Genomic DNA, 1,153,433 nt, shown 5'->3' with positions numbered 1-1,153,433 from the left:
GCAACTTGCTCCTTTTGTTTTGTGGAAAGTAGTGGTATATTATAAAAATGTACTTAATATTGGTTATTACTACTTTTTATATGAGAAATATTGAATAATGTACATAGATGCATCCTGGGACTAATGATGGCTAACGGAAAGCAGCAGTAAAAAGAGCTGGAGCTGAATGGCATTTATGTTTTCCAAATGGTGATGAATAGCTTGATGGGATGTCCTTGTTGTAAGACCAGAGTAAATCATTTCTTAACTTCTTGTTTAAAATACTACTACTACTACTACTACTTAACATTTCTAGAGCGCTACTAGGGTTACACAGCGCTGTACAAATTAACAATAAGGACGGTCCCTGCTCGGAAGAGCTTACAATCTAAAGGACGAAATGTCAAGTTGGGGTAGATAAGTTTTCTGAGAAGAGGTGTAGTGATTAGGTGCCGAAGGCGACATTGAAGAGGTGGGCTTTGAGCATTGATTTGAAGATGGGTAGGGAGGGGGCACGGCGTATGGGCTCATGGAGTTTGTTCCAGGCATGGGGTGAGGCGAGACAGAAGGGATGGAGCCTGGAGTTGGAGGTGGTGGAGAAGGGTACTGAAAGGAGGGATTTGTCTTGAGAGCGGAGGTTACGGGTAGGGACGTAAGAGGAGATGAGGGTAGAGAGGAACAAGGAATCAAGGAGGAACAAATGTGGTGTAGGGGAAATAAGTTAACATGAGTTCAGCCCACAAAATCTTGCCTTAAAACTATTAGCTGGTTGGTATTCAGCAGAAGTTAACCAAGTTGATTTCAAGCTTCCTAATATGATTGGATAACAGCATTTTCTCAGTTATTACCCAAATTCATTCATAATTATAATGTTAATTCTACGACCGTGTCTGCCTCTGATGGCAGTTAGGCTAACCCAGTGGTTCTCAAACCTGGTCCTGGAGGCACCCCAGGCGGACAGATTTTCAGGATATCCACAATGAATATTCATGAGAGAGATTTGCATGCAATGGAGGCAGTGCATGCAAATATCTCTCATAGATGTTCAATGTGGATATCCTGAAAACCTGACTGCCTGAAGCTTCTCCAGGACCAGGTTTGTGATTCACTTGGTTAACCCATTCATACAATAGTAACCGCAGTCCACAGTATTAGCTACCAAGTTCATAAAAAGTTAATGATTTTCAGTGAAAAATAAATCTGTTGGCTGCCTGCTATGTGAATATTCCATCACTGTTTCATTATTGCTACCAAGTATTACATATTTAGGGCATATGTCTTAAACACAGATTGTTTAAATTTATCTAGACCTTAGATGCACATGCATATTGCTTGTTAAACCCAAAGGCAAAACCTAAGGGTGGTTAAACAATTTGGCATAAACTGTGTTTATGATTTTACTTGTTTTGTACTGCTTTGGGTCCTACTGATATTATTTTGGTGGGTGGAGTCAGGTGGGCTTATAGGGAGGGAGGGGAGTATGGGAAAGGAAGGGTTCTTGGATATGTTCTCTGTAAAAGTTTAAATTGTGCCATGTTGGATGGTTCACTGGTTTTTCTTCTTCTGTATGAAGCTTATCAACCAACATGTTTTGCTTTTAATAAAATTGATTAAAACATAAAAAAATAAGTTTTGGATGTTACTGAAGTCTATTATTCTGTCTCACTGTATTTCCAGTTTTGGCACAGTATAAGCCATCACAAGGACAAAATATAAGAAACCCAATGGTCTGAATTAGGGGCTTATAGCCCATTTAGTTATGTTTCAACAATTGAAAGATCTGTATGCAACAAAATATTTATTTTTATTATTTTGACTTCTAAAACCAATTGTCCATGAAACATGCTCAAACAATAATCCATTTGTCTATCTAAAATGAAAATGTCTACAAAAGAGATGCAGTGAAGATGTGATTCCATGTGCCCCAATGACAGGAGAGTTTAATTTTACTTACATTTAATTTCAGTTTATTCCATCTTTATTTTATTTTTAATTTTGTATTTATTGCACTTGTATCCCACATTTTCCCACTTATTTGCAGGCTCAATGTGGCTTACAAAGCCCTGTTATGGCATCGCCATTCCAGGGTATAGAATATAATTGGTGTTATACAGAAGTCAAGGAAAACAAGAGGATCTGGTCAAGTAGTTATAGAAAGATATTTTCTGAATATAGGTAGAAAGGTGTAGTGTCATAGTTTGTTTTTTGTTACATTTGTACCCCGCGCTTTCCCACTCATGGCAGGCTCAATGCGGCTTACATGGGGCAATGGTAAGCCTTGTTAAAGAGGTAGGTTTTCAGAGATTTGCAGAAGTTACTTAGTTCATTGATCGTTTTCAGGTGTGTTGGGAGTGCTTCCCAAAAGAGATTACAACAATAGTTAAGATGAACTCATCAGGAAACAGGACTTTCTCACTGAAATTTGGCCGTCTGTATTGTATAGAACAGTGTAGAAACAAGCACAAAATGCAGAGTTTAAGTGCTATTTCTACCAGCTAAAATATTTTTTAAGCTGATTTAGGGCCCAGTTTACTAAGCCGTGTTATAGGTGCCAATCATGTACATGCGTTAACCATGTACATGCCCCCTCCGAAGGGACACCACCTTGTAGTGGTGGAGGGGCTTCTGTGTTTCAATGACTCAGAGGGCTATGCTGAAGGGTTACCCATATCAGACAGGCCTCTGAGGAGAAACCAGACAAAGAGTGTCCCAAACTGGGAGAGTGGTAAGATGGTGACCTGAAGTTCGTATGCCCAGCTGCCCTCTAAAGTTTTGTCTTCTTTATGTAAATTCCCTCTCTGCAATTGCATTTTCCTTAACTGAGAGGAAGGGAACAACCAGTGGTCAGCCGCTGATGGCCAGTGTTTTGTCCCCTGAGCAGCAAGTGCGGGACCGCTGCACGTCGAACTGTCCACAGATGAAAGGGTTGGCGAGTCCTTTGATTAGCGCCGGTGAAGGAGTGTCAACGCTCTTGGACCTGGAAAAACAACTCCATCGTTCCCGAATTATTCAACCACCATGTCCAAAGGAGTGGAGGAGTGAGTTAGAGGCATATGCTGAAACGGAGGACATTTACAGCAGAACTCTGGGCAAGTCACTTAACCCTCCATTGCCCCAGGTACAAATAAGTACCTGTATATGTAAGCCGCATTGAGCCTGCCAAGCGCGGGGTACAAATATAACAAAAAATAAAAATAAAAAATAACCTGAATCGGCGGAACCACTCCTAAACACCTCAAGAGAAATCACCTTGGAGTTTTTGGCTTCCGTGGAGGTTACATTGAATGCCATCTGGAAGGCGCTTCGGGACCTGACAGCGGTAGTAAATAACTTTGTTTCAGATATAATCTTATTGGAGAGTTACATGGACAATTTGATTGAACCCTTTGAGAGTGAAAAATTGATATAATAAAGAAGTTCTACAGAAGCTAGAAGTGGTTATGATCCTGAAAATGATAATGGACCAGAAACTAAATGATAAGGTGGATGTTATTGTGGATGATTAATGTCAAGATTATTGTTTTTCCCAGAGTTCCAGGTATGACTCCTAAAGTTTTCCTCAAAATATTTATTTAATTATTACTTCGAAAGGAGTGAAGCCTATGAAAACTGGGATTGCTTTAATCAGTGGGATTTGAATTAGAGACTTAAGTATATGTATTGTTAAATAATTTCTGGTTTTTAAAAGAGAGAGAATGTAATCAGATGTATTATTTCTAACTAAAATCTGGACAATAATTATGTTCTCAATGAAATGAATTGACTATACACCATATAGTGTATAGGCGGTGGCTGTATCTAGAAGGTTGTTGGGCTGTATAGAGAGAGGTGTGACCAGCAGAAGAAAGGGGGTGTTGATGCCTCTGTATAAGTCGTTGGTGAGGCCCCATCTAGAGTATTGTGTTCAGTTTTGGAGGCCGTATCTTGCTAAGGATGTAAAAAGAATCAAAGCGGTGCAAAGAAAAGCTACGAGAATGGTATGGGATTTGCGTAACAAGACGTATGAGGAGAGACTTGCTGACCTGAACATGTATACCCTGGAGGAAAGGAGAAACAGGGGTGATATGATACAGACGTTCAAATATTTGAAAGGTATTAATCCGCAAACGAACCTTTTCCGGAGATACGAAGGCGGTAGAACGAGAGGACATGAATTGAGGTTGAAGGGAGGCAGATTCAGGAGTAATGTCAGGAAGTATTTTTTCACGGAGAGGGTGGTGGATGCTTGGAATGCCCTCCCGCGGGAGGTGGTGGAGAGGAAAACGGTAACGGAATTCAAACATGCGTGGGATAAACATAAAGGAATCCTGTTCAGAAGGAAAGGATCCTCAGGAGCTTAACCGAGATTGGATAGCAGAGCCGGTAGTGGGAGGCGGGGCTGGAGGTTGGGAGGCGGGGATAGTGCGGGGCAGACTTATACGGTCTGTGCCAGAGCCAGTGGTGGGAGGCGGGACTGGAGGTTGGGAGGCAGGGATAGCGCTGGGCAGACTTATACGGTCTGTGCCAGAGCCGGTGGTGGGAGGCGGGGATAGTGCTGGGCAGACTTGTACGGTCTGTGCCAGAGCCGGTGGTTGGGAAGCAGGGCTGGTGGTTGGGAGGTGAGGATAGTGCTGGGCAGACTTATACAGTCTGTGCCAGAGCCGGTGGTGGGAGGCGGGGATAGTGCTGGGCAGACTTGTACAGTCTGTGCCAGAGCCGGTGGTTGGGAGGAGGGGCAGGTGGTTGGGAGGCGGGGCTAGTGCTGGGCAGACTTATACGGTCTGTGCCCTGAAGAGCACAGGTACAAATCAAAGTAGGGTATACACAAAAGTAGCACACATGAGTTGTCTTGTTGGGCAGACTGGATGGACCATGCAGGTCTTTTTCTGCCGTCATCTACTATCAGGTTACTATTTGGTCTTGAAGAAGCCAACCAGATGATCAATGTGGAATAATGAATTAGATGAGTAATATCTGGGGATAATCAGGTTAATACCATGTTTTCTTTTTTTCTGTTTACTGTTTAATCTCCTTGTCTTATCTCACTCTCCCTATTTTTCTTCACTTTGTGGTCTAAGAAGAGAAAGATTGTATAAAATCCATATATCTAGTTGGGATTGTTTTCTTCTTATCTTGTATTAATGTGCAGTCATCTCTGTATTACTGTTTGCAAGTGACCCTTGTAAAATGAAAAATTATAAATGATTTTAAAAAATACATGTACACGCCTACAATATCCCTATAGGCACCTACATGGTTAATGCACTCACTAATTGTAGACGTGTTATTCAATTTTTATTCCACAATATTTATATCTAGATATGGGAAGCTTTCAAATAAATTAAAAAGCTGTCAAATAAGTAAAAAAAAATCATTTGTCCTCCGCCTTTTAAGGCACTGCCTATCCAACTGGAACAGCTTTAGACTTTTTACTGATGGACCCCACCCATAGGCAATCCCTTATTTCTAATAATCTTTGGATATGGTTTTCAATAGTGCTTGCTATTGTTTTAGGTGAACTAAAATGGCATCAAGCTTCGCCTACTGCTTGGAAGCTCTATCTCTTGGCTTCAACCCTTATAATGGACTAGATATGCACATCCCGTCTCCTGTTTTCTTCAACGTCCTTGAGTCTACTGCGTCTCATACCCCAGGACCCCTCTCCCCTGATGTTAAAAAAAAAAAAAGACCTCGGGTTACATATGGGAAGCTTTCAAATATAAAAAAACACACACTGCAAATGTTTGGGGTCACACATTATGGCGGCAAGCTCCGCCCACTGGCTTCAGCCTACAGAATGGGCCAGATAGGCTCATTCCGTCTCCTGTCATAAAACCTCCTTGGTGGCGATCCTTTCCAAGGAGGTTAGATAAAACAGGAGACAAAGAGGGGCATTTTCAAAAGACACGTCCAAGTTGCAATTTGGATGTCCTTGCCAAACGGCGAAATTCAGGGGCGGGGAAACCCGTATTTTCGAAACAAGATGGATGTCTATCTTTCATTTTGAAAATACCGTCAGACACGTCCAAATCCTTAAATTTGGACGTCCCTAGATTTGGTAGTCCCTAGACAAGGCCTTTTAAACTTTTTTGCCAAAAATGGATGCGCGGCAAATAAAAATTGGTGTGCGTCCATTTCGGGTCTGAGACCTTACCGCCACCCATTGACTAAGCAGTAAGGTCTCATGCAGTAACCCTGCGGTAATCATCTATGCGTGTAGAATGATGACTAATGCCCAGTTTGTGCTGCGAGCAAGAAAATAAAAATTATTTTCCAGCGCACATAAAAAATGAAATTACTGCTCGGACCACATGGTAGCCGGGCGGTAATTCCAAATTGACGTGCATAGGACGCGCCTATGCAGCTTAGTAAAAGGGCCCCTAAAACTATGTGCATGTAAGGACTGGATAAACGAATTAAAACAAAGTTTACAGCAAATTATTATTATTATTAGCATTTGTATAGCGCTACCAGACGCACGCAGCGCTAAACACCTGACACAGAGAGATAGTCCCTGCTCAATAGAGCTTACAATCTAAAATACAGACAGACAAGACAAAAAAGGGCGAGGGAAGTACTGGGTGAGAAGGAACAAAGGGGGAGGGCAAATGAGTAGTGGCTAGGGGCCAAAAGCAGTGGTGAAAAGGTGGGTTTTCAGCTTAGATTTGAAATGCAAATGCCCTTAATATGTACTACTTGTTATCAATAATGAAACAGTAACAGAATATTCACATAGCGAGCCAACAGATTTATTTTCCATTAAAAATAACTTTGTATGAACTTGGCTGTTAATAGTGTGGTGAACTGGACAATGTTGGCACATTTAGACTGTACAAAGACAGTGGGAGAGCGACCAAGGATACCAAAGACAGGAAAATGTTCCTTAATAAAAGAGTTTATTTGAAGTAACGCAATAGTCTTTAAAAAGACTGTTGAAAGCGTAGGCACATGGATCGCAATGACCTCCTGCGCGCGCTGCAAAATATCCAGTGAAAAATGGATATTTTGCAGTGCGCGCAGAAGGTCATTGCGTTACTTTTGATGATTTTTCTTCATCATTCTTCCAAGTCACAGCTCATGCAAGAGATTGATGTACTACTTTGAAGACTGTCTTCAACATTGACCAGCAACATTTTGCACAAGAGACTCCTGATGCAGGCCTAACAGCCGAAACACGACGTTGTGTCGAGTCCTCATACTTCAAATAAACTCTTTTATTAATGAACATCTTCCTGTCTTTGGTATCCTTGGTCGCTCTCCCACTGTCTTTGTACTGTTATATTTATCGTGGGGCATTTTGAGTTCTCCGCCTACCAGCGGATTTCTTTTGGCACATTTAGACTGCCTCTGGACAGAACTTCTGCATGAAGTAAGCTCCTACCTCATTATTCGATACATATCTGAAATCATTTTATAATATACCACTGCATTCCACAAAACCAAAAAAAAGTAGCAAGTTCCCACATGCCATATTTTTTGATGTAGGCACAGGAAAGACAGATGTTAAATGTTCTCAGTTTAAATCTAATTAATGTTTTGTTTTTAATTGTAGGTCTCATGAGTACATGATTCTCATAACATGATGTCTGTTTTGGTTGCCCTTTACTAGATGAAAATATCTCTGCACGAATACAGGGAGTCAGTAGCTATAGCCAGCCCCCCCTCCAAAAATGACACAATTATTTAATATGTAGAGAGCAAATTAGTACTGTAACCGATGAAACCACTACTTCCTCTTTGTACATCCATATGCTGCACGCATTTTGAGATTAAATAAAAAAAATGCTACCATTGGCAACAATAAGAACGACAACGAGGATGCAGCAGCTCATAAGTTTGCTTGCCTTTTTTTTTTTTTTATCTTAGTTTACTAGACGAGTCGACGGTTGCGCGATTAAGGGGAAACGTAGGCTAGCTTAATTGGCGTCAATGTTTTGACGTCATCCCGCCTCCTGTTCAACCTCCTTGGCTCCCCATTTTCCCCTTTTTGATACCGGATGGGTGGTTTGCGGTTCCGGGTTGTGCGTATGCGTCTCCTTGGTGACGGCGGGTCGGAAGGAAGGCATTAGAGGTGGTGGTGCGATGGTGGTTTCTGGTCCCGGTTTGCAGGCCCATCTCCGCTATTTGGCGAGCCGACGGAATGGGAAGCCCTTGTTCAGACCGTCCCGACCGCTGGTCCTGGCCGACCGTGTGGCAAACCGGAAAATTCGGCTGGGAGGTAAGAGAAGGAAAGACATCACGGTCATCCTCATACTTAGGCAGCAGGGCTTTCCTCGTTCTGAAGAGCTCGATTTCACTATGCTCAGAGGTTAGCTTCAAGTTCAACGGTACTAGTTTTGCGCCTGGGGCCTCTAAATCCGTCGAAGCGTGTAGGTTATGGCTGTCTAGTTGTTAGTCTTCATCTAAGATAGGGCTTGATAAGCTTATATTGAGGTTTTGGGGGGGGGGGGGAGGGGAGGAAGAGAGACCCTCAATCCCCAGCATGTGCTGGGCAAAACTATTGCTCGCAGTATGGCCCCATACTCACCCTGATTTGTTACCTCTAGTGAACAAGCATGAGGTTGATTTGCATTCCCAGGGGACCCAGTACATCAAAATGCTTATTGTGGATATCCTGAAAACTGGACTGACTTCTAATCTCAAACCAGGCCTGGAAGGACTTCGAATCGGATATTTGTTAAAATAAGCTGCGATGTTAATGTGGTGAATTAGTACTGAAGTTCTATTCTCTTTCGGGCCTGTAGCGTTTGCATCTTTGTTGGATGTTCTGCTTGTCTGCTTTGCGGTTTGGTCTTGGAGAAAGCATAGCATTCCTTTCCTCTTGTTTTAAATAAATAAGATTGGGCACTGGGATGAGGGCATGGTAGACTTGCCCCTAGGGGAGGGATGGCAGACTGAGAGATCTGTTCTGGGGCCTAATCCCCACTCCTGAGCATTCATCACGAGAGAGCTCAAGGTTTCCCCAGGAACTGAAGAGCCAATGATCAAAATTGCAGCACTGTTCTGAATAGCTCCATCAAAATACTGCTGGAACAGTGCAGCAGAACGTCTTAATGCTCAAAGCTAATGAGATGCAGATATAGGCACGCTCATAGCTTTGAGCATTAGGGAGTTCAGTGGGAGGATTGTGCTTGGCGCAGAAGCGTTCAGCTGTAAGCACAGCTCCTGTTTACATGCAGCTGGTAAAACCCGAACGTGAAGCACCCATTGGCATCTGTTTTCTGTAGCCTAAATATAAGCGCTTTTAATTGTTTTTTTTTTCTGGATGCTTATAGTTAGATGCAAGTAACAGACGCCAATGTGTGCTTTGTTTTTTTTTTTTTTGTTTTTTTTTAAGCGTGACCGCTTTAAAATTTAGATGCAGGGCTAGAACACCAATGTGTGCTTCATATTCGGGTTTGCTGTTTCTCACAACTAGTGCTCAAGGGCTTCCTTCTGCTTCCAAAAGCGATCAAAACCAGTAGATTTTGCATAAAGAATTATGAGAGGAGTATGAGAATCATGGGAAAGCCTCTCTTCCAACACGCTAATGCCTGTTCGGACCTGGTGTTATTTTTTACAGTGTTAAGGCACCTTTGTTTTGGGCACTGTTTTCTGATCATTGTGGAGGAATACAAAATGATCTCATTTAAACGAGCTTGACTACATTTGCATAGTACTGCGCTAAGGCCTGGTGTGCTCGTTTGTTGCGCTAGACCTCTCTGATCATTTTGCGCTGGAAAATTCGGTCACTAGTACGGAGCTAATGGCCTCTAGCCTCCGCATTACTTTTGATCATTGGCACCTGAATGCTTAGGGCAGTGGTTCCCTGGCTATGGGTCATAGTCCTAAGTGGATTTGCAAAATCCACTGATGTGGTCATAAGAAAAAGGGCCACTTTCTGTTTAATCAAAGAGTGGGTAGGCAGGCTATTACATTACACTGTAGATCCCCATATTAAATTGGCTCAATATAATGTGGGATCACGTCTGTCCCTAAAACAGGGTCCAACCCTTTACCTCATCAGAGTAAAAAAACAGATTTGCTGAATCTTTTCTGTACTACCTTAAATTTGAAGGATCCAGCTTTTACCCAGTCAGTTGCATCCTTGGATCCACAAGTTCCTTGGTCTAAAACTGGAGGATCTGGCTTTTACCCAGTTGGGGATGCTCCATGGATCCTTTGCTGCTACTGTTGCCTTATCTGGTCCCTGTTCTGCCCCTGAATGTTAGATATATATTTTTTTAAACTACATTTTAAGTTGGATCTGGAGCTATTCGATTGTAAGCTCCTTGAGCAGGGACTGTCCTTCCATGTTAAATTGTACAGCGTTGCGTAACCCTAGTAGCGCTTTAGAAATGTTAAGTAGTAGTAGTACTATTCAGAGGCAAGCCGAGGTAGTCTGGAGGCACTTCTGGATACATTGATCTGAAGGGAAAAAATTCAAGGGCAGAACAAAGCCGGGGATTTGGCTGACTGGGTAAAAGCCAGATCCTCCAGCTTTAGACCAAGTCAGTGTCCAGGAATGTGACTAAATGGGTAACAGCCAAATTCCCTGATTTAAGATGGTACACATTAGATCCGACAAAACCCTAATAAAATCTGCAACTGGCAGCAGCGGTCTTCATGGATCCTATGTACCAGTGCACAGCCAAAGGTTCTATTTCTTTGCTTTATTATTTTGTAAAATGTTTTCTTCCTGTATTCTGTCGTCCATTCCACAAAAATTGTGGTCTAATTAGGGTGGGTACATTTTTATACCTTGATACATTTTTTTTCATTTACAGTTTTTTCTTATTTGGCATAACCATTGGTGTTGCTGAAGCAAAATTTCTGTTATGATGTATTATTTGAAATGTAGGGATCTGTGCAGTTTTAGGCAAAGTGAAAATAAATGGGGAATGACTTGGGGAAATGGTGAAAATTGTGATGGAATTATAGTAGAATAAGGAGGGATCAGCCCACTAGAACAGCTGCCGATCACAAAAGCATGCTAGCAAGACTGGGCTCACACAGCCCACAGGGACAGAGAGGGAGGGCTGACCCTAGTCCAGAACCAAGAGCCAATAGGGAAAGCTCACAAGAAGTCAATGGGGGGGGGGGGGGCAATACACAGTACTATCTATTACACAAACAATGTAATAAAATACAATCAATACATTAAACATACATAATAATGCACCCTGCCTCCATGAATATGGAAGCAGAACAAAATCATTTAAAAATAGTTAGATTAGCTAGAGAGGGAATTTTAATATGGGCGTAGCTAACAACTGGCAAGCTTATTTTTTGTTTGTTTGTTGTCAAGATAGATTGATCAAGTACCCCATTGTATGTATTGAGTTGTACATACCTGTCTGTCTCAAGGAAATGAACTATAAGGCCCTGAGTTCAATGGGGTAAAACCAACATATCAGTCTGACCTAGAAAAAATGGAGGTAACAGGTGATTATAGATGTCAGAGCGAGAAGATGAGCATACTGTCAACCACTGCGTTTCTTTTCAGAGGCCACATGTATCACTGAGATGTCGTTGATGATGGCATGCTGGAAGCAGAACAATTTCAATGACACAGTTTGTGCTAAGGAAATCCAGTCTTTCTTTGATTGTAATGCTAAGGTCCAGGTAATTTATTAATTTACATACTGTATTTTACAAGCAATGTTGAATGCAGTAGATTACAATCAATAAAAGTGCGTTATAGAATTTCAGCATGTCAGTATGATAAAATACATAACAATATTAACTATAAACCATATCACCAGAAATTAATGAGAAACACAAAATCAGTTGACTGATGGAGATGTAGCTATAGGTTTATATATATATTTTTTTTTGAGTTGGACTGCTCTTTTTTCCTAGCTGGAGTGAGGTAAGCTAGGTGGAAATATCATTTATTTTATTTTTCAAATAAGAGAGCCCTACAGTCTATCCCAGTGGCCCCCAAACCTGGTCCTGGAGTCACCTCAGCCAGCCAGGTTTTCAGGATACCCACAATGAATATTCATGAGAGAGATTTGCATGCACTGCCTCTACCTCATTCAAATCTATTTCATGAGTATTCATTATGGGTATCCTGAAAACCTGACTGGCTGGGTTCCTCCAGGACTAGGTTTGGAAACTACTCGTCTATCCTAAACTGAATGCATAATTTAATGGGTAACAAGTGAAAGTCAGTTAAAAGTATAGGCCTCTCCCACATCTGTTCCCTATGATAATTGTACAAAATTTGGCTGTGCACATCTGAGTTTCTATTGATAACTCTACATAAATAAAATGTAAATGCTGTAGATGAATTAGGACAAAAGTTGACATAATTACTCTAAAATAGCTAGATCCAGAAAAGGATGGAGCTGTTTTACCAACCTCACTTTGTCTACTTTTTTCATTACCACCCCAATCCACCTGTCCAAAAATAATGAAGAATTAAAACTCACCTTTAAATAGAAGCCACCTTTCTTAATTGGAAAACTAAGAAAAACTGAAGCCATCTTTCTGACAAAAGACTAGTATAAAAATACTTGGGTAGTAAAGTGTATATAAAATATCTAGAGAGGAGTAGAAGGTGGAATATCCATTATAGATAACTGAGATAAGCAAAGAACAGTATAGATGTTGACACTGAAAATTGAAAAGTTCTTTCCGTTGCCCTAAAATGGAAAAGAACTCCAAACAGTATAGAAGAGACAAGCATCAGAATAGAAAGTGGGTGTTGGTAAGTGCTTACATGCTAATACTTTTTAATGACCCCACACTAATGGCAACATTAACACATGTTTTTTTCTACTGTTTAGCTTTATTGTAGGTTGTTCTTAAATTATTCTATAAAAACAGATTTAAAAAAATTTAATTTTTAATTCATAATTTCCATTATGTTCATTCCCACTATTCCAGGACGAGTGGGTAGTTATGTCCATCGACCAGCAGGTGGAGATAGAAAATACAGAACTGAGCACCACTACATAGCTCCCTGCTAGTAGCTCAGCTCCTCAGTATCTTCTGTCTCCAGCAGGTGGATGGACAGGTGGATCCTCTGTCTCTGGTTCTGAGGCCTTGCTCCTGGTCCAGTTGGTCAACTGGTTCCCAGTTGAGCAGAGTGAGCAGACATACCTGGTGGTGCTGGGTCCCTGTCATGACTTTCCCCTGGGGTGTTCTGCGCCTTTTCCATGTTTTCCCTCTGTGTGAGAGCCTGCTCAGCAACCAGTCTGCTCAGAAGATGAGGAGTCGCAGGCAACACAGTGAGTCTGGCAGGCCAGTGATGCTGCCGTGCCCTGCTCTGAAAGGGGGGGGGGGTGACTGTGGACCCAGAGTGGTGGGTCCTTTCTGCTGTGCTTCAGGCTTTGGGACATCGATGGGAGCACTATGTGTCGGTTCTACAAAAAAATAAAATAAAACCATGGAGGAAGTGGAGGAGCAGTTTAATGATTAGATCAGTAGAGTGAGAACCAGGGGAGCCTGGTTGAAATCTCACAACTGCTCCTTGAGGTCTTTGGCAGATACAAAGAGACGTGATTCCTTCAAAGACAGAAAACTGCCTAATTTACATTCGGGTAGAAAAAAAAAGCAGACATATTTTTGCTAGTTTGCGCTGTGCTCCGGTTAAAAAAAAACAAAAAACTGTTGTGTAGCGTGGTGCGCCACATGTTTTCCCACGCAGTGGCAGTCTCTGGCCATAGCAACCCCCGCTTAGTGTGTGACCTGCTGCCCATCTTGCAGTGGGCCACTGCACGGTGTGCAGTCCAGTTCCCAAGTGGAGGAGCTGATTCGGGGCTCGCACATACAGGGTGCGCTTGGTCACAGCAGCGCGTTTCTTTCGGCTCTGATCCCTGGTGCAGGGCCTTGGTGCTTCACCTCAGAAGGAGGCGGGAACGGCGGCCATTTTGGTTTTTTTCGGCAGAAGCAAAGCCCCTGCTCAGGCAGCTGTGGGATGTTCAAAAGCTATCCCTAGGAAGGTGGGAAGCCGAACTTGCCACAAGCAGAATTGACACCTCAAATGCAGCCGCTGCCTGCGTGGCCCCCACTATACCATCATACTACTGAAGGAAAGCAGAGAAGCCCATGCCTCTGCCTTACAAATATCCATCAGAGAAGACAACGAAGTCTTTGCCCGAGATGTAGTCACACGCCCAGGAGAGTGTGCCCTCCAACACGAGGAGAAGAGCCTCCCAGAATACAAGCAGAGACCACGGCCACCTTCACCCACCGGGCAAAGGAAGCCTTGGAAGCCATGAGACCCAACTGCTGTTTACCAAACTGCACAAAAGGTCTATGTGAAAGGCGGAAGTCATCGGGAACCTCGAAAAAACACAAGAGAGCCCTGTGAAAGTTCAGAATCCTGCAAGAGGCATATAGACGACTAAATAAAAAAAACAACAAGAAGCACTTTGGCAAGAAGGACAGTACTGCCCGAAACAGGACCCCACCCCCACACTTGGAGCAGTGAAACATCGAGTGGGTCTCCACCTGCCTCAAGTCTTGCTGTGCAGGACCCCTGAGACCATCTATTGTCAGACCCGACCCCAAGGCGATGTGTGGATTCAACTTAGTCCTTGGCACCGAGAAGCCTTGGTGACACTCTTCGGGTGAAGGCCAAGAAGCATCGTCATTGGTCACCCTCGACGCATGGTGCTGAGAGCTCCAGGGCGTCGAAGGATTTGGCACTCGAGAAGCGTAGGCACTGGGAGGATTGAACCCCCTCCATACAGGAGGTGCTGATGCGCTGGTCTCCCAGCAGCTAAGACCATACTCCTGCATCAGCACCAGCGGTTCTGCAACCTTTACCTGACCTGACACCTCAGCCTTTCCCAGTGTCCGCCCTCAATGAGCGCATCTGGGCCTTGCTCCCTGAGCTGCTGGATAGCCTCATGCAACAGGTTGCATCGGCATCGGGGGTGTTTGTGCCTACCTTACCTACCATTGCGGCCCTGCTTGGCCCTTGGCTTGTGGTGCTGCCCCGGTGTCGACTGCCATTCAAGGCACTCCCTTGACTTCAGTGGAAGAAGTTTCGCAGGAGTCTAGGTGGGAACCAACTTCTCAACATCATTCTCTATAATTTCCCGGATCACCTCTGGAACCTTTTTAAAAAATCAGTGTTACATTGGCCACATTCCAGTATTTCGGTACCATGCTTGATTTTAAAGATAAATTACATATTACTAACAATAGTTCTGCAAGTTCATCTTTCAATTCTGTCAGTATTCTGGGATGAATACCATCCAATCCAGGTGATTTGCTACTCTTCAATTTGTCAAATTGTGCTATTACATCCTCCAGTTTTAGAGAGATTACATTCAGTTTCTCTGACTCGTCAGTTCTGAATACCATTTATGGCACCGGTATCTCTCCCAAATCTTCCTCGCTGAAGACCAAAGCAAAGAATTCATTTAATCTCTTTGCTATGGCTTTGTCTTCCCTGAGTGCCCCTTTTACTCCTCGGTCATCTAGCGGTCCAACCAATTCTTTTGCTAGCTTCTTGTTTTTAATATACCTAAAAGAAATTTTACTGTGTGTTTTTTATCTCCAAAATAATCTTGTTGTCAAAGTCCCTCTTTGCCTTCCTTATCAGCACTTTGCATTTGACTTGCTGTTTCTTATTATTTTCAGTCAGATTCTTCTTCCTTTTTCTGAAGGATTTTCTTTTAGCTCTAATAATTTCCTTCACCTCACTTTTTAACCATGCCAGCTGTCGTTTGGTCTTCCTTCCTCTTTTTTTTTTTTTAATACATTTGGCCTGGGTTTCCAGGATGACATTTTTGAACATCATCATCCAAGCCTGATGTAAATTTTTGACCTTTGCAGCAGCTCCTCAAAGGTTTATTTTTTTTTCTGCTGTTGTCCTCATTTTATCATAGTTCCCTTTTTGAAAGTTAAACACTAATGTATTGGATTTCCTGTGTGTATTTACTCCAAAGCCGATATAAAATCTGATCATATTATGATCACTGTTATCAAGTGGTCCCAGCACCATTATCTCCTGCACCAGATCATGCACTCCACTAAGGACTAGGTCTAGAATTTTTCCTCCTCCTTGTTGGCTCCTGTACCAGCTGCTCCATAAAACAGTCATTGATTTCATCAAGGAATTTTACCTTCCTAGCATGCCCTGATTTTACATTTACCCAGTCAATTTTGGGGAAATTGGAATCACCCATTATTATTGTGTTGCCCAGTTTGTTAGCCTCCCTGATTTCTGATAACAGTTTTATGTCCATCTGTTCATCCTGACCAGGTGGACAGTAATATACTCCTATCTATATCCTCTTCCTCTTACACATGGAGTTTCAATCCATAGGGATTCTAAGATGTGTTTTGTTTCCTGCAGAATATTCAATCCATTTGATTCAGGGCCCTCCTTAACATACAATGCTACACCTCCACCAATTTGATCCACCCTATCACTACAATATAATTTGTACCCTGGTATGACAGTGTCCTATTGGTTATCCTCCTGCCACCAGGTCTCAGAGATGCCTATTATATCTGATTTTTCATTTAGTGCAATATATCCCAACTTTCCCATCTTATTTCTTAGGCTTCTGACATTCGCAAATAGATATTTTAAACTGTTTGGTTTTCTTATTTACATCTTGTTCAGCAGTTGACAGTGTTAATTTGCAATCTTTTGTCTGCTTTTTATTTAAGGACACCTGATCTACTATGGTCTCTATTGCAACCTCACTATCGGGATACCCTATCTTCCCTGTTTTGGTGATATCTTTGAAAGCTACCTTGTTCCGAACCGTGCATTTTTGAACGATTGTCGGCCTTGTAGTTTTAAAAGCTGCTCTATCTCCTTTTTAAATGCCAGCAGCCTGGTCCCACCCTGGTTTTCTGTATGCCCAACCTGGTCTTCTGTATGCGTATCCTCCCATACCTTTTGTGGGGAAATCTTTGTTGAAACTCAAGCAAGACTGCGGAACCACAATTCTGATTATGCAGTACTGGCCGCAGCAGATATGGTTCCCTCTTCTTATGGAGTTATCCTCTGAAGAGCTGTGGAGATTGGAGTGTTCCCGACCCTTATCACGCAGAACAAGGGGTCTCTTCTACATCCCTTGTATGTTGAGAGCCTAGAATTCACTTCCTTAGGGCTTTTGGAGGGTGTCTCCTGGGTCTTGCTGGCTTCCAGGAAAGACTCTACTAAGAGGTGCTATTCTTTCAAATGGAGGAGGTTCGCCATCTGGTGTGAGAGCAAGGTTTTAGATCCCTTTGCTTGCCGTATGCAGACCCTGTGTGAATACTTTCTATACCAATTCCATAAGGGTTTACCTTAGTCTGCCCAACTTTGTTTCTTTTCACCCCAACAGGATAGGGGTCGCCATCGAGAAACGTACCATTTCTCATTGGCTGGCAAATTGCATTCCCTTCACTTATGCCCAGGCTGGGCTTGCCCTAGATGGTCATGTCATGACATAATGTCAGAGCCATGGCTGTGTTGGTAGCCCACTTGAGGTCAGCCTCCATTGAAGAAATTTGCAAGGCTGCGACGTGGTTTTCAGTCCACACATTCACATCTCATTATTGCCATGAGCAGGATACCGACATGATAGTTGGTTCGGGCAGACAGTGTTGCAGAATCTGTTTGTGGTCTAGAATCCAACTGCACCCTCCTAAGCCCTTCTGTTCCAGGCTGCACTCTCACTCAGTTGGATATAGCTTCAGGTTAGTATGTTATGTCCTCGCCGTTTCAAGGCCCAATTGACCAATGTTTGTTGGTTTTGGTGAGCCTGGATGCTAGGGATTCCCCACTTGTGAGAATCTATAAGCCTGCTTGTCCTCCAAGAAAGCGAAGGTACTTCCCTGTAGCAGATGTTCTTTGAGGACAGCAGGCTTTATATTCTCACAATTCCTGTCACCTTCCCTTGTAGTTGTCTCCTTTTGTTATTTTTGCTGTAGTATAAAACTGAGGAGACCGCGTTCTCGTGGTGAGCAGGAAGGCATGCATGCATGGTGGAGTGTGTCTCGTGCTCCACAAAGCTCTATTTATATTTTTGTAAATCCCAGACCAGGAGACGTGGGTCAGCTTCACCCACTTGTGAGAATATCCTGCTGTCCTTGGAGAACACCTGCTACAGGTAAGTACCTTTGCTTTACTTAAGCGTTGGGTAGAATTTAGCGTCTGTGTAGTAACTTCTGTTTGCAGAATGCCCTTGTCATTGGGTAAAACACCGTTTTATTATTAAGTGGTATGCTAACTGTATTGTTTCTGTCTTTTGTTTCTTTCAGGCAGAACTTAGAGCTGCCAGATTAAATGAGAAAACTCTGGGACAGTCAGGGCGCCTACCTCCAAAACAAGCTAACAAATTGCTGCAAAGGTTTCCAAACATCACCCATGAAATTTAAAGAAGCAGTGTGATTGTGATTGGTTAAATGCTGCAGATAAACTCTTGGATCAGCTAGGAAAGCAACTGGAGGAGTATGAGGGGGACCAACAGAGTGACTCGAAAGTTGATTCCAAGCTCTCACGTGTAATGACTGCCGAGACTGTTTCTTTTAAAACAACCCCAGATGTATTAAGAAATGAAGTGCTAACCCATTGTTTGGGAAAGGAAGGGAGTTTCAAGAATTTCAGTACCACGGAATAAGGTGTAACATTTTGATGTCTCCTAAAGTTCTGTTCACTAATATTAAAGAGAGGATTTTGTTTCTTAACAAATATGTTTTCCATCTCTTTCCCTTGTCCTTTCTTTAACCACAGACACATGAAGCATCCCTTTAGATCCTCCCTAGGCACATAGGTGTAGTACCACAACAGATCCAAACTAACATGTTTTATTTTGTCCAACAGAGTGCTGTAGTTTGTGAACAAAATCTTTATTCTTTTTGCATGTATCCTACTTGTATTGGATGCCACTGGCTAAAGGGTAGCAGTGATTAAGCAATAGAAAATAAATAGAATATACAGAACAAAGACAATTCTGCCTATATTTAATGACAATTACTAGTTGCTTCCTGACTTGTGTGTATAGCTGCAGGACCTGCTGTAGCCTTCTTTCAGTTTGAACTACATGATATTGGAAGGACTGGCTGGTCTGGTGTAGCACAGCTGGATTGTGCTCAGTTTGTAGATGGGTGCCAGTGGGCCCCTGGACAGCTTAAAGGGAAACACGGCTTATAATATCGATTATCACTGTTTTTTTATAGTACTGAGAAAACGTTTCTGACCCACCCTAGGAAGGCTTATATTTTAACATGGTTTTACACTCAGAACATGATTAGATCTGAATCTAAAGCCTGAAAAAAGAAAATAATGGAAGTTTGTTTAGGCAACAATAAATATTCTTAAGTGAAAAAGTATATGAACCTTTCATTAACTGCTGTCTATTCCCTAAGAAACAATAGCTCAATGTCAGAGACTGATCGACAGTTACAGGAGATGTCACCCTTGAGGAGTTTTGACCCATTTGACCCTACAGAACTGTTTCAGCTCTGCTGTTTGAGGTGCTTCCTTCCATTGAAAACTGGCTTCAGGTCTTGTCATAACATTTCAGTAGGGGTTTTCAGCTTAATTCAATTGCTAGTGTTTTAGCAAGGTCGTGTCCTGAGGAAGTGGAGAAACACTATTTTGCCATTTTGAATGAACTTTACATGTGTGAGCGAACATTATGGGAGACCACTGAAGAGGGCATTGCAAAAATCTATTCAGTACAGAGACAGAGAGCATTTTTAAAGGTCAACTACCTGTGGATTATAAGATACGAGATTCAAATCAATACTTATCAGAAAAAGGCAAGCTGGTCTCCAGAATACCTCTTAGATTGTGGATTTAAAGGAAAGAAGAGCATTACTGATCAAAAGAGTGAACATCAAAAATACAGAAACTGCCTGCTTGTTGTATTTAACCTTTAATATAACAATAAACAATTTCTAATAATACATGTAGAAATCGTTATCTATACGGTGGATACCTGTCTCGACTGGCCAGTTTCCTTTGATAATCTGTTCCAAGCTTACCGATAGTATAGCACTGAAGACAGTGCAAGTTAGGTTCCTCTGAATGAAAGTGTACTGTGGTCCAGAGTTCCTGTCACAGGAGCTTCTACAATACAGTCCTCAGAACAGATAAATCTTGATTATATCTAAACATAATATTAGTAATCCCTATGTACAAAAAAATAGAATGTTATAGTCATTTAAATTCAGTACCAGCAGTTCAACACCAAATCTTTCTGAAAAGAAATGAAGAATTGCTGTTTTCCCTCCCACACACACACACAAAATAGCTGCTACTGTCTTACTCAGCCAAGTCGAGCAATTTCCAAACAACCTCTGCTTAAAATGGCTGCTGTAATTCTTTCACAGTTCCCACAGCTTTCAGTATCTCAGCAGGTAGAACAAAATAATAGCATTAGCAGTTCCGTGTGCTTATACTCTTGCACCACAAAGCAAACACTTGTGACCAACCACTAAATATTTTTACATCACTCCAACATCTGAGCACATTTGCAACAGGTATGAAAGCTTTTGCCTCTACTATTTCTTCATCACTCAGAGTAGCTGTGTCACCTGCATCCTTCTTGGCTCCCCAGCTCCAACTGCCTTCTAATTGCCTTGGCCACTCAGTAAAGCTCATGGTGGGTGAATTAAATTTTCAGTTGATAAAGATGATGTCTATCATATCTCAACAGAGCATTAAGATACATAGGTTTATGAAAAACTGTGATTCAAGTGTGTTACCCTCTTTACATTTCATTTTTGGACACTCTAGTATATAATGTCATTGTAAACTTGAAATTAGTATCCCCAAAAATTTAGCCATGTGTCAAATTGGTCAAGCAAGACTGCTGAAGACTTCTATATTATGAAACCATTGTCAATAATTGCAGATCAACACATGGGCAAACCAATTAGAAGGATAAGAACAACATAAGTGTTGCCATATTAGGACAGACCGAATGTTCAAGCCCAGTATCCTGTTTCCAGCAGTGACCAATGCAGGTCACAAGTACCTGGCAAGATCCCAAAAGAGTAAAACAGATTTTATGCTGCTTATCCTAGAAATACACAGTAGATGACGGCAGATAAAGACCTGCACTGTCCATGCAGTCTGCCCGAAGAAATAAACTCATTTTACATCACTCCAACGAACCTTTTCCGGAGATGGGAAGGCGGTAGAACGAGAGGGCATGAAATGAGATTGAAGGGGGGCAGACTCAAGAAGAATGGCAGGAAGTATTTTTTCACGGAGAGGGTGGTGGATGCTTGGAATGCCCTCCCGCGGGAGGTGGTGGAGATGAAAACGGTAACGGAATTCAAACATGCGTGGGATAAACATAAAGGAATCCTGTGCAGAAGGAAGGGATCCTCAGGAGTTTAGCCTAGAATGGGTGGCAGAGCTGGTGGTTGGGAGGCGGGGCTAGTGCTGGGCAGACATACGGTCTGTGCTGGGGCTGGTGGTTGGGAGGCGGGACTAGTGCTGGGCAGACATACGGTCTGTGCCAGAGCTGGTGGTTGGGAGGCGGGGATAGGGCTGGCCAGACTTATACGGTCTGTGCACTGAAGAGGACAGTACAAATAAAAAAGTAGCACATATGAATTTATCTTCTTGGGCAGACTGGATGGACCGTGCAGGTCTTTTTCTGCCGTCATCTACTATGTTACTATAAGATATGAGGTGATACAAGGTGATACCACATACGTATACGTGAACTTGATTTGTCCGTACTATTTTCAGGGCAAAGGCCATAGAAGTCTGCCTGTCATTGTCCTTGTTCAAAAACTTTTGAAGTTGTTATCGAAGCCCTGGATAAACTCCATTCCAGCCCGTCCAAATCTATCCAGCCACGCTCAAGGCCCAGACCATAGAAGTCCACCCCATACCGGCTTTGCTTCAGAGTTACCAGTGTTGCCACCTAGTATCTGATAAGTTTCTGTGGATCAATTCTTCTAAACAGGATCCCTAAGTGTTTATCCCATGCATTTTTGAGTTCCGTTACAGATTTCATCTTCACTACCTGCCATAGTAGGGCATTCCAAGTATCAACCACCCTCGGTGAAAAAATGCTTTCTGACATCATTCCTGAGTCTTCCCTTCAGTCTCAATTCACGTTCTCTAGTTCTACCACCTTCCTGTTTCTGGAAAAGTTTTGTTTGTAGATTAATACCTGTAAAAATAGTTGAACATCTGTATCATATCACCCCAGGTTCTCCTTTTCCTCCAGGATATACATGTTCAGGGCTATTCAGAATTATCCAAGCCTTTTTTTAAACTCTGCTAAGCTAACTGTTTTTATCACATTCTCTGTCAAATTCCAGAGTTTAATTTTACATGTTGAGTGAAGAAATATTTTCTTAGCTTTGTTTTCAATTTACTACATTGTATGCCCCCTAGTCCTAGTATTTTTTGGAAAGGGTAAACAAGTGACGCGTCTACCCATTCCACTCCACTCTGTATTGTATAGACCTCTTTCATATCTCTCATTAGCTGTCTCTTCTCCAAGCTAAAGAACCTTAGCCGCTGTAGCCTTTCCTCATAGGGAAGTCGTCCCATCCCCTTTATCATTGTCGACCTGTCTACCTTTTCTAATTCCTCTATATCGTTTTTGAGATGCAGTGACCAGAATTGCACACAGTATTTGAGGCATAGTTGCACTGTGGAGTGATACAAAGGCATTCTAACATTCTCATTTTTGGTTTTTATTCCTTTCCTAATAATTCAGTAACATTGTTTGCTTTCTTAGCTGCCACTGCACACTGTGCAGAGTGCTTCAACCTATCAACGATGACACCTAGATCCTTTTCCTTGGCGGTGACTTCTAATGTGGAACTTTGCATCAGTTAGCTATAATGTGGGTTCCTTTTCCCACATGCATCACTTTGCACTTGCTCACATTAAATGTTGTCTGCCATTTGGATGACAATCTTCAAGGCTCTTAAAGTCATCTTGCAATGTAACAACTTTGAATAACTTTGTGTCATCAGCAAATTTACCTCATTTTGACCTATGATTGAATTATTGCTAAAGATATTTGTTTTGCATTTATACATGTGTTAATATCTTCTGATGTTTTCCCCACCTATCTAATTCACTAGTGAATCTGCAAGTCCACTGTTGTTTTGAATTTGATACTAGTTTCTAAAGTGGATGTATTTTTTTTGGCCAAGTTTGAATTAAGTGATCTTTCTATATAGGCAAGATATAACTTAGCAGTAATTGTCAGTGTTTAAATAAAGGCAGTTAAGACATGGGTTAACAGTAAAACTTTGTTTCATGTTATTCCCACCCTGGGCTCAGTCTTTAATTTGTCAATTATATTAAAAGGATAGGAAGGAAATTATCACCATAGGTTTTAAATGGGCATCTTAATTAGTAAGTTATTAGCTCTTAGCCATAGATTAGAACTAGATCCTTGCTGTTCATCTTGAAGAAAACACAAAAGTAAGTAATAGAAAATACACCTAATAAGCATAAGGTTTTTTTTTAATATTAATTGTAATATCCCTACTCCCTTAGCAGCTTTAAATAACTGAACAGCTTAGCACACTAAGATACAGGTAGCAGCTAGCCAGTCTTATGCATTGACTACCTTGTGTATGATTATCTCCTACTTGGTGAGAAGTTGTGTGTGTGCACTCCCTACAATGAGTTCTTAGCTCTCAGGGAAAAAGGTCAATCTCTGGAGGCTAAAGTAGTGGAGAAGTTGAAGCTGACAGCAGCAGCGTACTAAGGGCGGGGCAGTCCGCCCCGGGTGCACGCCGCTGGAGGGGTGCAGAGAGCAACCGCGTGCCTGTCGGCTCCGCTGGTTTCCTGCTCCCTCTGCCCCGGAACAGGTTACTTCCTGTTCTGGGACAGAGGGAGCCAGCGGAGCCGAGAGCAGCACGGCTGCTCTTAGCAGCCAAGAATGCACCCGGGGGGGGGGGGGGGGGTGTCATTGCACCAGGGGGGTGTGCACATCGGCGATCCGCCCCGGGTGGCAGCCGACCTAGGATTATCACTGGCTGACAGTGAACTATGGAGGAGACCTTCCCCAGGTGATGCAATGTTGTCTCGCACTGAGGATGTGCCTCTAGTGGTATCTACCTAGGATGGTCATTGTAGTTAGCTATTTTCAATTGTTGGACCAGTGGGAAAGCTTTGGAGCAGGCCGCAGGCAGCTTATGTGCAATGCAAGGAGGTTTAATGACAAGTGATGGCATGAGCCTATCTGGCCCATTATCTTGGCTTAAGCCAGTGGGTGGAGCTTGATGCCATATTGGTTAGTCCAAAACAATAGCAAACTTGTAAGGTTTTGCATTCTCTTTGTTAGGAGGGGGTGGTGGGAGGTAACGGAACTTGTGGGGGTTGGGGGAATTTTGAGGAGGTCTGTGAAAGGAGGGGGGTTATATTCAAAATGTTTTTATCAGTGCGCTGGTTCTTGATGGGTTATTTGCAATTTTGTTTTGTGGATTTCAGTGCTGCGCTATATGCCTTTATTTTTGCTTATGATGACAATAAAAATATTTCTATGTAAAAACAATAGCCTTGGGCAGCAGTAGCTCAGACACCCAGTCCAGCTTGTTGGTCATTGCTGTCCCCCCCCCCCCCCCCCCGAGTGCCCACATCCTCCCACAACCCAGCCTGATTCAGTGACAGTGGCGGCCTGGGCAGCAGCTCAAACTTCTTACAGATATCCTCTCCCAGTGGGACCGAGTCCGGCTCACAAAAGTACAACTCGTCTTCATCCTGGTAAAAGCAGGGCTGCAGGGAGTCAGACTCCAGATCTGGGTTTTTATACACCACTGCTGGCATTTTCATATGCCTATAGAACTTTTTATTCCCAAACGTATATGTGGGGGTTTGGTTTTCTCTCTCTCTTCACATTATTAAAGTCCACAGAAAAGTCCCCAAGTTCTGAAGCTGTCGCGGCTGTAAGCCCATCCATGCGTGTCCCATGCAAGCAGCGACATGAGGCTGTATCCTCTACTATCCCACTGTCAGTTGGTGTACCTCAGGGATCTGTCCTGGGACCTCTTCTTTTCTCCATCTATACTTCTTCCCTTGGTACTCTGATCTCATCCCATGGTTTTCAGTATCATCTTTATGCTGATTACTCCTAGATCTACCTCTCCACACCAGAAATCTCAGCCAAAATCCAGGCCAAAGTATCAGCCTGCCTGTCTAACATTGCTGCCTGGATGTCTCAGCGCCATCTGAAACTAAACATGACCAAGACTGAGCTTCTTATCTTTCCCCCTAAACCAACCTCTCCTCCTCCCCCATTCTCTATTTCTGTGGATAACACTTTCATCCTTCCTGTCTCATCAGCTCGTAACCTTGGGGTCATCTTCGATTCCTCCCTCTCCTTCTCTGCACATATTCAGCAGACTGCTAAAACCTGTCATTTCTTTCTCTATAATATCAGCAAAATTTGCCCTTTCCTTTCTGAGCACACTACCAGAACCCTCATCCACACTCTTATCACCTCTCGCTTAGACTATTGCAACTTGCTTCTCACAGGTCTCCCACTTAGCCATCTCTCTCCTCTTCAATCTGTTCAAAATTCTGCTGCACGACTAATATTCCACCAGGGTCGTTTTGCTCATATTAGCCCTCTCCTCAAGTCACTTCACTGCCTTCCTATCTGTTTCCGCATACAGTTCAAACTCCTCTTATTGACCTATAAATGCATTCACTCTGCAGCTCCTCAGTACCTCTCCATTCTCATCTCTCCCTACATTCCTCCCTGGATACTCCATTCACTGGGTAAATCTCTCTTATCTGCACCCTTCTCCTCCACTGCTAACTCCAGACTCCGTTCCTTTTATCTTGCTGCACCATATGCCTGGAATAGACTTCCTGAGCCGGTACGTCAAGCTCCATCTCTGTCCTTCTTCAAATCTAAGCTAAAATCCCACCTTTTTGATGCTGCTTTAACTCCTAACCCTTATTCACTTGTCAGAACCCTTATTTTATCATCCTTTGCTAGCGGGAGTCCCCAACCCTCACCAGCCAAAGCCTTCTTCAGCACTGGTCTCTGGCGCAGCCGCGTTCTGCCCTGCTCTTTCTTCTTGCTGACGTCCTGTGCACGCTCCTTCACATGAAACTGAGTTTCACGTAAAGGAGCGTGCACAGGAGGATGTCAGCAAGAAGAAAGAGCAAGGCAGAATGCGGCTGCACCGGAGACCGGCGCTGAAGAAGGCTTCGGCTGGCAGGGGGTTGGGGACCCCTGCCAGCCAAACCAGGGGCCTGGATAAAATTTGAGGGGGCCCAGGTTCCTGTGGCCCCACCTAGCTATGCCCCTGGCACTAATGATGCCATTAGCTTGAAGCTATTTTGTTTAATTACCATGGGAGCTCTTACTGACACCTATTTTGTAGGTGGAAGGACTCCTGCACTATCCATGCAATAACCAGTTAGCCTGTGGTAATATAGCTGCACTAACTGGTTAGCACAGGAGCACCCACACTCTGCCCTAATATGCTCCCTGAAAAAAAATATCCCCCCAAATTATTTAGCGTGCACTTAGCACACGTACATTCAAAAGTTACTGCATGATGCTATAGCACATCCCGCAGTGGTACATTTTTTGCTGCGTTAGACACACTTTAAGGTTTAATGCAGCTTAGTAAAAGGGCCTCTTAATTAGAAACATTTTTCTTAAGTGCCTGAACAACAACCTTAAACTGCTCAAATAAGAAATATTTCTTAATACATTGAAGTTGCCTCAACTTATTTTATCTCATTTAGCTTATTGTAATCTTTATATAGGTTGCTCAGATAAATTATATAAACACTAGTAAAAAAGGCCCATTTCTGTCAGAAATGAAATGGGCGCTAGCAAGGTTTTCCTCGGAGTGTATGTTTGAGAGAGAGAGAGTGTGTGTGCGAGATGGAGTGTGTGTGTCAGAGAGAGAAAGAGAGAGAGAGAGTGTGTGTGTGTGAGAGACAGAGAGTGAGTGAGTGTATGCCCCCACCCCCCTCTCTCAGGACCCCCCTCCTCCCCTTTATGGTCTGAGGACCCCCTTCCACCCTCACCTCTCTGGTCTCAGGACCCCCTCCCTCTCCCCTGCCCCCCTCCAGCCACCCATGTCCAGCGACCCTCCTCTCCCCCTGCCCCCCCTGCAGCCACCCATGTCCAACAACCCTGCTCTTTCACCTGCCTCCCCTCCAGCCACCCAGGTTGTGTAGCAAATTCTTTGGGGCAGGCAGGAAAGATCCCTGGTCCTGCCTGCCCGTTGCTGGCGCTGACCCTCCCCCACTGCTGGATCACTGTTCAAAATGACTGCCGAGACTTCCAATGGCAGACTCACGAGACTTCTGCTGTAGTCTTGGAGGCTGCCCTTGTAAGTGTCGGCGGCCATTTTGAACAGCGATCCGGCAGAGGGGGAGGGTCAGCGCCAGCAGCGGGCAGGCAGGACCGGGGATCTTTCCTGCCTGCCCCAAAGAATTCGCTACACAACCTGGGTGGATGGAGGGGAGGCAGGTGTGAGAGCAGGGTAGCTGGACATGGGTGGCTGCAGGGGGGGCAGGGAAGAGAGGAGGGTCGCTGGACATGGATCAGCTGTGAGGCGTAGAATGTTTTTTTTTCTTTTTTCACGGGTTCTGAAGTTCACAGCATAATTGCAACGGTGACGTCAGCCTGACTACAGAGCCTAGCTCAGCAACTCCGAAGGAGCCACGGACGCAGGCAGCAAGATTAGAACGTTGGAGGTGAGAATTATTATATAGGAAATACAAACTTTGCAGAATGTTACAGTGAAAATAAGAGTAATGTGTAATGCATGAGTAACCCCTCTGATTATTAAGTTGCACTGGTCTCCAGTATATACCAGAGTTATTTCTAAATTATGTACATTGACTTTCAGGATTATATATGGCTTGGCCTCAGGTTATGAGTCAATTGATAAACATCTCCACTACTTGAAGCTCCTTATGCAATAATGATCAATTGATCTTACATTTTCCCTCAGCAAAAGGTATTAAATTCAGAAGGTCTTCCAATTCAGTATTTGCCTATCAAGCTGCTTTATTTTGGAATTCTTTGCCATCGCACATTAGACTACAAACTAGATATATGCAGTTTCGAAAGGATCTAAATACTCATCTAGTCACAACCTTAAACACTAAACATTAATAGTAATATAAGCCAAACAAGACTGGCCAATAGCCCAAAAGGTATATTTTAACAATAAAATCTTACTGAATACTAACCCACCCCAACTATGTGAATCTTCCCCCTACTGCAAATCTCCCCCCTCCCCCCCCCCCCCCCCCCCCCCCCCGTCCATGCCCAAGGAGGTCTGGTTTCTTATGACCTCCCAGAACAATGGACGGAAAGCAACTTAAACCAACTCTAGTCCCAATCCCTCCCTCCCCCCCCTGTAATCGAGCTGACAGCTCATTTCAACAGATTCAAAATAAGACTTCTACCTTGTGGTGACAGAGAGGACAAATAGGGATTCCAAATTTTCAAAAACTGGGATTTACATTTAAAAGAGCCCTTTACTTCCCGTGCCTCCCAGGATAATAAAAGGTGTACCATATTACGCCAATGCCAAAATTCAGGCGAGGATTCAGAGGTCCAGGACTGCAAAATACACTTTCTCGCCAATAAGCACAACTTACGAAACAACAATCTGTTCTCCACTGAAGGATCCCAAAAAAATTGGAATCCCCTACCTATTAGGAAGGAATTTGGGCTGGGTACGAAGTACAACCCGTCGTAGTACAACCTGGTGTAAGGTGGGTCTGCCATAAGAGCTTGAAACTCACTGACTCTTCTGGCAGAAGAAAGAGTTATTAAGAACACTACCTTAGTTAAATGATTTGTGCTATATTGTTGACACAACTCTCAATAGCTTATCTTCCAATAATTTTGATGAAGTAAGTGGAATTACGGTATCTTGTTTATGCTAATCCCAGCTATGGCTGGTCTCTTGAAATTTGCATTGAACCATGTTTTTTAGTAAATAAGTATTTTATTGTATTTGTTTTTGTTCATGTTGATTGGTTTAAGTATTGTCCTAGCAAAGTCGAGGTCAAAATTTTGTTTTTATCTGCTCTGTAAATGGGGATGAGAGTTACTGTAAACATATGAGAGCATGTTATTATTTCACAAAGTAAAGGGCAAAGAAAAAGTGTAAGGGTGGGGATGGAGAGGGGGTAGTATGACAGGAAACACAAGATGTGGCATGCCCCTCAGCTATCATATCAGTGCATGTGACTGGTTTCTGTAGGTTGTAGTGGGATCCTTGCAGCTCTCTCTCGCCAGTCTGCTGCTGGATGCTTACTGCTTGCCCATAGTCGGCTTTGTTGACACGGATTGCAGGCAGATGAAGGTGAAGTAGGACTTTGATCCTGGGAAACTGGAGTCAATTCCCATTGCAGCTCCTTGTGATTCTGGGCAAGTCACTTAGGGTTTTTGTTATTTAAGCACACTGGCGTTTTTTGTGAGCGCTAAAAATAAGCACATGCTAAACGCTAAAGACGCCAATGTATTCCTATGGGTGTCTTTAGTGTTTAGCGTGCACCTATTTTTAGCTTGCGCTAAAAACGCCAGTGTGCCTAAGTAAAAGACCCCCTTAATCTTCCATTGCCCCAGGTACATAATAAGTACCTGCATATAATATGTAAACCCAGGACTTTTTTGAAGGGGTACTTGGGGGGGGGGGGGGGTACTGAGTACTGACACCTTTTCCATGGTCTGCTAAAATTGACCCATGGTCCCCAAGTTTTAATGAAAGAGCTCAGGCTCTACACACCAATTCTACCTTGACATAGATTCTGTGACTGGTTGTAGGGGGCCTGGCTATTGTGGGGTGGGTCCCTCAGTGGTCACCCCACCCCTGAAGAGTGGCCTGGCATTTGAGTACTGGCACCTTTTTTGCTAGGAAAAATGCACTGTGTAAACCACTTTGAACGTAGATGCAAAACACCACAGAAAGGCAGTATATCAAGTCCCATTCCCTTTCCCTAAAGGGTCATGGATTTGATATGCCTTTCTGTGGTACGGCCAAAGCAGTTTACATTTTTATTATATGCCGGTACTTTCTCTGTCACTAGTGGGCTCACAATTTAATTCTTGTACTTGGGGACAATAGAGGGTTACCCACTCCCACGCTAACCCAGTTACTGCTGGGGTAACGCGGGAGCCCTTACCGCCATCTCAGTGGGTGGTTGTAAGTACTTCCCCCAGAAATGGCCACACAGCGTGTGCAAACTTACCGCATGGCCATTTCATTTTTATTTTCACCCGCTGTGGTAAAAGGGACCCTGTTGCATGGTAAAAATGGCCACTGCCGCTAGTACATGGTCCCTTTTACCACAGTAAAAAGGCCCATAAGGGGATCTTTTACTTAGATGCGCTGATCTTTTTAGCACATGTCAAAAATAGGCACGCGCTAAATGCTAAAGAAGCCCATAGGAATACATTTATTTATTTATTTGTTGCATTTGTACCCCACATTTTCCCACCTATTTGTAGGCTCAATGTGGCTTACATAGTACCGTCAAAGGCGTTTGCCCAGTCAGTTGATAACAAGTACAAGGTTGAAATGTGATCGTATGAGGTATATGTGGAGGGTCGGGAAGGATGAAGATTGCGTGTTGCCCAGCACTATCAAAGTTATGCTGTGTTGCTGGGTGAGGAGGTTTACGTAGGGTCGTTGGGGTAGGTCTTTTTGAAGAGGATGTTTTTTAGTGATTTCCTGAAGTTCTGGTGGTCGTGGATTGTTTTCACAGCTTTTGGGAGCCCATTCCATAGTTGTGCGCTTATGTAGGAGAAGCCGGATGCGAAAGTTGTTTTGTATTTCAGTCCTTTGCTATTTGGGTAATGTACAGTGGGGGAAATAAGTATTTGATCCCTTGCTGATTTTGTAAGTTTGCCCACTGACAAAGACATGAGCAGCCCATAATTGAAGGGTAGGTTATTGGTAACAGTGAGAGATAGCACATCACAAATTAAATCCGGAAAATCACATTGTGGAAAGTATATGAATTTATTTGCATTCTGCAGAGGGAAATAAGTATTTGATCCCCCACCAACCAGTAAGAGATCTGGCCCCTACAGACCAGGTAGATGCTCCAAATCAACTCGTTACCTGCATGACAGACAGCTGTCGGCAATGGTCACCTGTATGAAAGACACCTGTCCACAGACTCAGTGAATCAGTCAGACTCTAACCTCTACAAAATGGCCAAGAGCAAGGAGCTGTCTAAGGATGTCAGGGACAAGATCATACACCTGCACAAGGCTGGAATGGGCTACAAAACCATCAGTAAGACGCTGGGCGAGAAGGAGACAACTGTTGGTGCCATAGTAAGAAAATGGAAGAAGTACAAAATGACTGTCAATCGACAAAGATCTGGGGCTCCACGCAAAATCTCACCTCGTGGGGTATCCTTGATCATGAGGAAGGTTAGAAATCAGCCTACAACTACAAGGGGGGAACTTGTCAATGATCTCAAGGCAGCTGGGACCACTGTCACCACGAAAACCATTGGTAACACATTACGACATAACGGATTGCAATCCTGCAGTGCCCGCAAGGTCCCCCTGCTCCGGAAGGCACATGTGACGGCCCGTCTGAAGTTTGCCAGTGAACACCTGGATGATGCCGAGAGTGATTGGGAGAAGGTGCTGTGGTCAGATGAGACAAAAATTGAGCTCTTTGGCAGTGTTTGGAGGAAGAGAAATGCTGCCTATGACCCAAAGAACACCGTCCCCACTGTCAAGCATGGAGGTGGAAATGTTATGTTTTGGGGGTGTTTCTCTGCTAAGGGCACAGGACTACTTCACCGCATCAATGGGAGAATGGATGGGGCCATGTACCGTACAATTCTGAGTGACAACCTCCTTCCCTCCGCCAGGGCCTTAAAATGGGTCGTGGCTGGGTCTTCCAGCACGACAATGACCCAAAACATACAGCCAAGGCAACAAAGGAGTGGCTCAGGAAGAAGCACATTAGGGTCATGGAGTGGCCTAGCCAGTCACCAGACCTTAATCCCATTGAAAACTTATGGAGGGAGCTGAAGCTGCGAGTTGCCAAGCGACAGCCCAGAACTCTTAATGATTTAGAGATGATCTGCAAAGAGGAGTGGACCAAAATTCCTCCTGACATGTGTGCAAACCTCATCATCAACTACAGAAGACGTCTGACCGCTGTGCTTGCCAACAAGGGTTTTGCCACCAAGTATTAGGTCTTGTTTGCCAGAGGGATTAAATACTTATTTCCCTCTGCAGAATGCAAATAAATTCATATACTTTCCACAATGTGATTTTCCGGATTTAATTTGTGATGTGCTATCTCTCACTGTTACCAATAACCTACCCTTCAATTATGGGCTGCTCATGTCTTTGTCAGTGGGCAAACTTACAAAATCAGCAAGGGATCAAATACTTATTTCCCCCACTGTAGGTTTAAGTAAGATCTTGATAGTCTGACTTTGTTTCTTATTGGTAGATCAATAAGGTCTGTCATGTATCCTGGGACTATGCCGTATATGATTTTGTGGACTAAGGTGCAGATTTTGAAGATGATCCGTTCTTTGATTGGGAGCCAATGCAACTTTTCTCATTCACGTCTTTAGCGTTTAGCACACGTCTATTTTTAGCATGCGCTAAAAACGCCAGCGCGCCTTAGTAAAAGACCCCCCCCCCACATGACTTGCCCAGAATCACAAAGAGCTGTAATGGGAATCAAACCCAGTTCCCCAGGTTCTCAGCCCACTGCAGTAAACCATTAGGCTACACCTTCACTCAGATGCTCTGAGCTCATTCTTACAGTGGGAACCAGTCACAGAGACAGGGGCCTTTCATATTTATGAGAGCTGCAGGTGAAACCTTGCAGTTTTTGTTGTGGGGATGGGATGATGTCAATGCAGAGATTTCCTGGCTTCACTTAACGTGCTAATTTATAATAATATTGCAAAATAATCTGAAGTAGTGCCTTCTTAAACCCAGCTTGTAATATTTTATCATATGACTGCATATCTCTGGAATAAAAAGCTTCTATTTCCATTTGATTGCATTTGAGAAAACAATTTATTTCAGGCCTTAGCTCCTTATAAGACACATCCTGGTTTTCTTATTGTTTCTTGATGATCATATTGTGGATAATACTCTAAGGACTTGCCTAGTTGTAGGTGGCAAGAAGGCAAATACATGACATTATTATAGTCATTTATGTGCATAAATAGCTTCTTATATAATACCGACTTGTGCAAATGTATGCACCGTGATTGGATGGTATGTACTTTGCCTGTGGGTGTGTGCATGGGCGGAGAATAGTCAGAGTGCATATAAATTATAGAATTCCATCATTTACATGCTATCCTGCTAACATCTAGGTGTGAGCATTTACACCAGCTGTAGGACTGGTGAAAATGATTGTGCCTTACAATTAAGCACATTTTTAGCTACTAATGCTAGTATTCTATAAACAAAAGTAGCACCTGCCTCTTTTTTTCAGAATAGGAGGTGCCTGCTTCATCTGTTATACAAGGCTCCTTGTTATAGAATTATCTTCTTAAAGGCACTCCTATTCTGTGTCAGCAAACAAAAAAGGGGGTTCATAATTGCAGCGCATTCCTTGGTTGGCTGCCCCACTGCACCCCCCCATGTGCAGCATCCCCCCCCCCCCCACGGCACATCACTTTCAAGCAGGGCCAGGACCTCCAAGGGGGGCCCGGCGCTGCAGTCCCCGGTCTCACCTGTCTGCCTCCTCGGCTCTGGGCCCCCTGCATTCGAAGCGGCAGTCACAGATCGCCTCCCTTGGGGCCTTCCCTCCCTGTGTCCCACCCTCGCGGAAACTGGGAGTTACATCAGGCGAGGGCGGGACACAGGGAGGGAAGGCCAGAAGAGAGGCGATCTGCGACTGCTGCTTTGAATGCAGGGGGCCCGGAGGCAGGCAGGTGAGACTGGGGACTGCAGAGGCAGGGGAGTGACAGGGGGCAGCAGCGGTGGAGAGAGCGACAGGAGGCTGCAGCGGCAGGGGGGGGCAGACGCAGGGCGGCCTTGCCCAGTCTCTCGGCGGCCCTGCTTTCAAGCCCTCCCCCCCCCCCCCCCCCCCCCGGGTGCATTCTTCTTGCCTGCTGGGGTGCTGGGAGCAGCTGCACGGCTGTCGGCTCTGCTGGTTTCCTGCTCCCTCTTTTCCCCCGGAACAGGAAGTAACAGCAGAGGGAGCAGGGAACCAGCAGAGCCAACAGCTGCGCGGCTGCTCCCTGCACCCCTCCTGCAGTGTGCACCTAGGGCAGACTGCCCCCATCGCCCCGCCCTTGGTACGCTACTGCACAATTGCCAAAATATGGATCTACAATACACAGATGGATTGGGAAAAAGGAATTTGGAATCTTCAGTATTTTAGTCTCTATCATCTGTTTACAATAGGAACATCTCCCACATTTTTGTAATGGCCAGTCACAGAAACAATTTCCTTTAGAAGGTGATAGAGCAGAAGGAACTAAGGGCTTCTTTTACAAAGCTGCATTAGTGATTCCTACGTGGAAAATGAGAGGAAGCCCATAGGAATTGACCGGGCTTCCTCTCATTTGCCGCTCTGGGAATTGCTAGTGCGGTTTAGTAAAAAAGGACCTAAAATGTGTCTAAGATTGCGACCTTTCTGTGGCAATCCACCATATTGTGGGCTGCTTTTACTAAGCAGTGCTACTGATTAGTGTGTGCTGAATACGAAGAAGAGCATTCAGTTCCCATGGGCTTCTTCGCATTCAAAGCATGCTAATCGGTAGCGCTGCATCACAAAAGGAGCCCTGTATGTTTTAATATTTTACATGTTTCTATATGTATCTAATTATTTGATGTCATTCAAATATATTTTGTATTACCTACTGGAAGAGTAGCCTACTGGTTAGTGCAGTGAGCTTTGATCCTGCTGAACTGGGCTTGATTCCCAATGCAGTTCCTTGTGACTCTAGGCAAATCACTTAACCTTCCATTGCCCCAGGTACAAAATAAGTGACTGTATGTAATATGTAAACTGCTTTGAATGTAACCACAGAAAGGCAGTATATCAAGTCCCATTACAATTACAAGACTTCTTTTTCCCAATTGCTCTGTGTAGTAGGTCCACATTTTGTGTCTGTGGAAAGCTCTATTGCACAATAATATCCTTACTCTTTCTGCCTTCTACAAGTACCTTATTTCTTTTTCACTTCAGTTTTTCTTCTGGTGCATTTGTTGCAGCTAGGTCCAGATGACTCCTTGTGCCTCGTCTTTATGACATCCAGGGAGGCTGAGACTAAGGGGGTGGGGGGAGAATTTGGAAACATATACACAGAAGGAAAGGAAGGAAGAAACAGACCACACCGATAAAATAAAGAAAAAAAACCCAGAAAGTGATGCGAGATAGAATAGTTGAAAGAGAAGTAGGCTTAGAGACAGAAATACAGAAGCCTGCACTGAACCAGTGAAACAGCATAAGACTGGAGAGAACTGCGGAATAAGAGCAACGAAGAGAGGGTGGTGGGACAAAAAAAAAAGGGAGGGGAGAGGGTCAAAGAGGAAGAGAATGAGATAAGGTGTGGTGGAAGTCTTCTTGCCGGCGTCTGGCGCTTGCCTTTTGCTGTCTTGGGTTTAAATTCGAATCCACACTTCGAAAGAGCGTAAGGGGGGAGAAGGAACACACAGTGCCATGCTGCTGTTGTGAACTTCCCTCTTCTGCTTCTGAAGCAATGTCAGAGGGCTGGTAGCGCTGCTGCTGCTGCTGCTAAGTGGATTCCATGAACACATAGGGTGGAGGAGAGAGTGAGGACCGAGCTGCAGTTTGTCACTGGAGGGGTGGGGAAAGCAGGAAGGATGAAGCTCCTGGAAGCACAAGGATTCCTGTGCGTTTTCTTAAGTCTCTCGCCCTGGTTTACAGGTACTAAGGTAGGAGAATTTTACAGCTTGAACGCATTCAATAGATCATCTGGTTGTCTTCTATTAATGTAATTGGACTTTGTGCGTGCAGTCAAAACGTACTCAACCCTGCTGCGCACATCTGGCTTGGGTAGCTTTTCTTGTTTTTTTTCTCATACATTCCCACTCACCTCTCCCTTTCTCTCTCACTCTGTGTGCCCCAGGATGATTTGTTCTTTTATTTTTTGGGGGGAATATGAAGTCACGAAAAATAAAATGCTTTACACATTAGTTTACAAGTGACTGCAGGTTTCTCTGCTTTCCATGCACTTTCTCAGCACTGCGGTGACGATCTCTGTCACTGATTAATACTTTTTCTTGAGGCTAAGCCGATGGGGTGGCTGCATAGGTGAGGGAAATTAGGGCCTTTTCTTTAAAAAAAAAATGCTTAGGTATTCCTGATCCATTCAACCTATAGCAATCAAAAATTTACGATGTCTATAACTGTGTAAAAGCTAGAAAATGAAATAGCTTTTTCCCCATAACGCTTATGGATGTGGGCGAAAATTTAAACAAAAATGACTTTTTCTTTTTTTTTTTTTTTTTTAACTGATGAATGTAGCTCAAATTTTTTTAATTATAAAATCACTTATATGAATTGCTCTGCAATTTTTTTTAAGCTGTGGGGAAGGATCCTTTTACCTTAAGAGGTTGTCAGAATGAAGTGGTTTCTCTCTATGTCACCTTCTGTTCATCTGTCTATATTTCATCAGCATATATCTCTCTCTCTCCAACGCACATTCTGCTCATTCTCTCTCGTGCTTCTGACATTTTAGAAATGTTTCCGTGATTCATTTTGGAACTAAAAGCTCTCCAAGTTCAGCGTTGTAGGGATTCTTCTATGTTTTTTACATCTCGGGCTGATTTGTACTGAGGAATATAAAGTTTAATACTTAGTTTCCTCTTTGTTATTTTTGTTAGAAGAGAAAAGGCATTTGATGAAGAGAAAAAGAGCTCCAAGTTTTATGTGATTCAGACTAGAAATTGAAATATACCAGACCAGCCTCATGTCAGAAGACAAGATGGGCCATTTCATGAAGATAAGCTCATTGGAGAATGAAAGCTTTCTATAGCTTTTCAGCTGAAATTGATTTTTGTCATGTTGTCCATCGAATATGTACTTTAAGATGTTTCTGGAGGTTGGATGAGGTGATCTTAAGAATCCTGTTCCCATCTTCCCCCTCACACCAGGTACTTTAGTGCTTTTTTTTTGTATGAATAGAGTGTCTACAGGTGATTCTGTGTATATCTGGGGCACAGATTCTAAGTTAGGGGCCAGCTAGCTGGTTGTAGCCTGAGGCTGCTACTGAACACACATGACATCTGATGATGTTAGACAAACTGGAGCCATGGGCAGAACATTTTGTTCAGTTTCAGGTAGGCTTTGGGCCCCCCAAGGCAACTGACTAGGTTGCACCCTCCTTACACCAGCCCTAACAATGCTGCACAGACAGGTTGCCAATGTTAAACTGCAGTTGAGTGGTCAGAGCAGCAAAAAGTACTGGGCCAATTTTTAAACAACTGAGGTTGTGGCATTTAAAAAATCCACACATATTCAGTATAGTAGCCGTACCTCAAGAAAAGATGTAGCGAAATTAGAAGAGGTTGAAAAAAGAGTGACCAAAATGATTTAAGGGGGTGGAACTCTTCTCATATGAAGGGAAAGGGAAATGGGACTTGATATACCGCGTTTCTGAGGTTTTTTGCAACTACATTCAAAGTGGATTACATATACTCAGGGACTTATTTTGTACCAGAGAAAAGGCTAAAGAGGTTAGGGCTCTTCAGCTTGGAAAAGAGATGGCTGAGGGGGATATGATTGAGGTTTACAAAATCCTGAGTGGTGTAAAATGGGTAAAAGAGAATTGATTTTTCTCTTTTTCAAAAAGTACAAAGACTAGGGGACACTCAATGAAGCTACATGGAAATACTTTGAAAACAAATAGGAGGAAATATTTTTTTCACTCAAAGAATAGTTAAGCTCTGGAACTCACTGCCGAAGGATGTGGTAATAGCAGTTAATGTATTTGGGTTTAAAAAAAGGGTTGGACAAGTTCCTGGAGGAAAAGTCTATAGTCTGCTATTGATATAGACATGGGGGAAGCCACTGCTTGTCCCTGGGATCAATAGCATGGAATATTGCTCCTGTTTGGGTTTCTGTCAGTGATGAAAGAAACATAAAAAAAGAATTTTTTTGGAACGTTTTTGCCAGTGATGAAGGAGAGATCGTTTTGATCATTTAAATCTTTTGATTTTGATCTCTTTGACATGATTAGTATATGATTATTACATATTTTCATAAAGTAGATTACTTTGTGTTTATCTTTAGTGATTTTGTAATTCCACGCCCAATTTTTTTGTTGCTTTAGTTGATTCAAAATAATTCTTAGACACAAGATCTGACACAGCCACGTTTTGGCATCAGCCTACAATCAGCTACTTTTCACAAGTCAAACAAGCATGCAGTCTCCATAGGCATGGTTTTTTCCATGTCTTTGGAGACTGCATGCTTGCCAACTTTTACCATACTGGTGTTTTGTTTTCTTTGCCCTTTGATGACTTGTTGTTTCTGACTTTTGATCACCTTCAGTGTGACCAGCCTCTTTTGCTTCTCTAGCAGCACACACAAGAAGCAGTGATAGATAACTCCTGCTCCTCAGGTCAGCAGGGACAAGTGATGCCCCTGGGAGGGAGAGTCAACCATTAGGTAACAGCAGCATCTACTGACCAGGATCAGGATGTATGAATATTGGCTCTAGGAACGAACCACGGTCTGTGGCCTCTTGCCAAGGATTTTGTTGGTGATGCCAGAACTAGATAGGAGGAGTAATGTATTCAAGTGGGACAAAAATAAACTACAGCCAGGTTTCAGGAAGGCTCATGATGTGAAGGCCCAGTAGATGTCAGATTTGATAGAGCTGGAAGCCCAAAGCCGCAGGAGAAAGCTATTGGACCTAATAAAACAAAAACTGCAATTAAGACTTTCCATCTCAGCATGGCGGAATGTGTTCCAGAAAGTATTAAAGAGTATTCTTCTCCTGATTGAATGAAAGATATATAAATAGAAAATATCGCTTCTTATATAGTCACCATAAAATGTCTTCTTTTATTTATCTCAGTCTGAGGCATACTGCTGCTGCTAGTTTCCATATCAGGGCTATGGAATGAGCTAGCTCAAAATGTTTATCCAAGTCTTTTTGTTTCTTCACAATTCTGCAGAAAGCAGAATAGCACTGTGTACCATTTGATGCATATTGCAGGGAATAACTGACTTCCTAGGACCGTAACTGGGGTGGGTGAGAAGGGCGGTCACCGTGGAGTGAAAAAAATGGCTCAAATGCAAGAATACGGATGCATGCAACAGATGAAAAGCCAGGCACATTCCTAGTTAGTTTGGAGAGGAGAGAGATTAGAGTGAAAAACAATCAGGGGATCAGGGTGAAATGCAAATACATTTATCCGCCCTGGACACTAAAATACTTAGCTACAGCTCTGTGACTTTCTATTCCTACCATGCTAATAGGGTGCTGCTGGCTTTTCTGCAGAGCCATTGTAAAACAATTTGAAAGAACATTCAAGGATTTTTTCCAAAGATGGCACAATTCAGATTCCTCATTTTGTAAGTGGAAGAAGAAGAAAATTCCACCCCAGCTGATCCCATTTGTAGAAGGTTTTTCACATTACGGGGTCCTTTTACTATGGTGCATGCTAACTTCCGGATTCTATATATCGCACCATGCAGAAATCAAAGCGTATTTCAGAATAATGTGCATAACCTAATTGGTTAATCATGACCCTCAAAACAAAACAAAAAAAAAGAAATGAGCAAAAAAAGAAAGAAGAAATGAAACTGAACCAGACTCAATCACATTGGAAGACCCAGAACACTTGACCCCCCCCCCCTAAAGAAAACACAACTCATCTTTTCCAGCTATGCCTTTGAACCTGCAAACTGCTATCCTCTTTCTAACTGTAAGCCACATTGAACCTTCCACTAAGAGGGAAAATGTGGGGTACAAATTCAATAAATAAATAAATAACTGCCAATTAACAACCAATTATTGACACTAATTGGCATTTATTAGAATTTATACACAGAATTGTCTAGGCGTATTCTATAATGTGCTGTGTGTAAACTCTAAGAGGGTCTTTTACTAAGGCATGCTCAGGTTTTTAGCATGTGCTAAAATTGGGCATTAGCTAAACGTTAAGAGACGCCCATAGGAATGCATTGGTGTCTCTAACGTTTAGCATACGCCTATTTTTAGTGCACGCTAAAAACATGAGCGCGCCTTAGTAAAAGACCCCCTAAGTCACATAGAGGGGTATAATCAAATGGCGACAGTCATCTAGATGGCCGGCGCCGCAAAAAGCGGCCCCGAACTGTATTATCGAAAAACATGGCCGGCCATCTTTCATTTCGATAATACAGTTGGGGCTGGCCAAATGTCAAAGATGGCCGGGTTTGAGATGGCCGGCATCGGTTTTCACCCATAATGGAAACTAATGCCGGCGATCTCAAACCCGGCCAAATCCAAGGCATTGGGTCGTGGGAGGAGCCAGCATTTGTAGTGCACTGGTCCCCCTGACATGCCAGGGCACCCTAGGGGGCTCTTCTAAAAATAAAAAAAAATAGCTCCCAGGTGCATAGCTCCCTTCCCTTGGGTGCAGAGCCCCCCAAATCCCCCCCAAACCCACTCCCCAGAACTCTACACCATTACCATAGCCCTTATGGGTGAAGGGGGGCACCTACATGTGGGTACAGTGGGTTTTGGGGGGGTTTGGAGGGCTCCCATTTACCACCACAAGTGTAACAGGTAGGGGGGATGGGCCTTGGTCCACCTGCCTGAAATGCACTGCACCCAATAAAAACTGCTCCAGGGACTTGCATACTGCTGTCAGGGAGCTGGGTATGACATTTCAGGCTGGCATAGAGGCTGGCAGAAAAGGGGTTTTATTTTGGGGGGGGGTTGGTGACCACTGGGGGGGAGGTGATCCCCGATTCCCTCTGGTGGTCATCTGGTCAAATGGGGCACTTTTTTGAGACTTGGTCCTGAAAATAAATGGACCAAGTGAAGCCGGCGAAATGCTCATCAGAGCCAGCCATCTTTTTTTCCATTGTCAGGTGAAGCTGGCCATCTCGTAACCATGCCCCATCCCACCCCCATCCCGCCTTCGCTACCCTGCCAAAACGCCCCCTTGAAGTTTGGCCGGCTCCACGACGGAATGCAGTTGGCACCGGCTAAAATCGGTTTTCGATTATACCGATTTGGCCAGGTTCAGGAGATGGCCGGCCATCTCCCGATTTGTGTCAGAAGATGGCCGGCGATCTCTTTCAAATATAAGCTGGATAGTTGAAAAGAGGGCGTGGCCATAGGTGTAGAATGGGTGGATTCAGGGCCATGCCAAGGGTCTGTGGCGCCCCCCTGCAGAAGATCAGATGGTGCCCCCAGCAACCCCCCCACAGACGAACAGTTGGCGCGCGCCCCCTCCCCCCTGTGAAAATGATCGCTGCCCTCCCATCCATGCTCCTTTCTCCCCTGCCCTCTCGCTCCCATGTCCCAACTGCCCACCCTCTTCTCCCCCCCCCCAAGATCCCTTTTAAATTTACCTCCGTCCGGCAGCGAAGGCGCAGCATCAGTGAAGAAGGTGGCGCTCCCGACGTCTCTACTAGTCTTCCCTTAATGTCCCGCCTTCTTCTGACGTCATTTCCTTGACGTCAGAAGAAGGCGGCACACTGAGCGAAGGGAAGACTAGTAGAGACGTCGAGAGCGCCGCCTCCTTCACTGACGCTGCGCCTTCGCTGCTGGACGGAGGCAAATTTAAAGGGGATCTTGTTGGGGGGGAGAAGAGGGCGGGCAGTTGGGACATGGGAGCGGGAGGGCGAGGTAAGCATGGTGCGGCGGGGCGCCCCCCAGAGGACGGCGCCCTCCTGCCGTGCTTACCTCACTTACCGTGTTGGCACGGCCCTGGGTGGATTGTAGGCTTTTCTAAAATCTATGTGCATTGTTATGGAATACACCCAATCCACGCCTAATTTAGACGTCAACATTTACACCAGGTTTTACTTAGCATAACTGCCCATGACTAAATTTAGTCATGCAAAGGGGGGGTTGGCGTATTCTATAAACCGCATGGAAATTTAGGCTTATTCTATAAAGTACACCTAAATTAAGGTATACTTTATAGAATGCGCTTAGGAGAATTTCATTTCAATGCCAAATTGTTAGACGTGATATATAGAATCTAGTCCTAAATGCTAAGAAGCCCATTTTATACCTATAGGCTTCTTAACATATAGCACACGATAATCACTAGCTCGTGCTAAATCCGTTAACTCACCTTAGTAAAAGGACCCCTATATTTGTGACACTTTTTGCATTGTTGTTGGCCTTTTGAGTGGATACAGTCTTTTGTTCATTCCAAATGTGTTTGGTTTCTTTTACAATGGATTTTTGATTGCTTTTATCCTGTTTTTTTTCTTCTCATTTGTATTACAGTTTTATTGTTAGTAATCTCCGCTATATTTATGGATTGTATTGTTTTTGTCTTTTGCGATCTTTGTTACCATAAGATATTTTATTCCTGTTTTATACAGATGATTTCATGCTATTGCCTTCCACTATGGGCAGTTCCCGGGGATATAAGTCATTAAATGAAATTTTCAGTGGGAGACTGGGGATGAATACCAGTTACAGAATCCATATATACTTGGTTGCCAAAGAATTTATGTCCAAAAATTGAACATAAAAACCATGTTCAACTTATGCAAAGGTCATACCTCTCTCTTAATCCACCCTCTCCCATGTCCAGTAACTCCCCTTCTCTTCCCTAGCCTTCCCATTGTCCAGCATCTTCCCCTCCCTTCTGTACCCCTCCTCAGAGGTCAGCATGGCAGACACTGTACTTACAGTGTACACAGACATCCTCCCTTGCAATGAAGCCCAGTTGTAACAAGTGTGATGAAATTGTATCTTCTATCTTCCTGCCATGCACAGTCAAGTCTCATGTACCATGAAACAGCTGTGTATTGTGGAAGAGAGAAGACGTACTCCATTACACTTGCTACAACTGGGCTTCATTGCAAAGGAGAATCGGAGCTAGTATAGCAACACTGCTTATAATGTATGCTGTATTGATCTGGGGGGGGGGGGAGTGAAGAAGGAAAGATGCTGGTCATAGAGGGAAGATGCCGGGAGATGCTGAACACCTCAGGGAAGGGGAGATGCCGGACATTGGGGGTGGGGGGGGGGGGGTTAGGAGGAGAAGGTGAGAGAAAATGAATTCTCTAATTTTAACCTTGACTTATGCATAGGTCAGTGCAGTTTTTTGGTGGGGAGGGGTTGGCTCCAAATTCCCTATCGACTTAAACACAAGTATATATGTTATATTTTAGTAATTAGAAAATGCCAATTGATTTCCAATTATCTGGAAACAAAATAATATCATAGAATGCAGAGGGTTGGCTTCATTCAGTCGCTAAGATCTTTCTTATCCAATAATTCAATAATCCTTAATGGAAGCAGGCATATTTTCTTGAGTTCACAGAGAATAGCCTGCACAGCCATGCATATAAATTTAACAATAACAGTAAAATGGAACAATAGTTAACAAGAAACAAAAAAGAAATTCCAGTTGAAGGCTTCCATATCAGTTTTGCAATGATTTCTCTGCAGAGACCAGATTTGGAGCTTCCATCCCTGCAGGCTGTTAATTCATTGGATGCTGGAACTCGGGAGACCGAGCTTTCTCTTATTCTCTTACAAATAAGCATAACCAAGGAAACGGAAAGTACAGTATTTCAAAAAATCATGCACAAATTCAGATAATAAATGGTGCAGTACTGTGCCATGAAACTGAAGAACAATTAAGAGCCATAATTGTATCAGTTGCTGACAATCAGTTAATGTATTTTCACACTGAAAGAACTGAATCTAATGATACCTCTTAATGCAGTAATACTACATACAATAGCTTTTTCAGCGAATTTGCAGGTCTGTTTCTTATTTCTTCTTTTTTTTTCTCTGTTAATCTGATTCATAAGTCCATGTTCAGTTATCTTTCCTGCTATATTTTATATTCTGTTTTTGTGATTATTCTGTACTAGTTTTCCTAATTATGTGCTCCTCTTTAAAGAGCTATTTTATTTTTTTATTTATAGAATTTGCAAAACATATTAATCAAGCAAATCTTGTACAGAAAAACTGAATCAAGAAAGGAAAAGTACATATACAAAGGAAAACAAAAAAAAATAAGGCAATCAAAATCATTATTCAATTCAAGTTCACAGTTCTAAGGGGTCCTTTTACGAAGCTGCAGTAAGCACTTCCCACATGCGAAAAAATAAATTTATTTTTTAGCTGAGGGGGTATATGTCTGGTAGATGGAGAGTGGGCACGCCCGCACTAATCAGCACAGCCACATTGCCGCAACAGGGGCAGAGATATAAAGGGGTCCTTTTACAAAGGTGCAGCAAGCTTACTGTGGGCTTGCTATGTGCCAATTTGGCACTATGGTAGTCCAGTGATAGTGCCTGCCCCTACTACATGCCATTTCTGGTGCTCAAAAAATACTTTAATTTTTTTTAGCACCGGGGGCTTTCCCGGCAGTAATCGGGCAGCCCTTTGCGCTGCCTTGTAACTGCTGGGTTAGCTGGGAGGCCTTACCACCTTCTAAATAGGTGGCAGTAAGGGATCCCCAGGAAATGGCCATGTGGTAAGTGTTTAACTTACTGCATGGCCTTTTCCTTTTTTTATTAAAAAAAAAAGCCTTTTACCTGCTGCGGTAAAAGGGGGCCTCAGTGCACGGCAAACTCACAAGCTGACACCACCGCAGGGGTCCTTTTACCACAGCTTGGTAAAAGGACCCCAAAGATAGGAACTTAACACTGATTTTCAGCACTAGGCTTATAAATCAGGCAAATGAATGGCATGCCTAAATTTATAAGCATAACTTTTAAGCTACTAAATTAATATTTAATGTTTAATCATACTTGATATACTATACAATTCCAAGAGAGGTCAAAGCAGTGTGTGTAATAATATCTAAGAAAACAGAAAAGGAACTCTAATTTTTAAAGAGGACAGGCACACACAGACAAGATCAACCATTTCACATAACACATAAAATGTAAGATAAAAGGATTGCAGACACAAGTCCATGGACCACTCTACAACACAACAATACCAAATGCTGCCAAAAATAGGTGAGTCGTTTAACAATTTTTAAAGGAAAGTCCCTCAAGAATTCACAAAGGAAGTTGGTTCCAAAGCCTAGGGGCAAACCAAGAAAAGGTATAGTTCCTTTGCGTTCATTGGCTGAAATAGGACACACATTTTAGGGCATAACTTGTGAGCATAAATTTAAGAGATCAGCTCTTCTTGAATATCAGGTTCATGGGGACAGACTGAAAGATCTCAGTATGTATACTTTGGAAGAAAGGCGGGAGAGGGGAGATATGTTAGAGACCCTCAGATACGTCCGTGGCATAAATGCACAGGAAACAAGTCTCTTTCAATTGAAAGGAAGCTCCGCAATGAGGGAGTATAGGATGAAGGTGAAAGGGGATAGACTCAGAAGTAACCTGAGGAAATACTTCTTCATGGAAAGGGTGGTGAATTTGTGGAACAGCCACGTGGTAGAGAAGAAAACTCTCTGAATTCAAGAAAACATGGGACACGTGCATAGGACAGCTAAGGGAGTGATAGGGAGAGTAGATGGCAAGGCTTGGCAGACTGGATAGGCTATATTTTTCTGTTTCTATGAGAGGCAATCCTATAAATGGGCGTATGCAGTTTCATGCACAAGTGGACAGAAAAGCACCACTTACGTGCGTTAGTGCACCTTATGTTCTATAAAATAGTATGTAAATGCTATACCCCTGGATTCTATAAGGGTGCCTATATTTGGGCATCTACATTTGCATGTGATCGTGAGTTGTGCATCCAACTAAATTAGGTAACAAGCCACTAGCAACCAATAGCTGAGTGCTAATAATCAATTATTAGTGTTAATTGGCACTAATTTGAAGTTCCACATGCAACTACCTATGTATGATTCTGTACAAATCAATGCCTTGTGCATAGCTGAAAAGTGGCATGACCATAGGAGAGGCATAGGCAGGTCAGCGGCATTCCCAACAGTTGGGTGCACTGTTATAGAATACTGCCATTTCTGCACCTAAGTTGGATACCAGAACAGGGCCGCTGAGAGGGGGGACAGGGGGGACAAAATTCCCTGGGCCTGGGCCTCCAAGGGGGGCCCGGCGCTGCAGTCCCCTCCACCTTCCCCCCTCCGTCCACCACCGGGCCTCATAGCGCCTCACTTTGACCTCGCTCCGTGTGAAAGAAGTGCAGCAGCAGCAGTCTGCAGATCACCTCCCTTTGGGCCTTTCCTCATGGACGCACAAGTTACGTCAGATGAGGGCGGGGCACAGGGAGGGAAGGCCCGAAGGGAGGCGATCTGCAGACTGCCGCTGTTGCGGTTCTTTCACATGGAGCGAGGTCGAAGTGAGGCTCTATGATTTGAATTCAGGGGGGCCCGGCTCGGTGGTGGACGGAGGGGGGCGGCGACAACAATGACCTTGGGGGGCGGCCTTGCCCCGGTCCCGGCCCAGTCTCTCAGCGGCCCTGTGCCAGAATGACACCAGATTTCAGCTGGTGTAAGTCTGGTGCCAAAGTTAGGAGCACCAGACTTACACCATCTGAAATCTGGTGTCATTCTGGCATCCAACTTAGGTGCAGAAATGGCAGTATTCTGTAACAGTGCATGTGGAACTTCAAATTAGTGCCAATTAACACCAATAATTGATTATTAGCACTCAATTATTGGTTTGCTAATGGCTTGTTACCTAATTTAGTTGGACGCACAACTCACGATCACATGCAAATTTGGACACCCGTTATTGAATAGCATTTAGCACTGAATTTTTTTGGCATCTAACTCTGGGCGCAATTTACTGAATCCGGCCCATAGTGTGGAACTACAAGGGGGTGTACATGTGGGCAGATCATTGACAGGTCTCCAATTAACATGCATGGACCTCAGCATGGGGATCAATTGGTCAATAAACTTCAATGCCGCATTTGACCACTCCAAAATTGTCATTGGTCCTTATATATTGAATTTTAATGTTTTCATATCTTTAATCATAGTGCTCAAATTTGGAAAAAAAAACTTTCATCTAAAGTCTTCTATATTTAAATGGTAGCTGTTGCTTTATATTATAATAGACAACTTAGCTTTAAGAATGAAGTCAGCTGTGGAGGGTTCTTCTATCATGCAACATGTTTCGCCAACTAGCGGCTGTTTCAAGGATGTACACCCCTATGTAAGAATAAATGTGATATATTAGAATTCACTAAGTACTTTAAATGAAAATTAATTTACTACAAGCTTATTATTTCTCATCAAGTTTGACTGCTTGCTATATGTGCCGACAACAAATCTTTACTGTCGTCAAGATGGTGGCTACGCATTTCTGCTTGAATTTTAAAGGACAGCTGATACCAAAATCCACCTATCAGGAGCCTGGAACTAAATTAGGGTCGACTATTCTAATTCAGCATTCAGCCCCATAGGGCTGACAGTTTGTAAAGTATAAATCCAAAATTGCTTTCGATAATTTAATAATCTTTCCAAATGGCCACCCTCCCAACCCATCTCGACCAAATCTATTATTCGCCAATATAAATCTTTCCAATGATGATTTGATTGCTGCAAGTGGGCAACAAGCGGAGCTTGTAATGTCTCTGTGATGATCCTAGATTTACGTTCATTCAATCTTAATTTTATTGGACGAGTACTGATTTGTAGTAGTAATAGTAGTTCTACCTACGTAGACCAACTTGACCAACTTGCAAGGACATTCAGTGATGTATACTACATTATTACTATTACAAATGGTATATTGTGTAGACATTAACTTGAATCCAGTGTTTGGATCTGCCCAAGTTGATCCACTTTGTTTAAGGGTGCACCGTTGGCAACGCTCGCATGCTCATGAGACCCAGAGATGTCACGATTAGAATGCTGAAAATATCTTTGCAGTGTCAACAATTCCCCAATAGTTTTATCTCTTTTATACACTTTAACAGGGAATTCTTCAAATCCAGGATACAATTGCAATAAATGCTAGTGTGATTGCAAAGATTTAATTATTTGAATTATTATTTATTAGTTGAAATATAATTTGCCGGTTGGCCAGTATTTACATCTTAGAAGGATTTATACATCTTTGGACGATTTTAAACAAGAAGCCCAGATATTGACAAGACGATTTGAAGAAAGAGGGTAGTCAGGTAAAGCTTTAAAGCAGGCCTATTTAAGACATTTTGCCCAGAGAACGTTGCAATTACAGGACAAAGCACAAGTAGAACAGGAATTCTTGACATGCATTCTCCCCTTTTTCTCTCATATACATCAAATAATTCCTAATAGGAAAGTTCATAAGCCATTATTAAGATGGACTTGGGGGAAAATCCACTGCTTATTTCTAGGAATGAGCGAGAAGCACCCCAGGAAGTAAAAGCTGACTGTCCCTTGATAAAGCGATAGCGCAAAACAGGCCCTGTCGGGACATTAAAGGCTCCTGAGCACTCTACAATATACAAGCAGATAAGTGTTGGAATGTTTTATTGAGAATTAGAAATCTTCCACTTACTTCACGTGTGGCACCTAATCACTTAGTTATTGATAGTAAAATTAATCAAAAAAATGGTACGGATGGTAGGGGGTCGTCAATGATTAAATATTGTCACTGTAATTAGGCACAAGAGATATGCCTGTATGCGCAGCCTAATGTGACCATCTGAGACTTCCCCAACACTAATATTAAGAACTATTTGGGTGCACCACTCTCTACTTTAAATATTTGAGTTGTGTTTATTCGAACTTATAAGTAGAAAGCCGAACGATATTTTGACAGTATTTCTAGGATAAGCAGCATAAAATGTATTGTATTATTTTGGGATCTTGCCAGGTATTTGTGACCTGGATTGGCCAATGTTGGAAACAGGATGCTGGGCTTGATGGACTTTGGTCTGTCCCAGTATGGCAACGCTTATGTTCTTATGTTCTTAACTTGAGAGGTTGCAAAGAGGAGATGCGAGAAGAGGGACATGTGTGGTGAAGCGGTATTGAGGTGAGATAGCAAAAGGTAGGTTTGGAATGCCAAAGGAAGGAGTAACGTGGTAGACAGGGCACCAAGATCTGATAGGTAATATACCTGGGATCGATGGGGGGCATGGCCATGTGAAAAAAGGACCCAAGGCGAAGAGGGAGGAAAGCGAGTGAGGAAAAACACAAAAGCAAGGGCACCCAAGGAGGTACCCCAAGGAGTGCAGACCTGCTCCTTGTGCACGCTCCTTTGGCATACAAACATGGTGCAAGATGAAGAGGAGCTCACATAGGTAGCAGGATATGACGTCACCTTGTACAGGATCAGGAGTGGGAAACAGAGGTAAGGTGGAACAGCAACAGCAGAAATCAGGTTTAAAGTGCCTAGAAATAGAGCTGAAATTGGACAAAATAAGCACAGCAGTAGCAGCAACATGGAAAAGCAGTTACAATCAAGCAAGCGTCTAGATGGAGAGGCACACACCTAACTGTTTAAAGTATGCCTTCCCTTCTAAAATAACCTTTGTGATGTCTAACCTCCCTCCCAAAACTGAGGTTGAAATGTTGTCTTTCGCTTCTCTTGCCATCCCACCCAACATTTGGAATAATGCAGATAAGATTTGGGCAGGATTTCCAAAAATGCAGTAAATTTGGGTGACAGGTATGTCCTAAAGCGTGGCACATTATCCTGAACAGATATTTGTAGCACTAAGAAAATATGTACATGTCATTGGCTTTTCTTGCCCTTATGTTTAATGATTCTTTCTTTTATATCCTCAGGTTGTCCTGGGATTCCAGCCCAGACAGAATCATGTGCAAGACACAGGTAAAAGTAGACTACTCTTAATTCATTCCTTATGTCTCCATCTGTTCCTACTGCACTGACTTAGCAATGTCTCTGTTGTCTAGGAAGCTGCATCTTCTCTGTCTCACTTTTTCATTCTGTTGTGGTCTCTAGATTCCAATCAATTTTATTTTCTCTCCCTCCTGTTATCCCACAGGACCTATTTATCAAACAACTCAGTCCCGATGCTCTTCTGTTATTTAACAAAATTATATTCTTCAGTTCAGTTGTCAGTGATCCCCACAGCTTGAGCTTTGTCTTCACACTGCCTACATCACTGCAAAATCCATGAGAATTTTTTTTACCCACAGTCTTTCCATCAGTTTGCAAATTGAAAACACATGGGTACTTTCACTTTACAAATCACCTAAGGATAAAATCTCAGAAAAGCTCACGCCTGTTTTTTTTGGTTGATACTTTTTCCTACAAAAATATGAACTCCTCTTCAAACCACAAGTCAGAAACCTTGGAATACAGCTAGATTCAACACTTACTCTGATCCCCCAAATCCAAGCAATCTTCAAGAGCAGCTTCTATCACTCGTGAAAACTATGCTGCCTCTCTCTCTCTCTACATTGAGAAGGCAAGCCTTGTCTCAGTTGTGCATGCCATGATAACATCAAGACTGGATTACTGTAATGTACTCTATTTGGTCTGACTGCAAAGGATGTGCACCAGCTTTAACTGATTCAGAATGCTGCCCAAGACTAATAGAAGGTAGTAAGTGATGTGACTACATCACACCATTTTTGCAAAAACTTCACTGGCTACCAATACAACACAGGGCCAAATTTAGAACTCTATAATCTAATCTTCAAGGCCCTTAAAAGAAGTGACCCAGAATACTTGAAGAACAGGATCTCCCTCTACACCCCTCCAAAGTCACTCGGTCCTCCCAAGGAGTATCCCTAACCACACCCTCTCCAAAGGACATCACATGATGTGATACCTGCAAGTGAGTCTTTTCCGGAGTAGCCCCCACACTCGGGAATGCACTCAATGAAAGGCTTCGCTCAACGCAAGACTATCTCTACTTTAGGAAGCAGGTGAAAGTTTGGCTTTTCAATGAAGCCTTTAGTGGAAGAAGTAACTAACTTGCTAGCCACACACATGCATACTACACCAGCTGCACGTACTAATTAATCCTTGTAAATAAATAAATGTATTCTTGAAAATACAAGACTCTGAACACTGTAGCAGTCTCCACCTTAATTTTGACACTTGGAATGCCACCCCCTGGGTCTGGAGTTCTGGTGACCCAGCAGGTTTTTGCTTTTTGCCTTTTTTTTGCTCTCTGATTTTTGTGTTTTGCTTTTTATTTATTTATTTTTATTTTTATTTATTAGGATATATGGCTGGCGGTCTTTCGTCTGAGTACTTTGGCTATATTGCTATTTTATTTATTGTGTACCCTGCTTTAATGGTCTATCAAATAAAATAACCTTGAAACCTTGTAACAATACATGCGTTATGGGACAATGGAGTTCCTTTCTGACTTTCAAAATATTTGATTGTAAACCACTTTGACCTGTTCAACTGCAAAGGCGGTATAGCAAGTTTTAAATAAACATATTCAAGTAAACTTCCGGTCCTCTGCACTTCAAAAAGACAACTATGCAGCCACCATGAGGTTATAAGGAAAACAGAGCCACCGATCAAAGCATTTGAAAAGTCTTTTCTGCTCGATACAGATCTTTGATATGACGCTGCCCCCATCAGCAGTCGCCAAATGAAACCAGCTCTTGATGTAGAAGACTAAGAAGCTGAAGTGCATCATTTTCCTACACAGTCTGTATCCTGAGCAGAGAATTAGCTCTCACTCTGGCAAGCCTGAATTTGGGATTAATGTCTTCCTTAATGTGAATGTTTTCCATTACCTCATTTTCATGATTAGGCATTTCTGGCTCTTATCACAGGCACTGATTTCTGTTTTATGGGTGGAAGTGGTAAAAGAATTGCCATGTTTGCTGGGCTTTTCACCTTTTAAAAAGTCACTGAATTTGAGCATCAATGGGTTTTTTTTTTTTTGTTACATTTGTACCCTGCACTTTCCCACTCATGGCAGGCTCAATGCGGCTTACAAGGGGCAATGGAGAGTTAAGTGACTTGCCCAGAGTCACAAGGAGCTGCCTGTGCCTGAAGTGGGAATTGAATATTGATGAGAGAGATTTGCATTGAGTGGAGGCAGTGCATTCATTGTGGATATCCTGAAAGCCTGACTGGCTGGGGTGCCTCCAGGACCAGGTTTGGGAACCACTTGCACAGCATGATATATAACAACATGGGGTGATTTTATAAGGGACTTGCGTTTGTAGAACAGCATTTTATGCACTCAAGTAGGCTCACAAAGAATTAAATACAGGTGTAAAAAAGTAGATACACTGATGCGTGCAGGGCAGTTCTGTAACAGGGCACTTACAGTTATGTGCCATTTGCATGTGTTAAAGTACAGAAAGCGGTTACTTATTTATATAAGCTGTGCAAATTGACTGAGTTGTATTCTGTAAGGGCACACATAGGTGGCTTGCACCCGGATTCTATAAAAGCCACCTAAATTTGGGCACGATCCCAAGAAGCCTACACAACTTAATTAATTAATGAGCCAATTACAGTCAATAATTGGATGCTATTAATTATTGATGTTAATCGATACTAATTTGATGCACATCTGCCAGTGCAGTATTCTATAACCCTGGGCGCCTAAATCCCTTAGCATGCAATCCAAAAGGGGCGGGGCCACGGGAGGGTGTGTCAAGGGCGTTCTGAAAATTGAAGCGCAGTGTAATAGAATAGCACCATTTATGTGCCCAAGTGCCATGAATTGGGCACCGGTATGTACACCAGGTTTCAGCTATTAATAACTACTAGTGCCCAAATTTGGGGATAGGGATCTGTACTACGCACTATAAAGGGTGATCAGCCCAGAGCATCCCTTTTAGAATATTCACTTAGCGCCAATGTTTTCAGTACCGTTTACTGAATCTGGCCCGTAGTGCATAAATGCAAAGCGAGGGTGCTCCACATGAGCAGAACATGGAAAAGGCTGCAATGTACACATGCAACTTAGAGAATATAGTCAGTTACCTGCATCTTTGCCTCAATGCAGAACGGGTAAACATGAATCAATTGTTTTCAAAAGTACAGAGACTAGGGAACATGCGATGAAATTACATGGAAATACTTAAAAAAAAAATAGCAGGAAATATTTTTTCGTTCAAAGAATAGTTAAGCTCTTAAACTCGTTGCCGGAGGATGTAGTGACAGCGGTTAGCATATCTGGGTTTAAAAAAAGGTTTCGATAAGTTCCTGGAGGAAAAGTCCACAGTCTGCTATTGGGGCAGACATGGGAAGCCACTGCTTGCCCTGGGATTGGTAGCATGGAATGTTGCTACTAATTGAGTTTCTGCCAGGGACTTGCGACCTGGATTGGCAACTGTTGGAAACAGGATACTGCCCTAGTATAGGTAATCTTATGTTCTAATAGTATTCTATAATGAAATCTGGGCTTTCAGATGCTGTTAATAGAACAACCTCTCACTGCGTGGCAGGGGCATAGCCAGACCTCGGCGGGAGGGGGGGCCCACAGCCCGAGGTGGGGGGCACTGTTTAGCTACCTCCCATCACTGCCAACCCCCCCCCCCCCCGCCGCCGCAACCACAACCCCCCCCCCCCCCGCCACTTTGGACCGCAACCGCAATCCCCCCCCCCGCCCACCCCCTGCCCCGCCGCTGCATCAGGTACCTTGTTTGCTGGTAGGGGTCCCCAATCCCCGCCAGCCAAAGAGTCTTCTTCAGCGCTGGTCGACTCCGGTGCCTTCGTTGTGGGATCATCTGTTTCTGACACCTTACGTCCTACACGGGTTAGCATCACACTATAAAATAAAACTTTTTTACTGCATGTTGGAAATGGCATACACATGAGGTGGAACTTCCGCCAGGCGGCCACGTTGGGCCAGCTGTATATCCAGGTTAGCATGTGGTAAGCCCACGTTGGGTTTACCAACACTTTGTAAAAGGGCCCCTAACAGGGGCATTGTCGAAAGAGAAGGGCGCCCATCTTCTGACACAAATCAGGAGATGGGCATCCTTCTCTCAGGGTCACCCAAATCGGCATAATCGAAAGCCAATTTTGGGCGTCCTCAACTGCAGTCTGTCGTGGGGACGACCAAAGTTCATGGGGGCATGTCGGAGGTGTAGCGAAGGCGGGACTGGGGCGTGCTTAAGAGATGGGCATCCTCGGCCGATAATTGAAAAGAGAAGGGCGTCCCTGACAAGCATTTGGTCGACTTTACTTGGTCCATTATTTTCACGACCAAGCCTCAAAAAGGTGCCCAAACTGACCAGATGACCACCGGAGGGAATCAGGGATGAACTCCCCTTACTCCCCCAGTGTCACCAACCCCCTCCCACCCTAAAAAAATTTTTTTTAATTTTTTGCCAGACTCTATGCCACCCTCAAATGTCATACCCAGCTCCATGACAGCAGTATGCAGGTCCCTGGAGCAGTTTTAGTGGGTGCAGTGCATTTCAGGCAGGCGGACCCAGGCCCATCCCCCCTACCTGTTACACTTGTGCTGGTAAATGTGAGCCCCCCTGAAACCCACTGTACCCATATGTAGGTGCCCCCTTCACCCCTTAGGGCTCTGGTAGTTGTGTACAGTTGTGGGGAGTGGGTTTTGGGGGGGGGGGTTGGGGGGCTCAGCACCGAAGGTAAGGGAGCTATGCACCTGGGAGCAATTTGTGAAGTCCACTGCAGTGCCCCCTAGGGTGCCCGTTTGGTGTCCTGGCATGTGAAGAGGACCAGTGCACTATGAATGCTGGCTCTTCCCACGACCAAATGCCTTGGATTTGGTCGTTTTTTGAGATGGGCGTCCTCGGTTTCCATTATTGCCGAAAACCGGGGATGACCATCTCTAAGAATGACCTAAGGACAACCATCTCTAAGGTCGACCTAAATGTTCAGATTTGGGCATCCCCGACCGTATTATCAAAACAAAAAATGGATGCCCATCTTGTTTCGATAATAGCGGTTTCCCCACCCCTTCACCGGGATGTCCTTAGAGATGGGCGCCCTTTGAGATGGTCGTCCCCATTCGATTATGCCCTTCCACGTGACATAGGAGAAAAGGACAGAAAAAGACCAGCCCACCCAGCCATTCCTGGCCACATGAATAGTAATGTGTTATATTTTTATTTACATTTGTATCTACCTTTCCTCTAAACTCCCAAGGTGGCTCACATAATATTCAACCAAAACCACAAAACTGTAGAAGAAACAAATAATGCCAGACACAATTGATTGCCAGATGTTCCAGTCGGGTTTTCAGGATATCCACAACGAATACACATAAGAGAAATTTGCATACCAAGGAGGCTGAGCATGCAAATCTATCTCATGCATATTCATTGTGGATATCCTGAAAACCCAACCGGCCAGGTAGTCCCTGAGGACCGAGTTGAAAACCACTGTATTAGGATCAGAAACTGAACTACAAGCCTCCTTTTTTAAAAAAAACCATTTTATAGGCTACTGTGATCTGGCACCTAAAGCAGACCTATGTAGTTAACATCAGTGAATCCTAATAACATAGTCCATCCTTGCTTCATAAATGGCCCAAGTCAGTGAGAATAAATAAAATATGCATCATATTTATTAAAAGCAGTCTCAAACAGCCATGCTTTTAAAAGCTTTCTGCATTTTAATTAGTCTCTGGACAATCACAGTTTTTCAGGCAGGGCATTCCACACCATGGATGCTGAATGTGTAGGAGTAGCCTAATGGATTGTGCAGTGGGCTGAGAACTAGGGAACAAGGTTCAATCCCAGTGTGGTTCCTTGTGACCTTGGTAAGTCACTTAACCCTCCACTGCCCCAGATACAAAAACTTAAATTGTAAACCCACTAGGGACAGGAAAGTACCTGCATATAAGCATAAACCATGAGCCTGCAAACATGTGGGATATAAATGTGATAAATAAATAAATAAAAAGAAAGTATATCAAATCCATGACCCTTTACCCTTTTGCTGAAGGTGCCCATTTGGCACTGGTGATATTTCCTTTAGCTGCATCTAAGGGCTTGTATCTGGAGTTTTAAAAAATCAGTTGCTTTGATTGCTAGAGTGGTCCCAAACAAACCATGCAAGGCTTTGAACATTAATGCCATCTGTTTAAATATATTACATGGTTTTGATTGTAAGTCAATGGTGCTGTCTCGGCCCAGGGGCAATATGCTCTCACTGCTTTATTCCCAATAATAATCTAGTTGATGAATTAGGAATTACTGGATTCTTTGCGTATTATTTTTAAGGCAATGCACTACATAAAGAATTGCAATAATCAACTCAACTTAAGGTAATAGCCTGTGGTCAAATCCCGATGAGAAAACAAGGGTGAAATCTGGTGCACCTTCTAAAGATACCAGGAGTAAGTCTGCATCAGGGCTGCAATTTAGTGACATATTGAGATGTTCATCTGTTATCACCCACTCCCCCCCCCCCCCCCAATATCTGGCAAAAGGGAATTTCCCGAGGTCATTGCTGGACCCAGGGGCGTAGCTATGTGGGGCCACGGGAGCATGGGCCCCCACAGATTAAGCCCTGGCCCCCTCTACAATTGACCTCCCCCCGCCACCACCGCCACATCCAACCGAAGAGTCTTCTTCAGCGCCGGTCGACTCTGGCGCCTTCATTGTGTGATAATATGTTTCTTACGCCTTACGTCCTGCATGGGGCTACATACAGGACGTGCACAGTGCAGGACGTCAGGAGTTCGAAACAGGTCATCACACAGCGAAGGCACCAGAGTCAACCGGCGCTGAAGAAGACTCTTTGACTGGCAGGGGTTGGGGATCCCCGCCAGCAAACAAGGTACCTGGCGGCGATGGGGGAGGGTTTTTGCGGTGGTGGTGGCGGCAGGGGGGTTGCGGCGGCGGTGGCAGGGGTTTGCGGTTGCGGCGGCGGGGGGTCCAAAGTGGTGGGGGGAGGCAGCTAAACAGTGCCCCCCCCCCAACCTCGGGCTCTGGTCCCCCCCCCCCCCCCCCCCCCACCGAGGTCTGGCTACGCCCCTGGCTGGGACAATATTCTTGCATGAAAATTTTGCATCTAGAACACCTTGATTTTTGTGCAGACATTGTAAGACATCGTTGCCCACACAGGTCATTTGTTTATTTCCTTGTTATATTCTAGGTAGATAAACATTAACAGGTCACTTACAGTTAAGTGCTGCTCACTTGTATTAATGTACAGGAAACCAACATCTGCATAAGTGGTAGCAAATGGACTGCAAGAGTGCATGTAGGTAGCATAGCACGTAAATGCATGGGGACGTTTGGATGGGTTGTTCATGGGCGGGGCTGCCACTTACACATGCAACATGCAGAATACAGTAAGTTAAGTGTGCACTTGCTACATTTAGGTGCCTGCAGTTACACCAGCACTATGGCTGCTGTTACCATAGGTGCTTAAATGGAAGGCACAGCGATACCAGGTTATGCTAGTATTCTACAGGGTGAGGCCAAAAAAAGTGACCACCTACAGTTTTTTGCAGTTTTCTCAGCAACTGCTTTGAATTTCAATGAGAAATTTTACATATTTATTTAGTCATCATACTTACATATTACTATTAAACAACATTTTATTATCTTAAGCTATGTTGATGTTACTGACATTTTAGCATTACTACCTAGCAATTTTTGCACATTAAAAATGTTTGCGCTAAAACACAGTAAAATAACATCATTCAAATGATACAATTAACAATGTGTCAGAATTTTGCAGTCACTGTGAATGCTCAAAGTGTCCACCTCCAGCTTTAAAGCAGGCCTTCAGTCACTTTGAGAAGTTCTTTAACAGCCTTGTCGATTGGTCCCTGTGGCAGGCTGTCCAGATCATCTGCAGCGCTTCCTTGAGTTCGTCGATTGTTCGTGGCTTTGGATGGAGCTTGTGATAGGCCTCCAACATTGCTCCCCAGACATGCCAACAAATTTTCTTTACAGTGCTGAGCTTCCAGTTCTTGAGGTGATAAAGCAGCCACTATTGCCTTTGCTCCAAAACCTTGCTCACGCAGTGTCTGGATTCTCATTTTCCCCCATGTTTACTAAGCCGCACGGCAATGCCTTTAAATGGGCTGTGTTGGCATTAGCACACCAGCAGCTGCTAGTGCAGCTTAGTAAACAAGGGGGTTTGTCCGTTACCAACACCTTGCCCATGATTGCTGTTCCAATCCGACATGTTTTTAAAGAAATTATCTGTAAATTATCGTATTATCAACTACAAATTATTCAAATTCCAATTATTGCTTACAAAAGTCTATGTCACTATGACATCATTAACAGTAAGCTGGTACTCCATTCCTTTCAAATAATGGTAGTTGTACAGTGCAAACATTTTTGAACATACGAAAATCACTGGGTGCTCAAGCTAAAAAGTCTGTAACTGTGCTGTGTTTAAAGATAATCTTATTCCACTCGGCACATAGGCGAAGATAATAACAACAAATAAAGCTGTAAAATTTCACGTTGAAATTCCAAGTGGTTGCTGAGAAAACAGCAAAAAACTCTAAGGGATTACTTTTTTTTGCCTCACCCTATATAACAGAATGTGGGAGCCCAGATGCCATTATAAAATAACCTCTCACCCCATGGCATTGGGACACCTAAATGAAGGTGCCCATTTATAGAATTGCCCCCCTTAGCTCATACCTGGTACCCTTCTTTTTTCATTTCTGTCATTTGTATTTCTGATTTAATTGCTCCCCTTTTTCCAATATGATGAAGGTCAAACCATCCTTTCTAATTTTATGCTCCCTGCATCTTTAAAAAAAAATGTAATGCAGCCCAGGGTCCTCATTTCCATATGGAAAGACTCTGATCCTGCAGGTCTGACATACCTGTTTGTCTTCTGTTTCCAGTTAATGGTGGCTTGTGTTCAGATGGCATGGCATCCCTGGGATATTACAACGGTTCACTGTCAGTGACTGAGTCGGGCTCTAAGTGTTTGAACTGGTCTGTATTTCCCGATTACATTCAGCAGTATCCGAATCGGGGCCTGGGTGACCACAATTACTGCAGAAATCCAGATGGAGGGGCCAGGCCTTGGTGCTTCTACAGGCTTTATTCGGGAGCAGTTGGCTGGGCTCTTTGTGACTGCAGCCAAGGTAAGTGCTATATAAGGTCTTTTTTCTAAAAAGAATTAGCCTTGTTGGGGCAGAAATACCCATAGCATTTTGCATGTGATGGTAGAACATGAAATTACAGCAAAGCGCTAGCTGCTTCTCTACATTGGGAGCAATTTTCAGATATCCCACATAGTTACAAAGAATTCTGTTATTATATATACTTTTGTTTATTTGATAGAATATGAACATAATGGAGGCCTTGAATAGCAATTGATTTTTCCTTATTTTGAATGCAGTTGAGAATTTAGTTCATACTGATTTATTGTTTATATTGCCTGTACTTCAGTTAGATGTTGGTAGGTTGAGTGGAGGAGTAGCCTAATGGTTAGTACAGCAGGCTTTGATCCTGGCAACCTGGGTTTGATTTCCACTGCAGCTCCTTGTGACCTTGGGCAAGTCACTTAACCCTCCATTGTCCCAGTTACAAAAACTTAGATTGTGAGCCCTCTAGGGACAAAGTACCTGCATATAATGTGTACAGCTCTGCATAGGTCTAGTAGTGCTATAGAAATGATTAGTTGTAGGTATTCCCATGATGTGGACTAGAAAAATTGTAATATGCTTTTTGGATTGTATTTTGTATGTTCTATTTGTCCTTAATTTTTCTAGTAAAGATAGTAAAATTTCAATTAAAAAATAAGACAATCTAAAACAAAACACACATACATTCCAACACAAAAATACAAAGCCACAGTTGTCGTTGAGCGCTAACATACACTGGGCTGTCCCTACACATCAATTCAGCTGCCACTGTTGAATGCTTGCAAGAAAAGGTATATCTTCAGTCGTTTTTTTTAACTGAGAAGCATCATTACGCAATTGTAAATTCACAGGTAACTTATTTCACATCAGTGGACCTGCAATAGAAAAAGCAGTTTCCCTAGTGTTTGCATAATGTATAGATATTAGTTTCGGAACTACTAATTGTCGTTAGTTCTCTCATCTCAGCGTTCGAGATGGCTGATAAGGCTGCAGCACCTGAGTCAAATACCGAGGATCCACCCCATAGACCACTATGAGTCAGCATCATAATCTTGATATGCACCCTGCTCACAACAGGGAGTCAATGCAGTTTGATTAGTGAAGGATGATCATACCAAGACACCCCTGTTATCAATCTAGCAACTGAATTCTGGGTTATCTGTAAAGCCTTACAGGGTGCTTTTAAGATACGTAATAAAGTGTAGTTTAATTTTGTCAAAATTAGTCTTTGGACAACCAACCTAAACTCATTTATGGAGAGCATTGGTTTATCTTGCTCAAAACTCACAATTGATCGAATAAAAAATCATAGAACTTGTTTAATGGACTATAATGTGATCCTTAACAAAAAGGGAAACATCACAGAAATTAACTACAGAGGATAATGTACAATCCAAACGCCATCCTATTATCATCTCTTATATTTTTGCTAAATTAGCTGCAAGTCTATTCCTAGTCATCCAAGCTGTTACAACCTCCATACAAGAAGTAATTTCCAAGAAACATTATTACAAGGATCTTCAAAACAGGAAAAAATTGAATATCATCTGCATAAATTCTATATTCATATTCAGTTTCTGAAAAACCTTAAAAAGCAGATCGTGCTGAATCCTGAGGCACCCCCATCCTCACAGGATACACCTCTGAACAGGACTCTCTAATCGTCACTTGCATAGTCTGGTCTGATCAATATGACAAAAACTATCCATTAACCTGGTCACATATCCCCAGTGAATACAGTCGCCCCCAATAAACCTTATAATCTACCGTATCAAACAGAGAGGAAATATCTAGTGTCACAAAATAGTAGCACAAATTGTAATCCAGCCCTTGCCTGACTGCATCAGTAGTGGATAGCAGGAGTGTTTCTGTGCTATATGATGTCCAGAAACCATATTGACATGGATCTAGCAATTGCCTCACATCCACAAAATTCATCAGTTGATTCAAAACCGCCTTTTTAATGATTTTAGCAACAATTGAGTATCCTTTTTCAATAATGGCTTAATTCTAGAGATTTTAAGTGATGGTGGAACAGATCCTAAAGTAAAGGATATATTAGTGAGAATCATAAGGCCAGGTGCAACCATATCAGCCAAATGTTTTAACACACATACAAGGAGTGATTTGGGCTGCACAAACTGCAGCATGACATGTTTATCCACTCCTACCCTAGCTGAGATAATATTTAACCATCTCTCTGACCTCATTTTCAGCTTTCTTTAAATCAGTCACCGTACTTTCTAAATCTTCTTACTCTCGTACCTATAATATGGAGGGTTTGCACCTTGCCATGGCCTTTGTGATATACAATATGCTACATCTTTGCTTTACCCTTCACTATCAGTTAAAATGTTCTATTACGTATTGTGTTGAAATTGTAAGTAGTATACCTCAGTGGCGTTCCTAGGCTGGCTGACACCCGGGGCGGATTGCTGATGCGCCCCCCCCCCCCCCCCGGGTGCAGCACAGCCCTCCGGTGAAATTACACCCCCCCCCCCCGGGTGCAGCGCAACCCCCCCATGCGAAATTACCCCCCCCCCCCCCCCCGTGTGCATTTTTACCTGCGGTGGGGGCGGTCCACCCCGGGTGCACACCGCTGGAGGGGTTCCGCGCGCCTGTTGGCCGAGTCCGCTCGTTCCCTGCTGCTCCCTCTGCCGTGGAACAGGACGTAACCTGTTCCGCGCAGAGGGAGCAGCAGGGAGGGAATGAGTGGACTTGGCCAACAGGTCCGCGGAACCCCCCCAGCGGCGTGCACCCGGGGTGGACCGCCCCCACCGCCCCCCCTTGGTACGCCACTGGTATACCATGCCATACTTTGTATTGTTATTTGAATATTTTTACTGCTGTAATTGCCTATTGCTCATGTTTGATCTATTCTTACTGTACAGCACCTTGAGTGAATTCCTTCAAAAAGGCGGTAAATAAATCCTAATAAATAAATAAATAAGAGAAGAACACGGATTGTGCATAGATCGCAAAGGGGTTAAAGACTTCAGAACAGCTACCACCTCTGACTCAACCATTGTTGTAAATGATGACCATTTTTTACTTAAATTGTCAACAAATATCCCATCATCTTCCTGAAGAACAGCGGTTCATTTCTGACTTAAATTCTGCATTGTAGCATTCAAAAAAGCTGCAAATTCATTCACTCCCAGAGCTCTATCTGACAAAAACATATTGGACTAGACTCAGTATACTGCGCCAAAAAATTGATGCCATAAAATTGGCGCTAGACAGTATTCTATAAAGGCTGCCTAAGGATACATGCCCAATATAGAATAGTGCGTAGAGCCGGAATCCGTATCCAATTTTGGGTGTGAGGATTTACACCAACTGAAACCAGGTGTAAATCCTGGCACTCAAACTGGGTGCAGATCCCCCCTAATTCTGTAACACTGGACACATTTTAAGAGAACATCCCTGACCTGCCCACCTCCCATCTTGACGCCCCCTTTTCAGATCCACGTGGAAACACTTAGGCACTATTCTATAACTGGGTGCATAAGTGTATTTCTGCTCGGATCTGTTGTTTTTGGCCCGTTTCAGCACCTTCTGTTATAACACTTTTCCATGCCGATTTTTAGTGCTTAACATTAAGCGCCATATATAAAATTCCCTAGATTATATGCACTCCATTTCATTCCTTATGTTCTTCTACTGGACACTGTCTTACTATTCCTCCATTTGTTCTCACCTTAAACCTACCAGACATTCTGCATTCTTTTTTACCACCCCTTATCTATGGAACTCACTTCCTGTTCCCCTCCAGTCTCATTATATATAATTTTATAGTTTCTTATCTACATGTACTTTTTTATATGTTTATACAATTTTACATTCATTCCATTTAAATGTCAGATTTACATTTATGTTTTTAATGTATGTCCATTTTTATAGACCCTTGATGTAGGCTTTATGCTGAAACACAGTGCTGTGTCGGGTTCTGAAGAATAAAGATTTTATTCATTGCATTTCTTGTCCTCCGAGTTTTTTGGGAGAGCCCTGCAGATCACACTACTCCAATCTCAGCAATTTTATAAGAAGTTTTAGGCCCTACTGAAAGCTCACCTTTTCAGTTTGTCATTCCAAGGTGTTTTGGTATGCTGCTTGTTTCCTTAGACAACACCTCTTTGACCCTTTCTCTCCCCCCCTCTTTCCTCTTATTCAGTCCTCTATCTTCAACTGCCTTCTCTGCTAGCCACTCTTCATGTCATCCTCCTATCTCGTTAGGCTTTCCTCTCATTTTATGGAGTTCTGTTTTCTCTTTGATTTATATTATTTGTAAATGACTTTGATTTATTAGAACACTAGTAAAAAAAGGCCCATTTCTCAAACCAATGAAATGGGCGCTAGGAAGGTTATCTCTAATGGCGATTATGTTTTTAAGGGAACTGTTAGGAAGAATGTGCTGTGATGATAAGAATAATTGGGAAGGGTGTATAATGAATAATATGGTCCAGGGGTATGACATGTGGATTGTTTTCTTCTTCTTTTTTTAATCTTTGTGTTTTGTTTTAATTTTTATTTATAGTATATTTCCAAAAAGCTAAAGAGTACACAGAAATTAAATTTTTTTTATTAGAAATATAATACTTGTTTACATTTGCAAGATTTCTTTATAAACAATATTTTTAGTGAAAACTTTGTTACATTGAGGGAAAAGCTTTCCTTGTTCAGGACCATCTATGACTTTTACAATTGCATCAGAAGAGTTTCGAACTCTTGAAAATGCTACATACAGTTGCCCATGTGTAAACACTGGTTCTGGGAGGAATATGCCAACTTTTTCAAATGTTTGTCCTTGTGACTTGTTAATTGTCATTGCAAAAGCCAATTTCACAGGAAATTGTTTTCAACGTAATGTAAATGGGAGGTCAGTGTTAGATGGTGTTAGTTCAATACGTGGGATAAAAACAGTACTCCCTGCAGTTGACCCAGTGATTACTTGACTAATAATGAGGTTAGTTTTCAAGTCTTTCACTATTAAGCGAGTTCCGTTACATAAACCTTGCTTGGTATTTACATTTCTGAGTAGGATAATTATGGCTCCAATTTTTAAATGCAGTTTATGGCAAGGCATGCCAGTTGGAGTTTGTTCATGAAGGAATTCTACAGGATATAACTGATGTTCCTCATCATTGGAGTCATGAATGGAGTCTGAACTTAAATAAGTAATTGTCTCACCTTCTAAAATATTTAGAACAGCCTCATTTATCTTGTCAACATGTGCATTTTTTGGGCAAAGAATAGCCTTTTTAACAAAGTTGTAAACAGTATCTGCGGTAATTTTTTCTCCAAAAACGGCATTAACTATATCGCCATCTCAAATGTGCTTCTGTGGGATTTCGATAATATCTTTCAAACTGTCTGGACATGGAAGATTTCCGTCTGCTAAAGTAATAAGCCAGTTGTTGTAATCTGGGTCTACAGAGCAGACATTGTTGTTTAATTTTAGTATTTCAATTTTTTTCCATAGTTTATTTAACTTAATACTGGCTTCAATAATGTGAGCTCGATCACCGTGTGGTAGCACTGGTAGAGTTTGTCTAAAATCTCCACCAAGGAGAATAACTTTCCCGCCAAATGGTTTCTGATTGTTCATGATGTCTTTGAGGATTCTATCTACAGCAGTAAGTGCCATACTGGGTGCCATAGCTGACTCATCCCAAATAAGGATTTTATCATCTCTAATAATGGAAGCATCATTTGATGTTAATCTGATACTTGATGTTGACGTTTCCAGTAGAGGAACAGGTAACTTAAACTGTGAATGATGTTCGTCCTCCTGGAAGGAGATTTGCAGCAATTCCTGTAGAAGCAACAGGTAGTGCAATTCCTCCATCTCCTCAGATGGCGCTCAGGATAGTATTATACGTATACGTTTTTCCACTTCCAGCAGGACTGTCTAGGAAGAAGCACGTGTGGGTTATGTTTTTTGTATTGCAGGCAGAAAGTATAGTATGAAATGCTTCCCTTTACTCATTATTTAGTTTTTCTACCATTTGTTCAGCTTTGTGCTTTTCATCTCCAACATTGAAGGCAAGTTTAGGATCTTCTATTCTGTGGATGACTGTTGGTAAACCAAAGTGTTCAAGTTTTTTGCCATGTGTAGTCAGAACGGCTTGGATTTTCTGAAGGCACAATTGCTCACAAATCGAGCAATCACCTTTGCAACCATGGATGTGTTGAAAATCTTGTGTCATATTAAGTTTGTATTTTTGGAAAATTTGGAAAGCATTTGATGGTATGGCAAAAACACAAATGTATGCAAAAAGGTGTCTGATTTGCTGTGGCATGCTGCATGTGAGTGCATCGTCTAAGGTGTTCTCCCACAGAGCTTTATCGTCAATGAGCCCCATTTTCTTGGCTGCATCTTGAAATGTATTATAAAGAACACATGCAATTGTTTTTAAGTCTTCAAAGGACTTAGCCCCTGGTTTGTGTAGTAGAATAATCCTTAAACAGTAACGCTCAGGGTCCGCTGAAAAATGAACTGCATACATTCTCCCAATTGTTTTGACATGTCCTGCTTTTCTACGTTTCCACTTTCGTTCTCTTTTGTCGAAAGTATAGTACATACAAAATGGTCTTTGGAGGATTGTCTTCTGCATTAAGTTTAAACCACGCTGTTAAAGTGGTGTCCCTGGTTCTGGCTCTTTGTACTGCAGCCTCAACTTTGTTAGGGTGAAAAACAATGCTTTGTTGATCTGGTAAGTGTACTTCCAATCTCTGGATAGTTTGTGATTGGTGATGCATTTCAAAACCGTTTAATTGCCATGCAGCTTCAGGAGCACTAACATATCTCGAGTCAGTAAAAATTTTAATTTCATCATGTTGTAAAGTTTGGTGTTCTGTAATAACCACATTGGCACAATCGTGTCCTTTATAGACATATTTAAAGAGGTACTTGACACTTTTAATAGATGCACATACTTCCACATTTATATGGGAATTGTACTTTAAAAGTAAGTAAGGGTTATAAGGGACTACCCAAATGTTATTAATGAATTTTCCATTTAACAGTGTACTGACGCCGTTATCCCTTCTGCGGTATTTAGGATATCCATCACAGTTCTCAATAGTTTTATTTTGGAATGGTTTTGGAAACTGTTTACAGCACTTCCCATAAAGCATGCAGGAATAATTTAAGTTATTTATTTATTTGTTACATTTGTACCCCACATTTTCCCACCTATTTGCAGGCTCAGTGTGGCTTACATAGTACCGTAATGGCGTTTGCCAAGTCGGTTGATAACAAATACAAGGTTATATTGTGGTCTAATGAGGTAGGTGTGTATCAGGCACCATGAGGGTTATGGTCACTGCATGGGCCATGTATCATATGTTTAGCAACTGTTATATGGAGACGTGGAAAGTTGTTTATTTCAGGAATTTCAGCACATACGATTTTGTCAATTATTTCCTTTCTTTTCGTCTTGTGTTCCTCTTTCATGATAATTAATATATGAGCGTGAGATAAACCACGCTTTTGAAATTCAATGACATGAATTTTTGCAAGAGGGACACCAAGTATATGTTTTTTGCATATATCATGTCGTAACTCTTTTAGTTTTAAATGAAACACCCTTGCCAATAAGTCAGGTCGAAACTCTGGTGCCTGACCTTTTTTTTTTAGATTTTGAGTAATTTCTTCCCATCTTGGGTTGCAGGTCATAGTAATGAACAGATCTGGCTTGTCATATTTGCAAACTATTGCCATTGCATCCTGAAAATTTTGATGCATATTTCTTGGGCTGACAGCAAATGATGATGGTAAAATAAATGTCTGGCCAGGTGTAAATCCTCCATTTGCAGCTTCACTTGCAAGGTGGTCCATTAACCTAGAGTATTTTTCAGCTCTTAACAGTTTTTGATTTTGTTGAATATAATTAAGTCTGTTTGCCTCTGTTTTAATATATGCATCCACAAAATATTGTTGCGTTAGTTTTCCTGCACTAAGAAAAGGATTGAATTCATCTCTTATTGCTAAACGGTACCCATAGTACTGCATTTGCGTAACTCTTAGTCTTGGGTTGTTTGATTTGCGATGGAGGTGCATTATACATTTTGGTTGTTTAGACAAAGAAATATGTATCCTCCAGCTCTGATCTCCATATGGAAAGAGTAATGGATATACCATTGGTTCTAGATTGGGGTCCAACACACTGATTATCTCAGTTTTGTTTCCTTCATTTGGCTTGTTTCAGCAATGTATTATCAGATCTCTGTGTAAGGGAGGTTCCCCTTCTGTATTTTGAAAAATGAAAGCCCCCTCATTGGCTCTAGGGGCATTTTATCATCTTGAATCGTTTTTGCGATCTTGAACAATGGCCATTGAAACTGTTGGAGGTTTTATTCTTCTTCATTGTGCTTCACATATGCATTCATTTTCTACTTCATACAGCATCTTGCATGCGTCTGCAAATGGATTTTCCCGTGACATAAAATCGCTTAATTGTCTCATTAATATATGGTTGATGTGTGCATTTGTTGAGATTTGTAGTCTCTGAATGGCTACTTCATCAGGATCAAGAATATATAATTGAGCAAATTGTCTTTGATTGTCATTTTGAGGATGTAGTGCTGCTGTTCTATGGTAAACAGTACCATTAATTCGAAAAACAATAAGGGCCATATCCAGGTGGTGGTGCAATGTTAGCTCCCATGGAGGCAAAAGCTAAGGGACTATTAATGGACCTAATGTTTTGTACAAAATTCTTTGAATATTCATGTTCGCCGGAGAGAAGCTGTTGTATTAATCCATTGTACCTAATTCCTGGAAGTTGTACTTTGCCCCTACCACAACATTGTGTAAATAGGTTGTCAGAAGATGTTTGATTGTGAAAATGTTTGGCATTGCAAAATATACAGACTGCATACAGTATTGAGTTTCTTTCTCATTGACACAGTCTCTTATTGCAATTCCTGTGGTTGGAGTTCTGCACTGTGCTGTCACTGTATCCGTTCTTCTTGCTTTATTTTGTGCTGTGTCACAGGGTTTTTTCTTTTGTTTCAGATTTCCAATTGTTTTGCGTTTGAAATCTGTTATATTTTGTGCAGTCGTTCTTCGTTGCTTGTCTGTCATTTCTGCAAGTCTTTCCCGCCCTAAATCTTTTCGCCTTTGTCTTGTTATTTGTTTCTCTGTCATTTGTTTAATTCTTTCATGTTCTAAATATGTTCTCCTTTTCTATTTATTGCTCTTTCTTCTTCTGTCATTTTTTTTCAAATCTTTTGCGTTATACAGCTGTGTGCCTTGTTCTGTGTGTTTGTCTCTGTTCGTCATTTCAGCAATTCTGTGCCTTTCTGAATTGGCGTTTCTTTGTCGGTTACTTGCACTTTCCTCATCAGTCATCTTTTGTGTCCTGGACCTTTTTCTTGCAGTGGCTTTTTGACTTTCATGTGCCTTTTCGTCTTCACTCAGAGCTGCATGCCTTTTTCGTTGTGCTTCAGTTCTTTATCCTTTAACTTCACCCTGCTCCTCAGCAGTTAGTGTTCTTTTTCTAGTCATTTGATGTTCACCACGTTGAAATGTGTCTCTGATTGTTGTTTGTGAGCTACAGTACGTTGGACTGTGCCTCTTTTTTTCCTCGGTGCCCTGCCTTCCCCTCCATGTGCTGCAATTCTTCCCTATGCTCTCATCCTCTCCGATGCAATCCATGTGCAGCAATTCTCCTATGCCATTCCCTCCTCTCCAGCAATTGTGGCCTCTTCATGATGTGCACCGATACTCCTATGTTCTCCCCTCCCCTTGCCTCCCATGCCATCCATATCCTGCAATTTGCCTGTGTGCGAGTGTGTGTGTGAGAGAGAGAGTGAGTGTGAGAGAGAGAGAGTGAGTGTGTCTGAGAGACAGAGAGAGAATGTGTGTGTGTGAGAGAGAATGTGTGTGTGAGAGAGAGAATGTTGTGTGTGTGTGTGTGTGTGTGTGTGTGTGTGAGAGAGAGAGAGAATGTGTGTGTGTGTGTGTGTGTGAGAGAGAGAGAGAGAGAGAGAGAGTGTGTGTGTGTGTGTGTGTGAGAGAGAGACACACACAGACAGACTCTGCGTGTGTCTGTGTGAGAGAGAGAGCGAGAGAGAGTGTGTGACAGTGATTGCATTGTCTGTGTGTTTTGTATCCTTTTCTTTTTTAGATATTATCCTGTTTTTTCTGTTATATATAAATTTATGTGCTGGGTACCTCGTGGTTCCGTGTCTGCCTAACGTCAGCTCAGCTTGCCCCAGCTTTCCCTTCCCTCTCACTGTTCCGCCCTCTGACATCATAATGTCTTTTTGCGAGTACGGGACAGTGAGGAGGAATGTAGCATTGTAGCTGCTGTTCTTCGCCTCTCAGTCTCACGCCATTGCTTACTGCGTTCGCCCGCTTCCCGTCACCCTGCTGCCTAAATTGTACCTCGGGGTTCCATTGCTGTCTGCCTGTCTGTTTTCGTAACATCCCCTAACATCAGTTCAGCTTGCTTCCAGCGTTCCCTTCCCTCTCACTGTTCCGCCCTCTGACGTCATTACGTTTTGATGCGAGGGCGGGGCACTGAGGGGGAATGGAACGCTGGAGGCTGGCTGACGTCATTTGATGTTACAAACCCAGGCAGCCAGACAGTGATGGAACGTTGGAGGTGCAAATTATTATATAGGATAAGAATAGCCATACTGAGTCAGACCAATGGTCCTTCTAGCCCAGTACCCTGCTTCCAACAGCGGCCAGTCCAGGTTACAAGTACCCGGAAGAAACCCAAATAATAGCAATATTTCAAGCTACTGATCCCAGGGCAAGCAGTGGCTTTCCCCATGTCTGTCTCAATAGCTGACTATGGATGCTTCCTCCAGGAACTTGTCCAAACCTTTTTTAAACCCAGGTATGCTAACATCCTCTGGAAATGAGTTCCAGAGCAAAGGCCTGTCCGGTACTATGTAAGCCACATTGAGCCTACAAATAGGTGGGAAAATGTGGGATACAAATGTAACAAATAAATAAACTATTCTTTGAGTGAAAAAATATTTCCTCCTATTTGTTTTAAAAGTATTCCCATGTAATTTCATTGAGTGTCCTCTGGTCTTTGTACTTTTTGAAAGAGTGAAAAATTGAAAGGATGGGCTCCACCGTAATTGGGATGAAGCCAGGCTGCTGGTGCTAACTTTAAAAAAGGAGATAAAGCAGCTTTTAAACTAGAATTGGGAGGGGGAAGCTGATAGTCGCCCAGGATCACATAGTTCGGTGTGGACTATCCTTGAAGGATACTATTGAAACAGGACATTTAGGGAATCCCAGTAGAGAGGTTTCAACAATGCTGAAAGTAAACCAGGTGTGCTTAATGAGAAAGCAGGACGAAGGATACACATTATCCCCTTCAACTTCTAAGTAGCTTGTAGATCAAAAGAAAAACACAATTTGAAGTGGCTGTATACAAATGCTAGAAGCCTAAAAAATAAGATGGGAGAGTTAGAATATATAGCACTAAATGATAAGGTAGATATAATAGGCATCTCAGAGACTTGGTGGAAAGAGGATACTGTGATAACAGGGTACAAATTGTATCACAATGATAGAGAGGGTCAAATTGGAGGAGGGGTTGTGCTATATTTTAAAGAGGGAATTGAGTCAAATAAAATAAACATTCCACATGACACAGATAGCAGCATGGAATCATTATGGATAGAAATTCCACGTGTGAAGGGAAAGAGTATTCTTGTAGGGCTGTACTACCATCTGCCAGGAAAGAACGAACAGACGGATGAAAAAATGTTTACAGAGATTAGGAAAGCTGGCAAATTGGGCAACGCTATAATAATGGGTGATTTCAATTTCCCTGATATTGACTAGATAAATATTACATCAGGGAGTGCCAGGGAGATAACATTTCTAGATGTAATAAACGACTACTCCTTGGAGCAGCTGGTCCAGGAACTGACAAGAGGGGGAGCCATTTTGGATCTGGTCCTTGGTGGTGTGCAGGACAAGGTGCAGAAGGTGGCAGTGTTGGGTCCCCTGGGAAACAGTGATCATAACATGATCAAATTTGAGCTACTATCTGGGATGAACCCGCAAAGGAAATCTAATGTAGCTTCATTTAATTTTTGAAAGGGTGACTATAATAAAATGAGGAAAATGGTTAAAAAGAAACTAAAAGGATTGGATGCAAAGGTTAGGACACAAAATCAGTCGTGGATGTTATTCAAAATTACCATCTTGGAAGCCTAGTACAGATTCATTCCACATATTTGCAAAGGTGGAAAGAAGAGAAAACGCCAGCCGGCATAATTAAAAGGTGAAGTAAAAGAGGCCATTACAGCCAAAAGATTGTTCTTCAAAGAATGGAAAAGGACCCAAATGAAGAAAATAGCATAAGCAACATAAGCACTGGCAAGTCAGACACAAAGCATTAATAAATAAGGCAAAAAGAGAATATGAAGAGAAACTTGCTGCAGAGGCTAAAACTCGCAGTAACAACTTTTTCAGGTACATCAGAAGCAGAAAGCCTGCAAGAGAATCTGTGGGATCATTAGATCATGAAGGAGTAAAAGGGGCGCTCAGGGAGGACATGGACATGGCCATAGCGGAGAAACTGAATGAATTCTTTGCTTCTGCCTTTACGGAGGAAGATGTAAGAGATCTGCCCATACCGGAAATAGTTTTCAAGGGTGATGATGTGGAGGAACTGAAAGAAATCTCAGTGATCCTGGAAGATGTACTGAGCCAAACTGACAAATTAAGAGTAGTAAATCACCTGGATCAGAAGGCATACAATCCAAGGGTACTCAACTCAAGCATGAAATTGCTGATCTGCTGTTAGTAATATGTAACCTGTCGTTAAAATCGTCCGTAGTACCTGAAGGTGGCCAATATGACATTGATTTTTAACTTTCAACAATTTTTATTGATGAGATGACAGAATTAACAGTCAACAATCGCCATATAAACCATATGAAACAAGACAAACTGAATACAGGTTAGTGCGTTATCATCAAATATTTTTTAACATTCCCTCCCCTCCCCCTCTGCCCCCCTACCCCTTCACAGGTTATTGCAATCTGTTAACTAGTTCTAGACCTGTTTGAACAAGTAATCTCAACATTTCAATCAATTTCTGTAACCATCAACGTTCAAAGAAAGTAGAGAGAGCCTGGTTTCTTATAGCTCTCCCCCCTTGCACTTTTCAGCTTTGTATATTTCCTGTTTAAATCTGTTTACAGTATCAGAACAGAGAATATACATTTAGCAAGGTGCAGCAAAGAACATTTCAAGTACAACAGACCATTATCAGACAATCATCAGACAAAAAAATTCCTTTTCCTTTGTTGAACCCCAAGCTACCCCCCCTCCCTCCCGCCCTCTCTTCTTGGGATAACACCCCATGCTGATAATGGCTTAGCATGAACCGGTACCTTAATAGTCTCCCGATTTTTGAAAATTGACATATTAGGAGCAGTACCATTAAATGCATCATCTTATTATAGGGTCCAGTACCAACCAAAATCCCTTCCATCCCCCCTCCCCCCCAATTAAATCAAGAAAAGTGAGCCTTCTAATCAGCTACCCACCCATACCCGTCTACCCAAGTGATCACCTGTCCTTTATGACAGGGAGCATCAAGCTCATCTAATTGATGAGAGCCGTTGGAGGAGAACCAGACAGTGCAGTAAGTTTATTAAGAATATAACTTCTGGCTTTAGGAGACACCACTTTAAGATATCCCTTCCAAGTTAAGTAAAAATTGTTTTGTGTTTTGAAGTTAAGCAAAGAGTCCTGGAGTTCCATTAAGAGTAAGGCATGGAAACGGTTACACCATTGCCAATAAGAGGGACCTTGTTCCAAGGTCCAGTTCACCAAGATACATTTCATACCTACCAGGTAGGCTTTATGGGTGAGTGCACTCTGATGAGCCGTGCCCCCCTCTATCGGAGAGAGACAGCCCAGTAAAATACATTTTGGTGACAGTCAAACCCGCTGCCCCCCGAGACTACCTACAAACCTAGTTATCCTGACCCAGAACGCTTTGATAGCCGCACACTTCCAAAAGGCATGGAAAAAATCATTTTGAGACGCTCCACACCGCTTACAAACAGCCGACTCTAAATATCCCATTTGACACAAACGCGATTGCGAGGTGTAGGCTCGGTAGATCACTCTGGCTCGACACTCCCGAAGCTCTACACTTCGTGTCCATTTCAAAACTCCTCTCAGCCCTTGCAGTAGCTCCTGAGAGGAAACCGGCGCCTGCATATCCCCTGCCCATCTGGTTGCCACCTGGTCCAAATCTCTCTGCGATTGTGCCATTATCAATCTCTTATATAACAGAGATATGGAAATAGGGTCGCCCGACGGCACCTCCAAAAGGTCATCCAATTTGGTGGTCAGATCAACACCCAGTGCACTACGTGGAAGAGAGGCCACATAGTGTCGCACCTGTTCATATGCAAAACAGGTACCCCAATCTAATGAATTTAATCCAAGGTCTTCCATGGACCTAACCACGCCATCAGGCCCCAACAAATGGTGCAGGAACAATATCCCCTCTTCCCCCCATGCCCTCAGCACTGAATTATCCGTACCCGGACGAAATGCCTCATTTCCTTGCAGAGGGAGTAAACTACTACACCTGCAGTCGAAGGACCAGAGCCTCGCCAAATCTTTCCACAGCGCCCTTAAAGGCTCTATCACAACATTAAGCCGTATGTGTGTGTGGGCAGCTCCTTCCGCACTGCGTGCAATATGTAAAAGACATGTAGGGGACTACACAGCTCTTTTTACATAGCTAAGGGAGAGTACGTCTCTGTCTGCTGATACCAGTCCCCCAGATGTTGTAATAAGCAAGCCATGTTGTAAAATTTAATATCAGGAACTCCAAATCCCCCCTCCCTGCCTTTTCCCATATGGAATCGATTTTTAAATAGGGTTCTAGGGGTGATCCTGGAAATTATAGACCAGTAAGCCTGATGTCAGTGCCGTGCAAAATAGTGGAAACTATTATAAAGAATAAAATTGCAGAACACATAGACAAACATGGTTTAATGGGACAGAGTCAGCATGGGTTCAGCCGAGAGAAGTCTTGCCTCAGCAATTTGCTTCATTTCTTTGAAGGCATGAATAAACGTGGATAAAGGTGAGCCGGTATATTTAGATTTTCAGAAAGCTTTTGATAAAGTTCCTCATGAGAGACTCCTGAGAAAAGTAGAGTCATGGGATAGGAGGCAAGGTTCTGGTGTGGATTAGGAATTGATTATTGGACAGAAAACAGAGGGTAGGGTTTAATGGTCATTTCTTTCAATGGAGGAGGGTAAACAGTGTAGTGCCGCAGAGATCTGTACTGGTACCAGTGCTATTTAACATATTTATAAATGATATCGAAATTGGAACGACAAGTGAGGTGATTAAACTTGCAGATGATACAAAACTATTCAAGGTTGTTAAAACACATGTGGACTGTGAAATATTGCAGGAAGACCTTAGGAAACTGGAATACTGGGCGTCCAAATGGCAGATGAAATTTAATGTAGACAAATGCAAGGTGATGCACATTGGAAAGAATAATCCAAATCATAGTTACCTGATGCTAGGGTCCACCTTGCACTCAAAAAAAAAAAGATCTGTGTGTCGGTGTAAATAATACGCTGAAATCTTCTGCTCAGTGTGTAATCATGAGGGTACTTCTATGGGAGGATTGTGCCCACAGGAAATTGCATTAGAGGAGAAAGGACATGGCAGAGAGAAGATCCAGGGGCTGGCTGAAAACAGCCTGTCATGCTGTTGCTGCTGCCAGCAACTGATGTAGACTTTATAGGACCACAGGGGAGGGAGAGAGATGAGGGAACACTGCTGGACCCGCGAGGAGAGGTAGAAAAGGCTTAACCTGCAGACCAGTCAGAGGCTGGGTATTTTGGAGCCCTTATTCATTGGCGCCCTTGGCCAGAGCTTCAACTGATCCAATGGTTAAGCTGGCCCTGAGTATCCATCAATTCCTAAATTTAGGAAGTGGTGGCAAAAGGAGCAGATTTAGCATAAGGTAAAAGGTAGGAGCCTAGCACTGATTTTCAGCACTAGGCTCATAAATCTAGGAAAACGAATGGCAGACCTAAATTTACGAGCATAACTTTTAAGCTTCTAAATTAAGATGACTTTCCAGCTGAAAACTTAAGCTTCTGGCTGAAAATAGAGTACAAATTTAGGAACCCAGCTTTTTTTTGAATTTCAGGCTCTAACTTTTCCGGAGAGAGATTTATTATTTTTTGTATACTGTACCAGGCCCTTTGCAATATATCAAGTTCGTATAAATAAATAAATTTCTTTAGTAAAAGATCGCACGTACGCACGTGGCATTATGTCAGTCTCAGTTAGATTTGCTCTTTAAAGAGTACACTGTATATATCTCTAAACCCAAGACAAAAGAATAAACTAAACAACATCCTGTTGTCACTTTGGAGCTTTTCTCTCATTTGTTCTGATAAGCAAATACTTTCTTAGATGTGAGTTATTTCTGAGCATGTGATTGTTTTACTGATTTAATTTGGAAGGTGCTGTCCGGCTGACTGGAGGGCATTCTCAGATCAATGGCAGAGTGGAGGTATATTATAATGGACTCTGGGGAGCAGTCTGTGATGAAGAATGGACAGACTGGGATGCCAGTGTGGTGTGCAGGCAGCTGGGTCTAAGGTAAGCAAATAAAACATGGTTCCATAAATTAGGAAATGCTATAAGAAGCATGTTCTTAAAAACTTCACTATCAAGGGTAGTACCAAAATCACATTAACACACGTTCCCATTGATACACAGCAACATTTTTTAGAATGATTTTTTTAGAATTTTTAAGGGCCTCAGCGGTGCAGCTCCAAGGACAAAACTTTGGCCAAGGACACTCAAGTGCCATAATAGTCATGGGTCCAAATTTTTTCCAATTCAGGGCCTTGTTTACAAAGGTGCGCTAGTGTTTTTAGCGTGTCCTAACCATGTAGATGCCCATAATATTCCTATGGCTAAAAACACTAGCGTGCCTTTGTAAACAGGGCCCTCAGTGTAAACGAATTTCAGGGGTCATTTTACAAAGGTACGGTAGCGTTTTTAGTGTGCGCTAATGGTTAGCACATGCTAAACTCTAGAGATGCCCATAGAAATATATGGGCTTCTCTAATGTTTAGTGTATGCTTATTTTTAGCAGTGCATTTTGTCTAGCAAAAAAGGTGCCGGTACTCAAATGCTAGGTCACCCTTCCAGGGTGGGGTGATCACTGAAGGACCCACCCCACAATAGCCAGGTCCCCTGTAACCAGTCACAGAATCTATGACAAGTCAGAATTTGTGTGTAGAGCCTGAGCTCTTTCATTAAAACTTAGGGTCCATGGGTCAATTTTAGCAGACAAAAAAAGTTGTAACACTCAAAGGAGAATAAGGGGGAGAAACTCAGAGTAAATAAAAGGGGAATGATTTGGGGGAGATGGTGAAAAAAATAATGGAATTACAGTAGATTAAGGAGGGATCAGCCCTAGAACAGCTGCTGATCACAAAGCATGCTAATAAAACTGGGCTCTCTCAACCCCCGGTGGCAGAGAGGGAAGACTGACTCTAGCTCAGAACTAACAGCTAATAGGGAAAGGTCACAAGAAGTCAATCGCAGGATACTGCAAACTATAGGAAAAGCAGACCTAATACACAGTGCTATCTATAGCACAGACAATGCAATTGAATACAGTTAATACTCATATTAATACACATCACAATACACTCTGCCTTCATGAATATGGAGGCAGAACACTAGTAGTGCAGAGGAAATGTAACTTTGATTTCATTTTGAAGAAAGTTCCATTTCCTCTGCACTACTAGTGTTCTGCCTCCATATTCATGAAGGCAGAGTGTATTGTGATGTGTATTAATATGAGTATTAACTGTATTCAATTGCATTGTCTGTGCTATAGATAGCACTGTGTATTAGACACAATGTAGTCAGCTAACACAAATGATATGTAAAAAATATATTTATTAGTGTTTTCTTTTTCCGCCTTCTCCTCCTCTTCCTCTTTGTCTGTGTTGTGTCTTCTCTCTGGGAGTTAGTGAGATTGGCATGGCGGTGAAAAATATCAGTTCTGCCTCTCAAGCAGTCCTCACCCATCTACATACAGTGACCTGCCGAGGGGATGAGAGCATGCTGCTGCAGTGCAGCTACATCCAGGCCATGACCAGAGACTGTAACCATGGGAGCACAGCGGAAGTAACATGCTCACCTCCAGAAGGTAAATCCATGGGCGTGGGAGATGAGACACTTATGCAATTTTCTGGCTGACGGTGGGTGTGAGGGGATGGGGGGAGGGGTCAGAACTGAAGGATTTGCTATGGAAAAAGCCACTGGGAGACAGTGCAGTGGGGCCCCTCATTTGAACTGCCTAGTACCCCATTCATGGGAATCATTGAATGTCTCTACAAAAGCAACAGTATCCAAGAGCACATCCATGCAGACCTGAAATTGTATTGCTAGTCCAGTGGCGTACCCAGGGGGGGGGTCGGTGGGGGCAGTCCGCCCCGGGTGCACGCCGCTGGGGGGTGCTGCAGCGTGCGCCTGTGGGCTCCGACTTCGCGAACTTCACTCGTTCGCTGCAGCTCCCTCTGCCCCAGAACAGGTTACTTCCTGTTCTGGGGCAGAGGGAGCTGCAGCGAACGAGCGAAGTTCGCGAAGTCGGAGCCCACAGGCGCGCGCCACGGCACCCCCCCCCCCAGCAGCGTGCACCGGGGGGGTGTCATTTCGCCGGGGAGGGGGGAAGGTGTCATTTCACAGGGGGGGGCGCTCTGCACCCGAGAGGGGGGCGCATCGGCGATCCGCCCCGGGTGCCATCCACGCTAGGAACGCCACTGTGCTAGTCCATGAACATTTGTACTCCCAGCCTTCCACCTATTTCTCCTTGGGTTGCTTATTGTCTGTACAGTATAAACTCATGTGTTCTATCATCTCCTACCCTGAGCTCATTGCTTTTTGAATTTCCTCACACTCTCTTTGTTTTATGGGGGTGTTGGCCTATATCAGTGGGCTTCTCTCCTTTAGTTTAACTATCTGTGCACATATGGTCTGAATTTTTCACTTCAGATACTTTTCCAGACACCGAAAGATGCAGTCTTTTATTGCACCAAATTTTGAGCCTTGAGCTCTATTATGAAGTCAGTGATACAATATAGCATTTCTTCACCCTCTGAAAAATCTTCACCTACATTCTGGAACTGCATGGCATGGACACCATTTCACTTATTTATTTTAATTTCTTATTTTAGGCCTGCAAGCCTAAAAGCTATCAAAGCGGTGTGCGATCAAGTACAGTAGATGTGCTGGGTCATTGGTTCCCAAGCAGATTATAACATCAAGATCAGAATCCATCTTTTCTTCGCTGATAGTTTGTTTATGTTTATGTTTCAGTAGAAACAATCAAAGCGGTTAACAATCAAAAACGTAGTGATGAGAAAATGAAAGAACTACAATCATGAATAGGAAAGAGAAGCAAAGAGGACAGGTATAAACAGGGAAAAGAGGAGGGAACAAGTAAACTCAATGGAGTCCCCATTCATGTCTTCTGCTTCTACTGTTCTATTGGAATAGGTCCCTTCCTTCTTATAGTTGAATTTCCCAGTGCTCCAGTGGAGGAGGATAATTGAAGCAAAGCAAGCATTGTTTCCTCAATTTGGTTTCTATTCCAGCTAGTTTTTTTTATTACATTTGTACCCCGCGCTTTCCCACTCATGGCAGGCTCAATATGGCTTACATATTATATACAGGTAATTATTTGTACCTGGGGCAATGGAGGGTTAAGTGACTGGGTTAAGTGACTTGCCCAGAGTCACAAGGAGCTGCCTGTGCCTCCAGTGGGAATCAAACCCAGTTCCCCAGGGCCAAAGTCCACCACTCTAACCACTAGGCCACTCCTCCACTCCTTAGTTTATGATCCTAGTAGGCCATTAACCTTCTTTTCTTTTTTCTTCCCAGAACTACTTTCCCATGTAAACGCCTTTGATAGTAGAGTCCTCCAGCAGGTTTCTGTTTGTAGATGTTTTGGCAGTATCTTTTGATTTTTATGCATAGTTGGCATATTTATTTAACTCTGATGTTACATCAAAAATCATTTCTGGAGATTCTTTGGATCATTTTTGGGAGTAAGAGCAAATTGGATATCTGTGGTTTTAACAATTTGGCTTCTTCCTCTTTGAGTCAACTCTTCATTGCAGAGATAGAAACAAATGGGGCAAACTCTAGGACTCCAGATGGTCTGGAATAGGCTTTGAGCACCACAGTTATACTGATTAATAGTCATTGCATTAATTAGTTTGTATGAAATACCAGTATTATAACAAATAATTTCTGATATTTTTAACAGCAGATTAAGGCAAAGAGAGATTAAAAGCAAAGTAAAATTAGATAGCAGATTATAGGCTGACACAAGTTTAAACCATACAAATCTAATTACAGGTTAAGAGGGGAAGTTATCAATGTAGGCTACCATTAACGTGTTATTTTACTGTTAACCCCAGTTATTATTAACCAGGTCTCATTGCGCCAGTGGCATACCAAGGGGGGGCGGTCCGCCCTGGGTGCACGCCGCTGGGGGGGTGCCGCATGCCTGTCAGCTCCGCTCGTTCCCTGCTCCCTCTGCCCCAGAACAGGTTACTTCCTGATCCAGGGCAGAGGGAGCAGGGAACGAGCGAAACCGACAAACGCGCAACACCTCCTCAGCAGGTAAAAATGCACCCGGGGGGGGGGGGTGTCCTTTCGCCGGGGGGAGGTGTCCGTCCTTTTGCCAGGGTGAGGTGTCCTTTCACCGGGGGTGGGGGGAGGTCGCGCTGCACCCGGGAGGGGGTGCATCGGCGATCCATCCCAGGTGTCAGCCACCCTAGGAACGCCACTGCATTACACAAAATGGGACCTATGCTAAAATAGCATGTTAATTGTAAAATAACCCATCTTAACTCCCCCCCCTTAGTGTGAAGGGTTTCAGTCTCTGGTAACCAGAGCTGATATTGTGATATCATAATGCTTCATTCTGCCAATGCCTAAGAGCCAACCTCATCAGTGATGTCACAATGGCTTGATTGCCCTATACTTGGCTCATTTTTATTACATACAGCAGTGAGTTTGATTTCTATAGACATTTCTTTATACTTTTATTAAGGGGAGAAGTTGTCAAAATGGCCTACCATTAAGGCGTGCTATTTTACTGTTAACCCCAGTTGTTAGTAACCAGGTCTCATTGTATAAAATGGGAACTGTGCTAAAATAGCATGAGTTAGTGGTAAAATAACGTCTTAATGGTAGCCCACATTGATAACTATGCCCCTTAGTCAAAAACAGATTTACATAAGATTTTTATTTTACAATTTTGTTTCAAAGCCTTATCCATACTACCAAGCCTAGTGTTTCTGTGGATTGCAAAACAGCAAAGAAGCCCTGATACTTGCCCCTTTAGGCAACTGATTCAGTACAGTCTGGTCTCTGTAGCCAAAGGCTTGATTTTGTGCATTTTGCAATTGGACATTTTTTCCCCCGAAAATGGACCAAAAAACAAAATGTCCAAATCACAAAACATTGTTCTAAACAGTATTTTTGAAAAAAAAAAAAAAGATATTTTTCTTGTTTGAAAATGACTTTCTTTCCTATTCAGATTTTGGATGTCTTTTGCAAAACGTCCAAAGTCGGACTTAGATGTCGTATCAAAAATGCCCCTCTCTGTGTCATTATAGAAAGCTCACTGATATACCAGATCTTTTGTAGCTTGTACTGTCCCTTCTGTTCCCGTTGCTGTTGCAGCCTGCGGGAAGCACCCAAGCATATTGGCACTAATTCCCCTTTATGATGGTCCTGAGGAGTAGTTTATATTGCTGGCATGTACTGCAGCTATTAGCTATATGGTTAGATCTGTAACATGGTACATGACAGAAGTGGTATCTTGAAACCCTCGGCTTTTCAGTCTCACAGAGCCCTTTTTTTCCTTTCCTGAAGAGTAGGTTTAGAGGCCCTGCTGCGCCTGGTGGGAGGGAAGGAGCCCTTCGAAGGGCGAGTGGAAGTCTTTCATGACGGCAAGTGGGGAACTATCTGTGATGATCTTTGGGACGACAGCGATGCAGAAGTGGTCTGCAGGCAGCTAGGTCTCAGGTAAGCTTTAGGCTGCTGAAACTAAAAATTGAACCATAGTACTCTGATGTTCAGTTACTGGAATGCATGTGTGCAGAGTTGCCAAGGGGGTCAGCCTCCCGAGCGGGAAATTTAGGGCCCACCAATATCTCCGCCCCAACCAGCCCATAGTCCCTCCTGCCAGCCCATAGCTCCGCCCACAGCTCCGCCCACAACCACCACAGTTCTGCTCCGGCACAGCCTTCCTTTCCAGCAACAGCAGGAGACACCTTGTAAAACATCATTTCCTGCTGCTGGGAGACCAGCGGCAGCAGGTGATGACATTTAATGAAGGCATTTCCTGCTGTCCCTGGAAAGTGGAAACGGAGCTGTTCAGAGGGAGATCCCGGCACTCCAGCAGGAGATGACTTTGTGTGTGTGTGTAAGAGTGGAGGGAGGAGTAATGGAGAGAATGGTTCTGAGCTACAGGGGACTGAACTACAGTCCTAATCCTTTGTTTATTCTCTGCTGTTATGAGAAGCATTTCTGTATTGTGACAAGATTTTAGAACATCTTGTCTTTTTCAGTGTTCATTCAGTAGAAATAAGCCTTAAGGGGAAGATGCGGAACAAGTTCACAGATCTGATGCACCCAAAACTTTGGACTGGCCCAGTATCTCAGATACAGCAATGAGGTTTTGGGGGTCCCTCCTTGATTTACCTGTCAGACAGTTGGTTGCCATTTCATGGAAGTGATACGCTCAGGCACAGGAGAGTGGAAAGATGATTAAATGATTACCAGTACAGGGATTTCTCCTGACACATAAAGGTTTCACCCCAAAGGAAACTGTTTATCAATCCTTTCCAACCTAGTTTAGCAAGTGAACCTGTACCATCTCTAGGGCAATTTCTGTGGGAGGTGGAAAAGGGAAAACAAGACAAAATATTTTAAACAAAAAATGAACCTTCCAAAACAGCGCCATGTTTGTTCTTGCTTCGTTGAAATCAGATTGCCGGACATGATATTGCATAATGATTCCTTCAGCACGTCGGATTCTTGTAACAATGAGTTGATCAGTGATACATCATGAATAGACAAAACAACGTTTTTCAAGTTTTCAAGTTTTATTTGGGATTTGCTAACCTACCAATCAGGGCAATTGTATAAGCAGTTTACATGCTAAAAGTTACATTTTAGAAACTTAGGGGCCCTTTTACTAAGCCACGTAAGCGTCTATGTGTGTCCAACGCATGCTAAAATGGAGTTACCACGTGGCCCTTGCAGTAATTTCATTTTTGGTGCGTGTCCGCTAAGCTTGCCCAAAAAATATTTTTTATTGTCTGACACGCGTCAGCTACATGCGCCAAGTGGCATTTGGTACACATTACTGCCCAGTTACCGCATGAGACTTTACCACTAGGTCAATGGCTGGCGGTAAGGTCTCAGACCCAAAATGGACACATGGCAATTTTCATTTTGCTGCACGTCCATTTTCGGCAAAAATTTAAAAAAAGGCATTTTTTGAAAGTGCGCTGAAAAATGATTCTGCGTGCCCTCAAAACACACGTCTACACTACCACAGGCCATTTTTCAGCACACCTTAGTAAAAGGACCCCTTAACATACATATAATGTGACAATACATGAAATATAAAGGACAGGTGGTGGAATTACAAATTATACAGGAAAGAGGTGGGGAAGGGAGGGGAGTGTTCAAATGTCATACAGTCAGGTATGGTCTCTCTCTCTCCACAGTCACTGGGTGGAGGGAAGGGGGCTAAATATATATAAAAAAATAAAGTAAGTAAAAATTAGGAAAATGCGTCCATAAATAAAAAAGTTTCAAGTTCAGTTTTGAATTGTTGAGGGGAGGTTTGGTGGCCTGTGCATGAACAAGGAGACAGTCAACAAATGACTTCAGAGAGACCACCTGGTGGTTCAGTGGCAGTGCCATGCACTGTTATATAGAATGTCCTGGGTGTGATTCCTGGCTCAGGTATCCCTTTCTCAGATGAGTTGTGGCCGGAGATGCTGCAGAAGCAGTGTTTACAACACCTGGAAGGAGGGAGGGAGTTGGTCTTTGTACAATGCCCAGTGCGTGAACCCTAGTCACTATGATAGACTAAAGTAATTTGGGAAGGAAAATCCCTGGATAGCTGTGAATGAATGCTCATAGCACCAGATCCCAAGCCTGGTCCTGACTGAGTTGGAAGCCCAAAGGAACAAGAGGAAGCTGTCATTTAAAATATGTTCAAGAATAGAAGTGGAGGATGGGCCTACCTGTAGGCAAAGTGGAGAATATAACTTTTTTCTCCTTTTGTTGATGTGAAGTGCAAGTTTGCTTGTGTATGCATGGACTAGTTGAGATTCTTGATTACTTTTGTGCCTTTATTGTTTACAGTGGGAAGCCGAAAGCCTGGGTGTGGGCTCACTATGGACAGGGCTCTGGTCCAATCCTGCTGGATGAGGTGGCATGCTCAGGAAATGAATTGTCCCTGGACCAGTGCATAAAGAGTAACTGGGGTGACCACAACTGTGACCACATTGAGGATGCTGGGGTGTCCTGCAACCCTTTCACAGGTACTCATCAATCAGTGAAAAGTGAAGCCTTCACTTTTATGTTCAGGTACTGAGAAAAGCAGACCTGGATACAGACCAGTGTATGAAAAATATCTTAGAATTTGCTTGACCATCACACAAGTGACTAGAAATGATAGCTTGCCTCTGCTCTATCAAACCTTCCCTTGTCCACGAACTATACAAGAATGCATCTTAGGGAGCAGGGGCAAACTGACTATTCAGACAACCGGGCAGTGCCTGAGGGCCCAGAGGCTCTGCCCAGATGCCCAGTGCGCTGCTGGTGATCTAGTGGCCTCAGTGGGGAGGAGGGAACATATTGTTTCCTGCCTGGTCCGCTAGGCTGCCACTATTCCCCCCCCCCCCCCCGCCCCACCCGGCACCACTGTATTTTAAAAATGGCGGCTGAGACTACCTATGGAAGTCTCGCAAGACTGTCGAGACCCATGAGACTACTGCAGGAAGTCTCGGCTGCCATTTTGAAAACACAGTGGTGCCAGCAGGTGGGGTAATAGCGGCATTGCAGCGGGCAAGAAAGAACATGCCCCCCCCCCGCAGAGGTCACCAGACTACCAGGACCTCAGGTAGGACTGGGGGCGCCGGCTGCAGCGGGGGCGTTGGCTGCAGAGGCAGGGGCGACAGGGGGGTGTCAGGCAGCTGCTGGGCAGGGGGCTCAGACCACCCTCAGTTCCCAGGGGCCCAGACCACCCTCAGTCTGCCCTTGTTAGGGAGTAGAAGAGATTTTATGTTCTAGACACTACAGTGAATGGCATTGCACTGGGAGTTTGTAATAATGCTCTCAGCATTCACACATGAACTTGCCAGATGGATACCAGTCAGCAGTGAACTGACCATTGGGACAATAGCACAGTGCCTGAGGGCCAACAGTAGTAAGGAGAGCCATTCTTCCCTAGCCTCCATCTAGTTTAATCACTTTTGATAGGTAGCTAGGGGCCCATGACCCTTATTGGCTGGAGGCCCAGATCACCGTCAGTCTGCCCCTAATACCACTACTACTGCTACTACTTATCATTTCTATAGCGCTACAAGGCATACGCAGCACTGCACACCATACACAAAAAGACAGTCCCTGCTCAAAGAGCTTACAATCCTTCAGGAATGTGCCACTAAAAAGATAGGCATTTATTTAAGACTGCCATAAACATGCCATATTTGGAGGGTTTGTTCTATTTCTTTATTCTTAATTTGCTAGTTAGGCCAAAGTGTAGGTAAGAAATGTTTTTATTTAGTCAAATTTGTGAGTTGCTTAATTTCCAGAGGAATTTAGGTAATATACACTATGAGGTCGATATTCAAAGTGATTTAACCAGCCAGAAACAGCTCCTGGCCAATTAAATCACTTGTTCAGGCCTAACCACTTATTTTCAGTGGCACTTAACTGGTTACTGTCGCAGCAAATGACTAGTTAGCACCAAACTCAAAAACGGCTACTTTGGGGGCATTCCGGGGCAGAGTCAGCATTTGGCCAGTTAAGTGCCAATATTCATCACTTAATTGGTCAAGATCACTGCATAAATAGGACCACATAAAAGCCTGTCCTATCTTTATGCAGTGTCCCATAGCTGATTAAATGTTGAATAACATACTTAACCGGCTATGTTTTTGCTGGTCCCATATACCCAGAATTCAATGCCAGAGCCCAGACATGACCGGCATTGAATTTCCAGGCATAACGCCAGCAGTGGTCAGTAAAATGCTGAGCGCCAGTGGCTGAATATTGATCCCTATAAAAACTTCCTACCATAAAAACTGCAGTTGTTTGTGTGCTTGGTTTAACTCGATAGGGCATACTGCAAATGTACAGCCTGCGTAGAGCATTCAGTGGTCCATGCAGGCCACAGCTGAAGGGCAATTTTGGCAGTGTCCAGTGCAACAGGCAGTAAGTACTGCTGTTGACTTAGTGGAATGGAACGAGTAGATGTGTATCGCTTGTTTACTCTTTCCAAGAATACTAGGACTAGGGGCATGCAATGAAGCTACAAAGTAGTACATTTAAAACAAATCAGAGAAAATATTTCTTCACTCGATGTGTAATTAAACTCTGGAATTCGTTGCCAGAGAATATGGTAAAAGCAGTTAGCGGGGTTTTTAAAAAGTTTGGATATCTTCCTAAAAGAAAAGTCCATAAACCATTATTAAGATGGACTTGGGAAAATCCATTGCTTATTTCTAGAATAAGCAGCATAAAATGTATAGTACTGTTTTGGGATCTTGCCAGGTACTTGTGACTTGGATTGGCCACTGTTGGAAACAGGATACTGAGCTTTATGGACCTTCAGTCTGTCCCAGTATGGCAATTCTTATGTTCTTATGTAGTTAGTTGGTCAACTTAGAAGAAGATCCTATGCAGGGTGGTGGACTAAACAAATCCTGTCACCACTCAGGTCCTGGTGTGATAGTTTAGCCAGCCAAAGACAGCATGTTCCTGGTACGGTGGTTTAGACAAATACAAGAAACTGTCTTTGTGCTTAGTATTTATACCATTCAGTTTTCCCTCCAATACGCGTTCTCCTTCTACCATTACTTCACTGGTAAAGAGAACCTTCCCAATTTCTAGAAAACACTGGGGGCCAGATGCATCAACCAAACGTAAAAAAATCTAAAATGTAAAAGTCCTTAATGAATTTGAAAAAACAAAGAATGCACCAAAAAAACAAGTCGCACATGTTCGGTGCGGTATTGTAAAGTACAGTGCATTAAACTGGTGTAATCCCCGTCAATAATCGGCCCCTAAAGCATGCGCAGAGCAGCCAAGCGTTATGCTGGCTGCTCTGCGCATGCCACAAATGTCAAAACAACAACAACAACAACAAAACACAAACACGTGTGTTTTGGAAGGGGGCAAAGGCGCTCATCAGGAGAGTCCTGTATGGACGGCCTTGCCTCCCCCCCCCCCCCCCGAGGTCATCGCTGCTCCCCGCTTCCCCCTGCAGCATAGAAATCCAAACTTTAGCAGCCCTCTCTTCCTTTCTTTCTCCCACAGCTCTGCCTCCCGCCATCCTCTTTCAAAGATGATCCACAGCACTTCCATTTTTCCCCACACACTCTGCGTTTGAGCTGCCTCAATATTGTTTTAGACACATAGAGCTACTCCTTTCCCTGCCTGCCTCCTCTATTCCTCCTAAATAGATTGTAGCCAGATATGGTAATATCCCATTTTTGAGACTCATTAACCAGTATCTCTGTAATAGCCACATTGTTCAAGTCCATTGCCACAATAAGGCTTCTAGCTCAACTTTGTTGCATAGACTGTGAACATTTGTGCTGATAGTCTTCCAGGACTTTTTGGGTGGCTTCCCTTTTGTTCCTGATGAGTGACTTAGGATAACGTCTCTTTGTATTTTCACCACCACTGTAATGCTTTTGCTATGGGTGACGCTTGTTTTAATCTCTCTGTTACCCTTTCATTTAGTTTAAATGCCAATCTGCATATTGTTTGAATTTTCCACTTAGGATCCTTTTCCCTGCCACGGAAATATGTAATCCATCATTGCAGTATAGCCTTTTGTTGTTCCATCTATTGGCCCAACAAAGTAGCACAGGGGGAAGGAGAGAGCTAAAATTGTAACACTGACCCACTGGGAAATTTTCCCGGTGTTCAAAATCCAACGAGTAGTGAAACAATAAAATATTAAAACAAAAAACAAATTCCAGTATAATAAAATAGTAGTGTACAGTATTATTTTATTATACTTATGTCATTTAAATATTTATACTCTAAAACGGGAAGAAAAAGATCTCAGAATCCTAGTCAATATGATTAAACAAGTTCACCAGAACTTAGGGGTCCTTTTACTAAGGTGCGCCAAAAAAGGCCTGCACTGGTGTAGATGCGTGTATTGGACGTGCGCAGGTCCATTTTTCAGCACGCCTGCAAAAATCTCTTTTTTTGTGTGCTGAAAATGGATGTGCAGCAAAATAAAAATTGGCAAGCATCCATTTTGGGTCTGAGACCTTACCGCCACCCATTGACCTAGCGATAAAGTCTCACACATTAACTGGGCGGTAATGATCTACACGCGTACAATGCCGATTACCGCCTGGCTAGCACCGCACAACAGAAAAGTTCCGGCGCGCTTAGTGGACGCAAGTAAAAATTGAAATTACCACCCAGGCCACATGGTAGCCAGGCGGTAGTTCAAAATTAACACACATAGGACGTGCATACACGCCTAGAAGGCTTAGTAAAAGGGCCCCTAAATGACATAATGGGACAATCACATTATACAGTGGTGGAAATAAGTATTTGATCCCTTGCTGATTTTGTAAGTTTGCCCACTGACAAAGACATGAGCAGCCCATAATTGAAGGGTAGGTTATTGGTAACAGTGAGAGCTAGCACATCACAAATTAAATCCGGAAAATCACATTGTGGAAAGTATATGAATTTATTTGCATTCTGCAGAGGGAAATAAGTATTTAATCCCTCTGGCAAACAAGACCTAATACTTGGTGGCAAAACCCTTGTTGGCAAGCACAGCGGTCAGACGTCTTCTGTAGTTGATGATGAGGTTTGCACACATGTCAGGAGGAATTTTGGTCCACTCCTCTTTGCAGATCATCTCTAAATCATTAAGAGTTCTGGGCTGTCGCTTGGCAACTCGCAGCTTCAGCTCCCTCCATAAGTTTTCAATGGGATTAAGGTCTGGTGACTGGCTAGGCCACTCCATGACCCTAATGTGCTTCTTCCTGAGCCACTCCTTTGTTGCCTTGGCTGTATGTTTTGGGTCATTGTCGTGCTGGAAGACCCAGCCACGACCCATTTTTAAGGCCCTGGCGGAGGGAAGGAGGTTGTCACTCAGAATTGTACGGTACATGGCCCCATCCATTCTCCCATTGATGCGGTGAAGTAGTCCTGTGCCCTTAGCAGAGAAACACCCCCAAAACATAACATTTCCACCTCCATGCTTGACAGTGGGGACGGTGTTCTTTGGGTCATAGGCAGCATTTCTCTTCCTCCAAACACGGCGAGTTGAGTTCATGCCAAAGAGCTCAATTTTTGTCTCATCTGACCACAGCACCTTCTCCCAATCACTCTCGGCATCATCCAGGTGTTCACTGGCAAACTTCAGACGGGCCGTCACATGTGCCTTCCGGAGCAGGGGGACCTTGCGGGCACTGCAGGATTGCAATCCGTTATGTCGTAATGTGTTACCAATGGTTTTCGTGGTGACAGTGGTCCCAGCTGCCTTGAGATCATTGACAAGTTCCCCCCTTGTAGTTGTAGGCTGATTTCTAACCTTCCTCATGATCAAGGATACCCCACGAGGTGAGATTTTGCGTGGAGCCCCAGATCTTTGTCGATTGACAGTCATTTTGTACTTCTTCCATTTTCTTACTATGGCACCAACAGTTGTCTCCTTCTCGCCCAGCGTCTTACTGATGGTTTTGTAGCCCATTCCAGCCTTGTGCAGGTGTATGATCTTGTCCCTGACATCCTTAGACAGCTCCTTGCTCTTGGCCATTTTGTAGAGGTTAGAGTCTGACTGATTCACTGAGTCTGTGGACAGGTGTCTTTCATACAGGTGACCATTGCCGACAGCTGTCTGTCATGCAGGTAACGAGTTGATTTGGAGCATCTACCTGGTCTGTAGGGGCCAGATCTCTTACTGGTTGGTGGGGGATCAAATATTTATTTCCCTCTGCAGAATGCAAATAAATTCATATACTTTCCACAATGTGATTTTCCGGATTTAATTTGTGATGTGCTATCTCTCACTGTTACCAATAACCTACCCTTCAATTATGGGCTGCTCATGTCTTTGTCAGTGGGCAAACTTACAAAATCAGCAAGGGATCAAATACTTATTTCCACCACTGTAGGTCAAAAAAACTTCCTCATTATTTTAAATGCCCAAATTTTGGTACAAATAGAAAATCACTTATCTCTAAGCAGTGCGTCAAATGAATGGTCGCACTGACAGTGGCCAGCTTTAAGAAAGCTGCATCAGTGAACAAGAACCATCTAGAACTGGAAATCATATAAAACTTATTAATACATACAAAAATGATTTTATGGTGTGTTACTAGTGTAAAAAGTTACTTGAGAGCACTTCATTCTAATCTTCTTTTTGGCTGTCAAAAATGGCGGCCGCTATGAAAACACCTTCAAAATATATTTGCATTAAGGTGTTTCTGGTTACTACTACTACTACTACTTAGCATTTCTATAGCTCTGCCAGGGTTACGCAGCGCTGTACAAGTTTAAACATGGGGAAGGACAGTCCCTGCTCAATATGCCATGTGCATCACATCTTAATAAAACACATAGGGCCTCTTTTACTAAACTGCGCTAGCAATTCTCACATGGCAAATGTTTTGCAGCCCATTCAAAAAGAATGGACTGTGGCGCGTTTGCCACGCTGGAAATCGCTAGTGTGGTTTAGTGAAAGAGGCCTTTAATGAAGGTTTTATACTCATTAATAAAAATACTGCCATTCTATTTTTAAATTTAAGCTATTAGGCTCTTCGGTGTTCATTTCATGGATCTATTTTTGTTCCCAGGGAAGTAAACAAATTCTCCGGTTACTACCTCTTATAAGAGGAGGAGCATGATTAACAATGCAGCATTTCAAACTTGAAAGTGAATGATCGGCATTCAAATAAAGCCGTATGATTGACTCTTCAATTCTCGGACATTTTAAACAACTCTTGTGTTCATTAATCCTTATTCTGAATGGTCTGCTTGTTTGTCCAACATAAAGTATCAGACACGGACAAATAACATAAATCACAAATAAGAAAATCAGTGGAACAAGTAATCTTATGTTTGAGTTTAAATCGATTGGCATCCAAGGGATTTAAAAACCAAGGGGCCATTTTACCAAGCAGAAGTAAAAAGGGCCCTGCTGTAGGCGACCTAACAGTTGTGTGACCAAACAGCTGGACTTGGAAGGTGCGCTAGGTGTGGTGTACTTGGATTTTAGCAAAGCCTTTGACACGGTTCCACACAGGCGACTGATAAATAAACTGAGTGCCCTTGGTATGGGACCTAAAGTGACTGACTGGGTTAAATATTGGTTAAATGGAAGGAGACAGAGGGTAGTGGTAAATGGAGCTTGCTCTGAGGGAAAGGATGTTATCAGTGGTGTACCGCAGAGGTCGGTCCTCGGGCTAGCTCTTTTTAACATCTTTGTGAATGATATTGCAGAAGGGCTGTCTGATAAGATTTGTCTCTTTGTGGATGATACCTAACTCTGTAATAGGGTGGACACCCTGGAGGGTATGGATGACATGAGGAAGGATCTGGCGAAGCTTGAAGAATGGTCTGATAATTGGCAACTAAGATTTAATGCTAAGAAATGCAGGGTCATGCATTTGGGTTACAAGAATCCAGAGGAGCAGCACAATATAGGGGGTGAACTGCTTCTATGTACTGAAGAAGAGTGGGATTTGGGGTGATTGTGTCTGATGACCTTAAGGTCTCCAAACAGGTAGAAAAAGTGATGGTCAAAATCAGAAGGATGCTTGGCTGCACGACCAGCAGGAAAAAGAGGTGATAGTGCCCTTGTATAAGTCTCTGGTGAGGCCCCACTTAGAGTACTATGTGCAGTTCTGGAGACCACACCTAAAGGATATAAACAGGGTGGTCCAGAAGGTGGCTACAAAATTGGTAAGCGGTCTCAGTCATAAAACATATAGGGATAGGCTTAGGAACCTCAACATGTATACACTGGAAAAGAGGGGGGCAAGAAGGGATATGATAGACACATTTAAGTACTGTTGTGAATTGAGGGGTCCCGAGCCCCCCAAGAAGGCTGGAGTGACCTTAAATCTGACTCCATCTCTAAATAGCACTAGTACTGGGGAATCAAGGAGTTGTGAAGTTCTAAAAGGAATTGCCACTAAGAGAGATGTTAGGTCTAAGGAAAAGATACCAGCCTTATGACAAACTGGATTTATGTCACAGGTTATACAATGCAGTGAAAGATAGCCTGATACAGCAAAAGCATTTATACTTACAGCCTTTCATCATTAAGTGAAGCCCACAAATCATCATTTGGGATGAGGAGTTTATTTACCAAGATACAAGTCAAATCAGTGATTGACAACAGGCACGTACAATCAGTTAATTATAGGAATATAATAATCCAGCTGCAAACAGGTGTTAATTCCTAATCTTTTATAATTTCTTTTACCAATTAAAGGTTATACAAGGGAAAGCAATTAGGTAATTTGTCAATTCTGCTGGTCACATTGGTTTCCCTTGGAGAGAGAGAGTGGCAACCCTTTTCTCTCTCTAACTTAAACCAGGAAATACCCTGATTTTTATAGGTGCCCTCAGGATATGGATAATATGACAGTAGATATACCTGATTGGATCTATGCTAATGTCATGGTTGTCACTGATTAGCTCATGCTAATGAGTAGCTTCTATCTTGCTAACATGGTTTTGTCTTTAGCTCGCTTGACCACAAATCTTAAGCAAGACCCTGCATCCAGCTACACCTTTCCTTTCTCACACCATGGCTGACCACAATCCTGCTCACAGGAAAGTCTCATTTCTCAACTTGTTTTTCTAACTTACATTAGAGAAAATTCCACTTTGCAACAGATACGGCTTCCATTTTGTGCTGAAATCCTCCATTTTGTTTCCATATCTATTGACCTAACTTTTCCTAATTTAGCTTATTTAGGCCTCAATCCGGGCTACAAACTAGGCCATACTTTTCCAGTAAGCTCCCAGTTATGTCAGCCATCAGATTTCTGACTCAGCCAAGGTCTGTAATGGCCTGAGCTCTATGACTGGGCCCGCCACCATTCCAGTGGGGGGGGTCTCTGGCTGTACCATAATTATACAGTACCTCAGTGGTGTTAATGTATAGGAGGTGAGCCTCTTTCAATTGAAGGAAAACTCAGGAATGGGAGGCATACGATGAAGTTAAGAGGAAATAAGCTTAGGAGGAATCTAAGAAAATACTCTTTCACTAAAAGGGTGGTGGATGCGTGGAATGGCCTCTCGACAGGGGTTGTGGAGACAAGGACTGTGTCAGAATTTAAGAAAATGTGGGACAAGCATGTGGGATCCCTTTGGAAAGGAAGAGTTAGTGGTCATTAAGGACTGGATGGGCCACTTGGACCTTATCTGTCGTCATATTTCTCTGTTTCTATGCCAGGGCTCTTTTTACCGCAGTGGGTAAAAAGTCCAAAAAAAACACATGGCCATGCGGTAAGCTTGCACTTACCACATGGCCATGCGGGGGGGGGGGGGGGGGAGAACTTAGCGCCACCCATTCAGGTGGTAGTAAGGGCTGCCAGTTAACCCCCCATGTTATATTTTTTAAAAATCCAGCAGCGCTGGAAATGACATGCACTGGAGGCGGAACTGCCACCGATGGTCGCATTGGGCCGGGGGTAGTGCCATGTTGCCGCACGGCAACCCTTTAGTAAAAGGGCCCCCAAGTATCAAGTTCCAAGGTAACAGTACAAGTGCTTCAGTTCATATGGGATCCATGGGTAGAAGACTCAGAAAGAACCATAACATCAGATGGACATAACATCTCTTTAAGATGGTCGTGTCTTAAATGCTTATCTGTGAAAGTTTGGGGAAGAGACTTTAAGTTCCAGTGTTGTCTTAAAATGCCAGCTATCTGGGGCCCAATATTCAGCCGGTAGTGCTCAACGTTTTGCTGACTGAGACCAGTATTATTCCCGGATATACAATGCCAGGCCCTGTCCAGACATCGGCATTGAATATCCAGTTTAGCAGAGCCGACTGACACATAACTGGTTAAGTCTGATATTTTTTTATAGATGTTACTCTGCCGGTTCCTGGCTTTGCAACCAAGTGGTTTAGTTTGAAATTCAGCTGGGTTTTTTTGTGGTAACTTTCTGCATCTTCATATTGAGCTATTTCATTGCAATTTTCATGCAATTTTTTGGACATTTAAGCATTGTCTTAAGACCCCTGACGCAGGCAGTTTTCTGCCAAAATATGGACCATGTCAGGTCTGTCCAGTAAAGTAGAGTTGATGCCCCCTATCTTGAAGGCTCCTTGTGCTTTTATTTTTGTTACATTTGTACCCCATGCTTTCCCACTCATGGCAGGCTCAATGTGGCTTACATGGGGCAATGGAGGGTTAAGTGACTTGCCCAGAGTCACAAGGAGCTGCCTGTGCCTGAAGTGGGAATTGAACTCAGTTCCTCAGGACCAAAGTCCACCACCCTAACCACTAGGCTGCTCCTCCACTCCACTAGGCCACTTTTTGTTCCTTGCTTTGTTATGAGTGTTTTTTGTTCCTTGCTTTGGTGTGAGTGTATCTTGGTTTCCCTCTCTCGCATCTGCCAAGTTTAATATTCAGCACTTAACCTGTCATGGGTTACCGCATAAAGATAGGACTGACTTATATGTATTTATGTGGTAAACCTGGCTGGTTAAATTCGAAATATTAGCACTTAACCAGACAAGTGCTGAATCCGCCCCAGGAACATACCCAAAATAGCCGGTTTTCACTTAGACGCTAACCAGTTATTTTCAGCAATGATAATCGGTTAAGTGCTGCTGAATATTACCGGTTAGGCCCGATCAGGCGATTTAACCAGTCAGGAACCATTTCTGGCTGGTTAAATTGCTTTGAATATCAACTTGCTGGTATTTTTCCTCTTGTTTTAGACTATAAATATTTAAATGGCATGAGCATATAAGAAGGTATAAAATAATATAGTACACTACTATTTCAATATAGTGGAATTTGTTTTTTGTTTCAAAATCCTGCCCTGCCTGCTGTATATATGCCAATACTCCATCCAGTAAGTGTCACTGTGGTGCGATGGCCATGATTACTGACTCCAGATATATGGATTATTTAACAGCCAACCAGAACAGGGACAAACCTCAGTTTACAAAATTTTTTAATTTTATTTTTATTGAATTTTATAATACATTTAGTCATACAACATAAATGTCAGAGAAAAAGAAATAAAAATTGTCAGAATATTACAAATCATGAAATAATCCAAAATACTTTTAGACCACAATTTATCGGGCAAGAAACAAGGAATAAAAAGAAAAAAAAAAGGAAATATACAACGTAGTCAAAGAGCGGTGTCATGCAATTACTCACAGCCGAATATCAGCGTATCAGCCTATTGAACATTCAAGGTTGACTTTCTCTACTTTCTCTATAACTAATACAAAACTTTTTTATACTACAGGTTACTCATAAGAGGGTTTCTTGCACAAGTTCTGATTGTACAAAATAGCTGCAAATACTTTTTTCTGTGTTAATATGCGCAGTTTATGTTCTTTTTATTATTGATCCCTATTGCTAAACCTTCGTGGAGAACTCTTATGTGATAAGGGTAGATTTATACTTCATTTTGTTGTCTGCCTGACCTCAAATAGGGCACCTGAAACTACTGTTACTGTTTGTAGTGTTAGAGAGACGTATGAATGCCTTAGCTGTCATATGTTCTCTTTTCTCTCTGTCCTTCACCTTACAGAGGGCACAGTGAGGCTGTCTGGTGGAAGGAGCCCTAGCGAAGGAAGGGTGGAGGTTTATTACAGCGGAGATTGGGGTACCGTGTGTGATGATGGCTGGACAGACCTGAGTGCACAGGTGGTTTGCAGACAGCTCGGATTCAGGTACGAGTAGGTCAAACACCATAAAACAGCACTGAATTGTGGAAGCTCTTGGACAGAGAAGATTTGATTTTAGCATCTCTATCAGATACAGGACTGGAGTAATGAGGACCCAAAAGACATGCTTAAAAAACTTTTTTTAAAAAGCACTCTGGTGCCACCTATTGTTTATCTTTGAAAGGACGTGGGTTAACTCCATGGCAGGAAAAGTGTACTTTAAATCAGAACAGCTGAGTGAACCTCTGCAGTGTTTATTTCAGTTCTCGTGGTTGTCCATGGAGAACATAAGGCAGAATCACTGGCCATAGCAAGCTTCCCCCTTGTACTGCTTTTGCATGCTGATGAAAAGTCTGATTAGTTCTGCTGCTGAGCTGGTGTGGAGCAGGTGTGCTTCACCAAGGCAGTAACTGCAAAACCATGAGTTTCATTAGCAAGTAAAGTAGATTCCCTGTGAATCCCTGTGTTATTCTATCCCACTTCAGGTCCTGATGCAAAAACGTTCTGGTATCAGTCAAAGAAACAATGTATCATTAACCCTATTGTTATTCTTTCAGGTTACTTGGGGCATCTTTTACTAAGGTGCGCTCACGTTTTTAGCACACGCTAAAATTGTGGGTGCGCTAAGCGATAGAGATGCCAATAGGCAGTGGCGATCCTAGCCGGCATGACACCCGGGGCGGATCGCCGATGCACCCCCCCCCCCCCCGGGGGCCGGGCCCCCCCCCCCCCCGGCGAAATGACCCCCCCCCCCGGGTGCACGCCGCTGGGGGGGGGGGTGCCGCGGCGCGCACCTGTCAGCTGAGTTCGCTGACTTCGCTGCAGCTCCCTCTGCCCCGGCCGGAACAGGAAGTAACCTGTTCCGGGACAGAGGGAGCTGCAGCGAAGTTAGCGAAGTCAGCGAACTCAGCTGACAGGCGCACACCGCGGCACCCCCCCCCCCCAGCGGCGTGCACCCGGGGCGGACCGCCCCCACCGCCCCCCCTTGGTATGCCACTGCCAATAGGAATGCATTTTATTAGGCAATTTTCTTAAGTATACTTTTATAGAACCCTCCTGACACCTAGATCTTCAAGCCTTCAACAATGGCAGGTCCTAGATATCTCCATAAACTCTCCCTCTTACTCTTCAAGTTTTATACAACATTAATATGTGTTTTTCAACTTTTAGCCCCCCTAACCCCTCTCGCATCCCCCCAAGAAAAGCCCTGGTGGACCAGTGGACCGCAAATCAAGCCACCCCAACCTGGTGGTGTAGCGGCTCTCTTCCCTGCCCCCCGTACCTATGTTGGAGGATGGAGGTAGACTCCCTCCTCTTGCAGCAGTGCCACCTCAAAAATGGTGGCGCCCAGCCTTGTCCAGTGCATCCTGGGATGAACTGGGCGTGGCTTCACACCACATAAGCTCTGAGTCTCTCTGTGTACTTTCCTTAGAACAGGGCCAGATTAACACAAAATTGGGCCCCAGGCCAACATACTTTCTTGATCCCTACCATGGACTCTTATTTGTCTTAAGTGGGTTCTGGCTAACTATCTGCCAGGGCCCGCATAAGCCCCAGCAGCTTCCTTAAATGTATTTAGCCCTGGATATTCAATGCTGGTGACCGGACATGGCCCAGCGTTGAATATCTGGGGCTGAATCAACATTTTTTAAAACTCTGACTGCTGTGGGCTGAGTATCAGCCGGTAAAACTCCACTTTCTACAGCAGGGTTCTCAGCCCAGTCCTCAGGACGCACATAGCCAGTCAGGTTTTCAGAATACCCTTAACGAATATGCATGAGACAGATTTGCATACAGTGGAAGTAGGGCATGCAAATTATCTAATGCATATTCATTGTGGATATCCTGAAAACCTGACTGGCTAGGTGTGTCTCGAAGACTGGATTGAGAATCCCTGTTCTCAGTGACGCCCCTCTCATTAGGCCACCTGAGGTCTCAGGTGGCACGCTCCAGGAACGGCACTCTCCCCTCCCTCCTCAACCCTTTACCTTATTTGTTTCTTTTCCAAAAGGCAGCAGTGGCAGCAGTTCCCATAGTCTGCCCTGCTGCTGGCACCAGCCTCTTTTCCCCACTGCAGCCCACCTCTTGATGTAACTTCCTGTTTTCTCAGAGGCAGGATGCAGTAGTGAAGAGACCACTTCCGGCAGCAGGGCAGCCTATGGGAATCACTGGCACTGCCGCCTTTTGGGAAAAAAAATAAGGTAAACATGGGGAGGGAAGAGGGTTGAGGAGGGAAGGGGGGAAATGATAGACCGGGCGTGGGAAGTATCTCATCTCTGCCTCGGGTGGCAGATTGCCTTGGGCCAGCCCTGCCTGTTCTACAGAATATGTTTCTTACTGCTGACTTTTCCTTATGAAGCCTGGTTGTGTAAGTGATGAAGGGGATATTTAAATGATGCAGTGAAAGGACTGAAATTTGGTCATCTATATTTAGCTTCTTGCCCATACTTCATGCTGACATCACTCCTTAGGCATGCACCATAAGCCGCCCCCACCCTCTACAAGTCCAGATGTTGCTGATGTCAGAAGAATAGTGTTGCTGGTCCAAACAGGAAAAATCAGCCTCATGCAGTTTTTAACAAGGGAGATCATACATCCTGCAGCTAAGAAAATGGCCTGGATGAAATCTGTCTTTGTGTGCTTATTAATGGCCTTTTCACAGATACAGTATTTGGTCTCCCAGTTAGCCACTTTTGGAGCATAAGATGGCATTTATGATATTTGGGTGTCCCTTCTCAATAGCTGTTTCCCATAGTGAATCAATCCCATAAATAGTTCTGTTATTATTATAATGATTATTATTGTCATAATTTGTACAGCATGCAGACTGCAATTAAAAACCCAATATTCAGCGTTATTTAACCAGCCAGGAATGGCTCCTGGCCTGTTAAATAGCGCCTAGCCAGCTGAGTGCTAATGTTCAGCATGAGATAGCTGGTTATCTCCACTAAATATTAGCACTTAGCGCATAGGGGAGATTCTATTTATGGCATCTAAAAAATCGGTGCTAAAATCAGTGCCAGCTAAGCGTATTCTATAATCAGTACCTAGATTTAGGCATCAATTATAGAATATGCTTAGTTGATATTTTAGCACCTAAATCTACATGCATCCATTTATACCAGCGAGAACGTGGTGTAAAACCCAGCGTGTAGATTTAGGCGCACTGGCCATATTCTATAACTAAGCATGTATATTTCAGATCGCCCACAAAACAGCCATTTCCCTGCCCATAACCATGCCCCTTTTTGCCTGCACATGTTAGAAGTTCAGCGCACATCGTTACAAAATACGCTTCGTGACTTCTGCGCCTAAATTCTAATCAGTGCCAATTAGTGCTCATTATTGGTTGTTAAGTGCTGTTATTAGTGCTCATTAGCTTGTTAAGCTTGTTGTTACATGCATTGTTATAGAATCCGTGCTGATTTCGGCATGAATCTCTAGGCACGCTATATAGAATTCAGGGGATAGCGGTTAACCCAGGGGCGTAGACAGACAACAGATTTTGGGTGGGCCTAGGCAAGAAGTGGGTAGACACCAAGTGTTCCCTCTTCCCCCCCCCCCCCCCAACCACCCAAAAATATCTCAGCTGGCGGGAAAACGCTTCTTTCCACCTTGGCAGTCTGCAGCAGGCATGCCCTTAAAACTGAGCATGCGCAGGTGCTGGTATCATGAACATTATTAAAACAAATTTGGGGGGGGGGGGGTTGCCGGGTTCTTGAAGCCTGAATTGGCCGCTGTCGGAGACAGGATGCTGGGCTTGATGGACCCTTGGTCTTTTCCCAGTATGGCGGTGCTTATGTACTTATGTACTTATGAGAGTAGCGTTTTCGTTACCATCAGGGGGAAGTCTTCAGCTGGTGGAGCTTGGGATCCCCACCAAATACCACTAAACGTGTGCTGTTCGGTGGGCCTGAACCCTAAGTGGGTGGGCCCTGGCCCACCCAGGCCCATCTGTGGCTAAGCCACTGGGTTAACCGGCTGTTTCGCACAATATAGCCGGCTATCCGTGAATATTCAAGTGCTGGCCGACTAAGTTTAGTGGGCAAATCGGACTGCACACATAGCAGTCCTATCTTTGCCCACTATTAATTTAACCAGCCAACACTGAATATTCCACTAGCTGGTTAAGTTATAGCTGGTAAAAAAAAAAATAAAAACCCCAGATATTCAATGCAAGTCACCAGAAATGGTCCAGTATTGAATATCCGGGATCAGCACCTGCAGCAGCAGCTAACCACACTGCCTGCTGCCAGCTGAATATTGGGGGAATTTTACATAAAATCGGTGACCTCATCTTTCTTCTTCTCCTTTAGTGGCCCTGCCAGCGTTGCATCAAAAGGGGAATTTGATGCTGGAAAAGGCTTTATCCTTTTGGATGAGGTAGCATGTACTGGCACAGAGGCTTCTTTCTTGGACTGTCCTCACAGCAACTGGGGACAGCACGACTGCTCTCATTCTGAAGATGTGGGGATTCACTGCTCAAATGACAGCAATGACATCACAGCCGTGCCTTCAGGTAATTGGCTGTTGAGACTGGGATATTGTTTTTTCTTTTTTTGTTGTTTTTTTTTTTAACTTTCAATAAACTTTGTTAATATCGGTGTATACACAGGCAGATTGCCAACTTTCACCCCAAATCATACAACTCCAAATTCCAAAGCATCCCCTTCCCATAGGAAAAAAAAAATTAACAAAGGGCTGAACAATATAACCCACCTCATGTAAACAATTATTGGGCAGCAACATCTCAAATATATTACACACCTTAATATCAACAAAGACCTAACATTGATCTATACGGGGTCCATACTGCTTAGAAGGAGCCCATACGATCATGTTTAATGCAGTTAATTTTGACATCAAATAGAGAGAGTCCAGTTTAGCCAGCAACTGATCTTTGCTGGGCAGTTCAGGCTTTTTCTAAACTGAAGCCAAACATAACCGAGCAGCAGTGACCACCGTATGTTCCAGCCAGGTAATTTCCACGTCTTCTGAGGGAGAAGAACCATTGAGCAGAAAGACAAGCATGGAAGGTGGGCATGCTAAGCCCAGCAGTACTTGTATAAATTACGCCACCATCTCCCAATATTTCTGGACTTTTGGACAAGTCCACCAGATATGCTCGAAAGTCCCCTCAAATCCACAATCTCTTCAGCAAAGGCCTGAGCCAGAACCAAAAATCTTTTTCAGTCGTGCTGGGGTATAGTAACACTGAAAGAGCTTCTTAAAACCATGTTCTATGTAATTTGAAGCAATTGTAACTTTGGTAAGTTTCGTATAGATCAGCTGCAACTGCGAAGCTGATAAGGGTACTCCCCAAAGCACTTCCCAACGTTGTTCATACTTTTGAGTAATAGGTCTGCTATACAACAAGGCTTTATACAACCTAAATATCAATCCCTTTCCCACCCCAAATCTAAAGAGCTTCAATACAGCCTGGTCCCCCTTTCGCCAATCTGGCAGAACTTTTTTAGAAATAAAATTTCGTAGTTGACAATAGAAAAAATAATCAGTATCAAGCAACCCATACCAATCCCACAAAACTTCAAAGGGGAAAATAATTCCTTTTACCAAAAATTGTCCTAAAATCCGTAATCCTTTGGTTTCCCATCTACTAAATACTCCCGTAAGGTTAGACGGTGTCAAAAAAATAGCACTGTGTCGGAAACAGCACCTTCCTAGTTGCATACCATTCAGCAAGTACACATGCACAGCATAGCATCCATCCAGGTACGCATTTGTGATAACGGAAGCCAAAGTAAATAATTTAAAGGCATCCTACCCACTACAGACTGTTCAAGTTGCACCCATTGTTTCATTGTGGATGTAATCCAATCAAAAAAAGAGCTGTCCGCCGCGCTGCTTGATAATAATGAGCAAAATCAGGCACTCCCATACCCCCCTATTCCCGATCAGCAAACATTTGGGCCCGGTAGAGACTGGCTCCACCCCCAGCTTACCAAACTTCCGTGGCTATGGCCGCCAACAAGGCTACTGCAGGACCAGTCTCACAGTAAGAGCTATGAGATTTTGTAGCAAGACTGGTCTCGCAGCAGCAGGAAGTTACATCTTATTAATGCATCTCCTGCTGCCAATGAAGGGGGAGGCTGCTGAGTGGGAATTCTTCACTCCACAGCAGGAATGTGGGAGATGACTTGCAAAAGCGAGAGTCTCCCGCTGAATGTAGGAGACTCAGCAGATCTGGGATTTATCGGTGTAACTGCACAGTGCCTCCAATTCTATTCTTTGGGGTAGAATCTCGCTTCACACTTTCCCAAAGGCAAGGCAGGGCACATGAAGGGTAGTTCTATAAAGCAGGTGTCACATTTACATGCAGGTTATGGGCTAGATTCTATATGTGGTGCCTGAAAATTCTGTGCGGAAAAAAAATTATGTCTAGACTTATTCTCTAAAGTGCACCTATATTTTATAGAATAGGCTTAAATTTCAACGCAATATATAGAATACAATGAGCACTTCTCCATGTGACCAAACTTAGTCATGGCTATTTACGCCATGTTTTACTTAGCATAAATCCCGACGCCTACTTTAGGCACAGAGCAGGTGTATTCTATAAAAATACGCATAGATTTTCAAAATGCCCGTGGCAACACCCCCTTTTCAACTATGCAAATTAGATTTCACGTGCACCACATTACACAATACGCTTAGCGAGTTGTGCGCACAAATCATAATTAATGTCAATTAGTGCTGATAATTGTTTGTTAACATCCAGTGGACAGCACTGATTAGCTAGTTAACCAATTAAGTTACATGCATTGTTCTAAAATATGTTTCTATGTCCACACGGAAATTAAGGCATGATATATAGAATCCGGCAGTATGCACGTAAATATGTAGAATAATGACACATACATGCATATATGCTATTATTTCACCTAAGCGCTATTCTGTAAATATGTGCTAAACTTAGGTAGTATGTATTTGCAGGAGGGGTGAAAATAAATCACTGATGAGGTTCCCACTTACATGCGTTACCTGCATCCCTACAGGTAAAAATTACATATATAATTAATAAATCACCGAAACGTGACCTTGCAAATGAAATAACATGAAATCATAAGTACATAAGTATTGCCATACTGGGAAAGACCAAAGGTCCATCAAGCCCAGCATCCTGTTTCCAACAGTGACCAATCCAGATCACAAATACCTGGCAAGATCCCAAAAAGTACAAAGCATTTTATACTGCTTATCCCAGAAATAGTGGGTTTTCCCCAAGTCCATTTAATAACGGTCTATGGACTTTTCCTTTAGGAAGCCGTCCAAACCTTTTTTAAACTCCGCTAAGCTAACCGCCTTTACCACTCTGGTGGTAAATTCCAGAGTTTAATTACACGTTGATGAAGAAACATTTTCTCCAATTTGTTTTAAATTTACTACATTGTAGCTTCATCGCATGCCCCCTAGTCCTAGTATTTTTGGAAAGCGTAAACAGACGCTTCATATCTACCCGTTCAACTCCACTCATTATTTTATAGACCTCTATCATATCTCCCCTCAGCCGCCTTTTCTCCAAGCTGAAGAGCCCTAGCCGCTTTAGCCTTTCCTCATAGGGAAGTCATCCCATCCCCTTTATCATTTTCGTCGCCCTTCTCTGCACCTTTTCTAATTCCACTATGTCTTTTGTGAGATACGGCGACCAGAATTGAACACAATATTCGAGGTGCGGTCGCACCATGGAGCGATACAAAGGCATTATAACATCCTTATTTTTGTTTTCCATTCCTTTCCTAATAATACCTAACATTCTATTTGCTTTCTTAGCCGCAGCAGCACACTGAGCAGAAGGTAAACTTTTCAAATGGTGCTATTCCAGAAAAGTTATCTCTACCTCAAATGGTGTAGTTAACTTCTCCCTGAGTACTATTTCTGTATGCTAATGAGTCTAGCAATACTTCTAAGGCAGCAGAAGGAGCCATTATGGGATAAAAAAAAAAAAAGCCTCTCAACCCTCAGTGATGAAATTTCTCTTAAAGTAGGACCCCAGCCCTTCTGCACCCTCATGTGAGCTGTACAAAACCCACTCATAAGCCATTGAAACCTCTCCCCTGTGTAAAATATGGGCCACTTTCTAGCCTTGTATCCTCAACCTCCTGATCATACCTGAGGGCAGGAGTGATTCCCACTCCAAAATTGTGCCAGCTGACCCTAGATGATCCTTTTTTCCTAACCCCTCCCCCATCTCCCCTATAAATTGTGGTCATGCATGCAATTCTATTCAACAATATTAAATTAGAATCATTTCTCGGTAAAGCAGCAAATAGTACTGTTACACTTTGCAGTAAACTAAATCAAAGCAGAGTAAGTGCACAGCCTACAGATCACCGAGAGTGCCAAAGGTCGTTAGTATGTGTTACTATAACAAATTACATTAATTATGATGCTTTGTAATTTCCTGTACAATGTATAATTATATTAGCATTAATTATGATGTTTTACACGTTCCTGTACAATGTGTAATTAGATTAGGTAAGAAACTAGCTGTGTCTAAGTGCTATAAATGTCTATATTAAGTTATTTTGAAAGTGCCTGGCAATTTGCCATTTGAGACCAGAGTAATTGAGGTATTGAGATAAAATTGTTTTTTTTTTATTTAAAAGGTCACCATCATCAGTTAGATATATGGGGCTAGATTTTATATATATAGCGCCTAAAATATCAGCACTGAAAAAAAACAGCTTAAGCAGTATTCTATAAGCCATGCCTAAAATTTGGCATGGTTTATAGAATTAATGCCTAAGTAGAGAGGTCACACATAAATTTAAATGCCACCATTTGTACCAACAAAAACGCAGTGCAAAAGCCCACACCTAAATTTACGCATGGAGCACACTTACCCCCTGTTTACAAAGCTGAGCAGCAATGCTGACACAGCCCATTAAAAGTGAATGGACTTTGTCGGCAGTACTGCACCTCCAGCCACTAGTACGGCTTTATAAACAGGGGCCTTAGTCAATAATTATGCATGTAACCCAAAACCCCACCCCCAAATACCCATGACCCTCCCATTTCCCCGCCCTCTGTTTCAGGCCGTGCGTACATTTTAGCCACAGATCCTGTGTGCAACTTTACAGAGGTAAGTCCCAATTAAATCTAACTAGTGCTAATTATTGTTTGTTAAAAAAAACCACAATTATTCTATTAAATTGTGCATGCAAATGGGGAATATGTCTAAATTTGCACATGCAATATTTGGTGACTTTTATAGCATCAGGGAGATGATGACTATTTTCCATTCTACTCAGTCATTCTTACTTGGTACAATTAGCACTGCTTGAACAGATTATGTGGGTGATACTCCTGCTTATCATAGTCTGGCATTAGCCCAAAGTAGTTTTAGTAAATACAGATTCAAAAATACTGAATGTGTTTTCATCTGTTATTTGAACCTTGGTCATTAATAGTATAGCCTTCTTCTTGCCTTTCCAGTCTCCTGCCTTATGCTGGTTTTAATGCTTACACAATATTTATACTGATTACAGTTCTCACACAATGGTTTATGCCAGTCACGCTAGGTTAGGTTGTTGGGTAATCATATGCTCTACAGAGAGGGGCATAATCGAACAGAAACGCCTATCTCCATGGGCGTTTATCTCCGAGAACGGGTCCGTGAAGGGGCGGGGCGGATCGTATTTTTTAAAAGAAAAAGACGCCCATGTTTTATTCGTCAAGGTGTGAGCTGGGCGTTTTTGCTTTTCAGCGATAATGGAAAATGAAATCGCCCAGCTCAAAAACGAATAAATCCAAGACATTTATTCGTGGGAGGGGCCAGGATTCATAGTGCACTGGTCCCCCTCACATGCCAGGACACCAACCGGGCACCCTAGGGGGCACTTTTACAAAACCAAAAAAACAGGTAAAAGAGCTCCCAGGTGCATAGCACCCTTCCCTTGGGTGTTGAGCCCCCCAAATCCCCCTCAAAACCCACTGCCCACAAGTCTACACCATTACTATAGCCCTAAGAGGTGAAGGGGGGCACCTACATGTGGGTACAGTGGGTTTGGGGGGGTTGGACGACTAGTAGCATTAAGCAGCACAATTGTAACAGGTAGGGGGGGGATGGGCCTGGGTCCACCTGCCTGACGTCCACTGCACCCCCTAACAACTGCTCCAGGGACCTGCATACTGCTGCTTGGGAGGAGGGTATGACATTTGAGGGTGAAAGTAAAAAGTTGTGAAACATCATTTGTTGTGGTGGGAGGGGGTTAGTGACCACTGGGGGAGTCAGGGGAGGTCATCCCCGACTCCCTCTGGGGGTCATCTGGTCATTTAGGGCACTTTTGGGGGCCTTATTCGTGAAAAAACAGGGTCCAGGAAAAGTGTCCTAAATTCTAGCTCAAAACTGTTCCATTATCGGCGAAGGGCGCCCATCTCTGTTCGCCCGATAACCACGCCCCAGTTCCGCCTTCACCACGCCTCCGACACGCCCCCGTCAACTTTGTCCGCACCCGCGACGGAGTGCAGTTGAAAGCGTCCAAAGTTCGGCTTTCGATTATACCGCTTTATTTGTTTTTGTGAGAAGAACGCCCATCTCCCGATTTAGGTCGGAACTTGGGCGTTATTCTCGTTCGATTATAAGCTGGAGAGTGTCTTAAAGGGTCAGTTGTAGGATTGGGTGGGATAAAGTAGGTGCAAAGCCTGTGCCTACTTTTGAGCCTGCAGACATTGATGGGATTATGCGGGATATAAATGTTCACAATAAATAAATAAATAAATAACATAAATGTAGATACAAAATACAAAAAATGATAAAGAACCCAAAGCTGTTCTTGAGTCTGTGCTTGGTACGTTTATATTTACCCTGCCCTGATTATCAATGTTGCAGGACCCTCCATAAGACTGGCGGATGGAGAAAACACCAAAGAGGGACGGGTGGAAATTTTCCTGAATGGAGAATGGGGTAGCATTTGCGATGATGGATGGACTGACACGGATGCAGCTGTGGTTTGCAGAGAGCTTGGATACAGGTAGAGTATTCATCCTTGGAAATTTGCAGTAGGAATAGGGGCAGCAGGATCCTCTAAGAGTCTCTCATTTCAGGTTCAGTGATACATTCATAGTTCACAGTACAGATTGATTTGATATACTGCCAGTTAGAGGGTGACCAAAATAGTTTTCTTTTTTGCCAAAACCAAATCTGTGGGCAAAATTTGCTGTTCGGTTTTGGCTGAAATTGAAGCTGAAATAGAAACAGGCTGCTATGGCATAGAACATCACACCCTGCCCCAAACCCAAAGAGGAGTAGCCCCCACCCAGACTCCTACTCCCATTCATAGCCCCCCCCTCCCAGCCTAACTTATGAGCCCTGGTGGTTTAGAAATGTAGTCAGGACAGGAGCTAGCTGGAGGTCATGGCAGCCATTTTGATGGCAGAGACAGTATGAGCAGGAGTGACAGGGGATTGTTCCTGCCTCAAATATACCACTAGATCACTAGGACTTGAAAGGTAGGCCCAGAGGGGAGGGCAGATGGGTGGGTCTGGGGTGAGGGCGTGGGAGCTGCTCCTGTTCAGGGGGAGGGACAGAGGCAAGCCTGAACCTATTCGTTGGGAGGGAGGGAGTGGAGCCTGTCCTGTTCGGAAAGGTGGGGGGAGAGAGTGGAACACTATGGGGACACTGCACTAAGTTTCAGTTTCAGCCGAAAATACACTGGCATTTTCAGCCAAAACTGAAACATGGCTAAATACTGATTTGGGGCTAGTTTCAGCACCAAAACTGAAATTCGGTTGGCCTGTACCGCCAATCAATAAACATCTAAGCAGTTTGCAATAATTATAATAAAGAGGGGCTAAATGAAGTTGATACTTTGCTAGAGCAGCAGGAAAGATGTGGCAAAAAAGACACGAGAATCTCTCTAAAATGGAGTTTTATCCTGAATAATGACCTCACAATAGCTTTGAATATATCCTTCTTTCCTAGTGGGGAATACATTTCACATAAACACTCCCATTCTAAAGCATATCAAGGAGCAGGAGAATCCCTGAAGCCATGAATAAATAAAGGGCCATCAGAGACTGAATTAATTTTTGAGGCACCAAAGTCACACTTACTTGACATAAGAATTTTGCGGCCTCTTTTTTGGCCAAGAACTGCATTATAAATGAAATATGGTCCTTTTTTTGCCTTTAGGCTGAGACTAAGAATCTGTATAATAAGGAGTGTTAACCCTCTGCCACCTGACTCCATTGAGGGCATCAAACCATTAGGACCCTAATCCTCTGAATAAAGTCTGATTTTAAAATTCTGAATATTCTATTTCTTTGGTAGATTTTTCATTGATTTTTGGCATATGTGGACTTCAATTTACCTTCCTTCCTTATAAATTTCTCAGAGGATGAAGGTGGTATTTGCTGATGATGATATGACAACAGCAATGTTCTTTTCGCTTACCAGTTTCTCTTAAATTTCAGTGGCCCAGCCAAAGCCAGGACAATGGCATATTTTGGGGAAGGCCAAGGACCAATCCATCTAGACAATGTAGAGTGCAATGGCACAGAGAGCACGCTGGAGGAGTGTGTGAAACAAGACAGTGGGGTACACAACTGTTGGCACAGTGAGGATGCTGGAGTGATTTGTGACTATATGGAAGAGAAGGCCCATGGTGTCCGACGTACAGGTAGAAAAAGTACAGAAATACTGTTCTATTGCCTATAATAATTCCAGCAGGAAGACAATGGGATTGCTTTCCTCTCAGTCTTTCTGAGGAGCTGTCTGTAGAAGGAGAAACTGGGACTGGAAGACTGGAGAGATTTGTAATAGCCTCTGTCTCTATAGCAGGGATCCCCACATGTCCTGCAGATCAAGTCTCTCCCTTTTTACCACCCTCCAATGCACTGATAAACAAAATGCTGCAAGGCTGACTCCTTGCTTTGAATCCCATACCACCTTCCACTCAAATGTTAAGGGTCACAAGCACATAGAGGGAAGATGGGAGAAAGGGGCAGAAGAAGGACTCTTTCTTCAGGTGTTCAGTTGGGACTGCACCCACCCAGGACAGGACAGAAGAATGAAATTTTTGTCCAACTGCTTTCTGTGACAGTGCCACCTCTTCTCTGCCATTAGCGCTCCCTTCATTTTCCCCTTTGTCCCAGCTGAGGGTCCCAACCTAGTCAATGTGCCTACCTGATAGATTTCTGCCTTCCCTCCCTAGCTAGCAGGAGTACAGTATTTTAAAATTTGTGGACCCTGCTGACTGTTCTGTGGTTCCAGCAGCCTCCAGTTTTGGAACTTTCTGGAGTTCCTTACATCTTATATTATGAGGAACACCAAAACAAAATGTGTAAGTTAAAATGTATTTTCACTTTTGATATATGATTGTGAATTTCAAAAAGTTATTTTGTTCATTTGTAACATAGTAACATAGTAACATAGTAGATGACGGCAGAAAAAGACCTGCACGGTCCATCTAGTCTGCCCACGATAAACTCATGTGTATACCTTACCTTGATTTGTACCTGTCTTTTTCAGGGCACAGACCGTATAAGTCTGTGCAGCAGTATTTCCCGCCTCCCAACCACCAGTCCCGCCTCCCATCACCGGCTCCGGCACAGACCCCGTATAAGTCTGCCCTCCCCCATCCTAGCCTCTCAACCACCAACCCCTCTTCCCCCCGCCACCCAATTTCAGCTAAGCTTCTGTGGATCCATTCCTTCTGCACAGGATTCCTTTATGCCTGTCCCACGCATGCTTGAATTCCGTTACCGTTTTCATCTCCACCACCTCCCGCGGGAGGGCATTCCAAGCGTTCACCACCCTCTCCGTGAAGAAATACTTCCTGACATCTTTCCTGAGTCTGCCCCCATTCAATCTCATTTCATGTCCTCTCGTTCTACCGCCTTCCCCTCTCCGGAAAAGATTCGTTTGCGGATTAATATCGTTCAAATATTTGAACGTCTGTATCATATCACCCCTGTTCCTCCTTTCCTCCAGAGTATACATGTTCAGGTCAGCAAGTCTCTCTTCATACGTCTTGGAACGCAACTCCCATACCATCCTCGTAGCTTTTCTTTGTACCGCTTCCATTTTTTTAACATCCTTCGCAAGGTACGGCCTCCAAAACTGAACACAATACTCCAGGTGGGGCCTCACCAACGTCTTATACAGGGGCATTAAAACCTCCTTTTTTCTGCTGGTCACACCTCTCTCTATACAGCCTAGCAACCTTCTCGCTACGGCCACCGCCTTGTCGCACTGTTTCATCGCCTTTAGGTCCTCAGATACTATCACCCCAAGATCCCTCTCCCCGTCCGTGTCTATCAGGCTCTCCCCACCTAACACATATGCCTCCCTTGGATTTCTACTCCCTAAGTGCATCACTTTGCATTTCTTCGAATTTTTTGAATTTTTTGAAATTTTTTGCATTTCAAATAATTTGAAACAAGTATTTACTTGCAAGAAATACAGGCATTCCAACTTTATTTATTTATATAAATTAATTACACACCTTATTAAGGCCTCATTTTACAAAGTGGCGCTACCGATTAGCAGCGCGCTGAATCAGAAGCCCATTCAGTTCCCATGAGCTTCTTCACATTCAGCGCATACTGTATTTCTTGCAAGTAAATACTTGTTTCAAATTATTTGAAATGCAAATGAACAAAATAACTTTAGGGACCCTTTTAGTAAGCTGTGGTAAGCACTAATGCATGCTTTTGGCTCCTAACCCTTATTCACTTGTTCAGAACCCTTATTTTATCATCCTCACCTTAATATTCCCTTATCTCTTGTTTGTCCTGTTTGTCTGTCCTAATTAGATTGTAAGCTCTGTCGAGCAGGGACTGTCTCTTCATGTTCAAGTGTACAGCGCTGCGTACGTCTAGTAGCGCTATAGAAATGATAAGTAGTAGTAGGTAAAAACCACTACTGCAGGGCGCACTCAGGTATCTTGAGGTAGTTTTGGCATCTGCGCGTGCTTCCCACATGCTAAATGATACTTTTTATTTTTTTGGCGCTGGGGGCATGTTTGGGGGCAGAGAATAGGCGTGTTCTGCACTAATCGGTTAGTGCAGATATATTGTCATGCGCCAACCAATTAGCACGTGACTAGCACAGGAGCCCTTACCACCTAGAAAATAAGTGTTCCCGTGCTAATGGCCATGGGCTAATGGGGAAATTAGTGCATGGCTGTTAATAGAGGAAATGGAAAATGCGGCCATTTTCCAGCCACGCTAAAAGTGGCCTCAAAGCAGGAAAGACCCCTGCTAGTGGTAGCACAGGCCAATTTTTAGCACAGCTTAGTAAAATGGCCCCTTAGGGCAAAAAAATCACCTTTTACCACATCTTGATTTCTTGAGGGATTCAGCAACGTGTGGTATATTAGACCCTCTGCCTGCTGAATCCTGTTTTAAAGGAATAATGCTGCTTGCAAGCTACCTTGCAAGCAGCGTTCTTCCAGCGACCCAGGAGCATCAGGCCACAAAGCTGCTTTCTTATAAAGAAATATGACCCTAGTGATAGTCGTGCCATTTTGCAGCTGGCGCAGGACCGGACAGGGGTGACTGGGCATTGCTCAAGCTCAAAGACCCCCTGAACCACCACTGTTCTAAACGTAGTCCTTAGAGAGGACAAGGGCTACCTTAGGAGTGGGGATGGAGGGAGGGGCTTGGATTTTGTGGAGGATGGGGATAGGCAGTGCGTGAACCAGTAGGGAACGTCAGCCGGAGAGGGGGTCCAGAACCTGGAGGACCCTTCTTAGTCGGTCCAGGAGCATGCTCCCGGGCTGTGAAATAACCCCAGCAAAAATCTGGGGTTATTTTACTCTCATTTATTGACCCTAATGCGACTTGCAGTGTATCACCACAAATCACATTAGTGTATTTGCATAGTGTTGAGATGCAAAACAAGCATTTGCATGTTTTGCATCTTATTACTACTTAACCCGCAGCAACTTAAATATCACCATGGTAATGTAAGTCAAGCAGCATTAGGGCTCTTTATGTCACATTAAGAAGCAAATAACGTGACTTAAAGCCCTAATGCTGCTTGATAACGTCACCCGTTAGAGCTCAGTTTTAGAAAGGATGTAGAGATGGGAATTGAGATGTCCGGGTTGGAGAGTTCACAATTCTCCCTGTATTTTATAAAGGATCTGGCAAATGCAGAGTTTCTTGTAGAATACTTGTAAGGATGTGGAGGACTTCATGTCTATATATCTCCACATTCCACAGGAGCAGTGATTTTAAAAAGCTGTATGTGAGGGGAAAAGAGGTGCAATTTTCCTGTAAATGTGTGTGGGAGCAGAGTTTTTAAATCAGTGCTCACAATATGCAAACACATCCTAAGCAGCTCCTCAAATCCCCTCCCCCAACCCCCCCCCCCCCCCACAGGTATCAAGATGGGTCCTTCACCCAGACCTTGTGGTGGGAGGGGGGCCAGAGCCCGAGGTGGGGGGCACATTTTGGTCAGTTTCACTAAAAGGAGCATGCCGGACGTGAGGGGAAGACAGAGCAGTGCAGACAACAAGGTAGTGCTGGAGACCAGTGCTGGACAAGGCTTCAGCTTGCGGAGGTTGGGGATCCCCGCCAGCAAATCCAGGGGCCCAGAGGAAATTTGGGGGGCCCAGGCCCCCATGGCCCCACGTACCTACGCCACTGCCTTCACCCAACATTCTCACAGGCATTAAAATGGGTTCCCTGATGACCTCTTCATTTTAAGAAGCCTCTTTGATAGCACCTCTGCATAAAGAACCCCCACCAATGGCCCTCCACCCCAGCCCTTATTCTCTTCCAGTTTTAAGAGCCCTCCTGATTGGCCCCCACGGACACCCCACCCCCTGATCCCCTCCTTGACATGGCTGCTGTAGACCATTGGGCCTGGCTGCATGTTTCTGGACCCTGAAGTCTATAACCTATTTCCTTGATTCATTCACTTAATGGAGGATTAAAAGCTTTGAAATGTATGGTTTCTTGAGCAATTGCATCTTATTTTTGTCTGTGTGAGATGCTCTTTAGGTAACAGTGGCTAGTTTTGTCGTTTAGATGCAGTGTCTGCTGTGTGTGGGCTTCGCCTTTTGCGTCATCGCAAGAAGAGAATCATCGGGGGAAACAAATCAATCAGGTAGTGCAAGCAACCTCTGAGGAATAGAGAGCAGACATTTTGGCTATGGGCACTGCTCATTTGCCTTGTTATTCTGGTGCTTTCTCACTTTGGGAAAGTAAATTGCTTCATTGGATTTACAGTGTCTCCAAATTATTTATTTATTTTTAGATTTATATCCCGCTTTAACCAAAGTGGATTACAAAATTAACAGACGTAATAAAACCATAAATACAATAAACAAAATAAAATTCAGACAGTCCAAATGGCAATGACTAACGTCCATCACCATTATTCCAAATGTGCCTTCCCCAAACAGAGAGCCTTCAAGTACTTCTTAAACTGCGAAACATTTGCATATAACCACAGTAAAGACCCAGCTATTGAAAAGGCACATACACAAGGCTCTGCATAATGGTGCATTGTGGCTGCTGGTATAGCCAATTGCTTCATCACCTCCGAACACAATGTTCAGGTTAGCTGGTAAGTATTCAACACTTGCAAAAAATACGCTGGCACATTTGCATACACTCTTTGATGAATTAGTACCAGAATCTTAAAACAAACTGAATGCATTACTGGCAGTGGCGTTCCTAGGGAGGCTGACACCTGGGGCGGATCGCCGATGCGCCCCACCCCCCGGGTGCAGAACCCCCCCTGGGTGCAGCACGACTCCCCCCCGGCGAAAGAAACCCCCGGATGCACGCCGCTGGGGGGGGGGGGGGTGCCGCACACCTGTCCGCTTCGTTCGTTTCCATGCTCCCTCTGCCCTGGAACAGGAAATAACCTGTTCCGGGGCAGAGGGAGCACAGAACGAACATAGTGGACAGGCGCGCGACATCACCCCAGCGGCGTGCACCCGGGGTGGACCGCCCCCACCGCCCCCCCCCCCCGGTACACCACTGATTACTGGCAACCAATGAAGTGACTTTAATTTAGGATTTTAATCTCTTTGTCCAGTTGGTGCTTTGACTAATGAGCTCTCCAGTAAGCCACAAGATACATCATGTGAGGTATTTCTACTTGCGCCAGATAATGTGTTCTTTTGAGAAAGGGTTGCTGACATTCCTAGCTACAGAGGTCTTCGATACCAAACCATGGGTTTTAACGTGACTTATCAGGAACTGTATGCTGCCTGTGGATGAATAATCTGTTTGTTGTGTTCTGCCATTTAATTTCAAGTGTCCTAATGTTTCCTAAAACATCTACTTATGATTTATTTATTCAAATTAGATATTCACTCACCTTAGGGAGGAATTTTGGGTGTGGACAAAACAGCATCTTGTCCTATAAGATTGAGTATACAGTTCTTAGTGAACTAGTACCTGAATCTCACTGATATGTCTTGTTGATGTGATGGTATTAATAAAAAAAATGTTGTCTAGCTAGAAACCTAAGTTGTGCCAATTGGATAGGTTCAAATGGAGGGCTAGCGAGGACAGTTTGTACCAGATTCAAATCCCACACTAATGGAGGAGGCTGAATAGCAGGACAAAGATATATCAAATCCCTCAAAAAAACATTTTGTTATGGGATACTTGATCAGAGTGATATTTTCCAGAATATCATGAATCACCGATAACACAACTAGATATACTTTACTGTTGAAAAAGACAGCCCACTATTTGATGAAAGCAATTAATAATCAAGGACTTAGATAACCTAAAATTTAGAGGATCATAGGTATGAGAGGCACAGCACACAGAGAATTGATGCCAATATATATGTATATGATTTGTTCTAGGAATCTTTCCTAGACACAAGATAACCCCTAAAACACCTGGAAGGTTTGAATGAAGAACGTGACCTTGATTCTGTGTGATCAAACCTACCTCTTTCAGTAAAAAAAAACTGGTGGATGAATATGCATGTTGAGCACTATAGGGAACCATGACTGCCTGGGCCAGGATGGTGTGATCAAGATCATGTGAGCTGAATCTCATTATGTCTTTTGTAATGTTTTCACTAGAAGAGGTATTGAAGGATATGCATAAAGGAGAACTTGACTCCAGGAAATTTGGAAAACATCATTTGCTACGCTGTTCTGATTTGGCCACCTTGAGCCATATCTGAAATATTTAGAGTTGTGTGAGGACGTAAATGGGTCAATAGTTGGATATCCCCACTTTTGGAACAGGGAATGTAAAATTGTGGTCTGGATAGACCACTCATGAGGCTGGAGTTTTCTGCTCAATGAGTCAGCTAGAGTGTTGAGGTTCCCCGGAAGGTAAGTCACCATGATGGTCAAGAATAATCATTCAAATAGTCTGTGCCCACTTGTTTGTTGACATAGTACATGGCAACCTGATTCCATTTGCTCAAGAATTATTTCATTGACTAACTTGAGGTGGAGCACACAAAAAGCCAGTCGTATCGCTCTAACAGGTTAATACTGTGGAACTGCTACTATGCAGAATAGGTGCCTTCAGTCACATGTTGATTGAGATGAACTCCTCAACCCTGTTTGGAATCATCTGTTGTCAGTATGATGGAGCAGTCAAAGGTTGAAAAGGTGCTCCTACTATAAAATTATTGTAGACCATTCATCATTGCATGGATCACTTGAGATGTAGAGGAATTGAAATCTTGGACGATAATGACTGGCTGTACTGCAACCACCTGTCCCTGAAATGCCACTGTAATGGTCTCATGTGAATGACTCTGGCTATCATGACATGAACTGCTTGAATATGTTGTACCAGTGAAACTGATGTTGTGCACTCTTGTGAGTGGTAGGTTCGCTAAAGCCAAACCGAGCGATGATCTGAGCTCCTATATACTCAAGTTGTTGCACTGGCAGTAAATGTGACTTTGTGGTGTTGATGAGAAATCCTAGATTGTTTAGGAGAGAAACAGTGGTCTGCAATGTTTGGTATTATTAGGAAAGGATTGGAAAATAAAAATGAGGATGTTATAAATGCCTTTGTATCGCTCCATGGTGCGACTGCACCTTGAATAGTGTATGCAATTCTGGTCACCACATATCAAAAAAATATATAGTGGAATTAGAAAAGGTACAGAGAAGAGCAATGAAAATGATAAAAGGGATGGGGTCGACTTTCCTATGAGGAAAAGCTGAAATGGCTAGGGCTCTTCAGTTTCAAGAAAAGACAGCTGAGGGGAGATATGATAGAGGTCTATAAAATAATGAGTGGAGTGGAACAGGTAGACGTGAATCGCTAGTTTACTCTTTCCAAAAATACATGCAATGAAGCTACAAAATAGTAAATTTAAAACAAATCAGAGAAAATATTTCTTCACTCAACGTGTAACTAAACTCTGGAATTCATGCCTTAATCTCACCTTCATAATGCCCCTGACATGCTCTCTTATGATTTGGATGCTCTGCAGATGAATTGCAGAGATAAATATCTGCAAAATAGGTTTTGAAAATACTGATTTGGATGTTTTGAGATGAAAAACATCCACATTGGGCTTTATGACACTTTTTGGACATTTTTTTTTTTTTTAATTGAGCTTCATCGTGTTGTTGGGGGTTGTATTCTTCTGAGTTACACAAAAAGATAGCAGTTAGAAAAGACTACACTTTGAGGGCATATGGGTGCATATTGTTTTTCTATTTGATGGCCATAAAGAAGAGAAGGGAGAAGTAGACCTACTGTAACTAAATGTAACTTGTCTTCAGCTACAATTAAATATAAAAACATGAGTTAAAGCCAAGTAAATAAATAAGGACTATATTATAAAAGTGATTAGAATTCCTGGTTTGATGGCTTTCTTCATCTTTTGCCGTTTCAGAGGCGGATGGCCATGGCAAGCCTCTCTGCGCCTGAAAGGAGTCTATAAAGAAACTCGGTTACTCTGTGGAGCAACTCTGATTAGTAGTTGTTGGGTTCTGACAGCTGCCCATTGCTTCAAAAGGTAAAGTAGGGATTCACCACTATGTATGCAGAGTGGTATGTTGGAAGTGGTATTGAGGCTGAAATACAAAGGAGGGCTGATAATCACAAAGGACCCTGTTTACTAAACTGTGTTAAAGTTTTTCAGTTATTGCATGATATTTTGTCAAAACTAGTGTGTGGTAACTGCAAATCCTCTACATTAACTGCTGGGGGTGTTCCCAGCATCTTGCCATACAGTGAATGCAGAGAAAGTTGTTTACCACATTTTCACTGCATTTTAGATAATGCAATACTGTTAGTTACACCTGCTAAGGTGGTGTCAACTAGAAGCTGGCCAAAACCAAATTCATGGCTGAAATTTGTGGCTCAAAACTGAAAATGTCGTGCCTGCCCCCCCCCCTCCCCCCCACACACACATACACACAGAAGACGTGCCCTCCCGGGCTCCCTGAGCATCAGTGGGCCATCCCCAGACCTACCTTAACAAGCCTTGGTGGTCCAGTGGCCTCTTTCCTACCTTATGGCACTCCTGGTTTAAAATGGTTGTTGAGATTTCCTGCAGCAGTCTCATGAGATTCCTATAGTAGGTCCCGGCATCATTATTGAGATTTACACCAGCATAAGCAACGGCGATGGAGAATGACACCAGCATAAGCAAGAGTAATCTCAATATGACTTTTGGGACCTCCTGTGCCAGTCTCAGCAGCCATTTTAAACCAGCAGCAGCATCGTTCAGGAAAGAGTGAGGTTCTTTTCTGCCTGCCCCCAAAAAGGCCACTAGACCACCAGGGTTTGTTAAGGTAGGCCTGGGGAGGTCCTGAAGGTTGAGGGGCCAGGTGGGTGGAGGGACGCATATTTTTAGGGGTGGGAGGGTGGTTGGTTGGTCGGGCGGTTGAGTGGCTTGGGGAGGGGGCGGAGAGTTTCAGTTTCAGCCAAAAGTGCACCGGTATTTTCGGTCAAAATTTGAACTTGGCCCGCTTTTTCAGCCCAAAACCAAAATTCAGTTGGCCTCTAGTGTTCTGAATTATCTGCTGTGTTAACAGTTAACACTTGGTAACTATTTCCATGTTAAATATAAGATGTAGTTTCCACCCATTCTCTACCTGTTCTCCACCCACTCTCCCTGTTCACTGTTAATGTGGGAATTTGTACATGTTAACTACTAAGACAATGCATTAAAGGGCCTTTTTACAAAAGCGCATAGGTGCCTATGCGTGTCCAATGTGCATCAAATTGGCACTACCGCCCGACCACCGAATACCCTGGGCGGTAATTCCATTTTTGATGTGTGCCCAAAACACACAGTAGAAAATTATTTTCTATTTTCTACTGCATGGCGCTACCCAGAGGTAATCAGCAGTTGACGCGTGTCGAACGACCCCCAAGTCAATGGGTGGTGTTAAGGTCTCAGGCCAAAAATGGACGTGTGCTGGTATTAATGTTGCCGCACATTCATTTTCCGGCACAAAAGAAAATGCCTTTTTCCAGGCATGCTGAGGAAATGGACCAGTTCGCATCCAAAACACAAGCCTACACCAGTGCAGGCCACTTTTAGACACGCCTTAGTAAAAGGGCCCCTAACTTATCTATTAACGTCCCAATTAACATGTACTGACACAAGTTAACAAAGAAGTCCCAAAATATGATTAGTCATGTTCTATGTCTAAGTAAACTTATCAAGTGGCACTAGGATTATTTTGCAGCCTTTACAAAAATGTATTGTAGTTCATCAATGTATTATGGGAATAATTCTGATTTCTTTCAGAAACTCAAGCCCTCAGGTTCACAGATACAATTGAGCAAAACTAGAACTGGATAAGTTTGTCCCTGATGGCATAATGCCATTAAGTAACTGAAGTTTCAAGTTTTGATTTTATTTGAAGTTTCAATTTTTGATTGTATTTGAAATACTGCCTGTAAATTAACTATCTAGATGGTTTATGTGGAGGGGTATAATCGAACGCGAACGCCTATCTCCATGGGCGTCTATGTCCGAAAACGGGTACGTGAAGAGGCGGGACAGACCGTAATTTCGAAAAAATGGACGTTTTTCAGCTGGCCGTTTGTTTTTTTTTAGCGATAATGGAAACTAAAAACGCCCAGCTCAAAAACGTCCTAATCCGAGCCATTTGGTTGTGGGAGGGGCCACGATTCATAGTACACTCACCCCCCTGACATGCCAGGACACCAACTGGGCACCCTAGAGGTCAGTGCGGTGGACTTCAGACAATGCTCCCACATGCATAGCTCCCTTACCATGGCTGCTGAGCCCCCAGCCCCCCTCCCCCAAAACCCACTACCCACAAATGTACAACACTACCATAGCTCTTAGGGGTGAAGGGGGCATCTACATGTGGGTACAGTGGGTTTTGCAGGCCTCCCATTTACCAGCACAAGTGTTACAGGTAGGGGGGGAATGGGCCTGGGTCCGCCTGGCTGAAGTGCACTGCGGTACCCACTAAAAGTGCTCCATGGACCTGCATACATGCAGGCCTCTAGGACTGGTTGCTGCTATATAACATTGGCACAGCAGTTGACACCTGAAGACTAATCTCTCCGAAAACGTCCTTTATTGGAATAAGCACGCTTACTCACAGTTAACTGCAGATCAGAGGTTGTGTCCCACTGGCAACGAGTCTCCCTGGCACTGAGATGAGCAGTAGGTCAGAGCTGGCAGAATGCTGTACAATGCCCTCTTTCAGCCACATTCAAGGGAAGAACTAAGTTCTGTAACGTGGCTAACACGTGAAAGGGATCTAAAACTGGCTTACAAAAATGGCCACTACCTCATGGACTACCGGAAACAAAACAGGGCACACTCTGACCCAGTAAGCAGGCGGGAAAGCACCATGGGAGTAGAGCCTACCAACTACCAACATCGTGAGCATTTGCCACAAGCTACTGGAATCACGGAGCCCAATACCCTACACCCACCACAATGCATTGCTGATGTGACTCTGCAGTGCGCATAACAGAAAAGGTGTCACACTCACCCGAGAGCCACATCAGAACCAGGGAAAGGCTGTCACAGGATAGAACACATTCTGCTGTCATAGAGGTGGGTATGGCATTTGAGGCTGGCATAGAGGCTGGAAAAAAAGTTTGTAAAGTGGGTTTTTTGTTTGGTGGGAGGGGGTTAGTGACCACTGGGGGAGTCCGGGGAGGTCATCCCCGATTCCCTCCAGTGGTCATCTGGTCAGTTGGGGCACTTTTTTGGGACCTGTTCGTGAAAAAAAAGGGTCCAAAAAAAGTGACCCAAAATCGCGGTAAAAACGCCTCTTTTTTCGATTATCAGCTAAAGACGCCCATCTCTCCTTGGCTGATAACCACGCCCCAGTTCCGCCTTCACCACACCTCCAACATGCCCCCATCAACTTTACCCATTTCCGCGACAGATTGCAGTTGGAAACGCCCAAAATCGGCTTTCGATTATACCGATTTGGGCGCCCACGGGAGAGAGACGCCCATCTCCCGATTTGGGTCGCAATATAGGCGTTTTTCTCTTTCGATTATAAGCTGGATAGTAGTACTAATAAAATAATAAGGAAATAATAAAAACAACTTAAACTCATAAAATAATGTAATGAAAAGAAGTTACAATTTATGATAGGAAAGATGTATGAAAGGATTAGAACGGAAAAGTAAAAAATATCAAATAAATTAAAAGTTATTCTATTTAACAAGTAAATATCATTGCTGCACATCCCAGGGTTCAGACACCACTCAAATGTTCCTCCTAGTCATCAAACGATAAACTATACTTCAAAAGCTTTTTTCAAAAAAAGAGCATTTTTAAACCTGTCTTAAATTTCTGAATGAAGGGCTCCAATCTACGGTAGAGAGGCAGATCGTTCCAAAGGGTAGGATCAACATTACTAAATATAAATTGACAGATGGTATCCAAGCTGATAACTCTGAAAGAAGGAATAGTCAATAATCATCATTGTGATGATTTCAGTGCCCAGGTAATATAAGGGATCAAGTACCAAAATAAATATGATGGTTCACCAGAATATAATATTTTATGGATCATCAGAATTTTAAACTGGCATCTATAGACTCTTGGTAGCCAATGTTCTGCCTGAAGAAGAGGAGTAATATGATCAAATTTCCAGGCTCCAGTAGTTTAATGGCAATGTTTTGGATTAATTGTAAGCATCTAATCTCTACCACATAAATCCCTTAAAATAAGCCATTACAGTAATCAAGATGGGATAGAACCAATGCCTGGACCAGTGTTCTTATTGCTTTTTCATCCAGTAGTTTACTAATTGACCTAATCAATCTAAGCTTAAAGAAACATTTACTAACAATAGTTGAGATGTGGGAAATGAAATGTAAGATTTGGATCTAGTCTTACTTCTAACATTTTAAGTGAAGCCGAGAGTAAAATTGGTGAATCGACCAATAATTTGCTCAGAAAGAGGAACATTGTCTTGTCTAAAAAAAAGCAAAGCAAAGCTTGTGTTTTATCAGGATTGAGTTTTAATTTATTTGTTTCTAACCAAGCCACTATCACTGAGATTTACTATGAAGAAATAGCTATTGGACAATGGCAGACTTGTTGATCTGCTATGGATTTATTGCCTGTCTCACTAAAACTGACTGCCCAATAATTACCATGGATTCTTTTGGATTCGTAATAAGTAAATGAAACCTTTATTAAGGAAGCTAAATTCTACAATTGATATATATACATATATATAATGGTTAGCACATATACAGTGATTAGCTATATAAACAAACACAGTGATTAAGACAATTATTATCACTGGCGTCTACATCTAAGCAATGCAAAGAGTTCTTATATATATATATATATATATATATATATATATATATATATATATATATATATATATATATATATATATATATATATAGCACTGGTCTCCATCATCCAGGCTCTTAACAATAGCTGGGGGGCCCGGTTCACACAGCATGAGAGCTAGGAGCTTTTTGGACCAGGTACAAGCCTTCTGAGCGACATGTCTGCCCACAGATGAACCCCACCCTGCTGTGACAAGCCCTCCCTATTTATTAGGTTCCGAGACCATGTTCAGAGCTACGGAAAGTTACAGAAAAGCTTCTAAGGGAAAATTACAGAATGCTTCTGTGCTTACATCTGTGAGAACGTGATCACATGCTTTCCCAAGTCCAGGTGGCCAAGCTGGGCCCGGGAAACCAGTGTCATCCTCCCCTTTGCATACCAAATTAGTTAGAGCTGTGTCTTATCTCCTGCATTCCAAGAGAAGTTACTTTCGGTCAAAGACAAAAGACTTCAGAGTGCATTGTCGGACAAAAGCAGGGTAGAAAAGCAATCCTTTAAGATAACACTTAAACAATAAATGAAACAGAATTACTTCTAATCAACAATACAGACCCCAAGTGCACTGGTCGTTCAAGACAGATGTCACGATTGTGGTCGTGACCCCTCTCAGACTCACCTTATTTCTGGCGGTCAGCTTCTGAGCTGGCTTCTGTCTGTTCTTCCTGAGTTAGTTCTGTCTCTGTGTGCTGGCTGCTTCCAGCATGGCTCTAATTACTCCACTATATGGCACCTGTGTGTGTTAAGCCTCTCTGTGCTTCAGTATGATTTCTGCCTGTGTCCTGGAGTTGTGACATCATCAGTCAGGGCTTTGATAAGGAACTGGTGCTCTTCTATTCAGTGCCTTTGCATCGTCAAAGGTCTGCAGGTCAGTTTTGTTTGCAGTTTGCGTTTCTGCCTAGCCTTGCCTTGTTTCTGGTTGGTGTGCCTGTGGCACTTCTGTTTGTTCTTGTCTAAAGTTCCGTTGTGTGTTTTGTGTAACCTTGTGGCTATCTTCTAGCCTTCTAGCTTCCTGCCTGGTTCTGTTGTTTGTCTTCCTTGAGTTCTGCCTCCATTTTGCCCATTACCTTTTGCTGTGGTTCTTGTCCTGTCTGAGCTTAGTCCTGTGTTTGTTTTCTGCTTTAGTCCTCCTCTGCTCTTGCCCTCTACCTGTAGCTTTAGTTCCAGCCCTGCCTGTGTATCTTATATCCTGTTTCTGTCCAGCTTGTCGGTCTATCTTGAGTCTGGCTTCTGCCAAGCTTGTAGGCATTCCTTGGCCCTGTTTCTGTCTGTCTGCGAATCCTTCATCCTGTTTTAGTCAAGCTGGTTTTGAATCCTGTTGTCTCAGTTTGCCTGTAAGCCCTGCCGGCTACCTGCACCCAGGGGCTCAACCCCTGGGGAACGGCAGCCAAGTGTAGGTGAAGCCTAGTTCCAGTCCAGTGTGTTCCAGCCCAGTGTGTTCCAGTCCGTGTGTTCCGGCTTGTTTGTCTGTGTCTGCAGTCCTTGCCTTGCCGGTGTGCTAGCCCAGTGTTGGTTGGGGGGGGGGGGTTGCCTGCCGCTCCTCGGCAGGGGTCCAAGGGTTCACGTTATCCCTGAATCCCTAGGGTTGAAAAACAATCTTTTAAAATTCACTTCCATTACACTTGTACAATAAGCACATGGCCCAATAAGACAGCCAGAGCCACTCTGTGCAGGTTACGCTCCTTTGTGATTGAACATTGGCACCACAACCAGGGCCATCAGCAATTTATCACCATGCCTGACCTGTCTTTGCCGTTTTCGGGACAGACCGTAGAAGTCCTAATCATCCAACTACTGGAGTTATCTTTGAAGCTCATTCCATCCCATCATGATCTGTCTTTGCCATTTTGAGGACATGGACTTTAGAAGTCTGCCCAGCACTGGTCTTATTTTCCAGCTACTGGAGTAGCCATCTAAGCACCACTGCTGCCCATTATAACACATCAACAGCTATGAAGTCATTTAAGTTTAGTTTTGATTTTATCATCTTTCTATGTAGGGATCCTGTGTGTTTATTCCATGCATTTTTGAATGAAATAAACACAGAGGATCCCTACATAGAAAGAGGATGGATTTCTATGCATTCATATGTACATAATACCAACAAGCAGGGCAGCCTTATCTAGATGTTTAGAAGAAATCACTTATACAACTGTGTCACTGAATATACCTGGATAATTTTAAGACAGGTTATTTTTCTGACCAGAGTTGTCCAAATAACTTTAACCAGTCCATATTAATATCAGCACTGACCAGCTAAAATGTAACCATACCACTACTACTACTTAACATTTCTAGAGCGCTACTAGGGTTACGCAGCGCTGTACAATTTAATAAAGAGAGACAGTCCCTGCTCAAAGAGCTTACAATCTAATAGACAAGTGAACGGTTGGTCCGATAGGGGCAGTCAAATTGGGGCAGTCTGGACCCATGAAAGACCCTAGTACTACCCTTTTCTTTTTTACCTGAGCAGATTTTTTTGTGGGCAACGATTTTCCTGGAGAAAATTTATCCAGTGAACAGTAGTAAAGTTTAAAATGCTAGGTGTTGTCCATCTAACTCCAAAAGACTTGATATTAAAAAGTTTGACCAATGTCGCTCAATCCATTTATGCAGGTGTAGGTTGTGGCCACTCAAAAAAAAATCAAGAAAACACTAGGGGGGCCCTTTTACTAAGTGGCAGTAAGCCCATACCACGTGCCAATCCGGAGCTACCACCGGGCCCGCTCTAGCACGTGCCATTCTCGGTGCTACAAAAATTCATCCTATTTTTATAGCACTGGAACTACCGGCGCCGCATGCTACCCGGTTACCACCGGGTTAGAGCAGGAGCCCTTACCACCATCTTAATGGGTGGTGGTAAGGGCTCCCCCCCCCCTGCCCAAATGGCCGCGTGGTGTTTCACTTACCACATGGCCACTTCTTTTCTTCAGAAAAAGATAGCCTTTTACCTTTTACCGCCAACTGATTTCTACCGCTAGCTAAAAATGCTACCGCGGCTTAGTAAAAGACCCCCTAAGTGAATTAGGCACACTGTTTACAAAATAGCACCTAGAGATTCCCTGTGTGACTGCCAATTACTGATGCTGATCACAGGCATAAGCACTACTATTCTATTAACTGGGCGCAGTATTAATGCCTAACATTAGACAATATGTCACTGCACCAAAAGATTAGTCTGAAGCAGGAAAGCAGCTCACCACAAATCAGCAGCCATGGTAAAGATTTACTTTATTAAAGAGCAACAGTATACATGAGGTGTGGATCAAATTTGCTCAAATAATTCAATTGCCTGACATGTTTCAGCAACTTCAGGCCTGCATCAGGAGCGGAGTTCTACTACTACTACTACTACTACTATTTAGCATTTCTATAGCGCTACAAGGCATACGCAGCGCTGCACAAACATAGAAGAAAGACAGTCCCTGCTCAAAGAGCTTACAATCTAATAGACAAAAAATAAATAAAGTAAGCAAATCAAATCAATTAATGTGAACGGGAAGGAAGAGAGGAGGGTAGGTGGAGGCGAGTGGTTACAGGTGGTTACTAGTCAAAAGCAATGTTAAAGAGGTGGGCTTTCAGTCTAGATTTAAAGGTGGCCAAGGATGGGGCAAGACGTAGGGGCTCAGGAAGTTTATTCCAGGCGTAGGGTGCAGCGAGACAGAAGGCGCAAAGTCTGGAGTTGGCAGTAGTGGAGAAGGGAACAGATAAGAAGGATTTATCCATGGAGCGGAGTGCACGGGAAGGGGTGTAGGGAAGGACGAGTGTGGAGAGATACTGGGGAGCAGCAGAGTGAATACATTTATAGGTTAGTAGAAGAAGTTTGAACAGGATGCGAAAACGGATAGGGAGCCAGTGAAGGGTCTTGAGGAGAGGGGTAGTATGAGTAAAGCGACCCTGGCGGAAGATGAGACGGGCAGCAGAGTTTTGAACCGACTGGAGAGGGGAGAGGTGACTAAGTGGGAGGCCAGCAAGAAGCAGATTGCAGTAGTCTAAACGAGAGGTGACAAGAGTGTGGATGAGGGTTTTGGTAGAGTGCTCGGAAAGAAAGGGGCGGATTTTACGGATGTTGTAAAGAAAGAAACGACAGGTCTTGGCGGTCTGCTGGATATGAGCAGAGAAGGAGAGAGAAGAGTCAAAGATGACCCCAAGGTTTCGAGCTGAGGAGACAGGGAGAATGAGAGAGCCATCAACAGAAATAGAAAACGGGGGGAGCGGGGAGGTGGGTTTGGGGGGGAAAATGAGAAGCTCGGTTTTGATCATATTTAATTTCAGGTGGCGTTGAGACATCCAGACAGCAATGTCAGACAAGCACGCTGAAAGTTTGGTTTGGATGCAAGGTGAGATATCAGGGGTAGAAAGGTAGATTTGGGAGTCATCAGCATAGAGATGGTAGGAAAAGCCATGGGATGAGATTAATGAACCAAGGGAAGAAGTGTAGATAGAAAAGAGGAGGGGACCAAGAACAGAACCCTGAGGTACGCCGACAGGCAGAGGGATAGAAGTAGAAGAGGATCCACCAGAGTGAACACTAAAGGTGCGGAGGGAGAGGTAGGAAGAGAACCAGGAAAGGACAGAGCCCTGGAATCCAAGTGAGGACAGGGTATCGAGAAGTATGCTGTGATCGACAGTGTCAAAAGCAGCGGAAAGATCAAGAAGAATGAGGATGGAATATTGACCTCTGGATTTAGCCAGTAATAGGTCATTGGAGACTTTAGTAAGCGCAGTTTCGGTTGATTGGAGAGGGCGAAAACCAGATTGTAATGGGTCAAGAATAGCATGTGAGGAGAGAAAATCAAGGCAGCAGCGGTGAACAGCACGCTCAAGTAATTTGGAGAGAAAAGGAAGGAGGGAGATGGGTCGGTAATTGGAGGGACAAGTAGGGTCAAGTTAACAATATATTTAGAACAATGGTCTCATCTTCATTATGATCGCAAACCAAATCTTAGGTTGCTCACAACAGACTCCCTAAGCTTATTGTACACTGCTAAAAATGTTGTGAAAATACTTCCACAATGTAAAATCCATTGATGTTATTTGTCAAAGGTTTCATCATGGCACTCTTAGAGGGGCATAATCGAAAGGGACGTCCAGGTTTAGTAGAGGACGTCCTCGCAAAACGTCCCAATGAAGGAGCAGGGAAGCCCGTATTATTGAAGCAAGATGGACGTCCATCTTTCATTTTGTTAATATGGTCAGGGACGTCCAAATCTTGAAATTTAGGTCATCCCCAGACTTGGGCATTTCTGATTTTCGGCGATAATGGAAACCAAGGACATCCATCTCAGAAATGACCAAATGCCAGCCCTTTGGTCGTGGGAGGAGCCAGCATTTGTAGTGCACTGGTTCCCCTGACATGCCAGGACACCTAGGGGGCACTGCAGTGGACTTCATAAATTGCTCCCAGGTACATAGCTCCCTTACCTTGTGTGCTGAGCCCCCCAACCCCCCCCCCCAAAACCCACTATCCACAACTGTACACCACTACCATAGCCCTTATGGGTGAAGGGAGGCACCTAGATGTGGGTACAGTGGGTGTGTGGTGGGTTTTGGAGGGCTCGCTGTTTCCTCCACAAACGTAACAGGTAGGGGGGATGGGCCTGGGTCTGCCTGTCTGAAGTGCACTGCACCCACTAAAACTACTCCAGGGACCTGTATACTGCTGTCACAGACCTGAGTATGACATCTGAGGCTGGCATAGAGGCTGGCAAAAAATATTTTGAAAGATATTTTTTGAGGGTGGGAGGGGGTTAGTGACCACTGGTGGAGTAAGGGGAGGTCATCCCCGATTCTCTCCGGTGGTCAACTGGTCATTTCGGCTACCTTTTTGTGCCTTGGTCGTAAGAAAAACAGGACCAGGTAAAGTTCTACAAATGCTCTTCAGGGACGACCTTTTTTTTTTTCCATTATGGATCAAGGACGTCCATGTGTTAGGCATGCCCAAGTCCCGCCTTCACTACGCCTCCGATACGCCCCCTTGAACTTTGGACATCCCTGCGACAGAAAGCAGTTGGAGGATGTCCAAAATCGGCTTTCGATTATACCGATTTGGACGACCCTGTGAGAAGGACGCCCATCTTCCGATTTATGTCGAAAGATGGGCATCCTTCTCTTTCGAAAATGAGCCCATTTATGTATCTATAAATTGCTGATATCTACTAGAGAAACTGTTGTTAACCACAACTTACCCATCTGTTAAAGAATGAAGCCAAGCTAAAATGATTTCCCTCAGGCCCACTAAGGACAAATGCTCAATAAGAATCTCATTGTTCAAGGTGTCAAAAACTGTAGAGATTTAATGCAGCAGTATTTAGGGCTTTAATTTTATTTATTTTTTTATTTATTTATTTTGCGGGTCTCGCACTAATTTTCCATTAGGTATTGTTTGGTTCTCCAGGAAAATTCACTGTGGACTTGGTTTATTATTTTATCTTTTTAATTGGATTAAAAAGTCATGCTTTTGTACACAGTAGGCATTCAAGCCTCCTTGGAAGAAAGGGGGATGAGTTTTAAAGGATTAGCTGGTGGCCAGTCATTGCTTCTGCAGTGACCAGTAGTAAGGAGCCTGTGACAGTCCTGGCTTGTTTACAGCTTAGCATCAAGGCTTTGTGAATCAAGGCAGGCCTTAAGGTGCACCTTTGCCTAAGGTAGGGCTGTGTGACTGAATGTAGGCTGGGAAAGCTGCCCAGGCCGTTGGAATAAAGGAAGAAGTTGTAGTAACCAGAGAATCATTTCCTGTAGATGCACTTGATAAGTGATTTTACTGGCCATCTACCAAGGCCTCTACCCCAAGTAAGCACAGGGGTAGGAAGGTGAGATAGCTCCAGATAGTGAGGCTCAAGCACCCATGATTGTCCCTTTGTGAGTCAAGCTGTGGCCATTATAGCCAAGTAAAAGTGTGTGTTTGGCATTTTCACTTATGGGACATAGAAAGGGGGTGTTATGTTACAGACCCCCCTTTACTATATCTGTGTATGTATGTACTATTTCTGTGAATATGTAAATTGGGGAGTGGAATTTATTCTTTGCAAGAACACCCTGACTAACCATCATTTTTCCACTCTGTGTTTTTTTCAATGGGCAGGTTTGGTACAGACATCCACCGGTACACCCTGAGAGTGGGTGATTACCACATGGGTGTAGAGGATGAGTTTGAGAGAGAGTTACCCGTGCAGAAGATTGTTATTCACTGGAAGTACCAGTCAAGCAGCAATGACCGTGACATTGCATTGGTCAGACTACAGGGTGAAGATGGGCAATGCTTAACCTTCAATCACCACGTCCTACCTATTTGTCTTCCTGATAGGGGGCAGAAATTTAGCAGGAAGCAGACCTGCTTCATCTCCGGTTGGGGTGACACAGGTGAGGAAGCCCTGAATGAACTGCATCCTAGAAAGAACCAGTACATAGTCTAGTGGCAGCTATGACCTCTGCCTGTGCTCTTCAGTAGGGAGTTAAGTACTAGGTAAGTTAACCAGTTAATTTGAATGAGATATTCAAAAACGTATCCAGTTAAGTTGTTGCTGCTGAATACACTGACCTAATGTTAACCAATAAGATATTCCGTGCTGCACATTATCTGGATAGTGGCTCTGAATATCTGTATTTTATTTAAATACCTCAGTTGGCATTTAAAAAAATCACCGTCTGTGGAATTTTAATATTGATCTGTATCTAGTATCACTGCTAAACAAATAATTCAGAAGTCCACCTGTGCTCTGTCTTCCCTCCACCATTTTCTTATATGGAGAGTATCAGGTCATTCAGTTGGATTTTCAGTCCAATACTCTCTGTATAAGGCTGAGAATTCACATATAAGCCAGCTATACATTCATGGGGTAATTATATATATATATATATATATATATATATATATATATATATATATATATATATATATATATATATATATATATATATATATATATATATATATATATGTGTGTGTGTGTGTATTGCGACATAAGTTAGGTTCCAATTAGGTGCCTAACTTTAGGTGCGAAGGGCTTTTCAAGAGTGGGACGTGTGCTTTATTGGTGACCCAACACAGGCCATGTTTATTCCTCAGGGGTCAATTCCACCAACCAACTCTATGTGCTTAGATGGCAACACAAGATACATATGTGGTAGCACAGCACAATGGTGGTCTGCTCTACTGAGAAAACTGAAAAGTTTAAAACCAGTGAATAGGAACCAATCAGGACACTATGAGATCGCGATCCTGTTCACTGATTTTAAACTTTTCAGTTTTCTCAGTAGAGCAGACCACCTTTGTGCTGTGCTACCACATAAGTATCCTGTGTTACCACCTAAGCATGTAGTGTTGGTTGGTGGAATTGACCCTTGAGGCACGTGTTTTCACGCCAAAACACGGACCTTGTTGGGCACCAATAAAGCACACTTGTTCCACTCTTGAAAAGCCCTTTGTGTGTTTTTTTTGGACTGTTTGTGTTGTGTACTTTGACCCTCTCTGTTCTATGCTAACTTTAGGCACCAAAATGGCAGATAACAGTAGTTAAGTGCCAAAATGGCAGATAGGCGCAAAAGTGTACTTAAGTGCTATTCTATAACTAGGCACTTAAGTGTTCTCATGCATAACTGCAAAGGGAGTGTTTACTTTGAATTGGCATAGGTGGGTCATGGGCATTCCCACTACTCTTGCACACCTGACTGCCACTTGGAAGTGTGACTGTTTATACCAGCCATCGACATGGCTTAAGTGGCCATGTCTAAAGTTTGCCGCATAACTGGGTACATATGCTACTATTTTATAACAGATTTGACATGGAAATGTGCTATTATAGAATACTAGTAAAAAAGGCCCGTTTCTGACACAAATGAAATGGGCGCTAGCAAGGTTTTCCTCGGAGTATGTATGTTTGAGAGAGCGTGTGTGAGAGTGACTGTGTGAGAGAGAGAGAGAGTGAATGTGCGAGTGCATGTGTGTGTGTGATAGAGAGAGAGTGAGACTGGGTGTGAGTGTGTCTGTGAGAGAGAGAGTGTGTTTGTGTGAGAATGAGAGTGTGTGCCAGGGGCCCCCCTCCCTCCCCCTCCCTTCCTTCCCCCCCTCCCTCCCAGTTCCAGGGTCATCCCCCACCTCCCTCCCTCCCTCCCAGTTCTAGGGTCGTTCCCTCCCTCCCTCTGACTTTCAGGGTCATCCCCTCCTTCCCTCCCTCCCTCCGGCTTTCAGGGTTGTCCCCTCCCTCCGACTTTCAGGGTCCCCCCTCCCTTCCTCCTTCCGACTTTTAGGATCCCCCCTCCCTGGGTCCCTCCCTCTGAGTTTCAGGGTCCATCCCTCCCTCCCTTCCTCCGACTTTCAGGGTCCCTCTCTCCCTCCGACTTTCAGAGTCCCTCCCTCCGAGTTTCAGGGTCCCTCCCTCCGAATGGGAACGTGTGTTAATATGATTTTGGTATTACCCTTGATAGTGAAGTTTTTAAGCACATGCTTGTTATAGAATACTAGCTTCGTGCCCAAAGTTTTGGCAACTATGTTTTAATGTGGCAGACAAAACAGCAGATCAAACAAAATTTCTTTTCTTCAAAATTTATTTGCTAGAAACAGAACATAAATGCCCGACACTGGCCATGTTTTGCCCATTCAAGGACTGTGTCAGAGGCAATCGAAACAACAAAACAATGTGATATAATAAAATCTCACCAGCCTGGTTCTGTAACAGTCCTGCTCACAAGATGGCAGCTAAACACAACATATCATGTCAGTGGCATCAAGCCATCATTTTGTTGTTTAGATTGCCCCAGCCAGTGTCGGGCATATTTTTATGTTCTGTTTCTAGCCAATTATAGAATATTTCAGCGCTGATATCTGTGCGCATCCATTTATGCCAGTGAAAACCTGGTGTGTAAATTCCAGCGCATAGATTTAGGCGCACTGGACCATATTCTATACCTAGGCACCTAAATTTTGGAATGCCCAAGAAACGCCTATTTCCCTGTCCATAACCATGCCCCTTTTTGCTTCCACATACAGAATACGCTTGGCGAATTATGTGCCTAAATTATAATCAGTGCCAGTTAGTGAACATTATTGTTTCTTAAGTGCTGTTATCAGTGCTCATTAGTTTATTAACAGGCTCATTTTCGAAAGAGAAGGATGCCCATCTTTCAACACAAATTGGACAATGGGCATCCTTCTCACAGGGTATAATCGAAAGCCGATTTTGGACGTCCCCAACTGCTTTCCGTCGCAGGGACAGCCAAAGTTCAAGGGGGCATATCGGAGGCATAGCGAAGGTGAGACTTAGGCGTGCCTAACACATGGATGTCCTCGACCCATAATGGAAAAAAAAGGGCATCCCTGACGAGCACTTGGATGATTTTACCTGGTCCTGTTTTTCTTACAACCAAGGCACAAAAAGGTGGCCGAAATGACCAGATGACCACCGGAGAGATTAGGGGATGACCTCCCCTTACTCCCCCAGTGGTCACTAACCCCCTCCCACCCTCAAAAAACATCTTCCATAATATTTTTTGCCAGCCTCAGATGTCATACTAAGGTCCATCACAGTAGTATGCAGGTACCTGGAGCAGTTTTAGTGGGTGCAGTGCACTTCAGGCAGGCGGACCCAGGCCCATCCCCCCCCCCCCACACTTGTTTTGTTTGTGGAGGAAACAGCGAGCCCTCCAAAACCCACCACAAACCCACTGTACCCACATCTAGGTGTCCCCCTTCACCCATAAGGGCTATGGTAGTGGTGTACAGTTATGAGTAGTGGGGTTTGGGGGGCTCAGCAGACAAGGTAAGGGAGCTATGCTTCTGGTAGCATTTTATGAAGTCCACTGCAGTGCCCATATGGTGCCCGAATGGTGTCCTGGCATGTCAGGGGGACCAGTGCACTACAAATGCTGGCTCCTCCCATGACCAAAGGGCTTGCATTTAGTCGTTTCTGAGATGGGCGTCCTTGGTTTCCATTATCGCCGAAAATCAGAAACGATCAAGTCTAGAGATGGGAGTAATGAGTGAGGTAATTAAATTTGCTAATGATACAAAGTTATTCAAAGTCATTAAATCGCGGGAGGATTGTGAAAACTTACATGAGGACCTTACGAGACTGGGCATATAAATGGCAGATGACGTTTAATGTGAGCAAGTGCAAAGTGAAAAGAGGAACCCGAATGATAAGATAAAATGGCATCCAAAGGTATATATACGTATATATACAAACTTTCACTTTTAACAGCCAATCAGCTCACACTCACATGACACAATCCGCCAATCAAACCAAGTTAAACCACTTAATAGATTCATTCAGCCCTCCCAGTTGTATGGTCATCAACCTATGTATCAAAAATTGCTCACGGTAAATTAAGGACACAGGCCCCGATGCTCAGAAGCAAATTTGGGCACCAGAAGCCATTATGTGCTTAGACGGCACACAGACTAGAGCCCGTGTTTGCCGGCGCATCATGTTCAGAGGCCCCTACTGCAGCAATCTAGTGCACCAAATGATAACAACAATAGCATTAAAATTAGATTTAAATTAGGTTATTTTTGAATTCCACACAATGGTCAGAGAACAGCACCCTGATGAAGGGTGACCCTAATGCACTGCCTTGAGCATCGGGGAAATTGTGAAGTCCTGCTACATCTGCCCCTCCTGTTACAGCAGAAGGGAATTTTGAGCTCAGGCCCATCTTCCGCAAGCAAAAGAAAACCCCAAATCTTCGAAAAGGGCTTTATTTTCAATGAGGATTTTTCTCAGGCAAGGGGAGTGTGCTCTGCTTTCTCGAACACAAGAACAGGACTAGATCATAGATGCCAGTCAGGAGAAGCAGCCAAAAGCTGCAGAAAGAGTGAAGGCAAGAGGAAGAGATCAAATGTTTGCTCAGAAACACTCAACAGCCAGATAAATGTTGTATATTTGCTATAGCTGGTGCCGGCTCTTCTGCCTCCTCCTTCCCTCCTCCCCCCTCTGGCATTCTGGGCAGGCGCTGAAAAGCTGGGCTTGACACACAACTCTTCAATGTAGACGCCAACTGCCATCCTTCCCCTAACTTTGAAACAGTTCCCTAATGCTCAGAACTGACAGCGTGCCTAATTTTGCATGTCATTATTTAATTATTGGGATTTATTACCCGCCTATATGAAGAGATTTACCCAAGGTGGTGTACATCAAACTTACTATTTTGTTAACAGCATAACAGTAAAATAAACAAGTATAAACATAAATACAATGAAAGAGGAAAACTTGAAACCTAATAATAGGACAACCATGAAACAGGATCAAAAATATACACCTTTTACAGCACTGAAATTCAAATAATAGAGATATAATATGATGTAAGCATAATAGTGATGGAATATCTAATAAGCACACAAATAGAACATTCAAATAACATTGCTATGATAGTAATGCTTTTCTACAATACAGCTTACAATATAGCTGAGGGACCAAATGCAGATATATAGATGGGGACAAAATGCATGGTACAGAGTCAGTTGGGATAAATAAATGGGTGACTAAACTAAAGCCAAGTTCTTTGTACAGTTAATAAAGATGTCATTAGCACTGAGCATTAGGGAGCTATGTTGCAGCACTGTTGGGGTGGCATTTTTCCAGTGCTGAACTGAACTTTTGAGCATCTAGGTATGAATGTGGTTAGCATCCAGAGATTGTATAGGGACTGCATCAGTCACTAAGGGGTCCTTTTACTAAGCCGCGAAAGCGTCTATGCATGCCCAATGCGCACCAAAATGGAGTTACTGCCCAGCTGTCATTTGGCTTTTGCGGTAATTTCATTTTTGGTGCGCAGCCGATACGTGCGGCCGAAAAATTTTATTTTCGGACACACGTATCAGACGCACGCCAAGTGGCAATTGACACGCATAGGTCATTACCGCCCAGTTATCATGTGAGACTTTACCATTAGGTCAATGGTTGGCGGTAAGGTCTCAGACCCAAAATGGATGTATGGCAATTTTCATTTTGCCGCATGTCCATTTTTTGCAAACATTTTAAAAAGGCATTTTTTTGCAGGTGTGCTGAAAAATGATTCTGTGGGTGCCCACTTTTCAGTGAACCTTAGTAAAAGGACCCCTCATCTTTTAATGTCCTCAATGGACTGAGCTGTGGAAATGCAGTTGGTCACCAGGGGTGCTGTTTCATTTAAGGTCCAAATACGGCTCTTATGCCTATTCAAGCAAAGCCATAGAAGTGTCAGGGCCGCTGGGGGGGGGGGGGGGCAGGGGGGACAAAATTCCCTGGGCCTGGGCCTCCAAGGGGGGCCTAGCACCGCAGTCCCCTCCACCCACCCCCCCTCCGTCCACCACTGGGCTGGGCCCCCTTGAATTCAAATCATAGCACCTCACCTCAACCTCGCTCTGTGTGAAAGAAGCGCAGCAGCGGCAGTCTGCAGATCGCCTCCCTTCGGGCCTTCCCTCCCTGTGTCCCGCCCTCACGCAAGTTACGTCAGACAAGGGCAGGACACAGAGAGGGAAGGCCCGAAGGGAGGCAATCTGCAGACTGCCGCTGCTGCACTTCTTTCACACGGAGCAAGGTCGAGGTGAGGCATTATGATTTGAATTCAGGGGGGCCCATCCCAGTGGTGGACAGAGGGGTGGCGGCGACAATGACGACCTCGGGGGGGGGGGGGGGGGGGGGGCCCGGCCCTGCTTAGTGTTCTACCCACATACACTTAGGGACACGGACAGATGACAACATAAACCATAAAAGAAGATTCACACCATAAAATAAGCAGTTTCTTGGACTTTAAACAAAGGCACCTTGTTATAGAATTACCCTTCACTTGGCAGAAAAATGTTAGTAATTGAGGCCTAGTTTCTGCTGTGGCATATGATGAGTTCTGACTGCACTCACATCTTATTTTCTTTTAGGAAAGTCTTACTCCAGGACACTGCTGCAGGGTGCAGTCCCCCTTCTCCCTAAGGAGGCATGTGACACTCGATATGGAGGAAAATTTACCAAACGCATGCTCTGCTCAGGCAACCTTTCTGAAGACAAGCGGGTGGACAGCTGTCAGGGAGACAGTGGAGGGCCACTCATGTGCCAAAGACCAAGCGGCCATTGGGTCATTCTGGGGATCACTTCCTGGGGCTATGGGTGTGGCCAAAAGGACTACCCTGGAGTCTACACCAAAGTCAGCAAATTCCTCCCATGGATCCAGAAAGTGACCAAGCAGCCATGAAGGTGCAGGACATTTGAATCTTTCCATTGACCCCTGAGAAATCTCACAGCTCACAGTTCCTCAGATTCCAAACAGTGGCAACTTCAGCCATTTCCTGCAAATTAATTTATTTTGTTCTCTTTCTGGGAGGACTTGGAGGAAAAGACTTCAAAAACAGAAACTTGCAGTCTGACTGGACTCTGCAGGTCTTTGCTTGGTTAAGCTTTCGGTTTTTTGAATCCTGTTCCTTGTCTGCTTTGTTGTGAGCTAGGAGGGCGATCAAAGGATCTTGGTGGGACCTTGGTAGCACAGTACACTTCCATGGAGGACATGCTGGTTGGAATCCCAGCTGTACCTGTTTCTCCTCATGTCAGCTGAGGCTACATGTGCTATGCAGCTAGTGCTCTAGCCTTGTATTACACTTGAGAAAAGAAAATGTAGAAAACATCCAAATGATGTGGAGGGATATGAATTTCAAACCATATGTATCCTGGAAAATTACATTCTTTTAATTTTGTTGACTTCCAAAACAATGGCAATATTTCCGGAGGTCACTAGGGGGCAATTCTATAAAATAGGTGCTAACATACACACGTTACATACATACATGTTTAGATTACTAGCATGTATGTGCACATATGAACATACAAACAAAAATTCTGGCTAAGCATTAATTTAGAAATGCGTGCATATCTTGCATAGTGCATATATGCAAGCAGACGTACGCATGGGTGGGGCATGGGCAGGACACACTCATACCTTACAGAATGCTGTGAAGTACACATCTACCTTCAGCATCAAGACACTCATGTTACACCAGTTCTATGGCTGGTGTATATGCTCATCCCTGAATTACACTTGATTTGGTCATTCAAATCTTCTCAGCAGGGGGTACTTTGTCAGACTCCAAATATTAACCCCAACACTGGAGCACCATTTAATTAACAATAATCACTTATAGCTCAAATCTTAAAGACAATACTTATGGACCTCAGTGGTGACTCGTTTCATATGGAGTTACTTCCCCATGATTTATAAGTCTTGCTAAAAGTGAATAAAAGGGACTGATGACGAGGGAGGTGAGTCATGGGGAAGTAACTCCATGTAAAACGAGTCACCACTGAGGTCCATAAGTATTACCTTTGAGTCATATGTGATTATTGTTAATTAAACGGTATTGCAGTGTTGGGGTTAATATTTCATGCCTAAATTACAGGCATGTATTTTTGCTGTTACACTAGTAATCTATACAGAAAATAGGTGCCTATATTTCTTTATAGAATAGGATCCTATCAGGTACCTTCTGGATGCATATTTGATTGTCCTCTTATAGAATTACCCTTCACATGTATAAAACCCCATTCATGAAAATTCTTACAGCCCACCGTGATGCTATCTGGAAAGTGCGGGCAGAGAAAGGGTGGAGCATGGGCGTTCCAACTAACTGTACAGATAGTCGGCAATGTTCAGTTGCTAACCATGTGGTTTAATTTAATTATACAGACAGTGGCTGAATATCGCCAACTATTCATATAGCAATATGGCAGTAGCATTCACTGCTCTATATGTACATTAACTGCTGCCGCTGCTACAAATAGCAGCATTAAATATACAGGATGAGGCAAAAACAAAAGTAACATCCTACAGTTTTTTTTCAGTTTTCTCAGCAACCACTTTGAATTTCAATGAGAAATTTTATGTACTAATTACTATTAAACAATATTTTATTATCTTAAGCTATATTGATGTTACTGTCATATTAGTGTTACTTTCTAGTGATTTTTGCACATTAAAAATGCTCAAGCTAAAACAAGGTAAAATAATGTCATTGAAACGATACAATTAACAATGTGTCAGAATTTTGCAGTCACTATGAATGCTCAAAGTGTCACCCCTAGTTTTAGCACAGGTCTCAGTCGCTTTAGGAAGTTCTTAACTGCCTTGTCGCTTGGCCCCTGTGGCAGGCTGTCCCAGATCATCTGCAGCTCTTCCTTGAGTTTGGCTATTGTTTGTGGCTTTGGGTGGGGCTTGTGATAGGCCTCCAACATTGCTCCCTAGACATGGTAGTCCATGGGATTACTTCCAGCAAATGTGTTTACAAAAGTCTACATCACTGTGACATCATTTACAGTAAGCTAGTATGCCAGGTTTTTTAAAATTCAAATAATGGTAGTTTTACAGTGCAAACATTTTTGAAGTGCAAAAATTACTGGGTGGTCAATCTAAAAAATTAACTTCACCATATTTAAAGATAATCTCATTCCCTTTAGCACATAAATTTAGGTAGTAACAACAAATTAAAATGTAAAATTTCACATTGAAATTTCAAGTGGTTGCTGAGAAAATAGCAACAACAACAAAAAAACTCTAGGGGGTTACTTCTTTTTTTGCCTCACCCTATATTTAAAAAAACAAACAAAACAAAACATTGTGGGGTTTAACATTTACCCGATTATTTTATGCTATATTTTTGAGAAGTAAAAATAAAAGAAATGGCTTATTGGGCACCTGCTCTCTAAGGAAAATACCTGGACTTAAGGTTGTTGTGTTGCTTTTGGATTCATGATACATGGGTTCTGATAATGCTTCTGAATTTCAGGGCTTGGTACTGGCATAGGGGATAAAGCAAAGAAAAGGCTTAAACCATCTTTTTTTTAAAATAAGTTTATTGAGTAGAAACTGAACATACAAATAGAACTGCGGATATACAACATAATATTTTCCAAATACAAGTTATAATCTCTTCTGCTTGACATGAACCCACTGTATGTTTCCCCCTTCCCCCGGCTTAAACCATCTTAAGATAGCTCTGCAGTGCCTCACTCTTTGTCCTCATTACCACCACCAACACTCCCTCTCCACCCTCTATAGGACAGGTTTGAAGTGTTGGGACAGACCCCAATTAGGTCAGGAGGTGAAGAAAAACTCATGGAGAAAAATGGAAAAACTTTCAAAAAATTCGAGTTGCTAAGAAGGTTGGAGATGGGTTTTACCTAACTCCTAAAATCTGAAGAGTTATGCTAGCCCTTGCTCTCAGTAAAATACAGGCCAATGGCTCATAATAAGAGCTAGGCTTCTTAAAATCAAATCATCTCTGATACAAAAGAGAGCTAGCTTGTAAAAATCAGAGATCACCTTTGACACAGTTACATTTCACTGTAGCAAGTGCTGAGCTGGCAAGGGAGGGGGCATTTGCTCTTGTCCACAATCCTGAGACTGGCACCTACAAGACGTCATGAGCAAGAGTTGCTATGGTTATGTAGAGATAGTACTGGGTCAGCTGCACCCCGGGTGAGAACATCCAAAGGAGGGGGCTAGGGGAAAGTTTGGGGAAAATGCAAAGTCATCTAATAAGATGCGCTCTGAGCATATCTTGTTTATACTTTGAGCTTGATAGTATGTGAAGTCATTTTGATTAAACTGATAAGGGCCAAGCACCCTGGTGACAAAGCTGGGGTCCACTGAAATGAATAGGGTCAAAACAGTATAAAAATGGGAGTCAGAAGGGTATTAGATCAGAAGACTCCAGAAGGTCAGAGAGAGAGAGAGAGAGAGAGGACGTGTCGTGGACTGCTGTTCAAACCATACGAATACCTGATTTGCCTGTACTGCTATTGGTAAGATTGAAATAAACTATCTTCTTATATCCCAGCGAGTCCTTCTGATTATGGAGTTCATTAATTCCTGGACTGTGTAAGAGCAGTCTGGGGGAGTATGAGGTTAGAGTAATTGGTGGGAACACACAAATTATTTACTAGAGAGAGCCCCTGGCTTCCGCTGCCCAAATGGGAGAGGCAGATCTAATTAATTTACAAATCCTATCAAAGATGTGTTCATCATATAGCACAGGGATGGGCAACTTTATATACAGATGACTGCATGACTGTCAGTACTATCCCTAGCAGGCTGTCAGAATCTGGAAATGTACAGAGCTCCAGAGACCTTCTGTGATAAATAAATAAGTAAAAAATTGGCTACAAATGATGGAAACAAACAGAGTGGCTGTTCTGAAAATATTTGTGGAATACAGTATTTTAAATTGCCAAAACTCTGGTTAATGATGTTTTCTGTGTTTATTTCCCATGGTCTCACGGGTGACATAAAATTCAATGGCGGGCCATGGGCTGCTTACACCTGATATAGCATAAGAAGCCCTTAAGACTCACAGTTGACTAGCGCGCTTGCATGGCTCAGTGTTTAAAGTCATACATTTTGGGATTGAGAGAAAAAGAAACGAGCACAGAGAAGAATCAGCAGAAAGAAAGAACTTATCAACAAAAAGTTTCTCCTTACGTGATTAGCTGAAATTCTCTCAAATAAGGGCAATACCTGCTACTGTATCTAATCCATATTCTGGCAGAAGTTTCTGATGTGTATTGTATTTCTTTCTGTATAGTACAAATTGGTAAGCATTCATGGGTGCCACCAGCAGTGCTAGTGACCAGCCAAGCTCTGTGAACTTTCTGATCCTTGAGTTTCTCCCTTATATGGTAGGGAAGCCCCACCCAGCGCATCCCCTACAATAGATTAGGGAGAGACCTTAAGGGAGGGGAAGGCATTCATAGGAATGTACCCCAACAAAACAATCCCAATATGAGTGGACGACTTGGAGGGTTAATTCTGCTTCTTATTGTTTGTTCTATATGATTTTAATGCTCTGAATCTGAAAGAAATCATCATACCTGATTGACGGCAGAGACTCTTCATTTCCTAATATTTTTCTCTCTCTTTCCCTTGATCTCAGTTCAGCTGTTGTAAATGCTCATGTCTGTCAGTTGCACAATTAATTGACAGTATTCTATAAACTTAACATGTGCCTGACCCACCCCTGACCCACCCATATTAATGCCCCCTTGGCAGTTATGCACTATAGAACTTAGTTTATAGAATAGCACAATTAACACCACTTAAGGATAATTATTGGCAGTTAACACCAATTAGCTCCCATGTGAGCAATTAAGTTAGGTGCTATTCTATAACTTGTTGCGCACTATTTGTAAAATTGTACACCCAAGTTTATAGAATTAGGGAGATAGTGCAATGCAGAATAAAAACTACATGTACTCCCTCCCACTTCAATTCTCCCAAACTCTCTGCAGCAGTAAGAACTGAGCCAGAAAGACTGCTCCCCCCCCCATACACACACACCTTATCTTCATTGTTTAGGGAAGAGCCAAGTCTTTACGTTTTTATGGAAGACCCTATAATTTAGCTCTTGGTACCTCTGGTAAAGATTTCCACAACCCTGGAACCATATTTGAAAAGGCTGTAGATCTGAACTTCACCTATCAAAGTTGTTCAACTAGCACTATGCTCAAATATGGAACATACCAACTCAATTTCTCTGCCAAATGCTTTGGTCCTTTCCGTCTCAGTACTATAATACAAGATAATTTAAATCGTATTCTCTTTTGCATCAACAGTCAGTATAAATCTGCTGATAAGTGGGACGCAGTAATCCATTTAGGTTTCTGTACCATAACTCTGGCTATTGCATTCTGTGTCACTTTCAGATCTTGTAGAACCTTATTTCAGGCAGCTCTACATATAACCTATTGCATTAATCCAGAAGTAGAAGCACGGATGCTAATACTGTCAGCATAATGGATAACCACCACGGAGTATCCAGCTTTTCATAATCTGAGCTCACTGAGCATGATATCTGACCTTCTCCTGACCATCTTTTATCCAGAAAGCATCCCAGATCTCTCATGTCTTCCTCAATGGAAAATGTCCCCCATTAGAAGGCCACATGTTTCCATCTGGTTTACCTCCACTCCTCTCACCAACGATACGTCTGTTTTTTTGAAGATTTAAAACTAATTTGTTCTCAACCTTCCAACCTGCAATCACAGACAATCCCTCATTCAACCTAACTAATGCTTGCAATTAATCCCTCTCCAGCAGGAAAACCAGTTGTACATCATCAGCATACAAAAATCCTTAAAACCCTAACCTACTTATCCACTCCCTTATTGGCTGCAGAAAAGTGATAAATATCAAAAGCAACAGACAGGACCCTTGAAAGCTTAACTGGGGCTCACTGCCACTCAGTCCTGTACTGGACAAAAGATTTTCACCAGCTCAAGGCTTTTCCCATTATTCCCATTCTTGCACACCATTAAACAGCAACTCATGCTCCACCAAATTAAAAGCAGATGTCAAATCTAAAATAAACAGCATTTGCTCTGGTTTATCCACATAATGCAGTACTTCATCCCTGCACTGTCAAAAGCACTGTCTCTGTACTATGAACATGGCAAAACCTGGCTTGTGTCTCTGCTACACAGCCTGATTTGTCCACAGACTCATTCAGCTAACAAATTTGTTCCAAAACCTTTAACAAAGATAAACTTGTTACTGGTCTATAACTTCTACAATCTTGTGGACCTATCCCCAATTTGTTCAAAAGTGGGGAAATGATGGACTGACACAACTTCTTGGGCACTTCCCCTTCTTGTAAAGATCTTTTCACCATTTTCACCATTAGCAATTGAACTTCCTCAGGGAATGGAAATCTTCTGCACCTAGCATTTCCATCAACAAAAGTTGTCAGATTTAAGGCAGTACCCTCAATAACTTTATCCTATCTATCGGCAAAATGGTGGAACGATATACCAGTGACAATAAGATCAGTATCAGAGTACAGAATTTTCCGTAAATAGTAAAAGACTCATCTATTCAGAAAATATGTGTTAGAGAATGAGGGAGAATGTGTACATCACCCTAGTACCCTCCAACTACAACCATTATGACCCTAAAATGTAACAATGATTTTTCTTCTTGAAACGTGTTGAGTCTAAAATGTAACAATGTGCTTGATCTCTTAATGTAAGTTGTGTTGAACTCAGTCTGGGAATGCTTGCGACTAATAAGAAATAAAGTGCATTTAATAACCCTGCATAACAAGAATCCAACTGACAGAAGGTAGGTCTTATTGCCCCAATTATCTTACCCAACTGACTAGCAGATGTGGCTACAAACTGATCCAATACTCTCCCTCTTTTCTCAGCCTCTGTCTCTCCTAACCTAACCTCACCAACTATCATAATTCCTGTATTTTGTTCACAAAAAATTAGCCAAAACTTGTCCTCCTATTGGACATACCATCCTCATCTTGAACCTATTCTTCATCAGTCAAATAACCATGGAGAAAAATTCCTTAGTCTCATTTCCTGATTCACTGATTTGCTGATTCACTTCATTGGCTCCCTATCCTTTTCTGCATACAGTTCAAAACTCCTCTTATTGACTTAGAAGTGCATTCACTCTGCAGCTCCTTGTACTTCTTAACTTTTATCTCTCCCTACGCAAATCTCTCTTACCTCCTCCACTGCCAACTCCAGCCTCCATTCCTTTTATCTTGCTGCACCTTACACCTGGAATAGACTTGCTGAGTCAGTATATCTAGCTCCATCTCTGTCCGTCTTCAAATCTAGGCTAAAAGCCCACCTTTTTGAGGCTGCTTTTATCTTCTATTCACTTGTTCGGTGTCCATATTTGTTTTATCATTCCCTCCTTAAGTAATTCCTTTATCCCTTATTTGTCCTGTTTGTCTGTCCTGATTAGATTGTAAGCTCTGTCGAATAGGGACTGTCTCTTACATGTTCAAATGTACAGTGCTATGTATGTCTAGTAGTGCTATAGAAATGATAAGTAGTAGTAGTAGTAATGGCAGAAAAATGATGTAATTTAACACGAAAAATATCCCCTTTCCCCATAACTCTTCACTGCTTTCCTCCATTCCATTCTGTTATCTAGGGTAAGTTCTTTCTTCCATATATGCTCCATTCTTTGTACCTCTCTCTTCCTCATCTCCAAGTCCTCTGTAACCCAAGGGGGCCTTGCACTGTCTCTCGTGCACACTTCCTTCACTGCTGCCAATTCACCCAAAACTCCTATCACTTTCTCATACCATTCTTCTATGGTTCCCTCCAACAATCAGTCTCTATCTCCCCAATTTAATTCCCCTATCCGCTCATTAGACCAAACCAATTTCTTAAGGCTTAACTTTGATGTTCAGCTGTAGTGCTCAGCAAATTCATGTGCCAGCCCAAATTAATGTCCTGATGGGGGCCAACGTTTCACAGTGCCTTCACCATTGCATCTGGGAAAATACAAGCATAAATTGCACATCAGGAACCAGACTATAGTATGATGTGCACCATTGGGACATTAATTTGGTCTGGTATATCAGTGCTTATTAAGAATAGAATAAAGTGGATTTGATTATTATAATTGAGAAGTTAAGATTACAATGAGACATCATGACACTAGAGGTTATTTTGCCAATTATAGCATGCCGAGTACTGACTGTAGTGCCTTTATGAGCTTCTGAGGATTTTCCTTCCATTGTCAGACATCTGTTCTTTGAAAATATAATAGATTTCTGGTTGGGAACATGGTTTGGCGAAGTAAAAGGCTTTTTTTTTTGTTATATTTATTCAATTCTGATTTCTACATTGTATCTAAAATGGGGCTGCTTTAAATTAAACTTAGCTGAAGCAGCTTCACAGAATGTGGCATGAATGTAGGGTGAGCCAGTCAAGGTAAAATCCCATCCAAAGTGCATAGTGCTGATCATTCAGAGTGTCATGGAAGCTGTTCAAACATCAATTTATGCTCTCAAAAGATATGACAAGAAATCTTCCATAAAAAGTTCACCTGTTAGCTCTAAGCAGACAAGTAGCTTAGATCTGCTACTTAACATGTCCAGGTTACAGAAAAGTGCTCTGATCGAGCAGTTCTCCAATGGAGGCAGTAAGAGAAGTCACAGTAAGTATTTTTCTGTCCCTGGAAGGCTCACAATTTGGTGCGCTATAGGTACGTTAGCGTTTTTAATGCGCGTTAATGGTTGATGTGCGTTAAATGCTGTGATGAGACTCTCGTAGCCAAGGGCTCACTAAATATGATCTCCTCTCTCTCTCTCTCTCTCTGGAGACTCTTTCCGGATGCGAACAACCTTTTACATCCCATTGTGGCTTATCATGAGTTTCCTAGGTACAGACTGTGGCCAGTTCACTTGTCAGCAAATTTCCCCCTGGGATACCCTTATGTACTGAGGCCCCCTTGTGGCTCCTATCCTGTATCACAAGCTCACCACCAGGGGTCACAAGAGCTTTGCTTCTAATAAAGGCTCAGGAACAATTCTCCTCTATAGCAGGCTGTAATCTCAGCCTCAACATTTCGGCTCCTCTTTAAACTCAGGGTGACCGCTCCTCAGTTATCAGCCCTCCTGGTCTTGACCATATACGGGTGTCACAACCTCCTGGCACCTTTTCTGGAGAACACAATGTTTTCTTACCAGGGTTCAGCAGAATATGCAAATTAACCACATCTTAAGAAAATTACTGCTCCTTTCTTGTTCCCTACTCATGTAAGCAGGGAATTCCTCTTTCAGAAAACAGTTCCTCAAATCGCTGTTCAACTGAGCCCAGTTAATATGGGACCTGGGTCTCAGTTTGGAACAGCCTTTTCCCCTGGACAGGACTTTCAACTCTTACTTTAACTTTACAGTCTTGTCCTCCATGCCACAGCTGTCAGTCCAGTTCTTAATCTGAATGACCCAGTGTTGCCCCACACTAGGATCCACCCAACATAGTTGTAACATTCTTCTAGTGTATTTTTAAGGTAAGTACCCTGGCTTTGAATGTCTTTTCTTATTCAGGGACGTGGCTTCTTGCCTCAAGGCTCTCAAAGCCTTCTGTGGAGATCCTTCACTCTGGTTGCCAGTCCAGCCTCCTTAGGGGTCCTTGCCCCGGGATTCCCAGCCTATCCAACTGGCCTCCTCCTGGGTCACCTCCAAGACTCCATCCTTCCAGCTTTAGGCTCCTTCCATTCAGGTCCCTGTTTTCTCTCTCTCCACAGCTCCTCCTGGAAGTGCTCTTTATAGGACTAAAAATAGGGCACCACTTCCCTTCCGGGCCCCTCCTTCTATCTCTGGAAGAGTCCAGAACCTTCTAGTCTGAGAGCTCCCCCTGGTGGCCTCTTCAGGGTAGAGCAGGTCCTATACCATGAGCACCCCCTAGCTGTCCCTTCAGGTCATTACACTGGTGTACCCCTTTGGGGCTCCCTCTAGTGACAATTTCAGGGTAGGACAGATCCTGTGATTATCACAATGCTAATGCGCAAACAGGAAATATGTCAGGCGAGGGCGGAGCCATGATGCGAAGGAACGGAACGAAGGCTGGAACCGAGCTGAGCCTGCTGCCTTCGCTTCAACGCTGGTGCACCTCGAGGGAAAATAAAAATTTTAAAGGCAGGGCGGCGGGGCAAGAAGGAAACCAGGGCTACTATCGGCAGATCTGCAGAGGGCAGACGGAAGATGGACGAGTGGGGGAGCAGAGGCGAGCCGGCTTGCAAGGGCCAACAACCGGCTCGCAAGATGCCAGTAAATTTAACCGGCTCTTGCGAGCCGGTGCGAGCCGGCTCTAGCACACCACTGGACCCAGCCCATAAATTCCTGTGGAAAACTCATATTCTATAATGCAGCACAGAAGTATAGCCAGTGTACTCTGTCAAAAGCTTATTGACATCCAATGCCACCACTGGTCCAATCAGCTGGCTTCACTTGGCCAGCTGAAGTATATTTAAAAACTGTCGAGTATTATCATTAAAAGTGCAACCTGAATAAAACCCATCTGGTCTGGCTGAATAAGAAAAGGCTAACCTGCAAAATCGTAGCCAATAAATTCATATCTGCATTGCTCAGGGAAATGGGACAATAAGTCTCTGCCTCCTCCAACCCCTACTTCTTCAGCAGCAAGATGATTGTAGCATCTAACAGTTCTCCTGTTGCATCTAGGGCTACCCCTAAATAAGCAAGGACCTTGTGGTAATGTGAATGATGGTGGGTCCGGAACCCAAGTAAGACAGAGCCAGTAGCGTATTTAAACCAGGTGTGTCAGTGGCGTACACACTCCCTGTCAGACCTGGCCCCCTGCCCCCACCATAAAATCCTCTCTGCTGCAGTATTCAGCTGGGCAGTGGCACTCATAGGCTGCCTGAAGCCTGCACTGGGACTTCCTCCCTGAGCTGTCCCACCCCTTCTGATGCAACTTCCTGTGCTGTGAAAGGCAGGACGGTTTAGGGAGGAAGTCCCAGTGCAGGTTGAAGGCAGCCTATGAGTTCCACTGCAGCTGCCTAGGTGAAGACTGCAGCAGAGAGGATTTTAAGGTATGTGGGAGCAGAAGGAGTGGGGGAGGGAAAATGGGGGCAGTGGCATGGGGGGGGGGGGGGTGGCACAGGGGGACAGGGGAAACACAACCCCTGTAAAAATTCCTGGCTACACTACTGGACAGGTCCACACAGCAGTTAGAGGTGAAGGAAAATAACATTTATTAGAGCTTTTAGGTCAGGGATCCAGTTCCACTCACAGGTAGGAGAAAAAGGCAACGTAAAACTAGTCTGTAAATGTAACAATGTCTTTATATGGCTTGTGTACCTTACTGCCTCTCAGCACGGCAGCACACTTTACGTCTCCCTGGCCTGGTTCCTCAAAGTTATCAGTGTGATCTCTAGCAATTACTGAGATCAAAAATACAAAATCTGCAAGGTTCCAAGTGGAGTTGGCCTACCTGACTGTAGCAGTTGCAGTTCACAAGGCGTATGTTGTGGGGTGTCGTTGCTTCCCTCAGGGTCACCTTAACCTAGCTAAGCTGTGGCTTTAGCTTATGTACTTCCTGGATCATGCCCTCCTGGCTCCACCCCTCCTGTGTCACTTCCCCCCTGGGCAGTACTGTACTTTTAAGGTGGCTCTTACACTATGAGGGAGTGCTATCAAAGGAGGGGGCAGTGTCTTATGAATCCCTCAGACCTCTTGCAACAGAGGCCCCAGCTGCCGCTTGAATTTTTTGTATAATTTCAATTAGTAGTCATCTGAACCAGTACTTTTCCTATTCTGAAGGCTCTTCAAGGCTTAATGTATCCTCAACAATGAGATATGCTCACAAAGTAATACCTGGTGTTCTACAGACTGGCTCAAGAGTGTTACCTGACTCAAGTCCTGACAGGCCTCTAGCAAGGGATCTCTCTCATTCACATAAAGGTCGTCAAAGTAATGTCTCAGAGTCCTTTCTATCTCTTTCTAAGTTGTGAAATTGTGACCCCCCCCTCCTCACTATCCTTAAGCCTTCCTATCATTGTGGTTGCTACCTGCCACTGTACTGCCCTAGCCAGTAAAGAACCCATCTTGTTACCATATTCATATACTTTAACTTAGCCAATCTCTATTAATATTCAATTGTATCCACTTCCAGAACCTTTAGGCATTCCCTGCCAGGCACAACTGTTGTGGAATGGAGGAGTAGCCTAATAGTTAGTGCAGTGGGCTGAAAACCTGGGGAATTGGGTTTGATTCCCACTGTGGCTCCATTGCCCCAGGTAAAAAAAAACTTAGATTGTGAACCCACTAGGGACAGAAAAAGTACCTGCATATAATAAATGTAACCATGGCTAGTTTTCAAAATTTAAACACCAGTCCCAAATTATGGCAGATAAGCAGTTTAACTCAATGGGATAAGGCAAATGTTTACTCAGGCAAATTTATTCAAAAACTTTTTTAGGTTTTCAAGTTATTTTTCATTCAAAACATTCACATTTAAAACCAGAAGTTAATACCGCATTGACCCTGCCATGAGTGGGAAAACGCGGGGTACAAATGCAACAAAAATAAATAAAATACTTTCAGGATTGCCCAACTATGGTGACCTCAGCTGTGCTCATTGCCGAAGATGTATATATGGCAATGTAACTAGCACCTACTTCTTCATCGGCACACCCGATTAATTAAATTTTACTGTATATATAATTTCTATCTTTTTCTCTTTTTAATGTCAGACCAAGGGGTTCAGCTGCCCGACATGCATGTTTCCCTCAGCCATGAGCTGTATCAAGGACATTCCCCTACAGTCTCCCCTTGCGCCAGCTCTGCTATTATTTAACGGGATCACCATAGTTGGGCAATCCTGAAAGTATTAACTTCTGGTTTGAAATGTGAATGTTTTGAATGAAAAATAACTTGAAAACCTAAAAATGTTTTCGTATAATAAATGTAAACCATTTTGCTTGTACCACAGAAAGGAGGTATCTCAAATCTATGACCTCTCTATAAATACACAAAGAACCCATAGATTAATACTGAATCTTTAACTGTATGATCCTAGCTTCCCAGTTTGGCATTTCAACTCTGTTGTACTTCCTCACATCAAGAAGAAAAGTGGGAAGTGGACCAATGACTCCAGAGACTGGGACTACTGGGTGAGAATGGAAAACTTTATTACGGACTCGACACAGATCTGTGTTTCGGCTACAGGCCTGCTTCAGGAGTCTAAAAACATATAAAACAAGTAATACAAAAAATATTGGTCCACTTCCAACTTTTCTTCTCGGTTTGTTGGTTACGTGGGATTTTGTCATTCACCCACCCTGGTGGTACTTCCTCACATGCCTAGCATAGCTTATAATTACTTCAAAGTCTTTCATCTCAAAACTGAGTCATAGCATGAGGAGGCATGGACCATCTGGAACTCACACAAGAACCAGATGGCATGGACCATCTGAAAGGCACACAATAAAAAAACTATATGATTACTGGTGCTATGGTGGGGGCAAATAAAGTATACTCTCTGCATCCTGGGTGAAGGGGCCTTCATACATCGTCTACTTCCAGACCCTCCATCATGGCCACTAACATGGAAAAATCTTCCCACCAATCCCCTCAGCTCCCAAATAAAAATGATATTATTCATACAGGCGTTCCAATCTCACCCTCACCCACCACCACCACCACCAAATGAGGGAGAAGCCGGAATACTGCTCTAGTTTATGGTAGAGCTATTCATATAAATCCTCTTGATCACTATTTGGCCAATATATTTGCAATAATAAATTCCATTCTGCCCAGATGGCATTACCAAAATAACGTATCTCCCTTTCCCATCTAGCTCAAAAAGAACCACCTTCAAAGGCTTTATGGATTAAGATACAAACCCCCCGTTTCTAGAATTATAAGAAGCCAGGAACACTTGTTCCACCTAATTGAACACAGCATGTTATGTCCCTGCTGTATTTCCTGTAGCAAAGCAAATTGTGCTTTCTGCTTCTTCAGATATTGAAAAAACTGGGCTATCTTCATGGGGGTGGAGATACCCTAAACGTTGAGGGATACTATTTTGACTTGAGACCCCATCTCCCTTGGGTAATGAAATGTGCTAGATGTAGAAGTGTGAGCTTTCCTCCCTTGCCAATTCCATGTCCCTTTTATCCATATAGTCAGATGGTACGAAAAATATCCAGAAACACAAACATTTTAGATTCCATAAAATTTTCATTTCTGTACTTAAAGATTTAAGTGTCTATACTTTATCATGTTGTAATGGAAAATGCACAACTAGGGTTCCTCATCTACAAACTTCTATATTAGAAGTGCTGTCACATCACAACTCGTTGCCAATATCCCAGATTCTTCACATCCAGAAGGCACTTTGCCTGTAAATGGAACACAAAATACCTTAGTAGTAGGTGGAACTGGCTCACTAGGTACTTTCAAAACCTCCAGATAATACTTTTTCAACATATCTAACAGTGATACTCTGGTAAGAACTCATTTACTGTGTAGAATTCTGAAGACCACACCTTCAAAACGATATAAACAGGATGAAATTTGTCTGGAGGGCAGCTAGTAAAATGGTCAGTGTTCTTCATCATAAAGCTTATGGGAACAGATTCAAAGATCTCAATGTATACTTTGGAAGAAAGGTGGGAGAGGGGAGATATGATAGAAACACAAATACTTCTGTGCCATAACTGCACAGGAAGCAAGTCTCTTTTAATTAAAAGGAAGCTCAGGAATGAGGAAGCATAGGTGAAAAGGTGACAGACTCGGGAGTGACCTGAGAAAATACTTCTTCACAGAAAGGGTGGTGAATTTGTGGTTTGTTTGTTTTTTTTTGTATACTGACACTGTGTTGAGTCCTTCATTTGAGCATTATGTAGTAGTCTTTTTTTTTTTTTTTAATCACTGGCCTATTTTGCACCATTCATTGGCCCTTGTAAGTTTTTTTTCTTGTTTTTATGTTAATAAAACTTGGCTGCTTTTAACACATCTTTTGTGGATCTCCTTTGTTTTCAATATACACCTTTTGGTCCACCCTTACATTTTTGTGTGTTACTCTTCGATCTGCAGGAGAACTTTCTTCTTTCTTTTTTTAGCTTCAAGATGTACTTTCAATTGTTGAAGCATGCCAGAGTCCTGAAATCACGTCTACTCTTGATACAGCTGGTTTAGGGGCAATTAGTTCTCCTATATTTTTACCATGCTGAAATGCTATTAAAGTAAACAAAAAAGAAAGCAGAAGCATCCCCCAAATAAACAGCCAAGCAACAACATAAATAAAAGGTGGAAGTAGACCAATGTTTTTCCAACACAGAGATTTTGTTAACAGTCAATCAACATCATATATTAAAAAGACTCAATACAGTCTGCCTGCCACAAGAGACTGCCTCAGGAGTCAAGTAAAATCAAATAAAGTTGATTGTTATGGTCAGAGTAGTGAGCCCTTGGTCCACAGTGAAGACAACTGCGGTAGACAAATGTCCTGTGGGTCAAGAGGCAGCTAGAAGTCACACAGGGTAGCCCCAGAACATCTCAGGTACAAGGCTATTGTCACGTTTTCAAAGCTGGAAACTGGGTTGTGAGCCCTTGGGCCACTGCCGAGGAGCGGCAGTGGCAGGCAAAACCACCCCACACTACATACAGGGCAGATCTCTGACAAACTGTTAGGCTTCACCTGCACCTGGCCACTTTTCATCAAGAGTTGAGCTCCAGGCTTCAGGTGGCCGGCAGGACTTACTGGACAGGGCAGGACTGGATAACAGCTAGGCCGCACAGGGACAGCAAGGCAGAGAAAGGATAGGCTAAAGGACAGGACTGAAAGCTGCGAGCAGCCACTGAAACAGGGAACAAAGACAGCTAGACAGGAGGCTGGACTGAAAGCTGCAAGCAGCCACTGAAGCAGGGAACAAACACAGATAACCCCAGAACTAGACAAAGACATACAAACAAGACACCAGACTGGGAAACAAGCAATACAGTAAACAAGCAATACCCTAAACTAAACATAGACTAACTAGAACAGGCAAGACTTCAGGCAAGAACTAGAGCAAGGAAACAAACTCAGGCTGAAGTGCAAAAGCACCAACATACCAGGGCCTTAGACGCAATGCAAAGGCCAAGCAGAGAGTTTCAAAATGGCTAATAAGCCCAGCAGCAGCTGAGGCTCAGCTGCTGCAATCACCAGGCAACCAAGGGTGCTGTGCAGGCACAAACAAAACAAGCAGGTCCGGCAGTCTGGAAGATCCGGACTGGACTAGGCTGAAATCTGGAACGGGTGACATCACACAGACAATCTAATGCAGCCAGCACACAGAGACAGAGACAGAACTAACTCACAAAGAACAGACAGAAGCCAGCTCAGAAGCTGACCACAAGAAATAAGGTGAGTCTGAGAGGGGGCACGGCCACAGATGTGACAGCTATTGTCTCTGGAACAGGTCAGCGTCTCAAGTGCAAGGCTAGCGTCTCTGGAACAGGTCAGCATCTCAGGAACAAGAAAGTATGTCAGGTGCAAGACTAGCATCTCAGGAACAAGACAACGTCTCAGGTGCAAGGCTAGCATATCTGGAATAAGACGGTGTCTCAGGAACAAGACAGCATCTCAGGTGCCAGGCTAGCGTCTCTGGAACAGGTCAGCGTATCAGGAACAAGACATCACCTCAGGTGCAAGGCTAGCATCTCTGCAACAGGTCAGCATCTCAGGAACAAGAAAGCATGTCAGGTGCAAGGCTAGCGTCTCTGGAACAGGTCACCATCCCAGGAACAAGACAGCATCTCCTGGAACCGGTCAGCGTCTCAGGAACATAACATTGTCTCAGGTGCAAGGCTAGCATCTCTGGAACAGGTCAGCATCTCAGGAACAAGACAGCATCTCAGGTGCAAGGCTAGCGTCTCTGGAACAGGTCACCATCCCAGGAACAAGACAGCATCTCCTGGAACCGGTCAGCGTCTCAGGAACATAACATTGTCTCAGGTGCAAGGCTAGCATCTCTGGAACAGGTCAGCATCTCAGGAACAAGACAGCATCTCAGGTGCAAGGCTAGCGTCTCTGGAACAGGTCACCATCCCAGGAACAAGACAGTGTCTCCTGGAACAGGTCAGTGTCTCAGGAACAAGACAGCATCTCAGGTGCAAGACTAGCATCTCAGAAACAAGACAGCATCTCAGTGCATGGCTAGTGTCTCTGGAACAGGTCAGCATCTCAGGAACAAGACAGCATGTCAGGTGCAAGACTAGCATCTCAGAAACAAGACAGCATCTCAGTGCATGGCTAGTGTCTCTGGAACAGGTCAGCATCTCAGGAACAAGACAGCATCTCCTGGAACATGTCAGCATCTCAGGAACAAGAAAGCTTCTCAGGTGCAAGGCTAGCACCTCTGGAACAGGTCAGCATCTCAGATGCAAGAAGGTAGGAGATGCAAAGACACAGGAATACATCCTGCGGTGATTAAATGTCCCACTGGGATGATGTCAGCCCCTAGCGTCATTCATGACTGTTGTTGGTACCGGATAGACATCAACAGAGCGTGAGCCCGTCCTGGCAAATGACATCTGCTGGCAGATCACCAAGGAATCATGGTAGGACAGTGACAGCACCCCCTCCTGTAGGACCCCTTCTGCCCTGTATCTGGGGTTGGAAGCGCTGCAGAAGAACAGGTGCATAGATTTGCACAGCTGGCTCCCACAAGTTATCTTCGGGTCTAAAACCCTTCCAGGTTATGAGGTATTGAAGTTGGAAGAGTCTAGAATACCTTGGACATTGTACTCCTCATCAGACTCTGTCGCTACAGATGACGGAGTGGGTGGTATCCGGGCTGACATCCTTAGGACCACAGGTTTAAGCAAGGACACATGGAAGATGTTATATATCCATAAACTGCTTGGCAGTTTTAGCTGATAAGTAACAGAGAACCTTATTGGCAACAGAAACCTCTGGAGTTCAAGGTATGGGTACAGGAATTCATGGATGCTGCCTGTACATTATCCAGAAAGGGATGCTCCCATGGAGCTGCAGACTCAGTTGTTGTGACAGAATTCAGCCCATTGCAGTAATTGCACACAATCATCCTGGAGGGCAGAAACATATAACTTAAGAACACTTTCAGGCTTTGATTGGTCTGCTCAGTCTGCCCGTTAGTCTGGGGGTGGTATCCAGAGGAGAAGTTTAACTTCACTTGTAGTGCCTGATTAAGGCTGCACCTAAACTTGGAAACAAACCACACCCCATGATCAGATGTGATGGTCATGGGTAACCCATGCAGATGGAAGATCTCAGAGATGAAGTGTTGGGCTAGTGCAGCGGCTGAAGGTAGGCCTGGAAGTGGCGTGAAGTGAGCCATTTTTGAGAAGTGGTTGACTACCACCCAAATGGTAGTGTATTCCTCGAAGGAGGGTAGATCTGTGATGAATGGGTTCAGGGCCTCTCAGGTGTGGGAAGTGGTTGTGCAAGTGACTTGGAGCAGTGTATAAAACCTTGGAAGAGGTTATCTTGAATGTATGCAGACATCTCCTCCATCTCAGGTCGGGACAGGGAGTCAACTAACTGCCTGGAGCCCTTCATGCAGAAAGCATTGCCTGGATACCGTAATACCTTCTAGCCCAGGTTCTGCCTCCCCAGCCAGGATTAGGGATGTGGGTTTCACAGTTTCTTCGGGCATTGTTGAGCATAATGGCCTTTGTAAACTATTATGCAAGTGGAAAGGACCTTATGAAATATTGGAGAAGACTGGACTTGTCAATTACAAAGTGGCCCAACCAGGCAAGAGGGATAAGGAAAAGGATCTTCCACATCACTTTGTTAAAGAAGTGGATCCTGGTGACTGCAGCCATGGTCCAAAGGGACAACTTTGGACTGGAGGTTCTGACAGAGTCCAGGCTCCTGCAGGTCCCATTTGGTGATCAGCTTTCTATCTCACAGAAAACTGACCTGGTACAGTTGTTCTGTCAGAACCAGGATGTGTTTTCCGGATTGCCAGGATGGACCCACCTTGCCACTCATGATATTTTCACTGTGCATGGAATGCTAAGACGGCAACACCCCTATCGGATCCCAGAAGCTTGGCTGCAGGCCACGACAAAAGAAGTAGCTAAGATGTTGGAACTGGGCGCTATTGAAGAGCCAACCAGTAATTGGTCATCCCCCATTATGCTGGTGCCAAAGCTAGAGCATCCAGTTCTCTATGGATTTCTGGAAGGTGAATGCTGTCTCCAAACTGGAGGCTTACCCAATGCCAAGGGCCGATTAACTCGAGAGGTTGGGAGGGGCCTGGTTCATTTCAACCCTAGAACTGACCAAAGGATATTGGCAGGTACCCCTCTTACCAGCTGCCAAATTGAAAACAGCCTTTTCTAAGCCTCAAGGTCTATACCAGGTGACAGTATTACCTTTTGGCTTTCATGGAGCTCCAACTACCTTTTAATACCTTGTTGACTGTCTACTTAAGCTGCATAGTAACTATGCAGCTGCCTACTTAGACGACATTGTCATTTATAGAATGGACTGGAGGATCCATCTCATCCAGGTAGAAGTAGTACTGGATAGTTTACAGACCGCTGGGTTGATGGTGAATCCTAAAAAGTGCTTCCTAGGAGGACAAGGGGTTCAAATACCTGGGGTACTCGGTCGGGAAAGGACAAGTGAGACCCCAGATCCAGGCGGTAGAAGCCACATGCCAGTACCCCAGACCAAGGAGGAGGTACAAACATTCCTAAGGCTTGTTGGATACTACCAACAATTTGTCCCAAGTTTTGCTGAGAAAGTGGAACCACTAACCTGCCTCCTGCAGAAGAAAGTCCCAGACATGGGCCTAGTTTGGGGGGGGCGAGGGGGGCATTGCCCCCCCAAACGCAGGGCCGGTGCAAAGCTGCAACGCTGCAGGGAGCTCTCCCTCCGTCCCGCCCTCAGCTCTCTCTTCGTCCCACCCTCAGCTCTCAGCTCCCTGACCGACAGCCCTCCTCTCCGTTCCTTCCCCCCCTCCCCCACCCGGCGCGTTTAACCTTTTATTTTCAGTGGCAGTGAAGACGAAAGCACTGAGGGCTCGCCTCCAGCTTCTCCCTTCCCTCACACAGTCTCCCGCCCTCGCGGAAACAGGAAATGCATCATCGCAGAAGGCGGGACACTGTGTGAGGGAAAGGAGAAGCTGGAAGTGAGCCCGCAGTGCTTCTTCACTGCCGTCGTGCCACTTAAAATAAAAAGGTTAAACACGCTGGGGGGGGGGGGGAAGGAATGGAGAAGAGGATTTTCAGGGAGCTGAGGGAGGGCAGGGAAAATCACTGGACATAGATGGGAGGGGAGGGCAGGGGGAGAGATCGCTGGACATGGAGAGGACAGGAGGGCAGGGGGAGAGAAGAAATCACTGGACATGGAGAAGAGACGAGGGCAGGGGGAGAGAAGAGATCGCTAGACATGGAGAGGAGGGGAAGGCAGGGGAGAGAAGAGATCACTGGACATGGAGAGGAGAGGAGGGCAAGGGGAGAGAAGAGATCGCTGGAGAGGAGAGGAGAGGAGGGGAGGGCAAGGCAAGATAAAAGAAGAGATCGCTGGACACGGAGAGGAGGGGATGGCAGAGGGAGAGAAGAGATCGCTGGATAGGAGAGGAGGCGAGGGCATGGGAAAGAGGAGAATTGCTGGACATTGATGGATGAATGGGGGCAGGGGAGAGAGGAAATTTTCTGGATATGGGTGGATGGAGGAGAGGGCAGGGGAGAATGGAGAGTTGCTGGACATGGATGGATGAATTGGGGCAGGAGAGAGAGGAGAATTGCTGGACATGGGTGGATGAATGGAGGGGGCAGGGGAGAGGAAATTTGCTGGATATGGGTGGATGGAAGAGAGGGCAGGGGAGAATGGAGAGTTGCTGAACATGGATGGATGGATGGATGGAGGGGAGGGAAGTCAGGAAGGAGATGCACATGGATGGAGGGGAGAGAAGAGAGGAGAAATGTTGAACAAGGATGGAGGGAAGGAAAGACAAAGGAAGGAGATGCACACGAATGGAGGGGAAGGGAGAGGAGAAATGCTGGACATGAATGGAGGGGAGGGAAGACAGAGGAAGTAGATGCACATGGATGGATGGAGGGGAGGGGAGTGAGGAGAAATGCTGGATATGGATGGAGGGGAAACTGCTGAACAGTGGCGTTCCTAGGGCTGACACCCAGGGCGGATCGCCGAGGTGCCCCCCCCAGGTGCAGCGCCCCCCCCCCCCCCCGGGTGCATTTTTACCTGCTGGGGGGGTGCCGCGCGCCTGTCGGCTTCACTCGTTCCATGCTCCCTCTGCCCCGGAACAGGAAGTAACCTGTTCCGGGGCAGAGGGAGCACGGAACGAGTGGCGCCGACAGGCACGTGGCACCCCCCCTAGCGGCATGCACCTGGGGCGGACTGCACCCATCGCCCCCCCCCCCCCCCAGGAACGTCACTGCTGCTGAATTTAAGGGCTGGATCGGAACACTTTGAGGGCAGATACTGAAACTCGAGGAAGGATAGGGACAGGGCTACAGGTGGTAGACAGGACGCATAAGAACACAGGAGGATGGTGGACATGGTGAGTGAAAAAATATCAAATGGAAAGAAGACACTGCATAAAACAGAAACACTGGGACCAAAACGAATAGAAAAACTAAATGCTCAGACAACAAAGGTAGAAAAAAGTATTTTATTCAGAATGTATTAATTGGAATATGTCAACGTTTGGAATTTTGCATCTGTGATATGTTGCATGTAAGTTTCAATTGTTCCAGTATTGCTGCATGCCGAGACTAACTTCTTGAGGTAACTTTCCAGTTCAGTATTTTGCCTTCATATTTTTTTATTTCTAGTTCCTTGTGTCTTATCTGTTGTCATGTGTTTTTCATGTGTGATCAAGGTGCAGTATTCTGCTAGTGTGTAGTATTTGCAGCTCTTTTTGTTTTGGTTTTTTTTTTCATTAGGTAGTGTACTGGTGTTTTAGAGCCTGGTGTAATTACAGTGCTGCCTTTCCACGCATAAGGTTGTAGCTCGTCCTGTCCTTGGAATGAGTGCTGTTATGGTTTGGTAAGGTTATGAGTGGGTTTTTGCACAAGTTTGTGTATAGTGTTTTGCAGTGGAGAGATTGTGTGTTGGCCTTACTGAGGTGGCACCAAAACATCAGAAAGGGTGTAGAGCCTAAATCATGGCACACTACCTCTTGAAGAATCTACATATAGAGCTTATGCATTTCTAAGGTCTACACTGGCATGGTATGGGAAAGGGGGTGGGGAAATACTACTGGAGAGGAAGAGGGAGTGCTGGGTAATGAGGAAAGAAGGAAGGAAGGGAGAAAGAGCTGGCTTTTTTGGGAATAACCATAATGTATGTGTATGAGATATGTCATACATATTCATTATGGTTATTCCCCAAAAAAAAGCCAGCTCTTTCTCCCTTCTTTCCTTCCTTCCTCCATATTAGCATATTCATATATATATATATAAAACATCCTAAACAACCGTTTCAATTAGCTATCTTTATTCAATAATTAACTATCTTTATTCAATATATATATAAATGAATATGCTAATATGCCCTGCCCCATCCTTTGCCCCCCCCCCCCCCCAAATGAAACAGTCAAACTATGCCCATGGTCCAATAGAAGGTACAATGGACATCGGAACTGGATACTTTTTGGAGTTGGTGCTGGTCAGCCTGGACTTCAACCGGCCCTTCATGGTGCAGATTGATACGTTGCAAGCTGGGCTTGGGGCCATCCTGGCCCAAAAAGTGGATGGCAAAGAACACCCTGTGGCCTACATTAGCCGTAAGCTATTTCCTAGGGAAAGGAACTATGTTGTGATTTAGAAGGAAGCCCTAGTTGCAATTTTCTGTCAGCTCTCTCTCTGTATCAATGGAGTTCCTCTCCAACTCATACTGCGGGCCATACTCCTTGTTCTAACGTTTCAGGGGAAAGGGAATGGGACTTAATATACCGCCTTTCTGTGTTTTTTCCAACTACATTCAAAGCGGTTTACATTATATACAGGTACTTATTTGTACCTGGGACAACGGAGGGATAAGTGACTTGCCCAGAGTCACAAGGAGCTGCAGTGGGAATTGAACCCAGTTCCCCAGGATCAAAGTCCGCTGCACTAATCACTAGGCTACTTCAAGAGTCTTATGTATCCCTATCAGCTTTTTCTTTTACTCCTCTCTCCTGTTCTGATCACTACCTTATTCTTTTCTACCTTTCTCTACCATTATCTCCTGTAATACCACCAGTATCCATTGGCTTCTGATCTAGAGCTCTTTCCAAGATTGATGTGTCTTCACTCTCTCCATCTCTTTTCATATTACCTTCGGATTTTTCCTCTAAATCACTGAATGATCAGGTTGAGTCTTGGCATTCTATTTCGACTCTAGGCCTTGATATAGTTGCTCCAAAAATCTTTCATATACGTTCTCCCTCCAAAAGGAACACCGTGATATTCATCTACTCTTTGGCTTCTTAAATGATAATATTGTCAGGCTGAGAGATGCTGGAGGAAATCTAAGACCCCAGCTACTCTGCAGAGATGCCGTCAACTACACTGAGACTTTAATTATCAGCTGAAAAAAGAAAAAAGGGAATTCATAACTAAAAAGCTTTTTTACATCTTCAAATCCTTCCAAGGACCTTTTCTCTATTTATAAGCAGACTACAAGACACCAGGTCAACACTCCTATGCTCAAATCTCCTTTGGCTGAAACTATCTCTGAATTTTTTCTTCATAAGATAGATTCTTTAGTACGCTCACTCCCAGTCTTGCCTAATCTGTCTGCTCCTCCTGTTGGTTCTTCAATTACTCTTTGTGATAACTGGGGTATATTTTACTAGGATTATAGAATACTAGCATAGACCCAAATTAGTATGCCTAAATTTAGGCGTGACCATTTAGCCAGATCAATGGCAGGTGTAAATCGGAGCAATGAAGTGCACCATGCAAAGTGTGAGTTACTTGCGTAAGTTGGAAACATGCCCATAGCCCACCCACACTCTGCCCATATATGTCCCCTTTGCAGTTATACACTAAGGTACAATCTTATAAAATAGCACCTAGTGTGCCTATGTGCAAAACACCTCTGACGCACATAAGTGACACATAAATATAGGCATCAATTTATAGAATTGCTAATGTTCATTAGCTAATTGTCATATCCTTTTTCAGATCAATGTTGGTAAGCCCTCTCCAGTTAATTTCACTATGTCTCTAACCATCCCACCAACCAAGGTGTGAATTCCAGATTATCTCTTAATATTAGGAGAAGAGAGATCCTGGGCAACACCTTCCATATCTATCTCCACCAACTCCAAGCATTTTTGAACAGACTTGAAAGTATGCATACCCTTCCTTCCCCCTCACATTCCCCAACAGATATAAAAATGTCAGGCAATCTCACTCTCCTGAGACCATCTCTCCCAATTCACCTGGGGAACACTTAGCCCCGTCCTCTGTACACCTCCCAAATCTACCTCATTAGCACTGCCACATTATACAATCTCAGGTCTGGGGTTCCCAATCTTTCTCCAGTGTCAATTAGTAATAGCTAAGCCTAGGATTTTTTTCTTTCCTTAAAAATGTTTGCAACATGCTCCTTTAAGCATTTTCCTCTCTATGTGAGACTCAAAATGCAGCTATTTGTAGGGGGTATAGGATTTTGAGCAGAAGCATCATCTTAAATAGCACATTCCTCCCTAACAAGAGAAAAGCTGGTCTTTCAATTTACCACATAGTTTCTTAACCCCCTCTACTTCAGGAAGCAGATGAAAGCCTGGCTTTTCTGCCAAGCCTTTAATACATAGGGTGACTAATTGTATTCCCATTCTGCACCTGGACTACCTTGCTACATGTACTGTAACTTAGATCAGTTCCTTATCTCTTGCTTAACTATACAAAGAACTTGCCTTGATTTTAGCTAACCATCAAATTATCCCAACTGACTCTGTACCCTGCATCTTGTCCCCATCATATATTTGCTCTTGGTCCCTCAGCTATATGGTATGCCATATTGTAGAAAATCTTTAGCATCATATCTATGTTAGTTGAATGTTCTAATGCATACTTATTAGGTGTATCATTAGTATTATGCTAACATTGTATTACAATATATCTCTGGTATTTGAATTCCAATGCTGTTAAATGTGTTTACTTTTGATACTGTTTCATGGTAGTTTTATTATTAGGTTTCAATTTACTGTTTTCAAGTTTACCTCATTTAGGGGTATGTTTACTAAGGTGCGTTAGCATTTTTAACTTGCCTTTAAAGTTAAGGCGTGTTAAACGCTAATGCACCAATACATTCCTATAGGTGTGCTAGTGTTTGATGCGCGTTAGTGTTTAACGTGCATTAAAATATTAATTATTATTATTATCATTTGTATAGTGCTACCAGACGCACGCAGCGCTGAACACCTGATACAATTAATGCACCAATGACGTGCCTATTTTTATGCTAACAAAATTGTAAGTTTTATGTTAAACTGTACCTGCTGTACACCGCCTTGGGTGAATCTATTCATAAAGGCAGTTAATAAATCCCAATAATTAAATAAATAAAAATAAATAAATAAATAAATAAATTAATTAATTTGTATTTAGCATTTAGCTTGCCAGGGGCTGAGACAAATTTCCAAGTACTTCATACTGCCTCTTGCCCATACTGGAAACTCTGATGCACCTTCACAGTTCCCTCCATGAGCCCTTAAAGCTTCTGATTTATCAAAATTACATTTAAAGGCTGAATAACTATCGAACTGCTCAATTAATTGGATAATTCTACCCATTTCCCCACTTCTTGAGTCCCCAAAATCAACAACATATCATCCACAAACAATGTATTTTCTGTTCTATATAGATCCCTAAAATTCCTGGGGTTTTCTGTATCTTGACCACTAAGGGCTCTATTGTCAGTTTGAACAGTAGTGGCAACAGAGGACAGCACTGATGTGTCCCTCTCTGAAGTTTGAAAGTTTCTGTTAGACTCCCATTTAATTGTGTCTCCAGCTAACTGCACAAAAGCTTTATCCAATTCATAAAACCAATGTCTACACCATATTCCTCTAAAACCCACTGCATGTATTCCCAATTACCACAAAGTTTTTTTTCCATGTCTAAATTTACAAGTGCTTCCTGCCTAGTGCCATACACCCCTAACACTATGGTTTCTCTAATTATATTTACTGATGCATATCAGTCTGAAATGCATATTTTCATGGTGACTCCTCCCTTGAGTTCTTCTTCATCAACCCTCATACTATAGTGCACACGCCTCAGAGGTGAACTGTTCACAGTTTCCAAACTCTTTCCTTACTAGGGGGTCCTTTTACTAAGCCACGTAAGGCTCTATGCACGCCCAACGCACGCCAAAAAGGAGTTATTGCCCGGCTACCGCGTGGCTTTTGGGCTAATTTCAATTTTGGTGTGCGTCCGAAACGCGAGCCAGAAAAATAATTTTTATTTTCGGACTCGTGTATCGGATGCGCACTAAGTGGCATTTGATGCGCATGGGTCATTACTTCCCGGTTACCATATGAGTCTTTACCACTAGGTCAACAGCTGGCGGTAAGGTCTCAGATCCATAATGGACGCGCAACAATTTTGATTTTGCCGCGCGTCCATTTTTGGCAACAATTTTAAAAAGGCCTTTTTTACAGGAGCTATGTTGTAAAAAATGCACACTCATTGGAAATAGCATGCAATCTTTAGGAAGAGTGTGCACTATTATTGGCAAATGAAAAAAAAACACAAAATGTCTTTTTTTTGTTGCTCATTTTCATTTGTAACAACATGCAACGACATGGGATACGTAACTGATATTTCCCATGCCACTACATATGACAGCCCATCCCCAGTGATTAGACCATTGGGCTGGCTACCAGAAAAGCCCAGTTCAAATCCTGCAGCTGCTCTTTTGATCTTCGGCAAGACTTAAGTCTCCATTGCCTCATATCCAAACTTAGGGGGTCTTTTACTAAGCCGTGGTAGCATTTTTAGCTCACGGTAGAAATCAGCTGGCGGTAAATGTCAAGACACCCATTATATTCCTATGGCCATCCTGGCATATACCACCAGCTGATTTCTACTGTGAACTAAAAACGCTACCACGGCTTAGTAAAAGACCACCTTAAATTGTAAACCCTCCAGGAACAAGGAAATAATTAGTGTACCTGAATTTAACTCACCTTGAATAACTACTGAATAAGGTGTGAGCTGAATCCAAACAAATAAATATCTTGCCTTATAATTAAATGTCAGCTATAAATCTCTTATCTCCAAAAGGCTTCTGGCAATGAATTGCATCTATGATGGGCTCTGGTCCAATTACTGCAATTTCTCTGTGCTCTACACTCCCTTCCCAGGCCCAACTACCTGTGCTAGAAATAGGGGATGTAGCTCTTTTGGCATTGTCAGATTTTTTTTTTTTTTGCTAATATTTTTCACCACTGCTCATAGCCCTGGCAAGCACACACATGCACTTTAAAGTGAGTAAGCAGAAGATTTTCCCTGCTGTTGCTGCTGCAGAGCTCAGCGAGGCATTTCTCCCTTAGGCAGCCATCACGTGACCTCCAGTTATGTAGTTATTAGTGACATGATAGCCAAGATAGACTTATTTTAATAAAATTATAATGGTGCCTTTTATCAGTGTACTCTGTTACAGACACAATGTGTGTGGTATCACTGATGGCTCCCTTCAAACATGGCTGCTCTTAGACAAGCAGAAACCAGCTTAAATCATTTTGAAAATAGTGACACAACTAAAAAGTTTAAGTGATAAAGAGTGAGTCTGTCTGCTTGCCATTTGTGCTTCTGAATGGTTGCACAGTGTAATGAGGCTATGGCATTCCTTTGCTTTCAAGACAAGATCAGCTGTCAAAAAGACCAAATGCTCCAACACAATCTAACTTACCAGACATGGTGTAGGAGGCTCATTTACATTTTGTGCAGACGGGGCTTCCCTTTTAAAAGGGGAATCCTAGACTTTCAGACAAGCTATGAATCCCCTTTACAGATATTGGCTTCACTTTTCTTCAGGCCGACAACTATAGAGCAGCTCCAGGCAGCAACAGGAATCGTGAGGATTTTGCTAAAACACTTTCTGTCTGTCATTTCTGCTCCATGAATTCAGACATGGAAACATGTATTCTATTTACCTGTATTCTCTTTTATTATTATTTGTGCCTAATTACTTAAGAATTTTATAGATTTTTTATACCAAATACACAAATGTTCTAGGATGGCCCATTGATTGATTTCACTTGTAACCCTGGTCTCATCACAAGTTCTGTGCACCAGCTAGCTCTTCGGGTCAGGTACCCGAATTCAGGCCACAAACAATAGTTCTTCTTTCACTGAGCTGGGCGCAGACTGGGGCCGGGCTTCATCCCCAGTAGGTCTTGGGTTTTAAGCCACACTCTTTATTATTTCTTTAATAGTCTCTGAGCAAATTGACTTCATCCACATGCCAAAGTTATTCTCCACTCCATGCTTTATGTTAAATGCAAAATAGATCTTTACTGGAACGCTGCAACAGGAAGATATCCAGTGGTGTGCTGGTAAATGTTTAACAACAGGCTCTCTCCCCGGTCCACCTCTGCGCCCCCCCCCCCATCCACCTCTGCGCCCCTCGTCCACCTCTGCGCCCCCCCCCCAAATTGCAGAGCAGGTTATAGTCGGGGAGAGAGCCTGGGGGGGGGGGCAATCTAATTCATGTTTAATGTGGGATAAAATGCCATAAATAAGTAACTAAAAATAAACTTTTAATGTTGAGCACCTGATTCTCAAAGTGGACATATTCCAAACACTATAATGAAAATAAAATGATCTTTTCTACCTTTGTTGTCTGGTGACTTTGTTTTTCTGATCATGCCGGCCCAGTATCCGATTCTGCTGCTATCTGTCCTCTTAACTCCATTTCCAGGGCTTCCTTTCCATTTATTTCTTTTCTTTCCTCCTTTCTTCTTCATTTCTGGTCCTCCGCAGACTTGACTGTCCAGTGGATCCAGCTTCAGCCTATTTTCTCCATCCATGTGCAGTTATTCTCCTCTCTTCCTTTTCCCTCTTCTCATCTCATTCCTTACTCTTCTCTCCCTTCCATCCATGTCCAGCATTTTTTCTCTCTCCCTTCCCTCTCCTCCATCCATTTCCAGCAACCCTCCTCTCCCCCCTGCCCTGCCCTCCACGCACCCATGTCCAGCAGCAACCCTCCTCTCCCCTGCTCTCCATGCACCCATGTCCAGCAACCCTCCTCTCCCCTCCATCCACCCATGTCCAGCAACCCTCCTCTCCCCTCCATCCACACGTCCAGCAACCCTCCTCTCCCCCTGCCATCTATCCACCCATGTCCAGCAACCCTCCTCTCCCCCCTGCCCTCCATCCACCCATGTCCAGCAACCCTCCTCTCCCCCTGCCCTGCATCCACCCATGTCCAGCAACCCTCCTCTCCTCTCCCCTCCATCCATCCATGCCCAGCAACCCTCCTCTCCCCGCCCTCCATCCACCATGTCCAGCAACCCTCCTCTCCTCCCTGCCCTCCATGCTCCATCCACCCATGTCCAGCGACCCTCCTCTCCCCCCTCCACTGCATCCACCCATGTCCAGCAACCCTCCTCTCCCCTCCATGTCCAGCAACCCTTGTCTCTCCCTGCCATCCCCTCCATGATCCACCCATGTCCAGCAACCCTCGTCTCCCCCTGCAATCCCCTCCATGATCCACCCATGTCCAGCAACCCTCGTCTCCCCCTGCCATCCCCTCCATGATCCACCCATGTCCAGCAACCCTCGTCTCCCCCTGCCATCCCCTCCATGATCCACCCATGTCCAGCAACCCTCGTCTCCCCCTGCCATCCCCTCCATGATCCACCCATGTCCAGCAACCCTCGTCTCTCCCCTGCCCTCCTCCCCTCCATCTGCCTTCTTCCAGCCCCCCCCCCCCCCGCTGCCCCAGTTGTCCATCATCCGTCTTCCCTGTGCTCCCCGACAGACCTGGTTTCCTTCCTGCGCCGCTGCTTGCCTTTAAAAATTTTATTTTCCTTCGAGGTGCGCCGGCGTTGAAGGGAAGGCAGCAGGCTTAGCTCAGTTTCAGCCTTGCGTTCCCTTCCCTCGCATCATGGCTCCGCCCTCTTCTGACGTATTTCCTGTTTGCGCGAGGGCACGGGCGGAGCCATGATGCGAGGGAAGGGAACGCAAGGCTGAAACCGAGCTAAGCCTGCTGCCTTCCCTTCAACGCCGGTGCGCCTCAAAGGAAAATAAAATTTTTAAAGGCAAGCAGCGGCGCAGGAAGGAAACCAGGTTTGTCGGGGAGCAGAGGAAGACGGATGATGGAAGACCGGGGCAGCGGGGGAGCAGAGGTGAGCCGGCTCGCACTGGCCAACAACCGGCTCGCAAGATGCCAGTAAATTTAACAAGCGGCTCTTGCGAGCCGGTGCGAGCCGGCTCCAGCACACCACTGAAGATATCCAAACTTTACTTTTCTTGTAACAAACAGTTCACATCAATGAAAGAGGTTTTTGTGCCAATCCAAGACTTTTGGTAAAAGTTCCAACAATTCAAGGTATTTACATACTGTATTTACAGCCCATCCTTTCTAGCAGAACAATCCAAGGCTGTGGCTTCCCGCTCCTTCTACAGCAAACTGTCCAGCTGGGCTTTTACCCAGCCGCTGAACCCACTCAAGATCGGACCTCCTTGTCCGTCCTGCTCCTCTAGAAGTGCACTTCTTCGACCTGCTGCCTCTGGCACCGAACAGGCTCTTCCTGTTCAGATCCCGAGGGTTAAACCTTTCTATCCACCCAGAGCTCTTCTCAAAGTTACTGCTATTGCTAGCAGAAACTACCTCTTACGTCAGCCTTAGGTTATTGGGCCTGATCAGGATATCCCCCCTCTCCTCATGGGTCCTAGTGGGGGTGAAGGCAGCCAAAGACTATGGGGCTCATTTTCAAAGTACTTAGACTTACAAAGTTCCATAGGTTACTATGCAACTTTGTAAGGCTAAGTGCTTTGAAAATACACCTCTATGTATTCCATAATCCTATAACCTTTATAACATTTAAACTCCACCCCACATGACATCCCTTGTCACTTATTCTCCCAATACCTGCCTCTGGTCTCGGTTCTTCATTCTCCCACTCATATTGTCCCTCCCCCCCCCCACCCAGTGAATCTGGGGAGTTCTACAAACCAGTTCTAATAATCCCCTAGGGAAATCCACACACCCAATTTACCAAGGGATTACACGCTGATTCCGATTAATTCAATATGGAAGTTCAGCAAAGATCTGAGAAGAACTCCATACTTAAATACCTGATTTGTGTGTGTGTAGAGGGGGTGTGTGGGGAGGAAATCCTCCGTATCAATATAAAAGATAAAAACCTACTTCAGCAGCATGCCTAAAATGTGGGCATGCAGAGGCATCCTTAGGTCATATGCTGTAGACCTGCCCAGTGACTCAGTCTCTGTGGTAGTGAGTATTTGCATTTGTATCCTACATCTGGTCTCTGTCAATGACAGCGACTCCTAACTTCTTATTTGGTACCATTCTCAGAGTGGCCCCTCGCAGGTGTGGGGCAACCAGATTTGTACCCTGGGCGATACTGATGGTGCTGAAGGTGATCCTTGTGGCCTGGCTCTCTAAAGATCCTCCTTCTGCCCAGTTGTGGAGCGCATGATCATGATGCATGTACTCACCATGGAGAGGCAGCAAGTCCAAGACCTGGATTCTCTGGCAGGACGCCTGTTTCAGGCTGCCTGGAAACCTTTTTGGTCCACCCTGACACCCATTGCATGAAGCAGAATCTTGAATTTTTGAACTGGGCTCTCCTATTATTTGGTTAGCACTGGTGTATGCACCTTAAACTGACGTCCCCAAGGGGAGGGAAGGGGGAGGCTGGAGTTGGGAGGAGATATATGGCTCAAAAACTGGAGTGTGTAATGTCATGTTAATTCAGCCTGTTAGGTTAATTCCTGGTCTGTGTGCTAATTTGGTTTGTGTCATTTTGGGTATGCTGGAGCTGTAACAGCTTACAGAAATTATTTATAATGAAAAAAAAAATCATAAGTTATTTTTCTTCTCCTATACTGGAGCATTTTCAATGATGCCTGTTTATATGTGCCATGGCTGGAAAAAGGGGTGTGGCTACTGTAGGGGTGAAGCTGTGGAGGGGGATAATCAAACATGGACGACCATCTCTAAGGGCGCCCATCTCTGAGGACATCCCCGCAAAGGGGTGGGGCATCCCGTATTATCGAAACAAAGCGGGTGTCCATCTTTCGTTTCGATAATACGGTTGAGGACGCCCAAATTGACCTTAGAGATGGGCGACCTTGGTTTTCGCCGATAATGGAAACTGAGGATGCCCATCTCAAAAATGACCAAATCCAAGGCATTTGGTCGTGGGAGGAGCCAGCATTCGTACTGCATTGGTCCCCCTGACATGCCAGGACACCAACCGGGCACTCTAGGGGGCACTGCAGTGGACTTCACAAATTGCTCCCAGGTGCATAGTTCCCTTACCTTGGGTGCTGAGCCCCCCAAAACCCACTCCCCACAACTGTACAACACTACCATAGCCCTTATGGATGAAGGGGGGGCACCTAGATGTGGGTACAGTGGGTTTGTGGTGGGTTTTGGAGGTCTCACATTTACCACCACCAGTGTAACAGGTGGGGGGGGGGGGATGGGCCTGGGTCCGCCTGCCTGAAGTGCACTGGACTCACTAAAAACTGCTCCAGGGACCTGCATATTGCTGTCATGGAGCTGGGTATGACATTTGAGGCTGGCATAGAAGCTGGAAAAAAATGTTTAACATTTTTTTTTTGGGTGGGAGGGCATTGGTGACCACTGGGGGAGTAAGGGGAGGTCATCCCCGATTTCCTCCGGTGGTCATCTGGTCAGTTCGGGCACCTTTTTCGAGACTCGGTCGTGAAAAAAAGGGACCAAGTAAAGTCGGCCAAATGCTCGTCAGGGACGCCCTTCTTTTTTCAGTTATTGGCCGAGGATGCCCATCTCTTAAGCATGCCCCCGTCCCGCCTTCGGTACGCGGCCAACACGCCTCCGGGAACTTTGGTCATCCCCGCGATGGAAAGCAGTTGAGGACGCCCAAAATCGGCTTTCGAATATGCTGATTTTGGCGACCCTGAGAGAAGGATGCCCACCTCCCGATTTGTGTCGAAAGATGGGTGCCCATCTCTTTCGAAAATGCCCCTGATAGTGATCTTGCCCCTAAGGTTACCCATAATGAGTACCAGTACTTTTTTACTACAAAAAAAGCAATGGGGGCAGGTGTCTGGTAGTGGAGGAGTTTGTGTTGCTCTCACTGAGGGGAGGGGAGAGAGAAGGTGCTAGACAGGGGGAGGGGAGGAGTTGGGAGGAGAAAGGAGAGAGAGGAGATGCCAGATGAGTAGGGGGTGCCGACTAATAGGCTGCAGAGGGGTGCCAGAAACCCTAGCACCGGCCCAATAGCCACTACTCGAGGACTCATCAAAAGAAACTGCTTGCGACATTTTTGAATAGCCTTTGCCATGTCAGGAAAAATTCTAACTTTTAAACTACAGAAGATAGATTCCCTGTGCCTGAAATACAGTCGTATAATCCAATCACAATCATAGTCCAATATCATAGTGACCATTTTGGTATGTATTATAACTTCTATTTTGATTATTTAAGCAATGTTTTTAAAATCATTTTTACACACTTTTAGTATTGGGATTACCAGCATATGTAGGCTGAATTCCTCTGATGTTTCCATGACTTTCATGTACTTTCTAATTTATAGTTTCAAAAGTGTTTATAAGTTGTTTGTGCAAATCTTCTATTCACTAGTGCCTACACAAATTTGTATGTGTAATCTTAAGTTTTGTTTTCCCTTTGTATTTTACCTCCCTGTTTACAAACCCTCGCTAGCGGCTGCCGGTGCTGTAAAGCCGACACAGCCTGGCATGGCCGTGCAGCTTTGTAAACGGGGGGGGGGGGGGTTAATTTATATTCGGTATATTACATTTTTTATATTTTATGTAAAATAATTTTTATGATTTGTTTACATATATATATCTTACATTTTAGTTGACCTCTGATGCAGCCTGTTGGTAGGGTGAAACATAGCAGTGTCAGGTCTATTATGTGATTTTAATAAAGCAAAATTCTTATCTACTCCTGGTGATCTGCTGCTGTTTCTACATTTCTAGACTGTGTGCAGATCCTGACTACCTCTGTTTTTTTGTTTGTCCTTACAGAATACATACATACGTTGAGGGCCAGGAAGAAGTATATAAGAATAGGATACAAATGGCCAAGAGGAATATCACTGGTTAATGTTATAGTTATCATTATATTTCTATCTGTCTGTCTATCTAGCTAATTTTCCTTCTATGTGCTTCTGGGTGTTGCAAGCGGCTAATCCTATACCAAAGCTTATTGTTAGAACACGGAACCGAGTTGTTTTTTTTTCTGTCTTCAGTTGTTGGAAGTTGGAAACTGTGTAATCAATGTCTGTTTCCTGTCATCTGCCTGCTTGCCCTAACACAACATTGCTGAGTTGCAAATTGATACAGCAGATGTCATAAGTAACCTCAATAAAAGAAGCAAAGGCTGAGTCACAATTTGAGGCACTCAGGTGTCTCCCAACAGCTTTTGTATAGAAACTCCACTGATTGTCCACAAGTGATTTTTTTTCCCCTTGGCCTCACTCATGCCTAGATGATCAAAAGCCCTAGCGCTGTTCCAAACACTTTAAAAAACACTTTTGTGTTCATTTTATTTTGTATTTGTCTTTATCACGTGTGTTATTACATTATATAATTTATATGTGATTTGAAATATTTATTTCCTTTCATTTATTATGCTTTTATGAATTTTGTTTTATAGACTTCTGATGAAGGCTTTGCGGCCAAAACACGACATATGTCGAGTCTTGAATTTGCCAACTTATTAAAGATCTATTAGACACCTTGATTATTTGTACATTATGAATTTGTTGCCTTCACTATGATGTGTGAAATATGATACCCCATTCCTCAGGTGTTACAGTTCTCCCCAAGCCCCTCTCCCAGTCCCCCTGAAACTTGCCCTGAACTGTAGAGACATAATATAGATAGCTGATAGCTACTTTTACCTTCACTACTTTTACTACAAAAATACGCAAAAGGGGCTTTTCACATCCTTTCTCTTTTTTTTTTCCTTTCCCACCTGTTGTGTTTCTTGCTTCCTATGTTTTTCCATCATTGTTTTCCTGTTATTTGTATTCTTTGAAAATTAATAAAATATTTGGAAAAGAAAAAAAAAATGTTAACTTGGGGGCATCTGGGAACTAATGTTGCCACTGGATGGCAGAATCAGGGGATAGTTGTGTGTGTGTGGGGGGGGGGGGGGGGGCAACGAATGGCATGATTCACGCTTCTTCTGAGCTACCACAGGGTGGATGGAGAGAAAAAGCTGCAGGAGAGAAAACTATGCCAGTCAGGGGAAGGGGAGGAAATTCAGGTCAAAGCATTCTGTCTCCTCATTGGGAAAATGAGAGTGTGCTAATGGAGAGGAGAGGAGAGGAGAGGAGAGGAGAGGAAGGGAAGAGATGAGATAGTGCCCTAGAAAGGAAGGGAAGAGAAGAGAGATGATACCTATAGAGAGGAAGGGGAGAGAAGAGAGATGGAGGAGATTGTGCCCATAGAGAGAAAGAGAGAACTGAGAAGATGGTGCCCACGGAAGGAAGGGGAGGAGAAACCAAAGGAAGGAGGAGATGGTGCTCATAGATGAAGGGAAAGGATAGATCAAGACAGATATAAGAAAGAAAAATAGTAGAAAGTTGAATGTGAGGGGGACAATTTACACGATGACGCGCACGATTAAAAACTGTAATTACGATTTATTGTGAGGTTAAAAATTTTAATTGATGTACAGCCCTAAAAAAATGTATCTACTGATTCAGTGGAAGGGAAAATTTGTTTCATAGCAAATTCTCCATGACTAAGAAGGTTTGTTTGTCAAAGTAATTTTGGAGGAAAAGGGGACCATAGAGCTTCATATATTTAATATATATCTAATATCTAATAAGACAACTACATTTTTAAAGTAATAATACTGGGAAAATAAGAGTTAAATAGGAACCTTCGGCAGTGTTTTAGTTCTGGTACTTTGAAGGGACAGTAAGCAAACAGATTAAAATATTATTGGCTAGTTTTGGACAGAGGGGGAAAAATAATTTAAATGATAGAACATTTCTTTCCAGAAAAGTCAGTTTGAAAGAGTGAGAAGATTAAAATATGATTGCTATAGCCAGGGCTTTTCTTGAGGAGATACTTGGGGGTACTGAGTACCAGCACCTTTTCCATTGTCTGCTAAAATTGACCTATGGACCCCAAGTTTTAATAAAAGAGCTCAGGCTCTACACATCAATTCTGCTTTGTCATAGATTCTGAGACTGGTTGCAGGGGGCCTTGCCACTGTGGGGTGGGTCCCTCAGTGATCACCCCACCCCTGAAAGGTAGCCTAGTATTTGAGTACCAGCACCTTTTTTTGCTAGAAAAAACACACCGGCTATAGCTGTAAAAGGAAGAAAACACATTTTAAAACAAAGAATAATATTCTGGTTCTGTATGCAACAGGGTCATCACATAGACAAAATTTATACTTACCTGAATGTAAAAATCCTGCTCTTTCAAGCAAGTTGAGCTGGTAACAGTTATTGCTGTTAAGGTAATAAATAGAATCTAGTGAGCATAAACTAGATCCAGTCATAAGCATAGAGTTAAGGTAAAATTATGTATAATCATACCTGATAATTTTCTTTCCATTAATCATAGCTGATCAATCCATAGACTGGTGGGTTGTGTCCATCTACCAGCAGGTGGAGATAGAGAGCAAACTTTTGCCTCCCTATATGTGGTCATGTGCTGCCGGAAACTCCTCAGTATGTCGATATCAAAGCTCCATCCGCAGGACTCAGCACTTAGAGAATTACACCCACGAAGGGACACTCTGCCCAGCTCACCACCGCCGAAACGGGGGAGGGGAATTAACCCAGCTCATCCCCACACAAGTGGGGGAGGGGAATCCGTCCAGCTCATCCCCGCGGAGCGGGGGAGGGACACCACACCCGCCGATGCGGGGGGATCTGGCTTATCCTGCAACCGCAACCGCGGGAGGAGCTGACTGACCCTAACACCGCCGAAGCGGGAAGGGTACAAAACTGCCCTACAGCCGCACGAAGCGGGAGGGAGTGCCGGCAGAATTTAAGTCTCAATCCAGCCCCGTAAAACGGAGGGGAGAGGAATGCAGCAGCTCACTGTAACACAAACTCGTCTTAACTCTTGAAGAATCCAAGTGAAAAAAACTTGAACACGAAGTCTTTCTGAAGTAACTGAAGACTAAACTTGAACCTGAAATGCAACCAGAATAAAAACAGTACAGATATCTGGGAGGGGCTATGGATTGATCAGCTATGATTAATGGAAAGAAAATTATCAGGTATGATTATACATAATTTTACCTTCCATATCATCAAGCTGATCAATCCATAGACTGGTGGGATGTACCGAAGCAGTACTCACCCAGGGCGGGACATTGAAATCCCTGACCTCAACACTGAAGCTCCAAACCGGGCCTCCGCCCGTGCAGCCACAGTCAAACGGTAATGCTTGGAGAATGTATGAGCCGAAGCCCAAGTTGCCGCCTTGCATATCTCTTCCAAGGAGACGGATCCGGCCTCTGCCATCGAGGCCGCCTGAGCTCTTGTGGAGTGAGCCTTCAGCTGGATAGGCGGCACCTTCCCCGCGGCCACATAAGCCGCTGCAATGGCTTCCTTGACCCATCTTGCCACTGTAGGCTTAGCAGCCTGCAGACCCTTACGAGGACCTGCAAACAGGACAAACAGATGATCCGATTTCCGGAAATCATTGGTCACTTCCAAGTATCTGATGATGACTCGTCTCACATCCAGATATTTAAGAGCAGAGTACTCCTCTGGGTAGTCCTCCCTACGAAAGAAAGGGAGACAGAGCTGCTGATTCACATGGAAGCGAGAAACAATCTTGGGCAGGAAGGAAGGCACTGTGCGAATAGTCACTCCTGCCTCAGTGAACTGCAGAAAAGGCTCTCGACATGAGAGCGCCTGGAGCTCGGAAACTCTTCTGGCTGAAGTGATAGCCACCAAAAAGACTGCTTTCAACGTCAGGTCTTTCAGAGATGCCCTCGACAAGGGTTCAAAAGGCGGCTTCTGCAATGCTCTTAGCACCAGGTTGAGATTCCACGCAGGCACCACTAAGTGCAGAGGAGGGCGCAGGTGATTAACTCCCTTGAGAAAGCGCACCACATCTGGCTGCGAAGCCAGGGAAACACCCTTCAGGCGGCCCCTGAAGCAAGCCAGAGCCGCTACCTGGACTTTAAGGGAACTGAGCGACAGGCCTTTCTCTAGACCTTCTTGCAGGAACGCCAACACTGAAGAAATTGGAGCAGAGAAGGGAGAAAGTGAGCCTGCTTCACACCACGCTGCAAAGATACGCCAAACCCTGGCGTAAGCAGTAGAAGTAGAGCGCTTCCTCGCTCTCAGCATAGTGGCGATGACCTTGTCTGAGAAGCCCTTCTTCCTCAGACGCTGCCGCTCAATAGCCAGGCCGTAAGACCAAAGGGGGAGGGATCCTCCATCACCACGGGACCCTGATGTAACAGGCCCTGCTCCACTGGCAGTCGCAGAGGATCGTCGACTGAGAGCCTGATCAAGTCCGCATACCAGGGACGTCTGGGCCAATCCGGACCCACCAGGATTACCCTGCCGGGATGCTTTGCCACCCGGTCTAGCACCCTGCCCAACATGGGCCAGGGCGGGAACACATAGAGAAGCTCTTGTGTCGGCCACTGTTGGAGAAGAGCATCTACTCCCAGGGATCGAGGGTCCCGTCCTCTGCTGAAGAAGCGCGGCACTTGGCAATTGGCCGATGACGCCATCAGATCTAGGCTCGGCTGGCCCCAGCGCTTCGTGATGTCCAAGAACGCCTGAGCAGATAGCTGCCACTCTCCGGGCTCCAAGGTATGGCGACTGAGAAAGTCCGCCTTGACATTCATGACTCCGGCAATGTGGGCCGCTGAAAGCTGCTCCAGGTTCGCTTCCGCCCACTGGCATAGATTCATAGCCTCCTTGGCTAGAGGGGCGCTCTTGGTACCTCCCTGGCGGTTGACATAGGCCACAGCCGTGGCATTGTCCGACAGGACCCGTACAGGCTTCCACACCAGTACCGGGATGAACTCCAAAAGCGCCAACCGAATGGCTCTGAGTTCCAGGAGGTTGATAGACCACTTTGCCTCTGCAGGAGACCAGAGCCCCTGCGCTGTCCTTCCCAAGCAGTGGGCTCTCCAGCCCGACAAAGAGGCGTCCGTCGTGACGACAATCCACTCTGGGGTCACCAGAGGCATTCCCGCAGACAACTTGTCTGTCTGCATCCACCAGCTCAGCGCCTTGCGCACTGCTGGGTCCAAGGGAAGTCGCACAGCATAATCCTCCGAAATCGGAGTCCAGCGCTGCAGCAGAGAGTGTTGAAGTGGTCTCATATGAGCCCTGGCCCAGGGCACTACTTCCATCGTGGCCGTCATAGAGCCCAACAGCTGCACATAGTCCCAAGCCCGAAGAGGAGAGGCTACTAGGAACTGGTTCACCTGAGCCTGAAGCTTGACAATCCGATTGTCTGGCAGGAACACTCTGCCCACTTGGGTGTCGAATCGAACTCCCAGATACTCCAGGGACTGAGTGGGGCGCAGCTGGCTTTTCTCCCAGTTGATGATCCATCCCAGGGAGCTCAAAAGAGCAACCACCCGGTTCACAGCTTTGCCGCACTCTGCATAAGAGGGGGCTCGGATCAACCAGTCGTCCAGATAAGGATGGACTTGTACTCCTTCCTTCCTCAGGAAGGCCGCGATGACCACCATTACTTTGGAGAAGGTCTGCGGAGCAGTAGCCAACCCGAATGGGAGGGCTCTGAACTGGAAGTGTCGGCCCAGTACTGCAAAACGCAGGAAGCGTTGATGAGGAGGCCAGATGGGAATATGCAAGTACGCTTCCTTGATGTCCAAGGATGCCAGGTACTCCCCTGCCTTCACTGCCGCTATAACAGAGCGGAGAGTCTCCATGCGAAAGTGCCGAACTTTCAAGGCCCGATTGACCCCCTTGAGGTCGAGGATAGGCCGGACAGAACCTCCTTTCTTTGGTACCACAAAGTAAATGGAGTAACGTCCCTTGCCAAGCTGATTTTCTGGCACCGGAACGACCGCCCCCAGGCGGATGAGATTGTCCAAGGTCTGCTGCACTGCCACAGCTTTGACCGGAGACTTGCAGGGAGAGAGTACAAACCCGTCTCTTAAGGGTCGGCAGAACTCTAGCTTGTAGCCGTCTCTGATGACTTCCAGCACCCAAGCGTCTGAAGTTATTGTGGTCCACTCGCCCAGAAACGAGGACAGCCGTCCTCCAATCTGCACTGGGGCGTGGACCAAGACCCCGTCATTGGGTACGAGACCCTGGGGGAGGACCGGAGGGAGCACCTCCGGGACGGCGGTCTCTGCGAAAGGAACGCTGCTTGGGGGAGAAGGTCCTCTTAAAGGAAGAGGAGGCAGAAGAGCCCGACCTGCCCGGGCGGTACCGACGGGCTTCCTGAAACCGCCCTCTGGAGGTACCGGGGCGAGCACTAGCTCGAGCCCTGACCTCTGGTAACTTCTTGCCCTTAGACGTGCCGAGATCGGTCACGATTTTGTCCAGCTCGACCCCAAAGAGCAGCTTGCCTTTAAAAGGCAATCTAGCCAGGCGGGATTTAGAGGCGTGGTCAGCAGACCAATGCTTCAGCCAAAGCCACCGCCGCGCAGAGATTGTCTGAGCCATGCCTTTAGCTGAGGCTCTCAAGACATCATACAGCAAGTCTGCCAAATAGGCCAAGCCCGATTCCAGGGCCGGCCAATCATCCCTCAAGGAAGAATCCGAGGGGGAAGCCCGCCGCACCATAGTCAGGCACGCCCTGGCCACATAGGAACCGCAAACTGAGGCCTGCAAATTTAAAGCAGTAGCCTCGTAGGACGACCTTAAGGCCGCCTCCAATCTTCTGTCTTGGGCGTCCTTTAGGGCCGTGCCACCTTCCACCGGCAACGCCGTTTTCTTAGTCACCGCAGTGATTAAAGAATCCACGGTAGGCCACAGATAGGCCTCACGTTCACTCACAGCCAAAGGATAGAGGCGGGACATAGCCCTAGCCACTTTAAGGCTCGCTTCTGGGACATCCCATTGAGCCGAAATTAAGGTGTGCATAGCATCATGCACGTGGAAGGTTCTAGGCGGGCGCTTCGTCCCCAGCATAATGGCAGAGCCAACAGGGGCTGAGGGAGAGACGTCCTCCGGAGAGGAAATCTTCAAAGTGTCCATGGCCTGTAGCAACAGGTTGGGCAAATCCTCTGGGCTAAAAAGCCGCGCTGCAGAGGGGTCATCCGCTCCAACCGAGCGGGGATCCGTCTCCTCCAAGGAATCCGCAAAGGACCGTTGGGAGACCTCAGACACGCTGCCCTCATCTACATCGGAGGAGACAAATTCCTCCAAGGCCTGGGAATCAACCCGAGGACGTTTACCTCTGGGAACCTCAACCTCTTTACCAGACGAGGGAGCAGGGGCAGCGTTGTGCATGAGGAAGGCCTGATGCAGCAGCAAAACAAACTCGGGGGAGAAACCCCCCAGACTGTGCACTTCCGCAGCCTGGGCAACAGCCCTAGACGCACCCTCAACCGGCGCTCGCAAGAGCGGGGGAGAGACATGCTGCGCATCCAAGATGGCGTCCGGCGCGACACTCCGCGAAGGAGCCGCGCGGGAAGAACGGCTCTTAACTTTAGCCGCTTTTGTGCCGTCGCCCAAATTAAGGGCGTTCATGGCATTAATGTCTCCAACCTCAAGGGCGGCCCAAGAAGAAGCCGTCCGAGCCGCGTGGCCGGCCAAGATGGCGGAGGCGAGGAGCGGGGGATGGGCGTTTATGGCGGGAAAAACCGCCATGCCGGAGGAAGGACCGGGACATACATCGGTCACGAAACTGTCACCCAACAAGGGCGAATCAGGCTTGAAGACCCCCGCATCCCCTCTAGAAGCGCTCCAGCGATCCGGGGAGCGACCCTTTGCGCCCTCGCCCTCCGACGCCATATGCCACGAGGAGAAGAATCGGGGAACCCCCTGCCCGCTATAAAAAGGTAAAAATTACCTGCTGTCCGCTCCGAGCTGTAACGACCTGGTGTCCCAGTGAGTAGCTGCAATAGACGCTTAAATAAACGTCGAAATAAACGCCTTTAAGGACGTTCAAAATTTTTTTTTTTTTTTTTTTTTAACGGAGCCAGCGGGAGGGGGGAGAAAAGGAGGGACCTGGCACCACCAGGTTTGCACTTGCTCAAAAGAGCCCTCAACCCCAGGCACTCAACAAAACCTAAAAATTAGGCTTGGAGGCCTAGCCAGAGCTGCTGCTGTGTGTGACCACCACCTGCTGAGATAGAGAACATACTGGGGAGTTTCCGGCAGCACATGACCACATATAGGGAGGCAAAAGTTTGCTCTCTATCTCCACCTGCTGGTAGATGGACACAACCCACCAGTCTATGGATTGATCAGCTTGATGATATGGAATAGCACATTTTAATTGAACTTCTAATATTTTAAAACATTTTATGACTCTGGACTTCTGCATGAAGGTAGCTTTATCCTCGTTATTGAATATCTCTCTTTTAATAGTAGTAATAAACAATATTAAGTCCTTTTTTATATAATATACCACTGCATTCCACAACACAAAAGAGCAAGTTCCCACAAACCATCATTCTCTTTTTTATTTTATCATCCTCACTTTAATATTCCCTTATCTCTTGTTTGTCCTGTTTGTCTGTCCTAATTAGATTGTAAGCTCTGTCGAGCAGGGACTGTCTTTTCATGTTCAAGTGTACAGCGCTGCGTACATCTAGTAGCGCTATAGAAATGATTAGTAGTAGATCTAGGCACAGGAAAAAAAGATTTTAAATGCTCCCAGGTTTCAACCTAATTCATGTTTAATGTGGAATATAACTGCCATAAATAAGTAAATAAATAGATAGATAGAAACTCTGAATGCTGAGTGCCTGATTCTCATAACATGATGTCTGTTTTAGTGGCTCTTTACCAGGAGAAAGAAATCTCTGCACAAACATAACACATGCCAGAGTGTTCCTGTATCCAGCCCCTCCAAATGACACACTAATTATGATTTATAACAAATTACTACTCTACCTATGAAAAGTTATTCTGTTATTAAACTTCCTCTGTGTACATCCATTAGCTGATGAAAATATAAGTGAGATTAAATAAAAATGCTACCAACAATAAAGACTGACAATGTGGATGCAGGAGCTCATAGGTTTGCTTTCTTTGTTTTGAGTGTATGCAAAACAATGGCTATGCAGGGAAGGGGAAACATAGACTAAAAAGTGGCTTCAACTTTTTGACGTCATGAGGTCTCCTCAATCAAATGTCCTTGATTTTATCCAAGGCGGTTTGATTGTGAACAGGAGATGGCACTTGCTGCATGGCCATTTCGGGGGGGGGGGGGGGGGGGGTGGGCCCTTACTGCCACACATTGAGGTGGCGGTAAGGGCTCCAGCGTTAACCTGGTGGTAACTGGATCAGCGCACAGAACTTTCCGATTACCGTCGGGTACAGTACACACCGACACTACAAAAATTTAAAATAGTTTTGTAGTGCTGGATATGACAGCGCACTGGGGGTGGGAACTACCATCGGGCTGAAGTGGTAGCCTAACGGTAACAAGTGGTACTGCTGCTTTGTAAAAGGGGCCCTTAGCGCGCCTACAGCGCGACTTAGTAAACAGGGCCCTTAGTTATGTTTAAACAAATGAGAGATCTGCATAAAAGAAAATATTTTTTATTATTTTGACTTATGAAAACCACTTATCCCTGAAACATGCTCAAAACGGAATAATCCATTTGTACAAAAGAGATTAGGTGAAGATGGGATTCCATGCGCCCCAATGAAAGCAGAGTTTAATTTTATTTCCAATCTTTATAACACCAGGCTTCCCAAGGCAGGTTACAACAGTTAAGAAGATGAACCCATCAGTAAACAGGATATCCGCACTGAAATTTGGCCGTGTATTACTGTATTGTGTAGAACAGTGTAGAAAAATGAGCCCAAAATACAGCCTTTATTAGTGCTGTTTCCACCAGCTACAATTTTTGAAGCTGTTTTAGTGATATTCAGTTTTGATTTCATGACATTTATATCTACATATATGGGACACTTCCAAATAAATTAAGTTTAAAAAAAATATATTTTGTCCTCCACCTTTTAAGGCAGTACCTATCCCACTGGAACAGCTTTTGAGTTTTTCCAGATGGACCAAGCATATGCAGTCCATTATTTCTAGTAATCGTTTACTTTTTAATAGCGATTGCTACTGTTTTGGGTGTAGTTGTGACTCTGTCCACTGGCTTCAACAGATCGCCTCGTACCGCGTCTCCTGTCCTGTTCTCAGTCTAACATCCCATCCACCACGGTTTTATCCTCCCAACCCCCTTACCAGTTTCGGACACGCTGCGCTCTCCTCTGACGCAACTTCCTGCTTCCGGCAAGGCGGGATGTGTAGAGCAAGGAGGAACCTCCTGGTGTAGAGGGAGAGAGAGAAGTTGTGTTGTGTGATGTGTGTAGTAGTGTGTCATAGGGGACAGGGCACCGGAGAAGGGAAGCGGTGGGGTCGTTAGTGGGCGACCTTAGGTATGAGTTTGATCGGGGGGAGGAGGAGGGTGTTTGGGGGAGAGGTGCCGTCTCGCGGACAAGGAGGAGAGTGGAAGGCAGAGGGAGAGATGGCAGATTCTGCGGAGGGGAGGCCGATCCCCGAGTGCGTGTGAGGAGACCGGTCCCCCCCGATCCCCGAGTGCGTGTGAGGAGGAGGTGTCCTCTGCGTGGGAGAGTGTGAGTACAGTCGAATGCGTGCGACTTGGTAGCTTTGTATATCCCACCAGATTTATAAGCATGACGAGCAGAGACGTACAATATTTGCAGTTTGTATGTATGTTTTTTTTTTCCTTTTATTTAACTACTACCCCATTTTAGAACTCTCTGTCTAACTTCATTGGCTTTCTTCACAGAAACTTTTCAAATCATTGTACAGCAGAGAAATTTTGTAAATTAAGACTTATGTGCATTGAGGATTTTTTCCCCCTCAGTGGCTTACAGCATTTGTGGAAAAAAAAGCACAATCTCAGGAGTCCTGAAGAGAGGAGTTATTTTTTTTTCCAAACAAGCAAATTAATTCAGTGGACAAAAAAATCTAGTTAATCAAACAAAAGCAAGCAAACCTTCAAAGGAGGAAAAGATGCACCTTCTGTGATGGTAGCAACTCTGTGTAGAATGGAAAAAGTATGAGTTAGGTACCTTTTGTGGATACATTCGTTTGTAAAGTTTTTAAGGTGTTTAGGTTGTCACTTGTTTTGCTTTCCCATTTTTTTCTCTCATGAAAGTGCTTTTGTTTTCTTTCCTCTTGTTTAATGGTGTGAGGACCCATTGGCACTAGTTTTTCCTCCTCTTCCCTCTCAATTTAGTGTCAGCCTGCTTGGGGTTTCTGTTGTGTCTGTCTGAGTCCATCCCTTTTCCCCTCCTTTGTCTGTTGTATGTGATGGAACTCATGTTTGCTGAGTGGGAGGACGGTGAGAGGTTTTCATTTGAAGACTCAGACCGCTTTGAGGAAGACTCCTTATGCTCCTTTATATCTGAGGCGGAAAGCCTGTGCCAGAATTGGAGAGGATGGAGAAAGCAATCCGCTGGACCCAATTCACCCACTGTCAAAATGAAAGGTGAGAATGGTTATGCTCATACTGGGTTAAATTGAACAATGGTAAATTTAAGTATTTTATTTATAGGGGTGGAGAGCTTATATAGTGTTTATGTCCCTTTGCAGCCCAACCATATTTTCTTCTCATTGTTTGCTACATCTTCTTTACAAAGCTGGTCCTAGAGCTGTTCAGGAAAAAAAAATGCTGCATTATATAGTTTTGAATATTTTAACACCTTGCCCCAGGATTCAGGATAGTATATGGGTATCCAGAATAGCCATTTGGGAACCTGTAAAGGTTTCTATGGCATCCTGAACTGATGTTCAATAATCTTAATGTTCTGGGCTTGCAAAATATAGCGTAATTTCTGAATTAAGCATGTCAGGTACTTTGACATCTGCCCAGGATTTTGAATGACTGCTCAGATATTGCCTTATTTGTAATCTTTTTGTTCTCCATGGACACACAACGGGAAATAAGCCTTAATAAATGAAGCCCATTGAGGGAGAAGAGAAAGCAGTGCAACTATTCAGGAGATACTTGGTTAAAAAAAATTTATAAAAAAGATTTAAACAACCTGAAAGAAGAAAATTGAGGCCTGCAGCAGGAAGAGCCACCATAGACTTGCTACTCCTCTAGTAGATCTCTTTTTACAGAGACTGATGTTATCCAAATACACATCCCTTTTATCCCCCCCCCCCCCCAATCCCTCAGACCTGAGCCCTGTAGGAGGGGGATGTTTTGTAACAGCACTAAGGTGGTCTTTTACTATTCCTATGGACATCTCAGCATTTAGTGCCAGCTGAGTTTTAGTGCGAGCTAAAACCGCTATTGCACCTTAGTAAAAGACCCCCTAAATCTTCACTCTGATTTCTCATAAACCTTTTCAATAGCACAACATCTTGGTAATTTGTTGTTGCACACAAGTCTTTTGTCCCCCTTTCCCTTTTATGATGTTTATAACATAACAAATCCAAAAAAAGTCAAAATACTTCACAAGTTTTCAAATGATACACAATTTTTCGTCTGATTTTATTTGTGAATGGAGAAAAAAAAGCCCAGAGTAGCCACAAACTACTGAATGACCGTGTTTTCTCTAGGCTTTTTATTTATAAATGATTTTTATTGATGATCAGACATTCTAAACAGAATTATTATACACATACATTCTGTGATCGTGCTGACATTTCTGGTACATTGATTTACATCACATCTGTATCATCCCTTTTTTTAACATTTACCCCTTCCTTAATCCCTCCCCCCTTTATATCTCTTAACTTTGAGCTTCATACTTCATGGTAACAGGTACTTCCTTAATTTATCAGTTATCTTTAACACAAGTTCCACAAGGAGGGCATATCTTCTTGGTTCTCCTTGATCTAGAGCATTCCTAACTTATTGAGTACTGCACTTCTTGCTTTGTGAGAGATATTTTGCAAGTATAAGTTCCATATATTGATAAATTTCTTTCTTCTCTTTAAATTTCCATAAACCTCCCTAGCCTCCCACAGCATTAGCTTGTGGAGTCTATTCCTCCAGAGCCAAATAGAGGGTGGTTCTTCCTGTATCCAGCGTCTTAGTATGCACTTTTTGCCCACTGCAAATGCCTTACATAAAAATAACTCCAAGTTTTTGTCAGATATCCCATATGCATTGCTTTTATTCAAAAGTACTCCTCTCCAGGAGGGGAGTATCCTTTGCCCTTTCTCTAGGCTTTTTAAACTTTTGATGGGTCAGAAAACTTCCAAAATTTTCTTCACACTCACTTTATTACCACAATAATGATCTCCACTTTCTTTGTGTAATGATGTGTGCTGCTCCTGCACTTGCTCTCACCTTTCTGTACCAATTGTTTCAGTGCTTTCATCCTCATTCTGCAATCATCTTTTAAACACCAGCATGAGGTTGAAGCACTGTGAAGAAACCCCTGATGAATTTGTGGAGCAAAGTGGATGGCCTCTGGGTTACAAATAAGTTTCACCAACTTGAATTTTTTGGCATTCAGATATTTGCCACCTTTTGCTCATCCTCAAAAACTATTATTTTGACATTGCTTTGCTCTGGGGAAAAATTTGCAGACGTTATGAATATTAAAAGAAAAAATCTGTTCTAGAGAATGAATTCAATATGTGGAGGGTTTTATTGACCAATGAAAAGTTTGTGAGACTTATAGAAAACATACTCATTCGGTGTATCTCATGGCTACTGAGGGCTCTTTCGTCTATTTGAAGACAAAAAAAGAAAAAACATATAATTTGAAAACTTGTGAAGTGTTTTGATTTCTTTTTTTTATTATTTGCTGTTGATACAGTGAGTATTAAGTCCAATCTTTTTTGCCTGTATATTTGTATTTATAAAGTAACTCTTCGTGTAATATCTCTACAGTGATCTGTTTGATACTTTCAACTTACCAGAATATTATTGCTTAATTAGTTCCTGTCTGTAGTGTTCAAGCATGGTATCAATCAGTTATAAAAATGAATACTGATTGCATGAACCTAACTTATGAAACATGAAATAAAGTCTGGAAAAGGTAGAAAGAAGGGTATATATTAGGCAGATAATCTGTACACATTCTTATAACAGTGAACTAGAAATATATCCTGTGTTTATCTACCATCTATGTTGACAGACATTTCTCTGGATGCCTTTCACCATTGAAAGAGCAACAGGCAAATTCTCATATCTATTGACCAAGACGCTCGCTGTCATTGATTCCAGTGAATAACATTCTATATAAAAAAAATAGAAGTTTTCACCCCACCCTTGGGTCTACTGTAGTGATTGTCATCTTCTTAAATGATGCAGAGGTAGTTAGTAGTAGGAAGATGAGGGTCTCATGTGACCTGTGAGGTGTACTTTTGAATCTTTACTAGAACCCTTGGGTCTTGCAGATGTAAGTAAGCATGAGGAGACAGAATAAGTTGGACAACAGGCTTGTATATCACTGGCAGGACCCTTGTAAATGGTCTGGAAGGCAGCACCTGTATTGCCAATAATCTTGATCCCCTTTGAGCTGTGCATGGATATATACAACTTGAATCCTACAGTTTGCCTATATATGTTTAAGGCACTGTGATCATTTTTAAAATTCACAGGCCTTCACTTCTGGCTGCTACTCTTGTGTACCTTGAGACCATTAGCAAGGAAATGCCAACACGTTAAAAATGTTTATGGTCGTCAGAAGGATGCTTGGGTGCATAAAGAGAGGGATGATTAGCAGAATAATGGAAGTGATAGTGCTGTTGTATAAGGCTCTGGTGAGGCCCCATTTAGAGTACTGTGCAGTTCTGGAGACCGCACCTACGGAAGGATATAAACAGGATGGAATCGGTCCAGAGGGCAGCTACAAAGTTATAAGCGGTCTTGAACACAAAAAATATAGGGACAGACTTATGAACCTCAACATGTATATGCTGGAAGAGAGGAGGGAGAGAGGAGATATGATAGAGATGTTTAAATATCTCAAGGGCATTAATGTACAGGAAGTGAGCCTTTTTCAACTGAAGGGATATTCTGGAATGAGGGGACATACAATGAAGTTAAGAGGCTTAGGAGTAATCTAAGAAAGTATTATTTCACAGAAAGGGTGGTGGAAATGTGGAATGGCCTCCAGGTGGAGGTTATGGAGTTGAGGACTGTGTCAGAATTTAAGAAGGCATGGGATAAGCACGTGGGATCGCTTAGGAAAAGGAAGATTTAAGGGTTACTGAGGATGGGTAGACTGGATGGGTCATTTGGCCTTTATCTGCTGTCATGTTTCTATGTTGCTCCTGGTACAGGCAAGTGATTGGAAGCACAGTTTAAGGGACCCTACCATTATTACTTCCCCCCTGCACCCTATTTAGCATGGTGTTCATTCTGCACTTGCCCAGAATCTTCCTCCCTGGATGTGGCTGAACATTGAGTCTAGCATCACCTGCAGTGCTATGCATCTTGATTGATCTGCTCTTGCAGGACTCTGCGGCTTCCACTTTCCTTTGCCCAATGCTGCTCACTGAAGACCCTGACACTACTGTATGTCTGCTGTCTACTGGTCCTCCTGCCTAAAGCTGCAACCTGACAAGGGTAAAAATAAACATTAGGCCATTCTGCTGCCAACTTGAACTTACTTCTTAAAGGGGCCTCAATAGAGAGTAGGCAAAAAATGTCAGTATTGTGATTGCTGTATTAGTCCATATGCATAAGTAATAAAAACAAACAAAATTCTTCACTACTTTCACATTCCTTTAGAATACTTATATCTGAATCATAGACTTAAGACATTGATGTGATCAAGAAATATAAAATGGTAATTCAACATGACAAAACTTATTAGGATACACATAGAGGTGTATTTTCAAAGCACTTAGACTTACAAAGTTACACAGCAACCTATGGAACCTTATAAGTCTAAGTGCTTTGAAAATGAGCCCCATAGAGGCATATTTTCAAAGCACTTAGCCTTCCAAAGTTCCATAGGTTTCTAAGTGCTTTGAAAATATGCCTCTTAGTCAAATAGAACTTGTTGTCATCTTTTTGTGCCTTTGAATTGCACAGGATGAAATCTGACTTAATCATGTTCCACTGGAATCAGCAAAAATACTTTTGTCCATTGGGAAACCAGGGAGTCTTACTGTTCCATGCAGATAAATGACTTGTGGATGGCTCTGGATTAAGTTCATTATGCAAAAAGGAATTTGTCTTGCAGTACTAATGTGAAGGATTCATTACTTCTAATCTGCTTTTGTTTTTTAATCTTTGAGATGGGTAATGTTTAGAAAATTTTGAAAAACTGAAGAGGAATTTTTAGTCTGGGTATGTGGTGTATCAAGAAGTTTTGTTTTTTTTTGCTAGATGGATTAAGCTGTGCTAAATGCAATTTTTTTTCTGTTTTTTCTGCATGGCTATCTTGATTCTCCTGATTGTTACGCTGTGGTTTCTGTATGTTTGATATAATATTTTACAAGTTACAATATTCTTGTGAGCCACAAATCAACATTTGTTGCATCATTTTTAAGGACTAGGAGGAGATGGTGTGTAAACAAGATTTTTGTTGCTAAGATCATGAGACTTTTTTTTTTTTTTTTGCAGTAGTGGAAATGTTCTGCAGTGTTATGATATCCCATGAGGCATTAATCCTCTAAGATGTTTAGGAGTTTGGGTTAAAAATAGAGCTTTACCAAATAGCATATTTTATGATTCGTCCGAAAACGAATAATGAAAAATATTATTTGTCCAAATACGAATAATGGGCATTGAGCTTAACGTAACAAATAATAATAATAAAAAAAAACCCATGTGAAATCAGTGATTGTGTTTATTTCAGTAGGATTTAACACAGTAGAGCCCCAGATTATTTATATTCAAATTTAAATCTCTTTTCGGGCAAATATTAATTTGTTTGGGGCACTATGGAGGACTGAATTGAATACGAATATTCGGTACAGCCCTAGTTAAAAATAGAATATTTTAAGTGCAAATTATTACAGTATTAGGAATCCCTTATTAATCTTTTTCTTGCTCCTTGTATTCTTGTGACTGTTTTCAAGAGGATCTCCCAGCTCAAAGGTGAGCAAGGCTGTTTATCGGTCACAAACAAGTCTGAATTTTTAGGTTATCAAATAGTACAGATGTGCTGAACTCACATTTTATGTATGTTGCTTAACCTGAAAATGGGAAGTATTTCTGACCCTCAAGAACCAGAATTGCTTATGCTATCCTAGTTCCAGCTGGCTAAAGGTTGGGAGAAAGACTTCTTTGAACCTTTCAGTACCTTGCTTTGCCAGCTTAGGTTGTTGATCTTGTACTATCAGTTGTCTTCCTCCAAGGCCAATCCTGCCTTATTAAGTAGCATAGCCAAGATGCAACCTTGTTGTGAATCCACAGGGCTGTCACATAAGCCCTCTGGTTTGAAAGGATTTTGTCTAGAAGTGCGTACTAAAATGCTATACCCATTTCAGGTTAGGAAATTGAATATTGGCTATTTCTTTTTCTGTGTTTCAGGCCATTGAATTGATTTTATGATTGTTTTCTTTGTTTTAAAATAATCGTTCAACTGGCACAGTTATAGGTCAGCATAATTTGCTTCAAGAATGTAGTGCTATTTGTTTGGAAGAATAACCTAAAGCTGTGCTTGGATAAGGTTCTTGCATAAAGTAACTGTAATACATTGACTGTCTTGTGAGGTTAAGGGGAAGCAGACATTCACCATTGCCATGGGAAGTATTCTTTGTTTGTGGTGAAAGAAGTATTGATTTATAAAACCAAGGGGCATGTTTACTAAATGTTAATGCACGCTATCTGCAACTGCATCCATAGCACACTGCCATTGCATCAATTTCTTATGTTTAGTAAACATTCCCCTAAATAACATTTAAAACGTGGATGATCATGTGGTCAGGAAGGAACCTTTTCACTACTGAATTGCTGTTACAGGTGTACCGGATGTGATAGTCTTGTGGTCTTTCTCTGGATTACACCTGAAGGTAACTGTTAGGTCAGGGGTGGGCAACCTATATCCACAGAGGGCTGCATTGTAGGCTGCAACATTACGTAAGTTTGGAACCGGAAATGCAGAGTTTTATAATCATGTGATTAAATAAATTAAAAACGATGGAAACAAAACTACCAGATTAGCTGTTCTGAAAATATTTGTGTAATGCAGTACTTAAAATCGCCAAAACGCAGAGGTCACGTGATGCACTAGAGAGTGAAGGACGTGGTTCTGTGCTCTCTTAGGCCCATCCGCCAATTTTATGCAATTTTAGATTGCAAAGTGCTGAACTCGAGCCCTAATATCGATATTACAAGAAGCTGAGGGTCCAATGGATAAATTCGTGGAATCGCAGGGTAAAGGCTTGCCAACCCGCAGCGGAAAACGAGAGAAAGAAAAGTTGAAAACTCCGAACGGAGAAGACGGGCCGGCAAAACGTGAAAGTTTCATCTTCACGCCGGAACAATTAAAACAAATCACAGAAGCAGTGAGCCTAGCGCTGGAGCCGAGACTCGCACAGCTGTCGGCACAAATCGCCACACTTACATCTTCTCTGTCAGAAACTACAGCACGGACCGGCGAAACAGAGCGTCGTGTCTCTGAGCTAGAAGACATGTGCGCTCCCATGGCGGCACGGATAAAACAGCAAGAAACCACAATTGAAAATCTACTGACCAAAGTTGATGATCTGGAGAGCAGATCGCGGCGAGCAAATCTTCGCATTGTGGGGCTTCCAGAGTCGGTGAGTGATAGAGTCCTGGCCACGGAACTGGAGCAATGGCTTAAAAGAGAGTTCGCCCTCTCAGACAGCATGGGCCCGCTGTGTTTAGAGCGGGCACATCGAGTGGGCCGACTACAAGATGGCCGCCAGTCACCGCGAGTAGTTCTCATAAAAGTGCACAATTATATCCACAAGGACGAAATCCTGAGGGGGTATCGTCAGAAGAGAGAAATGACTAAATATGAAGGGAAGCTCATACGAATCTTCCAGGACTATTCAGCTGGTTTACAAGATAAAAGGAAAAAATTTAACCCAGCGTGTCAACGTCTGCATGCTTTACAAGTTAAATTTATGCTTCTTTATCCTGCAATTTTGAAAATCAAAAACGGCAATGGTTGGCAGGTTTTTTCCAGTGCTGCAGAGGCGGATGCCTATGTTAAAAAATTGGATGATGCTCAGCTAAATGCGGAAGGAGCAACTGCAGCCACTTGAAAGACTGGGACTCAAAGAGAGTGAAGGACTAATATATTAATGTCTGTAACAGGTATTTGAATTGTAAGCATTACCGGATGTACGGGCTTGAGTTTGGCATTACTTGTTTGTATATGGCGGGGGGGCCTTTAGCATGGAAGTGACCCATTCCCGTTGTAAATGACGGGAACGACTTGTGTAGGCAGGGTAGGGGGGGCTAGAAGGGTGGGAAGGGTAAGCAGGGGAGGGGGGGTAAATTGGGGGGGGGGGGATAATAGCCTCAGGAATTTGGGTAACTTATCGGATTGCAGCTGGAGCTTGCTCCCGCGGAATGGAGATTTGATTTCCCCGGGGAGAAGGGCTGGGCTCCTTGGGGAGGACAAATGGTGTAACGTGGACATGCCTAGATACAGCGGGAAACTCTGATAGAGCACGTGTGCGCTTGATGTCTTGGAATGTGTCGGGAATTTCATCCCCGATTAAACGGGCCAAGATATTGGCGCAACTGAAGCGGCACAAGGTTTCTATTGCCTGTCTTCAGGAGACGAAACTGACTGATCTGGAGCATGAAAAACTCAAGCGTCAATGGGTGGGAGAGTGTTTTTATTCTTCTTCGGGAGCCAAAAGAGGTGGAGTAGTGATTCTGATTAGGAAGGGGCTGCTTTGTGATCCCAGGTTGATATACAAAGACCAAGAGGGCAGGGTGATTCTTTTGCAGCTAACTCTATCGGGGCAAAAATTGTATCTATGTGCTGTGTATGGCCCAAACTCCCATTCCCCTATATTTTTTAAATCCTTGATATCCCTGGGTCTGCGATACTCGGACGCCCCATGGGTGTGGGCCGGGGACTTCAATCAGGTCATGGACCCAGGGGTGGATAGGACTGCCGGACGACAACAGAGTGAGGCACGGGGGGGAGGGGCACTCCAATCTCTGTGTCGTTCCTTGGATTTGATTGACCCCTGGAGGTTACTTCACCCATCGGAAACTGACTATACTCATCAATCTAGAGTACACCAATCATGGTCGAGATTAGACTACATTCTGATGCACCACTCATTATTTACCAAAGTCACTCATACCGAGATAGGCCCCATGGAGGTTACTGATCACTCGTTGATTTGGGTGGATATGAGGTTCTCGCTCACGGGTATAGGGGGTTCTGCTTGGAGATTTCCATCCTTTTTATATCAAGATCAAAAATTTAAAGAATATATTGTAGCCCAATGGGAACAATATGTAGAATTTAACTTGGAGTCCTGTGAGTCCCCCTTAGTTTTTTGGGAAGCGTCGAAGGCAGTACTGAGGGGGGCTACGATAGCGTACATGAGTGCCAGAAATAAGAAACTTTCAGCAGGTATAGTTCACTTAGAACGTCAGTTACGCCAGGCCAAAAAAGGGTATTTACAAAGACCCTCACTGGAGACCCGTGAGCTTTGGTCTTCCACAAAGGTGGCCCTGGACTCCCTAATCCACGAAAAAACTCAGAAAAGTTTTACAGCAAGAGGGTTCAATTTCCGCAGATATGGGAATAAGCCGGGTAGGCTGTTGGCCCAGATGGTGAGAATCCGGGGGCGGAGAAAACTGATCACGTTGGTTGCAGCCCCCAATGGGGCCAGAATTAGTACCACGGAAGGGATTGTAAAAGAGTTTCACGACTATTTTTCTAACTTATACTCTGGGAAGGGGGACATAACTGACATGGCAGTGGAGGACTATTTGAGGGACGCTGGGCTCCCCCGGCTTTCCATATCGGCCAGAGAGGCGCTTTCAAAACCGCTACAGGCTCAAGAAGTGCAGAGGGTATTAAGAGCTTTACCTCTGGGGTCGGCGCCGGGGCCCGATGGGTTCTCGGCAGAATACTATAAGACTCTTCCACCACAGTTTATAGGCCCTCTAATTGAATATTTTGAGGAGGTGATAGAACAAGGGGGGCTCCCAAGGGGAGGTAACGAGGCGCTAGTGACGTTAATTCCAAAGCCGGGCAAGCCGGGGGATAGGGTGGAGTCATACCACCCTATCTCCCTTATTAACGTGGATCTTAAAATTCTGGCTCGAATCTTGGCGGATCGCCTCACACCCTACATGGGGACGTTGATTGGGGCCCATCAGGTAGGTTTTATGAAAAACAGGAACTCAGTGATTAATGTACGGAAAGTACTTTTGGCCATTGCACATTGCCAAGCAAGGGATCGGGACCTCTTACTGGTTAGTTTAGATGCTGAAAAGGCGTTTGATAAAGTACAGTGGAGGTACCTATTCCAAGTATTAGATTACATAGGTGTGGGAGGATGGTTCCTAGATGCTGTAAAAATACTCTACAAAGACCCAGTAGCCAGAATTTTAGTCAATGAGTCGAAATCCCCTCCGATTCAAATAAGAGCAGGAACAAGACAGGGGTGCCCCCTTTTTATTTCTGTTGTATTTGGAGCCCTTATTGAGGACCATCGAGGTCGACCCGGATATTGAGGGAGTCCAATTGCCAAATCACTCGGTAAAAGTTTTGTCCTTCGCGGATGACATATTTTTGACCTTGACTGACCCCCACAATTCTTTAAATAGAGTCTTGGCAGCTATTGATGAGTTTGGGCTATACTCGGGACTCTCGTTGAATTTAAAGAAATCTTTTGCTTTGCCCTCAGCGGAGAGGATACGAGGGAACTGGGGGGACTCTTTTCCGCTTCAGTGGGTGCAGGAGGAGGTGACGTATCTGGGTGTGAGGATTCCAATTGACCTGGACTCTTTATACGAGAGGAACATGGTACACTTAAAAAAGAGGGTGACACAATCGTTGTTGAATTGGCAGGATTTGCCCATTTCTTTGATGGGCAGGGTAGCACTCTACAATATGGTCTTGTTCCCTGTCTGGATTTATGCTTATCAAACTTTGCCCATGTTCCTGACCTCAAAAGATGATAAATGGCTGAGGTCAAAATTAAATGTGTTTTTGTGGCAGGGAAAGAGGGCACGCATGACAATCAACAGGGCAATTCTCCCAAGAACACAGGGTGGGTTGAGTTTGATGGATCTACGTATGTTTTCGGTGGCTAGTGGTATGCGCCACATTTCAGATTGGTTCCGAGCCACTGAACATTTTTCCCTCACGGCTGCTGAGACGAGTTGGTTTGAACCTTTGCATTTCTCCAGCTGGCTTCATCAGGCGAGGGGGCGGAACCCGGATTTGGGTGTGGCTTCTGCCATACTCAGTCCCTTGCGACAGACGTGGAGGTGGCTCTGTAGGTTTTTTACATTGAATAAATTGGTGTCCCCACTGCTGCCTATAAGAGGTAATCCGGAATTCCCAGTGGGAGACTCCTCTGGGACTTTTAGAGACTGGAGGTCCAAGGGTGTCACTTATTTGAGCCACGTGGTGTCAGAACAGGGAGGGATGAAAACTATGTCTGATATCAGTGGAGAATTCCACCTGGGAAAGAGGGATCCTTTTGCATTTATACAGTTAAGTCACTATGTTAACTCATTACCTAAGAATGATTTATCTGTAAAAGTTTGGGAGTGTTTAAATTCAATGTTGGCTCTTGAGGCACAGGGAAAGATTCTGCTGAAGTACTTTCACTCACTCCTAAGAGAGCATCTACAGTCCACAGACTTTACCCGGATGGCACAACAATGGACTAAGGAGCTGGCCTTCTCGGTGAACCCGGAGAGTATCAAAAATGCATTGATGGGCACATACAAACTGACAGAAAATGCCTGCTGGTGGAAATTACAGTATAAGTTTCTGTTCCGTCTTCATGTGTCACCGAGAAGAGCGTTCCGAGCTACCTTGCGAGACTCAGATGTATGCCCTAAATGTGGGAAAGACAATGCAAATTTGGGCCACATGTTTTGGAACTGTATAGGTATTCAGAAGTTTTGGAAGTCATTAGCGCTGCAAGTCTCCTCGATGTGGGGCACAAGGTGGCACATTTCTCCAGGTCAGTTGTTTGGTGTCTACAACATGCGGGGAGCGGCCAAGACAGGCTCTCGAGGCTTTCTGCACAGAGCTGTGTTGATGGCAAAAAAACTAATTTTACAACTGTGGTTGACTCCAGACATCCCAACAGTATCGCATTGGCGATCGGCGATGATTTACATGTGCTCATTTGAACGTAGCGGAATTACGGATCTGGCAGGGTCCAGGGGGGACAAATTCTGTTCTGTCTGGGCACCGTTTTGGGACACTTTAACTCCAGTGGCTCGCAGTAGAGTGTTAAATTCCTGAGGTTGGGGGGGGGGGGGTAGGCGTTGGGGAGGGAAGGGAGAGAGACGGGAGATGGGAGGAAAATGTTATAAAATGTTTACGTTTGTGGTTTGGACTGAATAAGGATATGTGTGGTACTGTATACATTGTACGATGGATCAGAGCAATATCCTGGTTGGTGTATTATGTTCAATAAACATGAGATTCAAAAAAAAAAAAAAAAAAAATCGCCAAAACGCTGGTTAATAATGTTTTCTGGATATACTTCCTATGGTCTTGCAGACCACATAAAATTCAATGGCAGGCTCCATTTGACCCGGGTGCCACAGGTTGCCTACCCCCTGTGTTAGGTATTGAAGGACTCCACGTACCCTAATCCCTTCTTTCATGTGCTGCATTGTTTACTTTTCTTAGTCCTACTACTCCCAAACTGTAATCCTTTACCCCTGGATTCCACACGGAGATATGCATGTAACTTAATTGGCGTAACAAGGTAATTAGCATTTTTAACAGCACTTAAATTGTAACGAACACTAATTCTACATGATATTCTTATGTATCTTTGTTATGGTTCTGAATTTCTTATTCCGTCAGTATGATTGCCGTGATATTCTTATGCACCTTATCCGAATCTGTATTCTGATATTCTTATTCCATTAATGCGAATGTTGTTGTAACATATTGTAAGCCACATTGAGCCTGCAAATAGGTGGTAAAATGTGGGATACAAATGCAGCAAATAAATAATTGGCAATAATTACAATTTATGCACGGAAATCACTAAGCATATTCTATAAAGAACAGCACCAAAATTACAAAGTGCGCAGTTTAAAATAAACGTGCGCAGCCTAAAAGGGTGTGTTTATGGGCATATTTATGAGTGTTTTGTGAGCATTTCAAACTTTCCATGCATAATTACAGAATACGGGTCAGTAGTTTTACAACAGGCTTTTTTTGACGTAAATGGATGTGTGTAGATTTAGGCACTACGGTATCGACTAAGCGTATTCTATACACCGCGCCTAAATCTAGGAGTGGAGGAGTAGCCTAGTGGTTAGTGCAGTGGACTTTGATCCTGGGGAACTGAGTTTGATTCCCACTGCAGCTCCTTGTGACTCTGGGTAAGTCACTTAATCCTCCATTGCCCCTGGTATTTATTTTGTTACATTTGTACCCCGCGCTTTCCCACTCATGGCAGGCTCAATGCAGCAGGCGATGGAAGGTTAAGTGACTTGCCCAGAGTCACAAGGAGCTGCCTGTGCCGGGAATCGAACTCAGTTCCCCAGGACCAAAGTCCACCACCCTAACCACTAGGCCACTCCTCCTTACAAAATAAGTACCTGAATATATGTAAACTGCTTTGAACGTAGTTGCAAAAAGTCCCATTTCCCTTTCCCCCTTATAGAAACTGCTTAAATCTGTGTGGATGTTTGAGGCACCATATATAGAATCTGGCCTTTAATGTCTGAAAAATGGGTAGTGGTAGTGATGACAATCTTGAGAGGGCACTGGGTGTTGTAGAAAGCAGTTGGCAGCACTTTTCACTGATGTGCTACTGACCTAATGCCCTGGTTTAGCACTAAGGGGCCGATGAGCAGAAGCAAAATGCAGACGCTAGAGGCCAAGAGCAACGTACTAGCGCCCGCGTTTCCTCCCGCCCAATGATCAGTGCCAGTGAATGCATGTAACAATGCGCTTGCCAAATCTGAACGCAATGAGCATGCAAATGCATGCAAAACAGGGCATTATTCCTCTGCAGTGCTCAGTATTGTGCCAAACATTGGAGCTGCTCCCGTAGCAAACCCTAGAGCAGCTCAGAGCTGGTATTAGAGTTTGCCGAGCATTGGGGAGGAATGGGGAACCCTGTCCATCATGCATTTGCATGCTTGCAGGCCCCCCCGTAACAGGACCAGAACCCGAACCTCTCCCCCCCCCCCCCCACCCACACACAGGAGCCCTGACCCCTACCCACTTCACATTCAAAAAATAAGGCCCTGGTGGCCCAGTGGGCTGCAAACCCAACCCCCAAAAAAGTGTTGCTATCTAATCAAGCATGAAAAGCATCTCTGTGAAAATGAAATGTTATTTCATTTTTCTAAGCCGCTGTTCCAAAAAAAGTATGCTCAGAGTGAACATAGAATAACATATCAAAAGCATAAAAATCAGACTTGTTGACAGAGTTGTGGAGTCAGTCAGTAAAAATGTACTGACTACAGCTTCAAACTACCTGGAGGTCTAGCAGCCCCCTCTCCCATACCATAACGGTGGAGGAGGGAGTAGCACACTCCCTCCTCTTCATTGCCGCATACTCTGCCCAGTGTATTCTGTGATGCACTGGATGGGGCATCCCTACATTCTAGGCAGGGATAGGTGCCACCATTTTGGAGGCAGCACTGAAGAGGAGGGAATGTGCTACCTCAATAATTATATGCTAAAAACCAATTGATGTCAGTTGGTGTTCATAAAGATATGCTTGTTCATCTGGCTGCATGTTATTTTGTAAGGCTTGATGCTCAAAAGGGAGAATTGCTATGGATGTGTAAGGGTCATTACAAAAAGTTGTGCGTGGAATTATAGAATACAGCTTCAGTTAACCTATCTTGGGTGTTAGCATTTACATTGGGTTTCAGCAGGTGTTAAGTCTGGTGCCTAAAGTTTATAGAATCGTGCTTTGCGATATTTATCTATTTTTTTTAAATGCTGAAGTTTGAACACTATCTACTGAAACCAGCCCTAAGTGTGTGCTCTTTAAGAATACGTATGCACTCCTCAGCAAATGATGTTCATAGCGAATAATGGCCCTTTGGAGGTCAGCGAATAATGGCAATAACTTCTATAGGTTGCTAGATTGTCCTGTAGCACAACCACTTGATTTTCTAGTCCACACAAAGGCTGAGTGCCACAACAGCAGTATGTGCTAACAAAAAGCCTCACAAACTGGTCATCAAGCTCAGATTTAATCTACTGCTTGGCACTGCAGCTCATTAGAGGGAGCCTTAGGTTTTACTTCTCTGTATGCTAATATAATCCTTCAAAAAGTACAAAGATTAGGGGACACTTGAAGTTATTTAGAAATAATTTAAAATAAATGGGAGGAAATATTTTTTACACTCAATGAATAGTTAAGCTTTGAAACTCTTTTCTGGAGGATGTAGTAATGGCAGTTAGCATACTGGGTTTAAAAAAAAGGTTTGGACAAATTCCTGGAGGAAATGTTCATAGTCTGCTATTGAGACAGACATTGGGACGCTTCTGCTTGCCCTGGGATTGGTAGCATGGAATGTTGCCACTAATTGGGTTTCTGCCAGGTACTTGTGACCTGGATTAGCCACTGTTGGAAACGGGATACTGGGCTAGATGGACCAATGGTCTGACCCAGTATGGCTATTCTTATGTTCTTATGATAACTTTTCACCCTAAATATCATTTGAATAGCTGTGTGTTTGTATTCAAGAAGTTTTATTGCAAAGGGGTTTTGCTATAAGCTCAAACAGCAAAAGGCAAAATAACATGTTGCAGCCGAAGAAGCATGCCTTAGTTTTCAATCAATTGTTGATAGGGCTTCTCATGCTGAAAGATAATATTCCCATACAGGTATGTCGCCTGTCAGAAGTCTTACTGGCTTGAAGAGGGGGGAAAAAGTATGGACACCCCCATGTACAAATTCCAGTTGTGCTATGAACATTTTCTTCAAATAGCTCCATTGTCCAATTGTTCATACTGCAGTAACAACCTTCCACTGTATTTCTTTTATCATTGTACTCTTCTCTGCGTCTGTTCCACCCCCCCCCCCCCCCACTCTGGTGCATTTTCCTTTCTCTTCTTACATCTTCATTTGCTTCAGCTTTCCCTCCTCCTCCTCCTCCATAAGCTGTGAGTAAAGAAACCCACTGTACTGTCAAGCCGGAAAACTAATTCCCTCCTCTCAGCAAGAGATACACTTAAAACAATGCAGAATATTCAGTATCCATAGGTCACACAGACTTGTAGTTGGTGCCCAACCCAAAATATGACGGCCTCCCTATAGCTGCTACTAAATTTAATCCTTTCGTTCTGTTACACTGAGCAGTGTATTTATAAAGAAATTTAAAGGTTTAAATTTGTAAACTGAACAGATGAGCTGGAAGCCAGTGACACAGTCCTAGAAAGTATCAGCTTTGCCTACTGACCTCTGTTACAAGAGGAAAGTTTCTTAAGCTGCAAACTGCTTACAACTCACACAGATCTTTTTATTTCTGAATAAAATTTGTTGCACTCTAGCATGTTCACTACAAGTAAAAAAAGGAACCTGTTGGTTGTGTGAACACTTTGTGTGCTGGAGCTGCAAAACAAGCCGAGTAAATAGTGTTCACCACTCACTGAACTAGAAACAGCTTGCATGTGTTCCCAAGACACATTTTAGCCCTTGAAGTCTCCACATTGTGGTATCACACTGCCCCCCCCCCCTCCGATAAGCTCTTCTGAAACTGGGCCGCATTTGCTGCTGTATATCTTCTGAGTAAGTGTTAGCTGGGAGACTGCAGTTAACTGTGACAAAACTGGATCTGGTGGATATTGCCTTATTCAAGTTCTTAGCACGATGCTTAAGAGCGTGAATTGTTACACGATGTAATTCTGGATACATTTATGGCTTAAACTTTTAATATTCTTAAATTTTAATACCTAGAATTGGTAAATGGCAATGAGTTCCTCATACCCTTGATATCATAAATGTGTAGGCTTTCTCCAGTATAAGGGATATACTTGTGTCTTTAGCAACAGATCATTGTTAGCTGTCTGAATACCATGCCCAGGTCTGTGAAATGAAGTTGATACAAATTTCCACCCTCAGCATGGACAAAGTAGATGGTTCTCCTTGGTGTTTCCTTCAAACCAGGGTTGAGGTTACTTGTGCTATTTCTTGTTCTAGATAAATGAAAGGCTTTAGTTTAAGTGCTTTGTCTGACTTTTCTCATGAATACCTCATTTCATTGGCAGCAGTTTCTCAAGTCAAGGATGGTTTTCTTCCCTATGATTGGTCTAGAGATGAATGATGAGGCCAATAAAAGAGCAACAAGCGGTCACGTCTTTGTCATGCATTTTGGTTACTGAGGATGGGCCATAGCTCTTATCTGCCGTCATATTTCTATGTAAGTGGCATGGGTGGCCATGGCTTTTTTCAGTTTGCGGCATGCTGTTTCTGCCACTCCTATTTTTCAACCTCTTTCTTTTGTTGTCATAGTTTCAAAATAGTGAAATCCTTGTAACACAGAATTTTACTTAAGAGAAAAGACACGGTCAGTAAGCAGGGCGATGAAGTCGATACACCAAACTCGGACTCCTCTATTTTTCTATTCTCTGACTCTCTCTAGTTCAGACGTCAATTCCTACTGATATTAGGCTTAAAATGTTTTGTTCTGTATCTAAAGTACTGGTAAATACAACTTTAGATCCAGGACAAAGGATATGTGTATATATCGATCTAAAATGATAAACTTGTTACCATATGTTTTTTTTTTTTTTAGTTTGAAGCTGGAGTTGTAGTCAGTACATTTTTGACTCCACAGCTCTGTCAGCAAGTCTGATTTTTATGCTTTTGATATGTTATTCTATGTTGACTCTGAGCATGTTTTTTGGAAGAGCGGTTTAGAAAAATGAAGTAACATTTCATTTTCACAAGCTGTTTTCATGCTTGACTAGATAGCAACACTTTGTTTTTTGAGGATTTCACTTGTTTTTATATGCAAATATTAGGAAAATTTGCCAGTATTAACTTTCATCATGTGAGCACCTTAGCAAGATCTTGAAACGTGGGTATTTGTGGTTTCACTTCTCTGCTGAAGGAGTAAAGCTCTTCTCTTATGGTACTGCTATCATTCAGGATGAGCTGAAGAAATTAACATTCGTTATACTTTTTGGTGCCATTCTAGCTCTTACAGTGACCTTATGCATGAACAAGGAGGATTTTCTTCGTTGTGTCTTTGAAAGTTGTTTGTAATTTTGAAACATGATGCTGCCCAAAACAAACAAGTATGAGGGAGTTGATGTAGTAAACCAAACAGCAGGTTCACAGAAATTTGAAAATGTCCAGTATCTACAAATGTCTTGCTGTGCATACTAATAAGTGTCATCAGAGGGGGAATAACTGAAGTAGGAAACGTTGGGTAGTTTGCAGCAAAAAAAAATGTAAATTTAATTCAAGATTTCACAAGAAATGTGGCTGAAATCATCATTCTTAACGAAGAGAGGCTGCCTTACCAGCCAGCAGCTATATCCACTTAAGCATTCAGCTGTGATTATAGGACTATACAGTTTGTTCCTTTAGTTAAATTTCTAGTAATGTCAGTATTGAATTTTCTTTTTGACTCCTGCAGTTTGCCTGCTACTTCTGTCTCGATATTAGAAACAGGCTTAGTCACTGATGGTTTTTTTTTCTCCTGTTAATATATTCTTGCTTTCCGAAAACAGTTATAACATAGGGACACTGGTGTCCCCCATCACCCCCTCCACTGGGAGTCAACTTTTCTGGCTCCAGCGCCCATTACTTGTTGCCATACCATCCCTCAATCCCTGCTAGTAAACAATATTTGTGACCACTGGTTGTTCTTGTTACAGAAACCTGAGCCAGGTCATGAAATTGTTTGGGTTTTTTTCTTTACATTTGTATTTAGAAATTGTACGTTTTCTAACAATTTAAAAGGAAATTTTTTTTATTATAAATTGCCTTTATTGCTAAAGAGAAAAACAATACAAAACAGCAAACAAAGCAGAATCCAGCATAAGCTGCAAATCCAATTGCTTCTTCCAGACACAACCCAAAGAGACGGTGCCCCATATTACAAAAAAGACACAACCTGAAGGTCCATACAACTCCCAACCACCCCCACCTGCAACCACAAAGTACACAGGAAAAGCAAAATAGAGTACAACAAACAACCCCTCCTTCAAGAAGTCATCCCTTGCCAATCCCTGTAAGGCTTCCAGATCCACCAAAAGGAGCCCAGAGTGTCCTTCCGCAGAGCAGTCAATTTAGACATTAGATTTAACTGATCTGCTTTATTCAAAAGTTTATCCTGGCCAGGCAACTCTTCTTGCTTCCACTGACTTGCCCAGCAGATCCATGCCACTGTCACCAGCAAAGAGACTAGCTCCTGAGCATCTTCTGCCAATCTAGGAGGGAACATTTAACAGAAAGAACTGTGCGTTCAGAGGAAAACGTATGTGTAGAATGCCCTGAATAAGCTGACTTATCAGAAACCAGAATGCCCTGACTTTGGGTAATCCCACCAAATATGAGAAAGTTCCCTGTCCCTGACATTTTTACCAAGGCAGACCTGAGCCCATGCCATACAAAGCCCGGAGGTGGGCAGGCGTATAGTGCCACTGAAAGAGCATTTTATATCAATGCTCCATCAGATTGGTGGTAATAGAAGATTTTAACAGATGTGCATAAATGAGTTCCCATTGTCCAGCTGTCAACTGGCATCCCCCAAACTCCTCCCACTTTTTCCCTACTTGCGGTCCATGGGCCTGCATAATAACAAAGATGTATACAGATGAGTAATCAAGCCCATGCAAGCAAAATACTTTTAAGAGGGCACAATTCTCTTGTTCCCAATGAGGCAACACCTTGTGAGCCATAAAATCAGAGATTTGGTAATAACAGAAGAAATCATTAACACTCAATCCATATTCATCACATAAGGCCTCAAAGGAGAGCAAGCGCCCTTCAGAAAGGAGTTGTCCCAGCACTTGCAGTGTTTTTTCTGTGTACATCTACCATATGTGGGATTGAATTGTCCTGGGGCAAAACCCTAAGCAGATTGAGAATATGAGTGCCATAAAATAATGCTGCCCTGGGAATAATTGCTGCCGAATGGAACACAAGACCAGCAGAGAAGTTGCTGCTGCAAATGGGGTTCGGCCAATAGTATGCTTGAGCTTGTCCGGGGCAGCTAGGGTAATGCTTTCAAAGGTATGGGACCCAGCACTTATCGGGAAAGGCTGCCCATTCCAGAAGCGCTTTGAGTTGGTCTGCTTGGTAGTGAAGTGTAAAATCTGAAACACCCATTCCCCCGTGTGCCTGATCCATATATATTCTGTGGCACAAAACCCATGGAGGCCTATGCTTCCAAATGTAAGCAAATACCTTCTGCTGTAAGTGAACAAGAAACTTTTTCAGCAAGAGTAAGGATGCGAAAAGATGAGGAAAGCAAGGCAAAACCACTATCTTCCCAGCATTGACCCTCTCCACCCAAGAAAGCCGGAACTTTTCCCACCGGACCAAATCCTCAAGCACTGTGGCATAGAGAGAAGGATAATTTAAAGTAAATAAGTGGGACAAGTCCATGGAGTTATGCACCCCTAAATATTGAATAAAGCATGGAGACGTGAAATTAAAAATTTCTCTGCAGTTCTGCTACTAATTTGATGCCGTAATATTTAAAATCTTAGACTTAACAGCCCGTATGAGCTCCAATGTAGCAGACAGAGATTGCTGTGGCTCAGTGATAGTAAACAGCACATCGTCTGCATATAACAAAATATTTTGCTCCTGATCATGAGTTGTAATTCCACAGATAGAAGCACTATCCCATACTTTGTGCACCAGCGGCTCTATGACTAATTCAAAGAGCAAAGGCGACAATGGACAACCCTGCCGAACACCCCAGCGAAGTGGAAAAGAAGCAGGATATGTGTGCCGCATTGATGTTCAAACAAATGATCGGATTCTGATACAAGAATAGCCATTATAAATAAGTAAGCTCTGCAGAAAAACTGAAGTTACATAACACGGTCTGCAGAAAAGGCCATTGAACCCGATCAAAAGTGGTTTTGGCATCAATAGTCAACACAAGTGCTGGGGAATTGCCTTGATGCACTAACCAGATAAGGTCCACCAGCCTCCCAACATTATCATTCTGCTGGTGTCCCATAATGAAACCAGCCTGATCTCCATGAACCAAATCGGGCAAATAATGCTGAAGCTGCACTGTGAGGATTTTATTAAGAATCTTATCTACTCCCAATAGAGATCAGCCTATGTGATGCACACAGAGTTGCATCCTTCCTGGGCTTGAGCAAAAGGGAAACCCCCCACCTGCCTCAGCGAGAGAGGTAGCTCTGGTTCACACAGCAATGAGTTAAACATGCATGTTAACGGCTCTACAATCAGCTCTGCAAAGGTTTTAGAGACTTGATTAATAAAGCTATCCGTGCCAGGTGCTTTATAGGAAGGGAGCTACGTAATAGCCCTAAGAACCTTCTCTTCCGTAATTGGTAGGTATAACTGATTTTCTTCCCCTGTCCTTAACGGAACTTCCTGGAAATATGCCTCTATATCATCTGGAACTATATCACACTCCTGTGTATAGAGTCCCTGAAAAGTGGACAAAGGCCTCATGTATGCCACCCTTGGGTCTGTGAGTAAAGTTCCCTGACTATCAGCCATCCCCAAAATCCAATTGCAGTCATGCTGCTGTCTCAGCTGATGCATCAACAATCTACCATCTTTATTCCCCCATTCAAAGTATTTTTTGCTGGGTTTTTCGCAAAGCCCAGGTAATTACTCCAGCTCCTTAAGATCTAGCTGCCAAACTTTGTAGAGTAGCATTGGAGGAAGGGCGAATCTGGTGAGCTGTTTCCAAGTGTTTGATTTTGCTACGTAACTTATCTTTCTCCAGCTGTCTGTTCCGATGCTGATGGGAACCCACTTTAATACACTTACGCCACATAAATGCCTTAAAACATTCACACAGTCATGAGGTTCACATCTCCCGTGTCATCAAAGGCAAAATATTCCTCCACTTTGGAACACAAAGCAGGAAGAACAAGCGGATCGGCCAACAACAAATCATTTGGCGTCCAGGGACGAGGGCTTTCCACAATCAACCACATGAAGAACCACAGCAAAATTGGAGCATGATCTGACCGTACCCTGGGTTCTATCACCACAGAGTGCACCCAGCTGCAGTGCAGTTTAACATCCAAAGATCTATTTGAGAATAGGAAGTATGTAGCACTGAAAAAAATTTGTAGTCCCTCACACCTGAGTGGTGCGGCCACCAAACATCTTTCCAAGCCATATCTCGACACCCAAAGGAATTGTGCCTGAACCCTGTGAGCATACTTAATAGCCGCACTAGAGTTATCAAATTGGGGGATACAAGTAAGATCAGTTAACTCCTATAAGCAAAACCCCCTCTTGAAACTCCAGCAGGTGCTGTTCCAAATGCTCAAAAAAAAGGAAAAAAAAAGCCCCTTGGTGCTTATTTGGAAGATAAACATTGACCAAGCTGAAAAATTAATAATTGGCTCCCAAGCTCCACTTTTAACAATGGCCCGGGAGACACAGGGAATTGATTTTATTCACAATTATCCCAACCCCATTTGTCTTCTTCGCCTGACCCCTATTGGAGGCCAAACAAAAGATACGGGAATTTCTTGTGAACAGCCGGCAGCTAGAGTAGGAAGAAAATGCTACTGGGCCACAACCTAGGGCCACCAAAGAGCAGCCAACAGCAAGCAAGGCAGCACAGACCTAACCCAAAACGGGGAAGCATCCAGATGACAAAGGAGGGAACCTCAAGGCCTCTGTAGCCTGCGATCCTGCCCCTTACCATGCCACTCCCAATGGGGAACTCTGGGAGATCTGGATTTTGTAGATGACACATCAGGCGCTTCCAAGGCAGACTCGGAAAGCTATCCCACCCCAGTCTTACCTCTCCTTACTGTGGCCACAGTGATGTTTGCCATCCACTGTAAAAGCAATCCCAGTGAGTAGAGCCAGCAATGGCAAACAGTCTTCTCTTGGAGGACTTCTGTCAGCACCTTGTAATCCTGTTGCCGGCACAATGTAGAAGGGGCAATATCCGCAAAAATTTCAATCTGGGTAGAGACCTAGGTGAGCTGGCCTCCCTGTATACACACCAAGCGCAACAATTTTTCTTTGACCACAGATTTGTGAAAGCAGGCAATGATGCCGCGGGGGACAAGTATTATCCTTAGGGCCTGCTATACAATGCATACGCTCCAAGTCCACCTATGGCACTGCAGCAGATGAACAATCCATCTGGAATAACTCCTGATAAATTGGTTGAAATGCCTCTGCACAATGAGCATCCACAATGGTTTTGGGCAAGTCATGGAACCTGAAGTTGCTCCTATGCGATCTGTGTTGTAAGTCCTCTAGTTTCAGAGAGAGCTCATCCTGCTGTGCTTCAACTGGCTGACTGTGCCCTGCATCATAATAAAATCTTCACCGCTCTGATCAAAGTGCCCTTACATCGGTGATGTCTCTCTTCAGCTCCTCCAAAGTAAGCTGCAAATCAGTGCACAAACCAGCCAGCGCCATTTTCAATTCCATGAACCATGCACGCATCTCCTCATGCAGCGAACCAGCCTTGTGTGGGGAGACATGGGCATCCAGTGCCACCACCATCTTTGGATCTTGGCAAGCCGACAGAGTGCCCCCCCCTCGCAGTGGGGTAGCTTTTGATGTCCATCTTCCCATAACTCTTCACAATGTAAACCATAATCGTACTGTAACAAATTGTATTTCCATCATTCACAGTGTATTGTAAGCCACACTGAGCCCGCAAATAGGTGGGAAAATGTGGGATACAAATGCAATAAATAAATAAATTTCTTTGCCGCCATCAATGAAAGCAGTCCAAGCACGCAACCGGTATCTTGAATAAGCAACACAACTGACCACAGACTTCACTGAAAAGCTTTAAATTATGCTTGGTGATACTGGATCTCAACTCCTAGGGAGTCATTTACTGTGGTGACATCACTTCCTCCCCAATTCAAAAGGAAATTTTAAAAGAAAATATACTTCATGTAACTAAGACAATACACAACAAAAATCTATCAGTAGAAACCAAAATATAATTTTAGACCACAAGACCAGAAAAAGGACCCTTAACACCTCAAAAGCAATATTAAAGAAAATAAAGAAGATAACTTCTTAGACGGTAAATTGTATATGAATTCCAATACAGATTCTTTACTCCAGCCTGTTAGTCTCATGTTCTTGTAAAAACCTTTTTAACTGTAATGCATCAAAAATATATTGTTTTTCCTGAAATGTAAGTCAAGATTTATAGGGGAATTGAAGGGAAAAAAGTGACCCTTAAGGCTACCACTCTATTCTTCAGTGTAAGAAAGGCTTTCCTACAATTGAGTGTTCCATGAAACATCTGGGAAGATTTGAATAATCTTCCCACAAAACAACTGAGACTTCTTTTTACAATAGGATCTCAATATTGCGGACTTACCAGATTCATTAAGGAAGGTGACCAATAAAGTTGATTTGGCTGGAATGTTATCTGTAGCATCCTCCAAAAATGCTGTTAAATTAGGACTTACTGAAGGACTTGCAGGTGCCTGTTCATCCACTTGGTCTCCTTTCACCATCCTTTCTATTAGTAACATAATGGCATTTAACTAAGGCAATCTGATCAAAGTTGGACAAAGGACTTCCTTAAAATACTTTTTAAACTAGGATCCTTGATGATAAGAAATGAGTAATAGGAAAATTGAGAAATCAAAGATTCCTACTCAAGGAATGTTCTATTGCCTCTAGTTTATGCAAATAAGATGCTATCTTTAATGGCAGGGGTGCTAGTATCTAATCTAGTTCCTTAAACTATCTAATTCCTTAAACATAACTGCTTCAGAAGTGAAAGAGCAAAGCTTAGGCACCACGTCTTTCAGTAAAGATTCAGTTTGCATAACAACCATCCATATATCTTTGAGTGTAATCTCAGATTGAGGTAAAGGAATCACTTCAGGCAACCTTGTTGGAAATGTTACTTCTGCAGGTATAAAGTTTATTTGTCCCTGAAGGGTATCACCTTTCTTCTGAGGCTCCCCATGTAAAGAGACACTGTGTCGGTGTGCTAGGCTGGGGCTGGTAGTGTTCTGGCCACAGGGCTCAAAGATGCGCCCTCGGAGGAAAGGGATGCAACACCTTCTCCACCCTTGGCAGTCACCATCAGATGCCTATCCATCACCCACTTCCTCAGTCTTACCTTTTTGTAGCTGGAAGTAGGGAGAGGTGTCTAGATTACATCGGATGCCGTCACCATTGCACGGCCACGGGAAAGGAAGATGACAGCACTCTTTTGAACCCCAGAAGTCCGGGCAGGTCCTCTCATCTGATGGGATTTCACAAGCTGCATCCTTTACTAACCTAGTAGGGAGGGGCATCTTTAGATAACGTCAGACAGTTGCCACTGCAAGACCATGGGAAGGGAAGATAGCACTCTCAGCCCCAGAAGTAGTCCTGGTAGGTCCTCCCCTCTATGAAGATTTCTGTAGGATTCAACATCCCTCCGCCTTTGTTCCCAGTCCCCTTCCGAGAGCCTGTGATATGACTGGCCACAGGCTGAGTCCAGCATGATCACCCCTGCTCTTTAGAAATCACTAATGCCATGCTAACTTTTCCTCACCCATCTTCAGACTCCACCTCCTACCCCCTCTACCGAAAAGGATCTATGGGGCTTCTTCTTTAGGTCTGGGAACTGTCCTCTGACACAGGCCCCACTGGCATCAACAGTCTCTCCATGACCTTGACCCACTCCTCTCCAATCCTACTTTGTGTGATTGGCTCAGTCAAGCCTCCCTTTCCTCTCCCTCCCCCCCCCCCCCCCCCATTGTGTCAAATACAACTTTCGACAGCAACCAATACAAAACCAGTAAAAACCAAACTCTGTAAGGACACAACAAGGGTACATAGGAATCCCAAGAAGTAGCAGATTCTATGCTACTGACCCCCACGGATAAGCAGTGGCTTTTCATGGGTCTATGTTAACATTTTATGGACTGTACCTCCAGGAAGTTATCTAAACCCTGCTGTGCTATGCAATAAGTTCCAGAGCTTAACTCTGCATCCAGTTAAAAAAAAATCATCATGTGTCATCTAGTCTTTATATTTTTTTTGAAAGAATAATCAAATCAATTTGGGTTTACCCATCCCATTCCACTCAGGTTTTTATAGACTTCTGTCATATCCTCCCTCATCTGTCTCTTCTCCAAGCTTAAGATCCATAACCTGTTTAGCCTTTCCTCATATGGAAGTTGTTCTATCCCCTTGATCATTTTGGTTGCCCTTCTTTATACCTTTTTATAATGTTGCTAGATATCTTTGGAGCTGTGGCAACCACAATTGTACACTGTATTTATTTATTATATTTGTATCCCGCACTTTCCCACTAAAAGCAGGCTCAATGCGGCTTACATAGTAATAGGTAACACAGAATTTTGTTATGTAAAGTAGGACATTAAGTATAACATAATAGAAGGATGGATGGTTAGTAATAGGATGGGTAGGTAGGTAGAGACAGGTGATAGAGAGAGGAGGGTAAGGTGGGAGATAGATTCTGGGTCAATGTCGTTTTCTCTTCAGTATATGTATGGTAGATGGGTTCATGAGATTAATCTGGGTCTTTTGGGTAGGCTTGTTTGAATGAATAGATGGGTTTTTAGTGCTTTTCTGAATGGTAGGTGGTCATGGATTGCTCGGATAGGTCTAGGGAGATCGTTCCATAGACGGCTGCCCAGGAAGGAGAAATTGGATCTATAGAGAGAGAGAGGCATTAGATTAATCTATGTTCGTTTTTTTGTTTTGATTTTTCTATTCCTTTCCTAAAATTTTTTAACATTGCTTCCTGCCTTTCTTTTTTTGGGGGGGTGGGGGGGGGGGGTACTGCTGCAAAGTGAACAGAAGATTTCGAGGTATTATCCATGACGACACCTATATCTTTTTCTGTCCTCTGTTTTTTTTCCTGGTGTTCATTCCCTTTTACCTTTTCTCTTGTGTTCTCCGTTTTCTATTTTTCTCCTACTTCTGTTTGTAACATTCCCTCAGGTCACTTCTCATTTTCTCATGCAAAATAAACTTTCTTCTACTTCAGACTGAATAGTACTTAATGAAATCACATTACAAAATGGAGTACAATCAAACAATTGGAAGGGGGAAAGCCTCAGTACCTTTCCTCTACCCTATATATTTACTTTAAAGGTGGTAGGATTTAAACAGGGTTCAAACTCTTCACAGGCATCAAAAAAATCCTTCCAAAATCCACTTGTCTTCAACTTTGAATGGAACAAAACATGTGACTTCAAGAGAAAAACTACAAAAGCAAAAACTTAGGTTTGGTAAAAGGTACTCATCCACTTCCAAACGTCAATCACATTGACTGTGGCCAGAGGTTTGCTGAAAACACTGTATCAAGGTGTGATCAAAAGGTTATCAGTTTTAACATGCGCCCATTTCTCAGCATCTGTCTTCATGTCCTTCTCCCCATCCTTGCTTACGTTCCTCAGGAGAAAATGACTGACAGTGTGCTTCATGGGGAAGTTGAGTGTGCTTCTATTTGCTGTTGTGTTCTCTCAGTGAACATAAGAGTAGCCGTACTGGGTCAGACCAATGGTCCATCTATCCCTATCCTGTTTCCAACAGTGGCCAAGACAGGTCACAATTACCTGGCAGGAACCCAAATTGTGGCAACATGCCATACTACAAATCCCAGAGCAAGCAGTTGCTTCCCATGTCTGTCTCAATAGGAGACTATGGACTTTTCCTACAGGAACTTCTATGTGCTGCCTCTATTCTCTGCACAACACATAGAAGTGGATAGTACATCTACCTTGACCACAGTGCATTTGTGCTCCTTTAAAGTTCTTACAGTGAGTTCACCTTTTGGCCATATCCTGCACTGTGGAGGGCTGTCAGCCACCACTGCACTCATCAACAAAAGTCGGGACCATCATCGCGTGCAGGAGGAAAGACTAGTGATTGCCAGTGGTAATTTAGAGAAGAGAAAAAGCTGAGTATGTTGTGCTGCGTGTACCTCCATGACCTTTTCAAGTATCTCTAGGGCATACTTTTGTAAGGATTTTTAAAAAAGTCTTATCTGTTTAGTCTTTGTCTTTCATTTTGTGTTGTCTTGCAGTTTATATTAGTCGCTTGTATGATTTGGCTTGTCTTTGTATTGTCTTTGTGTGAGACATAGCCAGGGACTGTGAACAGTGCCTCCAGAGCAGGGGGAGGTAACTCCAGTCCTCAAAGGCCAACAACTGGCCAAGTTTTTCATAATATCCTAACAGATATTTATGACAGATTTGCATGCACATTCTCTCAATAACATACAAATCTAATGCATATCAAGGTTACCCTAAAAACCTTGATCAGTTGGTGGCACTCAGGGACCAGAGCTGCCCATCCTGGCTCCGGAGCAAGGAAAACAAATTCTGAGAATTGCACCAGGTTCTCTGCATTGATAGTTCACAAAAGGCCAACCCCTTCTTTTTTAGTAAGACTTTTTTTTATAAGAGTAGGCTTGAGTATGTTAATATGGTGATGGGATTGGTCATCTTAGAATCATGTGTCATACATTAAGGTCTGTGAAACTTTTTTTTTTTTTCATTGCAAGAACCTTTCCCCAATCTTAAGAATAGCTGACCAATGGTCCGTCTAGCTCGGTACCCTTTTTTTTAGCAGTGGCCAATCCAGGTCACAGGTACCTGGCAGAAACCCAAATAGCAGCAGCATTCTTTGCTGCCAATCCCAGGGTAAGCAGTGGCTTACTTATGTCTGTCTCAGTAGCAGACTATGGACCTTTCCTCCAGGAACTTGTCCAGACATTTTTTTAAACCCTTATACGCTACTTGCTGTTACTACATCTTCGAGCAAAGAGTTCCAGAGCATAACTTTGTTGAGTGAAAAAATATTTCCTCCTATTTGTTTTAAAAATATTTCCATCTAACTTTGCGTGTCCCGTAGTCTTTGTACTTTTTGAAAGAGTGAAAAATTGATTCACTTCTATTCGTTCTACACCACTCAGGATTTTGTAGACCTCAATCATATCTCCCCTCAACCAGTTGTACCCTTATGTCAGTAGTTCTGATTTAGAACTCTTTCATGTTGTGATTTCTGGGTACAAATTAAAGCAGATATTTTATTCCCCAGAATGTATAATGGTGTTAGCGGGGGAGGGGGTGGGGGAGGCAGCAAGAACTTAAGTGCTGATGTGCCCTAATTTTGTATGTCTCTAGAATCTACAATACCATGTTACTTCTGAAACTACAAAATAAATTGTAGATTCTAAATACCATTTAATTTATTTTGTAGTTTCAGAAGTAACATGGCCAGTATAAGTTTTCATTCTATGTTCATTCAATCTATATTGTAAGCCATATTGAATTCAATACTTTTTGGAATAATGTGGGATATAAATGTCACAAATAGATTTAGACTTTAGCTGAATTTGTGGAGTCCTGGAAAAGGCCAATTTTTTCCTGATTGAGTATTCTTTGTTTGAAGATCTAGATTTCAATCACTTTGATTAGAAAAAATATTCAGGAGGTGGATTCTATGGCTTAGCGATAGTGTTTTTCACATTGCATATAAAGCATTTTGCTAGCCTGTTCAAGAACTGTTTTAATGGTTACAGTAAAAAAAAAAAAATTCTATTGAGTGGGAGGGGAGAAAGGTCAGTTCAGACCATTTTACACAGCAAGCGTTTAAAGAGTTTCTCTGTGGGCAGTACAGGAGTAAGAATAGACAGAGACAGCTCAGAAAATAGAGCACTGTGGGGGGTGAAATGGGGCACCACGAATGCTATAGGCTATTTTAAGCTGAGCTGCAGGCAAGCACAATGTGCTTCATTGATGAGGATTTGACTCCTCGCCTTCTGAGAAAAAAAGAGGGTGGCATAAGTATGGAGAGAGAATTTGTCAGCCAGGGGAAAATAAATGATACCTTAACCCCCTCAAAAGAAGTCATTGAGTATTCTTTTGAAACCGAATAGTAGTATTGTTTTTGACCTCTTTTGACTTAAGTTCCCAAGTGCAGGTCTGAGCTGTAGCTTGAAGATGATTATTTTCCTTTTGACTAATTAAAAAATAAAAATACTTTCCATAGTGCAGCTGGAAAATGGCTGCGTGCTAATTTTGCCATTAGCTAGTGGCCATTTAAAAAGAAAAAAAAAAGATTAGCGTGTGAGTCCTTACCACCACCTATTTTCTAGGCAGTAAGGGCTCACGTGTTAATGCACGGAAATGCAAAGGTAATAACTGATTAGCGTAGAAACGCCCCCTTTCTACACCCCCCAAGACATGCCCCCTTTGCGCATGATTTGCATGTGCACATTGCAAAATGACCTTGGGATTCTTCAGCATGTCCCACAATAAGCCCTTTTTAGCTGTGGTAAGCACATGCTAGTGCTTATCATAGCTTCATAAAAGGACCCCTAAGTGAAGAAGCACTGATGCATTTAATGGGAAGTGTATGTCAGTTTTCACTGTGCAGGCTCTATCCTTTGGAACTCCATATATGAAGAGTTAAGAGTAGAAACTTAAGAACATAAGTATTGTCATACTGGGACAGACCAAAGGTCCATCAAGCCCAGTATCCTGTTTCCAGCAGTGGCCAATCCAGGTGACAAGTTCTTGGCAAGATCCCAAAACAGTACAATATATTTTATGCTGCTTATCCTAGAAATAAGCAGTGGATTTTACCAAGTCCATCTTAATAATGGCTTATGTCGGTGCCGGGCAAAATGGTAGAGACTATTATAGAGAACAAAATTAAAGAGCATATTACAAAAGCATGGATTAATGAGACAAAGCCAACATGGATTTAGTGAAGGGAAATCTCGCATCACCAATCAATTACATTTCTTTGAAGAGGTGAACAAACATTTCGATAAAGGTGAGCTGGTCAGTATTGTGTATCTGGATTTTCAAAAGGCATTTGACAGAGTACCTCATGAAGGACTCCAGAGGAAATTGCAGTGTCATGGGATAGGAGGTCGTGTTCTATTATGAATTAAAAGGTGGAAAACAGAGAGTAGGGTTAAATGATCAATATTCTCAATGGAGAAGGGTAGATAGTGGGTTTCCGCAGGGGTCTGTACTGGGACCGCTGCTCTTTAACATATTTATAAATGATCTAGAGACAGGAGTAACAGGTGAGGTCATTAAATTTGCTGATGACACAAAGTTACTCAAAGTTTCTAAATCGCAAGAAGATTATGAAAAATTGCAAGAGGACCTTATGAGACTGTGAAACTGGGCATCCAAATGGCAGATGATGTTTAATGTGAGCAAGAGCAAAGTGATGCATGTGGGAAAGAGGAACCCGAACTATAGCTGCGTAAATCAAGGTTCCATATTAGAAGTCACCGACCAGGAAAAGGGATCTAGGTGTTTTCGTTGATGATGTGAAACCCTCTGCTCAGTGTGTGGTGACAGCTAAGAAAGCAAATAGAATGTTAGGAATTATTAAGAAAAGAATGGAAAACATAAATGAAGATGTTATAATGCCTTTGTATTGCTCCATGGTGGAATTAGAAAAGGTACAGAGAATGATGATGAAAATGATAAAGGGGGATGGGACAGCTTCCCTATGAGGAAAGGCTAAAACAGCTAGGGCTCTTCAGCTTGGAGAAAAGACAGCTGCAGAGAGATATGATAGAGGTCTATAAAATAGTGAGTAGAGTGGAACAGGTAGGTGTGAATTGCTTGTTTACTCTTTCCAAAAATACTAGGACTAGGGGGCATGCAATGAAGGTACAAAGTAGTATATTTAAAATCGGAGAAAATATTTCTTTACTCGGCATGTAATTAAACTCTGGAATTTGTTGCCAGAGAATGTAATAAAAGCAGCAGAGTTTATAAAAGGCTTGGCTAGCTTCTTAAAAGCTTCTAAATTCAGCTCCTCAACAATTTATATCCGACCTTATGCTACATATGAATTATATGCTACAAAATGGACTATTCCCAAAGGATAAAGGAAATATTTTACTCACCCCTTTACCCAAGGATCCAAAGAAAAATGCAGATGACTTAACCAATTACCGCCAAATAGCGTCTATTCTCCTCATCACCAAGTTAATGGAAGGTATGGTGACCAAACAACTCACTGAATACCTAGATAAATTCTCAATTCTCCACGATTCTCAATCAGGATTTCGGTCTAACCATAGTACCAAAACAATATTAACCACTCTTCTCACTAAATTCAAATGATCAATAGCAACTGGCAATAACATACTCCTCCTTCAATTCGACATGTCCAGTGCATTCGATATGATAAGCCATAAAATTTTATTAAATATTCTGGACTTCTTCGGAATTGGAGGCAACGTTCTCAATTGGTTTAGAGGTTTTTTAACTACTAGATCTTACCAAGTAAAATTTAACTCCAATATGTCAGCTCTACGGATACCGGAATGTGGAGTTCCCCAGGGATCTCCACTCTCCCCGAGCCTCTTCAACCTTATGATGACGCCCTTAGCCAAGATATTGACCAGTCAAGGCCTCAACCCGTACATATATACAGATGATGTAACAATCTACATCCCATTTAAACATAATTTACTGGAAATTATAGATGTTATCAACCACAGCTTCCAAATTATGCATTCTTGGGCGAATGCCTTTCAATTAAAACTTAACGCTGAAAAAACACAGTGTCTTATACTTACATCACAATGTAACACAAGCAAATTCACCTCCATAACCACTCCAAACTTTTCCCTTCCTGTCTCAGACACTTTGAAGATTCTTGGAGTAACCATTGATCGTAATCTCACACTTGAATGCCATGTTAAGAATACAACTAGGAAGATGTTTCAGTCAATGTGGAAGCTTAGAAGACTAAAACCTTTCTTCCCAAGAGGCATTTTTCGTAACCTGGTACAATCAATGGTATTGAGTCATCTAGATTATTGCAATACGCTGTATACTGGCTGTAAAGAGTATATTAAGAAACTTCAGACAGCCCAGAACACCGCAGCTAGACTCATTTTTGGAAAATTAAAATACGAAAGTGCTAAACCCCTAAGAGAGAAGCTCCATTGGCTCCCAGTTAAGGAACGTTCTGTGTTCAAAGTTTGCACTCTGGTTCATAAAATCATTCGTAGAAATGCTCCGGCATACATGTCAGACCTTATTGATTTACCACCCAGGAACGCTAAAAGATCAGCATGCACATTCTTGGGACATCACTTCCCTAGCTGCAAAGGTCTAAAGTACAAACTAATACATGTGTCTTGTTTTTCTTACATTGGCACGCAGCTGTGGAATGCATTACCACTGGATCTGAAAAATATTCACGACCTTATCAACTTTCGAAAATCTTTAAAGACTTTCTTTTTAACAAGATTTACCATAATAATAATAGGAATTCCAAACACATCACTAATTACTTGTTTATCTACTCTTGGCGCATGTCATGATGTATTATTGTAAGCCACATTGAGTCTGCAAATAGGTGGAAAAATGTGGGGTACAAATGCAACAAATAAAAGAAAAGTCCATAAGCCATTATTAAATCCACTGCTCATTTCTAGGATAAGCAGCATAAAATATGTTGTACTGTTTTGGGATCTTGCCAAGTATTTGTGACCTGGATTGGCCACTGTTGGAAACAGGATGCTGGGCTTGATGGACTTTCAGTCTCTCCCAGTATGGCAATACTTACATACTTATGTTTGCTGATTGCACGTTTTCTGTTCATTTTTCTAATTTTTCATGACTGACTAAGAATCCTGGTGGTTTGTGTGTTGGGTTTCTGAATGCCTTCTAGGAACCTTGGGACCACTGGGAGTGTGGCCCCAGTATCCTAGAAATCACTGGGGAATACTTTGAGAGCGGGAGAGTTGGCCGGAGGCGGTTGGGATCCAGTCGGTGGGAGGAGGGTACTAGTGTAGAGCACGTGCCCAGGTGCAGGCAGACCTTAGGTGTGCTGGAGAATAGACCCTCTTAAGTGGCCACAGGGTTAGCCCCAGGCGGGTGGCTAGGCATTTCATTACAGGGCTGCTTCAGGGCGAATGGATACCAGTTGTTGTAAAAGATCAAACTGGTAAAAACCGTATCTCTGTCCTGTCTCACTACATGAAAACCTGTGTTGAGCATGTACAGTGGGGGAAATAAGTATTTGATCCCTTGCTGATTTTGTAAGTTTGCCCACTGACAAAGACATGAGCAGCCCATAATTGAAGGGTAGGTTATTGGTAACAGTGAGAGATAGCACATCACAAATTAAATCCGGAAAATCACATTGTGGAAAGTATATGAATTTATTTGCATTCTGCAGAGGGAAATAAGTATTTAATCCCTCTGGCAAACAAGACCTAATACTTGGTGGCAAAACCCTTGTTGGCAAGCACAGCGGTCAGACGTCTTCTGTAGTTGATGATGAGGTTTGCACACATGTCAGGAGGAATTTTGGTCCACTCCTCTTTGCAGATCATCTCTAAATCATTAAGAGTTCTGGGCTGTCGCTTGGCAACTCGCATCTTCAGCTCCCTCCATAAGTTTTCAATGGGATTAAGGTCTGGTGACTGGCTAGGCCACTCCATGACCCTAATGTGCTTCTTCCTGAGCCACTCCTTTGTTGCCTTGGCTGTATGTTTTGGGTCATTGTCGTGCTGGAAGACCCAGCCACGACCCATTTTTAAGGCCCTGGCGGAGGGAAGGAGGTTGTCACTCAGAATTGTACGGTACATGGCCCCATCCATTCTCCCATTGATGCGGTGAAGTAGTCCTGTGCCCTTAGCAGAGAAACACCCCCAAAACATAACATTTCCACCTCCATGCTTGACAGTGGGGACGGTGTTCTTTGGGTCATAGGCAGCATTTCTCTTCCTCCAAACACGGCGAGTTGAGTTCATGCCAAAGAGCTCAATTTTTGTCTCATCTGACCACAGCACCTTCTCCCAATCACTCTCGGCATCATCCAGGTGTTCACTGGCAAACTTCAGACGGGCCGTCACATGTGCCTTCCGGAGCAGGGGGACCTTGCGGGCACTGCAGGATTGCAATCCGTTATGTCGTAATGTGTTACCAATGGTTTTCGTGGTGACAGTGGTCCCAGCTGCCTTGAGATCATTGACAAGTTCCCCCCTTGTAGTTGTAGGCTGATTTCTAACCTTCCTCATGATCAAGGATACCCCACGAGGTGAGATTTTGCGTGGAGCCCCAGATCTTTGTCGATTGACAGTCATTTTGTACTTCTTCCATTTTCTTACTATGGCACCAACAGTTGTCTCCTTCTCGCCCAGCGTCTTACTGATGGTTTTGTAGCCCATTCCAGCCTTGTGCAGGTGTATGATCTTGTCCCTGACATCCTTAGACAGCTCCTTGCTCTTGGCCATTTTGTAGAGGTTAGAGTCTGACTGATTCACTGAGTCTGTGGACAGGTGTCTTTCATACAGGTGACCATTGCCGACAGCTGTCTGTCATGCAGGTAACGAGTTGATTTGGAGCATCTACCTGGTCTGTAGGGGCCAGATCTCTTACTGGTTGGTGGGGGATCAAATACTTATTTCCCTCTGCAGAATGCAAATAAATTCATATACTTTCCACAATGTGATTTTCCGGATTTAATTTGTGATGTGCTATCTCTCACTGTTACTAATAACCTACCCTTCAATTATGGGCTGCTCATGTCTTTGTCAGTGGGCAAACTTACAAAATCAGCAAGGGATCAAATACTTATTTCCCCCACTGTATGTATAAAACCTGAGAGCGAAAGTAGAGAATAAAGCTTTCAACTTTACCAGGAGGTGTATTTTCAAAGCACTTAGACTTACAAAGTTGCATAGTAACCTGTGGCACTTTGTAAGTCAAAGTGCTTTGAAAATATTCCTCATGGTCTACTTTTTTTTTTTTTTTTTTTCTCTTGCAAACCATTTTGCCTTGCTATTTCCTTGAACTGTAATACTGTGCTGAGATGTATTGGTCTATCAGACATTCACAATTCTGTCCTTGACAGTCAAATATAGATACAGTTTCAGAAAAAAATGGATATTTACAAATTAACTTGGTTTTTTAGTCAGGTATGTGTAACTATATATGTATATTCATTCTGAACATTGAAAATCACATCAAGACTGGACTTGAGAACCTTTTTTTAGTGGATTAGATATTGGCCCTATCTAAGGCACATAACAAAGCGCATAGACTTCAAAGTTACATAGAGGTGTATTTTCAAAGCACTTAGCCTTCCAAAGTTCCATAGAAACCTATGGAACTTTGGAAGGTTAAGTGCTTTGAAAATATGCCTCATAGTAAACCTATGGAACTTTGTAAGTCTGGGTACTTTGAAAATTAGCCTCTTATGTTTTGTTGGCATTTGCACTGCCCAACCAGATATTGCATGGTATCTTTGTTCTGATTTATGAGATACTGCCTTTTTCCCAAATTCTTATCTCAAGATGACTGCTCAGATGCTAGCTCTTCAGTTATATGAAAAACAGTCTTGTGCTTACTGTTCCAATTACTGCTTACTGCTCAGAGACTGGTTACTCCTTCATTGTGCTCACTCATATCAACCCCTGTGAAAGGGAAAGATGGCTTCTGAGTATGTGGCTACACTCTTGAAGAAAGCTATGGGTTTGAAGTCCAGGGTTCTACCATTTCTGGAGTAGGTGGCCTGAGGTTTGTTAGGGAGTATAAGGTATTTTGGCCCAGGCAAACTTAAAAGTGGTATGATGTCCAGCAATAAGCAACTTTGATATATTGGGGCATGCAGAACTGCTTTTTATTTATGGGCAAGTAATGTTGCTTAGGTCTTCTGTAGCATATATAGATATGAAATGCCAACCCAACTGACAAGTTCATGTCTGACAGCCTAGTGTTGATATGCTTTGGCTTGATATTCATTGTTAGCAGGCAGCCTTGGAATAGCAGGAGAACATGTATGCATGCACACACATCATACCAGCTGTCTACCACTTTGTCAGTCACAGTCAGATATACCAAGTATTGTCCCCCTATACCCAAAATGAGAAAATTCCTTTGGTATATAAAGGCTTTCTATTTATTAATTTAATAGATTGTATATGTATGTTTCCTGCAAAGTACTAGTTGGGCTTGGTCTCACTAGATGTAATGCATAAGAGCACTGGCTAGTGCACAGCTAGCTTTGTTAACTTCAGAGATATGTGACTTTGTCTTTGTGCCTTAGCAGTAAGACATGACAGGGTATGTCACACTTGTAATGTTATGTAGCAACAGAGGTGTCTGCAATCTTGGATAGCCCGAAAACCAGTCTTTTTTTCAGGCTATCCCTAACAGATATGCATATGAGAGATATCTGGAGGCAATGCCAGCAGATATCTCTCATGAATATTAATTGGGGATATCTTGAAAGTCAGATGGTTTGTATCCCTCTGGGATAGCAGTTTGACACCCTTGCATTACACATTCTCACTTTTCTACGTTGGTCATAGTATGGCAGACCATAAATTCCATTTATTGTAGTAGTTATTGAGCATGAAGTGCACTAACATTCTGTTTTTCATATAATAATGTCCAATTTTTGCACAGTCTTTATTGCCTTCATGTTATGAGTGTGGCTCAGTTCTAGTTTTCATGTTGGTTAGTTGTATGCGTTTTACTCAGGTAGGGGAAAGCTTTTGAAGACTGGTAGAAAAGATGATAATTTTCCCATGTTCTCTAGCCTCATCACTTATTCTTGATCTATGTAAATATGCATCATTGATTATTTTTGTTATATCTACATCAGATGGACTGGTAATACCATTGGTGGAGCTATCGGCGAAGCAGGTGGCTTTTCACATTCCATTCGAGGTGGTGGAGAAAGTTTATCCCCCTGTACCAGAGCAGTTGCAGCTTCGCATAGCCTTCTGGAGCTTTCCGGAGAATGAAGAGGATATCAGGTACTCGTATAACCCTCTTTGAAGTACATTTTCTCAAGGTGATGTCTCTGGAGGCGCGCAGGGGCCATGCATCTTCAAGATAGGATAACAGGGTTTACTTTTTCATTTTTACAGTCAAAATAGGAGTGCTCTGATTGTAAGTGACATTGCTTTAGGAATATTGACACCCTAGGAGAGTTATATAGGGGCTTAATTTCAAAGCACTTAGACGTACAAACTTCCATAGGTTTCTATGCAACTTTGTAAGTCTAAGTGCTTTGAAAATACGCCTCTTAGTATTATAGTTTAGTAGTGATCTTCTTTTGTAGCTATGTAATGTCCTTTGGCATGTGTGGGCGGCTTCAGAGCTAGGGAACATCAAGTTTTGCATTTTTACCATGCACTTCATGCAACATAGTATATACTTAACTATTTGTGCTGTGCAAAAGCTACACCCTAATGGAAAAGGTCTGACTTTTGGATTGCTTGAGTGATATGTTAGTAAAATCGTTTAAGGGTAATTTGTTAGCAGGTGACATGTTAATGCTGTTAATTTGGTAATGCATGTTAATGGCGTTAGCATGTGCTATTAGTAAATGACCGGTCATCTTGCTTGATTATTGTTAGTACACTTTGAGGGGCATAATCAAATGGCGCCGGCGAAATCGATCGCCGGCGATCTATTTTGGCGGCGCCGCAACAGCTGGCCGGAACCGTATTATCGAAAAAGATGGCCGGCCAACTTTTGTTTCGATAATACGGTTGGGGCCGGCCAAATGCCACAGATCGACGGGTTTGAGATGGCCGACTTTGTTTTTCAGCAATAATGGAAACTGGAACCGGCCATCTCAAACCCGGCCAAATCCAAGGCATTTGGCCGTGGGAGGGGCCAGCATTCTTAGTGCACTGGTACTTCTGGATGTTTAGATCTTGCTGATCAGTTATGTTATGACTTACTTGTTCAGGAGTGCTGTATTTTGTGATACTGTTTTGAGAAATGTTCAAGAAAGACTTCATACAAATGAAAAAAGTCCCTGCTGTGCATTTTCCCTTGATGGCCGTCCCTGACGTGCACTTCCCTTAATAGCCGTCTTTCTCTCCGAAAGTGCACTTCTCTTAATGGCCGTCTTTCTCCCTGAACAGGGAAATCAAAAGCTTTTGCACACTGCTTTTTTTTTTTGTAGTAACAGTGGGATTTGAACCAGCCACCTCTGCATTACAAGACCAGTGATGTAACCACTTGGCCACAGCTCCACTTACTTGGGTGTCCCTCCCTTTTGATTATACCCCTCCAGGTCTCTCTCAGCCACTCACAGACAGCTTAACGCACTGTGATTGGCTGAGAGAGACCTGAAGGGGTATAATCAAAAGGGAGGGACAGCCAAGTAAGTGGAGCTGTGGCCAAGTGGTTACATCATGGCTCTTGTAATGCAGAGGTGGCTGGTTCAAATCCCACTGTTACTACTAAAAAAAACTGTGAGCAAAAACCGTTTTGATTTCCCTGTTTGGGGAGAAGTGCACTTTCGGAGAGAAAGACGGCTATTAAGGGAAGTGCACGTCAGGGACGGCCATCAAGGGAAAATGAACGGCAGGGACTTTTTTCATTTGTATGAAGTCTTTCTTGAACATTTCTCAAAACAGTATCACAAAATACAGCACTCCAGAACAAGTAAGTCATAACATAACTGATCAGCAAGATCCTTTTTTTTTTTTTACGAGCTGGCCGACTGGCTTCCCCTCCTAGGAAGGAAATGTTTTAAAGTTGTTTTTTTTTGGGTGGGAGGGGGTTGGTGACCACTGGAGGAGTATGGGGAGGTCATCCCTGATTTCTTCTGGTGGTCATCTGGTCAGTTTGGGCATCTTTTTGAAACTTGGTTGTGAAAATAAATAGTAAAACCGGCCAAATGCTCGTCATCGCCGGTTTTCTTTTTTCCATTATCAGCTGAAGCCGGCCATCTCGTAAGCACGCCCACATCCCGCCTTCACTACCCGGCCGACACGCCCCCTTGAAGTTTAGACGCCTCCGCGACGGAATGCCGGCGAGTGTGTCCAAAAATCGGCTTTCGATTATACCGATTTGGCCAGTTTTAGGAGATGGCCGGCCATCTCCCGATTTGTGTCGGAAGATGGCCGGCTATCACTTTCGAAAATAAGCTGGTTTATCTTCATGAGGAGGCCGAAAAGCTTAGTTAGTTAAAAATGTGTGAACACTAGCCTCATTACCAATAATTTTATATGTACCATTGCCCAGAATGCATTACAAATGAATTTCAAATAGCTTTGTATAGCAGTTTAAGCCAAATGCGCTAGCACTTTAAATTCAATGTGAGCACAAAAAATCAAGACCCAAAAGTTCTTGGTGAAACTTATCATAAACAACAAAGTTCTGATTTCACAGTGTAACTTGTCATACTAGATGAGTTCTTCCACATGGAACTGACCTGCTGGTTTTCATTTTGTTCTGAAGCTTAATGAGTGCAAGGGTTAATGAAAGCATTGAGTGAGCCTAGATATCTCCTTATTCTAAAATGCGCAGATGAGGAATCTCTTTATTGACTGTAACTGTGAAGCTGGATAGCCCAGTTCATTATCTGTCTTAATTTCTTCAAATCTTGTTAAGTGGGGATACAGATTTACTCCTCATGCTGTCAGATGTCACTGAAATTGATTTCTGGGCTGAATGAAGCTGAGCTCTCTGTTGAAAAGGAAATGTGCCTTTTTTGCTTTTTTCCAACTACTGTACAAGTGACAGGGGAGAGTAGTGCAGAGCAAATTGGTTTCTGAATGGTTAATTTTACTTTGTCCAGTTTGCTGCAAGTATTTTGAAGTATGCCACTTGTTTGGTTTTGATGCAGTCAGTATTTATAAGTTGAACATGTAGTGGCACTGATGTAGCAGTGGGCTCCAATGCCTGGGGTCTAATAATTTTTGCATTGGCAACATTCTTCCCCCTCCCCACTGACAGCAGGAAAGTGCAGCTGGTAGCACAGTGGGACCAGCACTTTTCTGATTCACTCTTCCTACCCACAATGCATCTCTTGCCCATGTGGTTCACGGCACGATGTGCAATAAGAGTACAACAGTGCACTGAGTTCTTCAAAGAACTTTGAATGAGCAGAAGAGGCACTTGCAGCAGGAAGAGTAGGTTAGAGACATGCTTTCCCATCAGTCTACTAACTGCACTCTCCTGTTGTCAGCTGGGATCAGGCCACAGGAGAAAGGTGGGAAATGGGAGAGAGGGAGGGAGAGAGAGGGAGGGAGAGGGAGATGATGTCCATCTTCCCCTTGAAGAATGATTGTGTTAGGAAGATGTAATGGGAACCAGGGAAACCCTCTATGATAACGAATCACAGCAGGCAAAAGTAGAGGCTGACCAAGGACGAATCAACACTGGAGATATGAATCCAACAGTCTTTATTGATATAAATAAAAGAATGAATTTTGAAATTTAAAACATATTGCATAATGATAAACATTTAAATTGAATAATAAAAATTATCATGTATATATACAATGAAAAAAAGGAAAGTGGTATTTAATACAGAGGTATAAAAATAGAGTTGTAAAAAAATAGTTATAAAAAATACATACAGAAGATGCTAACATACGTTTCTTTAAAAAAACAAATCAAAAAATGAGTTAATAAGTCATTCACAGTGATTCTGACTAGTAAAAATTAATTCAAAACATTCAAAATAAATCGACAATTAATATGTTGTAACTGGTGTGGGTGTCGTGTTGATGGACAAATCATGAATAATGATATTAGATTTTTTCAGGTTTTCAATCCACTAGTTGCATGGGGTACCAGAAGAAAAGAGGATTACATTTTCGAATTTGAAATACAGAGGGATTAATTGCACAAACACAAAAAAGCCACAAGAAAAAAAGAAAATAATCAAAAATAGAAAAATAAATAAGAAAAAAGAAGAACTAACATCGGAAGATTATATTGTTTTTAAAGTAATAATTTTTATGATAACTTTTGTAAAAATTAATATAATAGGATCCATAGTTAATATTGTATCATACTGATATTTATCTCGACGAGCTACAGCATAGAAACAACGTGACTAAACCATGGTTGAACACGTTTTTTGCAAACTTGAACAGTGATAGACCAGAACGCTTAATGTGATATACTAATCAGATGAGAAATGGTCATTGAATAATTTAAAAATGTTATTGTTAATTTATTGCGGATTAAACAGCCCAAAAAATAGTATATGACACCTTGACTAATGAAAAAATGATGAGTCTCATCGGAAACGTTCGATTACATTATTTGAGCCCTGAAGTAGGCGCTTGCATACATAGTAACATAGATGACGGCAGAAAAAGACCTGCATGGTCCATCCAGTCTGCCCAACAAGATAAACTCATATGTGTATACCTTACCTTGATTTGTACTTGCCTTTTTCAGGGCACAGACCGTACAAGTCTGCCCAGCAGTATTTCCCGCCTCCCAACCACCAGTCCCGCCTCCCATCACTGGCTCTGGCACGGACCGTATAAGTCTGCCCTCCACTATCCTCGCCTCCCAACCACCAATCTCTCTTCCCCCACCTGCTCCGCCACCCAATTTCGGCTAAGCTTCTGAGGATCCATTCCTGCTGCACAGGATTCCTTTATGCATATCCCACGCATGTTTGAATTCCGTTACCGTTTTCATCTCCACCACCTCCTGCGGGAGGGCATTCCAAGCATCCACCACCCTCTCCGTGAAAAAATACTTCCTGACATCTTTTTTGAGTCTGCCCCCCTTCAATCTCATTTCATGTCCTCTCGTTCTACCGGCGTCCCATCTCCGGAAAAGATTTTTTTGCGGATTAATACCTTTCAAGTATTTGAACGTCTGTATCATATCACCCCTGTTCCTCCTTTCCTCCAGGGTATACATGTTCAGGTCAGCAAGTCTTTGGTCATACGTCTTGGAACTCAAATCCCATACCATTCTCGTAGTTTTTCTTTGCACCGCTTCCATTTTTTTAACATCCTTCGCAAGGTACGGCCTCCAAAACTGAACACAATACTCCAGGTGGGGCCTCACCAACAACTTGTACAGGGGCATCAACACTTCCTTTCTTCTGCTGATCACACCTCTCTCTATACAGCCTAGCAACCTTCTCGCTACGGCCACCGCCTTGTCACACTGTTTCGTTGCCTTCAGATCCTCGGATACTATCACCCCAAGATCCCTCTCCCCCTCAGTACCTATCAGACTCTCACCGCCTAACACATACGTCTCTCATGGGTTTCTACTCCCTAAATGCATCACTTTGCATTTCTTCGCATTGAATTTTAATTGCCAAACCTTAGACCATTCTTCTAGCTTCCTCAGATCCCTTTTCATGCTTTCCACTCCCTCCCGGGTGTCCACTCTGTTGCAAATCTTAGTATCATCCGCAAATAGGCAAACTTTACCTTCTAACCCTTCGGCAATGTCACTCACAAATATATTGAACAGAATCGGCCCCAGCACTGATCTCTGAGGCACTCCGCTACTCACCTTTCCCTCCTCCGAGCGAACTCCATTTACCACCACCCTCTGTCGTCTGTCCGTCAACCAGTTCCTAATCCAGTTCACCACTTCGAAACACGGCCCATGTTGGACCCTTCTTTTATTTATATCAATAAAGACTGTTGGATTCATATCTCCAGTGTTGATTCGTCCTTGGTTAGCCTCTACTTTTGCCTGCTGGAAGACGTAATGAAATATTACTCACACATCATGGGGAGAAGTATTTACTTGCCTTATTCCCCTACTCAGACTCTTCGCTCCATAGATCAAGATCTGGTGGTGCCCTCCCTACAGAAGTCCCTCTAACTACTCTTCTGAGAACAATGTTCTCATTTGTTGGCCTTTCCCTTTGGAATGTGCTTCTACTTAGCTTGTGAAAACTACTATCTCGTTTAAAATTTAAGACTGCTCTTAAAACATTTATTTTCTAGATGCATTTTGGACCTACCTCCTGATCCTCCAGACCTTTATGTCCCATTATGGCAGTACTTATGTACCTATTCTGGTTTAGGGTTCCCCCCTCTCTGTGTAATGAGCTGAATTCTCTCCTATTCCATTACTCTTTGCTATTACAGTTCTATCCATTATTGTAGTTCTTTTCTGATTGAGACTTTTTGTAATTTGCATTGTACACCTCCTTAGTAGTATATCAAATAAAGCGAACCTGAACCTGATTGGGTGGACAGAGGCGTGGTGCAGATTCTCCCAAATAGGCTGGCAAGGGGGTATTGGCAGTGTGGCTATGTTTGTTTTATGCAGGGTTTTTTGCTACAGCGCGTGTATGTCTGGAGGTGGGTGTGGAGCTCTGTGTATATTGAGCGTTATGGTGGGATATCTGGTTTGTTTGGAGTGTTTTAATTTGGCGTGTGTGTTTTGGTGGCATAGCCTTTCCATGTCCACTACCTCTTGCCTCCTCACTCCATCCCACACTGTCTTTCACCTTTCCAAGCTATTTCGGCCCCCTCCCCAAAGCTTCAATAAATGTAACTCCCACAACAGTAAAGATACCTGGTAGCTGAAGCCCTCAGCCCTTGCCAGTACAAGAAAGGAGGATTGTTGACCCACCACTTCCCAATCTTCATTTTCAACTCCTGTCTGAACTGACAGCAGGAGAAGTCCTTGATCATACATTACCTTCTGCTATGGTGCTAGTCTTGTGGTAGAAGCTCCTATATCTTGCAGCTCTTATTGCAAGTTTGGCCTCTATGGCAGCAGGAAACGTGTGCTTAAACTTCTGCAGCCGGTTTGGATGGAGGTTCAAAAGGAATATCTAGATATGAGAGAACAACACTTATCCCTCCTTATGCTGGCCGGAATTGAGAGTTCCCAGTGGCTGCAGGTACCATTTATTTTCGCTGAAGACTTCCATTCTGCTAGATATTGTAACCATTGCCAGTCTAGGCTGGTGGAGGGGTGGGAACGTCAGCATATGAATTCATGCTGCTGCAGATGTTCACTAGTCTTCAGCTTGTAGAGGACAGGTGGGAACCTTACTTGTTCCTCTACTACAGTAGTTCCTCTACTGGTTCAACTGCCAATGTCTTCTTTCATTGGACATATCTGTCTGTGTATTAACAGCAATATAAATGGTTACTTGATGATAAGTATGCACATTTTTGTATGAAATGTGCTTATGAAAGCAGGGGACATAGACTGGGATTCCTAGTGGTAAGATGGGAATGAAACTCTGTGTAACCTATATGGACCAATGTGTACAGCATAATACATCCCAAGAAGACATTTGAGTAACCTGTGTGGAACAGTAGTTCCAAACCAAAAACAGCATTATTGTATTGGACTTCTAGAAGGCACTGGAATAACCTGCACAGAGTGATGATTATGATCCTAAATAGCAGTAGTATAGTTGTACTTGGTCTCCAAGAAAGCTGGGTACATGCACGGAGGAACCATGTTTAAACCAGAACTTCAGTGAACAAGGAGAGACTGAATTTTAACATGAAGGGCCTGGATGCTGACTTAGGTGCTGATCTTGTAAGAAGCAAAATTGATGGTGGCAAGAACTGAGGTGGTCTGCTGTCATGGATGGAGGAATCTATTGCTAAAACTGATTTTGGGCATACTGGGGGAAGATATGGAGTAGTAGAGAATGATGTAAAGGTTGGGTAAAATACATGATTTAAATTCCTATTTCTTTGACAGAATCTCTTCAAGTATGAACTCACCCCCTACCTTTTTCTTCAGTCTACAAATCCTTCTGCTTTCTGGCCCCTAACTGAACATCTTTGTTGGCCATCTACTCACTGTCATTCAGTCCCTTGGAGGCTGTCCTTATTCTATGCAGATAACATTCAATTACTGGTTAGGATTTCCTCTCTAATAGCAGATGTCTTGCCTATCAACTACTGCCTCACCTCTATCTCCTTATGGCTATGGACCAACTGACTATTTCTAAACGTTTCCAAATGTGAAGCTGTTCATTTTTGTAAAATGTGCACCTCATGTCCTACGTCTTTACATATAAATAATATATTCCTTAGCGTATGCAGCAGATGAATCCAAGAACTGGTGGGTTGTGTCTATCTACCAGCAGGTGGAGATAGAGATTACAAAGCTGGAGGCAGCGATACCAGATGGCCAGCTCCTTCTTCACCTCAGTACATCTCTATCTCCAGCAGGTGGTGGACGGCGCTTCAGCAGTTCCTGGATTTGTCTGTTGGGGATACTCCTGGGTCCTGTTGGCCAGTTGAGTTTAGGGGTGTCTGGCTGGTGGTGCCAACTTTGGGGGCATACTCAGTCTTCTGGGTCTCTGCTTCACCCTTTCCGCCCTTGCCTCCCGGTCTTTAGAGCTCTAGCCTTCCTCACCAGTAAAAAAACAAAAACAAAGAGAGTTCCTGACGATTTCTGACAGGACCCAGCTGTACAGGGTTTCCCCTATCTTAGTGCTGTGCTTTCTGTCTGTACAAGCCGTTAAGTCCATTAAAATGGGCAATATTTTGGGAAGGGAGTGGAAGTACGGGTAAGGGAAAGAGGAGGGAAGGAACAGGAGGGGGGAGGGAAGAATAGTTAATAGTTAATAAATAAATGACATATGTACATATGTACATATTTAACATAAAGAGGGACTAGTTTTGTATGTAAGAGCTTCTTTAATCAAAAAGTTATTATGTAAATTCTATAACGAAAGGAGTTATATTGAAATTGTTAATATACAAGAAGAAAGGATGCTGTAACAAGAAGAATAGACGAGGTTTTGGGGAAGAGGGAGGGGGTAAAGGGGGGAAGAAAAATGGAAAATTCACACAGACTTATGGTTGTAATGATTTATTGGTTGTTCAATAAAAATTGTTTCAAACTAAAATGGGCAATATTTTTTATTTCTGACATATAATGTAAAATTTGATGAACGTAATGTGTAGTGCTTGAAAGGGTGCGGGGAAAAGTTGGGGGTACAGAGAGTGACAGTGTGTATATAAGGCCTGTTTCTGACACAAATGAAATGGGCGCTAGCAAGGTTTTCCTGGGCGTGTGTATGTTTGAGAGAGTGTGTGTGAGAGTGATTGTGTGTGAGAGAGAGTGAATGTGTGTGTGTGTGTGTGTGACAGAGAGAGAGTGAATGTGCGAGTGTGTGTGACAGAGAGAGAGTGAGTCTGGGTGCGAGTGTGTGTGTGAGAATGAGAATGTGTGTGTGAGAATGAGAGTGTGTGCGAGTGCGTATGTGAGACAGTGACTGTGAGAGTGTGTTTCACACAGATACACTGTGTGTGAGAGAGTGTGTGAGAGAGTATGTGTGCGATACACAGACTCTCTGTGATACCGAGAGAGTGTATGAGACGGAGTGTGTGAGACCGAGAGTGTGTGTGTGACCGACTGTGTGACACATAGATAGTGAATGTGATACAGTGTGAGATATAGTGTGAGAGACTGTGTGAAAGAGAGAAAGACATTGACTGTGAGAGTGTGTGTGTGTGACAGAGATACCTCCCCCTCCCTCTGTGGTCTGAGGACCCCCTCCCCCCCTGCGTGGTTGGCAGCACCGTGCGAGTGTGTGTGTGTGACAGAGAGTGAGACTGGGTGCGATTGTGTCTGTGAGAGAGTGTGTGTGATTGTCCTCTCTCCCCTGCCCCCCTCCAGCTACCCAGTGATTCTCCTCTCTCCCCTGACCCCCTCTCCAGCCACCCAGTGATTCTCCTCTCTCCCCTGACCCCCCCTCCAGCCACCCAGCGGTTCTCGTCTCCCCTGCCCCCCCCTCCAGCCACCCAGCTATTCCTCTGGCCCACCCTCCAGCCACCCAGCGATTCTGCTCTCTCCCCTGCCCCCCCTGCAGCCACCCAGCGATTGTCCTGTGTCCCTTGCCCCCCCCCCCCCCCCTTGCAGCCACCCTGCGATTCTCCTGTATCCCCTGCCCCCCCTGGAGCCATGCAGCGATTCTCCTCTCTCCCCAGCCCCTGCATCAGGTTTTAAAAAAATCTCGCCTATAACTTTGAAGAGGAACTTATCTTAATGGAAAATACCCAGCAACACTGCTATATTCTTCAGGCGGTTTGTCTCGCAGTCTCTCTCTCTTTCTGGAGATCCACATAGGTATCAGCGCATTCTGTTTATTTACTTTTCTGGCTGTTTGAGACTGTGCAGTGTAGAGCGGTAGAAAAGTTTGCGAGCGATGGCTCCCTGCTGATTTTTTTCAATGGCACGTACAGAGAGACCTGTGACGTGCCGCTCATGCGCAGAACAGCTGAGCTGTTCTTCGCATGCACGGCACGTCGGTCACTCTTCATTTATATAGTAGGATGCTGGTTAGGCAGCAGACTGCTGCGTCTGTGGGACTCTGCTTCTCTGGAGGAGACACCTGCTGTTCGGTGAGTCCCTGCCTTTCTCTTTTCGGCACGGGGGTTCCATGCTTTAATGTGGGTGATGCTGGTGTTTGAAAGCTGTTCCCGCTGTGGTAGCAGATGCTCCGCAGTGGGACTCTGTGTGGTGGCGTGTTTAAACACTAGGGAGGGAAGTGCTGAAGTTCCCCTTCCCCGAGCAGCCTTTTCTTGTGCTAAAATGGTGGGAATGTGCGCCTTTTTGCGGCGTGGCCCTCTCTTTTCTCCTGATATCAGCTCTGATCCTTTCCCGCCCTGTGGCCTTGATGTGAGCAGGGGGGAGGGGCAGCTTCTCCTAAATGACCTTGTGTTCCATTAGAGACTGCTGGTTCAGGGATTCCCCTTTATTTTCTCCAGCCTTTGGTTTCCTTTACCAAAATCACTGTTGAGTCAAAAACTGTTTTGCATGTAGCTGGGGTAGTGGCACAGATTCTTCTCAAACTGCCCCTACTATGCAAGGGTATCCTAGGGAAGAACAGAACTACTTTTAGCTGTTTCTGTATCTTCTGAGTGTGCTGTTCACCGCCGCTGCCTTGATTTTCTCTCCTCACATGCTATTCTTGACCCACTACAATCTGGTTTTCACCCTCTCCACTCAACCGAAACTGCGCTTACTAAAGTCTCCAATGAGCTATTACTGGCTAAATCCAGAGGTCAATATTCTATCCTCATTCTTCTTGATCTTTCCGCTGCTTTTGACACTGTCGATCACAGCATACTTCTTGATACCCTGTCCTCACTTGAATTCCAGGGCTCTGTCCTTTCCTGGTTCTCTTCCTACCTCTCCCTCCGCACCTTTAGTGTTCACTCTGGTGGATCCTCTTCTACTTCTATCCCTCTGCCTGTCGGCGTACCTCAGGGTTCTGTTCTTGGTCCCCTCCTCTTTTCTATCTACACTTCTTCCCTTGGTTCATTAATCTCATCCCATGGCTTTTCCTACCATCTCTATGCTGATGACTCCCAAATCTACCTTTCTACCCCTGATATCTCACCTTGCATCCAAACCAAAGTTTCAGCGTGCTTGTCTGACATTGCTGTCTGGATGTCTCAACGCCACCTGAAATTAAATATGACCAAAACCGAGCTTCTCATTTTCCCCCCCAAACCCACCTCCCCGCTCCCCCCATTTTCTATTTCTGTTGATGGCTCTCTCATTCTCCCTGTCTCCTCAGCTCGAAACCTTGGGTCATCTTTGACTCTTCTCTCTCCTTCTCTGCTCATATCCAGCAGATTGCCAAGACCTGTCATTTCTTACTTTACAACATCCATAAAATCCGCCCCTTTCTTTCCGAGCACTCTACCAAAACCCTCATCCACACCCTTGTCACCTCTCGTTTGGACTACTGCAATCTGCTTCTTGCTGGCCTCCCACTTAGTCACCTCTCCAGTCGGTTCAAAACTCTGCTGCCCGTCTCGTCTTCCGCCAGGGTCGCTTTACTCATACTACCCCTCTCCTCAAGTCGCTTCACTGGCTCCCTATCTGTTTTCGCATCCTGTTCAAACTTCTTCTACTAACCTATAAATGTACTCACTCTGCTGCTCCCCAGTATCTCTCCACACTCGTCCTTCTCTACACCCCTTCCCGTGCACTCCGCTCTATGGATAAATCCTTCTTATCTGTTCCCTTCTCCACTACTGCCAACTCCAGACTTCGCGCCTTCTGTCTCACTGCACCCTACGCCTGGAATAAACTTCCTGAGCCCCTACGTCTTGCCCCATCCTTGGCCACCTTTTATATTTCAACGATTTTTATTGATGACAAAACAATACAGTAACATTATACAACCATCTGGCGGTAGCAAAAGTGCATCCACAAAATACATCTGGAGTGTTCCTATAATTACATTATGTCATCAAATTATAATTCCCAACACTTTTATGGAGGAAGTAACAAAATATCACCAATTATCAATTATACCAAAATGGAAAATCAAATTTCTAGTGATTACAAAAATGATCTAGAACCCCCACCCTCTCCCTCCCCCCGTCCTCTCACCCCTTCCTCCCAACAGCCTCCCCTACTAATCCCCCCTCCCCCCTCCCATCCCGAGACCTGAAGGATCTGAACCTAATCAACATTTAAAGTTCACCCTGCATTAAGAAGTAGACTCTGACCTCTAGGGCTTAGGATGCATAAATAGGGACCCCAGAGGGCCAAAAACGCCTTTCTCTTTCTCTGCGAGGATCTAATCTCGCTCCTTGGACACCTTTAAATCTAGACTGAAAGCCCACCTCTTTAACATTGCTTTTGACTCGTAACCAGTTGTATCCACTCGCCTCCACCTACCCTCCTCTCTTCCTTCCCGTACACATTAATTGATTTGATTTGCTTACTTTATTTTTTGTCTATTAGATTGTAAGCTCTTTGAGCAGGGACTGTCTTTCTTCTATGTTTGTGCAGCGCTGCGTACGCCTTGTAGCGCTATAGAAATGCTAAATAATAGTAGTAGTAGTAGGATTTCCTCTGTTCTGGGACCCTTAATTTGAATCTTTCTTCTTAAGAGAGCTTGGCCTCAGTAGCCCTTTTTGTGATTGAGGGAGTTTTTATGTCCATCTCGGGCAGATGGGTTCTAGATGGCTAAGTTTTCCAGAAGGAATCTGATGGTCCTGCGATGTGCCTTGTTTTTTTCAGGATGCACATCAGCCACTCTGGGGGCTTCTCTGGGGCAGGGGGCTTCTGACCTTCCCCCTCCCCCCCAGCTCATTCTGCTGCTCTGTATGCCTATATGTTGCAGAAGTCTGATAGGGGAGCTAACATTTCCTTTTTAGTTCAGCCTTTGGAGTTTTCTGGCTTGTTCCCTGTCTCAGTCTCCTCTGATGGACCCTTCCCCGAAGAGGGAATGTTTTCTCTCCAGCTCAGCAGTAGGGTCCATTTCTCCCCTGTCTTCCTCTGTTCGGAGGGAGTCTTTTCAGGGCAGGCCGATTCTGCACAAAGGCAGCAAGAATCACCTGAGCTGGAAAGCCATGTTTGCCAAAGTGGGTACATTGATAGCAATAGGCATCACCTGTCTGTGGTGAGTTCAGATTTTCTTATAGTTCCTGCGTTGGCTAAAGGCTGTTCCTTGTGTGGGAAACGGTGAACAGCATCGGAGCACGACTCCTTGTACGTTGGGCCGCTGAAAGGGCCTATTTAGTGTTTTTATTTACAGACTTTTCTGTCCCCTCAGTTTTTCTCTGAGGGTAGTTGCTTGAACAGCTGGAAGTTCCCCTCCTTCCTTTGTGAAACTCTTTTTATACTGGCAGTACAGGCATTGCCTATGAGCACACCACCCTGGGTGGTTTGGCTTGGCTGGTTTCTACTTGGGAGACTGCCTGGGAATACCAGGTGCTGTAGGTTTTCTTTTTTTTCTGCACCTTTACAGAGAGTTTCTAGACTTAGTGCCTTTGGCTCCAGGTTTCTGTGGGAAGTGTTATATATTCTTATTTTCTGGGGCTAGTGCTCTGGTTTCCATGGTAACCATGGAACCTCAGTGCTGTCATGGGGACATTTTCTCTAGGTGCATCTCCAGGTGCAGTAGTTTTAGCAAAATAGTTTTATTTTTCTGGAAGATGGTTGTCTTTCAGCCTGAATGAAGGTCTCAGGTTTAAGGCTGGTTTGTGCCTCATATTAGAAGCTGTGGTCCTTGGCTCCTTTTCATATGGGGCATATTTTACTTCACTCTCCCACATTGCTTGCCTTGACAAGCAGTTTTTTCCATAGCTGGGGCAGTTTACACTATGCTACAGTGCCAAAGGTTAGCTGTGGACGTTTCCCACAGCAGCTCTGCTCTTGTAGTTTTTGCTCTCTGACACTGATCAAACTATTGCATTCCAGCTCCAGCTTCCATTGTATCTGTGGCACCTCAAGCTAGCTGTTTGTCTCTAAGGCTTTTATTGCACTTTTTCTTTATATTGGACAGCTAGCTATATTCAGAGCTACTTCAATTTAGCCTGCAGTTCAATTTTCCCTGTACTTCTCCGTTAGGAAGTGTTTCTTCTGTTTTCTCTGTGGCCTCCTCATCTGCGGTTTTTCTCTTTGGTCATTATGAGCCCTCATGTTCAGTTCCAGGCTTTGCCTGTCGGCATGGCTATGGCTCCATTCACCTTTTCCTAGGTTTGGGAGTTTTGTGGCATTCTCCGCAAGGACAGCATCAGAGTGCACCTCGCTCTAGACGAGATCTGAGAGTTTTTTTTCCCGGGTCTTGTCGAAATCCTTGAGCTGGGTGGTCACCCTTCAAATGAGCCACCTCGTCCCATTCCAGACAGCTCTGATACGATTTTTTTCTTGACTGAGGATTGGAGGATCTAGGTTCAGACTTGGGTGCGCAGTCTGAGTCCTTGGGCCTGGCTATGCATTCATGTTTTGGGCTCTGTGGCGGACTCTTTGGAGGTACATAAGTACATAAGTAATGCCATACTGGGAAAAGACCAAGGGTCCATCGAGCCCAGCATCTTGTCCACGACAGCGGCCAATCCAGGCCAAGGGCACCTGGCAAGCTTCCCAAACGTACAAACATTCTATACATGTTATTCCTGGGATTTTGGATTTTTCCAAGTCCGTTTAGTAGCGGTTTATGGACTTGTCCTTTAGGAAACCGGCCAACCCCTTTTTAAACTCTGCTAAGCTAACCGCCTTCACCACATTTTCCGGCAATGAATTCCAGAGTTTAATTACACGTTGGGTGAAGAAACTTTTTCTCCGATTTGTTTTAAATTTACTACACTGTAATTTAATCGCATGCCCCCTAGTCCTAGTATTTTTGGAAAGCGTGAACAGACGCTTCACATCCACCTGTTCCACTCCACTCATTATTTTATATATCTCTATCATGTCTCCCCTCAGCCGTCTCTTCTCCAAGCTGAATAGCCCTAGCCTCCTTAGTCTTTCTTCATAGGGAAGTCGTCCCATCCCCGCTATCATTTTAGTCGCCCTTTGCTGCACCTTTTCCAATTCTACTATATCTTTCTTGAGATGTGGCGACCAGAATTGAACACAATACTCAAGGTGCGGTCGCACCATGGAGCGATACAACGGCATTATAACATCCTCACACCTGTTTTCCATACCTTTCCTAATAATACCCAACATTCTATTCGCTTTCCTAGCCGCAGCAGCACACTGAGCAGAAGGTTTCAGCGTGTTATCGACGACGACACCCAGATCCCTTTCTTGGTCCGTAACTCCTAACGTGGAACCTTGCATGACGTAGTATAATTCGGGTTCTTTTTTCCCACATGCATCACCTTGCACTTGCTCACATTAAACGTCGTCTGCCATTTAGCCGCCCAGTCTCCCAGTCTCGTAAGGTCCTCTTGTAATTTTTCACAATCCTGTCGCGAGTTAGACTTTGAATAACTTTTGCGTCATCAGCAAATTTAATTACCTCGCTAGTTACTGCCATCTCTAAATCATTTATAAATATATTAAAAAGCAACGGTCCTAGCACAGACCCCTGAGGAACCCCACTGACTACCCTTCTCCATTGTGAATACTGCCCATTTAACCCCACTCTCTGTTTCCTATCCTTCAACCAGTTTTTAATCCACAATAGGACATTTCCTCCTATCCCATGACCCTCCAATTTCCTCTGTAGCCTTTCATGAGGTACCTTGTCAAACGCCTTTTGAAAATCCAGATACACAATATCAACCGGCTCCCCTTTGTCCACATGTTTGTTTACTCCAAAGATTTGAAGTAAATTGATCAGGCAAGATTTCCCCACACAAAAGCCGTGCTGACTCGGTCTCAGTAATCCATGTCCTCAGATGTGCTCTGTAATTTTGTTTTTAATAATAGCCTCTACCATTTTCCCCGGCACCGACATCAGACTCACCGGTCTATAATTTCCCGGATCTCCCCTGGAGCCTTTTTTAAAAATGGGCGTTACATTGGCCACCCTCCAATCTTCCGGTACCACGCTCGATTTTAAGGATAAGTTGCATATCACTAGCAGTAGCTCCGCAAGCTCATTTTTCAGTTCTATCAGTACTCTAGGATGAATACCATCTGGTCCAGGAGATTTGCTACTCTTCAGATTGCCGAACTGCCCCATTACGTCCTCCAGGTTTACCGTGAAGTCAGTAAGTTTCTCTGACTCGTCCGCTTGAAATACCATTTCTGACACCGGTATCCCACTCAAATCTTCCTCGGTGAAGACCGAAGCAAAGAATTCATTCAGTCTCTCCGCTACGTCTTTGTCTTCCTTGATCACCCCTTTTACCCCTCGGTCATCCAGCGGCCCAACCGAATCTTTTGCCGGCTTCCTGCTTTTAATATACCGAAAAACATTTTTACTATGTTTTTTTGCCTCTAATGCTATCTTTTTTTCGTAATCCCTCTTGGCCTTCTTTATCTGCGCCTTGCATTTGCTTTGACACTCCTTATGCTGCTTCTTGTTATTTTCAGACGGTTCCTTCTTCCATTTTCTGAAGGCATTTCTTTTAGCCCTAACAGCTTCCTTCACCTCACTTTTCAACCAGGCCGGCTGTCTTTTGGAGTTCCGTCTTTCTTTTCTAATTCGCGGAATATGTATGGCCTGGGCCTCCAGGATGGTATTTTTGAACAGCGTCCACGCCTGTTGTACAGTTTTTACTCTCTCAGTTGCCCCCCTAAGTTTTTTTTTTTTTACCGTTCTTCTCATTTTATCATAATCTCCTTTTTTAAAGTTAAACGCTAACGTATTTGACTTTCTGTGTACAGTTACTTCAAGGTCGATAGCAAAACTGATCATATTATGGTCACTGTTATCAAGCGGCCCCAGTACCATAACGTCCCTCACCAGATCATGCGCTCCACTAAGGACCAAGTCTAGAATTTTTCCTTCTCTCGTCGGCTCCTGCACCAGTTGCTCCATAAAGCTGTCCTTGATTTTATCAAGGAATTGTATCTCTGTAGCGTGTCCCGATGTTACATTTACCCAGTCTATATTTGGATAATTGAAGTCACCCATTATTATCACATTGCCCATTTTGTTCGCGTCTCTGATTTCTTTTATCATTTCTGTGTCTACCTGCTCATCCTGGCGAGGCGGACGGTAGTACACTCCTATCACCGTTTTTTTTTCCCTTTTATACATGGAATTTCAACCCACAATGATTCAAAGGTGTGATTTGTGTCCTGCTGAATTTGTAATCTATCTGAGTCAAGGCTCCACCCTATCACTACGATATACTTTGTACCCCGGTATGACAGTGTCCCACTGGTTATCCTCCTTCCACCAGGTCTCAGTAATGCCTATTATATCCAATTTTTCGTTTAGTGCAATATATATTCCAACTCTCCCATCTTATTTCTTAGACTCCTAGCATTTGCATATAGACAGTGCTGTGGGTAGTGCTGTGGGCGGTTCTCATAGATGATATCTACAGCTCTTCCTTCTCGACGGGTGGTCCCCTGTATTCCAGGAGTGTCAGCAGTGTCTTCCATGGCTGTTTTCGGTACGCCTGCACATGAACTGGTGGCTTCTCAGTTCCTCTCTGTGGAAGGGATGCCTTGGCGCCTCCGCAGTGGATGGTGGTGGTCATGGATGCGAGTCTTTCGGACTGGAGAGCCCTTTGCCTTCTCCTTCTGTCTCCGGGGTGGTGGATGGCACAGGGGGCAGTGTAGCCGATCTTCCATCTGTATCTGCTTTTGGTGCTGTTCTTCTTCTAGCCTTTCAGGACACATTGCAGGCCAGCCGGTTCTTGTGCCGTCTCCCCCGCCTGGACTTGCTTTTGTTGCTGTTCGTCTTCTAGCACTTCAGGACACGTTGCGGGCTAAGCGGTGCTTGTGCCGTTGGAGAAGATGAGGCGATGGCTGCTTCTTCAACAGAGTGGGACTCTGAGTCAGACTGTGGCCATCAGGGCGTGTCACCCTCATGGAGTGGCCAGAGGACCTCATGTTCCATTTCTACGCGACCCACTTTGTGGGCTTTTCCTACGGTGAGTTCTCTTTTCTGCCGTCTTCTGGTCTCGGCAGAATTGTTATTCTGCTCCAGTGCTTCTCCAGCTTGGCCTCAGGTAGAGAGCTCCGTAGATAGATCTGATGGCGTCCTGGCTGGACGCTCAGATGCCTTCTTTCTTCTGTCATTGGAGAGAAGGCGATTCAGCAAGGCTGGTTGTTCTATTGCTTCCTTAGCCGGAGGACGTTCTTCGAGAGTGTTTCCTCCGTGGCCTCTCTGCGGCCAAGTTTATTTTGGATCACTCGCCACCAGGGTTGAGTCATTCTAGTAGCTCCGAATTAACCACAGCGCCCTTGGTATGCGTATATGGTGCGGCTCCTGGTGGCACCTTTATTTTGGATCCGCTTGACTCCGGACTCTTCCTTCTGGGTCCGCTTCTGAGTTGATGATCCCTCTTGCTTTGGTCTTAAGGCCTGGTTTTTTGAGAGGCAGATTCTGAGGAACAGAGTTATTTGGACACTATGGTTACTGTTCTGTTGTGATCTTATATGTGGTCCACTGCAACCGCATATTCTCGGATGTTGAGGATTTTTTTGAGGCTGGTTGCGGCCCACACTTGGTCTTCATTGCAGGTGTCTGTTCCTCAGCGATTGAGTTCTTTCTGCAGAATGGGTTGCAGAAGGGCCTGGCCTAGCCTTGCACTCGGAGGTGGTGCATTTTCATGCAGAGTGCTTTGCTCTTCCGCTGCTGCGACCTTCTTCTCCATGAAACCTTGTTCACATTCTCCGAGTCTAGCTTGGGGCTCCTTGTCTACTGAGCATGGCTTCGGACTCCTTTGTTACTTTGCAGAATGCTTCGCTTAGAAACTTACAAGCAGTGTTCTTGGTCGCCTATTGACGTTACTTCTGTGTATTGCCGTTGAGGCGTATTATAGTTGAGTTCTTAAACTTTGAGGGAAGTCCATAACCAGTTTTTCTCTTGGTTTTTAATCGAGTAACAACCAAAGAAGATTTGTTTGACCCCTGATGCAGGCTTAGATGCCGAAACACGGCTGTGTCGGGTCATTTCATGATTATTAATAAAGTTCTTCGGATTTCCTCCACAGTTGTCCTCACTTTTTTGTTTTTATTGTTTTTAATTCGCGTGAGGATTTTCCTCTCCGCTTTTTGTTTGTTGAATTTTTAGCACAGCCATGCAGAGCTGTTTTTTCTGCAATTTGCCGAGTCTGGAGTGACCTCGCTTTTGGTTCCTTCTTTCTTTTCCGGCTGTGGTTTGACTTTTCTTTTTCAGCCTCTCTTTCTTCCCTCCTTTCGGCAGGGGGATTTTCACACGGAGTACACGGCGCTTCGTCTTCTGGATGTTCAGAGGGCTCTCCGGTTTTCGCAGATGTTGCATGTTTTTAAGTGTTCAGATCTTCTCTTTGTCTTTGTCGCTGGTTCTTGCTGTGGGACAGCAGCCTCTGGTCTGATCTGATTTTCTTTTTTTTTTCTCGTTGGATTACAGATACTTTGTGGATTTTTTGGAAAGTTTGCGTCCCACCGGTGGCATTCCAGGCTCGTTTCACGAGTTTGCTATCTACTTGTTGGGTGGAACAGGTGTGCTTTCACTATCCAGATGCTTCCTTTGCAGTAGCGGTTCTGTCTTGGGGAGCAGTGACTTACCACCCTATTTAGGGATTGCTTTGGTACATCCCACCAGTTCTTGGATTCATCTGCTGCTACTAAAGGATAGAAAATTATCAGCAGGTAAGGCATAATTTTACCTTACCGTACTGAGACTGGAATATTCCTGACGCTAAAGTCTCCTTTATCTACAAATAAATGCCTTAATGCGTTCATCCGTTTTTGCCATGCATCACATTCTGGCTGTCAAACCTTTTTCTTCTGCAGCAACTGATTTTGTACCTTAGTCGTTGCTCTAGTGATATCAGAAATTGACTACTGTTACTCTGTATAGTGGCCTACCACTTAAATCCAAGTTCAGGTTCCATCTTTATTTGATATACCACCACAGAGCATGGGCTTCGCAGTGGTTTCCAGAGTAAAAAAAAAAAGTTAAAATCTGTAAAAAGAACTTAGTTAATCCAGTCTACTGCCATCAAATTGATCCATGATGCTCGCCATTCTGACCACGTAACACTTGTACTCATAGCAGAGCACTGGCTACCTATATCTGCAAGAATCTGTTTCAAAAGTATTATGTCTTTATGGGATGGATACCATCTGCCCCAGACTACTTAACTGCATATCTCATTTCTCCAATCTTGCACAATCACTCAGTTCTTCCCAGCCGTCTTTATTAGCACTTCCACCACCTTGTAAAATATGGTTAGATACAACCCATGAAGTCCACCTTCTCCTAATTGGGACCCCGTCTTTGGAACACCCTCCCCATAGATCTCCGCACAGAGTCATTGTACAAAAAATTCAAAGCCTTGGTAAAAACTTGGTTATTCCGCTCCATCTTTGGCTAACCTACATCCATGATAATCCTGCTGTCACCCTTTCCTTCTCCTACTGCTCTTTTCTTCCTATTCCAAGATTGTAATTTCTAAAATTCTATTTTCCATTCTGCTCTTTTTTGAGATACGGCGACCAGAAGAAAAACATCTCCCCCCCCCCCCCCCCCCCCCCCCCCCCCGTTTCGAGCAAGGTTTTGTGCTTTGGACATTTTGTTCTTTCCTCCATTTTCAAAACAAATTGTGAACAACATAGTAGCACATTGTGCACTATGTCGCTATATCAGAATTTTGAAATAAAATAGAATAAGTTATTTTGCCTGTGGGAGTTGATATGCATATTTACACAAGTGTACCAATCATAGCTGGGCACACTTGATATGCCATTTTGGTATTTACTCTCAGTCACTGAGTTACTATGACAAAGGGGCTCATTTTCAAAGCACTTTGTGTCATAAAGCACTATTTGAACATTTTTCTTCTTAAAACATCCAAATTGGTATTTTCAAAACCTATTTTGCAGTCATTTATGCAATTCGTCTGCAGTGTGTCCAGATTACAAGGGGGTGTGTTGGGTGTTTCAAAGGCTTGATTAGGGAATGCCAAACACTTGGATGTTTTACAGCCATATTGGAACTAAAAAATACTAAAACTAAGACATTTTGGTCTAGACCTGTTTTCAGAATGAATAAGGCACAAAAAGATGCCCTAAATGACCGGATGACCACTGGAGGGAATCAAGGGTGACCTCCCCCCAATACCCTCCTCCCACCCCCCCAAACAAATGTGAATAACAATATGATTTACCAGCCTCTATGACAGTCTCAGATGTTAAAGTCAGGTCTATTAGAGCAGCATGCAGGTCCCTGGAGTAGTGTAGTAGTCAGTACAGTGCACAGTGGGGGACCCAGGTCCCTATCTCCCTCTACCTGTCACACTTGTGGTGGAAACTGTGACCCCTCCCAAAGTCACCAAAACCCTACTGTATCCACATATAGGTGCCCCCTTCACCTATAAGGGCTATTGTAGTGGTGTACATTGGGGTTGGGGGTTTGGAAGGCTTAGGGCACAAGACAATGAAGTAAAGTTGAGATGTGTACATTTTTATGGTGCACAGAAGGGTCCCCAGTGCCCCTTGGCTCTCCTGGGATGTTTGGGGAACCAGTCTGCTAAAAATTCTGGCTTCTCCTACATCCCAATGGCTTGATTTTCTACGTTTTGCACTTATTTGTGTTTTTTTTTTTTTTTTTTTTAATGGAGGAAAGAACAAAATGTCCAAAGCACAAAACCTTGTTTGAAACGGTATTTTTTGGGGAAAAAAAAGACCTTTTTCTTTTGGTCGCTGTATCTCAAAAAAGAGCAGAATTAGAAAAGGTTCAAAGAGGAGCGATCAAAATGATAAAGGGGATGGAACTCCTCTTGTATGAGGAAAGGCTGAAGAGGTTAGGGCTCTTCAGCTTGGAAAAGAGACGGATGAGGGGAGATATGATTAGAGTTTACAAAATCCTGAGTGATGTAGAACGAGTAGAAGTAAATCAATTTTTTTTTTACTCGTTCCAAAAGAACAAAGACAAGGGGACAATCGAGTTAGTTACATGGAAATACTTTTAAAACAAATAGGAAATATTTTTTCACTCAGCGAATAGTTAAGCTCTGGAACTCTGCTGGAGGATGTGGTAACAGCGGTTAGCATATCTGGGTTTAAAAAAGGTTTGGACAGATTCCTAGAGGAGAACTCCATAGTCTGTTGTTGAGACAGACATAGGAAGCAACTGCTTGCCCTGGGATTTGTAGTATGGAGTGTTGCCACGATTTGGGTTTCTGCCAGGTACTTGTGACCTGGCTTGGCCACTGTTTGAAAAACAGGATACTGGGCTAGATGGACCATTGGTCTGACCTAGTATGGCTACTCTTATGTTCTTATGTTTTTTTCAAAAATGACCTTTTCCTATTTGGATTTTGGACGTTTTGTGCAAAATGTCCAAAGTCGGATTTATACATCGTATCGAAATGCCCCTCCACATAACTTTGTAAGTCTAAGTGCTTTGAAAATACACCTCAAAATGTAGCTTTTCTAATTAGGTAGTGCACAGCATCTTGTCCTGTTGTGCCTGGTGAGAATGATTTTTAGAGGGGCATGTCTAGTTGCAACAACTTAAGGCCATAAGGAGATTTACAAGGCTATGATACAAACTATAATGTAAAAGTTCAAATAACAATCAAGCTGTTGTCTATAAAACAGCCTCCTTTCAGTGTAATAGATTTAACATTCCTATCCTCCATGGAGTTTTTAAAGGGGAAACTACTACTACTACTACTACTATTTAGCATTTCTATAGACTAAACTCCCCAACCAAAACCTATTGTAATGTTTTTGTTGTCTTCCTGTTAATGTTCATGAATTAGAAAACACAAATGAAAACAGGGATCTTAACAATTAAAAATTATATCTATTTCTGATTATTGTATTCCCCCCCCCCCTTTTTTTTTTTTTAAGAAAATGGCTCTTAAAAACTTGACATGGTGCATCTGCTTCTCTTCAGAGAAATCAAAGTTGCTAATCTGTAACAAGTGTTCTCTAAAGACAGCAGTTTCCTGGTCATTCAAACCATGGAATTCTATGAAACACCCAACCCATTCTCCTCCCACTTTTAATGTTTGCTTTCTTCTATGAGCGTCTGCATATATGACTGAGGGCAACTGTGGGACAGCTGCGACTTAAGGATCTTACACGTGGGCAGTAAAGGCTTTTAGTCTTGTCAAGAGAGCACTGAATATTTCCTTCCTCTGTATGCTTGTGGTCTTGCTAGAGTTTTGACTGAGCAGCTGTCTTCAGAAAGTGACCTTTGCTTTCTTTTGGTGATTACATCCCTTATGTAAAGCTGCATTATGAATTTCAAAAAGTGGTTGGAATCTGCCCATTCCATTACGTAGCTTCCCACTATTCCCGAATCTATGTGATAGTTGTGTCCTTCAACCAGCAGGTGCAGATAGAGAACTGACCTGAGACATATCTCTTGGTATCCAGTCCAGCTCCTCAGTATTTTCGATCTCCAGCAGGTGAATGGACACACTTTTTAGCTTCTGGCTCAGAGTGATTGACTTGCTCCTGATCCAGTTGGTCAGCTGGTTCCCAGTTGAGCTTTGCGTGTGGCTTGAGTCTGCAGAGTCATAATTGGAGGTCTTCAGATTCCTGTCTCTGGTGCCCTGCGAATTTTACTTCATCACTCCCTTCACCTCTCCTCTGTTTCCTGTGGAGCTCTCTTTTTCCATCAGAACAACCTTGGGGGGGGTGGGGGGAGAAAGGAGTAGGAAAGAGGTTTGCTGGAGAATGTGGAACAGAGTATCAGTCCTGATTTTTTTATTTATTTATCTCATTTATACCCCACATTTTTCCCAACTGTCAGGCCCAATGTGGCTTACATTGCACCACAAAGGCGGCCGCCAATACAGTAAATTAAGCTAATACATAATTAACCCTGCATAAGAAATAAAGGAGAGGATGGGGAAGGAAAGAAAGGAACAGGAAACCAGGGGAGAGAAGGGAAGGGAAGGGTGGATGAGTCCAAAATTGGAATAAAATTTGTGGAGACTGTAAGCTTGGGAGGAGCAGCCAACTGTGGAACCAGGTTCTGGAATAGTGGGAAGGACTAATGGAAAGAAAATTATCAGGTAAGACCTAATTTCTCTTTATTTTTGGAGGGAGAGGGACTTTAACAATGTAAAAGCAACATAGATGTAATATGAAAAATATGGCAGTGAACCCATAGAATAGATATAATAGTAGTAATACAAGGCTAGAAAGCTATGTTTCATGGCTATTTGTTTAAAATGTTTATTGCCTTTAGAAAAAACGTGTCACTTCTGACTCTATTGATTTCCTTTGCAAAGCCCTTCAGTACTGAGTATCACTTCAGTTAGATTTTGAAGTAGAAACACATAAAGAAATTCTGTTGTAATAGAAAATGTCTTACTGCTTTCTGCTCTTTCTTCAGGTTGTACTCGTGCTTGGCAAATGGCAGTGCGGACGAGTTTCAGCGAGGGGAGCAGCTGTTCCGGATGAGAGCGGTGAAGGATCCTCTCCAGATAGGTGTGTAGAAGCTTGGAGCTTGACTTTATGAGTTTGAGTCCTGCACACATTAAAATGTTCACTTTTCAAGTGGGGAAAACTGGATTCAGAAATAGGTAGAAAGTAAGGATTTAAACTCTGAACTTTTCTCTGAAGTAGTAAATTTCTGTTACGAGTCTGGATGAGTGACAACATATAAACCAGTGGCTTTCAACCCAGTCTACAAATGAACCCAGCCAGTCAGGTTTTCAGGAAATCCACCATGATTATACATGATAGGTATGTGTGTATTGCATCCATTGTATGCAGATCTGTTTCATATGTAGTTATGAATGTGGGTGTGTCCTGAGGACTGGGTTGAGAAGCACAGATATGCAGTAATGGTTTTAGTTTATATTGTTGTATCAGTGAGTCCCCAGGAAAACCACAGGTGTAAAATTGTATTCCTACTGGAATAAATCAAATAGAGCAGGGCTTTCCAAACTTACAATGTTAATTCCACTCCAAGTTGGTTTTTAGGATATCCAGATAAGCACATGGTTTCAGTAGAGGCAGGTCTTGTCAGACAAATCTGATTGATTTATTTGACTGGGTGACCAAACAGTTGGATGTGGGAGGGGCGCTAGATGTAGTGTATTTGGATTTTAGCAATGGCGGCTGATAAATGAACTGAGGGCCCTTGGTATGGGCACTAAGTGACTGGGTTAAAAACTGGTTAAATGGAAGGAAAAAGTAGTGATAAATGGAATTTGCTCTGAGGAAAAGGGTGTTATGAGTGGTGTACCGCAGGGATCGGTCCTTGGGCCGGCTCTTTTTAACATCTTTGTGAGTGATATTGTAGAAAGATTGTCTGATAAGGTTTGTCTCTCTTTGCAGATGATACAAAACTCTGTAATAGGGTGGACACCCTGGAGGGTGTGGATAGCATGAGGAAGGTTCTAGCGAAACTTGAAGAATGGCCCAATAATTGGCAACTAAGATTCAATGCTAAAAAATGCAGGGTCATGCACTTGGGTACAAAAATCTAAGAGAATGATACAGTATAGGGGGTGAAGTACTTCTGTGTACGAAAGAAGAGCGGGACTTAGGGGTGGTTGTATCTGATGATCTTAAAGTGGCCAAAGCCAGAAGGATGCTTGGTTGCATAGGGAAAAAAAGAGGTGATGGTGCCCTTTTATAAGTGGATCCAAAAAGAGTCCTCTCACAAATGAAAAACAATGGAAAGTTGTGGGATTGCTAGTGGGCGACCTGAGTCAGATACCTTTATAGGCAATTTGACCGTGTGTCATTTGTTTTACCATTGTTTTTCACCAAAGGTCTATAGACCCCTGAAGCAGGCCTTTGTGGCCAAAACACAATTCGTGTCGGATCATTTTATTGATTTGAATAAAGACCTTGTTTGGGAAACACCATTTGTGAGAGGACTCTTTTTGGATCCACTGTTTGTACGTTTGACTTCCGTTTCTCCTGTGGAGATACAAGGGTGTTGGCGCCCTTGTATAAGTCTCTGGTGAGGTCTGTGTGCAATTCTGGAGACTGTACCTACAAAAAGATATAAAAAGGATGGAGTCGGTCCAGAGGGTGGCTACAAAATTGGTCAGTGGTCTCTGTCAGAAAGCATATAGGGACATTCTTATAGACCTCAACATGTATACACTGGAAGAAAGGCTGGAGAGAGGGGATATGATAGACATTTAAATACTTCTGAGGCATTAATGTACAGGAAGTGAGCCTTTTTCAAATGAAGGAAAATGCTGGAACGAGAGGGCATAAGATGAAGTTAAGAGGAAATAGGCTCAGGAGTAACCTAAGAAAATACTGTTTCATGGAAAGGGTGGTGGACACGTGGAATGGCCTCCTGGTGGAGGTTGTGGAGACAAGGACTATGTCTGAATTTAAAAAAGCACAGGACAGGCACGTGGGATTTCTTAGGAAAAGGAGGCCTTAATGGTTATTGAGCATGGGCAGACTGGATGGGCCATTTGGCCCTTATCTGCCGCTAATGACTGTCGGCATGATGAGCAGAGGCTACCAAGGAAGGGACTTCCTTGATAAAGCGACCTAGCAATACATGTGGCATGTCGGAAAAGAGAGCCCCCATGCTGACTTCATCTAAAGATATTTTCTTTAGATGAGTACACTAAGAATTATTTGATATAAAATTGTAAAAGAAAATTTAATAAGACTTTACTTTAGAAACATAAGATTTTGAAAATAATAAGTTAACTCAGGAAGAAGGCGGTCAAAGAACTGATGGGGATTTAAGTATGTAAGTCTCTAGATGTAAGACATCTTGTCTAGTGCATTACGACTGAGGTTCACTGACCAACCCATCATTGGAGTTGATTACCCGGGTTTTGTTGGGAAGTCTGTGAAGTACATTAGACATCCTGTTTTGTGACTGGTATTTACCCAGGGTCAAAGCTGCATTGCCTAATTATTTTGGCATTTGATAGAATATGTATGTATATGCATACAGTACACTCAGAAGTTGACATCTCTGGGGCAGGTGTAAATTTGTGCATTAGTATTTGTGCGCTGTTGGGTTTGGATCTGGATGCCTGTTTTATAAAGACACACAGGCATCTGTTGCCTTTATCAAATAGGCTTAAAATAGGCATATTTTTGGGTTTCTCACATAAATGTCCTGTTTTATAAAATTGCCCTTTTATGTAATCGAGCAGCTAACCAAAATATATACTGTTTTCCCAAACAGGATTTCATCTGAGTGCAACAGTGGTGCCCCCGCAGATGGTGCCTCCAAAAGGTGCCTATAATGTGGCTGTGATGTTTGACCGCTGCAGGATCACCTCGTGCAGTTGCACCTGTGGAGCTGGGGCCAAGTGGTGTGCCCATGTGGTGGCCCTCTGTCTGTTCAGGATACACAATGTAGGCATTTATGTACCAGTATTGGCCAATATATGAATGCTGCTAACAATTTTGTAAGACGTTTTTGAAGCGGTTAGGGTGCCCACAGTTTAGCCCAAAGTGGTACAATGCAGGAGATTAGATACGAGTCTGCTGTCTAGAGCTAACAGTATACAGATGTGTTGTAGAGACAGTCACTCCATCCCCTTGAATTGGGGGAGGGGTGTGGTTTCATAGTTGCTGTAGGCATGCAAGCAGCTCTGAGTGGTCGAGTATTTGAGGAAGTGTCCCCTTCAGTTAGCAAAGGGATTTACCTTGCTTGAATTTTATCCAGGGGAAGCATTGAAGCAGATATATAAGTATAATTCAGCATCTGTCATGCAAAATAAAGTATTTTTAAAGGCTAATGGAACCTCTGTGCATTTTAGTGGTCCTAATAGTGTTACATGAACTGAGAGGGAAAAGTGGAACTCTTAACTGTTGGTATTGCTCACTTATCTTGTCAGATGCTATAATGGCAGTGAAATTTATTTAGACATTTGATATACTGCAGTTTGAAAAACAGCATTGTGGTTTACAGTAATGGTAAAACAGGCAGGCATCAAACGATTGAACTGAAAGCACACCACTTATACAGAAAAGGCCAAGTTTCACCCCCATTTGGAATTTGATAGGAGCTTTCCTACAGATACACAAAAAGGAGAGAATTCCATAATGCCAGGGTCAAGAAGCAGAAGGCAACTATATGGTAGAATCCAACTAAAACATAGTGGGAAAAGGAATTGCAAAGTTAGCCTCAGATTGAAATGAAGTCCAAGATAAGGAGGGACAATAAGGGATAACTAGAGAAATCATATAGATCGTCAAGTATGGAAAGCCCAGTAAGTTATAAATTTGATATGGTAGGAAATAGGAAGCCAATGTTAGTTTGAATATTAAGGGAGAAACATGGTCAGAGGACTGTAAAGTGGGACACCCACTAAAAAGTGAATTACAGCAATCAAGATTCAAAATAGCTTTTAAAGCTTTCTGTCAAAGTATTGTATATTCCTTCCTATGCTAGGCCTGTTACTAAGGCCTTACTTTGCTCAGTTTGGTTCTCACAAGTTGGTCTAAGTTAGCATCTTTGTAACATACAGTGCTTTTCTCAGGAGCTGAGAACAGACACTTCACAGATGCACATTCAGCTGAGTATGCCTTTCATATAATATGGATGTAACGTTGGGAGCTGCTAGACTGACTTGGGGAGAGAGGACACAAGGGTATTGTTCTGTACCCTGTGGCTAACTACACGCTGTACACGCAGAACTGATAGCTAATTAGCCAATGGCCACCGACTGTCCACGTGAACCCACATCAGGAGAGAGTGATATAATACAGGAATATCCATATATGGCACAGGCTAGTTTCTGATTTCTAGTTTGGGAGAAATCACATGATTATTTTGTATATTGGCTCAGGATATTAAAATGTAATGCCATAAATTGCTAAAGTCTAAGGAGGAATATACATTTTCCCTATCCCTTAGCCCCACAGGGAGGGGAAACACTACAGCCTCATAGGCTGTAAAAAATAAGAGAGAAAACTTAGACTCAGGTGCATTCAGTAATTATCTTTATTGGTATCTCACACAGCCAATATACCAAATGATTGTTTTCTCTCTGGAGCAGGTTGTCAGACAGCAAAGCCAAATGTAACTCACTGAATAGCAAAGACTGCTGAGCTCACACTGTCCCAGCAATTACATATATAGTCTCGGTAAGTTGCGTTTCTCATAAATCATGTGATTTCTCCCAAACTAGAAATCAGAAACTAGCCTGTGCCATATATGGATATTCCTGTATTATATCACTCTCTCATGATGTGGGTTCACGTGGACAGTCGGTGGCCATTGGCTAATTAGCTATCAGTTCTGCATGCACAGCGTGTAGTTGGCCACAGGGCATAGAACAATACCCTTGTGTCCTCTCTCCCCAAGTCAGTCTATCAGCAGCTCCCAAGGTTACATCCATATTATATGAAAGGCATACTCAGCTGAATGTGCCTCTGTGAAGTGTCTGTTCTCAGCTCCTGAGAAAAGCACTGTATGTTACAAAGATACCAACTTGTGAGAACCAAACTGAGCAACGTAAGGCCTTAATAACAGCCTAGCATAGGATGGAATATACAGTATTGAAGTGACTCAACCATCCTAAGTACATAGGATTTTTTTTAACTACTACTGTAATGTGAATGAACTGTCTAGGAGGACCTACGAGGAGCAGATGGAGTTTCTCAAAGGGGTTTTGAATCTGCAATGATCTGGTTGGAAGGAAAGATGCTGTATATTGGGGTTACAAGAGATGATAAGAATATGTTAGCGTTGGAGATAAGAAGGAGCCCTGAGGATCACCACATTTCAAAGGATGTGCTCCTGAAACCTGGTTACCCATAATAACCCTGAAGGATCAAGTATTTAGAGTGAAACCATTTAAGAGTTGAAATGCCAACCTCTGTTAGCCTGTCCAGAAGGATAGTTTGGTTGACAATATCAGCAGACAGTTTTCAGGGTAGCACACCGAAGACTTGGTCCAACTTAACGTTGGAAAGAGACAAGAAAAAAAGAGGTAGCACTGAACAACTTTTATCCCTAAGTCAAAGCCTGCTTTATATAAAGATAATTCCAGTGTGGGTCTTGGTTTCAAGGTGTGTAATCCCTAATGTGTGACAGTGGGTCTAGATGACATGCAGTTCCCTACCATGTGGATGAATTAGGTTTGAGGTCTAGGGCAGATCTCTTATGTTACAGAGATCTTACTGCCCACCATCTCCCTCAATTTGAGATTCGAGGTGAGATACAATAAATGTAAAGAAGAAACTGATACAAAACCTCAGGAATTACAAAAAACTAATGTAAAAATTAAGAATTAACTAAAGTGTTGGCCTACTAAAATAAGTTTTCAAAACTTTACGCAAGGAATAATAATTCACTAAACACAAACCTATAGAAAGATTATTCCATAAACTGCTAAAAATAAAGTGAGAAAATAAACCCTTGAATGTCATATGTTTAACCGTAAGAAATGCTAAGAGCAACTGATTACAGCTCCTAGAATGTGAATTTGAGTTTAATATTTTTACAAATTGAATTAGACCCTCCGGTGTTGATTCCTGACGCAGGCACACATGCCAAAACAAGGCTGTGTCGAGTCTGTTACATGTTAGACAATCAGTCTTGCTTTCAAGATTAAAGGTTCCATCTTTTATCTTTTGGAATCCTTGTCTTCTTTTTTTTTTTTTTTTTTTTTTTGTCGCTTCACTTTCCTTGTTTTCTAACTAACATAGCAAGCCAATTTAAAAGATCAGATGAAGGATTATTATTATTGCATTTGTACCCCACATTATCCCACCTTTTTGCAGGCTCAATGTGGCTTTCAACAAGTAAGAAGGCAGAGTATCTAATGGACATCCTGATTTACCAGAGGACCCAGAGTCGAAGATACTGGCAGTTGCTCAAATCTCGACCAAACAAGGATATCTTCTAGATCTATTTGATCAATTAATAAATCTACAGGACAGTATCCAGATTCTAGGGTTGACTGAAAAGATTGATGGATATTGTTAACCTTGGAGGCAAAATAATCAGCCAGTGCCTCTGCAGACGATAAAGGACATTTCAAGTTATGTTGTAGTAAACAAAATTGTTTCCTCAAGTTTGGTTGTTCAGTTCCTACTAAAGTAGAGTAATATGTTCTTCTAGCCAAATTTAATTCAGCTTTATATGTTTTCAAAACTTGTTTCCAACTAGCCCTCACTGATTCATCCTTAGATTTTCGGCAAGTATGTTCAATCCCTAATTCTAATAACTCGACTGAAAACCAAGGTGAACTCATTGTTTTAGAAGATTTAACACTATTTTCCGGGGCAATAGCATTGAAAACTTGCAATATAGAAGATTTCCAATTAGATAATAGATAATCTGGATGAACATCAGAAGTAGGTAATAAAGGAATAACCTGAGACGAGTAATCATTTGCTTCAATCTTACTTCTGCCCAACCTTGTACATCTAAAAGGGCTTTTCTTATCCCCAGATGTGATTAAAATTTAAAGTGAAATTACAGCACGTGCTTGTTGAGTTGACTGTGCCTGGAACTGCAACAGACACGGCATTCACATACAGCAGTGACACCCGATAGTTGGATTTAAGTCTTACAACAACAGGATTGCAAAAGGAGCCCCATGGAATTGCTGAGGACTTGCTGCAAAGACTGGACTAAATAATTTTGGAGGGGCTATAAAACTGGAGTAAGAATTGGCTGTGAATAAAGGGTAATGAAACTGGCTCACAGTATTGGAATTTTCAATTGAGCTAGAAGATCAAGGAGTATGGCAGCACAGCAAAAAGCACTGGATCTGAGCGGTTATTGTATGAGCATATGAGAGCTGGAATAAAGCAATGGTAGTGGAAGCCATAGGAAAAGACAGAACCTAAAATGACACAGGTTCCTTACTTTGCATACCAATACATAATCTATCCCCCCACAGATTAAATTTTGCATAAGTCAGGCCATGTACTGTGGCCAACCCACAGAACCCTAGTCATTACCTTGTTTTATACATGATTATCGACTGCCCACTTGGAAACTATTTCAGTATACCTGCCTGTTTTCTCTACAGTTGCTGTCCAAATAATACCATGCTTTTATCAATCTCAATATCATCTATGTAAACGTACACCTTTGCTCCCAGGGCCCTAATAATTGTGCCCACAGGGGCAAAGATAGATGTTAAACAGAATAGGGGCGGCTTGTGTGTTTCTCCTGTCTTTACTAGGCTGGTAAAGACTGGGGTTGCCTTGGAGGCAGCACACTCAGGCCTGAGGAGGAAGGGAAGATAGTGGTGACAACGACCGCTATGGTAAATCTTGCCGGCTGTTCTGTGGCACTGAGGGAAGAAGACTGTTTTGTGATCTGGGTTCATAATTACCCAGGTATACTCTCTGTGTTGATTGGGGGTATATAAATAGTGAGGGGGAATCATGGATTAAATAAAAAAACAAAGACAAAAGCCATCAAATTGTGGTGGTGGTTTTTCTTTTTTTTTTCCTGAGGAAGACTAATTGAAAAAAAAAAAAACTGTTTAGTAAGTGAAATGAGGCAGCATTAAAGTTTTTGTGATTATGACTCAGATTGTTGCTTCAGTGTTGTCTGTGGACTTTTACTCAACATGCTGGTGGGAGTCTGAGAAGTTAACATCCTGTCAGCCTCCTCCGAAGTGTTAAAAAGATAGGGGTCTGATGGAGGAGCTTTGTGTATACTTTTCTTAAAGAAAGCAACTTGTTAGTATTTTATTTTACACAAGAGTTGATTGGTTTAGAAAAATCACCTGGATTTAATGATGCTGAAAGAAAACCATACCCACCTTACCCAGCACCATGGTTCAGGTATTTGACTAGAAAATAGTAATGGTAGGCCAAATGCCCCAGTTAATGTTTGTGGACTTGAACCATGCCGTAATTCTAAATATTTCTGTGGAATATAAATACAATAATAGGAAATGAGGATAAGGAGGGGAAATGACCAGTAAGTCATAACGTGGGATACAAATGCAATAAAATAAATAAGAACATAAGTGTTGCCATACTGGAACAGACCAAAGGTCTATCAAGCCCAGCATCCTGTTTCCAACAGTAGCCAATCCAGGTTACAAGTACCTCGCAAGATCCCAAAACAGTACAATACATTTTATGCTGCTTATCCTGGAAATAAGTAGTGGATTTTCCCCAAGTCCATTTTAATAATGGCTTATGGGCTTTTCTTTTAGGAAACTATTCGAACCTTTTTTAAACTCCGCTAAGCTAACTGCTTTTACTACATTCTTTGGCAACAAATTCCAAAGTTTAATTATATGTTGAGTGAAGAAATGTTTTCTACAATTTGTTCTAAATTTACTACTTTGTAGCTTCATTGCGTGCCTCCTGGTCCTAGTATTTTTGGAAAGGGTAAACAAGCAAATTCACGCCTACCTGTTCAACTCCACTTATTTTATAGACCTCTAGCATATCTCCCCTCAGCCGTCTTTTCTCCAAACTGATGAGCCCTAGCCGTTTTAGCCTTTCCTCATAGGGAAGTTGTCCATCCCCTTTATCATTTTTGTTGCCCATCTCTGTACCTTTTCTAATTCAACTATATCTTTTTTTGAGATGTAGTGACCAAACTTGCACACAATATTTGAGGTTCAGTCACACCATGGAGCGATGCAAAGGAATTATAACTTCCTCATTTTTGTTTTCCATTCCTTTCCTAATAATACCTAACATTCTAGTTGCTTGCTTAGCCGCTGTCGCCGCTGCACACTGAGCAGGGGGTTTCAACGTTTCCTTAACAATGACACCTAGGTTCCTTTCCTGATCGGTGACACCTGATGTCATTAAATAACTATAGTTCGGGTTCCTCATGCTTCGAAATCTTGGAACAGCTGGCTTTGCAATTCCCTGGAGCTCCTCGTATCACAGAATTTGTGATGGTTGGTGGTTTCTTTTAAACTACTATCATCATACTTCATCTCTTCAAAGGTTTGTTTTTTTTTTTTTTTTACTGCTAACCTGATCTTGTCAGATTTTATTGCAGTACTGTTACATGACATAGTGGCAATATATAAACTCTTCTACCTTAAACGCCTTTAGAAATTTAGCAAGCTTTCTTCAACCTACATAGAGAGAGTAGCTATATCATGGAGGTACTGTGTAGTTTTGTTTCACCTAGTATTTTGTGTGGAATTCTTGCACGATTAGGTGATTTTAATCATGGAAACATATATAATGTGCATTTTATCTAGAATGGCATGGAGATTAGAAACCATAACTGATGTGTATATGACGATTACATCATTGTTTTCCCAGTGCTGGTGGTTAATTTTGGGATCTCCAATGGGTAACCAAGGTGATAGCCTACCTCAGAGGAGGCAGCAGTGTATGCTACTCATTCACTGTCTCCTGGTATGAATGTATGTGTCTGAACAGGCAGTCAACTTGCTGGGCCACAAAGGAATATGCTCTGTGCAGTTGTAGAATTGGAGAAAACTGCAAGCATTCCAGTCCAAGATCCTTCACTGCCACCCCTTGCTGCTGTATGAATACTTTCTACTGGAAAAGCACTATCTGGGCCTTTCCAACTCCTTGGTTAACACAGTGGCATGAGAAGCTGGAAGTAGTAGAGAAGTGCTTGCCAAACCAGTCCCGGCAGGGCTGGCTTAACTATCAGGCAAACTAGGAGGTCACCTAGGTCAGCAGCTCCTGGGGAGTGGCAAAGAACAGCTGCACTCAAAGCAAAACAATAAGTTCTGACAGCTACATAAAGTCAACCATCAGTATGCAATTTTAACCACAGGATGACTGTGTTAAAATTTGCTTTCATTATATATATATATATATCTGTGTATGTGTTTGTCTATGTGTGTATGAATATCTATTATAGATACATATAAAATATACAGAACTAAGCATACTGTTTAAAAGTATGATGTCCATTTATACATTTTACAGGATTGATCTTGTGATGCTTGTGTTGAAAGGATTATGGTTGTTGTTTTTTAATTATCACAAATCTCATGGAGGTAGCTCCAGTGGTTTGAAAATTAATTGAAGTGAGGGTGCGAGTCTTCCTTATATAGGTCTGGAGGGCTTTAGTATGGATAAGTATTATGCCTTTACTTTTTGTTATTTACCATGAGAGCTGATCTAAAAATACTCTTTTACAATGTGAAAGGCTTGAATATGCCTCAGAAATGACAAAGGCTAGGAACAATGTTTTGAAATTGTATTTCCGGCATATGGCTGATAGTTTTTTTTGGGTTCAAAGATAAATATATTTCCTGACATATCAAGGGAATTGCAGACTAGGAGGTGTGAACTCTTGGCTTTTAAGCCAAGAATCATTGCCCTGGGTGGGACCTTCCTAGAGCGATTCCCTTGTAAGTGTTTTATTTCCTGATTACTTATTTGTTGAACCCAGGAAATTACAAGAGTTTGTGGAGTTAAAAGAACAGATGAAGAACCCTCTGCAGCAACTTCCTTTAAGTTACCACTGTACCGGCTGCAATTACCGATTAACCTTCCTCCCTCAGAAAATATGAATTGTAAGATTAACCATTCCGTGTTTTTCTTATTTTCTTTGAGATTGTTTTCCTGATCTTGGATCCCCCAATTGTGTACTAACAAATATGATATTTTTCCTTAATGTTTGTTTTAATTGATATCTTCTCTTTTCTTTCCCATTTATGTATTGGACATAAATGTAAATGAATAAATAAAATAATTAAAAGAAATGACAAAGGCTTTTTAAAGAGTTGCTCCATTTAAAACCACAAGTTGTGTTTCTACAGGAAGCGCACCTTCGATGCTCTCACGAGGGGCTCTTAACTCATCATCGCTTTCCTCATGTTTACCTTGCTTCTGTGCTCACCGGGCATAAGGGATGTGGGGTCGCAATTCTGTTACATTCCTCATTGCAGGTGCAGATTCTTAACACTGGCGTGACCCAGAAGGGCATTTTCTGTTCCTTCATCTTCTCCTGGACTAAGTTGAAGTGACCTTGGCTATTGCATATGCCCCCAATGACCAGGATGTTTTTTATGCAAGGCTACAAAAAGCCTTGTCTTCCTTCACGAGGGGTAAGTTAATCTTAGTGGGGGGACTTTAATGCAACTTTAAACCCGTTATTAGACTGTTCTGGGGCTGCGACAGGATCTGATTCTTGACTCTTTGACACTTTAAAATCTTTTTCTCACACACTTGGTTTATGTGATCCCTGGAGGCTTTCTCATCCCAGGATTCATGACTACACTTTCTTTTCCTTTACACATAATTCTTACTCCCTTATTGATTATATCTTCTTAGATACTCGGTTGGAAGTGGGAGCTTCGACTTCTGATATCGGGTGTATAACTATCTCAGATGACATACCTGTCTAGGTCTCTCTTCCTTCTCTCCGGGAGGAAGAAAAAGATCAGTGCTGGACCTTAAACACGTTGTTATTGCAGGAAGATGAGATAGTGAGGGGATACCAGGCTATTAAAAGAATAATTAGACCTTATTCTTCACTCGGGACCCTCCCTCAGTATTGTATGGGATGCTTTGAAGGTTGTGTCACAGGGTTACTTTTTGCAGCAAGTTAGCAGATGTTGCCGCCAACAGAGGGCTCAATTATCGCGCTGTCTAGATACCATTTGTAGGTTAGAATCTAGTCATAAAGCTACTGGCTCAACTTCCACCTTATGGGAATTGAAGGTGGCCAAACTCTAGCTAGATGATATTTACTCTGATCAATTGCGTTTTGTACAGTCACATCGGAAAGCGCACATTATGACTATATGAATAAAACTGGGTGGTTGTTAGCTTTAAAACTACTGTGCTTAGCTTGAAAGATGGGAATGGGAATTTACTGACTAAATCTTCTTTGATCGAGTCCGTTTCCAGGACTTTTACCAAACCTTTAAACTACCAGGACTCTACTATTAGCCCAGACGCTATAGGTTCTTACCTGTCTTCTTGTCTTGTTACACCGAAAGAGGTTCAACAAGCTATTAAGGAACTTCCTGCGGGCCAATCACCTGATGTAGATTGCATCCCGAATGACTTTTTCAAATGATTTGCAATGATTTTAGCCCCTCTCCTGGCTGAACTTAACGAGGTTTGGATGGGGGCAGAGTTGCCCTCTCCATGATGGAGGCATGGATTGCTGTCGTCCCAAAACCGGGAAAGGACCGAAACAAATGTGCCTCATATCGTCCTATCTCTGTATTAAATGCTGATGTTAAGCTGCTTGCAAAAGTTCTGGCTAATCGTCTGGCCATGGTCCTAACTTCCTTAATTCATCCCGATCAGGTGGGATTTGTGGCCCACTGACAGGCAATGGATAATGTATGCTGGATGGTGGATTTGTTATACTTTGCAAAACGTGACCAATTCCGATGTGCCTTCTCGGTCTAGACACAGAGAAGGCTTTTGCCCGTATCCATTGGCAGTTTATGTATATGGTCATGGAACACTTTGGATTAGGTTCCAGATTCTGTGGGTCATCCCTGCATTCTATTCTTCTCCTAAAGCATGTATCCAAATTAATGGGGGGAACTCTGCAATGTTTTCCTTAACTAGAGGCACCCGTCAGGGGTGTCCTTTTTCTCCGATGCTGCTACTACTACTACTACTACTACTATTTAGCATTTCTATAGCGCTACAAGGCATACGCAGCGCTGCACAAACATAGAAGAAAGACAGTCCCTGCTCAAAGAGCTTACAATCTAATAGACAAAAAATAAATAAAGTAAGCAAATCAAATCAATTAATGTGGACGGGAAGGAAGAGAGGAGGGTAGGTGGAGGCGAGTGGTTACGAGTCAAAAGCAATGTTAAAGAGGTGGGCTTTCAGTCTAGATTTAAAGGTGGCCAAGGATGGTGCAAGACGTAGGGGCTCAGGAAGTTTATTCCAGGCGTAGGGTGCAGCGAGACAGAAGGCGCGAAGTCTGGAGTTGGCAGTAGTGGAGAAGGGAACAGATAAGAAGGATTTATCCATGGAGCGGAGTGCACGGGAAGGGGTGTAGGGAAGGACGAGTGTGGAGAGATACTGGGGAGCAGCAGAGTGAGTACATTTATAGGTTAGTAGAAGAAGTTTGAACAGGATGCGAAAATGGATAGGGAGCCAGTGAAGGGTCTTGAGGAGAGGGGTAGTATGAGTAAAGCGACCCTGGCAGAAGATGAGACGGGCAGCAGAGTTTTGAACCGACTGGAGAGGGGAGAGGTGACTAAGTGGGAGGCCAGCAAAAAGCAGATTGCAGTAGTCTAAACGAGAGGTGACAAGGATGTGGATGAGGGTTTTGGTAGAGTGCTCAGAAAGAAAGGGGCGGATTTTACGGATGTTGTAAAGAAAGAAACGACAGGTCTTGGCAATCTGCTGGATATGAGCAGAGAAGGAGAGAGTAGAGTCAAAGATGAACCCAAGGTTTCGAGCTGAGGAGACAGGGAGAATGAGAGAGCCATCAACAGAAATAGAAAACGAGGGGAGCGGGGAGGTGGGTTTGGGGGGGAAAATGAGAAGCTCGGTTTTGGTCATATTTAATTTCAGGTGGCGTTGAGACATCCAGACAGCAATGTCAGACAAGCACGCTGAAACTTTGGTTTGGATGCAAGGTGAGATATCAGGGGTAGAAAGGTAGATTTGGGAGTCGTCAGCATAGAGATGGTAGGAAAAGCCATGGGATGAGATTAATGAACCAACGATGCTGTTCGTTATAGTTATGGAGCCCGTTGCAGTCTCTGTTTGCTCAGACCTAGATATTTCCAGTGTTTCTGTAATTGACAGGGGATATAAATTGGCCCTTTTTTCTGACGAATTCCTGCTTTCTCTTTCCTACTCTCTTTTATCATTCCCAAACCTTATGTGAGCTATTGCATAATACTCGGAGGTCTCAAGCTTTAAGATTAACATGAGTAAATCAGAAGCCCTTAATATTTTTTTGCCTCAGGTGCTCCTAGACTTTATACAATCCTTTCCTGTTTTGCTGGGTTTCTCGGGACCTCAGATACTTGAGGATCCTTTTGACCCCCATCTCCAACGGCTTTGTTTTTCTAACTATCCCACTTTGGTCAAAAGTCCTTTTCGAAACTTGGAACTCAAGGCGAGTCTGTAACTCTCTTGGTTTGGGCGTATAGCTACTATTAAAATGAATGCCCCCCCCCCCCCCTTATATCTTTTTCAGGTTCTTCCTGTTAGCCTGTCTCAGGGATTCCTTGCTAACATACAGGATCGGTTTCTTCGCTTCATTTGAGCTAATAGATGGCCGAAAGGTTGGGGATCTAAAACATTTTTTTGGTATTATCAGGCGGCTCAGGCAGAGGTGGCCTTGGAATGGTACCAGATGCTCCTTCATAAATTATGGGTCTATTTTGAACAGGCTTCTGTAGGTCCTAGGCCAGGGGTAGGCAGCTCCGGTCCTCGAGAGCCGCAGGCAGGTCAGGTTTTCAGGATATCCACAATGAATATGCAGGAGATAGATTTGAATACCATGGAGGCAGTGCTTGCAAATCTATCTCCTGCATATTCATTGTGGATATCCTGAAAACCTGACCTGCCTGCGACTCTCGAGGACCAGAGTTGCCTACCCCTGTCCTAGGCCACTGGGTGCATTGATGTGGCTTCCCCGTAAACATAGACGTCTGGGGGAGGAGCTGTCCTTCGATTTTAACCCCACGTACTACTGGAATAGCTTTTTCACTTACTCCTTTAGCTTTTAACAAATTATTTCTCCCAGGGTTGTCTACTAGCTCATTTCAACACTGGGCTTCACTTGGCCTTATGACATGGGGGAAGCTGTTTAATGAGGACTCTCTTGTTCCCTTTTCCACCTTGTGGGAAAACTACTATTTGCCGCCTCAGGATATATTCGCCTGTACACAATTGACACATTTCCTTACCTCAATCTCCATTCGTTCAAACATTTTGAGGGACTTCTCCTCCGTAGAAGATTTGTGTGAGGATTCTAAAAGTACATGTGGGTTAATTACTTGCTTATATAACCACCTTCGTGCCTTTTCCCCACCCTATACACTACAACCATCCAAACTGGCAGAAAGAGCTAGGGTTGGGATTGGTTGAGAATGAGTGCAGCTCCTTTGAAAAATCCTTATTAAAGGTCTCTGTTTCAGTTCCTTTACTGGGAAATGCTATTAAAGTTTTGTACAGGTGGTACCTTACCCCAGCGCGTCTCCAATGTGTTTGTCCAGGTGCCTCTGCGCAGTGTTGGAGGAGATGTAGGGAGACTGGTACCATGGTTCATATATAGTGGTCCTGCATTAAAGCCCAAGCCTTTCGGAGGGCGGTACAACACTGCAGGGCTGGTTGGACCGTTTGATACCTTGGTCATCGTTTTGTTTTTGTTTCCCAAGAAAGTTCCTGGTCTTAAACCACCTTAAGCCCTACTTGTATGTCTCGCAATGTCTGCTGCACAAGTAACCTTGCCTGCGCACTGGAAACAACAAACAGTTCCACCTTTGGCTAAGTGGCTCAATAAACTCTGGTACATCTGTGATATGGAGAGGCTGTTAGCTGTCAGATGCCATCAGTTGCATAAATGGGAACTTGTTTGTGAGCCTTTCATAAGACATTGCTCAGCTTGACTGTTCTCTACTTTTCTGCCCTTGGGGTTTGGGCATGCCCTTTCTGGACTTATCTGGGGGAGGGAAGGGGTGGGGGTTAGTTTGGGAAGGATAAGGGAGGGGGGTGGAGTTCTCTGTGATATATAGAACTGCATGTGTCTCCACTGTTGGAAGCGCATCGATCTAGAGACATTTTGGACACATTCCCCTTCCCTCCAGGTTTCCCTAATCCTTCCGTCCATTCCTACTCTTCCCCAATATCTCTTGTGGGTTTTTCTGCTGTATTAGCTTCATTTTACTGCGTTGGCGTCTGCCACTGTGGTCCGTTGTAAGCCACATTGAGCCTGACACTGTTGGGAAACTGTGGGGTACAAATGAGATAAATAAAACTTGACGTTTCAACTGTTTATCAATTGATATCAGGGGTGTGGACAGGTAATCAAGCTGAGGTGCTCTCTGCTTCGCCCTGTTGCTCTGTTACGGTATTTCGCTCTTTTTAAAGTTCCATGAACTGTTCTGTACCTTGGCTTTCAATAAAGACTTCTTGCAGATGAAAAAAATAATAATTAAATTAAACTGTAAGAACTAAAGAGGAGACATGGAATAACTTACCAGCACAGGTGATAGAATACTATAACAGAATTTAAGGCAAAGATTGGAACAGGGTCAAAAGGTTTAAATATGGGAGTTTTTATGCTTAATAGAGGAAATTGACTGGGCAGACTGGCTAAACCACTTGGTCTTTTATGTGCTGTCATATACCATGTTAATGTGTTATTTCCAACCTCATATAGTTGAGGATGAGGCGAAGAACTAGCATTTTATAGTGCTTGTGGACTTTCAGAGAACTTATATATCCTTTTTCTTCTCAGGCATCTGCTGTATGTTTACGAGCACCAGTGTCAGAATCTCTGTCTCGACTACAGAGAGATCAGTTACAGAAGTTTGCTCAGTACCTCATCAGTGAACTCCCTCAGCAGGTAATGAGATGGTACTACTGTGATGCAGCTGACCTGTGGTTATGCCTGATTATGCCTTTTTTGATGGTGGAGGCAGCTTCCTCCCTTCCCTTCTACCTACCAAACTCAGCCAGGCATTTACTGGGGTTTTAGCACCGTGAAGTTATGTATACAACGGCTTGAAGTTCCTTTCATTTTAAATCATTGATACCCCTTCCTCATGTAACACAACCAAAACAATAATGGTCCTTGGTAAAAGTCACAGATCATCCAGTAAAGCTGTTACCTTGAACTTTGCAAAATTCCTTGTTTCTGGTGTGTTTTAATGGAGCTGTCATGTGTGACCAGGTATTGCTGCTTTTCAGTCATATCATGTGGAGTAGTCTGGAGTGAGTAGGAATGCAGAGGGTGTAGGTCTATTTTGAACTACTTCCAGTACTGACCTTTGGTGGATCTGCAGATATCATAATAGTTATTTGATTAGTGAAGAAAAGATCAGTTACAGGATTACAGGGTCATTATTTATGCTGATGACATCACAGTATTTCTTCCATTATTAAACCTGTTAAGGTAGTGTCACATAAGGCTAACCTTATTGGACACATCCTTAAACAAGGAGAAAACTAAATTTCTATTGGTTCGACAGTCTGATATAAAGTGGAATGATAATATATTTATATTAAGGTTAGGCAATTCCACTTTCAAATTTGAAACAGGTTTTAAAATTTTGGGTGATTTTTTTTTTTTTTTAATAGTACTCTTAACTCCTGAACTACAGATAAATGTATTGATCAAAAGATGTTTTTTGTTACTGAGGAAATTACGGAGATTCAGGAGTTATCTTGATGTGTAAACTTTTCCAGCTAATAGTATAAATTTTATTGTCCTAATTGGACTACTGCAATGTTGTTTACATAGGCTGTCATAAACTTATGGTGCAGGCTTGAGGTGAATCTTCTGCCATCTGTTAACTACAGTGTGGGATGCCGCATAGTTCTGCATTGTGCCCTGCTGTGTTCATTTTGTTTTTGGTTCCACTGGTTAAGGCAATTCAGCAATTTGCTGGAAGTGTTTTTTCTCCGAGGACAAGCAGGCTGCTTGTTCTCACGACTGGGTGACGTCCGCGGCAGCCCCCACCAACCGGAAAAGGCTTCGCGGGACGGTCGGCACGCAGGGCACGCCCACCGCGCATGCGCGGCCGTCTTCCCGCCCGTGCGCGACCGCTCCCGCCAGTTCCTTTTTTTCCGCGTCTGGAGAGAGTTGTGCTTTGCCGCTCTCTCTGTTTTCAGCCGCCGGATTTTCGATCGCGTTTACGCGGATCGTTGCTTTTTCTCTTCGTTTTTGTTACCGCCGGTTTCTTTTTCAAAAAAAAAAAAAACCTGAGCGTGTGGAGCACGCGCTCCCTTTTTTCCCTCGTTTCCAGCGGGGACGCCGCGTTGCGGCCTAGTGGCCGCACGGTCGTTTTCTTTTTTCGAGGTGTGATTTCAGCCACCATTGACGACTTTGACTTCGCCGACGCGATTTTTCCGTCGATGTCCTCGAAGGTCCCGAGTGGATTTAAAAAGTGTGGTCGCTGCGGCCGGCCGATCTCGCAGACCGACACCCACGCTTGGTGCCTCCAGTGCCTTGGGCCGGAGCACAATATCAAGTCGTGTTCCCTGTGTCTCGGTCTCCGGAAACGGACTCAGGTTGCGAGGCAAGTTCTGCGGGACCGTCTTTTTGGAACTTGCGCCGGCCCCTCGACGTCGACCTCGATGGCATCAGTATCGACGCCCGGTCCTTCGGTACCGGTATCGATGCCCGAGACATCGGCACCGATGGCATCGACCCCAGGAGAACAGGTCCCGTCGGCCCGCCGGTCCGCCGGCGAGGGTAGAGGTGAGCGGCCGCGTGGGCAGTCGGCCCCGGTCACTCCCTCAGCCCGTGGCCCACGGGACCGAACCCTGTCTGACCCGGCTCCTCGGGACCGAGGGGGATCGTCCTCCTCCTCCTCCATACCTCCCGGCGCCGGTGACGCGCATCGAAAGAAAAACAAGAAGCGTCGTCACCGGTCGCCCTCGGTGCATCCGGACATCGGAGAGGAGGCGACGCCGAAGCGTCATCGTCGAGAGGAGAGGTCCCCGTCGGTTGTGGAGGTACCGACGCGTCAGGGTTCCGGCACCTCGGTGCCGTCTCCTGGCCCCCATCAGCTTCTGGCACCCTTACCGGCCCCACCGCCTTTCCCGGCAGCGGGCCTGGACGAGTGCCTCAGAGCCATCCTTCCGGGGATCTTGGAAGGGCTGATGCGCCAGGCTGTGCCACCTCGGCGCCGATGTCTGTGGCGCCGGCGAGCTCTAGCCCGGCGCCGGGGCCGTCGACACCGCCGCCGCTTGCGGCGCCGGTCTCGACCGCCACGCAGGTGGAGTCCCCGTCGACATCGATGGAGGGAGCTCCGTCCCCGCCGGCGCGGGAGTCCACCGCTCGACGACACCGAGACCTCGGTGCCTCGACGTCGAGCCGGGCCCGGTTCAGGACTCAGCTCCACGAGCTTATGTCCGATACCGAGGATGAGGCCTCGTGGGGGGAAGAAGAGGACCCTAGATATTTCTCCTCAGAGGAGTCTACGGGCCTTCCCTCGGACCCCACGCCTTCACCGGAGAGGAAGCTCTCACCTCCTGAGAGTCTCTCCTTTGCCTCCTTTGTGCGGGATATGTCTATTAGCATTCCCTTTCCCGTGGTCTCTGTGGAAGAGCCGAGGGCCGAGATGCTCGAGGTCCTCGACTATCCATCACCACCTAGAGAGTCCTCCACGGTACCGCTGCACAATGCCCTCAAGGAGACACTGCTTCGGAACTGGGTGCGACCGTTAACTAACCCCACCATTCCCAAGAAAGCAGAGTCCCAGTACAGGATCCACTCTGACCCAGAGTTAATGCGGCCCCAATTGCCCCATGACTCGGCGGTCGTGGATTCTGCTCTCAAGAGGGCATGGAGTTCGAGGGATACCGCCTCGGCGCCCCCGGGGCGGGAGTCTCGCACTCTGGACTCGTTTGGGAGGAAGGCCTACCAATCCTCCATGCTCGTGACCCGCATCCAGTCATACCTGCTCTATATGAGCATCCACATGCGGACTAATGTGCAACAACTGGCGGACCTGGTCGATAAGCTCCCACCGGAGCAGTCCAGGCCTTATCAGGAGGTGGTCAGGCAGCTGAAGGCGTGCAGAAAGTTCCTGTCCAGGGGTATCTATGACACCTGTGACGTGGCATCTCGTGCTGCGGCCCAAGGTATAGTGATGCGCAGGCTCTCATGGCTGCGTGCCTCTGACCTGGACAACCGCACCCAGCAGAGACTGGCCGACGTCCCTTGCCGGGGGGATAACATTTTCGGTGAGAAGGTCGAGCAGATGGTGGACCAACTGCATCAGCGGGAAACCGCTCTCGACAAGCTCTCCCACCGGGCGCCTTCAGCATCCACCTCAGCAGGTGGACGTTTTTCCCGGGCCCGGCAGGCTGCACCCTATTCTTTTGCAAAGCGTAGGTACAACCAGCCGGCCCGAAGGCCTCGTCAGGCACAGGGACAGCCCCAGCGTGCGCCTAAGCAGCCCCCTGCGCCTCCACAGCAAAAGCCAGGAACGGGCTTTTGACTGGATCCACGGGAACATAGCCGCCCTCAAAGTGTCCGTACCGGACGATCTGCCGGTCGGGGGGAGGTTAAAATTTTTTCACCAAAGGTGGCCTCTCATAACCTCCGACCAGTGGGTTCTCCAAATAGTGCGGTGCGGATACGCCCTGAATTTGGCCTCCCTGCCTCCAAATTGTCCTCCGGGAGCTCAATCCTTCAGCTCCCATCACAAGCAGGTACTTGCAGAGGAACTCTCCGCCCTTCTCAGCGCCAATGCGGTCGAGCCCGTACCACCCGGGCAGGAAGGGCAGGGATTCTATTCCAGGTACTTCCTTGTGGAAAAGAAAACAGGGGGGATGCGTCCCATCCTAGACCTGAGAGGCCTGAACAAATTCCTGGTCAAAGAAAAGTTCAGGATGCTTTCCTTGGGCACCCTTCTGCCAATGATTCAGAAAAACGATTGGCTATGTTCCCTGGATTTAAAGGATGCATATACTCACATCCCGATACTGCCAGCTCACAGACAGTATCTCAGATTCCGCCTGGGCGCACGGCACTTTCAGTATTGTGTGCTGCCCTTTGGGCTCGCCTCCGCCCCACGAGTGTTTACAAAGTGCCTCGTGGTGGTGGCGGCGTACCAACGCAGGCTGGGAGTGCACGTGTTCCCATATCTCGACGATTGGCTGGTCAAGAACACCTCGGAGGCAGGAGCCCTCCGGTCCATGCAGTGCACTATTCAACTCCTGGAGCTGCTGGGGTTTGTGATAAATTACCCAAAGTCCCATCTCCAGCCAACCCAGTCTCTGGAATTCATAGGAGCTCTGCTGAATACCCAGACGGCTCAGGCCTTCCTTCCCGAAGCGAGGGCCAACAACCTCCTGTCCCTCGCTTCGCAGACCAGAGCGTCTCAGCAGGTCACAGCTCGGCAGATGTTGAGACTTCTGGGTCATATGGCCTCCACAGTTCATGTGACTCCCATGGCTCGTCTTCACATGAGATCTGCTCAATGGACCCTAGCTTCCCAGTGGTTCCAAGCCACCGGGAATCTAGAGGATGTCATCCGCCTCTCCACCAGTTGCCGCACTTCACTGCTCTGGTGGACCATCCGGACCAATTTGACCCTGGGACGTCCATTCCAAATTCCGCAGCCCACGAAGGTGCTGACGACGGATGCATCTCGCCTGGGTTGGGGAGCTCATGTCGATGGGCTTCACACCCAGGGTCTGTGGTCCCTCCAGGAAAAGGATCTGCAGATCAACCTCCTGGAGCTCCGAGCGATCTGGAACGCGCTGAAGGCTTTCAGAGATCGGCTGTCCTATCAAATTATCCAAATTCGGACAGACAATCAGGTTGCAATGTATTACGTCAACAAGCAGGGGGGCACCGGATCTCGCCCCCTGTGTCAGGAAGCCGTCGGGCTGTGGCGCTGGGCGTGCCAGTTTGGCATGCTCCTCCAAGCCACATACCTGGCAGGCGTAAACAACAGTCTGGCCGACAGACTGAGCAGAGTCATGCAACCGCACGAGTGGTCGCTCCATTCCAGAGTGGTACGCAAGATCTTCCGAGAGTGGGGCACCCCCTCGGTGGACCTTTTCGCCTCTCAGACCAACCACAAGCTGCCTCTGTTCTGTTCCAGACTTCAGACACACGGCAGGCTAGCGTCGGACGCCTTTCTCCTCCATTGGGGGACCGGCCTCCTGTATGCTTATCCTCCCATACCTTTGGTGGGGAAGACCTTACTGAAGCTCAAGCACGACCGCGGCACCATGATTCTGATAGCGCCCTTTTGGCCCCGTCAGATCTGGTTCCCTCTTCTTCTGGAGTTGTCCTCAGAAGAACCGTGGAGATTGGAGTGTTTTCCGACTCTCATTTCGCAGAACGACGGAGCGTTACTGCACCCCAACCTTCAGTCTCTGGCTCTCACGGCCTGGATGTTGAGGGCGTAGACTTCGCTGCGTTGGGTCTGTCGGAGGGTGTCTCCCGGGTCCTGCTTGCCTCCAGGAAGGATTCCACTAAAAAGAGTTACTTTTTCAAGTGGAGGAGGTTTGTCGTTTGGTGTGAGAGCAAGGCCCTAGAACCTCGTTCTTGCCCTGCACAGAACCTGCTTGAATACCTTCTACACTTATCAGAGTCTGGCCTCAAGACCAACTCAATAAGGAATCACCTTAGTGCGATTAGTGCTTACCATTATCGTGTGGAAGGTAAAGCCATCTCTGGAGAGCCTTTAGTCGTTCGATTCATGAGAGGCTTGCTTTTGTCAAAGCCCCCTATCAAGCCTCCTACAGTGTCATGGGATCTCAACGTCGTCCTCACCCAGCTGATGAAACCTCCTTTTGAGCCACTGAATACCTGCCATCTGAAGTACTTGACCTGGAAGGTCATTTTCTTGGTGGCAGTTACTTCAGCTCGTAGGGTCAGTGAGCTTCAAGCCCTAGTAGCTCATGCTCCATATACCAAATTTCATCACAACAGAGTAGTGCTCCGCACCCACCCAAAGTTCCTGCCGAAGGTGGTGTCGGAGTTCCATCTTAACCAGTCAATTGTCTTGCCAACATTCTTCCCCAGGCCGCATACCCGCCCTGCTGAACGTCAGTTGCACACATTGGACTGCAAGAGAGCATTGGCCTTCTACTTGGAGCGGACACAGCCCCACAGACAGTCCGCCCAATTGTTTGTTTCTTTCGACCCTAACAGGCTAGGGGTCGCTGTCGGGAAACGCACCATCTCCAATTGGCTAGCAGATTGCATTTCCTTCACTTACGCCCAGGCTGGGCTGGCTCTTGAGGGTCATGTCACGGCTCATAGTGTTCGAGCCATGGCAGCGTCAGTGGCCCACCTGAAGTCAGCCACTATTGAAGAAATTTGCAAAGCTGCGACGTGGTCATCTGTCCACACATTCACATCTCATTACTGCCTCCAGCAGGATACCCGACGCGACAGTCGGTTCGGGCAGTCGGTGCTGCAGAATCTGTTTGGGGTGTAAATCCAACTCCACCCTCCAGGACCCGAATTTATTCTGGTCAGGCTGCACTCTCAGTTAGTTGTTCTTCGTAGGTCAATTTCTGTTATACCCTCGCCGTTGCGAGGTTCAATTGACCTGGGTTCTTGTTTTGAGTGAGCCTGAGAGCTAGGGATACCCCAGTCGTGAGAACAAGCAGCCTGCTTGTCCTCGGAGAAAGTGAATGATACATACCTGTAGCAGGTGTTCTCCGAGGACAGCAGGCTGATTGTTCTCACCTACCCTCCCTCCTCCCCTTTGGAGTTGTGTTTCATATTTTATTGCTTGTCATTCAACTGGCGGGAGCGGTCGCGCACGGGCGGGAAGACGGCCGCGCATGCGCGGTGGGCGTGCCCTGCGTGCCGACCGTCCCGCGAAGCCTTTTCCGGTTGGTGGGGGCTGCCGCGGACGTCACCCAGTCGTGAGAACAATCAGCCTGCTGTCCTCGGAGAACACCTGCTACAGGTATGTATCATTCACTTTGTATGCAGATGATTTCTTGGTGGTAGGTTATTACTCCCCCATCACCCTGATCTTACCTCTTTGCAAGATTGTTTTCTTACTGTGGAGGGTTGGATGACCTAGAACTGGTTAATTTTGAATGTGGGGAAGACCACAGCATGTTGTTGGGCTGGGCATTTGCCTTTCTCTACTATATTACCGCCATTTCTACAAAGTAAGGTGCAGATTTCTGACTTGTCCCAGTGTTTGAGGGTATGGATTGACTTTGGGTTGAGGTTTGAGTGACAGGTTTCATGTGTGGTGTGATCAGGGTTTTCTTTTTTGAGATTGAGCTGTGCGTCCCTACTTTGCTGCATTGCATACATTTTTACATTCTCTGTTGGTTTCAAAATTAGACTATGGCAATGTGGTCTATATGGGTTCATCCTGTTATGGTTTAAGACGTTTGCATACAGTTCAGAATGCTGGGATCAGGCTCTTAGGGGTTTGACCATGAGAGATCATGCGAGCCCACTCTATGTTAAATATCACCAGCTTCTGCTGGAGTTTAGGCCAGCGTTTAAGGTGTTAACTGTTGTGCATCGATTGGAGATTCAAGGGTTTGTATTGTTAAACAATTTCTGGTTTTAAAAGGGGAAAAAAATGAAATCAGGTGTATTACTTTCACTAATATTGGACAATAAGTATGTTTCCAATGAAATTGATGGACTATGCACCGTTATGGTCTTGAAGAAACCAACCAGATGATCAATGTGGAATAATGATTTAGATAAATAATAATAACTGGGGATAATTGGGTTAATACCATGTTTTCTTTGTTTGCTGCTGTTTAAATTGATCTCCTTGTCTTGTTTCACTCTCCCTATTTATTTTGTGGTCTAAGAAAGAGAAAGATTGTATAAAATCCATTTATCTTGTTGAGATTGTTTTCTTCTAATATTGTTTTAATGTACAATCATCTCTGTTTTACTGTTTTGCAAGTGATCCTTGTAAAATGAAAAAATTATAAATGATTAAAAATAAAAAAAAAACTGTTGTGCATCGGGTGCTATTTACGGGGAAGCCTGGTTTCTTGTCTGCTTTGTTACAGCCTTATGTTCCTTCTAGGGTTTTAAGATCTAAGGATGCAGCATTGTTAGTGCTCCCACCTCAGACACAAGCTCAATTATCCTCCACTAGGGAGTGTGGGTTTTTTTTGGTAAGCCTCTTAGTGGAATTGGATCCTACAGAGGATTCGGTTGGAGCAGTCTTATAAATCTTTTAAAGTCATAATTGAAATTGTTTTTTTTTTCAAAATTTTTGGGACGGTGATGCCTGTTTGTGTCCTGGGTAGTTATCCTGTAAGTTTGTGAGTTAGTATGTATGGATGATGATTGGATTCTGTTTGTAAGCTTCCTTCCTATTTTAATTGGCGTTCTTTTCTGTCCTTAATTATTTTTATTGTAAACCACTCTGTCTTGTTTGACAAGATAGGGTGGTATATCAATTATTTTAAACTATTAAAATATCATCTTAAAGGATTGCAAATAAATTATAACTCGACAGCAGTATTTGGCGTATAAATATGACTGTCACCCCGATGTTTAAAGAGCTTCATTGGTTACCCATAGAGGTGCAGATACAAACTATGTACAATGATATTTAATATAATTTATGGAAGGGCTCCCCTCTATCAATTCAAACTATGTACAATGATATTCAATACAATTTATGGAAGGCTCCCCTCTTTCTGTTAGATATGATATGATCTGCCTTCCTAAAGGCAATAGGTCAGAGGCTTTATGAAACACTGCTTTTGCATTTTCCTGACCCTAGACTTTGTGCTCAGAACTTTTTTCAGCATGCTTTTGCTTATCAAGCAGCCGTCACCTGGCAAACACTTCCGATTTAAATTGGATTATGAAAAAACTAAGAATTTCTGAAAATGCAGATAAATTTATTCAAAAATACCTCTCTAGTTTAAGCATCGATGGTTATCACTATTTTCACAATGTTCGTCCTAGGGTATACCTAGTCTCTTTGTGTAATCTGCATAGAGCATCACAATATTTGTGGTTATAAGAGAGACATTGTAATTGTCTCAAAGGTCGTCTAAGTAGAAAAGATTGTATAAGGTTTCTCATCCTTCCATGCTATTTAAAATCAATGTACTTTTTAATGGAACCATGGTTTGCTTGACAATGCAATTAAAATGAGATATGGATTACACATTCATGAATTGTAAAACTACTTTTATCCTGGTATAGTTTTGATTGAGATAGCAGCATCTCCTTAAAGGACCATTTGTCATGGTCAAGTTTACATGATGTGTGGACATTATTTAAAAATACATTTTTGGAAGCCTAGTAAAATATATTCCACATATTGAAAAGAGTCAAAAGAAAGTCAAATGAGAGCCCATGTGGTCGAACAGAGAGGTGGAAGAGGCAGTGAAAGTCAAAAGGGCATCTTTCAGAAAATAGAAATCAGACCTTAATGAAGAAAATAGGAATAAGCACAAACACTGGCTAGTTGGATATAAAACAGTAATAAGGCAGGCCAAGAGAGACTTTGAAAATAAGCTAGCTGTAGAGGCAAGAGCTGTTAATAATTTTTCAACTACACCAAAAGCAGAAAACCCATGAGGGAATGTGTTGGGACTGCTGGATGACCAATAGACAAAGAAATCTTAATTTTTTTTGCTTAGTCTTCACAGAAGAGGATGTTGAGGTCATACCTATACTTTTTTTTTTTTTTTAGAAGTCTTTATTAAGTACTAAGCATTACAACAGTGTAGAACATACAACCCAGGGCACAATTTACAGATTCTCTTACCAAGCCCAGCTTGCCCCCCAGCTGCTAAAATCAACTTGCAACATTAGTGTAATCTCAATAACATGAAAGTGATTAACAAGCACACATATACTTCCAGTTTTTATAGGAAAGAGATTGTTTCTTTTAAAAGTAAGTACCCCCCCTTAACTCCCATTACCCCAGAAACCCTGCCGAACCCAGCGCCACCTCTGCAACCCCCCCCCCCCCCCCCCCCCCGTCGGCTCAAAAGAAATAGGGGGGGGGAGGAAACCAAACCACTACTCCACTTTTAAGCTTTAACACGTACACTTGCTCAAAAAAGGAGCCCATATGGCTTCCCACTTAGGCAGAGTATGGCAACGTATAGCCCAAAGTTGTTCCATTTCACAGATGTACCAAAGTTTATTCAACCACATAACAATAGAAGGAGCTGTATGAGATTTCCAGCGTGCAACCAGGATCACCCTAGCGGCCGACATTGCATGCCTCACCAACAGGGCTTGGGATTTGGAAAAGCCTGGCGGTTTCTTGGGAAATAAAAAGAATTCCGGGGACCACTTATTTGGCCTCCCAGCCACTGTTGTAGTTTGTACTGAATAGACTTCCAGTGGGCTCGCACTTTGATACAAGACTACCTAATGTGACCCATGTACCACTTTGCCCACACCCCCACCAGCACAAAGGAGAAACAGCAGGAAGCATATGATGGAGATGGATAGGGGTAAGGTACCATCTGTATAATACCTTGACCGCATTTTCTTTAAAGGGAACAAAGATCGCGATCTTAGGGAGAGCATTTTCAATGAGGTTCCAGTCATCATCCCCAATCACCACTCCAAGTTCCTGGTGCCAGTGCTGATGATGCAACGCTTTATAGCTTAACCGTTTTCTTTGGTGTTTATAAAGACAAGATATCAGACCTCTTGTACCTCTAGAATTCTCACAAAAATCCTCAAGAAAAGATTCTTCCCGCAGGATCCTTTCTTTAATCTCAGCAGAGGAAAGGAAGTACCGCAGCTGAGTGTAAGCAAAAATCTTATTTGGTAAAACAGGATAATCTTCAGCTAGCGCAGAAAATGAGATCAGGTCCTCATCAAACAGCTGACCCCAGGTTGCAAGCCCAAAAGAAGTCCAACGTGCAAAAGGTCCCGGACCCAAGCCGGGAGAAAAAAGTGGGTTATTCGCTATAGGTGACAACTTAGATAAAAGTAGGTCAGGCTTAGGAAACATCCCATCCCAATAACAAAAAGTGGTGTGAACCGAGGGGCTGGTGCCCTCTTGCAAATTTCAATATTTACGTGGAAGCCACATAAGGTGACAAAGGGGACGAGGCCCCATGGAAGATTGTTCCAACTGAACCCAGGTTTTCTGATGGTGAGCCTGAAACCATTCAAGCGCAGCACGGGCTTGAGCAGCTTTGTAATACCAAACAACATTTGGGGCCCCAAGACCTCCCTTCTTCTGATCCTGATATAATAAGGACCAGGGCAGGCGAGGATACTTATTACCCCAAATAAAGCGAATTAGACGATCCTGCACTCCAGATTAAAAAAAAACAAACCGTACCAGTCGGATAGGGAGGACTTTGAAAAAGTATATCAGGCGAGGCAAAATGTTCATCTTCAATGTAGCAATTCTACCGAACCAGGACAGCTCATATCATCCCCAAGCCTCTATATCCGTATAGAGGTCCCGCAGACGAGGGGGATTGTTAGCAGAGAACAAGTCGGAGAATGTAGGGGTTAACATAACCCCCAGTTACCTAATTCAATTAGTAACCCGTCGAAAGGAAAAAGAGTCTTTAATGGCGCTCAGAGTAATTGCCAAAAATTTGCATTTGGTCATATTAAGTTTGAAACCAGAAGCCGAATAATATTCACTCAAAAGTTTCACAAGATTAGGCAGTGAGATCAAAGGTTTGGTCAAGGAGAGCAGGACATCGTCCGCGAATAAGGCTAATTTATATTTTCGACCGCCCACCGTGATGCCTGTAATACTCGGATCAGCACGTATTGCTATGGCAAGGGCCTCCATAACTAAGGCAAATAACATCGACGAAAGGGGACACCCCTGACGTGTGCCTTTGGTAAGAGAAAACATAGGGGAGTTGCTCCCATTAACATAGACACAAGCTCGAGGCAAGGCATACAGAGCTTGAATCCGTCCTCTAAAGTCTGAGCCAAACCCCATAACCTCCAACACCTTAAGCATAAACGGCCAATGAACACGGTCTAAAGCCTTTTCAGTGTCCAAACCTAGAAGGCAAACCGAGATCCTATCTGTGCGAGTTACATGGAGCAAGTTAGTTATACGTCGAACATTATCCATGGCCTGTCTGTGGGGGACAAATCCCACTTGGTCCGGTGTATCAGATCCAGCAACACTTCAGCTAGCCTGTTAGAAAGGACCTTAGCTAATATCTTAACATCAGCGTTTAGTATGGAGATGGGTCGATATGATGCACATTCAGATTTATCCTTACCTGGTTTAAGTATTATCGCAATCCATTCATCCATCAATGATGGAGGCAGGTCCTCTCCAGCCATAACCCCCTTGAGAAGATCCGCCAACAAGGGTGCCAGCTTTCCCACGAAAGGTTTGTAAAAATCATTAGGCAGACCATCCAGGCCAGGGGATTTCCACACAGGGAGCTCCTTTATAACCCTGCGTACCTTGTCTGCCAGAATTGGCCTGACCAAAGCCACGATTTGATCCTCAGTCAGGCGAGGAGGCAGGTGAGCCAACAAGAAATCTCCGATCGTCTCAGACCGAATCAACGGATTTGAGGTATTCAAAGACTGATAGAACCCTTGAAACCCCTGGTGGATCAGTGAAGATTTAGTTAAATAGGTACTGTGACCGTCATTCACTTTAAGGATCGTACGGTCTACCCACTGATGGCGTAATTTAAGGGCAAAGGAATGCCCTGGTTTATTGCTATGTACGTAACAGGTCTGTTGTTGACCCCTGTAAAATTGCAGTTGTTCAGACTATATATGGTCCAACCGTAGTCGAAGGGATTGAATTTCTCGCAGTACACGTGCAGAATGAGTGGATTTGTGTTCCTGCTTAACGATTCCAGTTGAGAAAGACACGTGTCCACCTCCTTTCGCTGGGTACGAGCACACAAGCTGGCCTTCTGCACAAAATAGCCTCTGGTAACTGCCTTAAGGGCATCCCAAACAACACCCAGGGAAGAACCAGATTTCAAATTTAAGTCCAAGTATTCACAAAGTACAGACCTGTAGCCCAGTAGGTCTTCCTTCTCTCGCAACAAGCTAGTGTTCAGTGTTCATTTCCTGTCTCTATCTTCTTCACGAATCGAAGGAACCTGAACCCAGACAGGAGCATGATCAGAAACCGTTATAGGACCAATGCCCACTGTGCATCCAGCCTATATCAGGGAGATGTCAACTAAAACGTGGTCGATCTGCGAGTAGGTATCATGAGAATAAGAGTAAAAGGAGTAATTACAACTCGTCGGATAGGATACCCTCCACAAGTCGCAGACTTCAAGGTTACGGGCAAGGCTCACCAATGCCTTGGAAACCCTGACGTCCACAGTAGACACTCTATCCGATTTATCCAAGGTAGGATGAAATGTGGCATTGAAGTCCCCTCCCACCATAATCTTACCATGTGAACAGGACAAAAAAACCTTATCAAGCCTGCCAAAAAAAGCTCTCCTGGGATTCATTAGGTGCATATACTGAGGATAACGTAAATGCCAAGTTGTCCAGCATCAGGTTCAGAATCAAAAATCTACTGTCAGGGTCCTTCTTGGTGCTCGCAACCTGTATCTGCAATGAAGAATGAATCAAAATAGCAACCCTACGCTTCTTGGAAGCATCAACAGCAGAGGCGCAGAAGACGTGGATAACAAGGATGTGAAAGGAGCCTCTCGTGTTCCCTTTTAAAGTGCATTTCCTGCAAAAAAAACTACATGCGGTTTAAAGTGCAAGAGTTCTTTAAATAGCTTTTGGCGTTTTTGAGGTGAGTTCAAGCCCTTAATATTGAAAGACAGAAACTTCAAGTCCACAGCCATCGACTTATCAGGAGAAACATGAGAACCAACTGCAGCATATTCAACATAGACCCTCCTAAAGCAGGAGTAAGCACACAACCCTCCCCTCCCCACCCATCCACCACCAAACAGATATCAACAAGGACAACTGTTTGGGAATATTGGAGAAAGAACCCCACAACAACCAGAACACCACTCAAGACCCCACCAACACTTCCCCACACATTCACACACAGTCCACTCACCATTGTCGAGAAGAGAAAAAAAAACAAACAAAAAAACCCAACAACACCCCACCCCACAACCCCGACTCTGTATCTAGCCATCAACCTTACACATCATGCACATCAAGTAATTTCTGCTATGCACAGAACCCAAGGATTGAAAAACAATAGTGTGTAACAAGTCCACCCAAGTGAATCAAGTAGCTACCGAATCATTCTTGGCTTTTGTTGGTGACACGCTTCCATTTTTGAAGCTTAGCCCTAGCAGAGTGAATTAGGTCAACAGGTGGTGCCTCATGCATCGTCAAACCAACGCCATGCAGGATCCTCCAGACCTCTGAAAGAAGACGAGCCTGATGCAATTTCCCTCCCTCAGTAAAACATAGGGCAAAAGGGAAAGCCCAGCGATAGGGAATCTTTTAATCAAAATGTCCAGTGCAGGTTTCATTGCATGCCTCTGGGACAGCGTATACTGCGACAGATCTTGGTACACTATTACTTTGGCCTCGTAATCCACATGGGATACCTGGCGCATGCGCGCTGCATCACTTGTTTTTTTTAAGTGGAAGGGAAGCAAAACAAACTACAGTGTCACAGGGATGATTATCCTCCAGCTTCCCCAGCACTCTGTGCGCTCTTTCAATTACAATGTCCCCAGATTCAACCGCCGTACCCAGCAGTTTTCCACATACCACCTTCATAATAGTTGCAACATCCCCTTTTTCTCCCGACTCAGGGACCCCTCAGAGGCGGAGATTGTTTTGGCGCCCCCAGTTTTCCAGATAGTCCACTTTATATTGCAGGTCTTCATAGTGAGCCAAAAGCTTGGTTAAACGAGATTCCGCACCACTTATCTGCTCAGCTTGGTCATCCACACGCACCTCCGGCCCCTCCACACTGCTTCCCAGCTCACGCAAGTCAGCGCTAAAAGCGTCCATACGCTCTAGAATTTCCTCCTTAGATGATTTTCTCTCTTCATGAATCTCGGTGAGGCACTTCGCTAAATCCTTCAAAAGCCCCCAATTGGAAGGCACTTGGTAGGTATCAGTTAAAGACATAGCGGAATCCGAGTGGTGCCGCGTGCCCTTGCCAGACTTACTAGCAGAATGGCACTCACCCTCCTTCTGAACCACCAACATAGCGCTAGCTCAACAAGCTATAGCCACTCACTGATCAAACGATGTGCAGGAGACAAGGAACCAGGGAGGATGTTAACAGATATATCTTTTTAAGAGTAGGAAAGCGCCAGAGCTACGGACTCAAGCGGCCATCTAGTTCTGTGACGTCACTTCCTCCTCATACCTATACTTTTTGATGACTTGGAGCAACAGAAACACATCACTGTAAATCATGAAAGATTTAATACATACAATTAAACTCAATAGGAACAAATTAATGGAATTGGATGGTATTCATCCCAGAGTCCTGAAATAGCTCAAACATGAAATTGCTAAGCTGTTACTAGTAATTTATATCCTGCCATTTAAAATGGGTACGATTCCTGCGGACTAGAGGATGACCATTTTAAAACCAGTTTCTAAAAATGATTCTGGGTGATCCTGGAAACCACAGACTGGTGAACTTTGTCATCTGTGACAGGCAAAATAGTTGAAACTATATGGAAAAACAAAATAACTGACTGTGCAGATAAGCACTGCTTAATGGGAATGAATCAGCATAGGTTCAGCAAAGGCAAATTTTGCCTTACCAATTTTATTAGACTTTTTTTTTTCAAGGTGTAAACAAAGAAAGGAAATAATGAGCTGGTTGGTAAACTATTTTTGGATATTCAGAAAGCCTTTGTCAAAGACCTTCATGAGAGATTTCTTAGGTAACAAGTGCCATGGGATAGGAGGCCATGCTCTTTTGTGGACTATAAACTGGCTAAAAGACAGGATGCCGAGCAGGGCTAAATGTTGTTTTCTGCATAGATATGTCAGTAGTGGAATGTCCTGAGGGTCTGTACTGTGCTGTTGAATATCATTATAAATGATCTGGAAATAGGAGAGGCGACTGGGGTGATTTAAATATGCAGATGAGACAAAATTATTCATTAAAATGGCAGAGAAATTTGAGGACTTGCAAAATGACATTTTTCTAGTTTCACAAGCTCAAATGAGTTTCTGAAGTAAATCTAGCTGTCTGATTACCATGTACAGGAATGTATTGAAGGTACTTTACATTAACCCGAGATGATCTGTTCCTTGAGACGAAGTTAAGATTTTAGAAGGGAGAATTAATGTCATGATGTAGTTCTTTTTATGTGTGGTATGCCCTTTTTATTATATGCCCTAAAGAAGGGAAAATACAAAATAACTCTTTTTATTAGACTAACTTAATATATTTTGGTGACAATTCTGTAACTGAATTCCTCCATTAAGGTGCTCAGAGGCCGTGCAATAGTAGCCAATTCTATAATGGAACCAGGATACCTAGGTTCTGTTATAGAATACTAGCATAACCTGGTATCTGCAAACTGTAGGCACCCACTCTTAATGTCTGTTATTGAGCACATAACAGTATTCTGTTAAGTTACATGTGTAAATGGGAACCCCCACCTATGTCCCATCCATATTATGCAAGATAGGTGCTTATTTACAGAATAGTACTTAGGTAGAATATCAACATATACTAGCTTATGTGCCAGTATTCTAAACATTTGCGCACATAACGCATGTGTAAATTTTAGTGCCTAATTTATAGAATTCCCCAGTTTATAACTGGCTTTCTAAGACAAACATTTTTTCTGAGATCAGAACATTATTAAACTGTAAGCCACTGAGAACTCAATAAAAGGCAATATATAAATTTTTTTTTAATAAATAAAAATCTATACTAGGGCCACTGTTTAACATATTCTTTAATTGTTTGCACAATAGAACAATAATAGTGCTGATCAAATTCAGAGGGCCAGTGCTTACTGTATTTTCATACAGAGGCTGATCGAATTTCCATTTTGAATTAGTCACTGAAACTGACCCAGGTTTTGGGTTTGAGTTTCTTTGGTTGAACCTGAAGAAAGTGGCCCTGCTGCCACAAGCCCGCCCCATCCCCTGAGAGAAAACATCTCCCTCCCTGTGGGCCCTTCCCGGGCCTATCTTCTAAAGGCCCTGGTGGTCTAGTGGCTTCTTAGGGGCAGGAGCATCCTGCATTGATCCTGCCTCCAGTGACTGTGTGTTCAAAATGGTTGCCACGACTTCCAGCAGCAGTCTCATGAGACTGCTGCACCAAGTCATGGCTGCCATTTTGAACACTGAACCACTGGGGGCAGGAGTAACATGGGGTGCTCCTGCCCCGAAGAAGCCACTAAACCACCAAGGCCTTTTGAAGGTAGGCCCTGAGAGGGTGGGAGGAGTTGGTGGGCATATGAGGGAGAGAGGCTGGTTTGGGGGGGTGATCTTGCAGCAGGGACAGGGCCACATGTTCGGTTTCAGTTCTGTGGATTTTGCCTGCACACTGTGAACGGTTATATTTGATAACCTGTAAGCAGCTATATGTCTCAGGTACTATTTAGATAGTAAACAAATGTTTAGATAGTGTTATAATTTATCCATATTTCAGTTACCTGTTATTGTTTGCTGATTGCACCTTTTCTGTTCATTTTTCATGACAGTAAACATTTTTAGTTTATTACCTCTGCTTGTCTGGACTGATTAAGAATCCTGGTGGTTTTTGTGTTGGGTTTGTGTGTGCTTTCTAGGAACTGTGGTATCACTGAGGAGTGTGGCCCCAGTAACTTAGGAATCACTGGGTATAATTTGAGAGTGGGAGACTTACCCAGAGGCGGTTGGGACCCAGTCGGTGGGAGGAGGGTGCTAGTGTAGAGCACAAATAGCAGGTGCAGGCGGACCTGAGCTGTGCTGGGGATAGATCCTCTAAGTGGCCACAGGGTAGCCCCAGGCAGGTGGCTAAGCATTTCATGGCACTACTAAAATAAGAACATACCAACCTAAATATGTAGAACACCATATTATTTTTTTCAACGTGGAAAGGTGCTACATAAGAGAAGACAGTATTATTCCAAGTTGATAAAACCAGTTGGTACAGGTCTCTTGATGATAATCCTTTGTGTGGCAGGGCTGCCATTCATAGAATTTACAGACCTCAGATAAAAGTGGCTATATGCATTATTACATTTAATAAAATTAATTAGTTTTTACTTTAAAAATAATTTGTTTCTCTGAGGATCTCAAGGTAAGAGTGACCCGTTTTTCGAATTGGCTGATTTTATTTTAGCAATTTTCGTTGGGGGATCCTTTTAAAAAGCTGCAGCAAAAGGGGGCCTGTGCTGGCGTCGGTGCATGTTTTTGACCTGCGCCGAAGCTCCCTTTTACTGTAGTGGGTAAAAGGCAGGTTTCCCTTTTCTTAAAGAAATGTCCGGGCGGCCATTTTTTGGGGGAAGGGGTGGTGGTGGTAAGGGCTACCGCAGTAATCCAGCAGTAACTGTGCAGCGTGTGGCACTGCTCAGTTATCGTCGAGCACACACCAGTGCTGCAAAAATTGAAATATGTTTGCAGCGCCAGAAATGATGTGTGCTGGAGGAGGGAACTACCGCCGGGTTGCTGCAGTAGCCCTGCGGTACTTCCCTTTTAACGAGCGGTAAGCCTGTGCTGGGTTTACTGCTACTTCGTAAAAGGGCCCCTGGATGAGAAAAATATATTTCATTTAAAACTAATTTAATTATGGTGTATATGCTTTGGACATCTGTTATGGTTTTATATTAATTTTTAAACTTTTAATGGCTCTTATTTTTAACATTTTTAGTCAGGCTTAATTTTACTTTTACTTTGTATTAATATGCAAATTACAGGCATAGACCCCCTATGGGAAGGTTTTGCTGAGGCAAAAATGATCCTTTGGTGCTCTTGATGGATATAAGATAACATTACACTTCAGTTCTTATAGACTGCAACACTGGTCTACAAAAAAAACCTTTTTTTCTGTAACAAGAACAAAACATACATTTTCTGGAAGATAATTCTTCCCTGAATCCACATCTCATTTCAGAATTTCTGTATCAGCCTCAGTTTTCATGTGATAATGGTTTTTGTAAATGCTTGTGTCGGCGTATGTAACTATTATATGTATCTGGCAAAATGACACGCTTCTGCTACAAGAGTTCCAAAAAAACCTGTCAGTTCACAAAGAAATCAAAGATATAAGCAACATAAGAGTAAAGAGAAGTGAAGAAACATACCTAAAAAGATTTCCTTCCTGATTTCCTGTGGTACTTTGCCTCGGCTGAAGTTCTCATATGTCTCCTTCAGGTTAACTGCATGAGCAATCGGAACTGAAGGAAATTCGTTCCCATTGTGAAGAAGTACTGCTTTCAGACTAACTTTGCTAGAATCTATGAACAAGTGCCACTCATTTACATTGAAATCATGGCCAAGAGTCTCCATAACGGATTCGTTATCATTACAAAAGACCATGTCACCTTCCTTGGAGAAATATTCAGAAAAAATAGTATGTCGGTCACGAAAAACACTCACTTTCGTATCGCAAGAAAGAAGATTCCATCCTTGTAATCTCAAACCTAAAAGCTCAGCCTGTTGCTTCAACAAATTTAAATCATGAACAAGATCGTTGAGATCCCCTTGTGTCAAAAAGTGGGGCACATTTGATTCACAGAGGTCCTGAAATGATGGGTCGGTATTCATATCCCCTTCTCTGTCTTCTGCATGTTCGTCACTGTATTCATCTTCACTCACTATCAAATTCTCAGAAGGCACTGGTACTGGCAATTCTTCATTGTGACATACAGGTCTTACAGCAGATGGTAAGGTAGGATATTGCACAGTTTTCCTTGTTTTCGAGGTGATTCCTGCTATTTTTGTCAGACAGAAATAAGTCTGTTGTGTGATCTGTTGGTTCCCTCCAAATCATGGGAACAGCAAAGGGCATGCAACGTCTTCCTTTTAACCAGCCTGTCAGGAGTGTAACACACATCAAACAGCAAATGTGGGGAGCCCATTTGCGGTCCTGTTCACCAACCTTTCACCCGAAATGTAGTTCGTAACACTTTTTTACAAGAGGATTAAGTTTTCGTTTTTGCGATTTCAGAGTAAACTCTCCACAGATATAACAAAAAGAATTTGGGCTATTTGCACAGGTATGAGGCATTTCTTCTGAAATGACACAAAACACAAACCTTCACAAACGTAGAACTACAAGCAGTCACTTCCAACAGCAATTGTTGACTGAACTCTGAATGCTGAGATACAGGTGGCAACTGACGCAACAGAACGTGTTTGAACATGTTCGAGCATGACTCATGGGCAATGTTGCCAAACCTCCCTTATTTCCTGGTGGTGGCTTTCTAAACTAAGGGTTTTGTATTGTAATTCCTAGTATATCAATTGTTTTTCCAACAATTACAACTGCTGAATTAAATTAATCCACAGCAGCAGGGCCGCCGAGAAACTTGGCTGGGCCCGGGACAAGGCTGCCTCGACCCCACCGTAGCCCCGCCCCCGAGGTCGCCGCTCCCCTCCCCCCTCCGAGGTCGCCACTGCTGCTCCCCTGAGGGCGGGATACAGGGAGGGAAGGAGACCCGAAGGGAGGAGTTCCGCCTCACAGGGAGGTGAGAGGGAGAGTCACACCGCGCGGTGATTTAAATACAGGGGCCGGCCCGATGGCAGACGGTCAGAGGGCGGGTGGGACTGGCACCGGGCCCCCCTTAAAGGCCTGGGCCCTGGGGATTTTGTCCTCCCGTCCTCCCCTCTCGGTGGCCCTGCACAGCAGGGTACCAAAATGCAGCGTTTTCAAGGATTTTTTTTAAAAAGGGTAGCGTGTCACAAGAAAACTGAGCCCGATAGGCAAAAACTGATTTCATTTTCGAATTCAGCACCCATGACTTAGCTAAGAACACCATTCACATTCTTTGTAACAAAAATGCCGTTAATCTATTCAATTTTTTGCGGTTACAAGTTATGAAGACTGGTACAATCCAGGAATTAAAACAAAAGACCTAAACTACTAATTCATCATAAATTTGGATAGCAGATACTCTTGAAATAAAATACTTTTCACTACCTTTCTGAAAAACTGTTATTCAGAATTCTGACTGATAGAGGGAGAGAGTTCCAGGTTATAACAGCTTGATAAGAAACAAGATGTCAAAGATTTGTAGGATTTGATCCTATTTACTGCTGGAAAGCTTAACTTTATCAGGTTACAAAAAGGATATCTTTTATCTCTTAAGGTAAGGTGAACCAGATTGATCATATAAGGAGGAACAATCCCATATAGAATTTTAAGTTCAAGCATACACAACATATAAGTACTTAAGTATTGCCATACTGGGAAAGACCAAAGGTCCATCAAGCCCAGCATCCTGTTTCCAACAGCACTTGGCCAATCCAGGTCACAAGTACCTGGCAAGATCCCAAAACAGTGCAATACATTTTATGCTGCTTATCCTAGAAATTAGCAGTGGGTTTTCTCCAAGTCCATTTTAATAATGGTCTATGGACTTTTCTTTTAGGAAGCTATCCAAACCTTTTTTAAAACCCTGCTCTCTAACTGCTTTTACTACATTCTCTGGCAACTAATTCCAGAGTTTAATTACGTGTTCAGTGAAGAAAGTTTTTCTCTGATTCGTTTTAGATTTGCTACTTTGTAGCTTCATTGCGTGCCCCCTAGTCCTAGTATTTTTGGAAAGAGTAAACAAGCGATTCAAGTCTACCCGTTCCATTCCACTCATTATTTTATAGACCTCTTTCATATCTCCTCTCAGCCATCTCTTCTCCAAGCTGAAGAGCCCTAGCCGCTTTAGCGTTTCCTCATAGGGAAGTCATCCCATCCCCTTTATCGTTTTTGTTGCCCTTCTCTGTACCTTTTCTAATTCCACTATATATTTTTTGAGATGCACTGACCAGAATTGCACACAGTATTCGATGTGCAATTGCACCGTGGAGCGATTCAAAGGCATTATAATGTTCTCATTTTTGTTTTTCATTCCTTTTTTAATAATACCTAACATTCTATTTGCTTTCTTAGCCACTGTCGCACACAAAGCAGAGGGTTTCAACGTATCATCAACGATGACGCCTAGATCCCTTTCCTGGTCAGTGACTCCTAATGTTGAACCTTGCATTACGTAGCTATAGTTTGGGTTCCTCTTTCCCACATGCATCACTTTACACTTGCACACATTAAACGTCATCTGCCGTTTTGATGCCCAGTCTCGTAAGGCCCTCTTATAATTTTTCACAATCCTCTTGTAATTTAACAACTTTGAATAACTTTGTGTCGTCGGTAAATTTAATTACCTCACTAGTTACTCCCATCTCTAGATCATGTATAAATATGTTAAAAAACAATTGTCCCAGCACAAACCCCAGAGGAAACCCACTGTCTACCCTTTTCCATTGAGAATACTGACCATTTAATACTACTCTCTGTTTTCTACCTTTTAATCAGTTTTTAATCTACAATAGTACACTACCTCCTATCCCATGACTCTCCAATTTCCTCTGGAGTCTTTCATGAGGTACTTTGTCAAATGCCTTTTGAAAATCCAGATACACTATATCAGCCATCTCACCTTTATCCACATGTTTGTTCACCCCTTCAAAGAAATGTAATAGATTGGTGAGGCAAGATTTCCCATCACTAAATCTATGTTGGCTTTGTCTCATGAATCCATGCTTTTGAATATGCTCTGTAATTTTGTTCTTTATAATAGTCTCTACCATTTTGCTTGGCACCTACGTAAGGCTCACTGGTTTATAATTTCCCGGATCACTTCTGGAACCTTTTAAAAAAATCAGCATCACATTGGCCACTCTCCAATCTTCTGGTACCATGCTTGATTTTAAAGATAAATTACATATTACTAACAGTATTTCTGTAAGTTCATTTTTCAGTTCTGTCTGTACTCTGTAACTTTAGCTTGAAAATATTTCTAAGCAATGTTCAGAACTAATAAAGTTCTCTAATCATTTTTGGAGTGTCAAGGAAGTCTCAGTTCGTGCAGGACTATGTACAGATGGTCAGACAGCTTTTAACCAATGACTTGTCTTATAAAACATTTTCAGACATGTTTTATAATGTACTATTGCTGTATTTCTTTGAGTTGGTTACTTCCCCATGTGAAGTAAGTGCCACCATAGAGTATGTTTTCCATCTCTGTACATTTTTGACAAGTGAACATTTTTTTTTTCTGTTTAGATCCTACCCACAGCGCAACGCCTCCTAGATGAACTGCTGTCCTCTCAGTCCACTGCCATCAACACTGTGTGTGGAGCCCCAGGTAATATATTTTGTAAAGTGTATGGGATGATTCAAGGTTCTGCTTTATTTAATTTACCACAAATCAGCAATATTTAAGAAGTTTGCAAACAAAAATTAATATACAGAACAAGACATAGAATAATGGAAAAGAGACACACAAAAAGGGAGCTAGGTTATAATTTCTGCATAATAGGGAGATGAAGGAGATGAAAATTAACCTTAAAGACACACAATGAGGGAAGAAAAGACATTCAGATGCAACACAAGTATAGCACATCCCAGGACTTCATGAGAGGGGGCCATCCAAAAATAACACAAAACATCACAGGCAACTAGCCAGTGGTGTGATACCTTTTAAGGGATTACAGTCAAGCAGACTTAAGGCAATTGCCTAGGTCAACATCTGGGGGGCCAGCAAAGAATCCAATATAGTCAAAGCAATAGGTCCTGGCAACCACTCAAATTGAAAACATAAGCTTTGCAATAAATAAGTTCACTGCTTGATAGAATGCACCTAAAAGATATGATTAAAATTATGAACTGAAATGGCAGTGAAATAGGAGGCCAGGGTTCTTAAAGTAGCAGTACTACATGATTATATTTCTTCACTCTGTATAATAGATTAATGGCTGTATTTTCTATCAGTTGGGTGCATCTGATTTTGTTCAACAGAAGACCCTGATAAATCAGATTGCAATAGTCTCGTTGATTCAGCAATAAAGTATGCATTAACATCCATAAGTCTTTCTGACAAACCGTACAAATCATCAAAGTGTAGCTGAAAAATTCCAAACCAATAGAGAACCATTTGAGTGAAAAGATAATTGATGATCTTCTAATACTTGTCAGTACCTTTTTATAGAACCTTTAACAGTGATTGGAACATCTTCATTGAGAGGAGAGAGAGAGGGTGGCACCGTGAGAAAACAGTGGCCACAGATTTTGATGGGTTCAACTTTAGTCTGTGGTTCACTAGTCAAGACATTGATCTATTGCAGCTAGTGGTGAAGACGTAGATTCATTGAAGGACAACAGATGTTAATGTCTTCCGCATGCATAAATACGGTCGCCCCTGGAGCCTGGATCAAGCCTGCCAGTGGAGCAAGAAATAGGTTGAAGAGTGGGGGTGAGAGAATACATCCTTGGGTACTCCTGAAGAAAAACAGTATGAGCTGAAGACAGTCCTGAGTCATTGAACCTTATAAACCCTATTAGTATGAAGAAATCCACTATAGGAGTATGCTCTGTATCCCTATGTCTTGAAGATTAAACAGTAATGAATGGTAAAATAAATTGAAAGCGGTGCTCATATCCTCAACAGCTATAATGGCATAATTAAGCTAATAGGGGATGGCTCCTTCTTTCAGTCATGTTTCCAATTATACACAGAATATATCAAACTGTGAATCAGATCGTGCAACAATATACTTTAGAAGAGAACTAGTATTTAAAAGGCTTACCTTCAACAACAATATGTTGAAGGTAAATGGCCCGCCACATACATATTTTCTGACAACTGTCCTTACCTACCTAATCTGCCCTAATTCAGAGTTCCTAAAGGTATCTATAGAAATGTGATAATTAAATTAGAATATGCATTTGGTAATAAACATAAAGTGGAATAGAATCAAAGATTTATCCTAAGGCTAGATTGAATGTTTATTAATGAAACAGATAATCAGAAAACAGATCTCTGATCAAGATGTATGTATGTCACATTTGGAGGATGTGGAGATCAGATAACATTTTTGTTTGTGTGTGTGACTCTAGATCCCACTGCTGGGCCTTCTGCCTCAGATCAAAGCACCTGGTACCTTGATGAATCTACCTTGAGTGACAATATAAAAAAAACTCTCCACAAATTCTGTGGCCCCTCTCCTGTTGTGTTCAGGTAATCTGCCTTTTGTTCAGGTTTGCATTTTTCCAACTATGTGCTTAGATTTTTAGGTTTTATACTAGTCCTTCACACAAAGCAACGATATTCTTTGTACTTTGTGGCAGTGTAAATCCAAGTGAGCAGTGTATTACTATAATCATCTTGCCAAAGATGTTAGGTCGTTGAATCTTGTGCATGTATCTGAGGGTATATATTTTTAGGAAAGAGAGCTATGTAGCACTATGAAGAAAGACCTTTACAGTCCTTGTTGGTGACTCCCAGTAGGGCACTACTTATCAATCTTTTTGTGTGGCTGTGACACATTGATTTCTGTCAGATGATTGGATGACTCCCCTAGAAGGTGCAGAATAATGATACCCTATGGAAAGTCCACCCAGGTCTTGACCCACAGTTTGGGAAACTCAGGAGTAGGGCATTCTTTAGACCTACAGTTTACTTACTTCGTATGTAAACAGAAGAATATTCACATTGGAAATCTTGATGTTCAACTGAAACGCTGAAGGAAACAGATCACAGGTTGCATGAATGCAATGCAAGCTGCCTGCTCAGTGAAAGGACTTAAAGATTCCTCTTAAAGAGGCTTTATCGTTTTGACTACTTAAAACCCTTATCCATGTATCACAAGTACCAAAATGGGCAGCACAGTATCTGGGAAAAGTATATTTATTTATGATCAGAAACTTGATAGCCCACCTTGCATTGATGTTAACATCAAGGTGGCTCACAAATAAATTTAAAACATAAAGTATTTACATAATAACATTTTTAAAAAAATGTAATACTAAATTTAAGCTAAAGAAGATTCAAGTCCTACCCAGAACTACTTCATCAATAACTTCCCTTCAGCTAAAAAAAAATAAAAATGAAAATGTTCATTTAAATGAGTCTTCACTGCCTTATGATATTTCATTTAGGAAGTCTCTGATGGAAGTGATAAAAGAAGTGACAAGCTTTCCATACCACATAATCCCATTTGTAGCAAATTAGCATTAATTATTTTCCTTTTGGGTGGTCCTGCCTCTATGCTTGGTCTGTCAGGTCTTCCTTCTGTTGATGTAGCTAGTACACAATAATATAATGCTTCTGGTTGGTACAGGACTGCTCAAGCTATCTTTTTCCAGACAGTGTAAATATTATTCATTAGTTTATACTGCTTGTTATTGTAAAACGTTATTACCCCATACCTTAGAAAATGTGTTTGATACCCTGTCACTAAATTGATTTTGAAGGGTGCACTCATAATCTTCTTTAAGGTTTTGGTGGGAGAGAGAATAATAGCTCATGCTTTAGACCTATCACACACATAGTAATCCCCCTCTCCCATTTTTGCATGTTTGTAAATATTTTATCTTCTTTATTTCTGCTTGTTTCTCTCTTTTCCTCTCTGATATCATCCTTGCAAACAGTGATGTAAATTCAATGTATTTGTCCTCCACGGAGCCCCCAGCTGCTGCAGAATGGGCCTGTCTCCTGCGTCCTCTGAGAGGGAGGGAGCCTGAGGGTATCTGGAACCTTCTTTCCATTGTTCGCGAGATGTTTAAGAGGCGGGACAGCAATGCAGCTCCTCTCTTGGAGATTCTGACAGACCAATGCCTGACTTATGAACAGGTAGATTAATCACCCCTTAACGTGATCATCTCTGTTCCAAGGTATACTACCCAACTTCTGCTTATCTTCATAAGTTATATCTAATAAAAGAACACAAATACTTTATCCTCTAAAGTGTGATATAATCCAATATGTTAATAGTGAGTAGTGTGAAATACTCTTACTTACCTCATTCTTGCAATGAGCAGCTCTTTGAATCTGAAGGTTGGATGAAGAGATCATGAAGGCAACACCTTCTGGAAAGAGTTTTCTCTGTACTCTGTTCTTCAGAATGTAGAATGAAAGTAGAGGTGTTTGAAATGCATCTCCCCCCCCCCCCCCCCCCAACTACGTGTTTCATTCATGGCTTCATTTGTTTTTGCAGATTACTGGTTGGTGGTACAGTGTACGCACATCTGCATCCCACAGCAGTGCCAGTGGGCATACTGGACGCAGTAATGGTCAGTCAGAAGTGGCTGCTCATGCCTGTGCTAGTATGTGTGATGAGATGGTGGTTCTTTGGAGGCTGGCTGTTTTAGATCCCACCATCAGCCCTCAGAGGTGAGTTCAAAATACAGCTGTGGGAGAAGCAAAGTTCTTAACTTTGAAAAGTATTTTAAAAATCAATTTAATTTTCAGTATACACCACCAAATAATTTTGGTGAATTTTAACTCACAAATTTAAGTCTTACCGTATTAGTTGTACAATGGTTGACTATATTGTGGCAATTTTAAATAGTCTATATTTGCAACGTTCTTAGTGCACTTTTAGCCTGTGTACATTACATTTAATTTTTAAAGGGAAATCACCCTGGTTATTTCCTTTTGAAAAGTTGTAACCACAAAATATGCACATTAAGGGAGTGATTTACATAAATAGGGCACTAAAATTTAAATGTCAAATATGCACGTAAATGCTGAAAATTCACTTCCATTACGTATCTTCACACTATTCCAGAATCTGTGGGATAGTTGTCCATCAACCAGCAGGTGGAAATAGAGAAATGAAAACTGAGCTGAGACATATCTCTCTTGACATGCAGTCCAGCTCCTAGTATTTCCCATCTCCAGCAGGTGGATGAACATACTTTTCAGCCTCTGGTTCTAAGGAAATGGTCGGCAGTAGCACATCTTTGAATTTGGCACAGCATCTGAATATACCAGCGTCTTTTGGCTCTCTGACAGTGCCGGTGCTCGTAGGGTCAGTGAGCTTCAGGCCTTAGTAGTGGATGCACCTTATACCAAGTTTCATCACAACAGAGTAGTCCTCCGCACATACCCTAAGTTCCTGCCAAAGGTGGTGTCGGAGTTCCATCTAAACCAGTCAGTTGTCTTGCCAACACTTTTACCCCGTCCTCATGCCCACCCTGGCGAAAGCAGTTTGCATACCTTGGACTGCAAGAGAGCATGGGCCTTTTACGTGGAGCGGACAAGGCCCTTCAGACAGTCCGGCCAGTTGTTTGTTTCTTTCGACCCCAACAGGAGGGGAGTCGCTATCGGAAAACGCACAATCTCCAGTTGGCTAGCAGATTGCATTTCCTTCACTTAAGCCCAAGCTGGGCTGACTCTGGAGTGCCATGTCATGGCTCACAATGTTAGAGCCATGGCTGCGTCAGTGGCTCACTTAAAGTCAGCCTCCATTGAGATTTGGAAGGCTGCAACGTGGTCATCAGTCCACACATTCACATCTCACTACTGCCTTCAGCAGGATACCCGACGCGACAGTCGGTTTGGGCAGTCAGTGCTGTAGAATCTGTTCGGGGTTTAGAATCCAAATCCACCCCCCTAGACCCATTTTTGTTCTGTTCCAGGCTGCACTCTCAGTTAGTTGTTTATGTTTTCAGGTCAATCTATGTTATGTCCTCGCCGTTGCGAGTCCCAATTGACCAATGTTCATTGTTTTGAGTGAGCCTGGTTGCTAGGGATACCCCACATGTGAGAACAAGCAACTTGCTTGTCCTTGGAGAAAGCGAAGATACATACCTGTAGCAGGTATTCTCCGAGGACAGCAGGCTGATTGTTCTCACAATCCCGCCTGCCTCCCCTTTGGAGTTGTTACTAGTTTGTTGTATGCTTTTTGATTTAACTAAGGGGCACGTTCTTGACAATTGTTTTGGAGCTGGGTATTGATACTGTAAGGTATAGGAACCCCCTCCATTGAGAGAAGTTATGGATACTGCTAAAATTAGAGAATTCTGTAAATATGTGCATATCTTACATAGCGCATATTTGACAGGTGGGCATACTCATTAATGGAGTCTAGGCAGAGCATGGGTAGGACTTAGGTTTCTGAACATAACTTATAGAATACTGTAAGTTACACACATATTTCCATCATTTAGGTGTGAATGGCCTAAGGGCTTGTGCCTAACCACATATGTGCCTTAGTGCTTACACTAGTACTCTATAAAGGAAAGTAGGTATCTAAATATAAGTGCAGAGTTGTAGAATTACTCTCTACAAGGGCCAAATGCTTGCATCTCCTACATAAATCCTAATAAATTAATAAATAATTGTACAAGTGGCTGACCAAGTACAAAATAGTGTGTGTACGTTTTGAAATTCAAATGTACACATACTGTATTTCTCACGTGAAATACATAAAAGGTCATCCCATGGACATGTATTTTTTTAGCACAGGTAACAACATTCATACTATGGAAGCTTCCATGTACTTTTAACCAAATCGTGGAGCAGTTTACACAAAGTGATGTACCTGGGTAAATAGCTTTGAACATTGTCTATAGTAAGAGCAGTTAGGTGATTCTCTGAGGACAAGCAGGATAAGAAGTCCCTCACAAGCATGGGTTGTGTCTCAGACAGAGCCCATACTGGCAGCTACTCCAGCTTAGAGATACTGAAACTTTTTGAGCTGCCTCACCACACATGCACACCATTTCCTGTCTGCTGCTGTCATGCCTCAGTCTTCATTTTTCTTCAGTCTGTGATAGTCATGCCTTCATTCTTCATTTTTCTGCAGAGCTGGGCAGTTACACGTAGTGGAGCTCATGTCAGATGTGACTTTTTCTCTTTTAATGTGATTTTGTGGCCATCTTTTTTTCATTTTAGTTTTCTTTCAATTTTTGGGCTTGGCCCACTGTAGACCTGCTGGCCCTAGTTGGGATTTTGCTCAAAATCAAGTTACTAATTTCACTTTGATTATTTATTTATTTATTGATTGAGTGATGGATTGGATGGACATGTCCTAGAAAAATGACCCCCAGCAGCTTTAAGAAGTGCAGTTGGTTTCAACAGGACCATATCTGTGACAGATTCTTATAACTGATACTTGAAGTGCCTGGGGCCTTACCATGAATCTTCTCACTGTAAATTAGATTTCTAAGGGAGGTCTTTGAGGTTGTGAGAAGCTGTGTAATATTTTGGCACCAATAAGTCTGATCCACTGATTTTGGCATTGAAAACATTGGTCTCCATGTATCGATCGAGGCTATCGGAACATTTTCCAAGTTCTACTAGAAGAAAAGGAAGGATTTGACTTTGAGGCCAAGAGCTTGTGATGCCAAACATCAGCTGGAAGCCTCATTGGAGCATACCAGTGAGATACTGAAATCCACCAGTGTCCTTGAAGCATCCTTGATATGAGGACTGCTCATCCTCCAGAGACAGGGCTTCCAATTCTCTAAGTGACCCTGGAGGGTGTGGCTACTCCTACTGTATTCCCCACATTTTTGTCGATGGCAGCTTTTGTGAAGCAACTCGTGAGATGATTTGATGATCAGATATGGCATTTCTTTGCTTTATCACAATGCTGTGGCTTCAACATTGTCAATGTCGGTGCACAGAGAGCCATCCAGACCTTGAGACTTGCACTGTGCCTACAGGGGAGACATTGACTTTGAGACCTCAAAGGCCTCTGGGTCGATGTTGGCTGTACCACCGTCGCCCCCCCCCCCCCCCCCCCAATGTGTCAGGGAAGGAAGCTTCACTGAAGTATTGGAGATCTTTAGTATCTCAGCACTCTTACCCAAGGCCTGACAACAACGTCGGAGACCCAGACTTCTCCTTTGGATTATTTTTCTAGGTCTGGGATTCTGATTATGAGCCTTCAACTGTCTTACCATCAGACTTGTCTTCTCGACACAAGGGAAGATTCTCCACCTGAAGAACTCTCATTTATTGATTTTTGTTCAGGAAATGGTTGAGGCTATTAAATTTAAGTTGGAGATGGAGGAGGAACCCAAGACAGAAGCATTAAATAACCTTCAGTTCCTTGACCCTCCCCTCCGCTTTAAGGAAGCTGTGACAGTGCCTGTTCACAGAATCCTTAATGAGGTACTGTATAGATGAGAATGTGGGAGAGCCCTCGCTATTTCCTGTCAAGAAGGTATACTTTATATATAGAGTCAAGAAGGCTCCCAGATTCAAGAAGCAGCAGCAGTATGCTCTCCATTCTATGTTAGTTAAATCTGTTCTCTGTATTTTGTAGTAGTACAAATTCAAGAGCCAAAATTTCCAAGACTTACTCTTCAGTGCCCCTGGGGAGAGAAGCTCAGAATTTGTCTTCTGGGAGAAAGATGTTTCAGAATGCTATGCTCCCTATCAACTCTTCAGGGGCTTGTACTTGTGAAAACTTTTATGCAGTATTGGGGATGTTTGCAGGCACGTTTTCTTGGGAGAAGGCCATACAACTCCATTCTATTGGGAAAAGGAAAGGAGTGCATAAAATACATAATCCAAGTAGCATATATTTTTGAGCTTCTGCTAGATGTATTGGTGTCCAGAGACACTGGGCCTCAGACCTAAGATGATGTGTGGGAAAAGCTTGCTGACAAAGCCATGCCATGGAGAGCATCTTTGGAGATCAGTTTCAAGAGGCTGGTACCCTTAGGAACCTCTTCAGAAGCATTTCTGACCTGATCTTCTCTCACTTGAAGGTATCAGAGAGGACGACAAAGGAGGTCTATTTCTCTCAAATTCATGGGTGTTCTCCTTCCTACTGTTCTTCCCAAACAAAACAGGGTTCTCGCTGTCGTCCAAGAGAGCAGAGGGGCCAAAGACCCAACCAGCTCTACAGCTAAAACCGTAAGAGCTTAGCCAATGTTCTAGTATCTGGGTCATCAACATTTCAGTAAGTGGAAGGCTTAAGGTATTTTGCAAACCCCTGGCCCCTTAAAACCTTCAATCTAGAGGCCGGCGGAGTTTCGGTTATGGCGCAGAAACTGGCCTTCTGCCCAATTTGTTATGATTGAAAATGACCATGTGTTTTTGGTGGAAACCGAATATTGTGCTTTCTCCTGTTTGTTTGTTTGTTTGTCTCCTCTCTCCCTCCCCCTTCCCCCCTCCCTTCTCCTTGAAAAGGAGTTGCCCCTCCTCCTGAACCTCCCTCCCTTCCCTGAGTCCCTCACCTCCACCCATTGGCCTCCCTTGGTTTATCTTACAATCTCTGGTAGTCTAGGAGTGTAGTTGGGGCAGGAGCAATCACCAGTTACTCCTGCCAATTCTGATTCTGCTCTCAAAATGGCTTTGACTTGACTACACCTCTACGGACTGTAAGGTAGTCTGGGTAGGGAGGGGGGCACTACTTTTTTTTTTTGTACTGCGATTGCAAGTAATGCATTTATGATCTGGCACAGTGTTTGTGGTAAATAGAATACTCTAAATAAATGCTTTTGATATAAAATTTTAGCAGGAATTTAAGAGCTTATCCCAAATTTAACCTCTCTGTAGAGCTTTGACATCAGCAGTTGTTCCGAAAGTGGTGCATAGTCAGCCACTGTAAAAGCACTGTGGCTCTTAGATTCAGTTTTTATTAGCTGAAGTCCATGTATGTGAAGGTTATTTTGCTTAGAGGTAAATTATGGTCTTTCATTATTTAAATTATCCTGGCTTGGATACTGTGGATTTAGCAGAGGGGTGTAGACTACAAGCTCAGACAATCCCCAGTAGCCCTTCATGCAACCAAACCTGAGGTTTCTGTTTTGGCTGAAAGCTTTTGTACAGTTTTGTTTTCGGCTGAAACGTGGGGGGGGAAAAAAAAACAGTTTTAGTTGACCTCTACACTAATCAGTGGATTCTAAGTAGAGGCCAACTGGATTCAGCACTGAAACCCACCCAAAATTCAGGTTTGGGTTGTAACCAAAAACGTCCCGCCACCGCAAGACCACCTCCCTGGGCCTACGTTCTAAAGACCCTGGTGGTTTAGTGGCTTCTTCAAGGCAGGAGCATCCCACTTTGCTCCTGCCCCTTGTGGTTCTGTATTCAAAATGGTAGCCACAACTTTCTGCTTCAGCCTTGCAAGACTGCCACGGGAGATCTCGGCTGCCATTTTGGCATTGGGAATGGCACCAATCCCAATTCCAGAATGACAGCCACAACTTCCCAAAGCAGTCTTGGCCACCTTTTTGAACACAGAGCCACAGAGTAATGGAGGATGCTCCTGCCCCAAAGAAGCCACTAGACTACCAGGGCTTTTAGAAGTCAGGCCCGGGGAGGGCCGGTGGAGCTAGTGGGGGGGATGTATATTTTTGGTTACATCCAGAACCGAGCTGCTGATTTGGTTTTGGTCGGCCTCTAGTTCTAAACTTTTCCGGCGAGGATAATCCCTGCATCTATTTGAAAGACCACAAGCAGACCGGAGGGAACCAGCAATAGAAGAAAAATATGCACATCAGGTAGCTCAGAGATGGGAACACACAGGCAGAGACAAAAACGCAAGGAAGCAGATTTTATTAGGGGATCTGACAGGGCCTGTGTTTTGGCGTGTTGCCTGCATCTGGGGTCTATTGGTGATCTCAAATGTGCAACATTTCCTTAGTTGGTTCCACACTGGAAATGTTATGGCACAAAATAAATAGACACATCTTTCTCTTCAATCACACTTCTGGTTGCTCCTGCTCATGCCATTCCAAATATATGATGAGTGAAATAAGTGTGTAGTAGAAGGTCAATATTGACCAGTATTATAGGTATTTGTGCTATTATAGTTTTGATGTATTACATTGACTGTGTATGTTTATTTGTAATCTGCCCTGGGTAAAGGCGAAATATACATTTTAATTAAAATGAAATAAAAAAAAATCCAAAATGGCAGCCGTGATCTCCTGTGGCAGTCTTGTGAGGCTGCTGTGAAAAGTCATGGCTACCATTTTGACAACACAGCCAGCTGGGCAGGAGCCACTTGGAATGCTCCTGCCCCAAAGGGGCCACCAGGGCTTTTAGTAGGTAGGCCCAGGGAAGGAGGAAGGAGCTGGTGGACGGCCTGGGGGGGATGGGTTTTCTGTCTGGTGGGGGTCGGGGTGTGGGGCTATGGTTTCAGTTTCTGCCGAAAATGCACAGACATGGCTGAAACCTGAACCCGAATTTCAAGTTGGTTTTGGTGCCGAAGTTTGGTCAGCCTCTAGATGCAGGTTGGAAATGGTGCGCATGTATGTGAGGTAGTTCAAAAATTTTAATATTTGTAGCCTGGAGTAGCTTCTGCGTGTTTGTAAACTGCTTAGATTTATACTAATATAGGTGGTATATCAAATAAACTTGATATCACTCATGCTGTCAGGATCTGTGAAGAACCCCTTCTACTAACTTGTTTTTCTTGTACATAGCCCTTCCAAATGCTGATGTGTGTCCTTGATAACTACTTACTCTCCTACTAAAATACTATATAACTTCATAGGTGTAATAATTTAACTTTTAGTACTTGGGCCCAGTTCTATACTCAGGTTTGTCCTACAGCATCCTCTTATTTCAGTCCTGAACTGCTTCACAGCTTTACAGATGCATCTTGTACCTGATCAGCAGTATCCTTTGGAGCAGATTTCTGACATGACACTAATAATGTGCATTAATCTTCTTCCTGACTTGTAGTACTCCCTGGCTGTTTCCATTATTGAGCCCCTCAAGGATTGCCCCAGCAAATCATATGTGAACTTTCAGCATCCCTTTCTTTTCCACTGTTGGGTCAGTAATAGTCATGGCCTGTTGACTTACAAAAGTGTTTGTTTTATAGCATCAACATGCTTTAAGTTCAGTCTTTTTTTTTCAGCAGTATCTGTATCAACATTTTTAATTTTTTTTTTTTTTTGCTCTATTCCTGCTTAGGCGCAGAGATTTATGTGCTCAGCTCCGACAGTGGCAGCTAAAGGTCATTGACAATGTGAAGAGGGGACAGCACAAGAAATCTCTGGACAAACTCTTCCAAGGGTTCAAGCCAGCTGTAGAGGCTTCCTACTTCAACTGGGAGGAGGCATATCCCATCCCTGGTATAACCTACAATAGTTCAGACAAAAAGAACTCCTTCTGTTGGGTGAAGGCTATCCAGCAGCGGAACTATCGACTGCAGTGCTCTGACGCCACTTGTGAGTATGGTAGGGTGCACAGCCATGAGGCATGCCTTCATCTTGGGGACAGATCTCATCCATCCTCTCAGGAGCTGTCTGTCCGGCCCAAAGAACTCACTGTGAAGCGCAAAGTGTCTTCTGATGCTTCCCAGAGAGTTTTGAGACGGCTGTCAGCAGATGGAGAAAAGGTAGCTTACAAATCGGCTGTTAACAAGACCAAGCTGCCATCAGGGAAGTGCTTATCCGGGAAGCATAGCAACAAGCGCCGGATGAGCAGTGAAGACAGCTCGTTGGAGCCAGATTTGGCAGAGCTGTGCTTGGATGAGAGCAGCCTGGCACTGGGGGCAGAAGCCTGTAACACTTTCAGCTTTACTGGGTCTCCTCACAGCAGAAGTTACAGGGATAACTTTGAAGATGAAGGAGGAGTGTACTTTTCAGAGGGACCTGAACCCAGCACAAGTAACAGCCCTTCTGCAAAAAATATGACAAAGGACCCAGCAGTAGAGGCAGGTGGTAGTGGAGAAGAGGATCATGTTTCTGCTGATGAGAACGATGGGAAAAGTTTGAAGCCAGAAGATATTGGGGAGAATGGAGCAGTAGGAGGAGATGGAGGAGGAAGAAGAGAGGAAGATGATGACTACCAGGCATATTATCTGAATCACCAGGAATCTGTGAAAGAAGATGAAAAAGCAGAGGGAGGAATCGAAGAGGAGCAAGACATTTTTTCTGGGATAAATCCCCTGGAGCAGGAGAACAGGATGGAGGTGAGATATCTAAAATATATCACTAGGTATTATATTTAAAAAATATATATTGGAAAGTATTTTAGCTATGGTGATATGAGGAAGAAAGAGAAAACCTGATGCATGTGTTTGGTCCCGGTAAGATGAAGAATGATGTTAAACCATAATTGAGTAGGAGGATTTTAATTCTGGTGGGATGGGTAAGGGTATAAGTCAGAATTCGGAGGGTGAGTTACAGCTATGCAAGGATGTATATAGATGGGGGAATTTACATAACTTACATAAGTAAGTTTCTGCTTTAGATTTAAAGAACAGCATTTTGCTAAGTTCATCCCTTTTCTAATTGCCTAATATCAGGATAAGGCAAAAAAAAAAAAAAGCTGCATCTGTAGGCCAGTTCTTTAACAGAATTTCTTTCCATCCTCTTAATACGTTAACTGGCTCTTTTCACTTAGACTAGATATCACAAACACACTGTTTTTCTTCTAAAATATTGTTCAGGTTATTTAGGCTTATTATATGCTGAATTGCTAAGTGAGAAACAAACTATATATATAACTAAACAGACATAATTGTTAAATAAATGAATTGTTCATTAAGCAACAGTCACGCAGGTCAAGATAAAAACAAAAGACCATATCTCACTTGACATAATAAAAGACAAATCTATATTGAAAGCAGTTTTAAATAGACAAATTGATACTTCCTTATAGAACCTTAAATAATCATGAATATGGTTAATCTGTAGTGAGAATTATTTCCATAATTTTTGGCCTGTAACCTTAAAGCCCTTTCGTGTGGCAACTTGGTGTACTTTAAAGTTGGGATTGCCAAATAAAAACTTTGAAAGAACCTTAAATGTGACTGAAGTCATATGAAGCCACCTCATTCCTTAAATAGCCTACTCCCCAGTAAATAAATAAATATAACTTTAAAATGATCCTTATAAGGGTTCAGAACCCAATGAAAGGCCTTCAACGTAACAGTTCCACTATTCCTATGTTGTGTCCCAGTCATTCACATAAGCAGTATTATTTATTTATTGCATTTGTATCCCACATTATCCCAACTTTTTGCGGCTCAATGTGGCTTACAATTCATCGTGGATATGGGAAATAGAGGGGAACATACATTTATTATAACAGAGAGTTTTGGATTAAATGATAGTAATAAAGCAAAAGATAGTATAAAACATTTCTGGATAAGTCAGAGGTATTCTGCACCAGCTGCAACATAAGAACATAAGATGTGGCATACGGAGTCAGACCAAAAATCCATCAAGCTCAGCATTTCTGACAGTCCAGGTCATTAGATGGTATTCAGCAGATTGCAAAGAGTAAATTCATTCCTTATTTCTCATCCAGGGGTAAGTGGTGACTGTGAGCAAAGTATACTTCACAGCAAAAATTTATAGTGCAAACCAATATAATCAACTTACAATGAAAGTGGCACCCATACTTACTTTCACGTGGCTCAGTTTTTCTTCCATTGGTGTAAAAAAAAACTATACAAAATTCTACAATTCTGTCTTTAGTATCTCAAGGTATATCTTCTATCATTTAATGAAAAATAGTGGAGAGCTCATAGAGGAAGTGACATCACCGCTGCGAGATGGCTGCTTGATCGCGGAGCTCCGCCAGTGCCTAAAAATAAAAATCGGTTACATCTGGGTAGATGCTTGATTCCTTCCCAACTCAATCTTTAAAGAATCCTGCAAGCATGGCGGCACGGAAAAAGCTTGAAAAACGTCAATATATAAGGCCGACAAGCAGAGAATAGGATCGAATGTGGAGCGGAGGGCGGTGACACGTGGCGCTAAAATGGTGGCCGAAAACTCAGATACAGATCCAGACCCTGCGGTGCACTCTGAGAGCGATACCGAACGCACCAGGAAGGATGTCGCCCGCTGGTTTAAAGACTTGAAGTCTGAACTGGTGAACACTAAAAGAGATATTCAATTGGCGGTAGCGAAACTTCAAGGAGAGGTGAGAGAAATAGGAAACAGAGTGGCTGATACAGAGGTGGAAGCCATTGTGGAGGGATATACAAGCAGCTCTAAAAAGGGAGAAACAGCTGCGAATGGATATGGATTTAAAGGTTGAAGTCCTAGAAAATAGATCAAGGAGATGCAACTTGCGATTTAAAGGTGTCACAGAGGAAGATCTGTACAAAGATAGTGACAAAATGGTACAGGAACTCTGCGAATTTATCCAGAATTCAGGAGAAACGTCCCACGGAGAGCAAGGACCTGGCCATATTGTTCTGGACAGAGCTCATAGAAGCCTGGGCCCTCAGAGAGGGGCAGTGCCCAGGGACATTATCGCCTGTTTTCATGATTTCACCGTAAAGGAGACAGTCTGGAAAAGGCTAGGACCATGGGCGATATTGGAAAAATTGCAAGATCAAAGTCTTCCAGGATCTGGCCCAGATGACTCTACGAAGGCGAAGAGATTTCAGGGAGGTAACGGCCTATCTACAAAAGGTGGGCTTGAGATACCGATGACTTTATCCATTTGGATTACAATTGTCAGTAGGAACCCAAACGCGGAAGATTCATACTATAACAGGAGCCTGGAAAGTCCTCTCAGAGCTCGGATGTACAGATCTCCCTGCAGAAGGGGTAGCATCCCAAAGCCAGGACCCAGGTTTCCCAACTAAAGCACAAAAGGGTTGAGAAAAGGTATGAGGGGGGAGGAAGCGCACCCCTCCTACGACTGAACCCAGCCCTGAGTTTGGAGAAACAACTTGACTTTTATGTAGACAGTGCCTAATCTGGAGAGCTTGTGATGTACTTTTAAGGGAGAGATGGTAAATGATGGAAAAGTCTGTGAAATGTGTGGGGAGTGAATGAATGAAAGTTGAAAGGAAAGGTGGGGTGAACCGGTATATGCTGAATGCATGTGGACCTCTGGCGCTGGCACACTTCCTCGGGGAGCTAACTGGCTGGAGGAGGTACTGGTCGGTTGTCGAGAGAATGGGGGAGGGGGGAGGGTGGGTCCTTGGAATGTTAATGGTTTAAATAATCCAGGAAAGAGAAGCATTATATTTCGGGAACTGAGGTGCCTGAAATGGGACGTTGTTATACTTCAGCAAACCCATATACAAAAGAGAGATACATTAGTGCTTAAACACAAAGGTTTTGGGGACTACTAACCATTAGCAGATCCCGGGGGGGGGGGGGGGGGGCGCAAAACAGGAGGACTGTTAACCTATAGTCGAGAAGGGGTACCTTTTGTCAAAGATAGTGTGTATATAGAAACCTAGGGGAGGTGCATAACGATAAAAGGGAAGCTGCACAATCAACAAGTAATGATTATTAATCTGTACGCTCCCAATACAGGTCAGGGCAACTTCTTCGAGTCACTATGGGAGAAGTTGACACAGTTCGCATTAAGTGGAATGATTGGTGGGGGGGACTTTAATTTGACAGTGGCTGGACTCGACCACTCAAAAGGAGGGGTGGGAGGCACCCAGGGCCCCAGAAGTAAATTCTTAAAACTGATCAAGGAGTTAGACTTACTTAGATGTATGGAGATTGCAGCATCCAGGGCAACAAACATTCTCCTTTTATTCTCACGCGCAACAGACATACACAAGAATAGATGCGATATGGTGTAGCCGCTCCCTTTGGGTACAGATATGGCACACTGAAATAGAGAATATTCATGCTTCTGATCGTGCCCTGGTCTGGGTATCCCTCTTTGGGTTAGAGAAGGAAAGTAGAAATACTTTCTAGAAACTGAACGAATCTCTACTAGGCGAGGCGAAGGTTTGTAAGGAGATACGGGGGGCCATAAAAGACTATATAGAATTTAATGATAATGGAGAAGTGTCGGATGGGAATCTCTGGGATGCCCTCAAAACCGTACTACGGGGCACCTCATGAGGAGCTATCCGCAAGCGTGAACGCTGTGCCCAAGAGTTAGATACTCGCTCGAAGTTGGCTCACCTGGAGGTGCTACACCAAGGTGGGGAGCACCAGGAAATTCTACCTGAATTATTAGATTACAGATCTGAATTGCAAAGGATTCAGGTAGGAAAGATGGAATTCTCCACACACTTGACGCAACAAAAATTTTTTGAGTTTAGTAACAAATCAGGAAAAATTGCTGGCACGCTTTCTTCGACAGCGCTATACTAAATATACTGTAACAAAAATAAAAGGGGCTGGGGATGCTCTTCTCCACCAAGATAGGGCAATTAGAGAATAATTTGTCCAATTTTATACCACTCTTTAGGGGTGAAGGAGTCTCGAAATCAGAGACACAAAATAACTTGAGGGAGTTGGGACTCCAGAGACTTTCAGACAAACAGAACGAAGAGTTGGAATCCCCCAAATCTTTAGATGAGGTGACAAGAGTGATTAAAGATCTTAAAGGTGGGAAGGCCCCTGGGTGGATGGGTATACTGCTAAATTCTATAAAATATACACACCAGAGTTAGCTCCTCTCTTGAGAAGGGTGGGAAACTATTGCTTTGCGGGACACTCTTTCCCTCCCAGCATGCATGAGGTGGGGGATACCGGTACTTCTAAAGCCAGGACGAGATCCGACTGCTTGTGGATCTTACAGACCGATATCCCTATTAAATGTAGATGTAAAAATATTAGCTAAGATAATGGCAGATTGCCGCCACGGTTAGTCCATGAAGACCAATCAGGCTTTATATTCAAAAGGCAGGTAGTAGATAATATTAGGCGATCTCTGAATATAGTTTGGGGAGCCCAAAAGCAGAAGGTTCCATTGGCTTTGTTGACCACAGATGCCGAGAAGGCCTTCGACAGGGTAGAATTGTCCTACCTGTGGGAGGTCTTGGAGTCAGTGGGGTTTGGGACTAAATTTGTGGGATGGCTTCAATGTCTGTTTGAGTCTCTGGTAGCTAGAATTAAAGTCAACAGGGGATATTCTGACCAGTTCAAGATCCAAAGGGGCACTCGTCAGGGATGCCCTCTCTCTCCCCTTTATTTGCTCTTTCTATCGAACCCCTGGCACACAGGGTTTGTACCCTAGTTGACATTAGAGGAATACAACTTGGGGGGAGAGAACATAAAATAGCATTATTTGCAGATGATCTGTTCTATGTGGGCAACCCTTTGCTGACGCTGCCTATTAGGGAGCTTAATAGGTTTGGGGAGATGTCAGGCTTTAAAGTCAATCATGACAAATCTGAATTGATGGGTGTAACTATTCCAGATAAGGAGTTGGATAGAATGTTAGTCATTTGCTTTCAAAAAAGCAGGAACGTGCTTCCGATACTAAGGAATACAGATCCCCAGAGATCTGTCACAATTATATTCCTTAAATTACATCCCTCTGTTTAGGGAACTCCGCAGGGACATGAGTAGGTGGAAAAATGGGTGGCTATCCTTGTGGAGACGAATATCAGCCATTAAAATGAACCTATTACCCAGGTTGCTATTTCTGTTCCATCTCTGCCCCTAATGGTCCCCAAGGGGGAGATCATGCACTTTCAATAGGAAATTTCCAGATTTGTCTGGGGATGGCGCTTGGCTAGACTCTCCAGGAAGGTGATGTGGGGAGCGGCAGAACAAGTGGGGGAAAGGCATGCCTAACTTGCAGTGGTATTACTGGGTGGCCCAACTAAAATTGATAACAGAATAGAGTAGGGGGAGCAGTCATCGATAACGATTCTGGAACAGTACTTTGTCCCGGGATACTCTCTAGATGCAGTCCTCTGGGCTTCAGTCCCAGCCAAAACTTATAAACAATTGACATCAAGTCCATTCATTTCACACCTGTTGATACTGTGGAGCTCCCTAAAATGTAAGCTGCGCGGGACCAGAATTCTGTCGATCTATGCGCAGATAGCACAGGAGCCTAGCTTCCCAGCCGGCCGACAGGGAGCAGTATTTGCAGGCTGGGCCTGTCGAGGATTGGTTAGATTTCGGGACCTAATGGAATCAGGGGGTCATAAGGACTTTTGGGGAACTACAAGAATCCCATAACTTACCTACAACAGACTTCTTTGCTTATTTACAAATTAAACACTTCATTAATAAGCAGGGATGGCTAGAAACTGATCTAGATGAGACTGAGCATCTGGAAGATCTATGGGTCTCTGTAGGCAAGATGGGGAAGGCTATATCCTTTTTGTATCGTTATATAAGGGGAGAGGGTTTTGTTCAACCATCATATATGAGTGCATGGGAACATGACCTGGAATGCGAGTTAAGCACGGCTGAGTGGAAAGCGATATGCCTGGAGGTGAAAAAAGCATCTATATGTGTTCTGATTAAAGAAAATGCATACAAGGTATTAAGTAGATGGTACTATACACCTGATTGGGTGAAAACAATATACCCGGACGCCAGCGATCAGTGCTGGCGATGTGGAAAGGCTGTTGGCACAATTTTGCATAACTGGTGGACATGTCCACTCCGCAAAACTTTTGTCTGAAGTGGTGCGTAATCTCACAGAAGTCCTGGACTCTGAGTTTCCCTGTGGTCCCAAGTGGTGTCTTTTAGGATGGGGAACAGAAGAGGACTAAAATGGCAGAGGCATATAAAACGTCTTTGGCAGCGGCAAAGACAATTATTGCCTTTCACTGGAAGTCGAGGACTGGGACCAACTGAACAGCAGTGGTTAACAAAAGTCAAACTGGTGGCCGAGTTGGAGATACTGACAGACCATAGATTAGGGCACTTTGACCAGGAAGCGACAGAATGGGTACATTTGGATCGTATATTAGATGCAGTGTGAATGATGTATTTGTTAGGGCAACTATAATGGTGAGGGGTGGGAGTGGGGGAGGGGGGAAACATATTAGGGGGAATGAGGGTGTTGATGTTAAGGATGTTGGGGGTATGGTGGGAGTGGTATTAATTAGTGAGCATCTGTATTAGATACGGAGTGAGATATCTGTTTTAAATTGTATTGGAACATTACTTTAATGGTTAAGAGTTGTTAAACTATTTAAAGCTCTCGATAAAATTTAAAGTTAAAGAAAAATAGTGGAGAAAAAAGACCTCAGTATCTCTCAAACACCTTAGTTTGAACGATAAACTTTCATAAATACCGAGGGCTCCTTTTAATCATTGGTCTGAAAAAAACTCCACTAACGTCAATAGTATTCATATAACAACAAGATAGCCTTTTTCAAGATACAAAATTGACTATGAAAATGCTGTTCACAACACATAGTACTTATCTTGGATGATAAATCATATTTCAGTATTCTTCATATCCATCAAATGAGTTATCCTCAAAACAGGGGTTCCCTGTTTCACCTTAACCACGTTCCACATAGCTTTCAAAAGTTGATCCAAGGAGTAACGTTTTAAATGGGGCGGCAACTGGGACATGGGAACATAGCAGTGATAAACCTAGGTCGGCTGCCACCCGGGGCGGATCGCTGATGCGCACCCCCCCCCCCCCCCCCCCCCCCCGGGGTGCATTTTTAGGTACTGGGAGCATTCGTGCGGCTCTCGGCACTGCTGGCTCCCTGCTCCCTCTGCCCCGGAACAGGAACTAACCTGTTCCGGGGCAGAGGGAGCAAGGAACCAGCAGAGCCGACAGGCATGCGGCTGCTCTCTGCACCCCCCCAGCAGCGTGCATCTGGGGCGGACCACCCCGCCCTTGGTACGCCGCTGGAACATAGAGCAGATAATTCAAATGGCAGGGGCCAAAAGAAACTTCGTTCATATGTTGTTGCAGTATAGACCTCCCCGCTGATTAACCACTCATGAAGGAAGTGAATAAAACAGGCCTGGCTATAAAGTTTTAAATCGGGAAGCCCTAAGCCACCTTGTCTCCAGTTAGCATATAAATAATGCGACTGCAACTTCGGCTTTCTCTCTTCTTCCCCCCACCCCCCCCAAACAAAAATGTCTATACAGAGTATGTAATCTGTTTAAATTTTTCTTTATTAAATGAATGGGGAGTATCCGCAGCACTTAGAACCATTTAGGAAAAATAACCATCTTAATCAAACTAATCTGCCCTAATAGTGTCAAAGGCAAAGATTGGATATTTGGTAACATCTATAAGTTTACCAACATTCATAATATAACAGTTTAGTGGATTTGCTGCAAGGTGTGGTGTACTGGTGCAAACAATTTCCAGTGCACTATCCATTTTCTACTCTCAATGAAATTAGTCGAGAATTAAAACCTAATTTCCCCCATCAAAATCCAAATAAAAACAGTAGCAGTACTTACAGCAAACGTCTTCAAACTTATGTACACATACACTTTCAGGTGTACCTTCAACGCGTTGGCACCTCTCACCGCTTATACCAGTGGACTTCACCACACCACGCCCTGTGGTCTTCTCCTCACAGTTCGCAAGGGGCACCTCTCATCCTATCAGGCTGGATTCTATACCACTTCTATCGTTGTCTTCTCCGAAGCTCCTCTCTCTGGGCTATCATTTAAGTGCCTTTCAAAAGGGAGATGTATATTCCTTCCTCTGCTTGGCCTGCAAGCACTCGGAACTGCTGTCATCAGCATAAGTTTCATTTCTACCTATTGCGGCCTGTATACAGAGTGCATGAGCCTTGATTATCAGTAAATAGCTAATATTATGCATTTCTGGTAAATCACATGACAAGGAGAAACACATAAGGAACTGAAGCTTTGTGGTCCATATATGGCAGACAAACAATTGATATAACCTTGATGGTGAGTGAGACTCCTTCCAAAGAAGGAGATGTTCCTCCACAAATATGTGTTTAGAGAAGAAGAAGCCAGGTGTTTTCATGCAACTTGTTTGCTGTTGCTGGGGATCATATGTATGGGGTAAGGTATTAACCAATGACCACTAAGTGTGCATGTGAACACAAGCAGGAGAGGTTGGTAAGAAAATAGGAAATATCTTTATATGAACAGTAAGTTAGAATAGAAGAAATCTCATGTTTTAGGAGAAATGAAACTTATACCAGTATATAAGTGCAGAAGGAGAAAGCTTTGCTGAGCAGATTTTGCTATTCAGTCTGAGCATCTGGCTTTTCTGGGTGACAAACTCTGCTCCAGAGAGAACAATCATTTTGTATTGGCTTAGAGATATGCCAATACAGATTTTACTTGGTTGAGCTAAATCTGAGTCAGATTTGTCTCTTATACCAGCCAAGGAGTTTATCTCCGAGGGCTGAAGAGTCTTCCCCTCCCAAGGTGCAAGGGATCATGGAAGATCACAGTGAATATCCAAATATCTAAAAGAGGTGGATACCTATCTCAAGGGAAAGTCTGCTTCCCAAGTTGTTTGAACTCCAGGGTCTGTAGGAAAGGCTTCCAACTTAGACCAATTAAGTGAATAGCCAGAGAATTCCCCATATTCTGTAGGACTCTTCGTAAGTGTCAAAAGGGAAGATTTGGGGTCAACAATATGGACTAGTAGGTCATCAGCAAATGCCACGATCTTAAATTGCTGGTCCCCCATCCTCGCACTTTGAATTTCTGGGTTTGCCTGGATCTCCTGAATCAGAAGGAAGGGAGAGATGATATCCCTGACGGGTGCCACAACAAATAACAAAATGCTCTTTAAAAAAAAACACCTCACATTAACCCACAGCTTTGCCATTGACTGATGATAAAGCAAGTATTCTATCCAGAAACTGGATACCATATCTGTCCAAAGCCGGGAATAGAAAATCCCAATGAACTGTGTCAAAGGCCTTTTCCACATCAAAGCTAATCAGCACAGAAGACCTTCGAGAACATCTCACATCTTCCAGAGAAACCAAAATCTTATCAATATTTTCCACAATTTAACACCCATAACAAAATCTATCTGGGAATCGTGAATAATGAAGGGGAGTTCCCGAGATAGTTGGTTTGCCAATATTTTTGCAAATAGTTTATTCTACAAAATTAAGCAAAAAGAGAGACCTGTACGAACTGGGTGACCTCAAATCATGGCCTGGCTTTGGAAGTACTATGATCTGCAATGATGTAAAGAAGCAGATCACAAACGGTAATGCTGGCTGTTTCATCCATGCAAGGGCTGCATCAGGGCAAAAGCAACTAATGACAAATAGAGCAAAATACATATTAGTAAAACATGAATGAACAAGTAAGTGACTCATTGGTAAAAAATAATAACAATAATGATGATATACCATAACATGTAAAATAGACCAGTATGCCAACAATGTCATAAATAACTAAATATGTCACTAAATAAATAAGTCAAATGCACATGTATACCGATTAATACAAGAGGTAAAACAAGGACACCTACCCAAACTGTGTGTAACAACCACTTCCATATCATCATGCTGATCAATCCATAGACTGGTGGGTTGTGTCCATCTACCAGCAGGTGGAGATAGAGAGCAATCCTTTTGCCTCCCTATATGTGGTCATGTGCTGCCGGAAACGCCTCAGTATGTTCTCTATCTCAGCAGGTGGTGGTCACACACAGCAGCAGCTCTGGCTAGGCCTCCAAGCCTAATTTTTAGGTTTTGTTGAGTGCCTGGGGTTGAGGGCTCTTCTTGAGCAAGTGCAAACCTGGTGGTGCCAGGTCCCTCCTTTTCTCCCCCCTCCCGCTGGCTCCGTTAAAAAAAAAAAAAAAATTTTGGGACGTCCTTAAGGGCGTTTATTTCGACATTTATTTAAACGTTTATTGCAGCTACTCACTGGGACACCAGGTCGTTACAGCTCGGAGCGAGAAGCAGGTAATTTTTACCTTTTTGTAGCGGGCAGGGGGTTCCCCGATTGATCTCCACGTGGCCTATGGCGTCGGAGGGCAAGGGCGCGAAGAATCGCTCCCCAGACCGCGTGTGCGCTTCTAGCGGGGATGCGGGGGTTTTAAAGTCTGATTCGCCCTTGGTGGGTGTCAGTTTGGAGGCCGGTCAGTGTCCCGGGTCTTCCTCCGGCGCGGCAGTTTTTCCCGCCATAAACGCCCATCCCCCGCTGCTCGCTTCCGCCATCTTGGCCGGCCACTCTGCTCGGACAGCTTCTTCTTGGGCCGCCCTTGAGCTGGGAGACGTTCATGCCATGGCCGCCCTTGATTTGGGCGACGGCAAAAAAGCGGCTAAAGTTAAGCGCTGTTCTTCCCGCGCGGCTCCTTCGCGGAGTGTCGCGCCGGACGCCATCTTGGATGCACAGCATGTTGCTCCCCCGCTCTAGCGAGCGCCGGTTGAGGGTGCGTCTAGGGCTGTGGCCCAGGCTGCTGAAATTCACAGTCTGGGGGGTTTCTCCCCCGAGTTTATTTTGCTGCTGCATCAGGCCTTCCTTATGCAAAACGCTGCCCCTTCTCCCTTGTCCGATAACGGGGTTGAGGCCCCCGGAAGTAACGCCCTCGGGTGGATTCCCAGGCCTTAGAGGACGCTGTTTCCTCTGATGTGGATGAGGGCAGCGTATCTGAGTTCTCCCAACGGTCCTTTGGGGATTCCTTGGAGGAGACGGATTCCCGCTCGGATGGAGCGGATGACCCCTCTGCAGCGCGGATCTTTCGCTCAGAGGATTTGCCCAACCTGTTACTGCAGGCCATGAGCATTTTGAAGATTTCCTCGCCAGAGGACGTCTCTCCCTCAGCCCCTGTTGGCTCTGCCATTATGCTGGGGACGAAGCGCCCGCCTAGAACCTTCCACGTGCATGATGCCATGCACACCTTAATTTCGGCTCAATGGGATGTCCCGGAAGCGAGCCTCAAAGTGGCTAGGGCTATGTCCCGCCTCTATCCTTTGCCTGAAAGTGAACGTGAGGCCTTTATTTGGCCTACCGTGGATTCTTTAATCACTGCGGTGACTAAGAAAACGGCGTTGCCAGTGGAAGGTGGCACGGCACTAAAGGACGCCCAAGACAGAAGATTGGAAGCGGCTTTAAGGTCGTCCTTCGAGGCGGCTGCCTTAAGTTTGCAGGCCTCAGTTTGCGGCTCCTATGTGGCCAGGGTGTGCCTGACGATGGTGCAGCGGGCTTCCCCCTCGGATCCTTCCTTGAGGGCTGACTGGCCGGCCCTGGAATCGGGCTTGGCTTATTTGGCAGACTTACTGTATGATGTCTTGAGAGCCTCGGCTAAAGGCATGGCTCAGACAGTCTCTGCGCGGCGCTGGCCTTGGCTGAAACATTGGTCTGCGGACCACGCCTCTAAGTCCCGCCTGGCTAAGTTGCCTTTTAAAGGCAATCTGCTCTTTGGGGTCGAGCTGGACAAAATCGTGACCGATCTCGGCACGTCTAAGGGCAAGAGGTTACCAGAGGTCAGGGCTCGGGCCAGTGCTCGCCCTGGTATCTCCAGAGGACGGTTTCAGGAAGCCCGTCGGTACCGCCCGGGCAAGTCGGGCTCCTCTGCCCCCTCTTCCTTCAAAAGGAACTTCTCCCCCAAGCAGCATTCCTTTCGCAGAGACCGCCGTCCCGGAGGTACGCCCTCCGGTCCTCCCCCAGGGTCTCGTACCCAATGACGGGGTCCTGGTCCATGGCCCAGTGCAGATTGGAGGACGCCTGTCCTCGTTTCTGGGCGAGTGGACCAGAGTAACTTCAGACGCTTGGGTGCTGGAAGTCATCAGAGACGGCTACAAGTTAGAGTTCTGCCGACCCTTAAGAGATGGGTTTGTACTCTCTCCCTGCAAGTCTCCGGTCAAAGCTGTGGCAGTGCAGCAGACCTTGGACAACCTGATACGCCTGGGTGCGGTCGTTCCGGTGCCAGAAAATCAGATTGGCAAGGGACGTTACTCCATTTACTTTGTGGTACCAAAGAAAGGAGGTTCTGTCCGGCCTATCCTCGACCTCAAAGGGGTCAATCGGGCCTTGAAAGTGCGGCACTTTCGCATGGAGACTCTCCGCTCTGTTATAGCGGCAGTGAAGGCAGGAGAGTTCTTGGCTTCCTTGGACATCAAGGAAGCGTACCTGCATATTCCCATCTGGCCTCCTCATCAACGCTTTCTGCGTTTTGCAGTCCTGGGCCGACACTTCCAGTTCAGAGCCCTCCCTTTCGGGTTGGCTACTGCTCCGCGGACCTTCTCCAAAGTAATGGTGGTCATCGCAGCCTTCCTGCGAAAGGAAGGAGTACAAGTCCATCCTTATCTGGACGACTGGTTGATCCGTGCCCCCTCTTATGCAGAGTGCGGCAAAGCTGTGGACCGGGTGGTTGCTCTTTTGAGCTCCCTGGGGTGGATCATCAACTGGGAGAAGAGCCAGCTGCGCCCGACTCAGTCCCTGGAGTATCTGGGAGTTCGATTCGACACCCAAGTGGGCAGAGTGTTCCTGCCAGACAATCGGATTGTCAAACTTCAGGCTCAGGTGGACCAGTTCCTAGTAGCCTCTCCTCTTCGGGCTTGGGACTATGTGCAGCTGTTGGGCTCTATGACGGCCACGATGGAAGTAGTGCCCTGGGCCAGGGCTCATATGAGACCACTACAACTCTCTCTGCTGCAGCGCTGGACTCCGATGTCGGAGGATTATGCTGTGCGCCTTCCCTTGGACCCAGCAGTGCGCAAGGCGCTGAGCTGGTGGATGCAGACAGACAAGTTGCCTGCAGGAATGCCTCTGGTGACCCCGGAGTGGATTGTCGTCACGACGGACGCCTCTTTGTCGGGCTGGGGAGCCCACTGCTTGGGAAGGACAGCGCAGGGGCTCTGGTCTCCTGCAGAGGCAAAGTGGTCTATCAACCTCCTGGAACTCAGAGCCATTCGGTTGGCGCTTTTGGAGTTTATGCCGGTACTGGCGTTGAAGCCAGTACGGGTCCTGTCGGACAATGCCACGGCTGTGGCCTATGTCAACCGCCAGGGAGGTACCAAGAGCGCCCCTCTAGCCAAGGAGGCCATGAATCTATGCCAGTGGGCGGAAGCGAACCTGGAACAGCTGTCAGCGGCCCACATTGCCGGAGTCATGAATGTCAAGGCGGACTTTCTCAGTCGCCATACGTTGTAGCCCGGAGAGTGGCAGCTATCTGCTCAGGCGTTCTTGGACATCACGAAGCGCTGGGGCCAGCCGAGCCTAGATCTGATGGCGTCATCGGCCAATTGCCAAGTGCCGCGCTTTTTCAGCAGAGGACGGGACCCTCGATCCCTGGGAGTAGATGCTCTTCTCCAACAGTGGCCGACACAAGAGCTTCTCTATGTGTTCCCGCCCTGGCCCATGTTGGGCAGGGTGCTAGACCGGGTGGCAAAGCATCCGGGCCGGATAATCCTGGTGGGTCCGGACTGGCCCAGACGTCCCTGGTATGCGGACTTGATCAGGCTCTCAGTCGACGCTCCTCTGCGGCTGCCAGTGGAGCAGGGCCTGTTACATCAGGGTCCCGTGGTGATGGAGGATCCCTCCCCCTTTGGTCTTACGGCCTGGCTATTGAGCGGCAGCGTCTGAGAAAGAAGGGCTTCTCAGACAAGGTCATCGCCACTATGCTGAGAGCGAGGAAGCGCTCTACTTCTACTGCTTACGCCAGGGTTTGGCGTACCTTTGCAGCGTGGTGTGAAGCAGGCTCACTTTCTCCCTTCACTGCTCCAAGTTCTTCAGTGTTGGCGTTCCTGCAAGAAGGTCTGGAGAAAGGGCTGTCGCTCAGTTCCCTTAAAATCCAGGTAGCGGCTCTGACTTGCTTCAAGGGCCGCCTGAAGGGTGCTTCCCTGGCTTCGCAGCCAGATGTGGTGCGCTTTCTCAAGGGAGTTAATCACCTGCGCCCTCCTCTGCACTCAGTGGTGCCTGCGTGGAATCTCAACCTGGTGCTAAGAGCCTTGCAGAAGCCGCCTTTTGAACCCTTGTCTAGGGCATCTCTGAAAGACCTGACGTTGAAAGCAGTCTTTTTGGTGGCTATCACTTCAGCCAGAAGAGTTTCCGAGCTCCAGGCACTCTCATGTCGAGAGCCTTTTCTGCAGTTCACTGAGGCAGGAGTGACTATTCGCACAGTGCCTTCCTTCCTGCCCGAGATTGTTTCTCGCTTCCATGTGAATCAGCAGCTCTGTCTCCCTTCCTTTCGTAGGGAGGACTACCCAGAGGAATACTCTGCTCTCAAATATCTGGATGTGAGACGAGTCATCATCAGATACTTGGAAGTGACCAATGATTTCCGGAAATCGGATCATCTGTTTGTCCTGTTTGCAGGTCCTCGTAAGGGTCTGCAGGCTTCTAAGCCTACAGTGGCAAGATGGGTCAAGGAAGCCATTGCAGCGGCTTATGTGGCTGCGGGGAAGGTGCCGCCTATCCAGCTGAAGGCTCACTCCACTAGAGCTCAGGCGGCCTCGATGGCAGAGGCCGGGTCCGACTCCTTGGAAGAGATTTGCAAGGCGGCAACTTGGGCATCGGCCCATACCTTCTCCAGGCATTACCGCTTGGCTGTGGCTGCTCGGGCGGGGCCCGGTTTGGAGCTTCAGTGTTGTGGTCAGGGATTTCAATGTCCCGCCCTGGGTGAGTACTGCTTCGGTACATCCCACCAGTCTATGGATTGATCAGCATGATGATATGGAAGGTAAAATTATGTATCGTACCTGATAATTTTCTTTCCATTAATCATAGCTGATCAATCCATAGCCCCTCCCAGATATCTGTATTGTTTATATTCTGGTTGCATTTCAGGTTCAAGTTTAGTCTTCAGTTCCTGTTCAGGAGGACTTCGTGTTCAAGTTTTTCAATGGATTCTTCAAGAGTTGAGACGAATTTGTGTTACAGTGAGCTGCTGCATTCCTCTCCCCTCCATTTTACGGGGCTGGATTGAGACATAAATTCTGCCGGCGCTCCCTCCCGCTTCGTGCGGCAGTAGGGCAGCTTTGTACCCCTCCCGCTTCGGCGGTGTTAGGGTCAGTCAGCTCCTCCCGCGGTTGCGGTTGCAGGATAAGCCAGATCCCCCCGCATTGGCGGGTGTGGTGTCCCTCTCCCGCTCCGCGGGGATGAGCTGGACGGATTCCCCTCCCCCACTTGTGTGGGGATGAGCTGGGTTAATTCCCCTCCCCCGTTTCGGCGGTGGTGAGCTGGGCAGAGTGTCCCTTTGTGGGTATAATTCTCTAAGTGCTGAGTCCTGCGGATGGAGCTTGGATATCGACATACTGAGGAGTTTCCGGCAGCACATGACCACATATAGGGAGGCAAAAGGATTGCTCTCTATCTCCACCTGCTGGTAGATGGACACAACCCACCAGTCTATGGATTGATCAGCTATGATTAATGGAAAGAAAATTATCAGGTATGATACATAATTTTACCTTTACCACTTTGGTGTGAAACTAAAAGGGAGGAAAGCTTCCACTTAAAAATGGGTCATAGAAAAACTTTCACTAAAATTAAATCATAAAAAGGAGCTCATGCTCATCTACTTTGTTAATAAACAGGGTTTCTTTCAATTTCTTCCAAGAGATGGCAGTCTTGCACATTATTTGAACAGCATGAGTCCACACTGTTGAGGGCAAGTCACACAGACAATGAAAAATAAAACAGAACTTACACTGGGAAATGAATATCACAGCATGCTAGGTGAGAATGAGTAATTTATGTGAATAAAAAGACAGTGTTCAGGTCTCATGAAAACAAAATCCAGTGTGAAAATTTCACCAAAAACAATAAAATAGCTGCAAAAACTAAAACAGTGACATGCTAAAAGCCAAGCTGGTCCACATCAAAATCACTAAAAAATTATTTTAAAAATACAGAAACCAGCAAAATCAGCAATGAAAACTGGGCTCGATGATATCACTGCATTCCAGCGACGTCATCTATGCTTTCCAACATTGGGAAAATGAGCACCAATACAATGTGAGTGAATCCTAAGTTCCAAGGTGGTAGACAATAATTGTAAAAGGGTCAAAAAAAACGAAAAAGAAATAATGACAAAAATGACTAAAAAGTAATAACTAAAAAAATACCATAGAGAATTATATTGCAGCCAATTGCAAAATGGCAAACATTAATAGGACAAGAGACAGGAGATGAAAAAACTAGAAAATAACTAAAAATTATTGACTAAAAATACCATAAACTATTTTGCAACCATGAAAATGGTAATAAGAACTGAGGAGATGTGTAGTGTCCACGTTTTGTTTCTAATAATCATAAATATACAGACATATATGTTAAGTGCTCCTGGAGAGAGGGTATCAAAATCAGTGAACCTTTGTTCCATCTTAAGAAGCAGATCATCCAGGTAACCTCCTCTTCATGATTTCTTTGGTTCTGCCAGCACACAGAACTTGTATTCTTCAAAAATATGACCAGCTGTCAGTGTGTGTTTCACCGGCGGTTCCTCTTTGTACTGTCATTTCATATCACTTTTGTGCTCCATAATTCTGATGTTAAACCTCCTCTTTGCCTTCCAAATAAACCACAGGGGCACTGGCCAGCATATACTACGCCTTCTGTCTTATAGTTGGAGAATTGTCTTCACACAAACTCCTTTCCAGTGGATGCTTTGTGAAGGTCTTAGTGGTCATAATTTACTTATAGTTTCCACATTTATAATGCACAGCAGATGGTATTAACATGTCCTTTAAATTTTTCTCCTTTTTGTTTGCAATCATTAATCCCTTTTTAGAGAAGGATTCTAGGTTCAGAACAATATGCCAGTGTTCTTTTAGAATCTTAACAATACAGTTAGACATATGTGAAATGTTTTTGGATTAAGAACATAAGAACAGCCATACTGGGTCAGGGTCAGACCAATGGTCCATCTAGACCAGTATCCTGTTTCCAACAGTGGTCAATCCAGGTCATAAGTACCTGGCAGAAACCCAATTAGTAGCAATATGTTACTTGATAACGACTTCCCATCCAGCAAGGTTTTGCTCACTGTGCAGTTGCAAATGTCTGACCTAAGTTGTGCAATATTCTAAACCCACCCTCAAGTTGATATCCAAAATCATCATTCTGTTGCCAGTGGTGTTCCTTCCTAGCAGTTTCCTAAAACACAAAAGCACTGGAGGAAGTGACGTCACCGCGACCGATGGCAGCCTAGCTTTCTTGCTCCCGCTCCCCGAAGCATAAAATAGCTATAAAAGGCAGTCACCAGTCACTTTAAACTCATCGGAAGAATTCCCCATCGCCCCTCACCGGCAGTAGCATGAGTAAAGCGTCTTCGGCGCGCCCAAAAGACTCGGAGAAGTCGACAGGCGGCAGAACGATCAAAAGCGCCACGAGGCAATGGCGCGGGCGTCTCAATCAGACTCTGACTCTGCGTTGTCTTTGGCGGAAACGCGGAAACCGCCTGCAAAGAAAGGAATATCAAGCGAACTTCGCCAGCTCCTTTCTGGTATACAAGGCGATATTAAAAAATCGAAAGACGAGATCCTGGACCGGATGGAGACACTGAGCTCTGACCTCCGGGAGCTGGGGAACAGTGTCGAAGATGCGGAAACAAAGCTGGAAGAGCACGCTGAGTCCCTGCTCTCGCATGAGGCCCAACTTCAAGCATTGGATCAAAAGAATTCAGATCTTGTATACAAGCTTGACGACCTCGAAAACAGGGGCAGAAGGAATAACCTTAGATTCCGCAGAGTCCCGGAGGGCGGCGAGACTGAAGATGTTCCACACATTGTACAAATGCTATGCGCTACTTTACTGGGGGCCGAGGCTGCAGCGGTGAAGGTAGAAATAGACAGAGCACATAGATCGCTTGGCCCGCGGCAGGAGAACAGAGTACGGGACATTATTACCCGGTTTCAGAGTTATGAAGTGAAGGAACAACTTCTTAATAGCGCCAGGAAAAAGCCAGACTTGGAATACGGAGGAGCTAAAATAACTGTGTATCAGGATCTCTCGCAGTTCACTTTACAGCAGAGACGCCTCATGAAACCGGTTTTGGATATCCTAACTAAGGAGCAGATTGCGTACAGATGGGGGTTTCCTTTCTCTCTGAACTACACCATACAGGGAGCCAAAAGTAGAGTCACATCACTGGTGGAAGCCTGGGCATCCCTGCATATGGCAGACCTGGTGAAAACGAGCAAACCCCCAGGTGGTCTAGCTTCTGCTACGAAGGCCAAGCTTCAAAAATGGCAGCGTGTCCCTACAAATACTAAAAGGAGTAACCCAAAACGAAAAGTGGCTGTGGAAGACACCTGAATAGATGCGGCAGCCTGGCCAGTATACTTTACTAGAGGTCACTTTTCGTAAGGCAGTCGGAGGGACACTGGATAACTCTGAGCCAATGGTAAAGATGCGGGAGTAACATCTGTTATGTTTTAAGATTTAATGTTACCTTTTGCATAAGGGATATGAAGTCTCTTAATTAATAGATGATAAGGGGGGTTAACAAGGGCGGGGGGAATGTTGTCTATGATGTACTAAAGTTACAAGCGACACAGGGAGGGGGTAGTTTAAAGGGACGGTTGGTGTGCTGGGGCCTAGTGTGTGGATGAATGACAATGGCACGGACAAAAAAGGGTGGTAGACCCTGGTGTAATTTGGGGTAATTCGGGGGGAGATGTGGCGGCTGGGTTGTGTGGGTGTCTGAGTGTCATTTTCTCTTTTCCCACTATGGGGATTGTGCCTATAGTTGGTGTCAGACAAGAGGGGGGGGGGGGAGATCAGGGAGGGTCGGGGGCACCACTTGTATCAGGGAGTACATGAATATGAAGTGGGTGGACTCTAGCCATTGGGGGGTTAAGTTTACCTAATATCCTAGTAATGAATACAGACACAAAGATAATATCATATAACGTGAAGGGGCTGAACATGCCTCAGAAACTGTTTAAAGAGTTACAGCAGCTCAAACCGCATATTGTCCTGCTGCAGGAGACCCATCTCCGGAGGGTGCATGAGACTATCCCGGTGCTTTCTTTGCCTCCTCTGTTGATGGATCCAAAAAACGCGGGGTGGCGGTGCTGTTGCACAAATCCATATCGGCTCAAATAAAAAATATTAAGCGTGACCCAGGAGGGCGTTTTTTGTTTTTGCAAATTGTCATAGATCAAGTGGACCTTACCCTAGCATCCCTTTATACACCCAATGAACACCAAGGGTCCTTTTACGCCAAAGTGAAGAGCATATTAGCTACATTTACTCAGGGCTCCTTGGTCTTGGGGGGAGATTTTAATGAAGTCATGGACCCAGTGTTAGATAGATCCAGGAGACCCCAGCAATCGATAAACAAGGACTCTCTGGCCCTGGGTTCACTGGTCTATTCATTGGGGACTTTAGACGTCTGGAGACTGAGCCACACAACTATGAAGGACTATACATTCTTTTCACCAGTACATAAGACGTACGCTCATATTGACTACATTTTTCTCGACGTCACATTAGCTGAGAGGGGTCCGAAAATGGGAATCGGCAGCACGACCATCTCTGATCATGCCCCAGTTTGGGTTACCTTGCCAACAGTCAGAGCAGAAGTCAAAGACAAAAGATGGACGCTTAACACAGAGTTACTGCTGGAGGGGGAGGTGGCGGAGGGATGCAGGAAGGTCCTGAAGGAATACTTGGAGTTTAATAGGGAGTCGGGCCCACCTCTCAGTGTCGTGTGGGATGCTATGAAGGCAGTATCAAGAGGTTACTTTATACAGATAGCTAGTAAACGTGTGAAGATTCGTAGGGCTCAACTGGCCCAGTGTCTGGAAAAGATCCGGCTCCTGGAGAGGCAGCATAATGTGGGTGGTTCCCCAGCAGTTTTGGAGGAGCTGCGGGGGCAGCGGCTCCAACTGGACTCTTATTTACTGTGAACAATTAAGTTGGATACAAAATAGAAATAAGGTTAGATCCTATGAATACACCAACAAAGCAGGACGTCTCTTGGCTATAAAGTTACGTAGGCGAAAGGTTGACCGAGCGGTCACTCACATTAGGAATGAGAGGGGTGAATTACTAAATACATCTGACGCCATATGGCGGCGTTTTAGTGAATTTTACCAGGAACTATACGCTCGTGAGATCAGCCCCCCTGAGGAATCTATTCTAGACTATCTAGCTGAGAGTGACCTAGCCTCGTTGACAAATCAGCAGAGGATCACCCTTGATGCACCGGTCACTCCAGCTGAGATACAGAAAGCTATCCAGCACTTGCCTGCAGGTAAATCACCGGGGCTGGATGGCCTCCCCAATGAATTCTATAAGAAATTTGCCCCTGAGCTGGCCCCGCTACTAACTGACCTGTTTAATTGGGAAGGGGGAGTCCATGCCTACTTCCATGATGGAAGCATGGATCGCAGTATTGCCCAAACCGAATAACGACCATACGGACTGTGGGTCCTATCGCCCAATATCCGTTTTAATTGCTGATGTCAAAATACTAGCTAAAGTATTGGCCAATCGTCTGGCACCCTTGCTCCCAGCCATTATCCACCCTGACCAGGTGGGGTTTGTCCCATACAGAAAAGCAACAGATAACACCAGGCGAGCGGTCGACTTAATGTATCTGGCTGGGAGAATGAAGAAGCCTCTTTGTCTCCTTAGCTTAGACGCCGAAAAAGCCTTCGATAGGGTGCACTGGCCATTCATGTACAAAGTGATGGAGGCCTTTGGGATAGGACCACAGTTCCGTGGATGGATCCAAGCATTCTATAGCTCTCCTAAAGCGTGTATACGCGTAAATGAGGGCAATTCTGCAATGATTCCTTTACACAGAGACACTAGACAGGGTTGTCCCTTGTCCCCCCTGCTGTTTGCAATGGTCATGGAGCCATTCGCAACTAGGCTCAGAACTAACCCAGATATTTGTGGACTTTCTATTGGAGGGAGAGAACACAAATTATCCCTCTTCGCCGATGACGTGTTGTTGTTCGTCACACGTCCCATGACCACTTTTCCTGGGCTACTATGGGAGATTGAGGAATACTCGAATGTGTCAGGTTGTAAAGTAAATATGTCAAAGTCTGAAGTTATGAATGTGAATCTCCCGGGGGAGCTCGAGGACTCGCTGAAATCATCCTTTGCCTTCCTGTGGGCTAACAGGAGCATTCGCTACCTGGGGGTCAACCTGACAGCACACCTTTTGGATCTCTTTATGGCAAACTATAAGGGCTTGGCGGGGACACTTATCGAGGACTTGGGTAAATGGGGTGACCTTGATCTTTCTTGGTTTGGCCGAATAGCTGCGGTAAAGATGAATGTGTTGCCGCGCTTGCTCTACCTCTTTCAAGCCCTCCCAATCACAATGCCCCGTAAATTTTTAGCAAATTTGCAGGATAGTATTATGCGCTTTATCTGGGCCGGAAAACGTCCGTGATTGGCACGCTTGGTTCAGTATCAGGACAGGAAGAGAGGAGGGCTGGGGGTACCCAATCTGGCATGGTACTATAGAGCGGTCCAAGCGCGTGCGGCAGTAGAATGGTTCCAGGACTACCCGGACCGGCAATGGGTGCATTTGGAACAATACACTTTAGGTGCGAGGCCACTAGGATCCCGAGTTCACTTAGGTCACTGGAGGTGGGACTGTGTCCTTCTATATACGTCACTCTTTCAAACTGGGATAGTATTTTTCCACAAAAAAGTACCACACTTTCTCGTCTGTCTCCCATAGCTCACAAACCACTATTTTACCCTGGTACATTAAAAGGAGCATTCACAAGATGGTATGCGGGAGGTTTACGACTGTGGGGTCAACTGTTTGAGGGTGAGACCCTATTGTCGTACTCGGAGGCCCTTGAGAGATTCCCGATCCTAGGGTCTGATCGGTATGCATATCTTCAGCTGTCTTCTTTTCTCAAGACACGGGCAGTCCGGGAGGTAGTGCCTAGGGAAAAATCAATACTAGAAACCATATTATATGTGAGGGTCCACCAAAGACCAATGGGCTGATATCGCGCCTCTATCACATTGTTAACAGACAGTCCCCGGCTTACACACTTCATAGGAAGAGTTGGCAGAGAGAGTTGGGCCTGGAACTGGAGGAGACAACTTGGGAGAAAATGGAGCGGGCTGTGGCGGGAGTGTCGTCTCATGTACCCTTTAAGGAGAATGCGGTGAAGGTGTTGTACTGATGGTACTTGACGCCTGAGCGTCTTCAGCGCATCTACCCCACAACGACGGGGCTGTGTTGGAGGGGCTGTGGGGTAAAGGGAACAGCAGGACGCATATGGTGGACATGTAGAAAGGTCAGTGCTTATTGGAGGGCGATACGTAGCAGGCTGCAGTTGTGGACGGGTACCCCGATACCATGGAGCCCAACCTTTTTCTTATTTCCTGTGGGAGTTGCGGGTCGTCCTCATGCCCAGCAATTATTTTTGAAGCAGGCGATAAGCACCGCCAGAGTTGTAATTGCCGCTCATTGGAAGCAGCCCTCAGTTCCACCAATAACTCGGTGGATTCAAAAATTGAAGCATATCTGCGAGATGGAAAGACTATTAGCGGAAAGATGTAACCAATTGGGTAGATGGCACCTGACTTGGGATTCTTTTATCCTTCATGTATAACTTGACTGATGCTTTAGGTTTAGGTGGTGCTAAAATGGGGGGGAGAGGGATAGATAGGGGGGGAGGGGGGTTTTGAATGTTAGGGTGGGATGGAGTTGGGGAATAACATAAAATTTATAAAGGCTGAAGTATTGAACTGGATAATCTGAATGGTCTAATAGGCGCTCTAGCGCAGGAAGATATGTTCATTTTGTTTGAATTGAGAGCATCACCACGTTTTGTATTAGTTGTTCGCTACATCACTAAAGATTTGTATTATGTTCAAGTGGATTGTACTACGATATGCATGATGTGTTATGTATCAGATTTTGTGTATTATTTTTCAATAAAGACTTCATAAAAACTTTTGAAAAACCACAAAAGCACTAAAAGTAGGGCCAGTTGCAGTGTACAAAAGCCATGTATCAATCTGATAAAATATTGCAGAATATTAGTAACTTTGGCAATTCCACAAGTAACAGAATTATATTGGAGGAAGAAATAAATGGTTTAAGCAAAGACCCCCCATAAGACCTCACTTGCTACCTCATGGTGCCTTTACCTAGCCATAAATCCAAATAACAAAACCACTATCTTAATTGGTATGAAAATACTTTTAATAGGGTACCATGTTGAAGACTTTGGGTAAAATCCAGCTCGTTTATTCATATTTCCCAGTATCATGTTTATGGCTAACCACCTCAAACACCCTCAAATTATAGTTGGTTTGCCAGGCTTTGAAGCTCCTCTGAACCCTTGCTCATCGTTCCCCAAAACCTTTTTTAAATTGATATTTATGTACCGTGCAAAATTCTGTCATGTATTTCAGCAATGCTATTGAGTCCATCAAATATCAAGCTGCAGGGTAAATGTGACTTGAAAAGTTTTAAGATTTGAATTTCTAACTGTGTTTTACTTTTGTTTTCCCAGATACTCTTTGCCTGTGCTGAAGCTTTGTATGCCCATGGCTACAGTAATGAGTCATGCTGTTTGACCGTCGAGCTAGCCAAAGACCTGCTTGCCAACCCGCCAGATCTGAAGGTGGAACAGCCTCCAACCAAGGTATAACAGTCCATTTTTTGCCCCAGGGACTTACATCTTTCATTGCTTCAGTCTGTTTTTTTTTCTCTTCAGCTTTGCTGTTAACACTGAAGAGAATGCTGCTGGTGCCACTGGTGCCTTCTTTCATGCTCGCTGTAAGGAATGTAAAACAGTTTGCTTCACTAAACGTTAATAATTAAATTTCACACCCCCTTAATTGCCCCTGTGCCCTTTGTTGGGTCCTTGACTTGAGAGCTCCACTTATCTTGATTCAACCTGATTACAACCTCCTAATTCTCACTTTGGACTCCCTTGCAAAGGCTTGGCAATCTAAAACTGCTACTCTCCATCATTCACTTGCACCTCCCACCCCTTCTTCCCCTATCACCCTTCCCCCTTACCCCACCCTCCTCTTCCTCTCCCCCTCTACCCTCAATTCCCCCCTCCCCCATACACTAAGTGAGCTTTCCTCCAGGTGGTCTATCTTCAATCTCCCCACTTCTCTTTCCCTCTCACACATCATTGCCTCGTTCAGTCTCTCTTCCCAGTCAGCCAATCCCTTACCTGCTGCCTTGTCTAAGCACCTGGCTCCACATCTAATCTCACACCTTCTTCCTCTCCTTACTTCTAGTTTTTCTGATGGTCTTGTTTCCCTTCCTTGGCAGCGTGCTCTTCTCTGTCCTCTACTTAAGAAAGCAAACCTTTGATCCCTATCTCCCATCTAGTTTCCGCCCAATCTCCAAGCTTCCTTTTTTTCTCCGAGATCCTCAAAAAAACTATATACACTCAATTATCCTAGCATGTCGAGCAGAGCAATGTTCTTCATCCATTTCAATCTGGGTTTCACAGCACTGAAACCCTCCTCTTTCTACATGATTGCATCTGCAGTGCAGTGGCGTAGCCAGAAGGCAATTTTTGGGTGGGCCAACAGGTTGGATGGGTGGGCACTAGAGTTGCCAACTTTTTTGAAAAAGAAAAAAACAGCAAACCTGATGCACCCATGCTCTGTCCCTACCCCACTCCCCATAACTTCAATGAGGGTTGCAGTGCAGGCTTCAGTGGCTGCAGGCCAATTTAGAGCTAAGGGAAGTACAATAGACTGCACTATTCAGCCCCACTGAGCCATGGTCCTCCAACACATATATGGTATTGAAGCCAAACACATTCTGCATCCAGAGAACCTCCTGGCCCTCCACCAACAATGGATACAGAGCACAGCAAGGACAATTCTCCATAAAACTCATCATATAAAGAAATTTTGTTTTCTAGTGTAATCTCAATTACAGACATATTATAAATTAACTTTAAAAAAATCTATAAAACAAAAGTCACTCAGAATCTTGAGCAAATCTACCATGCCAACACTAACTTCCAAAAACAAAGATACTACCTATGAAAAAGAAGTGCCTTAAATATTATAGTAGGGCCCTAAAATACAAATACATTTATCAGGAAAGCTGAACAAGCCAAATTACTACAGAATGCTACATGGAAACTTCATGCTAACAGAATACCTCAGTCACACACACAAGACACAAATGCCAAATACAGAATAAGTGAACACAAACTCTAGAAATATAAATTAAATGGAAACCCCAAGAAACTAGACCTTGCATGTAGTACAACACCAGAGAAACAAGAAAGAAAGGCATTTGCTCCTGTGCAAAATATAAAGATGGCACATGCCAGGGATGGTGTTAGGGGAAGCAACTAGGGCAATTGTGCTTGGTTCTTTGGCCAGAGAAAGCCTGCATGCTAGAAGCTGAAGGCGCAGCCTGGTAATGGACTTTGGGGTCCTTTCCTAGATTTCTTTCCTGGACCCCAGCCATGTTTACCATCAACTTTGGCAAGATGTACATTCCAAATCCAACATATTATTTTTTTATTTTTATTTTTGTTACATTTGTACCCCGCCCTTTTCCCACTCATGGCAGGCTCTATGCGGCGGGCAATGGAGGGTTAAGTGACTTGCCCAGAGTCACAAGGAGCTGCCTGTGCTGGGAATCAAACTCAGTTCCTCAGTTCCCCAGGACCAAAGTCTACCACCCTAACCACTAGGCCACTCCTCCACTATTATATTCACAACATTAAAAATAAAATATTTTTTATACCTTTTTGTTGTCTGGTCATTTTTTCTCAAATCATATTGGTCCCAGTCTCTGGTTTCTGCTTCCCTCTGTCTTCTCTTAACTCACTTGCCAGGGTCTCCTATTTGACATTTCTTCTTTCTTCATGTCCATCATCCATCTCCCATCTCTGTTTTCCTATATTTCCTTGTCATTATCTCCCCTGTGTTCATATCCCCTCATCCATCATCATTCCTCTGTGCACATATGCACCCCATGCCCAGCATATCCCTTCTGCGTTCCTATTCTCTCCCTTGTCTGGTATCTCTCTCCCCCCCCCCCCCCCCCCGTGTCCATATACCCCCCTCTCCAGTGTCCAGCATTTTATCTCTATTCCATATCCCCTCTCCCCCCCCCCCCCCCCCTTGGTCAGGCATTACCCCTCTGTGCCCATGTGCTATCCCCATACAGCATCTCACATTTGTGTCCCTGTCCCCATGCTCCCACCTAATGCCCATCATCTCCCTTCTGTATCTGTATACTTCCCTATGTCCCCTTTCTCCCTCCTCCACACCAATGTGTCCCTCTCCTCTCTGATCCCACCCCCCAACCAGCTTCTCTTCCTCTCTTTCCTTCCCCTTATGCATCTGGCACTTTCTCCCTGCATCTCGCTCCCTTCCCTCTGCATATCATCATCTGCATATCCAGCACCTCTCCTTCAGCCCCCCCCCCCCCCCCACGTCCAGCATCTCTCTCCCTTTCATCCAGCCCCCCTACATGTTCAGCACCTCTTTCCCTTTCATCCAGCCCCCATACATGTCTAGCACCTCTCCCCTTCACTTCAACCCTTCCTGCATATCCAGCACCTCTCCCCTTCCTTCCACCCCCCTATATATCCAAAACCTCTCCCTTCCCTCCAACCTCCCCTCTGCAAATCCAAACCCTCTCCCCTTCCCTCCAACCTCCCCTCTGCAATCCAAATCCTCTCCCCTTCCTTCCAACCTCCCCTCTGCAAATCCCAAAACCTCTTTCCTTCCTTCCAACCGCCCCTCTGCAAATCCAAAACCTCTTCCCTTCCCTCCAACCTCCCCTCTGCAAATCCCAAAACCTCTCCCCTTCCTTCTAACCTCCCCTCTGCAAATCCCAAAACTTCTCTCCCTTCCCTCCAACCTCCCCTCTGCAAATTCCAAACCCTCTCTCCTTCCTTCCAACCTCCCCTCTGCAAATCCAAAACCTCTTCCCTTCCCTCCAACCTCCCCTCTGCAAATTCCAAAACCTATCCCCTTCCTTCCAACCTCCCCTCTGCAAATCCCAAAACCTCTCTCCTTCCTTCCAACCTCCCCTCTGCAAATCCAAAACCTCTTCCCTTCCCTCCAACCTCCCCTCTGCAAATCCCAAAACCTCTCTCCCTTCCCTCCAACCTCCCCTCTGCAAATCCCAAAACCTCTCTCCCTTCCCTCCAACCCTTTGCCCCTGGCAAGTCCAGCACCCTTCTGTTTCCTCCCCTCCCTGCCTCCCCTTACTTGGCCAGCACGCAGCACCCCACTGACTTCCTCACCCTCTCCCACCCCTGCCGCAGCGCTTCATTTAATGTTGTCGGCGCTGCTGTTACAGTTTCCCACCCCTGCGGCAGCGCTTTACACTTTACCTAACAGCCAATGCTACAGATGCAGTGCTGACGTCCGAGTCCGACGTCCTGCTCCGGGGCCTTCCGTGTCCCGCCTCCGTAACAGGAAGTTACATCAGCGTGGAAGGCCCCGGAGCAGGACGTCGGACTCGGACGTCAGCGCTGCATCTGTAGCATTGGCTGTTAGGTAAAGTGTAAAGCGCCGCCGCGGGGGTGGGAAACTGTAACAGCAGCGCCGACAACATTAAATGAAGCGCTGCGGCAGGGGTGGGAGACGGTCACGGTAAGAATCTGCTTCTGGGCGGGCGGGCCTGAGGCTAAACTGGGTGGGCCTGGGCCCATCCAGGCCCACCCGTAGCTACGCCCCTGCTGCAGTGCCTTTAATTGCTGTCTCCTGGTTGTTGTTGTCTCACTTGACCATTCTCTTACTTCATCATCTCCAATCTGTTGGTATTGCTGGTGCTGTTCTTTCCAGCTACCTCACCTAACTTTCAAAAGCACCTCAACGTCTTCCCTTCCAATTCACTCTGGTGTCCCTCAGGGTTCTATCCTTGCCTCTACCCTTGCCATTATTTTCCTAGCCCCTCTTCTCACGGTTATTCATGTACTCCATCTTGTTACACAGACTGCATTCAGATTTGGTGTCTTATTTCTGATCCCTCAGCCATCTCCTGTCTTTATAACTGCCTCTCCCATGTTGCCCACTGGCTTAAGTGCAATCTTCTCTTTCTTAATTCTACTAAATGTGAATCCATTCTCTCTTCCCCTCCTGCCAGCAGCCCTCCTCCAATCCATTGACACACACATACCAGTCTGTCAAAATTCAGGGTGTCATTTTTGATTCACAGCTCACATTCAGATTACAAATAGATTGTTATTCATTCCTCATTCTTTATCCTTCATTGTCTATGTGCTATCCTCCCGCTTATCTCCTCTTTACACTTGCATCTCCTTACTCTTGCTCTTGTCATGTCCCACCTAGATTACTGTAATTCACTTTACTCAGATCTCCCTCTTTACTTCTTCATACGTCTTCAACTCATTCAGTCCACCGCTGTTAGTTTTACGCAATGCCAGCCATTTTGATCGTTGCCCCTCTCCTCAGCTATAAACATTGACTTTCCATAACTGCTTGTGTCAAATTCAATTTTCTCTTGCTTGTTTACAAATCTCGTCTTTCAGTTTCCCCCTTCTACCTTAGTTCCCTCATGATTCCCTACACCCCCTCCACTGTTCCCACTATGCTGACCAGAACCTACTTACCCTTCACCCGCCCTCAGTTCTGCCTCTGAAAACCTCAAGGAACTCCGCTTTGTTATATTGGTTCCAAACTCTGGAATGATCTGCTGCTCCATATCAGAAACCAACCAACCCTGGCCTCATTAAAAAAAAATGCTTAAGATTCACTTTTTCTCAGTTTTTTCCCTCTAGCCTTACCAAGCACTATACCTCTCACTCTCTGTTATCGTTCTCCTATTCTCTCTTCTCTCTCCTCTAAACTGCTTTTTAAGGTGTAAACCACTATGTTGCCTCTGCCATGGCTAATATGCAGTATATCAAGTGCCATAAATAAATAAATGTGCCTGCTTTTTGTAGACTTGATTTGTTGAATACATGAATGCAGAAATTGTACCTGGCCTAAAGCTTTTGAAAATTTAGGTGTTTCCAAATGGCACTGAAATTCAAGAACAGTGAATGATTTTCTGATTGGTGTTATAGGATTGTCTTAGATCCTGAAAAACTGAGTCCTTTGCATTCTGTCTAAATAGAACAGTGAGAGAATGGATGCTGCCTGATAACAAAATTGTATAAATCCTTATTAGATAAATCAAAAAATAAAAAGACAGTTGCTAGATATGGGTGCTCATTGTCAAAGCACATAGACTTACAAAGTTCCATAGGTTACTATGGGGCTCATTTTCAATGCATTAGGCTTACAATGTTCCATAGATTACTATGGAACTTTGTGTCTAAGTGATTTGAAAATACGCCTCTATGTAACTTTGTAAGTCAGCACTTTGAAAATGAGCCCCTTAACCATTTAATTTAAAGTAATAAGTACAATTAGGCTTTGTTGCTGGTAAACCAATTTAAATAGAGTATAAAATATGATTAAAAAAAAAAAGATCAGGTTGAGTTTCATTGACCTTTTTAATGAGAAGACTTTGAGGCCTCTGGATTTCTGATATCCTTCCCAACTGGATTCTGAGATTAATGTTCTACACTGCGTATCAGGTCTACCATTGAGTTTCCCTGTTTCTTACTGACTGGCTCTATTTATTGATTGATTCTTATATACCAACGCTACAACAGTGTACAAGAAAATATAAATACAGTAAAAATAAAAATACAATGAAATTAAGACAATTTTCTGGCAAAGTTTAGTATACATAGATGTATTTCTAAAATGGAGATCAATGTGCAAATATAATTTTAGACATGTAGATTGCATACATGTACAATGGTGATTTTAGAAAGCCATTATTTAACACATGGAGATCATGCCACACAGAGATATCAAGGGGGTGTGCCTTGAGTGTGCCAATGGTAGAACAGATCTGGGCATGAATTCCCCTTCTATTGTAGTAGTTAGCAGCATGCCTGTAATCAGTTTAGCTTTGGCAGTATTCATTTTCTGTGTTGGCCATACCAATAAAGAAATATTCCTGCCCTAATAGGGGATCGTTCTTGATGTTGATATTTTTAATTTTCCTTTTCACTAATTTCCAGAATCTTTTCAAAATGGACCAAAGCCACTTCCTGTGCAAATGAATGCCTTCTATTTTACAGCCTCTTTAAATAATTCTCTGGCCCCTATCTCTTATATTTACTAATGCTAAGCACTACTTTATGATTAGTTTATATATATTTTCTGGTAGCATAATTCACAATCCTGACTGTTCAATGTTTTATTTTTCTTTCAGTTTTTGGTTTTCATTAATTCCTACAATTTTACTGTTTGTTTTTTTTTAGGTGTTTTTTTTTTTTGTTTTGTTTTTTTAGTTTGTACTTTTGTACCTACTACTACTACTTAACATTTCTAAAGCGCTACCAGTGTTACGCAGCGCTGTACAATTTTAACACAGAAGGACAATCCCTGCTCAAAGAGCTTACAATCTAATGGACAAATGTAGAGTCAGTCAAGTAGGGGTAGTCAATTTGGGGCATTCTCGATTGGCTTCTGATCAGATACCGCATACAGTTCAAGCTTCTCCTTCTTACCTACAAATGCACTCAGTCTGCAGCACCTCATTACCTCTCTACCCTCATCTCCCCTTTTGTTCCCTCCGAAACCTCCGCTCACAGGACAAATCCCTCCTCTCAACACCCTTCTCCACCACCGCCAATTCCAGGCTCCGCCCATTCTGCCTCGCATCACCTTAAGCATTGAATAAACTTCCTGAACCCCTACGCCAAGCCCCCTCCTTACCCATCTTCAAATCATTGCTCAAAGCCCACCTCTTCAATATTGCTTTCGGCACCTAACCTTTATACCTTTATTACCTTTTGTACTTATGAAGTAGATTACATCCAGTTTAAAGATAAAATTACTGTACAACAATACATACAAATTAAAATCATAAAATAGTAAAACAAAAATTAAAGGCCACAGAAAAGGGAGTTCTGTAGCCAGGGGCCCATTACTGAGAGAGCCCTGATAATATCTTCTGTGGCCTAAACCATGTCGGAGGGCCATAGTAAAAAAAAAAAAAAAAAGAACTTTCCTGAGAAGTCCTTAGTATTAGTCTTTAAGGAACATGGTTGCATCCTACTTTGTAAATAAAAAAGGACAACAAGATTTGTTTTAAAACCAATAAAAACATCTTGAACTGAGCACATTTTTTGGCTAAAATTGGAGCAAGATGGTCGTAGAGTCTCAAATTTGTTGCCAAACAGGCTGTTTTGTTTTGAATCAGCTGAAACTTTGCTTTTCCACAGAAGACCAACATAAAGAGCATTGCAGTTGTCTAAGAGATAACGAATATACTACCATCTGAAGGTCTATAACACAGTGTGTTGGTCTTCTAGATCTCTCAGAACTCCATATACATTTTAGAAATTAATCATTTTCTGATGTGTTTATTTTGATATAATTATAATAGATCATTTACTCATAAAATCTGATGATGACTTCCTTCTTGAAAAATAAGTGTAAGTTGAATGTATAGATAGAGATCAATGTTGTCTAGTTGATATGTGTCTTTCATGTCAACAAAAGAAATGAAATTTTCCCCTTTATACATTTGCCCCATAGCAATTAGGCCTTCTCATGCTTTAGAAGAATAAGACGTCCTATTAGAAATGCTGATTCCAAACTAGTGGAGCTAGTGGTGATGGTCTTTTGAATGATTTTGTAATGTCTAATATACTAGATATTAGTTTAGAGTTTATGCACACCGTTTTTCCATAAGTTATCTTTGTTACAACACTTTTTTTTTCTAATGTAACCCATGTTTTACCACTAAGTGACTATCAACTGGCATGTGCTATAATACTTCATTATGTTGGGGACTCTGAGTTTACCCCCTAAGCATATCGTTGACTAGGGTTTTCAGAGCTACCCTTGACATTTTACAATTCTAAACAAAACCATTGTATTCAGATTTTTTTTCTATCAAATCTTCAGGCACATTTATTGGCTTGGGGCGATGTTAGATCTATGTGATAAGATGTAACATGTGAGGTCCATGGATGATGGCAGAAGTAAACATTAATTTCACACACTTTTTACATTGTTCCTAATGGAGATTCATATATTTCACAAGGGGGTGTGGTGGAAGCTTTGCCAGAGTTGACAGTGGAACCTGCATCATGACGTCATTCCAGTGAAGGAAATGATTCCTCCTACCTGAGACGGGCACGATCTTAACCCTCCCGTGAGGATTATTTTGCCAATTCCGATATGGACCACTCGTGGGTGGCTGGTGATGATCCAAGATACTTCTCTGAGGAAGAGTCCCTATGGTATTCCATCAGACCTCTCCCCACCAGAGGAGAGGTGAAAGTCTCTACCAGAGAATCTCTTCTTCCCTGCTTTTGTGAAGGAGATAGCGACTGCCATCCCAATTCAGTTGGAGACTGAGAATGAGCCCAGAGCTGAGATGTTCTGGACTACAACTCTCCACCTAGAGAGGCTGTGACTGTATACAGAATGCCTCATTAGCTGCTCACCCTGATACAGTTTGATTCCTCAAGGGAGTCGCTCATCTGCATCTCCCTCTCAACAGTATTTGTTCTCGGTGGAGTCTTCATGTGGTTCTTAGGGCTCTTCAGTTGACACACTTTGAGCCCCTTTGTTCAGCAACTATCAAAGATCTTTTTATTTTTTATTTAATTTCTTTATTGAATTTTCAAAATTTACAAGATAAACTTATAAATGGAAATGCAGCAGTAATACTTTACATGGGTTGCTATACCACAACAATCAAAACTATCTTAAAACATTAAAATATTATTTAGCATACCCTAACAAAGTTAACTATGCAACTTAATCTACTTTCTTAGACCACAACAGTATGGGGGGGGGGGGGGGGGGGGGGAGTAATGCAATAAAGGAAACAAAACTAAAAGAAATTCAGTAACGAAGTAAATGGCCTGGCTCATCCCCCATCATATTTTCACATTCTACACATTACTTGGCAGCTTTTTAGCATCTATAAACATTTTCAACTGGTCTGGTTCAAAAAAGATATATTTGTTCCCTAAATATTTGATACAGCATTTACAAGGGTAAGCTAACAAAAATGTAGCCCCCATAATTTTAACCTCCTCTCTATATACAAGAAAAGCTCTCCTATGATCCTGAGTGGTTTTAATCACGTCTGGAAAAATCCAGATTTTTTGACCATGAAAAAGTTTAGATGCATTCTTGAAATAAAGTCTTAGTAACGCTTTTAAATCCTGCTCAAAGACAAAAGATATCAATAGTGTCCTTCGAGTAGTTATTTCTGAGATAGATTCTTCCAAAAACGTGGATAGATCCTGCAGATTTATTTCTGGACCTTGATTGTTATCGATTGGATTCACCTTGGAGAGTTTATCAGGCAAATAGTAAATTCTATTAATAGGTGGTATTGCAGAGTGAGGGTAAACCAAAACTTCCATTAAATATTTTTTCAAGAAATCCATTGGAACGATTCCAATTGAAAAGGGGAAATTCAATAACCTCAAATTTAGTCTTTTATTGTAATTTTCTAAGTATTCTAATTTTAAGGAAGTTTTCATTTTATCTTTTATCAAAGTATCCAAAGATCTTACTTTAAAGGCAGTATTTCTAATAGCCATTTCGTTGGCATGGAGAGTTTCAGAGCTTCAAGCTCTCTCTTAAGTGATCTCTTTCTCTGCTTTTCTGACTCAGGAGTTTCCACATGGACAGTTTCGTCCTTTTTGCTGAAGATTGTATCTCCTTTTCATGTCATTCAAATTATTTCTTCCTCTTTTTTCATGGGAGGTCTATTCTGCTGAATACGCTTCCCTGCGACTGTTGGATGTGAAGCATGTCCTTATGCACTATCTTAACAACTACCAACGATTTCAGGCTGTCTGATCATCTTTTTATCCTCTTTGCAGGACCCCGGAAGGGTTTGCCATCCTCCAAAGTGGCAGTGGCTCAATGGTTTAAGGAGGCTATTTCTTCAGCTTACGTTCTAAGGGTTAGATCTGCTTCCATTAATGTCAAGGCTCATTCTACCAGGTCTTTGGTGATGACCTTGGCAGAGTCTAGGGCAGTTTCATTGTCAGAGATCTATCAGTCAGCGACGTGGGCATCTTCTCATTCCTTTGTTAAGCATTACCGTTTTTGGATGTGTTTGCTTGAGCAGGTGCTTCCTTCGAGGCTGCAGGGAATTACAGTCCCTCCCCTCTTAAGCATTGCTTTTGTACATCCCATTTGTCTGGACTGATCCTTGGGACATAATGGAAGGGAAAATTAGTTAATTACCTGATAATTTTCTTTCCTTTAGTCCCAAAGGATCAGTCCAGAGTCTGTCCTTCTGTAATGGTTTCTGGGTTCTGTGCAATTTCGGGTGTTTGCATTGTTCTGGTTCCATTATTTCTACGGCACAAGTTTTGCCCTTTATTTCATAGTTCTGTTTCTATCTAGATGCTGGAGTTTTTCTCTGGAAGTCACACTCTTTCACTGCTTTTGTTATTGAATACTGGCTTTGTTGCTAAGTACAGGAGCTTATGAGGCACAACTCATTAGAGTTCTCTATTTCCACCTGCTGACGGATGGTCACAACCCATTTGTCTGGATCCTTTGGAACTAAAGGAAAGAAAATTATCAGATAATTAACTAATTTTTCCATGATGTCAATAGCAAAAATAATGATCACCATTAAAGTGGTGGTAAAAACTTTTATTACTGTTTATTCCATGGCTTTGTTGCTTGTGTAGAAAGGGCAGCCTCCTGTCTCATCTCCAGAATCATCTCTTAACTATTCCTTTAATGCTTTGCCTGAAGTGTTGATGCTGACTGTCTGCTCTTAACACTTCGGTGACTATTTTTGACCTGGTATCAATTGGCAGACAGAGTAAAAGAAACGCATTCATAAACTGGATCCCATATGTAGAAGAGTAAATTATAGAGGAACTCCACAGCCCACACACTTAAATGAAACTTTTCAGGAATTGTCTTTATTGGTTTTCCCTAACAGCCATCCTCAGGAATAGTGTGAAGGAAATGCTCTCATACTATTTCATGAGAGACCAAAGATATTCCCTAACTGTAAAATTGTAGTGGCATTTTGTGTTCATTTCCACAGGGCAAAAAGAACAAAGTTTCAACCAGCAAGCAGACGTGGGTGGCAACTAATACCCTTTCCAAAGTGGCCTTCCTGCTTATGGTGCTGAGTGAGCGACTGGAGTACCACAATCTGGCTTTCCGCATTGGTGTGTTTGCATTGGAGTTGCAGAGGCCACCTGCTTCCACCAAAGCCTTGGAGGTATGAGACTACTTTTAAATGTATTAAAGCTAGAAAGGGAGAGTTGATTTATTATATTGACAAGACCTGTAATTTGAATCTGTTGAATACTGTGCCTCTGAACTTGCCTATAATGGCCCATTCAAGTCACATGGGCCATTATAGGCAAGTCCATGGGCGATGGATATGAACTCTGTTTTTAGGATAGTGTACATTCTGGAATATTGACAACTGTGCTTTTCTTACATGGGATTATTGGACCCCATATTGGCTTGGTTTGGGAGTGTCCACAGTAGAACTCTGAGCAGGAAAACTTGGAACCCCTTCAACTCATTGGAGCTTATTTTTGAAGTATATGAACATCTCGGAATGCCCAAATTGGTGTCTATGTACTTGAAATGTTAAAATCCAAATTCTACAAAGGCAGAAAATGGATGTCCAACACTGTAATACATACAAATAGTGAGGAGGGTATGTTTTGGGTAGGACTAAGGCCCCAAATCAGGACATCTGACAGCAGTTACCAAATGGAAAGAAACATCCAAGCTTAAAAAAGGATATCCTAAGTTAGATCTGTTTCAATCACATCTAGGGTACAAAAAGGTTTTCTGATTGAGCAGCTGACCACTGCAGGGATTAAAGCATGACTCCTCCTTAATCCACCAGTGGTAGCTGTCCCCCCTCCCTCTTCCCGGAAAGGGAATACCAGGCTCTGAGAGCTTCAGGTATTATAGGCATTCTTAAGCAGGAAGCAAGTCTGAAGGGTACCTAGTGGTTAGTGCAGTTGACTTTAAACTAAGGGACCCAGGTTCATGTCCCACTTCAATTCTTTTTTTTTTTTTTTTTAAATATTAAATATTGTGAGTCTTCTAGAAACAGAAGAATACTGTACCTTAATGTTCACCATTTTTATAGCCTTCAGGTTTGCAGATGGCTTCTATACACTAGGTATTTTTTTGTTTCTGGATGGTCACAAGAAAAAAAAAGTTAAAAGTTAAAGTGGGACTTGAACCTGGGTCCTTTGGTTTAAAGTCTACTGCACTAACTGCTAGGCTGCCCCTCTGCTCTGCAAGGACATCTGTGTGGCCATTCTTCTAAGACTGCTGCCAGACAAATGTTCCTGCTTTTTTGCTGTTCATATGTTGGACGTTCCAGTTTGTAAAAATGGCTGTTCATGCTGGACTTCCTTAGCACATGAACGTCCATCTCGCGTGTTTTCAAATAGGAAATTCTGGCATATTTCCTGTTGGAAAATACAAGTGATACGGACATTCGTTTTTGATGTTATGAACTGAATGTCTCTATTCTGACTTAGACACCCTTTCGAAAATGCCCCTCATTGTCCGACTCTTTGATTTTAAAACAATACCTCACTATAATTAGAGCTGTACTGAAATTACTGAATACAAATAATGGGCATTGAGCTTTAACATAAATAATAAAAGAAGCAACGTGAAATCAGAGATCAAGTGTTTATTTCAGTAGGATTTAGCACATAAAGCCCCGGATTATTCAGATTTAAATCACTATTCGGCTGAATATGAATATTGTAGTCGGGATACTATTCGTGGCCAAATCAAATATTTGGTATAGCCCTAACTATGCCATCTCTTTCTTGTAAAATAAATTTAATTTAGAACTTCAGTGAATGTTTGTGGTCTCTTTGTCTTGAAATTTGTTTCTTTTACTTTTCATGTTTTTATACCATCCTGTTCCAAAAAAAATAGAGATGGGATGGTTTACAACTACTACTACTACTTATCATTTCTAAAGCGCTACTAGACGTACGCAGCACTGTACACTTGAACATGAACATAGTTAAACACAAAAATCAGTAGAAACTTTTGGATCATCTAAAACTTGTGACAAAGACTTTGAGGCGTATTTTCAAAGCACTTAGACTTACAAAGTTCCATAGTAACCTGTGGAACTTTGTAAGTCTGTGCTTTGAAAATGAGCCCCTTTGTATCCCAATTTCAACTCATGAAGCCATCAAGTTCTAACAAAAGTGTTTCCATAAGTAGATAGATCCTCTAGCCTCCCTATACCATATTGTTTAAGGAAGAGAGGCCAACAGAAGGAATTTTGAAAATTCATAGACAAGGTTCCAAGGAACAGCCCTCTTAAGTTTGAGATTTCACAGATTCTAGAAAAACAAGTCCCTATGGTGGATAATTACAGAAAGGAAAGAAATGGAAATGTCATATACGGTTGAAATGAAGCAGAAGCTTTCTGCGCCTTGTCCTATAGTTTTTGGGAACAAAATCATAACCTTGAAATCAGGGGCTTAGCCAGACTTCCGTGGGAGGGGGGTCCAAAGCCCGAGGGGAGGGGGCACATTTTAGCCCTCCCCCCGGTGCCCGCCCCCCCTGCCGCCATTGCTGCCCCCCCCCCCCGTCTTTTCCGACCCCCCCTACCGCCGCGTACCCTCCCCCACCGCCACCTACCTTCACTTTTGCTGGCGGGGGACCCCACTCCCCGCCAGCCGACGTCCACTCCATCCTGCTCCTGCTCTTGTTGCATGCATTGCTGACGTCCTGCACGTACAACGTGCAGGACGTCAGCAATGCATGCAACAGCAGGAGCAGGATGGAGAGGACGTCGGCTGGCGGGGAGTGGGGTTCCCCGCCAGCAAAAGTGAAGGTAGGCGGCGGTGGGGGAGTGTTCACCGGGAGGGGGTCCAGGCTGGAATCTACGGGGGCCCAGGCCCCCTCAGGCCCCACGTAGCTACACCACTGCTTGAAATACTAGCAGAAAAGTATCAGATCTGAATTTGCAGTAAATTATATTGGGCATATGTTATCAAACTTACTTAGAATCCATTATTATGCATACTTTTGACCAGGGGCGTAGCCAGACCTCGGCAGGAGGGGGTCCAGAGCCCAAGGTGGGGGGCACATTTTAGCCTGCCTCCCCCAGCTACAGACCCTCCCCCACCACTTTCGACTCCGTCACCGCTGACCCTCCCCCGCCACTTTTGACCTCCACCGCAAGGTACCTTTGCTGGTGGGGGTCCCAACCCCTGCCAGCCTTAGTCTTCTTCAGCGCCGGTCTCCGGCGCATTCGCTCACTTCGCTGATCTGTGCTGTGAGACTGGCGCTGAAGAAGACTAAAGCTGGTGGGAGTTGGGGACCCCCGCCAGCAAAGGTAACTTGAGGGAGGGCGGTCGAAAGTGGACGGGGCCAGGACTAAATCTGTGGGGGCCCATGCCCCCGTGGCCCCACCTAGCTACGCCCCTGCTTTTGACTGCTGTGATAGATTTCTTAAAATTCTAAATTTAATGATCTACATTATTAGTGTCAGCTATTTATAGTAACTACTGCATCTCTCACGTGATTTCAGTATTGATCAAATAAGCTTTTGTGAATAGACAAAAGGCTTTCAGCTCATCCACAATGGCCATTTCCAATTAAACTTGTTATAATTGTAAACTTCTGATTGTTTCGATTTCTACAGCAGGGGAAATGCATCCTTTCTGGTTTTAAACAAGTAATCTCCAAAGAATTAAAACCTACAGACATAAGTTGTAGCACTGCAAATGTTTACTGTTTTGTGTATAGGCTAGTCCCCACTAACTTAATTACAATTGGGTAAACTGATGCATGGAGATACAACAATGACCTTCCTAAATTTGTTTTAACTTCCTTCAGAAGGTTTATTTATGTTCTAATGATGCATAGTATAGTCCAGTTGTTCCCAAACTTGGTCCTGGACAGTGGCGTAGGCATGGATGGGCCTGGGAGGGCACAGGCCCACCATAAAAGTTCAGCTGCAGCCACTTGCTTTCCAGTTTCCCACCCCGGATCCCACATTTGTCCTCCTCAACTGGCAACTCTCCCTCCCCCAATCTACCTCAGCATCTTTGCTGGATGCAACAGTGACATACTTCTGCTGCCTGCATCAGTCCTACAAGCTTCCCTGTGCTGTCATTTCTTGTTTCCTGTCTGGCGGGACACAGCAGAAGGAAGCCTAGAATGCCAGCACAGGCAGCAGATGTTGTTGCTGCTAGCAAAGATGCTGAGGTAGACTAGGGGGGAGTTACTGGGTCATGGGCAGGGGGTGGCCAAATGAGATGGTGGGGGGGGGGGGGGGGGGGAGTTTTGGAAGGCCCACCCAAAATAAGAGGGTCTGGCTACGTCACTGGTCAGCATACCCATAATGAATATTCATGAGAGATCTGCATGCACTGCCTCCATTGCATGCAAATCTAGCCCATGAATAACTGGCAGGATTTGGGAACCACTGGTGTAGTCATTGGGTGGCATTATAGGTTGATACTCCCCACTGTATGCTTATATGTATAAATGTATGCCAGTTGAATATCTCGGTCCCTTCTGCATCCTAGTAAACCTTTGAGAAACCTAGGGCCAGATGCACTAAACCTAACGAGCCCACAACTTGCGTTTTAAACTGGTTCCAGCCAGTTTAAAACGCAAGTAGTTTACCGGGGGCATGCACTAAGGGCATTTTCCCTGTCACGGTAGCAGGCAACGAAAATGGAATGCAAATTATTCAAAAGCTATTATAATGAGCTGCACTACCGTTGCAGCCCATTATAATGAGATGCACTACCGTTTTTCCGATTCCCTTACCGTTGGAACCCTAACGGGAGGTCTGCACCTCTCGTTAGGGCTCCTGTGAGGGAATCAGAAAGGAAAAGGGCCCCCCCAAAAAAGGTAAAAAAGAAAATAAAAAAGCAGCGAGTGCAAATGAGGGGCGTCCTTTACGGATGTACTCTCCCTGCGCTTGTGAGGGACGTCTTTTTTTTTTTTTTTTTTTTTGCCATTTTTTGCTCTGCCGGCGCTTGTGACTGAGGCGGGTTTTTTTCCCCCCTTCTATTTTGTCTTCGCTACGCCACTTACCCCTCCACAGCAAACTTTTTCTATTTTCCTCGGTTGCCGGAGAATCAGGACGTCCCTTTCGATTATGCACCTCTTCCTGGTCTCTTCAGCCAATCAGAGCGCATTTAGCTGACACCAGCCAGCTAAACGCGCTTTGATTGGCTGAAGAGACCAGGAAGAGGTGCATAATCGAAAGGGACGTCCCGATTCTCCGACTGGCAACCGAGGAAAATAGCGAATGCAAGTGAGCTACAACGAGTAGCTCATTTGCATTCCCTATCGTTGATGCATTTCCGTTCCCTACCAATTCGCTAAGGAGTCAGTAGGGAACGGGAATTACTGACGACTTTAGTGCATTTGGCTCCAAGTTTTAAAATCTTTGTGGTAAGATGATGAGGGTTGACTGAGTTTGTTTTTAATTTTTATTGAAAGTACAGTTGCTTGTTGTCTGTTTTATATTTGTAAACTGCAGTAAGCAACCTGGGTGCTGGGAGTGCAGTATAAACGCAATAAATGAAATGTAATGCTATTTGCATATTCTAAATGGATTGCTAAGCCAGCCCCATAGTAATGATGTTTTAGAGCTGGTGATGTAAAGGAGTCCTCCCCTCCCCCACACCCCCTGCTTAGTTAGTTTATACAATGGAAATTAGAGCAGAGGAAGACAACAAAGCCACAAATAACATTAGTCCCATGCTGGCTGCAAGCCTATTTAATTTGTTCCTTTGTTGCAGAATGGTAATTGTCACCACTGGAGTTGTTAAAGGAATCAATTTTTTATATGATCTATGCACGTAACTTAAATGATCTACCAAACCAAAGCATGCCCCTAAAATAACTGTTAGCCCTAGTAGATAATTCGTTTTAAAATTATTGTACTGTTTGAACCAGCAGATTCCTCTTCATTTGGGCTTCTGGCTTAATTGGAACTAGCTTCTTTTGGGTAGTGGTACAATAAGTCTTCATTCACAACTATTCTGGGTATTTTTCTCTATTACAAGGGTTCTCAACCCAGTTCTCAGGATATACCTAGCCAGTCAGGTTTTCAGGATACCCACAATAAATATGCGATTTGCATGCCCTACTTCCATTGTATGCAAATTTATCTCATGCATGCTCATTGTGTGGGTATCCTGAAAACCTGACTGACTAGGTGTGTTCCGAGGACTGGGTTGAGAACCCCTGCTCTACTATATAGCAATACACCAAGGAAAAAAAATTAAAAGATAATTTTATAAGAGGACACACATATGAGACGAGCAAAAAGTAGTTACTTTTATAAAGGCAACATACCCAGCCCTAGTAGCTTGCAAATACTCACTCAGAAATTTTACTCTTGCTCTGAAATTTAGATGTTTTGGTCTAGACCTGTTTCAATCATGACTAAATCACAAGAAGGTGTCCTAATTGAGCGCTGGATAAAGGCATGACCCCCCCCCCCCCCTTCTTCCCCATTGGTCACTGGCCCCCTCCTACACTCCAAAGATGTGAAAGAAACAGTACATACCAGCTTTTGACAGATTCAGAAGTTATGGCCAGTCCTATTAGAGCAGCAAGTAGGTCCCTGGAGTAGCCTGGTGGTCAGTGCAGTGCACTGTAGAGAAGGGAACCCAGGCCCTATCCCACCCACTCTTACACTTGTGGTGGAACGTGTGAGCCCTCCAAAACCCACATATAGGTGACACCCGCAGCCATAAGGGCTATTGGAGTGGAATACAATTGGGTACAGCAGGTTTTTGTTGGTTTTGGAGGGTCACCATACAGTGTAAGGGGGTAATGGTGAGATATGTACATGAGAGCTTTTATGTGAAGTCCACTACAGTGCTCCTTAGAGTGCCACACTGTGCTGCTGGGAGATCTGTGTGGCCAGTCTACTAAGAATGCTGCCCCCCCCCCCCCCACCCAATACATCCCAGTGACTTGTTTTTGTGTGATTCCCCTTGGACATTTTTTTTTTTTTAACGGTCCAAAAAGATAGACGCACTGAGCACAAAAGCATCTAGCGAATGGTCATTTTCAAAAAAAAAAAAAGATGTTTTTCTGGTTCAAAAATTGCTACGTTCGCCACTTGATTTTTGGACGTTTTCAGTAAAACGTCCAGAATCGGATTTAGCTGTCATATCGAAAATGCCCCTTCACGTATGTGAAGTTGAAATGGATAAAAAATGGTATTGCATGCCTATTAGTAAAATAAAAATACGATTGTGAAAGAGGTTCTTTTTGAGATTATTAGAATTGATGTAAGCATGTTAATTACATACAAAATGAGCTTTTTTTAATGTAAGTGAGTGAGGGGAAGGGACGAGACGGGGTGAAGGGGAGAGGAAGAAGATAGGGGGAAGAAGGTGATAAATAATTGTCCCGTCTCCTCTAAATCATATATCATAGATAATAAAAAATGAATACAATGAGAACTTTTTCTGTGAAGGCACTTTCTAGTGTTACTCTTGAATCAACGGAAACAAACAGGAGGAAAGTCTCCACAACGGTAAATCAAGTGAGGAAATAGCATTGATGGTCAAGTAAGGGGATGAAAACAGTCAAGGAATCTAAATCGGTGTAATCCAAAGTTTATCAAAGGTAGTCTGTGAATAACTGGACACTGCTGCATCCGGCTTGTGTCGACTGCGCCAGGGGTCTGTGGTAATTGGCAATAGTACACATATTAAAAAATACTAAAAAAACTCACTGGGGTAAATCTTGCGTTCTGGTTTCTATAAATGTTACCATATATACAAAGGAAACCATTGTATACCAATGTATACTCTTCTCTTTTTTTTCTTTTTTTAAGATTGCAGTGATTCACATATCAGTGGAAAAAATGTATCTAAAAATACAAAAGTGTAGTGAAAGCATATAACTAATGTTTATAAAGAGTGCTCAGTGAAAGATTTTTGCCTATAAAAGAATGACGTTGCAGCATTTCTAATAGGCCTATGCTTACAAGGCTAGAAATAGTGATCTCCATAGGAAATCATGTGTGGGTTGACATTTGAGAAGGAGATTTGAAAGGGCATGCATAATACTTCTAGAAGACCAGATCAGTCTGCAGTCTTGTACAATTGGCCTATTGAAGCTCTATTGAGTATTGACTACTAGCCTGTAACTTTTAACTTTGGATAGTGATTTCAGTGGTTCTACCTTATCCCATGCTTGATCTTCGAGAGAGGCTAAAGTTACCTTTAAATCAAAGCATTCTTTAAACTTATGGTTATTTAAGAATAACTAAGTGGAAAGAAGTTCCACTGTGTATACCTCCCCAGTTGTGTGTGTTGCTGCTGTAGTAGGGCCTTGGATCAGTCCCTGCTTCCACAAGAAAAGGCTTACTAAACGGGAGTGAGAATTTTCCAAGCGGACAAGTTTTCCATCAGATTCACCAGGTTTGCCAAATACCAGCCAGCTGGCAACCCTGCTGCCAGGTGGGAAGGGAAAGGAAGGAATGAAGCTTACAGCATCTTTCACTAGAAGGAGATGAAGGGGCTGAGAGAGGAAGGATGGACCTTTAAGTTACAAAGAGACTGGAATGTACAGGAAGGCAACAGCCTTAGATGGGGCAGGAGATAGCAGTATTCTGAGAGATTGAGGGATAGCAGCATCGTTGAGGGAGAAGTAGAGACATCAGTGGTGCTAGGGCAGGGGTAGGCAACTTCGGTCCTCGAGAGCCGCAGGCAGGTCAGGTTTTCAGGATATCTACAATGACTATGCAGGAGATAGATTTGCATACCATGGAGGCAGTGCTTGCAAATCTATCTCCTGCATAGTCATTGTGGATATCCTGAAAACCTGACCTGCCTGCAGCTCTCGAGTACCGGAGTTGCCTACCCCTGTGCTAGGGGAAGAATAAGCCTGGAAATTGAGCCTGCAAATAGGTGGGAAAATGGGATACAAATGTAACAAACAAACAAATGTTAGTAGGGGAGGACTGAGGAAAAGACGGAAAGTAGAACTAAAGATGAAAGGAGCATTTTGGGGCAGGGAATAGGGCAAGAGGAAACAAGAAACAAATGGTAGAAAATATGGAATGAAAGGGAAACGGAAGCAACGGTTGCTGAAATACAAAGTTATGAAACATTGAACAAAAAAAAAACAAGATGAAGATGTGCTCACACAAAGCTTAGAAATACTTTGTTTTAAAGTAGGTTTTTAAAACTTGGATTTTTAATTTAATAAAAGCTGTGCATATCAAATAATTTACAACTGTATGCAAAAATACCATGGATTAAACACATTATTTGTCAACTCTTGCCATAGAATATATCCCTGAGCTTTATAGTTACCCACCTAGGAAATGTGACAAGAGAAATATAAATGTTTTTAATCATACCCTGAAATAGTTGAGGAAATGATTGTACTAGTGGCATGGACCATTTGTTTACAACAGGATAGGGGACTGAGAGAAGGCTAATGACTGGTGGATAGGTCTATTCAACAATCAGAAAGTAGCCAATAGGGCAGTGATGGCGAACCTATGGCACGTGTGCCAGAGAGGGCACGCAGAGCCCTTTCTGTTGGCACGCGCGCCGTCGCCTCAGCCACTTCCATCCCCCCTCCGAATAAGTCATACCTGCATCAGGCCGGCCTCCCTCCCTTCCACCCAGCACCAGGCTGCCCGCCCCCTCCCTCTGAGCACCAGGGCCCCCCCTCCAAAATTTAAAGGTCATACCTGCTCGGGGTTAATTTAAGGCGGCAGCGGCAGTGAAAAGCACTGGCTGGGCGCGCCTTCAGCCTTCCCTTCTGTCTCTCAAGCGCTGGTCCCGCCCTCATTTCCTGTTTCCGCAAGGGTGGGACCAGCACTTGAGAGACAGAAGGGAAGGCTGAAGGCACGCCGAGTCAGCACTTTTCACTGCTGACGCCGCCTTAACCCCGAGCAGGTATGTGTGTTGATTTCCTTCCCCCAATCTAAACACATCCACAGAACACACTTCCTTTTCTTGTGGCAAAAAATGCACGTGCTCTGGAAGTTCATGCACAGTTGTACCCCTTTAAAACTGCCAGGAAAAGGGGCAGAGCAGGGGGAAGGGGAGGACCAGGATGGGTCAGAAGTGCATGATGGGATTTCATTTTGAAATCCTGGAATGCTGTTTACTTTGTACCTGGAAAATGTGTAGGACAAATGATTCCTGCTTTACCACCCAGCCACTGGATTTTACAAGAGAAACTCCGCTCACAGGCCCCCCGACACCAAGTACCTGCAGATCTGCATGGATAGTTCATACTCCATGGAACTTAGCTATTTTTAGACACTTGTTATACCATCTATCACACCAGAGTGCTGCTTGGGCGCTTGACAAAAATTAAGCTCAGTGAAAGGAATTTATGATTGCAGAGAGGAAAATGCCAGGGGGAAAGAATTAGTGACAGAATGAGAGAGGAGAAAATGGAGAGAGAAGAGAGGGAATCACAGGGAGCAGGGGGAGGGAGGGATGCCTGGTGCTGGGTGGGTGGGAGGGAGGGATGCTTGGTGCTGGGTGGGAGGGAGGGAGGGATGCCTGGTGGGAGGGAGGGAGGGATGCCTGGTGCTGGGTGGGAGGGAGGGAGAGAGGGAAGGAAGCCCTGGAAACGGAGTTAAGAGAACAGATAGCAGCAGAATCAGAGACTAGGACCAATATGGATAGAAAAACAAAATTACCAGACAACAAAGGTAAAAAAAAAAAAATCATTTTATTTTCATTTTAGTGTTTGGAATATGTTCAATTTGAGAATTTACATCTGCTGTCTTATTTTGCACTGGGTATACTTGAGCTGTAATAGCTTACAGAAATGATTTATAATGAAAAAAAATCGTTATTTTTTTCTCCTATACTAGTATAATATTTTCAATGATGTCTGTTTATATGCACCATGGCTGGTGTAAGGGGTGTGGCTATCGGGTGGTCATATGTGGTGACCCTGCCCATAATGAGTGCCGGCACCTGTTATTCAGGTTAAATTGCCCTGTTGGCACTTCGCGATAAATAATTAGATTTTGGGTTGCTGTTTGGGCACTCGTGCCCTCATGATCAAAAGCCCCGCGCTGTTCCAAACAGCGCCCTAAAAATAGCGCCGGGACAGCACAGGGCTTTTCTGCATCGATGATCAAAGATAATGCATGCAAATCTAAGCAGCGCTATTATCTTTGATTATCATGTTTAAGTGCGGGAGAATTGCGCCTGAGCATGCGCTCAGCACAATCCTCCCGCACTTGTTTGACAGGTCTGGGCTGTCAAAATCCCAAACCTGTCAAACAGCCTGCCGAGGACCGAACAACGAGGGCTGGAGGACCGAACGTTGTCTCCAGCCCCCTTCCTCAAACCCCCAGAAAACGTTGAGGGCGGTGGCCAAACCCTCTCCCACCCTCCCACCCAGCGACGGGGGGGCTGGAGGTCCCCCCAACGATTCGACCCCCTCCATGCCCATGGAGGCCTGGAGATCCGGTGGGTCTCCAGGCCCCCCCCGAACCCCCATAAATCGTGGTGGCCGCCTCTGGCCAAACGCTGTCCCACCCTCCCTCCCACTCAGCGACGGGGGGGCTGGAGGTTCGGTGGGGCTCCAGCCCCACAAACCCCCAGAAATCGTTGTGGCAGCCACCCTGTTATCCATCGACGGAGGGGGGGATGGGGGCTGGAGGTCCGGTGGACCTCCAGCCCACCCCAAATCCTCCCCCCCCCCCCCCAGCGTTCTGAATCCCTGGTGGTCCGTGGTCACCCACCCTCCCTCCCGGCCGGCCCCCCTACCTTTTGTTGGAGGAGGGACGCAGCCTGCCTGCCTCCCTCCTGTTCCTGTCGACGCCGCTGCAAAATGGCGGCGCCCAGCCCCGCCCATTGCATCCTGGGATGCGCTGGGCGGGGCTACAGATATGGTCCTCCAGCCCCCATCCCCCCCCCTCCTCCGTCGATGGATAACAGGGTGGCGGCCACAACGATTTCTGGGGGTTTGTGGGGTGGAGACCCACCGAACCTCCAGCCCCCCCGTCGCTGAGTGGGAGGGAGGGTGGGACAGCGTTTGGCCGGAGGCGGCCACCACGAATTATGGGGGTTCGGGGGGGGGGGGCTGGAGACCCACCGGATCTCCAGCCCTCCCTGGGCATGGAGGGGGTTGGATCGTTGGGGGGACCGGAGGTCCACCGGACCTCCAGTTCCCTGTTTGCGTTTGCTTTGGGGGGGAACGGGGGCCTGTCAGCATGCAACTGCATGCTAGACAGGGCTCACCATTCCTCCCCAATGATCCGCAAAGTCTAACGCCAGCTCAGAGCTGGTGTTGATTTTGCCGCGGCCAGCGACCCAGTCTTTGGCGCGCTGGCCGCTGATCATTGGGGATGAATGCATTAAGGGCTGATTAGCATGCATTTGCAAGCTAATTGCGCTCGAAGCCCTGTTTAGCATGCATTTGCAAGCTAATTGCGCTCGAAGCCCTGTTTAGCATGCATTTGCAAGCTAATTGCGCTCGAAGCCCTGTTTAGCATGCATTTGCATGCTACTTGCGCTAAGAGCCCTCGAGTACGTTGTTTCAGGCGCTCGAGGGCTCTGATCATGGGTCGGCAGCAAACTCCGGCGCTAGTATGGCGTTAACAGCCTCTAGCGCCGGAGTTTGCTTTTTATCATGAGGGCATCGGTCTCTGAAAGGTTCGTCATCACTGCAATAGGGTTTCAAGTGTTGGTATTCACAGAAAGGAATATTCTTGTTTGAGGATAGGGGATGGCATGTATATTGATGGTCAGAAAATTTGGCTGCGAGTCAGATGATAGAATAGGAGAAATGTCCATATTATACTTTCCTGACAGTAGTTTTGTCTGCACATAAGCAGATGCGATGAAGATCCAGATCATGTTCATGGTGGGCCTTTCTCCCTTCTACTTTTTGCACTATTTGACTAAGCAAGTCACTAACTCCATATATTTCCGTTTTTTCCTAAATGTGTTTTTGATCTCTGTCTGTCTCTCTCTCTCTCGCTAACATTTTCATTCAATCTCATCACTTTAACTATGCACCCAGGCATCAGCCTTATATATAAACTAACTTCATAGGTTGATGAAGTATTACGTTACAAACAGGGATTGGGTTTGGGGTGAATTAAATGGTCTATATGTTGCTCTCATAAATGAAATCTGAGTTGATGAGAACTGATGGTACTGCTGATAATTCAGGGGCCTTTCTGGGTAGTTTTTAAATAGCAGTGTGATACTGTTGCCTCTTCTGTAGGTGAAACTAGCTTACCAGGAATCAGAGGTGGTATCACTTTTAAAGAAGATCCCTTTGGGCTCCAATGAGATGAACACCATTCGTGGGAGAGCAGAAGAGCTAAGGGATGGCACACTGTGTGACTACAGGCCTGTCCTGCCCCTTATGCTGGCCAGCTTTATCTTTGATGTCTTGTGCACCCCAGGTATCGTTCTGTGTTGTGAAGATCCTTAATGTCCTCTTGATGATGATTTATTTTAAGTAGTGGTTGGGGTTTGGGATTACACCACTGTACTAGGTCATAACTTTTGAGATCAGAGCTAAAATCTGCAGCCATTGACACATTCTATGACTCAGGTCCTTTGTGTATCCAGATTTAGTTTATTTAAAAAATCTTATAGCCCACCTATCTCCAATCTTGGGCGGCTTGCAAAATAACATGCATATTAAAAATGCAAAGCATTACGTTGGACAAAAGGAAAAGCTGGTTGAAAAAAAATAAACTTTCAGCTTCTTTCTGAAGGCCAACAGGGATGGAATTGAGCATACAGCACATAAGGTATTCAGTAATGTTGGCCCTCCAGATCTTAACTGCTTGTGGAATCTATTCCAGATATAGCTGTGGTACTCTAGATTTCATTGGTTCCAGTTTAATTGCCACATATTTGTGTACAAAGTTTTTCCTAATCTGAGTCCACCAGAATTATTACATCCAATCTTTTTTGCCAACTCTAAAGTTAGGTCCAACCATTAAATGGTCCAGTCCCAAGTGTGTTGACTCACTGTATTACTAAGCCATGACATTCTGTCATCATATGTTGGTTGGTTAATTGTCAGAGCAAAAATGAAAGTAGGGGAAGACCAATACAATTCCAACTAGAGGGTAAAAAGCAATTTTATTAGTCGGACTCGATGCAGAACTGTGTTCCAGGTATAAGGCCAGGTAGCTTCAAGTTATTAGAAACAGCCTACTCATGCTCATGGAACCCCTTTCAAGTCTAAATATTAGAGTCCAAGGCTGCAAATGGGAGATGGTAAGTCATACTGATAATAGTGCATATGTGTTAGAGATTGAAAGCTTACGAAGAAATTTTGATCCTCCCTCTAGCTTGATTTGTCCTTTTGCTCCATCTTTTTGCAGTGGTATCCCCGACAGGATCCAGACCACCAAGCCGTAACCGAAATAATGAAATGCCTGGAGATGAAGAGCTTGGCTTTGAGGCAGCTGTTGCTGCCCTTGGTAAAGACTGTGTTTGCATCTTCCTTTCTCTCTCATTACATATGGTGGTGTGCTGTGTTGAAAGAGAGATTACGCTGATGGGATACGGTGTAACTGATCCTCATGATGCACTATTGCCAGTTATGTAGCAAGTAATCGCCACACTACAGAACCACAATAACTAGTAATGGGGGATGTGATCACCATAGCAAAGCATTAGAATGTAGTTTCCTATTTTTTCCTCATAAGAGAACCATCATTTTCAGGCTCTTGTATTTATGTATTTTTCTGCCTAGTTCCTGACATATATAGGCCAAGAATCCACTGTTCTGAGTGACTGCAGGGCAGAATAAGATATTTGACCAGTGTGGTTCCTGGGAAGCAGATCCATATGTCTAGAAAACATGAACTTCTGCCCTGTGAGACGAGTCATATGTTTGTTTAGTGAAAATAATCAGAATGCTTCTTTACAGATCATCATTTCCAAGATACTGATCGATACGTGGATTGAAACAAATTTACTTATGTGAATTTCGGCACTTACACATATAAGCTCTGGCAACTACACATGTAACGTTTCAAAATTGATATCTATGCATGTGTATTTACTGACACATATACACACGTAAATCCCCATGTGATGGTGCTCCCTTTTTTTTTTTTTTTTTTAAACCATGTCTGTGCGAAATTAATGCTCCTGCTGTAAGTGCCTGTTTTTGTTTTTGGCAGGGTTCTTATTCATACTTTACAAAAGGCTCTGCATTTATGAGATAGATTTATATGCAAATCTAATGCATGAGTATTTATTGTGGATGTCCTGAAAACCCGATTGGACTAGGTGTGCCCAAGGACTGGGTTAGGAATGGCTGCTATAAGCTTACTTGTACTTAAAAACAATCATTACAGGTTCCTCCCTCATAAAATCTAGCTTCTGTATACCACAAGTTTGATTAAAATACTGCATCTTCATAATACCCAACATAGCCTGGAAATTATTTAGAATTGCCCAAATAGTATCCAATCCATATTTATATATATACAGTGCAAGCCGCTTAAGTTCAAGGGTCTGGGACCAAAGAAATACATGCAGTTAACCAGAGCATGCACTTAAACAGTACTGTACATATGTTTATCAGATGTCAAGCTTCTTTGGGTCACAACGGTTATTATTATATGTACAGTATACAGTCGCTGTTAACTGACATTAGGTTTACTTGAAGTAATCAGTTATAGTCCTTTTTACAGTCTTGGGTCTGTGAGTTCCATAGACTGTCTGCCAGACGGTAAAAACTGTCATAGCACTGTCATCCAGTGGCCTCCAGATAGGCCCGCATGGTGTTGAGACTCTCCAGCGCTCTTGCAAAGTGAACAGGCGGAGGTTATTGAATTTCGTCAGCATGTGCCTCACTGCTCATTTCGTCATCTGTTCCATCATCAGCCGTTGTTGCCTGAGTGTAGGCGTATATCTCGACATCAGTGCTGTCTTCAGCTGTTTGTAGATCATAATCAACAGCTACGTAGCGATGGAACTCTTCTTCAGTAACACCGGCTGGGATGTCAATAACCTCTTCATCTGACGCGTTTGCAACAGCTGCATCTGTTTCGTCCCTCTCCACATCCTTAACAAAGCTTGCCCGCTTGTAGCAGTTCACAGTGGTTGCCTGTGTAACATGATTCCAGGCTTCTTTCTGCATATGTAGGGAATCCAACAGTGATAGATTACGAACCAGTTCAACAGCACGCTTATCCTTGCCAGTCTAGTCATCCATAACGCACATCAGATGACATAGCACAAGAGCCCGATAATGTTGTTTGAAATTGGCTATTATGCCCTGATTCATAGGTTGGATCAGAGAGGTAGTGTTTGGTGGCAAGAAGACCACCTTGACGTTAGACAGCCTGACATCATCCCTGTGTGCAGCACAATTATCACAAAGCAGCAAAATCTGATGCTTTTGTGCCCGCATTCTAGTGTCTAACTTCTTTAGCCACTGCTTCCAAAGTTCCCCAGTCATCCATGAATTTGCGTTAGCCTCGTGTGACACAGGAAGTCGCTTAACTTTCTTGAAGCAACGGGGCTGTTTGCTCTTTCCAATGACGAGGGGTTCCAACTTCTCACTCCCATCCATATTGCTGCAAAGCAGGATCGTCAGTCGGTCCTTCGACGTTTTACCTCCAGTAGTTTCGGCATGTTTGAATGCAAGTGTTCCATCAGGAATCGCTCGCCAGTAGAGACCGTTTTCGTCAGCATTGAAAATGTCACGAGGTGCAAACTCATTCAAGATGGTAGGAAGAACTGAAACAACCCAATTTTCAGCACCAAAGTCATCAGCATCTTGTTTCTCACCATGCTGTTTCTTGAATTTTATGCTGTTCCTCTCCTTCCATCTTTCCAACCATCCAACAGTGGCTTTGAATTCAGTTAGTCCAAGAGTTTCAGCTATCTGGTTAGCTTTCTCCATAAGCAGTGGACCACTGACAGGAAACTGTCTGCTTCTGACTCGAGAAAACCACCGAAGAAGAGCATCTTCTACCTCCTCAGCTTTTCCTGCCCGTTTTCGTTTCCGTTGTGGATTTGTATTGTTTTGCCAGTCTTCCAGAAGCTGATCTTTCTGCTTCAAGACATGTGAAATTTGACTGGGATTGACACCATATTCTTTAGCAATAGATGCTTTACTTTGTTTGTTTTCAAATTTTTTAAGAACTTCTATTCGTTCAGCCAGTGTTAAAGTCTTACAGTTCCGCCGTGACGACAACGACGTCCCCGGTGTATGGTCTAACAACATTCTTTCGTTTATTCTGCCTGTGACAGTTAAAGAGGCAGTAAATTTGAAATCTCGTTGGTTGTCACGTGCCAATCGGCTTCCATATTCCATGCATGCGCTTATGTGGAGTCTTTCCTGCAGAGGGGAGCGATCTTGAACCATTCATATAAGCGAATCTTGCACTTATCAGTGGTGCGCTAAACCAAAGTTTGTCCCCATAGAAATTGATGGTGCCAAAAATGGGACTGAAGTACGGCATGCAGTTAAACAGAGCACTTAAATGGAGTGCACTGTATATATGTGTGTGTGTATATATATATATATATCTATATAAAAGGCAACACCAACGTTCTATGAAGCCTCCAGCCGGAAGTGTGAAGGGGGAGAGATATCCGGTTTCCCCATGAGTGTCTGCCCCGCCCTCTCTGTAACACAAACAGTCAGTGAAGGAAAACAGCAGAGCATGAAATCAAATTGCTGGCTCTGTAACAGTGAAGGACTCAGAGGGGGGAGGGGAGAGAGGCCAGAGGGCAGGGACAAACACACTCCCACATGCACACAGAAGAAAACATTGCTAGCCCCCGTTTCATTTGCATCAGAAACGGGGCTTTTTTACTAGTGTATATATATATATATATATATATATATATATATATATATATATAAATGAAAGACCATGACTATATTTTTACCTTCAAGCAAAATAACCTCTGCACACAGGGACCTCAGCTAACTTTGTGCCATACTTAGTGACAGCTGATGTCATATCTCCACAGAAAGGCTAATTCGTAAGGAGTTTATCATCTCAGATTTACAGACAAATTTCTGCTAAACTTCGTATCAAAAGCATTTATTTGGAGAACTCTATTTACCATATAAACTACTATGCAAGATCATAACTGCATTAGTTGCAATCACATTACATACAAAAAAAAAAGAATATAAAGAGTAGCCCCCCCCCCCCCTCTTTACAGTTTCTGGTTGTTTAGTGGTGTTGTGAGGGCTGGAGTGATCCACAGGTTCTCTTGCCAATGTCATTTCTACTCTCAAAATGGCTGCCCTTTTCTGGCAGTCTTGTGAGATTGCGGTAAGGTCATGGCAGCCATTTTGAGAGCAGAACTAGCATGGGCAGGAGCAACTGGGGATGACTCCTGCCCTGGCTTCACCTAAATTGCTAGCAATTGTAAGAGAGGTCCGCAGGGGGAGGGAGGGCGACCAACATAAAGCACAAATTTTTGACTTCCACCAAAAACCCATGGTCAGTTTGACCGAAACTATGCCCACAGCCTTTCAGCCGAAACTGAAACTGGGCAGAAAAAGGATTTTGATCCACTTCTGCAACCGAAACTGAAATTCGGTCAGCCTCTACCTGGATGTCCCAGTTCATTCCTAGATTCCCTATGCAAATGGGACTTAAGCATCTAAGTTTAACCTGTCATAGTGCCTGAATGTAGTATGTAAACTACTTTGTACCACGGAAAGGCAGTATATAAAAGAATTCAGTAATAATACCAAAACAACAGTAACATAATAGGATTCACATAATGACCCTATCTGTGAAAAGGCTGCATTGCAAACATTACAATAGTTCCTATAACAGAAATGACACACACATAATAGAAACAGCAATGCATTTTCTTCTCTTACAAAATGAAAAATATCGGAGATGCACATTTCCCAAAACTAATGGAGAAAATCAGACTTTCCATAAAAAATTTGCCTGACTTCCTCTGTGCAAGTTCTTGTTCTGCATTCATTCTATCTTTTCTGGAGAATAGACGGGCTGTCTCTCCTTCAGTGGTAAAACGTTTTGAAGGGTTGGAATTATTCCTTCAGCTTGTTTTTCCTCATAAATTTCTTAGTTAGTCGTTCTTTTAAAGTTTTCTTAATTTTTTGTATCCTCCTATTTTCACCATTTTGGTGATCTTTTTCAGATCAACTGGACCCTTGGTTGAATGATTGATTGGATGGACTTTTGATTCTTTGGATTTCACATTGGCCACCATTTTGGGGATATGTCCTAAAAGAAGGCTCCCACAGCTTTATTTTTTTTAAATTTGAAAGAAGGTTTTTATTAAACCAGTCAGACAACTTGACATTTAACATGCACAAAATCAAAGGTGATAGCATTTTCTTAACAGTGAGAGTAATCTCCAGTGGTTTTAAAAGAAACAATTTAATAGACAAAGAATCATAATCCACCCCCCCCCCCCCAATCACCATTGTTTCAGATCCCAAGTCTATCCTAAATTAGTCTTCACCAAGGCTTATCTCCTGAAGGCGGTAAGTTTCTGTGTCCTATAAATCTATTTCAATTTAACCTGCCATTTTTGAAGGGAGGAAATGCCTACTTCCTTCCAGGCAGCTGCTAAAGTCACCTGCACTATATGGAGGCAGTGTCTAATTAAAGCTTGCCAATCCTGGAATGGCCTTTTTCAGTTAAAAAAAAATATTATTATTCCCAGATCTGAAGGGACCAGCTCCTAGCAGTACTTTAGCTAGGAACACAAGGCCTCTAGGAGCCAGCATAGGAATGTAAAGATCTTGGTGACTGAAGAGTGGACTGAAAGGCTCTTTGTTTTCACCATTCTGATTCATGTTCATCAGCATTATTCCCAAAGGACCCTTGAGATGCAGTGGACCCTGAGGATGCCTTGGCATTTGAAACAATCTTAGTATCATTGAGACAACCCATCGGGATCAGACATTCACAGGTATCAATCTGAAAAAGGTGAAGAATTCAGCTGCTTCTATACCTGCATCAAAGGATATCAGTGTCATCCATTGAGCAGAGACAAAGAAGCATCAACATCAGTCATTATAGCACCCAGACATTGGTGGCAGCTGTATCTGCTAAGCACCCCTGAAGAGAGAACATTTAGCATGATTGTCAGATGGAGCACAGCAGACTCCCGTGGTCTTTAGACCAAGCTAACAATACACTTCATTAGAGACCCCAGGAGGATCTAGTTTCTCCTACTGAGCTCCCTTCAGTTTTGGCTTTGGCAATTTTTAAGGAGCACCTGGACAGGAATTTGAAGGACAGTCTTGCCAGGTATCTGACTCAATTCCATGTTCCAGCACCACTGAAAACAAGGTTCGTGGATGTTATCTTAGTCCTTGTGGCCCTGCATTGCTTGGAGGCTTTTTGTGAATGCCAGAGCATCAGTCGAAGGTTAATAACTCCATGACTCGAAGAGGAAGCTTCTTCAAGGTGTCAGTCAATATCAAGGCCTAGACCCCAGCAATCAAGAAGCACTCTCACTGGGGTCTTGACTGCTAATTAAGCACAGACAACCTCACCTCACAGATTATTACTCTGACCTAACATAACATATATAACAGTTCTTTGCCCAGATTTACTCTATTTCCCCAAATCCTCTTATTGACAACCCTTGTCTTTGCTTATTTGCAGAGATGAAGGCTTAACTGTATGGGCTGATTGGGATGTTGTCTCATCCCTATGCATTGCTGTTAAACATATTCATAGAAACATGGAAAGATGACAGCAGATAAGACCATATGGCCTATCCAGTCTGCCCATCCATACCTACTACTAAGTTCTACAATCTCTTCCTTTTCCTTAGAGATCCTCTGTGCTTGTCTCATTATTTCTTGAATTCAGATACAGCCCTTATCTCCACTACCTCTTCTGGGAAGCAATTCTACACATCTACCTCCTTATTCATAAAAAAAAAAAACATTTCTTGGATTACTCCTGAAACTATTCCCTTTCACCTGCATCTTATGCCCCCTCATTTCAGAGCTTTGTTTCAATTTGAAGAGACCACCTTCTTTGCATTTATGCCACAGGGATATTTAAACTTTTATCACGTCTCCCCTCTACTGCCTTTCTTTCAATACATATATATTGAGGTCTTTAAGTCTATCTTCATATGCTTTATGATGATGACCTCTGATTAGTTTAGTAGCCACCTGTGGATCACCTCCATCCTGTATCATTTTGAAGGGGCCGTCTCTAGACTTGTACAAAATACTCCAAATGAGATCTCACTAGAGGCTTAATACAGAGGCACTGTCGCCTGTTTTTTTTCCCTGCTGGCTACTGTTTTCCCCATGCTCCTTAAATCATCCTTCTGGTTTTTGCTGTCACTTTCTATCTAGTTGGCCACTTCAGATGGGATTATCCCCAGGTATCTTTTACTTCACCCCTTATACTATAAACACTCCTTTGAGTTTTAGAAGCCTTGAATGCAAGACCCTGTATTTTTCTTCTTTTAGCAATAAATCATGGAATATAATTGGTAGTTATTACTAGTCATAAAGATATCTTTGAATGAGTTTCTTCTTACATAAGTTTTAGCAAATTGAAATTTGTCTGTTTTATCTGCCTTGCTTAATGTGTTACTTTGGCACCACACCAGTTTGTACATGCAAATAATGCTTTCACAATGTGTATATCACCAGAACTGTTGCAGGTTCCATAAGTATAGGCAGCATAAATAGTAGCCGCTCATATAAGGTCAGTCTAAACTGTAGTTTTCATTGAGTCTGAAGGGAACCCAAAATGAAGAGCATTGCACCCCCCCCCCTTTTTTTAAAAAGATTCTTCTAACAGGCTTCCTATAAGAGTTGATGAAATACTAACCTTAGGCAGAATGTGTCTCTTTACAACTACTTGATCAAATCCTCTTGTCTTCCTTGACTACTTGTAACACCAAATGTATACTTCTTTGTATTACCAAATGTATACTCCATCCTGTATGGCGATGCCACAACAAGTCTTTGTAAGCCACATTGAGCCTGCAAATAGGTGGGAAAATGTGGGATACAAGTGAAATAAATAAATAACCTAGGAGCTTCTACCCATCACAAAAATTTGGCAAAGGGGTCTCTGAACATGAGTCACAACACATTCCACAGCACTGATTCATCTATTGGTAGAGAAAACTGGCAGGTTAAGGGTTTTCCAATTTGTGGAGTTTGATTCATTATTGTTGGCCCATTGTCTCCTGTCCTTAAAATAACAAATTTTAATCCTTAAGTCATCCTGTTTTCTGAAAAACTGAAATTTGCAGCTGCTGTTTGAACACACACACACATATACCGGGTTGCATAACACTGCCATGTTTAACTAGACTTTGCATGGTCTTAGCTAGGAAGGTTGAATCTACTGCATGTAGAACAATTTCTTGGTGCTCTGTTCAAAATCTGTCTCCCACTCAGTGTTTAAAGATCACTGGCTACTTTTATCAAAGGCCAGAATGAGCCTATAGAGAGTCCAGGCAGAGCCTTTCTTATTGGGCTGTCCAATTCATTTCTTTACTTTCATTCTTTCAGCTCATCCATACCTTCAGTCATTGATCACTTTCTTACCTTCCTTCCTTCTCTCTTCTTTCCCTCCATCATTTCTCTTCCCTGTATTTATTTTGCCTTATTCTTCTACCTTTTATCTCTCCTACTTCCAATTTAATTTTCTCTCTGTTTCTCTTCTTCTCCCAACTCTACTCCCCTTCTTTCTACCATGTTCTTTCCTCTTCTGTATCTGTTCATAAGGACCTGGGTGCACTGCATCTTTTGTGCCTTGTAGCATATGAGCAAACTTCAACTTTTCCATGATTTATGGAAGCTGTGGCAGGAATAACAGGCCAGTAGGGCTCAAGAAACTATAGGAGGGGAAGACTCATGAGAAGAACTGTCAGAACTTAGCAGTTAAAATATAACTCTGGTTCTTTAGACTCCTAGGGCTTCAGTAATTGAATTTTGGCCTGTAATAATAATGATCAGAACTCTGGCCTCTGGTCTTGTGAGATTTTATGCTACAGAATTCTGAAGTTTATTCGTGTAGATTCTGGATGGTAAAGGTTTTGTTCTTCCTCCTCCTGCCCTTTAGATTGTTATTTCTCTGAGCCTTTCTACTTTGGGGTTTTTAGATAGTAGTTCTCATTCTCGAGGTTTGGATTACACAGATTGGGTCTGTATCTGATTGGGGTTTAGGAGGATAGGGTTAGGTGTTTCTCACTGGGATTTGGTATGGAGAACCATTCTGCTAGAGTTAGATGACAATATTAGACTGATACCTCGTACTAATTTGTGATGATAGTGCTCAGAGATCCTGTTGCTGTGATTTAGGATGATAAATAAATCCCTTAGAATTAAATGCAGATATTGCTGTTAAATCTTGTCTCATTTCCTTAGGTATGAAGACAACTGTGAGTGAGGCAGAGCACCCCCTCCTCTGTGAGGGCACCCGGAGGGAAAAGGGAGATCTGGCCCTTGCTTTGATGATTACTTACAAGGATGACCAGTCAAAGCTGAAAAAGGTAACACACAAGACCCAACCCATGAGCTACACAATAGGATATTTTTTTTTTGGGGGGGGGTGTAGTGGGGTAAAAAAAAACAAAAAACCTTACAATACAGTTCATAAGAATATAAATCATGTATATCTTATAATGCATAACTGATGGGCCACCATGTAATATGAAGTTGTAAAATATATTCATAAGCTAGATTTTTTATAAGAAATAAGAGGTACCATACTGGGTAAGATCAAAGGTCCATCTAGTCCAGTATCCTTTTTCTAATAGTGACCAGTCCAAGTCATAAGTATCTAGCAGAATCCCAAAAAGTAGTAAGATTCCATGCTACTTGTTGCTAAATCCTTGCTTTAAAGCGGTTACCGTCTAATCCTGGCCAGAATTCAGCCAGAAGGCATGTTCCAGGAGAGTGCAGGGGGAAGAGCACATACATAGGAGAGGTGTGGGGAGCCAGGAGGAAGGAGATGTTTAATATCCTCTGTCATGAAATGCCTAACCACCCGCCTGGGGCTACCCTGTGGCCACTTACAGGGTCTGTCCCCAGCACAACTCAGGTGCACCTGCTCCTGCTGCTTGTGCTCTACACTGGCACCCTCCTCCCACCGACTAGGTCCCAACTACCTCTGGGCAAGTCTTCTGTTCTCAAATTATCCTCATTGATTCCTAGGTTACTGGGGCCACACTCACAGTGGTCCCACAGTTACTAGAAAGCACTCACAGACCCAATATACAAAAGTCAGTCCAGACAAGCAGAGGCAATAACCTAAAAATGTTTATTTTCATGAAACAAATTAGAACAATGAACAGAAAAGGTGTAATCAGCACAACAATAACAGGATAACTGAAATATGGATTAATTATAAAACTAAGTATTTGTTTACTGTCTATATAGTACCTGGGGAGATCAGGACATATAGCTGCTCACAGGTTATCAAATATATCTGTTCACAGGGCCTCAACAAAGAGATCCTTCTTTCTTTTCTCTCTAGCTAATACTGGAGAAAAAGCCAGTACATCCTAGCTGAAGTTTGAGCTCCTGGGCCAATCAGAGCCCAGAACAACAAGTTTCAAAAATAGCTGGCCACATCACTACAGGTTACCTATTATCTGTGTTAATTAAGGAAGGAACAGTCAGTTCTCTGTAATAGCTTTAAACATAAACATGCACCACCTGCTGGCCAAACTGGAGAATTACACTTCAAGAAATAATACAGTTTTACAGGGTTAAAACCCACTATTTTGTCACAACCCTCAGTATAGGATGGGCAGTTTATGCTCTTGCCCATTCAAAGGCTTTAAAAAGGCTCATTAAGGGGAAAGGGAGAAGGAGAGCATAGGGGTTCATAGGAGGATTGAGCCTATTCACAAGGAAGGAACGGAGAGAGAGAGTTGATTTCAGTGTGAGGAGAGATGGGAAGGAGAGCAGGCACAGACTATTAAGGATTCTTGTCTTTGCCATTATGCTCAGGGGCCCTGGGTACAAAAGGACCAATCACATGTGAGGTGGTGGTAAAAAGGAGGCATGCTAGAAAATGAAGGTCACCCCTTGGTTGGGCTTGAAGAAGCAAGGAGAAATAAAGTAAATAAGGAAAAGGAGGAGGGGAAGAGGGATATTGGTTTGAAGTTCAAGTATCAGTGGGGTGTAAGCAATAGCTGTGAACTGAATGAAGATTGTAATGGGGTGTTAGACTGTGTGTATAGATAGATACACTAGGGTCTCAATTATCCGACCTAATTGGGGCTGACAGGTTGTTGGATAACTGAAGAGTTGGATAATACAGAGACTTCCTGAATCCTCTGGCTGCCTGCCCCCCACCCCCTCCATCCTCACTCAACATAGCCTCCCTGCTCACCCACAGCAGCCACTTCTCTTGGATCCCTCCCCAAGTGCCTCCTCAGTTACCTGACCAATTTAGCCCCTCTTTCCCCCCCCCCCCCCCCCCCGCCCCCAGGATCTACCTCTAGAAGCTCTGGTGTCCACGGTTAGTTTAGGGCAAGAGCAATCCCCACTCGCTCCTGGCTCTGTTTTTAAAATGGATGCCATAAAGTTTGGTGGCAGTCTCATGAGGCTTGGCACCCTTCATGTTGGATCCCTAAGGGATCACCTTTGACAACAATACTCTCTAATATTTTAATGAGTTCTCTTCACTCTATTTCTTTAACAGCACATGAAACTATTTTTTCCTATGCAGATGATATTTTTATTTTGGTGACTGTTACATTTGATCTAAATCTGTCATGAACCAAAATTATACCTTGTATTGCCAGATTTGGCTTTATTCTATACGTTGAAACTGAATGCCAGTAAAACTAAAGTACTCTAGTTAAGTAACAATCAGGAGGTATTGCCTATGTCAGTTTGGATAGAAAAATTGAATAAAGTGTTTGAAGTAATTTTAGGTTCATCTCTATCGTTGATTTACAAATAAATCATCTGTTCAAAATGTTTTGTTTTTGTTTTTTTTAAACGTAAGCCACTTGGAACTATATCCATTCATACTTTCATGAGAAACGTTTTAAGATTCTGGTCCAGAGATATGTGGGTTTTGTACTGCATAAAGTATGGAGTCTATTGTTAACATGCGCTAATGTTTGTTCTGAAAAACTGTTAACTTAATAAAAAGATTAAAAAAAAAAAAAAAAAGATTCTGGTCCAGAGTTTAATACTGCCCTAGCTGGACTATTGTAATGTATTGTATCTTAAAGATTTTGCATGGTTTAACTCCAATACATCTCACACACTTGAGTCATGTTCCATCTGGGTCTAGGGTAACCGAACTTTACATCCATTAGAATTAAAGGGAAAGGGGATGGGACTTTATATACCGCCTTTCTACGCTTACAGTCAAAGCAGTTTACATATGTACAGGTACTTATTTTGTACCTGGGGCAATGGAGGGTTAAGTATCTCGCCCAGAGTCACAAGGAACTGCAGTGGGAATCGAACCCAGTTCCCTAGATTCTCAGGCCACTGCACTAACCACTAGACTACTCCTCCACTCCATGATTCAGAGAGATTTCTTTAAAAAGGTACTGGATAACTTTCTCTTATCAAGTAGTGTTTACTTGGAATAATTTCCTATTAACTATAAGTTATCATTTTTCTTCTACCTTATACCACGGAAGTTTGAAAACTTATTTGATAAATACTTGACAAATGTTAGCTTACTTATTGTATTCTGTTGTGGACCAATCAATTTATGTGTAACTTCATACATGCAATAGGTTATATGCCACTTTGGACCATTTTTAGGAGGTAAACGAGTTAAAATTGTCAGATAAACAAGGTGTGGTGGTGAGGTACTTCTTAAATTCTGAGCCCTCCTGGCTGCAGTAGCTGCTGCTCATGGAAATAGTTAGTGTCGTTTCGAAAGCTGGGGTCTCGTTTCCACCTCGCACATCCCAAAAAAGCCAACTGCCAACCACCTGCCCTTCACTCTGCCAGAAAGGAACCAAGCCCTGGGGGTAACTTAAAAGTAGGGCCGGATTTTGATAAATGTTTAATTGCGATTAATTGCGCAATTAAACCTGTTTTAATTCTTTATTTCACATTGCAGCTCCGTGTAACTCTGGGCAAGTCACTTAATTGCCTGAGGTACAAAAGTACCTCTATATCATATGTAAACGGCTTTGATTGTAACAACAAAAAGCAGTATATCAAATCACATCTCCCTTTCCTTCCTTAAAGGACTGATAATCTTCCTCCCTTCCACCCCTAGATCCAGCATCTGTTCCTTTCGCCAATCTCATCTTGCCCACGTCTATTATCTCTTTCCCGGGGGTTCATTCTCTCTTTCCCCCCACCCCCCGTCCACCCTGTGAGCAGTGACACCAGACTTGGTGGAGACCAGCTCCAAGCTCTTCTCATGGCTGCTGGAGCTCACTGCCTCAGCCATAGCTTTCATCAGTGACCCCTCCACTTCATTTTGTTGATCTGCAGCTTACTCCCCTCCTCCCACCTGGGATTCAGCATATGGCCCCCTTTCAGTCTCCCCACCCCCCACTAGTCTACCTTAAAGATGGTCTTCTATTGGTCCCTGCAAGTGGCAGTGTGGCCTGCTCCAAAGCTTTCCTTCTGGCCCAACCTGCCTCCTCTAACATCACTTTCTGCTTCTGCATGGACAGGACAGGTCTGAGGGAAAGCTTCAGATCAGGCTGCACATGTGCAATGCTGCTTGCGTGCTTGCGAGGATCAACAGAAGGCCACCTTTAAGGTAGACAGATGCAGGAGAAGTGATGTTGAATCAAGGATAGGGAGAGTGTAAGAGAGCAGAAAAGATGTTTGGAGGAGTTAGGAGATGCTGCAATGTGATTAATGTTTTAAATCGTGATTAATGCATTAATCCCAGAGTTAACTTCATTTGGAATGCAGCCCTATTTAAAAGTTCTCTCACAGTAAATTTATAAACAAACAGGAATAAAGTTCCCGAGAATATTTGAAAAGTTACATAACCCCAGGCACTCTTGTGGATATTGAGGCAGTGTTGTCAAAGAACAACACTTTAAATGAAATTCAACGCGTGGTGTATTTTCATTAGTGTCTGCATTAGGAAATTCATTTTTTTCAGCTTACATTATATTTGAAAGCACAAAAACTTTACCACACATTAGATAATCACCCCCATTAGATCTTACCCCAACTGACTATTGCTGGAACACCCATGTTCTTGGGTTTGCTTCTTACACTAATAAAACAAATAATACTTAGAAGTGAAATAAAAAGAAAGGTTTATTCTGGAAACAAGTAAATAGTAGCTTAACAGAGGCTATTGCAAGTCTGAAATACAGGAAAGAAATGATTAGAGAGACCCACTTGTCTCCAAGCTAGTTCACTGCCTTGGGAACAAAGAAGCCCCCTCCCCTTCATAGATTTCTCTCATTTTTAAACAATTTGATTTAGTACATGTTATACAATAATCCAGAAACTAATTACCATTTTAGCACATCCCACTAACCAGTCATCTACCTTCCTATTTTACCCACATCTGACTTTTATCCTATCAGTTTTCAGTCCATACCCTAATTCTTAGAATAGCAGTTACGCCACCCCACCTGAGCCTGCTATCTTTATCCACCTACTAGAAACTTCTCTCCCACCATACCTTCTGCCACAAATTCCATGCTCCTCTCCTCATGCTATTTCAGAAGCTTTTTCTATCACATATCCAAACTATTACCAAGCCATCTTTGCTGTACCAGCTGACCTGTGGTTGACCTAGCAGACTGTTCCCCTTTTCACTATCTAGATATAATGTGGTTTCAAACTGTATAGAACACAGGAAATCTTGACCCAAAGATTAATACAAATCTAAATATCCATTAAAGTTATCTTAATTACATTGGACTATTCTGTATGTATGTACTTATCTTCTAAAAGCTTGTATCAAAGTTCACAATCAATAAATTCTTACGCTGTCTTGTACAATATCTTGCCTTAGACATGACCTTAACATTGGTCAGCAAAAATACAGAAAAAAACTAAGCTTTTTCTCCCATTCTTGTTACCTCCCTCCCCAAGATCTTAAACAAGCTTCTATAACCTTCTCCAGACCCACACACGTTTTTGTCAGTAAAAGGTCCACTTCCCCCCCCCCCCCCCCTCCAATTGCTTTCCCAACAAATCACACTAAATGCGTAAATATGGCTGTCCTTGCACAATTTCACAAGACTGCCCTGTAGCCTGATCTAGTTAGCAAGGACTGAAAACAGCACACACAATAGTTGGTGGGGGGGGGGGGGGGAATGAAATAAATCTTACAGGTAACCCTTTTCATTATTTAGAGGGGTGCTCTGAACATACAAACATTAGTGGTCCCGAGCCCCCCCATGTTCCCTGCACTAGACAGGGATAGCATTTTATTGGGTCAACTGACAACAATGCTCCTTGATCTATTTTTGCTTGTAGAGATCAGAATTTATCCACTTACGGAACAGTCCCATTTTTAGGAGTGGAACTGAATGGGAATGCTTTGGAGAAGTTGTGAAAATTTGATGTAAATACTTTAACAGGCCCTTAGTGGTAAAAAAAAAAAAAATTGCCCTGAGATAACATGCTATCATAAATTGACACATTTCCTATCCAGATTTCCCAAACCAAATGGAAGCAGCATTATATAGAAAAATATGTCCATTACCAATTTTCTCTGTGTTTATTTCTTTGAGGGGGAGGTATATTCTACTGACTTGTCACAAGGTGAGGGAAACGTGTGTCCTTTTTTTCCATCCTGTCTTTTTTTTTTTTTTTTTAACTGTTCTGTTAATATTTAAGATTTTAGACAAGCTGTTGGACCGGGAGAGCCAAACTCACAAGCCGCAGACCCTGAGCTCCTTCTACTCCAGCAAACCCACAGCAGCCAACCAGAAATCTCCTTCCAAACATGCTTCCCAGTCAACCACAACCATTCAAGTAGCAGGAACATCAGCTCCCCAGCAGCAGCCTGGCGTGACCACTACAGTCCAGGGCAATCCTGCTGAAAACGTTACAGAGAAGAATGCCCAGGGTATGGAGAGTAGCTCTTGCTCCTGCAGATGGGAGGCACTGTTTGAATGTAGAGAAAAGTGGAGGTCTGTGGGAATTGTGTGTGTCTTCCAGGAGCACGCTGGGACTGTGCAGTTAACATGTAGTCAATTAATTTCCTCCTCTTTCATATTCAGAGAGTTCCCAGAGATCTCCCTGTGAGTCCCAGGGGGAGTCCAGTGTCTTTAAGCAGGAAGGGAAAGTTCCTAGCCGACTGGCTCTTGGAAACCGAGGGGGATACAATGGGAGATGTTGGGGGTCCCCAGTGCGTCAAAAGAAGAAACATACAGGTACACAGTTTTTCCATTTTGTTTGAATATTTGTTTAAACTTCATAAAGGTGAAAGGGGTTTGAAAAAGAATAGCAAAATGATTGTGTTGGGATATCAGGCACTTGTTCATTGAATGCAGATTTGAAGAAAAGTTTCCTGACAGACTGAACCTCACGGTGCAGTTACCACCAGCAGGGGTGACCCATGGACCCACTCCCTGCTGATTTATGCATATATGTTTATCAAATTTTTCAAGGACTGTATTTAGTCAGGATTGAATGTGGAAAGAGCTGTGTGTTTTAGGCTTTATATCTGTATTTTTTATTATTATAGTTATGTTTCTTTTTAAGTGAAAACTCTTTGATACATTAGATCCATTGTTAGCTCTTGATAGAAAGGTAGTTATGCAGGGTCAGTAGCAATTTACTCACATAAATTGGCCACCAGAAAATTGCCCCTTCTCTCCCCCCCACCCCTTTTGTAGCTAAAATTATACAGTTGGTACAATTTTATTTGTTTTGAGAGGTGGTGTTCCCAAGGATGTATTTAGCTTGGGGGAAGAAAATAGCATACATATATTACGTTTTTAGATATGCATATATTACTGATTACTGAAATATGGTTACACTCAAAAAATAATCCTGTCATCAGTGATGTATGTCCCTCAAGTTATAATGTATTTCATCTCACCGGAGATTTAAAAAAAAAAAAAAGATGGTGCTATAGCTATAATATGCAAATCTTTCTTCAAGCTAAAACATATCTCCAAATTACTTTCCTCGCAGTTAAAAATTATTTCATGTAATATTATTGGCATTACTTTATCGTCCTCCAGCCAATTGGAATATTGTAGAAAATATTACTGAATTCCTTTCTAGCACTTGTGTCCTCTCCGATAATGTTCTACTGCTAGGAGATATTAATCTTCATCTTGATAAACCTAATGACATTCACACCAAGAGCTTTTCTGTCTTTCTTAATCACCGAGGGCTCTCAGGAATGGAATGTGTGCTTTATTATGACCTGGCACGGGGTCAGTTCTAAAATATGAACAAAAATAATACATTTCATTAAAAAAATTAGCAGTATATGTTATTTATATTAATTTTTCATCACCACACCACTTTAGTATTTTTGAGGGTGAGCACATGTTTCCATAAGCTCTTCATTGGGCTGATATTGTATAGAACAACATTTTCAATGTTTATTTTTTTTTTTAATGTTTATTTGTTTTGGTTGAAGTACAGTTATATATTTATCTTATTGTATTTTCATGTACTACTATTTTTTCCTAATGCAATGTTTTATTTTTGTTCATATTTAGAATTGACCCCTGAGTCAGGCGTTAGTTTACGCTGAAACATTTATTCCATTCTTGAGAGCCCTTTGTGCTTTGTTTTTTTTTTTTTCTGGACTGCTTATTTTGTGTTCTCTGACCCTCTCTGTTGCATGTTCCTTAATCACTGGCAATTCACCCTCATTACTGATAGTCTCTGATATCAAAGGTCACCAGTTAGACCTCTTACCATATAGATTCACCGACCCAACAAATTTTTACATCTCAGAACCATCCTGGTCACCCATTCCCTGATCTGATCTTATTAAGTTGACTTTAACACTTAATTGAAAGGAAGATATAATTGTCACAAACTTTCCACCTTTACAAGTAGGGACGAAGTCAATGGTAACAAATACTGGTCTAGCATCCCATATGATAAGTTAATGTCAGCTTCCTCTTCACCAGATTTTTTCAATTTTGGGACAACATACGTAAAGAAATATTGGATGTAATAGCACCTGAAAAAACTAAGTCGAGACCCACTGAGAAATTATCCCCATTGAGGAAATCCTAAAAGTGAAAAGAAAATGTAGATGTCAGGAATCTGATCCAAATCAAAAACTGGCGAAAACTGGTTGACTATCCAGAGAATATAAATCCAAAGTTAAAAAAAGCCAAAACCTCTTATTATGCAAAACACATAGGTGGATCCTCAATAAACATTAGGAAGCTTTATTCTTTAGTTAATTCAGTGCTAAATACCCAATCTGTATCCACTATTAATGAACCTACTCGAACAGCAGACCAACTCACTAATGTAAGGAGGGGCACTAAGAATTTTTTTCAGGTATATTAGTGGAAGTAGGAAGACTAAAAATGGAATTGTGAGACTTAAAGATGCTGTGAACTGCTATGTGGAGAATGATGAGGAAAAATGAGCAAACGTGCTAAACAAGTACTTATGTTCTGTGTTCACAAAAGAAAATCCTGGAGAAGGACCACAATTGACTGGCAAAGATACATATGAGAATGGAGTGGATATGGCACCATTCACAAATGAAAGTGTTTATGAACTTGAAAAATTGAAGGTGGACAAAGCCATGGGACCGGACGGGATCCTTCCCAGGATATTGAGGGAGCTTAGAGAGGTTCTGGTGGGTCCTCTTAAAGATTTGTTTAATAAGTCCTTGGAGATGGGGGAGATTCCTTGGGATTGAAGAAGAGCGGATGTGATCCCTCTTCACAAAAGTGGTGACAGAGAAGAAGCTGGAAACTACAGGCCGGTAAGCCTCACTTCATTTATTGGAAAAGTAATGGAAGCGATGCTAAAGGAAAGGATAGTGAATTTCCTGGAATCCAATAGGTTACAAGATCCGAAACCATATGGTTTTTACCAAAGGTAAATCGTTCCAAAAGAATCTGATTGAATTCTTTGACTGGTTGACGAGAGAATTGGATCGAGGACGTGCTCTAGATGTAATCTACTTAGGTTTCAGCAAAGTCTTTGACACGGTTCCTCAAAGGAGGCTCTTGAGTAAACTTGAAAAGCTGAAGTTAGGACCCAAAGTGATGAACTGGATTAGGAACTGGTTGACAGACAGACGCAAGAGGGTGGTGGTTAATGGATTTCTCGGAGGAAGGAAAGATGAGTAGTGGAGTGCCTCAAGGATCTGTGCTGGGGCCGATTCTGTTCAATATATTTGTGAGTGACATTGCCGAAGGGTTAGAAGGTAAGGTCTACCTTTTTGTGGATGATACCAAGATTTGTAACAGAGTGGACACTCCGAGGGAAGTGGAAAACATGAAAAAGGACCTGCGGAAATTAGAAGAATGTTTGGCAATTAAAATTCAATGCTAAGAAGTGCAAAGTAATGCACTTAGGGAGTAGAAATCCAAGGGAGACATATGTGCTAGGCAGGGAGAGAGATCTTGGGATGATAGTATCTAAGTATCTGAAGGTGATGAAACAGTGTGACAAAGCGGTGGCTGTAGCCAGAAGGATGCTAGGCTGTATAGAGAGAGGTGTAACCAGCAGAAGAAAGAAGGTGTTGATGCACCTGTACAATTCATTGGTGAGGCCCCTCCTGGAGTATTATGTTCAGTTTTAGAGGCCATATCTTGCTAGAAATGTAAGAAGACTTGAAGCGGTCCAGAGGAAGACAAGAATGATATGGGGCTTGTGCCAAAGGACACATTAGAAGAGACTGGAAGACCTGAATATGTATACCCTAGAGGAGAGGAGGAACAGGGGAGATATGATGCAAAAGTTTAAATACTTAAAAGATATTAATATAGAAACAAATATTTTCCAGAGAAGGGAAGGTGGTAAAACTAGAGGACATGAATTGAGGTTGCGGGGTAGTAGACTTAGGAGTAATGTCAGAAAATTCTTTTCACGGAGAAGGTGGTGGATGCTTGGAATGACCTACTGAGGGAGTTGATAGAAAATAAAAACTGTGGCAGAATTCAAAAAGGTGTGGGAGGAACACAGAGGATCTCTAATTAGATAATGAATGATATAAAAAAACAAAAATTAAAGGGTTTCATATGTTTGCATGTCAAGTGATGCTTAGATGGCAACTCTGGCTGCATCAACTAAGGCCAGCACTGGGCTGGCTTGTACGGTCTGAGTATGCATATAGCAATTAGGTTTAGGATCGGCTGGAGAGAGCTTCAATGGAAAACCCAGTGGTTTGGAACGTGAGTACAGTGCTAGGTAGACTTCTACAGTCTTTGTCCCGCAAATGACAAGACAGATTTGGATAGGCTGGAGTGGGCCTTGACAGCAACTTTGAAAAATAAGGACAGAGCCAGGCGGACCTCTGTGGTCTGTGTCCCAGAAACACCAAAGAAAGACCATAATCAAGTATATAATATCATGTTCATTGTTGATTTAAATCTTGAAATGATAATAAATGTGACTGCAGAAGTACCCACAGCAATTTTACAAATAAAGGTGCTTGCATAATTTCTCTTTGAAACTTGGTGCAAAATCCATAGGTAAAAAAATACCTACAGATGGTTTAAGAATGACCCAGTTCCCTTATCTTAAACTTTAGATTTTGTAATACTGTTTTTTAATAGGGATCACTAAGGTATCTCTCACCTCCTCTTTTTCCCCCCAATTGGATTCAGCACTTCTGTTGTGAGCATGATGAAAGGCATAATTTTGAGGTTGATATAGTATTGCAAAATGTCTTCCTTGCCTGGGATAGTGTCATCTTAAAAATCTGGTGCTAGTCCTGTGCTTTGCAGGTACATTGAATCACTGGTTTAACAATTAAGTTGTTTTGCTTACTTTCTGTCTGACTTTTACCAAAGACTCATTCTGCATTGTCTCCATTGTTTTTCTGTTTTTCTTCTCTGTTTGCTCACATTTACAAATCAATTATTTAAAATAAATAAATTGGTTGTGAGAGATGAAGCTCACCTAAGTTGTTGCTCTGATAGGGCTTCCCAAAACTGATTCTGCAGTTGGATTTTCAGGATATTCGTAACAAATAAGCATGACAGACTTGCATACAGTAGAAGTCCTGTATAGATTAATTTATTTCATACACCTTCATTGTGTGGATATCCTAAAAGCCCAACTAACTGAGGTGTTCCTAGGACAGATTTGGAAAGCCCTGCTCTGAGTAGTCATTTGTTCTTCTCAGGTGGTGTGATTGGTATTCCAGACCCGTGCCAGGCACTCAATCCAGTTTTTCTGCCTGCTTCTCAACCATTTGATTATTCAGTTAACCACTGTTTTGTAAGCATTGCTCAAGCGTATACAGAAGAAGGTATCAAGATTTTCATTTGTTTATGATGTTATAGGTATGGCCAGCATTGATAGCAGCGCTCCTGAAACCACTTCAGACAGCTCTCCTACTCTTAGTCGACGACCATTGCGTGGGGGATGGGCAGCCACTTCCTGGGGTCGAGGCCAAGATAGTGACAGTATCAGCAGCTCCTCCAGTGACTCACTAGGGTCATCATCCTCTAGTGGCAGCAGGAGAGCTAATGGTGGTGCCCGGGCCAAGACAGTGGAAGTGGGCAGGTAAGATACATGGTCACTCTTCACAGATTGTGTTTTGAATTGGTGGTGAATCTCTTCAGACCAGTCGTTTGCCTCAGATTGCTTACTGACAGAGGAAATGAGGATGTCCACAAGGAGGGGTACAGAATTCTGAAAAATAGGCTGGTCAACTAGGCACATACTTTTTCCGTGTGACTCTGGGCAAGTCACTTATACTTCATTGCCCCAGTTACAAAATAAGTACCTGTATATAATTTGTCTACCGCTTTGATTATAACTACAGAAAAGCGGTGTCTCAAATCCCATTACCCCTATCCCCTTTCTTTCCAACTGCCTCCCTTCCAGTCTCCTAACTACTAACTTTCTATACTGCTACCTACTGTGATTATTGACTGGCTAAATAGCCCCTAGGATGGTGCATGATATGGTATATAGAAAAACAGTGGTCATTGAATGTGCTGCTAGTGGACTGCATGCCCTGCAAAGTAGTGTTATGATACATAGCCTGAGTTATCAGAGAGTGGTAGAGATGGGAACTTTAAAACTATTGCATATTCTCTATTTGCTATGCAAAAATAATGGTGTCTGTCCCCAGTGTAGCAACAATTCACTGACCTGGGTTGACTTAGCCTTAGGTGACGTTTATTTGGAACATATGCCTGCATGCACGGCTAGGGCAGGTCAAACCAGGATGTGAGACAGCATACATTCTAAGTCAACTTCAGAAACTGGAAATGGAGAGGTGAGGCAGACCACTAGAGAACACTATCAGCTTCTGGTGGCTGAGATAGAATGTGCAGCCAAGATATAGGCTGAGGTGAATGGCAGCCAGGGCAAGGGAGGGTGAAATGGATATAAATGGGTAAAAATGACTCTGCTGCCATTAGCTCTCTGTTAGTAATATTTGCCAGGGTATAGTGCAGATGCAGGAGCCTGTAGGCCCTGGCATGTGATGGTAGGAGATAGCTTTAACTATTGTGAAATATGAGTTACATAATCCACAGCGTTAACAATTTTGTCCTATTTCAGAAACACCTTAAAGCTTACTTATTCTGTAAGATTTTTGGCTACTAGCTCGTTTGACTATCAGTGTTGTACTAGATTATTTTTGTTTTTATAGTTGAATGTTTTGTTTTATGATTGCTAATAAAATATTGATGTTTTTTTGGTCCATTGTCCAATATTATGATAAATTATTTGACATGAGTGTATATAGTCCTATGTTAGTGTTTTATTATGTGTATTTATTGTTAACCTGCCTAAAATAGCAGATAGTGCAAGCTAAAAAAAAAAATTTTAAGTAGAATAAAAAAAATAGTGAATAACTGAGCTCCACCCAAATGAGCTAGAAAATGTTTAAAAAAATAAAATATCCCTTTTTAATATGTATGTATGTTTTTATCATGGAAGTTTGCAAGGAATTGTCTGTATGGTTGTCTGTCCTGTTCTGCAAAACATACAGGAATGGAAGTGACCAAGTCACAGGATGATCCACAGTAGCAAAAGAAGTCCTCGTGTCATGGCTTCTGCGATGACCTACCCACATCCACTCACTCCACCTTCACTCTGCTCCTGTGCCCAGAGCACTAACCAGTCCAGCATTCAGACTGTTTTGGGCGGCGGCGTTCCGGTCCACTGTGTGGTCCGGCTGGTCTGCAACGCTTTCGGCTCCAGCAGGGAAGTGTGCCCATAATGCATGTGCGCACCTCTGATCTTGTTTTAAAGGGCCAGCCGGAACTTCTCGAAGAGCCACTGAGGACGCCTTCCCGCTCGCTGAGGATTTAAATGGAGCTCACACCCCAGGAAGGTGCCTCAGCAACTGGTTTCATGGCTCGTCCCTACCTGCTGGTGCGTTTGTCCTGTTTGTTTGCCTGATCTGACCCGCGCCTGTACCTGGATTCACCTTGCTCGCTGCCTGACCTGACCCGTGCCTGTACCTGGATTCACCTTGCTTGCTGCCTGACCTGTGCCTGTACCCGGATTCACCTTGCTTGCTGCCTAACCTGACCCGTGCCTGTAGCTGGATTCACCTTGCTTGCTGCCTGACCTGACCCGTGCCTGTAGCTGGATTCACCTTGTTTGCTGCTTGACCAGACCCGTGCCTGTACCCGGATTCACTTTGCTTGCTGCCTGACTAGACCCGTGCCTGTACCCGGATTTGCTTTGCTTGCTGCCTGACCAGACCCGTGCCCGTACCCGGATTCGCTTTGCTTGCTGCCTGACCAGACCCGTGCCCGTACACGGATTCGTCTTGCTCCGTGCCTGACCTGACTCGTGCCCGTACACAGATTCGCCTTGCTCGGTGCCTGACCTGACTCGTTGCCCGTACACGGATTCGCCTTGCTCGGTGCCTGACCTGACCCGTGCCCGTACACGGATTCGCCTTGCTCGGTGCCTGACCTGAGCTGTTCCCGTACAAGGATTCGCCTTGCTGGGTGCCTGACCCGTGCCCGTACACAGATTAGCCTTGCTCGGTGCTTGACCTGACCCGTGCCTATAGCTGGAATCACCTTGTTCGCTGCCTGACTTGTTCTACGCCTGCCGTTAGCCCTTCTGAGTACCCCTAGTCCTGCTTTATCAGCCGCCCTTCTACAAATGGCACAAGGGCTCACTTCCAGTTTCTGCCAACAGGTGTTACACCTAGGATGATCAGCAGTAGCAGAAGATAAAACCTTTATTCTCAATCATGATGATTTCATCACTTTCATACTCACCATCACATTGGGCTAGTCAGTACTCTGGTCATTTATTTTCCTTATTCTGAGTCACTTATCACTTTTTAATTTAGTAAATTTTTATAATTTTATGTCATTCACTTATTCATTTTTCAGCATCACTCCTATTCATTTCTTGGCTTTACTCCTTTTTTAGTGTTTTTCATTATTTTTGCTTTAGACTGGCATGGTTATCATTTTTTGTAAACTTGGTTGTATTATGTCTAATATTATTGTCATGTTATTCTTGTATTCGTTTCTGAGAGGACTCCTGAAGAAGGCTTGAGAGCTGAAACACGGCCTATGTTGGGTCCAATCTTTGTTTGGGACTTTGTACGATTGAAAATAAAGGTTTCATCTTCTGCTACTGCTGATCATCCTATAACTTCTTTTGCTACTGTGGATCATCTTGTGTCTCTCTGGAAGCGTTGTTTTTCTCTTTTCCTGTGGACTGTCTGTCCTCTTCTGCCGCCATAACCTTATTAAATAAGGTGAAAAGTGTATTGTTCTTTTTGAAGCTGGACTGTCTCTGTGATAGTTGGTTTTGTATTATATCTGACATTGTGCTGGGTATGTGTATATTTAAGTTGTAGTATATAAAGAGAACTGCAGCATGAATCATGCAGCTTATTGGAACATTCCCATGCTGTACGCTATTGACCTGCAAAAATGAAGGAAGATATCCATGTAAATTATATATAAAAATCTGTAATTTGTGGTTCAGCAACAGAGAAGCAGCCAGTTTTGGGAAAAACACAGCATTAATTTGTTTTGAGTTTGAAACCCAATATGCTGTTTTGAGCACTGGTGTCTTGTTTAAAAACAAAAGGATCACATTTGAAATCATTAACACTTTTAAGCTCAATTATTTCAGATATAAGGGGAGGCGGCCTGAGAGCCATGCACCACATGTCCCAAATCAGCCATCTGAAGCAGCTGCTCATTTCTACTTTGAACTGGCCAAGACTGTCCTGATCAAGGCAGGTGGAAACAGCAGCACTTCCATCTTCACCCACCCATCATCCAGCGGTGGGCACCAGGGACCTCACCGCAACCTGCACCTCTGTGCCTTCGAAATTGGGCTTTATGCTTTAGGACTTCATAATTTTGTATCCCCAAACTGGCTGTCTAGGACATACTCTTCCCATGTCTCCTGGATCACAGGTACTGCTTGAACATTGAACTGGATTTTACTGAAGAAACAACATATTTTGTGTAGATAAACAGGTGCATAAGATTATGACAACAGTTCTTTGGGCAGTAAATACAGTGGTGGAAATAAGTATTTGATCCCTTGCTGATTTTGTAAGTTTGCCCACTGACAAAGACATGAGCAGCCCATAATTGAAGGGTAGGTTATTGGTAACAGTGAGAGATAGCACATCACAAATTAAATCCGGAAAATCACATTGTGGAAAGTATATGAATTTATTTGCATTCTGCAGAGGGAAATAAGTATTTAATCCCTCTGGCAAACAAGACCTAATACTTGGTGGCAAAACCCTTGTTGGCAAGCACAGCGGTCAGACGTCTTCTGTAGTTGATGATGAGGTTTGCACACATGTCAGGAGGAATTTTGGTCCACTCCTCTTTGCAGATCATCTCTAAATCATTAAGAGTTCTGGGCTGTCGCTTGGCAACTCGCAGCTTCAGCTCCCTCCATAAGTTTTCAATGGGATTAAGGTCTGGTGACTGGCTAGGCCACTCCATGACCCTAATGTGCTTCTTCCTGAGCCACTCCTTTGTTGCCTTGGCTGTATGTTTTGGGTCATTGTCGTGCTGGAAGACCCAGCCACGACCCATTTTTAAGGCCCTGGCGGAGGGAAGGAGGTTGTCACTCAGAATTGTACGGTACATGGCCCCATCCATTCTCCCATTGATGCGGTGAAGTAGTCCTGTGCCCTTAGCAGAGAAACACCCCCAAAACATAACATTTCCACCTCCATGCTTGACAGTGGGGACGGTGTTCTTTGGGTCATAGGCAGCATTTCTCTTCCTCCAAACACTGCGAGTTGAGTTCATGCCAAAGAGCTCAATTTTTGTCTCATCTGACCACAGCACCTTCTCCCAATCACTCTCGGCATCATCCAGGTGTTCACTGGCAAACTTCAGACGGGCCGTCACATGTGCCTTCCGGAGCAGGGGGACCTTGCGGGCACTGCAGGATTGCAATCCGTTATGTCGTAATGTGTTACCAATGGTTTTCGTGGTGACAGTGGTCCCAGCTGCCTTGAGATCATTGACAAGTTCCCCCCTTGTAGTTGTAGGCTGATTTCTAACCTTCCTCATGATCAAGGATACCCCACGAGGTGAGATTTTGCGTGGAGCCCCAGATCTTTGTCGATTGACAGTCATTTTGTACTTCTTCCATTTTCTTACTATGGCACCAACAGTTGTCTCCTTCTCGCCCAGCGTCTTACTGATGGTTTTGTAGCCCATTCCAGCCTTGTGCAGGTGTATGATCTTGTCCCTGACATCCTTAGACAGCTCCTTGCTCTTGGCCATTTTGTAGAGGTTAGAGTCTGACTGATTCACTGAGTCTGTGGACAGGTGTCTTTCATACAGGTGACCATTGCCGACAGCTGTCTGTCATGCAGGTAACGAGTTGATTGGAGCATCTACCTGGTCTGTAGGGGCCAGATCTCTTACTGGTTGGTGGGGGATCAAATACTTATTTCCCTCTGCAGAATACAAATAAATTCATATACTTTCCACAATGTGATTTTCCGGATTTAATTTGTGATGTGCTATCTCTCACTGTTACCAATAACCTACCCTTCAATTATGGGCTGCTCATGTCTTTGTCAGTGGGCAAACTTACAAAATCAGCAAGGGATCAAATACTTATTTCCACCACTGTAGATCATTGATGGGGTATTGTAAATAGATCATTGATGGGGTATTGAGACATCCAGGTCTGGACGTACTGAATTCTCTCTGTATTTTACAAAAAGCCTCTGCTGAAAACCTTTTGTAAGATACTTAGGATGCTGCAATTAACACGGGCATTTACTGACACATCCAGTAGAAGCAATGATTTTACAAACATCCTCTGTGAAAAGAACAGCTCCTTCAATAAACATTGCTGCTGGTGATGGGATATGTAACTCCTCCATGACACATAATCAGCCTGGCCTCTCTGATATGATAGCCTAGCCCCCTAATCATCCCTCCAACTTGTACTACAACTGTTAGGGGGGTGGGGGGTGAGCTGGCATTTTCACATGCCTCAGTAGCAGAGGGAGGTTTTTTTTTTTTTTTGGGGGGGGGGGGGGGGGGTTCAAATATACATGGCTTCCAAGTGTAAAATGGGAAGTATGTGTCTATTTTCAAGGCACGCCCAAACTATGCTGCACCACACCCCATGCATCTTGAGGGATATAAATGTACAAATGGTGGCTTTCCTAAATCACTATTTGCAATATAGATGTGTAAATGTTGCCATTTATGTGACTAGATGCTTCTAATATAGTCTCCTAAATTGGATATCTGCAGTCAGATTATGTAGTTTAAAAATTATTGGTATGCCAAAAAAGATATACAAAATTAAAAAAAATATATACAGAATTGAAAATGTTAAATTTATTTATTTTATTTATGTACATTTGATATTCCGCTAAAAGGCCTGAAAACACCTGTTAACACAAGAAATCACCCGATTCTCAAAAAGGAGAAAATAAAATCACTATTGCATTTTATATAGTTTTGCTCTAATCTTCAAAAGAACGTAGCCTTGAAAAATCTTAGCAGTCCCACAGGTGTCTCTTAGGGGAAATCTATTTCCTTTAGAATGCAATAGCTTCTTGTTTAAGCTCCCCACTCAGCTGTCTCTTCTCCAGGCTAAAGGGCTCTAACCTATTTGGCCTCTCTTCAAAGGGCAGTCATATGTGTACTGCCTCCTAGTGATGGTGGAGGAATGTAATATCTGTTGCCTTGAGGCAGTGACACCCTGTAGTTACATTGTAAAACCCATCCTTTGAAGTCTGACAGTGGTATTGAAACATTACATCTTTTCACACTTGGTTTTGTGTTACAATTTTGAAACTCGCCCTTCTCTCTTCCCTTCATTTCAGAAAGACAAAGGTACATTTGTGCAAACCATGCAACTCACTTATGCATAAATGCGCACAGAGAGAGTGGGAAGAATTCCATAAGCTATGCTTTGCATCTTTTCTCGCTTGTTTTGTTTTATAAATCTTTTTGGTATGTCACTTACTGGCATTTTTTTGTTGACATGTAGTTTGCAATAGAAATGGATCCATGCTTGGATTGTGATCTATGCATTTCATACTCCACCCAAATGTTTTCCAAAGGTTAAGCTTTTGTGAATTTTTTTTTTTTTAATGGTAGGACAGAGATATTGAATCTATCCACAATCAAGTTTTAGAAATCTGTTGTGGGTTACAGTCCGAAGGTTGACTTTACCATTATGCAGACTAGATGATTGCCTAGGGCAGCAGCTTCTGGGGGAACAACAAGGTTCAGCTGCAGACAAACAAAATAGGTCCTGATGGCCACACAGACTATCAACCCATACTTTATCCACAGAGAGGGTGAACAATTTTCAAATAGTATTTTGGTCAGGAAAATGATTTTTGGAAATTGCAGTCACTTAGGGTAATTTTATAAGTGGCTTGAGCATGTAGAATAGTGTAGACAGTGGGAAAACATAGTGCCTACTTTCATGTGTTTAATAAAACTTTCTGTATCGCCTAATCTAAGCAGAGTAGGTCTAGGCAGTTTACAATAGCAAATACATTAATCAACAATTAGAAAAGAACTGCATTGTAGACATAAAATGATACACATGCATCCGTAAAACAAAAGGGAGGAACAAAAAAAAAAAAAAAAGCAAATTTGTAAATCGGGCAGTGGACTGGGCTCCTATGTCTTCACAGCCAAATGCTTGGAGAAAAAAAATAGGTTATCATTCCTGGGTGGGGGGAAGGGAGAACATGGGTAAGAGTGGCTGCAGTATTGACACTTAAATATTTTCTAAACTACATAAATAAGCCCTGATTCTTATCAGCATATACACACACAATTACTTCTTCCTTAGAGTACATATAATTTTGTGTCATCTTTCTGGTGAACTAGCTTTAAATCTCATGGGCCCATATTTTGCTCAGGTGCCCTGTTATAAAATTGCTACTGTATGGATACTTCATGATTTCTTCCCCTGCCTCAACCTAATTCCACCTTACACTTTATGGATAGTACCAGTCTGGTTGGAGCAACTTTGGGCTGCCACTCTTCATAGAGGGGCCCTTTTACTAAGCCACATAGGTGCCCCAACACGCATCAGTTTGGAGTTACCGACCAGCTACCACGTGGCCCGGATGGTAGTTTTGTTTTTTATGCGCGTCCGCTATGCGTGCTGGAAAATAATTTTTATTTTCTGGCACGTGGCAGTAACCGGGCAGTAATCGTCATTCTACGCACTTAGACGATTACTGCATGGTTACTGCGTGAGACCTTACCGCTAAGTCAATGGGTGGAAGTAAGGTCTCAGAGCCAAAATGGACATGCGCCAATTTTTATTTTGCTGCACGTCCATTTTTGGTAAAAATAAAAAAAGGCCTTTTTTACAGGCGTGCTGAAAAATGGATCTGCACGCGTCCAAAACACACGCCTTCACTATCGCAGCCCATTTTTCAGCACACCTTAGTAAAAACATCCCATAGTGCTTTGGAAGTTGGCGGATAGAGGTTTTATACATATAGGACTAGATTCTATATATGGCGTCTGAAAAATCTGCACGGAAAAAAAATACACCTAGGCGTATTCTATAAAGTACACTTAAAATAAATAAATAAAAATCTAGGCATACTTTATAGAATAAACCTAAATTTCTATGCAGATTGTAGAATATTCTGAGCACCCATCCACACAACTAAATTTAGTTGCGGGCTGTTATTTGGCGTAAATCCCAACACTTAAATTAGGCACAGACAGGGTGTATTCTATAACAATACACACAGATTTTTGAAACGCTCACATCCTGCCCATTCCACGCCTGCTTTTCAACTATTCGACTTAGAATTTACACATATCACATTACAGAATATGCTTAGATGGTTGTGCACATAAATTGTAATTCATGCTAATTAGTGTCAATAATTGCTTAAGTGGCAATTAGTGCTGATTGGCTTAAGTAATTGAGTTGCTCGAAAATCCAGAATATAACCAGATTTGCGTGCGCAACTTAAATCACATTATATAGAATTATATATAAATCCTTTTGAAACTTAACCCCATAATATTTAGAAGTATAAGGTACATTTATGTATTTGTACAGAGCAGTTCTAGGAGGGATGGTATTGGGGTGATCACGATTGAATTTAATTATCAGAAACTGGGGGGATGGGGAGGGAAAGGAGTCTGCAGGCCTTAAAGTTAATTGATTGGGGAGGTGTGGGGGAGATGCAAGGCTGAAGGTTCACCTGGGGCACATATTCTTGCATTGCCTTCGCATGATCCAAGAAAAATATGCTCCAGAAAATATCCCAAGAGGGTCCCTGCATGTCTATATATATATCTATATTTAGAATTTTGATTGTTTGATAAATGACATGGCCTCCCTGGGCAGGCAGTGGAGATAAAACTGATAAGCATTCTTAAGAAAGCATGAAATATGCACAGAGAATGCTATAGCTGCAATGAAATGAAGGGGGAAAAACCAGATCATTGAAGTCTATGGCAATGCAATAGGAATAAAGTTTGCGACTTGATGGGTCTTAGTCATTTTCTTCTGTAATATTTTGTTTCTATGATCTAACACATTATTCAGCTAGTGTCCTGTGGCTGCTCCCCAGGTGTGCTGCAGTCCCATCGTCAGCCAGCAACCTGGCATTTAAAATTTTGTTCTGTAGCAGTCGGCAACAACAGGCAGTGACAACCCCCAAGTCCTACTCTCTAATGTAATTTCCTGCTTCTGCATAGGAGGGAAGTGTCAGAGAGAGGGCTTAGGTTGGCGCGAGCAGGCTGTCTGAATCACTGCCTGCTGCTGCCACCACTAACTGCTGCAGAAAAAAAGGTGAGGCATATTACAGCACTGTAGAGATGTACTGACTGCAAATACTGAAGATGCATAAAATGCTGATGTCTGTCCCCTAAAGGCAATGTTGACTGGTGAGCCTTATTTAACTAGTCCGGTTCTAAGAATTTTGTGGGTATACATAGCTAGGAATTTCCTCATAATTTTCTGTTTTTCACTTAAAGATTATCCTGGTTTTTGTTTGTTTTTTTGCAGAGTCTGAGCAAGTTAATGTAATCTATACTTAGTTCTAACTCTTTTCTACTTAGTATTAGGCAAGGGAAAGATTTGTTAACTGCACTTAAGACTTGTTGCTATTTGTTTGCCATAATAATATAAGAGGGTGGTGGTGGTGGTGTGTGTTGGGGGGGGGGGGTAAGTATTGCTTTAAAACGGTTACTTTTGAATGCATGTTATTTGTGGCTATAAAGATAACACAATAATTCAGATTTTAATTATTGAACTTTAAACACAATCTTAATACTCGTTTGTTAAATGATAAAATATATCCTTTAAAAAAAACTATCGGTGTGCCTTGACAATTTTTGTGCCTTGTTATGCCGCAAGATAAAAAAGGTTGAAAATTACTGATTTAACATCAGCCCCTTCTCTAGTTAGCAGTGTTTTCTCATTTATCCATACTGGAAGTAGGATATTCAAACAGGTTTTTCTTCACCTTTTGATATGTGACCACCGTATTGGTGCTGATGGGTAATAGGGATGGTCTTGATGTGTTTTCCTCAGTAAAGTGGTGTTTTACTGCAGAACCACTCACTGTATGTGCTAGGCTGGATGCATCCTGACAGCCTGCATGCATTCATTCAATGCTTATGGTTATCCCTTCCATGCTCTCATTTTATTTCTATCACTCACTCACAGGGCAGGCCATGGAAATTGGCAGTGCAGCTTTAAATATTCTGGTAGAGTGCTGGGATGGGCACTTGACTCCTCCAGAGGTGGCATCTTTGGCTGACAGGGCCTCAAGGGCCAGGGACTCCAACATGGTACGGGCAGCAGCAGAACTGGCTCTCAGTTGTCTACCACATGCCCATGCATTGAACCCAAATGAGATCCAGAGGGCTCTGGTGCAGTGCAAGGAACAGGTATGAGTTTTATTTCTTTATAGCAGAATATTGATGAAGTGATTTCACAGTGCTGGTTAAAGAAATCCTACACTTTTCCTTCCCACAGGTGCCTTCTGTTTTGGCCTCTGTTGTGTTTACTATGTAGATTTTTTTTTTTTTACTTATCTATTTAAAAATACATATGATTTTAATTTGTTTTAGCCCCTAAAACTCAAATATAATATCAGATCATAGCAGAAATTGCTATGATCACCCCAGCTTTCTAGGAGGCTCACACACCTGAAGTAATTCATGCAGGTATAAGGGGCCATGTAAAAATAAAGCACAGTCTACCAAACAGAAGATTTTAAATTGGACCCGATGGAGTACCACCAAGACTAGGGAGGTATGATCTGTGGCCTTCCTGCTTATTAAGAAAGGTGCAGCTATATTTGAACCAGTGTCTAAATTAATGCGGTGTAATTTCTAGTTCTCCGAGGACAAGCAGGCTGCTTGTTCTCACTGATGGGTGACGTCCACGGCAGCCCCTCCAATCGGAATCTTCACTAGCAAAAGCCTTTGCTAGCCCTCGCGCGCCGATGCGCACCGCGCATGCGCGGCCGTCTTCCCGCCTGAAACCGGCTCGTGCCGGCCAGTCTTCTTTTGTCCGCGCTCGGTACGGTCGTGTTTCGCCGTTCGTGCCCCGGAAAGTTGAAAGTTTTCGACTCGTTTCTTCTCAAAAAGTTTAAAAAGTGTTCGGGAAGAGCCTTTTTGGTTTTTTTCCTTCCCGTATTTCGAGCTTTTCGCCCCAGTAAGTTTTCTTTCGTCGTCGGGGTAGGCCTCAGTTAGGCCTCGGTCGAAATTTTCTTCTCCCTATTTTTGTGGTGCCAATTTTCGTCATTTCGAGTTTTGATCTCGCCGGCGTGATTTTTCCGCCCATGACATCGAAGCCTTCCAGCGGCTTCAAGAAGTGCACCCAGTGCGCCCGGGTAATCTCGCTCACTGACAGGCACGAGTCGTGTCTTCAGTGTCTGGGGGCTGGGCACCGCCCTCAGGCCTGTAGTCTGTGTTCCCTTTTACAAAAGCGGACTCAGGTAGCGAGGTTAGCCCAGTGGAACGTTTTGTTCTCGGGCTTTTCGTCGGCATCAGCACCGGGGGTATCGAGTGCATCGACGTCTTCAGCGTCCAGACCTTCATCCTCGGTTGCCAGTGCATCGAGGCATCGGCCCTCTGCATCGGCGCTGAGACATCGGACGACTGTATCGACGTCGGTGGTACCGGGACCTCGTCTGCTGATGTCGTCGGACGGTGGTGCTTCGTCTGGAGTGCAGGTGAGGGCTGTCCATTCCCCTGCTGGTGGTGGTGAGCCTTCGGGTGGGTCTCCCCCTACCCTGAGGGCTTCTGCGGTACAGCCCCCCCCCCGAGACCGACCCTCTTCGGTCTCGGCCCCGAGGAAGAGACGGCTGGATTCTACGTCCTCCTCGTCGGTGGCGGGAAGCTCCGGTGACATGCTTTGCAAGAAGTCGAAGAAGCATCGACACCGGTCCCCTTCCCGCGTCGGCACCGAGAGCTCTGGGTCGCCGAGGGAGTCGGCACCCAGCAGGCATCGGCACCGAGAGGACCGCTCACCCTCTGTCCAAGAGGTGTCGATGCGCTCCACTCTGGACAGCCCGGAACAGCCTCCACGCCCGGAACAGACTCTGACATCGACGCCTGCATCGACCTCCATGCCTTTTTCTGCAGCCGCTCTGAACGAGAGCCTCCGGGCCGTTCTCCCAGAGATCCTGGGAGAGCTGTTGCGCCCTACCCCTCCGGTACCGGGGGTGCTTGCGCCTCCGGTACCGTCGAGCGTGGCGCCGGCTGGTCCATCGCCCGGGGTGAGGTCTCCGGCGTCGGTACCGCGTGCGGTGCCGACTGCGGTCGCCTCCCAGGAAGGCTCCCCGACTACGTCGGTGGAGGGAGCTTCGCCGGTGCGGGCGAGGGAGTCTACCTCTCGACGCTCCCACCGTGGCCGTGGTTCCACGGAGTCAAGCCGGGCACGGTTGCAGACACAGGTTCGTGAACTTGTGTCTGACACCGAGGGTGAGGCCTCGTGGGAAGAAGAGGAAGACATCAGATATTTCTCTGACAAGGAGTCTGAGGGTCTTCCTTCTGATCCCACTCCCTCTCCTGAAAGACAGCTTTCTCCTCCCGAGAGTCTGTCTTTCACTTCCTTTGTCTGGGAGATGTCTACGGCCATCCCCTTCCCGGTGGTTGTGGAGGACGAGCCCTGGGCTGAAATGTTTGAGCTCCTGGACTATCCTTCTCCACCTAAGGAAGCGTCCACTGTACCCATGCATCATGTCCTCAAAAAGACATTGCTGGCGAACTGGACCAAACCATTAACTAATCCCCACATTCCCAAGAAGATCGAGTCCCAGTACCGGATCCATGGGGACCCAGAGCTGATGCGCACTCAGTTGCCTCACGACTCTGGAGTTGTGGATTTGGCCCTAAAGAAGGCCAAGAGTTCTAGGGAGCATGCTTCGGTGCCCCCGGGCAAGGACTCTAGAACCTTGGACTCCTTTGGGAGGAAGGCCTACCATTCTTCTATGCTCGTGGCCAAAATTCAGTCTTACCAGCTCTACACGAGCATACACATGCGGAACAATGTGCGGCAGTTGGCGGGCTTGGTGGATGCGCTCCCCCCTGAGCAAGCCAAGCCTTTTCAGGAGGTGGTCAGGCAGCTGAAGGCGTGCAGAAAATTCCTGGCCAGAGGGGTGTATGACACCTTTGATGTTGCGTCCAGGGCCACTGCTCAAGGTGTGGTGATGCGCAGACTCTCATGGCTGCGTGCCTCCGACCTGGAGAATAGAATCCAGCAGCGGATTGCGGATTCGCCTTGCCGTGCGGATAATATTTTTGGAGAGAAAGTCGAACAGGTGGTAGAGCAGCTCCACCAGCGGGACACCGCATTCGACAAGTTCTCCCGCCGGCAGCCTTCAGCCTCTACCTCTACAGGTAGAAGAGTTTTTGGGGGAAGGAAGACTGTTCCCTACTCTTCTGGCAAGCGTAGGTACAATCCTCCTTCTTGACAACCTGCAGCCCAGGCTAAGCCCCAGCGCGCTCGCTCTCGTCAGCAGCGTGCGCCTCAGCAAGGCCCCTCGGCTCCCCAGCAAAAGCAAGGGACGAGCTTTTGACTGGCTCCAGCAGAGCATAGCCGCCATCCAAGTGTCAGTGCCGGGCGACCTGCCAGTCGGAGGGAGGTTGAAAGCTTTTCACCAAAGGTGGCCTCTCATAACCTCCGATCAGTGGGTTCTCCAAATAGTCTGGCAAGGATACACCCTCAATTTGGCCTCAAAACCTCCAAATTGTCCACCAGGAGCTCAGTCTTACAGCTTCCAGCACAAGCAGGTACTTGCAGAGGAACTCTCCGCCCTTCTCAGCACCAATGCGGTCGAGCCCGTGCCATCCGGGCAAGAAGGGCTGGGATTCTATTCCAGGTACTTCCTTGTGGAAAAGAAAACAGGGGGGATGCGTCCCATCCTAGACCTAAGGGCCCTGAACAAATATCTGGTCAAAGAAAAGTTCAGGATGCTTTCCCTGGGCACCCTCCTTCCCATGATTCAGGAAAATGATTGGCTATGCTCTCTGGACTTGAAGGATTTCAGCTGGGCACACGTCACTTCCAGTACTGTGTGCTACCCTTTGGGCTCGCCTCTGCGCCCCGGGTGTTCACGAAGTGCTTGGCTGTAGTAGCAGCGGCACTTTGCAGGCTGGGGGTGCACGTGTTCCCATATCTCGACGATTGGCTGGTGAAGAACACATCCGAGGCAGGAGCCCTGCAGTCCATGCAGATGACTATTCGCCTCCTGGAGCTACTGGGGTTTGTGATAAATTATCCAAAGTCCCACCTTCTCCCAGTGCAGAAACTCAAATTCATAGGAGCTATGCTGGATTCTCGGACGGCTCGCGCCTATCTCCCAGAGGCGAGAGCCAACAACTTGTTGTCCCTCGTCTCGCGGGTGCGAGCGTCACAGCAGATCACAGCTCGGCAGATGTTGAGATTGCTGGGCCACATGGCCTCCACAGTTCATGTGACTCCCATGGCCCGCCTTCACATGAGATCTGCCCAATGGACCCTAGCTTCCCAGTGGTTTCAGGCTGCTGGGGATCTAGAAGACGTGATCCACCTGTCCATGAGTTTTCTCAAATCCCTGTATTGGTGGACGATTTGGTCCAATTTGACTCTGGGACGTCCTTTCCAAATTCCTCAGCCACAAAAAGTGCTGACCACGGATGCGTCTCTCCTGGGATGGGGAGCTCATGTCGATGGGCTTCACACCCAAGGAAGCTGGTCCCTCCAGGAACGCGATCTGCAGATCAATCTTCTGGAGTTGCGAGCGATCTGGAACGCTCTGAAGGCTTTCAGAGATCGGCTGTCCCACCAAATTATCCAAATTCAGACAGACAACCAGGTTGCCATGTACTACGTCAACAAGCAGGGGGGCACCGGATCTCGCCCCCTGTGTCAGGAAGCCGTCAGCATGTGGCTCTGGGCTCGCCGTCACGGCATGGTGCTCCAAGCCACATATCTGGCAGGCGTAAACAACAGTCTGGCCGACAGGTTGAGCAGGATTATGCAACCTCACGAGTGGTCGCTCAATTCCCGAGTAGTGTGACAGATCTTCCAGGTGTGGGGCACCCCCTTGGTAGACCTCTTCGCATCTCGAGCCAACCACAAAGTCCCTCAGTTCTGTTCCAGGCTTCAGGCCGACGGCAGACTGGCATTGGATGCCTTCCTCTTGGATTGGGGGGAGGGTCTGCTGTATGCTTATCCTCCCATACCTCTGGTGGGGAAGACTTTGTTGAAACTCAAGCAAGACCGAGGCACCATGATTCTGATTGCTCCTTTTTGGCCGCGTCAGATCTGGTTCCCTCTTCTTCTGGAGTTGTCCTCCGAAGAACCGTGGAGATTGGAGTGTTTTCCGACCCTCATCACGCAGGACGAAGGGGCGCTTCTGCATCCCAACCTCCGGTCCCTGGCTCTCACGGCCTGGATGTTGAGAGCGTAGACTTTGCCTCTTTGGGTCTGTCAGAGGGTGTCTCCCGCATCTTGCTTGCTTCCAGGAAAGATTCCACTAAGAGGAGTTACTTCTTTCTGTGGAGGAGGTTTGCCGTCTGGTGTGACAGCAAGGCCCTAGATCCTCGCTCTTGTCCTACACAGACCCTGCTTGAATACCTTCTGCACTTGTCTGAGTCTGGTCTCAAGACCAACTCTGTAAGGGTTCACCTTAGTGCAATCAGTGCATACCATTACCGTGTGGAAGGTAAGCCGATCTCAGGACAGCCTTTAGTTGTTCGCTTCATGAGAGGTTTGCTTTTGTCAAAGCCCCCTATCAAGCCTCCTACCGTGTCATGGGATCTCAGTGTCGTTCTCACCCAGCTGATGAAACCTCCTTTTGAGCCACTGAATTCCTGCCATCTGAAGTACTTGACCTGGAAGGTCATTTTCTTGGTGGCAGTTACTTCAGCTCGTAGAGTCAGTGAGCTTCAGGCCCTGGTAGCCCAGGCCCCTTACACCAAATTTCATCATAACAGAGTAGTCCTCCGCACTCACCCTAAGTTCTTGCCAAAGGTTGTGTCGGAGTTCCATCTGAACCAGTCAATTGTCTTGCCAACATTCTTTCCCCGTCCTCATTCCTGCCCTGCTGAACGTCAGCTGCACACATTGGACTGCAAGAGAGCATTGGCCTTCTATCTGGAGCGGACACAGCCCAACAGACAGTCCGCCCAATTGTTTGTTTCTTTTGATCCCAACAGGAGGGGAGTGGCTGTGGGGAAACGCACCATATCCAATTGGCTAGCAGATTGCATTTCCTTCACTTACGCCCAGGCTGGGCTGGCTCTTGAGGGTCATGTCACGGCTCATAATGTTAGAGCCATGGCAGCGTCGGTAGCCCACTTGAAGTCAGCCACTATTGAAGAGATTTGCAAAGCTGCGACGTGGTCATCTGTCCACACATTCACATCTCATTACTGCCTGCAGCAGGATACCCGACGCGACAGTCGGTTCGGGTAGTCAGTGCTTCAGAATCTGTTCGGGGTTTAGAATCCAACTCTACCCCCCTAGGCCCATGTTTGTTCTGTTCCAGGCTGCACTCTCAGTTAGTTGGTAAATTTTTTAGGTCAATCTCAGTTATGTCCTCGCCGTTGCGAGGCCCAATTGACCATGGTTGTTGTTTTGAGTGAGCCTGGGGGCTAGGGATACCCCATCAGTGAGAACAAGCAGCCTGCTTGTCCTCGGAGAAAGCGAATGCTACATACCTGTAGAAGGTATTCTCCGAGGACAGCAGGCTGATTGTTCTCACCAACCCGCCCGCCTCCCCTTTGGAGTTGTGTCTTCCCTAGTCTTTGTCTTGCTACATATGAGACTGGCCGGCACGAGCCGGTTTCGGGCGGGAAGACGGCCGCGCATGCGCGGTGCGCATCGGCGCGCGAGGGCTAGCAAAGGCTTTTGCTAGTGAAGATTCCGATTGGAGGGGCTGCCGTGGACGTCACCCATCAGTGAGAACAATCAGCCTGCTGTCCTTGGAGAATACCTTCTACAGGTATGTAGCATTCGCTTTTTCTTCCAACTCTCCTTTCCAGAAAATGGAGAATGATTTAAATAATTTAAACAAAAGTTTAAATGGTTCAGGTCTTTTCTGTCAAATCTGTTGAAAACAGAAACCTCATGGTCCAAATGTCATGCCCTTAGTCAAGGTGCTGCTGCAAGGCTTGATCCTAGCTCCTATTCTGCTTATTTTTTAGTCCACCCGCCAAGGTAATCCAGTCTCTGTGCATCAGTCATTTCCTGTTTGCAGATGACATCAAATTACTCATGTTAAGTTTATGCCAAGTCTTTGGATCTTACCCCTCTCAATTTCTACTTAGTCACTGTTGCTGCTTAACTTTCATCTAATAGGATGATTCTTGATCCTAACAAATGGCAAGCCATGTGAATAATGGGTAGTCATGTTAAGCCTTTCGTTCCCCCAATATTGTTGGGACTCTTAGCTGAACCCCCACTCCAAAAGTTCTCAGTGACCTTTGACACAAAGCTTACCCTCAGTTGTCTAAAATGAAAGTGACAGTTTCTCAGTACTGACAAAACCTGTGGTTTCATAGTGTGAAGATGATGAAGCTCCCACCTCAGGCTCCCAGATCCCTCTTTCACTCAGGGTGAGCTGGTTCTCAATATGCAGATTTTATGCAAATTAATCTGCTACCCTTTTCTGCTCAGGGTGACCTGCTTCTCAAAAGGCAAACATAGTCAGGTCTCACCAATCAGGCTATTTTCATACACATCTTTATTCCAGCCTCTGGGGCACACTTCTTTTAGCTTAAAACACTTTCACAAGCTTAAACAGTTCTTCCAGCTTAACCATTTCATTTCTTCCTACTCAGTGCAATCTTCTCTTTTAAACATTTCTTCTTGCACAGTTCAATATCCATAGATTTCTTCCCCCTGAGCCCTCTCAGACAGGCATTTGGGCTCAGTACTAACTCAGTCCCTGGACACACAGTCCCTCCTTGTAGCCCACAGCTCTAGACACACAGTTCCTTCATCTTGGACACCGTCCCTCTTCACTGTTCTAGACCCACAGTCTTTTCCTCAGGGACACAGAGTACCTCTTCACTGCCCTAGACACACAGTGTTTCCAGCTGGGCCACACAGTACCTCTTCACTGCTCTAGACACACAGTCTTTTCATCTTGGACTCTCTAGGGCCTTCTTACCCCCAGCCAGCTTCCTTGCTTTGCACACAGTTCACCACCAGGCCATAGGGCTCAGCCAGTACTTTCCATGGGGCTATTCCTGCCTCAGCTACCAGCCCTCCTCTGCAGCTGCTAGCTCTCCTTCCTCCCTCACACTCGGGTGGGGTCTTAAGTGGTTAATGGCTAAACAAGACCCAGCCCATAACCGGCTGCACCTGTTTCTAACCCCAGGACTCTCCTCGGTCCTAGCGAACTATACATCCCCTTACTGACTCACCCAGCCCTTCTCCCTGGACATTTTAGGGGAACAGCGCCCTCTAGGGGCCTAACCAGGGTAGGACAGCCTCTTCCTTATCACAATAGCCAAGGCATTATCTGTTCACACCCCTAAGTTAACCTAAGCAGATGGCCCATTGCCATTAACTGGGTTCAGAGAACACTACAGCTGGTTTCTGAAGCTACTGTGCTTTAACTTGTCTGGGTTTATTGTCAGAAAATTCATTTTCTTCTATTTTGCAATCTCATCCAGCCAGCATACACCTCTGGGGGACACCATATAAAACTGTCAAAGTTTTCACTTCTGTCCCTGTAGCAGCTAGGAAGGACATAAACCAGTGCTAAATGTCCCCACATTCCTTAAATTTTTTTATTTTTTGCTCATTTTTGTTTGACTGGACAGTTTCCTTTGTCATCTTTCGGCTTCTTTCTTAATCAGAACCAGTATCTAATGGAGCCAGGAGCTTTCATTCACAATTACCCAGTGGTGTTCTCCTATTTTTAATCCTTTCTCTGCTCTAATAAAGCCCATCTATCACTGTGACAGTCTATGGCCAGGTATAAGCTGGTATGAATGCACTCAGTCTAACCACTTGATATCAATTGTGCTTTTTGTAAGATCTTCCTTCAACCAGGAGCTGTGAATTCTTCCTCTACAGCACTCCCAGCCTCATCTAGCCAAATGATCAGAAACCAGGATGTGGAATTGAATCAGAAGTGCCTGCAACACTGCCACTGAGCCATTGGGCTAGACCCAAAGACACAACTATTCTTAACAGACCTTTGCAGTTCATTTTCAGACATTACTATACTTTACTAAAAATTCCTGGGTTAAGTTGCAGGACTTCTATGTTTACAACAGATATCTTTCTAGTTCTGATCTGGGGTACTATGCTATGTTTTATTCAAAGACCTATAGGAAATACCCTTAGAGTTTCAAGCATCAGTGACTGCATTGTGCATTTTATTCTAATGGGAACAGTGAGATCTGTATCCCAGAGAGAGAGGTTTCTTGAAAAGCATGGGCAAAAGCTATAGAGGAGTAGCCTAGTGATTAGTGCAGTGGGCTTTGATCCTGGTGAACTGGGTTCGATTCCCACTGCAGCTCCTTTCTAACTGTGGTCAAGTCACTTAACCTTCTATTACATAAGTACATAAGTATTGCCATACTGGGAAAGACCAAAGGTCCATCGAGCCCAGCATCCTGTTTCCAACAGTGGCCAATCCAGGTCACAAATACCCGGCAAGATCCCAAAAATATACAAAACATTTTATACTGCTTATCCCAGAAATAATGGATTTTCCCCAAGTCCATTTAATAACGGTCTATGGACTTTTCCTTTAGGAAGCCGTCCAAACCTTTTTTTAAACTCCGCTAAGCTAATCGCCTTTACCACATTCTCTAGCAACAAATTCCAGAGTTTAATTACACGTTGAGTGAAGAAAATGTTTCTCCGATTAGTTTTAAATTTACTACATTGTAGCTTCATCGCATGCCCCCTAGTCCTGGTATTTTTGGAAAGCGTAAACAGAAGCTTCACATCTACCCGTTCAACTCCACTCATTATTTTATAGACCTCTATCATATCTCCCCTCAGCCGCCTTTTCTCCAAGCTGAAGAGCCCTAGCCACTTCAGCCTTTCCTCATAGGGAAGTCGTCCCATCCCCTTTATCATTTTTGTCGCCCTTCTCCACCTTTTCTAATTCCACTACATATTTTTTGAGATGCGGCGACCAGAATTGAACACATATACAGGTACAAAATAAATACCTGTATATAATATATAAACCGTTTTGATTATAACCACAGAAAGGCAGTATATCAAGTCCCATCCTCTATCACTAGGTATACCATCAGAGGAGGCAGGACAAAGGTATATGCCCTATCTTTGTGCATCAGCTTGGAGAACTATCTGGATATGTATGTTTGGTGGACTGATTTGGGAAGACTAGGAGAGATGTGTGGGTATATAGTGTAAGTAATATATGGGTCAGTGTGATTGGTTTGTTGGGGGGGACGATGATTGTTTTATACTGTATTTGTTAGTAGAGTTGTGGCAGAGTTAATGCGGGAAAGAAGACCTCAGTTGCAGAAAGAGAGGCAGTTGCCTGTTTTACAGCATATTAACCCATTGCTGCTGGGAATTTATTAGCATTAGATTAGTTTAATCTGCATATGGATCATGGTGAAGGAGGTATGGTAGATGATTTTATGAAGGCTTTAAATGGTGGATCTGTGGTAGTACCCACTTAACAGGGCACATATTGGACTTGGTGTTTACTTTTTGGTTCATTTGGCTAGGCCAAATTCAGTGAAAATTGTACCCATTATTTGGACAGCCTATATAGTCCAGGTGGATTTAAGTACAGAGGCAGTTAGATCAGAGTGAAGGTCTTATGAAGGTACTTTTCGGCTACAGAGGAGTGAATGTTTAGGAGGAGGAGTTATTGGAAGCTATAACTGACATGAAAAATGGGATTACAGGAATCAGTGAATGGAGTAAATCTCTGAAGGAGATGTTCTCTTGGGCCCCTTATATAAACTTTTTGATAAACTGTGTGAGGGCCTATGATTGAAACACTAGTTGTCAAATTAGTGTGCAAGGGGTAGAAATCTGTCGGATAGTGACCTGTGTCAATGCTGTCAAATGGCTAGGGTTTATAAAAGGGCAGTTCAGATATCCAAGAAGGCATAATCAAGAATTACACCAGCATATAATTGTTCAAACTAATTATTTATGGTATTCTGTGGATTGGCAAACTTCCATAACGTAGTATATAGGCAGAGTCTTGGGGGCGGGGGTTCATGAATGAGAATTTCTTGTTCTACTGAGGCTAAAATCATACATATAGGGAAGGCTTTGCAGGGCACCAGCCTAGGGTAGTGCTTCTCAACCCAGTCCTCAGGTGCACACTGAGCCAGTTGAGGTTTTAGAATATCCACAATAAATATACATGAGAGATTTGTATGCGCTGGCTCCTTGGTATGGCAAATCTATCTCTTGTATAAGCACTGTCCTAGAGAAAAGTCTAGATCAGTGGTAGCAAGGAGAAAGCCTAGGAATCCATCAGAGTGCCCAGATGTGAGGAAGCAGAGCATTATTCTGGTGAGTTTGAGAGAACAAAAGGAAAGAGCAGTTTGAGTTGCTGCCTGTGGAGTTAACTTCTGAACTCCTGCTTGATAAGATCTGTGATGTACATTTTGAACTCTTTGCCAACTCATTATATAAAGAAAAGTTGGGATCAGTAAATAAGTGATTGGCTTCTATGATCATCTTAATTCAGGAAGGTATCATGCTCAACATATTAAAGGAAGCCATTATTCCACCTGTGTTGAAAGAAGGACCCAGCTGTATTGAGAAATTGTCACTCAATATTCTTATTGCTGTTTTAAGTAAAATTGTTAAAGCAGCCCTTGAACAATTGAATGTCGATAGAGAAAAAAAAATGTTATCATCATTGTCAGTTGGGATTCTAAGCATAACATAATATCCAGATTTAGTCTCTGTAGTCGACACCATTCTAGGTAGGGTGATATCTTAGGACCTTTCAGCAGTGTACAACATGGTCAACTACACCATCCTATTACATCAGATATGATAGAAAAGAGGTGGTGATTTTTCTTGGTTTGAGTCCTTTGGCTGTGCACAGTGTGTGACTTGGAGATGGAATTTTTCAATATCTAGACCCCTCTAATTTGTGCCTCAGGGGTTTGTTTTATCACCTTTATTAATCTGTGTGGCCCCTGTCATACCCATAATTCAGAAGTATTTGGATAACATTGTTAATTATTTCTGTAGATCAGTGTCACAGTCAGTCTTAGGTAAATCAAAACCTTAACTCTGGCCATGAAGCTGAATCCAGAGAAAAGTGAGTTGTTATGAATCAACCTTTAGACTTTTCCCCTGTTGTTAGGAATGACTTTACAGCTCCAAACATTTGCCGTTAATACAACATTGGTTTTACAAGAGAGGTTTGACCATGTTAACCCCATTTACTGAAAGAGCTGTATTTGATTATCTATTGAACAGAGCATTCAGTATATATTGGTGTCTTTAGCTTTTAAATGTTTACATGTAGTTGGGTCTTTGTTTAGCAGAACTGCTTCAGCCTTATGTTCCTATCAGACACTTGTGGTTACCACAGCTGACCCCATGGCAGTGTCAGAAATATCTAGGGTAGGTTAAAGGTAATTAAGCATAGTGCTTTTCATTGTAGCACTCCAAGATTGTGAAATATGCTGACGACTGTGATCTGTTGTAAAGTCCAGTTCTCATCACAATGCAAACATATGACAGAAATATTGTAGAATAATTGATAGTTCCTTAGCGTCCCTCCGGACCGGACCAGGATTGGACTGATGGGTTGTGCTCGCCTACCAGCAGGTGGAGACTGAGAAAAAACTCTGACTCTAGAGAGCCAATAGGAGCCCTGGCCATGTGACCTTAGCCCCAGTATTTTCTCAGTCTCCCAGCAGGTAGGAAGTGAGCCCATTAGTCTCTCTCCTTTTCTCTTTAGATATTACAGATATTTGTGATAATTCTTCTGTGCCTGGAATCTTATTTAGAGGCTTGACAGGGTTTCCTTTCTCTTCTTTCTTTGACAGCCTCGGGGGTGTTAAACTCGGGTGTCTCGAGTCCACCCCCCTTCTTCCCCATCTCCCTGGCTTAGCAGGGAAGGGCCGTCCCTTTCTCTGGAAAGGTGTACCGTCTTTGGGAGAGGCAGCCACTTTTAACAGGTAGCTGCTTTAAAAGAATTAAATCAAATAAAAGGAAATTCAAAGAAGCAGCCTTTCTTTCCCCAGACTTCTAACGAGCAGGCAGCTCCAGTGTTTTATTATGATTGAGGGGTTATTAAAAAAAAAAAAAACAGAAGAAAATAATTCAGTGTCTGTGACTTTAAACAGCGATTTTTCTCGTCAGATTTAATTTCCTCCATTTTCTTGCGTTTTGGCAGCGGCAGTTTAAAGAAATGAAAAAAAAAAAAAAGAAAGGTGCGAACTGTATAAGCGCGGCCACCTGTTTTTTCTGATATGGCTTAAAAGTTCAAACAGCTGCTGTCGGTCAGGCGCAGTTCACGCAGCCGGAACGTGTAAATTTTGCTCTCCCTTCAAGGTTTCTTCGGGTCCAGTGCTGCCTCCGGTTTTTTCGGGGCCTTTTTCGCCGGCTGTTGTTTCTTCGCCGTTCCACTGGGCTTCACTTGTTCGGAGGTGTTGGGCGCACTGTCGACAATCACCACAGGGCCAGTGGCGCGAACGGCGGCCATTTTGTTTCTCCCTCCATCTTATCAGTCGGGGATCTCTCTGCTGAAGGTAAGGCTGCAGTTCATAGAGCAGTTCGGCTCCAAGATGTGTACACTTTTGTATGTGCTGAACGGCGTATTCTAAAATGCTCTTCACATCAGCAGGCAATATTTGATTGAAAGGGGGCTCCTTTCATATATGGATATATAACAAGCTTTTCTTCTTTTAAATTTCTATGTATCACGGGGCTGTTAACACTAGTTTTTTCTGGTGCTCAGTCATTTTTCATTGCCTGGTGGAAAATCTACATCTTATCATAATATCATAATTCATTTCAAGCATTTTCCTCAATAGCTGTAGTATTATACAGTGTTTTAAGAACTTTAGAAACTTTCTCTATAGGCATAGAGTAAATTTCTGTCTTTCTCATTCCCTGGTGAATAGGACTACATTGTCTAAGAGTCAATTGATTGGTACTTTGCAATTCTGACCATAATATCTTAGTTCCTTTCAAGCATTTTACTCCATGCCTATGATGTTATATAGTGTTTTAAGAACTTAACAGACACTCTCAATGGCTGTAGTGTTATACAGTGTTTTCTTTTTCCGACTTTAAGAAGCCTTCTCTAGAGGCATACAGTATATTGTTCAGATGCCATGGGGATATATCAGCTCTTTCATATTCTCTGAGGGACAGTCCTGTCTACCAAGCTCCCAGTCACTCAGCTGCCTTAGCAGGCATGCTTTATTCATGTCTTCCCTTCTTTTCCAACTGCCTTGAAGCCTCTCATATTTCATTTTAGCTTTCTTCTGGTTTTTACAGGACATATGGTCACTTAGAGAATAAAGTCATCCTTTCACTTAAAGATAGTGGACGGTCCTCAAACCATCTACTCGTGTTTGTCTCTACTCTATCAGTTCAGCATTGGCAGATTGTAAACATCCTGGTTTGGTCCAGTATGCCTATACATACCATCTGCTATCTCTTCCTCTTCCTTAGAGACCTGATGTTATATCAAGCTTTCTTGAATTCAGATACAGTCTTGTCTACACTGCCTTCACCAAGTGGCTGTGGCACAACTTCACTTTTTTCGTTACAGGTAATTTCCAAGTTTGTCCTTTTTCATTTTCATTCTATGCGCCTTCACTCCAGAGTGTTCTTTCAATTGGAAGGGGATTCACTCACTTCCTGTGTATTTATACCATAGGTACATAAGTATGGTTATGCTGGGTAAGGCCTAAAGTCTATCAAGTCCAGCATTCATATCTAATGGGCATAGGTACATAAGTTTTGCCATTCTGGGGAAGCTCAAATGTCCACCTTTCTACAGCCAGAACAGCATTAAAGAAAAAAAAAAAAAACTCTCACGAGAGTATCGAACAAAAATCTCTGCTCCAAAAGCAAGGCTTTGCAGTAATTCTGCAAACTAACGCATACAATATTTGCCATGGCTGTTCACCACTAGGAACACCGGGGACCCTGGGCCTAGGTTCGGTGTTTTAACCTGAAACAAGCTCAACATTCATATCTATTGGGTGTGAGTCTGGTACTACTACTACTACTTAACATTTCTAGAGCGCTACTAGGGTTACGCAGCGCTGTACAAATTAACAAAGAAGGACGTTCCCTGCTCAAAGGAGCTTACAATCTACATCTCAGTGAGGGAGGACGCATGACCGTGGTACGTGGATTAGTGGTATGTGGATTAGGGAGATCCAAGAAATTACAGGCCGGTGAATCAGACGTTCATACTGGGACAATGTTTTTCTGTCCGGAGCGTACTACCATAGCTGGTGGACTCCTATATTCAGAACTTTCTATATTCAGAACTTACCCAACTATGGAACGCCATAGAGATAGGGTTGGAGTTTGTAGCCCTATTTAACTGGTGTCCTTGGTCACCCTTCCTCTTCTCCTCAGGATCCAGAGAATGGCTAGTTTTTTGCTTATGCATTAACCGGTCATTTTCAGCAGTACTCTCTCTTCCGTTCTTTTATAGATCTAAGAGGATGTTCATTGCGCTCTTAGGGTCATTTCATTCTTACCTAGACGACTGCCTAATTGGAGAAAGTCTTATCAGCAGAGTTCTCGGGTCACACACCGGGTGTTGCATTTCTTACAGTCTCTAGGTTGGGTGGTGATTGTAGCCAGGCCTCTCATTTGATCTCTCATTTGATCTCTCATCGGATATCTCTGATTTTCTCTTTGTTTAGTCAGGTTGGCGCACAGTCTTTTGTCTCCTCTGCAAACATCCCAGTTTATATTTTTCTTGGTGACCTTGGGCCTTCGGCCATTTCCTCGCTCTATTCTGCAGAATGCAATTTTACTCTCTAATGCCCAAGAAGGAATTTTCCTTCATACTATTGCGAATCTCAGGGTCATCAATCGCGCTATTTAAGTGTCATCTAGTTATCTCAAGAACCTTAGTTCTGTCATTGGGATGCTTCGTGCAGTACACTTTTTGGCAGAAGCTTTTTTGTATATATTTTTTTTCTGGGGGACCTCAGCAATTCGTTTTACCTTCGGGTGAATTTTGTTTTCCCTACTGACAAACAAGGCGGAGAGAGCTATGTTGGGCAATGGGTTATGTCATCCGCCAAGGAGGAGTTAAGAGTATACTCTTGAGTTTGTACTCATTTTTTCTTAGTTGTGTCACCCTGCATTTAGGTGAATGGACTCTCATTTTTTCAGCCTTACTTCCTCACTGCGACACTTCAGGGCTATCTCTTTTTGCCTTCAGGCTCATGAACATTTCTTGCTTCTTCCGTTCAGCAACAGTCTTGACGGAGACAGGGACAGATGCCAACGTCCAGCAGGGGTTTTTCAGCCTTCTTTATGCGTTTCTTCCATCATCTCACTAGGTGTTTACGCAGAACCAAGGCACCCTTCTACATCCGGACCCCCAGTCACTCAAACTTATGGCGTGGTTACTGGGTCTGCAACATCTTTGATATTTTCGCAGGAAGTACTTCAAGTTTTAATTGCTTCCAGACAGAAATCTACATTAAAGTCCTATGAATCAAAGTGGCGACGGTTCACTCTGTGGTACTCCTCTCGCCACTTCATTCCACAAACAGTATCCATTTTGCATGTTTTGGAATATCTTCTGCATCTTGCGAAATCTTGTCTGTCTTACTCATCCATTAGAGTTCATTTGGCAGCTCTATCAGTGATGCATGATACTGTTGACAACCGCACGCTTATGCAGCATCCACTGTCAAAGCGGTTTCTTAAAGGAGTCCTGCACCTGTACCTCCCGCTTCATCCACCAGCTAGGTGAACTAGGTGAACAGACTCTTAAAGTTCTGTTTTCTAGTAGCCATAACTTTTTCTATAAAGTTTTCCTCTTCAAGCAGTGTTTCCCAGTAGCCATTGCAGCAAGTAGATCTATGTGTGGAATACTTCTATGGTTGGTAACTTCTTTTCGGTCTGCTGTAGTTTAAAGTTTTCACCTTTCCCAATCGGTTTTTTCTTATTGGTTTTGTCCTTCTAGCCAGTAGGCGTAAAAGTTTTTCATTGTTTCTAACCCGCTATATCGCGAAGGATCAAGGAAATGAGAATGTCTATTTTTCTTCTCGCTGAGAGGGCAGTTCCACAGCGTATTACAACATATTCCACAACTTCAGAAGCGGGCTCTATTCTTACTAAGGCGATTTTTGGTGCTCTCGGTGCACATTGGTAAGTTGGCAACTTAGTCCTAGTTTCATTTTATTTTGCTCATTGGGACACACTACATGTTAGTTGTCGCCAGGTGGCCTATGCAGCATGAACATTTCTCTGCAGTTTTCATAAGGTCCCTCCCTTCAGATTACTGCTTTGATACTTCCCATCAGTCCAATCCTGGTCCGGTCCGGAGGGACGCTAAGGAAGGAGAAATTAGATCTTACCTGCTAATTTGCTTTCCTTTAGTCCCTCCGGACCGGACCAGGCCCCTCCCATGTTCTCTCTACTCTTTAGCTTCTTTTATTAAGTAGGAAGTGTATTCAGTAGGAAGTGTATTCATTCCTTTACGATTCGTGGAACAATACTATATATATACAGAACTTTTCGTGGTCTATACCACTTCTCTGGTGGTTGCTGGTGAGCTCAATTGCTGGAATCTATCTATAAAACCTTAAATACGCCATACCACTTCTCTGGTGAGAGTTGTGGCTGAGCTCAGTTGCTGGAATATCTATAAAACCTTAAATATGATTTACCACTTTTCTGGTGAGAGTTGCTGGTAAGCTCAGTTGATGGAATATATATAAAATCTTAAGTGGGCCATACCACTTCTCTGGTTAGAGTTGCTGGTGAGCTATAAGACAAGTGAGCCATACCACTTCTCTGGTGAGAGTTGCGGGTGAGCTATATTATATGTGAGCCATACCACTTCTCTGGGGAGAGTTGCTGGTGAGCTATATTACATGTGAGCCATATCGCTTCTCTGGTGAGAGTTGCTGGTGAGCTATAGTACAAGTGAGCCATACCACTTCTCTAGTGAGAGTTGCTGGTGAGCTGTAATACATATCGGGCCATACCACTTCTCTGGTGAGAGTTGCTGGTGAGCTCTGATACTTGGCATTGCCGAGTGCTTTGTGGCTGCTAGGATTCCATACGGCACAGAAGGTCTTTCTTTCTTTCCTGCTTTGCTATTCAAATACTGAGGCTAAGGTCACATGGCCAGGGCTCCTATTGGCTCTCTAGAGTCAGAGTTTTTTCTCAGTCTCCACCTGCTGGTAGGCGAGCACAACCCATCAGTCCAATCCTGGTCCGGTCCGGAGGGACTAAAGGAAAGCAAATTAGCAGGTAAGATCTAATTTCTCCGTTCTTTGGATGCATGTTGGTAGGTTTCTAGAGACTTTCTCTCACCTTTCCACTTCTTTCCCACAACATTCACACTATTACCAAGATAAGACCCAAAGTATGTAGAGTGAGCGTAGGTTCAGACACTTGGAACTTAATATGAGGGTAATTTAACACAATTCAGTCTCATCTGCTGTTCTGTGGGAAACCTTGACAATCCCACGTACAAGGATATATGTTTTTATATGATTTTAGTTAGGCAGTATTCAAAATGTGATCATTATGGGGTTCTTTAAATGTGTGTGTGTGTGTGGGGGGGGGGGGGGGGGTCACGTATCGCTATGGAAGGGAGAAGACTCTGATTTTCAGCTCTCCTGCTCTCTGACCACCAAAGACCTCTATAATTTGCTAACCTATGCATTTCTCTAATAAACAACAGTACCGATCCATCCAGGAACCTGCAGCGGTACGTCCTTGGGTAAAATCGCGAAGCCAGCAAAGACAAGAACGATCCCGCATGCAAGAAGACAAAATAGCGCCATTGATGAGCCGAGCAAGAACCGCAGCCAGCACAATATGGGTGTTGGAGGTGGCAGCAGAAGTGGCCACCCTGATGGAAACCTTATTGGAAAAGAGACTGGCACCGCTGGAGGAGAAAATTATTCAAATGCACATGGTGATAGAGATTGGAAAAGACATGCAACAGTACCAACACTGAGTAGGAGAACTGGAAGACCATATGCAGGAAGTAGAAAACACCAACACCCAGCTCCAGAAAGCGCTTACAGAATGCCAAGAAAAACTTGGACTTCAAAAATCACTCCAGAAGGATCAATCTTTGAATATTGGGCATTCAGGAAATGATCACAGAAGCGGAGCTAATGGGCTTCCTGGAGACGCTTTTCACCAAAGAATTGGGACTCCCACTGCATTTGGGCCCTATTCCAGTGGAGAGGGCATACAGGCTGGGCCAGTGCAAGACGGGGGCCTTGCGGCCTCGAGTGGTAGTTTTGAAAATACTGAATTACGTCCACAAAGCTGCTATTTGTTAGGCCCGGGGGGGAGGGGGGGGCAACATCAAAACAAACAACTATTTTTTTCCCTCTCTCTTCCTTTCCTGAAAGGAGGAAACTGAACAGCAGACTTTGTCTGAAGCATACATGTGAGACGGGGAGGCCATTAGAACCCAGGCCCTCCCTGTTGTCTCTGGGGATCCTTTGGGGATTCATAAAATGATAGTTCCAGTCCCTCTCAAAACTGTAGGTACTATCCATTGGGTATTTGATGTATTTTGAGACTGAGTTAATAATTTCATTGACTTGAGCATAGTTCATGTTTTTCAACATCTGCTCCACACCCTCTTCCCTACCCCCCCTTTTTTTTTTGATAGGTGTGAGGGGGGAGGGAAGGAGGGAATAAAGTTGAGAATGTTCTTTGTAAAATATGGTGACTAATTGTTTTTTTACCAGTTTGCCAATGGTTGGATATTGGACATTGTTTTCACCAATTGTATCTGTGGTTGTCATATTTCTTGCTTTGTGAGACTTTTTTTTTTTTGTGTGTGTGTGTGTCCCCAGATATATTTTCTTGCTGGTGTGTTTTCCCCAGATTTCTTTAAATAGCAAAAAACTTAACTGTAATGACATTTTTACCATTGTCCCAGGTACAAATTAAGTATCTGTATATATGTGTAAACTGCTTCGATTGTAACCACAGAAAGGCAGTATATCAAATCCCATCCCCTTTGCTTTTCCTTAAAAACATCATGTTAAGAATAAGTTTCAAAGACCAGTTTCTATGTCAACTGTGTGTTATACTAAAGTGGCAATAACTGGTATTTTGCAGTTACAGGAATCAGAGCACACAAGATAAAGCCTCTATTTTGAGTCTCTGATGGTCAATTGCAACCTCATTTTATAGGGTCTTGCATAAGATCACATAGACTGATTTGTTCCAAGGGTTGGTGTTTACTTTGCTAAACAGAGAAAAGAGCAAATTATGGATAGGTAAAGGATGGGAAAGCAGGTTCCACATAGAGTAAAGTTTCTGTTAGATGGGTTTGGTAATCAGGAGACAATGTAGAATTAGTCAAGATCTGCTGGTGTTAACTAGCAAGTGGTTTAAGGCATCTTTAAATTTGTCAGTCAAGGGAAAAATTGAGAGAGTATAAGTCTTGAAAATGCTAACTTTGAAGCCAGTAATTCATTCACTAATGTGATACATCTCTTCTCTTCTTTTATTCCTTTTCATAGGATAACCTGATGCTGGAGAAGGCCTGCATGGCAGTGGAGGAAGCTGCAAAGGGAGGTGGTGTATACCCAGAAGTCCTGTTTGAAGTTGCCCATCAGTGGTACTGGCTATATGAACAGACAGTTGGCGGGACTCCAGCCCAGAGAGAAGGAGCCACTGGCTGCAGCACCACTGGAATCCGTTCTGTGTCTGAAGTTCTCCGCGGACAGTCAGACAATAGAGTAAACTCAGAGACAGCTGCGGTGACTGTAGCTGCAGCGGTGACTGCAGCAGCAACAGTGGTTCCAGTTATTTCTGTGGGGTCAACTATATACCAGCAACATACAGCAATGGCACACGCTCATACACAGGGACTGCACCCGTACACTACCCTTCAGACCCATATCCCTTCCGTTTGTACTCCCCAGTTTATTGGACACCCCATTCAGCATGTGCCGCGCCCAGCTGTGTTTCCAGTTCCAGGAACAGCATACCCCCAGGTAAGTTTCCTATGTGTTGGGTTTCTTCTCATAGAGTTCTGGCTTCTGGTCTTGTAGAGATCTGGCTTCTAGGCGCTGAAGTGCTTCCTATATTGCTTTCATCAGGGAGCCATCATGTCTAGCCTGCAAGTTTCTCTCTAGGTTTTGAGGCCAGCTCCTATATATGTATATAGGTAGAATTGTTCAGTAGGAACCTGCTAAGCCAATACAGAAAATTATTACATAGGCATTTAAATCTAAAATAGTCTGCAGTTTGCTCTCCATTTAACTGTGCCTTGTGAGCTTTTTCCATTGAAAAGACTGCCTTCCAAAGTATTATTATTATTAATTATTTAGATTTTGCTCACACCTTTTTCAGTAGTAACTCAAGGTGAGTTACATTCAGGTACACTGGATATGTCTCTGTCCCAGGAGGGCTCACAATCTAAGTTTGTACCTGAGGCAATGGAGGGTTAAGTGACTTGCCCAAGATCACAAGGAGCAGCAGTGGGATTTGAACCGACCACCTCTGGATTGCAAGACCGGTGCTCTAACCACTAGGCCACTCCTCCTCTGTTTTTTGGACTTCTTTGTGGCTCTTTTTATTCTTTAAAATGTAGTTTGGTTCATTGTCAATCTCAGTTGGATGCAGGATCTGCATTAGTCAGGTTCTGGAGGGGTGCTACAGATTGTGAGCACTGGCCACGAACTGTCACTGCAAAGGCTTAGCTGAGTTGGAAAAAAGAGAGAAAAACAAGGGAAATAATCCAAGTGGTTTCAAACGAAAACTCGTGACACTGTAGCTCAAAGGAAACCAATACATTTTTTTGGCTCTCTAATTCCTCTTCCTTTTTCTCCCAGCTTAATTAGATCTAGGGCTGCAGTCTGGCACTATGAGCCTTAGAAAATAAGACTAGCCATGCAGGGTCAGACTGGTCTATCCATCCTGCTTACAACAGTGGCCAAACCAGGTCACATGTACCCAGGGCTTTTTTGAGGAGGTACTGAGTACCAGCACCTTTTCCATTGTCTGCTAAAATTGACCCATGGTCCCCAAGTTTTAATGAAAGAACTCAGGCTCTACATACCAATTCTGCCTTGTCACAAATTCTGTGACTGGTTGCAGAGGGCCTTGCTATTGAGGAATGGATCCCACAGTGATCATCCCACCCCTGAAGGGTGGCCTGGCATTTGAGTACTGGCACCTTTTTTGCTATGAAAAATGCACTGCATGTATCTGACAGAATTCCAGAGAGTAGATTCCATATTACTGATCCCAGAAATAAGTAGTGGCTTCTCCCATGTCTGGCTTAATAGCAGACTATGGACTTTTTTTTCAGGAACTTGTCCAAACCTTTAAACCCAGGTATGCTAACTGCTTTTACAAACATTCTCTGAGAATGATTTCCACTGCTTAACTATTCATTAAGTGAAAATATATTTTCTTCTGTTCTTTTTGAAAGTATTAATATGCAACTTCATGGAGTGTCCCCTAGTCTTTGTACTTTTTGAAAGAGTAAACAATCGATTTACTTTTACCTGTTCTATTCCACTCAGGGTTTTGTACACCTCTATCATATGCCCCCTCAGCCATCTCTTCTCCAAGCCTTCATTCAAAACTACCTGTGGATTTTCCCCTATTTTAGCAGACATGTGCACACTTCCTCGCTCTTTTCCTAGTTTTGTTGTTGCAGCAGTGGTTCTGTGTGCAAGAGCCGTATTCAATTGCTGCTCCTAGAACCCTGTATCGTATAGTCTAAATATGGCCGCTATCGAGCTTATTTTTGAAAGAGAAGGACGCCCATCTTTCGACACAAATCGGAAGATGGGTGTCCTCCTCCCAGGTCGCCCAAATTGGCATAATCGAAAGTCGATTTTGGGCGTCCCCACCTGCTTTCCGTCGCAGGGATGACCAAAGTTTCAGGGGGGCGTGTCCGAGGCGTAGCAAAGGCGAGACTTGGGCATGCCTAACACATGGGCTTCCTTGACCCATAATCAAAAAAAGAAGGGCGTCCCTGATGAGCACTTGGATGACTTTACTTGGTCCTTTTTTTGTTACGACCAAGCCACGAAAAGGTACCCGTACTAACTAGATGACCACCGGAGGGAATCAGGGATGACCTCCCCTTACTCCCCCAATGGTCACTAACCCCCTCCCACCCTTAAAAAAATTCTTTAAAAATATTTTTTGCAAGCCTCAAATGTCATACCTTAGTGCACTGGTCCGCACTGCACCCAGTAAAACTGCTCCAGGGACCTGTATACAGCTGCGATGGACCTGAGTCCATCGCAACAGTATGCAGGTCCCTGGAGCAGTTTTAGTGGGTGCAGTGCCCTTCAGACAGGTGGACCCAGGCCCATCCCCCCCCCCCCCCCCCCCCCCGTTACACTTGTGGTGGTAAATGTGAGCCCTTCAAAACCCACCAGAAACCCACTGTATCCACATCTAGGGGCCCCCCTTCACCCATAAGGGCTATGGTAGTGATGTACAGTTGTGGATTTTGGGGGGCTCAGCACACACGGTAAGGGAGCTGTGCACCTGGGAGCAATTTCTGAAGTCCACTGCAGTGCACCCTAAGGTGCCCGGTTGGTGTCCTGGCATGTGAGGGGTACCAGTGCACTACAAATGCTGGCTCCTCCCACGACCAAAGAGCTTGGATTTGGTTGTTACTGAGATGGGCATCCTCAGTTTCCATTATCGCCGAAAATCAGATATGACCAAGTTTAAGGACGTCCTAAATTTCGCGATTTGGCCGTCCCTGACCGTATTATCGAAACGAACGATGGACGTCCATCTTGTTTCGATAATACGGGTTTCCCTGCCCCTTCACGGGACATCCTGCGAGGACGTCCCCGCATGGCGATGCTATGCACCACCATGAAGCCACTGGATCGGCCAGGAAAGCTAGTTCTGATGGAATTTGAAGTTCATAAGATCGGGGGGAGGGGGTGAGACTGCAACATTAAACACAAACCATGTTTTGTTTGTTTTTTTTTTTTTTTTTTTTTTAATTTTCTGAGATATGGACAGGTGTAATGTGTTGTCCAGTCTTGCATAACACCACACGCAGTCTTATCTCCCAGCGAAAGGTTCCTCATAGTCTTATGTCACCTTCATTAAGGCTTCATAGTGTCTAAGTTTTCAAGATGATGGGAGTAACAAACACAACACAAATTACCCCTCTCTGGCTATATTGAAGGAGCTTGCTCAATGTTGGGGACAGGCATCCAGGGTCTCTGCTGAGAGTATAGCAATATGCAAACTGTCGTGGCTGTGTGTCTCTGACTTGGATCCGGCACTCCAGCAGAGGTTGTCAGATACCACTTGCCAAGGAGATAATCTTTTTCGGAGAGAAGGTGGAAGAGATCGCAGACCTCATCAAGAAACACAATGATACCATCGACACTGTCTCCCGACGGGCACCTTCTGCGCCGTCCTCCTCTAGGAGGTTTTTGGGCAAGTCGAAGAGGGGTTCCTGCTACTTTCAAAGGCGTAAGTACACTCCTCCTTGCCTCGTTCAGCCTCAACGCACTCGCTGTTGTCAACAGCGTGTGCCTAAGCCCTAGCTGACTCCCTAGTCAAGAGAGGGGGTGAGTTTTTGATTGAGTCCTGCAGAGCATAGCCACAGTCAAAGTAACTGTACCAGATGACCTACCAGTAGGAGGGAGACTGAGGTGTTTTTTTTTCCCCAAGAAACATGGTACCTTGTAACCTCTGACTGATGGGTTCCTCAAATAGTCCATCTCGGTTACGCCCTACGTTGGCGAAGGAGACCACCAAATTGCCCCCCGAGAGTATGTTTCATCAGCTCTCTTCACAATGAAGTACTCAACAGAGGAACTCTCTGCCCTTCTAAAGGCCCATACAGTTGAGCCTGTTCCACTGGGAGAAAAAGGAAGGGATTCTGTTCCTGGTACTTCCATGTGCCAAAGAAAACAGGGGGGATGCGTCCCATCCTAGACCTTGGGGCCCTGAACAAATTTCTGGTCAGTGAAAAGTTCAGGATGGTTTCCCTGGACACTCTTCTCCCAATGATTCAGGAACAAGATTGACTATGCTCTCTGGACTTAAAGAAAGCCTACGTGCATATCCCGATACTTCTAAGCCACAGGAGGTATCTCAGATTTTGAGTGGGAATGCATCACTTCCAGTACCGCGTCCTGCTATTTGGCCTCCTGTCAGCTCCCAGGATTTACACAAAATATCTAGCAGTAGTTACAACGTTAGTACACAGACTTGGGAGTCCCATGTGTTTCCCTACCTGGACAATTGGCTGGTAAATGCACAATGAAAGACAGTTCTCAGGAGTCTATGCAGAGAACTATGTGGGTACTAGAGTACTAGGGTTCATTTTAAATTATCTTGAGTAGAGGAGTGTGGTAGCCGTGTTAGTCCACTCTTAAGGTTATCAATAGAAATCAAACAAAATAAAACATGGAAAAGAAAATAAGATGATACCTTTTTTATTGGACATAACTTAATACATTTCTTGATTAGCTTTCGAAGGTTGCCCTTCTTCGTCAGATCGGAAATAAGCAAATGTGCTAGCTGACAGTGTGTATAAGTGAAAACATTCAAGCATTACTATGACAGTCTGACAGGGTGGGAGGATGGGGGTGGGTAGGAGGTATGCATGGGGACATCAAAGCATATCATTGATATTCTAACAGGATGGGTGTGGATAGGTGAGGGGTGGGGTGATCAACAGAGACATACAGCTTTATGGTTTATAATGGGCTAAGAACCCCAGATCCTTGTTAAGTCCTTTCTGTTGGGTGTTAAAATATTCAATCATTCTGACTTCAAAGGTCTTACGTTCTTGTATGGTTTTAAAGTTACCTTTCATGAATCTCACTGTGAAGTCACTGGTACAGTGTCCTGGTCCTGTAAAATGTTGACCAACAGGTGTGGGAACCCTACTGGTACCAGCACTGTTCATGTGATGTCTATGTAAATTGAATCTTGTCTTAAGCATCTGGCCTGTTTCTCCAATATAGCATCCTTCGTTACATTTTTTACACCAGTACTGTCCTTCCGACAGCCACCCAACTTAAAACACAAGCTAATCAGAAGTAAACTTCCATCACAGACTGAAAAGGAACAGAAGGGCACACTTCCCTGTAATTTATCCAGTTGCAAACTATGAGAAAATATTTCACAGGATCCCAAAGTCATCCACAAAGGAAAGATATTCAACATAAAGGGATCTTTCACTTGCTCATCTTCCAATGTGGTATATATCATTCAGTGTAAAAAATGTAACGAAAGATGCTATATTGGAGAAACAGGCCAGATGCTTAAGACAAGATTCAATTTACATAGACATCACATGAACAGTGCTGGTACCAGTAGGGTTCCCACACCTGTTGGTCAACATTTTACAGGACCAGGACACTGTACCAGTGACTTCACAGTGAGAATCCTGAAAGGTAACTTTAAAACCATACAAGAACGTAAGACCTTTGAAGTCAGAATGATTGAATATTTTAACACCCAACAGAAAGGACTTAACAAGGATCTGGGGTTCTTAGCCCATTATAAACCATAAAGCTGTATGTCTCTGTTGATCACCCCACCCCTCACCTATCCACACCCATCCTGTTAGAATATCAATGATATGCTTTGATGTCCCCATGCATACCTCCTACCCACCCCCATCCTCCCACCCTGTCAGACTGTCATAGTAATGCTTGAATGTTTTCACTTATATACACTGTCAGCTAGCACATTTGCTTATTTCCGATCTGACGAAGAAGGGCAACCTTCGAAAGCTAATCAAGAAATGTATTAAGTTATGTCCAATAAAAAAGGTATCATCTTATTTTCTTTTCCATGTTTTATTTTGTTTGATTTCTATTGATAAATTATCTTCAAAAGGGAATTATGCAAAGACTATGACAACTCCCAACACCTGTAGGTATAAAGAATCTCCAGATTGAAAAAAAATATTCTTTCATAACAATTTTTGAAGGAAAATCGCTCAATGTAGATAGTTCCATTACAACTCCTTGGTCCAACTGGTGTCCACCGGAGCCATTGGATCCTATTCTGAATATCTTCAGGTTGAAAGTCTTAAAAGGAATAGAAGTTTGGAAAGATCTGAAACCAAAAGGTTTTAATATGTCAAAAAATCAAAGACTTGCTTTAACTAATTTATTAGAAGATAAGGATATAGTCATCAAAAAGGCAGACAAAGGTGGAGCAATTGTCATACAGACAAGGATGCTTGTCTGGCAGAAGCAGACAGACAATTAGAAGATGCAACAATGTCTAAAAAGATTAAGTTGGATCCTGCAAAATGACTGCAAGGAACTATTAGAAAATTGACCAAATCAGCCATGGATGAAGTTTTTTGATGAGTAAAGATCATAGATTTTTGAATGTGAGCAAATAGTGACACTAAGTAGCTAGATTTAGGGCTCATGATTGCTGAGTTCTGGAGGGAGTTCTTGCCATTGCTTAAAATGAATGGATGATAGTAATTTGATAGGTGATGTAACAGAAAAATCAACAGATAAGTGGAAATGAAAGCTGGCTTCAATTAAGCAGGATGAAACTGCCCAGTTAAAAAAAAAAAAAAAAGTAAAGTAAAAAATGAGAGAGAGAATTGATGTACAAAAACTCTAAAAGAGCATTGGTACACATTTCAGTATTTGTACTTGTTTTCCTCCTCAGATTCCTAAGCCTCCAAGTGCTTGTAAGAAGGAATGTGTGCTTTACACTTTATATAGTTAAGCTATTTTATGTCCATTCACAGGGTGTCCATCCAGCATTCATCGGAGCCCAGTATCCCTACTCTGTAACAACACCGTCCCTGGCTGCCACTGCTGTATCTTTTCCCGGGGTGCCGGTCCCGTCTGTGACTCAAATTGCAGTTCATCCATACCACACAGAGACGGGCCTGTCCCTCTCCTCAAATGTAGCAAGTAAGTGTTTATTGCCACAGGTATCAATACTGTGGAGGCAGGGGAGGGTGGAGTAGAGAAAAGGAGGTTGTTTTTCCACACACAGAAACTTTAATTTTCTCCCAATCCTTTCTCCAAAATCATAGAAGTGGTGGTTGTCGCTTTCCCTATAGCATTGCAGTTCTCTTAACCTTACCTGTTTATAATGTGTAAACCACTTTGGTTGTACCACAGAAAGGCTTTATGTCAAATGAATGACCCATGAGCATTCAGTATTGCTACTCTTAATATTCTAACATTGATATGCTGTAGCATTTCTGCCCTGGAAATAAAAATAAATACTTTATAGCAAGGGATGGTATGGGTACCTTCATTATAGTGGTGTGCAGGCTAAAGGTGGTAGATTTTTTTGAATGTCGAATAATTTCAACATCACACAGTTTCCATTAACACAAGTTCCCTTTTTATTCTTTCCAACTCAACAGAATGTTGGAAAGAAGATATGCATAAGGGTATAAGAATGTCTCTCTCTCTCTGGGGCAAAATAACTCCATGAACTTTAATGGACAAGGGCCATATTTGATGGGAGGGAAAAACTGGTGAAAAGACAGAGTTCAAAAATGAGCCAGTTCAGAGTGGGAGATCAAGAGAAATAGGCTGCCAAAAAATAGCCCAAAATACTTTTATTTGGGAGAAGTAATACAGCTTCTGCATCCTGTAAGAATTTATATACTGACACATAGCTATTAGGGAATTGTTCCTTTGAAACCATCTCAAACCCCTCCCCCCCACACACACACTTTCCCGTTTTGTTGGTCATAGACACTCGCAGGCAAAAACAAATACACACATATATAAGCATACCCTTACTACTTCCACAGATTTGTATTTCGTCTTTTTTTTTCTCTACTGTAAAAGATAATGGTTAAACTTGCCTTTTTAACGGTTGCTATGTTTGATGACAACTAGTAACATAGCTGTGTAATTGACTACTAGTTGCTAGGTGTACTAGCAACTAGTTGTTGAGAAACATGGGAAAACCTATTTCGGTGGGACTTTGTTACAATATAATACAACATGTACTCCTGCCCTGCAAAGTCCTATATGAGTTCTATGTGGTTTAAAAAACTTCAAAGTAAAACTGGGTAGATTTCGGGAAATTTACAATAATGATGCTAATACAGAGATTCAAAAATGTTAACAAAAAATACATTTAAGACAGATTATAGAAAGATTCAATGAGATGAGTCTTTCTAAAAAAGTGTAATAAGTTATCTTCCGAGTTCTTGGAAGAATTGAATTTCACCAGCAAGTAGATTGATAGGAAAGCATACCATTAAATATGGTTTTGTAAATCACTTGCTTTGGATTTGGGTATTGTAAAAGTAACGACAGTCTACCATTTAGAGTTGAATTCTTATGTGTTAAATGAATTAACTGAAATATAAAGGTAAAAAACCATGAAGAATGAGAAACGTCTTAGTGCATAACTTATAGATGATTCGAGCCTTGATTGGGAGCCAATGAAGATCCGACTATAATGGGGAAACTAGTTCATACGTAGATAAACCAGGTGCACAGCTGTATTCTGCAGCGTCTGAATCTTTTTGATTAGTCCCTCATTCAAACCTGTGTATATAACATTGAGGCTTATTTTCAAAGCACTTAGAGGCATATTTTCAAAGCACTTAGCCTCCCAAAGTTCCATAGAAACCTATGGAACTTAGCCTCCCAAAGTGCTTTGAAAATATGCCTCTTAGCCTCCCAAAGTTCCATAGAAACATATGGAACTTAGCCTCCCAAAGTGCTTTGAAAATATGCCTCATTGTGATAATCTATGTGAGATAAAATGAGTGAGCTACTAATCTAAATGCTGTAAAGGTAAAACTTGATCTGATCCTTCTCAATTTCCTCATAGTATAAAAGACTTTGGTTATCAGTGATTTGATGTGAGGCTCAAATGTAAGAAGTTCATCAAATATAATACCAAGAATATTAATTGGTTTTCTATTTTAAATACTGAACCTTTTATCGTTAATGTTGTTTCCAAGAAGAGTTTGGAAGCATTTCCTAAAACTAAAAATTCAATTTCAATTTGAAAGCTGCTGCCAAATTTATAAGAATGTCGATACCCCTCTTGATTTGCTGTAAAATGTCAGAAATAGTATTGGCAGATGGAATAATAATAGTCACCTCGTCAGCATAAATATAAGTTTGAAAACCTGACAACATTCATTACCTTGCTAATTGTGATATTAATAGATTAAATAGTATAGGTGAGAGGGGCAAACCTTGTGTTACTCCACATTGTCACCCATGAAAGAAAAATTCTTGGCCTTTCTGATATAAGATCTACTGTTTAGGAAGCCTCTAAGCCATTTCCACACAGTAACACCTATACCATAATAACTCAACAAGTTTAACAAGATCTTATAATCCGCATGATCAAATGCTGCCAACATATTGAACTGCATAATGAGAATTCTACGACCCAAACTTATCTCCTGCCTTGCTTCAGAATTCAATGAAGTTAGCAAGGTTTCAGTGCTAAATTGACTTCTGAAACCCAATTGAGAACATGGAAGAATGTTATAGAACTCAGATGGGTTAAAGGGCTGTAATACTTTTCAGTGCCCAAATGGTCCAGAGAAGGGCGACAAAAATGATAAAGGGGATGGGACGACTTCCCTATGAGGAAAGGCTAAAGCGGCTAGGGCTCTTTAGCTTGGAGAAAAGGCAGCTGAGGGGAGATATGATAGAGGTCTATAAAATAATGAGTGGAGTTGAACGGATAGATGTGAAGGGTTTGTTTATGCTTTCCAAAAATATTAGGACTAGGGGGCATGCGATGAAGCTACAAAGTAGTAAATTTAAAACGAATCTGAGAAACTTTTTCTTCACTCAACGTGTAATTAAATTCTGGAATTTGTTGCTGGAGAATGTGGTAAAGGCGGTTAGCTTAGCAGAGTTTAAAAAGGTTTGGATGGTTTCCTAAAGGAAAATTTCATAGACCATTATTAAATTGGACTTGGAGACAATCCACTATTTCTGGGATAAGCAGTATAAAATGTTTTGTACTTTTTTGGGATCTTGCCAGGTATTTTTGACCTGGATTGGCCACTGTTGGAAACAGGATGCTGGGCTTGATGGACCTTTAGTCTGTCCCAGTATGGCAATACTTATGTACTTACATAATAATGAGATGCAAATCATGAAAATGCATTAACAGCAGCTTATTACTATATAAATACTATAAAACGGCTTGTAGTGAACGCACACAAGTTCTTTTTAGCCGGTAAAATAACACCCGCAAAAAGCTGGGGTTACTTTGTGTCCCAGGAGTGTTTTGTTGCAAAGCCGCAGTCTGATGCTCCTGGGCCACATTTTAAAGGAGCCAGCCACACTGACATAAAGATGCCATTCCCCCCCTCCCTTCAATCAGAAAGCCTATTCCCATAATTTAAAACAGTATTTTATCCAGCTGATATAGCCTCCATGTAGCACAGGCTTCACAGGTGCTCTTAAAGCCAACCTAGAATTTGTATCTAAAGTCATAATATGGTATGATAGATGCCTGCCTGTGAACATGTTACTCTTGCAGCTAAAACAAATGGCAGATTGGAGAAGCAGAACTGGTGCTATGATTCTTGGGCTACATGCCCTCTGTTTTGTAGGCAGTGTCTGCTGTGAGATGTGAATCTTTGGTTCATTTCATTGTACAGTGATTTTCCTTTTGTGAATTTACCCATCCTGTGATCTTGAAAAATCTGCTGGCATCTGAAATTGTATCCATCTTAGATATTTGATTGGCACATATCTATATCATGTTTATAAATCACTTAATTTTTCTTTGCTCTGTCATGGGTATTATATAAACCTTGAGGTGAATTTTGGTTTATTGATTGTTATACACTGTTCTACATTAAGGTAAAAGCAAGTACATCTGTTAAGTTTAAAAGATATTTGTGTACTGTAGTCTAGTAAATAAAAAAGAAATGGGTGATACACTAAAACAACTGTTCAATGGAATACTGTATGCTTTTACAGGTAGGAAAAAAAAGCAATTGTGTAGTACAGATCAGTGGTAAAAATTGTTTCTATAGTATTTGGTACTTTTTGTATCCCTTTATACCCAGCAGCATGTGTCTAGTTTATTTATGTTACGCTTTCTTCTAAGACCAAGGGTTTGGTTTATCTGTATTCTAATCACATTTAATTATAAAAGCTTTCCTATCATTCATAAGTAAGCTTACCCTTCATCAGTTGTTTTTTTTCCTAAATCTTTGCTTTCATATAATTTCAGTAGTCCACCTAAATTTTGCGCTTTTTAGCTACAGTAAGTTTTTGCACTTACCATGCGTTAGTTTTTGCTGTTAAAATATGGCTAGTGCAAAGGATGTGCAGTAATTGTTGGCAGGGCTGCTGAGAGACTGGGCCGGGCCAAGGCCGCCCCTGGGGCCCCGCCGCTCCCCCCTCCACCCTCCGAGGTCGCCGCTGCCGCCGCTCCCCCCTCCGAGATCGCCACCACTGCTCCCTCCTCTACCCTCTGAGGTCGCCGCCGTTCCCCCCTCCACCCTCTGAGGTTGCCGCTGCACCCTCTGAGGTCGCCACCACCGCTCCCCCATCCAGGCTCTGAGGTCGCCGCCGCCGCCGCTCCCCCCCTTCACCCTCTGAGGTCGCCGCCGCCGCTCCCCCCCTTCACCCTCTGAGGTCGCCGCTCCCCCCTCCACCCCCCGAGGTCGCCACCACTGCTCCCCCCTCCATCCTCCGCCCCCCTCTGTCCACCACCGGGCCGGGCCCCCTGCATTGAAATCATAGCGCCTCTCACCTCCGTGTGAAAGCGCTGCAGGCAGCGGGGCAGCAGGTCACCTCCCTTTGGCCCTCCTTTTGTCCCACCCTCGCAGAAGTTATGTCAGACGAAGGCGGGACACAGGGAGGGAAGGAGGCCCAAAGGGAGGCGATCTGCTGCCCTGCTGCCTGCAGCGCTTTCACACAGAGGTGAGGGGTGCTGTGATTTCAATGCAGGGGGCCCGGCCCGGTGACAGTCGACGACGGGGGGCAGGTGGGACTGTGGCGCCGGGCACCCCCTTGGAGGCCCAGACCCAGGGAATTTTGTCCCCACTGCCCCCCCTCTCGGCAGCTATGACTGTTGGGTGCAGTGACTCTCATGTCCCCTGCAGTTTTCACGGAAAATAGCACAGCAGATCACAGAAAAAGAATTCCAGAAGTCCAATTTGTTCACCACATAAAACAATAAATAAATAGTTAAAAGCCCGACATGTTTCGCCCTCTCAGGGTTTTGCGTCAGGGGCTTGCAGGTGTAGTTTCAGAGTATTACCTATCGATAAACCACTGTAATGGAGAGTAAAAGCACTTAGTTAAAAAGTCTTAGCTTAATAAAAAGTGGAAACCAGACCATCCTGTGCAGCAGAATGAATAAACATGTAATACCTTCTTTGTAAAAATGTTGTTTGGTAATTTTTTAGTTTGTATCTTTTGTTTTAGGCAAGGGGGTAGATTTGGAGAGCTGTTAAGGGCTAAAACTGTGAAAAATTTCCAAACACTTCCAGCCATCGTTCTGGCTTCTATACAGTTGCTTCATAAATCTGTGGAGGCCTGAAAAAAATCCAGACCTGAACCCATTGACAGGGCCCCCTAAACTTTTGGGTCCTAGGTACATCTATGCCTTAATCCAGTTCTCATTGTTCTAATTTAGTCTGTTTTGTAATACTCTTGTTTTCAATATTGAAAGAATGTCAAAAAGACACTATGACAAGTTATACGTTTCATTTGGATTTACGTATGCCACAGAATGTGATAATACACAGAAGCACAGTGCTGCTTATGTGGAAAATTTTCTGTGAAGAAAATATGAAACCCTCTAATCTGAAAGGACATCTTAACCTCTGTTCACCCACCTTGGATAATGTAGAAGTCTTTAGGCATAAGGAAGCTTGTTTCAAGGGAGCAGGAACTTTACCAGAACTTGGATTTGTTCTGACACAGAAGCCTTGCTTAGAAGCACCATAGAAGCTTGCATATTTGATTGAAAGGAACAAAAAGCCACACACAATTGGAGAGACTTTATTCAAGCCGTGTTTACTTGAAATAGTTGAGCTTGTTTGTGGCAAAGAACAGCAAAAGAAAATTGAAGAACGACCTTTTTCATTTATTCCCGCATTGCTGATATGTCTGCAAATATTTTCAAGCAAGTAGTCGAAGAGTTAGAAGCCAGCCCATACCCATTTAGCATGCAGCTAGATTAAAGTTCAGACACTGCTCAATATTCTTATTTGTCTGGTATGTCCATGGAGGTTCCATCAAAGAATTTCTGTTTTGCAATCCTCTTCCAGTGACCACAAAGAATGCAGGTGTCTTTTGAAAAGGTTAAGTCTTTTCTCCAGGCTGGCTCAAGGAATAGTGACACCCTGGGCCAACGTGCTTTGACGCCTCTCCCTGTTGGTCCAGCACTACTCCCTCAGCTTCTCACTCCTCTGCTGTCCTGTAAAGTTATCAGTCACAGGTGACGGCAGCATGACAGGCTGCCTTTGGCCAGCTCCTGGGTCTTCCCTCTGCTTCGTCCTACCCACAAGAAATTGCAGCAGAGGGAAAACCCAAAGACTGACCAGAGGCAGCCTTGTCATGCTGCTGCCACTGCCTGTGACCAGCATAAACTTTGCAGGACTGTAGGGAACAGAGAGAGCAGTGCTGGGCCTGCAGGTAGGGGAAGAGAAGGGGTGAGACTGGACCAGGGAGGGGGGAAAAAAAAGACTTAACCTGTAAACCAGGTGAGGACAGAGACTGGGTATTTTGGCACCCTGAATTGCCAGAGCCTCACCTACTCCAATGGTTAAGCCAGCCCTGGGCAGAAACTTATAGGGTGCACCTGCCATGCTTGGTAACAAGTCAGATTTCGCTGCCCTAGTAAAGTAAAAGGCTCCACAGACCCACTTTAACTCACTGTTTCCTTTATCACCTTGCACTGGCCTCCAAGACACTTAAAGATTCCCTCAAGGCTGTTTTGTCAGCTGCAGTTGAAGTGGTAAACGTTATCAGAGGCGGAGCCTTGAATCACCACTTGTTCAAACAGCAACGTGAGGAAATGGGAGCAAAACACAAAATTCTGTATCATATTGATATTTGTTTACTTCCCTGAGGCCAAGTCATGAAACATTTGGTTTGAACTCCATGCTGAAATTTCACATTTCTTACGAGAGCACAGCAATCATCTTTCTGAAAGTTTGAATGCTAGGACTTCATTATTTCCCTGGTATTCTTGGCAGATATATTTAGTCACATGAATCATGTAAACCTGTCACTTCAAAGATCAGATATTACCATCATTAATGCGGCAGAAACACTACAGGGGTTTATGGTACTGTTCCCCGTTTTGGAAGAAGAGTAGAGTAAGACAATTATGTCGATTTCCCAGGTCTAGAGAGAGTGCTTCTGCACACAAGTTTGTATGAATTTGATATACCGCCTTTCTGTAGTACAACCAAAACAGTTTATTTATAAGCAGGTTCTTTCTCTGTCCTTAGTGGGCTCACAGTCTAAATTTGTACCTGGGGCAATGGTGTTAAGTGACTTTTCTAGGGTGACAAGGAGCTGCAGTGGGAATTTAAACCTGGCTCCCCGGGTTCACAGCCTTCTGCACTAACCATTAGGCTACTCCTCCAAGTGAAGAAAACTGACTGTTGTATTGCTGTCTTCTCTGAAGAAAGATATCTGCAGCCATCTGGAAACTCTTGAAACTTCCTTTGTCACTTTCAGTTTGGAAGGCACAAAAATTGATCCATGGATTCATAATCCATATGGCAAAGGTTGATTTGATTGACTTAAGAATTAAGCAGTTGTTGCAAAGTGAGTTTGATACAAAGTGTCTTGCGGAATTCTGATGTACATCAGCCATAGCATACCCATGGTTTGGAAAGAGGGCCATCGTGACTGTACTCATTCCATTTGCTACAGCTACTGCTACCTCTGTGAATGTGGATTTTCAGTGCTTGTGGCCAGGAAACAAAGAACTGAAACTGACTGAATGCATGACACAATATGCATGGTGTGCTGTTTTAAACTGAACCACATTTTTGAGCGTTGATTGAGTATAAATAGACAAAACCTTTTAACAAATTTTTAAAGCTTTTTTTGAACACTTCTGTCATGTCTTTGTGACAAAGGCTGTGACCTAATGACTGAAATTACAGAATTGCTGTTGCAATGCTTATGAACGAAATGTTTCCTAATTCGTGTCATTTGTAAATAGTCATTTTATTCAACAACTTTATGAACAATTTATGTACCATTGTATCTTTAAGTGTGACTTATTTGATAGTGTAACTGTGTACCTCTGATTTTAGTGATATGCTAGCATTAACACTTTTAGTGGCTAACTACAACATACGTAGCTGTTAGTAGTCACTAGTACACATGTGGTTTAGGATGGGGGTGCAGGGGTTCCATTGATCAGTTAAAGGGGTGTGGGAATCGAACAAGTTTAAGAACCCCCACTATAAAACATTCTCACAAAAGAATGGTTTGGTATGAGTGGGTTTGTTTGTTTTGGTTTTTTTTTTAAGTTGTGTTTTGTTGATGCATTTGGTAAGATTTTTCAGTGTTTTTTAAAAAATCTATATGGGTTCCTTAGTCAATATTCTGTAGTATAGTACAGCATTTCCCAAACTGTGCACTGCGCCACCCTGGTGCACTGCTGCAAACTCACGGGTGCTGCGGAGGGAGATGTATAATAAGTGCACAATGACTGGTCTCCTGCTCCTCTGTGCCAGGACCTGGGTTATTGAATGCTAATGCGTTAACTGTACTCTGCTGCTGGTCACAGGTCGGGCCCTTCTTCCTATCACTGGTCAAGGTCCTACTTTCTGTAGCAGGAAGAAGGGTCCGATCTGTGGCTGGTGGCAGAGCAGAGTTAATGCATTAATACGCGATAACCTGGGTCCTAGCACACAGGAGCAGAAGACACAGACCAAGGGAGCACAGCAGAGGCAATGTGCTACTGGCACTGGGCCGCAGCAGCAGCTGAAACAAGTCGACAGTAGACAGCAGTGAGTATAATGCAGCTCTTTTTATGAATAGGGAATTAAAGGCATCCCCCCATGAACACTGGGAGGGGGGAGGAGGAATGCTGTGAAAATTTGCATGAACACTAAGGGTGCTGCAAACCGAAAAAAAATTGACACCCACTGGTATAGTAATATAGTAAATGCTGGCAGATAAAGACCTGCACAGTCCATCCAGTCTGGCCAGAGTTGTGTCTATCACTCTGTGCAGGTTCCACTTCTTTATGATTAAGCACTGGCATATTTAGTCTCTTGTCTCTTCCTTCCAGTTTTAGGGCACAGACCATAGAAGTCTGCTTGACACTGGTCCTACTTCCCAACTAAAGGAGTTGCTGTTGAAGCCCACTCCATCCTAGGTCCTGATATGTCATTAAACAAATTCAAAACTGCATAGAGCAATACAATATCAGAAACTTAAACTCACTCTAATTGCTCCAAATCAACAGGATATAGATGAGACAATGAACTACTATATTAGCATTTAATAATATATAGCCTCATACGTCCAGGGTACCTTTATATAAATTAGGACACCACTGACTGACATTCATCATCGGCTACCACCACCTACCTTGCACTGCAGAGAAAAACTCTCCTACTTACATCTAATCATGAGAGAAAAATCTGCAGTGCTTAGGCATATGGGAAAATCAATTTAATAAATCTCAAGTTCAAATACTCATCAAATCCTAAATATGACCCAAAAAAACTATATCAAGGGTCTAAAAAAGAAGAAATGAAGAGAAATGTATGATGCTTTCTTATTGTTTCTCCTGATGAAGAGAACGAAACAGTGGGAGTCCTAATCCTGTCGAGGAATAAGAAAGAGTGGGAGTAAAACATGGACTTTAAAGAGTCACAGCCATGGACATTAAAAGAGAATCAAACAGCGATTGAGCTTTTTGGAATGAGGCAAAGCTAAGTGTACACATAGAACTGTTTAACCTGGCTGTTGTATTCGTATATTTCATTATTGATTACATTTTTTCTTCTTTTTTAGACCCTTGATATAGTTTTTTTGGGTCATATTTAGGATTTGATGAGTATTTGAACTTGAGATTTATTAAATTGATTTTCCCATATGCCTAAGCACTGCAGATTTTTCTCTCATGATTAGATGTAAGTAGGAGAGTTTTTCTCTGCAGTGCAAGGTAGGTGGTGGTAGCCAATGATGAATGTCAGTCAGTGGTGTCCTAATTTATATAAAGGTACCCTGGACGTATGAGGCTATATATTATTAAATGCTAATATAGTAGTTCATTGTCTCATCTATATCCTGTTGATTTGGAGCAATTAGAGTGAGTTTAAGTTCCTGATATGTCATTGCCATTTATGGGACTTGGACCATAGAAGTCTACTCAGCTTTGGTCTCCTCTGGAGCTGGTTTCAAAGCTCACTTCAGCTACCATTTGTTTTGTTTTACTTGGATTCTGTTCTTTTTCTGTATAGGAATCCTCTGTTTATCGCATGCATTTTTCTGTCACCATTTTTGTCTTCACAACCTCTCCTGGAAGGATATACCAGGCATCCACCACCCTTTCTGTGAAAAAGTATTTCCTGATGTTACTGCAGTGTGTACCACCCTGCAATCTCGACTCATGATGACCTAGTTCTACCACTCCCCCCCCCCCCCCCCCGCCCAAAAAAAAAGATTAGTTTTGCATATTAATACATTTTAAGTGTTTAAACCTCTGTATTATATCTCCCCTCGCTTCCTTCCATCCTTCCTTTCCTCTAGGGTATACATATTTAGGTCTTCAAGTCTCTTATACGTCTTTTGGAACAAGCCCCATATTTTTGACACCTTCCTCTGATTCGCTTAAAGCCTTAGCGAGATAACAGGCTCCAAAACTGAACACAGTACTCTAAATGGATCCTCAGCAATGAGTTGCATAGGGACATTAATACCTCCTTTCTACTACTGGATATGCCTCTCTATGCAGCCTAGTAACTTTCTGTTTATGGCCACCCCATTGTCACATTGTTTTGTTGTTTTAAGATCCTCAGACTCTGCCCCAAGGTTCCTCTCTCGATCTCTGCTTATCAGCCTCCCACCCTCCTGTACTGTTTAAGAGCTGTCTATGCCCTTCTATGTACTTTATTTATTTGGATTTTGCCCACACCTTTTTCAGTGGTAGCTCAAGGTGAATTACATTCAGATACACTGGGTAGTTCTCTGTCCCTGGAGGGCTCACAATCTAAGTTTGTGCTTGAGGCAATGGAGGGTTAAGCGATTTGCCGAAGATCACAAGGAGCTGCCTTTATCACTACGGAACCTCCTTGATCTGCAAGCTTGATTATGTGTTGGTTATTTTGTAGGTTTTTTTTATGACCGCTGTCTGGTGGAGAGAGGTTTACATACGTAAGACAGTCAATCGTAGGACAGCAGCATGTGCGTTTCACTGCTACACGCAGCTTTCATACATGCATACAAACAATAATGTATGCATGAAAGCTGTGTGTAGCTTTTTTTTTTTCCCAAAACTACGTGTTTTTTGTTCCAAGACAACTTTAGGAGAGAATATTTATCGTGGTTGCCTGGCTTTGGCTTTTGCTCTACCAGTTACTTTCACTTTTTCATTTTCAAGAATGGGTTATCAACATCAGTGAATGTGTGCTCTCTTCATTTTAAAAAGAAATCATTTGTGTTAGATAAGTTTATGAAGGTCACAATTCTCTGCCTTTCAAAATACCAGTAGAAATACTCACAGCAGACTTCTTCGCCGAGAAGCCACTGTCATGACACAGCTCCTGACCTCCCATTAAAATTTCCTCATAAAAGTTAGAGGCAGCATTCTGTGCATCGCTCAGAATGCACATTTGAATAGTAATCAGCTTGTAATATATTTGCACATGATTCCTGTTGTCTGCTATGACGAACAGTGAAAAGCACACAGAACCCCTTTGTGCATTTCTCACTGAGTACTGTGCTTGCCAAACCAGTCAATGGTGCATTCCTAGCACAGAGTTTTGTGTACCTGGCCCTGAGAGAACTCTGGAGAATGAAGAGGTCATAATAACCTGAGACATACCCATCCCAGCTGAGAAAAGAAGGATATATGGATGCCAGACATAGTTGCAAAAGAGAGAAACACCAGAACGGCATTTATGTTAATGTTATATTCCCCTCAACACCTTAAAATAGATTAAGAGTAGATTACAATTTAAGATAAAACCAGTCTACAGAACTGGGAGCTCACAATATGATCAATTAATACAGAATAAAAGCATAACACCAATAACTAATTAGAAAGCACATATTTTCTGAATAAGTTCGTTTTTAGAAATTTGTGAAAATTAATAATGTGATTGAAGTTTCACCAAGATTGGTAGGGAATTCCACATTTGAGAAGCTTGATAAGAAATTAAAGCTGTAAAATATTTCTTTGAACATACACCTTTATAAGAGGAGACAGGTAAATTTAGATTATCATGGGTACCATACTTAGACATCAATACATTTAACATAGAATACGTATAGCAAGGAGCCACTACCTGCAGTATCTTATAGACAAGACAGCAGAGCTTAAAAAGGACCCCAGGCAATTACTGTGTGAATTGTGTGGAGAGAAAAGATCCTCAAGTGCCAAGAACTGTAGTCTGAGACCAAGAAAATGTGGCAGAAAGATATTTGTTATCATTTTGGGTACCATAGCTTGATTAAAAAGAATTTCCAAGCACACCTGTATAAGTTGCCTATACATGTTACACCTTATGAATTCTAGAGAGAGGCTCTCTTTGGCATGGTGCAGGTACTACAGTGAGCATTGACAGTAAATTTGAGAGGCTGAGGTTATACTCCACATACCCTGGTTTAGGAGCGAGGTTCATTACTTTCATAGTATGCGCAAAACCAATCCATTTGAAGAAACTGCTTCTGAGACAAACCAAGATGATGCCTCTGTGAATGAGCATGTTTCAGGACCTGGACACTGCATCGATGATGATTTGATCAGAATACTAAGAGGAAACTTAAAAACAATCCAGGAATGTAAGACCTTTAAAGTTAAGATGGTGAAATATTTTGATGCTTTACTTCGGATTCAGCGGAAGGTGACCTCTTATGTATTACATAGATGTAACGCTAATATTCCAGAAAATATTAAAGAAAGTATATTAGTGTAATGTGATGCTTTCCTGAAGAAAAGTCTCAGACTTTGAGAAAGATACAGTGGTGGAAATAAGTATTTGATCCCTTGCTGATTTTGTAAGTTTGCCCACTGACAAAGACATGAGCAGCCCATAATTGAAGGGTAGGTTATTGGTAACAGTGAGAGATAGCACATCACAAATTAAATCCGGAAAATCACATTGTGGAAAGTATATGAATTTATTTGCATTCTGCAGAGGGAAATAAGTATTTAATCCCTCTGGCAAACAAGACCTAATACTTGGTGGCAAAACCCTTGTTGGCAAGCACAGCGGTCAGACGTCTTCTGTAGTTGATGATGAGGTTTGCACACATGTCAGGAGGAATTTTGGTCCACTCCTCTTTGCAGATCATCTCTAAATCATTAAGAGTTCTGGGCTGTCGCTTGGCAACTCGCAGCTTCAGCTCCCTCCATAAGTTTTCAATGGGATTAAGGTCTGGTGACTGGCTAGGCCACTCCATGACCCTAATGTGCTTCTTCCTGAGCCACTCCTTTGTTGCCTTGGCTGTATGTTTTGGGTCATTGTCGTGCTGGAAGACCCAGCCACGACCCATTTTTAAGGCCCTGGCGGAGGGAAGGAGGTTGTCACTCAGAATTGTACGGTACATGGCCCCATCCATTCTCCCATTGATGCGGTGAAGTAGTCCTGTGCCCTTAGCAGAGAAACACCCCCAAAACATAACATTTCCACATCCATGCTTGACAGTGGGGACGGTGTTCTTTGGGTCATAGGCAGCATTTCTCTTCCTCCAAACACGGCGAGTTGAGTTCATGCCAAAGAGCTCAATTTTTGTCTCATCTGACCACAGCACCTTCTCCCAATCACTCTCGGCATCATCCAGGTGTTCACTGGCAAACTTCAGACGGGCCGTCACATGTGCCTTCCGGAGCAGGGGGACCTTGCGGGCACTGCAGGATTGCAATCCGTTATGTCGTAATGTGTTACCAATGGTTTTCGTGGTGACAGTGGTCCCAGCTGCCTTGAGATCATTGACAAGTTCCCCCCTTGTAGTTGTAGGCTGATTTCTAACCTTCCTCATGATCAAGGATACCCCACGAGGTGAGATTTTGCGTGGAGCCCCAGATCTTTGTCGATTGACAGTCATTTTGTACTTCTTCCATTTTCTTACTATGGCACCAACAGTTGTCTCCTTCTCGCCCAGCGTCTTACTGATGTGTTTGTAGCCCATTCCAGCCTTGTGCAGGTGTATGATCTTGTCCCTGACATCCTTAGACAGCTCCTTGCTCTTGGCCATTTTGTAGAGGTTAGAGTCTGACTGATTCACTGAGTCTGTGGACAGGTGTCTTTCATACAGGTGACCATTGCCGACAGCTGTCTGTCATGCAGGTAACGAGTTGATTTGGAGCATCTACCTGGTCTGTAGGTGCCAGATCTCTTACTGGTTGGTGGGGGATCAAATACTTATTTCCCTCTGCAGAATGCAAATAAATTCATATACTTTCCACAATGTGATTTTCCGGATTTAATTTGTGATGTGCTATCTCTCACTGTTACCAATAACCTACCCTTCAATTATGGGCTGCTCATGTCTTTGTCAGTGGGCAAACTTACAAAATCAGCAAGGGATCAAATACTTATTTCTACCACTGTATATAGTCTTTTATCTCTTGATTATTTCCTTTATTAGGAAACTGACGTATTCCTTGACTGGACAATGCTTGTTTCAAATTCAAGTATGAAAAGATCTAAAAATAGTGTTGGTAGATGAAACAAACCATTGTGTAGTATCTTTTCAGCAGATTGAAGTTTTCAATTTCTCAACAACATGTCTTCGTACGACCAAATAAATTACATTGATATGTTTGAGGTGAACGCAACATTTTATTGGATAATGGGAAAAGCCTTTTTTTCATTCTTTTTTATTGATAACACAGTTAACAGCTAGTACAATCATCTTCAGAAAAAGAATCACAAAAAGATTTACATTTTCTCCACCCCATTCTCCCACCTCAACACACATCCTAACCCCTCCAAACCCCAGCCCAACAACTACAGTGTATGAATTGGCACCAATCATAGAAGAAAGTAAAAAACAAGAATCTAAACATGCATCAGGCACCTCCCTCCAAGGACCTCCCACTCTCTTATATACTTCATGCACTCCAAAGTCTCAAACCAGTCCAACAGCGATTAAGCAGTCGGCTACATGCCAAGGGTGTCAGTGAGTTCCAGAAAGGATCCCACACGTTGGAATCTCTTGCCCTAGATCAAATCCAGATCCCGCAATGCACAACGCTATAGAAAAAGCTTTTAAACCGGTATTGAAGAGAAACAGATCCTTATTTATTGAGGACTTATACCATTTTAACTGACTTGCAGGGCAAACTGGTATACAAACTAAACAGAAAAGAAGTACAATATAAAATAGGAACAGAAAGGAAACAAAGTCATATATCCATTACAGAGTATCAGATTACCAGGGAGAGGTACTCTGAATGGCTATGCGTCACTCTGAATCTAGGTGCCAATAACCTTAGTTTTAATTGCTGACTTAGAGGCATATTTTCAAAGCACTTAGCCTTCCAAAGTTCCATAGAAACCTATGGAACTTAGCCTCCCAAAGTGCTTTGAAAATATGCCTCTTAATATCTTTCAATGAGCGATCAGAATGGATTATTAGTGGGAGGCTATTCCAGAGGGCTGGGGCTGTAAAGTAAAAAGCAGTATTTCTGGTGTTTTCAAACTATACAACTTGAGGTCCAGGAAGGACCATGCAATGGTCATTCAGTGACCTAAAAGTACGAGGAGGAAAATATGGAATTGTAGCTAATTATGGTGGATTACCAGTTCAGAATGCTTTAAATGCAAGCAGTAGAATTTTGAATTTGACTTGAAATTCGACTAGGAGTTGGTGATAATCCTTAAATAGAGGAGAGTCGTGATCAGATCTGTGGAAATAAGAGTAAATGGTTGGCTGTATTTTGTAATATTTGTAGTTTCTTAAAAGTCAATTTAAAAGTGCCAGAATAGATTGTTACAGTAATCAATCTTCATGAGAAGAGCAAGAAAGACGGAATAAAAAGAGTCATGGTCAAAAAAAAAAAAAAAAAGCTTGTACTGAACACAATTGCCACAGGATAAAGAAGCCTGCTTTACAAAGGGAAGGCACTTGGGGACCAAAGGAAAGTTGGGAATTGAGAATAATTCCTAAATAATGGAAAGAGTTCACCGGAATAGTGGTGGTACCTAAAAGAATGAAGAGTGGTAATAGGGAGAGAAGTGAACAGAAAGCCAGAAGGCAACCATTGTGTGGCAATGTCAGGGCTGTTCTGAAGTGGAGTAATATCCACATCATCGTGATCTGTATAGTGAAGGAGAAGAATATCGTCTGCATAAAAGTGAAAGGAGATAGTGGAATCTTGAATGATAGTAGTCAACGAGCTAAGAAAAAGATTGAAGTTAAACCTCTTTTATGTAGGGGTTCCACAGGGATCAATTCTTTCTCCCATGTTGTTCAGATTCAGCAAGGGGGTGAAATTTCAATTCATTAGGAAAGATTGGAACCAAGCCAATATGTTACCAGTGAGGCCAAGATTGTGAAGATGGGACTACAGCAGAAAAAGATTGATAAGGTCAAATACAGCCAAACGGTCAGAGGAGACCATAAACGCAATCCGACCCTTACCCAGATGATAGTGGACCTCACTCAACACAAATACTACAACAAGGCCTGAAGCCTGATTGATGGGGATGGAGAGCCAGAAACGTTTTTGCAAATTGATAGAGCTCTAAGAAGATTACCTTCTCAACAATCTTAGACATAAGAACATAAGAGTAACCATACTGGGTCAGACCAATGGTCCATCTAGCCCAGTATCTTGTTTTCCAAATAGCCTGGCAGAAACCCAAATCGTGGCAACACTCCATACTATAAATCCCAGGGCAAGCAGTTGCTTCCCATGTCTGTCTCAATAGCAGACTATGGACGTTTCCTCCAGGAATTTGTCCAAACCTTTTTTTAAACCCAGATACGCTAACCGCTGTTACCACCTCCTCCGACAAACAGTTCCACAGCTTAACTATTACTTGAGTGAAAAAATATTTCCTCTTATTTGTTTTAAAAATATTTCCATGTAACTTCCTCAAGTGTCCCCTAGTCTTTGTATTTTTCAAATGAATAAAAAAATTAATTTACTTCTACTCGTTCTACATCACTCAGGATAACATAGGTTAGAAACTGGTTGGTCATGAGCCAGTAGGGAAGAGTCAAGGAAAGATTTTTTTTTTAAGAATCGTTCTCAGAATCTTGGTTTTCCACTGAGGTGGTACTTGACCCAAGATGAGTCTGCAGTTTACCAGGGAAAGTAAGGGTAGGAGATCAAGGTCGATAAGTTTGACCCAACTAGATGGTATAGGGTCCAAAATACAGATGGTCATCTTCATGGGTGACATAACCTAGGGATTGAGTCTGAAAGATCAAGTTGTAGAGCCACCAAACTTGTTAGGTTGAGGAGAGGTAGGGGACGGATATACAGTAAGACTCTGTGCACTGGGAAATGCTGCAGACATAAAGGATGAACAAAGTGTCAAAATCTTGGTGTGGAAATAATTGGCTAAACTTATCAGCAAATGAGAATGGTTTCGAATCACTTCAGGTCATGGCACCAGACAGTGAGCAAAAAAATAGAGTAAAGCTTTCTAGAGGGATTAACCAATTTCAATATTCTGGGAGAAAAATACCGGGGTTTTTTTTTTTTTGCCATCTTTTGATGATAATTACAGTTGTGATGATGATCCTTACACAATTTAAGGGCAGCAGGGGACTTTTGTTTTTTTCCAAAAATGATCAGCTTGTCTAATTTGCTGCTTAAGAAGACGTAAGCCTAGTCTATAATACCAAGGTTGTCTATGAGAACTTGACTGTGAAACACATCAAAATGGGGTAGCTTAGTATAAATATTTTAGTATGTTTAATCAGAACATAGATTTTAGCCACTCAGAGGCTCATTTTCAAACCATAAAAATATCTTTAAACAAAAAAAAGGTACAAAGCAGCAGATGGACTCTTTTTTTTTTTTTTTATTTGCAAAAAACGTTCAGATCTCTGTTCTCAACATATTTGTAAGATGGTTTTTTTCCACAGTTTGTCTAAATCTCAAGAGGGCACGTTGGGGGCTTGTTTCAGGTGGGACTAGGGCAGTCATACGATTTGGATATTTTTATTCAACAATGGAACATTATAAAAAGGACCAGGACAAAAAAAAAAAAAAAAGGATGTTTTTGGCTAGTCCAGTTTCAATAATGACTAAGTGCCAAAAAGATCCCCAAACTGACTAGATGGCCACTGGAGGGATAAAGGCATTAACCCTGCCCCCTCAAATCCCCCAGTGATCACTTGAACCCCTCCCACCCACCCCCAAGAGGTGAAAGTGACAGTACATACCTGGCTCTGACAGCTGCAGAAATAATGGCCATTACTCTTAGAGCAGCAAGCAGGACCCTGGAGTAGCCTAGTGGTTGGTGCAGTGGACCGCAGAGAAGGGCCTTTATCTCACTTTAACTAGTACACTTGTGGTGGAAAGCGTGAGCAACCAAAAAACCACAAAATACCCACTGAACCCACATATAGATGACACCTGCAGGCATAAGGGCTATTGTAGTGGTTAGTTGGTTATAGTACATTTTTTGTTATTCCTGGAGGGCTCACAATACAATATAAGGGGGTTATGATATAATGTGTACCTGTGACCTTTTATATGAAGTTCACTGCAGTGCCCCCCCCCACTATGCTGCCCCACTTTTCTGCTGGGATGTCTGTGTGGCTAGTGTAGTAAGCAGGGGCGTAGCCAGACAGCAGATTTTGGGTGGGCCTAGGCAAGAAGTGGGTGGGCACCAAATGTGCTCTCCCCCACCCCCACATCAAAAAAATATCTCAGCTGGTGGGAAAATGCTTCTCTCCAGTCTCCATCTTGGTAGTCTGCAGAAGGCATGCACTGAAAACTGAGCATGCGAAGGTGCCAGTATTGTGGAGAGCAGCATTTTCATTACCATGTGCTACTGTTGGATGGGCCTGAGCCCTAACCCACCTGTGGCTACGCCACTAGTAGTAAGACTGGTGGCCCCAAACATCCCAAGGCTTGTTTTGGTGCGTTTTCCCTTGGATGTTTTTTGTTTGAAAATGACCCTTAAAGAAAGATGCACTGAGCACAGAAATGTCTAAAATAGGCCAGTTTCAAATCAAAAGGACATTTTTCTGATTGAAAAATGAGCTTGTTTATCACTGGATTTTTGGACATTTTTTTACAAAACATCCGAAATTGGATTTGGACGTCATATCAGAAATGCTTCTCAACATGTCTTATTGGAGAGCAAAATTATGGGTTGAATTCACATATTTAAAAAATATTGAAAGAAGCCAATACATTGGTGTTTAGAGCAAATTAACATAAATGAATACAAGAAATTTATTTATTTATTTGTTGCATTTGTATCCCACATTTTCCCACATATTTGTAGGCTCAATGTGGCTTACATAGTACCGGAAGGCGTTTGGCGGCTCCGGTGAGAACATTACAAAGTGATATTGTGGGAGGGTAGAGTTCCTGTGGCAAAGTCACGTTTAGGGAAGCGTGCAGCGGAGGAAATGAGTTATGCCCATTACGTACTTTAAGTTTGTTGTGTCGCAGAGATCAGGAATTTAGGTTGGATCGGCAGGGTATGCCTTTTTGAATAGGTTAGTTTTTAGTGATTTCCGGAAGTTTAGGTGGCTATGCATCGTTTTCAAGGCTTTTGGTAATTTGCGTATCTGCTTTATTGATCGTTAGATGGTTCAAAATGGGATAGTCAGAATTCAAAGATTTTTCTTATTGTGTGAGATTTCCAGGTTCTCTCACAAATAGAGGGGCATAATCGAAAGGGGCGCCCAGTGAAGGTGCGGGGAAACCCGTATTATCGAAACAAGATGGTCGCCCATCTTTCGTTTCGATAATACAGTCGGGGTGGCCCAATTCGCGAAATTTAGGTCGACCTTAGAGATGGTCGTCCCCGATATTTGGCGATAATGGAAACCGAGGACGCCCATCTCAGAAACGACCAAATCCAAGACATGCCCCTAGGGGGCACTGCAGTGGACGTCAGAAATTGCTCCCAGGTGCATAGCTCCCTTACTTGTGTGCTGAGCCCCCCAAAACGCACTCCCCACAACTGTACACCACTACCATAGCCCTTATTGGTGAAGGGGGGCACCTACATGTGGGTACAGTGGGTTTGTGGTGGGTTTTGCAGGGCTCACATTTATCACCACAAATGTAACGGGGCGGGGGGGAGGGGATGGCCCTGGGTCTGCCTGCCTGAAGTGCACTGCACCCACTAAAACTGCTGTATACTGCTGTCATAGAGCTGGGTATGATATTTGAGGTTGGCATAGAGGCTGGAAAAAATATTTTAAACATTTTTTTTGAGGGTAGGAGGGTGTTAATGACTACTGGGAGAGTAAGAGGAGGTCATCTCCAATTCCCAACGGTGGTCATCTGGTCATTTAGGGCACATTTTTGTGGCTTGGTCGTAAGAAAAAAAGGACCAGGTAAAGTCACCCAAGTGTTCGTCAGGGACGCCCTTCTTTTTTCCATTATCGGTCGAGGACGCCCAAGTGTTAAGCACGCCCCAGTCCCGCCTTAGCTATGCCTCCGACACGCCCTCGTGAACGTTGGTCGTCCCTGTGACGGAAAGCAGTTGAGGACGCCCAAAATTGGCTTTCGATTATGCCGATTTAGGCGACCCTGTGAGAAGGACGCCCATCTTGCGATTTGTGTCGAAAGATGGGCACCCTTCTCTTTTGAAAATAAGCCTGATAGTTTCCTAGACTCCGACAGCTGTGTGTTTCTGGAAAGAACTTTTGTCCGTTCTCAGTAATGCAGTCAAAATAGCAATATTCTTTGATAAGGTTATTCTATTGGGAGAGAAAAGAAAATGGTTTAGGTATATATTGGTCTTACAACATATATTTTTGTTGGCATATTAGCTAAAAATAAATGATTATTTAAATGCACAGGGAAAAACTCTTATCTCTTTCTCATTGATGATCATTTTTTTTGGAAATCAAATGTCTAGTTTGCACAAGTAGCAACAATAATTTATTAAAAGAATTAGGGGTTCTTTTACAAAGGCGTGCTAGTGGTGTTAGTGCACACTATTATTTAACACGCACTAAACGCTAGAGAAGCCCATAGAAATATATGGGCGGCTCTTAATGTTTAACGTGTGATTATTTTTAGCGCACACTAAAAACGCTAGTGCGCCTTTGTAAAAGGTCCCCTTGGACATTTGTGTGGGGTAACTTTATAGACTGACTCCTACCAGAGGCAAAAACATCAAGGCATTCTACTTTGGCTAATATCTGTGAAAAATTGTGGCTTCTATGTGACATAAAATGCTATGTAATTGTATAGAGCTTTTTTGAAAGTGTGTATGGTGCGAGTTATGAATTATATTTTAACACTGTTTATCAAGATATACAATGTAGATCCATTGTATTCTATATGAAGAGTTACATTTTTATAATGTATTTGCTGTTTGGGTTCAAATCACCAATAAAGTTTCAAAAATGTTTCTCCCTCTCCAAATTTTAATGACTTCACTAATCTCAGAAGGCTCTTTCTCTGAAAAAAGATAGCAACACCATGTTTTCTGTTAGAATATAAAGAAAATTTGCAGATCCACATCCTTTCCCTTGTAGTTTCTGTGAGTTTCTGGCAGATAAACAAGTTATATTTTCCCTTTGGCAATATTAACTTTTTTTGTTCTCCTGTTTATGGAAAAAAATGAATTCCATCTTTAGTAAGGGAATATAATTTCAATTTTGTATTTATTCATATTTCTAATAAGGTGAGTTAGCTTTCATTGTCATCAAATGCATCCTAGTCTGTACATTAGCACACATCTAATAACAGACCCTTTAAACATACTTTCATTTAGTCATTTTTCTGCACTTCTAACTCTATGCTGGACCCTCATTTTCCTAATAATCCCCTCCCCCCATTTAACCAAATTCCCTCCTCATTCGCTTTTCTGATCACCTTTAACAGTCACATAATGTTCATAACCCAAAAAGAGAAACACAGCTAAAGATGAACAGGAAGGATTAAAATTGGGGGGAAAAAATCAGCACTGCCAGCCTCTTTGGTGCTCTTTCCCACTTCGGAATCTTCTTTACTCCATTCATTCCTTTTGTAAGCAAACATTTCTTGATTATGCACTAGCTGTATAAAGGCAGTAGACCAAAACCAAAATGTGAAAATCTTGGAATGTTAATATGTGGCTTCTATACTCCAAAAATGGCATGACCTTGTATACATTTAGAATTTATACTTTTTTGTCATAGTTCAGTTTTCTGACCATTACTGGGTTTGGCTTTTCATTATTAACCTATATTTTACTGGGCTTGTGTATATGTTTTGGATTTATCAGATCCTTAATCTTTGTAGACCCTTTTTTCTCTAGCAGGTGTTATTCAGTAAGAGGAACAGCTCTTTGATAATCCCCCCACATTTTCTTTGTCTGTCTGATCTTCTGATGTAATGGGGAGGGTTCTAACATAGCTATTAAATTTTTCAGTGTTGTAGTTTATTCCTCTTACAGAGTTACTCTTATTCTCCACTTTAAAAATTCTTCTCTGTATCTGTGAACCTGGATGTAACTTCTGTGACTGAAACAAGTCTTCTTTTCTGGCACCATTTTTCATTTTGTCAATTTCACCTTCTTAGCTAACCACTTTTTTTTTTTTTTTTTTGCTATCATTGCTTGTGCATTCTCCAGTGCAAATTGATCTGTATGGTAGTAGATGATTTAACACCACTTAAGGATTTCACCCAGCAGTTTGTCCACATGTCTACCCAGCACTGCCTCATTATAGGAAGTCTAATTGTGCATTTATGCAGAAATTCTGTCCAAAACACTGGTGAGACAATACACAGTTATTTTTGCCTAATGAGCCATTGATTCTCTTATATACATTAGAAATCTGGGAAGAGTATTTGTACTTGTAGATATCGGTTCCATGCAGGTTTATGGGCAAAGCTGCGCCTCTTAGTATCTAGGCTGCTTTAATTAAGTGTTAGTAAAAGTTTACATTTATATTGTGTTTTTCATTGACACAAGGTTAATTAACAATAAACATGAATGCAGGCAGCTTTATGGGGACAAATGCAGACCAAATATTTTAAACATTTTGCATTACTCACAAATTATGGTGTATGCCCTTTTAACGTTAAATGAAAAGTCCAACATTAGAGCCTTAGGGCCAAAATATTTCGATAGAACGTGGAGCATTGTGAAGAATAATAAATTCATTTCTCTCTATATCAGGAGTTATGTACAGGTTTGTTATAATAGGACACCAAGGCTGTTCCTCCATTAGGTCTCAAGTATAGCTGAACAGACTAATCAGGCCTTCACATGTAATTCTGCTTTGGTCTTCCAGACTGGCAAGACTGCATGTGCTTCCTGCCTAGCAGAATTTCAAACACGATTCTATAGTACAGCATAGCAGCTATTTAAGAAAAACCAGCAGTCTTCATAGAAAGAAACAGATGTTCAAAATGCTATTTATATACTTTTGAAGTTCTCCTAAAGCTACAGTATATAGTACTTTGAAGAGACAAAGTGTCAAACCTTTTGTCTAAATAACAAAAAATCCCTTCAAACTGACAACTTTATCTTGTCACCACTCATAGAACATTCTCCACTAAGCTTTATATATATGTCTTTGAAGGATCTTCAGATAGTCTTGCAAACGTACTGCATTGAACTATTCTTATGTAATACTACCCATTCTTCATTGATCCATGTTTTGAAACTTGCAACAAAATGTCTCAGACCTCTACTCTGAGGAAGTAGTCAAAACCTGGCCATGTTGATAAAGGCTCTGTTTTTGAGAGAAAAAAGGTAAGTATTTTTTCACTGCATATTTAAAAAATGTTTCAAAACATGGCTCAAGGAAGAATGGGCAGTACTACATAAGAATGGTTCAATGCAGTACATTTGCCAAAATATCTGAAGATCCTTCAAAGACATGTACAGTGGGGGAAATAAGTATTTGATCCCTTGCTGATTTTGTAAGTTTGCCCACTGACAAAGACATGAGCAGCCCATAATTGAAGGGTAGGTTATTGGTAACAGTGAGAGATAGCACATCACAAATTAAATCCGGAAAATCACATTGTGGAAAGTATATGAATTTATTTGCATTCTGCAGAGGGAAATAAGTATTTAATCCCTCTGGCAAACAAGACCTAATACTTGGTGGCAAAACCCTTGTTGGCAAGCACAGCGGTCAGACGTCTTCTGTAGTTGATGATGAGGTTTGCACACATGTCAGGAGGAATTTGGTCCACTCCTCTTTGCAGATCATCTCTAAATCATTAAGAGTTCTGGGCTGTCGCTTGGCAACTCGCAGCTTCAGCTCCCTCCATAAGTTTTCAATGGGATTAAGGTCTGGTGACTGGCTAGGCCACTCCATGACCCTAATGTGCTTCTTCCTGAGCCACTCCTTTGTTGCCTTGGCTGTATGTTTTGGGTCATTGTCGTGCTGGAAGACCCAGCCACGACCCATTTTTAAGGCCCTGGCGGAGGGAAGGAGGTTGTCACTCAGAATTGTACGGTACATGGCCCCATCCATTCTCCCATTGATGCGGTGAAGTAGTCCTGTGCCCTTAGCAGAGAAACACCCCCAAAACATAACATTTCCACCTCCATGCTTGACAGTGGGGACGGTGTTCTTTGGGTCATAGGCAGCATTTCTCTTCCTCCAAACACGGCGAGTTGAGTTCATGCCAAAGAGCTCAATTTTTGTCTCATCTGACCACAGCACCTTCTCCCAATCACTCTCAGCATCATCCAGGTGTTCACTGGCAAACTTCAGACGGGCCGTCACATGTGCCTTCCGGAGCAGGGGGACCTTGCGGGCACTGCAGGATTGCAATCCGTTATGTCTTAATGTGTTACCAATGGTTTTCGTGGTGACAGTGGTCCCAGCTGCCTTGAGATCATTGACAAGTTCCCCCCTTGTAGTTGTAGGCTGATTTCTAACCTTCCTCATGATCAAGGATACCCCACGAGGTGAGATTTTGCGTGGAGCCCCAGATCTTTGTCGATTGACAGTCATTTTGTACTTCTTCCATTTTCTTACTATGGCACCAACAGTTGTCTCCTTCTCGCCCAGCGTCTTACTGATGGTTTTGTAGCCCATTCCAGCCTTGTGCAGGTGTATGATCTTGTCCCTGACATCCTTAGACAGCTCCTTGCTCTTGGCCATTTTGTAGAGGTTAGAGTCTGACTGATTCACTGAGTCTGTGGACAGGTGTCTTTCATACAGGTGACCATTGCCGACAGCTGTCTGTCATGCAGGTAACGAGTTGATTTGGAGCATCTACCTGGTCTGTAGGGGCCAGATCTCTTACTGGTTGGTGGGGGATCAAATACTTATTTCCCTCTGCAGAATGCAAATACATTCATATACTTTCCACAATGTGATTTTCCGGATTTAATTTGTGATGTGCTATCTCTCACTGTTACCAATAACCTAACCTTCAATTATGGGCTGCTCATGTCTTTGTCAGTGGGCAAACTTACAAAATCAGCAAGGGATCAAATACTTATTTCCCCCACTGTATATAAGCTTATATATATATATATATATATATATACATACATACATACACACACACACATACTCATATATATGAGTGCTGACGATAAAGTTGTTAGTTTGCTGGGATTTTTGTTATGAATCATTAGTCCCTGCAGTATCTGTCCAATTTATTGGATTAAACCTTAAGTCTAGGCATCTTTACTTAGGGCTATCCAGCTACTGTGGGAAATATAGTTTTACATGTATTTCAATATTACTATAGCAGAAAAAGAATAAACACATTGTCTGGAAGTCACTTATGCTTGAAAAATGGTTTGCTCATCTGCAATTTTTAGAAGAGGAACTTGTTGCCAGGGTTGTCTTTAAGCAAGTGTCAAATGTACTGCAGCAGCTCACACAACTGGAGGAGCCCCACAGCAGTAGTACCGTAGAGACCTCGACAGCCCTGTGTTATAAGCCAGTGGCAGGAAGAGGGAGTAACATTAGCCGTGCACACCTCAGATCTTCCTTTTATAGCACTAAGAGGTGTACAGAGTACTTCTTTTTAACAGAGATTAAGCGGTGTAAATTAAAATTAAATCAGTCTAAAAGAGAATTATTGTGGATTTGGAGACCTAGAGTATGTATAGGTCTTCAAGTTCATATTTCTGGTGCAATTTAGAGCCTAAAGAAATCATGAAGATCTTAAGGATTATTTTGGGTGGAAGAACATGTTTTGGAATAAGGGATGGCACTCCAGCTCCTGAAAGCAGTCCCTTCCTAGTGACTGGTGCTGAAACAGTTGCCTGTAGTGTTGCTTACCTGTGAAGATGCAAGCTGAATTGTTTAACCCTCTTTTTTTTTTTTTTTTTTTCTAACAACACTCTATACATAGGCACCCTAAGGACAGTAATGACATTACAAGTTGGCATTAGACAGATGATAAGAAGGGGCTGAACTCTGGTCAGTACCACAGGCTCATTAATAAAGAAGCATGACAAAAGGATGTACCCCTTTGTGCACGCACTAGTTCATTTTTTGACCATTTTGATTAGTCTATAATCTTGTGAAGGGCATTGTGTGGTGGTTTGGGATTCAATGTTTATGGGTGGGTTGGCTAGGGAGTGGGAACAGATAGAAATTGTGTTGAGAATGGAATAAATTGGAGGAAGAGGGAGTAACAGGATTGGCCTACAAAAGTTTTAAGAGAAGTTCAAAGACTTAAAAATGCAAGGCCTCTGGTTTGGTAGTTAGAGATTCTTGGAATGTTGGGCTTATTGGTGTGCATTCAATGAGGAGTAAAATGTAAAATATATTTTCTTATTAGCAACAATAAGTTGGATTTAATTTCTGCAAGGAAACTTGGCTAAGGGAGAATGATAATGAGATGATTGTCTAAATATTGCATCCAGGTTATTAGGGTATACAATAGCAGAGTAAAAGAGTTGGGGTGTTAAGGATATTTTTTTTTCAGGTGCTAATTTATTTGCTTGGGCAGTAGTGTAGCTCCTTATGTTTTGTGAGGATCAGAAGATAGGTGGCCATTCACCTTGATGTACAGGCCTCAGTTTTTGCTGATTTACTTCGTAAATTGGTGGATTCCTTTTCTGTTGGGAGTTAAGTCATAATGCTATTATTTTAGGATATTTTAATGTATGTATTGATAAACCTGAGGGATCCTTTGGCAATTTTTGAGTCTGCTTGAATTTTAAGCAGAGGGTAACTTTTTTCCTACCCTGGAGTAGCTGTATATTGGATTTAGCTTTTCGGTAGGTGTGATGAGGACTTAAAGGGTTTTGTCTGTTCCTTAGTCAGACCATGCCTTTTCTCTTTAAGGTTCTTCCATTTTTATGAAATGTAAATAAAGTATGATTTGCAGATTTGGCAGAGCAGTTACCATGATAGAGGACTTGGGTTTTAGGGAAGAGATGAGCTGGATTGTTTTTTTCTTTGAAAGTAGCTGCTTCTCTGAAAATTAAAAGGCCTTTGACTGAGTAGCAGAAGACACCTTTAATTTACACAGGGGATTGTAGGGGCTAAAAGAGAATTAAGAAGGGTGGAACTCTTGGAACAATACTTACATAGATTTGGTGGATGTAGGCTTTTGGCTGATAAGACTGAGAGATTATCTGAAAACCTCATTGAATCAATCTGGGGAGCTATTTTCTATAGCTGTCCCAGGGTATTTGAGAACAAATGTTCCCCAGTCTATTTGAGAGACCAGTCAATTTTGGTCTACCAAAGTTTTATTTTGTAATTAATTTTTATTAAATTGAATCAACACAGCAGGAAACATGAGAACATTAAAGCATAAACATTGCCAAGCTAACAACCACCACAAAGAAGGAACATTATATATTATTGATCTTAACCCAAACAACCCCTGTCCCTAAATCCAACCCTCCCTTATCCCCCCATCCCCTCCCCTTTGCCCTCCAATTCTCAATAACAAGTTCGACCCTGACGGTGTTTCTTATATCAGAATCAAACAATAATAACAATTCAAGAGACCTACTTAGTTAATAATAAAGGATCCAGTTGCATTCCCTGTAGGGCATCTGGCTCCAAATTGGTTCCCAGATTCTTTTGTATTTAACCTGTCGGCTAGGGTTGGTCCAACCCACTCTGTCATTCAAGGACCATCACAGCATAAACCAAATTCATCCATTGTGGCATATATGTTGGGTTGCTATGCCACTGAAGAAGAATACATTTCCTAGCTAGAAGAAACAAACAATCATTTTTCTGGTGCAGAAGTGGTACATTAAATATCCATTGAGTCATGAAATAACAGAAACTGAGGACTAAGTGGGAGTTGCTTATAAAGAATTTTGATGGCATAAGAATGCACTCATTCCCAAAAATGTTGAATACTCCCAGAAGCCCAATATAAATGGCCCAAGGTAGAACCCCCCCCCCCCCCAACACCACACTTAATACTAGAGTCAGTGGAAGCGATACCCATTTTTTACAGCTCTATTAGGAGCTGGGGCTATACGCTCCTAAGTTGCTCTCTAAGATTAGCATTTACTACTTTAATTGGGAGCTTCAGGGCCAACTTTCTCAGTGTAACAGCTGTAATCTCAAGCCCTAAATCCCAGCTCCATTTCTGGGCCAAAGTATCCAGAGAAAGAAGGATCTGATTGGCATGAATCATTTTATCATAAAAAGAAATAGTAGTCTTATCTCAGCCAACAAATAGGCTTCCTCAACCTGTTCCACTGCATCTTCCATTAACCATTGTGTTCCCAAAGTTTGAACATAGTGCTTCACCTGCAAGTGTGCAAACTGATCTAAGTGTGTAGTCTGGGGATCAGTCTGAATTTTATCAAGAGGACATATTTTCCCCCGTTGTATCCAGTATGTCAGACCTGAGTGACTTCCTCTTATGCCCGGTACTGAAATGCCCTACTGGTAAGTCCCACAGGAAACTCAGCATTCCCTCTAAGAGGTAACCAGCCCATAACATAACAATCTAATTATATTTACACTGCCAACCCTATACCACCCACAATGGCCATATGAGATCGCTTTGCTTAAACTTCTGGGAAAGATCTTTAGTGTGAGCATGAAGAATATTACTAAGTAAGAGAGGATCAAAAAACCTTTATTCTAAGGGAGTATAATGCTGAATATTATGAAGCCAATCATGTATCTGAAGCAGGTGACATGCCATACCTTGAAGATCTAGTATGGACAAAGCCAGCCCTCCCTGTTGGGCTGAATAGGACAACAGTTTGAGAAGGATCAAAGCCTGTCATTCATTCCAAAGGAATTTGGTTAACAAACAATCAAGGAGTAATTTGTCCTGCCATTTTGGTAGTAATATCATAGGGTATAGTGCTACCCTTCCCCATAACGATAAGAGTAGTCTTTCCCAATTTTGAAATAATGTCATAATCACTTCCAGGAAGGGGGTTGACATTCACTGCATAGAGGTCTGGATAGTTCATAGGTAGCTGTACCCCAGGATACCTTATAGAGACCCCCCCCCCCCCCCCAGGCAAAAGGAGTGAAATTAACAGGCAGGGACCCGGTTTTAGTATAATTTAGTTGTAAACCTGCAAGTTCCCAAAGATATTAAGCAGATGTAAAAACAACGTCAGAACATTCTCAGGATTGGTCAAACAATAATACAAAAGGGGGAAGTTCAGAACTCCACAGCAAAGCACCAGTGACAGAAGGGGTAGAGAAAAACACACATCAAGCAATGTATGATCCAACAGAACAGCCTTTATTTGAATGGCTGGACATGGTCACCATATTTCGGCTCGATAGACTTCATCAGGAGTCTACAAAAGTAAGATGGCTGACTTAGCAGTGGAAGCACAGCTTAACCAATTAAATAAAACACAAATTAAGCAATCTGGGTGACTGGTAAAATAATAACATGCGCAAATCATATAATCTGCCTCAGTTGGACTACTATTCGATTCTGCATGCTATTGTTATACTAGCCATTCAGATTGCTTAATGTATGTTTTGTTAAGCTGTGCTTCCATCACCAAATCAGCCATCCTACTTTTATTGACTCCTGATGCAGGCTGTCTAGCTGAAATACGGTGACCATGTTGGGCCATTCAAACAAAGGCTGTTCTGTTAGATTGCTCATTTCTTGATGTGTGTTTTTCTCCACAGCTAGAATATTGGGATTCATGCGTAGGTACATAAAATAAGAAAAGCCATACTGGGTCAGACCAGTGGTCCATCTAGCCCAGTATCCTGTTGCCAACAGTGGCCAATCCAAGTCACAAGTACCTGGTAGAAACCCAAATAGTAGCAACTTACATACTACCAAGCCCAGGGCAAGCAGTGGCTTTTCCATCTCAATAGCAGACTATGGACTTTTCCTCCAAAAACTAATCCAAACCTTTTTTAAACCCAGATACACTAACCGCTGTTACCACATTCTCTGGCAACGAGTTCCAGACCTTAACTATTTGTAGAATGAAAAACATTTCCACCTATATGTTTTAAAAGAATTTCCATGTAACTTCATTGACTCTCCCCTAGTCTTGTTCTTTTTGAAAAAGTAAACAATCGATTCACTTCTACTTGCTCTAAACTACTCAGGATTTTGTAGACCTCCAATCATATCATTCCTCAGCCTTCTCTTTTCCAGGCTGAAGAGCTCTAACCTCTTTAGCCTTTCTTCATATGAGTGGAGTTCCATCCCTTTAATCATTTTGGTCACTCTTCTTTGAACCTTTTCTAATCCCTCTATATCTTTTTTGAGATACAGCAACTAAAATTGAACATAGTTCTCAAGTTGAGGTCACACCATGTAGCTATACAGAGGCATTATAGTATTCTTGGTCTTATTTGCCAACCCTTTACTAATAATTCCTAACATCCTGTTTGGGTTTTTTGCCATTGCCACACACTAGGCAGAAGATTTCAGCTTATTGTCTATATCTTTTTCTTGGGTGCTGACTCCAAAATGAACCCTAACAAAAAAAACAGCACCACGGACCTTTAAAAATGGAACACAGTTCTTTAATGAATGAGCCTTGACAAAAAGACCCGACACGGGCTGTGTTTCGGTGACTAGCACCCGCGTCAGGGATCACAGTGATGACATGGAAAACTTGGGGAATAACTCGAATATATTCCTCTACAATATATTATTCCTTACCTCACGTCCGTTTGGATACAGAAAGTGAAAGTGCCTTGTTGCTTTGTAGCTTTTACTATATGAGACGTGGGGTAAGGAATAATATATTGTAGAGGAATATATTCGAGTTATTCCCCAAGTTTTCCACGTCATCACTGTGACCCCTGACGCAGGTGCTAGTCACCGAAACACGGCCTGTGTCGGGTCTTTTTGTCAAGGCTCATTCATTAAAGAACTATGTTCCGTTTTTAAAGGCCCATGGTGCTGTTTTTTTTGTTTGGATTTTAGTTTGTACTTCATTCCCTCTCTTTTGTTATATCCAAAGTGAACCCTAGCATAAGGTAACTATGGTTTGGATTATTTTTCCCAATGTGCATCACTTTGCATTTGTCCAATTTCCTAAGGTTTTCCTGCAATTTTTCACAATCCGCATGTGTTTTAACAACCTTGAATAGTTTTGTGTCCTCTGCAAATTTAATCACCTCACTTGTCATTCTGATTTCCAGATCATTTATAAATACGTTAAATAGCACCAGTCCAAGTACAGATCCTTGCAGCACTCAACTACCCTTCCTCCATTGAGAAAAGTGGCCATTTAACCCTACCCTCTGTGCTCTGTCCAATAACCAATTCCTAATCCACAACAGAACATTGCCTCCTGTCCCATGACTATTTAATTTTATCAGGAGTCTTTCATGAGGAACTTTATCAAAAGCTTTCTGAAAATCAAGATAAACTGAACCAGCTCACCTTTATTGACATGTTTATTCACGCCTTCAAAGAAATGAAGCAAATTGGTGAGGCAAGACTTCCCTTGGCTGAATGCATGCTGACTCTGTTCATGTGCTCCATAATTTTATTCTTTATAATAGTTTCTACAATTTTGCCCAGCACTGATGTCAGGCTTACTGGTCTGTAATTTCCCGGATTACCCCTGGAACCCTTTTAAAAAATCAACATTACATTGGCCACCCTCCAGTCTTCAGGTACTATGGACGATTTTAACAACAGGTTACAGATCATTAACAGCAGATGATCAATTTTGTGTTTGAGTTCTTTTAGTACCTAGAGTGCATGCCATCTTGGCCAGGTGATTTACTACTCTCTAACTTGTCAATTTGGCTCAATATGAGGCATATTTTCAAAGCACTTAGCCTTCCAAAGTTCCATAGAAACCTATGGAAATTTGGAAGGCTAAGTGCTTTGAAAATGAGCCCCTCGGTCTTCCAGGTTCACTTAAATTTCTTTCAGTTCCTCCGCATCATCACCCTTGAAAACTATTTCTGGTACAGGTGAATCTCTTACATGTTCTTCTGTAAAGAGTGAAGCAAAGAATCTCTACTATGGCCTTGTCCTCTCTGAGTTGTGGAGTAACCTAATAGTTAGTACAGTGGACTTTGATCCTATGGAACTGGGTTTGATTCCCACTGCAGGTCTTTGTGACTCTGGGCAATCGCTTAACCTCCATTGTCCCAGGTACAAAATAAGTACCTGTATATAATGTGTAAACCGCTTTGATTGTAACCGCAGAAAGACAGTATATCAAGTCCCATCCCCTTTCCTTTCCCCTTTTGCTCCTTCATGATCTAATGGTCCCATGGATTCCCTCACAGGCTTTCTGCTTCTGATGTACCTGAAACAGTTCTTGTGAGTTTTTGCCTGTTTGTCAAGTTTCTCTTCATATTCTGTTTTCACCTTCTTTATCAGTGCTTTGCATTTGCATCTAACTTGCCAGTGCTTACTGTCAGTAAACCAACAATTCCTCTTTTAACCCCAATCTTTAAATCACCAAAACACAGAGCAAAGTAAATGTTCACCTACCCAGAGAAATGTCCTTTTCTCTCATAACTTCTCAGGACTTGCAAAAAAGGTTCTAAATAAAGTAAAAATAAAAGTGGGGTCAAGGGGCCTCCCTTTCTCATACCCTTCCCAATTGAAAATGTGTCTGCTATCATGTCATTATCCAAAATAATAGTCCGGGGTCCATCATAAAGAGTACATACTGCATCCAGATAGATTCTCTGGAAGTCAAATTGGTCCAATATATGAAAAAAGACACCAAATCTAATGCTTTCTCAGTGTCACAACGCACAATCAATGCTGGAAGCATAGGCGGTCGGTGGCCCCACTGTTTGGGGAGGCTAAAGGGGGCGGGGTTGGGGGTGGGGCCAGGGGTGGAGCTTAAATCCATAATTGTCTGATAACACACAGAAAAAAAATAAATAAATAAAAGTCACAATTAATACCTTTTATTAAATTTAGATATTAGATATGTATCATATGTCAAAGAATAAAGTGGTTGCTCAACTGCAAAACACTATGCACAACTTTGTGCAAAAACACACTCAGAACCTTACTGTACCATAAATATTACACTGGGCAGAACCTAATACACCAATATACCACCCATACGGAAAATGCAGACAGTCAACAATATGAAACAAGGGATCATATCATCACAATTCTCATGTAGAGCCACAAAACACCCTAATCCATGTTTAATGTGGGATAAAATGCCATAAATAAGTAAATAAATATAAACTTTTAATGTTGAGCACCTGATTCTCAAAGTGGACATATTCCAAACACTATAATGAAAATAAAACGATCTTTTCTACCTTTGTTGTCTGGTTGTCCGATTCTGCTGCTATCTGTTCTCAGTGCAGGTCAGGAAGTCATCCTCCTTAAATATCTCCCTGGCAACCCAGCCAACCCCCCCTCCCCCTGCTCTCCCAGCAGTAAGGTAAACAAACCATAAACCAATTTCTACAATTGGTTACACAAGGCTAGAGGGCTTTCACTGCAGCTCCTGCTGTGAAGATGGAGGTAAATCAACAATTTAAACCCCTCAGAGCACAGCAGGGGAGGCTTAGCCTGTCCAAGCCTCTTATACCGGGCGCCTATGGCTGGAAGTCATGCCACAAATAATTTACAGAAAAGACCACTAATTATTTCTCAAACATAATATTTTTGTGGATCATCAGACGGTAGGTAACCAGAATCAGCACAAGGATTTTATAGTCACACCTCTTTCCTTATCGGTCCTTTTTTTTTCTTACGTCTTTCAATTATTCTTATTTAATTAGTTTCTTCCAGTCAAAAGCCTTGTACTAATTTTTTTTATTACATTTGTACCCCGCGTTTTCCCACTCATAGCAGGCTCAATGCGGCTTACATATTATATGCAGGTACTTATTTGTACCTGGGGCAATGGAGGGTTATGTGAATTGCCCAGAGTCACAAGGAGCTGCCTGTGCCTGCAGTGGGAATTGAACCCAGTTCCCCAGGACCAAAGTCCACCACTCTAACCACTAGGCCACTCGTCCTAATACAAATTTACAAACATTAAAGGCAGCATAACATGACGTACAATGGCCACCTGATCAGTATGTATCCACCTAGGTAAAATGTCACCCAGTCTTAAAGCCAACACCTTAGCAAAGATTTTTAAATCTACATTTAATAGAGATATTTGCTGGTAAGAGGACACTAAAGTCTGGTCTTTCCCATGCTTAGGTATAAGAGTAATAAGGGCTTGATTAACTTCTGGCAGGAATGCACCTCTGTTAACTACTTGAGTAAAAATAAGCCTCTAAAGGACTACTTAATCTATTCCCCATCTGATCCTGCTGTTTTACATAATTTTAAAGAGCAAATTATTGTCTAAATTCCTGAGCTCACAATTGGGCTATTTAGGTACTGAATGCCATTTTAGGTAATCCCAGTTCCCTCAAAGTTAACCCTCCCTGCCTCCTTAGGAGGTGGCGTGATATCACTGTACAATTTTTGAAAAAAAAAATGCATGATTTCTCCTTTCCGTGAATCAACCAAGCTAAGTGTCTCCCAGATTTATTACCAAACTCATTAAGTTTGTATTTATAATACATGTTACTCATTTTTTGCTCTGTCATGTAAGAGAGAATTTAATGCCTCCTGCACTACTAACATACTGTCCTTATTGACTTGTGTGGGGCAAGATTGAAATTGCCTACATTCCCTAGCAAATCTCTTTCCAATTTTAATAAAATTTTATTTTGATCCCTCTTTTTCTTTGCATATAAACAGTGATGTCTCCGCGCAGCACTGTCTTCACTGCTTGCCAAAATAGTAATGGATGCTGCATATGACACCCATTTGCTTAATCTTCCTCCCAATGTATAAGAACATAGGGATGGAAATGGGAATCTTAATAAAAACATTTTGGGAAAGCCCACCTGATTATGCAAAAAATCTGGATTTTTTAAAACTCTAGCCACAAGTGTGAGTGGTCTGAAATTATTACCGGTCTTACGTCTGCCCTAAGGATATGATCAAACGTGCATGAGCCACATGAGTAAATTCAGAATCAAAGGGGTGCAGAGTCCTTCATGTATCAACAACATCCAGAGTACCACAGAGGTGATGTAACCCTTTAGTGTATTGAATCTTTTCCAGGGAGGCTGGTGTCCTATCTACAGCTGGATCCATGACCATGTTAAAATCCCCAAAGAGCAGCAGTGCATAATCTCCCATGGTCAGACAGATATTAATTATCTGCACTAAAAAAAAAAAGTATGATCGACAATGAACATTAGCCAAAATCATCTTAGTACCCTGACAAGTTAACAGTAGGGGTAGGGGGGTGGTGAACCCAGGCTCCTTGAGCTCAAACCAGTTATTGGTCACTGGCAGAACCAGGAACAAAAATAATGAAAACCAAAACCACATCAGTAAAATCCAAATAGTTTCCTGCTGTCCAGTGATATTGCAACAACAGTACTTCTATGACTCCGATCCAACTAAAGGTTTTGGGGAGTCAATATATAATGCCTTCACCCTCCAGTAAGGTGAAAAGGGAGTGCGGCAGCTCAGGTGTTCAGGCTGGAAAAAGCACATGGCAAGGCCGGCACTGCATGCAAAGCTCCTTTATGGCAGATGCACAGTGAAAGCCATCATAAAATGAATGTTCTTGCCTGCAAGTTTGGCCAAACAACTCCAAAAGCACATCCTGGAACGAGAGTATCCGCTTATTCTGGTAAGCAAGAGAGTTCTGCTTTCTGTAAGCTTGCTTAATAGCCACCTAATGTGCATGATTTAGAACTTTTGCAATTACAATTCAAGGTCAGGAATTAGTGTCCCTTTCCGGACCCAGTTGATGAGCTTGCTCCACATAAAGGGCACCCAAATGATTAGGTAAGGAAAGTTCCTGCAGAAGCCAACCTTCTAAAAACCTCAGCAGCTCTGCATCTGTGATGAATTTCAGGAGGCCAGACAGTCTGATATTGCTCCTAAGGGAATGATTCTCTTCTCTAAATCCTCCAGTTTCACCTTTTATGTCCTCCAATTGTTTCTGCAGAGAATGAAGCTGAGTACGTAATTTGAGAGCTTATCTTCTGTGCCAGACACCCGTCTCTCCATTTTGTTGACACATGAAAAGTGCTCCAATAGCATGTTAGATAAGGTGTTAATCTGTGCAGATAAATTCTCCAGTTTGGTAGCTAGAGCTCTCTGCACTGCCAAGGTAAGTTGTCGCAATTGTATCTCCCTGAATCTATTTTGACATCTCGTGGATCTCCACCATCTTTGCATCCGTTAGACATGAAGTCTTTTCCGTTTTGAGGGGGGGGGGGGGTTAGCAGCTATATCTGGATTAGATTCGAAAAGAAACTTATCCATTAAATACTAGGCTTCAAAATCTGTGCAGCCCCATATTTGTAAGGAATGTTATATTGCCAGATGGGGGAAGATGGCCTGGGCAGCCCCAAGAGCTCCAGAAAAATGTTGCTGCTCGGGCTCAGCTCATCATGTGACCTCACTACCAAAGTTTAACCACAGTCATCTTCTTCTATTGTACCCCAGGAAGGGGATGAGATGATTGAAGTTCAACCAAAGGAATGGATTTCTTTTCATAGGATGACGGAGGTTGCGTTGAGGAGAATATAGATAGTTTCAGTATAGGACCAGTTGGTGAAACTAGGGGGTATGAATGTTTCAGGAGGTCTTTGATCAGTAATTTTTTGGAGTTGGGGGTTGTCTCTCCAATTTTAAAGAAATTGTAATGCATCCTATTTTTAAAAACCTTACTGGAGGTAGGTTTCCAAATTTTCTTTTATTAAAATTGAGAGGGTTGTATTTGGGAAATTGTTAGAATACATTGAGGAGAGTGGTTTTGTGATTATTAGTAGGAAGTTTTAGTACAGAAATGCTATTGGTGTCTATTATGGATAAGCTACATCAAAGTTTGGATTCTGGCATACAGTACTGTGAAAAGTTTGCCCCCTCCTGAACTCCACCATTACTGCTCATATGACACACCAAATGGGTTCTGATCGTTAAACAAAGTGAAATATTAGTAGTCAGCTAATTCTTCTGACGTCTACCTCTTTTTTGTAACATTTGAGGGAAAGCAGCTATTTGGACACCAATTAGATAAACATCAAAGATACTATGAAAGATGAAAAAATGGTTTTACTCCAGATAAGCCAAAATGGCGTGTTCTGTCTTTAAATTCCAACCAGGAAATTTAAAGAGGGACAAGTTTTCACCTTGAGATGAATAGTTTTTTCCCTGTTCTAATTTGTAACAAATTGTTCAACCAATTACCCCCCTCCCCCCCCCACCCAAAATCTAATACCAGTGCCAAAGTTCATGTGCCCATTTTAGGAAGAAAATTAAAAAAATCCCCACCATGTCTGAGACAACTCAGTTTGGACATTAGAGTTTCCAAGCTTTTTTTTTTTGTCCTTGGGAGTGCATGGCAAGTAAATCTTCTTCAAAATGCAGTTTGTCTGTTGTAACTTTTTTAGATTTTAAAATAACATGGGCTATAACTTTTAAATATATATAAAGAATCTGGCTAAGTACTTCAACGAAAAAATAGTAAAACTACGCAACACGCTACCCCAAGACAACACTGACATCAAAAACTTCCTCGACAGACTGGACCCATCCATGGGAGAATACCCAGCCGACTGCATTTGGCTGAACTTCGCCCCCCTTACTGTTGACGTAGTAACACAGGCGCTCAGTAGGTTCACCAATAATCACTGCAAACTTGACACCTGTTCCAACTACCTACTGAAATTTGCCCCGACCGCTTCATAGTAGATCTCACATCCCACCTAAACTACATGCTCCAGCAAGGTCTCTTCCCGAAAGACCATGGCAATATTCTACTCACCCCGATCCCAAAAGACACCATGAAAAAAACAAATGAAATCACCAACTACCGACCAGTAGCATCCATTCCGCCGTCAATCAAAATGATGGAAAGCATGGTGGCCAAACAACTTACAGACTACATAAACAAATTCTACATGAATCACAATCAGGCTTTCGCCCATTACAAAGCACAGAAACAGTACTACTCACTCTCCTAGCCAAATTCAAGCAGCAAATAGCAATAGGTAACAACATCCTCCTCCTCCAATTTGACATGTCCAGTGCATTTGACATGGTAAACCATAACATATTACTGAGATTGCTCGACAAGTTCGGGATTGGAGGCAACATACTCAGATGAATCGAAGCTTTCCTAACCACAAGAACATATCAAGTAAAGTCAAAAGCATATCATCATCATGGAAAGCAGACTGTGGAGTACCACAAGGATCACGTCTATCGCCGATCCTCTTCAACCTAATGATGACCCCACTAGCTAAGACCTTATCCAACCAAGGCCTTAACCCTTTCATCTATGCTGCTGATGTTACTATATACCGTGTTTTTCAGACTATAAGACGCACCGGACCATAAGACGCAGCTAGGTTTTAGAGGAGGGAAATAGGAAAAAAAATTTGCTTTTTCCCGCCTCTAAAACCTAGGTGCTCCGGTGCGTCTTGTCCGAATCCCTCCCTCCAAGTTCGGGATCGCCCTCAGGGTTACCTCCTCCCCCCTCCCCGTCCCTGTCACCACCTCTCCCCTTACTCACGTGATCTTCCCTGGTGGTCTAGTGACGTCGGGGCAGGAAAGAGGCCCCTCTTTCCTGCCCAGCGCGCTGCTCTCCATCCTCTTGTATGCATTGCTGCCTATCGGTCTCGGCGAGATTCAAAATGGCCGCCAAGAATTGAAGTCTCGACGGCCATTTTGAATCTCGCCGAGACCGTCAGGCTGCATACAGGAGGATGGAGAGCAGCACGCTGGGCAGGAAAGAGGGGGCTCTTTCCTGCCCCGACGTCACTAGACCACCAGGGAAGATCGCGTGAGTAAGGGGAGAAGTGGTGACAGGGCCGGGGGGAGGGTGATCCCGAACTCGGAGGGCGGGCGGCCTGCCAGCCAGCCAGCCAAATCTCTACCTTCGGACTATAAGACGCACCCCCCCATTTTCATGAGCCCACAGATATGGTCTTCCTGCAAATCTATGATCAGACTAAAGAAGTTGTCATTTCCAACATCAGACTCCTCTATCTACGGTTACCATGATTGGGGCAAAAAAGCTGCCACTGCTATCTTTCCCTCCTAGCCCCAGTCATGCTAAAACTGTGATCAAGCCATGTGGCTCTACCCAATATTAGAGCACTGGCACACAGTGTCCTGGTATGATAAGTCACCCCTGTTTGCCAGTTGTCAAAGTAGTGGACAGATCAGATTCATGAAGCAGCATGATTTTATAGTCATATGAATCTCCCCTTCCCCCCCCCCCCCCCCCAACACACATAAAAGAAGGAACCTATAAGGCTAGGAATTACGCAAGTCCCAAGGCATACACCTGAGGCTAGTGGTCTGATTTTAAGCTTTTTAAATTCATTTATTTAGGGGTCCTTTTATAAAGGCACGCTGAAAATGGATTGCGGTAGTGTAGGCACAGGTTTGGGGCGCGCGCTGATCCATTTTTTAGCGCGCTTGTAATAAAGGCCTGGGGGGAGGGGGTTGCTGAAAGTGGATGTGCGGCAAAATCAAAATTGCCGTGCGTCCATTTTGGGTCTGACACCTTATCGCCAGCCATAGACCTAGCGGTAAAGAATCTGGGTGGTAATGACCTACGCACGTCCGTTACGCACGCCTGAAAATAAAAAAATATTTTTCAGACACGCGTCACTTAGTTTCTTATTAACAAACACCTGCCCACTCCCCTCCCATTGTCCAGATCTGCTACTATCTGTGCAAGCTGTTGACGAGGTAACATGCTCCCTCCCCTGCCTTTGCATCAGTCACTGCCCTTGAGTTTTTTGTGCTTTCCACCTACTTAGAAAGGGGTCCCATGTTTGTCTGTAAGATGCAATGCATTCCATTAAACAGATATCAAGTAGTTTTTGTAGCATCACTTCTTTATCAGGGTAGCATGCTCATTTCCAAAATTTAGGAATAATATTACAGATTTAAAAAAAAAAAAAACATGAGCTAATAAATTGCTCCATCCCCCACCCCTTTGCAGTCCGTGATGTTTAGAAGATAGTTGGATGACACAGTAATCTCTAATGCAATTACCTACAGAATCATACATCACAACATTTGCCATACTCATGTACCCCAGGACATTCCCATCAGATGTGAATAAAACTACTCTCTCCCCCACACCCCTTCCAACATATACCATCACCCTACCTATACCACACCTTTAATGTGATGCAGTGTAATATACATGCAATAAAGTAATTTATATCCTGTTTCTTGTAGTTGTGCTGAAATTCTGGAAAACTGTATTGTGAAAAATATTCTTATATTCAGTTGATCTGTCTCATCCCAAATACCTTGTCTATCCCTTAATGAAAGCTCCCTCTTGCTCTCCTTGAAGGGTCAGAATTGTATAAAATGTTGATAAATTGTTTTTGGTATAAAGTCTTTTTGCCTAATCTGTATTTGTGTGTATTTACTGTAGTTTGACTTTGGTGCCCATGTGCACAGTGCATTATTTGTTGTATGTCTCCCCACACAAATGTGTTTTTTTTTACCTGCATTGCATTTCTGATCCTATCCTGGTTTGTAACTCCACTGCAGAAGTGGACTGGTAGTCCTGTTTTCCTTAGGAAAATTTTAAAGATAAAAATAAGCTTTATCAGTCTGAATTAAAAATAAAAATGGAGCCATCTGGCAGCTCATCTTGCAGCATGTGTCTGCTGTCTGTAGTATGAGAAGCTTCCAGATGAGATGAAAGGAAGAATATTGTAATTATTTAGCACCTGTAGGGTTCCTTGGAGCAAAAGAGTAAAGTGGCTTGCCCAGAATAACAGGAAGACAATTTTAAGTTGCATATCAACCACTCAACATTGTATGCTTGATGTGTATCCCCAAATGAAATAAATTCTAACCGTCATTTAGCTGGAAATTTGCGTATTGTGACCTATTAGACTAGCATGAGAATTATCCAAACGTAATAAGGTCCATTAGATTTTGAGAACACAAAGATCCCTTCTGCTCACGTTTGAGCAAGGCGCCTGTGGCCTTGAACTCATGTACCGCAAAAGCTCTAGTAAAATATCACAGTCTGTGTGGAGGGCTGGTTTTTCCAGGAGCAAGAACTCTGCATAACTACAAATAAGAGTGCAGATATTGCAGAAAATGAGCTCAATTTATTTATGTTTATTTATTTATTAGGATTTCTTTACTGCTTTTTTAAAAAAATAAATGTTAAATACATTTCACAAGTATCCACTTAGACATAGAAAACAAGTAAGGCAACTACAATAGAAAGCAGAGATTAACATAAGAAAATTGCAGCTTTAAGGGTTCTCTCATTCGACCACAAATAAAAGGGGGGTGGGGTGGAGAACTATTAAACAAGAATAAGTCAGGACCAATCCTAAATCAATATCTGTATGAATGATTTTGAGTGGCAAAATCCTCAAATTAACATATTAAAACAACAAAGACACACAGCGTCTTAAACTGAAGACATTTCTTGTCTGAAAGGTTTGTCAACTAAATTCTCTGACACTGCTGAGCTCAGCGTTATCAGAAGCTTTAATGAATTTGAGGATTTTGTCACTTTTATACGGGTGTATGTTTTAGATTGGTCCTCCCCTATCTTTTTCTCTTGACTTGGGACATTTCACGTTAGGGAATATCATCTTCTGCTTTTGCTGTATAGTATGCTGCATTATAATGCCAACACAATATGCAATAAAACATTATAATAGACACCATAGGGTGTGAGCAAAGATAGAACATTTAGATAGATAAAGTAGAAACCGAGAAAACGACAGCAAACGAAAATGGCAGCAAATAAAGGCCATGAGGCCCATCCATATCATCTGCTATCTCTTCCTCTACTTAAGAGATCCCACAGATGCCTGTACCATGTTTTCTTGAATTCAGATACAGTCCTTGTCTCCTCCACCAGAAAGTCATTCCACGCATCCACTCTTTCCGTGAAGAAGTATTTACTTTTAAGTCTGTCCACCTTCAGCTTCATTTTATGCCACCTCATTCCAGAGCTTCCTTTCGGTTGAGAGATCTGCCTCCTGTACGTTTATGCACTCGAGGTATTAAATGTCTCAACCATATCTCCTCTCTCTCGTCTTTTATTCCAAAGTATACATATTGAGGTGTATGAGTGTCTCTATAAGCTTTACGATGAAGACATCTGACTGTTTTAATAGCCGCCCTCTGACCTGACTCCTGGTTATATCTTTTTGAAGGTGCAGTCTCTATAATTGTATACAGTACTCTAAGTGGGGCCTCACCAGAGCCTTATACAGAGGCACAGTCACCTCCTTTTTCCTACTGTCTATTCTTCTTTCTTATGCACACAAGTATCTTTCTGGTTTTGGCCGTCACCCTTTCTACCTGTTTGGCCCCACCTTAAGATAATCAGAAACAATAACCCCCCCCCCCCCCAAAGTCTTAATTCTTATTTCGAGCACATAAGTACTCCCCCCCCCCACCCCCTCCTCAATATAGTACCGCTCCCTTAGGTTTCTGGAGCCCAAGTGCATGATCCTGTATTTTTAGCATTAACTCTTAGTTGCCAATTTCTGGACCATTCTTCTAGTCTTGCTAGGTCCCTCTTCATGCTATCCACATCAGGGGTGTCTATTCTATTATAGAGTTTTTACTCCTGCTGGAATTGTGCGCCAAAAGAATTAAAATTCCGTGCAAAAAAATTCAAAATTCTGTGCACAAAGTTTGCAAAATTCTGCGTGCAAATTTTCAAATTTTTTTGCAGCCCCCTCCCTCCACCCACAGTCAATTGGAGCTAGTGCAAACCCATTGTAGTCGGACCAGTGTATAGTGCATTACGTTTATCTAGTCTTGAACCACTGTGACAAGACTTGCCTTCTCAATGTATGTCACAAATGATAGAAGCAGCTCATGATTTTGATTTGGGGATCAGTGTAAGCGTTGAGTCTAGCTGTATTCCAGGGTTCCTGACTCGTGATTTGAGGGGGAGTTCATGTTTCCCAGGAGTGATTTCAATGTCAGGTATGTGACCACTTATGTTAGGGACCCACAGAAGCTATGTTTTACTTGGGTTCAGGCTAAGTTTGTTTTTAGCCCGTTCTTGAATTGCTGTTAAGCAGCTATTCAGTTTATTCAGGGCAGTGGGTAAGTCGGGTTCAGTGAGTATGACTAGCTGCATGTTGTCTGCGTAGATGCAAAATTGAATGTCCATCGACATGTTTATAATGCATCATATAACAAAGATTAAGGGAAGCAGAGTATAATTAGATTAACTGGTAAAAAAGGCATATGAGAATAAATCCTGAATTTGAGGATAGGATAGCCAAGTGTCCTGTTTTCTACAGGGTAGTCCTGATTTTTCTTAAGAAGGACACAGGACTATTTCTTTAAAAATTTGTTTCAATGTTATACATGACATGCACGAGACGATTTAGATACCAGTGCCAGAAATGGTATTCGAAGCTGATGAGTCAGAGAAACTTAATGAATTCTCTGTAAACCTGGAGGATGTAATGGGGCAGTTCTACAAACTGAAGAGTAGCAAATCTCCTGGACCGGATGGTATTCATCCCAGCGTACTGATAGAATTGAAAAATGAGCTTGCGGAACTATTGTTAGTAATATGTAATTTATCCTTAAAATTGAGCGTGGTACCGGAAGATTGGAAGGTGGCCAATATAACGCCGATTTTTTAAAAAGGTTCCAGAGGAGATCTGGGAAATTATAGACCGGTGAGTCTGACGTTGGTGCCAGGCAAAATAGTAGAGACTATTATTAAGAACAAAATTACAGAGCATATTCAAAAGCATGGATTAATGAGACAAAGTCAACATGAATTTAGTGACAGGAAATCTTGCCTCACCAATCTACTACATTTCTTAGAAGGGGTGAACAAACATGTGGATAAAGGTGAGCCGGTTGATATTGTGTATCTGGATTTTCAGAAGGCGTTTGACAAAGTACCTCATGAAAGACTCCAGAGGAAATTGGAGGTAGTGTTCTATTGTGGATTAAAAACTGGTTAAAAAAATAGAAAACAGAGAGTAGGGTTAAATGGTCAGTATTTTCAATGAAGAAGAGTAGTTAATGGGGTTCCCCAGGTGTCTGTGCTGGGACCGCTGCTTTTTAACATATTTATAAGTGACCTAGAGATGGGAGTAACTAGTGAGGTAATTAAATTTGCCAATTACACAAAGTTATTCAAAGTTGTTAAATCGTGGGAGAATTGTGAAAAATTACAAGAGGACCTTACGAGACTGGGCTTCTTAATGGCAGATGACGTTTAATGTGAGCAAGTGCAAAGTGATGCATGTTGGAAAGAGGAACCCAAATTATAGCTACGCCATGCAAGGTCCAACTTTAGGAGTCACGGACCAAGAAAGGGATTTAGGTGTCGTCGTTGATAATACGTTGAAACCTTCTGCTCAGTGTGCTGCTGCGGCTAAGAAAGCAAATAGAATGTAAGATATTATTAGGAAAGGAATGGAAAACAAAAATGAGGATGTTATAATGCCTTTGTATCGCTCCATGGTGCGACCGCACCTCGAATATTGTGTTCAGTTCTGGTCGCCGTATCTCAAAAAAGATATAATGGAATTAGAAAAGGTGCTGAGAAGGGCGACGAAAATGGTAAAGGGGATGGGATGACTTCCCTATGAGGAAAGGCTAAAGCGGCTAGGGCTCTTCAGCTTGGAGAAAAGGCGGCTGAGGGGAGATATGATAGAGGTCTATAAAATAATGAGTGGAGTAGAACGGGTAGATGTGAAGCGTCTGTTTATGCTTTCCAAAAATACTAGGACTAAGGGGCATGCGATGAAGCTACAATGTAGTAATTTAAAACGAATCAAAGAAAATTTTTCTTAACTCAACGTGTAATTAAACTCTGGAATTCGTTGCCAGAGAATGTGGTAACAGCAGTTAGCTTAGCGGAGTTTTAAAAAGGTTTGAATGGCTTCCTAAAGGAAAAGTCCATAGACCATTATTAAATTGGACTTGGGGAAAATCCACTATTTCTGGGATAAGCAGTATAAAATGTTTTGTACTTTTTTGGAATCTTGCCAGGTATTTGTGACCTGGATTGGCCACTGTTGGAAACAGGATCCTGAGCTTGATGGACCTTTGGTCTCCCAGTATGGCAATACTTATGTACTTATGTAAATTTAAGAAAAGGAGAGTGCAGATGGAGTGGTGTATAATTCCCTCTGCTCATCCTTCCTTCTGCTTTGCTATTCCTGTCTCCCATTTTTTTCTGCTACTTCTAGGTTGCTCTCCACCCACCAGGTTCTCTCTCCTTTCTTTCCCTCAGGCATCTCTCCATCTCCCACTTCCTTAAATTCACATCCACATCATCTGTTCCTCACACACCCACAAGATCCACTTTACCTCTCCTTGACTTGATTTCTCTCTGTCCCACCTTTCCTTCCCCCTTATGATTTTCACCAGCTCTCCTCTCTACCATTTCTCCTTAGATTCCTGTCTCCCACTTCTCTGATCTGCTTCTCTGTTGGGGCTTAGTACTGTGAGAACAGTAGTATCAGGATGGGGCAAGGGTGAATTAATGTGCCCCATTCTTCAGCTGCTCATCCCTACCATGTTACATAGGGTGTTAGAAAAATTGCCTTGGAGAGCTAAGGTGCATGCTGTGTCAGCTCTGTTGCTGTTTCTTTTACTGATTTGACTGCCAGAGAGGCAGGGAAGTAGCAAAAGGTCATTCCTTTAAAATGTGGTCATGTGTTTTCTAGTACTGTTACCCAAGGATCTCCTACAGTCTGAAGATGCTTCAGTGGTCACTGGCAAAACTTGTGTGCTGTGTTTATGCAGTCTGCATATCTTTTTAGCAGAATCAGAATGTTTCACATTCATCTCATACTATTAGGGGTGGGAGAACAAGTGTTTAAAATGCCAGCTACTTTAATTTGCATTTAACCTTTGCAGCTGTAGGAATTCTACTATTGTCCCCTGTCTGTCACTTCTGGTTTTATGCTTTTGCTGTCTTTTTTTTTTTTTTACTTCAGATTTTGATTTTTTAAACTTCAAATTGTTATGTTTCTCAGTGTTTGAAAGCTCCCCCCCCTTAAACAGATTTACAGGAGCTGCTATTGCCAGTCTTCCTTATTGAAGCCTTGTCTGAAGTGGGTCTGTGCTAGTACCTTTAATAGGGGCTGGGCGGTTAAGCAGCAGGAAGTGCACATCTTTCTATCTTAACACTGCTCTTTCTTGATTCCAGTAGGGAGTGTCCATGCAGGAACAACATTCCCAGCAATTCAGGGAGCTTCTTTGACCACACTGACCCCGCAGCCCAATTCCCTTGTGACAGGGGGCTTTCCTTCAGAAGATGAGCAGCACAGTCAGCCAGTGAGCCCCCAGGGTCTGCACTACCTCCACTCTGCCTACCGAGTTGGTAAGGATGATCTCTCTCTTTTTTTTTTTTTTTTTTTAATTTATAGAAGTCTTTATTAAGTATTGAGAGACATAACATAAAAAAAAAACAACAAGTCACAAACAGCTACTTAAGTACAATACAACAAAGGAGGAACAAAACCGCCGATAAACACTAACAATAAGCGTTTAACTCTCAAACCAAAGACACTAAATGCACATGTACTTCTAATATTTCTGACCAGGATGATCTCTCTTTTAAGGATTAGATAAAATTAAGTCATACTGAATTCTTGGGTCATAGGGAAGTAGGTTGACCTGGTCCTCCAGGATGATAGCAGCTATAGATAACTAAATCTAGACAAACCTTTTTATTTTTTTTTGTTCAGTAGCCTGTGTTGTTGCTACTATTACTTACCAGTTCTTTAGCACTTCTAGATGGACATAGTGCTGTACACACATCACAAACAGGATGAATAAGAGATTTAAGGAGTTTCATTTATTGTGGGAATGATGAAACAACATGGGTAAGCAGTTGATTGAAGGGTTAAGAATTAAAAGCAGCTTCAATAAGGTGGGCTTTGACCTGGGTTTGAATAACGCGAGAGGCGGAGCATGACGTACTGACTCAGGAAGTCTATTCCAGTCATACAATGCAGCAAGGTGGAAAGGAGAGCATGGTGGTGGTGGAAGAGAACGGTACAGATAAGTGGTTTACCTGATGAATGGAGTTCCCAGGGAGGGCTGTAGGAAGAGAGAGATACCAAGGAGCTGTGCTACTCATAGTGAACTCTAAATTGGCTTTAGAAATTCTAGACTAAATGTAGATGGGGGTAAGTTATGCTGAAATATTGGAAAAAGTAACAGTTGCTATTGCATGGTGATAACACTCACTTGTACAGTAAACTTAATTGGCTACTTGTCTAAAGACATCTTACTTACCTGTGGTTTCTTAGGTTCATAGTAATAGGCTAAACATTTAACCTGGGACCTCTTATGATCTTGATATAGATTTCAGGAGCCTCATGTTTCTGTACTGTCGCCATTTTCTGTGGTAGCTCTTGCTTTCTCATTACCCTGAAATGGTTACAGCAGATGCTATTAGTCTGTCTCTGTCAAACTTGGAGAGACTGACTAAGGGTTGAGGGGAAAAACCACCAATGTTGACATGGTATTATTAAATGCTTTATGGCATCCCAAGAAGCTGCTTAAGGTTCAGATAGGCCTAGCCCTCTTCATACCTTTAATAGTTAGCCAAGTCCTCTTTATGTGGTCCCCAACCATCACAAACTTCTCTTGCAGCTGGAGAGAGGAAAGACTAATAAATCTTGCTGATCAAGGTTGTGTTGTCATAATTCATCCACATGGGTGATGATCTCTCTTCCTACATGAATGAGATATGATTTCCATTTCTGTGTTGCTGCTTTCTCATAGGGATGTTGGCTTTGGAGATGCTTGGGCGGAGAGCCCACAATGACCATCCCAACAACTTTTCCCGAAGTCCTCCATACACAGAGGATGTGAAATGGCTCTTGGGATTAGCTGCCAAATTGGGTAAGGGGTGCTCTCTCTCGCATGCATGTATGCTGTGCACACAAAGAAGTATGTATCGTGGTGCTGTCATTTTCATTTTCCATCTCTTTTAGTAAAGTAAATTCAGATCAGTTGATGGTGTTTAATAACTGAGCAATTTGTGTCAATTTAACACTTTACTGTCTTTTTACTAAGTTGTCTTTTGAAGTTGCTTCTATAGAATTTATCTTGTCATTTACTGTGTGGACCTGATGCAGCCTGATGTGTGCAATAATCTTTATTAATTCTACATCAATAAGAGTATTCTGCAGAAGTAAAGATGATCCCAGGTTTCATCATGTATTACAAAAGATAGCAAGTTTTCAGAGTGTCATCCGTTATAAAGTGACAGCTTTACATGTTACACTATAAAATGATTTTGGAAAACAGTAACTCTGTGGTTATATTAAAAACATATGGTCTCCATCTTAAGTCCCACCCCATACAGCCTTCGAGTGCGGTGAGTTGCTTCATGGTGGTGAACACTTCATATAGCTCCTTCTGTTCCATATGCCTTTGCAATGTTTTATAACCAGCTGAGGTAGCAGAATAAATGGAACCTCCTCATTAACCCCAACACATTTAATAGTTATTTATAGCTCAAAAAGCTGTATAGCACCCTAAACCAGGACATTGTACCACAAATAACTTACAGCTATCATGAGTCACTTCCTGAAAGTTTACTGTCTGTGGGAAGTTAGATATACTGTATACCAGTGCTTGCTAAAGGAAATTTAAATAATTTTCTATCTCAATAGTGAGACTTAAAGTAAGGCACAGTGTTCATAGTTTGAACTGAGTAATGTTAGACCTTTGTACACATTGAATACCTAGTTGTGAGAAACTACTCTCCTGCCATAGCCATGATAGTGTCTTTGAGCCTAGCTTAAGGAAAAGCACATATATTCTTTATTAAAATGTGGTATTTTTCTGCTGCCCATATGGTTTTAGTATCAGCACTGCTTAATCAGGATATTTGCTTACGCTCAACTTCTATAGGTGGACTTCCTCCATTGCTTTTTTTTTATTAGAAATTGTTACTTTTCCATCCTTGACTACAGGTGTCAACTATGTCCATCAATTCTGTGTAGGGGCATCAAAAGGCGTGTTAAGTCCATTCGTGCTGCAGGAGATCATTATGGAGGCATTGCAAAGACTCAACCCAGCTCATGTACATAACCATTTGCGTACTCCAGCTTTCCACCAGCTCGTCCAACGCTGCCAGCAGTCTTATATGCAGGTAACGTGATGCCTGTGGTACACTTGCATGCAAATAATGCAGTGCATCCATGCATGAGAGGCAGTGTCTACTTTCAATACCTATGTACCAGTAGCACAGTGTCCCATAGTCAGTGCATGTCATGTGATTCCCATAGTCCTTTTCTCACAGTGCAGCTCATGTGGTACCCATAATCTGCTCATATACCAGTTATGTAATTCTGTCAGTCCCTACAACTCATGCAGTGCCTCAAGTCTGCAGTTTGTGTTTGGGGGCACTGGTAGTGTGCTTTTAATCAGAGGTAATATGGTGCCCATGGTCTTTTCAGCAGGTAACATAGCGCATACACATTTCATTACATGCACTCTTTGCTTTCAACCTAAAGCAGTATATTTTCAAATCTTAGTTTAAGCCAGTGGTGTGCTGGTAAATTTTTAACAGGCTGTCTCTCCAAAAAAGCAACACCCGTAGATATGTATATAACTGTATTATACATTCTATTGGTACAAATGATATATGCAGGCAGCAACCAATTTACAAATAATATTAAAATGTACAATATTCTTTACTGTAAATTCCAAATGCCCAATTGATTTTTGCCACACTCTTTAGCCAATCTATGCCAGCAGAATGCTCCACCTCAGTCACACATGCAGAACATGGACAGACCCTTAACTGATAGAAAATAGACAAAATATGGGGCCACAAGAAACATGCAGACAAAAACTGGAGACCCCCCCCCCCCCAAAGAAAGCCAGCTTATATATGCAGTGAAAATACTGGTAAAAGTAACAGAAATGTATTATCTTCCATAATCCGCTAAATACAACAATAGAAAAGATATGTTTTCAAAAAAATAAATATCCATAAGCAATATATTTCCCCCCCAAAAAGCAAACAGCCATGAGCAACATATCTCCCTTTCCTTTCCCAACCATTCATGAGCAGCATGCATGTCCCCCTTTCCATCCCCTTCTATATGCTGCATTTCTCCCTTTTCCTTTCCCTCCATATATGGCACGTTTCCCTCTCTTTTCCCTTAAGTTCTCTTCTCATCCACATGCAGCAGCTTGTCCTCTTCTTTCCCTTTCATCCACACAGCTTCTCCCCTTTCTAACCCACTCATCCATGCAGCATGTTTTTCAAATCTGCTCCCTCTCCCTGCTCCCTTCTTCCCACCTTACAAAGCCCTCCGCTCCTACCTTACACAGCCCTGGCGGTCCAGTGGTCAGCTGGGGCAGGAACGATCCTCATACACTCCTGCCCATGCAGTCTCCACTCTCCTCCATAGTCCATACTATTGAAAATGTCTGCCGTGAGTTCCTGCAGTAATCTCATGAGACTGGTGCGAGTTCCCGTGGCAGTCTCGCGAGATTGCCGAGGGAACTCACAGCAGTTTCGTGAGATTGCTGCGGGAACTCACGGCAGACATTTTCAGTAGTACGGACTATGGAGGAGAGTGGAGACTGCATGGTCAGGAGCGTATGAGGATCTCTCCTTCCCCAGCTGATGACAGTAACAACCGGCTCGCAAAATTGACCAAAAATCAACAGCCTGCTCACGTGAGCCAGTGTGAGCCAGCTCCTACACACCACTGGTTTAAGCCCTGTTCATCCCCCTACCCCACACCCTCCTTCTCAAACCATTCAGGTATTGAGCAGGTCAGACATCACATTGACGACTAAATTCTATAAATGGGCGCCGAAAAATCCCTCCGCACTAAGCGCTATTCTGTAAATGGTGCTCAAAGTTAGATGCTGTTTATAGAATACGTTTAGCGCCGGGACCCGCACCTAACTTTTGGTGTGAGGACTTACACCAGCTATACCCTGGTACCTAAATTAGATGCAGATCCCCCTTATTCTATAACAATGTTCATAAATTGCAGGAACACTCCTGGTCCGCCCATGGCCACGCCCCCTTTTTGGATCCACACGTAAAGTTTATGTGCTGATCCTAAAGCCTAAAAATGTGCATGTAAATTTTAATTAATGCCCATTAGCACTGATAATTGATCATTAGCACCCAATTATGGGTGCTAATTGACTTGTTCGATTAAATTGCCTGTGCAACTCTGAGTGCCATATATAGAATTGAGGGGTAAGTGTTACACTCTGCATGGTGCCAGCTGTGTTCTGCATACCAGAAGAGTCCCACTTTCAGTGACAGGGACTCTAGTATGGTGGAGTTGAACTCAGAAGCAGACAAAGCAGCTCATGAATGAGGTGAGAGCTTGGCAATCAATCACCTGTTTCCCAGTATTAGTCTATAGTTTCACCATCATACCTGATCAGGCATTTGCATGCAACAAGAGAATGAAAAGGATGCAAAGATCATATAGTAATGACATTTAGAATTTATACATTCTAGAGCTTGCCATATACACAGACGTGTTTGCAGTGCTGCTTTCTAAATGGAGAGAAGAGACGGAACAGAAGTGGTGATGGTGGTCGTTTGAATCACATATAAATGCAAGACCACAAAGCAGCATGGTGTACTGGTTTTACATTTGCAATTCCTAATAAAATAAAAATAAAACAGTAAAAAAAAAAATGCACCCCACAAAGTACTGTAGACAGGTAGGGAAAGCACCCGGATATAGTGAGAGAATTACTACACAGTGATTTGAGTGATGGAAAGACTGAAGCTCCAGGTACTGAGGAGTTTGTTTAATAACTGTTTTCTTTTCTTCCTCCATGCCACAGTACATCCACCACCGGTTAATACACCTAACCCCAGCTGACTACGATGACTTTGTGAATGCCATCCGCAGTGCCCGCAGCGCCTTCTGTTTGACGCCTATGGGTATGATGCAATTCAACGACATCCTGCAGAACATGAAGCGGAGCAAGCAAACCAAGGATTTGTGGCAGCGGGTCTCGCTGGAAATGGCCACCTTCTCCCCCTGACATCTCGCCACCCACCACCCTTTGCTGATCCTGCTGCACATTTCCTTTTAGTTCTGTCATTCTGATGAGGGGATTGGTTCTGATGTCAGTTGAAGTTGTCGAAAACCACTGATTTAAAGAATCTATACAGTGACATTCCTCCTCTGAAGAACAGGATTTTGCGTGTGTTTGCTTGGGTTTTCTTTCCCAGTCAGTCCTTCCAAGACTTTGCTTCTTTACACATCAGGAAATTAATAGAAACACAACTGGCCCATCTGTGTCCTTCCCACCATATTCTCTCTAACCCATGAAGTTTGTACAATGAGCATTTTCTATGGGTGTGTGTCAGTATGTGTGCGTGTGTGTATGTATGAATGTGTATGTTTAGGCTCGGTCTTTAAAAATATTTATTTTGGCATTTATAAAGATATATTTTCTTTGTACAGGCTTCTGTATTATCACATAGTTCATCTGTGTTAGAAGATACAACGGGAAGAAGTATGCATTCCCCTTCTCCCCAAGTCAGTGCTTTTGCAGCACCTCCAGGTGGGGGAGGCTAGGACTGCAGTTTAAAAAAAAAAAAAAAGGCTTCTTTCCCAGGTTACATTTCACATGTGTGGTTTGTTTTTTTTTTGTTTGTCTGAATTTCTTTCCCCTAAATGACTTATGGGAAAGATAAATGTAGATATGCGTGGAACCCCACAGGTTCAGCTGGCATCAGAGGAAACTTTTACAGTGATCCCAGTCCTGTTGGATTTTTGTGCATTGTGTAGCCCTTTCTCTTTCCCTGGGGTATTAATTTCCTATCCTTTATATTTTAGGGTCCCCCCCCCCCCCAAAGATTAAACATTGTTTTCTTTATAGCCTGTGTGTCAGAATGTGTGCTCGGTCATATACAACTTGAGGAAGAAGAGAGCTATGGGTGTAGAAAGATTTTTTTTTGTTATTTTGATAAAATGTAATTAAAATGGAACTGTTGTGCTATCACTAATGCACTGTCATAGCTTATATGAATGTTTTTTATACTCGTATATAGGTAATTATCTTCTTTGTTCTGGGAAACTAGAATTTGGGGATGCAATTTTTTAATTTCCATATTTAAACAATATTTTCACATTGCATCTTTGGGTGTGTAGCCATAGCTCATGTTAGGGAAAAATGCATGAATCCTGTAAAAAATTCAGATGCTGAAATTGGGGTAAGAGTTAAATGAGGGAAGAGTATGGGATGTCTTGTTCTCCCCATCATCTGAAGGCCAGGAAATAGGATTCAGGCTCATCACTACAAGCAGAAACCAGCCTCCCCTGAGTGTGAGGCTCTTACTCTACTTCATCGTCTCAGCATTTTTTTTCTTTTCTTTCCAGTTATCTGCTTTTCTTCACAGGTTGGGACCTGATCAGAACCATCTTGGCGATGAGCCTCAGAGGGTTCTGAATAATTGTGGGCTTCAGAGCCTCTTGCCAGTTTTCAAGGTTAAATATTATGTTATGGTATATAGAGACAAGGCTGTTTTCTGAAATGCTGAGTAAGCCACAAAGACTGCCGCAGAGAAGTCTTGAACTTTTCTTTCAGATCACTGAGGTTGGCAGGCATTTGAGGAATTATGGGACATATGCTAAAACTGGATATCGACTGATCATGAGTTCTGGTTTACACAGCAGTGATTTATACTTGCTGCTGATCATTAACCTAAGTGTGCAAATAACTTTTCATAAAAGAAAAGCATTTTTTTTCATGAACTCACTGCGTGCTTTTCTAGGTCATTCTTGAAAACTGTGGGGCACTGAGATACAGGGAGATACTGACCAACTTGTTAGGTTCAAATGTATGTAGTGGCCACTGCTTTAGTAAATTCTGTCCTGTGTGTGATTTTCATTTGCTTTGCCTTACTGGAGATAGACAACATTTTTGTTTTCTTGACTATATATTTGATAAGTTTTCCTTAAGAAGCTGGAGAGCGGTTGTGTTTGCTGGATTAAAGCAAAAGATGTGTGTCACTGCAGCTGAGAGAGATGTACAGGGAAATAAATGGAAACGCTGCAGAGGGCTAGCATTTGAGGAGTGCTCACCCTTGAGGTGCTGCTGTAGCACTGCTGGCAGCTCCTTCCTTCCCTCCCTCCCCAAGGAGTGTACGATGGTAGGATCAATCTCCCTCCTATACCACTACTTCCATCTTTGCCGCCTTCACTTTAAAGTCTGAACCCTGCAGTTCCAGATAGTCTTATGAGACCCACTGCTCCCTCCGTTCAGACTTTATAATGAAGTCCATTGAGGAGAAGGCAGATGCAGCTAAGTAGCAATTGTTCTGCTGCTACCGGAGGGAGGGCATTGTGCTGAATATACTTTATTGTATTAAGCCAATTAAATTATAATGCCATGTGAGGCTGAGGGAAATGGGATCTCTGTATGTTCACTGTCCCCTCTCTTAACAGTTGAGAAGGCACATTTTGCCTTTTGCTGCTTTCCCTAAAGCTGACTCTTGACAACTGGAAGCAAAATTCACATCTCAACATTTGTTCCTGGAAGTGGTGTGCTGAGGAGTTGACATTTTTCGTCTGTATTAAGAGTAAAAGATGTAATGGGAGTTCCCAACCACCTGACCACCAAGATTGTGTTAGTGAGCTGCTGGCATGGCTTAAGGAATGTATACATAGGTACATAAGTATTGCCATACTGGGAAAGACCAAAGGTCCATCGAGCCCAACATCCTGTTTCCAACAGTGGCCAATGTTTAAAATATTAGAGTTTGTGTTTTATGGGTTGTCCAGTCATGGCCAGCACCAGTGTGCCACAGTGGCCTGTTACATGACTGCCCTGGGGGTGCACAAAAAGGTCTTACAACATGTTTTGGGCAAGTTGCTTCATACTACAGCAAGGACCCAACTGGCACTGGTAGGGGACAAAATGTGTTGGTTAAAAAAAAAAAAGTCATATCTGGGCTGACTTAATGGCAGTGTACTGTAAGAGACCTGAGTTTTTTTGCTGCTTATGTAGGCCAGGACCAGGAATGCTCTGGAGGTAACAGGGATTGTTTCAGGGGCTGCACAATTCTCCTGCCCCTGGAGAATTACTACATTAAATAGTAGCAGGGCAAGGGCCTGGGTAACTGCAAATTAAGGGTTCAGGTAGGGCAAGGCTTAGCATCAGTGCTGTGCCTTTCCATCATGGGAACCAATTTTTGAAAATGATGTGATGTGCTTAACCCAATGGAAATTCTGTCTCTCTGGACACAGTCAAGGCCTTTGTTCAATATTAGAGGTGCTCAAGCACTCACAGAGCTGATGCCTGTGCTTCTCATGCTTCTTCATATCTGAAGAGCAGCAGGGGTTCCACCTGTATCCCTGTTGTCTGTGTGCCCTTCCTGCTTCCCCCATCTCCCATGACTCCTTCCACACTAATATCTCACATAGTCAGCCACACACACGTAAACATTCTCACTAGCAGCATCCATCTGTTTGCCTTCCACTGCTATAGTAGATAACTGTTTAAGCCCACTGACACCACATATTCATTTTTACAGCTCATGGGTTTACTGTGCTTTTTTATGCACAAGATTAGTACAGTTAACCTGTAAATCAGGAAACAGTTGTGCAGTCAGGCTTACACAGGCTTTGGCCAGCCAAATAGGCCTCTGCCTGCCTTCACACTGACTCCCATACTGTGCTAAATTTTGTGTAATGGGTACAACCTGAAGACCTGTCACAGAACAAGCTTGAGGCTAGTCTGATATTTGTGTTAACAGTCATGTTTGTTCACTTAATGGGAGCATAATTTGCATTGTCCTGGGGCCGACCCTGGATTAGAAGTACATTGCAGGCCAGTAGAGGTTGGTTATAATTGAGCTGGCAAGTAGAATCTGTGGATTCAAAAATTCTGCTTCTGAAGGAAGTGCTTCCTGGCCCATTCTGTGACTTTGTATAAAATTTGTATTCTCTAGTGCAGGGGCAAAACAACACTTATATAGGAGTTAAAATACATTCTGTGTGTATTTTCCCTCCATTTTCGTAGTTAGCTAAATAGTGAGGCCAAGAATTGAAGCAGGAAAATGCAAATATACATGCTTGTTTTAAAAAAAGCACATACCCATAGGTAATGTGGTACTGATCAGGTGAAGACACTTCTGGTTTAGCCTGCTTACCTGTGCAATTTGTTCTCCAGCTTATTTCTCCAGTCCTGCAGCTATCTGTAATAGTTGTTGTGGTTGAGCTTTTCAAAAATGCTTTTGCAATTAAATTGCCTTTCAGATTGCCTCACAACCTCTGACAAGCATGCTTTCTAATTTATGGGAATGGGACTTGATATACCACCTTTCTGTGGTTTTTATAACCACATTCAAAGCGGTTTACATATTATATACAGGTACTTATTTGTACCTGGGGCAATGGAGGGTTATGTTTATTGCCCAGAGTCACAAGGAGCTGCAGTGGAAGTCAAACCCAGTTCCCCAGGATCAAAGTCCACTGCACTAACCACTCCACCACTCCATTTATGAGTCCCTAAACTATGTCTTACTACTGGTTGCATAGGGTACAACTTATAATTTCAGCTCTCTGTCCTTTCACAGCATCGATATGCCATGCTGTACTTTTTACTCAAGACTCCCCCCCCCCCCCCCCCCTTTGGGTAATGAGTCTTAATAATCATATGGCCTAGTATCATTCTGACCTATTTTTTGGAGCTGAAATTGTCCTTTTCAATTCATGAAACCCAAATTGTACTGTTCTGCCAGGGTCAGCTATGTGAATGCTAACGTCACTGAGACCGTATTTCAAGGCAGCATTGAGATGGTATCCCACAGTCTGCTACCTGATGGTCATACGTATCAAGGCCATATTCGTTTGCTTTATTATTTTTGTCATCTCATGACCATGTGTCAAAAAAGTGTCACGAACCTGACAGGAATCAATTCCCTCAGGAAGCAGATGAAGTAATTTAACTTTGTCAATTTTTTGGTAGGGTGCTACTTGGATTAAGTTGCAGTCATTCTCTGGAGCCTTGCATTATGTACATGTAAAATTTTCAGCTAACACCACTGTGGCTGTCTCACACAGTGTTCTGATTTTTGTGCATGTTAGTTTACATTTATTTCAATGTACCTGAAAATGTTTGCACAGATTTTGTTTCCAAGATGTAGACAACCACTGGTAATATTCCTCATGATGAGAAGGCGCCATTTGTCAGTGGTATTCAGCCTATTCCTTAAGGGCTACAGATGGGTCAGGTTTTCAGGATATCCCCAAAGAATATGCATGAGAGAGATTTGCACTTCTACTGTCTATATATTTCATGCATATTCATTAGGAATAACCTAAAACTTCATAATCCTTTCAGTATTCATCTTATCATTCATGGTTCTGTTGATTCTTTTATTTGAATGTCTATGGACATCTTCCCAAACAGTATGTAAATGTGTAATAAGATTTGCAGCACACTGTAACACACCTTAGAAAGGAATGGATGAAAGATAAGGTTGATAGTTGAAAGAGACCTACTCAGTTCTCTTTTATATAAGAAAGAGATGGGAGAACAAACCTGCATTAGCATTGGGAGATGTGATGTGTTGTAGACTTTTTTTTTTGTTTTTTTAAGGACAACCAACTAAATATTGTTTTTTTAGGGATATAAGAGTGAGTGGAAATTTTACTGTTAAATTTGTTATAAAAACATTTTTTTCCGAGGACAAGCAGGCTGCTTGTTCTCACGTGGGTTTTGACAGAGTCTTCTGGTGCGCGTGCGCGGACTAATTTCCCACCCACCGCGTGAGCGTGCCTCCTCAGTTTTCTCTGCATTGAGATACGGTAGGTTTTTTCTGTGCTCCTCTCAGGCCCACGAAAGAGTCTTCGAGTTTTTGATTTTTTTTCTCCTAATTTTTCGTTATTTTATTATTATTGTCATTACCAAAAAAAAAAGTTCCCGTAGTGTACTTTTAGTTTTGTCCCCTTTCAAGTTTCCTTTGTTTTTTGTCATGGCCAGGTTATTCCCTTATTTTTGTGCCCTTTTTCTTTTATCAGGCACAATCGCGTCTTCAAACGTTATACTCAGTGCAACCGGGACCATCTCAGGTACCGATAACCACGCCTGGTGTATCCAGTGCCTTGGGCCCGACCATAGCCCAGCCGCTTGCAGTCTGTGTCTTCATATGAAGAAACGGACCCAAGTGTCTCGAGAAGCCCAACGAGAAAAGCTTTTTGGGGCTTGGTCCGGTCCTTTGACATCGACATCGGTACCAAGGTCAGTGGCATCGACATCGAGGGCAGCATCGACGGGAGCAGAAGTAATGTGCATTCGTGGAAGGAAGAGGAAGATCCCAGGTACTTTTCTTCTGACGAGTCCTATGGGATTCCCTCTGATCCTGCCCCTCTACCAGAAAGGAGACTTTCTCTGCCAGAGAGTCTATCCTTTACCGCTTTTGTCCGGGAAATGACTGCAGCTATTCCCTTCCCTATGGAGGTTGAGGATGAGCCCAGGGCTGAGATGCTCGAGGTCCGATATTATTCTCCGCCTAGAGAGGTTGCAACGGCTCCTTTGCATAATGTACTGAAGGAAGTCCTTATGCGACACTGGTCGTTCCCTCTGTCTAATCCTGTGATCCTGAAAAAAGCTGAATCCCAATATCGGATCCATGGTGAACCTGGTTTGATGAGGTCTCAGCTACCTCACAATTCCATGGTGGTGGACTCCGCTCTCAAAAGAGCCGAGAGCACTAGGGACTATGCCTTGTTGCCCCCAGGCAGAGAATCTTTAAAGGATGCTTACACACACATCTTGATACTTTCAACTCACAGGAAGTATCTTTGATTTCGGCTGGGAACACAGCACTTTCAGTACCATGTACTGCCTTTTGGCCTGGCGTCCGCCCAGAGTGTTTACAAAATGCCTAGCTGTAGTCGCAGCGTCTCTACACAGATTAAGAGTGCATGTGTTTCCTTCTCTCGACGAGTGGCTGGTGAGCATCTTGAAGGAAGGTGCTCTGGAGTCCATGTGAATGACTATTAAGGTGCTGGAGCTACTGGGGTTTGTCATAAATTATCCCAAGTCCCATCTCACCCCAGTTCAAAAATTGGAATTCATTGGAGCTCTGCTGAACACTCAGACAGCTCGAGCTTATCGCCCCGAGGCAAGGGTGGACAACCTCCTGGCCCTGGTGTCCATGGTTTGAGCGTCTCAGCAGGTCACGGCTTGGCAGATGTTGAGACTTCTGGGGCACATGGCCTCCATGTAACTGCCATGGCACGTCTACATATGAGATCAGCTCAATGGACCCTAGCTTCCCAGAGGTTTTAAGCTGTGGGGGATCTAGAGGATGTAATCCAACTGTCCACCGACTTTTGGAATTCTCTTCAGTGGTGGACGATGCGATCCAATTTGACTTTGGGGTGACCATTCCAAGTTCCTCAGCCACAAAAAGTGCTGACGATGGATGCATCTCTCCTGGGGTGGGGAGCTCATGTAGATGGGCTCCACATTCAGGGAGCCTGGTCCTTTCAGGAAAAAGGTCTGCAGATCAACCTCCTAGAATTAAGAGCGATCTGGAACGCTCTAAAGGCTTTCAGAAATCGACTGTCCAACCAAATCATTTTGATTCAGACAGACAATCAGGTTGCCATGTATTACACCAATAAGCAGGGGGGCACCGGATCTTGCCCTTTGTGTCAGGAAGCCGTACAGATGTGGCTTTGGGCACGCCGTCACAGCATGTTTCTCCAAGCCACTTATCTGGCAGGCGTAAACAACAGTCCGGCCGACAGGTTAAGCAGGATTATGCAACCTCACGAGTGGTCACTGAACATGGGTGCAGTCTGCAAGATCTTCTGAGCGTGGGGCACTCCCTCGGTGGATCTTTTTGCCACTCAGATCAATCACAAGGTCCCTCAGTTCTGTTCCAGGCTTCAGGCTCACAATAGACTATAGTCAGATGCCTTTCTCCTGCATTGGGGGACAGGCCTTCTGTATGCGTATCCTTCCATACCTCTGGTGGGGAAGACTTTGCTGAAACTCGAGCAAGACTGCGGAACCATGATCCTGATTGCACCCTTCTGGCTGCGTCAGATTTGGTTCCCTCTTCTTCTGGAGTTGTCCTCCAAAGAACCATGGCGATTGAAATGTTTTCCAACCGTCATCACCCAGAACGAGGGGTCGCTTCTACATCCCAACCTCCAGTCTCTGGCTCTCATGGCCTGGATGTTGAGAGCTTAGAATTCGCCTACTTGGGTCTTTCAGAGGGTGTCTCCCGAGTCTTGCTTGCTTCCAGAAAGGATTCCACAACAAGGTGTTGCTCTTTCAAATGGAGGAGGTTTGCCGTCTGGTGTGACAGCAAGGCCCTAGATCCTCCTCCTTGTCCTACACAGACCCTACTTGACTACCTTCTACACTTGTCAGAGTCTGGTCTGAAGACCAACTCCATAAGAGTTCACCTTAGTGCTATTAGTGCTTTTCATTGTTGTGTAGAGGGTAAGCTTATCTCTGCACAGCCTTTAGTTGTTTGCTTTATGAGAGGTTTGCTTTTGTCAAAGCCCCCTTTCAAACCTCCACCAGTGTCATGGGATCGCAACGTCAGTCTCACGCAGCTGTTGAAAGCTTCTTTTGAGCCACTGAATACCTGCCATCTGAAGTACTTGACCTGGAAGGTCATTTTCTTGGAGGCTGTTACTTCAGCTCATAGGGTCAGTGAGCTTCAAGCCTTGGTAGTACATGCACCTTATGTCAAATTTCATCACAACAGAGTAGTCCTCCACACACACCCTAAGTTCCTGCCAAAGGTGGTGTCAGAGTTTCATCTGAACCAGTCAGTTGTCCTGCCAACATTCTTTCCCCGTCCTCATACCCACCCTGGCAAAAGCAGTTTGCATACCTTGGACTATCTCAAATTGGCTAGCAGACTGCATTTCCTTCACTTGTGCCCAAGCTGGGTTGACTCTGGAGGGCCATGTCACGGCTCATAATGTTAGAGCCATGGCTGTGTCAGTGGCTCACTTAAAGTCAGCCTTCATTGAAGAGATTTGCAAGGCTGCAACATGGTCATCAGTCTACACATTCACATCTCACTACTGCCGTCAGCAGGATACCCGATGCGACAGTCGGTTTGGGCAGTCAGTGCTGCAGAATCTGTTTGGGGTTTAGAATACAACTCCTCCCCCCTAGACCCATTTTTGTTCTGTTCCAGGCTGCACTCTCAGTTAGTTGTTTATGGTTTCAGGTCAATCTATGTTATGTCCTTGCCATTGCAAGGCCCAGTTGACCAATGTTCATTGTTTTGAGTGAGCCTGGTTGCTAGGGATACCCCACATGTGAGAACAAGCAACCCTGCTTGTCCTCGGAGAAAGCGAAGATACTTACCTGTATCAGGTATTCTCCAAGGACAGCAGGCTGATTGTTCTCACAAACCTGCCCACCTCCCCTTTGGAGTTGTTATTTATTTCTTTATTTGCTTTTAGATTAAATTGAGGAGGCACGCTCATGCGGCGGGCAGGAAAGCAGTCCGCGCATGCGTGCTGCACGCATGCCAGAAGACTCTGCCAAAACTTTGTTTATATTTTGCTTGCAAAATGCTGATTCCTGGGCCAACGCGGAAGTCGACCCACATATGAGAGCAGCCTGCTGTCCTCGGAGAATACCTGCTACAGGTAAGTATCTTCGCTTTACTGCTTCTTCCATATTTGTCTCAATATTCATAACAGAAATTAGACATACTTCCTTTATTGCAGTATTGTGTTGCAGAGGAAACAGCAGCATACTCAAGCCATCAGCACTGAGTCAGCAGTGATATCTTGAAGTTACATAAATATTACCAATATTCAATGCCATAGCCATCTAGCTGCTCTTTATGTATGCACAGGCTGTGAATTATCACCAATCCACCCCTAACTCCCAGCACTGCCAGATTAAGTGATGCTAAATATTTGCTCTTGACCTACTCAGTTTAACTAGGCGGGAGCCAATCCTGCCTGCTTAAATTGTTTTGAATATTGGGCATTTTCTTCTGAGTTTCACAGTCCTGACTTTGTATCTTTCAGTATATCGTTCAAGGCTACTGATTTCTTCATGAACTCCGTTTTTCTTTTTTTAAATGGTCATTGCTCATGAGGTTGCACCTTTGTTCCTTGTGTGTCACCTTCTTGAAGCAACACGCAGAAACTCATGAGAGCAAATGCTCATTTCCCCTCAGTGTTGCAGAGCTTTGAATTAGCGCACTAGTACCTAGGTTGGCTTTTACTCAAGCATTTGTCTACTTCAGTGCTGCCCAGTCCAAACCTTGGGGCACACCCAGCCAGTCAGGTTTTCAAAGTAGCCACAACACATAGGCATGAGAGAGTTTTTTTGCACTAAAAGTTACTTGATTTGACTTGACTATGAAAAAGGAACTAGGTTTGAATGTTTTATGGATAACTGGCTGCCTTAGAGGCAATTAGTGGAGATGGTCCACGTGGAGGGGCATTTTTGATAGTGCATTTACACTAAACATACCAAATCAGAATAGGAAATATACCCATTTTCAAAAAAAATAAAATGTCATTTTTTAAACACCATTTTGAACAAGGTTTTGTGCTTTGTGTGTTTATCTTTTTAGGTGATGTAAAAAAATTAACAAAATCAAGCTATTGGGATGTAGAAGGGGGCCAGCATTTTTGCAGATTGGTCCCCCAGACATCCCAAGAGAGCAATGGGGCACCCTGGGGGGCAATGCTGTAGACTTTAAAATACTCCCAGGTACACACATGTCACTGTTGCTCCCTTATCTTGTCTTCTGAGTTCTCCAAAACCCACTACCTCCATCTGTACACCACTACAATAGCCCACATGAGTGAAGGGGGTACCTATATGTGGGTACAGTGACTGGTGAGGGTTTTTTTTTTTTGGGGGGGGGGGGGGAGGTCACAGTTTCCACCACAAGTGTAACAGGTAGGCAGAGGTATGGGCCTGGGTCCACTCACCACTACACTACTCCAGGGACCTGCATCCTGTTGTAATGGATCTGGCTATGGCATCTGAGGCTATCATAGAGGCTGGTGAGTACTATTTTTGTTCACATTTTGAAGGATGTGAGGGGTCAGTGACCACTGGGGAAGTAAGGCGGGATCATCCCTGAATCCCTCCAGTGGTCATCTAGGGCACTTTTTGTGTCTTTATCAGAAAAACACGTCTAAACCAAAATGACATTTTCACCCTAGATGTTTTGGTTTTGTTCCGTTATGGTTGTAAAATGTCCAACTGTTAAGGATGCCCTAACCCTGCCTTTGAAATACCCCCAACACGCCCTCTTGTGATTTGGACACACTTCAGATGAACTGTATAGATACACGTCTGCAAAACAGGTTTCGACAATGCTGATTTGGATGTTTTGAGAAGAAATCCGTCCAAATGGTGCTTTATGACACTTTTTAGACGTTTTTCTCTCTTGAAAATGAGCCTAAGAACCTGGGAGCTATCAGTGTGCTGATCAAATCCAAAGTAACTAAACAGACTAAGATGCCTCAGTGTATCCATGTAGTTCTTAATATGCTGCTTTATGAGAATGGAGATAGCAGAAACTATCAGGTTTTCTAGCAAAAAATCTTCTATCTCATTTACTTCAGTAACAGCTAAAGCCATGGTCAATGTGGAAGCTGTCTCGTATCAAAAATGAAGCCAGGAGTAGTCAATCACCTTACTCTTAGTCCTCACCTTTCTTCTCTAACTAGGCTCTGTACTTATTGAAAATGGATTGCTTCTTGAGAAAAATTCTTGATCACAACTCTGTATCTTAATCTTTGCCTTTGTAATAAATCAGCTTTATCGTTTTGGATACTAGCCTGACGCTTTCAATATACCAAATGCCTTCTGCTCAAGTGAGCCAGCCAAAATGTTCTTGTTACCTTCTAAAGATACAACATTAACTTTCCATTATGGCAAGAAGTTTAAAACACGCTAGCTTATCACATATTTTTTAGTTTACCTCTGTGATATCCTTGCTCATCCCTTACATGCTATCATAATATCGATCTCACAGGGAAACTTTTGCACGTGTCTCTACCTTTGAGGATTGGGTTTAAGGTGAAAAGACATTCTGCCTTTTATCTTGATCTTGTATTTTGGAACGCTCATCTGCATGAGCAGGGGTAAGACCTACAACAAAAACACCCAAAACACGGCAGCCAGGCTCATCTTTGGAAAACCTAAATATGAAAGCGCGAAGCCCCTAAGAGAGAAACTGCATTGGCTTCCACTCAAGGAACGAATTGAATTCAAGATTTGCACAACCATGCACAAAATCATTCACGCAGATGCCCCACTCTATATGCTAACCCTAGTGGACCTACCGCCCAGAAACGCCAAAAGATCGGCCCGCAAATTCCTAAACTTGAATTTCCCCAGCTGCAAAGGAGTGAAGTACAAACAAGCTTATGCTACAACCTTTGCATACAAAAGCACACAGTTTTGGAATGCGCTACCCCAAACCCTGAAAACCATGAACAATCTAACCAGCTTCCGCAAAGCTCTGAAAACACACCTCTTTAACAAAACTTACAATAATCACCCTCAATGATACAATTCATCACCCAAACTCACCTAAAACATTTCTCAAACAACCTACCCAACATCAGCCCATCTATCACCTCTCTTACCTCAGCTTATGATCAACTGTATTTAAATCATGTACTGACTTTATCATAACCTTACTCTGTAAGCCACATTGAGCCTGCAAAAAGGTGGGATAATGTGGGGTACAAATGCAATAAATAAATAAACATTGGGGTGAAAACCTTGAATTCTGCCTTCCATTGGGTAGGGAGTGAGTTTCTGGAGCACAGTTGCTCTGTCTGGCCTTTTTTTGTGGCAACAGGTTGTGGTTTCTTTCGCATACTGACTGCTTCTATAATCGGGCTCTGATTTTTAGCTTTTAACTGATCAACAACACAATGCAAAAAAAAAGTGTTTATTGGTTAAACTCTGGAAAAACAGCCTGTGCTGGGCTTGTCTTTTATCCTCCCACTCAGTTTATGTGCATTTTCTGTACTGATAATTCAAGTGACACAACTGTACATATTTGATTCTACTGAACTAGCATAAAAATACTGAAAGAATTTTTACTCTCAAAGAATCTAATACATAGTAACATAGTAGATGATGGCAGAAAAAGACCTGCACGGTCCATCCAGTCTGCCCAACAAGATAAACTCATATGTGTGTATACCTTACCATGATTTGTACCTGTCTTTTTCAGGGCACAGACCTTATAAGTCTGCCCAGCACTATCCCCTCCTCCCAACCACCAGCCCCGCCTCCCACCACCGGCTCTAGCACAGACCATATAAGTCTGCCCAGCACTATTCCCCGCCTCCCCACCACCAGTCATGATTACACTAATGCATATTTATTTGTTGCATTTGTATCCCACATTTTCCCACCTTTTTGCAGGCTCAATGTGGCTTACAGTATGCCATTTCCTGTATAAGAAATACAAAGTGGTATTGGTGTATATTATTTATAATATTATTTATATGTATATTTATTAATTTTTCATGTATGATTTATTATTATTTTGTTATGATTTTATGTATTATGATTTGCTTTTACCTTATTATCTGTTTAGTGATGTTTGTTTTTATGTTTAACAGCTGCCCCTGACACAGCCGTACAAGCAAAATATGGCCACATTGGGCTCTGGTTACATTTGTGCATTGAAGTTTTGAAATTTCCCTCCATTATGTCTATGTCATCTATTTGGTGATATAAACTGTGTATGCATTGCTCTTAACTTCAGTACTGCCAACAATCACCCTGGTCCCCTCAAAACAGTTTAGAATGCTGGCTATGCACTTCAGGGTAGGTTTTGATTCTGGTAGGCCGGGGTGGGAGGAGTCTACTACCGTCACACAGTGTCTCAACCTGTTCAGCTCCAAGAATTGTACTCACACACTGGGTTTTGTGTTTGTGTGGGGGGGGGGGGGGGGAGCTCAACTTTACTAACAGTGATAGAATCTTATGAGCAGTCCTTGTAAGTAGAAAACTTGAGAAAACAAATCAAAAGTAATGGCACATGAATCCTCTCATCCAATCCACTGTTACTTCCTGTGGCTGGTCTCTACTTTTCTCCAAAGTTAATTGCCTGTTAAAAAGCTAATTATTTGCACTAATTAGCTCATTATTCAATTAAATTGTGTGCCCAAATTTGTGCATGCAATTTTTGACAACTTTTATGGAATTAGGGGGTTAGTGGCAGATATTAAGGGCCAGATTCTATAAATGGCAGCAAAAATATGGCGCTAATAAAATGCAGTATGTGGCATGCAATGCTCTTCATAAAGGACACTTCAGGATGAGCACTCTTTATAGCATTGAGCACCAAATTCAGCACTCATCGTTGGGCATGACGACTGATACCAGCTGAAACCTAGTGTAAATCCTGGCACACAAATTGGGCATGAATCCCTACTATTCTACCTATATTACACATCTTTTGGTGAATGCCCCGACCTGCTTTTGAGTTGCGAATGATCCAATTTAGGCAACCATTGTTACAGAACAGTATGTAGCCAGATCGACACCCAAATCATAATTAGTGCTAATCTCCAATAATTAAACATTGGAGTCCATTAACTAATTATTTTGGGCATCAAATTTGGGTGGCCTTTATAGAATCCGGGAGGTAAATGTAAGTCCATTGCAATATTGGTCCCATTCTATTTACCAGATACAGCAGCAATAGATCAATTGCTTTTCCTGGCAGTGCTTTAGGGCCTCTCCAGAGCTGGTATGCTGAAGAGCTGTCAAAAGAGCTATGTGAATGATTTTAACAGCCTTTACAGTTGCCATAGCTTTTCCCTTAAAGCTGTCACATGCAAAATGGCCTGAATGACACAATCATTGCAAACCAGGAAATAGTCATGGTCAGGGATTAATTTCTGGGGGAATGGCCTGAAATAACATTTCCACCACTTCTTTTCAGACCCCAGAGCAGAAGGGGAAATAAACACCTACAGGGAAGAGGAGGGGAGAGGCTGAATCCAGAGCAGAGCAAAGAACAGTCATTCTGCTCTGCCATCCAGTCTCTTTTCTCCCGTTCCACCAGTGGTGTCTCTAGACATAAATATTCCGGGTGGCAACGGAGGCAAGTCAAAACAACATTTCCATACATAACCCTGTTATGAGCCCTGTTTGCAAAAGCAGCGAGTAGCTCATTTGCATGCGATTCTCTTTGGGAACCCCTCTGTATTTCCAAATCGGTAATGTTTACTGATTTGGAAATATAGACGGATTCTTAACGGGGACCTTTGTGCATCAGGGCCAGTGTCTTCCACAACAGACTAACTACTAAAGAAGGCTTTAAATTAAATTTGATGGGCATGGGTGAAAAAACCCCAAAGTCATTAATAACCCTCTGGAATGTAAAGGTTAGAGATCTCTTCCAACTGATTTAAGACTCAAAAATACTTGTATGATTTTCTGTAAAAAGACTTTTTTGTTTCATGAATATATACAAGCTAATTTAGGTTAAAGATTGTTCATAGGTTATGTAAATTTTGTTGTTTTATTTTACTGTATTTTGTTTTATTCTCTGTTATTGTACATTTTATTGTAAACTGCTTCAGATCCTTGTGGGAAATCAGCGATATAGAAATGGGGGAAAAAAAGGGTAATAGCTCACGAGCTCAGTAGTGTTTGTGAAAGGACTCAATGTAAAATTGTCCCATGATGTGGGGGTACTCATTTTCAAATGCAGTCTCTTGTAGGCCAATTGTACACAATCCTACTGGTGATACTAACAGGAGTGTTTACAAAGTACTACCAAAATAATATAAAACAAAACAATGCCTCCCCCCTTTCCTTTATCATCAAACCATCTCTCCTAAGGCAGATAACTTTTTGCCCTCGGTTGCCTCATACACCTTTAAGAAACCATGGTTATTTTAGGCAATATATACAGGAGATATGGATTAAGGAGTAGACAGTAGACTCTAATCACGTATTCAAACCTTCATTTAAAAAAACAAACATACAAAAGGGAAAAAATTAGCACATTTATTGAATCCAATGACTGCTACTTCTAACTTTTATTGAGACAATTGTGTTTAGCTACGAGAGCCAAAAAATTCTTCATCATCATTCAATGTGAATGACACAATCCACAAGGGGTCCAGTGCAGAAGTTGGGGGGATGGGGGTACACTTGGTTAGTTTAGAATATGATTCACTTTTGTTTGTTTTTCTTTTGGCTGCACAAAATCTTCCCTTCAGTAGGGCACATGGCATAAAATACTATATTGCATACTATAGACATTTACATACAATGGTAAATGCACTATTTAAAATACACAATACCTAAGGCTTAATTTAGCTTGTTTTAACAACTCACCCCCTTTTCTTCCCCAACTCCCCCTTCACAAAATAAGACCTTTATGAGAAGCAGTCATAAATTACAATCAAAGTCACAGTCATAGATAGGATATGGATTAGTATTTCCTCATATTTTGCAATGAGCAGTAAACACTGGGCAGGGGTGGAAAAAGAACCACCTCATTCTTCCAGTCCTTTTTCTTTTCCATTCGGTCATTGGCGAGAGGAGGAATATCAGCTGCCTCACACACAAGGCACCTAATTTGTTCACAAGGATAGTAGAGAACAAATGTTCAGAGAAAGCGTCACTAGGACCCACTCTTTCACCTGTCTTCACAGAAGTCAGATAGGGCCTTTTAATCCCTCCCCCACTGTGCACCCACAGCCCATGAAACTCTGAGTATTTACAGAGCTCTTGTTTGGAATGTTTAGGAGCCAAAGTTCCATGGGATATGTCCCAATTTTCTCTAATTCAGCAGATATTCACAAATTGTCCTTTAGCAGCTGATGTCTTATTGTGCATATAGCAAGCATTAATACATACTGTGTTACTCAAGGAGGTCACATGAACTTTTGACTCCTTATATGTTCATCCCCCTAATGTAGCCCTGCCACAATGCTCAGTGTCAAGTATTACCTGAGATGCTTGTCCCAACTGGTACACATTGGCTATGATATCACAGAGTAGTTCACACACAAGTTGAATGAATTAGGCAGCAATGTGTGTGAGTATGTGTAAGACACAGAATATGGGCTGCTCAGGGGAGACGCTTTTTCCAAACCTGTTCTCACTTGGGTTTTTAGGATATGCATATTCACCATGGATAAGATATATCTACATAATCTGAGGCTATGCATTCAAATATACCTTATGTATATTCATTGTGGATATTCTGAAAATCCACCAGGCTCAGGGTCCTTGAAGACAGGTTTTGGAACTACTCACTGGCTTAAAGTATTTCCAACAGAAATGTAAAATCTTAAATCAGTCATTGCTTGGTATTATTATACTTGTCATGTGGAAACACTTAAGTGCCTGGTAGGTAAGCTTTGCTTGAAAAGGCTGGACTCTACTAACAGTAACACTGTTTTACTTTGCTCTTTTACTTCTCTCTATGCATTATCAGTGTGATGGCAGAGGGTATTTTGTTCCTTTACAAAAGAAACAAAAAAAATCATTTAACAGGTTTAGCTATAAGGAGATCTTATGGCTGGTGTGGGTGCAACATTAGTCCTCCAGGAGGTCACTGAAGTTTCGGTTAACGTACAGCAGCGCTGGCACTTTTGAGCTAGAGCTTACCATTCATCACACAGTTACGTTAGGAGCACTGCACTTGCTTCTTCCATATGGAGAAAATAGCACTGTCTTTTATGACCAATCTATGCTATCAAAACAGGAATTCGGTCTCCAAAGAAACAAAGAGGGTGGGCGTATGTTTCTCACCAAAGGGTACCCCACACTGCATTATCAGTATGACAATGCAGCTCTTTGACCTCACTTTTTCCTTTCATTGTTTCACAGTGTTCTCCAAACCTACCAATTATGAACAACTGCATACACTTCACTGGTATCACAAGGAGAAGCAGGCCATCTAATTGCATTTTGAACAACCGTGAATATCCTCTGATGTGTACTGAGCACTGCAAGGCAGGTGGCAGCCTTGTGTTATTTGGCTCACATGAACAGTATAGGTGAGACCAGTCAGTGGAACTAAATCCCTGTCCTACAGGCTATGTTCAAGAACATTCTAATACTTTTAGAGAAATTCATCTTCCTTTACTTGCTAATGGCAGGTAGAAAGCCTGGGGGTTTAGTGTACCGGACAAATGCCCACTACAGTATAGTAGGTTGGGGGGGGGGGGGGGGGGAAACTGCGGAAAGAGAAACAAATAATTATTTCTGAAGTTATTGAACTGGACCAGGTAAAAGGAGGGAACTGACTGGCTGGAGGAAAAAGAGGAATGTGGAGACCAATTAAAAGGCTCCTGGGAGCCCTGCTGCAGTCAATGGCTACCAGGCTGTACAGATGACCTGAAGTGTGTGTATTAACCGTTGCCAGCACTGTGCATCCCTACACAGGCTCAACAGTAGAGCTGGATGTATGTGATAACTGCTATAGAAACCAGGACTTCTAGAATTTTCCCCCTTTAACATCATGTAATTCTCCAACCTTTCTGCTGCTGAAAGCAGTGATCTTTTCTTTTTGGTGATAACTATGTTTTCTCAATAACTGTACAGGTGCAGTGAATAGATACAGTATAAATTAAACTCAGCTTGTTAAGACAAAAATAAATGCATCTAGCCCTCCCTGTCTTGTCATGTTTCTACCAGAGTAATTTAATATGCTTCCCTCACATTATCATTGACAAATTTACAGCCCTCATTAAAAGGAAAATACTGAGGTTTAAAAAAATATCACCAGAATGGTGAAACAATCTCCTAAATATCTGTGTTCCACTTAAAATAAATAAGCATTTAGAGAGACTCATGTTGCCATGCCCCTTTCAATCAGCTAAGCATCTGGAAGCCTCATACAGATCCACTGAATTCTCTCTGTGCTTTTCTGTCTTTGATCTTCCCCCTCCTCAGGTGACCTGTCTTGAGTGCTTTAGGTAACTCTTGCACGCCTTCCTCCCCAGGCCTTGGCAAGTCACCTCTGCAGCTCACCCAGAACTGATTGGCCCTGAGGACATGGCAATTCAGACACACATGTTCTATATTGTAACGCTCAACACTGTCCGAAAATTCTTTTCAGAGTAGTTTAAAAGCTTCATGGAGCCCAGTCAGCTCCCCATCACTGCTTGTACTGTCACTTGTCAGCTGACCTACAGTGCGGAGGGACCAAACAGCTTGAGAAGGGGATTCCTGAAGCCATGGCTAGCTGCAACGAGTCAGGTCCAATCTGTATCCCAGTTGCCATATATTGCCTTTTTTAAAACAGGCAATTTTATCCATTATTAATAGGTAGCATCCGGATGCACAGTAATAATAAAGAAAGCCTTCCAAGCTTTGAATTAACCTGAAAGAAACATTTTAACGAAGTATCCTTTTCAACAGATGGATGGGATAGTGACCCGTGACTTCTTTCACTATACCTTGGCAGAACAATAAAAATAAATTATTTGCTACTAGTTGTCTGTCTTCTGATCTGATCTCCTGTAGCATTTTTCTTCATGTACAATGGAGATGGGGCTTGGCCTGGAGAAGTTGAGTTCACATGACGGGCCCTTTGCTTTTGTGTAATACTGGTCAGCGTATGAGAGCATGGATCTTAGCAGAAGACTGATAAACACAGCATGCAAGCTTAAAAACAACACAAAAACAGTTGGAATTCCTCCACTGTACATTAGGAATGAGGCCAAATCTTCCACTGAAAACTTGCACGACTCAGCAAGACTGCCAGAGGAAAAAAAGAAATCAACCAGTCCAGAACTAGCACCCATTATTCCATTTTCTGCCACAAGTGGACTGAAAGATATTTCCCACAAAGTGCAGGGGGACTTCAGACTGCTGAAGGAATAAGATGATTCGAAAAGAACCAAACTAGACAGCTAAAAAGGAAAGATTACTTTCATAAAATCAAAGTATAGGGACGGCAGGTGGCATGGGGAAGGGACACATGAATTAAATTCCCCCAAGCTCTGATAACATCACATTCATCTTTTTTTCCTCTAGGCTGATGTAGCACTTTGTGCAAATCCATTTTTTGTAACGTTTTGGCTACTACAAGTCTTGTAGCCAACCAATAATACGCTATTGCAACCTGTTTTCACTCTGCAATGTGTCCCTTTCTGTGCAATCATTGTGATCTGCAGTCTCTTGCACTGAGGGGGATAAAGGGGGGGGGGGGGGGGTCTGTTGCTATTCCCCAGTCTGCCACTGGGGGCTCCTTTGTTGCTTGTGGCTGGCACTGTAGTGCGTTCTCTCTCAGATTCTGTCTCAAAGGCAAAGGGGGTGAGATTCAGCTCCAGTTTGTGTTTTGAAGTTCCTCTCGGAGCCAGGTTGGCAGTGACTGTCCAAGTCGGTTCAGCAGCTTAGACAGCTCAATATTGTGTTCTCGATAAAATTCCAGAAGGAATGTCCGAGCCTGTGGTGGTGCAGAAATGTACATTGGGTTTTGGAAAAGAAAAGAAAAGAAAAGAGGAAAGAGTGAGTCATTAAAGGATAAAATAAATTCCAACTAAAAAAATACTCTTTTTAGAAGTAACAATCTTATATAGATTTATTTTCTGTCATGTGCTTTAGACTCAAGCAGGAATCTCAGATTCATTCATTTAGCCTTATATGCCTGTATTAATCAGATATGGGATGACATTAGCACCACAAGAAATAAAGGCTGAACCACAAAACAGTGATTCTTAAATGCAACAAATATCAAAAATCAAATGGAGGAAAAAGACCTCAAAAATCAGATAAGAAGATTTTATCTTTGTCTGTTCACATCAATGGTTGCCATACTCGTCATTGGTCATTAAAAAAACAACCCCTCCATTGAATATTGTATTTTATTGTCAAACTTTTTTTATTTTAATATTTTATCAATTTAGGTGACTAGTACAAAAACTTTAGATTAATCAAATCAGTTATTCAATGGAGGTTTTTTTTATGATCAATATGGCAACCACTGCTGTGAGCAGACAAAGATAAAAGCTGCCTATCTGGTTTTTGAGGTCTTTTTCCTCCATTTGATGTTGATATTTGTTGCATTTAATAATAAGAACGTAACTTGGACAGACCAAAGGTCCATCAAGCCCAGCATTCTGTTTCTAGTATTTGTCAATCCAGGTCACAAGTACCTGGGAAGATCCCAGAACAGTAAAACTGACTTTGAGCTGCTTATCCTAGAAATAAGCAATGGATTTTCCCCAAGTCCATCTTTAATAATGTCTTCTGGACTTTTAGGAAATTATCCAAACCTTTTTTAAACCCTAAGCTAACTGCTTTTATCACAATCTCTGTAACAAATTCCAGACTTTAATTACACACAGCGTGAATAAATATTTTCTCCGGTTTGTTTTAAATTTACTACTTTGTAGCTTTATAGCATGCCCCTAGTCCTAGTATTTTTGGAAAGAATAAACAAGTGGTTCACCTCTATTCATTTCACTCCACTCAGTATTTTATAGACCTCTATCATATTTCTATCAATTTGTTTTGTGGTTGAACCTTTATTTCTTGTGATTATTTCCATTGGGGTGACGATTTTCTCATAGGATAGTTGGGTTTTATGACATTTCTGAAAGCTGTAGCCCACATCTTATTTCTTCCACAAGTGATCTCTTTAGGTGCAGGTGCTGCCATTGTCGCTGCCTGCTCGCCCATCAGGAGCTCCCAGACATCTATTCTAACCAAATAAGAAAAAGCTAAAAATAAATGAATATTTTTTTAATACCTGCTTGAAAATACAAGAAAACTGAAAAACATTCTGGCTCACTCAATTGCAAGTGCCTTATCTTTAAAAATGGTTTCTTTTCCCTGCTCTCTCAAAGGAAAACAATAAAGCTCCATGAATTTCTTATTCACATCTGCTAATGTGAGTGCTCCCCGATACACTGAAAATGTCTTGAGACATCCCTTTCCTGCCATTTCACTAAATGTAAATATCATCTCAACACAGTGCAACTTCTTCTGTGAAGAGCCAAAATACTAAGTCAGAAAATGGTGCCCTAAATGACAAGATGATCACTGGAGGGATTAAGGCATGATCCCCCTTACACCCCAGTGGTCACTGACACCCTCCCACCCACCAAAGATGTGAAAGAAACAGTTCATAACAGGCTTTACGACAGCATCAGATGTTATGGCCCGTGCTATTAGAGCAGCAAGCAGGTCCCTGGAGTAGCCTAGTGGTTGGTGCAGTGCACTGTAGAGAAAGGAAATGGGACTTGATATACCGCCTTTCTGAGGTTTTTGCAACTACATTAAAAGCAGTTGACATATATTCAGGTACTTATTTTGTACCAGGGGCAATGGAGGGTTATGTGACTTGCCCAGAGTCACAAGGAGCTGCAGTGGGAATCGAACTCAGTACACCAGGATCAAAGTCCACTGCACTAACCACTAGGCTACCTAGGTCCTTAATCCACTCTATTACACCTCGTGGAAAGTGTGATCTCTTCAAAACCCAGAGGTCTGATTATGAATGACACCTGCAGTTACAATGATGTACAACAATGCCACTCTTCTGTACTTAGACCACCAAGGTTTTCAAAATATTAACCCACCAGTCTATGGCCTCATATTGTCCCAATATATTTAGAGGTCCTTTTACAAAGGCATGCTAATATTTTTAGCTCACACTACAACTAAGCACACGCTGAACGCTAGAGATGCCCATATATTCCTATGGGCATCTCTAGTGGTTAGCACATGCTAATCATTAGCGCATGCTAAAAAATGCTAGCGGGCCTTTGTAAAAGGACTCCTTAATTTCTTAACATTTTACACCTTATTGAAGGAGGTAATTCTATAACTGGGTGCCTATGCAGCTGGCAGTAGCGAACACGGCCATTCCCAACATAGAAAAACGTCCAAGTTTTTGTTTTGAAAATGGCCATTTGCTAGACATTGTTGTGGTCAGTACATTTATCTTTTTGGACCATTTTAGAAAAAAAATGTCCAAGTGAAAAACGCATAAAATCAAGCCATTGGGATGTTATCAGGGGCCAGGATTCTTAGCAGACTGGCCACACAGACATCCCCAGCAGAGCAGGGGGGCACTGCAGTGGACTTCATATAAAAGGTCCCAGATACACATCTCAGTTACCCTCTTATATTGTATGGGGAGCCCTCCAAAACCCACAAAAAACCTATTGTATCTAACTGTACACCACTGTAATAGCCCTTATAGATGCAGGTGTCACTTATATGTGGGTACAGTGGGTTTTGAGAGATCACACTTTCCACCACAGGTGTAACAGTTAGAGTGGATTATGGACCTAGGTCCCCTTCTCTACAGTGCACTGCACCGACCTCTAGGCTACTCCAGGGACCTGCTTGCTGCTCTAATAGCACTGGCCAAAACATCTGATGCTGTCATAGAGCCTGTTATGTACTGTTTCTTTCACATCTTTGCTGGGTGGGAGGGGGTCAGTGACCACTGGGGTGTAAGGGGGATCATGCCTTAATCCCTCCAGTGGTCATCTTGTCATTTAGGGCACCATTTTCTGACTTAATCGTGATAAAAACAGGTCTACACTAAAACGTCTAAACTGCAGCCCTGGACGTTCAATATCTGAAGAAGATATTTTTTAAAGTTTCCTAAATAATCTATATTGAGCAATTGTTCTAATTTTCAAAGGAAGAGTATTCCACCATTTACTGACTGGAAAGAAAAGAAATTGTTAAACACAGTTCTATAAATTACCACTTTAGGACTGGGGTATTGCAGCAATAATGGAAGCATCTCAGACAAGGCTCTATTTTTTCATGTAAGATTTACAAGATCAGATAAATATTCCAGAGCAGATCCATACAGAATAAGAAAGGTCGTAACACATCATGTAAAAATAATTTGGAAACAATGGGAAAATGAATTCATATTTAGATGACAGACAAATAAGTCTTGCCACTGTATTCTCAAATTCTGTACTTTTTAAAAAAAGATCTTCAGAAAAGCCTTTAAATACTGCATTGCAGTAATCTATCTGTGATAAAAGTAGAGATTGTGTCACTAATCTAAAAACATTAAAATTAAAAACTGACCTAATCCTTCTTAGTTTTTTCATGGTACAGTATCCCTTTTTGATCACGTGATTTACATGTGGCCCAAAAGTTAAAAATCCATCAAAAACAACTCCTAAGATCTTTAATTGTTTCTCTAACTGAAATGTGATATTATTGATAGCTACTGCTGTGTCTCTGAAAGATGTAAAGGAATTTCCAAAAACTAGGAACTTTGTTTTTTCATTATTTAGCTTTAGCCTAAAATCTGATTTCCAGTCATTAAGAATACCAAACCCATATTCTGTTTGTTGAGCAATTTCCGATAAAGAATCAACAAATGGGATTATTACCTTGACATCGTCAACATAAATATAGGTCTGAAAACCTGTTCTAGAAAGTTTAATAGCTGTGACATTAAGACATTAAACAAAATGGGAGACAGGGAAAAAGATAAATTACCAGCTTTTTAAAAAATCTTGGTACGACCTATATTTAAGAAAACCTCGAAACCATTCAAGGACTGATCCACCTATACAACAGAAATCCAGAAGTGACAGTAGTATTTCATGATCTACCAGAACAGATATAATGCAGATATATCAAACTGCATTATGAGAATCCTATAACCCATACTAATTTCCTGTCTAGCAGGAAATGAGGTTACAGCAGTTTCAGTACTAAAAGTTTCCTGCAACATCTTCTGTTCCAACATATTTCACAATTTTACTTGCACTTCTGTGGGAATAGGTCAGATATCAGTTGTGATTACTTGCCCAATGGTTAAAAAGGTTCTTGAATATTTTATATATTATATACAAAAAGAATAAATGAATCCCCCTCCCCCAGAATGCCAATACACCTGCAGATCCCTACACAGACACACCACACTAGCAGAATATTTGACCTCAGTCACACGTGTAAAGCATAGCCAGTACCTTACGAAATACAGAAGTCATCATGAACTAGAAAGAGCAAAATACAGATAAAAACTGAGATAAGCAGCATAAAATGAATTGAACGTTTTTGTGATCTTGCCACGTATTTGTGACCTGGATTGGTCACTGTTGGAAACAGGATGCTGGGCTTGATGGACCTTCGGTCTGTCCCAGTGTGGCAATACTTATGTTCTTATATAACTGAACTAGGAACCTTAAGAAGTCAGAGTCTGCATGCAGTGCAATGCCAGCTTTGCACTGTGCAACACAGAAAGATACCAGAGATGGACATTTTCCAAAGCTGCCAGGCAATATCAAAGACTTCCCATTAAAGGAGCAGCAGGAAAACTTAGTAGAATCCTGGAAGAGGAGAAACAACAACCATAGCAGGAAAATATGCTGAATTCTTCCACCAGGCAAAAAATGCGGCCTGACCATGCAATACAGATCAGCACCAGAACACGGAAATCACCCTCATAATTGTACTCTCTGTACACTTTGGTTTTATTTTACTGTTATTACTACTTTTTTGTATATTATCTCCTGTTTTATTTCCTTAACTGCTAAGTGCATTACTTTGATAAAAAAAATGTAAAACTGTTATGCCATTAGTTATGTACCAGGTCTCCAAAATATACTCATTGTTAACATGAGGAAATTTCTGGAGTCCTTGCTCCTAATCTGTGAGATGATGTGATACCGGATAGACCTAGGTGTCTGTCACTTTTAGTGGTTCCTTTTCTGTGTTTTTCAGGGAGTTATAAAATGCCGGGTACTGGTAGGAATGGGATTTTGTCAGGATGGCAGAGCAAGCTGTTCCTTCACTTGGTTGGCCAGGCCCTGAGAAAGAGAGGAGGTCTCTTAGGCCAGTTTGACCTAATGAGTAAAAAAGGAGCTAAAAGGAGAACAGACTTGAAGGCTCTGGGGAAAGTCTCAACATTGCCGTCTAGATGTCTCACTACCATCTGAAACTGAAAATGGCCAAGACTGAGCTTCTTAACTTTCACCCTAAACCGACCTCTCCTCTTTCTCCATTCTCTCTTTCTGTGGATAACACTCTCATCCTCCCTGTCTCATTAGCTCATAGAAACATAACAACAGATAAAGGCCATATGACCCATCCAGTCTACCCATCCTCTGTAACCCCTAATTCTTCCTGTTCCTAAGCGATCCCACATGCTTATCCCATGTCTTTTTAAATTCTGGAACAGTCCTAGACTCCACCACCTCCACCACCCTTTCTGTGAAATAGTACTTCCTTAGGTTACTCCTAAGCCTATTCCCTCTTAACTTTGTCATATGCCTCCTCATTCCAGAGCATCATTTGAAAAAGTCTATCTTCCTGTACATAAATGCCCTTGAGATATTTAAACGTTTCTATCATGTCTCCTCTCTCCCTCCTCTCTTCCAGCGTATACATGTTGAGGTTCATAAGCCTGTCCCTATAATTTTTGCATTCAAGACTGCTTACTAATTTCATAGCCACCCTCTGGACAGACTCCATCCTGTTTATATCTTTCCGTAGGTGCGGTCACCAGAACTGCACGCAGTACTCCAAATGGGGCCTCACTAGAGACTTATACAACCGCACTATCACCTCCTTTTCCTGCTGGTCATGCCTCTCTCTATGCACCCAAGCAGCATCCTTCTGGCTTTGACCATTGCTTTTTCTACCTGTTTGGAAGCTTTAAGGCCATCAGACACAATCACCCCCCAAGTCCCGCTCTTCCTTCGTACACTGAAGTACTTCACCCCCTATACTGTACTGTTCCCTCGGATTTTTGCGACCCAAGTGCATGACCCTGCATTTTTTGGGATTAAACTTCAGTTGCCAAATATCGGTCCATTCCTCCAGCTTCGCTAGGTCCTTGCTCATGTCATTCACACCCTCCAGGGTGTCTACCCTGTTGCAGAGTTTAGTGTCATCCACAAAGAGAAAAACCTTACCAGACAGCCCTTCCGCAATATCGCTCACAAAGACGTTAAGAAGAGCCGGCCCTAGGACCAATCCCTGCGGTACTCCACTGACGACATCCTTTTCTTCAGAGCAAGCTCCATTTACCATTACCCTCTGTCTCCTACCATTCAAACAATTTTTAACCCAATCAGTTACTCTAGGCCCCATACCGAGGGCACTCAATTTATTTATCAGTCGCCTGTGTGGAACTGTGCCAAAGGCTTTGCTGAAATCCAAGTATACCACATCAAGCACCCGGAGGAGTAGCCTAGTGGTTAGTGCAGTGGACTTTGATCCTGGGGAACTGAGTTTGATTCCCACTAAAGCTCCTTGTGACTCTGGGAAAGTCACTTAACCCTCCATTGCCCCTGGTACAAAACAAGCACCTGAATATACTATGTAAACCACTTTGAAAGTAGTTGCAAAAACCACAGAAAGGCGGTATATCTAGTCCCATTTCCCTTTCCCTCCCACATCCAACTAACTGTTTGGTCACCCAGTCAAGGAAGACAGTCAGATTCGTCTGACACGACCTACCACTAGTGAAGTCATGCTGTCTCGGGTCCCGCATTCCATTTTTGACTCTGCTCTCTCTTTATCTGTACATATTCAACAAACTGCTAAAATCTGTTATTTCTTTCTCTATAACATCTCCAAAATGTATTCCTTCCTTTCTGAACATACTACCAAAACTCTCATCTACACTTATTACCTCATGCTTAGATTACTGCAACTTACCTCTCATAGGTCTCCTACTAAACCATCTCTCTCCCCCTCAATCTGTTCAATATTCCGCTGCATGACTTATATCCCACCAGTGTTGCCATGCTCATATTAGCCCTCTCAAGTCACTTCATTGGCTCCCTATCTGTTTCCGCATACAGTTTAAACTCCTCTTATTGACTTACAAGTGCAGCTCCTTAGTACTTCTCCACTCTTATCTTTCCCTACACTCCTCTTCAGGAACTCTGTCCATTGGGTAAATTTCTCTTTATCTGTACCCTTCTCCTACCTCCACTGCCAATTCCAGACTCCGTTTCTTTTACCCTGCTGCATCTTATGCCTGGAATATTCTTCCTGAATCAGTAAATCAACTCCATCTCTGGCTGTATTCAAATCTAAGCTAAAAGCCCACTTTTTTTCAATTATAAGAAGTATTTATTGAAATATAAGAGAATACAGAAAACAAGAGTGCAATGAAATACAAATGCAAAAACAGCAAAGGTGTTAACATTGAACTACCATAAAGTAACTTTTTTCTAAATTTTACAATAAACAGCACCCACCTTTTTGAGGCTGCTTTTAACTCCTAACTCCTATTAACCTGTTCAGTACCCATCATTCTGTATTATTATTATTAGCATTTGTATAGCGCTACCAGACGCACGCGGCACTGAACACCTGATACAGAGAGACACTCCCTGCTCAATAGAGCTTAAAAGGCTGTAAGCTCTATCGAGCATGTACTGTCCTATATGTGTTTAGTGTGAAGTGCTGTGCATATCTAGTAGTGTTATAGAAATGATTAGTAGTAGTAGTGAAGCCTACCTACCTGGAGTTGCCCGGGGAGAGAGTGAAGTTACTTACTTGAAGCAGGTATTCTCTGAGGACAGCAGGCTTCATACTCTCACAAATGGGTGACGCTGATCCGCATCACCCGGTCCTGCATTTTGCCAAAGCTAAAAAGAGAGCTTTGTACCGCGCATGTGCGAATGCCTTCACACATGTCGTGTGAATGCGGTCTCCTCAGTTTAATATTAAAGCAAAAAATAAAGTAAAAAATAACCAAGGAGAAAACCTCAAGGGGAGGTGGGAGGGATTGTGAGAATATGAAGCCTAATGTCCTCGGAGAATACCTGCTACAGGTAAGTATCTTTGCTTTCTCCGAGGACAAGCAGGCTCCTATATTCTCACTAGTGGGGAATCCCTGGGGATCCAGGCTCAGCAAAAACAACAAAGATTGGTCAATTGGGCCTCGCAACAGCGAGAACATAACAGAGATTAACCTGAAACTATATACAATCTGAAAGAAAGTGCAGCCTGGAACAGAATAAAACATGTCTATGAGGGTAGAGTTGGATTCTAGACCCCAAACAGATTCTGCAAAACTGTCTGCCCAAACTGACTGTCGCGTCGGGTATCCTGGTCAAGGCAGTAGTGTGATGTGAATGTGTGGACTGAAGACCATGTCGCAGCCTTACAAATTTCTTCAGTGGAAGCTGACCTCAAGTGGGCTACCGATGCAGCCATGGCTTTAACATTATGAGCCATGACATGACCCTCCAAGGCTAGCCCAACCTGGGCATAAGTGAAGGAAGTGCAATCTGCCAGCCAAATTGAAATGGTGTATTTCCCGATGGCAAATCCCATCCTGTTGGGATCAAAAGAAATAAAAATCTGGGCGGACTGTCTGTGGGGCCTTGTCCACTCCATGTAGTAGGCCAATGCTCTCTTGCAATCCAAGGAGGAGTGGCCTAGTGGCTAGAGCACCGGTCTTGCAATCCAGAGGTGGCCGGTTCAAATCCCACTGCTGCTCCTTGTGATCTTGGGCAAGTCACTTAACTCTCCATTGCCTCAGGTACAAACTTGGATTGTGAGCCCTCCTGGGACAGAGAAATATCCAGTGTAATTGAATGTAACTTACCTTGAGCTACTACTGAAAAAGGTGTGAGCAAAATAAAAATAAAAAAAGGTGTGCAAACTGCTTTCCCCAGGATGGGCATGAGGTCGGGGAAAGAATGTTGGCAAGACAATCGACTGGTTCAGATGGAACTCTGACACCACCTTTGGCAGGAACTTAGGGTGTGTGAGGAGGACTACTCTGTTATGATGAAACTTAGTATAAGATGCATTCACTACTAAGGCCTGAAGCTCACTGACCTTATAAGCTGAAGTAACAGCAACCAAGAAAATGACCTTCCAGGTCAAGTACTTCAGATGGCAGGAATTCAGTGGCTCAAAAGAAGCTTTCATCAGCTGGGTGAGAATGATATTGAGATCCCATGACACTGACGGAGGTTTGACAGGGGGCTATGACAAAGGCAAACCTCTCATGAAGCAAACTACAGGCTGTCCAGAGATGAGCTTACCTTCTACATGTTAATGATAAGCACTAATTGCACTAAGGTGAACCCTTATGGAGTTGGTCTTGAGATCAGACTCTGATTAGTGTAGAAGGTATTTAAACAGGGTCTGTGTAGGGCAAGTAAGGGGATCTAAGGCCTTGCTCTCACATCAGACGGTAAACCTCCTCCATTTAAAAGAGTAACACCTTTTAGTGGAATCTTTCCTAAAAGCCTGCAAGACTCGGGAGACACCCTCCAAAAGACCCAAGAAAACAAATTCTAGGCTCTCAACAACCAAGCTGTGACAGCCAGAGACTGGAGGTTGGGATGTAGAAGCAACCCCTTGTTCTGTGCGATGAGGGTTGGAAAACACTCCAGTCTCCACAGTTCTTCAGAGGATATTTCCAGAAGAGGAGGGAACCATATATGCCGCAGCAAGTACTGCATGATCAAAATCATGGTTCCACGGTCTTGAGTTTTAACAAAGTTTTTCCTATGAGAGGTATTGGAGGATAAGCATACAAGAGACCTGTCCCCCAATTGAGGAGGAAGGCATCCAACACTAGTCTGTCATGGGCCTGAAGTCTGGAAGAGAACTGAGGGACCTTCTGATTGATCTGAAATCACAAGTCAGGAGACTTGAACGAGCCTGGAATAAAAAGAGAGACGAACAAACACTAAATGACTGGAAACAACTTCGGAGAAAATACAAATACACTATCAAACAGACAAAAATACTACATTATAAAACATTAATAGGACCAAACTACAAAGACACACATAAACTCTTCAACCTCGTGAACAAACTGTTAGACACCACACCTGTTACAACCAATGACAAAGATATACCAAGTGTCGACAACCTTGCAAAATACTTCAAGGAGAAAATTGTACTATTACGACACAAAATACCCGCCAGCCCTACAGAATACACCACTCTCCTAGACTGTCTAGACCCAGAAGAAGGAACACACCCAGCAGACAGAACCTGGACCGAATTTGAACTATTATCAGAAGACCTCATCTCCAAAACTCTCAAAAAATATGCCAAATCCAACTGCAAACTAGACATATGTCCAAATAGCCTCATGAAATCTGCTCCTCAACAATTCATAATAAACCTAACTAGCCACATAAACTACATGCTACAAAACGGACTCTTCCCAGAGGAAAAAGGAAAAATCTTACTCACACCAATTCCTAAAGACACAAAGAAAAACACGAGCGAAATAACCAACTACAGGCCAATAGCATCCATACCACTAATAACCAAGATAACCGAAGGTGTGGTAACTAAACAACTCACAAGCTACCTAGACAAACATTCAATACTGCATGATGCCCAATCAGGATTCCGTTCGAATCACAGCACAGAAACAGTATTAGTCACCCTTATGACTAAATTCAAACAAATAATTGCAACTGGCAACAATATACTCCTCCTACAATTTGACATGTCAAGCGCCTTCGACATGGTTGACCATGGAATCCTACTACACATACTTGAATATTTTGGCATCGGAGGAAACGTCCTGAATTGGTTCAAGGGGTTCCTAACCCTGCGCTCGTATCAAGTCACATCAAACTCAACCAAGTCCAAGGCATGGATACCGGAATGTGGAGTCCCACAAGGATCACCTCTATCGCCAACCATATTCAACCTAATGATGATCCCTCTAGCAAAACTCCTATCAAAACAAAACCTAAACCCATACATATACGCCGACGATGTGACAATATACATCCCATTCAAACAAGACACCAAAGAAATCTCCAACGAAATCAAAGTCTACATATCATGAACACATGGGCAGATGCATTCCGCCTGAAACTAAACGCAGAAAAGACCCAATGTCTGATACTCACCTCCCAATACAACACAACCGAATTCAACGTGATAAACACACCAAACCTAAAACTTCCAATCTCAGAAACGCTAAAAATCCTCGGTGTGACTATCGACCGCCACCTAACACTTGAAACTCACGCAAACAACATAACCAAGAAGATGTTCTTCAGCATGTGGAAATTGAAAAGGATAAGACCATTCTTCCCAAGATTCGTCTTCCGCAGCCTAGTGCAATCCCTCGTCCTCAGCCACTTGGATTACTGCAACTCATTATATGCAGGCTGCAAAGAGCAAATACTGAAGAAGCTTCAAACAGCCCAGAACACAGCAGCCAGGCTCATCCTCGGAAAACCTAAATATGAAAGGGCAAAACCACTGCGTGAGAGACTACATTGGCTTCCACTCAAGGACCGCGTTACTTTTAAAATTTGCACGTTAGTCCATAAGATTATTCACGGTGAAGCCCCAGCGTACATGACTGATTTAATAGACCTACCACCCAGAAACGCCAAAAGATCATCCCGAACTCACCTCAACCTTCACTACCCCACTTGCAAGAGGTTGAAGTACAAGACGATACACGCGTCAACCTTTTCCTACATGAGCACGAAGTCTTGGAATACACTTCCGCGCAACCTAAGAACGATTAGCGAACAAGCCTCCTTCCGTAAACTACTGAAGACTCACCTGTTTGAACAAACTTACGGAAAGAGCCAAAACACTTAGAAACCACACTCACTGTTCACCAACTCAATACACATCCACTTCTGATCCCCCATCCCTCTATCCAGTCAATCATTCACTTACTCACGGAACAATGTACATTATATACCTAGGTTTCTAACAATGCCCTTTTTTCCCATTGTCTCCTTCTAATGTTTCCATGTTGATGTCCCATTGTTATACTCCCATTGATATTCGAATGTCTCGCACAACTCTGTTCAATGTAATCCATAACTTAGTCGTATCAAATGTATTTCTATTATTCATGTCTTATTGTAAGCCACACTGAGCCCGCAAATAGGTGGGAAAATGTGGGATACAAATGCAATAAATAAATAAATAAATAAATAAATAAATCTGAGAGGCAAAAAGATCCACCGAGGGGGTGCCCCATGCTCAGAAGATCTTGCAGGCTATGCCCATATTGAGAGACCACTCATGCAGCTGCATTATCATGCTCAGTCTGTCAGCCAGGGTATTGCTTGTGCCAACCAGATAAGTGGCTTGAAGGTACATGCTGTGTTGGTGAGCCCAATGCCACATCCGGACGGCCTTCTGACACAGGTGTGATCCGGTGCTCCCTTGCTTGTTGGTATAATACATTGCAACCTGGTTGTCTGTTTGGATGAGAACAATTTGGTGAGATAACCAATTTCTGAAAGCCTTTAGAGCATTCCAGATTGCCCAAAGCTCCAGGAGATTGATCTGAAAATTCGTTCCCTGGGTGGACCAAGCACCTTGAGTGTGAAGCCCATCTACATGAGCTCATCCCAGGAGAGATGCATCCGTCATCAGCACTTTTTGTGGCTGAGGAATTTGGAATGAAAGTCCCAGAGTCAAACTGGATTGAATTGTCCACCACTGAAGAGAGCCTACAAGTACCAGGAACACTTGGATGACATCTTCTAGACTCTCTGTGGCCTGATGCCACTGAGAAGCCAGGGTCCATTGAGCTGATCTCATGTGAAGACATGTCATGGGTGTAACATACACTCTGGAAGCCATGTGGCCCAATAACCTCAATATCTGCCGAGCTGTGATCTGCTGAGAGGCAGAAACCCTGTACGCAAGTGAGAGAAGATTGTCCACTCACATCTCTGGGAAGTAGGCTCAAACCCTCTGTGTGTCAAGCAGGGCTCCTATGAGCTCCAGTTGCAGGGGTAGTTTAAAATGAACCCTAGTAGCTTGAGCACCCAAATAGTCATCTGCATGGACTCTCAAGAACCGTCCTCTGAAGTGCACTTCACCAACCAATCGTCGAGATACAGGAAACACATGGACTCCCAGTCTACATAGCGATCCTGCAAATACTGATAAACACTTGGTGAAGACCCTGATGCGAGGCCAAAAAGCAACACGCAATACTGAAAGTGATTTGTTCCCAGCTGAAATCAAAGTTACTTCTGGTGGGCTGGAAGTATCAGAATGTGAGCATATGCATCAAGTCCAGAGAGCATAGTCAATCATTTTTTTTTAATCATTGGGAGAAGGGTGCCCAGGGAAACTATTCTAAACTTTTCTCGGACTAGAAATTTGTTCAGAGCCCTTAGGTCTAGGATGGGATGCATCCCCCCTGTCTTCTTCTGCACAAGGAAGTACCTGGAATAGAATCCCTGCCCTTCTTCCCCTGGTGGAATGGATTCGACCACATGGGCCTTCAGAAGGGCGGAGAGTTCCTCTGCAAGTACTTGCTGACACCTTCCTGTACTGAGAGCTGAATGAATGAGCTCTCAGTGGACAATTTGGAGGTTTGAGATGCCAATTGAGGGTGTATCTGAGATGGAATATTTGAAGAGCCCATTGATTAGAGGTTATAAGAGACCACCTTTGGTGAAAAAAGTTGAGCATCCCCCTGACTGGTCCGGGACGGACACTGTTACAGCAGCTATGCTCTGCTGGATTCAGTCAAAAGCTCATCCCTTGTTTTCAAAGGGGAGCAGCAGGGGCCTTAGGAACATGCTGTTGACGTGAATGAGTACGCTAGGGCTGAGTCTGAGTAGGCTGGTGAGCCGAAGGAGTGTACCTACACCTAGAATAGTAGTAGGAACCGCTCTGTGGCTTGCCAAAAACCCTCCTAGATGAGGAGGTAGATGCAGAAGGCACCCGGCGGGAGAGAAAAGAGATTGTATAAGTATGTTTCTTGATTTGGTCAGCGACCTCCTCAACCTTCTCTCCAAAAAGGTTACCCCCCTGGCAAGAGGCATCCACCAACTGCTGCTGAATAGAGTGTTCTAAGTCAGAGACACAAAGCCACGAGAGTCTCTGCATTGCTAAACTTTGAGCAGAGATCCTGGATGCCACATCAAAAGTGTTGTAAGTGCCCCTAGCCAAAAACGTTCGACATGCCTTCTGCTGCTTGACCAACTGGTGAAGAGGCTCGGCGTGCTCCGGAGGGAGAGCATCCACCAAGTCCGGCAGTTGTCGCACCGAGTTTCGCAAGTAGACGCTCGTGAAGAGCTAGGAGGACTGTATACAGAAGATGAGCATTGAAGCCTGGTACATCTTCCTTCCAAAAGGATCCAAGATTCTAGCTTCTCTGCCTGGGGGCACCGCGGCATAGTCTCTAGTACTTCTGGCTCTCTTGAAAGTGGACTCCACCACCATGGAATTGTGAGGCAACTTAGACCTATCATATCCAGAGGTACCGTGGATCCGATTCTAGGTATCAATCTTATTGGGTATGACAGGGACCGACAGAGGGGACCTTCTAGTTCCTGATGAGGACTTCCTTGAACACCTCATGGTGAGGTGCAGTCACAGTCTCCTTAGGAGAAGATGCATAGTCCAGGACCTCAAGCACCTTGGCCCTGGGCTCATCTTTCACTTCCAAAGGAAATGGAATGGCCTTAGTCATTTTTTTTTACAAAATCTCCCTATGAGATTGCTGAGACTGATTCTGCCTCGAGGCCAAGGATCCATGTCCTTGAGAGCAGAATCGAGAAGTCGACTCCTACCTCAACACCGGCAAAGCTTCCTCCATCAAAGTCATGGGGGGTGCTGGCTTGGGTGGCAGTCGACACCAAGGTTGCAAGCGGCGCTGGAAGCCACTCTGCAGGCTGAAGGCCAGTGGAGCCACAACGGGAGGTAGGGTAGGCACAAGCACCCCTGACACCGATGCGCACCATTGCATAACGCCATCCAGCAGCTCTGGGAGCAAGGCCCGGATGTTCTCATTGAGGGCTGACACTGGGAAAATCTAGGGTGCCAGTTGAGGCACAGGTTGCAGAACCACTGGGGTTGATGTGGGAGCAGGATCTTAGCTGCTTGGAGACAGACACATCGGCACCTCCTGTATGGAGGGGGAGTGATCCTCCCGGCGCCAAAGCTTCTCGGGTGTCAAATTCCTTGATGCGCCAGAGCTCCTGGCAACATGCATCAAGGATGACGTCAGACTCCGAACTGGATTCAGCTGCTCAACTCCAGCACGTCGGCCACGGCGGACGAAGAACTTTGAAGACGTCACTTTGGGTTGGCTGGCGGGGGTTGGGGTCCCCCGCCAGCTGAAGAAATATTTTTAAAGGCCCGGGAGGAAGCGGACCTCGGCGCAAAAGTAAGAAATGGCAGTGGGGGAGGGCTGGCGGCAGGAGGGGGGGTGGAGAGAGTCGTTGGTGGCAGTGGGGGGTCCGGTAATGGCAGCAGGGGGGGGGGGGGTGATGGCGGCGGCGGGGGGGGGGGGGCTAAAATGTGCCCCCTCCCTCTGGCTCTGGCCCCCCCCTACCGCCGGAGACCAGATACGCCCCTGAGCATATGCACAGAAAAGTAGTTAGTCTGAGTACTGTGGAGAGATTTTAAGATTCTATGGACTTGTATCTGCTTCTGAGTATCTTCTAGGGAAATAGGAATAAGTTGGGGTGTCCATCCAGCAACCCACAGGAAAAGAAAGGAGTAGTCTGTCCTTCTAAGAGAAAAAAAAACGGAAGAGAACTACTGTGTGCATGGAAGCTGAACTCAGAAAGATCCAGGTGGTTGACTACCTGATTACAGTAATTTAGAGAAGAACTACCTGCTTATTTAAATTTGAACCTGGAAAAGAAATAAGATACTAAATTATTCTTAGTGGGTACTCGTCACTTGACTAGGCCATTCAACAGAAGAATCAGATACAGTGTGCAAAGCCTCAAGAACACTAGGTAGATGTATGAGTGGACATGTGTGGATGATGTGTTCCATTGTCTGGTTGACCCCACAGGAGCTGTGCAGATTATCTCTAAAGCCCCAGTGCCATTCAATAAATGTGAACTGGCCATGGCTTGACTAAAATTGTGTATACTGTGACCACATTTGACATGGAAAGTAGAAACCAGGTTGTCGACTTGTCCACAGTTGACAGTGTTTGTGGTAGACCAACTCTTATGCCATAAACCTAGACTTAGGGTTTGGATCTGGATGGTCAACCCAGATTGGATTCCTCCATAGCAAATAAATTATTTTTCCTTTTTGAATTGTCAGTTTTTTGCGATTTGTATTTTTAACCTTTAGAGAGCTGATGTGACAAAACACAGGAAGCTTAATGCACTGCTTAGCACCACATTCTGCATATGTTTTTCTGTGCAGAAATGATCAACCTATGCAAAGAGGAGTTTAATGCACAAGAAAACTGACACTTAAGATATGCACAGACATTAAAGTGCTGTTCATTTAAACTCAATGGTAATAAAAGCATTTGCTATGAGCCCTGAATGCAAAAAAGTGGCACAAGACCCAAATCAAGACCCAAACGCTTAATTGCTGGTTTTCTAACACTGGAGTTTAGCATGAAGTCTAGATGTACACCATCAGCTCACTTTTTCTGTGGCTAGTGTTACGGAGGAGTTTCTGCCAGCAAGGACTACCTGTAATTTTGATTCTGGCTCTACTGCCTCCACCAGTTGAGGGCTAGAAGAAGAGCTAGAGAAGAAAAGCAAAAGGGAAGACAACAGAGACTAGGGCAAATGGAACACTTAAGGATAGGAACAAACAAACAAGGTCAGCAATCACAAGCTACACAAAGCATGTGCAATTGACCAGCTATAAAGGTCTATGTGAGATAGCCACAACACAATAAAACAGTTCTGTTGAATCCAGGCTCCACTTTATAAATCCCTGAAGCTTTTATGGCACTTCAACATCACTTCCTTATTTTAAGGCACTTTTAGTATGGAGAAACTGCATGCTTTACAGTCACAAATTATCACTGTATACTATGAAACAAAGAACTGCATATGATAACACGATATAAGAATAGCATATGTATCATGCCAATACAAACGTTAGGCACATAAAAAGAGATGTGCATATAATATTCCTCTCCATCCTGTTAATGATTAGCTGCAGATATATTAATATTTTGCACAAACATCTGATGTAGTAAACTGTATGCATGCTATCACTGAGGCTGGAAGCAACTTTACAGCAGTTGGAATGTCTCATAGAAGATGCTGAAATGCATAACATTAGCTGAAGGCTTCCTTCTAATCTCTTCTGAGGATGGTGTGACAGACTGAATTGTGTTAGTTTTAATCACTACATTTTTATTTGCTATCTCTGCTGACAGTCTGCTCAAATACAGTTAAGATTCCTTTTTGCATTCTGGTGTTTACTGAGGGGACAGAGTTAAGTTTTTGATTATATTTTCTGTTTACTTGCTTGTACCAGAATAAATCTGGAAGATGTTGAGCTTAATCAGGCGCATATGCTGGTGTTATGCACATGCAGGTAATTAGACTCTTTTCATGTTGCTGTTAAGGAACCTCTCGAATACAGTAAAAATTATAAAGGTCTTGATTCACTCATTTATTTGCCAGGAAGGAGGTTGTGACCAACAGCTGTTTAGGAAGGTTGGGTTATAAAAATATGATTGTGAGTTTGAGAAAAAGTGGTCTCAGGAGGTCGACAATGAGCATATGAGACAGTTGGGCTTGCTGGGCTCTGAGGAATGGAATCCATTATCAGCCTTCACTGTGCCTTTCTGGACAAGAAAAGTTGCTCTGGTAAGTCAGTTTTTTACTGAAAATGGTGAAGTACATGTATGAACATGCTTATGCCATGATGTCAGCATGCACATAATGCAAGAAGCCAAACATGTCTGGTCATGGTTTAATCACAAGCCTGTCAATGTTTTCAGCCCCTCCCCCCCCCCCCCATAATTGATAATGGGGAAAACCCAGGACACGTATACATCAACAACTGCTTTTTCAAAGTGAGAATGTCTCCTTTCCCAACGTATAACTTAGCAAACTACAATGGATATAAAGCTGCTGGTATGCAAGGGCAGAATGTGACACCTATTTCTATCCACAGATTCTTTACTTTCCATCCTACTTGGACAGTTTATCAATTACACAGTGCTAAGTGGATATCAATATAACATAGGAAATACCAAGCACAACATAAAACCCCATACAACAAGAAACAACAACCAGTAGCTGAAACCACTGAGATGCTAAATCAATGCTACCAGACTTTTGCAGAAACAAACAGTAAAAGAAAAAAAAGAATGTTGAGAAAATAAGTGATAAGATAATTGACACAAGAAGGTTCACAGAAATATATAGAAGCAAGGAGGGAAAAGAAAGCCCCTCAGTGAAGAGGAACTTTTTAAAAGGTTCTAAGTCTCTGGTACTATTGAATTTGCAATAGAAGGAGTAGAACTGATGACACTCTCTCCTTGTGGGAAATGTCATGGAGAGGAGGGAGAATGATAACACCTTAATGACAAATTATGGCCTGGACCCATTTCCTCTCTACTATTCCTGCAGCTCAAATGGAGCAGCAGAGCATCGGTAAGACAATCCCTAGGGCCAATGTGGCCTAGTTCAGTGTTTCCCAAGTCCGGTCCTAGAATAGTTACTAGTCAGGTTTTCAGGATATTCACAAATCAATATGCTTGAAAGAGATCTGCATATAATGGAGGCAGTGTATGCAAATCAAGTTCATGCATATTCATTGTGGATATCCTGAAAACCTGACTGGCAAGTGGTACTCCAGGACTGGACTTGGGGGAAACACTGGCCTAGGTGTTCATGTAGGGGGTTCACATGAAGGAAGAGTGTCTTGAGTATGGGAGTGGTCTCATAGCAATTTCAGATTATAATGTTTCAAAGATGGAAAACCACACAATGAAGAGAAAAAAACACACACACACAAACCATACCATGTGCTTCAAAGATTAAAATGTTCTTTATTAAAAAAGTCAAGGACCTCTGTGAAACGTTTGCAGTATCAGAAGATCCCCTTATATGAAATCTTGTCATAAGTACATAAGTACATAAGTACATAAGTAGTGCCATACTGGGAAAGACCAAAGGTCCATCTAGCCCAGCATCCTGTCACCGACAGTGGCCAATCCAGGTCAAGGGCACCTGGCACGCTCCCCAAACGTAAAAACATTCCAGACAAGTTATACCTAAAAATGCGGAATTTTTCCAAGTCCATTTAATAGCGGTCTATGGACTTGTCCTTTAGGAATCTATCTAACCCCTTTTTAAACTCCGTCAAGCTAACCGCCCGTACCACGTTCTCCGGCAACGAATTCCAAAGTCTAATTACACGTTGGGTGAAGAAAATTGTCCTTTACCATCCATCTCTGGCTTTTTACTTAGGGGGGCTATGACTTGGTGTTCTCAGCCCAATCCTTCCTGTGGCTGTGAGCTGTGGAATCTTCTCATCTTCAGATACTACTTGATGTTTCAGAGCCTTTATGGGGTTACTTAGGAACTATTGACAAATTTGTTATTCCTTTTTTCAGTTTTTCCTCTCATGTACACAGTCAATTGATACTCCGGCCTCCCTTTTTTAAAAAGTATATGCTTTGTTAAAATGGCCAATACTATGTTCTTGTTTTTGACAGCGTCCTTTAGGAATTCTCTTTCTCTTGAAATCAGGACTGAGTCGAGTTATCTAACATTTCGCAAAAAAACGTAAAACGCTTCTGTTTGATAGATTATGATTTCATAGTATGTCTTAGGTTTTGTAGTTTTATTTAATTACCATGTTATTATTTTTGAACTGAAAGTTTTATTTTGATGTATTTATATTTTATGTTATTTATCAATCTGTAAACCACATTGGATCCTCTTTCTGGGGATATAGCGGTTAGTAAGAATTCCATTGACATTAACACGATAGGAAAGCCTACATACCTCCTGCTGTCACTGCTCTGTACAAGAATGCATGCCATAAAATGTGCCAGGTACACACGAAGAATGATGGCTGTCCTGAGCAGGAATAAATATGACAGGGTATCAACAAATAAGTTGAATTTAGAGTTTTGATGGTAAACATAAATTTACCTTATTTACTGATTTCCTCCTCATATCTTTGGGTGGAGGGTTCCAGGAGGTAAAATAAATGTCACAAACGCATGTAGGTGATTAAGCTCTGGTTGGCTGTGATGAATTGTGGCCGTTATCAAATGCCTTTACAGCTCACTTTTTAATTTCTTCTCTCTTATGTTGAATATGGTTTTTGTCAGACCTATATTTCATCTAAAAAAAATCCCCTGATGATATTTCACATTCAGCAAAACCTGGATACTGGGTACTATTCAGGAAGCAGGGACCCTAATCACTGGGAATGAACCCTTAATGCTAATTGAGTTGGGGTGGCTGTGGTCCAGCTCTCGGAAGACCAGAAGTCATTTTCTGAAATTGTCATGAGAAGGGTTAAAAGAACATGGATGCACCTCTTGTTCCAAAATCTGTAAATATTCACAAAAGAAAATACTGCCACTAGAAAGGAAAGAGACACAGGCATAAGTCTAAAAGAAAAAAAAGACTTAAGAAATTTTGAAGTATTTCAGCTAAGCTAGTGCTGCTGTGTTAAGCAAACATCACAGAAAAATGCAAAATTCATAACTACTGTAAATGTTGACAAAGCATCTTTAGCATAAGAGACTTCATGTGTATCATCAATAAAGTGAGGCAAAGCCAGATCTAGAAAAATAAACATTCTCCCCTTGCTGATACTTGGTAATAACCATGGTGCAGCAGCAAAGACATGCAAAGAGGAACAGCAGTGGGGCTGACCAGTGTGCCGAGAATCTCTGTTCATTCAGTTTGCATAGCTCTGCTACTGCATCACAGTTGGGAACAAATGTCAGTCACAGATATGTGGGCACACAGGGTTCTAAAATTGTGTTTACTTTTTTTTAATAGACAAAGTTAAGATAGCAAGCTCCACCCATCCCATCTGTACTAGGTGTGCTAGTGAGAATGCTCAACCAGGGGGCATGACTTTCTCAAGAATCTGCTGAGCATGCACCTACAATGTGGCCATTAGGGGTCACAGCTCAGTAATGTCGTACCCCCTCCCCGCCCCCCAGAGACTGCAAATGCTGCCTCCGAAACATCCCTCAGTAACTGCGAGGAAAGCCTGTGACTAAACTGAAAACAAGTTCCGGAGTAAGCGTGTCCAACAGCATTAAGAAGTCTTCATAAAATATATGGGTGGTCCGGGGGGATCAAAGATGGCCGCATAATGAGTTACGGCTTCAGACACGCCCAGACTATCTCCAAGCAAATGCTGCAAAGGCTCTCTGAATCTCCTGCGATATGGGGAAAAGGAGAGGCAAAGTGCGGGATAACCCCTCTACCCCCACTGGGTCCTACCTCCGGCAGCAATCGACGTTGGAGCAGTGTGGGATGACAACTGGTCCCAGGCAAGCCTGAATTCCTGAGTTGGCCAGCAGTGTAAATGGGGTTTCTTTGAGCCCCATTCAGCATGTAGCTCCCCCACAGCCAAGAGGGATAGACGCGGAGGCGGGTCCTGCAATTCGGACTCCAGACGGGGTCGTGAACGAGCAGGGAGAGAACCTGCCCACGCCAATAGAAACGCCTAGGACTGGCTTGATGGAAGAGCGAATTTCCCCACAAACTATGCCTTCACAAATTGTGAGTACGTTGAACCAGATTCTGAGCGCTCCCCCTCCTGCTTCTGTTCTGGGGACTTTGGTTAAACCTGCAGTAGTGACAATGGAGTCACTTTGGGATCTGACCTTTACATTACATTCCTCTTTGCATCAAATAACTGCAAAAACTACTGCTGAAATAAAGATATTGTCTTGCAGGCACAGACAACTGCCCAACATACCTCTGAGTTAAAACAATTAGGGGGCAAATTACAAACATTAGAAACTCTGGGGCAAATCTCAATAAGGGATAGAAATTTTATCTTTCGTCGCTTAGAATACTTGGAAAACCAATCTAGAAAACTTAATTTGAGAATAACTAATTTTCCCAGATCCCTTTTAATATCTTCAATAGATATGGTAAAGAAATACTTGGTAGAAATATTAGGGATGCCAAGTGATTCACTGCCTCCTATAGTTCGGGCACAGTATTTACAAAGTAAAAGAAAATTGGATGGTGAAATTTCTTAACCGCAAACAGGAGACGGCATGAACTTGACATCATTTTCAGAATCTTCATTGGAAGTTATCAATCAGAGAACTACTGTGGTGGTTTCTTTTGCCCTGGAGATGGACAGAGATACTGTTTTGAAACTTTCCTTTAGACATTTGGACTCACTGTTTTTAGGATTTAAAATAAGAATTTATCCTGATCTCTCCAGAGAAACTCAGAAAAGGTGCAGGGCCTTTTTGGCCCTGTGCCCGAGGACTTTAGCCCTTGGGGCTAATTTTGTACTTAAATTTCCTTGTATTTGCCGAATATTGTTTCAATCTAAGCAATTTCAATTTTTTGATCCTAAGCAGCTAGAGGAATTTTTGTTAACTAAAGAGGATGTTAATGTACTAGTTAACTAACAGATAGCACAGTGTATGATAGGCTTGAGGAGGTTTGGTGGGAAGTAGTAACTAATTCTTTAATTACTAATTTCTTTTACTTACTATTTGATTTTTCTTTTTTTCCTTTTCTTGGATCAAAATTGTCATAGTATACTGGTCGAAAGTGACACATTTATTTCTGCTGAATTGTTAATATGGATAATCGATAATCGATTTAAGTTGTTATTTTCAAATTTCTTAAACATCTCTTTTTGAGTTGTAAAATTTATAAATGAATAAAAATATAATAAAAAAAATATATGGGTGGTCCTGGAATATGTCTGAGAGCTCACCGAAGTCTCCATGTCGGGATACTTCCTCCCTTTGCTTTTTCCCAGGCATTTAGTTTTTCCGCTCTCCAACAGTTGGCACCAGAACCCTTTGGCTTCATCATATCTGTAATGTATAAAAATCATGTTCAGAAGGATTCTTTTAAAACAACAGAATGAATGAATGAATGAACAGTAGTTTTGCAAAATGCTGTGAATGGAAATATACAAGTGTCATTTTACTCTATTCCAAGTTTTGTCCAGAAAGAAACGCTTGTGTTTCACTTACTATATCCTTCCCCAGGTCTACACTATGAGCACAAGAATGCCCAGTGTACAGAGGGGATAATGTGCTAAACCTACAGGGACAAGAAGGGTGGTTTGAAGCAAAGGAAAAGTGCTAGGAATTGGGCTAATATCTACTTCTACAACTACTACTCATCATTTCTACAGAGCTTCTAGACATACACAGTGCTGTATAGAAACATATAAGAGACAGTCCCAACTCAACAAAGCATGCAATCTATTTAAGAAAGAAAATTGGGACAAATAAGGGATTAAGGACTTTCATTTATTATGGGAATGATTAAAACAACATGGGTATTGAAAAGGTGACCTAAGACTTATTCCTATGAAAACAAATCTTTGAAGATAAATGCGTTGACAGACTGTGGCTGTGCAGCACTCAGAGGTCCTGTGCTCTAGAAAACACAAACCACAGATCAGAGAGCTGGATGTAGCATCTCCAGACACTTAAAAAAAAAAAAAAAAAAAAAAGCAGGAGAAAAGATTTAACTTGGGACCTGAGAGGGTGGAAGACATTTTGTAAAACTGAAATTGTTTGCAGTAGTTTAGTTACTTCCTAATTAAAGGGTCCTTTTACTAAGGCACACTAAATGCTGACGCTCGTTATATTCCTATGGGCATCTTAGTATTAGCATGCACTAATTGTTTGCTCGCACTAAATCCATTAGCATGCCTTACTTAGTAGAAGGACTCCTAAGGCTTAGTTTTAAAGTACTTACTTTTTTTTTTTTTTTAGTTTTTTTTCCCCCATAGCTTCAGCTTGTTTCTTTGGACTTCTGTCTTGATTGGAACTTGGGCTACAACACCATGAAAGTCTCCTTGCTATTTATCTGGAGGTTCCCCTCAATATTATACTCAAGGCTTAATTCATAGACATAAAGGGGAAAGGAAGTGGAACTGGGGGCAGGGCCAAAAAGGCTGGAAGTGAACTTACTCCTATACAAACATATGAATTTTCCAAGTATTTGTACATACCAGCTTCCTTTTTATCCACAAATGGAATAATGTTTAATAAAACAATTTTAAAGAATATCACCAATAGTAATAAAAATCTGCAACATTAAAAATACAATCTAGGACTAATCACTAGTTTCCTCACCATTTACATATTTGATACCACAGTGTTCTCCCTAGAAATGTTTAGCAGCCTTGTGGCATGAAGGAGTAGCTGGGTGGGGATGGAGGAATACTGCACAGTATTATAAAAGTTTCTGTTATTTATACACCTATCCTCTTAGCTATGTTTACTATGGATATTTTTTACTTACCACTGAACACATGCCTTTTTTTCCCCTGTGGTTTTTGTTACATTTTTGATACTGTTTATTGTATCAATTTTTTAATCACTATAATATCATCTATTTTTTTGTTTATCCTTATTAAGTTTTGTAATGTATTTTGCATTTAAAATTAATAACATTTCTTAGACATTTGAGGGAGGGATAAGGAAAGAGAAATACTAGACCACTGGGAGGGAATGAGAAACACTGGACCACTGGGAGAGAGAGAGGGAAGGAGAAATGCTGGACTGTTGGGGGAAGGGGAGGGAAGAAACATGCTGGGCCATGTGGGGGAGAGAAGAAGAAATGCTGGAGAGGGATGATAGGGGAAATGAGCAACAAGGGAAGGGAAAAGCTGGGAGGATTCTAGATATTAAGTGGGAAAGAGTGAGGAGTTGCTGAATAGAGGGGGAAAGAGAAGAATGGGAGCTGGAGATTCTGACTGGGGGATGAGAAAGGGATAGAGTAGAGGATGCTAATTATGGGGGAAAGAGAGAAAAAGAGAGAATATGAATTGGGGGTGAAACAGGAGAAACTGCACTGTTGAGGGGAAGGGAGGAAAGAGGGGACAGGGAGATGCCAGGCTACAAATGTCAAAGGAGAGAGAAAGAAGGTGTTGGCTACAGGGAAAAAAAGGAATGTGTTCAGCGGTAAGTAAAAAATATCCATAGTAAACATAGCTAAGAAGATAGTAGGTGTCTTGAATAAGCACATAAGATATTTATAGGAGACAGTAGAGAACATTATAAGTTCAACTGGCAACCTGAAGTAAATAGGTATCCAAGAGGGTCCAAACTTTATGTTTATGTAGTAGTATCTTCTGAAGGCTATCTCCTTCTTACTACGTTATCTATATAACAAACTCAGATATGAAGGAGATATGAAAAAGCACAACTGGCATACATCCTGACCACAGAATCAATCATTGAATTAAAGAGGTGTTGCCTCTAGAAGCCCCCGGCTCTATATATTCAGAGCTCACGGGGGCTGGGCTGCTTCATCATTGGTAAACACCCCTGAGCTATTAAACAGTTCAGTCTCCTGCATGCACTTAATTTTTCTTTTTTTCTATTTTAATTTTTGCTTCTCATGCGGAATATAAGTCTATAAGGAGTTTAGCTTGAAAACTACTTAGCTTTCCAAGGGTCCGATCTTTTCTTTATTGTTTGGCACTGAGCGCGACCACGACCAACGGTGGCCAGCGTTTTGTCACCTGCTTCAGGGTCATAAAGTCGGCTGGGTGCTCTCTTAGCTGAGATTAACGCAGACAAAAGAGTAGAATACTTACTTGAGTGCCTGGGTGTAATTGAAAAGTGGAGTCACGCCTAAAAACTTTTGCACAGCGTCCATAGTAACAGCAGGGTTGTTTCGTAGCTCCTGGCCGTCAATGATGAGAAGCTAATTAAACAAAGTACAGGTTAGAGAGAAGATAAGATCTTAAGAATAATACTTTACAATAGCAATAATGAGGCATCAGACTGGCAATCATTTCTGTCACACTAACAGCCAAAGTCTGCATGTGCCCTTATACTCTCTTGAGAGGATGGCATAGGGAATTAGGAGGGAGTATGTACTCTGAATTGACTGACTATCCCATCACAATGGCCATTCTCTTAGAACAGCTTAGCCTACTTTCTGATACAACTGGGCTGAATTTGGGAGGAAATGACCACAAGAAACCTAAAGGACTCGAAAGAGAGGCATTGTAAGAGCATAAAAATGCAGATTTGTGTTTCCAATATTTCTAGTGAAGCATCAACACAAATCAGAAAAAAAAGAAAAGGGATTTTGTCTTGCTGTGAATTAACTTTTATTTTTGTGGGCAATTTTAAAAGGCATTTCTATGGGTAAAACAATGTTTTAAAAAACTGTTCCAACTACAAGCACATAAACTTATGCATGTGAGGAGCAATTCTATAACTGAGCTTCTGCATTTACATATCCTGGTGCTTTAATGTGCAGTACTAGCACTTACATAAGTAAGTATACACTTAACTGCAAAACAGCCAGCAGGGTACCTAAGCACCATGCTGTGACAGCGCATAAATGCAAGGGGGTTGTACACAGAGAGGGGGCACACAGGATATAGGCAGAGCATGGGCAGGGCATAGGCATGGAATTTACAGAATACTGTAAAGTTATGCATGTCCCTGCTACACTTACACAACCACAGTTACACCAAATCTATGGGTAGTGTCACTGTGGGCATATATATGTAAGGTGAGCCGATACGGCAGAATTTGGGCACCTAGGTGCCATTATAGCTCTCATCGTGCAGAATCAGGGAACCTAAAAGGAGGTGCCCACTGATAGAATTGCCCCATACAGTGAATACATGAACTAGTTTATCTGATTCTTTTCTTTAGGACAGGTTTGGAGAGAGGTTAACACATAAAATATATACATTAAAATATGCATGTATTTATTTATTTGGATTAGCTCACACCTTTTTCAGTAGTAGCTCAAAGTGAGTTACATTCAGTAGCATCTCAAGGTGAAATACATACATTGGATATTTATCTGCTCCTTGTGGTGCTCACAATTTAATTTTGTACTTGAGGCAATGGAGGATTAAGTGACTCGCCCAAGATCGCAAGGAGCAGCAGTGGGATTTCAACCAGTCACCTCTGGATGTTAAGACTGGTGCTCTAACCACCCTCCATGCACATAAAAATAAGTTGGGACATTTGTGTGTACCAAATAGCTGGTATAAAAGTGTGCATATTATTTATTTAGTCAATTTAGTGTAATTTTCTAACAGGCGTCTTAATTTATGCAGCAGGTGCACACATTCAAAGGGGCATTTTTGATATGAAAATATCCAAGTGATAAACATAGCGATTTCTGAACCTGAAAAATGTCTTATGTTTTTGTTTTCAAAATGGCCTTTTTGTAGATGGTTTGTGCTCCATGCATTTTACTTTTTTGACCATTTTTGGAGAAAAAAAAAGTCCAAAGGAAAGATGCACTAACATGCCATTGGGATGTATGGGGGGCCAGCATTCTTAGTAGACTGGTCACATAGACATCCCAGCAGAGCAGTGGGACAACCCTAAGAGGCACTGCAGTGGACTTCACATAAAATGTCCCAGGTACACATCTCACCCTTGCTCCCATATATTGTAAGGTGAGCCCTCCAAAATGAACCAGAATCCTACTGCACCCAACAATACACCACTACAATAGCCTTTATGCCTGCAAGTGTCACCTATATGTGGGTTTTGGAAGGCTCACACTTTCCATCACACATGTGCCAGTTAGAGTGGGATATGGGCCTGGGTCCCCTTCTCTACTGTGCACTGCACTGACCACTAGGTTACTCCAGAGACCTGTTTGCTGCTCTAATAGAACTGGCCATCACATCTGAGACTGTCAGAGGCTGGTATGCACTGTTTCAATCACATCATTGGGGAGTGGGAGTGTGCAGTGACCGTTGGAGTAGTAAGGGGGGGGGTCATGCTTTAATCCCATCAGTGGTCATCTGGTCATTTAGAGCAACTGTTTGTGACTTTGTTATGACTGAAAGAGGCCTAGATCAAAAAATCTTACTTTCAGCCCTGGGCGTTTTTGTTTTGTTCCATTATGGCAGAAAACTGACCAAATCCTGATCCCAACACACTCCTGATATACCCCCTTTGTGATCTGGATGCATGACAGACGAACTGCATAGCAATACGTCTTTAAAAGGGGTTTTGAAAATAGTGATTTAGATGTTTTGGACACAAAAACATCCATCTGCATCTTTGTGCTGCTTTTTGGATTTTTTTTTTTGTTTCGAAAATGAGCCCTAAATTATATCTATTTTCAAAGGAATACACAGAAGTACATCAACAGCTGCTATTTAGTACTCATCATGGTTTATTTTAAACACATATGTTACTAAACATATGCATTAGGCTAACTGCACCCTGGAAATGTTACCACTCCGATTGATAGAGTTTGGCACATACACACTATATAACTGGGTGCCTCCATTTAGACGTCTTGAGGGCAGCAGGTAGAAGCCTATTCTGCAATGAAACCTAAGCATCTAGGCTCTACTATAGAACACGAGTGTAACCCAGTATTGATGCATCTAGCTTTTGCTCGCACTTATAGCAGCCAGAGAGCTGGTACTTCAGTGTGTCAGGAATGCATGTATCTTACAATATTCTGCAAGTTATGTGTGTAAGTAGGAGCCCTGTTTATGCCTGCTTGCAAATATATGCTATTCAAGATAGCCATATATTTACAGAACACTGTTTAGGCAGCATACTGCACCTAATGGCCAGTATTCTAAACATTTACACCCACAATGAGCACATAAATGTTAGCACTTAGTTTATACAATTACAAACATATATTCTAGGCAACTTAATAAAAAGCTATCACTGCACATAAAACACTGTTTTAGCTATGGAAAGGCCTTTAAAATTATTCCTAGAGTCAGCAACACCAAAGACATGTCGCAATGAATTGAGACCAAAGTCTCTTCCCCTCCTAGTTAGGGGTTGAGACTTCTCCAGGCTTGAGCTCAGTTGGGTGATGATGTAAGTCTTTCAGAGAGATTCTTGCCCAGTTTTATGGTTTGTGTATCTCTTCTGTAGACATGAGCCTTTCCTACATAGGAGGCAGCTACAGATCATATTGAAAAACAACATATAAACCAATGAGAACGTGATGACTAAGGATATTAAACCCATCCTTAAAAGTTCTGTTAACATCTAAAAGAATGAAGCTCCTTCTCTTTGGACAAACTAGGAGCAGGACACAGAGCTGGAAAAGTAGAATGATGGACCACTGCATAATTCTGACTTGAAAGAAAAGTGTAAACACACATACACTGAAAATAATGCTTAGTTTTTATAATATAACTGGCTGAACCTCCAGCATTGCCTGTCCTTCCACCCCCTCTCCAGGTCCCAATTAGTCAGTCAAGAATGGATTTAAAAGGTTGAAATTATTCTCTCATTTAGGGGTCCTTTTACAAAGGTGCACTGAAAAATGGCTTTCAGTAGTGTAGGCACGGGTTTTGGGCGTGCGACGATCAATTTTTCAGCGCACCTGTAAAAATGGACGTGCGGCAAAATGAAAAATTGCTGCGCATCCATTTTGGGTCTGAGACCTTACCGGCAGCCATAGACCTAGCGGTAAAGAATCTGGGCGGTAATGACCTACGCGTGTCAAATGCCACAGCGTGCGTCCATTACGCGCGCCAGAAAATAAAAAAATATTTTTCAGACGCGCGTAGCGGACGCACACCAAAATTGAAATTACCACAAGGGCCACACAGTAACCGGACGGTAACTCCAATTTGGCACGCGTTCGGCACATGTAGGCGCCTACGTGGCTTAGTAAAAGGGGCCCTGAATAAAAGACCTAGGAACTGCCTTACAAAATTCAAATTCTTAATACCTGAGATTTGTTTCTCTCTGTTTCTCTGTAGTACATAAATTAACTTAATAAGAAACAAACAGCTCCAACATTTATTCATCATTAGTAATCAATTGATTATTAAAGGATTGAATGGTTTTAACTTTTCCCTACTTCTCCATACTTTCAATTAATATGCCTATAAATGTCCAGCTTTATTGCGCTTGAAATAGCAACTTCTTGTATCAAAATGGATATACTAGTTTTTTGACTAACAATTGTATTTATTCGGCAGATATTATATAGAGACCAGAGGTGCCACATATGCATGAGGAATTTCCAAAAGGGAAAGGGAAATGGGACATGATATACTGCCTTTCGTTGGTTTTTGCAACTACATTCAAAGTGGTTTACATAGTATATACAGGTACTTATTTGTACCTGGGGCAACGGAGGGTTAAGTAGCTTGGCCAGGGTCACAAGGAGCTGCAGTAGGAATCAAACCCAGTTCCCCAGTCTGCTGCATAACCATTAGCATAGTATCTTGAACTGATAAAACAGATTACAGAAGATAATTTTACTGTGAATTTATGAAAAGCACCTCCACACTGAACAAACAATCCTCAGAATTCAACAAGCCTGATGTTCAAACAAAATTATACATTCAATGGCTGCTGATGAATGTATTACTTTGCTTTCTATTTTTGAAATTAATACAGATGGTATTGGGCTGAAAATATGACTGAATGGCCCAATAGTATCTCTATAAGCAGGGACTGGGTTTGGGGTAGGGTGGTCCAAACAATTATAATATTTATTATTATTTATTTATTATTTATGTGGATTTTGCGCACACCTTTTTCAGTAGTAGTTCAAAGTGAGTTACATTCAGGTTCACCGGGTATTTCCCTGTCCTTAGAGGGATATCCAGCTGCTATCTGGATAAATCCTATGCTTAGTTTAGGCCTACCATTTAGCTTAGCAAGGCTAAGCTAAATGGATAGTGACAGCATGGTAACTCCACTGCCATAGACCTATAGAGGTAGTACTGCCAAATATACAGAATGTAGTAATTTCAGCACATGCTTAAACTAACAGAGTCACTATGCAGCTGAAAGCTTGGCCTTATAGGAGTGAATTCTATATATGATGCCGAAAAAAGCGCTATTCTCTAAGATGCACTTTAAAGTTAGGCACTGTTTATAGAATATTGCTTACACCAAGGAATCGTGCTTAGCTTTAGGTGCATATCCCTGTTATTCTATAACATTGCATGTTAATTTTAGGAACGCCCCTATTACGCCCATGTCCCTTCCATTTCCGCTCCCCCTTGTGCTGATCGTGCATAAATGCCAATTTAATTAGTGCCAATAATGGCTTGTTAAAAAGCCAATTACTGGTGATAATTGGCTCGTTATTCATGAAATGCATGCATAAATTGGACATGTGCTCAAATTTGCATGCATAATTTTCTGCGACTTTTATAGAATAGGGGGATAGTGTCTGCTGTGGGTAATTTTCTTGTTTAAATATAAGGTATTGCACAAAAAGAAGGAAAATATATTTTTTTGAACTAGAAATACTTTTAGACCAACATAGTTTTGGAGATTTGAAATCTGGGTCTGTATTATGGTTTATATTTTCTGCTTGAAATTGGATACACTAATAACTATTTGAAGTAATAATTTATTACTAACTTCATATCCTGGGTATCCTCATTTGTAAACTTATTGTTTTGCTAACATCCCTGACATAGATTCAGACAGAAACATTTCCTATATGAGGTCCATCACAACAAACTTGATAGTGGATGGGGAGACTATTGTGATCTGTTGCTGGGCTTAAGCAATCTTGGCCATCGTTGTTTTCACCTCTTGGTGAGTGTCCCAGAAACAAATGTTGCACATAGTGCAGGGTCCTGTCGCCCACACTGTTGCCAACATCTACCTGGATGTGCTCTCACATCTTGACCTTCTGCACTGAGAACATCTGTTTTCCATATTGCTGGCAGTATTTCTCATGGATATAACAAAGAGTGGACTACCAGTTCACCAAAATATCATCTGGTAGGAGGATTACTCTGCCTCGATAGACATTCAGGGGACAGAAATAAGTCTCTCGGTGGCCGTTCTAATCATCAACCAAAACCCCCTTCCATCCTTATCTAAATTGCATAAATACATTACTTCTTCAATTTTTCTTTGTTTTCTTTGTTAATTTCTCATACTTGTAAGGTTAAATTCAAAAAGAGTGACCAATTAGCAATTTGCATACTGTAGCTGTGACACTTCTCTGAAACCCACTGAATCCCGACAGGAACCCGTTTCGCTGCCGCTTTTTCAAGGGACAGAGGTCCGTGGTCATATTGCAACAGAATATTATTCTCAGTTTTATTCTTGACAGAGCAGGTGCAAGTATAGTGAGCACTCTAGGCAAACCACCACCCTTATAACCTCCTTCAATTAACTTTCATGCCCCTAGTCTGCAGCCAGCCCCCCCCCCCCCCCCCCCCAAGATTTTGATAATTAAACTCAACAATCATAGTTTACTTCAGGTTGAAAATTGTTTTCTGTTTTATTTTTTAAAATCAATAAAAATGGGGGGAGGATAAGGTACAGGGGGTTTATCAATAATAAAACTGAAAAAATTTTGAAGTACAATCTGTATTTGAATTGGCATTGATAACTTTCTGGTGCATGTCCAGTTGTGTACTGTGGCACCACCACGTCTGTCAACGAGGCAGTTTCTTCTTACAACAATATTCTATCATCTGCCTTAGACACTCTTGCACCTTTGATGACCCGCCCTATAAGGCGTACAAAACCCCAACCTTGGCTGACTTCTAATATCAGCTACCTACGTTCCTGTACCCGCTCCGCTGAACGTCTCTGGCGGAAATCTTGGGACCTTGCTGATTTCTTACACTTTAAGTTCATGCTGACCTCCTTCCAATGTGCTCTTTTACGCGCCAAACAGGATTATTATATCCAACTGACTAACTCTCTTGGCTCTAACCCTCGACTTCTCTTCACCACATTGAACTCTCTCCTCAAGGTGCCCCCTCCCCCAACTCCTCCTTCATTACCTCCTCAGACCCTTGCTGAATTCTTTCACGACAAGGTTCAAAAGATAAACCTTGCATTCTCTACCTCGCCACCTCTCCCTCCACTAGTCCGTTCCCCTCTCTCTCCTTCCCCTCATTCCCTTTCCTCCTTTCCTGAAGTTACTATTGAGGAAACTACACTTCTCCTTTCTTCCTCAAAATGTACCACCTGTTCCTCTGATCCCATTCCCACCCACCTTCTTAATGCCATCTCTCCTGCTCTTATTCCTTTTATCTGTCACATTCTCAACCTCTCACTTTCCACTGCGACTGTCCCTGCTGCCTTTAAACATGCTGTGGTCACACCTCTCCTTAAGAAGCCTTCACTCAACCCTACTTGTCCCTCTAATTACCGACCCATCTCCCTTCCTCCTTCCCTTTCTCTCCAAATTACTTGAGCGTGCTGTTCACCGCCGCTGCCTTGATTTTCTCTCCTCACATGCTATTCTTGACCCACTACAATCTGGTTTTCGCCCTCTCCACTCAACCAAAACTGTGCATACTAAAGTCTCCAATGACCTATTACTGGCTAAATCCAGAGGTCAATATTCCATCCTCATTCTTCTTGATCTTTCTGCTGCTTTTGACACTGTCGATCACAGCATACTTCTCGATACCCTGTCCTCACTTGAATTCCAGGGCTCTGTCCTTTCCTGGTTCTCTTCCTACTTCTCCCTCCCCACCTTTAGTGTTCACTCTGGTGGATCCTCTTCTATTATCCCTCTGCCTGTCGGCATACCTCAGGGTTCTGTTCTTGGTCCCCTCCTCTTTTCTATCTACACTTCTTCCCTTGGTTTATTAATCTCATCCCATGGCTTTTCCTACCTTCTCTATGCTGATGACTTCCAAATCTACCTTTCTACCCCTGATATCTCACCTTGCATCCAAACCAAAGTTTCAGCGTGCTTGTCTGACATTGCTGTCTGAATGTCTCAACGCCACCTGAAATTAAATATGACCAAAACCGAGCTTCTCATTTTCCCCCCCAAACCCACCTCCCCACTCCCCTCGTTTTCTATTTCTGTTGATGGCTCTCTCATTCTCCCTGTCTCCTCAGCTCGAAACCTTGGGGTTATCTTTGACTCTTCTCTCTCCTTCTCTGCTCATATCCAGCAGATCGCCAAGACCTGTCGTTTCTTTCTTTACAACATCCGTAAAATCCGCCCCTTTCTTTCCGAGCACTCTACCAAAACCCTCATCCACACCCTTGTCACCTCTCGTTTGGACTACTGCAATCTGCTTCTTGCTGGCCTCCCACTTAGTCACCTCTCCCCTCTCCAGTCGGTTCAAAACTCTGCTGCCCGTCTCATCTTCCGCCAGGGTCGCTTTACTCATACTACCCCTCTCCTCAAGTCGCTTCACTGGCTCCCTATCCGTTTTTGCATCCTGTTCAAACTTCTTCTACTAACCTATAAATGTACTCACTCTGCTGCTCCCCCGTATCTCTCCACATTCGTCCTTCCCTACACCCCTTCCCGTGCACTCCGTTCCTTGGATAAATCCTTCTTATCTGTTCCCTTCTCTGCTACTGCCAACTCCAGACTTCGCTCCTTCTGTCTTGCCGTGCCCTAAGCCTGAGCCCCTACGTTTTGCCCCATCCTTGACCATCTTTAAATCTAGATTGAAAGCCCACCTCTTTAACATTGCTTTTGACTCGTAACCACTTGTATCCACTTGCCTCCACCTACCCTCCTCTCCTCTTTCCTCTACACATTGATTTGTTTGCTTTATTTTTTGTCTACTAGATTGTAAGCTCTTTGAGCAGGGACTGTCTTTCTTCTATGTTTGTGCAGCGCTGCGTATGCTTTGTAGTGCTATAGAAATGCTAAATAGTAGTAGTACTATGTTAAGTACAGTTGTTCCATTTTGCACTATTCTGAGTTGAGTATGTTTTGTCTCGTAGTAACAATGCTCAATAAAGACTTCTACAAATTAAAAAAAAATCAATAAAAAGTTAAAGATATAAAATCCAAAAACCCTATACAAATATAGGTTAAAGTAGATGCTGACTGTTCTTTGACTTTGTGTGGCTGAAAGCATCTATTGGTGTGCTTTGATTGTTTGCTGCCAAAGCTGCCTCCTAATGGTTGGACTGTCTCCATTTCTTGATTACTTTTCAAACAATTTCTAACATTATATTTGACTTTCTGGTAACCGCAGTACACTGTGCTCAAAATGTTAATGTATAATCCACAAGAACGCCAAGATTTTATTTGATGGCTGTTGACGCCTAACTTAGAACCCAGCACTTTGCACCTGTATTTGGGATTATTTTTCTTTATGAGCTTCACTCTGCACTTATCTAAATTAAATTTCAGCTGCCTTTTAAATGTGCAGTCTCCTAGTCACACAAGATCCTCCTGCTATTCTTCACAGTCCTCTGCTGTTTTAATGATTTTGAATAACTGCATCCATCAGCAGATTTGATCACCACTTTCAATGGTCCTTTGGTCCAGATTATTTATGAATATGCTAATCAGCACAGCTCTCAAGTACAGACCCTTGGGGTATTCCACTATTGATGTTTTTCCATTAAGAAAACTGATTACATAGTCAAACTCTGTTTCCTGTCTTTTTTTTTTTTTTGCTAGTTTCCACATCACATTAGAATATTGCCTCCTATCCCAGGATTTTTTTTAATTTCCAGAGGAATTATTCATAAGAGACTTTGCAAATATTTTCTAAAAATCCAACTACAATATGGGGGTAATTTTATAAAGGATATTTCATATATAAACACATAAAAGGCCTATAAAATCACTCTCTGGGTAGCACATATGAAAGTATGCACAGTGTAGTATGTTTGGGAGCTAGAGTTGGGGTGCAGGTATGTTGGGGGGTATTTGGGTAGAAAGCAGAGTTGTAATATGTATGCATTGGGCGCAATTATATAAAGCTAAAATGCAGAGTGTTGAGTGCAAATTCTTGGCATCTGGGTGCCCAAATTCCATCATAGAATATAGCTTACATTAGCATTTGTGTATCAACATTTAGGTGCCATCGCTTATGACATGTAAAATGTTGGCGTAAATGTTAGTATCTAAATGCACTTAAGTGCATATGGTATTCTATAAGTCATTCCCCGGATTCTATAAAGAGCACCTAAATTTGGGTGCCCATAATTGGGCGTGAATTACAGATCAGTGCCCAAAATAATTAGTTAATGGGTTCCAATGATTTAATTATTGGAGTTAACAAGCACATAATTGGCACTAATTACGATTTGGGCGCCGATCTGGCTGCATGATAATGGGCACCTAAATTGGATCATGTGCAACTTAAAAGGGGGCCTGGCCATGAAAGGGGCATGGGCGGGTCAGGGGCGTTCACAAAATATGTGTGCAGTGTTACAGAATAGCAGGGATCTGTGCCCAATTTGCACACCAGGATTTATGCCAGGATTCAGCTGGTTAGTCTCCCGCCCAAAGCTGAGTGTGGAATTTGGCACTGAACGCCTTTACAGAATAACATTGAGAACTGACTTTTGTGAACACTTAATTTTCAGTGCCATTTAAAATATTTCCCTCTATTTGCCTATATGTAGGACCTTCCCATGCTCTGCCCATGTGTATACCCCCCTTATAGTTTCATGCTATACAGGTTGTACACTAAGGGGCTTATTCTATAAAGCTATGTTCCTAAATTTAGGCTCCTAAAATTTATGCTAATTTATGAGCATAATTTATACTCCTAAAATATGAGCATAATCTATTTTGGAGCACAGAGTATGCTCATAAATTAGGAGCATAAATTTTAGGAATATAAATTTAGGAGCATAATCTTTATAGCATAAGGCCCTAAGCTAGTATTTTATAATCTTGGCACAAATGGCGCTTAAACTTAAGAGCTAAGATTATAGAATTCCGCTTGGTGCCTAACCAGCACTTACGCACATGAATGTTATATTCATACACTTAAGTGCTGCTGGTATCTTATAAATTTGGCACAAATGGCGTTTACACTTAGGAGTTAAGATTATAGAATCAGGGGGAAAGTTTATAAAACAGGTACATACTTTATGCACAAACATTCACATATGCTTCAAACCACGCATAAATGCCATGAATTATATCTTTTGCAGCAATTTGTGTGCGTTTGCTGTGGTAATTTTATATCAACAAATTGGCATCAAAACAATTTGTTTAATAAACACATGGATAACAAATTTGTCAAAAAGCCTAATCTATCAGACTGGGAAATTTATATATTGAAAATTTTGAAGTCTGTGGAGAGATGACATCAGGAGCATGTGACTGATCAAAAAAAATTCTTAATTTCTAACGATGCAGACTTGTCTTTACCCCATGTTTTCTTTTTGCCTGGATTTTTCTGACACTTTTCCTTGGTCTCTGATTAAATCTCTTAGGGGGTCTTTTACAAAGGCACGCTAGCGTTTTTAGCGTGTGCTAAACACTAGACATGTCCATAGCAGTGGCGATCCTAGGTCGGCTGCCACCCGGGGCAGATCGCCGCTGCACCCCCGCCCGGGCGCACTGACACCTCCCTCCCTGGCACATCAAGCCCCCCCCCCACGGGTGCATTCTTGGCTGCTGGAGAGTGCAGAGAGCAGCCGTGCACCTGTCGGCTCCACTGGCTCCCTGCTCCCTCTGCCCCGGAACAGGAAGTAACCTGCTCTGGGGTAGAGGGAGCAGGGAACCAGCGGAGCCGACAAACGCGCGGCTGCTCTCTGCACCCTCCAGCAGCATGCACCCAGGGCAGACCGCCCCCACCGCCCTTCTTACGCCACTGGTCCATAGGAATGAATGAGTCTCTCTAACATTTAGAACGTACTTATTTTTAGAGCAAGCTAAAAGAACCCCTTAGTTTGGTTTTTTTTTAAATTAACATGATCACAATGAAAAATCAATTATTACAAAAACTGAAGCCTCATTATCAACACAATACTATTGCTTTAAATTTAGTGACTTTTTAAATTGTAAACAGCTGATGCAGGCTTCTGCATCTTTGCCAACTTCCTTAATACAAAACCAGTTGATGCTGGTATCATGGTTAATCTGACTTTTTCTGTGCTGCAGTTCACGCCACTTCTTTTTACCTCACACTTTTTAAAAGCTAGCTTTCCTTGCTGGAGATGTGAGCAGCGAGCATTTACAGCTTGATAATTATACAGACCACAGCAAAATTGGCCAGAAAGCTCTCTGCAGCATGACATCATCACCCAGCTCCACTCTGGCAGAAAAGTCTCAAGTCTCAGTTCATCATGACTTATATATGTAGTAGATTTGGTGCACTTTGGCAGACTATCAGAGAATGAAACAAAACTATGTCTATTGTTTTAACGTTTATGAACTCTGAGAAAAGAAATGGTTGGGGGGGGGGGGGGCGAGGGTAAGTATCTGATCATCACACATGCTAAGCTAACTGAAGTGGATAAGCCTATTAGGATTCATACTTTTGAGTTTGTGGTCATAGTTCAGTTCCTGCTGAAGACAACCAATCACTACACCACCATCACAATTTCCAGTGCTGTCAATCAGGTAACATTTCAAAAGTACTTACACTTCCAATACAATTTTTCAAACTGCCATAAGTATTCTCATAAGTTTGAATTATTCTGAGATGAGTCACTGAAGCTTGGCCTGCCAGCAGAACTTTCTAGCTTTATAAAATTTAACATGATGGAAATGACCCTCTTTATCTTTGTGTTATACTCCGGAGGAATCCAGACCATACTGTAGTCATGAAGAGATATCCTTGATACCTAGTGGAGACAGTAGTTGGAAATCCTACCTGATTGGTGGGATAGTACGTTAGCCATCTCTCCAGATGCGTGGAATACCATCCAGGCAGCAAGCAGCGGCTCTGCAGGTTACGCAGCTCCTTGGAGGTCTGTGGTCCCGCTGTAATCACCTCATAAAAGCTATAGTTTAGGGCCGGTGGATCATTGTGCGCTCGCTGATGCTGCAAAAGAAGAAATAAAAGATTTACATATACTTATGTAGATATACTTGCAGGGGCATTCCGACTCAGATGTCTTCTATATTCTGCTTCTATACAAACAATTTCACAAGAAGCTTTTACAATATAGGTTTTCAATGGAGGACTAATCATCCATGTATAAGAGAGATAATGAATTCTGTCCTTCATAAATTGAAGCCCTAAATATGTATAGTTTATAGTGTATTAAAACTTGCTATACAACTCAAGCTGACACACAGATCTGGGCAGTTTACACTCTAGATAAAAACATTAAAAAAAAAGTTAAGAAGGGAACTGGAGAGGAAAGGACTTCACTCATGCCAGATTATTCATACCCTAGACAGGCAGCAATAAAAGCAAAGTAGTGTACGGGAAATGGGGACCAGGGATAGGGGTGAGAGAGAAAAACAGTGAGACTACCCTAGAACAGAGATGATACAAATGCTGAAATATTTGAAAAGTATTAATGCACAAGAAATAAACTATCTCAAAAGGAGAGGAAGCTGTAGAACTAGTGGGCATGATGGAAAACTATAAAGGGGGTGAACTCAGGAGCAACCTCAAGGATAGTTGAAATTTTATGTGGATAAATGTAAAGTGATGCACACAAGGAAGAATAACCCACATTATAGCTACACGATGCTAGCTAAGTTCCACCACCCAGGAAAAAGATCTAGGTATCATTGTAAACAACATGTTGAAATCTTCTGCTCAGTGCATGATGGTGGCCAAAAACGCAATCAGAATGTTAGGAGTTATTAGGACAGGAATAGAGAATAAAATAAATAAAACCATAATGCCTCTATTGCTCCATGCTGTGACCGCACCTTTAGTATTGTCTGCAATCCTGGTCACTGCATCTCATAAAAGATATAGCAGAATTACAAAACACACAGAAGTCACTGCTAAAAATAATTCATGGACATTTACGCCTGCTTTAAAGCACATCTAAATGTTCATGTATTAAGTATACACCTATTTTATAAACTACCCCCCTAATGATTAAGAGGCTGGTGTAGAGATTTTATAGAGGTCTATACATTCCTGACTGGAGTGGAATAGGTAAATGCACATTTTTTTGTTTACTTTTTTAAAAAATGCAAAGACTACGGGAATGCCATGAAGTTACTAAGTAGTATATTTAAAACAAATTGGAATAAATGTTTTAACTCAACGTGTAATTGTGCTCTGGAACTCATTGTCAGAGAACGTGGTAAAAAAAAGCAGGTAGCATAGTTGAGTTTTAAAATGTTTGGACAAATTCTTGGAAGGAAAGTCTATACCTGTAAATGATTTTTAGGGTAGACCTGGGAAACCTACTACTTATCCCTGGGGGTAAAGCAGCATGGAATCTAGTTACTTTTTTGGATCCTGCCAACGCTTGTAAGAAGGTAGGGAGTAACTAGTGTGGAGTGGCAGTTACAATCCTAAATAAAGGCATAGGGGATAATTCCACAGAACAGCAGTTACAACCAGTAGTGAAGCCAGACCGGACATTTTTTTCTTTTGGGGGGGGGGGGCAGACTTAACATGGGGGGGGGGGGGGAGCACTAGGAATATAGGTGTGAGTAGTGCTTGATATACTCCTAAATAATGCCTTAGAATGCATTTGATGATGGATTTCTGGGTAAGCAGTCTGCCCAGCAGTTGTCCTGATTCAATATAAACCCTACGTACACTTATGGAAACATTGACTTTTAAAATTATAGTCACATTATCCCATAACTTAAACTTTGCCGTTATGGTAGACTTCAGTCTGGCCAACATTTCAACATGCATCACAGTGACCTGCAAAATAATTACTATAATGGTACATATCCTTCAACTTTACTGTATAACAAATATCAACACCTTATTAAAATATATTAATAAAACAGGTAAATAAATACCTTTGAAGTACCAGTTAAATATGTAGCCTAAGAAATCTACTATAAAAAATATCGACCCCTAACACTGCACACTGGACTAGCAAGCTGTTAATTTAAGCATATATTTTGCATCCACAGAAACCCCAACAGCTCCTCCTCTAAGAATGGATGAAAAGCAGAAAAGGTCATTTCCCTAGGAACTCACCATACTAAATCAGTCAATTTTGGTGTAATCTCAGTAAAAATATGCACCTTTTTCAGTCCCAAACATATTGTAAAGTACCTGTAATACAAAAAGGGGCATAATCGAAAGGGACGCCCAAGTTTTGCTGAGGACGTCCTCGCAAAATGTCCCGATGGAGGGGCGGGGAAACCTATGGAACTTTGGAAGGCTAAGTGCTTTGAAAATATGCCTCAGTATGTCTCAATCTTTTCCCACACTTGATTCCCTCTCTCTTAGCCTCCATTTCATACCCCCATTCATTCTTCCAGCCCATCAACATACATACATACATTAGTACTTATCGATTGAAATGTACTCTCTCCTTGAAATTCTCACTCCATCTCTCCTATTCAAAATTTTCTGCTCTGCTTCTGTGCAATCTCCCACTTAATCACCAAGTCACAGTCATCTTCTGCTCTATTTTCCTACCTCTGTCCTAGTCATCTGCTCTGTTCTGCCGTCCCCCAGTCCCATCCATCTTCTACTCTGTTCCCCTTCTCTCCCCTACCTCATAGTGTCATCCATCTTCTACTCTGATCCTCTTTTTCCTCCTCCCCAGTCTGCTGGCCATGGAAGCTTTCCCTCACACCATCCCACCTATGTAGAGGAAAGACTTCCGGGCCAGCAGGCAACAAGGCTGTCTTGATCTGTGATGACACTGGAATAGTTGGAAGACTGCAATGCTACTGGAATAGTTGGAAGACTGCAGCGCTGGGGGGGGGGGGGGGGGGGGAGAAAAGGGGAAGATGCCAGACTACAGGTGGATGGAGGGAAGGGAGATAGACGCTGGGCTGCGCGGGGGGAGGGAGTAAGAGAAATACCCAGTCACATGGGGAGAGGGAGAGAGATACGGGGCCGTATGTCTATGTACCCAACAGGGGGGCCTGGGCCTCTGAGGCCCCCCTATAGCTACACCCCTGGTTGGAACCCGGACAAATACTAGGTAAATTAGAACAGTCATTTTGGTCTTTATCTATTGTTCTTTACTGCATGTCAATGCTCTACCTGCACAAGACTGACTTGCAAAACAGGCAAACACAGATAATTCCTGTTATTGCCTTTCTTCCACCCTCTAGGGAGATTTCTTCTCCATCTTTTTAGAACTTTTCCTTGTGTTCCTGCCCTTTATCACATCTGGCTGTATTTCAACCTTTGAAAACTCTCTTTATCTCCAGGACAGACTCGTGTTTGCCCACTGAATCTCTGGTTGTCTGGCACCTGCAGTTTTCTGAGATCTGGAGCTTAATCGAGGGGTACTAGTGATACCATAGCAGAAAGAGATTCTCAAACTGCTCACTCTGAGCAATAATCATAGAGTTAAATCTAAGTGTCAGTACCTGATACCAGGAGTAGGCACGATCTGCTGGACTGATCAGAATAGTAATTATCTTGGCTCTTGGAAGGAGGGCAGATGCCCGCTTCGGTACAAATTCTGTATCAAAATAATTGGCACTTTTCTCAAACATGAAGTCTGTACTGGCATTGGAGGGCACAGGGAAGAACTCCATGTACCTAAGGAGAGGACAGAAGTGATGTTAGCAAGGAAATCCCACCTCTCTGCAATCAGCAGGTTAATGACGATGAAACACTTCCTGATTTACTGCTTAAATCATCCTGCAAGCTACCCCTGTGTGGCGAAGAGAATGCAAAATCAGGCCATGTCCTAACACATTACACAACAGCTCTCTTACTGCAGGACAAGCATAAGAGCACATCTTGGGCTCTGCAGAGTCCATAGTCTATATGCAATAACAACAGATCAGACAGAAAAGGGCAGAAATCCATAGGCTATTTGTGAGGTTCATTTTTACTATTAACTGCCTTCAAAAGATTTGTTGTAACAGAAACTTTGGGAGTGAGTACTTAAAGTGAAAGTAAATATCACAGAAAATCATTGGGTAATATTCAGCCTGCAGTGGTCAGCGTTTTTTTTTTTTTTTTTTTAAATGCCAGCTGCCACAGGAATTTTCCCACCGGATATTTAGTGCCAGCCAGTACCCAGATACTAGTGATGACTGTCCTGGTATAAGGCATGTATCAGAACTTACCTGGGTATCAGCAATCAGCAAATTTTCAGCAGCATTATCCAGATAATATATGATAATGAGATGCAAAGCATGCAAATGCATGCAAAACACCTTGGGGTCAATATTCAGCCAGCGCCCCTCAGGGTTTTCTTGACCGCTGCTGGCGTTATGCCTGGAAATTCAATGCTGGGCCAAGCCTGGCCTCCAGCATTGCATTTCTGGGTTGCAGAGACGGTTATTTTGGGAATGTTCTGGGAGCAGAGTCGGCACTTGGCCAGTTAAGTGCGATTTTCAGCACCACATAAAGATAGGACTGACTTTTATGTAGTCCTATTAATGTTGTGACCTTGGCCGGTAAGGCTATTTTATACAAGCACATAGGGCAGTGGTTCCCAAACCTGGTCCTGGAGGCACCCCAGCAAGTCAGGTTTTCAGGATACCCACAATGAATATTCATGAAAGAGATTTGCATGCACTGCTTTCAACTGCATGCAGATCTATCTAATGAATATTCATGGTGGGTTTCCTAAAAACACGACTGGCTGGGGTGCCTCCAGGACCAGGTTTGGGAACCACTGACATAGGGTACGAAATATAATTTTAAAAAGACCTGTCACCTTGTAATCAACTGATAGTGGTCAATATAAGTAAGGCTCATCAGAGGTGATATAAAGGTTCCAAATCAGCGTGTGTTAACACTGTCTTTAATAGGATCAATCTCCTCAGTCATCAGTCCCATCATTTTCATGTATTTTCTGTTAAACATATGCACTTATTATAATGCTATTATAGTCTTAAAATTAATGCACTCCAAGAAACATTGTTTCACCTTCTGAAATGGTGTACATCAACTCCAGAACCAAAATACAGTATGTCACAAATCTAGAGCCAAAGTAAATATAACTTTTATAAACACTAAGTTTATTTATCTCCAAAAGTGTTGGCACCAGGGTTAGCTGCTGCTATATTCAACCCAATCTGACATTGTTTCATAATGTCTGTATCAGGAATCTGTGTGCTCTCTTCTAAAATCTAGTAACTATCATACCCAAAGTATCAGTATACAGCTCCTTCCACTGTTCAGTTATTCATTTTTGCCAGAAGGACCCCTTGCTGATATCATGTTTTTAACAACTTTATTGAATCCACATTCCCAATAAATATGATATTTCTGATTAGGTCAATTAACATATTATATAATACTAGTCTACTTCACATCACAAAAAACACAGGGTTTGACAGCTCAACACTCAAATGTCAGAAGATGGTGTCGAAGATGGTGGCTGGGCAGTTATGCAGTACTAACTACAGTGGCAGCACTTTTGAAGATAAGTATACTTGGGGAGGAAGTTATCAAGACGAGGTAAAAGTAGGGCTTTTTCTGCACCTTAATTTACCATAGGAGATACCAATCTATCTTATCTCAGTATTGCAGGTTCCTGATTCCTGTGGTATATGCACGATGCAGAGTGCGACTATCTTGCAAGCAGCATTATGTCATAATCCTGGGCGCATCGGGCTGCAAAGCACTGGCCCAATATTTCTGGGCTGCATCTTAAACAGACCACATATAGGAACCTCAAGGTGCCCTTAATGCCCAAGTACAAACTGCTTCCGCAGGCTCCCCATCTCAAATAAGGGCTCCCCCCCCCAAACTGAACTCACTTATCCTAAATCTCCTCAAGTCAAGTGCCCCCCCTCACCAGAAGACCGTTCCCAAGAATAGAAAACCCCTGGCTAGTCCCCCCCTCCTCCCCAGCCTATCTTAAACAATCCTTTATCTCTAATGGGTTTGGGCAAGAGTGATCCCCAGTTACTCCTGTCCTTGCAGGTGCCTGGTTCAAAATGGTGACGGCACCCCTAGCACTGTAATGTTTCTGTATAAGGGCAAAGAAGCTGGGGTGGAGCTCCTCAAGGTGGTCTCTTTAAGATGCAGCCCAGGAGCATAAGGCTGCAGCCTTGTTACCCGATGCTCCCAGGACAGTAAAATAACCCCATCTTTTTGCTGGGGTTATTTTACCAGCTATAATGCAGCTTACAGTATGCACCTGGTGTTCATTGCATCTCATTACTATGTACCACAGGGTATTTGATATAGCGGTAAGGCACCAAAACCACTGTTACAGACCTTTAACACGCGTTAAGGGGCAAATAACGTGGGTTAGTGCCCTAATGCAGGTTGATAACTACCCTCAATACTGAATTTTGGCTCCAGATCTGAGATATAATACATTTGGAAAGGTGAAGCAGAGTTTATTGAAGTGCATTCATTTTAAGACTATAATATTCTCATAATGAGTGCATATGTTTAAAAGAAAATACATAAAAATGGTGGGGTTTGATGTTTGAGAAGAATAAGCCCATTAAATACAGTGTTAACACACGATGATTGGGAGCCTTTACATCACCTATGATGGTCTCTACTAATATTAACCAGGGTGCTGGTGAAGCCTTTACAAATTGGCACATCATATGTGCTTATATACCTTCCTTGCCCTGGTTCGCCATTACAAAATCACCCTCTGCAGGATTACAGTATTTTGACCATGCTGTGTAGGAAAGGGAAATAAAAATGTCTGTTTTAACCATTCTCACCATAACAGTTCCATAATCCCTTATTTGTCCTGTTTGTATGTCTTGATTAGATTGTAAGGTCTGTTGAGCAGGGACTGTCTCTTACATGTTTAGTGTACAGCGCTGTGTATGTCTAAAAGAACTATAGAAATAAGTAGTAGTAAATATATAATCATCTGCCAGCAGCAAGGAACCTAACTCAGACTCAAATCTTATTTTTTTCCCCTTAGATAAATCACCACTGATAAAAGGTAATATCCCAAGTTCCATATTTAACTACTGCATCTTAATCCAGTTTCTCCTCTTCTCCCCTGAACTGATTGGGCTTGAAGTGCTTACCAGTCAATGCCTTTGTGGTAGTTGGGTCCATTGAAAAATTGAATCTCTTCGAAGGTTGACAGACTTGGGAAGTTGCTGGTGACAGCAGGGTGCATGATAAGGAAAGTATGCAGAGCTGTTGTACCTAGGGAGACATGTATTGAATTACACTGACTGTGAACATATGTCTGGACACCTGTTAGTTTCTGCATTCTGAAAGAAATAACTTAAGAGGATTTACAACAGACCTAGTGGCAGGCAGCTATAGATCAATAACAAAAGGAGCAATAGATACAATTGATAAAAATCAATCCAGTTACACAGAGAATTATATTAGAGGAGCACTCAATGAGGAAAACAGGAAAAACAGTCTGAAAATTTTAAACACAGTCCCTCTTCTTTGGAGGCTCCTTGTATTTTCGTCATAGGAAAAAAAAATAACCCAGACAAAAAAAAAAGCCTATATATACAATAAACGGATGTTACTAAGGTGTTGAGCAAGCTGGAGGGCTTACTTTTTTAACCGTCTACCCTATGTACCACAGTCTGCATGGGCATATAATGGCATATATTACCATATTAGAGTTACAATCCGTTTTATTTTTCAGAAAATGTTTTTTTATTTGTCTGATTTGGAATGTATACCCATTTCGTCTCCCACGCGTATTGACAGTAAACACAACCCCTGCATTTAGTATGACCTCCTTCCAGGCTTCAACTGTCAATATGCGTGGGAGACAAAATGGGTATACATTTCAAATCAAATAAAAATTTTTGTCTGAAAAATAAAACAGGTTGTAACTCTAATATGGTAATATATGCCATTATATGCCCATGTGGACTGTGGTACATAGGGCAGACAGTTAAAAAAGTAAAACTCTGGCTTGCTCAACACCTTAGTAACATCCGTTTATCTAAAATTGACATTATCTAAAATTGGCACTTTAGGAGCTATACCAAAGGGACTCACCAAATACTTGGAAAGTTTAAAGCTATAGGACTTGACACCACTGATTTTGAAAAAACAAAAAAACAACACAGTACTTGGATCTACTTAAATATTATACCTCCATGACTCTTAGGTCTTTGGTTAGGACCCGAATCAAAGGGGGAAAAAAACAGTCTCAGACTGTCATTCAACTGAAGAATGATCTGAATAATAATAATAATAATAATAAAAGAAATCTTGTAATATTGAAGGGTTTGGAAAAGTAAAGATCAAACTTATCTGGAATAACCAGGCGCATGTAACCTCAAATCTCTGTCGCAATTTTGAGAGTTTATGGATTAAGAGTGAAAGGACTTTAAAACTGATATTAAAGATTGACTAATACAATAATAATTGTTGAAGATGACTTCTTTGATTGATACAAGAAATTGGACGGACTGTAAAATATAAGGAAAAGACAAAACTGGACCTAGAAGGCAATGGTTTCAAGTTAATTATCTTGGGACCTTTTTCCAGAGATATTTATCTTCTGATGGTCCTATAACAATGTCTAAGCTCACTTTTTTGTAGTAGGGTTTGGTTATAGGCTTTATTTTATAAACACAATATAGATGCCTATGTACCTTTATAAAACAGGCTTGTACAATCCCCTCATTAGTGCACAAATTCACATGTGGCTCTGAAAATGTAAATGGTTGTATCTACTCTACAAGCATACACACATTTGATAAAATAAGGACATACATTGCAATTGAACCCCAGCTCCTCCCCAGAATGCCTATGTGCAAATCACACAAAAGCAGGTGCTCGTGTTTATCTGAATAAAAAAGGAACCCCATAAGTAACGTTTAATAGGAAGCCTCCAATTTATACCTACATAAGCATCCATTCAAAACAGATAAATAATAAAACTTGCAGACAACTGTGAGATTGTCCCATCCTTCCAAAATCTATCCATCAAATAGTATTCTAAGAAAATAAGTCTTCAACAGTACTTTACATTTTTTTAAATTACTGTCACCATAAACAGAAACAGGAAGTTTTTTTTCACAAAAAAGGGGCAGTCTGTGTAACTGCTGATTGAATTGTTGCTGATTTACTTTTAAGACCGAGGTCTGGTTGGTTATTCACCTACGATGTTAAGTCTGTGTGCAAAGCTGAAATTATACCCCTAATGCATGCAACTGCTGAAACTTGGCCACCTCAGGTCTGTGTTCATCCAATAAATCATTTTTGATGTGCCATATTGGTGTCACAGTATGTTCGTTTGTCCATCATTTGTTCATTCTGGACTGTCTATACCAGGTCCATTTGCTGATCTCTGATTTGGGAGTACAGACCACAATTCCCTCAAGAACCTAGCACAAATGTGCCCTTGAGCCAGATCTTCCACCCACCCTGGAGTTATAAATGCTACCAACTCAGCATCCCCAGCCATGGCTGAACAGATGACCAAGTATGTCACAGAACATGTATGAGCAGAGGACCAAATATGTCACACAGTGGCATGTAGTACTGCTGCTGTACCATAAGACCAGACCCTGTCATATAACATTTGGGTACAGTGTCTGTGTTTCATGCCAGTAAGGGGATATACTGAGAGAAGTTAAGGTTACCAGTCTTCTGGGGTCCAGTGATGAGGAATTTGGGGAGCCTATCACAGGTTTTTTCCTTAGACCAGATATCCTTGTGTCTCTTATCATCGCATGGATTCTGCAAAAAACACAGAAAAGCAGCTTGGTAGGACATACACAGATGTAATGCCCTAATGCATCTCTGAACAGCTACACAAAAATCGAAACAAGATCAGAGGGAACCACTTTACCCTATTACATTATAGCAGTGGTTTTCAGGACTTACAACAGGTCTGGTTTTTAGAATCTCTATAAATACTACTACTACTACTATTTAGCATTTCTATAGTGCTACAAGGCGTACGCAGCGCTGCACAAACATAGAAGAAAGACAGTCCCTGCTCAAAGAGCTTACAATCTAATAGACAAAAAATAAATAAAGTAAGCAAATCAAATCAATTAATGTGAACGGGATGGAAGAGAGGAGGGTAGGTGGAGGCGAATGGTTACAAGTGGTTATGAGTCAAAAGCAATGTTAAAGAGGTGGGCTTTCAGTCTAGATTTAAAGGTGGCCAAGGATGGGGCAAGACGTAGGGGCTCAGGAAGTTTATTCCAGGCGTAGGGTGCAGCGAGACAGAAGGTGCGAAGTCTGGAGTTGGCAGTAGTGGAGAAGGGAACAGATAAGAAGGATTTATCCATGGAGCGGAGTGCACGGGAAGGGGTGTAGGGAAGGACGAGTGTGGAGAGATACTGGGGAGCAGCAGAGTGAGTACATTTATATGTTAGTAGAAGAAGTTTGAACAGGATGCGAAAACGGATAGGGAGCCAGTGAAGGGTCTTGAGGGTCTTGATTATTCATAAGATATGCTTGTTCTATAAAATGTCAATTTCCATATCTGGGTTATCCTGATGCATGAACACAGTTGTTACATAAAATGTCAATTTCCATATCTGGGTTATCCTGAAAATCTGGCACATTTTAGAGCCAAGGACGAGAGCTGAGAACCGCTGTAGAGAAGAACCTCTTACATAGACTCAGCTGCATAGCCTCTGAACATTACAGTGCATTTTAACACCGAACTCCTCCGCAACTAATACCAATAGTTGAAGTACTTATTTTTGTTTTATTGTGTGATAGTAACTTATAAACCCAATTAGAAAACAATTTTGACCAAGGAAGCCTTACCAACATCAACAATGAACGATCATATAGAGCAGTTCTAGAGGAATTCAGCTGAATGAGATTACATGGAAATACTAGAGATTTTGGAGTATGTGTGTGTTGGGAGAATGGGGGAGACAAAAGAGACAGAGGGCTGAGGAGCATATTATCCTGGATTTCACATTCTTTAAAGTGAAATTAGAGATTCACAGCAGTAGTCTGTTTGATCACTCATAGGAAGTAAAGCTGCTTCTGAAATGTCTTCCTTTCAGAGGATCCTGACCATTCTGAAATAGTAGCATTGCTGTGGGACAGTCTAGATGATGATGGAACAATTAACCACAGTGGATAAGATAAAACAGCAATTTCTTTTTTCTGCACATACCTGAGCAATGCTACTTCAGCATGTGACTATGAAAACCTTTTATTAAGCTGTGTTAAACAGCGAAAGTTTTACTGCACATTAAGGACTAGATTTTACATATCACGCCTAAAACTTCAGCACCAAAAATGAAATTTGCCTAAGCACATTATATATACACCTTAATTCAGGCATAATTTATAGGCATATATTCTATATATGCTGAGTGGCCATGACAGTGCTCAACTCTACCCATGGCCATTTATACCAAGTAAAATTTGGTGTAAATACTGGCGTCTAAATTAGGCACAGAGCAGGTGTATTCTATAACCCTGCACATAGTTTTCCGGAATGCCCACGACCCGCCCATTCAATGCTCATAGCCATGCCCCCTTTTCGGCAACATGCATTAAAATTTACGTGAACTGCTTTGCAGAATACTCTTAGCAGACAGTGCATGCAAATTCTAATTATTACCAATTAGTGCTGATAATTGCTTGTTAACATTCAATTATCAGCGCTGATTAGCTTCTTAACTAATTAAGTTACGCGCACTGAGGAGGGAATGACCTGGAGGCATATTTTCAAAGCACTTAGCCTTCCAAAGTTCCACTATGAAACTTTGGAAGGCTAAGTGCTTTGAAAATATGCCTCCTGCTGTGACAGTTAGTGTGCAGGCTATTTCTATGTGCTAGCTGTCATGATTGCTGATAGTGTGGCTGAACTTACTGCCACCTCAAGAGGAGGTGGTTACTGCAGTTGCAGTTATCAGCAGCTCAGTAGTGCGGCTGCTGTCATGAGAAGTTCAGCACTGGTGCTTTCCCCCATTGTCCAATTTCACCCCTCTCTCACCACAATCCTTCCAGTATTACAGCCCATCCCTGGGGTTGAAACCTCGCACCTTGAGCATAAGGCACCAACCTCCAAAGCCCACCACTCCCTCTCTGCTCCCACCCATGACTGCAGATCAAAAATGGCCCCTATAATCACTAGTGGTAGACTCATGGTACTCCTACTAGGGGATATTCCTCTATATAAGAAGAAAATATCCTTACATGATGGATGCCCCCTTGTGGCAGTACTGAGAGGCTATTGCTGGGGGGGGGGGGGGTCATCAGTGCCATTTTGGAACCCAGAGCTAATGGGGCAGGAGCATAGTGGGGACTGTTCCTACCCCATGCAATAGAGGACAAGGGATTCCCCGGAGATAAGCCCTTGGAATGGTTGGAGCATCCATGGTTGGAGAGTTCAAGGGGTTGACTTGGGAAATGTGAGAGGGGTTTTGTACTAGAGGCAGTGGCTTGAGAGGGGTTCATACTAGGAGGGAGGGTTTTTTTTGGGGGGGGAATCTGATCTTAAAGGGGGATCATATCAGAGAAAATCTGATATTAAAGGGGGATCAGATTGGGACGGGGGATCAGAGAGGGGTGGGATGGAGAATGGTAGCACTAGCATAGTTGTTAGTTGTAGTCGTGAGTTTGCGTGGGGACTACATTACATACCTCAGCAGATAGTGCAGATGCTTCTGTGTTATATGCCCAGGCACGTAACGTAATGCCACTGTGATAAATGTCTGCAGATGTTGGGCACGCCCCCTACATATACCATACAGGCTTGTTAATTTTCTCGCTTTATGCATGGTAAGTACAAAACCTTAGCACATGTTAGTAAAAGGGACCCAATGTTCTTTTATTGAAAATTGGGGTATGGGAAAGAATTTTTGTATTTGATACATACAAGTTGGTAAAAATTATAAGCAATGATGTTTTTTGGATGTACCCTAGTATATACACATTTTGATTATTGTACTGGCCAAGGTCAAAAGAGGTGGTGGATAAATGCTGTATGAAATTAAATATTAAATGAATAGTTTGGGCTGGCTTTCTAGAATTAAATTCACATTGTTGAGTAAGTTCAAAATGGCTGCTATCTGAATATATAAATACATTATAGCTTGGAGGAGACAGCTGACATAATCCTCCTCAGCTCATTCTTCTCTGATCTGATAAAGGTAATATGGCTCCAAAAACTGGTCACAAATGAGCTATGTTAAGTCACTAGAAAAGTTTCACCTACACCTTTGTCTCTTGACTGGATAGGCTATGGTCTTTAGCTACCATCATTTTCTATGTTTATCATTTTGTTTTAACTATCAAAATTTATAGCTTGCTTCCCTACATGATCAACAGCACATATAAAAGATTGTGTAACACAGAATATTAAACAAAATCAATAATGATATAAATACAATAGTACAGTGTATCATATCATGATAAACAGGTTAAAAGTAAAATGGAATCATATTATGCATACTATGAGATTCATTTTCAAAAGAGAAAAACGTTTAAAAAGTGGCATAAAGCAGAATTTGGACGTTTTCTCACAAAAACGTCCAAATCAGTATTTTCGAAACCCATTTTTCAGACGTTTTTCTATGCTGTTCTTCTGCAGTGTGTTCTAATCTCAAGGGGGTGTGTCAGGGGCCTGGTAAGGGCAGGATTTGGGTGTTCTTAAGACTTGGACGTTTTTCAGCCATAATGAAACAAAACTGTCCAGGGCTAAAGCTAAGATGTTTTGAGCTAGATCTGTTTTAATAATGCATAAGGCACAAAAAGGTGTCCTAAATGACCAGATGACCACTGGAGGGAATCGGGGGTGATCCCCCAATATCCCCCCAGTGGTCACTGACACCCCCCCACCCCGCAAAAAATATGATTAAAAATATGCCTTACCAGACTCTATGACAGCCTCAAATGTTAAAAGTCAGGTCTATTAGAGAAGCATGCAGGTCTCTGGAGTAGTGTAGTGGTCGATGCAGTGCATTATGGAGTTGGGGACTCAGGTCCCTATCTCCCTCTGTCACAATTGTGGTGGAAATGGTGACCCCTCTTAAAGTCACCAAAATCCTACTGTACCCACATATAGGTGCCCCCTTCACCCATAAGGGCTATTGTAGTGGTGTATAATGGGAGGTAGTGGGTTTTGGAGGGCTCAGGGGACAAGATAAGGGAGCAAAGATGAGATGTATATCTGGGAGCATTTTTATGAAGTGCATAGTAGTGCCCTCTAGGGTGCCCTTTTGCTCTCCTGAGATGTCTGGGGGACCAGTCTATTAAAAAAGCTGGCTCCTCCTACATCCCAATGGCACGTATCTCTAAGTTTTGCACTTTCTACTTCTTTTTTTTTTTTTTAAATGGACCAAAAACAAAACGTCCAAAGCACAAAACCTTTTTCAAAACAGTATTTTTGAAAAAAAAATAAAAGATAGACATTTTTCTTTTTTGAAAATGACCTTCTTTCCTATTTGTTTTGTGCAAAATGTCCAAAATTTGACTTAGACATATCATATCGAAAATGCCCCTCCGATATACCATATCTAAGTGGACGAGTATATCAACCACAGCACTTAAATAACTGTGCTAAAAAATAGCTAAAGATTTACAACAAGAATACAAAATTTTAAAAATGTATTCAGATGGAAAAGAACACAGGTGTTCTCATGTTTAGAAGGGACAATGCAAATACATTTTTGACAAACAACTGGAAATGCGGAAGTGTCCTGCTAACAAACTAGGAAAGAAAAAAAACTTTTGAGACCAAGTCTTCCTGTATCAATATAAGCAAGGGAATAAAGATGATGTAATATTCTGGGCTCCTTCATGTGCCAAGAATTTCAACCCTCAAGTGTTCCTGTGGCTTATAATACCAACAACTTTATATCCCGCAGATTAAACTTTGAATAATCAATGCTCAACATAATCTGCTGTTGAAACTTATTTTTTTTTCTTAAAAAGAGGAAATGGACCATCAGAGGTGTTCTTCCTTCATTTTAAGGAGGAAAAGAGGTGTCATGCACCTTCAATCGCCATTGGTCCACTTGACTCGCTAAGAGGATATAGCTTTGAAACAGCAGTAGTGAAACACGTGTCAGCATGGCACAAATTCCCCTATCAAGAACCTGTCAATAATTGATTACTGAAGTTTCATACACTTTGGAGGAAGAACACCTCTGATGGTTCATTTCTTCTTTTTGAGAAAAAAAATAAGTTTCAACAGAAGAATTTCAACCCTGACATGCACTCACTGGGATTCTATTAACGCCCTCTCTAACCTGATTTCTTTTACAGTTTGTGATTTGACCTCTTGATGGTGGTGGTGCTGCTGATACTGCCTTCACCCACCTGCCAGAGGGGGTTCTTCTCCTGGGGAAAGATTTCAAAGTACTTCTTTGCCAGCTGGACAGGTGGCAGAGTCTGCAGCCGAAGGTTGGTCCAGCACTGTACAAACTTGACCAGACTTTCAAAAGTGTACAGCCCCAAGCGATCATTGCCATAATTAGACAAATGGGTCATGAAGATGCTTATCTATGTACAGCAAAGAAAGAAAATACATTAATTTCAGAAAAAGATCCTTTCTTCTTTCACATGGACATCCTTTAAATGTTGGTTCATCAAGTAGAAATGTTACAATGGCCTAACGGAGCCAGGTAGCAGGACAGCATGCTTCCACAGGAGCATCTTGGCATTATATCTGACTCAAGATGCCAAAGAATTTAAGACAAATAATGAAAATAATGTTTTAGACTGGACTCTTACATAATTTATTTATTTTTGCAGGCAATTTATAATTGCTGGGGGGAAGGGGGAATACATGTGTATGAAGTAGGAGCACAAACAATATCAAGGCAATTGTTTTGCATGTAAACGTGTTTTATACATGGAAAAGAGCTCCTATAAAATTGTGCATGGGTATGGACATGTCAAAAGAAGGATCATGGAAAGATGCACCTCCTTTGATGTGGACCATTCATAGACATTCAAGGGTTTAGTTTGACTGGAGGTGAAATATATGTAGGAATTTTAAAAACACATGACAAGTACAAATGTACACATTAACTCCTCTTTTTGCCTTGGAAAATGTGTAAATTTGTGAATGAGGTTCTGGATGCCTATTTTATGAAGGCGCATAGATGCTTATGTTGCCTTTATAAAATATTCCCCAATCTGAAACAATTCTGTGTTCAAACATTTCTAATGTATTTATTTATGCTTATTATTATTTATTTATAGAAGAGTCATCAGAAAAATATTAAGAGCCTCAGCAAGTTATCAACGCTAATTATCAGCACATTAGTGCTTACTGTAGCTTGATAAAAGGGACCCCCTGATTGTGATTACATTTTGCAATAGCATCATTTGAGAATGCAGCACATTTCACCCAAATCCTTGAAACACTGAATTAAAGAAACTCGGGGCTGAGTTGGCAATGCAGGGGGTTGTAACTATTCAGATAAAGGGGTTCTTTTCTTTTTAGAAAGCAAATTATGAAATGAACACTGCCCTTTATAAATATTTTAATTTTTCTAATAAACAAATCAATTTTCACAAGTTGACACACAGTAAGATTTTACAGGGACTGATTTTTGATAATACCAGCCAATAACAATTAGCACTGATAACGTGATGCTGAGGCTGTTTATATATTTCTGATGGGCTCTCCATAAAAATCATAAATATATGAATATAATATTTTGGCCCTCATTTTACAAGGCCTATTCATGTTTAATATGTGTAGAAACCCGCACTTAAATGTTTATTTAGCATAAATGTCCAAGTCCCCAATTTACAAAGCCTGATGTACTGGTGTGTTAGACTCAAGTGTGTGCAAATGGAAATGGGGCATGGCCCGGGCATATTTTAGGCAGAACAAAGGCTTGGCAAGTTCATAAACCTTTAGTCCCCACTTCAGAAGGGGGTAAACATCTATACCCTAAAAGATTGATGTCTAGAATCACACTCACTCCCAAGCATATTTAGGATTTAGCATCCAGCTGCTATTGAGCAGCATCCCATTGGAGTGATTAGAGATGCTGCCTTCCTTCATCCCTTACTAGTTTTTAACCCCCTAAATGCCAAACCAGAAATGTTAACAGGTCACTCTGACAGCGTCAGAAATATAACCAGTTATGTTTCTAAGTTCACAAAGATAACATAACCAGTTATGTTTGCAATCTTAGAAATATAACTGATTATGTGGCCAGCTTTCTACATGTCTATATGAGAGGTTTTCAATCCAGTCCTTGGGGCACACCCAGCCAGTCCAGGTTTACAGAATATCCTCACTGAATGGGGATATTCTGAAAACCCTGACTGGCTAGGTGAGCCCCGAGGACTAGGTTGAAAACCCCTGGTCTATATTCTACACTTTTTATTTTTAAATGGATCTTTATCTTACACACATCTGGCACATAAATGTCCATTTCCCTGTATTATAGAACAGACTCCAAATTGACAGATTTTACTCTAAAATACAGGTGAAAATTGAGATGCACTAACCTGTACATCTCAAGTCCCATTTCTATGACCTATCTATAATGGCACTGTGTACATATTTGACCTGTACAAAATAGGTATAACATAAGCATCTTATTTGACATTCCATATAGGTACCCACAGGTGTAAGTAGTCTGACATCCTTACTGACTATCAAGTTTCAAGTTTCTTAAGTACTTGCTAACCTGCCTATCAGCGATGCCAACTCAGGCCCAGATGCATCAACCATACGTAAAAAAATCGAAAACATAAAAGTGCTTACCGAATTTGAAAAAACGAAGAATGCACCAAAAAAACAAGTCGCACATGATCGGAATGATATTGAAAAGTACAATGCATTACAGATTCATAATCCCCTTCGGTAATCGGCCCCTAAAACATGCGCAGAGCAGCCAAGCGTTATGCTGGCTGCTCTGAGCATGCCACAAACGTATTAAACCTACGTAGGTTGCTTACGTCAGACTGGGGCGTGCGAGGAGGGGGGGGATCGAGACCTGTAAGCCTTTAGCTCTGTGATCTAGTAGGAGAGTGCAGTTGAAGATGACTCTAAAAAGAACGACCCTCATAAACCCCCTTTTGTAACAAAAGACCTCTTTCACTGTGATGGAACAGAGGAAGGGAGGGGGACGGGGCAGCTTGTTTATAGTATTGGGAAATTGGCTTCAGGGGATAGCAGAGAGTGTTAATTTTCAAAGCTGTAGGAGAAGGAGAGAGAGACAGGATTTTTAAGCTGCAGGGAGAAGCAGGGAGCAGTGTCTGTATTATCTGGGGGGGGGGGGGGGGAAGCCGTCCATACAGGACGCCTCTGACGAGCGCCTTTGCCCCCTCCCGATCCTTTTTTGAGGTATGTTTAGTTTTGTAGTGATGCAGGGGGAAGCGGAGAGCCACGTGTTTTTGTTTGTATCTCACTTTTCTTTTTAAACATGCCGGCTTGGATTTTTATGGTGCAGGGGGCAGCGGGGAGATGACAGCTCAGGCCTTAACGACAGGTCTGAGCTCACGTAAAATTTCTGACGGTAAATGATTCGTTGCAATCGTATGATTAGTGCATTCCAAATTGTCCACATTTCAATGGTAGTTTCTCGTTTGCATTCCGTTTTCGTTAGCTGCTTGCTTGGTAGGAAAAAGGCCTTTAATGCATGCAACAGTTAGGAATTTCCTTCATTAAAAGGTTGTTAGAGGGTCGTTAAGGTTTAGTGCATCTGGCCATAAGTGGCTTGCAGACTAAAATAAAAAGGATGGAAAAGAGAAAGAAGAGAAAGAGGGAAGGATAAACACTCCAAGCAGTGGGAAGGAGGGAGAACTGCAATACTCATGATAGCAAAGAGGGGGAAGGAAAACACACTAGGAAAGGGGGGTTCCCTCAGAACCTTTTGATGCCAGGACCTATGTACGGAAGAATAGAGGGCAATGAAAGGCCTCTAGAAAGAGACAGATCTTTAGATCAGTCTTGAACTGTTCAAGGGAAGATTGAGACCTAAGATGCACCGGAAGATGGATCCAGAGCTCCGGGCCTTGAACAGAAAAAACAGCATGTCTAATTCTAGCATGTGCAATATCTCAAAAGGTAAGAACAAACATACAGTCTTGGGTGGAGGAACGAAGAGCTAGTGCCAGGACATAGGGAGACAGTAGACCCGGAAGAAATGAAATATCTAGTACTTATTTGGACCAAAATAAATCAGTCATCTTACTTTTATTGAACTTGTTCAGCGCATTTGATCCAGTGGACCATGAGTTACTACTTGATCGACTGTGTTCTATTGGATTCTGATAGATTCCTCTACCTTGGTTTCAATCTTATCTTTCCCAGTGTTCATATGTTGTTTTATGGTAGAATCAGGATTCAGTATCCTTTTCCACCACATGTGGTGTCCTGCAAGGCTTCATATTGGCACCCACACAGTTCAATATTTTCCTTGCACCTTTATCAACACTAATCCAGTCAATTGACTTGACTTCCTTTGTACACGCAGATGATATCAAATTTTCAGTATAATCAACCCCTCCTCACCGCCTGCAGTTTTGGAACTAAACAGCAAACTTGATGAAATAACTGCATGACTGAGTCTTCATAAATTAAAACAATGCTGATCAAACTAAAGCTTTGATATTCAGTACCATGGCACCTAACCCAATAGGATTATTATTCATTATGGCTAGTACCCAAATAGATCTAGTTCTAACTGTAAAGATTCTAGGAGTCCATCTTGATAGTCAACTGAACTTACAGGTCTACATTTCATTCCTTGCCCATAACTACATCTTTAAAATGAAACAAATACACTCTGTATGGTCTCTCCTAACCCACGAGGACTTGAGGACAGTTATTCATTCATGCATTATAGGGAGCCTGGATTGCTGCAACTCACTTTTCTCTGGTCTATGTTTGAAGGCTATTAAACACCTATAACTCGAGTAGATTACTGCCGTTAAACTGCTTCTAGGTGCAACATGCTGCCAGTATTGGCAATGATTCCCTACAAGATGATTATGTTGGTTCATAAAGTTCGTTCTTCAGAACCAACTCTATTTCAATATCATTTCATTGTACCCTATGTTCCTTCATGATCTCTCCAATATTTCCAAAACCTACCGTTAGTCTCATCATTCTGTCACATCTGCAATAAAAATTTATTTTCCTTTATCTTTTCTATGGTTGCTCCATTATTATGGAACGAACTCCTATTAGGTTTTCGTTTAGAATTATCTCTCTCCTGGTATAAAGCAGATTTGAAAACTCATTTCTTGTACAATACTATCCTGATTAACATCCTGCTAGTTCAATGCTCAGTGCTACCACTACTACTTATCATTTCTATAGCACTACTAGATATATGCAGCGCTGTACACTGGACATAAAGAGACAGTCCCTGCTCGACAAAGCTTACAATCTAATTAGGACAGACACACAGGACAAATAATGGATAAGGGAATTACTAAGGTGGGAATGATAAAACATGGGTACTGAACAAGTAAGAGTTAGGAGTAAAAAGAAGCATCAAAAAGGTGAGCTTTTAGCCTAGATTTGAAGGCGGCCAGAGATGGAGCTTGACATACTGGCTCAGGAAGTATATTCCAGACACATGGTGCAGCTAAATAAAAGAAACGGAGTCTAGAGTTAGCAGTGGAGGAGAAGGGTGCAGATAGGAGAGACTTATCCAGTGAATGGAGTTCCCAGGGAGGAGTGTAGGGAGAGATAAGGGAGGAAAGGTACTGAGGAGCTGCAAAGTGAATGCACTTGTAAGTGCCTCCATTGGTTGGGACGGTGGAGGCACTCATAGGCATGCAGTAGCTAATTTTCTTTCTTTCCTATCATGGTTATAGTTCTTTTCTGCTCTGTGTTTATTTTATTGCTTAGATGTTACTTGCCAATGAGCAGTATATCAAATAAAGACTAAACTTGAAATGCCAGGCTGGGTACGACCAAAGGTCCATCAAGCCCAGCATGATCCCAAGAAAACAGCAATGCAGCTTCCCCAAATTCCTGACTGAAGGCTTAATTGGTATTTATTATCAATAAACATGGATAATGAACCAATGGATCTCAGATTTACAACATCCTATTTCAGTTTATTCACCCACAACAAAGTGGCATAGCTTTTGAACCATCATTAGTCTTTTTCTAATTGCCATCCCTGTCCTTATTAATTGGTGGGAAATCTGAATATTACCAGAAAAGAGAAAAAGTTGAAGGTCAGCCAACTAACATGTTATATAAGAGATGTACAAAAACATTAAAGAAGTGGGGGAAAGACCCATAGTTCATTCCCCACACATCCATTCTTCCAACATCTCCTTCTTCCAGAACACTTGCAGTTAACAGTCCTCTGGAAAGTTTAAAAAAACAAAAAACAAAATCAGCTCAACTCTTTACCTAAAATCCCTCAAACATAATGCGCCTAAAAAATCAGCATGGAAATCAATGCCGACTAAGCATATTCTACATACCACACCTAAATCTATGCACAACTTATAGAATATGCTTAGTTGGTATCTCAGCACCTAAAACTAAACATTTCCATTTACGTCAACAAAAACATGGCTATATTTTATAACTATGTACGTAAATTTCAGAACACCCAAAAAACGCCCATTTCCCCATCTATAACCATTCACCTTTTTGCCTGCATGCATTATAAATTAGGCGCACTGCATTACAGAATACACTTTGAGAATTGTGCGCGTAAATTCTAATTCTTAAAAGACAATCTCATATAAACACAGCTATCAATCACTATGTTTGCTCTGTAAAGCAAGGAGACCAACTGAGTTTCCATACTATAAAATCACCAGAAGCCTATTTGAAACTTAACAAATCCCTGATTCTTCAAAAATGCATCCAATTGGCAACCCACAACTTTTTCAATGAACTTACTCCAGAATGACAGGTTAGAAACTAGCCTATGATTAGACAAAATTTCAAGATCGATGGCTTCTTTAAACAACAACCTAATCATACCTATAGAGGTTTAGATCTATCCCTCACAGGAATAAGTGGTACCTTTTTGATATCTACTTGCCTACGCTGTGACTCTGGCAGCCGAGGTGCCCACATTAATGCCTGCACCAGGTCTTCTCGTGGTTACTGCCTGCCATACTGAATTATCTCTCCCCCTTCTGCCTCCTGAGTCTGATATCTCTTCTTTCCTCCCTTCTGCCTCCTGAGTCCAACAACTCCCTCCTTCCCACACCCCTCTGAGTATATCTCTTCCTTCTGCCCATGCCCCCCAGGTTTTGCATCTCTTTCTGACCCTGAGCCTATCTCAAGGGCAGAAGGATATGCAATACTTGGGGGGGGGGGGGTAGAAGGGAGAGAGGAGAGATGTTATACTTGGGGAGGGGGTGGAGGGAGGGAGAGATGTTGGACTCAAGAGGTGGAAGAGAGAAAGGAAAGATGTCAGACTCAGGTGAGAGGGGAGACAGAAGGGAGAGAGAAGGGAAGGGGGGATATGGAAGGAGAGATGCCAGGAGAGCGGTGGCGGTGAAGCTCTGGAGAGAGGGACTTGGAGGACAAGTAGGCTGGCCAGCAGCAAAATGCCGCCTCCTGAAAAGTGACACCTGAGGCTGCCGCCTCAGTTCACCTAATTATAGGTTCACCTCTATCACCGGGCCAAGGTTTCTTTGTGTTTGGAACTACTTGGAATGATTTAAGTTAGTCTGCTTAATGGGTAACTTGATTGTTTAATTTCTTGTAAATACCATTTCATTTCTTGTAAATACCATTTCATGCAACAGTGTATATACTACAGTTAATAAGTGTATCCAAGTAAAGCTGTCACTGAACAGTCGTTGGTGAATTCTGAGGTGAAGAGGGATTTATTACAGAGCTCAGAGAGCACCTGTCTCTATTGATACCAGTCATCCACACCTTAAAAGGTACAAATCCCAGGACCTTGACTTCAGGTACTGGAAGGCTCAGCCCTAAAATAAACTCCAAAATCCTGAAGGTATATAGGCCTATCTCCTGTACAGCATAAGCAGCCGCAGGGAGATAGGGTAGGACCCAGGGTTAAACAAGCAATTAGGTATTGCCACTTTTTGGGCTATTTTTGCCTCATTCCTAAACTAGCTCAAAGCATGCAAGACTTATTTATTTATTAATTAAATAGTTTATCATACCGCCTCAACTAACTAGTAGACCTATAGAATATATAGGCATGCCAAATTAATTAATGTAAAAATATTTCTAACCTGCCTATCCCCAGCACTAGGTATGGAACAAAAACATAGGAAATAATTCATAATATATTAAAATGACTTAAATCAAAGATAAAAAGAACCATCACTAACACCACAGCCCTGCCATACTGAATTATCTTGATCAACATTCACACAACACACTAACACATCCAACAGCTAAAATCATATCACTACTAAAACAGATATACTTCTATCTACTGCTCTATTCTCTGAGCAAATGTCGCAAAGCACACCAAATCTAATTTATATAAACTATTCTTTTATATCATTTTATTTTAACTTCCCTCCTATTATGTCGATATGTCACACCATGTTGAATTGTATTACATGTAACAGCAGACTGTGGTAGCAATTCCTTGTCATACTATAAACAGGAAATGCTTCTATTTAAAGTAATTCAGAAAGCAGCTAGAAAGGAATATAATCAACACCCACCTTTTCCTTTCTCTCTTTTTTATTTTTTTTATTTCAGGGAATGTGTCTGAGATTTTAAGTCTAGTTGGTATAGTGCTTATCTCACTAAAAATTAAGTAGATAATGGTGCTACCATTCTGTTTGCTATCTAGTTTGTGTTAGCCCTACCTCAGTCTGCCCTGAGCCTGAATACATTATTGCAGCACTGAAGGTGTGATCTCAAGAGTCAAGGTCAAGCTAAACAGATGGGAAGGGAAACAGGCTCAGAACCTTCTGGAGTTATGGTTAGGGAATTTTATTGCAGGCCCCCAAAAATGTACTTCTGTGTAAAAAGGCAGCTAGAGATGGAGATAACTTTTAGAAGCTGCTAGACAAAAGGCTGGAAAATTACTGATGCCAAATAATCAGTACCTTCAATATAGGTCTGTGAAGGCTTTAATGATGACCCCATAAACAGTGTAAACAAATCCTTTGAACTCTTTTATTTGGAAAAGTACATAAGACATTCTTTGAAGGTTAGTAGTTGATCTTTGCAGATAGTATTTAATTTTCTGGGTGCTTTTGGGATTTGCAACTATATACTTGGCTGTCTCTAACCGCCTATTGAATTGATCGGCTATACTGTGGGAACACATGGTGTCCACAGAGCCTTTAAGCACTACTGATGAGGGAGGGGACACAATGTTTTGGCATACTATGCCCTGAATGGCTAATAAAATTGTATTTAATGTGAAGTGATTTTCTCCATTACAGGATCACTTGAACTTTTATTTATTTTTTTTATTTTGAAGTTGCAGATTTTGACATCCTTTTGAAACAACTCTTTCTAAAGGATCAAAGCCATCACCTTAATATGTGACAGGCTCCTGCTCAAGACAACTGCTGGACAAAATGATATCCCAGGCAATAGTTGCTTTTGATGCCCACCCCCCCCACCGCTTTCCCTTTTGGGTTCACATGCTTGCAGGTTAACTCATAAGGGATAAGAGTAGCACAGTTCCACCCCCCCCCCCCTACACACATTTGATGCCCAGATCGATCAACCTTCTTGTCCACCTCTTGTGACAAAGCAGTCCCTACATAGCCCTCAGATGTCCCGGATATGACAACTTTTCTGCCTTTACTTACAGGATTCAGTAGAACCGTGAGGAAGAGCTCACCCCCCCGAATGCTCTTGTCCAGCTCTTTGGAGCCTCCAGGATATTCATTATAAAAGATGGTGTGAGTGAAGAGCCCACAGGTTTGGCGAGGCAGCACCTAGAAGGGAGATAAGGATATGGGCTAAAGAAACAGAAGGACAAGCAGCAATCTTTACCTGCTGCTCTGTAATTGTATGAGATTTTTAAAAAGCTAGTAATGAATCAGTAGATTGACTTTGACTTTTTGACTCACCTAAATTACTTGCTGTCAACATTTTCCATCATCATCATCTCAACAATAAAATATTTTTTATGGTAAAAATAAATTATATGGCAACTAGCAAATTATCATGTATATCTACCATGTGAAAAAAGAAGATCATGCATGTACATAGTCTGAAGTAATCTGTAAAATACATATGCCTGTATGAGGACGTTTGGAAAAGTGGAAAAGACATTCTTGAAGGTTAGTGGTTGATCTTTACAAATAGCCAGTGTATCTATAATAATGCCATGGAATATAGATTTTACTGCAAGAGTGGTAAGCATTTGGCAAATACCAGGCAAACAATTTAATTAAATAGACAACAATCTAAGGGGGTCTTTTATAAAGGCGCAATAGTGTTTTTAGTACATGATAAACACTAGAGATGCCCATAGGAATATATGGGTGTCTCTAGCGTTTGATGCACACTTATTTTTAGCATGTGCTAAAATTGCTAGCACGCCTTTGTAAAAGAGCTCCTAACTTGTCAACAGCTACTGCATTGGTTTCTGCAGGGACAACACAGTTCCCTACATATATTCTCTTTGGAGAATGCAATAAATCAGTAATGTATGGATAATATCCTTTGATGGCACAGAGGATGGAACATTTTGCTAGCTAGAGCTACAAAGCCTTTCTGCTCATGTGCAACCAAGCACAGACAAGTACAACAAGGTCCCTTTAATTATATACTAGATTTATTTAGCAAAATGTTTATTTTAATTCCAAGGGAGCCTGGGAAGTACATGTGATTTACTTATCACACTGTCTCTGGAGAACCCCAGTTACAGATAAGCAACTTTGCTTTCTCCAAGAACAGACAGGACAAATCAGTCCCACGTGTGAGACTCTCAAGGGAAGAATTCTCTTGAAGTCTCTCCTCCATGTTTCTCTCTCTCTCCCCCCCCCCCCCCCCCCCCGGCAACCTGCACAACTGTGCATTTGGTAGGAAGGAGGTGAAAAATCCAACACCTTTTATTTCTGATTATGAAAATGTACATTCTTTACTGTATACTTAATCCTCTCTGTCCCCTTCACCTTAAATATGTATTTGTCTTCCGGAATTGGTGATCACCATTACAGAAAATGTAAGCCACATTGAGCCTGCAAATAGGTGGGAAAATGTGGGATACAAATACTACAAATAAATAATTGTGTTACTTTTCAGTTTTTAAAACATTTTTAAAAGATTTCTTTGTACTGACTGGCAATATTTGCTAAAGCCAAAGTGAGCTCCAGAAACTTTCATATATATTATGGGTGTAAAGAAATGTTGTTCACTTCTAAACAGTTGCTTTCCATACACAGCAGGATGACATCATCCAGCAGTGCTGGGGAAGACCTGCTCACCCACAGCTCAGTGTTCTGAGCCAATAAAATTTAACAACAGGATGTGAGGTGACATTATTTGGGCTGAAGCCAGTGGGCGGAGCTTGCACTATATTGGTTTGTCCAAACAATAGCAAACTTGTGAAGTGTATATTGTATTGCATTCTCTCTGTTAGGAAGTGGGGGGGGGGGGGGGGGGGGGGGGAGGGATGCAAGGGAAGATGGGGAGTTTTTGAAGGGTCTGTGAAGGGGGGGGGGAGGGTTATATTCAAAATGAATTTATTCGTTCTCCAGAGTATGTTTTGCTATTTGCAGTGCTGTATTGTGGATTTCAGTGCTGTGTTCATCAGTGGCGTAGCCACAGGTGGGCTTGGGTGGGCCAGGGCCCACCCATTTATGGCTCAGGCCCACCCAACAGTAGCACATGTTTAGTGGTAAATGGTGGAAATCCCAAGCTCCGCCAGCTGAAGATTTTCCCCTGATGGTAACGAAAATGCTACGCTCCATGACACCGGCACCTGCGCATGCTCAGTTTTCAGTGCATGCCTGCTGCCAAGGTGGAAAGAAGCGTTTTCCCACCTATTAGATTGTAAGCTCTTTGAGCAGGGATTGTCTTTCTTCTATGTTTGTGCAGCGCTGCGTACGCCTTGTAGTGCTATAGAAATGCTAAATAGTAGTAGTAGTAGCAGCTGAGATAATTTTTTTGGGGGGTGGGGGAGAACACTTGGTGCCCGCCCAATTCTTGCCTAGGCCCGCCCAAAATCTGTTGTCTGGCTACGCCCCTGGTGTTCAGTGCCTTTATGTTTGCTTATGATGACAATAAAGATCTTTATTGTCATCATAAGCTCCTGTTCCGATTCTCCTGCTCCTCAACACGCTCCCTCATTTCTCCCATTTCATTTTGGAGCACAGCAATCTGCGCAGTAGTGTTCTGCACCTCGTCTTCCCTTGTAGAAAGCCTTTGTTCCACTTCTGCTAGGCATTTCGAGTGCGAGTCAAACTTTTCATTGATTTCGTCCACTGCCGACTGCAATTTGTTGAGTTTATCGTCCAATGCTGTTGATACCAAGCGGGAAATCTCCTGTGCCACTCCGCAGTCTGAGCTGGAAGTGAGGCCCGTGGTGGCTGCATCTCCGCCATTTTATTCGGGCTTCCCCTTGGGCGGTTGTTAGCTTTTTCTGTGTCTTCGAGGGTATGCCATGATTAATCGCCCCTTCTGGCACTCCAGGCAGGACCAAGCATCTAAACGATTAGTCCTGTGCAATCCGGGGTCCTTAAATCTTGTTATAAAAGCAGATATTAGCAGGTTGATCGCGGAGCCTCTCTTCCTTGCTGCTGCTTAGGTAGCAGGCATCACGTGACCCCCCTATTGTGATCATACACAAATGAGCTGCTGCCCACACCGCTGCTGTCACTAAGCCAGACCAGGATGTAGGGAGATGTGAGCACTCGGGGGGCAGCAGTGACCAATGAGCTGGACTGGGCGTTCAAGCTGCTGCAGCCTAAGGCTATTGTTTTTATGTAGAATTTCTATTTAAAATCACTAGGTTCAGGCTGCAGCAGCAGGTCAGATGCCCAGTCTAGCTCATTGGTCGCTGCCACTGCCACCCCGAGTGTCAGCATTCCCCTGCAGCCCAACCTGGCTTGGTGACAGCAGGCGTGGGCAGAACAGTCCCTAAGTTCTGAAGCTCCGCAGCTATAACAGAGAAAATATAACAAGCATAACAACAATGTGGATACAGGACCTGATAGTTTATTTGGACAAACCAAGATGGCAGTTGCTGGAGGAACTGGTTTCAGATTTTTTGACATCACACTACCACCTGTCATTAAGTCTCCTTGTTCTGAGCATTCACGGCCCTTCCTGAACACAGCAGTCTTCTCATTTCCTCAATTAGTTCCAAAGCTCAATAAATTAGACAGCTTTTGAGGAGGTTGGAGGGACTGTATGCCTGATCAATCCTGTTGTCTAAGGAAGACATCTGTTACAGGTAAGCAATATTGCATTTTCGTTGACAAGCAGGATTGAGTCAGGCACACAAGTAGGGGACTCCAAGCTTAGGGCTGCTTAGACACTGTACTTTTCACAGTTTTGACAGCAGCCTGAACTGACAGAATGCAAGAGTTGCTGGCTCAAAGGAACAGACTGGCCAGAACAGCTTAACCTAAAGACTCTGTTTGCAACTGAAGCTTGGACCAGGTAGTGATGCAGACTACAGGAATGGGGCAAGGACTATGTTGCTATTTTGCAGATAGTTGTAAGCAATGCAGACATCAGCATTGTTTACTACTGCAGTAGCCCTAACCTGATGAGACTTCACTCTGGAGCTGAGAGGAGTATCTGCCTTTTGATAACAGAACTATATGCAGGATGCTAACCAGTTGTTTTTTTTTTTTAGTTCTTTTTATGAATAGTGTGCTACTCCAGTTGAGATCAAATGAGACAAACAATTACATAGAATATTTGATAGCTTGGACCTTTTAAGGCAGCACATGAATCTAAAGTGTGCAGGGCTTTCTCATGTCAGTTTTACAAAATAATGGTAGGAAGAACTGTTTCCTCACTGATATGTCATATTGGGAAAGAATTTAAGGTGGGTAAACAAACAAACAAACAAACAAACAAACAAAAAAAGCCCCATGATGAAACTGAGTGAAGGAGTCAGAAGTTACCAATGCTTGAAGCTCACTCACTCTTTAAGCTGAGGTTGCTGCAATAAGGAAAAGCATCTTCCATGTGAGGAACTTCAATAAAGAGGACACTAATAGCTCAAACAACAGCTTCATTAATGAAGGTCCCAAGGAACAGGGGGCTTCGGTAGTGGAGGCTTATTTTGGAGAAGCCCCTTCATTAAACATGAGATAACAGTATTGCTGGAAGCTGGGAGGTTCTCTACTGGGGCATGGTAGGCTGAGAGAGTGCTTAAGGTATCCTCTTATAGAGGATGACAGAAGGCCTTTATGATACAAATACTGCCAAATAGAAGGTGACCACGTGGCAAGATTGTGGCCATTAGTAGAACACCAGGTAGTAAATCACTTCCATTTGAAAGAGTAGGTACATCTCATAGACTGTGTCATGGTAGCAATAAGAATGTCCTGAATAGGTTGTGGTAGCCTAAGGGGGGAAAAAACCTAGAGGCTGCTCTGTTTCCAAAGATCTCAAGTCTAAATGCTGTAGATACCCCACTTATTGAGTTATCATTGCTGGAAACTGATTGAGATTTGATTTTGTGGAGGTAGAACTGCCAACTGTTGAGAAGTGAGAACCATGGTGCTTGGTTTCTGCTGAAACTTGTGAAGGTTTTTTGTGTTGAGAGGGATTGGTGGATATGCATACAGGAAGGACCAGCTCTATGGAATTAATTGGGAAGGATGGATAGAGCAGCAGAGTGAAAATTTGGTGTTTTTGCTGGTGGCAAAAGGGCAATCTGAGATGACCCCCTTTCTTGGAAAATGGAGTTGAGAAGCAGTATGTCCAGAGACCACTCATGGGGTTGGAGGTTGTCAGTTATTTGGTTTGCACTACCAGGATGTAGGCCACTTGAATGTATAAAACAGTTAACTATAGCAAAATGGAAGAATATCCTGAGTGTATAATAAATCAGAATGAGCTCCAAGTGGTTGATGTAGGCAGACCCCTTGAAACTTGGCCAACTTCTCTGAAGTGACAAGCATAGATACAAGCTCCCCAACTTAAGGTCAATGCACCTATAATCAGGACATTGTCTCTGTGATAAAGGAAATCACACAGAGATGTTAACTGTGGAGGTCCATCACTGAAGCATTAACTGAAGTTCAGATAATGGGGTAAGGAACTGACTAGAAATGCTGAGATTTTTTATTCCACTGGAAATTTAGGTCCCACTGAGGATACCTCATTTTGAAGAGCTGAAGCCATGTGAGCCCCCCCCCCCCCCCAACACACATATATGAAATAAGCCTTGGCTGTAACTTTGGGTGCTGTTTGTATGATATGAACATGAGAAATGAGGTCCTGCACCCTGTCTTCCAGCTAAAAGGCCCATGCTTAATTCTTGTCTAATGTAGTGCCTATAAAGGAAATGGTGTTAATTGAGTGCAAAGTCGATTTTTGAAAGTTGATCAGAGTACATAAAGACTGAAGAAGCCGCATTGTTGTGATTACTAGAGCTAGCCCATGCTTCTGAGGAGGCCACTAGGAGTCAATTGTCAAGGTACGGGAACACTAAATGGCCCTGATAGTAGAGGTAAGCCACTGCCACTACCAGGCGTTTCATAAAGATCATGGGGGTTGAGGACAGATAAAAAGGAAGGACTTTGTACTGGAAGTGACTGGGAAAGTTATCAATAAAGTGGCCCTTGAGGAAATAATTTTGTTTGAGCTTTCCAGAAACTCTGTGAAGTTCAAACTATTCTATTGTAACAAGATATCAAATTCACCTTCCACCTCATTTACTCGCCTCAATGTATTTTAAGAGACCAAAAATATCCACACTCAGTTTGGTGTCTTCCTGCAGTTATTGTGGAGAATAGCATTCAGCTCACTACAAATGCCCTGTCAAACTTTTTCTTTGTGTTATTCCATGAGTTTTGTGTACGTGGGCCCATAAAGGACTGTAAAAAAATTTAATCCACTTCTTCACCAAAAGGGCAATTTCCCCAGATGCAAAGTCAATCATCACAAGAAGTGCTGCTCTCTTAACAGACATTGTGCAGCTTTCAGCTATTCTGGTCAACTGTGGGTGTCTATCTGCCTGGTCTAGTCAGCTTTGCTCCTAATTACCTGCTTTGCCTCTGCCAAATTGTCTCAGATAGCTGACTGGTTCTCAACTCATAAAATGAAGCATAGCCCAGACAAATGAAAGGCAATTTTGTTTTCAAACAAATATCTACACTGACACTTTCAATGGTATTCAGATTCTGCTTATTTCCACCATCAAAGATATTACAGGGGTGGGCAACCATGATCCTTGAAGGCCACAACCCAGTCAGGTTTTCAAGATCTCCAAAATGAATATGCATGAGATCTATTTCCAGACAATGGAAGCAATACACTCAACAGATCTTAAGACACCTACAATTAATGCAAAAAAAAAAAAAAAAGCAGTAAAATTGATTACAAATGCCAAAAAAAATGTGACTATGTAATTCTACTTATCCACAAGAAACACTAGCTACAAATTGCATCAATAATCTTTTTTCGACTCTTGTCCAAATTCAACCTACAGGTATGCCTATTTTCTTATCTCATACCTTGACACCATATTCTTTGTCAACACTGCTCTGACATTTAGGGCAAATTGTTGTTGGCTAGAAAATGTGCATATGGTCACAATAGTGAATCAGATAGACAGCACTTGCAGACAGGGCCGTGCCAACATGGTAAGCGCGGTAGGCGCTGCAGGGGGGCGCCTGCCTTCAAGGGCGCCGCGCCGTTACGTTGTATTTTTTAAAAAAAAAACCTTACTCCTCCATCCCCGGCGCTTTAAATTTACCTCACTCCGCCTCCGACGTCTGCGCAGCATCAATGAAAGTGCTGCCTGTCTGACGTCTCTCCACCAGCCCAGCCTTCCGTTCGCTCGCTCGTTCGTTCCCTCTGTGTCCCGCCCTCAAGGAAATGAAGTCAGAAGAAGGCAGGACACAGAGGGAACGAACGAGCGAAGGGAAGGCTGGGCTGGTGGAGAGACGTCAGACAGGCAGCGCTTCCACTGACGCTGCGCAGTCGTCGGAGGGAGGTAAATTTATTTTTTTTTAAATATTTTTATTAAGGTTTTTACATATTTATAACAAGGAGGGAGGTAAATTTAAAACCCCGGCGGGGGGGGGGGGGGGGGGGGGGGCGCGTGCGCCAACTGATAGTCTGCAGGGGGACGCCAGAGACCCTAGGCATGGCCCTGCTTGCAGATGGAAGTTATATCATTTGCTGAAAATGGCTGTCTAACCGAGGGGCTCCATCAGGGTGTAAGACAACTTTTCCTTCAAAAAAGATAATGCATCCCTTAAAAAAATATATATTAGCAAATTATAAGGGTAAGAGCTGTTAGTTAAAATGTCATTGCAGGAGAAAACTAAAGAGATTTAAAACTCCTCCTGGGCAAATGAAAAATCAAATCAGGAAGAAAGCATAGGGACCAGCCTGCATAGCATAAACTGCACTATCAAAACCAGAGTCGTAGTAGAAAATAATGAAACCAGAGGAGGCTACGGGGACACTGATCACAAGACTGGATATGAAAAAATTGATTTAACTGAAGCAAGAAACAGGTTCAGTGAACAGCAAAATAAAAAGACAGTAAGAGAAATTAGGAAAGACTTGGCAGAAATTAGGAATTGAGTGGGCATAAAGGAACAAAAATTGGGTAAGTGAGAAGAATGTATCACAGGATTGTGAAAAAGTACAGAGCAGTCACTAATCAAGATCTCCTAACAAAGCTGGAAAATGTAAGAGAACAGACCCTGGAAAACTAGTATCAGAATTAGAAGAATCATGGAAACCAGGACTGGCGTTAAGGGGTGGCAACCAGGACAACTGCCTTGGTGCCCCCCCCCCCCCCCCCCCATGCCACAGGGGGCCCCAAGCTTGCCTCAAGTTGAAGGAAGCATAGCCTGCAGGTGGGCTTTGGAGCTCCCTCCCGTTTTTGCCCTGGGCTTCTGCATATCTAACACAGGCCCTGCTGGAATCCAGTGCATATGGTAAGCCTATGGATGCAGTGCAAAAAATATATCAAAGTGTATTAAGATTGAATTATAGCGACAGTAAGGGAAAGAACTTATAAACAGATGAAACCTATGGGAGCCTGGGACTCCTTAGGATCAACCCAGGGACACTGTGGCATGCCTGCACAACTTTGCAAAGAAAAAAAGACTCATGACAAATGTAAGATCCTTAGGGCCATACACTGGAAGAATCATAAAACAGAATTGTTCAATGATTATCTCACAAATCACACACCAAGAGAGAGAGGAATTTGGAGAGGCAAAAATATACCTAAAATGAAAAAAATATATGCAACAAGAGGCTGAAACCATTTGTACTATTCTTTATTATTAGTGGCTCCAGTGAAAGACTTGAAACAGAGGAGGCTTGGGAAGTCTTAGATAAGTGTTTGAGAGCTCTTTTCACAGGCTGAAAAACCTTTGGGTGTGAATCTCACATTTAATGGACTCACCATGATTCCATTGTGGATGAACCCTCGACGGTAGCGGGCAGGTCGCAGGTGTGGGTATTCCTCTGTGCTGGTCACCTGGATGTTCCAGACAGATTTCCAGGCCTCATACAGCTGAGTATGAATGGGGTAAACCCCGGAATGGTGTGGTGCCACTGCATAGCCCAAATCTATGGGAATGCCATGTTCCTAGAAGCATAAGCAAGAATGGTTATAACAAATAATATCCCTTCAAAACTGCCTCTTCCCCTCCAGTACTCAATAGGAATTTAAGAATTGTATACATATGCCTAATATTTAATTTAAATGGTTACTGTATGTTACTACATCCTCCCATATAGTCTATTTCCCTCTTTACTTTGTGATTTTTTTAGTTTTTAATTCAACATTAAGGGTCCTGTTTACTAAAGTGTGGTAGGTATTTGCACTTTCCTGTGTGTTAACAGCCAAAATTAGCATGTGGTAAGCTATTCTACAGCTTTTGTATTATTGGGGGCATGTCCAGCATTCCCCCTGCTGTAAGCTCCTTACTGTACACTTCAAGCACAACCAGTGCAGATGCACCTAATGTCACATTTATGTGCACTCAGACTAATTGAACATTTGACAGCTTGCCCTTCTTACTGTGTGCTTATTGCAATGTGCAGTCCAGTGGCGTAGCTACGTGGGGCCAGGGGGGTCCTGAGCCCCCTTAGACTTGGCCCTGAACCCCCCTGCCGACGACCCTCTCGACCCCACCCTCTCGCCGCCAACCCACCGCTGCAGTCGTCGCCTACCTTTGCTGGTGGGGGACCCCAACCCCCGCCAGCCGAGGTCCTCTGTACGTGCAGACATCAGACTCAGAAGAACGAAGCCTTACGCGGGAAAAGACAGAGGACCTCGGCTGGTGGGGGTTGGGGTCCCCTGCCAGCAAAGGTAGGTGACGACTGCGGCGGTGGGGGGAGGGTTGGTAGTGGGGGGGGGGGGGGTCAAAGTTGGGGGGGGGGGGGGCGGCGGGGGGGGGGGGGGGGTGTCGGCAATGGTGGTGGTGGGGGGGGCTAAAATGTGCCCCCTCACCTCAGGCTCTGGACCCCCCCTCCCACCGAAGTTTGGCTACGCCCCTGGTGCAGTCCACACCTATTCTCTGCCAATACCCCAGACCACACTAAGCACAGATTTCAAGTATATATTCTGGATGTGTTGTGTAGGTCAAACGTACAGGGAATGAGCCAGTCTGGAGGTTCAGTGGCATTGTAGTACACTGCCAAACAGAAGGTCCTTGGCTCAATGTACTCCCCAGGTCAGCCAGGGATGTTGTGAAGAAAGTATTCACTGACCCAGCAATGAGTGGAGTAGTGGTCATTGCTCTAGTGTGACACCTTGTGGCCAGATTCAGAGTCCATGATTACAGGGTTCCAGTAGGGGACCTAGTACATTGCCCTCTGCTCAGGGATGTTTCTGCAATAAGTAGACTAAGTACAGTGGGGAGGACAGATATAAAATAGGGGGGAAAATCCCTAGGCCATTGTAAATGAAGGCTTGTCAGGATTCCAGCCCTGGCTCCAAACTAACTGAAGGCTCAAAAGGAAGTGGAAGAAATTGCTGGATCCCATCTTCTATCAAAATCCTTTACTGTATACCTTATAGCTTTCTATTGCATTACAAAAGTGTCCTGGGATTAAAAGAAAAAACAAAACAAACAAGAATGAAAATTAAAATGAGCTTTTAATATTCAGAGAAGAATTTCCAAAGCCATGCAAACACTGATTTACCCATGTCAACTGGCCATCTGAAAACTGCTCTTCCTCATGTGATTGAAGTACATGTGCACTTTTAGTGGCATTTAGAAGATGCATGCCTAGCAGCATATTTTGGTTAGGAAAGAGAGTAATTGTGTAAATTTAGTTTTCAAGTCAATGCTTGTCATTTTTCTTTGAAAAGTACACATGTGAAAAAAAAAGTACAAATCCGAGGGCATTTTATATCCATAGCATGTTTCAAAGTGAAACTACCTGTGCACTATTTCTTTGAAATGTGGCAAAAGTTCATTACTAAAAAGTGCATATGAACTTGTTCCAAAATAGGTAGTCTGAAAACTGTCTTCCACAAAAATTAGCTTTGAATCCCTCCTCCTTTTTTTTTTAATTGAATGCCCAACTACTTCAATTGGAAATTGACGGCTTCTTTCACAAAGTTGCACTAGTGATTCCCGCTTGACAAATGAGAGGAAGCCCATAGGAATTGAATGGGCTTCCTCTCATTTGCCGCACCGGGAATCGGTAGTACGGCTTTGTAAAAGAAGCCCTGAGTGAGGATAGCAGGGACCACAGCTATTTCCAATGTGTACTGAAAAATCAGTACAGGATCACACCTTACTATCATATGTTACAGCAGTATGTATTGTAGACTATGGTAGCCAGGTATGCCATACCAGGGCAAACTGCTTGTTAAGTTTCATCTGCTCCGCCAGGACAGTGACATTGTGAAAGAGGTGAGGTTGCATGTGACTCCACATGTGCGGGAACCACCAGAACTCCTTCCTGTGTTTCAGCAGCATGTCATCTCCTTCATCTTCCTCGTTGGTACCTGAAGTATAGTAAGGAGAAGGGCATATAGGTACAGAAATCAATGCAGGGCTTTCTCTGTTTTTTGGCAAATTGGGATGCAGTTATCTTACAAATTCATTTAGGGGCTCTTTTACTAAGCTACGGTAAGCACTAACACATGCTTACCGCAGATTAAAATGTACTACTGTGGGGCATGCTCAGGCGTCCCGCTATAGTTTTTACATGTTCGCATGCGGAGAGTGGCCATGGCTATGATAATCAATTAGCGTGTGGGCACTGTTACATGCCAACTGATTAACACATGAGCCCTTACCGCTTACAAATTAGATGTCATTAAGTGCTCATGTGTGGCCATTATTTCAGAAACAGGAAAATCAAACATTTACTGGCAGCGCTAAAAGTGGTCTTAGCACGCAGGAAGGACCCATGCTGGGGACAGAGGCAGCCACTTATTAGCGCTGCTTAGTAAAAGGGCCTGTTAATTTGTTTGCTTTTGACAATTTTACCAGAACAAAACCTTTTATGAAAGCAGTCACCCAACTGCCCTCCCCCTCCCCCCAATTTCCCAAAAGTCTTCTTTAGGTGTCAATGTCTAGCTGTGACATTTCTCAATGAATTAACGTGAGAATTATCCTATGAGGGTGCTGCAGATGAGAATAACATGAACTAGAAAACATACAAAACAAAGACAAACCATGACGTGGCTGTCAATGAGATTAACATGAACTAGAAAACAAAGCTGCAACCAAAATATCTGATACACAGTTTCCCAAGGAGAGGAAAAATATCTTCCATATGCTATAAGTGACCTAATGGAAAACTGTCAAACCTGCTTTCTCTGAAAATATTTTGGTCTATCTGCATAGTTAGAAACATGTGATAACTAGAGAGACGCCTAAACACTTGTTTTCAAGAGAGATTTTTTTTCTTTAGTTAAAACTTGGGAACTATTACAAGTACTCTAGCTAAAGATTCATATTTGCAGGTGATAAAGAGGTAACACTAAACATTAAACACAAAAACAACTACAGTATCATCTTAGCAACTGTTCCACCAAGATGGTACTATAGTTCAGCTTTAAGGCCAGTAACATATACAGCACAACATTTGGGAGTCAAAATGCAGCAGGAGAGGTGCTTCTGATAAATCTTAAATAATGGCACTACAGACTTAAGACTCATCCTGATAAGCCTGCACTTTGCAAAAGAGATGATGTATTAAAAACACCAGTCCCAGACATAGTTTAAGCAGAGACACCCAAACAAGGTCTGAACACAGGCACACATCAGGCTATAGGCACATCATAGGGGTTAGAAACAAAGAAAAGGGTGATGCTGTCATTGGGTTTCTTAAAAATATACTTTCCAGTGGAAAAGATAAGTTTGAAAGGTAGACAAATAAGGGGTGATAAAAGACAAAGATTCTAATCTCTCTACTAGACACCATCTCCTGATTAGAAAACTCAAGCATGGCTTAGAACATCTGTCAAAACATGTCAACCAGTTTGTCAGTAATAAACAGATATTTCACCTCTCCCATAAGGAGATGCAATGACATCCAGGGACCCTCAACCTATTGAACTCCAAGTGGTCTGACACCATGCACAGTTGTTCAGACTGCCCAGTCTCAGCAGTGGGGAGCAGATACACATACTATCTTTCAAGCTTACAGATCTTGTCATTTTCAGCTGCTCAGACTCCTTACCTGTATGGTAGAACTTCCCAGAGAAGCCCAAGTTGAAAGTAAAATTGGGAACTAAAACTCTCATCTTATTCTGGGTATTCAGCAATGCCTGTGAAGATAAAAGAGAAGCTAGGTGTGAAGCCTTTGAAAGTTTTTTTTATGTCATAAGTATGTTGCCATACTGGGATAGACCGAAGGTCCATCAAGTCCAGAATCCTGTTTCCAACAGTGGCCAATCCAGGTTACAAGTACCTGGCAAAATCTCAAAATAGTACAATACATTTTATCTGCTTATCCTAGAAATAAGCAGTGGGTTTTCCCCAAGTCCATCTTAATAATGGCTTATGAACTTTTCTTTTATGAAGTTCTCCAAACCTTTTTTAAACCCCTCTAAGCTAACTGCTTTTACCACATTCTCTGGCAACGAATTCCAGAAATGAATTACACGTCAAGTGAAGAAATATTTTCTCTGATTTGTTTTAAATTTACTACTTTGTAGCTTCACTGCGTGCCCCCTAGTCCTAGTATTTTTGGAAAGAGTAAACAAGCCATTCACGTCTACCTGTTCCACGCCACTCATTATTTTAGAGACCTCTATCATAACTCACTCTCAGCCGTCTTTTCTCCAAGCTGAAGAGCCCTAGCCGCTTTAGCCGTTCCTCATAGGCAACTTGTCCCAATCCCGTTATCATTTTCGAAACATTGCATAGTAGACAAACTACTCTCATTCACACCCTGTCTTCCATTACTACAATCTTCTTAGCCCCCCCCCCCCCCATCAGCTGCTTCCTCAGTTGGACTTACACTAAGCCTCATTTCTTGCAATGGAACTCCATTGTATAACTTAAAGGCCTCATGTGTTTTGCCTGTATTTGTCTGTTTTGATAGACAATCTCTGTTTTTGAAGCTTACAGTGTATTTTATGTGTCTGTAAATTGTGGTGCATACCTGGTAGCATTATACAAATAATAATTTAGTTAATGAGCCCCACCTTGTCAATTTCTCATGCTGTTTCTTAAAGCTTTTCAATTAGCCAAGTAGTTGAACTAAAATATAAGACAGGAGTGGGGTGGGCGGAGAAATGTAAGAAACCATGGGGGTAGTTTTCTAGTTGCCTACATTAGTGAAATGTATGTCTGTAGTTTTCACTGTTGGCTCTGCTCTACTTTCACTTCACGCAAATTCACATCTGCTTTTTGCTGTGCACAATTTTTCTGGGGTACATTCTGAATGTTCAAAAGCATGTCTCAAGTGCAAATCTCACCCTATGTGCCCTTGAGAACACCTGTTCAGACAGAGGCTGTGTGCTCATAACTTTATCAAAACAGGCCTCTTCTGCTGGTAAAGTATTGCTATACCAGTAGAAATAATTCCTCATGAGGCTACCTTTAAAAGAGGGTGTCTGTATCAAAGATACACAAAAGGCACCTTTTACTAAGGCTCAAAACAATTTTACAATATTAATGGGAAATTAAGTGGACCATCATATAAACAGCCAGGTCATAGCAGTTAATATCGATGTCTCATAAATTTATAATCATAAGTCCTGTGAATAGTCTCCTTTTTTTCATATCGATTTTTCATCAAAACTTTATACATAAAAAAATCTTTTAAAATGGAAAACAAAAAAAAATGTATTAAAAAATATTAGGATTAATTAACTTATGGTTCTTTTACTAAAGCTTAGCATGAGCTAAATTCTGTGTGTCGTATTTTATTCCTATGGGCCATGAGGGACTTAGCACTGGGTAAATGTCTTTTAGCACTCACTAAGCTTTAGGAAATGGGCCCCTTAGTGGATTTCACCATTTCATCGTTTCCTTCTTAAACCAACAACCAAATCATCTGACATACCCTCGGAAATGGCTTGCGCGGCAATAACCCAGCAGTAATTGGGCATCGCTGCACGCTGCCTGGTTACCACCGGGTTAGCAAGGGGGCCTTTATTGCCAACTCAGTGGGTGGCGGTAAGGGCTCCCTGTCGAATGGCCATGTGGTAAGAGTTCTCTTACCACATGGCCATGTGTGTCTGGGGGCTTTTTTACCCACTGTGGTAAAAAGGGCCCTGGCGAGTGGAAAAAATGGCCTCCATCGTTAGCGCAGGGCCCTTTTTCCCACAGCCTGGTAAAAGGACCCCTATGTACCTTAATAATATAAGAACTCAGAACTAGCCAAACAACATGTAAATTCTCAAGCATAAATTTATAACTGCTCTGAAGGTATAAATGCACGTGTACCCTCAGTACTTTATGAATGTGTGTATATTGCATATTCACTTCTATGCTGCCCAACATATGTGCCTGAGAGTTTTTGATATGAACACTTATACTCATGTATACAGCTCAGCAATTTTATAAAAGCCCTTTCCATGTGTAATAAGCTTTACATGCAGAAAAACATTCATAAACTTACCCTCTTTAGTGTGGACAATTTTCATACTGCTCATTGCTGCTGACACCTTTTAACCATTCATTTCGTACCAATTTTCAAAATAAAAGTGCATACAGAAAATTTCAAAAGAAAAAGTGCCATTTTTCCAGAGCGCCAGGGCTCTTTTTACCGCGGCGGGTAAAAAGACCCCAGGCACATATGGCCATTGAGGTGGTGATAAGGGCTTTCTTGCTAACCAGGCAGTAACCAGGCAGCATGCGGTGATGCCTGATTACCGCCACACAAGCCATTTCCGGGGGGTTTCTTTTTTTCCCCAGAAATGGTGTGCACTCGGGTCGGGGACTGCCGCCGCCGGCCGCGTTAGGCCAGCGGTAATCCCGGAAGTGTGGTAAGTCCGCATTAGGCTTACTGCCGCTCTGTAAAAGGTCCCCCACAGTGAGCTGATACATGAACATAGTTTTGGATGGAAAAACTTTTTTCCTCTATAATCTTAAAGCTCCCAGTGCATTATCTTTTTTTAAATAATTCTTTTGGCTATTAAGAGAAAGTGACTGGCTTCCTTTTTTTTCTTTCTCTTTATATTTATTTAAAATTTTTAACATAAATCACAAGCAATAAACTTGCTACAGCAAAGAAGTTGAAATACACTAAATATGCAGAAGAAAATATTATAACAGGATTAATAATAAAAATCTGGCTGCTCTGACTTTGGTGATGGGAAATTACGAGACTCTGCTAAAGGAAAGAATAGAGAAGTATCTAGAATCCATGGCAAAATGATTTTACTAGAACAAGACTGTCAAACAAATCTGAGCATTTCACTGACTGGGTGACCAGAGAATCAGACTGGAATGTGGGCTACATACAGTGTACCCCAATGTGGTGGACTGGATTAAAAACTAGGAGTGGTAGACTATAGAAGACAATGGTAAATGGATATCATTCTGAGGAAAGAAAAAAGAGTAGTAAACTTAAAGTGCCTCCAGGATCTGTGAGTAATATTGTGCAGTGGCAACCTTAAAAGGAAAAATGTTTCTTTTTGAAGATGACAACATTTGCAATAGAGTAGATCACCATGTGGAAGCAAACAAAATGAGATATGACCTAAGAAACTGGTGTGCACCAACTAGGAGAGACATTTTGGAATGATCACCTCAAAGTAACAAGAAGTGGTAGCTAAAGAGAGCAGGATGTTCAGGAGCACAGGGAGACACACACCTTGCAGAAAAAAAAAAGGAGATGGTAATACATTTACACATTGATTGTGAAATCGCACTCTGTATAGTGTCCAGTTCTGTTGGCCATATCGTCAAAAGGTTATAAACTGGCAAAAGGCAGCCCAGTCATAGTGGATCAAGGTCTACATTAAAATTAATATATGATGAGGATGTAAGGATACAGTGGTGGAAATAAGTATTTGATCCCTTGCTGATTTTGTAAGTTTGCCCACTGACAAAGACATGAGCAGCCCATAATTGAAGGGTAGGTTATTGGTAACAGTGAGAGATAGCACATCACAAATTAAATCCGGAAAATCACATTGTGGAAAGTATATGAATTTATTTGCATTCTGCAGAGGGAAATAAGTATTTGATCCCCCACATTAGTAGAGATCTGGCCCCTACAGACCAGGTAGATGCTCCAAATCAACTCGTTACCTGCATGACAGACAGCTGTCGGCAATGGTCACCTGTATGAAAGACACCTGTCCACAGACTCAGTGAATCAGTCAGACTCTAACCTCTACAAAATGGCCAGAGCAAGGAGCTGTCTAAGGATGTCAGGGACAAGATCATACACCTGCACAAGGCTGGAATGGGCCTACAAAACCATCAGTAAGACGCTGGGCGAGAAGGAGACAACTGTTGGTGCCATAGTAAGAAAATGGAAGAAGTACAAAATGACTGTCAATCGACAAAGATCTGGGGCTCCACGCAAAATCTCACCCTCGTGGGGTATCTTTGATCATGAGGAAGGTTAGAAATCAGCCTACAACTACAAGGGGGGAACTTGTCAATGATCTCAAGGCAGCTGGGACCACTGTCACCACGAAAACCATTGGTAACACATTACGACATAACGGATTGCAATCCTGCAGTGCCCGCAAGGTCCCCCTGCTCCGGAAGGCACAGGTGACGGCCCGTCTGAAGTTTGCCAGTGAACACTGGATGATGCCGAGAGTGATTGGGAGAAGGTGCTGTGGTCAGATGAGACAAAAATTGAGCTCTTTGGCATGACTCAACTCGCCGTGTTTGGAGGAAGAGAAATGCTGCCTATGACCCAAAGAACACCGTCCCCACTGTCAAGCATGGAGGTGGAAATGTTATGTTTTGGGGGTGTTTCTCTGCTAAGGGCACAGGACTACTTCACCGCATCAATGGGAGAATGGATGGGGCCATGTACCATACAATTCTGAGTGACAACCTCCTTCCCTCGCCAGGGCCTTAAAATGGGTCGTGGCTGGGTCTTCCAGCACGACAATGACCCAAAACATACAGCCAAGGCAACAAAGGAGTGGCTCAGGAAGAAGCACATTAGGGTCATGGAGTGGCCTAGCCAGTCACCAGACCTTAATCCATTGAAAACTTATGGAGGGAGCTGAAGCTGCGAGTTGCCAAGCGACAGCCCAGAACTCTTAATGATTTAGAGATGATCTGCAAAGAGGAGTGGACCAAAATTCCTCCTGACATATGTGCAAACCTCATCATCAACTACAGAAGACGTCTGACCGCTGTGCTTGCCAACAAGGGTTTTGCCACCAAGTATTAGGTCTTGTTTGCCAGAGGGATTAAATACTTATTTCCCTCTGCAGAATGCAAATAAATTCATATACTTTCCACAATGTGATTTCCGGATTTAATTTGTGATGTGCTATCTCTCACTGTTACCAATAACCTACCCTTCAATTATGGGCTGCTCATGTCTTTGTCAGTGGGCAAACTTACAAAATCAGCAAGGGATCAATACTTATTTCCACCACTGTATACTCTAAAGAAGAAGAGAGACAAGGAACATAACAGACCTTTAAGTATTCCAAAAGTATAAATCATGCACAAAAGACAACCACTTTCAGAAGAAAGCATATTTTTCAAACATGGATTCTGAAAATGGTCTTCTAGGGTCATAAACCAGTCTAGGTTTCAAGATTTCTATAGAGAATATGCCTAAGATCCTTTTGCATGAATTGCCTCCACTATTGCAAATATACCTCAAGCATACTCCATGCTAAACTCTTAATAATAGGCTTTGAAGACCAGACTTGGGAACTAGAGCAAGATGTTAAAGGAAGAGATTTGTGAGGAGGAGGGGGAGGGGGAGAAGCAGATGCAGGCACCACGAAAAAAAATATGTATTTTTAGAAAGAGTGATAGATACATGGCATGGCCTCATAGCTCAGCTAAAAACAGTAATGAGTTAAAGAGCTTAACAATTACTTCCTAAGTAATGTTTAAAGATGCATATTTTTGGACTTATTAAGGATTCTTCCTCAGTCACTGCCAATTTTTTGGAGGAGACTTGCTAGTACTGCTGTTTAAATAAGGATTTCAAATTTCATCTTTTCCATCCTGTAGTCCTAAGGCCAGGCACACCGGCACAAGGGGGCAGCACCATATCAAAATTTGATGCTTTAAACTTTACAGTAGAGGACAAATATATGACCGGGAAGTTGAAGACAACTCACCCGTAATAGCAGACATATACACCACATAAGCTTCAATAAAATCCATTCTGCTCTGGTACTTCTCCTTTCCTCATCACTAACTACATGATTGTGTGAAACTTCAAATCATATACTAACAACAAATGACAAAGCTTGATCTGCTAACAGGTATTCATAGAGTTCCATTAGAACTTATATTACTAGATATATTTTTCTGGGATGAATATAAGTGAAGATTGCTTTATATATATATATATATATATTATATATATATATATATATATATAATCTTTTAACTCATAGAAGAATCAGGAGTCCAATCCGTATTGATTATTCTTGGGTGGAACAGATGCCACTCTTGCTCTCTTCATTTCATTATGGGGTCCTTTAGTAAGCTGCAGCAAAAAGTGACCTGCAGTAGTGTGAGCGCGTGTTTTTGTCACATGCCAGGCCAGGTTTTACCATGCTTGGAAAAAAGGGCTTTTATTCAATGGCCAGGAAAAGGGCCTGCAGTAAAACTGAAAGCAGTGCATGCCTATTTATGGCCTGAGCCCTTAAGGCTACCCACTGATCTAGGGTAAGTGCTCAGTGCATGCCAACTGCTGATTAACGCTGGAACGCTGCACATTAATTTGTCCTGGCAGTATGGACGCAAGCCAAATTCAAAATTACTATAGGGGTGTGCTAGCCTGGCAGTAGTCTCGTTTTGGTGCGTGCTGCATATGTAAAAGGGCCCCTATATTTTTATATTTATAGGCCACCTTATCCACCAAAATGCAACTCAAAGTAACCTATAGCAAGTTAATAAACAATATAGAACTGCAAAATATAGCACATATGGCAGCACAGTTAAATAAAAATACAATACATGAACACAAACAAAAACACCTACCCCAAACCCTCACTCTCACCATTGGACATCTAAACATAATGCCTTCTAGGAATTCAAACGTATTAATCTTGCAATTTAACTCCAACTACTCTGAAGGGTGTTATTAGCAGTGCTGTAATAAATGTTAATGCATAAAAATAAAACAATGATGCCTTTTTATTAGTCGAATACATTTTTGACTAGATTTGGAATTTAAAATCTCCTTCCTCGGCTCAGGTAGTCCAACAGTACCACCTTATATTCTTTTTTTATTTTGCTTTACTGCTTTAAAGTGAAGTAACACAGTGACCACACTACGATATAGAACACATGTTAATTCGATTGAACTGCTGTTGTCCAGGTTTGATTGGTACCTACTGTTTACGGGGCTTTCAGAAATTACAAACAAAGCCCAGGTTTGAGATGGACTCTCTTCGCTCATCTGTTTTCTTTAAATATTAGTTTCCTAGCATTGTTTTTTTTTTCAGTGAACAACAGTTAATGGGACTATTAGAGAAATGTAGGATCCTTCTTACATGAAGACTGCACAGTTGCTGAGTAGCTAATTCATGCCACATCTGCCAGAATAACAAACGATACAGGAAACTGACCATTCTTTCCAGTACTCTTCCTCCCTCCAAACCAGGCCAATTGGCTAAACCTTTGGGAAAACAAACATTTAGCTGTTTCTGTGCATGGAATCCTTTTTTTAAAAGTTCAGATTTAGTTTCCTGCTCACTGGAAAGCACCATTCTCTTTTAACATTTGCTTGGTTGTAGAGAAAACTGCTGATGTCACAAAAGTTTAATTCTTTATATAGGAAAAAAACGGCAGGCACAGTAAATGGGAATGTCCACATGGAGCAGGTTAAGGCCAAACTTAACCAACTTGCAACTGATGTATTGCCTCAGTGACAACACACACTGAAAGTCTTGAAATACATTACATGGATCACAAAAAAAAGCAGCAGCACCAGAACAGACATCTGGGAATTTACATATTAAAAGCAAACTCAAACAAGAATATCAGTTCACATATTTCTTAAACAAGACGGTTTTAAGTTGTTTACGAAATGACTGAAAATGAGTGAGAACATGTACAGATAAAGGAAGAGTATTCCATATTGTGAAGCTTGATACGGGACTGAAGCCGAATGCTGTTTTTAATATTTAACTGACTTAACTGAGGGAAATAACAGAGATATTTGTCCTTGCAACTGCTGTCACCTCAACTCTGAGAAAAATCCTATCCAATACGAAGAAATATTTCCTTGCAAAGACTGATAAAACCATTGTACACAGCTTAAAACAACCTCGCTGTAACTGGAAGCCAATGTAATTTATAATAATGAGTGATAGATTCATCCAATCTTAAAGAAAAAAAAAAAATCACTCTTATGGCTAAATTCTGAATTGTTTGCAGCCTTTTCACTAGTGAATTAGTGCATCCCATATATACCACATTACAGTAATCTGTTTTTGACAGCAATAAGAATTGTACTATAAAACCTGAAAGGAAGAATCTGATGTTTTCTTCAAATTGATCTCAGCTTTCTTAATAACAAAAAGGAATGCTTTAAAATCTTATTAACTTGATCTATCATTGTCAGTTGGTTATCAACTTTGACTCCATAAGATCCAAGAGGAAAATTCAAATTTAAAATTGGGTCTTATTGATTTTCTTTACCCTCAATATATTTTGGAAAGCCAAGCCAAAAAAATTTATTCCTTTGCCCAACTCTCTATGACGTTAATGAATTTCTGTATTTCTCTCAGAATATCCATAAATGCTTTTGGAGCTGGTAAAAGAATGGTAAAATATCATCAGCATAAATATAGAAGAATATCCCTTGATCCATTGCATCACTGTACCAAATATTACAAAACTATCCAATAAAGTTATCAAGATGGTATCAACAAGATCAAAAGCAATTGATAAATCAAATTGAATTATCACTGAGTTTTGAACTGTACTCAACATTTGCCTCCCTTGGGTAATTAAAGCACCTAAGATGGTCTCTGTGCTATGACCCTTTCTGAACCCAGACTGTGAACAATGCAAAAGGTCAACCTTGGACAGATACTCCTCCTGCTGCATCGCCACCCAACCCTCCATGATCCTTATCAAGAATAGTATTGATGCAACCGGTCTGCAGTTCCATACATCCTATAAATTATCCTTAGGATTTTTAGGAATAGGTGTTAAAACTATATAATCACCTGATGCAGAAACCAAACCCTTGCTGAGGCAATAATTTAATCAATCTGATAGAAGAACATAGAATGCCAAAGATGCGCTTCTCATTAAACTAAATGGACAAATATCAAGGCAGCAAAACGATTTGGCATAATGTTTCAATACATTTTTTATCTGTATTACAATCAATATTACCAAACCTGAATCAATTTCTATCAACAGCAATCTTCAAATCATTTGCCAATTCAGGATATCTACAACTGTAACCTGTGTTCTTAGTAATAATACCTTTTCCCTAAAAAAGGCAGCTAATATATTGGAGGATGGATAGGAAATACTTTCAGGTCTAGTTAAATTATCTACATCAAACAATTTACTAACTATATTAAAAATGTTAGTATCCAATTGTTCTTTTCCTATCAACCTTGAATAATATTCTTTTCTTTTGAATTAACTATGTTTATATTTATGAATTGCTTGCCTGCATATTTTTTATTCTCTTCGTAGATTTTTCCTCCAAAGCTGTTCCAACTTCTGCTTCAGTAGCTTCAATTCCTCATCAAACCATTCCTTGATTCCCTTTCTCTAACTCTCCTACATGCCGAAGGTGCAATTTCATCCAATACTAACTCACTTTTATCATTCTATTCTGAAAAAAGATTATCTTCCTTCAAGCCCTCTGATAAAATCAATTCATCCATTCTATTCCAAAACGAACTGATCAATCCTACCTCTGGTAGCATCAAAATTCTTTTCAACTATTCAGTATTTTTGTTAATGTAGTATCAAGGAGTAATAGCCAAATACTTTAATTGCTCCAAACTCTTGGAACCAGTCTATTAATATATAGGTGCAAACTTGCTTCAGATTTTGGAATTAACATGCTAAGAGAAGCCATAACATTCCATTTAATTCATGTTTCCTCTTATTTCCCCTTTTTAAAACAAATCCTGAGCAGATTGATATACGTTTTATGTCAAGTGTTGTCCTTATGCAGGGTGGTGATTTTCTTTAGTAGCCTTTAAGGGCCACAGGGAAGCAAAGCAAAGTCAATGCACAGCACAGGCCAAGGGAACAGAAAGTAGTATCCGTGGCCACCCATATGCCAAGGAAGAAAGAAGTGGCAGCTATGGCCCGTATGGGCTGAACACAGAGGGGAAGGATCAGCAGGTCACATGAGCTGGGAGGCACGCAAAGGTGGAAGGGAAGAAAATGAGAGAGATGTAACTATGAATCAAGCCTGTGCAGCTGAAGTGCGAGAAGGGCTGGAGAGAAGTTTGGTGTTCTCCTACTGGCTGTCCCCAACCTGGAAACATTTTTTGAAAATCATCCTTGCTCATATATTCTGCTGCTGAAGGTTGAAAAACAGTGTCATACTTGTAAAGTATTGCATGTAACAGTGATTACAACCATAATAGGAGTTAATACAACAGCACTGGGCTTTCAGGAAGGCTGGGGTGACCTACATCAAAGGGCCAAGGTTAAAACCATGCAGAGGTGGCTGGTTCAGATTCCACTGCTGCTCCTTGTGATCTTGGGCAAGTCATTTAACCTTCGTTGCTCAGGTAGAAAATTAGATTGTGAGCCCTCCAGGGACAGAGAAATACCCTGAATACTTGAATGTAACTCACCTTGAGCTATTATTATATTTGCTACATTTGTATCCCACATTTTCCTACCTTTTTGCAGGCTCATGTGGCTTACATTTTAACGTTAACGGCGTTAGCCAATTCTGGTCTGAATAAATACATGGAATGAATGAATACAAAGTGATATTGTGGTAGAATGAGGTACATGTATGGTAGGTAATTGGGGGGAACTTAGAGAGGGAGAGGAGAGGAAGAGTCAGGTAATGTCTGTTACGGTCTTTGGTTATATTGTGTCACAAATGTTCAGGTATTTTATGTTGGGTCAGTGGGGTATGCTCTTCTGAACAGGTCTGTCTTTAGTGCTTTCTGGAAATTTAGGTGGTCGAGAATAGTTTTTACTGCTTTTGGCAGTGCATTCCATAGTTGTGTGCTTAAGTAGGAAAAGCTGGATGCATAGGTGGATTTGTATTGAGTACGTTTGCTGCTTGGGTAGTAGAGGTTTAAGGTATGATCATGCAGATTTTGTGGTGTTTCTGGGTTGGTAGGTCGATGAGTTCTGTCATGTATCCGGTGCCTCGCCATAAATAATTCTATGAACAGTCGTGCAGATTTGAAAGTGATCCGTTCTTTTGATTGGTAGCCAATGCAGTTTTTCTCGAAGTGGTTTGGCGCTGTCAAAACGCGTTTTTTTTCAAATATAACCCTGGCTGCTATGTTTTGGGCGGTCTGAAGTTTCTTTATGATTTGATCCTTGCATCCAGCATAGATTCCATTACAGTAGTCTGCGTGGCATAGTACCATTGACTGTACCAGGTTACAAAATATTTCCCTTGGGAAGAATGGTTTCAGGCATTTGAGTTTCCACTTTGAGAAAAACATTTTCTTTATGGTGGATTTCGCTTGGGTCTCTAGTGATAGGCTACGGTTGATTGTTACTCCGAGAATGTTCAGGCTGTCTGAGATAGGAAGGGTGTATCCTGGAGTGTTAACGTTTGTGGGTTTGTATGTATTGTATTGGGATGAGATGATGAGACAGTGCATTTTTTCTGTATTGAATTTTAATTGGAATGCATTTGCCCATGAGTTCATGATGTTTAGGCTGAGCTTGATTTCGTTGGTAATTTCTACCATATCATGTTTGTAGGGGATGTATAATGTAACGTCATCAGCGTAGATAAATGGGTTGAGGCCTTGGGTGGACAAGGTCTTGGCTAGTGGAGTCATCATGAGGTTGAAAAGGATCGGTGATAGTGGTGATCCTTGCGGTACTCCACAGCCTGGTTTCCATGGTGACAATATGTTTGTTTTTTATTTCACTTGATATGTTCTTGTGGTTAGAAAACTCTTGATCCAATTGAGAGTGCCACCACTGATTCTGAAGTATTCTATTGAAAAAATGTGAGCAAAATCCAAATAAATAAATAAAGCCCACACTTCAATGAGCATGGGAAGGTCACATCTTTATTTTTTTCTTTTTCACAAGTTCACACCATCACTACATTTGGATCAATGTCTAACTGAGCAGACTGGATGGACCACTGTGGTCTCTGCTGTCATTTACTGTTAGTATTAGGATTGGAATTCTCATGTCTAGTTGCTATAGGGACATACGTTTTATTCTGATTGACAGAAAAAGGAAGGAATGGTAGAATAAGAAGATTAACATTCTTGTGCACCAATGGAGATTTAGAGCATGTCATCAAGTGTTACCATGACAATATTTTCACTTCCTGACAAGCTCCAGACAACCATGCACAATGACAGGGCTTAAAATTCTATGGCTTACAAAGCACCCCTCCCCCCTCCCGAAAGAGGATGGTGATTATCCAGTTGTAAAAGATGCTTTTTGTTGTTGGGAAATTAGAGAGGAATGACAGCCCAGAAACATTTACCACAATTGTATGCAACCTTCATTACGCATTACTTTGTATCCACAGTAGAGTTTGCGTTTAACTATTTGCCCCATTTTATTCTTTGGTCTTATCCTATTTTTGTCCCTAAGCACCAGATACAGCCTCGGAATCTCGTGAACTATTAATTATTGAAGCACTGGTGATGGGATCCCACTTCACAGAAACTCTATTTTTTTCTGACAAAAAATTATTCAGAGAGAATTAATTCAGAAGTTGGCCAGTTTATCCCCAAGCATAAATGAACATTAGAAACTCTCTCTCATTCAGCACAGGGAACCAGCAAGGGATAACAAAATAGATTTCTCCAAGAAATGAAAGGAGAAGCTTTCCATATATTAGAAATGTGACGTTAGCATGAGAATAGCAGGCAATAACTGGGTATAAAGAGAATAATTATAATAGAATTTAAGATATGTAGAAGCCCTGAAACAGACATTCACCAGGGCATCAAGTGACAAATGAGACAAAAATCGTTGCATGCCATCCTGTCCCAGCAGCTCCCTGCTGAGAAAGATTGCACATACTCCTCTGCATAAGCAGCAGCCAGTCTTCCCCAGTTGACAGCTGATTAATCTAATGGGGCTGTGAAAGCCTCCTGTGGATCTGTCTCCTGCTCTCTGTCAGCCTTCAGCTCCCCATGCTGATCAAACAGTGCTACTGAAATGACATGAAAGGAGTAAATGTTTCTCAGGATGGGGAAACTGCTTTGCTTCAGAATCTGAAACATAACTTAAATCATAACCCCAGAAATTAAAATAAAATGGAATTTCACAAATTTACATAGTTGGCATCCAATCATTGTACATGAAACTTTTGTCATCACATGGTCGTATCTAATTTCTTTTTATGCAAGGGATTTATACTATCTTTTATATGCATAATGTTTCATATTTTTACATATAAGAATATAAGAGTAGCCATACTGGTTGAGACCAATGGTCCATCTAGCCCAGTATCCTGTTTCTAACAGTGGCTAATCCAGGTCACAAGTACCTGGCAGAAACCCAAACAGTGATAAACAGAACAAGGGGAAATCAGAAATCAAACATGGTGGGGCTGGGGTTGGAACTGGAACTTGGGGGCAGGTGGAGGATGGGGTGAGTCACTGGACATGGATGGGAGGGTAGGGCAGAGGAGAATCGATGGACACGGATGGGAGGGCAAGGGAGAGAGGAGAATCGCTGGACATGGATGGGAGGGAAGGATGGGGCAAAGGAAAATTGCTGGACATGGATAGGAGGGGAGGGCAGGGGACAGAGGAGAGTTGCTGGACATGGATGGACGGTGGGGAGGGCAGGAGAAATGCTGGACATGGATGGAGGAGAGGGAAGACAGGAAGGCGATGCACATGGATGGAGGGGAGAGGAGAGAGTTGAAATGCTGGACATGGATGGAGAGGAGGAAAGAGAGAGGAAGTGAGATGAACATGGATGGAGGGAGGAGAGCAGAAATGCTGGACATGGATAGAGGGGAGAGAAGACAGATGAGGAGATGCACACAGATTTAGGGGAGAAGAGAAATTCTGGACACGGATGGAGGGGAGAAAGTTGAAATGCTGGACATGGAATGGAGTGGAGGGAAGAAAGTGTACAGCGCTGCGTATGTCTAGTAGCACTATAGAAATGATAAGTAGTAGTAGCAGTAGTAAGTGAGATGAACATGGATGGATGGGAGGGAGGACAGAAGAGAAATGCTGGACATAGATGGAGGGGGAGAGGAAAAATGTTGGACATGGATGGATGAGAGGGAAGAGAGAGGAAGAAGATGCATATGGATGGAGGGGAGGGAAGAATAGGAAGGAGATGCATACTGATGAAGATGAGGGAAAGGGAAAAGAGGAGAAAAACTGCACATGGATGGAGAAAATAGGCAAAAGCTGGATCCACTCTATATCTCCTCCAGTTAAGTCTGCGGAGGACCCAGCTTTTACTTATGGATGTAGGGCAAGAAATGAAGAAGAAGAAAGGAGGAAAGTAAAGAAATAAATGGAAAGGAAGCCCTGGAAACGGAGTTAAGGGAACAGATAGAGAGCAGCAGAATCACAGACTGGGACCAACATGATCAGAAAAACAAAGTCACCAGACGACAAAGGTAGAAAAATCATTTTTATTTTAGTGTTTGGAATATGTCCAATTTGAGAATTTACATCTGCTGTCTTACTTTGCACTGGAGCTGTAACAGCTTCCAGAAATTATTTATAATGAAAAAAAATCACAAGTGATTTTTTTCTCCTATTTTGGTATAGTATTTTCAATGATACTGTTTATATGTGCCATGGCTGGTATAAGAGGTGTGGCTACTGTGGGTGTGGCTATCATAGGGGCAGAGCCATATATGGTGACCCCGCCCATAATGATTACCAATACCTTTTTTCCTACAAACAAAAGCACTGGAGACATCTAAATACCTCAGTGGCACAGGATGAAGTTAAGAGGACATAGGCTTAGGAAGAATCTAAGAAAATACTATTTCATGGAAAGGGTGGTGGATGCGTTGAATGGCCTTCCAGTGGAGACGAGGACTGTGTTGGAATTTACAAAAACATGGGACAGGCACGTGGGATCCCTTAGGAAAATGAGGAGCTAGTGGGCAGACTGGATGGGCCATTTGGTCCTTATTTGCCATCATGGTTCTATGTTTCCAAACTATTCGTTGAGTGAAAAAATATTGCCTCCCATTTGTTTTAAAAGTATTTCCATGTAACTTCCTTGAGTGTCCCATAGTCTTTTTACTTTTGGAACGAGTAAAAAAATCGATTTACTTCAACTTGTTCTACACCACTCAGGAAATACAACCATCTCATATGAAAATTTACATTAAAAACAATTCACATCGTATGAAAAAATAAAGGACTAAAATCAGATATCACATTCTCTTACAGCATTCACAATATAATCCTCATTAGTAATGGTTGTCTAAAAGCAGTGCTTTTTTTGTGCCAGTACACACCGGTACAGTGTACCGGCACCTTTTTTTCTTAGGCTCACTTACTCGCCCTTAGCTCCCCAGCCCTGCTTTCCGTTCCTGCCACCCGCGACGCGTTTAAATCTTTTATTTATTTTTTTTAACGTGAAGTTGCAGCGCCGCCATTAGTGAGAGGACCAGGCTCGCCTCCTCCTGTCTTCCCTTCGTTCCCTCTGTGTGCTGCCCTCGCGGAACCAGGAAACTACGTCACAGGAAGGCGGGACACTAAAGAGGCATATTTTCAAAGCACTTAGCCTTCCAAAGTTCCATAGGTTTCTATGGAACTTTGGAAGGTTAAGTGCTTTGAAAATATGCCTCTAAGAAGGAATAAAGGGAAGGCAGGAGGAGGTGAGCCTGGTGCTCTCACTAACACCGGCGATGCGACTTCACGTAAAGAAAAAAAGAAAAAAAGATTTAAACGCGTCGCGAGGGGGGGGGGTTGGAACAGAAAGCAGGGCTATCGGGAAGCTAAGGGCGGGCAGGTGGGGCTGGGGCGCTGGAACTCGATGGGGGCTTAAAAGGGGGGGCATGTGGAGGCCTGGGGCGAGTTACTGGACATGGAGGGGAGGATAGGGGGCAAAGGAGAACCGCTGGATATGGAGGGGATGAGAGAAAGGAGAAATCACTGGACATAGATGGGAGGGGAGGGCAGAGGAGAATCGCTGGACAGGGAGGGGAGGGCAGTGGAGAATCGCTGAAATGGAGGGCAGGGGAGAGAGGAGAATCGCTGGACATGGATGAGAGGGGAGGGCAGGGGAGAGAAGAGAGGAGAAATCGCTGGACATATATGAGAGGGGAGGGCAGAGGCGAATCGCTGGACATAGAGGGCAGGAGAGAGAGGAGAATCACTGGACACAGATGGGAGGGCAGAGGAGAATCTGGACATGGATGGGAAGAGAGGGCAGGGGAGAGAGCAGAGTTTCAGGACATGGATGGATGGAGGGAAGGGCAGGAGAAATGCTGGATATGGATGGAGTGGAGGGAAGACAGGAAGGAGATGCACACGGAGGGAGGGGAGAGAGGAGAAATGCTGGACATGGATGGAGTGGAGGGCAGGGAAGAGAGGAGAAATGTTGGAGGGAAGGAAAGAGATGCACATGGTTGGAGGGGAAGGGAGAGAGGAGAAATACTGGACATGGATGGAGGGAAGAGAAGACAGAGGACGTAGATGCACATGGATAGCGTGGAGGGGGAGAGGAGAAATGCTGGACATGGATGGAGGGGCGGGAATACAGACGAGGAGATGCACATGGATTTGGTGGAGAGATGAGAAATTTTGGACATGGATGGAGGGGAGGGAAGAAAGAAGAAGAAGTGAGATGAACATGGATGGAGGGAAGGAGAGAGGAGAAATGCTGGGCATGGATAGAGGGGGAGAAGAAAAATGCTGGACGTGATGGAGAGAGGAAGGAGAACATACTGACAAGGTGAGGGAAAGTGAAAAGAGGAGAAAATCTGCACATGGATGATAGGCAAAAGCTGGATCCACTCTATACCTCCTCCAGTCAAGTCCGCAGAGGACCCAGCTTTTACCTACAGATGTAGGGCAAGAAATGAAGGAGGAAAGTAAAGAAATAAATGGAAAGGAAGCCCTGGAAACAAAGTTAAGGGATCAGATAAAGAGCCTCGAATCAGAGACTGGGACCAACCTGTTCAGAAAAAACAGCCACCAGCCAACAAAGGTAGAAAAATAATCATTTTATTTTCATTTTAGTGTTTGGAAGATATCCAATTTGAGAATTTACATCTGCTGTCTTATTTTGCTCTGGGTATACTAGAGCTGTAACAGCTTATATAAATTATTTATAATGAAAAAAAAAAATCACAAGTTATTTTTTGCTCCTATACTGGTATAGTATTTTTAATGATACTGCTACTGTGGGTGTGGCTACCATAGGGGGCAGAGCCATAGATGGTGACCCCACCCATAATGAGTATCGGTAACCTTTTTCCTACAAAAAAGCACCTGTCTAAAAGCAACAAAAAACAGTTGAGCAACTTCTTCATTACCTCTTCCCTGGGCTCCCTGATCTCATCTCATGGTTTCCAGTATCATCTCTATGCTGATGACACCCAACTGTATCTCTCCACACCAGACATCACCGCTGAGACCCCAGGCAAAGGTATCGGCCTGCTTATCCGACATTGCTGCCTGGCTTGTCCAACCGCCACCTGAAACTGAACATGTCCAAGGACCGAGCTATCGTCTTTCCACCAAAACCCACTTCTCCTCTTCCTCCACTTTCTATCCTCAGTTGATAACACCCTCATCCTCTCCGTCTCATCTGCCCGCACCCATCGGGAGTCATCTTTGACTCCTTTCTCTCCTTCTCTGCGCATATCCAGCAGATAGCCAAGACCTGTCGCTTCGTCCTCTTTAACATCAGCAAAATTCGCCCTTTCCTCTCTGAACACACCACCCGAACTCTTGTCCACGCTCTCATTACCTCTCGCCTGGACTACTGCAACTTACTCCTCACCGGCCTCCCACTTAGCCATCTATCCCCCCTTCAATCTGTTCAGAACTCTGCTGCACGTCTCATATTCCGCCAGAACCGATATATCACCCCTCTCCTCAGATCACTTCACTGGCTTCCAATCAGATACCGCATTCAATTCAAGCTTCTCCTTCTTACCTACAAATGCACCCAGTCTGCTGCCCCTCACTATCTTTCTACCCTCATCTCCCCTTACGTTCCCGCCCGTAACCTCCGTTCACAGGATAAATCCCTCCTCTCAGTACCCTTCTCCAACTCCAGGCTCCGCTCATTCTGCCTCGCCTCACCCTATGCTTGGAACAACCTTCCTGAGCCCTTACGCCAAGCCCCCTCCCTGCCCGTCTTCAAGTCTTTGCTTAAAGCCCACCTCTTCAATGCTGTGTTCGGCACCTAACCCTTACCATTCAGTGAATCCAGACTGCCCCAATTTGACTGCCCCTATCGGACCGACCGTTCACTTGTCTATTAGATTGTAAGCTCTTTGAGCAGGGACTGTCTCTCTTTGTTAAATTGTACAGCGCTGCGTAACCCTAGTAGCGCTCTAGAAATGTTAAGTAGTAGTAGTAGACCGACACCTTCATATTCTATTACAGATTTCAATCAAATGAAAATGTTTCGTTTTGAAAGTTTAAAATATTTGTTCTGCACTTCCACGTTTGAAGGTGGAATCAAACTCTTGAAGTCTGATATCTTCTTCATGGCTATTCTGTCTAGTGGTTCCTGCAGTTTAGAATAGAATTTCTCCGATTGATTGTAGTTAACTTTACTAAACAGACACAATCTGGCCTCTTCTGAAACCCCTCTTCTCAAATGCTCAGGCAGAAATATGGGACCTCTCTTCAAAAGTATCATCACTGGACACTCCTGAACTATAAACTCTTCAGAGAACATGAATGTATTGCATTTTGATTATTCTATTCAGCCTGCTTTGTACTACTTTTCAGGTGTGTAGTAACACAATAGCCTAGCAAATGATGGCCTGTATAGTCCATCCATTCTGCTCAACAAGATGGCCAGAGTTCTATCTGCTCCTCTGTGCAGGTTATGTTTCTTCATGATTAAAACACTGGTATCACAAACAGGTCAGTCACATCCCAACTACACAAAGGCAGTTATATACGATGCAATCTTGGAACACAATACCACAACACCATGCTAACAGTCTGAAGTTTTTTTTTTTAATTATTATGCATAATCATTTCATTAATACAACAATCTAACAATACTACTCAACATTTTACTTGCTAATTTCAACTGAAAAATGTTTTCCCACCTCCACTGAGAAACACAGCACAGACAATCATAACATATGATATGAATGTGATATAAAATATGCATGCTTGATCCTGATCTATCTTTGCCATTTTCAGGACACAGACCATAGAAGTCTGCCGAGCACTGGCCTTCTCAACTGCTGAATTTGCACTTAAAGTATCACTCTTGTCCATCATTAAACATCAACAGCCATGTGGCCATTTAAGTTTTGTTTTGATTCATCCTCTTTCCATTTAGGGATCCTCTATGTTTATCCCAAACATTTATTTCTTTCACTGTTTTTGTCTTCATCACCTTCACTAGGAGGGTATTCCATCCATTCCTGATGCTACTCTTAAGTCTACCACCCCACAACTTCAATTCATGTCCTCCTATTCTACCACTTTCCCATCTCTAAAAAAGATTTGTTTGTATATAAATACCTTTCAAGTATTTAAACGTCTGTATCATATCTCCCCTATCTCTCTTTTCCACTGAAAACCTAATGCCAGCTCGGAGCACGCATTGGGGTGTTTGGAGAGAGGATTTTCCATGATTTTTTCTTTAAAAGCTGCTGGTTTTTATTTAATTTGAAAGCAGAAGGAAGCCTATGCAAGCCTCTAAGCACTAGTAGTGAGAGACGAATATATGTGGATCAGAGCAAACCAGAAAGTGAAGGCACTGATCAAGTACTGTTCCAGATAGCGCTCAGTTCTGAGCTTCAGCCCACAAGTTGGGCCTCATCAACAACTTGTACAGGGTCATTAACACCTCATTTCTTCTGCTGATTATGTCTCTGTTTACACAGCCTAGATTCCTTCTGGTTATGGTCACCATCATGCCAAATTATTTTCCTACCTTGAGATCTTCAAGACATTATCAATCCAAGGTCCCCCTACCAGTTCGTGCATATCAGCCTCTTATCCCCTTTGGGGATTTCTATTCCTCAAGTGAATTATTATTCTGCACTTCTTTGCCTTAAATTTAACCTGACAAACATGAGATTTGTCTAATTTTTGTACATCACTTCTTATGTTGTCTGCTCCCTCTGGGATGTCCACTTGGTTGCAAATCTTCATGTCATCTGGAAAAAGGCAAACCTAATGCACTAAATAGAATCAGCCCCAGTTTCAATCCTTGAGACACTCCACTACTCACCTTTTTTCATCTGAATGAATGCCATTTACCACTACCCTCTGTTGCCTGTCAGCCCACCAGTTTCTAATTCAGTTCACAACTTTGGATCCTAACTTCAGCCAGATCAGTTTATTCATGAGCCTCCTATGAGGAACCGAGTCAGAGACTTTGATGGAATCCAAGTAGACTACATCTAACCCATGTCTTTGATTCAGTTTTCTGGTCACCCAGTCAAAGAAAGATATCAGATTTGTTTGGCATGATTTTCCTCTGATGAAACCAAGTTGTCGCAGATCTTGTAACCCATTTGATTCAAGGAAGTTCATTATCCTTTCCTTCAGTAGTGTCTCTATTACTCTTCCACCTATCAAAGTGAAAGCCTTTAGTCTCCCAATTCTCCTCATCATTCTCCACATAGTGGTTCTTAGCATCTTTCAGTATCACAATTCCATTTCCAGTCTTTCTCCTTTCTCCAGTATACCTGAAAAAGTCGTCACCTCTCTTTATACCTCTAGCTATTTTTTCTTCTGCCCGTGTTTTTGCCAGCTGTTATTTCTCTCTTTGCTTCTTTGAGTTTATCTGGCATTCTTTTCTGCATTTTTCTGTACTTCATGAACACCATCTCTTTTGCCTTTATTTTTTACCAATTTGGAGAACCATATTGGTTTCCTTTTCCTCTTCCTCAGGAGGCACCTGGAGAAAGAGCTGATGGGGTGGAGGGACCTAAGAGAAGCGAAAAGACAATGGTCCAAACTGAAAAGAGCTATAAAAATGGCTAAAGATCTTTATGTAATTAAAGTAAATAAAAGCAAGAGCAAAAGAAAACTGATATGGTTTTTCAAACATGTGACTGAAAAAATAAGGGTAAAAGAAGTGACATTCATGAAATGCAGAAGGGGGGAGGAGGGCACATTTCATTCTAGCTACAATGGAGAAAAAGAAGCAAGTTCCTAAAATTTCCAGGTTAGTCACCTGGCAAAAAATCACCACCCTGTCAAAACAGATATTAAACTATGTTAAAATTACTACCTTCTTTTAATAATGGCATACTGGAAGCAGATGGGAACCCCCATGGTCAGTAGGTGGCTTCCACAATTATGGGAGATCAGAAACATGGAAGGCTCAACAGCATGAAGGAGAAAGCAGTTGGGGAAATATAACATGATATGAGAGTCCTTTATTAAATAGATATATGACACGAAGTATTGGCTGTGTGTGCAAAATTGAGAGATTCTGCTGATAGCATTTGGGGGATATATGAATATTGTCATTCATGTTAACTTTGTGTGCTTAATCTATGAATCTTCAATTTACAAAAGAAAAGATAAGGTAGGTCAAGGATAAGTCTCTTCTTGTACTAGTCTGTGAGAATGGATTGTAACAAAGAGTACTATGAATGCTTCCACTATTGGTTAACTCTGTCTGGAACACTTTCTGTGACCTTGATTAAAGATAAAAATACTGTCTTCTTGCCAATTCAGAGTGAAGAGCTTCCAAATATCACAATCCTGGCTCCTATTTTCACTAATGATAGGTAAAGGGCTTTAAAAATGTGCTAGAATATATTTCCTGTGCTTAATGACTACTTATATGGTTCTTTGGACAGAAAGTGATCTTAGTCCAAGGCAATGAGACCAAGATGATTGGGAGAACACATTCCACTGAAGCCACTGTTCTTGCAGCTTTATAGCTAACAGATTCAAAAATCTTGCATCTGCACTGCTGTTGAAGGTTTGTAGCCCATGGCTGTAGACTATATTTGTGGAGGGTAAATTTATAACAAGGCACTGACTGTGAAGGCACATATGCTACAGCTATTTTACAAAAAGACAGCATATGCCCCTATGTGTCTTTAAAATAGACACCTCAAAAGTAAGTGCAGACATTTAAACTGCTTTGAGTCAGGCACAAATGGTCCATCCAAGTTCGTGTGGGTATATGCATGACACATATCTTGCAACTTCAAACCAACTTTGCCCCCCAGAATATCTACATTTGTTCTGTGTAAATGCATGCATATCTCCAGGCAATTTTATAAACACCTCTCCTGTGGCTAACATGCTGTTTTACTCATAAAAAAGCTTTAGAAATTTAAATCATGTCACACAAATATCAAAGGGGGGGGGGGAGGGGACCATAATATGATAGCAGATAAGGGTCATTAGGTCTATTTAGTCTGCCCAATTTCATTCCTGGTGGAATGTCATATATCCGGGCTGCTCTCTGCCCTTCATCTCATTCACATATGGCTTAGGAGCTCTAGAGTACCAAGAGCGGGGTGGTGGAGGCAGTCTGCCCTGAATGCAGGCAACAAGGGGGTATGCTGAGCAGTCACATGGCTGTCAGTTCTGCCAGTCCCCTGAGGTCAGAGGGGTCAGCAGACTGACAGAGCTGACAGCCGTGTGACTGCTCAGTGCACCTCCTTGTTTGGAGGAAGGGGGTGCTCCACCCAGAGGAGGGGGGGGTGTTGATACACCCTGGGTGGTAACCAAGGTAGGTACGCCACTGCTTGGGAGGTCTAGATTAAAAACAAAACATTTATTACTTCAAATCAAGAAGAACGCAGTAAAATGCATGTTGCTGGTCACACGCTGGATTTGCTTCTTCTTCAGCATATTAATTCATTTTCTATTTCTAATCTTCCGTCTTTATCTCTTCCCTGGACAGATCATTTTCTCCTTTCTGCTTCGCTGTTATTTTTCTCTTCTCTGATTGACAATAGTCAGGGTCTTCACCCAGTTCCTTCGGAGCTTTTGCCACAACCTTACTGATTTTATAAGTCTGATCCGACTACCCATCCCTTGCTATTTTCTCTACCCATGGATAATTTCTTGGATCTTGATCTTGACAGTGAAGTTCTTTCCTGGAAATCTACTTTTTCGGCTTCTTTGAATTCTGGTCATCAGCTTCTCCTTTTCGTCCAGCGTGTAATCCCTGGTATCACAGGGGTCTGTTTCTCTTACGGAGACAAGACAGTAGAGTGGAATGCACCGTCATCTCAGGTGCTATAAAAAAGCTAGTCACTACTACTCTCAGCAGGTTAAACTTGCTAAAAAAAAAACCCTTATTATTCCAACCAATTAGCCAAATCTAATTACCACGTAAAATTTTATTTGCAATTGTTACATCCCTTATGAATTCAGGATCCCCGGTTAATTCATTCTCTCTCCCTGAGGCGAATCTTTTAGTTTCATACTTCTATTTATTAGTCAGCTAACATCACTGGACATTCTGTTGTATTCCAATAGTTAAAGTATAGCCATTGTAGGTATGGATGTCTGGGATTAATTTACACTTCCCACGCTTACCCAGTTGTCAAAAGTAACTACTGGGCAGGTTCCCATATTGTGGAAAAAGGAGGTTGTCAGTCCCATTTTTAAGAATGCATCTCTGGATCCTGCTCATCCAGAACATTATAGACCTGTTTCTAATCTCTGTGTTCTTTCAAAAATTACAGAAAACGTTTTTCAGCAATTGCTTCAATTCACGGATAGTCACCTTATTCTTCACCCCAGACAAGCAGGTTTTCATGCACTTCAGAGCAGTGATGTTCCTAAGTTGGCTGCCATCCAGGGTGGATTGCCGCTGCGCCCCCCCCCCCCCCCCCCCCAGCGCATTGCTCTTACCTCTTGGGGATGCAAGGAGCAGTCGTGAGGCTGTGGGCTCCACCAGTTCCCAACAGGAAGTAACATCAGAGGGAGCAGGGAACCAGCAGAGCTGACAGCCACGCAACTGTTCCCTGCACCCCCTTGTAGCATGTCTGGGGCAGACCACCCCCCATCGCCCCACCCTTGGTATGCCACTGCTTCACAGCATAGAAACCACTGTGATGTCTCTTCATACCTTGATTCTGGAAGGTTTGTTCTTCTTGTTTCCCTGGTTCTCTTTGCAGCTTTTGACTTAGTTGATCACTCATTGCTTCTCTATCGGCTTAAATCTATTGGAGTTTTGGGCATGGTATTCCAGTTGTTCTCTTTTTTCCTTTCTGATAGGAGTTTTACTGTCTCTACAGCATCATCTACTTCTTCCTAGTATGTATTACAATGTGGTGTTCCTCAGGGTTTGGTTCTTTCTCCCCTTCTGTTTAACATCTTTCTTAGTCCTCTGGCTCTTCTTATTCATGATCATATCTAACTTTTTTGTATGCCGATGACATTTTATTAATGTTTCCAGTTTCACCCTCCACACCAGATATCTCTTCATTACAAACTTGTCTTCTGGCTATTTCTCATTGGCTTTTACAGCATGGAATGGTGCTTAATCCATCTACAATGGTGGCATGTTGGATTTATGGTTCTCTTTCAGTGCCTTCTATGCCACTTAATTTGTTTGATACAGTGGTCACCCCTGTAACTTCTTTCCATTCTCTCGGGGTTATCTTTGACTCTAAACTGTCTTTCCAATTTTACATTCCTCAGGCAGTTAAAAAGGGTTTCTATTGGCTTCATTGGATAAGCTCTATTAGTTGGTATTTAAACTTTTCTGCTATTCACACGTTGATCCACGCATTTGTCGTTATAACTACAGTCTTATGTTCTTCATCATCTTCAATCAGCAACACGTTTTTTGTGCAATGCAACGCGTTTCGATCACATTACTCCTCTCTTTATTCAACTACGTTGGCTTTCAGTTCAATTTAGATGTTGGTTCAAGGTTCTTTGCCTGGCCCAAAGGGTTTACACCAAGGGTATCCCTTCTATCTCTCAACAGTGATGACTCCTTATACTCTCTCAGTCTCTTCATTCTCTGGACTCCAACAGATTAGTTCTTCCTGCTCCTAAAAGTGTACACTACGAATCTACTCATCATTCAGCCTACTTTGTTTTTGTTTTGTTTTTTTGGCTCCTTTTCTTTGGAATAACTATCCCCTTACTTCAGAATGGAAATGTATTTTTTGAAATTTAAAGCACTTCTCAAAGCTATTTTTTTCAAGCTGGCATTTGGTTCTCAATTATCACAACCTAGCTGACCTGCTTAACACTTTCTTTATGGAATGAGAATTGAACTGTGTTTGATTTTATTTGTTTAAATTTTAGTTGTGGTACAATATGTTTTGTGAATGCCTATCCTGTTCTATTGCTGTGGATTGTTTACACTCTCCTATCACGATTATGGCGTTCTTTTCTTTGAATGATGTTAGTTTGTAAACCGCTTAGACCCTTTTTTGAAATTTGGTGGGATATCAAATTTTTAATAAACATGAACAATTGTGAAAAGGCTGCTGAGGCAGTCTGCATCATTAGTTTATGGATTTCATATTTGTCAGTATTCATGGATTTGATTTCTTATTTCTAAATGACAAGAGGAAACCCATTATAAATTATTTTCAAAGTGATGTACACAGGTAAAAAGCCTTAAATGGGTGGAAAGGCAGTATGATTTTAGCCGCATTATGAGGAGGCATTCCCTGATATGTATATTATTATTATTAACATTTGTATAGCGCTACCAGACGCATGCAGCGCTGAACACCTGACATAGATCAGTTGAGGAGGGAAAGTACATGCTTACATGATATTTTCCAATCTCCACACTTTGCCAGCAAAAGTCTAACCACAAAAAGGTAGATGCAAATGAATATCGTACTTTGACTTATGACAAATTTCGAAGCAAAAGCACATGCTTACTTTTGTTATGAGAACTGGTATAAAATCCACTATGCATGTTCTTTATCTCAAAGCGGCACATCTGAAAGTTACCACCCTCATTTTTCTAAATTATTCCAAATACAACATTTGAAAAGAAATCATGTGGCAGGTCAGCCTGTTAAAAAAAACAATATAAACCCAATAACTATAGAGTTCTCTTGCTAAGGTGCGCTAATGAATTTACTGCACGCTAAATGCTAAGAAAGCCATTTTATACCTATGGGTTTACTAGCATTTAGCATACACTAATCATCAGCGTGCGCTAAATCCATTAGTGAACCTTAGTAATCTATATAACAAGTACTATTACATCGACTATGCCATAATCCAGTCCACATATGAGAGGATAGTTCAACACACAAAAAATGTTAAGAAAAAATATCAAAAGAATATCCATAAATACCTCCATAAGAGTTCAAGTAGAACTCCAAATACCATCAGGTTCATTTTGAGAAAAACGTCCAAAAAGTGACATAAGTCTGCATTTAGATGTTTATCTCACAAATCAGTATTTTCAAAACCTCATTTTAGAAGTTTTACTCTGAAGTTCATCAGAAGGACGTCTAAATCTCAAGGGGGCGTGCCAGGGGCATGTTCAAGGCGGGACTTGGGCGTTCCTAAGATTTGGACATCTTTCAGCAATAATGGAACAAAACAAAAATGTCTAAGACTAAGATGTTTTGAGCTAGACCTGTTTTTATAACAAATAGCTGCAGTGGGAATTGAACCCACTTCCCCAGGATCAAAGTCTGCTGCACTAACCACTAGGCTACTCCTCTACTCCACACAAGAGGTGCCCCAAATGACAACTGGAGGGAATCGGGGAATCATCTCCCCTTAATCTCCCACCCCAAAAAATGTGATTAGCCTCAGATGCTATACTCAGGTCAATTAGAATAGTACGCAGGTCCCTGGAGTAGTCTAGTAGTGGTGCAGTGCACTGCAGATAGGTGGATCCAGGCTTCTGCCTCCCCCTACTTGTTACATTTGTGGAGGAAACTGTGAGGCCTCCAAAATCCACCAGAAACCCACTGTACCCACAAATAGGTGCTCCCTTCACCTGCAGGGCTATGGTAGTGGTGTACAGTTGGGCGTAGTGGGCTTTGGGGGGGCTCAGCAGACAAGGTAAGGGAGCAATGGTGAAATGTGTACCTGGGAGCATTTTATAAAGTCCACTGCAGGGCCCCCAAGGATGCCCTATTGCTTTCCTGGGATGTCACTTTTCCACTATTCTACCTGATGGCAAGCTTTCTGTAACATCTGAGCCTTGTGTATATCGTTTATCATTAGATTTGGACTTTGAATTCAGATCTACAGATGAAAAGGAGGTCTTATTACATATATCTAAATACTAGAGTGCTATTTTTCCATACTTCATAGCAAGAGTGTACATGCCCTAATTACCTGTCCCAATGCAACTGAAGCTTTTACCACCTCAGTGCACGTAAATGGTTTCATCCCTGTGTGGATTCTCTGATGCCACGTGAGGCTTTCTTTCCAACCAAAGCTTTTACCACACTCAGGACATGTAAATGGTTTCACTCCTGCGTGTATTCTCTGGTGCATTGTGAGGTTTACCTTCTGACCAAAGCTTTTACCAGACTCTATACATGCAAATGGTTTCTCTCCCGTGTGGACTTTCTGATGCACTTTGAGATTTACATTACAACCAAAGCTTTTACCACACTTAGAGCATGTGAATGGTTTCACTCTATTGTAGATTTTCTTGTATATTTTGTACATTTTGCATTTGGATGTTTTTTGTTTGAAAATGGACCAAAAAATAAAACATCCAAATCACAAAATGTTTTCCAAACAGCATTTTCAAAAGAAAAAGATAGACTTTTTTTTTGTAGAAAATGACCTTTCCTGTTCTGATTTTGGACGTTTTACAAAAAAACATCCAAATTCAGATTTAGATGTCATATCCAAAAATACCCCTTGTGCATTTGACTTGCCCAAAGTCACCAGGAGCAGCAGAGGGAACTGAACCCATGGTGCCAGGATCAAAGCCCGTTGCACTAACCATTAAGCCACTCCTCCTCTGTTTTGGACGTTTTGCATTTGGACGTTTTTTGTTCAAAAATGGACCAAAAAAAAAAAAAGACGTCCAAATCACAAGATGTCCATAACATTTTTGTAAAACGTCCAAATTCTGATTTAGACATTCTATCGAAAATGCCCCTCCACGTCTTATTCCCCATTAGAGCAGTATAGAAAAAAAAACTCATTTACTCAGTGACCATGACATTTTCCAACAATACTGGCTCATAGAATATAAAAATTTTATATAATTTTAAATGCATTTAGATGAAAACTTTAGAATTAAGTCTGTACCAGTTGATATAACATGTTGGTGCAGATTCAGGAAAGCCTTACACCTTCTTGGCAAAGAAATATCTTTATTCCTAAAAAATAATTTAAGTCCCTAGTCTCTATTGAACTTGACAGCAAATTACATTAACAGAGTTGATTGCAGCCTCTGTGATTCCTGGTTTCTTAAAAGGAGGAGAGAAAGATCTAAACTATCAACCATCCCTAAGCTTTCTTTTTTTTTTGCTTCATGTCATTCATCATCCCCACACTTGAATAGGTGCAAACAATGTGTCAGGAAGTATTTCCATTATCTCAGAAAAATATTTGTTAGCATATCTACAGGTGATGTAAATAATGATTTTGGAAAATAAGCCATTGCATTTCACATTCCGCTAGTGTTTTCTAAGCTTTATTTCCAAGGGCTATATCATGTAACCTACCCCTATAAATAAATACCTTGACATTTTAACACTGCATCTTGTTAGTACAGCTTACTACATAAGCTTCAATTCTCAAGGTTACCCATAAGATCTTCTTCATGAGATAGGGCCACAGCTAATTAGCTAGGCATCCTGGTGCCTTGGGCAAGGAGCATGAAATACAATCTCAGATGTGGAAGCCAGCCCAGACCAAAGATGTGAGGCAAAGGCAGCACTGCCTCTCTTCAAAGCACTCCTCTTCTCTTAAAGCTGTTTTGCTGCCTTCTGCAAACAACAATTATGCTGTCCCTTACATCTTCCATTAGTGCTAACAAGGACCTTGTGTGGAAGATATAGAGTTAGGATACCACATTTATGTTGGGTTAATCTAGGGCACCTCAGTACCAGTAGTGAGCAATTGGTTCATTGCGGAAAGGAAGGAGGGGTTATCCAGTAGACTGTTCTTATGGAAAGCTGAAATGATGATTCTGAAAATATACCTAAAATGAAATCACATTCTTGAAGACAAGATCTTTTTAAGGTACATTAGTGACAAGAAGTTGTTCAGAAATAGCTCTGGGAGACTCAAATGTGAAACAGAAGAATATGAAGATGCTGATGAAGAAAAAACAAAACTGCTTAACAAATATTTCTGTTCGGTGTTCACTGAGGAAGGGCTGGGAATAGGACTGAAAAAAGCACACAAACAGGAAGTGAGGTAAATCTCGAGTCAATTTAGAAGACTGTGTTCATACGGAGCTAGATAAACTGAAAGTAGACAAAATCAAGTGGGCTGGACTGGATACGTCATCAGAAGGTATCAAAGGGAACTAAGGGAAGCTCTGTGGCTCCATTGTATATTCTTTCAATGCTTCCTTAGAGTCAGGTATCTTTCCAGAGGACTAGAAATGGGTCAATGTGATTCCTTTATACAAACGAAGAAATAAGGAGAAAGCTGGAAACTACAGGCCTGTTAGTCTGACCTCGGTGTTAAGTACATTAATGGAGTTGCTCCTAAAACAGAGGACAGTGCAGTTCCTGGAATCCAGAGTTTAAAAAGAACTCAAAGATGAAATTGCTGTTTACTAGTAGCCTGTACGCTATCATTTGAAAAGGACACAGTGCCTGAAAACTGAATGGGCAATATAATGCCAATCTTTAAAAAAGAGCTCCAGAGATGATCTGGGAAATTACAGATTGATAATCCTGAGTTCAGCTCTGAGCAAAATGATAGGAGCTACCCATAGCTTTCCTAACAGCCTCAGTAATTTGTTTCAGCTGTCGGTCTGTGAACTCCTTTGCTGTGAAGTACTCTGCCGCCATTTTCTCCTTTCCCCCTTCACGACTTCTGCTTCTCCTGCTTAGAGGGTTTCCCAGACATCAATCCACTTGATCTGGTGAGATATTTGTCCACAAAGTAATGAATTAAGTTTGCAATGGGTATATACGACTGTAAAGTTGATAAAAGAGACAAAAAGGGGGCCCGAGGAACGTGGGAGCCCTGGAGATAGTGCGACACTGTTCCACTCTCTTCACTGCATCATGTGATCTCTTCAATGCAATTTATTTATTTGTTCTTATATCCAACATTATCCGAAAATTAATTTTAGTTCAATGTGGCTTGTACATTTAATGGAACTCAATTACATTAACGATATACTGAATAAAGTTACAATTAACAAGAATCAGTCAAATATACAATTCTCCAATTTTACAATTCAATCTTAAAGAATTTCTTAGAAAGATATGTTTTCAGGTTTTTGTGAAATACTAAGCAATTATTAATACCTCTTATTTCCTTGGGAAACTGATTCCACCATTTGGATTACAAGTAACTTGGAATCCAAATGGTGGAATCAAACATATAAGTCAGCTGACTTATAGGTTATGCTTTTGTAACTGGGGTTAACAATCAAGACCCGCAACATTTGAGGGATTTACAGTAAAGTATAAAATCTAAAATTACAGAATACTAATCAAATAAAATGTTTACAAGTCTCTCTAGAAATAATGATGACAAATCTTTTCTTAGTCAATTAGAAACGTTTTAAAGTCTTTCTAAAAGATATACATGATGGCAAATGTTTTATTTCCCAAGGCAGCATATTCCAAGTTCTTGCCCCTTGAAAAGGAAATGAGTGCTCATAGACAGATTTTAAACATATAGTTGTAAGAGCAGGATAACAGAAACAGGAATTTCATTCAAAAGAAGGTTATCAATAGAAATCAAACAAAATAAAACATGGAAAAGAAAATAAGACAATACCTTTTTTATTGGACATAACTTAATACATTTCTTGATTAGCTTTCGAAGGTTGCCCTTCTTCCTCAGATTGGAAATAAGCAAATGTGCTAGCTGACAGTGTATATAAGTGAAAACATTCAAGCATTACTATGACAGTCTGACAGGGTGGGAGGAGGGGGGTGGGTAGGAAGTATGCATGGGGACATCAAAGCATATCATTGATATTCTAACAGGGTGGGTGTGGATAGGTGAGGGGCGGGGTGATCAACAGAGACATACAGCTTTATGGTTTATAATGGGCTAGGAACTCCAGATCCTTGTTAAGTCCTTTCTGTTGGGTGTTAAAATATTCAATCATTCTGACTTCAAAGGTCTTACGTTCTTGTATGGTTTTAAAGTTACCTTTGAGGATTCTCACTGTGAAATCACTGGTACAGTGTCCTGGTCCTGTAAAATGTTGACCAACAGGCGTGGGAACCCTGCTGGCACCAGTATCGTTCATATGATGTCTATGTAAATTGAATCTTGTCTTAAGCATCTGGCCTGTTTCTCCAATATAGCATCCTTCGTTACATTTTTTACACTGAATGATATATACCACATTGGAAGATGAGCAAGTGAAAGATCCCTTTATGTTGAATATCTTTCCTTTGTGGATGACTTTGGGGTCCTGTGAAATATTTTGGCATAGTTTGCAACTGGATAAATTACAGGGAAGTGTGCCCTTCTGTTCCTTTTCAGTCTGTGAAGGAAGTTTACTTCTGATTAGCTTGTGTTTTAAATTGGGTGGCTGTCGGAAGGCCAGTACTGGTGGGGATGGGAATATCTCTTTCAGTAATTCATCCTCCTGGAGTATAGGTTGTAGATCTCTTATGATTTTCCTCAGTTTTTCCAGCTCTGGAACTATGCTAAAATATTTCACAGGACCCCAAAGTCATCCACAAAGGAAAGATATTCAACATAAAGGGATCTTTCACTTGCTCGTCTTCCAATGTGGTATATATCATTCAGTGTAAAAAATGTAACAAAGGATGCTATATTGGAGAAACAGGCCAGATGCTTAAGACAAGATTCAATTTACATAGACATCATATGAACAATACTGGTGCCAGCAGGGTTCCCACGCCTGTTGGTCAACATTTTACAGGACCAGGACACTGTACCAGTGATTTCACAGTGAGAATCCTCAAAGGTAACTTTAAAACCATACAAGAACGTAAGACCTTTGAAGTCAGAATGATTGAATATTTTAACACCCAACAGAAAGGACTTAACAAGGATCTGGGGTTCCTAGCCCATTATAAACCATAAAGCTGTATGTCTCTGTTGATCACCCTCCCCTCACCTATCCACACCCACCCTGTTAGAATATCAATGATATGCTTTGATGTCCCCATGCATACTTCCTACCCACCCCCCTCCTCCCACCCTGTCAGACTGTCATAGTAATGCTTGAATGTTTTCACTTATATACACTGTCAGCTAGCACATTTGCTTATTTCCGATCTGAGGAAGAAGGGCAACCTTCAAAAGCTAATCAAGAAATGTATTAAGTTATGTCCAATAAAAAAGGTATCATCTTATTTTCTTTTCCATGTTTTATTTTGTTTGATTTCTATTGATAACCTTAAGAGTGGACTAACATGGCTACCACACTCCTCTATTCAAAAGAAGGAATCATAAGTAGTTCCACAAGGCAAAAATGATTCTCAAAATGTTTTACTAGTAACTGTTTCCATCCCTCTCACCTTAGGACATTACGGAGTGATCTTGTATTGGAGTGCCACCAGAAAGTTAAAGTCCAATTACGTCCCCAAGATGAACGCTGTCTCAAATCACACTGTTCAGTGAAATATTATATACCAGCAAAAATGTTTGATATGAACTGCTAAAAATGCAAGCTCCTTTTAAAATTATTTGAAGGTAAAGTAAAAGCTCAAGCAGTCCTCACCCAACCCCATCAGGGTTTTCTTTTAAAGACCACAGTGCCCCTTAGCATTGAGGGAGGCAGCTTAAGATTGCAAGGAGTTATTTTTAAATTGCTTGCACTGGGACAAAGCCCAAAGGCACTTTTTACCTGAAAACTATGCACCAATTTTCAAAGTACTTCACCTTTGAAGTGTGACATGCAGGGCCGTGCCAAGGGTCTCTGGCGCCCCCCTGCAGACTACCAGTTGGCGCCGGCGCCGCCGCCCCCCCGCACCTGCCTGGCTCCAAGGCAGTGATTCCCCTCTCTCCCTGAGCCCTACCCTCCCATCCATCCATGCCCATCTGTCCCCTGCCCCCGCCATTCATCCCGATCAAGCAATTCCCCTCTCTCCCTTCCATGAACCCTGTCCTCCCATCTATGCTCCTCTCTCCCCTGCCCTCCCACTCCCATGTAGGAACTGCCCGCCCTCTTCTCCCCCCCAAGATCCCTTTCCTTTTTTTTTCTTTTAAATTTACCTTCCTCTGGCAGCGCAGCGTCAGTGAAGGAGGCGGCGCTCCCAGTCCCGACGTCTCTAGCCTTCCATTGGTTCGCTCAGTGTTCCGCCTTCTTCTGATGTCGATGACGTCAGAAGAAGGCAGGACACTGAGCGAACCAATGGAAGGCTAGAGACGTCGGGACTGGGAGTGCCGCCTCCTTCACTGACGCTGCGCTGCCGGAGGAAGGTAAATATAAAAGAAAAAAAAAGGAAAGGGATCTGGGGGGGAGAAGAGGGCGGGCAGTTCCTACATGGGAGCGGGAGGGGCAAGGTAAGCACGCAGCGGCAGCGCCCCCCAGAGGATGGCGCCCCCCTGCGGCGCTTACCCCGCTTACCGCATCAGCACGGCCCTGGTGACATGAGTACAAAACACCCATGGACATTTGCACCTGCTTTTTGTTGTGGGTATATTAATAAACACATGTAAAACTGAAAATATGTTTTATGTACATTCTTTTCCTGTAGTAAATGCAGCTAGAATTATGTACATTTTGGAACAATACATCTATTTTTAACTGTATTGACGGAGTGCAAATTTTCAGACAGCCAATTTACATGTATGAATGGCTTTGAAAATTGTTCTCACAGCAGGCTGTGCTAATTGGGATTGCCTTTGGAAGAGCACAAAATTCCTGTGTGCTTCTCTACTGACTAGACTACACTGCCAGCACTGTCACTGCCTCTTGCAGTCCATTACTTTAGAACGCTGTACAGATGTCAAGATCCTTTAAAACAAGACTATTCCCTATGGAAATAAAAACTAACCAGTATCCTTTACTATTTCTTTAAAGGGAATAGGGATAAAAATGTTCCTAATTTTGTTTGATGGGTTTATTGTGGAAAGTTCTAGTAGAGGAAAAAGATTTTACTTCATTGATAGGCATTGCATTATGTGTTTGGTGGGTGGATTATGAAAGATTGGCAGAAGGCAGTTTCTGTTGCACAAATTCTAGGCAATGGGTTGAAGTAATAAATCTTAAACTTGCATTTGTTAGGTGAACAAGATTTAAGAGCTCTCATTTTAAACTGCTGTGATGGGAGAGGGAAGAAAAAGATCTACTCCCATTTTTACCAGACCAGGCATTTGTTTATGAACAATCCAGAAAACTCATATTGTAGGAGATTTTAGATTTCATTTGAAAATGGAGTACATCAGGAAAATGAGATGTGTAAAACTTTTCACTTATTCCAATGCTAGAAAACAGAGTAATGGAAAGTTGGCCTACTTAACAAGCCCAGCAGTTAGTGCTCTCTACTTCTAAGGAGAATGGACATGGGCTCCTGCATCTCAGTCTGCAAGAGCTACAGAAATTCATTGTACATACAGTACTGAGTAAAGGTTTGACCTCTAATACAGTGTGAGCTAAGGAGATGCACTGCAAGTCAGCAGCATTTATCTTCCATCTTGCTATCTCTATATATTCAAAAAGCAATGAAATATTTGTTCTATATGTAAAAGAAAACAAAGAAAAGACTGGAAGTCACTGCAAGATGGTTTCTCAATGACAGCAAATAAGATGGAGTTAGGAGGCAAGTTTGGCGGGGAGGATAAAAAAAAAATCAAAACTTGTAGGAGATGGCAATCAGGAGTATTGTGCATGCAGTGATTTTAATCCTGTCAACTTACCTCAACATCAGATACTTTCATGCGTGTTCCCTCTTTGCCCACAAATATGTCATCAATGTCCACTAAGATATAACGATCCAGCGTCAGGCAAAGACGTTTGCTAGTCAAATAGGCAATAGCATCCACAAAAACCAGTTTGTGCAGCCAGAAGTTGAGGTTGTTGCCAAAGAACACTCGCTGAATGCCATCATGCAGACCTAAGTCCTGCACCACTGTAGCATGTAGTGCCCTGTGTGGGGCCAGGTGCGGGATGGAGTCTGAAGATTTTGTGCTGGCCAGCAGAACAGGCTCATAAGTGCTGTGATTGGATTGGAAGACTGTCCAGTCATCACCAGGCAGGGCCCCCTGCTCCACCTCATTGGCACGAGTGACATAGAGTAGAGGAGCACTGGGGTTAATGTGGTAGTCCCTTAGTCCCAGGTTGGAATGTAAGAATAGGGGAAAACCCTTGAGCTGGGCACTTAACAGGCTGTTCTCATTAGCTTTGAAGAAGCCAATGATACCTACACCATACTCTACGCAGTATTTATCCAGCAATTCCCTGTTCCAAGCATCCAGATTCACATATTTCAGGATGTTTTCATAGATAATCAGAATATAACGCCCCCTGTCTTTGTCTGTCAGGGTGGGCATATCCCCCTTTCCAGGTGCAATCTCTGTCCGATATTTAAAGCGGCTGGACTCCAAGATAGCCACAATCTCTTGACCAAGCTGAGAGTAAATGCTCTCTACAAAAACTAAAACCACAGGATCTGTGCGTGATGTGTCCATTGGCTTAGCCACTCGCCAGTTAGCCTGAGGCTGGATTGCAACCCTCTGCTGGTTGCTGCAGTCACTAAAGGGCAGAGGAGGTGGTTCCTTGATCTTGGGGCTGTTGGTGACATAATACGCCAGGAAGCACATGGAGACTAAGCTGAAAGCAATCAGCAGTAAGATTAAGCGATGTAGTTCCAGCTGTCGCATATGACGCACCAGTTTCCACAGCTGAATCATGATGAGGCGACCCACCACCTCTCCTCCACCTGCGCTTTACCCAAGTTGCTCTCCTGTGGCAGTGAGGCCACACCGTGTTGGTGCTGTCCAGCAGAGACCTGCAAGGAAACAGCAACCGCAGCAATTGCCACGGACAGAGCGACAGCTAAAGCAAGCAGCGATCAGAAGAAACTCTGCCATTTATGTCAGGTGACCATGGCCCCTAATTCCCATTGCTCCTCCTGTGCCGCTTTCTTCCTCCTCCTTTTGTTGAACAAGAACAATCGTTTTATGCTCCTAAAAAAAGTTCCAGGGGTTATTTATAAAATCCTCAGATTTTACAGGCAAATCATTCAGTCACAAATATCTGCTGTACCACTGTTCTTCTCTTGCATTCCCATTTCGGAACAAAGTATATGTGACTTGATAGCTGTGTCTGTAAGGTTGGGTGCCCAGTATTGATCCTCAGCTGCTGTACACAATCTGCAACTGAAAAAAAGGCAAAATATCAGTTGAAAAACTAATTAGAAAATAACATTTGACCTGTTCAATCAGTGGATTTCTGTTTACAAGGTGTCATCTTCATTCATAAACAATGCTCTTCTCATTTGCATGAACACTTTTAACACATTTGTTCCTACGACCCAGTACTAGACTGACAGCAAGTGAAGTACAAGAAGTGGCAGTGAGAGCTGGTCATTCTTCCTTATTACCTTATCATTAAATCAACACTGTTGTGGTGTGACCACATCTGCTCAGAAGATAAATATATAGAGAGGACAAACTGTATGTACTTTAAAGAATAAACATGCATAGATTGTTAATCAGCACACCATTATTTTCAAAATATTTAAGACCCACCCATACAATCCAGAGTGGCTCGGAAAAACCACCACCACCACCTTCGTATTAATGGTTAAGGGGAGAAGTTATCAACCTGAGTTACCATTAAGATGGGTTATTTTACTGTTAAATAGGGTTATTAGTAATTAGAGGGTATATCAAGTAAAGGATGTTCAGCCTTACTGCATGCTTAACGTGTGAAAATGCTTACCACAAGTCAGGTAGCCATTTAGCATGTGCTAATCATGCATTTAATTTTTCTGATTTTTTTGCTGGGGGCATGGCATGGGTGGAGAAGCATTAACCAGATAGCATGCTAATGTGGATGTGCTATCTGGTTTACGCTGACTTAATGCACGAGGCAGTAAGTGCTCCCTCATTAATGGCTTTTCAGGTAACGCGCATAATGCAAACATTAGCACACAACATTAAAAAAAGAATAACTGAAAATGCCTGGGCACACTAGAAATGGGCTTAGTGTGTGGGGAAAGTCCCGTGTCAGCACACGCTAAGCCCAATTCCTAGTGCCCTTTAGTAGACATACCTCTAGGTCTCATTGGATAAAATAAAACAAGTAGCCTACGTTGATAACTTCCTCCCTAAGGGGTCCTTTTACTAAGCTGCACTAAATATTGGCCAACGGTAGTTTTAGCACATGGGTTTCCCACGTTCTCCAGCCACCTTTTAGCATGGCTGTAAAATGGCCACATTTCTATTTCTGCCATTAATGGCCACACACTATTTTCCAAATTAGCACGCAGTCATTATCGCCTGAGCCCTTATCGCCAAGTAGTTAGAAGGCAGTAAGTGCTCACGCACTACTTGTGCAGTAATCAGGCAACATTTGGCAATGTGCCCATGGCTGCCTGATTACCGCCAGGCATGCTTATTCCCCCCCCCCCCCCCCCCATGTTACAAAATAAAAAATATTTTCTAGCACGGGAAATGGCATGCACAGGGTACCTGGGCACGCCTGGCAGTAGTGCTGTTTTACCACACCCTATGGTGCTTTCATAAAAAAAGCCCCTAAGTCTTTCAGTATATTCTTAAGAAGTATTGCAGTTGTTGTGTTAGAATGTAAAAAAAAAAAAGGGTTCATTAGACTAACTCATTACATCCATAACTGGCTTTTAAGAGCTATTATACAATTAGGGACTCAATAGAGCTGCTGGAGCACTCGTATTGTCAATCACTAAATAGCCCCAGTCTTATTGAATACAAAATATCTTTATTAAACACGTGTGCTTCAAAACCTGCTCACGTGTATTTAAAACCTTTATTCACAAACAATATTCTCTTATATCTTTCATACTCATTCACACCTTATAGTACCTGCATAGAAAATCTATAACAAGGAGGATTTATATATACATGACTTTCTTGAATATCATTACACACTGTGTCAAAGTTCATGATTTCTCGTCTCTCAAAGAGGCATCACAGAATTAGAAATAAGAAACCTTTGCATATGTCCATTCACTCTGCTCTTCCGGTTTCCGGTTTCACATGAAGTTTCATGGAAGTTCAAGACAAACCCCAACACACTTCTCTGGGGGTAAACAACTCCACTTGCAATAGATTTCAGGCACTACATTAGCGGGATGAGACTTTTCAATCTCATAACTGCTGTTACTCTAGTCCTTAAGCAAGCATCGGCTCCTCTATGCAGGACCGCATTTCGTTCTCTTCATCAGGAGGAACCACCATATCCCTTTAACCAATTCTGTTTGGCAGCGTGCCAACAAAGGACTTTCTCAGGCCGGGACCCAACTGCCGTGGCTCAGAGCTATGCCAGCTTTGACAGACTACTTCTTGAAAACTAGTCAGCCCAGTAAAAAGTACCACCTATAACATTCTTTTTTTGACTTTCATTTTTACATTACTTTCATTAAAGGGTGAAAAAAGTGTTCTGTGGTATCAGAGACAAGACATGGTAAAGGTAGTCTACTATATCTGCTGTCCAAAAACTATAAATCTCTCATTCAGATAACTTTATGGACATTCCAATTTTATAAATGATATCAAAATAATAAACGGTAGGCGTGTCCATTTACAAAAAAAAAAAAAAGCACCTGTTTTATGCTTTTTTTATAGCCACTATTGGGAACCTTTTTAAAAACATATATTTATTATAAATGCAACATAGGACCTTATGTGGCTTTATAAAATAGACTCCTACAATTACTATCAGGGGTACACACAAAACCACTAGCACAAATTTATACGTGCTCCAAAGAAGGTGTCAATGTAAGCATGTACATTGCAAAGTCCACATGTTAACTGCAACACCCCATTAGCTCTGGCCAAGCTATACTCCTGGGAATGCTTTCGCAAACAGTGTGCAAAAATATGCACGCTCTCGACAGCAAATGTATTTACATGCATGGTTTTATAAGAGCCATGCTTTACAGGCAAAAAATGCTTTATAAAATTACCCTCAAAGAGAATGAATAGGCAAGAAAGGACTTTGCACATAAATTGACACTAAATGTCATTCTAAATAGCATGGTTAGTGCTGTGCGCCGTTTATACAATACAAATAAATGTGAATTGTGCACTGTTTATAGAATAGCACTCAGCGCTGATGTGTACATGTGTGGATAAAAAAATGCGGTTTCTTTTTCATCCTACATAGAATCTAGAGAGCTCCACGCATACGTTTGGCCAGTCAGCATGGTGACATCGGTGTGTAATGTGTCATGATGTCATTGACATGGGGACAGTGAGAAAAATGATGACAGGAGGCATCCCAACATCTCTGAAGATGACACACTCCTGCTTGCCAGGCTCATAATGGCCAGGGAGAGAAGGTACTTCATTATCCCTGGATACAGGAGAAGCCTCAACAAATATAGAAGGGCCTGGCAGAAGTTCACTGCCAAATGAAATGAGCAAGCCTCCTTCCCTAGGGAGATAAGTAAAAAAGGCAAGCAGGGTACAGTGCACACTAAAACTCCTGATTCCATCTGTAAGCTGTGACCCTAGCACCACAAAGCCCCTATTTTGCATGTAACTTTTTAACAGCGTAGGGTGATGAAAGGTCCTGGTGGGGTTTGAACCTGCCACCCCTGCATGTCAGGTACAATAAATCTCCTGATTGCATCAGTCTGGCCTAGAGAATGCTGGGATCCTGGGATCTGACCCCCTCCCAGGATCCTCAGTCTGTCTCACCTCCTGGGGCAGCTCCTGTAGCTCTTGGGATGGCATCCTGTTCCCTCCCTCCCTCCTTCCCCCCCCCCCCCCCCCCCCCCCCCCCCCCCCCCCGGCTGCAGTGTTCCATCCCGTTCCCTAACCTTTTCTGTTTTGTAAATACTTTATTACAATTTACATTTGACATTTTACTTTTTCTATAAAACAGTTGTTTATCTGAGTGTCCTGTGTATTCCTTTCAATACCCATAGTCACGCTATCTGATGTTTTGGGTCTGAGCCTGAGGCTAATACACTGGTCTCCTGAGCACTGTGAAGAGCAGAAGGGAGAGAGGGATGAGGAGTGCTGTCACACTGTCCTGTCAGATGCATGTGTCACTTGCAAGACTATCAATTAGGTATTCATGTACAATACATGGTATTCTGAGGGATGGTGTAAACCAGTGGCCCTCCTATAGCATAGAATGCAACTAACTTGAGAACAGAACAATGAGTTTCAGCACACATAAGTCCCCCAGCAGCCACAGCCGGAAGATAGATCCAAACATGTGCTTTTCCCTAAACACACTCTCAATGAGATTGTTCCATGGTATAAGGTACAATGTTTGCAGACATTTTGTTTAGAAAGGCACATTCTTGGTCCTTAATTGCCTTGGTATCTTAATTGTGCTAATGCTAAACAATACAGGGTTGGATGAGTGGGTCTGCAGTTGAGATCTGAGCCCAGTTCCCCAGGCTGCTGCCCTAATCATGAAGCCACTGTTCCAGCCAGAATGCCTCACATGTACTATGAAGGAGCCTGAGCAATGTAGAGACTACACATGCAATATCAGTGGGCAACCACAAACTCCCTTGGTATAAAATGCAAGGTGTAATATAGGATCCAGCATTTTTTCGAAACATGCCTCCATCACCATGATTAACATTAACTCTGCCAATCCCATAATGCATCTAAACGAGTATTGCAGAAATCCTGGACTGGCTACAAATCCCCCTTCTGGAAACAGGGTCGCATGGAAGATCTGTCACTGCCCCAATCTGTAACAGCTCTCCTAGGAGCCTCTGGGCCCATACCTACACACCCTCTCCCCACAACTATAAACTTATTTCTACACTGTGAACCTTTGTGCCACAAAAGATGAGGATATGCGGTAGAGATAGCTAACTCCAGTACTCAACCCTAGCTGCAGCTGAGACAGAGTCAGCAGAAAACCACTAAAAGGAGAAAACAGAACAGAGTGCTACACCTCAAACAACATAGTAAGCCAAGTTCTAAGACAGCCGTAGGAAGGGGGACAGGCTCTACTGAAGGGCCTTCATATAAGCTTAACATGCTCCACCCTATACCTTTGAAGAAGCTCCCCCAATTCTAGAAACTTTCACTGTAATAAAGATTCTTTCAGACAATTGCCTGTGGTTCATTGTTATTAGCAAGTAAAAGATACGGCTTTCAAATGAGGAAAGAGCTCACAGGATAGGGATCCTGTTCTACAGTAGCAGAAATCAGGAGAAAATACCACCAATACCATTATTTGCCAGGAAATCAATTCAGCGCTGAAAACAAACAAAAAAACAACCACCTTGAAGCAGGCCATTAATAACAAGTGTAGGGCTATTCTTTAGATAGTACACACTGGTAGCGGGCACAGGCACATTTTGTCCAGTCTTCAAAACATCTCTTTTCACCCCTTTATCGTTTTCAAAAAAGAAAAAAAAGAAACAATCAAATTTGGGGGGTTGAGTTTGGTTTCCATTGGTGCACCAGCTAGGATTGAACCTGGGAGTGCCAGATCCTGAAGCAGCCACCTTCCAGGCAAAGCTATGCCAGGTCATTATGGTACTTGCTGAAAACAAGTCCTGCTTACCTCACCACCTACTACTTGCTCAGCATGAGTCTCGGAAACTATTTTCTCAGAACAAAGCACTAGTCCACACCCTCATGTCACTCTTCCACTGGGCTCCACCCTTCTTTCCTATTTCCAACCATTTTCTTCCCTATTTGCAGTGGCGTACCAAGGGGGGCGATGGGGCGGTCCGCCCCGGGTGCATGCCGCTGGGTGGGTGCCCGCGCAACCTGTTGGCTCTTCGTTTCATGCTTTCTGTTCCGGGGCAGAGGGAGCATGAAAACTAAGAGCCGGCAGGCGCGCGGCAACCCCCCTCCCCCCCAACGGCGTGCACCGGGGGGGTTCTTTTCGCCGGGGGGGGGGCGTTGCGCTGTTCCGGGGGGGGGGGGGCGCTGCATCCGGGGGGGCAGGGCGCATCAGCGATCCGCCCCGGGTGTCAGTCCCCCTAGGAACGCCACTGCCTATTTGGTGACATATATTCACACCAGAAGAACTGCATCAGGGTGTCCTCCAAGCATGCCACTTCCCAACTCCCACAATAACTCACATTGTACCCACCGTGATAGTCACCATTGTGTAAATATAATAGTCCCACCACAAACTACTTCATTGCAGTTAGGCATTGCTGCACCTTGGGTTCCTATATCATTTAGAAAGACATGTACAACAATTGTTCAGCAAATTAACAATTTCCCTGCCAATAAACTCGTGATGCTATGCCAAAGGCCTCACTGTCATATCTCACAATGATTCAGGTGTCTCCAGCAAGCTATGTAATAGAGATATTGTGTCCAGGAAACAGGATCCCACTTTGAGTATGTCACCTATGCCCTCCAATGGCAAAAGGAAGCAAGTCACATGTGTTAGGGAAATTGAGGTCATGCCAAATCTGACTTTGGGGAATCAAGTGCTATACATGCGTATAATGCTGCTTAAATGGAATACAATGGAGGGTCCTTTTATGAAGCTTTACCTGGCAACACATTAATAATTGCAGTTCAAATATGTTTTCCCTGGTGTTCTCAAATGTTGAGTTTTCCCACTTGCTTCCTTTCCCTTTGGAGGACAGACTGGTCAGGCATGGTCCCTGTTTGGTATGCACACAGAACTGTTTGTCACAGGTCTGGTCATGCATAAGTGTCCTTTGTTCCTTTCATGCAGATGCAGCAGCTGTGCAAGGCGGTGGTGAGAAGGCCACCCCACAGGTGGACGATGCTGCTATTACTGCTGGCCCTTCACAGCAGGCTCCCCAGCACCATGACCTGGAACATCAGGGTCCAGCAGCAGTGGAAGAGGCCAACGTGCAGGTGTCAAGGCAGAGGATGAAGGGGAGCTAGCCAAACCAACAATGTCGGAAGATCTTGACAACAAGGCCCCCACACAACAGGAGGAAAATCTTGGCCATCCTGAGCACGAACAAAGAGAGGAGGAAGAGAATATTATAGTCATTGGCTAACAGACTTGAGAACACGTCCGGCAGGCATGCTACAGGAGTTACAGCTGTGAGGGAGGAGAGGAGGGCCAGGAGGAAGTTTGAGGACAGTTTACTGCAGCTCACATCATCTGTTGTGTCCAATATAGAAACTCAAAATAGTACCCTGGCCTCCATCCTTTCCCAGCTGCTGCAAGGCTGCCAAGTCGTGGCAGCTCCCTAGGCTCTGTCATCCTTGTGTACATATTGTGGCTCTCACCAATCCCTGTGCAATCAAGGCCACCAACTGCTGGACCCAGTGGACCACCCCCAACACCTAAGCATCCTCCAACCCTGCCTCACGACAGAGGCAATGGCCAGAGCACCCGTGGCTGGAGCTGGGGCTGAGGAAGAGGGAAGCAGTGATGGGATCACTTGGGCCCTACCTCTCTCACCAGGACTTGTGGGACATGTTGCTGCTGGGACTGCTGCTTTCTAGACTTGACTTCTGGGTTTTACCATGCACATCCCTCACTTTTTCTTTCATGAAACCCTCTACATCACAATTGGATGTTGGCAATTGAGGCGCTGGAAGATGTGATGCCAGATGCCAGTTTTGGGATTGGGCCTGTCCTGAGATACTGCAGCCCAATACAGGACATTGTAGTCCGTGGTGGAAGGGGAGAGAGAGGGGGAGGGAAAAACCTGGTGTCATGGATTTTTTGGTTGTCACTGTACTACTATTACTACTTCTCATTTCTTGGGGGAGGAGGAGGAGGAAACCTGGGGTCACAAATTTTTTGGTTATCACTATACTGCACCATGTTTGAAGAGAGGGAGGGGGAGGGGAGGAAATATGTGGGAGGAGGGGAATGGTGGAGGGGGCAATAACATTTATGTATACTTACATAATAAAAACTCTCACCATATTCACAAATAATGTGTCTGGATTATGTTATTTCAGACTTCCTAGCCTGTCTGATGTGCCAGGTGAGATGGCAGATCCTCCTGGTGTACTTTTGGTCTCTTATCCTCACTGTCACTCTCCTCTCTGGCCTGCTTCTCTGGTTCTGGCATACATCTTGTAATCGCCAGATTTTGTAGTATGCAGCATGCCATGAAGATTTCACAGACCTTTGCTGGCTTGTACAAAAGCTCACCCCCAGAGCGATCTAGGCACCAGAATATGGTCTTCAGAAGGCCAAATGTCCTCTTGAGTACTCCCTGGGTAGCACTGTGGGTCCTATTATATCTGACCACCTCTGGGGATAGGGGTCATCAGCCAGCTCCTGAGGGTATAGCCACAGTCACCGGTATTGAGAGGAGAGAAGATGCTAGAGAAGGTACATACACTTTTGTAGTGTGTTGGCAGTAGCTACAAGTGTGTTCTGTGTCATCCTCCAGACTAGTGGGCCCACACTGGTCACACACCTGTAAAGAGAAAGATGTAGTCTATGATTAGAAGGGTATACAGGTTGTAGGATGCTCCTCATCTAGTAGCCATCCCCCTCTGATTTCTCCACTCTGAAAGGTGCCTTGGGTGCCAGAATGTGAAAGGACATAGGTATCGTGGCAGGATCTGGGAAAATTGGCACACATATCTCCAGTGCTGCTTTACAGACAACCTGCATTTTGAGGGAATAGTAGGACGTTCAATTTCTGTATTCTGGCACACTGAATGCAGGTGGCCTGAGGGCCACACATGTACAATCTATAGCACCCAACACAGATGGGAATTGGGCAAACTCATAAAACACCATCATGGTTTCTTGCTGTTCTGCTTCATGCATGGGGAACTGGATATAAAGGAAGTCCCTTTTCAAAAAGGCCTCAAGGAAGTGGGTGATGATGCATGAGGCAGCTGGCTGGCTGATTTCTGCTACAGTTCCTAGAGGTGTTTGGAAAGTGCCACTTGCTAGAAAGGCCAGGGCTGTGGTCACTCTCACATGGACTGGCAGGGCATTCCACCTTCAAGCAGTAGGCTCCAGGTCTTCTTGCAGCTGTTCATACAGGTGCACTATGATCTTTAAATTAAAGCAGTAACAGGCTACACATTCTTCATCAGTCAGGCCCCCTGTACACCCTCTGCACCTGTCCTCGGCCTCTCCCTCTCCTCTGTTGCCCTCACCTAGAACATGAAGAGCTCTGCTATTACTCTGCGCTGCACTCACAAACACTCACACACAAACAATGGAGCAGCAACACTCATAGGGACACACCAAAGACAGACAGAAAAGGCTGTAGCAACCTGCACCTCCCCACCACCACACACACTAATACTGAAACACCCACACACAGAGAAACACACCGACTTGCATATAGGGATGGTATACAGGGTGGGGGTGAGGGTGGGGAACAAGGTAGGGGGATAGGGATAGCAGGTAGTGGGACGGGAGGAATGAACAAAAGTGGAGCAGGTATAGGTCAGAGGGAATACGCAGGAGCAGCAGAGAAAGAATTTAAATGAAATGCATATGGGGTTGGGACAGAGCACACACCAAGATCACAAAATATCACCAGAAGCACAGTAGAGCATGCAAACACACTCTCTGAGTCCTAAAGACAAAATGAAGTACCTCTGAGCACTAACAGCACCTGCGGATATCATTACATTACACTGAATTTCTAGACTGCTTAGCCCATAAGTTCTAGGTAGTTTACAATGAAGTAAAAAGAGCAATGAACCGAGACAAACCTCAGGCATTACAATTATACCATCTAATTAGATTGAAAAAAATTAGCTAACAATATTTTTTAAAAGAACAGTCTTCAAATATTTCTAAAAATGATCATAGCTATTCAGATCTAGTTTTAAAGCAAAGGAGTTACAAATATTAGGAGCCTGAGACATCATCGATTGTTTAAATAAGCCCCCTCGGTTCAGTCCCCTTAGGAGAGGGAACTGCAAATAGAGAAGACCAATATGATCTTCTATTTCTCCTGAAATCTTTAAACTTCACAAGTGCTACTAAATAGCTCAGACTGTCTCCAGTTAAAAAAAAAATTGTAATGCCTGCAAATGTAAATAGAATCCTGGCTTCAATCAGCAACCAGTGCAACTGTAAATAGAACTGAGTAAAAAATACTCGAGCATAAAAAAAAATTAATCTAACAGTGACCATTTAGTGCTGATAATTGCTTGCTATTGCTCAACTATCAGTGCTGATTGGCTCGTTAATCAATTAAGTTGCGCACGGACTGTGTGAAATTGCAGGAAGATCTTGGGAAGCTGGAAGACTGGGCATCCAAATGACAGATAAAATTTAATGAGGACACGTGCAAAGTGATGCACATTGGGAAGAATAAGCCAAATCATATTTGCTTGATGCTAGGATCCACATTAGGAGTCACCACCGAAGAAAAGGATTTAGGGGCCATTGTGGACAATAGACTGAAATTTTCTTCTCAGTGTGTGGTGGAAGCCAAAAAAGCAAACAGAATTTTAGGAATTATTAGAAAGGAATAGAGAATGTTCATACCGGAACTGGCGAACACCATTACGGTACTATGTAAGCCGCATTGAGCCTGCAAATAGGTGGGAAAATGTGGGATACAAATGTAACAAATAAATCAAAGAATCATAATGCCTCTATATCACTCCATGGTGAGACTGCATCTTGAGTATTGTGTGCAATTCTGGTCACCACATCTCAAAGATGTAGTGAAACTGGAAAAGGTACAAAGAAGGGTGACCAAAATGATTAACAGGATAGAAAGACTCTCATATGAGACAAGGCTAAAGAGGTTAGATATCTTCAGCTTAGAGAAGAGATGGCTGAGGGGAGATATGATAAAGGTCTATAAAACCATGAATGTTGTGGAAAAGGTAGAGGTGAATCAATTGGTTACTCTAGTACAAAGACTAGGGGACTCTCTATGAAGGTACATAGTAGCACATTTAAAACAATTAGGATAAAATATTTTTTCATTGAATGTATAGTTAAAGTCTGGAATTCATTGTTAGAGTTAAGTGGTAAGAGCTGTTAACGTAGCTTGGTTTTAAAAAGGTTTGGATAAATTCCTGGAGGAAAGCCATTGCTCATGCCTGAGGTTAAGTAGCATGGAATCTTGCTACTTTTGGGACTCTGCCAGGTACTTGTGATCTGGATTGGCCACTGTTGGATTAGGCTGGATGGACCCTTGGTCTGACCCTGTAAGGCAACTCTTATGTTCTTAAGCCATGAGCTCAGCCATCCATCTCTACTGCATAGATTTCTGCATCAGCCTCAATGTGCCTGGTAGTAGAGGGAGTTTGTGTTTCTGTTATTTCAGAGGACACCAGAATTTGAGCATGTGTGCGTGTTAAGTAGTAAGATGAAGCATAGGCATCGATTCTGTGCACCCCCAATGTTTTAGGGCCCGAGTCAACCGACCCAGAATGCAATGGAGCTCTAAATGTTGCTGCTGCTCTGGCACAGAACCGTACTGCAAAAAGTGCTTTCAAAATTCATGGCTGGCGGCGGTAGCAGTGTTGTTGTTTGCTCCTCCCTGCTTGTCCCTGCTTGGTCCAAGGCCCTGAGTCTAAACCTGACACCGAAGTTAATATAATAATTTTTTTTTTAATCCTGGAACTGAGACAGAGAGCACTGTATACAGCTCGAGAGTGAGGCAGATGTGACAATGTCCGCAGCTAGCACAGCCAATAGAAAGAAGCGAGACAGAGAGCAGGAACCCACCGCTGAATGAGGAAAACTCATGTCGGTGTCAATGTGTCTGGGGTGCAGGTGAGGGCTGAGTTCCGGGCTGGAACAGTTTGCTGGTTGATTGGAAGAACACATGAGTGCAGTGTGCAGCAGCCGGCATCAAAGCCTCCCACCTCCTGAAGGAGTCCTGATTGACCGATCCTCCTTCCGCAGCTGCTCCCGACTTGCTCACGAGGTAATGTTTAGTTTACTTCTTGCTCGGTTTAATGGGAATTCTTGCAATGTTCCATTTACAATGGTGTGAGAGAGGAAAGCAGTGGGTGAACAGTGAGGTTTAGTTCCTATGGGTGTATTTTGTTGGCACAGAGTTGATGTGTTTTCTCCTCTTAGATATATTTTTCTTTTCTTTTTTTAAAATTGATTGGTAAGTTTGCACCGAGGAAGAAAACCCTCTTTAGAGATGTTTATAGAAGAGTCAAGTTTAGAATAAGGAAAGGGATGCAGTTCACTACTTGTAAATTCACATTGTTTTATAAAACTTTTTTTGAAGTGTGACGGTACTTCAAATCTGGTACCTCTGTGTATTGTAAATATTTCATGCAGATTGGCCTTACTGTTCACAACCCACCATGCTTTATTTTCCTTTTTATGGGCTAGTAATTTTGCCAAGTTGAGCACCCCTAATCATTTTGAAAACTTGGCTCCTATGGGGGAAGTACCCTAATTATGTTCTGCATCCATTACTAGGGTGTGATTCAGAATATTTGTTTACAGAACTGAATGTATAGGATGTCTATTTTCTGTACAGTTTGAGGTTAATGACAGACCTCAGATATCCCTCTCATACAAGATGGTTGTTTGATGGTAAATCACAAATTTTTAATAGTTATTTTGCTGCAAGCTTGTATTTTTCTAGTGGTTTCTTTGTTGTATATAGGTATATTAAAATGTTTCACTTTAGTGTCTTTCTAGCCAATTTAAAACTCCCAGATGCATTTAATCTCAGGATAAAGTTATATATAATTTTAGGGCTTGCTCAGCTTCTGGTTTATTTAGGAAGATTTTAAAAGTTGCTCTTGAGTTAAATCCATAACTTTCCTTAAATCTTCAGAAACTTTCACTGAAAAGTTAGAAAAATAGGATTCTAGACCTTGGGTAGCTTCCCTTAATTTACATATACTTGGCTTCCCTTAATGCCACAAGGGTATCCACAGAATTTCCTAACATTACCAAGCCGGCTGCACTAGCTTGCAACCCCAACAACTCAGGAGCAGATGGATGCTCAAAAGTAACAGTCACAGCGTATAAGTAAGGTGGAGGCAGAATTTAAAGAGCTTAAATTTTCAGTAAAAGCTCAAGTCTTTGTTAAAGGGAGCTCTTTGAAGAAATCAGAATACTTAGAAATTCAAAGTAGGGCTTTTGAACCTACCCTTTTAAAAAATTTTCCTATGTCCCCGGTGATAAGCCCAGTCGCAATGTTACAAAAGTATTTGATGGAAGTTTTGCACTTCTCAAATACTAATATACCACCTATAACTAAGGCTTCTTACATAACCTTGCCATTAGGGAGAAAAAGTGTGAAAGGAATATCTCAGGGGACAATGGAACTGATTGCCTTTCTGGAAAGCTCACTTGAGGTAGTGACTGAAAAGAGAACACTGTTAGACTCGTTTGCTCTAGAACATGATAGAAATCTGGATTTGCATTCTTATTTCAGGAAAATTGATGTAATATTTATGGGTTCCAAAGTAAGGGCTTATTCTGATTTATCTAGCAAAACCCAAAAGAGGTGTAAAGAGTTCTTGGCTTTGTGGCTTCGGGTTCTAGCCCTTGAGGGTACTTTTTCTCAGATTTCCTTGGCGTTGTTTTGTGACTTCTTGTACTGCTAATTTTCTTTTTGTAGAACCTAAACATTTACTAGATTATATTGTTTCTAGAAAGGTTCCTGATGGACTTGGATAAAGACATCATCAGGCTTATTTTCGAAAGAGATCGCCGGCGATCTTCCAACACAAATCGGGAGATGGCCGGCCATCTCCTAAAACCGGCCAAATCGGTATAATCGAAAGCCGATTTTTGGACACACTCGCTGGTATTCCGTCACGGAGGCGGCTAAACTTCAAGGGGGCGTGTCGGCAGGGTAGTGAAGGCGGGATGTGGGTGTGCTTACGAGATGGCCGGCTTCAGCTGATAATGGAAAAAAGAAAACCGGCGATGACGAGCATTTGGCCGGTTTTACTTGGTCTATTTATTTTCACGACCAAGTCTCAAAAAGATGCCCAAACTTACCAGATGACCACCAGAAGGAATCAGGGATGACCTCCCCATATTCCTCCAGTGGTCACCAACCCCCTCCCACCCAAAAAAAAAAAAACTTTAAAACATTTCCTTCCTAGGAGGGGAAGCCAGTCGGCCAGCTCGTAAAAAAAAAAAAAAAGGATCTTGCTGATCAGTTATGTTATGACTTTCTTGTTCTGGAGTGCTGTATTTTGTGATACTGTTTTGAGAAATGTTCAAGAAAGACTTCATACAAATTAAAAAAGTTCCTGCTGTTCATTTTCCCTTGATGGCCGTCCCTGACGTGCACTTCCCTTAATAGCCGTCTTTCTCTTGATGGCCGTCTTTCTCTCCAAAAGTGCACTCCTCTTAATGGCCGGCTTTCTCCCCAAACAGGGAAATCAAAACAGTTTTTGCTCACAGTTTTTTTAGTAGTAACAGTGGGATTTGAACCAGCCACCTCTGCATTACAAGAGCCATGATGTAACCACATGGCCACAGCTCCACTTACTTGGCTGTCCCTCCCTTTTGATTATACCCCTTCAGGTCTCTCTCAGCCAATCACAGTGCGTTAAGCTGTCTGTGAGTGGCTGAGAGAGACCTGGAGGGGTATAATCAAAAGGGAGGGACACCCAAGTAAGTGGAGCTATGGCCAAGTGGTTACATCACTGGTCTTGTAATGCAGAGGTGGCTGGTTTAAATCCCACTGTTACTACAAAAAAAGCAGTGTGCAAAAACTTTTGATTTCCCTGTTCAGGGAGAAAGACGGCCATTAAGAGAAGTGCACCTTCGGCGAAAAAGACGGCTATTAAGGGAAGTGCACTTCAGGGACGGCCATCAAGGGAAAATGCACGGCAGGGACTTTTTTCATTTGTATGAAGTCTTTCTTGAACATTTCTCAAAACAGTATCACAAAATACAGCACTCCTGAACAAGTAAGTCAGAACATAACTGATCAGCAAGATCTAAACATCCAGAAGTACCAGTGCACTACAAATGCTGGCCCCTCCCACGGCCAAATGCCTTGGATTTGGCCGGGTTTGAGATGGCCGGTTCCAGTTTCCATTATTGCTGAAAAACAAAGTCAGCCATCTCAAACCCAGCGATCTGTGGCATTTGGCCGGCCCCAACCGTATTATCGAAACAAAAGTTGGCCGGCCATCTTTTTCGATAATACGGTTCCGGCCAGCTGTTGCGGCGCCGCCAAAATAGATCGCCGGGGATCAATTTCGCCGGCGCCGTTTGATTATGCCCCTCTATATTGTCTAAGCTGGCTGGCTGAATTTTCATTTTCTCTAGCTTCTAACAGTAATTATAGACTGTGTCTAAATTTCCTTGGTATATTACTATCATCTTGGATCCATATTTTGTTGATTAAGTTTATTTTTTTTCTCTTGATATATATGGTGTTCTGGTATAAATAGAGTTCTTATTCCTTAATCAGAAACTGACTGAAGTTGAATATAACTTGGAAACCTAATAAATATAAAATTAAAAAAAAAATTGTTCTTTAACTACATTTTGAGCTAGTGATATTTTGGCTTTTTGTTGACATTCATAATTCTTCTCTAATTTTTCTTTTAGGGTTCCTGATTTTGATAAGGTTCTCTTTGTAGACCTACTGGAAGAAAGGAAAAAAGGATAAGATCATCCACATATAGCAGTTGCCAAACATTTTAATATCTGAACAACTTCTGTTCCTGCTAATAGGAAAGGAAATATTGGGAAGGGACTTTGTCTAGAAGACTCCCCTTGGAGTCTCTGTCTCACACAGTACATTAAACAGGAAGCACCACTACATCAGGTAAACTGCTTTCCCCTGAGAACAATCAAAACAGCACAGCAACTGCATCTCTTTCATGCTCAGTTTAAGATTAGACAAAGAACAAAACTATCAAGAAAATCCTATTCATTTTGAGTCCAATATTCAAAGTGATTTAACGAGAGGCTCCTGTCCAGTTAAATCACACCCCATTGGGCAGTGCTGCTAAATATCAGCTCTGACTGTTGTAGAAATGCCCAATTAATGCTGGGGCAGGCCATGGGTGGAGTCAGAGAGAAGCTGATTATGTTCAGTGCAGGTGTTTGCAGAGCTAAGTGAGAAGATAGGAGTGCACAAAAGGTAGTCCCAACTCTGCCTGCTTAGCTACGCAGGTGTCAGTGCCCACTTAACTTCTAAGGGGTCCTTTTACTAAAGGGTTGCCGTGTGGCAACCTGGAACTACTGCTGGCCCAACGTAGATGCCAGCGGTAGTTCCACCCCAGCACGTACCATATCTGGTGCTAGCGGAAATATTTCAAAAATATTTCCGCAGGGGGTTACCTGGCGGTAAATCAGGCAGCGTCACAAGCTGCCCATTTACCGCTGGGTTAGCGTGGGAGCCCTTACTGCCACCTCAATGGGTGGCTGTAAATGTTCCCCTGAAATGGCTGCACATCAAGTGCGAACTTACCGAATGGCCATTTCTTTTTTCAAGCTTTTCACCCCCGCTGTAAAAGGGGCCCTGGTGCATGGCAAAGATGGCTGTCACTGCTAGCATGGGCCCCTTTTAAAGCAGCTTAGTAAAAAGGTCCCTAAGTTGGCAGCTGACTGCAGATATTCTGTACTGCTGCCCAGACATGGCTCGACACTGAATATCCAGGCTTAATTCTGTCAGTGGCTTAAAAACCACCGACTGGAGTGGGCTGAATACTGGCCTCTCTTGTTTTTATTTTGGTAATTCTAAGCCGCTCATGAAGATCAGTCTAATTTCAGAAACCATTGCAATATAAAATAGAAAAGGAGCTTTCTGACCAACTGCTCTATAAATACACTTTAATCCTGAGTTACAGGAGTTAACTGTGCTCTTTCACAAATAAGCAACAATTGAGGGGCCCTTTACTAAGCTGTGTTTGTAAATAGGCTTAGCCCTAATGCAGAACTTTCCTGCATTCTAAGTACATTTCTAGAGCGGCCTTAAAATAGGCAATTTTTCTATTTGTGGAATTTTTGGCCACGCATTAATATTAGCATTAGTGTGTGGCCATTTAAAAAAAAAAAAAATCATTAAGGAGCCCTTACCACCTCCTAGATGGTACTAAGGAGTAGCAGCCTAGAGGTTAGTGCAGTGGACTTTGATCCTGGGGATCTGGGTTCCACTTAACCCTCATTGCCCCAGGTACAAATTAGTACCTCTATATATTATGTAATCCACTTTGAATGTAGTTGCAAAAACCACATATATCAAGTCCCATTCCCTTTCTGCGTTATGGGCATGGTAAACAGCATGACAGTAATATCAGTTAAATAATGCGTCCACACCCATTTTCTGCCTGATACAACCACTTCCCCAAAAATACCACGCACAAATGGCAAAATTAACACAGAACACTTTTGCACATTGCACTAGGTGCACATTAGTTTTCAAGGCAGCTTAGTAAAAGGGCCTCTGCACTAATTATTTCCCTATTTTTCCTTTCCAAAAAATGTATCTGTCTAAACCTAGCCTCTAATTGGGCAGTCAGTATATATAGCAAAACTGAACGGGGGGGGGGGGGGGGGGGTGGACAGAAGCTGAGGGAAGGAAGAGGAATCTGACACTCCAGTAGAGCAATCTCTTCAAAGAGAATTAATTGCCTAGGATTAAAAAAGAGAAAACAAAAATCCACAAAAAATCCCTTTCTGTTTCTCAGGCAAACACTACTTGTAAAATCCAGTGAATTACCTTAGCTTGAAATAAGCCTCTCTACGAATTGCTAAGCAAAAATATTTGTACTTTCAGTTTTCTGACTTCAATCTGAATATTTGTCTACCAACCTAGACAGAAGTAGCTATAATCCCAAAATGTCTACTTAAAATCATTTTGTAACACTGAAGAACCATCTGTGTCATGCATCATCTCTCATAAAAAAAATCTGCCAGCAAAAGTCTTTGTAGAGAACCAGAAATTGAAATGTATTTTTGTTTCTAATTGGCTGGGTTCGCCTTTCCTATTTTATTCTTAAGGCAGAGTGGGAGACACACATAAAATGTTAACATTTGTCTCTATTCTCCCAAAGTAAGGGACCCTTTTACCAAGCTGCAGTAAAAAGGGCCCTGTGGTAGCAGCAGCAGCCAATTCTGCCACGTGCTGAGGTGAGGCCCTCTTTACTAAAGCTAGTAAAAAGGCTGCAAAAATACATGGCCAGGTAGCAAGATTGTTCTTACCATGGGTCATGCAGGGGGAGGGAGCCCTTACCACCATCCATTAGGCAGGGCCGTGCTGATGCGGTAAGCGAGGTAAGCGCCGCGGGGGGGGGGGGGGGGGCGCTTGCCTTCGAGGGGCGCCACTGCCCTGCCGTCCTTCTGCTCACTTGCAAAATCTTTCACCTGAACTTGTGATTCTCCTATCTCAGCTGTTCTCCCCTTTTCATGCAAAGGAGCAGTATTAATTGAGGCAGGCACACTCTTCAAGTTATGTGAGAATACAACCAGATTGCTATTTATGCTTCGGTTTGGGGCTAGCTCCTCAGTCAGGGTGAGTTTCAGAGCTTGAAACAGCATTCAAATTAAAGAGAACCTGAAATTTTAAAAGTGCTAAAAATAAGTTTTAAAAGTATTTGCCTTAAATCTAATTGCAGAATTCAGGTGCTGGGAGTCTGTACTTGGTTGTCATATGCTCAGATTTGTTTAAATCATATGCAAATTAGTCCGGTGTTTTTCACTAAACATTCCCATGAGTGTCTGTATGTTAATCTGCATTCAAATAGAGCTCTCTGATTGGATGATCAGCTTCTGTTAAGAAATCTGCCCGGGAAGTGAACAGAGTGAGAGCTGTCCTTTGCCAAGAGAGACATCCAGCTGTGACTTCCTGTGTTTGTTGACTGAAGTTATAAAAGAGTGCCTGATTGTGGTAAATGAGAAAATATAAGTGAAAAGAGATTGGTGGCGATTGAAGTTTCTCTAGTGAGAAAAGGATCTGAATATTTCAGGATTACTTGAAGTTTATGAAGAATAGAAAAGGGTGAATTTCAGTTTAAGAGTGTTTAAATCCTATAAGCTATATAAAGGCTAGGTAGATTTAAGTGACTGTAAGCAAGGAAACCTTAATATTTGATCTAAAATAAATATTTGATCTGAGATAGTTGATCAGAGATCAATGTTTGATCTGAATTATATCCTTTGGTGCAAAGGAGATTAGAATGCAATAGAGTATTTCTTTCTGTTTACCAGTACAGTCAAATAATTCCATTCCACTTAAATAATTTTTTGTTATATATATGAGGGAGTAGTATCTGGATTTATTGTAAATCAAACTGATTCCATTCACAGGAATTCATATTCACCTTCATGCATTCATCCGATATTATCTTTTAAGGATGAAGTTTTATTTTATGTTCACTCTGTCTCTTGTGAGCTGAGCACAGTTTCCTCGGCTGGCACGACTACATATTAGAGGTATTTTGATACTGTGTGAAGTTTTACCACAGATGGGTGACATATATAAAACATTCTCTTTGGATAGGATGTGATATGTGAAAATACATTTTGCTTTAATGAAATTGCTAAACTTTAGAGTCAGAGACTTATTAATGAGGGATACATACAGTGCTATTTTTTCCTGAGGTCCGGCTTACTTGCCAGCTCCCTTCTGTTCCTGCTCTGCTGGACGGGGGGAGGGGGGCACCAACCGATAGTCTGCAGGGGGGCACCAGAGACCCTAGGCACGGCCCTGCCATTAGGGTTCATTACTGTCGGGTAACCCCTCCCCTCCCCCCAAACAAATTGAGCCTTATTTTCCTCAGCATGGGAAATGGTGCGTGCTAGGACTGGAACTACTGGCGGCGCCCATGGTAGCCCCTGTCAAAGGTATAATGTCGGCAAGAATGGCAGGAGAGCTTTTTAGGGGGTGGATCCTTGATACAGCTGGATGGTGAAACATGCTTTCATGTCGGATTTAAAATTCCCCCAGAGTCAACAAATTGAAGATAAGTAAAAGAATCCCAATTGGAATAATCATTGTTTTGAAATGTTTTGAAAATACTTAGTGATATACCAAGGAAAGAAGAGTGATTATTACAAGAAACAAAAAATCATAAAAACAAAAAATAATGAAGATCGGTGATGACAGAAGAGGGGCTGATGGAATAACTATGCGCTCCATCACTCCTCCTGGCTGAGGTCTTCAGAACACAAGGACCAATTCAGTTTGCACATAAGCATTTGGTGTCTTATTTGATATTTTCAAGCTTACATTAACAGTTGGGCTTGTACTATTATTTTGCAACTCAGTCATATTAAAGGTCTGGGAATACCACATCCTTTGTTTCGGCTTAGAGTGCAGTTCTAGTGTTCACACAGTATTCTTACTGCTTAACCCCAAGGAACTTGCTATCTTTATTAAAAAGAAAGAAAAACAAGAGTCACCCACGACAACATGGAGATATCTGAGATGTTTGCTACCAATCATATTTAAAGTACTTCTTGAAAAGTTGTTCTTCAAGCATGAGGACAACTTTTTCAATTCATTTCATAATTAATTTTGAATTAGCACCCATTTTAGATGAATTCCCCCCAAAAATGTGAAAGTGCCTTTTAATGAGGCAATGTCTGTCCATCCATCCAACCTATGTGTCTCCTTGAGGACATGTATCTGGACAGTCTAAAGCAGAAGAAAAGGAACTGCCACGGAAAGAGAGAAAGACCGGTGACCCCCAAAACACATCCATCCTTCAAACACATCCATTCTCACAAGGTCCAGGTGGCAGCAGCATAGGTATATGAAGATATGCAGGATCATTCCTCTATCAAGTCTCAGCGCTCCCTGGCAGCCATATGGGAGCACTGGGAGAAGAACATGGACTGACAGCCTTCCAGAGGTCTACAAACCTGTTTTCACTGGACTTGGACCACTTATATTTATAGGTGAGTATAAGTGCATGGGGCACGTGACAGAGTTCGGAAGGGTTATTTTTGGAGGCTGCAGATTTTCCTCCTTGTTGAATGGTGGAACCTGGGTTCCTCCCATCCCCTCTCCAGTTGAAACGGAAATGAGAAATTGTGTCATAGAGAGATGATAATTTTGTTTACAGGTTGTGAAGGCACATAGGTGCTTATGTTGCACACTCAAATAAAATGAAGCATATACATTTATGTTTGCCTATAGAATCCCCCCCCTCCCCCCCAATCTGCTCCATGATAGGCAAAAATAGAAAAGGAAACTCTTGAACCATGGTGTTTAGGATGAAGGTGAAAGGGGACTGACTCAGGAAAAATCTACGGAAATAAAAAGGGTGAGGAATATACGGCACTGTGTCACGGTTATGGCCGTGCCCTTATGTTCAGACCTATTGTTTCTCTGTATCTAGCTCTGTGACCTCTCCAGTCTGCCTTTTTTCCTATTGTTGCTCTTCCTGTTAGCCAAACCTCCCTTTGGTCTCCCTGCTTCTGCTTCATTTCCTACTTGTGACATCATCAGCCTACTCTTTTATAAGGACCCAGGGAGCTTTCCTGCGTTGCCTTTTTCTTGTTGTACTATTGTTTGATTTTGAGGGAACTGGTCTTCTTGTTATGCTATGCCTTTCGGCACAGCCCTGAGCCCTGTATGAATGGGTTCCCTTTACTTCTGAGTCCTGCGTGGCCAGCCCTGTGTATTCCTATGATTGGCTTCTCTTTTCCCTGAGTGCTGTATGGTACAGCCTAGAGTGTATTTCTATGAGTAGCTTCCCTTTTTCCTGAGTGCTGTATGGTACAGCCTACAGTGTATTCCTACAGTTGGTTCCCCCTTACCCTTGAGTGCTATGTGGCCAGCCTTGTGTATTTTTATGAGTGGCTTCTCTTTTCTCTTGAGTGCTGTGTGGCACAGCCTAGTGTATTCCTTTGAGTGGCTTCCCTTTTCCCTTGAGTGCTGTGTGGCACAGCCTAGTGTATTCCTATGAGTGGCTTCCCTTTTCCCTTGAGTGCTGTGTGGCACAGCCTAGTGTATTCCTATGAGTGGCTTCCCTTTTCCCTTGAGTGCTGTGTGGCACAGCCTAGTGTATTCCTTTGAGTGGCTTCCCTTTTCCCTGAGTGCTGTATGGTACAGCTTAGAGTGTACCCTCATGAGTGGCTTCCCTTATCCTTGAGTTCTGTATGGCATAGCCGTGAGTGTTCCTCTGTGTGGCCTTGTCTTGAGTTTTTCCTGTGTGCTTTCTGTGCGAGTTCTCTTTGTGAGGTTTCTGGTTGTGTTTGAGTGGATTGCTTTTTTGTTTAGCTGTGACAACTAGCGCAGCCTTGAGCGGTCTCTCTGTGTGAAACAAGTGGGCCATTCTTCCATTTAGCTATCTACTAGCACAGTCCTGTGCATCCTCTCTGTTTGATTCTGTTTTAGTGGGTGGCTCTTCTGTTTGCTGTGACTACTAGCTCAGTCTTGATCTGCCTCTCTGTGTGGCATGAGTGGACAGCTCTTCCGTTTAGCTGAAACTACTAGCTCAGCCTTCAGTTACCTCTTTGTGTGATTGCTGTTTGACTTGGTTAGGATTATTCGTTTATAGCTGTGGATCTAGCACAGCCCTGAGTGTCCTTTCTGTTTGGTTCTGTTTGTGCTTGAGTGGGTGGTTCTTCTGTTTAGCTGGGACTACTAGCCCAGCCCTGTGCTACCTTTCTGTGCGATGTCTGTTTGACTTGGTTAAGACTTTTCATTTATAGCTGTGGTTCTAAGCCCAGTCCTGTGCTGCCTTCCTGTGTGGTTTTCTTATCTTTTATTTGTTGTTTCTACCATGTGAGTCTAAGTGGGGTTGTCTTTTCCCCTTCAGTTTCTTTGTGCCTGTGTGTAAGGTCGTTTGACCCCTTGTTTGTGGCTCTGTTTAGTGCACTGCTTCAGAAGTACTTGCTCAAGAGATTCCGTTCTTTTTCTTTTCCTTTCCCTCTGGTATGATTCGGTTCCAGTTCGGCCCAGTGAGGCCCGTACGCTTGGACTCTGTACGAGTGGATTCCGGTTCGGCCGTGAGGCCCACCTGAGTGGTCTATCTCCCTTTTCTGGTGGTGCTTGTTGCTTGTCTTGAGTGTGCTCTGTCTATTTGCCATGTCGGTTATCCTGTTTGTATTCAGTGCCTGGTTCGCCTCTGCTCTGCGCCTCCCCAGACGACTGTCTGCTGCAGCCTGGCTGCAGCCCAAGGGCTCACCATCCCAGGTTCCGTGACACACTGCCTCCCAATGGAGGTGGTAGAGATGAGGACTGTATCTGAATTCAAGAAAGTACTGGACAAGCACAGAGGATCATTAAGAGAGAGGAAAGGACAACAGAGATCTTCACGATATTGACCCTTCATCTCTATCCTCCCATGTTTCAAACCTTCTCTCTACTGTGGCACCATCCACGTCTGTCAACGAGGCTGTTTCTTCTTACAACAATACTCTATCCTCTGCCTTAGACACTCTTGCACCTTTGATGACCCGCCCTATAAGGCGTACAAAACCCCAACCTTGGCTGACTTCTAATATCCGCTACCTACGTTCCTGTACCCGCTCCGCCGAACACCTCTGGCGGAAATCTCGGGCCCTTGCTGATTTCTTACACTTTAAGTTCATGTTGACCTTCTTCCAATCTGCTCTTTTATGAGCCAAACAGGATTATTATATCCAACTGACCAACTCTCTTGGCTCTAACCCTCGACTTCTCTTCACCACATTGCACTCTCTCCTCAAGGTGCCCCCTCCCCCAACTCCCCCTTCATTATCTCCTCAGACCCTTGCTGAATTCTTTCACGACAAGGTTCAAAAGATAAACCTTGCATTCTCTACCTCGCCACCTCTCCCTCCACTAGTCCGTTCCCCTCTCTCTCCTCCCCCTTCATTCCCTTTCCTCCTTTCCTGAAGTTACTATTGAGGAAACTACACTTTTCTTTTCTTCCTCAAAATGTACCACCTGTTCCTCTGATCCCATTCCCACCCACCTTCTTAATGCCATCTCTCCTGCTCTTATTCCTTTTATCTGTCACATTCTCAACCTCTCACTTTCCACTGCAACTGTCCCTGCTGCCTTTAAACATGCTGTGGTCACACCTCTCCTTAAGAAGCCTTCACTCGACCCTACTTGTCCCTCTAATTACCGACCCATCTCCCTCCTTCCCTTTCTCTCCAAATGATTTGAGCGTGCTGTTCACTGCCGCTGCCTTGATTTTCTCTCCTCACATGCTATTCTTGACCCACTACAATCTGGTTTTCGCCCTCTCCACTCAAACAAAACTGCGCTTACTAAAGTCTCCAATGACCTATTACTGGCTAAATCCAGAGGTCTCTATTCCATCCTCATTCTTCTTGATCTTTCCGCTGCTTTTGACACTGTCAATCACAGTATACTCCTCGAAACCCTGTCCTCACTTGGATTCCAGGGCTCTGTCCTTTCCTGGTTCTCTTCCTACCTCTCCCTCCGCACCTTCAGTGTTCACTCTGGTGGATCCTCTTCTACTTCTATCCCTCTGCCTGTCAGCGTACCTCAGGGTTCTATTCTTGGTCCCCTCCTCTTTTCTATCTACACTTCTTCCCTTGGTTCATTAATCTCATCCCATGGCTTTTCCTACCATCTCTATGCTGATGACTCCCAAAATCTACCTTTCTACCCCTGATATCCCACCTTGCATCCAAACCAAAGTTTCAGCGTGCTTGTCTGACATTGCTGTCTGGATGTCTCAACACCACCTATCCGTTTTCGCATCCTGTTGAAACTTCTTCCACTAACCTATAAATGTACTCACTCTGCTGCTCCCCAGTATCTCTCCACACTCGTCCTTCCCTACACCCCTTCCCGTGCACTCCGTTCCTTGGATAAATCCTTCTTATCTGTTCCCGTCTCTTGCTACTGCCAACTCCAGACTTCGCGCCTTCTTTCTCGCTGCACCCTACGCCTGGAATAAACTTCCTGAGCCCCTACGCCTTGCCCCATCCTTGGCCACCTTTAAATCTAGACTGAAAGCCCACCTCTTTAACATTGCTTTTGACTCGTAACCACTTGTAACCACTCGCCTCCACCTACCCTCCTCTCCTTCTTCCTGTACACATTAATTGATTTGATTACTTTATTTTTTGTCTATTTGATTGTAAGCTCTTTGAGCAGGGACTGTCTTTCTTCTATGTTTGTGCAGCGCTGCGTACGCCTTGTAGCGCTATGGAAATGCTAAATAGTAGTAGTAGTAGTAGAGATTAGTTGATGGCATGGTTGGGCTGACTGGATAGGCCTTATACCATCATTTTCCAGGTTTTGTGTTCTATAATCACAGACAGCTCTGCCCCTGGGAATGTCTATAAAACGAGATGCTATGCATTGCTATGCATATAAAAGTATGATATACCATCTTTCTGTTGAACAAAGTGGTTTATATATCTTCTATTAGTGGACTGTAGAACTATAATTTTTCTTCAAATTTAATAGTATTTGTTTTAGATCTTTTTGCTAAATGTGCTTTTCATTCAAGTACTATACTTGTAGATTCTGTTTTGAAAAATCAATTTAAAAAAGTGGCTTACACATTTCATAAAGCTACTTTCTCTGTCCCTAGTGGGCTCACAATCTAAGGGGTCAATATTCAAAGCGATTTAACTGGCCAGAAACAGTTCTTGGCTGATTAAATCACTTGTTCATTTTCAGCGGCTCTTAATCGGTCAAGGTCACCAAATAAATGGCCAGACTGGATAGGCCATATGGTCATTATCTACCTACATTTTTCTCTGTTTCTATAAAGAGGTCCACATAAAAAATTCAGTCCTATCTTTATGCAATGCCCTATAGTTGGTTAAGTGGTGAATATTGCACTTACTGGAAACCTGGAAATTCAATGCTGGAGCCTGGATGGAGCCTGGCACTGAATTTCCAGGAATAACACCGGTTGAATATCAACCCCAGAGTTTTTGTACCTGGGGCAATAGAGGGTTAAGTGACTTGCCCAGAGTCACAAGGAGCTGTAGTGGAAATTGAACTCAGTTCCCCTGGTTCTCAGCCCGATGCACCAAGTAGATTCTATAGCATCTTGGAAAGGAGCACAGACTGGGAACTGGAAGCCACAAGTGCCAACTGAAAATAAAGGAAGAGGGATTAGACCCAGGAAATTTCAGTCATTATCATCCAGTTTGTTACACCATTTTTAGGAAAGCTTTTGGAAGATTTTGTGGGGGAAATTGGGTGTCTTGATCCTTTTCAACCACTACACCTCTATTCAGGAAATCTTGACTGCCCCAACTTGACATTTCATCCTTTAGATTGTAAGCTCCTTCGAGCAGGGACTGTCCTTCTTTGTTAAACTGTACAGCGCTGCGTAACCCTAGTAGCGCTCTAGAAATGTTAAGTAGCAGTAGTAGTAGTAAATCTCACAACAGCTCCTTGTAGCCCTCGACAAGTCATTTAACTTTCCATTACCTTGGATCTGATGTTGAGCATGCTCTGACAATTAAAGAATGACACGGGGACGGGGGCCTGCAGTAACCACGGGGACGGGGACAGAACCTGCGGGGACAGGTCGGGAACAGATCCCACAGGGACGGGGATGGGGACAGAGCCCACAAGGATGGGAAAAAAAACTTTGTCCCCGTGTCACTTTCTACTTTGAAGCCTGTTAATGAACTGGACTGTTATTTATGTTTGATTGATGCAGACAACAATATTTTTATTTTTTGAAAAAACAAGCAAACATGCTGGCCACAGTTAACATAATTTGCATGGGGGATCCTGTACACCCTGCTATCTGCTAAGAAGACATCTTGCATTGTAGGGGGGACTGTGCAAGACAGGGGAGCTAGACTGAATCCTGAGATTGTTGATGACTTCTTATCCATCCATAGATTTTAAAAAAATCATAACAGTGTATCATAGGGCATATTTCTCCCCTCTAGGGCATACAGAACAGGTTGTATTTTGTACCCCTGGACATTTTAACAGGGTGGATTAGGATTCCTTGGGGTAGTAGAAGTCAGCAATTGTTAGGGTTGGAAGGGTAGAGGGTGGTGGAGGTGGGAGGGTTTATTATAGTTGCTCATTGTTATTATTGTTTTCTATTTGTAATTTATACACAACTGTTGAACAGCATATTGTTCCTTTTTATACTTTAACAAAAAGATTTAAGTATAAAATCATAAGTGTTCAAGGCTTCTGCAGATGAGAACAGAGCCGATGGGGATGGGGCAGGGATGGGGACAGAACCTGTGGGGACGAAGATAAAACCCACAGGAATGGGGTGGGGATGGGGACAAACTTTATCCCGTGTCAATCTCTACTGACAATGCCAGTTCAGGTAACGACCCCTTCCCCCCATGTTGAGCACCAGCAACATGGGGGGAAGGGGATGGAGAAGGAGGAAGCAGGACAAGTCTGAAATAATTACAAAATATTTAGAAGCAGCTGTGAAACAGTTACATTCAGCTGACAGATAAGATCATGCAAATCCATTACTCAGCCATTACCATTTGCTCCCAGGCTTTTTTTTGCATTCAGTACAAAATCTTGCTTCTTGCCCATACTGCTTTTCACAAGGGAATTCTTATGTATTTGTCAAACCATTTGATCCTCTACAGAGCTTCACAATCATTACAGTCTCAGTCAGAGAACCTTTTGGTTAATCCTCCCGTCTCCACACGTGCTTAGAATTCACCCACCATACGGCTTTCCTTTATTAAATTCCTTTTTTACATCAAAACACAGAAACATAAAAAATGAAAGCAGATAAAGACCATATGGCCTATCCAGTCTGCCCATCCATAGCATCTACTATCCGTTCCTCTCTCAAACATCCTATGTGATTTCTTGAAGTCAGATACAATCTTCATCTCTCCTACCTCCAGTGGGCAGTAATTCAATACACCCACCACCCGTTCCGTAAAGTAGTATTTCCTTAGATTACGCCTAAGTAACATAGAGGGGCATAATCGAAAGAGGCACCCAAGTTTTCCTGAGGACATCCATGCAGGACGGGCAGGGAAACCCATATTATCGAAACAAGATGGGCGTCCATCTTTCGTTTCTATAATACGGTCTGGGATGCCCAAATCTTGACATTTAGGTCGTCCTTAGAGATGGTCGTCCTTAGACTTGGTCGTTTCTGATTTGCGGCAATAATGGAAACTAAGGACGCCCATCTCAGAAATGACCAAATGCAAGCCCTTTGGTCATGGGAGGAGCCAGCATTTGTAGTGCACTGGTTCCCCTCACATACTAGGACACCAACCGGGCACCCTAGGGGGCACTGCAGTGGACTTCAGAAAAAGCTCTCAGGTACACAGCTCCCTTACCTTGTGTGCTGAGCCCCCACTTCAGACAGGCAGATCCAGGCCCATCCCCCTACCTGTTACACTTGTGCTGTGGTGGTAAAAGTGAGCCCTCCAAAACCCACTAGAAACCCACTGTACCCACATCTAGGTGCCCCCCTTCACCCATAAAGGCTATGGTAGTGGTGTACAGTTGTGGGTAGTGGGTTTTGGGGGGCTCAGCACACACGGTAAGGGAGCTATGCAGCTGGGAGCAATTTCTGAAGTCCACTGCAGTGCCCCCTAGGGTGCCCGGTTGGTGTCCTGGCACGTGAGGGGGAGCAGTGCACTACGAATGCTGGCTCCTCCCACGACCAAGGGGCTTGGATTTGGTGCCAGGTAAAATAGTAGAAACTATTATAAAGAATAAGCCTATGGAACACATAAACAAACATGGTTTAATGGGACAGAGTCAGCATGATTTCAGCCAAGGGAAGTCTTGTCTCACTTCTTTGAAGACGTGAACAAACATGTGAATAAAGGTGAGCCGGTTGATGTAGAGTACCAAGATTTTCAGAAAGCTTTTAACAAAGTTGCTCACCTTGAGTACTGCGTTCAGTTCTGGTCACTGTATCTCAAAAAAGATACAGTGGAATTAAAAAAGATTCAAAGAAAAGTGACTAAAATGATAAAGGGGATAAACTCCTATCATATGATGAAAGGCTAAAGAGGTTAGGGCTCTTCAGCTTGGAAAAAAGTTGGCTGAGAGATATGATTGAGGTCTACAAAATCCTGAGTGATGTAGAATGAATAGAAGTGAATCGATTTTTTTTGCATTTTCAAAAAGTACAAGGACTAGGGGGCACTGAATGAAGTTACATGGAAACACTTCAAAAACAAATAGGAGGAATTATTTTTTCACTCAATTAATAGTTAAGCTTTGGAACTTTTTGTCGGAGGATATCGTAACAGCAGTTACCGTATCTGGATTTATAAAAAGCTTGGACAAGTTTCTGGAGGAAAGGTTGATAGTCTGCTATTGAGATAGACGTGGGGAAGCCACTGCTTGTCCTGGGATTGGTAGCATGGAAGGTTGCTACTATTTGGGTTTCTGCCAGGTACTTGTGACCTAGATTGGCCACTGTTGGAACAGGATACTGAGCTAGATGGACCATTGGTCTGACCCAGAATGGTTATTCTTATGTTCTTATGTAAAGCCAGGGACAGAGAGGTCTGCACCTGTGGTGTCCAACAGCAAAGGAGAAGGGAGATGAATACAGGGAGGGACATTATGGTGCATTCTCTGTCTGAATCAGGAATGCTCCTTGCACAATGGCCCCTTTCAGGATGCTGCTGGAGCATTTCAACAAGTTTCATTTTCTTACATGGCTGAGCATAAAAAAAAAAAAAGAAGGGGGGAGCATTTGCTGATGGGCAGTACCAGGTTTCAGAGAAGGACTCTTGTCAGCTCAAATTTTTGCAATATAGCTTTGCAGCCCGAAATCCCAGCAGCTGCTATAGCTGCAGAATCTGGAGATCAGCTGCAGAATCCCTTTAGCCATGGTAAGGGCAATGTGAAGAATTCATACACACAAACCATGCCAAAAAAAAAGAAAAAGAAGGAACGTGGTGGGCATTGTATTGTACTTGAGCTCATAGAACTGCAACAGCACAATGCCAAAACAACACCAGAAAGTAACAAAAAATAATCTGTTGTACTCCAGTGGATGGGTTAGGGGTGAACATTTCTCGGGGGGGGGGGGGGGGGGGGGAGAGGGCGAATAGTAGAACAAAGGACAGCAGGGAGCAAGAGAAAATCAGTGTGACTCACTGTGCTGCCTATGTTCCAATGCACTTTTCTACCCTAATTGCTGCTTTTTTTCTCCACCTTCTCCTTCTTCGAATTCTATCCACTGTCTACAATTTCAGGAATCTCGCCTCCATTCTTCAAGCTTGCTGGTGACAACGGCTCTAATAGCTATCTTAAGCAATAAGCAGGTTTTAATTTTAACTTCCAATGGCAAACAAGCTCCTCTCTGCCCATGCTTGTTGAAATTCTGACTTTACCATCCTGAGAGGCAGAGAGGGGCATAGTCGAAAGGGGTGCCCAGATTTTCCTGAGGACGTCCTCGCAGGACGCCCCAGTGAAGGGGTGGGGAAACCCGTATTATCAAAACAAGATGGGCGTCCATCTTTCATTTCGATAATACGGTTGGGGACGCCCAAATCGCGAAATTTAGGTCGACCTTAGAGATGGTCGTCCTTAGTGATGGTTGCCCCCCCCGCCCGATTTTCAGCGATAATGGAAACTGAGGACGCCCATCTCAGAAACGACCAAATCCAAGCCATTTGGCCATGGGAGGAGCCAGCATTCCTAGTGCACTGGTCCCCCTCAAATGTCAGGACACCAACTGGGCACCCTAGGGGGCACTGCAGAGGACTTCACAAATTGCTCCCAGCTACATAGCTCCGTTGTGTGCTGAGCCCCCCCAACCCACTACCCACTACCCACAACTGTACACCACTACCATAGCCCTAAGGGGTGAAGGGGGGCACCTACATGTGGGTACAGTGGGTTTCTGATGGGTTTTGAAGGGCTCACATTTACCACCACAAGTGTAACAGGTTGGGGGGGGGGGCCTGGGTCCGTCTGTCTGAAGTGCACTGCACCCACAAACTGCTCCAGGGACCTGCATACTCCTGCAATGGACCTGAGTATGACATTTGAGGCTGGCATAGAGGCTGGCAAAAAATATTTTTAAAGAATTTTTTGAGAGTGGGAGGGGGTTAGTGACCACTGAGGGAGTAAGGGGAGGTCATCCCAGATTCCCTCTGGTGGTCATCTGGTCAGTTCGGGCACCTTTTCATGGCTTGGACGTAACAAAAAAAGGACCAAGTAAAGTCGTCCAAGTGCTCGTCCGGGACGCCCTTCTTTGTTTGATTTTGGGTCGAGGATGCCCATGTGTTAGGCACGCCCAAGTCCCGCCTTCGCTACGCCTCCGACACACCCCCGGGAACTTTGGTCGTCCCTGTGACGGAAAGCAGTTGGGGACGCCCAATATCAGCTTTCGATTATGCCGATTTTGGGCGACCCTGGGAGAAGGACGCCCATCTCCCGGTTTGTGTCGAAAGATGGGCGCCCTTCTCTTTCGAAAATAAGCCTGAGAGGCAGGTTAAAATGTGAATAATGTGATTATTTTTTAACAGAATTATTTGTGCTGTTCCCCTATGATGATAATTTGAGAAACACCCTTCCCCCATCATGTGCAGAGTTATTAATTCCAAAAGTCCAAAGCAGCAACAGAACAGCAGGACTCAAGCTCGAAAGGATGACAAACAAAGGCCTTCTTTGTCAATAAGAATCGAGAGGCATCCAGCAATTCTTAGACCTTACATCTCTAGTTAGAAAAGGAATATATCCAAACTAACTGCACTACTAATAATTTTGTATGCCAATCAGCATATATAGTATGAAAGTGCTTGCGCCTGAAGCAAGAGCAGCAGAAGCTGTAACAAGAGGTAGTAATTACTTCTTTTCAGACAGGTGCACAATTTCACACTTCTTGTCTTGCTGCAAGTGACAGACTGCACACAATGAATATAGAATAGTCTCTATGAATCCCGTACTACTTCTCTCCTTCTGGGACAAAGCAGGAAGAGCTGTTAGATAAACATGGAAACTGAATTCTTGGGGAGCTGGAAGTCTCTCTCTCTTCAACAATTCCTTTTTCTTAACATCTGTGATCTTATACACTTCCACCTCACACTCTGCATGCAAATGCTGAAGAATTAATATTACAAGTGGCATTAACTTCTAAAATAGGATGAAAGTCCACACAGTTTTAAATATTATGGAAGTCCCGTATTTAACATGATGATGGATTATGGTATATTAATTTATAATCCACTGGTGCCAAGGTGGAGAAAAATATAAAACATACATAATTTTCAAATATACAAAACAATAATTAATAACAAAACCTGAGTGCCCATAGAACAATATCTATTACTGACTGATGTCTTAAACTAGAAACAATGAAATCTAGTCAAAAGTTCACAGACACTTCAAAATGTAAACAGGTTAGAGCTATTGTTAGCGTTAACTCATCAAGTACATCTCTATGCACCAGTAAAGCAAATGTGCTTGGGTCAGCATGTTTCAAAGGATGGCATTTCCATCATCATTTTGACAAGCAGAATAGAGATGTGCATTTGATAGCATACATTTTATACAATACACCTTACAAATTACGTGCATACAGAACTGATTTAAAGCATGCTCACCTACAAATTAATGCAGACACAATTTTCTAATGTCTGTTTTTAAAAAATTGCAAAGTGTAAGTGCGGACAAAAAAAATTCATAGCAGTAGGCAGCAAAGTATTAAGCCCCATTTTGCATAGGACGTATGGGTTTGAAATGGGACCTCCAAGAGGGGACATTCACAATTTCCTGGTTATTTTACAAAAGGCTCAATGAATAAGGAGCCTTTTATAACATATGTATAGGTCCAAGGGAAGTACATAAGTATTTCCTCTAAATGTGCAATGGAAGCAAACAGTTAGTGAAAATACATGTTAAAAAAAAGAGCAGCATCACATGACAGCTGGAAGCCCGTACCTCGTACATACAAAGGCTGGTGCTTACATGTAGAAGTCCCAACTGTTGCAAGCTACATGTGTTAAGTACTGGCACTTACACGTAGAAGTCCCAACTGTTGCAAGCTACATGTGTTAAGTACTGGCACTTACACATCTAAGCACTGTATCACAGAAAATCATATGGATACCAGCAGCAGCCAATTAAAGGGTCAAACTCCTAAAGTGCAATTTTTACTTTAAGACCATATAAAATACCTGGAGAACGGAACACAATTGCTCCCTCAAATAGTTAACTGACATTTATCAATGACTCGGTGGAGGTGCAAAAGGCAGATATAATATCCAGAATGCACCTCCTTAGTATCTATGCATCCAATGGCAAATGTTGATAATTTAATATTAGAATCTGGTCTGAACACTCCTACAGCCAAGGTGGGAACTATTCGGACTCAGCTACAATCAAGTAGCACTTTGCAACTTGAAGTAGTGAGTGGAACCGTATATGGGAAATTTTGAACCACTGACGGACCAGGAAGTTAAGCTTCTGTTAGCTTGGTATGCTAAATCTAATTGTAGTTTTGACTTATGCCCAGTTCATTTAATGAACAATGTTAGCACCGCCTTTCTAACTTCACTGACCACATGGTTGAATGGTTGTGTGGATCACGGCCTTTTTCCAGCAAACTGAAGCGACATTGTTTTAACATCAATTCCTAAAAATCCCAGAGGGAATTTACACGTAATGAGTAATTATTGCCCTGTTGCATCTATTCCATTGTTCATGAAAATTATGGAGGGTTAAGTTACCAAGCTGTTGGAAAATTACTTGGATACAGTGTTTTGCATCCATCACAGTCTGGTTTTTGAAAGCATTATAGTACCAAGATGATGGTGGGTTCTATTATTGCAAAAGGAAAATCTTTGCTAAGCCAAAGTTGGAATTTAATTGCTATTGAGTTTGATCTTTCCTGTGCTTCTGACCTGGTCAACCATGATCTCATGTTGGCCAGATTGAGTGGCATAGGCATTCATGGTAGAGTATTAAATTGGTTCAAGAGTTTTCTGTCTACCCATAATTACAATGTAAAGAAAAGAGCCACCCGAAGAGCCAACTGTGGGGTTTCTCTGGGTTCTCCTCCATCTCTTCAATGTACTACTACAATCCCCAGGAGTAGCTCTGGATAAACTTAATGTTTCAGTTTTTTATATACACGAATAATGAACAAAATCTCAACTGTACAACTGTTATCAATCCTCAATCAACTATACACGCTCTACAGTTGCCTGAGGATTGATCTCGCCCAATGGCTTAAACTAAACTGAGTAAAAAACAGGTTTCTGTGGTTAGGTTCATTTGATAAGAGCGGGTTTCCTCAGAGTTTTACCATCAAAACAGACACTTTCACCTTTGAGTTTATATGTAAGATTTTGGGAGTAGAGGTAGATAAGCTCTGTCATTTACATGTCATGTGAAATCATTCATACAAAAATCCTTTATGTTGAAAAACACCAGAGCAATCTGCAAATACTTTAAACCAGCACAATTTAGATTGCTAGTCCAGACTTTAATTATGTCTAGGATAGATTATTGGAATTTCTAAATTAAAGGTAGTACAGCAAATATAAAGCAAACCAAACATAATCTTAACAGTAACATTACAATGAGGAATGGAACTGTGTCAAATGCAAGGCATTGAGGTAGTGGTAACATTGCTGGGTAAGCTGGCAAAGAGAAAAAAACAATGAATTTAAAGCTTGTCACAGAAGATATCAAAAGGTGCCCACAGATTTCTAAAGTTAGAAAGGTGATGGTTTTTAACAGCAGCAGCTTCCTCAAAGTCTCTAATGGCACATAAGCGGTTCCACCATTCATATTGTTAAGATGAGAGTTGTATTTCCAATGGTAAACGATAAGGTGAGTGGCAATATCCAGTATTATACAAAGGAGTTTATTGTGATAATCTAGAAGGTTAGGCCAGTAGTAGAGGATCTCAGAATGATTATCTGATATATTTGTTTTGTTGGCAATTAATAGGATTGTGGATATTCACTTCCATATCGCTGACCAGTAGTTTTTCACATTAGGGCAGTAGAATAGGAGATGTGAAAGAGTTCCTTCAGATCCAGAAGAAGACCAGCGGCAGCGGGAGGGAGGAAAGATGGGACCTTGTGAACTTTGCCATTTTGGAGGGAGACCAATACGCCTTATGCATAATGAAAAAGGAGGATTGCATAATCCCAGCGGATAGTGAAGGGCGGGTTGCTTTTGACTAGAGTATTTGCCAGATTATGCTATCTGAGTGAAGATCAAATTCTTCTTCCCATGCTTTTTCTAGTATTATACAAGGGTTAGATAATATATGTAGGATGTTATAAGACCTTAATCAGACAGGTACAGATTATACAGAACCCAGCAGCATGGTTGATATACACAGCCCCAAAAATTTGATTCTGCTACCCTGTTGCTCCTGATTATTTATGTGATTGGATCACATTGTTTCAAAAAGGTCATTTTCATATAACTTATAACCATATATTATTGTGCTTTCCATCAGTAAAGAGAATTAAACCATGTAAGATGTTTACAGTAATTCCTCTCTTAAGTACTAAGGAGCTTTGGTCTGGAACTCTCTACTATTTCAGATTCATTACTTTCTGCTTATTCACTGTTTAGGAAAACCTTGAAAACATTTTTATTTCATAAATATGTATTACTAGAAAATTACAGTGTGTTTGGCAGATGTATTGTAATTCCTGGAATGTTTGTTTTATTCCGTTTTCTTGAATTTGTGAAACTGTTAAGGTATCTGCAGAATAGAAGTCCAGTATAACATAACATAGCATAACATAAGTGTAAATTCTGTGCCACCCACTGTTTGCTTGGGGTGGCAGAAAATCTAGAGCTGGCCCTAAATCTCCTAACAATTCATTGTGGATATCCTTAAAAAAAAACAAAAAAAACCCTAATAGTAGCACCCCATGACTGGAACAGATTATTTCAGCATTAGGAGAGAGATCTCCATAGGCGGTCAGTGGCCCAACTGTTTGGGGAGGCTAAAGGGGGGGCAGTTCCAGGGGGGGGGGGGCTTACATCCATAATTATCTGACAACAGAAAAAAATAAGTAAAATTAAAATAGTAACAAGTAATACCTTTTATTAAATTTAGATATTAGATATGTATCATATGTCAAATAATAAAGTGATTGCTCAAACTGTCTGAGAGCTTGATGGCTGAACAGTATAGTTGGAAGGAAAGTGCATTTCTACAGAATAGGTAGCCAGAACGTTTGGATGACACAAAACCACCAGTGCTAAGGTCCAATTTCCACAGTGCAGAAATACCAAGGGTGTCCCATCCCAAATGTGAAAAGTACCACCCAATTAGTGAGATTCACGGTTAGCAAGTGAAAGTTGAGTTACTACTTAGAATGCTATGAGCTAAATCAAGTCCAAATTCTAATATTAGGCATATTTTTTCTCTTTGCATGTCTTCTTCACATCTTCTACATCATCTATCTCTGACACTGATATTTTCTTTTCAGCTTTGTTCTGTTTTTCTGCCTCTCTGACCACTCAGACTTACTCATGCTTCATTTTCCCTGTTTTCCATCTTTTCCCCTCACCTAGGGTGTGTGTCTCATCTTCCCCTCAGCCATATCGGGTCTGTTTCTCCTCTTTCTCTCTCTCCCACCCCACCATCCAGGACCTTCTGTGTATGTCTCTCTCCCTGCCTGCCATAATCTGCTCTCTGTTTCTCTCCCTCCATCTAACTTTCTTCCCCCTCCCTGCCATGCAGCATCTCTTCTCTCTCTTCCCCTGCCCCAGGCACCGAAGATCCCCTCTCTCGCTCCCACCTCACCCTACTTCACATACCATACAGATCTCTTCTCTGTCTGTCTCTCTCTCTCCCCATACAACAATGCACCTCTGTCTCTCCCCCCACCTTCCAGCATTGCTCCTCTCTCTCTTTACTCTACACCTCAGCCTCTCTTCTTCCACCATGCAGCACTGCCTCTTTTTCTTTCCACTATCCAGCTTTGCTCCTCTGTCTCTTCCCCCCCCCCCCCCCCCAAAATATCCAGCTTTGCTACTCTGTTTCTTCTCTCCCCTAATATCCAGCTTTGCCCATCTGCCTCTTCTCCCCCAAAACATCCAGCCTTGCTTCTCTGTCTGCCCCCACAAATATCCAGCATTGTGCTTCTGCCTCTTCCCTCCCATTTCCTGCCTCCAGCATTATCTTCTCTCTCTTTTTTCTTCCCCCAGCCGCAAAAAGAAAAAGAAGCTGGAACTTCACTTCCATGCTGCCAAACCCACTGCCTCTCCGATTCAGTGGCCATCGGTAAACAAACACTGTGCACGGGGCCATAGAGCTCTGTACGGCAGCGCTAACAGCTCTTCTGGTCCCACCCTCTATGATGCAACATCCTGTTCGGGCAGAAACCGGCAGAGCTGTCAGTGACGTGCAGAGCTCTATGGCCCCGCACACAGTCTGTTTATTGATGGCCACTGAATCGGTGAGCAGAGAGTCAGGCAGAAAGGCAGTGGGGAGGTGAAGCTCCAGTTTATGTCTTATGCTGCCGCCAGATTGGGAAGCAGTGCTCCAAAAAAGGAGAGGAAGGTTGCATTTGGGCTGTCCTTAGGATCCAGTCAAATCAAGTTCATGACATAACTATCTCCTAACATCACTAACAGACATCCGACCCAAAGTCAGACTGCTCATTCTGCTGTGCCAGTTAAGGTGAGGTGTGCATGGCTGCTAGAACAATCTAACTATACTCACATTACTACCTGTTTACCACCATCTAATTACTCCTATCATTAACAGATCACTACTTGGAAACTTAGGCCTAGTGAATGTCAGATCAGCCAATGAATATACAATAATAAAAAAAAAGACTAAAATAAACTACTATGGAAATTTAATATCAACTGATTCTATCAATACCAAACGTATTTTCAATATATCAACACCCTCTTAGATAAGTATTGCCATCCTGGAACAGACCAAAGGTTAATCAAGCCCAGCATCCTGTTTCCAACAGTGGCCAATCGAGGTCACAAATAACTGGCAAGATCCCAAAGAAGTACAAAACATTTTATACTGCTTATCCCAGACATAGTGGATTCCCCAAGACCAATTTAATAATGGTCAATGGACTTTTCCTTTAGGAAGCCGTCCAAACCCTTTTTAAACTCTGCTATTGAAATATTCATCTTCTAACTATGTACTAGATTCCTGCCCTATTTATTTATTTAGATTTTGCTCACACCTTTTTCAGTAGTAGTTCAAGGTGAGTTACATTCAGGTACTCTGGATATTTCTCTGTCCCAGGAGGGCTCACAATCTAAGTTTGCACCTGAGGCACTGGAGGGTTAAGTGACTTGCCCAAGATCACAAGGAGCTGCAGTGGGATTTGAACTGGCCACCTCTGGATTGCAAGACCGGTGCTCTAACCACTAGGCCACTCCTCCACTCCCTTGACCTGTTTATAGAATCTCTAAGATCACACATCTCTCTCTTTTGCTATCCTTTGGTCATTTCCCCACAGAAAAGGCTCCATGTTAACCCCCAACCCTAAAAATCCCCTGGCAAAAATAAATGAAGTAACAAATTACAGGCCAGTGGCCTCTATCCCTTTACTAATGATTGAGGGCATAGTCGCTCATGAACTTATGGACTATCTGTCCTCCTCTTCCCTTCTTCACCATATACAATCTGGCTTCAGACACAATTTCAGCACAGAAACAATCCTAACCACATTAATTGCTAACTTCAGGAAAGAAACTAGCCTAGGCAAGAAAATCATCCTTATGCAATTTGATATGTCAAGTGCATTCGATGTGCTACTTGCACTAATGGACAACTTGGGTATAGGAAGGTCTGTCCTAAATTGGTTCCGAGGATTTTTAAAATCTAGATCCTATCAAGTCAAATCTCCTAAATCCATCCCCCCCCCCCCCCCCCCCCCCCCCCCCCAATGAGCTCCAGACTGCAGAGTCTCACAGGGATCCCCCTTTCACTCATCTTATTCAATATTATGATGCCCCCCTTAGGAATGGTGCTTGATGCCCATGGTTATAACAATTTTATTTACACGGATGACATAACCATCTACAACCCTTTCAAAGATTCTATTGAAGAAGTACTATCATCAAATCTGGTCTACACTGGATGGAGAATTGGGCCTCCACCTTTAAACTAAAATTAAATATAGAGAAAATAAAATTTCTGTTATTATCTAACCCTCACTGTGTCAAACTGAAAAAACTTCACAATTGATAATGTAACTTATCCATTGGAGTCCCAACTAAAGATACTTGATACAATAATTGATTCCTACATGTTATTTGACATCCAAGACCAACCAGTCATCACAGAAATCTTTAAAGCAATGTGGAAACTAAAAAGAACCAAGCATCTCTTCCCTAATGATATGTTTAGAACCTTAGTACAATCATCAGTATTATTACACTTCAACTCTGCAATGCCATTTATGCTGGCTGTAAGGAATCTTTCTTGAAAAAACTGCAGACAGCTCAAAATACAGCAGCCAGATTATTCTAAATGGCTACAAGATTTGAAAGTGCAGCCCCTTTGCTTATAAAGTTACATTGGCTCTCAATCAAAGCCAGAATAACATTCAAACTATGTACTTTTGTTTACAAAACTCTCTACGGCTTAACCCCTAATTATGTGCAACCTTTAATTGATCTCCCCCTTTGCAACGCTCTCCCTGGTTCAAGAGATTATCTAACCCTCCACTATCTCAGTTGCAAAAATGTAATCTACAAGTCAATCTACATGTCAGGATTCCCCTATCTCTGTAACAAATGGTGGAATTCCCAACCTACAGTGATGGAAATAAGTATTTGATCCCTTGCTGATTTTGTAAGTTTGCCCACTGACAAAGACATGAGCAGCCCATAATTGAAGGGTAGGTTATTGGTAACAGTGAGAGATAGCACATCACAAATTAAATCCGGAAAATCACATTGTGGAAAGTATATGAATTTATTTGCATTCTGCAGAGGGAAATAAGTATTTAATCCCTCTGGCAACAAGACCTAATACTTGGTGGCAAAACCCTTGTTGGCAAGCACAGCGGTCAGACGTCTTCTGTAGTTGATGATGTGGTTTGCACACATGTCAGGAGGAATTTTGGTCCACTCCTCTTTGCAGATCATCTCTAAATCATTAAGAGTTCTGGGCTGTCGCTTGGCAACTCGCAGCTTCAGCTCCCTCCATAAGTTTTCAATGGGATTAAGGTCTGGTGACTGGCTAGGCCACTCCATGACCCTAATGGCTTCTTCCTGAGCCACTCCTTTGTTGCCTTGGCTGTATGTTTTGGGTCATTGTCGTGCTGGAAGACCCAGCCACGACCCATTTTTAAGGCCCTGGCGGAGGGAAGGAGGTTGTCACTCAGAATTGTACGGTACATGGCCCCATCCATTCTCCCATTGATGCGGTGAAGTAGTCCTGTGCCCTTAGCAGAGAAACACCCCCAAAAATAACATTTCCACCTCCATGCTTGACAGTGGGGACGGTGTTCTTTGGGTCATAGGCAGCATTCTCTTCCTCCAAACACGGCGAGTTGAGTTCATGCCAAAGAGCTCAATTTTTGTCTCATCTGACCACAGCACCTTCTCCCAATCACTCTCGGCATCATCCAGGTGTTCACTGGCAAACTTCAGACGGGCCGTCACATGTGCCTTCCGGAGCAGGGGGACCTTGCGGGCACTGCAGGATTGCAATCCGTTATGTCGTAATGTGTTACCAATGGTTTCGTGGTGACAGTGGTCCCAGCTGCCTTGAGATCATTGACAAGTTCCCCCCTTGTAGTTGTAGGCTGATTTCTAACCTTCCTCATGATCAAGGATACCCCACGAGGTGAGATTTTGCGTGGAGCCCCAGATCTTTGTCGATTGACAGTCATTTTGTACTTCTTCCATTTTCTTACTATGGCACCAACAGTTGTCTCCTTCTCGCCCAGCGTCTTACTGATGGTTTTGTAGCCCATTCCAGCCTTGTGCAGGTGTATGATCTTGTCCCTGACATCCTTAGACAGCTCCTTGCTCTTGGCCATTTTGTAGAGGTTAGAGTCTGACTGATTCACTGAGTCTGTGGACAGGTGTCTTTCATACAGGTGACCATTGCCGACAGCTGTCTGTCATGCAGGTAACGAGTTGATTTGGAGCATCTACCTGGTCTGTAGGGGCCAGATCTCTTACTGGTTGGTGGGGGATCAAATACTTATTTCCCTCTGCAGAATGCAAATAAATTCATATACTTTCCACAATGTGATTTTCCGGATTTAATTTGTGATGTGCTATCTCTCACTGTTACCAATAACCTACCCTTCAATTATGGGCTGCTCATGTCTTTGTCAGTGGGCAAACTTACAAAATCAGCAAGGGATCAAATACTTATTTCCACCACTGTATTTATTTGATATTCCGGAAACACCTTAAAGTCTCTTCCCTCAATATTCAGTTTGCGGCAGTGTTTTTTTAAACACTGATTGTCATTTATGGCTAAAGTATTCCCCCCCAACATTCAATGCTGGGCCATGTCCAGGCACCAGCACTGAATATTGGGGGATAATTTTCGGCGGGCTGGGCACCCGGCACTTATGCGAGTCCAGCCGATATTCAGCCGGGTCAGCTGACCAACATAACTTTTTTTTTTTAAAGCCCCCAAGCCCCTTGCCAGTCCCTTTTTCCCTCCCCCAAGCCTGTGTGAAGACACCCAGCCCCAGAAGAGCCCCCCAGCCATGCAGGCAGGCCCTCCCCCTAGGCCTACCTGTATCCCTGGTGGTCCAGCAGGGTCATTGGGCAGGAGCACAGCCCCCTCGCTCCTGCCCCTTGCGGCGCTAGTTCAAAATAACTGCCACAACCACTATCAGCAGCTTGTGGTACTTCATGTAGTGCCACAAGAGGTCACAGCAGCCATTTTAGAGAAGCACCGCAAGGGACAGGAGCGAGGGGGCTGTGCTCTTGCTCTCAACAACCACGCTGGACCACCAGGGATACAGGTATGCCTGGGGGGAGGGCCTGCCTGCACGGCTTGGGGATGTCTTCTGGGGGGGGGGGGGGGGGCCTGATACGGGTTGGGAGGGGGGAGAGAAAGAGGGGACATTGATGGAGGGCTTTAAAAAAAGAACAAAAATTGTGCGGTTGCTAGTCCAATATTCAGAGCTGGCACCCGCATAGCTAAGCGGCCTTATATATGTCCTAAATTAAGCTACTTAGCTATGTGGCTGCCGGCACCTGCATAACCTGAGGCTCCTTCCAAGTGCCACCCATGACCTGCCCACTTTTTGTTTGGGCGGTCTGAGGGGATATTCAGCGGCACTCTCTGGTTAAGTGACAATATCCCCAGTTAGGTGGGGGAAGTTATTTAAGCAGGCAGGAGCCTCTCCTGCCTGCTTAAATAGGTTTGAATATTGACCCGTCTCTATTTAAGCAATTTCTCATGGATGATCATAATTAATTTAAACCCCTACAATTTCTCAGTTCCATTCTCTTATCATACATGGATGACTATAAATTGTTACCTTTTTGCATCTAGCATTCGTTTCCAAACTACATATTGTAATTACTCAGTCCTCATTTACTTTGTTATTACTACTTAATGTATACTATCCTGCATCACTTTTTGTACTGTTAATCACAATTAGTTGTTAACCATATTGATCTATTGGAATAATGTGGGATATAAATGAAATGAAATAAACAAATAAATACTTTCCTGTGATTCATGTTGTCACTAGTGAACACTAACCTAGACATTATAGGAATAACCAAGACCTCACTGGATGAAAGCAGGGAAGGCCCATTGACTGAAATATTCCAATCAGGATTCACCATCCACATCAACCAAGACCAGGGAAGCAGAGTGGAAGGGCAGCAATCCTGATCTGAGTGAGAAACAAACTGTACAAATTCGCCATCCTTCACCCAAGTCAAAATGTTTTCAATCCAAGTAACCCTGAGCTTCCTAGGTTAATGACCACTGCAGCCTAACTTGCATATTGAAATCCAGAAAGCACTACAACAGAACTAGACTTCCCAGTCACTACTGACCAACAATTATTCTGTCACAAACTCTGCCAGCAAAATTAAACGTCTCCTAAAAGCAAACGAGGATAACACTCTCTTGTTCTCCCCCCTGCAGAGTTATCTAGGTCACACTGAAACAGGTAGCAGAGGTGACTCCTGAAAAATATCTCAAAGGTAATAAATAGAAACAAAACATAGAAAAGAAAATAAGATGACACCATTTTTATTAGACTAACTTAATACATTTTTTGATTAGCTTCTGAAGGCAACACCTTCTTCAGATTAGAAATGAGCACATGTTAACAAACACCAGAATATATAAGTGTAATTAAAAGCATTCCAATGACAGTCTCACAGGAAGAGGGTGGGGTGGGTTAGGTGAGAAACAGGGAGAGGTGGGTGGGTAAGGGACAGGGAGAGATAGCTAATCAAAAAATGTATTGTTAGTCCAATAAAAAAAGGAATCATCTTATTTTCTTTGCTATGTTTTGTTTTATTTTTTACTTATTATCCTTAAACGTGGACTAACATAGTTACCACAATGGGGTACCTAGTTATAGCTATGGAAAGGTACTGGGGAGGGGCTTAGAAAGGGGGGCCTTCAATGGGAGGAGCTTGACTGGGAGCACATGGTAGAGTGCCTCAAATGGGGCAGGGAACCTGAGTGAGGAACTTACTGTGGAGGGCTTGTGGCCATTTTGGCTGAAATTGAAACTATTCTCATCCCACAGCCCCCTCAGAAGCTTTTCATTCATTCTCCCCTTCCTCCAGAGCCTCTCTGATTCTCACACTCTCCTGTTCTCACTCATGCTGCTTGTTAGGACAACGGTGGCAGTGTAATGCCTCTGCTGCCTGGGACTTGTTTCACGCTGTGATTCAGGCAGGCATCATAGTGCTGCACGCGGTTCACTGTACAACATAACAAAAGACTGGGCAGCGGAGGAAAAGGCAGCCTGAGATGCTACCACTTATCCTCACAGCAAACCATGATGTTTGGGAGGAGGACAGCCACCACTTCCACCACTCTGGGCTCAGTTGCCAATGCACTGCTTTTGTCCTGCTTGCTCTCAATGCCCCTTGCCTCCACAGTTAGAGTTGAAGCAGATCATGGTAGAAAACATTGGCAGTGCTCATACTACTGTTTCCTTTACAGCCACAGCCAGAGCTATACAAGTTACTTCCCCTTAAAGGTTTTCAGCCAGTATTGGCTCTCAAGAAAAGTAGGATAACAACAATCAAAAAAACAAGGAAATAAATTTAAAAAAAAGGGTCGATGTGGGCTTGAAATGGTCCAATGCCATGCTTTTGATATCCATCAGCTACGTGAAAATGAGTATTTATAAACCTGCCTCCAGAACTGTAATTTTGTTTAAATAATACTACTTATTTTTATAGTGCTTCTAGACAAAGAACTGAACAATGGTGGTAATTATTCAAGTACAATATGTTCCTGCTCAAAGATATTACAATCTAAGTGGGTACCTGAGGCAAAGGAAGATAAAGTGGCTTGCCCAAGGATGCAGAGAATGTTACTGGCAGAAGCGTAAAATGAACTTTGGCTTCCCTATTTCTCAGCCTATTGCTCTAACCAGTGAAGTCAAACAGGGTGTGGAGAAGGATCTTGAAATATGAGGCAATTTATTGAAACTTTCTAGACAGAGTGAAGGCAGTTATTTGGACAGTTATTGGTAGTATAATTGTTTACTACTATAATTTCATCAAGTTAGCAGTTAACAGCTGGCAACATATATAGCTATCAGTAGTCACTAGTGAACATGTGTTCAGCAAGAGGGGTGCGAGGGATTCATTGATCAGTTAAAGGGATGTGGGAACAAAAAAAAGATTAAAAAACCCTGCTCTATTAGGCCATTCCTATCGAGGGAGGTCTAGGGATGCTATAGGCCCCCAGAAAAACTCTGAATCTTTTATACATTCCAAACTACAGTCTGAGTAAATTGCTGATGTGTTTCATGACAGCAAGGTTCAAGATTTTGTCTTATACTGAAATACCATTAACATAAAATACCAATTTATTAGCAATCAAATCATAATGACGATCCATTTGTCATATGCACCTTTATAGTTCTCTTTATTAAAATGCAGTTTTATTAATTTTGCAGTTTTTGCATGTTAATGGCCAAAATTAATATGCGATAAACACAAAGCCTCTGTGTTAACTGTTGGAGGTGTGCCCAGCATCTTTGCAGAGATAATACACTTAGGGGGATTGTCTACTGAAGTGTATTAAGTAGTTAATGCAGCTTTTAATGTGCAGTAACTGATAGTGCGGGACCATGCTAATAGCTATCACACACTGAAAAGAGCCTCGTATTAAAATATTGTGCTGCTTCAAGAGTGGAAACTGAGCAAGGTATATGCAGAGAATAAGCAAAGGCAGCACTGACAGAGCACAGTTCCTGATGCAGGGTACCTGTCATTTCTGCTGATAGTGTGGTTGCACTTAATGCGGGTTATGTGCTGGGGAGATTTATTTATTTATTTATATCCCATATTATCCTGAAAACAAATGTCAGTGTGGGAACTGGGAGGTTTTTTTTGTAGCTCTGGGGCTTATACTAAATGCATCTTTACTATCTACCAATTTGTTTAATGCAGGCCCATGCAGGAAATGTGTGTCCTGTGTGCCAACTGTAGGGTATTTGCTGACCACCACCACCAATAGTGCACAGCCTTTGCACATACTACTCATTAGCTTTTGCTCCTATTGTGTAAGTGCACAAATGTTCTACAATTTTGAAACAGGACCCAAAACTCAAGAAAATACTCAGTGATGTACAGCACAAAATTTTTAAAAACCGTAACACACACAAAAAAGAACAATATCAAGAACAGAACCAGTTAAAATACTGTCTGAAACCAGATCATAATTCTTGATCATTGAGGAAAAAAGCTATGTCTTCAAACTCTTATGCAAAGAATCACAATATAACTCCTGTTTCAATAAGTGGACATAATAATCCACATCCCTGAAGCTACCACTGCAAACATCCTATTTTTTTAAAATCAATTTACTGAGTATCATTTTAATCAAGGGAGCAACCAGAACCCTGATTTGAGTGTAAGAATCTTCCAGGCACAGAGTATACAAAAGAACCTCAGTTTGGAAAAATCAGAAACACACAGGCCAAATTTTAAACTGACAGTAGACTTTTTGATGAGCAATCAATAAAAAGATCTGATACTGAGAGCCTCTTTGCTAAATCTTGCTGCTGTACTCTGCACCATCAGTAAAAGTCTATCTGGTAGCCCACAATAGAGTCCGATACAAAATTTTAACTGGGAGGTAACAAAGGTTTATACCACTTTACTAAATAATTTCAAGTCTAGCAATGGATGTAATTTCCACATAAATTTGAACTCAAAATAAGCAGTCTTAACCAAGGCTTCCAATGATGTCTCATTATCTACTTAAACTAAAGGGGAGGGGGAGTTATCAATGTAGGTTACCGTTAAGTTGGATTATTTTACACAACTTATGCTATTTTAGCACAGGGTCTTGTTGCATATAATGGGACTGTGCTACAATAGCACCAACTAGTGGTAAAATAATCCATTTTGACAGTAGTCCACATTGATAACACTCCCCCTAAATTCTTTATCATCTTTGCTAAATGAAAACTTTCCAGTCTAAAGTAATAGTGCAATTCAGGATCAAGAAATCAATTCTCCCCCACCTGTAAAATTTCAATTCTCTCAGCATTCAGTAATAAATTATTCCTCTAAGCAAGCAGAAATCAGTCAATGTGGTACAGGCCTTGATTCATCCCCTTCCAAAGGATAAATAACCTGAATATCATTAGCATAAATTAAAAAAAGAAAACTTTTAAATCCCAGTTCTCACAATAACTCGTCCAAACGTTTTAAAGATAAAGATTAAAAAGTAAAAGGGGCAAACTGGACCGTTCACCACTCATTAACATTGACCAGCAATTTCTTAGGGATGTTTGATGCCAAAGTAAGACCTTCCCTCCTACTCCCAGAGATTTACATCTATGTAGTAAAAGATCCACATGTAACAATCAAATGCTGCAGAAAAATCTAGCACAGTAAAAAGAACCATTAGTTCCTTTAACTATGTATTTCAAAAATTTCATCTTATACAGCAACCAGCACATTTTCTGTACTATATCAAGATAGTCTAGACCTTCCACCTCCATAAACTCATTTAGTTCTGAAAAAATGCATGCTCAATGAATTTAGAAACAAATTAGCAATTAAACAAAGGTCTGTAATTAGAACAGCTCAAAGAGCCTAAGGGGCTCATTTGCAAAAGATAAAAACGTTTAAAAAGTGGCATAAATCTGCATTTGGATGTTTTTCTCACAAAAATGTCCAAATTGGTTTTTTCAAAACCAATTTTTAGACGTTTTTCTATGAAGTCCATCAGAAGTGTGTTCAAATCACAAGGGGGCGTGTCAGGGGAGTGTTAAGGGCAGGATCTGGGTGTTCCTAACACTTGGACTTATTTCTGCCATAATGGAACAAAACAGAAACATCCAGGGCTATAAGTTGGACATTTTGGCCTAGATCTGTTTTATTAACGAATAAGTCACAAAAAAGTGCCATAAATGACCAGGTGACCACTGGAGGGTATCAGAGATGACCTCCCCTTACTCCCCCAGTGGTCACTAATCCCCTCCCACCCCCAAAAATGTGGTTAAAAACATTATCTACCAGTCTCTATGACAGCCTCAGATCCATTAGAACAGCATGTAGGTCCCTGGAGTAGTCTAGTGGTGGGTGCAGTACACTGCAGACAGGTGGACCCAGGCAAATACCTCCCCCTCCCTGTTACACTTGTGGTGGAAACTGTGAGCCCTCCAAAACTCACCTATAAGGCCTATTGTAGTAGTGTACATTTTAGGGTAGTGGGTTTTGGGTGGATCATCAGACAAGATAAGGGAGCGACAATGAGATGTATACCTAGGAGTATTTATTTGAACTCCACTGCAGTGGTCTCTAGAGTACCCCACTGCTCTCCTGGAATATCTGTGTGGTCAGTCTACTAAGAATGCTGGCTCATCCTACACTCCCAATGGCTTGATTTTGTGCGTTTTTCACTTGGACATTTTTTGCTTTTGAAAATGGACCAAAAATATAAATGCACAGAGAACAAAATCATCTAGCAAATAGCCATTTTTGGGAAAAAAAAAGATAGATGTTTCTGTTTTCAAAATGGCTATATTCCCCACGTGAAATTTGCACATTTTTGGCAAAATGTCGAAAGTTAGACTTAGACATCATATCGAAATGATCTTTTGGGAGATGACCCCAGGTGAAGAGGAGAGACCCAGGGCACTTGCACAAAGACTTAAAGATTTAGCATACAAGTGGCTAGAGCCCAAAAAGAAACCAGCTGAGCAGATGGCTGAGGAAATAATAGTGGAACAATTCCTGTTTGCTGTACTAGACTCTATTCGGGAGTGGCTGGGTCCGCCTGCCTGAAGTGCACTGCACCCACTAAAACTGCTCCAGGGACCTGCATACTGCTGCGATGGACCTGAGTATGACATTTGAGGCTGGCATAGAGGCTGGCACAAAATATTTTTAAAGATGTTTTTTTGAGGGTGGGAGGGGGTTAGTGACCACTGGGGGAGTAAGGGGAAGTGATCCCTGATTCTCTCCGGTGGTCATCTGATCAGTTCGGGCACCTTTTTGTGACTTGGTCATAAGAAAAACAGGACCAGGTAAAGTCATCCAAGTGCTCATCAGGGACGCCCTTTTTTTTCCATTATGGGTCGAGGATGCCCATGTGTTAGGCACGCCCAAGTCCCGCCTTCACTACGCCCCGGTGAACTGTGGTCGTCGCCGCGACGGAAAGCAGTTGGGGACGCCCAAAATCGGCTTTCAATTATGCCGATTTGGGTGACCCTGTGAGAAGGACACCCATCTTCCGATTTGTGTCGAAAGATGGGTGTCCTTCTCTTCCAAAAATAAGCCTGATAGTGTCCCCAATTTAATTGCTTGGGGGGTGATGTATGCATGAAGGTATGAAGGAATGAATGGTAATGGATGAGGGAAACAAAGGTTGTGATTTGGTGGATATATACTTTAATAAGAGTTTGTAATAATTAAAATTCAATAATAAAGTTTTGTATATGGCATAGTTGCTGTGGAATGGTTAAGAAATACGTGTATCTATAGTGGAATTAAAGAACCCAGATGAGTTGATAGTATACATATTGAGATATTTAAGTCTGTCCCTGTATGCTTTATGATGAAGACCACTGACCATTTTAGTAGCCACTCTTTGAACCGACTCCATCCTATTTATATCTCATTTATTTATTTATTACATCATTCAGATGTGGTCTCCAGAACTGTACACATAGACACTATAACCTCCTTCTTCTGGCTGGTCATTCCTCTCCCTATGCATCTAAGCATCTTTTTGGCTTTTGCTGTCACCTTTTATACCTGTTTGGCCACCTTAAAATCATTAGATATGATCACATACAAGTCCCATTCTTCTCTTGTAAACAGAAGTACTTCACCCCCTACTGTACCACTCACTCGGGTTTTTGTAGCCCAAATGCATGACCCTGCATTTTTAGCATTAAATCTTAGCTGCTAAGTTCCAGACCATTCTTTAAGCTACTCATGTAAGCCACATCACTGGAGGTATCTACCATATTACATATTTTGGTGTCATCCACAAAGAAGCAAACCTTACAAGACAGTCCTTCCACAACATCTCTACAAAAAATGTTAAAAAGAACTGGATCAAGAACTGGTCCTTGCAGCACATAACTGGTAATGTCCTTTTCCCCAGGGTGAACTCCATTTACTACTACTCCTTGTAAGGGCCATCCCGAGCTGGAAATGCACTCTATGTAACACGCCCCCTAGAGCTCCTATCCCGCCCACCGCATCGTAGCCAAGTAGGAAAGGCAATGGATAGGATACAATTTTGGTCCCCCGTCTTCCTTGCGCCCTGTGCAGCTGCATTGCCTGCACATAGCTTGCTATGGCTCTGCCCTTTTTCACCTTCCATTCAACTAGTTCCTAACACGTCAGTCACTTTAGGGTCTATACTGAAGGCACTCAGTTTATTTATAAGTTGCCTATGAAGAACTGTGTCAAAAGTTTTGCTATAATCTAAGTATACTCCATCTAGCACTCTCCCTTGATCCAAATGTCTGGTAACCTAGTCAAAGATATTAATCAGATTTGTCTGACGAGACCTACCTCTAATAACACAATGCTGCTAGATGCAGAATGACAAGATTAAGGGATTTAACCTTTCTAGGCTTTCCCTATTTGTTCTAAAGGAGGAGAATAAAACTCAAGAGAATAATTCTAATGCTCTTCATCTCCTGATCATACCATTTAAACAAAGTAGGGAAGGGTTATAGGTCAACCAATAACAAAGTAGGACTCCAGAGGTAGGTGACAGTTTTACAGATACTTAGACTCCTGGAGCAGGAATACTGTTGCCAAAACATGAAACCATATTGAGGCCATTGTATCTGCCTTCAGGTAATAAAGACTTTTGTTTACCTACCTCTGGAGTCCTTCTTGTTATTGGTTGACCTACGTCCCTTCCCTACTTTGTTGGTATATACATTGTTTCCGTAGGGGATCCTTCCTTGTTGCTTGGGTGTTGGTTCATAACATTTAAACATCATTTTTCTCTTTTTTTTTTTCAGGTTACAGTTCTAATTGTTGATTTAAAAAAATTACCACATCACTACATTTAAACTCAACCACTGGATTACCACCTTTTCTATACTTTCGCAATAACCAGTTCACTTTATAGAACCATTCCTTTTAACTATTGATTACCTTGGAAACAGTAGCATAAAATTCACCTTTGTTCTCATAATCTCTAATATATTTGCCAACACACACCATTTTTCCTATCCAACTATCTTCTCGCTATATCTCAGTCACCCCTTCTCCTCCCCTCAGGCTCACCTTTTTCTCTATCAACATTCCAGGATTATCCAGTCTCACCCCCTACTAGTTTTTCTCTTAGTGGATTTTAGATTTAGATTTAATTACTTGTCTTTTCCAAATCCAAGATCAAGGCAGATGACAAACTGATATACACGCTAGCTTGTAAATCCACTTGGACAAAGAAATAAGTTGTACCTGAGGTACACATTGTTAGGTTATTAAATACAATGCTTTTAGTGTCTTTAGATGGCAATTTGCTAGCCCTTCCCTGAAAAGGGTCCAGGGATCAAGCCTGAGAGTTTCTTTTGGTGCAGATGTCTTTGTGATAACAGTAATTACTTCAATTTCATTTTTAACAACAAGAGCAAATATCTGGATTAAGCCTGTGAGGTTCTTTTTGTGACAGATGTCTTTTTGGAAACACTAACCAATTCAATTATGTTTTTGACCAGGAGTTGTAAAACACAATGCTGTTCAGTTATTAAGCTACTCATTTCTTTGAGAACTGGAGGGTAAATGTATGTATAGAAAAGATTTGCTTTTTATCCCACTATTTATGCCCATTAAGTTGGTTTCTTGGTTTTCTTTGTAAATTAAACGATGTACAAAATAAACACACTAAGAGCACAATATATTCACATGTGTTTTTACAACCTTGAAGTAGGCAATTGTGCCAAACGTTGGACATCCTATATACTAATTCTCACTACCAACGTTCTAAAGTAGCTGCCTGTGTCCGTGGCTCCTGGAGTTGCTGAGCTAGGCTCCGTAGCCAGGCTGACATCACTCACAGCTGATTCCCAGGCAGGGGAAGTAGGGAAACAAACGGAGCAACTTGCTCCGCGTGTTTCCCTACTCCTCCCCCTGCCTGGGAATCAGCTGTGAGTGTGCCGCTCAAACATCCCCTCGGTGCATCACCCAAGCCCCCCCGGCACATCAAACACCCCCCTCCCACCCCAAAACAAATCAACCCCTCCCCCCAAGCACATCAACCCCCTCGCCACCCGTAGCTGCCACTGGTAACACTGTGCGGATGCTGCTGCTTCTCCTGTTGAGCAGCAACGGCCGCTGCAAAAAGAAAAAAAGCCATAAATGTTTCACCCCCTCAGCGCATCACCCAAGCCCCCCCCCCGAAACACATCAACCCCCCCCCCCCAAGCACATCAACCCCCTCACCACCCATAGCTGCCACTGGTAACGCTGTCTGGCCACTGCTGCTTCTCTTGCTGAGCAGCAGCGACCGCTACAAAAAGAAAAAAAGCCATAAATGTTTTTAAACATCAAGCACAGCAACGCACACTGGAGTAAGACCCCGGAGGAGTGCGGTGACGTGAGAGGCGAGAGGAGGAGCGGCTGCAGAGCCGAAAGCCAATGCCTGATGGCTGTCTGTGGTGCCGCGCTTAATGTTTAAAAACATTTATTGCTTTTTTTCTTTTTGTAGCGGCCGCTGCTGCTCAACAGGAGAAGCAGCAGCGGCCAGACAGCGTTTCTAGTGGCAGCTGCAGGTGGCGAGGGGGTTTGATGCGCGGGGGGGGGGGGGGGAGGGGAGGGTCGCTGGACATGGGTGGCTGGAGGGGGGCAGGGGGGAGGAGAAGGGGAGGGTCGCTGGACATGGGTGACTGGAGGGGGGCAGGGGGAGGGGAGGGTCGCTGGACATGGGTGGCTGCAGGGGGGGGCAGGGGAGAGGGAGGTGGGAGGAGGTCCTGAGACCAGAGTGGTGGGGTGGGGAGGTGGGCCCTGCGAGAGGGGGGCACACACTCACTGTCTCTCACATACACTCTCTCTGACACACTCTCTCTCTCTGTCACACACACACAGACACTCTGTCTCTCACACACTCTCTCTCTCACACACAAACACACACACACACACACACAAACACACACACACACACACACTGTCTCTCTCTGACACACACTCTCTCTCAAACATACACACTCTGAGGAAAACCTTGCTAGCACCCGTTTCATTTCTGTCAAAAACGGGCCTTTTTTTTACTAGTGTTCAATAAAATTGGCTTGGTGACATTCTTGGGTTATTCCTCTTCTTTCTGACCACCTTAGCTCCCTTGGCTGCTATATACATTACAAAGATTTTCCCCTGTTTTTCAAGTTTAAGTGCCTAGGGTCACAAGAAATATCAGTGGGAAAAGCAGGATTGGACCTCGGTTTTCTCGATTCTTAGCCTGCTTGTCCAAGTTCAATCCTCAAGTACTGCAAGCAGAGCAGATTTTCAGAATGTCCCTAATGAATATCATGACAGAGATTTGCATATAATGGACATAGTATGCATGCAAAATCTCTCTCACGCATATTCATTGGGGATGTTGTGAAAACCTGGCCTGTTTGCAACCTTAAGGACTAAACTTGGACAAGCCTCCACTAGACTAATTCTCTCCACTTACCTTCCTTAAATCCCTCATGGCTGATCCTCTTACCCCCTCCCCAAATCCCATTATTAGGCTCATATCTTTGCACCCAACCCTACCTCTAGGTTCATCCCCAATGTTGTGGGACAGGGAGACCTTCTTGTTGTGATCTACTTTCAATTGAGTCATACATCGGAAGGGCAGAATAAAAATTTGAAATGAAAATTCTCTTTTCTTTCTCACCTGCCCCCAAGATCATCCCACCAGATCATCCTCCCTTTCTCATTTCTCAAGCTCACCTCTTTTCTCAAACCAATCCCCCTCACCTCTACTCTCACCTTCTCCCAACTCACCCCTTCCCATCCAGCATCTTTACTTCCTGACCACCATATAGCCTCATCCTCTCTCTCTCACCACTCCTATATTCCCGCTCTCAAATTCCCTCTCTTGTTTCTGCTTTCCTCCCTTGTCAGTGCCTCTTTAAAGACTCACTAGAAGATCAGAACCAACAAAATGAAAAGGAGATCAGTGGGGTGCCCTCATGTCATCTCCTCCTATTTTGCAGGCTAGCAGCATTGTCTAGAAGCAATTTTCAATCAAAGCTGCAACAAGACTGAACTCTGCTGGGAGCCTGGCAATCAGAAGGCAAAAGGGAAGCAAGAAAAAAAAAATCACAAAGCAAAAGACAAACATTATTCCTTATATAATTGGAAACCAAAGATAAAACAGTAACTTTTCTAGAAGACTCAAGGTTTAAAAAGAACACTTTAGTAAAGTACATTCAAAAGTATGTAGGTTCAGCAGGAACCAGATGATGACTACTTATCAAAACAATAATGTTGAGTACAGGTATGTAGGGACTTCCACCTGCAAGTCAGATTACTGACTCAGATGTAACCATTCTTTTTGTTTGTGAAATTGCTGCAGCTCATGTTGTATAAATCCTCAAAAAGCACTGGGTCAAAATATTCTCTGCCTTGTAGGCCTTGAATATACAATGTTTAATCTACTGGCAATAGATGTCTTAGAAGTTAAATTACCATTCTTGTTCACATCAAAGAAAACAAAGAACTATCTGATTTCCCTCTGCAATAAAATGGTAAAACACCTAAAAATCCAGACAGCATAAGCATTTTCTTTTAAAGGAAACTTGGGCTCTAGGCATAAGGCAGGTAAGACAAACTCTGGAATTAAATGAAACAATGATTCACCTTTGGAACTAACCTTGGAACTGTCCTAAAAACTGCCATATTTACTATAGGCTTAAAGAAAGCAAAATGGAAGACTGTGCCTACAGCTTCCTCACATTTATCAAACAGATCACCATCAGGAAAACCACTTTGATTGTTGAGAACAAAAGAATCTGAGACCAAGAGTCCCAAAAGTAGTTTCATTATTGCCTTTGAAAATGGATTTAAACATCGTCTTGGAAGCTTAGACAACTTTGTTATCTTCAAATACGTTATTTCCCTTTGGTAGAAAGAAAAATCCCTCTCACCCACTGGGCATCATATGCCAACTACTATAAAGGTGTTATTTGTAGATTGCTGTATATAAATTCTGAATTAAATTTCAAAGAAAACATTAGTGACAGAGATGTTCCTCTTCTGACACCAGAAAACACACATTCTCCATATGATATAGGCAGCTTTATTTGTAGAAGTCTTTCCTGACTTTATTAAGATTTTCATTGGTCTGAGTGGCCCTCCACTTCTAAGTCATCAGATATAGAGTTTCTGGGTTCAGATGAAGATGATAGAATGTGATTTTTTCCCTTTTGTTTCTTTACAGCACATATTAGCATAGTGGAAACCAGTTTTAGTATATGGAATTTCAGAAAAACACAAAAAAGAAACAAAACGTTGTTTTCACAATCCCTTAGCAGATTAAGGGGGATATGTTAGAAGGATCTCCATGTGCAAATAGCAGCATTTACACATGTAGATCGCACACATGTACAAATAGCAATTTTAGAAAGCAGCTATTTACACGTGGAGATCCACACCACACCAAGATTTCAAGGGGGAATGGTTGGGGAAGGGGCATAAATTTACATGTATATGAAGAAAACTATTCCCATGAGGTTTTATATAGCTCAAAGCCATGCACAGATTTTAAAATACTGCTGGCTTTGACCAGGTTTTTACACAAGGAATTAAAGAAGTCATTCTCCTTAATGCCCAGTTGTTTATGTCCACCCCTAAAATGAAACTATATTAAAATTGCAGCCTCTGTATGTAATTGGTGACACTTCCACATGTAGGTTTGTAAAATGGGACAGCTACACTTGGATGTGGTTCCATTTCACATGGAAACTGCTGAGCTCATGGTGCTCATTTTATCGATGAATATATTTCTAAAATAGCTAGTTCCATTGTGCATGCTGGCAAATACATGAACACTCCTGAAGGTATTTTAGAAAACATTTTGCTTCAGCAGAACCTTTTCTAAAATACTGCCGGAATTCTGAATGTTCCAACCTGGATGTCTCAATTCCAATCTCTACATTCTATGTACATAGACTTCTCTTGAAACGAATTCTGAAAGGCACTGCCCTTGACATTTACACAAGATCTAAAAATGATGGCCTTTTTGCTCCAAATTCAAAGAGAAAACAAGCATGTACATTCATTTTGAACATTTCTATGGGTAAAAATGATCAGACTTTTGCACTTGCTTTATATGTGGGTAGATTTTCCAAGAAAATACTATGCAGACAAATGAAAATACAATGTGTGCACATTATTTTCTAGTTGCATCCAAAATCATTACCTTGAACACCTCCCCTAAATGTGGCCAAAAGTAAGTATATTACTGAACATGTATACTTTTAGCTGAATTGAAGGAGGACAATTTTCAGACAGCCAATTTACGTAAGGAAGTCTTATTACCAATGTAAATTGCATTAAAAATAGTTCTCAAAATAGACAGTGAGTTACTCCAATATGGAGACAGTGCATCCATAGTTTACTTCCCATGTAACTCTGTACCTACTGTAAAACCATGGGAGTCCAATCAATGCAAGCACTTTGAAAACTGCTCCCAACTACGCCAAAGAAGTATATTGATACTATCTCAATTTTCAAAGAATCAAATTTCTGCAATGTTGTATATGTTAATATTGATGATATTGATTTTTTTTTTCTATAACATTTTTTTTTATAGGAACCATCTCTAGAAAATAATACAGGGAAAGAGGAACAACAAGTTCTGTTCAACTCCAACCGTCAAGTATCACATGCTTCCTCTAATTATGTAGTGACAATTCACCTTGTTACTACAGTAGACAGATATAAGGTGAAGAATTAGAAAGCTGACCTCACTCATCTCTTTGTAATATATGGAGGTTTATTATTTTTTTGAGTAACTCAGTCTATTTTCTCATAAAAATTACCTGGAAAATATATGGGCAACATATTTACCCCCGTTTACAAACCTGTGAAAGCAGCTGCCATGCGGCAATGCTGACACAGTCCATTCAAAATGAATGGGCTGTGTCAGCATTACCACACCAGCAGCCACTAGTGTGGCTTTGTAAACTACTACTACTTAACATTTCTAGAGCGCTACTAGGGTTACGCAGTGCTGTACAATTTAACAAAGAGAGACAGTCCCTGCTCAAAGAGCTTACAATCTAATAGACAAGTGAACGGTCGGTCCGATAGGGGCAGTCAAATTGGGGCAGTCTGGATTCACTGAACGGTAAGGGTTAGGTGCCGAACGCAGCATTGAAGAGGTGGGCTTTAAGCAAAGACTTGAAGACGGGCAGGGAGGGGGCTTGATGTAAGGGCTCAGGAAGGTTGTTCCAAGCATAGGGTGAGGCGAGGCAGAATGAGCGGAGCCTGGAGTTGGCGGTGGTGGGATTAGTCCATAATTTGAGATATAGTAGACATCTGAATAGCCTCCAGTCCACCCCACCACAATAGATATAATGAAGACTTGCTTTGAAGTAACTTCCTGAAGTTTTCCATTTTTTTCTCAAATTAATCAAGACTGCTTTTTCCAGTCTTTAAGGTACATCATTTCCAAGCAAGTTATCCTTTCCTAAGTTACTAAAGAGGGCAGCTTCCAATTTCAAACAGCTAATTTTGTAGCCTGACAGATATGAAAAAAAAAGCAGCAGTACAACGATTTAGAAGTAAAACATCCAACTCTGTTTATCTATCCTCTGCATTGATAATTTACATGTGATAGAATAGTAGCATGCAGCAAGAGGCCTAAATAGCTTCTGTCCTCCCTTTTATAATTTTAAGCAAAAATACTGGACACCCTTGAAAAACAGATATACAGATTTTCAAATAATCCACATTTGGGCACATCAAAGTACAAAGTTGGGAAGGAAAGTCTCAGTACAGAAAAGTAAAACCTTGTTGACTCAAAGCTCCCAGTCAAGATGATTCATGCAGTCAAGAAAGTAATGACAAAAATCAAAACTTACTGAACTCGCTGCCAGAGCATATGGTAAAAGCAGTTAGCATAGCTGGGTTTAAAAAAGATTTGGATGAATTCTTGGAGGTAAAGTCTATAAACCATTGTTAAGGTAAAACCGGGGAAATAAAACAATGCTAATCTCTGGAAGTAGGTAGCATAGAATCTTGCTACTTTTTCGGATTCTGCCAGGTTCTTGTGATCTGGTTTAGCCACTGTTATAAGCGGGATATTAGGCTAGATGGTCTGACCCAGTATGATAATTCTTATATTAGTATGCTTTACACACAGAAAAAAGCTCTATAAAATTACGCTATTAAGCTATAAAGAGAAAACTATACCAAAAAACAAATGGGATCATAAATCTGAGAGAACTTTAGAGAATGAAAAGGTTATGTTCATTTGGGACATTGCAATTCTAACTGATAAACAGTTTAATGCAAGGAAACTGGACATAGTGGTAAAGGAGAAAATACAAGAATGCTATTGATAATAGAAATGTCAGTGCTGAGTAATTATTTTGTGCATCGTGTGGAGGAAGAAGATTCTCTATTACTATGAAGTGCAGTTAGAGGCTGAGAAAATGTGGCAGAAAAGACATAAGTATTCCATATCATCCTAGGTGCCATAAGCTTTTTAAAAAGGAATTTCCTCGATATGCTACTTATGATAATAATGCATCCTATGAATTCTAGAAGGAAGCTCTCTTTGACAAGGTGCAAGTACTCCAGCAATCATTTGCAGTAAATCAAAGAGACTGAGAAATTGCTCCACATACCATTCCTTAGGAGTGAGGTTCATTACTGCCACATTATATGCAAAATTAACCTATCTGGAGATATTGTCCCCAAGGAAAAGGGTCTCTTGAGAAACAAATTCATATAACGAGAAGCACAACATAAGGCAAACTGTTTTAGTAGGGTATTCAGGGAGCTAAAGAAACGCAGAGCAGAGTTGCAGATCATGTAGCTAGAGCAGATAGAAAAATACTTTTGATATTCCCAGCAAAGGTTTTACAAACATTGTGAAAAACAGGATCTCTGCTAATGTGAATGCTAAGGAGTCAGCAGGCTGAGAACCAGGGAAACCTGATTCAAATCCCACTGTGGCTCCTTGTGACCTTGGGGCAAGTCACTTAACCCTCTATTGCCTCAGGTAAAAGGGATTCTTTTATTAAGCCATGCTACAACATAGGTTTCCCCTCGCACTCCACCACTTTTTAGCATGGCTCAAAGATGGACGAATTTCAATTTGTTCTATTAACCCTTTAGTGCCCAATGTTTCCAAAATAAGCCATTATTATGGGAACATAAGGCACTAATGGGTTAATGGCCACACGCTTATTTCCAAATTAGAGTGTGGCCATTACCACCTGAGCCCTTACCACCTCTTATTTAGCACACTACTCATGCAGTAATTAGGAAAAACTTGGCAATGTGCCCACACTGCCCGAATACCACTGGGAAAGCCTACTCCACACCCCCATGCTAGAAAATAAAAATTATTTTCTAGCATGGGAAACAGCGTGTAGCAAAACCAAAACTACAGTAGGGCACCTGGGTGTGCCCAGCGGTAGTACTGTTTTGCCACTCGCTACCTGCGTGATAAGCCCTAGTGCGCCTTGGTAAAAGGTCCCCTTAGATTGTTAACCCTCTAGGGGCAGGGAAATACCTGAATTTAGCTCACCTTGAGCTACAACTGAAAAGGCCATTAACAAAATTATATTAAGTAAATAAAGAGGGCAAAAACAAGATAATATGATTGCAGGTGTTCACACAATGAAAGGATCACTCATTCACCCCTAAAATCATTTAAACTTAGTATTTCATTTCACAGAAGTGTATTCTTTAGAGGGTACCAATGTGCAGACAGAATCTTGAATTAAACATAAACATATGAATTCCTATTAAGAAAAATCAGGCTACTTTCTGTGCAGAAAAAAAGCCTCCTTGGCTGAACAAATATCATTATCAAACACAAAAGGCAGTTATAGAGAACAGAAAATGTTAGCAGATAAAAGATCATATGGCCAATCCAGTATGCCCATTCATATCAACTAAATCTCCACTATTCTTTCCTTTTCCCTTAGAGATCCTCTCTGCCTGTCACACGCTTCCTTGAATTCAGATACAGTCCCTGTCTCTACCACCTCCACTGACAGGCTGTTCCACGCATTTATCATAATTTCCATGAAGAAATATTTCCTTAGATTATCCCTGATTCTATCCTCTTTCATGTTTATCATATGCACCTTTATTCCAGAGCTTCCTTTCAATTGAAAGAGGTCTGCCTCCTGTGTACAGAAGTATTTAAATGTCTCTATCATATCTCCCCTCTCCCACATTTCTTCAAAAGTATTCATAATGAGATCTTTAAGTATGCTTTATGATGAAGACCACTGACCATTTTAATAACTACTCTCTGGACTGAGTTGATTCTGTTTATCTTTTTAAAGGTGCATTCTCTAGAATTGTATATAGCATTCTAAGGGGCCCATTTAGTAAAGGGTTAGCATGCAGCAATGGAATAATGAATGTTTTAATGGAACCCGCCCTAGGCATTTTCAATAGGATAGGCTAAATAACAAAATACATGAATATGAAAAGAATCATTACTGGTTATGCCTTCTTCTCCAGAAGATCAGAAGAATGCTTATCTCCTGTAACTGCACTTACAATGAAGGTTTAGTATAAGAATATTGACATTCTAGCTTGTGCCCCATAACCAATCCCCCACTTATGCATATCCCAACAATATACCTCAACCTGCACTACCCCAGCTGTAAAGGTCTCAAGTACAAAACTTATTATGGATCCAATTTCTCCTTCCTGGGCAGCCTTCTATGGAACGCTCTCCCTAGACCTATCCGAGCAATCCATGACCACCTACCATTCAGAAAAGCACTAAAAACCCATCTATTCAATCAAGCCTACCCAAAAGACTCAGATTAATCTCATGAACCCATCTACCTTACATATACTGAAGAGAAAACGACATTGACCCAGAATCTATCTCCCACCTTACCCTCCTCTCTCTATCACCCGTCTCTACCTACCTACCCATCCATTTACTACTACTACTTCTTTACTTTACATACCAAAATTCTGTGTTACCTATTACTATGTAAGCCGCATTGAGCCTGCTTTTAGTGGGAAAGTGCGGGACACAAATAAATAAATATAAATAAATACATTTAATACAGAAATAGATGATTGGTAAAAGGAGGGGTTGTAATTCTTAGGGCAATAATGAAATAAAGGGTAAAATGATGTCCTTTGATGGACATTTGTGCTGTCTGTCTAAAGTCAAACTGCTCCTCGAGCACTGCTTCATTTTAAGTGGGTAAATTGTGCAGGGGAAACAATTTACCAGGATGAAGATTTAGTTAGTGAGTTGGATGTGGAGATAGGGGTCAAGATTTCAAATGTGAAAGTTTCTCCAGCTAATCCCTAAAACCTAATTAGATAAACCTTTTGAATATGGATTTCTGTGCTACAATGTAACCCCATCTAAATCCTGAAAAAAATAATCTTACTACACTAATCAAAATCCTCGTCAGCTTCTAATGAAACTTCTAAAGCCAGAATTGCCATCTCTTTAGCTCTATGCAGAATATCACACCACAGTCTTGTACTATCTGTGGTGTAATAAACCTTTGAAAACCTGACTGATTCATGTGACTCTGCTTATTTTTTGGGGTCAGTATCTTGCATAAATGTTACATTCCATATTAATAAATGAGATAACCCTGTAATTTTGAGTACGTTCAACTTTTACTCTGGGAAATGAGCACTTGATATAACTAATTTTGGGAATCCGCTATTAAATGCTTGATAAAAATCTACAATAAAAACATTCAGTCCTGTGGTTGATCTAGTGTATCAAGAAATATCCTCAAGGTTGAATATAGTACAGTTTCTATTCAATAAAGATTGGAATAGTACTCTATTGTGGGGCAACCTCGTTATTCTTAAAATTAATTTATCACGTGATAATTGTATAACTTTAATTCTGTTCCTATTACTTCTTACTTTTTTTTTTTTACATCACAGCAGGGGTGGACAGCGTTCTGGGTCACTAACCACCTATCAAAAATGATTAAACTAGATGGAGCCTAGGGGAAAATGAGTTCCCTACTGTCCCAATGGTCAGTCTGCCCCTGCCTCACAGTTTTCTCTTGCTCCTCTGTATTTCTACCTCATTTGGGACCAAAGCTGGAATCTAGTGCCATGAGCCTTTATTCACACCTACCTGAGGATTTTTCCTCCCCTGTTTTATACTCTTTCCCCAACATACCCAGTCCTGGGTCAGGAGCCAGGAATAATGCATCAATGCTTTTTGTGGAACCATATATATAAGGGCCCTGAATCCAGCCAGTAGATGTTACCTGACCATGACTTCTTCCCAACTCCAGGGGATGTACATACAACCTCCACAGTAGTCCTAGCTGACCCACGAAGCCAAAAACCTGACTCAGGGATTGAACCAGTGACACCTTTTAGAAAGAAATGCACAGCACCAAGCCACTGGTCCAACCATTTATTCTTACTTATAAATAGTATATTAATAAATCATCACTTACACACTGAAATAAAGCAAAATTCCTTACCTTTAACAAGTGTTCTTGGAAGGTAGTAGTTCATCAATCACATATGTGAATAATCTGACCATATCTGATGCTGAACAGACAGATTCTTCCAAACCATTCTGCATTTTCAGAACCCTACACTGCTTCTCCCGGTTTTGGAAAATCCCTCCTGAATAGAGTCTTCAAGGCTTGTCCAAACCTTTCCAACTGCAAAATACAAAAACATAAGAACATAAGAGTAGCCAAACTGGGTCAGAAAAATGGTGCATATAGCTCAGTATCCTGTTTTCCAAAGAGTGGCCAAGCCAGGTCATAAGTACCTGGCAGAAACCCGATTAACAACAACATTCCATGCTACAAATCCCAGGGCAAGCAGTTGCTTCCCCATATCTGTTTCAATAGACTATGGACTTTTCCTCCAGGAATTTGTCCAAACCTTTTTTATATGCTAACCGCAGTTACTACATCCTCCAGCAATGAGTTCCAGAGCTTAACTATTATTTGAGTGAAAAAATATTTACTCCTATTTGTTTTAAAAATATTTCCATGTAACTTCCTTGAGTGTCCCCCTAGTCTTTGTACTTTTGGAATGAGTAAAAATCAATTTACTTCTACTCGTCCTACACCACTCAGGATTTTGTAGACCTCAATCATATCTCCCCTCATTTGTCTCTTTTCCAAGCTGAAGAGCCCTAACCTCATTAGCCTTACCTCATACGAGAGGAGTTCCATCCCATTTATCATTTTGGTTGCTCTTCTTTAAACCTTTTCCAATTCCGCTATATCTTTTTTGAGATATGGCGACCAAAACTGAACACAATACTCAAGGTGCGGTCAACCCATGGAGTCATACAAAGGCATTATAGTATTTTCGGTCTTATTCACCATCCCTTTCCTAATAATTCCTAGCATCTTGTTTGCTTTTTTGGCCGCCGCTGCACACTGAGCAGAAGATTTCAGCAAACTATCTAAGATGACACCCAGATCTTTTTCTTAAGTGCTGATCCTCAAGGTGGACCCTAGCATCAGGTAACTATGATTTGGATTATTCTTTCCAATGTGCATCACCTTGCAATTGTCCACATTAAATTTAATCTGCCATTTGGATGTCCAGTCTTCCAATTTTCCTAAGGTCTTCCTGCAATATTTCACAGTCCACATGTGTTTTAACAACCATGAATAGTTTTGTATCATCTGCAAATTTAATCACCCCACTCGTCGTTCCGAGTTCCATATCATTTATAAATAAGTTAAATAGCAAATAGCACCGATCCCAATACAGATCCCTGCGGCACTCCACTATTGACCCTCCTCCATTGAGAGACATGACTATTTAACCCTACCCTCTGTTTTCTGTCCAATAACCAATTCCTAATCCTCAGCAGAACCTTCCCTCCTATCCCATGACTCTTTAATTTTCTCAGGAGTGGTTGGGAGCTCATTTCCTGCCATTCTAGATACATTTCCATATGTGTCACTTGCTGTTCAAGGACCCCATTGGGTGTCTCCAAAGCACAGATTTTGCTATCTATTTCACCTTTGAAAATCCTCAGATCCTCACTTTTCAGTCACAACTGTTTATTAGCCTATTATCTGAATGAAAAGAAGGCTTTGGGGGTGACTGTGTCTGTGTCACCCCATCCTTAACCATGTGTTTGGTGTCTCATCCACACCAAATTTTCAGGATATGTCATAGGATCATAATGATTCTATTCGAGAAATATATATTTTTTCTTTTTCAGATTCACTACCTGCAAAATAGGCTCCTTTGGTTTTAGGTAGAATTTCTTGTTCTATTTCTCTAACACCTCCCGTTTCATTGTCCTGAGTGATCAATTCTGGAAAGATTCATACAATAGGGGATCTGTTTGTACAACTCCATGAGAAATACAAACTATATCTGCCTTGGCTAAATAAATTGTTACTAAAATCAATGGGCTGCTATGCTAATTTTGAGTAAAATTCTGGTTATTAGAGGTATTGAATACATGACCTCCATCTCCAGCATTATGGCCTTTCCTCTTTAAGACAATGGTTTGGAGCAGAAACACAGATAACTATTACAGCTGGATGTGAATAGATCCACTTGGGGAGCTCCCCCATCTTTTGAAGAGTTAGATAATATTGTATTGTTCAGAGACCACTTGTGAGGCTATAATACATAACTGACTGCCAAGTAATTCTGGCCTTCTAGTAAGTATATAGCTCTTAAGACGATCTCCACTGCCAAATCCCAGATTCTGGATGTTTTCTCTTTACTTGCTGATGTAATTTCTAGTGAGAACTACAATAGGCTTCCCTTAGAGGTGCGCTGCAAATGTGATTATATTGCCCTTGGTTCCACTTTAATTATGTGAATTTGATTTTCTTTCACAGACCAGATGCATTGCTTTTATAAATAAAATGACATCTGCCTCTCATTTAAGCAGTCTGAATAACCAGTTGCATCCAACTGCTGAAGACTTAGTTAACTTTATTTTTCAAGTTAGACTGTGAAAATTAGGTTAGCTGCAACCTTGAGTATTGAAGATATTAAGCAATTTGTCATGGTGTGTCTTCACTGATAAACTATGGGGTTCATTTCCTGAGATTAAAACAGACTTGATTCAATCTTTGATTTAAAAATTACATGTTTCATTTTGTTGTTTAGACAGCTGCCCTTCTTATTTGACGATTGATCCCCCCTTGCTAGTGTTTGATTGGTTAACTCTATGTATTACTCTATGTGTTATTTGATTCATTCCCTTCCAATTTGGATGATATTGTTCTATCACCTATCTCTAAAAATAAGGATCTCAATTTGCATCACTCAAGTAAATATAGACCTGTTACCCGTTTACTAGCTATACTATCAGGGTGATAGTGGCAAAATTACTTTTACTGCTGCTTTTGATACAGTTATTCATGAGATTTTGTTATTTAAGTTGAGCTGCCTAGCTAGACATTATTGCCTATGTGTTGAAATGGTTCAAGGAATTTCTCTACAGACATCATTATAAGATAAAAATAAATGATCATTTTTCATTTAGGGCCTCTTATCAAGCCATGGTAGCGGTTCCTGTGCAGTGTCACACTGTGGTACAGCTCGAGTGTTAGTTACATATAAGTCCAGGACCATGACTCCTTTCCAGGTTTTCTATATAACTTTTTTTTTTTTTTTTTTTTTTAACTTTATTTATCATTTTTCAAAATTTTACAAGCAATAACTACTTGAATAAGAAAAAAAAAACAGTCAGAAATTCTTGAAGTAAAATATTTTAAGGGTAAATCAAAAGACTTCACTTAGACCACCATATTAGGGGGGAGGAGTCGTTATTAACTTGGAAGATAAGATTCCTACACATTATTTAAAGAAAGACATGGCTAATTATACTCCATACTTACTTATTCTATAAGTTACCCATTTAGAAGTACTCAGTCTGTTAGACATAAACCGGCTTTACATTATCTTTTTTTGATCTATAAATTGTTTTAAATGTTCAGGAAAAAGAAAAACGTATTTAACACCCAGATACTTTATATTACATTTGCATGGATAGTTTAAATTAAAGACAGCGCCTAATGCCAAAACATCAGCTCTCATTGCAAGAAAGTCCTTTCTTCTGGCCTGTGTTTGTTTTGTTACATCTGGGAATACCCAGATTTTCCCTCCATAAAAGGGAGTCTGTAAATTCCTTAAGGCCATCTTTCTCACCAAATCCAAATCTTGTTGGAATACAAAAGATACCAATAATGTTTTTCTCTCCGTTGTCGATGTAATAGATGAATCTAATAAATCTGTCACATTCAAGTCCCCTTGTGGTTGAATATCGGTATTCTTTTTTGTAGGTAAATAGTAAATTTTATTCACAGGGGGTATGTTGTCAGATGAAAATTTCAAATTTTCCACCAAATATTTCTTAAATATCTCCAAAGGAGAATATACTGGTGTATAGGGGAAATTCAGTAAACGGAGATTTAATCTCCTATTATAGTTTTCAAAGTTCTCCAATTTATTATTTATTGCATTTGTATCTTTTATCAACTTAGCAGAGATTTCTTTCAATTTTGCATTTTCTGCTGTTAAATGGCTAATCTTATCAGTTAGTTCACTTTTCATCGATACAAACGAAACAGTTAAGTCCTGAACATTGCTCACCAAACCTTCAATCTTGCCCGTCGATGCCTGAACAGACTGTAGTGTCTCCCAAATTGCCTCTAAGGTGACCGACGCAGAGGAACCCTTACTTGGGTTCTGCATTGTTGGATAAGGAGTCTCAGATGAAAAAGAGACCTCAGCAGAGATCCCGACTGTAGGCCCCACACGTGTGCTTCTTCCTTCGTTCTCGCGAGGGTTCGGAGCACCCCCGCTGTCTGGTTCTGCTGGCTGCGGCGGAGGGTAATGCAGAGGAGGGGACAACGATACGTCCTGTCCCAGGAGTTCGGATTCTTCCTGCTCCGAAAACTCAATGGGACCTCCTTCCGCTATATGTAAGGAGCGCACGAGGTAAGTCTCCAGAGTAGGCTGGTTCGGTGTTGAAGTTAGTGTCGGTTGGGTCTTAGCTCTAACCAAACCCTTCCTCTTTGTATGCGGCATAATAATTTCAGAAAAGAAATGTTTAGAATAAGAAAAAAACCCTCAAAGAGAAGGGTAGAACCGCTCATTTCTCCGGAGCTACTCGTGGAGCTTTGTCAAGCCGCCATCTTGCTCCGCCCCCCGGCGCAAGTCCTTCTATATAACTTTTTTTAATAACTTGAAATCAGTCTTATGGCTATGGGATCCTTCCTTCACTGGTTCATGGCATTTAGCAGATAAGTTCACATAGACAGGCATTTTCGAAAGGGACGCCCATGTTTTGATATGGACGTCCTCGCAAAATGTCCCAATCCAGGGGCGGGGAAACCCGTATTTTCAAAATAAGATGGACATCCATCTTTCATTTCAAAAATACTGTCAGGGACGTCCAAATCCCTAAATTTGGTCATCCCTAGATTTGGTCGTCCCTAGACTTGGTCGTTTCTGATTTTTGGCAATAATGGAAACCAAGGACATCCATCTCAGAAACAACAAAATGCAAGCCATTTGGTCGTGGGAGGAACCAGCATTTGTAGTGCACTGGTCCCCCTCACATGCCAGGACACCAATCGGGCACCCTAGAGGGCACTGCAGTGGACTTCATAAATTGCTCCCAGGTACATAGCTCCCTTACCTTGTATGCCGAGCCCCCCAAACCCCACTACCCACAACTGTACACCACTACTATAGCCCTTACAGGTGAAGGGGGGCACCTAGATGTGGGTACGCCTACCTGAAGTGCACTGCACCCACTAAAACTTCTCCCGGGACCTGCATACTGCTGTCATGGACATGAGTATGACATCTGAGGCTGGCATAGAGACTGGCAATCAATATTTTTAAAGATATTTTTTGAGGGTGGGAGGGGGTTAGTGACCACTGGGGGAGTAAGGGTAGGTCATCCCCAATTCTCTCTGGTGGTCATCTGGTCATTTCAGGCACCTTTTTGTGCCTTGGTTGTAAGAAAAACATGACCAGGTAAAGTCATCCAAGTGTTCGTCAGGGACGTCCTTGTTTCTTTTGATTATGGGTCAAGGACGTCAAAGTGTTAAGCACTCCCAAGTACCGCCTTTGCTATGCCTCCGACACGCCCCCTTGAAGTTTGGCCGTCCCTGCGACGGAAAGCAGTTGGGGACATCCAAAATTGGCTTTCAATTATGCCGATTTGGACGACCCTGGGAGAAGGATGTCTATCTTCCCATTTAGGTCGAAAGATGGGCGTCCTTCTCTTTCGAAAATAAGCCCGATAGGGTGCCAGCTTAAGAGCTTTGTTTTATCGAGGGTGCCAGATAAAGCTCTCCCCCTTTAACTAGCTGCATCCGAGTCCTTTGTGTTTCAGGTTTCCCACGGAGTTAACACAGTCTATAAAAGAAAGTTCATTTGCCCCACAAAGTTCATTCAGGCAATTTATTTCCTGTAAACTCAAGCCTTTTGTACCCTCACCTCATTTAATGTTCTGAGGCTCAGGGGACCCCCACCCTTAAACATACCAGCAACTGAACATCTGGTATCCACCCACCTGAGTCAGGCTTGAGTGCAGTTTAAATGCATGTATTAACTCCAAGGGTCAGTTTCCTGCATTCATACCTTCAAGGCTTTTTCCCTCGGGAGCCTTCCTCCACCTTTCTATGAAATGAGCAAGCAAGGTTGTTATCAGGCTCTTATGCTCCTCCATTTTTACCTTTGCAAGGGCAGAAATGTCCATTCTATTTGAGAAAAAAATTTTTTCTGGCACAGGTATTATAACCTCACCTTGAACCCCTGAAACCCCTTCAATAGGCAACCACTTCATTGGTTCCTCCCCTTCTCTCTTCCTCTGCAGCTGATAATCCTTAAGATTAACCTGCCTATAAAAGTCATGGGATCTAGCCTCAGGGGAATGTAGTCAGGGTAAAACCTCTCTGGAAGAGTCATATGGCTCACTCCAGGGATCTTGGGAATGACAGTGAGGGCTAACCTCTCTAAAGGAGTCATGTGACCTACCCCAAGGAAATTGGGAGTTCTAGTCCCTCGAGGTCTCTGGGAAACATCTGGCTTTTGGGCGCCTTTTCCCAAAGACCTCTCCTCTAGGTCTACCTTGCCCATCACAGCAGCAATGCCAACGATGCCCATTCAAAGTGAATGGGTGAGTAAGAAAGATGATGCTTGCGTTAACAGATTTTTTGTTTGTTTTTTCATTTTTGTAGCCATTTGTCCCCTTGCTTGCATGATTGATAAGGTAAAATTTGCTATTTGTAGTGTGAAAATCAAAGGCAACACCTCTTGAAGTAGGAATATTGCTTTCTGTTACAAAGTATACTGGTATATGTGTGAGACAGACAGCTGTTCTATCATGATCATTGTGAGGATCATAGGAGCCGACTTTGTGGGTGCTGTGGGTGCTTGAGCACCCCCAATATTGAGAAAATTCCTTGTACGTGTCCAGAAAGGGTTTTTTTCCATGGGCTTAGCACCCCCAATCATTTTGAAAAGTTGGCTCCTATGGTGAGGATCTGTAAGGGAGAGACATGATCTCTTTATGGTGTTCAGTATCTTTGACTTTCTTACCAAAGGGATTATCTCCTACGCAAGGAGCATCAGTTGATTTGTTATCAACATCCTCATATAGGTCTGAAGCAAGTATGGAGTGGAGGAGTAGCCTAGTGGTTAGAGCACTAGGCTGAGGGAAGACTGGTTCAAATCCCCATTCTGCTGCTGGTTCTTGTGATTTGGGCAACCAACTTAACCTTCCCTCAGACTGTAAACCAAGTCCTCCAAGGACAGAGAAATACCTAGTGTACCTGAATGAAACTCACCTTGAGCTTACTGCTAGAAAAGGTATGAGCTAAATTCAGATAAATACATAAATCATGCCAGCTTTCAGGTGGCAATTGCTGCAGCTAATACTCCAGATGATATATCAAATTGCAACAATCTTTTGGCTCACGTTTGTCAGATAAAATGTTTTACACTGCTTGCCTCTTTTGTAAGCCAATATCTACATGCTAGAATACAGATCAACATAATTCAGTGGAAGTTTTTTTTCCTACCAGGTCTAACATCTTAGGATGTTCAAGCTGCATCTGAGTTGTTTAATTTCTGACTCAGAATGGACAACTATCCCTTGGTTAGATAATTTTTAAGCTAATTTTACACTTTATATTACCCAGACTAAGAGAAGAGTTCGGGAGAAGGTTAAGATTAATAGAGTCCTCCATATAAATGAAGTTGAACAGTTTTGATCTCAGATTAAATTACAATGGACTAGTATTTGTATTAGTGCAAGTTCAATGTTAATGGGTTGGAATAATTGTGTGACAGAAGCAGTACAATACTTGGTTAACCAATCTCAAGGAAAGATAAATTTTAAGTCTTCACCTTGGTATACCAAAGATGTGCGAATATTGAAACATCAATGTCGTAAATATGAAAGAGTGTGGTTAATAACTAAAAACCCAGCAAATCAATTAATATGGAGAAAGCAATTTGGAGTTTATAAAAATGATATAGTAACAATGAAAAAAACTTATTTTGGGAAGTTGGTAGAAGAAGGAATGATGAACCAAAATGTTTTGTTTAATATCTTTAATAAGCTTACACAGGTGTCATCAGTGGTTGATAATCCACAATCTTTACAACCATCTTCAACAGAATTGGCAAATTATTTTATAGATAAGGTAAAATGTATTAGATAATCAATTAAAGACATCATGCCTGAAACTGGCAATTCTATAAGTGAGATGGCAATTTCTTCCCCCGTAGACAGGGAAAGGTCATCTTTTGAATCAGATGTGGTTACAGTGATTTCTTTGTTGAAGAAACTTTCTCATACTGTAAGTCTTGTTTAGTGGATATTTGTTCTTCTTACTTATTAGAAGATATTCCATCAGAATTAATAGCTTGACTTACGATGCTAGTTAATGTTTTATTGAAGGATGGGTTTTTTCCTTTGTAACTAGGCCAAATTGTTTTAACCCCTATTCCAAAATCACAGGGAGCTGATTTATCCAATTTTCAACCAGTGCCTAGTATTCCATGCATGGCAAAACATAAGGAATCATTAGTTGTGCTGCAAATTACATCATATTTGGAGTCTTTTTATTGCCTGCATAATTTTCAACTTGGATTTAGGACTATGCACAGTACAAAATCATTATTGGCAAACTTGGTTTCTAAAGCACGAGAATTTCTCAGTCAGGGAATTCACTGTTATTTGCTCCAGTTTGACAATTTCAGGAGCATTTCACATAGTGGATCATGATATCTTATTATACAAATTACGTGAATATGGGTTATCTGGAGCTGTTTAGAAAGTTTTTTGTGTAATAGATCATGCTGTGTTAAGAAGAATAACACATTTTCATTTACTTGGGGGGTCAGATTTTGGTGTTCAACAGGGTTCACAATTGTCTCTGATTCTTTTTAATGTGTTTATGAGTTCTTTGGGTTTGGTTTTGGATGCATCTGGTCATTGTAGTTGTTCATATGCAGATGATATATTTGTTTTTATCCCAGTAATGGCAGATTTTTTAATGTTACAAAACTCTGTTTCTGAATGTATTGCTTTCATTCACTCCTGAGCTAATTCTCATCTTTTGAAACTTAATGCAGCTAAGTTGCTACATTTCTGTAATGATGTATCCTTAGTAGTGTAACTATAGCTTCTGGAGAGCAGTTGAAGTAAAATCTTCCAAGGTTTTGGGAATTATTCTGGATACTCAGTTGACAATGGATCTACAGGTAAATTATTTGAGCAAGAAGTTATTTTTAAAACTAAGTCAATTAAGCGCAATAAGATCTGCCTTCTTTATAGAACATTTTCGTATACTGGTACAGGCTATAATATTGCCACAGTTAGATTATTGTACTGCTTTATATGGTGGAATAAATTCACGGCTAAAAGTTGCAACTACTGCAAAATAATACCACAGCTAAATTGATTTATGGTTACTTACGATACGACCATGTGACACCATTGTTTAGACAATTGCACTGGTTACCAGTTTCTGCTTGGATAGTTTTTAAGATTGCCTGTATTGTGTTTAACATATTGCAGGTGAATTGTTCCTCTTTGCTTCCGCAGTTGAAGGCTCTCTCATTTCTATTCTACATTATTGTTGGGGTTTCCATTTGTTAGGAAAATTCGTTATAAAAGAATCCATTACAACTCTTTTTCTTTTCAGGCTAGTAAGTTGTGGAATTCAATAACTATACAAGTTTGCATGATCTTGAGTTCTTTACAATTTCACAAGGGAATGAAAACTTATTTCTTCAATAAATACTTGTAAGCTTCTCTAACTCTCTAGTTTATGTTTTATACTTATGTAACCCGCGTAGGCTCTTTATTGATTTTAGCAGGATATATAAATACCCTGAATAGAATAATTATTTGTTTATTCCTCAGCAAGCATACAAACTAAACAATTAAGAGCTTTGTTATACACTTCTCCACCAAGTTCAAACATATAGCAATGTCTTCTGTTTTATCTGTGCTCCCTTATCCCACCTTCTCCTTGATACAGTCTTCCTCCGTTCTTGATCTTGGCCATGCTGAATTTTTCTTATCCTCTCACACTCAACTTATTGCCCTCATCCTCCATGAATCTAATCACCCCATGAAGATCACCTATCTGTATTGTTAACTGGTTTTAGGATTACCGATTTATGCACCTTGTTCTCATGTGTCCCAAATCTACTTTCCTCCAAAATCTCCTGCAACATTCCTTCAAGGGAGGAGCAACTATTTTCTCAAGTTTCATATAGAATTTCCTCTCACTGCTCTCCATTCAGTTCTGGGGCTTTACCTGGTTTTAGGCCTCTAATCACCTTTCAGGTTTTGCCTTTTGTGATTGGTCACTCTAGTTGTTCTCATTACTGACTTCTACCCAATGTGGTGCACTAGGTATGGTATGTTTATTAAGACCAGAAACAAGCTGTATCTTGCATAGGAGCCGACTCTGTGGGTGCTTGAGCACCCCCAATATTGAGAAAATTCCTTGTATGTGTCCAGGGAGGGATTATTTCCATTAGGCTTAGCACCCCCAATAATTTTGAAAAGTTGGCTCCTATGGTATCTTGTACTTCGTATAAATTCTCTTGGAGACCGCAAGAACTGAAACCAAATTTTGCAAAGCTCTGTTTGGAGCCCCTGTTATCTCTTTAGGTGTTTCTAAATATTTTAAGAAACCAAACATGCCTGTTTCTGGTTTCAGCTCCTATTGGATAGTAAACATATTGCCCTTGCTAATTTCAGAAGAAACTTTCTCATATGGAGATATATTTCTTAATGGCAGAGAAGAGTCAGAAAGTAGCCCAGTCAATAACTCTTCCTCTACTTATCTTGGAAACTCCTGAAAATAAGGGGACCAAAGTTAAACTTGCAAATAAATGGAGTGTGCAAATAACTGATATGACTTTTCAGTCCCACTAGTGTAGCACCATTTATTATCAATACAACAGTAGTCAATTTTGTAAAAACAACAATTAGAGTATTCATGCATAAATGTAGCCAAGCCAGTGTAGCGCTATATATTAATAGGACATTAGCAGCAATGGCAACCAAGGTAAGGACACAGGATGGCTAGGCAGTTGAACAACCCAACTGAGCACATAAATGGAGTACCAGACAAGTGCATGCATGATAATGGGACCAGTCAAGTGCATGTTTATAAGCAGAGCATGTGTCTACAACTGATGTGCTTAACCACGGTGATTGTTCATTAAACATATGGTAGAAAAATAGGACCAGTGCTCTGTAGTGTAGATAAACAGAATCTGCACTTATCCGACACTCACATGTGGAGTGAACTATATCATAACTTGCTTCATTATGAGTGGGCTCAAGGTAGAGCAGATAGATATGACGACTGTCCTTTATGCTCATTTTCCTTTCACAGGTATGCCTTTTAAACACTGGCTTGGTCTTTGACATACTGAAAAGGAGGTTAGCCAGGTCAATGGCTCTGGTACAGACAAAAGAAACAAAACCATGGGGTCCTACTCTAAGCTAAACAAAGAAAAAGAAAAATGTTGGGTCATTAAACCATAAGGGTGAAAGCTATCTGAACACGTTTGGCAGGGCAAAAAGACAACTGAGATGCCTTTGAAGGGGTACAATGTATGGAAAGGTAAATACATGCGCAAACTTTCTGGTTGTTTCTGAGCTCTTTCCAGTGCCCTTGTCGTTCTAGTTAAGAAAAATTGCATTACTTACCCCTGCTTACAGTAAGTACAGGACACCTTGTCACAGAATGCATACTCTTATTGCAAGATGGTCTTTTTCTTCAAGAATGCAACTCAGAATAACCCAGAAAATCAGAGTTTGCTAGTCAAGGAACACAGTTTCAGCCTACTGCCCTCTGACACTCCCACCTAGTTCTGCCATCATAGAAAATCCAGGGTTCAAAGTAACCTAGGCTAGAAATAAGTAAGGAATGTACAATCTGCTTTGTTAGACAAGACTGATGAGTGATTGCCATGGCCCTATTGAACACATCTTGGCTGCACTACCGAATCCACGAGTTTGCTCATGTGCAGAATAAAGGCCTGAATGTATTCTTAGAATTGAGAGAGGAAAAACAGTTTATAAATTTGACTAAATAAGGATGTTGTTTCTGCATACCAGTAGCCCAATGCATAACTGAGGGAAGACAAACAGCAGCAAGAATCCTGAAGAGGAGGAGGTATCATGCAATCTCTTTCTAAAAGAAGTGCTGGTCTGCCAAGCCAGTGACCGACAGGCACTGAGACAATGCAATCCACACTAGTTTACTTCTGACAGAACTATATTAGTACTATCTAACATGTGAAATTATTTTTCTGGTTAGTTTTACAGAGGTATTGCTTTACACTAAAGGAAATAAAAATGCTCACACACACCCATTTTAACTATTTATGCTGTGTGAATTAGGCTGCCGCTAGTTATAAGTGTTCATCAGAGAAACATATTCTGGTAGAAGAAAGGCAAAGAAATCAGCAACAAAGCAAAATCTAAATGTTTTCATATGTTTGCAACTCCTACATAATATATTGTATATAGCTCAGAGGGGACAAAAGAATATCCAGCAAGAACAAAAGAAACTGCACTTTGTTCAGACCAGATTGGTAAAGATGCAGATACTTTTTCTATCATGTGAAAGAGAACATCATGCAACTGCAGGAATATAAAGAAGGGGAAAAATACCTTTCAGCGCAATGGTTCTTCTGAAGACAGCCACATATCAGTGAAGAAACATTCCAGTAATGTCTGTATTGTAAACAATATGTGCTCTTGCCTCCTCCTGTCCAACTGGCTCTGCCCTCACTGTAGAATGAGTTTTCAAAGGGCTCCAAGAAATTATTAGAATAATGAGGAAAAGTTCCAAGTTTTCTCCCACTGACTCAAGCCTGGACTTATCCCAGTCTGAAAGCTTGGCTAATTACTGAACTTTGGTTCATCTTTTGCCTCCCATTCACTGGCTCTGGTATAGACTAGTTTTTCAAATTTTTTTTTTAATTTATAAGAATTTTCCAATACAAACACCCAAGGATATAACTTATAAAGAAATAAAGAGTACAGTAAAGCAAACATAAAAAACAACATTAATCAATAATAATGAAAAAGTACACAAGACTCTCTAACTTACCGAATATAAACTGAGATAACATTTTTCCCCCTGAGCCAGCTCCAATCCCAAATTGGCTGCCATGACCTCCAGTGGCAATTTCATGAGACTGCTGCTGGAAGTCATGGCAGTCATTTGGAATGAGAAAGATGGCATGGGCAGAAGCGAGTGAGGATCGCCCATGCCTATCCACTAGACTATCGGGGTGATATGATAGACCAGGTGGGCCTATGGGTGGGCCTGGGAGGGGGCTTTTTCTTCAAGAAGCCCACTCCAGCCCTTCCAAATCCGTCTTTTCAAAATTGGGACACAATCTGTTTTGCCATACTTGGGACACAAACCATAGAAGTCTGCCTAGCACTGATACTGCATCCTAACTACTGATGCCATCTCAGCATCACCAGCTTTTGTTTTCATTCCATCCTCTATCCATATAAGGATCCTTTGAGGCATATTTTCAAAGCACTTAGCCTTCCAAAGTTCCATAGAAACCTATGGAACTTTGGGAGGCTAAGTGCTTTGAAAATGAGCCCGTTTGTGTTTATGCCATGCATTTTTTAATTCTGTCACCTTTTTTCTCTTCAACACCTTCCTCGGACTGCATTCTAGGCATCCACTACCCTCTCTACAAAAAAATTACTTCCTGACATTATTCCTAAGTCTACCTACCCTGTAATTTCAATTCATGTCCTCTAGTTCTGCCACCTCCCCATCTCTGAAAAAGTACTGTATTTAAATGCCTGTAGCATATCTCCCGTAACTCTTCTTTCCTCTAGGGTACACATATCCCAGTCCTCGAGTCTCTTTTTATATTTTTTTGGCACAAATGCCATACCATTTTTGTCACTTTTCTCTAGACTGCTTCAAGCCTTTTGATGTCCTTAGCTAGATATGGCCTCCAAAACTGATCACAGTGAACACCACTCTAATAGCTTTCAGGTGGATCAGTGATGTGCCCAGAACTTACATCCTTAGACTTATTCTTTTCTTATTTTTAAAATTCTCATCTTTATTAAAGAACAAGTAAGAATAATAATAATAAAAAATGATAAACAGATTTCAAGTTCCATTTAAACATTATCATCCCAGTGCGCCCCCTCCCCCCCAGTAATTTCAATCCCCCAAAGAAACTGCCAGACCTGGTGTACTCTTATCCAAGTCTAAAGAGATCTTTGCTTGGACTGTATACAAAAACAGTCAACAGTTCAACATCCAACTGTGGACTCTGTACATGACATTCCATAGTGGCTCCCAGATATGTTGGAACTTCTTCCAACAACCAGAACTTATGTGCTAAGATTACAGAACTCCGACAGTTACGTGTGCAACTGTAACATTTAGGGCCCTTTTACCAAACTGTGGGGCATCGGCACGTGTTTTTGACGCATGCTGAGGCCCCCCTTTTACTGAAGCGGGTAAAAGGTACCTACCTGGCAGTAATCCGGTTAGTGTTGAAGCCCTTACTGCCACTTCAATGTGTGGCGGTAAGGGGTCCCCCCCCCCCCCCGAAATGGCCATGTGTTGCCATTTTGTGGGGGGGGGGGCCCTTACCGCCACACATTGAGGTGGCAGTAAGGGCTCCTGCATTAACCGTATTACTGCCAGGTACACACCGGCGCTACAAAAGTAAATATATTTTTGTAGCACTGGATATGACAGTGAATTGGGGGTGGGAACTACTGCCAGGCTGCTGCGGTAGCCCAGCAGTACTTCCTTTTTAGCGAGCGGTAAGCCCACTGCTTTGTAAAAAGCGGCCTTTAGTCGTGAATATTTACACCAGCCAAGGACATGATGTAAGTGGCAGCTCTTAAATGTTGATGCCTAACTGCAGACTTACACTACTATTCTATAACAGCAATTAAACACACGATTGCTGATATAGAATTCACACTTAGCATCCTGGCTCCTGACTTTTAGCGACTTGCAGAGAATTACCCCTCTTAGGATTAGATTCCATATATCACGCCCAAAAATTTAGCACACAAATGAAATTCACCTAAGTGCATTCTATAAAGTACACCGTAATTTAGGTATACTTTATAGAATAAGCCTAAATTTCCACACGGTTTATAAAGTACACCGAGCACCTGTCCACGTGACTGAATTTAGTTGCAGGCAGTTACACCAAGGAAAACCTGATGTAAATGGAGATGCCTAAATTAGGCACAGACTGGGTGCATTCTGTAACAACAAGGCACATGGGGGTCTTTTACCTAAGTGCGCTGGTGTTTTTAGCGCTCATTAAAAATAGGCATGCGCTAAATGCTAAAGACGCCCGTAGGAATACATGGGCGTCTTTAGCATTTAGTGCGCGCTAGAAACACCAGCGTGCCTTAGTAAAAGACCCCCATAGATTTTAGAAATGCCCATGACTCGCCCATTGCCGTGCCCCCTTTTCAACTATGAAACTTAGAATTTAGACACAGCACATTCTAGATCATGCCGACAGTTCTGTGCATAAATTCTAATCAATCCCAATTATTGTCAATAATTGTTTGTTAATTGGCAATTATCAATGCTGAATGGCTTGTTAACCAATTCGGTTATGCGCTTTGTTATGGAATACGCTTCGAGCTCAGCGCGATATATAGAATCTGGCAGTTAATGACCAACTTTAGGACTAACAATTGAAAAGTTCCAGATGGTGTCCTGGTGCACAGCACTCTGTGGAGGACCATTTTTACAAAGACCTAATGGAGTCTTTTACTAAGGTGTGCTAAACGCTGAGACGCCTGTAGGAATATAATGGCCATCTCAGTGTTTAGCAGCTACTGATTTTTGGTGTGAGCTAAAAATGCTAGCGTACCTTAGTAAAAGACCCCCTAAGTTGAGAAAGATAAAATATGGAAAAAAAATACCCAGATTGTTGCAAATGAAGTTACATGATGATACATCCCAGGCCTGGTTGCAATTAAACTGGAAGCCCAAAGGAGAAAGAGGAGCCTCCCAGGTCAAAGATGGCATTTTGCTCTGAAGGAAAATTTTACAGGCATACTGAATTGCCACTAACAAAAATTAAGAAAGTTGAATAGAAAATCTAAACAAGAAACCTTCCCTGTAGATCACTATTTCCTGTTCTATTCAAATGATAACATTTTGAGCAAAGAACCAAAAGAGCCTATTTACTCTGTTTTAATAAAACAACTCTTTCCCTCCCCTCACACAACAATAAATGCATTACAGATTGACAGCATTGGATACTAAGTGTCGTATTTCCCTAGGTTAGATACAGGACAGGCAGATGCACAAGGTGTGCCTTCCCAAAGCACTCAATCCTGTTTTTTGGTATGCATGATGGCAGAGGAATTTTAAGAGAGTCCTATATTTCCAACAACCTCATCCTAATAGCTTCTAGTAGAATCAGGATACACAAAATACCATAATGCATCAGGAAGTTAAGCTTAAACCCAGGACTGCCCAAAAATCTCCCTCCTGAAAATATGTAACTTTGCAGCTCTGAAATAGAATGAGCTGTTATCTGCAGATTTGGAGACACTGGTTTTAATGATATGCATAACAGTTCACTAATAAAATAAACTATGCAACTGAAAATCAGATCTTGCGGATAAGAAAATAAAACTGAAGTTAGGTTGATTATACAGATAGAAGAGTTTAAATTCCTACCTTGGTTACTGGGTTCTTGGTTAGTTATAGTGGAACAGATGGTGTATCGGACCAGCCAAGGCAAAACATTCACTGTGTAGCACTGACTAGAACTGTGTAGTGCATTGGTCCCCAAGCCTGGTCCTGGAGGCACCTCAGCCAGTCAGGTTTTCAGAATATCCACAATGAATATTCATGAGATAGATTTGCATGCAGTGGAGGCACTGCATGCAAATCTCCTCATGAATATTCATTGCGGGTATCCTGAAAACCTGATTGGCTGAGGTGCCTCCAGGACCAGGTTTGGGAACCACTGGTGTAGTGGAATGGACTTCTTGTTGCTACAGTCTTAAACATGCATATGGGGATAACACTAGAAGATTTTAAGGATCAAGTTGTCCAGTCCCAGAAAACCAATTCAGATTGAGAACAGTGTGAATAACAACATTACAGAGTCCACATACACATGAAATTCACAGTGAAATTAGTACAACCCACAAAGTGCTATGAAATAAAAGCTGTAAAATAATACTTCTCCAATACATTTTCTAGCAGAGAATAAACCAATATTGTTCACCATGTAGGGGTGACATATACATATATGATAAATAAATTCTCCACAATAGTTAGAAGATTTTACAAGTACTGACATTCCTACCACCCTGAAAATATGCATTGTCTCTCCTTGTCTCCTCATTTCTCTCCACATCAGTTATCCCTAGAGTTTTCAATTCACTTCTCTTTAAGTAGTAAATCTGGTGAAACATTAAAAAAGAACAAATTCAGAAAACTCACTCAGATGAGCGTTTATGAAGTCTTTCTAGTGGCTGTTGTAGTAGGCCCATGCCTAGGAGCTGTGATGTTGATTGAAACTTCCCATGCTGGAAAACCAGGAGTACAGCAAAACAGATGCTTCTCTTTGGTTCCTCCTCTAGAACTGGTCACAGTAAAAACTGCACCCCTAGAGGTCTCATCACATCCATACATGTCAGGGTCTTCAGGCTGAACAGTAAGCACTTAAAGACATATACACCCATACAAAAACAAACTCCCAGATTAATTGGAATCACTTAATCTTGAAATAACCAAGGGTGCAAGGTTGGCAGCCTTTCCTCTTGGAGAGAACTAAAGAATGCTGTTGTAACAGGAGAATGCTGATACACTTACATTTTCCTCCTCTTCCGCCCCCCCCCCCACCCCCCCCCCCCCCCCCCCCCACACACACACACAATTAACACTTTCTTTCTTCAATGGGGCTAATAATAATGAGAACAAACTCTTGAAACAAGCAAAAAAAAAAGTTTGGACAGGAACAGAGCAAACTGTATCATCAGTTCAGCACTGTGGTTTGCCCGCAGTATGGATAAGATACATTATTATACTTCGATCTGCTGATTATTTAATCTCTTTGTACAACCGTTATTTTATTTTTATCTATACTGAGGGAATGGAGGCCAAGATAATTTCTATCCTGTTCTGCATCTGTACATGCTATCTACTTCAAACGCCTTTTCTTTTCCCTCCAAACCATCACAAAAGATTCAACTGCTATTATCACTCAAGTCAGAAAGCATTCTTGAAGAAGACATCAACTGATAGTTTATAAAGCTATCTCCAAGACACAAGCTGTAATAATGCAGTGTTACACAAATGTTTACGAGACTCACAGCTCTAATGAAGGTTTTTCTTATACATCATGGATTTTTAAAAAATCAAAGACAACGAAATGTTTACAATTTTAGTAGCTCCAGCTCCTTTAGGGGCCCTTTTATTAAGCCATGGTAGGGCTACTGCATGGGTAGCACACACCAAATTGACCCCAGCAGTAGTTTTGAAGTTGGCGCATAGTTTCCCCGTGGTAAAAAATAATTCTCTCTTTTTTACTGGGGGGGGGGGGGGGGTTACCAGTAGTAGCATGCCAATTTCATGCACCAAAACTAGTGAAGGCCACTTTTTGCTGCAGCTTATTAAAACGGCCCCTTAGGTTGTTAGTTCAACCATATTTAGCCTCTGTCAGGTTTGAGAACTTTAAGTCTTCATTCACAAATATCAAAAGGGGGATAAGGGGCCACATTTCCCAATTCACATTTCCCTCCAAGTTTACTTTGTCCACTCAATTCAACAATGATCCTTGGTGGGGGCCCTTAGTCTAGCGGCCAGGAGCTACTATTGCATGACTGAACGCTTCCTGTCTCCAGAGACTGTGATACTGCTTCTGCCGTATATCCAATTCTCAGTTAACCATGGAAATGGAAGAGCTGGCCCAAGAATCAAACCCAGGTGCTCCACATGGAAACATATAACCCTGATCTAGTTCAAAATAATTATATGGTATTTTGAAGCTAAAGTGGTTCACAGAATAGCAAAGATTCCGTAGATGCTGCTCTAGTGAAACATAGGACAGCTGCTAATCTAGCAGTAGGGATGTCTAATTAGATTCCAATTGTCATGACCTAACTCAATAAAATGTAATCTCTTGTCTGACCTCAGTGGTAGGCAAGAAGATCAATATTTGACCAACTGGATATCCTGGCTTCTTCTAGAAAGAGGGAGAAGCTAGGAATGACATATTGTAACCAGACGGAGGACTACACAGCACAATGAAACTCCCACTGACTTTATAACCCTGACTCATTCTTTGGCTTTTTCTGTTCCTCCCTGTCCTCTGATCCTAGTCACAAGGGGAGAGCCTTCAAGCCTAATCCTTAGCCTTATAGCCCAGAAGACTAGTATTGTGCTACCCAAGCCACTACAGAAAAGTTAAAGGAGGTCCCACAAGTATCTAAGTAACAGAAAATTGCTGAACCAACTACCCTAATGTATAGCAGAGGGAAGGGGGAACCTTGACCACCCTCTTGTGCTACTATTTGTGACCTAGGTTTCCCTCTTAAGCTATTGGTGGTCCAGGATCAGGGCTGAAAGAAATACATCAACAATATCTACAGGGTTCCTGAGAATCCGAGAAAGCAAGCACAGGATCCCAAGCCTGAGAGTCCCTGAGCCTTACAGTAGTATACTATGCCATACTTTTTATTGTTATTTGAATATTTTTATTGCTGTAATTGCCCATTGCTTATGTTTGATCTATTCTTACTGTACACCCCCTTGAGTGAATTCCTTCAAAAAAGCGGTACATAAATCCTAATAATAATAATAATAATAATAATAACAAAAGAATAGCCATACTGAGTCAGACCAATAGTCCATCTAGTCCGTTATCCTTTTTCCAACAGTGGCCAATCCAGGTCACAAGTACCCAAATAGTTGCAACATTCCAAGCTACCAATCCCAGGGACTCCCTGTGTCTTTCTCAATAGCAAACCTTTTTTAAACCCAGATATGCTAACCACTGATACCACATCCTCTGGCAATGAGTTCTAGAGCTTAACTATTCACTGAGTGACAACACATCTCTTCCTATTTGTTTTAAAAGTACTTCCATGTAACTTCATTGCGTGTCCCCTAGTCTTTGCACTTTATGAAAGAGTAAAAAATCAATTTACTTCTACTTGTTCTACACCACTCAGGATTTTGTACACCTCAATCATATCGCTCCTCAGTCATCTCTTTTTTCCCAAGCTGAAGAGCCCTAACCTCTTTAGCCTTTCCTCATATGAGAGGAGTTCCATCCCCTTTATCATTTTGGTTGCTCTTCACTGAACCTTTTGTAATTCCGCTATATCTTTTTTTAAATACGGCGACCCAAACTGAACGCAATACTCTAGGTGAGGTTGCACCATGGAGCAATACAGAGGCACTATAGTATTCTCAGTCTTATTTACCATCCCTTTCCTAATAATTTCTAGCAACCTGTTTGCTTTTTTGGCTGCCGCTGCCACACACTGGGCAGAAGATTTCAGTGTATTATCTACAACGAAACCTATGTTCTTAGGTACTGACCCATAAGGTGGACCCTAACATTAGATAAATCTGATTTGGATTATGCTTCCCGATGTGCATCACGTTGCATTTGTCCACATTAAATTTCATCTGCCGTTTGAATGCCAAGCCTTCCAGTTTCCTAAGGTCTTCCTGCAATTTTTCACAGTCTGCATGTGTTTTAATGACCTTGAATAGTTTTGTGTCATCTGCAAATTTGATCACATCACTTGTTGTTCCAATTTCCAGATCATTTATAAATATGTTAAGTAGCACCGGTCCCAGTACAGATCCCTGCGGCACTCCACTATTCACCCTCCTCCACAGAGAAATGGCCATTTAACCCTACCCTCTGTTTTCTGTCCTATAACCAATTCCAAATCTACAACAGAACATTGCCTGCTATCCTATGACTTTTTCATTTTCTCAGGAGTCTCTCATGAAGAACTTTGTCAAAAGCTTTCTGAAAATCTAGATACACTGCATCAACCGGCTCACCTTTATCCACATGTTTATTCATGCCTTCAAAGAAATGAAGCAAATTGGTGAGGCAAGACTTCCTTTGGCTGAAACATGCTGACTCTGCCCCATTAAACCATGTTTATCAATTTTATCTGGCACAGATGTCAGGCTTACCGGTCTGTAATTTCCAAGATCACCCCTAGAACCCTTTTAAAAACTTGGCATTACATTGGCCACCCTCCAATTTTCAGGTACTATGGATGATTTTGACAACAGGTTAGAGATTACTAACAGCAATTTCACATTTGATTTCTTTCAGTACCCTTGGATACATGCCATTCAGTCCGTGTGATTTAATACTCTTTAATTTGTCGATTTGGCTCAGTATGTCTTCCAGGAACCTTATGTGAGGCAGCATCTGCACTGTAAGTGGAACTTCTAAAGCAGTGGTTCTCAACCTTTCTTCTGTTGTGACACACTTGACAGACAATGGTCATGTCTGTGACACCTGAACACTAAAATTCACATTTATTTGTTATAAATGATACCAGAGAAATCTAAAATGTTCTTGAACAGAATTTACTTTGTTTTATAAACTGCTGTTAATACTGAAGTTATTAAATTATATATATTTTTTAAAGAAATTTTTAATTTATCATTGAAATATCTAGGACTGATGTGTTACATACTACTTTTTAATACGGGATTGAATAGTTGGCAAAGTCATACTAAACTTACTGCCAACATCAAGACATTTACCCATTACAGAGTCTATACAGAGCATAGGCTAGGATGTTTCCACTTACAGGTTGTCATACAAAGCAAATATAACCTGTGTTAAAAACAAAATTACACAAAGCTTGTTTTCTGCATAACTCTGTCAAAACTTGACTAACCAGTAAAATTTGGGATATATCATCCTGAACAAATCTACAATAAGCTTACATTTACATCAGCCACCTAACCAAAATGACGTTGCCACCACCTAGCGATTATCATCATGATATGCGCAGACACCATTTTGCTTTTTCATCTGGAAGATTTGATCCTTATCAAAAATTTGTATCTGGAGAAAGGTTAAGGTTCTTATAGACTGGTGCAAGAGTTTCCAGAAAAGAAGTGGAAGAGGGTAACCATAATATTACATTTTGAAGAAATTGCAAGAAACGGGCTCAAGTGATTGCCAGTCAGGAAGCAGCAGGGCACGATCAGTTCACACTGAAAAAAACATTGTGACAGTTGAAGAACAGGGTAGTGAAGTGACACTGTTTAGGTGATGTGGCTAGCATGAATGTAGGCTTACTGCAAATTTATTCAGGATGATATATCCCAAATTTTATTAAAATTAGTCAAGTTTTGACAGTTATACTACTACTAGTTATCATTTCTATAGAGCTACTGGATGTACACTGCGCTGTACACATTATAAGCATGTACTTTCTCTGTCCCTAGTGGGCCAATGGAGAGTTAAGTGACTTGCCCAGGGTCACAAGGAACCGCAGTGGGAATTACACTAGGTTCCCCAGGTTCCCAGTCTACTGCACTAACCATTAGGCTATTCCTCCACTACTGAGTGCTTTGAATGGATAAAAGTCTCAGAGATCTCCTGTTATAGGCCAGTCCCAGCCCTGGTCCCCAAATTAATAAATCTTATGTACCAGGTTCCAAGTAATCCTGGGTATCTAGGCAAGTGCCTAGGTGATACACAACCCCAGGTTTACAGACCCAACATCTTGGTAAGGGAAGGAAGGTCAGAGAAGATACATTTAGGCTTACAAATACTGATACAAGGCCAATTTTGTCTTGTGGAAAGCACATACTAACTAAGTTTACCCTGGGAAATTATGTGATTATGCACCTTCACAATCTCCTGCAGAATCATACAATCATCACATAATTTGTCCACAACACCCTTCACCCCCCCCCCAGCCTCCCCAGATATCTTCCCAGCTTCCCCCTCCTTTCATGCACGTATACAGGCAAAAGCAATGCCCAATCGCTTCTGACTCTGGCGCCACCATCTTCCAAAATGGCTAGGGGTATGTCTTAACATTACCTTATTTGGCAGACTGACCTGCTAGGAGTCAATGCTGTCATTTTGAAAGATGGAACAATGCCTAATCTGATCTTTCACCTGAACTGCTACACTACAATGGTACAATAGATACAGCAGAGTAACACAATCTGCTCTGCTGTGATACAAACTCTTTGACTAAACAATGCAGTTTAGTACTTGCTGCATTCCAAAAGAGCGAGAATCTGCTTCATTTCCCCCTCTGCACTCTTAGTTACCTCTGTTTGGGAAAAGAGACAAACTGCCAATCACATGCAAGCTTATTTTCCCAATTTTTTTTCTACAAACTCCATCATCCCAGCTGCTCACTTCATGTGATGTGCCAAAATAGAATTAGTCATGACAGCCCATATGTCCCATTTTCATTACAGCTGCAAGAATTACCTGAACTACAACAAAGCATGCCTCTACAGGGCAGATTTTAGAAAAATAAGACAGCATGAGATCACCCAGTCTACCTACTGGTTGCAGCTTTTATTCTTGCATGAAGCAGAATCCAGATCCTCCAATACACAACTGCAATATCTGTGTTCTAGGACAACGCACCTCTCACTTCATTTAATTTAGCTCATGCCTTTTTCCAAGGCGAGTTACACAGGAATGCTACACACGTTTGCACAATTGTATTATCACATTTTTATGAAGATAATACTGTATCACCAAACCAAATTAACATTAACAATATAGCTTGAATTCCGCTAATACCTCACTGTTCTAAGCAGATGACAATTCAGAAGAGGCTGGACATTTCCAGGAAATACAAACAAGACTACAGCACAGTTCCTGATTACACAGTTTATTTCTCTGTACTGGTTTCTATGCTTTGGGAATCGAGTCACATCATCATTGTCTCTGCAACATTTTGAGGGTCTTTTACTAAAGATTAGCTTGAGCTATCTGCAGCAGGGCCCACAGGAATAAAATTGGATCTGCTGCAGATAACTTGAGCTAACCTTTAGTAAAAGACCCCCTTTGATAATTCCTTTTTCAAAAAAAACACAAAAAACTAGCCTTTCAAATACAAAAAAAAGTAACCCCTCCAACTGAAAAACTGATTTCTAAAGACTAAAATTTCCACAGCAAATCAAAGGGAGGGAAAACCACTGCATAAATCCACAGCTGCTGCTGTGCCTGGTATTGTAAGATCTGACCTCTTTCCCTCAAGCCACACAGGTATCAATTTTCTGGATGGTTTAATACAGAAGCACCTGCAAAACAATTACGGACTCATCACATGCAAAGGGTGGGGGGGGGGGGGGGGAGGGGACTGTATTATTAGGCCAGAAGGAAGATACAGGTGTCAGAACGAGAGTTCATAGGGTTCCACTGACCTTAGTGGGAGATTCAGCAGTAGCAAGTCTCCTCATTCACTGAACACATTCTGCTGTAAATGAAAAAAAGGAGGGGGGGGGGAGTTACTTTTTTTTTTGCTCTTGAGAGCTTAGATCAACAGTATTCAGTATTTGTAAATATTTGGATAATAGATAGATAGAAAACAGACCCACACAGGCCCTTCAGCACTCTGAGAGCAGAGATAATAACTATAATGGCAAACTTTGTAACCAGTGGAGGGAGAATGAGTCACCAAGATTCAGGAGTGTAGGAAGCTGGCAAAAGGTCATGAGACAACACCTCACTTCCCTCCCTAAAAAAACTGAGGAAAACTGAAGAGATCGAATACACACAGTGGTTGAAATGGTGCCAAGAGTCACACAAAATACAAGTGAATAATGCCAGAATTGAAAACAAAAAGGCCCACTAATATTAGTTTTCTGGGATAACACTTCTATGCATAGCACTTTACAGACTATTACTATTGAACTTAACAATCCAAGATTAAATCAAAAAGACAAATACATATTTATTGGGCAAAATACAAATTTTAATTTTTAAGGGGCCCTTTTACTAAGCTGCGCCTACCTAACACAGCAAGAAACGGAGAACTGTGTGACATGCTACAGCATCACAATATAATTTGAGAATGTATACACATCCACACCGCACACTAAAAAAAATTTTTTTTTGGAGAGGATGAGGGGTCCTATTACCAAACTGCGTGAAAAAGGGCCCTGTGTTAGTGGCAGGGGCCATTTTTCCTGTGCGCGAGGGTTCTTTTTACTGCAGTGGGTAAAAAGATCCCAGACACACATGGCCATGTGGTAAGAGAACTCTTCCCACATGGCCATACGACAGGGAGCCCTTACTGTGCTAATCTGGCGGTTACCGGGCAGCGCACAGCGAAGCCCAATTACCGCTGGGTTACCGCCGCACAAACCATTTCTGGGGGTTTTCTTTTTTCCCCTGAAATGGCGTGCACTCGGGGCGGGACTACCACCAGCTGCCGCAGTGGGCCGGTGATAGTCCCAGAAGAACCAGCAGCAAGCCCATGTTGGGCTTATCGCCATTCTGTAAAAGAGCCCCTGTGTCACAGGAAAAGAGCGGGTGTTCCTGCACTAACCAGTTAGTTCATCTACATTACTGCCCTTACCATCTACAAAGTACGGGGTCCTTTTACTAAGGTGCGCTGAAAAATGGCTTGCAGTAGTGTAGGTGTGGGTTTTGAGCGTGCGCCGATCCATTTTTTTAGCTAGCCTGTAAAAAAAGGACTTTTCATTGGCCAAAAATGGATGTGCGGCAAAATTAAAATTACCGTGCGTCCATTTTGGGTCTGAGACATTACTGCCAGTCATTAACCTAGTGGTAAAGAATCCGGGTGGAAATGACCTGCGCGCGCCCGTTACGTGTGCCCAACAACAACAAAAAAATTTCAGACACGCGTATCGGATGCACGCCAAAAATATAAGATCCACGCGGTAGTCAGGCGGTAACTCCATTTTGGAGCGCATAGATGCTTACACAGCTTAGTAAAAAAGGCCCCTAGGTGCTAGTAAGAGCTCCTGTGGTAATTTTTTTAAATGGTCAAGCACTAATGACAAAATTAGTGCATGGCCATTAACGTCAAAAAATATGACTGTAGTAAAAATGGCTTTAGCATGCGGGAAAGACCTGCATAAGGGCATGCTAAGGCCGATTTCTGCTGCAGCTTAGTAAAAAGACCCCTAAAACTTTAAAACAGAGCAGGAGGATATCTAAAAATATATATATCACTGAGTGTGGGTCCTGTTTCTCATCATTATACGCCCACTTACTGAATTTCTCAGTTAGAAGGATCATTCATTTTGTCTACTACAGAAGGATAGAATAAAGTCTAGAAAACGATGAACATCTCAAGACAATCTAAAATTTTGTAGGAGGAAATCTCCACGAGAGCAAAGCATTGCCATGTAGATAAAATCAGTCAATAATACTTGTCATTTTACTAATCCCCTAAGACAACCTGCAGAAATAAATTTGCTGAAGCAGTACTGCGGATGCTGTACTAGCTTGTGTGGCATTACTGTCATGACAACTCATAGAGGACCCCAGAATACAGAAATTATAACAAACAATCTTTTCCTCCTAATAGTGGCTATTGGTCCACCATTCATCTGGACTTCCCCCCTGTTTACTAAGTCGCGCTAGAGGCTGTCGTGCGCTAATGCCGATACAGTCCATTCACTTTGAATGGGCTGTGTCAGCACTGCCACATGGATTAGTAAACAGGAGGGTTAATAGGCAAGAAAATTATGAATGCTGTCTAGGCATTAAACAAACTGAGAAATATTAAATGTATGCTTGAGTTAATGTATTATCCTTTCACTAGTGAAATAAGTATATAATGCCAACCAGCTATCTTCTTGCAGGCAGTTAAATACACTATTGCTGCCGAAATTCTGCAGTAAAAATAATTTTTTTTAAAAATGCGTAGTAATGCCTATGTTTACTAAGGGATAGGCATGTTAGTGTTGTTAACACTTGTTAATGGTTAACACACGTTAATCGCTAATGTGCCTATAGAAATCTATAGGTGTTCTAGCGTTTAATGCACCTTAACTTTCAAGGTGCATTAAAAATGCTAACGCACCTTAGTAAACATACCCCTAAATTTATAAATTCTGCCAAATTCTGCACACAATATTTGCAAATTCTGTGCACATCTGCAAGTTCTGCAATTTTGTCATAATTTAACCATTACAGCCCCCTCCTCCCTGTACACAGATACCATCCATAGTTTTCCCAGCACTCATAGCATCCATCTTTTTTTTTAAAGCCCCTCCCCTCCACAGCATTTTTTTTTTTTTACATTTTGATACGTAGGTTACAGGGCCTCCATCGAGATTCTAGTTAGGTTTTTATTTTAAATGTATTTGACAAACGCGCTTTTCTAAGTAACATAATAAAAAATTATCCTCTACCCCCTAAGTTGCCTGAATCTTATCTACCCTATTCCATCCTAATATCTAATTGTATTTGTTCCCTACCGGACTTGGCGATTGCCTTTACGGTACTATGTAAGCCACATTGAGCCTGCAAATAGGTGGGAAAATGTGGGATACAAATGCAATAAATAAATAAATATAACTGTACAATGATTGCCAGTAGTATAAGAACATCTTTATTTTTGCAATAATAATGAGCAGTTTATGAGTGCAAAAATACATACAGTACCTTTCCTTATCTTTCTAGAAATACTCAAATGAGATGAGATGCTAAGCATTTTTGGCCAAGAGAAATAGTTTTGAGAGCCAATTTTATACTGAAAAGTTCTTTTATTTGTATGATTATATCTGCTTTTGACACTCTAAACAGCTATTAGACTTTATTACTGCTAAGGAGGATTTGAAGGTTCTTGTGTAATATTTCAGAGTTTGGTTTTCACTGTTAAAAGAACAGGCTGAGTCAGTTCAGTCACCAGGAACTAATATCTACTCTCTCCTCCCCCCCCCCTTCTTTTTAATTTTCCTCTACTTGGATCTGTTTTTCTCCTTACTTGTCATAATTTAACCATTACAGCCCCCTCCTCCCTGTACACAGATACCCTTTATTTGTAGGCGACCTCCTTGAGGAAGCTATTGCGAGACACGTGCCATGTCGGAGCACTGTACTCCTATGGCCGAATGACACAAGATGAGTATTCGCTAAAAGTTACCTTAACATTAAAAGTACAAGTAATGCACAAGTTATTAAATAGTAAAATATTAGGGTGGAGGTGGTTGACCAATGACGATTTAGGTGCATAGGACTCAGCGGTAAAACATATTTGCTGAGCGGCACTACTGAGGTTTACTGTCTTACACATAGATGTTATTTAGGAAGCTGGATTTATTGATATTCAGTAGATTGGGTGAATAGCAATCTAAAATTGGATTGTGGGACCCAGCTGAAGATTGTTTCTGTCATCCAGAAGTTGTTATTTTATAAAATAGACACCTAGAACTAGCCCCAAAAGTATTCAAAAGTCAATGCATACATTTAAACCTGTTCCAAAGATGGTGTAATGTGTGTACTCTAAAGGTGTGCTCAAGTATTTTACAAATTACACATGAACATCACAACTCGGCTTTCATGCTGCCCAAACTACACTCCCAAGAATATTCACATGCCATCCATATTTTTCTCAGCTGTCCCTGCACTCACCCATGAAGTAAGAGGACTGGAGGAGGAACAGCTGCATCTGGAATACCTCTTCGGGGCAGGAAAGAATCTCACTCTTTCCTGCCCACTGCCGCTGCTCTGGGCCAGAGCTGCTACTTTTTCCAAATGGCCAAGACTTCCCAGAATATTCACACACATCACACAAAAGTAGGCTCAACTTTCTGTTAATGTATGTTTTTTTCCATGCACATGTAATGGTGCAATTTTATAAACAGCCTTTTTCTGTATGCAAAACGGGCTGTACAAATAGAAAACTTTTATAAAATTACCACCAATATATCTGGCTCTAGTTGGTGCGTCTAAGTTCATGCATCACTATAATACATTTACCGCATTCTCTCTAATAGTTTTCTGAAGTTAAGGGAGGGCTATTAATGGAGACATCATTTCTCTCCTCCAGCTGTTCTCCCCATGATGACCTTTTCTCTCCTCTGGCTCTCCCCCCCCCCCCCCCCCCCCCCCCCACAATGACCATTTTTGTCCTCCAGCCCTCCTCCTTGTGATGACCATTTCTCTCCTCCACTCTGCCCCCGGTGATAACCACCGTTTCTATCCTACATCCTGGCTCCTGCAGTAACTGGCATTGCTCTCCTCCATTCTTCCCCTCTTCCCCCCAAGATGATAGGATCTCTCTTCTTACCTCATCTTGAAGTTATGGTGCTGGGCTGGTGTGGGGCCTTGAGCACATGCTCACGCTCAACGCCCCGAGCATGCATGTGTGCTCAAGGCCTTGCGCATGCACAGATCCTTAAGTCCCTGCACCGGCCCAGCACCATAACCACGAGATGAGGTAAGAAGACAGATCCCGTCATCTCGAGGGGGGGCATGAAGGAGAACAATTATTGGGGGAATCTTGATTTGGTTTTAAAACCAAATTTTCCAGGGTTTTTGGATCTTGAAGCGGGGGTGGGGGGGGTGGGAGAATACGGTATTTAAAGAGGTAAGTATTATTCTCTACATGACTGTTCTTCATTTTGAGGAGACAATGTTACAAGAAAACAGCCACAAAATTCTGAACCAAAGACAACAAAATGTCCAACTTTGAAAGGAGGTCATCATCTCAATGGCTGAAAGCTGTGAGCACTAGCAGATTCAGGAAAAGAGAACCTTTCAGAACATTCTTCCTTTCATCAGTCAGCAGCCAGTGCTGGCATCTGGCCAGCAGCCTGAACCTATAACCCTAGAAGCCCATTAAAAGCAGACATCAACCACAAAACAGAGAGGAAGAGAGAAAACCAAATCAGACCACACAAGCTGCTCGAGTAAAAAAAAAAAAAAAAAAGACACAACTTTCAAATGTCTTATATTCACTGCAAGTTCCTAGTCTGCTTTAGGTATCACTTGAGGAGAATATTGATTGGATGTTGGTACAACTCAAAGGCCCTGTACAAGAGAAAGGGCAAGGAGAAATGAGGATAAGAATGACTCTGTAAAATACAGCCAGCAAGAGTCTATAAGACATGGACAGGGCCTGTCCAACTGTTAAAATTATGAGACAGGAATGTGGATAGGAGTAAAAAGTTAATCTGTAAGAAAATCATGAGCTACACTGTGATGGGACTGACTAATGGGTTCATTTTCAAAAGAGAAGGACGTCCATCTTTCGACATAAATGGGAAGATGGACGTCCTTCTCCCAGGGACGTCCAAATCAGTATAATTGAAACCCGATTTAGGACGTCTCCAACTGCACTCTGTTGCAAGGATGGCCAAAGTTCAAGGGGGCGTGTCGGAGGCGTAGCAAAGGCGGGACACTGGCGTGCCTAACACTTGGACATCCTTGACCCATAATTGAAAAAAAACAAGGACGTAAGGGCAGCTTACAATGTAAAAATAGTAAGGAGAGAGAAAATGCTATTTAAAAAAAAGGGAGCAGAGAGAAAAGGAAAGATGATACAGAGAGAACAGGAAGGGAGGAATGAACTACAAAAATGAGATAGATAAGTGGGTAGGGCAGGACAAGAAGGGAAACTCCATAGAAAATCAGGACTCATAGGACCGCAAGCATCATTATAACTACAAAGCACCGATCCCGTGGTACTCCGCTATTCACTCTCTTCCATTGAGGGAATTGTCCATTTACCCTCACTCTCTGTTTTCTATCTTTTAACTGTCACGGTTGGGGAAGGTGAGCCCTTGGACATTTTCACCCGGACCTGTTTTTCTTACGACTAAGGCACAAAAAGGTGCCCAAAATGACCAGATGACCACCAGAGAGAATCGGGAATGATCTCCCATTACTACTCCAGTGGTCACTAACCCCCTCCCACCCTCAAAACACATCTTTAAAAATATTCTGTGCCAGCCTTTATGCCAGCCTCAGATGTCATATTCTGGTCTATGACAGCGCAAGCAGGTCCCGGGAGCAGTGGGGGTTTTGTCTATGATTATACGAGTCACAAAAAGGGATACACTCACATAGTGGGTGAAGATTACATAGAACATTATGTCCCTGTGACAGTATGAGATTTTCCCCTGACACCTACGATTGTTCATAAGGTATTCAATAGTTTACTACTGTATTTTGAAGTTTATGACTTATTTCAAGTAGACTTTAGTCGCATTGTAGTTAAAAGTTTCACTGGATCAAAAGTAACGGGCAGAATCCCAAAAAGTAGCAAGATTCCATGCAACTTACCCCCAGGGAAAAAGAAGGCTTTCCCCAGGTCTATCTTAAAAGTTTATGGACTTTTCCTCCAGAAATCTGTCCAAACTTTTTTAAAGCATAGTTTCATTTACTACTTTTACCACATGCTCTACCAATAGTTTTCAGAGCTTCACTATGCATTGAGTGAAAAAATATTTTTTCTTATTCTTTTTAAATGTATTACTATGAAATTTCATAGAGTATCCCCTAATCTTTGCACTTTTTGGAAACAGTAAACAATTTGCATTTAACTGCTCTACAAGACTTTATAGACCTCTATCATATCTCCTCACTTCCCCTCCAGCTGTCTCTTCCCCAAGCCCTAACCTCTGTACCTTTTCTAATTCCACGATAAATTTTTTGATATGTGCAACCGGAATTATACATAATACTCAAGGTATGGTCTTACAATAGCGATACAGAAGCATTATATTTTTTTTGTTTTATTCTTTCCTAGTAATTGCTAACATTTTTTTGCTTTTTTGGCCACTGCTACACACTGAACAGAAGAATTTAATGTATTGTCCGACTGCTTGCCCTGGGATTTGCAGTATGGAGTGTTGCCACAATTTGGGTTTTGCCAGGTACTTACTTGTGACCTGGCTTGGCCACTATTTGGAAAGCAGGATGGCTACTCTTACATTGTTATGTAAAATGACAACTAAATCCTTTTCCTTAGGGTACTCCTAATATGGTACCTAGCATCATGTAGCTATAAAATGTGCATCACTTTGTATATGTCCACATTAAATTTCATAAACTGATGCCCAGTCTTCCAGCCACCCAAAGTCCTCTTGCAATTTCTCACAGTCCGCATGCAATTTAAACAACTTTGAATAATTTTGTGCCATTTGCAAATGTGATCAATTCACTCATTCCAAGTTTATTTGAAATTTCCTACCCCACTCTCTGGAAGACCATAAGGGCAGCTTACAATGTAAAAATAGTAAGGAGAGAGAAAATGCTATTAAAAAAAAAGGGAGCAGAGAGAAAAGGAAAGATGATACAGAGAGAACAGGAAGGGAGGAATGAACTACAAAAATGAGATAGGTAAGTGGGTAGGGCAGGACAAGACGGGAAACTCCATAAAAAATCAGGACTCATAGGACCGCAAGCATCATTATAACATGTTACAAAGCACCAGTCCCAGTACAGATCCCGAGGTATTCCGCTATTCACTCTCTTCCATTGAGGGACTTGTCCATTTACCCTCACTCTCTGTTTTCTATCTTTTAACTGTCACGGTTGGGGAAGGTGAGCCCTTAGACTGTGATGAGGTTTGCTCTACCTGTGCGGCATAAGTGCCGCGCAAGCCCTGGCCAATGGTTGCTGATGGGAACACCTGGCAGAGTCCTGGAGCTGGAGAAGGCAGGACCTGACCTGGAGAGGCAGAAGTGTAGGACTAGGCAGTGCCTAGTAGACTGGTTGGAACATGACAGGGTTTGTCTAGAGGTTGGCTTTTAAAAGAGCCCCTGGGGGGCTGGCCCAATGGAGTCAAAGAAAAAAAGAGTAAATAATGAGCAATTTTTAATTTGCAGGCAGATTTTCAAATGAAGCTATGCATCTGACCTAAGTGCCTCAGTTTTAGTTACCTTGAAATCGCCTAACTTTTGTGCCTAATTTTAGGTCTGCTGTAACATACTCCTAAAGCAGTCACTTAAGTTAGGAGTCTAGTGCTTGAAATCAGGATTGAATGCATACCTTACTTTGCCTGCCCTGGACCTGTCCGCTTTCTAGGAATCTAAATCCTAATGAAAATAATCTTTTATATTTAGGACATTTAACCCTAAAGTCAATTTTCAAGGAGGAGAAATTGGAGCTGAACTCTCAAAGCTAAGCACCCACACTCTCAATAATATAAGTACAAGAGGGCAATCAAAACTATCACCAAATGCATGGTTTAACACAGGGATGGACAACCACAGTCCTCGAAGGCTACAACCCAGTCAGGTTTTTAAGATTTCTACAATGCATATGTATGAGAATCATTCCCATGTACTGCTTCATTGCATGCAAATATATCTTATGTATATTCATTGTGAAAATCTTGAAAACCCAACTGGGTTGTGGCTCTCGAGGATCATGGTTTCCACATAAAACTCAGTGCCACAGGACACTATGGAAAACAGAATACATGGACTTTTAAAATGTATTATACACACTTGTAGCTGACAGATTAATCACAGATTACTCTCTGTTCTGACCTGAAGGAGGAAGTATCAATTCCCAAAATCCCATCAAGAAATACATTAGGTTAGTCTAATTTAAAAAAAAGAAGTTTTTTTTTCTTTTTGTTAATCTTTATTTCTGTACATTCAAATGCACTAACACAGTAAACATACCACTTATTCCAAGCTATTTAATTTATAAATTATGGATATCATTCCATGTTCAAGCCATGATTGCTAAACACTAGAAGGGTGAGACAGGAGATAAGACTATACTACAGATTCTCTGCCTCTTAAACATTTTCATTAAATATATGCTGCTGTCCACCGTCAGTTAGGACACACTGTGCCCAAAGGACCTCTGGCTTGGCCCAGTGGGCAACTTACATATTCATCAATCCTGATAATTAACACCTGATGGTTTCTGCCAAAACTAAGTACACAGGTTTATAAGAATTTCATACACTTTTCTTTCTTAACATTCCTCCTTCCCTCAAATTTGCTTATTTGATATTAAAACATGAAAGAGGTTTTTCTTATACTGATCCTGCTCTTTGAAACCATCTATCTTTGAAGATTAGGTTTTTAAAACATTACATGGATTTCAGGGGTGTTGTTAAGGCATGGTTGTTTATCATGGCTTTTAATTATTTTATTTTAATGACTTTGTTGAAGTCTTAGGGGTTTTAGGGCTTGAACTGGAAGCTGGATTTTATGTCAAGTTAGGTTCTTATGGTTATGCATTTTACTACATTTTGAATTATATAGATTGTAAATCAGGGGTGTCCAATCTCGGCCGTCACCAGGTAGGGTTTTCAGGATTTCCCCAATGAATATGCATGAACTTCAGATCCTTTACAACTATTATATTCAAATACCTTTATTATAAATTGTATACCAAAATTCTCAATAAATTGTTACATAATAAAACCCAACAACATACCACTCATACTCACCTAACACACCATTCCACACTTAATCATACCACAACATAAAATGTAGATTGAGATCTTAATCATACAAACAATATTATCAAATAGTACGGATTCCAATGGAGGTAAGGAGAAAACAGTCTTTATCCTTATCACAATGTTCTTATATTCAAAAATACTTATCCCAATGTTCTTTTTATATTCAAAAATAGAGATCTCAGTTCTTGTTGTGATAATCCTCAAATCAAATGATCCTTGAGATGTAACACAAACCGTTCTCCCTGTTGACTCACGCCTCTATAAGGCATGGTTGTTGATTCATGACCATTTTGGTGAATTCAAACATTCTCTGCATCTGACAATAATGTTCTCCACAAGTAACTTAACCGGATCACTGTTCTCCTACTACCATTGCTTAGTCCGTATCCTAATGTTTGCAATATGTTGCAATCCACAGTAGATCATGCTAGATGCACATTCACTAAACGCCTCTGACCCTACACGGTCCGTGTTTCGCTCGCTTGAGCATCACCAGGGGTCGGCTTACCTACAACATAACAAGAACCATAACACACCTCATGCTTTTCATACACATTTACAAAATCAAAAAACACTTAAACCAAGCAGATAGAACTTTTCTTACTGGCCAAAACAGGCCACATAGGACTCACACCGTGCCCATGCTTCGCAGCGGGTCTCCCAACGGAAAGACATCCAAATAACAAGAGGTCGGGTCTATAGAGGGCCTGAAATCTGGACATCCAACAGCTATTACCGTAGGGAAAGAAACGTGCATGTCTAAAAGAAGGTCATCGTCAAGTTAATTCTCCAGGACTAGATGGTGTACACTTCTGAGAAGTAAAAGAAATAAAAAGTGAAATTACAGATATACTATTAGTAATCTGTAACCTGTCATTAAAGTCATTTACGGTACCTAAAAATTGGAAAATAGTTCCAGGGGTCTTCCTGGAAACCACGGACCAATGATTTAGATGTCAGTACTGACCAAAATGGTGAACACCGTTATAAAGAACAAAATGATCATGAATTAACAACCATGACATGCCGTTGGGAGACATTGGATATAATAAAATAATAGAAGGTTTTTCAGCCGATGGTTGATTTTTGACATGTTATGCATAAGTGAAATCTGTATTTTCTGAGGCTTTTACTTCCAAATTCAAAGAAGAATTTATTGAACACTATTCAGGTGAAGTGGGTTTGAATTTGATGGTGTTTTTATCCCATCCCAACAATATTTTTGTTTTGCATCCTATCTATACCAAATTTTCAGGACATGAAAGGATAGTGTTTTTTCTTTCCTGATCCATGCATAGGCTCCTTTTGTTCTTAAAAAAAAACTATGCTTTTCTTGTAATAAATACCTTTATTAAATGTGTTTTCCAAAAGAAGTGGAACAATATAAAAATAAATATAGAAAAAAGGCAATAGCCAAGATTCAACTTGAAAGGTAATAGAATAAACTAACAAAAAGCTCTGTTATATATACTTCGTGTATGATCATATCCAGTATAAACAGAAGCATTTAAGATTCATGAATGCAGACAAGCAGAAATGAGTGAAGCTTAGTCCTCCTGATGTTTTCAAGCCTCTAGTTTTCCCTATAAACCACAGTTACATATTCTTTAGGGGAACAGAAGATTGCTATTAAACGTCCCTAGACAGAGGAGAAGCCTGCTTTCAGACAAGCAAAATACACTTACTAGAAGTAAATGGTGTGTGTGAATCAGAATTGTATTTTTCTTAGGACTTTTAATGTCATCAATAACAAGCTTAAAGAAAAAAGGTGCAAACCCAAACCAGAGAAACAATATACCAATGAGATCTAGCAGAGAGGAGCCCTTTTATGAAATCGTACTAAGTAGTTAGTGCATGAATTAATACATAGTAACTGTTAGCGCACAACTAGCATAACTGTGTGTGCTAATTCACATACTAACTGTATGGCTTGTTATAGGATGAGAAATAGATGTGGACTGAGGATTGCAGTGAACACATGGTCACTTACCATATGCTAACTGCCACTGATAATGTGCATGCACTTACCATCCCTTAATTAGCATCAGCATTGTCAGTACATTTATGTGGTAAATATGTGTTAACATACTCGGAACACCTCCAATAGTGAGCACACAGGCTTTGCACTTATCATATAGGAAGCATAAAACTAAATTTTACCTTACTAGTAAAAGAACTCCAGTGTCTCTTGGTCAGAAAGGAAACATGTCTCCCAGGCAACTATCTGATAAAATTATGGGGTGAAACAAAAAAAAAAAACCCATAATATTTATGTAAAAATTATTTATTGTATAGCCAGCTCTCATTAGGAGGGTACAGGAAACCTAGGAGGAGCTGCTGAAAATTATGAGTGCTTCTTGCTTTAGAAGGGGAATTAGAAAAGTGGTTGTTCAAAGACATTGGATGTAGAACTCTCCTCTTTAAACTGGTTGCTGGGCAGGCACCCTCTTTTCTACAGTTTTTCTATGGAAAACAAAAGCCTCACCTTCAGATATATTACAGGCACTTGAATTAAGTGCCAATAGTACATTGATATTGCACTGGACAATATACACCAAACTCTCCTTTAGTCCCTCAAAGTGAGGGGTATCCTTTCTGTTTGGAGATATGGAATGGGGATTCGCTTGTTCTCCTTCCCAAGACTGTCACTGTAAAACTAAGTACTTCGTAGCAAGATATTTAACAACAAACTCTGACTGGGAAACAAGGATGCATCTGGGAGATAGATCCTTTTCCACTACAGTGCAGAGCCCTCCAGTAGAGTAGAGATGCACCTGCATGTTAGATCCTTCCTACAGCTTTGAGTTTATTCTTTTTTCTTCTTTCTCCAGCAGATGATTAGATTGTTAGTTATCCTTTGGCACACTAGTTCCTCTATTACTGTATTTTTTTCTCCTTTTACAGACCTTCCTATGCTATATTCTCCTCCCTTTTGTTCAGAGTTCTGCTAGTTCAGGCCTAGCCACCTTATGGGTGAACTGCTACCTTTGCTGAAGTACATCATATCAGACATAGGCAGTGGAATGGTGTGGGCCACAAGGGCCATGGCTCTTCCAATACTTTGCGCCCAACACATCAGCAACTAGACAGCTTAGGGATGGGGCCAGAGATCAGTTTGACTGGCCCCTCCAACAAAATGTGTGTTTTGCTGTCCCTGACATCAGATGCAGTTCCCAGGCTGTGCTATACCCCAGCTAAGGCTCAGTCAGTCTCTCCTGCATCTCCAAGCTTCTTGTGGAAGGAAGATATGGGCTTCTGTTTGCAAGGTCCATTTACAGTTCTCTCCATTTTTGAAAGGGGAATCCTCCTGCCCTGTAACAGGAAAGTTCAGCCTCCATTATGTTTATATTTAAGACTCTTGTGAAAACTAACCTAAAATAAATAATAAAAATACCACCTTGCTATGGTACAACCAAAGTGGTTTACATATTAAATATATGTACCTTTTCTGTCCCTAGTAGGCTCACAATATAAGTGATATATATATATAATACATTGTGAGTTTATATTACAAGCAGGGTTCAATTTAGGAGCAAGGATTTTATAATGTTCCTCACTGTGGACAAAGAACACACTTCTGAGGCCTCTGCTACAATTGCATATCCCTTTAATATGTTTCTGCATAACAGGGCCACCGAGAGGGGGGGGGGGGCCCGATGCCAGCAAGCTTATTCCTGCCTGCTTCCTGCTCTGCCCTCTCCTGTGTGCTGCCCAGTATCCAGATGAATACATTAATGTGAAATCGCGTTAATGCAATCATTCGGGTCCTGACTCCCGGCACATAGGAGCGAGGGAGCAGCGCAGCAGTGACTCAGACACAGGTGAGGGGGCAGGCGGTGGTGGCTTGTGGGGGTGGGGGCACGTGAGGCGACGGTCCAGTCCTGCCCCGGGCCTGGCTGTCTCTCTCGGCTGCCCTGCTGCATAACTTACCATAATAGCCACTACAGGCATATGATGCAACATGTTTTTTTTAGTTCTTATATCTTTAGTTTCAACATAATACAACCACAAAGCAGTAACATTTGCTGCAGATTCCAGATACAAATAAGAGGGTCATATAACAGTAGAAATAATGTCCTTTTTCTATTTAATATCTTTTTACTTGTGATAAAGACAGACTGAGTTCCACCACATGTGAAAATCGATCAAGTCAAATGTTTTCCAGTTAGTGGGCACCACCTTTAAAGCAACAGTGAAAGCAAAGTTCAATAAAGAAGAGTCCTTCGATGTCAAGAGTGAAACTATGGCCAACAATTTCCATACAAAAATTCTGTACGACAACTCTTTATATATAGATAAGATACTGGTAATCTCCTTTCACATCGCTTGTCAAAAGGTCTGTCAATTCACACAACAGTACAGTAGATGAGATAAGGTGCCAGGACCAGCACCTATTGCTAGCAGAACTGTCACATTCAGCCATCTTCACCAAGGGCCAAGGAGCCAGATGGGCCAAAAATCATGGACCAAGGACCAAACTTTATTGACATCAATTTCAAACACCAGGCTTCAGTTTGCTTCTCCCAAATGCCCAAGTGACTTGTGACCTGAATTGGCCACTGTTGGAAGCAGAATACTGGGCTAGATGGACCATTGGTCTGAGCCAGTATGGCTTTTCTTATGTTCTTATGGCTCACTGAATATTATGTTTAAGTTGGGCCCAAGCAAAATTAGAAAAAGACATACCTGAAAAACATCCAGCAGAATAGGCAAATAAAATCACTTTCTGAGGCAAGCCACCTAGGATAGAGGCACTGATCAGTTGTTATAAACCACTGAGCTCCTTGCTTCAGTATGAATGTTAAATTGTAACTATAAAAATCAGGAAAATGAACTCCCCCTGATACTTAGATCATTTCAATTTAGAGGTCACTATGAGGGGGGTTTGTTGGATCAGATAAATTTTATCATTAAATGCTTTAATTGCTTATAAATCATATTGGAAAACAGAAGGGAAGGGAAAGGGAAATGGGACTTGATATACTGTATTTCTGTGGTATTTTGCAACTACATTCAAAGCGGTTTACATATATACAGGTAATTATTTTGTACCTGGAGCAATGGAGGGTTAAGTGACTTGCCCAGAGTCACAAGGAGCTGCAGTGAGAATCGAACCCAGTTCCCCAGGATCAAGGTCCGCTGCACCAACCACTAGGCTACCCCTCCACTCCTCATCCCCAATACATATATAATTTTCAGGACAAGAGTCAGGTTAATGTCCTCAATCTTACCCCACCATGATAGGTAGATCAGGGACCATTTAAGCCAGTCACAGAAGCTTGCTCATTCATAGGGTGACAGTCTTCTGTCAATTAATTTTATATCTGTCAAATGAAGCAAATCTATTAAATGTAACAGAGGGAATGGAGTCAATTGTAGTAAATACCAATAGGTCATCAGCATATAATGATACCATACACTCTGAGGAAATACTGGCGAGACCCTTAATTTGCGGCTTTTGATGAATAGCTAGGGCTAGGGATTATATGACCAGGTCAAACAGTAAAGGGAAAAGGGGCCACTCCAGCTTAGTACCCCCTTTGTAAGGCAAAAGGTGTGGAATGAAAATTATTAACAAAAATGTGAGCCCGAGGGGAAAAAAATACAGAGCATGTTATCATATGAATAAAATGATCTTCAAATCCATACCAGTGCAATACTCTAAACAAAAAAGTCACTCTACACGATTGAAGGCCTTCTCCATGTCAGCTGCAATAGTAATAAATTTCTGGGGTCAGACAGAGGCCAAAGTAAACAAATCCCATAGCAACCGGGCTTTATCAAAAGTCATTCTCTCAAGTATAAACCCTGCTTTGTCACACTAGATTAGATCCTCAACCTGGCATAGATCTTGATTTGATTTCTACATTAATTAAGGAAATGAATCTATAATTCCCTGGATATTCAGGATCCCTCACAGGTTTATAAATAACCACAATGTGCACTTCACTAAAGTATCCTTTAATTTTTTTCCCTTTTCGAAAAGGACCGAAACACCCTTCTGAGCACAGATGTGAACTCCAATGAGAATGTGCAATAGAATTCTAAACGTAGGCCATCCAACCTGGAAACCTTATGAATTTCCGCCTCAGAAATAGGCTGAACAAGTGTCTCTTTGACACAAAGTGAAATTGGGATTTTCTAGCAATCCGAGGAATTGAGTAATAGCATCAGAATTTAGAAGGATCTCAGTAGCATACACATATACATCTTGATAAAATATTTAGACTTGGTCCATGATCTCAGAATCAGTCAATACCCTTTGACCATCAGGAGCTATAACTGATTGAACCCTCTGGCCGTTATACTTCCTTTTTAAGTACTGTGCTAAGGCAATGCAACATTTATCTTTTTTTCAGCATAATAATGTGAGTACTCAGAATAATACTAACTTCTTTTACTGTAAAGTTATCAAAAAGGCCTTCACTTTCCAGCAATAAAATCCTTGTTATGTCCTCTGAATCTCACCTACCAAATTACTCAGTTCCTGTAGCAGGAAGTAATAAGCAATGGAAAAACTAATAGCTCCTCGAAGTGTAGCATTTAAGGCATCCCACCAGAGGACTACAGGAATTTTGGCTAAATTATTGTGCTGAGAGTAGCAATGCAGAGCATCCCTTATCATATTTCTAAAGTCTTTTTCTTGAGACTTCAATTTGGCCTTGCAGAGGACTGGGGCTGAAGATGAAAAGACGTGGTTATGGCAACATGATCAGATGTTGTAGTGGATAGTATTGTAGTGGTCAGAAAAATCAATATGTGAATGAGTTTGGTGTGGTATAGAAGAAGAAGTAAAAAGTAAAATCTCATTCTGTAGGATACTATAACCTCCACACATCCACAACACCGAATTCAGGAAGTTGTCCAGTTAGCAATGTTCTAAGTTTACTTGGAGTGAGCCTACATTTAGAATGTCAGTGTAAGACCAGATTCAGTGGGAGGTTAAAATCTCTTCCCATCATAACTGGTTGAGTGGCACTCTGCAATAAAACAGCAAACAGTTTGAAAATGTAAGGAGAACCTATATTTGGTGCATATAAATTAATTACAGTGACATTGATATTATGTAAAGACAGATATAATCTTACCCAATGACCTTCAGTATCAGTTTTATAGTATAAGAAAACAAGCATCTAATTAGTATAGTGACCCCATTTTGCTTCCCTAGGGCAGGAGAAAAAGCTGCTACAGAATAATGCTTACTGTGCAGCAACCAGGAGAATTTATATCACAAACGAGTCTCTTGTAGATAAATAATATCAGGATCATGATACTCAAAATAAAGCCAAAGCTTTTGTCTCTTCACTGAATCATTCAACTCCTTGACATTTAAGGAAAGAAAGGAACAAGGTGCAGTCAGAGATATTACTTAAAACTAAAATACTGAACTACAGAGACAATTCCAGACCCCACTTTCAGAAACAGATACCAAGAGACTGTAATGCAGCACAATAACCAATATTTATTTCTTTTATTTATTTGTTACATTTGTATCCCACATTTTCCTACCTATTAGATTGTAAGCTCTTTGAGCAGGGACTGTCTCTCTTTGTTGAATTGTGCAGCGCTGCGTAACCCTAGTAGCGCTCTAGAAATGTTAAGTAGTAGTAGTATTTGTAGGCTCAATGTGGCTTACATAGTTCCGGAGAGGAGGTTACAGACTTGTTTTGTACAAGTACAATTAAATTAGAATTAGGATGATTCAGCCCATGCAGAATGCAAGGGTGGGAACCGCGGCAAGGGATAGGGTATTGTCTGTTTCCTAGTTTGATTATTGTGCTTCATATTCGATGTTTATGTCTGTTCAGTAGGATATGCCTTTTTGAAAAGGTGAGTCTTTAGATTTTTTCGGAAGTTTAGATGGTTAATCATGGTTTTCAGATCTTTTGGTAATGTGTTCCAGAGCTGTGTGCGTATGTAGGGAAAGCTGGACGCATATGTTAATTTATACGTCAAACCCTTGCAACTTGGGAAGTGAATGTTTAGGTACGTTCTTGCTGATTCAATTGTGTTTCTGACTAGTAAGTCGATTAAATCAGTCATGTAGCCCGGATCTAAGCCATGGATTATTTTGTGAATGAAAGTACAAATTTTGAAGGCAATACGTTCTTTGCTAGGTAGCCAGTGCAGTTTTTCGCGAAGGGGTCTTGCGCTTTCAAATCTTGTTTTTCCATAAATAAGACTGGCCGCTGTGTTTTGAGCAGTTTGGAGTTTCCTTAAGATCTGTTCCTTGCATCCCACGTAAATTCCATTTCAATAGTCGACGTGGGTTAGTACCATTGTTTGAATCATATTACAAAATATTTCCCTCGGGAAAAACTGTTTTACCCGTTTAAGTTTCCACACTGTGTGGAACATTTTCTTTGTAGTGGCAGTTGCTTGGTTCTCTAGAGTTAAGTTGCTGTCTATGGTAATGCCGAGGATTTTCAGGTTATCTGAGATTGGGAGTGTGTAGTCCTGGGTGTGTATACTGTGGGTCTGGGGTGGATTGTGCCGTGTTAGGATGAAAGAATGTGTGTCTTTTCTTTGTTGAGTTTTAATTTGAAAGCCGATGCCCAGGAATCGATTATGCTTATGCTGTTCTCTATTATGTTGGTAATTTCTGATAAAGCCAATTTGAAAGGTATGTATATTGTGACATCATCTGCGTACAGAAATGGGTTAAGGCCTTGGTTGGCAAGTGACTTGGCTAATGGGGTAATCATTAAGTTGAACAGAATGGGAGAGAGAGGCGATCCCTGTGGAAATCCACAATCGGTTTTCCAGGGTGGTGAAATGCTTGTTTGACTTTACTTGATATGACCTTGCGGTTAGGAATTCTTCGATCCATTTGAGTTTATTCCCTCGTATTTCTATCTTGTCTAGTATTCTTAGCAGTATATTGTGGTCTACCATATCGAATGCACTCGACATGTCGAATTGGAGTAGGAGGATGTTTTTACCTAATGCAATTTCCTGCTTGAATTTGGCCATAAGAGTAATTAGTACAGTTTCTGTACTATGGAGGGACCTGAAGCCCGATTGCAATTCATGTAGTATTGAGAATTTGTCGATATATTCCGTGAGCTATTTGGTTATGATGCCTTCCATCAATTTGGTTGTTAATGTGATGGATGCTACAGGTTGGTAGTTGGTGATTTCATTTGTTTTCTTCTTGGTGTCTTTCAGTAACGGTGTGAGATGTTCCCTTTGTCTTTGGGGAATAAACCTTGTTGGAACATGTAATTTAGGTGGGATGTGAGATCTGTAATGAATCGGTTGGAGGAGATTTCATTAAATAGTTGGGACAAACATCCAGTTGACAGTAGGCAGTAGACAGCTTGTTGGTCGTTTGTGCAACTATGTCATCCGTGATCTGGTTGAAGCTTGACCAGATTCGGTCTGTCGGGTATTCTCCTGAGTGTTGATCTAGCTCATCGAGGAAGGTATCCAGGTTGGTGTTCTTCTGAGACATGCTGTTGCGTAGGTTGACAATTTTTTTCTTTGAAGTATTTGGCAAGTTCGTCTGCTGGTGGAATGTCTGTGTTCGATGCAGTAACTAGTTTGGTGTCTAATACTTTGTTCAGTAGTTTGTATAGTCTCTTTGTGTCTTTGTAGTCTGTTCCTAATTGTGCTTTATAGTAGTTCCATTTGGATTTTTTAAATTCCTGTTTGTATTTTCTTTGTGATTCAATCCATGTGTTTAGAGTTTGAAATATGAAACCTACTGCTAAAACTAACCCAATCCATTAGGTCCTTGGAGAGCTGTATATCACGAGAAGCCATCCCAGATAATTATTGAAACTGCTTGCTCACCCATAAGTCATAACACCCAGTAACACGTAAACAAAGGAAAACCGCCCTCCACATTTATGAAACCACAATCCCTCCCCACTGGGATTCTTAGCATTTGTCATTGACCTATACCACACATCACTCTCAAACAGCCCACACCATCAAGACACACTAACACGCATGACTCTTCACATGGTCCAGCAACCTGTAATCATCCCTAATACAAGTCTTCAGTCAAACTCACACATTCAATCACTGCCCTATCACACATGCACCCCACTAATGAATAATGCTCTAAGAAAAAACACCAGCACAAACATCAATGACCAAAGCCCAAAAAGACTTAGAGATCAAATGTACCAATTACTAACAGCTCTAGACATTGTATAGAACACAACTTTTGCCCACAATACAGGTGGTACCCACAACCAGACACCACCACAATCAACATCCCCATTGTCATCCAAAAGATTACATCAAACCAACAAAGATCTAAACATCATAAGCCCAGCACCCATAACTATGTCCACACACTCACATTGGCACAGTGCTCTAACAGGCATCACACCCAGAACACAGTGTAAATACACAATGAAACTGCACAAACAGAAGTTCCAAACAAGACCAAAGCAAATGACTCCAACAGTCCTCCTGTAAAAATCAGTGAAGCAGGAGTTTCCATGGACTTGATACCCTGTTCCTCCAGAAATCTCCAGAAGTCAGCCGGTTCCTCAAAGGAACATGCAATGTTATTGACAGTAATCCACACATAAGCAAGGAAGAAGCATCCACAGTGCACAGCGAACCAGAGTAAACTTGTTCAGATCAGGTAAAATGAGCAGCTAATCCTCATTATACTGAAGGGATGCCTTGGCATGGGGCCTCCTACAAAATCCTCAGGGCTCACGAGAGCCACAAACTCAGCCCACAAGCTTGTGGGAGCCAGTGGAAGGGTGTGTAATGCACCTTCTCTAACTCAAAGTGGTGGTCAAACTGGAGATCCAACAACTTTGGAAGGAGGGCCTCAAAAAAGGTAAGTGGATCTGCACCGTCAGCACCTTAGGGAGACCCAAGATCCATAGATTATTCCTGCAGCATCTGTAGTTTAAGTCCATGTAAGCACATTCCAGCATTTCTATGTGCTTAACCTGCTGCTGAAGTAAGAGAGCTAGTCTCTTTGAAGTGCCTGATTCCTGGAAGGGGGGGGTGGTCAAGTCCTCCAGAAATTGCTTATTCATCCACAGCACAGATGTATCGATATTATTTTCTGCTTTAATCTTTTGGTTTAAAAAAAAAAACAACATCCTGCATCTAACAAAACACTTCTGTTTGATAGGACCCATTTTAATTTTTCCATAGAAGCTGTTTCAAACGGATTCAAAACAGACTTTTAAACTTACTTTAAAACATTTGTCTATTAGGACCAGGCCAGCGAGACCTTTACATTCTGAGGACCAAATATTGTTAACCAAACCATCAGTTAGGGATTGCAAATTAGTGGCCAGTAGACAGTAGACCTTGAAAGGCTGAGTCCTATATGAATGGAATGCATTACCAAGGACATTACTCTGTGAGACAAATCATATATATCTTATGGAAGAAATTAAAGATGTGGCTATTTTTGCAGATTTGTTATTGATGTTTTTGAGGCGATATATGAGAGAGACTTAAAGACTAGACAGTTAGGCTGAAATGTTAGCAAGGCAATTTTTAATATTGTGTAACATGTATGAGTTGATATTTATAATACGTTTTAAATAATGTTTTTTTATAGAAACTGGCTATAAATTAAATTGGGAGTTAGAAACAATTCTCAAGAAAGAATTGTAAAAACAGTCCATTTAGAAACTACTTGGCACTTCTAAACAGATAGCACTGAAAAAGTAATTCCCACAGTTTCATTTGAAAAAGGTACAAATGACATCCTTAATCCTTTATGCTACTTTCTTTGTAAAAGTGTAGTAAATTATGCCTAATTATGCTCTCACCTATCCACCTTAATTATGTTTGTTCTTGAGATAGTTTAAATCTCTGGTTACTTACTGCACATGTATTAATTTGCATCTTGAACTTTTTGTAATTTGTGCTATATTCTGTACATTATTATGTTTTTTTCACTTTTCGGGCTAATGTGGGGTATAAATGTCATGAATAAATAAATAAATAGATTACTACTACTTATTACTGTAATACAAGATATATGTCATGATGTATTAGACATACCTTATAGAGTCCTTTCTCCATAATGTTTATAATCCAAACATGCAGACATTTCAAATAAAAGGCTTCAGGAAATGTATTAATTATAGAAAACATGGTTAAAATCTCCAAAGTAACAATCAGGAACAGCTAGTGTTTAGGATTTAAAAGCAGCTTCAAACAGGTGGATTTTAAGGTGGGGTTTGAATATGCCAAAGAGAAAGAATGAGCCAGTTCAGAAAGGCCGTTCTAGGCATATGGTGTAGCGAGGTGTTAAGTTTGGCATCACACATGAGAGGAGAGATAATGAGGAGCTCCAAAATTGAATGTACTTGTAGGTGAATAGGAAAGCAGTAAATTGGATGCAGAAGCATTGTAGTGACTTGAGAGTTTACATAGTCATAGAGACTTAGACCAGCTTGAGAGTTTAGGCACAGAACCCCCGATTCTTTAAAAGGTGACTGAAATTCTGCATGCAAATCAGAACATGTACTCGATTGTGCATGGAACTTAAGCCAATCAGCATCGACAACCGGATGTTAACAAGCAATTATTGGTACTAATTGGCACTAAATAGGATTTACGAGCATAACTTGTTAAGCATATTCTATACAGTGATGCATGTAAATCAGACTGCGCAAATCTGAAAAGGGAGCATGGCCATGGGAGGGGCATGGGTGGGGCATGGGCATGCCCACAATTTACGCATAGTTTATAAAACATGCCTGATCTGCACATTGTATTGCTGCGTGGCTTGTGCTATTCTCAGAGAAAGTCAGACAGAGACCAAAAGACAAGAAAAGGGAGGTTTTATTACTCACTACAACAGGAGTTGGTATCTGTAGCAAACATCAGTAATCTCACAAAACCTAACATCAGTTACTTTGGTAGTTGTAAAAGAATTAGACAACACAGAGAAAAGGGAAAGAGAGGAAGGAAAGTTTGTTCCTCACCAGGACATATCATTGGCTCTGAGCTTCAGCAGTTCAACAGAGTATGATACATACCGTAGAAACTATCATAAGAAGGACACAAAGCTGAGAGAAAGGAGAAAGAAATAAACAAAAGAAAGAAAGAATGAAAGATTCTTAGGTGCAAAGACCAAGTCCCCACCCATAGTCATGGGGGGAGGAAGGCACACACATCCCCCCCAGGGGAATATGCCCTACCTACCAGAAGGATATATTCCAGCGTTCCTTAGATCTGCAGTCACTTATATACACCTTCCATCACAGAGCACCATCTCATAAACTACCCAATGAGGAATCCTGCACATACACAGGGCTCCGCCCATGTGCTTGTTCATTACCACATGTTTTTTCCTACAGTTATTCTTATAAGTACAGCTAACACTGGTTTGTACTAGTTTGCAGATAAAACCATTATCAGCAGTGCTTTTTTTAATAAGAAAAAAGGTACCGGTACTCATTATGGGTGGGGTCACCATCTATGGCTCCACCCCTATGGTAGGCACACCTATGAGACACACCCCTTATTCCAGCCATGGCGCATATAAGCAATATCATTAAAAATACTATACCAGTATAGGAGGAAAAAATAAATTGTGATTTTTTTTCATTATAAATAATTTCTATAAGCTATTACAGTTCCAGTATACCTAGTGCAAAATAAGACAGCCGATGTAAATTCTCAAACTGAACATCTTCCAAACACTAAAATTAAAATGATTTTTTTCTTCCTTTGTTGCCTGGTGACTTTGCTTTTCTGATCATGTTGGTCCCAGTCTCTGATTCTGCTGCTCTCTATCTGTTCCCTTAACTCCGATTCCAGGGCTTCCTTTCCATTTATTTCTTTACTTTCCTCCTTTCTTCTTCATTTCTTGCCCTACATCCATAGGTAAAAGCTGGGTCCTCCGCAGACTTGACTGGAGGAGGTATAGAGTAGATCTAGCTTTTGCCTATTTTATCCGTGTGCAGTTTTTCTCCTCCTTTCCCTTTCCCTCCAACCATGTGCATCTCCTTCCTCTGTCTTTCCTTCCCTCCAACACTTCTCCTCTCTTCCCTCCACTCCATCCAGCATTTCTCCTTTCTCCCCTCCCCCCATGTGCATCTCCTTCCTGTCTTCCCTTTCCTACATGTCCAGCATTTCTCCTGCCCTTCCCTACATCCATCCATGTCCAGCAACTCTGCTCTCTCCCCTGCCCTCCCTTCCCATCCATATCCAGCGATTCTCCTCTGCCCTCCCCTCCCATCTATGTCTAGTGATTCTCCTTTGCCCTAATCCTCCCCTCCCAACCATGTCCAGTGATTCTCCTCTCCCTTGCCCTCTCCTCCATGCCCAGCAATTCTCCTCTGCTCTCCCCTCCCATCTATGTCCAGCGATTTCTCCTCTCTCCCCCTGCCCTCCCCTCCCCCATCCATGTCCAGCGATTTCTCCTCTCTCCCCTGCCCTCCCCTCCCATCCATGTCCAGCGATTCTCCTCTGCCCTCCCCTCCATGTCCGATTCTCCTTTGCCCCCTATCCTCCCCTCCATGTCCAGGACACCTGAATGTGGAGTCCCCCAAGGATCCCCCCTCTCACCAACCTTCTTTAACCTAATGATGATACCTCTAGCCAAGCTACTAGACAATCAAAACCTCAATCCATATATATATGCAGATGATGTCATGATCTACATCCCGTTTAAACACGATCTAAAGGAAATTACCGACGAGATCAACCAAAGCTTCCAAATCATGCACTCCTGGGTGGATGCATTTCAACTAAAGCTCAACGCAGAAAAAACACAATGCCTTATACTTACATCACAATATAACACAAATAAATTCCCCACCCACCATATCTATCCCAAACTTTTCCCTCCCCATCTCTAACACTGTGAAAATTCTTGGAGTTACCATAGATCGACATCTCACACTTGAAAGCCATGTGAAAAATACAACTAAGAAAATGTTCCACTCCATGTGGAAACGCAAAAGAGTAAAACCTTTCTTCCCCAGGGCCATTTTCCGAAATCTGGTACAATTGATGGTACTAAGTCACCTGGACTATTGCAATGCACTTTATGCTGGATGTAAAGAACAGATTATCAAGAAACTTCAAACCGCCCAAAACACCACAGCGAGACTCATATAAAACCCTTAAGAGAGAAGTTACATTGGCTCCCTCTTAAAGAACGTATCACATTCAAGATTTGCACGATAGTTCATAAAATCATTTACGGAGACGCCCCGTCATACATGCATGACCTAGTGGACCTCCCACCCAGAAATGCCAAAAGATTTGCCCGTACGTTTCTTCACTTACACTTCCCCAGTTGCAAGGGATTAAAATACAAACTAATACATGCGTCCAGCTTTTCTTACATGAGCTCGCAGGTGTGGAATACACTACCAAAATACTTAAAAACAATTAATGAAATAACCAACTTTCGCAAATTGTTAAAAACCTCTCTCTTCACTAAAGCTTACCACGAGAATCCATAACTAACCACAACATACCACCACAACTCCTTGACTATGACTGTCTCCTTTCTATAACTGTTTGATCATATTGACATGTGAACCTTGTTATTCTTAACATCTTTGTAACACCAATTATATTTTGTACCCTGAAATGGTAATGCCATTAAAAGTATTTGCAAACAGGTGGGAAAATGTGGGATACAAGTGCAATAAATAATAATAATAATAGTAACTCGCTCCAGCCTCCACCTGCCTCCCTTTTCAGCCCCCATCGAGTTCCAGTACCAACCCCAGACCCACCTGTCTGCCCTTAGCTCCCCAACAGCCCTGCTTTCTGTTCCTGCCACCCTGCGACGCGTATAAATCTTTTATTGTTTTTAACTTAAAGTCGCAGCGCCGGCAGCGGCATTACTAAAAACAATGCAGGCTCGCTTCCTCCAGCCTTCCCTTCCCTCTCAGTGTCCCACCTTCCTCTGACATAGTTTCCTGTTTCCGCGAGGGCGGGACACTGAAAGGGAAGGGAAGGCTGAAGGAGGCAAGCGTAAGCTGCTTTCACTAATACCGCCGCTGCAACTTCAGGTAAAAAAAATAATTAAAAGATTTAAACGCGTCTTGGGGCAGCAGGAACAGAAAGCAGAGCTGCTGGGGAGCTAAGGGTGGGCAGGTGAGCTGGTCCTAGGAAAAAAAGTGCCGGTACACAGTACCGGTGCGTACCGGCACAAAAAAAGCACTGGTTATCAGGCCTCTGGCTACAGTGAACAGGATGTCGTGACGTCTGTAGCAACAAGCCTCAGAAGAAACACTCACAAAGCACGAAGAAGCATAGTTGCATGACAAATAACAACCTAAATTAGTTGTGTGCTTTTACAGCAGATTTCAGCTGTCGTAAATGGCCAAGACTAAATTTAGTCATAGGAACAGGTGCTACGCATGTTCTATAAAACATGCTTAACTTTAGGTGAGATTTACAGAATAAGTATTCTTTTGCGCTGATTTTTTAAGCCTCATATATAGACTCTAGTCCAGAATAGATCTAAGTCACTATGAGAGGCATGGTGCCAGAAAAAAAAAATTGAAACAGCTGCTCCTGAGGGAGTACCTGCAGCAAACCTCCCAAAAAGATGGGAAGGTGGGTATGTATGTGGAGAAGATAGGAGTCAGGAAGTCACACTTAGGATCAATTACAGCTGCACTTGTTCACAGACCTACATTGCCCACATTCAAACCTCAGCATGAGTAACACTGTCCTCCCTGCTTTCAAGGTAGGACAAAATGAGCACCCACTGCAACCAGGCAAAAAAGAATTAAAGGTTTCCATGCCTGTGGTTTTGTCCAAAGTAGAATTTAAGATCTGTAGTATTATATTACTACACTGGCCTAATTGCCTCTTTCTAATGGTAACTAGCCTCACATGGCTCCATTCACAAGCTGTAAAGAAGCAGATGAGATCAACACTGTGGTTCATAATAATGTAGAAACACAAAACAAATGCTTCTCAAACCTTTTCTTTGCTAAGGTAAAACATTAATTTCTCAGGTACCTTTAAACTGTACAAACATCTCGCTGAACCCTGGACAAGCCTTCACAGCACACCACAACCGTATCATTTCCAATTCTTCCATAGGTAAAGAAGAATGAGAAACTCTGCATATTTCACACAATTAATGGAAGTTATGGTGTAATACAGAAGGAGCCGGCTATTAATACCACCAAGGCTCAAAATATATGTTTGAGGCACTTCAAAGCAAGCTGCGCAGTAAAGTGTCCCACTTCTTAAAGATATACAATACACTTGAAACTTGTTATCAATACTCAGTTTAGCAAGCCTTTGAAAAAAAATTATCATCTTTAAGAGTGAATGTGGTACTTCATGGAGAGATGACATTAAAGCTCTATACCTGGAATCCAACAGATAAGGGGATAGATAGCTCTACTGTTTAAAATATCATGCTTCTAACAAAATTGCCATGGCTCAACATTTTCTAATAGTATAGTTTAAGAACACTTTGTTGACTGATCTCCACACAAGGTTTTAAAGAAATGTCTACGAATGTGTGGGTTCAAATGGTAGAATCAGCCATTCATCAACAATAATTAGTAAATTAAAACTTCCTATTATGTCACAGCATCTTGAATACTACTACTATTGAATAAACTCTAATATTACTTCTACTAGCAGTAAACTGGAATTTCAGCAGGTTCCAATCATCCTGGGGACATATCTGTTTTGGAGACCAGGAGTAGCCTAGTGGTTAGAGCACCGGTCTTGCAATCCAGAGGTAGCTGGTTCAAATCCCGCTGCTGCTCCTTGTGATCTTGGGCAAGTCACAACCCTCCATTGCCTCAGGTATAAAATTAGATTGCGAGCCCTCCTGGGACAGAGAAATATCCAATGTACCTGAATGTAACTCACCTTGAGCTACTAATGAAAGGTGTGAGCAAAATCCAAATAAATAAATATATGTTGTCATGATACTATGCTAGTCAGATATTGCTTAGTCTGGTGCCCCAAAAAACCTAAACCATTAAAGAGAAAGAAGGAAAAATGATCTGTCACCTGCACCATACACATTACTGTTATGTACCTGTCTTTCCCTGCATTACAATACACCTGATCTCATCCACTTGCTCCCTGATAGTCAAAACTATTTAACTGGCCAGACACAGCTGCTGACTGGTTAAATAGTATACTGTCACCTAACCATGAATATTCAGCAGGAGATAACCGGTTATCTTCTGCTAAATATCTGTGGTTAGCAGCTAACCGGCTATCAGTGTTGTATAGTAACTAAGTAAATGTAACTAGTTACTGTACTTAAGTAAAGGTTTTGTTACTTTTACTTGTAAAGAAGTACAGGATAACATTTGCTACTTTCACTGAAGTAATTTTGCCAATTTTTACTACTTTTACTCAGTTACATCTAATGCTTGCAGTTAAAAGTAAAAAGCAAGAGCGAAAGGGAGATGTATGTGCAGATTCCTCAGTAAACCAAATGAAACAGCAAAACTGTGGCTCATCTCATCTATAAGAACAGTGGAGCTGCCTGTGGTTTGTTTGTTTTTTTAACTGGTTAGTGGCCACCAGCCAAACAGAAAAGTCATGGGTTGGGTCACTTTAAACTGGAGATGGAGATGAAGCTGGTAGCAGTTCTTGGTGAACAGACATATGCTTCTACTACATCTGACATTCTTGCATCAATTCTCAAAAATATTCAAACAGTTTGCCATCAGACAAAAAACTGTTAGAACCCTGTCTGAAGACATCAGTAATATTGTAATTTGGCCTCATTTGAAGGAACTTTTTATCAGACTGAACAATCCAGTGTAGTTGTTGAACCTTTTTAGCTGTGCTGGATTAATGACTCACAAGCACACTCATATAAGCAACAGTCATTTTCAAAAACTTAGTTTTTCTAAAAGCAAAGTGGATTGAATTGTAGAGCAATAAAGCTGCTGGGTAAAACGTTAATAATAGTTGCATTCAAAAACGTTAATAATAGTTGCATTCATTGTAGTTGTGGGTACTTTTACTTTTTATTCAAAAAGTATTATATTATGCAATAACGTTTTTACTTTTACTTAAGTAATTTTTTTTTAATGTGTTGTTCAATGTATTTTTTTACTTTTACTTAAGTACTGGAGTGGAGGAATGGCCTAGTGGTTACAGCACCGGTCTTGAAATCCAGAGGTGGCTGGTTCAAATCCCACTGCTGCTCCTTGTGCTCTTGGGCAAGTCACTTAACTCTCCATTGTCTCAGGTACAAACTTAGATTGTGAGCCCTCCAGGGACAGAGAAATATCCAGTGTACCTGAATGTAACTCACCTTGAGCTACAACTGAAAAAGGTGTGAGCAAAATCCAAATAAATAAATAAAATAATAAATATTAAAATATGTATTTATTTTTACATACATACTTTGGCCTAGTACAGGGGTAGGCAACTCCGGTCCTCGAAAGCCGCAGGCAGGTCAGGTTTTCAGGATATCCACAATGAATATGCAGGAGATAGATTTGCAAGCACTGCCTCCATTGTATGCAAATCTATCTCCTGCATATTCATTGTGGATATCCTGAAAACCTGACCTGCCTGCGGCTCTCGAGGACCAGAGTTGCCTACCCCTGGCCTAGTACTTTGAACACTGTAGGCAATATTGTGCGACTTAGCCGGTTAGGCATGGAGATTCAGTGCTTAATTGGCTATGTTCAGCAGTTAAAACAGGCCGCACAAATAGCAGACCTATATTTAACTGCTAAAAGTTAACCGGTTAGTGGAAACAGCCCGTCACTGAATATTCAGGTTTAACGCAGCCAATGGACAGCAAAAGCACTGCCAGTACCGGGATGGACAGTCATGACATGATTTCAGATTATGACCATTCTGGCCGGAACACATTCCAAACTTATTTCACTGAGTGCATAAGCTGAGACTGACACTCAACACTCCAGAAATTCAAGTCATGCCTCACTGAATAACTAGGCAGTTTTACAGGGCAGCAATAAAATCGAGCAGGAGCAGAAGAGAGGTTCTTGTGCTAAACAATCACAATATTTCTATTTCTGGCACTGTCTTCTGACAGGATTCACCTGCTTTGGACACTGTGTTAAGCTCTTCTACAGGTTTCTTCACTGGCTCATAGTTTAGTAAGCTATTATAACTGTCATATGCTCCCCTTCCCACACATATCAGTAAAACAGATTTACAAGAAGTGTGCAAATCAAATTCCAATCTTATAAGTAATACAAGAACAGTATTAGTAATAAAATCTGTATCATTTTCCAACTATTTCATTTACAAACAGCTACAACTAGCAATATACATATAGAACTCATATTATATATTTTCTCCACACACAGCAATCAGGTTAAGATGATATGCTCGCCTTCTCATAGAACAGTCAAGCATACGATCACAAGCTCCTGGCTGCATCAGTGCAGCAAGCAGACCTTAACTCTAAATGGCTATAATTTAAAGAGGGAGGGGGAAAACACAACAGTTCTTCCTGATCCATTTAAAATAAATCTGCATCATCCTGAACCCACCCCCACATTCCCATCCCTTTAGAAAATTCAAATTCTAGCCCCCTTGTTCAATAATGTACCATAAATTGCCCTCCCCCCCCCCCCCAAAGTGTTTTAAGATATGTATGGTCTCCCCAATCCTCCCAATCACTTTTAGAATGACAATATAGCCCCAACCATTCAATCATTAAAAAAACATATCTAGTTTTCCCAACCCATGGTGCTGGACTCCCCTACATGCCAGGATCACTGGTGGGTAGCAAAAATCAGGAACAATTTTCAGTTGCTCCTACTTAATAAGACTGGGTGGGTGAATGCCCCCTCACAGTACAAAGAGGGATTGTGGGTAAGAGGTGCATTGGGAGGATTGGGGTTGAGTGGTTCTGGGTGACGAGTCTTATGGTTTATCAATGATTAGAATTCAGGAGGTGAGGGGGGGAGTTAGAGGCAATGTTATTACTGTACCAGCCTCATTGACTTGCTTCCTGGTCACACACAGTGTTGGGTAAAATCATTTGACAAACAATTCAAATCAAAATCACTAAGTACAAAATTAAATTGAAATCAAAATCAGTAAGCCAGTTGTGATTTCAAATCAAAATCAGTCAACAAATGATTTCAAATCGAAAAACGGCAGAGCAAGGTACTACTATCATAGTTGCCAGCTCTGTAGGTGCTTGAGCACCTCTAATATTGAGCGAACTCCTTCACTCTGTCTAATGAGAGGCAATGTGTTTAGAATTCAGAATTTTAATCACTTTGAAAAGCTGATAGCTTAGGCTCGAGGTTAGACCTTGTCAGGTGTTACTAACCATCACAATAATACATCTATGAATCCTAAGATTAAAACATCATCCTTCAGCAAATGATTTTTGATTTAATAACTGAAACAGATACAAAATCACTTGAATGTGATTTCAAATCTAAAATCAAATCAACTCAAAAGTGATTTAAAATAAAAATTAAAAATCATACAAAATGATTTTAAATCACCATCTCTATTTACTTGATTTGAAATCATACAAAATACTGGTCACACATTTGTGAAGTTTAGTGCAAGCTGCATAACTCATATTGCACAATGAGAATCACAGAAAAATGTAGGCAGATAAAGACCATATGGCCTATTCAGTCTGTCTATACATGCCATCTACTCTCCCTATCACACCCTTAGAGATCCTATGTATTTGTCCAAAACTCTCTTGAATTTAGATACGGTTTTCGTCTTCATCACTTCCTCCGAGAGGCCATTCCATGAATTCACCACCCTTTCCATGAAGAAGTATTTCCTCAGGTTACTTCTGAGTGTCTATTCCCTTTCACTTTCATCATATGCCCCCTCATTCTAGAACTTCCTTTCAACTGAAAGAGACTCGCCTCCAGTGCATTTATGCCACATAGGTATTTAAATATCTCTATCATATCTCCCCTTTCCTGCCTTTCTTCCATACATATTGAGATTTTTAAGTCTGTCTCCATACTCTTTATGATGAAGACCATGGATAATTTTAGTAGCCGCCCTCTTGACTGACGCCAACCTCTTTATATCTTTTGGAAGGTGCAGTCTCCAAAATTGTACACAATATTTTAATAGGTCCTTTTACTAAGCCGCAGTAAAACGTGGCCTGTGGTAGTGTAGGCAAGTGTATTGGGTATACAACAGACCAGTTGTTACCACATCTGCAAAAAAGGGCTTTTTTTAAATGGGACAGGAAAAGGGCAAGTGGTATAACTGAAACTGGCACGCATCCAAAACTGGTGTGAGTCCTTAATGCCACCCATTGATCTAGCAGTAAGGGCTCACATGCTACACGCGTGGTGACCAGTCAGCGCGCACCAACTGCTGATTACAGCCAGAAACAACGTGCGTGAGAGGAAATAAATAAATCATCCAGGTGTTATGGGTGCGTGCCAAAACTAAAATTACCGCCAGAGGCGCATGGAAGCCTGGCGATAGTCTAGTTTTTGTAAAAGGGCCCCAAAATGAGGTCTCACCAGAGTTTTATACAGGGGCATCACTTCTCCCTATGCACCCAAGTATCCTTCTAGCTTTCACCATCACCTTTTCTACTTGTTTGGCCATCTTAAGATCACCACATATGATCACACCCAAGCCCCGCTCCTTTTTAGTGCGCAAAGTTCTTCATCTGCTAAACTGCACCATTCCCTTAGGTTTTTGCAGCCCAAATGAATGACTCTGCATTTTTTAGCATTAAACTTTAGCTGCCAAATTCCAGACTGTTCCTCTAGCTTCACAAATGTTAAAAAGAATTGGCCCAAGAACTGAACCTTGCGGCACACCACTGATAACATCCTTTTCCTCAGAATAAGCTCCATTTACCACTACCCTCTGTCATCGTCCACTCAACCATCTCCCAACCAGGTCAATCACTTTAGGGTCCATAGCGAAGGCACTCAGTTTATTTATTAGCCATCCGTACAGAACTGTGTCAAAGGCTTTGCTAAAATCTAAATAAACCACATCAAGTCCTTTCCCTTGATCCAACTCCCTCTGGTCACCTAGTCAAAGAAATTAATCAGATTTGTCTGACAAGATCAGCCTCTAGTGAAACCATATTGCTGCAGGTCCTGTAATCCATTGGATTCTAAAAACTTGACTATTCTGTTTTAAAAGCGTTTCCATTAATGTACTTACCACAGAAGTCAGACTTATCTGCCTGTAGTTCCCAACCTTCTTAATTCTGCCTTTGTGGAGAGGAACCACATCTGTTCTTTTCCAGTCTTCCAGGACCATGCCTGACTCTAGAGAAGCATTGAAAAGGTCAGCCAGCGGAGCCGTAGAACATCCCTAAGTTCCTTCAGTACCGTCGATGGTGTTTTTTCATATGCACTTGCATGCTTCACAGCTACTTATTAATTTAATATGCATTTGGATAAAACATCCTGGTTAAGTTGCATTACTGGCAGCAACAGAGAATGAAATAATTTGCTGAAGGTCAAAAGGAACATCAGAAGGATTTTCACTCTGGTTTTATCAGTTTTTTGTCTGCTGCTCTAACCATTAGGTTATTCCTCCATTCTACCATCATTTTCTCTGTTTCTATATAAATGCAGATGCCTATCTATCACATGGATGTAGTTGGAAGGCAGTGAGGGGGCATTGCCCTCCCCCCCATATGCAACTGGATGGAGTGCCTCCCTCTCCCTCTACCCCCACATGGTCCGGCAGGTAAACCTCTCTATCCCTTTCACCCCATCAAGCATCACCCCTTCTTAATTCCTCCCCTCGGCATCTCCCTAGATCTCTCAAGTCCGCCAAGCCCCCCCGCCCCCCCCCCCCCCCCCACTACAGTGTGCACCTTTTAAAAGTTTTTGTTATACTTGGAGTGGTGGCTGGCAGTGAGTACCGATGCATATATGGTGCTTGCGCCCTCCGGCTTTCATTCTGATGTAACTTCTTGTTTCAGTGTAGGTGGGAACCATCTGATTGAAGACTGTGAGGAGGGCGCGAGCAACATGTATGTATCACTGCTTGCTGCCTGCCAAGACTGCAAGCATTAAAACAAACAAAAAACACCTTTTAAAAGATATACCTGCGGGGGTGGGGGGGGGGAGATTTAGAGGCCAAGAAAGATGCCGGTTTGTTAGCTAGGGAATGAACAGGAAGCAGGACCATTTGGGTGAGGAAAAAGAACAAACACTGGCCCTTTGGGAGAGAGAAGAAATTTTACATGGCGTGGAGAGAAAAGAGGAAATGCTGGTTCACTGGGGAGGGGAAGGGAAAGAGAATGCTGAACCATTGGGCAGGGGAAAGGGAAAGAGAAATGTTGGACGGCTGGGGAAGGGAGAGAGAAGGAGAAATGCTGGACCACTGCAGAGGGAAGGGAGAAGGGGGATGCTGACTGAGGGAAGGAGAAGAAAGGACTAGAGAGGGAGATGCTGATTATGAGGGAAAGGAGAGAGAGAGAGAGAGAGAGAGAGAGGGAGAAGCTGCATTGTTGGGGGGATACTGGAGTACAGGGGGAAGAGATAGAGGGTAGATGCTAGGGCTACAAATATGACGGAGACAGAGGGTAGATTTTGGTTACAAGAGTGGAGAGTGGGAGGGATAGGGAAGGGATGTTGGTCTATAAGGGTTTGGGGTGGAGTGAAAGAGAGGAGATGGAGGGTGGGCAGTGGGGGAAAGGAGCTGCAAGTTGATGCTGGGAGCTGGAAGTGACAGAAGGAAGATTGAGTTTGGTTGCTGAGCCTGGGGACTGGAGAAGGACGATGGAGTTTGATACTATGCCTGAAACTGGGAGAATCAACATATAAATGGCAAGAGGCTACTCACTCGCAAATGCGCAGTAGAGACCCTCTCTGTCCCACCCCCGCATCAATACGTGATGACGGAGGCGTGACAGAGAGGTAACCTGCGCACCTGCGAGTGAGGGAAACCGCCGTCACCACCATTCCTCCCCCCAGGGTTGCCGCTACCCGCTCCCCCCACCCACCCAGAGTCGCTGCTGGCCACCCCCCTTCACCCGGCCCGGGCACCTGGCTTCACTATTCAAACCGCCGGAACGCAGCACAGCTCATCTGAGCTGTTGTTGGCCTTCCTTACCTGCCTGTGTCCCGCCCTCGCCGACGTTACGTCACACGAGGGCGGAACACACGCAGAGAAGAAGGAAGGCCGACGGCAGCTCAGATGAGCCGTGTGCCGCGTTCCGGCGGTTTGAATAGTGAAGCCAGGTACCCGGCCCGGGTGGAAGGGTGGCAGAGGGGACTCCGGGGGGGGGGGGGCGGCGGCGGCGACTCCGGGGGGGAGGGGCGGCAGAGACCTATCGGGGGGGGGTGCTTTCAACCCCCCCCTTCCTTTACTAGTCCATTTTTACGGGCTTAACGGCTAGTGCTGTTATAAAACGGGAATGAGAGACAGGTAGAAATGGGATGACTAGAGAAAAAAAGGATATGAAGTGGAGGAATACAGGGCTACAGTAGAAAAGGGAGGAATAAAATCTAGCTTAAAGTAGATTTAAAAAGCAGATAAGAGAAATGGAGAAAAAAAGATAGAGGAGAAGGTTGAATGTAAGAGAGAGATGGAGGAAAGAAGATGGAGTGACAAAACAGAAAATTAATGTGAGATCCTGGAGAAGGACTTAAGCAAAAGCAAGAGGAAGTGGTAAAGAGAGACCAAGACCAACCTAACTGGAAAAATAAAATGATCCACCAAAGATACAAAAATGTATTTTTTTTTTTTTTTAATTTTTAGAAAATGAAATATGTCACCTTTGAAATGCAATACTTATATTTTGGTCTGGAAGAAATGCATTTCCGTTTCTCTATCTTCAGTAAGAGTCTGGGGTCTCTCTGGCTTTCACTTAAGTTTTTGCCTGCACTTTTGTTTCTAATTTGCAATCTATTATGCTTATTTATTTGTTTGTTACATTTGTATCCCACATTTTCCCACCTGTTTACAGGCTCAATGTGGCTTCCATAGTACCGTTAACGGCGTTAGCCGATTCCGGTCTGAAAAAATACAAGGTATGAACAATGCAAGACGGTATGTGATAGAATGAGGTACATGTATGGTATGTTACAATTGGGGGAACTTAGAGAGGGAGAGGAAGAGTCAGGTAATGTAGAAGACGTTCTGTTTTCCATATGTAACTGAAGTGAGGGATTCTGTTAACATGTAGGATGTGTGTAGGAATCTATAGCAGTCTGACTTGCCTTCTTTCCCCAAATGGAGGTGTACTACTGACATCATAGTTTGGGCTGGTGTTTTTTGAGTTCTTGGACTTGATGCGAGTATGATATGGAAAGCTTCTGAGTGTCCATTTGCAGGGTTTTGTGTTACTTCACATACTATCTGGCAGTAGAGAGAGGATACATATAGACAACGGAGTGGGGAACATAACCCTACCAATTTTATGTTCCGCATAGAATCAGCACTAGGGGGGGGGGGAGGCAGGGACAGAGCTTGGTTTGTTTGACCCTCCCAAGTAAAAAGATGTTCTGATGCCCCTGATGAAGAGTGCCAGGAGGAGGGGGAAGAGAGAGATTGGGAGCATGTGTGCCAGAAGGAGAGAGAGAGAGAGAGAGAAAGAAAGAAAGAAAGAAAGAAGAAAGAAAGAAAGAAGAAAGAAAGAAAGAAAGAAAGAAAGAAAAGAAAGAAAGAAGAAAGAAAGAAAGAAAGAAAGAAAGAGTATGTGCTGGGGAGATAGAAGATGAAAGATAGGAGAGATAGGAGGTTGGGTTGTAAGAAGTGAGAAGGAAAAGAGATAATGGGTGGATAGAAAAGATGAAACATTCAAGAGGAGGAGGAGAAGGAGGGTGAGAACAAAGAAAGGATAGAGATAAGAGGTGAGGAAGATACTGAGAGGCAGTGAGGAGGAAAGATAGTGGAAGGGCCAGAAGTAGAAAGAAGGAAGGAAGGAAGGAGGAAGGAGGAAGGGGGGTGGTGTGGAGAAGAGATACAAGGAAGGAAGGAGGGGTGGAGAAAAGAGATGAAGGAAGAGGGAAATATATGGAGGAAAATGTGTAGAAAGGTGAGGAGTATGTACGGAGGGGGGGGACAAATAATTGAAGAGTATAGGTGAGATAAAGGAAGCTCAAGGAAAAGGTGGAAAACAAAAGAAATGGAAGGGAGGGGGAGAAAATTCTCCTTTCATCTATAATCTGAACTCCCTATCCGCTGCCCCCCCCCCCCCAAAGAAGTAGGCAAACTACATCTGTCATCTATCACAATTCAAATGCAAATTAGTTTCTAACTTTTTATTTATAAATTCAGACAATGTAAATCATCAGAAATATTTGCACATAAATAAACAACATATAACCACTCCTTATAACATACACAAGGGCCCAATATCAGCACTATTGAACTGGCCAGGAACAGCTCCTGACCGGCTAAGCGCTAATATTCAGCATGACATAGCCGGCTATCTCTGCTTAATATTAGCACTAACTGGCTATGTCAAGTGGCATAGCCGGCTAAGAGCGAACATTCAGTTAAACTGGCTAAGTTAAGCAGTTAAGACAGGTCGCTTAAATAGCAGGCCTATCTTTAACCGCTATTAACTTAACCAGCTAGCGCTGAATATTCACTTAGTTGGTTAAGTTGCAGTGGCCAAAACTAAACCGGATATTCAATGCCAGCTGCCCAATACAGCCCCAGCATTGAATATCCAGGGTCAGTGCCGTCAGCATCAGCTAACCGCAGTACCTGCCGCCGGCTGAATATCGAGGGGAAAGTAGATAAACAGGAAACAAACTCCAGACTATAGTAAAGACCAGCATGTAGTACCACGAGAGAGACGTATGTTGCCTGATCTCCATTATCAAGTTCCATAAAGAGCCAGAACAGTGCTCACAGCCGATTGTACCTCTCCAGGCTGCTTTTCAGTATGCATTCCAACACATTATGGCTTAGTTCAATTACATTGTTGGAAAGAGGAATCTCGATCGAGTCCTCCTCCTCTGCCACTGTGCCTTCTGGATGCCCCAGCCTTTGCCGGCATCTGTTTCCAAGGGACATGCTTCAGCTTGATAGATTTATTAGCCCATGTTGCAGGTATGGTTTTCTTCCCCTGATTTTTCAGCATTTTAGAAAGCGAGTCTAGCAGCCAATTGCCACCTCCCTCCCCCCCCCCCCCCCCAAAACACACACACACACTTTAAACCATAATAAAACTGATGACAGCTAGGAGATCAGAGAACTTGTGTGCATCCCTAAAGATTTAGATATTTTTATAACCTGCCTTTATTCAGGGCAAAGTACAATATACACACATACAAATACATAAAACATATTACACAACAATCTGACAAACAGCAAAATCCATGAGCAGAAAATTCAAAAGGTTCAAAGTGTTGGCCATATACTCAAATAGCATAAGCAGAGAAAGCTGGACACAGCAAGTATCTCTTTAGTTTGTGCTTAAATATCAGCAAATGGATCTCATACTTCAGTTCAGCTGGCAAGCGATTACATTCAAAAGGTCCAGCAATCAAAAAGGACCCTTTCCCTTGACACATCTAAATGAAATTGACTCATAGTAGGTACAATTAAATTTCCAGCATTCATTGATTGCAACTGTCTTGATGGAACATAATGCTTAATAGTATTCTTCAAATACACAGTACTCATGAAATAAAATGTGAGGGACCAACACCAACAATTTAAATTTCACCCTAAATATTACCGGCAGCCAGCCCAACTGCTTTAAGTGAGCAAAAACATGATCACATAACTAAATCCTCACATGTGCAAAACATTGGGATTTGGAAAATTACAGAACTTATAGTAGCAAAATTCAGTTGACTATTTCAAGACATTATAATTTAATTTAAATGTGCAGTAATGTTCTTATTTTCTGATTCTGTGTCAATAAAGATGACGTTTAAAAAAAATTCAACGCACAAAGACAAACTATGATGTTATTTGTTAAACAATAACCTAATGGCTTCTTAACCTGGTCCTCAAGACATATCAAATAGATCTGGTTTTCAAGATACCAACAATAAACATGCATGATATATTTTTATGTATTAGAGTTTGAGTGTATATATATGAATCTTATTCATATTCATTGTATTAATCCTAAAAAAAAAACTACACATTTTAAATAGATCCTAACAACCTAGTTGGAAAGAGTTACTTTCCTTAACATATCCACTCGGGGGAGAAGAGCTGCAATATTACAGATCAAGCCTGGAATAGCACAGCTGTGAGGACGATGAAATACTAGAATAATAAATGGTATTATACAAGACCCCGAGTCAGTATAGTAGGGAGGTGCACTGGCAATACTAGATGTGAAAGCTCAGTTCAGGTACAGAATGCCAAAAATAGTGCATTGACAAGGCTCTTTATAAAGGTCTCTCTTTACTGGAACAGCAGGAGAAGGCATAGATCAGGAGGGAGATGTATTGATAGGGATGTGCAGAGGTCTCTCAGTTCAGGAACAGCAGGGGCTGCTGCAAGTCAAGAAAATCTCTGGATGGGTGAGGGAGAAGTGATCACTATTGTAAAGGCATCGATGCTGCAGGTCATTACTTTCAGTGGTAGTATGAAAAGCTTTTACAGTATCTGTACCCTGCATCACTCCTAACACCATAATTTTGTTTATTCAACTGTTCAAAAAAGAATAACATTTCAAAGATAAGAAAAGAAATATAAATCCATGTCCTTTAACATAAGACGGGCCTGCAAGTAAATTTAAAAAATGAAAACAGAAATTAAAAAAAAACACAACAGTTTATAATTTCCTATGCAAATAACTCTTTATATGCTGTTTGTGCAATTCTTATTGATGCTAGTTTGATTATAAGCTTTTTCTCTCAAGCCTTAGCTTCTTGATTCTACAATGCATTTGTTATCCTCTGCTAATGAGCTCACCAAGCATTGAAAAGGAATAACATCAAACTGACAGGGGAAAGCTGGGAAAAGAACCATGAGAAATGTGTCTGATATTCTGCCAAAGAAGCATGAAGTATCAAGTAAGACTTATGAAAGATAAAAATATAAATATGTAAGTAAAATTTTATGTTTTAAGTTTGCTTAAAAAGGCTTACTGCGGTGCAAACCACGTACCAAATAATTTTCAGAATTTTTCTCAGAGGGGAAAAGTCTAAGGGTGTGGACAGTGTGAACCAGTCCACCTACACTGTACATACTGATTACTGTGGAATTAGTGCATGAGCTCTTACCGCCTGCAAAATAGGTGGCGGTAAGGGCTGCTGCACTAATTTTTGGTAATGGTGGCACGTTAATGGCAACATTAGCACATGGCCCTTAATTCAGAAAATTGGCCATTTTTTGGCAGAAGTAAAAATGACCTTAGTGCACAGGAAAGACCCGTGTAAGGGCATGCCAAGGTCACTTTTTATTGCAGCTTGGTAAAGGAACCCCTAAGTATTTTGCTGCCATATAGCTGCATGAAGCAAACTCAAGTTTAGCAAATACTCAGCTACAATAAACAGATAAGAGGTCCTGGTCATAGCTACTCTAGTAAAACAGATATATAGTACTGCCCAGGTCAAGACAAACATTAAATATTTTAAAGGTAACATCCTGGGGTTTTGCATGCATTATTTAAGAATTCTATGTGCATGCAAATGAGCAAGATAGAAAAACAGTCAACAAAATTTAGCTACGAAGAAAAATAGTGCACTCAATTTAGCTACAGAAAATTATTTTTAAAACCCTACTTTGTTACAGAGATGTAGTTATTTTAATTTTGACATCCAGCTCGCAAAGCCAATTTTGCAAACAGTTTGGTTATGCACAAATAATGAATGCACTATTCTGTATGATTTTGTATCACAGCCCTCATTAACTATTAATTTGAGTAAATTTTTGTATGGGGAATACCATGTGACAAATTTCACTCTGAATACAGACCACTTTTGAAAATATCATCTCCTCTTACTACGTCACTGAGTTCAACTAGGAATTTTAGCACAAGGGGGCAGGCAAGCATATTTATGCCCCCACCCCTTCCTTCTACTCTGATACCTTTCCTTCCTCCACTACCTTTACTCTGATCCCCAGTCTTTTTTTTTTTTTTTTTATCCCTTCCTTAACATGAAGAGTGTTGCACTCTTCCTGGCTGTTTTACCTGATGCCAATCCAAACTTGCATTTTATTCATTCTACCTTGTAGCTTGCCTGACCAGATCCTCCTTAGTTACGGTCCCAGACTGGCATCTCTGATGTCAAACTGTAGATATTAAGGGGGTCATTTATAAACAGTTACTGCAGACTAATGCTGTCAACATGTATTATTTACCATAAGTACATAAGTAGTGCCATACTGGGAAAGACCAAAGGTCCATCTAGCCCAGCATCCTGTCACCGACAGTGGCCAATCCAGGTCAAGGGCACCTGGCACGCTCCCCAAACGTAAAAACATTCCAGACAAGTTATACCATGGGACCCTTTTTATGCAATGGGCTCTGTGGCAAATAACTAAAGGTAACAAATACTTACTAAATGATCTCCAAATATAAAATCATCTTAAATACAAAATATTCCAAGTACAAACACAGAACAAGAAAGCCTAAAATGTGTGCAAGCATCGTATTCACCCTCATTTTATTGAGGTATTTATAGATGGATCTTAGCAGAACACAGGGAAATTAAGAGCAAGAGAACGCGAGCAGGAAAGCAAACAGCCAAGACAAATAGAATAAAGGAGAGAAAAAGAGTGAATTAAATTGTGTGTGAATACAGATTAAGGGAAGAAAGTCTTACTTGGTCATTCATTAGAGTCAGAGTGTATCATGTGTGACAGGAATCTTCTCTAGAGTAAAGACTTGTCTGGTATAACTGTGCTGAGAATCTGTAACCATCCAAGACCGAGACATCATTTAACATGCACTCCTTTGAGGTCAGCAACCGAACAGCAAAGTGAGATGCTCTAGGACTGGACTATTGTAACCTTGTAGGAAAAGTGTCAAGACAGCAAATGCATCTTTTCCACTAACACTGTCTCTGGAGGGGCAAGATATACTGATAACTCAGATTATACTTCCCAAAGTCAGCCTATTTGTTTTACTCCTTTAGTGGGTAATTTAAAAACTGAATGCACAGGTACTGGCAAAATTTCCAAAGTAAAGGTATGTACATTCTTCTGATTTAAAAATTAACCCAGGGAATTTATGCACTTACATTTGTATCTTCTGTATACCTCCTACAAAATTTCTGGCTTATATTTTCCTAAGTACGCAAAGAAATGCAAATCCCCTCCCAAGTCCACCTCTGGCACTTAACGGGGATTTCCCTGGTGGCTACTGGACAGGGGAGCACAGAAATGATCCTGAATGCAACTGCCCTGTTAGGTGCCAGGGTTCAAAATGGCATTGGTTGACCTCTGGCATTAGTCTCACACATGTTCCTTATTTGGTAGCTTGATGCCTAGCAATACTACTACTAAGAGTCATAAGGAAGATGGTTTTAGACTCTGAAGCCTAATCAAAAAATGTATTAAGTTGGTCCATAAATAGGTATCAATTTATTTTTATTTATTAAATTTTGAATCACTGTACTTACGGGGTAGGAATGTCCAGGGATCACTCCTATCCCCACCTTTAGCCACTTGGAAAGCCCCCAGCAGGTGCCAGGGATTGGACCTGGAGAGGGGGACAAATCAGAGGAAGAGGGGATCATTGTTGTTTTGCACTTTTCCCTTTATAGGCCCCGGTGTGTGCCTCAGGATAGGTGCAGAAGCCCATGTGTAAATACTTTCAAAATAGACCTGTTTTTCAATTGTAAAACCATGCTCCCAAGAGAACTGTGTGTGCTAATGAGATACACGCACAAATGTCGTCTTTATAAAATCTCTGTTTGCTCATGTATGACATCTGCATGTATAAGTGTTGCCATAAACATAAACATAGATGCTTTTAAAATAAGAGCCATAACATTTTATTCAGAGACTAAAACACAAATTAACTTCTTAAAAAAATAAGTAAAGAGAAAGCAGCACCAGCATGATCATTCTATAATGAATCTGGGAGGACGAAACCAGACAAACTACCTAGTGCTGTACATCCATGAGAGGATGAAAGAGCTAGCCTTAATCACCCAATAAGCAGGTAGAAGCTTAACAGTTTCCAGTTGTTCCAGGTCAGAGCTGTGCTATTTGAGATAGTGCATTGTGCAGAGAGATTGACCTGCATCAGGGAATAAAAGAGCCAGTCTTAGGATATTATACTATCAATTCCAATGCTGTAGACAGCGTACAGTCCAAAAAGGCAGCATAAGAAAAATATCTCCTCAAACGTTGATCCCTTCTGCTGTTTATAATGTATTACATTTTTTTATACTGCATATACTGACCAGCAGATCTCAACAGTGTAGAGGCTAAAAATAATATGAACGTCATAATCAACATAGAAAAGAAGACAGCAAACAAACAGAAGAATTCATAAGAAAATTACCAATCAAATAAATACAGTATCTGATCATCCAGGCAATCAGCTCTAGGAAAGAAAAGTATTATAGTCCCTTTGATGAATCCCAGGCGTAAGAATTAAAAGTAAGAGTAAAGAAATGGGTCTTGAAATTGGGGCAGGAAAGTTCATTATGGAAAGAAGGAAGGTAATTCCAGAGTTTTAGGGAGATGAAGAAAAATGCTAAGTGTCTGGTGGATTTGCAGCGTGCCATTTTTGGATTAGGTAACATAGTAACATATAGTAACATAGTAGATGACGGCAGAAAAAGACCTGCACGGTCCATCCAGTCTGCCCAATAAGATAAACTCATATGTGCTACTTTTTGTGTATACCCTACTTTGATTTGTACCTGTCCTCTTCAGGGCACAGACCGTACAAGTCTGTCCAGCACTATCCCCGCCTCCCACCACCGGCTCTGGCACAGACCGTATAAAGGACTAAGCGATTTGAGTCTAGGGAATGGAAAGCACACACCGGGGTATGGGGAATGGTCCAGGAAGATAAATAGGAGGGTTTACCCGAGTGATAAGTTGTGTGCGTCAGAACGAGAATTTTTAATAAGATTCGGATGCTAATAGGAAGCCAATGAAGATAGGTAAAAAGTGGTGTAATATGATCAAAATTCTTGGCTCTACAAAGTAGTCTGGTAGCGGTGTTTTGGAGAATTTGAAGGCATTTAATTTGAGAGCTTGGTAAGCCTGACTAGACAGAAACACAAGAATCTAACCAGGAAGTCAATAAAGCATGGCAAACCTCCACCCACAAGTGCTTTGACCTATGTAGATTTATTGAGTCTTATTTCTTAGCTCTGCAAAATTTTTTGTTCACCTGAATGAAATACTCCTTATGTTTCTTTCCCCATAGGATGGTCACTGGGATTAGTCTCAGGGTTATATTTCACAAGATGAGAGAGGCACTGTCACAAACATAATATATGGCACAGAGGCATCAGAAAACAAGGTCAAGCTCTCAAAGAATCTGTAGATTGTGTAATATAATTTGGTCTGACAAAAAACAGTGCACAGCTTCCAGGGGAATTGTTTAACAGCATAAAGACCTTCTCCAAACTTTCATGAGAGCTTTAGGAAGAATAGTTTCCTAAAATGTAGCCCTCAACATCACATTTTCAAAGGCACCACTGACTAAAAGTTTTTATTTTTAAAATAATCACATTCCACCAATCACATCATGTCCATTGCTGATTACAATAAAAACATCAAACAATACATTTAAACAATATATAGCAGAAAAAGCAACAAAAGCAGATACAAATCATAATCTAAGAATCAAAAGCTAACAAATCCTAGAAAAATCCACAGGCCTTTTTTCCCCTAAAACTAAGGAGACTCTCATCGTGCCGAACACCAGATGGTGAAGCATCCCATTACAACATTCTGCATCTTAGAGTGGTTCTGCTGCAAAGCAATTGGCTTACCTATAAGTTTCTTTCTATTAGTATATTGTGGCACTTGAACACTAAACCTTGATTTGATACATAGATGGAGTTACTGTTCCTTAAAATTTATTAGGTTTAGAAGGCCCAGTTCAGTTACTTCCCCAAACTACACCACTTCATTATCACCTCTCCTGTGCTGCATTCACAGATTAGGCTTCAGCAAATCATGCACAGAATTAGAAAATGTAGGATGCCGGAGTTACTCTGCCCTTCTTGGGATGAAGATAACACCATACAATAATAGGGTGTGTAGCACAGGAAAATAAGACGGCACTGTGAAAGGGAGTGTGTATGAGGACTCCTGAATTTGACTTGAGCCTCATTATCTCCTGTTGCTTTTTTCTAGCCTTCAAGTTGCTGTAGGGTGGGCTACAGCAGTGATTCTCAACTGAGTCCTCAAGAACAGGTTTTCAGGATACCCACAATAAATTTGCATGAGATAAATCTACATGCACTCCCCTCTGCTGTATGCAAATCTGTCATACATTATTGGTCCCCAAACCTGGTCCTGGAGGCACCCTAGCCAGTCAGGTTTTCAGGATATTCACAATGAATATTCATGAGATAGATCTGCCTGCAATAGAGGCAGTGTATGCAAATCTCTCTCATGAATATTCATTATGAGTATCCTGAAAACCTGACTGGCTGGGGTGCCTCCAGGACCAGGTTTGGGAACCACTGACATACATATTCATTGTAGACAGTGGCTTACCAAGGGGGGGTGCGGTTCGCCCCGAGTGCACGCCGCTGGGGGGGTGCCGCACACCTGTTGGCTCCGAGTCCGCTCGTTCCCTCCCTGCTGCTCCCTCTGCGCGGAACAGGTTACTTCCTGTTCCGGGGCAGAGGGAGCAGCAGCCAGGGAACGAGCGGACTCGGAGCCAACAGGCGCGTGGCACCCCCCCAGCAGGTAAAAATGCACCGGGGGGGGGTGTAATTTTGCTGGGGGGGGGGGTCGTGCTGCACCCGGGGGGGGTCGCATCAGCGATCCGCCCCGGGTGTCAGCCAGCCTAGGAACGCCACTGATTGCAGATATCCTGAAAACTTGGCTGGGCGTGTCCTCAGGACTGTGTTGAGAACCTCTGGGCCACATGAAGGCTAAAATACATACTTTTCCTGAAGCCAAGCCTCCAATTATCCATGGAGCTATTCTTGAGGAGGGCTGCAGAAGCGTGAGGAAAAGATCAATTTCTGGTGGAGCTGATTATTACTCATAGTTCTAGGGCTGGTCCTTTCCACTTTAGCTGTTGAGGCAGTATGAACATGACTACAAAGAGACTACACAGGCTGGTGACTTATGATGACAGGGAGTTAGTATTTTACTGAACAGAAACAGGCAGTAAATTCTGCAGATTCCACTGCTCTGATAGAGATACAACCAGAAGTAGATGAAGCTCTGCAGTACTATGTTGGAAAAAGAAGATGGAGCAAATTAATGGTGTTGCCTCTTGTAGAGCTTTGGTTTCCTTGCTTGCAGTAGTAAGTTCTCAGCCAGGTGCTGTCTAGGTCTAGGACAATATCTGTAGAGCATATCTGAGAGGCAGTGATAAGAAATGAAGCTACTCATTGGAAATCAGTTACTGAGACATAAACAGATGGTAGCTAAGCTAGGAGAACATGAGGGCAGGTTGGAAAAACTGGAACAGTTTGCCCAATTAGGCAAATCTCCATGGTTTAATCATCTGGAGCAGCTTTCATAGAGCACAGCTGGGCTCTGCATCATAAACTGGAAAATATGAGTAGGATGTAAGACTTTTAAATTTTCCTTAGATGAGACCCTTGGCTCCTACTGAACTTTGAAAGATGTATTTGAAAGGAAACTGCAGTTTTACAAAAAAAATTTTTATCTACCACAAGGAGAAGGAAAGATGTGAAGAAGGAGGAATGGACACCCCTGGTGTCGGCGGATAGTTTAGATTTTTCTTTTTTGGAATCATCTAGAGATAACATTTCTATGAGATCCACCTTAGTTGTTTCACTGTGCTCAGAATCTAATAAAGTAATTCTTGGATATAACAGATTCAAGTGTAAAGATTCTCTTTTTTGTGGGAAAAGAGTGAATCTGTTGCTAGACCTGGCTAAGACCACTCAAAAAACAAGAAAGGCCTTACACTTCAGCTTAAGTCACAGGGAATTTCTGTGAGGGCTATATTTTTTTCTTCTGCACAGTTTATTATTTTTTTTAATGTGCTTAACTGCCTTTCTGAAGCAAATGCACAATAAAAGAAAATCAGTCTTTTATTGGTTGCTCAAAGCTCCCAGAACTCACAGACAAGTGCCCGACATTGCCATGCTTCACCAGACATACAGGCTGCATCAGGTGCAATGCAAACTGCAATATTGAACATAAAAAACAGAATAATAAAACATCCAATAAAATACATATAAATCTATGCAAACTGAATAAAACAAATGTAAATAGTACCAAAACCACATCTAAATAAATAAATAAAGGAAAACTGAAATACTTAAGAACAAGAGAGCATAAAGATAGGCAATTTTTAAAAATCTTGGCCATGAGTGCAGTTTCACAGAGGTAACACTGCTGAAACCCAGACTTCCTGGATGTAACACCCAGGTTTTTATCCAGGAAATCTGTCAACAGCAGGTTCCTTTAAAGTGTATTGTTGGATATCGAGGGAATATTTATACTTTTGTTGAATTGCTGCATTTAGAAAATTCTTTCTCAGCTAAGGCTTCCTTCTGAATTGTAATTGATCTTTAAATTTCACTGATTGATATAAATGGAATTTAGTTTAAATGTATATGGTGGAGTGAGATAGGATTTGTGCTCCCTTTTTTTTTTTTGAGGCTCCCCTTTACCTGAAGATGTGATCTATAGGTGACCATTGAAGATGACTGCTCTCTCCTGTAGGGTTAGGCTCCTGCTGATATAACTGGTTAGAGCTTGATTTAACAACTTCCTGCTATTACTATAACAGTGCTGTATCCCATAGACAGCTGTTTTTTCCAAGAATTTGTTCAAGGACTGCTCGGATCACCTGACTTGGATTATAACCTGATCCTCTTGCGCTATACTGAGAAATGAGGTCAGGCCAAGCCAGCCCTTTGGAACCTGGGCATGGGGGAAGGCCTTAGTGCCCGTGTCACTAGACTGTTCGGAGTCTGGGAATTTTACCCTTAATGATGATACAAACTGGATGTCCTTGTGATTTACAGGGTCAGAAGGTCCAGAACAAGGGTCGGTGCCTGTGTACCAGGTTCTACAGCTGAAATCAAGGACTGCTTTTTGGAGCAGCAGGTACGGGAGCCAATGAGAAGGAAATATTCTAGACCTAGTCTTTAGTGGAGCGCATGATCTGGTGCGGGAGGTAATGGTGCTGGGGCCGCTTGATAACAGTGATCATAATATGCTCGAATTTGATATTAGCTTTGAAGTATACATAGGAAATCAAATACTGTAGCGTTTAACTTTAAAAAAGGAGACTATGAGAACGGTGAAAAAGAAACTTAGAGGAGCGGCTGCGAGGGTATAAAATTTACATCAGGCTTGGATGCTGTTCACAAACACCATCCTGGAAGCCCAGGCCAAATATATTCCATGTATTAAAAAAGGAGGGTGGAAGACCAAATGACAGCCGGCATGGTTAAAAAGTGAGGTGAAGGAAGCTATTAGAGCTAAAAGAAAATCTTTCAGAAAATGGAAGAAGGAACCAAAATAATAAGAAACAGCATAAGGAATGTCAAATCAAATGCAAAGCGCTGATAAGGAAGGCTAAGAGGGCCTTCGGGAAAAAAGATTGCGTTGGAGGCAAAAACACACAGTACAAATTTTATTAGGTATATTAAAAGCAGGAAGCCGGCAAAAGAATCGGTTGGACCACTAGATGACTGAGGAGTAAAAGGGGTGATCAGAGAAGACAAAGCCATAGCAGAGAGATTAAATGAATTCTTTCCTTCAGTCTTCACCGAGGAAGATTTGGGTGAGATACCGGTGCCAGAAATGGTATTCGAAGCTGACGAGTCGGAGAAACTGAATGAATTCTCTATAAACCTGGAGGATGTAATGGGGCAGTTCTACAAATTGAAGAGTAGCAAATTCATCCCAGAGTACGGATAGAACTGAAAAATGAACTTGCGGAGCTATTGTTACTAATATGTAATTTATTTTTAAAATCAAGTGTGGTACCAAAAGATTGGAGGGTGGTCAATGTAATGCCAATTTTTAAAAAAGGTTCCAGAGGAGATCCAGGAAATTATAGACTGGTGAGTCTGATGTTGGTGCCGGGCAAAATGGTAGAGACTATTATAATGAACAAAATTAAAGAGCATATTCAAAAGCATGGATTAATGAGACAAAGTCAATGTGGATTTAGTGAAGGGAAATCTTGCCTCACCAATCTATTACATTTCTTTGAAGGGGTGAACAAACATGTGGATAAAGGTGAGCCGGTTGATATTGTGTATCTGGATTTTCAGAATGCGTTTGACAAAGTGCCTGATGAGAGACTCCAGAGGAAATTGGAGAGTCATGGGATAGGAGGTAGTGTTCTATTGTGGATTAAAAACTGGTTAAAAGATACAAAACAGAGAGAGTAGGGTTAAATGGTCAGTATTCTCAATGAAGAAGGGTAGTTAGTGGGGTCTGTGCTGGGACTGCAGCTTTTTAATACATTTATAATTGACCTAGAGATGGGAGTAACTAGTGAGGTAATTAAATTTGCTGATGACACAAAGTTATTCAAGTCATTAAATCGCAGGAGGATTGTGAAAAATTACAAGAGGACCTTACGAGACTGGGAGTCTAAATGGCAGATGACGTTTAATGTGAGCAAGTGCAAAGTGATGTATGTGGGAAAGAGGAACCTGAATTATAGCTACGTCATGCAAGGTTCCACGTTAGGAGTCACAGACCAGGTGTTGTCGATGATACGTTGAAACCATCTTCTCAGCGTGCTACTGCGGCTAAGAAAGCAAATAGAATGTAAGGTATTATTAGGAAAGGAATGGAAAACAAAAATGAGGGTGTTATAATGCCTTTGTATCATTCCATGGTGCGACTGCACCTCGAATATTGTGTTCAATTCTAGTCGCCGCATCTCAAATCAGACATAGTGGAATTAGAAAAGGTACAGAGAAGGGCAACGAAAATGATAAAGGGGATGGGACGACTTCCATATGAGGAAAGGCTAAAGTGGCTAGGGCTCTTCAGCTTGGAGAAAAGGCGGCTGAGGGGAGATATGATAGAGGTCTATAAAATAATGAGTGTAGTTGAACGGGTAGATGTGAAGCGTCTGTTTACGCTTTCCAAAAATACTAGGACTAGGGGGGCATGAGATGAAGCTACAAAGTAGTAAATTTAAAATGAATCGGAGAAAATCTTTTCTTCACTCAACGTGTAATTAAACTCTGGAATTCATTGCCAGAGAATGTGGTAAAGGCGGTTAGCTTAGCGGAGTTTTAAAAAGGTTTGGACGGCTTCCTAAAGAAGTCCATAAAACATTGTTAAATGGACTTGGGAAAAATCCACTATTTCTGGGATAAGCAGTATAAAATGTTTTGTACTTTTTTGGGCTCTTGCCAGGTATTTGTGACCTGGATTGGTCACTGTTGGAAACAGGATGCTGGGCTTGATGGACCTTTGGTCTGTCCCAGTATGGCAATACTTATGTAACTGTATATAACTGGCATCTTCAGGGACATGATTGGGCTAGTGCTATCACTGGAACCAAGCTAGTGGTCCCATGTCGTCATCTCTCAGCTCGAAAAACATCACTGTTCCTGCAAGGACTTCACAATATCTTCTTGCCTGCATTCCAGGGAGAAGGCCTCATCATAGCAAACATAAGTACATAAGTAATGCCACACTGGAAAAAGACCAAGGGTCCATCGAGCCCAGCATCCTGTCCACAACAGGGGTCAATCCAGGCCAAGGGCACCTGGCGAGCTTCCCAAACGTACAGACATTCTATACATGTTATTCCTGGAATTGTGGATTTTTCCCAAGTCCATTTAGTAGTGGTTTATGGACTTGTTCTTTAGGAAACCATCTAACCCCTTTTTTAAACTCTGCTAAGCTAACCGCCTTCACCACATTCTCCAGCAACGAATTCCAGAGTTTAATTATGCGTTGGCTGAAGAAAAGTTTTCTCCGATTTGTTTTAAATTTACTACACTGTAGTTTCATCGCGTGCCCCCTAGTCCTAGTATTTTTGGAAAGCGTGAACAGACGCTTCACATCCACCTGTTTCACGCCACTCATTATTTTATATACCTCTATCATGTCTCCCCTCAGCTGTCTCTTCTCCAAGCTGAAAAGCCCTAGCCTCCTTAGTCTTTCTTCATAGGGAAGTCGTCCCAACCCCGCTATCATTTTAGTCGCCCTTCGCTGCACCTTTTCCAATTCTACTATATCTTTCTTGAGATGCGGTGACCAGAATTGAACACAATACTCAAGGTGCAGTCGCTCCATGGAGCAATACAACGGCATTATAATACCCAACATTCTATTCGCTTACCTAGCCGCAGCAGCACACTGAGCAGAAGGTTTCAGTGTATTATCGACGACGACACCCAGATCCCTTTCTTAGTCCGTAACTCCTAACGTGGAACCTTGCATGACGTAGCTATAATTCGGGTTCTTTTTTTCCCACATGCATCACCTTGCACTTGCTCACATTAAACGTCATCTGCCATTTAGCCGCCCAGTCTCCCAGTCTTGTAAGGTCCTTCTGTAATTTTTCACAATCCTGTCGCGAGTTAACGACTTTGAATAACTTTGTGTCATCAGCAAATTTAATTACCTCGCTAGTTACTCCCATCCCACAGCAGCTATGGATCTGACACCGCCAACACCCGGAGACGGCCTCCCTTTTCAGGTTGTAGCCAAGCTCTTTATTGTACCGGGGAGATAATCAGAAGGCTTTAATTGGGGTCTAGGTTAAGTGTGTATTTACTCTATTATTTTTACTTCTCCTAAGTTCATTAGTCTCTGTACTGATTCTGTTTTTGTATATAAATTTATCTGTGTCATTATTTAATTGCTTTGGCTTATAATAAAGTTAATTCTATTTTTATAACAGTTGGGTCTTGTGTCCTGTGCTTGCCAATATAACAGGAGCTGTGGACTTAGATCTATAAATCAAAGAATGTGAATATGATTTTCCTAATTCCAGAATTTTCCACAGTGCTAATTATAATAGAATTCAGTTTTTTATTCGTACAGCCCTCTAGGAAGTGGTGTAATCTGTTTTGCCCTTACACTCTATTTTGTTTGAATTTTTAATGAAACACTGTTTCACCCAAAAGAATTGTCTAGAATTTGTCAACTGAGATTTAGTGCTAAAAATGCAGGATCATGCATACGGGCTACAAAACCCAAGGGAAAGGAACAGTAGTACATGGGGTAAAGTACTTCTGTGCATTAAATATTTACTGCATTTATAAACTCTGCCAACCAACAAATTAGATTTTTTGCCTTTAAAATAATTGTCTACTTTTGTTCTTGAGCTGTTATTTTCAGCCATCTCAGTTGAAATAAGTGGTTAGTAACAGGGCCGGCCCTGCTACTTCGCAGTCTACATATCTGCCAAAGGCTGTAGCACACCAGGAAAGCATCCTCTCATCTTCCTTTTCCGTAGTCAGCATCTTCCTTCTCTTCCCTTCCCCTTGCCACCACTGTTATGCTACCTCTTCCCAGGCCAATGCAGGGACTTCTAGTACAGCCCTGCACTCAAGAACTGCTGTGTGCCAACTAACGCCCGACAGGAAATGCATTGACGGAAGGGCAGGACCTAGCACACGTAAGTGTAGACCTCTACTACAAATCCTATGCCAGTGTTGAATACCTTTGTAGTGGCTTAGGAAGAGGTAGGGTGACAGTGGTAGTGGTGGCGGTGGTGATGGGAGGGAAGAAAAGAAGCTATCGAATCTGGGGGGCGGGGAATAGGGGGAGGATAGGGAAGAGGAGGTGAGATGATGGGTCCAGGGAGACAGTGGGAATAGAAAGGGAGATACTGGATCATGAGGAAGGGGTAGGGAAAGGGAGGGGAGATGCAGGCCACCTGGGGTGAGTCAGAAAGGGAAGGGAAAATGCTGAGCTTTTGGGGAAGGGTAGAGAAGGGAAAAAGGAATGTTGGCCACCTTTAACATTAACAGTATAATTTATATTCTGCCAATACCTCACAGTTCAAAGCTAATCCCAGAGGCTAGACATTTCAAGGAAATTACAAATTAAGGTCAGCAAATTTAAATTCCCATTACTAAAAATCTTAATACTACTAATCCATACTAGTTATTAGATTGCAAAACAAATTTCTGAAATAAGTTTCTATAATCTTCCGAAATTGAAGTGAGCAGCTTAAAAACAAAAAAAAAAGACAGTCAACTAGTCTAAATCTTTTCACAGTTTTTAAAGAAGGAAAAGTAAATAAAACTGATAACCTTGCGACACTATGTTTTAGAGAAAAAACAAAGGGGCCCTTTTACAGAGCAGCAGTAAGTCCAACACGGGCTTACCGCTCACTCTTCAGGGACTACCACCGGCCCAACGTGACCGCTGGTGGTAGTCCCGCCCTGAGCAAGCACCATTTCCCGGGGAAAAAGAAAATCCCCGGAAATGGCTTGCGTGGCGATAACTCAGCAGTAATCAGACATCGTCACATGCTGCCAAGTTACCGCAAGTTTATTGCGGGAGCCCTTGTTGCCACCTCAATGGTGTGTTGGGGGCTTTTTCACCTGCTATGGTAAAAATGGCCCTAGTGTGCGGGAAAAACAGCCCTTTTTCCCGAGCTTGGTAAAAGGACCCCAAAATGACCTAACAAGCACAATGGAGATGGCCCATAAATTACTTTATGAATAAGACAATAAAATTTAAATTGAACTCTAGCATAGACCGGTAACCAATGGCTTTTTACATAGTACTGAGTCACACTGCCAAATTTTTTCAAGGAGTATATCAATCAAAGTGCAGTATTCTGGATAGTCTGCAACATTTTAATTACTTGTTGTGAAACACCCAAGTAAATAACGTTACAATAATCCAGCACACTCAAAATCAGAGATTTCACTATCAAATAAAAACAATCTTAATCAAAGTATTTGCGAACCTGGCGAAGATTACGCATAATAAAAAAGACTCTATGTACCATTGTATTACATGAGAGTCAAAAGAAAGCTTACGATCTAACAAAATACCTAACACTTTTATGGATGGAGAAAATTGATACAAGGTTTGATTAATTCTAACATTTTTTTTCCTTTTTAGAAATTGAATGACTAATCAGTAGAAATTTAGTTTTTTTCTGGATTTAACTTCAATTTGGTCCCTGTTTGCTAAGCCACACTATAGGCACGCTAGTGTTTTAGTGCACGATAATGCTATGGACACCTATATATTCCAATGGTGTCTCTAGAGTTAGCGTGCGCTACAAATTCTAGCACACCTTAGTAAACAGGGTCCTTTATGTATTCTCATCCAAGAATTCAAGGTATCAATAACATTGTACTCGACTCAGGAGAGAGACCTTGGGGTGTTGGTGTCAGAGGATATGAAGGTGAAGAAACAATGTGAAAAGGCAATGGCTGTGGCCAGAAGGATGCTAGGCTGTATAGAGAGGGGTATAACCAACAGAAGAAAGGAGGTGTTGATGCCCCACTACAAGTCGTTTGTGAGGCCCCACTTGGAGTATTGTGTTCAGTTTTGAAGGACGTATCTTGCTAAAGATGTAAAAAGATTGGAAGCGGTGCAAAAAAAAGCTATAAAAATGGTATGGGATTTGCGTTGCAAACCGTACAAGAAGAGACTTGCCGACCCAAACATGTATACCTTGGAGGAAAGGAGAAACAGAAATATTTGAAAGGTTATTAATCCGCAAACAAACCTTTTCCATAGACGGGACAGTGGTAGAATTAGAGGACATGAATTGAGGTTGAAGGGGGGCATACTCAAGAGTAATGTCAGGAAATATTTTTTCACAGAAAGGGTGGTAGATACATGGAATGCCCTCCCGCGGGAGGTGACGGAGATGAAAATGATAATGGAATTCAAACATGCGTGGGGTAAACACAAAGGAATCCTGTTTAGAAGGAATGGATCCATGGAATCTTAGCGGAGATTGGGTGGCAACCCCGGTAATTTGGAAGGAAAACCAGTGCTGGGCAGAATTCTATGATCTACGCCCTGATCGTAACTGAATAGATATGGATGGGCTGGAGTGTAAATTTTAAGGGGCTTCGATGTTAGCTTCAGAATTTTTAGTACAAGAACAGTGCTGGACAGACTTCTATGGCCTGTGCCCTGACAATGGCAAGGACAAATCAAACTCGGGTATACATACTGTATAAAGTATCACATACCCTGTAAAATGAGTTTATCTTGGTGGATTGTTCAGGTCTTTATCTGCCGTCAATTACTATGTTACTATTGTGGAGTAAAGCTGAACAGGATACAACCAACAAAATAATAGGGCCCATAACTGTTATGTGACAAGGTTTACTCTACTTTTCTGAAAAATTTCCATCCAACTTTTTACTCTTTAAGAGCGAAATTTCAGAAAACCTGAAAACCATTTATATACCTTCTCGGTAACTTTTCAATGTCTGCAATAGAATTTGATGATCCACCAGATCAAATGCATTTGATAGGTCAAACTGAAGCACCAAGACCCTCTTGCCTTTGCATAGTAATTTGCGGATGTCATCTATTAATGAGCCAATAATGGTCTCAGTGCTGAAGTTTGACCTAAACCCAGACTGTGCATAGTGCAAAATACTGTGGTGGTCTAAATAGTCGGATAGCTGATGGGCTACCACACCCTCCATCAATTTACAGAAAAGTGAGATGGAGGCTATTGGTCTATAATTTACTACTACTACTATTACTATAAAACATTTCTATTGCGCTACCAGTCGTACACAGCGCTTCACAAATGAACATGAAGAAAAGACAGTCCCTGCTCAAAAGAGCTTACAATCTAAATCAGGACAGACAGACAGGACCAATAAGGATAAGGGTAAGACAGACAGAAGGACACATAGGGAAAGGGACTATTGAAGAGAGGAGGACAAGATAAAGGTTACGAGTTAGGAGTCAAAAGCAGCATCAAACAGGTAGGCCTTAAGCCGGGATTTGAAGGCGGCCAGGGATGGAGCTAGTCGTAACGGCTCAGGAAGACCATTCCAGGCATAAGGTGCGAGACAAAAGGAACGGAGTCTGGAGTTAGCGATGGAGGAGAAGGGTGCAATTAGGAGAGATTTGCCTAGTGAACGGAGTTCCTGGGAGGGAGTGTAGAGATTAAATCACTGGTTTCTTTGGTGTTTTTCACAATAGGAGTGATTATAATTTCTCCAAGATTTTGGGAAAGTCCCCTAAATTTAATGAAGTTTGTAACCAGTCTAGTAACAAAAATTTAAAGTTACTTAGAGCAAATGTCATAACATATGGAGGAAATATATCCATGATACAATAAGAGAGAGTGGCTGAGTAGGAAAAGAAAGGGGGATACTGGCTACCTTGGTGGGGGAAGGGAAGCTGCTTGATATCTAGGGGCACAGGAAACGGATAGGAAAATACTGGACTATGGAGGGGGAGAAAGTGTGGCATGAGGTGAGGGGAGTAGAGAGAAGAAAAAAAGTTAATTTACTATCTCGGGTGGGTAGGAAAGGGAAAGGGGCTCTATGGGAAGAGTAGGGAGGGGAAGGGGTGATGCTGGATTATCAGGGGGTGCAGCATAGCCTTGAGCTGCCTGTAAGGGGGGCAGCATGTGCCTGAAGGTTCATCTAGGGCATCAGTTACACTTGGTCAGCTTTGGTTAGTTAGAAATAGTCACTCAGTGCACAAGTACACTTCATTTTTCTCAACCATGATGTATTTTACATTGCACATCTCCTAGAACACAACCCTTTAAATGGAAAGATAACCTGACACAAACAAGACAAACAATATAATTTTATCTCCAGTCATTTGTCTTGTTTTCAAACTCCACCCACCTCTACAGCTGACCCCATTATTATCACTGCAGCAAACAATTGAACAGTGTTACTCAGTGGGAGAGAAGGACCAGACTGCTCATAACATGGATTTATTTGGAGAAGGATAAAGGCAATTTATAGCTGGGTTGGAAGGAGGTAGATCAGAGCAAGAATGGGAAAGCCCAAGTAGTTCCAAACACAGATAGAACTGTGTGGAGAGCTGAAGAGAGGTGCACAGAAATGCAGATGAAGGACTGCCCATTTTGACATACAAGACACAACCAAGGTAGCAGAATAACCACAGGAAATAAAAGTGATAAAATGAAGGATTGGAGCTCTGTCCTTCCCTTACCTTTATGGTAGTGAATGACTAGAGTCTAATTGGACTGATAAATTTTTCCTAGGTCATTCTTGCTAAAAGCCTGCACTATTAATCTCTATATTAAACATTTCAGGGTCATGTTTATTAAATTTTACACTCTAGTTACTACATTAAGGGACCCTTTTACTAAACCGCATTAAACACTAATGCACGCTTAACACTAGAACAATGGCCTAACACAGGACCTGGCAAAATTAATGCAAAATGCTTAACATTTGTGAGTGCTAACCACATGGTATTTTGGGGGCATGGGGCATGTCAGGGGCAGAGGATAGGTGTGGAAGTGCTATTCATCTAGCATGCTGCTATTAGCATGTGCTCAGTGGCGTACCAAGGGGGGGGGCGGTGGGGGCGGTCCGCCCCGGGTGCACGCCGCTGGGGGGTGCCGTGGCGCGCGCCTGTTGGCTCCGACTTTGCGAACTTCGCTCGTTCGCTGCAGCTCCCTCTGCCCCGGAACAGGTTACTTCCAGCAGCGTACACCTGGGGGGGGGGGTGTCATTTCGCAGGTGGGGGGGGGGCGCGCTGCACCCGGGGGGGGGGGCGCATCAGTGATCCACCCTGGGTGCCATCCACGCTAGGAACGCCACTGCATGTGCAAACCGAATAATGCCGACTTAGCACAGGAGCCCTTAGTGCCCCTAAATAGGAGGTGGTAAGGGCTGCTGCGTTAATGTTTTTTTGGTGGCCATGCACTAATACTAAGATTAGCACACAGCCAGAAAAAGTAATAATTGAAAAAGGCTGAATTTATGGCTGTGCTAGAAATGGGCTTAGAGCACGGGAAAGTCCCATGTTAGGACACACTAAGCCCATTTACTAACGTAACTTAGTAATAGGACCTGTAAAAGCATTATTATTTAATAAACTGCATATAATTTTAATGTTCATTTGAACATGTGATTAATGCATACTGTAAAAGTATTTTTTTAGCCTAGTTATAATCTCTGGTTGAAATGCCAATATTTTCATAGTATCACAAACAAATACTGCAAAAAATAAAAGCATTACAAAATGAACCTCTTTTACACAATCTGACAGTCTTTTTATTTTCCTTCCGTAAGCCAACGTCTGTATCAGTACCATTTCTCTTTCTTCTTGGTCTTGTGCTAGAAAGGTGTTCAACATGACCCTCTAATTTTTCTTACAGAAAAGCATGAACGACTTGTTCTCATTTATATATTGGCTTGTGATTCATTTTCTTATGGCTTATCTTTGGATAAGCACTAATGAACAGTCTGCTATTTCAAACTGGAATGTAATAAAACTAGGAGACAGAAGTTGGGCTGAGGGTACAGAGAGCAGAAATGAATGCAGCTACAATACTTAAAAGGCCAATGCTAGAAAACACTGTGGCTCATTTCCATTACCAAAATTAATTACCATTTCTTGACAATGACTGTGACAGCAATCTGTGTAATGTTTCCATTCATTTTCAGCCAAAGTAGATTAGCGTTTATTGAAAAACAGAGAACAAATTGCTCTGCTAATTAACATCAATCAGTCCTCCAAGAGAAAATCAGAGATTTGTCCCAATAACAAGCACATTCTAGTCAGGAAACCAAATTGACCAGGCTGTAAATTTCTGATCAGTCTCTTTTCAGCTGCACAAAACAGATCTCTCATGTTTTTATTTGCATTTCACATAATGTATCTTCCAAGGTTATGCTCAAGGGTAAAAAAAAATACAGGTGCCTGGTCATCAAATTTCCAGAATGAATTATAAAAAGCCCTCTGGCCGCCTTCATCAGAAACAAAAAAATTTCATATTCCATTGTCATTGATTCAGAAAACAGCAGTGTGATCTTCCCATCTCTAATAGGCACTGCATGCACAGCAACAGCAGCATCCCAGTAGCACTACAGTGACTTGATAGATTTGAAGTTGTCAAAGAAAAAATGGTAATGCATTAATAAAAAAGAAAATCCAATTTAAAGAAAATACGCTCTTTAGAGGCAACTGATCTGGTAACCATAACATCAGAAATTACATTTAACATTTCTTCTAGTCATAGGTGCTAGCTCTGTAGGTACAGAGGGTGCTTGAGCACCCCCAATACTGAGCAAACACCTTCACTATGTATAGGGAGGGGTCATTTGTGTTGAGTATAGCACCCTCAATTATTTTCAAAAGTTATTGCACTTTCAGCATCCAGGCCTAAAATGTACACGGTGCGCTGAGATATATTAGTGGGGATAAGGAAGAATTTGCACTGCCAACCTCAGTCCACTTTCTTTTCCATGGATTAAAGGATGACATCAGTTACAGTGCTGTCAACTCAGCAACTTAGATTAAGAAACCTTTGCAGAAAATATTGAAGAAATATGCAAAAAGTGTACAAAAGGTAATGAGGGAAACTCTATAAGTGGTGCTAAAAAATCAGCGCCAGACTATAAAGGGGGCTCTGGATTGAGTGCCCTTTACAGGCTAACGCTTAGAGCCATTTCCCATGCCAAAATGTGGGCACTGGTACTTACGCCAGCTGGGCGTGGAAATGGCTATACTCTATCAAAACCACAGGCAACTTTTCAGAATGCCCCTGCCACTTCCGTGGACACTCTCCCCTTTGCGTTGTGTACTAGGGGATTTAGAATAGTGTGCAAGCAGGTGCATTCAAAAATCCCAAATATTGCCAATTAAAACTGCAACAACTGTTTAACATCAATTAGTGGCTACTTAATGGTGCAATTAACTGTTAAACAGTTTGAGTGCAAATATTTAAGCCACACTGAAATTTCAGCACCCTAATTTGGGCACCATATATAGAATCCAGGGGAATATCTGCAAGCATAAAAATGTAAATGTAGCACAAATTTCCAAATTGGGTGATCCAAAAGAACTGTTTACAGAAGTTCAAAAGAACTAAAAAGTGACTTATTTTTATGCCTTTAATAATTGTTTCTTTTTCTGACATCTGATGTCAATCATTGAAAGTCTCAACAAGTCAATAACTACATACCTAAGGCTCTGTTTACTAAGCCGCACTATAGGTGTGCAAACTTTTTAGTGCACGCTAATGCTAGAGACACCCATAGGAATATAATGGGTGTCTCTATTGTTAGTGCGCGCTAAAATGTTTGTGCGCCTACAGTGTGGCTTAGTAAACAGAGCCCCCTAGTGTGGCAGGTTGGCACATTTCACATTTTTCCTGTGACTCCCTTTCCCTTGCACCTTCACCTTTCTCTTTCCCTACAGACAGAAAATGTCAATCAAAGTCAAGGCAGGTCTGGGGCCCAATTGCAGTAGTGGAGCAGTCTTTTTTTTTTCTTGGGAAGAGGGGATAAGACTCTCAGCTCATGTTGCTTGTAAGCCTGTAGGGGGCAGGGCTTGACAGAGGAATGGGAGCTGATAGCTCTCCATGTCTTAACAGACTGCTCCTGCCACTATCACTGTCATTGGACTGTGGGCTGGCCCTGATTTGCAAACATTTCTGCCCATGGAGGAGGATAACAGTACATGAGTGACAATGCCTGAAGGCTCTGTTACTACTTTTTAGACTTCCATGGGTGGCAGAGCCTGGGCTCCATACTACTTCAGTGGCTCATCTCTTTGTTCCTGCATGCCTGTCTGTTTATTCCCAAAAAACAAGTGGACAGTCTGTCTACAAAATCCAGACTAAAGCAATGATGAACGGACCACAAAAAGACCACAGAAGTCCAAAATAATACAAAAATACCTTTACTATGCAACAAGAGTGGCATGTTTTCAACACAGAGCCTGGCATGTCAGGGGGACCAGTGCACTACAAATGCTGGCTCCTCCCACGACCAAAGGGCTTGGATTTGGTCGTTTCTGAGATAGGCGTCCTCGGTTTCCATTATCGCCGAAAATCGGGGATGACCATCTCTAGGGACGACTGTCTCTAAGGTCGACCTAAATGTGGACCGTATTATTGAAACGAAAGATGGCCGCCCATCTTGTTTCGATAATACGGGTTTCCCCGCCCCTTCGCGAGGACACCCTCAGGAAAACTTGGGCGCCCCGTTCGATTATGCCAAAGGAAGTCTTGCCTCACCAATTTGTTTCATTTCTTTGAAGGCATGAATAAAATGTGGATAAAGGTGAACCAGTTGATGCAGTGTATCTAGCTTTTTAGAAATCTTTTGATAAAGTTCCTCCTGAGAAAATTAAAGAGTCATGGGATAGAAGGCAAGGTTCTGCTGTGGATTAGGAATTGGCTATTGGACAGAAAACAGAGAGTAGGGTTATTGGTCATTTCTCTCAATGGAGGAGGGTGAACAGTGGAGTGCTGCAGGGATATTGATATGGATATGGAAATCGGAATGATAAGTGAGGTGACCAAATTTGCAGATGATACAAAACTATTCAAGTTTACTAAAACACATGCAGACTGTGAAATATTGCAGGAAGACCTTAGGAAATTAGAAGACCTGACGTCCAAATGGCAGATAAAATTTAATGTGGACAAATGGAAGGTGATGCACATTGGAAAGAATAATCTGAACCACAGTTACCTGATGCTAGGTTCTACCTTGGGGGTCAGAAATTAAAAAAAAAAAAAGATCTGAGTGTTGTTGTAGATACTACGCTGAAATCTTCTGTTCAGTGTGCGGTGGCCAAGAAAGCAAACAGGATGCTAAAAATTATTAGGAAAGGGATGGTGAATAAGACCGAAAATACTACAATGCCTTTGTATCACTCCATGGTGCATCCGCACCTAGAGTATTGCATTCAGTTCTGGTCACCGTATCTCAAAAAAGATATAGTGGAATTAGAAAAGGTTCATAGAAGATTGACCAAAATGATAAAGGGGATGGAACTCCTCTCGTATGAGGAAAGGCTAAAGAGGTTACGGCTCTTCAGCTTGGAAAATAGACTGATGAGGGGAGATATGATTGAGGTCTACAAAATCCTGAGTGGTGTAGAACGAGTAGAAGTAAATCGTTTTTTTTTACTCGTTCCAAAAGTACAAATGCTAAGGGACACTCAAGGAAGTTACATGGAAATACTTTTAAAACAAATAGGAAAAAATATTTTTTCACTCTACGAATAGTTAAGGTCTGGAACTCAAACTCTTTGCCGGAGGATGTGGTAACAGCAGTTAGCATATCTGGGTTTAAAAAAAGGTTTGGACAAATTCTTGGAGGAAAATTCCATAGTCTGCTTATTGAGACAGACATGAGAAGCAACTGCTTCCCTGGGATTTGTAATATGGAGTGTGGCCACGATTTGGGTTTCTGCCAGGTACTTGTGACCTGGCTTGGCCACTGTTTGGAAAACAGGATACTGGGCTAGGTGGACCATTGGTCTGACCCAGTATATGGCTACTCTTATGGACTTTGTTTATGTACTTAGTGGCCCTTATTCACACGAGGCACAGACTGCCTATGGGGACCTTACATTTGCTGCTTCTATGAATTTCAAGAGCCCAAAATATATGAACTAGTTCTTTTTTTCTCTACAACAGGAATTAAAGCCATCATTGGAGATTACTGTAGAATTTCCTTCTTCTCCCAGATACAGCTCATTTTTTTTTGTCACAGGAGTCATCTTTGGGAGAAAAAAAACGCTACAGGGATTCCCTCTGCCCCCACTTTCCTCCAAGCCATTTTGAGAGATTTCCAATCGTGAAGGAGATGGCACAGTGTGCCCTCCTTGTGGTTCAGCAACTGAGGTAGCAGAGATACTACTGGAACTTGAAGGAACACATTTCTGTCTGGACAAAAATTTGTAGAGAAAAGAAAGTGGAACTGTGGAGCAGGGGAGGAGGTGGGTTAGCCAGGGACTGCAGAAGAGAGATTGAATTAGAGAAAGTTACTTTTCTGCTCTGCTCCTGGCTCACTCACTTCCATCTTCTTCCTTGTAGGCTGTTTGGAATGAGAGATTAAGCTGAACATTCTTGCTGCTCTGGAGTCTAAAAAGAAGTGATGGAATTGTGCTCCAGGCTGTACTCTCAAAACATAAGCCCTAGTAGAAGGGTATAAAATTCTTGGACTGAGAGGTTTGCATTGTAACAGTTTTTTGATAATGGATAGATGGAAGATCCTTACAGTAAAACTTGATAAAATCATTAAACTTTATTTGTAAGAATAAAATGAGTTTGCTTTGTAAAGAAACTGACGCAGATGGAATAGATTCATCCACTACTGTGACTAGTACTGGAGTAGTTATCAGTGGAAAGTGGACTAAAGATCATTTAGCAGGACGTCGATCTGGAGGTCTACACTAAAATCTATGAACAAGATGACATTTGCACTGGTTCAGTGGCAGATTCGAACAGGTTTTCCTCTAGGAACTGCCTGTATTTTTCATCATCCATATTTTTCTCAGTCTTTAAAAGCCTCTCTGTCCCCACAGTTGCAAATCATCCCAAAACATATTGCTGCTGCCAGGAATGATGTTAGCAGTGCGACATGCCGTGTTTTATGCCACACATACTGCTTAGCATTGAGACCAAAAAGTTCCATTTCATTCTCAGACCACAAACCGTCTCCTACAAGCATAAAGTGTCCCTTAAGTGTTCATCTAAAATTTTGTAAAGGGGTAAACACTATCTTTTATAGATGCCTTTAAATAATATTTATGAAAAATTAGGTTCCAATAATGATGAACTGTTCACTGAGCTTCTGTTTGCTGATACTTTTTCATTTTCAGTTCTGTTACGTTTTGTATATTAGTTTGTTTTGACCTTTTATTATGTATGTTTTTATTGTATCTGTGAGAAAGCTTGCCTGGATAAGCTAAATAATTTGTGAATATGTCTTGTGGAACATTGTGCAGCTTTCCTTCAGCAATGCCTTCCTTCTTGCTACCCTCCCAAACAGGTCATGGCTGTGGAATAATCTTGAAATTGTTCAACAGTTAACATGTTTCCTGGACTCAGCACAAGACTTCTGTAGCTCTTTCAAAGTAATCTTTGGCCTCAGAGTTACCTTCTTAAGCAGTTTTCTTAAACTATAGCTACTGACTGACCGAAGCAGTCTCTTTGTGGTCCTAAACTGTTTCCACTTTACAATAATGGATCTAACTGTGCCCCAAGAAATGTTTGGACACACAAATTGTCTTATAACCTTCTCTCAATCTGTACCTTTAAACAACATTATCCCCAAACTTTTAGGAAACTCTGAGGGTAATATTCAAGCTGTGGAAGTGACAGCTGCGGGCAGAATTAGCTCCAGATATTCAGTGTCAGCTATTTCCAGGCACTGGAACTGAATATTTGGGGCTAATATAAGCGGGGCTGGCTGCCAGAAATTATGCGGGTCATGGCGGATATTCAGCCAGGGTCCGTATAAGACAGTTATGTGGGTCCCGGTTGAATATCGGGCAGCACCTGCAATTTTATCCCCTTGCATTCCCCCTCCCAGCCCTGATGCAGCACCCCTACTTCCCTTTCCCCTCACCCCAGCCCACAACAGTCAAAAAGCCCTCCCCCTAGAACATCCATACAATCCTCACAAGGGGCAGGAGTGGTCTTCACTCCTGCCCCATTGCCCCCATTGGACCACCATGGATATCAGTTAGGCCTGGGGGGGGGGGTTATATACACCGGGTTGATTGGGGAGGGATGTTCCATGGGGAGGGGTTTTAGACTGTTGTGGACTGGGGGAGAGGGAAAGGAAGGAGGGGGATTGTGGAGGAGGGGGCAAAAAAAATTATGTGGGTGCTAGCCAATATTCTGTGCTGGCTCCACATAGTTAAGCAGGCGACAGCTTTTGAGCTGTCCTCAATTTGCTCACTTAGCTATGCAGGTGCCAGCAGTGAATATTGCTGGTACCCACATAATTGTCGGCTCCTCCCCAACACTGCCGCTGTACTGTCCCTGACGTGTCCATTTTTACTGTGGATTGTCAGAACCAATATTCGGCAAACACTGGTGGCTGAGCAGCCAGGAGTCATTTAAGCAGGAATGGAGCCTCTCTTGCTCACTTAAATCACTTTAAATATCAGTAGGGGAGGGGCAGTTTTTGGTATCCTTACACCTTTGCTTCAGATTCACTTTATACAAGAGAAACAGTTTGATTCGCCATCCAGATCAGCTCAGTTACTGTAATTGGACACAGGCAAGCTCTATTTTTATGCATTTTTGGAAAAAAGATCATTTGAGTTTCCAATGGCAAAGGGTGTGAAAAGTTATGTAATGAAGATTTTTTTTTCTTATTCTTAATTACTTTTTATTCTTTCCACCCCAACCAATGTTGAAAAGAAAAGGATGTGGATTTAGCTCCTGCCTTTCTCAGAAGAGTAATATTCAGGTACAGTAGATATTGTTTTGTACATGAGGCAGTAGAGGGTTACATGACTTGCCCAAGATCAAAACGAACAGTAGGATTTGATCCTGGTTTTCCAGTTCCTCAGCCCACTTCTCTAATTATTGAACAAAATGGAACAGAAATATCAGTCTAACTCTACAAATATTTAAGGGAATAGAACTACATTTGAAAAATCTGTTACACAATTTAAAAAATGGGCCTGATAGGACTAAAAATTCCAGAGATAGAAGCTCTCCAAAATACAGCCTTATGCATTTCTACAGGAGTAGTTCCAGCTTTTAAAACATAGAAACTTTGATAAAGTGAAACATAACAGGAAATTAGTTCCTTCAAACTGCCTCTTCTCTACTCTGTCACATGTATACATACACAAATAAGCAATGGAAATAATTCCATGAGGACGCTTTACATTGCACTACTCAAGTGCTGCCACACTCTGTCTCTTAGCAATTCAATACCAGCATGACCAGGAGGGAAACAAAAGCAGCAATAAGCTACTAGACCAAGGTAACAGATGAAAACCCAAATTTATTGAGAGAAGGCCCAACTTGGCCAAGTTTCGGTTGAAGCCTGCATCAGGGGTCTGAAAACAAATATACAAAATACATGTAAATTACAAAAATTCAAAAAATATATAAAAATATATTTTAAAAATCCATGTCAATAAATTTACCAGCAAAATCTCAAATTCTTGATACACAATGGTCTTACAGTGAAAAGGAACTCCTAGGGATAAAACAGAACTCACTCATCAAGGGGCCATTTTACTGTGCTGCGGTAAAAGGGGCCCTGTGGTGTCCTTGGTGCGTGGATTTGCTGCACAACAAGGCCCCTTTTACCGTGACTCCATAAGAGAAACTGCCATGAGTATCTTATTTAAAAGAAAATCAATTCTATACTCAATTTAATTTTTAAAAAAGGGAAAGGGAATGGGACTTGATATACCGCCTTTCTGAGGTATTTGCAACTACATTCAAAGCGGTTTACATATATTCAGGTACTTATTTTGTATCAGGGGCAATGGAGGGTTAAGTGGCTTGCCCAGAGTCACAAGGAGCTGGAGTGGGAATTGAACTCTGTTCCCCAGGATCAAAGTCCACTGCACTAACCACTAGGCTACTCCTCCACTCTATACTTAATACTATACTTAACAATTTCATTTTTAAAATATGCAAAGGACTAACCTGCTCATTACATGATGCAAATACATAACTGGTCCCATTAGATTTCTCTGGAACTTTACAACAATCACTATGAAAGTGATTTAATTATATTGCATACAGAACAGCACTATGTCAATGCCAAACACTAAAAGAAAAAAAAAATCCAAATATATGGGGAGCACTTTAAAAGGTATTTAAATGTGTGCCAAATATAATAGACTCATATATGCCAATTGAAAAAAAACACACAGCTTCTTCAGTCAACAAAACAGCAATTGCCAACCTTCATAAGAGTACAAAACATTACATACCTTTTTTAATCTGCTGCAATGAACACCACAAGTATCAGTGTCTTTACCAGGCTAAACTGCCAAAAAATTCCATACATGCACATTTATTTACCAGTATAAAAAATATCAAAATTTCCACATCATGAATACATCATGCTCCTACATGCAAGACTAGGAAACCCCACCAAGGGTGGAGGAACAAAGGCACCACTATGAAAAGCAAAAGAAGATTTTTCATCCCCATTGCTCTTGAGGGCCATCTTTTCAGATGCCTCTTTCTGACTCCATACATTAAGATCCATTTTAGGCTCACTGTCTGCAGTGCTGTAGCGAGGGCGGCTGACACCCGGGGCGGTTCGTCGCTGCGCACCCCCCCCCCCCCCCCCCGGGTGCAGTATGGTGCACCCCCCTCAGCGCGCGCACCCCCCTCTGGAGCGCATTCTTACCAAAGGGGGCGGGCGGGAGGGCCGCTCTGCCCCGAGTGCACGTTGCTAGGAGCTGCGTCGGCTCCGCTGTTTCCCTGCTCTCTCTGCCCCGGAACAGGAAGTAGCCTGTTCTGGGGCAGAGAGAGCAGTGAACCAGCGGAGCCGACATCCCCCCAGTGGCACGCACCCGGGGCGGACCGCCCCACTGCTCCCCCCTCCTACGCCACTGACTGTCTGTTTCAAGGTATATTTGAGGCTATACTTCCTCAGATGCCTGACCAGTGGCGTAGCCAGAGGTCTGATTTGAGGTGGGCCTGAGCCCAAGGAGGGTGGGGGCCTGAAGATTCATCTCTTCTTCACCCCCCACCCACCCACCCTCCCTCCCACCGCAGCAGCCGCCGCTGCAAAAAAATGCACATCTTCCTACCCACCGCTGCTGTAAGGAACCAGACAATCTTCATCAGCAGGGTAGTGAAGACGTACTCTCCCATTTTTATTTCTGCTTGTGGCTCTTGTTGTGTTGTGGGCTCCCACCTCATCCCGCGAGTCCGGCACTTCAGTTTTTTTTCCTCCCTGCTTCTGCCGCAGTGCTTCTGAGTACTGGCGTGCTGCGCTACCAGCGATTCACAGACACAGGCTTCCCTCTGCCGCGTGCTTCCTGCCCTAACAGGAAGTTGCATCGGAGAGGGCGGGATGCGGAAGAGTGAACGCTGAAGCCGGCCTGTGTGAATCGCTGACAGGTAGTGCAAGTGCACACTAATAATCTTAAATTGGAACTTGGAAGCGCAGCGGCAGAAGGACAAAAAAAAAAAACAGAATTGAAGGACTCTCCTGACGGGAGTGGGAGTGGAGGGAAGGGAGTGAGCCAGTTAGGGATGCAGTATTGGTTGGGGACATCAAATGCACCATTCCTGGGTGGGCCTTGGGCAAAAGTGGGTGGGCCCTTGGCTATGCCCCTGTGCCTGACACAGGTGGCAACACCGACACAAGGCTCTGTGTTGAGTCTCGGAAGGGTTTTTGTCTATTGACACTTCTTGCCTTCTTTGTTTTGTGTTGGATAAACATCGAAGTTTACAAAAGATTTTCAACTTGGTTGCACTTGAGGTCCACCTTTTCAGGTGCCTCTTTCTGACTCCATATATTAAGAGCCATTTTAGGCCACTGTCTGTTTCCAAGTATATCTGAGGCTACTCTTCCTCAGACTCCTGAAGCAGGTAGCAACACCGAAACATGGCTCTGTGACAAGTCTCAGAAGGGTTTTTATCTCAATAACTTTTTTACCTATTGGGACTTTTTGCCTCTTTGGTTTTGTGTTGGAAGCGTCATCAGATACCCTACTTTTGTGCTATATGTAAGACACAAACGATTCAACTTTTGAAGAATGGTATATCACTCGTTACTCACTGAATTAAATTATAATTCATATATGTACATATAAGAGTAGCAACATCGTGTGTGCCTAATGCCTCACTATTTAAAACTTCCCCACGGTGCAATTATAATAAAAATAGCTTAGGGCTAAAAAGAAAAAAAAGGTACACAAAAAACACAAGCAGCAGTAAACCTCTTATAAAACTACTCTTTGAAAAGACTAAGAGCTCCTGTTTACTAACCCGTGCTGTAGGCACGTTAATGTTTTTAGCGTATGCTAACAGTAGAGACACCCATAGGAATATATGGGTATCTCTAGTCTTAGTGCGCACTAAAAATTAGTGTGCGCTAAAAACGCTAGCGTGTCTGTAAACAGGGCCCTAACTTTCATCAACTGTCCAAAAAGCAACAAAGAGGGATAAAAATATATAAACAGCAAACAAATATATGCTATCTTCCATTTGGCGTATATATTTCTCTTATAGGCAGTGGCTGCCGCCGCGAACATAAAGCTGAAACAACCAAAGTGCCACACAGGCCTCTTTTGTCACTGGGAATCCATTTGAAATTAAAAGCTAAAAACAATCTATTTCTCTTTTTATGTTGTGTGAACAATGAATGCTACACTTCTTTTATTTACAAGCATGACTAGAAATACCAACATAAATCAATTTCAATAAGAAACCTATTCAAATAATAAAACCTCACAAGAAAATATATATCTCAAATATTCCACTCTATAAAAAAAACTTTTCACCTTTAACCTTATATTAATGGAAAGCACTAATACATTTCTTCTTTTAATTAAAAAAGAAAAAAAAGAAAAACATACTTCAAACTTGCAAAAATTATAAAGCAATATTTAAAAGATTATTAAATGAATGCTGCCCAAATAGCACTAGCTGCTTCTGCTCTGCTTGTCTTTACTCCAGTCCTGCTTGTTCCAGTCCAGCTTGTACCAGCCCTGTCTTTTTCCAGCCTCGATCCTTGTTTGGGTGGTTCACCTGCTGCTGCCGGTCGCCAGCAGTGGCCTAAGGGCTCACTACTTCTGACTCCGTGATAGATTGCAAAAGCCATGAACTCGGTAGAACCATCCACCTTGCAGAGGTGTCAGGATCACTCTCTTCAGCTTTCATGTAATTACGAAGCCATCCAAGGTTTGTCCTTACACCTAGAACACCAGCAATGCATGGAGGTGCATATGGACCACTTCCAGCAATGCATAGAGGCACTCCAGGAGAACAACCTGAAATCAACAGCCTCCCAAGCTCAGGTTCCGTCGAGGTCAGACCCAGTACCGGCAAGAGCTCCTGTAATGTCAGGTATCCGTCTTAAGGCACCACCAAGATATGACGGCAATCCCAAAGACTATAGAGGATTCCTCAACCAGTGCCAAATAATTTTTGAGATCCAAGCCCAAGATTTTCCTTCCGACAGAGCCCAGGTGGGTTATATTATTTCTTTCCTGTCTGGACAAGCCTTAGCGTGGGCATCTCCTCTTTGGGAAAAGGACGACCCAGTGTTTCATGATCTCCATTGTTTCTTGGAACAATTTAAATGGGTCTTTGAAGAGCCTGGAAAAGTCATATCTGCAGCTTCCGCACTCCTGAGATTAAAGCAGGGAACGCGGACCCTGGGCGACTATGCCATAAGGTTCTGCACTCTGGTTTCAGAATTGACTTGGAACAACAAGAGTCTTGTCGCAGCCTTCTGGCAGGGGTTGGTACCCCAAATTAAGGACGAATTGGCAGAATGTGATCTCCCAACCGGATTGGATGACCTTATTGAACTCTGCAACATGATAGATATTCGATTTCAGGAGCGCAGCCAAGAAAGGTGTTCCTCAGAAAAGATAGGTATTAAGACACCGAGTTGTTGGTACCCTGCACAGGCTTCTAGTCTGAGAGAGACCCCTACTCTACATCCTGTAGAACCCAAGCAAATGGGTCATACCTCACTCTTGGTGCAAGAGAAACAGAGGCATCGGACCCAAAATTTATGTCTGTATTGCGGCGACAGTGGACACTATGCAGACAGGTGACCAAATAAACCTGGGTCCTTGAACCAAGGTCTGACTGCAGGCACCGCATTGGGCTTCATCTTGGGTTCTCTTTGTACTCAATTCCCAATTCCAGCAGTACTCGATCTAGGTCCAGGAAAGCAATATACTGAAGTTTTCCTGGATTCCAGGGCTGGTGGAAACTTTATACATGAAGCCCTGGTCCGTCAATTTAACATTCCCACATAAGAGTTACCTAGGACCATTCCAGTCTCTTCAGTCTGTGGTCACATTCAAGGACACCTAAGCACACAAACGGTCCCAGTGCACTTTTGTATTGGTTACCACAAGGAAGACATCACCCTATATGTCCTCCAGACAGCAGTGCAACCCATTATATTGGATCTAACCTGGCTACAGAGATACAATCCGACCTTAGATTGGGGAAAAGGAGAGGTCACGGCTTGGAGCAATTCTTGCAGAAAACATTGTCTCATCTCTTATGCTTGCAGTGTTGTCGGCGAACAACAGTACCAGGATTCTGACGTTTGGACTGATATCAGCAATCAACAGTCCTGGGATTCCGATACTTCTGCGGTCATTCTAGCCACTGCCTGCATAACCGATGTTCCATCCCAGACCAGTGAGTTCCTGGCCAAAACCCGCACTAAATCCAAAATTAAGATTCTCTCCAGCGGTTGTTCTTAGAAGATTTCACAAGACTTCATGTCTTATACCATGCCTTAAGAACCGGACCTTAGATATAGGGTTCAGGACATTCCTGTTACCAGGGGGGCTCAAGGTCTCAAGGACAGCCCATGGCAGTGCTTGGGCTGTAGGTAGCTCTGTTCTCAAGGTCCAGCCCTATTGATAAGATCCAGCCCTGTCTTCAATCTGCAGACTCGCTTTCAACTTCTAGTCCTGTAGTCCATGTTCATGTTCACCAGCAGATTCCACTGCAGATATCCCTGGAAAGCCAGATCTCCCGTGGGGACCACAGGAGCCTTAAGCGGGAAGTACTGTCATGGTTGTGGCCATGCCCTGTGCCTATACTCACCTCTCCTCCCAGTGACCAGACCTTATGGCTGCTGTAGACTGCTTTTTACCTGTTTCCCAATCGTGTTCCTGAGATCATTCCAGTCCTATTCTGATGTTCCATTATTCCAGCCTTGCTCTGTTGTTGCTGTGGTCAAGCCTCGCTCTGGTGTTCCTACTGCCAAGCCTCATTCTTGGTTGTGACATCATCAGTAAACCCCTTTATAAACAACTTGGAACTTTTAGGCTTTGCCTTTGCAACAGAGGTCTTCAGATGAGTTCTTGTCTGTGTATGTTTGTTGCACTTCCAGCCTGCTCCTGCTTTGTCTCCGGTCTCTATCTTGCTTCTGCTCTGCTTGTCTACTCCAGTCCCTTCCCTGCTTGTATTCTGTCCTGCCTGCTACAACCCTGCTTTGTCTTTAACTTTAGTTTCTGCCCTGCTTGTATTCTGTCCTGCATGTTCTAGCCCTGCCTGCCTTCAGCTTCAGCTCCAGTCCTGCTTGTTCCAGTCCAGCCTATTTTAGCCCTACCTGCCTTCAGTTTCAGCTCCAGTCCTGCTTGTTCCAGTCTGCCTGTTCTAGCCCAGCCTGCCTTCAGCTTCAGTCCTGCTTGTTCCAGTCCAGCCTGTCTTCAGCTTCAGTTCCAGTCCTGCTTGTTGCAGTCCAGCCTGTTCCAGTCCTGCCTGTCTTCAGCTTCAGTTCCAGTCCTGCTCGCTCCAGCCCTGCCTGTCTTCAGCTTCAGCTCCAGTCCTGCTTGTTCCAGTCCAGCCTATTTTAGCCCTGCCTGCCTTCAGTTTCAGCTCCAGTCCTGCTTGTTCCAGTCTGCCTGTTCTAGCCCAGCCTGCCTTCAGCTTCACTTCTGCTTATTCCAGTCCTGCCTATCTTCAGCTTCACTTCCAGTCCCGCTTGTTCCACTCGCGCTTGTTCCAGTCCTTCCTGTCTTCAGCTTCAGTTCCAGTCCTGCTTGTTCCAGTTCAGCCTGTTTCCAGCCTCGATCCTTGTTTGGGTGGTTTGCCTGCTGCTGCCGGTTGCCGGCAGAAGCCTAAGGGCTCACTGCTCCTGACTCCGTGACAGTTTATGAGCTGATTGGATGATTGAGTGAGAATGTCTTTCGAGGACTCTTTTTGGTATATGGAAGATTGTTGCATCGTGATTCTCATGAACCATTTTGAAAGAAAAAAATCTTTGTAGGACAATTTTTAGGTTTCACTTCAGGCACATATTTGGGATCGTAAAGGTTTCCTTCCTGGCAGTTTTGGAAAGACTATGGACACCCTGTTTACTAAGGCATGCTAGCATTTTTAGCGAATGAATTAAAAATTAGCATGTTAGCACGCCTACAGCATGGCTTAGTAAACAGGGCCCTATGTTTATAACTACCTTTGGATTTGTTTTGGATTAAAACTGGCTGTTTGTGGAGCTCCACCACATATTTTTTCAGTAGATGTATCAGACGTTAACATCTTTTGGAAGAGAATAATCTACATGAACAGATATGTACTATATTTTTATCATCTATATATTAATGACTAATACCATGATAATGTGCAGTGATGGTGGGCTCTAACCTCTCCACTGTTTTGGAAGGTTGGTGGGTCTGAGCACATTATACATCACATAATTAATGATTATTTGAATAAGATATGGATGTGGTATTAGTGAGTTCTCATGGTTTTTTTTTAAATTGATTAATCAAAGGAAACTATTAAAAAAAATGTTCCCAATATATTTCTTTGAAGCTTCTTTTCAAGCCTTAATTATCAATGCTTTGTATCTAACTTGACAGCGCTTATGCTGTTTCTCATGTCCTTCATTTGGATCCTTTTTCAATTTCTTGAAAGATGCTCTTTTGGCTCTAATAGCCTGTTTCCGCTTACCTTTTAACAAATCTGGCTGTCATCTGGCCTTCTTTCCACCTTTTTTTTAGTATGCAGAATACATCTGGTCTGCACTTCCAAGATGGTATTTTTAAACAATGTCCATACATCATTTAAACTCGTAACCTTTTTTTTTCATCAAGAACTTTAAATGGAGGGTAAAATATATTGGAGAAAGAGATTTGTTCAGCCTTTGATAGTAACAGAATCTTCTTCACATATTTTCTAAACAAGAAATCAGGATAAAGCAATTTAATTACAGGAAAATTAAGAAGGGAAAGGTTTTGATGAATTGCAACAGAATACTGCTTTGGATTTTACAAAAGTTTCTAGAAACCTCCCAGGAGGAAGTTCAAACACAAGCAACTTTGTTGGTTCCTTTTTCTTTAGAATCTGACAAAATATTGGTCTTTCAGAACTTCCTCCCATACTTTCCTATGTTGTTGGTATCCACATGTACTAAGACAGCTGGCTCTACCCCAGTACTGCATACAATATTATCTAGGTGACATGTGAGACCCACCACCATGGCACCTAATGCCCACAGGTCACCTAGCTATCTATCTACTTTCCTAACAATCGAGCCTCCAACTAAAATGGCCCTTTTCCTTCTAGGCAGAAGCATCTGGAGAGACATCCTAAGAGCACAAGAACATAACAGTAGCCATACTGGGTCAGACTAGTGGTCCATCTAGCCCAGTATCCTGTTTTCCAAACAGTGGCCAAGCCAGGTCACAAGTACCTGGCAGAAACCCAAATTGTGGCAACACTCCATACTACAAATCCCAGGGCAAGCAGTTGCTTCCTATGTCTGTCTCAACAACAGACTATGGATTTTTCCCCCAGGAATTTGTCCAAACCTTTTTTAAACCCAGATATGCTAACCACTGTTACCACATCCTCCGGCAAAGAGTTCCAAAGCTTAACTATTCATTGAATGAAAAAAAACATTTCCTCCTATTTGTTTTAAAAGTATTTCCATGTAACTTCCTCGAGTGTCCCCTAGTCTTTGTACTTTTGGAACAAGTAAAAAAAATCAATTTACTTCTACTCGTTCTACACCATTCAGGATTTTGAAGACCTCAATCATATCTCCCCTCATCCGTCTCTTTTCTAAGCTGAGAGGATATTGCATCTCCTGGAGAGCAGGTCCTGGCTTCAGGATCACTTGCTGCTTCACCAAGGTGATGCTCTCCTGTGAAGAGACCTCTCTCCTCTGAAGCATCACAAAGGCTGTCAGACTGGAGGTGGAATTTCTCTACTATATCCCTGTAGATCTCTTCTACATATCTTTCTGTTTACCTTTCTGCTACTCTAGCCTAAAAGATCAGACTCGTTCTCTGAGGTGCTTTTTTGCACCAAGTGCACATATATGACTTCTCACCAACTGGGAGATAATCACACATGTGGCATTCAATGCAAAAGACAGGATATCATCCATCTTGCTGCTGGATTGCTGTCTGCATCTTAGTATTGGCGAGTTCTTTAGTTATTTAACCTTGTTAAGTGAGTAGAAATGTTTAAACTAATATAAAGGGCCTCAAGATTATTTGATATATTTTATACTTTTAGTTTGCTTTTTACTGAACTGCAAATAAATTGTTTAGGGCAAATTATTTGCTGATAAAAATACCTTCTTGTTCTTATAACTGAGATACTTGGTTATAAATTAAGAGATGTGCCTGGGGTGGATAAGAAAGAAGCGTGAACTAAGGCAAAATAAATTTAGACCTGAAAAAGGGAAGGGAAAGGGAAATGGGACTTGATATACCACCTTTCTGAGGTTTTTGCAACTACATTCAAAGCGGTTTACATATATTCAGGTACTTATTTTGTACCAGGGGCAATGGAGGGATAAGTGACTTGCCCAGAGTCACAAGGAGCTGCAGTGGGAATCGAACTCAGTTCCCCAGGATCAAAGTCCATTGCACTAACCACTTGGCTACTCCTCCGTATAAGCTATCTAATACCTACTTTTTACTATTCAAGGTCTGTAGAACCAAATTTAAATTAAGGCAAAACAAAATTTAGACTATTTAAACAAGCTAATAACTAAAGTTCACATTTTAATGACATTAAAACAGATTTTATCAATACACCTACAAATTCTCTTCTACCCCAAGCTTTGAATCACCGAATCTCCCAGCATAGTAATATTCACTTACCAGAGAGGCTTCCTTTTCTCTGAGAACTCCCTCAGCATGAACACTTAACACCAATATACTAATGCTGCGTTACATCCAGTAGCATTAAAAACACTACAGATATATGTAGCAAAGTAAAAGGTCTGTTCAGTCAGCTGAGACTTTGCATTGCAAGAAAACACTTTTTAGATCCTAGTGGTTTAGTTATGTCAGTTCCTCCAATCTCATCAGAACTAATGTCAGAGGTGAGCAAAGCTCAATGACTGATTTGCTGCAAACAGTAGTAGTAGGAGGAGGGATAGAAAGAAAAATCTCATTTAATGCCAAAGCATGGAAGAACAATCGTGCCCAGACTAGTATTTTATTTTTATCTGGTTGAGCGATAAACATATAATTTTATATAATGGTTTGCTTTTTCCATTTGAATTATAGGCATGTTAAGCAAAGAAACAGAATTACAATTGCTAATAAATATAACACCAATAATGATTTTGCCTATTTGAAATGAGTGCATTTTAATCAATGTATGCTAAATATAATGGATCCATTTAATTAGATTAATGCATCATTTGCAATTCCAATCATAATACAAGCTGTTCCTTATATAGGAAACTGCTGGTGAGGTACTCTAATTTACTAACAGAGCCTCCTCCCCCAAGAAAAGTGTTAATCTATGCCTTGTTTTTGCAGGACCAAAAAAAAAGCAGCTTTGCTATGAACCCTAATTCAAGCTCCTGCCTCTTGGAAAAACCTAGCTTTGCTCTTATTACAAGCCTGAAAGCAGCATGGAAGATTGCCTTTGTGACAGATGCCCTGCTTTCTGTCACAGTAAGATAGCAGCAACATATGGACTATTTATGGATTTAAAAACATGGCAGAAAAAGAAACATGCTTGAGACAGTGTATGAAAATTTTGTGATGAAAGTTGGGTGTTTAAAAAAGAAAGACTTTGCATATATATCAAAAAAGGAGCAAACGGCACCAACACACACAAAACAATGAGTGAGATTTATAATCTGAATTGTTTCTTCCTCATGACTGTGCATTTTGTATCTTTAGAAGTCTGAATCTCTCTCTTGGCTGAGAAGCTGCATAGTAAAATTTATTGCAGTTGTCAGTAGTAAATCTCCCCTGCAAACACTTCCATTGAAATGCTGAGCAAGTCAGTTGCTAATTAGATATTGTATATATATCTTGCAATAATCTATTTGGTTTTTATCTCTGGCTCTTTTTCCCTTTCCCCTAACAATGTCATCGGATTATTTTGATCGATGAACTCATTAGTGCTATAATTGTATCCTAAAAATACAGCAACTTTTACATGAAAATTTCAGTGGGAGCAATGTTGGGCAGTTAAAATTTCAGTTGATATGGTCATTGGCAGGGTTGTTAAAATGGCAATGGCTGACCTTTCACTAGAAGCAAATACATGCAAAAAAGTTAATGCAGGCTGCAATGGCTATCATGAACTGGCTTGGCAAGATGGGCAAATTCTGACGCTTCAATTCCTGTATCTCTGCTGCACTGCAGAAATGGATTTTAAACAGAGGTACAACAATGATATGCACATTTTTAAGGTGTTTTTTTTTATACTGAAGCAAATGCAGCTATTAGCAGTCATGCCTGTGTCCATCTGTATGTATATATTAGACAAACATCAAGCGAATGTGCCATACAAAGCACTGCACACACCTAATTTCCACTACACAGCTACCATGCAGTTCACCAATTTGTTTTCTCCAATTATGAATAGAAATTTAATTTGCAATTCAAAGTTTTAATTTTCATGTGTTCCTTGGTGCTGCAGTACAGATACAACAATTAAAATCAATGTGATTGCCTAAGCTTGCCAAGCTCCAGTAACACTGAAATTGTAGACATATTTCAGCCACTAGCATGACTCACACTGACATTCATACCAAAAATAATGGAAATAAAAAGCATACATTTAAACCGAATAGCAAGTCATTGCTAAAAATGTTTTAAGAAAATAAGGCCAGGATATCAAAATTCTTTTTCTCCCCCCACCCATTTCCCATTACATCAGTCCTGCTTATTTGCCTTCAGTATGCTGAGAGAGACAGACAGCTGGAAACCTTACTTGAGACAAAAGCTTGGCTGTTCTGCCATGTTGACTGGTGCAGCACTCAGAGTTGCTGCTTATCCCCTCAGCAGGTTTTTTTCTCAGGATCAGTAAGAAATAGTGCATAACTGAATAAAAGTGCTTGTGCTTATAACCATCATGCACTTATCATGAGTCAGGAGACAAACACCACTAAGGCAAAAACATTTGACACGACCACTGCAAAAGCTGCAAAAATATCTTTAGTGGGGTTTTTTAGAATGTTGAAATCTGTAATTGCACAATGACATCCTTTTTCCTCTGTTCCAGTGCAAAATGTTTGCTTAGAAAGATCACTGATTTCTGTGCTCTCTGTTACTTCTTTCTGTGTTTTGCTAATGTACTAAGGCACACTATGCATTTAAGTCTTGAATTACCACAACCTTACCACACAAGCTTGAAACTTAGTGCGCGCTAATTCACACTAAGTGCACAGAGTGGAATGGGTTAGGAAATGGAGAGGGGCAGGAGGGGGACTGGGTGTAGAAAGTGCCTTGAAGTTAGTGCACGGTAACTTATCACAGGTTAATTGTTACTGCAGAGATCACTTAACTCTATCTCAAGTAGATAGCTTTAAGGGCCAGATTCTATACGGCGACTGGAAAAACCACGCAGAACTCATTTTTGCCTAAGCATATTCTATAAGATTTAAGCGCAGTATATAGAATATGCTTACTTGTTATCCCAGCGCCTAAAACTACACGCTTCCATTTACACCAATAAGAACATGGCATAAATCACTGTGCATAGATTTATGCAGACTGGGTCATATGGGAACGCCCACAAAATACCCATTTCCCCACCCATAGCCATGCCCCTTTTGAACAGCGTGCTTTAGAAATTAGGCACAGTTTATTACATCATACACTTAGCAACTTATGTGCATAAATTCTAATTATTGCCAATTAGTGCTCATTATTGCTTAAATGCTGTTAAAAATGCTGATTGGCTTGTTAAGCCAATTAAGTTACATGCATGGTTATGAAATACGCTTAGATTTGAACGCGGAATGCTAGGCGCGATATATAGAATCCAGCAGTGTCAAGCACTTAACCATGGTAAATGTTTTTTTTTCTCTGTGTTAACTGTATGGGAAAGAGCTGGGCATGCCTCAACAGTTATTGTAGAGGCTTTGCAATTAATGCACATTAATTCTTGCAACTAATGCATGGAAACTACTCATTTTTAGCTCAGTTTAGTAAGGCAGTCCCAAAGATGCTGACCTATGATAGGTTTTTCTGGAAAGAGCCAGTCACTCAAAGTAGTTCACTGGGAGCTAAATGGATAGATTCTTCCAGAGCTTTCTGGAAAAGACCATTTTCTACTACTTGCAAAATTCCTCACCTTGCCATAGCTCCACAGTTCTTCTCAGTTCTATATAACAGCTCTGAATGATGAGCTACTAACTTCAAAGAATGCCTATTTTAGTGAAAGAAAATATATGCTGGGCCCAATATTCAAAATTATTTACCTGGCCGCTGACCGGTTAAACCGTTGAACAGGGATAGCTGCTAATATTCAGAGACACTTAGCTGGCTAAGTGCCTCTGAATATCATGCTTAGTGCCAAACACAAAGCCAGCTATCTTGGGGGCGGTTCTGGGGCAGAGTCAGCACTTAAGCAGCCAAGGTAAATCATAAATGAAGTTACATGGAAATACTTTCAAAACAAATAGGAAATATTTTTTTCATTTAAGCTTTGGAACTTGTTCTCAGAGGATGCAGTAACAGCAGTTAGTGTATCTGGGTTTAAAAAAGTTTTGGACAATTTCCTATTGAGATAGATATGGGGAAGCCACTGCTTGCCCTGGGATTGGTAACATGGACTGTTGCTATCTTTTGGGTTTCTGCCAGGTACTTGTGACCTGGATTGGCCACTGTTGGAAACAGGATACTAGGCTAAATGGACCATTGGTCTGACCCAGTATGGCTATTCTTATGTTCTCTTTGAGGCTTTCTCCTTCCATTTCTTTCAGATGATTTTGAGGAGACCTGCTAGGATTTTTAAGACTTTGTATATAAATTTATTATTGTTGATTGGGGTTATATTTTACTACTAACCAGTTTTATTTGTAACTAGATCTCATTTCATAAATATGGGACCAGTGTTAAAACAGCACAAGTAAGAAGTAAAATAACATGCCTTAACAGTAGCCCATATTGATAAGTATGCCCCTAAGCCATGCTGGGCAGGTGCCAGGAATTCCATTCTAGACATCCAAGAATTTTCTGTCCCTGCTTATTATGATTTAAGCATGAATCAAGAGCATCCAAATATTCTACCCAAGAGAGAATTAAAAACACTTATCAAAAACACTTATTGAAATCCACCAAAACCAAATGCATCCTTAACTCTTTTTTTTTTTTTTTAATCATACTGAAAGTAATTATGGTTTTTGTGTTTGGAAAGGTCTTCATACACAGTCAGCCTCAGTGATGTAAGGTTTGTTAATCTGAGTATCTAAAAATATAGAGAAACAAATATACAAATCACCAACAGTGTCTAAAGAAAAGACATGTTGGAAAATGAAAACACGTAACAAAAAGTACAAATATACTTAGAAATATACTAAAGATGGATGGTACTAGCCAGCCAAATCAAGATGGCAGCATGATCCTGAAGCTGGTCCACTCCACTATGCTAATTAAATATAGGCAGATATGTTTTTATTTTTTTTTTAGAAAGATTTATAAAGAAACAAACCATTACTAGCTGGCACCCACAGAGATAAGAGGGAATTCCTCTTTTGTTCTTTTTTTCTCTCCTTCCTTGCCCATTCCTATCTCTTTTGTATCAAAATTGTAATTCCCTCTCTTTTTCACTGATACTGTATTGTAAACTGCCTAGTGGTACCAGGTGCATTCAGGTGGTATATCAAATGCATTTAGAAGCCCTTTTACAAAGGCACGTAAGGGTCTATTGGCATTACCGCCCTGCTAACGCATGCGCCTGGCAGTAATTCAGAGTTTGACACATGCCGATAACCCGCGATAGAAAATAATTTTCTATTTTCTACTGCAGGGGCCTTCCCAGCAGTAATCAGCAGTTGGAGCGCCGGACGGTTACCACGCAGGTAACATGTGAGACGCTAAGCAAATGGGTGGCGTTAAAGGCTCAGGCCATAAACAGACACACACTGGTTTTCATTTTGCCGCACATCCATTTCCTGGCTCAAAAAATAAAACCCTATTTTCCCCAGACGCGGTGGAGAAATGGTCCAGGGTGCATCCAATACTTGCACCCACACTACCGCAGGCCACCTTTTGGCACGTCTTTGTAAAAGGGTCCCTTAAATAAATAAATAAAATAAATCTTAAAGTACTATACACACTAATACTTTCTCTTCAGCAGGGAGGCCTTACTAACTGTTGTGCACATTGCAGATTCGAAAGCTGGTGCGGAGATCCAAGAGGAGCACATGGATGAAATAGTATGTAATTTGAACCCTTGACATTTGAGAAATTGTTCAGACACCATCCTTAAATGAAGCTGATTGGTGCCAGGAGCTTGGCAAGGCCTTAGGATTGTGGTGCAGCCTTACTAAGCAGGAGTGAAGTATGCATACAGCACATTTTTCTTTTTCCCTTTGTGTGTCTGAGTCAGGAGACACTGGAATTGAGGATTCAGAGTGCAGATTGTATAGCACAGAAGAATTGGAACCTGCAGTACTAAGCAGCCTAGTCCCTGAGGTCTGAGTGAAGACATATCTCACAGGTACAGTCTGCTCTAAGGGAATATCGCTGAAATATCAATTTCATCTGGACCATCTTCCTCCACAGCAGCAGTGTAGCTGTTCTGTACCAAAAGGGGCAATTTGTTGGAAAGACCTGCATGATTGTGACTCTGAACAAGATTAAAGCTGAATTATCATTCTTGCTTATAGTGTGTGAGACAATTGGCTATGTCTGGTAGACTCTTTTTTTGCTCTATTGTTATTTTTTTCCCCAATATATATTACCTTATGGCCTCTTTTATCAAGCCATGCTAGCGGTTCCCACACGGCAATGCCAAGAGAGCCCATTCAAAGTGAATGGGCTTTGTTGGAATTACCACACTGGGAGCTGCTAGCACGGCTTGAAAAGCGGCCCTTAATTATCTACCTCTTTCTTATTCTTTTTTTCTTCTCCCCCCCCTTGTTTTTGTGGTAATTTTCAACATATATTATAATGATTACCATTGTAAAAATTTCTTTTCTGTAACTTTTATTTTGTAGCATTGTCAAATGGCAGTATACTGAGACTTATATTAAACTTTAAACCTATAAAAGATCCCTATAAGTAAGAGGTTGGCTAGGCTGATGATGCATGGAAACTAAATCTAGCTATGCCAAAATCTTGTCCATGTTTAGCAGATCAGCATAGTCAACACTCAACAGTGGATATTCCCTGAAAGGCTTTGCACAACGAAGACCATCTCTACTTCAGGAAGCAGGCGAATGCTTGGCTTGTTTCTCAAGCCTTTAAATGTAAGCAGCAATTAACTTGTTTGTTGCATACAGAAAAGGACTAACACTGAGTGAACATACTGTAGCAGGTCTTTCTTATCCACACCTACCCTAGCTGAGATTATATTCATGCACCTTTCTGACTTCATTTGCAACTTTCTTTAAATTAGTGCCCTTATTCTCCAATTCTTATTACTCCATCTTATCTTTCTATGGGGCTCATTTTCAAAGCACTTAGCCTTCCAAAGTATAGGTTTCTATGGAACTTTGGAAGGCTAAGTGCTTTGAAAATATGCCTCTATGTGTTCCACCTTTGCTTACACCTTATGATGTCTATTCAAATGCTTTATTGAGATATTATGTTGAAAATTTAAGTAGCATACTATGCCATATCATGTATTGAATATTTTTGCTGTTCTATCTGTTGCCTATGTTCAACTTGTTCTTGCTGAACACCACCCTGGGTAAATTCTTTTCAAAAAGGCAGTATATACATCCGAATAAATAAATAAATACCGTGGCTGAAAATGCAGGAACTCAGTCTATCTCAGAGTCTGCTCATGTCCCAGATGCTCCAGATTAGAGATCAGATTCTTTGCAAATTGCTCAATCAAATCAAGCTGACCAAACTGGATATTACTATAGCAGTCACAGAGTTAAAATAAGAATTGAAATCACTGGATGAGCAAGTAACCCACAATGAGATCAACATTGGACAGCACATTGATTTGGTGGCTCTATTCCAAAATAGGGATGAGAAATAAACAAGACAATATTGAAAACAGACAACGGATATGTAATATTAGAATTCTAGACCTCCAAGAGCAGGAACCTCAGCAATATGTTTCCTAAATAATTCAGATTTACCACATACATGTACAGTAGAGTAAGAACAGGATATGCCTGGAGAGAGCAGGGTTTTCCAGAACCTGGATTCTAATGATAAGGGGCTCAACCTATGGCTTCCTTTCATTATTTTGTTAACAAAAACTACTATCTAGTACAGGGGTTCTTAACCTTTTTTTTGTTCTCATACCCCTTTAACTGATAAATGAAACCTTCACACCCCTTTCTTAAACCATATATTCACTAACAACTAGTTACAGCTACATATATCACTAGCTGTTAGCTACTAACGTGTTGCTGAAATTAAAGTAGTACACAGTTATACCATTAATAACTGCTTTCACTCTGTCTAGAAAGTTTCAATAAATTGCCTCAGATTCCAAGACCCTTCTCTGCACCCCAATCGACCTCTTCCCATACTGGTTAAGAACCCCTGATCTAGTATAAGCAACACTGGCCCTATAAAATGTAGATACTCTGAAATACAAATATTTGCAGAATCCCAGTATACATAGAAAAAGCATAAATATCCTTGAACATGTTGAGGGCTCTCGTGATCCGTTTATAGCTGTGTCGCTTGACGCTGAGAAAGCCTTTGACAGAATTGAATGGGATTACTTATTTCACACTTTGGCCTGGTTTAATTTTGGTCCATCTTTTATTAAAATGGTCAGAGTTTTATATACTGATCCAATGGCTTCGATCTCAGTGAATGGTACTAATTCTCAACTTTTTCCTCTTCGGCGTTGTACTAAACAAGGTTGTCCATTGTCTCCTCTCCTTTTTAATATTGCCTTAGAACCGTTGGCTCTGGCTATCCGGGCTAATTCAAATATCTCTGGGGTGTCTGTGGGAGGAGAGGTATTCAAACTTTCTATTTATGCTGATGTTATTTTACTCTATACCACCATAGGCGCCCGGTATAAGAGGCCTGGAGAGGCTAAGCCTCCCCTGCTGTGCTCTGAGAGGTTTAAATTGTTGATTTACCTCCATCCTCACAGCAGGAGCTGCAGTGAAAGCCCTCTAGCCTTGTGTAACCAATTGTAGAAATTGGTTTATGGTTTGTTTACCTTACTGCTGGGAGAGCTGGGGGAGGGGGGGTTGGCTGGGTTGCCAGGGAGATATTTAAGGAGGATGACTTCCTGACCTGCACTGAGAACAGATAGCAGCAGATACTGGACCACCATGATCAGAAAAAGTCACCAAAGGTAGAAAAGATCATTTTATTTTCATTATAGTGTTTGGAATATGTCCACTTTGAGAATCAGGTGCTCAACATTAAAAGTTTATATTTATTTACTTATTTATGGCATTTTATCCCACATTAAACATGAATTAGGGTGTTTTGTGGCTCTACATGAGAATTGTGATGATATGATCCCTTGTTTCATATTGTTGACGGTCTACATTTTCTATATGGGTGGTATATTGGTGTATTAGGTCTGCCCAGTGTAATATTTATGGTACAGTAAGGTTCTGAGTGTGTTTTTGCACAAAGTTGTGCATAGTGTTTTGCAGTTGAGCGATTGTGCTTAGAATATGCTTTGAGCAGCCACTTTATGATACATATCTAATATCTACATTTAATAAAAAGTATTGTGACTTTTATTTTTATTTATTTTTTTCTGTGTGCTATCAGACAATTATGGATTTAAGCTCCACCCCTGGCCGACTCATTTGGGAGGTCTTAATGTCCCTGATTTTAAAAATTATCACATGGCCTTTCATCTCTCACAGTCTTTAATGTGGTTCCACAGGGAGTTCTCCCATCTGACACCTAGGTGGCTGATTTTTGAGGCCGCCTTGGTGCACCCTTGCCCTTTATATCTTTTGCCCTCTGCAGATTTGTATCCATATACCAAGCACTTGTGGATGTTGAAGGCATCTGCCTCTACTATCCGTATGTTTAGGGTTGGTCTTAGGGTTAGCGCTACCTCCCTGGAAGATGTCTCCCTCTGGTATAACTCTGGTTTGCGGTTTGATCTCCTGCAGTCCCAAAAAGCTGAATGGTCATGTAAAGGTATATGGCTGTTATCTCACCTTTATATTGCAGGTACGTAGCTGTCACCGGATGCTTTAGCTGCACTATATGATGTTTCTTTACTGGCCTCTCCTGTGTGGAAGGATATCTCTACTTTTATCTCAACCTTTCAGGTCTCTAATTCCCTTCTCACTACTCCTTCAGATTTTGTTGCCTTTTGTCTCAAAATTGTAACTGGTAAGAAGAAAGCATCTGTCCTTTATAAAAAACTTCAGGATTCGTGTGTTGATGCTGTTGCTTCATTACGGTTGTCTTGAGAAAGGGATCTAAGTCTTGATGCGTCTGATTTTGACTGGTACACTTTTTGGGTCCATTCGATGCGCCCTACTAAATCAGCAGCGATATCCCAATCCTCTTATTTTCTTTTCCACAGAGCCTATTGGACACCTGCTAGAGTAGCCAGGATTACCAAGAGTCTTGACTACAAGTGCTGGTCCTGTCAAGAATCAGATGGATCCCTTGCCCATATGTTTTTTTACTGTAAGAACGTAAGAGCATACTGGCGACTCATTTGGGCTAAGTTGTGCCTTATTTGCCTGCGTCAACAGTGCTCTCTTACGATGTTGTGCTCTTAAGGGCCTCTTCTCCTAACCTCTCTATCTTAGAATCCGATAAGAAATTGTTTAATATATTGTTGGCTGTTACTTTACACTTAATTGTTTTAAACTGGAAAAATAATGTAAATCTAAATTATAATGAATGGTGGAGTTATGTGTGTGTGATTAGAAAATATGAAACTATTCTAGCCCATAAACATCGGTGTGTTCAATCTGTCTTGAAGACTTGGGCTCGTTTAAATTCGTTTTGTCAGACTCCTAATAGCACTAACTGATTACTATATAATTGCTGATTTGATACGGGTATTGTCATGAAATGCTGATGTTGTTCTGTCTTTTCATTTTTGTTTCTCTATTTGCCATGGATTGTTGTTGCTTTTGGGGGTTTTTTTTCCTTTTTGTTTTGTGTCATGTTTGAGAAACCTTAATAAAAATATGAAACAAAAAAAAAAAAGAAAAAGCATAAATCTTTTGAATCCTTAACCCAGATATTGAAAGAGAAAGGAATTAAATATAGGTGAAAGGTTCCACTCAGTCTGGTTTTTCAGTCTCATGGAGCAACATAGCAGATGGTAGATCTTTAGGCATACTCAGAACCATTAGAGTATTTGGATAAATCAGAGTATGCACCTCCTCAGGAAAACACCTAGGGAGTCAGTCTGGAGGCTGAACACTCTGAAGGGGTGGGAAGTTTCTAATGGAAGACATCACATGCAGGATTTGACAGACTCGTTACAATTAGATATGGATCTTTCTGAGCCTAGTAGATTTATATCCTAGAGAATTAATGTCTGTGGAGGTCCGAGACAGGGCTGAACACCAGGTGCTTAATACCTGTGCTATATTAATATGGATCAACTGATGATGAACAGAAAAAATACTGATATCTGGATGTACAGTGACAAAGAGGGGCATTTTTGATATGACGTCTAAGTCCAACTTTTGAGTGTGTGCATATATTGGTTGACTGCATTTGAAACTAAATCTATTTCTTCTTAGTATCTTTTGTAGGATATTCGATGTAACACAGAGCTTTGATGAGTCCAGCAGGTTAGGAGGGAGGCATTACTAGCAGCACTCCTGATCTTCATCCATGTGATAGAGTGCTGTAGCTGTCGGCAGACAGACTTCTCTTACTTTTTTGCAGGTTTTTTGTTTGTTTGTTTTTTACACTAATTCCTTTTTTTCTCTGCCAATTTTTTCTTCTGTTGAAAACTGGCTGGGAGGGGGGTGCAGAGGTAGGGGTAGGCTTTTGAATAATTTGAGAGTTACAAGGAGCCTTAGTAATAGTCAGAAGCAATACAAGATGCCTGATATCCTGGAATTTTTACAGTATGAATAACCCAATAAAGAGTTTTAGAACATCTGTACCAGGGGCGTATCTGCGTGGGGCCTCAGGGGCCTGGGCCCCCGCAGATTTCGCCCTGGACCCCCCTACCGCTGCCAACCCTCCCCCTCCATTGCTCGCCTACCTTCGCTGGCGGGGGACCCCGACCCCCGCCAGCCGAGGTCCGCGTCCTCCTGCCGCTGCCGGCTGCCTTTAAAAGAATTCCGTCAGCTGGCGGGGGACCCCCCCAACCCCCGCCAGCCAAGCCGAGGTCCATTCATTTCTTCCACTAAAGCTGGTGCCGAAAGTTTCTTTTGAGTCTGACGTCGCTGCACGTTGTACGTGCAGGACGTCAGACTCAGAAACAGAATGAGGCTCATTCTGTTTCTGAGTCTGACGTCCTGCACGTACAACGTGCATCGACGTCAGACTCAAAAGAAACTTTCGGCGCCAGCTTTAGTGGAAGAAATGAAAGGACCTCGGCTTGGCTGGCGGGGGTTGGGGGGGTCCCCCGCCAGCTGACGGAATTCTTTTAAAGGCAGCCGGCAGCGGCAGGAGGACGCGGACCTCGGCTGGCGGGGGTTGGGGTCCCCCGCCAGCGAAGGTAGGCGACAGCAACGGCAGGGGGAGATTGGCAATGGCAGCGGCTGGGGGGAGGGGGATCAGCAATGGTGGCGGCGGGGGGGGGGGGGCTATAATGTGCCCCCTCACTCTGGCCCTGGCCCCCCCTACCGCCGCAGTTCAGATACGCCCCTGATCTGTACAAGTGGCTACACTGGCTCATCTCTCAGCACTAGAGCATGAGAAGTTAAAAAAGGGGAAAGGTGAGCAGACTGTGTTTTCTTCATATAATAAATCTAAAAGAGGGATAGCTATACTGTTTTTGAAATCCTGTACTTTTGTGAAGCCCGCTCACATGACACAAGGTGGTGTGGTCCATGATGGAAGTGGCAGGGCAGACTGGTAAATCACCCGGAGCAAGATGGTAAAACCCTAATTTTCTCTTAAGGACGAATGCTGCTGAATGGTAAATCACAGATGCACAGAGCAAGCTTTGCTGGATTATGCTCCATTATGTTTTAATACTATGCTATAGATATAGATAGATAGATAGATAGATAGATAGATAGATAGATAGATAGATAGATAGATAGATAGATAGATAGATAGATAGATAGATAGATAGATAGATAGATAGATAGATAGATAGATAGATAGATAGATATGTCTAGCAGCATATGGAGAAGAATGGAGGAGGTTTGGAGGGGGGTTTCATTATTTCATTATTATGCAGTTTTTGTTTTTTCTTTGTTTTGACTATTATAGTTACTGGATGTTAGGATGGTGCAGAGAAGAGCAATGGTTCGACTGTGTTACAGTTTTGTATATGCTGTTCTTGTTATGTGGGTACATTGTTATTCACTCAGTTTTTTATTCTACTACTCCCTTAATCATTATAACAAATGCAAATAAAGGTGCAAAAAAAAAAAAGAAATATACCATTGACACGTCACATCTAGCAGTACATCACCTATGTAACAATTTTAACAGATTAAGGTGCTGCAATCATTTCATGTCATCAAAGTTAGTGTTCAAACATTATATCTCAGAAAAATATGTTTAAAAATTGCTTAACTGTATTTTAATGTCTTGAACTCAGAATATAGAAAGTAATTGATCATAACAACTGTCTTATTCTATTTCAATGAGATACAGAGTTTCAATTTTTTAAGTTTTTACAGTAATACCTATAGAACACATTATGACAATGTCAGTTTCCACATGTGCCCTTTTTCAACTTACATTGATAAACTGAATAGCAAAGTAAAGTTATGTATGTAAACAAAATTTAAAAAGAAAAAGTGGAAAAGTTAGTCACCTGTAACAGATGTTCTCTGAGGACAGCAGGACATATGTTCTCACATGTGGGTGATGTCCACAGAGCCCGAGTACGAATGCTGCCCAGCGTTCTACAATTTCTAGAAGCCTTTGGCAAGTCCGATAACATATGCGCACATGCTTTCCCACCTGCTTGACTCGAGTGGGACCCACAGTTGGATAACAAAGCAAAGAGAATCTAAATCCTAGGGGATGTGTGTGTGGGGGTGGGGGTATGTGAGAACATATGTCATGCTGTCCTCGGACACTGTTTGGTGTATGAAATAATAGACTATAATTACACTGTTATGGTGGAACTTTGTGTAAGGTGGATCAGCTACTAGGGCCTGAAGTTCACTGACCTTGTGAGGTCAAGTACTTCAGATCAAGTACTTCAGATGACAAGAATCAAGTGACTCAAAAGGAGCTTTCATCAGCTGGGTGAGGACAACGTTGAGGTTGCATGACAGAGTTTGATGGGAGGTTTGATGGGAGGCTTCATCAGGAGCAAACCTCACATAAAATGGACACCTAGAGGCTATACAGAGATGGACACCCTCTAGGAGGTGATGGTAAGCATTAATTGTAGTGAGGTGAACCCTTACAGAGTTGTTTTTTAAACCAGAGTCAGAGAGGTGTAGAAGGTACCCAAGCAGCTTTTGTACCTTAGGCCAAGAGAAAGGCTCAAGGCACTGCCCTCACACCAGTCAGCAAACCTCTTCCATTTGAAAATATAACACCTTTTAATGGAATCTTTCCTGAAAGCCAGCAGGACCCTGGAAACAGTTTCAGGCAGTTGGAAGGAATACAATTTCTATGCACTCAATATTCAAGGGACTGGAGGTTCAGATGCAGAAGAGATCCCTTGTTCTGTGTGATGAGGGTCGGAAAACATTCCAATCTCCAAGGTTCTTTGGAAGATAGCTCCAGAAGAAGAGGGAACCATAATCGGCCAGTAAGGTGCAATGAGGATCATAGTGCCCTGGGTCCTGCTTGAGTTTCAGCAGTGTTTCCAATCAGAAGGATGGGAGGATATACGTACAGCAGGCCCTTCCCTCAGTCCAGAAGAAAGGCATCCAATGCTAGTCTGAGAGACCTTGTTGTTAAGTGGCAAACAGATCCACAGAGGGGGTGGTCCACTCTCAGATGATCTTTTGGGGAATGCCCATGTGAAGGGACTATTCGTGTGGTTGCATTATCCTGCTCAGCCTGTCCGCCAGACTACTATCTTTGTCCATCAGATATGTGGCTTTGAGTATTATATCATGAATGGAGGCCCACTACCACATCATGATTGCTTCCCGACACAAGGAATAGGATTCTATACCCTGTCTGTTTGGATTAGAATAATTTGGCTCAACAGCTGGTCTCTGAAAGCCTTTAGAGCTTCTGAGGGGGGGATGATCTTCTCCACACTGATGGCTCTTGGGTACCGGAGATGCTGGTGTCTCAGAGCTCCTGGGATCATGCTTTAAGGATGTTGATACTTTTTTGCCTCAGCTCAATGCACGATCCCTCAGTGCAGAGAATGATGCGGAATCCTCAGTGTCGAGTCTCATGATGCTTGTCTCGAGTGGATGCTACCAATGTGCAATGTTGAGGCAGGGGGAGACATCTTTGATGCCAATGCGTCCCCAGATGGACCAGACTTCAGCATGCCAAAAGATTTCTCGTGCAGGGCTTCCCAAACACTTCTGTGTAACCTGAGAACAAAGTTTCAATGAGAAGACATAGTCAGGGCCAAGGCACAGTGGGCACCAGTTGTGAGGACTTGTCACAGAGATCGTCCTACCACACCTCGAGTGCTTCTTGAAGGCATTGGGAAGCTTCTGGAACATATCGTGAAAAATGGCTGAGGCAAAATCAAATGGCTTAATACATCTTGTTTTAAAAAATAAATAAATAAAGGACCTGGCTGGAAGCTCACACCTAAGAAGGCTGTGAGCCACGGAAAAGGAAACGAAACTTAGAAAAGGCCAAAAATACTAAGAAAATACAGAATTAAACTAAATAAAATAGGTCCTGTGCTACCCAGATCAAAACAGAAATACCTCCGATGAAGATGAAAAAAGTATGCCTGAGGGAAAACGGTAGCATCTTCACTACTCTGTGGAAAAATAAAACTGCAGGTCCCATCTGAGTTGGGGGAGGGGGTGGGAAGGCATGTGCGCATGCACGGTCATGCCTGCCTAGAAACTGTAGAACACTGAGCAGTGTCCATACCAGGGCTCTGTGAATGATGCCACTCCCATGTCCCTGACACACAAAATCATCTAAGGGGCTGCCCCGGATTACATGCTCCCCTTGATTGACCTTCCGCCTAGAAATGCCAACCCTGCTGCCCGGTCCTATCTCCACCTCCACTTCCCGAACTGTAAGGGTGTCAAGTACAAGAGGATCTTCACCTCGTCCTTCTGCTACTGGAGTCCCAAACTCTGGAACGCTCTACCTCACCACCTTAAAACTCAGGAGGACCATACCCTCTTCAAGAAGCTGTTAAAGACCTACTTCTTTGCCAAGACTTACTCCCTAATTTCCGCTGTTGATTGATGCACCCCCTTGTCCCTTATCCTGCCTAGCTCACACTGTTAGATTCTCCTCCCCCTTTTTGCTTCTTGTATGCTTTTCTACGCTTTCAACTTTGTAATTTTTACTTAACTTTTTGTAAGCCACATTGCGCCTGCTTGAGTGGGAAAATGTGGGATATAAGCAACCCATAAATAAATAAACTGCTTGTCCTGTTTATCCTCAAAGAACTGGTAGAAACACACATATACTGTAGGGTGAGGCAAAATAAAGTAACCCCATAGAGTTTTTTTGCTGTTTTCTCAGCAAATGTTTGGAATTTCAATGTGAAATTTTACAGCTTTATTTGTTGTTACTATCAACATTTATTGCCAAGTGGAATGATATTATCTTTAAACACGGTGAAGTTACAGACTTTTTAGCATGACCAGCCAGTGATTTTTGTGTGTTCAAAAATGTTTGCACTGTAAAACTACCATTATTTGAAAAAAAAAAAAAATGGGATACCAGTTACTGTTAATTATATCAAAGTGACATAGACTTTTGTAAACAATAATGATTTGATATGATAATTTACAGATAATTTCTTCAAAAATATTTCAGATCAGAACGGCAATCATGGGCAAGGTGTCTGCAGTGGACAAAGGGCCCTATTTACTAAGCTGCCTTATAAGCACGTTAGCATTTTGTATATGCGTTAACTGTGTACACGCCTACAATATCCCTATAGGCACCTACACGTTTAGCGTGCACGCTAATTGTAAGCGTTAAAAATGCTAACGTGCCTTAGTGAACAGGGCCCAAAATGAGAATTCAGACACTGTGTGAACAAGGTTTTGGAGCAAAGGCAATAGTGGTTGTGTATCATCTCAAGTACTGGACGCTCAGCACTGTGAAGAAAATTTGTCAGTGTGTTGCTCAAACAGGCTCTGTGATGGAACGCAAGGCCAGCAGCAGTCAGCCGAAATCCGTGGGCACAGAGGCAAATATTGCATGAGGAGCTGATTTGTTTCCAGGAAGGTGAGAGTGGCCAACACTTAAGCACCTGTGAGATTGCTACCAAGTTCAACATCAGTGACAGATCTGTCTGGTGTATTGCAAAGGAGGATCTCCATCTCACTACCTATCACAAGCTCCACCCAAAGCCGCAATCAATCACCAAACTCAAGGCACAGCTGCAGATGATCTGGGACAGCCTGCCACAGGGACAAGGCTGTTAAGAACTTCTCAAAGGCCTGTGGTAAAGCTGAAGGTGGACATTCCAGTGACTGCAAAATTCTAACACATTGTTAATTGTATCGCAATGTCAGTAACATCAACTTAGCTTAAGATAATTAAATGACTAAAACTGCAAAAAAAAAAAAACTGTAGGGGTTACTTTTTTTTGTCTCACCCCGTACATACTTTGTTTCTCTCACACACGCACACATCCTCTACTCTACATATGAAAGCACCCACACAAATGACAGCACTTTTTTCACACATACAAATTCATGTTCCCTTTATACCAAACACAAAAAAAGCTACAATTTCATTCACTCCCACATATACAAAAAAGTCTCACTCTCTCTTATAAAGCCACCCTCTTGCAGAAATAACCATACATACAGACAGACACAAAATCACTCACATATGCATACGATAAGATATATTATACAGCCTCTTTGTGTCTTCCCACAAACTTGTAAATTTGCACTTTCTGTAAAGAATAAAGTAAAGAATAAAGAATGTCTTGGAATGCTGTGCAGTACATGGAGTACAATAATCAGCAATCTATGAAAGAAAATATTTTTGTTTTGTGGTTCAAGCAAGCAACTTAGATTAATTGATATCAGTTTTCAGTTCTTCAAAATGTTTTTTTTGTTATGGTTGACAATGTTTTTGTAAATTCATAATGTTGTGTGTATGATCGCATAAATATGGGAAGTTGATTCCAGAAGCTGGCCAGCTTGTGTGGACATACAGGGTAAGGTGTTTAGTTGATTTTAGGTTCTTATACATTGGGAATTTAAGTTCAAAGAAGTTGCGGGTGTTATGTCTAGAAAGCTTTGTAACAAAGAAACAAAATTCAGCATGTAATCAGAAACATCCCCAGTGAGAATCTTGAAGGTAGTAATACCTAGTTTGAACTGTATTCTCTCACTAATTGGTAACCAGTGGAATTGAGCGAAGTAGTGTTGAAGTCTGACAGCAGAGTTCTACATATGCTGTAAACGATGAATCACCAATTTGGGACAAACTGCTTAATGCTAGATTGCAGTAGTCCAATCTAAGTAAAATTGCTAGTGCTATTTTAAAAATGGCAAAATCTGTCATAAATTTTGTGAAAAAAAAATTACATTTAAGACACTTGCTAGTGTTTGTTATAAAAAAAAAAAAGCTTCACTTTGTGCCATGATCTTCCGGACTGGGTGCATTTCAATGACAGCTCACCTCATGTAATTGCGTAAGTACTAGAAGAACAGGTGGTAAGGAAAGCTACAAAATAACCTGAGAAATTACAGCAATCAGCACTGACTTCTAAAAAGTATATGTCATTTTGAAACAATGCAAACCCCTCATACCCAGCTGCTCAACTTTATTATGCACTATCAAGGCAGTACTGGACTAGATCCAGCTCGGCTGGAGGAAACAGCTACTAGTGAAGAGAAAAAGCTGAAGGCAAAATTATGCCCCTAGCTAAGTTTTCACTGTGGCAGTCACTGCTGTTCAATCACTGTACAAGCAGCTGGTTTTAATTACACTGACCAGGCAAAAAGCTTCTGCAGGCACATTTACAAGCTGTCACTTGAATGTACCATAAACCAGTCATTTAAAAAAAAAAAAAAAAAAAGATGAATTCAACTCACAATACAATAGTACAATCCAATGCTTTCCTTCAAACAGTACTGTTGGCCGCCTCCTCTCTTTCCAACTATAGAATAGATCATTTGCCTTAAGTTCTGCGACCTTCTGATGGCCTCCCCTCAGATGAATAAAATGTACTAAATATGTTTATACAAATGCATGATGCAAGGAATCAAGTAGCTTCATTATTGGTAAATTGCTCATCAAGTGCAGTCAGTGGGAAATGTGTTCTATTGGTATGAAGAGACCAATGTCAGAAGAATATTTCCTCAAAATCCACAAATTCACCTGCATCACTAATTCCATGTGTTACTTCACTCGTTAAGGGCCCCTGTTACCAAGCTGTTTGATGCACGCCGAGGCTCTCTTTTACCGTAGTGGGTAAAAGGTAGGTCTTTCTTTTTTTTGAGAAAATGGCCGTGCAGCAAGTGAAGCATTTGCCATGTGGCCATTTTGGTGGGGAGCCCCTACCAGCACCCATTGAGATGGTGATCAGGGCTACTGCATTAACCTGGCGGTAACCAGGCAGTGACTACCGCCAGGTACACACCAGCGCTACAAAAATAAATATATTTTTGTAGCACCAGATATCACAGCACGCTGGGGGTAGGAACTACCACAGGGCTGCTGCTGTAGCCCAGCAGTACTTCCCTTTTAACGAGCGGTAGGCCCACGTTGGGCTTACAATGGCTTGGTAAAAGCAGTTTCCTGTACTTCAGTTTATTCATGTATCTTCCTACTGTGAAGTAAAAATTATGCCCTGCAATTTCCTTACTCCAAATCACACACAATGATAGTATTCTGTCAATTGATTAAAGATGAACTAGACTGTCACAACAAACGCAATGTCCCACAAATGATTTTATAGTTTGTTTCACCCAACAAATGCCATTAGTTGCTTTTCTAGGAAAGCAAACATAGGGGCCCCTCTTACAACAATGCGGTAGAGTCCCCACGGCGTTGGCACAAGCCAACCCCGAACTACTGCTCGCCTACCGCATGCAATTTCCGGTGCGATGGGAAATTGTTTTTTGTCATCGCTAGGTTAGCACGGGAGCTCTTACCGCCTCCCTAAGTAGGAGGTGGTAAAGGCTCCCCCAGGAAATGGGCACAAGGCAAGTGTGTCCTCACTGCAAAGCCATTTCTTTTTTTCTGCCTTTTACCCGCTGCGGTAAAAGGGGCCTTGGCGTGCGGCAAATCCACGTGCCGACACCACTGCAAGGCCACTTTTACTGCAGTTTGGTAAAAGAAGTCCATAGTGATACAAATTAATTATAAAAATTATTTTAGCCTTATGTGAGGAACAATAGAAAGAAAAGACTGGGGAAAAATGATCAACAGTCCTACTGTTGACAATCCAAATTGATTCTTGCATGCATTCTTAAAGCAGTAGATGGAGTATTCCAAGGTACTAACCATGCAGCGTACTGTCCAAGTAGGTTTAATGACAGGAGACGACATGATATCAAAAAGGTGAAGTAGTCTATCCCAGGCTTATTGGTGTACTTTAAACAAACTATCAGGTAACAGTTACTTAGAAGAAAAATCCAAACACCTGACTCCGCAAATATGAAGAACAGGTACAAAAAAAAAAAGAGAAAACATCTTTGAATTCTTAGACAAGACACTGCCTTCATTTACTGCCACCTAAGCACCTTCCGACCCACTTCTTCTCACCTCCAATTCAGTGCGTGGCACCTCATCCTACTCAAAGCTCTTCCCTCCTGGGTGCACTTGGTTTACAGCTGAAACACCCACAATTATTTATGCTGCTTTAGTGATTTAAAAATTTATTTTGTGATATATATGTACAGGAGGCTTTCAAATAAATAAAAAAAAAGCTGTCAAATTAAAAAAAAAACACACATAGGCAGTCGTAAGCATTTGCTATAGTTTTTATATAAAAATATCTTTATTTTCATCATAAGCAAAATAAAGGCATATAGCGCAGCACTGAAATCCACAATACAGCATCGCAAATAAGAAAGCACGCTCTGGAGCACTGGCAAACACATTTTGAATATAACCCTCCCTCCCCCTTCACTGACCCGTCAAAAACTTCCCCAAACTCCCCTTATATCCTCACTCCACCATGATCCCCTCCTAACAGGAAAAATATAAATTGCACAGACGTTTACTAAAATTATATAAACGTCACACGTTTACTACCATTTTCAATAGTGTCTGCAAATGTTTGGGGTCAGTCAATATGGCGGAAAGCTCCACCCACTGCCTTCAGCCCAGATAATAGGCCACATAGGCTCATGCCATCTCCTGTCATAAAACCTCTTTGGTACTGTCAATATAGCACATTCTACTATTTCACTTAACACACTTTCTACTCTTATCACATTCTCAGGAATGGAAAACATTAAGGAGACCCTGTTCTGTATTTGTTAATCCAGCCCTGGCTTTACCTATGCCTTAAACATCGCCCTGCCACAGATCCCTGGAGAATTTTCCCTTTGCTTCTGGTTAAATTTTCACCCTTTGTGTGCTATTGCATATGCCATCTTAACTGCCTTTCAGCAGCAATACTCCATTCCCACAGGGACCCTGTGCTTCCCATATTTCTCACTGCCTCAGTAGTAAGTTTTCACCCTGGTATTATTAGCCCTCAGTTCACAGTGACTCAACAAACCACACTATCCTACACTACTCCCCACCTCTTCACGTAGCCTTAGGAGAATAAAACAAAAGCAAAACACAACAAAAAAAAAAACCAGCTTTGGAGCAACTATCCCTGCACATCCATAGTCTAGACCCCTCCAAGATCTGGAACCATAAATCGACAAACACAAAGGACATCATCCCCTCAACGAGTTAAAAAAAAATATTTTTATTATTCATTTTTGCCTCTTCTGATTACAAGTACACCGGCAGAACAGGGAAGGAAAATAATTGTAAATGGGGTTAAGGGAGAGGTAAAAAGAATTATGCTATAACAACTTTTCTTTCCTCCTTGGTACTTTCCTCAGGGTTTAAAGATGCAGTTACATTATTAGGGAAGGGGGGGGGGGGGGAAGCTCATGCACTTGTTTGCCTAAAGACCACCACTCCTGCCCTGGCTATAAATTATTCCCACAAGACATCTGCCTTTGTCCACTCCTGCTGTCTCCTCTTGACCTTTCCAAATTGCTATATATAGCATAAAAAATAAATATATAGGTATCTCTACTGCTTTTTTTATCCTGACACAGTGAGGTTTTTAATTTGCTTGTAATTCTCTGAAACAATTAGTTCATCTAAATTTATTTGAGAAGTATAGTTTAATCATTTTACAAGGAGCTCTACCATCCAAAGGTATGATATAAACCTAGCAAATTAATTAAGCAAAATAAGAATATGTAGGCAGCTTTAGATATATGAGCATCATCATATCAGAATTTATTATTTTATACTAGCAGCCAACCCATAAAACATTTGCTAAGGCCACCCCCAATGCACTAATGTCCCATGGCTGCCTCTACCTACATGGGATTACTAGAGCAGCACACCTAAATGCATTATAAACATGTCACTTTGGAATTACTCTCTTTTTCGTTACTTGTCTGTGAATCATTAGGTTCTCTGGGATCTAAAACAGTGTCATCTCTAGACAGAAATAATGGGGTAGAACCAGAGGGGCAAGTCAAAGCAACATTTTCACACATCATACCCATCCCTCCCTCCTCCACTCTAGCTATGGGATGCAAGGTTCCACACTAGGAGTCACTGCCCAGGAAAAGGATCTAGGTGTCACCGTTGACGAAACGTTGAAGCCCTCTGCTCAATGTGCAGGGGCGGCTAAGAAAGCAAATAGAATGTTAGGAATTATTAGGAAAGGAATGAAAAACAAAAATGAAGGAAGTTATAATGCTTTTGTATCGTTCCATGATGGGACTGTACCTCAAATACGGTGTGCAGTTCTAGTCAACGCATCTCTAAAAAGATATAGTGGAATTAGAAAAGGTACAGAGAAGGACAACGAGGATGATACAGGGAACAGGACAATTTCCCTATGAGGAAAGGTTAAAGCAGTTAGGGCTCTTCAGCTTGGAGCAGAGACAGCTAAGGGGAGATATGATAGAGGTCTATAAAACACTGAGTGGAGTGGAACAGGTAGACGTGAATCGTTCGTTTACTCTTTCCAAAAATACTAGGACTAGGGGGGCATGCAATGAAGCTACTCAGTAGTAAGTTTAAAACAAAATAGAATTCACTCAATGTGTAATTAAACTCTGGAATTCATTGCCAGAGAATGTGGTAAAGGCAGTTTGCTTTGCAGGGTTTAAAAAGGTTGGGAAAATTCACTGCTTATTTCTAGGATAAGAAGTATAAAATCTGTTTTACTCTTTTGGAACTAGATACTGGGCTTGACGGACCTTCAGTCTGTCCCAGTATGTCAAATTTGCATACGCAATTTTTGGCGACTTTTATACAATTACGGGATATATGCTAGCACAGTGGTTCTCAACCTTTTTTAAGTCAGGACACATTCGATGTTCGCGTTTGTGATATACTGCATACATAACCCTCATGGACCTTTGGTCTGGTACAGTATGATAACAAGTAGCTCAGATCAAAACTAGCACATTTTCTCCATGGAAGTTACCACAAAAAAATAAATACAATTATGACTGTCATGTCATCAGAGTGTAATAGCAACATAAATCTTTCCACTACCAGGCATGTTCTGAAATACAAAACCTGAAAAAATCCTAACTCAAAATACATGTAGCAAATCTACCATACAACAGTAGTACTAATTCCTATGATTCAGGCAGCACCTACTAGAACATTAATACATTAAAAAATGAATAAATACATCTCATTCAATGCATTGAAAACAAGAGGAAGGACACAGGAGCTTCTCTAATACAAAACAGAATAAAAGTAAATATGGAGGCTAAATGACAAATAAGAAGAATGTTGAGACATATTTCAATATCAATATTTTGTGCAGCCTTTCTTAATTTGCTTTTTACCAACAGCATCAATAAAATCTGTGCAGCATTTCCCCCCTCCCTTCATGCACATTTCTCACCACTTCCTTTTCTTCCATCCACCCCCTCTATCCATGTGCACCATTTCCCCCCTCTCCCTACCCTCCCATCTGTGCACATTTCTTCCATCCTCTCCTCACAGGCCCTACAAACTTGCATGTTTGCGAGCACTGCTTACATTAGGCTCTCTCCAACCGCTTTGAGGCTTCTTTCCCTCTGCCAGATCCTGCCCATGCAGCAAGAGGGAAGGACCCTGTGGTTGGCCAGAGAGAGCCTGATGTAAACAGGGCCCATGTTGAAGGGAGATGCTAGACCCCAGGGAAAAAGTCACATCTTCTTTTCAGAACCCCCTCTCCCTGTGTCTAGGGGTTTTGGGGAAACGTATATGTCTTGGTTTTAACTTCATATATCTACAGTGTGTGGTATCATCAATCAAAATATCATGTTTGTGATTGATTGTATCAAATGCTGCAGATGTATCAAGTAAAACCATGGCATATGTATTCCCCAATTCAAACCCCTAGAAATTATATTAAAACTAGACAATAATAGTGTGTTTGTTCTATGAGTAGCCCTCCCAGCCACATTTGTTCTCCTTGAAAAATCATTCCTTACACTCTCAGTTCCTAATAGATTGTGAAGCCAAAGCTGGATGCTGACTCTTTCTGATCTCATCAAAATGTCTTGAGCAAGGATAATAGCATGTACCTCAGCACTCTATTATTATATTCAGTAACTATTAAAGGGGCACAAAATAAAGAAAACTGAACAGATTCCAATAGCAGCTATAGACGTGAAACCAAAATATATCCACGTCACACAGGGACAAATGAGGAATGCTCCAGAAGTTTAAATTATCCACAGAATGTTAGAATATGTTCACCTCACATCATATCATCACAGCTAACATTCTGTAACACCGGAAGGGCTAGGCCCGATCCACCCCCCCCCCCCCCCCCCCCCCCCCCCCCCCCAAAAAAAACCTGCTAGCCCTCCAAACAAGACTGTGAAGATGAAGGGAGGCGGGACCCTCTCTTTTGTACTCTCCACTCTATCTTCTCTTGCCTATCTCCTTTCTTCCTCCAGTTTTACAAGAATTTGAAATGAATTAATAGGCTCTTATAAAATTAGGACAGATCTAAAAGAATGCACAGCACAAGCTAGTATGTAGTTTTACAGAAGGCAAGCTCAGAGGAGGCATTAGGGCAAAGTGTTGGTAGAGTCCCAATTTACATGTATTTTATAAAATATATGCAGGTCAGCCACCGAAGTGGAAGAACATAAAATACTATGGACAAAGACAGGTATCGTCAGAGTAGTATAATCAAGAAGTCACTTCCAAAAAGTCAGAGATGAAGAGTTGCCACACAAGGTTTATTCGTAAAAGTGACTCGACACGGCACTGTGTTTTGGTTTGAAATGCCTGCCACATCCTATTTTATACCTATGCGCAAATGGCAGCATGCGCTAAGCTTTAGTACAAGGGCCCTTAAGTGAGCAGAAAGATGGCTATTATGGCACTATTTTATAAAGAATCCACTACAAACACTACTTCAGGGGTAAGAGAATTAAATCAGTACTTGAAATTATCACAACAAAATACAATGCTCTTTATGTGCAAGAGAAACCACGTAATATCTTAAGGAGCTAAAAACTTTTCATCATCAGCTCAAAAAATAAAACCTCCTTCAACAAATATGTAGCAGCATAAAATTTTATCTAGTTTAAAAAATGTTTGCAATCTTTCAATATAGTAAACTTATCTTCAACAAGAAGTCATGCCCTCCTCAAGCAGCGCACAAAATGTAAGTCCATCAGTTTTGTTTCCATTGGCAGAACTAGCGTTTAGCGACCATGCCAGCATTTGACTGCTTGTATTCAGTGCGGAGGGCACTTTGAGTCTTTTTAAATACTGCACAACCTCACTGTTTTGTTACACATTAGGACATTACTTGTGAGCTCTTCATAGACACAAGACTCCTGAGGCAGGCACTTCAAGCTGAAACACGGTGTAACATCCACACGTTCAATGTAGTTGCTATTCCTGCTGGATTTGCATTACTATTTTATAAAGTTACATTGGTGCCTATCAGGAGCATTTTCAAAAGAGAAGGGCGCCCATCTTTTGGCACAAATCGGGAGATGGGCGTGCTTCTCTCATGGTCACCCAAATTGGCATAATCGAAAGATGATTTTGGGCATCCTCAACTGCTTTCCATCGCAGGGACGACCAAAGTTCCCGGGGGAATGTCGGCAGCATACCGAAGGTGGGACAGGGGCATGGTTAAGAGATGGGCGTCCTTGGCCAATAATGGAAAAAAGAAGGGCGTCCCTGACAAGCACTTGGCCGACTTTCCTTGGTCCATTTTTTTTCACGACCAAGCCTCAAAAAGGTGCCCAAACTGACCAGATGACCACCGGAGAGAATCGGGGATGACCTCCCCTTACTCCCCCACTGGTCACCAACCCCCTCCCACCCAAAAAAATAAATAAACATTTTTTCCAGCCTCTATGCCAGCCTCAAATGTCATACCTAGCACCATCTTAAAACTTTGGGATCTGCACGCACCTAACACGCAACCAACACACACAAAAGGACATACACTAGACATCATTACACACAAATTTGACCCAGATTCAAACATACTACTTACTGACACAAGATGGACACCTACACCATGGTCAGACCACCATAAAGCATATGTCTCCCTCAACTGGCGAAAAACACACATAAACACAATCAACAAACACGAACGAACAACATACACCATGAGAGGAAAAATAGACTCCACAATATTCTGGCAACAGGTCTACCAGAATGAATGGTTAACAAATGCTGACACCATTCAATTCCTCCAAGAATGGGACGATATATGCACAACAACATTAGACAAAATTGCCCCAATCCAAACCAGAACATCACATAGAAAAAAATCAAATCCATGGTTTACCGAAGAGCTGAAAAAACTTAAAACAAAGGGGTGGGGAAATAGCCCGCAAATAGGTGGGAAAATGTGGGATACAAATGCAATAAATAAATAAATAAATAAATCACAGCAGTATGCAGGTCTCTGGAGCAGTTTTTAGTGGGTGCAGTGCACTTAAGGGCAGGTGGACCCAGGCCCATCCCCCCCCCACCTGTTACACTTGTGGTGGTAAATGGGAGCCCTCCGAAACCCACTGTACCCACATGTAGGTGGCCCCTCTTCATCCCTAAGAGCTATGGTAGTGGTGTAAAGTTGTGAGGAGTGGGTTTGGGGGGGGGGGTTGGGGAGCTCAGCACACAAGGTAAGGGAGCTATGCACCTAGGAGCAATTTGTGAAGACCACTGCAATGCCCCCATAGGGTGCCCGTTTGGTGTCATGGCATGTGAGGGGGACCAGTGCACTACGAATACTGGCTCCTCCCGTGACCAAATGGCTTGGATTTGGTCGTTTTTAGAGATGGGCGATCTCGGTTTCCATTATCGGCGAAAACCAAGGTCGCCCATCTCTAAGGTCAACCTAAATGTTGAGATTTGGGCGTCCTCGACCGTATTATCGAAACAAAAGATGGATGCCCATCTTGTTTCAATAATACGGGTTTCCCCACCCCTTTGCCGGAACACCCTTAGAGATGGGCGTCCCCGTTCGATTATGCCCTTCCTGTCTTAGGCCACCTTTCTACCCACTTAGGGACCCTTTTACTACAGCTTAGTGCATGCTAGGTATAAAATAGAATGTTAGTGCGCTCTAAGCTTCAGTAAAATGGCCCCTTAATCTAGATGCCCTGTTATAAAATTTACCTCAAAGTGATTTTACAGTAAGTGATTTTTCAAAACAAGCTAGTCAGCTTGCAGAAAATTCCCTCATTTTCTGGCTACAATTTTACAAAGTCTTTTGGGTGGGGAAGATGAGAATCTCCAGAACCCCCCTGCAATCTTTTATACTCAACTGTTAAGTGCAGTACTTCTATTTAACAGCAGTTCTGTTTTGATCTGCAACACTAAATTTCTGTTTTCCTGTTATTTATATAGCAATGTGATGCAAAATACCAAACTTTTCTCAGTGTAATACAGAAAAGCTTTGCTCAGGTTGTACCCCAGGGCATCTAAACCCCCAAACAGGCATATTTTCAAAAGAGAAGGGTGCCCATCTTTCGACACAAATCGCAAGATGGGCGTCCTTCTCACAGGGTCGCCCAAATCGGCATAATCGAAAGCCGATTTTGGGCGTCCTCAACTGCTTTCCATCACAGGGACGACCAAAGTTCACGGAGGCGTGTCGAAGGCGTAGCGAAGGTGGGACTGGGACATGCCTAACACGTGGGAGTCCTCGACCTATAATGGAAAAAAAAGGGCATCCCTGAGGAACACTTGGACGACTTTACATGGTCCTTTTTTTCTTACGACCAAGGCTCAAAAAGGTGCCCTAAATGACCAGATGACCACTGGAGGGAATCGGGGATAACCTCCCCTTACCCCCCCCCCCCAGTGTTCACTAACCCCTTCCCACCCTCAAAAAAAGTTTTTTTAAATATCCAGCTTCTATGCCAGACTCAAATATCATATCCAGCTCCATGATAGCAGTATGCAGGTCCCTGGAGCAGTTTTAGTGGGTACTGCGGTGCACTTCAGGCAGGCGGACCTAGGCCCATCACCCCCTACCTGTTACACTTGTGGTAGTAAATGTGAGCCCTTCAAAACCCACCACACCCACATGTAGGTGCCCCCCTTCACCCATAAGGGCTATGGTAGTGGTGTATAGTTGTGGGAAGTGGGTTTTTTTTTGGGGGGGGGGGTTGGGGGGCTCAGCTCACAAGGTAAGGGAGCTATGCACCTGGGAGCAATTTATGAAGTCCACTGCAGTGCCCCCTAGGGTGCCCGGTTGGTGTCTTGGCATGTCAGGGGGACCAATGCACTACGAATGCTGGCTCCTCCCACGACCAAAGGGCTTGCATTTGGTCATTTCTGAGATAGGCGTCCTCAATTTCCATTATCGCCGAAAATCGGGGATGACCATCTCTAAGGCCAACCTAAGTTTCACGATTTGGATGTCCCCAACCGTATTATCAAAATGAAAGATGGACGCCCATCTTGTTTCGATAATATGGGTTCCCCGCCCCTTCACAGGGACGTCCTGCGACAAAGTCCTCAAGAAACTTGGGCACCCCTTTCGATTATGCCCCTCAAAGTCTCCAAACTCCTGCATTTTACCAGTTCCAATAAAACAAGCCATGCAGCTTGGCTTGAGGATAGCACACAGATACACCCAAATGCTTGGTACACTGCTAAAACAGAGTAATAGCATAAGCATAATCCTGGAATTTTTAACTAAATGACATGATAATGTTGCTCATTGTCAGGGTTTCCATGGGATTTAGGATTGATAATTTTCTCTTCAATTCCCTTTCTCCTCAAAGTATAATATGTTTCTGAAGTCCTGTGAAACAACTATGCACAGAAAACCCTCTCATAAAGCAACCATCGACAAGAACGCATGAAGTACCTCATGTGTTATACACACTCTCTATGTGCATTTAATATTGATAACTGAAACAAGCATGCCCATTAATGCATTAAATATTTATTGGAATAGGAAGATGAACTGCAGGATATAGGCAGGCCAACTGCTGCCCACTGTCTGAAATCTGATAGTGGTGAAAAGTATATAGATCTATATTTATAGTTTCAGTAATCCTCATTTTTCATAGGTGACGTTCTTATTAAAGCATATTACTGGAAGATGATAGCATCATGCTAAGTTTCAGTGCAGAAAGGATAGGAAGGAAGTGGTCTGCCCTATTGTTATCCCCCCCTTTTTTTATATTGTAGTCCCTTTCTATCTTCTATGTCTTTGTCATCCACCTTTTCTTTCTTCTTTTTTAATCTGTAAGCTGCACAGACACTTCAGTAGTAGGTGAGATAGTAAATTACTCAATCACTCAATAAACGTGACTATGGGGCTGTCTTCACAAGCTGCTCTCCTTCTTTGCTTCCCAACCACAAAATCCCTCAAACCTCCCAACACTTACACCCCCGGATTCTATATAGCGTGAATTAAGATTCGTGCGCAAATTCATATTCTGGATTTTTGTCTACAATTTATTATCCTAACAAGCCAATCAGTGCCAATAATTGCACTTAAGCAATTATTGACACTAATTGGCATTAATTAGAATTTACGCACATAACTGTAAGTGTATTCTATAAAGTGATATGCGTAAATTCTAAGACACAGATCTAGAAAGGTGGCATGTCCATGGGTGGGTCATGGGCTCTCCTTGAATTTACATGCAGTGTTATAGAATATGCCTGTTCCATGCGTAATTTAGGTGTCGGCATTTACACCATGCTTTCATTAAATATAGTCACAGAAAACAGGTGCTGAGCGCACTGTATAAACTACGCCTGGATTTAGGCGCATTCTAGAAACCGTGCCTAACTTTAGGCATAGCTTATAGTATATGCCTAATTGTATTTTTTCAGCACCAATTTTTTAGGTGTGATATATAGAATCTAGCCCATAGTGCTACATGTGGTATCATTTATTTCTACATGCATAAAGCGGCAAAAAAGCAAGGTAAGAAACTCTGGTAGTGCACACTAGTATTCTCAAAAGGTACTTCACACAAAAATTCTCCACCCTACATACTGTAGAATGATCCAACTGCTGTTTCAGTCCACTAACACTAACTTTCCTTTCACATTGAAGCCTCACGTTAGAAGTTTTTATGACAGTATTTTTTTTTTTTACAATTAACATCACGTTTGAGTGTTTTTATGGTTTGTGTTTGACGCCACTTTTTATGTCCGGTCTAAGCATCCATTTTTTGTCCGGTTTTAGTAACCGCATTTTAACTCTGTCATCGGTTTAGCATCACTGTTCTTTTATGTCTTTTATTATTTATTCTGTCTTTTTATTACTCACTTACTATTTTACATTATTTTATACTGCATTGTAGTGGTCAAAGGTAGGTTAGGTGTGGTATGTTTTCTTTGCAGTCTTTTCTGTTTCACCAAATTGACATTTTATGTCATTGTAATTTCTAATGTACCTTTCTAAGGTAATCATTGTTAGTTCTTTCGAGCACTTACCTTAGCATCCCCTTTTTTATACACTTTCATAGATTCTGTTTTACTTTTGCAATTTTCTTATTATGGTGTACACATTTTATTTTGCAATACATTGTACTTGTGCAGTTTATTTTCTATTCAGTCCATTTTATCTTACAGTTTTGTTTTATGCAGTTGACTTTTGTAACTTGTCTTGTATAAAGATTACTCATTACTTTTACTGTACATATGTTTTATTGATAGTCTTATTTTTTTATACAATGTTTATTGTGACCCCTGAGGCAGGTGGTTTATGACCGCCAAAACAAAGCACATGTCAGGTCATATTCTGGTATTTTAATAAAGGCTCTTCAAGCTTCTACACCTAGTTTGGAAGTCATTTTGTCATCCTATACTTCTGCTTGTTTTTCAGATTAGCAGAAATACCATGACCCACGGGTGCACCCCATGTCTGAGTGCAGTGGATGCTTCACAACACGTTCACTTTTTCCAGAGAGAGGAAATTTGTTTTGGGTTTAAGCACCCCCAATTGTTTTGAAAAGGCAGCTCCTATGCCATGCCATGTACTATTTTATGATGAGATTATACGAGTATGATTTTGCTATTATTTTCCAGGAAACATACATGTAACCTGTTTGTACCACCTAAAACCTTTTCTTAGATGACTGCATCGGCTTAAAGAAGGTACTTTTCTCAGTTCTCTTTGACTACAGGCAGGGGGGTGAGGGACAGCTGCAACTTGATGGAACCCAGTTAGACATCTAGGCCCCGATGCTCAAAAGAAAACACAGGCGCTAGATGCCATTAGTGCCAGACTAGCGCCCGTTTTTACCTGCACAGAATGTTCAGAGGCTCACTGCATGGGAACAAATGAGCATGCAAATGAACAGTGCAAACAGAATGAAAATGAGCTCATTTTTTATTCCTCCCCAATTATCAGAAAAAAGAGCACCCAAAACAAAACTACCTTACCGCTTCAAAAATAACATCAGGTGTTGGAAGAGAGGATTTCTTTCTTCAAAATCTGCTGGTTTTGATTGCTTTTGAAAGCAGAAGGAAGCTCGAACAAGCCCTTAAGCGTGGGTCATGAGAAGCGAATATGCGCAAGTCAAAGCAGACCCAAAAGTGAAAGCACATATTGGTGTCTGTTTCTTGCATTTAAATATAAGCATCCACGCAAAAAAAAAAAATTAATGAAAAATGCTTATATTTAGGCCGTAGAAAACAGACACCAATGTGTGCTTCACATTCAGGGTTTGCCAGGTGCATGGCCGCACAGGAGCAGAGCTTATCATGGAACTCACCCTCACATGCGCCAAGCACAATCCTCTACACGCTTAACTTTAGGTGTGATTATGCCATGTCAAAGGCTGGTATAATTGTTCATGCATAACTGACAATATTGTATGACCTTACAGCACAAGTGCTGGGCATGCACCTGACACGCTCATGCCCCTCCCACTTCCACACACACCCTAGCAGTTATGCGCTAAAGGAATTAAGCACTAGTTAAAAATAATTATGACTAAGTGCAGCTATGTGCATAACTGCAAATTAGTGCCGATTAGTACCAATTAACTAATCATAGTGAATTATTGGTCATTAGTGCCAGTTAATACCTAATTTAGCAATTAAGTTACATGTGTAACTGGCACTATTCTATAACCTACATGTGAAACCACAAATAAACGTCAAAGTAGTTTTACAAACCTTGTATTTAAAAATATTGCTACAAAGTTGTTTCATTAAGTCCCCCCAATTACTTCTTTGCAATTCCTCTATGGGGCATCAAAACAGCTTTTAAAAGGGCAACCACAGTCATAAGCATAAGTGCCATGTTGGGGTAGACCAATGATCTATCGAGTCCATCATCCTATCACTGACAACAGCCAGTCTAAATCATTTTAAAGCACCTAGTAGATTCCAGGAGAAGTACTGTTCCACATCTCTATCTTCCAGATGCAAGAAGTGAGGGCACTCAAATTAATTTGCTAATAGTTATTTAGGGACCTGACCTTGTCCAAATCTTTTCTCAAACTATAGTGTTAACCACATTTTCTGTCAACACATTCTATAGCTTAATTGTGCATTAAGTGAAAAAGTACTTGTCACATAATGCCCTCCCCCCTCAAAAAAAATCCTGATACTATTTGTTAGCAAAAACAACTATTTCCTGTTAATTTGTTCTATACCACATTCATTCTCATCTGATTGGTCCTCACTGGCCCTTAAGTTATATGTGGCAAACACTTTCATTTATTTTGTTTTAATTTCTCAATTTAGAAGAGTCAGAGTATTTGTGCAACATAAGAAGTCACAACATTCGGGGGTATGGGGGACCACGTGACAAGATGGCGGCACGTTAGTTTGTGGCTTGTGTGAGCTCCGGAGTTTAGCTTGCTGAAAACTCTTACCTTCTTCAAGAATGCCCCATACAAAGCGCAAAGGAACGGTCAGGGCAGGAACCTCGACGCCCAGGCCTTCCATAGGGCAGCAAACAATGGAAAGATACGCCACAACGGCACCTACCCAGGTTTCCGGGGATAGTCCTGCAACCTCTCTGGAAGGAGACCATGAGGGTATGGGACTCAATGTCACTCTTTCTCCCCCGGAACTCGAGCCACCGCCCCAACCCGAAGGGCGCTTTCTCCAGACGGGGTTCTTGCGACCGGGATCAGGTGCACAAGGGCCCGCGGATCGAGGAATGGAGATAGCGAAACCCGATGGAGGGAAGAAGGGAGGAATCCCTACTCCTGAGCCGAGAACTCTAGTCGCTAAATCTGGGGCGGTGACGCTGGAGAGTATTTGGGAAGCTCTCCAGCGTTTGGACATTTCAGTAGCCAATTCTACAAAGGAAATATCGTCTCTTGTGAGTAAAGTAGATTCACTTTATAATACTATGGAAAATACAAAACAAGAATTTGCTTCTCAATTGGTGGAAGGTAAACAAGAAATGAAGATTCTACAGGAATTTAATTCAACAACTGTTAAAGATAAGACTTTTATTCATCGGAAAATAGAACAGATCGAAAATTTTCACCGCAGACTAACATTACGTTTTTAGAACTTTCCAAAGTCCTTAGGGGTTAGCCCATTAGAAGCATTTAAGAAATATCTACAAGAAACTTTACATTATTCTCCTGAAATGTTTCCTCCAATAAGTAAGATCTACTATATTCAATCAAAAAAAGCGTCTGAGATTCAACCAGGATTACAAACTACTGAATCTTTAAATCAAAATAAGGACAGTTTGAATTTGTCTGAGCTTCTAGAGACTTCTATGACCGAGGACTCTGAAAGATGTACTTTATTAGTGACTTTCGTATTTGAGCAGGACTTAGAATCGGTTAAACGTTTATACTTTAGAAATGCAAAAGCCCTATTTTTGGGCAAAAAGGTATGGATGTTCCCAGATGTGACTAAGAGGCAGATGCACTAAACGTTTTTCATCGTTAAATGAGCCCTCTGGGAAGAATTTCCGATCCTTTCCATGCACTTAAGCCTATTTTCCGACGACAGTAGCAGCTAACGAAAACGGAATGGAGATGAGCAATTAGTGTGAAAACCCCATTGAAACGACATGCACTAACCTTTTCCGATTGCCTTTACGCAGGAAAAAGGCAGGAAAACTAACGAGAGGTCTGGACCTCTCGTTAGGACAGCTCTGTGCCAGGAAAAAGTGTTAAGTGAAAAAATAAACAAACTTTGAGCCAATCCCAGCGCATTAGCAGAGCTAAAAGCGCTGTGATTGGTCCAAAGGACCTCAGAAAACACATAAAAAAATAAAACTAAAAAAAGGATCGGGAGGGGGCAAGGGCGCTCATCAGGAGCGTCCTGTACGGACGGCCTTGCCCCCCCCCCCCACCGCTGCTCCCCACTTTCCGCCGCTCCCCCCACCCCGAAAAAGCAAAATTGTAGCAGCCCCTGCCCCCCTCCCTTCCTCACTACTCTCAGCTCCGCCTCCCGACATCCTCCGCCTGTGCCCCGCCCCCTTTGGGGGTCGTCGCCGCCATTCCCCTTCTCCATCGGGCCCCTCTCCCTCTTACCGGGCCCGTGCAGCGCCTCTCTCCTCTGTCCGAAGGCGCTGCACGGGCAAGAAGAACGCTGAATCAGCTGATGCCTGCCTTCGCGATGGCGCGTCTTTCTCCTGCTGCGCCCGCCCCTGTCTGACGTCAGTAACACTGACGTCAGACAGGGGCGGGCCCAGGAGGAGAAAGACGCTCTATCGCGAAGGCAGGCATCAGCTGATTCAGCGTTCTTCTTGCCCGTGCAGCGCCTTCGGACAGAGGAGAGAGGCGCTGCACGGGCCCGGTAAGAGGGAGGGGGGACCGATGGAGAAGGGGAATGGCGGCGACGACCCCCAAAGGGGGCGGGGCACAGACGGAGGATGTCGGGAGGCGGAGCTGAGAGTAGTGAGGAAGGGAGGGGGCAGGGGCTGCTACAATTTTGCTTTTTCGGGGTGGGGGGAGCGGCGGAAAGTGGGGAGCAGCGGCGGGGGGGGGGGGGCAAGGCCGTCCGTACAGGACGCTCCTGATGAGCGCCCTTGCCCCCTCCCGATCCTTTTTTTAGCTTTATTTTTTTATGTGTCAATTCAATTTGCCATGTGCTTGTGATTTGACTGTTTGTGGCATGCGCAGAGCAGCTAACATAACGCTTGGCTGCTCTGCGCATGATTTGGGGGCCGATTAACGATGTGTATTGTGATTCTTTGATACATTGTACGTTTCAATACCGATTCCAGCATGTGTGACTTTTTTTTTTGGTGCATTTTTCGTTATTTTAAAATCGTTAGGGACTTTAACGATTTAGATTTTTTTACGTTTGGTTGCTGCATCTGCCTCTAAATCTACTCAAGAGTGACGGAAAGCTTTCTTAGCTCTTAGAGCTGAAACATTATCTCTGGGGGCATCATTTTATCTTAATTACCCCTGTAAGTGTGTGGTAAAGTACCTAGGGATAAAGTACATATTCTTTCAACCTAAACATCTTAGTGAATTTGTTAAAGTTAAGAAATTGGCTACTGGTTAGTACCAGCTTCTTGTCGAGAATAATGTTTAAATGGATAGGTGTGTGTTAAGCTATATATCTGTTATAATTTTTTTTTTCTTCTTAAGACTTCTCCTGTTATTTTCCCTTCATGTGATCCCCCATTCTTGTGGTCTAAGGAGGATGAGGAAAAAAAAAAAGAAGAGAAGGGAGGAAGGAAGGGAAAAGGAAAGAAAATTTTCTTTTTTTTTCTCTCTTTTTTTCCTTATTATTTGCATGTTATGATTTCAAAATATGAATCTGTATTGCCTACTTAAGTTTGTAAATGGCTTGTAAAAAAATTCTAAAATGGTTAAATAAAAAATAAAAAAAAAAGAAGTCACAACATTCTTTTAGCCTTAACAGCTTAAAACAAAATGCAGACTTGAAACAATTGGAAGGGTATCCAAACTTTTGTATCTGCCACATTCACGTTTTTGTTGTTTTCAATCTGTTGAAATAGGCACATAAATAGTAATTGTGCATCAAAATTTGCAGAAAGATGTCATATGTAGCTTTACAGTATACCCTAAAGTTGCATCAGTTTCTATTCACTTAAAAATTCAATACGACCACGGACACAAAGCTTTGTACACACATATAGTGCCTGCTATTTACTATTAGCATGTATTATTTGCCCACTATCTAATTCTATAAAAGCTGCCAAAATTACGTGTACACAATTTAATTGAACAAACCAATTAGTGTCAATAATTGGCATTTAGCAAGCAATTAGTGTTTCTATGTCAGGTGTTCAGCGCTGCGTGCGTCTGGTAGCGCTATACAAATGCTAATAATTGGCATTTAGCAAGCAATTATTGGCACTAATTAGATTTAATTGGAATTTACGCACACAAATTTAGGCGTGGGATCTGTGTCTAAATTTAAAAGGGGTTCGGAAATGGGAGGGTCATGGGCGGAACAGGGGTATTCCTTGAATTTATGCTCATTATTATAGAATAACAGGGATATGTTTGCACCACATTTCAGTTGGTGCAAATGACCATGCCTAAAGTTAGGTGCGAGGCCCGGGCGTAACCGCTATTCTATAAACCACACCTAAGTGCAGCTTACAGAGCAGCACTTTTTTCAGGAACAATTTTTTAGGTGCCATATATAGAATCTAGCCTATGGGGGGAAGTTATCAATGTGGGCTATTGTTAAGCTAGGTTATTGTTAACCCCAGTTATTAGTAACTAGGTCTCATTGAATAAAATGGGACCTGTGCCAAAGTAGCATGAGCTAGTGGTAAAATAATACATCTTAATGGTAGCCCACTTTGATAATTACACCCCTATTTGGAGGTTGCAACCACCCAACCTCTGGGCAACAGGACAAATACTGAAATCATTTTACTACAATTTCTCAGTAAATTTATACCCCCATGGGGGGTAATATGGCTGAGAAATAGTAGAAGCTCAAGGGAATGAATTCAGATCCAGGCAAAGAATACTGTAACCAGAAAGCAGCTTCTAAGAATGTTAACCAACACATAACGTTACAAATAGAAACCGAATTTGTCCCACATTTATTTTTAAAGACATTTCTATATTTTCCATACTTTTATTCATTACTTACAAAAAAATTCCGAACTGGACCCAATTCCATGTCTCAAGCTGAAGAGCGCTAGCACAGAAGTTTAAGTCTTCTGTGTTGCTGACAGGGCTTGTCTGCACTACAGAGAGGACATAAGGCATGCAGGGTAACAATAATAAAGCAGAGATATACCTCCTGTGATAAATTCAGCTGATCAAAGATGACTTCAGAGGATTCTTTTCTGAGACATTTTTGTTCAAGCCTGCAGGCTTGCAAGAAGACAACACATGGGGATCCTAAAGGGAACATAGAATCAGCAGTTACAATCTTGAACTTATCTGCCCATGACTGCTTCTTCATCACAGTCCAACGCTCTGACCACTAGACCATTGCTTCCTCTCTTTTCAAATTAAAAACAAAAATCCACAAGGCACTGTGAATTGCTCCATGATTTGATTCCAAACAAAGAGCAATTTAAACTGAAAAAGCTCAAACTACTGTAAAAACAACCAGAAGGGGAATATGAGAAGCTGTTCTGTATTTGCAAGGTGAACTATACATAATTACATACAATGTTTTATCAAACTATTTTTCTCTCATGGTTTCTCAGCATTTTTCGTCTCCCTCTAGCATTGCCATTTTCTAAGCTTTATTCTTTCTTGACCTTTTTTCATACCCTATCATTTTTGCTGCAAACTCCCCCCTCCACTGATGCTGTAAACTATTCTTTGCACACTACCATCTCTCTCCTGTGCCTTGTCCATTTGCCCTTCTGTATCTGTGCAACTTCCTGCCTGACTTCTTCTATACCTTTTACCTAGCACATTCTTACACTGCCACTTTAAGCTGTCACATTTTTCATCGCTTTCTATCTTTTCACCTTCTCTTCTTCCGTGTCCCCCTAGTCTCTTATACATTTTAAATATTTCTCTCTATCTATATATATTCTTGTATCCCATACTCCCTAGACATGCATTTGCATTTTTATGGCTCAGAATCAAGATTGCCTGCCCTATCCATCATACCCATGTTTCTTGTCTCTTCCTTCAATCTCTGTAGCTCTCTGGTTTCATTTGTGATCAGAGCTGGGGCAAAAGTATTAGGTGCCCTAGGTGAACTTCAGCCTTGCATTCCTTTCTTCCACCGCACCCCCCCCCCCCCAACATGCATATAATTGTCACAAATTAATATTGTGCACTTAATAAAATCCAAAATGTATACCAATATTTATTGTACATGAATATTTAAAAACAGCACACAAATAGAAATCAAACAGATCCTTCTAGGTAAGACTATCATTTTCTGTCATGCATATTAAATCTGCATACACTACTGTTTAGTTTAGTCTATTCAGACTTGATTTATTGTCTTTCAATCAAGTACATCAAAGTGGTTTATGGCCATCAGAATACAATCAACAATAAATAGTGGCTGGACTGAGACATAATAATGATCATCACAGACTTGACATAGAGGACACAACCCACATATTTACATGTGACCAAGGTCTGTAATAGCCTGAGCTCTATGACTGGACCCTCCACCATTCCAGTGGGGGGGGGGGGGGGGGGGGGGGTCTCTGGCTGTACCATAATTATACACACGCAAGAAGGTAAGGGTGGCTCTGTTATTTGCCCTTGTAAGCCTTGGAAAAAAATAACTGTTTTAGACCTGACTTGAATTAGTTATATGAAGATTCCTTACAGAGACATGGTGGTAGAGCATTCCATAAAATGGAATGAGAAAATGGAATACTGGCTGACCTATAGGCCCAAGCCTTGCATGAATAATAGGGCTGCTGCTAGCTTTTTTGCTGCCCTGTGCAAATGTTTACTCTGCTGCCCCCAAACACATACTCATGGATTCCAGCAATGGGCTGCGTCGGCATTAGAACGTGGCAGTCGCTAGCGCATCTTAGTAAACAGGGTGGTTTAATGAGCATATCATTTACACAGGCTATCAAATTTCTACATGATTTTCCTAGCTGCTAGGTAAATTAGGAAGTATTACAAAACCATGTAAAAAGACCTATCAGAACCTATAGAAAACTTGCCATACCATAACTGCACTGCAAGGACTCACATAGCACCACCCCTACCTATGAAAAAATGCATCACTACAGATATTATATTGGGCCTAGAACACCAATACTTCTCCTTCTGAGAAAACAGAATAAGTGGAACAGCCACAGATCTCTAGAGAGAAATTACAAACTAACTGAATACTGCACCTCACTCGCATATGCAAAACACAGGCAGACTCTCACCAAATAATACAGAACAAGGGACCACAAATTAAAAATAGAAATATGATGACAAAAATTGAACTGGGAACTCCAAGAAGTCAAACTCAGAATATAACTGCAGCACGGAAGAAATAAAAACAGAAATGCATTTCTTCTTGTACTGAACAAAATACAAAGATATCAGTAATACACAATTTCTAAAGATAAAGGTACAAGTATTTTTTAAAATTTCTTGTCTGGGCATTTTATTTTCCCAGTCACATTGGTCTCAATCTCACATGTGCTTTCCTCCACCTGTCTTCTCCTCTCTTTCCATTATCTGCTGTCCATTTGCCATTTCTCTTCTCTTCCTGTCTTCTTCCATTCTTCCTCTACATCTGTCTCTGACACATTTATCTTTCCCTTTTAGCTTTCCTTCAATTCTATCTTTTCTGCCTATCTACTCAAATTTGATCCTCGTTCTCACTCTCCAGTCCTCAATCGCCTTTTAAACTTTCATCTATCAACTTTGCATTTCTCCAAGGCCCTGGGCTGCTTTTCACTTTCCCTTGGAAATTTCAGCCTGTCCCTGATGCTTCACTGAAGCTAGGCCCAGTTGGTTCACGGCACAAATTGTGCCACTATCTCATGACAGTGGGCTACGCTGGCCGTGATGAATAGTGGAAGGAAGATGGCTCAAGTTTTCAGTCTGAGATCTTACTAGCAGTAAGGATGACAATAGAACTAAATCTCTGGTATTTAGTTGCTTAGCTTACTGTAACATTATTTATCTTTGGTTGCCAAAGTCCTCCTTTCAAGGGCTTCAGATAGCAATGAATTCAGCCGTGCGACTGTTATTGGAACTTTCCCGTTCTGAACATATTTCCTCTAGCCTGAAACGCTTGAAATGGTTACCAGTGCGATGGAGGATTCTGTATAAGTTGTTGACTATGGCTCATAAAGCTATTTACCAAGATCCAGCTTCTAACTTGAAAGCTGAGGTACAGTGGTATATGCCATCACGATCTTTAAGCTCAGAGCATCAACATATGCTGGTGACTCCTTCATTACAACACCTGCACCTAGAACTCACAAGGATGGGTACTTTTTCCATCCATGGCCCTATTGAATGGAATAGTCTGCTATTGCGGCTCAAACTTGAGACCTATGAGCTAGCATTTTAGAAGCAGCTAAGAGACTTTCTTTCGTTTAAGGCTTTTCATTGTCCTGTTTAAGTGATGTATTTTTGATACATCTTGTTTTTCCTGCTTTTGTATTTTTGTTTATTGTATATTTTATGAATGTTTTTATTGCAATCCACACTGGATAAGGGCAGACTGAAAAACTGATAAATCCAATCTAAATGATTGTCTAAATATAGGGATCAACCAAAGAAATTACTGAAAACCCACAGGACATACACTAAGAACCTATATAGTAACACTGCCATACCTAAATAGCACTAACTTCCATGACTCAAAGACCAATCACCCTACCTAGGAAAATGCAAAAATGTATCAATAGCACACCTTTTACTAGAAAAACAGAACTAGTTGAACTGCTACAGATGCTGCCAAAGAATCTGTATGCTAGCAGAACACCAGGCCTCATCACAGAAAGAACACAGACAATCTCACCAAATACAAAATGATAACAAGCTATATAACTAGATATGCAAACCAAAACTGAACTGGAAACACCAACATAGAACAAAAAGCAACTGAAATGCATTTCCTCATATACTACAGAAAATGCAAATATATAAAAGAGATGCATATTCCTTAAACTGACACATTCCAACCCCTTAACTAGAAATAAATGCCTTTTGTGTACCTTTGTCTGGATATTTTATTTTTTTTTCTAATTACGTTGAACCCTGTTCTCTCTTTTTCACTTTCCTTCTTGGTCTTTTATAGTTCTTTTTCTATGGTTATTTCCATTTCCATTTTCTGTTTCTTTTCTATTTTTGCTTTCTCCCCTACATCTGTCATGGATGCTGATCTTTCCATTTCATTTTTCTTTCCTCTGCCTGTATTCTAATCTAGATTTCACCACTCTTCTCTTTCATTTACTCTTCAGTTTTCCTTTCGTTGCCTTCTCGCTTGTCCTATCCATCCAAAGGCTGCCTCCTTTCTGGTCCTCTTAAATTACACCCCTGAAACCATCCCAACTCTGACTCTTTCCAATCATTTCCTCTCAAACCTTCCAACTATTTATTTTCCTATCACTCCCAGTCACCCTTTCAAGCTCCACTAGAAAGGGCCAACCTCCATCTCCAGGTTGGAAGACCTACAGGGACACCTAGTGGTAATAGTGCCCTATGCAATTCACCAGAGCGTTCACCCGTAAGCCCACCCTTATTATAGGTCCTTTTACTAAAGGGCATTAAGCCCTAATATGTGGTTAGCATGGGAGAAAAAGCTTACCACAAAATGCATTAAAGCGTTTTGCACTATTTTGTCTGTTCTTGCGTGCTAATCACACATTACCTATTTTAAAAAAATATTTTTTTTTAGAGGGGGTATATATGTCATGGACAGATAGTGGGTATTTCTGCGTTACCTAGCAAGCGCTTACTGATTAGCACACGCTAACCGGATAACTCAGAGTTAAAACAAGAGCACTTAGCACCTCCTAAATAGGAGGCAGTAAATGTTCCTGCGTTAATATTTTTGCAGGTCTCATGTGCTAATGGGGACATTAATGCAGGACCTGAAATTTAAAAAAAAAATCCCTAGTTGCCACATTACATCTGGGTTTAGCGACCGGGAATCTCCCACATTAAAACACACTAGCCCAGATTTCAGCACACTAGTGAAAGAGACCCTTATTTTATTATGGAAGAACTGTCTCTGTGATTCAGTTATGGTCCCCTAAGCCTGACCTGTTATTTGGAGAATAATAATAAAAATAAAACCTTACAAGTTTCTTTTCTTGCTTGTATCATCCCTTCCAATTCAATTGTTTTGTGATTCTCTAGACAAGTTGCCTTATACTTTATTTGCAGATCCAGAGCTTGATAAGAATCTTTCCCTGACAGATAATAAAAGGTAAACACTGCAGCCTTTTTCCAAATGTCAACTCTAAATAAACTTGTTATATATCCATGATCTCCTGTTACTAGTTTAAGCTTCATCAACAGCAGAAACATTATCAATTGATATGAGACTCGATGTGAGCTTTCAGATAAAGACAAATTATATATCCAATCAAGCACAGTGAAACAAATGAACAAGAATGTTAGAATATATTGATGACAGTGACATAATAACTAAAAGGTACATGATTTCTGAACTGTCTGATGACCCAATAATAGCACAGCATATGGTAATTCACAATTTTCATAATTCAAATCACAACGTTAAAATCAGTTTTATCAAACGCATTCCAAAATTCAAGTTGAATACATTAAACAGTGTAAAGCAAAATGTTTGCAACTGCTTACAATGCCTTGCAAGTCTTCGCACTTGTACATTTTTGACATTCTGCTGTCTAAATACACTTCAAGTGTACTAAAGTAGAAGCTTGTTTCACTATCTGCACAACATGCTTTACACTTTCAATATGAAAGAATTATTAAAAGAAACATTCAAAAAGTAATAAAGAATAAAGAACCAAAATCTCAGCTGCATAAGTTCTCACAACCTTTGACTCAATACCTGGTGGAAACCTCTTTTACAATAACCACCATGAGTCAGTTAGGATAACTGTGTACCACCTTTGTATTACAGAATGGTGCTTTTCTGTGCCCATTCTCTTGACAGAACTATTCAAATTCGCTCAAGTTAGTTGGGAATCATTTGTGGAATGAACTTTTCAGGTCTTCCTTTTATATTTAATTTCTTACCTTTACATTTTTTCTAAGAGGAAACGAATGGCAAAATGGTGCCCAGTGGATCCTACATTTTCCAAGGTAGAGGCTAAGTATAGCTGGATAGCCAGCTCTGAGGATCACTGGGATGACTTGTGGAGGGAGAACAAAATGAATGGAGGTGTCCATTCATCTGAAACATGAAGTGTCTCAGTCCTGAGGAGAGAGTTCCCTGGGCCTTCCGGTGTGGTTCTTAAGGCTGTCTCAGGACCAAAGTTCGGTTTGGCTGCTGTTCTATAGGTATATGGATATTACCATGAGAACCGGGATGCTAGCTATTGACCCAGTAAAGTAAGCTAGGCAGTCAGCAGATCTCGTAGAACAGTTAAGGTCACATCACCTCAGATTACAATAATAGGTACATAATCCATCAATTCTAAAAATCAGAGGTCTAAACTAACACATAAAATAAATATAAACAAATCAGTTAAGAAAAGCCTGTGTAGACACATATGCTTTCAGCTGCTTTTTAATTGCATTCACTGTTGGGATTAATCTCGGTTCCAATAGCAATTTATTCCACTGTTGAGGACAGACCACACAGAAGGCTACCAACAAAATATCAGAAAAGTGCATTTATAGTTCACTGGCATAAACAATGTTGTTTATCTTGAGATCTTAGGGCTCTGGAAGGTTGGTAAATCTTCAAAATCTATGACAAATAATGTGGTCCTGTTTTCTGCAAAGTCTTGCGGGTCGATATTCAAAGCGATTTAAACAGACAGAAACAGCTCTGGCTGTTTAAATTGCTTGTCTGGGGCTACCTGGGTATATTCAACAGCACTTAACTGGATTGTGCCACTGAATATGCCCAGTTAGCAACTAAGCCAGGGACAGTCGGCACTTTTGCAGTTATCAGGTATGACCCTTAAAAGTTTTTTTTTATACTTTTTGCAAGTATTTTAGGAGAATTTAGCATTTTATTTTTCTCCTTTTTCTGTTTCAGGGGACATATCCTTGATACAGAGTTAGCAAAACATGTCAGATGGTTAAGTCCCTGACCCAACATTTTCTATTATTCAGATGAGTATATCTAGAAAATACTTTAAAGACATTATTTAAATACTTAAAAAGTTTAAATAATTTGAAAGTTATTATTGTGAATGAACTCATGAATATAGGACACTGATCTTTTGGTCAGTGACGAGTGGCGTGCTGTAAGTCTTTTGGTATGTATGTATGATACTGAAAGCTGCACTACTGAGACCAATTTGATCTAAATTTGCTTTATGCTGATGAACACTGCTTTCTTATGAAATAAGAGACATAGAATCATTCTAAAAAAATAACTTAAGGGAATCAAGTACTTACAAACAGCAGCTGCTGCAAACACAGAGAACTCCTTCCTCCCCAATCAGCATAAACAGCTCTTCATATTTTTGAATCCCGTCACTAGTTTTGTCCCCATCAACTTTGATCCTGTCATTTTTTCACTCTTTTAGTCAATTTAGTTTAGTTTAAAATGATTTACCACATTTTGCACAAAGCACAGCATAGTAGTTTAAATAGATAAAAATCAAAGGGCATTGAGCGAAGGGACATCAACAAAGCAATGGCAGCCCACTGCCAGACACATAATTATTGCACCTTCTAGACCCCCAAACTCTTCCTCAGTAAACGCAAAGAAATTGTTTAGTTTTTCTGCTATCATCTTATTCTCTGAGTACTCTCCTTACCCTTTGTTTGTCTAGCAGTCCAACAGAATCCCTCACAAGCTTTTTTTTAGGACTATTTTTAGTTTTTAGTCTGCTGCACGTCTTATATTTCGCCAGAACCGATATACTCATATCACCCCTCTTCTCAGGTCACTTCACTGGCTTCCAATCCGATACCGCATTCAATTCAAGCTTCTCCTTCTTACCTACAAATGTACTCAGTCTGCTGCCCCTCACTACCTCTCTACCCTCATCTCCCCTTATGTTCCCACCTGAAACCTCCGTTCACAGGACAAATCCCTCCTCTCAGTACCCTTCTCCACCACTGCCAACTCCAGGCTCCGCCCATTCTGCCTCGCCTCACCCTATGCCTGGAACAACCTTCCTGAGCCCTTATGTCAAGCCCCCTCCCTGCCCATCTTCAAGTCTTTGCTTAAAGCCCACCTCTTCAATGCTGCCTTCGGCACCTAACTCTTACCTTCAGGATATCCAGACTGCCCCAATTTGACTGCCCTTATCGAACTGACTATTCACTTGTCCTTTAGATTGTAAGCTCTTTGAGCAGGGACTGTCCTTTTATGTTAAATTGTACAGTGCTGCGTAACCCTAGTAGCGCTTTAGAAATGTTAAGTAGTAGTAGTTCTTGTCCCTGTAGTAAGCTTCTTTTCAAAGTCTCTCTTGGCCTACAATATTACTTTTTTAGATCTAACTTGTCAGTGCTTGTGCTCCCCCCCCCCCCCCCCCCCCCCATTTTCTTCATTAGGGCCTGCTTTCCATTTTCTGAAAGAAGCCCTTTTCTTTTTCAAAAGCATCCAAGAACATAAAACCTTTGAAGTTAAAATGATGAAACATTTTGACACCCACCAGACAGGTGGGTTTTCTACCACATTATAAACCATAAAATATACTGCTTTGACACCCTCTGATCACCCATCCATCTCTCCCTATTTCTCACCCCCCACCCCCACCCCTACCTTCCCCATGAGACTGCCATTGGAATGCTTTTATGTTTCACAGATATATATTCTGATATATATCATTGCTCATTTCTGAATTTCTGATCCAAAAAAGAAGGGTTACCTTCAAAAGCCCAACAAAAAATTGTATTAAGTTAGTCCAATAAAAAAAGGTATCATCTTATTTTCTTTTCTGTGTCTTGTTTTATTTCTATTACCATTAAATTAAGAAAGAATAAGACTGGCTTGAAAATTTACTTGGCAGATTGCTGCACTCACCTAACATTATACTAAATCTAAGGGTGATCCACTCTATGTAGATCCAACCTTCTTGCTAGCTGCCAGGAAGCTGGATAATTGAACAGGATAGAAAAAAAAAACCCATACTTAATAGACCTGAACTTTACAATACATTCACAAAGAAATTTTAGAAAGAAAAATACTCCTAATTGGAGCACTGCAGGTCTCATCAATATAACATCTCTTCTATGCTTCTAGGTCTTCCTCAAGACATCTGGCTATATTCTTATTTTAGTGTTCATAAACAGATCTTCCTTATATTTAAAGCAAAGCCATAAAACCAGATCCCTGTCAGTTTTGAAGGCAAAAGTCACCATCAGCATTGCAAGCTCTTTCAGTTCTAAATCAGAAGTTTCCAAGATCTGTGCGACATTTAAAGCTGCTGCTCCCATATCAGATTGTTTTTCACTTTCTAATTTCTTCTTAGTTAAGGGCAAGTACTATACTTGTGTCATAGATGGTAACGACAATTACAGTATCTTCAAAATGTCAGTCAAATATATAATAAACACTTAAGGTGATCTTAACAGCACTTTTGGAAAATTAATAACTCGTAAATTCAAGACCCTAGCCTAATTTTCTAATGACTCAACTTTAAACCTTAAATTAGTATTGTCTTTTGTGTACCTCATTAATAGAAGATATCTACACCTTAGAACCTTCACACTCCACTTGTAGGGCAGTAACCTTTCCTTCCATTTATTGGTAATTTTTCTCTTGCTCTTGAAGTTTAACAATAAATGTATTCAATGGCACTGAAAGGGCATGACCCAGTTGTAGAATCACTTACCATATAGTCTTGTTCAGGACTCTTTGCGCGAAACTCAATTTGGGAAAAAGTTCCTGGTTGCCCGGTTCTATTCCCAGACAAAAACCCAAGGGACCGACCTGAATTGACGAAGAGACAGGAAGGGGAACTCTTGATATTTCTTCCTCCATTGTTGGAGCGGACAGCTCATTCTTCTGCACAATAAGGCCTTGAACTGCCTCTCCACCTTAGTCTCGAGCAACAGGTTTCACTTTGACCGATGATTGATCGGGTTTCGTATCTTCTGGGTGCTGCAGAGCTCAGAGAGATTTCCTCAGCCAAAGCGGGCTTAGGGGCCACCTTCCCCAAAGCAATGCCAAGCAGCTCGGTTGACTATGCTCTGTCACCTTGGAGGGCTCTGAGCCTTGTGTACATTCTTTTCAGAATTTATTTTTAGGCTGTGATGAATTTGGGTCTGTAATTGGAGGGATGTCTGTGACCTGATCTAAATTCCAGAGTGCTAACTTACTTTATTTGTCACTTTTTGTACGTTCCCTCATTGCCCGCCCTTTACCTAGGGTAAGGTAATTGTGTTAGCCCCACACCTCAATGTTGCTGCTGCTAGTGCTGATGCAAGAAATCAACACAGATACAAATACAACATGCTCTTGATCCTTCTAAGTCCTTTTCAAAGACTGCGGGAGTTGAGACACTGTGGCCTACAACAGGAGTGGTGTTATATCCTAGAATCACTTGAGGTGAACCAATGCCCTTGGAGGCTTTGGCAACTTCTGTAGCAAATGAAAAGATGAGTATGTGCAGGCAGTTGAGACAGAGCTATGGGGGGTGTGCACACTAGGGGGAAAAGATTTTAGAAAAAGCTGTGGGGGAGTAAAAAAATAGAGAGATGGAGATAGAACCAGATGATTGATTTCCACAGAATTCCCTGGGAAATAAGTTTTGTGTATTATTAACAGATATAATCCTAGCGCACTGCCAATACCTTTTGAAGCTGCAGCAGGTTCTATTCCTCTCTGGGATATTGACAGAAGAATAGCCAAACAAATAAACCACCACAATTTTCAAAAATATCTGCTTGTGTCATTCAATGCACCAAGTCCAGCACAGGCTATAACAGTGCAAAAAAGAAAAGGAAGGAAGGCTGAGGTAATTCAGAAAGCAACTGCAGGCTTAGCAGTGGGTTACTGCGGGTTGCATGCGCCAAGCATTGCTAAGATGCCTTGTATGCAGGTGTTAACTCACGTGGAAGACATAGCTATATGACATGTTATAAATGTATGTTAATGAGCTAAATTAGGTATTCCATGCAATGTAGAGAGAATCTTTTCATTAGGGTCCGGGATGGTGTAGCTGGTTTTGTGGAGAGGATTTCCTGTCAATCTTTCAAATTTAGCTGACAGTTTGGTATTGCTTTGCAAGCGGAAGGGAACTCTTGCAAGTTTCAAAAGCAGATGGAAAGTAATAAACATGCGCATTTTGGAATAAAACTGTTTGTTCTTCTGTGCCTAAATATGAGCCTCGCAAAAATTTCATGTGTAAATAGTTTTGCGAGGCTCATATTTAGAAACAGAAGAACAAGCGCTGATGTGTGCTGACCCTTTCGGTTTTTGTTTGGACATGTGAACAAGAAGCTATGCTTACCACAAAACCATGTGTGCATGCATCTGACATACTCCGCCCCCCCCCCCCAAACACATTTGCTACATGTTTTCCACATATAAAATTTGCACACAATTAGCTTCTTGTATGCTATGATATTACACTCATGATAGAAGCCAAGTGCTCAGATATCCGCGTATGGCTGTACTGCAAGCTTTTCTGCATCGACCCCCCCCCCCCCCCCCCCCCAGTACTGTATTACTCAAAACACAGTGCTGTACACAGAAAAAATTTTGATGCATCTGATGTGCTATTCAGAGAGAAAAAGGTGGTTCGGTATAATGTCATCAGTATGTGAAATGCAGCATATGTGTAGATGACCTTGCTGAAGAGCTCTATAAACTTCAAAAACTAATTTTACTATGTCAGGCTCTGCCAGAAGACATCACAACATCACTTAGGGTTTATGGGGGGGGGGGGGGGAGGGAGATAGACATTCTCTGGTCAGCTCAGTACATATTTTTCTCTAAAACTTTGGTGAAAGGTAATTTTACAATGTTTCTTTCCTGCATTTAAAGCCTATTTTACAAATTAAAAAAGGCCTTTTATATAATTGCGTGATTGCATACACAGACAAAACAAATATACGTGGATGGAAAGTGTGAGCCTGCATTTACATAATCTGCATGTGGGCATTCCCAGGGACAGTCTAGGTGAAGCAAAGGTGGAATTCTGATGTATTTGATAAAATATGCAGGTACTTGGGCAGTGTAAACACTCATTTACACCTTTTTCAAAGCAAGTATAAATTTGTATATCACCATTTGTGTACTGATAGGGCTGGATCTAGAAGCCTATGTTATAAAGGAACCTAGGTGCTTATGTTGCCTTTACTAATTAGGTGTTATAAAATCAAGCCCAGCATGTATATTGAGCAAGGTTGACAGAAATAGATACTAGAACATTTATTAAGTGCCTCAGTTCTGAAAGGTGACTTATATGATCAATTAACTGCTTTAAGATATACAAGACAGAGAAGATATATACTTCAGAAAACGCAAACAAAAGGTAGTAGCTTACATTTTACAGCTTTTCTTTCCAAAGAGGTATCTATACAAGCTGCATTCGGTCATTTCTTCATACTTACAGGCTGCCTCAGACCTCATTCTCCTTTTTCAGTTCACCCACTTCATCCTAGGGTATTTTCTTTCTCAAATGACTGCTCAGTTAAGAGCTCAGAGGACATGAAACACATAGGATAGGCTTGGCTCTGTGAGCTATTAACGTCTGAAAACATTCTACACATCTCTCTCCACCCCCATCTTCCCATATCACCGATTTCCTTCAAATATTTTTGAAACCAGTAAATCAAACTCTGCATCTACTTCCTCCTTCATAGTCATCTCATCCATAATGCAACAGACAAACTATATGGATGCATACAAGAAGGATCAAGAGTTCATTTAGAATTTCTTGTACAGCCAGCAGTAATCAGTGTTTTTTTAAGCAAGCAATTTGATGTCTGATTAGGAGTCAAGACACTATAATTTCTCTTTATGCTACAAAAATGCATTCCTATCATTTTTTACATGTATAGCTTTTGCAGATTCACAGACCAAAATATGTTTGAGAATAAAAACTAAGTATCTGCTTGCCTGAACATATGATAAGGAACTACTTGTGGTTTTAAAAACCCCTGTACTGTAATTTGTGGGCATGGAAGGTGGCCCAAGAAAAAATGATGAGATCTTACCCTGATAATATATAGGGGACTTCCCCCATAATTTATGGGCAATGTTTCAAATTAACAGTAAGAGATAATATAGGCAATCAGTTCACAGTGCAAGTATAAAGTATCTATCTGCCATATTCATGAAGAAATCTATTTCAGAACTCTTGTGACACATGGTACAGGATCACAACAAAAAACAATGATTTTTTTTGTTCCAATGGAATGTTTTAAAAATACATTTTATTGTAATTCTATTTTAATGCATATGATGTGATCCAACCATGTCTAGTTATGTTTCTCTAAACTATTGCCAAGCAAAAGGCAACATTTCCATCTTACAGCAAGTGTGTCACAATTTTAATAGCCCAAAGGTACAATAGCAGGTTTCTGCCAGTGTCAAACCCAATAGCTTGCTATTGTACAGAGCCATTTCTCCCTTTTATAGAGATCTCCTCTACATACCTAAGGTCTCTAACCCCTTCCAGAATGGGCAGCCAGTTTAATTAAAATGTATAACAGGTTGACTGTAACAATAGCCTTTGCATGGTTATTCTCTGCTACTCAGGGGCTGATTCTCAAAAACTTCAACGCTGTAGGGAACAGCACCGGGAACTACTACAGGAACAGCACAGCAAAATAACTTCCCAATGCTCAACACTAATAGCATACAAATTATATACATGCTGTTAGCATTGAGCACTGGAAAGTTAAGGGGGAGAAACATGTCTGGACTATGTGCACAAGCACACGCCCAGTCAAACTGGGAAGCAGGGAGCCCATGTTCAGGCCCAGTGGCTGCTGAGCTTTCTGTGGGAAAAGATATGATGCTAGGGGGGTCCACCTTAGGAATCAGCACTCAAGAAAAAGATCTAGGTGTCATTGTAGAATCTTCTGCCCAATGTGCAGCATCGGTCAAAAAAGCAAACAGGATGCTAGGAATTATCAGGAAAAGGATGCAAAATAAGACCAAGAACATTATAATGATCTATATCACTCCATGGTGCGATCTCACCTTGAGTATTGTGTTCAATTCTGGCCACCGTATCTCAAAAAAGATACAGTGAAATTAGAGAAGGTTCAAAGAAGAGCAACCAAAATGATAAAGGGGATGGAACTCCTCCCATATGAGGAAAGGATAAAGAAGTTAGGGCTTTTCAGCTTGGGAAAGAGATGGATGATGAGGAAAAATTCAAAAAGTAAATGGGCCAGGGGGCACTCAATGAAATTACATGGAAATATTTCTACAACAAATACGAGGAAATATTTTTTCACTCAAAGAATAGTTAAGCCTCTTGAACTCACTGCTGGAGGATATAGTAACAGCAGTTAGTGCACTTAAGTTTAAAAAAAGATTTAGACAAGCTCCTGGAGGAAAAGTCCATAGTCTGTTATGATGGACATGGGGGAAACCACTGCTTACCCCGGGATTGGAAACATGGAATGTTGCTACTAATTGGGTTTCTGCCAGGTACCTGTGACCTGGATTGGCCACTGTTGGACGCAGGATACTGGCCTAGATGGACCACTGATCTGACCCAGTATGGCTATTCTCATGTTCTTGTTCTTATATATATATTATATGTAGGGCATCGCTTTTCCAGCTTGCGGAGGTCAAACTGTTTTAGCAAACTCTAGAATTGTGTGATTATTGTGGTGACTTGACAGTAAAATTATCACTGGACCGATATCACAGTCTTGTAAGGAAGGGAGTAGCCTAATGGTTAGTACAGTGAGCTTTGATCCTGGTGAAGTTGGTTCAATTTCCAGTGCAGCGCCTTGTCACCTTGGGCAAGTCACTTAACTCTCCATTGCCCCATGTATAAAAACCCCCCAACTAAGCAAACAAACAAACAAAAACTTAGATTGCGAGCCCACTATGGTCAGAGAAAGTACCTGCATATAAAGTGTACAGTACTGAGTACACATTATATGCAGGTTTATTTGCTGTTTCTGAGCATTAGAGGGAATAGCTAAGGACCTCATTTACATACATTTTAATGCTATTTGTGGCCATCTTTGGCACGAACATTCTGCAAACCCTATTGCCAGCACTAGTCCGGCGTTAATCGCCTGTAGTGCCGGCATTTGGTTTTGAGCATTGGCTCCTCAGTGTCCTTTAATCCTTCTGCTTATACAAAACAAAATATTTACAGAACAATTTGTGCCTGACATCCATGCTTAATGCTATCCCTTACCAATAGGGGGGAAAAACCAAGTGCATATCCAACTGAGTTGTACATCTAAAATCAACTGAAAACAGAATCAATATAAGTATTTTGAATTTATATAAATCTCTTCATGAAATGAAAATCCCCAACATATATTTTGCAGTAAGCTTCAAGAAGTATATACGCAGCCACTTTAAGGATGAACGGTATGACAGCATAAATCTAGCAGCTATTGGACTAAACAGGAGCTTCTGAGGTAGAAATGGAATTACAACTTCATTACCCTTTTAGAAGTGGGTAAACTGAGTTAAAGGGAAATAAAGTAACTAATGAAAGGTCACAACACTTGCAGATCAATGATTCTAAGTCCAAGGCCAGGGAGTATTGGCATTACTAATACAATAATTTAATTAGCCCACACCTCATCTTCCAGAGGTAACAATACTGGGATACTAAGAATTAGAACAGATGTACCCTATTTATCAAGTATGATCAATTTCTTACTTTTGTGGGGAGTTAAAATTCTAGACCCCACTCTCCCTGCATACTTACAGTGTGACGCAATTGCACATTTCCTTTTTCTCTGTTTTATGTGGGAGATTGCATGGGAAGAGACAAGTTAAAATGTATTTGGATAAGGTAACAGGGGCTTGTGGCTGTGAGCCACACAGAGGGAGTGGGTGTGCAACTCTGTATATATTTGTCTCTATCTGAGCATATTGGTATTATATCCCCCTGTCGCCAGTATATCTAATTCCTCAATCTCCCATCCCTTGCATTTCTCTCTCCCTTTCCATCCTCCTTCCATTTGTTCTTTCTCCCCCTGTCCTCTACTCTCCTCCCACTGTCTCATCCTTTTTCCTCACCCACTCCCTCCCCACATTTCCTTATCTCCTCCTTCTCCTTTATTTTATTCTGCTGAGGGGATTGTGGTTACAGTCCCTACCAGCAGACAGTCCTGATCTTCCTCTGCCGGTGGGTTTGGGCTGTCATGCCCTTACCTTATGCCCGTGGAGACTGGGGACCCAATTAGCATGTGAAATATTGCTAGGCTTTTTCAAGTCCCATGACTTCCCCACCATCAGCTCTTTTTTAGTCTCTTTTCTTCACCTAATGAAGCCTCGTGGTGCAATAGGTAGGTTGCTTGCCTACTGTGCCCATAACTTGAGCTTGAATCTCTGAGTGGGATTTCTACCAGGTAGTTGGCCTCTAGCCAACTCAGCCATTCACTCATATTCAGTCAGAAAATGATGACCTGGCCTTAGGCAGGGAGTAAAGATGACTGGGGAAGACAATGGGAAACCACCCCAATAATAGTCTTCCAAGAAATCCTCATTTAAGTGGTGGCTCCCATAAGATGTTTACAACTCAGCAGTTGCATACACACAACTATCTTTACCCCTCCCCCTCCCCCTCCCCAAGTCATTGGTTTCTATTGTATTGTGAGTCTGGGATGTTGATAATTATGCAGCCTTCAAATATGTCCAGCCAGGACTTTCACTCAGCTATATCTTGGAGCTTCCATGAGTCACTTCTTCTCAAGATCTTCTCATTGGTACTATGGTCATGATAGGCAACACCTAGAACTCTTCACAGGCACCGCTAAAGGAATACATTCCGATTTTGTGCTTTGTAATAATTTTCCATTTTCACAGGCCTAGATCACAATTGACAGGACAACTTAATTCCATCATAGTGTTTCGTTGTTATTGCCCATATTCGACTAATCTGCTGAAATACCAATGCCACCTGACCAAACCTATAATTGATATCCCTTTTGACACTATCATCACTAGATATAAGGCTGCAAAGAAAAGTGAAGTTGTCCACATCTTCAGCACACTGTTGGTTATTGATTGTTTGTGTACAACCTTGACCACCAACTTTCATGATCTTGGTCTTTTCATTGCTGATTTTTAGTCCATTCATCCCAGAAGATTGAGTATAAGCTAATGGCCAGTTCCTGTAGGCTCTCTCATTTCTCCTAGTGATTCTATATCATCAGCAAAGTCCAAGTCAGCGAGCCAATTCTAATCGTTCTACTGAATGCCAACATGTGGTTTGTTCAGTGTTTTGCATGACAGACTATAGCAAATAGCCTTGGCAGACAGAGTGATGATATTAAGAACATAAGCATTGCCATACTGGGACAGAATGAAGGTCCATCAAACCCAGTATCCTGTTTCCAACAGTGAGCAATCCATGTCACAAGTACCTGGCAATATACCAAAAGAGTAAAACAGATTTTATGCTGCTTATCCTAGAATATGCAGTGGATTTTCCCAAGTCCATCTCAATAATGGACTTTACTTGTAGGAAAATATCCAAACCTGTTTTAAACCATGCTTTTACCATAATCTCTGGCAAAATAAATTCCAGAATTTAATTATCATTGAAAGAAGAAATATTTGCTCCAATTTGTTTTAAATTTACTACTTAGTAGCTTCATTGTGTGTCCCCTAGTCCTAGTATTTTTGGAAAGAACAAACAAAGCAATTCACGTCTACCATTTCCACTCCACTCAATATTTTACAGACCTCTATCATATCTCCCCTCAACTGTCTCTTCTCTAAGTTGAAGAGCCCTAGCCTCTTTAGCTTTTCCTTATAGGGAAGTCGTCCCATCCCTTTTATCATTTTTGTCGCTCTTCTCTGTACCTTTTCTAATTCCGCTATATCTTTTTTGAGATGCGGTGACCAAAACTGCACACAATATTCAAGGTGCAGTCGCACCATGGAGCGATGCAAAGGATTATAATATTCTCAGTTTTGTTTTCATTCCTTTCCTAATAATTCTTAACATTCTATTTGCTTTCTTAGCTGCTGCTGCTGCACACTGAGGCCCCTATGCGCAAAGGCAGCCACTCGAAAAAAATTTACCAAATCGCTAACAGCCAGTGATGCACAAAGGGGATTGCATGCAAATGAGCTGCACGGATCCCCCTTTGTGCATCCTCGCCATTTGAGAGTTTGAGCTATCAAATGGATTTGACACTGTTGTCAAATCCATTTGACAGCTCTGATGCACTAGACCTCCTCGACCCCACACAGTTTTTTCTAATTTACCCTGGTGGTCCAGTGGACCCTGACCACCCCAATCTTTTTTTTCAAGTGGACCACAACCTCCCCCCCCCCCCCCCCCCGTGACCCCATGAACCTTTTTTTTACATTTCCATGTTGGTCCAGTGGACAGAACCCCTTCCGCTGCGTGTGCGCACACACACACACGCACACCTTCCTGTACCTTTACAACAAGGTGGAGGCAGGAGCAACAGCTCCTCCCTCCTGCCTGGGGCCTGCCTGGAACAAAATGACGGCATCAAGGCCCTGCCCAGTGGGCAGGGCTAAACACCATAGAAGGAGTTTTTTTCCCTTTATGGTGTTTAGTCCTGCCCAGTGCATCCCAGAATGCACTGGGTAGGGCCTGGACGCTGCCATTTTGTTCTGGGTAGGCCCGAGCTGTTGCTCCTGCCTCCACCTTGCTGTAAAGGTACAGGGAGGGGCAGGGGTGTGGGTTGGGTGCGGGAGGGAGGGGTGCATGCCTGCACAGGAGAAGGGGTTTGGTCCACCAGGAGACTTTTTAAAAAAAGTTTCTGGGGTCACCGAGGGGGGGGGGGGGGTCGTGGTCCACTGGACCACCAGGGAAAAAACAAAAGGATGCATGGGGGGGGGGGGGGTGTTGTGGTCCATTGGACCACCAGGGAAATGAAAATAAAAAAAATTCAGGGGGGCGCTGGGAGGTGAGAGGTAGGAAGCACAAGCACGCAGCCTTTATAGCTTCCTGCTTGTGCTTCGCTCCTCTCAGACACCTCCAGAGCAGTCGTAAAATTTGCTCATTAAATTAGGGCTGCTCTGGAGCTGTGCATCCCCTGGAATACACATTACAATACTAATGAGCTCATTGTAATACATTTGTATGGGGTTCTCGGTGGATGCTAACAGCATATATTAGAGCCATAGAAAACCCCTTTCTGCATTACTAGCTACGTAAATGTTGCTTTACACTGGCCAGAACCAGTCTAAAGCAAACGTTAATAGCAAGGTAAGCTTTGAGCATCTGGCCCTGAGTCTGTGGTACCAGTGTCTGTCTTTGCACAGCAACTAGAGTTCAGATACATTTTCTTTAATATGTTGATGCACCATATATTCTTGCAATGCTCCAAACTGATTCCTTGTGCAAACTATCAATGCCATTCTGAATTGATAAAATTGACTGTGGCTTTTAAAATTTGAGGCTTTGTTCAATGAAGTTCCATAGTGTAAAGGTTTGCTCAAAGCAGGATTGCTCACTGTGAAATCCTTCTTGCTCTACTCACAAGATGATATCAACAACATGTTGTAACTGCTTAAGTAGCATAATGCAGAAGACTTTGCCAGGGACTGACAGAAATGGAAAGCGTCTCCAGTTTCTACCCTCTGTGATGTTGCCATTCTTTGGTAACTTGACAATCACCTCTTGCTTTCATTCTTCTGGGACACATTCTGCATACTAACATAAATTCAATCATCTTGTTGTTTTAGCAACCTAATACCACTACAATTTATCAACTTCATTGGAATTTGGTCTGGTCCAGTGGTCTTACTTTCAATACTTTTATTGCCAAATCAAATTCTTTTTATGTAATGTACTCTTGCTTTAATCTAAATTCATCACCAGGAGTGAAGGCATTAAAATCAATGGGTTTGGCTAATTCAGTGTTTCCCTGAAGTGCTCTACCCAGCATGCATTCAGTTCTCGTGTTAGCAAAATCTTTCGATTTTTATCTCTGATTGGAATATTGGAGATACTTCTTGCTCCTGTCAATTTTCTAACAATTCAACAGTGTCTTTATATCATTTCAGATAGCTTTTTCTTGCGCCTCTTCTACCTCTCTTTCCAACCAGGCTCTCTTGTCAGCTGCTCCTAACTTGGCAATCCTATAAATTGGTATTTGGGTGAAGCTGTTTCCTGTTCTTGTAGTGTTCTTGCTTGACCCTATTGGCTTTTGACAGTCATCTATCAGTTGTCATGTTCTATCTTGTATCCCAACATTCATTTTGTGTTCCCCTTCTACGCCCGGTTATTTCTCTGCAATTTCATTCACTGACTGCTTAAATAGCATCCATTGTTCTTCAATATCAGTTGTCTGTTATGAAAGTCTGAACTATAAGTCAGTGCCATGATTCTTCAATTTTTTCACTGCAAATGAACATACGGCTCTTCTTTCTTTTTTTCCTCTTCATTCAGAGCTTCAATGATGCCCACGCCATGTAATGATCAGAGTGCATACTTGACCCTCTGACTGTTCTTACAACTTGTAGTGCCAATCTTCATCACTTACTCACAGCTATAATCAATTTCATTGCTAACATTCCCACATGGGTCCTGTGGTTCTCATCTGCCATTAGCTTTTCAGTTTCACAATATAACCAATTAATTTAATTTCAAAAATAAAGATCAAATAAGGTGAAATGATAAAGGTTGAACATAATTTAGAGGCAATTTTAGAAGAGTTACATACTGGTCACATATGTAGATCGACAAGCACAGATGAGATGTAATAAAAGGTGCTAAATGCCTAAGGAGATTAACAGAAGGCATGCTCTGGGTGTGGTACAGATGGTTATTCAAAGTATAACATATTTTAGAATAGCAATATAAGTATATCCCAGACAATTTTCCTGTGGACATTTATACCTGCATCTAGTCACAAATAATCATTGGCTTACTTTCCATTTGGACCTGGGCTTTAGAGGAGAGCTTAATTGGGGAGGGGGAGGGGGGGAGACGCTTACCTCTCTAGTATTCAAAACACTCTCAAAATGTCAGAAAATTGAGTTTCATAGCCTGGTGCCTTAATCGGTTCCTTGCAGATGTGCAAATTTACAAAGTCTACCACTCAAATACACAGGTAGCAAAATTGCCTCTTTTGCACACAGTAGTGCTACTTACACAAGAAAACTCCCAAGATGCTTCTTCGTTTTCTTTAATATTTTTTTTACTATAAAATGGCTTCTTCTGTGGCCTCAGGTATGAACTTAGATTGTAAGCCTTCTGGGGAGATCTGGTATATATCCCACTGAATACATGTTCTAAGAACCTTTTCTAAAATACTAGGTTTTTTTTTTGCTTTATTTTTTTTAACACAGAAACCTAAAGCCTCTTTTACTGCCTCTTTGTTGACTATCTTTTGAGAGTTTTACTTCTTTCATCAGGTGAGAGTGAAATGAGCTGGTAATGTTCTGATATGAATACACAACTAAATTATTGGCTGGAATAAAACATTAGTATGCTTTCAAAGTCAAAAATATTTAATGAGAAGATGTAGAAAAGGGAGAAAATAAAGTGATATGCTTGAGTATCCTTCCAACTATTATATTTATTGACTATCATGTGTGAAAAGTTGTGAGAATGAGCGCCAGAAAAAGGAGCAAAAAGTGGTAAAACTGATATTCAGAGATGAAATCCAGTTAACTTTAAACAGATTTTGAGCAAATTTATGCAATTAAGTCAGACTGCTGAATATGTAGTCTTAAAATTAACAGATTAGTTATCTCTTAACTTTAGAACAACTGTTGGTATGGTCTGAGTTAACTGCATAACATTAATGGGATGGCACTGAATAACTGCACAAATTTGATGATCACCCATTTTTATCTAGATCAATAGGGCATGCACAACTTGGTAAGCATGGCAGGGAGCACCAACTGTTGCACTGGCCCTGCCGAATCTAGTCCCGAGCTGCTTTCTTTTGGCTGATGCCCTTGCAGTTACTGCCATCTGCTTCTGCCATACCTCTGCTCCTCCTTTGGGGAGATCCAGTGCCTGCTCCTACATGTCCAGCACCTCTCTCCCCCTCCTCTCTGGCCTCAAGTCCAGTACCTCCCCATCTCGCACAATCCTCTCCCCCACTCGTGGTCCAGTATCTTCCCTCCCTGTTCTGCCTTAAAAAGGTGTTGGGCCTAAAAGGAAGTGTCATTACCTACCTGAATAGAGGTACAGTCTCCTAGCTCCACCAGGGATCCGATAAAATATAAACTATCTTACTTCTTTGATACCACCTGGCTGTGGAAAATACATCCCTGAAGCTTGTATCATATTGGGGATACACCATAAGCATAAAGCAGGAGAAATGAAGGAGACTTCAAAGGCTACGGTGAGGATAACTGCAAAGGCTGCAAGCTGCACTGCTTCAGCTCCACACAAATTGGCCTCAGATATGGGCTCAGTGGCGCCCAGGTGCGAAAAGGGTACAGCTGGTAAGACACATGGCTAGCTCTATGACATCAAGAAATACCTTGGTGAACTTAAAAGAGATTAAAGGCATGAGGCAAGAAATCCTGGCTAAAACTGACTCGATAATTGAGATCTGAAAGAACTGGGTGGTCACTGAAACGCTTAGAAGGATGTGCAAAGAAGTAGGCAGAGGCCCTGGTGGAGACTAAAACATATAAAGACAACCTAGTGCAAAAGTATAAGGATCTTCTCCTTAAAGTAGATGATTTGGAAAAGAGTGGCCATCAGAATAATATCTGCTTCAGGGGAGTTCCTGAGGTGGAGGGCAAGATGATGTCCCACCTATTATGAAGTCTCTGTGCAAGCAGATCTTGGAGGCCTAGTGCCCTTTGGGCCGAACAAAGTGCATAGGGCTATGGAGCTTCCAATGAATAACTAACCCTGGGACATAATTGTGCAGTTTCTCCTTTACTCACATAAAGACTATCTTGCAGCAAGTCTGCTATTTTATCTCTAGTAGGTGTATTGGTGTTAGGGCTGTACTGAATATTCATATTCGATTCAATTTGGCCCCAAACAGTGCCCTGAATACATTATTCATATTCGGCCAAAGTGATTTAAATTCAAATATGGATAATCCAGGGCTCTATTGTCTAAATCTTGCTGAAATAAACACCTAATCTCCGATTTAAAGTTGCTTATTTTATTATTTTTAATGTTAAAATTCAATGCTCATTATTCATATTCGGTATTCATATTTGGACAAATAATATTTTTCATTATTCATATTTGGATGAATAGTAAATATGCTATTTGATACAGCTCTAATTGGTGTTTTAGAGTTCAGTTTAATATCTGTAGTGCTGCCTATTCATAGGTAGGGTTCTTGCTGTTTGAATCATAGGATTAGCGTTACTGTTATATGACATCTTTGCTACATGTATGTTGAGTTAATACAAAAGTTGAAAAACTCATATTACATAATGTGTCTGGTAGTGGAGACATTTATTTTGCTATTGCTCAGATGACATGAGAATCAGAATTTTTCTATATGGTGACTTTCATAAAGAAATATCCTTGTTCTGAGCTGCACTTGTAGTTTAGAGGAGGTTGGATTATTGTGGATGCAGAGCATGTTTATACTTAACTCATAAGAACTGCTATTCTATGTCAGAACAAAGGTCCATGGGGGTATGTAACTAATGTGTCACATATGTGAGCATTGTCCATCTGGTGTGTCCCAAATGAAAAAAAGTTGATTAACACTGATCTAGATATGTGCCCACTTAGATATCAATGAATTAATTACTAATCAAGTAAACACAAAAGCATGCAAAGCTAAGTGGTGGTAAGCATTTGGAAAACTATAAATGAAATAGTAGCATCATGTAAACAAACCGAGGATTAGTAAAGGAGTTTTGGTGAAAGAGATGTGTGTACCTATCATTAATAGTAATTAGGAAAGAGGGTACCAATTCATATGTTGTAGGGAGGCTCCGGAGATCTTAACACTGGCCCTATAGATAAGTTTTGGCTGAACATGGAATTGTTCAGCCAAATGTTACATGGTCACTGCCTGCATACTGGTTTATCAGATTTACTCCAAAGTTAACTACATAAATCATTTGAATACTTAAGAGTTGCTCGAAAATTGTGTCTACTCATCTGTGAAGGAAACCATTGTGTCAGACTTTAAAACTAATGCCAGAACACCACCGCTGAAGGTGATTAATTTTGCTATTGTTTTGGTCATTAAGAAAACGTGATGAGCACAAAAGACCCTTGGATGCAAGGGTAAATGCCGAGATCAGGCATGGGCTACTACATTGGCCTTGTGGTTCTTATCTGCCATTAGTTTCTCAGTTTCAAAAACAAACTTAAAATGATCATAAATTTTGAAACAAATATGAACTCAAACACAGGTTTCCTTACAATACCAGACAATTTTCTTGTAATTGTAAATTCTATTTATTCCTTTCATTGGTTTCTTTCACTATTCTTTATACATTAAAGCAAACAAATTAACCTTAACAAATGTAATGGTTGGAAGAGCATCCGAGCACATCCAATCCATGTTCTGTCCCTCCCTCATCTATTCTTTCATTAAATCTACTTACAGCTTTTAAAACAAGACCTTGCAATAATTTACTCCTACATTTGAGACTCATCTTCCTTAGCTCATTTCACACTGACAACCAAATGTAATAATAGCCATTAAAATGTATTAAGAGGTCATTTTACTAAGATGTGCTAATCCCTAACATGGGCTTAGCACAAATGAGTTACCACAGGACACACTCAGGTGTCCTGTGGTAATGTTGCAATCTGCGCAAGCTAACTGCATGTTAACAAAAAAATGTTCTTTTTGAGAGGGTGTGTCAGGGGCAGAGAGGGGACATTCATGCATTAACCAGTTAGCATGCTAACTGGTTGGCTCAGAAAATGTAAGAGCCCTTACTGCCTCCTAAATAGGAGACTGTAAGTACTGCTGCAATAATTTTAAAACATGTCCATGCGCTAATGGCAACATTAGCGCATGGCCATTACAGAAAGAAAATAGAAAATCAAAGTTTTTACAGACATGGGAATAGTGCACAGAAAAGACTCACACAAGGGAGCGCTAAGGCCTATTTTTACCACAGCTTAGTAAAAGGACCACTAAGTCATTCCAATAAAAAAGCATGTTACCTAAAAGTGAGTGTTATGCACATGACAATAACGCTCATTCTAGCCTCCTCCTTTATGCCAACTTCCAGGGTCCATGTAAATAAATTATTTAACAATCCTATAGAACAGGTTATGAAGTATTAATCTTTTTCATGACATGGGAGAAACATTTCACAGCATCTAACCCAATGTCATATGTGTTAGTAATCCTACAGCACATATTTTGAACAAAACTTACCAGCTCAGCGCTTAACTTACTGTGTATCCTGAGAAAGAGGAATTATGAACAGGACAGGTTGGTATATAATGGGGTATGTCTTCTAGAATCTTGTGGTTAGCAGCAGGTACAGACCATATAAGCAATTGTTTCTTTAATTTCATGCACTTATACTGATAACTGTTTGCCATATGTTATTGTACATTTTGAGGGAATTCAATATATATGGACACGAAAGTTGTACACACAAATTTGGCAGTACAGTCAAATTGTGCACACAACAAGCCAATCATCACCAATAATTGGGCGATAACAAGCTATTATTGGCACTAAATAGAATTTCGGTACACAACTTTCTAAGCGTATTCTGTAAAATGGTGCATGTAAATTCTAAGGCCCAGATCTCAAAAGGGGGTGTGGCCATGGGAGGGGCATAGGCAGCCCATGAATGTTCCAAAAAATTATACGCATTGCTATTGTCATAGAATATGACCGATCCACACCTAAGTTAGGTGTGGTCATTTACACTAGGATTTGGTTCATGTAAATGCCCATGCCTAAATTTTAGTCGCGGTGATGGGTGTACATGTTATTCTATAAACTGTACCTAACTCTAGGTAAGGTTTACAGAATAGCACTACGCATGGGGTTTTTTGGCTACATATATAGAATTTCCCCTTTTAAGTCCTAGAGGTATGGCTAAAAGTTACATGGAGACCAGTGGAATTCAACATTTCTCTTAATAATTTATCTGCTCAAGTTTGAACATAGACGGGTCAATATTCTTTCAAACAACATATTCAGGGAGTATTATTTTAAATGCTGGCTGTGCCATTTAAATATTATATACATTCAATAGAGCGGTAACCAGTACCTTACTCTATGAACAGGGGTGATATTCAGCTGCTATCTGTACAGTTATGCAGTTTGATTTAGGATAGCTTTAATATTGTACACTATGCATAGAGTTAAGCAAAATATCCATGGATAATGATGGGGTAGTCAAAACAATTTTCAGTGTCACTTTCTATATAGAGACACTAAAAATTCATGGATAGGGCATTTACTAATATAGCAGCAGACACTACACAGATAATTGCTATTTCTGGGCCTTATATTCAAAAATAATTAATAGGAGGATAAATTATCCATGTCAAGTTATGCCAGCATTTTCATTGCCTGCCCACACCTGAATACATAGCTCCTTTAACAAAACATATAACTTTAAATGGATGACATCTATTTTTAAGATTATTTTCTCCACATGGCTGAATATTGCCCTGAAAAATTTTAGCCAACAATGGAAAATTCTCTCTAGGACTGTATATAGACTGACACTGACAGCCAAAAATCAAATATATCACTGTCTATATGTCATCTTTGCCATCTCATTTTAGACCGACATTACAGAATGATACAGGGACAGGGACCCGCAGTAACAGTGGGGATGGGGACGGGGACAGAGCCCGTGGGACGGGGACAACCTTTGTCCCCATGTCACTTTCTACTTTGAAGCCTGTTAATCAACTGGACTGTTATTTATGTTTGATTGATGCAGACGACAATATTTTTTCTATTTGTATTTTAAACACAACAGTTACACATCATATTGTTCCTATTTATACTTAAAAAAAAGATTTAAAAAAAAAATCATAAGTGTTTGAGGCTTCTGCAGATGAGAACAGAGCCCACGGGGATGGGGACAGAAACTGCAGGGATGGGGCAGGGATGGAGACAATTTTATCCCCGTTTCATTCTCTAGCCGACATAACCCACAATTGTACAGCTTCTTTATAGGAGCAAATGAGCTAGGAGTCAGAAAGAAGTTTTATTATAAACAAACTGTTAGAGCAAACTGCTATATATAATATAATCTGTTCAAAAGTTTCTTAGGAAATTTTAGCTTGTTAAAATCAAGAGCGAATAAACAAGAGAATTGTTTTACTAGTCAGTGAACTGCTTTAAAAAAATGAATTTGCACCATCCCCATCTATCCCAGAAGCCTATGTGCTTGATTCTGAATGATGCTTCACTTTTCATGTCATCATAACAAAGTCAAAACTGGAGGAGGAAATGGGATCATCTGAGAAAATAAATTCTACATGAAGGAAGAAGTCATTTAGTCATGCATTATAAAAAAAAAAATTCAGTAAACTGTAATATGCAGAAGAGAAAGGAGGGTTTCTACAGGTGACAGAAGAAGTTTAGGAAGAAAAAGCAACAGAGACAAAGACAACCATGCAGCCATGCAGCCATGAAATGTAAATCAGCCTGCACCATCCAACCATCTTGGCCAAATTTTAGGATGGACTCCGAATGCCTGGTTCTAAATGGTAATCCCAAAAAAATTCAGCCTGCTGTCAGCATACATAGCTCAAAGCATGAAGCATCAGCATAGAACACACTGCAAACATGAGAAAATGGTTGCTTGGTAAGTTTCAAAGGCGCTTAAAAAGCAGTCGCATACATAGATGATGCTTAGGAATGCCATAATCACATCAATAACTAAATAAATCAAATAAAACATGGTTGGCATGTTTAGCGCATTGCTTTAAATTCACTTCATACAACAGAAATTGATTGATTCTTCATTCAAGAGCGACCCAAATAGCTCAATTACATGACCGGATACAGGAGGGCTCTATTTAACTTATTGAGCTTTATTAAGGCAATTTTGGTAAACAAAACTAATTAGGGTTTACTGTATGAAAAATTATGTAATTAAGACTTTTTGTTTCTTGTTCATGATTACTTTTTGAATATTTCTATAACTGTTCTTTCACAATGGAAGTATAGAATGTTGTGTAAATTAATGAAAAATTCTCCAATTTTAATGCAATCTAAATTCTATTTTTTAGACAGCAGAATGTGAAAATGTATATGGATATAAAGAATTTAAGGGACTCTAAATCATTGTTTATAATGACATAAGTAGTGGACCTGATGTGGAAAAATCTTGAGTGCTTGAAACCAACATGGGACCAAGTGGAAAAACTGCAGTTGGTATGCTCCTGAGATACACAGACATCAGGAGGCTTCAGTAATGGAATAGAAAAACTGGAGAGAAGAACAAGAGGAGAATAAAATAGCAGAAAAAAGCAAGAATAAAATAAAATTAGGAAAAGAAATCAACTAAAATATGTACAAAAATGTAAAGAACTTTGACTGATGTTCAAATATTAAACAATTTTCCTCCACTATATGTGAATGCATTCATTTGCTGTATTTGAACAATGCTTGAAAAATCAGGAGTTTCTATTGTGAGGTAGTGATATGTTTTGTGCCGAATTATTCATTTCACTTGATGAAGGAATATTACACATTCTAGAACTGAGAAAATGGCTGAAGCGGTAGAAATTCAGCTCTGTTTCCATATAATTAAGAGCACTTCAAACTACAAAAGTAACCATTTCAAAAGAAGCAGCCGAGCTTTCCTAAAATAAAAGCACCTGGCCATTTACTCACTTAGACCAGCTTCTCTGCTATGATAAACTCATTTTCAGTCCCAGCCCTACAAGCATGGGGAAGAACCTTAATGTCTAAGGATCAATTAGTAATTAGCTCTGATGTAATCATCTGGCCATGAGCACCTGACCCACAAAAATCAGCTTGAATCAATCAAAAGACAACACCCACCTCTTCACCTATTCTCTACATCTTAAGCACCAGACAGAATCAGTCTTAACCTCTTCCTGCTAAGTGACTGGGTTATACGCACGATCTACATCTTGTGGCTGGTCAAGATGGCATTAAAAAAGGAACGGGACAAAGACAGCAGTTTTTCCTCTGTTTTTTTTTTCTCTTCACCCTGAAAAAAGGGCAAGGCCTGTCCTCTCTCTCTCATCCTGCATGCAATAATAAAGCTCTCTCTCTACCTCCACCTCTAGAAGCAAGACCACATGAGCTTTTGCTCTGCAAGCAAAACAGATCCAGATCCAACACTGACCAAAGGAAGACAGAAGAGTGATGACATCAGGACTGGAGATCGTAGCTTAGCTTATCCTTCAAGACATGGAAGTCACTGATCCAGTGCAAAATAGTTTAGGAATAATGCAGTGTTCTCTGGATACATATTCTTCTTGTAGAGATCCCCAGAGAATATATATGCACATTGATTGATGAGTGCTGTTATTCTATCTAGCCTGTAATCCTCTTTAAATAAAACTATTCTGCACCTTAAAGAAATAGAGTCTGTGCTGCTTTAACTTTTGCAGTGTTGGCTCTCAATGAAAAGCTAGCACATGTTCCCCAATACATATATATTAAATCCTCTTGCTGTCACATTGCCAAAAGAGGAAGAGAAGCAATTCACAATCACATTGCCATCTTTAGCACAAAAGCTCTTGAGGCTCTATTACATCAGTTCAGCTACATCTCATGGATCCATTACCAGTAACTATGGTGACAGTCATAATGAGGGAAGGTTTGCTTTTTTTTTTCCCCTGAAATAGTGCGGCTCAATATTTCTAGCTATCATATTTCTGTTCCTGAAGATGACAACAGATTTCTTTTTATTACTGTAGCAGAGTCAATCCTGCTGAGATACACATCCTTAAATGACTCACCTCCAAAACTTACTGCATACAAGGCTCAGTGTACAACATTCATGGTAATTTAAAAATAAAATCCTTACAGGGAACTGCATTTTCATGGCAAAGTTATGCCCCTTTTAAATAAAATCAGAATTGCCCTTTACAAACACAACTGCTGAATAAGGATGGCTAGCATATTAGCACTATATGGTTCTTTAAACAGAAAAAGGTCTAGCCTGTGGCACTGATTTTTGGTGTATCAAATCAAATCAGTGCTCCTGTAAAGAACACATGAGCAACCAGAGGTCACTGTGAACAAGGGCACAGTGGGCATTTTCTGGAAAGTTTTATTTTATTTTTAGTTATTTTACTATCTCTACAGCTAGTTTCTCTAAGTTAAGACAGTAGCGTAGCCAGACAGCCAATTTTGGGTGGACCCGAGAACAAAGAGGGGGGTCCAAAAATTTCATCACTGCCCCTCCACCAACTAAAACAAAACCCTAATTTAGTTTCCACCCACCTATCAGCACCCCCTCCAATTAAAACAAAACCCTAATTTAATTTCCATCTGGGTTTGGATAAAGCTTGGATCCCCTGGACCCCTTCAACTAAAACAAAATGCTACCTTAATTTCCACCCCACACCAAAGTAAATGAAGTACCTGTGCTGGCGGGGATCCCCAGCAGAAGACCTCCTTCCTGCTAAATAAACTTATCTCGGGCGGCTGCCGGCACTATCCCCGAGCTGCAGCTGCCAGCGGGTGCTGGCCTCCGTGTATGTTCAGTTTTGCGTATGTGTGAAAGCTGAGTATGTGCGGGGGGGGGGGGGGGGGGTCGGTGGCCCAACTGTTAGGGGAGGCTAAAGGGGTAGAGTTAGGGGTGGTGCTTACATCCATAACTGTCTGACAACACACAGAAAAAAAAATAAGTAAAATAGTCAAAAGTAATACCTTTTATTAAATTTAGATATTAGAAGTGTATTATATGTCAAAGAATAAAGTGATTACTCAAACTGTCCGAGAACTTGGTGACTGAACAGTATAGTTGGAAGGAAAGTACATTTCTACAGAATAGGCAGCCAGAACTTTTAGATGACACAAAAGCACCAGTGCCAAGGTCCAATTTCCAGGCACCATGGCAACCTGTTACTCAAGATTTATCAAACCTTGAATTCAGGGACCTCTATATTCTAACATTTATATTATGAACATACAAAAGAACATATTCATAGTTATCAGCAAAAGACATAAGTATATATTAACCAATGTATACTATTAAAAAATGTTATCAATTAAACACTGCTATTTCCACCTATGGAAAATCCTAAAATGAAACTGTCACATTAGTGGAGTAACATCCACTCATACCCTAGCAGAGATAATATTTAGCCATCTCTCTGACCTCATGTGCAACTTTCTTTAAATCAGTCACCTTGCTTTCTATCTCTTCCTACTTTCTTACCTATTTATGAGCTAGGTTTACTAAGCAGCTCTATGGGCGCATTAGTGTTTTTAACACACGTAAATGGTATACATGCATTAAACGCTAATGCGTCCATAGAAATGTATAGGCGCATTAGTGTTTAACGCGCCTTAAATTTACAGGCGCGGTAAAAACACTAATGCACCTTAGTAAACATACCCCTATATGTTACAAATTTGCCTTACCCTTCACTATCAATTATAATGTTCTATTACGCATTATGTTGACATTGTAAGTAGTATACCATGCCATACTTTGAAGTGTTATTTGAATATTTTACTGTTGTAATTGCCTATTGCTCATGTTTAATCTATTCTTACTGTACACTGCCTTGAGTGAATTCCTTCAAAAAGGCGGTAAATAAATCCTAATAAATAAATAAACAAACATCCGGTGACTAGACTTCGCATCATAGGTGTCAATGATCTGCTCAGGGTTAATATCTCCAACAAGATCACTTTCAATGTTCAGTAAACATAAATCTGTCAGTCTTTCCTGACCCATTGTGGATCTCAGCCAATTTCGTACATGTTACATGGCAGAAAAGGATCTCTCACAAGTAGCTGTGCCAACAGGAAGAGTAAGTTCCAAAAGCTTTGTAAAATTTGGATAAAAAGGTGTTGAAGCAGCTGCCTTAAAAGATGGAGGACAAAATATATATTTTTTGTACTTATTTGACAGTTTAAAAAATATATATATTTTTTGTACTTATTTGAGAGTTTCAAGCACTTACCAACACTAAACTACATACACATCTATGGACCAATTCAACATCAGATCCTCCAAAATATTCTAAAACCATGTCTGATGTTATGACAAACTAAAATTAAATTAACGTGTAGGTGTCACCTCAGTAAGGCCAACACATAATCCCCTCAACTGCAAAACACTATGTACAAACTTGTACAAAAACACACTCAGAACCATACTGTACCATAACAGCACTAACTCCGAGGACTCAACGAGCAACAACATTATGCATGAAAAGGCAGCACTGTAAATATTACACTGGGCAGACCCTAATACACCAATATAACACCCATACGGAAAACACAGACTGACTGTCAACAACATGAAACAATGGATCATAATATCACAATTCCTCATGTACAGCCACAAAACAACCTTTTAGGGTGGATAGTGTTCACAATGAGCTCCTTTTATTAATGATCAGATAGAGATAAGAGTTTTCAATTTTAGCACAGTATAAGTGATCACAAGAACAAAATATAAGAAAACCAATGGACTGCATTAGGGGCTTATAGCCCATTCATTTATGTTTAAACAAAAGAGATCGGTATGAACAAAATATTTATTTTTTATTTTGACTTATAAAACCACTTACCAGGATCTCTTCTTTCTCTCCCTCCCTCCCTCCCAGTCCCCTGCATTAAAGGATCTCCTGTCCTTCTCCACTTGACATGCATCATCTCTCTCTCTCTGCCCCAATCTAACACTGCCCCACTGTCTTGCCCCCACCATCATCCAGCATTGTCTTCCTTTCCCCATTCCATCATTACCCTCATCCAACACTGCCCCATGTCTCCCTCACCAGTCACCATCCAACATTGCATGCTCTCTCTCTCTCTCTTCACCCCTCTGTTTCTCCCCCACTCCATCATCCCGCCTCTTTCTTTCCTGTTCCCTCCCTCCAGCAACACCCCATCTCTCTCTTTTTCCTCCCCACCACCTGGACACTCGTTCTCTTGTGGGCACCTCCGCCTTTTAACTTCCCCACCCCATAGCCCACCTGCTCACTCCTTTGCTTCCTGCTTGCTCGATCCGCTGCCTCCCTCCCTGGCTCGGTGTCTGAAAATTAAGAGAGAGACCAGCGAGTGCAACCGCATGCAAAGTTCTAGAACTGTAAATGCTGCTGTCAGCTCTCCCAGTCCCACCCCCTACACAGTGTACAGGGCCAGTCTTAGCAATTGCAGGGCCCTGTGCAGACCAGTTCCCTTAATCCCTCCAGTGGACAGCTGCTCTATCAGAGCACCTTTCTGTAATCTGAACGAACGTGTCAAGATTTAAATTACAACATCCATCTTTTCAGACATGGACATCCCCTCTCCTTTGTGATTAGAGTTTGATGTCCATATTTTGGCTCCTCCCTAGTCCCCCTCACAAAAACAAAAGACGCCCAGGGTACCAAGTCAAAATAGCCCCAACAAAACAACCCCTGAGAAAATGGCTAAACACAAAACAGCCCCCAAAAAATAGCCCTCGACAAAATGGCCCACCAACAAAATGGTTCATGACAAATCAGTCCCCAACAACAGGGTCCAATTATGCTTTGATGTTTTATAGGATTTAAATAAACAGGTTGATAAAAAGAGGCATGCAAGACCATTAGAAGGAGGCTACAGAAATAAAGGCTACATCAAATCTACATTATGTTTTGAAGTTTTGGCATATTTAATTTTGTTTAGAATGAGAAGCATGGCGGATTGAATAAAGTCAGCTGGTAGCAGTAATACACTTAGCTCATTGTTTCCCACATTTTGTCAGTTTGTCATGGTTTGGATTGTCAAGAAATGCACATTTAAGGTTGGTTCTTCAATGTTTTAAACACATTTTATTAAAATACATTATAGTTCTCACATTAAATTTATTGTCACTATACACTTATAAATGGGAACTGTGGCTGACAATTGGCAGCAGTATGTGTCATCAATTTTAAAATGATAATTATGGAACAACTTTCAATATTCTACAATTTTCTGTAGGCCTATCAGATTGTTGAGTAACAGAAAGGGAAAGACTTGTTGCTAGAAGCTGGATATCATTATTGGAAGTCAAGAAATAATGTTGATGGGAGGGCATCATGGTGGTGTCTTACAACATCCTGTTGTGGACGCCTTAAAGTATGTGACTACACATCAACAACTATTACTGAACAAACCATGTGCCTGATGTTTCTAAGAATTAAGCTGTTCGCTGTATGGCTCAGATAAGGAGACACACTGAACAAGGAACGGAAAAGGTAAGGCAGATAATATAACAGTGTACAAATGGAATTTCTCTGGAGTCGTCTGTTTATCTTCCTGCATATGTAGCTTTGCAAAGGGTCATACAGCATAAATGTAAGTATGCTCATCAACCTTATCCTAACCCTCAAACTGTCGCTAAGATTGATATCTGTAATGAACTTCGACCGACTACCAAAAAGTTTAACTTCCTTCTTTGAGATTCAGGTGTTGGTGATGACAATCAAATCTTGATGTTTGGAATGAGCAAAAATCTTCGCCTTCTTGAGGAAAACTCACACCGATTCACTGAAGGGATGTTTAAAATGGCCCCAAAACTATTTTTCAGATATTTTCAGTCCATGCTTTGATAATCCTGCAAGGCCATTAATTTGTTGAGAAACAAAGGGAAAAAACATACATGTGTGTACTTCAAAAGCTTTGGTAGTTACATCCCAATTTGAATCCCCTTAGCATGCTGACTAAGTGAGTCAGAATACAATGTTGAAACTGTTTCCAGTTTCTCCTTTAACTGCATGTCTGTTTCATCTAGGGCAGTGTCTTTGGACGAAGGTGCAAGACAGTGGTTTATCAGATGTTTACAGAGGCAATGAACAAATCTGGATTAACAAAAAGATGCTGCTAGCACTGAGTTTCCTACCAACAGACAACATCCCAGTGGGATTTGAGAACATTGTCAAAAACTGTCATCCTGAGAAAACGCCAGTAATTGATTACTGGGAGGACACTAATTGGGCGGCAGTGGCAAAACCAGAGAGCCCAGTCTCACTATGCATTTGCAACTTGGAATGTACGTGACCACATCCTGAATGGTTTGCCTCATACGAACTCTATAGAAGCATGGCACTGATCATTTCAGCAAACCAGCAACTGTCACTATCTCTCTATATTTAAACTTGTCGATCCTTTTAGGAAGGAACAAGATCCCACTGAAATAGAACTGTCTTGTTATTGTGCTGGCATTCAGCAGCCAGAGTTGTCAAAGTCCAAGTATGTACCCTTGATAAACATTTACAGGCACTTGGTTTTAAGTATAATGCCGATGACATTATTATATTCCTTAGAACAATGGCACATAACCTGATCTGTACATTTAGAGACTGTCAGTTTATATGGGTTATATTTTTAGCATATTTACATCATCCATTTAACTAATGAAATGAATCGATTCTGATTGTTGAAGAGTGTATTTGTTTCTATTGTTCATTACAGTTTTTAATATGCTACTTATTCAAGTTGTTTTTCTATAGGTAAGCTGTTTTGTGACGGGCTATTTTGTCATAGGAATATTTTCTCAGAGGCTATTTTGTTGGGGTGCTGATGCCCAGACCTGGATTGGCCACTGTTGGAAACAGGATGCTGGGCTTGATGGACCTTTGGTCTGTCCCAGTATGGCAATACTTATGTACTTATGCCCCCTTGCCATATGAACATACTGCAGACGTCCATATCCTAGCTTTATATAATTGGGATTTTGACATAGAAGCAATATGGATGTTTAAATGCCACCTTCATATGTCCAAAACAAGGACAGATCTTCTAAAATAACCACCTTAAAGTCTTTGGAATCCAGTCTACTGAATGAAACACATTCAGGCTCAAATTTTTAAATTATACTAGAATACCATCTGATTCTGGCACAAGCTTATCTGAAAATATTCTTTACTGTCTCTTAAAATTAGGAGACTAGTAAACAAATGTTCCCAAAAGGTCATGTTCAATCATTAGAATTAAGAGGATGGAAGAGAAACATGACACACAAAATAGTCACCTAGCATAATACATGCTGAGTTGTTTCACGTTTGAAAGCCAATAAACTAATTATTTTTAAAATGCATTCAGTCAAAACAATTTCTTGGCATCCCATGCCCCTGGCCTCATGCCTTTTACCCCCTGGTTATTTCTATTCTTATTCCTCAACAACTTGTGGAGGCAGTACATTATCAGCAGCAGAATATTTATATTTTGTCTTTTGTTGTTTTCTCATCTTGTTTAAGGCTGCCACCAAATTGTACCACTCAAGGGCATATTTAAATCAAGAAGCGAAGCAAAGATAAATAGTTGGAGCATGTGGTATGATTCTGTGATGGAAGCAGCAAACAGTGCACACAGTGTGGTACCAAAGACTAAAGTCTCCATCAGCATCTCCACAGAGTCAGGAAACAATGGGGGTTTACCAAGAGCACATCTCAAATATTCAGTGAGCCAAAACATGGCAAATCTATATGTGATGTTTCACTAGGTTCAAATACTGGAATCAATTTCAGATACCACTGACCCCATCATATGCAGGTTTCACTTTGCCCACCCTGTAGAAATCTACTGCTAGTGGCCCCTCAGTGTAAATCTAGGTTACAAATTTCAAGGGCAGTGTTGACCAGCTTCTATAACATGTTTTTCCCTGTTTTTAATGATAGAAGCCTTCATGTAACCCAAATCAGTTCAGCATTTTGAAGCAAGGCAGCCAGGACCTTTTCATTTTCAGACTGAGTTTATGTGCTCCTCGGATAGGAGAAGCACACATTCCCAGCAGTTATTTGTATATTGCTTTCTTTCTTTGCCAAAAGCTGATCTTATCTTTGTGCAGGTAACACACTGATCATTAACCAACAACATTCACAGAAGGGATTGTCAAAAAAGCATAATACAAGTCCTATCAGTTACTTTGAAATGCAGTCTTGACTGACTACTGTGGGCAGACAGTACACAGCTCAAGTCTCTACAAGGAGCAGAAGCCAGAGTCACACATAAAACCCTGACTGATGCATAGGGAACTACTAAGCCATTTTGGAACATCTAACCTCAAACACTTAATTATACTATGTTTTTGACATCAAAGTCACAGGAAAGCGGGAAAAGAAATAAAAACCTGGAGATGATCTTTTGAATATAGAAAGGCTTCCTTGCAGCACTATTTTTTCCCCTGAATTGTCAAATATATTGTAGTTCTTTTCCTTTCAGCTCTATTGTAATATTGCATGCCACTTTGGTTTTCTCCTCAGAAAGGCGGTATATCAAACCTTTATTAAAATTAAGAGCTCCTTTTATAAAGCTGTGTTACCGATTAGCAGTGCACAACATGCGAAGAAGCCTATTCTATTCCCATGGATTTCTTCGTATTCAGCGCGCTGCTAATGGTAGCGCAGCATTGTAAAAGGAGCCCTAAACACTGAACATTAAGCACAGTCCATTACATTTAAAATGGGGCAATATAAAAATAGTCAAAATATGTAATAAAGCTGAGCTAGCAACCCTATTGAAAACACTGACAGTAATTAAATTTTATTTTTCAATGTTTAACATAACAATCGTAAGCAAAGTATGAACTAAATGTACTGCATAGTTTATATGATGCTGAAACTTAAACCCATCAGTCTGTTCATGCAGAATTGTGCAAATTGTTCATAGCCAGGGGAAGTGAAAATCTCTACTCACTAAAAGGGATTTTATATAACTTTATTGGGACAACCAAACAAATATCTAACCAAAAGACCATTTTAACTTTTTGGTTCACCACACAGAGCCAATGTCAATGCCTATAATCAGCAACTGAAATATTCTCAAAAGAATAATGCCTCCACTGCATGCAAATCTCTCTCATGAATATTCATTGTGGATTTCCTGAAAACATGACTGTCTGGGGTGCCTCCAGGAACAGGTTTGGGAATCACTGCCCCTATGCCAAAAATTAAAACAGGTGTTTACCCAATACTACTACTACAAATCATTTCTATAGCGCTACCAGTCGTACGCAGCGCTTCACAACTGAACATGAAGAAAAGACAGTCCCTGCTCAAAAGAGCTTACAATCTAAATCAGGACAGACAGACAGGACAAATAAGGGATAAGGGTAGGGCAGACAGATAGGACACACAGGGAAAAGGGACTATTGAAGAGAGGAAGACAAGATAAAGGTTACGAGCAGGTGACAGGTTAGGAATTAAAAGCAGCATCAAACAGGTAGGCCTTTAGCCCGGATGTGAAGGCGGCCAGGGATGGAGCTTGACGTAATGGCTCAGGAAGTCTATTCCAGGCATAAGGTGCGGCGAGATAAAAGGAGCGGAGTCTGGAGTTAGCGATGGAGGAGAAGGGTGTAATTAGGAGAGATTTGCCTAGTGAACAATAAACACTGAAAAGACACCACTTCCCCTAGTACTCTCCTCACCCCTTCCCTTACTTATCTTGTATTCTCCACTCAATAATTGTGCCTTTTTGGCATTTATTTATGTATTTTGTTGCATTTGCATCCCACATTTTCCCACCTATTTGCAGGCTCAATGTGGCTTACATTATATTGCAATGGCATTGCTATTAACAGAGTAAAAGGTTCAGACATGTTGTTATAATTAATGTACAGAATAACAGTTAAATAGGGTAAATAAAATGATAATACATTAGCATACAAGTAAAATAGGATAAGATGTGATGTTAATAATGATAATATGAAAAAATAATCGAATTGACATTACCTAAAAAAATATATATATACATATATATCTACTATAATAAAACTCACCCTCAACGTTCTGAGGACACTGACGTCAGTGAAGCCAAGCCCTGACTTCCTTCAAAAAGGTTCGAAGGTTCGTGGTGGTGAAGCCACCAAAATCGCTCTGGGCCCCGCCCTCGAGGGCGGAGCAATGGCAGAACAATGAAGGGGTTGGCAGGGAGGGAGGCAGGGAGGTGGGGTGGGGGTGGGAAATTGCTCCGGGCCCCGCCCTCGCATCAAACGTCATGACGTTGGGGGCGGAGCAATGGCAGAACAACAAAGGAGTTGGCCAGGGAGGGGGGGAGTTGGCGACAAAACCTTGCTAGCGCCCGTTTCATTTGCTCTGAAACGGGCCTCTTTTACTAGTATATATATATTTGATGCCATCAGAAAACATAACTTACAGTATTATCCATGGTTCTTTGTACCCTCAAAAAAAAAAAACTGATTAGCTGGAAAATAAATACTATATTTACAATTTATATATATCTAAGAATTGAAGACTTAAACTTAATCTGCAAGAATTCCCCAAGTGATTTGGGGCTTCGCTTTAAGAAACAAATGACAGCCAAGTCCTCAATACAAGTGATCTTGCTCAGTTAATCAAGAAAAACTGGTTATAAATAGAGCAAGAATCTCTTAATTTTAAGGTAACTACTCTTCATGTTGGAACTAATGAAACACAATAAAGACCAAAGTGTCCTTAATGAAGATTCATGAGATACAATCTCACTTACAGTAGAACTCTGTGTTCAAGCTCTGTTTCATGCATCGTCTTATAAGGACATCATAAAGGTGACAAAAGTCTGCAGCTGGAAAAGGCTGTCTTGAAAACCTGCAAATACAAAAGAATAGTTTTGTCACTTTCTACTAGCAAGTAGCTTGAGAAAGTGTCAGTGAATGAACAAGGAGCTTAGAAACCTGATAAACACATTGATATCAGCTCAAGACGGGCATCCAAACATTTTATATTCTTTATTCGAAATGATGCTTAAATTACCCTGTATATGGGTCTCAATTTATGCATAGAAACTAAGTTTTAACATCATCATCATTTAAGTTTGGGGACAGAAACCTGCCTCTTTCCATTTTACAGTAAGCCAAAACTTGTAAAACACATTGCACTGCAATCGTTCAGGTGGTTTATGATGCTCCATTAGTGATGTGAAAAGAGTTAAGTCATGGGATAGAAAATCTAGGTTTCATTCCCAGATTATATTTTCTGCTCACTAGGTTAGCTGGAGACGAAGTGGACTCCCCCATCACTAGGCAATAGTGACATCTAGAGGCTGGATTTAGGGCCCAGGAGCAGCAGCCCTTATGAATGGTCCCCAAACAAAAGCTGTTGTTGCAGTGGCGTGCCCACAGGTGGGCTTGGGTGGGCCAGGGCCCACCCATTTATGGCTCAGGCCCACCCAACAGTAGCACATGTTTAGTGGTTTAGAGGGAATCCCAAGCTCCGCCAGCTGAAGATTTTCCCCTGATGGTAATGAAAACGCTACTCTCCATGACACCGGCACCTGTGCATGCTCAGTTTTCAGTGCATGCCTGCTGCCAAGGTGGAAAGAAGCGTTTTCCCACCAACTGAGATCTTTTTTTTTTAGGGGGGGGTAGAACACTTTGTGCCCACCCAATTTTTGCCTAGGCCCACCCAAAATCTGTTGTCTGGCTATGCCCCTGTTTTGTTGCAATAACTAGGCTAAGTCAGATGGGAAGCAATATAAAACAGGGGACAAATCCCAAGACTGTTGCAAATCAAGGTTCATTTTCAACATCTGAATAAACATAGTACTCAGAACCTGTAGGCTGCTGTATTTTATTACCTTGTCAATTAACTGCTGCAAGCTTAGAATAAGATCCCACCAGGGTTTGACGGAATTACTTCAAGTCCCTGCATGCCACGGATTCTTTTCACAGATTGATTCCTTTATTCTTGTTACTAGCATTCATATTATTTATATTTTTTAATGGCCTCCTGCAGACCGAAGCTACAGCTTTCTCCTTAATTCTGAATGACAGCTGAAGAAGTTCAGTCATCTGGTTAATTTCTGCCCACAACTCCCCTCAAGTTGCTTTCAAATGACAATTTGCTTTTCTCTCCTATTTTCTTTCTCTTGCATGACACAAGAAGGTCAATTTTATATACACTCTTTCTTCAAGTTTCCTTAGAACTGCAATAAAGTTACACCTAACATCAAGAAATGGTGCTGAAAAACATATCCTGTTTTTATAGAAATTAACCTCAGAAATGCTGCCAAGACTTCATTATAGATCTGACTGCAGTAACATGCAAAGTCAGTAATTCCAAAGCAAGAGTAAAAAAACAAAAACAAAACAGGAATAGGAAGATCAGGTGAACTAAAAAGACATGAAGCAGAAGACCAGTGCAAGAGATCCAAGGTAGTGACAGGTCAAGAAATGTTATGATAAAACATCCAATTTAAAGCTGCAGGTCTCAGTTAAAATCCCTGGTACCCATTAATCCTAACTGAAGTATGATTCTAAAAGAACAGGAATGAAAAACAGGGAGAAAAAAATCCCCAACCGATTCTCTGCACCTTACCAGAAATTCTTGAGGCAAAATGCACATCTCAAAGAGTGCTGAGCACTATATAAATTTGCTGACAGAACAATACTTCTTGCATAAGTGTGCAACGTACCCAAAACATTTACTGAAGAGTCAGTCCCAATTGATGTGGCAATTAATAAAACAGAACTGATGGTAAAGAGAATTCCTAATTTGTTACACTTCCTAAGATATAGCATAACAGTATCTCAAAGGGTACTCAGAACTTTGAGAACATGCCCTTATATGTCACATCAGTTGATGAGACTCTAGTGTTTTCTGAAATATGACTAAAACCCTATGTTTTGTCTCTTTACCACAGAAGTACGAGCCTTCTCTGCAAAAGAAGAAAAGACTGTTCTGTTCAGTGCATTTGAAAGAAAGTTCTATGGACACTGATGTGACTTAGTAATCTGTTCCTTGTGTGGTGAAAAGCCCAATGTACATCCATGTGAAACTGAAGACAGACAATGTGAGGCCATCAGGAGCTGTAAGTCCTTTATCCCCCACTGAAGCCTCTATATCCTCAGGGATTGGGACACCACCTCCTCAGCCTGTTATTGGTTTGTCAGTGGATAGGTCAACTCATGTCCCCTACAACTCCTCCAGTGAATATGTCTCAGTTAGCTTGCCACAAGGAAGGGAGGAGGCAATGGTACTTCCTCCTCCTAAGGCAGTATTCTTACTGTAACCCTTGGTTAAAATTTTGTTTTTACCTGGGGGGGGGGGGGGTCCCAGGAGCAATAAGGGGTTTCTGGTAGTGGGGACCACATGATTTATTTCCCGTCATGATCCTACCATGGGCGCGCCCATTCTAGGCGCAGAGATCCTCATCTCAGGCCACAGGAGGCTTGTTTTGGGCCAGGAGGGCCAGGTAGGAAAGGCAACGGCTGAGGAGAATCTTGGGGCTTTGCCAGGCAGTCCTGTTTTCGGCCAGAGCACTGGCATACTTCAAGAAGAGTTCTGGGAGGCCCAGAGGCACATATAAATAATTAAATAAAGGGGTCATGAGGTAGGGATGGCCCACATATATGGGGCTTGATGTTGCCCTGATTCTAGCGAAAACATCACAATTGTTCAATCATGTATGTGCAGTGACGTGCAATTTTTGTATGAATGGCTTGGGGAGTGCTGGGAAGTTAGAGGGGGACAAAGAAAACCCAGGAACAGCCCAAAATTGGCATGAATTTTCGCACATACCCAGAATTCTTAAGAAAGACTGGCAAGGACACCTTTAATGAAAATAAATTATTTTACAAGTTTTTACTGCTCCTGCAACATTATAAGTTGAAACATTCAGGTGCCCAAAGGTCCCAAAGAGGTACTGTGACCATGTTTGATGATGTTTTATATGTAAAATGCTAAAAAAAAAAATGAGTTTCCCATTTTGGCGTTAAAAGAGATTACCAGTGAGATTTTTGCAATAATTGTTAGGAAGCATGGCTGTAAGGTGTGGTATGATGTTAAAAAGTGAAAATGAGGGGTTTCTATAGGATAATTTAGAGAATTTTAGTAATGTTTGGGCCGTGCTGGACTCAGTTTGGCAAGCTGTCTCCAAAGAGATTTACACAGCTTGAACCTGATTGGCTGCACAGCTCATAGAAGGAACCCATTTCTGGGGATTTTTCTAGAGCCTCTGGGGAGAAGAAGGTTGGACTCTGAACAGGCAGGGTATATGTCTAAAAGTCTGGGAGGTTAAAGTGTGAGCTCAAGAGATAAATAATTTGTTTGATTAACAAGTGAAGAAGTTTGTTAAGTGGAAGTGATAGCTAAAGTGTGAATACATTTTGGATAGACTAACAATTTTGTGACCATTTGGTGGGAGGAAATACTATATTAGAGCAAAAGAAAAAAGTTGTTTTGATGCTTATTAGAGTTAACTAAGTAGTGATTTTCATCCAACTGAAATGTTCTAAGATCCTAAAAGGAAGGTGTGAGAACTAAAATAATTTAAAGTTCTGTGAGAAACTAAGTGTGACAGTTTATTGTTATATTAAAAAGAGAAAGTTATTGGAATTAGATCTTAATTTCATATAGAAATAACTTAACGGTGGAAGCTTTGAGATATGCCTCAGTTACATTTTTAATTCAGAAAGTGTTTGAATTTTTCTGAGGATTCTGAATTGGAGGAAGGGGTCCCCCCCCACCTTCTTCAGTAACTTCATTGCCACTGTAAATATAAATTGTGGTGGACACTACAATAGCTATTTTTAAAAGATATTTATTTATTTTTAAAAACGTATATACCACCTAAAAACTAAATGGTTTACAAAACAAAATGCACAATCAAGTCCTACATACACAAAACACAGTTTCTATTATAATCACAGTAGCAGCTCACAATATAGTAAAAAGTATAGTTCAATAAAATGCAGTCACAAACAGCTATGGTTTAAGAAGCTGTGTCCTTTAAGAGCACTCCATAGCTCTGTACCTGCAACAGTAAAAAAGGAGGTTCTGGTTTCCATATAACATGTCTGCATCACTGGATCCAAGGACAGCCACATCATATTTTCCGATCTCAAATGAATTTTCAGAGGATACACTTTGAAGACTTGTTGGCAATACACAGGGGCAACAGCATAAATAGACTGATGCACCAAAACCAACACTTTATAATGAATAGGCTGCAATATTGGTAACCAGTGCAACTCCTTAAGAGCCGGTGAAATAGAAGAATATTTTGATACATCAACAGTAAGTCTTGCTGCGGCATTCTGCACCACTTGCAATGCACTGAGTCAAGGAGATGACAAACCAAGATACAGGGCATTGCAATAATCTGTGACACTATCAGACTTTGCACTACAATTCTGAAATCATACAAAGTTAACATAGGTCTTAATCTGTGCAAAAGATGTAACTGAAAAAGAAACACAGCTGTGCTACCTTTGAGACTTGAACATTCATATTCAATGCACAATCCCAGTGAATACCTAATAAGCTAATTGTTTTTGCACAGTGATGTATTTATCCCCTATATTCACATGATCTCACATGATCAGGCCACTTATCATGCTCACTTCTTCCCATAACTTCAGTTTTAGCAACATTCAAGACCAGACCATTTTGCATCATCCAAATCCTCACTTGTTCAAAAAAAAAAAAAAAACGCTCAACTGAGCATCCAAACCATGACCCGAACCCTGTACTGGGGGAAAAAAACCTGAACATCATCAGTATACACATGACAAGAAACCCCTAGAGATACAAACACTACACCTAACTGGGCCAAAAAATGTTAAATAGAGAAGCCAATAAAGCTGAACCCTCGCTCCACACAACTTCTTCAGAAACTTGTAAACCTGCCCACACTAGCATAGTTCTTCTAACCAAATAAGACTGAAACCATTTTATCACTTGTCCACTTATCCCCAAATTTTCAATTTCACAAGTCAAAGCTCCAAGTCAACCAAATCAAAAGCACCAGAGATATCCAGTGAAACCAAACAGAAACAAGTACCATCCTCCATCTTCCATCACATCAACAGTAGAGATCAACAGTGATTCAACACTATGTGCCTTCTGAAATCCAAACTGGTATGCATCAAGAACATTATTCACCTCTATAAACTCATCAAGTTGCTTCAAAACTGCTTTTTCAATGATCTTTCCAACAAAAGGCAAAAAAGAAATAGGCCGGTAATTACTCAGTTCTTTAGGATCCAAACCTGCCTTCTTCAATACTAATTTTACAGTAGCTTGGTCACAAGAGGCAGGAAAAGCTCCTTCTTGCAAAGGAGTCCATATTCACCATATTCTAAGTCATAGGAGTTATTTCCTTTTGTAATACCTGTAATAAACTTGAAGAGCAGGGATCAACCACAGCCCACATTGGGGTCACAGATCGAATCATTATCTCTATCTTACTCTGTTAAAGGTATGAATTCCAACCATCAATCCACTCCAGCAATATTAGAATCTAGGGGAGCCATACAAATTTGATCTTTCACTGGCATCCCCAACTTACAGATTGTATCATACAAAAGCTTCACAAATATATTATCAATAACCTCATCCACAATATCACGCTTATAACCTCCAAGCAAAAACTTTACAGTATGAAATAATTCCTGTGGTCTATTCAGAGCTTTTCCAATTTTCAATCTTTTCTAGATGATTGCTACTGTGTGCGTGAAGTGAATAGTAGTTCTGAAGAGAGTCAACCAAGACAACAGACAGTGAGGAGAAACATATCTGAGATTGATAATATCAGAAGACAATAAATTACATTTATTTAAGAAATAGTTAGACAAATACAGCATATAGATTCTAAAAAAAAATAAAAGAGAATTTATTATTAGGAACACATCCTGCTTGACAGGTTGCACATACACGCTTGATAAGGAGGTAGTTTTCTCTCCATCTTGATTTGGTTTTAGTATTAGGTAGTAGGTTCCACTACAGCTGCTCTTCATCATTCCACGCTGAAGAAAAAGAAGCTGAGTCCCACCGTTTTCAAGCAAGAAGATAGAAAATCCAAGAAAGCTTGAAAGTAATCAGATAAGTATTCAGCAACTGCACCTATAACACCTAGAAATTAGAATTAATTTCTGTCTACATTCTCAATGAGATTTAAAGAGACATAAGAACATAAGAGTAGCCATATTGGGTCAGACCAGTGGTCCATTTAGCCCAGTACCCTGTTTTCCAAACAGTGGCCAAACCAGGTCACAAGTACCTGGCAGAAACTCAAATCGTGGAAACACTCCAAACTAGAAATCCTAGGACAAGCAGTTGCTTCCCATGTCTGTCTCAATAGCAGACTATGGTCTTTTCCTCCAGGAATTTGTCCAAACTTTTTTTAAACCCAGATATGCTAACTGTTGTTACCACATCCTCCGGCAAAGAGTTCCAGAGCTTAACTATTCATTGAGTGAAAAAATATTTTCTCCTGTTTATTTTAAAAGTATTTTCATGTAACTTCCTCGAGTGTCCCACTCTTTGTACTTTTGGAACGAGTAAAAAAAAATGACTTACTTCTACACCACAGTCATATCTCCCCTCAGCCGTCTCTTATTTTATTTATTTGTTGCATTTGTATCCCACATTTTCCCACCTATTTGCAGGCTCAATGTGGCTTACATAATACTGTAGAGGCAATCGCCATTTCCGGTACTGAAACAAATACAGTGAGTTGTAGTAGATGAACAAGGTTCATGTGTTATAGGCACATTGGGGAATCATAGAGGGGAAGAGTTGCATAGAGTCTATTACGAGCTTTGGTTTCGTTGTGTTGCGAGGTTTAGGCACTTAGGTTGGGTTGGATGGGTATGCCTTTTTGCGCAGGTTGGTTTTTAGTGCTTTCCGGAAGTTCAGGTGGTCGTACATAGTTTTCACGGCTTTTGGTAATGCTTTTCCAAGCTGAACAGCCCTAACCTCTTTAGCCTTTCCTTATACAAGAAGTTCCATTTCCTTTATCATTTTGGTCACTCTTCTCTGAACCTTTTCTAAATCTGTTATATCTTTTTTTGAGATATGGTGACCAGAACTGAACACAATACTCAAGGTGTGGACGCACCATGGAGCGATACAAAGGCATTATAGTATTTTCGGTCCTACTCGCCATTTCTTTCCTAATAATTCCTAGCATCCTATTTGCTTTTTTGGCCGCTGCTGCACAATGAGCAGAAGATGTCAACATATTATCTACAATAATACCCGGATCTTTTTCTTGAGTGCTGACCTCCCAAGGTGGACCCTAGTATCAGGGAACTATGATTCAGATTATTCTTTCCAATGTGCATCACCTTGCATTTGTCCACATTAATTTTATCTGCCATTTGGATGCCCAGTCTTACAATTTCCTAAGATCTTCTTGCAATACTTCACATTCCGCACATGTTTTAACAATCTTGAATAGTTTTGTATCATCTGCAAATTTGTTCACGTCACTCGTCATTTCGATTTCCATATCATTTATAAATATGTTAAACAGTACTGGTCCCAGAACAGATCCCTGCAGCACTCCACTGTTCACCCTCCTCCATTGAGAGAAATGACCACTTAACCCTACCCTCTATTTTCTGTCCAATAGCCAATTTCTAACCCACACCAGAACCTTGCCTCCTATCCCAAGACTATAATTTTCTCAGGAGTCTCTCATGAGGAACTTGATCAAAAGTTTTCTGAAAATCTAGATACACTACATCAACCTGCTCACCTTTATCTACATGTTTATTCACACCTTCAAATTGGTGAACCCATGCTGACTCTGTCCCATTAAATCATATTTGTCTACATAGAGGGTAAAAACAGGGAATATAAAACTACTTTCCTGGCTGATTCATAGACCAGTGTGAAGGCTTTCCTGTACAAAATAAATCAAAATAGGGAGAAGCATTAATTCCTAAATAGTATGTTTATTTCTAAGAGAAAGGTTTGGCTGTTATAGAAAATAAAATACATAATTTTCTGCAGAATTCATTTATCTGATATCTTAATAGGAACAGTTTGGTTCTGGTTACCGTAAGCACGGATGTGTTCTGAGCTGTAAAAAGTCTCCACATAGTTTACTGTTAAGGGAGGAGAGAAGAATCATTTGAGTTGTAAAAATTCAGCTGAATTTATGTATTCATTTAATCATTTGAGGTTTACATTTTTTTTTGTCTGCTGTGCATCTCTTTTAACCAAGATACTATGGAACTTCTATAGTTTAATTAGTTCACATATGTAACCCATTTCAAGTAGAACATATTCTCTTAAACCCTCATTGGTCATCTTTTTATTATCCTATACCTGAAATCCTTACTGTAACATCTTTTCTCTGAGTAATTTACTTATTTTTCCTCAAAGTTTTATTTTATTTTTTAGAGAACTTGAGACAAGGTTAATGTGTTAATGAAGTTTTCCCCTTGCCTTTAAATGAATACTCTGTCTGAGGTAACATTATTACAGGTGACACATTCAAATTTTATTCAGGTACATTATTATTATTATTATTATTTATTTAGATTTTGCTTGCACCTTTTTCAATAGTAGCTCAAGCTGAGTTATTTCATGTACACTGGGTACATGTAGGATAGGGTCTGTTCCTGGGTTTGAGGGGCTTACATTACTGTTGAATTTGGGAGAGCTGGTAGCTGCTGAGAGGAGCACATAGGTGGATGAAACTACTTTGAAAGATGTTTGGATGGTTGGAACTCGGACTGAACTGGCACCAAGTACTCTACCACAATTGTGTACTTTCACTGAGGAAACTGTACTTGGTTGAGACGACTTGGTTTTGAGTCACAAATGGTTAAAGTTATTTTTCAAATTGGAACACTGTCTGCAAGATACCGCAGCATCAACTGTCAAAGATTCTTTATAGCTTCACAACACTTTAGAGTCTCTTGAGAACTCCTTGCGATCACACACTTTGAGATTATCTAATATTACTTTTGCTTGTTACCTTGCTCCATAGGAATTATTTAAGAAATATTTGAAAGAGATATTATTATACCATGAGATGGAGTCTTGTCCTGTTGGATAATATCTATTATTTGCTCATGGGGACTAGATTGGAACGGGAGCAGGGCAGAAGTATAGAACAAGTTGTATCTCCAGATAGCCTAGCTTTACCTGCTTTTATGGAATCATCACAGATTAAATTTCAACGCATGCAACCTTGCTAGTCACTTTAAAATCTGAACTTGAGAAAAAAAAAAGATCTTGAAATTGTATTTTGAGAAAAATTTTTGCTCTTTTGTGGTCAGAAAATCAACATATTCCCAACTGTGACTAAACTTACATAATTACATAGAGAAGCCTTCTTGGCAGTGAAGCCGCCTTGTCTGATAGCCTTGAGGGCCTCATTTTTCCTAAAGTTTCCCTGTGTCTAGTCACCTGTAAGGGTACTCGTTATGATTTTTATGAACCTTCTCTCTTTTGGAGACTTCGCTCTTGCAGAATTCTGTTAATATACTGTTACTTAAAAGATTTGATATGGGCTGGGTGTAATTAGGTGATGTGGAGGGGCATTTTCGAAAGAAACGCCTATGTTTGCATTTGGATGTCTTTGTAGAACGTCCAAATCTGGGGGCGGGGAAACGCGTCCATCTTTTGTTTCGAAAATACCAAGTATGTCCTTGAATTTGGACGTTCTTAGACATGTACGTCTGACTTTTGGTGATTTTCGAAACCCAAACATCCAAATGGAAGCCATCTGGACATGGGAGGAGCCAGCATTTCTACTGCACTGGTCCTCCTGATATGCCAGGGCACCCTAGGGGGCACTACAGTGGACTTCATAAAATGCTCCCAGGTAGACAGCACCCTTGTGTGCTGAGCCCCCCCCCCCCCAAACCCACAACTGTACACCACTATCATAGCCCTTACGGGTGAGGGGGGCACCTATATGTGGGTAAAGTGGGTTTCTGGTGGGTTTTGGAGAGCTCGCTGTCTGAAGTGCACTGCAGTAACCACTAAAACTACTCCAGGGACTTACACGCGCTGTCATAGACCCGAGTATGACATCTGAGGCTGGCACAAATATTTTTAAAGATGTTTTTTGAGGGTGGGAGTGACCACTAGGGGAGTAACGGGAGGTCATTCCCGATTCCCTCCGGTGGTCATCTGGTCATTTCGAGCACCTTTTTGTGCCTTATTTATTAAAAAAACACATCCGGGTGAAAATGTCCAAGTTTTACTTTAGGATGTCCTTGCTTTTTTCGATAATGGCTCAAAGACGTCTAAGTCTTAGGCATGCCCAAGTCCCGCCTTCACCATGCCTCCAACATGCCCCCTTGAAATTTGGACGTCCTTGCGACGGACTGCAGTTGGAGAAGTCCAAAATCAGGTTTTGATTATACCGATTTGGACGTCCCTGGGAGATGGACGTCCATGTTCCGATTTATGTCGAAAAATGGACGTCCGTCTCTTTCGAAAATGAGCCTGTAAGTATATACACATTTTTTCTTCTTGCCACAGTTTGATATTGGAGTTGGATTTGATTTCTTCTCCCCGTGATATGGGCTAGTAGTTTTTATGTATATTCTTCTATATTTCTTTGTGATTTCATGTTGTTGTTTTTTTTCTTTTAATAAGATCAATGTAAAATCATAAAATATTCAATAATTTAAAACATTCATTATAGTTTCCTTGAAAATCCAGACCTGTTTGTGACATTCACAGAGAACACATGATCTTAGCATGGAAGGCTTAGCAGCACATAAACCCCTTTTCCAATGTCAGTCAAGAAATTCAGATTTCCTGAAGAATTTTTTGTTTGTTTTCGAGGTAGCACATTAATGGATTATTGTAATCCTAAGTGAAGTTTCTTAGGCATGGGACACAAAATAATTTGTTGATAATGTAAAAAAAAAAATCAACTTTATAAATAAAACATGTGCAATTATTTACCTTCTCTGGGAAGCAAAAATACAAAAGAGATGAGTAAGGGGCCTATGCACAAAGCTTACCGTGGTTGTAACACAGCATCTAATGTAAAAAGGGGTTTGCATAGCTTTAACCACTTGTCATAGCAGCCACCGAGAATTCTTTGCAAATGTATCACAACGAGCTCATTAGTATTATAATGAGCATTCTGTGCGATGCACAGAATGGAGCGCCTACCTTTAACGTGCTAGATTTTACAGTAAGTCAGAAACTGTCGGAGAGGAGACTTCCTCATCCACACTGGCAACTCCGGGGCTGACCCCCTGGTCCAGTTCCCTTCTCCCTTCAGCCTCTGCCTCCCAATCACCCCCCCCCCCCCCAGCCTGGTGCAAGGGCCCCCACCTCCTTCCAGCGTTCTGTTGACCTTTATTTTCTTGGGGAATGATCCAGTCCTGCTCAAGTCAGCTCACAAACATCAGGTTCTAGGCATCACAAGTAACAGACAAGGCAAGAGAGCTTCCCTGCTTCAGGCTCCCTTCCCTCTCTCTCGGGAAGTGGACAGCACAGAACAGCTGTTGCTGTAAAGGAGACTGCAGATAGTGACATTAATACTTTTGGAAGTCCCCCCCACCCCCGTGTCTTGGGAACAACTGTTCTGTGCATGTGATAGGCGCTTCCAGGGGCCAATGGACAAAGGTCACCATTACATTTCCGTGCATCTCATTTGCATAACAACCTCTTTGCGCATCGGTCACTGTTTGCAACTCGGTAAGTTCACCCATGGCTGCCGTATTTAATGGTGGCCTTTGTGCATTGGCCCCTCAGAGCACATAGTGTCAATTTGATTACTCTGGGCTGTGAAAACTTCAACCAAAATACTACCTTAACAAACAAAATAAATACAAAATAAACAAATCCAAGGGAGCTACATACAGTAGGAAAAGGTAAGCTTATGTGCACAGACCAGTAGAGGGACCTTGGGGTGACGGTATCTAAAGATCACAAGTTGACAAAACAATGTAAAGAGGTGGTAGCAAAAGCCATAAGGATTCTAGGCTACATAAAGAGAGCAATAACCCACAGAAGGGAGGAAGTGATAATGCCCCTGTACAAGTTTTAATGAGGTCCAATGGAGTACTATGTTGAGTTTTTGAAGGCCATATTCCACTATGAATGTAAACAGATTTGAAGTGGTTCAGAGGAAAGTGACCAAAATGAAACGTGATTTGTGCTAGAAGACATATGAGAAGAGACTTGACCGCATTAATATGTATACCCTATAGAGGAGGGACAGGGGAGATATGATACAGATGTTTAAATACTTGAAAGTTATTAATGAACAAAATTTTTTCACAGCTGGGAAAACTACAGAACTAGAAGACATGACATGAAGCTGGAAGGAAATAAACAAACAGAACACCAGGAACAACTTTTTCAAAGGATGGTAGGTGTCTAGAATATCCTCCCAGTGGAGATGGTGGGGAGAAAAACAGCAATGGAATTCAAAAAGGCATGAGATAAACACAAAGGATCCCTATAAAGAAAGAGGATTGATGTGATATTCATATGTGAGAATTATGTTGTCTATTTTCCATCAAATATATTTTATTTTTAAAAAAAGGAACATATCACACAAAATTTTGGAAAGCATCAACCTTTTGAAATTAGTCTGTTGAAGCCTCCTATGTCATTGGTGTGGTGAGTTACCCTCCTTTTCATTCCTGTTCTTCATTTTATATATGAAAATTTTTTTAACAAACATAGTTTATATTTGCCTTATTTGTTAATGAGTGGGTATAAGTTTGGAATACATAATATTTCATTTTATGTATGTATCTAGATTTTGTTTCATTTATATGAATATTTTCTTGGTTCCTATCAAAAAAAGTTTTTTTTGTGTGTATATATATATATATATATTTATTTATTTATTTAATTCATTCATTTTTTTTATTTATATATTCATCTAGTTGATTGTTTTATTATTATCATAATTTTTTTGATTGTTTACTTTAATGTGTTTAATGCAGACCCCTGACGCAGGTGCGGTAGCACCAAAACACGGCCCGTGTCGGGTCTTTCTTCAATCAAAGTTCACTATTAAAGGATTATTTTAATGAAAGAACTGTGTTCCCTTTTGTTTTTAAAGGCCCTTTGTGCTGTTTTTTTTTTGCTCACACTTCGAAATAAGGCACAGAGGGAGTGTAACTTGAATGAAGTGGCTGGTACAGGCCTGAACAATGGCACAGAGGGGATAACCTGTATGGAATGGCTGGCACAACTTTAGCCACCTTACTGGGCAGACTAGATGAACTGTGCAGGTCTTTACCTGCTGTCATTTACTATGTTATTCCAAATAAACTAAACCAGAACGCAAATGAAGAATCATATCATGCTTCTTTACTAATGAAGAAACTGAATCCTTCTCCTACAGGTGGGAAATCAGTTGATGCTTAACATCAAGAGAGTGATGAACTCTTGAAGATTATGTATTCCCAGCAAATGGCGTACTGAAATCAAATAACTCAGTTTTGAAAAAAGACAGGCCCAGCCAAGTTGCCAAACACTGAAAAGAGGTGGCAACTGATTACATAAAACTTTATCATGAACCAAACAACCTAAGTGATATGAAGGAAAAAGGAAGGCCTCACGCAAAGGCAAAAAATAATTGCACAGTTTAATTTTAATAGTTGCACGGCAGTAAGATATGCATCCTGCTCTGCGGGAAAAAAAAATAAAACCCGAGATCCACCTATGTGACAGCACAGAGTAGAAGTGTAGCACATATATAGTAAGTCAGTCAAAAACTTCTAAAAATACAGTTCTGCAGTGCTAAGCTTTTTCCCAAGGTAGTTCTGTCGGATGTCATCCAGATGTCAAGACTTACAATCCTGTTCATCCTTTGAGAAAACAGTGACCAAAATACCTTAGTGGTAGCTTCTTTCTCCTCTAATTTATAATTAAAAGGAATAAAGGCAACACTCTGTTGAAGCTGCTATTGTGGTCCTTCCCCACACAATTTCCCCAGCTGAGTGGGTAGGAAAGACTGCTGCAGGAAGAGGTGGTGGTAGGATAGAAAGTGCTCAACTATGACTGCAAACGTATTCACATTTTTACAAACCCTGCAAAATTTTAAAATCTTTGTCACAACCTGAGTTCAATGTTTGCTGCAGAATTTATTCTAAGTTGACATAAGAAACCAGGGTCCTTGGTATCAGTGTACTCAAGTTCAAACTCGATCAATTACCCTTTGTACTAAGTAATATTTATGTTTTGCCCATGAAGAATTCTGCATATATATTAGGGCTTCTGATTATAGGGGGTTTATAAATTGTAAGTCTAGGTGTTTAATTTCAAGTCAAGAGGGTAATAAGAACCTGTGTAGATGAGTGTTTTCGCATCATGAAATTATGTTTTAGGCACATTTTTAAGCAGATTTTATTTTTCACATGGTATTACCAAATTTAAAATTGGTATACTATTTATTTATTGCACTTGTATCCCACATTTTTCCACCTATTTGCAGGCTCAATGTGGCTTACAAAGCTCTGTTATGGCATCGTCATAACAGGGAAAAGAATACAGTTGGTGATACAAAGAGATAAAGGAAAACAAGAGGATCTGGTCAGGCAGTTGTAGAGTGAGACATTCTGAGTAAAGGAGTTTAGGTGTTGTGTTCTCGTGGTAGGCCTTGTTAAAGAGATAGGTTTTCAGAGCTTTGCAGAAGCTATTTAGTTCGTTGATCGTTTTCAAGTGAGTTGGTAGTGTATTCCACTTTCAATCCTCCTCATTATTCCTAATAGTCTCACTCTCCATCCAGTCTCTCGCTTCTCATTCTGACCACCCTGTCCTCATCCAGTCTCTCTCTCTCTCTCTCTCTCTCTCTCATATTCCCCCTAACCCTATCCCAGCAGTCTCCCTTTCTCAATTTCCCATCTCAGATTTTTTTTCTCTTCTATCTCCTCTATCTCCAGTAGTCTTCCTCTCTCTCTGATCCCTAACCAAGTTCCCTCCTCTTTTAACCCCCCCTTCTGCTAGGTTCCTACCACTCAAATCATGTTGAAAAATTATTTAAGATTTTATTTTTATAAGTCAATAATGAGAGCATGAGGGTACATGGTCTCTTGTTTTTAGTTAAAGCACAATGAAGACTAAACAGCAGTACACTTAGTAGGATGTATTTTAATTTATATTCCAGAAAGGATTTCAAGAAGGCTTCTGATTAAACATCTGCTTCCTGTCTTTCTAGAGATAAAGAAGTGGTCATCTATAATTTTTTTTTTTTTATAATTTCTTTATTATATTTTAACATAATAAGTATATCTCCACATATTTGCAACAATCAACCTATGCATAACATATTCATCTCTTCTGCTATAACAATATTTGCGAATAAACACTTAACAGTCTTTCTCCCATTCCTCCCCCCCCCCCCCCTTTCTTAGTGTGGTGATTTACATGTTTCTTTCATCTTTTCATAAGGTTGCCAAATTTGTTGAAACCTATGCAATTGGCCTTTTCTCAATGCGGTCAGTTTCGCCATCTGATGTAGGTAATCAAGTTTGTGCTTTACGACTTGAATATTTGGTACCTCTATCTGTTTCCATGCTCTTGCCACTATCATTTTGGCCGCTGCAAAAATTTGGCTAGCCATTTTATGTTGGTGTACCTTACATTTTCCCGGTCGGAAGTGCAAGAGACAATATTCCGGCCTATGTGGGTATTCTATCTTTATGACTTGGTATACCATTTTTCGAATTTGGGTCCAGAATGTTTGCATCTTGGGACATTCCCACCATATGTGCATAAATGTACCTCTATTACCACATTCCCTCCAGCAATTCGGCGATATCTTATGATATATTTTTTGTAATCTATCTGGTGTATAGTACCACCAGTACCATATTTTATAACCATTCTCAGCCACTGATTGAGTGATAGAGGCCTTCAACAAATATCTAATTCCCTTCATCCAGCCTTCTCTTGTAAAGGTTTGTTGTAATGCCCCCTCCCATCGTCTAATATAATGATCTTGAGGGCTGGACATTTTTAATAGTGCTTTATATATTCGTGATACTCCCCCTTTGCCCCCTCCTCCCTTAAGTGCCTTTTCTAACCTTGTTTCTGTAAGTTCTAGTTCTTCCCCTGCCCGTCTTTTTATGTAGTTTCGCAGGCTATGATAATATGCCATATCCCGTTCTTCCAACTCGTATTCCTCTTTTAATTCTTCAAAATTTTTAATTTCTCCATTATTCCATATTTGGCCTAGCATATATAGTCCCTTTCGGGCCCAATTTTTATACACATTTTCTGATTCTCCTAGCGGAAACCCTGGAGCCCCACATATACCCATTTGTAAAAAGTATTTTCTCTCTGGAAACACCTTTCGTCGTATCCGTAACCATGTCTCCAGTAATAGGCCAATACCCACTGGTACCCTTTTAGTTAGTGACATAATTTCAGTCCCCTTCTTCCAAAGTATACCACCTATATAGCGGGTACTCATCCATGATCGCTCCCAATGCAGCCATTTTTTATTGTTTCTAGGCGTCCATTCTGCCAATATTCTTAGCTGGACTGCTTGGTAATATAAGTGGAGATTTGGTACTCCCATTCCCCCCTCCACGGGCAGTTGGAACATCATATCCCTATTTACCCTGGGAGGTCGCTTCCTCCATATGTAAGCAAACATTTTCCTATTTATTTGTTGGAAAAACTTTTGTGGGATGGGTATCGGAATGGCCATAAACAAGTATAATATCTTTGGTAAGAGTATCATTTTTATAGCTTGGATTCTTCCCATCCATGATATAGTAAGTCCTTCCCACCTATCCACTTCCTCAAACAGTTCTTTAACTTTTTTGGGGTAATTTGCTTGATATAATCCTCCTATTTCCGGAGTGATCTGTATCCCTAGATATCTAATTGATTTATTTGTCCATGTAAACGGAAACTTATCTGTTATCTCCTGCACTTCCCTAGGTGGTGTTGTAAGATTTAATATTTCTGATTTATTTATGTTAATTTTAAATCCTGAGACCCTTCCATAGTTTGCCATCACCTTCATTGTCTCTTGTATTGATTGTGATGGATGAGTTAGTGTCAAGAGAACATCATCAGCATAAAGCATTATTTTATGTTCCCTTTGCCCCCTTATTACTCCCCTTATATCTTTGTGTGTCCTTATTTTCATAGCTAGGGGTTCGATTGATAATGCAAATAATAATGGTGAAATTGCACATCCTTGCCTTGTGCCTCTGTGTAACTCTAGTATATTAGTATGTGTCCCATTTATCTTTAATACCGCCATCGGTTTCGTGTATAGTAGGCGCAACCATGTCATAAATCGTCCTTCTATACCTATCTGGCGTATTACTGTAAAGAGAAACTCCCAATCTACACGATCAAATGCCTTTTCCGCATCGACCGAGAATATGATTGTTGGTGTTTTTTCATCTTGTATTTGTTGTATGATATGCATTAATGTCCGAGTATTATCATGTGCTTGGCGTCCCCTAATGAAGCCCGCCTGATCCTCGTGCACTAATCGTGGCATTACCTCCTGTAGGCGGCGTGCCATTATTTTAGTAAAGATCTTATAGTCCGTGTTCAGGAGAGATATTGGCCGGTAGGAGCCACATTGTAGTGGGTCTTTCCCTGGCTTTAGGAGTATGGTCACCTCCGCCATCCTCCATGAGTATGGTAACTCTTGCGCCTCTTCGAAAGCGGTAATAGTGTTCAGTAATATAGGGGCTAAAATTTTTGCAAATTTTTTATAAAATCTAGCAGGGAAACCATCTGGTCCGGGAGATTTGTTGTTTGGCAGATCTGTTATTGCCTCTTCTATCTCTTCTAATGTTATGGCTTTTGATAGCGCTTCCTGTTCCCTTCCCGATATTCTAATCATCCCCAGGTCTTGTACGTATTGCTCCATGTCCTCCCTTGATGTTTCATGTTCTGCTTGATATAGCTGATTATAAAAATCCCAAAATACTCCTGCTATTTCCTCTGTTTGTGTTATTAGTTCCCCTGAAATGCTGTGTACGCCATGTATATAATTGCGTTGTGCCTGTTTTTTAAGCTTATTAGCCAGTAATCTGCTTGTTTTATTTCCAAATTCATAGTATTCTTGTTGTATTTGTTCTAACTGTCTGGCTATATCCGCCAATTGTATTTCATTAAGTTGACTTTTAAGTTGGCGTATTTCTTCTGTTTTTTTACTATCTGTTGGGTTTTTTTTATGCATATTCTCTAACTTCATGATTTGCTTCCGCAAATTAGTTTCTGCTTCTGTTTTTTTCTTATTGATATAAGCTTGCTTTGCTATGCATTGGCCCCTAATGACTACTTTCAGACCCTCCCATATACTTGCCGGTTTAGCCTCTCCATTATCATTGAACTGTATATACTCTTTTATATTATTTTCTATTTCTAGGGCACTTTGTGGGTCCATCAGTATTGTTTCATTTAGGCGCCATCTTCTCTTCCTTGCCTTCCCTCCCTCTCCCGCCACCTCCAATAATACCATCGAGTGGTCCGACCAGCTGCACTGTTCTATTTCCACTAGTTTGATATTATTGCTCAGTCCTCTGCCCCCTAGCCAATAGTCAATTCGTGAATAGGTATTATGTTTGGGGGAGAAAAAGGAGTAGTCTCTCTCTGTCTTATGTCTCTCTCTCCATATATCTATTAGATCCCATCGGGCCATCCACCTTATAAGAGCTTTCCTATCTGTTTTTGCATATTCTACCCTCCCTCCTGAGTTATCTAATTTAGGATCTAACGTGAGATTAAGATCACCTCCCACCAACAATTCCCCTTGTATATTTTCCTCTATCACCTTTTCCACTGTGTCTAAAAATTCTTTTTGCCCCACATTAGGAGCATACATACACACTAGAGTATATTGTTTATTATATAATGACACTACCATCAATATATATAGCCCCTTTTTATCTTTCACTGTAGTATGCACTTGCCACGGGAGGGATCCCGATAGCGCTATCAGGACTCCTTGTGTTTTTTTATTCTCCCTATTGGAAGCACATTGGACAATTGTATATCTCTTATGTTTCATCAGATGCTCGTGATCTCTTCTTAGGTGAGTCTCCTGGAGAAACGCTACATCTGATTTTTGTCGGGCCAGTTCTCTATACACCTGCCTACGTTTCTGTGGCGTATTAAGGCCTCTTACATTTAGTGTTATACATTTAAACATTTTACAACTTGTAATAATAAACTTTCAACATATTTATCACCATATTGTAACATCATAACATTCTGTCCCCTTTTTTTTTCCCCTCTCCCTCCATCCCGTAATTCTCCCCTATGTTTTATCTTCCCCCCGCTCTCCCCTCTTAACTTCCCTCCCCCCTCCCACTCCCTTCCCTACATCCAGAGCACTCGTTTCATCTCCATAAAAAATAAAAACGGTGCTTTATAGAGAGGAAGTGACCCCTTTGCCCTTCTCTAGTAAGTTATTACCATTTTTGATTCCCCCTCCCCGGATTTTATATAGTTTTAACATTTCCCTCTGTTCTTTCCCCTTATCTACTTGCCTCTCTCCTTTCGTTCGATTAAATCTTTCAGAGACTTATTTTCCCTGATAGGTTACGCTCCTCCAAACAAAGCCTTATCTCTAATCATATCAACTATTGAGTATTTCAGTTCTTATCATTACCCTTAACATTTAAGTTCATGTGAGGCGTCCCGCTGACTGCTGGCGTTGCAGGCGTTTGCGGCCTACTCGTTGCCATTTTGGGTAATTTCTCATATTTGTCTGGGACCGCCTCGCTTCCCCATCCGCAGATGTTGATGCTGGGATATCTTCGGGCAGCAATTCGCGTGCTTCTGCTAATGTTTTCACCTGGTGTTGTCTCCCATCTTTATAGAATACCAGGGCAAATGGGTGCCTCCATCTATATTGAAGTCCCATCTCTCTTAGTCTCCTGGTGACTGGTTTCAGGTCAGCTCTCCTTCTCAGTGTTGCTGCCGCCAAATCCTGGTATATCTCGATTTTGTATGTGTCCCATTTAAAATCTTGTTTTTGGCCTGCTGCTTGAAGAATTCGCTCCTTTAGCTTATAATCTCGAAAACAGGCAATCAGATCTTTGGGAAGGTTGTTTCTTGTAGCCCCAAGGGCTCTATGAGCTCTGTCCAATATAACTTGTTCAGGTTCCAGGGGCCGCTCAGGAGTCGCCACCAATGCACTTACTATCTGTTGTATCACCTTCTCCGTTTCTTGGTAAGTGGGAGACTCCGGCAACCCCCGAAATCGGAGGTTATTCCGTCGGCTGCGGTTTTCCAGATCTTCTATCTTGTCAGCCAGTGCTTCATGTCCCAGGTCTATATCATGAACTCTCCGGTCCAAGGCCACCATGTTTTCTCCCTGTTCTTCTAATCTTGTCTCTGTTTCCTCCACTCTATGACCAAGTTCTTTTATTTCGCTTCTGAGGTCTGCCCCCATCTTAGCTAAATCAGCACGCATAGCTTTTAAATCAGAACGGATTTCATTCAGTAAAGTTCTTAATTCTGGGAGGGATTCCTCCTCCTGGTTCAGTTGTTCTGGCGTCGGGAACATATCTTCTGTAGAGGGGTTACGTTTTCTGTCCCCACTTGCTACATTTTCCTCTCCTCCGGCCGCCATATTGTTTTGCCTCGTGCTTCCCGCATATGCGAACTGGGAAAGGCTTGGCGTCGTGGCGCTAGGCTCCATCGCTTTTATTTTATCTTTTGTTTTTCAGTTGCGCTGATGGGCCCGCTTTCTTGCGCTCTAACACGAGGCCGAAGTTTGTTTCTCTCCCCGCCCTTCCTCCACCTCTTCGCGGCGTCTGAGGCAAAACTTCACCGTTCGCTACTGGCGGCGGATCGGAGCCGATTTTCTTTTACCTGCACTGTCAGAGACTCAACACCCTCCGGTATATATTCTTTAATTTTTGCTTACGGTAGGGAATCTTTCTGTTTTCGCTATGGGCAAACAGGAGTTCAGCATTTATGCTTCCATTGCTCCCGTGACGTCACTTCCTCCGTCATCTATAATTTTCACTGAAATCTGAGTCATGCAGTGCCGGAACTCCTATGCTGACCTGACCGTTTTAAGTCTCTGTGCTAGTCTTATGACATCAATCCTCATGAGACTTAAAATGGTCAGACAGCATAGGAGTTCCTGTGCCAAATGGCTCTTGGAGTGGAGAAGCAGCCTAATGGGTACTACTGTGGCCCAAGAACCAGGGGAACAGAGTTTGATTCCCACTGCAGCTCCTTGTGACTCTGGGCAAGTCACCTAACCCTCCACTGTCACAGGCACAAAATAAGCACCTGTAATAGATGGTGTCTAGAAAAAAATGGGACCCTTTACTTACTTTCAAAATTATTTGCAATTGTTTAAACATTAAGTATGACTTTGAAAATACATTAATATAATGGGGGGGGGGGGTTCTTAGTTAATTCATAATTTGTTTTCAAAATGTCCTCTTTCAACATTGACACATTCATGAAGTCTTTGACGCCACTGAGCTGTCATTTCACTGAATTCTGGGGTTTCATTAAGAGCTCGACAGTTTTGCAAGCTCAATGCAATGGAGCTCTATCCTGATGAAAAATAAAGTACTCAGAAATGTCTTGAATTTCAGGCAGAAGTTTCTGCTGCAGTAGGACGTTTTTGAGTTATCTGGAAAGATGATGGGGGTCCCGTTTTTTCCTGACACTGTCTATAACATATAAATTGTTTTAACTGTAACCACAGAAAGACAGTATATTAAATCCCATCCCCTTTCATTTCCTCTGACCTACTAAGAGCCATGTGAGTGAAGACTGCAGACTAGCTTTTTATTATAATAATATTTTTTATTATTATTGGTAGCAGCCAGAGAGAAGGGAAAAACAAGAAAGTCTCACTCTGATAGATAATCACAGGGACAAGGAATTAATACAGGTAAACTCACAATAAAATCATCCCTGAAGACAGCATAATGCTGATTTTATTGTGGTCAATAAAAGTTTCTTAGTATGTATACATGTATATGTGTGTGATCTTTTTTTCATGAGTGCGTGTTTAAGCACTCTCTGTTGAGGTTCCATTCTGAAGACATTATCTGGCCAGATGATGTCGTCAGAGAGACCAAAGAAAGGCAATATTTGGGCCATTTCAGTTAACCAGAAACACAAAATTCCCCATTAGGGCCGTAGCCATAAGGATGCTAGGCTACATCGAGAGAGGCATAACCAGCAGAAGAAAGGAGGTGTTGATACCCCTGTACAAGGCCCCACCTGGAGTATTATGTTCAGCTTTGGAAGCTATATCTTACTAAGGATGTAAAAAGACTAGAAGCAGTCCAGAGGAAGGCGACAAAAACGGTATGGTGTTTGCACCAAAGATGTATGAGAAGAGACTGGAAAACCTGAATATATATGCCCTAGAGGAAAGACAGGAAAGGAGAGATATAATATAAACATTTAAATACTTGAAAGGTATTACTATAGAAACAAATATTTTCCAGAGATGGGGAAATGGTAAAACTAGAGGACATGAATTAAGGTTGTGGGGCACTAGACTTAGGAATAATGTCAGGAAATTCTTTTTCACAGAGAGGGTGGTCGAAGTCTGGAATGCTCCGAGGAAGGTGGTAGAGACAAAAATGTTGATGGAATTCAAAATGGCATGTGATAAGCTCAGAGGATTTCTAATTAGAAAATGAAAGATATTAAAAAAAACCTAAACTTAAATGGCTACATGTGTGTGGATGTGTCGAGTGACACTTAGATGGCAACTCTAGCTGTGATGAACTAGGGTCGGTGCTGGGCAGACTTGTACAGTCTGTGCCTCGTATATGGTAATCCGGTTTAGGATGTGCTGAAAAGGGCTTCAACAGCAACTTCAGTGGATGGAACCTGAGAAAAGTGCTGGGCAGATTTTTACAGTCTGTGTCCTGCAAATGACAAGACACATAGGCGGAAGTGGGCTTTGACAGAAGCTCCAGTAGTTGGAATGTAAGAACAGGTCTGGGCGGACTATGGTCTATGTCCCAGAAATGCCAAAGAAAGACGACAGTCAAGAGTTTTACATCACATTCATTGCTGATTTAATCATGAATTGATAAGAGTATGACAGTTGAGCAGACTGGATGGACTGTTCAAGTCTTTATCTGCCATCACTTACTATGTTACAAAGAAACAAAACACAAAAAAACATTACATTCTGGCCCACAACCCTAACCCACAAAAGAAGACAATCCAATTCACAAACTAAAAGAAAAGAAAATATACTGAATTTTGAATGATAGATAAATACATGCAAGTAAATTGGCTCTAGATTGTTAAGGAGCACTAGGCAGCTCAGTACTGGGGATGAATCAGAGGACCCAGGTAGCCTTGCATTTAAAAATTAAGCTTACTGCAGGGGATCAAAGAAAACATAACTACTACTACTTAACATTTCTAAAGCGCTACTAGGGTTATGCAGCGCTGTACAATTTAACATAGAAGGACAGTCCCTGCTCAAAGAGCTCACCCCTTGGCACTTAATTATATGCTTACAAAGAAAACATAACAAAATCAAACCCTGAGTCTGAAGGGCACCCAGTATTAACAAGAGGAACTGCTTCCTCCAGTTTTTGGGTTGCCTTAGCAATATCTGGGAACATAAAAACTAAGGGAACAGACTTTCTATGTTAAGAAATTTTCTGTTTTGATGTTTTTGTTTTTATACGTTTATATTATGTATGTATACTGTAAACCAGCCTATAAACGGAAAATAAATAAAATAAAATAAATGTTGTATTCTTAACCCTAAAAAACATTTTCATAAACCAATCTTTATCCAAGTCTACTTATCACTTGTGCTTTAATGTAGAAGTAGAAATTTGTTCTATGTCAGATCCCTCCAGGAAAGCAGTTAATTCCAGACTGCCACAAGAGTCCAGAGTTTTCCATTTCTCTCCTTCTAGCCTGAGGGAGATAGAAAGCATGTGCTATGGGAGCAATTGACTCAGGAGGAATCAATACCGTAGTTGCAAATGTCTTAAAAATATCAATCAAAGGCACTGATAGTAAGCATGGAATGTTCAAGATACATAAACTTCTTTTCTTTACTGTATACTCCAAGGCATCCAATTTCCTATGCAACACAGCCAAACCCTTAATAAAATATCCTCTCTTGCTTAACTCACAGCAACTTTCTCTTCAACTCTTGTGATTCATTTGCTTAACCAATATTAACTCCTATTGCACTTCAGAAATAGAAATATGACCCTCAATTTTGCTTGAGAGGTCAGAAATTTGGGACAAAATGGAACAATCCAGAGCCATCAATCCTTCCCAGGTGGATTTAAAATCAAAAGAGGTCTCAGCAATGCACACTGCACCAAGAGAGCATCTGCAGCTTTCAAAGACAGAACTGGGATTTCCCTACCACAGTGCTTATCTATCTTTTTGTGGTCAAGACCCTCTCATCGCACTAGATAAAATTCTGTGACCCCATGGAGGTGCAGAATGAAACAGCCATTGAGAGCTCAACTCAGGTTATGACCCCAAACATGGGTTTTGTGACCCTATTTGGGGTCCCGACTCAGTTTGGGAAGTTCTGCCCTACCAGCTGGACAGGTAATTTGCAAAGTAGTCTGGTCAGCATTTCTAGTCATACTCTCCTCCATTGAGCTCTGCACAGCTTAAGTTGCACCATTCCTCTCACTTCTCATCCCTCCTCCTCAGATGAAGGCAGACACACTCAATGCAGTAGCCCTCTGGTCTGCTGAAGCCACAGGTGTTATCTCGGCATGTAGAGCACTCAACAGAGGCTTTGAAGGAACTCACTGCACTGGGCTATATGTCACATCCAGCCCAAAATAGGGGGAGCCTCATTCCACCCCCTCTACTCCCAGCAGGCTACACAGAGGGAGTGCCATCACCACTTGGACAGAGACAAAGGTGTCAACTGGCTCCCTTATCACTGAAGCTCGTCAAGGAGATAAACAGAAGAGCTTCCCCCTTGCACTTAACATCCCATAGATAAGAAAGGAACTTGAAAAAATTACCGCGGGAATAAGGGAAGCTGTGTAGTGCCGGAGTCAGCAAGACACTGTCTTGGATCATTTGCTATTCATATTTTTTTTTTATCTGCTGTGATGCTTGTGCTTTCACATCTGAAGAAAATATCTGTGAGGTCTTCTGAAAGCTTATATACTAACAATATCTCTTTTGTTGATCCTTTAAAATGTATCACAGCCTAAGACACGTTCCAGATAAAATAGCTGCTAAGAGACTTGTGACAGTCTTGTCTGTATTCTTTTTAGCTGCAATATTTAAGCAATTGTTTTCCCCATTTTTTGCATCTTTAGGGAAAAGGGTGTTGTGTACACTTTAACTTTTGTTTCTCTCTCTTCCTCTCTTTCCAGTCTCCTACAACAATAATCAAAATTGATCATCAAAGTAGAGACATCATTCATTTTCCTTGAGACCTATCACTTCAAAAGTAGTCACATGGCATTGCACAAGAGACCTGAAGATAAGACAAGCAAAAGAAAACTGCTTCTATATATTTGCTTCCTTGCCACTGACGATTACACACTGCAGAATGGCAATTTAGAGTCTATAAGAACAGTGTAAAGAATGCAGGAATCACCATACTGTCAGAATCTATTATTCCCAAGAGAATCTGAAAATTATTTCTCAATCTTTTGTTCTAACATCAGATTCTGAAACTGAACATACAGTTCATAATAGCGCCATTAAATGTTTGTGTTAATATAGTAGATGATAATATATACCAACTACCATATGGTAGTGGTTCCCAAACCTGGTCCTGGAGGCACCCCAGCTAGTAAAATTTTCAGGATATCCACAATGAATATTCATGAAAGAGATTTGCCTGCACTGCCTCCAATGCATGCAGATCTTTCTCATGAATATTCATTGTGGATATCCTGAAAAACCTGGCTTTTTGAGGTGCCTCCAGGACCAGGTTTGGAAGCCACTGCCATATGGTCTGCCTGGATATCTTCCTCTCAGTTTGGCTACCACTGAGCATATGGGCACAAATTCCTATAAGCTCCTCCATATCTTTTATCCAAACTCAATCTTGTCCTTACCACTATCCTCCATCTCTCCCCAAAGCATGTTTAAAGGTAATATTACTTTCCTTTTTCTTGCCCCATCTCCAATAAAACTACCAAGCATGGAATAAGAATTTCCAGTTACTTTATTTCAGGGGGAATTCTTCCCCCCAAATTATTAAAACTTCTGAACACAATATTGTACAAGTTTGCATTCTTTTGGTCAAAATAATATAGTAGAATTAATACTCAGATGAAGAACAGATTTTGTTTGACAAAGAATTTCCCTTGAGAATTTACACCCATCATTCTCTAACTCTTCCACCCAGCTTCTACTGCCCCAACTCATTTCCATCCTCATCAGCCACTCCTCTTCCCTCTATTCCCACCATCCGTCAACCTGTCCTCCCTCATGTCACACCCCCAACAGCATCTCCTCCTACCTCCTTCCACTGGGCTCTACTACTATCACTCTTGCCCCCAGCTATCCCTATCAATTGCTCCCCTCACTCTTATCCACCCTTTCTCCCAGCCTCCCCTCTCTTTCTACCTCCGCCCCCCAGCCTCTCTTCTTCTCCTTTCTGCTTCACCGCTTCCAACTGCTTTATGGGGCTCATGATTACAGTTGCAGCTAATAGTACTAATTTAATTTCATCCCTGCAAGATAATATTGCCTCAATCACTGCTGCTTGTACCCCAGCAGGCCAATTTTTCTGTTGGCCATTAACTTCTGCCCATATGAGTTGATGCATCTGTCCGCCCCTTCTGGTTGATAAGTGCAGATGCTATGCTCACTTTCTTACCTATTTCTCCTGCCTATTCCTGTAACAACAAACAGCAAATCACAGCAACTAGTCACATGCGAAATATTGCACACAAAATTGAAAAGTTTGCACCAATTCTGCACTGCGGAGTGGTGTAGACTTCCCCCAGGACAAACACTTTGGCTGGCTACCTTAATGTCATCTGAGAGGACTACGTACTGATTATTGCCATTTTAATTGGTATGTGCCTAATGTATGTTTATCTCCAATGCACAAGTTTGCAATGTTTTTGCACTGAAACTCATTCTCCAACCCCTTGGCAATTTCCATTTTTTTCACCTCTTCCAGTAAGCCTACTTTAGATTTTTCTATATTCTGCAAAAGGCATCTTTTTCCCTAAAGTTCCTCAGAAATATTGCTTATAGAGGCTTAAAAACCAACCAGTCCTAGCACCATCTAAAGAAATTAATTCTAGGCAACATTCTGCAAATCCAGTGAGGATGCGGAGAGGGTGGAGAATTCCCAATATGGTCCACAGAATTATTCAACTCAAGGGTTAAAAGTCAAAACCAGTCAGACTCTAATACCACCGGGATTTTCAGAGTAGTTAAGATGCACTTAAATGGTCAGAGACAGTCTAATGTTATGTTGTTTTAGACTGACATAAGCCTACTTCCTGCTTAAAGTGGCTCACTGAGTGAATAAAGTGGTGCACCAGTCAAACCCTGATGAACTATATTGATCCATGTGCTTTTGTTCCACGTACCACGTCAAAGTAGCGATTGTTAATGTATTGACTTCATTATTTTGTGGTGCTATTCTTGAATATAATTTCATCTTTAAAAAATAATACATGTAAAGTCAACACTTCAATGGTAGGACAGCCTGAAATTCTCTATGTGGGCGTATTGGTCTAAAAATATAGAGTTGGCTGTTTCCAACAGAATAACTATTAAAACATGGTCACCATTCCTATCTTAGTGAGCTCCAACTACTGCACTCCCAGACGCCCTGCAACTCCTTATCATCCTCTCAGGGAGCTGTCCTGAAGTATCGGATCCCTGATAAACTCAGTAGCAATCAGAATGCAGTTAAAGCAGAAATGCAGAACTTCTGGTGAACTAAAATCCCTAAGTTACAGCAAAAGCTTTCAAAACACATTTTCTCCAAAAAAGGATAGGTTCTTCTATATTCTGTACCATTCCTCTGCTGCTACACATTTGATTTCTATGTTGCTAAGCTGCTTTAAATGTAATGCACTTTTTTCTGTATCTTGTTTAAGTACATACAACATTTTGCTATAATACTATCAAGAATGTGTTTGTTAATGAAATTTTTCCTGGTGAAGAAGTATATTAAACCAACTTAAAATACATAGAAAAGAAAGAGAAATAGAACATAAGAGGTAGAAACAACTTTAAGTTTAATTCGTGTTAAAATGCCAAAAAACCGTCTCTCGTATGTCTTTCCTTTTACTTCTCTGCAACTAAAAATCCTTTGTTCTTGTACTGCTTTGAATCCTGCAGTCAACTGGATTCAAGATACCTCATTAACAACCATGTTAATTAACCAAATATGATGGTCAAACTAACTGGACTGTAACAAGCGCTTGAACCATCCTTGTCTTTAAGGAGTTATTGAGAACTGTCAGAGAAGCTGCATTCTATCTAGTCTCATTGTCTTGCCTACTTTCAGTTCTGCTAGTTCTATGCAAAGTTTAATTTGCAAAAAGAGTGATATCAAATCATCTGCCTATCTACTTTTACCTATTATCAGTTGCACTTTTCCAAATTCTCATTTGGTGAATGCATTTGTTAGTTTATGTTCATTTTTATTTAAAATCTTGCTATACTTTGGGGCTCATTTTCAAAAGAGAAAAATGTCCAAAAAGTGGTATAAATCTGCATTTGGACATTTTTCCCACAATAATATCCAACATTTTCGAAACCAATTTTTTTTTTACATTTTTCTATGAAGTCCATCAGAAGTGTGTTCAAATCACAAGGGGGCATGTTGGGGCGTATTATGGGCAGGATCTGGGCGTTCCTAACACTTGGATATTTTTCTACCATAATGGAACAAAACAAAATCATCCAGGGCTATAATTCGGACATTTCGGTCTAGACCTGTTTTATTAACAAATAATTCGCAAAAAGTGCCCTAAATGACCAGATGACCACTGGAGGGAATCAGGGATAACCTCCCCTTACTCCCCCAGTGGTCACCAACCCCTTCCCATCCCCCCCCCACCCCCAAAAAAGATGATTTAAAACATTGCTTACCAGCCTCTATGCCAGCTTCAGCTGTTATATTCAGGTCCATTAGCGCAGCATGCAAGTCCCTGGAGTAGCTTAGTGGTGGGTGCACTGTGGACAGGTGGACCCAGGGCTATATCACTCTCTACCTGTTATACTTGTGGTGAAAACTGTGAGCCCTCCAAAACTCACCAGAAACTCATCTAGCAAATAGCCATTTTCGGAGGGAAAAAAAAATAGACTTTTTTGGTTTGAAAATAGCTATACTCCTTACTTGAATTTTGGACATTTTTAGCAAAATGCCCTTCCATGCCTCTCAATCACTGATTGAATCAAAGCAGCTTACATTCTCAAATATTAATAAAACCAGAAAGAACAAATAAAACAGACTACAATTTTTTTAACTAAGCAAACTACAAATAAAGAAGAGCAAGATTAACAAAAAAAATTAAGACCATGTACAACATAAAAAAAATCATGCAGAAATAGAGAATGAACAGTAGAAATAAAAATAAAAGGGAAAAAAAACAAGATCACAGCAACAGCTACCACTATCTGACTAATCCGTCATGAACAGGAAAAGCTCTTTTCTTTCTTTTTTTTAAAGTGGGTTTTAACCTAATCTTAAATTGCTTACACTTCTCCGCCTGAAGGAATAATAGTAGAGCATTCCAAAGGGCAGGAGCTAAGCAAAAGAAAACTGCAGGGCAGTAAAACCTAATCTAGCAGTAAACAATGATGGGATAATTAAATGATTTTGATCTTGAGAATGCAAGGAAGGAAAGTTCATTGTCAAAAGTAACTCCCTGGATCGTGATGGAGCTTTTGATTGGGAGAGGGTTTCCTTTAAATGTGAGCAAGAGGAAAGTGGGGATGGCTAGTAGGAAAAGATCATGGCCTGAGATTTAGTGGTATTCAGAATCAGTTTGATGTCTAGTCAGCTATTTGGTCTAATTTACTGCTGAGTATTGCTGCAAATGATGAGGAGTAGTTGTCAAGAGGGAAAAGAAGCTGGAAGTTATTAGCATAGATGAAAAAAGGTAAAGTCTAGACAGTGAAGAAGTGGAGTTAGAGGAGCAAGGGAAAATGGAGCCTTGGGGCACTCCAGACAAGAGTGAACAAGGAAAAAATGTAACATTGGAGTACTGAACTACAAATGCACGGTTAGAAATGTAAAAGTGAAACCATGTAAGTGCAGTACCAGAAATATTCAGGTCTGCTAGGTGCTGGAGGCATCTGGCATGACTGGCCAGATCAAATGCAGATGACATCAAGAAAAAGGAGGGAGAGATGCTGGCCCTGGGGTAGTTGGAGGAAAGGAAGAGAGAGGGGAGGGACAAGGACACAGTGGGGCAATGCTGGAAACGGGGAAGACAGGGAAATAGATGTACTGAAAACAGGGACAAACTTAAGGATAAAATAGGGGCAATGCTGGACAAAAAGGAGACAGAGACACAGGTGGCAATGTATAAAAAGGGGAGATAGGGACACAGACAGGTGATGCTGGATGCAGGAAGAGGAATAGGGATACATAGGGGAAGATGCTGAATATATTTATTTTAATGTATTTATTTACAGTTTCTTGCTATACCCTACATTGTGCACACTGCACTGCTGTGCAGTTTACAATTTAATACCACAGAGTATAGAAACTAATTATAATACATTCACAGGAAAGATTAGATTAAAAGGAATATAAATGAAAGAAAAGGAGATTGAACAAAGAAAGAAAAAAAAAAACACATGATGGCTATAAAGAAACAAAAGGAGGGGGACTTTAGGAAAACAATCCACATGCTGATGCCTATTAGAAAGACCACTGAAATAACCACTTATCTGCTTTCTTGAACCAAGGAAGGTGAGCTCTTGCCAGATCTCTAGATGTAACAAATTCCATAAAAAAGGGCCGAAACATGAAAATTCTGTCTGTGTAAAGATGCAGATGTAGGTGATATGGAGAGAGAAGGGATATAAGCATGTACTGTGAGGAGTACAAAGTTTGTGCATCATATTTAACTACCTATTTGTGGTTGGCATAATTGCAAATTGCAAACCAGTGTTTAAGCATGAATGACTTGTTGGGTAGACTGGATGGACCATGCAGGTCTTTATCTGCTATCATTTACTGTGTTACTGTGTGCCTATGGCAGAAGTTCTTCAATATAGGGAGACATTCCTGGTAAGAAACTTGATACCCTAAACACAACATTTTGAATTTAATTCTTACTGAAACTGACAATCAGCATTCAGCCTGGAGCAATGGGGAAACACGGTCAAAATGATGGCTGCCATGAAGTAGATTTTCGGCAGTTGACTTGTAATGATATGAGATTTCTTGTAACAGACTGACTAGTTGAAGATGTTTCAATACGGCTGTTAGAAGGCCACTATATAAGGAACTGTAATAGTCCAACTTCATAATTACCATGGCCATCTTATGTTGATTGATAACATCTTCAAAGAATGAATATGGTTCAGCGCATAAGAGGAGGATTGAACCACAGAATTAGGTCTTAAAAGTCAGATTTGCATTAAAAAAAATAAATCAATTATGTGGACTGATTCTAGAAAATGCAATGAGTGGTCCTGGATAAAGGGGAATCTGGTATTGTACTTAGAGTGTTAGGGAAATGAATAGCCTTATATTCTGAATAATTAAAAAAGAGGCGGGGCTCATGAATACAAACTGCTTGAAGGCAAGAATTGAGCAGGGTGTTGTATGTAGTAGAAGATGGAACTCTGAAAATAATCTGGAAAAAAGGACTACAACCTACTGATTGAATCAATACTAGAAGAGAAGAAAGAAAAATACTGAATAGGGTAGGACAGAGCACAGAACCCTGAGGGACTGTACTGAAGAATATGAGTCTCTGAATCATACTTGGTAACTCCTATTTGAGAAATAAGGCCAAAACTAACTACCATACTGTACCTTCAAATCCTAAGCTGCTTAGCCTCAAACAAAAAAAGAATGGTCAATGAGATCAAAAACAGATGGTATGTCTAATGAGAAAAGAAATGACAGAACAGCACTGATCCAGAGTTCCCTGAATATGTTTATGTGGCTTTTAATATACTGCAAATCACAATAAATCAAAAGTGTACGATACTCATCAGAAAATGATAAAAGAATACCATTCATAATAGCAAAGCCAAAAAAGCAGGGGAGGAGAAAAGGGTTCATCAACGATGAAAGGAAAAGATTAGTAGAAGGAGAGGAGAATGGAAAATGGGAAGGTGAAAAAGGAAAAAGCTATCCGCTAAGTCGCATAGGCCACTCAAATTCCCAGAAAGGCCTGGGAAAAGAGCTGAGCTTTTAATAAAGATCTAAACTTCTTATGGAATAACTGACTTGAGTGAAACAGGTAGAGAGTTCCAACAAAAATGGTACAGTGCAGCGTATTTAATTATTAAGGGCAGTAAGCAGGGTTTCCATAATACAGAAAGTCCAGAAACCTGTTGATGTGGATGCAAGGCCAAAGTTTTATCCAACAAGTTTGTAAGTTCATCTAAAATTTTCAGAAAGCGTTTGACAAAGTCCCTCATGAAAGGCTCCAGAGGAAATTAGAGTGTCATGGGATTGGAGGTAGTGTATTGTTATGGATTAAAAACTGGTTGAAAGATAGGAAACAGAGAGTTGGGTTAAATGGTCACTATTCGCAATGGAGACGGGTAGTTAGTGGGGTCCCTCAGGGATCTGTGCTGGGACCGTTGCTTTTTAACATTTTCATAAATGACCTGGAGGTGGGGGTAACTAGCGAGGTTATCAAATTTGCTGATGACACAAAGTTGTTTAAGGTCGTCAAATCGCAGTAAGATTGTGAAAAGTTACAAGAAGACATTGAGAGACTAGGAGACTGGGCGTCTAAATGGCAGATGACGTTCAATGTGAGCAAGTGCAAAGTGATGCATGTGGGAAACAGGAACCCAAACTATAGCTATGTCATGCAAGGTTCAGCGTTAGGAGTCACGGAACGAGAAAGGGACCTTGAAATCTTCTGCTAAGAAAGCAAATAGAATGTTAGGTATTATTAGGAAAGGGATGGAAAACAAAAATGAGGATATTATAATGCCACTGTATCAGTCCATGGTGCGACCGCACCTAGAGTATTGTGTTCAATTCTGGTCGCCACACCTCAAAAAAGATATAGTGGAATTAGAAAAGGTGCAGAGAAGGGCGACAAAGATGATTAAGGGGATGGGACGACTTTCCTAATGAGGAAAGGCTAAAGCGGCTGGGGCTCTTCAGCTTGGAGAAAAGGCGGCTGAGGGGTGATATGATAGAGGTATATAAAATAATGAGTGGAGTGGAAAAGATAGATATGAGTGTCTGTTTACGCTTTCCAAAAATACTAGGACAAGGGGGCATGCGATGAAGCTGGAGTGCAGTAAGTTTAAAACAAATAAGAGAAAAATTGTCTTTACTCAGCGTGTAGTTCGACTCTGGAATTCGTTGCCGGAGAATGTGGTTAAGGCGGTTAGCTTAGCAGAGTTTAAGAAAGGTTTGGACGGCTTCCTGAAGGAAAAGGCCATAGAATGTTATTAAATGGACGTAGGGAAAAATCCACTATTCCTGGGAAAAAGCAGTACAAAATGCTTTGCTCCGTGGATCGTCGGGTGATTGTGACCTGGATGGGCCACTGTCGGAGACAGGGTGCTAGGCTAGATGGACCTTTGGTCTGTCCCAGTGTGGCGATGCTTATGTCTTAAAATAGCTTTTTTCTGATACTTTGCCAAGTTAAGAAATATTTGAAATTAGTCTTAAATTTGGTGAGTTACAGAGCATTTCCACAAGTTTGGAACATATCCATTAGTTAGGCTAACCTGAAAATATGATTAGAATAATGGCAAGATGAAAGCAGCCATTTTATGAAACAGAATTGCAGGCCAGAGGTCCAAGGAAGAAGAGGTTACATTCATAGCAGCATGAAACTTTTCCAGGATATTAGAATAAATAGGTGAAATGTAATCCAGGTTGAGCAACCTGGGAGAATGATCATCTTACTGGTGGGGGAATATACTCCATTAGAAGGAACGATAACAACACTGTCAAAGGAACACGGTTGATCAGATTTACGATTAGTACTACTCATTTGGGGTGACAACAGTGGTATTAAAGGTAGATGACTTTGGCAAATTAGGCAATGCTAATAGAGTTTGGGGAAAGAGACGTGGGGATCACCAATACTAGAAAAGCATTATAAATTAAGCTTAGAAAAACACCAAGATTATAGCATAACATGGTACTGCACATTAAAGTGTAATATCTTCATACAGCCATGCAATAGAGAAGCCAAATAAAGCAACACCACAGAACAGCAATAAAGGATCAAAAGAACAGCAGAACAGGAGCAATGGAGAGACTCCCAGCTCTGGCAGACCTGGGAAACTCTCTTCCTATAATTATATTCTTTTTCATAAATTGTTAAAATCTTATTTGCTTTTACGTATTTTAAGGTTTAGCTTGAACCATGTCATTTATGTTGCTCTTGTTATGTAATGCTCAACTTATTCGTTGACTTCTTATCTGCCTAGAATTCTACAGGAAAAGAGCAGAATCTAAACAAATTAAATAGAATAACCATGAACAACCTGAGAGCTCTCTTTAGACAGTAGACCCCACCAAGAGGACACTTCAACTGCAGACTTCCTGGGTGGGTCCTGGATTGGTCTAACAAGAGTGAAGGAAAGGAAATTAGCAGGCAAGAATAAAATGTTGTCTTATCATGCCAGACCAGTCCAGACAAGGACATACTAAAGCTTATAGGACCCCAAATAGGAGGAAGACATAGTTCCAAATATGTCCTCTATGGGAGATCTCTATCATGAAAGTAGCTATGGTTAAGGAAGCAAACTGTTAAGGTCAAAAGCACTATGACCCAGCTTTCTATCAGAGGGTACAGCTATCCCAGTCCATCCAACCAATGTAACTGCCACTGCTCTCCCCCACCACTGTTTGCCAAGCATGACAATGACCCGACTAAGTAGGGGGACCCACTCTTAGGAATTTTACAGAACATACTGGGCACTCTAACACTGGAACACACCACCAGGCAGAACTCTTTGTAGGCAACATTACAAAGGCATCTGTATGGGCTGAAGACTGAATCCTATGAAAAAGTCTTTGCCCAACAAGGCACTTTAGGTTAGGCAACTTTCACTGAGAATAGGACTCAAGAAGGGCCTCAAGACTGCTAATCTCACCAACCAACAGGAGAATCCACTAGTGTAACTGAAGGCTGGCTGCTGCCCAACAACGCTCTTTCCTAACTATAAGAGTAGGACCCTAGCTAGACATGCACCAAATTAGCATCCCTGCCCAGTCTAGAGACTTCTGCTTGACTTTAAGGCTCAACGGAGAGAGACAACTGAACCAGCTGGGTGTAACGGGGGGGGGGGGGGGGGAAACTGCTGCAAAAGGAATAGAGACCTTGACTGGACAAAACCTGGGCTCAAGATATATGTTTAAGGACCAAGAACCACAACGGATATCAAAATCCACAAGGAGCCCAACTTTTGGCATGATCACAGACTCCATGATAAGCAGCCAGCCCAGGAATCTCCCTGGACCCATGTTGTAACAGTGGAGCTGCTCCCTTTCCACCACTGAGAATTTATCTGCCATACAGTCCAAAGTGACAGGAGGCTCACAATCAGTCCTTCCCCTGGCCCCACATTTGAATCAGGAGAGCATCACATAAGCCACAGTTTTATGCACAAGGTTCCGATCCACTGCCCTAGGGCCTAGGATTTGCAGCAAGAACCAAACCTAAGGAGGATATGATAAGAAGTAAGCATTAGGATTAAAATGCTAAACCCTTGGAACTCAGAACCTAAAGATTCCGCTCTTCAAGAAGAGAAGAGGGCTCTTTCATGTACCAGACACTAGGGAAGACTATGGTGTTAGCCAGGAAAAGTCAGTATATAGGTTCTCCACATGTCAACCTGAAAAGCATCAAACTCACCTGAACTGAATCAGCCTTAGACAGCCAAATAGCTGGAACTATTATATTGGGTCAGTATGAAATTGGGGCCAAGGTTATCTGAATGAAACAGTATGAGGCGGAGATAGAGAAGGATTCCAGACCTGAGCATATTGAAGTGGATGAACACTCTTCTGCATGATATGTCAAGAATAGGGAGATAACATGTCTTCCTTCATGGGAGGATGCAAAACTATTTTGTAAAAGAAAGCAGCAAGAACACAGCACCTAGAAACAAATGGGAAAGGGGATGAACTCATCTGACCCCCATCCAAGATACCTAAAGGAAGGGAGAGCTACTTGAAAAACTTTGCCTATAGCCTCTTAAAGTGGAACAAATACAAGCATCAAAACAAAAAAAACAAAAAGGCACACAACTGCTTACAAAACAGTAGATGAAAAACAACAAAGCAGTGGAATCAAATGTATTTATTGGAACAATACCCTGAAAAACAACAAAGCAGTGGAATCAAATGTATTTATTGGAACAATACCCCGAAAAACAACAAAGCAGTGGAATCAAATGTATTTATTGGAACAATACCCTGAAAAACAACAAAGCAGTGGAATCAAATGTATTTATTGGAACAATGAAGCAAAAACAACAGTGGATCCAAAAAACCTCTCAGATGGTGTCTTCTTAAACAAGTTCTTTATTGTAAAGTGAATAAAAATGAATAAAAACAACAGCCCGACACGAAATCGTGTTTCGGCCGTATAGGCCTGCGTCAGGGGTCTATAAATGAACATAAATACAAATCAATATACATTCAGATTACATGTGGAACACACAAAAAAAAAAATAAAAATAAAAACATATATATGTATCTTAAAAATGAGGTATAAATATCTATACATAGAGGAACATACCTATTTCCTTCCAATCAAGAAAGAAATATGTAGATAAAATTAGCTGAACAAATTTCTGCAAATTGAAATGCTCTGTGATAAAAAGATAACAAAAAACAAATTACATATGACATAAGCAGATAAAATATAAAATATAAATATAACACAAAATCATGTATCTATGTTTTTTGAGCGTCAAACTTATATTGTTAATACATTCAGAAGGAGGGAAGTATAAATACTAATAATAAATGTTAATTAAATGCTGATGTATATATATCTGTACAATCTTTAACTACAAACAAAAATACAAAAACCAAAGAATCAAAAACAAAATAACACAAATTAAATGATAATATTATAATGAATATGAGAAAGACAAGACACAGATCTATATGCAAAGCCCAAAAAAAAGGATGAAATGTGTAAAAAATATATATATATATATTCCATGTATATAGATGACAAGAGATGCATGTAATGTATTAAAATTATATCAAAAAATTTTTTATATATAAAAATATATATATATAAAAAGTGTAGAAAAAAACAAATAAAAGCCAGGCATATGACTCCAAAAATATTTATAAGCAACGCTAATTTAAAAAAAGAAAAGAGAATATAAAGGAGCGCATGCATATGACTTCAAAAAAATTTTTTTAAAACCGCAATTGGAACTATAGACCGCACTGGTATGAAAAGGCAACTGAAGAACGGGGCATGATAATGCAATAATTGCCCACCAGTTTATAAAAATGAGGGTCAACGGCATCGAACTTAAGAGGAATGAAATTTGTAAAAAAACTAAATGTGGAGACAGGCCAAAACGTAGCTACTATGTAAAGGAGGAACATTTCCGTTTTTTTGTAACGTCACTTTTTTTTATATATATGTATACATTCAAATTTAAGCCCTAACGTCTCTAAACCCATAATTGTATATCTGTAGGCGCTTGTAAAGGCACTATTATAAAAGTAACATCCATTTAAGGTAGCCGAAAAGTGGAATATAATAAATCACCGAAACGTGACTGCTATGTAAAAAATGAACGCTTTCGTGATTTATACAACGTCACTATTTCTATATATATATACATTCAAATTTAAGCCCTGACATCTCAAAACCCATAATTGTATATCTGTAGGCGCTTGTAAAGGCACTATTATAAAAGTAACATCCATTTAAGGTAACCGAAAAGTGGAACATAATAGATCGCCGAAACGTAACTGCTATGTAAAAAAGAACGCTTTCATAGTTTATACAACATCACTATTTTTATATACATGCAAGTTATAGCAGTGGAATCAAATGTATTTATTGGAACAATACCCTGAAAAACAACAAAGCAGTGGAATCAAATGTATTTATTGGAACAATACCCGAAAAACAACAAAGCAGTGGAATCAAATGTATTTATTGGAACAATACCCCGAAAAACAACAAAGCAGTGGAATCAAATGTATTTATTGGAACAATACCCGAAAAACAACAAAGCAGTGGAATCAAATGTATTTATTGGAACAATACCCGAAAAACATTTGATTCCACTGCTTTGTTGTTTTTCATCTACAAATACAAGCATCTACAAAGGCATGACTGTGTAGAGAAGGGGCCTTCCCTAGGCATTATCAGTTAATTTCTGGGTACTCTTCCCTCAAAGTCGAAGATGAGACTGCCATCATGACAGAAAGACCTTGCCTCAGAAATAAGGTTGACCCAGTGGAGTGCTTTCCTGGCCCCTTTCCAGGGCCACCAAGGATAGATAGCACCAACTCCGAAAGGTAAAAGGGCTGTGACTCACCCCTCAGGCCATGAGAGTGCATAATCTGAGCTGCTGTGTCAGCTACTTTATGCAGGACGCCCTGATGCACAGAGCCTACACCACCTGGCACTGCCAGAAACTCTTGAGAAGGCCATATGGAGGGACCGTGATGAACGTTATAGATGCACTTACCACTATCACATCATAACATTCAGATTGGTATTCCAGCTCTCCTCCCTTCACATAATGGTAATTTGTGGAATGCACTGCCTTTCAAAATACATAATATTAATTCTGTGTTACAATTTAGAAAACAGCTTACGGCTTACTTGTTTTCAAAAGCCTTATTATGCTAATTACTTTTGTTTTTTATATTTTGTATTAGCAGATTTATTTTTTTAAGTTGAATAATGATTTTATGTTTTGGGGTTTTGGTTTTTGTTTTTTTGTTGTAGCTCTGACTCCATCTGCTGGTAAAGGCATATGGCACACTCGTCTGGTCTAGTAAGATGATATACACTTAACTACCAGAACTACGTATATGGACAGAGTTTCAGATTCAGAACATTTTATCTGCTTAAAAACACACAGTAAATTTCCTTTACACACATAAAACCTCCAAATTAATGCATAAAGTTGATTTACAGTTAAATAATTTTACACATCAAAAAATGGACAACAGTGTCTAAAAATCAGTCAAAATTTTTTTCATGCACACCTAACTGGCAAGAAGCATAGGCAACATTTCAGAAACAGAGATAAAAAGGTCCCTGTGCTCAGTTCTGGTATTGAAAAGATTAGCTTACAGAATTTACAAGGGACAAATAGAAAAGTTTTGAAAGGTGTTGAACTTTAAACAGAAATAAAAGCATCATGGATTTGATATATCGCCTTTCTGTTGTTCAACCAAAGTGGTTTACATTCAGTATATTATGGGCTCCTTTTACAAAGCTGCACTACATGCAAAGAAGCCCAATCTACTATCATGGGCTTCTTTGCATTTAGCACGACCTAATCAGTAGCACAGCTTTTGTAAAAGAAGCCCTATATAAGCTGATATTCCAATTTCGAGAGAGTTATGTTACTTAGGGGGTGAGACTAGACCCCATTCTTTCATTGAAGCATCATTTAAAAGTGACTATACATAAAGTTTTCTTTAAATTAAAATTGTTGCGGCATTTACGCGACTATTTGAGCCTTGAAAATTTGAGGACTGTTTTTCAAGCTTTTGTATTTCCACTGTTTGACTATTTTAATGGTCTTTTTCATGGTTTCCCTTAAAAATCTTTATGCCCCTTGCAAGTAGCGCAAAATGCCACCACGTATCTAATTCGTAATATTCCATATTTTACACATGTTCCCCCACAACTTGCTAAGCGCATTCTATAAAATCATGTGCATAAATTCTAATATACGCTGCCAAAGGGGGGCATGGCCATGGGCGTAGAATAGGTAGATTAATGGGCATCACTAAAAATTATGCATGCTGTTATAGAATATACCTGCTTCAAGCCTAAATTATTCGCTAGCATTTACACCAAGTTTTACTTGGCATAAATTCCTACAGCTAGATTTGGTTGCTTTGACGAGCCCCAGGTCTATTCTATAAACCACACCTAAAGTTAGGCATGGTTTATAGAATAGTCCTAGGCATATTTTTTTCAGCGCCATATATAGAATCTAGCCCATTACTCCTCTATTATCTCAACTTCTTCATTGGTTATCCATTCAGTTTAGAATAAAGATTCCTACACTGATATTTAAGGCCTTGCATCCTGATGTTCTACCTTGTATAGCCTCTCTGAAAATTTATATTGCATAGCAGATCTTTGCGCTCTGCTGGCAAAGATTTGTCAGAAGTACATAAGTATTGCCATACTAGGACAGACCATAGGTCAATCAAGCCCAGCATCCTGTTTCCAACAGTGGTCAATCCAGGTCACAAGTACCTGACAAGATCACAAAACAGTACAACATATTTTATGCTGCTTATTCTAGAAATAAAAAGTGGATTTTCCACAAGTCCATTTTAATAACGGTCTATGGACTTTTCCTTTAGGAAGCCAGCAAAACCTTTTTTAAACCCCGCTAAGCTAGCTGATTTTACTACATTCTCTGGCAATGAATTCCAGAGTTTAATTACATGTTGAGTGAAGAAATATTTTCTCCAATTTGTTTTAAATTTACTACTTTGTAGCTTCATTGCGTGCCCTCCAGTCCTAATATTTTTGGAAAGCGTAAACAAGCGATTCATGTATTCCCTTTTCACTCCACTCATTTTATAGACCTCTATCATATCTCCCCTCAGCCGTCTTTTCTCCAAGCTGAAGAGCCCTAGCCACTTTAGCCTTTCCTCATAGGGAAGTAGTCACATCCCCTTTATCATTTTTGTCACCCTTCTCTGTAATTCCACTATTTCTTTTTTGAGATACGTTGACCAGAATTGAACACAATATTCAAGGTGTGGTCGCACCATGGAGCGATACAAAGGCATTATAACGTCCTCATTTTTGTTTTCCATTCTTTTCCTAATAATACCTAACATTCAATTTGCTTTCTTAGCCGCCGCCGCTGCACACTGATGGTGATCATGGTTTCAGGAAGCATGAGACCTACAACAAGTACACTAAAGAGTATTATGCATCCACAGAGTTTAAGAAGAAACCACAGTGAATCTTGAAACTTTAAGTCTGTTTCTTTAGATAAACAATCTTATAAGCTTTATGTCCTTATCTTGCTACTTAAATGCAAAATGTTGAGTTACCATAACACTTTTTATATAAGAAATCAGATTAACTTATCTAACTGGAAATCACCAAGTTCCTGCATGGTGTACCCACTTTATCCACTTGCATATTTAGAGCTTTTTTTTTTTTTTTGGAACAGACAATTTTTTCTTCATTTATGGGCTTACAGAATCAATTTGAACTAGCCTCTATTGAATATGGCACCATGGGGTAATTCTATAAAGTGGGCTCTAACATTTACAAGCCAAATACCAGCATAAATGTTTAGAATAATGGCATAAACTATATGTGTGCATATTTAATCTAATCCAACATCTATAGACTGCTTTCTCCCCCTACTAGGGCCAGAACAGTTTACATCATCATCATCATCAACAGAGCCTGAAAATGTTCTCCACATCGTTAGAGCATTTTCAGTCGCCTGTATGCCGGCACGTTTTCAACAGACTTTATGTGAAGTGGCAGATTTCAGCCATCAGCTGTTTTAAGAGACTCCATTTTTCTGAGATCTTATTATTGGAACGGCACAGAGATTCCATTCAACGAAACCTCTTGAGTGTTTTATACTCCTGAAGCAGCCCTAGTTGGGCAAAATGTGAACCACGTTGAGTGTATTTCTTTGGACTCCGGATCTGCTCCAATTCTTTTCTCTTTGTGCTTACTGCGGACCTGAAGAGCCTCTTTGATGTTGTGTACATCACAGAGGTTCAGTTCAAAGATAAAGTAAATGACTGCTTCAGGAACCAACAAGAGGGGAATCTATTTTATATCTAATTCTTAGTGAAATACAGAACTTGGTGTGAGAGGTATTGAGCCTGCTTGGCAATAGTGATCATAAAATAATCAAATTTGAGTTAATAACTGGAGTAAAGACATTAAAAGGTTCTTTTACTAAGGCACGCTAACAATTGGCGAACATGTAGCCGCGATCACTTACATCATGTCAACATGATGTAAGTTATATGCATATCCAACAGAGTGCCCATTGCCTGCCCATGCTCTGCCCACAAGAGCACCCCCTTTCACATACACACCATAGATATATATTTTATAGAACTACGACTAGCACATATGCGAGAAGTTCCAGTTAGAGATGCCTCTTACCTGTGTTATATGCTAGTATTTTATACCATACTTGCCTACCTGTAGGCACTAGCTTACAGAACTGCCTTAAAGATTTTAAAAAGAAAATAACATTTCAATGAAAAAGAGGTGGTATTACTAACAAAACATGTACATCTTTATATACAAAGGAAAACAAATGGATAAAAGACAAGGTGGGCTAGAAATAACATCGAGATTTAAGATGATAAAACGTAAATTAAAAAAAGGCAAGCAAGCTCATGTTATTGTTTTCAAGCTTCCCATAAAAATTTATGCCACACTCAAACAATGATTTAGCATTGTAAAAGGGAAGAGGAAAGTGGGGGGGAGAGAAGAGCACTACCACAGAAAAGGCTGGGAAAATGAATAAAGCTAACCACAGGCATGAATTTCAAGAGCTACTCGGGCTGGACGAAGCCAGGATACTGCAGTTTGTACAGTCCTTGAGGACATGGGCATCTCAGCCCATAGAAGAGCAATATTTACATTCTAGACTCAGGGTGCACATGTATCATGTTGCAAAGGTCTGTAATGGCTGTAGTACATGAGAGAAGACAAGAGGATTAAATATGTGGAAAAATTCAAACTAACTGTAAATGAAGGTTCTTGGTGCTGAATTCCTAGTAGATTTCAATTGAACTAGAAACACAAATCAAGCAGGAAGAAACCATGGGATTAAAAAAACCCCACACATTTATTCTGATGCATCTGTGCCTTCAAGAACCAAAGGTAGCATTTTGCAGCTAAAGTCTCCAGTACTACCAAATCCTTGCTATTTGTAGAGCCACTGAGCATACCATATCAAAAGAATTACCCAGACTGTACACTTGCAGGTTAAAAATTAATCCTAAAGTTTAGGGAAAATAATCACTCAAAATTTTAAAAAATGTTAATCTGGGAAAATATTCAATTCTTTTAGTGTTAGTGACATAAGAATTTGACAATGAAAGGTATTTATTTACAACTTTAGCGTATTAGCAAAAATCTGCACATTAAAGCAACAAGACAAACCCATCCTGCTAAGCTGCTAAGTCTCTGTGGTTTCAACCTATGTAACTGTTGCTAAAGAGCAGTAAAGGATTGTCACCCATTATATTCTAACACACTGTAGTAGAATATTCACATTTTACTAAAGATATTAAAAATAGTCCAAAGCAAGGACTAGCTAAACAGGTGGCAAGGAACAGCAAAATAAAGTTTACATTAAAAGAATTTCAAATCTATTTAATTGAAGGTTTGATTATGGCTTTTAGAACTCACAGGGTGGAAAATGTCTTCTCTATTTCCCACCTTTTCTCGCTGAGAATGCAGCTTGATACAGCAATGCTTGTATGCACACAGCAGTGGTGTGATAAGAAAAACATGAATGTTTGCCGCATATATTGGATAGTATCTGCAGACCTTTCATTTTGTTACTAGAAACTTTATACAAAATTGAAAGCAAAAAGGATTTGTGGGCACTGGAATGCAGTACAATAGCTTTTTTTTCTTACTGTACGTTTTAGAAACTGAATCCAGTGCTGTGGCAATCTATATACAAATATTAAGGGCTCTGTTTACTAAGGTGTGATAGCATTTTTAGCGCGTGTACAAAATTAGGGCATGCTGTGTAGGCGCCCATAGGAATATTGTGGGTGCCTACACAGTTTGCGTGCGCTAATGGTTAGAGCGTGCTAAAAGCACTAACACACTTCTAACGCGGCTTAGTAAACAGGGTCCTAAGTATGAATTTCCTTATAACACATGCCATATTCATTGGTTCCTTTACAAAGCCCTTTTTATCACTGCCAAAACCCCTCACTTTAGTTTGGTCTTTCTTGCATGTTCTACCCACACATTTCAGTACTCAGTGCTTCTTTTACAAAGCAATTCCTGTGCAGCAAATGAGAGGAAGCCCATAGGAATTGAATGGACTTCCTCTCATTTGCTGCACTGACAATCAGAAGCAGACTTTGTAAAAGAGGCCCTTAAGTTGCTCAGCCACTGAATTGTGCTCTGACAGAGCTGTAAGAGGAGTCACCAGAAAAAGACACCATTAGGCCAGGTGAGAAACTTAGAACCTCTAGTGCAGTGTTTCCCAAGTCGGTCCCAGAGTACACCCTTGTCAGTCAAATTTTCAGGATATCTATAATGAATATGCATGAAATATTTCCATACAATGGAGGCAGTGTATGGAAATCAGTCTTGTGCATATTCATTGCAGATATCCTGAAAACCTGACTGGCAAGGGGAACCTCCAAGACCGACTTGGGAAACACTGCTCTAACGAATGTAAAAGATCATTCTGTTGCAACACTATTAATTTTGTTTAAAAAGCTTTTTCTTTTAAATATACACTTGGTCATATTTGCATGAATCTATTTCTTTTTCTTTGTAATTATTGGTTTGCATAAAAGCTTTATATATGAAATGATCACATTCAAGAGAAATGTTGTTTTAAAACAAATATGTTTGTTATTGGGACATTTTTTACTTACACACTTCTTATGATTTGAATATATATGTCACCTATATGTATGATGATTTTATATACGTCATGCTTATTATGCATTTTTAATTTGTCAGACCCCCAAGGCAGGCGCGGTTGAGCGCTGAAACACGGCCTGTATCGAGTCCATTTTATTAAAGACTAGCCGTTAAGCCCGTAAAAACGGGCGAGTATTGCAGCCCTCCTCTCTCCCCTCACCTCACCCCGTCCACTGATCCCCCCCCCCCAAATCCAGCAACCCTCCTCTTTCCCTTGGCCTCCCCCCTCTCCCCATGTCCAGCAACCCTCCTCTCTGCCCTGCTCTCATCCCAAGTCCAGCAACCATGCCCTCTCCCCCCATGTCCAGCTACCCTCCTCGCCGCTGCTCCCTCCCCCCTCCGTGCCGGGCCCCCTGCACTGACCTGACAGCGCCTCTCACCTCCGAGTGAAAGTGCTACAGGCAGCAGCAGATCACTCTGCTGCTGCCTGTAGTGTTTTCACACGGAAGTGAGAGGCGCTGTCAGGTCAGTGCAGGGGGCCCGATACGGAGGGAGACGGGAGTGGCAGCGGGGATGGGGGGGAGGTTGGTTTGCGCAATATTCGTTTCCAGGCAGCGTCCGACAGTCCAACTCCGTTTCCCTCTCTGTTCCGCCCTCTGACATCATGACGTCTTGACGTGAGGGCGGGACAGAGAGGGAAGTCTGTACTGCACATTTGCAGGTGAGTCGGTCACTTGCCGTTTATATGTTTGATTGTACCATTGTTCCAGTTCTGGAGGCCCTTTTGTGCTTTTTTGTGCTAGCGAATGTAAAACCATTGCAACAGCAGTCTTTTTTATGTGCATATGAAAACAAGAATTCAAGGATATAAAATAAACACAGAAGAAAAGAACACATTTCTTACCTCATTCAGTATCATGAATTGATTTGGGCACGAAGCAGCAAGGCTACACTTCAATAAGAGTGGGTCCAATGAAGATCTCCAGTCACCTGTGGAGAGAAGAAAATGAGCTTGGTCTAATTTCCAGCAGAAAATATAGATTTCTAGCTATACAGTACCAAATCTTTCTTCTTGTAAGAAATGTATTGTATTGTGTGATAATGCTTTTATCATATGTAAATCGCTTTGACAGCACTGCCTTAGGTGATTCAAATAAACGTGACCTTGAACCTTCTTAACAAGTAAGGCCAGTAGCGAAATAGTCAAAGCTAAATAGCCCCACCAACTCAAAGAATCATCAGTGGGATCTTCCCTGCCAATTTTGTTTTTTATTGTAAACTGCCTTACTGCATTTCGTTTTATGTGGTTTTCATGGGATCAGAAGGATTTGGTGGTAACACTATTTCTAGAAAAATAATATTTTAGGCTGGCTTATTGAGATTTTGAGAGGTGAGGGGTGGGATGTTTATTCCTGTGGGGGGGGGGATTTAGGCTTTAGTCATGGGGGATGGGGATTTATTGTCGAAGTTACTATGGGGTAAATATTCAGCTGGCAGTAGTAATTTATTTTTATGCATGGATATTCAATGCTGGGCCATGTCCGAGCACCAACACTGAATATCTGGGTTTATGCAGCTAGCTCTCTCTTAAATGGTTATCCGCCTTATTTTCGAAAGAAAAAGATGCCCATATTTCGACCCAAATCGGGAGATGGGCGTCTTTCTCCCGTGGGCATCCAAATTGGTATAATCGAAAGCTGATTTTGGGCGTCTTCAACTGCAATCTGTCGCAGAAATGGCCAAAGTTGACAGGGGCTTGTTGGAGGCGTGGTGAAGGCGGGACTGGGGAGTGTTTATCGGCCAAGGAGAGATGGGCGTCCTCGGCCGATAATCGAAAAAATAAAGCGTTTTTAGCGCGAATTTGGGTCACTTTTTTTTTACCTTTTTTTTTTCACGAACAAGTCCCAAAAAAGTGTCCTAAATGACCAGATGACCACCGGAGGGAATCGGGGATGACCACCCCTGACTCCCCCAGTGGTCACTAACCCCCTCCCACCAAAAAAAAAAAAAACAACTTTAACAACTTTATTTCCGGCCTGTATGCCAGCCTCAAATGCCATCACAGCAGTATGCAGGTCCCTGGAGCAGCTGTTAGTGGGTGCAATGGACTTGACCCAGGCCCATCCTCCCCTACCTGTTACATTTGTGCTGGTAAATGGGAGCCCTCCAAACCGCCCCCAAAACCCACTGTACCCACATCTAGGTGCCCCCCTTCAGCCATAAGTGCTATGGTAATGGTGTAGAGTTGTGGGCAGTGGGTTTGGGGGGAGATTTGGGGGACTCAGCACCCAAGGGAAGGGAGCTATGGACTTGGGAGGCATTTTCCTTTTTTTTTTTTTTTAATTGTTACAAGTGCCCCCTAGGGTGCCCGGTTGGTGTCCTGGCATGTGAGGGGGACCAGTGCATTATGAATCCTGGCCCCTCCCACGACCCAATGCCTTGGATTTGTTCGTTTTTGAGCTAGGCGCCTTCGGTTTCCATTATCGCTGAAAAACAATACAGCCCAGCTCAAATCCACACAAATCCAATGCATTTCCCGGCACAAACCATATTATCGGAAAAAATATGGGCGCCCATTTTATTCAAAAATACGTTTTGTCCCGCCCCTTCATGTACCCGTTCTCAGAGATAGACGTCCATGGAGATGGGCATTCGCGTTCGATTATGCCCCTCCACGTGTGATATTCAGTACTTGATTGCATAAGGTGGTCTTCCACTAAGCCACAGTAGTGTTTTTAGCTCGTGGTAGAAATCAGTTGGTAGTAAATACCAAGATATCTATTATATTCCTAAAAACATTACCACGGCTTAGAAAAAGACCCCCTAAGTAATGCCAGATAAAGATAGGACTGTGTTTTATGCAGCCCAATTTGTCCAGTTAACTTAGGTGACTAAGTATTGTAATTACTGAATTTATTTTGTTATTACTACTTAATGTATATTACTCTGCATCACTCTTTGTACTGTTAAACACAAGAAGTTGTTAGCCACATTGAACCTGATCTATTGGGATAATGTGGGCTATAAATGAAATAAATATCAGCACTTAACCGCATAAGTTCCGATTTCACCCCAGACCACCTACAAAATAACCGGTTTTCAGTTTAGTGGTGTCCTGCACAAGTTATTTAACCAGCCAGCAATCTCTCCTGCTAGGTTAAATTGCTTTGAACATCAACCCTTATGTGTTTGTGTGGGAGAGTTTGCCTCTTTTTTTTTTGTTATTGCTCTATGTATGTAAATCATCTTTGGTCTTCTGATAGATGCTATCTATAAATTTCAATGAATTAATTTAAATTGTTTTGCATATGTAAATAAGTGAAACAGCATCCATTCCATTTTAAGGTATCAAAGAAAAAATGGATAGATTAGCAAACATTTTAAATCTGTGAGTTGTTTATCAATGTTTCAAAATTGTTACTTTCCAATTATGCCTGTTTAGATTTTCAAACTTTTTTTGCAAGAAAAGTTGTATTAAGCTTTCACAATAACACAACCTGCCCCTTTTTCAGTCCCCCCCTCCAAGTTCAAGGCCCCCTCCTCTCCTCTGAGTGCCAGTCCCAACCCCAGCCCGACCTCTTCTTCTCCCACACAACAGTCCTCTGTCCTCGCCTTCCTGCCACCCAGAATTTAAAAAGTCATCTTACCTTGGGTCCTGGGCCGGCAGCAGTGAAAGGCGAGCAGGCTCGGCGCTTCAGCCTTCCCTCAGCTCTGGTCCTGCCCTCATTTCCTGTTTCTGCAAGGGGAGGACCAGAGCTGAGAGAGAAGGGAAGCGCTGAAGCACCGAGCCTGCTTGCCTTTCACTGCTGCCGGCCCGGGACCTGAGGTAAGATGACTTTTAAATTCTGGGCAACAGGAAGGCGAGGACGGAGGACTGTCGAGGGAGAAGAAGAGGTCGGGGCTGACTAGGGTTGGAACCAGAACTTCTGGCGCTGGCGGGTTAAAATACTGGAGGTGCTCGAGCACCCACAGTACCCACGGAATCGGCGCCTATGAATCAGTTTACATGCGGATCTGGGATCCATGTCCAAATTTGTGCAACCTATACAGAATCTGGGGGTAAATGTCCCCATTGCATAATACACAATACTGGAAGAAAGTTATTCAAATTATAGGAGAATAAATCACTATAAAAAAAAGCAACCTGCTAGATGTTATTAACTCACTATCAAACATATAAAAGACAAGTGACCGACTCACCCGCAAATGCACAGTAGACACTTCCCTCTCTGTCCCGCCCTCGTGTCAAGACGTGATGACGTCAGAAGGTGGAACAGAGAGGGAAACGGATGCTGACGGCCTGCCGCTGCCGCTGGAGAGCCTGGAGACGAAGGAAAGGAACATCGCCAGCGCACCAACCTCCACCCTCCCCCCCATCCCTGACGTCGTCGTCACCCGCCACTCCCTCCCTCCTCTCCATATCGGGCCCCCTGCACTGACATGACAGCACCTCTCACCTCCTTGTGGAAGCCTTGCAGGCAGCAGCAGAGCAATCTGCTGCTGCCTGCAGCGCTTTCACACATAGGTGAGAGGCGCTCTCAAGTCAGTGCAGGGGGCTCGGCACGGAGGGGGGAGGGAGTGGCGGCGAGGAGGGTAGCTGGACATGGGGGGAGGGCAGGGGGAGAGAGGAGGGTTGCTGGACATGGGGAGAGAGGAGGGTTGCTGGACATGGGGAGAGAGCAGGGCCGGTGGATGGGGTGAGGCCAGGGGAGACAGGAGGGCTGCTGGACATGGGGGGGAGGGCAGGGGAGAGAGCAGGGTTGCTGGACATGGATCGATGGAGGGGAGGTGAGGGCAGGGGACAGAGGAGGGTAGCTGGACATGGGGGGAGGGCAGGGGGAGAGAGGAGGGTTGCTGGACATGGGGAGAGAGCAGGGCAGAGAGGAGGGTTGCTGGATATGGGGGGAGGGCAGGGGAGAGAGGATGGTTGGTGGATGGGGGAGGCCAGGGGATACAAGAGGGCTGCTGGACATGGGGGGGAGGGCTGCCGGACATGGGGGGAGGGCAGGGGAGAGAGCAGGGTTGCTGGACATGGATCGAGGGGGAGGGGAGGGGAGAGAGGAGGTTTGCTGGACATGGAGGTGAGAATTACAAATCTCGCCCGTTTTAACGGGCTTAACGGCTAGTTAGAAATGTTTAATCAAATTTTAATATTTGTATGAATATTTAATATACAAACTTCTCCTTTATCAATTTTCCTTAAACTCTATTTTGTATTTATTATTATATTTATTAGAATTTAAACATTTAACAAGAATTCCTTGTCTTAGTAATACAGCAAAAAATTTTGAACAGAAGAAATACTTATTTTTCATCAATCATAAGAAAGGAAAGAGTATACAAAGAAAAAAAAGACGAAAATAATCTACAGAATATAAATTTATAGCTTCCTTAGAGCCCAAATAACGGGGGGCGTTCTAAATTGAGAAGATTATTGCAAGAAAAACATTACTACACAAATGTGGCGTTTCCTCGAATATTTCTATTGTTGTTAACTCATAGTTGCTTCGAGTCCAGGAGAACTTTGAGCTGTTCTGGTGAATAAATATATATTTTGTTTCACCCAATTTTATTAGACATTTACATGGATAGGCTAAGAGGAAAGAACCCCCCACCTCCACAGTTCTCTTCCTCAAAGCAAGAAATGCTTTTCTCTTTTGTTGGGTCTGCTTCGTTACGTCAGGATAAATCCAAACTTTCTCACCTCCAAAGAGGTTTTAATATTCTTGAAGTATAATCTCATAACAGCATTTAGATCTTGCTCAAATACAAATGAGACAATGAGTGTCGCTCTTTCAGTTTTTTCATTGAGAGATTGCTCCAGTAGTTCTGAAATGTTGCTCAGGTCTATATTTATATTTTCAGAAACTTTTTTCTCTCCAACTTCCTTTCTAGCATTCGGAATATAATATAATTTATTAATAGGCGGAATTGCTTCCAAAGGAAATTTTAGATTTTCATGCAAATATCTTTTAAAGAGGTCCATTGGAGTACAACCAGGAAGTTTAGGAAAGTTTAAACAACGTAAATTCAGACGCCGGTTAAAATTTTCTAATTGTTCAATCTTTCGGCGTATATCTGTATTGTCCTTAACTACATTGTCTCTAAATGTTTGAAGTAAATCAACTTCCTGTTGCAATTTTGTAACTTTAGTTACCAGTTCTTGCTTCAATGAATCAACTGTTATTTTCAGATCTTCAAACTTAGAATTAAAAGTTGTTACCTCACCTGATGTTTTTTGCAACGTCAAGTCCATTTTATTCAGCATAAGCCAAATGTTCTCAAGGCTGATCTCCGGAATTTTCTCACGAGGATTTACCTCGGAACACAGCGTTTTCTGCGGGGTTCGTCCCTCGCTCGGTGAGCCTCTCATCGCACTTCCGGCGGTTCGAGAAATCACCCCCAGCTCCGCAGTTGACGCTGGACACGGAGGCAACGTTATCGGTGGTGGAGAGAGGGAGACTTCTTCTCCCAGCGTTGACTCCCCTTCCCCAGTCGTCAGCGCTAAGGGATCCGTATCCCTCGTTTTCATCGAGGAAGCGGTGAAGAAGCGTTCGATGTTCTGCTGGGTCGGGGTGGAGGTTGAGGAGGGCGGGGGCACCATTCTCACCGCCGCTTTACGTTTAGTGTGTGGCATATTGAATAGGAAAAAAGAAACAATCCTCGCCAGCTTCACAGGAGCGCTCCACTCAAACATCCGACTCCGCCGCCATCTTGACACGCCCCCCACTCTATTTTGCATTTATAAAGATTGTAAACAGTGCTCAGAAATTTAGAAAAAGTGTCTTATTTGTATTAGCAACAACTAAGGTACCCAATTTCAATCATCGCACTACCAGAGCAAATGTTCCCATAACATTAATATTAACTTCAAAGGTTTACATTAAAATAATCTTTATGCTACAGTCCCAAAATATTTTTGGCTCTTGTACAAATACTGCACAGGGAATAACATAGGGAGCATTTTATGTGGTAAAGTTTTGCACTTACTACATAGTAAGTGTCCAAATTAACATATAAAGCCAAATTAATTGCAAAGCCTAAGCTATAATTGTTTGGGGCATCCCAGCATATGCCCATGCAGTTACTGCAGAAGTAAAACCTTTATAACACAATATGTGCAGTGATAAATAATGTGGATACACTTAAGAGACAACCACGTGGTCTGCATCAGTGACAGTGCACAGTAAGTTACCATGCACTAACTGCAAAACACAGTCCATGCCCATAATCCACCCTATTTCCTGCCCCATTCAAAGATATGAAGTTAGTGCACACTAACAATCATATTAGCATGCTATTACCATGGCCATGCACTAGCAGTTACTGTGTGCTAACTGCTCACCACACCTCAATCATCTCACTCTGGAAATGACACTCAATTTTTTTAGTAACTCTTCAGCAAAGTGGTGTGGTAGCCATATTAATCCACTTTTAAGGTTTAACAGTTTTTATTCAGGATCAAACAAATCCAACATCTAATAACTAAACAACAAATCTAGACAAAAGAATCAATCGATTACATGACAGCAATCTAACAGAACAGAATAATAAGTGAAAATATCATACAGCAAAAAACTGGATAACGCATTATTCCCAGTTTTGTTTTGTGAGAAAACTCTCACACCCTCCCCTCTCATTATCCTAGTTTCTTTTCAAATTTAATGGTTGTTTGCAAGATCACCCCCTTCCCCCCAACCCTACTTTAATCCATGTCTTAAACAGATACTGAAATGACCCGGCGTCTGGACTCTTATGACCCCAGGATATCGTATGGCACTACTTATGTACTTATGTACTAACATCCAGTATTATTAGTCCACTTTTAAAGGTAATAAATAGAAATAAAATACAGAAAAGAAAATAAGATATTACTTTTTTTATTGGACTAACTTTAATACAATAAAAAGGTATCATCTTATTTTCTTTTTATTGTTTTATTTCTATTTATTACCTAAGCAACTCTGCAATCCCAACATTGTCCAAAAAAAATTAACAAAAATGCAAAAAAGTAGCACTGCCTTTTTATTCTTTCCTTCTATTTGCTCTCTTCCTGGTGTCACTAGTGTAGATTTTTTTTTTGTCCAGTTGTCACCTTCTCTCTCCAGCACAGTGCTCTTTCCATTCCTAGGCTGTACTCTCTTGTATTGCCATGCTTTAGTTTAGTTTCCTGTTACCACTGCATTTGTCACCAACAGCACAAGATGTAAGTGCAGCCACAGCTTTCCATTCTCTTTCTACATTTGCTACTCTTCCCAGTTTCAACAGCTCTGTCCTGCTTTAAAACAGAGTTGCCCATGGAGCTGAAGAATTGTCCCAAGGAGTTTGCTCTGTGCCCACAGTGACAGGGGGATGATCAGAAGCAAATGCCAGTGCTAGAGGCTGTTAGCACCATACTAGCGCTAGTGTTTGCTATCACCCTATGATCGGAGCCCTCGAGCGTGAGAAACAATGTGCTTGAGGGCTCTAAACGCAACTAGCATGCAAATGCATGCTAAACAGGGCTAAACATATTCATCCCCAATGATCAGTGACCAGCGCGCCAAAGATTGGGTCACTGGCTGCGGCAAACCCTACGCTAGCCCTGTCCAGCATGCATTTGCATGCTGGCAGGCCCCCATTCCCCCCAACAAGGCAAACCTGCCAGCGACAGGGGGCTGGAGGTCCGGCAGACCTCTAGTCCTCTCGACGATCCCCCCTCCCCAGGTTCAGGGAGGGCTGGAGATCCGGTGGGTCTCCAGCCCACCCTACTCCCCTCAACATGTGCAACCAGTCCCTGGTGGCCCAGTGGGCGACCAAGTGCCCCCCCCCCCAGCGACAGGGGGGCTGGAGGTCCGCTGGACCACCGTCCCTCCCTGATGATCCCCCCCTAGGTTCAGGGAGGGCTGGAGAACCAGTGGGTCTCCAGCCCCCCCCAACCCCCAAGCAAAGGGTCCCTGGTGGTCCAGTGATCAATCCGCCTCCCCTCTCCGTGACTACCCACCCCCCTTCTCCCTACCCCCTACCCCTTGGGTCGGAGGAGGGAGGTAGCCTGCCTCCCTCCTCTTCCTTCGATGCCGCAAAATGGCGGCGCCCAGCCCAGTGTATCCTAGGATGCACTGGCGGGGCTACACACCATACAAGGGAGAAACTTATAAGGGTAGTTGAGGCCTGGTGGTCCCATGGACCGTCAGCCTGGACAGGTTTGGGCTTTTGACAGCCCAGACCTGTCAAACAAGTGTGGGATTCTCCCGCACTTCTACCCATGATCAGAGATAATTGCGTGCTTAAATTTGAATGCAATTATCTCTGATCATCAGTGCGGTAAAGCCCCGCGCTGTTCCAGCACTATTTTAGAGCGCTGTTTGGAACAACGTGGGGCTTTTGATCATCTGTCTGTGAGTGCTGTATGTGACCCTGCTTGCTGTTTTGTCAGGAAGGTGGGTGCAAGAAAGTGTCAGTAGTACACAGGACATGCCATACAGATATGAGGATAATTTTATAATTTATTTTCCCCACATATAAAGCATGTTTTTACTGCATAAATAGACCCTCGTGGCCATAGATACACATATAGCTATGCATGACATCAAGACGACATATATTTAATATGCTCAGTCATACACCACATGCAGGTGTAAATTTGTGCGCTTGCTGTTGTATGCTTTTGTGACTGGTTCTGAATGCTTAAGGCACATTGGTGCTTATCTTGCCTTTTAAAATATGCTTTTCTTAATCCTTGAAAAAAAGCACTTTGTTAGAAAATTAGGAGGATCAATGTGTATGTGATAACATACGCCCCAGTGAAAATAAGATAGAGTAATAAAGGCTTCCCAAATAACAATATACAAAACATTATCATTAGGAAAACCAAAACGCAAATGACTTCAAATACATATAATTCTGTTATGGTATTTAACCAAAACTTTCTGTCAACAGCTTCATACATACATTTTTATGATTTTTTTAAATAAGTTTTTTGGGGCATTAGAGGTGATCTTACATAGTTCAAAAGGCTATAAGGTTATAGTCAAGGAAATGATACTTTTCTTACACCAGCCTTCAAATTTGTTCAGTCATCTGCCCTTTTGGTTCAAATATATTTGTTTCAGTGAAAATAAAACCTTACAAAAGGTGGCAATTACTTATCTGACCACCTGCGCTTTATCAGATGTCTTTGCTTATAATGCCCGACAACCACAATAAGCAGAAGAAAACTAGAAAAGCAACTTCAACACACTTGAAATGGCTATACAGTCTTTGCTTGAAGGCATAAAATGCCACTTTCACACAACTTTCTGTCTCTTTCAAATAAGGCTGCTTATACTTAAGAAAGGAATGAAAAGGCTGATCTCAAAGAGCCAAAAAAGCAACAGCACCTCAGGTTCCATTCCCAACTAACATTCTTTTGATCCTTTTTTTAATAATATATGCCCAGCCCTGCTAATGTGCCACAGCTGTAGAAATGTATGTAGGTTTTTTTTTTAATTGCCTGTAAATCAACAATTCTCAGAGTCCCCTATCACTACAGGTACCTCTACATTGACAGATGTTTTTCTGCATGTGTACAATAGTCTCTCTGGAAAGATTTTTCTTTTATTTCATTTTGTCACACTTCTTCAAACATAATCATGTATTACAGTGGCAACACATGTATAACAACTGAAATTCTCATGCCAAAAAATATATATCTGAATCCATTCAGGGTCCTTTATCACTATATCTAAAAATCCCTTTCAAGGGCCCTCTTTGCCTCTCACACTCACTGCGATCTAGGGGACCAATTAGTGATTATCAGTCTCTTTCTTAATGGTGCAATGATTTTTCTTTTGTTTTTGGACTTGCAAGAAAGGAATTAGATTTGTTCAGGAGATAAAGGAAGGGTATTGTATTTTGGTCATCAGATCACCATATATTTGTTATTCTAGATGGAAGCTAAAGGAAATAATATCTGGTCCAAGAAGCCCATTTCTCCAGGGAGGATGTGGACCTCCTCATTGTTCCTGTCAGAGGAGGGGAAGCTTTTCTGGGAGTTGCATTCCCTCCTCCAGCCATTCAATGAAAACTTCTCATTTTCCTGTGAGCTGGAGGACCTGAAGGCGGCGGCATGGCACCTCTGGCTCTACGAACAAGAGTGGCTAGAACAGATGAGAGCCAATCTGCCTTCAACTACAGATTTGTGTTTATTGATATATCTTAGTCTTGCACAGTTCTGCTGTCTGCATATGTGCCTCTCTTGCATCTCACACACCCACTACTAAGAGTCAACCAAGAATTCAGCCCCCCTAAGAAACAAATAACTGAAGTCACAATGACTGCTAGCTCTAACACACAGTCGAAAAGCTACACTTTTGAAACTAAAATTTCTACTCTCCCTGTTCTGAACAATTAGGGGTGTTAACAAGTTTCACAATGCCTTGAAAGGACTGGACTAAAAATTTATGGTACCTGCACATGCTTTTCAATAGGCAGCCAGAGTACTGTTGTAAAGCATAACTAGTGATATGTGATCCCTTAACTTTAAGCCTCAATGACCTAGCTGTGAAATTTTTCATTTGTGCATCTACATTAGATGAAATAGGGCTGAAGTCAACCAAACTATCACTCAATACTTCTTGTACACGTTGCCATAATATTATTTTGTATACAAGATGACACACATTTGTATTGAATTCTGCTGCTTACCTTCCTCTCTGCAGGATTCACAAATGCAAGACTACAGTTCTGGGGGTAATCTTTCAATGTCAGATACTTACAGGCGACCTTAATTTTACCCTAGATCTAATTTCTACTCCCAGAAAGGGCCTTGGTTTTGTAAATCCTCAGTCATTTCAACAAATATTCCTTTTTACTTATTATCAAAAAATCAGAACTTGTAATAATTCCTGCAAGGTTCCATCAAATGGTATCTTTCTTCTGCAGGATTAAACTATACTATTCCCTTGCAGTTTCCCAACAACATATAAACATCAAACCTAGGCTTTTTATCCCTGCAGATTATTTTCTAGACTATTTGTTTGCTGCATCTAGATTTAGTTTGTTCAATCAACTCCTAAAACAGAGGTCCACCTGCCCGGATCAGTTCAGGCTTCCTGGACCGTCAACCTCTGGAGCAGCCAGTACAGATGTGTGAGTGAGTGGGTGGGTGGGTGGAGGGAGATGGCTTGCTTTTTGGCAGTGATGCTTGATCATGCTCATGGGAGTGAGTGTATAGCATTTTCGGAATTCAGTTACAATAACTGTCTTCTCCATTGGGTTTACATTAAGGGAATAAGAGTATACTTTAAACTACAAGTAAGTTGTGCAATATGTAAAGCCAACTTTGTACTTAGAAATAATTTTTCACCTGTGGAATAAATGGCTTTGAATAATGACCTCTAAGTTAACACCTCCATAGTGGGAAGGCTAGTTGAACTCTGAATTCCCTGGTTCATCATAATCCATTACTGAAGCCATCCATAAGTCCAGCATCTATCCCTGTTTTGATTTCCTCATTTATTTTATCTGTTTTAGCAGGTGGAAGGTTTCTGTGGGGTTTGTCTGCCACTAAGTTTGGGTTTGCTGACTGTGGTGTGTGTCAGTACATAAGAGAAGCCTCGCTGGGGAGAATAAGTGGTTGGGTAAGGGTGGGGGAGACAGATTTCAGACTGTATTATTTTTTATCAATTATTGGCTTTTACTATACTGTGTCGTGTTGCAGTACAAATCACAACGGTTTACAATATATTAGGTAGGGGCTCCCTCTCTGAATCAAAAATTCTAGTTTCACTTAATGTAGCCAAATGTTTAAATGATGCTAATATTGCTAACCTTTTTCTTGGGACTTAACATTCTCATTTTATTTCTTACAGCATGAACGATGAGCAGTACAACCAGTAATGCCAGTACTCCTCCTTTCTTTTCACCCCCTACTAGCCTGGGTTTGATTCCCACTGCAGCACCTTGTGACTTTGGGCAAGTCATTTAACCCTCCATTGCCCCAGGTACAAAAACAGATTATGAGCCCTCTAGGGACACAGAAAGTATCTGCATATAAAGTATACAGCGCTGCGTACATCTGGTAGCGTTATAGAAACGATTAGTAGTAGTAGTAGTAGTAAGATAATGGAGATTCAAATACTCTCAATAGCCATAGATAATCTCCAACCTCCCACTCATCACAGTCTCAGCAGGGTTCTCACTCTTTTCCAAGACAAACAGCCCATAAGTCCCAGAATGTGTTGCAGCCAAAACCAAGGGCAAGGTTTTGACTGTCTCCATGAGAACATAGCCTAGCTGTAGGATGGAGGCTGCATTTTTTGGAAACCGGATGGCCCCTTGTAACTTCAGACTGGTAGGTTCTAAAAATAGTCCAGATGGAATACTGTCTTCATATGACAGACCATCCTCTAAATTGCCCAAGTTTAAACTCTCAGCATCAGGAAATGCAAAGAAACTTTCTTCCTTCTTACAAGCCAATGTGATCAAGCCTGATCCACCATGGGAAAGAAGGCAAAGATCTTTTACCAGGTATTTTCTGATTAGGAAAAAGAAATGCATGTACCACCCAATCCTACACCTGAGGACCCTGAACAAATCTCACAAGGTAGAAATTTCAGGATGGTTTCTAGGTTTTCTGGATCTAAAGGACTTCAGATACATCCAAGGCCATAGGAAGTGGCAGCAATTTGTCATAGGGAAACATCACTACCAATACTGTGTACTGCCATTTGTCCTCACATCAGTACCTTAGGTGTTCAAGGGCTAGATTCAATAAATGGCGCCCAAAGTTTAGTGCCAAAATGATCTGCACTAAGCTAGTATTCTGTACAGGGCACACTGCAGAGCATCCTTTATAGATACTAGTTTAGCGTGCATTTCAAGCCTAACTTTTAGAACAAGTACTTATGCCTACCAAAGGCTGGTATAAGTGCTCACACCCAAATGATAGCAGTTAAGCACTCAAATACAGGTATTCTGTAACATCACACCTAATTTCTACTGTCCCACTCATACGCTTCCCCTGGCCATGTTCCCTTTGGAGTTGCACTCTATACACACTATGAAATTTAGGAAAAAACCAGAGAGAGGAAACTATGATCTGCAGAGAATACCAAGCAGTCCACAAGGAGCAGAAAACACGGCTTCTAGTGTTGACCAAACTTTATTCCACTCAGTCTCGAACATACATTGCCCAATGTGGCCACATTTTGCCTTCCTAGAGGCTGCATCAGGGGCTTAAACTATTAGGGTCCCATAGGGCACATACACCTAACAGTAGTTTTTCCAAGTCAGACAAATTTAGCAGTAAAAAGGTACCAATAAGTGCACTGTTGCAAAGAGATTTGCCTTCACAGACAGCTTGTTAAGTGCTTGTTAACTCCAACAGGATTGTTAGTGCTTCATTGACTAATTAGTTTATGTGCAGATCTGGGATCCGCACCAAAATGTGAATGACCTATAAAGAATCCAGGGGCAAATGTTTAGCAGTCATCACAGTGTTTCTACGCACACTGGGAAAGAATGTATTTCCCTGTTTGGATGATTGGCTGGTCAAGCATGCAACTCAGGAAGGGGCAGAAAGATCTGTTCATTCAACCATTCAGACAAGACTAAAACTGAAGTTCATAGGAGCCTCACTAGACAAGACTCAAGCAACTGTCTTTTTAACAAAGAAAATGGTAACCACCTTGATTTCCACTGTGTTGGAACTTCAGAAGAGTCAGTAAGTATCAGTTGGTCAAATGTTGAGGATGCTAGGCCACATGGTACCAATAGTTCATGTCACTCCAATGTCATGTCTCTATTTGAGGACAAGTTCAATGGATCTTATCCACCCAGTGAACTCAGTCCACAGGAAATCTCCAGGACATATCTCTCACCTATCCTCAAAGGGACTCCCTGTCCTGGTAGATGAACCATTGCAATTTGGCAAAAGGAGTCCCTTTTCAAATTCCTCTGATTCAAAAACTCTTAATGACAGATCCATCCACACCAGGTTGGGGAACTCATCTGAATGAATTTTATACCTAGGACATATGATTTGCTCAGGAAAGGCTTCATCAGATAAATTTCTTGAGCTCTGGTGCCCTGCTGTGGTTCCTCAGTGCGTTCCAAGCCTCATTCCAGGGTACCAGAGGTTGTGACATCATTAGTGAGGGCCTTTATAATGAACCTTGGGACTTTCATGCATTGCCTTCGCAACAAGCCAGTCTTGTTCCTGAAAGCCTTGGTCGTGTAGAACCTTGCTCCTGAGGGCCCTGTTCCTGAGGGCCTTGCCCTGTTTCTGCCAAGCTACGCTTCTGGTTCCTGCTCAAAACAAGTTCTGTTCTAGTTCCTGGCACATCCTTTTTCCTGAATCCTGCCCAGTCTAGTACTCTGCCTAGTCTGAGTGACTCGACTGCTGCAGCTCCATGAGCCTGTGCACACGTGCTTACTGCAGATGTGATGAGGCATCCCATGGTAAGATTTGAAACTATGCATTCACAGACCATACTCTATGAAATATTTTTAATTTTTCTTAGAGGCGGCATGTCTGGGAACAGAGTGGGCATACCTACACTAATCAGTTGCAACACGCTAACTGATTAGCACAGGATTAGCATGTGAGCCTACACAATAGGTGGCAGTAAAGGCTCACATACTAATTTTTGGTAATGGTCAATCATTAATGACAATATTAGCTCGAGGCCATTAATTCGGAAAATCGGTCATTTTCTGGCTGTGGTAAAAAAGTGGCCTTAGCACATGAGAAAGACTGGCTACTTACATACTTATGTGAAGATAAGCTATGGTTGTATTCTAGTGGATGTATACTTTACAAGGTTTGTTTTTTGATGGCAAATGTTTCTATGACAGTGTCAAAGTTTATTTATTTATTTGCAATTACAGCAGTAAAAATATTCAAATAACAATTCTAAGGCATAGCATAGTATTGCAAAGTTGATGCATCTTCCTAATTCAGCCTCAATGGCAAGCAATCCTAAATCTCTGCTGCCCAATTGTTGATCAATGCACGCATTTCGCTCTTTTCAAACTGCTAAATGATCATTTGGACTGAGCCACAGACACTGGTAGAGTACAAAACATGCGTAAAGCAACACAGATATTTGGAAACAGTGAGAACAGATTCAAACATTTTAACTAGTTCAATAGTTCAAACGGCTCCACTGGGTTGTTTCCAATACTGGCTGTATGAACTGATTTTAAGTGCTTTATTTCTTCAACCAATGCTGAATAAGAAACATCAATGCTTTATTTAAAGCAACAGGTTTTAGCCTTTTCTTCATCAGCAGAGGAGATACTTCCAAAGAAAGCTAAATGTTTCATGAAGTATCACATATGCTTCATATTACACCATTTCTAATAACACAATCAAAACATAAAAGACATTTTTCTGAAACAGTCTTCAAGATCACTTTCATTTACCTCTGATATATTTGATTGGTCTAGTTTATTGGCCATTCTATTCCTTTTCCTAATTTTAATTTGTGGAAATTCCATGTCAAAACATTTTCAGCAATCGGTTTTCTCTCTTTCAAAATGGCACTTCAATTTTCACTAATGGCTTTCAATTTTGATACTAAGTTCCAAATCTTTGCTTACAACACTTTGTTGTGGTAATCTATTTCTGTCAAAATCTTAAGCCAGAGAGAGCACAAAACGACACATTGAAATGATTTCAAAATATATGTCTGCAGTCTGTCAGTTTCAAATATGGTCTTAGTTATAACGTTTAGACTTTCCATTTCTTCAAGTGTGTTCGAAATACCTGTCAGATGTGCAGTTATAGAATGTATGCTTTCAAACCTTGCAGATCGAGCATCAGACATGCACGGACTCCGCACAAATTTAGACTGTGGCAAGCACATGGTGAAAACTCAGTCAACTGATTTAGTGGTTAGTTAAGTGGCCTGAGAACCTGGGGAGCCAGGTTCCATTCCCACTACAGCTCATTGGGAAGTCATATAACCCTCCGTTGCCCCAGGTACAAAATAAGTACCTGTATATAATATGCATACCGCTTTGTTATATCACCACAGAAAGGCAGTATATCAAATTCCATCATCTTTCCCTTTTCTTTCCTTTTTCTTTTAAATATGTGAGCTTTAGCACTATTGTAAGCTCCACTCATGTTTCTACCATTGTTGTACCCATGCCCCCGACGCTCAGAAATTAGAATTTTGTGTTTTCAGAGGACCTCTATAATTAAATTGACAGAGAGATCATGTGAAGCTGTGAGCTAAGAAAGATGCGAGTCTGACCTGCTTTGGGGTTCCTGACTCTATCCGCTTCCAACGCATTTTGGGATCCTTCCCACCTTTAAGGACATTAATTGCATTTCTTATTACATGGATACATTTTTGGCAAAGTTGGAAGAGGTAATGGCATCTAAATCTGCTAAAAAAAGATTGTGACCATCCCAAGCTGATGGAGGACAAGATGGTGGAGGTCATGCCCAGGTGCTGTATCCCAATTTAATGAGGCTGCTGAACAGAGTCGACACAGGTGCTTTCCACAGCGGTGGGTCCCCGCTTATTGCAGTTGCTGGGGCAAATTCCTAATTCAGAAAACAAGGAGTGGAGGAGTGGCCTAGTGGTTAGGGTGGTGGACTTTGGTCCTGAGGAACTGAGTTCGATTCCCACTTCAGGCACAGGCAGCTCCTTGTGACTCTGGGCAAGTCACTTAACCCTCCATTGCCCCATGTAAGCCGCATTGAGCCTGCCATGAGTGGGAAAGTGTGGGGTACAAATGTAAGAAAAAAAAATAAAAAATGTTAACAAAAACAGTGTGCCAAACAACTGGCCTGGAGCAGAGAGTGTCAGCAGTGGAGGACAATGTCAGAATGAGGAGTGTGGAGCTCAAGATCTAGTGCACACGCACAATAACAAGCTGGAGGACCTTGAGAGTCAGTCCAGATGGGGAAACCTCTGTATATTGGGGATCCCTGAAACAGTGCCAGACATCCATTTGTTGAAAGATCTGGAGCGCTAGTTGGAGCTGAATTTCCCCATGCAGGCCTGGGCCCCGCACGAGACCGTGTTGGTAAAAAGTTGTTATTTTATTTATTTATTTAGATTTTGCTCACACCTTTTTCAGTAGTAGCTCAAGGTGAATTACATTCAGGTACTCTGGATATTTCTCTGTCCCAGGAGGGCTCATAATCTAAGTTTGTATCTGAGGCAATGGAGGGTTATGGGAGCAACGACCATGAATTGTGATTGTCAAATTACGTAACTACTTGTAAGTGGAGATCCTTAAACATTATACATCAATTTGGGATGATTTAAAATAGGATGCAGTAACAGTCCGCATTTTTCAGAATTACTCAGCAGCAGTTACAAAGAGAAGGAAAGTGTTCAATCCACTGTGTGCTAAACTGTTAGATAAGAAATTGTGCTTTATGTTTGTTTACCCTGCTATTTTAAAAATTTACCATGAGGGCACCTGGTTCTCTTATGACCCTACTGCTGCAGCAGCTATTTATCAACACCTTAAGCTGTCCTGTTAGCCAGCCCTACTACTTTGATGGGTTACATTTCTTTTTGTAATCTTTTTTATTATTAAAAAATGTGGTGTTATGTATGGTTAAATATAATTTGCGGGTTCACGTAGTATTAAGAAAAGTTGCTTTTCCCTTATGCTGATCATTTGTTATAGTGGGGATCAGAGGCCCTGTGTGGTCTGTCTTTCATCAAGAGGGTATATAAAGAATATCAGTATTGTCTTTTCTGGGGCTGCAAAGGATGGGGCCTGGTGGGGAGGTGGGGTAGAGGAGGAAGAGGAGGGAGGGTTGGCTTAGTAGAAGGGATGCAGGAGGGAGAGAGAAAAATGGTTAATGGTAGTGCTATAGCCTTTTCAATCACTGATCTGTGTGTTGAATTTGGCAGTAGCCTATAGTGGTCCAGCACTGTAGGATCCAGTAATGGCGCTTTTTTTTTTTTAATATAGGTCTCATTCCAACTTTCTTGAAAGCATTCAGGGAAATGCCCTCCCATAGCAAAACTATTATTGGGAACAGCTTACATAACAAGTAAAAGACACAGGCTGCACATATTATAGCAGGACATGTTTATCCACTCATATCCTAGACAAGATAATGTTCAGGCACCTTTCTGACTCATTTGTAACGCTCTTTAACTAGTCCCTTATTTTCTTACTCCTGTTATTCTATCTTACCTATCTATATGTTCCATCTTTGCTTACACCCTATGCTGTCTATTAAACTGTTTTGTTACGTATTGTGTTTACATTGTAAGTAGTATACTATCCAGCTTATTTTCGAAAGAGAAAAACGCCTATAGTGCGACCTAAATCGGGAGATAGACGTTTGTCTCGCAAAGGCGCCCAAATCGGTATAATCGAAAGCCGATTTTGGGCATTTCCAACTGCACTCCGTCGCGGAAATGAATAAAGTTGACGGGGGCATGTAGGAGGCGTGGTGGAGGCGGAACTGGGGCGTGGTTATCAGCCGAGGAGAGATGGGCGTCTTTAGCTGATAATCGAAAAAAAAAAAAAAAAGTCGTTTTGACCGCAATTTTGGGTCACTTTTTTTGGATCCTTTTTTTCACGAACAAGTCCCAAAAAAGTGTTCCAACTGCCCAGATGACCACTGGAGGGAATCGGGGATGACCTCCCTGGACTCCCCCAGTGGTCACTAACCCCCTCCCACCAAAAAAAACCCATTTTAAAAACTTTTTTTCCAGCCTGTATGCCAGCCTCAAATTCCGTACCCACCTCCATGACAGCAGAATGTGTTCGATCTTGTCACAGCCTTTCCCTGGGTCAGATGTGGCTCTCGGGTGCAGTACAGGGTCACATCAGCATTGCATTGTGGTGGGTGTAGGGTATTGGGCTCCGTGATTTCATTAGCTTGTGTTACAGTCTCACGATGTTGATAGGCTCTTCTCCCATGGCGCTTTTCCCCCTGCCTACTGGGTCAGAGTGTGCCCTGTTGTGTTTCCTGTTGTAGTCCATGCGGTAGTGGCCATTTTTGTAAGCCAGTTTTAGTTCCCTTTCCTGTGTTACCCACGTTAGACAACTTAGTTCTTCCCTTGAATGTGGCTGAAAGAGGGCATTGTACAGCATTCTGCCAGCTCTGACCTACTGCTCATCTCAGTACCAGGGAGACTCGTTGCCAGTGGGGTACAACCTCTGATCTGCAGTTAACTGTGAGTAAACGCAGTTATTCCAATAAAGGACGTTTTCGGAGAGATTAGTCTTCAGGTGTCAACTGGTGTGCCAATGTTATATAGCAGCAACCAGTCCTAGAGGCCTGCTTGTATGCAGGTCCCTGGAGCACTTTTAGTGGGTACCGCAGTGCACTTCAGCCAGGTGGCCCCAGGCCCATCCACCCCCCCCCCCACCTGTAACACTTGTGCTGGTAAATGGGAGGCCTCCAAAAGCCACTGTACCCACATGTAGGTGCCCCCTTCACCCCTAAGAGCTATGGTAGTGTTGTACATTTGTGGGTAGCGGGTTTTGGGGGAGGGGGGTTGGGAGCTCAGCACCCGTGGTAAGGGAGCTATGCATGTGGGAGCTTTTTCTGAAGTCCACTGCACTGACCTAGGGTGCCCAATTGGTGTCCTGGCATATCAGGGGGGCAGTGTACTACCAATCCTGGCTCCTCCCACGACCAAATGGCTCGGATGAGGACGTTTTTGAGCTGGGCGTTTCTTTTTAGCGATAATGGAAACTAAAAACGCCCAGCTCAAAAACGTCCATTTTTTCGAAAATACGGTTCGGCCCGCCCCTTCACGGACCCGTTCTCGGAGATAAACGCCCATGGAGATAGGCGTTTCCATTCGATTATGCCCCTCCACGCCATACTTTGTATTGTTGTTTGAATACTTTTACTGTTATAATTGTCTATTGCTTATGTTTGACTTATTCTTGCTGTACACCGCCTTGAGTGAATTCCTTCAAAAAGGTGGTAAATAAATCCTAATAAATAAATAAAATAAATAAGCCACATTTGGCTATGCATATTAGAGTAGAAAGAAAGGATTTCAACTAAAGGTAGTAGATTTAACCTTACCTAGAATATATCCCAAGCTGCCTTTCGTGCTTCTGCATCAGTACAGGGCTCGACTGCCCTGCAAAGATTCTATTCTTTTGCTGACTTATAGCTAGTGCCCCTCCCCCTGTTTTAACTTGCCTGGACATTTGTGGCATTCTTCAGACACACACAAGTTCCAAGCTAAGGTCAAACTCACTACAGATTTTCTTAATCATATTAAGTGAACTGCCATGTCAGCTCAAGATATAGTTACTGATTTAGCATTCACTGAACCATTTGGTTTTGTTACAATATTTTTTAAACTAAAAAAAAAAAAAGAGAGAGATCTCTTGGCCTATTACAGGCAGCATCAGCATTCACAGATATAGGTCCTTTTTTGCTGCCTTAATTGCTCTTTAAGAGGTTGAATGCTTTTTCATTAACTAATTCACTGCAACTTTTATTTATTTATTTTTTTTACTCTGGCTCTCTCTGATATCCTCCCTTCTTACTTTATATGTCTTAGCTCATCTGAAAACTATCTAACCTCCTCTTAGACCAAGACTAATAAATAGTTTAGACTACAGCAATTGTATCTGAAGCCTCACACAGGGACTTATTCTATCAGTGAGCACTATCATTCCAAGTAAGGGGAGATGGTGGTTGCAATCCACCCATGGTTTCTTCAACCTCTCTCCCTGACTCCACCTTGTTAGTAGAAATAATGTGTTGCTGTTGAAGATCTTCCAGCGTCTCCGATGAAACAGATCCAACCCACACTCTGGGTGCAATGTCAACTATAGTCCAAGTGCCCCAACTGCATAGACTGCTCTGGAGCACTACAACCTGGGATCCCATGGAGAACATGAGCGTCCATTGGACTAATTGGAGGACACTTGCCAAAGTTGTGAGGTAAGTTCGGCTTTGGCCCTTCCATTTTTCCTCCATAATAATTTAATATAGGAGAGGAGCTCAGAACAGTGTCCTCATGGTAGCACAATCTCGGGCATGTCCCTTTTTAAAATTTTATATTGCTTCACCAGACCTTAAAAGAACACCAAAGGTGGTTTACAAATTTAAAAACACAGGTGCATTAAACCTAAACACTTTTCACTTATACTCTTAAGCACCACTGATTTTTCCCCAGGCTATTAAATAAAGGGAAACAGTCAAGAGATCTAACATTTCACTCACTTGAAAATCCCCAACACTGTTTATATTTTGCATTTATCCTACTAAGTTAGCCCTAGCGCCACCCTACAGAGTGAAGGCCCAGTAATAATTCCAGGAATAAGGGATGCCTTAACCCTTTTCTTGAAAATAAGATTAGACTCCTACCTCACTTCCACTGAAAAACTGTTTCACAGCCGGGACTCAGACGTTCAAAAGACTCTACATCTAAAACAAATCAGCTGATAACAATCCTGAAGACAGTTCAGTCACATATATACAGCATGTGAGTATTGGATATCGTCTTTGACATGGTTCCGCATAGATGACTAATAAATAAATTGAGTGCCCTCGGTATGGGCCCTAAACTGACTGATTGGATTAGGAACTGGTTGAGTAGAAGGCAACAAATGGTACTGATACATGGAGCTCATTCTAAGGAAAAGGGTGTTACCAGTGGTGTGCCACAAGGTTCATTTCTTGGGTTGGTTCTTTTTAACATTTTTGTAAGCAATATTCCTGAAAGGTTGTCTGGTAAGGTTTGTCTCTATGCAATTGATTCCAAAATCTGCAATAGGTAGACACTTCTTATGGGGTGGATAACATGAGGAAGGACTTAGCAATGGTCTGGAATTTGGAAAAAAGATTAATTGCTAAAAAATGCAGGGTCATGCATTTGGACTGCAAAAACCTGAGGGATCAGTACAGTTTAGGGGGTGAAGAACTTCTGTGCACAAAGAGTAGCGAGACTTGGGAGTGATTGCATGTGATGATCTTAATGTGGCCAAACAGAAAAGGCAACAGCGAGAGTTAGAAGGTTGCTTGAATGCATAGGGAGAGGAAGGGCCAGTAGGAAAAAAGTGATGATGTCCCTGTATAAGACTCTGGTGAGACCTCATTTAAAATATTGTGTACAATTCTGGAGACTGCACCTTCAAAAAGATATAATGAGGATGGAGTCAGCTTATGGAAACAGACTTAAAGACCTCAATATGTATACTATGGAAGAAAGGTGGGAGAGGGGAGATATGATAGAAACATTTAAATGCGGCATAAATGCACAGGAGAAGAGTCTCTTTTGAAAGGAAGTTCTGGAACGAGGGGGTATAGGATGAAGGAGGAAGGGAATAGACTCAGAAGTAACCTGAGGAAATACTTTTTCATAGAAAGGGTGGTGAATTTGTGGAATAGCCTCCCGGTGGAAGCAGTGAAGAGAAAAACAGTATCTGAATTCAACAGAGCTTGGAACAAAGTGCTTGGATCTCTAAAGCAGTATTTCCCAAGTTCAGTCCTGGAGTACCCCTTACCATTCAGTTTTCAGGATATCCACAATGAATATATATATATAAAAGAGATTTGCATAAAATGGAGGCAGTGTATGCAAATCAAGTTTATGCATATTCATTGTGGATATCCTGAAAACCTGAATGGCAAGGAGTACTCCAGGACTGGACTTAAGTACATAAGCATTGCCATACTAGGACAGACCAAAGGTCAATCAAGTCCAGCATTCTGTTTCCAAAAGTAGCCAATCCAGGTTACATGTACTTGGAAAGATCCCAAAAAGTACAAAACATTTTATGCTGATTATCCTAGAAATAAGCAGTGGATTTTCCCAAAGTTCTTTTTAATAACGGTCTATGGACTTTTCCTTTAGGAAGCCATCCAAACCTTTTTTTAAATCCTGCTAACTGCTTCTACTACATTATCTGGATTCTCTGGCAACGAATTCCACAGTTTAATTACACGTTGAATGAAGAAAACATTTCTCTGATTCATTTTAAATTTACTACTTTGTAGCTTCATTGCGTGCCCCCTAGTCCTAGTATTTTTGGAAAGAATAAATAAGTGATTCACGTCTACCTATTCCACTCCACTCAGTATTTTACAGACCTCCATCATATCTCCTCACAGTCATCTTTTCTCCAAGCTGAAGAGCTCTAGCCGCTTTAGCCTTTCCTCATAGGGAAGTTGTCCCAACCCCTTTATCATGTTCGTTGCCCTTCTCTGTACTTTTTCAAATTTCCCTATATCTTTTTTTAAGACGCGGTGACCAGAATTGAACACACTATTCGAGGTGTAGTCACACAATGGAGCAATACAAAGGCATTATAAAGTCCTCATTTTTTTCCATTCCTTTCCTAATAATACCTAACATTCTATTTGCTTTCTTAGCCGTTGTCGCCGAACACTGAGCAGAGGGTTTCAATGTATCATCAGTGATGACGCCTAGGTCCCTTTCCTGGTCGGTGACTCCTAATGTGGAACCCTGCATTACGTAGCTATTCAGGTTCCTCTTTCGCACATGCGTCACTTTTCACTTGCTCACATTAAACATCTGCCATTTAGAAGCCCAGTCTCCCAGTCTCGTAAGGTGCTCATGTAATTTTTCACAATCCTCTTGCAATTTAACAACTTTGAATAACTTTGTGTCATTAGAAAATTTAATTACCTCACTAGTTACTCCCATCTCTAGATCATTTATAAATAAGTTTAAAAGCAGCGGTCCCAGCACAGACCACTGGGGAACCCCACTATTTACCTTTCTCCATTGAGAATACTGACCATTTAACCCTACTCTCCGTTTTCTATCTTTTAACCAGTTTTTAATCCACAATAGGACACAATAGGGAGAGTAAATGGCATGGATGGGCAGACTAGACAGGCCATATGGTCTTTATCTGCTTACATTTCTTTCTCTGTGTTTCTAAAGAAATGCAGTCTGCTAGCCAATTTGAAAGAATGCAGTTTGCTGATGGTAGTCCCCATCCTGTTTGGGTTAAAACAAAAAAAGCTGGGTGAACTTTCTATGGTACTTAGTCCTCTCCAGATAGAAGGCAAAGGCTCTTTTGCAGGCCAAAGTATGCAAAGTGTTTTCACCTCTGGGAGCATGAGGATTTGTAAAAAAATGTTGGCAAAATAATTGACTGGATAAAATGGAATTCTGACATCTCCGTTGGAAGAAACTTTGAATGTGTATGCAGGACCACTCTTAATGTTGAAAAGCTTTGTATAAGGTGGATCAATTACAAGGGCGGAAGTAAAAAATACATAACTGAGAACAGATATTAAAATCATATTTTGTAAAATGCTCAATAAAAATATTGAAACATAAAGGATGTGATTACTAAAAACCTTCTCCCTTTTGATATTTATAAAAATACAGGGGCCCTGTTAAAAAGGCGCATAGGCGCCTATGTCCAACACATGTCAAATTGACACTACTGTCCGGCTACCGCATGCCTGGGCAGTAATTCCATTTTTGGCGCGTGCCCAAAACGTGGTAGAAAATATTTTCTATTTTCTACCGCATGGCGCTTACCCGGCGGTAATCGGCAGTTGACGCGCGCTGGACACTTACCGCCTGGTTAGCATGTGAGATATTACTGCTAAGTCAATGGGTGGTGGTAAGGTCTCAGGCCAAAAATGGATACGTGCTGGTTTTCATTTGGCTGCACGTCCATTTTCCGACACATTAAAAAAATGCCTTTTTTCCAGACCGCGCTGAGGAAATGGACCAGCGCGCGTCCAAAACACGCACCTACTCCAGCGCAGGCCACTTTTGTGCACGCCTTAGTAAAAGGGCCCCACAGATAGGTGTCACAGTGTTATATTTAAAAACTAGTAAAAAAAGGCCCGTTTCTGAGAGCAATGAAACGGGCGCTAGCATGGTTTTCATCGGTAGTGTGTATGTTTGAGTGTGTGTGTGAGAGTGACTGTGTGAGAGAGACTGAGTGAATGTGCGAGTGTGTGTGACAGAGTGAGGCTGTCTGTGTGAGAGTGTGTGTGTGAGAATGAGAGTGTGTGAGAAAGAATGTGAGTGTGCGTTTGATATAGACTTTGTGTGTGTGTGTGTGTGTGAGTGAGTGAGTGATTGATTGAGGGAGAGAGTGTGTGTGTTTGAAAGAGTGTGTGTGTTTCTGTGTATGTGTGTTTTAAGCAGGTGGTGCATTCCCCTCCCCCTACCATGCCCCTCTTCTTCCCCCTCCTCTCACCGCCTCAGTCACACTCCAAGTTCCAGGCCACCCTCCCCCCCCCCTCAGAGTGAGTGTGTGTGTGTGTGTATGTGTGAGTGTTTTAAGCAGGTGGTGCATTCCCCTTCCCCTTCTATGCTTCTCTTCCTCCCCCTCTGCTCACCGTCAACTTTCCAGTCTGCCCTCCCTCCCTCCCCCCCTCTTCACCCCTGCCCCCCTCTTCACCCCAAGCCCTCCTCCCTCCCTGTTCTTTGCTCCCAGGCACTGAATGCAGCATCCAGGCATTGATTGTGTGCTGTGTTGCTGCTCCTCTCTCCTCTTTCTGTCCCCGTAGATGCACAGGTACCAGGAAGTTGTTCCTGCGCTCCAGGGCCAGTGAGAGGAGAGATGAGTGGCTGCAGAGCAGACAGCCAATGGCTGAAGGCTGCCTGCGTTTCAGTTTTTTTTTGTTTGTTTTTAAGATAAGCGGCGATCTTTGAGGGGGGAGGGTGGATATGGGAAGCAGCGACTTCAGGGGGTGGGGTGGAGAGGGGAAGCAGCGACCTCGTGGGCGAGTGGAGAGGGCGGGGAAGCTGCGTACTTGGGGCGGGGGTGGAGAGAGGAGGTGACGAACCTCGTGGGGAGTGGAAACAGAGCTGGGCTTCCTTGATTCGTCGAGTTTCTTTGCTCCGCCCTCGACATCATCACGTTGTGACGCGAGGGCGGGGCAGACACTTAAGGCCAAACCGGATATCTTGGGCGCCTCAAGTTCCGGCTTGAGGCTTCATTCGAACGTTGGAGGTGCCTTTTATATATATATAGATAAATTTCTGTTCGTCCCGCAGTAAAATCCTATCTGTATCTTCCCCTCTCCAGTGTGGGGCCACCTTGTGTAATACTGTCAACCTTAGATCTTCAAATCTATGCCCTTTAGCTTGCATATGTTCTACTAAAGTTTTTTCAGATGCGTTTCTCTTAATAGCACTATGGTGTTCAATAATATGCTTAGTATTCTTTTAGTTTTTCTGATATAAAGTAGTTTGAATGAGCAATCACATACACCACTTGTGTGGTTTTATAACTGGAACACTGACATAATTCAAATCTATCTCCAGTCAAAAGATGAACAAAAAATTGTTTTATGATTCACATTAACAGACTGAGCAATTCAAACAGGGGAAATGGCCCCAAATGGAATCAATCTTCCATGGAAATGGACGGACAGATGGTGCTAATATATCTTTCAAATTCCTGATTCTTTTAAATGCAACCATTACTTCTTTAGCCTCACTTTCCTTTCCTCCAAGCGGATTCCATTTACCACCACCCTCTGTCACCTGTCGGTCAACCAGCTTCCTATCCAGTCAGCTGCTGGCAGAAAGAGGGAAGGGGGCCAGAACCATTGCTGCCCATAGATGTCTGACTATCCTCCTCCCTACCTCCTATGCACAGTTCTCCAGTTAGGAGATGGAGTCAGCAAGCAGCACTTCTTATCTGCTACTGCCCTCTCTTACCAATATTCCTCTGAGGTCAGAAGAACTAGGAGTTTAAAATTTATTACAATTGGAGGGGGGGGGTACACATTTGCTTACCTAGGACCCACCAGAAAGTTCATCTTGCCCTGTGGGGAAGAAAAAAGCAAGGAAAAGACTGGGTAAAGACAGTTGGAAGGACAGAATGAGAGAAACTGAGTGATGACAGGGTGAGGGAGAGGGTGGTGGCTGGCTGTGTATTTCTACCAGTGACCTGCAGGTGTGCATTAAGGGCCTGATTTACAAAGCTTTATTTTCCCTTGGACGTGGAATGGGAAAACAGCTTCCATAAACAATCAGGTCTTAAAATATAAATGGTACCCCTGCTTCTCTCTCCCCAACCCTTTTAAATTCTGTGAGATAGTAGTGGGGGGGTGGGGGTCTCAGCCTTTGCTCCAAAATTCAAAGCAAATTTGTCAAGGTCTGCCATAAGGAGAGATGAAAACTACCCCTCATTTATGACTAAAGAGGTAAATACCCAGAAGGTAATATATGCCCTGGCAGCCTATTAGAAACGTCTATGATAAATGGTGTGCAGATTTACCCTGCAGATAGTAGCTATTTAAAGGACCGATGTAGGAGTGCCACCCATAGAGACTAATGGCAATACAAACAAAAAGTACACAGTAGAAGTGCAATTGTGCCTGAAGCCTGCAGACTATAAAAATACTGATTGGCAGCAATAACAGGGGGAACCCTGAAAGCTTTTTTGGAGACAAAAATATCAAAATAGAAAGCTGTCCAATTACACCACCATTTGAAGATTAACATTTTTAAAAGCTAGTTAGGAAGAGGTAATGAGCCAAGGGAGCTGGAAAGCTCAACAGCACACAAGAAAAACTGGGCAGAAACAAATCTGAAAGTATACAAGAAAACCATGCAAACATTTTACAAGCTAAAATTATCACTTTGTAACAGAAAAGATAATAGAGCCAGAGAAAAACAATAATTAAAGCAAAAGAAAAAGCGCTATATAAATTGATTCATAAATGAAAAACATTTGAAATAGCTGAGGGCATTAAGATTTTTTTAAACAGCAATTTTCATGCCCCCTGCAGTGTTTGCACACCAACAGGTACTTTTTGCCCAGAGAGCTGTAATCCAGTTTTCAGAAGTTGACTTCTCTGCAGAATTCACTTAATGTCCTATGATGTGCCAGTGCCATTGCAGGTGTACACACCACCTTTTTACCCTACAGTGATGATGAAGATGACTATTTAAAAGGGGCTTTTCCCCCTACAGATAAACACTTGTTTACCTACAGAAATCGTTTGAAAATTGTCCCCAGAATAGAAAATTCTTTTTAGCAATTAGTTCTTTCTTGATCATATAAATTAATTTTAAAACACCACCAGCATGAAATAAACTCAAAATCCAGTGGCTATGAGGTTCTCAGGAAAACAAAAGGAATACAATATTATCCCAGAGTGCCAAAAAATAGCAAATAAAAATTCTCTGGTATTTGGGGTACTGAAACACAGGATCCCTACCTTTCCCCTCAAGTTAGCTAACTGATCTTCACTGGGTCCCACAAATGTCCTCTCTGAAATGCTCTAACCTTGTTGTGTCCTATCATGTTTCCTGAGCTCTGTCAGCAGCTCTCTCTTTGATGGGTCCCTATCAAGGATGCTTTTATTTTTCGAGGTTCACTATTCTTCACTGGAATAACCTAGAAATCACAAGATTAACTTTATAGAACATAGTTTATGTATGTATTTAAAAATTTCTAGACCACACTATCCCAAGTGCTACAGTTTACAACTCAACATACGTAATAAAATCAAAATAAAACAATACTTATGTAAGACCAATAAGTAAACAATAAAACAATACTTATGTAAGACCAATAACTAAACAATAGAACATTACTCCCCATTATGGAACGCACTCTCAGAAAGGCTTCACTTAATGCAAGACTTTCTCTCTCTCTCTCCTTCAGGAAGCAGGTAAAGCTTGGCTCTTCTCCAAAGCCTTTAATGGAAGAAACAACTAACTGGCAAGTCATACACCAGCTGCACGTGCTATAGGACTTCCTTATCCACTCTTATTACTGTTGAGATCATTTTCTCGCAATTTGTTCCTTAAGTTAGAACAACAGGAGTCAAACAGGCTATCTTACCTGTCTATATGTTCCATCTCCATTTACACCCTTTGCTGTCTATTAAGATGTTGTAATGTGTATTGTGTTGACACTAAGTAGCATATTATGCCATGATATGTACTGTTTAAATATTTTTATTGCTGTAACTGTCTATTGTCTATGTCCAGATTATTCTTGCTGTAAACAGCCTTAGGTGTATTTCTTCAAAAGAGCGGTAAATAAATCCTAATAAATATCAAAATGATATGCTTGGCAGTGTTTCAACAAAGCTGAATGTTGTCTCTGGCCTCTACAGTGGGGGAAATAAGTATTTGATCCCTTGCTGATTTTGTAAGTTTGCCCACTGACAAAGACATGAGCAGCCCATAATTGAAGGGTAGGTTATTGGTAACAGTGAGAGATAGCACATCACAAATTAAATCCGGAAAATCACATTGTGGAAAGTATATGAATTTATTTGCATTCTGCAGAGGGAAATAAGTATTTAATCCCTCTGGCAAACAAGACCTAATACTTGGTGGCAAAACCCTTGTTGGCAAGCACAGCGGTCAGACGTCTTCTGTAGTTGATGATGAGGTTTGCACACATGTCAGGAGGAATTTTGGTCCACTCCTCTTTGCAGATCATCTCTAAATCATTAAGAGTTCTGGGCTGTCGCTTGGCAACTCGCAGCTTCAGCTCCCTCCATAAGTTTTCAATGGGATTAAGGTCTGGTGACTGGCTAGGCCACTCCATGACCCTAATGTGCTTCTTCCTGAGCCACTCCTTTGTTGCCTTGGCTGTATGTTTTGGGTCATTGTCGTGCTGGAAGACCCAGCCACGACCCATTTTTAAGGCCCTGGCGGAGGGAAGGAGGTTGTCACTCAGAATTGTACGGTACATGGCCCCATCCATTCTCCCAATGATGCGGTGAAGTAGTCCTGTGCCCTTAGCAGAGAAACACCCCCAAAACATAACATTTCCACCTCCATGCTTGACAGTGGGGACGGTGTTCTTTGGGTCATAGGCAGCATTTCTCTTCCTCCAAACACGGCGAGTTGAGTTCATGCCAAAGAGCTCAATTTTTGTCTCATCTGACCACAGCACCTTCTCCCAATCACTCTCGGCATCATCCAGGTGTTCACTGGCAAACTTCAGACGGGCCGTCACATGTGCCTTCCGGAGCAGGGGGACCTTGCGGGCACTGCAGGATTGCAATCCGTTATGTCGTAATGTGTTACCAATGGTTTTCGTGGTGACAGTGGTCCCAGCTGCCTTGAGATCATTGACAAGTTCCCCCCTTGTAGTTGTAGGCTGATTTCTAACCTTCCTCATGATCAAGGATACCCCACGAGGTGAGATTTTGCGTGGAGCCCCAGATCTTTGTCGATTGACAGTCATTTTGTACTTCTTCCATTTTCTTACTATGGCACCAACAGTTGTCTCCTTCTCGCCCAGCGTCTTACTGATGGTTTTGTAGCCCATTCCAGCCTTGTGCAGGTGTATGATCTTGTCCCTGACATCCTTAGACAGCTCCTTGCTCTTGGCCATTTTGTAGAGGTTAGAGTCTGACTGATTCACTGAGTCTGTGGACAGGTGTCTTTCATACAGGTGACCATTGCCGACAGCTGTCTGTCATGCAGGTAACGAGTTGATTTGGAGCATCTACCTGGTCTGTAGGGGCCAGATCTCTTACTGGTTGGTGGGGGATCAAATACTTATTTCCCTCTGCAGAATGCAAATAAATTCATATACTTTCCACAATGTGATTTTACGGATTTAATTTGTGATGTGCTATCTCTCACTGTTACCAATAACCTACCCTTCAATTATGGGCTGCTCATGTCTTTGTCAGTGGGCAAACTTACAAAATCAGCAAGGGATCAAATACTTATTTCCCCCACTGTAAAGAAGCTTTAAGAAAAGGTTTATGGGCTTTCAGGTTTATGTCTCTACAGACCTCTATGCAGGAGTTGGGGGGGTCAGGTAGTTGACGGGATGTGTGCTGCTGTACTCAATTTAGATATTTTCAGATGGGGGGAGCTATTCTAAAGAAAACAGTTGAAAGAAATATAAGACACTACTAAACAGTTCCAGACTCTGGTGGAAATCTACAATCAGCTTCCTGTGGAAATCTGTATATTGTCCACAAAGAGCTTGACTAATCTAGCAATCCAGAAGCAGAACACCTTTTTATTGTTGGAGAAGTCAAACAAACCAACATCCATCCCTGCCCCCAAGCTTTCTAATTGCTGTTGCTATGCTAGGCAAAATATTGGTCGGGCCAGGGTCCCAGTGACCCATCGCATACTGTTTCTTATGTTTATTTGTATTGTAGATCTTATGACTCCTGTCGCAGGCATTGCTGCAGAAACACAGTTGTGTCAAGTCTGATCCCAGTGCCATCCACTTGTGTATCTCTCTTCCTAGAGTACAAGGCAATTGTGTTCTTCGTCTCTTTTGGGGTATCTCCTGCACACCAAGCCCAAACACAAAGTGTAAGTACCCTAAAGAGCTAATGTCTGTTAACATTATTATTCTTCATTTATATAGCATTACAGGGCAAATGCAGTGGTGTGCACACCAACACAAGGGACAGTCCCTTCTCCATGGAACTTACAATCTAATCAAGGCACATAAAACAGGACAAATAAGACTCTGGGAACTTTGCTTACCTATTAAAAAAAACAGCTAACACGTCAATCATGCTCATGAGTTCAAGATCTAAAAGCTACCTATAAGAGTTAAATGTATACACTCGATTTGAAAGAGCAAACATTAATATTAGTAGTAGTATAAAAACATATAGCCTGCTATTCAAATATGCACAGTTGGGTTACAACAAAACATACACAATAAAATTAAACACACTCACAGAATATCCAAAAGTATAAATAAGCATGCATTCAAGAAAGTTAGTGCAGCAATGCAGAAAGCACAGAGTCAAGCTCTGGTGATGGAGAAGGGGGGCATGGGAAAGAGCACCTTGCAGAATGAATAAAGTTTTTAGATGAGGACATTGGTGGAAAAGAGGGGGAAAACAATGAAGCCCTGCAGAATGCATGTATATGTATAAATACAAGTAGTCTGAACGTTATTTGGAAGCAGATAGGAAGCCAATGTAATGATTTAAGAAGATGGGACAAATGGTAATTGCGCTGGAGGGAGATAAATCATGCAGCTCAATTTTGAACAGACTGCAATGGACAGAGATCAGTTCACCAAGGCCGGATGACAGGAGTAAAAAAACAAAAAAAAAATCACTGCAAGTAATCTCTACTAGGAAAGCTAGCAATATTGGCAAGATAAAGATACTGTCACTGAGAAATCAACTAAGACACTCTGCACTTGTGGTCTCTGTTGGAAGACATGTTTCTACAGAAATGAGAAAAGAGATCTTGTATTTTACAGCAGGAGTGCATGTATCGAGCATGGCCATTATCTGGAACTCAAGCTGCTAAACTTAAAGAGTGGTGTGGCAGAGTTGGGAACACGGCAGTGAGGAAAGCTGATGTATACAGGGTAGAGAACCCCACATTCTTTCATTTGCCATAAAGTGCAAATAAAGCTTTTTCTAACTGATCATTGTAGTCCCCACATCAGTCCTTACTGTGATGAATGGCACAGCAGGTTGTATTCAAATTAATGAACAAACAGGAAACATTTCTCTCCTTTCTTTTTTCTCTTTGATTTTAAACTTGAAGATTCACAATTGTAATAATACAATATAATAAAAAATTTATATTCGGCTGCATACATGGATCTGTTCAGATTACAATAATTAAAAAAGACTAGGCAACCCCAGGAAATAACGTCATATTTAAACAACTAGTAAAAACTACTAAATGGATACCTCAAGCAAATAACTACAAATATAATCCAAACAAGTGGGGGTTTTTGCACTTTACGAAAACATAAATAATGCTCTTCAGGTGGGGACATCTGCTGTATAATAATGTTCTATCAGATATATAGGCCTGGGAAAAATTCTTCCTGTGGATCACTGTCTTCACAATAAATGTCTGTTTGCACTGCCATTTTCACATAAAATAAAAACTTGGTTAACATCCAGAAAATCTTGCTTTTATGTATTTTGCTAGAACAATTCAAAATCTGAATTATCTTCAACATTTAATATGGGGGCATCTGTCTTACAGTTCATGAACAGAAGTCTGTAGGTGAAAGCATGCTGTTCAGTTTGTAAAGAGAGAGGCAGTAGAGGCCTTACAAAAGTAAAACAATGATTGGATTTCTTTGCTTTCTCTCTGTAGGGCAGACAGGTCAAAGTCAGACTGTGATCCCTAGAAGTAGGTTCATTTGCCAGAATAGGAAAACAAGTGAAGTTTTCCAAACTTTGAAAGCAACAATCTCTCTTCATCTCTACCCCTGCACATACCCCCTAAAGATCTACAAACTCCTCACAATCCTTATCAATTCTGGTATTAAAGAGTGGCAGTAGCCCTAATACTCAAAGATAAAAGCCGAATATCCTAAGCGAGAAGCATAGCAAAGTTATTCTAATTAACAGACAGCTCTACAATTCTACATATACCTTTAAAAAGCAAGAGAACACTAGAAAGTATTCCTTGCAAAAAAAATGACTTACCTTTAATCTATTGTAAATAACTTCTTGATACAGCACCATCCTCAAAGATTTTTAAGTTGGTTTGTGTAGAGAAAGGGATGGAGAGAGCATGTACACAAGTAAGAAAACCGACAATGGACAAGAATAAGAGTTATATGCTGCAGCTAAGAAAAGCCTCAACTGTACAGAATTTGCTGGAGAGACTTAAAGAGCATCTCGGCAGGAAGCCGCCAGCCTGCCTCTCACGTCTGTCCATCCCTCTGAGAGTTATGGGGGGAGTGGCGGGTGAGAGACTCTGTTTGGGAGGATGGATCAAGATTCTCACCATCTATCAACCTCAAACCCTCATTCACTGAGAAAGTTGAAATAAGGTTGCCTTGTACTCTCCATGGTAACTAGGGCAGAGAGAAGGAGAAAGAACAAGGACATGGGAAGAGGCATGAGAGGGGAACCAATAGAGAGTAAATGCAAAGGACAAGCTCAAACCCTCTATTGCTCTCTAGAGTGAGGAGAAATCTCATTTCTCATTCCATCTCTTTTTCAATAGATAGATACAAAGATAGACTAAAGATAGCCACACGTTATATTTATAATAGCAACTGTTATTTTGAAATACTGCATAAGCTACAAACCTAGAATCACTGGCTCAACCTGAGGCAAGGTCAAGACCTGCAGTCTCTGATCCCACTCCCTCCAGCAAGCTATACTACCACCCCTGAGCTAAAGCCCACCAGCATGAAACTCTGGATATGTACTGAACAATGATGTACCGTCCTTCACGAAATGTTAAGTGAAAGTTCTGTCCACACTTGCAAATATGTAGATCCTAGGGACCAGCATTTCTCAGAACAAGGAATACATGAATTTAAAGGTTTTACATAATAGTGACTTCTAAAAAAAAAGTGTAGGTGATGTTATTGCTAAATGGCAACCAATCATATTTCAAGCAAATGGATTGCTGAGCACCCTCAAGAACCCCTAGGTATATGTCTTGTGGTTACTCACATGTGCTGCTCAGTAGTTCCGCAATACTTTCGAAGAGACCCTAGGGCCCTGCTCTATTTGGATCCCAAAGAGGGGCATTTTTGAAAGGTCATCCAAGTATGAATTAGGACGCCCTCACGAAGTCGTCTAAAATCAAGTAGGTACAATCGAAAAATAGTATTGACGTCCTTAGACATTCCATTATCACAGTGCGAAACGCCCAAATCAGGAATGCCCAAACTATAGCAAAAAAGGATGCCCACCTTCCAGAACTGCCAAAGGACGTCCCCAAGACAAATGTTAGCAATATGGGACATATAAAAAAAAATTCATAACTATACAGTACAGTAACAAGAACGTATTTCTTGCAGAACTGTTGAAGAACGTCCATCTTACTAGGCCTGCTGAAGGATGGCGGGCCCATAAGATGGACGTCCTTCGACAGTTCTGTGAGAAACATGTCCTTGTTACTGTACTTTGCAGTTATGAATTTTTTTTATATTTCCCATACCTGGATGTCCGCAACTACATGCACTGTACTTGCAGAACATGCAGCTATGGGAAATGTAAGGAACATAAATGTTTTATTATGCATATATGAAGAGGTTCACACACTTGATAATGATTTATATAAGGAAGGCTCTGCAGATATGAACACGTACTCATCCATATAAGGCCCCGCACGCGACAGTCCATGCATGTCATCGACGTCCATGCATGTCATCGACGTCCACGTGCTGACCCTTCCATATATGGAACTGTGCATGTAAGGATGTCCATCACGCATGGGCAGCCATATAAGGCGATGCACCTTTCCCAACGGTTATTCAGTAAGAAACATGGCGCTCCAACGAGAGCCAAATTTCAGCAAGGAGGAAACCATGTGCCTAGTGCACCTATGCCTCATGCACAAAAGGTGCCTGTTTATGCATCACCACCACCTGCCCCCGAGGACCATATCAATTAGAGAATTGACTCTAATTAGGAATACCCTGGAAAGGTAACTGTCAGGTCCCCCTCCTGTAGCACTAACTGTAGTCTGCATTCAAGTGTAATCAGTCATATGTGCACATGCACATTCATTAACAGAATCAATGTACTAGAAAGGGAAACCATACTGCACAGAAACGGTACTCTCTATCCTCATGTCCACCTCTATGACATCACCTGTACCAATGTAATGTCGTCCCCCCCCCCCCCCCCCCCCCCAAAATCAGTGTTGTGTTATCTCTCCAATTTTGCTTCCAAATGAATTTGTGTGCTGAATGCAAGAAGGGCCATCCCCTGACTCCTGGTGTAAACTTGTATCTTGCAGAAGATTTGGCATTCGGAGAGACCTCGAGTCCCTGAGGCGCAGATTCCGCAGGATAAAGCAGGAGAGCCCTGCCATAATCAGAAGAGTGAGACGGTGCCTCAGGGCTTGACGTAAGTATTATAAACAGGGCACCTGTAGTTATTTGTAAATGTATTTATTTAATAATGCAAATGTTGTGTACAATAACAGTTTCCATGTGGCTAATAGGCAAATACGTAAGTCATAACACCTCTGTCCCAGATCAAGAACTGAGGTTGTAGCTACCCCTCCATGAGTGTGGCTGCAACTTCCAACTAAGCTCCTCTGAGATGAACGAGATGACATGCAAAGGAATGGATGACATTGCAACAGCTACAGCAGGGAAGGGTGCCTCTCTTCTGTATCCCCCTTTCTGGGCTGGATACTGTTTCATGGTATTCCTGCCTGAGGTCCTACTCTTAGTGGATGTCATAGCATGGTTTTAAAGTAATGTAAAGAAATAGTGCTCCCCCCCCCCCCCCCCAACCCCCCCCCCCCCCCCAAATAAAAACCCTGGTCATCCAACCATAGTCACAACTCAAAATGCAAACATGCTGCTGAGGAATGAGTGTGCCCTGCCAACACATCTTGTGTACTCCTTTTTCAGACCAGCTTCCCGGATTCCCTGTCATGTCATCTCATGCATCTCACACCCCGGGTGTATAGCCCAGGGCTCACCACTGACCACACCTTTCCCCATCCCCCACCTCATGCCAGCCAGCTCCTGCACTATGAATGCCATGTTGGACGTGCTGATCTAAAGGACAATCCTTTTACATACATAGGGCGGCAGCAGCAGCACCAGAGGCAGAGGAGGAGCAGGAGGAGGAGGTTGGGGAAGGTGGGGAATGGGAGGTGGCACCCGACCAACGGGCTGATATGCCTCCTCTGGAGTGGGAGGAGGAGGAAGAGGGGGAGGAGGAGCAGGAGCAGCACCCAACAACCCCAGCAACACCACCACCAGCACCAGCAGACAACAGTGCCGCAGTACTGCAACTCCTGCTGCAGTAAACCAGTTGCTGCTGGAGGTGGCAGCACTGCGGCGCTCTGTATTGCAGCGTCAAGATACGCACAGCCGTCTTGTGCTGGTGCTGATTGATCTTGTTAGAAGGGTCATGGAGGGAGAGCACAGGCCACGTTGAATTGTTGTACATAGTTTTTTAGGTTTTTTTTGTTAATATATATAATACAATGTTACACTTTTTTCAACTACCAGGGTCTGTGTGTGTACTTTGTGCACTACATATGTGGTATTATCAAATGCTGGGGTTGATGTGAGAGGAGTCAGCAATCTGGGTGCCATGACAGGTCAACTGTGACAGAGAAACTTTGGTACATATGTGTCATAAGTGTGGCCATACAGAAGGCCACCTGTTCCTTCCAAACTGTATGGCTGTATGGTAAGGGGGGGGGAGGCGGGGTGGGCATTTCTGTTGAGAAACAGACATGCCAATCCAACCTCTCCCCCCCCTTACCATAGAGCCCCACAGCACAGAGTTGTGTAAATAATAAGTATGTTGTCTAGCACTAGTGATCTGCCAAGTACAAACTTGCAAATAACAATAGGTAGTGCATAGACGATGTTTGCGAAACCCTTACCCACAACCAAACCACATTGGTGAGGACCAGGAAGGAACTACAAACAGCTGGGTCATCTTTTCACATTCAATGTATCAGCAATGGTATATAGTGCTGAGGAGAAAAGGGAAAACAACAGTAAAAGCATTAGATTTTTTTTTTTTTTTGTTAAATTTGTACCCCGTGCTTTCCCACTCATGGCAGGCTCAATGTGGATTACATGGGGCAATGGAGGGTTAAGTGACTTGCCCAGAGTCACAAGGAGCTGCCTGTGCCTGAAGTGGGAATTGAACTCAGTTCCTCAGTTCCCCAGGACCAAAGTCCACCACCCTAACCACTAGGCCACTCCTCCACTTCATCACAATTGCAATATAATACACATGGTACAGAAGGGCACAGGCTAGGGGAATTATACAAGCACCAGGCTGTAGCCACCTGCAGGTAATTTAGAATAGGAACTGTAACGAGAACCCCTCTCCCTCACCATGACTTAAGGGCTCAAGGCCGTGGTAAGCACGCACCGGTGGCCACCTAGAAAATGGTTTGCAGGATAGAATTTTAAAATGATGTTGTTCCATAGCTATGGAGGACTGTAGAACTGTGTTCAATAATGTGGAAAATACACTGAGTGCATATATGCTTCCCCCTCATTGCCACCCTCAACAACCTTGAGAATGGGTGGGCACTTCATAAAAGGGAACTGGGGTTCTCCACATAAAGAAGGATGGAACCTACCAGGGCGTGGTACAGGCCCAACGGGAAGCGGTACAGCAGCTCCAACGGGTGGAACACAGCATCGAGGCCTACGGCGTGACCTGCAAGCACACAGTACAGCCCTGATGCAGCAACAAGTGGCGTCTCCTTCCTCCACTGCACAGCAACCACCGGTGAAAATAGAGGTAAGATTTGAATGCAGATAACATACAGAGAATGGGGAGCCCTTGACCATGAGGGATGCATACATCCATTCTCAGGGCCTCTTCGCCTCCCCCACCCCCACAGGCAGCCACAACTGAGTGTGTCCAATAGAGAACAAGACATCTGTACAATGAGTTGAGTAGAAACAATCATCACTATCAGAGTCCAGTGTATTAGAGTCCACTGCTGTCCCTTGCAATCCTGTTGACCTGCTGCAGTGCAAGATGCAAGAAGTGTTTGTTTAGCACCTACACAGCAGAAGGAGAAGAGGTGGCTGATAGGTATGAGTTTACCTTGAAGTTGTGGTGCCAGAAACTGCCAAAAGGAACACCAATCTGTTTGCTCCAAGGGGCCAGAGGCTGATTGCTTCAACTAAGGAGAGAGAATGGGGGTCAGTGAGGGACCGCATCAAACAGAGCAAGAAGCTCCTGGAGGGTAGAGGATGGGGAGTTGGTCAGATGCAGAAAATGCAGAGTATATGCTAAGCTGCCAGCTAACACCCAGTCAGAAACGTTTTGAAAGGAAAGGTACATAGCCCACACACCAGTTATCTCTTAAGAACTGGCCAAAAGGTGTCTCCCCACCCCCCCCCCCCAAAAAGAAAAAAAAATTAAACTGAAAAAAATAAACAGGTGTACAAAAGCATACAGTGGCAAAAACAAGGTTTACTATAACTGAAGGTAAAACGCTTAAAAATATCACCCCATAATCTAAAGAAAAACCTCTAAAGTGCAAGCACAGAGAAAAGAGGCGCCAATAAAGGGAATGCAAACTTCCAAACCAGAAGAGCATAGTTCATAGTTCCCACCCATAATGGAAATGAGGCGCCCAAATCAGAAAGAGCAGCTGAGGACATTTAGGGATTTTGCCCATAATCGAAAATAGGATGCCCATCCCGCTCTTACATGGGCATCCTTGGGACATCCTTGTCAGTATTTTCGAACTTCTGCATCCCATTGTCAGAATGGCACCAAAACAGTCACCCACCCGCAAAGGTAATTTCACTGTGTCCTCTGCACTCCTTCCACAGTTCTATGTCTACCCACCTGCCTGTGTGGCTCTCTTGCTCATCAGTCTCTAAAGCGCACTCTGCTCCTCGTCTCCAGCTCTGTACCATCTACAATGATATCTTTGATTACCTGCTAATGCCATTCTTCACCATCTGTTTCCTGGGTCTTCACATGTGGGGCTATATATATGAATGCTTCAAAACAAAACTGGGTTATTTTAACCAACACATTTCCACCCCTTTTGCTATGCAGGTGATGGCACCAGTCGGACACAGAAGCTGGTCTTAGTGGGCACCAGCGCCAGCATACTGAAGGGCAGATACAGCAGCAAACCAGGGACACAGACATAGGTAACTTAATAAAGACGTCTCATAAATGTTAAAAATAAAATAAAATAAAGGTAACAGGACACTGAACTCTCAACTTTCTCTCCCAACAATGATCTCGCCACTCTCCAACTCCACAAAATCGCTAATGGGTCTAAAGATGACTTCCCCCTTAGCCTGGTCGCTTTTATTTCAGGTCTAAGGACGCCCATGTTCTCACCCATGTGAAACCATTTTGCTAACCGTTATACGCTGGAGGCGCCCATCTCGTAATGTCGCCCATAACACGCCCCCTGTGGGGACGACCATAGATGGGCGTCCTCGTGCTGAGGACGTCCTTACAGCCCTGTTTCGATTACTGGATTTGGGCAATCTTCTTTCACGGGGACGCCCATGTGCCTTGTGTCGCTTTCAGGCTCATTTTCGAAAAAGTGACCTAGTAGCTCTACAAGAGTACTGAAGGTTGACTTTACTTTCAACTGATAGTTTCCAGAAAAGAGGAGGTTCACCCTGCCCATCAGTACCATAAGAGCAGGGAATAGATTTTGAAAGTAACTTTCCAAGAGTATAAAACATTGTGCACAATTAAAATTCTTGTCTTTGGATCCTGCCTCAATGGCCATTGACCTGCACATTAGGAGGGAGCCCATCCAGTCCCAAAAACCTAGCCAAGTAGCTACAGCAAAAGAATTTAAGCGTGTTCTGATTACTCTAACCAGAAATGTAACAAAAAAAAAAAAAAAAGCTAATCAGAAAAAAAAAACCTTAGAGCACTTAAAAGTACCAGTCTGAATAAACTAAATTAGAACATCCTGAAAAAAAAAATGAAGACTCGACCTGAAATGCCTGATAAAGCAGCCATAAGTTAAATATTGTTAGAAGTTTAAGCCTGGTTTTGTACTCGTTCTCTCACCTTCCTCCTCTTCCCCCTCCCCCCAACACCCCTAAGAAAACTTTCTTCATTTAGCATTCATAACAACCTGTCACAACCAGCAATCACACAACAGGGAAATTACATTTACAAGTGAACTCATTTGTGGTTGGTGCCTGTCCAGAATGTGTCTAGTGGGAGAGAGAACTAACGCCAGATAATCACAGCAATGCAATAAACAAACAGGCAATCAAGTCATACTTTTTTGTGTAAGTTTTGAATACTGGCTAAAGCTTTGTCTTGAACCTTTTTCTCTCTTCACAACTGCAGACATACTAAAAGATGCTATCATATTACCATGTACTAATGCTCACTGCATAAATTATTTACTGCAGGTCCCATTTAATGCAACAGGACCATTTACTAAAAAAAAAAAACAGGGATACTTACCTGTAGCAGGTATTCTCCGTGGACAGTATGCCATTCATTCTCATATGTGGGTGACGTCATCCACGTCACCTGGCGCAGAACACTTAAAATAGCATACTACAGCTTTAAGACATACCAGCACAAGTGCCTGCTGTAAGAACATGGGACCGGTAGTACAATAGTATAGCTATCAGGACAGGAGACAACTCCAAGCGGAGGTGGGAAGTTATGTGAGAATGAATGGCCTGTTTTCCTTGGAGAATACCTGCTACAGGTAAGTATCCCTGCTTTCTCTGAGGACAAGCAGGCCATATTCTCACATATGGGAATCCCTAGCTATCAGACTCACCGAAAACAACAACAGTTGGACAATAGGACCTTGCAACGGCAAAGTCAAAAATGAATTAACCTGGAAGTATATCTAAACTGTGTGAGAGTGCAGCCTGGAACAAATCAGGCCTAGGAGGGCGGAGAGTGCAGCCTGGAACAAAACAGACCTAGGAGGGTGGAGAGTGCAGCCTGGAACAAAACAGGCCTAGGAGGGTGGAGAGTGCAGCCTGGAACAAAACAGGCCTAGGAGGGTGGAGAGTGCAGCCTGGAACAAAACAGGCCTAGGAGGGTGGAGTTGGATTCTAGATCCCAAGCAAATTCTGCAGAACACTGTCCAAACAGATCATAACGTCAGGTATCATGCTCTAGGCAATAATGAGATTGAATGGGTGAACTGAAGACCACGTTGCAGCCTTGCAAATTTCTTGTTTAGAAGCTGACTGCAAGTGGGCTACCGACATAGCCATGGCTCTGACATTATGAGCCTTGACACGACCCTAAAACGTCAGCCCACCCTGCATGTAAGTAAAAGAAATGCAATCTGCTAGCCAATTGGAGACACTACATTTCCAGATAGCAGCCCCCATCCTGTTGGGATCAAAAGAAACAAAACGTTGGGTGGACTGTCTATAGGGCATAGTCCACTCCAAGTAAAAGGCCAATGTTCGCTTACAGTCCAAGGTGTGCAGTACACTCATCAGGATGGGCATGACGCTTGGGAAAAAATGTTGAAAGAACAAGTGACTGGATCAGATGGAACTCTGACACCACCTTAAGGCAATAGGGTGCGTATAGAGGACTACTCTGTTTTATGATGAAATTTAGTGGAAGCCAGCAAAATCTTGAAGATACCCTCCGGAAGATGCAAGGAAGCAAATTCTAGGCTCTCAACATCCAGGTTGTGAGGGCCAGGGACTGGAGGTTAGGATTCAGAAGAGATTCTTCATGCTGTATGATGACAGTCATAAAGCACTCCAATCTTCAAGGTTCTTCAGAGGATAACTTCAGAAGAAGAGGGAACCAGATCTCCTTGGGTCAATAAGAAATGATCAAAATCATGGCCCCTGATTTTCCCTGAGTTTCAGCAAAGTCTTCCCCACGAGAGCAATGGAAGGACATGCATACAAAAGACTGGTCACCAAATAAAGGAGTAAGTTATCCGACGCTAGTCTATCATGTACCCTGACCCTGGAACAGTATTGAGGGACTTTGTGACTGAATAGAGTGGCAAAGAAATTCACCGATAGGGTGCCCCATGCTCGAAAGATCTCACAGGTAACACTCATACTGAGTTACCACTCATGTGGTTGCATGACCCCTGCTCAGTCTGTCGGCCAGGGTGTTGAATTTACCCACCAGGTACGTGGCCCTGAGAACTATTCTGTGCCAGACAGCCCAGTGCCACACATGGATGGGCTCCTTACACAGAGGGTATGATCCAGTACCCCCCTGCTTGTTGGTTTAATACATTGCAACCTGATTGTCCGTTTGGATGAGTACAATTTGGTTTAACAGCCAATCTCTGAAAGCCTATAGAACATTCCAGATTGCCCATAGCTCCAGAAGGTTGATCTGAAGATCCAATTCTTCAGTTGACCAAACACCTTGGGTGTGAAGTCCATCTGTATGAGCTCCACACCCCAGGCGAAAAGCATCCATTGTCAGCACTTTCTGAGGCTAAGCAATTTGGAATGGAAGTCCCATAGTCCAATTGGTTCGAATTGACCACCAGAGAAGGGACTGAACCAACTCTGGGTGTTACTCAGATGGCATCCGCTCGGTTCCCAGAGGCCTGACATCACTGGGAAGCTAGAGTCCTCTAGGTCGTTCTCATGTGAAGATGTGCTATGGGTGCAACATGCACCATGAGGCCATGTAGCCTAGCAACCTTAACATCTGCCGAACCGTGACCTGATGACTGGCCTGAACCTAAGTGGTGAGTACAACTTCAACATCTGCACTCAGTACAGGGAGATAGGCTCATGCATGCTACATGTCCAGCAGAGCTCCAATGAAATCCAATTGCTGAACTGGGAACACATAGGATAGTTTATAATGAACCTAGTAGCTCCAGCACCAGAATAGTTCTCTGCTTAGACTCTTGAGCCACAATCCTTTGACATGCTCTTCACCAGACAATCGTCCAGATAGAGAAACACATGGATCTCCAGTCTGCGTAGCGATGCTGCAACTACTGCTAGACACTTGGTGAAAACTCTGGGAACTACACGAGGCCAAACCGCAACACATGGTAGTAGAAGTGACGTATTCCCACCCGAAATCTGAGATACCTCCTGTGGCCTGGAAGTATCAGGATGTGAGTAAAGGCATCCTTTAAGTCTAGAGAGCATAGCCAATCTTGAGACTGAATCACTAGGAGAAGAGTGCCCAGGGAAACCATCCTGAACTTGTCTTTGACCAGGAATCTGTTCAGGGCCCTTAGGTCTAGGATGGGACTCATCACCCCTATTTTCTTTGGCACAAGAAAGTACCTGGAATAGAATCCCTTCCCTTCTTCCTCTGGTAGAATGGGCTCGACCGTGTGGGGCTTTAGACAACAGAGAGATCCTGTGATGACATCTAAGGTGAGATGCTCTCAATGAGCAATTTGGTGGTCTCTGTCGCCAATGCAAGGCATAACCGAGATGGACTATTTGAAGAATCCAGCAGTCTGAGGTTATAAGGGGACACCTTCTTGGACAGTTACATTTACTGCTGCTATACTCTGCTAGAGCCAGTCAAAAACATGCCCCCTGATATGACTGGGAAGCCAGTTGGGCCTTGGGCACATACTGTTGACAAGAACAGGCAGCCTGAGGCTGGCAAGGAGCATACCTATACCTCTTCGACTTGCCCAAAAAATCTACTGGAGGAGGAGAGTGTAGAAGGTGTCAGTAATTTTCTTAATGAGGTCAGCGACCTCCCCCACCTTCTTTCCAAAAAGGTTATCTCCCAAGCAAGTGGCAGCTGCCAATCTCTGCTGGACCACAGGGTCCAAGTCAGAGACATGCAGCCATGAGAGTCTGTGCATCACTATACTTTGGGCAGAGATGCGGGATGCCACATCAAAGGTATCGTAAGCACCCCTGGCGAAGAACTTATGACACTCCTTCTGATGCTTGATCAGCTGGTGAAGAGATTCGGCCTGCTCCGGTGGGAGAGAGTCTGCCAAATCAGACATAATGCACACCAAGTTTTGCACGTAAAGGCTCATGTAGAGCTGGTAAGATTGTATGTGGGAGATGAGAATAGAAGCCTGATACATTTTCTGCTCAAAAGAATCCAGGGTTCGAGCTTCTCTACCTGGGGATACTGATATTCCCCGAAACTCCTGATTCTTTTGAGCGCAGATTAGAACACCAGGGAATGAGGTGGCAACTGAAGCCTATCAAACCCTGGGGAACTTTCGATCCGATACAAAAGTATCAATCTTTTTGGGCAGGACAGGGACCAACAGAGAGGACTCCCAGCTCTTCACCTGAACATCTTTCAGGATCCAGTGACCATCACAGCCTTTATAGGAGAAGAGAGTCGTAGTCCAGGACCTCGAACATCTCAGCCCTGGGCACATCCTCTGTCTCCAAATGAATTGGAATGGCAGCCACCATTTCCCTTACAATACTTGGGAAGAAAAGGCACTCAGGTGGAGACTCCCTTCTTTCCTCAGGAGGGGAGATGAGATCCCGTAGAACTCCTCCTCTGAGAAGTAACTAGGTTCCTCATCGGACATCCATGAGTGCTCCGCATCAGTGTCAGCAAAATAATCCTCATGGGAGGGATGAGACCGAGCCTGCCTCAAAAGAGAGGAACCACGTCCTTGTCTGAAGGGGTGTCAAGGTGCAGGCTCCATCCTCGATTCCAACAAAGCATCTCCACTGACTCTGTGAGGCATCAGCATGAATGGCTGTCAACACCAGTACCACATGCAGCACCGGGGTTGGTGGCCTCACCACAGACTGAGGGCCTTGCGGAGCAGCAGGAAGAGGCATGGCTGATGTATAGCTGAAGCCCTCTGCTGAAGGATCCCTGCCAAATGCTCATGGAGCAAGGCCAGAATGTGGTCAGAGGGCCACCATCGGGAAAGGCTGGTGCATCGGTTAAGAAGCAGCCTGCTAAATCATCAGGGTCGGGATGGGTGCCTGGTACTGGCTGCATGGAGACCCACATGTTGGCACCTCTATAATGGAGGGAGAGCGCTCCTCTCAGTGCAGACGCTTCTTGGGAACTGGATCCCTCGGTGCTCCCAGCACCATGCATCGAGAGTGATAAATGCCAGTTCTTCTTGGCCTTTGCCCAATGCTGATCACCGATGCTCTTCAGTGCCAATGAGGACCATGTCAAATCACCATGCCTCATTGGTGTTGGGTCCAATGCTGATTGGTCCCGGGGGCCCTACACAGAGGTCGATACAGTGGCAGATGGAGACCTGCTCTCTGCATGACCACTCCCAGTGTCTGATAGAGGCCTAGCAGCCATAGAGACCGATGTACCCAATGCCGGTGCAGGCTTGACATTAATGCCGATGTCGACATAGAGATTTCAGAACGGGCTCCTAAACTTTTCTCTCTCTGGTCAGATGATTCCTTTTCTTCATACAAAGGCAAAGAACACAGTTGGAAGGGGTATGTTTAGGCCCAAAACACTGAAGAGACAAAGAATGTGTGTCCTATTGCAACGGGTAAAGAACGTAAAGCCACTGGGAACCTTCAATGATATGGAAGGTAAAACAGCCGTAGCCAAATCAAATGACTCAATGGTGACCTTAAAAAGGGGCAAATCACCAAGAAAAAATAAGGACAGGAACCTGACCAGAGCTCAGGCCTAAGAGGGTCTATTGAGAATGGAAAATATAAAGAAAGCAAATGTGGGGACAAGAAAACTAAACCTATAAGGGGTAAAAAAAAAAAAAAAAAGCCCCAAAAAAGAGAAAAATGGCAAAACATAGGTAAAAAACCCACTGGGAAGGCACAAAAAGCCATGAAAAGTAAGTACCGTACCAGACACAGTGAGGGCACCGTGAAATAGCAGATAAAAGAAGACTGCTGGTCCCGAGCTCTCGTGGCAGGTGGGAAGGCACTCGCGCAAGCACTGTGGGCATGCTGGCGCATGTGAAAACTGTAGTACATTATTTCAAGCATTCCATACCAGGCAACACGGATGATGTCACCCACATGTGAGAATATGCCTGCTTATCCTTGGAAAATGATTATTAATGACATTAGCAGGAGCTAATGCAATAGCAAATTAAGTAAATCTAGCTCTTTACTTCGAAATTCTCTCTTAGGGATGTAGTTAAACATCATAAGGGCTCACGGGGCCTGAGGTGTGACCTATGCATTTGTTCAGGGCAGCAACTTCTGGCAGATGGCAAAGAGCAGCAGCCAACCACGGTTAACATCGTCTTCATAATCTCTTTATGCACAAATGAAGAGCTGAACTAAATGCAGCTTTTCACCATGGTTTTGTTTATTTTTATGTTTCACGTTATCGTCTGACTTGGAGTGGAGGTGGTGCAGTGGGCTGAGAACCAGGGGAACTGGGTTAAATTCCCACTAAAGCTCCTTGTGACCCTGGGCAAGTCACTTAAACCTCCACTTCCCTGGGTACAAAAACTTAAGATTGTGAACCCACTAGGGACAAAGTACCTGCACGTAATATATGTAAACTGCTTTGGATGTACCACAGAAAGGCAGAATATCAAATCCATGACCTCCTAACCTTTAGATTAGGCCTACACCTCTGATAGAACCTGAGCTAATAACTTTCAGTTCTGCACAATTCCCAGAGCTTATGGTGCAAAATTAAGTTACAGTGTCTTTCAAGAACTGCTCTCCTTTTTAACTCTACCAGCCACAGTCACTGAAGCTGGAAGCAAATTGCAGCAGTCTCCTACAATGGCTGCCCTTTCTGCTTTAACAACCCATAATCTCTTTGGAGCTGCTAACTTCAGCAATCTCACTGAATTCTCAGAAAATTTGATGCATTTAAAGAATGTTCCATTCTTCTGTTTTATACTGTTATAGTTCTGTGAAAGAACCATGTTGCAAAAAAAAAAAAAAAACCCAGAAGAAACCAGTCTTAAAAAAGGGGATGTCAAACAAAACAGCGAAGATGACAAACAAAAACAGGTAGATGACGCTTCTAACATAAAAACGAGTTTATTGAACATGGAAAAATAATATAGTTTAAAAAAGGTGGGTGAGACTCGACATAGCTGTGTTTCGGCCTATCTGGCCTGTATCAGGAGTCTTTACACCACAGGATGACTCACTTCCTATGTTTATATCATCTATTCCAGAAATCTTTATTTTTGTCTTTCAAAGATGGTACATTTTATTGTACTAGAGCGTCTGTGCGATCGGCTTCTCAATTTTTAAAAATCTCTCAAGAAGCATATAGCAACGAATGTAGATTCAAATCGAGGGAAATGAGCAGAGCTAATGTCAGCGTCTCTCATCGATTTGAATCTACATTCGTTGCTATATGCTTCTCGAGAGATTTTTAAAAATTGAAAAGCCGATCGCACAGACGCTCTAGTACAATCAAATGTACCATCTTTGAAAGACGAAAATAAAGATTTCTGGAATAGATGATATAAACATAGGAAGTGAGCCATCCTCTGGTGTAAAGACTCCTGATGTAGGCCAGATAGGCCAAAACACAGCTATGTCGAGTCTCACCCACCTTTTTTAAACTATATTATTTTTCCATGTTCAATAAACTCATTTTTATGTTAGCAGCGTCGTCTACCTGTTTTTTTTTTTGTCATCTTCGCTGTTTTGTTTGACAAAGAACCATGTTGCTCATTAATGAAAAAGGTGGTAGAGCTTAAGTCTCCTGCCAACAAGGATAACAGAAGACTGTAGACCTCAATCATATATCCTCTCAGTCGCCTCTTTTCCAAGCTGAAGAGCCCTAACCTCTTTAGCCTTTCCTCATATGAGTGGAGTTCCATCCTCTTTATCATTTTGGTTGCTCTTCTTTGAACCATTTTTAATCCCACTATATCTTGTTTGAGATACGGCGAGCAAAACTCAAGGTCGGTTTAAAAAATGTTTGGACAAGTTCTTGAAGGAAAAGTCCATAGTCTGCTATTGAGATAGACATAGGGAAGCCATGCTTGCCCCAATATTGGTAGCATGGAATGTTAGTAGTATTTGGGTTTCTGCCAGGTACTTGTGACCTGGATTGGCCACTGTTGGAAGCTGGATACAGAGCTAGATGGACCACTGGTCTGACCCAGTATGGCTATTCTTATGTTCTAGTGTAAAAATGTGCACTAAGGTTAGCACATACTTTTACATAGGGTACTCCAACAAAACAAGAGGTTGTATATTTTGATTTTTTTTTTTTTAATTCTTGAAACATGAACCAATGATAACTGATAAAAGATAAAGCATTTGATGTAATCATTTTGGCTACTGTGTCTGGCATGACGGTCCATCACTCATTTATTTGAATTGATTAAAGGTATTTATTGTAGTTTTTATACATTTCTCATACCTTTTGGGGGCCTTTATAAATGCTCCTATGAAACTTGATAACCTAGGTGCTCCGTTATAAAATCACCCTCTTAATGAACAATAAAATCCAAACTAAAAAAAAAGCAAGCAGACAACATAAAACATGTAAACTTAGTTTAAGAAATTCACTAAAGCCATTTATTTCTAGAATTAGTTTAGCAAGTAGGATGGTCATGAAGTTAAAAAATACTAACCAGAATCTAAAATGCTCAAGGATAGAGACATGCTGCAGCTGTTCTGAATGGACAGGAAGTGAGCGAGGTAATGGCTTGACATTGGTCATCCCTCTCATTTTCCACAGAACTCTGCCTCCTGCTGCTAAGTAACTAGAAAAGACTCGTCAGTCTACCCAATATTCAAAAGGAAAAATTGAACAGGATTTCTTATTACAGTGCAGATGTTACGGCTCAAGTTTTGGTGTTATAAAAGCATTGTGGTTTCTGCTGTCACAGTAGTCCACTTACAAACTTAAAAATACAAGTCAAGCACCAAACTGTTTTTAAATGAGTACCAAATACAACTCCTCAATGTACTTTATCTGTTTGCATTATAAAGCAAAAACTGCACATCTGGGATGGGACAGTTTTAAGGCATGTTTTGTACATAAGTACATAAGTAATGCCATACTGGGAAAAGACCAAAGGCCCATCGAGCCCAGCATCCTGTCCCCGACAGCAGCCAATCCAGGTCAAGGGCACCTGGCAAGCTTCCCAAGCGCACAAACATTCTATACATGTTATTCCTGAAATTGTGGATTTTTCCCAAGTCTATTTAGTAGCGGTCTATGGACTTGTCCTTTAGGAAACCGTCCAAACCCTTTTTAAACTCTGCCAAGCTAACCGCCTTCACCACGCTCTCCGGCAACGAATTCCAGAGTTTAATTACGTGTTGGATGAAGAAAACTTTTCTCCTATTTGTTTTAAATGTACTTCACTGTAGTTTCATCGCATGCCCCCTAGTCCTACTATTTTTGGAAAGCGTGAACAGACACTTCACATCTACCTGTTCCACTCCACTCATTATTTTATATACCTCTATCATGTCTTCCCTCAGCCATCTCTTCTCCAAGCTGAAAAGCCCTAGCCCCCTTAGTCTTTCTTCATAGGGAAGTCGTCCCATCCCCGCTATCATTTTCGTCGTCCTTCGCTGCACCTTTTCCAATTCCACTATACTCTGGAATTCGTTGCTGGAGAACGTGGTGAAGGCAGTTAGCTTGGCAGAGTTTAAAAAGGGGTTAGACGGTTTCCTAAAGGACAAGTCCATAGACCACTACTAAATGGACTTGGGAAAAATCCACAATTCCAGGAATAACATGTATAGAATGTTTGTATATTTGGGAAGTTGCCAGGTGCCCTTGGCCTGGATTGGCCGCTGTCGTGGATAGGATGCTGGGCTCGATGGACCCCTGGTCTTTTCCCAGTGTGGCATTACTTATGTACTTATGTATTTACTTTAGCAGGGAGAAATTGACAATAAAGACAAGGCACTAAACACCACCACAACATGCAAAACAGTAGAATAGAAATCGCATCCAATATTTAGAAAAATAATTTTAAAATGCACTAAATTTTGGCACTGTTTATACTTCCCTTTTAGTGCAGAATTTTACTGCAACCTTGAGCTATAATAAAGATTCTTTGCATAGGAGTTAAAGGGTCCATGAAAGATATAAGGCAGCTACTAATTTGGATGTGAAAAACAAATCCCTGCTGGTCCAAGGCCCAAATACTCCCTCTCCTCCCTTTCCTTCAAAATCTTTTGGCCATAGAGGTTATGAATCAGTGCATAGCTGAAATGCAAAAAGTGGACATGGCTTGCATTTGCTCTAAGGGCTCATACGGATATGCAAGAGGAAAGGCAGGATAAGATATAAGATGCAGACATTTAAATGCTTAAAAGGTATTAATATACAAACACATCTTTTTCTGAGAGAGGAAAAGGGTAGAACTAGAGGACATGAATTGAGGTTGCAGGGTGGTAGACTTAAGAGTAACTTCAAAGGTAGTAAACAGAAATAGAACAAAACAGAAAAGAAAATAAGATGATACCTTTCTTATTGGACTAACTTAATACATTTTTTGATTAGCTTTCAAAGGTAACCCTTCTTCAGATCAGAAATGAGTAAATATTGACAAATATCAGAATATATAAGTGAAACACAAAAGCTTTCCAATGAAAGTATCACAGGAAGAGGGTGAGGTGGGGTGGACGAGAGACAGGGAGAGATGGATGGATAAGAGGGTGACAAAGCAGTTAAATTTTATGATTTGTAGTAGGATAGAAAGCACATATCTCTGTTAAGTCCTGTCTGGTGGGTGTCAAATTATTTCATCATTTTGACTTCAAAGGTCTTATGTTCCTGGATTATCTTAAAATTTCCTTTTAGTATTCTAACCATAAAATCATTGATGCCGTGTTCTGGTTTTGTAAAATGCTGTCCCACAGAGGTGACATCCTGGTTGGCACTGCGATGTTTAGTATGATGTCTATATAAATTAATTTTCATTTTTGGCTTGTCTCTCCAATATAGCACCTTTCTTTACACTTTTTGCATTGATTGATACATACCACATTTGAAGATGAGCATGTTAATGATTTCTTTATGCTGAATGTTTTTCCCATGTGAGTAACTGTGGGATCCTGTGAGATGTGTCGGCACAGTTTGCAGCTAGGTATATTGCAGGGTCATATGCCATTCTTTTCTTTTTGAGCTTGTATTGGAAACTTGCTTTTAACTAATTTGTGTTTCAAATTAGGTAGCTGTCAGAAGGCCAGCATTGGTGGAGCTAGGACTCTCTCTTTCAGTAATTCATCCTCCTAGAATAGTGGCTGTAGATATTTTATGATTCTTCTCAGTTTTTTCAGCTCAGGATTGTATGTCACTTCAAGGGGTATTCTCAGAGCACTGGAGGATAGCCAATGTAATGCCAATTTTTTTTTTTTTAAGGCTGCATAAGTGGCCTAGTAGGTGTGTCTGAAGTCTGTGCTGGGCAAAATGATAGAAACTATTTTGAAAACAAATTAGCATCATAATATATACACGCATTCTTAATGGAATTAGATGGCATGAATTTAGCAAAGGGAAATCTTGCCTTGCCAAAAAACAAATGTGCATAAAGATGAGCCTGTTAATACAATGTATTTGGATTTTCAGAAGGTATTTGACAAACTCCCGCATGGGAGATTCCTCAAGAAATTCAAAAGGCATGGGATAGGAAGCAATGCCTATTCTTGACTAGAAACTAACAGAAAGGAAAATAGCACTAAATAGCCAGTTTTCCAAATGGAAAATAGTCCGATAGTGGAGTGCCCCAAAGGTCTGCACATAAAATAACCTTAAAAGAAGAAGCCACTTTCCACATAATCTGGAGCTTTTCTTCCAGGTGTCATATTCAGTTATCTTCTAACCCTTTAACTATATACAAGAAGGGTCTAACAGTGACATACAGAACCACTAAAGAAGAAACTAATATAATAGCTTCAATGTGGAAAAAAATACACATTTCTTTCACTTATCCCCTTGTTTACTAAGATGAGCTAGTGGCTGCTGTGCAGCAATGCCGACACAGCCCATTCAAAGTGAATGGGCTGTGTTGGCATTAGCGCAGCTTAGTAAACAGGGAGGTTTACTTTTCTCCTTAGCAGAATGCACAGTGTTACCACCTCCAGAAAAGCACTTTAGCCTAGACAATTTTCGGGTGGGCAAGGATGAAATATGGCCTCGGCATGGAACTGATGACCTAGGAAAAGAGAAAGCACCGACAACTGCTCTTTATGTTGGAAGATAAAGAGCAACTCAAGGCAGCTCTGAAATACTTGAAAGCTGAGATTTCTGCAATTGCGATGGTCTTTACAGTATTTAACCTATATGGTAAATAGGAGGCAATATAGGAGAAAAATGGTAAATACTACAAAACGAGCCAAATGGCACTCAAGTAAAATGGAGGAATCAAGCGTGAGATCTTACAGCAGAAGCTAAAATATTTACAGAGCCTTCAACTTAGTACAAGTACCCTGAATATTCCTACAAACACTTAAAGATGCATTTTCAAAGCGCTTAGACTTACAAAGTTCCAAAGGTTACTATGGAACTTTGTAAGTCTAAGTGCTTTGAAACTTAGTGTATGAGATGTATTATATGTTTATTCCAACCAAGCCGGAATAAAGCTGCTAATAAATCTGAACAACTCATTCAAAAGTAGCATTCTGCAAGGCAAAGGTACATTTCTTCTTGGCTCAGTGAAGCTTTCATAAATATTGCTGGGCACAGGGAAAGAGGAATCTACTTTAAATTCAATGCAGCAAATTGCTCCTTCCCTAACCACATGATTTCTTCATAAATTAAACTTCTATTCAATTATTGAAATTCTTCTCTCCCAAAATAGCTAGAGTAGCAGAAAATGTCCTCCCTTTAGAGTAGCTTTAACCCAGCCCAAAGCCAACAAAACAACTTGAGATTTGTAGAGACACATTTGAGAACTTGATTGCTAAGACAAGTGATTTTTATTATCTCTGTGATGAAGCAAATAGAATCCTGGCTAGTTTAGTGAATCCCAGGACATGTAGTGAGCACCTTATATTGCCTACTACCTTAGTGGAGACAGGACATAGCAAACATTATTTGAATCACAGGTTTTTTTTTTTTATTGTGAACATTCAACAGAATGTTGGTATACTAACACAAACATGTAAAGATCCCTGGCCAATCAATTATTTGTGAAATGCCAGCAGAACTAAATGAAAACTGCAGAATCTTCTTGAGGCCCCCTCCTATACCCACCACAGCCCTTATCAATGTCTTATCACTCTAACACATACTCTAAAGCAATGCTTCTCAACTCAGTCCTCAGGACACAACCAGCCAGACAGATTTTCAGGATATCCACAGTGAATATGCATGAGATAGATTTCCATGCACCGCCTCCTTGGTATACAATATGAAAACACGACTGGCTGGGTGTGCCCCAAAGGCTGGGTGTGGCCCAAGGACTGGGTTGAGCAGCAGTACTGTAAAGGCTCAGAAATTAATTTCAGGCGGTCAGAAATCTATTGTCTTAAAACCAGTGCTATATATGTGACCTTCTATTATAGGAAGTCAATAATATGGACAAGATAATTAAGAATCCATTAGTGCTCTAGAACACATGCATTTTTTATTGCACTCTTTTTATCCATCTTTAATGATCACCCTACCCATACATTCTCTCTCATAGTAAGGGTATTAGGCATATAAAATGCATGTCATCCACTGAGTCACCTAAATTGAAAACGGTACTCTCCGTCCAGGCTACTAACTCAACACAAAATTTATTTTATGGCTCCGTTTCAGCTCTTCTCTACTATTCTGTTTTGCTTTCTTCCTTACTCCCCTGTTTACTAAGCTGCAGTAGAGGCCGTTGTGCGTTAATGCCGACACAGTCCAATCACTTTGAATAGGCTGTGTTGGCATTGCCATGCGGCTTAATAAACAGGGGGGGGGGGGTAAGTCTTTATTGCCTCTGGTTGTCTATGTAAGAGGTAGCTCTCCTTTAAAATTGTTACAATAAAAACCCTTCAGCCAGTTCTCCATAAGAGGAAAAAAAGAAAAGGCTCCTAATAGAATTAGCTTGACTTTCTAAACCTAAAATGCAATCTATGGTATGGGAATAGAAGGGTAAAGACACAGATACTTCACAGTACAATATATACTTCAAGCAAAACCTTCCCAGCAGAGGCAGTACAAATTATGTATGGTTCTATTTAACTCTAATTCCTGCTCATCTATGTTTGAATGTTATGGTAAGATCATAATCCAAGATGTAAAGCAGTAAAGATATTTCAAAGTACTATGGTAAAATGATTTTAATATAAGGACTTTATTCTAAATTATGCCTAGCCTGTTCTGAACCTTAATGAGAATTTTCTTCAAAAGGGATACAGACCTGGGCAATCCTGGTTTTAGAAAACACAATCTTCCTGCCTGTTAAAGCTGAGTGACTAGCATAGCCACATGCCTTCTCTAGCTGTTCTCACACTCCCTTTAAATGCATTTTGAGATGTGTATACCCATGCTTTAAAATGTACTAGACCTGTTTCAGTTATTTACATGAATGATTTATAGAACTGCTTCCACCATCAGTACAAGATACATCAAAGCTCACTTGACAACTTTATCCTGACAAAATGGAAATATGCAGGAAAACCAAAGCAGCATAAACAGAAAAAAATTAAATTGACCTTTGGCCAATAAGCAGTACATTTGGTAATGGAAAACGGCCCATAACACAGACTATAAGCAGTGATTTCCCATGCCTGAATTCTACTTTGCAGAGTGGAAGAACAATCTAGTGGTTAGAGCAGGAGGCTGAGAATCAGGGAAGCCAAAGCTCAAATCCTTCTTTTACAGACATTCCTTGTGACATTGGACAAGCCACTTAACAGTAAAAATAGGTACATTTAAATGCATTTGGAGTTATTTTTATTGATTAAGCTGGAATCTCATCATTGGTTCCCTCTGCTTTGTTTAACAAATAAATTCATAACATATAGCTTGCACAGTTTTAAATCATTAACATATACAGCGACACTATCCATTTAGTTTACCCTGCTGAATATCTATGTATAATTTGAAATATTTAAACTAAACATTTCAAGTTACATCTGCTGTTTTTGCAGACCACCTGGATGTCTGATTTATATGTTTAGTAGTTGAATATTGCTGCTTAGATGCATATATTAGACTGTATTGCTGCTCCCTGTTTGCTTTTTAGAAAGAGAATTTTGGCCATATAGGACTAGATTCTACATATGGCGCCTGAAAAGTCGGCGCTGAAAAAACTGTCTAGGTATATTCTAGATTTAGGCACAGTTTATAGAATATGTCTAGCTGGTTTATAGAATATGCCTAGCATCATGCCTGCATCTAACTCTAGGTGCATCCATTTACACCACTTGGTATAAAGCGAATGCTACATACCTGTAGAAGGTATTCTCCGAGGACAGCAGGCTGATTGTTCTCACTGATGGGTGACGTCCACGGCAGCCCCTCCAATCGGAAACTTCACTAGCAAAGGCCTTTGCTAGTCCTCGCGCGCTCATGCGCATAGCGCATGCGCGGCCGTCTTCCCGCCCGAACCGGCTCGTGTTCGTCAGTCCCATATGTAGCAAAACAAAGCAAGGGAAGACACAACTCCAAAGGGGAGATGGGCGGGTTTTGTGAGAACAATCAGCCTGCTGTCCTCGGAGAATACCTTCTACAGGTATGTAGCATTCGCTTTCTCCGAGGACAAGCAGGCTGCTTGTTCTCACTGATGGGGTATCCCTAGCCCCCAGGCTCACTCAAAACAACAACCATGGTCAATTGGGCCTCGCAACGGCGAGGACATAACTGAGATTGACCTAAAAAATGTACCAACTAACTGAGAGTGCAGCCTGGAACAGAACAAACAGGGCCCTCGGGGGGTGGAGTTGGATCCTAAAGCCCAAACAGGTTCTGAAGAACTGACTGCCCGAACCGACTGTCGCGTCGGGTATCCTGCTGCAGGCAGTAATGAGATGTGAATGTGTGGACAGATGACCACGTCGCAGCTTTGCAAATTTCTTCAATAGAGGCTGACTTCAAGTGGGCTACCGACGCAGCCATGGCTCTAACATTATGAGCCGTGACATGACCCTCAAGAGCCAGCCCCGCCTGGGCGTAAGTGAAGGAAATGCAATCTGCTAGCCAATTGGATATGGTGCGTTTCCCCACAGCCACTCCCCTCCTATTGGGATCAAAAGAAACAAACAATTGGGCGGACTGTCTGTTGGGCTGTGTCCGCTCCAGGTAGAAGGCCAATGCTCTCTTGCAGTCCAATGTGTGCAGCTGACGTTCAGCAGGGCAGGAATGAGGACGGGGAAAGAATGTTGGCAAGACAATTGACTGGTTCAGATGGAACTCCGACACGACCTTTGGCAAGAACTTAGGGTGAGTGCGGAGGACTACTCTGTTATGATGAAATTTGGTGTAAGGGGCCTGGGCTACCAGGGCCTGAAGCTCACTGACTCTACGAGCTGAAGTAACTGCCACCAAGAAAATGACCTTCCAGGTCAAGTACTTCAGATGGCAGGAGTTCAGTGGCTCAAAAGGAGGTTTCATCAGCTGGGTGAGGACGACATTGAGATCCCATGACACTGTAGGAGGCTTGACAGGGGGCTTTGACAACAGCAAACCTCTCATGAAGCGAACAACTAAAGGCTGTCCTGAGATCGGCTTACCTTCCACACGGTAATGGTATGCACTAATCGCACTAAGGTGAACCCTTACAGAGTTGGTCTTGAGACCAGACTCAGACAAGTGCAGAAGGTATTCAAGCAGGGTCTGTGTAGGACAAGAGCGAGGATCTAGGGCCTTGCTGTCACACCAGACGGCAAACCTCCTCCATAGAAAGAAGTAACTCCTCTTAGTGGAATCTTTCCTGGAAGCAAGCAAGACGCGGGAGACACCCTCTGACAGACCCAAAGAGGCAAAGTCTACGCTCTCAACATCCAGGCCGTGAGAGCCAGGGACCGGAGGTTGGGATGCAGAAGCGCCCCTTCGTCCTGTGTGATGAGGGTCGGAAAACACTCCAATCTCCAGGGTTCTTCGGAGGACAACTCCAGAAGAAGAGGGAACCAGATCTGAAGCGGCCAAAAAGGAGCAATCAGAATCATGGTGCCTCGATCTTGCTTGAGTTTCAACAAAGTCTTCCCCACCAGAGGTATGGGAGGATAAGCATACAGCAGACCCTCCCCCCAATCCAGGAGGAAGGCATCCGATGCCAATCTGCCGTGGGCCTGAAGCCTGGAACAGAACTGAGGGACTTTGTGGTTGGCTCGAGACGCGAAGAGGTCTACCGAGGGGGTGCCCCACACCTGGAAGATCTGTCGCACTACCCTGGAATTGAGCGACCACTCGTGAGGTTGCATAATCCTGCTCAACCTGTCGGCCAGACTGTTGTTTACGCCTGCCAGATATGTGGCTTGGAGCACCATGCCGTGACGGCGAGCCCAGAGCCACATGCTGACGGCTTCCTGACACAGGGGGCGAGATCCAGTGCCCCCCTGCTTGTTGACGTAGTACATGGCAACCTGGTTGTCTGTCTGAATTTGGATAATTTGGTGGGACAGCCGATCTCTGAAAGCCTTCAGAGCGTTCCAGATCGCTCGCAACTCCAGAAGATTGATCTGCAGATCGCGTTCCTGGAGGGACCAGCTTCCTTGGGTGTGAAGCCCATCGACATGAGCTCCCCACCCCAGGAGAGACGCATCCGTGGTCAGCACTTTTTGAGGCTGAGGAATTTGGAAGGGACGTCCCAGAGTCAGATTGGACCAAATCGTCCACCAATACAGGGATTCGAGAAAACTCGTGGACAGGTGGATCACGTCTTCTAGATCCCCAGCAGCCTGGAACCACTGGGAAGCTAGGGTCCATTGAGCAGATCTCATGTGAAGGCGGGCCATGGGAGTCACATGGACTGTGAAGGCCATGTGGCCTAGCAATCTCAACATCTGCCGAGCTGTGATCTGCTGGGACGCTCGCACCCGCGAGACGAGGGACAACAAGTTGTTGGCTCTCGTCTCTGGGAGATAGGCGCGAGCTGTCCGAGAATCCAGCAGAGCTCCTATGAATTCGAGTCTCTGCACTGGGAAAAGATGGGACTTTGGATAATTTATCACAAACCCCAGTAGCTCCAGGAGGCGAATAGTCATCTGCATGGACTGCAGGGCTCCTGCCTCGGATGTGTTCTTCACCAGCCAATCGTCGAGATATGGGAACACGTGCACCCCCAGCCTGCGAAGCGCCGCTGCTACTACAGCCAAGCACTTTGTGAACACCCTGGACGCAGAGGCGAGCCCAAAGGGTAGCACACAGTACTGGAAGTGACGTGTGCCCAGCTGAAATCGCAGATACTGTCTGTGAGCTGGCAGTATCGGGATATGTGTGTAGGCATCCTTCAAGTCCAGAGAGCATAGCCAATCGTTTTCCTGAATCATGGGAAGGAAGGTGCCCAGGGAAAGCATCCTGAACTTTTCTTTGACCAGATATTTGTTCAGGGCCCTTAGGTCTAGGATGGGACGCATCCCCCCTGTTTTCTTTTCCACAAGGAAGTACCTGGAATAGAATCCCAGCCCTTCTTGCCCAGATGGCACGGGCTCGACCGCATTGGCGCTGAGAAGGGCGGAGAGTTCCTCTGCAAGTACCTGCTTGTGTTGGAAGCTGTAAGACTGAGCTCCCGGAGGACAATTTGGAGGTTTTGAGGCCAAATTGAGGGTGTATCCTTGCCGGACTATTTGGAGAACCCACTGATCGGAGGTTATGAGAGGCCACCTTTGGTGAAAAGCTTTCAACCTCCCTCCGACTGGCAGGTCGCCCGGCACTGACACTTGGATGTCGGCTATGCTCTGCTGGAGCCAGTCAAAAGCTCGTCCCTTGCTTTTGCTGGGGAGCCGAGGGGCCTTGCTGAGGCGCACGCTGCTGACGAGAGCGAGCGCGCTGGGGCTTAGCCTGGGCCGCAGGCTGTTGAGAAGAAGGATTGTACCTACGCTTGCCAGAAGAGTAGGGAACAGTCTTCCTTCCCCCAAAAAATCTTCTACCTGTAGAGGTAGAGGCTGAAGGCTGCCGGCGGGAGAACTTGTCGAATGCGGTGTCCCGCTGGTGGAGCTGCTCTACCACCTGTTCGACTTTCTCTCCAAAAATGTTATCCGCACGGCAAGGCGAGTCCGCAATCCGCTGCTGGATTCTATTCTCCAGGTCGGAGGCACGCAGCCATGAGAGCCTGCGCATCACCACACCTTGAGCAGCGGCCCTGGACGCAACATCAAAGGTGTCATACACCCCTCTGGCCAGGAATTTTATGCACGCCTTCAGCTGCCTGACCACCTCCTGAAAAGGCTTGGCTTGCTCAGGGGGGAGCGCATCAACCAAGCCCGCCAACTGCCACACATTGTTCCGCATGTGTATGCTCGTGTAGAGCTGGTAGGACTGAATTTTGGCCACGAGCATAGAAGAATGGTAGGCCTTCCTCCCAAAGGAGTCTAAGGTTCTAGAGTCCTTGCCCGGGGGCGCCGAAGCATGCTCCCTAGAACTCTTAGCCTTCATTAGGGCCAAATCCACAACTCCAGAATCATGAGGCAACTGAGTGCGCATCAGATCTGGGTCCCCATGGATCCGGTACTGAGACTCGATCTTCTTGGGAATGTGGGGATTAGTTAAAGGCTTGGTCCAGTTCGCCAGCAATGTCTTTTTTAGGACATGGTGCATGGGTACAGTGGACGCTTCCTTAGGTGGAGAAGGATAGTCCAGGAGCTCAAACATTTCAGCCCTGGGCTCGTCCTCCACAACCACCGGGAAGGGGATGGCCGTAGACATCTCCCGGACAAAGGAAGCAAAAGACAGACTCTCGGGAGGAGAAAGCTGTCTCTCAGGAGAGGGAGTGGGATCGGAAGGAAGACCCTCAGACTTCTCGTCAGAGAAATATCTGGGATCTTCTTCCTCTTCCCACGAGGCCTCACCCTCGGTGTCAGACACAAGTTCACGGACCTGTGTCTGCAACCGTGCCCGACTCGACTCTGTGGAGCCACGTCCACGATGGGGGCGTCGAGAGTTAGACTCCCTCGCCCGCATCGGCGAAGCTCCCTCCGTCGACGTAGTCGGGGAGCCTTCCTGGGAGGCGACGGCAGCCGGTACCGCACGCGGCACCGACGCCGGAGACCTCACCTCGGGCGATGGGCCAGCCGGCGCCACGCTCGACGGTACCGGTGGCGCAAGCACCGCCGGTATCGGAGGGGTAGGGCGCAACAGCTCTCCCAGAATCTCTGGGAGAACGGCCCGGAGGCTCTCATTCAAAGCGGCTGCAGAGAAAGGCATGGAGGTCGATGCAGGCGTCGACGTCAGAACCTGTTCCGGGCGTGGAGGCTGTTCCGGGCTGTCCAGAGTGGAGCGCATCGACACCTCCTGAACAGAGGGTGAGCGGTCCTCTCGGTGCCGATGCCTGGTGGGTGCCGACTCCCTCGGCGACCCAGAGCTCTCGGTGCCGACCCGGGAAGGAGACCGATGACGATGCTTCTTCGATTTCTTGGAACGAAGCATGTCACCGGAGCTTCCCGGCACCGACGAGGAGGACGTAGAATCCAGCCGTTGCTTCCTCGGGGCCGAGGCCGAAGGAGGTCGGTCTCGGGGGGGCTGTACCGCAGGAGCCCTCAGGGTAGGGGGAGACCCACCCGAAGGCTCACCGCCACCAGCAGGGGAATGGACAGCCCTCACCTGCACTCCAGACGAAGCACCACCGTCCGACGACATCAGCAGACGAGGTCCCGGTACCACCGACGTCGATGCAGCTATCCGATGTCTCGGCGTCGATGCAGAGGGCCGATGCCTCGATGCACTCGATGCACTGGCGGCCGAGGATGAAGCTCTGGACGCTGAAGACGTCGATGCACTCGATACCCCCGGTGCCGATGCCGACGAAGAGCCCGAGAACAAAACGTTCCACTGGGCCAATCTCGTTACCTGAGTCCGCTTTTGCAAAAGGGAACACAGACTACAGGCCTGCGGGCGGTGCCCAGCCCCCAAGCACTGAAGACACGACGCATGCCTGTCAGTGAGCGAGATGACCCGGGTGCTCTGGGTGCACTTCTTGAAGCCGCTGGTAGACTTCGATGTCATGGGCGGAAAAATCACGCCGGCGAGATCAAAAGTCGAAATGGCGGAAAAGGCACCGAAAAAACAAGGGGAAGAAAACTTCGACCCGAGGCCTAAAAGCGGCCTACCCCGACGACGAAAGAAAACTTACCGGGGCGAAAGCTGAAAATAGCGGGGGAAGAAAAGACCAAGAGTCTTTTCCCACACAGAAAGGATTAGAATTTTTCTTTTTCGAAAAACACACGACGAACGCGCGAGGTCGACTTTGCGGGGCCCGACACGGCGAAACACGACCGTACCGAGCGCGGACAAAAGAAGACTGACGAACACGAGCCGGTTCGGGCGGGAAGACGGCCGCGCATGCGCGGTGCGCATGAGCGCGCGAGGACTAGCAAAGGCCTTTGCTAGTGAAGTTTCCGATTGGAGGGGCTGCCGTGGACGTCACCCATCAGTGAGAACAAGCAGCCTGCTTGTCCTCGGAGAAATACCAACGCAGTTTCAAAATGTCTACTGAAACTGCCAAGACCCACGAGACTACTGCAGGGAGTCTCAGCAGCCATTTTCAAAACACGGCAGAAGGCAGGAAAGAGTGGGATTCTTTCTTGCCCCCTAAGAGGCCACTAGACCACCAGGGCCCTTCAAGGTAGGCCCGGGGAGGGCCCACTGAAGTTCGGGGAGGCTATAGTGTACATGAGACAGGGGGCTGTAATGTGCAGTATGGGGGTTGAAAACAAAGGTGAGGACTGTAGTGTACAGGAGGGCAGCTGGAAACAAAGGTGAGGGCTGTAGTGTGCAGGAGGGGGTTGCTGGAAACAAAGGCGAGGGCTGTAGTGTGCGGGAGAGGGTTGCTGGAGGCAAAGGCGAAAGCTGTAGTGTGCTGGAGAGGGTTGCTGGAAACAGGTGAGGGTTGTAGTGTGCAGGATGGGGGTACTGAAAACAAAGAAGGAGGCCTGGAGACCTAATGAACTTTACTGCCAGAGGCCCAGATCACTGTCAGTCCACCCCTGATATCTGAGGCACTCTACAAACTAATCAGAGCTACAGCAAGGAATATAACAATAGCAGTCTTGGCAAGGAGTATTTTATGGTTCTGTAATTGGTCAGCAGATACTGTTTCAAAAATTTCTCTTAGCAGACTTCTCTTTAGGTCAGTAGTTCTCAACTCAGTCCTCAGGACACACCTAGCCAGTCAGGTTTTCAGGATACCCACAATGAATACGCATGACATAGATTTGCATTCAGTAGAGGTAATGCATGCAAATTTATCTCATGCGTATTCATTATGCATATCCTGAAAAAACCTGACTGGATGGGCATGTCCTAGTGACTGGGTTCAGAATCCATGCTTTAGGTGTAAGATGCTTTATGTTGAGTATCTGGAAAAATGATTTAAGAGAGCTTAAACCTCACACATTACTGGACGATAAACCACAGACTTCAAAATCCCACTTTAGGGATTGAAAGAAAGATAGACCTGAGAAATTGGGTTTCTTTCACAGTTCCCAAAGTAGACTACCTTTGGAAGAGACAGGAAAGCGGCTGATCAAGGACAGCATAAGTACATAAGTACATAAGTAGTGCCATACTGGGAAAGACCAAAGGTCCATCTAGCCCAGCATCCTGTCACCGACAGTGGCCAATCCAGGTCAAGGGCACCTGGCACGCTCCCCAAACGTAAAAACATTCCAGACAAGTTATACCTAAAAATGCGGAATTTTTCCAAGTCCATTTAATAGCGGTCTATGGACTTGTCCTTTAGGAATCTATCTAACCCCTTTTTAAACTCCGTCAAGCTAACCGCCCGTACCACGTTCTCCGGCAACGAATTCCAGAGTCTAATTACACGTTGGGTGAAGAAAAATTTTCTCCGATTCGATTTAAATTTACTACACTGTAGCTTCAACTCATGCCCTCTAGTCCTAGTATTTTTGGATAGCGTGAACAGTCGCTTCACATCCACCCGATCCATTCCACTCATTATTTTATACACTTCTATCATATCTCCCCTCAGCCGTCTCTTCTCCAAGCTGAAAAGCCCTAGCCTTCTCAGCCTCTCTTCATAGGAAATCCCATCCCCACTATCATTTTCGTCGCCCTTCGCTGTACCTTTTCCAATTCTACTATATCTTTTTTGAGATACGGAGACCAGTACTGAACACAATACTCCAGGTGCGGTCGCACCATGGAGCGATACAACGGCATTATAACATCCGCACACCTGGACTCCATACCCTTCCTAATAACACCCAACATTCTATTCGCTTTCCTAGCCGCAGCAGCACACTGAGCAGAAGGTTTCAGCGTATCATCGACGACGACACCCAGATCCCTTTCTTGATCCGTAACTCCTAACGCGGAACCTTGCAAGACGTAGCTATAATTCGGGTTCCTCTTACCCACATGCATCACTTTGCACTTGTCAACAGCAAATCCCATATTCTTCTCATAACCCCCAATGTCATCTCCTGGGTCCATTCCTCTTTTGCAAAGATCAAAGGCCAGCTGTTCCCCATTTCTGGAGAAATGAACCGGAACCACATCTGACCAATGGGTCCTGGATGTGATAAGAAATGGTTGCAAGTTGAAATTTGCTCAGCCCCTCGCAGATCCTTTCTGGTGTCACTCTGTCATGATCCATTCAAAATCGCAGCAGCGCAATCTACCTTACAAAACATTCTGGATCTCAGCATGACAGAACCCATGCTACAAAACCAGTGGGACACCAGCACCTATTCCATCTACTTTGTGGTGCCAAAGAAAGAAGGAATATTTTGGCCAATTTTGCATCTAAAAGGAGTGAACCAAGCCTTGTGGATAACTCATTTCAGAATGGAAACTTGTTAACATGTGGAGTCCCACAGGGCTCCATCCTAGCTCCAATCCTGTTTAATATATTCCTGGCACCCCTTCTAACACATACAATCTCAGAACGACTCCTTACATTAAAGTGATGACATTCAGATCCTTACCTGCCTAGATCCAACTAATTCGTCAGAAATACAATCCTTTAATATCATGTTAGATCTAATAGCATCCTGTTACTCAGCAATAAAATGATTCTGAATCCTACAAAACGTGAGGCACTCACAATTTTATCAAGGTACCTCTATCCCTGTTGTACCTCTGCTTATTCAAGGAAACACCATACCTTTGGTCTACACACTAAAAGTATTAGGTGTCATAAACTTCATCAGTGACACAGCATTGTTTCTATAAATTAAGACATATCAGATCTGTGAAAATCTTTTTCACCTTGCTGCTCTTGAAACATTGGTCCATGCCTTAATCATCAATAATATTGACTATTGTAACACCCTCTATCAGGGTCTGAAGGTCTCAGGCATCTGACGTATTCAACTGATCCAAAACGTCGCTATTAAATTTGTCAAGGGTACTAGAAAATATGACCATGAGACACCACTTCTTCATGAGGCACATTGGGATTTATTAACTGCCTTTAGCAGAGTGATGTTGTAGCTGTGTTAGTCCACTTTTAAAGGTAATAAAACAAAACATAGAAAAGAAAGTAAGATGATACCTTTTTTTATTGGACTAACTTAATACATTTTTGATTAGCTTTCGAAGGTAACCCTTCTTCTTCAGATCAGAAATAAGCAAATGTTGAAAAGTAACAGGCAATATAAGTGAAACCCCAAAGCATTCCAACGACAGTTTCACAGGAAGAGGGTGAGGTGGGTAAAGTGAGAAACAGGGGGAGCTGGGTGGATGAGAGACAGGGAAAGAAGAATGGTAAATAAGAGGATGACAAAGCAGTAGAATTTTATGGTTTATAATGGGATAGAAAACCCAAATCTTTGTTATGTCTGGTGGGTGTCAAAATATTTAATCATTTTGACTTCAAAGGTCTTACATTCCTGGATTGTCTTAAAATGTCCTTTTAGTATTCTCACCATAAAATCATTGATACAATGTTCTGGTTTTGTAAAGTGCAGTCCCACAGAGGTGACATCCTGGTTGGCACTGACATTTTTCATACAATGTGATGTCTATGTAAATTAAATCTCACCTTTAGCATCTGGCTTGTTTCTCCAATATAGCACCCTTCACACTTTTTACATGGAATGATATATACCACATTTGAAGATGAGCATGTGAAGGATTCCTTTATGTTGAATATTTTTCCTTTGTGAATGACTGTGGGATCCTGTGAAACGTGTTGGCACAGTTTGCAGCTAGATATATTGCAAGGATATGCCACTCTCTTCTTTTGAGCTCCTATTGTGAGCTTGCTTTTCACTAGTTTGTGTTTTAGGTTCGGTGGCTGTCGGAAGGCCAGCCCTGGTGGGGATGGGAATATCTCTTTCAGTAGTTTGAGCAGTTTACTACGCCTGGAGTAGTGGCTGTAGATCTTCTTAATTTTTCTAGTTCTGGGTTGTATGTCACTACAAGGGGGATTCTCTCTGTGGCTTTCTTTTCCTTGTACTACAATAGGTTTTTCTCTGGGTATTTTAAGGGAGAAGGCAACTTTCTTGGAGATTATTTTGGGGTTGTAGCCTTTTTGTTTGAAGGATTCAGTCAGGATTTTGAGGTGTTTATCTCTGCCTCCTGGGTCAGAGCAGCTATGGTGGTATCTTGTGGCTTGGCTGTGCATAATGGATTTTTTTGTATGTGAAGAGTAGAAGCTGTGCTGAGGCCAAATCATTGATGCTGACACCAAATTGGAATATGCAAATAAGCTTTGTTGAGATCCAGCAACGCTAAGAACTCTCATGGCCTCACCACTACTATGACTGATCTTAATGTAGGTTAACTGCATCTGTTCTCTGTAGGTTTCCTTTACATTGATATTTGTATATAGCCATTGCTGATGGAAACTATGGTGTCCAAAAGACTGACTTTTTCTGGGGAGTAGTCACTTTTGAATTTGATTGTAGGATGGTATGTATTGAAAGAACTGTAAAATTGTTTTAGAGTTTCTTCCCCTCTCAGTCCAAATCATAAAACTATCATCAATATACCAGTAGTATTTTAGTAGTCTGATATGTATTCAAAAATGTCTGCCATAAAGAGGTTAGCATATTGGGGTGCCGTCCTGGTGCACATCGCAGTGCCCATGATTTGCAGATAGATATTATTGTTAAAGCTGAAACAGTTGCGAGTTAGAATAAATTTTATTAATTTTGTAATAGTTTCTGGTGAGTACTGGTGGTCTAGGATGGATGTTTTTAGGAGTTTCTCACATGCGGAATTTTGCTGTATAGTGATTCTATATCCATTGTGACCAGAAGGCCACACAGTGGTAATTGCTTAATTATTTTTCAATTTGTTCAGAAAATCTGTAGTGTCTTGTATGAAGCAGTTCGTCTTGTGAAAAAAAGGTTTAAGAATCCCCTCTATAAGTCCAGATATTTCCTATGTAAGTGTGCCAATATCAGATATGATTGGTCTGCCAGGGTTTCCAGGTTTGTGGATTTGGGTTAGCATGTAGAATGTGCCCACAAAAGGATGGTTTAGTATGAGGTTTTTTTTTAGATGTGGCTGTACTTACTTTGGAAGTGTTTTGATAAGATTTTTCAGCTATTTTGTATAACCCTGTGTGGGTTCCTCAGTTAGTTTTCTGTGGTATGTGTTGTCTGAGAGCTGTCTGTGTCCTCCTTCAATGTATTTGTGTATGTCCATAATCACTCCAGAGCCTCCTTTGTCTGCAGGTTTGATGACAATGCTTTGGCTGTTTTGTAGGGTTTTTATGGCCGCTCTTTCTGATGGAGAAAGGTTGTACAGAATTTTCTTTTGTTTGCTGGAAAGTTGTGATTTTACCCTATGCATGAAACTTTTATGTAGTTGTCTAATTTATTGTTTTGTCCATCATGTGGGGTGAAATATGTGTTCTTTTGTTTAAAATTGTATTCCAATCTGTTGGGAGTCTCTTTTTTGTGGAAATGTATCTTCAAGAGGAGTTTTCTAAAGAATTCTTCCAGATCTGAGTATAGTTGAATTCCATCTAGGTGCTGGACAGACAACATGAGTGTCCTTTGGAGAGTTCAGTTACAAACATAGAATTACTGATTCAACAAGCAAGTCTGAAGTAAATCATAAGTTTTCTTAAATGGTGTTACCAGTAAAATATCATCTGTATATATAAGAAAGACTTACCCAGCTTCATTAATTCATGACGAAATGTAGTTTTAAAATACTGAATACAATTGGGGCTGAATCCTGTAGGATTCCACATTTCATTTGCCACATATCAGAAAGTTTTAATCTCAAACTTATCATATATCTTTTAGTAGTCAAAAATTTGGTAAACCATTGCAGAACTGACAGAGATATACCAAGGTTATCTAATTTCAATAGCAATCGTTCATGACCTATAAAAGATAACCTTACAAGGAGGAGATGAGAATGGAGATAGCATGGGGGGGAGAGAGAGCAACCTTCCAGACAAGGAAAAGTCCAAATTGGTTTGTGTGGGAGACCAAAACAGATGCCACACATATTTCTGGCACCAGTAATCCCTTGATGCATTCCTTAAGAATCTTAGGTGCATTATTAGATTCCACTTTTATTAAGAAGGAACAAATTGGTCAGGTAATAAGGAAAGTTTTTAAACATCTTCAATATATAAGTTAAGATCTACTTATCAGAAGAACATGTCATGCAGGTGGTACAGACACTCATTTTGTCACAATCAGATTACTACAAGATTGTATATTTGGGTCTTTGTAGTCATTCCTTTCTTAGGGTCTCTTTTACCAAACTGCTCTAGCAATTCCCAGTGCATCAATGCCAACAAAGCCCATTCACATTGCATGGGCTTCATCAGCATTCCCATGCGGTAATCTCTAGCGTGGTTTGGTAAAAGAGACCTTTAGATTGCAAATTATACAAAACTCTGCAGAAAAGCTCACTTAAAAAAGGCAAACATTGGGAACAGGCTACTCCATTTTTGGTTTTTTTTTAAGAATTTCACTGGTTGCCTCGAGCCAGAATAATTTTTAAATTATGTCTTATTTTACAATCATGCCTGGCTTGGTCCCAGGTTTTATGCTGCATTTGATCCCAATGAATAGCTCTATTAAATGTACGCATTCTGCTGGAACTAACAAACTACAATTTTCATTACCCAAAGAGTTTATGAATAAAAGGTCCTATAAAAAGATTTTATTTATTTATTGGAATTTATTAACCACCTTTATGAAGAGATTCAGCTAAGATTATGAGGTACAGTGCTTCGTTTGACTGGAAGGTTCTCCCTATGGAGACTAGGATCATTAATGATTATACAAGATTTATATGACTGCTGAAAACTTAATTTCAGCAATTTCTTCTTTAAGTACTGTTTATGCAGTGCTACCATTCCACTTTCTTTATTATATTTTTCATCAAACAGAAAGGTGGCTAAGGTTATACCTGCTGCTCCACGTAAGTTAATGTCCTCTTAAGTTTTTTTTTTTTCATGTGAGAAAGTAATTTAAGTTTTGCTTTGAAAGGGCATGCTCTATACGTTTATTCTATCCTCTTAACATATAAGAATCCACTGTATTTATCCATGCCTTTTTGAATTGTCATTGTTTTAGTATCCACCACCTCCTGCAGAAGAGCATTCCAGGTATCCATTACCTTTTCCATGATATTGTTTTTAAGTTTCTATCTTTGCAGCTTCATTGCATTTCCTCTATATCTATAGCCTCCCCATATTGGGAAAAGGTTTGTTTGTTCATTGAGATCTTTCAGGTATTTAAATATCTGTATTTAAATGTCTGTATCATATCTCCCTTGTCCGTTCTCTCTGTCAAGGTATACCTATCTCTCTGTTCCAGGGGCACAGCCACAGATGGGCCTGGGTGGGCCTGGACCCACCCAGTTTGGGTTCCGGCCCACCCTGCAGTGGTGCACCCTTACCATCGCTGGCATTAGTGAGCAAGCTAGGCTACCGCTGCTATTTTGCATCTCCCTCTGCACCTGTTCAAAGGGCCACCGGCAGTGTGTAAGAATCACTGCTGCTAACAGATAACCTGGAAGCCTTCCCTCTGCCGCATCCGCCAACTCTGATGAAACGTCCTGAGAGGAACGTGGCATGAAGGGGGGTTAGAGGGAGGGAAAATTGTTGGGCATAGGGGTACAGGGGAGGGAGAGACAGAGAGATGCTGGTAGAAGAGAGGAATAATTGCTGAACATGGGGGGGGGGGAGAGGGAGAGAAGCTGCAAGGGGAGATAGAGGGGGATAATTGTTGAATGTAGGGTGGGGTGGGGGAGGGGATATGCTGCAGAAGAGGGGTGAGACATAAGACAGAAAGAAATTCTGCACAAAAGGGGTGAAGTTCAAGAGAGAAAGAAATGTTGGACCTGGGAGGGAGGAAGAGATGCTGCACTGGGGAGAGAGGGAAGAGGGAGAAATGTTGGATATGGTGGTGAAGGAGAGGGGGTGGTGGAGAGGAGAGAGAGATGGAGAGATGCTGCAGGGGGGAAGAGAGATAGTAGACTTGGGATGCAAAGGAGAGAGAGAGAGATAGTGGACAATAGGAGAGAGAGAATGATGTTGGACATGAAGGTGGAGAGAGGAAAGGAGAGATGCTGCACAGGAGGGGGAAGAAGCAGGGAGATGGATTCAGCGGCAGAAGGGAGTGAGGGAGAGATGCTGGACTATGGGTGGGAGAGAAGAGAGAGGGAGAAATGCTGGCCCCCAGGGAGGGGGCAAGAGGAAAGAGCGAAGGGAAGGGGCAGAGACAGGAAGATGCTGTGGGGGTGGAGGGTGGGGAGAAGAGAAAGAGGGAGCAGATGCGGTGCTGAAGGCTGGAAGCTGAAACTGAAGACTGGATACCTGAATCAGAGGCTGGAGCTGCAGAGCTGAAGGCTGAAAGAAGGAACTGAAGACTAAATGTTTAACATGATGTGGATACTAAAATGAGTGAAATCCTGAGGAAACTTCAGACTTCCCAGAATACTGCGGCCAGACTCATCTTTGGCAAATCCAAATTCGATAGCGCAACACCTCTTCAAGAGAAGCTTCACTGGCTCCCCATCAGTGGAAAAAATAACCTTCAAAGTACATACACTGATTCATAAGATCATATACGGAGAATCCCCTAGTTACATGAATAACTTTATCGACCTCCCAATCAGAAACAGCTCAGTGTCTTCACGTACTTACCTTAATTTACACCTTCCCAACTGCAAAGGAATCAAATACAGAACCATCTATGCATCCAGCTTTTCCTTTCTGGGCAGCCTGCTTTGGAATGCTTTATCAAGATCCATCAGAGCAATTAACGACTATCTACCTTTCAGGAAAATGTTGAAAACCCATCTCTTGAAGCAAGCTTACCCAAAACACCCGACCTAACCCATACACATTACCCTCGATCTGATGATGACTATATCTTAACCATGTCCCCCCTAACTACTCCATACTTTCCTAGTCTTTCCCTTCCCCATCCTTCCTACACCATACCCCTCCCTATCTCTTTATCCTATCTTCATTACACCCAACTATGTTACATTACAGTTTGTAATATTCATCTTACTGACTTTAACTATTGTAATTCTGTTTACTACGTAAGCCACATTGTACCTGCGTTTGTGGGAAAGTGTGCGGGGCATAAATGTAATAAATAAATAAATAAATATTGGAACCAGAGGCTAGAAGTGTAGAAATGAAGGCTGAAAGCTGGAACTGAAGACTGGATATTGGAACTAGCAGGCAAGGCAGGAACAAAGCAAGGGAAACTAGGCAAGAATGGGAAGCAGGCAGACAAGACAGAACAAGGCAGGGATGGTTAGGCAGGAACAGGAAGCAGGCAGGAAGGCAAGGTAGGAACAAGGTTTCTCAGGAGACCAGACAAGGCAGGGCACTGGAGACCTGTTGCAAAGGCAAGGCGGGAGGTCTGAGAAATTAAATACCCCTCCCTGGGGGACATCACAAGAGACTATTGCCCCCTGCTTCGGCTGCCTGTCTAGAGTGTGTAGAAGAGTGCTGCCCGAATGAGTCATTGAGGCGGAAGCAGGAGCCCCAAAAATGCCCCAAGGTGAGTCAGGGGGCCAAGGCACAGCCGTGGCTGTGATAGTACCCCCTCCCCAAAGCCGCCCTCCTTCTGAAACCCTGCTTGGGTTTGTGAGGAAACAGGCAATGGAATCTCTGTAGGACTGGAACAAGTAGCTGACTCGCTGATTCCTAAGAATTTTCCTCTGGACTATAACCCTTCTAGGCAATAAGGTAGTGCAGCTTCCCTCGTATTTTCCTGGAGTCAAGGATCCTCAGGACTTCGAACTCTGTATCAGAAGCAATGTCAATAGGAGAAGGTGCCAGAGGCCTATTTCCCAATACGAGAGGTTTTAAGAGAGGTTTCAAGAGCAACACATGAAACGTGTCCTGAATTCATAAAGTAGTAGGTAATTTCAGTTGATATGCCACTGGTCCCAGCTGCAGAACAACGGGATACAGCCCACTAAACCTAGAAGCAAACTTGATGGATAGTGTTTTAAAGCACAGATTCTGGATAAAGAGCCAGGCCAAATCTCCTGGGTGGAACCAAGGAGCAAGGCCCCTCTTTTTATCTGTTTCTTAAACCTCTGAGCAGCCTGAAGCAGGAACTCCTGTGTGGCTTTCCAGAGCTGAGGGAGTGATGCAACGGTAGCTTTGGCAACCGGTATAGAAGAGGATAGAGGCACAGGCAGGGGTATCCTCGGAAGTCACCCAAATACTATCTTCAATGAGAAGCCCCAGAAGACTCACTTACATATTGTAACAAAATTCTGCCCAAGGCAGCAACCGGGACCAATCATTGTGTTGAGCTGAGATGTAGCTGAACAGAAATGATTTCAAGATCTGGTTGACCCTCTCAGTTTGACCGTTTTCTCTGTGAATAGTATCCTGATGAATATTTTAGCTTGATTTTGGCCACCGATAAGACCACGAGATTACTTTGAGCACACCCCGGATTTCTAGGTACCCTGTGATTTTTGATTCATGCCCCCACTTCAGTACTGTCTTTCAACGACATTTGGGCACTATGGTTTTGCTGAGCAGTCAAGATCTTGGTAGGGTCTAAACAGGCCAGAGCTCATTAGTCTCTTCCATGGTCTCCAGGAATTGAGAAAGGGCATCAACCTTGATGTTCTGCAGACCAAAACACCACCTGAAAGTCGAATTGGGGGAATAACAGGGTATACCAGGCTTGCCAGGGGTTAAAACTGTGGACTTCTTGGAGGTACAAGAGGTTTTTATGATCCGTCATCATAGTGAACAGATGTTTGGCTCCCTCAACAGGTGACACCATTCTTCAAGTACCATTTTTATGGCCAATAGCTCCTGGTCTCCGATCATGTAATTTTTCTCAGCTGGTGAGAACTTGTGAGAGAAATAGGCGCAGGGTAACAACGACTTTGGAATCATTCTGGGATAGGATGGCACCTGCTCCTATGGCAGAGTTGTCTACTTCCACAAAGAAGCACGTGTCCAGACATGAGTGTTGGAGAATCAGAACAGTCATGAAAGTCTTAAATGGGAGTTTGGGGAGGGAGAGGAAGAAGCCTGAAGAACATGTATCATCAACTGAAAAAAAAAAGAAAAAGCAAAGTCGCCTGCCTGTAACAGATGTTCTTCATAGACAGTGGGGTTCAATCAGGCGCACAAGTGTGTGATATCACATGACAATGGGACGGAACAGCAGTCCTAGAGATCAGAGCTTATGTAGAAGTTTGGAGAATGCATAGCTCCTCCCGCAGACAATGGTCTCTCCTCATTTCCTTCAGTCAATTCCATAGTTGAAAGAATAATGGAACTCTAGAGCAGGTGTCCTCAAATCCAGTCAACAAGGTCTACAACCCAGCCTAGTTTTCTGGATTTCCACAATACATAAATATGAGATCTATTTGCTTTTGATCTATTTGCATTCACTGCTTCCATTGCATGCAAATAGATCTCATACATATTCACTGTGGAAATCCTGAAAACCAAGCTGGTTTGTTTGAGTATCTCTGAGCTTGGGAGTCATCCACTTATGTGTTTGAAATCATCCTATTTGTTGATGGGCTAAGCAAAGCTTCTTAGCTATAACAGATACAACAAGTGATCTCTACAGACAGCAGGATTCATCAAACACACAATCCATCCAACAAGCTCTAGAGCAGGGATCCTCAAATCGAAATCATCAAGTGATCAAGAGATTCAATAAAGGGGCAGCTTTGTGTTTTCACTGCTGGTAAGAAGGTCTATTTAAGGAGTGTCCCAGTCTTGAAAAACATCCTGTGTTTGAGAATTTAGTGACTCTTCATGGTGCTGAAGAACTGTGCTGAACTTGTGATTGCCTGGTATGTAAGCAGCTTGAATTGATATGTCTGAAAACTACAAAGTCCCAAATTTGTGCTGCTTTGTGGCACAGTTGAAGGAAACCTACACCCCCCCCCCCCCCTTAATCTGTTGACAGAAAACAAGGCAACTTCACAGTCCATCTAGATCAGCACCGCTTGGTCCCAGAGATGAAGGACAAACACTTGAATGGAGTAAAATATTACTCTCAATTACAGATGATTGATGTGGAGCATTCTTTTCTTCATTTTTTACTTGGTTCCCTGTCTGAGTCAGGATCTAAGATAGTCTCCCCAGCTGATGTTGGAAGTATCTGTTAGGACTCAACAGTGTTCCAGTGAAGTGAAAAGGACACCTTTGATCAGATTGATTTCAGACATGCAGCAGTGTAACATGGTCTGAGGGGAACTTGGAGGAATCTGACAGACAGAAAACAGTTACCTTTGTTGGTTTCTCTAATGGTAGTAGGGCTGTCTCAGGAGAAAGCCGCGTTTCCCCAACCAGTATCGCAGCAGAACTTATCTCTAAGATGCTCTCTTTTTGCCCAGCTTCCTTAGGGGTAAACAGAAGGCTCAGATTTTCGGGGAATTCTCCCTCTTGGAGCGCCACCATGACTTGGGAGGAGTTCTCCTTCACTCGACTCTCCACCATGACTTCCGACAGTTTGGCGAGTTGACCTCCTTGCATGCTTTTCGCCTCCACAGCCTTCCGAATTGGGCTACGTGGGCTAAGTGAAACTTCACTTTACTGGCCGGGACTCCTCTCTGAACCGGTCACTGGATCGCCCTTTGATGTAATCGGCGTCACATATGCTGTGATCGGTAACTGTTGTCAAGTAGGGTCAGTAGAGGGTAAGGAGAAACCTCCTCTAACTTTCCCTTTCTTCTTAGGCATAGTTAAAAGGAAAAAACAATCGTTCGGGGAAAAACTCTCCGGAGCTCAGCAGAGCACGTCTGGTCTCGACGCCATCTTGGTCAGTCTCCCCTGTAGAACTTCTTCAAGGAGGAGGTGGATGTATATTTGAGGCAGTTGAGATCAGCTAAAAGATTGTTCAGGAAAACTGAAAGCAATCTGAGACAGTAGCCAGATTTTACAATGCCGAATACCCAGGGCTGTTATTTTTTTGCTATTCCCAAACAAAAACTGCACCTAGATTCCTACTGGTAGGGCAGGATGTGTCTTACTGAAACAAAGTGACAGAGTTCAAACAATACAGTCAAAAGAAAGAAGGCTGTTTGGGTTTTACAATAACAGTTTGCTTTGGCTGCCTTCTCTCTGTGGTGAGGTCAGTTGTGGTTGCATGGAGAAGGGTAAAAAACTGTTTTGTGTTGTAGAATGTTTTCCTATACTGGGCTGCATTTGTTTTTCTAGAGGCTGAATTGATTAGATGAATTCCACACACATTTGCTTCAGGAGGAATGGCCACTAGCTCAAGACTGTGCTTGAGGAGATATAGCACATAAAATCCCCTGAATTCTACAAAGGACAGCATGCATATGTTGCATCATGTAAAACCAATAAACCACAAGTCTTGCAGATAACATGACTCTCTGGAACATTTTCTTTGCCAAATGTCTAGCAACCTGGGATCTTTTCCAGGAAGTGTATTGAAAAATATTCTCTGCATTTCTTTTTTTTTTTAATTGCCGACTTAAGTTTGACTGAAGTATAAGAAAGCTGTAGTTTGTTTGATTTTATATTTCAAATCCAGCCTTTTAGAAACAGGCTGAATTATTCCTCTTCTGCTTATCTATATTCATTTATAGTCATTTCAGACATGATATTTCTGGAACGTAATAGGGTTCTGGATAATCCTCAAAGCACCTTTGGGAATCCTCTGGCTTTTTGAGAGGAGGTGGTAATGACTGTCCTCCCTGCAGTTCAGAATTTGAATTCAGTAGAGAGAGACAGCTGGATCTTGAGAAGAATCTCTCTCTCTTTACTCAAGAATAACATCTGAAGATTGAGAGGCCTGTGTTGTGGCCTGGCCTTGATATGTTACACCTGGAAGATCCTTGTTAATAGTCCTTGACTAAGTAATTGAATAACATTTGCAAGAATGAGTGCAGCTGCTCTGGCAGAGGTGACAAAACTGATGGGAAAGGCTCATCCCCTCTGTCAGTTTCGCTAACTCTACCAGAGCATGATAATGGAATAAAAATAAAAAAAAACAGTGGTTCTGGAGGTAGTGTTAGCAGCAAACCCATGGAAAAGGTAAAAAAAAGGGATTAACTACCGTATTTTTCGGACTATAAGACGCACCTAGGTTTTAGAGGAGGGAAATAGGAAAAAAAATATTTTTCCTTTTTCCCTCCTCTAAAACCTAGGTGCTCCGGTGCGTCTTGTCCGAATTCGGGATCGCCCTCCCCTACTCACGTCAGCGATGTTCCCTGGTGGTCTAGTGACGTCGGGGCAGGAAAGAGCCCCCTCTTCCCTGCCCAGCGCGCTGCTCTCCGTCCTCCTGTATGCTGCCTGACGGTCTCGGCGATATTCAAAATGGCCGCCGAGAGTCTCGGCGGCCATTTTGAATCTCGCCGAGACCGTCAGGCAGCATACAGGAGGACGGAGGAGGACGGAGAGCAGCGCGCTGGGCAGGAAAGAGGGCGCTCTTTCCTGCCCCGACGTCACTAGACCACCAGGGAACATTGCTGACGTGAGTAGGGGAGGGCGTTTCCCGAACTCGGGGGGAGGGCAATCCGGAATCGCTACCTTCGGACTATAAGACGCACCCCCCATTTTCCTCCCAAATTTGGGGGGAAAAAAGTGCGTCTTATAGTCCGAAAAATACGGTAAGTGTGGGGAAGGAGGGGCCATGGAGAGCCAGCTTGGAAAGATAATGAGAACAAGACAGTGAAAGCTGACTTGTGGAACAGGCAGATAGAGGTGGAGACTGGCTGGGATGGGGTTAGGGAAGAATGTACAGTGGGAACGAATACATGTGTGGGGAGACAGCATGAGTCAGATGAAGATGGGTTGAGGGGAAAAGAGTTTGTAAGAGGCAGACATACTGAAAGTGGAATGGGGAACCAGATTAGTTTAGTTACACGGGTCACTCAAAGTGAATGAGCAGCTGGGCAAGCAACAGAGCAAGACCTCTCCCCTCACCCATGGTTTTTCATGCTTTTGTGTTCCTCCCCCCCCCCCCCCCCCCAGTCCCCACTTTAAAAAAGTGATGATCAGCACCCTACAGTCCAATGGACATGGACAGGCAAGGTACCTATTCACACTCTCACTACTTCTCCAGTTCTATCTTGACCCACTTTAAGTCCACCAGAGCAGATAGGTCATGCTGTTTTTTCAGTCTATGTTGCATCTTATAGGCAGCAGAAGGTAGTTCATCAATTAAATGAAGTGAAGACATGGGAAAAGTGAAGATTGAGTGTTTATTTTGACTTAGGGTACACATTCTGAATGTGTATATCTGGAACTTTTCTCCTAATTACTGTCAGTATTTTTAAGCATATATTTAAATGAAACTAAGCAGCAATTTAAGCAGCAGCAGCAAACATTTTTGATTTCTTGCCTATACTTCATGCTGACATCATACTGTAAGTATGCTCTCAGAGCTTCCTCTGCTCTATTCCAGATGTTGTAGACATCAACAGAGAATTTATATACAGTATAATAAAAACAATGTCATTAATTACACATCAGAGAATGGAAACAGTATTGTGAAAAGGGAGATTATTTGGGTTTTTCCAACAGAATTGGACCTTGTGCCACAGAATTAAGATATGATTAAATAATAATTTCCCAAAGACAGTAAAATTATGCCAGAAATTTTCTAAATCCCAAGCAGCAGTGAACTAAGTTCTAACAGAAGACAATAGCTATGTACAAGAAAAATAAAAAGAGGGTTCAATATAAATTCAACCTCTACTTGAACATCAATGTCTTTCACCCACTTCAGATGACAATGTTGCAAGCAAATTGTTGGAACATGACAAACAGATGTATAAAAAAGACCTGAAATACTAACACTGTACAGTTGAACAAATTCTGTTCTTGTTAAATAAGCTAGGGATGAGGGTGAGTGACAAGTTCATAAAATATCTGTCTCTATTAGGGCTGCACATCGATTAAATTTTTTAATTGCGCGATTAATCATATAAAGTATCCCCCTTACATTTCTACCTGTACAATGCAAAAAAGACAGCAGATATAAATTCTCAAAACTGACATATTTCAGTTACTAAACTGAAAATAAAACCATTTTTTTAACCTTTGTTGTCGTGATTTTATTTTTCTAATCATCATGTTCCCTGTCTCTGGTCCTTCTCCTCTGTCTGTGCTCTGAACTCTGTTTTCATGGCCTCCTCCCTATTCAATACTTCTTGTCTCTCCTCATCTCTTCTTCACTTCTTGCCCTTAAATATATATTAAGTGCAAAACAGCAGAGGAGACTGGGCAGACTGGATGGACCGTACAGGTCTTTCTCTGCCGTCATCTACTATGTTACTATGTTATGAGACCCAAAGGAAGGAACCTCTCACAAATGTTAAAATTCTCTTTACTGATTCTTCCAAAAAAACTACAGCAAAGAAGACCCAACAACTCATTTTTCGGCCGTACTGACCTGCATCAGGGGTCTAGACAAATTATACATAGCAAAAATAAAACATATATAAAACATGTTTATAAATATATAAAATATATAAATATTTTCTCAAAGACATCCAAACCAAAATGAAATCATACCTAAAAACTTGTCATGATTAATATCACCAGTAAATCCTCAAAACAAATTGATCTATTTGACAATACAAAAAGATGTAATAATAAGAAAAAAATGAGAAACATGTACATATCTATATGTGTGGTCATTAAATCATTATATTCCATGGTCACAATTATGCATGTATTCATATGTACATAAATATAAACTATCAACAGACTTTTTTTAATGCATATATATTTTTAAACCATGTGAAAACTATATATTACTAGCTATGCTTAATGATAATTCAGATGTTAAGGGCTGCCCAAAAATGCGTTAAAAAGGGGGGGGGAGGTACATAAAAAGGAGGGTACAAAAGTGCAAGTTTTTAAAAAAAGTTTAAAAAAATCAAAACATACATTTGCAGCAAAATTTGAAAGCATAGTGAAAAAAAGAAGGGAGAAAAAAAAACCTTAATATTAGGCATAGCATCCTGCAGGCAAGACACTATAGAGGGAGGGCTCTGGCTAGAGAGGAGCAGCATATGCTTAGCACTGTCACGTGTACAGGCAAGTTCAGAGGGCCATCAGAGGGAGGGAGAATGAGATGCTGGAGGACGCGGGGCGGCAGGATAGAAAAAACTGCAGGAGCGCCTGGGAAGGGGGGCTGCGGTAGGAGAGAAAAATATGCCAGGAAGAGGAAGAGTCTGGGAGAAGAAGAAAAGGAGATAGAGAAAGATATGTAGCGGAGCAAGGAGCAGGAGCTTGATGCAATTAATGCACTAAAATTATTAACTCGAGTTAAAATTTTAACGCATTGACTGCATTAAAATGTATTAAATATGCAACCCTAGTCTCTATATAACAGGCAATTTTGTAGTTGTACCAGTGTTGCCTGTTTGTTTGCATTGGTGTTCACACTGTACACTTGCTGGAGAACAAGAATACATTCTAAGCGTCTCAAATACACACACTTCCCAATTTGTAACGTGCTAACAACACAAAGTGCATGATGTCCCTCCAGCACATGGGCAGCATGGGTGGTAGCATATGCACAAGAGAGACTTACAGCTTAGTGTTCTCCACCTTGTATGATACTGACAGCAGAGCAGAAGTGATAGGCTATCACCCCTACTCATGAACACTGCATTCAGCCACAGGGAAGGGAGGCCAAGGGTATGGAGAACCTGAAATTCAATGAAACCAGCAGGGGGATAGGACATGCAACATGGTGCCCGGGAAGATTAATTCAGTGGAGGGGTTGGGGTTCCTGTCCATGCACTCACAAAGAGCATAGTAACTCATTCATTTTATCAGGCTTTCCTACTATTGTAAAATAGGATGAGCAAACATGCAAACATCTATATTATTCTAAAACAACACTGCCAACTAATGATCACTTCTAGTACTACAGCCTTTACCATTTCCAGGAAGTAGCATAAACTAAATGCAAATAGCACACACAGTGAAAGGAAGTAGCACATGCTAATGCAAATAATACACACTAAATAGTGCAGACAAGGATTACACATATATAGGCCTTCAAACATATCTACCACTATTAACAGACAAAAACAATCAAAGTGCTGATGTATGAAATCAGTCAAAAGTTAGTTTCTGTAGGAGGAATGAGTGAGTCCACCAGCACACGGGGAAAGAAGACGCAAAATTTTCAAAACAAGACAAACATATTTTCAAAGAATAGGATCAGTAAACAAGGAAAAGCAATTGGCTAAAGCACAAACATAGTAGGAAACAGATTTATTTCAGCAAGAAGAAGATCAAAACTGAAATATTAATCATTAGAGAAAGGTAAATTTAAACTTGAAAGGTCAATAACTGTAGCACATACTCCCCCTCCCCCCAATTCTATAATCTTGTTTGCACATTTTCATGTTTAGCATGCAAAATTGCAGTTGCACAAGTAATGGCACTTAGTCACTACTGTAGAAAATTAGGATGGAAAAGTTGCAGTGCAAACTACGAAGGAGCATGCAGGTAGGAAGAGAACAGGCAAGTCTGGGGCATGCCTAGGACTTATACGCTAAGATTTTAGAATGCTGTTGGTTATGCTCACAACAGCATATTTAGTTGCAGTCGTTTTCACCAGCCATTAACATGGGAAAAGCAGCTGCACCTAAATATTGGCGTGTAAATGCCAACACGCTGGTAGTCTATAATGGCAATTACATGCATTATTGCCGATATAGAATTCACATTAACACAGCCTTTTCAGAATTATGGACAAGATTTTTCAGACTACTCAACACACAAAAAAAAAAATTATAGAACAGGCAAATACAGATTCAGTAGCACTGAACTGGAAATAGGTTACACTTCCAAGTGTGCTGTGCCAAGAGCAGAAACACTGTACACAGCAAGGCACAATAAGGCAGCACTTCCAATCCACTAGTATCTACGTAAATACTAACGTTGCTGTTTGTATTAGAGAAACACGGGGATCATGACCCTGAAAGAATTGTGGCAAACGAAGTTGCGGCCACCCGGCACATTCTTTATTTCCATAGATGAAAAGCTCAATGCAAGAACAGTACTGCTAACAGAAGTATTAGTGCCAAGTGACTATTCTGTGCTATATGTGCAGAGAAGGAGAAAATTCTCAACTACTAACAAATGGAATCAGAGAGCAAGAAAATGTGGCAGAAAGATTTAGAAACAGTTCTACTTATAAGGTACACTATCATACAGATACACAGCAGAGTACACCAATGTGATTAATATGCAAGCCAACAAATGAGAGGGTACATTTAAAGGAATGGTAAATAAGTGTATCATTAGGTAATTATTAAACTATTAAGGTATAATTCCACAGGTGACCATAGTTTCCTTTTACATAAAGTACAGCCTAATTTGTCAGCAATCAAGAATTCTAGCTTCTGAAAATGTAAGACAGAATTTCAACAAAAATGAACATTAAGGAGTTTTGATGATTTCCAATGTGACAAAATAAGTTTTAGTGTAATGGACAATAGGGTATGAAAAAGCTTTCTCCAATTATCTGGAATAGAAAGTTTTTGAGAGCTGGATTTGTATATGATAATGGATAAAGAGAGGGAATATGTCAAGTTAATTTTTGAATTATAATCCAAATGTCGTTCCAAAAAGCTTGCAATAATTGATATTCAAAAATCATATGTGCCAAAGTACCCATTGCAGAAGAAGAAACATTTTCAAGGAGTCCATAAGGATTTATGATATAGAAATACACTGACTGTAAAAAAAAAAAAAAGATGCAGAAGCCTATGGTTCAATTACTGAAGTCCAAATATGTGACTATTGTTGCTCTGTAAGTGCAAAGCCAGTGTCCTTTTCCCAGGTTTGTTGTAGGCCAGCGACATGTTTATGAGAGCTAGACATAATACGTTTATAGATGGCTGAAGCCGTATGGCCATTAGCTATAAGAGTTTGCACTGTTGAAAAAATAGATGGCTCTTGAGCAGTCGACAGAGTTATATGCTGCTGCTTGTGAATACAATGTCATAGTTGAAGTCACTTGTAATAGCTTTTAGTTGTGAGTTTGAAACGAGCTTGTATTTTTATTTTATTTATTGCATTTGTATCCCACATTTTCCCACCTATTTGCAGGCTCAATGTGGCTTACAGAGGTCTGTTATGGTAATGCCATACCAGGATGTCAGATACAATTATTGATGCAAAGAGATTAAGGATGGAAAGAAGTATTAATAAAATAGGTATAGAAAGCTTGTAGAGATGAGGATATTGTTTTGTTATCCTCAGCTAAAATATCTTTTAGAGTCCATATTCCTTTGTCTACCTATTCTTTCCAGAAAAAAAGGTGATTTATCTATAAGTACATGTGGATTGTTCCTTAGAGTCTTATGAGTAGTAGTGTTGATAGGATGTGGTAGAAGATTATCAGAGTAAATAAGGCATTTTACAGTAGTTGTAATGACTGGGTTAGTAGCAGGGTTTTTCATAAACCAGTTAGATATTAAGCAGGGCAGTTTAAAAGGTTTCATTAGAATATCCTCTACAAGTAACCACATAGGAGAGTATTCAGAGGGAGTAAATATCCAATTACAACTTTGTTGTAGAATAAACACTTTATGGTAAGTAAAAAAAAAATAATCTGGAAAAGCAACACCTCCATTATAGTGTGTGCTACCATCATTTTTAGTGTTTCCAATCTGCCCCACCAAGATAAGGGGTGCCAAGACTGTAACAAAGATTTGAGGAAGCCAATACAGTCACCATTATGCTTCAAAGTTTCTTCTTGATTCATAAATGGATCAATTCCCAGGTACCTTATTTTCCCTTTGGACCATACTAAATCAAATTTATGAGCTATATCTGAATGGGCAAGATGATTAAGAGGGAGAATTTCAATTTTTTGTTGATTGACTTTGTAACCCCTAAAAAATTGAAAATGTTTTAATGAGTTGAAATACTGCAGAAATGGATATTTTTAGGGTTACTGAGGTAGATAAGATCATCATCAGCATATACTAATTGAATGATCATAGCCTTATCGTGCTTATTTTTAAAAGTATTGATTGAGATTATTTCACCACAAAGGGCTGCCTTAAAGGCTTCCCATACTGTAGTAAAGGGCAAGACTGGAGTAATATTAAGCAGAAAAAAATTCTTTGATAAATAATGAAGTACGGTTAGTAATTTGCTCCTCAGCCAAAAAACTGGGATGTAATTTCCATAATGGGGAAGTAGGGGGTGCTCCTGATTGTCAGCCTATGGTTAAAGAAATTGGAGCATGATCAGATATAATTATAGGGAAAATATTGAAAGAGAAAACAGAATCAACCAACGATTGTGATAACAAAAGTAGTCAAGCCTGGAAAAACTTGTTAGTAATTTGCTCCTCAGCCAAAAAACTGGGATGTAATTTCCATAATGGGGAAGTAGGGGGTGCTCCTGATTGTCAGCCTATGGTTAAAGAAATTGGAGCATGATCAGATATAATTATAGGGAAAATATTGAAAGAGAAAACAGAATCAACCAACGATTGTGATAACAAAAAGTAGTCAAGCCTGGAAAAACTTGTGTGTAGAGGAAAGAAAGTGAATTCTTTAGTATTGGGGTGTAATAATAGCCACGTGTCTGAGAGGTATAACTGAGAAATTAGAGAGGATAGAACAACAGATGATTTTGTGGGTGATATTTTAGAACTGGAGTGTCTATCTAGCTAAATATCTAAAGGAATTAAAAGTTTCCTGCTAGAATCATAGGGATAGGATCTAAGAGTTGTAGTTTATATATAAGATTGGTAAAGAAATCAGGTGAATCTGAGTTTGGTGCATATATATTTACCAAAATTATTGGTATGTTTAACAATAATACATCTACCTAAAGGATCAGTTTCTTGTTCCAATACTTGTATGTTCAAGTTTTTGTAAAAAAGGATAGAAACCCCTCTTTCCTAACCTACTACTACTTAACATTTCTAGAGCGCTACTAGGGTTATGCAGCGCTGTACGGTTTAACAAAGAAGGACAGTCCCTGCTCAAAGGAGCTTACAATCTAAAGGACGAAATGTCAAGTTGGGGCAGTCTAGATTTCCTGAATAGAGGTATAGTGGTTAGGTGCCGAAGGCGACATTGAAGAGGTGGGCTTTGAGCAAGGATTTGAAGATGGGCAGGGAGGGGGCCTGGCGTATGGGCTCAGGGAGTTTATTCCAAGCATGGGGTGAGGCGAGGCAGAAAGGGTGGAGCCTGGAGTTGGCGGTGGTGAAGGGTACTATTTGACTGACTGTACATTTGTCTTTTAGATTGTAAGCTCCTTTGAGCAGGGACTGTCCTTCTATGCTAAATTGTACAGCGCTGCGTAACCCTAGTAGCGCTTTAGAAATGTCAAGTAGTAGTAGTAGTACTGAAAGGAGTGATTTGTCTTGAGAGCGGAGGTTACGGGTAGGAACGTAAGGGGAGATGAGGGTAGAGAGGTAAGGAGGGGCTGCAGATTGAGTGCATTTGTAGGTAAGTAGGAGAAGCTTGAACAGTATGCGGTACCTGATCGGAAGCCAGTGAAGTGACTTGAGGAGAGGGGTGATATGAGTATATCGGTCCAGGCGGAAGATAAGACGTGCAGCAGAGTTCTGAATGGATTGAAGGGGGGATAGATGGGCTATCTATGGAGAGTGAGATCCAGTTTGAGGATTTAACAAACGGTGTTAAATTATGAGAATGAGTTTCCTGGAGAAATATATTTGCCTTTGATTTTTTTAAGGTATGTCAATACCTTTTTCCTTTTAATAGGATGTCGTAATCCATTTACATTCCTGGAAACAAAAGTCAAAAGGTGAAACAGACTTAAGTTGCACCATAAAAGAGATAAAGAAACAAAGCTGTAGTTAAAGTTTCACAATTAAGAAGGTACCAAATTGAGAAAAAAAACACGAACAGACAAATTGCAGTGCATCTGGATAGAACAGAACTTAAATGGCATATAGAACTATATTAAGTTCAACCAACAATATAGAAAAATATGCAAGTAATGTAACTACTGAGTAAAGACAAGTGGAGTGGCAAAGATCTCCTCTCAAGTTAACTGAAAAATTTAAGCCATGAATATTGCATACATATTCATTTAAATTGACAAATATCAAAGTACTCCATATGAAACTTACTTGACTGTTTTGAAATAATTTAGCATTTATTTCAAAACAGTCAAGTAAGTTTCATATGGAGTACTCATTAACAGCATAGCTTGAAGCTAAGAGTTGGGGAGTCCCACTGATTCAGTTGAAACTGCAGAAAGAAAAATCCAAAGTGGATCTTTTAATCATGGAGAAATCAATGTACATCTCATGTTGACATTCCTTGTGACTGAAATTGATCCAGAAATTGAGAGGGGATCTCAGGAGAATCAAAGGTTTTGGTAGAGTTGGTTAAATTTACAGTCATAGGTGCGGGATACTGGAGCCCATATCTTGCCCCCAAGGATTTTAAGCTGGTTTGCATCTCTAGGAATGATTTTCTCTTCCTTGCCGTTGTCTTCACAACATCTGGGACAATAAGTATTAAATTTTAGATCAGGTGAATTTCGTGCTGCTGTTAATATTTCTAATGCTTATGGATAGCATAGCAGTTTCATGATCACAGGTCGGGGGTGATAATCCATGTTTAAGATGCAAGAGTGATCTGTGGGCCCGCTCGAATTGCAGAGGTGTGTTCATTTCTAGTTTTAGAAGGCCAGGGAGCCAAGCAACTAGGAATTTTGTAAGAGCTGCACCTTCAGCACCTTCACCAATGATCCGTATATTGTTACGCCGACAATGAATGGAGAAATCCTCAATTTCTTGTTCTAGCTTTTTTAGCTGTTTTTTTGATGTTGCAAGAGAGATAAAGCAGCCTGGTCAGCTCGCATTTTCAGAGATTCAACACGTAGACAGAAAGAGGCCAGAGACGCAGTAAGATTTTGCATGTCAATCTTTAACTCACATGTGGCATCAAAATGTTTTAAAGTAAGCTCCCTCAGAGCCCCTCAGCTCCTCCATAAGGATCTCAGAAGGTAAAGCACTAGATTTTCCTGGTGACGATTTTTCCGGGGAAGGAGGGTCGTGCTTGGTGCATTTTGACCCAGGTTGGAGCGAGTTTGAGGACTCCAGTTTGTTTGATTTGACTGAAGACATTACATAAAGTCAAATAGTTAACTGCTGTGTAAGTTGCAAAATAAGGTTGTTGAAAGAGATATTCTTGGAACGATTTTCTTAAAAAGTGAGGAGGAGCACTATCTCCACGCATCCATCTTATTCAGCTGCTCAGCAGCGCCCCCCAAATTTTTAAAACACATTCCATTCATCACACAGTGACTTACAATGACTCTTGTTTGGAAAATATAATTTGATCATTATTTGTATAAATAATTGTTTAAAAATATAAATCCAGCTCCCCACAGAACTCAAAAATATTTTAACTAAAATGGGCAAATGAGGGAAGCCCTATGGAATATCATAACAAATTTCCCATATACCTGATATGTCAATTATGTCCTTTTACCTGTACTTTCTTTCCATCCAAAAAAGAAAAAGATAAAAATCATTCAAAAATCTACCCAGCCATCCTTTTTTTCTTAATTTGGATAACAGAAGCTGATCTACCATTCAAATACTACAGTGAAGGATTCTAGGTTGACAGTCACAATGCAACATATCCTAAGAGGAAACACAGCCGCCTACTGGGATTAGATGCCAACAAATATAAAGGTAAAGATAATTATCATATATTTTGTTTTAAAAAAAACCCTCAAAGTGTAGCTGTATTTTGTTAACAAAAAAAGTGTGGCTGTATGAAATGGTTTTTCTTTAAATCACAGCTTTAATGCAACAAATTCAGATAATTAAGAACGGATATCATAAGAACAGAGGGTTGATCTGTGTAAGAGGGTTATAAATGGAAGGCTTGGATGTCTTTCTGTTGGTTGATGAGGGTTTCAATGATTATTATATTGTTGTTAATGGGGAAAATTGTGGTTGGTTGATTGGTTTGATTTCAAACATTTTGTTTATTGGACATATTTAAATATTACCTGCCTTGAACTCTGTGGGATTAAGCAGGTTATTACTCAAAATTAATAAATGGTAAAATTATTGGACATTAAACCCCCCCCCCCTTTCTTTTTTACAAAGCTGCGCTAGCGGTTGCTGCTGCGGTAGTGCCAACACAGTCCATTGAAAGTGAATTGCCACGCGGCTTTGTAAAAAGGGGGGAGGGTAAGTCATTATTCAAGATATTGTTAGATATGACCAACACCAAAATTTTCTTAAAACTCTTTCACGTGTCCTTCAGCTTCCCAACTACCAGATTATTTTCATGATAAAATCCTTCAAATAAGGGTTCAATTTCCCAAGAATGATTGTAATTGGGAACCTTCTTATATTTTGGTTCTTCAGATCTCTGCTGCTAAGATTTGGAAGGAATTTTCCCCTATAACTTGGTCCTCTAACTCTTTTTATAATAAGTATGTATCATCTTATTGTGTTTTCGATCCCTGCATTCTATAGATCTTAAATGCTGTTTCCAGTCATTGTAAGGGGATATTATTATGTGGTTATAATCTCAACTGATTAAAAGGCAATTTCCATCAAACGTGGGAGAAATTATAATCATTCCAATTTTGAAAAATAGAAATGCGCCCAGAAATGTAGTTTCTAATTACAGACCAATAGCTTCTATCCCATTTTTTGTTAAAATTCTTGAGGGATTGGTTGTGTCTCTGTTAATTGAATGTGTAGAAGTACATAACATTTTACATTCTTCCCAGTCCAGTTTCAGGTCATTTTTATAGTACTGAACCAGTAATTTGCTCCTTAGTAGATAATGAGGCATATTTTCAAAGCACTTAGCCTTCCAAAGTTCCATAGAAACCTATGGAACTTTGGAAGGCTAAGTGCTTTGAAAATATGCCTCACTGTTCACCAATTATTGAGTGAAAGTAGAAAGGCATTGGTATTACAGTTTGAATTCTCTAGTGCCTTTGTCTTGGTAGACCATAGTATTTTATTATACATTCTGGAGAATATGGGCACAGAAGCCCATACTTGGTTTTGGGGCTTTCTTACTCAATGATCATATAGAGTTAAAATGGATGATAAGTTATCTTATAAATGGACTAATCCATGTGGAGTCCCTCAGGGATCCGCTCAGTCCCTTATTCTTTTTAATATTTACATGCAGTCTTTGGGATATCTTTGGAAACAACAGCGAATTCATCTTTATAGTTATGCAGATGACATAACAGTGCTAGTCCATATTGATACCTCAGTTTCTCGTTGTTCAGGTTTATTACCTAATGTAATGAATACTTTACAACACTGAATGCAATTACATAAATTGAAACTTAATACAGAAAAAAAATCTACATTTATGCTTATCAGCAATGTGTTACTAAAAGACAAACATGAAGTAACAATAAATCAGAAAACCTATACTTTTGCCCCATCTGTCAGAATTTTAGGAGTTTTTCTTGATTCCTGATTAATACTGCAAATGCAGATTAATACTTTAATTCAGAGGGCTTTTTTCATCATGAAAAATCTTTGACGCATAAGAAAATACCTTCATCAGGAACATTTCCGTTTATTAGTGCAATCTCTTGTTTTATGCATTCTAGACTACTGTAATATTATCTGGACAGCTCTAAACAAGTATTTAAAAAACTCCAAACAGCTTTGCAGTTAATTTATTCTTTGAATAAATATGAAAGTTTATCACCTTATTACAAAAAAAGTCCATTGGCTTCGAGTCTATGCCAGAGTTCTCTTTAAATTTTTAGGTTTAACTTTTAAGATCATTTTTGGTACTGCTCCATCTTATTTGTTTAATCACTATAGTCTTCAGATGTCTACTAAGTTTACCAGGAACTACAGATTATTTGCTTATCCACTGCTGAAGAACAAAAAGAACAAGCAGCTAGATTAGATAAGGAGTTCTTAGACATTTTATTATCTACTGCAGACTACATGCAATTTAGAGGAAGTCTTAAGAAACAATTATTTAGGAAATGTTCTTGAATATTAGGGAATGAAACTTTAAAATATACTACATCGTTTGTGTATTTTGCTATATTGAGTAATCATTTCCTTATTACTATTATACTTCTTGGTGACTGTCCAGTTTCTTTATATTGTAATCTGCATAGAACTGAGAGGTTGACATCGGAATATAAGTCATGTTGTATGTAATGTAAACATGCTCTATTAACAATGTTACACCTTATGAACTCCAGTAGGCGGCTCTCTTTGGAACAATTCAAGTGATTCACTACTGTTGCTCGTTTCAGCAGATTGATATCTGTTCTAACATACTCAGACTTAGGGATGAGGTTTACTGGGAAAACCCTATTATTCCTGGTGTCTGCAACATAGAGGCATACAAGTGTGGGGGGGGGGGGGGAAGAGCGATAAGAACAAGGGGAGGGAAGACAACAGGGAGAGGAGATAAGGGTATAGAGTGCAGAGGGGAAAATAAAGGCAAACAGCAGAATGACAGTAGAAGATAAGAAAAGGAAAAAGTACAGAGAAGGAGAGATTAGCAGGGGAAGATTTATGTGGACTGAGAAGGAAAGAAGGAAGGCAGGCATATAGAGAGGTTCAAAGAAGGGAAGGAATAAAATAGGAAGAAGCGAATACAAAATAATGAGATAGTTTCAATGAAAGTGACAGCAATTTTATGAAAAATTATCAGAAAGTATATATGTTCTTGATCCACATTGGAGAAAAAGGATGTTCCTGTGGCAGAGGAGGCTGAGGAAGAGATTCTGTATGTGTAGATTCCATTTTCCCCTGTCATTTTTGAAAAATCCTTCCACTAGTATGTGTATAAAACATAGCCTAAACAATGCCTTAACATTAAACTCTGAACTCTTTTCTTCATTTGGGATGTAGTTCTTCTACTGGATACACAACAAAAGTGAACAGCAAATTCCATGAACTTGAACAATGAGTCACAAACAGCTGGGCACACTCCCACCCTCTTGGAAATGCATCAAACTGTATATGACATGTTTTACTTCCAAAACATAATGAAAAGTGCCAGAAAATCTAAGGAGACGAAATCCACGGATGTTCCTGTGTCTTTGAAGAGGAAAGAACATGATTTTAGTTAAATAATCACAGGAAAACAAGCCCAGCTCAGGATGTTACCCAAAGTTATACTAGATCAACAATTAAAAATATCAAGCAAAGCGCATATTGTTTCAAGCATGGGATTCTGGCTCCTGACACAAACTCTACATTTCTACATCTTTAAGGAATGGCCTAGGAGGAAGCTGGGGGTAATACATTAACCTTAGAGCCCTGTTTACTAAGCTGCGCTGTAGGCGTGCTGACATTTTAGTGCGCGCTAACAATAGAGACACCCATTATATTCCTATGGGTGTCTCTAGCATTAGCATGCACTAAAATGTTTGCACGCCTACAGAATGGCTTAGTAATCAGGGCCCTTAGTGGGTATCACTCTTCAACACAAGGTACAGTTAGTCATTTCCATTAGACAAACCCCTTCCATGCAGGACATAGAAGTGAGTCAAAAGACTTAAGGGACCTTTTACTAAGCTGCGGTAAAACACTAACACGTGCTTAATATGTGGCTCAGGAATCCCGTGGTAGTTTGAGATCTGGGTGTGCTTCCCATGCACTAAAAAATAGTAAGGATGTGTTTGGGCGCGAAGAGAAGGTATGCCAAGTGCTAATCGGTTAGCGCAGCTATATTTCCATGTCCCAAATGATTAGCACATGGTTAGCACGTGAGCCTATACCACCTACAAAATAGGTTTTGGTATGGGCTCATGAACGAATTGCCACGCGCTAATTGGGAAATTAGCATGTGGCTATTAATTGGGGAAATAGGAAATATGGTCATTTTACAGCCACGCTGTGGCCTCGGCATGAGAGGAAACCCATGCACTAGTCATAGCGCAGGCCACTTTTTTGTGCAGCTTAGTAAAAGTGCCCCTTAAGCACCTGGGTATGATTTTTTTACTTTTTTAAATCAATGACAATCCAGATTTCTACAAGGCTACAAAGAGCTAGATTTCTTTATAAACAAACTCTGGGATCCTTTTACTAATCCGCGGTAAAAAGTAGCTTGCGATAGTATAAGCACAGGTTTTGGGCACGCGCAGAAATATTTTTCAGTGCACATATCAAAAAATCTTTTTTTAATTTTTGCCGAAAATGGACGTGCAGCAAAATCAAAATTGCCATGCGTCCATTTTGGGTGTCTGACCTTACTGCCAGCCATAGACCTAGTGGTAAGGAATCTACACGGTAAGGACCTGTGAGCGTCCAAAAATAAAAAATATTTTCCAGACTCACACCAAAAATAAAATTACCGCAAGAGGCACGCGGTAGTCGGGCGGTAAGTTCATTCTGGCACACATTGGGCGCACGTAGAGCCTAACACAGCTTAGTAAAAGGGGCCCTCTGATATTTATTTTGGAATACTTCTTTAAATAGGCACAATTCTCTCAAAAATTTCATTTCTGTACTAATACTAATTTACCTTTACTGTTTCTCTTGATAGAAATCTTATAGAGAGATCAATGCTATTTAATTTTAAGTAGGGCTTTTCACAGGATGACTGAATGACAGGTAACATAGAGGGGCATAATCGAACGTCACCAGCGATCTATGTTGGCAGCGGTGCTACAGCTGGCCGGAACCGTATTATTGAAAAAGATGGCCGGCCATCTTTTTTTTCGATAATACGGTTTAGCCCGGCCAAATGCCGTGGAGTTCGCCGGGTTTGAGATGGCCGGGTTTGTTTTTCAGCGATAATGGAAAGTTATGTCGGCCATCTCAAACCCTGGCCAAATTCAAGGCATTTGGCCGTGGGAGGAGCCAGCATTTTTAGTGCACTGGCCCCCCTGACATGCAGGACACCAACCAGCCACCCTAGAGGTCACTGCGGTGGACTTCAGAAAAGCTCCCATGTGCATAGCTCCCTTACTTTGGGAGCTGAGCCCCCCAACCCCCCCCCCCCCCCAAACCCACTACCCACAAATGTACTGCACCCACTAAAATTGCTCCAGGGACCTGCATACAGACTCTAGGACTTATTGCTGCTGTATAACTTTGGCAAACCAGTTCACACCTGAAGACTAATCTCTCTGAAAAAGTCCTTTCTTGAAATAACCACGTTTACTCACAGTTAACTGCAGATCAGAGGTTGTGCCCCACTGGCAAAGAGTCCCCTGGTACTAAGATTAGCAGTAGTCCAGAGCTAGCACAATGGTGTACAATGCCCTCTTTCAGCACCATTCAAGGTAAGAACTACGTTCTCTAACGTGGGTAACACAGGAAAGGGAACTAAAACTGGCTTACAAAAATGGCCACTACCGCAAGGACTACAACAGGAAACAAAACAGGACACACTCTGACCCAGTTAGCAGGGAGAAAAAGCACCATGGGAGTAGAGCCCAGTACCCTACACCCACCACAATGCATTGCTAATGTGACTCACCCGAGAACCACATCGCAAACAGGGAAAGGCTGTCGGAGGATACAACACATTCTGCTGTCATGGAGGTGGATATGGCATTTGAGGCTGGCATACAGGCTGGCAAAAAAGGTTTTTAGTTTTATTTTTTTTTAGTTTGGAAGGGGATTGGTGACCACTGGGGGAGTATGGAGAGGTCATATCCCATTCCCTCCAGTGGTCATCTGGTCAGTTGGGACACCTTTTTGAGGCTTGGTCGTGAAAATAAAAGGACCAAGTAAAGCCGGTGAAATACTGCTTAACGCCGCTTTTTTTTTCCATTATCGGCGAAAGCCGGCCATCTGGTAGCCACGCCCATGCCTGCCCATGTCCCACCTTCGCTAATCTACCAACACGCCCCCTTGAACTTTCACCGGCGAAGCAACGGGAAAGCGGCGATGCTGTCAAAAATGCCGCCTTTGATTATACCGATTTCGCCGCTTTTAAGAAATCGCCGGCCATCTTCCGATTTGTGTCGGAAGATGGCCGGCAATCACTTTCGATTATAAGCTGGATAGTAACATAGTAGATGACGGCAGAAAAAGACCTGCACAGTGCTACTTTTTGTGTATACCCTACTTGATTTGTACCTGTGCTAATTTATAGAAAGTCAGGAATTTTTTTTAATTTGATTTGTCATTGTATTAAAACAGAAAAATCAACACGATAGAAATTGAAAGCCACAATAGTCAGTATAATACAAACAAAAAAGCGAAATCCCCTTTCCTCCCCAAAGATAGCCTAAAAGAGTCTCCCTGCCCGATACCTGGGTGCTACACAGTACCCTAAATGTCTCTGAATAGCAAATAAATCACCCCAGTGGTGTTCAAGGAAAGCTCAGCCTGTAGTGCTACCTCTCTAGGCCCAATAACAGTCCCATGTCTTGTGAAAGGTAGCATAATACCCATTTTTAATGGCTATCAATTCTGACAAAGAAGAAACAGTCCAATTTGTGTTGTAACACTTTCATATCCGGCATTGTCGGCTGCTTCCACACCACTGCTAAAGCCAAGCGAGCAGCCATGAATAAATGGATAGCCAATTTGGGTTGTGTGGGTTTCACCCCCACAGGTTTCTGATGAAGCAGGCAATATCTGCTGCAGCAAATCAACAACAGCCCCCCCCCCCCCCCCCAAATAGGTCTAGACAATGGGGCAGATTCACCAAATATGAAACATTTCCCACAGTACCACAGTTATGCCAGCAAGGGAAAATTAGGTTCTTACCGTGATAATTTTCTTTCCTTTAGTCATAGCAGATGCAGCCATTACATATGGGTTGTGTCCATCAACCAGCAGAGGAAGGTAGAGAGCACACCTTTTTCAGTGCCTCATACCAGCTTGCTCCACTGCCTCTCTTCAGTATTTGAAGCTTCCAAAGCAGTATGGCAAACCGCAATGGGAATAACATGAGCTTTCCTCACAGCGAACGATGGCCCTACAACAAAGGGCATTAACTCAGAATGGAGGGAATGAAACATCCTCCCGGAGGGCATAAACTCATCCTCCTCCACTGAGACGTAACTGGAGAAAATAAACTCATCCTCCCAGAGGGAATAAACTCATCCTCCAAAACATGAAACTGGAGGGAATTAAGTCATCATCCTTTAATTGAACAAGAATCCTGAAAACTGTTTTCCGACTTTCTCCCAAGGACGGAATCTCCAGGAAACACGAACAGAACCTGAAATAGATTTACAGCAGATAGCATCAGACAGGGAGGGATCATGGCTGCATCTGCTATGACTAAAGGAAAGAAAATTATCACGGTAAGAACCTAATTTTCCCTTCCTTGTCATCAAGCAGATGCAGCCATTACAGATGGGATGTATCAAAGCAATCCCTAGATAGGGTGGGAACAAGCCACACCACGCGCCAACACTTGCGCTCCAAAATGTGCGTCCCTCCTGGCAGCCACATCCAGCCTGTAATGTCGGGCAAAAGAGAGCTTAGAAGCCCATGTTGCTGCACTACAAATCTCTTGAAGAGAGAGTGCTCCAGTTTCAGCCCAAGAAGAGGAAATTCCTCTAGTGGAATGCGCCTTAAAGGCAACAGGCGGAGGCCGGCCGGCAAGCAAATAAGCTGAAAAGATAGATTCTTTAAGCCAGCGGGCAATAGTGGCTTTAGACGCTGGACACCCTCTGCGAGGACCTGATAGCAAAACAAACAGATGATCAGAGGTCCTGAAAGAGTTAGTAACTCGCAGATACTGCAGCAGAGTCCTGCGCTCGTCCAACAGGTGCAATTGCCCAAAAGATTCTGGAAACTCCTCCTCGACAAAGGAGGGCAAGAAAATAGGTTGGTTTAGGTGAAACGCTGAAACCACCTTAGGCAAGAAGGAAGGCACGGTCCGAACCGTGACCCCAGACTCTCAAAACTGCAGAAAAGGGTCTCTACAGGACAGCGCCTGGAGCTCTGACACACGTCTCGCCGAAGTAATGGCCACTAACAAGACGGCTTTCAGTGTCAAATCTTTCTCTGAAGCACGCCGAAGCGGTTCAAAGGGAGCACCCTGAAAGGCCTTTAGCACTAGCCCCAGGTTCCAAGCTGGACAAGGTGCATGCACGGGAGGACAGAGCCGAAGCATCTCTCTAAGAAACAGTGCCACATCCGGATGAGCAGCTAAAGACACGCCTTCAACCTTGCCACGCAGGGAGGCCAACGCTGCCACTTGCACCCGCAGGGAATTATAGGCCAAGCCTTTTTGTACACCATCCTGCAAAACGTCCAGAATCGGTGAGACAGGAGCCCGCAGGGATGTGATCTCTCTGAAAGCACACCAGACTTCAAACTGGTGCCAAATCCTGGCATAAACCACGGAAGTGGAACGCTTGCGGGCTTGCAGGAGAGTGGTAATTACTTTATTGGAATAGCCTCTGCCTCTCAATTGCGCCCTCTCAATCGCCAGGCCATAAGACCAAATCGGCCGGTGTCCTCCATGGTCACCGGACCCTGTGACAACAGGTTGGGAACCAGATGTAACTGAAGGGGATCCTCTAAAAGCATCTGTCGGAGGTCCGCATACCAAGGCCTCCTGGGCCAATCCGGGGCGACAAGAACCACTTCTCCTGGATGCAGCCGAATCTGCAGCAGCACTCGCCCTATCAAGGGCCACGGAGGGAACACATACAGTAGGCCTGGAGGCCAGGGTTGAGCCAAGGCATCCAACCCCGCTGCGCGAGGATCTCTCCGTCTGCTGAAGAAGCATGGGACTTTGGCATTGGTGCTTGTCGCCATTAGATCGATCACGGGCTTGCCTCACTTGACACATATCTGCAGAAACACTTCGTCTGCAAGTTCCCACTCCGCTGGATCGATCTGATGCCTGCTTAATCGGCTTGCACGTTGCTGTGACCTGCAATGTGAGCTGCCGACAGAAACTGTAGATGCAGCTCAGCCCAGTGGCAAATTTGTTCGGCCTGCGCGGCTAGAGCTCTGCACTGAGTGCCGCCTTGTCGATTTATGTCCGACATCACTCCGACAGCCAATCCTTCCAGGGTCACTTGAAAGGCCAGAAGCGCCTGAAACACCGCTTTCAACTCTAGGCGGTTGATGGACCACTCCGACTCCTCAAGTGTCCATAGACCCTGGGCATGCTTCCCCTTGCAATGTGCGCCCCAGCCTTTCAGACTGGCATCTGTCACCACTAGGCACCAATCGGGGAGCGCCAGCGGCATTCCTCACCGCAGCATGCTGTCTGAGAACCACCACTCCATGCTGAGTCGGGCCGCAGGGAGCCAAGAGAGTCTGCATTGGTAATCCTGAGATACTGGAGACCATCTTTGGAGTAGAGCATACTGTAGAGGTCTCAGGTGCGCTCTCGCCCAGGGCACCAGTTCCATGGTGGCCGTCATCGATCCAAGCAGCTGGACAATGTCCCAATCTCGCGGGCGGGGCATCCTCAGGAGCAGACGGACCTGATTCTGAAGCTTGCACCGCCTTTGCTCTGGTAGGTACACATACCCCGAGGCTGTGTCGAACCTGGCCCCCAAATATTCTAGAGACTGCGAGGGGGTCAGGTGACTTTTGGCCAAATTGACGACCCAGCCCAGAGATTGAAGTACTGAGACCACTCTGGCTGTTACATGCTGACTCTCTGCAGCAGAGTTTGCTCGAATGAGCCAGTCATCCAGGTACGGGTGAACCCGAATACCCTCTCGCCTTAGAAAGGCAGCTACTACCACCATAACCTTCGAAAAGGTGCGAGGAGCTGTGGCAAGGCCAAAAGGCAAGTCCCGGAACTGGAAATGCTTTCCCATCACCGCAAACCTCAGAAACTTCTGGTGCGGGGGCCAAATTGGAATGTGCAAGTAAGCTTCTTTCAGGTCCAGAGACGTGAGAAATTCTCCTGGCTGTACCGCCGCAATGACGGAGCGCAGGGTTTCCATGTGAAAATGCCGCACTCTCAGGGACTTGTTTAATTCTTTTAAGTCCAGAACAGGGCAAAAAGACCCTCCTTTTCGCGGCACCACAAAGTAGATGGAGTAGCGGCCGCAGCCGTGTTCGGCGGGAGGTACCGGGGACACGGCCCCTATCTGAATCAGACCTTGTAAAGTCTCCTCTACCGCCGCCCGTTTGGCGGCAGAACCGCATCGGGACTCCACAAACACGTCTCTTACAGGGGCGTCGTATTCTATTCTGTAACCATCTCTGATCAGGTCCAAGACCCACTGATCTGAGGAAATGTTGGCCCACTCCTCGGCAAAGAGGGAAAGACGTCCTCCGATGACAGGATTCGAGGAGAGGGCCGGCGCACCATCATTGAGACGGTCGCCCCTGAACCCCAGGCTTTGAGCCAGTGGCTGTGGAACGTTTGTCCGAGCGAAAGGAGTTCCTCTGCTGAAAACGGGCACGAGAAGTGAACCCAGCAGAACGCCCCGGGCGGTACCTTCAAGCTTCACGGAAGCGAGGTCTGTAAGAGGAGTGGATCTCCGCACCCTTAGAGGAAGGCCGAGGCCTATCTTCGGGCAAGCGCTGGGGTTTAGCCTCACCCAGGCCCTTCACAATTCTCTCCAACTCCTCACCAAACAGGAGAAGGCCTTGAAAGGGCAACTTCACCAACCTTTGCTTAGAGGCCATGTCCGCCGCCCAATGCCGTAGCCAAAGAAGACGGCGAGCTGTCACTGCTACTGCCATGTGTTTAGCCGAAGCTCTGACAATATCATAAAGGGCGTCAGCAAGAAAGGACAAGGCCGACTCCATCCGCGGAGCCACATCTGAAAAGGGCTCCGCTCCATCCCCGGGCTGTTCCACTGCCTGTTGCAACCAAGTCAGGCAGGCTCTAGCAGCATAACAACTGCATGCAGACTCCCGAATAGTGAGACCTGCAATTTCAAATGACCGTTTAAGTGCTGATTCCAGTCTACGGTCTTGAATATCCTTCAGGGCAACACCTCCTTCAACCGGGAGGGTAGTTCTCTTCGTCACAGCTGTGACTAGGGCATCCACTTTAGGCACAGCAAAGCGAGCCATATGCTCCTCACTCAGAGGGTATAATTGCCCCATAGCCCTGGAAACTTTCAAAGGTCCCTCGGGGTCAGCCCATTGAGCCGAAATAAGCTCTTGGATGGAGTCATGCAAAGGAAAGGCTCGAGCAGGCTTTTTGGTACTAGCCATCCTAGGATTCACAGAGGAGGCTGTGCCACTGGCAGGGTCCTCAATAGAGAGAGCCTGCAGGGCATCAGAAATAAGCGCTGGCAGCTCATCACGGTGGAAAATCCTCACCGCGGAGGGATCGTCTAGATCCTGAGTCACTTCTGCACCAAACTCTGGTTCCTCAGACCATTAAGGCCTGCCAGAGTCCTCCGAATCCTCGCAGCCCGACCACGGGGGGGAAAAGAAGGTGCAGCACTCTCTGAAGGGGAATGAGCCCTTCTTCGCTTCATATTCTGCCAATTATCAGGGAATAACGCCTCAGAGGGCATACCCAGGCTAGAATCCACCGGGGAGGGCTTAGAAGAGGCCCGTGCCGGGCTTTGTGGGAGAGCTCTTTTAAGCATGTATGCTTTATGCATTAATAAGACAAAATCAGGGGAGAAAAACTCACCCTGGGCACCCAGATCTCTGTCGGGGCTAGTAGCTCCCATATCAGCCTCACTCCGAGGCCTGCCCCCGGGCTCAGGACTCTCCGTCTCAGCGGAGGTCGCGCCATGTGGTAAATTCAAAATGGCGCCCGCTGCCAGCTCAGAGTGCAAAGAATCGTCGCTCACCATGCTCGGGCCGGCTCTAACGTCTGTACAGCACGATTTACAGAGCCCCGCTGCTGATCTGCGCTTGCCACACTTGGAACAGCGCTTTACTGTCTCCGTAGCCATCGCCAAAAACGGCGGTAAAATTCAAAATTGCCCCGATCGCGGGCCCACCCCGGAGGAGTCAGAAAACACTCTTACCTCACTGGACCGAGTATCACAGCTCCGGGTCCCACAGAAAAAGGCAAGGAAAAACCTCTGTTCCTTTTTTTTTTTTTTAACGCTGTGAGGAAAGCAGAGGTAAATAGAACTCCGGACTCAGGTGAGTGGGAAAGGCAGGGAAAGGGCGAAGGTGCCTGCATCCACTGTTGGTGGGGAAGGACAGAGAAAGCTAAGCAATGTGTCCACATCCATGGAGGTATGGGTAAGGCAGGGAAAGGGCGAACCTATGTGCCTTTAAAGTGAAGCTGCTATAGCCTCCAACACCCCTGCTAACAACTGGCAAAAGCACAGGAGCAACCTCCAGGCAGATTTTAGATGGAGCTCGAAGAAGCTGCAGCCACTCTGCTAGGGGAGATAGAGAATACTGAAGAGAGGCAGTGGAGCAAGCTGGTATGAGGCACTGAAAAAAGTGTGCTCTCTATCTCCCTCTGCTGGTTGATGGACACAACCCATCTGTAATGGCTGCATCTGCTTGATGACAAGGAAAGGCCTGTTCCATATTTAAAGATTTTCAGCAGTCTTTGTGGGGTGTAGTACCAACGATAAAGCATTTTGTGACCATTTTCAATTAACGCACTACCCACTAATGGTTTTAGCAGATATTTAAAGCTAATTTTCTATTTCTGCCTCTCATAGGTCTCCCCCAAAATCCCTCTCCCAGAATTTCACATAATAGTCCAGGGAGGAATAGGTCAGAACCAGTGCTTGATAAACTCAGGAGACACAACCCCTGCCACCCTTCGCCTGAAGGCCCGATGCTCCTTTAAAGTCTCCTCCAGACTAATATCTCATCATGCTGCAAGAGAAATATATTCTCTGCTTTGTCTATTCTGAAAGGCATGGTGGGGGTGTGGGGGGGGGGGGGAATCCCTATTTTTCCATAAGGTCTGAGTAAGGTAAAAACTCTCCTTCCTCCCAGATCTGACCCAAAGTAGACAAAGTCAGGAAAATTTAAGCAAATCTAACAGCGTTTCTAAAAAACAAGGCTATTTTTTGTTTGTTTGTTTTTTTAAATACTGACTCCTCTCAAAAGGAGCAGATTATTTAGTGACCATTTCTATTTTTCCTGATGGTAAAAAGATGGAATACTATCGTTTTAAGAACTATAACAAAACATTTCTGAAACGGCAACAAATTTATCTATACACAGATATCATTTTTATGCAAGAAGTTTTACTCAAACATAACTGTAATACATTTTTTCCTTTATCTAAACTGGTTGTGTTGAAAACAGGCTGTTCTTGGCACCCCCCCCCCCCCCCCCCCCCCCAGATTTAACACATACTTAGAGGTGACCTCACTCTTCCCATATGACAGGGTAAAGATGAATGTGGTATCAATAAAAGCATAACAATTGATTTAGGCTATATTCAACTCACAGCAAGATTCCAAAATCCAAGCAAAGATTTAGAAAAATGACTGTTGTTTCATTACAAAAATTCAACATAATAAGCAACATATTAGAGACATTTCATTTGTATAAAGTAGATATACTTATTTCTGTTACTGCAGAGTAGTTATCAACCCTTTTGAGGCCAGGGCACACTTAAACGGACTATGCTCACAAATGTGACACTGCAAACATGACCATCATGGACTTATATGTAAACATATATTCTGCAGTCACTGAAACCGTCCCCCAACAATGGGTGCAGAGTAGAAGAACTAGGTCATTTCCGCATACAAAATAAATATTCTGATTCTGGTCTCATCTCAGTAACAGCAAGACAAACTACCACCACTACAACGCACACTGTGAAATAACCCAAACAAAACAGAAATTAATTAAATCAGCCTAAAAATACAACATAGGCATGTTTAAGAATTCTGTCAGCATCAGGGTTTCATATATAGGTGGCAAACATATGAATAATTAGAACACACACAATCACACATATACAGTTGGGAAAAAAAAAAAGCACAGCTGAAAACAATGTGGTGCTATGATGCCCTAGAATTGAGAAAATCTGTATAACACAAACAAACATAGGGCAGGTCACAAAAAAAAAACAGATGTTAAATACCATTAAAACCCGGATTATAGTATTAAAATGCATATGATATTCAGCAGGGGCGTAGCTACGTGGGGCCACGGGGGCATAGGCCCCATTAGATTTGGACCTGCCCCCCCGCCACCAACCCCTTCGACCCCCCCTCCTGCCGCCAGCCCTTCCCCTGCCACCGTCGGGTACCTTTGCTGGCGGGGGTCCCCAACCCACACCAACCGAAGTCCTCTTCTCTGGCGCAGCCGCATTGCTGATCTGCAAGGGCAGGCTTCTGTTTCTGTGAGTCTGACGTCCTGCACGTACAAACTGTGCCCCCTCACCTCGGGCTCTGGACCCCCCTCCCGCTGAAATCTGGCTACGCCCCTGATATTCAGATCATGTCAGGCCCTGATGCTAAAAAGTAAATGCGAACGCAAGAGGCCATTAGCCCCATACTAGCACCCGCATTTATCTGCGCAGAAGAGTGTGCCAGGCAGTAGCGCAGATAGCATGCAAATATAGTCAAACTCATGTTAATGAGGTCATTTTGTATTCCTCCCCAATGCTCAGAAAAGAGCGTCTGAAACAAAACTGCCTTACTGCTGCAAAAAAAATAACACCAGCTTGCAGCAGGCGTTAGGGTGTTGGAAGAGAGGATTTGCCATGATTCTCATGCTTCTCTCATGATTCTTTGTGCAAAATATGCCAGTTTTGATTGCTTTTGGAAGCAAAAGGTAGCGGAAAGCTCTTAAGCACTGGTCAGGAGAAACAGTAGCCCCACGTGAAAGCACGCGTTGGTATCCATTTTCAGCGTCTAAATTTAAAGCGTCCATGCTTAAAAAAATATATATAAAAACGCCCAGTGAAAGCACACATTGGCGTCTGTTTCCTGTATCTAAATATAAGCGTCCAAGTGATTTAAAAAATTGTTTTAATGTATCTATTTACGCCACAGAAAACAGACGCCAATGTGTGCTTCACGTTCAGGTTTTACTAGGCACACACGCACAGGAGCTGAGCTTACCGCTGAACTCTTCTGCAAACGTACCAAGCACAATCCTCCTGCCAAACTCCCTAATCCTTAACATTATCAGCATCTCATTAGCACTTTGCATTAGGGTGCTGTTCCAGCAGTATTTTTACAGTGATATTCAGAATAGCACCAGAATTTTGAGCATCAGGACCTCAAACAAAGTCAGTTCATTTTCAGACACCCATGCCAAGAAAACACCATATACAGTGGTGGAAATAAGTATTTGATCCCTTGCTGATTTTGTAAGTTTGCCCACTGACAAAGACATGAGCAGCCCATAATTGAAGGGTAGGTTATTGGTAACAGTGAGAGATAGCACATCACAAATTAAATCCGGAAAATCACATTGTGGAAAGTATATGAATTTATTTGCATTCTGCAGAGGGAAATAAGTATTTGATCCCCCACCAACCAGTAAGAGATCTGGCCCCTACAGACCAGGTAGATGCTCCAAATCAACTCGTTACCTGCATGACAGACAGCTGTCGGCAATGGTCACCTGTATGAAAGACACCTGTCCACAGACTCAGTGAATCAGTCAGACTCTAACCTCTACAAAATGGCCAAGAGCAAGGAGCTGTCTAAGGATGTCAGGGACAAGATCATACACCTGCACAAGGCTGGAATGGGCTACAAAACCATCAGTAAGACGCTGGGCGAGAAGGAGACAACTGTTGATGCCATAGTAAGAAAATGGAAGAAGTACAAAATGACTGTCAATCGACAAAGATCTGGGGCTCCACGCAAAATCTCACCTCGTGGGGTATCCTTGATCATGAGGAAGGTTAGAAATCAGCCTACAACTACAAGGGGGAACTTGTCAATGATCTCAAGGCAGCTGGGACCACTGTCACCACGAAAACCATTGGTAACACATTACGACATAACGGACTGCAATCCTGCAGTGCCCGCAAGGTCCCCCTGCTCCGGAAGGCACATGTGACGGCCCGTCTGAAGTTTGCCAGTGAACACCTGGATGATGCCGAGAGTGATTGGGAGAAGGTGCTGTGGTCAGATGAGACAAAAATTGAGCTCTTTGGCATGAACTCAACTCGCCGTGTTTGGAGGAAGAGAAATGCTGCCTATGACCCAAAGAACACCGTCCCCACTGTCAAGCATGGAGGTGGAAATGTTATGTTTTGGGGGTGTTTCTCTGCTAAGGGCACAGGACTACTTCACCGCATCAATGGGAAAATGGATGGGGCCATGTACCGTACAATTCTGAGTGACAACCTCCTTCCCTCCGCCAGGGCCTTAAAAATGGGTCGTGGCTGGGTCTTCCAGCACGACAATGACCCAAAACATACAGCCAAGGCAACAAAGGAGTGGCTCAGGAAGAAGCACATTAGGGTCATGGAGTGGCCTAGCCAGTCACCAGACCTTAATCCCATTGAAAACTTATGGAGGGAGCTGAAGCTGCGAGTTGCCAAGCGACAGCCCAGAACTCTTAATGATTTAGAGATGATCTGCAAAGAGGAGTGGACCAAAATTCCTCCTGACATGTGTGCAAACCTCATCATCAACTACAGAAGACGTCTGACCGCTGTGCTTGCCAACAAGGGTTTTGCCACCAAGTATTAGGTCTTGTTTGCCAGAGGGATTAAATACTTATTTCCCTCTGCAGAATGCAAATAAATTCATATACTTTCCACAATGTGATTTTCCGGATTTAATTTGTGATGTGCTATCTCTCACTGTTACCAATAACCTACCCTTCAATTATGGGCTGCTCATGTCTTTGTCAGTGGGCAAACTTACAAAATCAGCAAGGGATCAAATACTTATTTCCACCACTGTATATATATATATATATATATATATATATATATATATATATATATATATATATATATATATAAACATGGGTGGGGGGATTGGGGGTGGTGTCAACACTTTTTGACAGACTATTTACTAGTATGTAGAATTTTCTACCATTCACCCACTTTTATTTTTACACTACATGAAAGTCTGTAGCGGAAAATACCTGCAGATAGTCACGGAAGCAAACATGAAAAACTTCCTGTTCTGCTTACATCTCTTTCCTTCACCGCCCACTCTTCAACAACTGATTCTGTCTGTCTGTCCTGATTTAGATTGTAAGCTTTTTTGACCAGAGACTGTCTTTTCTTCATGTTCAATTGTGAAGCGCTGCGTACGACTGGTAGTGCTATAGAAATGATTTATAGTAGTAGTAGTAGTGATTTCACCTTTAGGAAAACTCCAAACCACAAAAACTGCATTTGGAACTTTTATTTATTAATAAAATTTTGTATACCGCTATACCCTCTTCTTGGTCAAACCCAATCAAGATAGTGAACAGCAATAAACCAGAAAATAAAGCATTACCAATGATCCTAAATGGGGAAAATATATCATTTCAATACCTTTCTAAAAGTCACGATAGAAAAGCCATCTTTCTCAAAACATCTCCTAGGCCATTCCATCGATCTACTACCACCGATCTGAAGCCTTCTTTCACCAAACAAAACAACAGAATAGGTGATCTGAGGGTGGAGTCTGGACAAATACAGGCGTTACACGGAGAACACCAATATTCAGTCCACTAATCAGGAAACTATCCAGATAATACCCAGATACTCAGCACTGATATCAGAATACAGTCCAGTGCTGAATATCCATGATAAAAAGCCTGCAGCAGCCAGTGTTTATATATATATATATTACTGCTGCAGGCTGAATATTACCCCCATCTTTTTTAGCGCATTACCACAATACCTTGGTTACCCATGAGAGAAGAGGAAAAGGGAATGGTAAACTAGATATATAGTACTGGAGAAACGTTGGAAATTAAAATAAGAGCTTCTTTACTCATGGATCTGCTTCATTACCTTTTTTTGCCAACTAAAAAAAAAAATGGTCTTCAGTACGTCTAGTAGCGCAATAGAAATGATAAGTAGTAGTAGTAGCAGCAAACCCAAACGACACCACTGATCTCATAGGTACCACAGTTCAAATTCTTACCACAGGAAACCTGAGTCAGTTCATACAGACACTGGATAAAAGTGGCACGAATGACATATAATTCTTGTTACACAACAAGACTTATAAGTTAATACTTAACACTCACCTTATGCACAGAACCGAAATTGAGAAGTTTGAAGACTGATAAAATAGGCGAATGGGACTTGCACAACAGCAGGTTTCTCAAGACAGCAGGGCCTGCAAATCTTTCTCCAGCAGCAAGCTGAAAGAGGGAAAATTTCACATTTCATAAAGATTTGTAGAGGAGAGGATCTCAATTCAGCCACCTTTACAGTCCCACCTTCAGAGACCAAGATTTTCTTAGCTCCATTTAATCATTCAAGCTGAAATGGCAAAAAATGGGCAAAGAATATCTGATAAACTTTTAAAAACTAAGGGCTTCTTTTACAAAGCTGCACTAGTGATTACTGAGCGGCAAATGAGAGGAAGCCCATTCAATTCCTATGAGCTTCCTCTCAATTGCCACATGGGAATCGCTAGCATGGCTTTGCAAAAGAAGCCCTAAACATCAAAATAATCTGTTGTGATTGGGGGGTATTGACACTGGCAGCGATGAGTAAATTAACAACTCTGCAATTGTGTTTGAGAGCTAAGATCTGCTTGAGTTATCAATTCCTATACTCATTTTTAAGGTACAAATGGGATATAAATATGAAATTAAAATTTTTAAAAGGCTCACCAAAGAATACTTTTTTTTAGTTCAAAAGAATAAAACAGAACACTAAGGAACAGATTTACCAAAGTGCGTTAACATGTCAGTAAATAAATTCCATTGTATAAAATAGGACCGGTGGTAAATAATACACATTAATGTCTGTTAGATTCACTAGTGTGCTACAGCCTTAGCTATCACTAAGAAACCTATGTGGAAAAGCAAAATTATTGAATTTATAAAAATTAAAACATCAACTAATCAACATATATATATATATATATATATATATATATATATATATATATATATATATATATGTATATATAGAGGCACCAAACAGCACTTCAAGCATGCATAATGCCATCAAATCATTCTACTGTATGTCGTTTTTTTCTTAGTAGTATTTTACTTTTTGCATTTGATATACTGCTAAAGCCCTGCATACAGGCATCTGTAGACACATCAGCAAAGACAGACATATTAACATACTAACATAATGGACTACCTGCCAATAACTAGAATTATTCCGTTTAATCCCCTTACCCAACCCCACAACCCATTCCCCCTCCCCCCAAGAAAAACTCCTACCCAATCTCCCTACACCTCTCACGCATGCATACAGGCATCTAAGCAATTACATACTTAAAATAAAGGGGGGTGGAGAGGGAGGGGGAAGTGTTGAGAGGTAGTGAAAGACAGGAAGGTTCACCAAGTTATAAGATGGAAGGATTCAGTGACGGGTCTTGAGTAATTTCTTAAAAGCTGCAAGAGTTGGCTGGTTCCTGATATGAAGAGGGGCGGTCTTCCATAGCTTGGGGCCTAAGTATCTGAAGGCAGAGTCTCATGAGATGTTGAGATGAAGGCTTGACAATGAGGAGGTTGTTATCAGCCGAGCAGAGGAAAGGTAGGGGTGTGTAAGGGATAAGGAGCTTGTAGAGATAGGAGAGATAGGAGGGAGCAGTAGGAAGGCGTGACTTGTAGACTAACAGGAGGATTTTGTTTTTACCTTGGGCAATGACAAGGAGCCAGTGTTCAGAACGGAGGAGGGGAGGAGGGAAGAGTCGTAATCAAACTGGTGTGCATTATGAAGGAGTTTAACTGCAGAGGATTGGGCTAATTGTAAACATTTAAAAGAATAAAGAGGGATACCAGCACAGTGGGAATTACAATAATCAAGGTGGGACATAACAAGAGGTAAGATGAAGGGTGGAGGAGGGCAGCAGAGCGAAAGGGCCAAGTGGCACAGATACAATGAAGTGAAAAGAAGGAGGAATGGATAATAGATATTTGATTTTTGAACATGAGTTTTAATTTGAAATTGAATATAATGCCGATAATTCTAACAATCTTTGTAGGACAAGAGATCTTTCCAAGCAGATTCACCTCAACTCTTCAAACTCCTAAGATCTAGCATATCAGGGTTAGTAAACATCAGGGCCAGCTCAAGGGACAGTGGTGCCCTGAGGCAACTTGTTTTGGCAGCGCCCCCCCCCCCCCCAACCCCACAGCATTGCTTCTAGGACCCCTCCCTCCACCCCCACCTCCCCGTGGGGTTCAGCATCTATCCCTCTCGTGGGCTGGCTGAAGGCAGCCTATCACGCTGCTGCTGCTCCCACTGGCAACCAATATAAATTTTACAAGACAACGGGAGAGTGAGAGAGGTGAGGGGACAGTGCCAGCCCCACAGGGAGGGGGAAGAGAGAAGGGGAGAGACTGGACCGGGGGAGGGGGCAGAATGAGGCTTAACCTGTAGACCACGTAAGATTAGAGGCTGGGTATTTTGGAGCCCTTACTCAACGGCGCCCTAGGCCAGAGCCTCGCCTGGTCCAATAAGCTGACCCTGGTAAACATTTTAGAAATACTATATGGCATTGTCTTTGATTAGTTTATATAATATGTGTGAAATCATTTTCAACAACAACCAGTCTAGACTGAACTGGACCTAGTGATTATAACTCCTAAATTTTTTCAAGGAGACTTTCAACAGGGAAGTGCTCACAATATTGTTTTTCACCTTCTAGCTCAACTGGAAGAAACACTGGGATCTGGCACCATGAGCTTTTCTTCACAACTATCCAGGGTTTTTCTCCTATACTCTATTTCCCTTCCTAACCAATGGTAATTTCCTTAAAATAAATAAAAAGGTACTAGGGTCAGAGTCAGTGGCAGATTCCACTTTTCACTTCACTTGCAATGGGAAAAGAAATGAGTTCAAAAGATTCCAGGTCAGTGACTTGACATCACTGGCAGTAAATTACCACTGTTTCCAATTCGCTTAGCACAGTTATTGCAGCAACTCTTCTCTGTCTTGGTCTAGGTAACAAGGGCTCCTTCTACAACCCTCTAATCGTGGATTCTAAATTTAGCTAGTAGGTGTCACCATTGCCAGATAATTATAGAACCCCTTTTCCCCTATAGCTAAAAAAGCTGCCTCCACAGCAGGACTTCCCATATCTACACAAGTGACCCCACAGGCAGCCAGCTTTTCAGGATATCCACAATGAATGTGTGTGAGATATTTGCAGAAGCTGGACCTTCAATGTATGCAAATTTGTTTCCAGTATATTTATTGGGGATAATCTGAAAACCCAACAAGCTGTGGGATCACAAGAGCAGAGTTGGGTAGCCTTACGCCATAGCATTCATAGTCCCAGTCAACCTTGAGACCTGAGCTGCAAAGCAATCCATATCACTTCATACGGCAGTGTACAACGCCTCCACAACATTGCCATGCGACCACATTTTCAAGTATCTAGCAAGTATGTTTGCATGTATATGTGGTTTTGTAATAAAATGGCACACAAATGGTAGGGTTTTCATTAATTCATACAAACTACAGTCAGCCCCCACTGTTTGGACTACATTACTAGTCAAACTATAAACTACAGCAGAACCAGTTTTGATGATGATACTGGGGAAAAATAATAGGATGAAATATTATATTTTCTTGTACGTTCATACACAGTGTTTCTGAGATCACTACACAAAAATTCCAGTATATACATTTTTCCACATGATTCTGTTGATCAAACCACTGAGCCTTCACTCTTGTGATTTATATTCTCATCAGAACTCTTTTTTTTTAATGAGCTCACAGACTTTAATGGCCGATCATTGCTCATGCTTTATTTAATAAACAGGAAAAATTACCGAGCAAGCTGAAACCCAGATCCCTGTTTAATGCATAGCCTTACTACATAAAAATCCTATTATAGTGATAGTTGTATTCTTTTAACAGGTAAAAAATCTGATTTGGTTCATTATAACTGTCACAGACCAATCTTTATTACATACCAACAGTATTAAAGGCACTACAATTCATATAATATGCTTTCAGGATAGGTCTGCTCACAATAGGTAAAAATCTTCTTCTGTGATACATACAATTGCATTAAGCAATACTTGTAATGTCTCTTTTTATTCATTCTGAAATGCTTTTAAACTATTTTTAAAAGGACACAAACACATGGTCATTTCTTAAATTTCCTAATTTAGAGCATATAAATACACCAGCAACTGCAACACCATATCTCAGAGGTCATCACTATTTTTCAAGCAGGGGCCAGTTTGTCAAAGCAACTTCAATCTAAGAGCCAAGATCATGATTGGACAAAGTGGCATACACCCTATCACGTCCAGAATTCTTCTTCACCACCATCTCCTTCATACTGGCCTTCGCCTCCCCACCCCCCCCCCCCCCCCCCCCCCCCCCCCCCCCACGTTCTACAGAGGCTTGTTTGTGACACCACATTTAGAAGAAATATTCTGTTTTCTTTCAGCACTACATAGCTCACAGTAAGTTTGAACTCCATAGTGCTCTCTCATTCTTGTGAGAAGAGAGAGAGAGAGATTTTAGGAGTACATCACTCAAACCGAGAGCCGTATGATCAGGAATAAACACAATAACTGTTATGGAGATATCACAACAGCAAGTCTAAGGAAAAGTGTGGCGAAAAAGTCAGTTGGCCACACTTAGAGTTGATAGGGGCCATCACTGCCCCCCCCCCCCCCCCCCGGCCTTGCAATGAAGACACTGCCACACCTAGTGCTGGCACTCTTAGAGGGGCATTTTTGATATAATGTTCAAGTGGCGAAATAAACATTTATTGGAAAATAATTAAAAACTGAAGTTCAAAGTGGAAGAGAAAAATAAACATTTTCCGATATTCAAAAATACACAAACATTTTGAAATAGCATGCATCAAAAACATCATATACGTTTGGAGATAAAACGTTTCCGTCAATCGAAAATACACTATGCAAAACGTACAATGGCAGTACTGGTCCCCACATTGAGAAAACATCCGTGGCAATGGCAGGATGTTCCCTCCATGTGCAAAACATGCATCTATACCTCTGCATGTGGAGGATCGCTCCTCAGTGTGCCCAGCTATGAGAAGGAAGCCAAATTTCTCTGTGGAGGAGACAGAGCTCCTGGTTCTCCTGTGCCTCAAGCACAGGAGACAAATAATGAAGAACCACCACCAACTGTCCCACACAATGTCTCTACGAGGCCATGGATATCAATAAGGAGAAGCTTGGAAAGATGAGTGTGAAACATTGCCCACCAGGATCACAGCATCACTCATGTGCAAGCATCATACATAGACAGGATTACATGCATGGATATCCCTTTGATACTGCAATACATGTTATTGCTTTTTATAAGAAAGAAAAAATTTGTTGAAATCAGAATGTACAGAATACCCAATGGCAAGTAAATATAGGGCCCCCTCAACTAAAATAAAGGGCTGCACATATCTAGAACCCCTAACCCCCCCCCCCCCCCCCCCCCCCCCCCCCCAGCATCCTGGCCCACACCTACATACTGATAGCAACATTGGCAGCAGCTCACTGAAGTACACTGAGCCACCTAAAGGCACACCTGTTTTACCCCACTGCCCATCCCCACCTCCAAGCAACGCCTCAGAAAGACCAAACTCACTCAACAATTTGTTCAACAACAAAATATGATCAACTGTATGAAATGTGCCAGATAGAGCAAATTGCAAAAGTACTGATGAAATGTTTTGACTTAGCAATTTTCTAACCTTAGTCACAAGTGTAATAAGTAAAGCCCCAGTGCTGTGCACAGGGCAGAAACCATTCTGGGAACTATGCAAACCTTGTTATCCCAAAAATTCATTGTTTAGCCACAACTGATTCCACCAACTTCGCTACCCAAGATATGCTTACCACAGGGCAGAAATTAGCCAGATTAGATATAGCCAATCCAGCTGATTTAGGTATTGGTGCCAACATTATTTTTCCCATTTCCAATGGAAAATGACCCTCAAAAAGCAATTTGTTTACTAAAGAGGTTAACCAGCATACCAATTCCTTTGAGGGATATTCTTTAGCAAGTAAGAACAATTATCTAATAAACAGAATTTTCCAGCCAAGTTCTGTAATATATTTTGCACTTCCGCGACTAAAACTGGATTAAAATTTAACCAGTATCACGCTTAAAAAATCTAACCCTGAGGAAATCAATTCCGATGTTATAGTATCTACCCTTTCTCTAAATAGAAGCAGTCAGATCTTCCACTGTAGGTTGCAAATTATCAGATACCTGGGTTACTGAGTCGGTTACTGTCAATGACCTGAAAATCTTAAATAAACGTTTCTGATCTACTTGGTTTTCACCTATCAACTGTTGGTAATATCTCTTTTTAGCCTCAGAAAATGCAGATTTGTCGGTCTTAAACATAGATCTCCAGTCCCGCTTTCTCTGTAAATCAGGAGACTTTCTCCATGCTCTTTCAAGTCTTCTACACAATCTCCTCGTTTCTTTTAGAAGGTCTGTAACCCATGGTGATCTTTTCACCCTTTGACTATTTTTATCTTTTTCCAAAGGAAACAGACTTAAAGCTGTGTCAGCCTGTCTGTCCCATTCCTTCAACATTAAATCTCTATCTGTAACAGTTTGAACTAAATTATCAGTCACAGCTAACCAAAAGTGTTCTATTTTCCTTCTGAGATTTTTGCTATAATTCTTAATATTCCTAGTTCTGTACGGGAAATACAATGTAAAAGTCCCTAACAAATGATCTAACCATGATAATTCCATCCAGCTATCGATGGACATAGAAAACAAGTCACATGTCGAGTTATTAAAAGGTAATAAGTCTAAAGAATGTTCCTTTTTGTGAATAGGGTGAGTAATGTTATCCTGAAAATGTAAAGAATCTAAAAATTCCAAAACTTTTTTTTTCTTACAGTGTCATCTTCAGTATCCTCTACATGCAAATTAAAATCACCTGCTAAAAGCGCATAAGAAATGTATGCAGGATATTTTGCTATATATTCCATTAATTGGGTCTACACCTTGGACCAGGCTCCTGGCGGTCTATATACCAGAATTATCCCTAGTGAACCCCCTAAATCATCATCTTTGAGTTGGCAAACCAGCACTTCTAATCCCTGAATCTCTAAAGCATCCACTAGTTGTAGATTTTTTTAAACTCTTATATAGGATTCCCAAACTCCCCCCCCTTTTCTGACTTCTGGGACTATAGATTATTTTATAACCAGGAGGACACAACAGCAACAGTGGACTTTTTTTTTGCTACACGTATGTATCTTCACTTTCTCCGAGGACAAGAAGGCTGCTTGTTCTCACATGTGGGGTATCACTAGCAACCAGGCTCACTCAAAACAATGAACATTGGTCAATTGGGCCTTGCAACGGCGAGGACATAACATAGATTGACCTGAAACCATAAACAACTAACTGAGAGTGCAGCCAGGAACAGAACAAAAATGGGTCTAAGGAGGGTGGAGTTGGATTCTAAACCCCGAACAGATTCTGCAGCACTGACTGCCCAAACCGACTGTCGCGTCGGGTATCCTGATGAAGGCAGTAGTGAGATGTGAATGTGTGGACTGATGACCACTTTGAGGCTTGCAAATCTCTTCAATGGAGGCTGACTTTAAGTGAGCCACTGACGCAGCCATGGCTCTAACATTGTGAGCTGTGACATGGCCCTCCAGAGTCAGCCCAGCTTGGGCGTAAGTGAAGGATATGCAATCTGCTCGCCAATTAGAGATTGTGCGTTTTCTGATGGCGACTCCCCTCCTGTTGGGATCGAAAGAAACAAACAACTGGGCGGACTGTCCGCTCCACGTAAAAGGCCAATGCTCTCTTGCAGTCCAAGGTGTGCAAACTGCTTTCGTCGGAGTGGGTATGAGGACAGGGAAAGAATGTTGGCAAGACAATTGACTGGTTCAGATGGAACTCCGACACCACCTTTGGCAGGAACTTAGGGTGCATGCGGAGGACTACTCTGTTGTGATGGAACTTGATATAAGGTGCATGCACTACCAAGGCCTGAAGCTCACTGACTCTAGACTGCCTCAATCTTGATTGATTGCACTTTTTGTCCTTTAGATTGTAAGCTCCTTTGAGCGGGGACTGTCCTTCTTTGTTAATTGCACAGCGCTGCGCAACCCTGGTAGCGCTTTAGAAATGTTAATTAGTAGTAGTAGTGAAGTAACAGCCACCAAGAAAACGACCTTCCAGGTCAAGTACTTCAGATGGCAGGAATTCAGTGGCTCAAAAAGAGCTTTCATCAGCTGGGTGAGAACGACGTTGATATCCCATGACACTGGTGGAGGTTTGACAGGGGGCTTTGACAAAAGCAAAACTCTCATGAAGCGAACAACTAAAGGCTGTCCAGAGATAGGCTTACCCTCTGCACGGCGATGATAAGCACTAATAGCACTAAGGTGAATTCTTACAGAGTTGGTCTTGAGACCAGACTCTGACAAATGTAGAAGGTATTCAAGCAGGGTCTGTGCAGGACAAGAAAGAGGATCTAGGGCCTTGATGTAACACCAGACGGCAAATCTCCTCCATTTGAAAAAGTAACACTTCTTCCTGGAATCTTTTCTGGAAGCAAGAAAGGCTCGGGAGACGCCCTCCGAAAGACCCAAGGAGGTGAATTCTAAGCTCTCAACATCCAGGCCATGAGAGCCAGAGACTGAAGGTTGGGATGTAGAAGCGACCCCTCGTTCCTGAGTGATGAGGGTTGGAAAACAGTCCAATCTCCACGGTTCTTCGGAGGGCAAAGCCAGAAGAAGAGGGAACCAGATCTGACACGGCCAGAAGGGTGCAATCAGGCTCATGGTTCCGCAGTCTTGCTTGAGTTTCAGCAAAATATTCCCTACTAGAGGTATGGAAGGATACGCATACAGAAGGCCTGCCCCCAATGTAGGAGAAAGGCATCTGCTAGTCTGTCGTGGACCTGAAGTCTGGAACAGAACTGAGGGACCTTGTGATTGATTTGATTATCCTGCTCAACCTGTCAGCCAGACTGTTGTTTATGCCTGCCAGATAAGTGGCTTGGAGAAACATGCCATGACGGCGTGCCCAAAGCCACATCTGGACATCGTCCTGACACAGGGGGCGAGATCCGGTGCCCCCCTGCTTGTTGGAGTAGTACATGGCAACCTGATTGTCTGTCTGAATTAAGACTACTTGGTTGGACAGCCGATCTCTGAAAGCCTTTAGAGCGTTCCAGATTGCTCTTAATTCCAGGAGGTTGATCTGCAGACCTCTTTCCTGAAAGGATCAGGCTCCCCGAGTGTGGAGCCCATCTACATGAGCTCCCCACCCCAGGAGAGATGCATCCGTCGTCAGCACATATCAATCCGATTCCTAAAATGTGGATTGATATGTGGATTCGCTTTATAGACAACATTTTTATGTTATGGAATGCGAGCGATGAAGAATTATCTGTTTTTTTAAGTTATTTAAACCAATGTCATCCATGGATCAAATTTACAGTTCATCACGATTCAACTACTATCACATTTTTAGATGCGACAGTACACAAAGACACAATGGGTTTTAAGACCACAGTACATTGAAAAAAGACAGCTAGGAATACATTTGTTCAATATAGCAGCTGTCACCCAAAGAAACTTCGCAACAGCCGTCCTTTTTCGCAATTCCTCAGGTTTAGAAGGATTTGCTCTGATGTAAATGATTTTCGTACCCAGGCTAAGGAAATGCAGAAATGCCTCAAGGAAAGAGGATATCCAGAACATGTTGTAAGAGCGGCATATAAGACAGCCATATTCAACAATAAAGACCTGTTATTATATCCCAATTCTAGAATTAACGAGGATAAGGATTTGCATACTTGTGTGCTAAGATACACACAATACTCAAATAAGATAATACAAATCTTTAAAGAACATTGGCATGTTGTCCAAACTTTACCAGTTATTGCAGACTCAAGAGTGCGTTTTGCTTTTACTAGAGGAAGAAATTTAAAGGAGTTACTCTGTCCAGCTGAGCTTCCGTCGGTCCTGCTTACTACACCAACCTATTTGGGACATAAAAAATGCAATGATTGTTTGATGTGTGATATAATGATCGAGACGACTACCTTCACACATCCCAACACGTATGAAGAGTTTAAAGATTAACACTACTTGTAAATCCAGTTTTGTTATCTACTGCATCATCTGCAAGATTTATATAGGGCAGACCTCTCAAACTCTGTATGTGCGGCTGATAGAGCACAAAAGTACAATTAAGACCCGAAAAAGCACTTCACCTTTAGCACTTCATTGTGAACAGTTTAAACATCAGTTTGATTCCTTAAAGTGTCTCGTGTTACAACAAATTTTGACACAAGGAAATAAACATCGTATTTTATTGCAAAATGAACAAAGATGGATTTTTAAATTGAAAGCGTTTATTCCAACAGGTCTGAACTCCAAAATTGAATGGATCCATTTTTTATAAGACTAATATCAATGATTACGATTGTTTTATTAATTAACTGTTTTTCGGCGTCTGACGTCAGCTGGGCTTTTAAAAGCCACGCCATTTTTTCTAGGGGCTGTCTCTGATGCGTCCGCTGGCAATACTGAGCAGCAGTAAGTACGCTGTTAAGATAATTTTGAACAGAGAGAGGGAACTAAGTACAAAAAAGGTCCAAGCAGAAAAACAGCACAAATGGCCTTTAAAAACAAAGGGAACACAGTTCTTTCATCAAAAGAATCCTTTAATAGTAGAATGGTGTGCGTGAGCCTTGCATTGCACGACATTCGTAGGAACACTTTGGGAAACATCAGACGGTTGAAATTAGTCTGTTGAAGCCTCCTTTGTCATTGGTGTGACCCCTGAAGCAGGTGCGGTAGCACTGAAACACGGCCCGTGTCGAGTCTTCCTCCAATCAAATTCTACTATTAAAGGATTCTTTTGATGAAAGAACTGTGTTCCCTTTGTTTTTAAAGGCCCTTTGTGCTGTTTTTCTGCTAAGATAATTTTGAACAACATGAACAAGCCTTACTACAAGTTGTTTTCTTATGGTGATTTTCAGATTGTTTGTCCAGTGATCCTGAAGCAGAACTCGAAACGCTGGCCGCCGTTGATCATGGTCAAAGTCAATAAGAGATTACAGAGATCGACAATTTGAGCTAAGTTCATTTAAATCTTTGACTTGCTAAGTTTAAAAGTTTGAATTGAAACTATAATAAATTAGCATTTCATAAGGAGGTTTTTCTGGCAGATGATGAGGAAGTCCAACCCACTATTGACCTTTCTATAAGTCAAGGGGGTTCTCGAGGCCTTTTCCTCCGAGGACTCCTAAGAGTATTCACTATAATTACTGAGAACCTTTCACTTATTTACAATGTATTAGTAAACACACTGTAGATGCGCATTATGGATGATGGATGATACTATGTGAAAGAAAGCTTAGTTATTGCTAACGTTCAGAGTTTGCTTGGAGGGTAATGGCTGGCTTTAGCATAGATGGGTGATATTTTCCAGGTGGTACCACACTCCACTGGAAGTGGCGAAAAGGATGGATTAGAGAAGAGAAATGTTAATTACAGAAACATAGGATATGTGGCACAGACTGTTACTCAGTCGCCCGCTGCTATAACTGCCCCAACGATGCAGGCAACTACCCAAATGCTTACTCCACAACCTCATGTCTATCGTACTACATATGGCCACGAGATTGAAATCCCTCCTCCTATTATTGAACAATATCCTTGTGTCCAGAACCCGACGGTTCCGGTCATTACCCATCCTCCAAGTAACAGAGGAATACATACCGCGGTCCAGACGACCACCTACCCCGGATTGGGAATAGACACCGCGGTCCAGACAACTGCCTACCCCGAACTGGGTAAAGGTCCGGCCTCACACATGACTACCCAAACGACTACCTACCCATATATGGGACATACAACTCAGACATCACCTTTGCCACCATGTTGGGACTCCGCCACCCAAACTGGTCCCCTGCCCCCGCCATCATTACCATGCCCTACTCTGTCTCAGTTACAACAGATGGGTTTTGTTCCATGCAGTCCTGCCACACAGGCACGCGCAATTTGTCAGGAATTATACGATCAGGGTTATGTAAAATTGCCCCCTGACTCGGATAATCCATCCATGCCCATTCTTGCACCTGAATGTTCTACTCCCCCTAGATGGGACACGTCAGGTGCACGGCCAAAGGTTAGATCTCCCCACTCGGCAGAGGAGTTGGAAGCTCTTCTTAAGCGTCCTCTGGTACTTCCAGCCAAACCGGCTAAAGAGGGGCAACCAAAGGTAAGACCCTCCCCATTAGAAGAAGCATGGGAAGTTTTAAAACAACAACTCCCAACAAAATCTGACATGGAGGATATTCGAAACGAGCCTCCTCCGATGCTCGATTTTTCCTCTCTTCAAGATAGTGAAGCGATCCCTTCCTTTGCAGACGATTCACCTCGTCTCACTTTACCTAAGGCTCTTCCCCTTACTACCCCAGTCCCCTCGGGAGAACGACCTATGCAATATGGTCATGCATTGGCCAGTATGGGAGATGGCCTCGCGTTTGTTTCAGAGGGACTTCGTTCCTTACGCAAGTCCCTGTCAACACAACCGCGCCCTGATATCCCGGACACTGTTGCATCTATTGCACCAAGATCCGAATTACCCCAACAACATGATGTTATTTCTCATCATACCAGACAGCGCCACCCTCAAAGTTATCTTACTAATGAGGGATCCAGCCGCTGCCTTGCAGTCATTGACAGTCTCCGTCACCCTACAGGTCTGAATATCAGTGCAGAACCTATCTTATCTAGTCCGCCTAGCACACCTGCCCAATATGTCGCCTTACATGAGAACTCATGGCATTATGTTCAGCCATGGATTGATAACCTTGCAGGATGGTCTGAGGCTCTCCAGCCCCAGTCTGCCCTCTTCCCACGTGAAGGATCCTTGCGGTCTGACAAGCTCTCGCTAGTGCGAGATCTTATTTATGACCACCCTGACCCCCATTGGGATCAGAAAACAACCCTTTACCTAATCCAGGGTCTTCAGGTTTGGAAAAAGTATGAGAATCAATTTCCTCCAACTGTCACTACCGGACCTGTCACTCCGCCTAATGTCAAACTTTTTCCCTTGTTAAATAAAATGTCAGGTGGTGTCCCTCATACGGAGTACACCCCACTTTCGGCTGTTGAATTAAATAGCCTCATACTACAAGGGTAATGGCTGGCTTTAGCATAGATGGGTGATATTTTCCAGGTGGTACCACACTCCACTGGAAGTGGCGAAAAGGATGGATTAGAGAAGAGAAATGTTAATTACAGAAACATAGGATATGTTTTTATACATAAAATTAAGATTAATATACCACAAACTATATCGGTATAATATAATACATATATATTTATAATCTGATGGAAACCTGGGCCTCAGAATCCAAACTAAAGCTAAAGAAAGAAAATAAATTCATGATCATTACCAACCTATCTGACCAAAAAGACTACAACAGTTTCACAACTGACAACACGTCATTCCCCATTGACAATAATCTGAAAAATTCTAGGTATAATTATAGATAAACATTTAATATTTGATACTCAAGTTTCCTCAGTAATCAAAAAATCTTTCAGGTCCCTTTGGAAACTAAAAAGGATCAGACCTTATTTCTCATCAGAAACATTCAGATTATTGGTACAATCATTAACATTATCCCAGTTCAATTATTGTAATGCCATATATACTGGCTGTAAGGAGTACCTGCTGAAAAAACTCCAAACAGCTCAAAACACTGCAGCCAGGTTCATATACAAAATCTCTCTTTTCGAAAGTACCTTCCCTTTATTAATCAAATTACAATGGCTTCCCATCAAAGCAAGAATCACCTTCAAATTATGTACCTTTATCTTTCAAATCCTAAATGGCACAGCTCCAGACTATATGGTACCATTAATAATCTTACTTCAAAAAAACGGTAAATATGAGGCAAGAAGCTCTCTCAGACTACACCTCCCAAATTACAAAAAAGCAATCTACAAAACTGTCCACTCTGCAGACTTCACTTACCTAGGAACCAAATGGTGGAACTCCTTACCACCCAAAATAAGAAATAAACAGGAATATACTAGAATACGCAAAATCCTCAAATTGTTCCTATTCAAACAAACTTTTTCAAAGAACAACCATATATCAAAACTAATTATTACCTGAATTGGATATTACTCTATTTACCATTAACCTTCTCTTTGCTTTGTGTACAATTTCTCATTCATAATAGATTTTCTAAATGTTAAACATCCATAGCTATCCCAGTGTGTTTATTATACTGTATTGTAAAATTGGATTCTTACAACAAATTACTTTCTTATGCATTTTTCTTTGTTATGTATCCAATACTGTTTATTGTAAGCCACACTGAACTCAAACCTGTTTGAGATAGTAGGATATAAATGTCACAAATAAATAGATTAAATCATAATAATTAATTAAAGTTTCCTATTTCCAAGTTTACCTCATAGTTCTAACAATATTATACTGACATTTTACTATTGTTATGGTGTTAATACAATCTAAACTGTGTATGTGAAGCTGAACTTGTACTCTGCCTTGGGTGAATCGCTTCATAAAAGCAGCTAATAAATCCTAATAAATAAAAACATAACTGAGATGAGAGACAGAGGGTGAGAGCTGGCAGAGGGAGGAAGAAGCGGCAGTGAGATGGACAACACTACAAATTTTGCTTCCCACACAGCTACTGAAGCAAGTCAGAAAGAAAGATGGTCTCCAGCAGCAGCAACAGCAGTGAGGAATCTATAAACAACTCATGTGACAGAGCGTCAGCTGTGTATGGCCATGAATCTGTATGCATTTATGGCTGTGTTTGCCCAAGGCATGCATTCCCTCTTGTTATGTGAGCACAAGACAGAGAAGGACTATATAGCTGGTACACTTTCACCTTTCTTGGAGTTTTCTCCAGTCAAAGGCTTTCCTTGGCTCATGTAAATCCATCATACTTTGTCAGACATCACACACATATGCCCCTGGTACTTTTGTCCTTATTCATAAGCAACTTCATAAGCTCACTAGCCCCCTGCCTCTCCTTCCTTCACCCCCACCATCCTCACACCCTGTTGTCTCCCAACACCATCACTAGCACTTCAGAAAGCTTTGAAGCAACAGGCTTTTATCTGACCCAAGCTTGATACATGCTGTGCTCACAGAAGGAAAAAAGGGAGAAAAAAATGAGCCTCCAAAATATATGCTAAAATTCAATTTCATCTTCTGCCTGTGGCCCCAGCCTGAGACCATAATCTCAAAATAAAGGAATCCCTTTAATCAACATTGCCTTCTGCCTAATTATCTCTCATCCCATCAGCAGAGAGCCAAATATTGCTTGCAGCCTTTGCAGCAATGGTCATAAAACCATTTATACTCTGAGAAGATTAACATATCTTCTATTTACATTTCAACCCTTGAACCTTAAAAATAATGAGCAACATATGCAGCGACATCCCATATTCCCAAGGATAAACTGATCCCACTCCATTAACTCATGAGTTTATTTTCTTGTAAACCTGACACCTGCAGGGGGTTCTCTTGGAAAAGAAAGCAAGACACAAAGAACATACAGCTTGTGACCTTTACGGTGCTCACCGTTACAACAGATGTGCTGTCCCAAAGCACAGTAGTTGCTTCTCCCCATGGTGCTGTGCAGGCTTTGATCCAATCCGGTTACACTTCAGTTTCTCCTCTGGAGTAAAGCATGTCAACACAGTGGTTATGATGTATTTCTAGAATGCTGTAGGGCATACAGAACCCTACCACTGCATTCACCATGGTTCAGCTGAAGCATTTACACATACGGACCAATTCTTCCCACTGGCCATCAATTCGTAATGGAGAAAGTTCAGAGAATTGTTAGGGAGTTTAAACACGGGGGGGTATAGAGTTGCCAAGATAAATGTTTCCTTTATGAGAAATCCCTAGCTGTGCACTATTTCTGTCATTCTGCTAGCTGTCACAGACATCACAGCGATAACAGGTCTCACGCCAATGCACTGTGGCATGAGGATTCTTTCTGCATGAGTACTGTCTTCCAAGAAACACTGATGAAGGCAAAATTTGCCAGAAAACAAATGTCAAGAGAATGTATTGCCCAAAACCATGTGCCATCTATGAATATGTACTTTATTCTATGAAGAGACCTCTGACCAATGTCAGTATTACAGCAAACTGCTATATTGCTGGTGACACCAGAATATTTTTCCCAAGTTAAAATTCGATAGCATTAAAACTGCGGCAGTGTGAGCAATTATTTCTCTTCTCTTCCTCGGATTGAGGTTTGTTGCTGCAGAGCTCTGGATGCAACAGGATCCCAGTAGCCATGGAGAATGCAAAATCTGAAATGGAATTAAAGAATGGGACCTTTCATGTTACATAAATGAGGATAAAGCATGAACATGTAAAGGCCCACAGTGTTGCAATTTTAATTTAAAAATGTATGTTTTGCCTTTTCAGACCAAACAGCAATACAAAGCAGATTATAGTCTTCACAGCCATAACAAAATATGACACTGCACTGATGGAAGGGGAAAAGGGCAGATCAAATTGATTTGTATACACTGCCTCCATTATATGCAAATCTCTTTCATGCATATTCATTGCAGGTATCCTGAAAGCCTGACTGGCGAGGGGGTACTCCAGGACTAAATTAGGAAACACAGGGGTAGATGATATGGGTTTTATGATCTTTATCTGTCATTACATTCAATAAAGCAGTTTTAGTTGTTTCAAACTGAAAATATCTTCTGTAATCAGAAAGGTCTCCATGTGCAGTACAAATGTACAAAGTGACTTTGCAAAAGCGTGCTCTGCATGAAAAACAGTGCAAAACAATTGAAATTTGGAAATTTTTACAAGTTTCCAGGCATTTTGTGTTATTCATCACAAGAACTGCATTTTTGCAAGTCAGTTCACAACAGTAAACATTTATGGGAAGTCCACTCAGGGGTGGATTCAGTAAATGACGCCTAAATTTAAGTGCCAGGATGATGTGTGCTAAGCGCAAATTCTATAAAGACAGTTATTATTTATTTATTGCATTCATATCCCGCATTTTCCCACCTATTTGCAGGCTCAATGTGGCTTACATAGGACCGTTATGGCAATTGCCAGTTCAGGTAAGAGAAATGCAGAGTAGTGTTGCATGACTGACAGAGTAAATTAAATAGTCAAGGAGAGAGTTTTGTCCAGTTCTGGTATGAGTTTCGTTGTGTTGCAAGGTTCAGGTGTTTAGGTTGGATCATTGTGGTATGCCTTTTTGAACAGGTTGGTTTTTAGTGCTTTAAGTACATAAGTACTGCCATACTGGGAAAAACCAAAGGTCCATCAAGCCCAGCATCCTGTTTCCAACAGTGGCCAATCCAGGTCACAAATACCCAGCGAGATCCCAAAAATGTACAAAACATTTTATACTGCTTATCCCAGAAATAGCGGATTTTCCCCAAATCCATTTAATAACGGTCTATGGACTTTTCCTTTAGGAAGCCGTCCAAACCTTTTTTAAACTCTGCTAAGCTAACCCCCTTTACCACATTCTCTGGCAACGAATTCAAGAGTTTAATTACACATTGAGTGAAGAAACATTTTCTCCGATTCGTTTTAAATTTATTACATTGTAGCTTCATCGCATGCCCCCTAGTCCTAGTATTTTTGGAAAGCGTGAACAGACGCTTCACATCTACCTGTTCAACTCCACTCATTATTTTATAGACCTCTATCATATCTCCCCTCAGCCGCCTTTTCTCCAAGCTGTAGGAGCCCTAGCCGCTTTAGCCTTTCCTCATAGGGAAGTCATCCCATCCCCTTTATCATTTTCGTCGCCTTTCTCTGCACCTTTTCTAATTCCACTATATCTTTTTTGAGATGCGGCGACCAGAATTGATCACAATATTCAAGGTGCAGTCACTCCATGGAGCAATACAAAGGCATTATAACATCCTCATTTTTGTTTTCCATTCCTTTCCTAATAATACCTAACATTCTATTTGTTTTCTTAGCCGCAGCAGCACACTGAGCAGAAGGTTTCAACGTATCATCAACGATCCCTTTCTTGGTCGGTGACTCCTAACGTGGAACCTTGCAAGATGTAGCTATAATTCAGGTTTCTCTTTCCCACATGCATCACTTTGCACTTGCTCACATTAAACGTCATCTGCCATTTAGATGCCCAGTCTCCCAGTCTCGTAAGGTCTTCTTGTAATTTTTCACAATCCTCCCGCGATTTAACGACTTTGAATAACTTTGTGTCATCAGCAAATTTAATTACCTCACTAATTACTCCCATCTCTAGGTCATTTATAAATATGTTAAAAAGCAGCGGGCCAGCACAGAGCCCTGGGGAACCCCACTAACTACCCTTCTCCATTGAGAATACTGACCATTTAACCCTACTCTCTCTGTTTTCTATCTTTTAACCAGTTTTTAATCCGCAATAGAACACTACCTCCTATCCCATGACTCTCCAATTTCCTCTGGAGTCTTTCATCAGTTTATTAGGTCGTGCATTGTTTTCATGACGTTTGGTAGTGTGTTCCATAGTTTAGTGCTTATGTAGGAGAAACTGGATGCATATGTTAATTTATATTTTTGTCCTTTATATGCATAAATCGGGCACTCAGCACACACTCAGTTCTGGAGCTGTAGTTCCATAATCACACAGGAGTCAGTTTTCAAGAGAGAGTTGGAATTTATTTAGGCCACATCAGGAACATAAAACACAATCTTTTATTAAAAAATATAACAATTCCATAACTTGTAACGTTCCTATTATCTAACTTCTGCTGGGTACACAGCCTTGCTTCTCTGCAATTTCCTATTGCCATACAGGCATTGCTGTCTAAGCACCCTTTATCCGCTTTTTGTGCTGTCTCTCCGAGCACGTTGTCCTTTGGCCTATCCCGTTGAAGGATGTGCCTACATGTCTCAGGCCTCCCGACCATCCAAGCCGGGAGACAAAAGTGTCAAATATTCATGTCTCATGTATCCGCTAACATGTGGGAATACTTTTCTTTCATTAAGTTTCAACTGAACCCACATAGTTTAACAACTAACTTTCAACCATTTTTTAAATTTTTATTTATTTTTTGTTACATTTGTACCCCACACTTTCCCACTCATGGCAGGCTCAATGTGGCTTACATGCGGCAATGGAGGGTTAAGTGACTTGCCCGGAGTCAGAAGGAGCTGCCTGTGCCTGAAGTGGGAATCGAACTCAGTTCCTCAGTTCCCCAGGACCAAAGTCCACCACCCTAACCACTAGGCCACTCCTCCACTTAATTGTCAAGGTGCTGTGTACCTGGCCCTGACTGCAATAACATTTCTTCATTTCTAGAGCTTTCACGCTCTTCTCCCCCCTGGCCCTTCCCACCCACCTCCCACCCTTCATTAGCCTTCAGCCCATTTGTGGTCGTCCCCCATTTAACACAGTTGCCTTATTCTGAACTCTTTTTACAGAATACTAGCTTAAGTCATTTTTGTTCCTAACCTTAGACGCAAGCATTAACGCCTGTCAAAGGCTGGTGTAAACGCTCGTAGCTAACTACTGCCATTTAGATGCAGAAATGGAAGTATTCCATAACTCTACACCTAAATCCTGGGAATACACATGCCTCTCCCTTGGCACACCCCCTGTAGAGTTGCATGCAAGAGAAGATAGGCGCTCAGTTTACAGAGTAGGGGTGTAAGTCAGTTACACACAAAACTGCTAATTAGTGCCAATTAGTACTTAAGGCCAAATTATGGTACTTATCACCAAGTGCCAATTTAGCACCAATTAACTAATTATGTGAGGCACTTAACTGACCTTATTCTATAACTGGGCATGCTTTTGGGGGTTAGTGTGAAATTTCATGGAAAGTTCTCATTAATGAGCTGCTGTGATACAAAATTATGCTAAGCAGCCCATTGATGAGGGTACAAGTACATGAAAAAGGGCTTTGCAGGCCTGTGTTTGCAAAAAAAATAACAACAATAGCCCAACTACCAATTCTTCTTCTAGATGAGCCCACACTTTCATTTTGCCTCTCTCCCACCATTCTAGCATGGCCCTTAATTCTGCTGCTCTATAACACACCTGCATATTTGGGACCGCTATCCCTGTCTGCTCCTTTCTCCTACACAACAGTTTTCTGCCTATCCTGAGTGGCCTTTTGCACCACACAAATCCCACAATCCAGCTTTGAAGCTTTTTAGGTATTTCCTCTGGAATTTCTATGGGAAGAGATAAGAACCTATGTAGTATTCTTGGTAGTATATTCATTTTATATACTAGCTGTTCTGTTCATCTGTAAGTATGGTTTAAAAAGCTTATTCAGCAAACATGAATATGTTCTTTCTCAAAATATATGTATGTTTACACCTTGAAAATGTAATAAAAATGTAAATTATATTTTAAAAAGCGCTTCAGTTATTACCTTAACTAATATGGATACCCCATCAGCAGATGATCTAGCTACTCACTTTAACGAGAAAATCATTAAACTAAGATCCACCATATCAACCAACTCCACAGACTATGTAAAATTCTTTGACTGCTTGGATCCAACAATCAATGAATATCCAGCAGATCGAATATGGACAAATTTTGATACATTAACGGAAGATACTGTCACCCAGCTGATCAACAAATTCAACAAATCCCCACTGTAAACTGGACGCATGTCCCAGCTACTTAATAAAATTTGCTCCCCAACATTTCATAGTTGATCTCACCTCCTACCTGAATCACATGCTTCAACTTGGATCCTTTCCCACTGACAAGGGTAATAGCCTACTCACACCAATTCCCAAAGACCAAAAGAAAAAACTAAATGATATATCTAATTATCGACCTGTGGCATCCTTCCCATTGGTAGTCAAGTTGATGGAAAGTCTGGTGACTAAACAACTTACCAACTACTTGAGCAACTTCTCAGTATTACACGCATCCCAATCTGGTTCCCGTGCCAATCAAAGCACCGAAACAGTTCTTATAACACTCATGACCAAATTCAAACAAATAATTGCAGCCAGTAATAATGTTCTTCTTTTACAATTCGACATGTCCAGCGCATTTGACATGGTTGACCATGACAACCTATTAAACATTCTAGAGTATTTTGGAATTGGAGGTACTGAATTGGTTTCATAGTTTCCTAACGGCAAGAACATACAGGGTAATATCTAAATCAATCATATCATCGCCATGGAGACCTGTATGCGGTGTGCCTCAAGGATCTCCGCTTTCTCCGATTCTATTTAATTTAATGATGTTACCACTGGCCAGATCGTTATCCAACCTAGACCTAAATCCATATATTTATGCTGATGATGTGACGATATACATTTCGTTCAAAAATGATTTATCAGAAATTGCAGACAAAATCAATCTCAGCTTCCAGGTTATGAATTCATGGGCGGATGCATTCCATCTGAAGCTTAACGCAGAAAAGACACAATGTCTTATATTATCATTGCATTATAATAAAATCAACTATACCAATATAAACACACTAAACCACACTCTTCCCTGTTGCGGACACCCTGAAACTCCTAGGCGTAACAATTGATCATAATCTAAATCTAGATAACCATGTGAAAAATGTTATAAAGAAAATGTTCTATGCAATGTGGAGACTTAGAAGAGTGAAACCTTTCTTCCCAAGGGAGACATTCCGCAACCTAGTGCAATCATTGGTATTGAGTCATCTGGACTACTATAATCTTATACGCGGGATGCAAGGCTCAAACCATTAAGAGACTCCAGACTGACCAGAACACCGCAGCCAGACTGATTTTTGGAAAAGGCGAAATATGAAAGTGCTGGACCCCTTAGAGAAAGATTGCATTGGCTTCAACTGAAAGATCGAATTGCATTCAAGATATGCACCTTAGTTCATAAAATCATTAATGGAGATGCTCCTTCCTACATGTCAGACCTGATAGATCTACCAGAGAGAAATAACAAAAGTTCATCACGCACTTTTTAAACCTCCATTATCCCAACTGCAGAGGACTTAAATACAAATCAATACATGCATCTAGAATGGAAGTATTTGGAAAATGGGGTACCACAAGGTTCGTTTGTCAGCAGTACTTCCTGTTCCAGGGAAGGACCATCAGAGCCAACAGCTGTGCAACTGCTTAGTGCTGCACCCCTTTACTGCTGGGAAGGAGGGGGTAATGCACCTGGAGGAGAGGGTGCTCTGCCCCAGGTGGCAACTAAGCTGGGTACGCCACTGTTTGTGTGCATGGCTTCTAATGTAAACCTAAATGCCAAAGTTTTGCTTCCCAATGCAGTAGGCTAATCATATACAAATTAGAACTATACAGGATTTGTGCACTAATCAAGATAAGCATACTGGACACATGCATACTAGGTTCTGTGCTGAAAGCAGCTAGAATTGTGCACAAGTCTGAGCAAAATAAAAAAAAAACAGTACACATCAGCACATGTGCAGGAATGTTATTCAGTGGACAAAATAGCAGCACCACAAAACTTGCTTGTGCATAAAACCTTTGCGATGCTGATACATATGCAGAGAACACTCCAACATGTGTACAGATTCAGTCTGTTTCTGCTCAGACCTGTGTGCAGAACTGTTACCTCCCATTTTAAAAAGATGCAGCTACTGTTAAGCTTGCAGCAAAAAGAATAGTATTCTATCTTCATAGACGCTACTGCAGAAGAACGAACTAACCCTTACACACCTACTCAGACCTAGCATTCAAATTCTTGCACTGTGCTCACATTAAGGTTTTCTGCATACTTCTGTACAGTGGGACAGAATAGCTAATAACCTCATGACCATTCATTTTAATATGTTGTGCGCACGTGTCTAACTCGAGGTTTTGTTCAAGACCCTGTTCTGCATCGAGCACCCAGAAACCTGTGCGCAGACACTGCACTAATTGCACACTGCACCTGCGCCTCAGTCTCTACACATTAACAGAAGCGAAGATAAAAGTGAAATCTTACCTTCATATGTGTTGAATTTTTTTTTTTTTTTTAAGCCGTCAATGAGCAAATGGAAAAGGGCAAAGTGGTTGAAATAATGTATCTGGGCTTTCAAGAGGCATTTGACAAAGTCTCTTATGAGAGACTCCTCAATAAATTGAAGTCACAGGGTAGAAGGCGATGCCGTATTGTGGATTAGGAAGTGGTTGAAAGATAGAAAAACAGGATGATGACAAAATGGTCAGTTTTCTCAGTGGAGAAAGGCGTATAAGGATCTGGAAAAAAATAATGAGTGAGAGGACCTGGAAAAAAGAGTAACGAGTGAAGTGATTACATTTGCAGATCACACAAAAAGTATTCAAAGTTGTTAAATCACAAAGACTAAGGAAGCTGGTGAGGCCAAGGTTCTGGGCATCTAAAATTTATTTACAGAATTGCATATACTACCCTCCTGATAAAAAATCATCCAAAGTGGTTTATAATAACATACCCATTATCAAAACAACAATCTCTATATATAAAAGGCACCACCAACGTTCTAAATGAAGCCTCCAGCCGGAAGTGTGAAGGGGGAGAGATATCCGGTTTCCCCATGAGTGTCTGCCCCGCCCTCGCTCTCTCTGTAACACAAACAGTGAAGGAAAACACAGCAAAGCAGGAAATCAAATCACTCTCTCTGTAACAGTGAAGGACTCAGAGGGGGGAGGGGAGAGAGGGCAGAAGCCCTCACTATCTCTGTAACACAAATAGTGAAGGAAAACAGCACAGCACGAAATCGCTCTCTTTGTAACAGTGAAGAACTCAGAGGGTGGAGGGGAGTGAGACGCCCTCACTCTCTCTGTAACACAAACACAGGACAGCAGGAAACTTAACACTGAAGGACTCGACTCGGGGGGAGGGAGGAGGGAGAGAGGGCAGAGGGCAGGGACACACACACTCCCACATGCATACTCTGAAGAAAACCTTGCTAGCCCCCGTTTCATTTGCATCAGAAATGGGGCTTTTTTACTAGTAAAAAGATATAACGAAGTACAGTTAAGCTATACCAAATAGCTGTCATTCCTTGAGTCCTACTACTACTTATCATTTCTATAGTACTACTAGACGTACGCAGCGCAGTACACATGAACATGAAGAGACAGTCCCTGCCCGACAGAGCTTACAATCTAATTAGGACAGACAAATAGGACAAACAAGAGATAAGGGAATAGTAAAGTGAGGATGATAAAATAAGGGTACTGAACAAGTGAATAAGGGTTAGGAGTTAAAGCAGCATCAAAAAGGTGGCCTTTTAGCTTAGATTTGAAGACGGACAGAGATAGAGCTTGATGTACCGGCTCAGGAAGTCTATTCCAGGCATATGGTGCAGCAAAAGATAAAAGGAACGGAGTCTGGAGTTAGCAGTGGAGGAGAAGGGTGCCGATAAGAGAGATTTACCCAGTGAACGGAGTTCCCGGGGAGGAATGTAGGGAGAGATGAGAGTGGAGAGGTACTGAGGAGCTGCTGAGTGAATGTACTTATAGGTCAATAAAAGGAGCTTGAACTGTATGCAGAAACAGATAGGAAGCCAGTGAAGTGACTTGGGGAGAGGGCTAATATGAGCATAACGACACTGGCATTCTACCAGACCAGTAGAAATACACTCTCCCTACAGGACAGAGGGACAGGACAAATCAGTGCTTATATATGCAGGTGCAGCAAATAGGCTTGGGCTTCATCAATGAGCAGGGCTCAGGTACTCAGGAGTCTGTTTGCTGCCTCTTGTGACAGAGCTTCCTCCCCCACTCCTCCAGCTCTGGAAGAAACCCTTGAAGTTGGAAAAGAATTTTCTCTTTCAGGGAAATCTTGACTAGTAATATCTTATTAGATTTTTGAGGTAATTCTAGAAAAAGAACCACACTAGACTACACACTTAATAGATACAAGAACACATTTATAGTCTGAAAGGTAAGATAAACTGCTCCATATCTCAATGACACTGAAGCAGAGATGAGGTGTTGGATTTCATATATTTAAAAAAAAGGTAGCCTCTTAACTTGCAAAGTAGCTGAGGAAAAGGTAGGGACTTTGGAACATCTCCCCCCCCCCCCCCCCCCCTACACACACACATTTCTTTCAACAAGTAATCAATAGAAATCAAACAAAATAAAACATGGAAAATAAAATAAGATGATACCTTTTTTATTGGACATAATACATTTCTTGATCAGCTTTCGAAGGTTGCCCTTCTTCGTCAGATCGGAAATAAGCAAATGTGCTAGCTGACAGGAGGTATGGCTAGAAAACAGTGTGATGCCAAAGCTGTAACCTCTCTCCTCCTTTCAACTTCTACCTCTGTCCAGACTGATAACTTGATCTACAGTGAGGAACCTGTTAATTGTGAAAGATGCCTGCAGGTTGACCCTGTATGGAACAAGTAAAGGGAACCGAGGGGAGGGGGTGAGGCCATATCGATTTAAAAATACTGCTGATCTACAATTTTCAGCAATTTACAATCACAGAAGGAATAATCACAAGTTTAAACTTGTATCTACAAAACCTAAAGACAATATATAATAAAATATACACATAAAAATGTCACAGGCTAATATCACAATGAGAACTATATAAATGGAATGCTTCTTGAGGAATTTAAGATCTCCAATCGAGGGGAATACGTATGAAGCTGGGCACAAATTACCAAAGCCTGCAGAATCAACACCCCCTACTCTACCTTCCCTCAAACCAAAGAATTGGTATGTAGTCCTATAAGTGGAAGAAGTAAACAAAAAAAAAAATCCCAGGAAGAAGAGGAACCAAAGTTCAAACTCAAAGCTGCCAGATCAGCAACCAGTGTACTAGGAAGCAAAGTATAGAGGCATTTTGAGGCTCCATTCTGAGAAGTAGCAACTTTCTGCTAACCAGATATATCCTGATAAGTTCCGCTGTCTTTCAGGTACTAAGAACAATGACTAGATATCTTTATACCAGTTCAGTCGATTCAGGAAGGTCAGGATAGGAAGAAGGTGGAGGGACTGGAAAGTGGCACTTTGATATATGTAAAGTAATATTAAGCAACAGAACTGCAAGGTTACAAGGTAGGGAGATTGCACTGTGACGATTAATCTGGAAACAGGAAATGGAATATATTATATCTATACTTGTGTGATATACAGCCCTCCCTTCCAGGCAGATGGAATAGAGATCTAATATAAGACACTGAAAAGTGCAATGAAAGGGGAAGTCTTATTGTTAGGCGATTTCAATCTGTTGAATGTTGATAGCATTGTCGTTCACCTATAACAGCTGTTTTTGTAGACAGCAGAATTGATCAAGCAAACAAATGTCATCGCATGCCAGGGACAGGACAGCTCTCCCAGAACTCAGAACCTAGTGTAAAGTTCAGCATATGCACAGCCCTTTCTGCCAACAGCAGAGGAGTAGCCTAGCTTACAACTCTCAGAGAAATGGGAGAGAGTATGTTCAAAAGAGGTTTGGATGAATTCCTGGAGAACATGAGCATGAAAAATTATATTAGCCAGGTAGACTTTAAAGAAAAACATCAGCTATGAGAATTTATATCTGTATTTGGGATAGTACTTGAGATCCAGAGTGGCCACTGTCAGAGGGGATGCTGTGTTCGATGGACCTCAGTCTGACTTAACACAACTACATTTTTTTTGTCTACATTTATGCTTTCAAAAATGTCAGAAACAGGCACCCCATAACCACAACAGATACATTAAGAAAAGCAAAAAGACAGTCCATACCTAAATCTGAATGGAGCTAACCCACAAAAAGGAGAAACAACATGAAGAGGGAAAGGTAATAAAGAAAAAGGCAGAAGCTTCTAGACAGAATTTAAGGATAGAATTGAATGGATATAATAGACAATACTAACTCTGAACAGTAACCTTCTTGTCAAGAAAATCTCTTAACCACTTAGAGTCAAAGAAAACAATTTTATACCAGAATACTTAAGCATGCACTTTGAAGAAAAATATTCTGCACCCAAATTAATACCTTCCTGTTACATTTGCAGAAATAGCCTACACCTATGCTGCATCTGCTTGCAAAAAAGGAAAGGTTGACCTATTATTTATTTCATTTACAGTGGGGGAAATAAGTATTTGATCCCTTGCTGATTTTATAAGTTTGCCCACTGACAAAGACATGAGCAGCCCATAATTGAAGGGTAGGTTATTGGTAACAGTGAGAGATAGCACATCACAAATTAAATCCGGAAAATCACATTGTGGAAAGTATATGAATTTATTTGCATTCTGCAGAGGGAAATAAGTATTTGATCCCCCACCAACCAGTAAGAGATCTGGCCCCTACAGACCAGGTAGATGCTCCAAATCAACTCGTTACCTGCATGACAGACAGCTGTCGGCAATGGTCACCTGTATGAAAGACACCTGTCCACAGACTCAGTGAATCAGTCAGACTCTAACCTCTACAAAATGGCCAAGAGCAAGGAGCTGTCTAAGGATGTCAGGGACAAGATCATACACCTGCACAAGGCTGGAATGGGCTACAAAACCATCAGTAAGACGCTGGGCGAGAAGGAGACAACTGTTGGTGCCATAGTAAGAAAATGGAAGAAGTACAAAATGACTGTCAATCGACAAAGATCTGGGGCTCCACACAAAATCTCACCTCGTGGGGTATCCTTGATCATGAGGAAGGTTAGAAATCAGCCTACAACTACAAGGGGGGAACTTGTCAATGATCTCAAGGCAGCTGGGACCCCTGTCACCACGAAAACCATTGGTAACACATTACGACATAACGGATTGCAATCCTGCAGTGCCCGCAAGGTCCCCCTGCTCCGGAAGGCACATGTGACGGCCCGTCTGAAGTTTGCCAGTGAACACCTGGATGATGCCGAGAGTGATTGGGAGAAGGTGCTGTGGTCAGATGAGACAAAAATTGAGCTCTTTGGCATGAACTCAACTCGCCGTGTTTGGAGGAAGAGAAATGCTGCCTATGACCCAAAGAACACCGTCCCCACTGTCAAGCATGGAGGTGGAAATGTTATGTTTTGGGGGTGTTTCTCTGCTAAGGGCACAGGACTACTTCACCGCATCAATGGGAGAATGGATGGGGCCATGTACCGTACAATTCTGAGTGACAACCTCCTTCCCTCCACCAGGGCCTTAAAAATGGGTCGTGGCTGGGTCTTCCAGCACGACAATGACCCAAAACATACAGCCAAGGCAACAAAGGAGTGGCTCAGGAAGAAGCACATTAGGGTCATGGAGTGGCCTAGCCAGTCACCAGACCTTAATCCCATTGAAAACTTATGGAGGGAGCTGAAGCTGCGAGTTGCCAAGCGACAGCCCAGAACTCTTAATGATTTAGAGATGATCTGCAAAGAGGAGTGGACCAAAATTCCTCCTGACATGTGTGCAAACCTCATCATCAACTACAGAAGACGTCTGACCGCTGTGCTTGCCAACAAGGGTTTTGCCACCAAGTATTAGGTCTTGTTTGCCAGAGGGATTAAATACTTATTTCCCTCTGCAGAATGCAAATAAATTCATATACTTTCCACAATGTGATTTTCCGGATTTAATTTGTGATGTGCTATCTCTCACTGTTACCAATAACCTACCCTTCAATTATGGGCTGCTCATGTCTTTGTCAGTGGGCAAACTTACAAAATCAGCAAGGGATCAAATACTTATTTCCCCCACTGTATATCCCACATTATCCCAATAGGTCAGGTTTATTGTGGCTAACAAAGCCACATGATTAACACTACAAAAAGTGATGCGAGATAGTATACATTAAGTAGCAATAAAATAAATGAGGATTGAGTAATTACAGTATGTAATATGGAAACAAATGCTAGACACAAAAAGGTAACAATTTATAGTCACCCATGTATAATAACAATTAGAATGGAACTGAGAACTTGAATAACTGACCTTAAGGAAAAACTGCACACTGATTTCGGGTAGAGTAGGAGTGGATAAGCAAGTTCTACTACAGCACTGTATGTGCAGCTGGTGTTAGTCCTTGTGTGTGTGACTAGTTAATTAGTCGTTTCTTCTATTGAAGGCCTGGGAGAAGAGCTACATTTTCACCTGCTTCCTGAAGCAAAGATGGTCTTGAATTAATCAAAGCTTTTCTGGGAATGTGTTCCAGAGTGAGGGGGCTACTCCATGTGATATGACACCAGCCAAAAAGCCATCTCCGATTTTCTTTGTAGGTGGTGTGGTTAGGGATATTCCTTAGGAGGATCTTAGTGACCTTGGAGGTGCGTAGAGGGAGATCCTACTCTTCAAGCACTCTGCCCACATAGATAAATAATGTCACAATAATATGTATTTCCCCAAAAAAACAACAACAAAAAATACTAACAGGTTTGCAACTGGTACAGAATACTTTGGTTAGTGAGAGCACGTTTTTCCTCCGCTTTTGTCACCGCACTGGCTCCCAGTATATCAAGAGGATTACTTTGAAAATGTTTATGATCTATTAGCCCCTTAAGGTAATTGGACCAAAATATTGAAATGTACTACTTTATGGTCCCTTTTACTAAAACTTAGTTTGGAGGGTAGCCAATATAACATCATTTTTTTAAGGATTCCAGAGCTGATCCAGAAAATTATAGACGTGAGCCTGACATCGGTGCCCTGCAAGATGGTAGAAACTATTATAATTAACAAAATTACAGAGCATATACACAAGCATGGATTCATGAGACAAAACCAATATGGATTTAGTGAAGGGAAATCTTGCCTCACCAATCTATTACATTTCTTCGAAGGGGTGAACAAACATGTAGATAAAGGTCAGCCGATTGATATTGTGTACCTGGATTTTCAAAAGGCATTTGAAAAAGTACCTCATGAAAGACTCCTAAGGAAATCAGAAAATCATGGGATAGGAGGTAATGTCCTACTGTTGATTTAAAACTGATTAAATGATAGAGAGTAGGGTTAAATGGTCAGTTTTCTCAATGGAGAAGGGTAGATTGTGGGGTTCCCCAGGGGTCTGTGCTGGGCCCGCTGCTTTTTAACATATTTATAAATGATCTAGAGATGAGTATAACTAGTGAGATTATTACATTTTCTGATGAGACAAAGTTATTCAAAGATGTTAAATCGCAGGAGGATTGTGAAAAATTACAAGAGGACCTTAGAGACTGGGCATCCAAATGGCAGATGATGTTTAATGTCAGCAAGTGCAAAGTGATGCATGTGGGAAAGAGGAACCCAAACTATAACTACGTGATGCAAGGTTCCATATTAGGAGTCACCACCCAGGAAAAGGATCTAGGTGTCATCGTTGATGATACATTACAACCCTCTGCTCAGTGTGCAGTGGCGGCTAAGAATGCAAATAGAATGTTAGGAATTATTAGGAAAGGAATAGGAAACAAAAATAAGAATGTTATAATGCCTTTGTATCGAATCATGGTGCAATCGTACCTTGAATACTGTGTACAATTCTGGTCACCGCATCTCAAAAAAGATATAACGGAATTAGAAAAGGTACAGAGAAGGGCGACATAAAATGATAAAGGGGATGGAACGACTTCCTTGTGAGGAAAGGCTAAAGCAGATAGGGCTCTTCAGCTTGGAGAAGAGATGGCTGAGCGTACTTATCATAGAGGTCTATAAAATACTGAGGCCCAGTTGCACTAAGATCCCCGTTAAGAATCCATTCGTATTTTCAAATTGGTAAAAATTACCGATTTGGAAATACAGATGGATTCACAAAGAGAATCGCATGCAAATGGGCTGCTCGTTGCTTTTGCAACCCAGCTCATTTGCATGCAATATGGGAGAAGCCAGTTGGCCAACTGAGCAAGCGCAAAGCAGCCCATCGCTAAGCATGGCTGCTCTGCGCATACTACAGATGGCTCTTATACATGCAGACAAGCTGCATGTATGAGAGCCAGTGTAGCTTTCTTTTTTTTTCTTCAAAATCAAACAAAAACTATGGATGCCTCTGATATCACTGTGCCAAAATGCTGTTCAAATGGATGTATGACACTCCCTGGGCTCAATACTGATTTTTATGTTTCTATTATCAGCGCCATAGAACAAAATCATGCGTCACCAGTAGGGTTTAAAGCAGACCAACAGTGCAAACCTAAAATTAGCCTTTTAATAAGTAGTCTCATCTTCCACTGTTATATTACATGGAAACCAAAGTACAGCCAGTATGCAGTTCAGATATGCGCATGCTACAGATAGCTGTCACACACGCAGAGAGCCGGCGTAGCTTTTTTTCTTTCTTCAAAATCAAACATTATATTAATGTAGAAAAATATGGATGCCTCTGATATCATTGGCAAGGGTGCAAGACAGCAGGTAGTTGCCAGTGCAGGAGGAGCTGCAACGGGACCCCCCCCCCCCCCCAAAAAAAAAAGCCAGAATAAAATTGCCCATTTCTCCATTCACTGGCAGAGATGTTTATTGGATATAAGCGACAAATCTGTTTAACCCCACACAAAGCAACATGTCCCACAGCTCAACTGCCAACGCTGCCCATGCAAGTTCCTCTCTGGAGCACAGATCCTTGCCTTTAATGGATTCTTGTGCATATTGCGTCGTAAGCAGAAAGTATTGGGTGAAACAAGAAGCTGAACGGAGCTTCTTAACATCAGGGAGGGAATTTGACATGACACCTGTTCCTGCTTTATACTGAAATGATAATGTGCATGGCTCCCGATGGTTGCAATGCTGGAATTCAAATTTAAGGAAGAAGACGTGGTAATTTCATGCATGCTGATGGTGAGCTCCAGACCTCTCATTAACTTATCCACAATAAGTGGAGGAGTAGCCTAGTGGTTAGTGCAGCGGACTGTGAACCTGGGGAACTGGTTCGATTCCCACTACAGCTCCTCGTGACTGTGGGCAAGTCACTTAACCCTCCATTGCCCCAGGCACAAATTAAGTACCTGTATATATGTAAACCACTTTGAATATAGTTGCAAAATACCACAGAAAGGCAGTATATCAAGTCCCATTTCCATTTCGCTAAAGCTAGGGATTGCTTCTGTGCTTCAGGTCGGAAAACGGTTGTGCATCACCTTGCAAGAACATTATAATAGTAACTAGTTCATTATAATAGCTTTGCATTCTGTTTTTGTTATCTGCTACCCTCTCATTTTACTACTTGCTCTCTAAACTGGCTAGAACTAGTTTAAAAACCACATTGCTGTCTTGTTAGGTTTAGTGCATCTAGGTATGAATGGAGTGGAATGGGTAGACGTGAATTGCTTGTTTACTCTTTCCAAAAATACTAGGACTAGGGTCATGCAATGAAGTAATAAATTTAAAACAAACCGGAAAAATTATTTCTTCACTCAACACGTAATTAAACTCTGGAATTTGTTGCCAGAGAATGTGATAAAAGCAGTTAACTTAGCAGGGTTTTAAAAAAGTTTGGATAATTTCCTAAAAGAAATGTCCATAAGCCATTATTAAGATGGACTTGGGAAAATTCACTACTTAATTTCCAGGATAAGCAGCATAAAATCTGTTTTACTAACATAGTAACATAGTAGATGACAGCAGAAAAAGACCTGCATGGTCCACCCAGTTTGCCCAACAAGATAAACTCACGTGTCATTTTTTGTGTATACCTTACCTTGATTTGTACCTGTCTTTTTCAGGGCACAGACCGTATAAGTCTGCCCAGCACTATCCCCACCTCCCAACCACCCGCCCCGCCTCCCACCACCAGCTCTGGCACAGACTGTGTAAGTCTGCCCAGCACTATCCCCACCTCCCAACCACCAGCCCTGCCTCCCACCGCTGGCTAAGCTTCTGGGGATCCCTTCCTTCTGAGGAGGATTCCTTTATGTTTATCCCACGCATGTTTGAATTCCGTTACCGTTTTCCTCTCCATCACCTCCCGCGGGAGGGCATTCCAAGCATCCACCACTCCCTCCGTGAAAAAATACTTCCTGACATTTTTCTTGAGTCTGTTTTACTGTTCTGGGATTTTGCCAGGTACTTATGACTTGGATTAGCCACTGCTGGAAACAGGATACTTGGCTTAATAGACGTTCAGTGTGTCCCAGTATGGCAATGCTAAAGTTCTTATGTCTAGCCTTAGCTCAGTGAGGATACAGTGTACTAGGTCCCAGGCATCTGTCTCCTTTGGGCCTTATTTCTGGATATGAGGCAGGGACAAAACCTTCTTATCCGTAGGAAAATGATAAAACCATAGTAATTTGGCTTAGCTTTTCTCTGGAGCTTAGAGGGTATTTTAAGGGCTATTTGGACTGGCAAGGTGAATGTTCAAGTGTTTAGTGGAGAAGAGATGGGATTTACTGAGATGGTTGTATTTCTCCCATGTTTATATATATTGTAACTCACCTTGGAGGATTACTGAGAACTGTGAATCAAATATTGTTTAAAAAATAAATAAATGTTCTCTATGAAAAGTCTTAAGAGGCAGTTTAAAGAGGTTCCCTGCCTAAATGTGGTATCTATATACAGCATCAAAGTATTAAAATTAAACCATCAAGGATTTAATCACAACTTAAAACTACATACAAACAGGAAATTAATTCACAACCTAACATCCTGGATCCCCATATAATATGGACACAAGTGATCTCTATGTCTTCCCAACATTGTTAACCATGAGGCAGACTGTTGCGTACATCATGCACGGGAAATTATCATAAGACATCTCAGCGCATCCTGCAGAAATGCCCTTTTAGTGCACTGTAGCCCTACCACACCTTAAAGGACCCCTATGTTAGTGAAGGAGAAAAATCAAAGTCACCAGAACAATTAAGGTCACATTATACAGTAAGAAACACAAAGACATAGCAAGTGAGACCAATGGTAGCAAATTAAGTTATTCAATGCCCACATCTGTAATTGAGGGGAATGAGGGATGTGCTGCAAAGACCCCAGACGACAACAATAAAAACAGCCTAGATGACTCAACCACCACATATGAAACTTCCTGAAAAGTAACTAGATATTTAAGGCAGCACTGAATACTTGCAGTAGTACTACAGAAACAAGAAGATTTACCAGAAGGTCCTACTGTGTAACTGTGAACTAACAGGAAAAACACCGAAAGGAACAGAATCCAAACACCTCACAGATGTGTAGATAACAGCAAAGAATATGAGGACTTCCAACGTTCCAAATTTTCAGGACCTTTAATGTAGTCACTGATTCTGCCAATCTAAGACCCGACATGGCCGTGTTTCAGCGTGTTAGCCAGCTTCAGGGGTCGGCAAATCTGTAAACATATATCAGTAAAGAATACTAGTAAACTGAAGTCCTATATTGTAAGATTCACAGTACCCATATTATAACAAAGCACTAGTGCTTTGTTAGGCAAAGAACAGCTCTGGTGAAAAACCAGCAGTATACTGCTCACAAAATATGCTTCACTCTAACACAAGCACTGCAAATCATACAATATAGGCCTTCAATCTACCAGTATATGTTTACAGGTTTACTGACCCCTGAGGTAGGTTAACATGCTGAAACACGGCCATGTCAGGTCTTCGATTGGCATAATCTGTGGCTACATTAAAGGTCCTGAAAATTTGTAACTCTGAAAGTCCATGTATTCTTTGCCTCACTTCTTTGCTGCTACTATACACTCACACACATTAACTAGTGTTTTGTTTTTGTTATCATAAGTCCCGTTTTATGCAATGGCACCTAATTAACATTAACAGTGCTCAGGCACACTAGCATGGTAGTGCACTTTAGTACATCAAGCCCTTACTATAAGAAAGGTACTTCAGAAAGAAAGAAATTCAACCTGAAGTTCCTTATATTTTAAATGGAAGAAGGACTGTCTTTTTTTTCTCTATAAATCTTGCAGCATCAGAAAAAGCTCTAAATGTTGCAAATATGTGCATGGGTTTTTCATTTCCAGAAAAATAAAAACTTATAAATCATAACAATACTAATGAAATCTAATACAAACATAGCCCTCATTAAGAAAATAACTGGAAAACATGAAAACTCAAGTCCACAAGATAGGAGAACAGATACTCATACAAACAAATAAAGCGTACACAAATTCAGGAAATCAATTTTCAACAACATTTTCACCCACTATCTTCACTACTCAGAATTTTAAAAGAAGACACATTTAGGTGGTCTTATGTTAAATAAAAACTTTAAAATGATCAGCTTCAGTGTAAATGTAAACCTTGCCCTTATTTCAACAAGCACTTGCATGGAAACTTAAGAAAAATCTAGCTGTTTAACCTCAAAGCTTGTGGGCACAATGAAATAAATTTCTTACTTAAGGATTGCGTAACCATAGCAAGATCAGTGAATACACTTCCTTTAGTAGCAAGAAAAAGAAAATCTCTTTTTGAAGTACATTCTCAGAATTAAATCCCGCTCAGAGTCCAAGATAAAGGTAACAGTGCAGCTTATGTACTGTTTTCTTCTCTTGAACAGGACTAAGAGGTTGGAAACATTAAGTTGAGTGCATGCAATGCTCCCTTCTTTGAACCTGGTAAAAAATTGAACCAAGTACATAATACACACAATAAAAGGCCAGTAAAGCTTCAGGCCTAGTTTTCAAACTCTCAAAAAGATTCTGCCTTAGAGTTTTTCATAAGGTAAGGTAAGCCTATTCCTGGGGAAATTAAGGGACTATCAGGTCAGTTTTCAAAAGGATCTATACGGCAGCCAGTAAACATACATGTTCAGGTCCTTTATGGATAGTGGTGGGTTGGGCTGAGCTGAAAAGAAATCTAATCGCTCCACCAATCTGTGTAGTACCAGGGCACAGTTAGGGTAGACCAAGGGCAGCAACCCAAAACTATGCTACAAGCAATATTCAGCCATTATATGGATAGTTTATAGTCCAGATGTTTCTAACTCAGAAAGGACTGGGTTGAGGCTTGCTGAAAGGCTGGCCTAAACTAAATAATAGCAGTGGTGGTCAGCAGCAAATATGCATATACAGTACCCCTGATTGTACGCATAGTGGTGCTAAAGTACATGCATTTACAGTGTTTCAACAGACCGACCACTACTACTGAATATTACTTTCTTTATATTGTTGTTCCTCTTGGCATTCACCATTATCTCCAACTTGCCATTCAACACAATCATTATGGAGGAACCCATTTTGGCTTTAATTTAGGGCTGTCCATCGATTAAAACTTTTAATTGCACGATCATTCAGGATTTAGATTTTTCATCGCATGATTAATCACATAAAGCAGCCCCCTCACATTTCCTCCTGTACAGTGCGATCTATAGATAACAGATGTAAATTCTCAAAACTGATATAATTCAATTACTAAGCTTAAAGTAAAATTATTTACCTTACTATTGTTGTCTGGTGATTTTATCTTTCAATCATCTTCTTCCCTGTCTCTGGTTCCCTGTGCTCTGAAGTCTGCTTCCAGGGCCTCCTGTCTAGTATTCACTATTTTTTCTCCTCTTTCTCATCCTGCCTTATATTCATCATTCACATTCAATTTTCATCCATTTTTTCCTCCTTTTCAATTCTGTCTAGTTTCCATCTCTTCCCTTCATGGGCACCATCTCCTCCGTTCTCTCTTCCTTTCCCTTCCCTGGGCACCATCTCCTCCTGTCTCTCTTCTATCCCCTCCCCTCCATGGGCACCATTTCCACCTTCTTCCCTTCCCTTCTGTTCCTCTCCATGGGCACCATCTCCTTCTGTCTCCCTTCTCTCCCCTTCCCTTCCACGGGCACCATCCCTTCTTCTCCCCTTCCCTTCCCCTCCACGGGCACCATCCCCTTCTCTCCCCTTCCCCTCCACAGGCACCATCCCTTCTCTCCCCTTCCTCTCCATGGGCACCGTCTCTTCTCTCCCCTTCTCTTTCCGTCCATGGGCATCGTCTCTTCTCTCTCCTCCACTCCATGGACACCATTTCTTCCCTCCACCCCACAATCACCATCTCCCTTTGGATTTTCCAGCACCTATTTCCAGCAACTGTCCCTCTCAAACTCTCTCTCTCCCCCAGCAAATCTTCCCCCCCCCCCACATGATCCCCATTCTCTCTCTCTCCCAACAACTCTTCCTGTGCTTCTGAACCCTCATCCCACCCCCTGCGGTCCCCATTCTCCTTCTTTCTCCAAACAACTCTTCCTGTGCTTCAGAGCCCTTCCCCCCCCCCCCCCCATGGATATCCCCCCCCCTCATGCACGGTCCCCATTCTCTCTCTCTCCCAAATCTTTTGCTCCTGAACCCTTACCCTCTCTCCCCCTGTGGTCCGCATTCTGCATTCTCTCTTTCCATATACCTGCTCCTCTTGGCCCTCCAACTTGAAGCCTCTGTAGCGTCCTACCTCCTCTGACAAACTTCCCATTTCCCAGCGGGATGCTACAGATAGAGGCTTCATGTAGCTGAAAGCAGCAGCATGCCTTCAGAGAGCATAGAGGAGCAGGAATAAGGGAGGAGAAAATAATCACACTCCCCCTCTTCTGGGTGCCAGTAGTGCTGCTGCTTAGAACCCCTCCAACCTTGTCCTGGACCCGAAGTTCCGCAGACTCATACCTCCATTGTTATTTCTGGGTCATAGGTGTGGCTCCTCCTCCTCCACATCACTTGGGAACAACACAGCAGCAGAGCCGACCCAGACCAGGACCCAGCAGTCAGTCTCTGCAGCCCAGGTATGCCCGCAAAAAACAATGGATGAGGGAGCTAGACCTGGAGTTGATATATGTTAAACATTTAACGAGTTAATCATGTTATTAGCACGTTAAATGTGCAGCCCTATTTTAATTAGATACATTCCAATTTTCCCTTCAATTAAACCCAAGCACCTCTCTTGAATCTCCCTATACTGATCCTGAGATTTCACTGCCACCTCTCTAGAAAGCCAACACAACAGAGAGGCAGCCAGAGTCACCTTCATAAAAGATACTCAATTCCACATGTGTATGTTGGATTCCCAAGATGGAATATATATGCAGCCTGGGAAAAAAAAGGTATAGTATTCAGGGCTCCAGGCTGAATATACCACAACAAACACTGCTCACTTAAGACATTATACAGTTTGTTCCCCATTTCTACCACAGGCTCTTGATGCTTCTCCAGTGCAGCAGCAGTAGCAGCTAACTCCTCTCCTGCTGCACTCCTTGTAGCTGCCGGTTAAGTTCCTTGTATCTGAAGCTTTGTTCCAAATCAGTCCTCTGGAGGAGGAGGCCGACTCAGTGACTTAGCGCCTGAGGCAGCAACAATGAGTTCCCATCTCCTCAAGGGCAATGGCTCCAATGATGCTGAACTCAGAGGCATGTTGTCTCTCTCCACCCTTCATCACACCACAGAGCAAGTAATATTTCCTCGGAGCAGATATGAATTTGTCAATAGAGCCCTGCACTGGGCCCACAACTGAGCTTTAGTGTGAGCTTGTACTTTCCCCTTGCAAAGGGAAGGGGACCAACAAGACAGACTGCATAGCTGTTCAGAAGTGCTGCTAATGCTATCTCATGTCCACCCCTCTTAAAAAATAAAATTCATAGAAAAAGTTAGGAATCCAAATCCATTGCAAAATTATCTGATAAAATAGCATGGAGAATTCACAGATTTGGAGCACTAAGACTCAATCGCAGCACCCCATGAATGTACCAGGCCTCTTATTTCCTGGGTTCTGTGTTACTCTGAACACATGGCCTGGACACACCCCAAATCCAACAAAAATGAATGAGGGCAATATTCAAGAGAGCCCATATGGCTCAAATTTCACTGCTGCCAGGTTCTGTGCTGTTCCACATATGCAACCTGAATCAAGTCCCAGACCAACTCCTAACACTGCTGCAACATAACTGCAGCTGGTTGCTCAGCACTACTTAAACCAATGCGGCTAGCCTTCTCTCCGCAGCAACTGAGAGTAAAAAGGAGATGGTGCTCCTGGGCCATATCAAATATTTACAGGGGTAATATCCGATTACAGTCTGGGAGAGCTGTCAAGTTACCCAATTTCAGAAGGCAGGCTTTTTAGCATGACCTGCTTTAGAACTTACATTAGAACATAAATGTATTTTTATATATTTAAGAGACTATAGTATACTGCTATTCAGGATCCATTCGTGGTGGTGAGCAAAAGGAAAGACATAACAGAACATAGAAACAAACACATAACTTCAGTTGGCCCAAAGGAAAGTCTAGTAGCACAAAATTAAAATAACCATAATACAACACAAAAGAAAAAAACTGCAACACACAATCGGAAAGGGAACCAAAAAGGTCAAGAAGGGTATTGAAAACAAAATGCCACACTGGGTTCCTCAAAACCAGAATCCTGTCTCCAACAATAGACAATCCAGGTCCCAAATATAACCCAACACGTAGCAATTCCAATTGCCATTCAGGGTTGCCTTAACTTCTTCACAGTTTATGTCAAGGTCCTGTGAATTGAATTACCCTGGCAACCAACTTAAAATTCCACAAACACATTTCAATTCTTGTGATGAAATTTTATACACTAAGGGATCCTTTTACCAATCTGTAGTAAGCACTAATGCGTGTTTACTGCAGCTTAAAACGGCTTACTACAGGGCATGCTAAGGCATCCGATGGTAAGTTTCAAATATGCACATGCTAAAAAATTTTTTTTTTTTGGCCGAGGGGTGCATCTAGGAGGAGGAGAGTGGATGTTCTTGCGCTAATCAGTGTGTCAGTATATAACTCAAATCATAGTTACCTGATACTAGGGTCCACCTTGGGGGTCAGCACCCACGAAAACGTTCTAGGCATCTGAGGGTCAGCACCCACGAAAAAGATCTAGGTATCATTGTAGACAATACGCTGAAATCTTATGCCCAGTGTGTGGCGGCAGCCAAAAATCAAACAGGATGCTAGGAATTATTAGGAAAGGGATGGTAAATAAGACCATACTATAATGCCTCTGTATCACTCCATGGTGTGATCTCACCTATCTTCCCTTTAAAAAGCCAAGCTAGCAGTTGCCAGTGTGGTAATGCTGACATAGTCCATTCACTGTGAATGGGCTGTGTCAACAATGCCACATGGCTTTGTAAAAAGGGCAGACTAGAGTATTATGTTCAATTCAGGTCGCTGTATCTCAAAAAAGATATAGCGGAAAGGTTCAAAACAGAGCAACCAAAATGAAAATGCAGATGGCACACCTCTAATAGGCTAAAGAGATTAGGACTCTACAAAATCCTGAGTGGTGTAGAACAAGTAGAAGTGAATCCATTTTTTACACTTTCAAAAAGTACGAAGACTAGAAGACACAAAGAAGTTACATGGGACTACTTTTAAAACAAACAGTAGGAAATATATTTTCACTCAGCAAATAGTTAAGCTCTGGAACTCGTTACCAGACTATGTGTTTACAGCAATTAGTGTATCTGGGTTTAAAAAAAACGGTTTGGACAAGTTCCTAGAAGAAAAGTCCATAGTCTGCTATTGAGACAAATATGGGGAAGCCACTGTTTGCCCTGAGATTGGTAGAATGGAATCTTGTTACTATTTAAGTTTCTGACCTGGATTAGCCACTGTTAGAAACAGGATATTGGGCTAGATGGGCCATTAGTCTGACCCAGTATGGCTATTCTTATGTTTTTATTTCCATGAGCTGATTAATGCAGGTTTAGTGCGTGATCCCTTATTGCCTACAAAATAGGTTACAGTAAGGCTCACGGGCTAATTTTTGTTAATAGTCATGCACTAATAATTTGGAAAATGGAAAACAAAAATCAGGTCTTTTTCAGCTATGGAAGAAATAGCCTTAGCAGCTGGAAAGACCCACATAAGTGCACGCCAAAGCCACTTTCTACCGCAGCTTTGTAAAAGGACCCCTAAGGCAGTTACATGCTATACAACCACTACTAAATCGTTCTGCACACCATATCTTGATTTACTCCTTGGTACTATTATGCCTTGATTACTGTAATTTTTTTGTACCTAGTCCTGCCTAATACTCAAGTTACAATAATCCCAGCTATACTTTCTTTATGGGTAAGAATCATTCATTCATTTCATTTTCTATAATTATTTGGACCATCAAAACAGTGAATAATGATAATTCAGTATATGACTGCTTTTCACATTGCTCTTAATCCTCATTGGTTCTTTTTATAAAATTGTAATTTCTCTTCATTTATAAGTAGAGAGGTGTGGTAGCTGTGTTAGTCCACTCTTAAAGGTAATCAATAGAAATCAAACAAAATAAAACAAAGGAGGCGCAGTGGTAATTATGGACACACAAAAATACATTGAGGAAGGACAGACAGCTCTCAGGCAATAAGTACTACAGGAAACTAACTGAGGACCCCACACAGGATTATACAAAGCAGCTAAAAGACCTTATCAGAACATTTCCTAAACAAGTACAGCCACACCGGAAGAAACTCATACCAAACCAACCGTCTGTGGGCACATTCTACATGCTACCCAAGATCCACAAACCGGGAAACCCTGGCAGACCAATCATATCAGGTATTGGCACACTCACGGAAGAAATGGTAAAATTATGTATCATACCTGATAATTTTCTTTCCATTAATCATAGCTGATCAATCCATAGACTGGTGGGTTGTGTCCATCTACCAGCAGGTGGAGATAGAGAGCAAAGCTTTTGCCTCCCTATATGTGGTCATGTGCTGCCGGAAACTCCTCAGTATGTCGATATCCAAGCTCCATCCACAGGACTCAGCACTTAGAGAATTACACCCACAAAGGGACACTCTGCCCAGCTCACCACCGCCGAAACGGGGGAGGGGAATTAACCCAGCTCATCCCCACACAAGTGGGGGAGGGGAATCCGTTCAGCTCATCCCCGCGGAGCGGGGGAGGGACACCACCCCGCCGATGCGGGGGGATCTGGCTTATCCTGCAACCGCAACCGCGGGAGGAGCTGACTGACCCTAACACCGCCGAAGCGGGAGGGGTACAAAGCTGCCCTACAGCCGCACGAAGCGGGAGGGAGCGCCGGCAGAATTTATGTCTCAATCCAGCCCCGTAAAACGGAGGGGAGAGGAATGCAGCAGCTCACTGTAACACAAACTCGTCTCAACTCTTGAAGAATCCAATTGAAAAAACTTGAACACGAAGTCCTCCTGAACAGGAACTGAAGACTAAATTTGAACCTGAAATGCAACCAGAATATAAACAGTACAGATATCTGGGAGGGGCTATGGATTGATCAGCTATGATTAATGGAAAGAAAATTATCAGGTATGATACATAATTTTACCTTCCATATCATCATGCTGATCAATCCATAGACTGGTGGGATGTACCGAAGCAGTACTCACCCAGGGTGGGACATTGAAATCCCTGACCGCAACACTGAAGCTCCAAACCGGGCCTCCGCCCGAGCAGCCACAGTCAAGCGGTAATGTCTGGAGAAGGTATGGGCCGATGCCCAAGTTGCCGCCTTGGAAATCTCTTCCAAGGAGACGGACCCGGCCTCTGCCATCGAGGCCGCCTGAGCTCTAGTGGAGTGAGCCTTCAGCTGGATAGGCGGCACCTTCCCCGCGGCCACATAAGCCGCTGCAATGGCTTCCTTGACCCATCTTGCCACTGTAGGCTTAGCAGCCTGCAGACCCTTACGAGGACCTGCAAACAGGACAAACAGATGATCCGATTTCCGGAAATCATTGGTCACTTCCAAGTATCTGATGATGACTCGTCTCACATCCAGATATTTGAGAGCAGAGTATTCCTCTGGGTAGTCCTCCCTACGAAAGGAAGGGAGACAGAGCTGCTGATTCACATGGAAGCGAGAAACAATCTTGGGCAGGAAGGAAGGCACTGTGCGAATAGTCACTCCTGCCTCAGTGAACTGCAGAAAAGGCTCTCGACATGAGAGCGCCTGGAGCTCGGAAACTCTTCTGGCTGAAGTGATAGCCACCAAAAAGACTGCTTTCAACGTCAGGTCTTTCAGAGATGCCCTCGACAAGGGTTCAAAAGGCAGCTTCTGCAAGGCTCTTAGCACCAGGTTGAGATTCCACGCAGGCACCACTGAGTGCAGAGGAGGGCGCAGGTGATTAACTCCCTTGAGAAAACGCACCACATCTGGCTGCGAAGCCAGGGAAGCACCCTTCAGGCGGCCCCTGAAGCAAGCCAGAGCCGCTACCTGGACTTTAAGGGAACTGAGCGACAGGCCTTTCTCCAGACCTTCTTGCAGGAACGCCAGCACTGAAGAAATTGGAGCAGTGAATGGAGAAAGTGAGCCTGCTTCACACCACGCTGCAAAAGTACGCCACACCCTGGCGTAAGCAGTAGAAGTAGAGCACTTCCTCGCTCTCAGCATAGTGGCGATGACCTTGTCTGAGAAGCCCTTCTTCCTCAGACGCTGCCGCTCAATAGCCAGGCCGTAAGACCAAAGGGGGAGGGATCCTCCATCACCACGGGACCCTGATGCAACAGGCCCTGCTCCACTGGCAGCCGCAGAGGGTCGTCCACTGCGAGCCTGATCAAGTCCGCATACCAGGGACGTCTGGGCCAGTCCAGACCCACCAGGATTATCCGGCCCGGATGCTTTACCACCCGGTCTAGTACCCTGCCCAACATGGGCCAGGGCGGGAACACATAGAGAAGCTCTTGTGTCGGCCACTGCTGGAGAAGAGCATCTACTCCCAGAGATCGAGGGTCCCGTCCTCTGCTGAAAAAACGCGGCACTTGGCAATTGGCCGATGACGCCATCAGATCTAGGCTCGGCTGGCCCCAGCGCTTCGTGATGTCCAAGAACGCCTGAGCCGATAACTGCCACTCTCCGGGATCCAAGGTATGGCGACTGAGAAAGTCCGCCTTGACATTCATGACTCCGGCAATGTGGGCCGCTGACAGCTGTTCCAGGTTCGCTTCCGCCCACTGGCATAGATTCATGGCTTCCTTGGCTAGAGGGGCGCTCTTGGTACCTCCCTGGCGGTTGACATAGGCCACAGCCGTGGCATTGTCCGACAGGACCCGTACTGGCTTCAACGCCAGTACCGGGAGGAACTCCAAAAGCGCCAACCGAATGGCTCTGAGTTCCAGGAGGTTGATAGACCACTTTGCCTCTGCAGGAGACCAGAGCCCCTGCGCTGTCCTTCCCATGCAGTGGGCTCCCCAGCCCGTCAAAGAGGCATCCGTCGTGACGACAATCCACTCCGGGGTCACAAGAGGCATCCCTGCAGACAACTTGTCTGTCTTCAGCCACCAGCTCAGCGCCTTGCGCACTGCTGGGTCCAAGGGAAGGCGCACAGCATAATCCTCCGACACCGGAGTCCAGCGCTGCAGCAGAGAGTGTTGTAGTGGTCTCATATGAGCCCTGGCCCAGGGCACTACTTCCATCGTGGCCGTCATAGAGCCCAACAGCTGCACATAGTCCCAAGCCCAAAGCGGAGAGGCTACCAGGAACTGGTCCACCTGAGCCTGAAGCTTGACAATCCGATTGTCCGGCAGGAACACTCTGCCCACTTGGGTGTCGAATCGAACTCCCAGATACTCCAGGGACTGAGTCGGGCGCAGCTGGCTTTTCTCCCAGTTGATGATCCACCCCAGGGAGCTCAAAAGAGCAATCACCCGGTCCACAGCTTTGCCGCACTCTGCATAAGAGGGGGCTCGGATCAACCAGTCGTCCAGATAAGGATGGACTTGTACTCCTTCCTTTCGCAGGAAGGCCGCGATAACCACCATTACTTTGGAAAAGGTCCGCGGAGCAGTAGCCAACCCGAACGGGAGGGCTCTGAACTGGAAGTGTCGGCCCAGGACTGCAAAACGCAGAAAGCGTTGATGAGGAGGCCAGATGGGAATATGCAAGTACGCTTCCTTGATGTCCAAGGATGCCAGGAACTCCCCTGCCTTCACTGGCGCTATAACAGAGCGGAGAGTCTCCATGCGAAAGTGCCGAACTTTCAAGGCCCCATTGACCCCTTTGAGGTCGAGGATAGGCCGTACAGAACCTCCTTTCTTTGGTACCACAAAGTAAATGGAGTAACGTCCCTTGCCAAGCTGATTTTCTGGCACCGGAACGACCGCACCCAGGCGGATCAGATTGTCCAAGGTCTGCTGCACTGCCACAGCTTTGACCGGAGACTTGCAGGGAGAGAGTACAAACCCGTCTCTTAAGGGTCGGCAGAACTCTAGCTTGTAGCCGTCTCTGATGACTTCCAGCACCCAAGTGTCTGAAGTTACCCTGGTCCACTCGCCCAGAAACGAGGACAGGCGTCCTCCAATCTGCACTGGGCCATGGACCAGGACCCCGTCATTGGGTACGAGACCCTGGGGGAGGACCGGAGGGCGCACCTCTGGGACGGCGGTCTCTGCGAAAGGAATGCTGCTTGGGGGAGAAGTTCTTCTTGAAGGAAGAGGGGGCAGAGGAGCCCGACTTGCCCGGGCGGTACCGACAGGCTTCTTGAAACTGTCCTCTGGGGTTACCGGGGCGAGCACTAGCACGAGCCCTGACCTCTGGTAACCTCTTGCCCTTAGACGTGCCGAGATCGGTCACAATTTTGTCCAGCTCGACCCCAAAGAGCAGCTTGCCTTTAAAAGGCAACTTAGCCAGGCGGGACTTAGAGGTGTGGTCCGCAGACCAATGTTTCAGCCAAAGCCACCGCCGCGCAGAGACTGTCTGAGCCATACCTTTAGCCGAGGCTCTCAAGACATCATACAGCAAGTCTGCCAAATAAGCCAAGCCCGATTCCAGGGCCGGCCAATCAGCCCTCAAGGAAGGATCCGAGGGGGAAGCCCGCTGCACAATCATCAGGCACGCCCTGGCCACGTAGGAGCCGCAAACTGAGGCCTGCAAACTTAAGGCAGCCGCCTCAAAGGACGACCTTAAGGCCGCCTCCAATCTTCTGTCTTGGGCGTCCTTTAGGGCCGTGCCACCTTCCACCGGCAACGCCGTTTTCTTAGTCACCGCAGTGATTAAAGAATCCACGGTAGGCCACAGAAAGGCCTCCCGTTCACTTTCAGGCAAAGGATAGAGGCGGGACATAGCCCTAGCCACTTTAAGGCTCGCTTCCGGGACATCCCATTGAGCCAAAATTAAGGTGTGCATGGCAGCATGCACGTGGAAGGTTCTAGGCGGGCGCTTCGTCCCCAGCATAATGGCGGAGCCAACAGGGGCTGAGGGAGAGACGTCCTCCGGAGAGGAAATCTTCAAAATGCTCATGGCCTGCATTAACAGGTTGGGCAAATCCTCTGTGCGAAAGATCCGTGCTGCAGAGGGGTCATCCGCTCCATCCGAGCGGGAATCCGTCTCCTCCAAGGAATCCCCAAAGGACCGTTGGGAGAACCCAGATACGCTGCCCTCATCTACATCAGAGGAAACAAAGGCCTGGGAATCCACCCGAGGGCGTTTACTTCCGGGGCCCTCAACCCCTTTATCGGACAAGGGAGAAGGGGCAGCGTTTTGCATAAGAAAGGCCTGATGCAGCAGCAAAATAAACTCGGGGGAGAAACCCCCCAGACTGTGCACTTCAGCAGCCTGGGCCACAGCCCTAGACGCACCCTCAACCGGCGCTCGCAAGAGCGGGGGAGAAACATGCTGCGCATCCAAGATGGCGTCCGGCGCGACACTCCACGAAGGAGCCGCGCGGGAAGAACGGCGCTTAACTTTAGCCGCTTTTTGCCGTCGCCCAAACCAAGGGCGGCCAAGGCTGTAACGTCTCCCAACTCAAGGGCGGCACAAGAAGAAGCTGTCCGAGCAGAGTGGCCGGCCAAGATAGCGGAGACGAGCAGCGGGGGATGGGTGTTTATGGCGGGAAAAACCGCCGCACCGGAGGAAGACCCGGGACACTGACCGGCCTCCGAACTGACACACAACAAGGGCAAATCAGATTTTAAGACCCCCGCATCCCCGCTAAAAGCGCACACGCGGTCCGGGGAGCGATTCTTCGCGCCCTCGCCCTCCGACGCCATAGGCCACATGGAGATCGATCAGGGAACCCCCTGCCCGCTATAAAAAGGTAAAAATTACCTGCTTCTCGCTCCGAGCTGTAACGACCTGGTGTCCCAGTGAGTAGCTGCAATAAACGTTTAAATAAACGTCGAAATAAACGCCCTTAAGGAGCCAGCGGGAGGGGGGAGAAAAGAAGGGACCTGGCGCCACCAGGTTTGCACTTGCTCAAGAAGAGCCCTCAACCCCAGGTACTCAACAAAACCTAAAGATTAGGCTTGGAGACCTAGCCAGAGCTGCTGCTGTGTGTGACCACCACCTGCTGAGATAGAGAACATACTGAGGAGTTTCCGGCAGCACATGACCACATATAGGGAGGCAAAAGCTTTGCTCTCTATCTCCACCTGCTGGTAGATGGACACAACCCACCAGTCTATGGATTGATCAGCATGATGATATGGAAATCTGGATTCATAGAGGGAATTCTGAAACCTCTCATACACAAAACTAACAGCTTCATACAAGACACCACAGACTTTCTGAATAAATTGAAAAATATCAAGCAACTACCACCTAACACCCTTCTGATCACGAAGGATGTAGAATCACTATACAGCAACATTCCACATACGGATGGCATAGCTGCATGTGGGAGACTCCTAAAAACATCCACACTTAACCATCAAAACTCACCAGAAACTATTACAAAATTAATCAAATTTATTTTAACTCACAACTACTTCCGCTTTAGCAATGATATCTATCTACAAATAATGGGCACTGCGATGGGCACCAGGACAGCACCCCAATATGCCAACCTTTTTATTGCTGAGCTGGAAGAGACATTTCTGAATACACACCAGACCAAAACTCTAAAATATTACCGGTACATCAATGACATTTTTATGATTTGGACGGAGGGTGAAGAAAATCTGAAACAATTTCACTCTTCCTTCAATACATACCCATCCTACAATCAGATTCAAAATTGACTACTCCCCAGAAAAAGTCAATTTTTTGGACACCACGGTCTCAATCAGTGATGGGGGTATACAAACATCAATATACAAGAAACCCACAGACAGATGCAGCTACCTCCACAACTCCAGCTTCCATCCTTCACATACAAAAAGATCCATCATTTACAGCCAAGCCACAAGATACCACCATATCTGCTCTGACCCAGGGGACAGAGACAGACACCTTAAAAGCCTGACTGCATCCTTCAAACAGAAAGGCTACAACCCCAAAATAATCTCCAAGAATATTGTCTCCTCCCTCAAAACACCCAGGGAAAATCTGCTACAGTACAAGGAGAAAAAAGCCACAGACAGAATCCCCCTTTTAGTGACATACAATCCAGAGCTAGAAAAACTACTACTACTACATAACATTTCTAGAGCGCTACTAGGGTTACGCAGCGCTGTACAAAATACACAAAGAAGAACGGTCCCTGCTCAAAGGAGCTTACAATCTAAATAACGAAATGTCAAGTTGGGGCAGTCAAGATTTCCTGGGTAGAGGTGTAGAGGTTAGGTGCCGAAGGCGACATTGAAGAGGTGGGCTTTAAGCAGGGATTTGAAGATGGGCAGGGAGGGGCCCTGGCGTATGGGCTCGGGGAGTTTGTTCCACGCGTGGGGTGAGGCGAGGCAGAAAGGGCGGAGCCTGGAGTTGGCGGTGGTGGAGAAGAATACTGAAAGAAGGGATTTGCCTTGAGAGCGGAGGTTACGGGTAGGAACGTAAGGGGAGATGAGGGTTGAGAGGTAAGGAGGGGCTGCAGATCGAGTACATTTGTAGGTTAGTAGCAGAAGCTTGAATTGAATGCGGTACCTGATTGGAAGCCAATGAAGTGACTTGAGGAGAGGGGTGATATGAGTGTATCGGTTCAGGCGGAAGATGAGACGTGCAGCAGAGTTCTGAACGGACTGAAGGGGGGATAGGTGGCTAAGTGGGAGACCAGTGAGGAGTAGGTTGCAGTAGTCAAGGCGAGAGGTAACGAGAGAGTGGATGAGAGTTCGGGTGGTGTGCTCAGAGAGGAAAGGGCGGATTTTGCTAATGTTATAGAGGAAGAAGCGACAGGTCTTGGCTATTTGCTGGATATGCGCAGAGAAGGAGAGGGAGGAGTCGAAGATGACACCGAGGTTGCGGGCAGATGAGACGGGGACGATGAGGGTGTTATCAACCGAAATAGAGAGAGGAGGTAGAGGAGAAGTGGGTTTGGGTGGGAAGACAAGAAGTTCGGTGTTGGCCATGTTCAGTTTCAGGTGGCGGTTGGATATCCAGGCAGCAATGTCGGATAAGCAGGCCGATACTTTGGCCTGGGTTTCCGCAGTGATGTCTGGTGTGGAGAGATAAAGCTGGGTGTCGTCAGCATAAAGATGATACTGGAAGCCATGAGACGAGATCAGGGAGCCCAGGGAAGAGGTGTAGATAGAGAAAAGAAGGGGTCCAAGGACAGAACCCTGAGGGACTCCAACAGAGAGCGGGATAGGGATGGAGGAAGAACCATGAGAGTGTACTCTGAAGGTACGATGGGAGAGATAAGAGGAGAACCAGGAGAGGACAGAGCCCTGGAACCCAAAAGAGGACAGAGTGTCAAGAAGTAAGTCGTGATTGACAGTGTCAAAAGCGGCGGATAGGTCGAGGAGAATGAGGATGGAGTAATGACCTTTGGATTTGGCGAGGAACAGGTCATTACAGACTTTGGATAGTGCCGTTTCTGTCGAGTGAAGTGGGCGAAAGCCAGATTGAAGCAGATCGAGGATGGTATGAGAGGCGAGAAAATCAATGCAACGGCTGTGAACGGCGCGTTCAAGAATTTTGGAGAAGAAGGGTAGGAGGGAGATGGGGCGGTAGTTGGAGGGACAGGTAGGGTCACGTGAAGGTTTTTTGAGGAGAGGTGTGACTACAGCATGCTTGAAGGTGTCAGGGACAGTTGCGGTGGAGAGAGAGAGGTTGAGGATATGACAGATGGGGGGGGGGTGATAGTAGGAGAGATGGTGATAAGTAAGTTAGTGGGGATGGGGTCTGAGGAACAGGTGGTGCATTTCGAGGAGGAGAGAAGATGGGCGGTTTCCTCTTCGGTGATATCAGGAAAAGAGGAGAAGGAGGCCTGGGTTGATTGGTTGAGGGAGTGAGGATGAAGAGGAGGAGAAGGTTGAGATTGGTTGAGGGAGTGAGGATGAAGAGGAGGAGAAGGTTTAGTGGTGAAATCGAGGTTGATCTCCTGGACCTTGTCGTGGAAGTAGTCGGCCAGTGATTGAGGAAGAGTGAGGGGGGGTGGGAGCGGAGGGCACTTTGAGGAGGGAGTTGAGGGTGGCAAAGAGACGACGAGGGTTAGAGCTGAGGGAATTAGTCAAATGAGTGTTGTAGTCCTGTTTGGCGAGGAATAGGGAGGACTGGAAGGAGGATAGCATGAATTTGTAGTGAATGAAGTCAGTATGGGTGCGGGATTTCCTCCATAGGCGTTCAGCCGATCGGGAGCAGGAGCGAAGGTAACGGGTGCAAGGGTTAAGCCAGGGCTGGGGATTAGTGCGCCTTGTGGGACGGGGAAACAGATGGTGCAAGGGTGTCAAGGGCGGAGGAGAGAGTGGCATTGTAATTGGAAACAGCCTTGTCAACAGACTCGGAGGACGTGATGGACGGGAGGAGATCAGAGATAGTAGCGGATAAGGTGGGGGGGTCAACAGCCTGGAGATTCCTGGAGGTAGTGGTTAGTGTTGGGCGGGACTGAGGGGGAGGGTGATGAAGTGTGAATGTGATCAGGTGATGGTCAGAAATGGGAAGAGTAGAGACGCAGAGATTAGAGGGCGAGCAGGTAGAAGAGAGGACGAGATCAAGACAGTGACCAGATTTGTGAGTAGGGGTGGTGGAGCTCAGTTGGAGGTTGAAGGAGGAGGTTAGGGTGAGGAATTGAGAAGCGTATGAGTCGGATGGGTTATCCATGTGTATGTTGAAGTCACCAAGGATGAGGGATGGGGATGAGGGCTCAAGAAAAACGAACAGCCAGGCATCGAAGTCAGTAAGGAAGGAAGGGAGGGACTTGTCAGGGGGGCGGTAGATGACTGCAACTTGGAGTGGCAGCAGGTAGAATAGACGGATGGAATGGACTTCAAAGGATGAGAAGCAGTGAGACTGTGGTAGGAGGAGAGGTTGAAAACAGCAGGAGGGCGAAAGTAGAAGCCAACGCCGCCACCGCAGCTAGCTGTGCGAATGGGAGAAAAGGTAGCGTCCGTGGCAGAGGGCTGCGACTGAGGCAGAGTCGTCGGGGGTGAGCCAGGTTTCGGATAGGGTGAGCAGATGGAGGGAATGGGAGATGAAGAGATCATGGGTGAAAGTAAGTTTGTTGCAGATTGAGTGGGCATTCCACAGGGCACACGAAAAGGGGAGGGAGGAAGGGGGGAGGAGGGGAATGGTGATGAGATTGGAGATATCGCGGGAACGTTTGCATAGATGAGACGAGGACGAGGACATATGTGGTGGACCTGGGTTGGGATTGATGTCTCCTGCGGAGAGCAGGAGAAGGAGCAAGAGAGAGCGGAGAAGGGTGGGGGAGGTAGGGCGCCGAAGGCGGGATGCGCTGAGGAGGAATGGGGAAAAGTTCATGGCAGGAAGGAGGTGTTGGAGGTTGAGAGCTAGGAAGGAAGAGGAGGACAGTAGGGATGGTGAGGTGGTGGGGGATAGGGGTAGGTAGGGTATTGCAGTATTGAGCAGGATGGGGGGGATGGGTAGTGAGTTCGTGTGGAATAGAGTGGAGGGAGGGGGAAGAGATTGGGGAGGGATAGGGCGAGGAATAGAATGTGAATGGGGGCCATAGGTAGTGAGAGAGGTAGGGAGTGAGTGAGCAGGCAAGTTGGACAAGCTGGAACAAGCTGGATCAGACGGGCTGGGATAAGTTTGATCAAACGGGCTGGACCAGCTGGGGCAGGCAGCAGGCAGGGAGAAGCTGATCAGGAAGGCTGGAACAAGCTGGACTGGAACGAGCAGGAGAAGCTGGATCAGGTGGGATGGAGCAAGCTGGTGCGGATGGACTGGAAGCTGGATTAGGCGGGCTGGAGCAAGCTGGTGCAGATGGACTGGAACGAGCAAGAGAAAGCTGGAGAAGCTGGATCAGGCTGACTGGAGCAAGCAGGATTAGGCGGGCTGGAACAGCAGGAGCAGATGGCTGGAGGGCTGGATCAGGCTGACTGGAGCAAGCTGGATTAGGTGGGCTGGAACAGCAGGAGCAGGTGGCTGGAACAAGCAGGGAGGGCTGGATCCGACGGAGGCTGGAGCAGATGGACTGGGACGAGCAGGGGGAGCTGGATCAGGCGGGCTGGAGCAAGCTGGATTAGGCGGGCTGGAACAGCTGGAACAGGTGGAGCAGGTGGCTGGAACAAGTAGGAAGAAGCTGGATCCGACGGACTGGAACAGGCTGGTGCAGATGGACTGGAACGAGCAGGGAGAAGCTGGATCAGATGGACTGGGACTGGCTGGACAGAAGGTCAGGAACAAGCTGGAAGAAGCTGGATCCGACGGACTGGAACAGGCTGGTGCAGATGGACTGGAACGAGCAGGGAGAAGCTGGATCAGATGGACTGGGACTGGACTGGACAGAAGGACAGGAACAAGCTGGAACAGATAAACCTCATTCCAAACTCTAGGCTACTGCTGCTACTATTCAGAAGCTCCCCGGTCTCTAACCACCGCCTCCTTCCTAGGAAAATCATAAGAGATCTACAACCTATACTCCAGGAGGATGAATTACTGAAAGAGATAATCCCATCCCCACCAGTACTGGCCTTCTGACAGCCACCCAACTTAAAACACAAGCTAATCAGAAGTAAACTCCCAACACAGACTGAAAAGGAACAGAAGGGCACACTTCCCTGTAATTCATCCAGCTGCAAGCTATGCCAAAACATTTCACAGGATCCCACAGTCATTTACAAAGGAAAGATATTCAACATAAAGGAATCTTTCACTTGCTCATCTTCCAATGTGGTATATATCATTCAGTGTAAAAAAATGTAACGAAGGATGCTATATTGGAGAAACAGGCCAGATGCTTAAGACAAGATTCAATTTAAAATAGACATCACATGAACAATACTGGTGCCAGTAGGGCTCCCACCCCTGTTGGTCAGCACTTTACAGGACCAGGACACTGTGGGAAAATTAGGTTCTTACCGTGATAATTTTCTTTCCTTTAGTCATAGCAGATGTAGCCATTACAGATGGGTTGTGTCCATCAACCAGCAGAGGGAGATAGAGAGCACACTTTTATCAGTGCCTCATACCAGCTTGCTCCACTGCCTCTCTTCAGTATTTGAAGCTTCCAAAGCAGTATGGCAAACCGCAATGGGAATAACATAAGCTTTCCTCACAGCGAACGATGGCCCTACAACAAAGGGCATTAACTCAGAATGGAGGGAATGAAACACCCTCCCGGAGGGCATAAACTCATCCTCCACTGAGACATAACTGGAAGGAATAAACTCATCCTCCAAAACATGAAACTGGAGGGAATTAAGTCATCCTCCTTTAATTGAAGAATCATCCTGAAGACTGTTTTCCGACTTTCTCCCAAGGACGGAATCTCCAGGAAACACGAACAGAACCTGAAATAGATTTACAGCAGATAGCATCAGACAGGGAGGGATCATGGCTGCATCTGCTATGACTAAAGGAAAGAAAATTATCATGGTAAGAACCTAATTTTCCCTTCCTTGTCATCAAGCAGATGCAGCCATTACAGATGGGATGTATCAAAGCAATCCCTAGATAGGGTGAGAACAAGCCACACCACGCGCCAGCACTTGCGCTCCAAAATGTGCGTCCCTCCTGGCAGCCACATCCAGCCTGTAATGTCGGGCAAAAGAGAGCTTAGAAGCCCATGTTGCTGCACTACAAACCACGAAGAGAGAGTGCTCCAGTTTCAGCCCAAGAAGAGGAAATTCCTCTAGTGGAATGCACCTTAAAGGCATCAGGCGGAGGCCGGCCGGCAAGCAAATAAGCTGAAAAGATAGATTCTTTAAGCCAGCGGGCAATAGTGGCTTTAGACGCTGGACACCCTCTGCGAGGACCTGATAGCAAAACAAACAGATGATCAGAGGTCCTGAAAGAGTTAGTAACTCGCAGATACTGCAGCAGAGTCCTGCGCACATCCAACAGGTGCAATTGCCCAAAAGATTCTGGAAACTCCTCCTCGACAAAGGAGGGCAAGAAAATAGGTTGGTTTAGGTGAAACGCTGAAACCACCTTAGGCAAGAAGGAAGGCACGGTCCGAACCGTTACCCCGGACTCTGAAAACTGCAGAAAAGGGTCTCTACAGGACAGCGCCTGGAGCTCTGACACCCGTCTCGCCGAAGTAATGGCCACTAACAAGACGGCTTTCAGTGTCAAATCTTTCTCTGAAGCACGCCGAAGCGGTTCAAAGGGAGCACCCTGAAAGGCCTTCAGCACTAGCCCCAGGTTCCAAGCTGGACAAGGTGCACGCACGGGAGGATGGAGCCGAAGCACCTCTCTAAGAAACAGTGCCACATCCGGATGAGCAGCTAAAGACACGCCTTCAACCTTGCCACGCAGGGAGGCCAACACTGCCACTTGCACCCGCAGGGAATTATAAGCCAAGCCTTTTTGTACACCATCCTGCAAAAAGTACAGAATCGGTGAGACAGGAGCCCGCAGGGGTGTGATCTCTCTGGAAGCACACCAGACTTCAAACTAGCGCCAAATCCTGGCATAAGCCACGGAAGTGGAACGCTTGCGGGCTTGCAGGAGAGTGGCAATTACTTTATTGGAATAGCCTCTGCCTCTCAATTGCGCCCTCTCAATCGCCAGGCCATAAGACCAAATCGGCTGGTGTCCTCCATGGTCACCGGACCCTGTGACAACAGGTATGGAACCAGAGGTAACTGAAGGGGATCCTCCACGAGCATCTGGGCCAATCCGGGGCGACGAGAACCACTTCTCCTGAATGCAGCCGAATCCGCAGGAGCACTCGCCCTATCAAGGGCCACGGAGGGAACACATACAGTAGGCCTGGAGGCCAGGGTTGAGCCAAGGCATCCAACCCCGCCGCGTGAGGATCTCTCCGTCCGCTGAAGAAGCACGGGACTTTGGCATTGGAGCTTGTCGCCATTAGATCCATCACGAGCTTGCCCCACTTGGCACATATCTGCAGGAACACTTCGTCTGCAAGTTCCCACTCCGCTGGATCGATCTGATGCCTGCTTAATCGGCTTGCACATTGCTCTGACCTGCAATGTGAGCTGCCGACAGAAACTGTAGATGCAGCTCGGCCCAGTGGCAAATTTGTTCGGCCTGCGCTGAGTGCCGCCTTGTCAATTTATGTAGGCCACTGCTGTCGTGTTGTCCGACATCACTCTGACAGCCAATCCCTTCCAGGGTCACTTGAAAGGCCAGAAGCGCCTGAAACACCGCTTTCAACTCTAGGCGGTTGATGGACCACTCCGACTACTCTAGGCGGTTGATGGACCACTCCGACTCCTCGGGTGTCCATAGACCCTGGGCATGCTTCCCCTTGCAATGTGCGCCCCAGCCTTTCAGACTGGCATCTGTCACCACTAGGCACCAATCGGGGAGTGCCAGCGGCATTCCTCGCCGCAGCATGCTGAGAGCCACCACTCCATGCTGAGTCGGGCCGCAGGGAGCCAAGAGAGTCTGCACTGGTAATCCTGAGATACTGGAGACCATCTTTGGAGTAGAGCATACTGTAGAGGTCTCAGGTGCGCTCTCGCCCAGGGCACCAGTTCCATGGTGGCCGTCATCGATCCAAGCAGCTGGACAATGTCCCAAGCTCGCGGGCGGGGCATCCTCAGGAGCAGACGGACCTGATTCTGAAGCTTGCACCGCCTTTGCTCTGGTAGGTACACATACCCCGAGGCTGTGTCGAACCTGGCCCCCAAATATTCTAGAGACTGCGAGGGGGTCAGGTGATTTTTGGCCAAATTGACGACCCAGCCCAGAGATTGAAGTACTGAGACCACTCTGGCTGTTACATGCTGACTCTCTGCAGCAGAGTTTGCTCGAATGAGCCAGTCGTCCAGGTACAGGTGAACCCGAATACCCTCTTGCCTTAGAAAGGCAGCTACAACCACCATAACCTTCCAAAAGGTGCGGGGAGCTGTGGCGAGGCCAAAAGGCAAGGCCCGGAACTGGAAATGCTTTCCCATCACCGCAAACCTCAGAAACTTCTGGTGCGGGGGCCAAATTGGAATGTGCAAGTAAGCTTCTTTCAGGTCCAGAGACGTGAGAAACTCTCCTGGCTGTACCGCCGCAATGACGGAGCACAGGGTTTCCATGTGAAAATGCCGCACTCTCAGGGACTTGTTTAATTCTTTTAAGTCCAGAATAGGGCGAAAAGACCCTCCTTTTCGCAGCACCACAAAGTAGATGGAGTAGCGGCCGCAGCCGTGTCCGAGCGAAAGGAGTTCCTCTGCTGAAAACGGGCACGAGAAGTGAACCCAGCAGAACGCCCCGGGCGGTACCTTCAAGCTTCACGGAAGCGAGGTCTGTAAGAGGAGTGGACCGCCGCACCCTTAGAGGAAGGCCGAAGCCTATCTTCGGGCAAGCGCTGGGGTTTAGCCTCACCCAGGCCCTTCACAATTCTCTCCAACTCCTCACCAAACAGGAGAAGGCCTTGAAAGGGCAACTTCACCAACCTTTGCTTAGAGGCCATGTCCGCCGCCCAATGCCGTAGCCAAAGAAGACGGCGAGCCGCCACTGCTACTGCCATGTGTTTAGCCGAAGCTCTGACAATATCATAAAGGGCGTCAGCAAGAAAGGACAAGGCCGACTCCATCCGCGGAGCCACATCTGAAAAGGGCTCCGCTCCATCCCCGGGCTGTTCCACTGCCTGTTGCAACCAAGCCAGGCAGGCTCTAGCAGCATAACAACTGCATGCAGACACCCGAATAGTGAGACCTGCAATTTCAAATGACCGTTTAAGTGCTGATTCCAGTCTACGGTCTTGAATATCCTTCAGGGCAACACCTCCTTCAACCAGGAGGGTAGTTCTCTTCGTCACAGCTGTGACTAGGGCATCCACTTTAGGCATAGCAAAGCGAGCCATATGCTCCTCACTCAGAGGGTAAAATTGCCCCATAGCCCTGGAAACTTTCAAAGGTCCCCCGGGGTCAGCCCATTGAGCCGAAATAAGCTCTTGGATGGAGTCATGCAAAGGAAAGGCTCGAGCAGGCTTTTTGGTACTAGCCATTCTAGGATTCACAGAGGAGGCTGTGCCACTGGCAGGGTCCTCAATAGAGAGAGCCTGCAGGGCATCAGAAATAAGCGCTGGCAGCTCATCACGGTGGAAAATCCTCACCGCGGAGGGATCGTCCAGATCCTGAGTCACTTCTGCACCAGACTCTGGTTCCTCAGACCATTAAGGCCTGCCAGAGTCCTCTGAATCCACGCAGCCCGACCACGGGGGGGAAAAGGAGGGGCATCACTCTCTGAAGGGGAATGAGCCCTTCTGCGCTTCATATTCTGCCAATTATCAGGGAATAACGCCTCAGAGGGCATACCCAGGCTAGAATCCACCGGGGAGGGCTTAGAAGAGGCCCGTGCCGGGCTTTGTGGGAGAGCTCTTTTAAGCATGTATGCTTTATGCATTAATAAGACAAAATCAGGGGAGAAAAACTCACCCTGGGCACCCGGATCTCTGTCGAGGCTAGTAGCTCCCATATCAGCCTCACTCCGAGGCCTGCCCCCGGGCTCAGCGGAGGTAGCGCCATGTGGTAAATTCAAAATGGCGACCACTGCCAGCTCAGAGCACAAAGAATCGTCGCTCGCCATGCTCGGGCCGGCTCTAACGTCTGTACAGCACGATTTACAGAGCCCCGCTGCTGATCTGCGCTTGCCACACTTGGAACAGCGCTTTACTGTCTCCGCAGCCATCGCCGAAAACGTCGGTAAAATTCAAAATGGCGGTTCGCGCCAAAATCGCCCCGATTGTGGGCCCACCCCGGAGGAGTCAGAAAACACTCTTACCTCACTGGACCGAGTATCACAGCTCCGGTCCCACAGAAAAAGGCAAGGAAAAACCTCTGTTCCAGCGTCTAAGCGCCAAAGCGCGAAGCGACTTTTTTTTTTTTTTTTTTTTTTTTTAAACGCTGTGAAGAAAGTAGAGGTAAATAGAACTCCGGAGGCTCAGGTGAGTGGGAAAGGCAGGGAAAGGGCGAACCTATGTGCCTACATCCACTGTTGGTGGGGAAGGGCAGGGAAAGCTAAGCAATGTGTCCACATCCACGGAAGTATGGGTAAGGCAGGGAAAGGGCGAACCATGTGCCTTTAAAGTGAAGCTGCTATAGCCTCCAACACCCCTGCTAACAACTGGCAAAAGCACAGGAGCAACCTCCAGGCAGATTTTAGATGGAGCTCGAAGAAGCTGCAGCCACTCTGCTAGGGGAGATAGAGAATACTGAAGAGAGGCAGTGGAGCAAGCTGGTATGAGGCACTGAAAAAGTGTGCTCTCTATCTCCCTCTGCTGGTTGATGGACACAACCCATCTGTAATGGCTGCATCTGCTTGATGACAAGGAAACCAGTGATTTCACAGTGAGAATCCTGAAAGGTAACTTTAAAACAATACAGGAATGCAAGACCTTTGAAGTCGGAATGATTGAATATTTTGACACCCAACAGACAGGACTTAACAAGGATCTGGGTTTTCTAGCCCATTATAAACCATAAAGTTGTATTTCTCTGTTTATCACCCTCCCCTCAACTACCCATACCCATCCTGTTAGACTATCAATTGAATGCTTTGATGTCCCCATGCATACCTCCCAACCACCCTGTTAGACTGTCAATGAAAGGCTTGGATGCTTCACTTATATATACTGTCAGCTAGCACATTTGCTTATTTCCGATCTGACGAGGAAGGGCAACCTTCGAAAGCTAATCAAGAAATGTATTAAGTTATATCCAATAAAAAGGTATCATCTTATTTTATTTTCCATGTTTGATTTCTATTCATTATCTTCATTTATATAAATAGTTTATTCATTTACTTATCTTCAAATATCGGACCCACTGCCAGCACAGCCAGTGTTTTGACATCTTCCTCAGAGTAGTGGTCCGTCACCTCTGTCACAACCACAAAATCAATGATGAATATCCATCAATCATTTTTCTCAAAATCATTCTATATCCACGAATGTCACCTGAAGTGCACATACTATTCAAAACACAAACTTGCTTGTAAATCTACATTCTTCAAACATGGCTCCGGCGTTTAGTTGGCATTTTAAATACAGGTCATGTGACTTAAATGCAACCTGATTGATTTGAACACATTGAATTGAACCAAAGACCACCATTCAGCCCTTTGGGTTAAACTGAATCCAGGTGATATATCCAGCACTGTTCTTTATAATTTGATATTCAATATTACCACCCTCCCACCCAACTTCTATGCAGACAATAACTCCCCAGCAAATATCTTCCCAGGAATGATCATATTCAATCCAATGTTGCATCATAGGAGCTGACAATACTTTTAATTCACAATTCGGGATTTATGTTCTGTTACTCGATCTTGCTGATCTACCCACATATAATCAGAGAACACTGACACTTTATGCTATAATTAATGTTTCTAGATTTACAAGTAGTCCCACGGATTCTATATTGCCCGACCAAGATTACACTTGCAAATCCGGTCATACTCTGGATTTGTGCATGCAATTTCATTACTTAACAAGCCAATCGGCACCGATAGTATCCCCAAGCAATTATAGATACTAATTTGCATTAATTAGAATTTGTGTGCACAACTTGCTAGGCATATTCTATGAATTCTAATGGAAACCGTCAAAAAGGGGTGCGTGGCCATGGGCAAGGAATGGGTGGACCGTGGGCATTCTGAAAATCTACACACATTGTTACAGAATACACCTGCTCCATGCTTAACTTAGGTGCCGGTACTTACATCAAGTTTTACTTGGAGTAAATGGTCACACCTAGAGTTAGATGCAGTCTTATCCCTTGGAAAAGCATAAAATGGAGAATATTTGAAACAATCATATACTTGTAAAATATACCACAAGTCCTGAATCAAAGTTGCAATTCTGGAGCTCGGTGAACAAGAGGGGTGTACCAACACCAGTTCACTTTCATCTACTAGTTAACTATATTGTAACAACAAATTTCTATATGCAGATCTTGCTCGTAGATAAGCATGATGAATTACATTATTTTAGGATACCCTCTAAATAAAAAATGGTCATAAAATTTCACCGATTGTTTTTTAAACTCATCCAGAGAAGAACAAATTTGTCGCAATCGTAGAAATTGACTGATCAGTAAACTTTCTTAAGATAGTACAGGTGGAAACTTTCAAAATGAAGGTAATTATTTCTCACAACTGACATTTGGAATAATGTGGTGGAGATCCTTTCCTCATCTTGTATCAATAGGACATCTAAAAACTCAATAGATCTATCATTAAATTGCAAAGTAACTTTCAAACTCGGTTGCAATGCATTCATCCATTGATAAAATCTCTGCAGTTATTGTTCTGTTCCATTTCAAAAACTAAAATGTCACCTAAAAACTGCTCCCAAAGTAAAATCTTTGGCCACCATATTTATGAATAAACATCAAATCTTGCCATATATAAAGTAGCTACTGAAGGAGCAAGAGATGCCCCCATAACTACTCCTTGCATCTGTTCAAAGAATAATTGCTGAAACGAAACAAAATTTATTGTTATTACCAAGGGCTCTGTTTACTAAGCCGCACTGTAGGTGCACTAGCATTTTTAGCGTACGCTAAAAATTAGCGCATGCTAGCACTAGAGATAGCCATATATTCGCTTAGTAAACAGGGTCCCAAGTGTGCTAACCTCTTTAAAAAAAAATTAAAACGGTGGAAATACATTGCAATGGAGATCTTTGATCAAGTACTGAATGTATGATTTCCAACGCATCCTGCAAGTGGCATACATTGTCACAAAAATCATCTTATCAGGTGCATGAAATAATTCTGTCTCAATAAAACAGTAGCATCTTCCACAAATGATTTAACTTGCTGAGCCGCAGGTTTCAAAAAGTAATCTAAAAATTGTGAAAGTGGTTCTAAAATAGAATTTGTTAAGGCCACTATTGAATGACCTGAAGGATTCTGCACATCTTTATGAACGTTAGGTAAAAAATAAATCCATGGAGTACATGGTCCATCTCGAATCAAAAAACCTGCCCCTCTAGAGGTAATCATGGATTGCTTCAAAGCTCATTGTACTATATCCTTTATTTCCCCCTTGCAGTTCTACTGTAGGATCATTCACCAATTTGTAGTAAGAGGATTCATCTGACAGCTGTCAATTTCCCTCTTTACAGTAATTTTCTTTAGACCATATAGTAATGGCTCCTCCTCTATCTGCTCTCAAAAACAGCAAACCCTTTCTATTACTCAATTCTCTTAATGGCTGTCTTTACAGAAAGATCAGATTGCGATCCAACTTTGATAATTCTTTAAGAACAAGCTTTTGAAATGTTATAATCACCGGATCCAATTCTTCCAATGGCATCCAGCATGATTTATTCCACAAAATAGAAATATCAACTGCTGGGGGATGCTCCACAAAAAAAATATCTCAAATGAAGTTTACGAAACAATGAGTACAGTGCCACCCTAGTTTTAAAAGGATCATATAATGTAGTAGGTACATAATTCAAACCAAGCTCCAATACTTCCAATTGAATATTAGTGAGTACACATCCTGAAATATTTATCATCTTTGATCATTATTAGATTGTAAGCTCTTTGAGCAGGGACTGTCTTTCTTCTATGTTTGTGCAGCGCTGCGTATGCCTTGTAGCGCTATAGAAAGGCTAAATAGTAGTAGTAGTAGTAGTAATCATGATTCACTCATGTTCAGGTCTGATAACTTCAAACATTCAGTTCTACTTGGACGGTCCTGTTGCCCCGGGCCAAAAAACCCACTCTCCAATTCCCTCATGGACAACTGTTGGCAAATCTGTTGTCTAAAAAAAACCTGCAATTTACCCTTTAGATCTACCATCTTCTTTACCACTAGAATCTGAGTCACTCATAGGACCCACAAATACTGTTTGTGCTGTCACATGAGAAGATCTTTCTTTATACTCCAGAAGTATACTTGGTTGACAGAATAATCCTTTTCGTCCCTCTTAAATTTTAACTGTCTTAGGACCCTGTTTACTAAGGCGCGTTAGTGTTTTTAGCGTGCCTACACTTAGCGCACGTGCTAACCATGTAGGCACCTATAGGGATATTGTAGGCATGTACATGGTTAACACGTTAAAAATATTAATGTGCCTATAACACTGCTTAGTAAACAGGGCCCTAATTAGTTCAAGAAAGCTTTGAATTTTAACAGCTGAGTCAGCTTGCATTTTGTTAAAATCACTCAAGTCTCTTGTTGTTTCAACAACTGTGAAACCTCCTCAGTTTTACTTTCAATTCATTTGCCAAATCTGCAGTAGTTTCCACAATAAGAAGCATTAGATCACGGCTGCAGCGGTTCAGAATAGCATTCCATTTATTGACAAATTCATCATTATATGCAAACAATGTAGGTATCAAATGATTCTTAATATACTGTGTGTGTCACCATGTAACTCAGCTTGAACCAATCGTTTATTCAAATTATCCAATTCACTCCAGGAGGCCACAGTAGTTTGTGCCAGGTCTTCATCCAAAATAGCTGACCGCTGAACTAGTTTGGGATTCTGCTCATCCAAATATCCAAACACATCCAATTCAGGCTGTGTTGTTGTATTGTCACACGATCCACCCTTCAGTGGGAGTGGAATGGAAGAACTGCAGAGATTTTATCAATGGATGAATGCATTGCAACTGAATTTGAAATTTACTTTTCAATTTAATGATAGATCTATTGAATTTTTAGATGTCCTATTGATACGAGAAGTTAAGAGATGTTTACCAATCAGTCAATTTCTACAATTACAACAAATTTGTTCTTCTCTGGATGAATTTAAAGATCAGTGAAATTTAACAACTTTTTTTTTAATCTAGAGGGTATCCTAAAAAGGTAGTTTATCAAGCTTATCAATGAGCAAGATTTGTGCATACAAATTTGTTACAATAAGGACAACCAGTAGATAAAAAACGAACTGGTGATGGTACTCCCCTTTTCTTCACTGAGCTCCAGGACTGCAACTTTGATTCAAGACTTGTGGTATATTTTACAAGTGTATGATTGTTTTAAAGATCCCCCAATTTGTGCTTTTCGACAGGGTAGGGCTATTGAAGAAAGTTTGACATAAGAGGATTGATTATTTGGAAGAAGAGGAAGAGCCATTGGGCCATTTCAAATGTAATCAATGTCAGTGGTGTATTTCGACAATTGCAGGTACTGAATGGATTCATCCACACTCGGTTTCTAGCACGAACACATACTATTTGTAAATCTAGAAACATTGTTTATAATCATAATGTGTCCATGATCTCTGATATATGTGGGTAGATCAGCAAGATCGATTAAAACTTGATTAACAAGCCTCAAATTGTGAATCAAGTTTTGTCAGCTCCTATGATGAAATATTGGATTGAATATAATCATTCCTGGGAAGATATTCATTGGAGAGTTATTGACTGTATACAAATTGTGTGGGAGGGTAGTAATATTGAATATCTATTAAATTATAAAGAACAGCATTGGATATATCACCTGGATTCAGTTCACCCCGATGGGCCGAACACACAACTTGAATGGTGGTCATTGATTTGAAGACATTGAATTGAACCAATCAGGCTGCATTTAAGACACATGACACATATTTAAAATGCCAACACGGCGCCATGTTCGAAGAATGTAGATTTACAAGCAAGTTTGATTTCTGAATAGTATGTGCACTTTAGGTAACATTCATGGATATAGAATGATGTTGAGAAGAATGATTGATGGATATTAATCACTGATTTTATGTTTTGACAGAGTTGACGGACCACTACCCTGAGGAAGGTGTCAAAACACTGGCCGTGTTGGCAGTGGGTCCCATATTTGAAGAAAATATGCAATTTTATAAAAGCCCCGATGAGGATTAAAGTAATATGAAAAGCAGTTATATACTGCATTATCATTACTCTCTATTTTGATGGTCCAAAAAATTACAGAAAATAGAACAAATGAATGTTACCCATAAAGAAAGTATAACTGGGATTTGAAGTCCCCACGATAAGAAATTACCCCCATATAAGTGGATTAATACTCAAATTAGGCATCTTCAGTTAATACAGAACAACTTGGTGAAACTTTTTTATGGCTCCCTACCATTTGGCTTTTTTTTTTTTTTTACTCTGGACTACCAACATTTTTTTTTCAGATCATCTAATACCCTATAAATCATTCCATTCTCTTCACTCAGCCCAACAAAACCTTCTGGTCTTTCTCACTTACAGACAGATTTGGTCAGATGATGCTCAGCAGAGCTGCTTTAGCACAGCTGCTTCCACCCTCTGAAATCGCCTCCCAGCCTATACGCAAGGACAGCAATCCTATGCCAATTTTTAAAAAGCACTATATGTCTACTATTTTCCAGCAGAATTGGATATAGAGACTTATTCTATTCATATTGCTCTCCTCTCCTTCTCCCTGATTATGTTCTGTTTCTTTCTCTTACTCGTTTCCTCTCACCACATGTGATTACTTACATCATAATGTGACCATGTATGTTATTTTAACATTTTATATTAATGATTATTATAAACTTAGGCCTCCTTTATCTCCTGCCCTTCTCCTTCCCTATCTAATTATAAATTTACACCTGTTTTATAGGCAGTATATCGCAAACCTATTAGAATACCAAAGAAGAAAGCCAATCTGTCTCATCATATAGAGAGATAAATAGAGGCTCTCTCAAGTCTACCTGGTTAATAACGGTTCCAAAAAGGGGTGCTGAGAGCAGGCTTGCTGAGGGAAAGAAAACGTCACTTGCACATCTGTAAGGAGAAGCTGAGCCACCCCTTTTGGAAGATTTGGAGTTCCATGCCATTAAACCCACAAAGGACTAGGATTGTGAGAAAGAAATGGACTACAGGATTTCTCTGTTGCTGCCTGAAGAAGTCCATGAAAGGTAAAGCTAGTTGGAGCTACAAGGGCTGTAATACTGTGAAGATTATAAGAACTTTCAGTGGATAGTAATCATTTAAACAACATATTTGGGGAAGTCGGTGCAAGTGAAGAAGGATACAAGATACGTTTTGGTTTTTGAAACATTTTGGGACATGACTTTAAAGAACTAATGTATTGATGAGAAGATTTTTCAGTTGGGACTTCATAAAAAGAGCAATTGGTGATTTAATGGCAATGATGAACTGTTTTTGATTTGGCTACTAAAGGGTTTTAGGGTTTTTTTTTAAGAGCCTGAGTGTGCATCAGTCAGTTACATAGCTAGTTTGGGGATATCTTAAATTGTTTTTGATTATTTTGTATGATTATTGAGGATCCACTTCTTGATTTATTTAGATTTATGTCCTAGATGCTCATGCACTCTTGCTGTATGTGCTCATGGGGCCAACATTGGTAAAGGCTGAGGCGTCAATTTGGAGACAGGCTGGTGAACTTCAGGTTCAAAGTGGGTGGCTGGTCCTACCTGCCTGGAGACTCATGAATCAACACCTCGTATGAGGGGGAGTGGTCCTCCAGGCACCAACGCTTCTCAGGTACCGGGTGGGTGGCTGGTCCTAGCTGCCTGGAGACTCATGAATCAGCACCTTGTATGGAGGGGAGTGGTCCTCCAGGTGCCAATGCTTCTCAGGTACCGGGGAATCTCTCGGTGCCCTGGAGGAGCTGTTTGCACCATGCATCAAAGATGATCGATGCTGGGCATCGACGCTGCTCAGTGAAAATGAGGACAATGTCGAATCGTCATGTCACCTTGGGGTTAGATCCAATGCTGACTGGTCCCGGCGCCAAAGCAGATGGAGAATGACTCCATGCATAGTCACTCCCAGTGTCTAAGAGTCTTGCATAAATACAGTGGTGGAAATAAGTATTTGATCCCTTGCTGATTTTGTAAGTTTGCCCACTGACAAAGACATGAGCAGCCCATAATTGAAGGGTAGGTTATTGGTAACAGTGAGAGATAGCACATCACAAATTAAATCCGGAAAATCACATTGTGGAAAGTATATGAATTTATTTGCATTCTGCAGAGGGAAATAAGTATTTAATCCCTCTGGCAAACAAGACCTAATACTTGGTGGCAAAACCCTTGTTGGCAAGCACAGCGGTCAGACGTCTTCTGTAGTTGATGATGAGGTTTGCACACATGTCAGGAGGAATTTTGGTCCACTCCTCTTTGCAGATCATCTCTAAATCATTAAGAGTTCTGGGCTGTCGCTTGGCAACTCGCAGCTTCAGCTCCCTCCATAAGTTTTCAATGGGATTAAGGTCTGGTGACTGGCTAGGCCACTCCATGACCCTAATGTGCTTCTTCCTGAGCCACTCCTTTGTTGCCTTGGCTGTATGTTTTGGGTCATTGTCGTGCTGGAAGACCCAGCCACGACCCATTTTTAAGGCCCTGGCGGAGGGAAGGAGGTTGTCACTCAGAATTGTACGGTACATGGCCCCATCCATTCTCCCATTGATGCGGTGAAGTAGTCCTGTGCCCTTAGCAGAGAAACACCCCCAAAACATAACATTTCCACCTCCATGCTTGACAGTGGGGACGGTGTTCTTTGGGTCATAGGCAGCATTTCTCTTCCTCCAAACACGGCGAGTTGAGTTCATGCCAAAGAGCTCAATTTTTGTCTCATCTGACCACAGCACCTTCTCCCAATCACTCTCGGCATCATCCAGGTGTTCACGGGCAAACTTCAGACGGGCCGTCACATGTGCCTTCCGGAGCAGGGGGACCTTGCGGGCACTGCAGGATTGCAATCCGTTATGTCGTAATGTGTTACCAATGGTTTTCGTGGTGACAGTGGTCCCAGCTGCCTTGAGATCATTGACAAGTTCCCCCCTTGTAGTTGTAGGCTGATTTCTAACCTTCCTCATGATCAAGGATACCCCACGAGGTGAGATTTTGCGTGGAGCCCCAGATCTTTGTCGATTGACAGTCATTTTGTACTTCTTCCATTTTCTTACTATGGCACCAACAGTTGTCTCCTTCTCGCCCAGCGTCTTACTGATGGTTTTGTAGCCCATTCCAGCCTTGTGCAGGTGTATGATCTTGTCCCTGACATCCTTAGACAGCTCCTTGCTCTTGGCCATTTTGTAGAGGTTAGAGTCTGACTGATTCACTGAGTCTGTGGACAGGTGTCTTTCATACAGGTGACCATTGCCGACAGCTGTCTGTCATGCAGGTAACGAGTTGATTTGGAGCATCTACCTGGTCTGTAGGGGCCAGATCTCTTACTGGTTGGTGGGGGATCAAATACTTATTTCCCTCTGCAGAATGCAAATAAATTCATATACTTTCCACAATGTGATTTTCCGGATTTAATTTGTGATGTGCTATCTCTCACTGTTACCAATAACCTACCCTTCAATTATGGGCTGCTCATGTCTTTGTCAGTGGGCAAACTTACAAAATCAGCAAGGGATCAAATACTTATTTCCACCACTGTACATACCGACGCACCCGGTCCAACTCCCAATGTCAACGCCGACACCGTAAATGCTAATGCCGACATCAAGGCTTCAGAACTAGCTCCAAATCTTTTCTCTCTTTGAGCCTCTCTGGCTAACTGGGTTCTTTTTCTTCATATGAAGATAAAGAACACAGTTAGAAGGGGTATGTTCAGGCCCCAAACTCTGGAGACACAAAGAATAGGTGTCTTTGCCAGAGATGGTCTTCTACTGCACCAGGTACAGCACTTAGCCACTGGGAGCCTTCAATGACATGGAAGAAAAAACATCCATGGCCAAATCAAAATACTTGATAGTGCTGAAGAGGGGCAAAACATCAGAGAAAAATGAAGGAAAAAGCTCAGGCCTAAATGCAGCCTACTGAGCGTTGTAAAAATGAAGAAAAGATAAAATGGAAAAAAATAACCTAAAACGTAAGGGAAAGGGAAGAAAAATACCCAAAACGAGGTACAGGACGAGACAAAAAAAAAAAAAAGAGGCACAAAAGAAGCTCCATGAACAACGAAATGGCAGCTGTGAGAAGTGGAGAAAAAAAAAACATGTCCTCTCCTCACCGCAGAAAAAACAGAACTGCTGGTCCCACACTCCTGCTGCAGGCTTGAAGGCACTCATGTAAGCTCCAGACCGGACAACGCAGTCTGCATTACTAATAATAGGCCTGCTTGTCCTTGGAGAAAGATTACTATGGTTACAGTTTAGGAAGTGGTTCTTATACTAGGGTGGCCATCACTGGGGAGGAGGCAAATGGATCACCTCTGGTTTGATCAAATTTACACTGCAGTACATTGTCCTGCTTACGAAATAAGTTAAAGTTTTCTCTCTTTGTGGGCAAGAGACTTAAATTATTAAAAGGAAAAGAGAATAACATCTAATGTTTGAAAAACACTGGCTTAAGTTAAGTAATTACTGTAAATAAGCAAGGCAAATATACAATATGGATTAAGATGGATAACAAGAAAGAGAAAAGCTTAAAAACAAATACCATGTGGCTGGCTGGTGGCTCAGCAGTAACTGTGCTGCTATATAATAGTTTTCAAGCCAGCTAGGGATGCTACAGTGCTACCAAGAGAAAGGAAGTCCTAGTAGCTTAGTGGTCAAAGAAGAGTTCAAACCCTCCTGAAGTTTCATGTCACCATGGGTATTTACATCCATGGCCTCAACCATAAACTTAGGCCTTCATATACTACGGAAACGCCAAATATACCTAAATGTAATTCATCTTGAGCTACTACTGAGAAAGGTGTGAGCTAAATCCAAATAAAGTGCATTAACGAAAATTAGTGCACATTAATTCAAAGTAAAGAGCATAGTTGGCAAACTGACCCCACTGAAAACAATGGGGGATTGTATTATTTAACTTGTATTTAATCACCTTAACACAGAATAACACATTAATGCAGATTTGAAAAATGAGAACCTTAGATTGTAAGCCCTCTGGGAAGAAGAAAAATATCAACTGTACTGAATGTAGCTCGCCTTGAGTTACCAATGAGAGGCAGGAACTGAATCCAAAATAAATACAAGTATAATATAGAAGTACCAGTCATAGGCTGTGCTAAGGCTACTCTCGTTTTGGAAACATAACATAACCCCTTCATCCTAGGGCTCATACCACCATAACTGGGCTGGATGGGATGAAATGATGGAATAAAAATGAGGAAAAGAATTTGCACGGCCAGGTCCAACTGGGGCAGCCTCAGAATGAACTGGAAGCCAAGGAGTCAAATGCAGCTTAAAAGAAGGCTTAATGTGGCAATCTGTTTTTTTATTATGCAAATATAAATGGAATAACCCACTAAAATATTAAGCGCTGAGTGTACAAAGCATCTTTTCCCAACAGAACAAAATGGGAACTAGTTCAGGAACTAGTGGGCCTGTTGGTGTCCAGCAATTAATATCAACATATCAGTTCTGCACTAACGCACCTCTAGAATGGCTTACTAAACGAGGCCCTTAATATCATATTTCCCTACAGATTGTCCATCTCACACAGTGTTAAACCCATCAACTCAGGTACTTTACAGTACATATTTCCTTCACATTTGAATTCGTTTCTTTTCACCCATATAAGTTTTTTTTCATCTACATGCAATCTCTGCTGCGCTCTACCATACCTTTCCTCAATGTTTTAACAGCCAGAAATTTCCAGGCCCGTTTAAGTTTTTAGTTATGCTCCATCCTCATTTTCCTCCTTTGTTGTATTACATTAACATATTTTCAACTTTGTAGCCCATTACTAATTAGCTATAGTGAACTGCACATCATATTTGAAACACATTCTGAAACATTATGAGATACATTTGTATAGTCCTTTTCTCTTTAAACATTTTTGGATAACGTTTTTTGTGCATCATAAATGCCCTTTCAGGTTTTTTTTTGTCAGATTTGATTGATATCACTACACTATATTTTAGATACCCTTCGGTACATTACTGTTGTCCATTGTTTGGTTTCTCTTTCTACCAGATTAGTGCTAGAGTTGGATTCTGTTCCCTTTTCCCCCTTTTTTTAAATTTTCTTCTTTTCAACCATATGTGCAACATATCTTTTCCAGCACTAATCTTGTAAGGCAGATACCTTCTAAGTCCTAACAAGTCTATTTTAATTGCCATTGCTTCTTTTTCATGCAATAGTAACTTGTTCTTTTAAATGTATACCATAACTTTTTATTATAGGGGCACTTTTGGGTATTTTTTGCTATTTGTCCTTTTGTATTTAATTTTGCATTGTATTAAGAATGATTCTTTTTATTGTATTAGTATATGTTATATTTTTTTACAGTTCATTTGTTGTGCTTGTACATACCCACATATTTTTGAATACGTTTAGAGACATTAACCACCGTTTACACAGCTGTGCTAGCGGCTGCCGGTGCTGTAATGCTGGCCCAGCCCATTATGTAAGTTATGAGTGTGCAACCTTTGATCTTTAATATTTTGGCATATTTTGTTACATCCTTCTTAGTGCCCTTCATTTAAATTTGCTTGTTTTTATTCCATGCATATTTCAATGTATTTTTTAGACTCCTGAAACAGGCGTGACCAGCACCGAAACGGCACCATGCTGAGTCTACAGGTTGTTATTCATGAATAAATATTGTGTATGATATCTTTGTCTCCCTCGTGTTTTCACACTGCTCCCTTCATTCCTGACTGTCCTTGCTACATTCATAGTGTTCTTCGTTCCTCCACTTTGGTGGTCTATTTCTATATAAAAATGCACACTACACACACTTTACCATAAGTCACCCTTCGAAGAAATCATCTTTGCTGACTTTTGAATCCAAGTACCCTTAGATTCAATTGCTAGAACCTTTTTCTACAGGCTTCTCTACTGTGCAAGAGACAACTTGAATTCCCCCTTTAAAGTCATTTTATATTTTGTTTTGTTTCTGGCTACAGAAACAGGAGATCCACAGCAACTAGCAACCTCTGGTTCTAAGACCTCCCATCTCCCTCACTTATCCCACTGCTGCAAATTCAAGAGATTTCAGGTTTTTCAGTGAGATGGGAGAATAAAGAACCAGCACAGCAGGAAACTATCACCTGGTAGGGTCAGAAAATAAAAAGGCAGTCTCAAGAAACCAAGACAAAGGAAAGGAAATAGAAAATTGCTAGATTTGGACTAGGTAGGCTGCAGAAAGGAAGAGAGAAGAGAGAAAATTATTGACTTGGGTTAGGGAAGCCATAAATTAAGTTGTCTTACTACAAATGTCACAAGCCTTCATTCACTCAGTTTGCATTTTTTTTCCCTTAAGCCACTCAGTATATCCTAACAAAACCTGGTTGTACAGTTCCTTCAGAAAAAAGCAGTCCATTTACCCTTCACAGCCCTGACAGCTTGCAGCAATGACATTCTCAAAGCTTTTATGTGTGCAGAGCCTCCTGTTATCAGAAATTTCTCATGCACCCTTCAGATACAAATCTCTGACCAGGAGGAGAACAACATGCTGGAAAAATCTAGAACACTTGCTTCTGCAATATTTGGAGTTCAATTTGCTAAAAGCTTCTCCTCACAAACACAAAAATGGTAAAAATCCTCAAACTGAAAAAAAAAAATTATATATATATATATATATATATATATATATATATATATATATATATATATATATATGTCTTAATTCAGATATTTGTCATTCTTACAAAAAGGTCTGCAGATGTGTGCACACTATGTATCCAGTACAATGGGCTCCAAAGATTTTGCAATTTACCATGCTGGATGAGCTTGGCATTGTCAATTGTTTTATCAAACATATTTTTCTCTACTAGAAATTATTTTAACTTGGACTGGGATCTGCTCCATATCCTATTGGATAAAGTCAGGATGTCTCTTAGGGCTTCAGCACTCCTGTACCCTTTACCCTCAAACTGCTGCTGCAGTTGACATAAAAGAGAAAAGAGCTGTTTCAGAGGTGCCACTTAAGGAACAAGAGACAAGCTGTTACTGCTGGTAAAAAGAGGTAAATGCTGGGAATCTCAAGACTAGCAACAGGAAAGGGACAGTGAGCAGGATGATTCTGCAGGCCATGGGGGGGGGGGGGGGGCAGACAAAAAGAAGAATGACGATGGTAGTGGGGGATACTAATATGAGCAAGACTAGCGACACAGGGGTAGAGGAGAGGATTTTGAGAGAGAGACAGTCTACTGGAGATGTGATGTCCAATACGTACCAGTCAGCAGTGCCATGTCCCCGTGTGAAAAGATGTGTCTGCTTTCCTTCAGCCTCGTTGAATTCTGAAGTGTCCTCCACTTAATTTGTGAAGAACATTGGCATTATTAAAAAAACAAAAAAAAGTCTTCACATCTCTGGACTCAATGTAGTTATTGTTTCCGTCCTGAAAATTTTGGATGTTGTCCTAAACTCAAATTTGACCATATTTCTGCCATTGTTTGGAAATGTTTCTACAAACTTAAAAACTTATCTGCTCAATAAAATGATTACAAACTGGAAAAGTAATGAAAACTTTATTCATTAGTACTCGCACATCTAGGCTACTGCTATTCTTTATTTAAGGGTATTTAACAGAAATGTTGCAGCTACAACCAATTCAAAATACCACAATAAAACTTATAAATGGAGCAAATACAATTAAATCATGTAACCCTTTTATTATCGAAAGAACACTGGCCCCCTGTAAATCATCATATCGTCTATAAACTTCTTATATTAATACATACGATTCACTATTCAGGTTTACCAGCATTTTTATTTAGGCATTTAATACCATATCATAGATAGTGGACATTGAGGCTCATTTTCAAAGCACTTAGCCTCCCAAAGTTCCATAGAAACCTATGGAACTTAGCCTCCCAAAGTGCTTTGAAAATATGCCTCATTACGTACTACTCAACAAAATCGACTAGTCATGACATCATTTTGCATTTTTTTTTAGACAATATTCACAACTCTACCTTTAGCATTGTTGAACCAACTTTATGGAATTATGTACCCCTGGCCTCATGTTTGGAATCATACCAAATATTTAACAGACATCTTAAACCTTACCTATTTGCAGATGCATTTGGCAGTTAGAAATATGTAGGTTTTTTTAGGAGGCATATGAGGCCGTTCAGACTGGGACTAGATTGAAGCATGTCTACTTTTCTCTTTTTTTCTCTTTAAGATGGAACTTTTATTCACCCATTTTATAATTTTACTAGTAAAAAAGCCCCGTTTCTGATGCAAATGAAACGAGGGCTAGCAATGTTTTCTTCTGTGTGCATGTGGGAGTGTGTGTGTCCCTGCCCTCTGGCCTCTCTCCCCTCCCCCCTCTGAGTCCTTCACTGTTACAGAGCCAGCGATTTGATTCGTGCTCTGCTGTTTTCCTTCACTGACTGTGTTACAGAGAGGGCGGGGCAGACACTCATAGGGAAACCGGATATCTCGCCCCCTTCACACTTCCGGCTGGAGGCTTCATAGAATGTTGGTGTTGCCTTTTATATAGAGAGATTACTGTAACCCACCATGAAGGTTCACCATTGGCGATATCTCAAAATTAAATCAACTTGGAAACTTGTATGGGGAAGTCCCTTTTGAAGTAAGAGCCATAAGTCATTTAGAAAAGGTGGCTACCAATATAACAGGATGGTACAGTTTTTGCCCATTTTTCTTAGCAAAATAGCTCAAGCTCTTCAGGCTGGCTGTGGACCACATGTAGACCGGTCCTTTTGTTTCAGATTCTTCTATTGGACTGGCCACTTGAGGACAATTCTTTTTTTTTTCTTGCTTACATATTCCCATTATTGCTTTTTGCTAAGGATCATTGTCTTTCAGAAAAGGTAAATCAAAGCCTATGGCAGACTGGAACACGTTTTCCAGTACATGTCTACTACCTACCTTAACAAACCTCCCTGTCCCCACAATATTGCTGCCACCACCATGCTTCACTACAGCGTTAGCAAGGTGATGCGCTGTGTTTGTTTTACACCATACCTATTATTTAGCATTCATACGATGAAAATTTCTCCCATATGCATGCAGTGTTCTCCTAAAGTGTTTCTTCGCAAATGCTACGCAGCACATCAGGTGGCTTTTCTTCAGCTGTGGCTTCCTTCTTGTCACCCTCTCAAACAGGCCATGATTGTGGAATATTCTTGAAATTGCTAACACTCAACAGTTTCCCCGGGTCTACGCCAGAGACCTTTGCAAGTCTTGGCCTTGCAATGATCTTTTTAAGCAGTTCCTTCAACCTAGAGCTACCGACTTTGGAGGGGCAGAACGCTTGAGCCAATACAATGGCATAAGTTCAAATAAATAGTCTTATGGTGGGAGAGGAACATAACATAGTAAATGACAACAGATAAAGACCTGAACGGTCCATCCAGTCTGCCCAACAAGATAAACTCATTTTACATGGTATGTGATGCTTTAAATGTATACTCAAGTTTGATTTGTCCTTGTCCTTACATGTCCTTGCATGTAACGCTTATTATTTTCTATCCCAGCTTCTCCAAGAAAAGTATACTTGTGTACGACTAGTAAAAGAATCTGACTCTGTTATTGCTTCACAGTAAGGCCTCTGAAAATGGATATGCACATGGCTGCAGCATGCTGCACCTACAACTACAACCAAAGTGTCCTCTACCTCTGACTAAAAAAAAACAAAAACAAAAAACATTCTTTCCCCTCAAAACATAATAAATAGAAATAAAACAAAACAAAGAAAAGTTGATACCTTTTTATTGAATACTAGTAAAAAAGGCCCATTTCTGACACAAATGAAACGGGCACTAGCAAGGTTTTCATCGGAGTGTGTAAGTTTGACAGTGTGTGTGAGAGAGAGTGAATGTGCAAGTGTGTGAGTGTGAGAGAGAGAGTGAGACTGGGTGCGAGTGTGTTTGTGAGAATGAGTGTGTGGCTATGGCTTGGGGGGCCCCCCCTCCCAGTTCCGGGGGCCCTCCTCCCTCCCAATTCCATGGTCGTCCCCCTCTCCCTCCCTCCCAATTCCATGGTCATCCCCCCTCCCTCCGAGTTCCAGGGTCGTCCCCTCCCCCCCCAGTTCTAGTGCCCGTCCTCCCTCCCTCCGAATTCCATGGGTGTCGTCCCCCTCCCTCCGAGTTCCAGGGTTGTCCCCTCCCGCCCTCCTATTTTGCAGGGTCCACCTCCCCCATCCCCTTCCTCACAGTTTCAGGGTCCCCTCCCCCCTTCCAGGGGCCCCCTCCCTCTCTCCGAGTTTCAGGGTCCCCCCCTGCTCTCCGAGTTTCAGGGCCCTCTCTCCCTCCCTCCTTCCGAGTTTCAGGGCCCCCATCCCTCTCTCCGAGTTTCAGGGCCCCTCTCTCCCTCCCTCCTTCCGAGTTTCAGGGCCTCTCTCCCTCCCCCTGTCTCTCTCTCCGAGTTTCAGGGCCCCCCTCCCCAGGAGTTTCAGGTTCCCTCCCTCCATCCTTCCGAGTTTCAGGGTCCTCCCTCCATCCGTCCCTCCCTCGCTGTTCCAGGGTCCCCCCATCCGTCCCTCCCTTCCACTTGCAGGCCGCCCCCTGCCTCCGAATTTAAAAAGTCATGTTGGACTTACGAAGTCGGGGTTATGTCGTCTGGCAGTAGTGCTAAAAGCCGTGCAGCCTCGGCCCTTCTCTCGCTGTCTCTCAGCTCTGGTCCCGCCCTTGCGGAATCAGGAAATGAGGATGGGACCAGAGCTGAGAGACAGACAGTGAGAGAAGGGTCGGATCACTTTAAATTGCAGTTCACCCTGCATTGGCAAACCTCAGGTTCTCTCCGACCTTGTCAATCTCACCAATATTACACCAGAGGAGTTATCGACCCCAGCTTGTTCTGGAGGTCTCTCTACAGTCATGGCTTGGATCTGCATCCATCCTCGCCCAATTATCTCACAGATTGGGACCACACTTGCACAACAGTGCTGAATACAATTGCACCCCTGCGTCTCAAATCCTCGTACAATCGTAGATTATCACCCTGGTTCTCAACAGACCTGAGAGCCTTGAAATGAGGTAAGACGTATGGAAAGAACTTGGCGAAAATACAAATCTGATCTGGCTTGGGAGGCCTGGAAAAGCAGTCATCGCAAGTATAAATATGCCATCCGAATTGCAAAGCGCACCTACTTTTCATCTAAGATGCAGGCGGCAGGCCGGACATCCGACAGATATACCAGCTACTAAACACCTTTCTAAATACTCGCAAGCTAGAATGCTCCAGTGTTAATCCTCCTTCAGCTACACAACTAGGATCTTACTTCAAGGAAAAATCCTTACCCTGCGGTTTCAACCATCAGCTGCCTCTCCGATGTAGATGACTTCCTGGCATCCCTGGCCGGGCCATTGGGTGCATGCCCGGCTGATCGCTATTGGATCAAATTCAATCGCCTGTTGTCTGACAAGGTGACCGCGGCTTTACGTAAATTCATAAATAAAAGCTGCAGACTAGATGTATGTCCGACCCACCTTCTAAAAGTTGCACCAAAATGTTACATTGAAGAACTGACCTGTTACCTCAACCATATGTTAAACGCTGGTTTTTTCCCGTCAGGCCATGGAAACATCCTTCTCACCCCAATCCCAAAGAATTTAAAGATCAAGCCAGATGTCATCTCCAACTATCGCCCAGTGGCTTCGATACCTCTAGTAATCAAACTGATGGAAAGTCTGGTCAACGTTCAGCTCAACAAATTCTTGACGAATTTTGATATCCTCCACCATTCGCAATCAGGATTTCGAGTTCATTACAGCACGGAGACTGTCCTGGTCACTCTCTTATCTAACTTTAGAAGAGAACTATCGGTTGGACGGAAGATTCTTCTGTTACAATTTGACATGTCTAGTGCTTTTGATATGGTGGATCATGAACTCCTACTCCATCTACTGGATTCTTTCGGTATAGGAGGGCCAGTTTTGCAATGGTTCAAGGGTTTCTTGACCTCAAGGTCCTATCAGGTCATGGTGAACTCCCACACTTCAGAACCGTGGAATGCTTCCTGTGGCGTCCCTCAGGGCTCCCCCCTTTCTCCTACCCTATTCAATATTATGATGATGCCGTTAGCCACAGCACTTGCAAATCTAAACCTCAACCCTTTCATCTATGCGGATGATATTACAGTCTACATCCCTTTTCAATCCTCAGTATCAGAAGTTGCCAACCTCATAGATGCATGTTTCACCACCTTAGAACACTGGGCCAAGGTGTTTCGATTCAGGCTAAACAGGAAAAAAACTCACTGTCTCATCCTCTCGTCCACGTACGCTCATGTATCTGACACTATGCTTCCAGTTCTGGGCTCGGCCCTCCCGATTGCCAACAGCCTGAGACTTTTAGGAGTGCATCTGGACTCACACCTCCAGCTGGCCGATCATGTACACTTGGTCTCTAAAAAAATGTTCCAGGCAATGTGGAGGCTTCGGCGCATCAGATACCTCCTTCCCAGAGACTTGTTTCGTACCCTTGTCCACTGGCTTGTCCTTTCCCATCTGGATTATTGTAGTGGTATTTATGCGGGTTGCCAGGCCTCCTTATTGAAAACGTTCCAAACGGCTCAGAACACTGCGGCGAGGCTCATCCTTAAAGTAAGGCGTTTTGAACACGCCGAACCCCTGCGCTTTAAACTTCATTGGCTGCCTGTACACGAGCGCATTGCTTTTAAGATCTGCTCCCTAACACATAAATCATCTATGGGTCTGCCCCGGATTACATGCTCCCCTTGATTGACCTTCCGCACAGAAATGCCAACCCTGCTGCTCGGTCCTATCTCCACCTCCACTTTCCGAACTGTAAGGGAGTCAAATACAAGAAAATCTTCGCCTCGTCCTTCTGTTACTGGAGTCCCAAACACTGGAACACGTTACCTCATCACCTTAAAACTCAAGCGGACCATGCCCTTTTTAAGAAGTTGTTAAAGACATTCCTCTTTGCTAAGACTTACCCTCAACTTGTCATGTCGATTAATGTATCCCTTGTCCCCTATTCTATATAGTTCACGCTGTTAGATGCTTGACTATCCATTAAGATTGTATTCTTATTTAACTTTCTGTAAGCCACATTGCGCCTGCATGAGTGGGAAAATGTGGGATATAAGCAACAAATAAATAAAATAAATAAATAAATAAATAAATAAAGTCATTGATGCAGTGCCCTGGTCTTGCAAAATGCTCTCCCACAAAGGTGTCACCCTGGTTAGCTTTGCATTGTTTAATATACTGTCTGTGTAGGTTGATTCTTGTCTTGAGCATCTGACCTATTTCTCCAACATAGCATGCTTCTTTACATTTTTTTTTTACACTGAATGACATGCACTACATTTGAAGATGAGCATATAAAGAAGGCATAGCATGGTAAACATTATTTATTTTGAAATAAGTTGCTGCATGACCTACTATTAGTTTTCTCCAATGAAATTATTTCAGTGTTGCCCCTCAGCAGTCAAACACAACCCCTCACTTCCTGCTGCTGGGCCAAAGTCTCATAACAGTTGGCAACTTATTTAAAAGAAAGTAATGTCTACCATGGTCTGCTTCTGACATCATAGTGCAGGGCCACTGGGTCCCTTCTCAACTGCACTCTCCCCAGACTGTGAGGGCTACTTACATGGAAATTACCCTACTACAACTGTTTGATGGTGTCCAACTGTTTCCACTTTACCATGATAACTATAAGAAAATTTTAATCTGTACTTATGAATATGTTTATCGCTGAGTTCTTTCACCATCTCTATATCCAGCATGTTTAGACCTTTGTTTCAAACTCATTTCATACAACAGAAACAGCTTGAGTCTTCATTCAGGAGTATTTGAATCAGCTCATCAACTGTGAATGGCCAAAAGCAGGTTTTATTTAACTTATTATGGGTCTTGCTAAGGCAGTTTTTGAAAAGAGCCAATTTGGATTTCTTATGGCAAAGGGTGTGAGGAGTTGTGCAATTAAGGCTTTTTGGTTTGTTTCTTCAATACTTTTTGAATATTTGCATAATTCTACTTTCATCTTATATTTCAACTTTTTTATTATGAAAAATCAAAGCAATACAATATAAACTTCAAGCATAGTGTGTATACAATTTTTCTCTTCTATTGCTCTGTTTAAATACAACATTTACAATTGACGGCCTTAAAATAGTATGATCCCCTTTCCCTGCTCCCCCTCCCACTCTCTTACCCCTCCCCTTCCCTTCTACTTTCATCTTAAAATTGTAAAGTATGCTGTATCAATCAGTAAAACAACCTCCTACCTTAATGCATTCAGAATTTGTTTTAGACAACAGAATGTGACAAACATACAAAAGTGTGAAGACTTTTACAAGGCATTGTATTATAGGCTCCTCTCTCACACCACACTTGTTAACAGCAATAAAGAGTCTCAAAATGAAGATCTTGGAAAGATAGGGAATGTCCATGTCATGCCTAGCACAGTTGAGTCAGTGTTCTAAGCTGGTACTGAACCTCCACAAGGGAAGGCCCATACTCTGGATTTCTGCTTTTGGAAAAAGAGCTGTTAAAGTAATTTGACTTCTATAAAGAGGTTACACTAGGGAATAACTGTTTGTTAACAACCTAAATAAGTAATAAAATAGAGATTAGCAATTTTGCTGCTCCCTCCCTTTCTAATAGTGCTTCACTGCACTTGGCTGTCATCCCAATTTTTCTGTACAGGTAACTCAGCAGGCTCAGATCCCCAATGGGTCTTTTCAGGGCATCTATAACATCTTTTGAAGAGTGGCTCATTGCTATTTATTTCATGAAAACTAATCCTTTCAAGCAGAAAAACAAACTAAAAGTAATCAATAATAGACTCTGTTCTATGAAGATAATCAGTAACCTGTATCTAATTACTTGTCAAAAATAATAGTATCAAACCTGCTAGTGGCATGCAAGTTTATGTAAATGCCCAAGCGGGAAGCCACCATACAAATATACAAGACTAGTCATTTTCTGGAGTACTTGATCCTGCCAAGATTGCTATGAAGCTATTTTGTTTTCCTTTTGGCCTTGCTCCTTTGGATTTCTAACTCAATTAGAATCAGCCTCTATTCATAAGAACATAAGTGTTGGCCTACTGGGTCAGACTAAGGGGCCATATAGCCAAGTATCCCATTCCATGCTGTTTAACCTCAGGGATAAGTAGTGGCTTTCTCAGGGTCTAACTTAATAATAGTTTATGGACTTTATCTCTAGGAAATTTTCCAAACCTTTTTTAATCCAGTTACATCAACTGCTTTTACTACTTACTCCTGCAACAAGTTCCAGAGCTTAACTATACATTCAGTGAAAAAATATGTAATTCTATTTGTTTTAAATCTGTTACTATGTTAGATAAAAGACTCAACTGGCTTAATACTTTTGTACACTGTGAGAGGGATGCTTAAGATTGTTACCTGGAACGTGGGGGGGTATACACTCACCAATAAAAAGATCAAAAATTTTGCAGTATTTACAGTGCGTCAGAGCGGATATAGTATTCCTCCAGGAAACACATCTGTCTGGACAAGAACATGCTAAGCTAGTAAGGTGGTGGGTGGGAGAATGTGTGGCATCAGCAGCCACGGGTCGAAAGGGTGGTGTGGCAATACTCATTCGAAAGGGGGTGGCAACACAACTTACTAACATAGTGCAAGATCCCGAGGGGCGCTTTGTCTTTGGAACAGCTACAGTGGCAAGGCAACAGGTGATGCTTGGTAGCATCTATGCCCCAAATCAGCTTGACCTCCAATTTTATAGGAAATTGGGGACGATCCTAACAAATGTGGCATCCATCCCCTTGGTGCTAGGAGGTGATTTTAACACGGCTTGGGACCCCACTCTAGATAAATCTAATCCCCCGACTGGGTCAGGGTCTAGAAAACACGTGAAGGGGTTGCCTGATTTTTGTTCATTATTAGATCTTATTGATGTATGGAGGACCTTACATCCTCTTGATAGGGAATATACACATCAGTCCAGAGCACACAATACTTTTTCCAGGATTGATTATTTGTTGACCTCTAGAGCGGCCTTCTCGGATATAGGGGAAGTCGAGATTGGTCCCTGTGTGATCTCTGACCACGCTGCAGTCTGGATGACCTGGAATGGTGGGAGCCAGAAGGAGGCAAAAGGGGGGTGGTCTTTCCCTAGCTACCTTTACAAGGATGTGCATTTCCGGGAATATTTGTTAACCAAATGGGGTGAATATTCACATTTTAATGCAGCACCAAATGTAGATGCCACACTCTTCTGGGAAGCGGCAAAGGCTGTTCTAAGAAGGGACATAAGCTATGTTAGTCACCACAAGAGAGCTAGAGATAGGGAAATCCTCCGATTGGAAAAACAATTGCTGGGTTTGAGGAAACAATTTAGTGTGAACCCGATACCAAGGGTTCGACAAGAAATAGTAGCGACCCAATGTGCTTTGAACTCATTGATACACGAACGTGCAGTTAAATCCCATACGTATTATAAATTTCATCTTTACAAATTTGGTAACAAGGGGGGCAAGATGTTGGCTTGTTTAATTGCTCCTAAGCACACTTCTAAACAAATTCTAACTATTAGGAATGACAAGGGGCAATTGCTTCACACTGACAGAGAGATACGCGATGTCTTCCAAAACTTTTTCGAGCAATTGTATGAGTCAGAGGCGGAGAGTGGTCTTAGTGGGGAGCTATATCTAGAAAACATTGCCCTCCCTGGCATTACACAAGCAGATCGTAGGATGTTAAATGCCCCTATAACTGACGATGAGGTGAGCTGGGCTATTGGGCATAGTAAGTTGGGTAAGGCCCCGGGTCCAGATGGTCTCGAAATAGAATTCTATAGGATGTTGGGGGATCCTATAGTTTCATCAATAGCAAGAGCATTTAACAGGTGGGTGGAGGTTGGCCGGCTACCAGAACATCTTAATCTAGCTCAGATTATAGTGCTACCTAAACAACAGAGAGATCCCACTCTGGTGTCTTCATATAGGCCGATCTCTCTCCTAAATCAAGAGGTAAAACTATTTGCCAAAATTCTACCTAATAGGTTGAGTAGTGTTACCGAGTATCATTCACGAAGCACAGGTAGGGTTTGTTCAGGGGCGCTCAGTGGCGCGTAATCTGAGAAGTATACTGGCTTCACTGGAGAGATTGGAAACCACTCAAGAATCGGCTATAATGATTAGTTTCGACGCCGAGAAGGCATTTGATCGGGTGGAGTGGCCTTATTTATTTACAACCTTAGCCAAATATGGGTTTCAGGGGTGGTTTCAGAGGGCGATCTCTGCATTACACATGTCACCTCGAGCCAGGATGTGGGTGAACGGGTTGTACTCGGAAGTTTGATATTTGTCGAGGGACCCGGCAGGGATGCCCATTGTCGCCTTTACTTTTTGCTTTATATCTGAACCCTCTGATACGAGACATATGTACATGCCTGGCAATTAAAGGAGTTCAATTTGAACACCAGGAATTTAAGGTGGCGGCCTTTGCCGACAACCTGTTAATCATACTCACGAAGCCTTGGGAGACGTTAGCTTATCTTTTAGAGATATTTAAAGAATTTGGGTCCTATTCTGGCCTTAAATTAAACTATGGCAAGTCTGAAGCGTTAGCTCTTACCGCTGAGACTCGAAGAGCATGGCCAGGACAGTTCCAACTAAGATGGGTGGAGGAATCGTTTCGTTATCTGGGTATCCTTCTACCAGCCCGGACAGGGGGGATCTATAGTATAAATATCCAATGGCTGATAGCTAAGACCAAACAGCAACTGGAAGCTTGGAGAACTTTGACACTATCACTGTCTGGGTGAATGTGCTTAATTCACATGGTAATTTTGCCAAGGTGGCTTTATGTGATGCAAACGTTGCCATTGCGATTACTGATGAAGGATATTAGAGTGTTCTATCGCATGGTAACGAAGTTTTGTTGGGCGTATAAGAAAGCAAAAATTCGTCTGCAGTTGCTAATGGGAAGGTGAAACCAGGGTGGGTTGGGTCTACCTAATATTAAATATTATAATCTCGCTTGTTTATTGCGACATGTGAGGGATTGGGTATTCTCATCAAGCTACCACACACCTTTAGAGTTGGAGGAATCTCTCTTTAGTCCCTATCAATTGATTTCTCTTCTGCAGGGGGATAGATCTTCTTTGCCACAGAGGATGAGAGGTTCGGTGCTGTTGGGACCCTTACAGGGAACCTGGAGAGTTTTGGGGAAACTATTGGGAGGAGACCCGCATGTGACAGAATTGCTAACCATACAGGGGAATCCGCACTTTCTACCTGGAATTGAGAATCCAATATTTCAACATTGGGTGCGACGGGGACTTAATAACTTGGGGGTAGTGGTAGATCGGACTGGAGTGATTAGACCACCGGAACAGTTGATCCCTAATGAGTCATTAGGCTGGGGAGACACTTTTGCCTACTGCCAATTGAAGCACTATGTACAATCTTTAGACAAGGCGTCCCTGAATTACAAATTGGGGGAGAAGATTCAGACACTATTTGAGGAGGCCTCAGAGGAGGTTCCTTCAATCTCTGGCATCCAGAAGAAGTTATGGTCTTTGGAGCCTGCCAAAGATTTGACACAGCTCAGACGGAGATGGGAACTGGATGTGGGATGTGATCTCGCCTCCTGGGATATTTCAGCACACCTCAAAGGTATTTCGCAAATCATTAGTGGGGCGGGGTACAGAGAGTGTGCATTTCGAGTCATCCACAGGGCATATTTCTTACAAGTACAGTTGTTTAGAGCGGGAGGAATTGATTCGCCTACCTGTATGAAATGTAATTTAGCTGATAACACATTATACCAGGGTTTATGGGAATGTGGAATTATAAGATGTTTTTGGAAACGGGTGGTGGCCTTTCTTTCCTTGATGTTGCCGAGAAGGGTACAAGGCACACCTCAACAATTGGTGTTGGACTGTCCTGGTTCACTCAGGGGGCTAAAAGCGGAGGAAGTCCTGCTGTGCAGAAAGCTCTGTTTGCTAGCACGAAAATGTATTTTGCAAAAATGGACTGTTCCGGATAGACCTAAATTCTGGCACTGGCGCAATCAGGTGTATCAACTGATGACTTGGGAGGCGCAGGAAGCCAGGGGTTCCTTTAAACGGAAATCACGATTTTTTTATTTGAGATTGAAACCTACAAGACCGTAGTAATACTTAATTATCTCTGTTCTCTACTAAAGTGCAATTTGTGTTATAGTTGAGGATGTGTTAAAATTTTTTTCAAAACTATATTTTTAATAGTGTTATATTATGTTTTCTAACATGTTTATGTTTTAGCATGTCTGTTTTCCGCTGAAGCAGTCATTGGACAAAACATGGCCACAACGGACTTTTTGTCTGCTCAGTGGTTCATCTTGCTCTTTCTTTTGGTTCCTGGACATTTTGTACAAGTTGTTCATGTCTCTTGTTTGGTATTATCTATGAAAATATTACACAGAGCTACCTATGTATGCTGAACACACACCTCTACAATGTTTCCATCAATAATCACTATAAACGGTGGATGCTCTCTTCATCCTGATCGCAGATTGTTAGCCCTCACAACATAGAAACTGATTAGCATTTAGTCTCCACTGTAGGACTATAAGAGCCTATTCAGAATACATTTTTTGCTGCAAGAAAGCCATCTACCAAACAAACACTCCTAAGTGGAAAAGGATTTCCATTTGGTGTTTCTTCAAGTGACCACTACTCCATTTGATTTCCATCTTACAATATCCTATGCTACTTATACTATCCCTATCATCTGGGGCACCACAGGTTCTCCAGAGTATATTTCAGCACGCTTTCAACCTATCAAGCTCCAGTGGGCTTCTTCATAGAGTGGAGTAGCAGCAAATGCTTAGAACAGTGGGCTGGGAACTGATTCCCATCACAGCTCCTTAACCATCTTCTGCTCAGATACAAAAACTTAGATTGCAAGGCCACTAGAGAAAATACCTACCTACTGTACCTGTACATAACAGGTAAATCACTTTGGTTATATTATAGAAAGGCAGTATATAAAGAATCTCTAAAACATAAACCATGTCAAACCATTTAAACCTCGTGTGTCATGAGACTTCACTATTATCTTAACATCACGAATGGAGTCACTGTTTGAACCAATAAAGTCTCCTTAGCTTAAACATACTGTATCTCCAAGAAGGTACTCTTCCTAATAGCAGTTACCTTGACTGAGAATAAGAGAACTTCAAAAGAACTGAATCCATCAGAAAGTCTACACATCAATTTGTCTCCTTTGACTCAACAGAACTGGCATGCCCATTGCCAACGATACTGTAGCAAATTTGGATGCAGGATGCAAGCCAATTCATGTCACTTTCAAACCCGGCCAGGACCGCAAACAAGGCCGGGACCCCTGAGAAACCCTAAAGCAAAGCTCTTAAACTCTTCTAGAGCTAAAACAAGCTATAACGTATGGGCTCTGCAGCTCCCAACCCTAAAGACCTCTGAAGCAAACTTATAGGTATGATTCTGGTGGTGCAAAGACAAATTCCTACCAAACTTGGTTACTCAAAAGGGGCCATGAAAGCCTGCTGCCTGGCTTCCACAAGCAGCTCTACTGAATTCAGAAGGACCAAAGGGGCACCAGCTGAAGAAATTTGCTCTCCCCATCACAAAACAAGGCAGTAAGAGCCAGCAGCACTACTAACCTGCTAGTTCCCACATAGCCCACATGAATGCTGTCTTCGCTGCCTGATAAAAAACACTCACAGAGGAGAAATTAATTAAAAACAGCCCGAGAACCCAGTGGAGGCCTGCTCCAGTCAGCCCCCCTGCCTGCCTGTTCAATCAAGTTAACAAGTAGGACCCAATTATCAGCACTCTGCTTTCTTGTTGTTTAATTAATTTGAAATAGGCAGACAAAGCTGTCAGAAAAAAAAAAACAGTATACCCTGCTCTTTTGTATTTGAAGTCTGGGGGGGAGGAGTCCCAGGGAATAAAGTGGGGTGAGGGGAACAGGATTACTACTCACCCTACCAGGCAATGCTCCTTAGGGTCACTGTCAGCAGGGCTCACAAGCAAAGCTGGTGGGCTAGAGCTTGGAGTCTTGTTAGGAAAGACACCTCTATGCTCACCCAGTACAAGGATCATGGACCAGACCCTGGGAGCAGTATCTAGGTCAAGGCTCAATCTAAAGGGCTGTAGGCCATTGGTTGCACCCTGAGATAAAGGAAGAAATCCTGATGCGACATCTGCTGAAGACAGAGAAATACTGGTAATATTTTGGCTGCACCACCAGTTATACTAATGATGTTATCAGAACTTTCAAGTCTCTGCCTCCATCTGTGGATAGAGAGACATAACCCACCAGTCTGGATTGGTCTAGCAGGATGATAAGGAAGTGAGGAATTAAACTGTCAGCCTATAGGAAGAAGCTTTAAAAAAAAAAAAACAGACACACCAAGTTCGCAGTTAGCTCAGGAGTACAACCTTGGAGAGAAAAATTCTGTTATTTTTCATGAAAGAATTGGGGAGGGGGAAGGATTTTGTAAGAAAACAATATCTAGCAATTTATCTCCTCTTTGATGATTATTGGCTATAGATCAGAAGTATTGAATTTAACAGTTTAACAGATATTAAAAGTCAATTTGAATTGCTGATTGATTTTGATGCTTACATTTAATAGGTGAGCCAGTAATAGTAGATTTCCTTTTTCTAAAAATCTCTTCTTCTCTGAGATGACATATAATTCTTTTAAAGCTCCCACTGGTACATCACTTTCATTATTTTATATCTTGGCAAATTTGAGGGGGGAATGGAAGAAATTCAGTAGATATATACTGGTAGCACCCTGAACCATCCAAAACAAACAGGATAAGCAGCTGAAAAATCATTAAACAGAGTGTTTTAAGGTATAAAGGTCTTAGGGCCCTGTTTATTAAGGTGCATTAGTGTTTTTAGTGCACCTACACTTAGCACGCGCGCTAACCATGTAGGCACCTATAGGGATATTGTATGTTAACGCGTCTATAACGCTGCTTAGTAAACAGGGCCCTAAATGTTCTCCCACTTATTCTTAAAAAAAAAAACCCACACACACATTTCAGTGTAACATATAAGATTTGCAGTAAGCCCAACAAAAGAAGGCAATGAAAAGACAGGTTATTATTCTGAATTAGAGTCCCACTGCCTTATGCTCATTGGCTAAGCAATATTAAACACTTGAACTCTAATGAAGCTAAAAGTGGCTGTGTGTGTATAAATCACCAGTGAATGCAGAAGCACTGCATACAGCAAGATACAGAAAGAAAATGAGACCGGCAACAAGCTAGGTGCCTTTTGCTCCTTGTTAAGGATTGCACAAAAGTTGTACAGACACACAGAGAGCATTATAGCACATTAGTGTCAAGACTCCGTGCAGGATTATTTGGCCAAGTCATCATTGTTGGTCAACTGCCAAGGTCCAGGCAGACTGCAGGTTTTTTTGTTTTTAAGATATAGGACTGGGAATTAAAGTCTAGAACAGCTGTTACCAAATCTGTCCTAGGAGACTCCCCAGCTGGCTGGCTTTCGGGATAGCCACTATATATGACATACATTTGTATCCAGCTCTCTCATGCATATTCATTGTGACTATCTTGAAAAGCTAGACAGCTCTGTGTCCCCAGGAAATAAAGCTCAGTAATGTGGGGCATGAAACCAAAGGAGAGGTAAGTTGTACTCCATGGGAAATGTCTAGTACTACAATTGATAAGAACCACTGACGAACTGTAACATGATATTTTTGGCAGAAAGGAAGATTCAGAATAGAAGATGAGGCTAAAAATTCTTAGATTAAAAGGAGTACTACAAGGAAGCATAACCACTGGAACTGTAACATGATATTTTTGGCAGAAAGGAAGTTTCAGAATACATGAGGCTAAAAATTCTTAAATTTAAAGGAGTACTACAAGGAAGCGTTGCATGGGGTCAGTCTCCCATATATTTATTTATTTAGATTTTGCTCACACCTTTTTCAGTAGTAGCTCAAGATGAGTTACATTCAGGTACACTGGATATTTCTCTGTTCCAAGAGGGCTAAATAAGACAATTATTGCCTTATACGGCAGACTGATCACAGGCCAGGTGCCACCATTTTTCAAGATGATTCTGCAGAGACAAAAGTGGGCATTGCTTCTCTCTCTCAGTGTTGGGAGTGCACATGGGTATTTGGGGGGGGGGGGGGGAGAGGAAGCTGCAAGGAGCCACCAGAGAAATCTTCAGGATGGGAGGGAGGTATTGGAAGCTTTAGAGGGGGGTAGGACGGATCCATTTCTCTTTCTGTCAGTGCATGAGCCAGTCCCAGGAAGGAAAATGCTGTCTATTAAGCAGTTTTAATATGTATTATTCTAACAGTGTAAATAGCAAAGTATGCTTATATATACTATCATAATTATTACTGCCTATATCTGGATTATACTTGCTGTACATCAACAGGTGGATTTCTTCAAAAAAGGCAGACAATGAATTCAAATAAATAAATATTCACTACTACTACTACTACTACTATAAATCATTTCTATCTCACTAAGCAGCAAATGGCTGCATATTATCCCAGTATGCACTATTTATTTCTGAAAGCACACATTTTTTAATGCAACGGTAATTAACATGTATTAATTTACAGCATCAGAAGTAAAAATAATTTCTTGCGCATGTCAGAACTCTGTGTGCTGGAGTTTCATGCACCATTTAAATGAGCCTTATAGTGAATCTACTTGGCAGCACAGCATTAGATATAGTATTGGCTAACTGGAAAATGTACAATGTTTACAAAATTCATTTACTCAGCTGGTAAGGTAGCAGTATTTGGAACTGATCAGGGCCTGGGAGGAATGAAATGCACTTACTACTGAAAACAAAATTGAGTTCAGTTGAAAGGTTAGGAGTACACAGTGAGTGCATTTTGTAGCTATGAGCAAATCATGAAAGAATTTTCAAATCCTAGGAAGTGAGCATTTCCAAAAACGTTTCATCTTACAATCAAAAATCGTAGAATGATTGATGGAGTGGTGGGGGGATGGAGGAAAAGGCCCAATGAGTAAAGAAAAACTTAGGGGAAGCTTTTCTGAATTATTTTAAATTGTAGGCTACTGTTTTGTAATTGGGTTACAACCTGATTCAAAGTGAGAATACTTCTTATAGGCCAAATTGAATGAAGAGTGGTATCTTGTCCCATAGGAACATTCAACATGTCGGTTTTCATCAAGACTCACAAAATAAACAAACTGCAAGCCAAACCTCTCTGGAGCAGTCAGTTCACTGTACAGCCAGAATTTCACTGAAATCCTGCCAACATTAAAAAAAAAATACTCTTACCATTCCCTTGTTCTTGACAGTAAATGCCAGTCTATATTCACAATGCAAAGAGCTAGCCAGAAATCAGCAATGCTGTGGCAGAAAAAAAGGTATAAACACATTTATATGGGAAAGCAGAAGACTTAGAGAACATGAAGGAAAAATGATGTTTCTTACCTGATAATTTTCTTTCCTTTAGTCCCAACAGATCAGTCCAAAAACTTGTGTGTTATATCCATCGACAGCCAATGGAGAGAGAGAACCAAAGTAGTTCCTCATGACTCACCCCTTCAAGGGTATCCTGTAGCTCTGGAATCTTCAGTATTTCACATGACAAAGCAATGCAATAGTGGCGACACAAACAAAATAAAGCATGTTACATAACATTGAAAGGTCAAAGAACATAGAGGAACCTCAACCCTATTAGGCACATATTATAAAGGTGCAGAACGTGAAGCAAGAGAAACATAGAGGGCCAGTTGCTTGGAGCAGAAACTAGTATCCACGTATGATCAGCGATAGTAATGCACAGAGGTAAAATTATGTATCATACCTGATAATTTTCTTTCCATTAATCATAGCTGATCAATCCATAGACTGGTGGGTTGTGTCCATCTACCAGCAGGTGGAGATAGAGAGCAAAGCTTTTCCCTCCCTATATGTGGTCATGTGCTGCCGGAAACTCCTCAGTATGTCGATATCAAAGCTCCATCCGCAGGACTCAGCACTTAGAGAATTACACCCACAAAGGGACACTCTGCCCAGCTCACCACCGCCGAAACGGAGGAGGGGAATTAACCCAGCTCATCCCCACACAAGTGGGGGAGGGGAATCCGTCCAGCTCATCCACGCGGAGCGGGGGAGGGACACCACCCCGCCGATGCGGGGGGATCTGGCTTATCCTGCAACCGCAACCGCGGGAGGAGCTGACTGACCCTAACACCGCAAAAGCGGGAGGGGTACAAAGCTGCCCTACAGCCGCATAAAGCGGGAGGGAGCGCCGGCAGAATTTAGGTCTCAATCCAGCCCCGTAAAATGGAGGGGAGAGGAATGCAGCAGCTCACTGTAACACAAACTCGTCTCAACTCTTGAAGAATCCAATTGAAAAAACTTGAACACGAAGTCCTCCTGAACAGGAACTGAAGACTAAACTTGAACCTGAAATGCAACCAGAATATAAACAGTACAGATATCTGGGAGGGGCTATGGATTGATCAGCTATGATTAATGGAAAGAAAATTATCAGGTATGATACATAATTTTACCTTCCATATCATCATGCTGATCAATCCATAGACTGGTGAGATGTACCGAAGCAGTACTCACCCAGGGCGGGACATTGAAATCCCTGACCGCAACACTGAAGCTCCAAACCGGGCCTCCGCCCGAGCAGCCACAGTCAAGCAGTAATGCCTGGAGAAGGTATGGGCCGATGACCAAGTTGCCGCCTTGCAAATCTCTTCCAAGGAGACGGACCCGGCCTCTGCCATCGAGGCCGCCTGAGCTCTAGTGGAGTGAGCCTTCAGCTAGATAGGCGGTACCTTCCCCGCAGCCACATAAGCCGCTGCAATGGCTTCCTTGACCCATCTTGCCACTGTAGGCTTAGCAGCCTGCAGACCCTTACGAGGACCTGCAAACAGGACAAACAGATGATCCGACTTCCGGAAATCATTGGTCACTTCCAAGTATCTGATTATGACTCGTCTCACATCCAGATATTTGAGAGCAGAGTACTCCTCTGGGTAGTCCTCCCTACGAAAGGAAGGGGGACAGAGCTGCTGATTCACATGGAAGCGAGAAACAATCTTGGGCAGAAAGGAAGGCACTGTGCGAATAGACATTCCTGCCTCAGTGAACTGTAAGAAAAGCTCTCGACATGATAGTGCCTGGAGCTCGGAAACTCTTCTGGCTGAAGTGATAGCCACCAAAAAGACTGCTTTCAACGTCAGGTCTTTCAGAGATGCCCTCGACAAGGGTTCAAAAGGCGGCTTCTGCAAGGCTCTTAGCACCAGGTTGAGATTCCACGCAGGCACCACTGAGTGCAGAGGAGGGCGCAGGTGATTAACTCCCTTGAGAAAACGTACCACATCTGGCTGCGAAGCCAGGGAAGCACCCTTCAGGCAGCCCCTGAAGCAAGCCAGAGCCGCTACCTGGACTTTAAGGGAACTGAGCGACAGGCCTTTCTCCAGACCTTCTTGCAGGAACGCCAACACTGAAGAGATTGGAGCAGTGAAGGGAGAAAGTGAGCCTGCTTCACACCATGCTGCAAAGGTACGCCAAACCCTGGCGTAAGCAGTAGAAGTAGAGCGCTTCCTCGCTCTCAGCATAGTGGCGATGACCTTGTCTGAGAAGCCCTTCTTCCTCAGACGCTGCCGCTCAATAGCCAGGCCGTAAGACCAAAGGGGGAGGGATCCTCCATCACCACAAGACCCTGATGCAACAGGCCCTGCTCCGCTGGCAGTCGCAGAGGGTCGTCCACTGAGAGCCTGATCAAGTCCGCATACCAGGGACGTCTGGGCCAGTCCAGACCCACCAGGATTATCCGGCCCGGATGCTTTGCCACCCAGTCTAGCACCCTGCCCAACATGGGCCAGGGCGGGAACACATAGAGAAGCTCCTGTGTCGGCCACTGTTGGAGAAGAGCATCTACTCCCAGAGATCGAGGGTCCCGTCCTCTGCTGAAAAAGCGTGGCACTTGGCAATTGGCCGATGACGCCATCAGATCTAGGCTCGGCTGGCCCCAGCGCTTCGTGATGTCCAAGAACGCCTGAGCCGATAACTGCCACTCTCCGGGATCCAAGGTATGGCGGCTGAGAAAGTCCGCCTTGACATTCATGACTCCGGCCATGTGGGCCGCTGACAGCTGTTCCAGGTTCACTTCCGCCCACTGGCATAGATTCATGGCCTCCTTGGCTAGAGGGGCGCTCTTGGTACCTCCCTAGCGGTTGACATAAGCCACAGCCGTGGCATTGTCCGACAGGACCCGTACAGGCTTCAACGCCAGTACCGGGAGGAACTCCAAAAGCGCCAACCGAATGGCTCTGAGTTCCAGGAGGTTGATAGACCACTTTGCCTCTGCAGGAGACCAGAGCCCCTGCGATGTCCTTCCCAAGCAGTGGGCTCCCCAGCCCGTCAAAGAGGTGTCCGTCGTGACGACAATCCACTCCGGGGTCACCAGAGGCATTCCTGCAGACAACTTATCTGTCTTCAGCCACCAGCTCAGCGCCTTGCGCACTGCTGGGTCCAAGGGAAGGCGCACAGCATAATCCTCCGACACTGGAGTCCAGCGCTGCAGCAGAGAGTGTTGTAGTGGTCTCATATGAGCCCTGGCCCAGGGCACTACTTCCATCGTGGCCGTCATAGAGCCCAACAGCTGCACATAGTCCCAAGCCTGAAGAGGAGAGGCTACTAGGAACTGGTCCACCTGAGCCTGAAGCTTGACAATCCGATTGTCTGGCAGGAACACTCTGCCCACTTGGGTGTCGAATCGAACTCCCAGATACTCCAGGGACTGAGTCGGGCGCAGCTGGCTTTTCTCCCAGTTGATGATCCACCCCAGGGAGCTCAAAAGAGCAATCACCCGGTCCACAGCTTTGCCGCTCTCTGCATAAGAGGGGGCTCAGATCAACCAGTCGTCCAGATAAGGATGGACTTGTACTCCTTCCTTCCGCAGGAAGGCCGCGATGACCACCATTACTTTGGAGAAGGTCCGCGGAGCAGTAGCCAACCCGAACGGGAGGGCTCTGAACTGGAAGTGTCGTCCCAGGACTGCAAAACGCAGAAAGCGTTGATGAGGAGGCCAGATGGGAATATGCAAATACGCTTCCTTGATGTCCAAGGATGCCAGGAACTCCCCTGCCTTCACTGGCGCTATAACAGAGCGGAGAGTCTCCATGCGAAAGTGCCGAACTTTCAAGGCCCCATTGACCCCTTTGAGGTCGAGGATAGGCCAGACAGAACCTCCTTTCTTTGGTACCACAAAGTAAATGGAGTAACGTCCCTTGCCAAGCTGATTTTCTGGCACCGGAACGACCGCACCCAGGCGGATCAGATTGTCCAAAGTCTGCTGCACTGCCACAGCTTTGACCGGAGACTTGCAGGGAGAGAGTACAAACCCATCTCTTAAGGGTCGACAGAACTCTAGCTTGTAGCCGTCTCTGATGACTTCCAGCACCCAAGCGTCTGAAGTTACCCTGGTCCACTCGCCCAAAAACGAGGACAGGCGTCCTCCAATCTGCACTGGGCCATGGACCAGGGCCCCGTCATTGGGTACGAGACCCTGGGGGAGGACCGGAGGGCGCACCTCCTGGACGGCAGTCTCTGCGAAAGGAATGCTGCTTGGGGGAGAAATTCCTTTTGAAGGAAGAGGGGGCAGAGGAGCCCGACTTGCCCGGGCGGTACCGACGGGCTTCCTGAAACCGTCCTCTGGAGGTACCGGGGCGAGCACTGGCCCGAGCCCTGACCTCTGGTAACCTCTTGCCCTTAGACGTGCCGAGATCGGTCACAATTTTGTCCAGCTCGACCCCAAAGAGCAGCTTGCCTTTAAAAGGCAACTTAGCCAGGCGGGACTTAGAGGCGTGGTCAGCAGACCAATGCTTCAGCCAAAGCCACCGCCGCGCAGAGACTGTCTGAGCCATACCTTTAGCCGAGGCTCTCAAGACATCATACAGCAAGTCTGCCAAATAAGCCAAGCACGATTCCAGGGCCGGCCAATCAGCCCTCAAGGAAGGATCTGAGGGGGAAGCCCGCTGCACAATCGTCAGGCACGCCCTGGCCACATAGGAGCCGCAAACTGAGGCCTGCAAACTTAAAGCAGCCGCCTCGAAGGACGACCTTAAGGCCGCCTCCAATCTTCTGTCTTGGGCGTCCTTTAGGGCCGTGCCACCTTCCACCGGCAACGCCGTTTTCTTAGTCACCGCAGTGATTAAAGAATCCACGGTAGGCCAAAGAAAGGCCTCCCGTTCACTTTCAGGCAGAGGATAGAGGCGGGACACACCCCTAGCCACTTTGAGGCTCGCTTCCGGGACATCCCATTGAGCCGAAATCAAGGTGTGCATGGCATCATGCAAGTGGAAGGTTCTAGGCGGGCGCTTCGTCCCCAGCATAATGGCGGAGCCAACAGGGGCTGAGGGAGAGACGTCCTTCGGAGAGGAAATCTTCAAAATGCTCATGGCCTGCACTAAAAGGTTGGGCAAGTCCTCTGAGCGAAAAATCCGCGCTGCAGAGGGGTCATCCGCTCCATCCGAGCGGGAATCCGTCTCCTCCAAGGAATCCCCAAAGGACCGTTGGGAGAACCCAGATACGCTGCCCTCATCTACATCAGAGGAGACAGAGTCCTCTAAGGCCTGGAAATCCACCCGAGGGCGTTTACTTCCGGGGGCCTCAACCCCTTTATCGGACAAGGGAGCCGGGGCAGCGTTTTGCATAAGGAAGGCCTGATGCAGCAGCAAAATGAACTCGGGGGAGAAACCCCGCAGACTGTGCACTTCAGCAGCCTGGGCCACAGCCCTAGACGCACCCTCAACCGCCGCTCGCAAGAGCGGGGGAGAAACATGCTGCGCATCCAAAATGGCGTCCGGCGCGACACTCCGCGAAGGAGCCGCGCGGGAAGAACGGCGCTTAACTTTGGCCACTTTTTTGCCGTCGCCCAAATCAAGGGCGGCCATAGAATTAACGTCTCCCACCTCAAGGGCGGCCCAAGAAGAAGCCGTCCGAGCAGAGTGGCCGGCCAAGATGGCGGAGGCGAACAGCGGGGGATGGGCGTGTATGGCGGGAAAAACCGCCGCACCGGAGGAAGAACCGGGACACTGACCAGCCTCCAAACTGACACCCAACAAGGGCGAATCAGACTTTAAGACCCCCGCATCCCCACTAGAAACGCACACGCGGTCCGGGGAGCAATTCTTTGCGCCCTCGCCCTCCGACGCCATAGGCCAAGTGGAGACCGATCAGGGAACCCCCTGCCCGCTATAAAAAGGTAAAAATTACCTGCTTCTCGCTCCGAGCTGTAACGAACTGGTGTCCCAGTGAGCAGCTGCAATAAACGTTGAAATAAACGTTGAAATAAACGTTGAAATAAACGTTGAAATAAACGCCCTTAAGGACGTCCAAAAATTTTTTATTTTTTTTTTCAACGGAGCCAGCGGGAGGGGGGAGAAAAGGAGGGACCTGGCACCACCAGGTTTGCACTTGCTCAAGAAGAGCCCTCAACCCCAGGTACTCAACAAAACCTAATAATTAGGCTTGGAGACCTAGCCAGAGCTGCTGCTGTGTGTGACCACCACCTGCTGAGATAGAGAACATACTGAGGAGTTTCCAGCAGCACATGACCACATATAGGGAGGCAAAAGCTTTGCTCTCTATCTCCACCTGCTGGTAGATGGACACAACCCACCAGTCTATGGATTGATCAGCATGATGATATGGAAGTAGGTACTTGAAAATATGAATGAATGTAGAAGGAATGAAAACTCCCTAACAGGTGGGCTAGGAAAACAGCCCTAAGAAGAAGGTCAAGTGCCAGAAGCCACTAGAGCCAAAAAAGTGAGAGAGAGAGAGAGAGAGAGAGAGAGAGAGAGAGACAGGCAGACAGAGAGTGTGTGTGTGTGTAAAGGTATACATAACCTATTATCAGGAGCAAAACTGCTGTAAGCATATAAGTAGCAAATATATCCTGAAATCAAGATAAGATAGGGCAGTTTTCTGGACTATCTGCTGGAAGGAAAATTATCAGATAAGAAACATAAGTTTTCCTTCCTTTTTGTCCCACAGATCAATCCAGAAACTTGTGGGATGCAGAAAAGCAGTTTATAACTAGGGTGGGAAAGAATCACAAAAAAGGGAAGAGACTTCCATACACAAATAACAGCATAGAGCAACAGAAGAACCCAGGAGAAGTAGATATCTGAAGCCCCAAGAGGTCCTAACTGCAAAATAGAGGAAGAGAGGCTGGGAGGTAGCCAAGGGATTTAGCCAAGAATGGAAACAAGTACTGTAAATAACAAATGATGCAAGTGGAGCACCCATTAAGACAATCTATTGGAAGATTATGAACCAACCTTAAGGTTAGCCAGAAAACACCCAAAGAATTTAGGAACTGAAGGCTTGAATAGATGATATATGATTATACTGAAGCAGAGCTTGGTCTGAAGGAAAGTAACATACCCTATAACGAGGAGGACAAGTGGTATAAAAAAACTGGGCTTCCTACACAGGATTAAGAGATGAAACCTCAAGCAACTAGAGGAGAGAAGCGCCAACAAGAATATGACTCATATTGCTCAACAATGAGGGCCAGGCAGAAAAGGTTTGTAGATGTGAAGATGAAATGTCATATGCTAGTCAACACTGAAAGACTGTGAATCAGGAATACACACGTAACTTGATTGGCAAACACTGGAGAAAGACTATAGTGTCCGAGAGTCCAAACCACTCAAAATGAATTGAGATAAAAACACAGAAAAATACTAGATAAACAGGCAGGTGTAGGCCATGATGTCAGATGGCTAGGTGGAATTAAGAAGAACCACTGAATGGGATAGTATATCTACAGAGTCAAAAGAGAGCAGCAAACTCTGAAGCATAATCTGCAGTGAGGGGCTGAGATGTAAACCAGCCATTCATGTCATACGGATATAGATTGATAGGTGTTCTAAGCAATATACTAGTTCCCATTTTCTGAAATGATACCTAGAAAAAAAAAAACCGAGAAAGAAATTTTTACTACTAGAGGACAGTAGAGAAAGAAGAAATAGGCGGATGTCAAAGGAAATGTAGACGACAACCACCAGTAGCTGAACATCAAAACCAATAACCCACAGAAAGGAAATTGGCAACGTAAGCACTAGTAGAATTAAAGTAGATGAGTCATCATCATTCACATAAAACAATGGCTGCTGCCAGTGATATTTCTCACCCGTCTGAGGGAAATATTTACCGAAGCATCCTAGCTGAGACTCCCGAGTTCCACAAAAGTGATGGGACAGAAATAAAAGAAAAAGAAAAGAAATTCAGTCTACATTGGTACATCAAAATACAGCTGCAAGAACGTCCTAGGTTTTTCAGTTTTATCATATTACACCAGTGTTAAAAAAAACTGCATTAGCTCAAGATAGAAAAAAAAGAATTAGATTTAAAATTCTATTATTAGTGTTCAAGGTGTTCTCCTATCATTATTGTGGATATATCAGCCCACTAGATCATCTAATTCTAATTTACTGGAAATTCCATCTTTTACAATTATCAAACTTGAAGCATATACATCTTCAATGTTCAGAGTCATGGGTCCAAAACTATGGAATGATTTACCACCTGCATTAAGTGTATTACAAAACTGTGCAGAATTTAAACAAACTTTGAAAACTTATTTCAACAGGCCTTTGGAGGTTAGTTTGAGAAGTAAATAGAATGAGTAGGATAACTGAATATCAGTATGATTTAGGGCAGTGATACTATTGAGATGGAGTATATGTATATATGTATAGTTTGATGAATATATTTTATGTACCTGTTTTGAATAGGTGTGATATGTTGTATTTTTATGTATGTTGATTTGTTTGCCACCAAGCACTTTTGGATTCTGTAATAAATATTTTAAATAAATAAATAAGAAAGCCCTAAGATGCCTCCATGAAGGCAGCTTACCTGACTGATGAAACAAAGACTGAAGGAACTGACGGTTTTAGTCAGTTAAGTGCCATCGGCATCCACAGAAACCTTTCACTTCCTTCTGTACAGCCAGCATGAGTATAAAGACCCAGGGCATGTGCAACAAAACTCAAGGCAAACAATCCAAAGGGATACTATCAAGAGAAAGTGGCAGGGGGAGAGGGACTCGGCACCACCAGATGTCGGCCAAACTCCAGAGTACAGATCAGCACAAGCAACAAAGAGCAAATGGAGCATTGACCTCTAAGAAGGAAAACCCCCAAGCTCAACTGACACACAATTTGGAAACTAATGCAGGAGCAGTCACCACAGAACAGTCCAGGAGCTGTGAAATCCATCCATCATCAGCTGGAGACAGAAAATACTGAAGGTTCCAGAGCTGCAGGATATCCTTGAAGGAGTGAATCACAAGAACTACTTTGATACTATGTCTCCATTTGCTGACCAATGGACATAACCCACAAGTTTCTGGACTGATCTATGGGACAAAAAGGAATTGAGTTTGCATGGGGGGGGGGGGGGGTTGACTTAGGAGTAACATCAGGAAGTACTTTCCATGGAGAGGGTGGTGAATGCATGGAATACCCTCCCACAGGAGGTGGTGGAGTTGAAAGCAGTAAGAATTCAAACATGCATGGAATAAACCAAAGGATCCCTACATGGAAAGGAAATGGAAGCAAAACAAATTAGTGGAGTTTAGATGGGAACTCCAATAATTTGAAAATAAGGTTGACTTCTAAGATCTGTACCCAGATTATGACTAGACAGATAGGGATGGGCTAGCTTGGGTTTTGACAGCAACTGCAACAGTTAGGGAATAAGACTGGTGATGGGCAAACTATGGTCTGTGCCCCGAAAATGGAAAGGACAGGTCAAGATCACATATACATATATTATATCGCATCATACCATACGCCATGAGTTTATCTTGTTTGGCAGACTGGATGGACCATGCAAGTCTCTATCTACCATCATCTGTTACTACAGTGCTTATTTTCAAAACACGTGGACATCCCAAAATGCTGAAACAGAAGTCTATGTGCTTTAAATGTACAAATACCAATTTTGCAAAGGCAAAAAAGCGATGTCAAACACTGCAGTATGCCCAAATAGCAAGGGGGCGTGTTTTGGGCTGGACTAGGGAGGGCCCATAAGTAGGATACCAAACAGAGATTACCAAAGAGGAAGAAATGTCCAAGTCTAAAAAGAAGGACATCCTTATTTAGGCCCGTTTCAAGAACATCAAGGGGACAAAAAGGTGTCCACTATAGGGACTAAGGCATGACAACTCCATAGTCTCCCTGTGGTTACTGTCCCATTCCCTCTCCCCTGGAAGTAAAACTGAAAGGTGATGCCAGGCTCCATGACATTTTCAGAAGTATTATAGGCATTCTTAAAGCAGAAAGCTTTAATATTTAATTGTGAGCCCTCCAGGAACAGAAAAATACTCACTATACCTAAATATATAAGTTACCTGTAAACCTGAACACTATGGAAGTGATGTACATTCACGTACTGTAGGTATTTTCCTCATCCTGGAGGGTTTATAATTACAAAAACAAAGAGTTAAAGTGGTATTTGAACCTGGATCCCTTGGTTTAAAGTTCACCGTACTAACCACTAGGCTGCATCTCTGCTCTGCATGAACGTCTGTGTGGCCATTTTCTAAGAATGCTGCCATACAGACATCCATGTCCCTTGTTTTCCCTCATTTGTAATTTGGATGTTACAGTTGATAAAATGGCTGTTCATGCTGGATGTCTCGAGAACATGGACATCCATCTAACATATTTTTGAACAGGAAATCAACATGTGAGATGGACGTCCTTTTGGGACATTCTGACGCAGAGGTCCCTATTCTGATTTGGATGTCCTTTTGAAAATGCCACTCTATGTAACTTCTTCACTCTTTGGTTTCCCTTCCTTACTAATCTAGCTCTTACTACTTTCCTTAGAAGTACTATACAAGGTATTATTCTCAGATCATCTAAAATAATAAGGGCCAGGACAGAGAAATGCCACATGAAGGAAAGAGTAAGGCTACATGGGCACTGGAAAGAAAAAGAGGAAAAGAAACTATATTAAAAAATATTTTTCAACTAATTCCTAAAACTTTTGACTGGCACCCAAGTTTCCCACAGTTTTTTCATCCCTAGCATAGGCGGTCGGTGGCCCAACTGTTTGGGGAGGCTAAAGGGGGCGGGGTTAGGGGTGGGGCCAGGGGCGAGGCGTACATCCATAATTGTCTGACAACATAGAAAAAAAATAAGTCACAATTAATACCTTTTATTAAATTTAGATATTAAATATGTATCGTATGTCAAAGAATAAAGTGGTTGCTCAAAGCATGTACTAACCACAATTGCTCAACTGCAAACACTATGCACAAATTTGTGCAAAAACACACTCATAAACCTTACTGTACCATAACACTGGGCAGACCCTAATAAACCAATATACCACCCATACGGAAAATGCAGACCGTCAACAATATGAAACAAGGGATCATAATATCACAATTCTCATGTAGAGCCACAAAACACCCTTTTAGGGTGGAAAGTGTTCACAATTAGCTCCTTTTATGAATGACTATATGTAGATCCTTCAAGAGGTAGTGTGTCATGATTTTGGCTCTAAAACCCTTTCTGATGATTTGGTGCCATCTCAGTAAGGCCAATACACAATCTCTCCACTGCAAAACACTATACACAAACTTGTGCAAAAGCACACTCATAACCTTACCAAACCATAACAGTACTAATTCCAAGGACAGGACAAGCTACAACCTTATGCATGGAAAGGCAGCCCTGTAATTACACCGGGCTCTAAAACACCAGTGCACAACCTAGTGAAACAAAAAAAACCCAAAAAGGGCTGAAAATACTACACGCTAGCAGAATACTGCACCTTGATCACATGAAAAACACATGACACAACAGATATGAAGGCAAAATACTGAACTGGAAAGTTACCTCAAGAAGTCAGACTCAGCATGCAGCAATACTAGAAAAATTGAAACTTACATGCAAAATATCACAGATGCACATTTCCAAAAGCTGACATATTCCAGTTAATAAATTCTGAATAAAATACTTTTTTCTACCTTTGTTGTCTGATCATTTAGTTTTTCTATTCTCTTTGGTCCCAGTGTCTTCTGTTTTATGCAGCGTCTTCTTTCCATTTGATATTTTTTCTCTCACCATGTCCACCATCCTCCTGTGTCCTTATGCGTCCTGTCTACCATCTGTAGCCCTGTCCCTATCCTTCAGTATCATGATCCAGCTCTTAAATTCAACAGTTTTCCCTCCATCCATATCCAGCATTTCTCCTCACTCCCCGCCATCCATGTGCATATACTTCCCTCCCCCTCCATCCATGTCCAGCACCTTCCTTCTTTCTCTCTACCCTTTCATCCAGTGTCATCCCTCTTTCTCTCTCCATCCTTCCACCCATTACCCTCTCCCAATCCTTCCGTCCATTGTCTCCCTCTAGCTCCCCTTCCTTCTAGACAGTTCTCTCTCTTGACTCTTTTCCATTCAGCATGTCCTCTCTCATCCCATCCTTCCAGTGTCTTTCCTCTTTCCCTCCCTACCAGCGTCTTCCCTCATTCTGCCCCCTCCTTCTAGCATTTTTCCTCTTTCTCCCTCCTTTCATCCAGCCAGCATTTCTCAGTCTGACAGCTAGGGTCTCCCCCAGTTTCTCCCCAGCAGCTTCTCTCTCTCCTGCTCATGTCCCCTCTTTCTCTTCCCATCTCTTTCTGGCTCACTCCTGCTTTATTCCATGTCCCTGGCTCTCCCCTGCTCTTTTCCATGGCCCCTCTTTCTCTCCCCATCTCTTCCTGGCTCTCCCCTGTTTTTTTCCATGTCCCTGGCTCTCCCCTGCTCCTTTCCATGGCCCCTCTTTCTCTCCCCATCTCTTTCTGGCTCTCCCATGCTTTTTTCCATGTCCCTGGCTCTCCCCTGCTCTTTTCCATGGCCCCTCTTTCTCTCCCTATCGCTCTCTGGCTCTCCACTGCTCTTATCCATGCCCCCTGGCTCTCCTCTCCCTCTCACTCCTCCTACCATTTCCCGCCAGTGACCACGTTCTCTTCTCTCCCTCCGGCCCGGGCCTCTTTGCTGTAGCGCTGACAGAAGAAGAAAAAGAAGCGCGGGGCCGCAGCAGCCTTCAGACATGCGTTGTCGGCTCTGCCGGTCCTCTGCCCCCGGAACGGGAAATTGACGTCACGGGGCAGAGACCGGCAGAGCTGACAGCGCATGTCTGAAGGCTGCTGCGGCCTCGCTTCTTTTTCTTCTGTTATGCTTGCTGTGGAGAGTAGCGACAGCAGCGGATCGTACGTTTCGTTCCTGGCTGCCACTGCGCTGCTCAACAGAAGCGGGCAGCAGATTTCGTCCAGAGTGTTGTCTCCGAGTCTGGCTGCATTTAGAGAAGGAGGTAGGCGGGGCCGCGGGGAAGGTCACAGCTGGGCAGGGGAGGCTTAGCCTCCCCAAGCCTCTTATACGGGGCGCCTATGATCCCTAGTTATATGTTTTCTGCAGTGTTCTTTGTAAAAGTAACTTCAGATTATTACATCACCAGGATATCACAGAAATAGGAAAATACCAATTATCAGGAAACAGTCCAAAGCCAGCCCATTCTGTTTATATCCACTGAAGGTCTGGTCTCCACATCCAGCTTTAGTGCCAACATCTCCATCTCTGTTCACTTCAGTGGGTTATGTGAACAGGTTACACTGGAGGTGCACAGCTCTAGTTGCTATTTGACACAGAAAGCTGTAACACATGGTTCTAGCAAGCACACAGGCTCTTTCTGAAACAGGATTCTTTGTAGGTTACAATGTGCTTTACATAGACAAAATAAAAGATCAAAAGCTTTTGGACACCACATAAGTGGCAAATGAAGACATCTAAAGAAGTGACATGTTGTCTCAAGGGCTTATGCACTGTATCTTCTTTTCATTTCTTATGATGGCCTACAAAAGCTATCACTACATACAAAGAAAGCTCTAATTCGTTGAGTGCTGGCAAATGTCCACAGCAACCTCCAACTATCTTCTTGGAAATAATTTGATCTGTCAGAAGGCAGTTCCACAGATCACACACCCATGCAAATGGATCTCTCGCCCCATTCTTTTTTTTTTTTTAATACTCTGTTAAAAGGAAAGAGAAGCTACAAAAAGTCAGAGTAATGTCTCAACTGATATGCGAAGAGAAAACAAACAAACAAACAAACAAACAAGACAGCCAGCCTGTGACTGAAGCCACAAAACCGAACTACAGTACAGAGAAAACATGTTGAACCTGGGCACACTGTTAAGGTTGTACACAAAGAAGCTCAAGAGGGATGGATGATGGCCGATGAGCCTAGTTAAAGATGGCCCTCTGAGTCAATACCCCTGCCCTGGGATCAAAGGGGGAGGGCCATGGTCCAGTTCAGACAATGCAAAAGAACAACAAAGTCCCACATGAGAATCACAACCAGACGAGAAGTGGGAACAGGACAGGCTCTTCAAAACAGACCAAGGACTCTTGATAAGTAGTTAAAAACAATTCTTCACATCCATCAACGCTCCTGTTTTAACGACACTGTTGAAAATATTTGTGTTTGTCAAATATTTTCTCCAAGACTTCCAATGCTTCTACTTTAAAGACAAATCATTGAAAACATTTGAATATTTTCACTAAGATTCCTGAGGCAGTCACACATGTGCCAAAACATGGTACCATGTTGAATTACCATCTAATTAACGTTTTTAAGTACATATCGAGAGTCCTTGGTCTGTTTTGAAGAGCCTGATCCTGTTCCCACTTCTCATCTGGTTATCAAAGGGGGAAAATATTAAAAGGAAAGAAAAAGAAAAAAAAAAAAGACTTGGCCCTGCTAAGAGAAGAAATCTATAAGGTGGAACAATTAGTATCATTTTGTAAGCATTTAAAAAAGCATATTTATAAAAGTCCTATGATATATACATAGCAAGAATAGTCTCGTTCATATTTGGTATGGACCAGTTGTGCATGAATATTGTCTGTCTGTGGAGCTCTTGTTTTTATGTTATGTTGTTTTGTTTTAGATAATCACACAAAAACACCTTGAGCCCTGCTTACTAAGCCATGCTAGAGGCACGCTTGCATTTTTAGCGCATGCTAACCGTGGGCATCTATACGGTTAGCGTAAACTACATTTTAGCATGTACTAAAAATGCTAGCGCATCTTAGTAAACATGGCCCTTTATGTACAATCTATTTGTAATCCACCAAGAATTTTTGTCTGCACAGAATAGACATTTTTTAAATAAAAATATAAAAGGTCATCAGGATTTCAGAAAGATGACCATCTATGAAAAGATTCAGTGCATCGCAGATACAGTGAAAAATAGATCTCTTTGTCTCACATCCATCCACCCTTCATATTTCTTTCCATTGATGAGTACATCTCAGCACTTGTGAATTAGCCCCAGCAAGATTTGCCTCAAGTAACAGGCAGACCAAAGGGTGATCCTCAGTCTGCCTTGCCTTTCACTAATATCCTTATTTTGACATGTAAGCTGTTAATTTGCAGGAACAATCATAGTACAGGCCTAGAAGTCTTTTTTTTTTTTTATTGTTAATCCTACTAAACATCATCCACCAAGTAAACAGATCTCTCTTCCAGAATATGTATGGAATTCTAAGCTGTACTACCCATGATATATAGCAAACTCATAAGGATATACAAAAGCTGTGCTTCAAGTTTCAGCATGTAGCAACATACTTAGAGGGAGACAAGCAGCATATTCTGACAAATCTAACAGCAGGGAAGCCAGCCAGCTTTATTCACAGAGGGAAGGGAAATGCACCAAAGTCAAATTTGATTTAAGCCCTGAGTACTGAGCACAGTCAAAGCAAAGTGAACTGAGGAAGGGATTGGATTTAAAGGCAGATCATCTCTCCAAAAACCTCAACCGACAGAAATAAGAAGCTCGCCTAGATCTGGTGAAAAGAACACTGGTTACTTATGCTTCTTAGACAGCCCCATGAACACCTGCTAACTGAAAAATGTCCATATTTTTCAGCAAGACCACTGTGAGACACAGCCGAGCCCTAGGCAGGACCCTCCCTCACCTGGGCCACTGCCATGCTGCCAGTCCCCCCCCCCCCCCCACCCTTACCTTCCTGTGTCTGACTGCTTCTCCCTCGGCCTGTTCTCTCCTGCTCCTCTGTGCCTGGACCCGGATGACTGCATTAACGCGATAACCTGGGTGACCCGGGTTATCGCGTTATCGCAATTATCTGGGTCCTGGCACACAGAAGCAGGACAGCAACAGACCCGGAAGCAGGCAGGCAGGATGAAGTGTGCCGGTGCCAGGTCCCTCCCCCTCCCTTAGAGGCCAGGCCCAGGAAATTTTGCCCCCCTGCCCCCATTCTCGGTGGCCATGTTCTTCAGCAGAATTCAAATGCTCCAGGCGTGTGCAAAGTTTAATTCTCTGCCCTTACTAGTACAGTAACGTCTCTTTTATTCTGTCTTGATCCCAGTACAAGTTCATTATGGAACATATTGAGAAGAAAGGCTCCCTACTGTGCTGCCAGCCAATGAATCTAACAGTGCAATCTCTTCAAGAGCTCCTTTCAACTGTAGCGATCCCACCATTAGGCAAGTCTCACAGAAAGGCTGGTATACCCGTTCTTCTCTACATAATGCACTAGTGTTAAAGGTTATATCATCATTTCTGCATAATTGCCCAGCTGACTAGGTGAATGTTATTACAACCTGCCCAGAAACCCAATAAGCACTGGCTCCATTCCATACTCTACTCACAGACTAATCAACTATAGAACAAAAAGGATGAGACCACAGAACAACAACCATCAGCATCCTTAACTACTTAATACCCTATATTTTCTCCAGCCGTAAAATACTCTTTCAAGAACCAAAATAAGGCCAGTGAAAGAGAGATTTGCTACGATTACCCAAGAATTTTTTGGCCAATTATATTTACTCATATACATGCCTTTCTAATGGAGGGGGGTGGAGAATCTGCCTATAAAATTAGTTTGTTGTTGATAACTAAAAGTATTTAATCTTCTGCCCTACCTTACTCCAACTAGCATGTCCCCTTCTTTGTCAAAAGTGAACCCTCTCCAAAAAGTCAAGTATGAGGCCCTTTTATTATAAGGCATTAGAAAGTGGGCTTAGTGTATTTTAACACGGGACTTTCCAGCATACAATGCCCATTTTTAACTCTGCCCTAATATATGGCTTTTTTATTTTTTTCAGGTCTTGCACTAATTTTTCCATTAATGTGCGAAACCTGCAAAAAAATTAATGTAGGAGCTCTTACCATGTCCTATTTAGGAAGTGCTAAGTGCTCTTTCATTAGCTCTGTGTTCAGTGGCGTAGCAAGGGCGGGGTGGTGGGGGCGGTCCGCCCCAGGTGTCATCGGGTGAGGGGGTGCTCCGCTCCCGCTGCTCCACCTTTAATTTTTTTTTTTTTCAAAGTGCCGGAGAGTGGCAGGCAGCGCGCCTCGCATCTGCCCTGCTAGTAAAGAAGATCTCGCTGACGTCGTCGTCCTTCCCACACTGAGTCCCGCCCGCCCTCGCAGTAATAGGAAGTTGCCTCAGAGGGGGGCGGGACTCAATGTGGGAAGGGCGACGACGTCAGCGAGATCTTCTATACTAGCAGGGCAGACGCGAGGCGCGCTGCCTGCCACTTTCCGGCGCGTCGAAAAAACTTTTTTTAAAGCAGGACAGGGTAGGAGAACGGATCTCAGGTCAGGTCGGGGGGGATTCAGAGGGGAGAAGGGGATTGGGGAGGGGTGGGGGCGCTCAGAGGGGTGCTTAAAGGGGATTAGGAGGGTGGGAGAGCATCAAGGAGGGGAGAAGGGGATTGGGGAGGGGTGGGGGAGCTCAGAGAGGGGAGAAGGGGATTGGGGAAGGGTGGGGGAGCTCAGAGGGGTGCTTAAAGGGGATTAGGGAGGGTGGGGGAGCTCAGAGAGGGGAGAAGGGGATTGGGGAAGGGTGGGGGACCTCAGAGGGGTGCTTAAAGGGGATTAGGGAGGGTGGGGAGCTCAGAGGGGTGCTTAAAGGGGGTTATGGAGGGTGGGGGACCTCAGAGGGGTGCTTAAAGGGGATTAGGGAGGGTGGGGAGCTCAGAAGGGTGCTTAAAGGGGGTTAGGGAGGGTGGGTGAGCTCAGAGAGGGGAGAAGGGGATTGGGGAGGGGTGGGGGACCTCAGAGGGGTGCTTAAAGGGGGTTAGGGAGGGTGGGCGAGCTCAGAGAGGGGAGAAGAGGATTGGGGAAGGATGGGGGAGCTCAGAGGGGTGCTTAAAGGGGATTAGGGAGGGTGGGGCGCTCAGAGGGGTGCTTAAAGGGGATTAGGAGGGTGGGAGAGCATCAAGGAGGGGAGAAGGGGATTGGGGAGGGGTGGGGGCGCTCAGAGGGGTGCTTAAAGGGGATTAGGAGGGTGGGAGAGCATCAAGGAGGGGAGAAGGGGATTGGGGAGGGGTGGGGGAGCTCAGAGAGGGGAGAAGGGGATTGGGGAAGGGTGGGGGAGCTCAGAGGGGTGCTTAAAGGGGATTAGGGAGGGTGGGGGAGCTCAGACAGGGGAGAAGGGGATTGGGGAAGGGTGGGGGACCTCAGAGGGGTGCTTAAAGGGGATTAAGGAGGGTGGGGAGCTCAGAGGGGTGCTTAAAGGGGGTTAGGGAGGGTGGGCGAGCTCAGAGAGGGGAGAAGGGGATTAGGGAGGGGTGGGGGACCTCAGAGGGGTGCTTAAAGGGGGTTAGGGAGGGTGGGCGAGCTCAGAGAGGGGAGAAGAGGATTGGGGAAGGGTGGGGGAGCTCAGAGGGGTGCTTAAAGAGGATTAGAGAGGGGAGAGGGGGATTGGGGAAGGGTGGGGGAGCTCAGAGGGGTGCTTAAAGGGGATTAGGGAGGGGTCTGAAGCTGGAACTGGGGTCTGACAAGGGGGTAGGAGGGAAAATGGGCCCATGCCTGGGGCAGGTGGGAGAATGGGTCTGGGGCTGAAAGGGGGGGGGGGATGCAAGGCATGTGATGGATGAAGGGGAGACAGATCCTGGATGGAAGGGGGGCACGTGAGGGAGGGCAGACCCTGGACGGATGGGAGAGGGAGGGCAGACGGATTGAAGGGGCAGAGAGAAAGGGCAGATGGTGGATGGAAGGGGCAGAGATAGAGGGCAGATGTTAATGGAAGGGGGAGAGAGAGATGGCAGACTGGGGCAGATGGTGCATGGAGGGGCAGAAGTGGATGGAAGGGAGAGAGGGCAGACAGTGGATGGAAGGGGCAGAGAGAGAGGGCAGACACTGGATGGCAGAGAGAGAGCAAAGACAGATGCTGGATAGAAGGAAGACAGTGAAAAGATGAGGAAAGCAGAAACCAGAGACAACGAACTGTAAATATATATTTTTATTTCTTTTGCTTTAGGATAAAGTAGTATTGTAGCTGTGTTAATAAATGTTTATAATAGAACATGTAAATAAGGTAATCTTTTTATTGGACTAATTTTAATACATTTTACTTTCAGAGAACAAAACCCCCTTCCTCAGGTCAGGATAGGACACTAACAGTACTATACTGAATTGACCTGAGGAAGGAGGTTTTGGCCTCTGAAAGCTAAATGTATTAGTCCAATAAAATGATATTATTTGTTTTATTTCTATTTGTTAATTTGTAAAGTGGTGATTGGTATTTGTTAGTTTTTTCAATTTACATCTGCTGTCTTTATATTTTGCACAGCACTAGAGGACATTTTCTGTTTCTATGGTGTTGCATTCTATGCAGAGTCTGGCATCGGGGGTTCAGTTTAATTTTTGTCTAAATAGAAAGTTTGTGATTACTTATTCTATAGTGGATTAGGGTGTATCTATTTGTGAAAAAGACATGGCTTTCGGTTGGCATTGACTGTGCAGGATCGACGATCTGTACTAATCTGTCTGTTTTCGTTTTACAATAGGTGAATTGATGTTCTAGTGCTCACTGTAGTGTTTGCATTCAATTCCTTGTGTGACTCGTACAAATTACTGCTTATGGTATGGTAGAATTGCTCTATAGGTCCTGAGTGTTTTGTATTCTCGGTATGTCTAGTACTGGATTTCGGGGGGGGGGGGGGGTTAAAAAATGACCGGCCCCGGGTGTCAACTACCCTAGCTACGCCACTGTCTGTGTTAACTAATCGAACACGCTAGCTGGTTAACACAGACATGCCCATTCCGCACCCACGGCAAGCTCAGTTTCAAAATATATTTTTAAAAATTCATTAAGAGGTATAATTACTGCAAAACATTTAAACACATTTTGTGGTCAGCATTTCCTGAACGCTTAGCATGCTTTCTCTCTGATTCTATGAAGGTCACCATGGAAATGGGCGGGTCATGGGTGTTTCGGGGCAAAACGGGGAGGCATGGCTTTGAGTTACACACATAATTACAGACTAATGGCACTCCACACATAAATTTAGGCACGGGCATTTGTACCACATTTTGATTGGTGCAAATGCCCATGCCTAAATTTACATGTGACTCTCCACTTAAGCGAATATTCTATAAAAAGCGCCGAACTTTAGGTGTAGCTTATAAAATACTGTTTACATGGGTATGTTTCAGCACCATATATAGAATCTAGCCCTTTAAGGCTTAATACCCTTTAATAAAATGGCCCCCTACATACATTAAGGGCCCTATTTACTAAGCTATGCTATAGGAGTCCTAGCATTTTAACACGCGCTAACGCTAGAGACTAATGTAAAATTGTGTCATTTCTTCCCATAGGTTTCTAAAAATACAACACATTTATGATCAAAACAAAAATTCCCCATTTTCTACATAAGCATTTGCTTTTAGCAATAGCAACAATAAAGTTCACAAAAATTATTTATAATTCAGATATTTGAATGATAGAGTGAAAAGCAATAAAAGTATGTTTTCGATGCAAAGACAAGATACTAGCAAAAATAAAAGCTGTTCTACAGCAGGTAGTGGCACGGATGGATATGCTTAATTAGGCACACACCATTTGGACATAAGAATGAACTTTTCAATGAGTCTTGGCTTTACTTTCCTTACTAGTCCTGCTGAATACAAATTTCTTCCAAGGTGGACCACACCAGTTTCCAAGAGGATCATTTTAAGGATGGGCCATTCTTATGAAAACCCAAGGTAAGGACATGAGCAGCAAAAAAACAAACAAACAAAAAGAAAACACCAGACATTATCTACATTGTGCTGCAACCTTGTTTCTCTCACTATGTCCCTCAATATTGAATCTATGAAACCTAAGAATTACAGATAATAATACAATCATGACGCTTACAGCAAGTACAAACCTGAATAGTTCTGTTCTTCTAGGCACCAACAAAAACTACCTCAATAGCTATAACAACCAGAGTGGCTGAAAAAAGGCAATGCTCTTATGTTATCATATCAAAGTCATACCTTTCAATGTCTTTTTTGCAACAGTGACATACAAAACATGAATGGGAATGTCTTTAAAGCATGTTAAAATCTGTGCCCACCAGTTTCTCATTCTTTTCCGTATCCACAACCTCCATGAATGCACAACCTGAATGTATCTAGTAGAAAGTCTATACATACATACTGAAAACATTTTCTTTAGAGGGAATATTCTACTCAAAATCTTTACAGCTACATTAATCACAACAATCTTCTTTCCATTACAATTTGGAAGGCATTAAAAAGCATCAGTTCTCCCTGAAGTGCTGATTTGCAGTTTCCAGCCAAAAGAATCATTGCTAGCATACTTAAAGCAGTAGTGCTAGGAAAAAATGTTTTTAAGATAATGTAGCTGACAGATAAACATCATTATAACCCATTTTTCATCTTCATTTCTATTTCTGAGAACGTATGATTTAAAGATTTTTAAAAAGTCTACCCACTTAGCTATTATGTATCTAAGCATAAATTAGAACTGTTATAGCTGTTCTACTTTATTGGATCCCCATGCATCCTTCATACTGATCCAGGACCATAGCACAAACCGCTGTTGAGTGAACTGAAGTAAGGAGAACTTTAAAGGTGACAAGCGGGAAGATGTAATAGTAATCGCCCTACACTACACAAAGTGTTCTATTGTACTTATATGCCAACATTCTCAAACAAAAAAAGTTTGTCCTAAAGCAGTTCACAATAAACAAAGTAACAGAATAATCAAATACCTCTGCAAGTACTATGGAAGCCTACTGAGAAATGAAGACTATAAGAGTTAAAGGGAAAGGGAATTACATTCAAAGCGGTTTACATATTATATACAGGTACTTATTTGTACCTGAGGCAATGGAGGGTTAAGTGATTTGCCCAGAGTCACAAGGAGCTGCAGTGAAAATCGAAGCCAGTTCCCCAGGATGAAAGTCCGCTGCACTAACCACTAGTGCTACTATCCAAGGAGGGAACTAGATCCAAACTGAAAATTAATGTTTTGAAGCCTGAAAAGACTAGGACTTAGACCCATATTGAAGGGGACTGATTTAAAAGATGGGTTTAACAGCAAAAGATTATGAGGGGTGCATCAGAGTGAAAATATTCAAATGTTTTCAATGCTATTTGACAAAATATCAAAGACACAAACCAAGGCAAAATTAGAAACTAAACGCAGCATAAGTGGGACTCAATAAGCAACACCAGCAAATCAAAGCAATCGAGATTGCAATCACAATAAGTGAACCATACTGAACAAGGTCAAAGACAGACTGAGCAGGTGGAAAGAAATGAAGCACAAGATACCCAGTGTAACTGAATGTAACTCACCTTGAGCTACTACTGAAAAAGTGTGAGCAAAAATCCAATTAAATAAATAAATAAAAATACGGGGGGGGGGGGGGGGTTAATAGGAAATAAAGTAGAACTGAATGCCTCCACTTCAACATAATAAAAGTATATCCTCTACTATGTATGTCCGCGCCTACAATGATAACACCATGCGATTAGGGCAACAAATGGTCATTACTAGTGCTGAAGTGACGCTGCCTCCGTTCCCTACTTCTAGGCACACCGAGAGGAATAATGCGCGAACAGGTAGGAGAAAAGTCCCGCGGTTAAGAGACACGAGGAGGAGGCAGCGGCGCCCAGAGCATCAGACATGGGAGGTGGAAGCGCTGGAAGACGAAGGGCAGCGAGAACCGCTGCCGCTGGAAGTCCCCGGGCGGAGCCGCTGCTGCGCTCCACAGCTGCCCGGGCGGAGGAAGGAAGAGCGAACGGTCGGCCCGGCCCCCGGCGCGCGCGGGTGGTGTGAGGAGCAGAGAAAAAGCGCGCGACGGCTCCGATTCCCCCTCCACCAACCGCCAACCTTCTGCACAGCCACCTCACCTCTTCCTCCTACGCCGCTTGTCTCAGACCGGGATTTCTGCGCTGCGCTCCGGCCGCTGCCGCTCCGCCATCTTCCAGGCCCACTGCCCGCGCGTTGTGTGAGCGGCTGGGGAGGCGGCGGGTGATACGTGAGCGGAGAGGCGGAGCCGAATCCCCCCCTCGTTGACCGCGCGAGCGAGCACCGCCTCTCCAGCGGGAGCTGCAGGGCCGGAATCGGGGCAGGCGGCGGGGCACCCCAGGTCGGGGATGGGGGAATGCGCTCGGGCCATTGTCTAATTAATCCCCCCCCCCCCCCCACGCATCCTTTTACCTTTCCCTTCTACCTAGGCTAATCAATTCGGGAGCAGGTTCAAACCATTTTGGGTGGAGGGGGAGAGAAACTTCTGTTTACACCGGCAAAGAGATGCCACGCTAGTACCACACAACAACACAAAAGGTGAGCAGCCACCCATCGAGGGAGGAAGAGCATTCTCCCTGCGCCCTTTTATTTATTTAAAGAACTTGACATCAGTCCCTTAGAGGCTTATTTTCAAAGCACTTAGCCTCCCAAAGTTCCATAGAAACATATGGAACTTAGCCTCCCAAAGTGCTTTGAAAATATGCCTCTTAGTGGTATACTACAGCCGTAAACGTACCTGCCAAGTCTCAGTCATTAGAAGTATCATTTGGAGGCTTGGGCGCTGGCACACTGAGCTTCTTCTGTCGCTCATTAGAGTATAAGTGTCAGTGCACGACTTCTCCAGATCACTGCTGTCATAAGCGGCAAGCCTAAGAGAAAAAAAAACAACAACAAGTGGCATTACCAGACTTCTGAGTGTGCTTAAATGCTTTCCTGTTTACTGCCTTCTCCTACCAGATCTATTTTCTCTGTACCTAAAAGTACAGGGGCAGAGAAAGGTGCACTCAGTGGCTAAAAATATGAATGGAAAGCAATTTCCAGACCAGAGATTTTTACCCTGCTAACTTCCTAGTTGCCTGAACGCCGATACGGTACTATGTAAGCCACATTGAGCCTGCAAATAGGTGGGAAAATGTAGGATACAAATGTAACAAATAAAATAATCACAGTACTTTAACATAGTAGCATAGTAGATGATGGCAGAAAAAGACCTGCACGGTCCATCCAGTCTGCCCAACAAGATAAACTCACATGTGCCATTTTTTGTGTATACCTTACCTTGATTTGTACCTGTCTTTTTCAGGGCACAGACCCTATATGTCTGCCCAGCACTATCCCCGCCCCCCAACCACCCTGGTGGACAATGTGTTCCTGCAGTGTACAGTGGTTTAAGATTACTTTTAATATTACTTCTGCTTCCTCTATATCATTTTGGAGGCAGCAAAGAACATCAATCATCATTTTATGATGCTTTGTCATGTGTGTAAATCTATCCATATTTATACTCCAGAGGCACTATGTTTGGGATGGTTCACCCTTTACATCTTTAATTCAGTTCTTAATATTCTGATATTGTGTACATTCATTTTGTAAGTGATAGTAGTACCAATAAACAAGTCTTAATACCAAGTTTATTAAGCACTTACTATCCCACACATCAGGGAATATATCTGAGCAAATTACAGCCCTAAAAAGGGGCTAGGAGAGAGAAGGAAGAAAAGAATTGAGATTGGAAAGACAAGTTTGGGGGGGAAGAAGAAATTGAACTACAATAAATGATAGGAAAGATAAGGCAATACAGGTAAACAGCAAGGGAAAGTAAGAGACTTGTATGAAGTGTCTGGCAGGCCCACACCAATAGCAGTCTCAAGTTCAGGTGTATGCATCTTCAAAAAAAGAAATGTTTTCAGGTCAGATTTAAATTTTTCTAAGAAGTGTGCAGTTGAAGATGAAGAGGTAGAGCATTCCATAGGGCAGTGTTTCCCAAGTCCTGTCCTGGATTACCCCCCTTGCCAGCCATGTTTTCAGGATGTCCACAATGAATATGCGCGAAAGAGATTTGCATATAATGGAGGCAGTGTATGTAAATCAAGTTCATGCATATTCATTGTGGATATCCTGAAAACCTGGCTGGCAAGGGGGGGTACTCCAGGACTAGACTTGGGAAACACTGGCCACCAACTGAAAAAATAGTGTCAGTTGGTGTCGTATTTAATTTGCCTGAAAGAAGGTACAACTAAGAGTTCTCCGAGGACAAGCAGGCTTTAATTCTCACAAGTAGGTGACACCGACCTGCATCTCCCGGTTCTGCGCATGTGCGGCATGTCACAGATCTGACGTTTGTAGAGGCTCTACCTTTCTACAGCTGCGCTGTTCTGCACATGTGCGGCGGCACGTCAACTATCTTCCGGCGGATAAAGGCTATAACTTTCTGCAGCCGGTTTCTCAGTCCCAGCTCCCCTCGGTTGCATAACACGGTGGCCACGGGAAGGTGCGCTGTCGCGCTACAGGTAGACTGGGGTGAGGGGGTATTAATGCATGCCGAGCCCGCCCCCGGAGACATGCCCCCCCAGTCGCCCCCCTAAGCACCACCTCCATGTCGCTGCTGCTCAGCTGGGAGCCGTCACTCGCCAAACAAGAGCCGCCCTGCCTGCTTCCAAAGGCAGTGGAGGAGCCTGTAGTACCGGGGGGACCAGAGACCCTGCGGCTGCCCCTGGCACTGCCTCCGGACCTCCCTCTCCGAGTACAAGGCCTGCCACCATTTGGCCCAGCAGTGCTCCACGTTGCGAGGGTAACCCCAGCCCTCTAGCTCGCCGCAGATATCCCGCAACAGCGCTTCGTTGGGCCGGTGCAAGACTGGAGAGGCTGTAGGCAGCAGCAGTGGTTCTCTCTCCTTATACTTGCTCCTGTCAGTGCTCCGATTTCTGCCTTTAGCTCTGCAGCTATGAAGGCATGCTATTCCTTTCAGCTGCTCAACGCCTTTCTAGCGTCCTGTCTCTTCTGACAGAACTTCCTGTTTCCGAGCAGGACGCTACAGTGGTTTTGGGCGATTGAAAGGAGAAGCATACCTGCATCACTAAAGACGAAGTCGGAGGGCTGAGAGGAGCAGGTATAAGAAGAGAGAGAGAACGTGGACTTGGGGGGGTGGGAAGGAGTGAGGGTTCAGGAGTTAACAGAGAGAGAGAAAGGGGACCACGGGGAGGGGGAGGGATTCAGGAGAACAGGAAAAATTACTGGTAGAAGGAGGGCAGAGAGACAGATGTTTCAAAGGGACAGATGCTGGGAATAGGGGATGAAAAAAACAAGGGAGACTCACGCTGTCTCATCAGAGAAGACTTTGCCAGTGGCGTGGGGATCATCAGAGTCCAGACCTCACGTGACTAGGCAGAGGAGAACATGTAACTTGTCATTGGAAAAAGAGATGGCTCAGAGTGTGGTTATAGTCAGTTAGTTGGTATATGAGGCGGATGCTACCATTGTTATGCGGGCTGGGAGAGGAGGGAGGGTTAGTTGGGGGTAGAGGGGAGAAAATGGGTGAAATTACTTAGAAGGTTGACGGTGTTAAGTTACATACATACAATATAATTAGTTAGAACATTTATAGCATGTAATGTATGGTATATGGGCAGGAGTTTTAATAAAAACCGTTTACACATACAGTGGTGGAAATAAGTATTTGATCCCTTGCTGATTTTGTAAGTTTGCCCACTGACAAAGACATGAGCAGCCCATAATTGAAGGGTAGGTTATTGGTAACAGTGAGAGATAGCACATCACAAATTAAATCCGGAAAATCACATTGTGGAAAGTATATGAATTTATTTGCATTCTGCAGAGGGAAATAAGTATTTAATCCCTCTGGCAAACAAGACCTAATACTTGGTGGCAAAACCCTTGTTGGCAAGCACAGCGGTCAGACGTCTTCTGTAGTTGATGATGAGGTTTGCACACATGTCAGGAGGAATTTTGGTCCACTCCTCTTTGCAGATCATCTCTAAATCATTAAGAGTTCTGGGCTGTCGCTTGGCAACTCGCAGCTTCAGCTCCCTCCATAAGTTTTCAATGGGATTAAGGTCTGGTGACTGGCTAGGCCACTCCATGACCCTAATGTGCTTCTTCCTGAGCCACTCCTTTGTTGCCTTGGCTGTATGTTTTGGGTCATTGTCGTGCTGGAAGACCCAGCCACGACCCATTTTTAAGGCCCTGGCGGAGGGAAGGAGGTTGTCACTCAGAATTGTACGGTACATGGCCCCATCCATTCTCCCATTGATGCGGTGAAGTAGTCCTGTGCCCTTAGCAGAGAAACACCCCCAAAACATAACATTTCCACCTCCATGCTTGACAGTGGGGACGGTGTTCTTTGGGTCATAGGCAGCATTTCTCTTCCTCCAAACACGGCGAGTTGAGTTCATGCCAAAGAGCTCAATTTTTGTCTCATCTGACCACAGCACCTTCTCCCAATCACTCTCGGCATCATCCAGGTGTTCACTGGCAAACTTCAGACGGGCCGTCACATGTGCCTTCCGGAGCAGGGGGACCTTGCGGGCACTGCAGGATTGCAATCCGGTATGTCGTAATGTGTTACCAATGGTTTTCGTGGTGACAGTGGTCCCAGCTGCCTTGAGATCATTGACAAGTTCCCCCCTTGTAGTTGTAGGCTGATTTCTAACCTTCCTCATGATCAAGGATACCCCACGAGGTGAGATTTTGCGTGGAGCCCCAGATCTTTGTCGATTGACAGTCATTTTGTACTTCTTCCATTTTCTTACTATGGCACCAACAGTTGTCTCCTTCTCGCCCAGCGTCTTACTGATGGTTTTGTAGCCCATTCCAGCCTTGTGCAGGTGTATGATCTTGTCCCTGACATCCTTAGACAGCTCCTTACTCTTGGCCATTTTGTAGAGGTTAGAGTCTGACTGATTCACTGAGTCTGTGGACAGGTGTCTTTCATACAGGTGACCATTGCCGACAGCTGTCTGTCATGCAGGTAACGAGTTGATTTGGAGCATCTACCTGGTCTGTAGGGGCCAGATCTCTTACTGGTTGGTGGGGGATCAAATACTTATTTCCCTCTGCAGAATGCAAATAAATTCATATACTTTCCACAATGTGATTTTCCGGATTTAATTTGTGATGTGCTATCTCTCACTGTTACCAATAACCTACCCTTCAATTATGGGCTGCTCATGTCTTTGTCAGTGGGCAAACTTACAAAATCAGCAAGGGATCAAATACTTATTTCCACCACTGTATACATATTAGGCTCCAAACCCAGCTTCAAAGGGCACAGTGACACACTGACAAAACCGCATAGCTTGTGCGGACAGGTCCAACTGGTAGCCCCAGTCCGGGTCCTGCTATGCAAAACCGATCAGGTCACTGAAGGGGTTATCAGATAGACACATTGATGTGGGGGTTTGGTGAGGAAGGGGAGAGGGAGGGCTATAGGGGGGGATAGGGGAGAATATGTGTAAAACTTACTTTGCAGGTTGATTTGTATTTCGCTGCACATGTTGAACATGATTGGTTGATGAAGTTATTCAGTGAAATACATGGATGTATATTGTTGGAGTTTCAATAAAAACCGTTTAAACATAAATCTAAATTTCAGCATAAGCGAAATAACAACAACAAAAAAAAAACAAGGGAGACTGTGGTCATGGAGTGGAAGGGAGAAATAGTGATCATGGAGGGCAGGGGATAGCTGGTGCCAATGGAGGGGGAAGTAAAGGGAAAACAGGAGGAGACTGTGATCGGGAAGGGGAGAAATGGTGCCCAAGGAGGGGAAGGGACCTGGAGAGAAGAGAGCCAGCAGGAGATTGTCATACACACTCACACGCGCGCTCTCTCTCTCTCTACTCTCACACTCTCATTCAGACAGGCGCACACACACACACTTTCTCTCTCTCTCTCTCTCTCACACACACAGAAGCAGGGAGAAATTTATCTCCTCCTGTCTTTCAAACAGATGCACACACACACACTTTCTCTGTCTCTCTCTCACACGCACATACACACTCTCTCAACTCACTCTCACGCTCTCATTCAGACAGGCACACACACACACACATACACACACTTACTCTCTCTCTCACACAGACACAAAATATTACCTTCTGTACTTTTACAAGACAAACAGAAGCAGGGAGAAATTTATCTTCTCCTTCCTTGACACTCTCTCTCTCTTTCAGACAGACGCATATACACACACTTTCTCTGCCTCTCTCTCTCTCACACACACACATACATACTCACACACCCTCCCTCCCTCCCTCCCTCCCTCTCTCTCTCTCTCTCTCTCTCTGAACTCACTCTCACACTCTCTCTGTTTCAGACAGGCGCACACACACTTTCTCTCTCTCACACACACACACACACACACACAAATATTACCTTCTGTACTTTTACAAGACAAACAGAAGCAGGGAGAAATGTATCTTCTCCTTCCTTGACACTCTCTCTCTCTTTCAGACAGATGCAAACACACACACACACTTTCTCAGTCTCTCACACACACACTCTCTCTCTCTCTCTCTGAACTCACTGTCACACTCTCTCTTTCAGACAGGCGCACACACACAGACTTTCTCTCTCTCACACACTCACTGTCTCTCTCTTCTTCACACACAGACAAAATATTACAACAATAAGGGAATTACATTTCACAAATAAAAAATGCTGCCCATTTTAATGGGCTAAACAGCTTGTCTAATAATAAAAGACTGCTTCCTCTTTTTGACTTTTAACGTTGGAGTTTCCCACCCAAATTGCAAGCATCAGCAGTAGAAGTTAAAAACAAATAGCCCGTGGAACAGCAAAAGGGGCAAAACAGCCTACACGCAATGTACTGTGGTTAGCTAATTGCAATGCTTTCTACAGTGGTCATAGGTTTCAGCCCTCTCCTGTTTAATCAGCACTGGCTTCCAATCAGTTACATATACAAGTTTATCAATAGAAATCAAACAAAATAAAACATGGAAAAGAAAATAAGATGATACCTTTTTTATTGGACATAACTTAATACATTTCTTGATTAGCTTTCGAAGGTTGCCCTTCTTCGTCAGATCGGAAATAAGCAAATGTGCTAGCTGACAGTGTATATAAGTGAAAACATTCAAGCATTACTATGACAGTCTGACAGGGTGGGAGGATGGGGGTGGGTCGGAGGTATGCATGGGGACATCAAAGCATATCATTGATATTCTAACAGGATGGGTGTGGATAGGTGAGGGATGGGGTGATCAACAGAGACATACAGCTTTATGGTTTATAATGGGCTAGGAACCCCAGATCCTTGTTAAAATATTCAATCATTCTGACTTCAAAGGTCTTACGTTCTTGTATGGTTTTAAAGTTACCTTTCAGTATTCTCACTGTGAAATCACTGGTACAGTGTCTTGGTTCTGTGAAGTGCTGTCCCACCGTGGTGGGGGCCCTACTGGCTGTATTGTTCATGTGATGTCTATGTAAATTGAATCTTGTCTTAAGCATCTGGCCTGTTTCTCCAATATAGCATCCTTCGTTACATTTTTTACACTGAATGATATATACCACATTGGAAGATGAGCTAGTGAAAGATCCCTTTATGTTGAATATCTTTCCTTTGTGGGTAACTGTGGGGTCCTGTGAAATATTTTGGCATAGTTTGCAACTGGATAAATTACAGGGACGTGTGCCCTTCTGTTCCTTTTCAGTCTGTGATGGAAGTTTACTTCTGATTAGCTTGTATTTAAGTTGGGTGGTTGTCGGAAGGCCAGTACTGGTGGGGATGGGAATATCTCTTTCAGTAATTCATCCTCCTGGAGTATAGGTTGTAGATCTCTTATGATTTTCCTCAGTTTTTCTAGCTCTGGATTGTATGTCACTACAAGGGGAATTCTGTCTGTGGATTTTTTCTCCTTGTACTGTAGCAGATTCTCCCTGGGTGTTTTGAGGGAGGAGGCAATATTCTTGGAGATTATTTTGGGGTTGTAGCCTTTCTGTTTGAAGGATGCACTCAGGCTTTTAAGGTGTCTGTCTCTGTCCCCTGGGTCAGAGCAGATACGGTGGTATCTTGTGGCTTGGCTGTAAATGATGGATCTTTTTTTATGTGAAGGATGGAAGCTGGAGTTGTGGAGGTAGCTGCATCTGTCTGTGGGTTTCTTGTATATAGATGTTTGTATACAGCCATCACTGATTGAGACCGTGGTGTCCAAAAAATTGACTTTTTCTGGGGAGTAGTCAATTTTGAATCTGATTGTAGGATGGTATGTATTGAAGGCAGAATAAAATTGTTTCAGAGTTTCTTCACCCTCCGTCCAAATCATAAAAATGTCATCGATGTACCGGTAGTATTTTAGAGGTTTGGTCTGGTGTGTATTCAGAAATGTCTCTTCCAGCTCAGCCATAAAAAGGTTGGCATATTGGGGTGCTGTCCTGGTGCCCATTATTTGCAGATAGATAGCATTGTTAAAGCGGAAGTAGTTGTGAGTTAAAATGAATTTGATTAAATTTGTAATAGTTTCTGGTGAGTATCGATGGTCCAGTGTGGATTTTTTTAGGAGTCTTCCACATGCATCTATGCCATCCGCATGTGGAATGTTGCTGTATAGTGATTCTACATCCATCGTGACCAGAAGGGTGTTAGGTGGTAGTTGCTTGATATTTTTCAATTTATTCAAAAAGTCTGTGGTGTCTTGTATGAAGCTGTTAGTTTTGTGTACGAGAGGTTTCAGAATTCCCTCTATGAATCCAGATATTTTTTCCGTGAGTGTGCCAATACCTGATATGATTGATCTGCCATGGTTTTCCGGTTTGTGGATCTTGGGTAGCATGTAGAATGAGCCCACAGCAGGTTGGTTTGGTATGAGTTTCTTCAGGTGAGGTTGCGCTTGTGTAGGAAATGTTTTGATAAGGTCTTTCAGCTGTTTTGTGTAATCCTGTGTGGGGTCCTCAGTTAGTTTCCTGTAGTATTTATTGTCTGAGAGCTGTCTGTGCCCCTCTTCAATGTATTTTTGTATGTCCATAATTACTACTGCGCCTCCTTTGTCTGCGGGTTTGATGATAATGCGTTTGTTAGTTTGTAGGGTTCTTATGGCCGCTCTTTCTGGTGGGGTAAGATTGTACAGGATTCTCTTTTGTTTGTTGGAAAGTTGGGATTTCACCCTATGTCTGAAACTTTCTATGTAATTATCCAGCTTGTAGTTTTGTCCCTCCTGTGGGGTGAAATAAGTGTTCTTTTGTTTAAGACTGTAATCCGGTCTGTTTGGTGTCCCTTTATGATAGAAATGTGTTTTAAGGCGCATTTTTCTAAAGAATTCTTCTAGGTCTGAGTATAGTTGGAGTTCATCTAGTTTACTAGATGGGCAGAATGAAAGCCCTTTTGAGAGCACAGAGACCTCATGTTGTGATAATTGATGGTTCGAGAGGTTTATTATCCCCATTTGGTTTGCATCTGTAAAGGTGTGATCAGTATTCCCTGGTTTGTTTGGGCTCTGATTTTCACATGCCTCAGATGTGTATCCAAGTGTCTCCAAGGTGTCTGGGGATCTTGGTTCTGCAGAGCTGTAGCTATTCAAGGATAAGCAGTTTCTCTCTTTGATTTTGAAGAAGAGAATATAGCTTTAGTTTAAAATTCTGCTGTTAAAAACACTGAGCTTTTTTCCAGAATATCTAATTAAGAGGCTTGTTCCATATGTATCTTATGTGTTTTTCCCAATATGTTCTGTTACTCCTCCTTTATCTAAAATTCACTTAGGCCCTGATGTTCAAAAGTAAATGTGGGTGCTAGAGGCCATTAGCGCTGTACTAGTGCCCATATTTACCTGCGCAGAATGTACAGAGAGGTCTAGCGCAGTAAACAATGAGCATACCAGGCACTAGTGCAGATACATGCAAATATATTCATGTTAATGCTAATGAGGTCATTTTGTATTCCTCTCTAATGCTCAGAAAAGAGCACCCGAAACAAAACTGCCTTGAAAATGTTGTTTGGAAAAATGTTTTGTGATTTGGAGGTTTTATTTTTTGGTCCATTTTCAAACAAATACATCCAAATGCAAAATGTACAAAATACACGAGAAATCTCCAGCAAGGGTGAACAAAAATAGAGGGATACAAGGAGCACAAAACAGTACAATCCTTTCTTGTTACCTTATATATTTTCCCTGAGTGCATATCACTTTATGTGGTCTGGCAAATTGGATTAATAACCCATTTTTCTAATGGTGAATTTGCGTATTATATCCCTTAATGTAAAGGGAATTTCAGCCCCCATGAAAAGGAAAAAAATGTTGGTGTATCTGAGGAACAAAAGAGCGGATATTTTTTTTTTTTTTACAGGAGGCTCATCTTGATGCTGAGGAAAGCTTAAAACTTTTGAGTAAATGGTTTGACAAGGGTTTCTTCAGTCCTGCAACTGGGCGTAAGAATGGAGTTATTACCCTCCTTAGCAGATCCTTGTCTTTTCACTTACTCTCTCATGCCCATGATAGTGCTGGGAGATGGTCCCGTCTATGGAGACTCAATGTTACCCTGTTGTCAGAGGCTGTATATTTGCAGCATATTTCCCGCAAGATGGCTGAGTTTTTTAATGACAATAAAGACTCTGTACCCTCTTTTATAGTAGTTTGGGAGGTGTTTAAATCCTGGCTTAGGGGGGAAATAATCAGCTACTCATCTCATATTCGCAAAGTCACCAGAGCTAAACTTGCTGGTTTGGAAGAGGAAATTCAGTGGCGTGAAGTGACGCTCTACACCTCATCGTCCAAGTCTTCTTTGCAGCAGCTGCAACAGCTCAAGTTACAGTACAACTCACTGCTGTCCAATATGTCTCGTGCGATAACCTTTAAGCAAAGTGCTGTCTATTATTCAGATGCAAATAAAGCTGGTAAACTTCTTGCATCTTATTTGAAAGGCAGAAAGACTAGTCAGAGGATTGCAATGGTTAAATCTCCAACAGGGTTATCACTAACCTCCTCTTCCCAAATTCTAGAGGTTTTCGAATCCTTCTTCAGGTCCCTGTACACTTCAGAATCTGTAGTTCAGAATAATGATGTTCATCGTTTTCTATCAGCATTGCAATTACCACGTGTTTTGGACAGTCACATCAGGCGACTCAGCAAACCTATCTCCCTTGATGAAATAATTTATGCAATTAATAAACTACCTTTAGGTAAAGCGCCAGGGCCAGATGGCATCCCTGCGGAATTTTATAAAGCTTTCTCTTCCACTATATCAGTTCATCTGCTGTCTTATTTCAACACGCTGCTGGAGTCTACTTCTTCGGGGTGTTTTCTGGATGCCAACATAGTAGTGCTGCCCAAGCCCAACAGAGACGCAACCTTGGTACAGAACTATAGACCAATTTCACTGTTAAATATTGACTACAAAATTTATGCAAAGATTTTGTGCTGCAGAATTGAGAACATTATTTCGTCTCTTGTACACAGGGATCAGGCTGGTTTTGTTAAGTTCAGGAGTGGTGCTGATAACGCCAGATTGCTTTGTCATGTAATACATTTTGCTCGGTCAAAGGACTATCCCGTCCTGTCTGTTTCCCTTGATGCGGAGAAGGCCTTTGACCAGGTAGAATGGAATTATCTGTTTCTTGTTCTAAAACACTTTGGTTTCCCTGATACATATATTCATATGGTGCAGCTTCTGTACTCCCGTCCTTTGGCCCGTATAGTAGCTAACGGTGAGTCCTCTAACTCATTTGTTCTGCAAAGAGGTACCAGACAAGGTTGCCCCATCTCCCCCTTATTGTTTAATTTGGCTCTTGAACCTCTCCTAGTGGCAGTTCGTCAATCCGCAGATATTGCTGGTGTCCATCTGGGCTCGGATGAGTTCAAGCTCTCAGCATATGCAGATGACATCATGTTATATCTCACCAATCCACAGACATCCCTGAAAGCCCTCTTTAACCTAATATCTAGATTCTCGAAAATTTCAGGCTACAAGGTTAATTGGGATAAAACAGAACTGATGCCTTTGAATGACAACTGTACTCATTTTAGTGCTCCTGAGTTGCACTGTAAATGGATATCCTCTTCCATAAAGTATCTTGGTGTCTTCTTTGATAGAGACCTCGCCAACACCATTAAAATTAATTCTGACAAGGTAATCTCACAGGTTGAAGCCTCACTGGCATCCTGGTCCCCATTAAACCTCACTTGGTGGGGATGGCTGGATACTATTAAAATGATGATAGTCCCTAAAATCACTTACACGTTGAGCATGATCCCTTTTCTCTTTCCTTGCGCCTTTTATAGGCGTCTAGAAAAGATGCTCACCAACTTTTTATGGAATCTTCGATTGCCCAGAATCTCTCTGAGCAAACTTGAGCTCCCAAAAAGGCATGGAGGTGTGAAATTTCCTGATCTCCTGCTTTATCATAAAGCCTTCATTATGCGGCAGGGCATGGAATGGATCTCCCCTTTACATGTTGCTTCCCCACCCAGATGGTTAACCTTTGAACAGGCTCTTATTGACCCATTAAAACATACCCATATCATTGTCATGCGCCTCCCCAAGCGCGCTGTGTCTAATCTGTTCATTCACACTACCTATAAATTAATGGTATGCTTAGATAAATTAATGGATATCCCTTGGTCTGCTACGCCACTCACCCCTATATGGCATAATCTTAACTTTAAAATTGGCAATAAACAAGTTTCGTGGTCTCAGTGGCAGTGCCTACGTATTTGGGCCTTAAAAGATATGATCCACATGAGTAGGCAGACATGGAAAACCTTCTCAGAGATGAAGTCAGAATTTGCAATGTCTGACGCCCAATTTTACCAATGGCTTCAGATTAGCTCCATGGTAAAAAAGAACTCCAAAGTCAGGTTACACGCCCGGTTCCTGGCCCAAACTCCGGAGCTTCTTGATTTTAATCTGAAGCTTCAGCACATTGGTCACGCTGCTTCCCACATTTACAAGTACCTTCTTAGCCACTCCCGCACTAAATGTACTGGTTTACGTAGATGCTGAGAGGAGGACATACGACAACCAATGTCTGATAGGCAGTGGGAACAGCTTTGGAAGTCCCTCTTCCGGTGCTCTAACTCTTCTACTACTATAAAGTCTATGTATTTCTTTATGCATAGATCTCTTTGGACGCCTTATAAGTTGCATGTTATCAATTCCTCTAACTGAAGTATATGCTGGTCTTGCCAGTCTCAAGTGGGTACTGTAAAGCATCTTACCTTTGAATGTGTGTGCCTTCGTCAGTATTGGCTGGAAATCTGGTTGCAGCTGGTAGACATGTTTCCCCTTCCTGGCTCACTCACTTATCAATTTGTGATTCTCAGGGATCAGTATTACAAGAGTCTGCTGACTCCTAGTGAAGGGGCTCTTGTTAGCACCCTGGTTTCTTTAGCATTGAAGGTAATCTTCTCCCATTGGAAGTCTTTACATCAGGCTACCTACCAGGAATGGTGGAACTTAGTGCTCCAAATTTACAAATTCGAATCACACCTTGCAAAGAAATCTTCTCGTTTTGCTTCATATAGGGAAAAATGGCTACCACTTGTTGCTTATTTTGATACGGTACAGTGATAAGTACTAAATTTGATGTGTGTTTTTTGACATGTGCATGCTTTACACTTTGATTTGTATTCTCCAGCCCCCCTCCCCTTTCCCTCTTCTTTTCCTCTTTCCTCGTTCCTCCCTCTCTCTTGTTTTCACTTAATTTGATTCTGAATGTAGATTGCTGCTTCTTACATGTGAGCTACGATATTGCCTTACTTTGTAAAATGTTGCTTGTTGTTATGTTGTGAGCTCTTGATGGTATCTGTATCAAAAATCAATGAAAGAAATTAAACTTCAAAATACACAAGAAAATCCACAATAAAGTGAAACCATTCATGTTCTAAGTGTGGTAAAAACTTTGGTTGTAATGTAAAGATGGCCGCTGACTAACGGGCTGGCGATACCATCTCGGAGCTCGCCCATTGTCTGACAGGGCACTGGCCTGAATCTGATCCCTGGGGACCGCGGGGGTTTGTGGCTTTTCTTACCACCTGTCTTGGAGCGAGCTGTGTTGGGGAGCCGCTGGTGCTCTTCGCTACGCTTCCTGCTATTTCGGCGCCAGCGGACGGCCTGTTCAAGTTGCCAGAGCAGTTGTGGGTGCCAGGTTGGGGCGGAGTGCTCGATTGAGGCCGTCGATTTCTGATTTTGTGATCCCTCAGTTCGTCAGTGCCGCCGGTTTCTGCCCTGCGGGACTGGCCCACTGTGCTCTGCCTGAGCCCCTGTTGCTGCCGCCCGATCATTGACCGCTGGGTGCAGCGATGTAGCCTCTCCCCTGCTCATCATCTCATCAGTCGGGGAGCCCGCCACCTTCGCGTTTTCCTGGCCGCCTGTTGGACTTGTTCCCTGGCTCTTTCTCTTCGGCTGGCCAGATGCAGTGGAAGTGGTCTCTGGCCTGGGCAGCCCCGACGGTTGGTGCTGCGGAGGACGACCGTTTGGTCCGCCATCTTGCCTCCTGCACTGCTGACTCCGTTGCAGAGGAAAGCCTGCCACCAGCTTCGTCCTGCTTCTGCATCCTGTGCTGTTTCTTCGGAGCTTCATTCACCTTGCTGGACCTGTTCATGATGGACTGGATTCCCATCATTCCTCTTGGCCCACCGGGACTTCTGTTGCCCATTTTCGTCTCCTTTACCTTTCCCTTCCCATCCAGCTTTCCCACCCTAACTATTCACATATAATTGTAACTGTATTTATTTTATTTTATTAGTTCATTGTAAGCCACTTTGGGGCTGCAAAACTGTGGCAAAAGGTGGGGTATAAATGTCCTAAAATAAATAAATACATACATACATACATAAATCTCAAAGTGCATCAGAAAGTCCACACAGGAGAGAAACCATTTGTATGTAGAGAGGCTGGTAAATGCTTTGGTCGGAAGTAGAGAGCTGCACGGCTTCTGTCCCCGCGGGAATCCCGCGGAACCCGCGGGATTCCCGCAGGGACGGAGGCAGTTCCTGCGGGGATCCCGCGGGGATGGAAGCAGTTTTGCGGGGTTCCCGCGGGGACGGAGGCAGTTCCTGCGGGGTTCCCGCAGGGATGGAACCAGTTCTGTGGGCTTCCCGTGGAAGTGTAAGCTGCACCTGCACCAGCCTCTCATCTACCGAATACCAATTTATTTGAGTGCTGTCTCCTCCTCCTCCTCCTCTTCTTCCTTGCTTTAACAGCATAAATGTGGAAAGTCTTCCATTAAGGAGGTGGTAGAGTCACAAATGATGACGGAATTCAAAAAGGCGTGGGATGAACACAGAGGATCTCTAATTAGAAAATGGAAGTTATATAAAATCTAACCTTAAATGGCTGCATGTGTGTGGATGTGTCAAGTGACGCTTAGATGGCGACTCTGGCTGTGATGAACTAGGGCTGATACCTGGCAGACTTGTATGGTCTGTGTCTCATACATGGCAATCTGGTGTAGGATGGGCTGGAAAGGGCTTAGACAGCAACTTCAGTGGCTGGAACATGAGGACAGTGCTGGACAGACTTTTACGGTCTGTGTCCCACAAATGAGAACATGAATAGGCTGGAGTGGGCTTCGATGGCAACTCCAGCAGTTGGAACATAAGGATGGGGCCAGATAGACTTCTGTGGTCTTTGTTCCAGAAACACGAAAGAAAGACCATAATCAAGTATATAATATCACACTCGTTGATTTAATGATGAATTGATCATGAGTGTGACTATTGGGCAGAGTGGATGGACCGTTCAGGTCTATTTGCTGTCACTTACTATGTTACTATTAATCCTCTTTGCTCCCAGGCTGGTGCACAGACCTCAGCTCTGACACAGGCACGAGAATCAGATGTCACCTGACCTACTGGCGCGTGCATGTGGCAGCCTCTCAGCACCCACTGCCAATGGATCAGAGACAAATCTTACATGTGCACACCAGAGTGTTCCAAGTTCCAACTTCCGTTCCTTCCTTGCCTACAATGCTGTGGCTCAAATCCAGAAAGAGACTGAGGGAGCTGACTGGAACTTTCTTTTATGTATTTTTAAATTCTTACGGGGATGGGTGGGGATGGGTTAAATTCTTACGGAGATGGGTGGGGAAGTGTTAAATTCTTGCGGGGACGGGTGGGGACGGGTTGGGATGGTTTAAAGTTTTGTGGGGATGAGTAAGATTCCAGTGGGGATGGGTGGGGATGGGTAAGATTTCAGCAGGGACGGGCGGGGATGGGTAAGATTTCTGTCCCCGTGCAACTCTCTAGTCGGAAGGTAAACCTCAAAATGCACCAGAAAATACACACAGGAGTGAAACCATTTACATGTCCTGAGTGTGGTAAAAGCTCTTGTTGGAAAGAAAGCCTCACACGGCATCAGAGAATACACACAGGGATGAAACCATTTACATGCACTGAGGAGGGAAAAGCTTCAGTTGCATTGGGACAGGTAATTAGGGAATGTACACTCTTGCTATGAAGTATGGAAAAATAGCACTCTGGTATTTAGATATATGTAACGAGACCTCCTTTTCATATATAGATCTGAATTCAAAGCCCAAATCTAATGATAAACAATAGACACAAGGCTCAGATGTTATAAAAAAGATAGAAAGCTTGGCATCAGGTAGAATAGTGGAAAAGTGACATCCCAGGAAAGCAATAGGGCATCCTTGGGGGCACTGTAGTGGACTTTATAAAATGCTCCCAAGTACACATCTCACCGTTGCACCGTTACCTTGTGTGCTGAGCCACCCAAAACCCACTACCCCCAACTGTACACCACTACCATAGCCCTTACAGGTGAAGGAAGCACCAATATGTGGGTACAGTGGGTTTTGGAGGGCTCACAGTTTCCTCCACAAGTGTAACATGTAGGGGGAGGTAGAAGCCTGGGTCCACCTGTCTGCAGTGCACTGCACCACTACTAGACTACTCCAGGGACCTGCATGCTGTTCTAATGGACCTGAGTATAACATCTAAAGGTGGCATAGAGGCTGGCAAGAAAGAAGGAACCCAAAACTTCAAGTTGTGTGTATCAGCTAGTCCTTCCTTAGAATTTACGCCAATATAACTTGTATTCCATCTAGGGAAAACTTAATGCCAACTATCATTAATACTAGTAAAAGAGACCCGTTTCAGAGCAAATGAAACGGGCGCTAGCAAGGTTTTCGTCGCCAACCCCTTTGTTGTTCTGCCATTGCTCCGCCCCCAACGTCATGACGTTTGAGGCGAGGGCGGGGCCTGGAGCGATTTCCCACCCCTCCCTGCCAACCCTTTCGTTGTTCTGCCATTGCTTCGCCCTCGAGGGCGGGGCCCAGAGTGATTTTGGTGGCTTCACCACCACGAACCTTCGAACCTTTTTGAAGGAAGTCAGGGCTTGGCTTCACTGATGTCAGTGTCCTCAGAACGTTGAGGGTGAGTTTTATTATAGTAGATTACAGGCTGGTTTTTTGTCTAGTTTTAATAAGGTTTTCTGTTTAATTTTCATTTTTCGCTTCACGTTGATTAGGACCCTGTAAGTAGCTCTGTTGTATGTTGGCTTATGATTGATTGAAACTGTAATCTGTCCTGAGCTATTTTGGAAGATGGAATGGAGTTAAAAATAAATAGATGAACTATGTATTGGAAATATTTAAACAACTCCTCCCCAAAATTGCTGAATTTTATTATAAAAAATAAAGTATATGTATGAGTCTTTATCCAGTTTATACTCTCTCCATTTGTGTGACTAACCATATTGCTTTACTAAAAGCAATCATGTATACAGTACAAGCACAGTAAGGAGCATAGTTATCATGGTGCACTACCATTAAAACACATTATTTTACCACTAACTAGTGCTGTTTGAACACAGATCCCATTTTATGCAATGAGACCTAGTTACTAATAACTGGAGTTAACAGTAAAATAACACATCCCAACGGTAGCCCATGTTGATTACATCCCTCCTAAGTGTATGTTCACCTTTGTAAATGGGCAGTTTTTGTTTTGAGAGAGTGGAGATGCATTGAGCCAGAAAGATTGGAAACAAAGAGGGCCTGTAAGGAGACAATAGAATTCTGCTCATTTTCAGACTGAGAATTACGCAGTGATTCATATAGAGGAGAAAAGCAAAAGTTCCTCTGACAGCTGACAGAAGAAAAGGAGCCTTGGTCTGATTTTTTTTCCCAGATTCAGAACATGAGAGGAAAGGTACTTCTTCCAAAGGAAGATTTGAGAAAGCAGAAGCGGGAGTTAAAGTTTGTTGTAGCACAGGGAAAATCAGGCCTTGCATTTTCTAGTAAGAAAAGAGAAAAAAGATTCATCCCCATTTCTAGGATAAACTCAGTATGTTCAATACTGACGGACAGAGAAAGAGAGAGGTGAGCTGTGCTGTTTTATGGTATCATTAATGTATGAAGAAGCTGCCCAGTTTGATCATGTTACAACTCTGTATTTGTGTTATCATTGGTTGCCTGTTTATTATTGTATTTGTTTTATGTTATTGGATCTGACTTTTATGAACAGATGTTATCACCCCGTACCAAGTTTGGTATATAAATATATTTTGTCTCGATCTTTATGTTTATTGGACGTGCTGTGTTGACTTCCTGCTGTAAAGGAGACTCGTTTTATGTCTACAAGATGGAGGGCTTTTTTTTTATTTGGTGCCTTCATTGTAGAACTCTCTTCCCCAGGCATTGAGGAGAGTTCAATCTTTGCCCCATTTTAAACACCTATTAAAGACACATTTTTATCGGATGACATTTGATGTAGCTCTCCTGGGTAACTAAAGAGCATTTGGGTGGGGATCCGTTTAGATTGATTAGATTATCTGGTTATTTTTTTCTTGTGTATATGAGATTCTGTCCTGCTTTCAATGCAGTTCTTTTCTGGACTGATTTGATTTATTATTGGACTTTAAACCGCTGTGATCTTAAGTATATAAGCCTAGCAGTATAGCAAATAAAATAAACTGTAAATCACTTGCTATGAGTTCTGTCATTGAAGTAAGCTGTGTCAAATATTAGACTTTTTCAACTTAAAACAAAAATTCAGTACATATAGCTGGGACAGAGGTTACCTGAACAACCTTTTATAGTTATGTCTTGAGAAGGATTATAGAGTATTCTAAATGGTAGTTTGCCTATACATATTACATGTATGAATTCCAGAAAGAAGCTCTCTTTGGAACAGTGCAAGTACTATGGTAAGCATTAGCAGTAAATTTGCAAGACTGAAAACATACTCTGGGTTTGGAGTGAGTTTCACTACTGTCATGGTGTATGCAAAACTAACTCATTTGGAAACATCGCCCTGAAAGTTCCTAGATGGCTTCGTAACAAGTGTCTGTCTTGTTGAAAAAAAAAAAGGAATAACTTTTTTTTTCTCAATGCTGAAACCCATTTTTTAAGTTAGAGAAACAGTAGAAATGTACAGAGACTGTTCTGTTGCAAATATTTTTCCTTGCTACTTTCATCAAAGAGAGACTATTTTGGGAGCCACATTTTAAGTTCAGTATTTTTTTTTTGTTTGGCAAATGAACTGAAGTGGTTTAAGAAGTGTACAGTTCACCAGATGTCTTGGGAATTCATTCTCCATCCCTATTAAGAAAAGAACTCCAGCATTCATTATGTGGAAAATGCTAGGGTTAGTTTTTTACAATTGTATAATAACTCATTTTAAATGTAGACCACATACCCATCTTCTGACGTATGGCAAGCATGCTTAATGTCAGATTATAAAGCCATTTGAAAACTTTAGTAGTAGCAAAATTTATGAAGTCTAAACTGATTACAAATAGGTATAGATTACAGTTGTTTGCAATCTGATCCTTTGTCTGGTTTGGGTGACCACAATTACACTTTGGACTGTTTTTGAATTTTCACATATGGAGATATGTATAAAATCCAGCTGAGGTTCTAAAACAGAGGTTCTCAAACCCAGTCCTCAGGATACACCTAGCCAGTCAGGTTTTTGAGATACCCATATTGAATATGCATGAGAGATTTGCATGGATTGCAAATTTAACTTATGCATATTCATTGTGGATATACTGAAATCCTGAGAATGCAATGTGATTCTTGAAGATGGAATACTTATATTAAGCATTGTGCCCACATATTTGAGGTATTTTACAATCCTGATTATGTTATCATAGAAGGAAACTTCCAGCTAAGTATTAGCCTCTTGTATTAGTTGGGATGGTGGATTGAAGCATCCAATTTTAATGAATTTAAATGTAATCCCCATTTGCCAACTGGATTGTTCATTAGGATCTGGCCCATGGACTTAGTATTGTGGTCACTACATGATTTGTTATGCCTTGTTTTTATATAGGTTGTAATACCATATTTTGGAAGGTTATGGAAGAGGTGGTGGCATAGCAAAATCTTATAATTTGTAAGATGGTTATGTTCTCTGTGATTTTGTTGAAGTGCAACAGCATCCATCTTCTATATAAGCATTTGGAAAGCACATCACATTTTGCAGGTGAAAGACCCTCCACGTTCAGTTGGTGTTCTCATATCAAGGGTCCTGTTGGTTGTTGACTGGTCTTCTGATACTTAAAAGGGCCTTTTTTCCCAAAGCAATTATGCATATTTGAAATAAAAACAACATTATTTGATTTCCCAAAAACAGTGGTTTGTCAGCACCAGTTGAAGCACTTAGCAGGACAGCTAGCACATATCAATATATGCAATATGCAGATTTTTTTTTCATTTCTCTAAGCATCTTTGGGAATTTGAGCTTACTGAAAGAGAGATGGCATCATTTGAAAATATTTGTGTGGGTTTTCTGACCAGCATTAGATGATTAGATAATTATTACAGTCACAAAGAGAATTTAAAGCATGAATATAATGTGTTAGGCTTTACAATGTATTTTTAAACATACTGTTAAATTCCTACTCAGACATCCACCAATCATTATTGATATAATGTCTAGTATGAACATATGTCAATAACTAGGGAATGAAAAATTAAAAGTGTATTTGTACAGAAGGCAAACACCCTAGTGAATGATCAACATCTCAGCAAACCTAGAGGCAGACACTGCCGATAACGTGGTGCAGTCCTTACTGAAATAATCTTCAAGTTTAATGCCATGGTGGTGCTCCCCCTTCACATTCTCCCTCCATTATGCTAACTCCTCCCATCCAGTCCACCCTGCATACCCATAATCCAATTCTTCACATATTCTCTCCCCCCTCCCATTGCATTCCTCAACCTCCCCAATGACATATCCTTCTGATTCCTAAACTCCCCCCCCCCCCCCCCGATCAATAAAATTCAATAGGATTCAATAGGTCCCTTCCCTATCTGAACGTAATCATTTGTGTGAACATTTTCAAAACTACCCACATTAATATACACTTTTCCTTTTCTGGTGGATTTTGTGGTTGTTCTCAAATGGAAAATTGAGAATTTTCAAAGGGAAAGTAAATGCATAATGAAAATGTAGCCACAGAGATTGGCACCTCCTTTTTCTACAGCAACGTTTCCCAGTAAAAGCAGTGTGTGTGGTTCTAATTTATTTATTTATTGAATGTTAACATGCATCCAAACAATTACACGTGTACAGAAAAGTGTTATTAATAACAAAAAGTAATCTATCTAAATCTATTAAGAAATTAAACATCACTCAAGTCCAAAATATATAGAGATCCAAGACTTAAAGAGAGGAAATGTAAAGGAAATAAAAACAATTAGGCAATAAAATACTCAAGATGCTTGGGGACAGTAATAAAACTAAATGAGCACAATTCATTCTCCTGACACTTGCTTAGTTGCCAAAAAGACTGAAAGGTGCTAGGGTTCAAGGAAAACACATTTAATAGTTTTGTATCTAATGATACATTTCCAGGGATATCTTGGAAAAAAAGGTTCCCCAAACTGAAGAACACCTGGTTTTAACAACAAGAACTGCCTACGTCAGTGTTGGATATCTCTTGAGCCATCTGGGAAAATTTGAATCTTAGAACCCATAATTTTTTTCTCTCTATTTTTAAAGTACATTCTCAACAACCATTGCTTATCAGGAGATAGTGATACTGAGGCCACCAAAGTTGTCAAAGTGGCAAATTCAGAGTCTGAAATGACCAATATAGCTGAAACATCCAAAGAGGCTTGCTGCTGTTCCATGGCTTTCTTCAGGAAATAATAAATTTGGTTAACAGGAGGAAATTTATCTTCAGGTACGCCAAGATTTTCGTTCATATAAAGTTTCACCATTTCCTGGGGCCTAACAATAGACACCTGTGGAAAATTCAAGAAGCAAAGATTGTTGCGTCTTGCAAAATTACCACTGAAGTCTGTACATTTTGAACCACAGACAACTCCTTACTACTTTCAACTCCATTTCAGTTTTTTCCATATTCAGTTCTACCTGAGAAAGTTTCTATGAAAGAGCATGAGTTTGTGGAAACAAGGTCTTACCCAAATCCAAAATGAACAACCACAAAGAGTCCAGGGTTACCTCAGCAGGCTTCCTTTGCAAAAACTCAGGAATGGGCACCACCGATACAAGTAAAGGCAAAGCTCCTTCCAGCTCCAGTTCCTCAATCCTCCAAGATGGAACTCACTGCAAGATTAGAGATACTGCCAACTCCATAAACAAGGAACTTGTTCCTTGCAGCTGCAGGGGAGGGTCTCTTCGGTTGGGGCTCAACGATGCCTCAGGCCCTAGAGATGCCACTGAATCCTCCCTCATAGCTGGCATCTCAAGCAGGCTGCTTCCCGACCTCTCCACCAGCCCAACGCTTTTCAAATGATGATCCATTGGACCAACAATAAGGGATTCAAGCCACTGGGAGGCTCGAGTCATAGCTTTCCCCATTCATTTAGGCATGAAAATTCATTTCAAGGTAAAGCAGTGAGAAGCCAACAGTGTGTGGTTCTGAAAACGCAAAACATATATTGTTGCTTTTCATACCTTAATCCTGTCCTGGAAATATCACCAAAGATGCTAATAAAAGTATGTACGTTGTGGAAGAATGTGTATATTTTCTTTGTACTTAGGTGGGTAATTTTCAACCCCCTTTTTACATGCTTTTGAAAATGGCCTTTTCTATGTTCCATAAAAAAAAAAAAAAACATTTCCAAACTCCAAAAGTATGTAATGCCGCATACTATCAACAGCCTTTTATTGCTTTAATTCCCATACATAATCCAGTATATTGAATGTGCTTGAAAGGCAGTTAGAATTTTCCTAATAGTTCTGACTCCTTGCCTACCTGGAACAAAACCAGTATGATCCTCAGGTGAACCATCCTTCCTAGTGAGTCTGTTAACTCCTTAAGTCCCTGCTCGCTCTCTCCGCACACAGACCTAAAAAACGGCTGACTGTTCTCACCTGCAAACAACTCACTCATGCTAAAATAAGGCATAGCATTTTTTCTGTTCAGGGCCCCAAGCTCTGGAATCAGCTACCTGACCATCTACAAACTCAATTATCCCTTGACCGATTCAAGACAGACCTGAAAACTTATTTTTTCAGGAGGCATTTCACTGATGACTGACACAGGTCCAGCTCTGCCCTGAGCATGTCTCCCTCTCTAGTGTCTGCCCTTACCTCCCCTGCTTTCCTATCATGATATTGTACTTCTCCCCCTTCCCCCTCTCGCTCCTGTCTTTCCCGTCTTTCCGTCTTTCCTACCTTTTATATATAGCCTGTATGCCACCTAGCTGGTACTACTGATAGGTGGTGTAGCAAATTCTTAATAAACTTGAAACTGTGATCACTATGTACTAAACTGGGTACAACTGCTTTGAAATGTTGAGTCAGTAGTTTGTTTAAGGATATTGTCCTATATGAAGCTGGTAAATAACAGGTATTTATTCTTTTTAGGAAAGGATGGTGATCATTGCTATATTTTAATTTATAGCAAAAATCCCAATTTTACATGCTACATCAAACATTTTTACTGCTTATACAATTCTTTCTTTAAAATCAGATAATACTCAGGCTAGAATCCATCTGGTCCAGGTGATTTTTTAAAATTTATATTTGTAATGTTGTATTATTGTTGTTTTTATGCTTATATACGTGATGTTTAGTTTTTATTTTTCTATAACTGTTAGGGCCACTTGTTTTATGATTATTGAATTAATTTTAATTTAATCACTTACCCCCTATTTACGAAGCCATGCGGCAATGCTGACACGGTCCATTCAAAGTTAATGAGCTGTGTCAGCATTATCGCACCAGCAGCCACTAGCGCAGCTTAGTAAACAGGGTGTGGGCTTTGATGGCAATTCTAGTAGCTGGGAAGTAGGACCGGTGCTGGGCAGACTTCTACTACAGACTATGCCCCACAATTGACAGAGAGATATAGAGATTAAATATGCCAGTATTTAATCATGAAGAAGTGGAACCTGTGCAGAGTGCCAGATATAACTCTGGTCACCTTGTTCGATAGACTGGATGTACTGTGCTGGTCTTTATCTGTTTTAACAGTTATGGCAATGAAATTTCCCAACTCTAGCAATGATGTTATATCATAGAATTAATAATATACTATGAGTTCAAAATGTTGTTCCACCATCAACATCTATTACAAAATTTATGCAGTCCGACGTGGCACGTTTCACATAAAACTGTTTCAAGGGCATACCCCCTTAAAAAAACCATCCAAAAAATGAGATATTAATTCTAGGGTTAACTGTAACAAAACTATCCAATGCTGTTCTTTGTAATTGAGTATACTCACATAATGACCACCCTCTCACTCCTCATGCACTTGATCCAACACTCTCCATCTTATATCTCTCACAATGTGTTGTTTCTCTATGCAATGGGAAACCAAAGGTGCTTCCATATTGTTAGTAGTAATTATTGATTTATGCTCATTTCATCACAGGTGTACCGGTCTACTGCTTCGCCCTATATATACTAGCTGACTCGGGCACTCTATCATATAGACCACGTTTGAGCTATTACAGTCTGTAGTATAGTGCAATTGTACAGTTCGTCCTGTTTGATGTTCCGTCCATACTGGACCTATAAGAGGACCTTTATCTGTCGACAATTACTATGTTACTATGGAAATCCATAGCATCTCATTTACATCTGGAGGGCTCATAAATTCAAGACCGGCTTAAAGACCTTATTTCAGGATCCTTTTGGGCAATAACACTAGGCCCATTCTGTTGCAGCCTGTCATAGGTGACCTACAGGCTATGGTGTTAAGATCAAATTTATGAATCTGAATCCACCTCTGTCCTATCAACAATGTATTACCATTTCAATTCTTATTGCATTAATTCTGAACATGTAAACCACTCCAAAAGGCTCCTCTAGAGCGGTATATCAAATATGAATAAGCATTAAACATGAATCCTTGTGGGACCTTGGGGTAATAGTGTCTGAGGATCTTAAGGCAACAAAACAATATGACAAGGTGATGGCCTTAATCAGGAGGATACTAGGCTGCATAGAGAGAGGCATATCCAGCAGAGAAAAGGAGGTATTAATGCCCCTGTACAAGTCATTGGTGAAGCCCCATTTGGAGTATTGTGTTCAATTTTGAAGGCCATATCTAGCTAATGAAAGACTTGAGGTGGTTCAGAAAAAGCTGACAAAATTGATATGGGGCATGTGCCAAAAGAGCCTTGAAGACTTCAGTATGTATACCCTGTTTAGAGGAAAGGAGCAGTGTGTGTGGGGGGGGGGGGGGGGGGAGAAGGATATGATACAGATGTTTAAATACTTGAAAGTTATTAATATGCAAACTAATATTTTTCAGAGACGGGGAAGCAGTAGAACTAGAGGTCATGAGTTGAAGTTGCAGAGTGGGAGACTTAGGAGCAACATCTGGAAATACTTTTTTTCCTTGACTGCTTGCCTTCTGAATGTGACAAAATGCTGGGGAAGAATTCAAGAATGTATGTCATAAACAGAGAGGATCCCTATGTAGAAAAAGGATGAAATCAAATTAAAAAAAAACTTAAATGACTTCATAGCTAGAGTAGGCTTTGATGGCAATTCCTGTCAGGGCCGCTGAGAAAGGGGGCAGGGAGGGGCAAGATTCCCTGGGCCTGGCCTCCAAGGGAGGGCCCAGCATCAGCAAGGTTTCAAGGGAGCAGAAGCTTCTTGCCTGCTTCTGGGTCTGTCTCTCTCCTGCTCCTGTGTGCCAGGACACATATGATTATGTTAACTCGATAAACCGGGTCCTGGCACGCAGGAGCAGAAGATGACATACCAAGGGAGGAGCAGACACAGGAAGTTAAGGGTAAGGGGGTGAGGGTGGTGTGACCCGATTGTGTGTGTGGGGGGGGGGGCACGGCGCAGCGGCGGCCCAGGTGGGGGGGGCGGTCCTACCCCGGGCCTGGCTGTGTTTCTCGGCAGCCCTGACTCCAATTGTTATGAAGTAGAACCAATACTGGGCAGACTTCTATGATCCATACACCAAAATTGGTAGAGAGAGATAGGGATTAAGTACATATATGTTATATTACATTCAAAGCATATGTTATGATTGCAGGTGCCATGTATCTCTACGGGAGCAGAGATAGAATCATAAAGTTGATATTAGTGAATAAATGATGCTAGTTAGCAGTGGGGGAGGGCAAGACATTCTTAGGGTTGAAAGCAACAGTATCATGGTATGGTATTATGTTTGTTTGTTTGTTTGTTTGTTTATTTATTTATTGCATTTGTACCCCACATTTTCCCACCTTTTTGCAGGCTCAATGTTCCAAAATTGCATCACATAACTACTTATATGAGGTTGGCAAGGTGGCATAGTATCAACTGCCCTGATGTTGGAGGCAGACTTGGATGTTGTTGCAATCACAGAGACGTGGCTAAATGGTTCCCATGAATGGGATGCAAACATACCAGGCTATAATCTATTTAGGAAGGATAGAGAGGGTCGTAAAGGTGGCGGAGTAGCTCTGTATGTGAGGAATGATATCACTGTGACTGAAATGACAGGGACCTGGGGAAAGGACGAAGCGATATGGATCACCTTAAAAAGAGATGATAGAACCTCTGTCCACGTGGGTGTTGTCTACAGACCTCCGACACAATTGGAGGAATTAGATAAAGACCTGATCGCAGATATTCAAAAGTTGGGAAGCAAGAGAGAGGTGCTGTTGCTGGGAGATTTCAATCTGCCGGATGTAGATTGGAAGGTTCCGTCTGCAGAATCGGAAAGAAGTAGAGGGATCGTGGATGCTTTCCAAAGTGTTTTGCTCAGACAAATGGTGATGGAACCCACGAGGGAGGGAGCGACACTGGATCTGGTGCTCACAAATGGGGATAGCGTGTCAAATATCCGAGTGGGTGCCCACCTGGGCAGCAGTGACCATCATCAAACAGTTTGGTTTGATATAACAGCTAAAGTGGAGAGCGGCCACTCAAAACTCAAAGTCCTGGATTTCAAGCGTGCTGACTTTAGTAAAATAGGGGAATACCTGAGGAAGGAGATGATGGGCTGGGAGGAAGTACGAGAAGTGGAAGGACAGTGGTCCAGGCTGAAAGAAGCTATAAATAGGGCCACGAACCTTTATGTAAGGAAAGTAAATAAAAGCAAGAGAAAAAGGAAACCGATATGGTTCTCCAAACAAGTGGTTGAGAAAATAAAGGCTAAAGAGTTGGCATTCCAGAAATACAGAAAAACTCAAGAAAAGGAACACATGGAGGAATACCGGATGAAAATGAAAGAAGCCAAGAGAGAGATACGACTGGCAAAAGCGCAAGCGGAAGAACAAATGGCTAGAAATGTAAGGAGGGATGACAAAAATTTCTTCAGGTATATTAGTGAAAGGAGAATGACTAAAAAGGGAATTGTGAGACTAAAAGATACTGCGAACCGCTATGTGGAAAATGATGAAGAAAAAGCAAATTTGCTAAATAGATACTTTTGTTTTGTTTTCACAGAGGAAAATCCTGGAGAAGGACCGTGATGGACTGGAAATAGTACAATTGAGAATGAAGTGGATAGAGCACCGTTCACGGAAGAACGTGTGTATCAACAACTTGAAAAGCTAAAGGTGGACAAAGCCTGGGACCGGACGGGATCCGCCCCAGGATATTGAGGGAGCTCAGAGAGGTTTTGGCGGGTCCTCTTAAAGATTTGTTTAATATATCCTTGCAGACGGGAAAGGTTCCGAGGGATTGGAGAACGGCAGAGGTGGTCCCTCTTCACAAAAGTGGTGATAGGGAAGAAGCTGGAAACTACAGGCTGGTAAGCCTCACTTCGGTTATTGGAAAAGTAATGGAAGCGATGTTGAAGGAAAGGATAGTGAATTTCCTGGAAGCCAATAAGTTGCAAGATCCGAGACAACATGGTTTTACGAAAGGGAAATCGTGCCAAACGATTCTCTTTGAGTTCTTTGATTGGGTGACAGGAGAATTGAATCAGGGACGAGCTATGGACATAATCTATTTAGATTTCAGCAAAGCTTTTGACACGGTTCCCCACAGGAGGCTCTTAAGTAAACTGGAGGGGCTGAAGATAGGACCTGAAGTGGTGAACTGGATTAGGAACTGGTTGACGGACAGATGCCAGAGGGTGGTGGTGAATGGAATTCACTCGGAGGAGGGAAAGGTGAGTAGTGGAGTGCCTCAGGGATCGGTGCTGGGGCCGATTCTGTTCAATATATTTGCGAGTGACATTGCCGAAAGGGTTAGAAGGTAAAGTTTGCCTATTTGCGGATGATACTAAGATCTGTAACAGAGTGGACACCCGGGAGGGAGTGGAAAACATGAAAAAGGATCTGAGAAAGCTATAGTAGAATTGGAAAAGGTACAGCGAAGGGCGACGAAAATGATAGTGGGGATGGGACGACTTTCCTATGAAGAGAGGCTGAGAAGGCTAGGGCTTTTCAGCTTGGAGAAGAGACGGCTGAGGGGAGATATGATAGAAGTGTATAAAATAATGAGTGGAATGGATCGGGTGGATGTGAAGCGACTGTTCACGCTATCCAAAAATACTAGGACTAGAGGGCATGAGTTGAAGCTACAGTGTGGTAAATTTAAAACGAATCGGAGAAAATTTTTCTTCACCCAACGTGTAATTAGACTCTGGAATTCATTGCCGGAGAACGTGGTACGGGCGGTTAGCTTGACGGAGTTTAAAAAGGGGTTAGATAGATTCCTAAAGGACAAGTCCATAGACCGCTATTAAATGGACTGGAAAAATTCCTCATTTTTAGGTATAACTTGTCTGGAATGTTTTTACGTTTGGGGAGCGTGCCAGGTGCCCTTGACCTGGATTGGCCACTGTCGGTGACAGGATGCTGGGCTAGATGGACCTTTGGTCTTTCCCAGTATGGCACTACTTATGTACTTATGTACTTAAGAATGGTCTAAGGTTTGGCAATTAAAATTCAATGCGAAGAAATGCAAAGTGATGCACTTAGGGAATAGAAATCCACGGGAGACGTATGTGTTAGGCGGGGAGAGTCTGATAGGTAAGGGCGGAGAGAGGGATCTTGGGGTGATAGTATCTGAGGATTTGAAGGCGACGAAACAGTGTGACAAGGCGGTGGCCGTAGCTAGAAGGTTGTTAGGCTGTATAGAGAGAGGTGTGACCAGCAGAAGAAAGGGGGTGCTGATGCCCCTGTATAAGTCGTTGGTGAGGCCCTACCTGGAGTATTGTGTTCAGTTTTGGAGGCCGTATCTTGTTAAGGATGTAAAAAGAATTGAAGCGGTGGAAAGAAAAGCTACGAGAATGGTATGGGATTTGCGTTACAAGATGTATGAAGAGAGACTTGCTGAACTAAACATGTATACTCTGGAGGAAAGGAGAAACAGGAGTGATATGATACAGACGTTCAAATATTTGAAAGGTATTAATCCGCAAACAAACCTTTTCCGGAGATGGGAAGATGGTAGAACGAGAGGACATGAAATGAGATTGAAGGGGGGCAGACTCAAGAAAAATGTCAGGAAGTATTTTTTCACGGAGAGAGTAGTGGATGCTTGGAATGCCCTCCCGCGGGAGGTGGTGGAAATGAAAACGGTAACGGAATTCAAACATGCGTGGGATAAGCATAAAGGAATCCTGTGCCGAAGGAATGGATCCTCAGGAGCTTAGTCAAGATTGGGAGGCGGGGCTGGTGGTTGGGAGGCGGGGATAGTGCTGGGCAGACGGTCTGTGCCAGAGCCGGTGGTGGGAAGCGGGACTGGTGGTTGGGAGGCAGGGATAGTGCTGGATAGACTTGTACGGTCTGTGCCAGAGCCGGTGGTTGGGAGGCAGGGCTGGTGGTTGGGAGGTGAGGATAGTGCTGGGCAGACTTATACGGTCTGTGCCAGAGCCGGTGGTTGGGAGGAGAGGATAGTGCTGGGCAGACTTATACGGTCTGTGCCCTGAAGAGCACAGGTACAAATCAAAGTAGGGTATACACAAAAAGCAGCAAATATGAGTTATCTTGTTGGGCAGACTGGATGGACCATGCAGGTCTTTTTCTGCCGTCATCTACTATGTTACTATATTACTAAGTATGAAGATGTTTAACCTGCACAGAGTGCAGATCTTTATTTACCAACATTTACTATGTTTTATTATCCCACAAATAGTGAAACTAAGAAGATAATTTTCATTTATTCCAAAAACATGAACAGGCACTGCTGACTTCATTGTTGATTTTTCTAATGATACTTCATCTTGTAAGCAAGTTGTAAGTCTCAGTTGACTTGTACTTAGGTGACTAATCCTATATATATTGGTGTAGAGTTTGCTGTTGTTAACAGTACCCTTTGTTGGACATCTTCTATCTGCTTTCAGACAAAAACGGACATCAGTTGATATGCAACAGCGACATCTTGTGGACTGAAAGAGAGTAACATACTATGTACTGAATTGATAGAAAATTTCTGATCTGAAGAATGGTTACGTTTGAAAGCTAATCAATCAAGAAATATATTAAGTTAGTGCAATAAAAAAAGGTATCATCTAATGTTCTTTTTTATGTTTTATTTTATTTCTATATATTACCTTTACAAGTGAACTAACATGGTTACCACACTGTTTTAATTTAGAAAGTTTATGTAACCTTCAAAACTTTGCCTGTCAAAAATAATTTTAATAAGTGTAAAACACATAATTAAACCTTTCATAAATTATACATATTGCAACCTATGGTTGAAGAAGTTTATATTTCATGTATTTATTGTTGGTGGGGGCTCTGCCCTTCTAATTTAGCCTACAAGCATTACACAAGGGAGACCATTGTGCAAAATTTGTCTATCTATAAACCCAAGCAAAGCACATCTCCCTGCCATCAGTATCAGCTATATTGGTGACAATGTAACACACCTAGTGACTGCTAAATGTTTCTGCAGTTTGATCTAAATAATGTTTTCACAATATTGGGGTTTCCCTATTAACTGACCACTTAGGGTTACCACAAAGAAAAGTGAGTAACCGTAAAGTGCATTGAACAATTTCCTGAACCTTTTACAGTTTCAAGCAATTAGTCAGAAAGCAATGAGTCAGTTTTTCAGTTGTTAAAAGTTTTATTGCACAAATGTTTTTAATAAATAGAATACTTTTTAAAATGTTAAAAAACAGATGTTAAGAACACGCAGCTGCATTAAAAATCAACCAGTTTTTTGTACAGCTATACCCAGCTTGTCAGTGTCTTTGTTTCTAGAATGTGTACAACAGCCTGCTAAATTCTTGCAACTTTCACCATATCAACCGTGACCAAGAGCACTTCTCAGATAAGTTCTAATAAACTGTATCACCCTTGCTGCTCTGACAAAGGAAGACCACCGTCACCTTCAGGACTGGAGACACCTTGCTTTAAATAAACAAACGGAAAACAAAACCCTATCCTCCCTTTACCAGAAATGAATAACTAAATTGGATTTTTTTTGACACTGTGGGAGCTTTCTAATTTTAAATAAAAATTAATTAGGCTTCTTTATAGAGATATCCTACCTTTTCACTGCAATCCCTATTCTAGAGGAACCTTTACTGTGGAGGACTCAGCCCACTCAACAGTGCCACAATCAGACAGCTAGTGACACAGGCCTTTACCAATACACCTCTCACCATTCAGCCTTGACCACTCCCATCCATGTTTTAGAGTCTATAGATTATTGACCTCTCACACTCATGCAGTGATGCAGCCTCCACCACGCTTCTCACCGTCAACTTCACTCATTCAATTTTTCAAGTTAGCGCTTCAGGGTGTATAACCTTTACAGGAATTTTTCAAAGCACACTCAGAATGGGTTATTCTGCTTTTCAGACTTGAGCTGTTACCATTTCATCACAGACTTAGCTCAGGCACAACTTAGTAGCAAATGGAATAAAGTGAGTTTACTTTTTTCCTCACAAAATTATTTTTCAGGCAGATCTCCACCACTGCCTTTCTCTCCAATCACTTCAACTTTTTTAAAGAGCCTTTTACAGTTTTTTTTTAACTGTTTCTCCTGCAAAGACACACAGACCAGCTCAAACACACAAATGCTTTCCTCAGCTTCTTGGGCTCCTCTGATAACTATAACAACTTCCATTGCCCAAGCAACAGGGACTCAGCTAGGCCACCTGACTCCTCCGAGCCAATCAAATATGGAACCCTGACAGAATCTTCATTTTGAAACCCCCTTTTTCCATTACTTTCTATGGGAAAATATATTTCATCATAAAACACAGTTAACATTATACTCAGTTTTAATAAAAACCACATAGCCATCCATGTCACGTCAAGTAGAATCCGATCCATATTTTAAAATTTAAAAACCACTGTAGTACACAATTTTGCTAAAAAATTACCCTTAAAATTCAATACATTTTCCCCAAAATTTTCAACAAGGGTTAAACTATTTTTTACATTCCCAGACACAACCATTGGAATTTGAAAATCCGCACCAGAAGCAGCATTAGGACAGCATCACCCTGGTGAAGTAGGAAGTACTCCTGTAGCCAGGACCTGCCCACCAGGGGATGTACTATCCTCCCGCACCAAGGATATGTCTCCAAGAACTGCTCAGATGGGAAGGGTTAGAACAGCTGTTGTAGTTGGTGATTCGATCATTAGGCATATAGATAGCTGGGTAGCTGGTGTGAGGATCACCTGGTGACGTGCCTGCCTGGTGCAAAGGTGGCGGACCTCACACGTCACCTAGACAGGATCTTGCATAGTGCTGGGGAGGAGCCAGCTATCTTGGTGTATGTGGGTACCAATGACATAGGAAAATGTGGGAGGAAGGTTCTGGAAGCCAAATTTATGCTCTTAGGTAGAAAGCTAAAGTCCAGATCCTCCAAGGTCACATTTTCAGAGATGCTTCCCATTCTACGTGCAGGACCCAAAAGGTAGGCAGATCTCCGAAGTCTCAATGCGTGGTTGAGACAATGGTGCAGAGATGAGGGATTTAGATTTGTTAGGAACTGGGCGACATTAGAAACATAGAAACATGGCAGTAGATAAAGGCCATATGGCCCATCCAGTCTGCCCATCCTCTGTAACTCCTAATTCTTCCTTTTCCTAAGCGATCCCACATGCTTATCCCATGCTTTTTTCAATTCTGACACAGTCCTTGACTAAACAACCTCCACCGGGAGGCCATTCCATGCCTCCACCACCCTTTCTGTGAAATAATACTTTCTTAGATAAGATTACTCCTAAGCCTATTCCGTCTTAACTTCATCGTATGCCCCCTCGTTCCACAGCTCTCCTTCAGTTGAAAAAGGCTCACTTCCTGTACATAATTGCCCTTGAGATATTAAACTTCTTTATCATGTCTCCTCTCTCCCTCCTCTTTTCCAGCATATACATGTTGAGGCTCAAAGCAGATAACAATAAGAGAACTAGGCCAAACATCTAGGAGAATACATTGAATTAACAACAAAATTATAACTAATTCACTGTATTTAAAACATATTAGCAAAACTAGACAAAGCTTTAATCCCATTTGGAAGGTGTGACCAAAAGGTTACTGCTTGATACATAATAGTTGATTTCCAATAGCAAATACTTTTAGGGCTGGGAAATGTTAAAAAATTAGAATGTTGTATAAAATGCATTCTCCCATATACCAGGAGATAAATTCTCATATCTCCCCAGTTGGCCATTTCTAACAAACTGTCCAAATGGTACACATTTCTGTGACAGTGTGGCAAAGCCTTTATCTATGCCAAGAAGCTGTAAACTCCTTATCCCCATGCAGCTCATAAACATAGTGCAAATAATCTAGTAAATGGTCACTGGGCATATGGCACTTATTCTTAATCTGCTCAAAGAATAGAAAAGTATCTTGGTCCAGCTGCAGTAGGTCTAATAGATGCACACAGCCCCTCTCTGCCCACAAGAGAAATCGGGAGGCCCCCACTCCTGACTCAAAAACAGGGTTTTCAGTTATTGCTGAAAAAAAGAGGAGTAATTATTGGGGACAAGCTCAATGATTTCCACCACCAAAACTAAGCTTGTTGTAGAGGCAAGGCCAGGGCCGGTGTTAGGGGTGGGCAAACAGGGCAATTGTCCTGGGCCCCCAAACCTTGTTAAAGTAAAAGAGGGACAATCTGCATGCAAGCTTTGGGGTCCACTCCCTAGCATCTGCCCTGGGCCCCATTGTTTCTAGCACCGGTCCTGGGCAAGGCAAGGCATGACATCCTGCTTGCCATTCCCTGGTTCTGACACAATGTGATAGGTTCAACAGATCCCAATATCCTCATAGTATTTCCCCAGCATTCAAGTACTTCACATTTTGGCTGTACAGCACTTGTACCCATCTCATGAGCACGGCTATGTTATATAGCTTAATGTCTGGAGTTTTTGTATCTCCTTTCTCTGGGTCTCCAGTCATTTTAACTCGACTAATACAGTCATTTTTCCCTCTCCATAAAAATTGTAAAACTGTGGGTTCTGTTTGATGACATGGTGCATGTATTTCAGTCCAGTCAGGAAGCTAGATCAAAAGTCAACAACTGGTTTTCAGCTTACAGTACAAATGAGCAAGCCTGACTGGCTCCGGGGAAGCTGGCATGCATGGAGAGCACTGGTTGAGGGCTGCTCCCTTTAGAGGAACTTTAATAATAGACTTGAATCCAGATGAGACTCATAGCCTAAATTAATAGCTCCTACTGCCCTGGAGGGAATTGATCATTTTGTCAGATTACCTACCTCCTTGATGGACCCTTTGAGTCATCAGAAATTTGATGGTATAGACTGGTGATACTGGTGCAGATCACCCAGGCCTGCTGAGATGAGAGTCCCTTGTTTTGATTTTTTCGTGGTAGAAGCTAGACAAAGGCATTAAGGCTCTGGGGCAAGTGTGTGTGTTGTCCAATGAGGGATGTTGTGTCGGCCTGGCAGAAGAGAGCTCACCAGTTTATGCTGTCAAAGTGGTCTTTGACTTTGCTTATTCCTGAATGACAAAGTTATATTTGTATTTTACATTGTTTATGGCCTCTGGCTCATGTTGTGCTGGACTGGTCCTTGTGGATTTTGGGGACAAGTTGCTATTTGCTGTTTAGTATATTGTCTGAGGAATATACAGTGGAGTTGGGGTATGAGTGACATTTGGTTAAACATAGCTGCATTGGGAAGGTGAATGATTGGGGGAATTTTTTTTGAAGGTGGGATTCTAGTATGAATGTTATCTGGAGTGGATGAGAATGCTGGTGGAGTATGCTTGGAGACAGAGTTAGGGTGAGAAAAATGAAAAAGAATAGGTTTGATGTGAGTGATTCGAAATTGGGGCTGGATGGAAAGAATTCACTGAACGTATCACAGTATGTGTGGGGGCAATTTTAAGTAGAGACACAATTTGAGAAGGGTGAGGATAGGGCATGAGAAGGTGTAGGGGAATGGTTAGCAATCTGAGTTTAGGAAAGGATTTCATGTATTTTTCAGTACAGATGAAGATTATATACTGCTGCCGGGGTGGGGATTGGGCACTCTGGTGGCTTATTCTTGGATATGTTTGGAATAAGGACTGTTTGAGGATGGCTGCCTGGAGGAGGGTGGGGGGAGTGGGAGCTTGAAGTGTTTGTACTATAGGACATTGCTGCATCCATGCTACGCATAGCTATATCTATATACATGTTGCTTTTGTCTTACAGGTTGGGGAATGGATGAGGGTATATGGGATGTAAATGTGAGAAATCTTATTGCTTAAATACATTTTATTATCCATTTAGCTAGCCAAGTAAGGCTAGTGTGTCTACGTGCACTTTCTTGGGTGATTGTTCATGTTTTGCACACACAGATAAGAAACTACTGTGAGTTTGTATGACATTGTTCTCTTCTCTGGCTGCATCTAATAAAAAGACTTACAAATATATATATATATACTTATCATTTCTATAGCGCTACTGGACGTACGCAGCTTTTTACACTTGAACATGGATATATATATATATATATATATATATATATATATATATATATATATATATATATATAATTAAATACTACTGCAGTAAGTTACATAATGTGTTGCATATTTGATTGTGTTATGGTCATTATTGCCAGATATTCTCATCACTGTTACTCCTTGCATTGTGTCCTGTTTGACAGAGGACTAAATCTAAACAAGACCCATTGCTTCATGAAGCTGACTATTATTGCCGGCCTGAAACTTAAACTCCATAGCATGTTTTGATAAGGCATTTACCTAATCAATAGTAGAGTAATTAAAATCACCCATTATTACTGTGATGTCAATTTTATTTGCTGTTCTAATTTCTATCAGCATTTCAAAATCTATTTATTCTTCCCAGCCAAGTGGATAGTTGTACATCTCCAGTGCTACAGTCTTCCTTATCATAAATGGAATTCCTATCCATTAAGATTTCATGGTGCATTTTGTTTCCTACAGGACTGGTATCTTGTTTGACTCTGTAGTATCTTTCATGTATAGTATCACCCCTCCACCAATTTGGTCTGCTTTGTCATCTCAGTATAATTTCTATGCTGGTAGCACAGTGCCTCTAAGAAAATAAGAACTGCTATACGGAGATCCATCAAATCCACTATACCGTTTCTAACAGTGGCCATTCCAGGTCACAAGTACCTGACAGGATCCCAAGAAGTAGATAGATTCCATTCTGCTTAACTCTAGGGATAAGGAGCAGCTTTCACTAAGTCTACCCTCATAATAATGGTGTATCAACTTTTCTTCTAGGTACTTGTCCAAATCTTTTTTAAACTCAGCTTTTACCACTTCTTCCACTAACAAATTACAGAGCTTAATTATGTGTTAAATAAAGAAATATTTTCTCTAATTTATTTTCAATATGTTATTTAGTAACTTCATGGCATGTACCTTAGTCTTTGAACTATTTGGAACAGTAAACTGATTCATCTTTATTTGTTCGGTGAGGGTAAACCCCCTTCTGCCATAACATTTTCAGTGTATCACAGACTTTAGTTTTCATCTGCTATGCTGGCTAGTGATGTCATTAGACTGCACTGAACTCTGTGCTTGAAAGGTTTATGCTTACTCTGCATCTTAAAGAAAGACACTGTTAACCCAGAGACACATCTGTCCCAATTTGGAGGCATGCAACAACCTTGGGTAAGAACAATTGCTTAGTCAGTCCCAGACTGCTCAGAGTCTTACGAATCAGGGAGCATCTGGGATGACATCAAAGACATATTTGTCATTTACCATATCTCTAACAATTGGGCATGGACCAATCACAGTTAAAGATGTTACCATGATATAAAGATGCACCTACAAAAGGCACAGGAGCACTCATCTGGAGCACTAAGAATAACAACACTATATCACAAAGATGATTCCTGTCACCTGCCTGCAATGCCAGCTGCATATGTAGTCGACACAATAGCAATGAACTAAGGTCATATGAAGGAGTGGACTAGTGGTTAGAGAACTGTTCTTGAAATCCAGAGGTGGCTGGTTCAAATCCCATTGCTGCTCCTTGTGATCTTGGGCAAGTCACTTAACCCTCCATTGCCTCAGGTACAAACTTAGATTGTGAGCCCTCCTGGGACAGAGAAATATCTAGTGTACCTGAATGTAACTCACCTTGAGCTACTACTGAAAAAGGTGTGAGCAAAATCTAAATAAATAAATATACCTTTCATTCTAAAGTCTGTGAACACTCTGGGCTCTTAGGCAGCTGGGATTCTGACATCTGTAAAGTTTATCATTCTACATATTTTTATTAGGAATTTTTAAACTCTAATCTTACCTTTGTTAACACCTTTTGTTTTATATTTGTTTTGGATATTTATCAATGAATAATAGAGAATTCTGAACTCTGAAACCTTTTTCATAAGGCATGTTTTACTTACACCTAGATCGAGTGTCATTATTTACATGTCTGTGTCCTATACTAACCCCTACTGATCTGTGTCATCTGCTACCTCACCGTTCCATTCCACTCATGATGCTGTAGATATTTATATCTCCCCTCAGTCATCTCTTCTCCAAGCTGAAGAGACCAACCTCTTTAGCCTTTCCTCGTAGGGGAGTTGTTCCATCACCTTTATGATTTTGGTTGTACTTTTCTGTACCTTTTGTAATTCAAATATATCTTTTTTGAGATGTGACTAGAGTCGCACAAATTATTCAAGCAACATTTTCAACATGGAGCAATACAGAGGCATTATAGTTGCTGTTTTATTCTCCATTCTTTTTCTAATAATTTCTAATATTCAGTTCGCTTTTTCTGCCACTTCTTCATATTGAGAAGAGGATGTTAACGTATTGTTTATGATGATCCCCAGATCCTTTTCCTGGGTATTGACTCCTAATGTGAAACCTAGTATTATGTAGCTATAGTTTGGTTTATACTTCCCTATGAGCATCACTTTGCACTCGTCCACATTACATTTTATCTGCCATTTGGATGCCCTGTCTCCTAGTCTTGCAAGGTCTTCCTACAATTGCTCATAATCTGCTCATGATCTAACAGTTTTGAACAGTGTTAACATCTGTATATACATCTCACCTGTTATATCTTTTTCTAGATCATTTATGAATATGGGGGGGGGGGGGGGACCCCTCACTGGGCCAAGTATAGATCCCTTGAGTACTTTATCTTCCTCCTTTGAGAAAATTGAACACTTAGCTGTACTGTCTGATTTCTGTCTTTCAACCAGTTATCAGCCCACAATAAGACTTTGAGACTTATTTTCAAATCAATTAGACTTACAAAGTCTCATAGTAATCTACAGAACTTTGTAGGTCTAAGGGGTCCTTTTACTAAGGTGCACTGAAAAATGGCTTGTGGTAGTGTAGGCTTGGGTTTTTGGTTGTTTTAAAAGGCCTTTTTAACATTTTTGCTGAAAATGTACGTGTGGGAAAATCAAAATTGCCGTGCATCCATTTTGGGTCTGCAACCTTACCACCAGCCATTGACCTAGCGGTAAAGTCTCATGCAGTAACTGGGCAGTAATGACATACGCACGTCAAATGCCACTTGGTGCGTGTCTGAAAATAAAAATTATTTTTTGGCCATGCGTATCAAACGTGCGCCAAAAATGAAATTACCACAAGAGCCACGTTGTAGTCGGGCGGTAACTCCATTTTGGAACACGGCTTAGTAAAAGGGCCCCTAAGTGCTTTGAACATGAGGCCCATTGTCTCCTATCCCATGACTTTTTAATTTTCTCATGTCCACTAACCACATATTTTAATTCGTATGACTAATCATTTGATATTCAGCCCACGGTGGTCAGCAATTGTAAAGTTGCTGACCGTCATGAGATGATAACCTGGATATTGAATGCTGTAGCCATGTGTGGGCACCGGTATTGCATATCCAGGTCAGTTTGTGTCCTATCTTCCTGCTTCCCTATGCAGGCACTGGCACTGAATATGGCTGCTGCCCACATAACTGATGACTCCGCCCATGGACTACCCTGGACTAATTAATAGCATTATGGCAGTACTATATAGTTAAGTGCTGCTGAGCAGGGTTTACGTGGGCAGGAGCCTCTGCTTTCCAGTTACACCCTGTTGAATATCAACTCCTAAAGCACCCGGAGGGCATATCCTAACCGTAGGAACACAACTTGTCATACCAAGGTGATTCTCTTCTAAATTACCTTGATCCTCCAAAGCAACAAGGAGCTGCCAGTCTGCATTAGTTTCATCAAGTCTGCCAGTTGGCATTCTTCTCACAAGATTAAAGAAGTTGTTTTATTAGCGCACAATGCAGGCTATTTGACAGCTAAAGAAAAAGATTTTCTTCTGGTTCCATACCCAGTTGTCCCCATGTTTTATATTTTACCCAAAATACACAAATCTCTGGTTGATGCACCAGGACGACCCATTGTATTGGGCAATGGGTCCTTCCTTGAGCCTCTTTCCAAATTTGTGGATTTTTTTCTTACGTCCAAACATTCCCTTGATGCAGTCCTATGTTAGGGATTCTTCACACATTCACATCACCTTATTGGAAGAATTTGATGGCGATCTGAGCAACATTATACATTGAAGAGCTTTACACTAATACTCCACAGCTTGAAGCACTCTCTATCATTGAAAATACCCTGAGAGATAGGAAGATTCTACGACGTATTCCTAACTTTTTAATAATCATTTTTGCAACCTTTGCCCTCACTCAGAACTATTTTGAATTTCAGGAGACCTTTTACCAACAGATACGCGACACAGCCATGGTATTGTCAATGACCCCGGACCTGGCAAATTTGTTTGCCGCCCACTTTGAGGACCAGTTTTTGAAGAATCATCCTTACAAATTGGAGATAGTGTTTTATAAAAGATACATTGACGATGTGTTTCTCTTATGGAAAGGCAAAGAGAACACACTGTTGGATTTTTATGATTGGCTTAACAGACAGGATAAGAACTTGCACTTCAAGATTCACTACAATAAATATCAGATTCTATACTTAGCTATACTTATCATCAAGACTCCATATCTCTTTATCACCAATGTATTTAAGAATCCAACTGATAATAACAAGTATCTTCACTTTCAAAATTTTCACAATCTTCCTTACTCGCAGTTTTTAAGACTTCAGCGCCTTTGCACAAATTTTGAAGACTTTGAACTTCAAGCAGGTATGATGTCACAATGGTTCAAGAAGAGAGGCTACCCCTCTGATTGCATAATCAAAGGTTTAAATAAAGCAAGAGCACAAAATAGAAGTGATTTATTAATGTCTAAACGACATAGAGATAAGCCTGACTTGATTTGTACTTTAAAATTCTCCTTATTTTCGCATCAATTCTGTAAAGTAATCATAAATAACTGGCACATTTTAGAAATCCATCCATATTTTAACAACAAGCGACCTGTAATAGCATACTCTAGAAATAAGAATCTGAAAGAGAGCCTTGTTCCTTCAACATTACCAGAAGAAAAACTCACTGAAGATGTGTTTTCTGGACACACCACATGTGGTAAGTGCACGATGTGTAAATACAGTCTAACTCTAAGTGAGTTTGTACACCCCAACACATAACAGGTCTTTTATCTGAGACACTCTAAAAATTGCAACTCCACCAATGTGATTTATATTGTGATTTGTCCCTGTAAACTTATTTATGTAATGAAAACAAAGAGAATGGTTAAAACTATACTGATAGAACGCAGGTCATGCATCAGCACCATTAGTGTCACACTGGTATGAGGCAAAACATACCATTGAAGATCTCAAGTTTTTTTGTGATTAAACAGATCAAAGTGAGATGGAGAGGAGGAGATATAGAGAACATCTTGCTCAAGGAATAACAATGCTTTATTTTCAAAATGAATACAGTCACCCTTTATGTCCTCAATATGGAGTTAGACCTTTCCCCATTTATATAATAATTTCTATTTAGGTCCATATGCCATTTACATAGTTTAAACATTGTTTAATGAATAAAGGGATGACATATTTGCTTGATAACTGAAAAGAATAAATCGTTGCAACCCTACCTTGTTCTTCTGGCAGCAACCATATTGGAAGGATCATCTGAGCAGCAACCATCTTGGGAAGATCATCTGAAGGGCAGCCATCTTGGAAGGATCATTAGAGGAGCAGCCATCTTAGGTAGCTCACTAGGAGGCAGTCATCTTGCGTTCTTTTGGGCGTGCCCTATGGGAGCTCTTGCCTCACAGCTGAGACCAGGACCCTCTGATTGGAGGCCTATTTAAGAGCTGGCCTGAGCCAGCATCTTTGCTTCGGCTTCTATTGCTATAGAGGTTCGGTGCTAGTTATTGTGTGCTTTGCTGTCTACTTTCCTGCCTAGACCCTTGGACTGACTTTGACTATCCGCTGTGTTACTGCCTGCCTAGACCCTTGGACTGAACTCAACTACCCGCTGTGTTGCTGCCTGCCTACACCCTTGGACTCGACTACCCGCTGTGTTGCTGCCTGCCTAGACCCTTGGACTGAACTCAACTACCCGCTGTGTTGCTGCCTGCCTACACCCTTGGACTCGACTACCCGCTGTGTTGCTGCCTGCCTAGACCCTTGGACTGTTCTCAACTACCCACTGTGTGGCTGCCCAACCCCGTCCGTATCCTGAAGTCCTGGTGGCTGCCTTTACCTGGGGGCTCAACTCCAGGGGAACGGTGGTCGCTTCCCAGGTGAAGCTAGGGGTTGTCTGGCTGCTTGACCAAGTACGGCTCTGCTCTTCTTCCACCGTGCTCGGTCGTGGCACAAGGGATCACTATCCAGGTCTTAACATAAATGTATTAGTCATGACTCCTTGGTGGACAAGATAATTTGTATTTAATTATTGAACATGTTACTCTTTTTTATATAGAATTAAATTTTATCAATAATGAAACCTTTTTATTCACATTTTTATAGCAATATATAATACTTTGAATGCAATTTTCAACACATCATGTGCACAATTCAACAAGATAAAATTAATCCACGACACACTTTTCAACACACTATCAGTTTGCATATAATAACGTCAGTCTGGGCGCATTACATAGTTTATCTGATATGACCGCATTTTTTTCTTATATGACACTTCACTCACAGTTTTATTTTAATTTATTGTTTATCCATATTACTTTTATATTTGATTTAGAGCCCTATTTACTAAAGTGCTTTAGTGTTTTTAACGTGCCTATAATGCTGCTTAGTAAACAGGGCCCTTATTCTATAACACATTAGTTCCGGCTCATGTGTTCAAAGATGTCACCCTTAAGCTTACACAGAGCGATTCTATATTTATATTTTCTTACTCATTTACAAAAAAAAAAGGAGTACACCTTTTACTAGTTTCCCCTTTTTTCAGGTTTTTTTTTTTTGCTTATTACCGCAATATTATGCTGCAATTTTGTTTGTTCAGGTCCACGTCCGCATTGATGTCATAGTTGGCGCCTTTAAAAGTTAGCCTTCTATACACTTGTGTTTTCAAATTTTAACCATGTGTTTACTCTCAGAGTTACTGCTTGCAAAGGTAAGACCCACGTCTTTTCATTTCCATCACTATTGGTTTATAAGTTCAATTTTATGTATGGTATTCACTTTGTGTCTTTTCTCTTTATGTGGCACTCTTCTCACAAGATTACTTTTTAATAAAATCACCATTCTCTCCCTTCAGCGTTTAACGCTATGGGCTTCAGAAATCACCTCCATTAGCATATAACACACATTGGGTTAATTACACATATATATTTTCTCCTCTCTACTACACTCTTGGTTTCACAGATCACTTCTGTTAATGCACAAGAAATTTAAAAAATATCTCTCTTCCATATCTTGTACCACAACCTTTTTGATATTTTCATTAATTGCTCTTTCAACTTGAGCGACATTTATTCATTTTATAGAATTTTTTATATAATTGGTTGAAACGTGCACTTTTTTGATTTCACAGGCTTTTTATTCGTTTTGATGTTCTCCAATTATATTTTCTTTTTTCATTTATACACAGGTTTTTTTTATTTGTGCACAGCTTTTGCACCACTCGTGTGCACGGAGTGCATGATTTATTTTTCCTATACAATTGTGAAGACCAGTACGTTTAAACCCTTTTTCTTTGTTCACAACACATTGGAATATATTATAATTTGATTCTTCACACAGAACATTTTATTCTAAATTATAGAATCACCACTTTACAGGCATATCTTACATATCATTTTAATTATACCTCTGCCTATGGCTGTAGCTATATTATATATTAGATTGATCTCTTTTATTCTTGGGTAACTATAACTTTATTAATTAAAATTTGATGTCATTTGAATTGTGGGGTTGGGGGGGGGGGTTAGGGAGTGATTCTATAAAAGGAATTTGGTGGCTCAATGGTATTTCATAGGGGTCTCTTTCCTCTATGGCCGTATTTATACACACGGATATCTTGTTTGTATTACCCACAGTTTATATGCCTGTAAATCACCAACAAAACAGTTATGCATTAAAATGTTGTGGGGCTTTAGGGTTGGATGGGATGGGGATAAGGGAGAAATTAATATTGTTCCAAATTCAGATATGTATCATTGTATGATTTATCTGCCTGTTTATTATCTTTCAATAAAAATGATTTACACTTAAAAATTGATGTCATTTGGTATTTTTCTCGTGGCCTAGACTATTTTACAAACGTTTACTGTTTTAATATTTATTTTTTGAATTATCTATAGAGGCTTATACATGATGCATATTTTAATCTTGTTATACCTTCTCATTAGATTTATCAAGTGGATGATCTTATTTGATATATGAGGTATTTATATATTTTTATTTCTGTATTTGTATCATATCTACTATAATAAAACTCACCCTCAACGTTCTGAAGACAAAGTTCTGAAGTCACTCAATCACTCCTTGAAGGGTTCGTGGATTCATGGTGGTGAAGCCACCCCACAGACCCGTGCCCCGCCCTTGCGTCAAACGTCATGACGTCGATGGCGGAAAAAAAATACTAAAACGGATCGCACCCACGCAGGGGGAGGAGAAGTAGGGGAGTACTCCTCCCCCTGCCGACCCACCCGCGGAAAGGGAAACCACCAGTGGTGTGCTGGAGCCGGCTCGCAAGTGCCGGTTGTTACATTTTGTACCGACTTGCGAGCCGGTTGTTTCCTACTGCGAGCCGGCTCTCCTCCCGCCCGCCCGATAAATCAATCGCCTGCCCGATCCGGACCCTCACTGTAACCGACCATCACCTGACTCTTCTAATTCTTCGGCGGGGCAGGCACTCTTGCCTGCCCGCTACCAGCGCTGACTCTACCCTGCCGGTTTGCGCTTTAAAAATGGCCGCTGAGACTTCCAGAGGCGGCCTTACAAGACTTCTACTGAAGTCTCTGTGGCCATTTTGAAACGCTAAACGGCAGGGGAGAGTCAGCGCTGGTAGCGGGTAGGCAAGACTGCCTGCCCCGCCGAAGAATTAGAAGAGTCAGGTTGGCGAGGGACAGGACTGATCCGGAGGGAGAAGTCGCCGGTGAACATTTCGGGAGGGGTGGCAGGGGAGAGATGGGCATGGGTGGATGGAGGGGAGATAACTAAAGGTTGCGCTGGAAATGGGTGCATGCAGGGCAGGGGAGAGGAGGGTCACTGCTGGACATGGGGGGATGGAGGGCAGGGGAGGGTCACTGGGTATGGGTGCATGCAGGGCAGGGGAGAGGAGGGTCACTGCTGGACATGGGTGGATGGAGGACAGGGGAAAGGAGGGTCACTGCTGGACATGGGTGCATGCAGGGGAGAGGAGGGTCACTGCTGGACATGGGTGCATCAAGAAGGGCAGGGGAGAGGAGGGTCACTGCTGGACATGGTGCATGCAGGGCAAGGGAGAGGAGGATCACTACTGGATATGGGTGCATGCAGGGCAGGGGAAAGGAGGGTCACTGCTGGACATGGGTGCATGCAGGGCAGGGGAGAGGAGGGGAGAGAGAAGAAATGCTGGACATGGATGGAGGGCACAGAAGAGTGAGGAAGGAGATGAGTTGAGGTAAAAGGAAGAGAGGAGAAAAACTGCACATGGATGAAGAAAATAGGCAGAAACTGAGGACCAGAAATGAAGAAGTAAGGAGGAAAGGAAAGAAATAAATGGAAAGGAAGCCCTGGAAACGGAGTTAAGAGGACAGATAGCAGCAGAATCGGATACTGGGCCAGCATGATCAGAAAAACAGTAACCAGACAACAAAGGTAGAAAAAAAATCATTTTATTTTCATTATAGTGTTTGCAATATGTTCACTTTGAGAATCAGGTGCTCAACATTAAAAGTTTATATTTATTTACGGCATTTTATCGCACATTAAACATGAATTAGATTGGAACCAGAAGGGGCGGAGTCTGGAGTTAGAATCTGTGTCTCACACACACTCTCTCTCTCGCACACACACACACACTCTCTCACACTGTGTTTCACATACGCACTTGCACACACTCTTATTCTCACACACACACTCTCTCACAGACACACTCACACCCAGACTCAATCTCTCTCTCACACACACATACTCACACTTTCACTCTGTCTCTCACACAGTCACTCTCACATACACTCTCCCAAACATACACACTCCGAGGAAAACCTTGCTAGCGCCCATTTCATTTGTCAGAAATGGGCCTTTTTTACTAGTATCTTAATATTTATGTTTTTAAGATATTACCGTTGCTAAATCAAGAGACTGTGTCAAAGTTTCTTTTTATTTAATCTTCTCTTTATTTTATTTTATATTATGTATGGAAAAAAATCAGGACAGTCAGGGTTATGGCCATATATGTTAATGACTAATGATATATCATTCACAGTAACCTTTACCTTAAACCATCTACTGGAAGAATCCCCAGCTTGTGATATAATTTTAATATAAGACCATTTCTTTACCCTCAGCCGGGGAAAAAAGGGGTGCATGAGACCATTTAGTATGGAGTTTAGCAGATTCTAATGCTGATAAATGTGTTTCTTGGAACAAAAATATATTGGGATTATAATTAGCAAAAAAAAAGTTAGTATTTTTTCCTCTTAATGGGGTTGTTAAAACCTTTAACATTGAGTGATAAGATCTGTAAGGACATTACTTATACAAGTTATTATTTGATACATTGATAATTGAAAGAATGCTAAAAGCCAAAAATATAAAGTTTTGATTGGTATAAACAGCTTACAACATATGTAAGATACGGTATTTATTAACAGTAAAGAACAAAGATGCACAGTAGCAAAACAGTTAACACAAACCATGAGATGCAAGACACATAGATTAGCAACACGCAGCGCTAACTCCTTTATTAGGTAAATAACATGATATAATATCATGTAACATCAACTTCTATTGATGGTAAAAGATATGAAAAAGAAAATCTTAAATAATGAGTCAACAATTGAAACAGAGGAAACTCCTGGAGTGAAAAGTCTCACAACAAGAAATTAATACAAGATACTGACACAGATATAAGAATCATGATCTAACTCAACCTTCATCCATACTGCAGGATGTAATTTCTTCCAGGTACATGGAGAGGACATCAGGACTGGTGAAATCTTTATACAGTTATTGTAGGTCACATGCATCCTTGCCTGGAAAAAAGTCCATAGTGCAAGCTTATTTCCTTCAACTTAGGTTTTAGCACCAGGAATTCTTCATGAACCTTGACCGTGTTCTTTCTAAGATCTTGTACAAACAGTAATGTATGCCCTTCATATTTAATAGGGGCTCATAACCTAGCTTGTTGTAGGATTTCAGTAACTTGATCATGATGGAGCACTTTCATGATAAGAGGCCAGGATATTATCCTGGGAATGCCAGTTCGATGGGGTGTGGTGAGCCCGTTCAATCTCAAAATCTCTTCAAAAGTGAATCCCCAGTAAAGATGGTATCAGCAGTTCAAGGAATTGAATTGGATTAGCTCCTTCAGTATTTTTGGGTAATCCCAGCAACCGAATATTGTTACTCCAAGCTCTATTATTAGAATCATCTAGCTCGTGTTTCAACACTGTGATCCGTTTAGTCTTTGTAGAATTTTAACATTTTCTTCAGTTGTTGCTCGTCTTGATTCCAGCAATAAAACCCTACTTTTAAACTGTGTCTACTTAGTTTTTATTGAAGTGAGATCCTCCTTTAGATCACCAATATCTTCTTTTTGTCTCAGACAGCATGTCTTTCAGAACCCTCAATTCTTCCAATATGGCGTTAGAGGTCTGATCATCACCCTTCGCCTGAGAGTTTATTTTGAGGAGAGTGAGACTCAATTCTATGCCGTTTACCAGCTTTTACTCTAGCCATATCGATGTTGAAAGTGGGTTCAGGTAAAAAATGGTAATTGTTATGAGTTAGAAGTTTAAAATATTAATGTTGATAAGGAAGCCGGCGGGAGCTCATAAATTATGCTGCCATCCCTGATCATGCTCTGCAGTAGCACCCCTCCCCCCCACTGAATTGGACATTTATAATAGGCCAGTGGATCTCTTACAGTCCCAGCTGTTTCAAATCCTAGCCTTGATCACAGCATCAATCTCTTGCCTCCACTCATATAGTCAATTTTAGTCTAAATTCTTGAAAAAAAAAAATCAGAGACCAAAAGTCAATTCATAAATTAAAATGACCACTTATCTGCCAAAGCAGAACCAGTGCTATCTCACCATTATAGCACCCAATACCCACATGACTGATGAGACCTGCTTCCGGGGTAGTTCAAAGGGTCACCACAAAAAAAACTTTAACTGGTTTGGTGTCTGAAGTTTTCAAAGATTTTGAATAAAATTGACTATATGAGTGGAGGCAAGTGATTGACGCTATTATATCGGCTGGGATTTGAAACAGCTGGGGCTGTAAGAGATCCCATGGCCTGTTATAAATAAATGTCTGATGCCTCCCTGTCCCTTTTCAAATTTTTGAATTGTCATGTTGTCCTTTTCTCTTTTTGTGCTTTAATGTTGGAGCAGGATTTTTTTGCCCCATTTTTGCAATTGTATTCATCTGAGGTTCTGTGTAGTGAGAAGGACCTGTGTAACACTGGTGCTGAATATGCTCTTCACTCTTTCTTTTAAGAAAAGTTCTTGCATTTTGCAAAACTTTCTTTGGATCAAATTGCTGATGGACTTGCATATTTAAAGAATGAAAATAAAAATATTTGGACTGATGATGACATTTACAGATGGCATTTTTTGGTGTAAGATATTACAAAGTAAAATTGGAAGGCCACTGTGTTGATGGTCCTATATCCTCACAAAAGAAATTATTTGGTTGTTAGTATTTGCACTTTAAAATGTGTTTTCTGTAGTACTATTAAAAAAAAAAACAACACAGCTGCTTTTGTTACCTTTATAAAACACCAAATCAATTCCACCCTATACCAATCAGGACAAAATCTGATACTACAGACTACAACATCCTTTATTAAATTGACAGTAGTGATAGCAAGCTATAGTCTTAAAAGGAACCATCTGAAAAAAATCAGCACAATAGTGCTACTTATAAGGCTCACTTCTTCATTCATCAATCCAAACAGCAGTCCAATAAATATCAGTGTGCATAAACCTGTCTTTGCAAAAGATATCCACCTTATACCGGTACATGGATCAAGATTGCTTAGACTCATCTGCTTTCAAAGTGCACTTATAATACTGTTTCTTGGTTAGACGTGGACAAATGCAAAGTGATGCACATTGTGAAGAATAAGCCAAATCATAGTTACCTGATGCTGGGGTCCACCTTAGGTGTCAGCAATAGAAAATGATCTAGGTGTCATTGTAGACAATACACTGAAATCTTTTGCCCAGTGTGCAGCGGTGGTGGCCAAAAAAGCAAACAGGATGGTAGGAATTATTAGGAAATGGATGATAAATAAGACCAAGAATACTATAATGCCTCTGTATCACTCCACAGTGCAACCTCACTTTGAGTATTGCATTCAGTTCTGATCACCATATCTCATAAGTACATAAGTACATAAGTAATGCCATACTGGGAAAAGACCAAGGGTCCATCGAGCCCAGCATCCTGTCCACGACACCGGCCAATCCAGGCCAAGGGCACCTGGCAAGCTTCCCAAATGTACAAACATTCTATACATGTTATTCCTGGAATTTTGGATTTTTCCAAGTCCGTTTAGTAGCGGTTTATGGACTTGTCCTTTAGGAAACCGTCCAACCCCTTTTTAAACTCTGCTAAGCTAACCGCCTTCACCACTTTCTCCGGCAACGAATTCCAGAGTTTAATTACCCGTTGGGTGAAGAAAAATTTTCTCCGATTTGTTTTAAATTTACTACACTGTAGTTTCATCGCATGCCCCCTAGTCCTAGTATTTTTGGAAAGCGTGAACAGACGCTTCACATCCACCTGTTCCACTCCACTCATTATTTTATATACCTCTATCATGTCTCCCCTCAGCCGTCTCTTCTCCAAGCTGTATAGCCCTAGCCTCCTTAGTCTTTCTTCATAGGGAAGTCGTCCCATCCCCGCTATCATTTTAGTCGCCCTTCGCTGCACCTTTTCCAATTCTACTATATCTTTCTTGAGATGCAGCGACCAGAATTGAACACAATACTCAAGGTGCGGTCGCACCATGGAGCGATACAATGGCATTATAACATCCTCACACCTGTTTTCCATACCTTTCCTAATAATACCCAACATTCTTTTTGCTTTCTTAGCCGCAGCAGCACACTGAGCAGAAGGTTTCAGTGTGTTATCGATGACACCCAGATCCCTTTCTTGGTCCGTAACTCCTAACGTGGAACCTTGCATGACGTAGCTATAATTCGGGTTCTTTTTTCCCACATGCATCACCTTGCACTTGCTCACATTAAACATCATCTGCCATTTAGCCTCCCAGTCTCGTAAGGTCCTCTTGTAATTTTTCACAATCCTGTCGCGATTTAACGACTTTGAATAACTTTGTGTCATCAGCAAATTTAATTACCTCAAAAAAGATATAGCTGAATTAAAAAAGGTTCAAAGAAGAGCAACCAAAATAACTCCTCTCATATGAGGAAAGGCTAAAGAGGTTAGGGTTCTTCAGCTTGGAAAAGAGACAGCTTGGGGGGAGGAGGGGGGATATGATTGAGGTTTACAGAATCCTGAGTGGTGTAGAATGGGTAGAAGAGGATCGATTTTTCACTCATTCAACAAGTACAAAGACCAGGGGACACTCAATGGAAATACTTTTAAAACAAATAGGAGGAAATATTTTTTCACTCAATGAATAGTTAAGATCTAGAACTCGCTGCCAGAGGATGTGGTAAAAGTGGTTAATGTATCTGGATTTAAAAAAGGTTTGGACAGATTCCTGGAGGAAAAATCCATAGTCTGTTATTGAGAGGGACATGGAGGAAGCCATGGCTTGTCCCAGGATAGGTAGCATGGAATGTTGCTACTATTTGGGTTTCTGCCAGGTACTTGTGACCTAGATTGACAACTGCTGGAAACAGGATACTGTGCAAGATGGACCATTGGTCTGTCCCCGTATGAAAATTAAGAAATACTGAACCCTGCTAAATTTTAAGCAATATGGATTACTGGTGATCTTCTTATATCCCCCCAACGTTTAGGGCATGATTTGTTATTGGAATGTTTGATAAAAACGTAGGGGCATTACATTTGATTCCAGATTATCATTCAAAATGCATATTTGTGACCACCTCTGGGAAAAGGTGACTAAAATCACCAGAAACAAAAAATGAGATTTTAATGAATTCTGTCAGAGGAAACAATTTATAATATAACAGTCCAAACCCTATTTTTCAATGTGAAAAAAGAAGAAAATTTACAAGTTTAAACATGTAACTTTTGCAGACTGCTTATGGACTCATGACATAAAAAAATTGGTCATTCCCAACATTGGATTCACTACTTTAGTCATCTTTTCCCAGAGATGGTCACATTTCATCAGTAATTAAAAGTTGTTTTAGTGCTCTGCAATTTATTAGGTGAATACATGTGTATGTAGATCAGGCTCTCTCCATAAACAGGTACAAGCCTAGTGCTTAGCAGATGTAATTATGGTAACGCATTATTTGATAGACTACCCAAATATACTATTATTTGCAAACCATCCAAAATATGGCCATTAAACTTATTAAAGGGTTGCAGATGTTCAATCAGGTTTCACCCTTATTAAAAGGGGCACATTGACCTTGCTCTTACTGTATTAAATACAGAGTTTTGGTTTTGGCACATAAAACATTTTATTCTGGAATGCCTCTTTAACCAAACTGATAATTCCATATTGCCCTAGTAGGGCCCTTTGTTCTCAATAACAAAATTGTTTAGTAGTCCCTTCAAATCTTCATGCAAGAGCAGATTCTACTAGAAATGCAGTGGATTTTTTCCTTAGCCCCCAACGCTCTGAAATTCCCTTCCATTTGATTTGCACACAGAGGAAATGCCTAGAACAATTCGAAAAGGGATCATGACTGGCATAGTCATTAGACGCAATGGCAGTGTAATTGTGCATTATATGTCACTATGGATTAATTTATTAATTTTAAATGATGTTACTGTAATTATTTTCATTAGTATGACTATAGAATTTATTTACCTATCTTTCCCCCCCCCCCCCCTTTAAGAAAGCCACACTAGTGGCCGTCGGTGCGGTAATGCCGATACAGCCCTTTCAAAATGAATGGGCTCTGTTTGCATCACCGCACGTCTTTGTAAAAGGAAGGGGGGTTGTTTTTCAATGTTAGTTGTTAGATTGTGAATCTGTAGTATTATATTATTTTATTCAAAGATTTGATCTTGCTAAACCACCTCTGTAAACTTCTTTGATTTGGGTTCACCTAGAATGGCAATATATCAAAAGCTGGTAATAAATAAATGTCTTTTTATTAATGTCTAGTACTTTAATTATTCTATGGGTTCTGTTACTAAATTTCATTAAGCACTTACTCCGGGATTCTATATAGCGTGATTTAAGTTGTGTACGCAAATCCAGTAGTATTCTGGATTTGAACATGCAACTTAGTTAACAAGCCAATCGGTGCCGGTAATTGCCAAATAACAATTATTGACACTAATTGTCATTAATGAGAATTTATGCACAGAACTGTCTATGCATATTCTATAGCGTGATGCACATAAATTCTAAATCACATAGTTGAAAAAGGGGGCACAGCCATGGGTGAGGAATGGGCGGGTTGTGGGCATTTCTAAAGTCTATGCATGTGGTTATAGAATACACTCGATCTGCACGGCATTTATACCCTTTTACTTGGCGTAACTGTCCGCGACTAAATTTAGTTGTGCACATGGGCACTCAGTGTATTTCATAAACCACATGCAAAATTAGGCATATTCTAAAAACGTATGCCTAAATTTAGGTATATTTTAGATTATACACCTAGATGTATGTCGTTTCGGTGCTGATTTTTAAAATGTATTTATTTATTAGGATTTATTTACCGTGTTTTTGAAGGAATTCAGTCAAGGCAGTGAACAGTAAGAATAGATCAAACATAAGCAATAGACAACTACAGCAGTAAAAAATAATACAAAGTACAGCATAATATACTACTTACAATGTCAACACAATACTTAATAGAACATTTTAATTGACAGTATTGGGTATAAGCAAGGATGGATCATATAGATAGGTAAGAGAGTCAGAGGAGTTGGAAAATAAGGTGACTAAAGAAAGTTGCACATGAGGTCAGAGAGACGGTTAAATGTCATCTCAGATAGGGCAGGAGTGGGTAAACCCGCCCTGCTGTAGTATGTGCAGCCTGTCACTCCTTGTGTAGGTCACTATGATAAATGGGTACTCTTTATGTTCAGTTTCTATTATGTCAATATATATGAAACCAGAAACTATGTAAACTCCAATATAGTCAAATTCAAAAATCATATATACAGTATAAATAAATTATATAGTAATTATGTGCTCAGTTTTTTTTGGTGTAAATACAGAGACTCAGGACTGAGATGTAAACACCTTCTTAACATCATTGCACGCCCTGCCTCCTCCTATTACAAAACTAATTGAGATCTTGTTTTAAAGTGCAATAATAATGTGCACATATAATGCTGGTACTTAGCTTGAATAGTGGATTTAAGTCCAATTCTTTGACGTGCATACAATATCCAATCTTGCTTCCTGGTCAATGTAATACTTCTTCTCATACTCACAGAAAATAGCCTTATGTATCCAAATATATCCAACCTCTGATGGTCCACAAAAGTGAGTATAATGGATGGTGGTTTGTTGTCCTCTCACAAGAAGCAAGTTATTTACCACATTTTGAACTTATATTTTAGAAAGGCAGCATTAGGTGCCTACATACCTTTATAAAGTAGTCTTGAAAATGACTGCCCGTAGCACTCAAATCCATTCTTACTTCAAAGGTTTAAATGTGTGCGTACTATGTGTGTGTATGTTCATGTGCTTTACAAAATCCCCGATTCTATAAAAGTCACAAGAAATTGTGTGCGCAAATATAGGCATGCCCCAGATTTGCATGCACAATTTAATAGAATAAGCCAATTAGTGCATCCCACCCCAGGACTTACCCAGGGGTCAGCATTAGTGGTTGAGTGGTCCCAGGTGGCAGTGACCTTCTCTTACTGCTACCCGGTCAGCACACAAATCCAAAATGATGCCAATGACCCCTAGCGTTAGCACCATGAGTCTACCACTAGGGGTCAAAGGACTCATTTTAGATATTGGCACCAACTGGCCTGAAGTGGGGGGAAGGGGTAGCTGCAGCCTGGGACCATTCAACTACCATGCTGACCCCCAGTTAAGTCCTGGGGTGCAGAGGATAAGGCTCTAGCAGGGGGTTGGATGTTAAGGTCTGAGGGGTGAAGTTCAGAGAAGGGAGCAGGCTGGATATGCCAGCATCCTGATGTTGATTGGGGGGGGAGGGGCAGTTGGGGCTGTCATGAGAGGGTTCAGTGCAGGGTGTGGATTGGGGGATCTGGGTAGAGCCAGGATTGTGTCTGGGGCTGCAGGTGTCTAACCTTGGGAGCGGGGAGGAGGAAACTGAATCTTTGTCGGAGGCGAGGGTGCCTGATTTAGGGAAGGGCTGGGGGATGCACCACCACATTATCACTTAACAGCACACTGCACTACCAGGCTCCTAGTAATGTAGCTGCACTTCCTGCCTCCTCTTGAGCTAATGCAAGATTTTTAACACCAGGGCTCCCTTTTAGCACAGTACTACAGGCCTGTGCACCAGTCTACCATGATGAAAACCCTTCATAAATTGCTTAACACAGCTCAATAAAGGGTCCCTGTGTTTATTAATCTACGATTTTAACACAGATACAGAATGGAGAGAGGAAAAAAAAAAAGCTTTAGTTGATCAGGGCCTACAGAATCTGAAGGGAAAATTGTGAATTTAGGAAAGTTCCCAGACTGCAGTACCAGTCAGCCCTGATTAAATTATGGCAATATTCACTCAGAAACATCCCTATATCTGGTTTTATTCTCAAATAACCAGCAGTATATGTAAAAGAAGTTACTGTCTAACTATATGGAAAATTAAAGGGCTAGATATTAAAACAGGTATACATGTTTAGTAGTTGCTACAAAATGTATACATCTGCTATCTGTGGCTTTCAGTGGTATGATCCAGAGAGTGCCATCAAAAATCTTTCCAACTCCTGCAGCATTGAGGCATAGTGAGGACAGAATGACTACGTAAACATAATGGCAATATTTAGCTAGCATCTATAATTTAGGCCTGCAAAAAAGCAGTCCAACAACTGCTTAGGTATATGTAAAGGAGCTAAATATTGTCACTATTGTACAGCAAGGTAATTCTATGAGGTGTTTAGATTTACACAATAGGAAAAGCATCTATTTGAAGTCTACTTTTCTTTATAGATTAGTAGTGTATGCGGCCAAAAACGTGGGCTGGTGTAAATGGTTGCACCTAGTTTGCAAAACATCGTGTGGAATTGCGTACTCTGTCCCTGTGAACACTTACTTGCAAAGCAGACATCACATTTCTACTTAGCCAGAAAGCGTTCACATGTGCACATGACTAGAATATGGGCTCTTATACTCCCTCTTGCCACCTGAGATTACCCCCATGAAGGGCAATTAACTGGGTGCTTTAATTTACACACACTATCGCATGCAAATGCACAGAACACCTGCACTTTAATGGGTTACAGGTAACTGAACACATATCATGTAAGTGGCAGTAAAGCGATTAAGCGTGAATCTGTAATGGCAAATGTAAGTGGCACTGTGCGTAAATTCAAGGTGTTCACATGAGTGGTGCAGTCACTTATGGGCACAACTTACAGCATACGTTTATGAATATTAGCATTTGATATACTGCTCATGTTGGAGCGGGATAAAATCCAATAAAAAACAGAAAAGAACGCCATTCAATAAGAAAAAACACACACCTTCCATATGACATACACAAAACAAACATAAAAATAAAAGAAGATCAATGAAAACCTTAAACATTCTCTTCTAAAATTCCCCAAATGTTATGCACATCCTTGCCACATTTTGGTGCCCCCAGGTACACTAGGTTTATGGCTGGTGTAACTGTGGGTGTGTAAATATAAGGCACACCGATGCCAGGTTATGTCATGATACTATAGGCTCTCATCTGGGCACCTAAGGAGACACATACTTATAGAATTGCCTCTTATGGCGGCAATTCTATAAATTGGGGCCTCAGTGTAGGCACTCCAAAGCCGTGCACGTAGAACCAATTTTATAATGGCATCTTGGTGCCAGAGTTGTTATAGAATTCTAGCTTACGGTTGGCACTGGCATCCCCATCTATAGATGTGCCCTCTTGGTGGGCACAATTTGGTACACCTAGAGGCATATTTTCAAAGCACTTTGGGAGGCTAAGTTCCATAGGTTTCTATGGAACTTTGGGAGGCTAAGTGCTTTGAAAATGAGCCTCCTAGTATTCTATAAACTTTGTGTAGATGTGGGAGACACACCCCTGACCTGCCCATGCTCCACTCATATATATGCCCCCTTATAGTGTCTAGCACATGTGGAGGGGCATAATCGAAAGGGACGCCCAAGTTTTGTTGAGGACGTCCTCGCAAAATGTCCCGATAGAGGGGTGGGGAAACCTGTATTATCGAAACAAGATGGACGTCCATCTTTTGTTTCAATAATATGGTCGGGGACGCCCAAATTTTTGAAATTTAGGTCGTCCTTAGAGCTGGTCGTCCCTAGACTTGAACCAATCAAAAATGCAAGACATGTACCATTGACAATGTACTAGAACTTTCTAAGGAGGAAAAGCCTCAAATAAACGTTGGGACACTCCGTTGTTGATATAGTAATCAACTTAAAGGAGGCCAACACATTCATCACCGGCTGAAAAACCTCCTGCTTTATTGCTACTAACTCTTCAAAGAAGCTGTTAGATTAGGTATGAAAAAAGACTTATCTTTCCAGTCACCAGTAGTCTGCTGAATCTCTAACCACGGCCCACCTTTGGCCAAGGTTTCGACTCCTGCTTCAGGGTCCCCGGTGTTCAAAAACTGGGATCTGAAAAAACAGCAGAGTCGATTACATCGCACTGAATTCATAATATAGCCACACTTTTTTATCCCCTATATTATGTGGCTATATTATGAATTCAGTGCGATGTAATTGACTCTGCTCTTTTTTCAGATCCCAGTTTTTGAACACCGCAGATCCTGAAGCAGGAGTAGAAACCTTGGCCAAAGTTGGGCCGTGGTTAGAGATTCAGCAGACTACTGGGTGACTGGAAAGATAAGTCTTTTTTCATACCTAATCTAACAGCTTCTTTGAAGAGTTAGTAGCAATAAAGCAGGAGGTTTTTCAGCCGGTGATGAATGTGTTGGCCTCCTTTAAGTTGATTCCTATATCAACAACGGAGTGTCCCAATGTTTATTTGAGGCTTTTCCTCCTTAGAAAGTTCTAGTACATCATCAATGGTAGATGTCTTGCATTTTTGATTGGTTCACGAACGAAGTGATATTCTACATGCTTCAGAGTGTTATTTAGACTCGTCCCTAGACTTGGTCATTTCTGATTTTCGGTGATAATGGAAACCAAGGACGCCCATCTCAGAAATGACCAAATGCAAGCCCTTTGGTCGTGGGAGGAGCCAGCATTTCTAGTGCACTGGTCCCCTTGACATGCCAGGACACCAACTGGGCACCCTAGGGGGCACTGCAGTGGATTTCATAAAATGCTCCCAGGAACATAGCTCCCTTACCGTGTGTGCTGAGCCCCCCAACCCCCCCAAAACCCACTACCCACAACTGTACACCACTACCATAGCCCTTACAGGTGAAGGGGGGCACTTAGATGTCGATACAGTTGGTTTGTGGTGGGTTTTGGAGGGCTTGCTGTTTCCTCCCCAAACGTAACAGGTAGGGAGGGGGATGGGCCTGGGTCCGCCTGCCTGAAGTGCACTGCACCCATTAAAACTGCTCCAGGGACCTGCATACTGCTGTGATGGACCTGAGTATGACATCTGAGGCTGGCAAAAAAATATTTTGAAAGATGTTTTTTGAGGGTGGGAGGGGGTTAGTCCACTGGGGGAGTAAGGGGAGGTCATCCCTGATTCTCTCCAGTGGTCATCGTCATTTCGGCCACCTTTTTGTGCCTTGGTCATAAAAAAAAACAAGACCAGGTAAAGTCATCCAAGTGCTCGTCAGGGACACCCTTTTTTTCCCCATTATGGGTAGAGGACATCCCATGTGTTAGGCACGCCCAAGTCCTGCCTTCGCTATGCCTCCGATACACCCCCTTGAACTTTGGCCATCCCTGCGATGGAAAGCAGTTGGGGACGTCCAAAATCAGCTTTCGATTATACCGATTTGGACAACCCTGTGAGAAGGACGCCCATCTTCTGATTTGTGTCGAAAGATGGGTGTCCTTCTCTTTCGAAAATGAGCCTGATAGCTACCTACCTGGTGATTAATCACACCTTTGACATGCCTAAGTGGCACCTACCTCTAGGCATCACTTTATAGAATTGCCCCCTCTACATCTGCTCACTCCTGCCCCCTATCCGTATAGTAGTTCTGGATCTACATATTTAAAATAGGGCTGCATTCTGATTAAAATTATAATCGCGATATATTGCACAATTAAAGGTATATTATTTATTTTTTCCCACACTGCAGGCTCTTTGTAACTCTGGGCAAGCCACTTAACCCTCCATTGCCTAGAGTCATAAGAAGCTACAGTGGGGAACCCCCCCCCCCCAAAAAAAAAAAAACATACCTTTAATCACGCAATTATGAATTTTAATCAAAATGCAGCCCTAAATAAAGAATAAAAAGTAATGATAAGTTATGTACTACAAAATACAAACTGACAAATTACAGAATTTAAAACAGCAGGCAGAATAGTTGTAAACAGTCATACAGTTTTCACAGCCTGCTTCAGAAATGCAGATCTACTTTAAAAGCATGTGATCTCCCCCACCACTTCTAAAAATGGACTTGAATGTTTTATCTTACTTTAATTTTCAAATATCTGGCTTCTGAATGCTGCTCTTTGAACATAGCACTATACAATCCCCAATACTTGTAACATTCTCTCCTTCCAGATCTCAATTTAAATTTCACAAGTATTTATTTGTGGATGCATATGTAGGAAGGCTTGGGGTAAAGCTGATTTTCAGAAGCTCACATTGTTTTAAAGGATTTTGAATTGAATCAGTGCATATTTTATAATGACAATGAAAGCACCTATACATCTTTATTAAAAAAAGGGGGGGCCTAGACCAGTGCTTACCAATCTTTTCGTAGCCGTGACTCCGTAACAGCCATATAAAATTGTGCGACTCCCCCCCCCCCAATAATGATGCAACTATGGAGATCCCATCAAGGTATCAATCCTGTAAGTGTTCATTTGGGTTCTCGACCCATAGTTTGGGAAGCTCAATCTTAGACTAACCCCAATAGTGCACAAATTTGCACGCCTCAGGACAGGTATAAATGTACACATGGATTCTATTTGTGCATTTTAAGTATGTGTGTGTGTTGTATCTTTGCCTCAGAAATCAGCCCTGTGAATGCTCATGCATACTGTGGATTATATAAATGTAGATGCTATCTGCCTGCTTTACATACAAAAAATGCTTTATAAAGTTACCCGCATATGTCTCTGTACAATCCTGCATACATCTGGTATGTGCTATGCAATTAAACCCCTCATTCTCTTCAGAAGCTTTTGCACATTAGGGTTTAATTCAGCATGTGTTTAGGAAAGGACTTGAGAAATTTTAGACACATTACAG

The 1,153,433-nt window shown here is 42.4% G+C and overlaps 4 protein-coding genes and 1 long non-coding RNA gene across 10 annotated transcripts; 3 read left to right on the top strand and 2 right to left on the bottom strand.

Annotated features, from left to right (window-relative positions):
• The first annotated feature begins 7,966 nt into the window (after positions 1–7,966).
• On the top strand, positions 7,967–18,514 carry CHCHD1 (coiled-coil-helix-coiled-coil-helix domain containing 1). The gene is made up of 3 exons (XM_030204887.1): positions 7,967–8,176; positions 11,444–11,562; positions 18,163–18,514. Exons 1-3 carry the CDS (start codon positions 8,041–8,043, stop codon positions 18,277–18,279), a joined length of 372 nt encoding a protein of 123 aa, XP_030060747.1. The 5' UTR covers positions 7,967–8,040; the 3' UTR covers positions 18,280–18,514.
• Positions 18,515–35,443: 16,929 nt separating this feature from the next.
• On the top strand, positions 35,444–135,381 carry LOC115471190 (neurotrypsin-like). The gene is made up of 15 exons (XM_030204886.1): positions 35,444–35,738; positions 49,665–49,710; positions 58,637–58,882; positions 75,395–75,533; positions 76,925–77,103; positions 80,849–80,996; positions 83,355–83,533; positions 94,994–95,135; positions 99,446–99,648; positions 105,982–106,123; positions 107,565–107,770; positions 112,131–112,209; positions 115,948–116,070; positions 127,964–128,241; positions 134,732–135,381. Exons 1-15 carry the CDS (start codon positions 35,667–35,669, stop codon positions 135,040–135,042), a joined length of 2,493 nt encoding a protein of 830 aa, XP_030060746.1. The 5' UTR covers positions 35,444–35,666; the 3' UTR covers positions 135,043–135,381.
• A 44,312-nt stretch (positions 135,382–179,693) lies between these two features.
• Positions 179,694–459,312, top strand: ZSWIM8 (zinc finger SWIM-type containing 8). 2 transcript variants are annotated; one of them, XM_030203397.1, is made up of 26 exons: positions 179,694–180,944; positions 218,318–218,471; positions 243,110–243,204; positions 245,900–246,072; positions 260,054–260,161; positions 283,419–283,500; positions 285,252–285,372; positions 286,785–286,986; positions 287,351–287,526; positions 295,021–296,023; positions 320,129–320,260; positions 331,696–331,875; positions 344,874–345,057; positions 345,994–346,092; positions 354,996–355,120; positions 361,386–361,617; positions 361,772–361,924; positions 367,001–367,223; positions 370,791–371,080; positions 377,832–378,055; positions 398,312–398,788; positions 405,526–405,694; positions 452,647–452,820; positions 454,233–454,352; positions 455,462–455,610; positions 458,295–459,312. In XM_030203397.1, exons 1-26 carry the CDS (start codon positions 180,767–180,769, stop codon positions 458,496–458,498), a joined length of 5,427 nt encoding a protein of 1,808 aa, XP_030059257.1. In that variant the 5' UTR covers positions 179,694–180,766; the 3' UTR covers positions 458,499–459,312. The 2 variants fall into 2 exon arrangements, with proteins under 2 accessions (XP_030059257.1, XP_030059256.1); XM_030203396.1 differs by having other exon boundaries at positions 179,695–180,944; positions 455,432–455,610.
• LOC115470336 lies at positions 348,120–367,513 on the bottom strand. Its single transcript, XR_003942187.1, has 3 exons — positions 367,419–367,513; positions 356,934–356,936; positions 348,120–348,130 (listed from the first exon to the last, which is right to left on the bottom strand). It is a non-coding gene; the product is annotated as an uncharacterized LOC115470336 (long non-coding RNA).
• Positions 459,313–474,459: 15,147 nt separating the features above from the next.
• NDST2 (N-deacetylase and N-sulfotransferase 2) lies at positions 474,460–1,093,686 on the bottom strand. 5 transcript variants are annotated; one of them, XM_030203391.1, is made up of 21 exons: positions 1,093,592–1,093,686; positions 981,707–981,823; positions 876,984–877,069; positions 830,956–831,053; positions 791,552–791,655; positions 678,564–678,616; positions 654,099–654,284; positions 599,951–600,456; positions 590,807–592,267; positions 555,634–555,721; positions 553,794–553,948; positions 551,387–551,572; positions 542,631–542,759; positions 533,235–533,417; positions 527,573–527,669; positions 525,029–525,152; positions 521,426–521,600; positions 517,809–517,979; positions 504,891–505,000; positions 502,041–502,143; positions 474,460–478,878 (listed from the first exon to the last, which is right to left on the bottom strand). In XM_030203391.1, exons 9-21 carry the CDS (start codon positions 591,797–591,799, stop codon positions 478,753–478,755), a joined length of 2,640 nt encoding a protein of 879 aa, XP_030059251.1. In that variant the 5' UTR covers positions 591,800–592,267; positions 599,951–600,456; positions 654,099–654,284; positions 678,564–678,616; positions 791,552–791,655; positions 830,956–831,053; positions 876,984–877,069; positions 981,707–981,823; positions 1,093,592–1,093,686; the 3' UTR covers positions 474,460–478,752. The 5 variants fall into 5 exon arrangements, with proteins under 5 accessions (XP_030059251.1, XP_030059252.1, XP_030059253.1 ...); XM_030203392.1 differs by having other exon boundaries at positions 600,377–600,456; XM_030203393.1 differs by lacking the exon at positions 599,951–600,456.
• Positions 1,093,687–1,153,433: the final 59,747 nt, after the last annotated feature.

Source organism: Microcaecilia unicolor, chromosome 5 (assembly GCF_901765095.1).
Source record: "Microcaecilia unicolor chromosome 5, aMicUni1.1, whole genome shotgun sequence".
Taxonomy (NCBI): domain Eukaryota; kingdom Metazoa; phylum Chordata; class Amphibia; order Gymnophiona; family Siphonopidae; genus Microcaecilia; species Microcaecilia unicolor.
This window is presented reverse-complemented; position numbering and strand designations above follow the sequence as displayed.

Excerpts from the sequence above, each read along its gene's own strand:
- ZSWIM8 (XM_030203396.1), top strand. The coding sequence starts at position 180,767 with ATGGAACTCATGTTTGCTGAGTGGGAGGACGGTGAGAGGTTTTCATTT. Across the intron at positions 260,162-283,418 it reads TCAGTGAACTCCCTCAGCAG|ATCCTACCCACAGCGCAACG; the intron begins GTAATGAGATGG and ends TTTTCTGTTTAG. Across the intron at positions 287,527-295,020 it reads CCCACCATCAGCCCTCAGAG|GCGCAGAGATTTATGTGCTC; the intron begins GTGAGTTCAAAA and ends ATTCCTGCTTAG.
- NDST2 (XM_030203391.1), bottom strand. The coding sequence starts at position 591,799 with ATGATTCAGCTGTGGAAACTGGTGCGTCATATGCGACAGCTGGAACTA. Across the intron at positions 517,980-521,425 it reads GTGCCTACTCCTGGTATCAG|CATCAGCGAGCGCACAATGA; the intron begins GTACTGACACTT and ends CTTCTTTTGCAG. Across the intron at positions 502,144-504,890 it reads AATTACACCCAGGCACTCAA|ATATGATGAAGCCAAAGGGT; the intron begins GTAAGTATTCTA and ends TATACATTACAG.
- CHCHD1 (XM_030204887.1), top strand. The coding sequence starts at position 8,041 with ATGGTGGTTTCTGGTCCCGGTTTGCAGGCCCATCTCCGCTATTTGGCG. Across the intron at positions 8,177-11,443 it reads CCGGAAAATTCGGCTGGGAG|AGGCCACATGTATCACTGAG; the intron begins GTAAGAGAAGGA and ends GTTTCTTTTCAG. Across the intron at positions 11,563-18,162 it reads ATTGTAATGCTAAGGTCCAG|GCAGAACTTAGAGCTGCCAG; the intron begins GTAATTTATTAA and ends TGTTTCTTTCAG.
- LOC115471190 (XM_030204886.1), top strand. The coding sequence starts at position 35,667 with ATGAAGCTCCTGGAAGCACAAGGATTCCTGTGCGTTTTCTTAAGTCTC. Across the intron at positions 58,883-75,394 it reads TCTTTGTGACTGCAGCCAAG|GTGCTGTCCGGCTGACTGGA; the intron begins GTAAGTGCTATA and ends TTAATTTGGAAG. Across the intron at positions 83,534-94,993 it reads GTCCTGCAACCCTTTCACAG|AGGGCACAGTGAGGCTGTCT; the intron begins GTACTCATCAAT and ends TTCACCTTACAG.